The 1,153,433-nt window shown below is 40.1% G+C and overlaps 2 protein-coding genes, 1 non-coding gene and 2 pseudogenes across 6 annotated transcripts; 3 read left to right on the top strand and 2 right to left on the bottom strand.

The window, feature by feature from the left end:
* Window positions 1-128,879: 128,879 nt before the first annotated feature.
* LOC104682169 lies at window positions 128,880-155,886 on the bottom strand (annotated as a pseudogene).
* Window positions 155,887-456,393: 300,507 nt separating this feature from the next.
* TRNAG-GCC lies at window positions 456,394-456,464 on the top strand. The gene has a single exon. It is a non-coding gene; the product is annotated as a tRNA-Gly (tRNA).
* An 89,381-nt stretch (window positions 456,465-545,845) lies between these two features.
* On the top strand, window positions 545,846-1,034,902 carry TENM3 (teneurin transmembrane protein 3). Of its 2 annotated transcripts, XM_030924200.1 has the most exons (28): window positions 545,846-546,157; window positions 568,488-568,766; window positions 838,254-838,491; window positions 865,308-865,546; window positions 891,103-891,225; window positions 909,931-910,145; window positions 917,579-917,789; window positions 918,163-918,264; window positions 918,456-918,650; window positions 919,721-919,921; window positions 926,133-926,318; window positions 952,822-952,968; window positions 968,581-968,797; window positions 969,816-969,935; window positions 970,493-970,754; window positions 976,319-976,586; window positions 977,982-978,125; window positions 982,751-983,000; window positions 983,703-983,723; window positions 991,369-991,601; window positions 993,008-993,162; window positions 993,942-994,816; window positions 1,013,216-1,013,391; window positions 1,014,909-1,015,144; window positions 1,022,896-1,023,192; window positions 1,026,085-1,027,696; window positions 1,030,417-1,030,547; window positions 1,033,365-1,034,902. In XM_030924200.1, the coding sequence occupies exons 1-28, from the start codon at window positions 545,926-545,928 to the stop codon at window positions 1,034,118-1,034,120; spliced, it is 8,121 nt and encodes a 2,706-aa protein (XP_030780060.1). In that variant the 5' UTR covers window positions 545,846-545,925; the 3' UTR covers window positions 1,034,121-1,034,902. The 2 variants fall into 2 exon arrangements, with proteins under 2 accessions (XP_030780060.1, XP_030780069.1); XM_030924209.1 differs by lacking the exon at window positions 983,703-983,723.
* Window positions 785,516-785,718, top strand: LOC115896302 (annotated as a pseudogene).
* Window positions 1,034,903-1,117,241: 82,339 nt separating the features above from the next.
* DCTD (dCMP deaminase) lies at window positions 1,117,242-1,145,065 on the bottom strand. Of its 3 annotated transcripts, none has more exons than XM_010356377.2 (6): window positions 1,144,790-1,145,065; window positions 1,142,974-1,143,088; window positions 1,142,434-1,142,569; window positions 1,121,658-1,121,774; window positions 1,120,198-1,120,294; window positions 1,117,242-1,118,610 (listed from the first exon to the last, which is right to left on the bottom strand). In XM_010356377.2, exons 2-6 carry the CDS (start codon window positions 1,143,079-1,143,081, stop codon window positions 1,118,532-1,118,534), a joined length of 537 nt encoding a protein of 178 aa, XP_010354679.1. In that variant the 5' UTR covers window positions 1,143,082-1,143,088; window positions 1,144,790-1,145,065; the 3' UTR covers window positions 1,117,242-1,118,531. The 3 variants fall into 3 exon arrangements, with proteins under 3 accessions (XP_010354679.1, XP_010354678.1, XP_010354680.1); XM_010356376.2 differs by having other exon boundaries at window positions 1,144,768-1,144,959; XM_010356378.2 differs by lacking the exon at window positions 1,144,790-1,145,065 and adding an exon at window positions 1,143,798-1,144,731.
* Between the last annotated feature and the right edge of the window lie 8,368 nt (window positions 1,145,066-1,153,433).

Below are 1,153,433 nucleotides of genomic sequence, written 5' to 3'. Positions count from 1 at the left end.
CCCAAGCATCAAATTCATCTGAATTTTTAATCTCTCAAAAAATTTTTTCATGAGAGGATTTCCTTTTTCTCATTCCAGATAAACACTTTCTGCCCATTTCTTACGAGGACTACATTATTGCAAACCAAGGGACAATCATCCCAATGTGATAATTCATGATTCAGAAAATATATATACTCTCTACTCTGTTGCCCCCTCACCATTTTTAAGTTTATTCAATGACACTTACTGTTGAGTGTAAAAGGAGTAACATAATGGAACCTAAGGAGTGAGAGAGAAGTTATTTTAAGACAGACTTAAAATCTATCACCTGGCTTTTAGAAACATAAAATGTGGCTGGAGACATGATATATACTTCTAAAATAATTCCAGAAAAGTACAAATAAGAGTATTCCTAATTCTTCATGACAAAGCATAAAATGAGTATGGGAATGTAGAGAGGATGTGTCTAAGTGCTGACTGAAGTTAAGAGGATTTAGAAAAGACTTAAGGGGAGAATGAGTTCTGAGCTGAATAGTGAATGAAGGCACATGTGTGAAGTTGGAACCAGGAGATGATACTTTGAATGGTAGGTGACCAGGCAGGAGAACAATAATAAGTAGATGCATAGGTAGATGATAACATACAGATTCGTTTATCTGAGGCTACAGGAGGCATCTTAGAAAGCTTGATAAATGAAATCAGAAAGGGTGGAATGGTAATCCTGTGTTCAGGCCTGTGGTTGGAGCCAAGCCCTGCCTGTCCCAGAAAGTCACAGCTACTTTCAAACTGTCTCCTCATGCTCTTCTGAGCTTGCCTCCCATTGGCTCAGGACCCAAAAGAGGCAAGTCAACTGTGGCATCCCTAAAAAATGTGGTTCAGATTTGTCCTTGAATTGACACACATTACCATAATTAATATGTATGTGCATAGACATGTTGAGTATGCCTATTCCTAAAATCCAAAATCCAAAATGCTTCAAAGTCTGAAACTTTCTGAGCACCAATATAAAGCTCAAAGGAAGTGGTCACTGGAGCATTTCAAATTTCTAATTTTCAGATTTGAGGTGCTCAGCTAGTAAGTATAATGCAAATATTCCCAAATCTACCTCCCCACGACCCCCGCCACTGAAAAATGAAATCTGACACACCTGCAGTTCCCAAGTATTTCAGATAAAGGATACTCATCCTTTATCTCTCTCTTTTTCTGTCTTGTCACACACTCACACACAAACACATACACACAAACACACACACTTTTTGTTTCTGAGTAAAGTGGAATAGTCTCACAGTGTCTTAATGTGGAAGTGGAGCAACAATTTGCCTTAACAAGCATGACTTAAATGGCAACACATATAAATGAAACAGTGCCTGAATATAAGCTAAGACCATGAAAGATACGCAGTGACGCTGGGCTGTAAGGAAAAAAAACTATGTCTGGTCTTATCACATCGTTTCTGTGATTCCATACGCAAGCCAAACCATCAGAAGCATAAGGAGGAAACTGCTACACCAGTTGAATTCTCAGAAAAAAATCCTCTAAGAGAAAAAACAATCTGATAGTAATTCTTAACTTTGGGACTTATAGACTTCAAAGAGTTACCTACACAAATGTGACACTCTTTGTACCATATGTGGTACCAAAAAGGCATTGTCCTATAAAGGCCAAAGGAAAACATCCCCTTCACCCTCTGAAGGTTCACTGAAAATCTGGCAAGAGGCAGATTCATCGGAGACAAGACACACAGAATGTATTCATGCACATACATGTGCCCAGGAGTCATACAAAGTATGAGCTCAAAGAGGGGCCATATGGTTGATGCTTAAATATTCTCTTCATAGTAGAGAAATGGATGGAGCCAAGAGGTGGGAGGCAGACACTAAAGAAAGTGAGGGATGAGGGGTGAGGGGTGAGGGGTGAGGGGTGGAGCTGCACAGAAATCAAGATGCAGAAGGAGTCCCCCAGGCAATCTCTTGGAGTTGCCCTCGGAAGAACAGAGGCAAAGTCTGTGTGGGCGAGGTGAGGACTGCCAGTCTCTTCTCTGGTGGTTGATCTTTCCTGGTTATTTGATGAGATTTCTAGGGAGCTAGGGAGAGTGTTTAAGACAATTGCTTTTTTTTTTTTTTTTTTTTTCCTGGAAAGTAGCTTTCATGGTCAGATAGGAAAATTCCATAGGAATCTCTCCGTGCCCTTGGTGGGGGACAAGGCGACGGTCAGGGATCTTGATCCTGAAGCAGGTTCTGCAGTCTCTCAGCATGTCAAGGTGTCAGTCTTTGGGGGTGGAGTTTGCTGAGCCCCAGCAGAACCTTGTGACAACCATAAGACATAACAAAAGCACACAAGGATAACTCTCCTTCCATCCGACCAGAAAGGGCTCTCTAGGTATTAAGGAATGTTGGAACAAATAAGAACTATCTTTGCCCCATGGCACTCCCTTATGTCCCCTTTGTAAAGTAAAGATAAAATCCTAAGCACCTAACTGACTGGCAGATCCCTTCTTCATCAAGGAGACCCCAGAAAAAACTTAAAAACTGAATTCCCAGCCATGACTGGAAGGGAGGCCAGACACGCCTTGTTCCACCCCTTCCTGTTTGAATATAAGGCACAGTAAGAGCAGCATCGATGTTAAAATAGAGATCATAAGACTGACAGAACAGACTCTTTGTGGCAATTTAAGATACCAAATGATAAACAAGACCTAAGGCAAGGGTTGAGTTACACCTGCAGGCATCATCTTGCTACATCCATCATTTTTTTTTTTTTTTTTTTGAGACAGTCTCACTCTGTTACCCAGGCTGGAATGCAATGGCACCATATCAGCTTACTGCAACCTCCACCTCCCTGGTTCAAGCAACTCCCCTGCCTCAACCTCCCGAGTAGCTGGAATTACAAGTGCACCCCACCAGGCCTGGCTAATTTTTTCATATTTTTAGTTGAGATGAGGTTTCACCATGTTGGCCAGACTGGTCTCAAACTCCTGACCTCAGGTGATCTGCCCACCTCTGCCTCCCAAATTGCTGGGATTACAGGCGTGAGCCCCTGCGCCTGGCCCATCCATCCTTAATATTCCTTTCTGCTGATTCCAAGTTTTAGACAGAGCCTTACTACTTTAACCAATTGCAAATTAAAGACTCTCTGAATCCGCCTATTACCTGTAAACCCTGCTTCAAGATGTCCTGACTTTTTGGGCCGAACCAGTGTATACCTTCCGTGTGTTGATTTGTCTTTGCTTGTGACTCCTGCCTTCTTAAAATGTATAAAACTTAGCCAAGCATGGTACTGGGCACGTGTATTCCCAACGACTCAGGAGACTGAGGCAGAACTTGAGCCCCGGAGGTCAAGGCTGCAGTAAGCTGAGATTGCACCACTATACTCCACAGAGTGAAGACCCTGTGTCAAAAATCATCATAATAATATATAAAGCCAAACTGTAATCCAGCCACTTCAAGATCACTTACCCAAGGCTCCTTGGGCTTGTGTTTTTTCTGGGCCATGGTCACTCATCATATTGGTTCAGAATAAACCTCGGTAAAATATTTTACAGAGTTTGGTTTTACTGTTAACACCTTTACATTAAAGAAAGCACTAACTGGGGAGCTACTTAGATCTAAATCTGAACCTTTATCACCCTCTGATGATGATATCATGACGGAACATCATGAATGGTAGATCTTTTATTTTCTTCCTCATGATCAAGGCAACCATTTAAATAGCTCTTGCTAGATGCCAAGCACTGATCCGAGCACTTTACATCTGCTCCTTATTTAATCTTCACAAAAACCTGATGAGATAGGTTCCCGTTAATACTCCAATTTTCTGAATGGGAAATTTGCCCGAGGAAACACAGTTAGTAAGCAGAGGAGCCAGGATCGAAACCCTCACTATGTAGCCCACCGCTGTACTTTCTATGGAGAGTGCAGAAAGTGTCTCCCATCTTCTAATTTTTATTTTTGTTTTATTTTAGAGACAGGGTCTTGCTCTGTTGCCCAGGCTGGAGTGCAGTAGTATAATCAGAGCTCACCGAAGCCTGGAATCACTCAAGCGCTCTTCCTGCCTCAGCTGCCAAAGTAGTTAGGACTATACTACAGGCACACAGCACCATGCTTAGCTAATTTTTTAACTTTCTGTAGAAAGGAGGTTTCACTATGTTGCCCAGACTGGTCTCGAGCTGTAGGCCTCAAGCCATCCCTCTGTCTCAGCTTCCCAAAGTGTTAAGATTACAGGCATGAGCCACTGCACCTGGCTCTATATTTTAATTTTGACTATCCATTACCTGCATAGCATGTAGCACAATTAAAGCCACCAGCTCCATTTCTGGAAAACTCCAACCATTGCTAATTTTGGTGTTTAGGTGTACAGGCAAGGCCTAAACACTGTTGGGATATTGGCTGGGTGGTATGGTATAATGTGAAATATGAAGCTGACATGCTACCCACTGCACTAAGAGGGCAATTAGTATGATATATATTTGGTCTTTGCCCCAGTTCTTGTCACAGAGCTTCTAAAATCCTTAGAATTTCCTGAGTGATGGGAGTGTCTTCTGTTATTTATAAAGAGCCCCCTTTATTTATTTTATTTTACTATCATTATTATTATTATTATTTTGAGACAGAGTCTCACTCTCTCACCCAGGCTGGAGTGCAGTGGCATGATCTTGGCTCACTGCAACCTCCACCACCAGGGTTCAAGCAATTCTCCTGCCTCAGCCTCCTGAGTAGCTGGGATTACAGGCCCGTGCCACCATGCCCAGCTATTTGTATTTTTGTATTTTTAGTAGAGATGGGGTTTCGCCATGTTGGCCAGGCTGGTCTTGAACTCCTGACCTCAGGTGATCCACCCACTTCGGCCTCCCAAAGTGCTGTGACTATAGGCATGAGCCACTAGAGCCCCAGCTAGACTCAGATGGAGCTGGTGACCAGAAAGACGAAGCAGTTATAGGATTTCAGGACTGGGATTTTCAGCCCCACCTAGCAACCTCCAGGAGATGCAGGGTCAGGGCTGGAGGTCAGGCTCTATACAAAGTCTTAGACAAGGAGATGTGCTTTTTGGTTGCTGAACAGAAGGAGGAGGTGTGTTTGCTGAGCTTCCAGGTTGCTGAACACATGGAAGTGCTGGGAGGGTGGCATGCCACCCCCTCCCCGGTACTATGTCCTATGCCCTACCTATCCCTTCACCTGGCACGTCATCCATATCCTTTGTAGTATTCTTCATTATGCCAAACCAGTCAATATAAGTGTTTCCCTGAGTTCTGTGAGCCAGCCCAGCAAATGAATGGAAGCTAAGAATGGGGTCGTGGAGTGCAATTTATAGTGGGTGGGTCAGAAGTGTATGTGACAATCTACTTCTGAGAGTTGGCATCAGAAGAAGGGTCAGTCTTGTGGGACTGAGCCCCAACCCGAGCTCTGACTCTCTCTCAAGTAGATAGTGTCAGAATTGAACTGAAGTATGACATAGCCAGCTGGTGGCCCCCAGAGGATTGCTTGGTGTGTGTGTAAAGACCCCCACACATCTGGCCACACTTGGCTTCTGCAGTGAGTGTGGCAGTAGAGAGAAAAAAAAATTGTTTTTTCTTTTAGAGATGGTATAAGAAGTGGCTCACTTTTCTCCAATCACACAAAAACAGTTTGATTTGCTAAACACTAAATAGAACGTTGTTCCTACAAACATTTTCAAGATTGTGTCTGCAATGTGGTGCTTTTAAAAAGCGAACTCTAACAACAGTTAATTGCACTGTGTATATTATCAGTTATCATTATTTGTTAAGTTTCTCACATGGTTAGAGTCAAGATGCCCAAGCTGCAAAGTGTAACTTCTGTCTTTAAGAATAGAAAAGGAAATAGAAATAGAAAAGTTACTGCTTACGAGTGGAAAGAAAGAATGAAGTGAAGATAACGGAAGGAAACCTATCCATCCCATCAGAGAGATTTCAGTCTAGACCCAGAAGAAAAAGGCTTTCTTAGTTAATTCTCAACATTTTCTAAGCAAAGACAATTAAATAGTCGGAGGCGTTCAGTTCCAAGAAATGGCTCTAAACTGGACTGTATTCTTCTTAATATTGCTCATGGAGAGAGGAAATGGAGGCCATCTTTGGCCTTCCCTGAGAATCTTCCTCAGTGGAAATTTCTGGTGATATTTAGAGGCAAGTCACCTCTGCTTACCTTTTCCTGCTTATTCTGTGCCAGATCCCCTGCTTAGTTCTGGGATTCAAGTACAAAGAAACCTGGCCCCCAGACTCCAGCAACTAAGAGTCTAGTTGTGGGCAAAACTGTATACAAGATGATTATGAGCCATATGATACGTGCTTTCATGGGGCATGTACAGAATATACTGGAAACCCTCAGAAAGGAGTGAACCAGTTTCCCTGGGAAGGGCGTCAAACCAGAATGAGCTGTTTTTAAAGCTCAGGGGCTAGATAACTTGCTTGGCAGGCAAATCGCCTTGAACCAGACAATGTCTTCATCATAGTGGTCTGGAGAAACATGGGCCGTGCAGCTACTCAAGTTCTGGTCTCTTTTGTTGGGGTATTTATTGTTTTGATTGCCACATTTATGTGATACATTTTATGACTTTTTTAAATGCCTCTCATTTTTCCTACAATGAAATAATCGATTTTAAATCATGTTTGAAGTCTCTAGCTTACTTTGCTTTAATCATAACAACAAAAATTGAATTTTACACAAAAATGCAAATCATAATTTTATAAAATGAAACATGAAAGTAAAGTTGAACATCTGGGGTAGTGTTTGTAAACAAAGCGTGAAGAATTTTATTTATTGTGCTTTCTGGCCATTTTGATGATCAAATATAAATCTCAGGAAAGTAATATAAGAATAAAAGTCATTGGTAATTTTAGCCTACTCTTAACCCCAGATTCTTTTCACCAGCCCAGCACATTGTAGGAAATGAGAGAGGAGACAGCATTCGGCAGTAAGGAACTGGTTATCATCGGAGTCATGTTGAATGTGAACGTGACTTCACTCAGTTAAGTCTTAAACAACTACTGCAGGTAACTGTGGTCCCTGCACTGGAGACCCTTATTATATCTCACATAAAATAGTTAATTGCTTCCAAATGAAGCTCAAATCAGAGAGAGAAATGTCTATTTTGACTAGTACTAAACTAAAAGTAGGCAATGGGCACCGTGGTTTTGCCTGACTCTGTGGATTCTCAAGGATATTCATTTATTTAATAGAAAAAATTAAGGCATGTGTCCTCCAGGGACAGCCACTCTTAGGACACATGGACAGAAATGCAATTTTCTCTCTAATTTCTTTGATGGATTCAGTAAAGTTTCCTGTTAGTCTATATGATAACAGTGTTTCTGAGTTTCCAATTGCATTTTAGCTTGTATATAATAAACCCATTCAAATAGTATCGAGTCTTCCTTTCAAACTAATCCAAATCCATTGACATTATATTAAATGATATTGTTGTAAATGAAGTCACAGATGTAACAATACAGTGTGATTTTTCTCTTCAAATTGTTAAGGTCAGGAGAATATCCTTAAAACTAACTTTGTTAGAAGAAAAATATCTCAACTGCTTGTAAATAGGAAAACATAAACATTCTTGTGTATTTTGAAGCTTTTATTTTGGCTCAAAAATGGAAGTTAAATTTTCATGAAAGTCATGGAATGTTATAAGGAAATTCTCTGAACAAATTAACAATTTACTGTTAAGCTCTTCATCATGAGTTATGCTTACTTAATTTCAAAAGCAATATACTGGAAAAGATGATAAAAATATAAATAAGTCTACATTGTGGTATTAAACTAGGTCCTGTCAACGTAAATTGGTAGGGAAAAAAATACGAATTTTTTAGTATACAATTATGTTTGAAATTTGATTGCTAATGGATTTCTGTATTCATATCAAGGTCAGATGGGCAATTGTTTATGAGTAATCTGAAATCTCGAATAGCCTCTTCCGACAGGTTTTATAACATCTATTTATTTTAGACATTTTGCCATTTCTAATGTTTCTCCCTCCTAGTTTTTTTCCATAAGAGTAATGCAATACATTTTGTCAAATTTGCACTTGTTTTCAAAACCCTCCTTTATTTTACTGGAGAGCTTGCAATTAACCCACTTCTCCCTGTTGAGCAGCATCTCTGTAATAACAGCTTTCCTGGCAGAGCTTTTGTTAGGTAGATTTTCAAATCAAGAGCCCATAAAGGTTGGAAAAAATCCAGTCATATTAAAGTTCAGCAAATCTCTTTCAAGGTCATATCCCTTGAGGTTATAGAGGTTTTTTGTTTTGTTTTTTTTTTCCTGGAAAAGATTGCCAAGTCATTTTCCATATTAAAAAAATAAATTAAGACAAACACTGTTACCTGTTTTACCAAATGTTGGGAGAGACGCTAAGATTTTACTTCTTCCAATGAATTGACAAGGAAGAGATTTTCTGCTCTCTTTGCCCCTTTGAAGCTTGGTAGCAGGAAGGGTGAGACTTCTGTAAACTGCGCTAGACTCATTCATGCAGCCAGAGCTGGCCGGCGATCCAGCTGCATGAAAGAGCTTAACAGTCAAAGGGCATGGTAATTCCCTCCATCTGCCTTTTCTTTCTTCTAAGTCAAAATCTTCACCTGGTGTTTTTGATTCATGTGTTCTAATTATGATGGCTGCCATCAGCAGCCCTGTGGGTGACACCACAAACTCACTGAGCCCACGGAGCATGCTGAGGCTTGTGAAGCGACCATGTCAGCCTGATTTTAGGGCCCATTTTGCAGCTCTCCACAGGCCTATCTAAAAGCATCAGGAGTCTCAGTCTTGCAGGACAAGTGCATTGTCTTTCTAAATGTCTCTTCCTGATAAGCAAATCCAAATATGGTTCATTCACTGTGGCTTTGAAGGCACAGTGGGGAACTTGGCTTGCATGGTGGATACAACAAAATGCTTAATATTATCACTTGGTATAGAGCTAAAGAACTCAATTTCCAATTCCAAGATGAAAACCTTTGCTCCCCAGCTATGATCAAGAGTTTGAAATTTAAATCAGGAGTCTTGAAAGCTATTCTAACTCTCAAAAGGGCTGGCTTTCCCATACATACAAAGAAGAAAATGCTGTGCTTGCGTGAGTATCTGAATCAAGAAAAGCTCACATCATTTTAGTAAATGTAATACTTGCCTCTTTCGATTGGAATGCTGTTGAGTATTTTTCAGTGTTTTCAGTTCATTTGTTTTATTGTATTTCCCATTGTTTAGATTATGATTAGGGCTGGTCCCATAGTCCTTTTTTATTACTTTATATACCTCCTATTGTTTTAGTGTTTCCGCATTAATAACACCTGGCAACATCCACACACATTTTGATTTAAGATAAGTACAAAACAAGCATCAAAAATAAGCTTAGCAACTTCTTTAGCACTCCACTCCCTTTCTCTGTTATTACAGTTTACATATCTTGAGTCACTGTTTTTATTTTCCCCCCAGCTTTATTGAAGTGTAATTGACAGATAAAAATTATATATTTTTATGGCGTACAATGTGATGTTTTTACATATGTATACACTGCAAAGTCATTACCACAGTAAAACTAATTAACATCTCCATCACTTCACATAGTTACCTTTGTGATTGTGTGTGTGTGTGTGTGTGTGTGTGTGTGTGTGTGTGTGTGTGTGGTGAGAACAGTAAAGATTGCTCTCTTGGCAAATTTCAAGTGTGCAATAGATTATTATTAACTGTAGTCACCACGCTGTGCATTAGATCTCCAGAAATTTATTCATTCTGTGTAACTGAAACTTTGTACAATTTAACCAGCATCTTCCCATTTGCCCCACATTGCAGCCCCTGGCAACCACCATTCTACTCTCTATTCTATGAATTTGACTTTTTTAGATTCCACATACAAGTGAGATCCTGCAGTACATGTTTTTCTTTGCCTGACTTATTTCACTTAACATAGTGTCTTCCAGGTTCATTCATGTCTCAAATGATGGCATTTCCTTCCTTTTTAAGGCTGAATAATATCTGTGTGTGTGTGTGTGTGTGTGTGTGTGTGTGTGTGTAGCACTTTTTATTACTTTTATTATGTAGTATTTTGAGGAACATTTTAGTTCTGTCTGGGTCAAGTTGGATCAAAGAAATTTAGTTGATGTAAGAAAATCACATTTAGGATTCATTTCAGGAACTGGAACCTTAAATAATCGCCAATAATTTGCAAGTGGTGTCTTAAGTTACTTCAGAGCACCTTTTTCACAGGCTGTGCTTCTCCACTCCACTCCACATCCCAGCTACATCAGTCCAGAAATTCACAGAAGAAATTTACCTACCGGTTTGCAAGGTAATTCGGGTTGGGAAGCTGTTCTATAGTTAACACCTACACAAACAACAGTAGCCTGAAATCCCTTGCATAGTTGACTATTCTGATAGTTTATTTAGGCAGAGTCATTTCTACCCTGGCATGCTTGCTATAGGTTATTTCTGTGTCTCTCAATATTCAGATTTGTATTTTAGATGGATGTCTTTTGTCTTGGTCAGTTCAGGCTGCTATCACAAAAATTTCATACACTGAGTGGCTTAAATAACAGAGATTTACGTCTCACGGTTCTCCAGGCTGGGAAATCCAACATCAAGGTGCTGGCTGACATGGTTCCCAGTGAGGATCCCTTTCCTGGATTACAGACAGACACCTTCTTGGTGTACACTAACATGGCAGAGACAGAGATCATCTCCCCGTGTCTCTTCTTATAAGGGCACTAATCCTGTTCACAAGGGCCCCATCTTTATGACCTAATTACTCCCCAAAGTCCCCACCTCCTAATACAATCATATTGGTTATTAGGGCTTCAACATATGAATTTCAGGGGATATAAACATTCAGTCCATAGCAACTTTGGCCTAAATGAAAACTGGTGTGATATGTTGCATTCAGTCAACTCTTTCAGCGGATGATTGATACCAGTTGCTGAGCTGCTGAGCTATCACCAAGTAGCTGATGTAATTTGGTTGTGCCAATGATAAAAAAACAAATATTTTCTCAACTGATAACTCAAAAGACAAATAACAATTGAGAAAAATATGAAGGTAATAAATAGCATGGCACATGGGAAAGGAAGAGAAGTTGGAGCTGAACCTGGAGAGGTAGACAAGGTGCGAAAGAAGATATTATATGCCATGTAAAAATACCTTTACATGATGGGAATTAATGGGGAAGTATAACCTGGATATGACCTGGGTTAGATTTGTGTTTTAAATAGATGTCTCTAGTACCTAGGCAGAAAATGACTCCAATGGGCAAAGCACAGAAGAAAAGAGATTCTGTAGGGAGTCACTGTAGTATCCAGACAAGATAAGCTAGAGGCCTGAATATGGGAAGGAAAGGGGATGGAATATATCTGTGAGTATTTGGCAATTGATTGGATATGAGCTATAGAACAAACGATGGCGTCAGAAATGTTTTATGGTTGTTGTAATGGGTTGCAGCTGCCAGCAGCCAACGTACAGAATCAAGGAGGAGGAGCATAATATAACAGTTCAAACTTCTTTTTGTCACCTGTGTTCCTTATAGTCATAGATTCCTGCATTCATTCATCAAAAGTGCATTAGACAGACACTGGGTCTTGGGCCCAATCAAAGCAGATCTGGCGAGTGCCCTGTCCTCAGCAGAGGGCACATTCATGAATTATACAGGAAGAAAGGGACATCTACTGCAGGAAAAGCTCAAAGCAAACTTGGTGATGTTCAGTAGGGGAATGGTTACTTTCAGCTGGGAGTTTGGCAGGAATAACCAATGAGATGGTCTTTGAGGATACCGCCCTTGCAAGTGGGATAGCATTTAGGCATATGGAGAGTGCTGAAGATCTTCCAGGCAGAGGGCACAGCACAGGTGACCAGGGTTATGCCAGAGGCAGGGACAGGAGCATCTGCACCAGAGGATGAGCCCCAGGAAGGGGAGGGGTGGGGCCCACACGTGAGAGGTGGAGTAGAATTAATCAGCAGGATGACGTCATTACTTGACCATGAGGCGTGAGAGAGATGATCACCTATGACGCAGCCTAGACGCTCCGTAGAAGCCAGTTCATTAGACAAGAGTATGAGCAGTTTGGAACCCGTCCAAACACTGACGTTGCATAAGGTGGACAACCTCAACTGAGAAATGTATCCTTCCTTCCAAAGGGTGGTGTTGCCTCACCACTTTCATTTCATCCTACCCAGATAGATGCATCCACTTTTACATCTCAGAAAATTTTTACTTCATGTCAGAGCAAGTCTAGAAACTGCCTTTTGTATTCTCGGGGAATGATTTTTGGACGCTGTGCTGTTTCCATGTTGTGGGTGAGTTTATGGCAGATGGCAAAGAGGGAGGCCCACAGGCCAGAGTGTGAGCCCCTCCCTCCCCAGTCCAGGGCCCACGTGGTGCCCAGTTGACAAGGTTTTACTATCTCAAAATATACTTCCTCCCCTTTTCTTTGTAGATAGGGATTTTTCTTTGTAAAAGGGAGGGATTTTTTTTTAAATCTTTTTTCCCTTTTTTTTTTTTAAACTGCTCCCTTCCTCTCAATCCTAAAAGAAGTCTATGAAGCTTACCTTGCTACTGATAACGTGGCCCCTACTGCTCACCACGGTCAACATTGCTTTCAGAATTGAACTGCAGGCAACAAAAAAGGGCCAATACATAATGGCGAAAGGAACACTCCAGGAGAGCAGAGAAGGGGCCTTGGACTCCAGATAGGGCTCCAGAGACCATTGTCTCCTTGCTCTCTGATCCAAGCTGACACACCTTCTCCTTCCTCTCCTTTATCCTCTCGTTGTTTTTGATTTCGTGTGGTAGACTGTACCGGTATAACGAATTCAGTCCTTCAGCAAATCATATACATGAATGTGTATATATTTAACTCTAACACTACCCCATCTTTCCTCAACATGTTGTATATAAGCCGTGACTTTGTATTTAATTCATAGGTATTAACAAGTAAAATTGGCAGAAGGACTTGAGCCCAAGACAGAGGACGTGTCATAACTGAAGCGACTGAATATGTGTTTTGACTCATCCCATCGGCTTCACAGTGATTATTTATTTTCAATGAATGAGACTACTAAAAACTGGACTGAAACTAGGTTCTGTTACTGCCATGCATGGCTTTCTAATGTTGGGGCTTCTCCCTGGCACAACCATAATGTTGTCTTGACAATAGTGTGATAGGAAAAGAGGAAGGAAACTGTGAGGCAATAATCCTACCTGTGTTTTCTGACTATGATCATAAATTTGGAACAGCTTTCTCTATTTTCTCTGGTGACGTTTAGGGTTCAGAAACGAAGCAGGGGAAATGGATGATAGAATCTACATTTTTCAGCAGTCCTCAATGTTCCTTTATCATTATTTATTCTCTTTCTTTCCTATTTTTCTTCTTCTCTTGAAAAGGACCTGTTAATGCATATTATCAAAATAAGTGTCTGTGTGTGTGTATGTGTGTATATATAGTTTTGTCTTTTTTACTCTTAAGAATCAAACTCATAGAATTTACACGCTGATAAGAACAAGAACTGAGTCTCAACCAACCTCTTATTTTACAAACAAGGGAACCGAGGCTCAGCTAAGAGACGCATTTTGGGTCATACAAGTTGGAAGCCAGCTTGCTTGCTGTCTTTTCTTTTTTTTTTCGAGATGGAGTCTTGCTCTGTCACCCAGGCTGGAGTGCAGTGGTACAATCTCAGCTCACGGCAACTCTGCCTCCTGTGTTCAACTGATTACCCTGCCTCAGACTCCCTAGTGTCTGGGAGCCCAGCTTTCTTGACTTTATATTGGGCTTCTACTAGCACATCTGGGACGGCATCATGGTGCTCAGGAAAAGACCCTTGTGAGTTCCACAGGAAAAGAAGACTCAATACCTTCTCTTCTAAAATTCTAAATGTCTTAAGGCACATTCCTTTTTAACAATCAAAAACCAGTGCAGGCTGGCGCGACTGTTGCTTCAGATTGCTTCACGTATCTCTGGTTCCCAAGTAATTTTTTTTTATTACTTTGACTTTCATTTCCCTTCTTTATAGATTTGGGTTAGTATATATTATGTTGCCTTGTTGGGCTGTTATTATACATCAAAACTGGCATAAATCCAGAGGCAACAAATTAGAAATATTGACTTTTCTGCTGGGCTAATAAAAACGATGGTATGTGAGTTAACAAATATAGTTTTAATTTTATAACAAATGTAACAGTGTGAGCCGGGGAGATGGCTGAAAATACAAGAAAAGGAAACCTTTCTAAATTGTAAGAATGAGAAAAAGAAGTGATGCATAAAGAAATGTCAGCCTGATTTTTAACAAGGGTAACCTCCTAAAACAAAATTTAGAAGGCCACTTACACACTGTTCTCTATGGAAAAATAATATATAAATTGGAAGACTCCCTTTCCCCACTAACACATATAATATGCTTAGAAACAATAATTCCTCAAGAGGATGACATAACTGTATTACTGATTTCTCAGTTTTTGAGCAGCAGCAATTAGATAAACTTGAAACCAGTGGCTATAATCCTCAAGGTTGGATCTGATTAATAAAGCGAGTGATAGCCTGCTGATTCTAAAATAAAAAGCTAAATAAATACATGTTGCCATTTTCAGCAATAAAGTAATAAGCAGTTTTCAGTAAATGTGATTGGCATAAAACAATGTAGAAAATAATGTCAAATACATTCAGGAAACAGCTATTGCTGTCAAATTTGCAAAATAGGATGGTGCTTCCACAAACGTCTCTATAATTTAAAGCTACTGAAATAGGTTGGCAGATATGCTAACAAATTATTCAAGCCATACTTAAATTGTGTACCTAACTCCTCGATAGCATATGTATTTAATCAAAGCATGATCATTTCTGACAATTACTTTTATAAACTTTTATAAAATATACCAGAAAATAGCAGCAGACATGTATTACCTAAGTCACATAAGCTCTGAGAACGCTGACACAGCTATTCAAAACAGCAAAGGAACAGGAAGAGGCTAGCGCATTAAGACACCGCCAAACACTTTCTTAGCAGGTAAATGCCTGGGATAATAATACATGAGTACAAAGGAAAGTATGGGGAGGTTATTAAATTATACTGCAAGGATCTAAAGCTCTAGTGTGGCATCTTTGACTAGGTCTATACATTTCCCAGAAGAATCACAATACAATGTGCTCTGTTTGGGTGAACAAGTCAGAAGCACCCTGTCTATTAGGAGGTGGGAATTCAAAAGCCCTCAGGAGCTAGGCAGATAATGCAGATGAGTAGTGTGGTCTGCGGGGACAGGCAAACTGGAAAGCAATTGCCCAGGATAAGGTGGCTAATGGAGCCAATTATCGCTGTGCCAGAATGCAAGCCCAGGATTGCCAGAGCTTCTGGTTCTTCAAAAAAGAGCCAGAAATTAAGATTTTCCCGTGAAGTACACATAATTGTCAGTGTTGCAACTCAGTTATTAAAAACAACAACAAATCTAATGAGGACTAGATTCAAGATGGGAGCCACGTATTTGCAAACTCCTAACCGTGTAATGATCTAACCAGGATATCTGCATATTCTATGTAGACTGAACCGTGGTCACCAGATGAACAAATGGCCAAAACTATTCTGAAAACAATTATAATAGGAACAGTCACCCAACCAGAGTACATGCTGGGCATATGGGAATAAGAAATAAGAATTTCTAGGCCGGAAACAGTGGCTCACACCTGTAATCCCAGCACTTTGGGAGGCCGAGGCAGGCGGATCACCTGAGGCCAGGAGTTCAAGACCAACCTGGCCAACATGGTGAAACCCCGTCTCTACTAAAAGTGCAAAAACTTAGCTGGGCATGGTGGCGGACACCTGTCATCCCAGCTACTCAGGAGGCTGAGGTGGAAGAATTGCTTGAACCTGAGAGGCAAGGTTGCAGTGAGGCAAGATCGCATCACTGAGCTCCAGCCTGGGCAACAGAGCAAGACTCTGTCTCAAAAAACAAACAAACAAACAAACAAACAAACAAACATTCCTTACCTATAGAGGGAACAATTCAGGTGACTTGATCCTGGTTGTTTAGTTGCTTGACTCCTGTCCCTCCCTTCCTTTTTCTGCAAAATGGAAACAATGGTAGTACCTACCTCTTAGGGTCATTGTGAGGATTAACTGAGTTATTTATATCAAGCACTGAGAACAGTACCTAGGGTAGAATAGGTACTTGCTAACTGTGACCTGTTATTACTCTTACTATGAACAAAATGCTGATGTGTTTCTTGAATGTTAAAGGCAAGATGGCATTTCAGAATGGAGCAACTCAGTGGAACGACATTGAAAAATGCCTGTTGCAGGGTAACTGCTGGCAGAGAAAAAATAGCACGATAACCAAGTAATTGTGCTATGGAGAGTTGGGAAGCAGCTGAGAGGGTAGAAGAAATAGTTCAAAGCTACAATGAAGCACAGCTTCAAACAGCCCTCCTTTGGACAAGGAAGCAATGATCGTGGTAGACAGGCTGGCTTGGCAAGCAGGCATTAGGCGTTATCTGGTCATGTATATGTATCTGTCTGGGACTGAGGGTTCTTGGCTTTTTTTGTGGGCTTTTGGGAAGCCCGTTTTTTCTGTTTCTTTGTTTTTGTTATTTGTTTTCTTGCTTGCTTGTTTTCTCTAAGACTGTACACGTCTGAGAGACAGAGATGAACAGTGACAGGTTCTGAAAAGTCAAGAAAGTCTATAGATGTGCACAATAGGAAAAGTACTATTGTATTGCCTGCATTTATTTTCCAGCCACACTTCACAGATGTAGCCCTGGCTACTGTTTTCAAGCACTGGTCTAAAATAAGAATCCTCTCCAGCTCATTTCTCCAGGTGGCGAACCTGAGGAGGGCGGAGGGGCCATATAGAGGAGATCAAAAGAGATGTGTTGTACTTTTATTAAAATTCACATCTATAAGCATTCATATAAATCAGGGGTCTGCAAACTGCAGCCCTGAGGCTGGCTCATGGCTTGCTTTTGTAAGTCTGGTTTTTACGTTTTTAAAGAATTGTATGTATATATATACACACACACACATACACACACAACAACAACCATATATGGCTCACAAAGTCTGAAATATTTACTACCTGGCCTTTTAGAGGAAAAGTTTGCTGACCCTTGAGAATGGTGACTACATGTTTGTCATTTTCACTTCCTATTAGATTAAAAGGAGCATTGGTTTTCCTTTATAACTTGAGGCAACTAAGCTATAATTTAGAGGCAAGTCACCATTCTTATTTGAACTTTGTCCTTGTTCATATGTTATTTCTTTTTAACCAGGTGGCAGAAAAATGCCCAAGCGGATTTTTTTTTTTAAATGTACCTTCTATTGTACCCTGTTGTCTTAAAGAAAATGCAGTTCAGTTATCCAAGTGAGACACTTTAGTTTTGATGGTGTGTACATGCTGATTTACCACCAGGATGGCCGGTTCTTGCTTGGTTGTAAAATTATGGCACAAATACTTTTCATTGATCGCAATTTAACAGCCAATCAAGACACAGCTTCATCCCACGATTTCACTGTGCCTTTACAATTGAGAAGAATAGCAGCTATAATGGCTACTATTATGGCTATTGTGTTCCTGAGAGATGAACTCAGAGACGGTGCTGGAGCAGGACAAGTTTTATAAATGTCTTCAGCCAAGGACATTACAGAAAGAATTATGTAACCTCACAGGATATAAAGATTTTGCCATAACTTTTCACTCACTGGAATCTCCTCTAGCCCATAAAATGTGTGGTGTTCATAGAAGACTTTGCAACAGAATACTTCTTATGATTATTGTTTTCAGAGCCAAGAAATAGATTCTGAGAAGAGAAAAAAAAATAGGTCTTTTAGATCAGAAATCAGAATGATTTATTTTTAAATAACTAGTTTGCAGTTTGAAAGCAGATTTCAAATTTTTTATGATCAAAAACTCAAAAATATATTAACCTTTGATATATTTTTCAGACTATCTTGATGCATTTTTCCTCTGGTCTCTGTATCGTTAGTGAGGCACTCACATTGTGTTGATTTTTTGTCTTTTGAATTTAATTATCTGTTTATACCTTTGTGAGCAGTCAAGTGCTTTAGCTCTCTATTTTTATCATTTCAACTCTTTACAGTTCCATTTTCAGAAAACATCAAGATTCCCAATGATTCAAAAAGTGATTTATAAGCCTTAAATTCCATTTTATGCAGGAAGGAAAAACTGCTTAATACACAGTAATATCAAATAAATTATTTTGATTCCTCCTGATATTTTACTCCATTTGGGGGATTTTATTTTTACTTTTCTCATCTACCAACAAACGATGCTAAATTTCAGTCATTTGGATGAGCATATCATTAGAATAGAGGCTATTTTATAACAGAGCACAAGGGATTAAGAATGGTATATCCTTTTTTCATCATTACACATATGTGTTAGTAAGAATTTCTAACCATCACATTTCTATTACTGAAATTGATTATTTATGCACTTGCACCAGATTCCAACCAGGAAGCAATATCCGCTGTGCAAGCCATACTAACTCAATTAGACCCAATTGTCTACAGCCACAATCTCCATCAGTTACAACCCAACTCCCCCTCCCATGCTTGCTAAATATCCAAACAATCACAAACAAAGCAAGCAATGCTAATTCAATCAAGAATGTATCCAGCTTTCTGTTCCTTCCTCACATACATTCATATGTCTTTATATTGGAAATTGAAGTTTAGACTAAGGACAGAGCTGTTCTATTAGATGCATATCTACACACCTCCCTCTCTCTAGTTAAAGGCATCACAAATAATCTGAAATAATGGCCTTGAAGTGACATTGGACACATTTTACCTGAGTTGACCTCACCAATCAGTCCTGAATTAAGTAGCTCAACACACTATTGTTGATGAGATTTTGTTAAACTCAACAAGAATTTCTAGACCAGTGCCTTAAACTCAGATGCCTCCGGGGGCCAGGCCAGTAAGGGGAATTAATAGACAATAAGGAATAGTGAGCATGGAGGTCAGAGGGTAGGCACCTACTCCAAAAGATGGCTTGAGGCTGGGTACTGTGGCTCGTGTCTTTAATCATGAGGCCAGGAGTTTGAGACCAGCCTGGACAACATAGTGAGATCCTTGTCACTTAAATTAAAAATGAAAAAAATTAGCCAGGTGTGGTGGCATGAGCCTATGGTCCCAGCTACTTGGGAGGCTGAGATGGGAGGATTGCTTGAGCCAGGAGGTCAGCACTGCAGTGAGCTATTAATTGTGGCCACCACACTCCAAGCTGTGCAAACTGAACTGAGACTTATTATCTCAAAAAAAAAAAAAAGAAGAGAGAGGAGGAAGGAGGAAGGAAGGAGAAGGAAAAGAAAGGAAGGAGGTAGGGAGGGAGGGGGGGAGGAGGGAGACAGGGAAGAAAGCAGAACGAAAGAAAGAAAGACAAGAAAAAAACAGAAGAAAGAAAGAATCAGAAAGAAAGAGAAGAAAGAAAGAAAGAAAGAAAGAAGAAAGAGAAAGATCACAGAAACCCAAAGAGAAAAGAAGCGAGGAAGGTAATGGCAAGACGAATGAGGAACCAAGAAGGAAGACGCTTAGGAAGATGAGAAAGGAAGGAAAGGAAAGGATAAGGAATCCAGGCGAAGGACGGCGGAAGATCAAAGATGGCCAAGTCTTTGCTTTCCCTGAGAAACTAGAAATCTGGATTTTATGTGGAATTGACAAATAATACAAAATTTGTATTGTAAAAATAAAATAGTGTCAGTCCAATTCTAACTGGTTTGTAAACTTTGGTAGATTTTTGCAGATAACTTTGGTAGATGTTTGCAGATAAAATATAGAGTCTGCTCTATCCAGTCCCAAAGGGGAAGGCAACAGACACACAAATAATAAACCCAAGAAAAAATGTGATAAATGTATATGTCGAGCCACACAGATCATTAAAGTTAAGGTATACACAGAAGGAGAAATGACTTCAAATTAGGAATGATCTCATGAAAAGCGGGGCATTTGATCTGAGGCGTAAAGAATAAACAAGATGTTGAAATGCAGATACAGAGGGAAAGGCAATTCCAGGTGGTTGAAATAAATATAGGATAGAGATGTGGAGAGTGTTGGGCATAGTTACAATGAATTAAAAAGATCACTTTAACTAAACTTTGGGGCAAAAGAAGTCAAACGTGGATGCCTGGTGTGGTGGCAGGCACCTGTAGTCCCAGCTACTCAGGAGCCTGAGGCAGGAGGATCCCTTGAGCCCAGGAGTTTGACTCCATCCTAGACAACATTGCCAGAGACCTGTCTTTCTGGAGGGTAAAAGGGGGGTCAGAACATATACCTGTATCCGGGGCAGCCTGTGACAAAATTCTAGGTGCCTTTTCTCACCCTTCCCCAATTCCCTACCTCACTGTGCTGGATTTTTGTCTCTCCCCTGTCCCCCGATTCTCCTCCATCCAGCCTCCTGTGGGTCTTCATAAGCACCTGCTTCTCTCTGCCCCTGCTGCCATCATACAGCCTAAAGCTGCACCTGCAGCAGCCTCCTAAGAATTCTGCTATGATCACACTTGCTCCACAGAGTTATCTGCAAATGAAAACCTGATCACATGAACATCCTTCCCCAACAAAAAGCTTCACCAACCTACCTACCTTCATTGACTCAATGACTTTCCATTCCTATTAAGATGAAAACTCAAATCCTTTAACCTTCACACAAAACCGTTACCACCACTCCACCCTCTCCACTCTCCCCTCTGACGCATCCGTGCTGCTTGGCACTCTCCTCTTAAAGTACAGACCACATTGGCCATCTCTGCCTCCCTACAGTGGAAGCCCCTTACCTCAGGCTTCCCTCTACTTGTAAAGTTCCCAGTCTCTCTAGCCTTCTCCCAGAGCCCCCATTATTTTGCCTTCATTCAAATGCCCACTGAAACATCACATCCTCAGGGAAGAATTTCCTTTCGGAATCCACAGACTAGCTCCTATTCTGAGGTTCTGTTCAGAGTTTCTATGTTCTCAACATTCAATTGATCCTTAAAAACAAACGTGTGTGCGCTGTGTGTGTGTGTGTGTGTGTGTGTGCGCGCGCGCGCGTGCATGCGCCTGTGTGTGGGTATCTCCCAACAAACTTGTTCCCTCCACCATAAGGGCTGAGAGGATAAATATCTCAGTGCACATGTCACCCATTTGCAGCGGACCCTTGTCAAAGCTCTGCTATGGAATTTGATGGAATCTGGGGGCTTAATTCTGAACCAATAAAGAGATGGAAATTTCCATGTTTAAACTTTTTCTCATCTTGTTTCCTTTCTCTAATTTGTATTGATGACATTTATGTTGACATAAAGTTTCTAATCCTAACTCTCCACCTATCCAGCCCTCTGTCTGTGGAAGAATAGCCTAATCTCTTCTCATCTCTTTCCCCGTAAAATAAGAGTGATTGCACCCGGATTCAGACTCCCTTCCCTAACCCACCCTCCAATATTTTCAGGTAACAGTGAACATTCCAAACCTGCGGTATCATTTTAGAGAAATCATTCAGCCTTTTAAATATTTATTTCCCTCATCTGTAAGATAAGAACATTATAAATTAAATGTAATATGTATGTATAAAGAACTTGATAAAATACGTGGTCTGTAGTACGTAATCAATAATTAGCAGTTTGTTTTTTCCCTTTTCAGTTCAGCTTTCTGAGCCCATAAATTCTTATACCTGCTTATGAATCCCATATGTCACTGAAGCCCCAAGGAGCTGTGTTTACAGTAGTTACATCTGTCGTCCCCATACCTGTGTCTTGAGACAAACTGGATCTTAATTCTGCCCTTTATTTCCTCCCCGACTCTACTACCTGTCTCTTCTACTTCTGGCCATACTCACCCCCAGCCTAAATATTACATGCTATGATTGAACATTCAAATGTTTGTGCCCTTCAAATCTCATGTTGAAATTTAATTGCTGTTGTGACAGTATTAAGAGGTGGGAGCTTTAAGAGGTGATTGGGCCACGAAAGCACCACCTTCCTGGGTGGCTAAATGCCTTTTAAAAGTGGCTTCTTTGCTCTTCCACCCTCCTGCCCTGTGAGGAACAGCACTCCTCCCCTTCAGCGCATGCAGCCTTCAAGATGGCATCTCGGAAGTGGAGACGAGGCCCTCACCAAGCATCAGACCTGCCAGTGCCTTGATCTTGGAGTCCCGGGCCTCTAAGAACTGTAAGAAATAAATATCTGCCCTTAGTAAATTACCCAGTTTCACATGTTCTGTTACAGCAACACAAAACAGACAAAGATACCACATAATAGGAGAACCTTCCTCACAGATGGATCATATTTGTAACTGATTCATTTTTGTATAAAGTCTTATTTCAGGTCTTTCTCCAAGGTTAGACTGTATCTGTCTTGTCCATCACTGTCAGGCACACAGTGTAGATACTCCGTCAATTTGTCACTGTTAATGTTCATTCACCACAAATGCTCCTCCTTCACAAGGCCTTCTCCTGTTCCCCCCACTCTTTCTAGGCGGTTTCCCATCTCAGATACCTGATAGTTTTTCATTTATAATTCTACCATGGCATCTGTTCTTTTCCACCCTACGTTGTAGTTATTTGTAAGCATGTATCTTTCCTCTTACTAGACAAATTGCAAATTCTTCGACAGGAGAGAGCACGACTTCTTCACCTTTCCATCACTTTGACTATGTTTGAACAATAGTGTGTCTTCCATAAATATGGATAAGTAAACAAAAATTAAAAAGAAATAATGTATTAAATGTAACGATTACGTACCTAAGACATGTTACCAATCCTAGGAACACTTCTTTTTTCTTTTTTTTTCTTTTTGAGATGGAGTTTTCACTCTTGTCGTCCAGGCTGGAGTGCAATGGCGCAATCTCCACTCACTGCAACCTCCGCCTCCCAGGTTCAAGAGATTCTTCTGCCTCAGACTCCTGAGTAGCTGGGATTACAGGCGTGCACCACCATGTCCAGCTAATTTTGTATTTTTAGTAGAGATGGGGTTTCTCCATGTTGGTCAGGCTGGTCTCGAACTCCCGACCTCAGGCGATCCGCCCACCTCGGCCTCCCAAAGTGCTGGGATTACAGGCATGAGCCACCGTGCTCGGCCAATCCTAGGAACATTTCTATCACAGCTTCCAGTATAGGATTATTTTTCTTTCATAATCATCAAAAGAACATTATTGGGAATACTTCTAGATGTCAAATTAGTACGTTCCCACCTGAATGGGAGTTAAAGTTACATGATGTGAAATTGTATGCTGAATTTAAATAGTAATCAAGGTTGTAGTGAGTCCCGTGGCTTCAGCCATTCAGTAGGAGGATGTTCAGAAACTAGAGGATAACTATATCCCATTATCCCTAGGGGAAGTGACTCCATGACACAAGGATGTATTTGTGGCTAACAAGATACAAAGAACCGATTTTTCACTTCCTAATGTAAACAGTTTCAATCTAGGTATAGTGTTTCCCATGGGAGCTCCCTAAATATTTTAACAAAAGGATGAGAACACTGAGGATAGAAAATCCACCACTGACTTCCAGTGCCTAACCACAGATAAAAAATTGATTGCATTTCTGTTGGTTTGAGAGGTTTCCAGATAACGATTTTTTATTTCTAAACTGTGGCCGGTCACTGAAATTGTAAGCGGATGTCATGCCACCTACCTTGCAGCGAAGGACCATAGCAAAATCAATATGCCATATCTCTTCATTCACAGATGTCCATGGGTGGGAGCATATAGATAATGAAGTTTATTTATTCGAGTAGACACTGCTGTCACTAAATAATGGGTCTCAAATAGGTTTTTGCTGCCAAATAGTTTGATGATATATGGCATTTTCAGATAGGTCATTATATTACTGATTGAGGAGCAGAGAAATATTTAAATAGGAAAAAAATTCTAGTAGAAGCATTCAGATTGGGCGGCATAGAGAAGGATACTTTCTGTAATCTCTCTTTAAAAATAAAACCTCACTGGCAATCTGAGATGTCTACCTATCTATTTTGTCTTGCATCTGCAGCAAGGCACATGTTCGAAATACAGGAATTTATTTTCTTAAACAGCTAGATGCCTGCCTACATATTCCCTTCAATTCATAAAGAAATTGCATGTGAAAATGGGATGCAAGCCAGCGAGCAAGTGAACAGCTCAGAAGCTGAGTGTATATTGGTATGAAATTTGAAAACACACGTGGGTTGGCTCTGAAACACTTTTTTTCCACAAACCACAAAATGGAATTCTATTACGATCACATACTGGATACACACAAGGAGGTATACTTGCTTCTCAGGGCTAATGGGCATTCAACAGCTACAGGATAATACGTCCCATCATCTTCTTCACTCACAGGTGAAGGATATTCTAGATGAGATGTGTGAACAATTAGACAAGGAAGTTCCTATTAGCATGTAAGCAATTTCTATTTTGCAAGGGAGGGAAGAAAAGCCACGCCAAAAATGTGACATACACTAGAGAGAAAAATACTCAATCTGAAAGTTACTGTTGATGTGGCTGATAAAAACATCTTGACATTTGAGTCTTTTAACTGCCAGTTTATCACTGGAGTGGCTTCAATGATTAGTTCACTTGAAGAAGCTAACAAAGAAAGAAGTTAAAAAGAGTCACTTCCCATTCAGATGGGCAGAAAACAAACATATACTTATAAGGAAAGTGAGCATTTCTGTGGAGAATTTTGACCACAGGGTATTATTCAAATTTAAAAAGGACCACTGCACAGCAGAGTGGAGTAAATAACATAGATTTCATTTTTTAAAGTATAATGGCTCTGGGGCTTTTTGACCATATGCCATGAGTAATGTCAAGTATATTTTGAATTTTATAGAACCAATAAGTGCTTACATATAATTATCACAATTATCCACGGTTCAGGTGTTTGTATAAACAGGTGTCTCTGTTTGCGACTCACTGGTTCAATTGTGTATTGCCCTGAACTACTTACAGAGTTGGACATCCCTGATTCAACTTCATTATCCACCAATTAGCTTCCTGTGCTACTATGCTAAAGAAAAGATCTTATTTTACCAATACACATTTCGCTTACGAAGGTGTGGAAGGTGGAATGATGACCTGCAAAGTTGTCTGCATCCTAATACCCAGAATCTACAAGTTACCTTACATGGCAAAAGGTATTTAAATTAAGGATCCTGAGAAGGGAAGAGGATCCTGGCTTATCCAGGGGAGGGCATTGTAATCATAAGCGTCCTTATAAGCAGGAAGCAAGAATATCGAAGGCAGCTCAGATTATGTGAGAAGCAGAGACGAGAGCGATGTGGCGCTGATCCCAGGAACGCAAGCAGCCTCTGGAATGGAGAAGAGGCAGGGAACACACTCTCCCCTGAGCCGCCGGAAGCCACTGGCCTCACTGGCACCTTCTTTTGTGTCCTTTAAAGCTCATTTTGGACTTTTCGCCTCCAGAACTGTAAGAGCGTACATTTGTGTTGTCTGAAGTCACTAAGCTTGTGATAATGTGTTATAGCAGCAATAAAAAACGAATACAAAGGTGGATCAAGAGGTAAATACATCATCTTCTCTGGTGGGGAGGAGGGCAAAAAAAAAGCAATGACAATTCATAAAAAAGGGAAAACCACAGGATCCAGGACTGTGCACTGTGGGAGAAAAGCAGCATTCTCTAAAGCCAAACACAGGGGAGTTCAAAATTACTTTTGGTACTTACCAGTTATTTGACCTTTAGCAAGTTACTTACCCTCCGAACCTCAGTATCTGCAGCCATGAAGTGGGAATAACGACAACAGCTGTGTAGTCTCCGCTGCGAAAGAAGCAGGCAAGCAGGTTTCTGGCACCAGCACATTATCTGAAACATCTGGCACTCGGTAAATAATGAACGAATCTGAGTCCCCTTTCCTCTCTGTTTTAAAAAATCTAAAATTATTAGATTTCTCACTCATAGCTCCTGAATTTCTGCTGGATGGTAGTGAGTGCAGTATGTTTGTGCTGTAATAGGTTTAGAATCAACAAATGTTTTTGTTGATTATGTTATTCATACAAGACCCTGCACTTAGACTTCAAAAGATAAAACTGTCCTTGGAACCCTATCCCTAAACACTACAGAGTACGGTCTGGTGAGAGAGATATATACGTGCAATGAACAAAATGTAGACAGAAAGAAAGTGACGTGAACAAGGATCCACAGGACAGAATCATGGCAGTGGCATTTGAAGTGGACCTTGAAGAAGGGGCATTATGTCCTCAAGTCAGATTTGCTTGAGGAAGTCTTGGGCTAAATGAATAGTATATGCAAAGCCGGGGACAGAGGCTATTCAGGGAGCGGCATGCGTTCCAGTGTGGTTGGATCTGAAGAGTGTAGGAAGATGATGTAGCTTCCCAGCTTTCCTGGCCTGGGTGACTACATGGAAATATCAATATAGAGAGAGGCTGCTAGAGGAAAGATGAGTTATGAGGAAAGAGGGGATAGAAGAAAATGTGTCCAAATTTGGATGAGTTGATTTTGGGAGGCTGGCAGAAGCAGCATATGGAGATATGCAGTAAGCAGCGAGAAATTTGGAGTAGGTTGAATTATTTTGACTCAAGAGATATGTCTGCCAAGCCAAATGTCCTTCCTATAAGCATATGAATATGCACTACAGAGTATTTTAGAGGTAGCAGCCTTGAAAATTGAAAGGATCACTTGACAGGCTATTTTTCTACCCTAAGAATTGAATACCTCTCTTTCTAATTATTCTTATTTATGTATCTTGTGAAAATCTCACATATATTCACTGTTACTTTTGTTATATATACCTGTTCAGATAGCATCCAAAACTTCATCATGCATCTCTTCTCAATTATGGCCCACAGAAGTGGTAATTAAGACTGTATCTTTCCAACATTGGTTCCAACACTTTGGCCAAAAAGTTATTTTGGCATAAACTTATACAAGAGTTCTGAAAGCACTTTCAAAGTAAAGAAAATGCATTTTGAGTTAACTAAGTGTATTAGTCTATTCTCATGCTGCTAATAAAGTCATGGCTGAGACTGGCTAATTTATAAAGGCAAGAGGTTTAATGGACTCACAGTTCCACATGACTGGGGAGGCCTCACAATCATGGTGGAAGACGAAACATGAGCAAAAGGACGTCTTACATGGTGGCAGCCAAGAGAGCTTGTACAGGAGAACTCCTACTTATAAAACCATCAGATCTCATGAGACTTACTCACTACCACAAACAGAATGGGGGAAACCGCCCATGTGATTCAATTATCTCCACCTGGCCCTGCCCTTGACACTAGGGATTATTACAATTCAAGGTGAGATTTTGGTAGGGACACAGAGCCAAACCATAACACTAGGCCTGCAGGATACTCTGGATTTCATTGCCATGAATATCTAGACTGTGAGTTACTTGCACATTCTTCAAACACTAGATTGAGGGTGATGAAATGCAAATGTTTAATGTTTAGGGCAAATATTGCCTTTTGATGATGGTTGATTTCTCTTTTCTTAAAAACCATATCTGGCTGGAGTTAACACGTTTTTTATTTGTTTCTTTTTTCCTCTTCATTCTCGCCGCTAGGAACTAAGAGGCCTAGGTCAAAATGACACAAATCTGGCCAAATATTTTGGCTCACTTAAAGTGTCCTGAAAGTTTTTGGAGCTGGTGGCTTTCATTAAGCTTTGAGATATCATAGTAACAGTAACAACACTAACTAAACTTTGTTTTCTTTTCCAATATCCTAGAGTAACACTAACTACACTTTTTTCCTCCTAATATCTTAGAGTATTTGTTGAGAATATCAGGTCATTGTTTTAAGGATAAGAAAACTGACATGAATGAAATGTTAGTTTTTCAATTGCTGCTTCTAACTTTAGAAAAATGTTGGCTGATAATTAATGACTTTCTGATGCTACATCAATGCTTATAAAGTAAAAATTAGTTATGCTGATTGTTCATATTTATAGAGTTCAACCCAAGGGGTCTTTTTAAAAGACAACTTTTGTGTATGTTTTTAAAAGCATCGCAATGAGAGGATTCTAGGAGACAGTGGCTGGACTTTAATATTTCCCTTTCTCTGCACTCTGAGTGCCAATTTCTCTGCCTTTCCTATGTTCAGTAAATGCTGCGCTTGCAGACACATGAGTATCATTAATATTTTGGGCTCCAAAGGACAGCTGAGCTGGGGTCTTTGTCTAGTGTGGTCACATGAGAGGCTGAATACCACCCTGGGCATTCACTGAGCATGGATCAGAATTTCAGGGATGCAGAGGAATTTGGTTCACCCATGATCAGAGTCACAGTTTACAAATGACTGAAAAAATAGTCTTCCTGGCCCCAACAACCCAAGGAGAAGTCCTCTAATAGAACTGAAACCCCTGTCTCCCAGGGAAAGGAGAAAGTGAATATACCTGAGTTGGGGGAAATAGCTGCCTCCTGGAGGCACCCAGCCAACCCACTGTGGAAGAGAATGGTCTACCTTCCATCTCTTGAAGATAACCTCTTAGTGTCTCCTTCAACATACCTTAACAAAATACCATAGACCGGGTGGCTTACAAACAACAGAAATGTATTTTTCACAGTTCTGGATGCTGGCAAGTCCAAGATGCAGGCACTGACAGATTCTGCAACTGGTGAGGCCCTGCTTCCTCATTGACAGCCATCGCACTGTCACCTTACACAGTGGAAAAGGCAAGGGATCTCTTTGGGTTCTCTCTTGTAAGGGTACCAATTCCATTCATGTTGCAGGGAGGGGTGGCACAGAGCAGTAGGGAAGAGTGGGAAGCCAAAGAAACCGATCAACCACAAAGTGTCCAGGAAAACAGAGCCCTTGGAAGAGCTAGACCACAACTCTGAACACTTAGGAATAATATGGGCAGTTAACAATCAAGCGCGGTACTCGAAGCAACAACAAACAAAGCATCCAGCACTCAAGCAATGCATGCCTTAAACATCTCCAATAGGTTGTTTGAAGAAGAGAAAGGCAGTGTTGAAATCCAAATTAGTGGACTTAAATAAAGGTGGTTTTTATCTTAAACCCAGATCCAGCATAGACAAATGAAAACATGAAGAAAAAGGTGAGAGACCAGGAAGTGAAATCCAAAAGACCAAAACACCAGTAAGGAGTAGTCCAGAAATGAAACAGATTTCAATGTAAAAAAAAAAAATTAACCAAAGTTTCAATGAAACCTGTAACTTGAGAATGGGGACAATGAGTTTCAGTGTCGCCTCTGAGAGAGGGGAATGCAAAGAAGAAAATTCGGGGAAAAAGACAAAGTATTCCTCCAAGCCTCATCTCACAGAGGTAGAAGGAGACTGGGGAAGTGGTCAGCGTCTTGTTTTCAAATAATAGTGGGTAAATATGTGTCTGAATAAGTGTTGGGAAAGGGAAAGCAACCTGCAAAGGAAGAGAAAATTAGAGAACTTTCAATTGATAAGAAAAAATGGGAAAAGAAAATAGTAGCTTGACGAAACATGAAAAACCAATGAAGAAGAAATATGTAGTGAAATATGTACTACCATAAAGGAAAACAAAGGGAACAAAGTCAAATATTTCAATGATTACACTAACCACACATAAAAGAGCTCATCCCATTAAAGGCTTTAGAGAAGGTTAAGAAACAACATGGAGCCTTAAGCTGCTTGCAGAAACAGTATTTAAAACAGCAGTAAATTTGAAAATAAGGAAAAGGCAATGTGTACTAGTCACATGTAAAACAAAATAAATCAACAAGGGCAATACCAATGGTATATGGGTATGACTAGTGGACTTTAAGATGAAGAGCAGTATAAAAACATACAATATATTGTATTATTATACAAAATTTACAAACAAAAAATTTTAGCCATAAACCAGTATGGAACAAAATCCTTAGCAAATTTTAAACAATTAAGAATGCGAGGAGAACTTAATAAAAACACAAACTTTGTGAGCATTTTCAATAAACCTCTTTCAAGATTGGGCAGATCGGATAGACACAAAATATGTAAGGACATAGAAGAGTTGGAAAATATGATTAATTAACTTCACTGAATGGATATCTGCAGAGTCCGTCATAGGAAATAGACAGATTTTACAATACACATATTTTCAAATGTCTGTGTGTGTGTGTGTGTGTGTGTGTGTGTGTGTGTGTGTGCACGCATGCAGCAATTACAAAAATTCATAGTTTATTTGGGAAAGAAAAGCCGTAACACATTTTTTAAAGTAGAGATTCGACAGGCAACTTTTCCTGATCATAATCAAATGAAAATTATAAAATAATTTACAAAAGGGTGACCTTCCCAAAACATCTAGGCCCTATGCCCATGACAAACATTTGGGACTAGCAACATCCACAATCAGAGCAGAAGCAGAAGAGAGGGAGGGAGGAGGAACTTATCACATAAAGAACCAAAGTTCAAACGTTTAGAAAGAACAAAAGTTCAAATAAAATGAACCTAAGAGAGATTGGATAAAGATAAAAATTGGTGCTAATGAAATGAAAAACAAAAAGAGTAGAAAGTATAATTAAATTTTAAAAAGACCTATAAAATAGATAAACCCCTCAAGAGCCTGATTTAGGAAAAGAGAAAAAGGAAAATACATCTATTCAAGGTTAGGAATAAAAGAAGTGTAACAAGAGATGCAAAAGAAATTGGATTAAAATCATTTTAAAGAAATACAACATGCAGCTATGGCAGTCTGTGAAAGTGTAGAGGAGGTCAGGCACGGTGGCTCACACCTGTAATCCCAGCACTTTGGGAGGCCAAGGTGGGTGGATCACCTGAAGTCAGGAATTTGAGACCAGCCCAGCCAACATGGTGAAACCCCAACTCTACAAAAATACGGAAAAAAAAAAAAAAAAAAAAAAAACTATCTGGGCATGATGGCAGGTGCCTGTGATCCCAGCTACTCGGCAAGATGAGGCTAAAGAATTGCTTGAAACCTCGGAGGCAGAGGTTGCAGTGAGCCGAGATCATGCCAGTGCACTCCAGCCTGGGCAACAGAGTGAGACTCCCTCTCAAAAAAAAAAATAAAAAAATGGTGTAGAGGAAACGCATGATACATTAACAAAGTGAAAATGGCCTAATAGGTCCCCCCAAATGTGGGAAACTTGAATACAGAAGATATTAGAAAAATATAGAGGTTGATTAAAATACAGTCCACATCTCCTTTGACAGTCTTGTTGGTGCTGCTCTGACCAGTAGGGAGAGACCTCTACTGATCACACAGCTGGGAGACCGAAGGCTGTCATTTTCCAAGAAAGCAGAGGGTGGGGGTCGCTTCTTAGAAATTTTCAGAAACTCAGATTTAGAAAATCTAAATTAAAAATCAAATTGGTCTCATTAGAGCATTTTTGAATATGTGTCTCACGGCCAAAAGTAAGTCTTCAGAAACATTAAAACTGTGAAAAACAAACCTGTGAAAAGCCAGCCTTTCAGAGCTCTTTCTCAGAATAGCATGCTTTATATTGCTATTGGAATGGAAGAGCGTCAATGCTCCGAGATTCAAATGTGTCATAGTAAATGTGTTTCTAAAAACTTACGGGTAAATCAAAATTTGTTCATTCATATCTTTCCATTGATTTGCATGATCATTGCATCTTTTTTTTTTTTTTTTGAGTTGGTAATGCCTGCTAACATTTTTGTTTCAAATTTCTCTCAGCCCCTGTGTTCATGTAGTTAATGAACTATAAAACGTTTCCACTCATAGTGGCCTCAGCAACCTGTGTCCTGTCTTCTCAACGTGACAGACTGGGGCCATCTTCAGACCCCGCATCTGAGTGCTCCATTCTGCCCAGCCCTCCACAATCTTTGAGGAGCAGGTAAACCCCTCACAGACAAACCAGCAAAAATCAAGGCTTATTCCTCTACTCATTTTCCATTTGCCACTTATCACACCTGACATTTTGCTTTTTAAAATCTTCTTATTAAGAACTGGAGTCAAAGGAAAACTCTATCCCCTACTGTCTTGATGGTCTTCAGTAATTTACTTAGGCTCCCTGAGCCCAGTTCCCACATTTAAAACTATAAATAATAAAGCCTGCCTTTTTGTCAGGTTATTATAAGGATCAAAGTTTAAAAGGAACTACATATGTGAAACTGGTTTGCAAACTGTAAATATGACCACTGTACCTCCATCTGGCTTTCTTGAAGCCACCCACGACATTACATGTCTGAAACTGAATTCATTATCTTCCCCCATCAACTGAGTCCTCTGCTGATTTTATATCTCTCAGTTCATAATGCCACCCATCTACTCTATTCATCCCTGGCCCCTCCCTCCTCTCTTCCCCATCCACTAGGCCAAGAAGTCTTGTAGATTCTAAGAAATATTTTGAAAATGGAATCACTTTTATGCATCGATAATGTCATTGCTTAAGTGATAGTCTTATCCTCTCTTGGCTAGATTATTGTCATAACTTGCCAAATACTTTTTTGGGGACAAAAGTAAAAGTAACTAACATATATCTGGTAATATCACTAATACTCTCAATCATCCTATGAGAGATAGTTTCTCATTTTATAGGTAAGTAAACTGGGGCTACAAAAGGTTAAGCATCTTGCCCAATGTGCACGTGCAAAGTGTATGTCACAGTTGGCTTTGAACTCAGGACTCCACTCTAAGTTCATTCATGCACCTTTCGCTATGCCATGCTGCATCCAGAGAGTACACAGGGCTGCGGCTGCTGCCTCCTCATGAGCTCTGTAGATATTCAGCAGTTATATAAAAGTTTAGGATTACTTTAGATTGAATATTAAGTACCTTCTACCTATGTTGATTACTCTCCTCCAGGGCTTCTCAACCTTGTTACTATGAACATTTGGAGCTGGATAATTCTTTATTGTGGGGGCCACAGGGAGCATTATAGGACGTTTCCTCGGTATCACTGGTAGTTATCCATGGAATGCCAATAGCAACCTCCCTACCTTTGTGATAACCAGAAATATCTGAAGACATTGACAAATGTCCCTTGGGGAGATGAAGCAAAACTGCATCCGGTTTAGAACTACTGCCCTACTCCTAAACGTCTCCTGGTCCCTGTAGATTGTACTTTTTAACCCACACCTAGAGATGAAGACTCAAGGGCTGCTATAGTCAGAATGTGTGTTCCCCAAAATTCATGTGTCGGAAACTTAATCTTCGATGTAACAGTACTGGGAGGTGTGCCCTTAGGGAAGTGATTGAGTTACAAAGGCTTACCCTCATGAATGATATTAGATGAGCTTATAAAAGGGTCTGATGCACGCCTGTAATCCCAGCACTTTGGGAGGCTGAGGTGGGCGGATCACGAGGTCAGGAAATCGAGACCATCCTGTCTAATACAGTGAAACCCCGTCTCTACTAAAAATAGAAAAAAATTAGCCGGGCATGGTGGCAGGCACCTATAGTCCCAACTACTCAGGAGGCTGAAGCAGGAGAATGGCGTGAACCCAGGAGGCGGAGCTTGCAGTGAGTCGAGATTGTGCCACTGCACTCCAGCCTGGACCACAGAGCGAGACTCTTGTCTCAAAAAAAAAAAGAAAGAAAGAAAGAAAATTTTAAAAAGGTTCTAATGGAGGGAGCTCATCCTTTTTTGCCTTTCTGCCTTCTTCCACATGAGGATGCAGCCTTCGGGGTGCCATCTTGGAAGCAGAGACCAAGCCCTCACCAGATGCCAACCTGCTGGCCTCTTGGCCTTGGCCCTCCCAGCCTCTAGAACTGTGAGAAATAAATTTCGATTGTTTGTAAATTACCCAGTCTGCTGTATCCTGTTATAGCAGCACAAACAGACTTAGACAAGGGCCAAAACTCCCTGTGGGCAGGGGTTTTACAAAGTCCAGTGTTTGTAGTGGTTTGTTGTTGGTCTCTTTGGTCCTGATATCTGCTTTGGACTTTCCTTCTAGCAAATTATCTCCCTCATTCCTTAGTTCAAATCATTTTATCCTTGACTCAAAGACTTACTAAGAGACCCACGTTGTTTTCTAGTTTAGCTTAGTTGTACTATTCTTCTAGGATTGAAATACTTCATCTTGCTTTCCTCAGTCCTTCAGACATGAGTTGTGATGGTCAGTTTTGGCTGAGGATAGTCCCCAGTTATTCACTCAAATTATATTCTAGGTGTTACCATAAAGGTATTTTGTAGATGTTAATTAAGTCCATAATGTTAACTTTAAGTATGGGAGAATATTTTTGATAATCTGAGTAAGCCTGATTCAATCAGTTGGAAGGCCTCCAAAACAGAATGGAGGCTTCCCTGGAGAATAAATTCTGCCTGGGGACTGCAGGTTCAGCTTACAAATGTTCCAACTTCAGACCTTCTCTTCCTGATGGCCTGCCCCATAGACTGTGGTCTTGCTTCACCAGCCTACATTGCCATATATGCCAGCTCCTTGCAGGAAATCTCTTTTTCATTTTTATATGTATTTTAAGTTCTGGGGTATGCGTCCAGGATGTACAGGTTTGTTACATAGGTAAATGTGTGCCATGGTGCAGTAAATCTCTTTTTTTTTTTTTGAGACGGAATTTCACTCTTGTCACCCAGGCTGGAGTACAATGGCATCATCTCAACTCACTGCAACCTCCACCTCCTGCATTCAAACGATTCTCCTGCCTCAGCCTCCCAAGTAGCCAGGATTACAGGTGCCTGCCACCACGCCTGGCTAATTTTTTGTATTTTTAGTAGAGATGGGGATTCACCATGTTGGCTAGGCTGGTCTTGAACTCCTGATCTCAGTTAATCTGCCCACCTTGACCTCCCCGAAGTGCTGGGATTGCAGGTGTGAGCCACCACACCCGACCAGTAAATCTCTTAATATGTATCTCCTACTGGCTTGTTTCTCTGTTTGAACCTGACTAATAATGTGTGAGTCTTGCCCATGAAGATCATGGCCATGGTTAGGTCCCAGCTATCTGTTTTTAGAACTCCCCTTCATTACCCTCCACCTGCCTCTGGCTCTTCACTTGCCCATGAAGGTGAGCCCTGAAGGACCTCTCTGACACCAATTACCTCCCTTCCTGGCTATGCCTCTTGTCATCTACCATGAGAGTCCTTCTGATGTCTGCACACCTGTGGGACTGCCTTCTGGTGCCTTCACTCCAGATCTGCCCAAACTACCTCCTCTAAATGATGGGTCTGTCCATTCTCAAGTTTTTTTGACCCCCAATCTGCCTAGTCCCACCCAAAATGCAATCCAACTACTAATGCCACATGAATAAATAAAACAAGTTAATTAGAAGTTCCATAGAAAGAATAAAAGTGATTAATAGGTTATTCAATATATTTCACCCCTGGAAAGGGAGAAAGAGCACAGGCAAAGAGGTGACAGTTTTTTGCTAATGTATTCCCATAACCATGGAGAGCAGATATGCTGTAATCTCATTGGCATGCCATCAGGGTTGTTCGTAATTTTCCATATGAAAATTCTGTGCCACCTAGAACAGCAGTCCTCAACCTTTTTCGCACCAGGGACTGGTTTCATGGAAGACAATTTTCCACAGATGGAGGGTGAAGGGGATGATTGTGGGAAGAAACTGTTGCACCTCCGATCATCAGGCATTAGATTCTCATAAGGAGCACTCAACCCTAGATCCCTCCCATGTGGAGTTCACAATAGGGTTCACACTCCTGTGAGAATCTAATGCTGCAGCTGATCTGACAGGAGACAGAGCTCAGGCCATAATGCTCACTTGCTCTCGGCTCCTGCTCCTGATACGCAGCCTAGTTGGTAGCAGCCTGAGGACGAGTACCATTTCTTGGCCCAGGGGTTGGAGACCCCTGATCTAGAAGTAACTGTGGTTCTCAAAATTTTTATCAACAAAAACAGTAATTGAAACAATATTGCCTTTTCAGTTTCCCAGCTTCTATGAGTAGTAATACTAAAAAAAAAAAAAAAAAAAAAAAAAATCCCTTAATGAATGCAACTCTTTAATAAATTAGGTGTATATAAAGTACATTTCGTGAAATGGGTTTCACCGGGGTTGGAGTCTGTACGCAGAAGCTGAGTGGTCATCCAGAGCTGTGATGCTTGGAAGTTGTCCAGGAGGGGTGTGAAGCATCTGGGGAGGAAGGCTTGGAGCAGCTCCTAACTCTGAGGCTGTGAGATCCATACCCTTGGCTGTGCTTTCCATATCAAATAGGGCAAAGTCTCCTCCGCTGTTCAAGTGATTTATTTCCTGGAACAATTCCGCTTTGTTTTTGGCTGACAGGGTAAACAGATGAAAAAGAAATTTTATTATTATTAAATTATGAAGTAAAAGACTCCAATAATTTGGGCTATTTTTATTTCAGTGTATATTTTCACCATAGATTAAGTACAAGAAAGTTTTTCATATTTTCTTAGTTGTAATGATTAGTAGTAATGGGCACATTTAACTAGAAATTTTCTTTAAACACACACACACACACACACACACACACACACACACACACACACACACACAGTAGTTTAGGATAAAAAGCCTTCACCCCTCAACATCAGCTTTGATTTACTGTTTTCTTTACACCATGTGCCATGGCTCACAAAAGCATAAGTTAAATATTTGCAAGGAAAACATGTAATCCCATAGCAAAAGCACCACGGCTGTAAATATGTTCATGTTCTAATGGGGGCCTTGGGGTGTTGTTCTAGGAAACAATATCCCTTTCTTATGTGCTGGAGATAGAGAACAGGGGGTTGGGCCTTACCCCCACTGGGTTAGCTTTTTCTTGAATGCCAGTGGCAGTTCATGTGGTTCAGAGGCTCATGTTTTTCCCTTATGTATTTTATATCATCGCCTTTTAAAAAATTCTTCCCCCCTGTGGAATTTTAGACCTCCTTCGACACAACCTAAATTTTAAAGATGCTCAGATATAAGTGTCTATGTTGACATTTTAAAGAAAAGTGGAATATAGACTGCCATGGTGTTATCTTTATTTTAGTTTCCAGGTTGGGCAGTTCTGCCTATTACTCAAGTGGAATATTACCTGAGGAATTCCAGAGAGAGCCACTCCAGCCCCCTGTGGATGGCAGTGCATAGAGCCCCGGTGCACCAAAGTCCCTGACAGCCGCCCTCTCATTTTGCGTGCTGGCCTAACTTCCCTCTGGTCTTTGCACAAATTCTGTGCGTTCTTGCTTCAGTGGCTTTCCTCACCGCATGTCAGTCTGCTAGGATCCCCAGACTCCCCGCTCCTGGCCCACTGCTCCAGGCCTAGCTGAAGTGCCACTTGCTCCATAAAGCCCTCCAAGATTCCACTGGAAGGAAACAGTCTCTTCTCCCTTTGAATCCCCTTTGGTGTTTTGTCACAGTTCTCATTTGATATCCTGCGATATAATCCTTTGTCAATAATTAGACTCTTGAAGACACAACTCCGTCTTAATTATTCTTTAAAATTCCACAGCACCCAGCAGAGTGCTTAGTGCTAGTGAACACCAAGTAAATATTTATAAGTCGAATGAATACATGCATTTGTGGAATACATGAATTTACCTGTTTGTAGCAGCCTTGCTGTATTTGCCAAGAAGTGGTTTCTGCATGAGAGGTGTTTATACAGCTGCTGTACGGAGAGCTTAGGTGAGGTAGCATGTTAAGAATACAAATAATTTATAGAAAGCGGCAATGAGAAATCACTTCAATGAAATCCATCTCTTGAGGGCCTACTATGTGTAAATTACTCAGAAGAGTGGAACCCCAAATCAATGAATAATACTAGTAGCTCACACATGGCTAGCATTTTAGTTTCTGCTTAGGCTACTCTGCCATGCAAATTCTTCTTTGGTTCTATTCATACTCAGTTAGACAGGATTAGTATCAACAAGAGAATCTTTGGAAGTACAAGGCAACAATAGATTATGTTTCTATCATTTAACTGGATTGTTTTGGGTCAAAATGATTTTGTATATCTCATACAGAAAATTATTCTGTTCACAATTATTCTATACATTGCAATACATAATGGGAGCTAAAGAACAAGAGAGCTTTTCTTTGGTAAATGAGCAGGAGACTAGAGGAGGTGTATTATTTTTGAAACCACAAATGTCACTTCATCAGGTTTCTTTTTTCAGGTCTTTGATATCTTAGGAGATCTTTCTCCCTCCCTCCCACCCCCAACTTCTGGCTGTTCTCCAAAAATTACTTGTCAGTAGAAATTTGCTCACACAGTGAAATAAAAACCCTAAGCAGATAAAGGAACAGAGATAAATCACTTGCCAAGCTAAATGCTTTAATAGTGAGTTTATTACCTCTTGTTTCTTTTTGATACTTTAAAATCCTCAAACTTTGTAATGGAGACTGCGTAATTGATTGGAGTTTTTGGTGAAGTATTTGCAGTAAGAGTCACAAAAATGGGGGATGCTGTATTATAAGCTTTTAAAGGAAACAGACTTATTTAAGGAAAGAGAGAGTGTTATTTGTGTAATCCCTACATTTTTGTAATTTCAAAGCTCATGTCTGTTGAACTAGCCCTTTACAAATACTGAAGTATAAATAAAGGTTTTATCTATCAAACTAGTCTATTCTCCATATTGTTCAGAATGGTTGTTTACTATATTTTTTCACTTTTCCACTAATGCTGTAAGTTAGGAGATTCAGCTTTCTGTCTTAACTCCACTGCTTAACGTATGAGAAGTATGTATGACACTTGCAGAATGTCCTTTGAGGACAAGGTAATAATGTTTTAAAATGCATTTCCAAATGTAAAGCTTCCACTATTGGCAATTTTGGAGGGTGTCTTTGCTAGCTCTTAGGAAATTCTAGGTTTTCCAGACTTAATTTTGGGCGAATAAAAGGGGAGCTGTACTAATTCTCCTACAAAATTCAAGAAAAAAATATTACCCCAGATTCTATCTAAAATGAGTTATCCTATGATTATTAGCTTTTAATTAAGAGTGGACGTACAATCGTATTTGCGGCAGTGAGAATACGATCTAAAAACGGGTGGAGGGAGAAAAAGAAAGATCTCAAAATGCAGGGAACGGATTAACTGAGACAGATGAGAAGCGATTAGCATTTTGTTTCTTACAGGTGATATTCAGAGTATGAAGTCAAGCATGATAGCGGCTGTCTGCAGAGTGCTAAATGCTTCCATTGGAAGGCATCAGTGAAAACCGGTTATTGAATGAGACCTTTTTGGTAACAGATTATTCAACAGTGATTACTTTCTTTAGCCAGAACTGGGGTATGTGAGGAACCTCTGAATACATGAATCTTCTTTTTTCCAGGAGAGACCTTAATTACCTGCCTTGCCTTCTATCACTGTCTCCCTCCACTTCCTATTCCCCTGCTTGTTGTTATTTTGGTCTCTCCCCTCCTCTGTAAAGTTGTCATGAAAGAGCTACTGTGGAAGTATGTGAACCATTCATATTGAGATCCTCCTCCCATCCAAAAGAATGGTCTTTTTGAAGTAACTTCAAAACTATTCTATCAGTCAGAAATTTGCTTTTTGAGTAGGAGTTACAAAGGCATCAAGAGGAAAATAGTCACTTAGATCTCTGTTTTGATTGGCTGAACCCCTTTAAATAATTTATATACGACTGTAATCACAATATTTCTTGCCTGATGAGTTTCTATACTTGAAGCAATGATGGGGAAAAAACCAATACACTAAGTTGTTGATAGTAACCCCTGGGGAAAATATTTCTCTACTAAAGCATTCTTACTATAAGTATTGAAAATCTGGAAATGTAACAAAAAATTGAAATTATGAAACCACTGAAGGAAACTATTGCTTGTAATCGTCGTCGCCTTTCTCACAGCTTGACTCGATGACAGCTTGATAGGTTTATTGCAGTTGGCATTACATTGCTTTGGCTCACTAAATGGCAGCTATCTCATATGCCCTTGATTGTGCACAAATTAATCAAAGGCTTTTGAAGTGACGGCTTTTGTGCACAGGGAAAGCAGCATCATTTGAAAAATTGTTGCATCCTAAAAAGATACAGACATGTGAAGACACTTACAGTTCCTGCTGAACATGCTGCTCAGTCTTACAAAGGACTTGCAACCAGGGCTTTTTCATATTTTTCTAATAACATAATCTATATATTTTTTGGGACAGAGTCTCACTCTGCCACCCGGACTGGGGTTGCAGTGGTTCAGTCACAACTCACTGCAGCCTCCACCTCCTGGGTTCAAATGGTCCTCCTACCTCAGCCTCCCAGGTAGCTGAAACTACAGGTGTGCACCACCACACCTGCCTATTTTTTTTTTAAGAGATGGGTTTTTCTATGTCACCCAGGCTGGCCCCCAACTCCTGGCCTCAAGCAATCCACCTGCCTCGGCCTCCCAAAGTGTTGGGATTACAGGCTTGAGTCACCCAACCAACATAATCTATTAAGAGTGCTACAAGTATGCTGGTCAATATGCATATCGTAAGACAGTTCTCTCAGCAAACAATTTTTGGTAGTGATACAGCACTATGTGGAATAACAATCTCACAATCTCAACTGTCCAAGTCTAAAACCAGAAAAATATATACAACTAAATGTCATATTCTTCCCATTTTATGTGACATGAAGGAGAAAGGTGAAAATGGCTAAATCATAACAACATGAATTGCTGCTCAGGCAAGACTTAATATTCAAAGCACCTGCAACAATGGGAAAAAATCGAAATTAATGAAAAGTTATCTCCTAATTCACCAGACTCTATATTCTACTCAATGTCCTAGCCATGCCCTGGTGGAAAGTAGATTGCTTAGGGAGGTACATTAACTATTTCAGGCCACCAGGTTACAATGCATTAAGACCACTGGGCACTCACTGACATTTGGGGACAGACTTAGTCACTGGGCACTTCAGGTCCATGTCATTGATAGTTGTGTGAAGTTATGGGCTACCTGTCACATTTCTAATTCAGTTCTCAGAAATGACTGCAGTGACCCTACTAGAATGAGTTCCTAGGTGTCATTAGCATAAGAAACTACAGTAGTCCTACTGACACTAAAAACTATTTTTAAAAGATTCAGACTGGGCGCAGTGGCTTATGCCTGTAATCTCAGCACTTTGGGAGGCCAAGGCAGATGGATCGTAAGGTCAAGAGACCAAGACCATTCTGGCCAACATGGTGAAACCCCATCTCTACTAAAAATACAAAAATTAGCTGGTTGTGGTGGCATGAGCCTGTAGTCTTAGCTACTCCGGAGGCTGAGGCAGGAGAATCCCTTGAACCCGGGAGGTGGAGATTGCAGTGAGCCAAGATTGCACCAATGCACTTCAGCCTGGGTGACAGAGTGAGACTCCGTCGCAAAAAAAAAAAAAAAAAATCAGGGTAGTTAACATTAATATTTTTTCTCTAAAAGTAGGAGGAGGAAACTAAATCAGGTCTTTCCCACCATTGTATTGTATTGGTATAGAAGTTGAAATACAGGGACTTGAATGTACGTTTCACATTGTAGTCCCACTAAAGGAGACTGGAAAAGCCATTATTGATTTGGAATTTGGATGTTTGGTAAACTTCAGAAAGGAAATTAATTTAACAAATGTAATGCCATATTTTATTGACAGTAAAATACCCTCAATCACAAAACACACAGTTAACATAAGTATACTCAAAAGAACATAAAGATTCAATTTGTAAATATTCCTATTTTTTACATAAAATGTGGAGAACATATGCCTTAGAACTCAATGAATATAGTGACTTGGAGATTCAAGACCAAAAGTGTTTATTTAGAAATGACTTAAACAGACTCAATGAAAAACCAATTCCTCCTTAAAGTCCTTCTGCCTTCTTCACTCCCGCTTTTTGGTATCTGCATTATCACATCTCTTATGGGGGATTATCCAGAGTATATTCTAATTGTGAGCCCAAAACCTAGCGCAGGATTGGCCCCCGAGAAGTACACTTGCCAATTAGCGCATGTTTTAAAGAGACCCCTGCAGGAAAAACAATGAACGTAATAGAAAGTGAATCTTTTATGTAAACATCCAGCACAAATTTGTCAGTAGTGGGTTTATTTTGTAGATAACTATAAAAGCATTGCAGTTACATATATTTATTCCTATGAAGCCTTAACTTGTAATAAAATTTCCATAAGAATGATGTGTATTCACAAGTGAATTACTAAGTTAACCTTGAAATGAATAGTTATCTGTAATTATTTGATAACTAAAAAAAGAAGCAGGAGAAGAAACAGCCACTAGTTATTTAATAAAGAAAGACAATTATTAGATGTTGGTAGCACTATCAATGATAAGTTAGTTTTCTGGTCATCGGTTGTAAAACTATTAAGGTAACATAATTAAAAGGTGTGAAGGGATCAGGATGTAATTTACTTGTCTCACAAAGTTTCTGGACTGACAGTTCCACTGTTACAGATCCAGGCATGAAAGCGTTTCTTTACCATCTCATGTCAGTCAATCTCTAGATAAATTTGAATCCCTACTAAGAACCAAGGCCAGGGACTATCTTCTGAGGCCATCAGCAAAGTGGTTATTAGGATTTCTCATTACTACATTCCCAGAGTGCTTTAAAAGTGGAAAAAAGGCAACCAGTATTTTGTTGATTATTACTCGAAAGCAGGGAGTCTTAACCCTAGCGACACATTAGAATCAGCCAGGGAGTTTGGAAAAATACGGCTGCCCCAGCCCACCCCCAGAGATTTGGATGTCATTGGTGTGGGGTGAGGTCCCGGCAAAGGTATTCTTTAAAAGCTCCCTAGACGATTTTAATGTGCAACCAGGGTTAAGAGCCACTGCTCTAAAGGGAAGATAAAATTCGCAAATTCTGTTGTTCGTCCCCACTGAAAGTGGAAAATTTTAGCCTTTCTTAGGTATTCCTCTTCTTTCCCAGGAAAGAAGTGTGGCGTTGCAGAAATGGCAAGAATTCGGGACCAGGAGGCTATGCTCTGATTTCATATCTGTCATTTCCTAGCTGGGTAACACCAGACAGGGAGTCCTATAAAGCAGGAATCGCAATAATTCCTCTTTTCTCTACCTTCCAAGGAGCAGAATTCAACAAAACAAACCAGGTCATGTACAGGAAAGCCCTGTAGAAATGGGAAAGCTCCCATTATTAGTCTCCCAACTGATTGTGTCTGTTAGCACTAATTGACAGGTGTCATGAGGACCCTGGGAGACCAGGGTAACTCTTTAAGAGCAGTATTGGTGATTCTTCAAATATAATATACTTTGGAAGATTTTTCCCTCTCCCTATTAATTCAGGTTACATCTATTTACAAAGAAGAAACAAACGATGTAGAGTTCAGGTTCGCCTCTGTTCTTATCTGCAAATAGCCGTGACCGTCGGCAGAGCCAGAAGCCAGCATGGCTCCCTGTACCACCAGAGGAGCCTAAAAGTAGCCCACACAAAAGATTTTCATACACCAGCATGGCGCTTTTCCACTAAAATGCCCGCTTAGCACACGCAAAAATTCTTTGTTGATGTGCCCTCCTCTGCAAAGAATAATCCAGTTCAAGCAATACCTTCTGAAGCTCTTGCCTCCCTGACAGTCACAATTTGCAAGCAGACTATCACTTCAATCTGAGGGAGGAATGCTGAGGCAGATGCTTCACCCCAGGTACGAGGCAGTCGGAACCGGGCAAGGAGAGCAGGACATGCCTACCAAGCAATAGTCTTTTCTAGACAGAGCAGCTGTGAGAGTCATTGCTGCGAAGTACTGACAGGCTGTTTGCATGTTGATTATTTTCAGGTATGAAAACAAGAGAGGCCAAGACAGTGCCTGTGATTGGAACAGTAATGGGAACCAATTCATTTAAAAAAAAAAAAAAAAAAAAAGTGATCTCTTCCTCTTCCTACTCAGTGAGGGATATCATCTTCCATATTCATGCCCCCAGCCTGGCTTCCAGAAAGAAAGAGGGCTGCCTGCTTGGAAACTGATTTCTAGGAGCTGAGGTTTCTTCCTTGAACCTTTTTGAGGGAGGGGAAAAGGCAGAGCTGTTTTCTCTGACTAAACCAAACTGTCACAGTATCCTGATGAGTGCCCTGGTTCCAGGAGGGGAATCTGAAGCCAAGCTGCCCTGCCACCTGTGGGCTTTGAGGTGCTCCTTCCCTCCCCTCACTGCCAAGGTTGCCGTCCCCTCTGCCGCCCCTGACTGCGGCACCATCCTGGTGAATAGACTCTCTGATGGCCCAGGCCAAATGCTTCCACACCAAAAAGCTCCTTTGCTTTTCTCTGGGATTTGGAGGATGCCAAATAATATCCCTTCTTATTTCTTTCAATACTAGTGGCATTTGTACAGTGCTTTACCGTTTACAAAGCCCGCTATTTGCATAAATCTTCAAAATATCCCAATGAAGTACCCGTTATGATTCTATTCGATCCATGCAGAGATTAAGGCTCAAAGAGTTCATGTTTCTTGCCCAGGATTACAGACTGTAAATGACAAAACAACCCTTGAGCCCAGGATTTCTTTTCTTTTTTTTTTTTTTTTGAGATAGAGTCTCACTCTGTTGCCCAGACTAAAGTGCAGTGGCATGATCTCAGCTCACTGCAATATCCACCTTGCGGGTTCAAGTGATTCTCTTGCCTCAGCCTCCCAAATAGCTGGGATTACAGGTGTGTGCCACCATACCCAGCTAACTTTTTGTATTTTTGGTAGAGATGGGGTTTCACCATGTTGGCCAGGCTAGTCTTGAACTCCTGACCTCAAGTGATCCACTCATCTCGGCCTCCCAATGTGCTGGGATTACAGGCATGAGCCACTGCGCCCGGCCCCAGGATTTCTAAGTCCCATTGTCCTCCCATGATACCACCCTGTCTGTCAGGGACCCCCTCTGGTGACACACTTGGTACTCTGCGTGCATCGAGGTGCCGTCACTACCCCAGCCAAGGTGACATGGACCTGTTGCACTGCTCTCATTCATCTCACAGACGTAGGGGAGACAGTACTTTAAATCACACGCACACAGGCCTTCTCTTAAACGGGGTCTTTGAATTCATGTGGTGAGCTTTTGCTTCAATTGTTCACTAAAATAAGATCATGAAAGAGTGAATTATTTCTGTCTTTACATCTGACACTATCACTGTTAACAAACAGCCACATTGGATCCTTCTCAGTTATATTCACAACTTCTGAAATGGTCCTGTTTTCTAGATTTTACAATGTCTCGGGAAGTGCAGCAACTATAATGATGTTTTTGTCTAAAATGCTTTATTTGCTAGGTGCTGATACATGGACAGGAATAAAGAGATACATTGATGGGGCTAAATATGTGTTAAAGGGGATGACCTGCTGTTGACTTCAGACAGTTCATTGGTAAAATTGCAATAGTTTGAGGTTTGGTCCTGAACTTTATATGTGTCGAAACTCAATGTAGTCGATTGGCCTAAAGTTGATCAGATTTAGGAGAACTAACTTGCTAAGATGCTCATAGTATTGATTGATAAATGAAAAGGACAGTCTCACTCAACAAATGATTCTTGCCTAGATGCTGTACAATAGGCTTCAGGCTAGGTATGAAGGATCGTGGAGCAGACGCCCCCTATCCCATCCCCTTCCCATTCAGTCCTCCCATGACCCAGGACCAGCACCTACATTGCCCACCCCATAGGAGCAAGGCTCCAGCAGTGCTGATGGGAGTGGGAGATGACTAACTCTCAGGTTCTGCACCGGCCCCTGAGTTTCCCCAGAGTGAGGAAGCTCCAGTCCCCGTGATGGGAGCTGGTTTGGTAACTTGCCTGTTCATGGTTATGTTCTCTCCCTTAGCTCAGGTCCCCACTTGCCTACCAGCAGTTCCTTCACCTTCCAAATTAAGTACTTGCTCTTGAGTCACGGTCTCAAGGTATGCTTCTGGGGTCCCTGGGGACCAAGGCACAGTGCTGCCCTTCAAGGATCTAGCAGGAGAGAGAAAAGCACACTAGTAATTCAGACACTGGGTGACAAGTTCTCCACCCACTGGAAGCGGAGGGTGAGATGGAAAAATGTGGAAGAGCACCTGAGTCTTCATAGAAAGCTTTCTGTATGAGCTTCTCAAGAGTGCTACATTTAGATGGAGGGGATTTTTCACTGTAGGTATTTTCTACAAGAACTGTTGCATCCTGCTTGCTTCTTTTTTTTTTTTTTTTTTTTTTTTTTTTTTTTTTTTAGACAGTGTCTTGCTCTTGCTCTGTCACCCAGGCTGGCGTGCAATGGCGCAGTCTCTGCTCACTGCCACCTCTCCCTCCCGGGTTCAAGTGATTCTCTTGCCTCAGCCTCCCAAGTAGCTGGGATTACAGGCATGCGCCATCATGTCCAGCTAATTTTTGTATTTTTAGTAGAAACGGGGTTTCACCATGTTGGTCAGGCTGGTCTCAAGCTCCTGACCTCAGCTGATCCACCCACTTCGGCCTCCCAGGGTGCTGGGAGTACAGGCATGAGCCACTGCGCCCCGCCCCAGCTTGCTTCTTGCTCTCGGTCTCTCTAGCCTCAGTTTTCTCCCCTATAAACTAGGGGAAATAATATCCCTCAGAGTAAAGACATAAAGATGGGGTTATATTATGTTATATAAATTGCCTTGCTGCGTGCCTGCCACACAGTAACACCTAACACTATTTAATAAGTTTGCCCTTCCCAGATGGGCTGAAATCTCTAACTACTTGATAGTCCTGGAGATTCTCCTGCCCAGCTTGATCCTGTCACCCAAGTTTCCTGACTGTAGGTCACTCCTGTAATGTTAAGCTTACCTAAGCTGATTGGAGTTTTTACTATTTTCAGTTTCAGAATGACTTTTCCCTAACTGTGTGCCTAAATTCTGGGGGACTTTTTCCTACAGCTTCTCATACATGTACGTAGACTTTCAATTAGGCACTGGCCTCATCAAAGGAAAAATAATCTTATCATCTTAAAAATCTTTCTCTCTTCCCAACCCCCAAAAAACTGGTTTTTTCATAGTTCATGACAATGTTTGTCTTTCTAATTTAATATAATTGACACAAAGACAAATAATCATTTTTTCATTTTGTATATTGTTTAAAAATAGATTTACTATGACTTACAGATAATTCTATATTTCTTACCCTTTGCTTCCCACAAATATTAAGATTTCATGAACAAATTTGGTACTTTTTTCAGCTTACATTTAAAGATTGCAAAAAATTTTGTTTTTGGTAATCTCTTGATTAGCAGTATCTCTTTTGAGGTGAGTTTGTCATCTGCACATATTATTCTAATAAGTCCACCTTTGAGAGTCATGGAGTTCTTATTTGTCCAGTTTTATTTCTGCTACAGAAGTTATAAAAGCCAAATGGTTTATTATTTAATGTTGTTGCCATCAGATTTTTAACCCTGAAAGTATTAACCTATCATTTTAATTAACATTGCCTAATGTGCCCAAAAAACAAAAAAACAAAAAAAAAAACCTGATTTTTGAGTTATAAAAGACTGGACATAAGGGAATTTTATGTGTACTGTAAAAAATTAAAATAAGCAATCTAGTCTTTTTAAAGATCACTGACCTTAATTTTCATATTTTGAAAAATACTGGGAATGTTACGAAGATCTGATTTCAGAAACATCAGTCAGAGGACATTGGCTGACAAAGAACAAAGCTTTGTAGAGAACAGATTCTGCAGGAGTGATTGAACCTATCAAGCAGTATTGCTCGTGTTAAAACCAGCTAATATGTAATCAGTTACACAACAGACAAAATACGGACCATGAAGATGATATTACTGTGGGTGAAAAGGAATTGACTAGGAGCAATACACTAAGAGTTCAAAAAGATCCCAGAGTTATTTCAGCACACTCTGTGTCAGCCCTGCATGAAGCATCAGGGAATGTACATCTATACAGTAATATATTTATTACATTGTGTGTGTGTATATATATATTATGTAAAAGACCCAGTTCCTGCCCTCAGGTCATTCATGGTATGAAGAAATTTGGAGAAACAGTAGGAAGCAATAGGTAATTATATGGGAGGAAAATGTTGTATACCTTTGCCTACTCTAAGTATAAAAGAAACCTAAAATCCCTGCCTGGCTTTCGGGGATTCAACCCTATTTCCAGTGGCCCCTCAGGTGACAGATACTGCTTCAGACCAGTCCACTTCCTCACTGCCTCCAAAACATAACATGCCTTTGTTCTTATTCCTTCTTTCACCAGAAATGTCTTCCCAAATTCCACTCAGCACTCCAGGGCCAGTCCAGCCACACCCGACTTTTCCTCCATGGAGTGGCTGTGTGCTGTCCCTGCACACAGGGATATTACCATGGGTGAAAAGGAATTGACTAGGAACAATACACTAAGAGTCCAAAAAGGTCCCAGATTTAAATCAGCACACTCTGTGTCAACCCTGCTTGAAGCATCAGGGAATATACATCTATACAGTAATATATATTTACATTTTGTGTGAATATATATATAATGTAAAAGACCCAGTTCCTGCCCTCAGGTCATTCACGGTATGGAGAAATTTGGAGACACAGTAGGAAGCAATAGGTAATCATATGGAAGGAAATTGCGGAAGTGCACAGTGTGTTTCGTGTCTGCCATACCACATTATGAACTCAGAGTGGAGACCACGGTTTTCCACTTTGTTTATGTTCTCCATAATTGGTGCCCAAGAGCTGAGTACACGGTGGACTAAAATATATCGGAAAAAGACCTGAAGCAATGAAATAGGAGGCTTGCAATGTGGTCATTTTTTTAAAAAGCAAATCTGACTTCAGCGTGTGTTAATAAGAATACAATATGCAAGAGTTGGGTCTCTCTTGTTTCCCTGCTACAGAACCTAATTCTAACTAGCTTAAAGCATAAGAAAACTGATTGGCTCGCCAAACAGTCAACACTGGAGGAAGGACGGGCTTTCAGTGTTCTATTAGCCTAGTAGCTGGGTCCATTTTTCTGCAATCCTCTTAGCTCTCTCCACCTCCATAAACCAGGAGCTGGCTATTTCCAGGCTAAATATCTATGACACATCTGCTTCTATGGCTATGAAGTATCTACCATCTATAGATACTCTAAGAGACTTGCTTCAGCTATTTTTTGGAGAGGAGCAAGGAAAGGTAAACTTTCCAAGATTCCCCTAGGAAACCTTTCCTTACATTCTTGGACCCTGATGAGTCACTCGCTATTGGGATGGAATTACTTTTAAATCAATTGAACTGCCTTGGGGCAGGCTGAGGGCTGGAGGGAACAGGGTGGCATTCCTTGAGATCATGTGGGTTGTGTGGGGAGTGGGCAGCCCAGTGCCTGAAGAGAGTGAAATGTACCCCGCGGGTAACCAACAATGTTCACTCAAGCATGGAAGGACCGTGTTCCAGAAGATGAGGAATCTTTACCAAACTAACGGTGGACACAGTCACCCTGACTGTGACCTGGACATTTGAAAAACAGATGTGAACAAGCAAAAACTGATTGAGAAACACAGAACAAAACAAACTTAGTAACATTCTAGGTCTGAAAGAACTGAGATTGTGTAATCTAGAGAAGGGAGAGTTAAAAGCAGATGTAATGCATGTCTTCAATGATTCAGCAGGTTTTTATGGGAATGCTGAGTAATTGTTTCCCATGTCTGTGGAGAACTCAAAAGGACTTAAATAAGATCAAAAGAGAATGCCGTTTGGTATAAGAATAAACTTCTCGACAATAGAGGTGATAGTTCCAGGAGAGGCTGTCAGAGATCACTGGCACTGGTGTCTCCTTCCCTCTCCTGATCCTCAAATCCCAAGGGTGTTATCACTAGACCTGTTCATTCCAGCTGCCAAATCTCTACCCTCCCCATCCTCCTATCCTCTTCATCCATACAGTCACAGCTTTAACTCAGGCTATCACTTACTCTCCATGCGGCTATCACAGTAGCTTCCTTACTGGACTCTGCCTCCACCCTCTCCGTGTTATCTGGAAAATGCTGAGTTATCTAACTGAAAGAGTTGGGGGGTGAAAGCATGTCACTGCCATGCTTAAAACCTCTGATTAGTTTCTAGCTGTCATCAGGATAAAACTCAAACTCATTTCCAAGGCTACTCTGGCCATTCAAATATGGCCCCACCTCTCCTACTCCACTTCTTTGACATTCAAGCATGACAAATTCACACCTTTAATTGCAGGGGAGAGGACCCTGCTTTTAGGCCTTCCTGTATTTCATTCTGCCCCCTGCTGTTCCTCTATGCCTATCTACTTCTCTGGAAACTTTTTTTTTTTTTTTTTTTTTGCTCTCTTTGACATAATTAGTCATGTTCTTAACAACTTGCACTGACCCATGTATTAAATGAGATTGGAATTACTTGGTAATATGTCTCTTTTCTCTGTAGCCTGTTGGCTTCTCAAGGACAAGGGGTGTCCTGCTATCATTTCTGTCTCCCTGGTTCCTAACACAACACCTGGCACTTAGTTGAGAACTTATTAAATCTCGCTTTCAAAATTTGACTCATTAATTAAGGCAACTCCAACTTGGAGAATGTTAAAGTATGGCTTTTTTAAGTCAGCTTTTGATGTTTTAAGGGAAAGACCAATTGTATTCTCCATTGATGTGCATTTTAGATTCATATATGCAGCAGGAGGAAAATGAGACTTACGAGGAAAAATAAATTTGCTAAAAAATAATGAAGAAAGAATGGAAGGGGATTTCTATGGCCCATAACATTTGCCCCTGTTACCTCACTCTTGGTGGTTGCTTGAAAACTTCTTATTGAATGAAAGCTTTTATTCTCCGACTCAGACATATGGCATTTTCAGCAACACATTTCGTGTCATGTTTGTTTGTTTTGGACTAAAGAGAGATGCCCAACTTATTCAACTAAATCTGTAAGGAAGACTTATGCTGCTATTTTGAATGCATTGTTTTCCTGTCCTGTCAGTCACAAACCATTTTAAAATATGGGTCTAATCACCAGTATTCCAGGGGGCTTACCACATAAGGGAGCTGGGCTGCAGGAAGGCTCAGAATCACAGCAAGTGTGTGTCTGGGCTCATAGGCGCCAACTGGCGTACGAGCAGCCTCCAGCTGGTATGCACCTGCACCTGGGATCCCACCTCACCAGGACAAACTCGAGTTCCTGCCCTCAGCCTGGGTTTGGGGAGGGAGGAGCGGGGAAGGAATGGTTGGCCTCTTAGCCAACCTGTGAGTTATCCTGTCACGCGTTCGTACACCAACCGCTCTTCACAACATGGGAAGTCAGGCAGGTGGTTATCATTTTGATCAGAGAACAAGGAAGGGCCTCACACTCTTCTACAGCCAACCTGTTGGGGACAGATTTGGGGGTTGGTCTGGGAGTAGATTACTAAAAATAGGAGCTCTAAAGGAAAGGATGTCTTATTCCTATTGTTAATTTTAAAATGCCATTTTTTTCCATTCTAGTAGGTTCAGACAAACTAGAAATTTGATAATTATCTAAACAGAAATCAACATGAGAAGTTCTGTAATTTGTTTTTAAATGTCCTTTTTGACCAAGCATTCTGCCTCAGGAAGGACAGACGCAGAACTGTGGAGGGGAGGGGGGCACCCAACAAGCCAGTAAGGTGAGTTGAAAAAACACTGGTGATCAGTGGGATGGCTTGTCAAAGCCAGGTCACCCTCACATTCTAAAATGTGTCAACCATTAGGTCACCTTCATGAATTAATTTATTTTGGACTCAAGAAACTGAACTAGATTTTCAAATTCAGTCTGTTAGAGAAGGGTTATGTGTACTCTGAGTAATCACTCCCAGGTGGATTAATTTTATTAATAACTATATTTATCTAACCATGGTCAACGTATGGTTACATTCACAGAACATTCACATACCCTATTGATATTCTAATGTTAGTGCTAATTTCTCATTTTCAGCAGAATACCGAAGTTTCACTTTCCAGTTTATATAGTGGCTCTTCATGGACACATATTTACACTTGTTAGTGAATTAATTTCACACATTTAGACTTCAACAGTCATTAGTGTCACAATGATTACAGTAATTACGTGAATAATGAGGCTTGAGTGATCACAGAAAGACAACTTACTGCAAGTGATGAGCAAAGTCAACCACTCTTGGCGACCAATACAGTCATTTCCAGGTTGCTTGGTATGAGCTAGAGACGTTTTCCTGTGTTTCAGGAGAGTCTATTGCATATTCAGCTAAAATCTGACAGATCTAATGGTCTAATACTCCAGTTATTTAATGAAGGATGTGATGAGGCTTGCATGTTTACCAAACCTTGTTGTTTTCTAGTTATCAGCAGTAAGAACATTAAGGTACATAATTAAAAGAATTAAAAAGATGTGCATGTAATTGATATAAATACTACAAGTTATCTTATTCAGTAGCCAGTAATTACACTTGGTTAATTGTCTGATTAAGAATGCAACAGTGGGAACATTTTTTTGTCTTCAAAAGGGGTTCTACGTTCAGGAATCTATTCTAGGTGATCCCAAATCCTTGGTCATTTTGACCTTGGTAACTATGTTTCCCTATTCTGTACAGCTTTTGAGAGTGGGGAGGATATGAGTGGTGGACCTGACAGCCCCTAAGTCCTCTAGGTACTACCTGATGGACTGTGAGCTCCTTGAGGACAAAAGTGACTCTCATTAATCATTCTCTCCTTAGAATCTTTTCCAATACCATTCTGATCATGTTTGCTATACACTGTTTTCATACACACATGGACACACACACACACCACTTCCCCTCTATAAATTCTCTGGATAATAGTAATTCTAGTCACAATAGTCATATTCTTACTGAATTATTTGACATACTAGTCTGTTTTTAAAATGAAATTGTAGCCATTTCTAATTTCATATACAGACAGCACTCCCCACCCCTACCTCTAGTTGAAGGCCCTGTGGAATGCATCACATCATTTAATAATATATATTTTAAATAATACATTTGGGTCTTTCATTAACCTGGAGTTGGATTTTGCATGTTTTGATGAGGGATGGGTTCAATTTCTTTTTTTCATATGAATGACTGATCATAGTATCATTTATTAAAACTTCATCCTTTCCTCATTGATTTCCAATACCACCTTGACATTTATTGCTTGTTCAGCGACACATACATAACTCAGTGTCTTGGATACTACTCTATTTCATTAGTCAGTTTATGCCAATATCACAGTGCCTTAATAACTTTAGCCTCATGATATCTGATAAGGCCAGTGTCCTCCCACCCAGTTCTTCTGAACAGTTCCTTGAATATCCGTGGAATTTTGCACTTCCATATGTATTTCAGAATTGATGTGTCAAGTTATAAAATTTAAGAAATGTTCTTCTTTGGGGGAGGGTAGGTTACACTAAATCCATAGTTCGATCTGAAGGAAAATTGATACCTTTAAAATACTGAGTTTACTAATCCATGAATATAGTTCATCTTTTTTATTTATTTTAATATCTGTTAATGAAGTTTTATGATTTTTCTATAACAGTCTTGCTCACATTTTATTATCCTTAAGAACTGTACATTGTTGATGCTATTGTGAATAGTATATTTTAAATTTATCTTCTGTTCAGAACTACAGAAAGTGCAAATAATTCACTTTCTTGCAAACTTACATTTCTTATTCATACTAATGGTTTATCTTCATATTTAAAGACAAGCAGACTATCGTATCGTTTTTTTAAATAGAAAGTTTATTTTTTCCTTCCCAATTGTTAAACTAGTTTTTCTTTCTTGTCTTAGCAGACCCCCTATGGTCTCTAACATAATATGGAATGGAAGTGGTATTGAGAGCCACTCCTAGAGTGGTCTTAGAATATTTTAAATGTTTTACTATTTTGCATGATACTGTCTTTTTTCAAAATACTTCTATTCCTAGTTTTTAAGAGTTTTTTTCATTATGAGTGAATATTAAATTCTATCACGGGTTTTTTTCACATTTATTAAGTTTATTTTTTTTCTCTTTAACTGTGGATGTGGTGAATTACATTTGATTTTCAATGCTAAATCAACCATGCGGAACTGTCATTCATAGCTAGGCGGTGCTGCATTTGCTCATCACCATTTCAGTTAAAGCGATCATTGCTGCATGTCCAACAAGTTTCAGCAAGGGACCTATGCTTATTTTAGTCCTTCCAGGATCTGAGCTGATGGACAAACCACCTTGACACATGTGCTTCCACGTTCATCATCGCACAGGAACAGATGATCAAAAGAAAGATCTTTCTGTGGCAATTAAGTGCTCTAGCCCAGAAGTGGCTCATAACACTTCTGCCCACAGCCACTTTGCCAGAATTCCTTATATGGAAGTGGGGAAAACGAAATTCTACCATGTGGCCAGGAGTGGGGAAACCAGTGTAAGAAAACCATAGGGACAAGCATGGTGGCTCACACCTGCAATGCCAGCACTTTGGGAGGCCGAGGCAGGCAGATCACGAGGTCAAGAGTTTGAGACCAGCCTGACCAACATGGTGAAATCCCGTCTCTACTAAAAATACAAAAATTAGTTGGGCATGATGGTACATACCTGTAATCCCACCTACTCAGAAGGCTGAGGCAGGAGAATCACTTGAACCCAGGAGGCGGAGGTTGCAATGAGCTGAGATCACGCCATTGCAACTCCAACCTGCGCAACAGAGCAAGACTCCGTCTCAAAAAAAGAAAAAAGAAAGAAAATCTTAGAAGCCTCTAGTAGACTTGCATTTCTAAAACAACTGCCCTTTGTTGTAAGAATTACATTTCCATACATTACTGGATCTCATACACCAATAGTTGATTTAGAATCTTCTCGCCTACATTCATGAATGAAATTGATCTGGTAATATGCTTTTTTGCCATGTTTTGGCATCGAGAATTTGCTTGCTTCGAAAGAATTGATGTGTTAATGTTCTTTTTGGTTGAATTTGGGCATCTGGAATTTGCTGGCTTCATAAAATGAGTTTGAGAGTTTCTCTTCTTTTTTACATTCTGGAGTAGCTAGTATAGAATAGGAGCTATTTGTTATTTAAATGTATCGTAGACCAAACTTGTAAAAAAGACTAGGCCTGGAGTTTTGTTGACAGGAAGATTTTCAGCTACAGATGAAATTTTTTAGAAACTTGACAATATCAAGAGTTTCTATTCTTTCTCAAGTTAGTTTGATAAGTTATATTTTAGGAATTTGTTCATTTCATGAGTTTTCAAATTTATTGACAACAATGTATTCATGTGTATCTAATATATATAGCGTTCTTATTTTTAAATTTTTAATGTTATTTCTTTTTCTTTCTTTTCATACTGAAAAGTCGCTAGGAGTTTGGCAATGTCATTAGGCTTTTCGAAGAAATAATTGTTGGCTTTATTGATTCTCTCCTTTTATTTTCATTTTTATTTTATTTCTGCTCTTTATTATCTGTTTCTCTCTTGTTATTTTTCTAACTTCTTATAAAATGTATGTTTTATTTATGAATTTATTTGTCTTCTTTTCTAATATAAGCATTTATGACTTTAAATTTTCCTCTAAATATTTTTCAACTACATTCTACAAGTTTGGGTAAATTGGTAATGAAATTTGGTTATTTTGTTTTTGTTCATTTCTCAATTTTTCTAAATCCCATTATATATATATTTTTACTATGAGTAATTTAGAAATAGGTTTCTTAATTTCTAAACATATGGGGAAGTTTCTATTACCATTTTTATTATTTTGTTTTATCTTTAATATTTTCAGATAATTTTAAATCTATAGAAAAAGTTGGAAGAATAATATAAAGAACTCCCACTTACCCTTCCCAGATTTATAGTTGTTAGCTTTTATATCTTCTATCTGTCTGTATGGGTGTCTATGTGCATATATGTATGTGAGGATATAGATATATATGTATACCTATATACATATACATATGCATATATTTTGTGTGCATTGATATATATATCTATATGTGCATACAAAATACATTTTATGTAATATATAATACATATAATATATAATATTATATTTACACTTGTGCTCATATGTGCCTTTAAAATTAGTCTTGTTGAGGGTGTGCAGGTAGTAAACTTACACTTTCTCAGTTTTTGTTTGGAATTCTTTATTTCATCTCAATACTTTAAAAAAATCGAATTTTAGATCGAGAAGTTTGGGGCAGCTTTTCCTCTATGCATAATGAAGATATTATTATATATTATTGTCTTCTTTGGTCTGTTGTTTCTGATGACAATTCACAGGATATCCTAACTCTTGCTTGTGTGAAGTTAATCTGTCTTTTCTCTCTGGCTACATTTATGATCTTCTCTTTGTCTTTAGTATCTTGCAGTTTCACTACAATATGTCTAGGTTGACATTTCTTCTTATGAATCCTTCTTGTATTTCATTAGATTTCTGGAATAAATTGATATCTTTTCAATAAGTCTGAAAAAGTTTAGCCGTTATCTCTTTAACTGTTGCTTCAGTCATTTTCTGTTTCTTCCTCTTCTTCTGAAACTTTAGCAAGAAGTATGTTATACTTTCCCACCTTATCTTCAAAGTCTCTAAACCTCTCTTGCATGTTTTCGTTGCACTTTGTCTCAGGAATCAAATTTTTATGTACATAAATATTTTACTGTTTTCCAAGTTACCTGTTTTTTCCTTAAGTGTATCTAAACTACAGTTCAACTTATCAGCTAATTTTTCCATTTTCTTCATTACATGTTTATATTAAAAGTTCTTTTCTTGATTTTTTCTTTTTGACTTTTTGAGACATTTTAGTATATTTATTTAACATTCAGTGACTGATAATTTTAATAAGTGAATATTTTATGGGTCTAAATCTGCTGTCTGTAACTTCTACTGGCTTTTGCTTATGACGTCTTGTTTGCCTTGAGTGTTTGTGATTTGTTTGTTTATATAAGCCAGATTTCTCAGGAATGAGTGTATTTGTTTTTGAAGCACTACCAGTCTGAGGCTACTCTAAACTAAATACTATTTTGAGATTTTTGAATAAGCCTTAAAATTACAATTACAGACAGTAAGGCTGCAACGGTTGGTGAGGCCTGGCTTATAATGATGAATTACTAGGGTACGTTTCCAACCGTATTCCTATTTAATTCCAAAATATGATATAGAGTATTTTTATTGCAGTCTTCTGGGCAGGGGGTTATTTTTCATTTCCCTTACTGCTAATTATTTACCCCTTTAGGTACAGGTTCATGGACAGGAAAGGTTCTCCTATTAGAATCCACACATAACATGAGCCATGGGCTTTGAACCCCTCTACTTCTAGAAGATAGCAGAACACAAATGTCAAGATCACCATGTAGACACATGCTCCAAAAAGCAAAATCATGAGTTAATGCTTCGGTTACTTTGCTAGTTTCCACTTCCACTCAGTCACTAGCCTGAGTATTTTCTGGACTGACTATATTTGAAAGAAGTTTATTTCTTTGTCTACTTTTTAAAGTTTTTAAAGTTCTCTAGCAATCCATGCTGCTTTAGGAAATGTCAATGATTTGCAGGTTAATAGGCATTGTAGTTCAATCAGGGTTCTCCTCTAAATTTGGAGAACCTATAAGTAAGACTAGAATTGGAATAAAATATTCTTGTGGCATGTAGATATATGTGTATAGGGTCTGAAATCTATGCATTTTCAGTTGAATATCTTTGTCTGTATAATTACCTTCTATAATTTGATCCTTTGTGTCATATAATAAATACTCTTCTTTTTTATTAAATATATTTTCTTAAAACAATTTAAAATTCAGGGACAGTAATTTATAGTACCTCTTATTTGGCTATATAAATATTCACATATTAAAATTGCATTTTCCAAAGTGTACTAAGGGTCAATTGCATCAGAGCATCTTGGAGAGGTAAACGTGCATATTTCCAGGTCCCTCCTCAGGCCTGCTGAATCAGGCTCTCTCAGAGTAATGCCTGCAATCTCCATTTTAAATAAATAATGCTCTTTGCTCCCATACATCATCAAGTTTGAGAATCATATGCTAAAATTTATTTTAGAAATGCAGATTTGGTTTTATGTATTTGTTTTCTGGCACTTACATGCTTTTCTTCCTTTATAGTATTCTTCTGACATTTCAATTCTCTTATATTTTTGGGTCTTTAAATTTTCTTAATATTACTCTGTTTGAAATGGAGTATAAATGTCATTTAAAACAACAATAAACTCCTGACGTTTCCTCTGTCCACCTCTTTTGTATGTTCAGAAAATGTGGCATAAGGCTGATTTGGAGGCTTTGTTCTTTGGAGTGCCAAAAAATTACATCAATGTATCAATTAACTGTATGTGCCACTCACCATGGAAAGAATCCAAACACTGACATTTACAAAAATAAGACCCCTTGAATGTTAGCAGCAGGCACTGGAGCCTATTAACTGTTGAAACCGAAAAACTCAAATCAACTCAAAGGGGAGTTTTATAGATAAAGGGGCCTTGACTTATCATATTCCATATCTATACACGTGGATTCTCTTCATCATATTTCACATATCTATATATATTTACTGTATCATAGATGTTTTTCTGAGTTGAAGACTGTTGATTGTATGCAAAATTGGAAGAATATATTCTGCTGATAACATTTATAAGGATTATTACTAAATAAATTAAAGGCTAGTCAAATGTAATAATTAAATATTATCAAAATAATCCAATAGTAGATAAGACGCGTTGTAGGATTACCTGTGATCTTCCTAAAAAGAAAGGCTGGGAATTGCAATGTGTTTTAATTATCCGTGAAAATCAAGAGAGAAATAAGCTACTGTTACTCTTTAACCAGTGGTCATTTTTTACTTTTATTGATATCTATTTTACTCTAAGCCTCTATTCTATTTTAAACATCTAATTCTATGTCCACCTGTTTAATTCATTCTCTTCTTTTATTCTTATAACAAGCTTTTAAATTGACATGAATTAGGTGCATAACTAACCAATTCTCCATATATGCATTTTGTAACCATTTCTTAAAACTTAATATTTGCACCACACTTTAAATATTTCTCTGCAACTCCCTTTTTGCTGTTCCTTTCACTATTTGAAGCTCAGTAGCAGCAAATCATATGCATGAAGCAGGTGTTTTCTGGCTGGGTCAATTAGCTTAAGATGTTAAAAGGTCACCTAAGCATAATCACAATTGTTTATGGTAGACCAAGTCCAGACATCTCTAAGGTTAGGTACACATCATGGTATTAAGTATGCTTCAGATTATCTTTGTTTGAGGAAATGTTAACATTGAAATTGTGTGTCTTGATATTTTTGATCACTAAAGTATCGGAGACAATATGATGGATGGACATAGTATACATTTGCATCTTTCCTAATCCTTAAGTGAGCCTGCAGGATCATAATTCAGAAGAAGCTCATAAATGAGCCATTGAGGATAGAAATGAGTGAAGGACAAACCTCTATTTTTACTTACTCTGTATCCCTAGAGTGTTTTGTTACAAACAGATTCCATCTTCTCTAAGTTCCTTTGACTAAAACCTTCTCTTCACTTTTAGGGACTATATTAGGTGAACTCGTTATTATATTCCCTGTTGTATTAACTAAGCTTTTCCCTCAGTAACGCAATTTATTTTTATCTTGAAATTAGTAGCAGCTTTATGACTTTTGACAACTTCATATCACCTTCAAACTCATCCTTACACTCACCTTTAGATACAAAATGTTCAAATTCAAACTATATTCTCTTTTGAAATACCAATTAAATTTAGAGGTGATATTAAGGTAAAAATGAAAGTAGAAAACACTAGAGCTTTACTTAATAATGTTATCATCAATCTCCATGCCTGGGGACCAACTTAGGGTTGAAACATAGTCCTAACAAGCTGCTTGTAATATGTTCAATAACTCATTTTCCTTGAATGGGGTCCAAGGTAGCCCCTGATATATACTAACTTCTGTATGATATTGCATCTTAAATCTTGTGAGGCTCCAGTATACTAAGAATTTGAGTCTCATCTTTTAGGCAAATTTTTAGCTTTCATCACAGTAACTGTTGTTTGCAGAACAACTTTTTATTAAATTTACAGAACATAGAACTTGAATATTGTCTTAGTCTTTTTTCTGTTGGTATCATAGATCACTGGAGACTGGGTAGTTTATAAGCAAATCAATTTATCTGGAGACTTGGAACTTTGAGAGCAAGGGGCCGCATCTGGTAAGGGCCTTCGTCTTCTTTTTTTTTCTTTTCTTTATTTTATTTTATTTTTATTTTTATTTTTTTTTTTTTTTTGAGCTGGAGTCTCTCTCCATCCCCCAGGCTGGAGTGCAGAGGCGCGACCTTGGCTCACTGCAGCCTCTGCCTCCCAGGTTCAAGCGATTCTCCTGCCTCAACCTCCCAAGTAGCTGGGACTGCAGGTGCCTGCCACCATGCCCAGCTAATTTTTGTATTTTTAGTAGAGACGAGGTTTCACCATGTTGGCCAGACTGGTCTCGAACTCCTGACCTGATGATCCGCCCGCCTTGGCTTTTCAAAGTGTTGGGATTACAGACATGAGCCACTGTGCCCGGCCAAGGGCCTTCTTACTGTGCTGCCCCATCCGCTGGTGGCAGGTGGAAGGGCAAAAGAGTGTGGGAAAGAGGGAAGGATGCCAAACTCATCTTTCCATTGGAGCCCACTCCCATGGCAACTAACCCACTCCTGAGATGAGGCCATTAACCCATTCATGAAGGCAAACCCCATCTCTCAACACTGTTGCATTGGGGATTAAGTGTTCAGCATATGAACTTTGGAAGACACATTCAAACCGTAGAAAATACGAAATGGAAATACACTGTGAGAGAACACCCCAGATCAAATGGCCTTTATTACTGATGATTTTATATCAGTTATTTAATTCTATCTATTTCTCCTTATAAAGTTGGATGTAAAGGATACAGATGATCTAAATAATAGGAGGTTCAGATACAAGTGGAAAATTATGACAATCTCCCAAGATGCTCTTTGGGGTAAGTGGAATCTCCTCGGGAACCACTTCCCAGATCAATCCAGCCTGTCCATAAAAACGCATTTAAATGGTCCTCCCTCAGCCTGCTGCTAACAGTTGTACTCTTACATTATGTATGAGTCTTTGCTTGTTCCATGAACAAACTGCATAGTGTTCCATTAGTGCTTTTCAATTTCATGCTAAGCTTTGCAATTTATTAGTGTTATTTAAGCTAACGTACTATTATTTTGCATATTTTATATAATTTGTTATTCATGCAATGTGATATTTAAGTATTGGGGATCAATAAGTCTACTTTGTTTACAAATTTGTATAATTAAAGACATTCAATTAAATATCCTGCTACATCGACTTTGTTCTGGGTATTGTTTTCTAAGAAATTTTTTCTATCCTTTTCAAAACTTGAGACTATGATTTAGTAAGCAGAATTTTTTAAAAAATATTTTCACAGGAGTATTTGAATATATGCATTGAAGCTCTATAGTAATAAGATTCAAATGAATTTGAATTATGAAATGTTAAGTGATGACAGTAAGATGATTTTGTACAAATTTTACTATATAACCAGGAAATCCGTAGAACACATGGACTTAATTTTTCACATTTACTCATCTCTGTAGTGATTGTTTTAAATGCTAGAATGTGAAATCTATTAGATAAATCTCTATTTGTTTAGGTTAAAATGTTAGTGGATGGGGAAGGAAATATATGTTATATCTCTGATATACACACATACACACACACACACACAATCTTAATACAAAATCAAGTGTCTGTGCACCCTCCCTATCTGGCACACTTACCTTGCCATTCCTCTCTGTCAAGTGCGAGGGCAGGTACGGCGATGCCGTTAGATAATTTCTACCTGCTTTGGTCTTTGCACTGATAAGACCTTCCTGGATTCATGCATTTGTTAACGCTCTATACCTAAAAACAAGATTTGTAACAGCAAGAAATTTAGTTGGCCTCACACTAAAGATAAACCATTTCCTGAGTTTCAACAAAGATATGTTAGTCATTACTACAGGTTACATCCTGTGTTCCTGAATCCTGTTCAAAGTGGAGGAGGGCAAATGTGCTTCTCTCAGGGAAGGATTATTCAATGGCTTGAGCCTCTTTATTCTGTCCTATTGGCATCTTGCACCTTTCTTCATTTTCTTACTTATAAGCTTTCAGAGCCTGGCCATTCCTATTTACACTAAGGTTCTTTGTGATACTTGAAAGCCCCTTTTAAACTCTCTCACATGCATGCTCTTTCTTCACTGTGCTGTTTACTTGTAGGCATTTGAAGTCATTTTCCTACATGGTTTTTTATATATATCTCAGGCATCTTTCCTGGCATTTTTACTATTTCCCTGACTATATAGTTTTCTATGAGTATCTTTAAAACCTTAGAACTGCTTATTGTCTAAAATTCATGTCACTTGGAGTTTGTCTATAAATAATAAAAATAAACGTGAAAATATTTTGAAATTTTGAAATACTATCTTAACTTTTTGAAATCTTGCTTTGAAAAAATATAGAATACTGCTAAGGATTTGAGCTTCTCTGCAGGACTGAAGGAGAAAGAACTTCTAGAAACAGCTTGTTTCTAGGTTGCATTCTAGATTGTTTAATAGAATACTTTATGTCTTTGTAAGTCTCTCTCCAGGGAAGACTGTGGTAACATAAACCTAATTTTCCTGTTGACTCGACTTAAAGATTTAGTAAGAATTTTGTTTGAATCATTTTGGTTCCATTTTTTGAAGATTATTAAGAGAAAATGATTATTTGAAGATTATTAAGAGATAAACAATTTTTGAGGATTATTAAGAGACAAGACAATTTTGCCTGGGTCTGCATTTACTCAATTCATTTGTTTCTTTATTTTCATGTTTCTTATTCTTTAGTGTTCATTAGTTGATTCCCTGAACAAATATTTATGAATTGACCACTGTGTGTTAGACTATGTACTACCTTCTGGGAAATAATGGAGAGAAACCCCACACAGGGTCTCTGCCCTAAATCATGCATTTGGAGCCCAAGAATCTGTACTACAGCAACCACCACGGGTGATTCTGATGCTAATGATTTACAGACCACAATTTAAGAAATAATATTTTAGTGTAGAAATGCATTTAAATATAGAACTGGTCAATTGTGGGCTATGGAATTAATCTTTTAACAAAAATACATTGTGTTCAATGCAGCCAAAATAGGAGCTGCCCTCCCATCTTCTAGGCCCTGTGTCCCAAAGTGTGGCAACAGTGGGGTTTGCAGTGACCTTACTATCCTGCAGTGAGACAATGCTGCTTTCCGAACACCAGCAGTTGCAAGTTTAGTTGCTACATCAGGAGGAAATTCATGGCTTCATAATTTCCATATGGATCTATTTTAGATATGAAAATCCCATCCATATGGAAAACATTATAACAGAGAATACAAGTAAATTAGTAATTTCACAGCTTTACACACCTAAACCTTTAGAATTAAGGTAATTTTCACTGGTTAAATTTAGAAAATAAAAGAGTAAATCTGCCTTGCTCTTGAGGGTCACTATTTTCTTTTAAGTGAAAATAGACATGGTGCCATAATCATATTAAAGGTAAAGAGATAACTGTTAAATTTGAGGAGGTATCATTTGCATTGGTTCCCTTTCAGTCTTTCTCTAATCCTACCCTATTCATGGGCTTTCTATGACTCATATTTCTTCAGAAAAAGTTAAATCCACTTAACAAAGAAAATTGTTGCATTTACTTCTTATCTTTCCTCCTTTCTTGGGGGAAAAACATATTATATTGATCATAACATTATATAATGTATTATAATGTATGATTGATAGAACATCTATAAAATATATATATTTATATGCAAATAGAAATATAGCGATAGACATACCAACTACATGCTTTGTATAAATATGTATTACATATAAATTATCTGTATTTTGACCAACTATGTGTGTACATACACATGTGTATATAATATTAATTAAGAATATTAACTTTCCAAGCTTATATATTAGAGCTAAAATTAGGGTTGCTTTTAAACATTATTTATAAATGACTTGAAAGAAACTTTACATTAGAATATAATTTTTAAGTCAAAAGGTTGTATTCCAGTATATGTGTAATTGCAAAACCTGCTCAGGACTGAAAAGACTAAAATTCACAATGTCAGTCCTTGTTTATACAAGAAACATTATTTGAAACTGAAGTTAAAGACCAGAGAGTTGTTTTAGTTATTTTAAAATTATTATTGTTGACTGGGTGCACAAAACTGTATGAAATGTAGTGACACTTTTGCATTGCGCCCTGTATCTATTCTAGTGCCAATAGACAAGTCAATACATTTCTAGTTTTAGAAATCGTGAGTTTAGAATCTCATCTTAAAACTGAAGTGAAGAAGGAACAAAACCTGCCAATGCCTCTTGTGCTCTCCTGTGAAGCCCTAAGCTCATGTCCAAGTGCACAGAGTTGAACATTTAAGCTAGAAGCTTTATAAGTCATCTAGTGACTTTTATTTTATAAACAAGGCAACAGAAACATGAAGAAGCTTGGGCTAAGATTGTTGGTGATGAAGCCAGAAGTAGATTCAAAGTCCTTTAATGTCTACCAATGGAACACAACAGAAATGAGCTATTCCAGAAATGTCCACATGTTATTATTTTCATGCATGAACTCACTGCAGTGCAATATGAAGGATGGTGGGTACTCAGTATCCAACTCGGTTATCATGTATCCACAAACAGTGTTCTAGCTGCCTGTGTTAACACTGTATGACAATGGAAAGCTGAGTGCTTTTACCATGACAGATGTCAACCATCAAATCAATCCCAACATCAAAACGAATACTAAAGGTTTTTAGATTCACTTATTACCGAGATTCTTGGTGGTAAGAATAATAATATAATACATATTAGAAATATCCAAATCCCAAAGAATAAATTTGTTTAAGGACAAAAAAACTTGAGGGATGTAAGAGTGTGTTTACAATGGAATAAAAGTGACGTGATGAATCAGGGTCAGCCCAGAATCGTCAAGGCTAATTTTTCAAACGTAAAACGCGGTTTGGAGTAATCCAGGAGCCCCAAACCTTTTCGCTTCGGGAATTCTCATAGAGAGAGCAGGCTACTCTTAGGGATTGTTTGAGTTGATGCCACAATCCGAGTTCGTTTATGAGCCAACGTATAGAACAACCCACTCATCCATTTGTTTTTGTGAGCTACAGATGGATAAGCAGAAAATAACCATTTGACATTAAAATTTACAGTTCACTCATAAACAGTACAACCAAGCGTTCACATTTCAGCTACAGTGAGGGGTCTTCCAGAGAATTGTATCAGTGGTAACAGTCATAAGTAAAAGTGCTTAATATTCCAGTCTACAACTAAAAGAGGAACATGACTCCCCTAATTCGTGAATGGAAAAGACATTAGCATAACTGAAATGGCTATATAAATCAGTTTCTTGTTTTAAAAGATGAAGAAACAATTCTTATTCTGAGAAAGATGTGAGAGTTTGCAGGCATCTCAGTTGGACTGCTAATTTCATTTGTAAATTGTGTGAATATACCTAATAAGTGTGTGCAAGCCTTCATAAAATTATATTGTTGCCCCAACAGAAACATTTTCAGCAATGATGAGCAAAGTCATGTTCCTATTGTTGTCACAATAAGTTGTCTTTAAAAAAATCTCTAGAGAAAATGATTAATTAGATTTCAATTATGCTGCAGAAAAAAATGTACTTTACGTACTCACACACTAAAAAGCATTGTAGTATTTCTTTAATGTGTTTAAAAATTCAAAAATGTTTTTAAAAGCCACTTAAAAAGTCAAAGCAAAAGCAAGCTAATGGAAGATGGTGTCATCCTTCAAGTTGATGTATGTTGAGTTTCCCCACGTCCTTTTGTATGACATTACACAGACATTGTTGGAATTTTTCTAAATTATCTTAGAAAATTCTGAAATACCCATTCTGATCTGCTGACAGACACAAGGATGATCTCTATAGTTCTGCCATGGGTTGTATGAAAGACCAAAATTAATGTTACTCCCCTTTAAGAGGAAGGCAGATTAGGTGGGCATGGCTGCTATGTTTGGCTTGACTGCATATTGGGATTAAAAGCATCTCTCTCTCTGTCTCTTTCTCTCTCTCTCTCTGTCTCTCTCTCTCTCATGCTCTATCTCTCTCACGCACACACACACAGTCTTCCTCCAGCTCCCGACCTTGAATATTCCTTGTCAAATTTCATTCCTCTTTCTCCCTTCTTGCCTTTCTCTTCTCTCTTTTCCTCCCACCATTCTCCTTCCCCCTGCTCCTTCCCATATTTCTCAATTCATTCACTCATTATTTCTTCCTTACTGATGTCTTTTTATCTTTATTTTTGTTTTTACTTCTTTCTACTCTCCTTACTCTCAATTCTCATTTTTCTCCTATTTCTCAGTAACCCTTTCTTTACTTAAAAATTATGAAAATATTGCCAGCAGCTTTAATGGACTTTGTTAGTCAATATGATTTGGTTAACAAGAGATTAAATTTTAATAGCATATAAATCATCTTATATGCTGTTAATATAAATTTGATACATTTTTGTATCAAATATGTCTAGAAATAAATTTTGGTATTTGCTTCTTTCATATGACATTTAAAATATTTTTAAATGGCATTTGTTTGAAAAAGCCACATAGGAAATTTATATTTCTAAATCCATATTTCTATAGTACAGTAGTACTTGTTATATTAAGAGGCTTTTTAGATTTTGAATTATAATTTTTACAACTCTGAAAACCATATTATTGCTATAAAAATATTATTTGCATGAAATACATATATTCTCCTTACATTTTTTAAATAGGCGAATTACTGCTGCTTTGTGATGTGCCAATGCGTTCTACATTTTAAATTTTAATATTAAAATATTCTAAATACAATGGGTGAAATATTGGTCTTAGAATTTATTTTCTATTACTCTAATAAAGCATCCTTTGTTCCACTGTTTTTAAGACACAGTCCAAGTTATCTTTCTCTTAAAATAGTTAAGTATATTGCCTCTTATTTCCAATTTTCTCTTTCACTCCATTCCATACATCCAAAATTATTTAGTTTTCAAATAACATCGCTGCTGGAGGTGAAGCCGTTTCATCTCCCATGCTTAGCTGCTGCGGGAGGGGACAGATGGGATAAAGCTGGGAATGGGAAAAGGATGAATTGCATTTTCAATCTCAGGTCACTCTGGTGACTTCAAGTGATCGGAAATCCACTTCCCAAAGAGATACCTCTTTCATAGAAAATACTCAAGTGTCAGCTCGTTCTCCACTAGAAGACTACCTTATTTCCTGGCTTTGTTCCTCTGAGGGCCACTTTCCTCTGAGAGAATACGTTTACAGACTATCGTAATATGACTTTCTAACTCTCTTTGGGGCAAACTTACCTACTCGCAAGTTCCAAATCACCTTAGCATTCATGCCCTAACCCTCCCAGTATTCTCATAGTTTAACCCATGGAACATAGTCGATTGTAGCACTCCATGTCCCGAAGTCTGAGTTACCCAGCGTAGAAATACATCACAACCTTCATGGGATAGATGCTCCATCAGGATAGCCCAAGGTGAGATTTAGCACTCCCAGAAGAGTGAAACCATTAGACAGCGTTGTGTCATTTCAAGTCTGATGTTTTTAAAGGTCTCCCACTCTGTAGGATAGGTACAAGCCCCCCTTTTCCTGATAGCCCAACAAGCACTGAATCAAGAGTGTCCGCGTGCACACACACACACAGGTATGCACGCACGCACACACACAGGTATGCACGAACACACACAGGCATGCACACACACAGGTATACACACACACAGGTATGCACGAACACACACACAGGTATGCACACACAGAGGTATACACACACATGCACGCACACACACAGGTATGCACACACACATGCACACACACATGCACACACGCACACACAGGTATGTGCACACACACGCACACACAGGTATGCGTGCACACACACAGGTATGCACACACACGCACACACACGCACACATGCATGCACGCACACACCCACAGGTATGCACACACGCATGCACACACAGGTATACATACACACACACGCGCACACACACAGGTATGCACACACACACGCACACACACATACAGGTATGCACACACACATGCGCGCACACACACACAGGTATATGCATGCACTCATGCACACACACACAGGTATGCACACACACAGGTATGCACACGCACACACACAGAGGTATGCACACACATGCACATCCACACCACTCAAAGACAAACAATAATTTTCAAAAAAAATAAACATACAAGCATAGTAAGGAAAAGCAGTATTTACCTAACTAAACACGCTTAGGAAAACATCAGTACCGTGTAGGGTTGGTCCTCCTTTCATCATCCTCTGAAATCTAAGCCTTACTCAGAGGCCTGTAAGTACATAAAATACAGCGACCACTGCGACATTTAAGTCTACAAAGCTACGATGTCTACAGAGCTGTTTGCCTCTTGACAGTTATCTTCTAAATGCCCAAAGAGAGCCTGGGTCATAGATTTTAAATGATCTCCAAAGTCACTAGCCTACCTGTTGAGCAGACCATCAAACTCAGAGCTCCAGTTTTAATGACCCACTGTACCTCTTTCTGACCAAACCAAGAGAAAAGTCAACTCAGGGCACGTCTTTCCAGCCAAACCAAGAGAAAGGTCAACTTCAAAGAATTTAAAGAAGCAAGAACCCACAGTGGATTCTCAGGCTTTTAATACCTTACAAGAGAAGGTCTTAGCAAATGGGAGCACTAAATAAAAGCGGGATACTGATAAACCAGGTGATTGGCTGGACACGAATAAGTCAGTGTTGTGTGGCAGAAGGAATAGAGAACTTCATGTCAGAAACCTTAACTTCTTTTACTTCATTTATTACTCAACACACATTAATAACTGAGTACCCCCTGAGTGGCAGGTGCTATGTTCAGGTCCTAACTCCACCACTCACTGACTGTGGGACTTTGGGTAAATCATTTACTCTTTCAAGGGGCTCACTTTTCCTATTTGAAATTTTTCATGGGGTTCACTTTTCCTATTTAAAATTAAAAAAAAAAAAAATCTGGCCTTCTTGTTTGTGGCAAGGAGTTTATGGTGAGGTACCAATGAGATATTTGTGGAAGCACTTGTAATACACAGCCTCCTCTATAAAATCAATGTAAGTTAATCCCTTGTGCTATTTCATAATTATTTTTCCTCTTCAAAGAGTTAGGTAATGTCTACATTAGAAGAAAACAACTCAGAATAACTGGAGTCTGTATCAATATTTCAACGCTTCGTATATACCAGGCAAGCATTACACATATCATCTCATGTAATTCTCACAAAACAATATGAAGTTGCTGTTATAATCCTGGTTCCTGTTTTACAGGTGACAAAGTGAAGATGAGCAACAGCTTAAAAATCAGAGAGCCAGTGTAGTGGTGATGGTTTCAGAACACTGTGAACGTATTTAATGCCACTGAATCTTACACTTAGAAATGGTTAAAGTGATCAACGTTATGTGTATTTTACCACAATAAGAATAAATAATAAATCCAGGAACCAAAGCCAGACAGACAGTATGCAAATACCTTAAGAGGTGAGACCACTGAGCCATGCCAGTTATCTCAGACTAGTAAAGACGGGCATTTTTCTAAAACAAACAGGCATTTGTAGATCTATAGTTTTATCTACTTACTTTTCAGTGTTTAGAAAAACTGAAGTTTGTGTACTCAATGTCAAGTAATTCTATTAAGTATTTGATCTCTAACTGTGGATCTCCTGGACATGAGTTAGATGCATGATCTCCTCATAGGAATTTATCTCCACAAACTGGATACACAGAGTTTTAAAAACAAATATCTGATATTCTACTTTCTGATTTGAGCCAAAGTATTTTGCTTTATTGTAATTTTAGTTAAACTTTTACGTTGCCAAACTAGAATTATTCATGAAATCCTCAAAACTATATTGGATTATATGTACTTAAGCCATGTTCCATGAAAATATAAATGATCCTATAACATTTGCAATCTAATCATAATTCATTTTATAATGGCAATCTCAGAACACGTTTGTTAATTGTGTTAATTATATCACTCTCATTGACTTTCTCAGCTCACTTTCCCTTTTGGTGAAGAGATACTTATGACATTTAGTGTTTAATGTCATTAGCTTTTTTTCTGAATAAGGGTGGGAATATTGTTCAGCAATTTTGAAATCTAACAGGAATAAATGCAGGATGTGGAAGCATCTGTTGACTATACACATGCTGAAGAATCACAGTTGTTAAGAAATAACAGCAATCTAAAAGGGAACAGAAATATACTGGGAAAAAAAATAGTCCAGGAGGGTTAAAAGAAGGTTCTTTGGCAGCTTGCTCTGCCCAGCGTGCTGTAATACCCCTTTCCAATGTATATTGGCAAACTATGCTGAATGATCTTGATAACGGAGATTTAATTAAAATGCTGCAAGCATAAGATCTCTGCCTTCGTGCTATAGAAGATTTTGTTGAAAGAATCTTATTACAAACCTAGCAGGATTTTTTAAATGTTTTATTTACTTGTAGCCATCCCACTGATTACAGTTGGAAGTATAACACAACCAGTTGGTTCTTAATAAGGGCTTTTAAAAATCACAGCATGTTCTTCAGTCCCTTAGTACAGGATGAATGTGACATCAGGGACACAAATATCATTACCTTGATAAATTACTGACGGCATAATGATTATGGAAATCGTCATCGACTGATCATCAGTCACAATTTATTTCAAATCAATGTCTACAATTTGTAGCCTGGATGGAAGTTTTATCAAAACCCTCCTCTGGTATAGTACAGCTCTTGGTAGCTAACTTCCTCCTAAGAGCATTACAGCCTTGTCATACATCATCTGCTGTTCATGAATGGAACCACTCAATGATTCCGTGGCCTCAAGCAATCCCAATTAGTCAGAAGAACACTGGGCTACCACACACTCATAGGCAAGTTCGTTCAGCAAAGCACTTAATTTAAGAACCAGCCAATGTGCCAAACTACAGAATCCCTCCTTAGACACAGAGTTTCCCATTTTTTTCCCCTTTCCAACTGGCAATAAATGGTCATGTTTGAGTTTACTATGCTGTTAAGTTGCAAATCAATTGTGGCCGAATCATGCCATAATAGACGTTTACGTCTCTAAAGCAAGCTCTGTGTGAGGAAACATAATCTGCATGCCTTGGAGACTTGGTAGTTTTCCATTACCCTTGTCTAACACATTTACCATTTCAAGTAATTTTAGGTCAGTAGGGCCCAAGAAGTCAATCCCTGTGATATTCTTATGTAATATTTTCCTAATTTTTAAATTGGCCATCGTTTATGAAGGATCACAAAATGATCAATGTCAGTGCTAGCCAGTGATGAACTTACATGAGGAATACTCTGTCCCCAAAGGGCTGCCTTCTCAGATTAATAACAGAGACTACAGAATACGCTTTAGCTAGCATAAGGGTTTGATTAGAAAATTGGCAAGAATGGATTTTTTTAAGGCTATGTTTTCTACTTTTGCTTCTTTACAGGGAAACTGAAATAATTGGTTGGGTATATACTGTGGCTGAGATAGACAAGCTAACATGGAGAAATACAACAGAAAATAAACATACAAGCACCGAGTTTTGTTCTGTGAAATAATGTTGATGCAATATTATTTTTAGAAAGAATAAGATGATATTCACATAAGTGGGCCAGTGGAAGTAGGTTGAGTAAAATTTACCATTTAACTTGTTATTGTGTTGTTAGATGCTGTAAGCTTTCTTTGTGCTTTGGATAAAGTTTGGTAGTAGTAACACTACTCCTTAATTTTATAGTTCGACTTTCAAAAGATCACATGAGATTAGACACTTGATAGATGTTTTCTAATGAAGATAAGGTAAGATTACTAGTTCAAGTTTAAGGTTGGCATGTACTTCTCCAAACTTAAGTAACAGTTCTCAAAAGCCCAACATGGAATGAGGAAAACTGAGGCAATATTAATGATTCATCACTTATTAAGTGTCAGTTATGATTCAAGCATCCTGCTGAACGTCCCAAGTACATTATTTTTGGTAACTCTCAGAAGAAACCTAAAGGGGTTTGTTTGGCTCCAAATTTCAAATAAGAAAAGTGAATCATAATTGCCTAAGATATTGAAAAGTGTAGTGGGCAGATCTATTTGAACTTAAGGTAATTATTCTTCATGCTATGCGAAATTCCTTGGAACATGAATGATACTTAAGATGTAGAAACTAGTTAAGTCTTGCTTTTCAAATCTTTAGGTGACTAGTATTTATGGACTGTTTGTCATATTAACAGTTGTATATCAAGTGATGTGAAGAAAGAAAGAAAACAGATAACATGAGAATAAAGGAAGGAGAGAAAGGGAGAGGATAGAAGGAAAGGAGAGAGGGAGGGAGGGAGGACAGGAGGAAGCAAGGAGAGAAGGAGGTTGGAAAGAAGGAGGGAGGAAGAAAGGAAAGAAAAGAGGGAGGGAAGGAGGAAAAAAGGAAGAAGTAACAAAAGAAGGAAGGAAAAGAGGGAGGGAGGAAAGAAGGAAGGAGGGAGGGAGGGAAGGAAGGAAGGAAGGAACGAGGGAAAGAAGGAAGGAGGGAGGGAGGGAGGGAGGGAGGGAGGGAAGGATGGGCACATGGTCCCAGACCTTGAGGAATTTACAGTTACCCCTACCTCAATATTCTCCTTCCTCTTAACTTCCCAAGGGAATCTGGGACATTGGACAAATCTTTCCTGAGCACCAACAATATGCCAAGACCTATAAATCTAAAACAGTCCTCAGTGTTCCCCCTGGCTTCATCTGCAAAGCCTCCTCTGCTTTCTAAGTGCATGAGCTCTAACAATGACACCCCCCTCTTCCTAGTCAACCCATTTGAGATTTTTTTATTGCCTGCACCTACTCTCTCCAATATCTCATGAATGAGTAAATCTTGCTGATTTATCTTCTATAGTGTACCCCCCATAGATGTTTCCCTTTTCGCCCATTCTATCAATGCCCATGCCTTATGCACTGGCAATAGTGCCAAATTATTTCTAACAAAGTGGATTTGGTGTGATTGTCCCTCAAGCTGATACTTCTGGGATGACTTCTTGGTGTGGCATGAGATTCTGTGGTCCCAGTCCTGTGTGACTCCCTGGGCAGGCTGCTCCCCCTGGACTGACAGGCATACTGGCTCTCTCTGTTGTATTTATGTTGAATCCCTGGCTTCTGCTCTGTACACACCAGGGGAGGTCAGCGCTCAGCATATGGATGGTGAAGTGGAGTCTGGGGCATGGCAGCACCTGGACAGAGTAGGAGGTTATGGCGACAGGCAGACTTGGGTTTCAGGGCTTATTCTGTCACTTATTCACTGTGTACTTTAGGCAAGTTTATTCATTTGACAAATATTTACCACATGCTCCATGCCAAAGCAATTTCTGGGGCAAACCATGGTGATCAAAACAGAAAAGATACTAAGCTCCATGGTGTCTACTTCTAATGAAAGAAGATAGACAGGCAAGTACATTACTTAATAATTGAGATTATTTCAGATACCAGTAGGGAATATTTTTTCAAATTGGATGATATGATGGAGGGTAAGGTGAGGGAATGAGAGGCACTGAACTTAGATTTGGTGATTAAGAAAGACCTCATTGAAGAGAAATGTTTGAGAATGAACAGAAGGAACCAGCCAGGAAAAGATCAAGGGCAGAGGTTTTGGTTGGGCGAACAGTAAATACAAAGAGAGACGGCAGAGGGAAGGCCAGGGTGGCTGGAGGGGGCAGGTGAGGGGAGGAGTAGTGGGCAAGGGGAGGGGTGGATGAGATCTGAGCAAAGGGCCTTTTTAGTCATGAAAAGACACTGGATTTTTAGCCAGGGGCAGTGGCTCATGCCTGTAATCCCAGCATTTTGGGAGGCTGAGGCAGGAGAATCACTTGAGGTCAGGAGTGTGAGACAAGCCTAGCCAACATAGTGAAACCCCGTCTCTACAAAAAAAAAAAAAAAAAAAAAAATAGCCAGGCCAGGCGTGGTGGTGCACACCTGTAGTCCCAGCTACTGGGGAGGGTGAGGTCGGAGAATCCCTTGAGCCTGAGTTGCAGTGAGCTGAGATCACACCACTGCACTCCAGCCTGGGTGACAGAGAGAGACCCTGTTCCTCCAAATAGAAAAAAAAAAAGAGAGAGAAAGACTGCATTTTTATGCAGGTGTAATGGGGAAGCCATTGGCAGGGTTTAAGCAGAGGAGTGGTGTGGCCTAATAATGTTCATTAGAGAAACATGTCTCTGCCTGTTGTGAGGAGAAAGGACAGAGAGAGACATGTGGAGCAGTGAGTCCTGCTAGGCAGTTGTAAGCAGAGTCCCCTTCCCAAGCCAGGCCATCACACTCCCAGCCAAAACTGGACCCAGCGATCCTGAGCGCATGTTGCATTCAGCTACTTCTAAATATCTAGAGTATTTTTAAGTTCTTAAATAACTATTTACATGTATTACAATCATTTAATGTTGGCATATATATGTATATATTATTTTGACACAGAATCCCACTCTGTCACCCAGGCTGGAGCGCAGTGGTGCAATCACTGCTCACTGCAGCAGCACAAGGCAGCACAATCCTCCCATCTCAGCCTCCTGAATTTTGGCATATACCTTGATAAGCAATAAATGAGGTTTAGATTTATAGGGTTTGCAAATTCAGCCCAAATACTTTGCAAGATTTATTTGTTTTATTCCTTGCCTTGCTCTTACTTTTAAGGATGTGATAGGAAAATTTGTGGGGGGCAGAAATTAGGGGTTTTGGTAATGAACCAGCTATTTCTAACAGACACTAGTGAGGCACATCAGATGCTGGGCTAATGCTTTGCGTGTTAGAGTAACCATTGTTATATCAACCAATAGCTATTTATCCAGTGCCGTACAATACAAGATACTGTGCTAAAAATAGTAGCAGACACAGAGAAGTATATGATACATTCCTGCTCACATGGAGCTTGAAATCTCATGCAGAGCCAGGATGCATTTGCAGAACAGGTAATCCTACCTGACAGCCTGTGCGAAGGCCCAGACCAGCGCTGAAGGATGTGCCAGGGGATGGAGGAGGGGAGCACCCCAGACAGTGAACAGCTTGAGGAAATGACAGCAAAAGAAGAAAGGTATAGCTTTTTCAAAGGTGATTGACCAGACAGGCCAGAGAATTCAGATGGGCTGTTACATTAGAAGGGAATAGTGGGAAATGAGGCAAGAATAGAAAATTGAAACCAGTTGTACAGGGGGCTTAATGCCTGGCCAAGGAATGTGGGCTTTGTACTGTTGGAACTGGGCAGCTCTTGTAGGGTTTGGGGCAAGGGAGTGACATGATGAAAAGGTATTTGGGAAGATTAATCCAACAGCTGTGTGCCAGATAGGCAGGAGAGGAGGCAGGAAGCAGCTGCTGTAGGTGATCTTCAGTTGAGGGGCGTGTTGGTCTTGTTGGTTCTGGATTTTCAAAGTAAAATAATTTTACATATATGTCAAAATTCCCTCATTTTTGGCCATGCGCCTCTAGTCCCAGCTACTCAAGGAGACTGAGGCAGGAGAATCACTTGAACCCAGGGGGCAGAGGTTGCAGTGAGTCGAGATCGTGCCACTGCACTCCACTCTGGGTGACACAGTGAGAGTCAGTCTCAAAAAAAAAAAAAGAAAACCCTCATTTTTCCTTATGCCACATGAACTATCTGATGATATGATAGCTTTTATCAAGAAGTGTCCTTTCTTTATATAACATTTAAAAATAGTCCCTTTCTAGAAAAATGTTTCACCCTTTTCTCCATTATTTTCTTGAGTAATCGTGACAAGCTAATAAAAAACCGACAAGGAAATTGCAAAAACGTAGGAAATTATGAAAACAAGTGAGTGTTTTGCTAAGGAAATGTTTATTACTGTGGTTCTCATCATTATGAGTTAATTACAGACTCTCAGCAAATATCCCATTGTGAACTCAGAGGTGCAATATGTTTTATTTGAAAAAGTGAAATAGTGATTTCCTTTCCAGTATTCAGTTGCATTTCCTGCTATTTTAAGACTACTCAGTGGTACCAATGTACTTTGACAACCAATTATCCCAGCATGTCTTTGCAGTGTATTTTAACTACAATGCTTTTTAAAAGCTTGAATTGCAAAAACAGAGTTTTATCTTAATTGATCAGATGTGCTTCTAGAATTGTCTGAATACTATTTGTGTAATATCTGAATAACTTAACTAATTTACATGAGCAGAAAAAAAAACACCTGTTGGAGTAAGACACACAAAACTTCCTTCAAAGCTATTATTTATCATTTTTTTCCTCAGACTTTCTTTAATGTCTTGACTCTTAAGAAAGGACGACATGTAGTCCCTGAGTTCTGGCCAAAAGAACGAGTAAGATGTCCCTTAGACCATCCCCGGAAGCTCATAATCTGATTTCCTGAAGCCAATTGCCATCTGATTATTACCGTTACAGGCAATGCAAACCTCAGACTTTGCTCATATCATCTTATTCTCTCTGGTTCCACCTAAAATCTGCTTTCAAGAATGGCATGGCACACACTCTATAAGCAAAAGGTGACTTTACCAAGTAGGAATTCTCCATGTTAATGTTGCCTTAAGCGCCTGTTAACTACAATGCATTGTTTAAAAGCTGACATCTGTGATTATTTCAGGCACAGGGCCATTGTTTAATTTACTTCGGTTTGATTTTTTTTTTCTCTCCACCCTCCCAGTTGGCTTCTCCAGAAGAGTAAAGCCAGACAGTAGTTACTGCTTTGGAAAGAAAAGATAAGCCGAGCACTTTGGAATGCGTTTTTCTAACACTCCTTCGCCAAGTGTTACATGACTGTTATCAAATTTCTTTAGACTTTGATAATGAGAAACAGACAATGCCACAGAAAATACAACCAAGAGATTTGCGGTAATAGAGGATTTCAGAAATACACATGGTTCTAAATGGCTCTAAGATTATGTGCTTTAGAGTTCTCAATCTTTTATTTTTTTCATGTTTGAGTAGGCCCTATGGTTGATTATCAGGTTGACGAAGGGCAGAGGCCCTGTCTGCTGATTATAAATGTGCATGTGTGTAAAATTTTCACACATAATATAATATTTCAAAGTTATTTTTATGGGGGCTCAGGGGTCCCAGAACTTAAACAAAACTGCTAATCATTGGCTCCAAGAAATATTTAGAAGGAATCATAGTTTTTTTAACATCATATGGAGTCATTTGCAGACTTTTGGGCTACATATCACATTATGTTTATTTATTCAGCTGGCTTTGGAGATTTGAGCAATATTTGGAGGCACACAAGTCTTTGCCTTGCTTAATAGAAAGTATACTCAAAGGTATCGCTCCAGCATTTTTATACACAAAAGGTTCTCACAAGCAGGGGTTGATATCGAAAAAAATGTAATTTTGAAATTAAAAGAAAGAAACTAAACAATCCTGGGGAAAAAATCATCCAGCATTATCTTTCTTAAGAAATCTTCAACAGATCTTGTGTCCCTCATGCTATAAAGTTTGAAAATACATTATTATCTTTTACAAGAACACTGTAAACTTTAACTTGCATTATTCTCTGTGATCATTTATGACACACAAGACCTGGCTCACCTTGTAAGAATAATCATTTAACACAGGATGTGTAATTTTGTTGGCATTATTAGTAGAGCTTTATGTCACGAAGTCAATTCAGTCTTTTCCATGAAAGAAGGTGGAATAAATATTTCATAGCTATGGCTTTTGAGGAACATTCCGCCTTTCAATCTTGAGACAGTCTTTCAACATGTATGCCAATCAGAAGTCTTTAACAGATGTAAAATGCATCTTGTCTACTTGTGTTTGAAAAACACAAGGATCTCAAGATGCACCTGAAATATTCGTTATGTGGACAATCCTTCAAGCAGGGCTAGAACTTGCTGAGTGTGTCAACCAATACCTATTTGTTCAAGTTTTTCCTCTTTTTCTGTTTTTCCTTGTTCTTTCTTTATTCTTTCTATCTTTCAATATCCCTAATACTTCTAAGTCCATGACTTGTCAAAATGGCTATAATATACCCAGAAAAGTAAATTTATTGATAGCATTTAACATCTCAAACATTGTCTTTGATTTGGTTAGCTTCGTGATGGTTTAATGGAAGAACATATTTTGTACCATGAAAATATTTCTTTTACTTCCATTTTTCCTCTTTTGACCAACCTACCTCAGTTATTTTAAGTAATCACTTTATTGTGAAATTATCCTTTGTGTGAGTTTCTCTGTTAGCATACAACTAGTATAGGATAATTTCACTGTCAGCAGGAAAACTCATTTGTGGAATTTTGCCACAGTGATTTTGGTATTCTTTGCTTTGAGTCTCTATGAGAAATATCCCCACAGATTGAACCCATGACCCCCTCTTCTGATCTATGCTCACCTCTTCAAAATTGATTTGTCTTTGGCTTGGGTGGATACTGTTAAATTTTGTGTTAATATTTAAGATGTATTTTGTAGATACTGTCATTATTTGATAAGGTGTTAGAAAGTAATGTCTCTTTAAAGCGTTTCTTAAAGACAAAATAGGTATTTAATTAATCTTAAAAAGGAGCAGGGTAATGTCTTTTAATTACGCAAACTTACACAACACACACACAATCACACACACACACGCTTTTCTACAAATCTGAAACTAGGGAGAACTGCATGTAAAAGAACTTAGGGTCATGAAAGGCCATAAACTAAAACCGTTTTCCCATATGCTGCTATGTTTCTCATAAAATGCAATAGAACATTTACAATTCCTATAAATCATTTTATCTGATAACACGCTAAAATATATTTTCAATTTCCCTTTTCATCTCTTTTTATCAATACCACCATTTTCTTTTTTCTCACCTGAATCTAAGCTTTTAAACTTCATTAACAGAAATGCCTCCCTGCAGAAAAAAATATATCTCAAGCTTTGTCACAGAGCCAATTGCTATGAGAAGCAAGACAAAAGGGGACAAAACAAAACATATTTTCAGGTCTTATGATGTGCCAGGCACTGTAGCAAATTTCTTTTCCATGTGTTTTCTCAGTAAAAAATGGAGTAAAAACGATGTGTTTTTCTAAATTGCTACTTCATTATATTATATATGAAACTGTATTATATTTCTTTTATTATTGTTCCTCAATTATTTTGATGACTAGACTATTGCGTCCAGTTTATAGCAATAGAGCACTGTTCCCAGGGAATAAAACATATGAAACATGAAAGGTAGCTCTAGTGGATTTCGTTTTTTATAAAATAGTCTATCCCATAAGAAGTAAAGAATATCCTGGTTCTCACTGAAGTTATTGATGGACATAAATACAGGTACAAACAAGAGAAATTTAGCTCAGATATCAGAAAGAATGCTCACGTGAATCATATCTTTCACAAATATGCATGAAAAATGTTAATAATTTGGGGGTGCTTTTATGAGAAACTAGGTAGCTATATTTGTGGGCTGATTTATACACATTCTTAACTTTTTTAAGTGCTACCTTAACCCTAATTTAATACTTGAAGAATTTGAAAGAATAGAACTGAGAATAAAATTAACAGTTCAGTGAATATATTAATTTCACCAATGCAAAGATGAATTAGATGGCTTCTATGACAGTGTTTGTTCCTTTGTTTGTCTTTTTAGCCCAACATTCATACTTCTTCAAAGAACTGTAAGCAATGCATTTTTAACAAAATCACAATGACTCTGCTACTCTCATGAAGATTTATTAATACTGACTACTAAATAAAAATGTCAAAGACAGTAAATATCATGCATAAAAGCATGAAGAAACGCTACATTGGTTTCAGGACAAATAGGAAATGTAATATACATTCTACGTAGAAAATGCATTTCTGGTAAAGTTAGGTGAAAACAAATTATAGGCAAAAAAGTTGATGGTTCTCATGATACCTGAATAAGAAGGCAAAATTGAAAGAAATATGGGATCTCTGCAATATACAAATAAGGCTGACCCTGAACAAGAGTGTCAAGTGAGTTACCTGCCCTTGACACTCGTCCTTGTGTACCCAGTTCCCTTAAGCCTTTCTCCTGGGTAATTCGCCACAGGCAAGAATCATTATTGCAGGTCCCCTACTCATGAAAGTTTTTGTATGCTAACTTCCATCTTTTTATGGCAGTGATACTTAAGCCTCTCGACTGTGGCTCACTTACAGATGTACATACCCCAGACTATTTCCATTTTCCGAGGGAAAAAGACCGCATAATAAAAAACTACTTTGGGATAAACAAAATAACAATCAACATATTATAATATAATACCAACACAGCACAGTCCATGATGAGTACAGATAAAATCTAATCATAATGTCACAAATATGTTAATTCATGTCAGTTTGCAACCAAAACAGCAGTAATAACCACATGTGCCTTCCTAGATTTCAAGAACTCTAACAAGTTTCATGTGAACATGAATCTCAGGAGTACTGCAAGGCTCTCAGGCATGAGGTTGTGATCAAATGTCTTCATGGAATCCTGGCTTAGAGTTCTCAGTTAATTCTGGTAACACACTAATATTAGTTTATGAATAGTATCTGCCACCAACTCAGTAAATACTAGTGAGTATCCGTTAGCCTCTGTGAAACTGCACATTATTCAACTATAAGAAGCAAAGAACTACAAATTCTGTCCATCAGGTTGAACTTTGAATTTCTGCAGGAGTACAAGGGGCATACTTTGCGTTTGAGGGATTTCAGCGTCAATGCGCTGATCATGACCTGATGGAGTCAGAAGCTGTTCCCAGATGGAGATTTCATTTTCACCCTTGTTTACTTGTTTGCCGATGGCTACAGACTTGAATAACCCAAGAGATAAAAAGAAAGAGAGAGAGAGAGAAAGCATAAAAGAAAAAGAAGCTGGGCGCGGTGGCTCACGCCTGTAATCCTAGCACTTTAAGAGGCCACGGCGGGCAGATCACGAGGTCAGGAGATCGAGACCATCCTGGCTAACACGGTGAAACCCCGTCTCTACTAAAAATACAAAAACATCAGCCGGGCGTGGTGGTGGGCGCCTGTAGTCCCAGCTCCTCAGGAGGCTGAGGCAGGAGAATGGCAGGAACCCGGGAGGCGGAGCTTGCAGTGAGCTGAGATGGTGCCACTCACTCCAGCCTGGGCGACAGCGAGACTCCGTCTCAAAAAAAAAAAAAAAAAAAAAAAGACAGTTATGTCTCAGTAAGCCACAATGGTCTACCCGAATACTGATCTACCTTGCTATACAAAACATCTTATAAGCAGAATTCAGTTAGACCACGAACTGGGAAACCGGTGCAGGTAACAACTGGAGGCCACAGCAAAGTTGTCAGTGGTCAAATGAGCTGAGATATGGATCAGGGCCCAATAAAATAGGGGAGTTCTGATAGGATGACAACAAGCTGATGGGTTAAACCGCCTGTATAGTTTCGAACTGAGATCTTAGAGCCCTAATACTCCAGATGGGGAATGTAGATGTCCAGCAATTCCTTAACTAGAGCTTTGTGTGTTACATTGCTCTCACCCATTTAAGTCAGTGTTTTTCAGAGGGCACCTCCTTTTCCCAAGACTCTGAATTATCAAAGCCAAATCAGCAAGTAGCGTCTTTTTCTTTATTATTATTATACTTTAAGTTCTAGGGTACACGTGCAGGTTCGTTACATATGTATACATGTGCCATGTTGGTGTGCTGCACCCATTAACTCGTCATTTACACAGGGATATCTCCTAATGCTATCCCTCCCCCCTCCCCCCACCCCACAACAGGCCCTGGTGTGTGATGTTCCCCTTCCTGTGTCCAAATGTTCTCATTGTTCAATTCCCACCTATGAGTGAGAACATGAAGTGTTTGGTTTTCTGTCCTGGCGATAGTTTGCTGAGAATGATGGTTTCCAGCTGCATCCATGTCCCTACAAAGGACATGAACTCATTCTTTTTTATGGCTGCGTAGTATTCCATGGTGTATATGTGCCACATTTTCTTAATCCAGTCTGTCATTGATGGACATTTGGGTTGGTTCCAAGTCTTTGCTATTGTGAATAGTGCCACAATAAACATACATGTTCATGTGTCTTTATAGCAGCATGATTTATAGTCCTTTGGGTATATACCCAGTAATGGGATGGCTGGGTCATATGGTATTTCTAGTTCTAGATCCTTGAGGCATCACCACACTGTCTTCCAAAATGGTTGAACTAGTTTACAGTCCCACCAACAGTGTAAAAGTGTTCCTATTTCTCCACATCCTTTCCAGCACCTGTTGTTTCCTGACTTTTTAATGATCGCCATTCTAACTGGTGTGAGATGGTATCTCGTTGTGGTTTTGATTTGCATTTCTCTGATGGCTAGTGATGATGAGCATTTTTTCACGTATCTGTTAGCTGCATAAATGTCTTCTTTTGAGAACTGTCTGTTCATATCCTTTGCCTACTTTTTGATGGGGTTTGTTTTTTTCTTGTAAATTTGTTTGAGTTCTTTGTAGGTTCTGGATATTAGCCCTTTGTCAGATGAGTAGATTGCAAAAATTTTCTCCCATTCTGTAGGTTGCCTGTTCACTCTGATGATAGTTTCTTTTGCTGTGCAGACGCTCTTTAGTTTAATGAGATCCCATTTGTCAATTTTGGCTTTTGTTGCCATTGCTTTTGGTGTTTTAGACATGAAGTCCTTGCCCATGCCTATGTCCTGAATGGTATCGCCTAGGTTTTCTTCTAGGGTTTTTATGCAAACCACGTCTTTCTTTAATTGTTCTCCACTTGCTGTAGGGTGAGGTGATTCTATGTCTCAGATGAAGGCTCGGTGACACCTGCTTGTCTGAACATATCAATCCATCCTTACAAAGTAATATAAAGTGTGTTCTAATGTGAAGTAACTATTGCTTATCCTGTTCTAATTTCCAGTTACATTATTCAAGTACTACTGGAGTTGATTTACAAGCATCTTTCACTGTTCTTTGGAGCTTACAAATAGAAAAAGTGTTTAATAAACTTCACCTGAGTCACAAGGCAAGCTACGCTGGCTGTCGATTGCCAATACACTGTTTGGATATTAGCTTAGAGCACAGGATTTAGATCTTACTAGCTGTTGTGAACAGTTGTCATTTGTATTAATAAATCTTTAAAGGAAAGCTTGTTCCTGGAGATTTAACATTTTATTTCCAGAACAGCCAAGAACAAATGTGAATATGGCTAATAGCTCATTTTTTCTTCCTTCTTTCTTCTCCTTTTTCTTGTTGCCGAAGATGATGGCCCTTCAGGGGACAAAGGGACAGAAGACACAAAATGCATTCTTTGGAGTTGGCTTTAGACACCTTCAGTTTTCTGCTAAAAAGTTCTAGTCTGGTTGACCCCGAATCCTCTTAGTGTTTGATTGTGGACACGCGGACTGTACCGTCATCCTCATGCCTACACGGAGGATGGCAAAGATGAGGGGTTGAAGGCTTGCTAAAGCACTTTCCTCATTGACAAAATTGGCAGTGACCTTAATCAGTGACTCTCTAAGCTTTTTAGCACTGACAGAAATAACCATTTTTTTCCACTCTGTCTATTTTCATCATAGACACTTTTTTCCTCTGATCTTCAGAAATGATACTCGTCCATAGGTTTGTAGAGCTTTAAAAATCTGGTCACTGTACTCTTCTTCCATTTGTATTGTGATTCTTATCAAAATCCCCCAAATATATATTTAAGGAGACTTGATTGGAAAAAAATCTCAGAATATAGAAAAATGTCTATCTATGAACAGAAAAACTGGTCAGTTTAAGTCCATTTTAAATAATCAGTTTGGTTACCACTGTTTATAAACCTGTACAAAATACAAATGGCTCTAAATTGTATACTATATTCATTTTCTTTAAATCTATAGATCTTAGTTATTTTTCTAAATATTTGCAAGGGGTATGAAATTCCTGAAAGCAGAAAATAGTTTCTGTAAGGGAAAAGTTAACAGTAAATGACTATTTTAATTCACTTGATATTTGGAAACCATAATCTTGATTGCATGGCTAAACTCAATCGCACCCTTAAGTAATTATTCTCCATAAATTAACATGCTATTTCTATCTTCTGTAATTTTCAAGAAATCAAGGCTGTTAACTATAAGCTATGGCTAAAATCACAGTGAATCTAGAAGTTTCTAACATCCTCCTGGTTAACTGCATGGTGATCCGTTGTGTCTAATTCCTAATTAGGATGGACTAAACAACCAAACCAACTGCTCCTCCACTCAGTTACTTAGTTTATCTAGATAACTGCCTTGGTTTGTTTCTTTGGCATATAATTGCAAGTAATAAAAATCCTGTAGTTGGAGAAGAATGAGAAGTCACTGAGATTATATATTTACAATTTATAGCTTTTGAAATGATTATTTTTGTCATTTATTCTAATCTGTGAACCCTAGCCAGGCTAAGTCCTGAATCACTGCATAATGTTTAAGAGAGGCTGCTTTTCAGAAAAGAGAACAACAGCACTGATGTGTGTGTAGAATAACCGAACCTCAGGCCAGCTCCATCGCCCCACAATTTTTATTAACATTTTTTAATGTATCCAAGTCAACAAACAAGACAAATAACCACTTCTGAATATTAACCCTGCCTGAATTTTAAAACATTCTGCGTTTGAACACAGCCTCCTCCATAAAACTTGCGTCTCTTGTCTTTCCTAAGGCCGCAGTCTTCAGAGACCCCTTCCTCTTCTCTGATTCCTTCCTCCTTCCTAGATGGGAGTCTGTCCATATCCACCCCCTTAATATTCTACACTGTCCCTTGGCAATCTCATCTAACCTCATTGCCTTAATGATCACTTTTCTGAGACCTGAAGTTTTGTTTTGTTTTGTTTTGTTTTAAATCTCTGACCCTTGGACCACACTGATTCCCCTGCTACAGATCCCCCAGTAAACCTCTGCTTTTCATCATGCGTTATTATAATCCTCTATATCAGTTTGTCTCCATAAGCTGGGAATTCCATGAGGTCTGGGCTCATATCCTTCTAATTTCACTGCTGAATTTCTGGGCCTAGCGCAGTACCCAAAATATTACAAGTGACTTAATTGCTGCTCTCACAGTTTCACCTCAGTTCCAATCCCTCTGAAAAATTCCTTCAATCAAACTGAAACGTATCAATTTCCCCTCCTATTTCCATTATGTTCAAACTTGTAACTTGGTCATTTTGTCCCCCATACATGAGCTGCCCCCATTCAATCTTCCTGTCCCAGGCCCTGCCCACCACCTTGAAGACCATACTCATCCTCAGTCTCCATTTAGGCCCCACCTCCTCCAAAACTCACAACCTCTTCCTGTTGGAAGTCACCTCTTCTGCCTCCCGACTCCCAGAACATTTGATTATACCTCCTTTATGATACTCACCAGTTTGGTATATTTATTACACTTCTTTGTTTGCTTAATTTCCTTGAAGAAAAAGTTTTACAATAGCCAGCTACACATCTCCCGTACCACCTGGTACATGCAGAGATAGTAATTGCTTGTTACATGACAGAGCAAACCAGTTATCATTTTATAGTTCTGTAGAAAAACACATTAGGAAATAGGTGACATATACTGTTACGATAAAAGTAATGTTTTATAGGATAGCAATTTTTCTATTTGTTCTGTTTTTCCAGGCTTGTACCACAACCAATATCTCTGCTTGGCAACTCTAATGAACAAATTGCCACAAAAGCGAGAGAGAACACACCTTTTTGGTAAGTAGCATATACGTTTCTAAATCTGATGGTAAGCACAAGGCTAATGTTTGTGCCTCCATTTTGTTTAAAGTCCTATTTAATAAAAATTGTAGATGTTCTGGTATGTTTTCTTGGAGATAGAGGGAATTGAGGAAAAGTTTTCAAGAAAACTGTTATTTCTTCCAGACATTTGTATAAAACCTTTCAGTTTTGACACAATATTGAGGTAATTCCCTATATTTCTGGAAATAGTTTATATTTTAGGGGAAATTTTTTGGAAGCATAATATACATGCAGAAAATGTGGGAACCCTGAGTACACAGCTTGATGGATTTTTACAAAGGGAGCGCATCCCTTAACCAGGACCCGGTTAACAAACAGCGTATTCTCCACATGCCAACACGTATCTCCAGCCCCGAGCCCCTTCTAGTCACAACCCCTCCCACCTCCCTTCCCTCACCCCAGCACGGCTAACCAGGATCATGACTTCTAACACTGCAAATTTATTTCCCCTGCTTTTAAATTTTATATAAACAGAGGAACTATCTTTTTGAATGACTTAAAAAAGACGAAATTGAGAAAATGAACAAGAAGCCCAAGTGATCTTCTATTTATGTAACAGCTGTTTTGCCAGATGATTTGACAACTAATTGGCATTATCTCACCTTTATTCTAAACCCCAGCAAATATCACCTGTTTTAATTGAGGGTCACTGCTGATTAAGCCTCTACTTGTGTTGTTCTCGTATTTGTGCTTAATAAATTACAACTTGCCCAAGATCAGCAAAGGTATTCGTCACGTCAAACGTTTACAGCAACTGCCTTTTATAATTAAAGCAAAATATTTTCTTTTAGCATTGACTGATTAAATTGGTAATTAATATGGGATGAAGATTTTGCATGGTTTCTCAAAGCAACCAAGAAGAGAGAAGTAGATCAGCGAACAGCTTAATGACACGTTTCTTAAAGACTTTATTGTATTTAGCATAATAAATGACAAAATAGGATCACATTTCTTTATTTCAAGAAAGATAAATGCATTTCTAGTATTTATTCCAGAGAAGGCCTTCCCAACAGCCTCCTGATTCCTGCTAATTTTTAGGCCTCTTCCTAAAAAATAGCAATTAAATCCTAACACTTTGAATGCTCCACTTAATATTAGGATTTCTACCTATCCTAAACTTCCAAAAAAAAACTGTTGCTGACCAATTTTCTTATACTATTTTGAAATGTTAGGGTTCTAATCCTACATTATTAATTTATATTTTATGGTATCTGGTTCCTTTCGTAAAAATAATGTGTCATCTAAACCATTTCTTTACATTTAGTGTCATTATTGATCTGCAAATCACAGTGTGATATTTTATCTCATCTTACCTATTATATATTAATTCCCTGTTACCCAGAAGAACTTCTTGACTTTGCTCTTAAATTTCAGGAAACACTTCAGTTTAGAGGGATTTGCAGTCCTCTATATACCTATGTCACCTTACATATTCTTAAACATGTATTTAATTTATCTTTCATTATGTAAAACATGTATAAAAGAAAAGGATTTAAAGTAATAATTCCTACTCAGTTTTGTTGAAACTGATCTAGGAGGCTTCTAATTATTTTAAGGTTATGCATGTTATAAAGCAGTTAGTACGCTGCAAAGTTAAAATTGGTATTCAGTAATTGAATTGTTTGTCATATAAAGGATAAATGCTGAGGGGATGGATATACCCTTCTCCGTGATGTTTTCCACATTCTTGCCAGCATCTAAACATCGCACGTAACCACCCATAAATATATACAACTACTAGGTACCCAGAAAAAATAAAATTTAAAATTTTTTTAAACCAAGACCTTGAGATGTAGAGATTTTTATAAGCTTAACATTTACGGAGTGCACTGAGAATTTGCTTGATGTTCTTCAGAACAGAGAGATGGCCTAGTCACTGCATAATGGGATTTGTGTCTAAATTAGGAGAAAGTAAATACAATATCACAACAACGCTCAAAAAGTAATAAAAGTAATAAAATTGACATTAAAATGCACAATTGGACAATATCACAACTTAAAAAAATGTTGGAAATTACGTAAGTAGACACACGGAAATATTCCATTGAGCTATTAATGTGAAAAACAAGGAGTTATTTCTGTAATAAAGACAAGGTCAATTCTACTTAAACACCACCAATAAACAACCACTGTTCTGTCTATCAGGAAGGTTGGTTTTACCTACCCTTAACCTTCGTTGAAAGGGAATCATACAACGTGTGCTTTTCTGCTTCTGGCTTCTTTCGTTCAACATGATGTTTTTCAGTTCCATACCTGCTGTTGAGTATGACAGTAGTCATACATGTATTTTTTACTCGTGAATAGTATTTCATTGATTAATATGCCACAACTTTTTAATCATTCGCCTCCTGTACATTTGGGTTTTTTCCAAGTTTTAGATACTATGAATCAAGCTGTCATGGACATTTTTGTAAAAGTCTTTCTGTGGACATATGTGTTCATTTCTCTTGGGATAATACCAAGGAGTAAAATTTCTGGTTAGCTTTCGACACACTGTCTAGCAGTATTTTCAAGCCTTTGTCCCATTTTACACTCTCACCAGAAATGTATGAGAGTTCCATTTGTCCCAAATAACAACTGGTGTTATTATTCTTCTGGGTTTCAGCTTTCTTGTGATCTCACTGTGGCTTTACATTTACATTATCCTTATGACTAATGATGCGTGTTTTCATGTGCCTATTAGCCATTCATGAGTCTGCCTTTTTTGGAGTGTCTGTTTGAGTCCTTTGCCCATTAGCTATGCTTGTCTGAATTGCTTTTAAAATATCTTTTGGGTATTCAGGTATTTGCTTTTCGGATATTTGTCTTTAAAATATCTTTTGGGTAGATCTTTGTCAGATGTATTATGAATCTTTTCATTCAGTTAGTGACTTACCTTATTTCTTAGTGATGTCTTATGATAAATAGGCTTTTAAAAATTTTGATGACATTGATCAATATTTTTATTCTTGGTGCTTTGTGTATCCTCTCTAAAAAATATTTGCCAATACCAGGTTTGAAAATCCTTATAGTTTTGATGCAATTGGGTCTATGATCTTGAATTAGTTTTTATGCATAGTGTGAAGTAGGGGTTGAGATGCATTTGTTTTTATATGTTCACACAATTATTCCAATACAGCAAAAAAAAAAATCACTTCAAATTGAATAGCTTTGGAATTTTGGTGAAAGTTGATGGGTCATATGTGTCTATTTCTGAACTGTTCATTCTATTTTATTGATCTATTCTATTATCCCTATATCAATACCACACTAAGAACATTGTAGTCTTGAAATCAGGTGATATAAGTCCCAAATTTTATTCTTCTTCTTCATGAATTTTTCTAGCCATTTTAGATCTTTTACAATTCCATATATAGCTTAGAATCAACTAGTCATTTTCTACACAAGAGCTTGTTGAGATTTTGATTGACATTGCATTGAATCTCTAGTTCAATTTGAAGAAAAATGACTATTTTAACGATTTTGAGTCTTCCAATCCATGAATATGGTAACTCTCTCCTTTTATTTAGATCTTTTTAAATATTTTGTATTTTTTAGTTTAGAACTCTCTAGTAGTTTTTTTATAGATTCTTTTGAATTTTTATGTAAACGGTCATTTTGTCTATGAATAGTTTTACTTCATCTTTTCCAAACTTTATGCCTTTTATGTCTTTCCCTTTACTTATTGTACTATCTCAGACTATCCGTACAATGTTGAATAGAAGTGGTGAGAAAAATTTGCCTCGTTTCTGACCTCAGGAGAGGAAAAAATGTTCAATATTTTGTTATTAAGTATGATATTAACTTCAGGCTTTTCATAGATGTTTTCTCAGACTGAGGAGGTTCCTTTCTATTCCTACTTTGTTAAGTGTGTTTTATAATGAAGGGGTGTTCAGTTTTGTCAAAAGCTTTCCTTCCTGCATACATTGAAATGATTATATGGTCTTTCTTCCTTTTCTGATAATTTAGTGAATTAAATTGATTTTTTTAAGTGCTAAGTCCATCTTGCGTTCCTGGGATAAAATCCTCATTTGCTCATGATGTGTGGTTATTTCATGTAATCCTAGATCTGACTTGAGAGTGTTTTGTTAAAACTTATTTATGTCTATATTCAGGAGAAATACTGGTTTCTATATTTTCTTGAAATATTTTTGTCAAGTTTTATGACCAAGATGCTGTTGGTCTCATTAAATGAGTTGGAAGGTATTTAAATACTTCCTCCTTTTGTGTTTTCTTAAATAATTTGTGTAGATTTATATGTTTCATACATTTTTAATAGAAACTCACCAGAGCATCCATGCAGGCTTAGAGTTATCTTGGTGGGGAGCTTTTTAATTGCAATTTAAATATATGTGTGTATATATATAATATTTATATATATAAAGTTATTCAGGTTTTCTGCTTTTTGTGTTAATATTTACAAGGTTTTACTTTTTTTAGACTTTTATTTTAAGTTCAGGGACACATGTGCAGGTTTGTTACATAGATAAACTTGTGTCATGAGGGTTTGTTGTACCGATTATTTCATCACCCAGGTATTAAGCCCAATATCCATTAGTTATTTTTCCTGATCCTCCTCCTCCTCCCACCCTCCGCCTTCTGATAGGCCCTGGTGTGTGTAGTTCCCCTCTATATGTCGATGTGACAGACGGTGTGGTTCAATATACTTATTTTATTTAAGTTGTAAAGTGTATTTACACAAATGTTCATATTTCTTTATTATCCTTTGAATGTCTCTATGAATTGTGATCATATTCCCTCTTTCATTTTTGATATCGATTATTTATATTTTCAGATTTCTTTCTTGATCAGTCTTGCTGGGGCCCATTAATTTTATTAGCGTTGGTGCCAGTATGAGAATGGACAGAGGCATTGAAGTGATACTGGGAGGAGGAGTTCAGACTCGTTCTTACTTCCGGAGCCTTTCTTCTCAGCTCCTCTAACAAACTTACTCATTTACATTTCAGCTCTCACCACCTGGCCTTATAAAAAACACATAGTATCAACATTTGGATTTGTTGACTTTCTTTATTTTTTTCTTAATTAATTGCCTTAATTCCCTTATTTTTACTATTTCCTTTCATTTTCTTACTTTGATTCTTATGTGATCTTCTTTTTCCAGATACTTAGGAGGTAATTAAGATTATTAGCTTTAACTCTTACTTCTCTTCTAATATAAGGTTTTTTTTGTTTTGTTTTGTTTTTCCCCAGGAGTCTCGCTTTGTCGCCCAGGCTGGAGTGCAGTGGCAAGATCTCGGCTCACTGCAGCCTCCATCTCCCGGGTTGAAGCGATTCTCCTGCCTCAGTCTCCTGAGTAGCTGAGATTACAGAGGCATGCCACCACGCCCAGCTCATGTTTGCGTTTTTAGTAGAGATGGGGTTTCACCATGTTGGTGAGGCTGGTCTCAAACTCCTGACCTCAGGTGATCTGCCTTCCTCGGCCTCCCAGAGTGCCGGGGTTACAGGCACAAGCCACCAGGCCCAGCCTAATATACGTATTTTAATGCTAAAAATTTTCCTTGAATCTCTGCTTTAACTGCATTCCATAAATTTTTATTCATGGTGTTTTTATCGTCATTTAGCTCAAAAGATCTTCTAATTTCTCTCATGATTTATTATTTCATTAGGCATTATTTAGAGGCATATTGTTTTATTTCCAAATATTTGGGAATTTTCTGTATCTCCTATTCTTATTAATATGTAATTGAATTCCACTGTCATTGGAGAGGTACTTTGTGAGGTTTCTGTCTTTGGAAATTTATTGAGATATTCTATTTTATAGCCCAGAATCAGCACATGATCTATCTTGGCAAATGTTTTAAGTGCATTTGAAAGAAATATGTTCTCCGAAGTTACTGAGTATGGTGTGTGTGTGGTTTTTTGTTTTTGTGTTGGTTGGTTGGCTGGTTGGTTGGTTGGTTGGTGGTTGGTTGGTTTTGTTTTGAGATGGCATCTCATTCTGTCGCCCAGGCTGAAGTGCAGTGGCACGATCTCAGCTCACTGCAACCTCCTCATCCCAGGTTCAAGCAATTCTCCGACCTCAGCCTCCAGAGTAGCTGGGACTACAGGTGCGCACCACCATGCCCAGCTAATTTTTGTATTTTTAGTAGAGACAGGGTTTCACCATGTTGGCCAGGCTGGTCTCAATATCCTGACCTGGTGATCCGCCCACCTCGGCCTCCCAAAGTGCTGGGATTATAGGCATGAGCCACTGAGCCCAGCCTAATTTTTGTATTTTTATTAGAGATGGAGTTTTACCATGCTGGCCAGGCTGGTCTCAAACTCCTGACCTCAGGTGATCTACCTGCCTCGGCCTCCCAAAGTGTGAGATTATGGGCGTGAACAACTGCACCTGGCCGAGTATGGTGTTTCATGAGTATCAATTTATTTAATCTGGTTGATCATGTGGTTGACATTTTCTTTATTCTAACAATTTTGTATCTACTTATTCTACAAAATACTGAGAAAGAAGTGTCAAAAATGTCTAACTATTAGTGTGATTTTGTCAATTTCCCTTTTTTCTTCTGTCAACATTTGCTTCACACATTTTTGAATCTCTGTTATTAGGTGCATACACACATACCTGTTGTTGGAGCTTGTTCTAAGTTCCTAATCAATGAAGACTTTTATTATTATAAAATGTCTCTCTTTCACTCTTACCACTCAGACTGGGTTGGCTTCAGCTTCTCTCCATCCTGCATGATAAAAGAGATAGATTAGCTCTCCGCCTCATAAAGAATAGCCAGTGCCTGCTTGATCACATGGAATCTTGCCCTCCATTTGGACAACACAAGTCTTAGCCAAGGACCCACAGAGACTCCGTACAGACTTCTCCTCCTTTCTCCTATCCCTGCCCTGCACCACCCTCCTTTCTGGTACCCTACCATGCATGTTCCAGATGCTACAGCAGCCCTGGTGGCTGATCTCCGCCTCCTCTGTTTAATGTTAACACAGTGCTCTACTTTGGCTCTACTTCTTTGCATGCAATCTGGAAACTGCCACGAGGCAGGGAGCCAGGACAAATATAGAGTTTCCTTTATGTGCTTCCCTTCTCTCAAAGATCCATCCTGCACTGGCTGTTGTTCATTGCCTCCATACAGTTATTGTATATATTGTGTCCAGGTTTATTGTTTAGGATGGGAGAATACATACAGGGCCAGTTATTCCTTCATGGCCATGTGTTGAAGTGCTTCTGTTTGGTCACGTTTTTTAATGATAGGCAAAATAATTACAGCAAGTCTCTGTTTGCATTTTGGTAGAGTGAAAAAAGGACATCTCATCATCTTCAAATCTAGCCAAATAAAATATCCATCAATCTCTCATAAATAAGGTAGATATGTCTCCTGTTTGCCTAACGTAGTCCCAGTTGATGCCTACTATTAATTTCACTCTCAAAAATATCCTCACTTTTGTAATAAATGGCCTGGCTATCCTATTTATAAATAGTGATTTGTTAGAGAATCCTATAGTCCAAATTTACCTTCATTATTCAATAGTTTTTCATATTCAGTTTATGTTTTCCAATTTAATGTTGTTATTTCTTCTTTAGGAACCTTTTTTTTTTTTTAACTGGTTTGTAAGTCTTCATACAACCTACCTCTTCATTCTCTGACACTCTGAAATAGGTTTTAAATGTGGTCAGAATGCGTCTTTGAGAAATAAACTGCACAACACAAACCATACTTTTATTAGAAAATTTCTTATAGTAGGAAAAAAACATCCCATTTATTCACAGATTTCTCCTTCTCAATAAGTCAAAAGACAACACATTGATCTTCCTCACCATAGTTGATGGAATTTCCTGCGTGGACTCTATGTTCAGAGCCTTGGCTTGGTACAAGTGTGCCAATGGACAGAGGCCTTAAAGTATTATTGAGGGGAGAAGTTAAGACTTATACTTAATTCTGGAGCTTCTGTTCTCAGTTCCTCTGACAAACTTAGTGATTTACATTTCAGCTATCATTATCTGGCCTTATGAAAAACACATAATAACTTGAATATGCCCAAACATCCCACAGAAAAAGAAAATATGCTGAGAAAACTGTCCCATATTTCCTTTCCTTTGGAAAAGAATGAATTACTTCAGCAAAACAGCATTTGAAAGTAAACGTGGTATCTTTGGCCATTAATATGCCTCCTCGTCTTTATAAAGGTACGATGTCCTCTGGACTATATTTCTGGCCATGGAGTCAATGCCATGATAGCTTAGTAAACATGATATAAGACAAACACTCTTGTTCGTTATTTATTTTCTTTGAATATACACCTAGTTAATGCAGACTGACAACTTGAATGGCTATCTAGTTATTTTTCAGTTTCCAAGTTATATATCATATTGAGGCAGTAATAAATGTTGAACTTTCAAATCTTATGCAAATATGTTGTATTTCCATATATCTCATGTTTGGCAATTTATTACTTTTATGTTTTTATTTTGAAACTATTTATAACCTATTTAATGGCAGACTTGTACCTACCATGAAATATGGGGAACACCTTTCATTAAGTGGAAGGTTTTCTTTTATGATAGACCTTACAGAAGATTCAAGCTGTTAGTCAGAGGCACTTATTTTGAGAGAGTGGCAGCTTGGGTGCTGTAATACGTTTCCTCTGTTTTAAAACATCCCAAAGAATGCTGTCAGCTCTAAGTTTCTATACCTAGTATCTACTAAATCAGATCAAGCCATTTTTACATAACGGTTGCAAATGTGTTTTTTTGAATGTTAAATCTGTTTCTATTTTTCAATCAATTTAAAATGTGTAGAAAAAGTGTTCTGATTGTATATGATCCAATTTTCATCAGCTGCCGGAAGGAAGTGCTGTGAAAATCTGTGATTTAAAACCCTTAAAACTTCTGCTTGAAATGCATGTTTTGTTAAGAACATTAGATATGCAAAGTATTTTGAACAGAATTTTGATGTCTTTATTAATAGCATTTAAAAGTTTTAGGATTTCAGATATTCATAGATTTTATTATCCTTGATTTGCAAGGTCATATATTTTAGGTCTTTATATTTCTCCTTTAGGAAATAATTGGAATCATGAAGGAAACTGGTCAAAGAAAAATAAAGAAATAATTATATTATTAATAATAATTTTATCTTTTCTCAGGGTCATTGGAAAGTATATTTTATATAAGATATATATATGTATATATAACCACAAATATCAATAAATACTTACCTAAAACCCATTGTATATCAATCATTTGCCTGTGAGCTGTGTAACATACACAGGTCTTGCCTTCCAGGAGTTTGTGATCTAGTGAAATGTATATAAAAATATACATGTCAAAGGAGTGGCTTAAGTACTGTTGGATTTTAGAGGGGGGAAACAACTTTTTCTTCCTGTAAGACTTTATGTCTGAAGCGGGATTTGAGTTGAATTAAGGTGATACATAATAGTAATGCATGACAAAAATAATACTGAATGACAAATTTAAATGCAATATTTGTTTTATTAAATCTAAGCAACTTAGATTGGATATAAAAAATAAGAGTGGAAGATACAAAATAATCCAATTACAGCAGATGCTTTTTTATAGCTATATTTTGTTTCATACTAATTGAAAAATTAGAAGCAGAGAAACTCTGTTAATTAGTACTTGATTTAGTTTTTATTATATTTAGCTTTACCTCCTCTATGAGTCAGCATTCATGTTTATCCATATCAAGAGATTGCCAAAAAATTGTGACTTAAACATACAGGGATTGATTTTCTCACTTATGGCAAATCCCCTGGCATAGCAGCTCCATGATGTTACTGGGGTTTCTTTCTAGCCCTTTAACCACCCACCCCTATGGTATTGAATCAAGTCCAAGACAGCACCTGGAGCTCCAGTCATCACATCTCTCTTCTAGGCCTATAGCAAGAGGAAGGAACAAAGAAGGGTGCCAGCCCTTCCTTGAAGAAGGCCTTAAGAAGGTACCATGTGCTGCTTTGCTTATACACTAGTGGTGAAGAGGTTGTCAAATAGCCGCATCTACTACATGGAGGCTGGAAAATGCAGTCTTCTAGATGGATGTGGATCGCCCAGACTGAAGACAGGGTTTGGTGGTAGTGTGGAAAGGAAGGAGCCTAGTGTAGGCATATGGCTGTTTCTGTCATTCTTGCTAAACATGTTTAAGGTTCCTGATGCACATTGTGGTGTTACTAATTTGAAATGAGACACCTGACATAAGGGCTGTTACTTACTGGGTAGATTTATGGTAGACACTAGACATATTGTTCAGTCCTTAGGTAGGCTCCACACATTCTAGTTGTCTGCTCTGATGAACATCATGAAAGAATTCACTGAAAATGACCGAACCTAGTTTGAGAATGGTGGACATCTGGCTGTGTGTTTAACTTATATACAAGGCTGCATATCATTAGATTTGGTTGAATGATTAGGTAGGTATGTATATAGCTAACATATTGTATAATTGGGTTGATATAAAAATAGAGGGGGAAGGAAAGAAAATGAGGGGGGCAGGAAAAGGAAGAGAAGAGAGAAGAGGGAGAAATGGAATTGGGAAAGCTCTTAGCAGTACATCAAGGATAATCTGGTCTATGGTCTAATCAAAATGTATGTCTGTGTATTAACCTATTCTGCTCTTTAGTTTCATAGTGTAGTGCATGATTCTACTCTGGGATGCTGTTTTGGTTATGACCTTTATTGTTTTTGGTAGTTGATTCTTTTATTATTATTATTATTATTATACTTTAAGTTCTAGGGTACATGTGCATAACGTGCAGGTTTGTTACATATGTATACTTGTGCCATGTTGGTGTGCTGCACCCATCAACTCGTCAGCACCCATCAGCTGGTCATTTACATCAGGTATAACTCCCAGTGCAATCCCTCCCCGCTCCCCTCTCCCCATAATAGGCCCCGGTGTGTGATGTTCCCCTTCCCAAGTCCAAGTTATCTCATTGTTCAGTTCCCACCTGTGAGTGAGAACATGCGGTGTTTGGTTTTCTATTCTTGTGATAGTTTGCTGAGAATGATGGTTTCCAGCTGCATCCATGTCCCTACAAAGGACACAAACTCATCGTTTTTTATGGCCGTGTAGTATTCCATGCTGTATATGTGCCACATTTTCTTAATCCAGTCTGTCACTGATGGACATTTGGGTTGATTCCAAGTCTTTGCTATTGTGAATAGTGCCACAATAAACATACGTGTGCATGTGTCTTTATAGCAGCATGATTTATAATCCTTTGGGTATATACCATATGATGGCTGGGTCATATGGTACTTCTAGTTCTAAATCCTTGAGGAATCGCCATACTATTTTCCATAATGGTTGAACTAGTTTACAATCCCACCAACAGTGTAAAAGTGTTCCTATTTCTCCACATCCTCTCCAGGATCTGTGGTTTCCTGACTTTTTAATGATTGCCATTCTAACTGGTGTGAGATGGTATCTCATTGTGGTTTTGATTTGCATTTCTCTCATGGCCAGTGATGACGAGCATTTTTTCATGTGTCTGTTGGCTGTATGTATGTCTTCTTTTGAGAAATGTCTGTTCATATCCTTTGCCCACTTTTTGATGGAGTTGTTTGTTTTTTTCTTGTAAATTTGTTTGAGTTCTTTGTAGGTTCTGGGTATTAGCCCTTTGTCAGATGAGTAGGTTGCAAAAATTTTCTCCTATTCTGTAGGTTGCCTGTTCACTCTGATAGTAGTTTCCTTTGCTGTGCAGAAGCTCTTTAGTTTAATTAGATCCCATTTGTCAATTTTGGCTTTTGTTGCCATTGCTTTTGGTGTTTTAGACATGAAGTCCTTACCCATGCCTATGTCCTGAATGGTATTGCCTAGGTTTTCTTCTAGGGTTTTTATGGTATTAGCTCTAACATTTTGCTTATAGATTTAATAAATAAATCTAATCCATCTTGAATTAATTTTCATATAAGTAGTAAGGAAAGGATCCAGTTTCAGCTTTCTACTTATGGCTAGCCAATTTTCCCAGCACCATTTATTAAATAGGGAATTCTTTCCCCATTTCTTGTTTCTCTCAGGTTTGTCAAAGATCAGATGGCCGTAGATGTGTGGTATTATTTCTGAGGACTCTGTTCTGTTCCATTGGTCTATATCTCTGTTTTGGTACCAGTACCATGCTGTTTTGGTTACTGTAGCCTTTTAGTATAGTTTGAAGTCAGGTAGCATGGTGCCTCCAGCTTTGTTCTTTTGACTTAGGATTGTCTTGGCAATGTGGGCTCTTTTTTGGTTCCATATCAACTTTAAAGCAGTTTTTTCCAATTCTGTGAAGAAACTCATTGGTAGCTTGATGGGGATGGCATTGAATCTATAAATTACCTTGGGCAGTTTGGCCGTTTTCACGATATTGATTCTTCCTATCCATGAGTATGGTATGTTCTTCCATTTGTTTGTATCCTCTTTTATTTCACTGAGCAGTGGTTTGTAGTTCTCCTTGAAGAGGTCCTTTACATCCCTTGTAAGTTGGATTCCTAGGTATTTTATTCTCTTTGAAGCAATTGTGAATGGAAGTTCATTCATGATTTGGCTCTCTGTCTGTTACTGGTATATAAGAATGCTTGTGACTTTTGCACATTAATTTTGTATCCTGAGACTTTGATGAAGTTTCTTATCAGTTTAAGGAGATTTTGGGCTGAGACAATGGGGTTTTCTAAATATACGATCATGTCATCTGCAAACAGGGACAATTTGACTTCTTCTTTTCCTAACTGAATACCCTTGATTTCTTTCTCTTGTCTGATTGCCCTAGCCAGAACTTCCAACACTATGTTGAATAGGAGCGGTGAGAGAGGGTATCCCTGTTTTGTGCCAGTTTTCAAAGGGAATTTTTCCAGTTTTTGCCCATTCAGTATGATATTGGCTGTGGGTTTGTCATAAATAGCTCTTATTATTTTGAGATACGTTCCATCAATACCGAATTTATTGAGCGTTTTTAGCATGAAGAGCTGTTGGATTTTGTCAAAGGCCTTTTCTGCATCTATTGAGATAATCATGTGGTTTTTGTCTTTGGTTCTGTTTATATGCTGGATTATGTTTATTGATTTGCGAATGTTGAACCAGCCTTGCATCCCAGGGATGAAGCCCACTTGATCATGGTGGATAAGCTTTTTGATGTGCTGCTGGATCCGGTTTGCCAGTATTTTATTGAGGATTTTTGCATCGATGTTCATCAGGGATATTGATCTAAAATTCTCTTCTTTTGTTGCATCTCTGTCAGGCTTTGATATCAGGATGATGTTGGCCTCATAAAATGAGTTAGGGAGGATTCCCTCTTTTTCTATTGATTGGAATAGTTTCAGAAGGAATGGTACCAGCTCCTCCTTGTACCTCTGGTAGAATTCAGCTCTGAATCCATCTGGTCCTGGACTTTTATTGGTTGGTAGGCTATTAATTATTGCCTCAATTTCAGAGCCTACTATTGGTCTATTCAGGGATTCAATGTCTTCTGGTTTAGTCTCGGGAGAGTGTAAGTGTCCAGGAAATTATCCATTTCTTCTAGATTTTCTAGTTTATTTGCGTAGAGGTGTTTATAGTATTTCCTGATGGTAGTTTGTATTTCTGTGGGGTCAGTGGTGATATCCCCTTTATCATTTTTTATTGCATCTATTTGATTCTTCTCTCTTTTCTTCTTTATTAGTCTTGCTAGCGGTCTATCAATTTTGTTGATCTTTTCAAAAAACCAACTCCTAGATTCATTGATTTTTTGGAGGGTTTTTTGTGTCTCTATCTCCTTCAGTTCTGCTCTGATCTTAGTTATTTATTGCCTTCTGCTAGCTTTTGAATGTGTTTGCTCTTGCTTCTCTAGTTCTTTTAATTGTGATGTTACACTGTCAATTTTAGATCTTTCCAGCTTTCTCTTATGGGCATTTAGTGTCCCAGAGATTCTGGTATGTCGTATCTTTGTTCTCATTGGTTTCAGAGAACATCTTTATTTCTGCCTTCATTTCGTTATGTACCCAGTAGTCATTCAGGAGCAGGTTATTCAGTTTCCATGTAGTTGAGCGGTTTTGATTGAGTTTCTTAGTCCTGAGTTCTAGTTTGATTGCACTGTGGTCTGAGATTATAACAGTTTGTTATAATTTCTGTTCTTGTACATTTGCTGAGGAGTGCTTTACTTCCAATTACGTGGTCAATTTTGGAATAAGTGTGATGTGGTGCTGAGAAGAATGTATATTCTGTTGATTTGGGGTGGAGAGTTCTGCAGATGTCTATTAGGTCTGCTTGGTGCAGAGATGAGTTCAATTCCTGGATATCCTTGTTAACTTTCTGTCTCGTTGATCTGTCTAATGTTGACAGTGGGGTGTTGAAGTCTCCCATTATTATTGTATGGGAGTCTAAGTCTCTTTGTAAGTCTCTAAGGACTTGCTTTATGAATTTGGGTGCTCCTGTATTGGGTGCATATATATTTAGGATAGTTAGCTATTCCTGTTGAATTGATCCCTTTTCCATTATGTAATGGCCTTTGTCTCTTTGGATCTTTGATGGTTTAAAGTCTGTTTTATCAGAGACTAGGATTGTAACCCCTGCCTTTTTTTGTTCTCCATTTGCTTGGTAGATCTTCCATCCCTTTATTTTGAGCTTATGTCTGTCTCTGCATGTGAGATGGGTCTCCTGAATACAACAAACTGATGGGTCTTGACTCTTTATCCAATTTGCCAGTGTGTGTCTTTTAATTGGACCGTTTAGTCCATTTACATTTAAGGTTAATATTGTTATGTGTGAACTTGATCCTGTCATTATGATATTAACTGGTTATTTTGCTCGTTAGTTGATGCAGTTTCTTCCTAGCCTCGATGGTCTTTACATTTTGGCATGTTTTTGCAATGGCTGGTACCGGTTGTTCCTTTCCATGTTTAGTGCTTCCTTCAGGGTCTCTTGTAAGGCAGGCCTGGTGATGACAAAATCTCTAAGCATTTGCTTATCTGTAAAGGATTTTATTTCTCCTTCACTTATGAAACTTAGTTTGGCTGGATATGAAATTCTGGGTTTAAAATTCTTTTCTTTAAGAAAGTTGAATATTGGCCCCCACTCTCTTCTGGCTTGTAGAGTTTCTGCTGAGAGATCTGCTATTAGTCTGATGGGTTTCCCTTTGTGGGTAACCTGACCTTTCTCTCTGGCTGCTCTTAAGATTTTTTCCTTCATTTCAACTTTGGTGAATCTGGCAATTATGTGTCTTGGAGTTGCTCTTCTCGAGGAGTATCTTTGTGGCGTTCTCTGTATTTCCTGAATTTGAATATTGGCCTTTCCTACTAGGTTGGGGAGTTCTCCTGGATGATATCCTGAAGAGTGTTTTCCAACTTGGTTCCATTTTCCCACTCACTTTCAGACACCCCAATCAGATGTAGATTTGGTCTTTTTACATAATCCCATACTTCTTGCAGGCTTTGTTCATTTCTTTTTACTCTTTTTAATCTTTTTACTCTTTTTAATCTAAACTTAATCTTAAACTTTTTACTCTTTTTAATCTAAACTTAAAAAGATTAAAAAGTAGGGACGGAGCAAGGTGGCTGAATAGGAACAGCTCCAGTCTCCAGCTCCCAGCGCGAGCAGCACAGAGACAGGTGATTTCTGCATTTTCAACTGAGGTACTAGGTTCATCTCACTAGGGAGTGCCGGACAATCGGTGTTGGTCAGCTGCTGCAGCCCGACCAGCAAGAGCTGAAGCAGGGCCAGGCATCGTCCCACCTGGGAAGTGCAAACGGGAAGGGAATCCCTTTTCCTAACCAGGGGAACTGAGGCACACAACACCTGAAAAATCAGGTAACTCCCACCCCAATACTGCACTTTACCAAGGGTCTTAGCAAATGGGCACACCAGGAGATTGTATCCCACACCTGGCCGTGAGGGTCCCACTCCCACAGAGCCTCCCTCATTGCTAGTACAGCAGTCTGCGATCTAAGGGCAAGGCAGCAGCGAGGCTGGGGGAGGGGCGCCCGCCATTGCTGAGGCTTAAGTAGGTAAACAAAGCCACTGGGAAGTTCTAACTGGGTGGAGCCCACAGCAGCTCAAGGAGGCCTGCATGTCTCTGTAGACTCCACCTCTGGGGACAGGGCACAGCTAAACAACAACAACAACAAAAAAAAAAGAGCAGCAGAAACCTCTGCAGAGGCAGAGGACTCTGTCTGACAGCTTTGAAGAGAGCAGTGGATCTCCCAGCAGAGAGGTGGAAATCTGAGAACGAACAGACTGCCTGCTCAAGTGGGTCCCTGACCCCTGAGTAGCCTAACTGGGAGACGTCCCCCACTAGGGGCAGTCTGACACCCCACACCTCACAGGGTGGAGTACACCCCTGAGAGGAAGCTTCCAAAGTAAGAATCAGACAGGTACACTCGCTGTCCAGCAATATTCTATCTTCTGCAGCCTCTGCTGCTGATACCCAGGCAAACAGGGTTTGGAGTGGACCTCAAGCAATCTCCAACAGACCTACAGCTGAAGGTCCTGACTGTTAGAAGGAAAACTAACAAACAGGAAGGATACCCACACCAAAACCCCATCAGTACGTCACCATCATCAAAGACCTGAGGCAGATAAAACTACAAAGATGGGGAAGAAGCAGGGCAGAAAAGCTGGAAATTCAAAAAATAAGAGCGCGTCTCCCCCTCCAAAGGAACGCAGCTCATCGCCAGCAACGGATCAAAGCTGGACGGAGAATGACTTTGACGAGATGAGAGAAGAAGGCTTCAGTCCATCAAACTTCTCAGAGCTAAAGGAGGAATTACGTACCCAGCGCAAAGAAACTAAAAATCTTGAAAAAAGAGTGGAAGAATTGATAACTAGAATAATTAATGCAGAGAAGGCCATAAACGAACTGACAGAGATGAAAACCGTGACACAAGAAATACATGACAAATGCACAAGTTTCAGTAACCAACTCGATCAACTGGAAGAAAGAGTATCAGCAATTGAGGATCAAATGAATGAAATGAAGCAAGAAGAGAAATCTAAAGAAAAAAGAAGAAAAAGAAATGGTAGTTGATTCTTTATTTCCACATTTGCAAATGCTGAGAGTTTACCTTAAGTAGTCCCAAATAAGCTTTTTTTCTAATATTTTATAATATGTTGTCTTCCTTATTTATTTCTTAATAAGATGATGGCTCATCTGTCTATTCATTCATCTATCTATACATAGTCCTTCCATCCATTTATATACCTATCCATCTATCAAATCATCTATCTGTCATCTATCCATCCATCCATCCCTCCATGCATGCGTGCATCCATCCATCCATCTGCCTACCTACGTGTCTGCCTATCTACCTGTGTGTCTACCTACCTACCTATCTACCTGCTTATCTTTGTATCTATCTATCTATCTATCTATCTATCTATCTATCTATCTATCTATCTACCTATCTACCTCTCTATCTATCTATATTATGAATGCTCTTTGTCTATTGGTCTATGACCTAATCAGTGTTCCCTCTGTCCTTGGCAGGCTGCATTTCTCATCTAGTGGAAGGGTAGAGTTCTAGTCTATTCTCGTTTCACAGTTATGAATGAACTCCTCACGTAGTTTCAGATGAAAGTGGGATTGCCACATTGGCAGCTCCTTGATACTGTGTGTGTTATCCCAGTAAATATCTCTCTGGCATAGAAGAGGAAGACTGTTCCTATCTGACAAGTCCACATGCAGAAATATATGGGTCAACCTGCAGAAATCAACACAGTCAAGTGACATAAATTCAGAAGAATAATATTCAGTACCATTTGTATAATGAACTGCACAGGCAAAAGGAAAGAAAGTGGGAGGAGGGAGATAAAGTAGAGAGAGGGAGGGAGGAAGGAAGGAAGATGGAAAAAAGAAATTCTCTGAGGAGTTTTCAGTGGAAGAAATTACCTCCAACCACATTTAAAATGTTTTCAATGACCTTCTTCACTGAACTTGAGCACTGGAAATTTCTCATTTCTCCCTGCAATAGATACAGGCTACTAAAAACTAGGTAGAACTGACAGAAGCAGTGAAGGAAAATTGTTACCAACTTAAGAGAACAAGATGCCCAGCTACCGACACTGCTGATAATCTCGTCTCATGGGAAAGCGTTTAATATCTGCAGGCACATTTAAATTTGAGAAGACATGGTTTTTAAAATTCGTATATAGCAATAACAATAGTTAATGAGGTAAATTTTATTTTCTTCAAAATATCTTGTATCCCTCTAACTCGTAGAATGTTAGAGATCACTATGGAGAAGCCCCAGATGTGACTTCTGTGATATTTAGAAGAGACCCTGAACTCTTGCTCCCTCTCATAAAATTAGTAGACGCGCTTGTGGCACTTCGTTGATTGCTCAGTCCAAAGTGATCTGTCAAATATCAGCACCTGCAAGCATCATGCACATACAAAGTTAAGAAAAAAAAGTGTTTTTTTGAAACATGTTTGGATTGGATTTTAAAAATAAAATAAGTGAACTTCTTTTTAGTGTGTCGAAGTTAATTTTCCAAAATTCAACTCTTGCATAGTCAATGGGGATGGGATAAATATTATGGGATTTTCATTTGCATTGCCCTTCCTGTTCTCTGAAATAATTTATTATAATTTTCATGAGACTTCATAATATTATTCATTCACTTCATAATTGAAACGTTGTTAAACTCTGCCTCATGTTGATTCCTGACCTATCCCAGCCAAAGGCACCTTCCTCTATTCCTTCTCTCCTTTCTAACTAAGGAAGTTAGCAAGTTTGATATCCAGTAATAACCTACACAGATGATTGTGGTCTTATTGATTTATAAAACAAAAACGATACTTCTGGCTTCTTAGAAATATATAGTAGTTTAATTGATAGGAAAAGTGTTTAAATAGTTACATATGCAAATATGAACAATCAAATATGTAAATATCGATAACACATGCAAATAATAAATATGCAAATGTTGATTAACAAATAAATGTATGAATGTTAGCCATTAAAAGTTGATACAGAAAAATATTTTAAAAAATAAAAGAGGGGAATTAAAGTGTGATTATCATTTCATCAGTTTATCATTTTGACTGATATATATTGTTAAAACATAGTGACAACTTAGTGTATTCAAGTTTATTACCCAATTTTTAGTAACACAGTAAAAGTAGTGAATATGGTGATAGTGACAATGTCATAGAATGCCAGAAAATTGTCAACAACTACAGTAGTCCCTGGCATTTTAGTAGATGCTAAAAAAAAATTATTTGGTAAGCTCTCTCTCTCCCACCCTTTGAAAACAGATGAGAAAAAAATATATAGACCCTTACTTTAGTTAAAATTTCATATAAATTCACAAAGGAGTTCCAGTTCACCTGGCAAATGACAAGCCCTTCTCCTTGTGACAAAATCAATAAAATCTACAAACCATATGTACAGGGCTTCTCCTTTGACCAACTTCTATTACCAGCCCCCGTGTCTCTAATAGAGGTCAGATCAATTCTTCTGTTCCTGAAACCTAACAGTTATGTTTTGGGTTTTATTTTTGGCTTATTATTCTGTTATTTGGCCCAAGTTCATCTGAGTATGTCATGAGAATAACTCATTGAGCTAATATATTATAAAATAGCCTTAGACTTGAAGCTAGAATTCTGGGGGAAATCCCAGGCATGAAAGTCTACCCCCGACCTCCACCACTCTCTCCATTTAGGGATAACTCAGCTCTACTTCGACTCCACATTCCCTGGAAGATTTATTCCCCGACCATCTGATTACAAGAATAGCACAATTTAGGATACTCTTTGGGAATGGAGATTGAAAAATCATTTAGAGGCAAGTATGATGAGTCAATCAATCATGTTACTTCTCACCAATTTTCTAAACCTAGCATCAATAAGAAGAAAGAAACTCAGTGAAAGTAATTCACAGGGACAAGTTAAAGAAAAAAGGAAGTTAAGGAGAATAAGTTAAAATAAGTAGTTCAGAAGACAGACAGACAGAACACGAATATTTATTCGTGTCTTCAAATGTTCATTTTGTCTGTCTTCAAATATCAGAAAAAAGTTATATTTGAAGTTAGAAAGAAAGGAGTAATATTTGTTGACCACATATTATGTACAAAGCATTATTCGAGGTCCTGAAATGTATTTGAGATCTTGAAATTGATCTTTGTTTTTGACCCCCTTGGCTTATTTTGCTTTACTTTTATTAGCATTAGTAGCACATATTAAAACTGTCACAAGTCAGTGAAATATGAGTGGGACTGAGTATGTTTCCTGGAGACTTACAGAACTATGACAGAGACAATTCCAAAAACAAAAAATGCCAGATATTAACCCTTCGGTTGCATGGGTTTTCTAACATTCACAGCCGAATGAAATAGTTGCAAAAATTGTAACATGTAAGCTCAACAATTGATACATTTATCTCCTTACCGGACATCTAGGCCATAAAAATAGCCTACTTTTTAGTTTCAAACTTTTAATGACAGTTTTCTCAATTAGAATTATCTTCTGCATTATTCCTCACATTGAGGCAACTTCTGTGATTTTGTAAATTTTTGATAGAGAGAAAGATATGCACACCTTTCAGAAAGTCAAACACTGCAGGGTGAAAATACTCGAGTGTATTTTCGAGTTAATTCTGCAAGTTCAAGGTTTTAGTCAAAAGAACATATGTTTTCAAGGGCTTCTGCGGTCCCCCCGTTGGCCTGCAGAGTTCGGCTGCAAGACCCTGGCTCTCCCGGCTGTGCCTTCATTATGAGGAAAAGCCTCTGTAGAGGGCGTCTGCTCGACTCTGCTAATACATTTTAAGGGAGATGCAGAATCAAAATGAGAAGCAAATGGATTAATTATTCCTCTACGTGGGAGCTGGGAATTCATTCATTACGTTTGTTCCTCATCACTTTGTGTACTCTTGAGCTTCTGCAAGAAGGAAATGTTAAATGAGAAATGAAAGGAGTGAGCCTTTATTTTCTCAGTGTTGGAGCTTCCATTTCAGTGTTCCAGAAGAGAGAACTGTTCTTAGCACTGGGGCCTGCACAGTCTGCCACATAGGCCCACTTCTCGGAATTAGAGGGTGAAGACTGATATACAGGGGTGCCCATTCTCAAGTACATCAGAGTTCAGCTGGGAAAACAAAAGAGCTGGGTTTTTAACCCTGACTTTGTCCCTCACTAGTTAGACTTCAGACACCTGGCATTGAAGACCATCTTTATCAAACCAGAGGATAAAAACCAACTACTCCTAAGGTCTCCTCTAATTCTAAACTTTGTTATTTCCATATAATTAATTCTAGGCTTTGACTGCTAGGAAGGGCTTCAGTAATAATTCCACAGTCCACTCACCTAGTTCAACACTTTCTTCTAAATTGGTCCAGTGGATTGAGTTTTGAACATTGGAAATGGGAGATGGAACCTGTAGCCACAAACATAGAAGTAATGACTTGTAATCATCAGATTAAGCTCTCAAAAGGTCTGATTAAGAGAAACAAGCCAAGAGAATAAACAGTGATTTCAAAACAACCAGCAAAGTCAAATTAGCAGCGGCCCATCCTGGATAGAACAATTTTTCAATTATAATTTTAATTTTTTTAATATATAAATATTCCTGCAGATTGACCCCATTCAAAGTAATGGCATGTTTTGTGTTTCATTTTGTTTTCAGAAGCAGTTGCGCTTATTAAATATTACCTTTTTTTGCAATCAATCTTTTTTTCTTTTTGCTTCTTTAATAAGTGGCCTAGTTCATCTAACATTTCAAATGATGGGTGAAAAAGCTTATTTCTCTGACCAAATTGTGAACTCCCCAAGAGGAGAGACCAAGAAACTAATACCAAAGCATTGTGCTAAGCAGCTGTGTGGGTGCACACATGTGTGTGTTTAGTCGAATTGAAGAGTGGTCCACCAACTCATTCAAATCACACATGCTAGCCATGCTTTCCAAACTTAGTGAGGATACCCATAATACCAGATACCATGTCACTGATCCAACTATTTTTATGTTGTTTTATATTTACAGCCCACCTCTTTTCACAAAGAATTGGAGGCAATATACAATTTTTTTTTTTTTCTTTGAGAAGGAATCTCGCTCTGTTACCTGGGCTGGAGTGCAGTGGCAAGATCTGGGCTCATTGGAAGCTCTGCCTCCTGGGTTTACTTATGCCATTCTCCTGCCTCAGCCTCCTGAGTAGCTGGGGCTACAGGCATCCACCAAAACACCAGGCTAATTTTTTGTATTTTTAGTAGAGACGGGGTTTCACTGTGTTAGCCAGGATGGTCTCGATCTCCTGACCTCATGATCCGCCCGCCTCAGCCTCCCAAAGTGCTGGGATTCCAGGAGTGAGCCACCGCAATATACAATTTTTACATCCCACAGTGAAATAATAAACTATAAATAGAAATAGAAGATTTAACGGCAGGGACAAGGAGAATAGAAATATGCCAATCCTAAGATGAGTCTGGTTGCTGAACATCATGTTTTGTTTGAGCTTTCTGGTTGCCAGAAGAAAGAAATGGAAGCGTGTTCAGTTCAAGGTCCCCATTCATGGGAGGCTGCATCCTGCTCCCTCGGGAAGCAACACATCTTGATAAATACATTAAATAGTTGTGTTTCCCGGGAAAAACCCTGCGGAACAATTATCATTATTTACACAGAACTCTAGATGAAGTGATAGTTTTTTCATGGCATACTGATAAGTTTATCTGGCAATTGGACATCACATAGAACTTTCCATCCCGGATAACCAGTTTATGTGGCTAGCCTGGATAGTTGAAGGTCTCCTGTCTTGAATATCTAGGAATAAGTTAGCATGCTAAACTGACTTGAATTACTAAGAATTTCCCCTTTATTTCTGAAATTGTTCTAACTTTAATTTTTCTTGTAATAAATATATATAATGTAAAATTTATTATTTTAACCATTTTAAGTATAAAATTCAGTGACATTAAGTACATTCACAATGTTGCGTAAATATCACCATTATTTCCTTAACATTTTCATCATCCCAGATAGAAACTGTACCCGTTAAACACTAACTTCCCATTCTCACTGTCCACAGCCCTGAGTAACCTCTATTCTACTTTCTGTCTCTGTGAATTTCTCTATTCTGTGTACCTCATATAAAGTGGGATAATACAGTATTTGTCCTTTTGCGTCTGGCTTATTTAACAGCATAATGCTTTCAGGTTCATCCATGTTGTAGCATGTATCAGAATTTTATCTCTTTCGATGGCTGGATAATATTCAATTTTATCCCTTTCTTTTGAAAAACATAATCTAATCTTTCAGTCTTTAGATTTTTTCCCTGTTCCTTGAGTTGTCAAAATACTAGCAAAATAATCTAAAATAACATCTGCCTATCTCTTAAATAGTCCTACAATCAAACCATTGTCTCAGTTACTTTGCTGATCTCAAGGTTTTCCTTTGATACTATTCCTTTATCTATTATGGTTTGATTTGAGACTTTCACTGAAAGCAATTTTCCCTATGGAAAATGTTTTCTTAATCTGTATAAAAATTTTTATAAAAAATCTTATTTTTGTTTCTTTGGTTAACAAATTACAAACTTTCTAGATCTTGGTATCAAAGGGGCAGCTTGTGAAATATTTCTTAATTTTCTTCATTGATCAATATAATTATCAAATATTTTCACATTGCTTTTTGTATAATGTATAAGCATTGCAAGTTGCATCTTTTTTCCCCTTGTCCTGAGCAGCTACTTGCTTCCTGAGAATGCCCACTAGCAATCATTGAAAACTTCTCGGTCAGTCCCACAGCCTAAGCAAAAACTCTACAAAGTTCAAAAACTTTGAAGAGATTCAAGTTTGTTTGTTTGTTTGTTTGTTTTGAGACAGAGTCTAGCTCCATCACCAGGCTGGAGTGAAGTGACAGATGTCAGCTCACTGCAACCTCCCCCTCCTGGGTTCAAGCGATTCTCCTGCCTCAATCTCCCAAGTGGCTGGGACTACAGGCATGCACCACCACACCCCGCTAATTTTTATACTTTCAGTAGAGACAAGGTTTCACCATGTTGGCCAGGATGGTTTTGATCTCTTGACCTCATGATTCACCTGCCTCGACCTCCCAAAGTGCTTGAATTACAGGCGTGAACCATCACGCCTGGTTGAGATTCAAGATTTTAAGACCATTGACTAGAATTTAAACAACACAACCTCTACTCGAGCATGAAAAACATCACTTCCATAGCTACGTCTTCGTTTCATTTGACTCATATAAAAATAATGCATAGAGATCAAGATTTATATCAAATAACATCTTAAGTTGAAACTATCAGTTCAAAAATTAAATATTTCAAAAATTAAATACCACTTACAAGATACCTTTCTATTGGGTATACCTATATCTCATAACATGTTAACAAAATAATATGACGTGTTTTCACTGGGCCATTCTTAGAGATAAAGCATTCAAAGAGTAGACTTAATTTTAAAAGCTAGTTCATCTTCTAAATGTGGATTTGAAAGTGCAGTCCCATACATGTGTTTTTAGGCAAGTCATCTCTTATATGAACATTTCAATAGGTAGATCAACCTGCTGGAAAAAGATCTGGTGGCATTTTCTCCTACAAGTTTTTTTTTGTTGTTGTGGTTTTTCTTGCTTTTTTGCTTGTTTGTTTGTTCGTTTTTTGAGACAGGGTCTCCTCCATCACTCAGGCTGGAGTGCAGTGGTGTGATCTCCACTCACTGCAACTTCCGCCTCCTGGGCTCAAACAATTCTCCCTCCTCAGCCTCCTGAGTAGCTGGGACTACAAGCGCGCACCACCACGCCCAGCTAATTTTTGTATTTTCAGTAGACATGGGGTTTCACCGTATTGATCAGGCTGGTCTCGAACTCCCAACCTCAAGTGATCCGTCCACCTCAACCTCTGAAAGTGCTGGGATTACAGGCATGAGAGAGCCACTGTGCCCAGCCTCTACAACTTTTTCTTCATTACGTTTTGCTAAAAATTTTGAAAGTAGCTAGATATTAAATAAACTACAAATGTATTTTAATTTTGAAACAAACTTTTGAGATAAACATTGGTTCAATACATGAAAGTCATTAATTAAATATGTTTAAATCGCATGGATTCTTGGAATTTTCTCTGGATTCTCTATTTCACCCAGTGTTAATAATTTATATGTGTTCTATATATCTAATTTATATATGATACAAATCAAGTATGTCATGCACATCCACTTACTATTCAGCTATACATTACCATCCACTTACTATTCAGCTATACATTACCATCCACTTAATATTCAGCTATCCATTACCATCCACTTAATATTCAGCTATCCATTGCCATCCACTTAATATTCAGCTATACATCACCATACACTTAATATTCAGCTATACATCACCATACACTTAATATTCAGCTATACATTACCATCCACTTAATATTCAGCTATACATCACCATCCTTAAGAAAAATCTCCTCGGTTTGTTTGTAACTTCACATGCCTTCATTCCATATTCAAACTACAACTTAAAAGTAATTTTAAAAATTTGGTTTAAAAATCTTACATCGTTACTGGTTTGATTTTGATATTACACCTTACTCATAAACTTTGGGTTAATGATCAGTTTTCATTCAGTTTAATTCAGTTTTAATTCAGTGATATTTCTAAATTGGGTAATGAATATCTGACATTATTCCTAGTGCCTGACACCTGCTTGAATGTCCTTTACCATGAGGAAAGTTTTCCGTTGAGCCAACATAAATAAAATCTGGAAGCTAGAGAAAATAGCTACCTTGACGAAACTTGGCTCGTAAGAACCCAGCAAATACTTTAAATACATTCCTGCTTTATTTCATGAGTTCTTCTACAGTGTACTTTAAAAAGTTTTTCTTCCTGCTCACCTTATTTCCCCTAAGTGCCAGTCTAACAGACTGATTATAATGGGCAGTAGAAACACTAGGGAAAAAATGTCCTTTCTGAACCCCAGATTCTAAGCTTTAGTTACTGGTCGGGTCTTCCCAAATTAAATGGCTATCTTTACATGTACTTGTGTGATTTAAAAAAAAAAAAAAAAAAAAAAAAAAAAAAAGGATATTTTACAGCCAGAACTTAAACTTACAGTGTATGCATTAATAACTAAATGTATTTACTAGACTGTTAATGTAAGCTTAATGATAGACTTGACAAAATACATTAGATTTATAATGACTATTTCCAATTTCTCTTTATTAGGAAATTAGTGATAGCTTTAATCTATTAGTAGGTGGCTCCAGGACTATTCTGGTTCTCTTTTTTCCCGTTTAGTTCTCTTCATTCTCTTTCTTTCTCCGTGCCTCTCTATCCAATCTTCCCTGGAATGAATGTTCCCTTGAATCATGCTTTAAATCCTGGCTGCAACCACAACTGCTTAACGTATTTCCAGGGGCATTTGCCTTCTTCCGACATTCTTCACTACAAAATTTGAAGTTCAGCGCTTCATATCTGAGAACAGTGTCTCTCTTCTGCACACTCTCGGATCAGCCTCTCGGACTCCAGGATACATTGGATAATTTTATATCCCCTGGCTTTTCAAAGATGAGATACAGTTTCAAAATGGGGAACAACCTAGAATAGCCTTTGCAGTACAAAAATCGTGAATTCAAATCACTCTTCCTCCTTTAAACTATCAAGCTATGAAGCTATGAAGGGCTTAGCGCCATCCCCTTGGTGATGCAGGCATTCACGTGGGATCCGGTTGTTTAAAAGTGTGTGGCACTCCCATTCCCAGCCTGCTGTCTTGCTTCCACTCTCACCATGTGACATGCTGGCTCCCCATTCCCTTCTGCTATGATTAGAAGCTGCCTGAGGACCTCACCAGAAGCAGATGCTGGCAGCACCCTGCCCATATAGCCTGCAGACCTGTAAGCAGAAATAAAACCCTTTTTCTTTATAAATTTCCCAGCCTCACGTATTCCTTTACAGCAATGCAAGAACAGCCTAACACACATGATATGCGTTTGGAGGCTGTTTTTGGCATACAATCAATACTATTTAATGGTCGTGGTAGTGGTGGTAGAGAAGAGGTGTGAACAATTTAATTGAATGGGAAATAATTATAAATTAAAATCCTCAAATTAGTGAGGTTCTTCATGACTGCTCTTGCTTTGAACAGCAAAGACACAGAAAACTATAATCCTTGGAACTGTGCCTTCCATTGTAATATTTTCTGGTTGCATTTTGGGAAGAATGCGGAAATCCTAACTTCCTCCACTGTTGATGGAACCTATGCATATAAATGTTAAAACTATACCGCAGTATTAAATAATTTGCTTTTATTTTTCTTCTTCATTATTTTAATTAATTGGGATCTTCCTTATAAGCCAAAAATCTGAATTCCACTAGCTCTTAATGAATGATACAGAAAAATATAATTTCTCCGTGAACATTAGGTTGATTGGAAAATGTCATCCTCTGACCTACTCAGCCTTGCTAATCAAGAGAAGTCTTCAGAGGGACTAACAGTTAGATGAAGCAGGCTGCAATCCATCAGCCACCCCCTTTATTTGTTTAAATTACAGTTTATGTCAGGTGTGAGGTTCAGTGTATCTGAGGAAAGCCACGCCAACATGGTTGAGAGCGTATATCGTCATGTCTCTGGTAATTGGATAGTACGCTGTTTCACCTTAAGCTGTTTTGAATTAATGCAAGACATCAGCCGCCGGCTTTAGGTGGTTTAATTATCAGAATTGTCACATTTTAGTTATCAGCCCAAGGGGTGCATACTGGGGTTGATTGTGAACATGTGGTACTACCTGATACAGGTTACCTGATGGCCAGATGTGGGTCACTTCAGGAACAGACTTAATTTAAAGGAGTACTGTCCTGATTCAGAAATATTTATAAATAGGAATCTGGCTTTCAAAGAAAAAAAAAAAAGACTACTAAAATACAAAGCTGCTCAGTTGAAAGAAGAAAAAAATAGATCCCTTACTATCTTATCTTTATATATAGGAATTATGCTACTATTAAAAGGTTTCTAAATGTCAATATTCATTGTGGGCTTTTAAAAAATTTTTTGCACTTAAGATTATTAAAATCAAGCAATTTATTCTAACGTGTTAGACTAAACTGTGCCCCCACTCTATTATTAGAATGAAATCACTTCTTATCAGAAGTGTCTATTATAAAGCAAGTAGAATATAGTCTTGTTCATTATTTTTACTTAAAGGGGCCTCCAGCATTTATATGGAAAATCATTAGTGTCTGTAGGGTGGGTGAGGTTTTCAGCTCTGTGTGTTTAACTGCACTTTTACTGAAATATTTTAGTGGGTTGTTCAACTACAGAGCACAGTATCCCAATGACCATCACAGTGCCCTATATTCTATTGTTTTCCTGGATGCTATTGCTTTCCTGAAGCATCAGTAAAAATAATGGAACTAATCCTTCTGAATCACTGCACTCTTATCCCAGTTCAGTTCTAATACTATTGACTACAATCTAAGCATTTTTGCTTCACTCAACACAGCTCTTAAAGGGCTTTTCCTTTTGCAGGCATACTCTCTGTGGGTGGTCAATACCCTTATGAAATTGTCAGACTTGAAAGTAAGATGGATTGTTACTGGAACATTAAGTAGGACAGAGAGCAGATGAAATTTAAATACAAAGTTGCAGCTGTTCATAAGCTCAAAAACTTGAATTAGTTCAGCTGAACTGCTAAATTCCAGTAAGAGACAAACTGAGGACTTGGCTACTTGTTCCCTAATAGGAGGAAAATGCATCTAAAATATAAATTGAAGCCTTGTCATCTTAAGAAACCAACATTTGCACTAAATTATTCCCTCCCTAAACCACCCATTTAATCTACTATTTACAAATCCAGATGGTCTTTCCTACCACTCAGCACCTGCCATCTCTGCGGTTTTTGATACCACGACCCCCTCCTTCCCAACCTCTTCCTTGGCTTCTCTTAGCCAGTCTAATACCTTTCTTATTTTCTCTTTCTTTCTCTCCTTTCTTGCTTCTATTTCTACCAGTTCTCTTCAGATCAAATTCTCAGACTTTCTACCCTTCCTCTATTTTTCTTTCTTTATCTGGTTCCTTAGATTGCTCATCTACTCTTGCCATGTCAACTATCACCTATGTGCTCATTATTAAACCTGCAGTTTCAGCCCATGCCTTTATCCTTCATTTATTTCCAGTTGTTCACAGAATATGTCCAATCAGGTGGTCATGTTTGTAAAGTCAAATCTAGTGTATGTGATGATCAAAAATGAATCCTTTGTCTAACTTTTTGTTATGATCTGAATGTGTTCCCACCAAAATTCAGGTGTTGCCAATGTGATAGTGTGCGGGGAAAGGAGAGAGGTTGTTTAAGAGGTGATTAAGTCATTAAGCCATGAGGACTCCTTCCTCGTGCATAGGATTAGGTACCCTTCAAAAAGGACTTAACAAAGGAAATTCGACCTTCTTACCCTTTGACATTCTGCCATGTGAGGACATAGCGTTTGTCCAGGAGAGACTGGACAGTCACCAGACACCAAACCTGCCAATGCCTTGATCTTGGCCTTCCCAGCGTCCAAAACTGTGAAAAATAAATTTCTAGTCTTTGCAAATTACATAGTTTGTGGGATTTTGTTGTTGCAGCCCAACACAGACTAAGACACTTCCTATTTCAACGAATGTCTCCTATGTTACCTTGCTTCTATGAATTGCATATTTTGAAGTTAATTTTATTGCATCTCTCTCCCATCCCACACTCAGGTAGCCGCTGAGTCCTAGTATACATGCTTCGCAAAGTTTCTGGTTTATTTCTCCTTCTAGTGTCATATTATGGTTACTCTAGTTTACCATTGTGATTTTACTTCTTATTTTTAATAGTTAACTACCTAGTTTCTCAGAGTCACCATTTTATTTAATGGTGGTTATACAATAGAGTCATTTTCACCATGTATTCCATTTGTTAAAAATCTATATTAGCTTCTTTTGCATATTTGAATAAATTTGAAAGTTTCAACCCCACATTAAGGGTCCATATGAACTAGTCCCAGTTTACTTTGTTGATCTTGGGACATTGTTGATGTATCCTAAGAGGAATGGTTTCTTGCCTCTTAGAGCAGTCCTAACCACCTTGGTCCGTCACATGCTCCTGTTCACTCCTAGTCTTGTCTCTCTATTTTTCTGCTAAATCCTACACATCTTTAACACTCAGCTCAAAATTTTCCCTCTCCGTGAAGTTTGTCTGAATTAATATGAGCCCACGGTGGTTTTCTCATGTTCTGAGTGACCTCTGAATGGCACATACAGGCTGAAACTCTCTCGACATTACATAGGTTGCTTCCAAATTGTTTTCTAATTTATCATGAATATATGAATTTCCTCTCAAACAAGATTTAACATTCCAGAAGAGGAAGAACTGTGAATTGTACCATTTTAAATGTGTGAATTCTACCATTGAATTTAAAAATAACTATTCCTAGTTTCTGGGATGTTTCCCCAATTCAGTTATTTCTAATCCCTGTGTGAGTATCAGAGGAACTAGGTCTTTAATGGCATAATCAGATCCCACGTCAAATAAATGACATTAAGAGTGTCATTAATATAATTCCGTATTCCCAGAGATGTTCTGGAAGGTTTATATGTATTCTCATTTATTATAAATACATTGAAGCATGCTTAAATGAAAAAGACTGAATAAAAATGAATTTAAATGACAAAAACGCTGTTCCATAAATGTAAGAATTAATGTCTACATTCTCATGTAACTTCAAGCAAAAATACAGAACAAGTGGGGTTCTACTGACGAACCCACACTCTGAATTTGTTTTGTATTATTCCACCCACTAAAACTATAAACCTTTGGAATAGACCTGAATGTTAATTATTATAATGTTAAGGTTATGATAATATAGATAATAAATTATAGTCATCTAAGACACATTTCAAAAATACAGAGGCAGGCATCTCTACCTCCACTTCCCCCCACCCCTACCCCCCAACCATTCCTCTTAGGATGCATCCAGTATTTTGTGGTTTCCAAATTAGGTATCAATAAATGCAAAGATTTTTGCTTCTGCAATATCATCTGTGTAATATAAAATTCATTGACATTTATATTTGTGCTTTTATGAAATTACTAATCCCAAATGAAATGTTCTCGTGAATATGCAAGGAAAATGCTTTTGTTAGTATTTGGTCCTGTTTCTACATTTGATTTGTATTTGGTTTTTAAATGATTAATCAGACTAGGAGAGCACAGCTGTAGCTTAAAATGTTTTAGCAACACAAGACAGTCCCACACTATACAGAGCCATCCCGATATTTTACCAAAGCCTTTGAAATAATTTGTAATTTTTTCTATCTATTTAAAATATGTATATTTTAGAGAACTGTACACTTAGAAAAGCATTTTTATTGCTAATAAAACTACCAGTAAACAAACATCAAACGTAAGATGTTGTGTTTTATATGTAGAAGGGAAAAAACAGGCTTGGTTAATCCTGTCTACATTTTTGAGAAGTTGAAAAAAAAAAAATTGAGTTCTAGCAGGTAAGAAGAAAACACAGTTTTGAAACTAAACACCTGCAAAGAGAATGTCACCAACTATGGGTTTCTTATGTTTTTGGATAAGGAGCTGGTCTTAGTTAACAGGATATGAGGCAACGATGATGTTACTAATTTCAGAGTTCCCAATGAAACAGTAACACTACCCTTTAACTTAAGCCTATGATCTAGTCATCATTACCAATAATAATGTAATGAGTAACGGCACTTTCTACGGTAATTACATGAGGGCTAGTAAGAGCATAAAGGTAGCTCTAATTCTCTCGAAGCTTGTGCCATGGAGACCTACCTGTAATGCTCAGACTTCACACAGAGATATTCTCATCTACAGGCCTGGCGTGACTGGCTTTACCAAAATAGTTCTCCATTATTTGTTGGCAGCTGATAAACCCATCAAAAGGTAACCAATAAGTAAGAACTTATTTGAAGAGTGACATTATCTTACTACTGTCAGGGAGTATGAGCAAAACAGGCAACAGTTTATCGTATTTACAAAAAGAAGAAGTGATGGGAAGTAGAACTTTTTCTTTTTTTAAGGTCAGAATCCTTAATCCAAAGCTGCAGAAGATTTGATGTCTGGTAAATGGTCAATTTTATCTGAGATCTGGTTAGGGGCTTTGCCAAGTCAACAGTCTCCAAGTCAGTGGCAGAAAAAAAAAAAGGGAAATTAGAACTTTCTCCAGCTTATGATAGAATGATATGTGAGAATTCACGGATGCCACAGAGTAGGCGTCTGAGCGTGATTTGCATCCAGTTATGGCTGTCACTGTTTGTAATGCATGCATATTTATGCACACAGTGTGCAAACAAGGGCTAATGTTTATAAACATGAAAAATATTAGAAAATTCATTAATTAGGGTCATTTGTACAATTCCATTGTCAACTTTAATCACTTGTTTCAATTGATGTCTCCTTTGGAAAGTCAATCCGCCATAGTTATTTATTTATTCAGCAAGAATATTGTGTAGGGCTATCTTCTGCTTGACCTATAATGTTATTTCTAATAACATTCATTCATTTCATTCTAATAAGCAGAAGGTTAAGTTTAACACATTAACATATGCAGTTAAATTAATAAATACATATTAACTGTTGGATTTCATCCCCGTCAGTGGAAATAATGTGTTTGTATTGTATAAGTATGTGTCTGTTGACTATTTTTTATCTTTTTGCGAGGCCCTAAACAAAATCAGTATTTTTGGCAAATTGAAACATCTATAAAGGCTTAGGTCATTCCATGAGGCAAATAATAAGTTTCCTTCTGAATTAAACTATATAAGAGATCCTGATTAACTTATCATTAGCTATTCCATTAATAAATAGTATCTCAGCACCCACAGTTACACAGAAGATCTAAGCACCCTCATTCAGTACACACTCACTCTCCCAGTTCCCCAGTTTTTCCATCTTTCCATCTTTTCTATACAACTTTCTATCTGGCCGATTTTTTTTTTTTTTTTTTTTTTTTTTTTTTTTTTTTTTTTTTTTGGAGACAGGATCCTGCTCTGTTGCCCAGACTGGAGGGCAGTAGTACAGTCATAGCTCACCGAAGTCTTGAACTCCCAGGCTCAAACAGTCCTCCCTTCTCAGCCTCTTGAGTAGCTGGGACTACAGGCATGCCACCACGACATCCAGCTAATTTTTAAAATTTTTATAGAGACAAGGTCTCACTATGTTGCCAGAGGGGTCTCAAATGACTCCTGGCCTCAAGTGATCCTCCTGCCTTAGCCTTCCAAAGCGCCGGGATTACAGGTGTGAGCTATTGTACCCAGCCTGATTGTATTCTTTATATAAACCTTTCCCCTGCAACATGCCTGCCTCAAAGTTTATTTTAATTGTGTCTCCATTGGCAAAAGTCTGTTGCATACCCAAGCTTTCTGTGACTGTTTAAATGTAGTTGTTTTTCTTCATAGAACAGACTCACTTCCTGACATTCCCACTGCTAATTTGCTTTCTCTACTGTTATTCCTACTGTGTCGAAAATGTAAGAACTCTGTTTAAAGAGCATAACCTTTAATAGGCTTTCCTCCCCACTCCACTTACTGTCAGGTTCTGAATCAAGGGAAAGTGGGTATCCATGGAATAGAGCAGGCCATGGGCTTAGGGACAGTGGGTGAGTGATTTGTTGGGAAGCAAATGAATAAATAGTCTTTTTCCCCCAATCTGAAAACTAAAGAATTTGTTCAAGATTTTTTTTCGTTGCTATAAAAATGACCTTAAGTAAGTCACTTAATCCTTCTAGACCTCCATTCTGTTGCCTATGAAATGAAAGTGTTCAATAAGCTCATCATGATGGTCCCTTTTAAAATTAAACTTTGTGATTCTGAGATACCATGCAAGGGACTTTTAAAAGAACTGAAAAGTTTTAGTGAAGTTAAGAACAATGTTCTCAAAGACATCCTGGTATTTCTTGTAATTAAAATTTAGCGTTTGCTCTTCATCCTGAAAGGTGACAGCACCAGCTTTCCCCAGATGCATCTCAAAGCCAGGTGGGAAAATAATAAGTGTGAACCATCCAAAGCCATGGTACACACTAAATGCACACACATGAGAAATGAGGATTCTCACAAAAAGTTGAGGCATGCACTGACCACTGGGGTGTATTTGATGAGAGTAGGAGACCAGGGCTTACGACCTCCAGCTCCCTTCTCTTCGCTGACACAGCAGTGGGCTCGGGTGTTCCGAAGGAATGCTGTCTCTCAGTAGACACCAGCTTACCAGGCCCTCAGCCAGCCCCCACCCAGATGCTCCAGCTGTTCCTCCTCCACACAGCTGGGCTCTGACTAATCCCAGGAGGCCTTGCCTGGTAGAGAGAATCCGCAGCATCACAGATCTCTTACAGGGTGAGGGCCCAATTTAAACCCCAAAATATGTCTCCACCCTGGGGGAGACCTTCCTGGAAGTCAACTTTGAGAAACTGAAATTCTGTTGCCCACCTTGTGCAGCCTTTGTTATCCATCCTAGCCCTGGAAAAGAACTCCTTCTCTTCACCCTGACAGTCCCTTCCTGAAAAGGTTTGATTCCTCCATAGGGATTCACTTTAGCCCAATTTTTCCTTCTTCCCTTCAACCTACCAACTCCAAAGCTGGCTATTTTTCACTGGTTCTACCCCCGGATCTGTAGCCTAGCATTTCAAACAAATTATTCAGCACATGAATTCAGCATTTCAAACAAATTATTTTGGCACAAATGAAGGGGTTAGTGGAATGGGTCTTATTGGCATCTTCCAATATTCAGCCCATTTTTTATCTGTGGCTCATTGATTTCAGCTTTGACGCAGATATAAAGGCATACTAAAGAGCGTGAAATGTGTTATTAGTCAAAAGAAGAGCTCCTCCATCATTCTTCTTGGCTAAGTGTATCCAGGAATATATTTACAAGTGACTATCCAATTATTCTCTTCTGAACTAATTTCATACTAACTAAAAGGTAAAACATTGTTCCATTTTTAAACTTGGCATTCTTATGATACTGACTTTATGTTAAAATTTAGAAGCATCTTAGTTTTCTTACAGCGTTGCAAGAACAAGATTCATGACTTTGATCAAAGTTTTTGATTCAAAAAGCTTATCATCTACATCTAAATCTGAAAGTTAGAGATCACTGGAAATACTGAACTTTATCTTCTTCAATTTCAAGTGTTTGAGGAAACACTGTTGGGTAAGGACAGTTTTTATGCTGGCCAATGATAGTGACACACTTGTGTAAACAATGTATTTATTAACTGTATTAATGTTGGCATCTTCTAATGCCTTCAGCATTATGTGATCAATAAATTTATTCATTCTTTCTTCCCCTTCTTTTCTTTTCTTATTCTAAACTTACATGGTCATGCTTCCATCAGAAATTGGCTTAAAAGACTTGCTCTGCCCTTATTCACTCATTAAATATCAAAATCCTCACCAAAACTGCAGTCGCATTAGAGCAATGTATGAGCCATATGACTCACCAACAATTCTATTTCCCTATTTCTCTAACAACTGCAGTCAGTGACGTAGGTGCCATTAGAAATTCTCTCTTCATCTGCTGTAGGCTGATACGATCAAGTAAAGCAGCTTTATTCACTTCATGCAATCCAACTTCATTGAAAAGAGAAAATGGAAAAGGATCAGTTCATACTAAAAATACTTCAGAGGTACTTCGCTTGTTTTTAAATAAAATCTTTGAAAAAAGCAGTAGTAGGTGAGTCAACACATCTGTAGCTACACACACACATACACACACACACCCCTTTATGATATTTCTGTCAATGGATAATAGTTACCCAATTCCAGTGCTTTATTCTAGGTTTTTTTACTGTTTTGTTCCACATTTTTACTCATCTCTTCTATATTTATATCTAAAGCCTGTTGATGGTTTATTTTTTCCATTGATTAAACTTCCTTGGCCGGGCGCGGTGGTTTAAGCCTATAATCCCAGCACTTTGGGAGGCTGAGGCGGGCGGATCACGAGGTCAGGAGATCGAGACCATCCTGGCTAACACGGTGAAACCCCGTCTCTACTAAAAATACAAAAAATTAGCCGGGCGAGGTGGCGGGCGCCTGTAGTCCCAGCTACTCGGGAGGCTGAGGCAGGAGAATGGCGGGAACCCGGGAGGCGGAGCTTGCAGTGAGCCGAGATCCCGCCACTCACTTCAGCCTGGGTGACAGAGCGAGACTCCGTCTCAAAACAAAACAAAACAAAACAAAAAAAAACTTCCTCTGATTATTAACATAAAGGAAAGGAAAGTGAAGGTGGTCTAAGACCCATCAACTTTGCTTATTCACATTTTCATGATCCGTAAAATATTCTCTGGTCTCACTGAAATGTATGTTGCTCTATGTTCTAATCAGCAAACTTGAACTTCCCCAACTCATTAAGCTTCCTGGCATTCATCTTTCTGAATTAAGATGTTTGAAGGTTTTCATATAACCGATTACTCTTTAGACCAGACCCCTTGCTAAATTTCTGTTTGGAAAATATTCTTTGTGGTAAATACCTCCTGTAATATTTTTCATCTGTCATGTGTATGTGATTCCAAGGCCCCAAACTCTCTGCTTGTAATAATATTTCAAAATTGTTATCATTAAATTCATTTCATTCACTATTTTTTGAATGTAAGCGGTGTTTTGAAGATATTGCAATTACATCTTTAATTTTGTTGTTGACTGATTCTGAAAAAGAACATTCTGCTGAAATGATGAAGCAGTTGCTAAATTACAAGGTAGTCTTTAATGTATTATTTAACTTTTATTATTTAACAATTTGTAATAAAAACAATTTTACATTACCATATTATTCATTGTAATAGAGATTTTCATTTTCTACATTCTAAAATACTTACACTGAATATTTTCAAACATTTAATCTAAAAATAATATCAATAATTTGGGCTAATTTTTTTTCCAGAGAAAATAAGTAAAAATCATGTGAATTTTTATGTCACTTTTAATACTGTCTCTCTGCATCTCTTAACAGTTTTTGAATATCTTGAACTGAAAGTACTAGATTAATTAGAAGACGAGTTCTGGGTCCACATGTTATCTCAGAAGTTAAAAGTAAAAAATCTTGGGGCATATATTGTCTTTTTATCCTCAAGACTTAGGTAAAATCATTTAATTTTGTTTTTATTTGCTTATAAATTTAAAAATTAAGGAATATTTAAAAACTGCAAGATTTAGAGAAACATAGAAAGAAAAATACTTGATACAGTATTTACAAAAATGTGAAAGAAAACCGACAACAATTTTTAAACCAATTTTGCCCAATTCTTTGTGTGGGGTTTTGTTTTGTTTTGTTTTGTTGTTTTTTGTTGTTTTGTTCTGTTTTTGGCTTTTGGTTTTTCTTGACACAGAGTCTCACTCTGTCACCAGGCTGGAGCGCAGTGGCGCGATCTCAGCTCACTGCAACCTCCACCTCCCAGGTTCAAGCCTCCTGCCTCAGCCTCCTGAGTAGCTGGGACTACAGGCATGCTCCACCACACCCAGCTAATTTTTGTATTTTTAGTAGAGATGGGGTTTCACCATGTTTGCCAGGATGGTCTCGATCTCTGGACCTCGTGATCCTCCCGCCTCAGCCTCCCAAAGTGGTGGGATTACAGGCTATGTTTTTTGTATAGGATCCTAACAGTATTTTTATCAACTACAGTGAATATTTTATTCTTGAAGTAAACCTAATTTTTTCCCACTGACCTTTTTTCTTGATTTTTAAAAATTTTAGGACAAATTTTTTAACCTTTCATTTTATATTGGTTGTGGTATTTATTGCTGTAATTAATTTAGCAGAGAGATGTTCTCACACACTCATAAATTCATGAAAATAACAACTTCCATGCTGAAATTTTTCACACTTCATCACAGCCCAAATATGAGTTTATCTTCGAAATTTGAGGAGGATCTTAAATCTTCATTGATTTATGAGAACATTTTAAAGGCATCCTGATTGCCAATGCCAAAAATATTTTGGCTTCTTAGATTAATTTAGATTCAAAAATAGCTTAACTTACTCTTCAAATTTAGTGGAAAAACTTTTTCCATTAAGAGTTTTAATTAACTAAAAATATGCCATTTTTCATCACTTTACCTGGTTATCATCATTCAAAATTTCACAGAAACTTAAAGGAAAGTAAATAAATTTTGGCTCAAGATGTATTAAAATATTATTAGTTGAAAATCAGTATATTCTTTCACATACCATATATAAATATGGTCCAATAACAAACATTCAGCAGTTCCAATACGTGTATTCGTTGTTTGTTTCCCGTTTAAGATATGCCTATATATATCTCCAGTTCACAACAGACAAATCCAGAGATTTAGAATTTCAGTCTCGACTTGAAACTGACCCTCTTGCAATATACTCTTGAAGTCTCCAAGCCCCTTGAGTCCTCTTTTTCCTTCAGTGCAATTCAATGAATTCAATTCCACAAGCATTAATTGGGCCTCTGCTCTGTGTAAAGCACTCAGTGTGAAGTACAACAAAGAATAGGCTTCTGTCTTTCTCCTCCGTGATTTCACCACAGGAGAGACCTGCTCCCTTCCTTTCCCCTGGAGCACCAGAGCTGCCAGTAGTATCATTGAGAACAGAATTATAACATCTGGATATTGCTAGTTTCTTTATTCTCTCTCAAGTGGCAAATCAGCTCACTGAGAGGCATCTATTTCTGCCTGAGTTTTTGTGCACCTGCCCACGTGTACACACACTCCCATTTCCATCATTTTCTCCAAGGCACGTAGACTTTCATATTTTTAACTTTCTTTCAGATGGGAGCCCAGTTTTGAGGCACAGAGAGGAAACCAATGATGCTGACTTGCAGCAAACCTTCTCAATGATCAAGGGACAGGAAGAATTTGACACTAAGCTTCCTCCCCAAAATCATAGCCCTTCTGTAACTAAGAAACTTCTAATGGTGCGAGGGGTCCCACATGTATTCTACCTCTGTACCAAAAAAAAAATATATGAACCTGTCTGTCATGATGAATCAAAACTACTGGATGGAGTCACATGGCCAAAGTTACCTGGTGAGGTCACTCATGGAGTGACCATATCCACTATTCATGCCACCCTAGTAAGGATCTTGAAATAAATTTTACAATTCCTCTGCCACAAGGGAAAAACCCAACCAAAACCAAACCTCTAGCCTGTTCCCTGGGGCTACCCAGAATGGGATCCACCTTTGAGGCTAAATTCAATATCTGATCTCCCAAATGAAAGGAAAAGGCATCAGTGTTGGCCAAAACAGTTATTTAGATGAGCCTCTGATCCTGCCTACAAGAATTATTTTAGAGATTTCCAATGGAAATTACCCAATACGTCATGAGAGTCTATGAGCTTTACGATCTTTCTTCCATGGCATGTGCTCTATAATATTTGCAGATATTTACTGAAAATACTCACAGCTGAAAGCCCCTAACACACCCCTCACATCAGCACACACATTTCCACTTTCTTTCCAGCTGCCCGCTATATTTAAAATCACAGAATTTCACCGCGATGTTTTCCCACTTTTGGATCTTGTTTAGTGTAAAGTTATGAATTAAAATATAAAATACCAGCAAAAATACCGGCTATATCAGAGTCTTCAAATTATTATTATAAAGTAAATTTTTATGTTTTTATCAAGTTTTCACATCCTTCATTACCCCCAAAAAAACTGCAAAAAGATTATTTAGCAAATTATTTTCCCCCCCTTCTGTAATGGGAATTTTCATTCCTATGACTTAGATAATATGTAACAAAGAAGCACATTACAGGACTGGATAGTGTAATCAAATTAGAGCCATATGATGCCAGACAGAAACGTATGGCTTTGCATAAAAATCTGGAAGTCCATATGTTCTCGATAAAGAGGTAAATGCCTGTGCATGTGAGCGCACACACACACACACACACACACACACACACTTCTATAAAATTTGGAGATAGATATTTTTTAGATCTTAAAAGAGCCAAAAAGCCCTATTAAAAGAGCAGAAAATTTGTTTAAGTTCCTTGTAGATTCTGGATATCAGACCTTTGTCAGATAGGTAGATTGCAAAAATGTTCTCCCATTCTACAGGTTGCCTGTTCACTCTGATGGTAGTTTCTTTTGCTGTGCAGAAGCTCTTTAGTTTAATTAGATCCCATTTGTCAATTTTGGCGTTTGTTGCAATTGCTTTTGGTGTTTTAGTCACAAAGTCTTTGCCCCAAAGTATTATAAATCATTCTATTATAAAGACACATGCACACGTATGTTTATTGCGGCACTATTCACAATAGCAAAGACTTGGAACCAACCTAAATGCCCATCAATGATAGACTGGATAAAGAAAATGTGGCTCATATACACCATGGAATACTATGCAGCCATAAAAAAGAATGAATTCATGTCCTTTGCAGGGACATGGATGAAGCTGGAAGCCATCATACTCAGTAAACTAACACAGGAACAGAAAACCAAACACCACATGTTCTCACTCGTAAGTGGAAGTTGAACAATGAGAACACAGGGAGGGGAACATTACATACCAGGGCCTGTCAGGGGTTGGGGGACAAGGGACGGGGAGCATTAGGACAAATACCTATTGCATGTGGGGCTTGAAACCTAGATGATGGGTTGATAGGTGCAGCAAACCACTATGGCACATGCATACCTGTGTAACAAACCTGCACATTCCTCACATGTATCCCAGAACTTAAAGGAAAATAAAATTTCAAAAAGAGCAGAACATAATCCCCAAATGTAGTCATAAACACTCAGTTCCCATTGGTGCCTTGGTTTCTGAGACCAAGGACCATCAATGTTATCCAAACACACACATTTAGATGTTCAAAGCATGTGCTCTTGGAGAAGCGGAAGTTTTTTTCACATGATGCCGAGTGATGAGGTGAAGATTAACTGAAAGTAGCATTCGTTGTAGAATATTTAAGAACATTGTGTTTTACAATCGGTATTGATTTCAGCATCCCCTGTATGAATGTAACTTTTTAATTTTAAGTTTGGGGAAAAACGCTTCTATTCTTTCACAGTTTGGTTGCTTTATCCCATGAGTGGTTTCCTACTGAGGAAAGCAGAAGGCCTTAATTTAGTCAGCAAATAGTCATTGGATGCCCCACCTAGTACTATGGATCCTATTCACCACACTCTCTCAAGGAAGCATCTATATTGCTTTAGGATCTACTTACTTTCTGATTCAAAAAAAAAAACCACAAATCAAAACTCAATTTCTGAATTAGTTTTTATGTATGTATATATATTTGCTATAGATTGTTCAACTCTTCCACCAATTTGAAGAAAAAAGCAACCTTGGAGGAAAGAACATTTACCTTCTCACTCTGCAGTTAAACAGTGTCTAGAATTGTATTATGCATACAAAAGGTGCTCTGTAAAAGTCTGCATTTCTAAGAAATAAGTTCAACAGCTGATGCCTGTGACTGTTCCTGTCCCCTCCTTTCCTTGCCTAGAGATAGGAATGACTGGTAACAATTCCAACTTCATTAGGCGATACTCACCTCTGGCCTAGCCTGTCATCTCTCCAACGGAACACATCATCCCTAATCAACTCAAACCAATTACTATGTGACTTTGGGTAATTAACCTCCCTGTGTCTCGGTCTCAACTTCTGTAAAGTGCAGGACTTGCAAAATATTGCTGCTAAGGTTCTTCCATACCTAAAACACCTTTGGTCTAAAAATACATCACCTTGGGGAGCAAGCTTCCTTCCGTGCAAGTCAAGATTTGAATGCAACCTGGGGTCCTGATTCTACCCCTACTGTGCTGGCTATACCTTCTCTTCTGACCGATGCATCCTCATTCTGGGCCTGACCACTGAGTGTGTTACCCAGGGCACAATCCTCCTGCCTCTTCTTTTACGTTCTACACTCAAGTCCTTGATGAGTTCCATGGTTTTAGATGTTGTCTCTACAAAACAATGATTTCCATTTATATCTCTAGTCCCAGCCTCTCCCTTGAACTCCAAATATGTATATAACTGTCCCTTCAACATCTCCTCTTGGATGTTCTTTGGGCATCAAAAACTCAAATTGAAAACTGAGTTCTTGATATCCACTTCCGTATTTACTGCAAAAACTGTTAATATTCTTAAGTATCAAGATCTCTTCTGAAGCCTGCAGCCCCAGAGCGTCCCCACGCTCTGACTGTTTCACATCCTCCATCGCCACCACCTTTGGATGCAATCCACTATCATTCCTCACATGATCTACAGAGGATCTAACACCCTCCTGACTCTCTGCTGCTTCTTCTCTTTCTTCCCCAGAGCCTATGACCCACCTAGCAGCCTTTTAGAACTAAGCGGATCATGTAACTTACATGATTAAAATATTCTAAGGATAAACACTTGAGGCAATAGATGCCCCAATCACTCTGATTTGATCATTATCCATTGTATGCCTGTATCAAAACATCACATGTACCCCATAATTATATAAAACTAGTATGTGCCCATGTTAATTAAAAATAAAAGAATCCAAAAACCGATTCCAAGATTTTCTGATCACAATTAAAGTGTTCATGTATGGCCTACAAGGCCTAAAGGGATGTGACCCCTGGAAGACTCTCAAGTCTGTGTCACTCGCTCACTGGCCTCTTTGTCACTGTTCACAACACTCTGTCCTGGTTGCCATCCATGTCCCTCCCTCAAACGCTCCATGATTCTCTCCTTCACTGCATCCAGGTCCCTGCTGGAGAACCATCTCTTTGTTCCAGGCTATATAAGATAGTGATATGGTTTGGCTCTGTGTCCCCACCCAAATCTCATCTTGCAGATCCCGTATTCCCACGGCGTGGGAGGGACCACGTGGGAGATGACTGAATCATGGAAGGGGTGGGTCTTTTCCCATGCTGTTCTCATGACAGTGAATGGATCTCATGAACTCTGATAGTTTTAAAAACTGGAGTTTCCCTGCACAAGCTCTCTTTGCCTGCCGCCATCCATGTAAGATGTGACTTGCTCTTCCCTTGCCTTCTGCCTTGATTGTGAGGCCTCCCCAGCCACATGGAACTGTAAGTCCAATAAATCTCTTTCTTTTGTAAATTGCCCAGTCTCAGATATGTCTTTATCAGCAGCATGAAAACGGACTAATACAGATAGTACATGCTCCTGTGTTTTCTCTATTCTTCTGCCTTGGCTTATTTTTTACAGCACATATTGTTCCTGGCATAATTGCGCATATTTCAGTATGTATTTGTTATCTCCTTCACTTACTGGTGGTAAGCCTTCATCAGACCAGGGACTAGATTTGCTTTGTTTACAATATAGATACCAAGTATCTACAACAGTGCCAGACACATAGTAGGCATCTAATAAATATGTATTAGACCATGACTCACAGTCTTGATTCATGAATTCCAGCTGCTGGGCAAATCTAACTTGAGCTGCTGAGGTGATCCCATGGAAGAGCTCAGTTCTAAAGGATTTCCTAATGTCACACATGATAGGGATAGTAACAACACCTACTCACTATGTGGCAGATAATGAGCTCAGCTTTTTTTTTTCCTGGCTCTTTTGAAGATGTTTTCTTTTACATGAACTACTATGAAAGAAGAAATTAAATAACAAATAGAAATATTTAATATGTTTTGATGTTTTCATATGATATACTATTTATTTATTTATTCATTCATTCTGTCACCCAGGCTGGAGTGCAGTGGCACAACCATGGCTCACCTTAAAAGCCTAGTATGCTTCCTAATTCTCTTGATTAGTTGGTTAACATTGACAAGTCAACTTGAAATGGCTAGAGAGAGTCTACCAGGTCATCATCAGTCTACTCTTCCTCCTCCTGTCTGTATTTCTTTGAGACATCATCATTATCTTCCACAGCCTTTCCTTTTCTTCATAATTACATTAAGTGCAAGCTCAGCAGGATGACATTGCTCCAACTTCAGCTTCAGAACAGCAGTTTCTTCAGATCTGGGTGGTACATACTTTTTTACTCAATTTCTCCTGCTTTTCATTACATCTAGTAACTGTGACAAGCAAGTTCTGTTCTCTCTCAAAAGCAGACTGTCCAATAAACAACTTTCCATAGTAATTCCAGCCCTGAAGGCACTAGATAAAATGGCAGGCAGGGCAATTTGGGAAGGTGTGTATAAATGGTAAGCAGCTGTCAATGTGATTCTGTTAAGAAGTTCATCAACTGTTTTCCTCAAAATGTCTGGATTCTCCAGCATTGCATAGTAAGTCTGTGAGGAAGCACTCCAGTGGTCTATAGGGGTTGTGGACAGTCAGATGGAAATTTAAGTTGCTGTATAAAATGTAGTTCATATTCCAAACTCTGTTCAAGTGTCTCCTCCTGTCTGAGAGAACTCTCCCAATGGTTTCCAACAGATTGGGGACTAGATACATTCAGTTTATCTACTTTGTAGGCCAAAAATGCACATGTAAGCATTATTATCCAGGAGTGATAGTTATTGCTTATTTCCCTTATTTAATCCTCAAGAAAAAACTACCTCAGATTCTCCTTTTGAGATGAGAAACCAGAAGGATCGGCTTCACAGTTAAGAAGTAAGTGATGGAGCACAGACTGTGTGCTCCTAAGTTTCTCTCTTTAACACAGAGCACAAAGTCAAATTTCAGCAGGGCCAAGCCATATTGAAAATGAAGGATACAGTTTGGGAATCACCCAGTGTCCTTTCTTCCTTTTTCTTGTTTCTTGTTTTTGTTTTTGTTCAGAGATGGGTCTTGCTATCTTGCCCAGGCTGGACTGGAACTCCTGGGCCCAAGCGATCCTCTTGCTTCTGCCTCCCGAGTAGCTGGGACTACAGGCGTGTGCCACCACTGTACTAGGCTTCTTCTTGCTTTCTTTTGTCAACTCACTTTTTTATTTTTTATTTTTTGAGATGGAGTCTCACTCTGTTGCCCAGGCTACAGTGCAGTGGCACAATCTTGGCTCACTGCAACCTCCGCTTCATGGGTTCAAGTGATTCTCCTGCCTCAGCCTCCCCAGTAGCTGGGATTACAGGCACCCGCCACCATACTCGGCTGATTTTTTGTGTTTTTAGTAGAGATGGGGTTTCACCATGTTGGCCAGGCTGGTCTCGAACTCCTGACCGCAGGTGATTTGTCTGCCTCTCTGCCCAGCCTGTCAACTCACTTTTAATAGAAATCAGAGTGCAGATAGTATTTCTCTGTCATGAAAAAAATGGTATAGTCACTAATTCATGATGATGCTTCAAAGTAAGGGTGCGACAAGGAGCCAGGAGGACCCTGGCAAGTTGGAGTATATGGGCAAATCCTGAACGGGAAGCTCCCACATGTCCCTAGCCAGTCACTGCCATCAAGTAAGACTGGACCAGAGTAGCCAAATCTTCCACTTCCTCAAAAGAAACTAGAAATTCAGATTTTTATATGAAATATCCCAAGGTTTTAAATGTTAGGTAAACATGGACAAGCACGAGAGACCACAGAAGGCTTGTCTGCAGGCCAGGACACAGAGACATGTCAGCCCACAGACACCCTGGCTGTAAATCCTGGCCAGAGTCCTGTGCTGGGTATTATACAGTGAAAGGATGAGATGTGGAGAAGGGAAGAAGGAGAGAGGGTGACATGCGAGACAGCTCAGAGATACATCATAAGGAAGGAAGGAAAGGCAAACACAAGACAGCGCCATTGCCCTATGGGATCCATCACCCCACAAGCTCCAGAGGAGGGAGAATTACTCCCATCTGGGGCAGCCAACGCAGGAATCGTAGATCTGAGCAGACCCTGAAAGAGGCCAAGTGCTTGAATGAGTAGAAAGGTACCTCCATGTTTCAAGATTCAGACAAAACAATGAAAGTGAAATGTTCTGAAATGCATGAGACACTCTACACATTTAAAGAAGTACTTCCTATTTACAAACTAGAGCTGGCATCATATATGAAGTTTATATTGTCTATTTCTTGCACATAGGGGTTTGTTACCATCTTATTAAGACAACGTGTATTTTTGACTAGAGTGCTGAGCTATACAAGTTCTATTTTTAAATCAAATGGTTGTATGTGTATATTTCATACCTGGGAGTGCAAGTCACTGTATGTGTCTTATTCCATCCTTTCTTCCTTTGCATTTATTTATAGTTTCTTTGCGGAAAAAAAATCAGTTGATTGTTACGTTGTTAGCTCCATAAAGTCAGTTTTGAAAATTCAACGTGCCCGTATATTTTAAAGTGACTTTCAATAATTAGGGACTGATTTGAAATATCTGGTAGTGACAGTTTCCCTTTGGCTTTCCGTAACCTTTCTGTCCTTAGTCTGGCAGCTGAAGGTTTTTGGTTTGTGGCTTTTAAAGTGGTGTTAAGGGATATATTTCTGCCTGAGAACAGAGCTGTCCACCCACACGTAGCCCAACTACACTACGCTCATGCAATTATAAATTAAATAATAATTTAATTTTAAAATATTTAAATTTAATATTTACATTCCATATTGGGCGATACATTTTAAAGACAGCAATTTTCTGATGAATGTTTTTAATTTTAAGCACTCTAATATAAGGAATAATAAAAATGACATTTTAGACTGTTCTGAATTTAGGAGCATAAATAGAGAAATTCGGGGCCTAGTTTTCAAGAATAGATGCTAACAGAATAAACAAAATTAAACCTGTCATTATATAAAATTTTTATTCACCCTGTGCATGATATTTTAATATGCATTTTATGGAGTTTGTAGGAAGTTCAATTTTTCATTTGGAGTAAAAGATAGTGTTACACAGTACAGGTGATAAATCAGGTTCTCATAGTTATGTGTGTGATCCTTAAAAGGTGAACGCACTAAATATACCTCAAAGACACAGCCATTAACCTTAAAGTGGATTGCAGATTTGACCTGTGGGAAAAAGAAGTGCAAGCGAGGTGTAGAGGTTTTTATTAATACTCCCACTATTTGGTATAGGTATTAGAATGTTTGAACATAATGTTTATAGGCTAGCTCCATAGAGTCTCCTGGAAATCTTTATTTCACTAGTTTTCCAACTTGACTTCTGCCTTCCGTTTCTGAATTCATTTCTTACTGTCGTTCTGCTGGCACCTAGAAGAATTTCTCTCGACTGTTTTAACAAGCCTTCAGCTGACTGTTTTCCCTACCTTATCAATCCCCACTTATGGATCTTCACTCCTGTCATTAAGGCCATAAACAATGGAGTGAGTCAGACAGCAGTTTAAATTCCAGTTCTGCTATCATTTAGCCCTGTGTCTTTGTGAAAATTATTTAATCTCTGTGATTTTCAATACCTTTATTCATTAAATAAATGCCTTCTCTGGTATTGTGGGGACTAAATCAGATGGGTCTGTTCCCCACATCTTGACCACAGAATGTTTGTTGCCACACATAAAGTCCCATACTGAAATGGGATGATTAGAGACACAGTCCCTCCTCAGCTCATCTAGCTCACCTTGGGTAAATCATTAGAATTCCCTAGGTTCAGCCGCCACACCCAACAACTCAGGGGGCAGACGTGCTGACTCAGCCCGGCTGCTGTTCTTCCCGATCCACATGCTCATTGCCTCTGCACAGCTGGGGAGAGTTTCCCCACCCACATCACACTATATTTGTTCATGGATCATCTAGAATTATTTCTTAGATTTTAAAAAGCAGTATGATGCAATGAACAAGAGATGCCTTCCCATCCTTTTATGCCTACACACTAGGTGTTCGAGGGCAAAGGAAACAGCAGGTACTTGATAAAAGCTGATTACGTAAATATTCTCCCCAATACAGTGTAGAGCATTAACCTACATAATACCAAATCACTACAAGCAGCACATCTTCTAGACTTAATTTCTTTGAGTCTATGACTGAATGTTGATGTTCTTTGTACGACAAAACAATCTTTTATGTCAATATATCCACTGAAATTTTATAGAATTTTTTACATTTATTTCCACGTTATATATTAGTTTTTTAAACAAATGTATACAAAAGAATATCAAAAAGTCTCATTGTTATACTATTCATGTTGCTTTTGCTATTTTTATAAAGAAAATAAAATGTTTGCAAATGTAGACACACATGTCACATAAAGTAACGACACCTTCCTGTCCTCAGTTATTCTGTTCTAAGTTGGTCATTTTATGAGTTTTATGTTTTAGTCCAGAATATATCTGTGCATATATAGCAGCCTATGTGCACACACATTCTTTTCTTATTTATACCTTATAACATGCTAAATAGGTGCTCTATACCTCACTTTTTGCTCTTTATAAAATATATATATAGGCCGGGTACGGTGGCTCACGCCTGTAATCCCAGCACTTGAGAGGCTGAGGAGGACAGATCGCGAGGTCAGGAGTTCAAGACCAGCCTGGCCAATATGGTGAAACCCCGCCTCTACTAAAAATACACCTGTAGTCCCAGCTACTTGGGAAGCTAAGGCAGGAGAATCACTTGAACTTGGAAGGTGGAGGTTGCAGTGAGTCAAGATTGTGCCACTGCACTCCAGCCTGGGCGACAGAGTGACTTTTTTTTTTTTTTTTTTTTTTTTTAGAGAGGAGTCTCACTATGTCATCCAGGCTAGTCTGGAACTTCTAGGCTCAAGTAATCCACCTGCCTCAGCCTCCCAAAGTGCTGAGAGTCCAAGTGTGAGCCACTGTGCCTGGTCTCACTTTTTACTCTTAATACTACTCCTTGGAAACATTTCCTTATAAGTTATGCAAAACCACACAACTTTTAAAAAGTGACTCCGTAATATCCCACGATATGGCTATCTCGTCATTTCCATTCTAGCTCCCTTTTCACAGTTTCCTTAGCTGTTTCCAGTTGTTGGCTACTGTCATTGCTATTGCTGCTTCAATGCGCATCCTTTTACTTTACATCTTGGAAAACTTATTTGAGTACATCCCAACTCTGTGATTAGGATCAAAAGGTATGTAAATTTATTTGTAGCTTATTTTATTTAAAAACTTTATAATCCTTTTTCATGTTTAACCCTCTCAAAATCACTGCCCATTTTACAGATGAGACAAAGTGGGTAATTTGGTCAGAACACATGATCAGTTAATGTGTAGAGACAAAATTAGCACTGAAACCCTCCTGCATTCTTCATTTCTTTTCTATCACTTCAAGCTGCATTTCCAATGAATTCCAAAGAAAAGGTCATCTGGAAAATTGGGTGTCTTCAATAAATGGATTAAGGTGGTGGTTGACAAACCTTTGAAGAACCACATGGAAAGAGATGCAAAGAAAGACACGCTGTGTTGTGTTTTTTTCCCCCACAGACTGGCCTCTTTGGAGTTACAATACAGCCAAGCGTTTTTCTTTCCTTGTTTACCAGGTTCTATGAGAGAGGATAAAGAGAAAGATATTCGTGCTGATGAAAATGATGACAGATAAAATGTGTTTGAAGGCTATAAAAACTCCTTACATCTGGAGCAGCTGGCAGCCTGGGATTGGACTCTAAGGGGAGCTCATAGATATCTAATTTGAGCAATGGTTAAAAGTAAACTTGGGAACAGCTGATTCAGTGCAGTTATCTCTGGCTCTGGGAAGTTTTTGTGATGTTTAGAGGCTGGCACATAAAAATCCACATGACACATATTTGCTGAGTCTAATATCCTTATGAAAATGAACAGGGATGATTTACAGGAATATATTAGACACAGATGTTCTTATATAAACCAGGATATAACATGATATAGGAGGTAATGAGCCATTAAAATGGGCAGAAAATACTTGCTAATGTTTCAATAATTATGTACATTGAAATACACAAATAACAAACAAATATCAGTGGCGTCGAAATCAATTAGATTAGATAAATTGTTAGTCATTCAGCAAATAATTATGGCCTACGACAAATAAGGCATCTTGCTACAAATCACAAGACACAGAATCTTTGTGCCTCAAGTGTATTTCAGGATCACACACGAGGGATACTGTCTCCAAACTGAAGAAACCTAGTACTTTAATAAAAGCAGAGATGAGGTGGGCTAGGGCCACAAAGCTATTTAAGCTATTGTGATTTTAAGCACTGGGCTAATCTTCAGCTCAAATTCCACATTGGAGCTTTCAGGAATGAGGAAGAGGAAAAGGCAAGGGAAAGTTGACAACTTAGTTGGATAAACTTACATGACAGGATTCTGATACGATAGGTCTCCAAGCTTCATTAGGAATTTCCATTCCAAGCTCTGATACATGCTGCCCTCATGATGCTTCAAGTCTACAGAATATGATGAGCATATACAAACTTCTCTAATATGAAATGGTATAGTGATACATGTGATGTGAGTCAATAAAATAAGTACAGCTAGAACAGTAGCAGCGGGAATGGAAAGAATGAGATGACTGAAGAAGCATTGCTCAGGAAGAGGCAACATGAGGGTTTGTAAGATTGGTGCAGGTGGTCTGGTGCAGTGGCTCATGCCTGTAATCCCAACATGTTGAGAGGCTGAGATGAGTGGATCACTTGAGGTCAGGAGTTCGAGATCAGCCTGGTCAACACAGTGAAACCCTGTCTCTACTAAAAATACAAGTTAGCCTGTAATTCCAGCTAATCTGGAGGCTGAGGCAGAAGAATCGCTTGAGCCCAGGAGGTGGAGGTTGCAAAGAACTGAGATCATGCTACTGCACTCCAGCCTGGGCCACAAAGCAAGACTATCTCTAAAAAGATTGTTGCAGGGGATGAAAGAAAAATAAGAGGTGAAGCTCGGGATTTTGAATCTCTACTTGAGAGATAAGAAGAAAGGTGGCACTACTGGGCAAGATGCAAGGAAAGGTGAGTTTGAAGTAGAGTTACCGCATGCTGAAGTCAATGAGCTGGCAGGGCTTCTGTGCAGAAATATCCAGCAGACCTTCGGAAATGCATAAATGGAGCTCTAAAGCAGTAACAGCACAAGGGTCACATGTTTGATTTTACTCTGCTTAGAAAGGATACTTGAGTACATGGGTGAGGATAGGAATATATGCAAAACAACACAGAGAGGACAAGAAAATAGACCAAGATGAGCTGTCCCTCTCACTGAAGCAGGAACCAGTGCAGGAATGAAAGAGTGATAACGTTCATGAGCCATGTGTACTAACACAGAAGCCGAGACAGGAAGGAGATCTGAGAAGAACTGGATGATTTGAGTTATAAAATATACCTGGCAAACAAAGGAAGTTGAGGACTGAGAAGGTGCCATTGAATTTTGTCCTGTTGGAAGTAAATGTTCAGTGCTGCCAAGTGAAAATAGCACTTGGGCAGAAGTTTCTCAGCAAGGCAATTTACTTCTATAGAAGGGTGCATCTTGTGGATGGGGCAATGGCAAGAGCACACCAGACAAGGAAGGGAAAGGGGGTCTTATTCTTAACCCAGCTAGTCCCTACTGCTGTGTCTTTTCCCTATTGGCTAGTGTTAGACCGCAGAGTCTAAGCTAATTCCAAATGGCTATTTTAAAGAGAGCAAGGGTACGAGCTGGAGTGGTGGGGTGAGTAGTTTTGGTGGGAGGGACAGTTACAGAGCAGGTGACTAAGGATACCTAAGGACAGAACAGGTGATAGAGGCTAGGAGGGGGTTGTTTACTGAAACTAGGGGCAAGGAGGGTAAAGAGCAAGGAAGTCAAACTTTAAAATGGAGAACAAAGAACAGGGAAGCTGAACATACTGACATATTGGTTCTTTGAAGAGGAACTCAGAACTCATTGTACTTAACAAATTTTCTCTCTCTTGAATTTTAAAGGTAGTTAACAGGCTAAATTTTGAAGAGGAATTTACTGTATCCTACAGTCCATAGGATGTAATTGGTGATATTCGCACTTGAGCTTAGCCAGGAGGCTGAGAAGCAATGTGATTGGTGATGTTCAATGGAGGAGATGGTGGTAGAGCAAAAGCCAAATCACATCTTAGCCTTGTCTATTGCAATCACCTCTCAACTGCACTTTCTACTTCTAACCTTTCCTTTCTTCAACCATCCTTCTTTCTACCCAAAGTTATCGTTCTAAAAGCCAAATTTAGTGATATCACGCCTTTGGTTAAAATGTTTTGATGGCTCCCGTTGCCTGAGGACTTCAAATATCTCCCAATTGAGGTCACACTCAACTGATACCATTTGCTACAATCAACTGTATATTATTTGCCCTTCTTTAGCAGGTCTGAATTTTTCATACCTTTTGCCTTTGCTAATGCTGCCCCTTCAAAATAAAATACCTCCTAATCTCTACCAATGGCCTACAACCTATCTCAGGTATCTCCTCCTGTGTGAGGACACCCCTAATCCTCCAGGCAAAATGAATACCTCCTCTCAATGCTTCCATAGAACTTTTCAGGGACTGCTATTGGGTTACTAGATCATGTTAACTGAATAATGATTTTTTTATATATTGTGTCTCTCCTAATGTGGCACAAAACATACGACAGTATTATATTCATTCCTACAGCCCCAGTACCTAGCATTGTCCACACATGTTGTTTTTCATTACTTTTGAATGAATGAATGCATAAAATAGCTGCTAAAATATAAGATGTTTGGGAATGGAGACAGCTGAGCATGTCTGAAGGCAGAACAGAAGGAATAAGTCAAGGGAAACGATGGCTAACGCTGGGAGAGGGAAAGGAGGAGATCGTTAATGAAGCTACATCCTGAAGAAGACAGGATGAATGATATAAATAACAAAGATGGTGAAGTGAGACTTGGGAAGAAAAAGAGACAAATTTGCAACCGAACCAGGAGACTGTGGACAGGAGACCATAAGTGAATTGACGATCATTGAGCCCCTTTTATCCACCAGGTGCTGGGATAGGTTATGTATCTTTGCTCATTATTTAGCATTACAAGCCTTGTAACCTGTCCATTTACAGATGATCAGGCCAAATTGAAGGGTTTTAGAGTTTGGTTTTAGTCACATAAGTCAAGTTTGAATCCTAGGCCATTTTCTCTCAGTCTCCTGCTTTTTCCATGAAATAAAAATTGTCAGTGGTTGGAGGCCACAGTGGGAGATCAGGAGGACAAGGCACTTTCCACTGTTAAAAGGCAAAATTAAAGTGACTTAGAGTGAGTCTGGGCTGGATTCGTAGATAAGTGAAGCCAGAATGCTGCTTACATTCACATAGGCATATTTCATCCTGCTCCTTTACCAATTTGGGCTGAGAAAGAAAAGGCCACTGTTATATTTTAGAGTTTCAATAATCTTCTGAATGTTTCCAGCACTTTCCTTTGGATTCAGGAAGACTGTGTTAGATACTGTATTTCACAAATACCCACGAAGCACATGCTATAATGTGCTCAGCATGGGGAATTTCTTACGAGATATCAAATAAGAATCAGATATAGTCCTGAAGGAAAAGATATTTTAATGGAACTTTGATAGAAAGAAAATCACTATTCCATGAGGAGAATATTATACATGCTGTAAAAGTGATTCAAAGAAAAAGATGAGACAATAATTGATCTGAATCTAATGATATATTTGGACCAGATTATATATTAAACCAAGAAGGCAGAATAGGCATTCCATCAGAAAGAAAGGAATAAAGGAAAGGAGAGAGGAGGAGCAGGGAGGGGAGGAGAGGAGGGAAGGGGAGGAGAGGGGAGAGGAGAGGAGGGGAGAGGGGAAGGGAGGGGAGGGGAACAGAGAAGTTTGACTGTGAGGGACAGGAAGGTGGTTCAGGGAGCCAGAGGTAGTCCAGTGTGTATCATTGGAAAAGGCAAAAATTAAACTCTATGAGTAACATGTACAATTTTGAGTTACAGGCTAAGATATTATTAAGATCCATACCCAGCAGGCACTAGGGAGCCACTGAGGGTTGAAGAAAACTCCAATACAGGCAGTGTGATTTTACAGATTTGGGTCAAGTTTATTCTTCAAGTAAAATCCTTCTGTGACTTCTCACCGCTGTTAGAATAAAGTCTAAAATCCATATCAGGCCCCTTCAAGTCATGCATCACCTGGTTTCAACCAAGCAGATTTTCAACTCATGATGGTGCCTCAGTCCTCCCAGCCCAGGGGTTTAACATATTCTGTTCCCCCAAAAAGGCTCTCTCCCATTCTTCCCTTGGGAAATGCCCCCCTTTCTCTCAAATCTCATCATACACATCACTTTCTCAGGAAGAAATTATCCTCTGATATTCTAGGCTAGATGAGTTCCCCTAGTTATACCTTCAAGGTAAACTCTCCTTTCCAACATCGAATTAGAATTGTAATTCTATACATATTTGGATCATTACTTGGTAATGCCTGTCTGCCAAATTAAGCTGTAAATTCCATGAAAGCAGGAACTATGTAAAACCGGCTAATAAACATTATCTCCGTGTCTAACACAGAAGAGTAATACATAAATCGGCTCAAGCCTGTGAATGGTTGAACATGACTTATTTGATGTAAGGCCCTGACACTAAAAGACAAGGAAGCTGTTAGACATCTAGAAAAAGGGTTGTTGAAAGTATGACACAAACAGAAATGGAGAGCTGTGTTTGAGATGTATTTTACGAGTAGAAGCAGGCCAGGCACGGTGGCTCACACCTGTAATCCCAACACTTTGGGAGGCTGAGGGGGCAGATCACGCGGTCAGGAGATCGAGACTGTCCTGGCCAACATGGTGAAACCCCGTCTCTACTAAAATTACAAAAATTAGCTGGGCGTTGTAATGCCTGCTTGTAATCCCAGCTACTTGGGAGGCTGAGGCAGGAGAATCGCTTGAACCTGGGAGGCGGTGGTGGCAGTGGCCAAGATCACGCCACTGCAATCCAGCCTGGCAACAGCGAGACTCTGTCTAAAAACAAACAAACAAAAAGAGTAGAAGCAGTGGGACTTGAAATTTATTGGATGGATTATGTCTAAGTAATTTGAGAGGCCTGATAAAAAAAATATGTAACATGTTCCATTGATTTTCTGTCTTTCCTGATTTTAAAGAAATCCTTTCTCAGGTCAACTACAGTATCTCCCAATATTGCCATTCCTTTTATCTTATGCATTCTCTATAGAACAGTCTAAAAATATTTATTGAGCACCTACTATGTGCCTGGCACTCTTATGGGTGCTTGAAACACATCAGCAAACAAAGCAAGCAAAGATCCCTACATTCGTGGAGCTTACATTTTTGGCAGAAAGTTACAGAACCTAAAGAGTAAACTGCAGATATAAGCATATTATAGTGTGCATTCAAAGGTGGTAGGTATAGGAAAAAGAAAAGTAGAACAGTATAAAAGGGATCGATAGAAACAGCCCAGTGGCACTACCCCAGTTATCTAGAGCATGTAACATGTATTAATTTTAAAAGCATCTCTCTTTTCTTGTTTGTTTTACTTTTAATGAAACCCAGAAACTTTCCAAGTAGGCATTCAATGAAATGTAATTGCTCCTTTTCTCATCTGTTTCCTGGAGATAAAATCCTCAAGGGCAGAGAAGAAGCAGGATATCACAGAAGTGGGAAGAAAGCTTCCTGGTTGGAGCTGGGAGGGAAAGTCCTGTACTAGTACCCTACCCATCAGTTCAGGAGCTCTCAGCGCCTCTCCCGACGCAGCGCTCAGCATCTCAGCATCTCAGCATCTCAGCATAGTTCCTCAGACTTCCTCTTTTTTTTTGAGACAGGGTCTTGCTCTGTGGCCCAGGCTGGAATGCAGCGGCATTATCTCAGTTCACTGCAACCTCCGCCTCCCAGGTTCAAGGGATTCTCATGCCTCAACCTCCCGCGAGGCTGGGACTGCAGGTGTCCACCACAACACCTGGCTAATTTTTGTATTTTTAGTAGAGACAGGGTTTCACCATGTTGGTCAGGCTGGTCTCAAACTCCTGACCTCAAATGATCACCCGCTTCAGCCTCTCAAAGTGCTGGGATTACAGGCGTGAGCCACTGCACCTGGCCTGTTCCTCAGACTTCTAACCAACTCCTTAATTTTGTTATTATACTCTGAAAATATTTTCTTGGGCTACTTTTCTATTTCTCACTTTTCATCAGTTTCTTCTCTCCAAAAGTCTTTCATGGCCTTACTAACCTACAGGAAAGCACTGGACAATGCCTTTTATTTGTGGGTGAAAGTCATTTCAAATAACTAGTTTGCTACATTTAATTTTTCATTCATGAATTATAATTTTTTCATGGCTTTCTGAATAGTATTAATAAAATTTGCATATTCATTCTAACAGTAAATAACATAATAAAAGATAATAAATATTTAATGGCTTTTCCTTAACTTTTAGAAAACAGTTGGAACAATTCAACCTGTTAAGACAGTGTTTACTTAGAAACTGACTTCTCAAAACAGAAGGTAGATACATTTTTTAATTGCTCATAACCTAAACAGTAAGAAAAGAATAAATTAACTTCTTCATTATCTCAGTCTACAGGAAGACTATTTTTTAAATGAAAGAACAGTTTGTTAAATAGATTCCAATTATTTAAATCAATTAAAACTTAACTACAAGTTTAAAAGTCAAATATTTAATTATTATTTTCATTTATTCCCAATAATGGAGTTATTTTGTTATATTAAATTAAATGTACTGATTATTTTGGCTTTGGGCAGACATGACTTTAATGTGTTTATAGGTTTTCAATTAATACATCAGTGATTTCCATAAAATTCTAGATGCTAGACTTCTTTAAAAAAAAAAGAAGTTTAATTCTCCTCATTTCTTCCTATCTGTCTGCTTCATTCATGTATACATTCATATTCTCCTCTGTCCCTGAAGGTATATAAATTGACAATCTCAATTCATTGATCAAAGAAAAAGTATCAGAAATGGACCCTATTCCTCAAAAGGCTTGCAACGTAGTAAGAGTGACAAAAAGTAAGTAATAAATTCAAAAAATAATTCAATACAAAAAGGCAACTTTAATAGGATGTTAACTTTGTTTCTTCCGCATATATTGAATTTTCAGTTGAGATACTATCCCCACTCCTCAAAATAAAACAAAACCCCGGAGCAATGCCGTAGGTGCCAAACCACCTCAAAGGTAGGAAACAGACATTGAAGACTGATCCAATGTGAGAGAATAAGAATTCCTTTGGGAAGTTGTTGGAGAGTTGTGGTACCATGATACCAGGCAGGGGAGTGTTTCCCTGTAACCTTAATCCAGTTGAGGAGGACTTAAACACAGTCACCCAAAATGTTTAATGTGTGTCTTTGGTATCTCAGGAACCCAGAGACTGATGTCTGACTTTTCCAGCACCAACTTGGTGGCCTACTGGAACAGAAATTGCTGAGCTGGGAGTGAGCTACACAAACATCACAGGGTTCCTCCCCAGCAGAAGCAAAGCAGGTGTGTGTGTAAGTGTGTGTGTGTGTGTGTGTGTGTGTGTGTGTGTGTGGCTGGTGTATTGGCAAGAAAAAAATTAGAGAAAGATTTGAGGTTTTGGTTTGACACTGAATTCAACTTTTTAAAACCAAACCTGAGGGGCCATTAACTTTTTACCTGAGAGTAATCTTTAAAAGCATGAGATTACTTGAGATTTTACCCCAAGGCCTGGAACTACAGTTTGTTACGTCGAAAGGTGGCAGGAGAAGGAAACTATGACATTGTTTCCTTCAAGTGCCCTTCCTAATCCTGTGCTTTCAATGAAGTGACACAATTGATTGGAGTGCAGGACCACCAAGTTCACTATGAAATATAGAAAATTATTCATCCAAATAAAAGAGATGCATATGCATTGCAGAGAACAACACAATTTTCATGAAAAAAGATTGGCAAAGAGTTGGGGGCCAGCTACAGAAAACTTTAGAGTTTGGACATCATAAAGTCTGGGGACACATTAAACTGTGGCCTCATTGCCTAAAAAGCTCAGTGGATCATTCTGCAAAACTAATTAAAACCTGAAAATTGACTTTGGACATAGAGAATAAAAATACACTATGTCTTCAAATGCTCTGCATTTTCTTTAAGAAGTTTGTACTAAATGGCTTATCAAAGCCTGCTATTAGCCCCCACTATTAAATATACCAGGTAAATCAAGATGTAAACAAACATATTAAACTACCATTTCATTAAGAGCACAATTTGAAAGTTAATCGGATAAGAAGTGAATAAAGACAGGAAAGGAAACAGTGTGAGTGAGTGGTTCAAAAGAAATGATAGACTGGAAACATCATCTGAAGAGCAATACAGTGAAGAAGTAGATCAAAAGGTACCTCCTCCCAGGAGTTTCTTGTGTCATTTAAAATAATTTTTCATGTATGGAGGTAAGCATGGTTCTAGGAAAAGAATTTTGAACTTAAAATCAGTGGGTAAAAACTGTTGTACCTAGTTGTACACCAAACTCCTGAGTATATTAATTGTACACTCATTATATGAGTGAGTATACTAATTTATGCTAATTGTTGGGAAAGACAGTGCCCCCCTCAGTCTCTTGGGCTCTTACATGTCTTACTGGGTTTATCAAGAATGCAAAGCGCTGATGGCTCTTTTCTGGGGCTGTTTATCAGGGTCATGTTTCCAGAGCAACCTAGACAGATGATGTCAAGTCTCTCTCGGGAACAAAGATCTTGTTTTCTTACTGCTTGCTCTAAAAGCAATGGATTCCCCAAATTCAGTGTTCCCTGGCTCCAGGCAAATCCACTGTGAGTGTAGCATCCATCTGGGCCCCTCCACATCACTCCCATGAGATTTGAAGAAGGGACAAAGGAAACAAACGCAAACATGATGATACTCATGCTGCTGACTGAGCTTTGAGTGCCGAAGTCCTTTGTTTCTGACCCAGGAGTCTTGTGTTTTGTGCCCGTATCCAGGAAGCATTAATTGGCTAGTTTACTCGCTTGTATGCAGGGTGAAATATCAGACCCGACATCATCATTGATATGTGTAGTCTTTACCATGCACATGACTTCCCCTGGTTGGGTATATCACTCAGGAATATTCAAAATACTGTATTTGGAATATTATGTTATGCTACTAGTCTAATCATTCCTTACTTGTTGGAGAACTGTTCGTTGTTACTGCCTCAAAGCAAATTAATAACATGGATATACCTGAATAATTCAGAATCCTTTCCTTACTTTTTTAAGATATTCATCTTCTAAATAAGCTTGATCAACAATTTCTCTTCATTTGAACCTCCCAACTCTTCCCCTTCTCACCAATTTGTATTAGCTCTCTTTCTCCTCCAGAGACCTGTTTGAACACACAAGACACACAACTTGAATTAAAAATGGAGAGATGGTCTGTTGGGGTCTCTACTCATACTGTGACACTGATTGCAACTTGAACATGCCAAGGAGTTACCTCAACCTTGTAACAATATATAAAATAATAAACAGATGTGGCAACATAAAAATATTGCTATAATCTTGTAAATGGCAGGTTGAAGTAAGATAATTATGAGAATGAATAGCCTTATTAGTGTCAAATACAATAGTATTTTCGGTAAGTGTGTGACAGAGCGTCTTCTATTCCTTTGCAACCAATGGTGAAGACTGGTGGAAATATGAACTTTTTCTCAGATTCATAAAGGCAGAAGAAGAGATAGTGACATAATTATAATTATATTAAGAAGCATGGTTGATTGGTTGTCAGCACACTTACATTTAACAGTCTTGGGTGTTTTTACATGATAATGGCATAATGACAGTAATGAACTTAGAAGTTATTCTTAGCAAAGTATCACAGCAGAGTGCAATCGATTTCTGCAGAAGCTATAAATGCAATCTCCAACCTTATAGGTTATTGTAAATGCAAAGCACAAATTCTCATTCATAACTACTTAATTAAAGAACATTATTGGTTTACCTGTAATTGCTTTAATTTATCACAGTGTTACAATTTATAAGTAATGTGTGTTATTCTTCAGTAGTTTTATTGTAATTACACATAATTTACAATTCACATTACCGGATTTCTAATTATCCTCTAAATATTCTTGGTTATAAAAATGAAAATACTATTTTAAGGAGAATAGGATAATTAACAATGTATTAAATCTATTGGCTGTCAAGCATTTAACAAACAATAAAGTCAACTAATTCAGGCGATTTCGTTGATGGGTTATAAAATTTTATAAAGTTATGGAGTGCAACTTACTCATTCCTTGAGACGCCGCCATTAATAATGCTGTTTCAAATTAATCTTGGTAGAACTCTGGTCCACAATATATTTGGCAAAACAACACATCCAGCATCTCCTTTTATGTTTGGGTGGATGGCACTGGAGAGGGGCCAGTATAGGTATCCATCAGAATATTCCTAAACAAGCTTTCCTAACGTTAGAGTTTCCAAGTTACTTGACTTAGAAGGTGGAATAGTGACAATTTCAATCTATTGAATCTATTGTGATTCTAGAGATTGGAAAAGATAATGTGGTTAGCTTAGTAAAATCACTATTTTGAATTTCTTTCAAAGTTTGTAAACAGCCTGGTTTTGGCATGATGTAGCAGTAGGCCAAAGTCACATGACCTCACCCTTTCATTTGAAGATAACTAATGAAAGACATACGGTGAGCCATAATGTTCTATAGAATATGCAGCCACCTCTACAGTGTGGTTTGAAAGGTCTTCAAAATTCAGTATCTTTTAAATAAACCTGAAATTTCTATCATTAGAAACAATCCTTGCGGTTAGGCATTGATCCACAAAGCTTTCATAAATGCAACTGTAATATGTACACTGAATGAAATATGAATGGTCTTCATCACTGAATTCACAAGAATTCATTTTTAGATGAGATGATATCAGGCAAGAGGTAGAAGGGACAGAGAAAATACTGTCAGAAAATAAAGAAGAGAAGAAAGTTCTGTTGAGGCAAGAAACCTAGCTAAAGTGACATAAAACTATGTACGGTAGGATGGGGATATGTCCAGCAACCCAAAGAACCTTGTGATGTTTCTGTGTGCCAGGACAGAATAGATCATTGAAGAAAATTGAGACTGGATCCTTGCTTGGTAAGTTTGTCTAAGACCAATCGTAAAATCTCCCTGCTAAGGTTTTTTGGGTTTTGGGGTTTTGTTGTTGTTTTAAATCCTGGTCCTCAAAGCTGTTGCACTTCCCTACCTTTAATGAAAATGGAGCTTTCTATCATTCAGAATAAAAATAATTGATTATAACTTTTTAAATGGTATCAAAAGATATGGTCCTGGTGTAGCTGGCAAAATGGCCAAATAGGAACAACTCCAGTCTGCAGCTCCCAGCAAAATCAATGCAGAAGGTGGTGATTTCTGCATTGCCAGCTGAGGTACCCAGCTCATCTCCTTGGGACTGCTTAGACAGTGGGTGCAGCCCATGGAGGGCAAGCAGAAGCGGGGGCGGGGGGGCATCGCCTTACCCAGGAAGTGCAAGGGGTCTGGGAACTCCCTCCCCGAGGCAAGGGAAGCCGTGAGGGACTGTGCTGTGAGGAACGGTACACTCCAGCCCAGATCCTACACTTTTCCCATGGTCTTCGCAACCCACAGACCAGGAGATTCCCTCGGGTGCCTACGCCACCAGGGCCCCGGGTTTCAAGCACAAAACCAGGCAGTTATTTGGGCGGACGCCAAGCTAGCTGCGGAAGTTTTTTCATACCCCGGGGGAGCCTGGAATGCCAGTGAGACAGAACCATTCACTTTCCCGGAAAGGGGGCTGAAGCCACGGAACCAAGTGGTCTACCACCCATGGAACCCAGCGGATCCCACCCCTGCGGAGCCCAGCAAGCCAAGATCCACTGGCTGGAAATTCTCACTGCCAGCACAGCAGTCTGAAGTTGACCTGGGAAGCACCAGCTTGGTGGGGGGAGGGGCGCTTGCCGTTACTGAGGCCCGAGTAGGTGTTTTTCCCCTCACAGTGTAAATAAAGCCACCAGGGAGTTCAAACTGGGTGGAGACCACAACTGCTCAGCAAAGCCGCTGTAGCCAGACTGCCTCTCTATATTCCTCCTCTCTGGGCAGGGCGTCTCTGAAAGAAAGGCAGCAGCCCCAGTCAGGGGCTTATAGATAAAACCCCCATCTCCCTGGGACAGAGCACCCAGGGGAAGGGGCAACTGTGGGCACAATTTCAACAGACTTAAACATTCCTGCCTTCCTGCTCTGAAGAGAGCAGCGGCTCTCTCAGCACAGTGCTCAAGCTCTGCTAAGGGACAGACTGCCTCCTCAAGTGGGTCCCTGACCCCCATGCCTCCTAACTGGGAGACACCTCCCAGCATGGATTGACAGACACCTCATACAGGAGAGCTCCAACTGGTATCTGGTGGGTGCCCCTCTGAGACAAAGCTTCCAGAGGAAGAAACAGACAGAAATCTTTGCTGTTCAGCAGGCTCGTCTGGTGATACCCAGGCAAACAGGGTCTGGAGTGGACCTCCAGCAAACTCCAGTGACCTGCAGCAGAGAGGCCTGATTGTTACAAGGAAAACTAACAAATAGAAAGGAATAGAATCAACATCAACATAAAGGACGTCCACAAAAAAAGCCCATCCGAAGGTCATCAATATCAAAGGCCAAAGGTAGATAAATCCACGAAGATGAGGAAAAACCAGTGTAAAAAGGCTGAAAATTCCAAAAACCAGAATGCCTCTTCTCCTCCAAAGGATCACAATTCTTCACCAGCAAGGGAACAAAACTGGATGGAGAATGAGTTTGATGAGCTAACAGAAGTAGGCTTCAGAAGGTAGGTAATAACAAACTCCTCTGAGCTGAAGGAGCATGTTCTAACCCAATGCAAGGAAGCTAACAACCTTGAAAGAAGATTAGACGAATTGCTAACTAGAATAACCAGTTTAGAGAAGAACATAAATAACCTGACAGAGCTGAAAAACACAGCACAAGAACTTCGTGAAGCATACACAAGTATCAATAGCCAAACCGATCAAGCAGAAGAAAGGATATAGGAAACTGAAGATCAACTTGATGAAATAAAGCATGAAGACAAGATTAGAAAAAAAACAATGAAAAGGAATGAACAAAGTCACCAAGAAATATGGGACTATGTGAAAAGACCAAACCTATGTTTGATTGGTGTGCCTGAAAGTGACGAGGAGAATGGAACCAAGCTGGAAAACACTCTTCAGGATATTATCCAGGAGAACTTCCCCAGGCTAGCAAGACACGCCAATATTCAAACTCAGGAAAAAAAGAGAACACCACAAAGATACTCCTCAAGAAGAGCAACTCCAAGACACATAATTTTCAGATTCACAAAGGTTGAAATGAAGGAAAAAATGTTAAGGGCAGCCAGAGAGAAAGGTCGGGTTACCCACAAAGGGAAGCCCATCAGACTAACAGTGGATCTCTCTGCAGAAACCCTACAAGCCAAAAGAGAGTGGAGGGCCAATATTCAACATTCTTAAAGAATTTCAAACCAGAATTTCATGTCCAGCAAAACTAAGCTTCATAAGCAAAGGAGAAATAAAATCCTTTACAGACAAGCAAATGCTGAGAGATTTTGTCACCTCTAGGCTTACCTTACAAAAGCTCCTGAAGGAAGCACTAAATATGGAAAGGAAAAACCAGTACCAGCCACTGTAAAAACATACCAAATTGCAAAGACCATCGACACTATGAAGAAACTGCATCAACTAACTGGCAAAATAACCAGCTAGCATCATAATGAGAGGTTCAAATTCACACATAACAATATTAACCTTAAATGTAAATGGGCTAAATGCCCCAATTAAAAGACACAGACTGGCATATTGAATAAAGAGTCAAGACCCATCAGTGTGCTGTATTCAGGAGACCCATCTCACATGCAAAGACACACATAAGCTCACAATAAAGGTATGAAGGAATATTTACCAAGCAAATGGAAAGCAAAAAAAAAAAAAAAAAAAGCAGGAATTGCAATCCTAGTCTCTGATAAAACAGATTTTAAGCCAACAAAGATCAAAAAAGACAAAGAAGAGCATTACATAATGGTAAAGGGATCAATGTAACAAGAAGAGCTAACTATCCTAAATATATATGCACCCAATGCAGGAGCACCCAGATTCATAAAGCAAGTTCTTAGAGAACTACGAAGAGACTTAGAATCCCACACAATAATGGTGGGACACTTTAACACCCCACTGTCAATATTAGACAGATCAATGAGACAGAAAATTAACAAGGATATTCAGGACTTGAACTCAGCTCTGGACCAAGCAGACCTAATAAACATCTACAGAACTCTCCACCTCAAATCAACAGACTATACATTCTTCTCAGCACCACATTGCACTTATTCTATAATTAACCCCATAATTGGAAGTAAAACACTCCTCAGCAAATGTGTAAGAATGGAAATCATAACAGTCTCTCAGACCACAGGGCAATCAAATTAGAACTCAGGATTAAGAAACACATTCAAAACCGCACAACTACATGGAAACTGAACAACCTGCTCCTGAGTGACTACTGGGTAAATAACAAGATTAAGGCAGAAATAAGTTATTTGAAACCAGTGAGAACAAAGACACAATGTTCTAGAATCTCTGGGACAGAGCTAAAGCAGTGTTTAGAGGGAAATTTATAGCACTAAATGCCCACAGGAGAAAGCTGGAAATATCCAAAATCGACACCCTAACACCACAACTAAAACAACTAGAGAAGCAAGAGCAGGCAAAATCAAAAGCTAGGGAAAAACAAGAAATAAGTAAGATCAGAGCAGAACTGAAGAAGATAAAAACAAGAAACACCATTCAAAAAACCAATGAATCCAGGAGCTGGTTTTTTGAAAATGTTAACAAAATAGATAGACCGCTAGCCAGACTAATAAAGAAGAAAAGAGAGAGGAATCAAATAGACACAATAAAAAATGATAAAGGGGATGTCACCACTGATCCCACAGAAATACAAACTATCATCAGAGAATACTATAAACACCTTTATGCAAATAAACTAGAAAATCTAAAAGAAATGGAGGCCAGGCGCGGTGGCTCAAGCCTGTAATCCCAGCACTTTGGGAGGCCGAGACGGGCGGATCACGAGGTCAGGAGATCGAGACCATCCTGGCTAACACCGTGAAACCCCGTCTCCACTAAAAAATACAAAGAACTAGCCGGGCGAGGTGGCGGGCGCCTGTAGTCCCAGCTACTCCGGAGGCTGAGGCAGGAGAATGGCGTGAACCCGGGAGGCGGAGCTTGCAGTGAGCTGAGATCCGGCCACTACACTCCAGCCCGGGCGACACAGCGAGACTCCGTCTCAAAAAAAAAAAAAAAAAAGAAAAAGAAAGAAAATCTAAAAGAAATGGATAAATTCCTGGACACATACACCCTACCAAGACTAAACCAGGAAGAAGTCTAATCCCTGAATAGACCAATAAAAAGTTCTGAAATTAAGGCAGTGATTAGTAGTCTACCAACCACAAAAAGCCCAGGACCAGACAGATTCACAGCCGAATTCTACCAGAGGTACAAAGAAGAGCTGGTACCATTCCTTCTGAAACTATTCCAAACAATAGAAAAAGAGGAACTCCTCCCTAACTCATTTTGGAGGCCAGCATCATCCTGATACCAAAACCTGGCAGAGACACAACAAAAAAAAGAAAATTTCAGGCCAATATCCCTGATGAACATTGATGCAAAATCTTCAATGAAATACTGGCAAAACGAATACAGCAGCATATCAAAAAACTTATCCATCACAATGGAGTCGACTTCATACCTGGGATGCAAGGCTGGTTCAGCATACACAAATCAATAAATGTAATCCATCACATAAACAGAACCAATGACAAAAACCACATAATTATCTCAATAGATGCAGAAAAGGCCTTTGACAAAATTCAACTCCCCTTCATGCTAAAAACTCTCAATAAACTAGCTATTAATGGAACATATCTCAAAATAATAAGAGCTATTTATGACAAACCCACAGCCAATATCATACTGAATGGGCAAAAGCTGGAAGCATTCCCTTTGAAAACTAGCACAAGACAAGAATGCCCTCTCTCACCACTTCTATTCAACATAGTGTTGGAAGTTCTGGCCAGGGCAATCAGGCAAGAGAAATAAATAAAGGGTATTCAACAGGAAGAAAGTCAAATTATCTCTGTTTGCAGATGACATAATTGTATATTTGGAAAACCCCATCGTCTCAGCCCAAAATATCCTAAAGCTGATAAGCAACTTCAGCAAAGCCTCAAGATATAAAATCAATGTGCAAAGATCACAGCATTCCTATACACCAATAATAGAGAGCCAAATCATGAGTGAACTCCCATTCACAATTGCCACAAAGAGAATAAAATACCTAGGAATACAACTTACAAGGAATGTGAAGCACCTCTTCAAGGAGAACTACAAACCACTACTCAAGGAAATCAGAGAGGACACAAACAAATGGAAAAACATTCCATCTCATGGATAGGAAGAATCAATATCATGAAAATGGCCATACTGCCCAAAGTAATTTATAGATTCAATGCTATTCCCAATGCTATAGATTCAATGGTAGTCAATAGAGCTACCATTGACTTTCTTCACAGAATTAGAAAAAACTACTTTAAATTTCATATGGAGCAAAAAAAACAGCGCATATAGCCAAGACAATCCTAAGCAAAAAGAACAAAGCTGGAGGCATCATGTTAACTGACTTCAAACTATACTACAAGACTACAGTAACCAAAACAGCATGGTACTGGTACCAAAATAGATATGTAGATCAATGGAACAGAACAGAGCCCTCAGAAGTAATGCCACATATCTACAACCATCTGATCTTTGACAAATCTGACAAAAACAAGCAATCGGCAAAGGATTCCCTATTTAATAAATGGTATTGGGAAAACTGGCTAGTCATATGCAGAAAACTGAAACTGGACCCCTTCCTTACATCTTATACAAAAATTAACTCAAGACAGTTTAAAGACTTAAATGTAAAACCTAAACCCATAAACACCCTAGAAGAAAACCAAGGCAATACCATTCAGGACATAGGCATGTGCAAAGACTTCATGACTAAAACACCAAAAGCAATGGCAACAAAAGCCAAAATTGACAAATGGGATCTAATGAAACTAAAGAGCTTCTGCACAGCAAAAGAAACTATCACCAGAGTGAACAGGCAGCCTACAGAATGGGAGAAAAATTTTGCAATCTATCCATCTGACAAAGGGCTAATATCCAGAATCTACAAGAAACTTAAACAATTTTTCAAGAAAAACAACCCCATCAGAAAGTGGGCAAAGAATATGAACAACACTTCTCGAAAGAGGATATTTATGTGGCCAAAAAACATATGAAGAAAAAGCTCATCATCACTGGTCATTAGAGGAATGCAAATCAAAACCACACAATGAGATACCATCTCACGCCAGTTAGAATGGCGATCACTAAAAAGTCAGGAAACAACAGATGCTAGAGAGGATGTGGAAAAATAGGAAGGCTTTTACACTGTTGGTGGGAGTGTAGATTAGTTCAACCATTGTGGAAAACAGCGTGGCAATTCCTCAAGGATCTAGAACCAGAAATACCATTTGACCCACTGATCCCATTACTGTGTATATACCCAAAGGATTATAAATCATTATGCTATAAAGACACACACCCACGTTATGTTTATGGCAGCACTGTTCACAATAGCAAAGACTTGGAACCAACCCAAATGCCCATCAATGATAGACTGGATAAAGAAAATGTGGCACATACACACTGTGGAGTACTGTGCATCCATAAGAAAGAATGAGATCATGTCCTTTCCAGGGACATGGATGAAGCTGGAAGTTTCTCAAGAAACTAACACAGGAACAGAAAACAAACCACCGCATATTTTCACTCATAAGTGGGAGTTGAACAATGAAAACGCATAGACACATGGAGGGGAACATAACACACTGGGGCCTGCCAGGGAGTCGGGGGCAAGGGGAGGGATAGCATTAGGAGAAGTAGCTAATGTAGATGACAGGTTGATGGTTGCAGCAAACCACCATGGCACGTGTATACCTATGTAACAAACCTTCAGGTTCTGCACATGTATGCCAGAACTTAAAGTATAATAAAAAATAAAATAAAATAAGAAAATGTGTGACTACATGAATCTTTTCTGAAGCCTAATCAAACCTGAGGTTAGAAGTTCCTGAATTGAACTTTAGAAAGAGTAATAAATATATTGTCTTGCAGTTACCAATCAGAAAAAAAAAGGTGTGGTCCTAAAATCATAAATTGTATTTACAGTTCAAGGCATATCACCATAACTGCCAATCATCTACTAAATTCATCTGCCTTGAAATTTGGTTGTAGGCCGGGCGCGGTGGCTCAAACCTGTCATCCCAGCACTTTGGGAGGCCGAGACGGGCGGATCACGAGGTCAGGAGATCGAGACCATCCTGGCTAACACGGTGAAACCCCGTCTCTACTAAAAAATACAAAAAACTAGCGGGGCGAGGTGGCGGGCGCCTGTAGTCCCAGCTACTGGGGAGGCTGAGGCAGGAGAATGGCGTAAACCCGGGAGGCGGAGCTTGCAGTGAGAGATCACTTGCAGAGCAGTGAGTGCACTGCACTCCAGCCTGGGTGACAGAGCAAGACTCCATCTCAAAAAAAAAAAAAAAAAGAAATTTGGTTGTCATGAATAAACTAAGTCCCATTTTAAAACAGTACACCAATTATACTCACAACCATGAACTGTTAATAGCACAAATCTATTCTATGAACTTTTGTCATCTAATATTGAAATACTCACACCCCCATCCAGTACCGCATTATATTCAGAGACATAACCAAATAGGCTTCCAAAGACTGTAGCCATTTCCAGCAAATCAAGGGTTAATCGGTCTATCTTGTGTCTTCCATTAGTGGGTGTCACTGTGATGAAATTAACAAAGCCCTATTCTGAAGACTTTCGGGACCAGCTTGGAAGCATTTTGTGATAATGGTGCTCATTGTAACTGGATTTGACCTGTGGTTAATTCATATCAGCAACTAAAAATGCAGGCATTTAACTACACTGACTTTAATTCTAGCCCAAACCAAGCTTTTTAGTCAGCCTACAATATCACAAGAAATATTGTAGAATTGAATAGTTAGCTGCATTCAATCAGACTCAATATATTTTTTGTGTATTTTTAGGTGAGAAATGTGAAATTAAGGTGTATGGGATGTCTGCATTTCCTTCTCTTCCTGGCTGTCTTTATTTAATATGCTCAAATCCGTTATTAGGTTATGAATGTGTCTCAATTATTTCTAGAAACAGGTTGATGAAATTGATTTTTCGACAGTAAAATTCCCCTTTGTGTGTGTGTGTTTTGTCTGTGTGCTTTTAAATCACACTTAAACATACATAGGGATATGATGTTGGACAATGCGCTAATTGAAGGGAAGAGTTTAATGGACCTCATAGAGGGTAAGGACATGCCGTACCTCAGTTGATTGCTTCTCAATTAGGACTCAAACGCTATCCCATTCTTCCTTTTGGGTATGACTTGAGTCTGTACAGCGCACTGCATAAATGATTTTCCATGGCTTTTTAAAAGGCGGTGCATATTAATATTTTAAACTGAAATAATTGCTTCTTGCTCAGCAATGGGTTTCATTTATGACTGTTTATCCTCAGCAAATGGAAAGTATGGTTAATCTCAGTTAAAAATTGGTTCTTTAAATAGCTCTAATTACATTCTGTTTATATTTATATGTATTAGACACTTAAGATTTAATCGGTAGCAGTTCTAACAAACCATAATGTTTATTAGCTGGTTTTAAATTATTGTTATGGATGGGAGTTGAATAAGAAAATAAGTGATTTGTCTACTATCAAACACAGAAAATGAAAGATGGATCAATGCTTAAAAATGAGTTTTTAGCATAGCTTCAAATTTTAATATAATTTATGAGAAAGAGGTCATATTAGGTCAATTCGTTTTCTTTTTTCTTTATTTTTTAAACTCTAACAATAGAAAAAAAAATGTGGTGTCTAATGGCATAAGATTTGTGGAGCTTTTGTTTTCAAAAATTATTAAGATCCTTGTGTTCGAGTGCTAGAAAAGAAGGAACTAAATTTTGCATTTTAATTCATATTTATTCAGAAGAAAAACTTACATGAGATATAACATGTTGATTTTTTAATGAAAAAAATTTAAGTTGATGTGATGCTAGGTTAAGTCAATTTAAATTGCTTAAATTCTATATTTTGATTAAACAGAAAAGACCTTGTTGGATTCTGCTTCTTCCCTGAGAAATTTATCAAAGGACTTCCTCTAATCTTTGAATAAGACTTCTGAATTACACATGGCTCACACACAGTGAGTTAGGAAACTCACAGTCATTTTATTGACATTTAATTTTCAATTTGTTTTATTGTAATTTTCAAGATATGCAAAATGAAGTATAATTCAAAAGACAATTTATTAATAACACCTGTATCTCTATGGAACTAAAAACATTTGTGATTATTTTCAAAAGGCAACAGTATTCCCAGAAAAGAAGTTTGTAGAATTATTAGTGTCATTTTATAAATAAGGAAGATGAGGCAAATATTACAACTTCTTTACATTGTGAAAAATGTAATCATTTTATCTCCACCTTAAACTCCGAGCTCTGTCCCAAGAGCTATAAGCCACCATAGCCTGCTAGGCTAGTTCTTCTTTTGTAGAAACTCATTCCTCTTTTGTTTTCTATTTCTGTTGCTACTTTCTAGAGAATGTCCTTGTTACCTTATGCCTGAAAACAAAGCCTTGCAAATTCAGTCTAGTCTCTCTCTGCCCAGTTACAGGACTCCACTATGGCACTTGTCCCCTTAAGCACCCACAATCATGCCACTCTTCACTCTCAAAGCTGCCAGGAGATGGCCTCTCTCTATTGGATAAAAGCCCACGTGCTCATCTCTGCATGCCAGGCACTTCTGGATCCGGTGCCTTTACCGGGCCTTCCAAACTTACCTCCCAGTGGTCTGCAAAACTCTCGAATCCCAGCCAAGTCTCATGTCCATCTCAGGTTTTTCCTCCTCTGTACCGATGCCTTTCCATTTTCTTGAAGGACATTCTACCGACATCGGGCCTTATGGAAATCTCCCCTATTCTTGAAGCCACAGACAAACCTCATTGCTAATATGTCACGTTCCAGATCTGGGTTCCGAATGCATTTGTTTTATATCATTCATATGTCATGTATCCTATTTACCTCATTGCATAAATATTCATATCCTTGTTCATGTCCAAGCTATGTAACGCTAGCTTGGCGCATAATAGGTACTCAGATCATATTTGTAAATAGATATTTATTACGGGATTAATGAATGTCGCTCAGTGCTGTGTGCTTTATTTTGCATAATTAAGAATCAGGGCTGGGTGCAGTGGCTCACACCTGTAATCCTAGCATTTTGGGAGGCCAAAGTGGGTGGATCACCTGAGGTCAGGAGTTCGAGACCAGCCTGACCAATATGGTGAAACCCCGCCTCTACTAAAAATACAAATTAGCTGGGCGTGGTGGCATGCGCCTGTGGTCCCAGCTACTTAGGAGGCTGAGAAAGGAGAATTGCTTGAACTTGGGAGGCGGAGGTTGCAGTGAGCTGAGATTGCGCCACTGCACTCCAGCCTGGGCGACAGGGTGAGACTCCGTCTAAAAAAAAAAAAAAGGAAAGAAAAAGAATCAGATATCAGATGTGAGAGTGGCTGACAAGGAATATTTGAATTAATTAATTAATTAATTACTTTGTAGAAATTGTGAGTCATCTCTTTCACCTACCCTTCACACTCTTTCAATAACCGTTTCTTTCTCTTCATCATTTCCTGATTTAGTCCTGTGCAAGATGTTGGTGCCAGCCATCTGGGGTGAACAAGACAGTCTTTGTCACCATGAGTAATAGTCTTAGAGAATAGCAGGGACGACAAACACAAACAATAATGGTAGTGAAATGTGTTGAGCGTTATGGCTGGGATTGACAGGAAATTATGGAAACGAAGTGCAGGGGACCTATCTGGCTTAATCTAGGGGACAGGAAAGACCTCCCTGAGGAAGTGAGCTTTAAACCAAGACCCAAGGAAAGCCGAGGACTAAAACAAGTAGAAGGGGAGAGCAGCAGGCCCCTATAATTACCAAGGCCCATACTAGGCTCTAGGCACAAAGGTGGAAAAGAAAACAATGCTTCCTGCCCCCCACGAAGCTTTCATAAATAATAAAACAGTTTGCAATAAGCACTGTGAAGAAAGCAAGCAATGTGTTGTTATAAGGAGGTAACAAGTGGGGAGAATGCCATCTAATTACATACAGTAGCCAGAATGGACGTTTCCGAAGAGATATCACCTAACCTGTGGTCTGCAGGATAAGCAGGAGGTGGCCATGAGCAAAGCAGGTATGGGAGCATTCTAACTGAAAGCAGCAGCCTGTGCAAAGCTCTGACAGTGGAGGAAACTTGGACCATCCAGAGAAGACAAGGAAAGCCAAGGTGGCTGCAAAGCTGTCAGCAGAGGAGGTAGCCTGAGATGAGATTAGCAAGGTGGCCTTCCCAGACTATGGAGGGCCTCCTAGGCAAAGAGGAAGAGTGTGCTTTTGACGCTAAGTGCATTGAGAAACCATTAATGGGCTTTAAGCAAGGGAGCGGCATGACCCAGTTTATACTTTAAAGTACAACTTCTGCAAGAAGATGATTCCTAGCGAGGGAAGAAGAGGAGCAGGGCATCCAGGCTGATGGTAGCTTAGACTAGGGTAGGAACAGTGATCATTGGAGTGGGAGAATTCTACATCCATATGGGAAGGACACTGAGGAGGACACATGCGTTGGATGCAGGGGATGAACAAAAGAGGAATAAAGAACACGAGGACAGACATGGTCATGACTGCACGAAGGCCTTTTGCTAACTTCTTCCTTTTAAGCCTATTTCTTTGCCCCCAGGGTTGTTTCACACCCTGGCCCTGTACAAAAGCTGAGAACTTTCTTGAATTCTTTACTATAAATTGAGTTCATAAGACCTTAGAACAAGCTTGGAGGAAAAATATTGTGAACTCTGATAAATGTAAATGTGACTTTCAGTCTTGAACCTGGCTGCTCAGTTGTCCCAGTTACCTTTTTCCTGGAGCGGAAAGTTTTAAAAGTCTCTTCAAGCTGCCTCCATCCGCAGTGAAGAGACCATGACCCCACTGAAGATGTGGTTTTCAAGTGAGCTTGAAGAGATGCCTCTGAATTAGCTCCTCCCTATTCCGTTCAAGGTTCTGTGGCCCCTCCTATATCACCAAGCCACTGAGGATAGCAACTGGGCCACACACAACAGTTTCACCCCTTGCTGGCTCTCAGTTTTTATCATCCCTTGGCTCTGGCTGTATGCATAAGTAATTTCAAGTAGATGTTGATGTGGAACTGAGCTAGTTTTATTTCATGCTTGCTGCTACATGTAGCTAAGCTTATGTTCTAGACATTATAATGTTTTATACCTAGAAGGAGCCTTAGATGTCATTTTATCAGATGTCTTTACTATATAGATGAGAAAACCAAGGTGTAGAAAGTTAAAGTCATTTGGGGCACATCATAATACTCCAGAAAATCATAACCCTTAGAAAGCTCTGTATTCTAATTCTAACCACATCTCTTACCAGCTATACTAATTAACTCATCTCTATACCCTCCTTCAATTTTCTTATTTTAAAACAAAGATAATAATTCCTACTTTGCAGAATAGTGGAGGGGATCAGAGAGAATGTACAACAAGCATGTGATATTTACAAAACACTCAATAAATTGTCATTATTATTATATGCTCACTTTTCATTGTCCACTGTTACAGTGACGGTATCACTTAGTAGCCAATAAAGGCCTAAAACTCCTATTTTCAACCTAATGCTCCTTTTGATACACAGCATACAGCCTGATAGAAATTTTCATGGGTTCATGGACTCTTACCCGGTCTATTTAGGAATAACAAACAAACGCATCCCCCACCTTGTGCCCATTTCAAGCCCTTTGAGAGTTTTTTGTGCCCTGGAGAATTAGGTACACAATTTGTAACTTTATTCAGCAGTGAAATGCCACTGTGGTCGCAAAAAAAGCTAAAGCAATATTTCAACCCTAAGAACTAGGTCTGGCACCCAGAATAAAAGACTCTTTTAATAGGAAGAATAATCTATCAATTTTGTGAAAGGGCTTTTGGAAAAGGCTCAAAGTCCTACTGCAATATAAAACATAAATGGTACATTGTCCTAGTTTTTTGCTGGAAATTGTACGTTAGCACTAAAGAACAGAATTTCTTTTGCTTCAGCCTGCATTTTTAGAATATGCTATAAAGACAACTCTATTTTCTAGGGGTTAATAAGTAATGTAGGGGAAAAAAAAGATGGCATGGATTAAATGAAGATAATAATAATTATAACAATAATCTTGTGCACCTTTTCATATTTCAAGTATAAAAGAAAATTTGTTTCTACCCATAAAAGAAAAATCCTTTTCTTATTATAATTGTTCTACATGCTTTCTAGTATTTTCTTATACTGAGATATGGTTATAATCCTAGTCCTGCAGGAAGGAAGGTGTGTGTCTCTGTGTAAGGGTGCAGGGAGCTCGTTTCTGGTATCAGCCACTTGAGTGTGCTCTAGAATCGGCATGTAGCCTGTCTGTTCACCAAAAAGGTGATAGGATTCCTAGGAAAAGCTCCTGGAGATTTCAGAGTGATGTCCTCCATGGGAAACAGGCCAGGAAGATATAAATAAGAAACACAGAGAAAGAGCCGTGACTGTGATCAGCCTGTCAGGGTTTCAGTACGGTCAGGCGTGCCTGGGAACCTTGGAGAGAGGGCAAAATGGTAAGATCGGAAACTTGTGCTCTAAAAGCAAAACAAAATTGTTTTTGTACCTCTTCCGTGATCTGTTTATTTCTCCATTTCTTTCTCTTAGTTTTAAAAGCTCCAATCATCTCAGCTGAACTAAGGGGAAGAATGTGTCTATTGTTGGACAGCTGTATAAGGGGTCGGGGTGGGGGTGCTCAGCACATGGCGGGGGCCAGAGTGAGTGGAGAACACTGCTTGATTAGAGAACCCCAAGGCAGAGAGGTATCCACTGCCTCCTCCAGGGTGAATCTTTTAGGGTCTTGGTTTTATTTTAGTCCTTTTATTAAAGCTAGTGTTCTTCAACAACCACTATTTCATTTCATTGCTTTAAATCACATTCCAAGTATTCATTTCTTTTGCCCTGGTCTCTATAATAAGACTTTCAAAATATCATGGCAAGCAATTGACTAAGTGGAGAAACATTGAAAGCTAGAGGAATTTAAGCAGCAATGTAGACTTTACGCAAGTGTTCTTTATGTTCTAGCTTAGATTTCTTATGGATTTTTGCTACACTATTTTGAAGCAAATCCATCAATAAAAAATAATAATGATAATAATAACTTTGAAGTATGCCCGATGAAAATATATACTCAAATTGTCTTTTTTTAATAATGTAAAGTTGGTCTGTTCCTTTAGAAGATAAATAGTGCCAGTCTCCCTTTTCTTCATGATCTTCAGATCATTAAATATTTTTTTACTTAGGAAATTTCAGCTTGCTTTACTAAAGGAATATTTCAAACATACAGGAAAATACAGATGTCCTCTAAACCAGCTCATACAGTGTACACATACTTAGCTTTGCCAGAATCACTGATTCAATCAGTTATCTATTGAGTATTTTCTACGCATTGAATCCTGCTCTACTGAAAAAAAAAGTTCCAGCCCGGTGCAGTACATACGCTGTTAGGAGAACACAGGTAATAAATAATAACCATAATAAATAAACTATATAACATAATAGGAAATAGTATGTGTTACAGGAAATTGAAGCAGAGTAAAGGGAATTGTGAATCTCATGGTGGGATATGGTGGCAGGACTGCAATTTTATGATAGGGTGGACTCATTGAAAAGGTAAATTTGTGCAAAGACTCCACAAAGGTGAAGTGAGCTAAGCAGGTGTCGGGAAACAGCACAAAGGCCCTGGGGTAGCTAGCCCTCAAGGTCAGTTTAGTGTGGCAGAGGAGTGACATGGCATAACTCTTCTTTTTAAATTTCACTGGTGCTGCCGTGTTGGAAATAGGGTAGAATTAGAGAAGTCTATGAGGAGGACATTACAGTCTCCCAGGCAACAGTTAATGGCATCTCAAAACAAAGAGGTAGCAGTGTTTGTGTTGGCAAGTGGTTAGATTCTGGATATATTTTGAGGATAGACCCATCTGAATTTCCAGATGAACTGGATACTGGGTGTCACAAAGATAAATCAAGTATTTATTCATGGTTAGCAGGCTGAATAACTGGAAAGATGGAGTAACCATTTCCCAAGCTTCAGAAGACTGCAAGAATGGGAAGGGGAGGTGGAATCAAACATTTAGATGTTACAAAGAACTCTTAAAGGAGTTTGGAATATTTACTCCTACCAGCCATGCATGAGATCATGTGTATCCCTCCATCAGAATTCACTTCTATCATCTGAAAACTCGTGTCTTTAAATTCGGAAATACCCACAGCCATTATCACTCAATACCACCTCTTCCTCATTCTCTACTCTCTCTTTCCAGAACTTTTGTTCAATGTTTTGTATAGCTATTTGGCTCTATTTCATCTATTTTTACTTTTTTATTTCACTATGCTGCATTCTGGATGACTTCCTTAAATATACCTTTTAAATTACAGTTCTTCCTACCTGTTGCCTGATCTGCTATTAAACTCATTTACTTTTTATTTCAATGACTATAATTTTCACTTATAAGGTTCTATTTAGTTTCTCAGATCCACCCATTATTTTCTAGATGGGTGTGTTCTTTCTATCATTTGTTTTATCGCTTTAGTTATTTTAACCGAAGTTATTTTCTAATTTCTTTCTTAGCCTTGCATTATCTCAATGACTTCAGATGCTAATCCATCATTTCTTTACATCTGCTCACTCCCTCTCACTTGTGAGAGATTTGCTTTCATCATTCATAGTTTTGTTGCTGTCGCTGTGGAGTTCCCAAGGGTGAGGAATATCCCTTGTGCCTGGGTTATGGACATGATTCTAGAGGTTTGTTTTACCTTTTGTTTCCCTGCCAGCTCCAGTTGTTGCACAGGACTGACATGAGTGTCTCATGAATTGGAATGAGACTGTCCATATCATAGGTAAATATTTTAAATTTGATCCCCACATCTGCATGTTGAAGAGGCTAGGAGTTAAAATTTCTCATAGGAGACCCTTCTATCAGAACACAAAAACAACAGGTTTCCCTGCCTCTCCCCTGGATAATGGACAAAAATTTCCACAAAAGAGGCAGCCCTTCCAGTGACCTGCTTTTGGCAGTGATCTTGGTTTCTGATGCCTTCTTGTGTGAGGACCCAGGCCGCCTCTTCTGCTCAAAATGGACAGTCACTTCTTAATCTCTAGGTGCCAACTGGCACCAATTTGGTATTCCCCAGAGGACTTTGGTGTCAGTTTAAGATCTCTTTCTGTTTTTTTCACCTAGAAATTTCCTATTCTTTCTTTTCAGCATTGCTATGATGTTGTGCTTTTTAAAAAGTTTTCCGTTACCTTTAATCCAAAATTATCAGTTTGGAGTTAGAAGTGGTTAAATAAGATTTGTGCAGCCAGTGATGATATCTGATCATCTCTGTGACATATGAGGTCCTCCAGGCCTTCTGAGTGCCCAAAGAAACCCTTACTTTCTAGACTGGGGAGAGGCCCAGAGTCCTGGGTGAGGGATCAGTGGGGTAGCTGTTTACCAACCAACACCCAAGACTTTCTTAGCCACCAATGCAGCTATGTGGATGTGTATCAGCCAAATATCAGACTGCGTATAGTGAGTTTTCTTTTCTTATTGCTCTCTACACATAATTCATATTGTCATTTACAGCAATTAGATAAGGAGCTCAAAGGAAAATCACTACCCCAGGGGATAAAAGACTGGGAAAAAATATTTGGCCATTAAATTATGCAAAGCAACATGAAACTCTTTTAACGTCTATTTAGATTGCTTTGTTTCATGAAATGAGGGAGAAAGGGCAAAAATATTTTTAAGTCTGAGAATCAATTTCATATCCTCACTCGGGTACAAAATAAAATACATATTACAAAGGTACTTAGGATTATAGTCACTCACATTTTAATTAGTTCCAGGTACTTCAACATTTAATCACAATTTAAAAATCATTGTGTTCATACCTTTGATAATAGGTTAATAATATTGACATTGGCACTTATTTTCTAGAAATTATAGAGAGAATCTTGGCATATTCAAGGAGTCACATAGATTATATCTGTAAGACTTGCCATTCAAACATTTTGGGAGTAAAACACCTTTTGAACAAACTTGTGTTTTATGTCTGCAAATGTAACTTGTAGGGCAAAGGAAGGGTTTTGGCATGCAGGCTTTTCTACCTCCTGAATGTAGTAGAGTCCCTGGATTCTGGGTAAATTGTAATACCCTGTGTATTTGAGCATAGAAGAGTTATAGATTAATGTCAGGGTTCTCAGTGATGCCTAGAGTTAGGCATCATGTTTGCCTTGCCTTGGAAGCTACTTAAAAAGACCTGCGCTGGGTTGTTCCTATGTGTCAATTATTTCCAGCCTTTAGCCAATCAGATTACAAGCAGGGGAGAGTAGAACAGGAGGTTGGGTTCATTCAGATATTTCCAAAATTTTGTCAAAAATTGTTACTGACTCCAAAGATTATTCTTCCAGCATTAGTTGGTTAAGAAAATGCTTAGTAACAAAAATTTACTGTTATGTCAGTGATTGTGGTGGATGAATTTTCATTTCTATGCCAATTCAATATACATTTGAAAAATAGTGGTGTATGCAAGCTGTTATTAATTAAACGCACTTATTTAATCTGTTTCTTTGATGCATAAACAGATTCTGGGAATTGCTTGTGACACCTCTTTGCCCGCCAGAATCTGGAGTTAAATGTTGAAAACTGTTGTTCCTTGGCCGGGCGCGGTGGCTCAAGCCTGTAATCCCAGCACTTTGGGAGGCCGAGACGGGCGGATCACGAGGTCAGGAGATCGAGACCATCCTGGCTAACACGGTGAAACCCCGTCTCTACTAAAAAATACAAAAAAAAACTAGCCGGGCGACGAGGCGGGCGCCTGTAGTCCCAGCTACTCGGGAGGCTGAGACAGGAGAATGGCGTGAACCCGGGAGGCGGAGCTTGCAGTGAGCTGAGATCCGGCCACTGTACTCCAGCCTGGGCGGCAGAGCAAGACTCCGTCTCAAAAAAAAAAAAAAAAAGAAAAGAAAACTGTTGTTCCACAGACCGTGGAAGCAATTGAACACACATGCAAAGGCTTTATAATTGATATTCAGCTGTGGTTCAGCTTCATCATAGCCTGATCAGCTGACACAGCAATCACCCCAATTATCCAATTTTTTGGTCTAACACGTTTCTCCAGGGCTCACAGCCTGTAATGTGGATAGGATAACAATCATAGTGACTCAAATTATAGCTCTTTCTCTATCTCACCACACAGAACCTCAACCTCCTAGACAATATCCTTAAATTTCTGAGAGACCCAAGTTATGTGTCTCTCATGCTCACTAATAAACTTCATCCCACAGAACTGGTTTTGTCCAGTTCTGTCTGTTGTACAAGCCCTTTTTATCTCTAGGTACCAGGAGCGGGTATTAGTCAGGGTTCTCCAGAGAAATACAACCCAGTAGGATCTTTAGGGATATATAAGGGGGGCTTGTTATGAGAACTGGCTCGCTGGATTATGGAGGCTGAGAAGTTTCATGATCTGCCATCTGCCAGCTGGAGCCCCAGGAAAGCTGGTGGTGCGATTCCATCTGGGTCTGAAGAGGGTAGTTGGGGGGGTCCCAAGGCCTGAGAACCTGGAGCTGGGATGTCCAAGGGAAGGAGAAGATGGATGTCCCAGCTCCAGAAGAGAGAATATTCACTCTTCACCTGCTTTTGTGTTCTATGTTGGCCCTCAGCGAATGGGATGGTGCCCACCCACACTGGCGAGGGGGGATCCTCTTCATTCATTCCCCCCATTCAAATGCCAACCTCTTCCAGAAACACCCTCACACACATGCCCAGAAATAGCATTTCACCAGAGATCCAGGTATGCCTTGGCCTGCTCAAGTTAAGACATAAAATTACCATCACGGAGAGAGTATAGGCCTGTTCTCCAGTTCTGCCCTCTGACTGAAGCCATCATCCTGCCTGTGATGCTGGAGCCACCATGCCACTCTCCGACGTAGGGTCAATGCCTGACTGCCTCCCTGGAACCTTTGTGTGAACAGCTGGTTGCCTTGCTGCCAACAGGCCACCCTCCTAAGCGTTTGCAGACAGAGCCTGGGACCCCAGGCAAGACAGACACCATCCTGTTATTGCCACCACATGGCTGCAGCAACTGCATACAAATGCCAGCCTCCCTCCTTCCTCTTCCACTTGAAACAGAAGCCTAATTGCAAAAATACTTCATGGAGCCCTCCACTTAACCTGCTCATTCATCTGTCAGGTAACTGAAACACGTTTGCATCTCAGGGAAGACACTGTCGTTGATTTGATATCACACATTGTGAAGAAAGTTTTCACATCTGTTTACCCACCACGACAACTTTAATGTGATGAAGTTAAAGGGAAACTACCACTTCACTTCCATTTTTGGGAGGGAAGCAATTTTGAGAAGGGAAATGTGAATGGCTTGTTTCAACAGGGAAGGATAAACACTGTAGGGCTTTGAAAAGATGTATAAAGTACAGAGGGCAGCAATGTAAAGTTAGGGGTTAAGAATGGGCTGCTTAGTTCACCCCAAGAGGCAGTACATAACCCTAGAGACTGCCTGAGAATCATGAGAAGAAGCAAATTAAAATAATAATTCAGAATAGAATGGAGAACAGCACGTGAGCAGGAGAGACTGCTGCTTTCATCCCAAGAGCAGGATGGTTGATCGGAGCACGTGTGGACAGAGGAATGTTATGGTTGGAAGGACTGTTCTTTCCTCATTCACATTGTGAATTGGCGTAAGGCTATTTAACGGACAAGAGCCCCTGCCGTCCTCAATTTTAGTTCCGATTGCCTGCCCCAGACTTTTCCTGTCCAGCTTCCACCAGCAAGTAACTTAGTCAATGTGCTGGTGTATGAGGTTGGGGCACCTTCATCCTCACATACAAGCAGGTTGACTAGGTGGAGTCAAGCAGATCAATGAAACGAAGCAGTTAAAAGTCTGTTCTCATGTTGATAGAGCACTGACTTTTTTTATTTCTTTAATTATCTACAAAATACATAAATAATATCTGTAAAACATTCCCAATACAACAAAACAGAAGTTCTCCTTGACTGTTTCCCAAAGGTAACCAGGGTAATCCATTTGATTGGTAAACGTCAAGACATTTTTCCTATGCCTATGTATACATTCACACAAGCACACGTGCGCATACACGCACACCCACACAGTCTGGAAAAATATATATACACACATATTTTGTTATTGTTCCTTTCTGTGTGTGATCATTTTAAACTTTACATATACAAATAGGTCCCTATTGTTCTATAACTTGGTCTCTTTTCCTATTTATCATCAAGATAATTCCGTGTTGCATGCTTTTGTTCTTCATCATTATTCAGTTTATGTGAATGTCGCCGATTGAGGGAAAATTAGGTTGTTTTTATTTTTCACCATTATAAATGATGATGCAGTCTACACCCTCATACACACATGAATATATCTCTGGAATATATTGCTGGAAGTAAATTACCAAGCCACAAGTTATATACATTTTAATATTTACCAGCTACTGCTCAATTTTTCTCCAAAAGTCTAACCAAGTTACACTCACATCAACCATGCATAGAAATACCCACATAAAAGTACACCCTCACCAAAAATAGACGTTATCTTCTTTTTACCTTTTGGCAACATGATAGAAGGGGATCTTTCACATCTCGATTTATCAAAATCCACTCATGTTTCAAGACATGGCTCGAAGGACACCTCTTTCATCCACACCCTCCCAGAGCCCATGAAAGTGGCTCCCTACACCATTGAATTACTGCAGTAATTTGTCCAAACCTCTCTCATTACATTCATCACATTCCATTTTATATTCTAGTTATTATTAGTGTGTATTCTTACCTCTGGGTTGAGGGCAAGGCCAAAGACCATGGCCAATTCATCTTTATATCCCCTCTAGGTCCTTATTTTAGTGACTTTTACATCGCTGGGAGGTAATAATTTGTAAAATATGCAAATACAAGAAGAAAAAAAGAATGAATGGAGCTCCATTCTAAATGAATAATATTTTGTAAAGAATTTGTGTTACATGTACTTATGATTTATTCTGAGCAAACTCAGAAGGCAGTGGGTATAAAAAAGATAATCAAGTCAGGAGAAAATCTCATAGAAAATCCACTCCTTGGTTCATGTCTGATTTAGATGGAGAAAAATATTTGATTCCAACTCACAATTCTTTTATTCTTATTCAGTGTAATAAACACTATGGTTGCATCAGAAACACTGAATTCAAATCTCATGTAAATCACTGACCATGTTTGTGACTTAGAAAAATTCATTAAGATGCTCAGAGCTTTGACTTCCTCATCTATAAAATGGGCTTCATAATAACCATCCTAGCCGCAGGATAATTATTTTTACCAGAGTTGTTTACTCAGTGCCTGCTGTGAGTCAGGCACAGAGGCTATAAACATGAGTACATTGTGGGAATCACACGAGACAGTGTACGTAAACACACTTTTAAAATAATAAATTGGTATGATGCATGAGGAAGTACTATGGTACGTACGCTTGTGACAAAGTTTGTTTTGCTATTTTTAAAAATGCAAAATTGAGTAAATGTCTTCTATTGAAAAATTTCATTCCATTAGAAGAGACAAAGTTATTGTTTTAATAGACAGGTTTTATAATTCACAAGCTAGATATTTTCCTAGACTTCTGATAGTTTATTGTTCAAAAACCTATGTGAGCACTGGTATTTCCACAATCTGTCTCTATTCTTCCCGTTTACTCTTTCATTAACTCATTCATATTCTTAAAAATGGTTGATAGAATAAATCAGTGAAGATACTGAGAAGTGTTACCATTCTCTTCTTTATATATTACACAGCTCATTGTATATTTGAAAAATGTTACTTACAAAGTTACAGCAAAATTCAGTTCATAAATAAACTGGAAAATAATGAGATCTTACCGATAGTTGCACCTATTTTGATAGGAAAGTCTTTTCTCCTCAAGTTCTCAAGATCCAAAAAAAAAAAAAAAAATGCCCTTTTTGCTCTAACATGTTGACCTTTGAGTCTACATTAGTGCAGTATCAGTGGCAAAATCTGAACTGTAAAATGAATCTGTTCGGATTAAGGGTTTAGCTGTTGCATGGCTAAGTGGGTCAACCTCTCTAAACTGATGGATTTAACTGATGCCACCCCAAAGAGGAAAAGTTTAGATTCAAACAAACCTGCCAGCTTTCGATAGTTCTAGTGTATCACACTTTTTCCATGAGACTCACAACCTCTCAAGTTTGGGAAGGGGAAAAAAATAAATTCACACCTGCAGCTTCTTCTCTGAGACAGCCTTATTAAAGAAAAGTGAGCACTCACTTTCAGGGAGACATAGTTTTATTTGGTAACTGAAGTTTGAAAAATATAACTAGTACCACTGGTTTGCTTTCAGCCATACAATAATTTATTCCAGTTTCTATGAAGGTTACAAAATACACTTAACTCTTAAGGAGAGTATGGAGTTCTTCGTTTGCCAGATTTAATTCACAGGGGGAAAAGTACAGACTGTAATGCTTCTAATGATTGTATGTGGAACATTTTAATAGGATAAGCTGGTTTAAAACGAATTTAATTTCTTGTAACCTTAAGAATAAGGAAATGCTTAGACAAATTTATCAGCTGACATACACAGCCAATAAATTATCATCTTTTTGTTTTTTTTATGATGGAGTCTGGCTCTGTTGCCCAGGCTGGAGTTTAGTGGCGCAATCTCATCTCACTGCAACCTCCACCTCCCAGGTTCAAGAGATTCTCCTGCCTCAGCCTCCTGAATAGCTGGGATTACAGGTGCACGCCACCATGCCTGAGTAATTTTTGTGTTTTTTTAGTAGAGACAGGGTTTCACCATGTTGGCCAGGCTGATCTCAAACTCCTGACCTCGTGGTCTGCCTGTCTCAGCCTCTCAAAGTGCTGGGATTACAGGCGTGAGGCCAGAAAATTATCTTATGAAAGTTTTTGTCTGAAGAGAACTAGATTCTCTGGTGGCTGAAACGTACCCCCACCCCCACTGTCTTCACTAATGCAAAGGAAAGTGTAGATGAATGCAGATTTTCCCATTTAATTTCCACAAAGTTATGTGTTCTCCTGCCTGGGTTTATATTGCTGCCTAATGAAATAATCAGCTAGTATGCAGTGGGGGACTGGTAGTGCAGGAGGGGAGGAACCATCCTAAAAGGTCTATTATCCTGTCAATATGTACACAGGACTCTCATTAATGTTAATTAGATTTACCCGCCAGTACAAAGGGGAGGCTAGACCTTAAACAGCAAGTTTGAAAAAACCTATCTAGCAATGCAAAACATAGAAAAAAATTAGAAATCATTCCTGCCTCCAAGCAACCTTAACTCGTGTAAAAGACATTTATGTGGCCATTAACCCAAGTGTAAATTGAACTTGTCAGCATTACATGCAGAATGTATACATGGGTAGCTGTTCACGAACAATTCCTCAAATGAATTAAATACAAACTGGATTTATTTCTAGACAGTAGATGTACTCTGTCCGTCATCTTCTTAATAAAACAACTACAAAAGGTTTAGGTTTTATAGACCTTTTATTCATGTTTGCCTTTAAGGCAGAAGACTAGGGATCAAAAGAAAGAACTGCTGTTGAAGATTTAGCTTACAAATGAAGCCAAAAACCTAGGGTCATCCTTGTCTTCTCTCTTTGTCACATAGCACATTTCCAATCCATCTGCAAATCCTATTATTTTCCTTAAAATCAATTTAAAATCAGACCTCCCTTTTCTTCACCTGCACCTCTACCACCCTGGCCCAACTCAACATATGTCTCACCCAGATTATTGTAAGAGCCATAACCTGGACCCTATTCCTCTACATGAAAGCTAGAATGTCCCTTTTAATATGAAAGTCAAAGCCTGCCATTCTCTACCTATCCTGTTCAATGGCTGGCCATCTCACTCAGAGTGAAAGCTTCACAATGATCCTCACAATGGGCCTGCCCTCACCCACCCTCTCTGAGCTCACACTCTCCACGTTCCTTCTCTGTCTTCCTCTCAAGCCCCCTGCCTCATTGGTGGTCTGTGGATGTGCCAAGTGACCTCTGACCTCCAGGTCTTTCCACTTGCTGTTCCTCTCCCTCAAATTCACTTCCTCCAGGCCTCTGCACAGCCGCCTCCTCAGAGAGCCCATCCCTGACCATCCTAACTGAAATAGTAACCTCACTTTTCACTTCCTGTATTCCCCCGGCCTTTTCCTGCTATAGTTTGCTCCATTGCATATTAACACCATGTTACACCATATTCATTGAACATTTATTATGCAACTGTCTGTCCCAGTTGAATGGAAGCTCCATGGAGGCACTTGGTCGGGGTCTCTACTGTTGGCCCAGCACCCTGGACAGTGCCCCAAACACAGTGGACACTCAACAAATGAAGTAAAATACTGTTGTGGTCATTGCGCGTACATTGTATTCACTCACTGTTACTAACAAACTGTGAACCCATTTTCTCAACATCTGAAATTTTCTCCATACTACATTAAGAGATTATGTAAGAAGATACAGCCAGGCACAGTGGCTCATGCCTGTAATCCCAGTGCTCTGGGAAGCTGAGACAGGAGGATCACTCAAGACCAGGAGTTCAAGACCAGCCTGGCCAACATAGTGAGATCCTGATCTCTACAAAAACTAAACAAAATTAGCCAGGTGTGGTAGCATGTGCCTGTGGTCCCAGCTACCCAGGAGGCTGAGGCAGGAGAATTGCTTGAGCCCAGGAAGTGGAAGCTGCAGTGAGCTATGCACTCCACGCTATTGCACTCCAGCCTGGGCAACAGAGCAAAACCATGTCTCAAAAAAACAAAAACATCAACAAACAAACAAATAAAAAAAGAAGATACAGCTATAGATCAGCTTTAAAAATCTTAATTTGGATAATGTTATTTCTCCCAGATTTCTTTATTAATTTCCCATATTGGATGCTTAAAATATCTTTTGCACTCAATGCCTTTTATTCTTCAGTATCTTAATTGAAGGCCACACACATTTTTTTTCTTCCACTCCAAGTTCATTGAACAAAACCTTGCATATGGGTGACAGCCTCTATTTTCTTTTTGTTAACCCTGGACCTGTCTCAAAATCAGAGTTGCAAAGAGAAAAGAACCAATGTCTCCTAGAGCATGTCAGAAGTGCTACAAACAGGAGCTTTAGCATGAGTGTACAGACCTGAATTATGCAACCTACTAGTGTTTACATGTGACATGTTGACAGAGGTTGACACTTGGTGAGTACCATGTAGTTGTCAGCTGGCATTAGGACTTGCAGTTCATTCTGCAGTCAAAATAAAGGAAGTATGGCAAGGTCCATATTTGAAATCCACACTTCAGGACCATGGTAGCCTCTAGCATTTCTGCTTTCTCTACAGTACCCAGTGCCCCTCTGCTTTGCTGTGCACGGAGATGGACACATGTAAACTCAACAAAGATATCTATTAAATGTTCATACCTAAGTGCATTTGCTCACTGTGGTCAAAAAAGTGCATTTTTCTCATCAAACTGGTACGTGCTTTTCTTAAGTGACTTACAGGTTACATGCAATAGCAAGCAAACAAGAGAGAACAGAATGTGTCTAACAGAAAGGAGGACACCAATTATGATTTTAGTAGTTCCAGGAGATGTAATTGAAAGCTGTAAACCTATGGTAAAAGAGTTCAAGGGGTGGAATTGTTCTTTATATTTTGTAGGGTTTTTCCATGCTTGCTGCTTGTCTAGTGGGATATATTTTGTTTTTAAAAATACTTACTTGAAAGTCTGAAGTATTGCTGTATTATATTGTATGGTATTATAGTCACAGAATTAGACTTTTTAATGAACTGTGGTTTATTCCATCCTTGTCATAATGCCTATCGTGAGTAAAGCAAGCTTTTAAACTCATAAAAGTAATTAGGGATGTGATCTGTGGAAATACTTTTACATTGTTATAAAGCTATTTGTGTTGCTTTTCTTTTGGAAGCAAATCACTGTGTGTTTCTAAATTGGGGCCTTTTTCTTCTTCTTTTAAATCGGAGAGGTTGTACTTTCTTTGTTTGTATAATGAATGAGAGCCTTATCTGGAAATTGTTGCATGACCGTACTCCATTTTAGGGAGACCTGGAAATCCAGTTTCTTGTTTCTCTGCTAAGTGAATAAATAGACTGAGGAAGTCTTCTACCTGTCTGCCGCTGGTAATTGAATTACTGTACAACACATTAAGCAAAGAAAATTCAGAGCAGCAGCAATTAAATTATGTTCTCATGTTCCGGAGAGTGGGCTCTTCACAGAGAATGAAGAGACAGAATGTTGTAAAATGATAGACACCAATATTCGGAAGGGAAGAAAGAAGACAATTCATTAGGCCTTGTGCTAGGCCCACCCCACCAACAACTCCGAAGAAATAATGACTCAGACAGACTTTGGTCTAACTCATTTCCTTTTTGGGCTGCTTCCAGCTCAGCCAACACACAGTGCGGAGGACACGTGACATCAACATACAAGTTTGCAGGCAGGACTCCCTAGATTTCCTTAGGGAAGGGCCTCAGATTTGGGGATCAGTTGAGCTTGCACAAAGGGAACATTCAGCCACAGGCACTGGGGGGCCGGGGGGAGGCCGGGGGGACGTCCAGAGCAGAGCTGTCACTGTTTTATATTCACCTCTCATTAGGAGAGGGACCTCATCCACATTCTGGAGTCTTTTCACTCCCTGGCTAGGTCTTTCTGTCCTGGGCCACAGTTACATGCATTCAACAGTCGTCGTGACCATGGCCCCATGGGGGCTGCTGATGCGACTGATTTCACATATGTTATCTCATTTAACTCACACAAAGATCCTGAAGCATGGTGTTTATGTTTATCTTTATTTTATATACAAAAACACTAAAGCGTAAGGGGTTGCAATACATTACTCATAGCGGTTACCACCTGTTGTGTATTTACCAATCACTAAGCAGTGTCCTGAGTGCTTTATATATGCTGTCAAATTTAATCCTCAATGTAACTCCATGAGGTGAATGCTCTTATTATTATGTGTGACTTGGATAATGATGATGGCCACCATCACCATCACCATCATCATCACCATCATCATCACCATCACCATCACCATCACCACCACCATCACCATCATCATCACCACCACCATCATCATCATCATCACCATCATCACCACCATCACTATCATCATCACCATCATCATCATGATCATCATCACCATCATCACCATCACCACCACCATCACCATCACATCATCATGACCATCACCATCACCATCATCACCATCACCACCACCATCACCATCACCATCATCACCATCACCACCACCATCACCATCACATCATCATGACCATCACCATCATCATCACCACCACCATCACCATCATCATCATCATCACCATCACCACCACCATCACCATCATCACCATTATCATCACCATCACCATTATACCATCACCACCACCATCACCATCACCATCATCATCACCATCACCATCATCATCATCATACCACCACCATCATCACCATCATCATCACCACCACCGTCACCATGACCATCATCATCACCATCACCATCATCATCATCACCACCACCATCACCATCATCATCACGATCATCATCACCATCATCACCATCACCACCACATCATCATCACCATCACTATCACCATCATCATCACCATCACCATCACCATACCATCATCATCATCATCATCATCACCATCACCATCATCATCATCATGATCATCTTTGTGAATGTCAAGGGACCACACTTCATCACATGAATATGTAGGAAGGATATTTTATATATCCATACTTTGTCATATGCATGAATGAGCATGCATGCACATACCCACACAAACACACACACATCAGCCCACCAACGTCATATCTTCATCCCCAGGCTGTCCTGCCAGATCGATGGATACAGCAAAATGGCAGCAAAACAACACTGGCTGATACTTACCTCCACCTGCTTGAGGTAGGTGGTGGGTGCCTGTAATCCCAGCTACTCGGGAAGCTGAGGCAGAGAATTGCTTGAACCTAGGAGGCAGAGCTTGCAGTGAGCCAAGATTGTGCCACTGCACTCCAACCTGGGCGACAGAGCGAGACTCTGTCTCAAAAAAAAAAAAAAAAAAGAAAGTAACATACATGAAGGAGTTTTGTAAACCATGAGTGGCAATATAAGCTCAGGATTGTATATTTGTAATGCTTTATTGACATTGACATATAATTTACATATAATAGAATTCACCCATTTAAGTGTGTATTTCAATAAATTTTGACCTATTTATACACCATATATCCAGTACCACAATCAACGTGTAGTATGTTTCCATCACCCTGAACGTTTCCTTGTGACCCTTCCCAGTCAGTCGTACATACCTCTCCTCCCAAGCAACCACTGTCTTCTGTCACTAAGGACTGGAAGGCACAACTAGTGGCTTCTATCACTAGAGATTAGATTTGCTTTTGCTAGAATTTCATTTAAATTGTCTCATACTGTATATGTGTCCATGTAGTTGCATGTATCAGTAGCTCATTCCTTTTTATAGCTAAGTGTTATTCCATTGAATACAACTACTATAATTTGTTTATCTTTATATTTGTTGATGGATATTTTCAGGTTGTTTCCAGTTTAAGCTGCTGTGTACAGAGTTGCTAAGTTCATTTGTGTACAAGTTTTTATAAGGACACATGTCGTCATTGCCTCTGATAAATTCCTAGAGGTAGAATTATTGAGTCATATACTAAACATATGTTAATTTTATAAAAAGCTGGAAAACTGTTTTTCAAAATGTTTGTATCACTTCGTATTCCTACCAGTAATCTGTGAGAATTCCAGTTTTTTACATATTCACCAACACATGATATGGTTAGTCTTTTAAATTTTAGCCATTCTAATGAGTGTGCAGAGATAAATCATTGTGACTTTAATTTGCATTTCTATGGACTAATAATCCTGAGCTTTTAAAAATGTGTTTATTGGTTATTGTCATCTTTATTTGCAGGTCTCCATTCACACATTTTGTCTTTTTTATTACTTGTCTTTTATTAGTGAGTTGTATGCTTTGCTTATATATTCTGGATTCTAGATCTTGGTCAGTGGCTTGATTTTTCATTTTCTAAAGGGTTAATTCTAACGAATGTCAATTTTGATAAAGTTTTTTGTGGTTTCTACTTTTTTCATCCTAAGAAATATTAATATATGCCTATCCCAAAGTCATGAAGATTCTCTATGTTCCTTCCAGAAATTATATTTTGAGGTTTATTTGTTTTTGCTTTTGTTTTTGTTTTGGAGTCTCGCTCTGTCGCCCAGGCTGTAGTGCAGTGGTGCTATCTTGGCTCACTGCAAGCTCCACCTCCCAGGTTCACGCCATTCTCCTGCCTCAGCCTCCTGAGTAGCTGGGACTACAGGCACTCCCCACCACACCTGGCTAATTTTGTTTTTGTATTTTTAGTAGAGATGGGGTTTCACCATGTTAACAAGGATGGTCTTGATCTCCTGACCTTGTGATCCGCCCACCTCGGCCTCCCAAAGTGCTGGGATTACAGGCATGAGCCACTGTGCCTGGCCTATATTTTGAGTTTTTATGATTAGGTCTATGACTAGTAGTATAGTTCTGTATTTTGAGTTAATTTCTGCTTATAGTTTGTGATAAGACATGAGATACATTCGTTCATATATATACACTTATACCCATGCAGTTTTTCCAGCACCCTACCAAAAGAGTATCCTTCTCCCATTGAATTACCTTGGCACCTTTTTTGGAATTCAATGGCCACATATATATGGTTCTATTTCTTAAATTGATATTTTTATTTTAAACATTGCAATAAATATTACATAAGGCTTTTAAAAAATCTCCTTAACCATTAACTTGGAAATTTATCTCGTAGGTTTCTTGTAGGTTAAACTCACAAAGCCATAGTTTTTTAAATCTGGGATATAATAATTATACAATTTGGAGAGATTCTTATTACATTTTCAGATAAGGAGTCTTCCACTGGATATCCCATTATGGGAAGGGAAGGCAGAATTTAATATATTTGTAAACAATCTGATTTTTTTCCTCGCCTACTTCCTTGGCTTCCCTACCACTGCAGGAGTAGCTACATTAATTGATGTGAGCCTGATGCTCAAGCCTCCCTGAAGAAGTGATATTTGGGCCAATACTTGAAAGGAGAGAATCAACCAGGAAAATATCTAGAAGACCATACCAGGCAGAGGGACAGCAAGCACAAAGGCTTACAATCCCCTTGCCAGCCAGAGAGGGCCTCTGCAATAGAATTACCAGAGGTGCGGCTAATCATGGCAAGAAGGGGCCAGTGATAAAAGGATGGTCCAATGGCAATCTAGCACATGTTGTCGGGGGGAGGAACAAGGGTTTGGAAAGACTACTTGGGCAAGATTACAAAGGGGCACAGGTGCTAGATTTAGCAGATTAGCTTGAAATGGTTGACAATGGGGAACCACTTAACTAAGAGCTGCCGTGGTAGAAAGAGTGCTTTAAGAAGATTCAGTGCCATCTTGCATAGGGTCACTGCTAAATAATTAACTATTTAATTAATTTTCAAGATGAGTTTGAGTCAGGAAAGGGTTAGGTGGTACCAGATCATTTAGGAGGTTATTGCAGTGATGTAGACTAAAGTTATTTTCATGGACATGAAAATGAAAGGAACCAAACAAGGTAGTATGAGATGTCAAGACTCAGGAGCACTTTGTGTCTTAGTCTGTTTGGGCTGCTATCACAGAATATCATAACTGCATAGCTTATAAACAAGAGAAGATTTTCGCAAGTCTGGAGCCTGGGAAGTCCAAGATCAAGGCATATTTTGTGTCTGGTGAGGGCTCATTTCCTGGTTTCTAGACAGTGTCTTCTCTCTGTGTCCTCACATAGAAGAAGGGGTGAGAAAGCCCTCAGGGTTTCCTTCCTAAGGGCACTAATCACATTCATAAGGGCTCTGCTTCCATGACCTAATCACCTCCCAAAGGCCCCAGCTCCCAATACCATCACCTTGGTGGTTAGGGTTTCAACGTGGGAATTTTGAGGAGACACAAATATATAGACCATAGCACTTAGTAACTAAAATATAAGAGCAACAATTCATACTCTCAGAATATTGCATAAGTGTCTTCCAGTTTCAATAGACACCCACGACAAAAGTTGTATGCAAACCTCGCATGGTGTGAGTATCTATGCCTTTATAATGTATGTTCCATGAGGGCAGGTATTTTTCTTAACTGGGTTCACTGCTATATTCCAAGTAGCTAGAAGAGTATGCAGCACATAGTAGGTATTCAGTAAATGTGAGATGAATGAAAAGTATCCAAAGATCAGAAACATCATCTTGAATCTGAAAATGATATTATAAAATCATTATTACTGTGCTGGAGAGTTACAGGATGTTTCTGTGATTACTTGCACAAATGCAAGAAAATCATCACTTGGCATTCTTCAGATTCCCAAGGCTAAAAACTTATTGGGGAGGTGATGAATGTCCCAGCCAAAAGAAAAAGCTACGCTACATAATAGATTTCAGATGCTATAGGCATTTGCTTTATTAATAGTACTGCAGATGTGTTATATTTATCTGGACTACATATGATTTAGATTAACAGGCAACAAATATTTATTAATTCAAACACTTTTCTTATTTAGAAGGCAGTTAAGTTATGCTAGTAAGGAGAGCTACTACTCTAGGATACTATCTAAAACAGCAGAAGGAAATAATCAGATTTTTTTACATGTTAAGTGATAACTCTATAAATCATTCTTACTAAAATAATGGTATCTGGAAAGTGACCATTTTTGCTTGTTGACTTCAGTTGGCGTTGCTGAGATGACTATCTCCTGTGTCATCTGACATGGCAGGATTCGATGCCAATGCACATGCTGCACTATGAATGTTTCAGAGTGTTTGCTCTAATGTAAATCCGTGTAGACTGTGTAAAGATGCTGTTCTGCATAGTTTATTTTGTCTCTCCACCATAGAGCACTAAGCCCTGGACATTACTGTGTACAATGGGTTTTGAATTCCATGGTCATGGACCACGGCCAGCATCACACACAGAAGTTAATGACCGATTGTTATCTTAGCCCATAGCTTGCATTCCTTTTCATAAGACTATTTCAGCAAGGGGGTGGATCACAAAGTACAGGATTAATTAAGGTCAAATCCCAGTGAAACGTGCAATCTATTTTCTCAAGGAAGGAACTTGGAAGAATCACAGGGTGAATTTTATAAACCAAAACCCAATTTTTAAAATAATGTTTAATTAAACTTGAAGCTTAATTTTCTTCTTGTTTAAAGAGACAGAATAGTAATGCAACATAATTTAAATGTGCCAGTATATCAGCAGACGGGAATCATTTATCATTGCTGTGAACTACTGTAATTTACAATGGTGATGGGCCACCCTGAACATCCTAACAATTCAGGTACATCCAAATCATCCAACTAGGCAGACACTAGTTTGTTAACATCTGACAGTAAAAATTGGTCTTTGGGAAACCATTGAATCTGGGTCCAGCGGTGTACTGTTATTTAAAAATTTGGCTTTTGATAGAGAATGATCAACGAAGTCAACCTTGTGGTTCAGTGCACTAACCATTCTTATTTCAATGTGTTACAAAAATGCCAATCCCACCCAACTGGGATTATAGTTTAGGATTGTGCTGACTTTCTGGAGTGCTTACAAAATATGTTTTTCTTTGGGGATTATAATGTCATTTTCTTCTAATTATCTCCTGATAATTTTTCTTATCACATTATGAAGTCTTGGAAGAAATTAAAAATTAACCTTCTCCATTAAAACTCACAAGTAAGCTTCATTGAACTAAAATCCTTTGCACATTTCAAGTTGTTCATACTGTTAAAGAAAGTAAATTATACTTAAAGGGTGTACTTAAAATGGGAATTTTAAAATGAAGATTATCTGCCTTTCTTCCTGCATATAGACACATAATCTTGCCTGTTCTGATTCCATCTTTTCCAATACAGGCAGTTGCTGGGGTAATTAAATACCTCTGCAGAGAAAGTTAGAGTGAAAATGATAAATTTTCACTCTAACTTTTCAATTTTCAATTGAAATTCAATGAATTTTATCATTTTCAATGATAAATTAAATGACAGATTTTCAGGGCTTTTTGTTTGTTTGTTTTTGCTTTTTTGGACTCTATTATCAAAAAATAAGAATTAGACTTTCTGGTTGCCTGATAGTTTGTAAACTATTTAAACTGTTTGGAAGGCAAATATCCTAAATTAGGATTAGAGTAACTACGTCAATAATACAGTAATGATATCAGTAAATCATACTTGTTTCCCTCTACCTCACGTAGGGTTTTTTAATAATTTTGTAAAATTCCTGAGACGTTTGAAGCTGGACATGTTGTCTAATATTTATGGGCTTTGGTTTCTGCCTATGTCGAGTGGGTAGGCTGGAAACTGCTTCACAGAATGTCTCCCTTGACCTCAAACCAGGAATATACAGCCCTCCCACGTCCTTCAAACCACCAGGAGTTGATCCCCAAGAGAAAACTTCACATACACAGTATTCATCCCACTAGAATACTTGATTATACATTGTAGAAGCCAGCAACAGTCTTCCTTCAGTATCATATTCTCAGAATCTAGCAGAATACATAATACGACACAGTGAAAAATCAATATTTATTAAATAAGGTAATTACCTATTTAGTGCACAGGGTTAACGGATGATTATGTGGGAGAATGTACATAAATGTATTTCAATAACTGTATCTAGACAATGTATTAATTCACTAATAAAATCATAATACACAAGTATAATTATACTATAAAAATCCTTGAGGTGAAGAATCAGAGCATTGAATGGTTTTTTTTGTGTTGTCGTTTGTTTGGTCTGGTTAATTGATTATTATTAATTTTAATTTCAGAATCCAGTATAAAATTCTGTACATATTACGTCTTCAAAAAATTGTTGTTGTTTGGTTATGATACACTGAATTCAAATACCACTTCCTCTGAGAAACGTTTCTTCAACTCTTCATCTAAATTGGGTGTCCTAGTCCACACACTCCAGGCCCACAGTGGTTTTTGTCCTAGTCTTGTCATACTTTGTAATTACAGGAATCTATGAGTATCTGTTGACTGCCCGTCTCTCTCACTGACTGACTGACTCACTGAAGCTGGGGGCAGCCTCTGTTTGGATAACCATGTAGCTCCAGTTTCAACTGACACAGCCCCTGTTTCAACAGGATATGATCATTATGTTTGAAGAAGGAAAGGAGTGGAAAAGGAGCAAATGAAGAAGAGAGTAGGGAGGAAGAGAGAACAGAATACAATTATATACTGAAATTCAAATTCAGTTAATGAATTTAATAAATCCAGAGTGCCATTAAAGCAACAAAGGGTAGCCAGCTTCGTTAGCACATCACCTGCATGCCGGCACCCCACACCATACCTTTTCATCTTTTTCTCTTTTCACTTGGTTGGGGGGACAACTTACATACCAACAAAATGTTGAAAGAAAAGAACATTAATTCATATTACAATTGTATATTGTTAGTGATGTGTTTTCATGTAAAATATTACAAATAGAAATTTTAAAAGCCTTCAAAAGTAGAAATATATGGAGTTTTGGCAGGTAATAGATGTGAGTCACACATACCACTTAAATTGGTATTTAAATTGTCCATATAAAATAGACATTAAGAAAACTAAATGCCTATATCCTAAAAATAGGGGTAGAGAGACAGAAGCAACTCATATTTACATCCTTTAAACTGGAATCTTGGACTTTTTATTGCAAAAGCAAATGACAAATGTCAAATAAAGTTCAAGGGCAAGTTATACAGATGGAAAATTAATGGCTTTCTTTTTCTCTGTGTTAGGCATCATTTCCTAAACATTTGAAGCAAATTGCATATTTAAGCCACATTTGTATTTATCATTGACATCTTTTAAAAGAAAAATAGGAATTAAAATGCAATTTGTGTATATTCTTATACTTCATACACTTTCCATCTATTTAGCATCAATGTTGTAGGGAGAACTATTCTTTTAGAAAATGTCAAAAAGAACGAATTCCCTAAAGTGGTCCTGTTGATTGTAAGTAGGCTGTTTTGCCTTATACTAATGTAATGGATTCTCTCAATAGTAGGGCTTTTTTTCCCCTAATTTTTCAAGATAACTTTAGTGACTTATAATCAGTAAACTAAAGGATAAGGAGTGACCTACTTCAATGAAAAATATTTCAGTACACATATAATACCAGCCAGCTATTTCTTGAGGGCAACTTTAAATCTAAGTCAAGTCACAAATGGATTGAGACTGGTGATCTCACTTCATCCTTTGGAAAACTATGTATATCACAAAATCAGTATACATTTTGACATAGTTGGCAGCCTTTGCTCGAAATAGGCTCTAAATCAACCGAGCATGGAAACTCAATTTGCCTGGGGATATGCTAGCCTTTAAATAAAGAGGGCTGATAGTTTCTGCTAAAACAATGGAGAAATCTCCCAACATCTATAATTTTGTATATACTATAACTTTAACAGACAGTGTAGGTTTCAAGTCATCAACTGCCCGTAAAATCATTATACATACTTTTTAGAATAGAAGTATGGTAAATGCACTTTTAAGCTTACTTGACCACATATTTTTTTAGAGTACCAATTTCATTACATATTTTCTTTATTTCTCCCACAAGATTATTTTTGCATTATCTCCCCAGCAACTCTGGTCATACAGAATACCACCTGCTGATCACATAGCTCTGTGACAGCCATTGCAGATTGCTAATGGTAACCCTGCACTAGGGAATAGATGGCTTTGGATGTCTGATCTAGCCCAGGGGTGCAAAGAGCCTGCTCAGAGAGGGCATGATGAAGCTCCTGAGGAACAGGGAGACCCGAATTAGGAATAAGAAAATGTGGTAGCAATTATTCATGGGCACCCACTACCTTAAAATAATTGGAACCACTGCACACGTTGCTTAAAGCTACCTGATGCTTACTGTCAACTTGTGTCTCCACTTCTGTGCTGGAACTGAGCAAAATAAAGGAGAAAAGGTCAAGCGCCACGTAACTAAGCCAAACTTCAGTGATAGCATGCAACTGTCTGCAATTGTTTTACATGGGTGCATTTTATTATTTCATCATTTAAAATGACCTTGGATCAATGCACTCAGAAACTTGGGTAGAGAGAAAGAATTTATTTTTCAAGCTACCAAACATGATAAAAAAATATATAGTTTTAAATATTTTTCAAGATATGTAATAGTCAATGTGTAGTGTTTCTGTAGGGGTTTCTATAAAATGTATTATTTTTGGATATTTCAAAATGTTGGTTCATACAACTTTCACATAGTTTCTTCAAAAGAGTGAAAATCTTGTTTGTTCCACCATAGACCTACTGCTGCTAAGTTTTACTTTCCTTTTATAGTGGCGACCTACTAATATTACTTTAGAAAGATACAATTTAAATTTTAAGCCAAAATCTTTATTCACTATAAGTGAAAGTGTTACACTAAGACCCAAAACAGGTTAGAAAGAGAGAAAAAGGAGGGAAGGAAGAAAGGAAGTAGACTGCAGCTAGTCTACACTGTGAGATTAGCATTTTTATCATAACTGTATTATCACTTAAAAAAAGTTTAAAAGCAGGTTAAACTCCAATCAATGTGTATAGCTCTAGCTAACATAAATTAGACATAAGCAAGTCACCTAAAATTAAATAGTCATAGTGTATTTTAAGTTATTCTAGTTGCCTCGCCCACTCTGATTTTAATGCATACAAATCGTTTTTATCATATAAATGAAGTTTGAAAATGTCAGCCAGGATCCAAATTCCAGAATTTTATTAACAGCAAATAGTTGAATAAAGTACTTGTAAGATGGGTAAGCAGATCTGAACCCTCTGCTTTTCCTCCTGTAACTCAGTGTCTGCCCTCTCTGTTGCATGCAATCAAGCACCATAGGTGCTAACCCATTGGTGGTAGCAGTTTTGGTATTGTTGTATCTGCAACTTGAAGTGGATGTAATGCCAGGAAAGTTTGTTTTCCAGCTGAATGGATTAAGGAAAGGAATTTGGTTTGGATGGAACCGGTTGTTTTGGTGCCAAACCATATCCAGCTGTATGGCTCAAGAGCTCATTGTATTATCTTACATGTGCTAAAACAACCAGTATAAGTTGCATGGCATGATGATCGCCTTTAAAAACACACACACAAATTAACTACTTTCTTTTTGCCTCCAAAGTAAAGCTTACAGTCACAGCTAAGTGTATAGAAGATACTCAAGTGATGCTTAAAGTAAGAGACACTCCGTTCTTGCCAGGTTCTTAGCCTCTCAAAATTCAAATGCCAGTACTCAAATACCAATTTTGCTATCAACACGTAGACTAAAGGAAGTGAAATAAAATTAAATAAATGGTACGTAAAATTTTTAAAAATGAATCTACATCTATCTATTGAGTGATTAGTGAGTGGTTTTCTTTAATATTGAATTTTTTGCTACAGCCTCTCAAACAAGAGCAGTTCTACCCTTTATTCCAACCCTGGAGTTGTAATGCATCTCAATACTTTCCAGACAGCAAAGTTTATTTTATTGAATACTTTGACATGGATTGTGAGCTGGTTTCTTTGAATACATTTTAGAATCGATTTCTTCTGAAGATACAGCATATTACCACTGTAGCAAGAGAAATAATTAGATTTGGCCATACTGCTTGTACGAGAGCTGTCTCAAACAGATGGGGAGCCCGATCCTTCAGTGGCTATAAACAAATAAAATTCAGAATAATGCTGTATGTCAGTAAGACAAGTAATTTATTAAAAGAAATCAATGACTAGTTGAATATAAAGAAGCTTCTAATTGCATATTTTTGTTTTCTACACTTTTTCCCTTTTCCCTCATTCTTTTTCTCTCTTTCCATCTGTTGTATAACTCTGCAGAGCTTGCATGCAGCAATATTTCTGGTTAAATTTCAAAGCTGAATTTGCCCAAAAGAACAAAGAAAGCTGTTTTTAAGCTTTGATCTCATCATGGAGTTTCCATTCTAGAAGGGATATAGATACTGCAGGCCCAATTTGGCCCTGATTCCCTAAGAAAATATAGTCATTTGAATTCAGAGGGAATTGAAAGTTTTGCATGTACGAGGAACATGTTGGCCTCATAGCTTCAATCAACAAGTTCTGAACCTGAATGGCCCAGAGTAAGTCCTTCAATGAACTGTATATATTACATCCAAGTCTCCATCTTCAAAAGCCCCTAGCAGTGGATAGAACACAAAGATGAAAGGCTTAGTGAGAAGAGATAATTAAAACTTAATGGGTGCTTGTTGTATAAGTAGGTGCAATGAAAAATGATCATTTTAGGTATTCACATGGAATTCATAAAGAGTCCCATGTGTTATAAGTAATTAATTTTGGGTAGTTAACACTAGGAAGATGACCCCTAAAACATATGGGTCAAGGCTAAGTGCCCAACTCTCTCTTCTGTTATGGTTTATGGGATGTTTTATACTTGATGTAAGAAAAAGACTAAATCCAAGAAAACTGGAGAAAAGTTCACCTCTCCTAAAATTTTCTATTGAATTTATTCAGACTAAAGCAATGACCTTTCGATTTTTTTATTTTATTTTATTTTATTTGAGGTCTCTCCCAAAAGGTCTCCAGGGATTAAGGGGCATAAGATGTACCTTGAAAAAAAAAATAGACTGATTAAGGCCTTTGACCAGGTGGTTTCAGAAATTAGAAGTATCTCTTGCCTTAGGTGGTGACCACAGAGGCATTTGCTCCAATTGCAACTAGACACAGCCTCTCAGGAAATGGCCAAGCCACCAACAAAGTAAGATATGGACTTAGGGTGTCAAAAAGATGAGGGATAATTTTACAAAGCTTTTAGAACTTCAATCTCCAGTAAGCTACTATATCTGTCTAGTGGCAGCTACTTTTGTTTGTGTGTGTCAGATGACTCTAGCTTGAATGAGCTTTTTCATACACGTTCTGTTTGAAGAAAAACCTTGCTGTGTTCCTTTCTTTTGTCATTCCTGTGTCTGTGTAGTACAGTAGCATTGCTTTCTCCCAACCCTGCCATCCCTCCTCAATTCTGTTCTTCCTCTCTTCATCCCCCCAACACGCTAAGTTACTTAATGTTGCTAGAAAAAAAAAAAAAAGTCATTCTGATATCAAATTGGGAATAGGCCGATGGGGTTATTTTCTTCTTTTCGCCTACATGACATTATTCGTGTACTGCGGGCACTGCTGAATATCGTCAATATGTGACAAGTACCAGCAGGGACTCGGTTATAAAACACGTATTTGCCACAGGTGAGAGAGTAAACATAGATACAGGGACAAACACTTACAAAACAAACATGAAACTTAAAACGGAAAGGGAAAGAGAATGTGGAATAAGATTTACATTGATTCATTGAGTTCGAGGAGTGTCTATTTGAAAAGCAAAACCGCTTTGATGAAAAAGTTCAATGTGGTATCAGTATTAGCCACCTTAAGGCTTTTTCTTGACAATCTAAAGTCTCCATGCCAATGAAACATAGGGACAATGGTTCTCAGAAAGGCGACAGAACATAAAACTTGAAAATAAATTTCTGAAACTAAAAAATCCTAAATTTTCTGTTAGATGTGTAAAATATTTCCTGATGTAAGTTTGCTGTTGTAAAGTTTAATTATAAAATTATGAAAATAAATTCATTTACATAGGTAAACAGCTCATAATTAGTGTATGCTGTTGGAAGAGACAATTAACTTACTCCTTAATTTAAAAAATAATAATAACAAGAAGTCATATTCTCTGCATTTAATCCTTCATCTTTCTGCTTCTCCCTATGAAAAGAAAGCCACAGGACTTCTGGAGGAGAGAGTATTTTGATAAAGACAACAAAAGCTCTGAATATTTTAACTTTTATCTTGGACATTTTCAAGCATATTCAAAAGCAGCATGTACATATTGCCAATCTGGGTTCATTTATTCCTTCCAGATTATTTATTATCTATTTACTGCTGAATCACTTTAAATCACATCATTTCACCTACCAATACTTCAAAATAAAGCTCTCACAGATAAGGATGCTTATTGATGACCCTCCAGTTTGTTTGCTTGTTTTTATAAGACCACCATGCCATTCTCCAACCTTACCCCATATAAGTATTTAATGGTGGCTAACATTCAGTCCATTTGGAAATTTCTCTGATTGTCTTAAAAATGTCATGTTACAATTAGTTTGTTTAAGTCAGGCTCCAAACAAGAGTCGCACATTGTATTTTTCTCCTGTGTCTCCTGTATTCTATAATAATCTCCATCCCCTGTTTAATGCCAGTTATCTGTTGATGAGATTCAGAATATTTTTAAAAGAGAAGGTGAGGCAAGAAATTCCACCTCTATAGAGTGGCTCTGTGCGTTCTCTCTCACATCCCATCACTTGGAGTGATGCTGAGATTGATCCGTGGGTTCAGGTGTTGTCTGCCTGATCTATCCATTAGAAAGGTCCCTGTCCTTTCACCTTGAAGCCTTAGTATCTTTGGATGATTATTGCCTAGAGCCATTATTCCATTAGGGATGACAAAATAGTGAGTTTTTTAAGCTATCATCTTTTATCAATTTCTTAAAATGCCTGCATATCAATTTGACTGCAGACCAGCAGCTGTGTCATTCTTCGCAAAGGCTACAGTTATTTTTGACATCTGATGAAGCCACAGACCTCACAAAGTATCATGGCACACAAATCTCAGAAGGGGTGCGACTGGATGTTGTGGAGAGTGAGTTACACAGGGAGATTTATTCAGCAGAAAGCAAAATGGGCTGTGTCATTTAGTTTGGAGTGGTGGGGATGAAAAAAGACAATCCTGCCCCAGGCATGAGTCTGTCCTCTAGACATTTGGTAGGGGGCCATATGGTGCAGTATTTTTCTTTACTTAATATTATGAAGTCATTCTCCAAGCTCTCTGCAGATTTTCTCTATTAGATTATCTCAGAAGGCCACAGCTAATGTTGAGCCTATTTCTCACTTTATATAAAAGTCAAGCAGGCAGAAGGCTGAAAAATCCATTCAAGATTTCACTTGGTGTCTTCTGTCTTCCCCAAATAAAGCCAATCAAGGAGAATAAAATGCGAGCTGAAATAATCTTATCTCCCAGAAGCCCCAAGGGCAGATGTAAGGTTCTGGCAAAGAATTAGTAAAGGCTCAGAGAATGAAATAAATACTTGTTTCAGATGTAATTTGAAGACATTGTGGACTAACAGCAACCTAATCTCTGAGAGAATGAAAACAAGTCTGTCTTTGAAATGGGCAAGACCCTTCTCACAATAGCTAGTAAATTGACTCCCACTTCTACTGTGCCGCTAGACACAAAAGTGGCAAAACATTATTCTTACTTGGTGATGGGGGCTCTTCTTTGACCCACCTGGGCCACCTATTAGTGTATAAGGAACACAGATAGCGTTCTCTAGCCCCTCCAGAATGCCATGTGAAGACAATCTCTCTCTTCCTCCTCCTTCTCCCTCCCCTTCCTTCCCTCACACTGTGTCTCTCTGTCTCTCGCTCGCTCTCTCTCTAGCATGCGCATGCCACACCAAATTTCTTTTAATGCCGTTATTTAAACAGCAGAGACTTTGCTTGAAAGGGCTCCTTCCACTCCCTGCTTGTCTACTTCATCTTTTTCAGAAACTGCCAATTACAGAAACGATTTGGATATTTGTGAAGACCATGCTTTCCCTCAACTTTGCAGCCTTATTTGAGATACATGGGGCACAGGTTTTGGAGACAGGGAGAATGAGGTGGAAATATGGGTCCAGCCCGCCACCCACGTGTCAGGGGATCCTACCCAGTTCTGGAACCCCAGCTTACTGGGCTGTAAAGTGGAGATATGGCATTTGTTTTTCAGGATGATTACAGGGCTTTGCATTTTGTGCGTAAAAGAGCACGTAGCAAGTAGAGGATATTCAATAAAAGACTCAGCAAGTGTTTGTTTCTACTGTTCATTTTTTTTGGAAATGTCCAATTCCTAGCACCAGTTTAAACCCCATTAAATTTCTTTCTTTCATGAAGCAAACACCGTCTTTTTTTTTTTTTTTTTTTTATACTTTAAGTTCTAGGGTACATGTGCATAACGTGCAGGTTTGTTACATATGTATACTTGTGCCATGTTGGTGTGCTGCACCCATCAACTAGTCAGCACCCATCAATTCATCATTTATATCATGTATAACTCCCAATGCAATCCCTCCTCCCTCCCCCCTCCCCATGATAGGCCCCAGTGTGTGATGTTCCCCTTCCCGAGTCCAAGTGATCTCATTATTCAGTTCCCACCTATGAGTGAGAACATGCGGACAAACACTGTCTTTAAACAAAGTCCCCTGACTTTCCCATGCTGGCTTTCCTTGGGACAGTGGGCATGTGCCTGCTTGGCGTCACTGTCACTTTGCACTGCTGGCTCGGCCCTTGCTACGGTCTGGTGATTTCTTAAGACCCAGGGGGAGTAAGCTGAAAATCTCTGAAACATTTCCCCATGATATAGCACGAACTCACACCCCTGAGATTTTTAGTGACTGTAGGATAGAGGCTCAGTAAAACACAGCGGGGTATGGTTCTTCCCACTCAGAGCCACCGACATAGCTGGTGCTGTTCAGTTCTACCCACAGGCTTACTTCTGGACTGAGGCCTGAAATTTTTCATACATTTTGGCAGCTCCATCCTCCTTCCAAGTGCCTCGCTTGAGATCACTGGGCTTTTCCTTTTTTGTGAGGTTCAAACTGATCCTCTCTATGACCAGGGAGTGTCCATCGCCCTCACTGATCTCTTCACAGGAACTTCAGCTCTGCTCCCAAATTCTAGTCCTTTGATTTGAGTCTTGCTAAATGCTGACAGACTTTCTGGAAGTCCTGGTATTCCAAGCACCAGAAGCCCAGTTTGGGTCCCCAAAATTCAATGCATGATGACAGATGGAAGATATTCAACCACTTCGCTTGTCCGAGATATGTGTGTACCTGGAGTGAGACATCCTGTTATGCTTTGGGAGACCTCTCCTGAACTAAAGATTCCTTCAGTGACCCAAACCTTCCTTCTTGGCTTGTGAATTCCATGCTTGGTTCTCCCCAGTGGGTCCTGTCCAGCCAGACCTGGCAGAGTCTTAAGGCAGGACATGTAAGTTCAGAACTGACATTCAGGTCGCACTTGTCATTGGCTCTCGCCAGGTGAGGGTCATCTGCCACTGAGGCATGGAGGGGACCTTGGGATTAGGAAGCTCTTAATCCACAACTGCTCTGCCAGTGGCAAGAAACAAAGAAAGAATCTAGCTCCTTCTGTTCTTCTTTGGTTGGCTTCCAGCATTTTTGTCTTAACTCATAAAACAGAAAGCTCATTGATGAAAAGCATCTAGAATGCTAATGCTGCAAATAACCAAAAAGAAAACCGCAGCGAATACAGAAAATGATTTAAATGAAAAGAAAAATGACTAAGAGTCATGTTACCTATAGTTCATCATTATTACTACCTTGGAATTTGTTTCAATTCAATGGGTATAAATAAAGTCTCAGTTATACAAGATGATTAAGTTCTAGAGATCTATTGTACAACATTGTGTCTATAGTTAACAATACTGTATTGTATGAAAGCAATTCAGTTAACAGGGCAGATCTTATATTAACTTCCTACCATGAATTTTTTTTTTTTTTTTTTTTTTTTTGAGACGGAGTCTCGCTCTGTCGCCCGGGCTGGAGTGCAGTGGCCGGATCTCAGCTCACTGCAAGCTCCGCCTCCCGGGTTTACGCCATTCTCCTGCCTCAGCCTCCCGAGTAACTGGGACTACAGGCGCCCGCCACCTCGCCCGGCTAGTTTTTTTGTATTTTTTTTAGTAGAGACGGGGTTTCACCGTGTTAGCCAGGATGGTTTCGATCTCCTGACCTCGTGATCCGCCCGTCTCGGCCTCCCAAAGTGCTGGGATTACAGGCTTGAGCCACCGCGCCCGGCTCCTACCATGAATTATTTTAAAAATTGGAGGAATCATTACATACACACATATATAAATATGTGCCTGTGATATGCGTGACATATGACATTTTTGTGTACCACACATACTGTGAGCATCAACTGGAATACCTCTCTTGTCTCTCTCTTTCTATATATATATATATACACACACACACACGCACACACACACACACATACCTGGGCGTGTGTATGTAATTATTTCCCCCATACACAAACACACACACATAATTTCCTTTTTAAAACGTAGCATTAACTTGTTAATTTTTAAGCTTCAAAACAAGTGATGAAAATTTACTGGATCCAGAAAATCCAATTAGGCATATTGTTCCACTGCCAAACACATTAATCAATGTTGACTAACATTGGTGTTCGTTGATAATCACTTGGAAACTTGCCCTTGATTTTTTAAAATTACTCAAGTCATTCATGTTTTATAACAACTCTGGAAAACACTTTGAACCTTTTAAAGATGTTATAGTTAGCTAGTTGGAAAATTCTGATTTAACCCCTTTTTCTGTCTTGCAACATCAGTCAGTGATTTAATGTGTCTGAGTTTCTGGGCTTTCATCTTTCACGTTGGAATATTGGTATATATTGAGCATGAAATATGGTAGAATATGTTTCCTCAGTCTTTCTCAACATTTTGGCTATCACAACATGCATGACATACGACATTTTCAGGTGCAACACATAATGTGAGCATTAACGGGACTACCTGTCTTGTCTCTCCCACAAAAGTAAACGTGTTAGAATGTAAACAAATGCAAATGAGTTCAGGATACCTAAATATATAGAAATAACATTTTCTCAGTTACATCCACCAGTGTTTGACAACGAAGAGGTCGAGATCCATAGTGTTAACGTACATAATAAATTGGTAAGCACCAAACCTAATAAGGAGCTATTATTTCAGTAATTACATTAGAGTAGGTCTATTTCTTATTTTGCAGAAATCTCACCCAGGTGAGTAAACATTTTGCAAGTTTGGATACCACCTGACAAGAAACAATTAAGAAACTCAGTATTTAATTCGTTAATTTGTTAACTGATTTAAATTAACGATAAATTAAGCTGTGTTCTTTATTTATTAGCAAGATTCAAGTAAGCAAGGCTTAGAGAAATAAATAGAGTTGAGTTTCTTTATGACTGATTTTAATTATGAAATAACTTTCAAAGACAGCTCCCCATTTGTTCTATTTAGAATAATTTCAGAAAGCAAATCTCTGAACTATAATTGATAGCTTTCAGAAAACACCTTCATCTCAAATATTTGTTGATTATAAAAGCTAAATAGTATTCATCTAGGCATAATTCTAACTTTTATTGATTCATAAAACTAAATTACCAGTAGTCATTTAAATAATAATGAGGGTTAAAAATATGTAAATAAGTAATTGCTATACGTGAAATTTCCAAATATTTGCAAAACAGAGTTATCATTAATGAGAATTCACTTTCAGGATCTACAGCAAATTAGGTAACTATTATTAAAAGGCTACAGAGCAGTATAATTAAGCTTTCAAAACTACCTAAAATTATCACTGCCGACCTTAGGATTTTCTGATAGAAACTTTATCCCAACTATCAAGATAAAAGAAAAAAAAATACTCTTTTGTCTATCGTCTTGAAACTTTCACTTCCTGTGGTTCAATCTGAAAGATAATGCATCTGCTTAACATCAAGCAGTTTTTAGAACTCTCCTTGAGAATTTCTCTACCATCAGTGATTCATAACCACCTCCTTTATGTGATCGTATGATATATCTTTTAAAGTCTACATTTTAAAGTTATTTCAGGGGCCTACTTAATCAGGGTTCCAGAGGCCCTGTGGTCTCTCCTTCATCTCCTCACAACTTGGATTTTTGTCTCAGCATTCCTCAGCATCTCTGCTGCTGGTGGCTCAAACCATGGTGTGACAGCAAGCCCTGGACCAAAAGAATAATTCTGGGTTTGTTTCATACCATGTGTCTGGGGAATTCAAAATAAATAAAAATAGACGATATTTTTGTGAGCTGCAAATACATGTCCTACAATAAATGCCATGCAACTAGGAAAGATTTTGATTAAGCTTTTTTTTAATGCTACACTTCCAGTATTGGCTGGTTTATTTTTTGTTTTCCTCAGAGAAGGGGTCTCACTCTATTGTGCAGGCTGGAGTGTGGTGGTGCGATCACTGCTCACTGCAGCCTCGAACTCCTGAGCTCAAGTGATCCTCCCGCCTCGAGCTCCCAAAGCGCTGGGATTATAGGGCTAAGCCACTGAGCCCAGTCCAATTATTGGTCCAATTATTGGTAATTTTTTATGATATTCAAGAAATATATAAGACTGTCACAAAATGAACATTTATTATCCAACACAACAGATAATGTTTTTAGATCAGGAATGGGATTGGAAAGAACAGAATAAGCTCCAGGCAAGCAGGAATTAGGTCTGTTCTGTCTGTCTCTTCATACTCCATACCTGGCATGGTGCTTGGCATGTAGTAGGCTCTCAAACATATTTTTTAAAGAAAGAAATAGACAAAAAATGGAGGGAGGAAGAGGAGAGGGCGAGAAAAAGCAGGAAAAGCAAAACATTTTCCACATCCAAAATCATGGTGCAGTCAAATCTAGAAAAATCCATGGCAGAGTCATGCTTAAGAGAGTTTGGATATACTAACTTAATATAGTTCTACCCTCTTATTCATCACAAAACAGAAGGTCCAGGGATGGGAAAGTTGTTGCGTATTTTGTTTTGTTTTTGTTTTTGGAGACAGCGTCTCACCCTGTCACCCAGGTTGGAGTGCCGTGGCATGATCATAACTCACTCTAACCTCAAATTCCTGAGCTCAAGCAATCCTCTCACCTCAGCCTCTCTAGTATGTAGGACCACAGGCATACACCACCATGCCCTGTTAATTTTTTAAAAATTTTTGTAGGGATGGAGTCTTGCTATGTTGTCCCAGCTGGTCTCAAAGTCCTGGACTCAAGTGATCCTCCTGCCTCGGCCTCCCAAAAGCACTGGAATTACAGGCATGAACCACTGCACCTGGCCGGGGCGGGGGGAAGTTGACATAGCCACTGAGAAGCATGTCAGTCTGAGCTAATTGAATTCATTTGACCATAACAATACCGCAATGTCTCTCCTGCCATATTGGTATATGACTTATGGTTCCATTCAGGAATATTACTTAGCAAACTGCATCAGTTTTTTTTTTTTTTTTTTCTCATCATGCTACAGAGGAAATTGAGATAAAAGCTATAGGAAACTACTTTCCAGAGACTTAGCTGAGAGAGAAAATAGCTTAACATCTCTCTGTAATAAAGAATGGGCCAGATGTGGTGATTCACATCTGCAATCCCAGTGCTTTGGGAGGATCAGGCAGGCAGATAGCTTGAGCCCAGGAGTTGGAGACAAGCCTGGGCAACATGGTACAACCCCATTTCTACAAATATAAAAATTAGCCGGGCATGGTGGTGCATGCCTGTAGTCCCGGCTTCTTGGGATGCTCAGGTGGGAGGATTACTTGAGCCAGAGAGGTCGAGGCTGCAGTAAGCTGAGATCATGCCACGCATTCCAACCTGGATGACAGAATAAGACCTCCTTGTCTCAAAAAAAAAAAAAAAAAAGGAATGCAAACTCATTCCTCCATTATTAGACACAAGATAATTTATTAAAATGCTAACCTTGAAATATGAGTTTGTGTTCCCCAGAAAGATCCTAAAGAAGATGGCTAGATGACACTTTAGGGAGGCTGAACTCCTAGCAATGAACTCGTCTCCCTCAAAATTCTCCAAGTCACAGAGACCAGAGACTTGTGGAGACAACGTGACCTGGGCAATATCTTTGACTGGTGTCCAGTGATGGCAGGGAACTCCTCAGCACCTGCATCCATTGTAAGTCACACAATCTTGACTGAGATTGAATTTCCAGACCCCAGAGACATCATGTGTTGGATTCAGGATTAAGTTGATCTACAGAAAATAAGGAAATGCAGTATTCTAAGCTCACCTGAGTCTGTGGACTGGGATTCCTATTCATTATACATTATTATACACATTAATTGATCACTTGCTCTTTACAAGAAAGAGAACTTGGTTTTGCCAAAAAACAAAATCCCTGACTGCAGTGGAGGTGTTAAGCAGACTTTGAGGTATGAATCTAGTCCATTAATAGGCCAAGTGGAGCAGCACTTTATTGACAAAACTGGAATCAGAAGCTATAAAGGGACCATGACAGCCAGGGCTCTTACATGTTATAATATTGACAGGAATGGTGCAACATCAAAATTAAAAACCTGACATCATTGAAAGAATAATAATTTATTTTTAGATCCTTCCTCTTATAACACATGCAGTAAACTTCTAAACACATGTGCAAACAACTGGAAGGTATCAATTTTTAAATGTTTTAAATTTGCCATCACTGGTCTAGGTGTTTGGGTGGCACCAGTGAACAAAAGATGATGATTCTACCTCTAGGATCTAGGATGGATAGAAAACAAACAGTAAGCATGACAACTAAGTAAATTATAATAAGTGAGAAACTGACAAGCAGAAAAAAAGGACCCTGAACAAAAGAACCAGAGCAGAGAAAACAGAGACAGAATGCTGTTTTAAATGACTGGGCCTCATGCCTGCAATCCCAGCTTTGGGAGATTGAAGGAGGAGGATCGCTTGAGGCTAGAAATTTAAGACTAGCCTGGGAAACATAGCGAGACAATGTCTCTACAAAAATAAATAAATAAATAAAACTATTTAGCTGGGCATGGTAATGCATGCCTATAATCCAAGCTACTCGGGGGACTGAGGCAAGAGGATTGCTTGAGCCCGGGAGTTGAAAGCTGCACTGAGCCATGACTGTGCCATTGCACTCCAGCCTGGGTGACAGAGCCAGACCCTATAGCTAAAAATAAATATGAATACAATAAGCGGAATAAAGTAAATGGAGCTCAGGGTAGGTCTCACTAGGAAGATGATGTTTAAGCAAAGGCTTAAAGGAGAAGATAGAGTTATCCCAGGAGATAACTGGAGAAGAAGCATTTGGAGAAGAGAAAACAGCAACAACAAAGGGGGCCATGCCCATGCCACATAAAGGGGACACAGGCAGGGGTAGGCTGGGAGATCCTGCAAACCATAATGCTGGCCTAATCCCTGTGAAAGGAGAGAGGGAAGGAAGGAAGCTGGGTCAGCAAGAGCCTCAGATTGTACTGCAGCTCTGAGATGGCCTCAGACAGACTGGTGGGGAGGCACGCAGTAGAGGCTGCTCGTTCAAGGAGCCCTGTGTGTGGAAGGAATGACTTGGCTCAGTCATTGGCTGGGTAGGAACATAATCTTGGGATGGATAGCACATAGCTGGGAGCTATGAGCCGTGTTCTCGTGATAGCCATAAGGCAAGAGTGCCTGGTATGGTCAAATAGCAAAAATGAATCAATGCCGGCCGGGTGAGGTGGCTCATGCCTGTAATCCCAGCACTTTGGGAGGCCAAGGCGAGCGGATCATTTGAGGTCAGGAGTTCGAGACTAGCCTGACCAACATGGTGAAACCCCATCTCTACTAAAAATAAAAAAATCAGTCAGGCATGGTGGTGCGTGCCTGTAATCCCAGCTACTCAGGAGGCTGCGGCAGGAATCGCTTGAACCCAGGAGGTGGAGGTTGCAGTGAGTCGAGATCGCACCACTGCACTCCAGCCTGGGCGGCAGAGCAAGACTCTACCTCAAACAAACAAACAAACAAAGAATCAATGTGGCACAAGCTGAATGAGCGAGAGGGAAGCAGCGATGTGGTCAGTGGAATAAGGGGTTCAAAGTCAGACTGTCGAGGGTCCTTGACTGCTGTAAAGGCTTTGGTTTTTCACTCTAAGTGGAGAATGTTTACCACCAGGGAAAAACACTGAGCAGAAGTGGCATGATCTTACTTCCTCCCCCACCCTCTTTCTTTACAACTATAGATTCAGGAGGTACATGTGCTTGTTTGTTCCATGGGTATTACATATGCAATGGTGGAGAGTGTAATGGGCTTCAAGTGTACCCATCACCCAAATATTGAACATTGTAACCAATAGATAATTTTTCAAACCTCACTCCCTTCCCATCCTCCCTGCTTTTGGAGTTCCCAGTGTCTATTAGTTCCATCTTTATGTTCTTGTACCCAGTGTTGAGTTCCTACTCATGTGTGAGAACATGTGATATTTGATCTTCTGCTGATGAGTGAGTTCATTTAAGATTATGGCCTCCAGTTCTATCCATGTTGCTGCAAAGGACATGATTCATTCACTTTATGGCTGTGGAGTAGCTCTTTTTTTTTTTTTTTTTTTTTTAACAGGGTCTCACTGTCTTGCCCAGTCTGGAGTGCAGTGGCACGATCTTGGCTCACTGCCACCTCTGCCTCCTAGCTTCAAGCCATTCTTGTGCCTCAGCCTCTCGAGTAGCTGCGATTACAGGCAAGCACCACCATGCCTGGCTAATTTTTGTATTTTCAGTAGAGACAGTGTTTTGCCATGTTGGCCAAGCTGTTCTCCAACTCCTGACCTCAGGTGATCTGCCCTCCTCAGCCTCCCGAAGTGCTGGATTACAAGCATGAGCCACCATGCCTGGCCGGTTGCTTAGTATTTCATTGTGTCTATGTACCACATTTTGTTTATCCAGTTAACTGTTGGTGGACACTTAGGTTGGTTCCATGACTTTGCTGTTTTGAATAGTGCTGCAATAAACATCTGAGTGCAGTTACTACTGTTTTAAGAGCACCACTCTGGCTACCACATTGGAAGTAGGTTGTAAGGAGACCAAGGTAAAAGCAGGGGGATAGGTTACGCAGCTACTGCAGGGATCCAGGTGAGGGATGGAGGGACTCAGGCACAGTGTGCAGTGCTAGCAGAGGAGGGGGTGAGCAGACACTTGTGGATAAATATGGAAGCTGGAACCAACAAGAAGGGCTAAAAGACTACATATGGAATGTAAAACAGAAATGGAGGATGCATGGGTTTCCTTGGTCTGCCATAACAAAGTACCACAAACTGGGTGGCATAAATGATAGAAAATGATTGTCTGATAGTTCTAGTGGCTACAAGTCAAAAATCAAGGTGTCGGTGAGGTTGGTTTCTTCTGACAGCTACTCTCCTTGCTTCTAGTAGGCTCGGGCATTCGTTGGCTTGCAGCCGGCATTCTCCCTGTGTGTTCACAATGTCTTCTCTCTCTGTTTGCCTGTCTGTGTCTAGAATTCCCTTTTTATAAGGACATCAGTCATATTGGGATTAGGGCCTACCCTAATGACCTCATTTTAATTTGACCATTGTTTTCTGAGACAGGGTCTCGCACTGTTGCCCAGGCTGAAGCACAGTGGCACAATCTTGGCTCACCGCAACCTCAACCTCCCAGGTTCAAGCCATTCTCGTGTCTCAGCCTCCCAAGTAGCTGTGATGACAGGCAAGCACCACCATGCCTGGCTAATTTTTGTATTTTTAGTAGAGAAGGGATTTCGCCATGTTGGCCAAGCTGGTCTCCAACTCCTGACCTCAGGTGATCTGCCCTCCTCAGCCTCCCAAAGTGCTGGGATTACGGGCATGAGCCGCCATGCCTGGCCGGTTGCTTAGTATTTCGTTGTGTCTATGTACCACATTTTGTGAATAGGAGACTATCTCACATTCACAGGTACTAGGGGTTAGGACTTAAGCATCTTCTTGCAGGATACAATCCTACCTGTAACAGAGAATGTATTCAAGAATTTTGCACTAAACAACTGAAAGGATTCAGTTGCTGTCAATTGAGATGTGGAAGGCTATGGGTGTTAACAGGCTTGAATATAGTCCATTTGAGATATTTATTAGAAATCAAGTGGGAATGTCAAATAGGCAATTACACAGACACAAATTAATGTTCAGGAGACAGATCTGAGCTAAACATATGAATTTGGGAGTTGTCCGGAGAGAAATGAATAGTATTTAAAGTCATGACCTGGAGAAGATGGAGCTACAAACCAAGCCCTTTGATACTCCAGAGTTAAATCAGGGGAGAAAAGAAGGAACCGACAAAGGTGATTCAGAGTGACTGTAAGAATAACAGAAAACTCAAGGGAGATATGATTTGCCACAGAGCTGAGTAGAGAACAGGCCCTGTGCTGTGTGACATACACATCATCTCTAATTCCAACAACACTGCAAAGAGAATGCGCCCCTCATTTGCTCAGTTGAGCCAGCTCGAGCTAATAGAGACAGCATGGCGTTGTTCTTAGCAGCGTGAGCTGGACCGCCCGGCTTCAAATCCCCATTTTCCCTCCTCCCTAGCTCTGAAATATCATGCAAAGTACTTTTCCTCTCTGTGTTTTGGTTTCCTCAACTGTGAAATGCAATAGTACCTACCCCCACAGGATCGTTAAAAGGATTAGATGAATTAAAGCTCTTTTTAAAAAGAACCACTTTTAAAGTTTCTTGAACAGAACACAGCGCACAGCAAACGCTCTATTAATGCCTGTTACATAAGTAAATGTATGTAAATCAAGTAAGTTAAAAGTCCCACAGCTCCTAAGAAGCAGAAAGAGGATTTGAACCTAGGATTTTCTGCATTTGAAGCCCATCCTGTTTCTATCGTATCACAGTGAATGTGACTCTTTCCTTAGCATTAGCATAGATTAATTAATCTAATTAGGGGAATTGATCATTTGGAAAAATGAAGAGACAGTTCTGGAAGGCTGCATTAAGGATGTTTTACTAAATAAGAAATGAAGTTGTGAGAGGATAAGTTGTCATATAAATGTGAAAGCAATAAAAGAGAACCACGAGAGAGGCCAAGACTCCTGGGTCTAAGATAGGGGAAGACTCACCTTTTGAGGGCCTCTTTTTCACAAAATCAGGGTACCTGGGGTGGGTATTTTAGGGGGAACTAAGAAGATAAAGGACTTTGCTTCCCTCCTGTCTTACCTGGGCCCAATCTTTTTCCTGTGGATGCTCACCATCGGGGTGAGGTGACCACGAAGATCTGTTTAAAGGCTGTGCTGAAAGAAGTAATCAGAGAGAATCAGAATAGGATAATGTTCACAAGCGCTTGGTTGAAGAGGATTGAAAGTAAGAACAATCAGTATCAAAGACAATGGCAAAGTCAAGGAGAGTGACTGAGAGAGAGGCCTTTCATGTTGATTATGAAGAGGCCAAGTCATTCCAAGTAAAGTTGCAGTAAAGCAAAGAGAATAAAGTAGTTTTAACAGATCTGCAAGCCAGGGTGACAGAAGATGAAGGCTGGAAGAAGAATCATGGAAAGTGGAAGTGGCCAGAAGGAATCATTTTAAAGTAGCTGAAAGAGAAATTAAACCAATGAAAATAGAAGCATAACTCTTGAAGCTGGAAGGGTCCTGTGGCATGAGCTACTGGAATTGTTCTCTCCGTGGTGGGAACCGAGGCATAGAGAAACCCAACGACTTGCCCACGTTCTCACATCTGGTTACTGGCAGAACCAGGATGAGAAGGACTGAGCCATAAGTGAAGCATCGATTTTGATGGATTTTCTTAAAGAGCAAAAGGGGGCCAGGCGTGGTGGCTTATGCCTGTAATCCCAGCACTTTGGGAGGCCGAGGCCGGCAGGTCACGAGGTCAGTAGTTCAAGACCAGCATGACCAACATGGTGAAACACCATCTCTACTAAAAATACAAAAATTAGCGAGGCATGGTGGTACGCACCTGTTATCCCAGCTACTCAGGAGGCTGAGGTGGGAGAATTGGTTGAACCTGGGAGGTGGAGGTCGCAGTGAGCAGAGATGTTGCCACTGCACTCCAGCCTGGCAACAGAACAAGAGTCCATCTCAAAAGATAGAAAAGAAAAAAAAAAAAAAACAGAGCAAAAGGGAATTTACTGACGGCTTTTTCTGTTCAAGAGGAAAGAAAGAATATAAAGCCTATATGGAAAGTTCAGGTGGGAATTAAGCAGCAAAAGGCCATCTCACTATCTGAAACTTAGGAACGTATGAAATAAAGGGCCAAAAATAGACAAGGGAAGTATGAATTGTGGTCTCTTGTTCTGCTTAAAAGAATGTAAGAAGACCTTTGAGGAGAGCCACAATGGGTAATGGGTTATAAAATTTAATCTTTGAGATTAGGGACACTTTGAAGTCTATGGATTGCTTAAGTGAAAAAAAAAAAAAAAAGATAGTTATCTGTAAAAGGAGAAATATTCCAAATATTTGTTTTTCCTAAACTTAACTATTCTACATTTTTGTTGAAGAAGCAAAATATATGCTAAATTAAGCCTGACTTCATATATATATATATATATTATATATAAAAGACATCCTTGGATGACTACCATGGTATGGACTAGGGAATTCAGCTTGAAATTTATAGCACTTATATAGAGTTTTTTTTCTTCGTATTTCTTATGTTTGTATTGCAGTAATGAAGAAATATGGAAGCCGTCTGGTGGCCAAATAATATCTGTAAATTCCCTTGGATAAAGCCTCCCGTTTATATTTCAAAGTTATTAAGTTCAAGTCCTGTTATAGCTCTACTTTTATTGGTTTTCCCCCATCAAGGCAATTATTGATTGATTAATTCTTATTGGCTTTCTAAAGTAGAAAAAAATTATGGCTGAAATAAAATACTTCATACAGAGCGAAAAGGAAGGTATATATAAAGTGAAAGTCTGAGCGGAGAGGTGAAACCTTGATTCCAGTCACCCAGGTCTCTTGTGCACAGGTGCTCTGCCACGGGGAGAACACTTGGCTTGGCGTGGGTTCAGGAGGGACCAGAGTTGCTTGTGTGGGGACCAGTGTTGTTTGTCAGGCTTTTGGCCAAATGATGATGCTCAGCCCCTTGTCCGACGTAGTGTGCAAAAACTGTCACACCCTCATCTCACTCAGCCCTACAATCTGTGGAAACAGGCTCAGAGAAGTCGAGTGACTTGCTCAGTGTCACACAGCTAGACATGACAATCCCAGATTCAAACTGAGGTGGCTTTCTTTCTTTCTCTATCTTTATATTTTTAAGTTTGTCTGTTTGTCCATTTTAGCATTTGTTTTACTTCTGACCCAGGCCAACTGGTAGGTGTGGCCAAGGCTCCACGAGGATGGAAGGTCCACTAGTTATAACCTGTGAGCCACACTGGATCTCAGTTGGGCCTAGAAGCCCAGGCAGGTTGAAAGCCTCTTTTGGAAGAAGTTGCCTTGACTGCAAACAGAAACTGAACCCACTTTTCCTGCAGGCCCCGGATCTGTCTTACCAGCTTCACCTCAAAAGCAGTAACTTCTTTGGCTTGAAGGAACAGTTCTGACCTTTTAAAACAGTGGATGAGGGGAGTGCCAGTTCCCTAATGTCAGAGGCAATATTTTTATTCCGCAGTATAGGAAAAGTGATCTCTCAGACAGACAGCCGTCTCCTCTGGGTTCGCGAACCTTCTGAGTGCAAAGATTATCTTCCTGGTAACTCATCTCTCCCACATTGTAGACTTCCTCCTCCAGGGTCCCATATCACCGGGGAAGTTGTGGTCTGGAAGGAGAGTCCAGGCAAGGGCTGGAACAAAATTACAAATCTAAAATAAATTTCATAGCCAAACATGCTTCATTAAAATGTCTAAATTGAACTATATAAAACTGCTTTTGGGGGAAGGTCAAAAATGGCTGAATTACAGCAATTCCATATATTCAACCTAATACATGTACCATAATCACAATCAGAATGCTTATTAATGGGTAATATTGGACCCAGTCAACTTACTCACATTGCCTTGTAATCTTTTCTTTTCTTTTTTAAATCTCACCCTGTAAGTTTTCTTAAGTTTTGTAATCTTAAAACTCACATCTCTGTTTCCATATATCTAATTTCTAATTTTCAATTGTAAAATATCAATTAGTCGTTTAACAATAACTAGAATACAAATGAAAATGATGACATTGAATTAGGTCTGGGAATTCCTTTACTGTTATATAAGACAGCATTTGGTTTTGCTTCTCATCTTTTGCAAAATTCTAAAACTTACACCTATTTTTTCTTTCTTTTGTTTATTTTTAAAAATTGGTTTACTGTAATGAATTCAATGTCCTGAAGAGAAATCTGATGGACTAAGCATTAGATGATATTTCAAGAAACACAGAACCACAAGGTAAAAATGGATGGAAATGGCATATGTCTTATTGTGTTAATATGTCTGGTCATGGGCAAGAGGCGGTCCAGGACTCCAACACCCCTGTGCATGCCACATTAATTGTCAGTTTTATTCCTCTCCTCCTCCTGTGGTTCCCAACACTTTTAATGTTCTCTTCCCTCTCCTCTGCCTGTCCAGTTCTCACTCATCGAGTCCCAAATCTTTTCATGAACTATTCTTTTATTTCTACAGCTGACGGGCTGTCTTGTCTTCCTCCAAGTATCTACCTACAATTTACTTCCAATTTCTTCATTAGGTTAACTAACAAATTTTTGCATGTTAATAGTTCCAATAATCCATGCATATTTTGACTCTCTTACTGGCTTTGGGGCTCCTCAAGTCCTATTAGGTTCAGAGGAGGGACTTAAGACTTATAGAATGAATAACTATTTTTTAAATGTAACAGGTATACTAGCTGTACTTTAAAAATGCATATAAGACAAATCACCATAAATATTCAAATCTACTGAAACTAAAACAGAGGTATTAAAAACAAGAGATTATAAGTAGATTACATGAATATTGTATGAGGTTTTCTAAATTCTATATAGAGAAACAAGTTTTCATCAAAACAGAGAGAAAGAGAAAGTGTTACATCACTTTAATTTAGTCAGGTAGAAGCTGGAAGGGGTTGGACTTTGGTAGGATTTGGGGAAAACTGATAAGCAAAATGAGAATTTATCATCTAGGCATGAAAAAGGAGTAGATAAAGATAGGCCAAAGTGACAATGAATAAAGAAAAGTGGAAAAAGTCACAAGAGACTATAACAAGGATAGGCTTTAGGAGGGAAGTAAAGGTTTAGTATTATTATAATGACGGTGACTACTCCAGTCTTCTGACAAGACACTCTGTGGCCGGAGAAGATAAAATTTGATGAGTTGATCCATAAGTTAGCCCCTTCCTTAGGTACTGAAGTGGTGATCAGACTCCAATTTAAGATAACCCATAGACTGCAACCAAATTTGAGGTTGTATACGTGGGAAGTGAATGTTTGCCTGGAGGCGGTGGGGGTGGGGTGGATCACACCACGTAAGACCTTGAACCTGAGAGAGATCAATACATCCCTGTGGTATAGAGACCAGGAGGGAGCCAAGCTGGGGTCCATAGTAAATATCAGTGGGAGTAGAAGAGAAAACAATATGAAAGAAAGACGATGACTATCAGAGAAGTAATAGCAAAAGCAGTAAGAGATGATTTCAGAGGAAGGAATTTCAGCGGTGCGATTAAGCAGAATGAAATCAACTGAGCCAAAATGACAAAAAGACCACGTTGAACAAGAACTAACAGCTACCGTGATGTTTTGCAGAGAAAGGCGTCAGTGGAAACCTTTCCAAAAAATACACCTTGTCTTCAATAGGAAAAAAGAAAACAATTCAGAAACTTAGTATGGATGCCTTTGGGAGGGGGGTGTACAGCATTGAAAATGAAGGTAACTTTAAAGAATTTTAAAGAATACCTCCTTTTACAAAGAATGATTAGACACAAGCTACTTCCATTCAGTCAGATGCTCTCCCCGAGAGGAACTTAGGCACTTCTGGAGCTACATTAATCTTTTTCAGTCCCTGGAGCACCATTAAGTACAGGCAGCAGTAATTTAGTAAATTGCATACTCGAAGCCTGAAAGAGTTAATACGGCTCCAAAAGTGCCTAACATTTACCCAGGGAGTAATTTACACACTGGAAGCATCTGGCTGAATATGGATTCAATTGTTTACTGTACTGTGGGCCTCACAGAAAGGAGGTCACATGCTTTCTCTTATTGAAAAGTTCTGGGGAACAATTTCTTTCATTTAAAAAATATGCACCAACTGCCACATTTTCATTCGGTATTCTGTTTTTATAATGCTAAAAAGTTGTTACCAGAAATAAACTTAGATTCTTTGATTTACCAAAGAAAACTACTTTATTTTAATTTTGGCTTTGTTACCTGAAGGTTGGGGTCGATAGGGTTGAGGTGATACCAAGAAACTAGTAGATTGGGGAACAGTCTTTATTTCCTCCCTGGAAGAAGCCATTCCGTAGATTTGTACAAATGTTTGTATTTTACCTCTCTGTGTGCCAGAATAGTTTAATGCAATACTGTTTAATAAAGGAAAGAAGAATAGGAAGACATTCACAAGTGAATCAATTCTAAGTTATTCTCAACTAGAATGCAGCAGTACATGTGTTCAGGACACAGAAGCACCTGCATAGGTATTAATTTCTTTAAAATTCCTTCTGCATGTTCCATGCCCAGCACCACAGACAGTATATTAGAGAGAAGGAGCTCTCATGTGAAAAATCTTGTGACCTGAGGGAAGGGATACCAGCAAACAAGAGAGTACACATAGAATTCCAGCCTTTATGGATACACTTTCTAGATAGCTTTAAACTGCCAAGATAATGATACCCTTTCTCAGGATGACTGAAATCCAAGGCTTAGTATATAATTGCTTACACCTCTCAAATGGTTATATTCACAATCAACATCTTCTGTCTCAGCAACAGAAACATGTGATCATATTGATTAATATTTTATTCATTCATTTGCTTAGAAACCCGAGGCTTGCTAAGTCTTATAGTTCCTTAGTAATTTAGGTCAAAGTTCATTTTACTTTTTCAAAAGGTTTATTAAGTATAATTACCAATACAAGCAGAAATGATCTTAAAATGATTTTCTGTTCTGTATCAACTATATTTCCAATGCAATCTACTTCCATTTATTAGAATGTATGCACTGGGACCGATTTTTTTCAAGCAAAATAATGTTTATTCTTTACATCTACTTGGGAAAGAAGCCATACAGAAATAAAGAACACGAATTCAGTTTTAATATACTGAACTTGTCTCAAAAATCCCAAATCTTTGTACTCTATATGTGTGCAATAAAAAAAAATGAAGTGTTGGCTGGGCGTGGTGGCTCAAGCCTGTAATCCCAGCACTCTGGGAGGCCGAGGCGGGCGGATCACGAGGTCAGGAGATCGAGACCATCCTGGCTAACACGGTGAAACCCCGTCTCTACTAAAAAAATACAAAAAACTAGCCGAGCGAGGTGGCGGGCGCCTGTAGTCCCAGCTACTCGGGAGGCTGAGGCAGGAGAATGGCGTAAACCCTGGAGGCGGAGTTTGCAGTGACCTGAGATCTGGCCACTGCACTCCAGCCTGGGTGACAGAGCGAGATTCCGTCTCAAAACAAAAAAAAAAGAAGAAGAAGAAGTGTTTTTAAAACCTGATAAGATGCCTCCTTGATCTCTACTCTTTGAAAACAGAAATAATTTTTTCACTCTGATGATCCTAGTCTATAGGAGTATGAATTTTGACGTGTGTTTCAAGTGCAATTCTGCCTTCTTAGTGATGGAATAATGCTCCCCATTGCTGTACTCATTCTTCTACCCCCACTTCCCTTTCTGTCCCCTTTTTTGTCTGTGGGGCTCCTACAGTTTCCTGGAGTCTCTTTAATCCTCCTCGATTCTTTGCATTTTCCTCTGATCTCAGAACAGTTATGCAGCACTCCTTCCTTCTTGACAGCCCTTGGGCCACCATTCTCTCCCTTTGACTCAGTCCATTGCTAACATGTTGTATTTAATACAAATACAAATAAATAAATGTATGCATCCAAATTACTGGAGCATATATTGTATCTGCATGTCTTTTTAACCATGAAATCCAAAGTAATTATAGAAAATGTATGCCTATAACAGTGCTGTAAAATAAGTAAGTGCAGAAATAGTACTATTTTCTATTTTATGGATTGTTTAAAATTTCTAGGAAGAAAGAAAAAGTGACTTCCTTCTTTTCCTCTCTAGAATTCTTGTGAGTTGTTCTAGCCTGCTTTGAATCATGCATTCAGTATTATTTACTCATATTGTGTGTGTATATGTGTTTCATTGTGTGTCTGAAAAAAAAAAAACCTTTTGCAAAGGATTATAAACCATATATTATTTGCCCATTAACCTAAAGCCAACAGGGGCAGAGTAGCATGTTCCAAAGCAAAGTAATCTCTAGTAAATTATAGAGTAACAATATTTGGAATTACTGTGACATTAGTGTACTAAGGCATAAATTTGAAAAGAAATACCAAAATCTCATTGCCTTTTTATGGCTTGCTTTTTGTCTAAAAGAGTCGTGTGCGTGTGTGTGTGTGTGTGTGTGTGTGTGTGCCTTTGAAACAAATGCATTTGGCTACTAATGTGTACACTGCTGTATGAAAATAAAAAATAATTCACTAGAGAATTAGGGAAAAGTCTTTTAAACCAAAGAACAGAGAAATCGAATTATACTGGGGAAGAATGATCACTGTACAATTGCTGCACTGGCCAATAGTGACAGCTGCTAATGGGAAGACATCAGATACAATCTTTAAGAAAAGAAAAATGGGAAATGCTTATTCAGTCATGTGTCCTGACTCTTCACCTGAACTGTAGCTCATTTCTTTCAGAGGGGTAGTAATATCTTAATACATAAAGTATGCACCTTGCTGCTTCAAAAAATTTCATGATAGAAAAAGAATGTATATAATTGCATCATTTTCCATGGTAATACTCATAAAAGAAAAAAAAAACACACACATTTTAAGATTCTATGTCCCCAGAGCATCACGTGGCCCCTAGAAACATCCCCAGATTTTATTGTAGCAAACTGGCTAAGGTTCCCATAGAGAAAAATCAAAAAAACAAAAAACAATAGATTCATGTAGAAATCTCAGGACACATACTTTCTATCTGCAAGAAGCTGAGACTGCTTTACTGATATCAGGTCATTAATGATCACTAGGTACAATAATCCTCATCTCTAAAATAGGCAGAGATTATTCTCTTGGTTTTGTGAATGAGGGGAATAGATCAGAGTTTAAAAGTCTTATGAAAAACCACAGAGCCAGCAGAGAAACTGATGATAAACTCAGTGTTAAATCTATGCATTGCCCAGCTTGTTTTAATTTCTGCATAAGCAGAGCAATGGGAGTAAACCTCACTTCGGATAATAGATGTGTCCCCAAAAATGTTAGCAAATTGAATTTTTCTCAAGCAAATTGTATTTTAAATAAACAATAAGCAATTCAAAGAAACAAAATGTGTTTTTATTTTCTTAACATAAACAATCCCTATAGAATGTGGATACCACTCCATCATTTATCTGTTTTACAAGTTTTGAATATGACTTAATGGTTGTTTTTTAAAGCCAGTGTAGCCCATAATTCAGTACTTTTGTCGTGGCACGTCTAGTTAAGGTTTCCTTTTCTCTTTCTTCACCTACCTCTAGTTACCTGCACCCTTTCCCCTCTTTTATACATTTTTATATGCCTCAGTCCAGAACTGAGCCACTGGTTATGGCACTGTCCAAATATTTGACAAGACCCACTAGCCAAAGTCGAAATCTACAGATTGAATGGGCTACAAATTCACAGCATCCTATTAGGACTCTAGTTGGCTGAACGACCAAGGGTTTCAGTTTCTATTAACTGCCTAAAGCATTTTTCAGGATGGCTCTGCTCACATCTTCCCTTTCACCTAATCTCTACCAACCTCTTATCTCGACTTCCTATTGCACTGATAAGATGAAACCAGCAAATTTCCCTCACGTTTCTTCTTCTGCACTGCACAAATACTCATTTCCATTCATTTCTCCTTCTTCCTTTTTCTCTTGAAGGGCAGTGTTCTCACTGCTCTCAGGGGTCACCTTTTCTGTGTGTGTCCCTGATGCCACTCTTTCACCTCTTTCCCACCATTTCACCTCTTCTAGATCCCATTTCTCCAGCATGTTCAGTCTCTTCCAAGTGTTCTAGCTCTGTTCTGTTACTGCTAACATTTTCAGGAGCTCTTTTGTTCCCAATCGCAACCTTTATTGTTTTCTCATGATAATTAAGAACATCCTCATATCCAAATCTGGTGGGGGTTTGCCCTTGGTATCAGTCTCCATGACTCCCCCTTCAATATTTTCTAAAATTCCACCACTCTTACCTATAGCGCTGTGGGATGTTGGTTCTCATGTGGCTCCAAGCACGTCCTCTTCCCACTCTTAACAGCCCACTCTTACTCCTCCTGTCATCTATGTATAAAGATTCCAGTATTGGAAGTTTTGTTGCATTCTCTTCTCCATCAGTATGCTTTCTTAGAGATCATACCTAAAGCTATAAAATCCCCAGAGGATTAAGAGTGAACATAGGAAATTATATGCAGCCACTAAATGCTGACATAGATATACAATTATAGACACAAAAAGGTGTTTATTTGCATAATATTTAGTGGGGAAATTGTGAAAAATGCTATAAAGAAATTCTCCCAACTATGAACAGTATTTATGGAGCAATGATGGGAAAACGGGTGTGTTTTATTTTGTTCCAAAGTTTCTACAATGTCCATGACTCCTGAATCAGCATCATCAATTCTAATATATCTTCCTTGAAGTAAGTCTCAACAGAATTTCAAAACCCACCCATCCCAAAACACAACTGACCAAACTGTGACCTGAACCTTGTCCCCTTCAAGCGTTTCGTGTTTTATCTCTGACCCAAATCTACTCTTCTGGCCATTTCTTCATCTATCCTCTTACCCAAGGTCACAGAGTTTTTAAGTGGCAAAGCCAGAATTTGAATCTAGGCTGTCTGACTCCAAATGTCCTGCTCTTTCCATCATCCCAAGCCCCTGGCAATCAGGAAATGTGAACAAAGCTTCCTTTGCAATTGTGTAAGGGAATCCGATAAGAAGAAAACCCACGGAGCCCCTGAGAGAGATAAAAGGCTGTTTCCCCTCTTCATCCTGCACTACACCTGACTGCAGCGCTAAACAATCTTTTTCTCAGTTTGATACAGATTCAAAGGAATTGTGCTTCCCAGTTTCTCTGGATGACAATCCTTTTACACAGCCTTGACCATTATTCACTTGATCCATTTGGCCACAGGTTACAACTGAAACCTGAATCACTAGAAACCCACTCTCTCAATATGCATGGAGTGTTGTCCTTCAGCTTGCCATTTAAAATGCAGGACTTCAGCAGATATCACCTTTTGGTTTTGTTATTTTTCTAAATTTCTGTCAGACAACAGCATAAGGAAAATGTCATAGCTGAAGTACACATTTCTAGTTCCCTTTAGCTTCACAGTACCGAACAAAAAAAATAGACTCAGTGTGGAACAAAAGTTTTATATATATATATATCTTTTCTTTCTGAATGAGTGACAATATTCGAGCAAATGTAATAAGGGCAGAAAGAGGACATTGAGCTCACGGGGTAAGGCATTAACAAACAAACGTGAAAGGGATGGAGGTGACATCGTTGGCACAAAGTAGAGAATGCTGAGCTGGAGGAAAGACGGAGGGGCAAGAGAGAAATGGAAACATGGGTAGGTTCGTAATTAAGTGGGGTAGGGGGTTAAACAAGGAAATGGATTTTTAAAAAATGAGAGTCAAAAGAAATTAAAACTCCCAGCCCAATTTCCAAAAGAAATAGGATCTGTCCCTCGCCTCTCGTCCTCATGCCCCTGATGTCTCTGCAGCCTTCCTATCTTATTTCGTCTACCGCCTTCCTTCACTATCGTATCTTTTTACTTCTTGAACTTCCTAATGTTCTCTAATTCCTTTCACTTGACTTTATTTTGCCTGTATCATATTTCCTGCTGTGCCATCATTATCATAGCCTAGTTCTCTCCACATATAATATATCATCTTAAATCCTTCCATTTTTAATCATCAGTCTCTCGTAGCAACCCCTTACCTGTCACTTCTGCAGATCCTCCACTGACTTGTGGTTATTCGCCCATTTGGGGCTTTAATTCAGCAACAGCGCCTTCCACTTCCTCTGTCCTTGCCTACTGCCATCTGCAAAATCCAGTGGACCAAAAGCCAGGAACACGGCTGTTGTTTCTATCGTCACCACTCTCTTGTGGAAGATGATGACTATGATGATAGCATGATGATATTACCTAGCGTTAGCTGAATGCAGACTATGTACCAGGTACTCTTCTAAGTATTTTAAGTGAAATTATTCACTTTAATTTCACAATCTCCTCCCAAAGTGGCATCATAATGAATCCCAGTTTATAAATGAAGGAACTGAGATACAGGTATGTTAAGTAATTTGCCCAAGGTCACACGTCTTTGCTCTTATTTTCATGGGTATGATTATTTAGTAGATACCCCAAAAGGGGACTGCTCTTTTTTTTTTTTTTTTTTTTTCAGTGCTTTCTCTTGAGGGACTTAGAACAAATTTATAGTACTAAATGGAAGTGCCAGAGGCACCTCTCCCTGCTCAAAACATATCAGTATCCTGGGACAATGCACATCAAGAGTCTTCTAATTTTAGGGTTTTTCTTGTCCATTGCACCCCTGACCCCGCTTAGTAGTTAAGACATCTTTGCCTTACCCTTTTTATAACCTCCTTAATTCTACTGCAGTAGACCTTGGCCTTAAGACCCCCAAATATCTTGTATTTGTCTATTAATTTAATGAATATTTATTGGGGACCAGTGGTGTTTTAATTACTATGTTGACTTGATTCAAATATGTCCATGGTCTCCAGGAGCCAAGAGTGAAGTAGACCGGGGGAACAGAGGGTAGGGGCCCTGCGTAAAGGAGCACAATTTCCGTGGAAAAGCAACTGTTCAGAAACTCACAAGGACAGACACTGGAAAAATAAGGAGCAGCTCTGTGTCCTGAGGCACAAAGAGGGATGGAAGCAGGGTGGGGATGGTGTTCTCATGGAAGCTGTGTTTAGCGGAGAGCTGGCTTCAGCTGCTGGTAGAAAGGCATGTCTTTTCACCTAAGGATAAAGAGTGAGGTAGCAAGAACAGAATATAGTACCCTAAAGACTAGTTTACAAACTGCTAAAAAAAAAAAAAACTTTAGAAATTTTCTTTAACATATCTGTAAAAGTACTTAAATTAATAATTTTCAAAAGGTTGAGTCCCATATCCCAGTCCACTTAAAACATCTCCATTTAATCAGTTTTCTTTCTTTTCATTATTCCTGAAACATTTTATAGGATTGTTGATGTGAAAAGATTAATATTGAGCCAAACTGGCTGTCTATGCACATAAAATGAAAGGACCACAGCATCATCGATCAGTTTATGTTAACCATTCTGATCGTTAGTGATTACTGATTGACTTGGATGAAGCTATTGGTATTAACTGGCCAAAATGTCCCAGATGAATACACCTGTCCCACTAAGCCCTGTTTTTTAATGCTTACATCTGAAAATTCAACCTCTAAGTGACTGGAATAATTAAAGAGTAGGTAGGTCTTAATTAGATATAGTGTACTACATAGTTAAATATGTTTATAAGAAATGCGGCTTCACTAGTTTCAAAGAAAGTGATGCACTTGCTGAAACCAGCCTAGGTCTTATATAGCATTATTGTACATATATAAATGATTTGTTACCAAATTATCTATATTTTCAGAGTCTAATCAGGGCTAACCTCTACTGATTACACGTGTAAATATCTCATTTAGTACAATGTGTAGTACTAACCAGCTATGAAAAAGAAGGTTCTTTTAAGCTTGTACATATTTCCTCTGTAAAAGTAGATATTCTATTGAATACTTTAAAGTATGCTATTTAAACTTCATCTAGCCTAATCACATGTTATAATTAAAGAAAACATGTAAGTATTCTTGGAAATACAGCCATAAAACAAGCAAAACAAGAAAAATTTTGCTGGAAATGTCTCTTTTTCTGAAGTAAGCAAGCTCAGAGTGACCATGAATAAACTATGTGCATACGATTGAATATACAATTCTTAGAATTTGTACCTCATCCCGAGTTGTCCTCAATAAAGTTATTTTTTAAGTTCTTGACTAGCAATCCAGTGTCCTCAATCAAACCTAACAGAAAAGTGCCATATTCTAGCCACTAGATTTATAGAAACCAGAACCATATGACTTTCAGCCTGAAAAAAATAACTAGCATCCTGTTGTTCAGGCACCCAATTCTATGGGAGTGATATGGAGCCCCTCTAAATCCACAGGGGAGAATTACGTATAAAGTCCCACTAAACTGGTTTGTCCCTTTGGGTGAATGTTGTATAGTAATAAGCAGCATGCCGAGGAGGTTGTATCAATAGATGGCTGCTGCTGCTACGAGAAGCCCACCAACAGCCTACTCCATGACGTTCACAACTAAAGGAGCCTGAAAATTACTAACTAATAATAATCGACACTAATATTAAACCCTGGAACTCCTCATTTAGAAAGCCAAGCAGACAATTTGAAAGGGGAGACAAAGGCAAAATACCTGTGTCATTGAATAGCATCACTGATCGGAAACAGATTCACAAAATATTTACTAAGGGATGCAAGCAATAGAAAAATGATTAAGGTGATGATTCCATGTGGTCAAAGCATGCATAAATCTTTAAAAACCTAAAAAGATATTCAGTCCATTTTAACAAGTATTTGTTATCTGTGGGGGAGGATTAGAAGTATGTGGGCTAGCCTTTCCTGTATCTTCTGAAATGCAACATTAAGCGTGAATTACTTTCATAAATAGGAAACAATTTTAAAGCAAAATTAGAAACAAATTAAATGAACTACTCAACAAAATATGTTTTCACTTAAGAAGAAAAATTGTTCCCCTAAAGTTCAACCTCTTATAAATTAAAAACATTGAGAAGATATTTCCTGTTCTGTTTTATAGTTTAGACTGATCCTTTTCCTCTTCTACTAGCAGACAGCCTCCAAAATTGATGAAGCCATTCTTAGCGCTCAGATTCAATATGGATTCATACTAGCTTGCCTTTTCCATTTCAGTGATCACGGTGGGCAGAGCGGTGGAAATAAGTTATGTAAAAGGTTTCCGCCTAGTTGTTGTTTTAATTAATCTGGGTGCCTGAATGACACACAGGCTTAATCGGGTGGTATGGAACCTGTCGCTGTTAAGTAATTGATTTGAACCCAAATGCAGGTTGTGATCAAAAGTTGTCACCGTCCAGTGGCTACTCATTGGCCCATGTGAAATGGGTTGGTGGTCTCAGTCTAATTCCTTATGGACCAGTGTCAGCCTCATGAAAAGCATTACCTAAAGTAGCACTAATTGGTTGACATTCTCAGCATGAAAGAGTGAATAAAGAGATTGAAATCTAAAGTAGCCTTCAAAGTTAGGTTGAGGATGAAAATGGGCCATGCAGCATTGAAGGGGTTACCTCTGTAGCCAGCCATGATACTGCAGTGGAAAGATGGGAGTGCAGTTCCAGAGATTTTAACCCAACCCCTATTTTTATAGGCAGTGGAAGCTGAACCTGAGGAAATTGAAACTTTTGTAGACTTCTAAAAATCCTTAGATTTACTACTCACAATCCTGCCTTTTACTTAGATGTCCCTAGGGAAATCTGAGCAAAGATATTTTACCAAAAGGCAACAGGCTGAAACTGACTGCTAAACCTTTAAAAAATTCTGAAATGAAGATCTAGCTTCATTATTACCAAACAGTGTGTGTTCATCACTTTAATTATAGGAAAAATCGATAGGGCATATAAAAGTACATGGCATATTTTACCTGACATTTGTGCTTCTTCGCTTTATTAAGCACGCCTTTTTGAACAGAAATAACAGGCTAGAATTTACCAAAAGTCTCGGTGTCTGAGAGCAAAGATTTCTCTTGCACTCAATTTATCTCCTGTATGGGTGTCTCTACCCTTTCAAACAGCATGTTTTTAGTAAATGAATATGAAAACAAATTGAAAAAGCAATAATGGATGCATTCTCTCATTAGTGCAACCAGACAGATTACTAATTCACAAATATTGGAACTAGCACTGATGGAGATGAATGAATTTCTCATAATTTAATAATGCAAATTGCACTAACAGCTGATAACTAGTGGCACTACAAGAATTACTACGAATGCCAGCTGATAGAGGCAATGGTGATAGAGCGATTCATCTTGTTGTTTCATTGGAAGTCTCCTCTGTCTCTTATGATATTTATGATTTACTCTGTATCTCTTTACATTTCACATGTTATAAATAACTGTCTCCGGAAAAAGACCAAATGTCTGAATTATGGCAACAAATTTTGCAAGTTAATAATTTTATTTTTTCTCAGGTAAATTTTGATCCATGACAAATGGGGAGGCAATGGCCATTTCAAATGTGCAGTAAACACGACTAGAAGCATTTTTCAAAAGTTATCTTACAAGAAAATCGACAACATCACTTTATCACACAAAAATAATGGGAGAAATGCAAACCTGTTTTTAAAAAAGAAAAAAATCCAATGGAATGCCTTTATGCACAGAACTTCTTGACAGATGAAATGTACTATTTAAAACATAGTTTAAGTGGCTTTACAATTCCATACTTCTACCATGAAGCTTCATTAAAGTCCATAAATTAGTACTACTGTCAGAGATGGCATTAAGTATTCAATAAGAGTAGACTTAATGCAATTAATAGCAATTAAAATTATACTTTTATGATGTCAGACACCAGCATTGTAAAGACATAATTGCCTGTAAGGACTTTTGTACCATATTTATCCTCTAAAACTGTCCAATTTATATGAAAAATGCCAAAAACATATCCCATATGGGTACTATTATCTTCTCGAATTTTTAGAAGTGATCTGTCTTATCCAGCATGTGCACATTAGGCTAATTTGCTTTAATTAGTTTTTTTTCTCATTTTGTTAATAGGCATGTTGATGTTAAGTTTTTATTTCAGAGGTACAGATGCTAACTTCACTCATTATGTTCCTATGAAGGGGTCAGTATACTTTGTGATAAGCTGGGCTTACCCACTTAAAAAGCATCATTCTTTGAAATATTAGATGATATCACTTATCGAACATAAAAACTATATTGCTGTTATAGTAATCGTGAGCAACTTCTATCTAATTAATTAGTAGCTAAATATGAAAGAACAGCTTCGCTGTGTTGGCTGTGGCAAGGCATTTTTGTATGGACATAATAAATTAGATAAACTAATGAACTGATTTCAGAAACACAATCATTTGTGACTCCTCAAAGCATTCATAAGAATTACCATGAATCTATGCCAGTGTTTTGCATTTAAGCCAGGAGCATACAAAATAAGAAATGTTTTTATTTCCCATACCCAATCATGTGCTATGTCTCAACTTTAAAAACATTTTGTTAAAGCTGATGCATTAAAATAATTTTATTAATTATTACCATTTACCTTATCTGTACAATTTTCTCACACTGAACTCCTATAAGGAGAAATAATTATATATATGCAAAGAGCAAGACACATAATTAAGAATGCTGCCTGTTGGTTCTCTGGAGACAGAAATTTTTTAAATAAGTAATTTTAGAAGGTTCTGCAGAATCCCCAGATGAAACTTAGAAGACGTAGGGGAAATATTAAGAGTGGGTTTGCTTTCTTTCTCCAGTTGATAAATATATTTAGCTCCAAGTTTGTATACATGTCTTTACATCATGAAATATATTCATTATATTCATACAATGATTTTCTCAGCTTACTTTTAAATGTTTACTATTTTTGTGAAACTATGAAAAACCATGTAATTTCACAATTGTAAAGTTGTAATGAAATCATAGGATTGATTTAAAATCTGAAAACATTATATGTTTTGAAGTGCATTGTTTTACAATAAGCAATAAAACAATTATCAGGTTGGTTTGAGTTAGTATCTTTTGGGAAATTTCCTATATAAAGAATTCAAATTGGGGTGGGGTAGTGGGTAGTTAAGGGAGTAAAAAATCAAATCATTCAGATGCCTTTGAATAGCAAGGAGGTACAATAAGGATGTCTTAAAATACGTCATTGTTTTAAAAAAGTAATATGTTATACATATTTTATTCTCAACATGTCTGTCGGTCAGTAAAAAGACATACTCGCTGGGTAGTTTTACAGAATAGTTCAGTGGCTTCCCGAAATATCTGCTTCTGTTGTTTTGTTTTCTTTTACTCTGTCTTTTGTTGTTTGTTAGTTTTTTTGTTTTTTGTTTTTTTGTATTTTTTCCTTTTTCGTAAACTCAGTTTGTAATCTTTAAGGCTTGAATTGTTTTCTTCAGGCAGCCAATAGTTGTACTGATAAAATCTATAAACTGAGCATTTTCATGTAACTGAAAGAAATCATTAAAAAATCAACAAAATTGAAAGAAGCAAAAACTCAATTGCATGATTCATCTATTTTAACTATTAGTCTCCAAGATTAAAGCAGCTTTCACGAGCAAGAATGTTTAGCTAAAGAAAAATAGAGTAAATAACAAAAAGTGGAATACATTAGGATGAAAATGGTCCTTCACAGCCTATCACGTAAGCCTTTCAGATACAGTTTGAATATAACCATTTCTTTGGTTTGTCTTTTGTCTCAGTTGTATTAGAAAGCATAGTGATTATGATTCATTGGAATTGAACTACACTTATTTATATTTAGTTTCTTGTTTCTAAGAAAAATAGAATGAGGCTGAGTGCGGTGGCTCATGCCTGTAATCCCAGTACTTTGAGAGGCTGAGGTGGGTGGATCACTTGAGGTCAGGAGTTCGAGACTAGCCTGGCCAACATGGTGAAACCCTGTCTTTACTAAAAATACAAAAAATTAGCTGGACATTGTGGTGTGTACCTATAATGCCAGCTACTTGGGAGGCTGAGGTAGGAGAATGGCTTGAACCCGGGGGGTGGAGGTTGCAGTGAGCCAAGATCATACCACTACACTCCAGCCTGGACGACAGACGACAGGGAGAGACGCCGTCTCAAAAAAAAAAAAAAAAAAAAAAAAACAAGAAACAGAGTGAATTACATCTGCCTTTGTCCCATTTGTGCAGTGAATATGCACTCTAAGTCAAGTGTTCAATAACAATGGGGTGAGTGCTGGAAAAATAGAACTGTGGGAAAATGTGTATGTGAAAGCAGGTTATTCACAAAATGGAAGCACAAATATTTTTCATTACAAGTAACTCTCAAATGGCAATCAGGTTATATTGCAAAAGGCATTTACATGGGAGTTGGTTGTTTAGGTATATAATTTCCCATAGAAATTATGTTAAATGGTTGTCCTAAGCTTAATTAACCACAAATATAATTGAATTCAAAAACAATCATCTGTATTTGTGTGGGGCCCATATATGTGTGTGTAAGATTTTTTAAATTGAGTACTTGCTATAGATTAGCTTCTGTGTTCAGTATTTTATACCTACTTATAATCCTATGAGACAGATACCATAATTAGATCCACTTTGTAGATGATGAAATAGTCATCTATTTCAGGATCCAAAACCAGATCCTTCATCTTTAACTCAGATGTGGCCCAGATTTCAAAATAAGTAAGATTTATAAGAGAAAGCTGCCACCTCTTTTCACAGGTCCCAGATGTCTCACTCAGGAGACTAAGACAGTGATTCCCCCAGTGACACCTCACTAGCAGCCCTTTCCTTCTTCCCTCAAGAGCTCCAGACTCTAAAATAGGTTCCCTTCCTCCTCAGGCAAACTCAGTAACCCAGAGAAGATGATGGTAGATGATTATTAAGAGGAAAGCATTGGAATGGTGGTTGGCCTTGACCGCTATTGATCAAGCACCTAGGATAGTCCAACCTCTACTAGAGAAACCAGGGTCACTACGGTTAAGAAAAACAAAAACAAAATCTTGCCTTCAAGCTTACCTTCTCCTGGGGGAGGAAAGACAAGCATAGAAACACAAAAGTGGACAGCCGTCCAAGCTGTGCAGACAGTGAAGGATGAAGTGGCTGGTGGGGGCAGAGACAGGACAGAAGGGGTCAGCTTTAGCCAGGAGAGTTCGGGAAACCTCTGGAGCAGATGGCTGTGAGCAGGAATGGATGATGGACAGCCATGCTGAGACCCAGGAGGAGCGCTCACAAGCTGAAAACATCAAGCACAAGGACTCTGAGAGCCCAGGGAGCCTAGCAGTTTTAGGAAACAAAAAGAATGCCAGGGCAGCTGAAGCAGAGAGTGAAAGGGGTAACATGGAGAGAACCAGGAACCAGGTAGAGGAGCACTGGTTGCCAGCCGAGCACTTTTAGGGAAGAGGTGCCGACTTGATTTGATTTCGTTTTTTCCCATCATTCTGTCAGCTGAGTGGAGAATGCACTGCAGGGACACAGTTTAGAAGGTGATGAAAGAGTTCAACTGAGACAACCGTGGCTTGGATCGAGGTTATTCCAGCAGTACTTAAGTACTCTGATTTGGGTGTATTTTGGAGACAAAGAAATCACAATCAGCAGAACTTGACAGTGTACTGGATATGGGAACAAGGGTGGCCACTATGTTCGAGGTCGAAGAAATTGAATCAATGGTGGTGGGATTGACTGAGAAAGAAGACTCTCTGGGAAGCAGCTGATCTGAGGAGCGGATTACAATGGGGCAACACACAATGAATGAATGACTGATGGTCTTCCTAAGCCTCCTGTGCAACCTGTAAGCTCTGATGCAAATCAGTCATCATTTAATGCCATTTTACCCCTTGCAATAGTGAAGTAAAAGTTTTAGGGCTTGGTTGTCTACAGATTTTGTAGAGAGGCAGAAGACAACCTTAGAGATGAGTCACGCTTACTATGCACGTCAGCTGTATTCTACTTTTCAGGTTTGTTTCACTTATTCCACTTCAGACATCATGAATTTTTTAACATCTCTAGTTGATTCGTAAATCGCTGGTTTTATTGGTGTCAAGCCCAGTAAAGGTGATAGTGGCCATTTTATCTTGATGGGTTATTTTTGTAATTCGGTCCTCAGTAGGTAAGCCTGAGGCTGCCTGTGTACATGTGATACCTTTCAATGGAGAAGAAAAACATGGACCATCTAAATGAGGTGGACGAGTATGTACATACGTGTACTTTTAATGTTCCCAAAGTGCTGTCAAGAGGAAGGCTTCTATTTAATATCATGAGATCATATTGGCCTCATATTCTCCCAAGAGGAACGCAGATGCCTTGTTGTGTGGCTCTCCATTAAAGATCTATTCCATTTCATGAAAGGCCTGACCAAAACACCAGGCAGGAGGGAAACGGAATTGATGCATTTTTGCCAAAAACATGGTAGTAAAGTGTAAAGTCAGTGACTGATAGAGTGTGTCGCCGAGATAATCCACAGCCTGAGGGTGCATTGCTGGGAATTTCAGGACAAGCTGTGGTGATAGATTATGTGATGCAATGTACATCGTCAGCTCTGTGTTCCTCAGTTTGTTGATCTGTAAAATGGGGACAATAATACTCACCTATTCCATAGGGATTTGTTTTTAAGACTCATTAATAAAAAAGGATTAAGCCAAACTTCTTTTATTGCTGCAAGAACAGGATTTATAATCTTATTCAAACAATTAGATTTATTTACTCTGCTTTGTCTTTTAATTGAAAAGTTATGTAAGATTTCACAATCTCATCAGGACAAAAAGACTCTTATAGATTCTTATAGTTAAAGGAATTGATAGCCAAAAAAAGAGACAACTTGTTTGCACAACAGTTCTGTGTACGATATTGCTGTTTGCCACTAAAATTCTTTTAATCACAGAAGACTTGTGAGATATAATGAGTTTTCTTTTCTCATAAACATCTGATGAGGGTCATGGTCATTTCCAAATTTATGGCCCTTTTTAAAATCATCCACAGAATGCAAAAGTTTGTATTAGCCAATGACTGCCTACTGATCTATGTGTTAATTGAGTGTGATTTGTTCTCTACTAGTAATGACCTTGCCAACCTAACAGGGACCATGCCCACAAGGAGTATTTAGGTGGACATCACCTACAGAGGCCAATGTTGAATAAAGCGAAAGAATAAATAAGGAAGCTCCAAAAGTTGAGCAATTAGACTTTGTTCTCTCCTGTACCTAAATCCGTCTTTTACTCCGAGATGTCCTAAGAGAAAGACATTGTTTCCCCTGTACCCTAGCCAGGTATCAAGACCAAACAGTACCCAAATAGCCTAACTGAGTTGCCTATGCAGCCTTTCTACAATTTATGGCGTGCAGTTAGCTGTCTGGTTCCCTAATGAGTAATTCCTCAACTGCAGAGGTTCTGGGGGACTCCTTAAGTCAGCCCTGCCAACACAACCCCACCCTAGATATTGAGACCAATTTCTCCACATGACCTCAGCAGAAAAGCTCAAAACTCACTAGCCAGTCCATCATCATTAACCTATTCCTGTTAGAACTTCCAATAACTAGTTCCAATAACTGTATGTTTTCCTTCCTTATTATGACAAAGCCTTGGACCCTCTAGAGGTATCCTGAAGCAGGATAACATACTACTTGGAATATAGGCATTTTATCAGACTGCCCTGGTCAAATTCCCATCTCCAACAATTATTAGTTCTGTGAGCCGGGGTAAGACATTTAACCTCTCTGAACTTCAGTTTTTTTCAGATGTAAAATGGTCAAAATAAAACATCATTCGCTTCTGGAAGAATTGGAAATACTACATGTGAAGCAGCTAGCGGAGCTCTTGGCTGGTGGTTAAGTGCTAGTCGCTATTCTGGTTTCTGAGCACTTGATTTGATTTCCTGAGTCCTTCCCTTTAATTCTAGATTTTGAGCCCCTGTCACAATTGCCAGATTTTCCTGGCACCAACAACCTTGTCTCTCATCCTTCTGTTACAGGATATGCTTGATTTCATTTACGGCTCCATCCTTCTCTTCTACTAAAAGGAGACTTTGTGAACAATGAGGAGTGTGAAAAGAAAAAGTCAGGACTTAAAGACCAGGCAGGTGCTCCAGAGAGTGGCAAGTTGTCCTGTAATGTTCAATGAGTAGATGGTGCAAAGAAACCAGGACACACAGGCAAAGTTCTGAGACTGGCCTAAGGCACTGTCTGTCCCAACACATTTTTGCCATCCATTTCTTGGAAGTTGCAGGACAGCCTGCTTTGCCGTGGACACTTTAGGCGACTTTGTAGGGATGAGGAAAAATGTTATGTGTATACAAAACTTGTGAAGCAATGAGAATACAGTGCTTCTGTGGAATAAAGTTGGTGCCATAACATTCCCGGAAAAATATGAGTTTATATTATCTGCATCTAAAAGTGACGATGTGGCATGAGCTACCAAATGGCAACACATCAGACATAAAATGAAGGGGAAGACCTCTAGGGTGCTTCAGTATTAAGATGGCCTATATCACTTTTCAAAATACAGCCCATCCATAAGTTTCATTCACAGCAAAATCTAATGAAGATGTTTTGTTATTATGGAAATGTGAATAGAACATTGCTGTATTCAGGATTTGACATATTGAGAATTCATTTTCAACCTCAAACTGGGTTCTCCAATTTTGATATAAGTTCATTATGGAAAAGAGCAGCAATTCATTAACTCCTAGAAACTTTATGCTTATTAAGTATTTAATGAGTTTAACCTTTATGTTAAATATAAAATAATAAGAAACTCAATACCTTCCAAACCCATGAAACTTTTAATCCATAGTTATTTTAATCCATTTGATGAAAATTATCAATAGACTTCAGAGATTTTAATTCGGTGAAAATTTAGTCTACATTCTAGCGCTGGATTTTCTACGTCATATCGACTGGTTTTATTGTTGTGTTTTCACTGTGGTCAATTAGATGGGATTATTTCACTTCCAAAGACTGGTTTTACTCAGACTGTGTAGCTGTTCAGTGAAATATAATCCAACTCAGCTCCTTCTGCATCCAATAAAATCGTCAGTCAGTGTTGGGGGAGCAATCATTGAAATGATGAAATAGCCGTAGTGCTGAAAATAAGCAATGGAAAATTCTGCAAAAGCTAAAATTATACCACCGGGACCTCCTTGATCACCACAGCCCTTCTCTAGCCAAGAATTGGTTCTCCCAAAGAATTGAGAACCTGTCCTCTGAAAGGAAACCATTCTCAAGCAGGAAAAGCACTTTCCAGGGGAGTATTCGCCTAGATGTGACTGCATCTGATATTTATAAGGTGGTCTCTACTTATCCCTTGCAAGCATTTCCTCTTGCTTCCAGGTATATTGCTGTCAGATATATTTGCTTCAATTGATTATTTATTATGAACTCACAATATCCAGGTACCAATGCATGCTTGGTCAAGGGCCACCCTTAAAATGTTTAAACCAGTTCAAATATAGGCATTAAAATAGATACATAAGAAACAATGTATTTTAAGACTAAAATATTTCTTGCTTCATCTAAGAAAACAGGAGTCTACCGTTTGGGAAAAATGAAGGTTTACATTTGCCGAATTAGAGAAGTCAGCAATGTTAGGCTTTGTTAGAACTATCTGTTAAGTCCAGAAAGAAGACTATTATTTTAAGTTAATTAGGGAGAATAAGTTCAGTGGTGACTGATTGTATAATAAGAAAGTCTAAAATAATAATTTTGAACACGAAAGTTGAAAAGAGCAATCTCAGGAATCTTTTGAAGAATTCAAGGCCTGGCCGAAGCAGAGAAAGGCAGTTTTCTTTCCTTTCTTTTTTTTTTAAATAATTCATGGAACAGCACCAACCAGAAAATCTTATTTGTTCTAAAGCTTCAAAACTGCCTTCACTGACACCACCCACCAAGGTATTTGTATTCAAATCCCTGTCTAAAATGTCTCACTTTCATCCTGTTATATAACCTGTTTGCAGTCAACCAGTTCAGCATTAGGTAGTTCAAATATAAAATATTTTCTCTAGGTTAATGGGTCTTGGTGCCTTTGAATATATATATTAAAAAATAAATAAATAAATAAATAAATACATACATAAATACATAAATTTTAAAAAAAACCTCTACAAAATTGGCTGCACATCGAAGAAACAAAATAACATAGTTAGCAAGTGTGGGTGGTCTTTCGAAATTATCATTTGTCTCGGCATAAAAAGAAGTGGTCTCTGTTCCTTGCTCTCTATCTATGCATAAATGCTGAATGTGAGCGGATTTCTCTGGACTTCAGTTTTTCTGTCTATTAAATGGAACCTGCCTCCACTTGAAAGTGGTATATCACACCAAGTTACTGTTCGGTAACTAACCAAACAACATATGAAACCAAAATTTCCTTGTGTAGGGTGTTTCTTTTAGAAACTATAATGACTCTTTCAGACCAATATGGTACCACTTAGTAAATTATAGCTTCCATCAACTACTACTTTTGCTACGTAGTTGTTCTGAAAAAAATATATATAATAACACTGGCAAGTACTTGAGGAGCAACTTGTGCACTTAGAGAATGCAGATGTGTATCTCTAACGTGCACTGAGTTCTTTTCAAGAATGTTGGCACATATATTTAGACTTGTTAAAAATTCAGAGATAAGCAACACATAGAAAGAGAAAAATAGCCTTTTTTCTAAGACTATTTAGGTGGATTTTATTCTATATGAGAGACCTAAGGTATTTCTAAAATGAAGAAAGGAAAAAATGAGATCAAGTTGATTGGTTCAACGATTGTTACATTATAAATTCCATATATCATTCAGCACAGGAACTTGTATTAAGTTTATAATACTATAAACATCACATACCAATAAAGAAGCTTTTTGAAAAGGCTTTAAATGTCATTAATGTTTTCCCAAATTCCAGTTGAACTTGTTGCCTTGATTTTCGACTTATTGAGGAGAAAAGTTAATCATATTCTCTTTTATATTATAGGAGAAACATATAAATGCCTTGAAAGCAACCTCAATCCCATTTATATTAGATCTCTGCCGGAAGCAAACTTTCAAAAATAGACAGAAGGTTTTCTCCAAGACAGAAAGCATGTTTACTTTAACTCATGTATTGGTATTTCACTAGCACCTGAGATGCCCATGAAACAAGCTGGAGTTGATGAAGACTAGGGGTTCAGATAATTACAGGAGAGAGAGGGAGAAAGAGCTTCTCCCTTTAGGTGATTGTCAGTAAAAGTCCTTGTGGCTCCTTGCACCTTCCCCCTTTCCTCATTTCCCCTGTTGAATTAAGTCTAACCCTTCCTCAGACTCTTCATTAAGTTTAGACTTAGGCTGGAAGAATGAGGAGGCTCACTTTGGTCAAGAACTCAACATTCTCAGTTGGTTCTTCTGTGATGGTAATACTGCCTTTCACTAGTAGTTAGGTCCTGCCTCCGTCCAGTAAGACCAGGTTCCTACCTGTTAATCCAATTCTATGATTCCAAACTTAACTTGGTGTCCACTATTGAATCCCAATATCCCTGATGAACTTCTTAAAGTCAACAAACTCCCAATTGGACCTCAAAAAACTGTTAATCTTGCCCTTATTTAAGAATACTAATAATAAAACATTGAGGCAAAACTTTTTGCTATTCATACCTGTAGGCTATAGACCACCTATTCTTTCTGAAGGAAGACCTGCATTCACATCCATACTTCTGCATCATAGTTTCCCTTAAGCAACCACACTTACCTTTATGTCCTAAAACTCAGCCTTCATACGAAAGCTCAAATTGGCCTTGACTCTCGACTTTGACTTTTTTGTGTAGTAGACCATTAGGCCAGCTAACTTGTATACAACTGTCACCAGATCAACTGACATATTGTGCTTGTTCAAGTGAGATATATTGATCATTTTTTTAATTGGATGGCCACTAGTGACTTGAATAATGGGTATTTCTGGAAATACAAATAGTAGATGCACAGCATGCAGGTAAGTTAAGTATCAGCTTTACCTAGGAATCAGCGGGTATTCTTGATGACTAAGTACCGACATTTACTTTCTTGTAGTTCAGCATATCTCTAATTACAATTATATTTTATGTCCATCTTCTCAGGATTCTTGGAAAACAACACTGTATATAAATTAGTGTAAGCAGGTGGGCTATCAACATTTTCTTGCAGATTAAAATACTGTGATCAAAGTGTGCAACCAGTGTTTCTTTCCAAATGACCTGAAGTCAGCTGACCCAATCCAAAGGTTTGGAAATAAAATTAGACTTAATATATTATACCCCATGGGTAAACAGCTTGAAACTACGTAAACATATCTACATATTAGTCATTTTGACAAAATACCTCATAGTTAATTATAAGAATATATTTAATTATGAGGTATTTTTAAATAAAATTTAAAATAATTTTTAAATAATTATTTTAAATAAAAGTAAAATTGTAGGTTTTCCCATAATTATTTGATTTTTAAATTTATTTGCAAGTAGATGCATGACTGCTATATGCAAAACTGACATGATATTGACTTTGTTTTCTTATTATTTACACATTGTGAGTTTCAGGTTGTCAACATTATGACACTGACAAGGGAAATTATGTCTCACTAATGTTTACCAGTCACTACACATGTCAAAGCCTCCAACTTTTTATAAAGCAAGGATTAGATTTACCAGCCTACACTCTTTTCTTGCTATATGGAATTCTCTTAAAAAAACTTTTAGTCTTATAGTTCTTTGAATTTGAAAAATATTTCCCTGTGTATAAGTTTCATGTTCCAATAAATATTGTCAATATATAATTTTATTTAGCTAATTCATTCAGGAATACTAAAAGAAAAATAATAAATCATCAGGCCTTTCAAGACTTAACTTGTTTTCTTATTCTCACTGTCTTAATGCCAGTGGGGAAAAACATTCATTTTTGTAAGCAAAGAGATATGAAGAACATTGGATCTGTAACTATATTGTAGTTGGCTTATGTTAAAAGTATTTTTTTATTTCTTCTATTAAAAAAAAAAAAACAGGATACATGTACAGAACGTGCAGGCTTATTACACAGGTATATATGTGCCATAGTGGTTTGCTGCACCTATTGACCTGTCCTTTAAGTTCCCTCGCCTCACCCCCAACCCTCCAACAAGCCCTGGTGTGTATTGTTCCCCTTTGTGTGTCCATGTATTCTCAATGTTCAACTCCCACTTATGAGTGAAAACATGCAGTGTTTGGTTTTCTGTTCCTATGCTAGTTTGCTGAGGATGATGGCTTCCAGCTTCATCCATGTTCCTGCAAAGGACATGATCTCATTCCTTTTTATGGCTGCATAGTATTTCATGGTGTATACTGTGGGTGTACCCCATTTTCTTTATCTAGCCTATCATTGATAGGCATTTGGGTTAGTTCCATGTCTTTGATATTGCAAATAGTGCTGTAATTAACATACGTGTGCATGTGTCTTTATAGTAGAATGATTTATATTCCCTTGGGTATATACCCAGTAAGGGGAATGCTAGATCAAATGGTATTTCTGGTTCTAAATCCTCGAGGAATTGCCATACTGCCTTCCCCTTCCACAATGGTTGAACTAATTTACATCTCCACCAACAGTGTAAAAGCATTCCTATTTCTCCACAGCGTCACCAACATCTATTATTTCCTAACTTTTTAATAATTGCCATTCTGACTGGCATGAGATGGTATCCCATTGTGGTTTTGATTTGCACTTCTCTGATGATCACTGATGTTGAGCTTTTTCTCATGTTTGTTGGCCATGTAAATGTCTTCTTTTGAGAAGTGTCTGTTCATATCCTTTGCCCCCTTCTTGATGGGGTTTTTTTTTTTTTTTCTTGTAAATATGTTTAAGTTCCTTGTAAATTCTGGTTGTTAGACCTTTGTCAGATGGGTAGATAACAAAAATTTTCTCCCATTCTGTAGGTTGCCTGTTCACTCTGGTGACAGATTATTTTGCTGTGCTGAAGCTCTTTAGTTTAATTAAATCCCATTTGTCAATTTTGACTTTTGTTGCCATTGCTTTTGGCATTTTTGTCATGAAGTCTTTGCCCATGCCTATGTCCTGAATGGTATTGTCTAAGTTTTCTTCTATGATTTTTATGGTTTTGCGTTTTATATTTACGTCTTTAATTCATCTTGCATTAATTTTTGTATAAGGTGTAAAGAAGGGGTCCAGTTTCAGCTTTTTGCATATGGCTAGCCAGTTTTCCCAGCACCATTTACTGAATGGGAGATCCTTTCTCCATTGCTTGTTTTTGTCAGGTTTGTCAAAGATCAGATGGTTGTAGATGTGTGGTGTTATTTCTGAGGTCTCTGTTTTGCTCCTTTGGTCTATATGTCTGTTTTGGCTACTGTAGCCTTGTAGTATGGTTTGAAGTCAGGTAGCGTGATGTCTCCAGCTTTGCTCTTTTTGCTTAGGATTGACTTGGCTATACAGGTTCTTCTTTGATTCCATATGAAATTTAAAATAGTTCTTTCTAATTCCTTGAAGAATGTCAATGGTAGTTTGATGAGAACAGCATTGAATCTATAAATTACTTTGGGCAGTAGGGCCATTTTCAGGTTATTGATACTTCCTATCCCTGAGGATGGAATGTTTTTCCATATATTTGTTTCCTCTCTGACTTCCTTGAGCAGTGGTTTGCAGTTCTCCTTGAAGAGGTCCTTCACATCCCTTGTTAGCTGTATTCCTAGGTGTTTTATTCTCTTTGTAGCGATTGTGAATGGGAGTTCATTCATGGTTTGGCTCTTTGCTTGCCTATTGGTGGTGTAAAGCAATGCTTGTGATTTTTGCACATTGGTTTTGTATCCTGAGACTTTGCTGAAGTTGCTTATCAGTTCAAGAAGTTATTGGGCTGAGACAATGGAGTTTTCTAAATATAAAATCATGTAGCCTGCCAACAGAGGCAACTTGACTTCCTCTTTTCCTATTTGAATACCCTTTATTTCTTCTCTGGCCTGATTGTCCTGGCCAGTACTTCCAAGACTATGTTGAATAGGAGTGGTGAGAAAGGGCATCCTTATCTTGTACAGTTTTCAAAGGGAATGCTTCCAGCTTTTGCCCATTCAATATAATATTGGCTGTGAGTTTGTCATAAATAGCTTTTATATTTTGAGACATGTTTCATCAATACCTGTTTATTGACTCCCTCCTTTTCAATTTTTTGGAATAGTTTCACAAGAAATGGTACCAGCTCCTTTTTGTATTTTCTGGTGGAATTCAGCTGTGAATCTGTCTGGTCCTGGGCTTTTCTTGGTTGGTAGGCGATTAATTACTGCCTCAATTTCAGAGCTTGTTATTGGTCTCTTCAGGGATTCACCTTCTTCCAGGCTTAGTCTTGGTAGGGTGTATGCATCCAGGAATTTATACATTTCTTCTAGATTTCCTAGTTTATTTGCCTAGAGGTGTTTATAGTATTCTCTGATGGTAGTTTGTATTTCTGTGGCATCAGTGGTGATATCCCCTTTATCATTTCTTATTATGTCTATTTGATTCTTCTCTCTTTTCTTCTTTATTAGTCTAGCTAGCAATCTATTTTGTTAAATTTTTCCAAAAAAAAACAGCTCATGGGTGCATTAATTTTTTAAAGGTTTTTTCGTGTTTCTATCTCCTTCAATTCTTCTTTGATCTTAGTTATTTCTTATCTTCTGCTAGCTTTTGGATTAGTTTACTCTTGCCTCTCTAGCTCTTTTAATTGTGATGTTACAGTGTCGATTTGAGATTCTTCTAGCTTTCTGCTGTGGGCATTTAGTGCTATAAATTTCCCTCTTAACACTGCTGTAACTGTGTCCCTGAGATTCTGGTACATTGTCTCTTTGTTCTCATTGGTTTCAAAGAACTTCTTGATGTCTGCCTTAATTTCATCATTTACCCAGGAGTCATTCAGGAGCAGGTTGTTCAATTCCATGAAATTGTGTGGTTTTGAGTGAGTTTCTTAATCCTGAGTTTTAATTTGATTGTACTGTGGTCTGGGAGACTCTTTGTTATTATTTCTGTTCTTTTGCATTTGCTGAGGAGTGTCTACTTCCAATTATGTGGTTGATTTTGGAATAAGTACCATGTGACCCTGAGAAGAATGTATATTCTGTTGTTTTGGAGTAGAGAGTTATGTAGACATCTACTAGGTCCCTTGATCCAGAGCTGAGTTCAAGTCTTGAATATCCTTGTTAATTTTCTGTCTTGCTGATCTAATACTAACAGTTGGATGTTAAAGTCTCCCGCTATTATTGTGTGGGAGTCTAAGTCTCTTTGTATGTCTCTAAGAACCTGTTTTATGAATCTGGGTGTTCCTGTATTGGGTGCATATATATTTAGGATAGTTAGCTCTTTTGTTTCATTGATCCCTTTACCATTACATAATGCTTTTCTTTGTCTTTTTTGATCTTTGTTTGTTTAAAGTCTGTTTATTCAGAGACTAGGATTGCAACCCCTGCTTTATTTTGTTTTCCATTTGCGTGGTAAATTTTCCTCCATCCCTTTATGTTAAGCCTGTATGTGTCTTTGCATGTAAGAGGGGTCTCCTGGATACAGCACACCAATGGGTCTTGACATCTTACCCAATTTGCCAGTCTGTATCTTTTAATTGGGGCATTTAGCCCATTTACATTTAAGGTTAGTATTGTTATGTGTGAATTTGATCCTGTCATCATGATGGTGTTTGGTTATTTTGCACACTAGTTGATACAGTTTCTTCGTAGTGTCATTGGTCTTTATATTGTGGTGTGTTTTTGCAGTGACTGCTACTGGTTTTTCCTTTCCATATTTAGTGCTTCTTTCAGGAGCTCTTGCAGGCCAGGCCTCATGGTAACAAAATCTCTCAGCATTTGCTTGCCTGGAAATGTTTTATTTCTCCTTTGCTTATGAAGCTTAGTTTGGCTGGATATGAAATTCTGGGTTAAAAATTATTTTCTTTAAGAATGTTGAATATTGGCCCCCAATGTCTTCTGGTTTGTAGAGTTTCTGCTGAGAGGTCTGCTGTTAGTCTGATGGGCTTCCCTTTGTAAGTGACCTGGTGTTTCTCTTTGGCTGCCCTTAACAGTTTTTCCTTCATTTCAATCTTGGAGAATCTGATGATTATGTGTCTTGGGGTTGATCTTCTCATGGAGTATCTTAATGGTGTTCTCTGTTTTCCTGAATTTGCAAAATTTCCTGAATTTTCCTGTCTTGTTAGGCTGGGGAAGTTCTCCTGGATAATATCCTATAGTGTGTTTTCCAGCCTGTTTCAATTCTCCCCATCTCCTTCTGGTACTCTAATCAATCGTAGGTTCGGTCTTTTTATGATGTCCCACATTTCTTGGAGGCTCTGCTCATTCCATGTCTTTCTTTCTTCTCTATTCTTCTCTGCATGTCTTATTTCAGGAAGCTGGTCTTCAAACTCTGATATCCTTTCTTCTGCTTTGTCTATTCGACTATTGATACTTGTATATGCTTCCTGAAGTTCTCATGCTGTGTTTTTCAGCTCCATCAAGTCGTTTATGTTCCTCTCATTCTATCAATTCCTCTAACCTTTTATCAAGGTGCTTAGCTTCTTTGCACTGGGTTAGAACATGTTCCGTTAGCTCATCATAGGTTTTATTACCCATCTTCTGAAGCCTACTTCTGTCAATTCATCCATCTGATCCTCCAGTTCTGTGCCCTTGATGGAGAGATGTTAGGACCATTTGGAAGAGAAGGGGCACTCTGGCCTTTTGGGTTTTTAGCATTTTTTCATTAATTCATTCTCATCTTTGCGAGTTTGTCTAGTTTCAGCCTTTGAGGCTGCTGACCCTTGGATGGGGTTTATGTGGGGACCTTTTTGTTATTGTTGTTGATGATGCTGTTGTTACTGCTTTCTGCTTGTTTGTTTTTCTTTCAATAGTCAGGACCCTCTTCTGTAGGGCTGCTGCGGTTTCCTGGGGTTCACTTCAGGCCCTATTCATCTGATTTGCTCCCGTGCATGGAGATGTCACTCAAAGAGGCTGGAGAATAGCGAAGATGGGTGCCTGCTCCTTCTTCTGGGACCTCTGACCTCAAGGGGCACCCACCTGATGCCAGTAGGATTGCTCCTGTATAGGGTGTCTGACCACCCCTATTGGAGGGTCTCATCCAGGTGGGTGGCATGGGGATCAGGACCTGTTTAATGAAGCACTTTGTCCCTTGGTGGAGAGAGTGTGTTTCACTGGGGGGAAATCCACTTGTCAGGGCTGCACAGATTCCTCAGAACTAGCAGGAGGCTCTCCTGGTCTGCAGAGACTGCTGCCACCCCTTCCTCGTGGGCCTCAGGTCCTGGGAGATCCGAATTCTGTCTCTGAGCCTCTGGCTGGAGTTACTGGAGAGCCTGCAGATAAGCCCTGCTCACTGAGGAAGGATGGGTCAGGGTTAGACCTGAAGATGCAGTCTGGCAGCAGACTGCCACAGCCAGTGTGTTGGCCTGTGGGGACAAGTCCTGGGACCAAGCCGTCCAGCCTCCCTGGCTCCAGCAGGGGAAAAGTGCAGCCTGGAGCTATAGAAATGGGTGCTGCCCTTCCCCTGCCCAAGGAGCTTAGGTGTTAGGAGCCCCATTGCTGGCTGCTGCCCCTCCCGCAAGGAGCTTAAATGGCTTAGACAGCAGGCAGCCACAGCTGGTGCTGGTTGCCCCTCCCCCTGGGAGTTCGGTAGGCTTAACCAGATTCCTGCTGAGAGGCTGCAAAAATCTGCAGGTTCTGGGGTTGGGATGCTAGGCCCCGGTGGCCTGGGTTCACGAGTAGGATCTTCTATCCGTGGATTACACAGTTTCGTGGAAAAAGCACATTTCCCCCAGCTGCGTATGGGCGCACTCACCGCCTCCCGTAGCTGGCGGGAGGGGGTTCCCCTTTCCCATGTGGCTCTCAGCTGGGCCACCACACCACACTGCTGTTCCTTCTCTCGGTGGGTCACGCCAGCTTTCTAGTCAGTTTTGATGAGTGAACCTGGATACCTTGGTTGCCAGTGAAATATTCACACACTTATTGTGGCTTTTTTCGATGAGAGCCTCCAAATGCTGTAACTTCTAGTCCGCCATCTTGGCCCCACCCCTCAAAAATATTTTAGTCTTGATAAAATACAGCTATTTATACAAGTGTAATGAAGCATTACTTTGCTCTTGTCTTCAGTTTAGGACTACTAAATTGAATTTTATTCTGAAAAAGAAAACAGTCACATTAAGCTTAATAGGCCACCTGCATGCATACATATATACATATGTACATACAAGTCTCTACATGAAAATATATTAAAAACTGACAATCGGAAATAGATATGTGATTCAGAGAAACTGTCAGAATACATTTGAATAATATTTTATTTTTTCATATATGTTACATATATAATTATACATATTCCAATATATACAGAAATTTGATTTACAACTAAATAATTACAATAGATGTGCTATAAAAAGTGCTATAAGTTAAAGTAATTTAACTCTGATTTTTCAAAGAAAAAATAGGATTAATATGGATTATGTTCCTGGGTAAAGTCCTGATATCCAATTCTATTTTGAAATATTCTCTCCCTTATTTTCTGATACCTTTAGTGGGATAAATATTGTGTTTTATACAGCAAGGTATTATGATTTATGAAATTAATACCTTTTCATAATTCCTATTTTATTTTTAGTGAAAAATATTAGAAGGTTAAAAACAGCAATAAAATAGTAATATAATTATGGAGTATAGGAATATTACATTATTAGAACACCACACATCCTGTACCAAAGGAATGGATGTAAAGAATGGAGGAATTATCTGACCTACCATGGATATCAGGCATGGCCTCAAAGCATCCTAGAAGTTAAAGCTTTACTGAAGTCTAGAGAAACAAAAGAGAAAGAAACTCACATTTTATGGACCATACCCTGCAATATGTGGTGGATATAACACTTTTTGGACCGTTGTAAAGTTTTCTTTCGCAACTTCTTACCACCTGAGCAACATTCTTGCTCCCTTCAGGTCAATGTCAGAATAACCACAATGAAAACTGCTGTAGCTCTGGGTCTCTCACCATAGTCTGGGGAGGATTGTCACAAGGATCATGAAATTTGGAGGAACGTCATTAGATGAAAGGAATATTGGGAATAATTGTAAGGAAATATAGAAGCACTTCAGTAATTTTTTTCATGACAGGCCCAAAAAATATCTGTTTTGTTTGAATCTTTTTTTTGTAAATTTTCCTGTAGCAAGTATCCATCATTTCATTTTTTCAGAGCCCATTTCACCTTGCACTTTCATGATATTTTAGTCACTTCAGCCTCTCAAAACAAAACAAAACAAAAACAAAAAACCCATGCCATCAATTTACTTGTCCATAATATCACAATTCTTCACTTTTCCCCTTGAATGAATGGTGGGCATTCAAAGAGACAAATGGGTGTGTTTAATTCCGAAACGGCATCCCAAGTCTTCCAATCTCAGTCTTGAGCCCAAGACTTTGGCTTATACCAGGCTGCTTCTGCCCCTAAAACGAAGTTTTGGAGTTTTTTCCTGTGTTTTTCAAAATAATGTGTAAGGATTCAATTTATGGCTACACTAACACTGGTGTGTTTCTCCTAGCAGATGCAGTAAAGCTTAGAACAATCGAATAAGTGTCCTTTTCCAAACGAGTTCTCTTGAGAGGCCCTTGCCTTATGAATTTATGTTACCTTTGTTCAATGCACATTGCAACTGCCATCAGAGGGGAGCTTCCAGTCACAGAAGAATATCAGTCACATTACTTTAGATTCACTGAACACTTATTCTAATTCCAAAATGTTTTTCTTTCCTACACTTGCCCCTTGTTCCCTGAGCACTGCTTACTAATTCAGGCCTCCCTTTCTCCTCTGATGCTGAAGTCATCAAATCAAGGACTTCTAGGGACCAACCTGGAACTGAAAGAAACTCCTCTGGGAAGAAAAGCTTTGGGGCTCAGACAGGGTCTGTTGCATCAGCTTCTGCAATCGACATGGATATCATTCATGGAACACTCTGAAGCTGACCAGTAGAAGTCAAATTTTGTCTAAATTTATATTTTCATTTGAATGAAGGACATCATCTTTCTCTGTGAGTAAAGTACTCACTATATAATATATAGAGAACTACAGAACTATAAACCTTTATCATGTATAGAAATGTATAGAATACTTTATATACTATATATAATATTTGTATATTATAAAGCACTACAGTATAATACTTTATATTATATATACATATATCTGTGTGTGTGTGTGTATATATATATGAAGTGTTAAAACTGTTAGTACCCTAAAATTAGTAGAATTGTGAGCTAACGTGCTAATACACTGGGCAGCTACTTGCCATTAGCCTCAGCTCTATTAAACAGAACAAGGTTAACCTATATATGGTATCCATTCCTCGATCTATGGCGACGTCACTAGTCAATCATAAAACCCTTTCCCAAAACACCTAGACTAGACTTCAGAATCCACGCCATCGCCATCTCAGCCAATCAAAGCTGGCTCAAAAAATGAAATTTATTTGCCATTTCAGAAATAGAAGTGAGCCCATTTCCTCTAGAATGTATTATTAAAATTCAGATTTTGTGAGGAAAAGAAGATCCTAGGAGAAAAACAAAAAACCCAGAGGCAATGGTATGGCCCCTCCTATGAGTCTGTCTCAGCAGCACATTAGCCTAAATTAGATTTATTAAATTAGCTAATTGTCACGTTGGAAGGCACAGGCGAGCTGATCCTGAGGTGAGAAACAAAACAAACAGGTTGCAGCAGTATGGATGGGGCACTGGGGAAGCGTTTAGCCTCACTAAACCTTAGGAAGCTGGTCCTAATGAGGTGTACCAGGGGCGGCAAAGTCTTTGCAGAAGGCTCCGAGCGCAAGAGAGCATGCGCTGGGACCAAAGACCCATCTAGAAAGGATCAACCTTTCCAACTGACATGCAGAGGGATTAGCAAAATGTTTAACTAATGCTAAAGTTTACCAAGCCCAGCAAGCCAATCCCTGTTATATTTGCTATAAAAGCAAAGTCTGGAATTAGAAAAAAAATTCTTGCAAATAATCAAAATGAGGTTTCGAATTTTAAATTAAGGGACACAAGACCTCTAATAACACATTTACATATGCATTTCCTTTATCGAATATACCCTATTTTCAAAAGGGAATTTGAGGGAAGAATTCCCCTGTTTTACTTCTTCTTTCTACTTTGTCAGTACGAGGGGTGTTCGCGGCCATCGTCACAGCCTGGGCGGATGGCAGGATCTGCCCCAGGAACTCCTGTGCGAGCTCAGGGCCCCTCTGGGACCACCATCAGCTGCCTGCCCTGCTCCCACAAAGGCCGTCTAGTTGTCAACAATAACTGAGGATTCAACTATGTCTCATGGCAGCCAGGTGGTCACACAGCTCCTCCAATCCCCTTTTGTCTTGTTCGAATGTTAATATCAGAGATGGAGGAAAGAAAAGTCACCCTTAAAAATAGCATCCTGAACATCTATGCTTTTCTCCATTTGGACTGCTTACTGGATTTTCTAAAATGGCAGCTATCGCTGAGCACAGTCGTTTCCTTTGTGGGTGTCCAAAAACCCCCGTCATTTCGTTGTTTTACATTTTTTAATTCATGATTTTAACTTTTTTTTTTTTTTTTTTTTTTAGATAGGGTCTCACTCTGTCCCCCAGGCTGGAGTGTAGTGGTGCGATCTCGGCTCACTGCAACCTCCTCCTCCTGGGTTCAAGTGATTCTCCTGCCTCAGCCTCCTGAGTAGCTGGGATTACAGGTACGGGCCACCATGCCCAGCTAATTTTTGTATGTTTAGTAGAGACAGGGTTTCACCATGTTGGCCAGGATGGTCTCAAACTCCTGACCTCATGTGACCTGCCCGCCTCAGCCTCCCAGACTGCTGGGATTACAGGTGTGAGCCACTGCACCCGGCCTGATTTTAAATTTTTAAGATGACCCTCTTTATTGTACTTTGTCTCTAGTATGTTAGAGAAAACCATCATTAACTTAAAAACATAGAGTTTTTTCTTTAAAAGTCAATTAACATAAACCTAGATATCATTAAGCTTGTATCAATGAAGTTTCATAAATCAATCTTGACTGATTATTTTGGGAATCTGATGTCATTTTCAGCCACTTAAAATGCCTGAGCGGTTAAAGATTTCTCTCTGATGACTCAACTTAATGTGGGTGTGTTGAGTTTTTTCCTGTTTGAGAGACATTTCTCCTTCAATGTGTTATTCATGCAGATGACTGAGATAGTGTCTGGAAATGTGCTCTATGGCACGAAACACTGTTAATACCGTGTTCCTATTTGAATTTCTCAAAATGTTGGTGCTACCGTTGAGGTACTTGAGATGATCTGATTCACCATTTCACAAACAGTAAAACTTTTTTTCCTTATTGACAAAAAATATACTTAATTCTAAACTCTCTCACAGGAACACAGTATTGCTTTCACCTTCTTGTTAGCATGGCAAGTCTTTGTTTTTAGCTATTTTCCTGAGATGGTATTTGTTGAGGCAGGTTTTGCAACTGCTTTGAACTTACTGTCCCCAGTGATGTCTCCTGCTAGGGTCCTTGAGTCTGGTCTGTGTGCATTTTCCCCTTGGCTTCAGCAGGACTTTTGAGAGCAGAGCAATTACTGGATTGAGTTGTAAATAGAGGGTCTGATAAGACCCACCAGCCAAGTTTATGTCTCACATTCTCTATAGGCAACTTTCACTAGCTTGTCAGAGCATTGGAAATAGGTGGTTGGGTTCAAACTATACCCATCATATCTTTAAATAATAGCATCATAAACTAATAACAATTCCTTTACCAGTGAATACAGGCTATTAACATATAAAGATGCTTTATTCCTTTTTAAAAAATTACCCCGAAGTTTGTTATTAGTATTCAATTTAGATTGTCTTTCCAGAATTGATTGGTTTTATGTAAAAAATAATTATAAAGTAACAATCATGTTCATGTCTCTATAAAAGAAACAATTCAAAACAATTTAAAATGTAAAAAAGAGCACATAATTTGGGCTAGTCAGATTTTCTCTGGATTTTTTCAGGAGTTCATTTATCAAAAGTCATAAAATTTGCCAAATACACCCTCACTGTTTGCCTTACAATGAACACATATTCCAAACATGGACAAGACCACACGCAAAGTTAAGTATTTTGCTGATTTTAGATACAGACCACAGAGCAACTTAGCTGCCTTTAGCCAATTTCCCTGGTAGCTGGTCCTGCTCCCTGAGGTCCTCTCCCCTTCACCAGAGTGCTCTGTTCCCATCCTCACCCTGCCCTCCAGGCCGTGGCTATCACCAGGCCACACGCTGTGCTTTGCCCTGTATTGCCATACTATAGGCATGAGAAATGCAGGAAGTTTGGTCAAGTGTGAACATGCAGGTTGGTTGAGAGGCTTCTTTGGTTTTTTTCATCTTCTACTCTACCTAGTGAAAATCGGCTTGCTTGTGTGCATAATAAAATGGACTTTTTCCTGGACTGAGTTTTACATAGTAATTAAGATTAAAGTTGTGGTGGAAGAGGAACATCATATTATATTTGTATATAATATTTAGCATTTACTGTTTACAAAGGAGTATATGATTTCCAAGAATCATTTTTTCACAATAAACTCTTTGTTAATAAGTTTAATTGTGTCAACATTATGAAATACACACACACACACACACACACACACACCCTCCTTACTTAGATAAGAGCCTAGGACCTAAATAAAATAGTCCCATACCATAAAATAATGATGCAGGCTTTTAAAGGAATTTTTCTTGTAGTTCTTGCATGCGTTGCATGAGGACCTAGTGAAGGGAATGATAAAATCCTATAAATTGTCTTAGTATTGATCGGCATAACAGGCTTACATTAGCACCTGAACTGGAACTTCCTATGAGACCATGAACACATTCAGAGAGATTAACTAAGACAATTGTCTTTTGCTATTTTACAAACTAAAGTCACTTTATAATTTATTGGTGATGTCTTTAGAGGGATAGAAAACAGAGCAAAGGTCTTAAAGCTACTGAGCAAGGCATGGAACTTATGATATTATATCCAATGATAATGCAAACCACAGGAAATTTATGGTGAGGCAGGAAAATACATTGTATTATATATTTCCCGAGAGCTGGAAATGATGTTGTGATCATTTGAAGTTAGGGAACGTCTAATTCTGGATGAGTAATTATTTGGTTTGTACAACCAGATAACTTATCATGTATGTCTATCCTAGAAGGGGATGATTCTTTGGGTTTTCAATATTAATTGATTGATGTGGTACGAGATTGAATTGCTAACTTTCTTCTGGTCTGCTTGTAAATTTCTACAAAGAAGATCCTTCGCCTTCTGTCCTCTGCAGCCATCTACCCTGATTAGCCAATGCTGCAATCTCACAAATGTGTGGAATCTTATTTTCTTAACTAAACGACTTGCCTAATTCAGAGATGTAAGCTCAATGGAAGAAAAAAAAAAAAAAAAGAATTGACTGAGTTGCAGTCACTTGGAGTGTCTGAAATAATTTGAATGAATGGGGATGATTTGCTTCAGAAAGTCTTTGTCTAACAGTGTTCCTAGGAGCTTGGAAAGCCAGCATTCTAATCTCAAACTCTGACATCTTTTGACAAGTTGCTTTAGTTCCCAGCATCATTCTGACCTTTGTATAATGAGAATAATAATATTTATCTAGCTTAGATTAAATCTTCCATCGTATTGTTGGGAATATTTCACTTTGATAAAGTGATCTTTCCTTTCAGATTCCTTACATGCTTTACAAATAAAATTGATTTAACAGTTTGCTGTTTCCTATTGCATAGATGTAGAAACCAAGATACAGAGAAATCACATTTTACTGCATATTTTGAGATTTAATAATAGCCAATATTTGCTGAGTGGTTACCTAGTGCCAGACATGGTACGTAACCTCATTCGATTCTACAATAACCCTGCAAGGATTGTACTCCTACTTTCATAGCAAAGAAAACAGTGGCTTTAAAAGACTAAGGGAGTGTCCCAAAATCATCCAGTGAGTAGAGGGCAGTGTCCACACCACAGTGCAAGCATCTACTGCCCCCAGCATTACCAACACCAAGACAAGTCAACGTTGTATCTCAGCAAGGTCTCCATGAAACAAGGTCCTGGCTTGGCCGGATTTGGATTTCACTGTCCTATTGCCCGGGCTGGTTACCTGGTAAGCAATGACATTTCCCTTTCCATTTCTGAAGCCACTCTCAAAGAGCAACCCTTTAGTGGATACTGTCTCTTTCTTTGACTACACAGCATCTGATGGCCTTACTTCTGATAGCAACCTCACCCTCAGTTTGGAGGTCTGACCCTCAGCAACCCCCGAAGATTCCTGTGAACTGAATGTAAAAGCATCAAGCCCCCTCTGAGTCATGCTGGCTGTTTCCTGCCAGCAGCTTGTGGCCTGGTTCTTTGCATCCAGCGCCACTGGTCAGAACTCCCTCTCGTCCTCTGCTCCTCGTGACCTATAGGGTGGGAATTACTGAAATACTGTGGATTAGACATTTTTCCCTTTGCCAGATGTGTGATGTCTTCACTTCTCTGAGGTTTAATGCCAGTTCCCTCGATTCAACATAGAGACCAATTCTCCCAGTGTTTTCCACCGAAACATCTTGCTTATACATATCAGTTCTGTTATGAAAAAATAAAAACCAAAGTAATACTTAAACCTCAAATAGACACCTCCAAACCAAAGTTGACCTGTAGCCTTGACCTCGTTTCTCTTGGAAAAATTAGTGTGGAAAAAGATATTTACTTGGGTGGTGGTGGTTGTTGTTGTTGTTGCTGTTGTTGTTGTTGAGACAGGGCCTTGCTCTGTCTCCCAGGCTGAATCTTGGCTCACTGCAACCTTGACCTTCCAGGCTATAGTGATCCTCCCACCTCAGCCTCCCAAGTAGCTGGGACTACAAGCACATGACACCATGTCCAGCTAATTTTTGTACTTTTTTGTAGAGACAAGGTTTCTCCACATTGCCCAGTCTGGTCTCAAACTCCTGAGTTCAGGTCAAGTGATCCAATCCGCCTGCCTCAGCCTCCCAAAGTGTTGGGATTACAGGCGTGAGCCACTGTGCCTAGCTGGGTTTTTCTACTTGGTTGTGGAAGACTCAGTCTTCATGGGAGCCAACAGACTGAACTGCTTTGGGAATAGCTTTAATGAATTTGCCTGTTTTAATGAATCTGGGGCCAGGTGCTGTGGCTCACGCCTGTAATCACAGCACTTTGGGAGGCCGAGGCGGCCAGATCACTTGAGGTCAGGAGGTCGAGACCAGTCTGGCCAACACGGTGAAACCCCGTTTCTACTAAAAATACAAAAAAATTAGCCAGGAGTGGTGGTGGGAGCCTCTAATCTCAGCTACTTGGGAGACTGAGGCAGAAGAATTGCTTGAACCCAGGAGGCGGAGGTTGAAGTGAGCCGAGATCGCGCCATTGCACTCCAGCCTGGGTGACAGGGCCAGACTCTGTCTCAAAAAAAATAAAAAAAATAGTTTAAAAAGTAATCTTGGGGAAAGGGGGAATAGGGAGAGATTGGTTAAAGGATACAAAAGTTACAACTAGATAGGAGGAATAAGTTTTAGTGCTGTATAGCTCTGTGGGATGACTGTAGTTAATAATCATATACCATTTCACATAGCTAGAAGGAGAATATTGAATGTTTCCAACACAAAGAATTGAGAAAGATTTAAGATGGTGGATATGCTAATTACCCTGATTTGATTGCTATACATTATATGTATTGCAACATCTCTATGTACCCAATAAATAGATACAGTTATTATGTCCATTTAAAAATTAAAAAGAAAATAAAAGTAACCTTTCAAAGTAAGCATTTTAATGAAATCATATCACTTCTCAACTTAAAATCCTCCAGTGGTTTTCCATCATTCCGAGGACAATAATCAAAAATCATTTTTGCACTCACTCTCAAGGCTTAGCCTACCCATCTCTCCAGCCTCACCTGGCATCACATCTTCTTTGCCAATCAGTCCTGCCAGTTCTCTTTCTTATTTTTATTTTATTTTATTATTGTTATTTCTCCCTCTGGATTTTTTTTTTTTTTTCAAATTTTCTCTTAGATTCAGGGAGTGCATGTGCAGGTTTGTTATCTGGGTTTATTGTGCAATGCTGAGGTTGGGGCTTCTATTAAACCCATGACCCAAATAGTGAACATATACCCCACAGGAACTTTGTCAACCCACTCATGTCTACTATTCCCATCTTTATGTCTTTATGTACCCAATGTTTAGCTCCCACTTATGAGAACATTCTGTGTTTGGTTTTCTGTTCCTGCATTAATTCACTTAGGATCATAGCCTCCAGGGACATCCATGTGGCTGTCAAGGACATACTATTGTTCTTTTTATGACTGTATAGTAGTCCATGTATGTACACATTGTATATGTACCACAGTCTCTTTATTCAATCTACTGGGCACCTATGGTGATTCCATGTCTTTGCTATTGTGAATAGTTCCTGCCAGTTTCTGATCACATCACAGCCTCCCATTCTGGGCCTTTGCATATCCTTCCTTCTCCCTCTCCTCTTTCTCACTTCACCTAAATACTTCTACTGATTAGTCATATTTCACTCAATTTCCCCCAGAACACTTTAAAAGACACCCAAGATTATAAAAGACCCTCTAGTATATCCTTCCATAGAACATCATTCTTTACTATTAAATTAAAGAATTTATCAAAATTTATAAAGATATATTTGTCCATTGGTCTAAAGGTCCCCTAGACTTCTTGCCCTATGAGTGCAAGAATGAAGCTAGCCTTGCATATCACTGTATCCCTTCCATCTCAGAATGTTCTAGAAATTGGTGGTACCCAATGAATGTTTTATGAATAAACAAATGAATGAATAAATTTAAGTGGGAAAATGTAATATTGTAATATCAACGTGTAAATAGTAGTCAATCTTTTACTTTCTCTCTTCAATATTTACTTATTGAAAAAAGTATGTATCACCTTTCTAATCAGAAAAAAATTTCCAGTTATTAAAAGTCAAAAAATAACAGATACTGGCGAGGTTACAGAGAAGAGGAATCCTTATATATTGTTAGTGGAAACGTAAACTAATTCAGCCCCTGTGGAAGGCAGTTTGGAAATTTCTCAAAGAACTAAAAACAGAGCTACCATTTGACCCAGCAGTTCCATTACTGGGTATATACTCACAGGAAATAGATTGTTCTACCAAATTGTTCTGCACTCTTATATTTATAGCCACATGTTTGTTTGTTCACAATAACACAATCATGGAATCAATCTTGGTGCCCATCAATGGTGGATTGGATTTTTTAAAAAATGTGGTACGTATACATCATGGAATACTATGCAGCCATCAACAGAATGAAATTATGTCCTTTGCAGCAATGTGGATGCAGCAAGAGGCCATTATCCCAAGTGGATTAACGTGAAACCGAAAACCAAATACTGCATGTTCTCACTTATAAGTGGAAGCATTGGGTACACATGGACACAAAAATGGAAACAACAGACACTGGGGATGTTAAACGGAGGGAAGTGGGGAAAGAGCTGAAGACCTACGGGGCACTATGTTCACCTAGGGGCACTATGTTCACCATTTAGGTGATCGCTTTACTAGGAGACCCAAACCTCAGCATCACCCATGTAACAAACCTGCATATGTAACAAACCTGCATATGTAACAAAGCTGCATATGTAACAAACCTGCACATGTATCCCCTGAATCAAAAAAAAAATTCCAAAAAGAAAAGAGACATTTACTGTCTTGCTAAACACCTAAGTCTAAGAAAGATAGCCAGACTCTAAAAATATATTTAGCTTAACAAATTCATATTTTAACATAAATATTCCTGCCATAATTTTCCCAATTTATTTTTTTCTTTTGTATTTTTAAAGTCTAGCTTGCTCACAACATGTTCCAGAGACGGAAAAATAGTATATCATATCCTAGCCATTTCTTAAATACCAAACAACATCATGAAATGTCAGATTTTGGGCTGAAATCAGAAAATAATTTTTAAGCATACTTAAAAATGTATAACAGTAATTATAATCCACCACCAAAACCAGTTTAAAAATTTTAATAGCATTTCTGGCCCAAAGTGGATAGGGGCTGAGGAGGGGGGAAAAACGCCTTCCAGCTTATTTTTTTCAAATATAAAAGCTTGCCCTGAGCAGATGCCTTTTCCACAGTGCTGTCAGCAGCAGACCTAATTGCTTTTCATGTAAATTAAGAATATGTACCTTTGTTTAAGCAGTAATCTAGGTCAAAATGACGGTGTTGGTTTATTTGTTTTAGCTTATATAGAGCTTTGAAATGGCAGTTAGAGCATGTCATGAAAGTTATTCTTGGCTTCCATTTATTTAAGAAAACGTTCCTCTTTTAAACTTTCTTTTTTCCAAACCTCCACTTAGCAATACCAATGATCCAGTCCACACATCACGAAGGCATATAAAAATACTTAACAGCTTTGATATAAGACACTTGGGATTTTGGGTTGCTGCTATATATTTTTACATCTTTTATATTTGTTAAAGCTTGATGAATCTGAGAATACGTCTAGAGGGTAAATACTGACTTGAAACCGTTTGCTTTTGAGTTGCCTCACTATAATTATCATAGATTTTTTTTCCCTCTCCTCCTGGAACAGACACATTTGGGGTATTTTGGTCAAAAAAGATATAACTACTCTGATTACCAGACAAATTTTGAACATAGATTATATCATAGGGAGGAATTTCTGACCAACCCCTCCTGGTTTATGACAGCAGTGAGCTAAAGTGTATGCCACTCATCACTGGCCCCCTGTGCATGGAAAATTGTATCTCAGCAGGTGCTACCTGGAATCTGGCAAAAAGGTTTCTTCATTTGTTTGCGTGTTTGTTTTAAACACTTCCTGCCAGGGGAGTATTTTGTGAACAATACACCATAAAGGAAGTTTATTTTTAAAGATCAAAGAACAATTTTTCTCATTTATATAATTTGCAGTAGGGTAATGCATCATATGTACCCAAATCCATTATAGCTGTAATCCACTGGTTGTCATACTCTCATAAATATGATGTATTAACAATAAAATAATTTAGAAGAATTCCAGGACCCATGGAGGTCATGGAGTTATACGGATGTAAAATAAAGGCACTTTCTCTTGAGGGGACAAATTCCTTACTGCCATTTTAGTAAGGCATTTAAGCTATTTCATTCCGCTGTAAGAGAACATTGCAATAATGCACTCATGATTATATATTTCAGTTTTTAAATGTGTTGTTAACAATGAAGAAAAATATTGAATGTAAAAATCTAGATTTGGGGGAAAAAACAATATTCAAACGATTAATTATTGATCAGAAAGAAAATGAAAAATCAAGAATTTGAAGAAAAAATATTTTTTTCTTAAGCTTTATTACCGAAAAACAAAAAGTCATACATTGTTTTGTATTTGTTTTGTTTACAAGAAAGTGAAAATTTTAGAATGTCTGCACTAAATACACCCATCCAGCAAAAGTTTAATGATGAGGGTCAAGGGGAAGACCACAAAACAAACAATTCAAATGATATTAGAAATTTGAGCAAATCGAGTGATATTAGAAATTGAAACAATTAGAAACAGATTAGAAACAATTCAAGTGATACTAGAAATTGGAGCAATTCAAGTGATATTAGAAAACTGTAAAATATTTACTACCGGTTATGGGGATAGGTAAATCTGGATGGGTGGTTGGTTGTTTACATATTTGTGTATGCAGTATTTATTTATAATCTGTATTTCTTTTTAAAAAATGATCTATGGTATATTTCTTTATACTCAGTCTTCTTTCAAAAACAAGGTAGCTGAATCTTTTAAAATTTTTTTTATTTTAATGTATGTGGGTACATAGTAGGTGCATGTATTCATGGGGTTCTGGAGATGTTTTGATACAAGCATGCAATGCATGATAATCACGTCAAAATGGGGTAACCATGCCCTCCAGCATTTGTGTCTTTGTGTCACAAACAATCCAATTATACTCCTTTATTTATTTTTAAAGGTACAATTGTTATTATTATAGTCACCCTGTTGTGCTATCATGTATTAGGTGTTATTCATTCTTTCTAATGATTTTCTTGTGCCATTAACCATCCCCACCTGCCCCTGACCCGTCTACCACCCTCCCAGCCTCTGGTTACCACCCTTCTGCTCTCTAACTCCATAAGTTCAATCTTTTTGATTTTTAGATCCCACACACACACACACACACACAAAAGTGAGACCATACGCTGCTTGTGCTTCTGTGCCTGGCTTATTTCACTTAACATAATGACCTCCGGTTCCATTCATGTTGTTGCAAATGACAGGATTGCATTCTTTTTGTGGTTGAATAGTATTCCATTGTGTGTATGGACCACATTTTCTTTATCCATTCATCTGTTGACGCACACAGGTTGCTTCCAAACCTTGGCTATTGTGAACAGTGCTGTAAGTAACAAATATGGGAGTGCAGGTATCTCTTTGATATACTGATTTCTTTCCTTTTGGGTATATACCCAGCAGTGGGATTGCTGGATCATATGGTAGCTCCATTTTTAATTTTTTGAGGAAGTTCCAAACTGTTCTCCATAATAATTGCACTAATTTACATCCCACCAACAGTTTACAAGGGTTCCCTTTTCTCCACATTTTCACCAACATTTGTTATTGCCTGTCTTTGGATATAAGCCATTTTTTGCTGGGGTAAAATGATATCTCATTTTAGTTTTGATTTGCATTTCTCTGATGATCAATGAAGTTGAGCACCTTTTCATAGGCCTGTTTGCCATTATAAGCCTTCTTTTTTATTATTTCTTTTATTATACTCTAAGTTCTAGGGTACATGTGCACAATGTGCAGGTCTGTTACATAGGTATACATGTGCCATGTCGGTTTGCTGCACCCATCAACTCGTCATTTACATTAGGTATTTCTCCTAATGCTATCCCTACCCCGGCCCCCGACCCCCCAACAGGCCCCGGTGTGTGTTGTTCCCCACCCTGTGTCCCTGTGTTCTCACTGTTCAACTCCCACCTATGAGTGAGAACATGTGGTGTTTGGTTTTCTGTCCTTGTGATTGTTTGCTGGGAATGTGGTTTCCAGCTTCATCCATGTCCCGGCAAAAAAACATGAACTCATCCGTTTTTATAGCTGCATAGTATTCCATGGTGTATATGTGCCACATTTTCTTAATCCAGTCTATCATTGATGGACATTTGGGTTGGTGCCATTTATAAGTCTTCTTTTGAGAAATGTGTATTCAAATCTTTTGACCATTTTTACTGGATTATTAGATTTTTTCTGTATAGTTGTTTGAGCTCCTTATATATTCTGATTATTAATTCCTTGTCAGATGAGTAGTTTACTAATATATTCTCCCATTCTGTGGGTTGTCTCTTCACTTTATTGATAGCTTCCTTTGCTATACAGAAGCTTTTTAACTTGATGTGATCCCATTTATCTGTTTTTGCTTTGATTGCCTGAGCTCATGGGGTATTACTCAAGAAATATTTGCCCAGACCAATGTCCTATAGAGTTTCCCCAGTGTTTTCTTGTAGTAGTTTCATAGTTTGCAGTCCTAGATTCTGTCTTTAATCCATTTTTATTTGATTTTTGTATATGGTGACAGAGAGGGATCAAGTTTCATTCTTCTGCATATGGATAGCCAGTTTTCCCAGCACTATTTATTGAGGAGAGAATCTTTTCCCCAATGTATGTTCTTGGAACCTTGGTTGAAAATGGTTTACTGCAGGCGTGTGGATTTGTTTCTGGGTTCTTTATTCCATTTGATCAATGTGTCTGTTTTTATGCCAGTACCATGCTGTTTTGGTTACTATACTATAGCAGTATAATTTGAAGTCAAGTAATGTAATTCCTTCAGTTTTGTTCTCTTTGCTTAGGATAGCTTTGGCGATTCTGGGTCTTTTGTGATTCCACATAAATTTTAGGATTGTTTTTTCTATTTCTGTGAAGAATGTCATTGGTATTTTGATAGGGATTGCATTGAATCTATAGATTGCTTTGGGTAGTGCAGACATTTTAACAATATTGATTCTTCCGATCCATGAACATGGAATATCTTTTCACCTTTGGGTGCCCCCTTCAATTTCTTTCATCAGCGTTTTATAGTTTTCATTATAGAGATCTTCCACTTCTTTGGTTAATTCCTAGGTATTTAATTTTATTGATGGCTATTGTAAATGGGATTACTTTTATGATTTCTCTTCAGATTGCTCACCATTGGCATATAGAAATACTACAGATTTTTGTATGTTGATTTTGTATGCTGCAACTTAACTGAATTCGTTTGTCAGTTCTAATAGTTTTTTATGGAGTCTTTAGTTTTTTCCAAATATAAAATCATATCATCTGCAAACAAGGATAATTTGACTTCGTCTTTTCCAATTTGAATGCCCTTTTTTCCCTCTTGTCTGATTGCTTTAGCTAGGATTTTCAGTACTATATTGAATAGCAGTGATGAAAGTGGGCATCCTTGTTCTGTTCTAGATCTTAAAGGAAAGGCTTTCAGTTTTTTTTCTATTCAGTATAAGACTTGCTGTGGGTCTGTCATATATGGCTTTTATTATGTATGTTCCTTCTTTCCGCAGTTTTTTAAGGGTTTTTATCACGAAGGGATGTTGAATTTCATCAAATGCTTTTTACGCATCGGTTGAAATAATCATGTTTTTTTGTTCTTCATTTTGTCAATATGATGTATCACAATGATTGATTTGCATATGTTGAGCCATTCTTGCATCACAGAGATAAATCCCACTTGTTCAGAATGAATAATCTTTTAAATTTATTGTTGAATTCAGTTTGCTAGTATTCTGGTGATGATTTTTGCATCAATATTCATCAGAGATATTGGCCTGTAGTTGGGTTAGTTTGTTTGATGTGGTTTTGTCTAGTTTTGATATCAGGATAATAATTGCCTTGTAGAAATCATTAGGAAGCACTGTCTACTCCTTTACTTTTTGGAATAGTTTGAATAGGATTGATATTACTTCTTCTTTAAATGTTTGGTAGAATTCAGCAGTGAAGCTATTGGGTCCTCGGCTGTTTTTATTATGGCTTTGATCTCGTTACTTATTATTGGTTTGTTCCAGTTTTGGATTTCTTCATGGTTAAATCTTGGTAGGTTGTATGTGTCTAAGAATTTGTCTGTTTCTTCTAGATGTTCCAGTTTATTGGCATATAGTTGCTCATAGTAGCCACTAATGATCCTTTGAATTTCTGTGAAATCAATTGTAATGTCTCCTTTTTCATCTCTGATTTTATTTATTTGGATCTTTTCTGTTTTTCCTAGTCTGGATAAAGGCTTGCCAATTTTCCTTAACTTTTCAAAAAAACATCTCATTGTTTCATTATCTTTTGTATGGTTTTCTTTATTTCAATCTCATTTATTATTTATTTTCTTCTATTAATTTGGGGTTTGGCTTACTCTTGCTTTTATAATTTGTTAAGATGCATCACTCAGTTGTTTATTTGCGTTTTTCTTCTTTTTTGATGTAGGCACTTATAACTATAAACTTCCTCTTAGTACTGCTTTTGCTGTATCTCATTGGTTTTGGTATGTTCTGTTTCCATTATCATTTGTTTCAAGAAATTTTCCAGCTTCTTAATTTGTTCATTGACCCACTGGTCATTCAGGAGCATATTGTTTAATCTGCATGTATTTGTATGTTTTCCAAAATTCCTCTTGCTATTGATTTCTAGTTTTATTTCATTGGGTTCGGAGAAGATGCTTGATATCGTTTCAATTTTTTAGTATTTTAAGACTTGTTTTGTGACTTAACATGTGGTCTATCCTTGAGAATGATCCATGTGCTGAGGAAAAGAAAAGAATGTGTATTCTGCAACCATTGGATGAAATGTTCTATAAATATCTGTTAGGTCCATTTAGTCTACAGTGCAGATTAAGTACTGTGTTAGTCGATTCTCACATTGCTGTAAAGAAATACCTGAGACTGGGCAATTTATAAGAAAAGCACTTTAATTGACTCACAATTCTGCAGGCTGTACAGGAAGCATACGTCTGGCATCCGCTTCTGGGGAGGCTTCAGGAAGCTTACAATCATGGCAGCAGGCGAAGCCGGAGTTTGCACATCACATGGCAAAAGCGGGATCAAGAGAATAAGCAGGGGAGGAACTAAACCATTCATGAGATCATGGGGTTCTCATGAATGGTTTAACACTTTCCCCTCTTGCTCCATGACCCAATCACCTCTCACCAGGCCCCCACCTCCAACACTGGGAATTCCATTTCAATGTGAGATTTGGGCAAGGACACACATCCAAACTATATCAACTCCAATGTTTCCTTTTCGATTTTCTGTTTGGAACATCTGTCAATGCTGAAAGTGGAGTATCGAAGTCTCCAGCTATTATTGTATTTGGGGCCTCTCTTTAGCTCTATCAATATTTGCTTTATGTATCTGGGTCCTCCAATGTGCATATGTATTTAAAATTGTTACATCCTCTTGCTGAATTGACCCTTTTATCATTATATAGTGATTGTCGTCTTATACTTTTTTGTCTTGAAATCTATTTTGTCTGATATAAGGGTAGTTGAATCTTGATGTAACTGATTTATAAAACAAATGGTTGCTTTATTAATATGACTAGGAGATGCACATGAAACATTGTAAAAGTCTTTGTATTTTCCTTGTATTCATACAAAGAATTGTAAAAATAAATTGAAATTGAGCATGCTTAACCTTTTAAAGTTAGTATCAAACTAACAAAGCCTTCAAATATGAGTAGTTGAAAATTAGTTGGATCATTCACAATATCCAACAACTGCTAACATTCTTTATATTGAATAAATATTCAGGTGGAGGGACTTAGTTAACACATTTCACATATAACTGAAGTCTTCATATTTTGGCAGAAAACACCTTACACATGCATCTCTCTCTTTTTTCCCCCTTTTTTGGTCTGTTTTCCTATGTTCAATCAATGCATCTTTGCTGTTGTTGTTGCATTTCACTTTAAGTTACAGAATATGCGTGCAGGATGTGTAGGTTTGTTACATAGGTAAACATGTGCCATGGTGGTTTCATGCACCTATCAACTCATTACGTAGGTATTTAGCCCAGCATGCATTAGCTATTTTTCCTAATGCTCTCCCTCCTCTTACCCCACCACATGACAGGCCCCAGTGTGTATTGTTTCCCTCCCTGTGTTCATGTGTTCTCATTGTTCAGCTACCACTTATAAGTGAGAACATGCGGTGTTTGATTTTCTGTCCCTGCATTAGTTTGCTGAGGATAATGGCTTCCAGCTCCATCCATGTCCCTGCAAAGGACATGATGTTGTTCCTTTTCATGACTCCATAGTATTCCATGGTGTGTATGTACAACATTTTCTTTGTCCAGTCTATCATTGATGGACATTTGGGTTCATTCCATGTTTTTGCTATTGGGAATAGTGCTGCAATGAACATATGTGTGCATGTATCTTTATAATAGAATGATTTATGTTTCTTTAAGTATATACCCAGTAATGGGATTGTTAGGTCAAGTTGTATTTCTGGTTCTAGGTCTTTGAGAAACAGCCACACTGTCTTCCACAATGGTTGAACTAATTTACATTCCCACCAACAGTGTAAAAGCATTTCTATTTCTCCACAGCCTCAACAGCATCTGTCATTTCTTGACTTTTTAACAGTTGTCATTCTGACTAGTGTGAGATGGTATCTCACTGTGGTTTTGATATGCATTACTCTTATCACCAGTGATGTTGAGCTTTTTTCCGTATGTTTGTTGGGTGCATAAATATGTGTTCTTTTGAGAATTGTCTGTTCATGTCCTTTGCCCACGTTTTAATGGAGTTGTTTGTTTTTTCTTGTAAATTTGTTTAAATTCCTTGTAAATTCTGAGAATTAGACCTTTGTCAGATGGATATTGCAAAAATTTTCTCCCACTCTAGGTTTTCTGTTTGCTCTGATGATAGTTTCTTTTGCTGTGCAGAAGCTCTTTAGTTTAATTACATCATATTTGTCAATTTTTGCTTTTATTGCCGTTGCCTTTACATTTACGTCATGAAATCTTTGCCTATGCCTATGTCCTGAATGGTATTTCCTAGATTTGCTTCTAGGATTTTTATGGTTTGGGGTTTTACATTTAAGTCTTTAATCCATCTTGAGTTAATTTTTCTATAAGGTGTAAGAAAGGGTCCAGTTTCGATTTTCTGCATATGGCTAGGCAGTTCTCTCAGCACCACTTATTAAATGGGGAATCCTTTCTCCATTACTTGTTTTTATCAGGTTTGTTGAAAATCAGATGGTTGTAGACATGTGGCCTTATTTCTGAGTTCTCTTTTCTGATCTTTTGGTCTATGTGTCTGTTTTCATACCAGTACCATGCTATTTTGGTTACTGTAGCCTTGCAGTATAGTTTGAAGTCAGGTGCATGATGACTCCAGCTTTGTTCTTTTTGCTTAAGATTGTCTTGGCTATATGGGGTCTTTTTTGTTCCACATGAATTTTAAAGTAGTTTTTCTAATTCTGTGAAGAATGTCAATGGTAGTTTGATTGGAATAGTATTGAATCTATAAATTACTTTGGGCAGTATGACTATTTTCATGATATTGGTTCTTCCTATCCCTGAGGATGGAGTGTTTTTCCACTTGTTTGTGTCCTCTCTGATTTCCTTGAGCAGCGGTTTGTAGTTCTCCTTGAAGAGGTCCTTCACCTCCCTTGTTAGCTGTAGGTATTTTATTCTCTTTGTAGCAATTGTGAATAGGAGTTCATTTATGATTTGGCTCTCTGCTTGTATATCATTGGTGCATAGAAATGCTTGTGATTTTTGCATATTGTTTTGTATCCTGAGACTGCTGAAGTTGCGTATCAGTTTAAGAAGTCTTTGGTCTGAGACGATGGGGTTTTCTAGATATAGGATGATGTCATCTGCAAACAGACACAGTTTGATTTCCTCTCTTCCTATCTGAATACCCTCTATTTTTTCTCTTGCCTGATTGCCCTAGCCAGAACTTCCAATACTATGCTGAATAGGAGTGGTGAGAGAGGGCATCCTTGTCTTGTGCCAGTTTTCCAGTGGAATGCTTCCAGTTTTTGCCCATTCAGTATTATATTGGCTGTGGGTTTGTCATAAATGGCTCTTGCTCTTTTGAGGTATGTTACTTCAATACCTAGTTTATTGAGTTTTTAATATGAAGGGATGTTGAATTTTATCAAAGGCTTTTTCTGCATCTATTGAGATAATCATGTGGTTTTTGTCTTTAGTTCTGTTTATGTGATTAATTGCATTTATTGATTTGCAATATGTTGAACCATCCTTTCATCTGGGGATGAAGGCGACTTGATCATGGTGGATAAGTTTTTTGATGTGCTGCTGGATTTGGTTTGCCAGTATTTTATTGAGGACTTTTGCATCAATGTTCATCAAGGATACTGGCCTGAAGTTTTTGTTGTTCTTGATGTGTCTCTGTCAGATTTTGGTATCGGAATGATGCTGGCTTCATAAAATCCATTAGGAAGGAGTCTCTCTTTTTCAATTGTTTGGAATAGCTTTAGAAAAAATGGTACCAGCTCCTCTTTGTACCCCTGGTAGAATTCAGTTATAAATCCATCTGGTCCTGACTTTTTATGGTTAATAGACATATTACTGCCTCAATTTGATAACTTGTTATTTGTCTATTCAGGGATTCAACTTCTCCCTGATTCAGTCTTGGAAGGTGTATGTGTCCATGAATTTGTCCCTTTCTTCTAGATTTTCTAGTTTATTTGCATAGAGATGTTTATAGTATTCTCTGATGGTTGTTTGTATTTCTGTGGGCTCAGTGATGATATCCCCCTTTATCATTTTTTATTGTGTCTGAGTCTTCACTCTTTTCTTCTTTGTTAGTCTAGCTAGAGGTCTATCTATTTTATTGATTTTTTCAGGAAAAAAAAAGAAACAACAGGTCCTGGATTTGTTGATTTTTGAAGGGTTTTTTGTGTGTGTGTCTCTGTCTCCCTCAGTTCTGCTCTGATTTTGGTTATTTCTTGTCTTCTGCTAGGTTGGAGTTTGTTTGTTCTTGGTCTTTAGTTCTTCTAGTTTTGATGTTAGGATATTGATTTAAGATCTTTCTAGATTTTTGATGTGGACATTTAGTGCTATAAATTTCCCTCTTAATACTGCTTTTTAGCTGCATCCCAGAGATTCTGGTATGTTGTCTCTTTGTTCTCATTGGTTTCAAAAAACTTCTTGACTTCTGCTTTAATTTTTCTATTTACTCAGGAGCCATTCAGGAGCAAGTTGTTCAATTTCCATGTGGTTGTGTGGTTTTGAGTGAGTTTCTTAATCTTGAGTTCTAATTTGATTGTGCTGTGATCTGAGACACTGTTATGATTTTAGCTCTTCTGCATTTGCTGAGGAATGTTTTATATCCAATTATGTGATTTTAGGGTGTCATGTGGCACTGAGAATAATGTATATTTTGTTGGTTTGGGGAAGAGAGTTCTGTAGATATCTATCAGGTCCACTTGATCCAGAACTGAGTTCAAGTCCTGAATATCTTTGTTAATTTTCTGCCTCAATTATCTGTCTAATATTGACAGTGAGGGGCTAAAGTTTCCCACTACTATTGTGTAGCAGTCTATGTCTATAGGTCTCTAAGAACCTGTTTTATGAATCTGAGTGCTTTTGTATTGGGTGCATATATATTTAGGATACTTAGCTCTTCTTGTTGCATTGAACCTTTTACCATTATGTAATACCCTTCTTTGTCTTTTTTGATCGTTGTTGGTTTAAAGCCCATTTTGTGAAAGACTAGGATTGCAACCCCTACATTTTTCTGCTTTCCATTTGCTTGGTAAATTTTCCTCCATCCCTTTATTTTGAGCCTATATGTGTCCTTGCCTGTGAGACGGATGTATTAGTCTGTTCTCACACTGCTAATAAAGACACACCCAAGACTGGGTAATTTAAAGAGGTCAAATGTACTCACAGTTCCACATGCCTGGGGAGGCCTCACAAGTGGTGGAAGGCAAAGGAGAAGCCAAGACATGTCATACATGGTGGCAAGGCAATCATACGAGGGAATTTCCATTTCTAAAACCATCAGATCTCATGAGACTTATTCACTATGACAAGAAGAGCATGGGGAAGCCACCCCCATGATTCAATTATCTCTATCTGGCCCCACCCTTGACACATGGGGATTATTGCAATTTAAGGCGAGATTTGGGTGGGGATACAGCCAAACTATCTCAATAGGTCTCTTGACTACAGCACACTAATGGGTCTTGGCTCTATCCAGCTTGCCATTCTGTGTCTTTTACTTGGGGCATTCAGCCCATTTGCATTTAAGGTTAATATTGTTATGTATGAATTTGATCCTGTCATCATAATGCTAGCTGGCTATTTTGCAGACTTTTGATGTAGTTGCTTCATAGTGTGTCATTGGTCTGTGTACTTCAGTGTATTTTTGTAGTGGCTGGTAACTGTTTTTCCTTTCCATATTTAGTGCTTCCTTCAGGAGCTCTTGTAAGGCAGGCCTGGTGGTGATGAATTCCCTCAGCATTTTGGTTGTCTGGAAAGGTTTTATTTTTTCTTCATTTATGAAGCTTAGTTTGGCCAGATATGAAATTTTGGGTTGGAAATTATTTTCTTTTTTTTTTTTTTCTTTTTTTTTTTTTTTTGATATGGAGTCTGGCTCTGCGGCCCGGGCTGGAGTGCAGTGGCCGGATCTCAGCTCACTGCAAGCTCCGCCTCCCAGGTTCCCGCCATTCTCCTGCCTCAGCCTCCCGAGTAGCTGGGACTACAGGCGCCCGCCACCACGCCCGGCTAGTTTTTTGTATTTTTTTAGTAGAGACGGGGTTTCACCGTGTTAGCCAGGATGGTCTCGATCTCCTGAACTCGTGATCTACCCGTCTCGGCCTCCCAAAGTGCTGGGATTACAGGCGTGAGCCACCGCGCCTGGCCGGAAATTATTTTCTTTAAGAATGTTGAATATTGGCCCCCAATCTCTTCCAGCTTGCAGGCTTTCTGCTGAAAGGTCCACTGTTAGTCTGATGGCCTTTCTTTTGTAGGTGACCTGGACTTTCTTTCTGGCTCTCCATAACATTTTTTCCTTCATTTCAATCTTGGAGAATCTGAGGATTATGTGTCTTAGGGTTGATCTTCTCATGGAATATCTTATTGGGATTCTCTGGATTTCCTGATTTGAATGTTGGCCTGTCTTGTTAGGCTGGGGACATTCTCCTGGGGCATATCCTGAAGGGTGTTTTCCAACTTGGTTCTATTCTTCCCATCTCTTTCAGGTACCCCAATCAGTCGTAGGTTCAGTCTTTTTACAAAGTCTCATGGTTCTCGGTCAGGGGTTTTATTCGTTCCTTTTCCAAACACACCTCTTAACATTGTGAGATATTCTAAATAGTCATTTTGTAAGGTCTCAAATCCCACCATACCTGAAGGTTTGTTTTTATCAGAAATAATTCAAAGTTTGATTTGTTATTTAAATGATCTTTGTCTTACATGTTGAGTCCGAAGTTTAAATTTCATCACTGCTGCTTGACATGCCAGTAAAAGCATGGCAACACAGTTTAAATCAGCAATTTGAGCTTGTTATTAAAAATACCACCAGGATAAACAAATTGGGTCAGCGAAGTTGAGAAGTATTTAAGTAATGTTATTGTAATCAGTAATCAGTAAAATTAACAGCATTTTTTGTTCTCACTTGCCATTTTAATTGCAGCATTTATCTTCAGGACAAGCAACAAACTGAAACATTAGAATTTATGAAAACATGAATTTTGGAACTCACTACCAATAGAATAAACAAAACTCTAAAAATTCTGCCTGGTTGACATGCATATGACATTATCTATTGGCTAGTGTCACTAATCTCACTTCCTAAATTTCACTTGAGTCTTTTTAATGTGGGGGTTTTAGATGCCCACAGGCAACTGTTGTATGAGCAGTTCTCTTGCTTCTGCTGTGGCTGTTGAAATAGTTCCCACTGAGCCTTCTGTCCTTTCTCAATCACTTTTCCAAACTGCAGTCAGGGTAATACGCTCAAAACACAAACATGATGACGGTGTCTCCTGCTTAAACCCCTCCAAAGGTTTCCATTGTTCTCAGGATGAAAATCAAAATCCTAATATGCCCCACCACACACTGCTTAGTTCAGTCCCTTTGACACCCAACCTCCTGCTATACCACCAAGCCAATGGTTCTGAGCCCCAAAACTGACCTTCTCTCACCTCCTCAAACTCACCATTCTCCCTTCTATCATGGGGTCTTGTGCAGGCTCTCCCCTCCTTCTGGAAGATTCTCCATCCCAGCATCTCACTCTTGCTCCATCCAACCTAGATAAATCCCAACTTCCAGATCTGTTAGAAATGCCACTTCCTCAAGGAGCCTTCACTGGGTCCTTTGGTCCTCTGTGCTGTGGTCCTACAGCACGTATCGTTGTTGTCTGTGTACAACTGCATCTGTGTGTGATAATCTGATTTTTCTCTTTTTCCGAGACGGAGTCTTCTCTATCACCCAGGCTGGAGTGCAATGTATGATCTCTGCTCACTGCAACCTCTGCCTCCCAGGTTCAAGCGATTCTCCTACCTCAGCCTCCCGAGTAGCTGGGATTACAGTCACCCACCACCATGCCCGGCTAATTTTTGTATTTTTGGTAAAGATGAAGTTTCACTATGTTAGCCAGGCTGGTCTGGAACTCCTGACCTCAGATAATCCACCCACCTTGTCCTCCCAAAGTGCTGGGATTACAGGCGTGAATCACCGTGCCTGGCCAATAATCTAATGTCTGTCTCACTACATGAGGGCAAAGGCTGTGTCTGACTTTAGATCCCCCCAAACCTAAAATGACACATAATACGCACACAATAATATTTGCTGAACAATGGAATAAAGAAATAATTGCAAACACTTTTCAAAGAATCTGGCATTTAATTATCTAGTGTTATCTCTGCAGCATGCAAAGACCACTTGCACACATTTTGGAAACACTTTTTATAGGAACCACTACTCTTGCTTTCTTCATGTGTTAGTCTAGTGTTAAAATGGCAAGTGAGACCCAAAAAAAGTTATTAATTTTGCTGATTAAAAAAATTACTTAAATACTTCTTAGCCACAAGTTTATTAAACTAATTTATCTTGCTGATATTTTTTATGAGAAGCTCAATTTACTTTTTGAAATTGTTTTGACAGTTAACAGATCTCAGTGTATTTTTGCCAGCTTACTTCATGGTGTGTTGAAAAATGCCCTAATCTCTTAAACTTTGTCTTCCTCTTGTGTGTTATATACTTTTTATAAAGTATGCATCTTCCTTATATTCATTTATACTAACAGGATGAAAAACATAAAAGTAATGGAATTCTATATAGGTGTATTCTCATTCTGTTAAACTGTAAATAATTCATATTCTCTCCACCTTCAAACTCCTTTTTTTTTTTATTTTTTTTTTTGGACATGGAGTCTCACTCTGTTGCCCAGTCTGGAGTGCAGTGGTGCAATCTCAGCCCACCGCAACATCCATCTCCTGGGTTCAAGCAATTCTCCTGCCTCAGGCTCCTGAGTAGCTGGGACTTATAGGCACGTGCCACCATGAACAGCTAATTTTTGTATTTTTAGTAGAGACAGGTTTCACCAGGTTGGCCGGGCTGGTCTCAAACCCCTGACCTCAAGTGATCCACCGGCTTCGGCCTCCCAAAGTGCTGGGATTACAGGCGTGACCCACTGCGCCCGGCCAAACTTCTTTATCAAATATATTTTAAGTACAGTTTTAGATTCTTTGGATCATATCACCAAACTTCTATATCAAATGCATTTTCCTAGTAGATAGTTGTTCAATATCATCAGAATAAAGTTTAATCATTTTCTGCAGGAGTGCTACCACCTCAAGAGTAAGGCAGCAACTTTCTTTGAATTATGTTATTTGTCTGTTTGTATTGGCACATTTAAATGTTGTTTCCGTGCATTTTTTCCTATGGTGTTTAGCTAGTGAATTTACGCAGGAAGAATCTACATCTTACTGTTATGCTCACTATGATTTGTTTGAAGGTAAAATTGAAACTTGGTGAGGAGCACAGGACATACTCATACATAAAGACACTGAGGATTTAAGAAAATTTCTTATTTTTATTTTTAGAGACCGGGTCTCTCTTTGTCACCCAGGCTGGAATGCAGTGGTGCCATCATAGCTCACTGCAGCCTCAAACTCTTAGATTCATGCCATCCTCCCACTTTAGCCTCCCAAGTAGCTGGGATTACAGGTGTGTGCCACTGTGCCTGGGCTAAATTTTAACTACCTTAATGATAAAACAAAGAAACAAACAAACAAACACCTCTATTTGCTTTTTCTACTTTGCGTGATTTTGTTGAAGTATTTTTAACACATAACACATTTGTTCCATCCTGTATTGTTCATCTCAAGATAGTCTATGCTAATTGAGAAGTGAGTTGACCCTAGAAGAATATAACTAGCTTCATTCCGAGTCCAATCTCAAAGATCCATTGGCAAAGATTCATTGATAACTTCTTACCAATCAAAATTCTGTTCCTGGTCTAAAAAGCAATGATTTCCGCTAACTCGGGCAAAATTATTTCATCTTTATTTGTAAATATTATTAACTATAATTTAGGATTTCAAATCATTGTTAAATGTACTAGTATTCTTTTAAATGCTTTACAAATGTTAACTCATTTTATCCACATAACAAACCCATAAGAAGGTATTTTCTGCCCATTTTAAAGTGGCAGTAATTAAGAATAGACCATTTCAGTGTCTTGCTCAAGGTTATACTGACACAGGTGTTCTGTGGCAGAGTTAGAGTCTGTTCACAGGCAGTCTGGTTTTAGGTCCTGCACTTAAAACATCTGGTACTTCACTGAGCCTATGACATCCCTGCTATAGTAGGGCCCACACTGCAACAATTACATGTGGCAAGATCTGCACAGACTTGAGTGCAAGACCAATGCAGACTTCTTGAATATTTGCAAGAAACTAAAATACATATTTTATTTTATTATGATTATTCTTTGAGACGGAGTTTTGGCCTTGTTGCCCAAGCTGGAATGCAATGGCGCAATCTTGACTCACCGCAACCTCCACCTCTCGGGTACAAGTGATTCTCCTGCCTCAGCCTCCTGGGTAGCTGGGATTATAGGTGCCCACCACCACGCCTGGCTAATTTTGTATTTTCAGTAGAGATGAGGTTTCTCCATGTTGGCCAGGCTAGTCTCAAACTCCTGACCTTAAGTGATTCACCCACCTTGGACTTCCAAAGTGCTGGGATTACAGGAGTGAGCTGCTGCGCCTGGCCATAAAATAACGTATTTTAAAAGACGAAATTCAAATCCAACTTTCTAGAAACCCTAGAACACTTAGGTTTTCAAGAGCCATCTGAGGTCCGGAGCTAAAGTGTTCACTCCCCCACTCACTTTATTTCCGGGGTATGGTGGCTCACATGCCTCAAGACGTTTGAATCCTGTTTTCTTGGTTGAAAGACTTTTAAATTTTTTCTTTCAATAGAGGAATACTGATCTGTGGACACGGATTGCCACGTACCCGAGTTAAATCACTTTTCCCTGCTGAGGAAACCATTTCCAATGTCAGGATGCCTCATCTGTTCTCCCACTACGCCTTGATGTTTTGTAGAAAGCCCCCTTCATCGGGTTCATCACTAGCAGTTGTGTGCTGTGCCGTGGCAGCACTGGTGCAAAAAGGGTGCTTAGGTACACAGCAGTCAGTCTGACGTAGTGGGAAGGTTTCTAAATAAAAACACCAATGACATATATGCAGTAAGCTATTTCAGGTTCCCACTGTGTGAAAAAACCAGATGAATTAATGCAAAACAGAAGACAAACATGAATGATACGATAACATATGTGTAGTGATAGATATGCACATACGCATACAGACATGACACACACACAGCACGAGATAGCCTGGAATAGACGACTGTCACTGACATGATTGTGAAGAAAACAGTCCAGGAAGTAACCTCATTCCCTCCACCGATTCTTTATCTTAGAGCCACTTTCCTGTCCCTGTCTGGTACCTAGCACAATGCTTAAATGAATAAAAAGTGCTCAGCAAACATCGGTTAAATAAATTAATAATTGAAGAAAGAGAAGGAGGAAGTTGGGAAGGGAGGGAGGGCGGGAGACAAGGAAAGGAAAGGAGAGGAGAAAAGGAGGGGACGAAGGGGATGGGAGGGGACATAAGGGGAGGGGAGGAGACAAGAGGGCAGGGGAGGCTGAGGTGAGGCAGGGAGGTGAGGTGATAGGAGGGGAGGGGAGGACAGGGGAGGGAAGGGGAGGGGAGGGCAGGGGAGGGGAGTGGAGAGGAGAAGAGAGAAGAGAAGAAGAGAGTAGAGGAAAGGGAGAAGGAAGGGAGAAAGGAAGGGAGGAAAGGGTTTAATCAATCAATTGCACACACAGTCTGGTTTCCAAAGTCATCTGTTTCTTTACTCTTTCCCATATCTTCTGTGCCTTCTTGACTTTCCAGTTTTTTGCAAAGCAAATTCCCACCTTGGGTTATTTCTCAGTTAGTGGCTTACACAGAGTTTCTTGGGAAAATCATGGAAACCTCCCAACAAGGTCTAGAATAAACCTATTCTATTCCATCTCCCTAGATTTCTATTTAATCTTTTGTGCTCATCTACTTGTAACACCCAATCAGCCTCTCCGGTCCTTTTTCACACTTCTCAGTTTCCCAAGTCACCAATTTCATTCACGCCACCACACCCAGCCCAGCTTTCTGAGAGAAAAACTAGTTTTCTCCCAGTTTCCATTTTTCTGATAATCATATTGCTTATCTCTTAGTCAACAAGGTTCAAAACTAAAAGTCATTTCTTACTCCTTCTCTTTGTCTCTCCTAAATCCTCCATGGGTTTTTTTTTTTTTTTTTTTTTTTTTGTCTGTTTGTTTGCTTGTTTGTTTGTTTGTGTGTTCTTGTGTTCATTTTTTGTTTCTTAATGTAAAGTGAGGATTAGGGAAAGAAGGGGGACAGAGAAAATGGGACTCACTGTTTGACACTGGAAACTACTCCAAAAGACTGAATTGCTAAAATGAGAAACTCAAGGCATTGATTTACTTTTGCTGTGACTGTGGTTTAAAATGACTGAGTGACATGCAAAAATAAGAAACTCCTGTATTTTTTTTCTTCAATATTTTACCAGAAACAAATGTTTGTAAGTTCACACTGTAATGAACCTAATCCTGGGCTCTAGGAATACAATGTAACCTAAGATGTAATTAGAAGAAGGAGAAGAAAGATAGTCTATTCCAGGCTATCTCGTGCTGTGTGTGAGTCATATATGTATGTGTATGTGCGTGTCTATCCCTACACATATGTTATAGATCTTCAACGTAACCTTGATCTAATTCCTATAACATGTCATTGGGATTTGCAACAGGGACAGGGATGGGAGGGCCTTTAAACAAGATAGAAAGGTGGCAGAGCTTAGGTAAATTCTTAAAGATTTCACTTTTTGTAATGATAAATAACCATATAAATTTATTCATTTTAAACTACTGGAAAAAAAGCAAAAACTCTATATGGACACATAAAATAAAGCTCAGCTTAACACACTGCTTGGGTAGCCTACAAACATTGTTCCTATGGTTATTAATAATCGTTTCTGTATAATTATAACACATCAATGGTAATCCCTTGTTATAATACAGCTGATAATTTTTAAAAAGTATTAGAACTAAAATTGTTCATGTAAACGATCTTACCAAATTTTCTTCTAGTTTATGTGTTTTATTTATTTTATTCTAGATTTCCTGCTCTTCTAAGACAAAGTGATTTAGAATTTCTGTGCAAGCAAGAGAACTAAAGACCTCTTTAAAGAAGAGAAGGTAAGTCCCAGGAACCAAAATGTCTCCAGTCTTAGAGGCTTCTTCAAATATGCAGCTTGTTGGTCTTGACAAAATAAGTTAATTTCACAAAGCTACAGTTTACTTTGCAGTCCATTACTTACGTTATTACCCTTCATGAATTAGCTGTAGGTAAATGATTCCAAAAAGTATAATTAATCTGATTCTCATACTATTTCTACAGGCTTTTCTTTTTCTGGAAAATTAGATGAATGAGGACATTTGAAAGTAAAAAATCTCTGCATTTTGACTGGAGAGAATTTTCTACCAGGATAGGATAGAATGATCACAATGGATTATAGAGTGTGTATGGTGTGGTGTGGTGTGTGTGCATGTACACACACGTGCTTTCATCAGTTTGGAAGTGATTTGTTGGAGAGTTCTCTTGTTCTCAGGAAGTCTTAATCCTTTCTGATCAGCACTTACATGTCAACCTTAGAGAATTAAACTTGTACCTAGTTACTTTTTTTCTCTCCTTGATATAGCTCAATGCATTTTCTCAATGGTAACCATGGTCTAGTAATTTAAAGCCTTTGAACGTTATGAACAGATTCATTTAAAACGATATTCTGAGGGCTTTCCACAAAATGGAAAGTGTCTTCTACCAGGAAGCTACAAAAGAATTTACAAGAGAAAATCTGCTAAGTGTCCTGCTCAGGATGAGTGTACGGTAACATGCCTAGAAGATCCAGTGTCCTAGAGAAAGTCATTCACAAAGGGCCTGGCTCTTTGGGCTTAATGGGTTGAACTCTGAATTTCTTTGCTTTCTCCTAATCGATGGTGTGTTTCTTATTTTAATATAAAATTTAGCAAAAAGTTTTCATGAAGTAAAGGACTTTCTACATAAATTACAAAATAAATATAAAAATATGTAGGAATGTTAACATTTTTATATCAGAGAAATTGAGTTATATGAGCATATTTCTTTTTGATGCTATTCATTCAAAGACAATATATTAAATTTTTAAAATCATGTCAGAAGTTTAGAGGGCATGCATACATCTCAAGAGTCTATGACAATAACTGTGGTTTTGTCACTGATATTATTTTGTGTTCAAGTTACTGGATCTGAATTAATTTTCTATCCAAAACAAGTTATCGTGTGTGTGTATGTGTGTGTAGTGTGTGAAGCTGACACTAATTCAGTATTGCAAAAAGACTTTTTTGCTATTCCATTTAAGAAGAGAAAAGATAAGATAGAAGGTCGTCTTTTTTTTTTTTTTTTTTTTTAAGAATAAAATTGTGGTGTAATTTTGTGTAAAATAGCAGCAACTACTATTGTTTTATTTTAATATCCATATCAGGCACTGGGTTTTTACGTTTCCCCTAAGGGCATCTCAGAGAAAGGGGATAAGAGAGAACTTTAATAAGCATTGCTGCATGCACACATACACATTCTTACATGCCCAGTGAGTAATTAATCAAAACGAAAATAAAACTCTGGAATGATTAGCTAGCTATGTTACGTGCCATCTTCTGCATACAGGGAAGCTCTCTTCCCTTGATCTCAATTTAGGTAACAGTGAGACTTTTATGTTAAGCTAAAACAGTTAATGCAAAGTAGATTTTAATAATTTACCGTTGTGTATTTCTTCAGTTATTGTTCTTTTAAGATCCTCTGTAAGAATTTTTGCACTATATTTTGCACAACTGCCTGTAGAAACCAAGACCCTAGAAATGTGCATGCAATATACACATAACCGAGATAAGTGATGATTTATCTAAGTTGCTCTGCTGATATTTTCCTCAAATCCTCCTCCTGACTTCTCTTTTCATTCAAATGTGAGTCACAACACAAGCATGCACTGTGAAAAACCTATCTCTGTCTAGTTTTATAATGGACTTCAAATAAATTAAATTTTTAGGACAAATTATTATTGAAGTATCCAAGGAATTAGGTGCATAGTTTCTCTTATTACTAATGGGAGCCATGCACCTAATTTCAGGCACTCTGAGCTAAAATGTAATCACCTGTGTGTTTTCTGCTATAAAACTATAACTCAGTATTCAGTGCAAAAGCAATCCTTGGCTCTCCGAAGCCCATTGGAGATGAGATTCCTTCAGGTCTTCGGCATTTCGCCTTAGAAAAAGCGCTTCCTATGAAGGCCACTATAATAAAACGTGCCATCCTCCCCTTGCCTTGTAAGTTCTCTCTCTTCAAATCCTTCTCTTGCCAGTTCATGAATTCCACTCTTCCCACGCTGGGAGCTTCTCTAGAGAAGTTCGTCTTTAACAGCTAATATAGAAACTTGAATGTTATAATGATCCTCTGAGATACATATTGAAGGATAAATTTTCTTATGTGATGGTTGCAGCTATGGAGGAGGCTACTATCTTTAAAACACACATATAAGTATATATCTTGATGAAGAAACAAAAGTTACCATCCACATACCACCAAGCTCTTCCAAAAGCAAGGAGAACAACGACATGCTTTCTAAGCTTGGGAAATCACAAAAAAAGAAAAAAAGAAAAAAAAGAAAGAAAAAAAGAAAAGAAAAGAAAAGAAAAGAAAAAAACACACACCAACAAAAAGAAAAGAAAAACTTCAAAAGAATTTCTTCAAACTATATTATTTAGGAAGATTTCTTGAGTGTGCCTCTCCTGATTTAGAGCCGATCTAGTGGGTATACTCTTACTGAATATGTTTTAACTAATGCTTTCCAGTGTGATTATGAATACACTTTACATGTCCTAAGGTCACCCAGATATTTTAACTAAGCCTGACAAATACTCAGAAACATGTCCTAGATGAAAATATGACAAAATAATGTTTTCCAAAAATGGCACTGAGAATTAAAGATCACACAATTCCCATGGCACAGAATCCTGCTCTTGTTTCCGAGAGGTGGTGAAGACGATAGAAAACATGTAAAATGTTATGTGATCTGTTTTCAAAATGGAGAAAAGGAATATCATAAATAATTGAAATCCCCAGATTAACCAAGGCTATCATTTTTTGTCAGTAAGCTCCACCCTTTCCCGTGCCTTCCTAAAATGGAACTCAAGATTGTAAATGCTTTGGCTTGAATAAAAATTCTTATTTCTTTTTCCTGACATATTGACCAAAAGGGAAAGGGAAAGGGAAATCAGAGAGCCCACGTGATACTCAGGATGGATAGTCCCTCCCTGCCTCAACAGGGATTGGAAGCTGGTACATCACTATCTAGCGCATAATCAAAGAAGTGGATGAGATGAAAGAAATAGCATAAATTAACAACGTCAAAAAACATCATAAGCCTCTCTGATGATTACAAGTAGCTCTATGTTTGTTGTCTTGTAGAACAAAAATCAGAATGGCTGACTGACGATTTGACTTTTTCATCTGGATGTTTCGGTGTTTTGCAAACACAGCATTTGGTACAAGGGAAAAGTTAGAGTTTTAAATCTGTGGGATATGGTGATAATTTTTCACTCTGCTTCTCAGTCCTGCCCTTCAGAACGAGCAGGGCTGTCTCTGAACCTGAGCATAAGGAGTGTGGTTCAATGCCTCCATACTGTAACTTTGTGAAGTTTTCAGTCTGATTTCAGAGAATCCTGAGGAGGGTCTGTACCCAAGGAAGCATTCAGGCTGATTGAATGCTTTCATTGTGAATGTTTGGATCTGACTTCGTAGAAGGGAATTTCTAAGTATGATGTCCATGTCTGTATCCTTGACTCAATTAAAAAAAAAAAAAAAGATTAAGAGGCTAAATAGATTTTCTTGCTGAAGTACATACCTAGGAAAGAAAAGGAACAAAAGACCGATGTTTAGAAAAAATTCTCCTTTGTTAGGTCATTGTTTTTTTTAAAGGTGAATTGAAGCTGAATTGTGATTTACTCTACATTGGGAGGTTACAGAGTGAGCAAAATGGACTTGTTGGGGCTGTCCCAAGGACAGTGAAAAAATGGCAGAAATAACTATTTAATGCAGAGAGGCTGTTGGCATACTCACTTTGAAACATGTTAAAAAGCACTGTTCTGAAGTTTACTATTTCAATTTAGTCTGTGATCAGATATAAAGCATTAACCTCATAGACTTAAAATCTAGGCCTGGCACAGAGGCTCACCCCTGTGGTCCCAGCACTTTGGGAAGCGTAGGTGGGATAATCGCTTGAGCCCAGAAGTTTGAGACCATTCTCGGTAATATAGTGAAACCCCATTTCTACAAAAAATTTAAAAAGTAGCTAGGTATGGTGGCATGTGCCTGTAGTCCCGGCTGCTTGGGAGGCCAGGATGGGAGGATCACTTGAGCCCAGGAGTTCGAGGCCACAGTGAGCCATCAACAGAAAACAGTCAGGAGAGGAGCAAAGCAAGATGACCAGAGGCAAGGGGACAAAAGCTTCTGTTTATTAACTCAGGAATCACAGAAGTATTTCCTAGGTTATTATACAGTTTTTTAAAATATGTGGTACCTTTTTGCTTTCAGTTTTCTAATCAGTAAAAATAAATGTAATGCTACATGAGGTACCATTTTATATCATGAAGAGAGCATGGGCTGAGTGAGATTCAGATTCTTATTCTATCACTTTCTAATTCTTACAAATTGGAAATATTAGTTATTTTTTTCTATATCTCAGTTTCTTAATCTGTACAATAGAAATAATATACCTCCCTACTATTGTTTTATGAGGACAAAATTTGATCAATGTACTAAGGTGTCTGTAAACTAATGCTCAACAAATTGTGCATTGTAAAAGTACCTGTAGGCCAAGACGGTAATCCCAGCACTTTCGGAGGCTGAGGCAGGAGGATCACTTGAGGTCAGGAGTCTGAGACCAGCCTGTGCAATATAGCAAGACCCCAGCTGTACACAAACTAAATAATAATAATAATGATAATAATAATAACCAGGTGTGGGGGCATGCTCCTATATCCCTAGCTACTCGAGAGGCTGAGGCAGGATGATCACTTGAGTCCTGGAGGTCAAGGCTGCAGTGAGCCACGATCCTGCCACTGCACTCCAGCCCGGGTGACAAAATGAGACCCCGTGTCTGTAAATAAATAAATGAAGATACCTTTGTACATAACACAATAATTTGTGCCTATTACTATTATTTGAGATAATTATTTCACAAAAGCACCATGTCCTATAGCAGTTTTCTATTTTGAACTTGCAATCCTAAGACTTTTTGGGTAGTGTGCAGATATTGCCGATGTTCTTATATTCTCCCATATTTTATTGACTGAGAAAGGATGAAATTCCACACTTTGTGAGTGGAAGAAAGAAAACAGGCAATGCCAAGAATTTTTCTTTTTTGATGGAGCAGCCACAATTCCAGCATGCCAGATTCTACCTCTCTGATCACACTGCAATAAGATTTAGGGAGGTACAGTGAATGTTGAAAGTTTTACCTCTAGGAAATGTAGCCAATTGCCAGTTTTCTCTTGAAGTCATCTTTCTTGTTAGGTTCTGACTAGAAAGTTCTGCTTTAGGAAAGATTACCAGAGGTAAATATGCCTGACAAATAGGAGGGTTAGAAGGGATGGTCATGTCTAGCTTCAGAGAACTCCACTACTAAAAGGACTGTGCTAATTCCACTTGCTGACACTAGCAGAAAACATGGCAAGTATATAGGAAAAGCATATGTATTAAATGCATGAATAGGCTGGGTGCGGTGGCTCATGCCTATAATCCCAGCACTTTGGGAGGCCGAGGTAGGTGGATCACGAGGTCAGGAGGTCAAGACCATCCTGGCCAACATGGTGAAACCCCGTCTCTACTAAAATACAAAAAATTAGCTGGGCATGGTGGTGCGCACCTGTAGTCCCAGCTACTCAGGAGGCTGAGGGAGGGGAACTGCTTGAACCGGGAGGTGGAGATTGCAGTGAGCTGAGAGTGCACCACTGTACTCCAGCCTGGTGACGGAATGAGACTCCATCTCAAAAAAAAAAAAAAAAGAAAAAAAAAGCATGAATAAATGAACTATTTTCCTGGGAAATAATATAGTAGGCAGCATCTATTCTAGGAGCACAGAGATGGCTTTGAATAACCAAGACTAATATTCTTAACGTTGTGTAGAGGCAGCAACTCAGAATTCTCTGACCTTGACTCGTGGGGTTCAGCATCGTATAAGTGCATCGTACCCCATTCATCTGCTATGTATATCTCTAAACTGAGCCTGATCAGACTATAGGTGCTTTCAGATCTTTTGATTGAAATCCTTTCCAATTATGACATGATTTATGAGATACAGTTTTCCACAGCTGATTTATCTCTTGCTTTGTGAGCCCGACTATATAAAAAATGTCATACCAAATGAGCTCAGTGATACATGCAGCCCAGTTTATTCCCCGCAGTGGCCCTGAGGAATATTCTATGGGAGTTTGTGGTTGCCATGCAGATATTACCTAAATAAACCTCTTTAAAACCCCTGATAATTCACCAATAATCTCTTATTATAATTCTCACATAAGAATTCATTCAATCAATGTGAAATAAGGGCAAAGTAAATTTTCATAGCTTCCCCCACAATTTTAGCAAAGTTCCTTATTGTACAAATTTAGATATTCCAGAGTTCAAACGATGATGGATACTAAACTCTGATAAAATATGATCAGCCAGAAAATAATTGTTCTACTAATGAGTATATTTATTTAGTAAGCATTACAAGTATATGTGAATATCAAAGTAAAATATGGATTTCATAGATGACTATCTACTTCCATTTTTTTCTTTCTCATTTTCCTAAGAATAACACCTCCTCAGTTCACAGATTTTACATTTACTTAATCCAAACACATAGATATTACCAGATAATCATGCTTTTTGTTGATTCATAACATCTGAACAAGACTAATCGCGATAAACTGTTCAACTACAGCAAATTTTTAGAAGAGTCAGATTAAAAAAAAATAGTCAATTTGTAAGCATAACAAAACAAGGTTGAACTCACAAAGGTGACTTCAATCGAATAGCATGTTCAGGGTAAAGGATATGTATTTGTACCTCTATAAAGGAAACTTTTTTCCTTTTACATATATACCATTCAAGTGCCAAAAAAGAAAAATCCCTCTCAGACACTGTTTATTGAAAGAAATTTCATGAGAGCCAATCTCACTTTTCCAGCAGAGCAGCAACCTACCTTTCTAAAAGGAGAGCAGATGATGCTTTTGAAAACACTGCCTGCATGTTGCAACACATTTATTTAAAAATACTGTGTCTATTATGCCTGAACACTTCAAGTAAAACCCCATTGTAAATGGTGTTATCACCAGGAATGGTAAGTTGTTTTCATGCAAGAAGTTCAAAATCTGCTCTGATGTGGTCAATTACAGGAGTTTTCTATAACTCCTTAGGACCAACTAAGGGTCCATTTTGTTGTGATGTTTTGAATAGTTGGGTTCTCATATCCTTCTGACCCACATAGCATGGGGGAGTCAGGCAGCAGCTGGTACTTCTCAGAGTCACTCAAGGAGAGACTGGCCATTTGTGTGCTGGCTTCTGTGTGCGTCTGTTTCCATGTCCAGCTATAGATCTACCTATCACCCTTTTTCTCTGTTCAATTACTTACCATTGACACACTTCGTGAACAAAAGTTCTTTGGTGTGAGCATGATCTTAGGGTAGGTTTATAGAAAGTGCAATAGGCCTTTATCCGAAGAATGAGGTGTGCAGAGAAAACCCTGAATCAGAACTCCCTCTTCTGTATCAGATTTTGACCTTAAGACCTACCTTAGCGTAGCTGGTAGCCAGTTTGAAGAGTTGCTTTCCTCTACCCTGGAAAGGGACAGTGGGAGGTGGGCGGGGAAAGCACTTCAGCTATTCTGCTCTTCAGAGTGGTCAGCGACCTAGTGTGGCCTGGAATTGCCTCCTGGGTCCTGTACCCCCATTCAAACACCACCCATTAGATTCAGCGGGAAGTTCAGCATGCAAAGCACTGATGCGTGATGTCTCTCACTGACATGAGCCGTATCCCTGCTCTTGATGGATTTTTAAAATCACAATTACATTAAATGCCAAATCTCAAAATCAAGGTAAAGTGGCATTCAAAGAGAGATCTGATTACCGTTTAAGAGGAAAAGGAAAAGTCTAAGAAGGATTTGAGTGCCAGTCACAGATCTCAGCATCGGCGACAGCTATTTTTAAATGGTGTTTATTTATCTTTACCATGAGTGAGATCTGTGGCGATAGGCAAATATCTCTTGGGGAGTATCACGTATAAATCAAGGAACAATGAAGAACTTGGTGCTGATCCCTTCAGACTGAAAACATTAAAACTGAGGCATTGGCCTGTGGCTGAGAAAATTGACTTACAAGAGAAATTCAGTCCTTAAAGGCAAGGGCATTTTTTAAAAATATGGTTTTTTTTTTAAGTAAAAAAAAATTTTTGAGGCCGAGTCTCACTCTGTCTCCCAGGCTGGAGTGTGCAGTGGTGTAATCTCGGCTCCCTGCAACCTTTGCCTCCCAGGTTCAAGCAATTCTCCTGCCTCAGCCTCCTGAGTAGCTGGGATTACAGGCACCCGCCACCATACCCAGCTAATTTTTGTATTTTTAGTAAAGATGGGGTTTTGCCATGTTGGCCAGGCTGGTCTCAAACTCCTGACCACAAGTGATCCACCCACCTCGGCCTCCCAAGTTGTTGGGATTACAGGTGTGAGCCACCACACCTGGCCTGAAAATATGTATTTATTTAATTTGTGTGTATCCCTTGGAGGAATACAAAAGATGAATCAAATGTTTATCAGACCCACAAAGAGTTCTCAGATTGTTCAGGGAAGTAAGTCATAAACAAAACACATCAAATACAGTGATTCATGATACAGCAGAGGCCCAGTGGCGGGGCTGTGAAAATTAAGAGGAGGAAAGAGACTAGTGCAGGATTTCTGAAAGAAAATTCTATTGTGGCTGACCGCGGTGGCTGACACCTATAATCCCAGCACTTTGGGAGGCCAAGGCGGACAGATTGCTTGAGGTCAGTAGTTCAAGACCAGCCTGGACAATGTGACAAAACTCCATCTCTACTAAAAATATAAAAATTAGCCAGGCATGGCAGGGCACACCTGTAATCCCAGCTACTCAGGAGGCAGAGGTGGGAGAATCTCTTGAGTCCCAGAGACAAAGGCTGCGGTAAGCCAAGACTGCACCACTGCATTTCAGCCTGGGTGACAGAGCAGGACTCCATCTGAAAACAAAACAAAACAAAACGAAAAAGAATGCAACCTTAATTTTTTAAAAAATTCTATTGTTTAAACCAGATGGCACAGGAATATTCAAATGGCCTCCAGAGATCGCCTCAGATACTGGAGATCACAGTGGCCGCCACAGGAATGTAAAGTCCCCACATTCTGTTGAGTCCTCAGTTCACATCTGCTCTTGGTGTGCTGATTAATGTGGTAGAAAAATATGTTTCAAGACGCCTTGGGCCAGAGTTAAAAGCAAATGAAGTCCGGGCACGGTGGCTCACGCCTGTAATCCCACCATTTTGGGAGGCCAAGGCAGTTGGAAGTTCAAGGAGTTCAAGACCAGCCTGATCAACATGGTGAAAACCCATCTCTGCTAAAAATACAAAATTAGCCGGGTGTGGTGGCGGGCGCCTGTAATCCCGGCTACTCAGGAGGCTAAGGCAGGAGAATCGCTTGAACACGGGAGGTGGAGGTTGCAGTGAGCCAAGATTGCACCACTGCACTCCAGCCTGGGCAACAAGAGCAAAACTACATCTCAAAAAAAAAAAAAAAAAAAAAAAAAAAACCAAATGAAGTATTTTTCCTTTCTTAAAGAGCATAATTTATTCATTTAACAAATATTTTCTAGGTGCCTACTTTGGAGGAATAAATGTAATGTTGTCTGGACATATAATTTACAGTTTTAGTAAGGTTGCCCAGTAGAACACAAATAGGTAGTTGAAGATTTTAGAAGTTTTAATACTTTGAGTACTTAAGATCATTGCAATAATTCAATTGCCTTCTCAGAAAGTCATGTCAGAGACAAAGCACTAAAGATTACCCTAAAGTGTTGTTCCAGTTTATCTGTAGAGCTCGGTGTTTTCAAAGGAGGACAGGTTTGCCTCTCAGGGGACATTTGGCAATATCAAGAGCCATTTTCCCTTGTCACCGCCTGGGGAAGGGTACTACTGGCCTCCAATAGGTAGGGGATGCTATTAAGCATCCTACAGCGCATAGGGAAGCCCCCACAGCAAAGGATTATCTAACCCCAAATGTCAATGGTGCCAAAGCTGAAAAATGCTGGTCTAGGTTACATTAATATTTCTACTTAAGTCACCACTTACAAGCCCCAGAAATCATGAAGATGCTGCACAGAAAAGCCTTTTATTCATAGACCTCTTATGAAGGAACAAGCACCTGAGCTACACACTCAAAGAGCCCAGCTAGATTTGGGTCATGTCATCAGAAGCAAGAGCATAGTGTCAATGAGATGAGGGAGAGAAGGAAGTGGTAAACATGGAACTCAGGCTACAGAAGTGTGCAAGCTGACGTTCCCACCAACAGGTGGGAAATGGGCTTCGGAACCACAGAGGCCAACAGTGAAGCTAAATTCAGAGGCATCGTTTCTCAAGGGCCAGCTGGGCTGTTGAAGGCTCACCACCAATAGCTGCCTGTTTAATGGCAGCAAGGATGTACCTTTTCCCTCATTTTCATAGCCACAAACCTCACTTCTTCACCCTTCAGTGCTTTCACTCAGCTCTTCACCTCAGAGCTCTGCATTTACCCTCACCTAACATTCCTCCCCACCCTGTGCAGCCTTCCCCACAACTGAGTTCTCTACTCTGGGCAAAGACGTCATCATGGGATCACAGCAGATGGGTAATGGGGCCAATGGACCTGCTCTTATTGCCAGGAGTGCACTGGGAGTAAAGTGTTTCTGTAAGTCAAGGATGAGAATATGAACTCATTTCTCCACATAAATATTTTCATATGTGGGGATCAAACTCTGAGTTTCCAGGTTTAAAAACTGTCCGAAAAATCTGATAAGCTTTTGCCTTTTAGGTCGTCAAGTCCTGATCAAATATAGCATTTAGTAGTATATATACATATAAAATATATTATAGATAATACAAATGGGATCTAATGGGATCTCACTATGTTGCCCAGGCTGGACTGAAAATTCTGGGTTCAAGTTGTCCTCCCGCTTCAGCCTCCTGACTAGCTGGGACTGCATGTGTGTGCCACCTCTCCTGACTTTTTAGTGGTATTTTCTATGACCGAATGAAATGCAATACTCCCAGGCTATCTCAGGCAGCTGTGCAGACTCCTCTACAAACCAAAAATGGTTCACGCTGTACAGGAATTTGCAGTTGGAAAGCATATTTCCCATTCATTATCTCATTTGTTTCTAACATGAGCCCAGAAAAGCTGGGGCTCTTTCAGCCAGTGCTTAGCGTTCAGTGGACATGCAATAAGCAGTTGACAAATTAACAAATGCTCAATATTTTGAAATGATAATCACATTCTGATTATTCAAATGGCTTGCCCAGTGAAACATGGATGCTTAGGGACAGCTCGAGTGCCCTGGCCAGCTAATTGCCCATCTAGGGCATTCTCACACTGCCTCTCGGGCTGTGTCTGGTCTAGGATAGACCCATGACCACAGGGGTCCACAGTGGCACTAATCTATGTCCTGGGCTGCAGGGTGGCAGCTCTGTAGGGGGAAGTGCTGTGCACCTGAGCTTTGCCAGCTCTGTAGGGGGAGGTGCTGTGCACCTGAGCTTTGCCAGCTCCGTAGAGGGAGGTGCTGTGCACCTGAGCTTTGCCAGCTCTGTAGGGGGAGGTGCTGTGCACCTGAGCTTTGCCAGCTCTGTAGGGGGAGGTGCTGTGCACCTGAGCTTTGCCAGCGCTGTCGGGGGAGGTGCTGTGCACCTGAGCTTTGCCAGCTCTGTAGGGGGAGGTACTGTGCACGTGAGTTTTGCCCGAGTCCTTTGCAGCTCCTCAAGTAGGGAGGTTGTTCCAGCAATTCCATCAAGAGACAACTCTCTCCTGCTCTCTAAGGCAGGGGAACCCTGCTTTTGATTTATTTTGTATTTCACCACAGGGTTGAGCACACCCTAGAGGCATTTAATCTGTTGACTTGAATTGATCTCAGATGCTGGGCTTGGCCTGATAGGAACCTTCACACTGTAGGACTCAGCGGGTCATAGGAGCTCATTTCTGTTTAAATCTCAGGCCCCTGACAGCTCCAACCAACTCTCTCTGGGGTCCATGGGTCTGGTCAAAAGATCATAGCTTTGACACTTGATGCAGTTAAAGCAAAGACATGCTCTTCCTCCCAAGTCTGTAGGTTGAAGACATAAGATGATCAAAGGGTATGATGTCTATCACCTGCTCAAAAACTCTCCCTTACCTAAAGAATCAAGCATAAAATCAATAGCCCAGCATTCCTGCCCTCATTTAGCTTTTCAAATTTCTCTCTTATCATTCATTTACATCTTCCATGTGCTCCAGCCAGGCTGAACCGTCTTGGTGACTCCATGCAGAAGATGCACACATTTCCCCTGCCAAGACGGCCTCTGCCTTCTCTCCTCCTGCCCACTGCCCATCTCTATATAACCCAGTCCATCTGATTTATTCGTTCTCTTGTTCAACAAATATTTATTCTGTGTCTATAAGCATTAGACGGTGTGCTCAGTGCTTGGAATAAAGAGCTGAAAGAGACTCATGGTCACCTGTAGAGATTAATTTCTTTAGCAACAGCTTACGTGAAACAAATAACTTGATTACATAGTTACCAAGTGTGAGGTACTGTTAGGAGAGAAATTAATAGGATCTTTTGATAGAGAATAACAGGAGATTGGGACAAAAACAAATATAAAGCATGAATAAGACCTACTATTTGACAACATAACATGATGACTATGGTCAATAATAATTGAACACTTAAAAATAAGTAAAACAGTATCATTGGATTGGTTGTAACATGAAGGATAAGTGCTTGAGACGATGGGTACCCCATTCTCCATGTGATGTGATTATTGTGCATTGTATATCTGTATCAAAACATTTCACGTGCCTCATAAATATATACACCTACCATGTACCCACAAAAACTAAAAATTTTTAAATTAAAAAAACAAGAATAACAGGAGAATCTTACTTAGAAGGACACGTCATGGGAGACTCCTTGGGGAATATGCCTTTCAGGCTAACACTAATGCCATATGAGAGTTGGAAGAAGAACATTCCAGAACCAGAGCTCAGAGGCAGGAGAAGTTCATCTGTGAGCCTATTCCGTCATGTTTCTTCTCACCACCAACCTACCCACACTGGCTCCCAGTTGGCAATAACATTTTTCTTCCTTCCATTTCTATGGATGCTAAACCAGGCGCAGTGGCTCTTGCCTTTAATCCCAGAACTTTGGGAGGCCAAGGCGGGCGGATGGCTTGAGCCCAGGAGTTCAAGACCAGTTTGGGCAAGGTGGTGAGATCCCGTCCCTACAAAAAATACAAAAATTAGCCCAGCATGGTGGTGCACGCCTATAGTCCCAGCTACTCAGGAGGCTAAGGTGGGAGGATTGCTTGAGCCTGAGGAGGTTGAGGCTGTGAGCCATGATGGTGCCAGTGCACTCCAGCCTAGGCAACAGAGTAAGACCATGTCTCAAAACAATAAATAAATAAATAAACCTCCCACAGATGCTACGTGTTCCCCTCTTGTGATATGTCTCACTCACGCTCTGACTCAGTTAAGCTCATTTATCTCACTTCCCTTGAGGATAGTACGCATGTCAAAGTCACTTTTGAGGTCCTGCCTTGATGATCCTTGCCTCTTTCTGCTGTGGACACCCGGCAGAGGCAGATAGCTACCTTCCTGCAGCTAGGAGGTTAATGTGTCCCTGATCCACCTGCTCACTCGCAACAGCGCTAATTGCCTACTCTCTTATTCAGACCTCTTGCCAGCTAGAGAAATGGCAGGACACTGGGCCATCTTGTAGGATTAAGAAGTGATCAACCATTTCCACTCTGTTGAACACAAAGACAAGTAGTTCTAGGAGTGGATGGACAGGAGCTATAAACCCAGATGACTTAAGCTGGAACGCTGACTTGGAACATGTGTTACGCTTAGAATTAAAGATATGTGTGTATATCATATAAATATGATTAATGATAGCAGAAAGTGTTAGAGGAAGGGAAACAGTAATTACTTACAAAAACTCATGTGCAGGAAAATACAGGGTTGGAGAAGAAAACTGAAGTCACTTGTAAATAAAAGAGTTAAAAATCATAGCACCAAAATTGGTTTTATAAAAGAACAGTGTTCTGCAATTGCCTTATGATATTGAATTGTACTTGAGTAAATGAGGAGTGGTGTTCTCCTGTTTAGCTGTCATTAAAGAACTCAGTGGTAAATGTCAGTGTCCCCACCAAGATCCCACTGAGTTACATGAAATTCTCCAAAAAAACCCTCCAACCAGAGAATTTATAAGCTCTGCATGCTCAACCATCTTAATGTGTAAAACTGACTGAGAGATCTAAGACTAACTGTATGCAGCTCAATTCCAATTTGTTTGTTTTTTAACAATGTCTTTGACATGTTATACATTATGTCACATTCCAATTTGATGAAAATGACTTCCCGTGTCCAATAAGAAATACATTTTAAGAAGCAGACCAACTACACTGTTATTTTCCTAGGTGTTTTCGATGGCAGGCACTTTGCCGCATCTTCTCTCTTCAAAAAGATCATTTATCAACAACAGAGTTAGCTCCTGGTAAAAGAGTCTAGCTCAGACTGCTGTCCTTCTCATCTACCCACCTCTGAGAGCAAATTGAAGTGTTTTGCATTTTACACAGGATAAGCCACCTTTAAAAAGACTCCAGCAACATCAGCTCCAAGAATGACATTGCAAAGTTTGCTACTATTCTTTTGAAGAAAGGAAATTATCTTGGCTGAAGCTAAATGCCGGCAGCTGCATGCCATGTTCTCTGAAAACAGCAAATGTCCTTTAGTTTAGTTTATCTGTGGTCTGCCTTGGTGTTATCCACTGCTAATTCTTAGTAGTACAGAACAATCCTTAGAGGAGCAAAGAAACATTTATCCAATACAATCAGTGAACAGAGAATGGAGGGAGGTGGGTGGGGGATAATAGGAGCTGGGTAGGAAGAATAGGAATTCTTACAAAAGTTTGGAGTTAGGGGTCCTAGTGGGATTCCTCCCCCTTTTAACAACAAAGTGCAGAGTGAAAGAATATGTTCAGCTTACTTTGTCTTCCTACTTCGTTTGATCTGAAAGAACAATCAGATACGGCTGATTTCTGAAGACTGTTCAGAATAGAGAGATCTCGAATGCCCCAGTGATAGCCATCGTTGTCAACAGAAGGCACTCCAGGCACTGACACCAGCACCTGAAAACGCTCAGATGCTCAACACTTCATCTTTCATTTCAAAATCTACTGCTGGGAATTCTCTTTATACAATACATTGGATGATAAGTGTTTAGAGGGGGAATGGACCCTAGAGGAGAATAAAGCATGGACCTCAGAGACTGGGATTGAACACTAGAGGAATCAGACATTTTAAGGTTAGAGAAATTTCTTGGAGAGAGAGAGAGACAGAGAGAGAAAGAGAGAGAAATTATAAAGTGCTACAGAAAGAGAGCAAGTAAAGAAGTTATATCCACTTAGACCCATATCTTTATCTTTTTTTCCTTATCTTTTTTGTTTGTTTGTTTTTTTGTTTTAAGAGATAAAATCCCTTGCTCCACGGCCTGGTTGTAGTGCGGTGGCATGATCATGGCTCACTGCAGCCTTGAATTCTTGGGCTCGAGAGATCCTCCTGCCTGAGCCTCCCAAAGTAGCTGGGACTACAGGTGCACCACCATCCCCAGCTAATTTTTGTAGAGGCGGGTTCTCACTATGTTGCCCAGGCTGGTCTCCAACTCCTGGCCTCAAGTGATCCTCCTGCCTTTGCCTCCCAAGGTGCTGGAATTACAGGTGTGAGCTATAGCACTGGGCCCCAAATCATTCCTTTCACCTCTGGCTGGTCATGTGGTCCTCTTCCTACCTACATGCCGACTGACCTCGTGAGGTAATCACACGGTTTGGCATAAACTTCAACGTAATGAGAAGCGCCCTGCACCTCAAAGGAGTCCAAAACAAGCTGGAAATCCCCATGGAGGATTTCTGCCAGAAAATTGAGCATCTTTGTAAACCAAATAAAGGCCTCAAGTGTTAAGGGATAGAGCAAATCAATAGTATTTTTAAAAATGAGTTTTTAAAAATATGTATGTCATTGACTATGTTAAATATCTAAAAGAGCCATCTTATCTAAAGCGAAGAATTGGATGGCATACATAGTAGAGTCATGGAACGTGTTATGAGGCCTCAGGTTTTGCTAATTCTTAATAAGAAAGTAGTATCTTTCAAAATAATTATCTTTTTAGCCATAAGATAGGCAGGATGGTATCCTTTTAGTCATAACATAGGCAGGACATTTGGGGTGGGGGGGGCAATTTTTTATTTTTTTAGGCAAGAACACAATTCTACCGGAATACATTTGATTTTATCTCCACATGGGGTGAGTTCTGGGGCTGTAGACAGTGGTATGGCTACCAATTAATTGCATAGGAGAATCAAGAGATACCATTTGCTTCCATCCTAGCTATGTCTCTGGTGGCATAAAGAGTACATTTTTTGAAATGTAAAATTTACAAAAGCGTTAAGCCAATAAGTTTTTAGGTGATATGTTGACTCCATTTCACCCAATTTAGCAACTTATTACATATATTTCATAAAATTTAGGTTTAGTGTTTAGATTCTTGACAGTGTTACAGTAAAGCTGGCCCCAGAGACAGAAGAAAGCTCCTTTATCTAGAATATAAAGTTCACTAGCAAATGTGCTTTTGCAACTTTTTTCTTTAAAGAAGAGAGAACTATAGTAAAAATAATAAGCAGATCCTACTTCTAACACCTTTATATATCTGTCATCCAACTCTTCAATTGAAAAAAGAAATAAAGAAACCTCTAGGAAAAAAATTGATATTTTTATCAAATTTATTTTTAGTTAGTGTTTCATTCCCTAAGAAACTATTTAAGGTTCCTAATCTGTAATTATTAAAATGTTCCTTTCCCTTTCTGAAGGGCAACATTTTCATCTCTGAAGATGTAAAATATTGGGTAAGGTGCTCTGGACTATAATAAAAGCAGATGATAGAAATTTGAAATCACTTTTACTGTTTCTGAAGGAGCTAAAACAAAGTTTTGAGGAAGAAATCATAGCTTGTGTGTGTGTGTGTGTGTGTGTGTGTGTGTGTGTGTTGTGTGTGTGTGTGTGTGTGTGTGTGTTTCTGGCAAGTTAGAGTTGACTAAGCGGAAAGAGATCAGAAATTGTATCCAGGATCAGACACCCAGGGGCAGAATTAAGGAGAGGCGGATGTGAAGACAGCAGCAAGGCATGCTGGGATATGCAGGTGGCAAAGGATGAAAACTGAGAACATAGTTGGTTTAAGAAGCAAATATGTGCAATCTTCTTGCTACAGATACAACTTTAACCTTCAGTTTATGACCCCTTGATTTTCAAGAACAAGACGCATGAATATGCTACTTCTTATACTGGTTTCCTTAAGCTTTGTCTCACCTTTATTAAACAGAATATTGAAACTATTATAGTTTTAAGAGGCACATCATCACCTAAAGGAAATCAGTGTCAGAATTTCTAATCAGATTACCAAAACGCACTTTCAAAGAGCATCACAAATTCTTTTTGTGATTGTTTCTTTTAGATTTCAATAACGTTTCTAAAATAAATATTTAGGTAATTTTACATAAAAAAAGGAACAAATGTTTTGGTGCTCTACCAGAAGGGAAGCTCCATTAAAACTACAGATACTGCATACAAATGCACCCATCCATTTTGAAGACAATATTCCCAACACAAGTACTGTGGTATTTTCTTAAGAATAGTCTGTGGAGCCCTGTGCAGTGGCTTATGCCTGTAATCCTAACAGTTTGGGAGGCCAAGGCAGGAGGACTGCTTGAGCTCAGGAGTTTAAGACCAGCCTAGGCATCATAGTGAGATTCTGTCTCTACAAAAAAAAAAAAAAAAAAGAAAAAGAAAAATTAGCTGGACATGGTAGTGCACACCTGTAGTCCCAGCTACTCTGGAGGCTGAGGCAGGGGGATCAATTGAGCCCATGAGGTGGAGGGTGGGGTTAGCCATGATTATGCCACTGCACTCCAGCCTGGATGACAGAGTGAGGTCCTCTCTCAAAAGAAAAAAAAAAAAAAAAGATTAGTCTATAAAATTGGCCTTATTAGGCTCAGACCTGTAATCCCAGCACTTTGGGAGGTCAAGGTGGAAGGATTGCTTAAGCTCAGGAGTTTGAGACCTAAGCAACACAGGTAGATCCCATCTCTACAAAAAGTACAAAAATTAGCAGAGTGGTGGTACACATCTGTAGCCCTGGCTACTCAGGAAGCTGAGGTGGAAGGATCGCTTGAGCCCAGGAGTTTGAGGTTACAGTGAGCCATGACTGCACCACTGCCCTCCAGCCAGGGTAACAGAGTGAGACTCTGTATCTATAAATAAATAAATAAATAAATAAATAAATAAATAAATAAATAAAAGTAGTCTATGGCAGCAGTCCCCAACCTTTTTGGCACCAGGGACCAATTTCATGGAAGACCATTTTTCCATGGATGGCAGACAGTGGCAGATGGGGTATGGATTCAGGCTGAAACTGTTCTACCTCAGATCATCAGGCATTAGATTCTCATAAGAAGCATGCAACCTAGATACCTCCCATGCACAGTTCACAATAGGATTCACGCTCCTGTGAGAATCTAGTGTGCCACTGATCCAACAGGATGTGGAGCTCAGGCAGTAATGCTCACTGGCCCACCACTCACCTCCTGCTGTGTGGCCCAGTTCCTAACAAGTCATGAGCCCATACAAGTCTGCAGCCCAGGCATTGAGGACCCCTGGTCTATGGGTTACCTAGAACCATCACCTAAACAGATTTGCTGTAGTAAATACCAATTTAAAAGTTCAACTTGTGATACACACATACACACAGATACATAAACTGACGATGAAATTTGAAATATCTTAAAACTAAGAGTGATAATCACATAGTTGCTGGTATAAACCAAAATGAATGTTTCTGATGCCCACTTGTTATAGGATTAAAGTCTGCAAACAATGGTTTGAAATATTATAAAAACTAGGAAGCATATGTTCTCTAGGCAGGTATATGCCTTCCCCAGCTACGTGGCACTTGTAATATGAAATATTGAAACTTACTTGTTAGCTCTCTATTTGGGGGCCAAATATCTCAGTATGTCACCTGTCTCAGAAAGTTCAGGATGTGGTTCAAACGGTGCCTGTCAGGTGAAATTCACCAGATGAGGCTGCATATGCATGATTCAGTTGTCATTTCTATGAGACGCCTTTACTGCGGTTGTTCTGAGTTGCTGGTGGGTGGGGACTCCTTCATGGAGAGTAGGGAGACAGTTTGAGATGGTGTTGCTGTTGAATTTTATCCTTTCACTTATCTCAGCTTCTTCTAGATCTCTGCAGAGATTTCAAATTGCAACTGGTGAGGAAGTGTGTTCCCCGTGAAAAACAACGACCCACACAAGGTAGTCATTTCAGCAGAGTTCACATGACTTTGGGTCAGATGGCATTCACTCCATCTAGCTGCTTGCTTTTCTTTTCTTTTTTTCTTTTTCTTTTCTTTCTTTTTTTTTTTTTTTTTTTTTTTTTTTTTTTTTTTTTTTTTTTTTTTGAGACAGAGTCTCACTCTGTGGCCCAGGCTGGAGTGCAGTGGCACAATCTTGGCTCACTGCAAGCTCCACCTCCTGGGTTCCCGCCATTCTCCTGCCTCAGCCTCCTGAGTAGCTGGGACCACAGGCGCCCGCCACCACGCCCAGCTACTTTTTTGTATTTTTAGTGGAGACGGGGTTTCACCGTGTTAGCCAGGATGGTCTCGATCTCCTGACCTCGTGATCCACCGGCCACGGCCTCCCAAAGTGCTGGAATTACAGGCATGAGCCACCACGCCCGGCCAAGATGCATGCTTTTCTATCTTGTTGCACTTCTGCCATCAGTCACTTAAAAATAAAGACTGCAAAGTTACTTAAAAGACGTCTAAGTTACTTTTTTTTCTGGCCTGTCACTTTTGACCCTGTGTGAATTTCACACATCAGTTTTGATTACCCTCAGTGCTGAACGAGAGGTTCTATTGTAATCCATGATGAGGGTCCAATATGATTATCCCCTCCTCCAAAACTTTATAAAATGCTCCCCAACATACCCTCATATATATTTATGTGGTAATTGGCATGGGGTTATGCAAAATCAGTGGGAACTGACTTACTTATATTTAAGTATCACGCAAAGGAAAAAATTAAAATTAAAGGGTCAGGCATGGCTGTGGCTGCCCACGCCTGTAATCCCAGTACTTCGGGAGACCGAGATGGGAGGATCCCTTGGGCCAAGGAGGTGGAGGCCAGCCTGGGCATCACAAGGAGACACCATCTCTACAAAACAATTTAAAAATTTGCCAATGTTGGTGTCACGTGCTTTGTAGTTCCAGCTACTTGGGAAGATGAAGCAGGAGAATTGCTTGAGCCTGGGAGACTGTAGTGAGCCATCACTGCGCCCTGCACTCCAGCCTGGGTGACAGAGCTAGACCCTGCCTCAAAAAAATTAGAAAATTAAAGATTAAATATTTGCATTGTTGGAGCTTTTTACTTTTTTTTTGACAATTTCTAACATAAGGAGGATGTGCTTATGTTAGACTGAGCTTAAGTGTCTGGTTATATTATATGTATTTCACAAAATGCAAGTTAGCCTGAGAGTCTAGCATAGATTAAGAGATGCAATCAAACACACGCTGGTAGTATTGGTGAAGCAGATTAAACAGGCAACCCCTGAAATGTGTGCCCAGGAATACATTTAGTTTTTAGAAATTGTCAAAACAGTGAAAAGCTGCAACTATGCAAAAAGGACAAGCCTTACCTTTGTAAACAAGACACCTTTACAATTGTGTGTTTGTGTATACAGGTTGAAGATATGGCCAGTAACATCTGTGTCAAAATAGAATAGTGAAATGTCCATATCTTGTCAGTTTCAGCGATTAAAATCCATCAATGCGTCTCCACATCGATTCTTTGGGAATGACATTGGTTTAAAGACTAGCTTGTTTATTTTTCACATGATGACTGAAATATCTATGCATGGTATGACTTTTATATGTAAAGTTATACCGTGTTGACAGATTTTGTAGTCTTTTTATGACAAGGCAGTATGAAACAAAGCCTTTCCATGACTGCCAAAGAAAGCAATGGGGTTAAATGACAGAGCTCTCCTAGCTATTTGTCTGTCATAGAGAACAGTAAATTGCAGCCTGTCTCAAGGTTGGTGTTTAGACACATTCTCAGATTAATGGTTTTGCATAGACACTTTGGACTCCAAGTGATTTTGAGATAAGCTCCATCAAGAATATCCTCTGGCCTAAACTGAGCAGAAGGTTTTGAGAAGTTTGGTATGAACTCTGTGAAAGGAAATCTGATTTTTAAACAGACTCTATCGATACGGCTTTCCTTGTCTCAAAAAAACAAAGAAAGGTTTTTAGCTACCTTTATAGTAACTGGTCCATTAACGTCTCGCTTTTACAACTCCAGAGCAGCGTTATTTTGTTTTCTACAGAATGTTTCACCAAGACTGTGCTTTTGTACTTGAAGAAGCAGATGTCCAAAGAAACTTTTGATATGATAAATGAACAATCACAAAGAAAAAGTTAGTTAAGTAGCATGAGTCACATGAGAAAACAATTCAGCTAAGAATATGCTGATTCATTTCTTTTCAATAACATCAGTTTATTTTTAGTGCTGCGCTACAATCTGATAGGTATTCCTACAGCTGGTGAATTTGAAACCTTAAAGGTGATGAACTGAATATTGAAATATGCAGAAGTCCCACAAAGGAAAAAGTGCATAGTAGTTTATGCTTGCATTTTTAGCAGTTATGCTGACTACTTCTGTAAGTTAATTTCTCTATATGGACCTATCATGAAACTCAGGAGAATACGAGGCTTAAAGTAACAGATTTGCACACAGTAATTTCTTTTCCCTTTAGTCTCAATGTTGGTTCACGTAAGCACTTGGATAAAAGTAAGTTTTAGCACTTAGTACTTTAAGCATTTTAGTCACATGTTAAAATTAGGCATATTGTCCTAATGTTCAACCTATTTATTTAAGTGCCCCCAAAACACCGAAGTATTACATTTAGAAAAAGATCTGGGACATAAAATCCAATCTTATAAATAACCTTAGCAAACAAATCTATGTAACAAATTTTTCCCCTGGTAGGTAATCTATAATAATTATGGAACAAATAATTATTGAACAACTATTGTGAACAAGATATTGTGCTAGACAGGGTCAGAGATACAAGAAGTGTTAGACATGGTTTCTGCCCTCCTCGGTTCTATCATTGAATTAGTAGTGTGAGGATTAGAACTATAAAAAGAAAAATGCCAGCCACAGACAGAAAATATTTGCTCTTGTATGTGAATTCAAATGAAGACCCTTCCAGGCCAGAGTGTTAAGAATATTAGTCAGAGAAAAGCAGGAGAAGAAAGTGAAGGAAGGCATTCATGGAGTTGGCATTTGGGATAGAATGCAGGAACAGACGACATGGAGGCAGGAATGTAAAGGCAAAATCCAGACCGATACCTAAAAGCATGGGTTTGAACACCAAACAGACCTGGGTTCAAATCCTTCCCCTGCTGTTTGCCACTTATATATTTTATTTGCCTTCTCTAGCGTCAGTCTCCTCATTTGTATATCTTTCTTGCTGGGCATTGTAAAATTTAAATGAGATAATGCCGGGAAAGTAATTTGCATTACTGATTTAAAAAAAAAGGTAAAAGAAGGATCCAATTTGACTTCACATAGAGAAGTCATGGAAAATGAGTCTAAAAAGTTGTGGATGACCCCTGAAAGCTAAACTAAGAAATTTGACTTCATTGACTTCATTGAGCAACCACTGGGGACCCATTCAAAATGTTTAGATCGAGAAGAGATGCCATGAAAGCAGGGCTTTGAAAACCTAGTGAGCGTGCAGGGTGCAGTTGCTTGTCCCAGGGAGAGACCGGGAAACGAGGCCATTGAGGATGAGCAGACACGAAGTGAAGCGGGTCTGACATGGGCATAGAAACGAGGACACAAAAGGTGTGTTCGGGAAAGAAAATAGTGCTTTGTTCATTTGATTGTAGCTAACTCCCTGCAAAATTCCTTCCACTCACACAAGGCTGTCGCTACATATTATTTGTGTAACAGTCACTGCAGATAAACAAAAACAGAACTTTAAAGTTGCTCTTTTGGATGACACCCGGTTGCAAATTATTCTTGCATTGCTATAAAGAAATACCTGAAATGTTTTTTTTTTTTTTTTTTTTTTTTTTTTTTTTTTTGAGACCAAGTCTCCCTCTCTTGCCCAAGCTGGAGTGCAGTGGCACGGTCTTGGCTCACCTCAACCACCACCTCCCGAGTTGAAGCGATTCTCCTGCCTCAGCCTCCTGAGAAGTTGGGACTATAGGCATGTGCCACCATGCCTATCTAAATTTTGTATTTTTTGTAGAGATGGGGTTTCACCATGTTGGCCAGGCTGGTCTCAAACTCCTGACCTCAAATGATCCGCCCACCTCAGCCACCCAAAGTGCTGGCATTACAGGCATGAGCCACCGAGCCAGGCCAAAATGGGATAATTTATAAAGGAAAGAGTTTTAATTGGATCACTGTTGCTCGTGTTGTGCAGGAAGCATGGCCGGGGAGGACAGGGGAAACTCAGGGCGGAAGGTCAAGGGGAAGCAGGCGCGTCTTACGTGGCTGGAGCAGGAGGAAGAGAGCAAAGATAACGGGGGAGGTGCTACCCACGTTTAAACAGCCAGATCCTGTGAGAACTCACTCAGTGTCGCGAGAACAGCAAGGGCGAAATCCGCCCCCATAAGCCAATCACCTCCCACCCCGCCCCTCCTCTAACTGTAAAGGTTACAATTCAACATGAAATTTGGGCAGAGACACACATCCAAAGCACGTCAGTTATAAACGGGAACTTCCCTCCAGTTTCCTTGCCTGGGTTTCTCCCTTCATCACACACATCCACGTTCCTCTGAAACAAAATACTGACAGCAAGATTCTGTGGCTGACAGGAGGACCAAGCAGGACACACCTTAGCCTTTTTGTCTGAATCTGTTACCAAACCATTTTTCTCACCAGCTAATTCCCTCATAAGGAAGGTGGGCTTCAGCGCTGCTAGCTAGGACTGTGATCCCAGCAATATGCTTTTCGCTGTTGTTAACAGTGCAGCTGCAAACACTGGTGAGCAAGTATATGCCTGAGTACCTGTTTTCTGTTTGGGGGATATGCACCTAGGAGTCTAACTGCTGGGTCATATGGTAATTCTATGTTTAACTTTTTGATGAACAGCTGAACAATTTTTCACAGCAACTACAGTTTTTACATTCCCACCAGCAATGCACAAGGGTTCCAATTTCTCCGCGTCCACACCAACATTTTTTCCCCATTTCTAATATTCCAACTATCCTACTGAGTATAAAAGGTGATTCTCCTTTTGGTTTTCATTTGCATTTTCCTAACACCTGATGACATCAAGCATCTTTTTATGCGCTTGTTGACCATTTGTATGCCTTCTTGAAGAAATGTCTACTCAAGTCAACTCAAATCTTTTCCTGTGTGTAATGTACTTAGCATACTGCAAAGAAAACAATACTCAGTCTGTAAATAGTAACCAGTGATAATGATGTCAATAACAACAACAACAACAACAATAAGGAGATTTGGACAATGGTCTGGGTTCCACCACAGCCTCGATGTGTGGCTTTAATCAAGTCCATTAGGGAACGAATTTAAGAATGGAGACTAAAAAAGTCCTGATTCTCTGTCTAAGGCTCTTTTAAATTTTATTTATTTATTTTTGCACAATTTAAAGTAAGAATTATGGTAAAAATATAAGCTTGGGCCAGGCGCGGTGGCTCATGCCTATAATCCCAGCATTTTGGGAGGCCGAGGCAGGCGGATCACAAGGTCAGGAGATCGAGACCATCCTGGCTAACACAGTGAAACTCCGTCTCTACTAAAAACACAAAAAATTAGCTGGGCGTGATGGCAGGGGCCTATAGTCCCAGCTACTCGGGAGGCTGAGGCAGAAGAATGGTGTGAACCTGGGAAGCGGAGCTCACAGTGAGCCGAGATCACGCCACTGCACTCCAGCCTGGGCGACAGGGCAAGGCTCTGTCTCAAAAAAAAAAAAAAAAAAAAAAAATTTATATATATATGTAAGCTTGAACACAGAGGACACATTAGCAGATGCCAGGACACACTTTTCAGTGGCACTTTGATATCCCCTTTCACTGACCATGGCTCTGCCAGGACCTACTGTGGGTACCTCTGTTCCGGGAGCCTCCTTATCTCCAGCCAGTCCAAGGGTCCTTTCTGTCTTTCCCCCTCTATCTGCCATCCTTCCTTTACATTTGAGCCCTTTGGACCTGAACAGGAGGAGAGTAAGACTTCAGGGACGAGAGCCTGGCAGCATTCCTTTCAGGAACCTGTAGAGATATTACCTTATCTCTTCATTGTTGAGTGATGCTGAAATACACCTGCAGAAACTAGATCTGACATCTGTGGCAGGGACACATCTCAGATGAATGGAGTATTCATCAAGGGACCTGATAGTGTTCTGCTGCATGAAACTTCAGCAGCTTATTCATGGCCATGAACGAGTTTCTCCCCAAACCCCATCATTTGGGGTTCAGTGCACCTGACTGAAGGCTACAAAGACATTACTTCGTGTATTTAGTGTGAGTTTGAAGCCAAAATAAAAAGGTAATATGGCATTATCATCAACTCACTATGTGCCTGACCGAGGCTTTGGGAGACACAACCCAAAGTAATAATTAAAAAATAATCTTCCTGTCGATATTAAATCCTAGGAGCTGCAAAGGATAGAGGAAACCCCAAGTGGGCTTTTAAGAGCTCTAAGTTACCTGAAGAAACCTAGTTTCTGCCTCCTGAGATGGAGCTGACTCTCCGTTGCTGGAATACTGGTGATTTCTCCAAGGCCCTTCATATGTGGAGGGACTCCCTTGCTCTGCTTAGGGACTAACCATTCCTGCTCTCTGCAGTATAGGATGATTTCAATCTACTTACTTTAAAACATGTTTTAATTATGTTGAAGAAGTTTGTGTTACCATTAACTGGCAGTCTGATTTCTCTATCGAGGCTTTTTCAGGGTCGTTTTATTTTCCAGTGCAGTCACATTATCGTGATTTTAGCTGTAATTGTTTGCACTGCATTAGTGGATTGTGGCTGCCAAGAAAGAGAACTAGTGATTTCTGGAATGCCTTCTACATAAGGCACCGTGCTGGGTATACCATTCATGAGACAATTCCTTAAAATTGGCAGTGATGTTAGCCCCAATTTAGACAGATGCTGAGACTCAGAGAGTTCCGATAGTTCTGTAGTTGATGGGTGGCACAGTGATGATTTGAATGTTACCTCTGTCTAACCCCAAAGCCTATGTGTGTTCCACCAAACCCTCTGTGGATAGAATAAGGCACCTTTTTAGTGGATTTGGAGCCAGGAGAGTGAGCAGGACAAAGACATCCATATTTGTGCTTCCCATTTATACAATGATTGCAAAATCATGGGCTTGAGGATGGCAGTGGGAAGTTTGTAAGAAGCTTCCCATTATTGCAAATGATGAAGATGCAGAATCTTTATCTTTTAAAGTTAAAAAAATAAATGCTACCTCCATGTGGAGTTTCAGTATGAATCACATTTAAAAAAAAAACAAAACCTACATTGCTTCTACTAAGCAATAAACATCTTTTGGTTCCTAAGATGAGAATTAAGGAAAGGTTTTTTATTACAGCAATTAAACTATCTTAATGCAAATGAAACATGAAAAAAAGCAAGAAATGTGTTATTTTTCCTGCTTGATGAAAACAGCTTCCAGAATTATATCATAGAAGAATATTTAATTAACTTTTAAATAAGAAGAAGAACCTTTCCTTTTTATTGTAATTTCCCTGACATATTTTGGTAATACGTCTTACCCACACATATACGCAAGAATGTTGTAAATAAAAACATATTTCTGGTGATGCATATTAATGAACCCTACAAAACAGTTGCGTGATCTCTAAACATGAAGAATTTTGGTAGTGAAAAATGAATAAATGTATTAATGATCAAGATTAAAACTTAATGATATGCGTTATCTATGAGTACACACATTAAAATGAACATTTTATAATATCCTCAAATAAAGGTAAATCGATACAAATTAATAGGTGTTAGATTTTAGAGAAGCCTCCACATGGAAAATAGATTTTAAAAATTAGAAGAATATGATAGAAAAAAGCCTAACAAAATGAAATAAAACACAATATTAGAAAATCTCAGCTTGTGATTCAGTGCAAGAAAAAGAAAAAAACCTTCATGAGTGAGATCAAAAAAAAAAAAGAAGAAATATCATGATTTAAGTCTAAATAATGGGAATGGGAAAGAAGAACTAAGCTAACAAATTCCACGTCAATAGTAGATCCAGTACTAAGCAAAGCAAAACCTGAATTTAAAGAATTTGCAGAGGTAACTCTGAAAAAAGGGAATAATAAGGCAGCAAAAGTATAATTTGTTTCACTGAATATTCCTGTTTCCTTTCTGGCATTAAAATATCAGCATTCCATGGTACAGTATTTTGATGTTATATTACGTTGTTTTGTATCATAACATCATGAAATGAATTCAGCATTTTCAGTTCCCTCTTCCTTGGGCCTCATCTTGCTCACTGTAATTAGAAGAGATGAGCAGGAAGGACTTGATCAGAACCAAATTTCCAGGAATTCCTTCCAGCCCCCTTCTGCCATAAATCACTGATGCTTGCTTGTGGGGCCCCTCAACTAGAATATGCACCCCATTTTTATTTATTTGCCCCTTTGTCAGATTTAGTTTTGTGGTCAAACCCTTTATTTTCAAAATTCAGCAGGTGTGTTATACACCAAGTAAATATCAGTGCTTTCTTCTTATTACCAAACCTGGGACATCCCTCAGGAAAATACATACATAGATGCATAAACACAAACACACACACACACTTGCACACACAAGAGATCAGAGAATCATGTCGTGACAGTTCTCCCTCTGCTCAGAAATCTTGAAAGGGCTTCTAACTGTCTACATTCCAGACACTAAGGCTACAGATGAAGGGAGGAGTTTCTGTCCCTTCTTCTTCAAGGGAAGGACAGCCAGTTACACAGACTATTGTAATGCAAGGCATTATAATACTACAGCATAATATTTAGGATCATTGACATCAAACTGGGATGTCAGGGAAAGCTTCCCAGAGGTCATACTTGAGGTGATTATTAAATAAGAGTTTGTAAAGAGAAGAAGGAAATTAAGAATGTTTCTAGGCAGAGGCTGCAGACTGTATGGAGATACAGAGGCATGACAAGCCCCAATATATTATGCGTCTGCAAGAAATTCCAGGTGACTGAATTTCTGAGTGGAGGCACAGGTGGGCGGCAGGTCACAGCTGTGGGTAGGGACGATGTACCATTAGTTATGCTCATGTATATCTCCCCACCTTGATTCTAAGTGCTTTATGCATAGACAAAGCATCTTACTTATTTTTGCATAGTTCCACAGTCTCAGCTAATGCCTTACAAATAGAAGGTTTTGAATTGAAGATTTAAGTATACACGTACAGGCTGGGCGCGGTGGCTCACACCTGTAATCCCAGCGCTTTGGGAGGCCGAGGTGGGTGGATCACTTGAGGTCGGGAGTTCAAGACCAGCCTGGCCAACATAGCGAAACCCATCTTTACTAAAAATACAAAATTAGCTGGGTGTGGTGGCACATGCCTATAATCCCAGCTACTCGGGAGGGTGAGGCAGGAGAATAGCTTGAACCTGGGAGGGGGAGGTTGCAGTGAGCTGAAATTGCGCCACTGCACTCTAGCCTGGGTGACAGAGTGAGACTCTGTGTCAAAAAAACAGAATACACATTTACACAGAAGGAAAACAGAATGGGAAGAGCGAGGCAGTGACGGACAAGTCAGTCATATAAAAATCTAAGATCCAAAGATAGAGAAGAAGCCAGGTTAATAAAAGGTAGTAGATTTTCAGTTACTTATTTCTCTTAATTCCAATGACTGAGAAGTGTACTGTCTGAAAGATCAACTTGGGCCATAGACAGAGGTGCAGATATTCCACACATCCTCATTTTCTACGATTTGGGAGTACCTTTCCTCTGTGTCGAACTCCTGGTTCCTTCAGGGCAATTTTCCATTCATTGCTTCTGTGGACATTGTTTGCTCTCTTCCTCTTCCAAGCACTTGAACTTCAGAACTCCTTTCACCCCCATTCCAGCCGATGCACTAATTTCCCTCTTGAGGATGAGCCCAGAAACCTCAGGACCCACTTTCAAAGCCATCTCCAGCTACTGACACTTGAATCAAGCAAAGCGCTGGTCCCTTTTTCCCAAGAAGAACGAAAACTTTACAAAAATAAATTTAGGAAGAGCATACTATTTCAAGACTATGGATATATTCATATAGATGGATGTTTTATTTTCCATATAAGTTCTTATTTGAGCCAGTGTCTGACACATTGCTTTGTAAACCTACACGAGAGGTTGGAGTTTATGGCTAATCTCAGGAATGGCTTGAGGCATCTCCAAATGTAAATAATTATAATTATTCCAATACCTGCTCAGCTACCTCCAGGATCCTGACCCATTACACATTTTTCTTGCAGATTCAAAGTGTGCTTAGTCCTTCTTTCCCATTCCCATTATTTAGACTTAAATCATGATATTTCTTCTTTTTTTTTTTTTTTTTTTTGAGATGGAATCTTGCTCAGTCACCCATGCTGGAGTGCAGTGGCGAGATCTTGGCTCACTACAACCTCCATCTCCTGGGTTCAAGCAATTCTCCTGCCTCAGCCTCCCAAGCAGCTGGGATTAGAGGTGCCTGCCACCACACTTGGCTAATTTTTTTTATTTTTAGTAGAGACAGGGTTTCACCATGTTGGTCAAGCTGGTCTCGGACTCCTGACCTCATGATCAGCCCAGCTCGGCCCTCCAAAGTGCTGTTATTACAGGTGTGAGCCACCTCACCCAGCCGATATTTCTTCTTAATCATTGATATTGACACCTCTAACAGTTCTTCCTTTTTTCTATTTTTTATTGCTACGTATTAGTTTTGTACATATTTGGGGGTACATGTGATAATCTGATACATTTACGTAATCAAGTGAGAGTAATTGAGATATGTAGCACCTTAAATATTTACCTTTTCTTTATGCTACGAATATTTGAATTGTTCTCTCCTAGCTATTTTGAAATGTACAATAGATTAATATTAACAATAGTCACCCTACTGATCTGTCGAACACCAGGGATAGTTCTTAATCACTTCTCTTTTTTGGCCAATTACTGTACTTCAGGGCCTTTTAAATGTGATTTTATGGCTACAGAAACCTAACATCATATTCAAAAGATTCCTTAAAGTGATCTTAAAAAAACAAAACAAAAAAAACACTAACATTTGAGTCCGTGTCAACACATTGCAGAGAAATTTTCTTCTTTGTTAGGGGTTTGTTTCAGTAAAAATGACAGCTAATGCCATCACTGTCTGATCACCCATACATGGCTTGAAGCCATTTCTGGCTGCCCAGTTGTCTTGTCTTTCTACCTTTCCTTGCATCATGATAATCCTTACTGCTTAACTGTCTTGTGAGATACTTTTCAACTATCAAGGACTATCGGGAGTATTTTTTCACTCTCACCCATACAGATACTAGCTCTACAGTATTTCTTCTGGGAAACAATAGCATAGACATTGTTCATGAAATCAAGCATTAGGCCTCCACTGCACTCACGATCTGGCTGCTCTTTTCAGTGGGGTGGACACCGGCAATCAATGCTGACCCACAGGGTACACTGTAGCAGTAAGCAATGTCTAACCTAAAACTAACCCTGCCAACACTTTAAGCTTGGACTTCCAGCCTCCAAAGGGTAGGCAGTGCACAGCAGCTCTCTACCCAATCAATTTCGCTTTATCTCGACACCTTAGCTAATTCTTGAAACCAAATAAATTTCTAATTATTGATAATAAAGTATTTGAAACAATATTTAAAGAAATACATACTTCCACTCTAGGCATAATCAGATATCTTGCATAGTAAACCTCAAAGTTATCAATTACTGCTTAATCTTTTTCCCATATCAAACATATCATGAGGGCTGAACACCTTCTTAATGTGACACATTCTTTGGGTTGTATTTGTGGCTCTGGGTAGGGCTTTGCAATGGCCTGGGAACTTGATGAAAGGCTTTTCGTGTGTCATCTCATTTTCCCCTGTCTCATCTTCATGCCAGTCCTCTAAGATAGGTGCTATGGACTGAGTTGTGTACCCCAAAATTTGCACTTTGAAGTTCTAACCCCTAACATGACAGTATTTGGAAGTAGGGCCTTTAGGAAAGTAATTAAGGTTAAATGAGATTATAAGGGTGAAGCCCTAATCCAATAGGACTGGTGTCCTTGTAGGTAAAAGAAGAGACACCAGAGGCCCAAAGGTCAGGCCATGTGTATTAGTCTGTTTTCACACTGCTATAAAGAAATGCCCGAGACTGGGTAATTTATCTAAAGAAAAGGGGTTTAACTGACTCCCAGTTCTGCATGGCTGAAGAGGCCTCAGGAAACTTACAATCATGGCAGGAGGTGAAGCAGAAGCAGGTACCTTCTTTACAAGGCAACAGGAGACAGTGAGTGCAAGCAAGCAGGGGAAATGCCAGGCGCTTATAAAACCATCAGAACTTGTGAGAACTCACTCACTAGCATGAGAACAGCATGGGGGAAACTACCCTGATGGTCCATCACTTCCCACTGGGTCCCTCCCAAAACATGTGGGGATTATGTGGATTATAATTCAAGATGAAATGTGGGTGGGGACACAGCCACACCATATCACTATGTGAGGACACAGAGAACAGGTGGCCATCTGCAAGCCGGGGAAAGAGCCCTGACAAGAAACTAACCCTGCCAACACCTTGAGCTTGGACTTCCAGCCTTCAGAACTGTGAGAAAATACATTTCTGTTGTTTACAACATCCAGTCTGTGGTGTTTTGTTATGGCAGCCCAAGCAAACTAAAACAAAAGGTGTTGGCCTCATGTAGCAAGAGAAGACACCAAAGGGCAGAGAAGTCGAGTAAAACAACCATGAGGTTTAAGAGCTCAAAACATAGGGACCTTAGTGTCTGAAGTCAAAAATCCACACTTTTTTCCACTTCATCACACAGGTTCTCTGTGTAACTACTCAGTCTTGCCCCATCTCAGTCCTTACCCCTGGGAGAAATTGAGCTTTCCAGCAGCTTCTTGGTCCAGGAAATTTGACTCAGGCATCATGAAAACCCAAATTCCCTATGGACAATGTAGCTCCACCATCCCTCTCTTTGTTCACAGTATTGGCACAAAAGCACCTCAAGATCATCTATTTTAACCCCTTCACTTTGCAGACAAAGCAGGAAGAAGTTAAGTTTGCGGCTGGCCTTTTCCAAATAGGATAAGATTTTCCTCTGAATTTTCGATACTCAATAGCTCAGAAATGTTATATGCATTTTAACACAATAATAGAAATTAGTTATTAAGTCATCTGGCAGGGTCCCAGCTCTGTTATAGGCTGCTTTTGACACAGAATTATGGCTGAACTGCTTCATAAGGGCCAAATCCTTTTCCTCGAAACATAAAACACATATAACCAGATCACAACCAGGCTTTATAAACAGACATGTGTCTGTACCACTTGCTCAGCAGAATCCACCATGGCCTCTGCTGTCTGTTTATGGAGCTGCGGGTGCATCAGCAGAAGCAGTGTCCCAGGCAGGGTAGTGGAAGGAACCCCAGCCCAGCAGGAGTGGCAATAGATGAACTGTTGTTTTATAGCATCTACCTGCCTTTGACTCACACATCACTAACAGTCAAAATGCATTGAAGCCTATTTTTACCAGCCAGGCAAAGGGAGAAAGACGTGTGAAGGAATTTCAAGTCTTCTCTTGAGAATGTCACACAAGCTACCCTCTAAAACTTTCTTGGGAGAAAGAGTTTTTGTTTGAGGGAGAATTAAAACTCAAACTCTGCTGAAAAGCACAAACAAAAGCTATTGTTGTTTAAGCAAGAAAGATGGATGGAAACTACAAGATTAAGAAATGAGGCGGTGTGGGGTGGCAGTGGGGTCAGAAAGTTTGGTTTGCAGGTAAGATGTGGTCTGCGAGAAATTAATGAGGGAGGGAAGAGAGAAAGATGTCACAATAGAATTAAATCAGAGGTCATATCCTCAGGCAGATGTTCACAAGATCTAACACACTCCCATTAAAACCCTACAACACCAAAACAAACCTGGTGTTTAAAAATGAAGGAGGTGGATCTTCAGGAAACTTCAAAAAGAACAGTCAGTGGCTAAGAGATGAAGGCAGGACAAGAAAGGTGAATGTGTTGGCTCCCATCCAATTGAGGACTGTTTCAAACTTTATGTCCAGATTATGGCATAAGAGGCTGCAAATTCCAGTGTCCACGGGGCTTATGTTACACAGTTACAGATGGCCAGAGTGGCGCCTGATGGGGCCAACTCCACACAGCATGACTCAGCTCCAACCCATTGTTGCCATGCAAGAAGCAGGCCCAGTACTGCCAGAGACTGTGATTTTTCTTAGACATGGCAGAGTGGCGGAAATCTAGATTTGTATGTAAAACAGTGGACAGTTTTTTTTGTCTGTTTGTTTTTTTTTGTTTTTTGTTTTTTGTTTTTTTTGAGATGGCATCTTGCTCTGCTGCCCAGGCTGTAGTACAGTGACACAATCTCAGCTCACTGCAACCTCTGCCTCCTGGGTTCAAGCGATTCTCCTGCCTCAGCCTCCCAAGTAGCTGGGATTACAGGTGCATGCCACCATGCCCTGCTAATTTTTTGTATTTTTAGTAGAGATGGGGTTTCACCTTGTTGGCTAGGATGGTCTCGATCTCCTGACCTTGTGATCCACCCACCTTGGCCTCCCAAAGTGCTGGGATTACAGGTGTGAGCCACCGTGCCTGGCCAACAGTTGGTTTTTTATAATCTTCAAACAGCATGTAGACAAAGCAAGACCTGTCTGTAGCTCATTTGCTTTCAACTCTCCAACTTCTTCTGTCTTCTTCAAGAGATGGCCTCTGTGGTCCCCCAGATTTTCTCCCAATCCAGATCATCAGACTCAGAGTCCAAACATGCATTCCTTTTCTTCTGTCATTGCTCTGGACAAGAGCCATCAACATCTCCCCATAGCCTACCTGGTGAATTTCAAATGTTTCAGCCCTGCACTCAAGGCTCTGCATAGTCCCTGCAGTCTCACTCTACAAACTTTCATCCTGTGCTTCCCAACGGGAACCAGTGGCCCAAACTGGAAATTCTATGCATTTTCTCCTCAAATAAAATCTGTACATTCCTGGAGTCTCACCGCAGTTCTTTGTATATCTTCTATCCTTTTCATTTTAAGAGGTAGTGACTTATTCTGTTGCCCAGGCTGGAGCACAGTGGTGTGATTATAGCTCACTGTAGCTATGAACTCCTGGGTTCAAGCAACCCTTCCACCTCAGCTTCCTAAGTAGCTGGGAATATAGATGTGTGACATAATGCCTGACTAATTTTTTAATTTTTTTTTATACAGATGAGGTCTCACTATGTTTCCCAGGCTGGTCTTGAACTCCTGGCCTCACACAATCAAAGTGCTGGGATTATAGGCATGAGCCACCATGCCCAGCCTCTTTCTTCTTCTTCTTCTTCTTCTCCTTCTTCTTCTTCTTCTTTTTTGAGACAGAATCTTGCTCTGTTGACAGGCTGGTATGATCTTGGCTCACTGCAACCTCCGCCTCCTGGGTTCAAGCGATTCTCTTGCCTCAGCCTCCCGAGTAGCTGGGATTATAGGCGCCCACTACCATGCCCAGCTAATTTTTGAATTTGTAGTAGAGACGGGGTTTCACAACGTTGGCCAGGATGGTCTCGATCACTTGACCTCATGATCCACCTGCCTCGGCCTCCCAAAGTGCTGGGATTACAGGTGTGAGCCACCATGCCTGGCCTCTTTCTCCTTCTTTATAATCAAATTCCAGTGACCACCTGATCCTTCAAGACATCACTCACATATCCTTTCTTCCGGGCTTCCTGTCCTGCATGTTCTCTTCTACTACTCTTCTATGAAGCTTCTGACATGTCTCTTCTAAACAAATATGTCATCATTTTTTGGAGCTGTATGGCTCTCTCCTCCACCCAACCCTGAGAGTTTAACTCAGGGATTGGCAAACCTTTTTGGTAAAGGGCCAAATAAGAAATACTTTTGGCTTTGTGGACCCTATGATCTCTGTTGCAACTACTCATCTGCTCAAAAGCAGCCATAGACGAGATGTAAGCAAATAGGTATGACCATGTTCCCATAAAGCTCTTTATAAAAACAAGTGGCCGGATTTGGCCTGGAAAGTACAGTTTGCCAACCTCTTGCCCTTCTTGGACAAGGACAGAGTCTTCTTGCTATTATTATATAATAGATAATGAATGTTCATTAGAGAATAAATCCCTCAAAAATCAATTCATGTTGACTTCCTCCATAACCTTTCCTTGACAGTCATGGACACAGCAGCATTTTTCAACTTCTGAACATCTGCAAGTACTTGGTATCCGGATAGCTCCTCATATGACTCTCGCCATCATTGTGTGATATTCGCTTAATGCTGCTATGATGAATTAGGGCTGATTTACATCATTTCCAGAGTCTTTTGTTCTAAAATCCTATGGGTCACTTCATTGTCTTGTACTGCCACCGACTTGTATATTTTTGAGTTTTCTTCACTTCAAATAAATTATAAGCTTCTAGAGAATAAACTATATCTAATTTTTCTTGGGATTGCTAAAGTGCCTTATATAGTGCTTTTGTCATAATATTCCATCATTTATTCATGTAACACATATTTATGGGACAATGTGTGGCACAAACATAAAAATAAGCAAAACGAAAATGGCCCCTGCTCCAGTTAAAGTCAAAGTCTAGTGAACTAATGATTGTGTCATCATAAATTGAGATAAAAATAGCTGAAAGAAAGTACATAATTTTTAAACAACATTTCACAAAGAAAGCAAACAAATACTGGGGCAGGTAGAGGAAGGAAGGGCAGGAAAGGCTTCCCTGAGGAAGTAATGCTTGAATCAAGATCCATTTATTCAACCAATTCAGTACACATTATTTGCCAGGCATTATTCTAAGCACTTGGAATACAGTGTGATCTAAGCAGACAGAAGTTCCTGCCGTGGTGGAGCTTGTTTTCTAATGGGAGCTGAAGAGTAAGTAAAAATTAGATTGAAAGGAAAAAGGGGTTGAATAACATTCCTGAAAGAAAGAACCACATGCACAAGGATCTTGGGTGGGAGGGTGCGTGGCACCGTCCCTGCAGTGGCCCATCCCACTGTGGATGGGGGCTTGTTGAGGTGTGGCCTCATAGGTAATGTAATCATATAATTTATTCTCTAAAGCAGAACACTCTTGACAGTAAATAAGGCGTTATGAATCATTACAACAAGCAACAACTGGTATAGTTCCAGCAAATTGGATATATGAGCCTAGGCAAGGTAGTGAGACCTCACCTCAACTAACAACAAAAATAAATATATAAATAAATAAATCAGTCCATGCCTGTAGTCCCAGCTACTTGGGAGGTTGAGGATCACTTGAGCCCAGGAGTTTGAGGCTGCAATAAGCGGTGATTGTGGCACTGCACTCTAGTCTAGGTGGCAGAGCAAGACCCTGTCTCAAAAAATAAACAAAACAGCTGGGTGCAGGGGTTGACACCTGTAATCCCAGCGCTTTAGGAGGCCGAGGTGGGCAGATAATGAGGTCAAGAGATGGAGACCATCTTGGCAAACATGATGAAACCCCATCTCTACTAAAATGCAAAAAATTAGCCGGGCATGGTGGCGTGCACCTTTAGTCCCAGCTACTTGGGAGGCTGAGGCAAGGGAATTGCTTGAACTTGGGAGGTGGAGTTTGCAGTGAGCTGAGATCGTGCCACTGTACTCCAGCCTGGATGACAGAGTGAGACTCTGTCTCAAAAGCAAAAACAAAAACAAAAAAACAAAACTGGACATACGAGTATCCCACTCATAGGCCACATAAAGATTTTAACGTGACCACAGTGACATTTTTTAAAACAATCCTCTCACTGCTGTGGAAAATGATCTGGAGAGGAACTGTGTCAACGTGAAGAGGCCGGCTGGTATGCTACTGCAGACGTCCAAGTAATAGAGCCGTATGGCCTGAGCTAGGGGGTAAGGAACAGAGGAAATAGAGAGAGAGAGGAATAAATTTTAGAGGTATTTCAGAAGCAGTTTTAACAGGACTTGGGTCATATTAATTATTAGTGGTGGAAATGAACGGAAGAAAGCATGGGGTGAAGTAGAATGGGAAGGTCATGCTGGAAGAAAGAGAGAGTTTATATAGAGATTCAGGTGCCAAGACCTACCCTTGGCACCAGCCGCTAAGCCAGGGAGTATTTTGAGAGCTGGTCTTGATGAATCTGAAGATTGCAGCAAACACACCAAATGTCCATTAGTGATAATAGTAAGAGTATAACTGAGGCTTTGACACGGGAAAGAGGCTGATAGAACAAAGTACTCCCCAATGGACAATGAGTAATAATTTGTGCTTTTGTCAACATTGCTGGCAGACTTTGTGTACTTTTAGGGAAGCAGAGGTTTTCATGCAAGAAAAAGGATGAAGAGCAAGGGGGTGTAGGGTAGCTTGATATTGAAAATTCAATATTAGGTGCTGGAATACCAGAGTCAAGAGTAAAGAGTTACAGGAAGTGACAACCAGACCAGCAAATAAGAGAGCAAGAGCTGTGATTTGTGGACATTGATGTTTCAGAGAGACGTTTAGCTGAAATATGCAACCAGGACTATATCTGGAAGCTGAGTTAATACATAATTCAGAAACCACCTTAACTCACCGCACTTTTAAGTGAGATGTTGAAATCGTTGTCCAGCACTAGTGCAGAGTTGATTCCTCGTCAGTCATTTCTCTGGCCAGCACATGCTGCCCAGATGGGAGAATCTCGTTTCATTCTGAGAGCTTTCAGTCAACCTGATTGCATTTGACCAGGGAGGTCTCAGTAAAGATGTCACTTCCCCCTTTACCCTCGGGCTGAGTCAGCGAGGAAAGCAAAAGAAACTGAGTAACCAAGGCTCTTGACTACATGTCAAGCATCCTTTGCCCCTTTCTCCCACGGCTTCATGCAACTCCACTGTTAGCCAATTATTGTACCCCTTTGTCTAGGAGTACCCATTTACAGAATTGTTAGATGTAAAATAACCCACTCATCTTAACCATGCAGAAATACTGAAGAAGGAAAAGGAGCTTGAATAGTCAGCTCTGTGTGTGTGTGCATCTCTTCTTGCAATATGCTGATCATCGATCACCTCTGCCTAACCCACGTTTCAAAACTCTTTGCAAATAAGGATGTGGAAATAGTTCCACCTGAGGCCAGATGTGAAATTCAGGTTGGGACTTGAGGCTGTAAAATATTGTACCTTGACTTCTTTCAAAATCAAAATATTCATTATGCAGCCATTAAAAAAGATGTTATAGAAATACGTTTCAAGACATTGGAAGATGTTCATGATACATTATTAAATCAAATACTAGATTATAAAAGAATGTGCTCTGTGTAATTCAATTTCTATTTTTAAAACAGGTGTAGAAAGGACTTGAGTGTAAAGTGAAATCTTAAAGGTAGTGATCTCTAGGTAGTGAAACTGGTAATAATTTTTATTTTTATGTTTAGATTAACAACATTGTTTAAATGTTTTCAGTAACAGGTACTACTTGTGTTATAAAGGTGTATGTACTTTTAAATGTACTATCCAACATTCATAAACATGCATGGAAGCCTCACTATATTATCATCCATCCAATGAAACAGGGGTATAACCTGGCCGCTCTCGTGTAATGACAGAACATTCAATTCAAAGTTGGGCAGGCCAGGCATGGTGGCTCACACCCGTAATCCCAGCAGTGTGTGAGGCAAAGGCAGGAGGATCACCTGAGCCCAGGGGTTCAAGACCAGCCTAGGCAACATAGGGAGACCTTGCCTTTATAAAAAATTAAAAATTAGCTGGGCATAGTGGCATGCGCTTGTGGTCCCAGCTAATTTTTAGAAGGTCAGAAGGTTGAAGCGGGAGGATCGCTTGAGCCCGGGAAGTCAGGCCTGCAGTGAGCCGTGATGACATCACTTCACTCCAGCCTGGATGACAGAGTGACAGCCTGTCTCAAAGAAAAAAACAAAGAAAACTAAATATTGCTGCCTTGCTTTGCCACCTTTGGTAATTTAGGAGACATCACTGTGCCTCAGCTGTCCCATCTGTAAAACAAGAATCATAATGGTTGCTAATTCTAAAGTTGTAAGAATAGATAAAAAAATGCTTACAAATTGCTTAACATAGAGTAAGCTCCTGATAAATATTAGTTAATCTTATGATTACTTAGGTAATACTCTTCTTGAATAGGTGCCAAGAAGGTTCTAGAATTGAGTGTTATATTTTGTGGGTACCAAGTGCTTCAAAGAAGGATGTTTCAGGCCGGGTATGATGGCTCACACCTGTAATCCCAGCACTTTGGGAGGCCAAGGTGGGTGGATCACGAGGTAATGAGTTCGAGACCAGCCTGGCCAATATAGTGAAACCTCATCTCTACTAAAAATACAAAAATTAGCTGGGCGTGGTGGCACATGCCTGTAGTCCCAGCTACTCAGGAGGCTGAGGCAGAAGAATCACTTAGACTCGGGAGGTAGAGGTTACAGTGAGCTAAGATAATGCCACTGCAGTCCAGCCTGGGTGGCAGAGTGAGGCTCTGCCTCAAAAAAAAAAAAAAAAAAGAAGAAGAAGAAAGAAGAAAGAGGAAGAAAGAAGAAGAAAGAAGAAGAAAGAAGAAGAAGAAGAAAGAAGAAAGAAGAGGAAGAAGAAGAAGAAGAAGAAGGCTGTCTCTAGTCGGGACCAATGTCAATGCCAAGCACATTGCAGAAGCAGTGGTTTTACGGGAAACTGTTAGAGAAAACCATTAGCCAGAGGGGCTGACATTTCCTGTCCCTTGCATGCAGTTATCCCACAGCACACCTGATACTTTTAAGTGACTTGGCTCCCTGTAGATTCTTGATCCATTCAATGCAGAAATTCTAGCACTGAACCTAGGGGGAAAAAATGTTACTCTTCCTGTGTTTTTTAGGTTATTCTGGGCACTGAACTGAGGCTTTCGTATATGGAGTGACTAGATAACTTCAAGGATGGTAATTGGTGATACCAAAATCCTATTGACTGAGTCATTTTATTGGAACTAAAGAGAGTTTGGGGTAGACATATATTTGTGGGAACATAATTTTACTTGCTTAGGGTTGTTTAGACATATACAAAAGTAGAGGGAATATTGTAATTGCCTTAATTCATTCAAGCTGCTACAACAAAGTACTACAAACTGCGTGGCTTATAAACAACAGAAATTCATCTCTCATAGTTATGGAGGCTGGGAAGTCCAAGATCAAGGTGCCAGCAGATTCAGCTTCTGGTGAGGGGCTGCTTTCTTGTTCGTAGGTGGCACCTTCTCTCCATGTCCTCACATGGCAGAAGGAGCAAGGTAGCTCTCTAAGATCTCTTTTATAAGGGTACTAATTCCATTCATGACTCCATCCTCATGACCTAATCACCCCCGCCAAAGGCCTCACCTCTTAATACCATCATCTTGGGAGTCAGAATTTCAACATATGAATTTTCAGGGACACAAACATTCAGACCATAGCAATAATGAACATTCATGTACTCACCACCCAGCTTTTGCAATTATCAACACACATACAATATTGAAAAACACACATATTAATTGACAAATTTCAAAGCACAATTATATGATTTGCCCCTTTAGTTATCTGAGCTGAGAAAGCATGGGAGAAGTATCTGAGCTTAGCCCACTTGGCCAAGTCTTGCTTTTGACCTCAGCTGAAGCAGAACAGCTGCTACCTTCCTATTGTAATACACGGAGTTCCTAAATGCTGACATTGATAACCACCAAATACAAAACAATTAGATGGCAACATGATGCCATGTGTGTTTTCAATACCAAAGGCATCTAGGAGCCTAGTTTTTGAAGAAATGCTAATGTGTAGACATGTCTATGAATATGTAGTACGCAATCCACTTCACTCTGCCTACTCTGAACAGCCTTTATTAAGGGGTATTTTATGTGGATTTTGTGTGATAGAGAAAAATGTGCCACTCCTTGGCAACGTAATATACTAGACCAGTTCTCTTTTTTTGAGATGTCAAATATCTACTTTATTATACTGAGAAAGTGACAGTCAATTTAAATCAAAATTTATGGAGAACATTAGTAGCTGGAAGGACTTTGGCTAATCACTGTAATGTCCCCAACAAATGGTAAATGAAAGCATAAGGAAATTGAGTTAACACAAGTTAAAAGTTCACATACTTAAGGAATTATATTAGAAGACCTACAACTTAATTAAATTATCTGAAACTGCTCATTTAGCTTCTATTGTACTAGTGAACATTTATGCAATCTTACTGTTAGATATATATTAGGTAATAGGTTTGAATTGGGTCAAATTGGGAGAACCCTAATGAGGCAGAACAGGGGAAGTTTAATCCATCATAAAGCATCATTCTGAATCTTTATATTGAATATTATTAGGCAGACATTTCCCTGGTTAGTTGGTTATTCTCTTATATCTATCATTCTGACATTTTGAGTAATTGAAAAATCGAACAGGAACTTTGTACATGGAAAAAATAATCTGATGGAGAAGAAATGTGTTATTGATCACCTAATTTTTAATTTTTTTTCAGTCTTGCATTTGCTTTTTCAACTGTAAAAGTTCAAGAAGTGGTAAATATGCTGCATTTTAGATGTTAAAGGCATTGTTAACAGATTTGACACAAAAGATAATGTTATGAGATGCAAAACACAGAAATTTACATGTAAAATTGCTTACTTAATATTTATTTCTTTATTCTGAATACATTTAAGGTCAGTAAGTTCTTAAACCTGAGGTCTTAAGCTATAGAATTGTTTCTTTCAAAATACTTTTTAAAACACAGGGCAGGGTATTCAGTAACTGCATATACGTGGCACTTGTCTCTTTATGGCTACTAACTTAACCTTTTTGAGAAGAGTTGTTCTCCATAACTGAGGTTTGCCACAGATTACATGTGTATGGACTCTTCCTGGGAAGATCTGTAGTAAATCCAGAATGGAGCTGTGCTCTCTTGCAGAGAACCCCAAAGCAGCTGTGAAGCTTTTGCTGCAGTTGAAAAAAAAAAAAATGTTACCTTTAATTCAGTCCTTAGAAAACAATTTAGATGCCAAAGTGGAATTTTTTAAAGCCACAAGACTTTCGGGAAAATTCTGCCATTTTTTTTCTCTTCTAATGGAATTATATTGAAAAAAATAAATTATTTGCCATGATACTTGGTAACATACATGCATACACTAAGAAATGAGTAAGAAAAAACACGGCCTCCCGCAGACTCGTTTCTAGCTGCTTGCTGGGGGGAAAAAATAAGCTGCCTCCTCTCCACTGCATTTAGAGAATTAATTCTCATATGAAATGAAAGGCCCCGTCCAATCCTATTTCACGGTAGCTTTGAGTGCTTGACTGTACCCAAGCAAAGGGCATTACTTGATTGTTCACTGTTGACATCACTTTACACCAGAAGGTGGCAATTATTTTAATAATCACACTAACAAATCTGTTTTGCCTTCAGATTAGATTTTTAGAGATAGTGTTCATTTGATTCTTGTCAAGAAGATGCCTTTTAAAACCAGTAGCATTCACTTACAGATTTATTTCTCAAGGTGGTTTTTCATTCCCACTAATTGGTTAAAATATTGCACCTCTTTTAGAATATAAGCTGCAGAGTTTGTATATTTCTCTTTATTAAACCTTATTTGTTGACCTGAAACAATTAAAAGGATGCTATTTAAGATGACAATGCAGATGAAGTGATATCATGATACAGTATAAGTAGACACCAACTATCATTAAAAAATGAAGAATGCACTTCATTTTTATTTACAAGGAAAACTGGTGAAGAATTTCTTCAGTTGACCATGACATCTTAGAAATGTAGTGGATTAATAAGATTTATGTCGATACACAATGAAAAATCTTTCACGTGTAAATCACAAGGCATTTATGTCTAACTTACCTCACAAGGTGGCAAAATCCCATAAATTCCTCAATTAAAACTGAGTGGAAGATAATAGCCTTCCTGAAGCCCAGCAGTTCACAGAAAGCCTATCACCCTTCTGAACAATATGACAAAATGCACAGAAACATCCAAAATACCAATACACTGGAACTGCCTGAGAATGCGTCTCCTAAGACAGTTTTCCAAAATCTGTCATCTGAACACTGTTTGCCATCCATAAAGAAAGAGGAAGAGGAAGGGGAGATAGAGAATAATGTTGGCTCTGTGAAACCGCAGCATTCTTTCCAGATGGTCTCTTTTTCCACAGCTTAGGTTACCTACATGACGAAAGGATAAGAGGCCAGGGGTGAGCACTCTTTTTTTTGCAAAACTGAGAACTCCAGACATTTGTCATCCAGAAAAAATGCCTGCCTCTCAGCAGGATAGATTTTTTAAAATTTTTCTCAGTGCCTTTCTCTAATTGGGCTTCCTCAACTTTTCACACATCCTTTCCCTGAACAAGTCCACAAAAGCCAAAGTTCTCCCGCACCTAGTCACCAATGGCAGGCCCATAAATCACAAGAAATCGCACAGGATTTTTTTTTAACATTATGCAATTAACGCCTATAATGTGGGAAAACATTTTATAATATATAACATATTAAAGCAATAGGAAATAGCATGTCAGATTTCTCATTAGTAAATTCTAATAATGGCTAGCATAAAAATGTGCCTATCTATTAATATTTTTTCTTCAATTCACATTTAAAAGAAAAATACTGCAGTGTCTTAGTATCCATGCAATACTTATGTAGGAATTTATTACACCAAAGTGATCTGGCATGCCTAAACTAGCATGAGCAATATGAAAATTTAAAGATAGCTGAATGCTCATTCTTTAATTTTACTAAAATAATGAAAAACATATATTATTTGAGCTTACAAAACATGTAAATATGAATTCAAATGGAGCATATATTTTCTACATATATATTGCATTTTTCTACTCAGTATTAAAAACCATTTCTCTTTTTATGCTTTGCTTTCTTTTGTCCTCTAAAAAGAAAGAGAAATATGAAGCTTGAAAATCATCCACTAACTCTCATATTAGGAAACTCTTCCTTTTACCTTTGAGGAATTATTATGAGTTGTAATTTAAGTAATAGCTTGTAAATTTTGACGGCATAAGAAGCCCGTGAATAGTTGCTCTTCCTTTGAAAAGGGCTGACACTAAAAGTTAGGGTATTTGAGGGGTTTTGTTGGGTTTGGGGGGACTATTTAGATGTAAATATTAAACTATTAAAATAGGACTTTGAGCAAGAATTCGTAACAGGGTATAATGCTTTTACCTCCCAGCTACCAGTCTGACCCTGGCTCAGGCCTCTGGAAGAAGCCACTTGCTAGTCACAGTCTTTCTTGCACCCAGACACGGCATCTCAGACACTGCACACATTAACAAGTCACCCTCAAAACCTCTATACAATGCAGGAATACAGCTAAGACACCATTACCCAGGTACTAACATCGCAAATTCTAAAAAGCTCTTCATATTAAAAAGAAAAAAAAAGGAAACATTTGCCTCTGTGTCTCTTCTTGCCACATGTATCTGCCCTCATGTGCGGACCCTTTAATATTTGATGAGAAAAGCTATGATAGAGGAAGAGAAGTGGAGAGAGAGCTGAAATATATCCATTTGTTTTCTTTCAAATTCATTTTATGGACTTTTTGTAGGAAGGTGTTTTTTTTTCTTGATTTTTTACTTTATTTCTGGCATCAACTATGTTTGAGTTTGCTTTTGAGTAAGAAAGATTGAAGGGCAGATGAAAAGCCAGCTGCAGTGGTAGGCTGCAGTGGAATTAGGTAATAGTTGCAAAAACCTGCTTACTCTTTTGTTTTCTTTTTGGTATGAGCATGCTTAGAAATAAAATGGGTCTCTAAATCACAGATTATGGCTCTGGGGAATGTAAAAGACATCTTTTGAATTTAAAGAACACTACACTGACAGGCAGGAGGCCTTGGGAAGTACCAACTTTGCCAATTGCTCACTGAGTATTTTTTGAACAAGTCTTACTACCTCCAGACCTTGATTTTTTTTTTATCTCTGAGATTATTCTAACATTGTATGTGAATATTTTGAGTTCTTATTAAAGCGTGTTTGGTCCAAGGAAGACATATAATGACACTTTTTCGATCACTGTGTTTCACAAATTCGGAACAGAATAGATCACCAGACACAGATCTGGGCACAAATCCCCTGAACTGATCACACAAACACATTCTGAGTCTCTCCCTGTCCATGGGCTTGCCGGAGCTTCTGGGCTACAGGAAAATGACTCCCAGGATTGAACTCAAAGGATGCAAGTAAACACTTACTAATTAAAAGAAGGGTTCATTGTATGCTGATTTACAAAATACATTAATTCCTACAAGCTAAGTCTGTTTTCGTTCAGAGTTAATGTGGGCCAATAGATGGAAAATTGTTTTAAAACTGAAATAATAAACTTCTGAGAGAACAAACAAAACCCTTACTGTGTCCAACTTGTACTGAAGGGAAATTCCTCTTCATTGGACAAAAATGAAGGCACATGGCATACCAGGAGATTGTTTAGTGCTTGATGTCAATGAATCAGGAGCATCAGAACTATTTTTCTTGTATTAAGCTTTTAGGCTGTGTTGTGCCAACTTGCACGGGTTGAAGACAGCATTAATATTAATGAAGGATGGAAGTCTGTGAGGCAGTGACTCTCACTTCCCCACCCCCACCTTGCTTCCTTTCATGCTAAATCCATTAGTATAGATGGATCGACATTAATAAAGAAGAAGGACAGAATAGCTCTCCATTCGGGGACACTTTTACTTGACCCTTGGCACACGTTGCCCATACATGGCCACAAGACGTTTGACCTGCTCAGTGGCATTTATTCATTCATTTATTTATTCTCTGTGCTTCAAACCAATTTCTCCCTAGGTACCTTACACTTCTTACACTTAGAATGTATTAAAAAGTTAAAATCTCTGACAAGGAGTACATCAGAAAGAACTTGAGGACAGAGTCTGTCATTCATCTTTGTAACCCTTGGGAGCTTTAGATCCAGCTTTGCACAGTGTCTTCTACACGGTAGGCGCTACAGAAATGCTCACTGAATGAAACTGAATTTAATTGCATTGTCAAATTCTAAACTGTTTCGTGTAATCTTATTATAACCTTCTTATCACCTCCTAGTAATAAGACACATACCTTAAGATTTATACATATTCACACACATATTTCTAAAAATAATTTTACTCAAGTGAATCCAAGCAAAACATACAGTGAATATTTCTATAAAAGCTAGATATTGAATACTTTAAGTCTTATATTTACAAATGATTTTCATTATGGGTACGAAAATAAGCACAGGGCTTTCTGGATCATTACAGAAATTTGGGTTAAAACGATACCATATAGCTAGAAGGGAGCATGCAGGTCATCTGATCCTGTGGTCTTCAAAGGGTATTCCTTGTCACCCAGCGGTTCCTTCAAGTACTCCCAGGGCTACCAAGAGGCAGGAAGGCAGATAAAGTGGTACAGGCAGCGTCAAAGGCACTCAGCTTTCTCCCCAACCTTTCAACAGAGAAAATGCATTTCATAATATATGCGGCTTCTCTGTACAAATGTATTTGAATGACAAGTGTCCACTGCTTTAAAATAATTAAAGCACAATCTTTAATTTTTTAAAAAAAGAGAGAGAACCACACTTTGGGAGGCCGAGGCAGGCAGATCACGAGGTCAGGAGATCGAGATCATCCTGGCTAACATGGTGAAACCCCGTCTCTACTAAAAATACAAAAAATTAGCTGAGTGTGGTGGTGGGCACCTGTAGTCCCAGCTACTCAGGAGGCTGAGGCAGGAGAATTGCTTGAACCCGGGAGGTGGAGGTTGCGACGAGCCAAGGTTGGGCCACTGCACTCCAGCCTGGGTGACAGAGCCAGACTCCATCTCTTAAAAAAAAAGAGAGAGAGAGAGAACCAAAGCAAAGGACTGAACATTTATGTCTCTTCAAAATTCTTTCATGTGTTGAAATCTTAACCCACAAGATCATATTAGAATGTGGGGTTTTGGAAGGTAATCAAGTCATGAAGGTGGAGCTCTTAATGAATGGGATTAGCACACTTAAAATTAGTCCCTCAACCCTTCTACAGTGTGATACGGCTCAGAAGACAGTGGTCTATGAACTGGGAAGTGGGGCCTCACCAGACCCTGGATCAATTGGCGCTTCAACCTTGGGCTTTCCAGCCCCCAGAACTGTAAGAAAGAAACTTCTGTTGTGCATAATCCACCCAGACTATAGTATTTTGTTATAGCAGCCTGAACAGATGAAAACAACCATTTTACAAAGAGGTAATCTTAGACGCAGAGATTTTCTGTCATTTTGTTAAGGTCATATCACATAGCTATGTGTGCCAAAAATCAGGTCTCCTGACTCCTGATCCAGTCACAGCTTACCTAGGTAACAGAGAAAAGGTAAGAGAAAGAGAGTTTCTTAGATTAGAATGGGTATGTCCCAACCTAAATCTTTACAGCTACAACCACAGGGACTCAAAAGAAACTAAAAATCAACCAAAAATCAATTAAGGTGCTAACATTGACTTACACTCCCTGCTAGCCACAATAATTAACAGGAGACTAATACCTAATGGGGATTTATTGATTTTTTTTAAAAAAAACTATTGGACTCTCTCTCATGTAACAGATGACAGTATTTTTCTGTTTCTAACCCCTTTGGCTTCTGAGAAATATACATAATCACTGGGCTGCTTCAGGATACCAGGTCCTGGGTATAGTGCATCCATTGTGTTCAGAATAAACATAATATTTGCCTAATTTATAATTATATCTTTCAATTTGGTGTTAATTGCACATGAGATTCTATTTTCATCAATCACTGTTTTTCTATTTATTAGTGTCACATTACTAATTATTAGGAGATTTTTACCAATGCTACCAAATGTAAATATAGAGCATTAGCTATAAGTATCTTTGAGGAAAAGACACAGTGTATTGCTTTGTAGTAAAGTTTAATACTTTTAATATGCATATTCATAAAGCCCGTGTTGACTCAGTTCATATAATTCCTGGACTACAACAAAAAATATAATAATTATTTTATTATGAGCCAACTGAAATCTCCTTAGACTTGAAAAGGTCTAGTATCTGAAATTATTTATTTGATAAGCAGGCTCATGCTTTTGAACTCTTCAAAACTGCTCAATGGTAACAGACTTCAAATTCTGTATATAATATGCAAAGGTTAATTCACCTTTTCTCAAGGTGACATTATTTTAAAGACAGTGAAGAAGTACTTTTAAATAAACACAACCACAGTCTCTGGGAATATGTAAGGGCGTGCTTTTACAATTGATAAGCAAAAGCAATCACGTTTGGCAACAGACCACCCCATAGTGGGAACTGCTTTCCAGCCTGGTTTTTGTCAGACCCGCAGCTGCTCCGTCAGTCAATTAGTGACCAGGAACAAAATGCATTTTTTAAAATCAATTAGCAGCCCCTCCAACTGAATAAAGATCCCTGGGTATGCTTTTCATCAACAAAACAAGAGCCAGGAGTGAATAAAGCTAAGGAGATCATAAATTCTTGGAAGTACAGTCCTAAAACCTGAGACAGCCATACAGAGGTTAACAGGTCGGACCATGCCCTCGGCAGGACTCCAGTAACTCACTCCAGGCAGACAAGAACCATATATATACATGTACATATATACATGAAATGTGTGTGTATGTTCAGAGAATGAGATTTTCCATTATTTCTCAGTAGCTCATCTTCCTAACAACCTTCACTGAAAGGAAGCCATTGGTATTCAGCCTCTATGCCACATTTAGCCCTAGAAATGCAATCATGTGCCATCCCAAGGTGGATCGTAGAATGGCTATTTATTATCTCCCATAAAATCATTTGTAATTCTAGTATTAAACATCCTTTCTGTCTTCTCTAGAGAAATAATCACCATTTATTTAATCTTTCTTCTTAGGTTTGATCTTCTAATCCCTTTGTCCTACTTCTAAAATGGTACTGTTATCCTAAATCTAATTTTCTTGGCACAATAGTTTGTATATATTAGATGCTTTAACAATATTGAGTTATAAAATTATGATTTCCCCTTGTAATAACACATTGAGTATTTGAATACAAAGATATAAAAGCTCCCAGTAAACACGTATCAGTTGACCGAGTTTCAGAATGGAGAAAAGTAGAAAACGTAATTCCCACTCAATAGAAAGAAAGGCAAGAGTCCGCCCTTAGAGCCAACAGGCTGATGTGTACTTACTGCAAGCATGGCAGGCCAATTCAAGAAGAGCAGCCAAAAGATAACTAGAGCTTGCAAAACAAGTTCCAATAAACAATCCAATAAACAAAAAGTATACTAGGGGTCTAAACTGAAGAAAGGTACTGCCAGGAAGGAGTTGCAAGGGTGAAAGGGCAAAGGGGATGCTGAGGTGACCTAAACATCAGTGATCCCCGGAAAAAAAAGCATCCCCTAGAGCTGAGGTAGCCAGATGGTGGTAACTGTAGAAAGTACCTTGCAACCTGAGGCCAGGCAAACTAAAGGAAAGAGGTGAGGTTTTGAGATCTAGGAGCTCAAAGGAGGAGACCTGCGTACCTGGTGCTCAAACCTTTGAGATAAAGCAGCACACCGGGGGTTTGGCCAGGTAAAAACAGGATGGCTGGTGATGGTGCCTCTGAGGGCCACCTCCTAGCTTGTGCTGAGAATGTCAACGAAGCTTGATAGAGAGCCTTGGCTCTCTTCTAATAATGGGTGGTTGCTAACAGGATCTAGACATAGAGGGTCTTTTTGCCTTCTCCCTGCCTTCTAATTGTCTACCATTTGCAGAAACTTACAAGAAACCAATTGCATGGGAGCATGAGAAATGTAGTTTGCAGACTTCTACCCCTAGCATCACCAAGCAAAATAAAGAAGGGTGAGCTTGAGGCTGAGAGACAATTGATAAATAACCAGCACACATGTGTGTCATTCCAGGTTGCTAGCTGTGCGTCAGTCCTGTGACCTGGCAGTTGGGAGAGTTAAATAGATTACTACATTTTTGAGCAGGCACAAGAACATCAAGAATAAACTACAAGGCCGGGCATAGCAGCTCACGCCTGTAATCCTGACACTTTGGGAGGCCAAGATGGGTGGATCACTCGAGGTCAGGAGTTCATAACCAGCCTGGCCAACATCGTGAAGCCCCACCTTTACAAAAAATACAAAAATTAGCCAGGCATGGTGGCACACACCTGTAGTCCCAGCTTCTCGGGAGGCTGTGGTGGGAGAATCACTTGAACCTGGGAGTCTGCGGTGCATTGCCCTCTAGCCTGGGCAACAAAGGGAGACCCTGTGTCAACAAAATAAATAAACAAACAAACAAACTACAGGGCAGGCATGGTGGCTCATGCCTATAATCCCAGAGCTTTGGGAGGCCAAGGTGGGTGGATTGCTTGAGCCTAGGAGTTCAAGGCCAGCCTGGGCAACATAACAAGACCCCATCTTTGCAAAATATTTAAAAATTACTCTGGTGCAGTGGCATGCACCTATTGTTCCAGCTACTTGGGAGGCCGAGGTGGAAGGATCGCTTGAACCCAGCAGTTTGACGCTGCAGTGGCCATGATTGTGCCTCTGCACTCCAGCCTGGGCAATAGAGCAGGACCCTGACTCAAAAATAAAAATAAACATCACTATATAAATAAATAAAAGAATAAGCTGGCATCTTCCATTAGAGATTTTTTTCTGCCTGATTGGTGTTTTAGGCAATCACAATTTCAATTCCCATGGGTAGAAATGAAACCTTTAGTCAGTACAAAATATTAATATAATTCACTAAAATGTAAGGTTAAGGTAGAAATCCTCTCATCTACATAAAGGCTTTTCAAGTACATAGGACCCTGTGAGGATTGGCTGAGGATAGGCAAGATTCAAAGTTAAGTGTGTCTGATTCCTCCATGCCTACCTAAGAATCCCCACTTCTAGTCCACTGTGTGCCCAGAAGCTGGACCCCTACCAGTGTCCCAACTCCAAAGTTATCTCATGTCCACCTCACCCTTCTCTCTTTTTTTTTTTTTTTTTTTTTTTTTTGAGACGGAGTCTCGCTCTGCCGCCCAGGCTGGAGTACAGTGGCCGGATCTCAGCTCACTGCAAGCTCCGCCTCCCGGGTTCACGCCATTCTCCTGCCTCAGCCTCCCGAGTAGCTGGGACTACAGGCGCCCGCCACCTCGCCCGGCTAGTTTTTTTGTATTTTTTAGTAGAGACGGGGGTTTCACCGTGTTCGCCAGGATGGTCTCGATCTCCTGACCTCGTGATCCGCCCGTCTCGGACTATCAGTTAAGAAAACCAAAATCTCTCTGAAAATAATTCACTCCAGTGTGTGAGTCACTGATTACTCCCCCTTAACCATTCCAAAGATACCGGTGTCTTTAAAGCCCACTAGTCACCTCCAAGTTAATCCTTTATCGTTAGAATTTTAGAAAGGAGGATATTTGGAAGCAATGGGATCTCACTCTGGACTTGTGGGACAATTGAAGAGGTTCTCATGAATTACTGAGATGGGAAGTTTATTCAAAGCTCTTAGAAAGATGGTGGCAGGAGCAATACAGTTTTTCAGTCTCTCTGAGACCACACATCAAAGGAGACAGAACAACTAGATTCCCAAACCAAAATTCCCTAGACAACATTTGTGACAAAGCTAGATGATAACATGTCCACACACATCAGAGTACAGGTAGGTGGGGGCAAACCACCAGTAGCCAAAAGAACTATGTGATAGGAACACCTGTGCAGGAGGAGGCAGAGTGCAGAGACAGGTGGCGTCTGAGAAGCCAGGGAACATGAGCCCCCATAGAGCCAACATGCAAACTTCCACTTGCGAGAAAGCATGATTCATTTGAGAAGAACAGCTAAAATGGGGAGAGTTTTGCCAATCCAGTACCAGGTGAGTGCAAGGGGCCCAGAAAGACTAAGGGGCTGAAATAGTCTAGCCACTAGGAGTACTCAAAAACCACCCACCAGGGCTCACTTCCACGACAGCGTCCTCCAGGGCTGAGTCATCCATGGCGCACTGTAGAACCAATGTCAGGGGCCCACAGTACTTTTAGGAAATCATGAAAAATTTCAATTTCTTTTAAAATCAAAAGAGAACAATGCACTTCTAGGTCAAAGAAAATGTTTTAATATATAATAGATTTGCCTTTATATTCAATGCCGTTGTAAAATATAATTTTTAACATTTTTAATAGTGGAAGGAACCTACAGAGGCCTAGGACCCACAGAAATCACAGTGAAGCCCTGGGCCCCACACAGCGCAGAAATAGTGGGCAGTGGAGTCAACACTGAGCAGGACAGAGACAAAAGAGATGAAGTCACCGACAGGAAGAGGGCTTGAAGAGAGCCAAGAAGTCTCAGAGAGCAAGCCATCATACTCATGAACACTACAGAGGAGCAACAGAAGAGGGAGCTCTGTGAAGTTAGAACAGCTACCCCGAAGCCAGACTCATTCTTTTTTTTTTTTTTCTTTTTTTGCACCGGAGTATTGCTCTGTTCCCTAGGCTGGAGCGCAGTGGCGCCATCTCAGCTCACTGCAACCTCCACCTCCCGGGTTCCAGCAATTCTCCCGTCTCACCTTCCCGAGTAGCTGGGATTATAGGCACATGCCACCATGCCTGGCTAATTTTTGTACGTTTTTAGTAGAGATGGGGTTTCACCATGTTGGCCAGGCTGGTCTCGAACTCCTGACACTGTGATTCGCCCGCCTCGGCATCCCAAAGTGCTGGGATTACAGGCGTGAGCCACGGCACCCAGCCAGCCAGCCTCATTCTTAAAGTTCAGGAAGACTAATTTCACATAGAAATGAACAACAGAAAAGTATTGAGGCCAAATCTCATACAATGTTATGATAAGAAGAGAACAAGTCATAGAATAATGCCCCAACAGACAATGAAAGCATGCTAGAAAGATGTGTCCTCAAAACAGATCAAAACCCACTATTTCAAAACAACCTAAGACATTAAGATAATGACATAATACATGAAAGAGCAACATGAATCAGAAATGGAAAAGTGCAGAAATGAGATGACAGGCTTCAGGAAAGAATCAGAAATTAAAGTAAAAATCATTTCAGAAATGAAGACTAAACCAGAAGGAACACTAGAGCTTATAAACACAATAGATAATGGCTTACAAGAAATAGAAGGTTAAAAAAAAAAAGGAAATGTTTAAACATCTAAAATAAATAAATACACAAAAGGCATTCAAGAGAAAGTGACCAAAAGACAGGCAGATGCTGTCAAGTATGTGGAGAAAGAACCCTAGTACGCTGTTGGTGGGGATGTGAATTTGTACAGCCACGTGGAAAACAGTATGGAGATTCCTCACAAAACTAAAAATAGAACTACCAAATGATCTGGCAATCCCACTGCTGGGTATATATCGAAAAGAAAGGAAATCAGTGTAGTGAAGAGATACCTGCACTCCCATGTTTAATGCAGTACAATTCACAATAACCAAGATACAGAATCAACCTAGTGAACAGATCTAGTTCAACCTAGTGAACAATGTGGTACACATTGGAATATTACACACATACACAATGGAATATTATTTAGCCGTAAAAAAGAATGAAATCCTGCCATCTGCGGCAACATGAATGGAACTAGAGGACATTTTGTTAAGTGAAATAAACCAGGCACAGAAAGATAAATATTATCTGTTCTCACTCATACATGAAAGCTTAAAAATTTGACCTTGTGGAGGTTGAGAGTAGAGTGATGGTTACCAGAGGCTGGGAAGGGTATTGGGGATGGGAAGATAAAGAGAGACTAATCAATGGATACAGAAGTCCAGTTAGATAGAAGGAATAATTAATACCTGGTGTTCAGTAGCACAGTAGGATGACTATAGTTAGCAATTTATTGTGTATTTCAAAATAACTAGAAGAGTGGAATTGAAAAGTTCCTAAAACAAAAAATATATAAATTCTTGAGGTGAGACTATCCCAGTTACCCTAATTTGATCATTAGACGATATATGCTTGTATAAAAATTTCACATGTACCCTATAAATATGTATAACTATTATATGTCCATAAAAATTTAAAAATTAAAAAAGAAAGAGCTCAATCAATATTGAAGGAAAGAAAAGGAAATTTTTAGGCCGGGCGCAGTGGCTCAAGCCTGTAATCCCAGCACCTTGGGAGGCCGAGACGGGCGGATCACGAGGTCAGGAGATCGAGACCATCCTGGCTAACACGGTGAAACCCCGTCTCTACTAAAAACTACAAAAAACTAGCCGGGCGAGGTGGCGGCGCCTGTAGTCCCAGCTACTCGGAGGCTGAGGCAGGAGAATGGCGTAAACCCGGGAGGCGGAGCTTGCAGTGAGCTGAGATCCGGCCACAGCACTCCAGCCTGGGTGACAGAGCGAGACTCCGTCTCAAAAAAAAAAAAAAAGAAAGAAAAGGAAATTTTTAAATGTCTAATATGAGTTTCTGAATAAGAAAATCAAAACAAAAAAAACAGAATAAATATCCAGGCATGGTGGCACACGCCTCTAAGTCCTGTCTACTTGGGAGGCTGAGGTGGGAGGATTGCCTGAGCTAGGGAGGTCAAGACGACAGTGAGCCAAAATCATGCCACTGCACTCCAACCTGGGTGACAAAGCGAGACCCTGTCTAAAAAAAAAAAAAAAAAAAAAATAGAAACGAAAAGAAAAAAGAAAAAGAAATGTATAAGATTAGGTAATAGCAAAAAAACTATCAATCACTACAAGGGTCATGCCATAAGGACTCAGAGGGAGTGAAGAAGGTCCCACACTCTAAAGACGGGACAAATTAAACTTCATTACTGATCATCATTATAACGCATTTAAAGCTATAAAATGTGTTTAAATCCATGGGTTTACAATGCTGTTTTAAAAAATCTATTTCAGAAGATAGGAACCAATTTATCTTCAAACCTAGTAAATAAAGGAAAATAACCATATCAAATAGGAGCCAAATCGAAGAAGAAAGAACATGTCTATTTAAGTATTTAAACTAATAAGTGAAAAAGAAATGATAGAATTAGAATATCACTATTTTTGCAGCCACAAATGAATGAGTATATATTATGGACAATTAGTAGCAATGGATGCTAAACCCACAAGAAGTGAGACAATCAGATATTGTGCATCCTTTACCATCCTGCCAAAAATCATTACTGAAATGATGACTTGATGACTAAGCCAGGAGAAACACTAGAGCGTATAAAGACCACCTTTAGTCTTGCCAAAGGGATCAAACCTGGGTCTGATCCAGTCTCTGGATTCAGCTGCCAATTTGCAGGAAATTCGAAAGACAGAGGAACATGTTGAACTGCACCAAGAGTATCAATCAGCAAAATGCAGACTATGGGAAACTCTACAGGTTAAACAGCCCAAGTTCATCAACCTAATGGAGTAAAATGAAAGGGATGGTGGATAAATCTATGCATTAAAAAGAGACTTAAAGACATCCACTCTTGTCATGGGTAGGAGTAAACTGTATTTTGAGGAATGCACATCAGGGTGATAAAACTATGTTTTTAAAACCTCAAGAAAGTTATTACTGTCAAAGTGAGGGTTATAGTTACTGTACTTACAGTGGGAGAGGGGGTTTGCGACTGGGACAGGGCTATGCAGGGTGGTTTCAGTGTGGCTGACAAGGTTCAATTTCTTGACCTGAGTGGTGTCTGCCTTCTCATAATTTATTAAGCCGTGCATGTGATTTCTATGTTTTATGTATCTCTGTTTTTCTTTACAGTGAAAATGGTTTAAAACTAATAAGCACTTAGAGAAGCTTTTCCTTTTACTCTGTTACTTCTCCTCTTCCTGAAGTAACTTCTTTACCTCCATGTCAACAACTCTAGCCCTTCTGTGCCTCCCTTGGCTCTGCCCTCCAAAGTGTTTCTTCTTCCTTGTTTGTTATGTTGGATGATCAATGTGTATTAGTCACAATTACAGCCCAGGACATGATACCTTGAGTGCTCCTCCGACCCCTTCTGAGAGAGTAGTTACCTGAGATTCTTCATATATAGGTCACTATGCAGTGTTTCGTGGGTCTCTGCTACTCTACCCTAGTTGATAGAACTGGGGATTTGTAGATTTACTCAACATATATTTATTAAGCAGCTAATATCATGTGTTATAAATGAACAAAATAGACTAAGGCCCTTCTCTCCTGGGTCACCCTGGCATAGGTTGGCCCCGTGCAGGCCAGGAAAGGCCCAAGGAGTATCTAATCATCATCATCATCATCACAGCGAACACTTACTGTTTACCTACTATGTGCCAAGTTCTGAGCTAAGCACTTTAACACCATTGTCTCTTGTTTGGTTCCAGCACCAACTCATTGAATTAGGAATTAACGCTATCTTCAGTTTACCAAAGGGAAAAAAAATGAAGCCCCCAAAATTTGCATAACTTGCTTTAGTTTATGGAGCTAATAAGTGCATCTAGACCTGGAATTCAGACCCCAAGCAAACATCCAACCTAGAACTCAAACAACTTAACAGGAAAAAAGAAATCCCAAACAATCCAATTTTTAAATGGGCAAAAGATCTGAATAGACATCTCTCAAAAGAAGACATACAAATAGCCAATAGGTATATGAAAAAAAAAAAAAGCTCAACATTACTAATCATCAGAGAAATGCAAATCAAAACCACAGTGAGATATTATCCCATTCCAGTTAAAATGGCTTTTATCAAAAAGATGAATAATAACAGATGCTGGGGAGGATGCAAAGAAAGGGGAACCCTCATACACTGTTGGTGGGACTGTAAATTAATACACCCACTATGGAGAACAGTATGGAGGTTCTTCAAAAATCTAAACAGAATTACCCTATGATCCAGCAATCTCACTGCTAGATATATACCCAAGAGAAAGGAAATCAGTGTATCATAGAGATATCTGTATTCTCGTGTTTACTGCAGAACTATTCACAATAACCAAGACATGGAATCAACCCAAATGTCTATCAAAGGACGGATAAATAAAGAAAATAGGGTACATATACACAACGGAGTACTATTCAGCCATAAAAAGCATGAAATCCTGTCATTTGCAACACCACTGATGGAAGTGGGGGTTATGTAAAATAAGCCATGCACAGAAAGACAAATGTCACATGTTCTCACTCATATGTGGAATCTAAAGTTGATCTCTTTGAAGTAGAGGGTAGAACTGTGGTAACCAGAGGCTGAGAAGGGTAGTGGGAAAGGGGAGATAAGAAGAGGGTGGTTAATGGGTCTGAAAATTCAACTAGATGGAAGGAATACAGTCTAGTGTTCAGTAGCACAATAGGGCAACTATAGTTAACAACTTATTGTATATTTCATAATAACTAGAAGAATATAATTGAAATGTTCTCAACACCAAAAATGATAAATAAGTGAGGTGATCGATATTCCAATTACCCTGATTTGATTGTTACACATTGTATGCTTGTATAAAAATTTCACATGTACCTCATAAATATGGGTACAACTCTATGTTTTCTGTTTGTTTGTTTCTTCTTCTTTTATTTTTTTTTTTTTTGGACAGACTCTTGCTCTGTCGCCCAGGCTGGAGTGCCGTGGGGTGATCTCAGCTCACTGCAACTTCCACTTCCCGGGTTCAAGCAATTCTTCTGCCTCAGCTTCCCAAGTAGCTGGGACTACAGGTGCATGCCACCACACCTGGCTAATTTTTTTTGTATTTTAGTAGAGACAGGGTTTTGCCATGTTTCCCAGGCTGGTCTCAAACTCCAGGGCTCAGGCAGTCCACCCACCTTGGCCTCCCAAAGTGGTAGGATTACAGGCGTGAGCCACCATGCCCTGCCATGTGTGCACAATTCTTATGTGTCCATGAAAATTTAAAATTAAAAAATTAATTTAAAACACTTCAAAACCCAAGACCTTAAATGTGATCACTGGTTAAACCAGTAAGTGTCCTCTACTGTAAAATATAAACGTGAATTAGAGAATAATCTAGACCAGGGAGAGACAAACTATAGCCCACAGGCCATATTCAGCCATACCATCTGTCCTTATATGGACCGTAAGCTAAGACTAGTTTTTACCTTTATAAATGGTTGAAAAAATATAAAAGAAGAATATTTTGTACCATGTTGAGCCTATACGAAATTCAAATCTCATTGTTTATAAATAAAGTTGTATGGGAACACAGCCAGGCCAATCCATTTTCATGCTGCCCAAGGCTGCTTTTGTACTACAAGGGCATCCTTGCGTCCTGACAGCAGAGATCACAGGGCCTGCGAAGACTCAAATATTTACTATTAATATCTATCTTGACTTTTAGAGAAAAAGTTTGGTGACTTCTGATTTAGAGAACAGATGGATGAACTTAAAGAGAGAGAAGAGAAAAAGGCAGTAATCAGAAGTTCTAAGGTGGTAGAATCCCTGAGCAAACAGAAGTTATAAGCTGAAGAGGAAAGCAGGTGCAGGGCTGCCTGGGAACAGAAGAAAAGGCAAGAGTAGCTGAACAATTGTACCTTTAGAGCCATGCTCAGCACTTCTAAAACTCCTGTCCTGCAAGACTTGATCCATAGTGGCTGAGATGGGCAGTGTTCTGCCTTATTCCCTCATGTAAATTAACTGCAGGTAAGTTACATACATTTCTGTTTATGGTACCCTGGGAAAGTCTAACACACAATTCACCTTTAATTCTCTTCTCTGACTCCAGATTCCCCTGAATCTGCCACCACCACCACCAACAAAATGTCTGATTTGACCCCATGTTCGCAGAGCGTGGTGATATGCTTACAGCCTCTCTAAAACGTCAGGATCATAAACCATCTTTTCCTTTCCATTTCAATGCTCTCACGTGAGACATCCATTTCTTCATGTCTCATCCTTACCCAGAATCTTAAATAGTTGGCTGAGCATGGTGGCTGACACGTGTGATCCCAGAACTTTGGGAAGTCAAGGTGAAAAGATCACTTGAGCCCAGGAGTTAACAACCAGCCTGGGCAAAATGGCAAAACCCCATCTCTACAAAAAAAAAAAAAAAAATTCAGAAAATTAGCCAGGCATAGTGGTGCACACCTGTAGTCCCAGCTACTGGGGAGGCTGAGGTGGGAGGATCATTTGAGCCTGGGGAGGTCTAGGCTGCAGGGAGATGAAATCGTGCCATGGTACTCTAGTCTAAGTGATAGAGTGAGACCCTGTCTCAAAAAAAAGGAAGGGAGGGAGGGAAGAAGGAAGGAAGGAAGGAAGGAAAGAAGGAAGGGGAAGGAAGGAAGGGGGAGGAAGGAAGGAAGGAAGGAAGGGGGAGGAGGGAAGAGGAATGAAGGAAGGAGGAAGGAAGGGGAAGGAAGGAAGGAGGGAGGGAAGGAGGAGGGAAGGAAGGAAGGGGAATTAGAAGAAACGGAAGATAGAAGTGACGTACGGACGTAAGACGAAGTGAGAAATGGAAGGACAGAACCTTAAGACGGAGGAAGTTGTACGGACGGAAGCGTCCGGGAGGCATATACGGGGAAGAAGGACCCGTATGATAGGAACATACCTGTGATAGAAGTCCCCAGTTCGCCGAACGTCATTAAGAAACGAAGGAAAAAGGAAGAAAGGATTAATAGCTTGAAGACAGAATTGGGACTTTACATCAACAGTCGGCAGGATGTGGCCGCAGACAGGGGAATACAGGAAGGGAAGGAAGGAAGGAAGGAAGGAATCTTCAATAGTTGTACTTACTGCTTATAGAGTGAAACTCAAACTCCAAGTCCTTTTCCATGGCATCTCGCCCTCTCATCATCTGACCTTAGCCCAGTACTCTAGACCTTCCTTACAGGAACTGAATATCAAAATTGTCAAGACTGCATGACTTCACTTTACTTATATGTGGAATCTTAGAAAGTTGAACTCATGGAAGTAGTGAGGAGAATGTTGGTTACCAGAGGCAGCGGGGATGGTGGGCAGGGTGGCTGGAATAGTTGACCAAAGAGTACAAAGTTCCCGTTAGACAGGAGGAATCCGTTTTCAGATCTACTGGACAGCAAGATGACCATAACTAATAATAATGTAGTGTATATTTCAGCATTGCTAAAAAGAATAGATGTTAAATGTTCTCACCACAAAAATATGGCAAGTATGTGAGGTGACAGATAAATTACTCAGCTCGATACTGTATAATCATTCCACAATGTATACATATACATAAACATCACATTGTGCCCCATATATATATATAATTATTATTTGTCAATTAAAAATGATTGATTTTTAAGTAGAAGAGTCTTGACTCTGTCCAGTGCTTAACTCTGCAGCCTAAGCATCCTGGAGGGAGTGCTTGCTCTCAGAGAGCCGGGGCTAAGGGTGCAAGTCTCCTGGGGTCCAGCCACCTGGCATAGCCCAGGCACTCAGGAACAATAGCTGATACGGAACCTGTGAATATGAACTCAGATGGCTACAACCTGGTGGGACACAGCTGAGGCCTATGTAGGAGTCCAGATATGTAAGGGAATTGCTAGGCGGTGGGTTGTGAAGGAGACACTGAGCTGCCAGTTAGTGAGAACATAAGAGGTTCCAGCAGTTTATTTAAAAAATAAAAGAGCCATAGACCATTGGTACCCTGAAGTAAGGAAGCTGGTCTTGATGATGGTAATCAGACTACTTGGTGTTGGGAGATAGCCTCTCATGTGTCTGCATGGGATCAGAAGCCCTTGAGGATGACTTCGTTGATCTGCTAGATCTGTTCAATTGATCCATTAAGTGATCAATTACTGGCAATGATTAGTAGACAAAGCTTGGTATTTAAGTATTTGGGATGTCCTGTCTAATGTCATGGCCAAGAATCAAAATGTGATTTTTAGGAATTTAATCTCATCTTATGAAATGACAAAAAAAGAAAAAGAGATCTTTCCTGGGAACTCCTCGAATTGTGCTGAAATTGTTTCTGAGTCATGTGTCTGTGGAGAAATAATTCTGAGGTCTTCCCTTGCTTTGTATTGTATGGAGTATGAGACAAAATAGAAAGGGAGTTAAGAGCACAGCCTGGGGTATCAGACCATCTAGGTCTGAGCCTGCCTCTGCCTCTGCCTCTCAGAATCTGACCTTGGCCGGTTTCCTAGCCTCTGTAAGCTTCAGTCTCCTTATCTATAAACTGGGATCAGGATTGTGCTTATCTCCCAGGGTTAGTGGGAGGATTAAATGAGATAAGGCACATCAAGTACTGTACTTAGGAGCACATCTGGCACTCAGTAAGTGCTCAATAAATGTTCCCTATCCTCTCAACTGCATTACCTTTTACACCCGAAAACCGTAATAACAACAGTGGCAATTTAAGGAGACAGTATTAAAGAGACTTAGCTTTATGAAAAGTTATGACTATGTTTGTTCTTTCCATTAAAAATAAAAAGTTTACAAAATAATGTTTTTTACAAGTCTAAAAGTTGACCCACTTAAAAAAATGTTTCATGGGAATTATACTAAACTGGCATTTACACATTTCCTATAAATACTTACATTAATCTGTACAGTTCTAAGAAGTAGGCTCACCATCTAAAAAGTCTCTGGACGTATAAGTATGCCTAGTGAGTTCATTCCAGAGAATTAAAATGTAAACCCAATTAAGATACACTTTTAATATTGCCCAAGGCACTAGATAAATATTTTAAATACTAAAATCTGGCTAGAACAAAGGCAGAAATCAATTGTTCTTTCATTTCACCTGTAAGATCTTAATAAATTAAGTTCAGAAAAACAGAATTTTACATTCGTCTGACAGCATTAGCTTTAAGTTCAATCAATGGCCCCTTCATAATGACATTTCTTAGCTCAAAATTTCAAATTACAGTGAAAGATAAAGTAGAATGAAATACCAGGGAACATACAATTCATGGCTCATCTACATCTTCACTATTAGGCAAAGTCCTACACACAAAGCCTGCAATCCAGCACTGCCCGTCACTCACTGCCCTGCCCACAGCAGTTCCTTTTTTCTGCTGACAGCAAAGCCAAAGGAAAGGAATACCCTTTATCCAACTTCAGAAAAACTCCTTCTTCTGACATCAAAGCTTTACTGCTAAGCCTGTGTTTAAACCATTATGGTTGTGCCATTATAATAATGGTTATAAGAATACTGAGTGACAAATAATACTTGATATCTAAATGGCCCCTTTCAACCTTTCTGTAATGTCACTCATAAAATTAAAATGAATACTGTCTTTCCAAGACTGACACAGATATGCAAATGTCCTTTATTTTATCGGATGTTCTTTGTATTTGCAGATATTGCACTCTGCATTCTTCCAGAGTCCAGGTGTCTTAATGGAAATCACAGCTTTTATTCAATCAGGTAAAATGATGAGAAAATGTCATTGCCTCCCTTTAGCACTATCCTGGGCTTGCACCGGCAAAGTGCTCGTGAATATTTAACACCCACTGTGGTGGTGTAATATACTGTGGTGTAAACACTCACACCATGACCACTTTCAGCCTGCCAAGGTGATGTCGCTGAACATGGGATCAGGAAGGGATGCACACCATCAGCTCCCAAACATACTGGAAGCCACAGCCAGGGCACCACAGGCCTGAACCCAAATTCTCTGATCTGGTGAGTCCCAGTGGAAACCAGAAATCCAAGCGAGACCAGGTGCTTATTATTCCACATGATCCCCTTGAATAGGGTCCAGCCACCTCGACTCTTCTTTGGTGAATCCCATCTCCACGTCTTGTAGGTCGCTCCTTTCAGGGACCTGGAAAGTGACTGTCACCTTTTCTGTAAAAAGCCAGAGAACTGAGAAAGGAATAACTGTCCATTAGACCCTTCCTAACAGATCATCCAGGGTTATCAGTGTTGACTTTTTTTTTTTTTTTTTTTTGAGACAGAGTTTCACAGGCTGAAGTGCAGCGGTGCAATCTTGGCTCACTATAACCTCTGCCTCCCGGGTTCAAGGGGTTCTCCTGCCTCAGCCTCCCAAGGAGCTGAGATTACAGGCGCCTGTCACCACGCCCAGCTAATTTTTTGTATTTTTAGTAGAGACGGGGTTTCACCATGTTGGCCATGGTTGGTCTTGAACTCCTGACCTCAGGTGATCCACCCGTCTTGGCCCCCCCAAAGTGCTAGGATTACAGGCGTGAGCCACCACGCCGGGACTCTCTGGTGTATTTTTTGTCATAGGTCAGGTTAATTTCTCCTAAGATTCAGTTCTCAGTCTCATTGAAAACAGTAGGATTCAACTTCACAGTGCATAAGAATCACCAGGGAAGCCTGTTAGGAGTGCAGCTTCTGCCTGTAATCCCAGCACTTTGGAAGATGGAGACAGGAGGATCACTTGAGCCCAGTAGTTTTAGACCAGCTTGGCCAAGGTGGGGAGAGCCCGTTTACCGAATGTTTTAAAAATTAGCTGGGTATGGTGGTGCCTGCCAATAGTCCCAGCTACTCGGAAGGCTGAAGTGGGAGGATTGGTTGAGCCCAGGACGTCCAGGCTACCGTGATCTGTGGTTGTGCCACTGCACTGCAGCCTCAGCAACAGAGTAAGACACTGTCTCAAATAAATATAATCATGACAATGCAGTTTCCCAGCCCTCCCCTACCTTTCTTATTCAGTAGGTTTGAGTGGCAACAGGAGGCTGCATTTTAAATAATCCCTCCCAGGAAGTTCTGATGCTGGAGTTTGAATCTGGGCTTACTGCAAAGAGTTTGAGCCAACTACTCACTTTAAAAGGAATAGTCAACACAAGACAACCCTCAACTCTTGACACAAATTACAAGTCTGAGGGTTTCCCGAAACCATCATCAGTTTCAATAATTTGCTACAGGGACTCAGAGCTCACGGAAACTGTGGTCCTCACTGTTATGGTTTATTACGGGGAAAGGACACAGATCAAATGCAGCCAAAGGAAGGCATACATAAGGCCGAGACTGCGGAAGTATCACACGCAGCACTCATTGTCTCCCTCCCCTGGAGTCAGAGCACATCAGTCTCCTAGTATCCGCATGTGACAATCTGCATAGAGTACTGCCAACCAGCGAAGCTCACCCAAGCCTCAGTAGTCAGAATTTATATTTGGCACCTTTATGTAACGGATTGATTGATTGTCCACATGACTGATCTCTGCATCCAGGTGGCCTGACTCAAAGCTCCCATCCTTGCCTTGGAAGTTTGACTTGGAAGAGTGAGGGAATGGGATGATGGGGAATTACTTAATAGGTACAATGTACATCAGTCGGGTGAAGGATGTCCTAACTGCCCTGGTTTCACCACTGTGCCGCGTATACATGTAACGAAATGCTCTTGTACCCTATCCATTTATACGAAACAAAGCTCCTACTCTAAATCACACTGTTGGACTTTGGGGATGGCTACCCTTCACCTTCAGGTGTGGTATGCCTCACCCTAAATCAAACTGTCACAATTTGGCTAGCCCACCCCCAACCGACCGTTGGCAAATCAATATTACCTCCGGGGCAAAGGCCAGACCTCTTCTAGGGCAAGGTTAAATCCTTGAGGGCACGGTGGTTCATACCTGGAATCCCAGCACTTTGGGAGGCCGAGGTGGGTGGATGGCTTGAGCCCACAGTTTGAGACCCGCCTGGGCAACATGGCAAAACCCCATCTCTACAAAATAGACAACAATTAGCCAGGTGTAGTAGCACACACCTGTAGTCCTAGCTATTCAGGAGGCTGAGGTGGGAGGATCACATGAGCCAGGAAGTCAATGCTGCAGTAAGCTGTGGTTGGACCGCTGCACTACAGCCTGGGCGACAGAGCGAGACCCCTGTCCCCAAAAATAAAAAATAAAATGAAGAACGAAACGCTCCCAAAAGATACCCTCCAGTCAGACTTCTGTCTTTGGAAAAACCACCTTGGCCATCAAAATAAATGTCCTATTGGTGAGCCTCTTGCTTGAGGCTGGCAAGAGGTTGCCTTGCGTTTTATTTCTTCAGTAGGGTGCTAATCCATGAGTGAAGGCCTGAAATTGGTTTTTTAGAGTCTTTGGGGCAGTTTAAGAACAATATTAAATCCCACATCCAAATATGAGCACCTTTGAAGCTTGGAGCATAACAAGTGCTGTGTAAGAGATTACTATTAAATAGTGTTAGTATTCATATCAGTATTAGCATCAGTATTAGCTGTGGGAAACTGGCCTACTATGTGCAGAAATAAAACCAGAACCATACTTCAGTTCATGAGACACTAAGGGTGAGATAATATCTCCAGACGAAAACTTGGAATATTGAAGAAAAGGTGAAAGTGGAGAACTCTGCAACAACAATACAGTCCCAAGGATTAAGCTGAGAGTTGCTCTCGGATTTCCCTGCTTACCTCCCGTCAAATGCCTGGCCCACTCCATCTAGTTTGTACTTGTCTAGAATATATTCTACTGTATGGAACTTTCCTTATTTAACAAAAGAGAGTGGTATGAGGCAGGTTCACTGTGCGCTGGTTACTACTTGCCTGAGTCCGGTGAAACAGAACACACACACACACACACACACACACACACACTCACTACACAGAGTGGATTTATTACTTACAGATAAACAGCAAGGGACAAAAACCCAGCATTCATGGTGAGCGGATCCCCCAAGGCTCTGGAAAGCTGCCCAGGAGGATAGAGTCTCATCTGCTCAAGCCTTAATTGCACCGCAGCTGAGGGACCCCGGAAAGCAGCCCACCCTGGGTTTTGCGCCCCGGGTGTCACATGACTGCTGGGCTGAAACATCGAAGGACATCCTGTTTCTGAGGGATTCTAGCCTGGGTTGTTTGGCCAGTTCCCCTTTTTCTCAGGATGTTGCATTCCTGGCACATTCGACAGTTATTCCTGAGAACTGGAAGCGGAAAGTTTGGGGACACTGGGTTGGCCCAAGGCCACCTGGAGAACTGTCCTGCAAATGGCATTGCCCTCTTGGAGTCACAGAGCTCATCAATCCAGTGAAGGATAAATCTGTCCACGAAGCGAGGAAAGTCACAGGCGTTTAAAGCAGGGCAGGCACTTAAAAAGATTCTCCTTTTTTTTTTTTTTCCTGTTAATCACATTTCTGAGTGAGTTGAAGAAAATCAACTAGGAAGTTTCTTGATTTACTGAGTAGGCTTAAACTTTTTCCTTATGATGCTTAACTTCAAGAGAAGCATTCAGTCAGAGCCACTGTATAACTAAAGGACTGATTTCCAAATAGTTTCACAGTCCTTGGAATATTTAAATTGTTACTTTACCCATTTTTTAGATAGGTAAGTGCAATACAATGAAATGCTTAGCATTTTCAAGGAGCATAAATCAAGGTTCTTCAAGTCACTTTGAATTTGTTTTGACATTTTTCTGTACTTTATCACAATCAGAGAAGCATCTCAGATACAGTACTAGTAAAACAAGTGACATAACTTTTTACGGCCTCCGTTAACCCCTGCAATTGCTTGAATCTCCACTTAGACTTGCCAGCTTGTCACTCCGTTTACAGCATCAGAGCATGTGCCCAGCTTGCACCATACCTGCTGCTATTCCCAGGTCTCAGCCACCTACATCTCACTCTAACCCACAGTCTCATAGCCATCCCTGTTCATACTGGAAGTTATAGAAACCGTTTAGCTGCTTCTAAAATACCTACAGCTGTGGCAATTCGCATTTAGGGCTTTCACGTGTCTAGGTGATGAAGTTTTGACAAGAAGGCTACAATAAGAGGACTTCAGATATATGGGATTTTTTTTCTTCGTTTCCTGGAAGCAAAGACAACTGAATGAGGAATACTGTTTCCTCTTTATAAGGTAGACTTGGGAAATATAACATTCTTATAATGAATCCAAACAAGTTGAATCACAAAATAATGCAATTCAGTTGTTTACAAAAACGTGTTAAGCATCTACACTAATCTAAGCATTTTGCTCAGTCCTGGGAATATGGAATGAATGAGACCTCTTCCCTCCCTTCCAACATCTTGTAGGTTAATATGGGGAGGGGTGGGTGGGATTGTGGAAGCAAATAATTCCAAATAAGTCCAAAGATGATCATTCCAATTACAATTGCTACGTGAAAAGAGTCAATGAGGAAGCCAAGAGAGCGTGCAATGTATAACTACTCGCAAAATTCAAAATATGATCTCTCAGCTCTTGCCCTTTTTGTCTAGGAATCCTCCTTAAAATAAGCAACCTCAGGTCTTTCATTACAAATCATTTCGTTAGCTAAGGCGTATTTTTAGTCTATTTTTATATTAGAATAATGAAATAGAAAAGTCATCATCAAGAAAAGTATATGAATAAGAGTACTTAATTCAATTTCTTATACCTAAAGTATTTTATTATCTACTAATATTTCTAAATCAATACCATGCTAATTATACCAGCTTTAGTATCTGCAGTTAACTTATATAGCCAGCATATTAGCCCACAATTCTACCAAAAAACATAGTTAGAAAGTATAATTTGAGAATGATTACACTAATATTTTGCTAAAAAAGAATTTCATATTAGCTTGATCCAGATATTATGATTATACTATAATTTATGTGTAATTATATATTTATTTATATTTTATATACATTTATGCCTATAATTTATCTAATTTATAAATTATGCTTTATTCTATATAACTTATATTCATAATTATGCCACATATAGTATAATATATATACTATAATTTATAATCACTACATATAGTGATCATATTATATAGTTTAAAATCACTGCATATAGTGATTATATTATATAATTTATATAGCTACTATATATAGAATCTGGAGATGTGGAAAATGTAGACAAATAGTTTTGAATACTAACTTATTCTCACCATGACAGAAAGAAAAATATTACACCTAACCTCACATACTATGAAAGAAAATTAATTAAAATGTCGGTAAATAGAACCCATAAAGACATCGATGCATTTTGGCATAAAAACAAGGTGAAGAGTATAATATTGCTTCCCAGATGTGTCTATAGTAATGTAGCCCAGAATAGGTGCACACCTGCAGCTCGCAGCTGCCTTGGTTACATGACTGAGTTAAGGACGCCATACCGAGGTCTGAATTTCCCTTTCCTCCCTTGTCCTCCAGACCTTGTAACAGAAAGTACTCTATGAAATGTGTTGATGTTTAGAAAGGAAAGTGAATTAAAATTAATGACCCTCTCCTCTGAAATTACATGTATGGATGAGGCTTAGAAATCATGTAATTGCATCTTCAAGAACAGGAGTAGGCAAACTATGGCCCATGTGCCAAATCCAGCCTACCACCTCTTTTTGTACCCCCACAAGGTAAGAATGGAGTTTACAATGGAGTTTATCAATAGTTAGGGGAAAAATGAATAAAATGTGACATAAAAATTACGTGAAATTTTACTCAGGATCCTGAGGCAGGAGAATTGCTTGAACCTGAGAGGCGGAGCTTGCAGTAAGCTGAGATCATGCCACTGCACTCCAGTCTGGGTGACAGAGCGAGACTGTGTCTCAAAAAAAAAAAAAAAAAAAAAAAAAAAAAAAAAATATATATATATATATATATATATATATATATATATATATGAAATTCACATTTCGGTGTCCATGAATAAAATGTCATGGGATGCAGCTCATCATCTACGCCTTGTCTGTGATTGCCGTCCTCCTACCATGGCACAGCTGAGGAGTTGGCCTGCAAAGCAAAAATATTTACTATTTGCACTGATCCCTATTCAAGAATAAAGTTACTTTAGTAGCTCTTTTATTATTTTTTTATTTACTGAGACAGGGTCTTGCTCTGTCGCCCAGGCTGGAGTGCAGTGGTGTGATCTCAGCTCACTGCAACCTCCACCTCCCAGGCTCAAGTGATCCTCCCGCCTCAGCCTGCTGAGTTGGTGGGACCACAGGCATGCACCAGCTCACCCAGCTAATTCTTTTTTTGGAAAGACTGGGTTTCACCTAGTTCCCCAGACTGTTCTCAAATTCCTGGGCTCAAGCAATTGGCCTGCCTTGGTCTCCCAAAGTGCTGGGATTACAGGCATGTGCCACTGCGCTGGACCGGTAGCTCTTTCAGAAACTTGAAAGCCTAATCCAGAATTAAGGAATGGGGTTTTCGATATGGACAAGGGGTTGATGGTAATCATAACAAAAGTCTTCCCATATGTGATGTCAGTATGATGCCTGATGAGCTTTCAAACTAAAATAATGGAATTCTCTAAAGATGTAGAAAGATTGAATAGACATTCACGATTTGGCATAATTAAGACTTAGGCTAGCCTGAACCTGAGGAACAAATAGATGATCCAAACTGTAGCAACTATAAGGCCATTATAATTTTCTTAGAATAAGTAACTTTTATACTATGATGTTGTGAAAATCTACAATTTCAGGACAGCTTAACCAACTAAGAAGTGAAAAGTGTATTGTTAGCATATTGAATGCTTCCATGTAATTTTTTTGTAGGTATTCTCAATTTTTTAAAATCCAAAGTAAAGCATGTCAACTAACAATGGAAAACAAACAGTTATGCAGAATTCTCTCATGGTTTCATATGAAAATTTTGTAGATTTTTATTAAAACTTTGGAATACAAAGACTCTATATCTGGATATACAAGTTTTTTTAATCATTCTTTCAGAGCCAATTCAGTCTGACAGGTAAATCAGCATTTAGGGACTTTTATTGTTCAGGCATTAATGCCAGCTTCTCTTTACACACTCTGTAGTACTCGGCTTCCAGAAGCAATAAACCATAATGGTCTCACTCACTGAGGCCTTTTAATTCATGGATCATAGACATGATAAATCAGAGGAACTCCTCTGGTGCCTTTTTGTCTAGAATGGCCAGATTCTTGAAAGCCAAATACAGAACACCTTTTTAAAGGGCATGTACTCAATTGAAGAAGGATGTTCATATTCAAGAAAGAGGAGAAAGTGTTTATGGATGCACGTGCAATGGAAAGATAATACACTGAGACAAATGTGGACCCGCAAATGGACATGCTTCTGTGGGTAGATGGCAAAGGAGCTTTTTCCTTAGGTCCTTGATTTTCTAACATACCACTGGGATTCTGCCACCAAAAGTCAGTTTCCCCATTTCAAGAAAGGCAGTTGTAAGGGATTCATTTCCTTGTCTTGAAGGAAGCTGTCTTGACATACCTTAAGACAGGCTGGAGAATCCAAGCTCTGTTTGCTGTAACAGATTTACTCAGGAAGGTGGAGCCATAGAGGAAGGATTGGTGACCAGTTGGTTGTAAATAGAGTTAACATTTAATTCAGCTTATCTCTCAAGACCCCAGCCCGGGCCACAAGTAACACGTTTTCTCAGTTCTTAAAGTCTTGACCATAAAGCTAGAAAAATTCCATCCGTGTTATACACTCTTCTTTCTTCTATTTTTTACATTTTAAAAAATTACTGGCTGGACAGGGTTGCTCACACTTGTAATCCTAACGTTTGGGAAACCAAGGCAGGAGGACCGCTTGAGCCCAGGAGTTCCAGGCTACAGTGAGCTATGATTATGCCACTGCACTCCAGCCTGGGCGACAGAGGGAAATCCTCTCTAAAAAATAAAAAATGAATGACTACATTTTTCTCCTTTCTTCCAAATATTTGACTTTTATTGACCTGACCACAAATAGAGTATAGCGCCCCCCCACCCCCACAGATGAACTGCCATGTTTTCTCTTAGGACAGTTTCTCAGCCACATTCACAGACTGACCCTCTTCCCTCCCCTCATCACCTTGTGGGGAAAACAGACTTTTGTACACAACACTCATTTGACTAGGTTCTTCAGATGAAGGAGAAGAAGCATTATCACTAACAGTGTTTTAAAATATGCTGACCCTCTGTAGCCTCAAAGTTAACACTAGTTTATAGGATTTCATTGGGTCTTCACAGAGAAAGTAATCAATGACTATTGACGGCCCTCAGCACAATAGGTGTTAAATCATAGTGTAATTTTCTATGTGTCTAAAGGATTTTATTTTACTCTACTTAATGCAGCTTTTCTAGGGAAAACAAAGAGCAGTCTTCCAGTTCTGTTTCCCATTCTCCTCCGTGTTCAATAAATGCCAAATATAAAAACCGTATACAAAGTTGGGCACATTTGTTTACCTGATCTTTTCATTTTTGCATTTATGCTAATTGCCATCCCAGAATCTCCACTGAGTGATGTTTTTTAGGATTAGCTATTAAGACCTTGGAGTTTCAGCTCAATATTGATTCCTCCCTTGGATAAATGCTGTTCACACTTAGTAAAAAGGTCAATATTATTGCTAGTTAAGGAACAGCTAGGAGGCCTGTTCTACTGCTAACAGTCTGGATGACAGGCTTGTAAGACTTTGTTAATTCAGTATTTAATAATGTGATTAAACAAAGTCTTATTGGCCCTCCTCATCTGCAGATTATAAAATGTATAAAGACATTCACGCTAAAAATCTAACTGCTATTCTGAAGGTTAAGACACATTTATACTTATAAAAAGCTGGCTTTTGAAATGATTAAATGGTTTGCAAAAATAGTTGGTGCAGTTTAACAAAGGACAAACAACTTTTATCTGGAAGTGACTTGTGCTTCTGGAGACAATATTGGAAAAATCATTTCAGTTTGTTTTCTTTTAGTAGACTTAAAGATTTCATTTGCCATCTTAATTTTAAAGCGATTTGAGATCATCCATGTACTTGCTTCTCTTTTTCTCTTGGGTTGTTTTTCTTAAGGTCATTCCACAATTGAAATGCGTCTACAAAGAAGGGGAAAGGAGGTATCACTGTCTTGTAAAGAACTCAGAGAGGAGATTGAAAATTGTGTTTGGGGAGTAGGAATAGATTTCACCTGTTCCTTCTATCCTTCCTCTCTATTACCTGAGAAAATTGAGAGTTGACTGGACTTAAATGAATAATGAATATATACCAATGCATTTTTTAATATATGAAATGAAAATGTTAGATTATTTTCAAGTACCAAAATCTCATTACATCCGTATTTTCTTAAAATACAAGCCCACCATGCTAGCAAAGTTAGTCTGAAACAAGTCAAACACCAAGTAAGCATTATAAGTAAAAGCAAATGTGTGTGTGGTGGGGGAAGTGTGGGGTGGAGGAACGGGGGGCGTGAGGACAAGGGAGAGAGAATTAATTAAAGTAAGATTTTTTTACTTTAAGCATCAAGAAACATTCAGAAAACAACAAGAAGTGATTTACTTTCGCTACTTTTAAACATATGCATGGGACTCTATTTAAGTGAATTGTTTCCAAATTTCTTCACCAGAATATGCTAAGATAGACTCATAATTTATTTTTTTTTCCCAATGATGCAGGACCATCATTATAAATATTGCACAATGTAGTTCTTGGAAAATACCAAAGAATGTCCAGATATTTGCCCTTTATAGTAACTAAAGTTTGAGTAATTCTATCTGCTTTTAAGATTTTTGGGATCAGTTTTCCTCTTTTCAATGCCTCATTTCAATAGGAAGACTCTCTGATTTTCTGTATCTAAACCACTATGCATTTCAAAGCCATATAATCAGTTTGTTAGAATCATGTGCAGTGGTTAGAATTAAAAGCAGTTGTTGAGAAAGAATTTTAGAAGTTCCTATGAATGAAATGCATAAAATTTAGTCCAAGAATTTTTTGGCAACGATGAAGTTCCTATGAATGAAATGCATAGAATTTAGTCTGAGAATTTTTTGACAACTATTACATTTAAACCACTCAAAATATTAATAATCCCCTTGCTTTTTCTCCTCCTCCTCCTTCTCCGTCTTCTTTTCATTTTATTTATATATTTATTTATTTTTAGAATTTTATTCCAATCGTTTTTGGGGAACTTCTTTTTTTCTTTTCTTCTTGGCCACAATTCATATTGCCATACCATTACATTTCAGATATGAAGGTATAAATTCTAATAAACTGACACTAAAGATTGATTATATAATATATATGTTTATAGATGTAAAAAGACAGACATAGATACCTCTATTAAAATGTATAAGTAATAAACATCTTCTATTAAGGAAAATTTATATGAGCATGTGTTTTCTTTAGTAGATTTAGGCCAGGTGGGTACTTATTGGGTTAAATCCCCATTTTAGAGATAACACTAGGTTTGTGTTTAGTTGTTTATATGAAATACATGCAACATATACAAATGAAATTATGCTTAGTGTGTATACATATACTATTTTATTTATTTATTTTTGGCTAGGACTCTAAGGTCAACTATTTTATTTTTTAAAATAGGTAATACATGAACAAAATCCGCAAATCCAGACAGGCAAAGTGGCTCACACTTATAATTCCAGTACTTTGGGAGACTGAGGGCAGATCACTTGAGGTCAGGAGTTCGAGACGAGCCTGGCCAACATGGTGAAACCCCATCTCTGGAATAATACAAAAAGTAGCCGGGCATGGTGTCGGGTGCCTGTAATCCCAGCTACTCAGGAGGCTGATGCAGAAGAATCACCTGAACCCAGAAGGCACAGGTTGCAGTGAGCCAAGATCATGCCCCTGCACTCCAGCCTAGGCGACAGAGTGAGATTCAGTCTCAAAAAGAAAAAAAAAAAAAAAAAATCTACAAACCCTCCAGTCCTTCCACTTGTTGCCAGTTTCCTCTATATCTATATTCAGGAAATTCAAGAAACAATTGTTCAATGCTTGTTATTTCACATACTACCCTGGGTGCTGGAAACAGAAAAATTATAAAACTTGAAGTCCCCGCCCTGAAAAACTCACAAATTATGACAGAAAGTTAAATATATAAAACAGTTATAGTCCAGTTATTCATTCAATAATTATTCTTTGGGTGTCTTAAATGTATCAGGCTCAGTATGACCAGTACAATAGTTGAAACATTAGTTAAGTGCTATAGAGTTGCCTTGATCTTGTACTCAATGAGAAGTAGGCTTTCCCCAAGGCGGGGAATGGGAGACAGAGAAAATTCTAGGTTAAGAAAACACCTGATAGACTTTGATAACAGAATTTCAGAGGATATCTAGTTCAATGTTTTCCATGTAAAAATTTTCAGGCTAGCAAGGCAGCTTTCTCTTTTCCCATTCACCCCTTGCCCCAGCCACTCCTTGGCAGCAATGGTTTTAGCTTGGTTCCATTTTCTTCCTATTACTTCTCTGGTTCATACTATCCATGTTATCATTTGACTCAATGGACATTGATATAGTCCAGCACTCTCATTTTATCAATGAGAAGACTGAAGCCCAGAAAAATAAAATATATGGCTAAAGTCACCAGTTAGGTTTTTTAAAAATTAATTTCTTGTATTTTTTAGAGATGTTTTAGGTTCACAACAAAATCAAGCAGAAAATACAGAGTTCCCATATATCCTCTGTCCCCACACAGGTACAACCTCCCCTACAATCAACATCCCACAACACAGTGGTACATTTGTACATCAATGAACCTACATTGATGACACATCATTATTACCCAAAGTCCACAGTTTACATTAGGGTTCACTCTTGTGTGTACATTCTATCAGTTTGGACAAATATATAATGACATGTATCCACCACTATAGAACATACAGAATAGTTTAAGCGCCCTAAAAATCCTCTGTACTCAGCCTATTCATGCCTTGCTCCCCCAAAACTGTGGCAACCATAAATCTTTACATTGTCTCCATAGTTTTGCCTTTTCCAGAATGTCATATAGTTGGAATTATATAGTATGTAGCCGTTTCAGATAGGCTTTTTTCACTCAGTAATATGCATTGAAGTGACTTCTGATATGGTTTGGCTGTGTCCACACCCAAATCTCATCTTGAATGTAGTTCCCATAATCTCCATGTGTCATGGGAGGGACCCAGTAGGAAGGGATTTGATCATGAGGGTGGTTCCCCCATGCTGTTCTCATGATAGTGAGTGAGTTGTGATGTTGAGATGACATGCTTTTATAAGTGTCTGGCATTTCCCTGCGGGCACTCATTCTGTCCTCTTGCCCTACGAAGAGGTACCTTCCATCATGATTGTAAGTTTCCTGAGGCCTTCCCAGCCATGCAGAACTGTGAGTCAATTAAACCTGTTTCCTTTTTAAATTATCCAGTCTCAAGTGTTTCTTCACAGTAGCGGGAGAACAGACTAATACAACTTCTATGTCTTTTCATGGCCTGATAGGTCATTTATTTTTAGCACTGAATAATATTCCATGATCTGGATATGCCACATTTAATTATTCAATCAACTACTAAAGGACACATTGGTTGTTTGCAAGTTTTGGAGAGTGTGCTTGATTTTGCAAGAAACGAACAAACTGTTTTTCAAAGTGTACCACTTTGCATTACCAGCAGCAATAAATGAAAAGTTCCTGTTGCTCTACATTCTCACCAGCATTTGGTACCATCAGTGTTTTGGATTTTGGCCATTCTAATAGTTGTGTAGTAGTATCTCATTGCTTTAACTTGCATTTCCCAAATTATATATAATGTTGAATATCTTTTCATATGCCTACTTGCCATCTGTGTATCTTCCTTGGTGTAGTGGCTAAGATCTTTGGCCCAATTTTCATTTTCTTACTGTTGAGTTTCAGATATTCTTTGTATACTTTGGATAACAGTTCTTCATCAGCTGTGTCTTCTGCAAAATATCTTACAGTCTGTGGCTTGTCTTTTCATTATCTTGACACTGTCTTTTGCAGAGCAAAATATTTTAAGTTTAGTAAATCCCAGCTTATCAATTCTTTCTTGATCACATTTATTGATAAAGGCATGGATGATGTCTTTGGTGTTGTATCCAATAAGTCATCGCCAGACCCAAGGTCACTGAGATTTTCTCTTGTGTTATCTTCTAGGAGTTTTATAGTTTTACACTTTATATATAGGTCTCTGACCCATTTTTAGTTAATTTTTGTGAACATTGTGAGGTGTGTGTCTAGACTGATTTTTTTTGTATGTGGATGTCCAGTTGTTCCAGCATTGTTGAAAAGAATATCTTTGCTCCACTGTATTGCTTTTGCTCCTTTGTTGAAGATCAGCAAGCTATAATTATATAGATTTGTTTCTCAACTTTCTCTTCTGTTCCATAGATATATTTGTCTATTCTTTCACCAACACCACACTTTCTTGATTACTGTGGCTTTCTAGTAAATCTTGAAGTTGAATAGCATCAGTTCTCTGACTTTGCTCTTCTTCTTTAATATTCTGGATATTTTTTTCCATATAACCTTTAGAATTAGTTTGTCAATTCTAAGTTATACACAAAAAAACTTGCTAAGATTTAATTCCAGTTGAATTGAATCTATAGATCAAGTTGGGAAGAATTGACATCTTGAAAATATTTATTCTTCTTATCCATGAGTAATTTCTCCATTTATATATTTCTTCTTTGATATCTTAAATCAGAGTTTTGTAGCTTTAAACCTAAGTACTTCATTTTTTAGGTGCTAATGTATATGATAATGCATTTTTATTTTCAAATTAATGTGCTGTTAATTGCTGCTATATAGAAAAGTGATCAATTTTTGCATATTAAACTTGTTTCCTGCAAACTTGTTATAATTATAATTATAATGATTATCATTAATCACTTATTAATTCCAGGTTTTTTTGTCAGTTCTTTCAGATTCTGTGCCGACAATCATGTCACCCATGAACAGAAACAGTATCATTTCTTCATTCCCAATCCACATACATTTTATTTGCCTTTCTTGTCTTATTGCATTAGCTAGTACTTCAAGTACAATGATGAAAAGCAGTAGTAAGAGAGGACAGGCTTGCTTTGTTCCTGATCTTAGTGGGAAAGCTTCAAGTTTCTCATCATGAAGTATAATGTTAGCTGTAGGGTTTTTCTGTTGTTGTTGTAGATTTTTAAATTTTATTATTTATGTTTTTAGAGATGGGGGTCTAGCTATGTTGGCCAAGTTGATCTTGAACTGCTGGCCCCAAGCATCCCACCCTTCTTGGCCTCCTAAAGTTCTAGGATTACAGGCATGAGCCTGTAATTGTGCCAGGTCCCCCCACCTGACCATTTTTTGTAGATTTTTAAGAATTGAGAATGTTTCTCACTGTTCCTAGTTTACGGAGAGTTTTTCATTATGAATAGGTGTTAGATTTTATCACATATCTTTTCTGCATCTATGAAAATGATCATGTAAATTTTCTTCTTTAGCTTGTCAATGAGATGGATTACACTAATTGATTGTTGAACCAGCCTTACATACCTGGGATAAACCCCACTAGGATGTGGTATATAATACTGTTTATACATTGCTGGATTTGATTTGCTAATACTTTGTTGAAGATTTTTGTCTCTGTGCTCATGAGAGATTTGATCTGTAGCTTGTTGAAACGCAGACATAATGTCCTGGGTACAAAAGAACTGCAAAAATTAGGCCTTTAGTGATGTGGTGGTCAGGTGTCAGGGGAGAGGAAGCATTCTGTAGTCCCATGACAGGGTCTCAGTCTTTCAGTAAGTCTGTGACTTTGGACTTGAACTGTTGTCACCAATGATTCTCAGTCCTCCCTCCCTTGGGTGGGGGAGAATGATTGGAGGGGGCTAGAGAAGAGTATTTCCCTTCCCCCAGGTAGATTAGGCTCTGACTAAATTCCAGCAAGTTAGGATCTGGTAAAAGTTTCTCCTGAGGGCGGAACTTGTTAAGGAAAACAAAATGCTCTGATATATTTTGAAATGGCTCCTTTTCCTCTCTCCCTTCAGGAAACACAAAGAAATATTTCTCCTATATTCACCAGGAAGACCTGGTAGAGCTCTTAAAACTCACAAAAGTGTGAAGACACCCATGACTGAGTCTCCCTGGAGTTTTTATCTCTCAGACTTGTCCACACGGAGCCTTCAGCAGTTCATCAATTACAGTTCAGGTTTACTTCCCTGGCACTGGTTCCAGCAGAGGTTTCTGCAGGTGGGTTTCTGCTCCACAGACACAGAGAATGGTGAATCGTGATTCTCTGTATCTGCTTGTTTATCTCTCCAAATTTTGGGGCAGCAGCTTTCCCTGTGACCTCCCTTCTTTGAGGGACCTAAAAAAGTGGTTGATTTTCAGTTCATTCAGTGTTTTTCTCTTGTGAGGACAGAGTGGAGACTTCTAAGCTCCTTAAATGGCAGATCAGAAACTATGGGAAAAAACACAATTTATTTCATTTTAGATAGGGTCTTGCTCTGTCATCCAGGCTGGAGTGCAGTGACATGATCAAGACTCCCTGCAGCCCTAAACTCCTGGGCTCAAGCAATCCTCCCACCTCAGCTCCCCAAGTAACTGACAATGCAAGTACATACCACTGTTCCTCACTAATTTTATAATTTTTTGTAGAAACGTGGTCTCCATGTGTTGCCCAAGCTGGTCTCAAACTCCTAGACTGAAGTGATCCTCCTGCCTCAGCCTCTCAAATTGCTGGGATTAGAGGTGTGAGGCACGGCACAGGTCCTCCCCATAGTTTTTAGATAAACATAATCTAAAAATTGTGAGTCCACTGACAGTTTTTTCATTACCACACAAATACACACGTGTATGCACACATACACACACACACACACACTCCTTTCTATTCTTTAGTTTTGGACAGTCTCTTGAAGAGAGGTTCAGGCACTGAACCTTTCTATGTTTCGATGTGCTTAGATACACAATTCCTTACCATTGTGTTAAATTGCCTACAGTACTTAATACAGTCACATGCTGTACAGGTTTGTAGCCTAGGAGCCATAGGCCCTACCATATGGCCCAGATGTATAGTAGGCTGTACTATCTAGGTTTGTCTAATTGCACTCTGTGATGTTTACACAATGATGAAATGACCTAAGGAGGCATTTCTCAGAATGTATCTCTGCCATGCGATGCACAACTACACATATGTAGATACACATATATGTGTGTTGTGTATATAAACAAGTGTGTGTATATACACATGTATTTGTATGTATGTATATATGTATGGGTGCATGTATACATATATGTAACAAATAGGTAAATAATCTAGAATGTTATAAAGTAATAAGAGCTATGAAAATATATTTGCGACAAAGCAGGGTGTGTGGGATCAGTACTGGTGGTTGGAAGAAGGGTCATTTGCAATTTTAAAAAGGGTAGTCAAATGAAACTTCCTTGAGAAAAGGAAATTTGAATAAAGACTTCAAGGAAGTCATAAAAAGAAGTGAGGGAGTGCATGAAAACTGTTCTGAGCAAGTGAATAGCCAGTGTCCGGTACCAAGTATGCCTGATGTGTTCAAGGGAGAGCAAGCAGACCAGGATTCCTGGAGTGTAATAAAAATGGAGGAAGGTTCTAGAAGTTGAGGTCAAAGGGGTAACAGAGGATCAGATCATGCAAGACCTAGTAAGATTATAGGACCATGGCTTTCGCTCTGACTGACTTGTATATGCATTGCAGGATTTTGATCAAAGGCATGCCATGCTCTGACTTACATTTTATTTTTATTTAATTTTTTTTTTTGAGATGGAGTCTCGCACTGTTGCCCAGGCTGGAGTGCAGTGGCATGATCTCAGTTCACTGCAACCTCCACCCTCCGGGTTCAAGTGATTACCCTGGCTCAGCCTGCTGAGTAGGTGGGATTACAGGCACCCACCACCACACCTGGCTAACTTTTGTATTTTTAATAGACAGGGTTTCACCATGTTGGCCAGGCTGGTCTCGAACTACTGACCTCAAGTGATCCACTCACCTCGGCATCCCAAAGTGCTGGGATTACAGACATAAGCCAACCCGCCTGGCCTCTGACTCACATTTTAAAAGGTGCACTCTGGCTTCTGGATTGAGAATATAGATAATAAGGAGGCAGGTGTAGATATAATGAGAGTAGTTGGGCTATTGCAATAACATAGGCAAAAAAATGATGGTGGCTAAGGATAATAATTATGGAAGTGGTAATACTAGGTTAGATTCTGGATATGCGTTTAATGTACAGCTAAAGACCACTTCAATAAAGCCCACTGCAATAAAGCTAATATCACAATAACGTGAGTCACATAGTTTCTTTTGGTCTCCCAGTGCATATAAAAGTTATGTTTACACTATACTATTAAATGTTTAATAGCATTATGTCTAAAAAACAATGTACATACCTTAATTTTTTAATTTTATTGCTAAAAATTCTAAAGATCATTTGAGACTTTAGCAAGTCATAATATTTTTGTTGGTGGAGAGTCTTGCCTCAATGTTCATGGTTACTGACTAACCAGGGTGGTAGGTGCAGAAGGTTGGGGTGATTGTGGCAATGTATTAAAATAAGACAACAGTGAAGTTGCCCCATTGATTACTTCTTCCTTTCACAAGAGATTTCTCCATAGTGTGTGATGCTATTTGATAGCATTTTACCTACAGTAGAGCTTCTTTCAAAATTGGAGACAATCCTCTCAAACCTTTCCACTGCTTTATCAACTAAGTGTGTGGAATATTGTAAACCCTTTATTGTCATTTTGACAATGTTCACAACATCTTCACCAGGAGTAAATTTCCTCTCAAGAAACGACTTTCTTTGCTCTTCCACAAGAAGCAACTCCTTATCTGTTCAAGTTTGATGATGAGATTGCAGCAATGCAGTCTCATCTTCAGCCTCCACTTCTATTTCTCTTTAATTTCTACTACGTCTGCAGTGACTTGCTCCACTGAAGTCTTGAAATGCTCGAAGTCATCCATAAGGGTTGGAATCAACTTCTTTCAAACTCCTGTTAATGTTGACCTCCTCCCAAATGTTCTTAATAGGATCTAGAATGGCGAAGTTTTTCTAGAAGGTTTTCAATTGACTTCATCCAGATCCATCAGAGGAATCACAATCTATGGCAGTGACAGTCTTGCAAAATGTATTTCTTAAATAATAAGACTTGAAAGCTGAAATTACTCCTTCACTGATGGACTGCAGAATGGATGTGGCTTAGCAGGCATGATAAAAACATTTATCTCTTGTGCATCTCCCTCAGAGCTCTTGGGTGACCAGGTATGTTATCAGTGAATGGTCATATTTGGAAAGGCATCATTTTTTCTGAGCAGTAGGTCTCAACAGTGGTCTTACAATTTCCAATAAACCATGGTGTAAACAGATGTGCTGTCATCCAGGTTTTATTCCTTTTACAGAACACAGGCAGAGTAAATTTAGCATAATGTTAAGGGCCTTAGGAATTTTGGAATGATAAATGAATGAAAAACTTCAAGTAATTAGCTGCATTAGCTCCTTAGAAGAGAGTCAGCCTGTCCTCTGAAGCTTCAAAGCCAGGCACTGAATTCTCTCTGGCTATGAAAGTCCGAGGTGGCATCATCTTCCCATGCACAGCTGTTTTCATCTACATTGAAAATCTATTGTTTAGTGTAGTCTTCATCAATGACCTCAGCTAGACCTTCTGGATAACCTGTTGTAGCTTCTCCATCAGCACTTGCTGCTTCCCCTTGTACTTCTATGTCATGGAAGTGGTTTCTTTCCTTAAACCAGCTTCTTGAACCAACCTCTGCTAGCTTCACATTTTTCTTCTGCAACTTCCTCGTCTCTCTCAGCCTTCTTCGAATTGAAGAAATGTATGGCCTTGCTCTGGACTAGGCTTTGGCTTAAGGGAATTTTGTGGCTGGTCTTTTTTTGTTGTTGTTGTTTGTTTTTGTTTTTTCCTATCCAGACCACTACAACATTCTCCTTATCAGCAGGGAAGCTGTTTCACTTTTTTATTATTCATGAGTTTTCACTGGAGTAGCATTTTTTATTTCCTTTAAGAACTTTTCCTTTTTATTCTTAACTTGACTAACTTTGGCACAAGAGACTTAGCTTTTGACTGATTTTGCTTTGTACCTGCCTTCCTCACTAAGCTTAATCATTTCTAGCTTTTGATGTAAGTGAGAGATGTGCAACTCTTCCTTTTGCTCGAACACTTAGAGACCATTGCAGGGTTAATAACTAGCCTAAAGACAATATTCTTGTGTCTCAGGGACTAGATGGGCCTGAGGAGAGGGAGAGAGATGGGGAAGCAGCCAATCAGTGGAGTAATCAGAACACACAACATTTATTGATGAAGTGTGCAGTCTTATACAGGCATGGCTCATGGCACCCCAAAACAATTACAATAGTAACATCAAAGATCACAGATCACCATAACAGATATAATAATCATGAAAAATGTGAAATGTTGCTATAATTACCAAACTGTGACACAGAGACATGAAGTGAGTACACGCTGCTGGAAAAATGGTGCCATTAGACTTGCTCAACTTAGGGTTACCACAAACCTTCAATTTGTAAATATGCAATTTCTGCAAAGAACAATAAAACAAGTACACCTATATTTCCTGATTAATTAGAGGAGAAGAGTGACAGCATAGGGGAGTCAAATAAGATCACCAAGGGTTTTGTCTGGAATAACTTGAAGTGTTGGCGCTGCCATTGACTGAGATGGGAAAGACTGCAGAAGGAGTTAGTTTTAGAGTTCAAGAGTTTTTATTTGAAACTACCCATTTATTTATGTATTTATTATTTTTATTTATTTATTTATTTATTTTGAGACGGAGTCTTGCTCTGTCATCCAGGCTGGAGTGTAATGGCGCAATCTTGGCACGCTGCAACCTCCACCTCCTGGGTTCGAACAATTCTCCCACCTCAGCCTCCCAAGTAGCTGGGACTACAGGTGCACGCCACCATGCCCAGCTAATTTTTGTATTTTCAGTAGAGATGGGGTTTCACCATATTGGTCAGGCTTGTCTCGAACTCTTTACCTCAGGTGAGCCACCCGCCTTGGCCTCCCAAAGTGCTGGGATTACAGGCATAAGCCACAGCACCCTGGTGAAACTACCCATTTAGACAATCAAGTGGAAAAGTTGAGTAGATAATTTCATATGTGAATCTGAAGTTAAGAAGAGAAAGAGAGATCTGAACTGGAAATGTAAGTATAGGAGATGTCAGCATATAACCTGCACTTAAAGCCACGAGACTAGAGTGTTGTTCACCAAGGGAGTGAGTCTAGAAAGATTAAGAAAGAACAAAGGCTGAGCCCTGGGGCAACACTAAAACTGTGGGAATAAGAATCAGTGAACGAGGCTGAAAAGGAGTGGCCAGTGAAGTAGAAAAATCAGGAGAGAACGGTGTCTGGAAAGCCAAATGAAGGAAAGTGTGCAGGCGGAGGAAGTGAGAAGCTGTGACCTGATGGATTCAAGTACGATAAGTCCCCTCCCACTTTTTTGCAGTTTCACTTCCTGATGTTTCAGTTCAACTGCAGTCAACTACAGTCTGAATATATCAAATAGAAAGTTCCAGAAATAAACAATTCATGAGTTTTAAATGGCATGCTGGTCTGAGTAGTGGGATGAAATCTCACTGTCCAGCTGGGGTGGTGAATCTTCCCATTGTCCACACTGTCTATGCTACTCACCCCTTCCGTCTCGGTTATCAGATCAACTGTTATGGTATCGCAGTGCTTGTGTTCAAGTCACCCTTATTTTGCTTACTGATGGCCCCCAAGTGTGCAAGTAGTCAGGCTAGCAATTCAGATCTGCCAAAGAGAAACCACAAAGTGCTTCCTTTAACATAGGATTCATAGGATTTGGTAATAATCCCAGTTTCAGGCATCTACTGGGGTCTTGAAACTTATTCCCTGTGGATAAGGGGGAATGCCACTGTAAAATGAAGGCTTAAAATTGACCTTGGGATTTAGCAGCATGGAGATCTTGGGCCATCTTGACAAAACTGGTTTCTGTGGAATGGTGATGATAAAACTTTCATTGGATTTAAAGAAGATGAGAGTAGAACATTTAGAAACATCCAGCATAGGCAAGCCCTTCAAGGAGTTTTCCTAAAAAAGAGTAAATAAATAAAGTAAAATAAAATAAAACAAAAAAGAGGGAGTAGCTGACAGGGAAATCAAGAAAAAGCCCCCCTTCCTTGCCTTTTTTTACTTTAAAGATAGAAGTAATAACTACATGCTGGGGATGTTGGGAATGAGTCCATAGGGGTCAAAAATAAATGAAAATACAGAGCATAAAATTGCTGATAGCAAAATATGACAGTGCAATTTGGGGAATTTGAAAGCGTATGTCTAAAATACATATTTAAATTAACAAGTAACAAAGGAATGTCTACTCTAATTCACCCTTTTTCTTTGCCTCCCATTCAAAATTCTGACCCACTTAAAAAATGATACCAGATAAGTATTTCTCTCTTATCTGATTAAAACAATTAGTACTAAAATGTGTATCAGGCTGAACATCCCACCTAAAGTCCATATTATTTTTACATATCTGCAATAAAATGAATCTCTAATTGGAAGATATTTTTGAGTGGCATTTTCTGACCACTTGAGACATGACTCATTCCATATTTAGTTTTTCAGAGAGTAAGTAGGTTGAATCAGCATTATTATCCATAGTCAAAATGCCCCAAAGTCAATCATAGATCCCAGAGATGTACAAAAAAACTGTAACGTGAAAACAAGATCACGCTTCTCCACCACACCTAGGGCTAAACCCATTTCCACCTGTAAGAGATGCAGAGCGCACTCTCATCAGAGTCTATTTCCACAAAATAATAGTCTCTTTGTAACATCGAGGAGTCAGGCTGAAAATAGAAGTTAGGTGCTTTAAAATGAAGAATGCTCTGGCTTGGGCGCAGATTTAGACAGGTGGATTCAGATGCTGCTTACTGAAGAACTCTCTTTTGTTGAAGCAAAACATCTTCAATCCAGAAGTATGTTTGGCCTCTAACATGATCTTGCTGTGTCTATGAAAACCTGTTGGACTCTGAGTCAGTCTTGCCTAAGCCTGCCCCATATGCACATGTATAAAATAGTGGTGCTTTTCTCCTGTCTGAATCACATTGCTACACTATCCATTGACTCACCCTACCCACAAAAAGAGCTGAACTGAAAAAAGAACTCCTAGCAAAACTTTGCCTGGCTGACTATGCCTATGGTCTGTGAGTCACCAAAAATTTTAACTATGGACTTGACCTTACTAGCCCAGGTAAGCCCAAGAACTTCCCATCCCCACCCCATCCTCAACACAGACTTTCCTGAGGGACTGGAGCTAGCATAGTACATCACATTGCATGGCCACAAATCAACAATCTACCTTTGCAAAGTGCGGCTTTCTTAAGGTGTAGCATGCATACGTATAAATGCATATGTGGTATTTAACACAGGTTAATGAGATCAACCCCAAGTGAGTTTTCTGTAGGACATCATATCCTGCAATTATGCATAAAGTTATGTTAAAATATAGGGACTTTCCACGTAAATGATTAAATAAAAATGATTTTAAAAATATTTATCCACATGAGCTGCCTTATACATTTCTTAAGAATGTGTGTGCAAAGGGTTAATATTATATGTAAGGTAGACATCTAATGGGTAAATTTAAAAGCAGCTAAAAACATAGCATCCTGTGTATAACTTTCATAATTGTGCGTTCCTCCAGAGATAATGGATATCATTATCAGCAGCGCCTGTCCTAGGAAACTTGGCAAGGTTATGATTGTTTGTTACAGCTTTAGTTATATTAACATACACATTAATATTTATAAATATTTGATGTCATGTTAATTTTTCATATAAGATGATTTATGTAATGTTGCTGTGCCCTGTTAGAGGGCATTTGCAATATGCTTCAAAAGGGAACTGAATTGATGTATGTTCTTTAAGGGAACTTGCCTATATATCACGGTTCTTACGATGCATTATTCTGAACAAAAGTATTTCAAAATAAATTATGTGAATTGTGGATTTACTCCATTAACATTTTAAATAAAACATAAAGGAAAAGATCATGCTGAAACTATTTGCTGCATTTTAAAAGGAGCTCTGTTCTCTTGGAGCAGAACAAAGTTTACTGAAAGACTCTTTCAAAAATGGAGTTATCAAGCAAGCAATGTTTTTGCAATTTTGTTTTAAATAATATATAGTCTATATAGCATGCAAACTAGGACATTCAGAAAAGTATATAAACTTGGGATGAAAAAAATCATAATGTTCTTGTTTCCCTTTGTCAATTTTCTTTTGCTAAAGTATATTTTACTGTGACCAAATTTGGACATTAAGGGAATTAAATATAAGTTCAGCAGGATATGTATAATAAATAAATCAAAAAGTTATTAAATGAATATTTGCTTTAGGTGAAAAAATTAATTTCTTTATAGGAAGTTTAATAGATTTGTTTAGTATTATAGTAATGCTTTATAATATAGTTCATTGGTTCACATAACCAAATAATATTATTAATGATGTTTTACTTTTTTTTGTTTTGGTCAAAAGGATAAAATATTTTATGTAAAATATGTGGAAAAATGCAGAAACCCTATTTTACACGGTAATCCATTTTCCAATTGTCATGGATGTTACCTTATCCTTTTTTTTCTATGTAGGCATTTTTTTTAAGTATCATCTTGTAGTTATGCTATTAGCATATGAACTATTAATAAAATTTGAGTTTTGTACTTGTTTCTTTCTTTTATTAGTTTTTACTTTTTTAAGAGATGGGTCTTGCTATGTTGCCTAGATTGGTCTTGAACTCCTGCACTCAAGCGATCCTCCTACTATAGCTTCCCAAAGTGCTGGGATTACAAACGTGAGCCATTGATGCTGGGATTACAGGCATGAGCCGCCAGTGCCTGGCCTGTACTTGTCTCTTTTCAACGATTTTAACTAGCCCTTCTATTGTTCCTTTTTCCCTATTAAGATTTGAGTTTTCTTTAAAGTGAACTATTCATTATTAACTTACTGTTCTTTTTTTCGTGTCTCTAAAATGACACATCATCCTGTGGTATAACACTAAGAATGAAGTTAGTAAATTTGAGAATTTTGGAAATCCTCCTTTAAAACATATAACTGGAATTGAATATTTTCTCCTAAATTTATCATCAAATAAGTAATCATTGTTACTTTTCACTTCATCCCTGGCACTGTATTAAATCTTTATATAACTAAAAAAATCAATTTCAGAAACTACCTTTGATTTGGCATTACAGAAGTTGGTTTGTTATTACTATCCAGTTTCACAAAATCGACAATTAATTTGAGCAAAATGTAATAGACATTTTTCTCTCATATTTCACACTCAAATTAATTCTGTCATCAAAATTATTCACATTCCAAAAAAAATGAAAGCAGGTCATGAGGGAAGAAAGTGCCTTAATTTGAGGCCACCCAGAAAGATCGATGGCAACAAAGCATGGAAAAAGGTGGGAATAGGGTTACATCCTGAAGTAACAGACAGCTAGCACTGTGCAAAGTATATGACTATTAAATCGTTTTAAATTCACACAATAAATATCATGTGAAAAAATGTTGCTAATGCACATAGTCACAAACAGCAGTCAGCAGTAGATAAATTGTGTTAAGTATAAATGATTTGAATGAATACCTACAGATATTTAGCTTAGAATATTTATAATACACACATGGCAATCTATTTATATTTCATAATATATAACACAAGGAGAAGGAAAATATGAGAAATGTGGTATTTTTTTGAGTATCACAAATCTGTGTTGTCAAATATGAATCAGAATTTACTCTTCAGAATTCCTGTTTCCTGAATGAAGAATCAAAAATTTAGAAGGTGTAGTATTATGTATGATCAAAATGTTACAAAGCATAGTAACTGAAATTAGCAAACATATCAGCAGAACCACCTTCTTTGAAAGAATATAATAGATCACCCATTAAAAAAAAACAGAAATTAAAAACTTTAGGTGTCAAAGGATAGGTAATGAGGAAAGTATAATCAAAGAGTGGATTCCACAAAAAGGTTAGTGCTGTACTTTATGTTGCTGAAATAAGCCTTTTGGCAATTGATGTATAAGTAATCAAATTAAAAGTTTTCCATCTTACACTGATTCTTTTATAGGTAAAAGTATGCATTAGGTAAATAATAAATTAAGAAAAAGAAGGTCAATGTTCAACTGCAGTGTTTTAAAAGCGTCTTCCTTAAGATTATATGCACCCAAGAGACAATTAGCTTAAAACTATAACACTATAGTAGGAGAAAGAGATCTAGATACACAGACACATGCATACACACATAGATACACAAATAGATAAGCATATGTGAGGGTATCTCCAAATACAGTATACAAATCTATACTGAGTTGGCTACTATTGTTCTTAATGTAAAGTTTCTAACGTAGTCGTAAAATTGCAAGGAAGTTAAAACGTCAGAATAGTTTACCACTCCAAATTAGATTGCGATATTTTATCTAAATCTAGGCAAAGCCAACTCTTTTTAAAAATACACTTCAGAGAGAGGGTAGTCTCAGATATCATAACTACAAAAATAATGTGCAATTTAATTTAAATCTAGATTTTTATATTTAGAGACAATTTAGTTATAGAGTTAAAGAAATTATGACATTTCTAAATAAACGTTTTACTGAATTAAAATACTATACTGCAAAGTAATTTTTCTAGGTAAATGTGGCAAAAATTCCATTAGTGGGATTCTCACCAAAATCTGATATCTAAAAAGAAAACTCATAGCAGATCAATACTAGTAAGATAAATGGATCAAACTTACATCCATACAAATCACATTTCTTTTTAGCGCTGATTAATACTTAGTAATACATTATTAACAGTCACGAAAACCATTGTACTATGTGTTAAAATGACAGTGCAATAAATTAAGGCTTCACATCAAACCCCATGTAGGCCACTTTCGGAGGTATCTACTTCACTGGTTGGAGACATTTCCCTCAGTCAGTGTGCATATTTTCATTACCAAGTAAAAGAAGTAGTTGTTGAATGAGCTGGAATGGCTCAACATAACATATTACCACAAAAAGAAAAAAAAAATTATAAATCCTGTAGGCTTTCTTTTTTTCATCTTTGGATCTGGACAGTTGGTATTAGATAAAATGTTTAAGACAAAGCTGAAAGATTGTAGCATCATTTCACACAAATTACATTATATTTATTTTGAATTTTTCCTACATAAGCTGAACTAGAAGAAAATAATTGGTTAGATAAATGAGACGTATTAATAAACTCTAACTCTGTAAAGTTTAAACATTCTGTCTCATTTGATTCTCTTAATATCTTAAGAGAAGCTGATAGAGGACTATTACTTCTTGTGTGGCAGATTTAACCCCAGGATGAAATGAAATTCTTATTTGATAACAGTTCAGTTTGTTGGTGATAATGGCGACCCTTGGTATTTCAAGTGCGTTTTTGGCCAGGTCATCTGCATAAGTGAATCTAAACTAATTATTTCAATAGACCTCTCTTATATAAACTATGTTAACGTAAACACTGTATAAACTCTAAATGTAGTGGGGGAAGTTGGGATGTGCAGAACGAAGAGACTGCTTTCTACAATTTAACCCTGAACATATGGCATGTCCATACATGTAAAATTAATGTGCCCAGTACAATCAATCATTTAATAGTTTATCAGTCATTGCAGATCACGGCAAAATATGTTTGGCCACACTACTATGCATCTGTTAGAAGATATATCTAAATGGATAAAATGGCTTCAGGTCATAGTTCATTTTTCTTTCTGTTTATGATTATGAATTTGTTATTTTACTAAATCTTTTGTTAAAGAAAAAAACCTCACCCATGATTAGCATTGATTTATTTTATGTTCATTTTAGATTTGATATTAGCGTTTTTATCATGAATATATCATATCCATAAAAAGGCAAAGATACTGGGTTTACTTTCTGCTCTGGTTTCAGTTATTTATATTAAATTCTGCCTTTAAGAAGAGTTATGGGTAACCATTTTAGGGTTAATCTGTCACTGCCTGATTAAGTATGAAAGGAAACCATTCAAAAGTCACAAGAATGAAATGTAACAGAATGCACAAGGGGTCAATAAGGATGTGTATTTTTCCTTCCACTGTGATCTATTGCTATTCAGAACAATTGATTAGACAGGTTCATTATTGTTTTGCAACCACACACAAACCATTTTTTTTTTTTTTTTTTTTTTTTTTTGAGATGGAGTCTCGCTCTGCAGCCCAGGCTGGAGTGCAGTGGCGCGATCTCGGCTCACTGCAAGCTCCGCCTCCTGGGTTTATGCCATTCTCCTGCCTCAGCCTCCCGAGTAGCTGGGACTACAGGCGCCCGCCATCTCGCCCGGCTAGTTTTTTGTATTTTTTAGTAGAGACGGGGTTTCACCGTGTAGACCAGGATGGTCTCGATCTCCTGACCTCGTGATCCACCCGTCTCGGCCTCCCAACGTGCTGGGATTACAGGCTTGAGCCACCGCGCCCGGCCTACCATTATTATCTGCCATTCACTCCCTAAGGTGTTCTAGTGGACAGTTTTTCAATGATTTGTGATTTCAAATAGCAACAAACTTACAGTTCACCTTGTTTAACTTCCCTGATCATTCAAAGAGGGGTACCAGCTTCTACAAGCTAAACATTGGAGCAGCTACAGCCTTCCTGGAAATTTTTTATCAGACAAATGTTTATCACACCCAAACTGTGCTCAGTCCTTAATACAGTGATTTTACTTTATCCTGAATAGATTAATAATGGAGGAGGGAACTATCTTTCTGGAGCTGAAATCTTCTGTAAGTCTAGCCTTCAACCATCATTCAAAAATATGTGCTGAGGGTTGCATATAATGTTATTTAGAGAAATTGATAAAGAAATTATAAAATGCATTATAGGCCAGCCGCGGTGGCTCACGCCTGTAATACCAGCACTTTGAGAGGATGAGGCGGGTGGATCACAAGGTCAAGAGTTCAAGACCAGCCTAGCCAACATGGTGAAACCACGTCTCTACTGAAAAAAAAAAAAAAATTAGCCAGATCTGGCGGTGAGTGCCTGTAATCCCAGCCACTCGGGAGGCTGAGGCATAGAATTGCTTGAACCTGGGAGGTGGAGGTTGCAGTGAGCTGAGATCACACCACTGCACTCCAGCCTGGGTGACAGAGCGAGAATCTGTCTCAAAAAAAAAAAAAAAAAAATGTGTTATATTAGGAACAATTTTATTGTAAATCTGTACAGCATATAAAACAAAGGAAGATGAGCAAAATTGCTGTGGAACAGGACCTAAAGTTTTGTCAGGTTCAATTTTTTCATATTATAAAATGACTTTTCTCAAAAGCAGACTCAAGCAATAAAGTATTTTCTTTGAGGAATTCACATTGGGGTGTATATGTGTTCTTAAGAGGCATTGCCCTTTCATTAAACTCTAGTTCATAGTTCTGTGTGTGTGTATGATTTTATATGTGTGTAACTAACATGATCAGAGCAGGTTCTATTCCTCCTAGAAACATGTGTCATTCTTAGTGTTTGGGTTCTGGAAAAAGATTAATTAATCCTCGCTTTTCTACTTACATTGGACAAATTACTCACTTTTCAATGTATGATCTTTAAAATGAGGAAAATAATAGTAACGACTTTTGACGTTGTTATGAGGACTCCATGAGACAATGTGTGTTATGTGGTGGGCACGTTGTCTGCAAGAAAACATGCATGTAGGCCAGGCGGGTCAGGAGGAGGAGGGAAAATAGGATGCAGACCAGGTAATTGCAGTAGTCAAGACAACATAAAAAGAAAGACTTGTTTTTATGCTTTTCCCACTACTTATAATAAGGACTTTAAATCTGCAATATAAGAGAAAATAGGGTCGCATCCTTAAGTGTAATCATAGTACTTTGTTAAAAGTCACATCCTTCAGAGACAAGTAATGGCAAAAGAAGGAAGTGAAGATGGCAGGGTAGTGATAATGCTTTATGTTAAAAATGTAAGGGCTTTCAGCATGAGCAATGCTTATGAAAACCATCCTAGAAATAGCATGGGATGCTGACCTGTAAATGCCTGGCTTCCAGATAAAGCTCTTAATTTTTTTTGATATATTTATTTGGGATTTCTATTAAAGGTTACACAAGTTGAGTTAGTTTCTATTCCACTTCACAAACAGCATTCTTTAATTTCTGATAATAAATAGAACTAATACATATTTAAAGGTTCATCCCAAAATTTATATAATTTTAGAATCATATATAAAATATTAAACAAGATAGCCAGCAAAAATTTGTATACAGTGTTCCAAGTATTAATATACATAGAAAATGCCATCTCAGTTTATGACTCTTAGAAAATATAATCCAAAATTGAATTTTGAAGTGTCACTGAATCTTCAGCTGGAATTTCTCCTGGCAGATACTCTCACCCTTTTCATTTTGTGAATTTTGATTTCTTTCTTAAGTGGGAATGTGTCACTCCTGAAAATAATTCCACTATAGTTATTTGCAACAACTTCTTTTTAATAGGGAAATGTTAAAACTGAAATATATATTTACATTATGAAAAATATTTAACCCAGGGCAATATTTCTCAAACTTCCCTTTGAGTAAGAATGTTCTGGAAGAGTTGTTTAAAATGCTAATTTACTGGTTCTATCCTTGGGGATTCTGATTCCCTACAGCTGAAACAGGGCCCAGGAATGCATCTTTTCTCAAGAACCCTCAGGTGATTCTGATTACAGGGGGGTCTAAAGGCAACAATTAGAAAATTATTGGTCCAGGGCTACCATAGATAGTTACAGCCTATTTGTCATCAAGATAATCTTCAAATTTCAATAAAGAACCTCTTTATTAGCAACATTATTCCAAAATGTAGTAAAGGTTGATTTCTAATAAGTTTAAAAATAAAAATTGCCTGTACCATGGCCTGATTTAAATCTAGTTTCTAAGTAACACTGTAAACTCTTGAGGCAAGATTCTAGTACTCACTGATCAGTGTAAATAGAGACTAAAGATAAATGCAGAGCTCCATTAAGCCAGGACTCTAAGCTAGGAATCTCACATGTACCCTCTCTTCCTTGCAGTATCCTCTTAGTTTATCTTCAGTTTAAGCTTGTTCTCCCTTCTCTTTCCCCTAACTCAGATTCTCTCACTGCCAATTTCCTCCCTCTTTATAGACTCTTAGCTTATAATCTTCTCATGGCCTACTTTTTTTTTCCTCCTAGATATCTTATCCAAGGATAAAAGAGGGGAAGGTGAATCCTGGTCTTTCATAGATTTTGTGGATTAAAAGTGCTGGACTTGGAGTATATGGCTAAGAAAGAAGTGTTAGGTAAACACAGAAAGAAATGTGGATGCTTCTCTGCCCAGGCTAGATTCTTCTTTCTCCCAGTCTGCTCTAGAAATGCCTGGCTTCTTACGTTTTTCACCGAAGCAAACAAAGCCAGAGCTACATCTTCATCAGGTAAACTAAAAATCAGATCATATGGCCCGTAGGAGCTTGCTGTATTTCAATATGACTCCTTTAATATTTCATGGCTTTATTCCACAACTCTCTTTTCTTAGAAATGCATCACACCACAGAGCAAACCAAACTTTGCTGTCTTAAGCACCAAAAATGAACCAAAGTTTGACCAGGAGTGGTGGCTCACACCTGTAATCCCAGCACTTTGGGAGGCCGAGGAGGGTGGATCACAAGGTCAGGAGATTGAGACCATCCTGGCCAACATGGTGAAACCCCATCTCTACTAAAAATACAAAAATTAGCTGGGTGTGGTGATGCACACCTGTAGTCCCAGCTACTCGGGAGACTGTGGTAGGAGAATCGCTTGAACCCGGGAGGCGGACGCTGCAGTGAGCTGAGATCACACCACTGCACTCCAGCCTAGTGACAGGGCGAGAGTCCGTCTCAAAAAAAAAAAAAAAAAAAAAAAAAAAAAAAAAAAAAAAAAAAAAAAAAAAATCCAAAAATGATCCACAGTTTTAGGCAAGAGGATAGCGGATAGCTTTACCTAGAATGTTGTTAGAAATATCTTTCTTTGCCTCACTTGGGACGTTTGTACCATAAGAGTAGTGGTGTTTCTGCTGTCATCTTTAAGCAAAGAATTCCATGACACATGAAGATGACTGTTTAGGCTTCCAGACTGAGGTAATTAATGCAACTGTGGCCTCGTGTACTTCTGACATCAGGATTTATGGATGACCCAGGTTTAGTCTCTTAGAAAAATCAGCTATGAGTTGAATACAGACTTGAAATGAAAGTAAAGAGGCAATAAAATATCAAAATCTTATGTTGTATTTTAAATTTCTAAAGTCTTAAGGAAGTTGTTTGTCTATGTCCATTTCAAATGGGTATAATGGTCCATGATAGGCTTTGAGAAAATAGGCTATGAGCATGAACTTCATCGTAAGTATGTTGTTAAGAGTGGCAGTGGTATTGATGATGTAAACATCTTTCCTCTCCTGGCATTAACAGACAGAAATGTGACTTGTAGATTCAGTCTCTCCCCACCAACACATATGCAAGCAAAATGTGAAACTCACCTCTCTGCTTACATATCTTTAGTTGATAGTTCACAGACAAGAAGTTTTGTGAGACTGAACCCTAAATGATCTGTTAATGATTTGGGATTTTAAACAGTTTGCTCTGAAAGCTGGTTCTTGTAATCAAGTTTGACATGAAAATAGCACTGTCATTAAATTCAAGGAAATACCACAGTTTAATGCTTAATCACATTAAATTTCAGATAATTTGTATGTCGTGAAGCTGTATTTTGGAAACATCGGTTGGAGCTTTAGTACTGAGCAGACCATATATCTACATAGACTCTTAGTCTCAGGGCACTTCAGTATCAAGTTGTAGTTTTGGAAAGCTGGTATGGAAAAAAACAAACAAACACCTGTTTATTAATTGCATTGAAATGTTTTAGGGCATACCTACATGTAATTAAAGTGGCAATGATAGCAAATAATAGGGCTACAATTACTTTCTTCTAGAACCAGTTTCTTTCTTTCAAGGGAAAAATTCTTGCCCCGTCACTTGCCCCATGAATTTCCAGGAGTGTTCCTTGCCTCTGATTTGAAGCATGTTAATGTTGTTCTTTTTCAAGCAGTTCTGATTCTTTGTCCTATACATTTTTGTGGATAGATGTTGTCTGGGTGATGGAAGGGTAGAGATTAAATTGAATTTCTTGCAGGGTCAGTTTACATAGTGAGTTCTGAAAGCACTGAGTGGAAGATTTACATTTTCACGCAAAATCATTGAAATTATGGTGAGTAAAACATATGATAAGGATGTTAACATATACCTAATAGGTCACCCATACTCACGTGGGAGTTTTAGTACTTCTTAGTAATTCCATTTACTTGACACAAATGGTTGTAGCTGATTGCTCTAACCTATCACCATACCTTGAGCAAAACAACGGATGGCATGCAATAAGGAGCTAGGATCCATTAAAGAGAAGTCCATTATAACAGCTTATACAATCTACAATGCAAATGAGAACACTGTTTCAACATAAGATGAAAAAGGCATTCTGAAAGAGGCTCAAGTATTTTCTAAATTTTAACAAAGCGCTAGTCTTGACTCCTAAGATTTCTTAAATATTTTTCAAAGTGTCAACTCAGAATTGTGGAATATGTCTTTTGTCTTCCCACTGTAAGGATTCAAACTTCTCATAATGTACAGAAAGATCTCCAGTCAGGATCCCCCCTGCCCAATACAACGTTGTGTTAAACTTCATCCAGTTGTCCAGCTAATTCTTATGCTTCTCCAATTTTACTGGATATGATGTTTTTATTGGGGTTCATGGAAGCATGGCTAATGATATCAGCAAGCTTTGTAATTTCTCACTGCCAGTTTTCTACACAACTTACACTTTTGTCACTCAAACTGCACCAAATTGCTCCAACAATTAATCTTAAAGCGCAGGAGTAGGGGGACTTTTAAATGGACCCCTTCTTGGGATTTTGTGTTAAAAACAGAAAAGTTCCCATGAGTGAAGGGGGGAAGTTAGCTTTTCCAGCCTCTGCCTCTCCCCAAGTCTCACTCTTCTCTACCACCCCCCAAAAGGAATGAATTACATTTCTCTTCTTGTCCTTTAAATGAATAGCATAGTTTGGGTGAAATTATTGGGCAATTGCATGCCTTTTATGCAGATAATGCTATTTGATGAAAGCGGTGTTTTGATCTGCTAAGGATAATACAGATCCAGGGTTGGATTCATTGGTGAGAGTAAAGCTGTCTTCTGTGATAACTTCATCTCAGCATGAGGTCAGACGGGGAAAACTGGGATGGGGGATTAAAAAATGACACAGTCGGAGCAGTATTCAGTTCCCTGCTGTGCTCCTGGCTGCACACTATAGCTTATGTTTCTGATCTGTTATGGTATTGTCTGCCTTTCTCTCTCGGAGCAGAAAGAGATTGCTTAAAACTTTTCTTTTTTCAGCTAGAGGGATTAGTTCTGTGCAGTTTTTTTAATTAAAGAAACTGTATCTTTTTCAAGGCAATTTAAAGCTGCAAGAGAAGAACCATCAACATCCATAACTTAGTACTATTATCTGTAACAAAGTGTAAGCTCTAAATTTGATATTCAGAAATAGGGGAAAGGAGCTATAGAATTCTGTTGTATTTTTAACCTTCAGTGGTTGCTCCAATCCCTAAATGAAGAATAGTAAATAAATTATTTTGTATAAGTCCTGAATATGTTTCTATAAGTAGTAACTTTCAGGCTTTTTGCTTTTTTAGCTTAGCTGAGCTTGCTTAATTAAATCTTCATGATGATAGCAAAGTGCACTTGAAAATGGTGTAAGAGGAAATAGATTTGACTATATATCCTCTTTTTTACCCAGAGATCATTTTTAAACATTTCCATTCTACTGAAAGTGATAACAGTAGAAAATGTCTGCTTAATATGGGCAATTTGCATTTAAACAGTGCGAAGTACAACATTACGGTACTTTATCACGACGAATCTTTGCATTTGTGATAAGCGGTCATCATCTTTATTAATCTGAGGGGAGCATGGATTGAATCTATCCAAAGTGATGATGAATTTGTCAGGACATATACATTTGAGTTGAATTTATAGCTCAATTTAACCCAGGTTAATGTCGAAAATCCTCAAATGTTTCCAATAAGGCCCATATGGTTATCACTTTACAAAGCACACAGGCTCTGCGCTTCAGTTGCAACATACACATCTCCAACTAAATTCCATGCCAGATCAATTAGAAACAGTCCTCCTGAGCAGACAGGAACAAACAGAGATTGTTTCCCCAATACCAGCTGAACCCTTGTCTTGAAGAAATGAAAAGCAGTCATCTTAGGCTCTACACTTCTTACCACTAAAAATCCAAAGGAAAGGTGGAAGACAATAGGGTTTTATAAATAATGTCATATTTAATATAAAAACGTGAGTATCTACACGTTATAGGTGCTTGCTACAATTTGTTTCCAAATTTCAATAAATATCATATCCTACTGAAAAAGAGAAAACCAAAATTTGATCTCTTTGCCTTTTCTCATTGTTTTTGTCTTTACTTTAAATTATGTTTCTGAGGAAAGTCAACCAAGGTCAAAGGTGGTTCGTTGTAATGACCAGAATTTTAAAATGATGTCCCATTAAAAACTTGGTAGAGAAGAAAAAAGTGTACTTAAATACGTTTTCGAGGTAAATTTTATTTATGACATACCCCTATTTAAAAAAGAAAGTCAGCCGGGCTAAAGACAATGAAAATATTTTATTCGTGTATCCACTCATTCAACAAACATTTATTGAGCAGCTCCTATACGCCAGCACATGGGCTAGGCTTGTGTGTCCAAAGAGGCATAAGGTTGAGCCCCTACACTCCAAGAGTGCTCAGCTATGAGGAAAGACCTATCCAAAACACAGTGCCATCCTTTATTACATGCAGAAAACACAGTGGAAGCACTGCCAAGGAAGGAGAGTATCACTAATAGGTGCTTTAAAAGCTCTGTGTTCTAGGGCTCCAGATGCAGGGCATTCCAGACTAAGAGGTCACCGAAGGGAGGAGAAAGAGTAGGGCACTTCCGGGAAATAAAAAGATGTTCAATTTGTCTGATACTGAATTACAGTCACTTGATGCCTTTATTTTTAACCTATATTTACAAGTTAACATATAAGCTGGAACCTAAAATATCTAAAGGGTGTTGTTTTACTAAAACATTGCCCTGTAATGTCACTATTTTATCATAAACCGTGCCAGCAGCTAATGCCTACCTTGAGTACACTATATACGCTTCTCACTGAAAAGTTGTTTATAGAAAATATGACAGATTTTAAAAGGCACTCCATGATAACTCTTAATTATAAAGGTTCCAACTTTCAGTGTGGAATAATGTAGCAAGTTTTAAACACATTCACGGAGCTAAACCAAAACCGAAAGTTCCACATGTTCAAAGATGCTGGTGTTCAAAATGCTTTGCAAAATCTGGGGTCTTTTATGAGGCTCCAGCCAAAGCAAGGGAGCCCTTGGGTGGTGCTATGCAAATGCTTTTTCACCGAAGGCTGGAGCCACGCGTAGGCCAGGTTTACGCCATGGAATACAAGCAAATGTACTGGAGAAGCATGGTCCCAATTAAAGGTTGCTTCGTCTCATCACCAGTCCATTCGGTGGCTCCAAAATGCATGCACATTGAGAGAGGCTTACTTTGCTTTAATTAAGATAATGACAACATATTTTCCTCTACAAAGTCATTTAATTTTATGACTTTGTCAGTGATCGAATTAAAATACTTGTTTGATAGTTCCCTCAATCTAACAGCCAAGGGATAAGTTATTTTTTGTCAGTGGGGGGAAACCCCCCCCCCAATAATATCTTCAAGGCTACTTGAGAGACTTCTATGTAAAATTTAAGTTTCACTGTTGCAGATTAATTGCTTACTACCTGTGAAGCCATTTGTGTAAGGCAAACACCTTGGGTACATAGAATTTGGGTCTTGCTCAGTGGCTACCAGCCTTTAGCCTGTGTTCTAAAGTGGCCCATCACCTATTTGCTGTTCTCAGTTGAGACATAACCTTCTTTTGGGTGTATGTGGGTTACTGGCTTTCCTCGTCCTGAGGGGTGAGCTGGAAGGTCTAGGTACCTGAGATTTGGCTCCCCTGCTCATTTCTACCCCCTTCTTCAACGTTCCTAGGGTCTCCTGAGTGGGAGAGGTTGCAGCCGGCGCAGCCACTGGGTTTGAACCCAGCAGGCAGGCCGCTCAGGCCTCAGGTTTGCTAGAGCAGATGTAATAAAGTCCAAAGAATAGGTAACCTCGAGTGATGTCCACAAGTCTCCTTGGAGAACCTAATACCTGCCTCACCCGGCGGTCCCCGTCTGCACGCCTGAAAGCCTCGCGTGTCAAAGGAAGAAGTGGCTGCGGAGACCGTCGAGTCTGCACGGGAGAGAGGCACAAACAGCTGCTACCCGGCCCCTTCAGGTCCAAGCTGGCTCTTGAGGACAGGAGGAGAAAACGGACAGCCCCCAAAGGGGAGAAAGGGAAGGCGCATGTGATGCTGACTAAAATGGACAGGTGTCACCTTCAGGTGGGCAGCGCCACTTGGCTGAGACTTGGCCCACGGGGAGGCGGCGGAGCGGCAGGGCAGGGTGCTGGTGGCCTTGCCTCAGTAGTGGGGAAAGAGCCTGGTTCCCCTTCCCCAAAATGAATCCGGAGGTTCCGCCCATTATTTTCTCCCTAAGGACTTTTTTTTTTTTTTTTTTTTTTTTTTTTTTTTTTTTTTTTTTTTTTTTTTTTTTGAGGCGGAGTCTCGCTCTGTCGCCCGGACTGGAGTGCAGTGGCCAGATCTCAGCTCACTGCAAGCTCCGCCTCCCGAGTTTACGCCATTCTCCTGCCTCAGCCTCCCGAGTAGCTGGGACTACAGGCGCCCGCCACTTCGCCCGGCTAGTTTTTGTATTTTTAGTAGAGACGGGGTTTCACCGTGTTAGCCAGGATGGTCTCGATCTCCTGACCTCGTGATCCGCCCGTCTCGGCCTCCCAAAGTGCTGGGATTACAGGCTTGAGCCACCGCGCCCGGCCCCTAAGGACTTTTTAGAGGCTTGCAAAGGCCCCAGGCATGCGTTCCTAAGAGTAGGGCTAGGCGAGGGGAGCTGGGCCACATTTTCCTTTCGGAGAGCTGCGCATCTGTGTGACAAGAGGGGCCCACGGGAGGGCGATGCCGCCAGCTCCGTCCCATTATCCCGAGCACTACCGGCTGCGTTCACACCGCAAAGTCACCAGCTGCGTCGGGCAGAGTTTGCTGAGAGGGGCCAGAGGCTTGCAAAACAGACAGCGATGTCTTGCATTTCTTCTCTTGCTCCAGTTTTTATTGCTGCGGGAGGGCACGGCGCGAGCTGCCCGCCATCCCCGCCCTCTCTTGACAACAGCTCAGTGAGGCAAAAAGCATGATGGTCACGTAGCGAGCTGCCTCTCTGCTTTCCAGGGATTCATTTGAAGGAGGAAGCGTGTGGTAGTTTGGCACTGCACAACATCAGCTTTTCCTAACGGCCTCAAATGATGGAACTTCTTTGTATGAGAGACAGAGAGAGAGAGACCCAAATTTAACACACGTAAGCTGCCTGGATTACGGGCGCAGGCAGACGTAGAGGAGGACCCCTGCGCGCTTTGTCCACCAGCGACGCCTGGCATAGAGTGCGCAGGGCCGTATTAATGAGTCCTAGAGCATTTTTTTTTTTACATTGCAAGCATAGTGTAAATGTTCAGCATTGCATACTGAAAAACTTTTAATCTCATGTAAGAAGGAACTGGGCTAGAGGACAGGAGCCAAGATTTATTGCCATTTCTAAGTTTTATGAGTTCTATTGTTTCCTACCTTTATTACCAGCGTTAGCTGTAATTAGGATTCTAGGAAAAAAGAAGCATCCCCCAACTCCCACAATGTAGCACTTCAGTTCTGGCCTCTTTAGGATTGGGGCAGTGTCTCATCTCTATTGTGTATTCCTAGATAGTAGGAGGGAGTCTCACTTACATATTTATAAAAGTTTTAAAGACCTAATACTTTTGTGTGTGGGGGGGGGAACTGGGCCACAAAAGTGCTTTATGAGTTTCCTTACGATCATGTCTGGATTCAAATTTCAAGTAGTCTGCATGCTCTTCATGTAATATCTGGGACATATCTTCATAATTGACAAGCTTTTTTTTTTTTTTAAATAATGAGAATGCTTAGAATGAGTGGGGGATATCATTAATTCGCCCCCATGACCTTATCTTTTTCAAGTGTGAAATTCAGTGGCAGAAGGAGATGGATCTATCCCAGGGTGACTCTAGATTCTTCCCGCAAAGATGTGCGTGTACTGCTTTCCCGGTCGGGTTCGCTTACTACCAAGACTTCTCTACTTAACGCGCTGCGCTCGGGCACTTAGCAACTTCGGGAACACGGGCTGTGGGTCTGGGCACACTAGTTCGAGTTCGAGTTTAGAGATTCTCCTCCCTTCTAGCCCAAACTTTGGAGAAACTATCATAAAGGTTCAGGCTTTCCTAGGAGGCGTCGTCCGTGTTCTCCCAGTGCTCGATCTGTTTCTGGTTCTGCACGGCAGTTAAAAATGCAAGTGGACTTCCTAACGGCCGAGTACAGGTACAGGTCGGCGGAATCCTCCGCTCTGAAGCTGAAAGTGGACGGTGGCGCGAGGAGGCTGGGAGGGCACCAGTCTCCGCCACGCTTCCAAGGACAGGTCGGCGGCGGCTGGAGCAGGCCTGGTCGCCGGGTCTCAGCCCTCCATGGGCGGACTGCGGGTCCCAGGGGAAGGCGGGGAGATGCTCGGGCGCCCACGGGAGAGCCGCACGCACTCGGCAGTCCCAAGCGCGCATGCCCCACCTCTGCCACCGCCCCGTCCCGGACCCGAAAGGAGCCTGAAGGATCCCACGGACCGTCGAGCCAGAGAGCGGTTCTGCTCAGGTCGCCCATTCGGAGCTACAGAGCAGCCCATTCGGAGCCACAAAACTCTGGAACTTCTAGCAGTTTTGGAGGCTCCGGGGGAGGACTTTCCTGCAGATAGGGGGCGGGGGCTGAGGAGCGGGGAGCCGGGAGCCAGCGCTGCGGTGGGTAGAAAGTGGCAGTGTCTTGGGAGGAGCAGCAAACTTTTTTTCCCTCCCACAGCAAACAAAATCGAGGCAGGGACAGTGTTCGGCTGCTAATCTGAGGGGAGAATGGAGAGGAAGGAAGAGTAGTAAAAGCGGGGAGTGGAGCCTTCGGAGGACTCCCGGGTCCGCTCCTGGCAAGGTGATGCTGGGCGGAGGCCTAGGTGCTTGAAGCCAGGGGCCAGACAATTGTTCTGCTACAGTGCCGAATGGGGCTGGTAAGGAAGTCTGAGTGTTTACTGCCTCCCTTCCCTGTCCAAAGATCATTTGCGCTTTTCGGTGTCGGACGAAAGGACACTGTGGAAAGGAAGGCGCGGGTCATTTTCAGAGGCTCCGCAAAGGACGGGCCGCCTACCGGGGGTGGAAATCCTTAATTACACCCTTCTGCCTCGGAATCCGTCTTCCTGGCAGTGTCTTGCACTCCCACCTCCTCGGGTGACTCAGCTGACCTGAAATGCTCACCCTACGGAAGATCAAGAAAAGTAGTTTTCTAAGAAGGTTAGAGGTTTGATTACACAGAGAAGTGTTTCCACTTAAGTCCAAAGCAATTACCCGCCCCCTCCCCCAGGGCCGCCTCGCCGCCACCCGTAGCAGAAAAGGACAGACTCCCACGCACGTACCCCCGCACTTTGTTGGTGCGTGTGAATTTCAAATGGCGCAGTAAGTTCATTAGTGTTTGCAATCAGCGGCGGGCAGACCCCTCATCAGAGCCGAAAGCAGGCAAGAGCCATTCATCAGCGTGAAGTGTTATTCACGGATGACCCCTAAATCACGGCGAGAGTAGTAGAGGCACTGATTGGTCACAGCATGGGAGCCACGGTGCTTTCCCGAACCCGACGCGGCCAGGAGGAGGGAAAGAGGGAGGGGCGGCGAACGTGGTTCAGTCCGGCAAATCCCATTTGACAGAAAAAGGCAGTAAACGGGGAATCTCTTTTTTGGAATAAAGAAGAAATAAAGTACCTGTCATCTTGACAAGTGGCGGAGCAGAGGAGTCAAGGATTATAAATGATCACAGCCAGGTCCAGCTCGCCCCGTGATTGGGCTCTCCCGCGATCTGCACCGGGGGAAGCGCATGGTAGGCTCCTCTCCTTTCCTCCTCTCCCTCGCACACTCTCGCGCACACACACACACACACACACACACACACGGACACGTGTACGCGCCCGGGCTCGGGCACACTCGGCCCGGCGCGTCCCCCGCCGCACAATTATGGTCCTGGATGCCGCTCCCCGGCCGGGCGTCCTGGGGGCCTCCTCACCTGGCCCTTCTCGCCTTCCTCCTCCCTCGCCTCCCCGGTCCTCCCGCTCGCGGGCCGAGCCCTGAAAACTCCGACCCGGCCTGGTCCGCCGCCTTGGAGGAGGCTGGAAGGGCCGGCGGGCGGGGAGAGGGGGAACGCGGGGGAGAGAAAGAAAGTGAACTCATTGGCGCGCCAGCGCCCTCCCCTCCCGCGTCCCGGGGCCGCGCGGCCGGGGGCGGGCAGGGAAGGAAGTTGTAACACTCGCGCCCCCTCCCCGCCCCCGCCCCGCCGGCGCCCGCTCCCCGCTCCCTCGGCGGGGCCCCCCTCCCCCGCGCCCGGCTCCTTTGAATTTGGCCCGGCGCGGTGTGCGCGCGGCTCGGGCGGACGCGGCGGCTGCTGCCGGGGAGCGAGCCGGCGGCGCGGGCGAGCCGAGCGCGGTAAGTGCGGCGCCGCCGCCGGCGCGCCCTCCTTCCTTTCTGGGGTCCTAGTGCCGGGCCGCGGCGCCGGGAGCGGGTGAGCGCGAACCGGGACGGCGCGTGGCTGCGACTGGCCCCGGGAGGCGGCGGGCGCGGGGGCATCTCCCCGGCGCGCGGGCTCTGTCCGCCGTCCGGCCTCCCAGTCCCCGCCCCGCCCTCGCGCCCGCCACCTCCGGCTGCCGGCTCAGGTGGGAACTTCGGCGGCGCCTGTAGCCCGAGGAGCCAGGCGCCGTGCCCCGGTTCTGGGGAGCGCCCGAGGAGGGCAGCCCGGAGGCTGGGCGCCCGGTGGGGGCGGGGAGGGGAGCCCGCCTGGTCCTCTTCGGCCCCCACTGTGTGGCGGGGCCCCGCGTCCTCTGCGGGGGCGTCTTGACAGGATCCTGTGGGGCTTCCAGCGAGCGGAAAGCCCTGGGATGTCACCGCTTTCCGGGGCAGGCAGGGGAGAGTAGGCTTCTGCAGCGACCAGGGAGCCAAGTTGGAAAGGAGTGAAGGAGGGAGAGTAAGGGGCGAGGGGTAACGTGGGGAGTGGTGGATCACGGCTGAAACTTGATCGGGAAACTCTGGATGGGGCTGGAAACACACACAAAATATCCTGAGCTGGGCGTTTCAAAAATTACGAATTTATGAGCCTGCAACTGAGATTCTAAGTCCCGCTTGTGTTTTACAACCGATTACAAAGAGCTTCACATATTTTAGGTTGAGGCGGGTTGTGTCTGATTGATCTTTGCTGAGCATCTTACTATGCAGCTTGGATTCCATTCTTACTGCCTCACCTTTAAGGTAGCTGGAGTGGTAACTTGTTAATTTTTATTGTGGAAGGAGGATAACAAGTACTTGTACCGTGTAATACATCAGATACGTGTGTTTTCCGAAGTCATTATAATTTGGAGGTAGAGAAAAGTTTCCAAGTACGTGTGAGGAGGTGCAATGGAAATGAAAGGCTGAGAGCTGTCCTAGACTTTTTACAGGGTCCCAGACGGCTGGGATGCCCGAGAACAGGACTGTCTCTTCATCATGCTCTATTTCTTATCTTCTGACAATGTATTTTGTCAAACATTGGTAGACTCTGGCAGAATTCACTGGGTGGTCTTTTCACTGGAAATAGAAATATGTTGAGGCATTACCTTTCCCTTCTCTTGTCAAAAGAAAAAAGGTGGATATGGCATCTCTGGAAAGCTTGGAAGAGTATCCCAAAAGATGATATTGCAACTGAACAGAACTTGGTGATCTGATTCCCTTAGTGACTTTGTTTAAAATAATGATGCATATCCCTTTTTCCCCGTTGCCTACTTGGAGAAGTATTTGTAGTCTTTAGGGTATTAATATATTGAGAACAGACTGACTTTAGAATTAAGAGCAACTGTGTGATAATAATTCATTATCTATTTTAATATTTCAATTAAAACACAAGATTTTATAAATTCAACAATCTTGCTTTGTGCATTCCTTAATACACTTTTAATTATCTAGAACTTCGAGCATGTATATCTTAATACATAAAATTCTTGTATGAGCCCTGAAAGTTTTGATTTTTAATTTCTAAATGCAGAGCAAATATTTAATTCTTGATCTAAGAGTGAGAGATTAGTTCAGTAATAAGACTTGCTAATCCCACTTTAAAATGTCATGGCATTCACAAATTATTCCTAAATTCTTCAAAGATAGGCGTTTATAATGAGTTTAGTTATTCTATTGTGTATTTCAGGATTTTCTTATCTTTTCCTGTTGCATTTCCCTTAATAATCTCGCTCTTTTTTCTTACATGACTTTTTTATTCCTCTTAAAGATTTTTTCTAATAGTAAACAAATATGTCTTATGTTAAATAACTTAGAAAAGAATATATAGTTAGAAAAAGTAGTTCAAATCAAGCACACATTTTACATGCACTGCACAGTTTTTATGAAAAATGTAGTTATACTAATCACCATGCTAATGTTTATATATGTCTGGAAAACTATATGAACCCCCTGTGCCAATAGCTTTAAGTTAGCAACGTATGCACTCTAATGAGGATTACTTGATTATTGGAAAAAAAGCACATATATTTATAGAATTGTGACTAGTTATTCCTCCAAATGGGATTATTTTGCATGTCTGTGTTTATTTTCTAAGAAGATGTTTTAGGTAAATTATTGAGGTTTTTCTTACTATGATTCTGTAGGCGTGTCATCAGTCTTTTGGTTAGAAAAGGGAACCTGCCTTATTAGGGTGAAGACAAAGAAAGATAAGGATGATTATCTTTGAATAGAAGAAAGCTCCTAAAGAGAGTGAAAACTTTTAAACTTTTTCAGAAAGGAAACCTAACTAAACAATAATGATCCGGTTAGCAAGTTCAAGCTACTCTTTCTTAGCTTTGCTTCTGGGAGCCAAGAGTAATTATTCTCTTTGTAAAGAGTCAAGCAAATAAGAAAGCAGGAAGGAGTGCGTGGATATCATTGTGAGTAGAGTGACCTGTCAGAAATACTGAATCACTGTTAGGCTGGGTGTACAAAAAATGATGTTTTTGCAATAGTTGCAAATGTATGTTTGGAAATGCTGAAGTTTATCCTACCTATAGGAATACTAGAGAATAAGTTCAGAGCATGGTCATAGTCTGATAGAAAAATCCAACAAAGCCAAGTTTATTAGTTTATTATTATTGATTATTTAAATAAATGCATGTGCCTCCTTTTTATTAAACTTTATTTTACCCCGTAAAAATTTGATTTCTGGATGGTGGCTGAATATCATCCAAGTGTTATATTTATTCGAATCAGTGTATTCAGCAGCTGTGATGAGCTGTCTGCCCTTTTCTTGAAGCTGTGCTGTAGAAACCTGTTAAGCATGTTGAATTACACATTGCTCGTCTACCCAGTGTTTTGTTTGATAGTCAACTGTCCATTTTGACTTTGAGGACATACTTTCTTTACTTAGGGTGAGAATATGAGCAAAGAATATAATAGTTTGCCACCAAACGTTTACTGTGGTCCATAACCAATTACATATTCCTTTGAATTTCCAGTTGAAGTTAGTGTTGTGTTCATAATTGCCTTATAAAGTGGAATGATAGCCCGTAGAAAAATTGAATACATGCATTCGGAGTAAAGTCTATTGAAAAGGTACCATCATAATACGTTATTTAAAAGTTTCAACAACTAAGTTTTATTTAAAAATTATTTTATGTAAGCTTATTTTAGAATGCATTTACAACTTGTTTTTGGAAATATCGGCTGTTTTAACAGACCTGATGGAAATTTTGTGCTTAAAAAAAAAAAAAAAAATCTTCTTAGTCTGAAAACTGATTAATTGTTGTGTCTTATAAAACCTGATTTATTTAAGATTTTTTTTTCCCCAAGCATTACCATTATGAAGCTCTCCTTCTAATTGAGATTAATGTTTCTGAGCAAAGAAGTGGTTTGGAAATGCATTCATTTTGAGTGCTGTTGTAATCAATTTTAGATACAGCATTCCACAATGGGTCAGTTTGCATCCAAACCTGCCTTATTATGTAGAATTAACTTGTTGGTGATTGATAGTAATACTTCTCCATCTTGAAAAGTCGTCTGTTTCCAAACAAGTGTGATGGCTTGTATGAGTTTCGAAAGATTGCTTCTCATAATTAAAACATCCTATTGGGGACCTAATTTGAATTTTTTCTAAGAATTATATAAAACATGAGGAAGCAATTCATTAACATATATTCAACTAAAATAGCCTGTTTTCCTAAAATGCAATATGCCTCAAGGCATATTTTCTTGCCCATCAAAGGATTTTATAGCCTTTTGAGTCATTAATAGTAATTGTAATACATCTAGGTTATTTCCTTTTTTGTTTGTATTAACATTCTAGTTCAGTTTTTCAGAGATTTCTTAGAATTATGGATGGACCTCTTGTGCATGTTATAACTTTATTTCATAAGATAGTAGGTATAATCCTGACAATGAAAGATAGTGCATGTGGAGGTAATTCCTTAATGGAAATGTGGAGAGATGGTGGATGTTATCGCCCCACTGTGATATTTGCATTTGTTTCTTATTTGTACCTGGTCAGCTTTGGTTTTATCAGCTTTTAAGTCTCTTCTGAAAGACCGCATTAAGATTTTCTAGGGCTTTGGTCCATATTGCATTGTGATACATGTTATCCCAATCAAATAAAATATTAGCACAGAATATAAGATAAATATAGATTAGCATTCTAATGTATCTATAGTATATATGATTTCTAAAGACAGATGTAACTGCTTTCTAGTGCGTGTAAAGTTCCCACAATGGCATTACTCTTTACTTTCAGGAAGGAAAAAAGCTTGATAAGAACTATGTATCTTTATTTTATTCTCTGTAATGATAGATTCTTGGCATTGGATTGGTGTTTTTCCAGCTTAAGACATCCATTTAAAATAGTTTTAAATGCTAACATAATGCAGTTAAACTCCCATTTTCAAAATGTTATTTTACACAAGCATTAGAGTATAAACTATCAAAATACAGAAACATGCCCTGAGATACATACATGTTTCATATACTGAAACTACAATAGGATTCATTATTTTGACGGAATTGCGATAAAATTTTCTGTAGTTTTGGTTAAATAACTCAGGTGATTACCTAGTTAGAACAGCTACATGGAATTCGCTAAAGATAGTGATCAACTCAAACCCATGTCTTTCTATTTCAAATTAGTCACTGTGCAAATTAATGTCAGTATCATAGAATGAACTCATAAGTCATATGAGTAGATGATTGAAACCATATCATGTAATAATAATAATAATGAGATTTTACTTCCCTGTTGATAAACTTTCTTGGAATCTTAGAAGAGCTAGGATCGGGTAGCACTGACTTTTCAAACAAGTTTGTGATAGGTGGCAGTCTTAACCGAGTTCCTTGACTTCCTTCAGAAAATAGGTAATTCTTAAATGTTTAGGAGCATGTGTGGAGTGAAATGTAGCATAACACTAAACTATGCTTATATTCTTTTTTGTAAGTTTAGGAGTTAATCATTACTTGTGGAGGTGTGGCATTTATTACTATTATTTACTATTTCGCCGATGTTTATAGTTCTGTAGTTTATACTAGAGCATGCAAAAACACAGTGCTACCTTCTGAAAATATTGTTTTGGGGAAAACATGGTGCCTGTATTCACACTTGCATTTAATGATATAAAATCGTATCATTTATATAATTATATGAAAGTCAGTGTGGGATACAACAGTCACTGCATTTGCTGATAGTATATTCTCAAATATTGTGGAGTAGTTTTTACTTCTGTTAGAGTAGTTGGGGAGCGGTGGGGATAATGTGATTTGTTTGCCCTGGAATGGGATCATATTATTTAATAATAACCAGCTACTTTATAACTGGGTCTACTTGGTCTCTGCCTCAAAACCAAAAAGAGATAAGGGAAGAAGGAAGAGAGGAAGAAAGGAAAAGAGGAAGGGAGGGGAGTAAGAGAAAGAAAGAGGAGAAAATAGGAAAACGAATATATTTTATAATGAGTGGTGGTCCTTTGAACATTTTCTGTGTGTAGCAGGGTGTGTGACAGGAAAAGCAGACTAAAGGGAAAATTTTGTCATTTCATTTAATTGGGTAAGTACAGAAGAAAATTAACTTGTAAATTTTTTCACTTTTAAATATATGTATTTTCAATTCCTACAGGAGAATCAGAATATCAGTTCTTAAAATTAGTGCAAGACATTCCAAATATTGTATACAGTTTCTTATATTGATGGAAAAAAGAAAATGTACTAACAGCTCTATTTTATTGGCATGCTTTCTTTGTTTACGAGGCTGAAAATCAAGTTATAGTTTTCTATATAAAGACTTAAAAAAAACCACGCAACTCTGATTATTTAAAAAGACCATTTAGGAGGTAACTTATAAAGGCCACTTACCTTTAAAGATACAACTCTTAATATGTTGTAGTCATTCTTTCCTTTATTTAATTACTAGTAATATTTGCTAGAATTCTTATGCGAATCCCTCTTCAGGTTGCCATTACTTAGAAAGAATTAACAGCTTGTTAATGACTGTCTTCCTTCAGTCCGATTCCGTAGCACCTCTGAATGTAGTGGCTGTTTATGAGGATAGCAGCACACCTCTGAATAGGAGGGTGACGTGGATTTGTGGTCCTCTGTTCCCTCCCCCAAACAGAAAAGCTACTTTTTTATTAGAATGGATTATTTCCTTGTTTGTTAAATTATGCTCAGCTAATATTTTGTGCCTAGAATTGTTGACCCTCCTCTCTGCATGAGGAGGTGTCTTTTTGATAACAGGGGCGTTTTCAAAGAAGAGGTCCTCACTCAAGAGCGTCTCCAGCATCCTATCGAGTCCAGCATGTGGCTTCTAAACTGGGATGGTATCTTAGGAGAGTTTATGTTCTTGGACTGCATACTAGAAGGTACGTTATGCAGACAGTGAAAAGACAGGATTGAGTTATTATAATGTACAGGGAGAAATGTGTGAGGCTTGTTAAATATTTTGCATGAAGCATGTGCAAATATATGAATATGAGATTATGTTTATTTTGGTAAAAAAAGTGCGCTATTGAAAAGTAAACTTAATTGTTTATTTTCAGTCTACCTAATGTTCTTTTTAAAGAGTAACATCTATTCTAATACTTTTTATCAGAGAATTTGGAATTTGTCAACATGTAGGTAGAAAAAAATTGGCAAGGCACTGGTTCTTTTAAATAGCTCTTAAGAAAATTGGCACAGAGCTTGCCATTTGAAATAATTATGAAAACCAGGGGAAGACAGCTGTGAATTTTATTTCTTTCAGAATTTATAATAACTTTCATCTAAAGAAAGCTATCACTCCTATAGTTCTTTAAGAACAAATCTGTGACTTGTTGTCTCTTAGGAGAAAAAAAAAAAAATTCCCAAAAAACAAAAGCATCTTAAACAGCGTTATTACATTTTTCTATATTTATAAACAAAAATGAAATGAATATTTAAAACTTTAAAATTTTTTCACTTAAATTTTGTGTAATGATGAGAATAGTTAAGTGTAGGTTAAAATACTGCAAATAATAAAAACTAATCTAGTAATCTAAATACGTATTATAGATAAGTGATGAACTATAATATTCCAAAGAAATAAAAATGGTAGTATACACAGCCATATTTTATCTCTTGATTGTCACAAAAATAAGGCATTCTTACAAGGATATGGCTGAATTTTATGATGGTATCAGTAATAGTGAGAATAACTTGACACAATGAAAATAACTGAAATGTTATTCCTCATCTTTTAGCTAATACTTTCCGAAAATTCCCAAATAATTAGAAGAGCTTTTGAAAATAATGAGACATGCTAGGAGAAAGAAAGTACATTTGTTGCCTTACAAAACTATTAATGAATTTAATAGTTCAGAAAGGGTTCAGAAAGGGGTGAAAGCTGAAGAGAACTTCTGCCAGGATGTTATCCTTCAAATTTAAGTAGAACAGACATTTTCTGTCTATAATACATTTATAAGTTGATATTTCTACTTTAAATTTCAACTTGTTTTTCTTCTAAGGAGCTACTAACATATTTAACATTTAAAATAAATTTTAATTTAAACAAAAATTAAAGTTGTTACTTGTATGTAATGTATACCTATCAAGCCAGAAATGAATCCTTACTTGTAGAATAATTTTTATGCTTCCTTATATCTTTTTTTCCAAATATGAGTAGAATACCCTATCATGTTTTTTGTGATTACAAAATTAAGTAAAGCAAATTACTCTTCAATTTCAATTGTTACTTTGTCCTAGAATATACAATCTCTGAATGAAAAGACTCTGGCACTACAGTTTTTTTAATAAACAATATTGGTATGTTAAGTTGATTTGCCAGTAAGATTTTCTTCAATTTTTACTAATTTAAAAAATTACACATGTAACAGGGACTTTGAGTCAACAGTTTACTAAAGATAAAATACTTTAAAAATGTTTTTTATCCTGTGTTTTGGTTGTGATATAATTTTCTGTATTATTTTAACTAGTATGATAGTAGATGCTACAGAATTTGCCTAGTGTTGTAACTTAAACCAAAGAAAAAGATGTAATTTTAAATATTTAATTTATTTTTAAAATTCTTACTGTAAGAATTTGAAGTGTAGTACCTTTTGGTTAAAAGTGCAGTCTCAGAAAAGACCTAATTTTATATATTTTGAGATTCAAATATTGATTTACTAAAGATGTGTATAAAGAAACCCTAATAATTTAAGTTATCTACACCTGGGCTTTTATCTTCTATATGTTTCCACTACTCAGGGGGCTTCAGATCTTTCTTTATACTGGTAATATGATTTAGAACCCATAAATAAAGAATTAAAAAATATTAGTAATCAAAACATACACTAACTGAAGTCTGTTTTAAGGGAGCCTAAAAAAGAAATAAGGTGATCCAATAAATCTGGTGTTCTAAAAGTTATAAAAATACCTCAATTTAATGAAGATTACAGTTTATATAATTTAGATACTGGGAGAATATCATGAATATACATATTTGTAAAATCCGTACAGATAACAAAAAAGTTATTACAAATGTGAAAGATGAATGATATATCTTTAGTCACACAGCATGAATGCATTTGCAAGACAAGTGTCAAATTTTAAGATACATCAATTCTTGGTATTCTGGTTTAAGGTAATTTCAATAAAACTAATATAATCTTGCATTTCATTCAAGCATGATGTTAGTAACCTGGGTCAACTCTCAGTATAGCCATGACAGAAGTCCAGTTTCTTATTCTGAAAGTTTTCTATAAAATCTGAGCCTTCAAATCTAGTTCTAGTTCAGCTCCACGTTGCAGTTGTTTGATATCTTGTGACAAATGAGAGATCTGAAGGAGAGGACCGAGTGCTTGTTCTGTGAGATGCCATCAGTTAATTCTCCTCACATCATCTGATAAAAGTAGCTTTTAGAAACTGTGTTGTACTTCAGATGGGAATCTTAACATATCAAGTTTGGTAAATTTTATATTGAGCTATCAGCAAAGGATAATGTGAGTTACTTAAATCATGAATGTATCACGTATTTCATGTAAATGTGATGTAAGATGTGTGGATTGGTTGTTTAATTACCACTTGAACTTTCAAAAGGCTGTATAATTCACTTTTAAAATTTAAATGTTGAGGAAAGCAAAGTATAAATAGTTCATAGTCTTGGAAAAATGTTACTAATGTAAGCCTCGTAGGCATTATTTTTTAGTATTTTATTTTTATCTTTTTAAAAACAATGATACCTTCTAATGTAATTTTTATCACTTAATTTTAAGTCTGGAACATAACCACTTGATTTTAGGAATAGATATAAATTATTAATGCACATTATGCTTTTAATTTTCCTTAAAAGATTAGAGGCTTTTAGGATGAGGTTCTGGTTCTTTTACTATTGAGAATCTTTGGTATAAATGGCTGATTTTGGTGGGAGAGTGTTACATAGTTTTTAGGCCCTCGTTATTACTTTTAAAAGAATAGCCTGTCGGGGATAGGAAGCTTGGTGGATAAGCTGCCACTCTTTGATGAAGGATTATACATTCTCCCATAAATCTGTGATCCCAGAATCTGTTACACAATAGTTTTATCAAGTAGCAGTAGACTAGCTATCATTTCATTTTCCTTTAAAAAATTAATTGGTTTCTTTCCTAAATCTAATATTTATATGGAATTTTAGTCTGAATATATGTTAGGTATGAATGGATTCAGTGAAATCCAGTGGTTACTATTTTGATGCGAGATAATGAAGCCAGATTATCTATTGAATAATGCTTTTCCATTTATGCCAGATGACCAGTGCATTGATTATTGCAGGGTACTCAGTCATTTAAGTGGGGTACCTCCTCAGTACAGTCTGCAAAGTCCATGGCCTGATGCAAGTTCTCTGTAAGCTTTTCCCCTTGTTAATATTGAAAGCAACTTGAGAAGAAAATAGTGACATGTAAAAATGAAGCCATCATATATATGAGGGTTAGTTAATTTTCTCTGAATGTGTATGTAATACACGTGTATGTAGTAGTGAGCATATTGTAGCTTGCTTTGGTCATGGATTTAAAAAAAGAAAATGAAAGGACATTATATTATGTTGAGTGTATTTCCAACTTGTAATGAACAATTGTTTGCACAGCATAACAGTTTGATAAAAATGTGTCATTCTAAGGAGACCTCCTTTTTTGGTCCAATAAATATATTGAAAATTGAAAATTAAGTGGTCAGATTACATAATTGTGTTTATATCAGTTGTCATTTAGTCATTGTCAATCAAATGCAAGACAATTGGTCCTATTCAAAATTAGGAAATACCAAGTATTGGCTAACTGAGTCGTTTTACTTATAAAACACAAGTAATGCCACATAAAAAAGCATAATTTATTATGGGGAATTAATTTTCCTTAATAAATGGGCTCTTATTTCTGAGGCTACAAGCTTCTAAAAGTTTTAAAAGAGTAGTAAAGTTCACTATAAAAATTGCAAAGTGAGGCAATACAGGAGGTTTTTCTACAATATAAATAATTTTGGTGTCTGTGTACTTACTCATTGAAGTATCCGATCAACTTCAAAAGATGGCTCTTTATAATTGTCATATTTCTGTTCTGCATCATCTTCTTAAAGATTTTATATCTGTAGTAAAGATATATGATACTAAAAATTATTTTCTGGTATTCACTATTTATAATAAGGAAACTATTTAAAAGATTATTTTATGATCAATTCACTATGACTGGTTAGTCAAGCCTTCATCAAGGACTCTAGACTTTCATAATTGGTGAAAATGTAATGTTAAGAAATAAATAATACTGCCTAGAAATGAGCTAGATGTAACCAAATTTCAATTATTTTATGAGATTTTTGGAAGGATAATAATTTAAGTAAGACCTTCAAACATTTTAGGTAATAATATACAAATTTTGAATTTATTGCTAGTAAAACGCAAGGTTTAATACATATCTTAAATCATTGGTTGAGAAACATTACTCATCATTTATTATTTCAGATTCTTGGAATGTATGTGTTTCAATTTAGAGTTTAGAAGTAATACAGATTAAGGATTTTGAAGAGCAGGTTTTCCTTCCATCTTTCATCAGCTCTGTAGCTGAACCCTTGCAATCCCTTTCTTCATTATTCTAAGCCACTATCAGATTCTAATCTTTGCTGTCTCCACAGCTGTTTGAGGATTTTTTTTTTTGCAAATGTAATTACAAGTACATGTGTTTTGTGCAACTCACTTCCTATGAAAGTTGGTGATAGAGGAACGTTAAAGGAGAACCGGACTATGTTGTGTATAGACCCATGATGAATCTGTTAATTTTCGAGTCATTATGATAGTGGTTATCAGGAAGAATTGCAAATGTTAAAACACAACAGTTTTGGTTTAACTAATATGCAGAAAAAAATCACTGAAAATTTAACAATTTCTCCAGAACAAGTGCATTTTTATGGAGGTATGCGCCGCTGAAGCAAGTGATTGCTACACTTCTGTGAAGCATTGTTTTTCTTTTCTTTTTTAAAATAATTTCAGCTTTCCTTTTAGATTCAGGGGTGCACAGGCAGATTAGTTACATGGGTATGTTGCCTGATGCTGAGGTTTGGGGTACAGATGATCTCGTCACCCGGGCAGTGAGCATAGTACCCAGCAGTTAAGTTTGCAACCCTCCCCCCTCCCCACTCTAGTAGTTCCAAGTGTCTGTTATATGCATTGTTTTTCTAAAGTGATGCCATAATTAGAAATGTAGACAAAATATGATAGTGTTTTTTTACTTTTAAAAAACCCCATTAAAATATATTTTAGAGAGAAATGTATTAAACCCTTACATTTAATTTGATGTTCCAAGTTGGAGAATAACTGATGTCACATAGGCACTTAAATGTACAGTGATTTAATGCCGTAGAAAAATTCAGCATATTTAGTTACAGTCATAGTATTTATACAAGAAAATGATAAACTGTGGCCATATATAAACTTTAATAAATGTTAAATTTGTAAACTTTTTAGAACAGCCTATCTTCTTTAAAATATTTTTTTTTTTTTCATTTTTAAACTTTTTATAGACAGGGTCTATGTTGCCCAGGCTGGACTTGGACTCCTGGGCTCAGGCGATCCTCCTGCTTCAGCCTCCCAAAGTATTGGCATTACACATGTGAGCCACCATGCCCAGCCGTATCTCTCTTTTATAACATCATAATTTTTTCTGTCTTCATGTACAGTAAGACTGGGTATCTCTAGAAATACTTAACGATATTTTCTGAGATTAGAAAATTGTATACAATTATTAACTTTAATATTTAGTTGTAAAAGATGTTGTTTATAATGCAGTTATTTTTGTTTTCTCCTTACTTGAGGTTCTAGAGAATATGTGTTGTCTGACGACTGCTCCTTGGAGAACGAGAGGGCAGGGTGAGGCATCAGATGTAAAGCCAAAATGTGAAAAATGATGATTTCAGGGAAACTTTTGAGAATTTTTCAGGGAGTAATACAGTATTTACCAGTCAAAACTTAAGATTTTTCCCCTATCTTATTTAAATTATTAGAAATTAATATTAATCACTGCCACTGAATCTATAAAAATTATGAGGCAATATAAATACGATACATTTCTGCTCTGATCTGAATGTATATCTTCATTGATAGTGTGTGCTTTATTGATACAGCCATTTTTTCTCCCTCAATTCATTTAAATCCAGCCCCACGTGTTTTGTCTGTGCTCTTGTGTCCAAGTGACTATGTCCTGGAAAAGATGAGAAGAAATAAGGCCTGATCTCAGACTCACAGGGAGCTTTCGTTTCTAGTTGAGGCATGACATAAAGAGGCAACTGGCAGTAATTAAAGTTCCTAAGAAAGCCAGGAGAGGTAATAGAAGAATTACTACTTTGGTCAGATCGTATGTGAATAGCCCATGGATCTTTGAAATGTCAGAGAACTGAAGGGGGTACGCAAACTAATGGTTCTAGCTTGCACCCTTCCTGCAGCATGCAGACATTAGCAGTGCCTTGAAACTCTGAGACATTGCAAAGGTCCTGCAGCCTTAACTGCTAACAAATAACAAAGGGGCCCTGGGGCTCACAAATGTTTCGAAACATAGTGAACTGAGACAGTAGGAACACGTGGCTTATCCTTTTCCCCCAACCCACTCGAGGCCGGAAACACCCAACAAATTGGGGCATTGGAAGCCAGTGCCCTGAGAAGAACAAAAGCTGACCATTTGCCTCCTTCCCCATGGAATAACTTGGCAAAATGTTTGTTGCACGCTTGCCCACAAAAACCCCCTGTGAAGGCAAAGACCCTTCTTCCCTGTTCTCAGTAGAGCCTCAGCTGCTGACACAGTGCCTGGCCCTGAAGAGTCCAACAGTAAATAATTGATGCAGGAATGAAATTTTCCCTCACTCTACATCAGTGTCAAGTGTCCTTACTAGAGAATAGCTCCTCTCCACAAAAGGTTTGTGGCCTCTGGACTTAGGTCATCACCCACGACTGCTCAGGTTCTAAAAGTCTATGGTTCTATTGTTTTAAGCTCTCCTGTGATTCATGTTAAATAGATGGTACCAACACAGCCTTGCCAGCATTTAGATGAGGACAAAAGATGTGGCTGGAGACTGTAGGTCTCTGGAAAGAGACAAGAATTTGACCGGGAGAGGTAAGGGCATTCCAGGAGAGGGAAACAATAGACAGCCGAGAAATCAACAATAGCAAGCCTGACTTCCTGAACAGGTAGCACAGATCAATGAATTTAGCCAGTTTATTTGCATATTACATTTTCACGTCTACCAAGATATGTGTCCTCCCATATTTCTTAAAATATGTAGTTCTCTTTGTCTTTTATTTTTTTCCACTTTTGAAAGAAACATTGGTACAGAGAAATACTTCTTGACTGTTAGAAAAACAATGGAGCAAGTTTGATGGTAAACAATGTTGACATAGCCTCAGAGTCAGAGAGACATGGGGAGTGGTGAGGACTGTGAACTAAAGGGCACACGCTTTCTCCAAAAGGAGATGCCACGTCGCGCCTCTAGACTAGTCATTGCCATGTGAGGGTGAAACCTAGTGTTGCCAGATTGTGAGATTTCTCAAGAAATGCCAGAAGATGGATTGTGTGAAATCTCTAGATTTTCAAATGTGAGCTCATTGGGGGAATAAAAAACACACAACATACAAAGCACACAAATCAAACAAAACAAGTCTGCAGCCTGGGTTTGGCAGTTGGGCTACCAGTTTGCAACCTGTGATGTAGACGCGGAGATCTGCGTGACAGATTTGGGAGACTGTGAATGAGCAGTAGGTCTCCAGCAGAGGCTCCCTCATGGAGAAATCCAGGAAGGGTTGGAGAGAGAGCTTGGGTCCAGATTGTGAGTAATCTTGAATGCCATCCTTTTCTACCCATTTTGGAGGAGAAAATGTTTTCAGTTTGCAGTACACTTCTTCCTCCTTTAAAGCAGAAACCCAGGCTGCCAGCAGGCCTTCTGTAAGAATTACCCATGGCAGGGAGGGAACGGGTTAAGTGGCAGTAGCACTTAGGTCTATCCTTTGTCCTTGCCCATCCCTGTCTGCTTATCTCTCCATCTCTGCCTCCCAGAGTCAATACTCAGCTCTTGACACTCTTAATACACCTATTGTTTGGAGCAGAGCTCCAGTGGCCAGCTAGAACTAAATTATATTGAGATGTTTTTGCTAGCCTTTGAATGTTGCCTGAATACTGATACTAAATTCTCTAAGAAAGGAAAATCTAATGTTAAACATGATATATTGGAATAAGTCTTAACCGTTATGTTAAAATAATAAAAAGATCAATAAAATTCCCCTACCACACTGGTTTTCATTACTTTGTGGTGACCAAGTTGGACTCTGAAATTAGAGAAGTCCTCAAATCCCATGTCTATCATTTATGTGCTGTGTGACCTAGGGCAAAGCTGCCTCGTCTCTGAGCCTTATTTCTTCATCTGAACATGGGGTTTGTAACGATGGCTGATGGTGTTGCTGTTGGCAGGTGCCTGGCCTGGGGCCCCCACGCAGCAGACACTGTAGAGATGGTGATGGCAGTAGTGTCTTCAGTTGTTGGAGTCATTGTCATCGGCACCTCATAGTGAGCGTCGTGCTTACCATTATGGTTTTGTGGAGGGTGTTGGAATTGAACTTGGAGACTAAAATTTAAGTCCATCTGTACCAGGAAGTTGCTTTGGAAACCATGAAATTGAGATGTTAAACATACCCTCTTGTGGGGTGGCTGTGAAGATGAAGGGAGGCCCTAGTGAGGCCAGGTGTGCAGTGAGCAATGGATAGTTGTGTATGACTCTGTGTGTGTGTGTGTGTTTGTGTGTGTGTATCGGGATGGTGGCACATGCTTCCCAGCCATCAGAATGCTGGGAACAGGAGCTCTCATTTAGGGAAGAATGACCACAATGCAGTCACAGAGCTCGTGCGCTGTATTTGGGCTGTCACCTAGAATCTTACTTTCAATTAATGAATAATTCTTAGCAGCATTGATCCCTGGCTTGCCGAATTACCCATTAGAAGCGCTAAACTCAAGGGGAAGAGGAGCTGAGAGGCTGTTCCAGTACGGCCCGTGGATGGCTGGAGAACTGACAGTGTGTGATGTCTTATCCAGGGAGCAGCGACACAATAGCAATAACATAGTGAACAGTCATACTGATGGCCCACAGCCACTTAAGAGGGTAATGTGTGTGATGCATTTTCCAAAATTTATATGAAAAAGATGGAAAGATTTTGACATTTCAAGAGATAAAAAATTTACTTAGACACGTCCCCTAGTGATGCCAGATAACAGGGATGCTTTGTGAGGAAAAAAAATCTACCTTGACAGGGTCAGCATTCTAAGTATTTCTGGTTCTTTTTTTTAAAAAAAAGAAAATAAATGGTTACCTTTTTCCATGTTACTGTTAGAATGACCTAACGAGAATATTCTCTTTAAAGATTTAGAGATTCCAGAAAAATGTCTATGGAAATGTTGTGTCCAAATTTTATAATGTAAATTTTCAATATATTGATTTGTTGAGTAGAAAAAATTACAAGACAATCTTGAATGTAGTAAAAATTATTTGTTTCATTAACAGAATTAGCATTTGGATCTGTCTTATTTGTTTCTTTTAAAAATGTGTCATGCAGAGAGACCAGTACCATATGCTCTCACTTACATGTGGAGTCTAAAAAAGTTGAAGTCATGGAAGAGTAGAATGACGGTTACCAGAGGCTGGGGTGGGGTGTGGGGAAGGGGAGACGTTGGTCAAAGGGTACAATTTCATTTGGGTGTGGGAATGAGCTCTAGTGACCTGTTACAAAGCAAGGTGACTATAATAATAACCTATTGTATATTTCTTTTTTTTTTTTTTTTTTTTTGAGACGGAGTCTCGCTCTGCCACCCAGGCTGGAGTGCTGTGGCCAGATCTCAGCTCACTGCAAGCTCCGCCTCCCGGGTTCACGCCATTCTCCTGCCTCAGCCTCCCGAGTAGCTGGGACTACAGGCGCCCGCCACCTCGCCCAGCTAGTTTTTTTGTATTTTTTTTTTTTAGTAGAGACGGGGTTTCAGCGTGTTAGCCAGGATGGTCTCGATCTCCTGACCTCGTGATCCGCCCATCTCAGCCTCCCAAAGTGCTGGGATTACAGGCTTGAGCCACCGCACCCGGCCCCTATTGTATATTTCAAAAGAGCTAAAATAGAGGATTGTAAATGTTCTCACCACAAAGAAATGATAAATATTTGAAGTGAGGGAAATGCTAACTAGCATGGTATATCCTTCCGTAATGTATACATGTGGATTGTGAAATTACATTGTACCCCATAGATACATACACTTGTCAATTAGAAATATAATTTAAAATATTAAAAATGTATGATGCAGGCCAGGCATGGTGGCTCATGTCTGTAATCCCAGCATTTTGGGAGGCCAAGGCAGGGGGATCACTTGAGGTCAGGAGTTGGAGACCAGCCTGGCCAACATGGTGAAACCCTGTCTCTAGTGAAAATACAAAAATTAGCTGGGTGTGGTGGCGGACATCTGTAATCCCAGCTACTTGGGACGGGATGCTGAGGCATGAGAATTGCTTGAACTCCAGAGGTAGAGGTTGCGGTGAGCTGAGATTGTGCCACTGCATTCCAGCCTGGGCAACAGAGTGAGGCTCAGTCCAAAAAAAAAGAAAAAAAAAGAAAGATGCAAACATACATCCACTAACATATTAGATAGTTCAATGGATTTCTTTCTTTTTTAAAGAAACAAACAACAACAACAGAAAACAATGTCTTGCTATGTTGTGCAGGCTGTCCTCAAACTCATGGGCTCAAGCAGTCCTGCTGGCTCAGTCTTTTGAGTTGCTGGGATTACAGGCAAGCTACCACACCTGGCGAATTTCTTAATGTTTTGCTGAAAAGCAAATTGTAAACATTTGTCTTTGAAATGTTAGTTGGCTCCAGTGAAAATAAGTCCTTTTTGTTTTTCAGCTCTAAAGTGTTCAGAGTTATCATTTATTAAGAACCTATTGGCCGGGCGCGGTGGCTCAAGTCTGTAATCCCAGCACTTTGGGAGGCCGAGACGGGCGGATCACGAGGTCAGGAGATCGAGACCATCCTGGCTAACACGGTGAAACCCCGTCTCTACTAAAAAATACAAAAAAAAAAAAAAAAAAAAAAAAAAAAAAAAAAAAAAAAAAAGAACCTATTATGAGCCCAACATGGGCTTAGGCTCTGTGAAGAAAGGGGTACAAACATGGAAGAAGACATCTATTTTAGAAGCGCCAAAGAAGTGTGTACTAATTAGACAGCAGAACTAACACTGTGAGCTGGGATTAAGTCTGAAGATGTGGAATGCAAACTGTACTTGAGCTCCAGGCAGAGAGGAATGTATCGGGTGGGCTTTGCTCCAATGCCATCTCAACCTCATCATTTCCAAGTTGATATTCTGGACACTCTCTTAACCTGTTCTTGCTGCTATAAGAAGACACCTGAGACTAGAGAGTTTATGGACAGTAGAAATTTATTTTTCAGTTTGGAGGCTGGGAAGTCCAAGATCGAGGTGCCGGCAGACTCAGTGTTCCAGCACCTTGCCTCTGCTTCTGAGATGCTGCCTCAAATACTGCATCCTCTGGAGGAGACAAGCTCTGTGTCCTCATGTTGCAGAAGAGGAGACAAGCACTGTGTCCTCACATTGCGGAAAGGATGGAAGGGCAAAAAAGGCCTAGCTAGTTCCCTCCTGCCCTTTTGTGACACTGATTCCATCCATGAGAGCAGAGCCTTCACGGCCTGATTGCCGTCACAAGGCCACTCTTCATTCTGTTGCACTGGACGTGAACTTTCAACATGGACTTTGGAGGGACACAAATATTCAAACCATAGCAGTCACTCCTGTCTCAGGCCTGAGGAGCAAAGCTGCCCCTTCTCCTGTATTTGCACATTATCCCATTATGCCATTTGTTCACACATGCTGGAAGCTTAAGAGCCATCTTCAAGACAGCTCCATCCCTCACTACCTGTGCATATCAGTCATCACGTCCTGCTCATTCTCACTTCACAGAGTTTCTGGTCCCCGCCCCTCCTTTCCATCCTCACTGGCAGTTTCCTTTCGAGGGCTCTCATCCCTCATCTTAATTGCGCAGAATGTCTTCTGACTGGGCTTCCTGCCACCCGTCTTTCGTCTCTCCAATCCATTTTTCTAGATTGCCCCTGGAGAGTATGCCTCCTAAAATCCTGAACCGATCATGTCACAAAGAAGCCCAAACTCAGCGTAGAAGCCGAGGTCTACACCTCCTGGTCTGGCCAGGCCCCTTCCAGCCCCACCTCGCATCTCTTAGACACAGTGTGCCTCACACAAGGGGATTTAGTTAGCATTTCCAAGCACGGGACGAGTCTTCCCACTTTCTGTGTCAGGTTAAACATTCTCTGTGAAATTGTCCTTGATTGGCTCAGTAGAATGAGGTACTCATCTCCTCTCTCTTTCTGCCCCCATGCTGCTCTAGTGTTTATACATCTATTTAGCATTTACCTCATGCTGTACTTTTAGTTTATTAGAAGTCAAGGGTTCTAGGAGTAGGAAGGAATTTAGAGATCCTACAGGCAGAGCCTCTTATTGCAGTGTGGCACAACTGAGGATGAATGTGTAACTGTACCCGGAGTCTACTTTTCAATTGTCCTTGAGTTTGATCTCAACATATTGCCCAAGAAGAGTTTGATTTCCTTTGCTCTGTGACATCTCAGCAACTGCCTCTCTACTTTCTTGGTATCTGTCCTCTTCTAGTTGGTCTGCAAATACTGGGGTTCCTCAGAAACAAGCCCTTACACCGTCTGCCTTCACACTGTATCCACTGTCCCAGCTGTTGCAGTGTCGTGGATTCCCATGGCTTCAGTGTTCACTCATAAACAGGCAGTTCACAAATATTCCACTTGAAACTTCTAGCTCCAGATATGAACATCCAGGGGGACCTTCTAACTTAGCATCCAAGCAGGGACCCTGTGAGAGTGACAGTGAGCTCCAAGTCACCAAATGACAGGATGCCAGGACAACTAGCATTAACTGGAGCATCCGGAGCCGGCGGGCACCTGCGGTCATCCTGGGTACACTGAACCATTTCACATATGCTCTTGCATATGTCTCAGGTTCCCCAAACTAACATGGATCTGGATCCGTAATCTTTTCCTACAAACCTCATCTTTCCTGGATGGCCCAAATTCAGTACAGGACAGGAACTGTCCATCAAATTACCAAGCCAGCAACCTTGAACAGGTCCTTGGCCCTTTCTCCACCTCAATCCCACTCATCACAATGTCTAGTTAATATTACTTTCTAAGTGTCTCAGAATTATCATGCTTCCATTTGTCTTCCACCCCTGCCATTCTAGTCCAAGCTCCTGTGGCATCTGGACTGGATTTGCATGCTGGCTTCCATGTTGACTTAATTGACACTCTGTGGAGCTCCTCCTCCAACTCATTCTCCACACCTCAAAGTGATATTTTGAGAACGCAAAGAGGATCCTGTCATCCCTTGCTTAAAACAGTACATAAAACATAGAAGACATGATATATGTCTTTCTTTTCAACTTGATTGTCGTGCCCCTGAAACCAGGGACCTTGTTTGTTTTGCTCCCCTTTGTTTAACTGGTTGCAGGACATAGCACCTCATACATAGTCCTGGATGAATAGTCATTGATTGAATGAGCAAATGACTAAAAGTCTCCCAGGGTTCTAAAAACCTACTTCAGACCGCTAGTTCCAGAGTCACTGTGTGCTTTTTTCCCTCAAGGATTTTAACCTCTTTGAAGGTAGAAGTTCTGCTGTTCTGTCACTGAATATTTTATTCTTTCCCATTTTGGAAATGAGATCGTCCTCTCCACTCTTTGTGTCTTCAGTACTTTTAACCATAGCTCCATCTTAGAATCACCAGGGACCTTGCAGCGAACACTAATGTCAGGATTTTGCCCCAAACTAATTAATTCAGAATCTCTAGACATAGGAAGTAAGTTTTAAAAGCCTCCCTGTAAGGCACAGTCAGGGTTAGAAGCCACTGGTTGAAATCTGATCATCCTTCAAGTTCCTTCTCAAGCATCATCTACTCCATGGAAACTCGGATCCCTCATTTTTCCTGAGGACTTAGTAGTGGGTAGTGAGTTGATTATATGGTCAATACTTACTTCATTATTTTAGGAGTTCCATTCCAGCTATGTTGTAAGGATGCATTAGGGCTGAGATTATGCATTATATTTAGGAATTTGCTGAGAACCCAAAAGTTACTTTATCATTTTCTTTTATTCGACCTACGTTCACTTCTCACTTTGGAAAGACTTCAGGTTGATAAGCAAGCTGACTTCTGATTTGTGGCTGCCTCTGTGGTTTCACATCCTAGCAAATTTTTCTTACATGTCCCGTCGTATTCCTGACCTGCTAGAGAGCTATCTGAGTCAGTGATTAGCTGAGGCTTAGGCACACGTAGTCAGTCATCAGCTGGGAGGAACAGGCTAAGCAGATAATCTCCTTACACTATTTAGAAAACCAACTTTCCATCAGGAACTCTGGGACTTTTGGAAAATATGTATCTACCTTCTATGGGTCCCTTAGGTTATTCTGTTATTGTAGCATGCAGCAAATTGGGTAGAAACCAAAAATGCACACTGAGTAACTCCCCTTTCACTCTTTTTTTGGGGGTGAAGCAGGGCAGGTGTAAAAGCAGTTTTTTGTTTTTTGGTTTTTTGAGATGGAGTCTCGCTCTGTCGCCCAGGCTGGAGTGCAGTGGCGCAATCTCGGCTCACTACAACCTCCGTCTCCTGGGTTCAAGCGATTTTCCTGCCTCAGCCTCTCGAGTAGCTGGGACTACAGGCGCCCGCCACCACGCCAGGCTAATTTTTTGTATTTTTAGTAGAGACGGGGTTTCACCGCATTAGCCAGGATGGTCTCAACCTCTTGACCTCCTGATCTACCCCACTCGGCCTCCCAAAGTGCTGGGATTACAGGCATGAGCCACCGCGCCTGGCCAGTAAAAGTAGTTTTAAAAATGTGTGTTTATGACCGTGCGCCGTGGCTCAAGCCTGTAATCCCAGCACTTTGGGAGGCTGAGACGGGCTGATCACGAGGTCAGGAGATGGAGACCATCCTGGCTAGCACGGTGAAACCCCGTCTCTACTAAAAAAAAAGATAAAAAAAAAAACTAGCCGGGCGAGGTGGTGGGCGCCTGTGGTCCCAGCTACTCGGGAGGCTGAGGCAGGAGAATGGCGTGAACCCGGGAGGCGGAGCTTGCAGTGAGCTGAGATCCGGCCACTGCACTCCAGTCTGGGCGGCAGAGCAAGACTCTTGTCTCAAAAAAAAAAGGGGGGGTATGTTTATGTGTGTTGACCCAGGTTACTCCGTTGTCCCATTGGTAAAGACTGCCAAATTTAATGTGATTGTTTTGTAAAGATACCTCCTCAGAGACATCGTCAAAGAGCATGCTTTAAAACTCTGTTCAGGCACATTTGCAACTTTCCATGGGAAACTATAAAGGCAGATAATGTCATAGCACCTTTTTCTAAAGTCACTCTTAGGGACTTCAGCACTGACGATATGATTGAGGGAACAGCAGCGAGGAAAACAGTGTGTCTGGAGGCCCCTGGGCCTCTGTCATGAGGTTGAAGCTTGGCACCTCAGAGTCATGGCCATTTTGCACAGGTAAATCTTGAAATTTCATCTTGAATTTTTAATAGCGTCATCAACTGGTGTAGATTTGGGTATCATTTTGCAGCTGCCAAGGGGATCTTTGGGTCAATTCACCCCAAACTACATCACATTTAGCAAACGTGCGCATAGTATGGAGGTAATATTTTGAGTAGTTTTATGATAGATTTTGACATTTTTTATTTTATTTTTATTTTATTTTATTTTATTTTATTTTATTTTATTTTATTTTATTTTATTTTATTTTTTGAGATGGAGTCTCGCCCTGTTGCCCAGGCTAGAGTACAGTGGTGCGATCTCAGCTCACTGCAACCTCTGCCTGCCGGGTTAAAGCAATGCTCCTGCCTCAGCCTCCCAAGTAGCTGGGATTACAAGCGAGCTTTTGACGGTATTTCTAATCAAATTCCTGCTGCCTTTTAAAAAAAATCCAGATGTTTACTCTTGTGAAATTATTTATTGTAATTGTTAAACTGGGTTTCTTTTAAAGACTTAGAATATCATAAAGGTAAAGAGAAGAAGCAAGCTATGTTTAGAATTTTAGCTAAGTTGTTTTGTGGATGACATTCTGTGTTGGGTTTAAAATGAGGTTATTGAAGTGGGCTACCTATAAGATAGAGTTAATCTAATGTGGGTGTTAGTGTGCTCCATGGTTAGCTGTGGGTCTCAAAAAGTTCCGTGTACTTCAAATGCAGTGTTTATGTAAAACCACTAAGATAACATCTTGCTGTGTAATCTTTGCTGGGGCTCAAGCTAACTGATTACAATGGCTGGCATTTTCACTGTTCTCACACTTACAAAAATAAAATCAGAAAGCATGAGAGGATAGGAAGAGACATCTGGTGTACAAAATGAAGACATTTATCAAAACGGATGCCTTTTTTCCTTTTAAAAACTGCAAAAGGTTTGTTTCATCTCATTAGGCTTAGAAGTATAAATTTTACATAATTAGTAGAAAGTTGAATGAATAACAAAATTGGAATATTTTCTCTTGTATTAAATACATACGAAATGCCTCGTTTCAGTCTATTGATTATGCTAATTTATAGTGTAACTGTACAATGAGATTCAGGAGGCATAACAGTATATAGAATTTGATAAAGAATGGGAGTGGTACATTAAGAAAAAAGAATTCTCGCGTAGACCTGAGTCTTTACAAAAATAAAAAAATTACATATAAATTTTCTTGTAGGCCTGGTGTGGTGGCTCACACCCGTAATCTCAGCACTTTGGGAGACCTAGGCTGGTGGATTGCTAGAGCCCAGAAATTTGAGACCAGCCCGGGTAACATGGTGAAACCCCGTCTCTATGAAATATTAAAAAAAGTGTTAACCGGGTATAGTGGTGCATGTCTGTAGTCCCAGCTACTTGGGAGGCTGAGGAGTCTGATGTGGGAGGATCGCTTGAGCCCAGGAGGTAGAGGCTGCAGTGAGTTGAGATCATGTCACTGTGCTCCAGCCTGGGTGACGGAGCCAGACCTTGTCTTAATAAATAAATAAATAAATAAATAAATAAATAAAATTCCCTTGTAGAACTGTAATTGTTTTATGATGCAGAATATTAGTCACTGCACTGAATTCGGATATTATTATAATGATATTTAGTAAAAAGGAGAAACTTGAATTTCTGTTCATCCTGTCACACCTCTCGATTAGAGCTGGGTGAGTTACATGTCGTTACAAACTAAGGGGACTAGACCCCAAAGCTATGTTCACTCTACTCTTCACTTTTAATCACATATATATTTTCTTTTCTTTTTTTTCCAAGGCAGGCTCTCACGGCAACACCCAGGCTGGAGTGCAGTGGCGCAATCCCAGCTCACTGCAGCTTCCACCTCTGGGGCTCAAACAATCCTCCCACCTCAGCCTCCCGAGTAGCGGGGACTACACGCATGCGCTACCATGCCTGGATAACTTTTCTATTTTTTTTATAGGGACTGGATCTCACTATGTTGCCCGGGCTGATCTCAAACTCCTGGGCTTAAGCAATCCTCTTGCCTTGGCCTCCAAAAGTGTTGGGATTACAGGCATAAGCCACCGCGCCCGGTCTACATACGTATTTTCTTCTCTCTGGAAAACTAGCCTTCGTTTTCTCCAATTATTGATTTATTTCTTTTTCACCCAGGCTTTGTGTTAAGCTCCTGGATCTCTATGAAACCTCTGCTGATACTTCTATTAGCTTCTGTTAAAAGAAATTAAACACTTCACCTTACAGGTCTCTCTCAGCATCTCTAAAAGTCTCCTGTTGTTGATGTGCTATTGAGACTTATCCCCACCATAGTCATTTTCATGAAGTTATTATGCTGTACATACAAGTTTAAGATGTAACTTTAAATGAACGTGAATTATAAGTGTGGATAATTACACTAATTTTGGAAATTTGTGTTGAATTTTCTTCTCTAAATGGGTATCTCTTAGTGCTGCTCAACACTCAGCCCATTTTATCTCTTCATTTATGTTGGCCATTTTTCATTTATATGTTCTGAAAAAATTTCATTTTATATATTCTGAAAAAATAACACACTGTGTGTAATTAATTGTATTTGCCCAATTTTTTTAGAACATTTGTTTATATTTATACTTACAGGCTTAAAAACATCATTCACATGGTCCAAAGTGACTGTTTAAAAGTGACAGTTATATGGGGGAAAATGTGTATGAACAGATATATGTCATATTATATAATCATGTCATACACACATGTGTGTGTGTGAATGAATGTCATCTTCTAAGATCTGTACATTTGACAACTATTAATCTGTGGTTCTTGAAAATTAATGAGATTAATTCATAAACCAAATGATTTTTGAAGCCTACAGTCTGGCAAGTCAGGTTGGTTCTATTCCCTTAGATAGTTTAACTGAGTACAAAATTTGGGGTGTAGCATTTCAGAAGATCCTGCTGTTTCTACCATCAGTTTTGAACATTTATTGTAAAGATACTTTTAAACACTAATGGGAGAGACAGCAGGATTCTCCCAAAAATTCAAGTAAAAATCTGCACAAGGAAAAGAAGTCTCCTGAGATGGACTGAATTCTTCTGAAGAGAAAAATATATAATTTACTACCACCTAAAATATTAATGAAGATATATGTGAGAAGCTTTTTAGAAGTGAATTTATCTTCTATTTATTATCAGAAAGTGCTGTGAATTTAAAATCTTTCTTTTGCCCAAGTCAAACAGAATTTCCGGTAATAATGAAAAACATATATTTCTTGACCATTTTGTTTACCAAATAATCTAGTGTGAAATATCTCTACTAGAGTAATAACTTCCGGTATAATTTACATTGGTGTTTGTTAACAGTAAAAGACCTCTCCGGTGGGGGTTAAGAATATTTAATCCTTTAAAGCTGACATATATAGCATGTAGCTATGTCATCTACAGCTGTTTCTAAACATCAGTAACAAAATTATAGACAGGTTTCGAAGCTTCTGTGGTGGGAATGAATACATCTGAGGATTCAACTTGCTGACAGTGTTTATGTAATTTAATCTTACCATCTGGTAGAAAGTAAACATTTTTTATAAAATTAAAATTTATAAAGTGAATCGCTTATAGTTTCCGATTGTTGTGAATGACAAATTTAAATGTACCTTCACTGAAGAATAAATGGAGATTCTGCCACTATTTTGAGATGCATACTAAATTGCAATTGATTTTGCCATTTAATCTGCATTGGTTCCTTAAACAGTAAACAAATTGGCACTTTCATTTCAGCTAAGGATTCTGTGTTTCATGCGTCTTTCATTCCTTTAAGATAACATACATGTTGTTACTTGTTTTGTGCAGAAGAAACTAAGACTTGGCAATTTGTGTGTAGGTAATCTCAGAATAAGTGATGTCACAAATAGAATGTACCTCTGAACTGAAAATAAATGTTTTCATTGCATTTCATACTTTCTTCTATAACATAGTTATATTTATATAATATGCATTTAGCTACCGTCTAAATTATTATTAGGGTGGAATCCAGTGTGTCTGCTTTGCAAGTAGCACCTTTCTTTCCCCTTAGAAGTTGGCAAATTAGCAGATTGGTGAAATTGACAAATGGGTTTACAAACCCTGCCAAGTTCAAACTTTATAAATCTGATCTACACATTTTACTTGAAATAAATATACAGGCCGATAGACTCTTGTGTTTATAGTTGTATTCTGTGTTAAATTGAAAGCCTACACTCTATGATGATGTAATAAAATGTAATTAGTTGTAATTCAGGTTTTGGTTTAGTGGTAATTAGTTTAGTGTATAATTATTACATCTAATAGCAATCTGAAATCTACAAGCATTTTGATCTTTTTCCAAGTAAAAAGAAAAAAACCTACAAAGCTCCTGTAAGATTTATAGCTGAAATTGCAATAATAAAATCACATTAGCTAATTTCATTAGATAAATCATAGAAAATGTTAAGTGGCAAAGTAAAATTTCAGTGATGATGTACATGTGTTATGTTGAGCTGGTACATAAAATATTTTTAAGTGAGCTTTTTTTCTATTCAATTAAAACTATCTAATCAGACTTTTGATGCTTCTTACTATTTAAAAGACATCATCGGCTGGGCGCGGTGGCTCACGCCTGTAATCCCAGCACTTTGGGAGGCCAAGACGGGCGGATCACGAGGTCAGGAGATCGAGACCATCCTGGCTGACATGGTGAAACCCCGTCTCTACTGAAAAATACAAAAAACTAACCGGGCGAGGTGGCGGGCGCCTGTAGTCCCAGCTACTTGGGAGGCTGAGGCAGGAGAATGGCGGGAACCCGGGAGGCGGAGCTTGCAGTGAGCTGAGATCCGGCCACTGCACTCCAGCCTGGGCGACAGAGCGAGACTCCACCTCAAAAAAAAAAAAAAGACATCATCGGTAGTTTTGCGTGGCAAAATTAAATGTTACACCCATAACAGCTATTGTAGAATGATCATCAGGGTCAGTACATGCTTTAAAAATCAAAGAAATTTTATTAATAAATTTGAAAAGTACCTTTAATTCACCGAGTTCTGACCCATAAAATTTTTACGGTAAGTATTGCCTGCTTCCAACAGAATAAAAAGTAGCTTTCAGCTAACAAGGCAGGAACACAAAAATATATTAATACCACATAAGTAAATGTACGTGAACTTTTAAATTAGTATGTTTAATAAATTAAAAAGCATAATGTCTCCCTGAGTTATTAGATACTGTTACATTTAATTAGTCTATGATTAGCCCGAGATTAAATTGGGGAGCTAGTCATATTATACGGTCAGCATTTTCCTACTTCTCCTTTCAGTCCCTTTCCCTAATAGAAACCTCTTTCTTTTTTCTTGTTTGAGCCAAGTGTTGTCTCATTTCTGTTTTTAAAAACGTGTTTAGCAGCCTTTCTGTTTTCCACAAATTTATTGTTTTCGTTTTTAGACAGGGTCTCACTCTGTTGCCCAGGCTGGAATGCAGTGGCACAATCATAGCTCTCTGTAACCTTGAACTCCTGGGCTCAAGCAGTCCTCCTACCGCAGTCTGCCAGGGAGTTATTTTTAACTTAAAATTTATAACCCAGATAGATTGGTTGTAATGCACAACATAGTTCAGTGCCAGGTGTGTTTTCCACACCAAAGACTATGGTTCTCATCATTTGAGTGTTTGACTTTAGAACATTTAGATAAAAAACAGAAGTTTAATAAATAGTATATTGCAGAAGTCTTACTAAAAGTGGCTAAGTTGATATCACAAGACTATTAAATGGTTTGAAATGAATTTTCATAGCTTAATAACTGATTTTTATAAACTGTGCTTAGGTTTACTGCAAATATATAGAAAATATTTAAATTTTCTCTATCTTTGATTTTTTTTTTCTTCTTTATCATACCTTATTAGGAAAGGGTCTGTTTTGACTTCAAAAGAGGTCTTATGTTATGATCGTTTTCATTTGGCAAGGAGAAAGAAGTGATTTGATATAAAATATTCATGAGCTGACATAATTAAAAATATTAACAGAGACATCTAAATTGGCTTTTATACTACACCATTATAAATATTTATTTAGCTCTTTGTGAAATGTCTGTCGTGGTGTACATGGGTTCTCCATAGGATATCATTTCCGTTTGTATAAATTTGAATTTGTATTTACTAACACATGTTAATCTGGCATTAACACTGAATGTGTATTCAGGAAGGGTGAACTACAGACCTAGTAAGTACACAGTCAGGACTGTGCGGGGAGGGAAAGACTGCAAGCAGTTGTCAGTCTTCTAAGTGAGATAAGACATGTCCAGTAAAGTCTGCAATACAAAACAATATCTAATTCGGTACCAAAGGAGATATTTCATGAAAGATGAAGTTGGTTTGCTGCTTTAGGATGTTTCTGAGTAGCTACCATGTATCCTTTGTTTAGTACTCAACCTTACAGAAATTTGAGTTCATTACTTCCCTGGTTGTGATAAGACTTTTGAACCAAATGTACAAGATACTATTTAAGAAATCAGTTTTCTAAATTATGTTGGAGAACAACCCTATACTCAAAATGTTTTTATTGATTACTTTGGCACTGGTAATCAAGGCATCTAAGAAACTGAGAAAGTGTAAAGTTCCTGACTGAATTTAAAATTATTTATTCATACTTTCACAGAGTTACTAATTGAGGCCTACTGTGTGCAAAGACCATGTTAAAAACAGTGAGAAACAGAATATCTTGATGGATATGTTTCTGCTACCCAGAAACATTTACCAGAGTGGTAAAGATCTTGTATTAAAATATACATGCAGAGTTCAGTTTCAAAGTAATAGCACTGAATATCTTTGTGAATCCTTACTGCAAGATTAGGAAATGGATATGCCCAATGCAGAGTACATTTAATCATTCTTTCTTACATACCAACATGAATAAACATGAACAGTTGACTTGACTTTGTGACCACATGAGTATGACTGCATGAATGGGCAGGAAGAATCCCATGAAGATTACTAGATTTTATCTTGGATGTTGGGAATAAATGTTAAAAACAAAAAGCTATTTATTCCCAATCTCACTGTCTTAGTGAACTTTCATGTTTCTCTCAAATGGGAGTGGAGAATGACAAGTAATCTTGAAATATTTACGGAGTCAGCAAATGTCTATGATGTGCCACATACATAAGGAGGCAGCACCTAAGAAGCAGCACGTGGGCACCTACAGCTCGAAAGTGATCAGGACAGACCTGGGCTCCCACCTTCATGCATCTAAGATGACAACGCAGTGTCAGAGTGAATATCCAGTAGGACTTGAAGATTTGTGACAAGAGTTCAGGGAAAACACATCAGAAGTTTTGGTGATGTGCATTTAGTAGGAAGTTGTGGTTAAACCTTGAGAATAAATGTGTCCCTGGAAAGAGACAAAAGAGCAAGGACTCAAAGGACTAAAATTTGAGTAAAGCTTTCAATTAGGAAGCAATAAAAAGATGAGGAATGGGAATGGAAGCCATGGTATGGAGTTTGGAAAAGCATCAAGGTCGTGTGCACGGATATTGGCCTGCGTGGCCAGGAAGTTTCAAAATAGGAAGACTTGACAGGTAATACCGAAGGCTGTGGAGAATGAAGTTTGGAGGAGAGCCTTTATACTTGATTAGGAGGAGATGGGTATCATCTGCCCGTGAACTTGACACCACCGGGGGTGAAAATGAGACCTGAGATACGGGAAATAGAGAAAAATCACATATACAGCTTGTTACGTAAATCCAGCAGCGAAAGGAAGGTGACAGCTTCACAAGTGGACTCTCTCCAGGAGGTTTAAAGATAACGTGGATAAATGTTGAGACCATTTCTTCTTGTATGTAAGTTCTCTATAACTATGTCTGGAGTATGGATGACTTTCATGTAATATATTATAAATCTTGACTTTTGGATTGCTTCTTTGATGGTACAAAATAGAAAAAAATGCTATTTTTTTATTAATATGCTTTAGTCACTTTCTTGTAAACCATAAAGCTTATTTAAAAAGACTTTATGCAAATTGATAACTAAAAAATAGTTTTACGCAGAAATTAAGATTAATTTACTTAAACACAGTGCTCTACATTTATCTTTATCTTGATGTTCATCTTGATGACCAAGTTATGTTGTCTCGGGAAATTTCTCTTTATCCATTAACTAAATACATTTGGATACTAAGGGTAGTATCTCTAAGAGTAAGAATTATTTCTTAAATTAACATATTCATGAAAATAAAAACAAACATAGATCATCTATTAGAAATGTAATTTATATACAGCATTAACTCGGAAATGATTCTTTGTTTTTCCTTATTCTTTGGGGATTCTTGAAACACAAATCTAAATGTATATGGCTGCAAAAAAAAAAAAAAAAAAAAAACCTCTGGGTAGCTGCCTACTTTTGTAGGCACTCTTTCTGTATTTTTTTTCTTTCTTTCTGATTTCATCTAAGGAAAGCTTCCTTAGCTACTAATTCACACACACACACACACACACTTTAACATGTAGGTTATGCCCCTTAAGCTCACCTGAATGACCCACAATATTGGAAACAGTCAGTTAAATACTTGGGGTCAGATAGAACCCCACCAGGGAGGTGGAGGCAGTTGAATGCATATTAGAAAGTCAAGAAAATAATTGAAACTGGAGAACTCTAGTCCATTAATCTGGAGATTCCTTGTATAACCAATGAGTTTTAATATCCAATTTAATGAAAGATGCTTATTTCACTTTCCAGAGCAGAAAAATTAATTGGTAGCTATAATTTAAGTTTGGTCTCCTTTCTAATTGAAAGAATGTCTAAAGGGAGGGGAAAAACATTTTTATTTCACTCATTTTCATTTTTTAATTCCTTTTCTAAAGAAAAGTTTTATTACAAGTATTGACATTTTCATTATTTCAACTGAAATATTTAATTTGTTACACATTATCTCTAGAAAAAAAATCCTTTAAAGACTGCAAATAGTTTAATGAACTTGCAGTCTGTTCTCTGGGTTTGCAGGTGTGAGGATTACATTCGTCCAGGCACAAAACAACGTTTCAGAAAATGCATTTTGAGGCAGATAACATGATCATAATATATTTTATCTTTTCACTATGTTAGAAATTAATTTTCTTAGTGGCTTCTTGCAATCTACTCTGATTTTTTTAAAGAGATTTTTATTGGCAGCTGGCCAAACCTTGATGTTCTGTTGAATGAGTGATACTTAACACTTGAGGTGAGTCTCCTTTTTACCTTTGTTACCTCAGGCCTCTGCTCTGCTTCATTAGAAAAATAAAATATATATATATGTATTTGCGAACCATAAAAAGTCTATATGCTAGTGAATGCACAGAGATGTTTTGCAAGCTGTTTTTTTAGTGCTATTATTTTCATTTATCCACTGCATAATTCTAAAATCAAGGTAAGATTCCTCAGAGTGCTTGCACAGAAGTGTTACCAGAATGAAGAGACAGACCCATAGGAGTGTGGCCTACTTAAAACATCTGAAAGTAACTAAGAGGCGACCCTCCTGCTTTTTCCTCTGCCAAGGAGATACTGACAGCACAGGACAGGTTTTCACTGTCTTATTGTCAGCTTTTCCCCTGGTATAAGACCAGATGATGCGGGAATGATGTGTCTATTGAAGTTGATTGCTACTGTAAGGCTTAGCCAAGTTTGTCTTCATGAGGGCAGTGTAGGAAGAGCCAGTGTAATTGGTTTGCTGAACCCCGAAATTTGAAAAGTAGCTTGGTTAACCATCTCCATAGAAAGCCAACACGCCTTTGCACATCTTGTGCACGTGGGTGCGTGTGGAATACTGGGATGATGGCTCAGTGGCTCTGAGAGTAGAGTCGACACAATTGGAATGACCCCCCCGCCCCCCGCTACTGCACATGGCAGTTCGGTAGCTCTGGCCGTTTAGTGTAGCAGGGTGGGTGACTCATTTGATCAACATTAACTATGCCTTGAACAATATTTTAGTAAAGTTTTTAGTTATCATTTATAGTTTAGTTATAGTTAATGATTTAGTTAGTGAGTTAGGTCTTGTGGACAGGATAAATATCATTCTTTAAGGTCACATACTGTTAGACTTGTATTGTACAGAAAAGACACGACACTGAGTATAGGGCCTCGTTTATAGAAGGTGTGTAATAAATGATGTTCAGAGAATGAATGGATATATAAATGGCACATTTGAGGGGCAGAGTAGCATACTGGTTGAGAGCGTGGGCTTCAAAACAAACTACCAGTGTTTGAATTACAGCTCTACCACTGTGTGGCTTTTGGCAAACTACCACCTCTCTGTGATTCAGTGTCACTGTCTTTGAAAAGGAGATGATAATAGTGCTTACCTCACAGATTTGTAATGAGGCTTACAGAGTTTACATATGTAAACGTGTTAGAATCGTACCTGGTACATAATCAACTCTCAAGTTGTGTTAATTATTATTACTGTTACTATAGAAATTGAAACAGAATTTTTTTGGTTTGAAAATGAGTATTCTTTCAGAATGACAAATTTTAAAATAAACTTGTAATTATTTGTTAAAATAATCACCTACATATACATAATGTTTTAGTTAGCAAAACTCTTTTTACATATAAATTTTTTAAATTGTTTATACTTTTTCTTTTTTTTTCTTAGATGGAGTCTCACTCTGTCACCCAGGCTAGAGTGCAGTGGTGTGATCTCGGCTCACTGCAACCTCCGCCTCCCAGGTTCAAGCAATTCTCCAGCTTCAACCTCCCGAGTAGCTAGGACTACTAAATTAGTGTCTGGCTAATTTTTTTCTTTTTTTTTTTTTTTGTATTTTTAGTAGAGATGGGGTCTCACCATGTTGGCCAGGCTGGTCTCCAACTCCTGACCTCACGTGATCTGCCTGCCTCAGCCTCCCAAAGTGCTGGGATTACGGGCGTGAGCCACTGCACCCAGCCGGTATACTGTTTGATTCATGACCTAGGAGATGGACAGGAGAGACATTCGAATTTTAGAGATGATAGTGGAAGCTACTTTGAAGAAAAGGTGACCTATGCAAATCGATTATGAATGAGATGAGCCTGCAAGCACCCACATGGGGACCCGCAAGGAGCAGAGGCCTCTGTGCTGTGGTGCTCAGGTGGTGCTTAATAAAGGCCCCTTGTTCCCCTTTGCCTTCCACGAGGTGTTACCATCCGCATTGCCAGATTCAGACACCAAGACCCAATGATACATTTCATTCTTTTTAATTTGTGATTTTGAGCCAGATGAAGTAGCCCCAAACACTTTCACTTTCTCAATCTAAAAAATATCGTACACATTCTTCTGCCTGGCTGCGTTGGAGTTCCTGCTTAGCGTCAGTACACAGAGCCACTCAGAGAAGCGTGTCCCCGGGCCATGGCTCTGCCCGCTGCCTTTGGTCTTCGGCCAGCCTGATGCTCCTGACTCACTGTTTTGGGCATTTCTGCCACAGAACCACCCTGAAAATTCTCAAATTAGGTGATTACAAATGATCCTTGATTCATTATTGAAATGAAAAATTTTATTTAAAATTGGACATATTTAGCATAGATTTTTTTTTTTGCTCTACCCTCAAAACTACTTAAGTGATACTGCTTATTGAAAGGTTTTTTGTTTTGCTTTTTAAAATTTTTTATTTTTAATAGAGATGGGGTTTCACCATGTTGTCCAGGCTGCTCTTGAACTCCTGAACTCAAGTGATCTGCCCACCTTATCCTCTCAAAGTGCTGGGATTACAACCATGAGCCACTGTGCCCTGCCCTTATTGAAAGTTTTAAAATTCAGATGAGACAACATTTAAATGATTCCTGGGAAGTCAAGGGATTTAATCTATGAGCAAAAGACCAAAGGACATAAACTTTTGTCCAATATTTTATATGTTTTGGTATGTTTCTTTTGCTTTAAGAGTTAACTCCTGTTAAAGCACTCTTCCGAAGTGTTTTATGTATGTAGGATGTATGCATCTTCCTAATAGATTATCAGCAACCCCTAGCCCCTGCAGGACTGGCATTTTGTAATTATGTTTCATCTTACAAAATAGAGCACCCTATTTAATACATATCACCTATTAAATACATGATCGAATTGCCCATCCATAACTCAAACTTCTATGCCTTTAATAACACCAAATGTCTTCAGGATTTGTGGCGGCTGAGAACATTCAGATAACTAAATTGCCCACTTTATTCTTTTAGATAGATGGCATCAATTTCTACTGCCTCACCAAAAAATTATGTAGGCCAGGGATAGAACTTTCCTAATAAATTTTACAACCAGTTCCTGAGAGGCCAGTGAAAGATCATTACCTTCAGCACACTGTTGATCTTCACTGTGGCTTTTGTAGTGATTCAAACAATGTGACAGTAGCTAACCCCCATGGACCAGTTTAATAGAATTAAAGAAATACGAACCTACAAACACACATACTAACACTGCGTAAAATCCGTGTCTTGCATGTTCAGGGATTCTCTTGTTTTAGGTGGTATAACTTCTGATAATATGTGTTGTTTCCCTTTTAAATTTAATAACAGTAATTTTGTTAGCTATGGAATATTTAAGCTAAATGGTTTGAAAAATTAAGTCAAACTACTTACATAATTGTTTCTTAAAAAAATAAAACAACTTCGTAATCATTTTCCTACAGTGTCTTTGAGGCTTCTTTCTCTAAACATTTAAAATGACTGTATTTTACCCTGGGACAATTTAAACATTCTAAAATATTTTCTAGTTAATGTTTGTATATCAGCTTCTTAAACAGGTGATGCAATTATGAAACTTCACCTGTATACATCTGTAAATTTTCTATTCCAGATATTTAAAAGCAGAAGTCAATGTTGGAATGAAGGAAATGTACCAGAGTGTATATTTTAGAGTAATAAGTGAAATCTGCTGTTTTCAACTAAGGTCTTTTTTAAAATTTTAATTCCTAAGTATTTGCTGACTGAAGAACAGTGTAGTACCTTTAAGGTGAGAATTTTTGTATTAAATAACTAAAATAAACTATAAAAATTGCTGAGCAAAACATATCTAAATCTTGTATTTAAATTAGATTTCATTTCAGAATGCTTTTAAGGACCCCTTTTACTTATTCCCCTGGTGGTCTTTCAAAAGCCAGGTGTCTGGGATTGTCTCCAGCCTGCTCTAAAAGCACCCCAGGCTTTGGATTAGTACAAGAGAGCTGCCTTTTATTCAGCAGTGCCCATTTACATAATGCCTGTTCATTTAAACTCACTTGGAACCTATGGCCAGGATGAACCCATACCAGAGTGAGTCAGCAGTGCATGGTCTTGTTTTTGCATTGAATTAATTTTCAAACATCCCTGTCTTCCACAGCTGGAATGAAAGATAGTACTGCAGAGGCATTTCTTGATTCAACTGCTATATCCTTAAAGGCAATTTAAGAATCACTGTTGTATACTTTATCACAATATATAATAGAACTAAAATTGTTAAAAATCAGTGTGTCTATTATGAAACATTACATTCTTACAAAATAGACTATGGTAGTTTATCTAACAGAACAACAAAATGTATTGAAAACCTCAAAAGTAATCTCTGCTCTGAACCTGTCATTTCCCTGTCACGGAACACATTTACTTAATCCTTTGATTCAACTTTCAAGTGCAAAAAGCATTTTTGTGTGTGTATTTGTGAAATATGAAGTTTTTCAGTGTTGTTTTTGTCTTCTAAATATTGTTTATGTCTGAAATATAAGTCAGATTTAATATTATGGTGTAAGATGCTTTTTTAGTTTTAAACTTCTGTATTAGTTTAGAATATGTTTGCGGCTTAGTCAAAAAACCCTCACCTTTGTCTTTTGTTCAGACCTCATACTCAGATCCACTTTTGTGTTCTTCTCCCAGAAGGTTAGGTGGTATGTATGGGCTTTGTATTAAGGGCAGGAGTCCACTTCCCTAAATTCCAGCCTGCTTTGTGTATTTACTTAAGTATTTGTGGGACGGAAGTCTTTAATAGTTGCAATTGCACATGCACTAGAAATTTAAATAAAACCTACTTTCAGGGTAAAAAAAAAAATTGAAGGTCTTTTAAAAAAAAAATCTGAATTTTGAATTAGTTTTCTTAATGTGAACTTTCCAAAATGCTGCTTTAGAAAGTTTATTTTTATTCATAACATTTTAATGCTTGTTTTTCTTTGCTTTTTACCAAATGACTTGAACTGGAAAATGTTGATGTTTAGTTACATATTTATGGAGGACGATAATCTCACCCATGTGTCTGCATTACTTGCCTCTGTGTTTTACCCCTAGTTAATGTGATGTTTATCTTCTGTTATACTTTAGTTATCTTTTTGAAATCCTGCTTTGACATCTTTCTTTAGCATAAATTTATGCAGTGATTAAATCTTCCCATCTACCTTCATAGTATCTGGTGATGTTATGTAGTAAAGAGCGCAGTTTTTTTTAATACTTCTTTAGTTTAGATAACTTTCGTAAAGTCATTCTATATGAGTAAATGGCCAGGCTTTTTTAACTTTAATATATTCAGTTCACTATGCATGTGTAAATATAAATGAATTTTATTGTTTCTCTCTCTTCTTTTTTTTTTTTTTTTTTTGTAGAGATAGGGTCTCAACTGTGTTGCCCAGGCTGGTCTTGAACTCCTGGGCTCAAGTGATCCTGTCACCTGGACCTCCCAAAGTACTGGGATTACAGGCATAAGCCATCGCTCCTGGCCTATTGTCCTTCTTGATAATGGTCATTTTTTTTTTCAGAAGTACCTTTAGGAGAAACTACATTATAACTTTAATTTCCTTCATTAAAACAATTTTATTGCTCCTCTTCTTCACAAATCACATCAATTTATTAATTTTTATTTTATTTTATTACGTAAATATATATATACATATTTCTGGCTGTCACCTGACTTAAGAAGACTTCTTCACTTGATCACAGCCAAAAGGCTGAGAAATGATAAGAAATGAATTTTTTTTTTTTTTTTACTGGAGAGAACCTTATCTGCATGGACATATGAGCCTGCTTTGTGGTGTTAAAACAAATCCAAACCCAGCAACCATCTCATAAAACACTAAGAATGAAGCACTTTGCTTAGGAATTGCCATCAGGCATTCTGTCTACATAACACATCAGGACTGTTTCGTTTCTCCCTTTCCTGTTCCCCTTGAACCTTGAACCTAACAATAAGAAATAATAGAAAACCAAAGCTCTGCTATGGCTCACTAAACTAACGCCCTTAAAAGGCATTTGACTGTGACTGAGGATGAATGAGAACGGTCCCCAAGTCTGCTGCTGAAAGATGGGGCCCTCCTGTGGGAGGCTTTAGTTGTTTTCCTCTTTTTTCTCTGCGGGAGCCGTGGAGCTCAGCTTCTTAACAAAACCAGTATTAGTGAGGAGATCAAAACCAAACACCTAATATGCTCAGTATTTGACCACCTTTTTATAAAGTTAATCAAACCTGTTAAGAAAAATGTAAAGTAGCAGAATGTAATATTCTGGAAGGAAATTACATCGTATAATATAAAATTCCAGCAGTTTGACCCTGTGGTAGATGTTTACTTTAAAATAGTTAACTGATTTTTTAGCAGAGCCAAGTGGTCAGTCTCACTGACTTACCCATTATGTGTAGAACATCTTTGCAAAGTCAAGATGACTGTTTACAATATAGGTATTATATTTTGTTACATTGTTTATCTTCAGCATTGCTTTACTTTCTCATATTGCATTTGGTAAGTGTCAAATTATAGTATACTGCACAATCAATCACTGATATTTCATAAAAAATAAATCAATTGTAAATGTTCCACTGTGCTTCTGGCTAATGTTCTGGTTTCTTTTTTTTTAATTGTTATTTTTGAAAAAATTTGATAGGTAGTATGTCCTTTGACTTTAAAACCGGAATCAGTGAGCACAAACCCATATGCTCAGGATAGAAGCCGTTTTCTGACTGATACAAGGAAGTTGTAGCATGCGTTTTTAAAATTCTGTTTCTTCTGTTGGAGAATTGTTGCTGATGGAAAACACTGCACTGTCCAACTGGATGGTTGTATCCGCCTAGATCAGCAATGAGAAAGGATAAGAAGATTTCAGATGTGATTTTAACAAAGGGCAGAGTGTTTTCTTGGATATATCATTTGAAGGGCCGCCCCTTTTTTCAAGAATCTCTTCTGTTATTCTGTGATGCCAATGGAATTTTATTCTGATTATTTTGGGTGAATGAACTACCTCCTATTAAAGTGTTAATATCTACTGGTCAGTTATTTCTAAGCTTGAACTTACGTTAAATACCAAATTTTGTCATGTACGAAGGGAAGAATGGATTCAGGGTGATGAGGCACAGAAAATATGAAGGCAAGGATTTCTTGGTATCAGCAGAGGGTCCAGGAGGTAAGATAAGGGCACTAAATGGAAAAATGGAGGGTCACGTTGGAATGGTTCAGATACAGGCATAGTGTATTTCTGCACCGGGAGAATGACTTACCAGATTATGTGCATCTCTCGATGATCTAATTATTCCAGATGACAAAAGTATGAGCCTGCCTGCTAAAGCAGTGATGTTTGAGGCCATGACTTTGAACCTAGACGCCCTGAATTATCAGCTTAGTTCCACTGTTTAACTGTTGTGTGTTCTTAAGCAGGTAACTTCTATGAACCTCTGTCTTTACCCCTCCAAAATGCCTGCCTCATCAGGTTGCTGGAAGGATGAAGTTAGAGTACATGTGTAAAAAGAGCCTACAAGGCACATTGTTAGTTATTTTAAATATCACTGATTTTTATAATTATCCAAATGTTGCAAACAAACATGTAATACAATTTAAACTCAGTGTACCAACAGTCTGTTATGATTAGCTAAGGAAGACCCTGGACAAACCCTATTTGGAACATGGAATTTGAGTTAAATACTTGGTTCACTTTTATGGTATACGAAAAATAAGACAACATGGGTAAGAAGAATATGTTTACAGGACAAAATCTTGGTTCTGATTAGGAAAAATAGACATCAATTTGATGAGACTATTAGATGAAATTGGAGGAGCAGTTAACTTATATTAGCAAACGAAAATATAGGGAGTTGCAGAAAATTAAGGGCGAAATTCGCTTTTCAAAGATTAGAACAGCATTTTATTTTATATATTTATTCTTCTTCTTATTATTATTTATACTCTTTCCATAGCTCAGGGAAAGCAATAGAACTGCATTTTAGAAGAAACCAGACTTTCTTGAGAAATACTGAAGGCCACTTTAATCAACCCAAAACCCACCTAGAAGGTGTTGCACTGTTTTGACCAGTTATTTAAAGGAATACCTGCTTTCATGCTCAAAAGAGCTGGAGCTGAGGGCCTCGTTCGTTTTTCTTGCTTGAGGAAGGGACCTTGATTATGATTCATTCATATGCAGTGGCGGAACCAAGGGCTGCTTTGGGAGAAATAATTTCTACTCCCATGAACTCAAGGGAAGTCTCCAGGGATGATAAGGAATGAATTGGGGAAGGATAATTTCCTTTCCTTCTTTTCTAGTTATTCCAGCTGAAGTTTAACATACTGAGAGACCAGATAACATTTGTCTATTTTTTATCAGCATTTTCATTTTTCCTGTGTTCTCAACCATGTGCACATTTACAGAACTGTCCCAAGTAGCAGGATGCTAAGATTGTGGAAGTTATTTCTGAAAAAGCAGCTAACCTTATCTAGATCATATTATATTAATACCACATACTTATTTTACAGATTTGTTTTTTATGCAAGTGTTCTAGTTTACTTGGTCTTGTACATTCTAGTCTTCAGTGGGGAATAAACAGCAAACATATGAGTATTCTCAAATGTCTTGAGTTTAGTAAAGTTAAAAATATATTCTATATTAAAACTACAAATGTCCTTTTCTACATTTATATAAAAAACCCAATAGTTGTATGTTTTCATCTTGATATAGAAAGGGGTAGGTCTGTTTTATGATTCCTAAAGGAGGGTTTGATAAGTTTTGTAAAATGCTGACCAGCAGTTTGATTCCTCAACTTCAGAAAGTTTAATAATGTTATAGCAGCCGGTTAGAAATTACAGCAAGAGTACTATAGGTTAGACAAGCAGAAAATTTTTGTGCAACAAAGATTTTTAAGCAGGCTGTACTAGATTATTACAAATTCATTCCCAGTAGATCTCTAGGTTTCTAAGACTGCAATTTCTGGAATAGAAGTTAATCAAATTCTTTTATTGAGTATGCAAATCACTCCACTGGGCCTCTGGGGCGTTACATAGGATATTTCTTTCTTTAAAGAGTTTATAATTTGTTATAGAAGCAAGATAAAATTGTATGAAAGCACCAAAAATTTCCAAAAATTGCCATTGCATCACAGATGTAATTACTTAATAACATATATTTGATGATGCCGAAAATAAATTACAACTGTGAAGAGATGCATGGTTGAGTTCTTTTTTTTTTTTTTTTTCGAGATAAGGAGTGGATTTCTTATTGCTTTAATGTGAATTTTTAGTGTCTGAAAAAATTTAAATGTTTTAAAATTTAGCCAAACCTTTTCAAGATAAACATAGCCAGCCTATTTCTATGATTTGTCATATAGAACCCAGTATTTTCTGTCTTGTTGTGAAAGAGGTATAGTTGGAACTACCTAGCTAATCCTCACAGAGAAGAAATGAGATAGTCTTGATGAGTAGAAAGATTAGACTTTTTTCTTTCTTGAGCTAAAATCATTTTGTTATAATCATGTGAAAACCATCTATTTTGGCCCGGTGTGGTGGCTCAAGCCTGTAATCCCTACACTTTGGGAGGCCGAGGCGGGTGGATCACTTGAGATCAGGAGTTCGAGATCAGCCTGACCAACATGATGACACTCCATCTCTACTAAAAATACAAAAAATAGCCGGGCATGGTGGTGGGCACCTGTAGTCCCAGCTATTCAGGAGCCTGAGGCAGGAGAATTGCTTGAACCTGGGAGGTAGAGGTTGCAGTGAGCTGAGACTGCACCACTGCACTCCAGCCTGGTCTACAAGAGCAAAACTCTAGTCTCAAAAAAAAAAAAAAAAAAAAAAATCTATTTTATTCAGATTTTTGGAAGGAGGACAGAAGCTGTCAAAAAACAGATTGCAAATATGGCTTGGGGTGTCTTCCATAAGTCTTAAAATCATCTCATTTACTTCCTTTTATCTACATAGTCATCCAAGCAAGCAATTGGATGACCAAGCATAGTCATCCAAGCAATAGAACCTATTTTCTCAGTTCCGTTATAGTGCCATCTTCGGCTTCTGATCAGCCACTGAGCAAAGTTTTGAGTTGATGGCACCATAGCGTAAACAGAGCGTTCTTTTCAAGCACTGATCACTGTTTGAACAGAAACTGTTTTACATATTCTTTACAATGATCTGTTATTTAGACTATATTGGGAATTGATCAAAGGCAGTGAGTCACTCTGAATCTCTGGCTTTTATGAATTTAAGGTCAGCATTTGAGTGAAGAAGTAAAAAGGAAAAAAAAAAACAGCAACAACAACAAAAAAAAACTTTCATTCTTTCCTAGACAACAAAGGCCTTTTAGTCATTGCAATCTTGTTAGTCTTTTCTGAGTAGTCTCACCAGACAGAAAGCTCGTCAGCTACAATTCCATCATTACTCTTTCTAACAGCCCTTCAAGCCTCCTGCTCTTCAAAGTAGCACAGAGCACTGTATGTGCTTGGTCCCACCATTCAGAGCCAGAAGCTGAAACCAAACGATGCCAGCTGACTTTTAAGGCAATTTCCTTTCCTCTGTGGAAATTTCTCCTTCTTCTATTGAATCGATTCACTGAGTAAAACTTGACCTCTTGTAATAGTGCATACACTTTGCAATGTGCTCAAGTAATTCAAAATGAAATACCGTTTGTACATAGAAAACATGGAATGTCCAGCTTAGTCTGAAAACGAAAATGCCTTTAAAATCTGCTTTTCTATTAAGAGAACTACATTTACCAATACATTAGATTTTTCTGCTCATTCTAAGATAATTAAAGTAATGGATTCTAGCCTGAATGATAATTATAAGCACATAGTTAGGCTTCTTTTATATATATATGGAAACTGAAATGGGAAAATTACATAATTAATTAAAAGAAAAGAAAAACTCTCTTTGTTAAATGGTGTTTTTGACCTCAAATATTACAATGATTGTTTTATGTCTTCAGTTTCCTGTGTGTGTGCACACTCATGCGAATGTATGTGCATGTGTGTGTATACAAGTCCACAGGAGATGAAACATACTCATATTAATCTTTTGTCAATAATTGTTAAAACATAGAGGAAGTAGGTTAGTAGGTTGATGGGTCCAAGAGATAAAAATACTTGGATGAAACTGATACGTCATCATGTTTAAAATATATAAAATATATGCATTGTTTTAACTATTCCTTTTTCAAAATTCACCTGTTTCAACCATAACTTCTAATATGTATATATTGATGTCTTTGAATTCAGAAGGAAGGAAAATGTGTTTATGTTTTTAATAATAGAAGATTATCTGCTTGTTTTTAATAGGAGAAGATCACTTACTTTGCTGGAACTTCTTACATTTATTACATGTCATTTACTGGGAAGTAATGTTAAACCATGTCTATATGCACGGAATGAATAGATTTCAGCACAGCCAATGTATTGACTTCTGGATCAATACTGATCACTATATTTGTCTTAATTGAGTGCTAATTCACGTCAATGAGATAGATGCATTTTTAAAAACTTCTGTTTATCTGAGCTTAGATACTTTGGGTAAGAAATACACTAATGCATCTCATATATATTTATATTGAATCCTACCCTGTTGAATAATTTGTGTTAGACACCTCATTTCTCCAGATTTTCTAAAATTCAGGCAGTTGGTGTGAGGGTGGAGGTAGGAGGTACTGGCAGAGATAGCACTGCTTCTTCAGATCTTTAATAAATGTAATTAGTTCGGTTTTATGCTTTGCCTTTTTTTAATAGTGAAGTGATTGTAGTGTAAAAAGAGCAGTTGTTTGACTATATTATTTAATTAAACAGACTTTTCTTTCCTATTCTTTAAAAAGAAAAGCAGTTATTCACAGCATAAAAAGAAAAAAGAGATTAAAAATAATGGCCTGTAAACTTTGCAAAGTACATAAGAAAACCTCATTAATTCTGGATATTTAAAGTATAAACAAAATCTAAAATAAATATGAGAAAATACAAGAACAGAAATCTTTTGAAGAAAAACAACATTCTAAATTCACTCTAGTTCTTTTCTTAAATGTATTTGGCAAACAATTATAAACAAAAGCAAGACTATTATCAGAACGCATGTAGTAAATTTATTAATACCAGATGCTTTCCTATATGACCATGTTTGTGAAGCTGTTAATAGCTTTAAAAGATTATATTCCTCTGGGTACCAGCACTGTCCTTCCTTGAGTCAAAGGAGATTTAAATTTTTGTAGGGGATAGTAAATTCGCCAACTCTCCCCAGGTGAGGACAGACATCCAAACGGGAAAGCCTCCTTCTTAGAAACCTTTGTGCCCCCTCCCACCCCCTTTTTTTAAAAGGACAGAGCTCAGAAATGAGCATGCTCATTTGATGAAGGCCGTGCCATGATGGCAGAAGCCATAAAAGGAAAGAATACTTTGGTTGAACAGAAATTAATTAGTAAAAAATAAGGAAGAAAAGAAAAGCTCTTAAGTCAGTAGCTTAAAAAAACGTTCTAGCAGCTGTAATATGAGAGAACATACTAACACATTTTTTAATATAATTATATGAAAAAGACATTTTTATATTTCCCTCTTCTAGCATAAAAAGAGTTTTTTGTCAAGCAGTAACAATTTATTCCTTATGGAAACTGCTGTATTATTGTCAGATGGCCACTTTAGAGCCATAAAACGAAATGGATTAAAGAAAATTAAACAGTATTTTTAAGTGTCTACAGCTTGTGGCATGTTAACAACAATCTATGTGAAACGGTACCAAAAATTAAGCTTAGGTTTCCAAGACCTTTTTTGTACAGTGATACAGTGTTTAAATGTTAAACGGAAAGTTTGTCTTGAAATACAATTTTGAAGGTCTCAATAATTTGGAGGAGGTAAGATGAGATACAACCAAATGCAAATACATATATGTTATATGTTAGCATTATATATATTTCATGCTGCCTCACTTTGTTATAGTATTTTAAAACTTTGATAAATAAAATGAGTGCTTTTGAGAGTCAGAAAAATTACATTCTAACCCAGAATTTATCACTAATTGTGACCTTAGTAAGTCACTTAAACTCAATAGGCCTCAGTTTCCATATCTGTGGATGAGAGGATTTGGATGCCTCTTCTCAAAAATCATGATTTCTCAAGAAATCTTGAGCATCCAAGTCATCTTCTGACATTAAATTAAACACCAAGAAATGGCTCCATATGTCTGAGGACATTGATCCCCTAATCTTGTGCATGTCTGTCACAGGTGTCTAACCTACGGTAGATGGACCTCACACATTGCAAAGACTAGGTTGAAGTTGATATTTTTTGGTTTTGTTTTCATTTTAAAACTCCAGCTTCTGCAGGATTGAAGTCGGTATTTTGAAGTGGGTCCAGTATGACTCTGTGAGCTCTTCTTTTCTTTTGTATATTATTAAATGAGTGAGTAACAGTGGCAATAAATGAAGGATCATGATTTGACAATATCACATGGTCCGGGTATCAAAATGCTAATGGCAGAAGGGAAGCGTGATGTGGTGCAATTTGAGTCCTCTACTAATTAGAGCTCCTTGGGGTAAGGCCGGTAGTCTTCTCCAGAGCATCTGGCCCTGCCGAGTCCTGGAGATATGCCGTGAACGTATACTGATGGACTCATGTCCACTTTGCTTGTCACGTGTCTCTCTATGCCTTGTTAATTGTAACCTAATTGCTTATAATTTGGTAATTTTTAAAAAGCTGTATACTATAATTGAGAGGATTATGTTAAATATTTTAATATTTTGATTTTAATCAAAATATTGCAGCCTTTAAAAGCTGTAAGAGTTTGGGTGAATGAAAGTAAATAAGTAAATGGAAACTTTTACAGTACTAAAAAATCAAAATATTAAAATTAATACCATTTTATTAGGTATTTTTGTATTCTCTAAAATTTATTGTGAGATATCAGTGCTATTCATCTAGTTTTTCACGTGATAAAGTGTAACGGGTGACTTTGATGTGTGATGCTTGGTAGCCCTTCTTCTCCGGGCGCTGGAAGACTGTGTAACTCTAGCTCAGTGAGATTTTTCTGGATTAAGTGGGTATGATTGCTCAAATGTCACCAGTACATCAATCCTTCACACTTCTGCCTCACACAAAAAATATTCAGTGAAGCACAGACTCCATAATGAGTGGACGATTTTCTCTCTACGTACTACATCCATAGTATTGCAGCAAACCAGAAACACCAAAGCTTATACTTATTTAGATGTATGCACATAAGAAAGTCACAAGTTAGGGGGAAAGACCCACTGGGAAACTAGATATGGAGACTGTGTAGCATGTGACCTTGAGACGGGGAGACTGATGCGGGGCGCGGCCCAAACTCCTGGGCTCGTTTCTCAGGCTTCTCCAGGCATATGTCTGGGTGAGCATGGTTTCAGTTCGCCCCCACACGTCTCAGAAGTTGGTGGTCTGGAAAGCTTCCAAAAGGGTGTGGACTGCAGTTTTTGAAGAAGCATAATTAGTCATGCCCATAAATCAGTAGGCGTGTACGTGTGTGCGTGTGTGTGTGTGTGTGTGTCTGTGGCCAGGCTGCATGAGTGTGCTCAGATAGCTGCATGAGTGTGGCCAGGCTGCATGAGTGTGCTCAGATAGCTGCCTGAGTGTGGCCAGGCTGCATGAGTGTGCTCAGATAGCTGCATGAGTGTGGCCAGGCTGCATGAGTGTGCTCAGATAGCTGCATGAGTGTGGCCAGGCTGCATGAGTGTGCTCAGATAGCTGCATGAGTGTGGCCAGGCTGCATGAGTGTGCTCAGATAGCTGCCTGAGTGTGGCCAGGCTGCATGAGTGTGCTCAGATAGCTGCATGAGTGTGGCCAGGCTGCATGAGTGTGCTCAGATAGCTGCATGAGTGTGGCCAGGCTGCATGAGTGTGCTCAGATAGCCCTGGCTGGCCCACAATGGTGGCTTTCCTGAGAATTGAGTGGTGCCAAAGTCCTTTCTATCCAGAATTATCTCACCTATTTAGAGCCGAATTTATGCATGAGTAAGGCAGACATCTGCGTCTTTGAAAATACAGTTTTGTGGATTTTGCCTTTAGGATAGTTTTTGTTTGCTTGTTTTGTTTTGGGAATTTTAATTTGCTTAGAAACTGTTTTCTTGTTTCCTTTAGAAAATCACTGAAATGACTAATGAGATGGGAAGATGAACAAGGATTGTATTTTGAGTTCTTTCCTACATTGTCTCATTTTCTATAAATACACTAATGCATGCTTTTAAATTGTTAATAAATTGGAGTTTTGTTGCAAATTTAAAGAAAAAGAAACATTTCCTCATTTTGATCTTTAATTTTTTGCCTCTACTCATGAAATTCTAGATCTCTGGAAGGGACTCAACAAAGCCTTCCTAAATTAATTGGCTCTGACGGTACCTTCTTAAGGATTTCTGGTGTGGCTCTGACATATAAGCAACTTGGATAACTCCAGAAAATTATGTTTAAAAATCAGCCCAAAAGTATTTGAAACAAGTGTGCACTGTTCTTTCTGTGTACCTCTCCCTGAAACCTTGCTCTAACACCCGGATACAAGTAAAAATTCTGGCTCCTCATTCAGTGAGGTTAGAATTGGACATCCTCTAAGTACCTCATTTCATGTGGTTCATAATGGCAGAGTGCTGCAACAAGGTTTACAGGACGACCGAAGCCAGTAATCCGTTTATAACTGTACTCCGATGACAATGAACAGACCAGTGGAAATTTGAGAACCAAATTTACCTAAAGGGGTCAAATGTAAATGTCCAGATTGTTTCCAAGCTCTGACTTTTCTTTTTTTTTTTTTTCTCTTTATACTATGTCTTACTGAATAACATATTTTATTGAAAAAAATTAAGGGTGATTTATGATCAATGAAATAATCCTAGTATAGTTCACATTTTGCCCACACAAAGAAACACATTGAAAATGGGGGCAAGGGGTATTTGAAGATCCTAAATGTTCATGTTATATTGAAGAAAAACATTATTTTCATGTCTTTTACATTTTAAATTATACTCTGCTTTATATCCCTGATATTGGTATAGGTCCAAAAGGAAATATACAATTACTTGTCTATTTATTGAGTGCCTACTGTGTGCTAGGCCCTATCCTCTAAAATCCACTGATATCCCAGTTAACCATTCTTAGCCCTGTGTTACAAAAGTCCAGTTGATTTCTATTCAGAGTAGTGACAGGATTTTAAAAATGTATGGTTTGAAATTATTTTATAAAAGTTGTCATTTTGTGATTAGAGTATTATTAAACGGGTGATAAAGATTTCAGCTTTACTGAAATTTCATTTGTATAAGAATAGCTTGCATTTTGGGGCATTCATTTGTATAAAGATTGAGTCCAAATTTTTCAGGTTAGCATTCAAAGCTCTCTTTAATAGGAATCCATCTTTATTTCTTGTCTACTGCCAACTCATCCTTTGAGCTATTCAGAGGTTCTCCTTGACCCCTGGAATCTGTGTGCCTCCCACTCTTTGCCTTTTCTCCGGCTCTCTCCTCTGTTTAGAATGTCCTTTTTTGCCATTTCCAGTCAATCACACACCCGTGATTACCAGACAGTCTCAGATGCCGACTCCCTTAGAGTGTCAAGGAGATCATCCGTCCCACTGCTAATTCTTCTCCCTTCTCCTTACAAAGTACGTGTTATATCTCCCTTGCTAAGCTTAGTGTGGTTAGTTTTATCTAGAATTTTTTTTATTATTGTTTTAGGATGATTAGAGCCTAGATATTAGGAGCACTGCCTACTGGTTTACCATTCCATCATATGTACTAATAAATACTCAACAATGTTTGTTGAAATTGCCATGGACTCCCAGCCTTCTGTGCTCAGTTTCACCCTGAATACTCTGAGCGTGTATCAGGGACTCTTCAGCCAGAGATCCAAAGCCCTTTTTATTGGGATTTCATTTCAGTGTTGTACCTGAAATAACTGTGTCGTCTTCAACTAAATTGTAACTGCATTTTAGATCACAGATTATCGCTACTCTACTTTTGCACCCCCAGTTGGTTACTGTTTTAATTTTATAATTGTGTGAGCCAATACATCATTCTGTTATTATGACATCATTATCATTTTAGAGCAAGATTCAGGAAAGTATGGCCCGCAGGTCAAATCAGCCCTGCCACCTGTTTTTTTGTATGGCCTGCGTGCTAAGAATGATTGTTACACTTTTAAATAGAGGGGAAGAAATTCCCAGAATAATATTTCATGATACGGGAAAATTATATGAAATTCAGATTGGCATCCACAAATAGTTTGATTGGAACACTGTTGCACCCATTTTTTTTTACATCTCGTCTGTGGCTCCTTTCATGCCACAGACACGAAAACGTACCTACATGGCAGAGTTTAATCGTTTCTGCTGAGTGTCCACAAAGCATAATTACTATCTGGCTCTTTACATAAAGTCTTTCGACCCTGTTTTAGAGTACTTGGAAAACTTTTCTTAGATTGTAAACTCTTTGAAGACAAGGAAGGACTGTCTTTGTATCTCCCACTGCCCTTTCAAATGTATGACTCTCTGACACCCACCTTTTAGTATTTGTTTATTGACTGGTTTTTTATGTATTTGCTGGAAGTCAGGTTTGAGCACTGTGGAAGATCAGGCAGGGCTACTGAAATTTATGCCTTTCATTAACTGGCATACAGTGAACGTCAACAGAGAATCAAATACTTTTTGGCTTGCAACATGTTGATGATTCCTGGGATACTTTGGCTAGCTTTGTGATATGTCATTCTTTCATGTTTTACAGAAAACACTAATTCTCACTTTGCAGTGTGGTTTCCATTTATTCCCTAATGTGTTTATGCATTAGTTTTGATTAATGGAATGTTTTCTCCTTTTCCAAGATAAGTGTAGGGGATGCAGCCTATCTAAATTGCATCTGGTGTGTATATAGGGACTGAACAACTAACTGCTTTGTGAGTTAAGCACAGTTAACTTCACGGATTTGGTAAAAAAAATAAGTAAATAAATAAAATGGCACTGGATCTTTCTTCTGCATGCCAGCCACAAAGCTTTCCTACACTTCTGTCTGTGGCTAGAAAAATAAAGACTGGATGAGAATTCCTGTGAAATCTTGTTCTATGTAGGCATGTGTGCTAAACCAGCAATTACTCACCTAATCTTGCTATCACGATGGTGTTTTGTGTGCTTGCTGAACTTACCAATAAGCTTTCCAGTATTTCTTTCATCATGAAGTTAAGGTAAGCATTGTGTATTCCCATGAGTGTATTATTTGGCATTAAGTATACACCATCACAGGTTTGGAATTTAAGGAACCTAGGAGGGTACTGTTGTAGAAAAGTATGTTTCATTGATAAACAAGGTTCTGAAAAATGAATGGGGAGAATATGTCAGGAGTATAAAAATGTGTGTAACATTCATTAAAGTGTTTGTTAAATAATGTATTCAGACTGACTGTGTTTCCCAGCCTCTCCTTTGCCCATTATATGTTCTAGTAAATTAAAGCTCGGAAACCTTTGTCAGAGTTATAATACTCAAACTGACATCTAATTCCCCCAGACAATAGGTACAAGACTGCGAGCCTCTCTAATTCTTTTCAGTCTTTACATTTATTGGTTCTTTTGTAGACCTGTTTCATTCAATCTATTACAAACAGCACTGGTTGAAAGTGTGAAGTTTACCACATTTGACCGGAGGCACATTAAAAAACAATGGCGTCCTGGCGTACATTCCATGCGTCCCAGGGGTGTAGCTCTTCATCTGAGCGACATTTTCATCTATAATTACTACATTAGATTTGAAGTGCTGGCTTGATTAAAGAGATTGACATGTTTATTTTTTGGCTGACCTATTTGAGTAGATGTGGATTTGATTCATCTATTTTGTGTGACCCTGTGTTACAAAGATGTTATCAGTTGAGCAAGAATCGTGTTTTATTTTGGAGTCACCATTTTAGCATAGATTTGAAATGCTTTTCTTATAGTTACATAAGAAATGGTAAAAGTTGAAATTTTTTTAAAAAGAAATTGTGAGTGCACTCACCCAGGTATTGTAAATAGAAATGTATTTCAGAATGGTTTTCAAAGTTCAGTGTTATTGAAATTGTTACTGAAACATTTATACATAGTGTATCAAATGACCTCCACAACTGGATGGCCTGTGTTAAAAAGCTTTCACCAGAATTAACGGAATCTATTTTTTATTGTACACCATTCCTCAGGATTAGGCCTTTTCTACACATCTGATGTTGTAACACATACTGTGTAAATAATTGATAATAAACAAACAAATTCTACTTTTGCCCTGGTGTACTTCACCAGTTTCAAGACTTTGAAGTTCCTTAAATAATTTATGGCACTTATTAGTGCAGGCAAATCAAATGGTATCCTTGATCCGAGCTGCTTTTTGTCCTCGTTGTTTCTGAGTAGAATTGTTAAGTGATCTTTCTGTTTGGGAGCGAAACTGAGTACCGCTGAAAACCACTGTGGCATTCATGCTGATGTGTACTGATGCACGCGCGTTGCCAAACCATCGGTATTGTACACTAATGGAATTTGTAGAGTTACGGGAATATATTCTGAAACTAGGAACTGGGACATCTTTTGAGAAAGAGAAAAACATGTTTTCACCAGCACACTTTTAGTTTACCTAAAGCTTCTTCCATGACGCTTCTTAAGATGAGGATTTCGACTCAGTATGCACTCCTTGGCTAAGATACAAGCATGCTGAAAAACATGAACCAAAATATCAAAAGACAGATTATATGATCTTTTTTTAACTCATAAAAGCTTAGGCCGCATGCCAGCCAGCCAGACTAAATACTCTGCAGTGGTACAATAGTCTTTCTTGGGTGTGGAAAATGTAACCATGTGATGGTGACAAGTGAGGTTTCAGAAGTTAGAAAAGATTTATGACAAACATTTTTTTCTCTGCGTGGTCTTCTGTGTTACTTATAATTACAGGAATCGTAACCAAAGGTTTTATTGATTTTGTAATGAATTCAAATAAAGATTTCAGCTCCTGGGTGACCTTTAAAGGTTAGACTGGCTGTGCATGATTTTTGTAAAAGTTTTTGTCGTGATAGAATTTATTTTTTACCATGGAAGTATTCAGACATAATAGTTAGGGTCACTTCAGACTGTAATTATCACTACAAGGCTTATGAAATAAGTGACAAACACAGTCTCTAACACACACACACACTCATACACACATACTTATATATTCAGAGGACTTGTTTATAATAGTTTTATTCAAGCAAGCCATGTAGGAGAAATTTTGTCCCTTGTGTGGGGGCGGTATAAGATGAGCAACCTATAATGGATCCCTTTTTTTGGTGTTTCCCATCTCTTAGAGAGATTTGATTTGCAAAGGAAGCCCCCAAAAACGTGCCTGTTATCCACACGACCTTGTATGTCTAGGGCAGGCCTCGATTGCTGATCAACTTGTCTTTGAAGTGAATGAGGGAGAATATTTTAAAGTGGAATGCCACCTTAAAGCATGGCTTTAAAAAATGTCTTGAGGCTGGGCCTCAAGTACTTTGGGAGGCCAAAGTGGGAGGATCTCTTGAGCTCAGGAGTTCAAGCCCAGCCTAGGCAGCATAGCACGACCTCGCCTCTACAAAAAATAGAAACAATTTGCTGAGCGTGGTGGTGCACACCTGTGGTCCCAGCTACTCTGGAGCCTGAGGTGGGAGGATCCTTGGAGCTGGGGAGGTCAAGGCTGCAGTGGGCTGTGGTCACACCACTGCACTCCAGTGTGAGCGACAGAGCAAGACCCTTTCTCTTAAAAAACATTAAAAAAAAAAACTTGAAATAACAGTATAAATACAGCTTCGCTGCACTCTCAGTATTAATTACTAGTCATAACCCTAAATTAATTTGTCAATATGCCATGTAAAGACATTTAAAAAGAAATTCAAATGCCAAAAATAAAAGATTTGCCCTCATTATAAACATTAACTCACTTAACTTCAAACACTAATTATTACTATTTATGAAGGAAATCGTGGCCCTCCATTATATTCTCAGAAAAAAAAAAACAAAAAACTCTAACCTTGAAAATCTACCCGAGGCTCTGGCTAGACCTCAACTCCTGCAAGCAGCTTGTAGATTTGAAATCAATAACCCTTCTGGCAACTTCTTTTCAGGGCCAAGATTAACTGCCCTAGAAAGAGAACTTATCTTGGATTGAGCTTCGAAAAGGAGCGAACGAACAGTCCTGTTTGGGCTCTTTTTCCCTAGTGTCTCACTGCTTGGAGTCTCCTAAGCATTCTCCCTGCAAAACACCACGAGAAAAGAGTTTTTGCATCCCTGTGCCATCCGCTATGTGGCGTGAATGTACTTGGGCCGTGGTAGACAGCACACCTACCTACCGTTTCCCCGAAGTCTCTTACACTTGAAGATCCGAGCCAGTGGACATGCTTTTTGGACCGAGTTGCTAAAGATCATCTTTCCTAGATGTAACATTCAGATGGTTCCAGAAGATCTGCAGCATGTCCGGGTTCCAGACAAATTGGAAGTGTAGCATCCCGAAAGTCAGGGTGGGATTACCGATTCAGAAGGGTGGTAATTCACCATCGCCAGGCCTCATCTGAGAGGCAGGAAGTGACCCAAGTAGGAAGGATAAGCCTCTTCTCAAGGGTCAAGGCAAACAAGTTCTGGGCGGCAGGAGGTAAGCCTGGCCCTGGACACCGGGTGCCTCACCTTCCCCATCTCTGTTTTCATGTCATCACTGTCTCTGACCGGAAAGCCTCATTTGGACTTAAGCCCTCAGGTGTAGTAATGTGACTAGGGCTGATTGTGGAGAGGACCTGTGCCCTGGTTCTGCTGAAGATTCTAGAAGCTCCTTTAACCTATACTGTGACTTTAAGAAAAGTTGTGATCATGAAAGTTTTTCTTCTTCGTAACATTTTCTACATATTTGAAAGGAACATACCCTAATGTTTTTAAAACAGTCATATCTTGTCAAAGTTTCACATCTCCATACCAAAACCCAAAACCTAGAGAGCATAGCTCCTTTTGACTAGAATTCCTGTACTGATCCTTCTTGTTTCCTTTCTCTCCTCCTCAAATGTGATGCGGAGAGATCTGGCCGTCTTCTCGGATGCCAAGGAGCTCAGGACCTGACTCCTTGAAGTTGTCTTTCTCCTTCTCTACTGCTGTTCAGCTGTTCACTTTTCCCATCCTCGGAGTTGCTGTTGCATTTCATGTCAGCATGTTACAGTTTCACAATTTAAACTCCTTCTAAAAGTTCTCTGGTTCGACTGATGACGTTATTTATTAACCTATTTCCTATACAGATAATAAGCTCTGTTTCTGTTACTTTTGTTGTCTACACGCTTTTTACCAGTTACACTGCAGTGGGCGTTCAGTGTTTAACATTGGTTAGCCTCATTTTCCTAAGTGAATTGTTTGCATTCAAAGCTTGGGGTTAATACCCTTACTATTTAGTATCTTCTATAGCAGTAGGTTGAAAACTATGCCACGATAAGCCTCCCTAGCCCTGTAGGGATGTGGGATAGGGAATAGCCAGTTGTGTTTGGGGGCTGCACTCCCAATTTAACAAAATAAGTTCAGGATTTTTTCCCCCTCTAAGAGTTCATTTCACCATCAGAGGATAAAACAAGTTTCCAAACCACTGCTTTACTTACTTAATAAATACTCAATACATAATTATCCCACCATGATATTGCATAGGGAAATAATGAGTTGCAGCTCAATAATACAAAAAGAGAGAAATGTGTAAAGGGCCCTAAATAGGTACTGTGGTAAGAGCAAAGTGTCCTTTGCATATAAATGTTTTAAATAGTGACAATAACTTTAGTTTAATTATCTAATCTAACAGATTTAGAGCAGCTATCTAGTTGTATGTAATCTGGAGTGCCCTTTCAGTAAAGGTTCACAGCTTCTCAGAAATGCGGTGCTGGTTTGTCAACCCTGTTCTCCCACTCAGCAAGGAGATAAAAGATCTGGTGGGAAGGGCTCAGTGGCTCATGCCTGTAATCCCAGCACTTTGGGAGGCCGAGGTGGGTGGATCACCTGAGGTCAGGGGTTCGAGACCAGGCTGGCCAACATGGTGAACCCGCATCTCTACTAAAAATACAAGCATTAGCTGAATGTGGTGGCATGCACTTGTAATTCCACCTACTCAGGAGGCTGAGGCAGGAGCATCGCTTGAACCCAGGAGGCAGAGGTTGCAGTGAGCCGAGATCGCACCACGGCACTCTAGCCTAGGTGACAGAGTGAGACTCTGTCTCAAAAAATATTTTTAAAAAAATAAGTAAAGTTTAAAAATAAAAGAATTGGTGGGAAGGCCTAGAATAGGCTCCTGACTCTGGGCCGTTTACCCTGGGCAACAATACCTTCCCTACACATTCTGCAGATTAGAGGTTCCTTTGCATGAATAAACTCCCCTTCCAAAAGGAATTCCTGTAGAGATGGCTTAGTTTATCAGTCATTTACACCTTAGGTTGTATTACTTTAATCAAGTTAATCAGATTACTTTTACCGAGGGCAGGAGCCTTTTGATTGGTTGGGGATAAGGTACAGCTTTGTGAACTCCAGGCGGTGAGAAAGAGGTGTGCCTCGGTCGGGTGTCAGAGCGACACTCACAGCAGGATTCACTTGGGGATCCAGCCAGCCCTTCCAGGTATTGGGGCGAACTGTGCAGCTTGCTGAGGATAGCCCACTACTTTGGTGAGAAGAGGAAGGACAAATATCACAACACCTAAATGACAAATGGCCCTGGGATGTGGAGCAGTTGGAATGCAGCTGACAGGCAAAGTCAGCGACAGTGGAAATGGGTGCAGGCGACCATTTCCTGACAAGCAGGTGTCAGATAGTGCGGAGTGGATGTGGGCTGTTTTCAGCTGCTGGCTCAGGCCTGGGCTGCAGAGAGACTGAAGACCTGATGATGAAGGACAGAGCAAAGGGAAGCAAAGGAGTGACAAATATCATTCGAGGCAGGTGTAAACCGTGGTCTGAGATATTTTGTAAAGGCACAAGTGGAAATGAGGAAGGAGCTAGATGGAAAAGAGGATTGGGAGGCCTTCCCATAGAAGAAGCCAAAGTCAAATTATAACTGTAAAAAGTCTTAACACATGAAAGAAGAAGTAGGCCCTTACCTACTTCTGCCTCAGTTTGCAAACCGGATGAAAGTGTATGTTAGTAAACCTTCAACAACAAATTTCAGTATCGTTTATATAGTGTTGGGACACAGTTGAGAAAGCTAGCCAGTAGAAATGCTGCCATAAGCCTAGGAAGTACCCGTGTGGGGACTGAATGGTGTTGACTGATCAGTACTATACCTGAAGAAACATTGCACATTTCAGGCCAGGTGTGGTGGCTCACTCCTGTAACCCCAGAACTTTGGGAGGCCGAAGCAGGCGTTATCACTTGAGGTCAGGAGTTCAAGACCAGCCTGGCCAACATGGTGAAACTCCATCTCTACTATCCCAGCTACTCGGGAGGCTGAGGCAGGAGAATGGCTTGAACCCAGGATGCAGAATTTGCAGTGAGCCAAGATTGCACCACTGCACTCCAGCCTGGGTGCCAGAGCTAGACTCTATCGAAAAAAAGAAAAAAAGAAAGACAGAAGGTGGGGGGGGGGGGAAGGGGAGGGAAGGGGAAGGGAAAAGGAGGGGAGGGGAGAAAAGAAACATTGTCTATTGCCCATTTCAGTATTCAGTATCTTGGAAGTAGAAATCATTGGTGGTTAGCGAGGAAGATTAAACACTTGCTCAGATACAGTTTAAATGAGTTGAAAAATCGACCCATGGAAAAGTGTCTGTTTGTATCTCTGCTTGGGTTATTAGAAAAAAAAAATGATAGCTCAGCATTCAGGTTTTCTACAGGTGTGAAAATCCAGGTGTAAATTTTAAATCACTGGACATGTGGTACTGTAGATACATGTAACGATAGATGGCTTTATGGAACATCATTACTTTTTTAATTTTTTTTTTTTTTTTTTTTTTTTTTTTTTTTTGAGGCAGAGTCTCACTCTGTCGCCGGGGCTGGAGTGCAGTGGCCGGATCTCAGCTCACTGCAAGCTCCGCCTCCCGGGTTCAGGCCATTCTCCTGCCTCAGCCTCCCGAGTAGCTGGGACTACAGGCGCCCGCCACTTCGCCCGGCTAGTTTTTGTATTTTTAGTAGAGACGGGGTTTCACCGTGTTAGCCAGGATGGTCTCGATCTCCTGACCTCGTGATCCGCCCGTCTCGGCCTCCCAAAGTGCTGGGATTACAGGCTTGAGCCACCGCGCCCGGCCACTTTTTTAATTTTTTTATTTTTTGAGACAAGATCTTGCTCTGTCGCCTAGGCTGCAGTGCAGTGGCACAATCATGGCTCCCTGCAGCCTTGACCTCCCCGGGCTCATGTGATTTCTCCCTCCTCAGCCTCCCAAGGAGCTGGAACTTTAGGCGCAGGCCACCACACCTGGCTAGTTATTCTACTTTTTGTAGAATAAATAGAGACGGGGTTTCACCATGTCGCCCAGGCTGGGCTCTAACTCCTAGGTTCAATTGATCTGCCTGCCTTGGCCTCCCAGAGTGCTGGGATTATAGGCATGAGCCACTGTGCCCAGCCACATATTTTAAGGTATACATTGCTTGGGTTTTATTGGGATGTAATTAGTCATTTAGTTTATGGAAAAAATTATATTAGACAATGGTTTCAAAGGAAGGCTCTAAAAAGCCTAGAAATGATACATAGGGGGCAGAACAACATGGGAAAATATCAGTGTTTCTAGCATAATCATAGAAAAAGAATCAATCTAAATCAGCCAGTTTTTTTTAACTAGAAATAATGATGCCAAAATAAAAACTTAAGTATTAGAAATAGTATTATTGAACCCAAGTCATCTTTAAAACTTATTCCACTGACTCAGAATCAAACACTGAGAATAGAGGGTTTAAAGTAAAAGAAAATATATCCAATTCACACTTCAGGAAAATGAAAATACTACAGACCAAGAGAACATTCTTATTGAGCTTTTTTTAGTGCTCTCAATTTAACCAGCTGGAATTATTTTTAAAGTACATCCAATTCAACCTTTTAAAATGACAGATTTGCCTTTTAATGGGAAATATGTATTTCATCATAAAGACGGAGCACAGTGTCCTTGGCTAAGTTATTCTCTACAGAAGGATGCTCTCTTTTTTTGTACTCTGTGCTTAGCCTATAAGAAAGAACACAGATTATAGAAAATTAGCTCCTGGCATGAAAGATTAGAAGCATACAGGCAGACTGATAGAGAACAATTAAATATACAAACTGTTCCTTTCAGTATCCTGAATTCATAGAGTAATGTCAGTTGCTATGAAATGAGCAGTTCATACAAACAGAACCAGCCAAGAAGAAGAATAACTTTAGAAACTAGAATTCCTTTTGTTTTTTTTTTTTTTTTTGGAGTCTCACTCTATCACCCAGGCTGGAGTGCAATGGCGCAATCTCGGCTCACTGCAACCTCCACCTCCTGGGTTCCAGCGATTCTTCTGTCTCAACCTCCTGAATAGCTGGGATTACAGGCATACACCACCACGCCCAGCTCATTTTTGTATTTTTTAGTAGAGATGGGGTTTCATCATCTTGGTCAGGCTGGTCTCTAACTCCTGACCTCAGATGATCCACCTGCCTCGGCCTCAAAGTTCTAGGATTATAGGCATGAACCACCACGCCTGGCCTAGAGTTCCTTTTTTAGTTACGGAAGAGACAACCACTACTTTAAATAACCAGATAGTACATTAGAAAATGTCAATCACAAGCTCTGTTATTTGGGGACTTCTTGGTGTCTCACTCAAGGAACCTCTTAAATCTGTGTTCATTTCAATGTTTTTTTTTTTTTTTTTGTCAGGGAGAGTCAAAAACATCTCCAATGTCTAAGGAGAAACTTTCACTGATAACAGTGGTGCTGAATTAAGGTATCTCGGTGTTTATGTTAGTAAAACAGACACATTTTCAATTAAGATGGACATTTTCAAGACATAGGCCTGACTGATGCTGTGTGACAGGACAGGATCTGTGAGCTGTGAACGGAGGGTAAACATTCCAGGACTGTGCAGGTGGGAGAGGGTGAGGTCAACCAGAGATGCTCATTCAAAATAGGACCTTGGGGCAGGAGTTATGAGCAAGTACTAAGGGAAGAACGCAAGAAGATCCAGGAGTGGGGGCAGCGGCTGGCCAGTGGGAGCAGCGGGAGGGGGTCTGAGATTATTCCCATGGCAAGGCAGGGGGTCTGGAAAGGCACGCAGAGCTGCTGGAAGCCCCCCTTAGGTTAGAAGCAAATACATGTTGCATTCGTCTCATGATGGGGCTCTTGAAGTCAGATGTACTTCAGAACCCACTGCCTCTGAAGAACAAAACAAGGATTTTGGTTTGTCAATGGTAGGCATACTTGTCTTATTAATTCTAGTATTGAAATTTCCGGAAAGTGTTAAAGAGTCTTTTAGGAAATAGAAAAATATGCATTTTCAGGTATTTTGGTAGAAACGCCACCCCAGCATGTTTTATCTACACAGTCTCCAAAGCTCTTTATATAATCACAGTAAAAATTGTACAACTACTTCCAATATGTAAACAAAAACCCTTGGTATATGTGAAGCACATTCATTCATTCAACAAATGAAACAAGCATCTGTGCCTGTCCCTGTGCCAATGGGATAGGTTAAAAGCTAAATTAGACCAGCAGCCTGTTCCGGTTGACTGGAAAGCCTGAGAGTTTTATGGCTCTATTTAACCGGAACGTGGGCATGTGAGTGGGGAAAGAGAGAACTAAAATTCTAAAATGGGTTGGAAGTTCCTGGTGAACTTTGAATGCACAACTAAGATGCGTGAACTGCACTTTTTTTTTTTTTTTTTTTTTTGAGATGGAATTTTGCTCTTGCTGCCCAGGCTAGAGTGCAATGGTGCAATCTCGGCTTACCACAACCTCTGCCTCCTGGGTTCAAGTGATTCTCCTGCCTCAGCCTCCCGAGTAGTTGGGGTTACCGTCATGCTCCACCACGTCCAGCTAATTTTGTATTTTTAGTAGAGCCGGGGTTTCTCCATGTTGGTCAGGCTGGTCTTGAACTCCTGATTTCAGGTCATCCACCTGCCTCGGCCTCCCAAAGTGCTGGGATTACAGTTGTGACCCACCGCGCCCAGCCTGAACTGCAATCCCAGGGTCCAATTCCATGGTGGTGGTTCGCTTATAGTCTGGGACTCTGCCTGGGAGTGAGGCACAGGGGAGCTTGCTGCTGGGTTCCAGGGCCAGACACAGAAGGTGGCAGAGAGAGAGAGAGTGCCCATGACTAAACCTAACCCACAGTTGGGCAGGCAAAGGGAAAGTGCAGGCGGCTCATCCAGTGAGCCCGCGCCTGTAAGGCCAGGGCAACATCGTGAAAGATGAAGAGGGCTTGAGGAAGAGGGTGGATGGAAAGCCTACACGATCCCCAAGCCCTGGGAGACAACGTGTCATTATGAAAATGGGCTCAGACCGGGCGCAGTGGCTCACGCCTCTAATCCCAGCACTTTGGGAGGCCGGGGCAGGTGGATCACCTGATGTCAGGAGTGACACCTGATTCAAGGAGTCTCTTGAACCAGGGGGGCGGAGGTTGCAGTGAGCAGAGGTCATGCCATTGCACTCCAGCTTGGGCAACAAGAGTGAAACTCCATCTCAAAAAAAAAAAAAAAAAAAAAAAAAAAGAAAAGAAAAGAAAATGGGGTCAAATTGAATCTTTTGGTTCCTTCTCCTCCACCCAGCTATCATATAAAATACACTCACACCCCCAACTTCAGGGCCGCAGGTAGGTTTATCTAAGCATGGTAAAAGTTTTGGTCATGGGAGAGAAAGATTAAGTGTTAGCCTCCTTCACCACCCCCTGGCCAGTCCCCAGTCCCCAAAATGGTAGAAGTTGATTTCTCAAAGAACAGAGGGCAAAGGATGCCTCATGATTTCTGGAGCGCTGAGAGCTGTCTTAAGGTCTTCAATAAATGACAAAGGCAGTTGGGAGACCTGAATTCCTGTTTCTGGGGCCAAGAGTTTAAGCCAACAGACTTGGCTTGGAGCAGCAGTCGCTCTTCCGAACTCCCGTTCCCCCGCGTTGCTGTGCCTGTATCCTCCCTCTTTCCCAACGCCTCTCTACCTAGCCTGAGAGGGAGAGTTTTGGTGCCTGCACTGAAGGGATTTACTACAGTTCTTGCTCCAGTGGAGTGTCTTTGGCAGGTGGCCCCTCATCATGGGCACAGCCTCACAACCCTTCTGGAAGGACATCTGCTGCTGAATTTCACCATTGCCTGGGCATATGGCCTCAGGCCTCCCTCTTAAATATGGTGGAAGCACACAAGACCTCCTGGAATCATTAAAACTTTTAGAGCAGGGGAATGACAGAAAGAAGGAGAAATGTTTCAAGGAAATTAATTTCATCCAAGGTGCAACATGGATTCAAGAAGGGAGGTGTTTGAGAAGTTGTCGCCATCAAGGGCAGACACTAATGAAGCATCAGAGCACCGACAGTAATGGATAGACGGCTGGATAATGAAGGGGGAAGTCGACAGGGCTCAGTAATGAGCTGGCTGTGGGGGACAAAAGAAAGAAAAGAGTCAGAGATTCTGATGAGGTTTTGAGGCTCATTATGATTACAAAATGTAAGGAATCCAGATTTGGCTGGATGTAGTGTGTGGTGATAATGGGCTCTGATACAGATTTCAAATGGTGATGTTGCTTATAATGCTGACTGAAGCGGTGTTATCTTTAGGCTCATGTAAGAGTTGAAATGTTTTTGGAATGTGTAATACCTTTATTTTAAGAGTGTGTGGTACAACCAGTTGAAAACCTGTGAAAACGTTTACTCCAAACTAATGCATAATAGATTTTTTGGTGGGGAGAGGGAAAGAGTGAATAATTCAAAATGAGCTTATTTTGAAAATACACTTGCAATAAATACGTGATCACTTTTGAGCTTCTTTGCAGAATTTTATTAGACATTGTATACACCCCTGCGTCTTCCAGACACTATTTTTCAACTCACGTTATCTCAGTCATTGCCTCACACCGTCTGTTGTGCTCAGTGCCTCAATGTAGTCAGCACATCGTGGTCTTTTCATTCACTCATTTACTTTCCTGGCCATTATTTTTATAAGGGACACCTTGTATAGCTCTTGCAGATTCCTGATAGCCTTTTCCTATGATGCTTATACAGAATTCAAGCCTTAAATTCATTTTCATGAAAAATAATGAAATGCAAATTTAAAAAAACTCAAAAGAAACAAATCTCTGTGTTCAATGAAAATTACAGCTTTACTCTTTATATATACAAATATATATGTTTGCCTATAGAGACTGTATTTGGAGATTTCTCTAAAAAGTAACTTCACATAAGATATTCATGAAAACGGAGTCTGCATTGTTCTCCATTTCCCAGCAAGCCTTGTGACTTTTCAGTTGTAGCAGCTGTGGATCGGCTGATGCACGGTCCCAGAAGGTTTGCAGTCTTCTTTATGCTCTTTAGCTTTTCTGAATTTAAAATAACCCCATCTTACAGTAAAACACGGTTTGAGAATAATTCTCTAATACTCACTGGATAATTTAAGTCCTCCTTCAGCATCTGACTCTGAAAGCCCACATTGACCATGGCTTAAAACAAAACAAATGGAAAGTCTTCCACCCTGTGTCTACTCACACCCTCTTCCAATCCATATAAATTCACAACTGCTCCTTTGTGACTATTGCTCTCCTAACTAAAATAGTTGACGTAAGCTAAATGCTTCTTTACATTTAATTATTAAATAATAGAATCTGCGAACCTCAGCTATTCGCATGACCACTTCTAGAAGCCTGGGTCTTTGCTTGACTTAGAGCTTCTCTCTGTCTTCAGGCCCACCTCTCCCATGTGCCTCTGACATGCCCTTCTCCCAGCACGCTGGCCCCACAGCCTTGGAACCTGGCTCTTGATTCACCATGAGCATATTTCCTCAGGGCCCCCCAGGTGCAGTGGAGCGTTGCTATGACTGATTTACACCCAGCCTTTCTCCTCATGGGTGCTCCCCTGGGCCCCCCCAAATCACCGCGCTACATCTGGCAACCTAACTCATTCTCAACTTCACTTTCGCTCATTGTGCCCTTGGCACCTCGTTTTCCAGTAGACAACTCCATGAACAGTTTTATTTATTTGTGTATTTATTTATTTGCAAATTCTTCTTCTCACATTTGACTGCTATCTTCCCCTTGTGGAAATTTTTATCTTGGAAGCTTGGGGAGCATCAGTGGAGTACATGTGGATGCTCCCAACTCACATCTATGAGGAAGCTGCCTTCGTACACATGCACAAAGTGCATTCGGCAGAATATGAAAAAATTAAGCCAGCGGACAGTTAATATAGTGAGAAGTCGTGCTTTACATTCGCAACATGAACCGCCTCTTACCAAGCACTGGGTTACTTCGTTCTTCTCTGAAGCTGGCCAAAGGACACGAAAACAACTCACTAATTTGCACAATCCACTGAAAGAAGAAATCTGTAAAATTGAAAGAAAGAAAGAAAAATTGGCTAAACTAATATCTAATAGGATGATTGCTTGAGTTTTTCACGTTTAAAATGTCTGTGCAAGTGTTAAAAATGTTGCCGCGGAAAACAGAACAGAACTTCCGTGTGACCTGAGGTGATGGGGTAATTACCTCCCTCCTCAAAGCCGCTTTCCTGGCTCCTCATGCCCAGGCTATGGAGGACCAGCCCTGCTCTATTGTCAGATTTGTTTTCCTGTTTTGGGGATGATTGCTTTCCCCACAGAGCCTCAGGATTGCTCCAGCTCTTAAAAGGGTAAGTGCCATTGCCACCTGGATTGCCTCCCACTTAGAAGCATCTCAAGGACTCTATTATGGGCCAGGGGCTGCTGATGGATCCAAGAGAATGTCTCCCTCTCTGAGCCTTGGATTCCTGACACTGGAGAGGGATTCCTTGATGAATACCTTCGCCCCACCCGCTTTCCTAACCCCTATGATTTGCTGAGAATCTGCCAGCTTTCTTTATGAAGGTGTCAGTTCCTCATCCGTGTCATAGACACAGAGTTGTTCATTCAATAGAGATTTACTGAGAACCTTTTGTGTTTTGTGCTTGCTCCATGTCAAGTTACTAGTACTCAAAAACAAGGTGGTTTCTGTTCTTTTCTTCCTCCCCTAGAAGTCAGTTCCAGAGTTTTTGTCCCTTCCCAATAACTCAATTTCAGATTATTTGCTCAAGGAGTAAAAAATTAGCAGAAGTTACTGAGTATTCATCTGGGGACTTCATTCTAGAAAGAGAATTTGGCATATCTGCCTCAATTCTCTAGACTTTAAAATTCCCATTCTCTCTTTCTCTCTTTTTAATTCGTAAAATTCCTCTCTACTATTATCTCTAAGTCCCTGTATGTTTTCTAATGTCATGCACTCAACATAAGCATGAGACTCTCGGAAATTTGTTTGCTAAATCATCTGGCAAATGGTCTTGTTGATGTCTGCTGAGCTGCTCAGAGCCTACAGTTGTTAAGTACTTATTACAGGAACCCAGCAGGGCAAATTAAGAAAGCTACATGTATGCTTGTTATTTTAGGACTATTATGCTATGCTTCTGAGGGGGCTACATATTGGACCTTCTGACCTGAAAGGACTTGCTGTTCTTTAGTCAGAGGTTGCTGCGTGGAATCTGAATCTTTGACCTGGCAACAATAAAAGTGATTATCTTCAAGGGGGAGAATGTCCTCTTGTTGCTTTTCATAGTTCAGCCTGCTGGAAAATGTAGAACACTTATTTAGGCAGCTCTAGGTTCACTTGGTATGTCATATTTTATAACTAAGCTGGGAGCTTTTTCTACTTACAAATTAAGTTATTTATTTCATTTTTAAACATAAGTGCTTTGTCTAAACAGGACTCCAAAGCTTAATATCTTAGCACAGGGTGAGCACGCCTCCCAGCCCATGCAAAAAGATACGTGGCAGGACAGAGCTGTTATTAAAATTATAGGTGATGCTCCCCCTGCTTTTTTGGGGAGTACACATTACAAATTGAAGCTGCCAGCTAAGTAACTTACAGATCACTTAGGGTGTATTTTAAAATAACTATACAGCTCCTTTAATCTTTCTAAGAACTACTTATAAAACAAATTTTGGGTGTCTGAAAAAATCTTAATATGTAAAAGCATGGGGAAAATATGATCAAAAGTATTTTAAGTGCATTAACTTTAGAACTCTTAAAAATGTGTTTTCTGGAAAACAGGAATTTATTATTATCATCACTTTAGACTTTCCTCTTTTGTATTGTGTTCTACCCAAAGCTCTGCCTTTGGTACCTTCTTTTGGCATCACAGCTGTGCTTAAAATACCTTTCCAGCAGTTTAAGTTATCTCAAATGGTCATCTGGTTAAAAATGCTGCTGCCGCTGCTCCTGCTGTAATTTACAAGAGAATATCCTTGACATAGTGTGTTTCCTCAGAAGTTTTGTCAGTTTCATAAGCCTTAAAAATGTAAGTGTACAAAAGAGAGTTGGCCTTTCCCTGTCTGTTATAGATATTTTTTTAGTAATGCAAGCTGCTTAAGCACAGAGTTAATGTCCAACATGCCTTTTTCTAGCAATAGACTTTGTACTCTATAAATGCTTTATGATGTTAAATATTTGTGAGAAGTAAAAGAACTTGACTTTTCAAAATAATAAAAAGCCCTGGGTAATCACCCCATTAAGAAGTCAGATGCCAGATCTGAATGTACCTTAACACATCATCTTCTATGAATGTGCTCATGATTCACTTTCTGGGAATCTGCCTGTGTTTCTCTCATCTCAGGAGCAACAATGACTTCTCATGAAGACTCTAGGGCAAGAGTCAGCAAACAGTTTCTATAAAGGGACAGATAGTGTTTTAGGCTTTACAGGTCAGGAGTCCAAATTAAGAATAGTGTGAAAGTATTCCACACATTTCCACACATTTTATTGACAAAATTTTAATATAGTAATAATGATAGAGTATACTTTTTAAATGTAATACAGGTCTACTAATGAGAAGAATGGATTGTTTTGGGGGAGAGTTGACATTTTGCCTAATTAGAGTTCAAAGTTAGCATTTCCTATCATCAAAAACCAATCTGAGCTCAAGGGTCACATCAAAGCAGGCAGCAGGCTGGATTTGGCCCATAGGACCATAGTGTGTCCTAGAATGGGGCTTTGCTGTAAGTGTGTTCTTGGGAGCAGCTGATTTCATGTCACTAAAGTGGCCTCTTAGACCTGCAGAGCCCAGACCCCACCAGAGGTTCTCAGGCTCGTCTGATCAAACCTGTCCTTGCCTTTGTTGCAACGGTGGTTTAGTGGTCAAAGTATATTTCCTATCTTTTGGAAATCCAGCTGTCACTTTCCATGATGTCCTTCAGTTCAGCTTTCATATAAGCTCAGCTGTCCCTCTTTTTTTCTTTTTTTCTTTAAGATGGAGTTTTGCCCTTGTCGCCCAGGCTGGAGTGCAATGGTGCAGTCTCAGCTCACTGCAACTTCTGCCTCCGGGTTCAAGCCATTCTCCTGCCTCAGCCTCCCAGGTAGCTGGGATTACAGGTGTGCAGCACCATGCCCGGCCAATTTTTGTACTTTTAGTAGAGACGGGGTTTCACCATGTTGGTCAGGCTGGTCTCAAACTCCTGACCTCAAGTGATCCACCCGCCTTGGCCTCCCAAAGTGCTGGGATTACAGGCATGAGCCACTGCATCCAGCCTAGCTGTCCCTCTTTAAAAAAAAAAAAAAAATCATTGTTTTGACACTGCTGTGCTCTGCCTCCTATCCCTTCCCCCACACTCAAGGCAGGTGCTTCCCAGGCACCCTGTGCGTGTGTGGCCCCACTGTGCATGCTGATGCAGTAGAGCTCCTGTCCCCACCAGCCGATCAAAGCTACACTCAAAGGCTGCCAGGACTCCTGCTGGCAGACCCAGTCTTTGCTGTCCTAAACCTCTGCTTGTCCTTTGACACTGCTAGGAGCCCCCTTAGCCCCAGAATATCTCCTCTTTGTTGATACATCTTAAGGTACAGCCGAGTAAAGTTCTTGAAAGAAACGTTACCTGGTGGCCTGGGAGAATTCTTCAGGCACAGTTAGTAATGTTGTAAATGCGTCTGTTACCATTTGATGGGAGTATTAACTGGGCTTGAGATACAGTAGCTGAATAGGACCTTGCCTGGGGTGGGAGTCTGGGGCTTTGAGAGGTAGATGCAATCTGAAGGTGCACAAACATACCAGCCCATGCGGTACTGATGGGTGTTCAATTCTCAAAAGAATGTGAGATCTAAGACTGGCTCTCTCTCTCTAAGTTGGTAAGACCTGGGTGAGTGAAGTCACCTGGAGGGGGAGGTGGGGTAGAATTAACTCATTCATGTCTCAATCCACTCCGCTACACCCAGGCGGCGCCAGAGACACAGTGTGAGGTGTCTCAGCAGCCACAGCATCTACAACCTCCTGCCCTCCCCAGCCTCTCTGTGCCGCATCCTCCACCATGAATCCTGTTTCATCTAGGTTTCTCTTTCCCTCTCCCTCCTAACAAATGTTGAGTGCTCGCAACACTGTGTGCCACACCCCGCTTTTCTCTCCAGATCCCCTGCTCTCACACCCTCGGGTGGATGGACGGTCACACTGTCACCATCAGCTCTGACCTCTCGCCTGCAGAAAGGTCTCCTTTACACTGGTCTCAGATGCTAAAGATTTCACTTCACTTGGATTCCAAGCATTTTTCTTTAATTCAGCAGCTCAACATTGAAAACCAAAGTTTGTTCAAACTAGGCTTCTTTTCCACCCAACCCATTTTACTCAATGGCCTTCCTGTTACTCTCTCCTCTCAAAGCCTGGAAGCCTTTATTTATTCTTCTCTCACTTCATGTCCAGTATCTCAGGCCTTCAAATATTTTGTTTGATTATTTTAATCTTATTTTGATTATTTTGTATTTATTATATTTTGTATTATAATCATGTCTCTTGGGGTTCATCTGATTTCTAAGACGTCAGGAATTTGGGCCTGATGTTTTAGAACTGTCTTGCTGCCTCCATTTTCCCCCTCTCCAGTTTTATTTTTTTGTATCATTGTCATATTAATCTTTTCAAAACTCCATGTTCATCAAGCTGCAGTACCTCCTGAGACTCCCTACGCCCTGACTGGCAGTAGGGCCTAAATCACAACTTCTTTTCTACTGATCTCCAGACTGCACTCTACTCTGCCAAGCAGGTCTTCCCACTCCTGCTCCCTGCTCCGCACTGAAGCGCCAGGCTCTTCTCTCAATCTAGGTACCCGCCCTCGATAGACTGGTGCGTATCACAGAAGATGACCTTCCCAGGGAGGAAGGTCACTTGTTTAGCTCTGCATGACCATAGGAGCACCGTCACACGCTGTGTCCTTCCAGCCCCTTCCTATAGGTGACCTTCCCTCCTAAGGGAGTGATGTGTGGACAGGACAAACTGAGGCCAACACGGGCCCTACCCTTGTCGCTGTCCCTCATCATCTCTCCTGAATTTTAACCCCGTCCCCAGAGGAGATGTCACCAACATGGGGGGCAAGGCACAGCAACATTACTCCCCTTAAGGTTAGCTTCTCCCCCGAGAAAGAGGAAAACACTGGGATTGTTTTTAAGAGTAAAGGTGGTACTCATAAAGCTCCTTCAACATGGCTTTTTCTTGTTCACAAGAAGGATAAATGCATTACATGAATTGTTTTTTATACTTTTGTCTTTTTCTAGCAGAAATCAAAGATGGTGTTTTTTGGGGAACACTGATAAATTAGACTCAGATGAGCATCTGTGATTAATTATGCCATAATTAAATATTAACCACATAGTATGTCTTCTATTTATGCAGTGGCTCGCTTTTTTATTTGAAACTTGCTTAATTATATACAGAAATGTGTCTAAAAAATAGGCTATAGTCTGAGACTGAATTTGAAAAGAAATTTGATGTGTACGTGAAAATACACTCCCAGTGTTAACCACTTAAGACTTCGTAGGCTGTTCAGAAATCAGATCTATCATCACCTATAAAAATTCATTATCAATTCAGCTTATTAATTTTTCAAAAGAATACTTACATCAAGAAAGCAGACTAAAATTGATTGTTATGCTGAAAACATTGAACTTTACCATGATGAGGCAGAAGCAATATATACTATGGAACTGCTTTCTGATTTACCAAATAAAATTTTTTTTATATTAAATGCATTTGATTGTTTTTATCCTTAATTATTTGAAAATTGATCTTTTACTTACCATATGACTTTGTACAGATTCCTTAATCCTTGCAGGGCCTCAATGTATTCATCTGTAAATAGGAGATAGGACACTTAACTGAAAGGTTTTTCACTAGGAATAATGAGTTTTTACATGGAAAGCATGTAGCCCAGAGCCTGGCACATGTGAAATAGAGCAAATGGTACCTCTACTCTAATATATAGCTATTAAACCAAGTAAAATGCACAATTAGCAAAAGTCCATCTGTATTTTTTAACTAGTCTGAATAAATGGAATTAAAAAAAAATTCTCATCATGGTTTATGAAAAGGGAAGAGTAAATGCATAGGGATTCCCTTATCTCTTTCATATAATTTACAAAAGATCTGTACATTTTTCAAGTGAAACCAAGACTGATACTGAGCTGTGCCCGGCTCCCTGGGAGCGTGCTGTGTTGTACTCCTTTGCAGTTAAAGTCCAGCCTTGACCACCACATGGCTCGCATGCTGTTTCCAGAGATAGAAATCAGATACCCATAGCATCAGGCAGAGAGTGGAACAAACAACTTGAAGGAGAGTGCCGCAGCTGCAAATATTGCACCAACAGCCAAGAACGCGCTTGGAGTCTCTGCAGGCGCCCGTTGGCCACCTCTGCTGAAGTCTCTCTTGTACTCAGGGCTCCGACTAATAATAAAAGGTCAGCGACTGGAGGCTCTCTTTATCTCAGTTGCTTAAAAAAAAAAAAAAACTTATGTCAAGTGAGCACTTTACATGTTGTTCACCCACTTAGCCAGTGCTTCCTTTGAAGCTGAAATAGATTGCTTACATAAAATGCTCAGAGCTGCCTCCACAAAGTCTTCTCATGCTGCTTGCCTCCCTTAAAGCTGCGGCTTCCTAATCCTTTGATCCCGATACCACTGAACTCTTTGAGATTGGAGCAGAAAGGACAGAGTGGAGATTTTAGTGTGACAAGTGGAAGAAAATCAATTTGGACTTCCCAAAGATAGAACGAGTGGTGCAAAAGATGGCTGGTCCCCAGATGGATGTTCTGTCGTTGTCTTGGGTGACTAAAAATGCCAAGGAGGTGCAATGCAAGGCAGACAATAGGAGGCAATTTCTTTTTTCCTTACTCAAAAAATTAACTAAGTCTGATGTTGGGACCACATTATGAACATCTACGCCTTGACCATTCCACCGTCCCTTGTATTTTTGCTTTATGTTACAGATTTTAAGCACTCTAGCATTCCGCTGGAGGATTTACACATTGATTAGCAGTTAAAAGCATTTGTCTGTAAGTTTAGTTGGATGACTGTTTCTTACTTCAGGAAAACCACATCTTCCCAGTGATTTGCAGCCCTATTATAAGTGGATATTCTGTTAAGCTTCTAAAGAACTTCGTAGAACTTACTAAGTAATGAATAAGGCAGAATGCATTTAGTCTTGTAGTTGCACCATATTTCAAATATCATATAACCTATGAGTCAGTTCAAGTGTTATATGTAAGTGAAAAAGCATGGGATAAAAAGCAATATTGAAAAGAAATTATGTGAATTACCATGCCACCCACTAATACATTGTATGGTGATTTAGTCATCCTTTTTCATAATTATACTGTTGAAGATTTGGTTACAACTATTTTTAGCCTCAGAATAAAACCATCATGCCCCAAAAAGTGTAAAGAAATTAAGATAGCCTTTCCCTCGTTCATAACAAATGTGGTTGTTTCAAATGTGCTTAATTAATATCTCATTCAATTCAATGCAATGCAATGATGATTCATTGCCTTCTGAGAGCTGCTTGTGAATGTCTCATTAGGAAGAGCTACTAAACGATACATATGAAGGCATATTTAATGTCATCTCAGTCATAGAAACACTGCTTCTTAGCTCTATTTGCATGCCAGAAACTCTGAGCAACAGACAAACCCCGCCACGATAATAGAATTTAAAAATTAGCCTATATAATTTCGCTGTTGTCTAGAGATAAGAAATGCAGCTTTTTTGTTGTTTTGGTTTGTTTTTGTTTTTGAGACGGAGTCTGGCTCTGTCGCCCAGGCTGGAGTGCAGTGGCCGGATCTCAGCTCACTGCAAGCTCCGCCTTCCGGGTCCACGCCCTTCTCCTGACTCAGCCTCCCGAGTACCTGGGACTACAGGCGCCGCCACCTCGCCCGGCAATTTTTGGTATTTTTAGTACAGACGGAGTTTCACGGTGTTAGCCAGGATGGTCTCGATCTCCTGACCTCGCCATCCGCCCACCTCGGCTTCCCAAAGTGCTGGGATTACTGGCATGAGCCACTGCGCCCGGCCAGAAATGCAGCTTTTCTTAAATGAGAGAAAGAAGTACGTGCAGTTTAGGTAACTAGGGTTTAAACCTACATGAAAATTTGGATGTATTAGGGAAGCATAATATATCACTTGTTGGAAAAAACATAATTCTGGTTTTCACTACCCCTCGTGTTTCTTAAATACGTAGCTTACCTTGTGATCTTCAAGAAGGCGAAATAAATTTAACTGTAACATAACTGACAGATTTTGTTGACCTGACCTCTGGTCTGTAGTTCAGTGATATCCTTGGAAATCTTGAAAAGTTGAGTGGACATCAGAGCTTAAGACATAAAGACTTATTTTCCATTATTGATCAGAAGTATATATTTACTACTGTGTTCGTGGATTTTCATAGTTAACCTTCACCTTTAGGAGCTTACATTCTATTTTATGTATGTATGTATGTATGTATGTATGTATTTAGGGATGGGGGTCTCACTATGTTGCCCAGGTCTTCAACTCCTGGCTCAAGTGATCCTCCTCCCTCAGCCTCCCCAAATTCTGGGATTATAGGTGTGAGCCACTGCACCAGATTATTATATTTATTTTTAACAACACCCCTCATGAAGTCTGGGTAATTCTCTCCAAATTTCTCTCTATCAACAAATTTGTAAGAGTTAGGGAAAAAGTGATGTAAATAAAGCACTTAAATGTTGACAGTGATTCTATTCTTAACATCATAATGCTTATGACTAAGGAGCATTCTTTTTTATAAATTAAATGTATTCTGTAGTGTTAGGGTAGGTGAGGGTCAGAGACAGTACCTAAGAATGTATTGTGGATTTTCCTAATTTATTCACCTACAGTAATTTTCTATTCTAACACCCTTTCACAAAATCATGGCACACAAAATTCCAGTTAGAGATAAGAAGGATGTCTGCAAGACCCTAGTCATTTACCGTGATTACAGGCGTGAAACTCAACAGTAAAAGAACACATCAGAAACTTCTGAAGAAATAGTTCTGAACTAGAGTGCAAATGAAGTGCTGAGAAGCCAGCACCGTCACTGGGGCAGCAGGGTTGTAAATGGTATTTTCAAGAGCTTTAATAGTGGGCAAGGACAAGCAGTTAGTCTGGTTGACTCCTTAGAACAAATGTCATTAAAGGAAAAGTGTTGTGCAAGTGACTGATTCAATCTTTATTAATGAAAAAAAGAAAAGATGACGCCTCCAGAATGAGGCAGTTAGAGCTGAATTGTGGCGAGCTCTATCTTCACTGACTAAATTACCACTTCACTCGACGAGTTTTTTTAAAAACATGCAGTAGAGGTCAGATGGAGGTGTTTTGTTGAGCTCACCATGTGGTGTTGTTTTGCTTGAAAAAAGGGTACTGTTTTCAACTACATGATTAAAAAAAAAATTGCCCAACTTCCCAGAGCCAATCCAAATGTACTGAGAAAATCCTCCTATGTTCATTTCATTATGGAAACAATTATGGAGTGGCAAATTTGAATCAATTATCTGTAGACTGTGGGATAGCAGTTGGGGTCACAGAAATCTATGGATTCTGTAAGGCCTAAAGCACAAATGTGGCAACAGGGTTTCCTTAAATTCCTGGGGATGTTGTTCACACACAGGTCTTTTTATTCCTACCTGGCACATGTCAACAGAATAATCTTTGACTGCACAGGACAATATTTCATTTATTTTCTCTTCTAACTGCAATCAGGTTTCAAGTTCCACTGATGTCTAGATACCTTTCTAGGGTTAAGGCTGAACTGTTTTCAGGACTCCCCTGTGAAGACTCGCCTTTGGAAGTGGTAAAACATTACGACATGAAAACCTAATTGTGAATGAAGGAAGAAGAGCCACAACTGGAGAAAACGATGCTATCCCATCCCCCCAGCAAGTGGTCTCAAAATTGATGGAGAATTTCTTATTCTCTGCCAAAAATCCTGTCTTTAAAAATGTTTGTTTCCTGGTTGATTTCTCTAAAGGCCGGTGAATAATCCACATGTAATCATTAGGCACCAGTGGCACTCCAACTGTCTATTTGTCTTTGTATTTACCAATCAGAAATGATTGCCAGCATGCCGGCCTCAGAATGTGTGGTTTCCAGCTAGGTCAAACTATATCCACAAAGGAGATGGAAATATTCCTGACGCCAGATCTCCTGGTGGTTTTCTTATGGATTCAAATTACTGCACATGTGTAAAAGATACCTAGATGTGACGGGATGAACGCACAGTTGCCTTCAAGGTAGGGGAGCCTAATTTGGGCTTGTTCAGTTTCCACATGGTCTTGCCTACCTGCCTTGCAGTTCCACTGCACTAGGGCAACAGATTCCTGGCATGATGTGCCATCCTTTTACCTCAGTTTGGTTACTCCATCTCCATCACCAAGCCTACCTGAATAGGAAAAATAAAGGTGATGTACACGTGAGGATACAGGCTTCATAGTCTTTGAAAGCAAACAATATACATCAGTAGGAATGTGGTTGTATTTTAGACGTTATTTATTAGAAGTTTACTGAGAGTAGACCATAACTGCCTTGTTCACAGCTGAATTCCTAGATCCTAGCATTGTGGTTGGCGTTCAGTTGGTGTTCAATAAATGTTGAATTCAGTGATGATTTCTCATTCACTTGATAGCATTTGACCACTGTGTTCAGACAATGCTGACATACTTTAAATTCTGAAAACGATTCAGGTGTTTTCTAAACGATGGCAGACTTGCATTCTATTAAAGAACTCCATTGATCATTTTTGTAACCAAGGTGTTTACAGAATGGAAGTGGCTATGATTCACACCACTTCTGGTGTAAATATCGTAATGTATAAGTATTTTTTTTAATTTCACTATCATTTTCTTTTTTTCTCTCTCTTCTTTTTTTTTGAGACGGAGTCTCACTCTGTCCCAGGCTGGAGTGCAGTGGCACCATCTCTGCTCACTGCAGCCTCTGCCTCCCGATTTCAAGCGATTCTCCTGCCTCAGCCTCCTGAGTAGCTGGGACTACAGGTGCCCACCGCCATGCCCAGCTAATTTTTGTATTTTTAGTAGAGACAGGGTTTCTTCCTGTTGGCCAGGCTGGTCTCAAAATCCTGATCTCAGGTGATCCACCTGCCTCGGCTTCCCAAAGTACTGGGGTTACAGACGTGAGCCACCGTACCTGGCCTAAATTTCACCATCATTTCTATTCATAACTTACCTGCAAATTGATTATCTGACTAGTACGATCACAACAAAAATAATGATCAAAGTACCTGAAGCTTATATCAAATATGATATGGCATGTTTCTGAGTGTTTTTAAAGAAAAATATTGAATGAACCCTTGCCTAACCTAGTACCTATGATAATAATAACTAACATGCATTGAGCGCTTACTATGTGCCAGGTACTTGTTCTAGGCACTTTACCGGTATTAACTCTTTAATTCTTGTAACCCTTCTGTGAGATGGGTAACATTATATTCATTTTACAGATGAGGAATCTGAGGCCTGGAGATATTAAATCATTTGCCCAAGGCCGCAAAGCCAACGTGTGGTAGAACTGAGACTCGAATCCAGGCAATTTGTTCCAATGTTTGTGCTTTGAACCTATGCGCAATATGACTATTGCTATTTTGTGATATTATTTGGGATTTCTCTTTTAAATTATTCTTTGTATCTTTGGGGCAGAAAAACAATGAATAATAATGTTATGGATATTAAAGCCCCATAAAGAGAAAGGTATTCTGCCTAACAAAAGGAAAGATTTCCATTAAATGTGGAAAGCTTATCAGTGGTGATACATAGTTTCCTTGGACTGCAGCCACAATTAAAGGACTTGGGTAAGACAGTCATCGGAGTAACAGTAATGAAATCATCGGAGTAACAATAATGAAAAGCCAAGTAACAGTTAGCATTTAACACTTTCTATATGTTAGGCCACCTTCTAAAGACCTTAAGTACATTTTCTTAGTTGTTTAATAGGTCCTCTTTTATGGATGACCAAGTTCCTTGCCCAAAATCACACAGGTTACGGACAGCAGAGTTGGGTCCTCAGTCGAAATATACCTGACCCCAGAGTCTGTGTTTTGAATCACTACTCTGTCCTGCCTCCATGCAGCAGTGTAGAAAGACCATCTTGAGAGCCTCACATCATGGTGGCCTCAGTCTGGGGCATGTGGAAGAAAGGATGTGATTGGTCTCTGGTGAATCCCATGATCTTTGAGACATTTTAACAGGAATTATAATTGAATATATTATATAGGCCTCTGTTACTCTTCCAGTTTTTACAATAATTTCATGATAGCTTCCTGGGTGTTAGTAATTGTGCAAATTCATATGTTATTGCATTTAAGCTGCCTGAAGACCCTGGTGAGTAGGGTCATTTAGCCCCATTTTATAAACGAGAAAATTGAGACTAGAGAGGATAAATCACTTGCTTAAAATTACGCAGTAAGTGACTTCAAATATTGTGATCTTTACTATTCTATAAATAACATCCTACCAAATTAGGTTAAACTTTATGGAATTGCAATTTTGATGGGTCAAAATGATCCATTATTGGCAATTTCATATTCAACCTAATTGATGAATGAAAGTGAATTTAATCATTTCTTATTTTCAATGTTTAAATATATTGAAAGTGAACACCTAATGTATTCACAAACATAATGTATGGGAAGAAAAAAAATCATGAAAATTTGATAGACCCAGTGCATTGATTTGTGTGACAGTATACTGATAAGTATAGAAACTGTCCAGTATAAGAAACTGGCCACAAATTATGTTGTAATTCTTTATGTTCATACATATTAAATCCCTGGCATTTCTTTTTTAAAAACCATAATAGGCCGGGCTCTGAGGCTCACTCCTGTAATGTCAGCACTTTGGGAGGCTGAGGCGGGTGGATCACTTGAGGTCAGGAGTTCGAGACCAGCCTGGCCAACTGGCGAAACCCCGTCTCTACTAAAAATACAAAACTTAGCTGGGCATGGTGGCATGCACCTGTAGTCTCAGCTACTCAGGAGGCTGAGGCAGGAGAATCGCTTGAACCTGGGAGGCAGAAGTTGCAGTGAGTCGAAATCATGCCACTGCGGGCAACAGAGCAAGACTCTGTCTCAAAAAACAAAAACAACAACAAAAACACTAAAAACCGTAATATGTTTTGAAGAGAACTAATTGAAGTAATTGAAGGTGAAGAAAAAAACTCATTTCTCCTAGTTTGAGGGTTGTCAACAAATACATTTGCTCAAAACCATGTAAGAATTAAAACATGAAAGCTACCACTCTAATGATGACAGTTAAAATCCAGCACATCACTGTAAGAGGCTGAAGCAGAGAGGACTGCTTGAACCTAGGAGTTCCAGACCAGCCTGGGCAATATACTGAGACCCCTACCTCTAGAAAAAAATTTAAAAATTAGCCAGGCGTAGTGCTGCATGCTTTTAGTCCCAGCTACTCAGGAAGCTGAGGCCAGAAGATTGCTTGAGCTCAGGAGGTTGAGGCTGCAGTGAGTCATGATCATGCCACTGCACTCCAGTCTGGGCTACAGTGAGACCCAATCTCCAAAAACAAAAAAAGAAAAGAAAGGGAAAGAAAACACATACCATCAGGCTTCTTTAAAATCCAATTTATATATCCAACTGATGGTTTAAAATAATTGTTTCAGTTTACATTGCAAACTCATGCAAATTGACATTTATCAGGTTTCACTATCCAGTCGAATGATGAAGTCTGCTTAGTCTCCTAAGGGAAGAAAAATCACCTCTGTTTTGGGAAATTCTTTTGCATATTGTTTGTCAAGATTGTTTGTACTTAAAGCTGAATATTTAGTATGCCTCTGTATGTACTGGGTTTTTCAGTTTCCTGGAAAACATTTTACACAGGTCAACTGTAAGTCTGGCCATATTAAATGAAAAGAAGAACTCAGAATGCATGTGGTTTGGCCCTGCGGAGCATCTTGTGATCTGGTGGCTTGTGAAAAGGCAGCTTTATGGCTGGGCACGTTGGCTGACGTCTGTAATCCCAGCACTTTGGGAGGCTGAGGTGGGCGGATCATCTGAGTTCAGGAGTTCGAGACCAGCCTGGCCAACATGGTGAAACCCCGTCTCTACTAAAAATACAAAAATTAGCCGGGCGTGGTGGCGGGAGCCTGTAATCCCAGCTCCTCGGGAGCCTGAGGCAGGAGAATCGCTTGAACCCGGGAGGCAGAGGTTGCAGTGAGCAGAGATCACACCACTACACTCCAGTCTGGGTGACAGAGTGAGACTCCGTCTCACAAAAAAAAAGAAAAGAAAAGAAAAGAAAAAAAAAAGGCAGCTTGATAAAGAAGAGCAGGGTCTCATCTCAGCTCTCCTGCCTTATACTGTTCAGGGCTCTGACGGCCGGATCTCTTCCTCACCCGTCTCTTCGTCCTACAGTCTCTTCTGTGATCACACAGGATGCTGCGATTCCAGGGTCCAAACGTGGGGGCACTGCTGTCAGCCCGCGGCCCCGTAGATTGATAGGAAACTACAGAGAAGGTTCACGCTCCTTGCTTGCCACAAAGCAATGAACAGGTAGTAGTATTTTCTTACGGATGGAATGTTTAGGTAAAAATTGTAGTCTTATGATTACATTACGTGGTATTTTATAATTACCTCAGAGCTGGCAGATGTACAATGCACATTTATGTGTTTCCTGAGACCATAGTTTTTCCCTTTTTTAGTTCCCCTTTAATAACTGGTAATGAATCCTGTGTGATATACAATGATAATCAACAGCTCTGTGAAGGCCATCGTAGAAAGAGTATTTTTCTTCTTGAGAGATTATTATAAGTGTTGTTTAGAAGAAGTCTTAAGCCCTAGCATACGAGACTAAGAAAGACCTCTCTTTGCTGATTAGGAAAATCGTGTTGGTGGATTTTATCCACCAGAACGACAGTGATTCAAAGAGTGCTTTAGCCTTTCTATCTGCATATCTTTTAGCAGAGTTTTGTTTTACCCCTTCGCTTAATCAAAAATAATGAAGATTTGTGTATGTCAAGTTATTTAAAATTCTCGATGAAAAGCATGATTGTTCTGTGTGTGTGCTTAAGTACCTTAGCTCAAATCCAGTTAGACTGCTGCAGAAAAATGTTAACATTTTGAAACAGTTCTTGATTTCATTTGTGCCGATTTTATCAAAAGAAGGAGGAAAAAGACACTGTGCCTTTGTTACATGTGGTAAACAAGTGATTTGCTCTTTGGAGGCCCCCTGCTATAAAAGTTAGCCATTTTAAGCCTAGAGAATCAGGTGAGTAATATTAGAATATTTGATCTTTTTAAGGATTTGCCATGACATTTATTTTGTAAAGACCAGAAACTTTATTGAAATTGAGCCTTAGAAGAGTGGCTTTAGCACTGTGTTGCTGTCCCAAAATGAAGAGATAATCTAGGAATTGGGATAAAGTGGCCACTACCCAAAATCTGGTGGTGGGCCACATGGGAGAACATTCTAGAATAAAAATACCAGAGCTGAAATCATGATGATGCTGGCAGCCTAACACTTGAAACGATATTAGTTTCCATCCTTTAAATGTAGTCTTATATAATTAACTAATACATGTTCAGCTGCCTTTCAATATACGCACCATCCGTTTTCAGAGATCGCGATCCTTTATACAAGTTTCAAATTCAGGCATTTGCTAATATTCAAATGTATAAATTAATTAGAGAAAAGCATCAAGAAATATTTTTCAATCTGAAATTTTAAATCCTTTAAAAAAAAATCCTGGCATTTGATGTCATATAGACTCAATCTACAAGTAAGACATTTTCAGCATATCATCAGTCTTCAGCACATATTGTATGCAAATGTCATCCTCTCTTTGAAAATACCTTTTGCATTTTAAGCAAGATCCTATTTTGACAGTTCTTTATGCTTTTTGGGGAGAGTTCTTGTGGAGAGTTTAAAAAAAAGCATCTTGAGTTTTTGCCTTGGCATATTCATCTTAATTTGATCATTTCTGTTCTGTCACAGTTAACCCCTCAATCAAAACACCTGGAAGTCCTTGTTAAAGTTCAAGACTTCCATCAACCTCCATCAGCGATTCCAGGCAGGAGGTTTACACATGTTAAACTACCAGAATGTAAGTTGTTCTTCAGGATTGCCCCGGGGAGTTTTCTGCTGCATTTTTGCCAATTGAATTATGATGTGAGATGGCATGAATATTGATCAAATTTCTAAACTGAATTTCTCAATTTTTAGACTGTGGTGTAAACCAACCCACAGGTTGTCATAACCAATTCAGTATGTTTTTAACAATAGTCAGTGAAGCGTGGAGGTCTTCAAAACTCATTGAAATGTAGAAAATTATCTGCACGTATGCTATCAACAAATCTCCCTTAACTCCTTCCTCCTCGCATTCCAAACCAACAGCAAAATTCAGACCCAAGCAAACTGGTCGGTGATTCTGTGTGTTTGCTTGCATGTGGCTGTGTGCATTTTACTTCTGGGTTTGCCCAGAAAAATATAGGAGGAAATGTGTGAATGCACATCATGAACACAGAGTACGGGAGATAGTATTGTACCTTGGTTAGTCGTTTATCGTTGCAAAGTGGTTTTCTTTCCTCTGAAGAGAAAACAAGAAATCAGGCATCATCGTGAGCTAGCTTTCCATTTCAGGGCCAGGTTATATGTTTTACATTTATTCAGAACCTCTCTTCTTTCTTCTTTTTCCATTTTTCTGTCTAACTTTTAGTGATTTATTCTTTTTTAGTAGTACATTTTAATTTACAGTGGGCTGGGAGGAGGGCCTTCTGCAATAGTTTGTCTGCTCCAGAGAAAGTTCCTGAAATGAAGCATGAATCTGAGTTTGCTTCCAGTCACAGTTAAGAGGCTTTCTCTTGTCCTATCCTGTTGTAATGCAAGCTCGTCCCTAAGAGAGCCTCTGAATCCATCCTTCCTTTGGAGAGAGTCAAGCATGGTTTATCTTCCGAACCTCACCTGACTGGTTTAACAAAAACAGTCTCTGGTCTAGGTCTCCACAAATAGGAAGCAGGTTTTGACATTCTGAGCACTCTTTTCATGCGTTCAGCACTTGTCAATAAGAATGCGAGAAAGAGAAGAAAGAAAAAGAAGAAACTATGGTAGGGGAAAATGAGATGGAAAGAATATAATACCTTCCTTACTTTCCTTGTTTTGGTAAAAACAAGTTAATCATCATTCATATCCCTTCTCTTGCATAAATATTTGTCTACTCCTACCTCATCTGCTGCAGTCAATCACATTTTTTCTCCCCAGAATTGATTTGGGCAAGAAAGACAATGCATACGTAAAATCAGTACTGGATTTAATATACAACAAAAATGTTAGAGATTTCAAAATTATATACCACTTTTAATAATGTTTAATAATGTTTTTTATGGTGGGGGGGTTCTACCGTTTGCTAAAAGGGACAAGAACCATTCGGCCTATGCTGGCTTAGAAAGCCGCAGTGAAATCAGTTGATAATAATATTAATAAATGTATTTGTTTGATTACATGCTTACACCTTACAGTTTATATCATGCTTTAACACACCTAATGTGACCTCATTTGCTCCTAAAAATGAAAAGCCCTTTGAAGAAGACAGTATTATCTCCTTTATGTAAATGAGAAAACTGAGGCTCAGAGACATTCAGTGCCATGAATAAATCTTCATAGTTGACCTTTGCACTAGGTGTTTCTATAATATTGAGTGTGTGTGTTTGGGCATTTGTGTGTATGAATATAATCATAGAACACTGCCACAAATGGAGATAGATTGACAGAAAAAAAAAAAGGAATGGAATTGACTGCTAAATTATTAGTACTTATAATCTACCACTTGGCAGCTAAGGGATTGCCCTCCATGTGTTAATAAAAGCAGTGGACTGTCCAGCAGATCGTTTCAGTCCAATTAAAGTGATCTGTTGTGACTGTATTTGACCAGAGGCAATGGAAGAAAGATGGTGAAAACGTCCTTCCAAGATTATCATCTTTCAGAATCCAAAACTTGAATTTCTGAAAAATGGTTATGGTGTGGCTTATTTTATGTACCCCGCAATATATATTATCGAGTCATAAATCAAACTACTTTCTAAAAGATTTTAAGTATCTTTGGATAAATTTCCTTAATATTTTAATTAAAAAATGAGGCAGTCAGTTCTCAAGATTTTTATTTCTGATAGACACATGAGGTCCTTTAATTAGTGTATCCGTTCTTATTCTTGCTGTACAGTCTCCTGAATAAGAATAAAAGTGACAAAATTAGACGACGTATGGAAAAGGAAATCCTGGCTTTGCTAATTTTAACAGGGAGAGTAGCTAGGCCCTATATTTCTGGCTGGAATTCTCAAATGGAAGAAAATTCTTTTCCTGGCATGAATTGTGTAACAGTTGTTTGTGTACCTTGTAGCCTAGCCGACTCTATCAAAGGTAATCCTCCCAGTGCAATAATCCTCTGCTTTCAAAGGCGAAAATTGTATAAACTGAATTTTACAGAAATCTTTCTTAAATTTCAAAATTATTTAAAACATATATTTAACTTATTTTTGCATTGCAAAATTGGACATAAAAACAAACCGCAGTCTGGCCCTAGGTGAGGCAGGGAGAGGATTGTTAGAGGAAGTGTGCACAGCCCATAATGGGCTCTGTCATGCCAAGCTTATTTATTTCTGCAGTAAGGCAATGGAGCACGCAGGTTGAAAACATGAGCTTTTCAATCAGACATTTTTTTTTTTTTTTTTTTGGAGACAGAGTCTCGCTGTGTCACCCTGGCTGCAGTGCAGTGGTGTGATTTCGGCTCACTGTAAACTCCGCCTCCCGGGTTCAAGCAATTCTGCCTCAGCCTCCAGAGTAGCTGGGATTGCAGGCATACGCCGCCACACCTGGCTAATTTTTGTATTTTTAGAGATGGGGTTTCACCATGTTGGTCAGGCTGGTCTCGAACTCCTGATCTCATGATCGGCCCACCTTGGCCTCCCAAAGTGCTGAGATTACAGGCATGAGCCACCGCGCCGGGCTCAGTCAGACATCTTTACTGGTTTTGAGACCATGGCAAGTTATTTCACCCACTATCCTGGCTTTTTTTCACCAGTAGGTGGTGTTGAAAATACTCCTCTGACAGGTTCCTTTTGTGGATTAACTGAAACAGACTCTGAAAAGCATGTAGCCCAGTGCCTGTTGTAACAGGTTTGAGCACTCAACACACTCAATACATGGCAGCAGTTACTGTTGTTTTGGGTCTCAGGATACATCTAGCAGTTAAGTTTCACAGTCATCCCTGAGAAGACATCTTATCAGGATTCATCTAAACATAGAAAATATCAGTGATCTGGAGAGATGAGTTGGAGCTTGGTCTCTGGATGCTGGGATGTTAGCTGGAGGCCTGGGGCCCTTAGGGATTTTGCTTTCAAGCGTGAGTGACCCCGACATTTGCACAGGCAAAACAGAGCCTATTACCTGGCACCTGAACTTTTCAGTGGTGAATTCTGTGGTACATAGGAAACTGGGGTTGTGGCCTGTGGAATGGTTAGGACCTCCTGGGGCTGGAACCACAGGGAAGTGACTGACCACAGCGGGAGATGAACACAAAATGATCTGAGGCCCAGGGGAGGAGCCTTGAGGTTCGTTGAGGAAAAGAGGAACTGCAGATAATGGTGAGATTTCAAAGGGCCAACCAGGGACATGGGAGATGCCTGCAAAGTCAACGAAGAGCTACTTGCAGCCCAAAGGAAAAAGCTTCAGGAGTCAGGGAAGAAAGGGGCTTTCTTATCTAAGACAGCCTGGAGTCTGACAAAGCAGTGGGCCATGCTTGGAGTGAAGGTTAGACCAGGGTCTTACGGGGCTCAGAATTTGATCCAATGTAGCAGCAGTGGCAGCTTTTTAATCCACTGTCATAGCCCTAAGCAGCTCAGCTCAGCAACAGGCACCTTTTAATGGAGACCTTGAAATATCATCCAAGTAAGAAACCATCAGGAAATACAGACCAAGGACGATTACCCTGAGTATTTTATAATACAGCTAGAACGTTGATCACTGTTCCTTGTTTGTGAGGTTTCTTATTCCATTCATTTGCTGGTTGGAGATTTTCATCTGTAAATGGAAAAGACCTGTGTGCCTATTTTCAGGCACAGCAAAGACAGCAAAGCTGGGTGGGGTGTCCTACTCCTTAGCCAGGCTGAGAGAAAGGAAATTGGAGAAGTAGAGAAAGTGACAGCCCATTAAAGGAAAGAAAGAAAAAGAAGAGGCTGGATTCCTAGGAGACTGTGCGAAGGAGGGAATGAACGCTTGCAGAGCTAGCCCTTGAAGGAGATAGGAGTCCAAGGGCAAGGAATCTATTTATTCTTGATTGCCTCAATCTGGGCACCAAAATTGGACCATAAAGATGACTAATGGAATGTAATGAGTTTCTATTTCAACAATGCCCAAATAGGCTTCTTTAACTTGGTTCATCACGAATAAAGATATTAATTGAGAAAAACTAAAATAACACTAAAATAAACTAGAATCAAGCTGATGATGAGTGTATATATATGTAAGTAACTGCATTATATAAAATGCAGCTGTGAATTATGAAAATCATCAAACTCCTCTTGGTGTCTACAGGATGGAGTGGCTGAGTCTCCAGCCTTTTCTCTGGAGCAGAGCCTCTCTCCGCCTTGGCCCCATGCTGCTCTGCTCTATCTACAGCAAGGACCATGCCCAGTCACGACTCCCAGGGAGGTCGTGCAATAGCATAAGTTCACTTTCATTTTATTGGTAAGACATGTAAATGCAGTGCTGAAACGTAAAGTGACTTGCTCCTAGTCCCTCTCTGCCGCTCCACCTATTCTCATGAAATACTAAGATACTCACCTGACCCGTCCATATAGTGTGACTGGGTATGGTCTTTGGTCACCATGCATCTCTGAAAAGTGTTAGAGCTGCAACAGTGCCCAGGATCTTCCTGCAGTTACTTAATCGCAGTTTAAAGCTCTCTGTCTTAACTCATCCTTTCTGCCATAACTCCTGCTGCTGCTCTCCTTTTATCATCCAGCAACCTCTATCTCTTTGAATTTGTAAATTCAGTTACTATGTAAGACAGCTCAAGCAGTAGACACTCCTTTCCATGGAATCAAGGCATGATGGCTTTTTCTTTCAAGTTTCACACTCTGCATTTGATCAGCTTGGTTTCTGTCCAGTGACCTCAGAGAGTGGACGGTGCAAGTCCTGTTTGCCTGGCCTCCCCATTGATTTCTCAGAGCTGTTCCTCCCCAGTGCTTAAGTGGAGGTCCACATTGTCCTGGACCCTGGAGCTTCACCCACAGTCATGTAGCCATAGGATCCCTGTGACTTCCTGGGTCCAGTGCCGGGGTATTCAAGGCCTCAAGCCTGTCCCTGATTCCATGATTACCTCGTATTGGCCAGTGTCCACTGTCGGTGGAATGACTGCATGGCCATGATTAGCCACATACTGAGAGTTCTGTGATCTTTCCCAAACCGTAGGCGTCAGTGAGCTCTCCAGCTTTTACTCTCAGCACATGGTATACAGTCTATGAGTGAGAAGCAATGAAACTAGCTACTAAGAAGCCTAGCTTTAGTCTAATTTTTTTTCTTCATGTGGATGTGCAGGGCTTTTTTTTTTTCCTTTTCAACCTTGTTGTCATTTCAAAATATTCCTTTTTTCAATGGCTTCGGGGCAAAGAAGAAAATAGTTATGCATCCAAACCACTCCTGTCCCAGTGGAAAATTCCTTTTCAACACTTTAAAATCTCCTTTTTCTAGTTACATTAGCCCTGAGGTTGAGGGCTGTTGAAATTTCCTTTAAAGGAACCCATACTAAAGGTAAGGTGACTATCTCAGTATTTCATAAGAATGGGTGGAGCGGCAGAGGGGGACCCGCTGACTTGGAGCAAGTCACTTGACGTTTCAGCACTGCATTTACGTGTCTTACCAATAAAACGAAAGTGAACTTATGCTGTTGCCTGACCTCCCTTACATTTGGAATATTTTTTAAGTCAGATATACAGAGAGCAAGAATAAAATAGGGGTAACCAGGAGTGGGTTGGGGCAGGAGGAGGAAATGGAGAGATGTGGGTCTAAGGATACAAAGTAGCACATACGTAGGACGAACAGTCTGGAGATCTAATGTACAATCTGAGGACCACAGTTAATAATGTTGTATTGTATTGGGGATTTTTGCTAAGTGAGTATATTTTAGCTGCACTTGCCACAAAATAAAAGACTAACTGTGAGATGATGGATACTTTAATTAGCTTCTCTATAGTAACCATTTTACTATCTATATGTGTCTCATAACATCATGTTATATGCCTTAAATATATATAATGTAATGTGAGTGTATATATGTGTGTATATATGTATGTATGTGTGTGCATATATATGTGTGTGTGTATATATAGAGTGTATGTGTGTATATGTGTGTGTGTGTGTGTATATACACACCCACAGTCCCTCCCAGCTCTAAAATTTGCAACTCCAAGGTTGCATGTTGGAAACTGGACAACTGAGTCTTTAAAAATAGGTATTTCCCTTCACATCCCACCCTATTGATTTCTCTCCTGGTGCCTCTTCAAGCTTCATGCTAGGGTCTACCAGTTCAAAGAGGAGCATGACACATGAAGTCAGTCTTGTCACTGCTAATTGGTGTCTTACATAGATAAATTATCTAGTTATCAGGTGTCTCTTCATTTCGTGACAACATGGCGTCAAGAAAGTTCGTTAAGAATGCGGATAAAATGTATTTTTATACTCACAGTTATTGTTTTAGGATGAACCATCAAGCTTTTGAGGGACAGGAGCTGATTTCAGAAATTCATCCTTCAGTCCTAGCATTATGGTAGGATATCTGTCTTTGTTTTATTCTGTAAAATGATGAATTTTTGTATAATGACTAAAAGGACTGTGTAAAATGCTATTGTAGACTTCAGTGCAAAGGTACCGACATCTTTTCCTTTGTGGTTTAGAAGCCTGAAGTTTTGTGCAGTCCTGCTGTCATGGGGCATGTCTCAGAAGTCACTACCGAGCTACACCCAGGTTGGGCTGGTGGATGACACTGACTGCCCCATGTAAATAAGTTTCTAATAGTGTTAATGACGACTTAAACACCCAAGTATATTTGCTTTATATTTTGTTTCCTTGCACTTCAGAAAATATGCTGTTGAGAACAGCTCGATGGAATTTCATTTAAACTTTCTTGACTTTACACCAGCAGCATTTTCATTTCAGCTTTAACCTACTTACTATTTTTTTTCTTTTCAGTAAACAAATATACTGCCTTCTGTGGAGGCGAGGACTTGAGAGGAGTTTCAGGAAAATCGTTCTTCACATTTTAGAGGTTGTTTGTAATAACTTTGCTTATGCTATAAAAATGTTAATAGCTTTTGAAGAATAAAAACCCTGTAATAATTGCTCATCTATAAGCAGAGTCTTATGGTTTTAGCTGCAATCTGTGGTCCCGAGTGGGGAAAGAGTAACAGAATACCTTCTATTTATGCATGGTTTATGAACTGATTTGCACTAGGGACTTTGTATTTATAAAAATGCATCTCACTTGGTATGCATTTTAACCATTTAACATTTGATTGACCAAGAGAGCAAAATTTTGTTTTTAAAATGCAGCAGTCCTTAGACTCTGTGTGTGTGTGTGTGTGTGTGTGTGTGTGTGTGTGTGTGTGTGTGTGTATAATTAAGCCTGTCTTAAAAGAGTTTCGAAAGATGACTTTGTAAGATCAAACCCCAACTATAGGTCCTCAGGCATTTAGTAACTCATAGAGCTTAATTTCCATTTCTCTTGCTGATAACGTAAGTCATAATAAGAGTAACAAAGAATTTCCTTAATGAATTGGTTGAATATAGTATACATAACATTGAAGAATGTTTCCAATTCTAAAATTTGGAAGGATGGTGTTTAAAGGCGCTGTCGTTAGTTATCTCAACAGGTGGTAGCTGGTAATTGATAATTATATTTAAAGTATGTGCATTCGTTGTGGTTAGTAGTATTACAGCATTTTTATCCACAGATCTCAAAGCATATGTGAATAAATATGCATTATTTCCCTATTTTAAATAGCCAGAGACTCACTGAACATTAATTAGGTATAAGCAGACAGAGAAATTTCATGTCCGCTGTTTGCTTGATGCTACTAAAAAAAAAAAAAAAAAAAAAAAAAAAATCTTCCCGGAAACTGAGATGAAGAACACAGTGTACCTGATCTCTAAATAACTACTGTTCAGGGCATAGCTCCAGCCCCAAGCGAAGCCTCATGAAGCAGGACGTGTCCCTGCACACGTCTTCCACCAGGCTCATCACACCTAGGCTCGCAGAACATTCTAGCGAGTCTTAAGTCAGAAGAGACCTCAGGGACCACGCTTCTGAGTCCTTTCCTACCTCTAGCTCCTCAGCACGTGCACTAGGATGGGGAAGTGATGTTTCCTCCATCCTTCGTAGCGCTTCCTTCTGAACCCTGGTGAACCTCTTGATTAGGAGAATATTTGTTGGAATACCTACTGTGTTGCAAGCTGTTTTCTAGGTGCTTGCAATAGAGCAGTGACCAAAACAGACAGTCACTGCTGTCACAGCGCTGGCGTACCAGGAAGGAAAAATGGTCTGTGCCGAGCATCCCTCTATTTATTCACAGCTTTAACCTCCCCATCTGCACCCTTCCTACGCAAAGCAGGGTGTCCCACCTTCTTCAACAAAGGCTTTCCCATCCGGCGTATCCCCATCAGACGGGGAAATATTTCTGAGCTTTATTTTCTGGAGTTTGTATTCTTTAATTTTTAAATTTTGTGTTATGAAAACAATAGCTATATTAAATATGGTTTCTCAAACTATATATATATCTCCCACTTCTACCTCCTTTTCTCCCATAATTACAGCACACAAAGAGGCAGGTTTCCCCAGCAACAGAGTGGGTGCAGCCCTGATTCATAATGTTCCTGACCAACGAGTGTCTCTCCTGGGCCAGACCTAAGAGTTTCTAACACTCAGTGGCTCCCAGCTCCCAGGCCCAAGCTTGTTCTATGCTGGAGGGAGGGGAAGGTTGACTACCGGGGCCTCCTTGTGTTCCAGGGTCAGAAAACCTCTGAAGAGCTTCCTATTTTTCTTGTTCTACATCTTTGTTCCCAGAAAATTCCAGAAATGTTTTTCTGATTCTAGTTCCCCAACCTCCATCCTCTTTCTTTGTTTTTCTTGGTGTCTTTGAATGTTTGAGGGGATCTAAGCTATTCCCAAGGAGGGTGCCTGATTCATTCTGACCAAGTCCTTACCAGACCAAAAGGTACTGGTCTTGGGAGCTGCAGTTCAGTCAGATTAGCTTTGATTGTCAACTTAGATAACCCTAGGAGAACGAAAAAAAGGAACGCGTAGAGGTATTTATCTTTGGCCCACAGCCTCTTCTAGCATGCATATTTATGTCTGTATTAAATATAGGCCAGCCACCTTTGTGATAAGTCTTGCTTGAGTACACTAAACTCTCTGCCTCCGTGCCCATTTGCTCAGCTTTATATTTCACGGGCAGCTGCTTATGACCTTAAAAAGTGCAGAGAACCCTGGCCAGCAGTAGAAGGTTCTGGCCAAAGGGTGATGCCCAGGGCAGGAATGTTCCTGCCTCTCGCTCCATGAGGTCCTCTCAGCTGTTTCAGGAGTGGCTCCTCTCCTAGAATAGCAGTAACATGCAGCTGATGGCTGCCAACAACGTCGTGCTCTTGGTACCAGGCTGGACTCCTGGAACAGCTGGTATGCTTGTACATCCCTGACATTCTGAGCCTGGGATGCACCCGGGGTTAGGGAACCAGCAGACTCCCAAAGAATTATAGAGTGATGTGCCGTCTCCACCAGCCATTTCTAAAGATCTGGGTGTGAGATGAATCTGCAGAAGGGAAAATAATGGCTGGAAAGCACGTAAAATTAAGTTGGCTGGAGTCCTGCCTGGTTTGCATATTTTTTGTATGTGCCTGTGATATGCATTTAAAATCATTTGCCTAAACTTCCTACTAACTAGAGGTACAATTAAACACTTCCAATTCAGGAGTCCCATTCCCCATACTATAGGCATCTCTAACTGTTTTGTTTTATCTTGTTTTGAGGTCTTTGGGAAAATTAATTTTTGGTAGCGTATATACAAATGTTCATTCTGGGAACTGATGTCTTCACTCCTCTGTCCTTCTGGCTGAAAGAGCTCAGATTTCACTTTTATTCAGGGCCATAACTCTCACTTCTCACTTGGCCACAGTGTTGGTCCTGGAAAGAATCCTCTTCTTCATTGCAGCCGAAGAAAGATTAAGAAGGAAAGGGAAGAGGTACTGCAGCACTTACTACCCCTATTATCAGACCAGATATATGGGAACTTTAGCAAAATGTCTGTTTTATACCTATGATGTACACCTAGTAAGCTGTTGATTGTCCAGACATTAAAGACATATATACGGCCGGACACGCTGGCTCACGCCTGTAATCCCAGCACTTTGGGAGGCCAAGGTGGGTGGATCACAAGGTCAAGAGATGGAGACCATCCTGGCCAACCTGATGAAACCTTGTCTCTACTAAAAATACAAAAATTAGCTGGGCGTGGTGGGAGGCTGAGGCAGGAGAATCACTTGAACTTGGGAGTTGGAGGTTGCAGTGAGCGGAGATCGTGACACTGCACTCCAGCCTGGCAACAGAGCGAGACTCTGTCCAAAAAATAAAGACATATATACACAAATTCCCCCCTTCTCTGGGGGTATGTGTTCCAGGACTTCCAGTGGATGCCTGAAGCCCTGGATAGTACCAAACCCTGTATACACCATGTGTTTTCCTATACTGTAATGGGTGGGTAGCTTATATGGCATGGATATGCCGGACAAAAGGAGGATTCACATTCCTGGCCTGATGGAGCAGGATAGCATGAGATTTCATCACATCACTCAGAGCAGCACGCAACTTTAAACTTACGGATTTTTTATTTCTGGAATTTTCCATTTAATGTCTTTGGACCATGGTTGACCTTGGGTAACTGAAACCACAAAAAGTGAAACTGAGGATAAGGGGAGACTCTTGTAGACATGACAGCCTCAGAAGTGCACAGGAGAGGGGTCTCCAGGCCTCCAGATTGCCCAGAAGCCACTCCAGGGACCTGAAGCCAGAGATGTTCCCACCTTCTGTGCTCAGCCAAACCGCAGTGGAAGAGCCCCAAACAGTGGCGAGGGAATGACAGAAATTACCGGATGCCTCCCACTAGTTTCTCACAGGAGAAAGTAAGAGTTCCAGGCATCTATCCGAGATAGACATCCACACGTGATCCCACACTGGCACTATTCTGCATGGTGGCAGCTTCTGGCCTTCCAGGCAAACCACCGTGTGTGCGTTAGGGGTTAATTTGACTTGGGAACCTGACCGACGTATGCTACAATTTCAGTGGGAAATATGCATTCCAAATTCCTACAAGACTGCCTCAAAACAAAGTTCTGAAATGCAACCTGTTCATAAGTTGTGGATTGCCTGCATTTAATACTTTTTTTGGCAGTATCATACACTTACAAAATTGTGTGCTGCTTATGGAAGAGGACATTCTGGAAGCCATTTAAAATTCACAAAAGTTTGGATTCTTTCTCTAGCATATATTTCATTTATTTTCTGGCTGTATATTTGACACGTGGTCACGGTTACAGTTTATCGTCAAGCAGATATTCCAGCACCATCTTCCCAACTTTGGGTAAATTATTTTACCAAAGCACAATGTCCCACGTAACAAGATATTTCCAGTTCTTTCCATTGAACACAAAAGGAATCAGTTTAGAAGGGACTGTTCTCTTCACTTCACGGGAAACTGCAGATAGGCAACATTTGGTAGAAATCCCTCGGATTCTCTTGGATGTAGGCATAGGCTTTTGCTCCAACTATCTGGGATGGTTTTCTCTTGGTTAAGTCACTCTTTACACCATTCAGCTTTTCCAGCTTTTCAGGCATCTGATTTTTGTTATTACTGTGTTTCAACTTGGGGAGTTGTGACATGAGTAGTTGATTCCTTTATCAGCCTTAGTAGCCACAGGAGCAGAGCTGGTTTAGAGGTTTAGGGTGTCTGACAAATGCAGAAATCTCCAAGTTCACTGTGAAAGCCTGGCTCCTTCATAGCACCTGTCAGTTCTTTCCACGTTAACAACCCTTGGATTGTCAGTCTCTCTCTCTCTAACCTCTGTCTTAGAGGTGAGAATACACGCCTACTATCCACAGAAGTTCGTTCAACCGCAGAGTGAGTGGCCCCTACATTCTGAGGGAGTAGTCGTATACAGCACGGTTCTCTCCTTCATCACAGTGCTACCTCCTGCCCCACACCTCACTGCTAGTAATTATTTTCGTGGCAGCTAAATTCAGCAAGAGTATTCACTTATTCTTTTTACCAACAAACCTACTATGTGCCAAATACTGTGTTAAATGCTGCAGTTAGAAATAGAAATAAAACACAGTCGTGTGCAGTGGCTCACACTTGTAATCCCAGCACTTTGGGGGGCCGAGGTGGGTGGATCATTTGAGGTCAGGAGTTCAAGACCAGCTTGACCTACATAGTGAAACGACATCTCTACTAAAATACAAAAATTAGCCGGGCCTGGTGGCAGTCCCCTGTAATCCCAGCTACTCAAGAGGCTGAGGCAGGACAATCACTTGGACCCAGGAGGCAGAGGTTGCAGTGAGCCGAGATCACAACACTGTACTCCAGCCTGGGCGACAGAGCAAGATTCCCTTTCAAAAAAAAAGAAAAGAAAAAAAGGAAGAAAACACAGTCTTTATTCTCAAGAACGTAAGTGAGGGTGCTAGCAGCATTGGTGGTTCAGTGGTAGAATTCTCGCCTGCCACGCGGGAGGCCCGGGTTCGATTCCCGGCCAATGCATGTTTCATTTTCTGGCCGGGTGCGGTGGCTCAAGCCTGTAATCCCAGCACTTTGGGAGGCCGAGGCGGGTGGATCACGAGGTCAGGAGATCGAGACCATCCTGGCTAACACGGTGAAAACCCGTCTCTACTAAAATGAAACCCCGTCTCTACTAAAAAATACAAAAAAAAAAAAAAAAAAAAAAAAAAGCTAGCCGGGCGAGGTGGCGGGCGCCTGTAGTCGCAGCTACTCGGGAGGCTGAGGGAGGAGAATGGCGTGAACCCGGGAGGCGGAGCTTGCAGTGAGCTGAGATCCGGCCACCGCACTCCAGCCTGGGCGACAGAGCAAGACTCCGTCTCAAAAAAAAAAAAAAAAAAAAAAAAGAATGTGAGACAAGCACAGGTAGATTTTAACACAGTCTAATAAATGCTGACAGAGATAGAGTGAATGGTGTGGAAACAGTAGAAGCTATGCAGGAAGATGGGATGGGGAGACTCCCTGGAGGAGGTGAAATGAGCCTGGGCTGCGTCTTAAAGGGTGCGTGGAAAACAGGCCCGGGAAGGACATTGTAGACCAAGAGGTCACTGTCATCAAAGCAGAGTCAGTCAGGGCACGCACATAGAGGCAATGAAGCACTTCACTGGCTAATACACAAAACCACTCCTCAGTGTTCCGCCACCCTGCCCCGCCATCTTTTGACCTCACTGGAAGCCAATGGCCCTCATATTCTGAGTATTCCTGTGGGCAGGAACCATTGTTGTTGGGATGCCAATCACTTGTGCTTCTTGTAGCTCTGAAATGCCTCGGGGGCACAATAGTGATTCTGGATTGAAAGCATATGGGCATCATAGGAAAAAAGTATTAATAGGTTAAACATGTTCTCCAAGTCTGTGATCTCAGATATCTCAAAATAGATGTGGTTAGGCGTGGTCTTTATGTGGACCTTGCAGCAGAAATCTACCTTCCTAGGCGGTGGTTCTTCAGGAAGACTGTAGCCTGCAAGTCTCCAGTGTTAGTGAAGACAGATGTTCTCTTGTGACTCTTCCATGCACAAATTCTGCAGTTTCTAAAGAGTAGCAAAACTGGCCTCGGTGTGCTCCAAGATTTAGAGTAAGAATAGCAGAGAGCAAACAGCAAGCTGTACCTACTGCACACTCACACGAGCCATCTCTCACAAGCGAACATGCTGGGCACTTGACCCAATGAGATGCACAAACCCTGGTGTTAGGAAGGAGGTAGGAACTTTATCTGTGCTTGCGTTCATTCATGCAGTGAACCATTTAGGAAAGAATTGTTGGGCACCTACTATGTGTAAGCACTGCTGTAGTCACTGAGGCTAGAGCAGTGAACAAAGCAGTCTAAAAAATCCCCTGTTGTCTTGGAGCTTACTGTTTAGGGGAACTTTGTCCCAAGGGCAAAGGGAAGCATTGAAAGGTTTGATACAGGCAAGTGACATGACCAGATTCACATCTGCCTTGGCTCACTGCATTGAGAAGTCTGAAGGAAGGATTGTTTGTGAGGGTGGTGAAGGAAGAAATGAGAGCAGAGTCCCTTGAAACGCAAGTCTTTAACCTACCCAAAGCTTCAGCATGTTATACACGGTTTTCCCCAAGAACAAAAATTTCCTGAGATTGTGTGACTGTTGTTTAAAGATAACTAAACAAGTAATATGTAATTATCCTGAGCTTTGTGCTTTACACTGAATGAGACATCATATTTCTGAAGTTAATACTTCTGAAATAACACGTTTAAAGAATGCCTCCTGATAGACAGCTTTCTGCAAATCTGCCTGCAGTTACTCTCATCACTCCTGCATCAGTGCGGTTGATAAGAAATGACAAACTAGAACATGTTTGGTTAAATAGACCATCTGCCTATTCATAATATGGACATTAATTCTTATAAACAGTTACTTCAGCTGTGTGAAACGCCTGATTTCCTTTCATGATATACTCATCCCTGGGCAATTACTTCTATTTCATGTGATTTTAGAGTAGATCATACAAACTTGTTTTTCCCAGTGTAGACATTAAATAATTTAATGGGAAATTTATACGGAAAATGTATGTTAGATAATGTGTATGTGAGAATATTTGAACAATGTCACTCTGGTATGTGAATTAAGAAACTTTTCTTGATGAAGTAAAACATAGGGTTCAGAAGAGTGTGAATCTGTGAACAAGCATAAGCCTTGAAACATGAAACAGTATAATTTTAATAGCTGTAAATAAAGTGGTAGCAGTCCCCACTGAGATTCGCTGTGTATTCTGTATGCAATGTTAAGCTCAGAGATTCTTTTTATTTTACTTTAAGTGCAGGGATACATGTGTAGGACATGCAGGTTCGTTACATAGATAAATGTGTGCCATGGTGGTTTGCTGCACCTATCAACCCATCAGCTAGGTATTAAGCCTGGCATGCATTAACTATTTTTCCTGATACTGTCCTCCCTGCCCTCCCCCAGCAAGTCTCTATGTGTATTGTTCCTGACCTGAAAATCCTTGTGTCCATGTGTTCTCATTGTTCAGCTCTCACTTATAAGTGAGAGCATGCAGCATTTGGTTTGTTGTTGCTGTGTTAGTTTGCTGAGGGTAGTGGCATCCAGCTCCATCCATGTTCCTGCAAAGGATGTGATCTCGTTCCTTTTTATGGCTGCGTAGTATTCCATGGGGTATATGTACCACATTTTCTTTATCCAGTCTGTCATTGATGGGCATTCAGGTTGATTCCATGTCTTTGCTATTGTGAATAGTGCTGCAGTAAACATACATCTGCATGTATCTTTATAACAGAATGATTTATATTCCTTTAAGCCCAGAGATTCTTTTTTTTTTTTTTTTTTTTTTTTGTAACAGAGTCTTGCTCTGTCACCTAGGCTGGGGTACAATGGCTCTTTCTCAGCTCACTGTAACCTCTGCCTCCTGGGTTCAAGCAGTTCTCCCACCTCAGCCTCCCAAGTAGCTGGGACTACAGGCACCCGCCATCCTGCCTGGCTATGCCTGTAATCCCAGCACTTTGGGAGGCCAAGGCGGGCAGATCACTTGAGGTCAGGAGTTCAAGTCCAGAGATTCTTACAGCATCCTTTAGCCAAAACTCATTCAGAATTCTGGATCTTTTGGGTTCCTACTTAGAAAAGTAATATTGTGGCCGTATTGTCTGTTACACAACAAAGTGAAGTCTGAGGCCGTACCTGGCAATTAAACACGTTAACATTTCGTCCATAACACTCATGAATATTCAAACTTACGGAGATTAATAAGAGGATAATTCATTACAGGTTAAGTTTTGTCACCAAATATGTTTTCTTTACTCTGTTTTTATAGCTTTCTGCTTTCTGGATTTTAGGATACGTATGAGAGATTGTGGACCTGTAAAAGAATCCCAAAGGAATTTTGGAAAATTTTCAGGTCCAGCCTATGATATTTAGGCCAAGAAATGGCAAATATGTCTAGAAGTAATAGCTACCACAACCAAAATGTATAGGGTTCTTTTTTGTTTTCCATAGACTAAGACCACAGCTGGCTTGGGTGACAGGGTTACTTTTAAATAAGATGAGACAGTGAATAAATGAAGGAGTGAATGAATGTCGGGGTGAAGGAACAGTCTCAGGATCTCATAAATAATGCCCTTCCCTTCCTTGTGTCTTGACTGCTTTAGCCTCAGGGTGGGAGTCTGGGGTCATCCGAAGCCTGGATCCTCCTCCAGCCATACTGCAACTGTCTATCAAAATGACTTCCCAACAGTTTTCCAGCAACTGAGTCATACAGGAAGAACTTTAAGAAATAGAACAAATAAAGCTCATTCCTTCCCCAAGGCCTTCGTCATTTTTCTTCTCTCTGACCAGAACGTTTTCCCCCATGGCTGGTTCCTTATCATCTTTTGGATCTCAGGTCAAATGCACCGCCCAGGGGAACCTGCCCTATGCAGCCAGCCTCTCTGCCCTTTGCTGTGTCCTCATCACCCTCTGAAATTCCTGTGTTCACGCCCTTTGGATCAGAATCCTTCACTAGCAGGGGTGCTCTATTAGGGCAGAGCCTTTTTGTTCCCAGATGAATCTCTTAGGACCTGGGGCAGTGGCGGGCAGGCAGCACTCAGTAAGTATGTATTGGGTGAATAAATAAGTGAAGGAATGTTGCCCTGACTGTCGGTGCTCAGTAAAGAGCTGGCCTGTGCCTACTGACTGAATCATCTTTTCATTTGTAACTTTTAACTATTGTAATTCTAGATAATGGTGATGACCGTATTGTGAAAACTATGAAAAGTTTTATGAAAATACAAACACAATAACTTTTCTTCCTCTCTTTTTTAATTCACTTACCTACTGCAGTAATTCATTCATACTAACATCTGAGTCTATGTCAGAAACAAGCAAGAGAAAACAGAAGCAGAGATAAAGGACTGATATTATAAGTTTTGAACAGTTCTTTCTTCTAGATAAATGCTCTTAAAAAAAATAAAATCTCCCTGAGAATATTCTCAGACTTTAAAAATCTTTGTGTGTGTATGTGTGTGTTTGTGTGTGTATATATATATACACATATATGTGTGTGTGTGTGTGTATATTTTTATAGATATATATATATATATATTTTTGAGATGGCATCTCGCTCTGTCTCCCAGGCTGGAGTGCAGTGGCGCGATCTCGGCTCACTGTAACCTCCGCCTCCTGAGTTCAAGTGATTCTCCTGTCTTAGCCTCTCGAGTAGCTGGGATTACAGGCACCTGCCAACATGTCTGGCTAATTTTTTGTATTTTTAGTAGAGATGGGGTTTCACCATGTTGGCCAGGCTGGTCTCGAATTCTTGGCCTCAGATGATCCCCCCGTCGCAGCCTCCCAAAAGTGCTGGGATTACAGGCATGAGCCACCACACCAGGCCAAAAATCTTCATTATAGTCTCTTACAATATTGAAACTATTGCTTCTGCTCCTTTCATTGCTTAATTGATTGAATTCTTTCCATTATTAGTAAAATATATTTTGTTAGTTTCTAAAAGCTGGCAAGAAACTAATTGAAATACTATAATCTAACATTCAGCATGTTGCAAAAACTTTGACATTGTCATACAAATAAGTGGATTCTTCAAGAGTTCAGTTTATCTTGCAGAAAAAAAATGATTTAGTTTATAGAGTTTCCTTCTTGAAAGAGGTCTAGTTAGAAAAGATTTCAAACTGTATAGGGACGGAGACAGGGTAGGGAGAAAATACCATTACGGATACTTCAAATGAAATGAGAAGGAAGGAAAATAATGTCTAATGTTTGTTGCTTATAGTAATACTGTATCCCAAATAATTGTGAAAAAGCTTTAATGGAATAAAAATCATTACACCTATCTGATTATAAAGAAGAAACAAAAATTGATTAATAGTTTGCTATTTTCAAAGTGTAAAAATAGGGTAATTAATTCTCGATCATTTGACATTGGTTTTCTAAAACTTCTCAGAGAAATAGATTCAGGAAGAAATTTCACAAAACAGCATTAATTAAAATGGCTGGAAAAAAATACTGTAATAACAGTTGTAGAGTAGTGAAACTGGGGGAAAGTCAAGCAGCATTTTTTGCTTTGCTGATGACTGCAGTGGGGGAACTTCTATGGGGAAAAAAGGTGGATATTGGCCCTTGCCTTAAACTCGTGATTTATGAAGACCCTGGTTAGCCACAGCCACCCGGATATTTCAGAGCGAGAGTCACAGCATATTTAGTCTGTCACTGACTCTGAGTTTGGGAACCATAAATAGGCCTGCTTTTGTTGGGCTTGTCTTGTCATGGACGTCGACTGAGATCAACAGAATGTCAGAAGTGACCGAGCAAGTAGGAGAGAGACACGTTCCTACCAGAGACACAGAAGTGCGCTCACCACATTCTTTAAATGCTTTCTCCCGGCTATCATCATAACCTCTGTCTTATCGGGATTAATCTTTTTCTGGCTCCCTTTGATCCCAGTCCCCTGTTAGGCCCCTCAGATGCTGAATAAATTGTGAAACTGTGGTGTCAGGATTAGAGATAAAAGGGGATATGTAGACCATGTGTCATCAGCATGCTGATCTCAGAGTGAAAATGCCTGACTTTTCTTCAAGTTGTCTTGCATGCACTTTGAGCAGGTGGGTGATTACCATCAGAGCTAGGCCGTTCTCCCTGCGAGGCCCGGCTCCACAGCCCGTGAGATCAGGGAAAGGCAGGATCTAGCAGGGTGTTCCTCATGGTGCTGTTCCCCATGGACACAGCCTGGGGGGTCTTCCTCTCCACCCAGAGAGCCTGGAGCAGGGACGCAGTAAGGGCCTGGGATGGAATGCAGCTCTAGAGGCTGCTGGTTTGCCCGTTTGTCGTAAGATTACTGTATTTACAGGGCTTTGAGACCAGCCTGCTATGTCCCCTCAGATCTGGCCTCTGAGGCCCCTGGGCAGCATGGCATTTTCACTGCCTCTTTTTCCCACTCCGCTGACCTTCACTCAGTATTTCCTCCTCCTCTGAAGGGAAATGGGGATTTCATCATTACCACCTGCAGCCTCAAGGATGCCCACTTACATCTTTGAGGCTTTTGTCATCGGGCTTGAAGATTTTCTTTCCACATGGTCCCCTTAATCTGCCCCCATTCTTGACAGTTTCATACTCATGCTGAAAATTCATTCCCTGCAGAGTTGGGATTTTCATGTGAATAGTTATAGCTTCTCTCTGGTTCAGCATTGGCTTCCCAGTGCTCAGCTCCTGGGCACGTAATAAATGTTCGTTTCATCAATTACTATCCCAATACTTTGATCTCTTGTAACAACAGCATTCACCTCCATTTCTGACAATGCTTTCTTCTAATTCATTAATAAATGAGAGGTCAACAAACATGTTCTCTGTTTTTCTCTTCTTTAACAAAAAAGACATGCCTTCATCCCTTCTCCTGTTCAGTGATGCCCCCTCTGCCTGGGCCCTGTGTGGCATTCCCTCTGCTTTCTCTGGATCCTTGGCTCCATTAATTTTTTTCTACATTCTCTTATCTTCAGTTGCTTCCTTTTCCATTTTTTTTTTGGGCGGGGGGATGGGAGGTGGAGTCTTACTCTGTTGCTCTGTTGCTGTGGCGTGATCTCGGCTCACTGCAACCTCCGCCTCTCAGGTTCAAGCAATTCTCCTGCCTCAGCCTCCCAAGTAGCTAGAACTACAGGCGTGTGCAGCCGTGCCCAGCTAATTTTTGTATTTTTACTGGAGACGGGTTTTGCCATGTTGGTCAGGCTGGTCTTGAACTCCCGACCTCATGATCCACCTGCCTTGGTCTCCCAAAGTGCTGGGATTATAGGCATGAGCCACAGCACCTGGCTTCCTTTTCCCTTTCTTTTTCCAGACAGGTAAAATGCACAAGGCTTGACCGTTCTTTTAAAAATGCTTCTGCACTGAGATGACTCTCAGTGGCCACCAATGACCTCTTTATTCCTGAAGCCAGTGGACCCTTTTCAATTCTGCTCTCATCTATTTTCTCCACTGTCGGCCACATGCCTTTTCCACCAATTTGCCTTCTTAAAACTTCTTGGTAGTCCAGCCCAGTGGCTCACACTTATAATCCTAGCCCTTTGGGAGGCTGAGGTGGGTGAATTGTTTGAGCCTGGGAGTTTGAGACCAGCCTGGGCAACGTGGTGAAAACCTATTCCTATAAAACAATACAAAAATTAACCAGATGTTGTGGCATGTGCCTGTGGTCCCAGCTACTTGGGAGACTGAGGTGGGAGAATCACCTAAGCCTGGGAAGTCGAGGCTGCAGTGAGCTGAGATTGTGCCAGTGCAGTCCAGCCTGGGTGACAGACTGAGGCCCTGTCTCAAACAATAAAACGTACTGGTTTTCCTGTCTGACTGCTTTCTCTGAACTGTACCCTAGATCTTCCTACCGTGGTTCAGATGAGAGGTGATGGCAGCTTGTATGTGGGTAGTGCTTATCAGAGATGGAAATAAAATTGACAAGAGTTGATGATATATTAGAAGTGGAGGCTAAGAGAGAGGTAACCAAGATAATCACTAGGTTTCTGACTTGCACAATTGGGCGGTGATGTTATTCACTGAGATTAGAAGCATTCCAGGTGGACTATGTGGTGGAGAGGCTACAATGAGTTCAACTTTAGATGTGCTGGAGATGTGTTTAGAATGTCTTAAGGGTAAATGTCACATAGGCTTTTATTTATTTATTTATTTATTTGAGAAGGAGTTTCGCTCTTGTCGCCCAGGCTGGAGTGCAATTACGTGATCTTGGCTCACTGCAGCTTCTGCCTCCTGGGTTCAAGCAATTCTCCTGCCTCAGCCTCCTGAATAGCTGGGATTGCAGGCGTGCACCACCACACCCGGCTAATTTTTGTATATTTAGTAGAGACGGGGTTTCACCATGTTGGCTAGGCTGGTCACGATTTCCTGACCTCAAGTGATCCGCCCGCCTCGGCCTCTCAAAGTGCTGATTACAGGTGTGGGCCACCGCGCCTGGCCATGAAGGCCTTTAGATGGGTCTGGAGCTCGGAGGAGAAGTCTGAACTAAGGATAAACTAAAGGTAAGTTGCTGAGTCATCTGTAGAAAGGTGGGAATTGAGGGTGTAGTTGAGACAGCTTAGAAGAAAAGGAGGAGAGGATGAGAAGAGAGTATTGAGGTATTGGAAACTGGGGAGGGCAAGACAAGTCTAAAAAGGAGACTGGGAAAAAGTAGTTCAAGATGCAGAGGGGAAATCTGGGCAGTGCTGGGGTGTGGAAGCTGAGGAAAAGAGGAATTCAAGATGCTTGAAATGAACACACCAAAAATACTGTGAACTATTCAGCACGCCCTGGTTTTGTAAGTAACATTCATAGTCACATCAGCAAAATAATTTTAAATGTATGTCTGTTGACTTAAATATTGGTTTTCTTTTGTGACTGAGGTTCCAGTACTTAGGAAAGGAAATGAAAGAGAGGCGGGGCACTCTGGGCTGACTGTCTTCTCAAAGTGCTAACTGATAGAGCCTTCCAAGAATGGAATCGTTTGTGTTTTCTGTTAAAACATATAACCCAAGGTATTAGAGCATCCTGGTGGTCATGACGATCACAAAGTATTTTTAACTGGTTTGCTGTGAGCTGATTTAGCGTTCTGAAATTTTATTATCTTGACTGGTAGACTTGTTGGAACCAGCCATACATGTTAGAGTGATTGACAGCTACTTCTGATGAGGCTTTTATTGGATCTCAGGCAGCCTGCAAGTCACTGTCCTTTGCATTCAGATGCATTTATTTCTACAGCCTTCAGGGTAGCTAATGTTCTCTTTCCTTCCCATTGTGAAATTTTAAGATGCCTAAGCTTTAGCCTGGCTCCTAAACTGAGGGAGAAGAGGAGACTATGAAGAGGAAGACAGGGTCTCCTGGAACCCCCAGTTCCCAGGCTCCTCCCTCCAGGGGTCCAGGGACACTTGTGTCCCCGTCATAGACTTGTGTAATTCTCATGATGTGTCACATATAGAGTGAAAAACCAAGTTTTGTGTAGCCTAATAGATAGCTATTTAGGAAACCACTGCAACTTTCCAGCTTTCTGAGAGGTTGCAAATATCACTTCTTACGTTCATACATCCTCATGCAAATCAAATCACATTGAACTTTATTAACTATGCTCGATGTTATTTATGTTCTAATTAAATGAATGAGAATCTTGCATTTCTTCACAAAATTAAATTTCTAGAATCTCTTTTTATTTTAATGTCTACATTCTGTAATCAACGAATGCTTTTAATCCTCCGCAGTGATACTTTCTAGTGTTTGGGGAATGAAGCACAGGCTTCAGAAACACTAGAAACAATCAAGCCTTGCACCGTGCTATTGTTTGTTTAATGAGCAGAGGTCATTTGCTATGGGAATATTGAGGGTCTGTTGCATGCTAGAATCATTCTCTTTTTGCCCAGGATAGGATCATTGGGTGAGTTTACTTAATCTGTGGGCTTTGTTTCCCAAGACTGTGTCAGGGAAGCAGACACAATTGTTCCCAGCCCCAGCATTCTCTTGAGAGAGTGGCTCCAGCAACTTTGCTATCTCATGTGATGTGGCATCCTCCAGCGTCATTCAGAAAAGTGAAAGAGCGAGTAGAAAGGAATTTATCTGATCTTCATTTCTTTCTTGTTGTTGTTGATTTGTGTCACACATTGCTTCTCAGGTAGCCCCCAGAGTAAATCAGAAATTCCAGTTGAGATTGCAAATTTTGTTTTAATTCTCTGTTGCTTTTCCAGCAATCAGTGCTGTCCTTTAAATTTTCTGTCACGTCTCCTAAATGAAGTCAGCATTGTGGCCCAGTTTGTGTTTCTGTTTAGCAACCGTGGTCTGTTTGAACTGTGGCAGTCCACATGTTACTTCCACTCTTTAGATTAATGTGATGACCGTAGTCCCTACCAGAATCTTCTGGAACCAGTTTTCCCAGGATACTGACATGTGACATGGCCATAGGACTGAAAGCTTCCTCTCTTCCAGGGCCAGCCACACAAGAGAGAAAGGGATTAAGAGGCTACTGTTGTGTCTAATGCTGTAACTTGCTTTAGGACTCTGGGCTGGTTTCTTAACTTTTCCATTGCTGATCAATAAAAACAGTAGAACAATAACTGCCTTCATTGATTTTATAGATTTTATAGTTAATAAATACAGGAATTTAGGGAAAGCTATTTCTGATTTGTGTTTGATACCGATGTAACGTTTTATTGGCGGGAGTTCCTGCTGGATCCTCACTCTGTGGTTAACAGTGACTCCTTTTCTGGTAGCACTCCCTGGCTCTGCAAGTCACAGGAAATAGCATAAGAGCTCACTTGCCTCTTTTGTTGAACAAACAGAGGCAGCAACCGCTATGGCAGAGGACGGCAGCTTCTGGCTATGTGTTTTCCTAAGTGGCCTGAAATGAAACTCCTGGAAGTTGTCTCCTTGATAAAATGAATGCAATCTAGATACCACTAATTATCTACCCCAGGTCATCATCAGGGTTTACCACCACTGCCAGGAGCCCCAAGTCATAGGGAGAGAAAGAATTTTTTAAAAAGAAGTAATGGAAGCAACACAGAGAGAAAAACAAAGCAGTGATTATGAATTAGATTCATGTTTACCCCCACCCCCGCCCCTCAGGAATAACATTTTAGATGCACGGTGGACACAAAGCAGGCCCTGCTCTGAAAGAGTACAGGAGATAGAAATGTATTCCTTTTCTAGGATATAGATGGTGTGGGTATCAAAGCCATTATTGACAGGAAGGAGGATAAGAGCACAAAAATAGAGCCAGAGTAGTAGTTTGAATCCAGCAAACCAGCCCTCCTAAAATTCTGCAGCACGAACACATCATGTAAGAATGTGTCTCGTCCATATGTGACAAAGACACGGTTTTATTGACCTTAAACAAACGTGCTGTCTGCCAGAAAAGCTTGTGCTGTCTTGACTGTATTCATAAAAAATAGAGAGATATGAATCATGCCATATAGGTTCCAGAGCGGGGGCGTTCCCTCCCTCTCATCCTTCCCTTTGCCATGCATTATTCCAGGCGCTGGCAGTACAGGGAGGAACTCACTTTCTAGGGAGGAAGCCACCAGTACATAAGTAAACAAAGAAGATAAGTTGAGATAATCATCGGTGTTAAACTGAGAATAAAACGAGAGATGAGGTAGTGACTGGGGGTAGAGGGGAAGCTGAGTGAGGTAGATCACTCCTCTCTGAGGAGGCGATGTTCACATGGAAGCTCTCAGGATGAGACGGAACCAGCCGTGTGAGCAGCTGTGGGCGGACGCAGACTTGGGCAAATGTAAAGAGGCGAAGAATACCAAAAATGGTGTTTTTGAAGGACAGAAAAGTAGGAGTCTAGCTAGAATCTGATGAGCAGAGAGAAACTAGTTAGATGTGATTTTGGAAAGGGAAGGCAATGTGTTTCACTGTGTGCTGATCAGTCCTGAGGTGCTGCAGGAAGAATTTGACATATAGAGGTGGATATGAAAATGGTGAGGAGTTTAGAAGAAATACCCTATGAAGACAGTATTCGGAACTGGGGTCGTCTTACGAAGAGAAGACTGGAGAGAGAGCCATGAGAAATGTCAGCTTATTTGAGATGTGACCTACTGGAAGCATTACACAGATGGCGGTTCCATAGAGTGGCCCTCGGACCATTGAAAGGGGCCATGGCTAAGGCAGAACTCACCCACCTTAGAAGGAAGCACTTTAACCCTTGACCTCATCTGTCCAAAAATGGAACGAGCAGCTTCACAAAGCTGGGCTGTTAGTTTCTAGTCACAAAGTGTTGTTAGGCAAGGCTGGGCAGCTACTAGATTTTAAGATTTTTTAGGCCACTGACTTTGTTTTCTGTCCATGTTATATCTCTGGCATAGTACCTGTGGGTGGATGCTCAGTCCGTGTTTGCTGAAATGACAAATAAGTAAATCACAGTAGCAACTGGACCAAGGATGGGTCAGGCAACCTCTCAGAATATACCTCATTCTAGGATTTTATAATTCTGTGATATGAGTAAAAGCAGAGTTATTTTCAATACTTGAAAAAATTTTATTGGGAAAAATAAAGAACCGTAAACATTGGTGAGAAGTCTTGAAAATAACTTCTCAGACTCTGGCAAATGCACTGCCACCCTTTCCCTGCAAAGCTCCCGACGCAAACTCTTTTTTTTTTTTTTTTTTTTTTTTTTTTTTTTTTTTTTTTTTTTGAGACGGAGTCTTGCTCTGTCGCCCAGGCTGGAGTGCAGTGGCCGAGTCTCAGCTCACTGCAAGCTCCGCCTCCCGGGTTTACGCCATTCTCCTGCCTCAGCCTCCCGAGTGGCTGGGACTACAGGCGCCTGCCACCTCGCCCGGCTAGTTTTTTGTATTTTTTTAGTAGAGACGGGGTTTCACCGTGTTAGCCAGGATGGTCTCGATCTCCTGACCTCGTGATCCACCCGTCTCGGCCTCCCAAAGTGCTGGGATTACAGGCTTGAGCCACCGCGCCCGGCCGCAAACTCTTCTGTGTGTCCAAAGCCATGAAGTACAACAGTGCCATTGCTGTTTGTCAGTGACATAGGAAATATTATTTAACTTTACTTAATGGGGAATTTTCAGATAATTTGGGCTTCAAATGTGCAGTTTTGAAAGTTTATCTGAAATATATCCCTTGTAATTGCCTTTAGGATTTTAACCAAGTATATATGAAATACATTTCATTATTTTATTCACTATATTTCAGTTAAAATTAGCTTTTAAAATATAAAGTGCCTGGGTGCAGCAAACCACCATCGCACATGTGTACCAAATGTGCACATTCTGCACATATATCCCAGAACTTACAGTATAATAAAAAATTTTTAAATAAAAAAGTGTCACTTTAAAAAGTATATCAATACTCTTAATCTTAATGTCAAAGAAAAAATTGAAATTCTTAGACCATTTTCATCATTCAGAGTATAAAAAATGTTGACATGTACTCTATTGTACAGTGATCAAAGGCATTATTACAGTTCATTCTTTAATTTAAGGTGATTCTTCTAATGTGTAGCACCAATTATTCTGGTCTCTGCTGAGAAGTGATGACATGTGGTATTTTTGTTTAACATAGATCTAGTAAGTTGGGTAATTTAAGTAGATGGTTAAATATACTCAGTACCTGAAATAAGCTTGCGTATATGAGGCTTTGATTTATGGAACTGGCGGAGATTCAGTCAGTAAGAATGTAATTTTAAAATAGCATCTGCATTGAGTGGATTACAAAGTAGACCACGATTTTCCTTCATTCATTCAACAAATAATTACCTGCCTACTAAGTGCCAGCTCATATTTGAAGGCCTGGGATACCACAGTAAACCTGACAAAGAACCCTGCTCTTACCGAGTTCCTCATAACTACCAAAGGGTTGCAGATGAGATGTGGAATGTTCCTTATAACCATATATACCTATAGAGCACTTTATAGTTTACAGAGCACTTCCCCAAATACCTTTAAGCCTCTAAAACCTAAGAAAAAGGTGCAATAATAATAGTAATAGAAAAATAACATAATGAACGTGTTTGCTATGTGCCAGGCACTCCTCTACAAACTTTATATGTTTCAAATTGTGAATTTTCAGAACAACCACGTGAGGTGTATATTATTATTCCGATTTTGCAGATGAAGAAATTAAGACACAGACAGATTAAATTCCTTGGCCAGAGCTGCATAGCTAAGAAGTGGTAGAAGACATGCTATCACCCACACCACCTAGCTGTAGAAATGGGAGCCATGCGGTCATGCTGTTGCCTGGGTCACACAGCCAGATGGAGGTGGAATTTAGGTTTTCCAATTTCAAGGCCAGTGCTTTTCTGAATGCACTGCAGCTGCCTACCTTCAAGCAATGACGTTGTTAAAATGATTAGTAAGCTTTTGCTGAGTTATGCTGTGGTAACAAACAATCCGCAAGTCTATGGCTTACAACAAAGGTCTGTTTTTTTACCTATTTTGTGAGTTATATTAGTTGATGGTGACTTTACTCCATGCTGTTTTCATACTAGAAGGAGAAACTATTATCTCACATATTCTGCTCTCACAGCAGGAGAAAAGCAATAGTGGACCATACACTGGCTCTTCCATCTTCTACTCCAATATAGACTGAACCATCTTCTTGGCCAAAGCAAATCATACAACAAATGGGGTGGGAAACATGCATCTCTCCACACTGAGGGCACTAAGGGGGTGGGAGGGTCCTGTGAGGATGGGTCTGAAAGAGAGGGGTTGCAAATATTTTGAGCAATTGTGATATTTTTATATAAATATTCTTAGTTAGTGGTTTTTATTTTTTATTTATTTAGTTTTTTTAGAGACTAGGTTTTGCTGTGTCACCCAGGCTGGAGTGCAGTGGCTCAGTCATAGCTGATTGTAGCCTCATACCCCTGAACTCAGGGGATCCTCCACCCAGCCTCCCAAATAGCTGAGACTAAAAGTATGCACCACCACGCCCAGTTACTTTTTTTTTTGAGAGATGGAGTCTTGCTATGTTGTCCAGGTTTAGTCAACTTTTAGAAATGATTTGATTGCAAACAACTATGTGGTCTGCACTGTTCTAGTCATTTTTCTTTTTCTTTTCTTTTTTTTTTTTTTTTTTTTTTTTTTGAGATGGAGTCTTGCTCTGTCACCCAGGCCTCAGCCTCCCGAGTAACTGGGACTACAGGTACCCACCACCAGGTCCAGCTAATTTTTTGTATTTTTAGTAGAGTCGTAGTTTCACCGTGTTAGCCAGGATGGTCTCGATCTCCTGACCTTGTGATCCACCCACCTCCGCCTCCTAAAGTGCTGGGATTACAGGCGTAAGCCACCGCGCCCGGCCTGCTCTAGTCATTTTTCAACTGTTTCATCTCTTGTTTTAATCCACCACTTGGCCTGATTATCCTTATTTGGCGGATGAGGAAATTGAATAGAAAGAGAAACAGAAAAGTTAAGTAACTTGCCTAAGGTAATACAACTTGTGAAGGATAGAACCAGATTTTGAATGTAGGTTTTCCTTTGCCAAACCCCAGATTTTCCACTTCAGCGTACTGCATGTTGGAGAGAAATCGCTACTGAATTTGGTTCATGTTTGGACAAATCAGTGACTTTTTTGTAAAGCCAAAGAATTCTTGCATGTGAATGATTTCCAGCTAGTAGTGAAAAACCTAAACTATCTATAACCTCCAGGAAATTAGTCATTCTGGCTAAGTGCATTTTTCCAGGTTAATGAAGATTTAGTATTTTAAAAATAAGCATTTTTATATTTCTGTTGACTAAAAACATTCACACTTGTAGAAATTCTCAGGTAGTGCATAGAATATTAAACATGAAATGGTGAATTGATAAGATCTCCTACACCAACTGTCACCTGATTCCAGCTGGAAGTTTATTTAATGGTGCAACATTTCAGATGGATAAGAATTCATTATGCAAACAAGGGTTTGTTCACATTTGATTTTCTTTACTATCTAAAGGCTCTAAACAGAGGGAGAGATTTGCCCAGAGACAAGAGCCTTTCCCAGCAATCAGCAGAGCTGCTTCTCAGTGTTCCAGAGTCACAAAGACATCTTCATTTAAGGCTTCGGGGCCTTAATTAAAGGACTGCGTTTTGAGCTCTGTATTTCCAGGTTATCAATTTTGGGAACTGGAAAAAACCTTTCCACTCAGGAAGTCATCACAGGGGCCGGGTACAGTGGCTCGTGCCTGTAATTCCAGCACTTTGGGAGGCAGAGGCAGGAGGATTGTGTGAGGTCATGAGTTCGAGACCAGCCTGGGCAACATAGTGAGACTCTGTCTCTACAAAAATAAAAAATTATCCACGCATGGTGGTGTGTGCCCGTAGTCCTGGCTACGGGGAGGACTAAGGTGGGAGGATCACTTGAGCCCAGGTGGTCCAGGCTACAGTGAGCCGTGATCACACCACTGAACTCCAGCCTGGGTGACACGGCGAGACCCTGTCTCAAAACAAAACAAAAGCCATGATGGGAAGTTGTCTTTTACTGTTAAAATGGAAAAGTGTGGGAGAAAATAAAATTACAGCTATGCTTTTTCATACTAGGTGGGCCTTCTTTCTCAGTATAGAGTCACCCTTTTACAACTCTGAATTTAAGATATGAAATGAGATGGTCGATTGTTTAGTAATCACTAGAATTCTATTCCCTCCTGGAGGTATAAGTGCTGTCTTCTTAAATGGGAGAAATCTGTTTAAGTTTCATGATACATGCTGACACTGTGTATCTTACAAATAAAGATGCTCTCTCCAACTTTGGGTTAAAACATGCACAGTACATATAATTCTTGGTGACTGTAAATGAGATCTATCCATTACAGTAGCTTACTTTATTCATTTCAATACATTACTTTGAATACCTGCATTTGAATTAAATGAGGTTGCTGCCAGGTGCTGTGACTCACACCCGTAATCCCAGCACTTTGGGAGGCCAAGGAGGGCAGATCACCTGAGATCAGGAGTTGGAGACCAGCCTGGCAAACATGGTGAAACCCCGTCTCTGCTAAAAATACAAAAACTAGCCGGGTGTGTTGGTGTGTGCCTGTAGTACCAGCTACTCGGGAGGCTGAGGCAGGAGAATTGCTTGAACCCAAGAGGTGGAGGTTGCAGTGAGGCGAGATTATGCCACTGCACTCCAGCCTCGGCGACAGAGTGAGACTCTATCTCAAAAAAAAAACAACAAAAAAATGTGGTTGCTGAGAATGTCACACGTCTAGACCAATCAATTGCTCTTAATTATTTAAGTATAGACACGACCTTCTTTTATTATGCTCCTTATAAGTCAAACAAATATGGAGTGCAAAGCTTTTAAGACCTCTAAAATCTCTCCATCAGATGTATGCTGCTGTGAGAGTAGAAATTGCTTTCATGGAGATTTGGAAGGGAAAAAAATTTAAATAACGATGTGATTTAGTGTGCAGTTGGCAAATCAGCATACTTAAAATACATGAATATTAAAATAAAGAATGCAATAAACATAACTACTGACTTACAATGTATTGAGCAACTGACTTTTAAATAAGATTTTTTCCACTCAGATTTTCTTCATAGACCTTCAGAGTCCCTCCCATTGTTACTTTTTTCCAGATCACTGTTATGTAGAGGTTTATCCTGCTCACAGAATTCACCTGCATATTTAAATGGCATAATTACTATAAAAAGGCTCTGGGATACCTTTGGGCTCAGTACTTTAGTTGAGAAATTTTATACATAAAATGACACCTGGCTAATAAAAGGAAGCAAATCGGTATTTATTCAGTGTCTATTAAGTGCCAGGAGCTTCACCGTGTGTCTCATTTAATCACATTGCAACAGTCACAACAGTCCTTTCAATTTGGAGCAATAGTTGCTCTCAGTTTGGCAGACAAAGAAACCCAGCTTCATGTAGGTTAAGTATCTGCCCAACGTCACAGAATTTGTGGAGCAAGGATTGGGACCCAGACCTCTCTGTATCAAAGGCCTTGGCTTATTTTCCCATGAGCTCTGCCTGCAGACACCAAACTACCTCTGGAAGGAGAAAGAAAATGATTTTTTTGTTTGTTTGTTTTAAACAATAGAGCCTTTATCTCTCTTGTGTCACATTTTACTTTAGGGTTTAACACAAGTCTGTGAACATCCAGAAACACTGGCTTCATGTTGCTCCATCATTCCCAGTAAGAAGTATACCAAGAGGCTGGGTGTGGTGGCTCATACCTGTAATCCTAGCACTTTGGGAGGCCGAGGCAGGTGGATCACCTGAGTTAGGAGTTTGAGATCAGCCTGGTCAACATGGCGAAACCCTGTCTCTGCTAAAAATACAAAAAGTTATCTGGCTGTAGTGGTACGCACCTGTAATCCCAGCTACTTGGGAGGCTGAAGCAGGAGAATCACTTGCACCCGGGAAGCGAAGGTTGCGGTGAGCCGAGATCGCACCACTACACTCCAGCCTGGGTGACAAGAGCAAAACTCTGTCCCCCCAGAAAATAACAGAAGAATTATACAAAGAAATTGATGGGACTTATGAAATTTTCCAGGCTTCAGGCTGAATAGACCACTTTTATATGGAAGGCATACCTCAGATATCTTAGATAAAGAAATGTTTTATTTGATAAAAAAAATTTTGAGCTTCTCCTTGTAATATTTGTTTTCTTAAATTGCCTCTCCTCCTTCCTCCACACAATCATTAGCCTCTCTGAAAAATAAAGATACGTTATCTTTTTAAATTGAAACAAACTTTTATCTTTTAAGATTATTTGCCATTATCTAATCTATTTTGTTTAAATGAAGTTCATACTTACAAGAGGGATTGAAAGCGAAGAGACATTTGCCTCTAAATTGAGATAGCAGATGTTGCAAACCCAGTAAATGGCTTTAAAAACAATACAGTTTACAGCAAAAAGTAAACTTCTCTGAAAGAAAACACTTCAATCAAAATAACAATACACTTGGTCAGCTTTAAAACTGATGTATACATTTTGTGTGTTTTATGTTTGCTTTTAGTCAATCTACATTTCCTTGTATCTTTCACCCATTCTTTTTAATTCTAATCTTTTTCCTACAGAAAAGGATGTTGTAATTATTAGATTAAAGTGGACATTAGTTTCTTGATGCCAAATCGTGTTCTGTCTGGTGCAGCGTATTTTCTCAAGAGAGAAAAATCCAAAACCTAATGCCTCTATGTGAAATATACATGTGTAGTGTAAAACAAAGGATCACGCAGGCTGGATAAAGACAATGAAAGACTTTGGGTGGCTTCTTACCGTTCTCTGAGGCCCCATGAGCCATACCACCTTCAGCCCTTCCACCCAGATTCTCTCCCTTTTTTGAGGACGTTTTCTGTCTCTCTCTCTCTCTCTCTTTTTTTTTTTTTTGTAGTTATTGAAGCTTTAAAACATGATAGAAAAGAAATTCTCATTTAAAACATTTTAAAAGAGAGTAAGATAAAAATATTTCACAAAAATATCAGTCGACTCAGGAAAATGAATTGGGAAGTCATTCTTCCGGTATTTAGCATTGTTCAAGTATGGATGCCTCGAAAAAGGCTGCAATATTTTAAATTCTTTCAGGTCTTTAAAAGCAGCAGAAAGCTTTGGTTAACAGTGCAGAATTTCCCTTATTTAGGTAAATGTTACACTGAAAGTAGTAATCCTTTTGAAATGCTAATTTTTTCATTTAAACCTATTAAGCTGGAGGAATTTGAGCATGTGTGAGGAGTCTTTTATTTCTTTGGTCATAACCGATTATTTTCTTGAACTTTTGGATGGCAATTATCATATCGTGTTACATGTCCTCAGTTTCAGATTTCCACAGACATGTAACGAAAACAATACAATCAATAGTGAAGATAATATATCAAATATATCAGTGCCCATTGCACTGATGAAATAAGAGCTAGGCTGTTACAGTCAGAAAAAAGCAAAACAAAAACCCAAACCAGTGAGCTGAGCACTCTGAGTTTCGGTGTTGTGTTTATGGGCCATGTGTGTATATTTAAATATGTATAGGGAAATAGCTTGTCTCCAAGGCAATTCAGTCACTACTCATTTAATGGAAGACGGATACTTTCAGAAAATATCTTAAATCACAGTGCAGCGCAAAGGAGCCAGTTTTTACACTAAATTTTCAGGAGTTGTATATGATTTAAGTTTTAGAGCTTAATTTTTGTGTCATTTGGCAAGGATGACAGCCCTGTGGGACCCTGTTGCCTTTCCCCTTGCACATGTTAGACAGATCTGTATCTCTTTTATTGGAGAAGTCTTCTAACACAGTTTGAGTCTATAGGAGTTCTGTAAGTGCATCATCATAATGTATCCCCAAAGCACAAACTTCGTAAACATTTGTAAACACATAGTGGATGAGATCATTAACTGTTTTAGGAAGAAAGCTGATCAGCAATGAAAGAAAAGAGGTTCTTATAAGGTAGCTAACCTAGGACCCACTGCCTTGTTCACTCACCTAGCATTGCATTGCCAAAGAAGTTAAAATCAACACTTACAGAGGATTATAGTATATTATGCTTTTCAGTAGAGATTCCAAGACTCCAGAATGGCTTGTGTTTCATGCAAGCATCTTTAGCGACTACCTGATGGCCAGCAGTCTAGCTAGATCTGAGTCAGAGATCATTGTGGCACTGTGGTGACTCCTGGAGATGGCAGTGTGTGTGTCCCTGGGACGACTAGCAGCAGCCAGAGAAATTCTTTCCTGGGAGGTGGCACAGCCTGCCGGAATTGGGCTTATGTGTATAGGGCTTATGTGTATATGGGAGAGGATGAGTTCAGAGAATTAGAGTGATCAAGACTGGTTCTTTCACGGTCAGTCCTAAAAATTTGCATCCTTCATTGTTAACATTTTTTTTTTTTTCCTAAATGAGAAGACTGAAGTACTGAAAAGTTATATTCTAAAAATGTTGGATATATTCAACCCTTCACCGCACCACATGTTGACTCTCACATCCCCTTAAATCCTTTATGCATTCTTTCTTTGCTGTTCTTTGTACATCATTCTGTTATTCAACTTGCTCCAATCAAAGCCCTGCATTCCTGTTTCTGCAGTCCCATTAAGGGCATATTGCCCACTCTGGGACTCTGCCAAGGGTCCTGCCTACTCTGCACTGTCACTTGGATGTACGTGTAGGTTCCAACCCTTGCAAAATGATGATGTTTTTCACTTCTAGGGTTTCTCGAGGTTATTCTGATAATTCTGAATTATTTCAACCGAAAGGCTATACGAATAAAATGTGCAGGATAATTGTCTTTTTCCCCTTTGGACATTGCTATAAAGAAGAATAGATGAAATTGGAATCGATTGTGGGCTCCGTCTCAGCCTGTCTTCATTGTGCAGCTAGTTCCACATAAGGTGTGAGTGGCAGATGATATACTAATCAGGAGCAATTTAGTAACTTAAAGACTTTCTTCTGAGCTAACAGAATTGCCCCATCTTAGAATAAAAGTCATAACCATACCACCAACTATATATATAAGCAGTTAAATTTTTTTGAGTGTACATTTGCTGCTATATCCTACAGATAAAACTGTAAACTGAAAATGCATTCATCTGCCTTTTAAGAGCCTAAAACTCTCAAAATGTGCGTATATTGTCCGTGAAGAATCTCAATATGAGTTTCAGGAGTTGGTCAAGTCATCCCCTGTAATTTTACTTTTCTCCTTTTATCTTGTAAAGTAGTCTTAGGTCTTTGGTTCACTCATCCAAAAAAAGATCATAGCATTGCAGTTATGGATTTTATTTCAGATGTTTATTTAAAGTTTTTAATGAATTTTGATATTCTTGTTGCCATATAGAACAAGATTTTAGCTGTGTTGGAGTATTTCCATTTGTAATATAGCCCAATATAATGCCAAATTAAATGGAAATAGTTGTAGGCCAAATTCTGTTGGATTATTATTTTTAGCTTCCTCTTTTCTTCTTTCAAACACTGCTTTAAAAATAACTATTATTTAAAAAAAAAAGGTACCCCTGAGTGCCATTTTCTTCTCTCAGCTTCACACAGAACTCCCTCAGAGTAGAATTGGTGTCAAAAAAGGTTGTGAATATAGTCAAGGTTTACTTGCAGTTTGTAGCTACCATAGGGTGTAATGGTTATTACATTTGGCAGAGTTCTCCAACTTGAGCTTGCAGCCGAATCACTGGAAGGGGCTTGTTAAGGGCACTGGATCCCATCTTAGACTCTAATTTTGTAGATCTGGGGTGGGGCTCCAGAATTTGCATTTCTAACAAGCTGTTAGGAGATATTGATATTGATGCTGACACACTGTGACCACCCACTGAGAACCTCTGCTTAATGGTAATGTCTGCATTCACATGTAACAGATACACATATGTGTGTGTGTTTGTGTGTGTTATATACACATATGTATTTTTTGCAAGTTACACAGTGTGCTCTGCAAGGCCCACCTATGGATCTGATTGTGACTGTCCTCCAAACCTTAGAGGACACTGGATAATGACTCTTTGGAATGGGTCCTGGCTGTAATGTCTCTAAAACAGTAAGTCTCTTGGGAAAAAAGCAAAATAATGGAAGTGAATTAAGAGAACAGAGTATTTGAGGTGACAGAAATAGGAGCATCTAGAGGACTTAGTGTACTATGTATCAACACTGCCCAAGGATGCATTTCTGTGGCTTTAAATAACTTGCAGAAACCTGAGGCAAGTTGTGATTAGTGAAGGAAAGGGACAGGAATCACCAAGAACAAAAGGAGCCATTGGATTACCTGGGGGTGTTATGTTATGTAAGAGCAGCCCTTTGAGATGAGTATTACCACCCTCATTTTACTGAAGAGAAATGTCCAGAGAAAGTACAGAACTTGCACAAGGTCATAAAACCATTATATGATAGAATTGAGATTCAAACCTCTTCATCTGGTCATCTGGTCTACATCTACATCTAGTGGAAAAGGAACAAGAATTTGCCATTTAGATCATACTCCCTTCCCCCACCCACCAATAAATCTTATTGCTAACTCTGTTTTGTTGTTTTTACTCTGTTAGCAACATCTTAATGTATCCTGATTGAAAAATACTATCAGAATTCAGGAGTATATACTATAAATGTAAAAAGAATAAATGTAAATTGTGTATGTGTATATATATCGGTATATACACACATTACATAAAATATATAGTCTATAAAATAAATATATAATGTGTATAGAATAGTGTATATAGTACATACTTCCAGTCCTTTTTATGCATTTACAAACATGTATGTGTATTTTTTATTCTAAATTAAATCCTACTACATGTATTTTTCTCAATTCTGAGCTTATTACTGAATTTAGTGGTAAACAAATTTAATGGTAAACAAGTCGTTTGCTGAACCTCACCAAACAATTTATATGAACTAACAATTTATAATGACTTCATTAGACAATTAATAACTTATATCCAAAGAGAATACTCATAGAGAAAAGCAGACTCATTTTTCTGTCTTACACTGTGTAAAGAGAATGATGTCAGTACATACAAATGCTCATTGCATTTTTCTTTTCTTTTTTTTTTTTTTTTGAGACGGAGTCTTGCTCTGTCGCCCGGGCTAGAGTGCAGTGGCCGGATCTCAGCTCACTGCAAGCTCCGCCTCCCGGGTTTACGCCATTCTCCTGCCTCAGCCTCCCGAGTAGCTGGGACTACAGGCGCCCGCCACCTCGCTTGGCTAGTTTTTTGTATTTTTAGTAGAGATGGGGTTTCACCGTGTTAGCCAGGATGGTCTCGATCTCCTGACCTCGTGATCCACCCGTCTCGGCCTCCCAAAGTGCTGGGATTACAGGCTTGAGCCACCGCGCCCGGCCTGCATTTTTCATTTAGGCATTCAATGACCACATACTTTCAATTGCTTAGTGTTTGCAAGAAAGCTGTTTTCCCTCTCAAAAAAAAAAAAAAAAAAAAAAAATACAGCAAAAAAGAAACTGGCCAAGGGCTAATTTGCAAATCAAAGAAAAAGGTATTGTTATGTAAGAAGTCAGAATAAGATATTTTCATTGCTTTCTGAGTTTCACCTTGTGTTACTTGTATGTGCTATAGCCTTTAGTCCCACAACGTAAAGAGCAAATCTTTGAGTTTTACAACCATCTTACAAAATCATTTTTGTAAAAGACCATGCAGCAACTACCTATAAAACTAATGTCAGGAGTTTAGAGTAGTAGCCTGACAAAGAAACTCACTCCTCTCCTCTTCTCATCCAGCGTTGGTTACGTAAACATCAGCCTGAGAAGGACAAAGTTTTGTTGTTTGGAAATGGCTCCAGAAACTCAACCTTTAAACACTTCCATTTGTATTGAAAACTCTGGCTATTTTTGGAGTGCTGTGCTTTGACTTTGGTTGGTTTTGCATTTGTTTTGGAGAATAACAAATATCTTTTAAATGTTTTAGTAATTAGAGAAGGCAGATACCTTTGTCTATAAAGCCAGTTATGTTTTCCACATTTCAGTGGCAACCCAGGCTAAAAGATGGTGAAGGTGTATTCAAGAAGAATAAAGCTAGGTAACAGAGTGGAGAGCTGTCTATAAAGGAGTATGTGTGTTATAATTCTGGAGATCCTGGCTGGTGGCTAAGGTAAGCAGATCTGACTGTGTTACTTAGCTTTCCACAGATAATTTATGGAACACCTCAAGGAACAGCTTTCAGATTTTACAAGTTATTTTTATGAATATTCTAAGAAAGTCCTTTATTATGTATTTATTTATTTTGATACAGGGTCTTGCTTTGTCATCCAGGCTGGTGTGTAGTGGCACAAACATGGCTCACTGCAGCCTCAACCTCTGGGCTTCAGCTATTCTCCCACCTCAACCTCCCACGTAGCTGGGACCACAGGTGCGCACCACCACACCTGGCTAATTTTTAAATTTTTTTGTAGAGACAGGGTCTGCCTTTGTTGCCCAGGCCGATCTTGAACTCCTAGGCTCAAGCAATCATTCTGCCTCTGCCACCCACAGTGCTGGAACAGGTGTAAGCCACCACGCTCAGTCTATTTTTTAACATGTTTTTAGTGATATGTAACAGATGTACATATTCTGGGGATACATCTGATCATTTAATACAATCATATAATTTGTACAGATCAAATTAGTATAACTGGGATATCCATCACCTTAAATAGTTGTCTTTTCTTTATGCTGGAAATATTGCAATTCTTCTTTTATAGTTATTTTGAAATACAAAATAGATTATTGTAAACTATAGTTACCCTACTGATCTGTCAAACACTAGGTCTTATTTTTTCTATCAAACTGTGTATTTGTACCCACTTATCAACCTCTCTTCATCTTCCCCTCAGCCCCCTACTCTTCTTGGTCTCTGGTGAGATCCGCTTTTTTAGCCCCCACATATGAGAGAGAATATGGAGCATTGTCTGTCTGTGCCTGGCTTATTTCATGTAACGTAATGTCCTCTGGTTCCATCTGCGTTGCTGCAAATTACAGGATTTCACTCATTTTTGTGACTGAATAATACTCCATTGTGTATATATACCACATTTTCTTTATCCATTCATCTGTTGATGGACACTTAGGGCGATTTCATATCTTGGCTATAGTGAATAGATCTGGGATAAACATGGGAGCACAGATCTCTCTTCAGTACACTGACTTCCTTTCTTATGGATATATACCCAGTAGGGGAATTGCTCGATCATATGGTGGTTCTGTTTTTAGTTCTTTTGAGGAGCCTCCATATAGTTTTCCATAGTGGCTATACTAATTTATATTCCCACCAACAGTGTTTGAAGGTTCTCCTAAGAAAGCCATTTTTAAGTGTTCCTTTTTCCTACCGTGTTAACTAGTAATAGGAAAAAGAACAAAGAAATGTGTATCGAAATTAGCAACTCCACATAGCCAGCTTAATAATCTACTGTAGTAAATTTATTACCTACTAAATAATACTTACTTAAAATAAGAATTATACAGTTGGGGACAGTCTGTAATAACAGCCTTTTATACTTCTGTTTTTGATAATTTATCCCCAATTCTGAAATGGTTCTATTAAAGAAAGCCCAGACTTGTCAAATAAATGTTGTTTCTTATTCATGTGGTTACTCTCTATATAAGTGTAGCTTTCACTGACAAATAGATGAGTTATTCTTACATATTATCTATAACATAGAAAAACAAATCAACATACTGAACTCATATAATACTGATAACTATGAAAAATCAACAGTTACTGAATTATAACAGTTATCCCAATGCCAGGAAATAGCAAATAAAAAGTATCTAGAGCTTAATTCATTATATTCTTTCTTTCTTTTTTTTTTTTTTTTTGAGTCAGAGTCTTGCCCTGTTGCCCAGGCTGGAGTACAGAGATGTGATCTCAGCTCACTGCAACCTCTGCCTCCTGGGTTCAAGAGATTCTCCTGCTTTAGCCTCCCGAGTAGCTGGGACGACAGGTGCACACCAGCACTCCCAGCTAATTTTTGTATTTTTAATAGAGACAGGGTTTCACCATGTTGGCCAGGATGGTCTCAATCTCTTGACCTCATGATCTGCCTGCCTCAGCCTCCCAAAGTGCTGGGATTACAGGCGTGAGCCACCGCACCTGGCCTAATTCATTCTTTTCAAAATAGTCACTCATCCATTCAACACATACTTATTCAGCATGCACTAAAGTGCGAGACACTGATTATTTGGACGCTCAGTGTTATAAGCTTGCGAGTTGTAATTCTAAAAGGCTGAGTATTTTTAAAACAAAACCTTCCAGAACTCCAGCACTAAAATGAACATTGCCCTTCAGAGAGTTCACCTTGGACAGTTATGACTGTTCCAGCATCGTGAGAGTGATGTCTCCCCTGTGGCAGCCAGGTCAGGGGACATGCAGGAATGTGGCTAATTAGTGTCAGCACCCCCTGTTTGTCCCTCAGTGTTTTGTCATATACGCCTTATTGATGAAACTTAACTTTAAACTTTTAGGTGTTTCAAATAACAAATGTACTTTTAAAGAATAATGGCCTCTATCTGACAGAATAAGAAAAGCAATAGAATACAATATTAGCTTTGAAGGCTACTTGCAAACATTTGTTCCAGCAAAGGCTTTGGTAAGATCAGCGCTATCCAAATCCAAATCGGGGCAGTCCCTACCAAACCCACTTTGCTGGTGCTCCCGCTTGCCCAGTCCTCACGCACCGGGATGCTGGTTTAAACATGGGATCATTGTCTTACATGTGCCGTTTCGTATTACATTGTCTGTGCAGTCATGTCCTGTGGTATAACTTGACTGTGTAGGCACACTTCACACACCTCCAGGTCACTGTGGGTCATGTAGGCAGCCTTCCACCAAGTCCAGAGTAAAGGCTCGTTTGAGAACATCCACAGTTGATTTTGAGGATCCCCAAATTGCTGTCATCACTTAATCCTTTTTCTGAATAAAGATTACCAAGATCACGAGTCAACCACCTGATCTTACCTTGGTATCAATGTTTCCTTTTAAAGAAAGGCAGGAGGCATGAGCTCTCTGTTTCCGGATACGGGTGTGTGTGAAGATAAATAAGGGAGAACTGCATTTTCTTTACAGCAGTTAAGTGCCATACCTGATCATCTCATGGCTACTTGGCATTTGTAATAAGTAAATGGCACAAATTTAGAAGGTGTAATTAGCAAATTTTATTAAAATGTCACGAGCTATTTACTTATTCTACAAACATGTCAGAGGCGTTGAGAACCAGAGCAACACCATCCTGAATAGGAGCTGGGCAAAATGAGGCTGAAACCTACTGGGCTGCATTCTCGGACAGTTCAGGCATTCTACGTTACAGGATGGGATAGGAGGTTGGCACAAAATACAGGTCATAAAGACCTTACTGATAAAACAGTTTGCAGTAAAGGAGCCAGCCAAAACCCACCAAAACCAAAATGGTGATGAGCGTGACCTCTGGTCGTCCTCATTGCTACACTCCCACCAGCACCAAGACAGTTTACAAATGCCATGGCAATGTCAGGAAGTTACCCTATGGTCTAAAAAGGGGAGGCATGAATAATCCACCCCTTGTTTAGCGTGTCCATAGAAATAACCATAAAAATGGGCAACCAGCAGCCCATGAGGCTGCTCTGTGGAGTAGCGATTCTTTTATTCCTTTACTTTCTTAATAAACTTGCTTTCACTTTGCACTGCAGACTCGCCCTGAATTCTTTCTTGCGCGAGATCCAGGAACCCTCTCTTGGGGTCTGCATGGGGACCTTTTCCTGTAACATATTTCTCTGTCCTGTAACATGTGTCTGGCGACCACGAAGGAGCTGTAGTGCAGAAACTCTGAGCCATTGGATCAGGGGTTGTTGGGTTCCTATAACATCTTCTTGCGAACCACAAAGAAGAGACCCCCGATCCAAAGGAAATAGATAGCAGCACTGATTGGATGACTGTGGATAAGTGGTGGGGTTCCTGGGTAAAGAATGGGATTGGGTTAGTGGCCCAACTTAGGGGAGCTCCCCATGTCCCTCGATCCTGCCCTCTTAATAAAAGGCAGGGACGCTTGACTTTGGGTTAGAGGCCCAACTTAGGAGGGTTAGAGTCCCTTCTAAGATTTAAGGGGTTAGAGGCCTCTCTATAAAGGCCACCTCTGCTAAGAACAGGTTTGGCACTATGAGATGTTAACTGCTGTTCTCTTTGGATTCGTCTGCCTTGCGCTCTTTACTAATGGCTGTGGGTGACAGGGTTAGGCATGTACAGGATTGAGGGACATGGATAGTCCGCCCCCGCTTCACGACAGTACCCTCAGCTGCCTAAACGTTTCAGTGTCGCTGCAATGGTAGGTCTTCGCCTGGCCTCCCTGAGCATTTCTCCTTGTCCACCCTGCCACGGACAGTGCTTCTCTCTCGCTCCTTTCCCTTTCTTCTCTTTTCTGTGACTCAGGGCAGCCATCTTGCTCAGAGCCCACGGTCGAAACTCAAGTCGGAGGTTGGATTAAAGATGATGGGGCTCACCCAGGTGAGGGCAAATTTAAGCTTTGCCAATTTGATATTGGGTGCTAAGCAGAGTGGCTAATGCCTGTTTTATCACTTGTATTTTGCTCTGGCCAGAACAAAAAATAATAATTTTCCTTTATGATGCGGCTTGGCCCCCCAGAGCGATGGGGCCGCAAGCCGGATCACTAGGGTCACTCCGGGAAAGGGAACCCAGACGCCTGGCTTGCCGGCAAAGGGTAAGAATTCCTTACCAGTCAGATTTCTGGCTTCTCTCTGTCTCTGTGTAAATGGTTAAATGAATGGAAAAAAATCAGTGTTTATCTCCTCTGTAAAGTTTTCATTAATGAGAAAAAGAATTCTAAGGCTAGTCCTAAGCTGATGTATTTTGTGCTATGAATTTGTTTTTCTGTGTTGAGGGGTACTTCAGCATAAAACTTGGGCTTGGAACACCTGTAAGCCCACTTTTCAAGACGACCCAGCAGGTGGTCGGTAACAAACTTGGCTGCGGGTCCCTGAAACAAAACACTGGGTGAAATCTCCACGTTGTTTTATGTCCTTGAGAACGTAACCTTTTAATCACGTGGTGGTACTTTCTTTTGGTCTCTGTCTTCCAGGAATCGGAATTTGAGGGTTCGTGTCCTACTTACCTCTAAAAATCTTATTAAATAGCTAAAAACCTTTGCAATCTCAAAATTAACTACTCTAGACTCCTTCTGGGAAGGAAAGCAGAGACTGTCCTGTGCTGTGGCTGAGGAGCTAAGGTTTTGGCCCTTTCCCAGGGGCAGTCCAGGTTCAATTCCCCGTCCAGAAAGTAAGTCGCTTCTGGTTTAATATCTGCATGACCTTGTCTGTTCTCTTCTCCGTGGACTGTTATAAATTTTCCTTTCCCTAAGCACTTTGGAGGTTACCTTTGGTAAAGTTCAGAAACTAAAAATATTGGCCACTTGGCATGGCTAAAGTCGGGTAATAAGAAATCTGAAAGGATTTCTTTTTTAAAGAGCACTATGGTTAAAAGTCAGCTTAATTGGAAGTGGATAAGCAAGCTATAAATATATTTAAAAGGCCTTTATGTTTTTCTCTTCTTGGAACTTGTTTTTCTGAAAAATGTTTTTTTTTTTCTCAGTCGACTGAATTATTTTTCTCCAATTTTTGTCTTGTCACTCTTAATGCACACATGAGAGGCCCTAAGAGAACTTCTGGCAGCCTGACACTCCTTGAAAAAAACAGAGGAGGCACCACAGATTCTGTTTTGGGAAAAAAAAAAAAAACCTCTGTTTTCCTCATGAAGGCCCAGGAATTAAAAGCTGGTAGATCCCTCTCAAAATCAAAGGCTCTGTTCTGTTTTGCATTGTGTTATCTGACATCTTTGAGTTTTGGGGGTATCAGAAGTTACTTAGCATTATAAGAGAGCTTTGGTGTGTAATAACTAGGTAGGAAATATGCTTTAAGGGATGGCTAATAGTAGTGATAGAGGGATACGTGACTCTGCTCACTTGGATCAGAGAAGCGTGCGCGTGGCCACCTGGAAGATCAGGAAACCTCTCCACCCCACCCTGGAGATGAGACTCCCATGAAGGATGGGCTGATGACAAAGTGGGCTGATTGGCTTTGGGCTGCCTTGCAATGAAATACAGGGTAGGGTCATGGCACTGTTTTCTCCCGTAGCACTTCCCTCCTTTTGGGAATCCAGCAATCGGTGTAAATGGCACCCTTAATTTTGAGGGTGTGTCTTTGCCTTCAGCTGCTTATTTGTTGCTTATTTGGTCCTAGAAATGCATGCTGGCCCTCTTCCTCCAACGGCTCCACCCTGAAGCCACTCATCCAATTAAAAAATTTAAAAACTGGCAAATAAAAAATCTTACAACTATTGTAATCTGTCTTTCTGTGTAGCTATATATGTGTTGTGTGTAGTGCTTATATAAAAGAGCTCTAATTAATTGGCTTAAATAAAAATAAGTGCTTAAATCAAATATTTTAAAAGCAACATAAAAACTGTCATGCGTTTTGGTTCATGTAACTTTAGTAATCTTTGAGAAATAAAAACAGCTTTAAAAATTATTGATAAAATAAAAACAAAAACATTTAGTCTAAATTATGCAAGTCAAATATTAAGTTTGCTAAATGCTTTAAGGTCATAAACTGCCTCTTTAACTTTTAAAAATTGTTCAATTGACCTACCTTAAGATTTACTTTACCTACTATTAGATTCTAGTTAAGGCCTGGGGACATGTGCAGTTAGCCACGCCCCCTAGCTATGCTGGAGAATCAGCTCTTATCTGCACTTCTGCCTGGTGTGTCCTGGGCTAGACTCCACACCTAGTACGTAATTAAAATCTCGAATTTACCATGGTTTTCACCAAAAATAGAAGTTGCTAAGAATTAACATTATAACATGTAATTAAAACTATTAAAGTAACAATTTTACCTGCAAGATATGTAGAGAAAGTAAAATGGGTTTTTGGTAAAAGATTGTAAGAAGTTGTGGGAATGTGGATTTTTTTCTGCCTAAATTAAAATGTTAAACAATTGTTTTAAGAAAGAAAAAAAAAACTAAAAGTTTAAACAAGTTGTAGAAAATTTGTAAAAATTAATTGTAAGAGAGTATGTGTGAACATACTAGCTAAAGTTAAAAGGATATTATTCAGTTTTTCTGTAAATTCAGCATTGGCATAGAAGCACAGCAGGTTTTTCTTAAAGCACTAATCTGCTCTTTCACAAAAAAAGTAAAGGATTATAAAAGGTTTATAAGAATCTTACCTTATGGTTAAACATTACAACTGGGTAAATATATCTGTAAGGTTTTATTAAAAGTTGAGTTTAACATTAATAGTACATTAATATAAAGGTAAAATTTGGCATGTTTGATATAAAAATCATACAGGAAGCATTATTAAATGTGAAATGGTGTTTTGCTTTATTTGGAGTATATTTGCATAAATGTGTTATTGGCATATGTTCCAAAGTTATGGGAAACTCCTATAATTGTAATATAATTTAGTGTATATTATTAATAATTATAATTGTTATGTAAAATTTTGTGTGCCACAGAAGTAACCAAATTTCCTTATCAATTGTGGCTTTAATAATGGCTGTCCTAAAACTTTTTATCATCCACAAACAATTGTTGTCTTGTTTTAATCCTCTTTAGAATGTGGTTTATAATCAACTGTAGAACTCTAGCACATGTTCTTAAATGTAGGTTTTCTAATAACTGTGGAGATTGTAACATCAAAATAAAGGAAAAAACTTTTAAAACTCTCATAGAAAACTAAAATGTTCATAACTGTCAAACAAAAGTTAACTACATGGACTAAACTGAAGAAGTCTTATCTTTTTAACTTAGCTTGAAATGTTGCTAATCTTTTATTTTTCAGAGTCAAGAAAACTTTTCTTTTGAGTTATTTGCAGCTTTTAACAGTTGAGTGTATGCCTATGAACAAAATTTAAAGCATGTTTATTTCTTTCTACCTAATTTCTCCAGAATTTAGAAACTAGTTGTCAGTATTCTTAACTTACAGCAATATAGTTATTTGCATAGGTGCAATAAGAATCTGTTTTCTTTTGTAACAGAACACAATTGGAAAAATTGATTATTTTGCCAAGACTTTGACTGGAATAGTGTGTTTTCCTTTAAGGAATTAAACTTAATTTATAGAGCCAATACAAGCCCCATAGGGAGCCAGCCTCATATCTTGCCTACAACAATCCCTGTACAGGGTTTCTAGCCTGTGATAAGTAAAAAATGTCACTTTCTAACAGGTCCAGAAGCCTCAAGTTATCTTGGGACTTCAAGAGAAAAGAAATTTACCCAATTCATAGATATTGAAGGGTACAAACCCACGGCTGGGCTCAGCTTTAAAACAGTCTTACCTGAAATTCCTTCTGTGGAACAAAGTTCCATCAAAGCCAGTTAAAAAAAAAAAATTTATGTGAAAAATAATTATTCTTGCTACACTTTATACAAATAATCAGCCCAAGTATAATAAAGCAAATCAGTCTTACATGATTTGTCTTTAATGAAAATGGGAAACCAGAAAGAGAAATACTATGTTTCAAAAGCTATGGTATACCTGTTATTAGATTCTAGTCTCATCAGTTGTTTTTAAGTTTGTTTCTTCAATCTAGGCTAACCCTGCTTATTCCTGTGAACCAACCAGTGATCTCTGACTGTTGCTCAGAAGAAACAAGAGGGATGGGTAATGTAAAACTCTGATCAGGATTCTAATTCTGGGCACATTACAATCAGCTAACAACCCCATGCCAGCTTAGTTCCAATAGTTTCCCAGTTCATAAAAAAAGCATTCTAATTTAGTTTACTTGAAATAACTTTACTTATTTTACTTTACTCTTGTGGAATATATTGCTGATATACTCTTTGTGTAGGAATATAGGACAAGCTTACTGAATGTTTTCTTAAACACTTATTAATCTTCCAGTATCACCTTTTGTTGAAACTCAAGAGTCATAAATAAATCTTACCATACTAATGCTTTCTGACTGAGCTCCTCTCTACCCTAAATGTAAAAGAGCCTCATAGTTAGGCAAAAATATCATTGCCCCTATTCAGCCTAAAAAAGTTACAAAAGATGAATCTTCCTCCCTCTGCAACCCTTAAAATGAAGGGTTCTCTTATAAAAGGGAGGGGGGAAATGTCAGAGGCTTGTGAACCAGAGCACCCCTATCTTAAATAGGAACTGGGTAAAATGAGGCTGAAACCTACTGGGCTGCATTCCCAGAAGGTGAAGGCATTCTAAGTCACAGAATGAGAAAGGAGTTCAGCAGAAAATCCAGGTCATAAAGACCTTACTGATAAAACAGTTTGCAGTAAAGGAGCCGCTCAAAACCCACCAAAACCAAGATGGCGACAAGAGTGACCTCTGGTCGTCCTCACTGCTACACTCCCACCAGCACCCTGACAGTTTACAAATGCCACGGCAACGTCAGGAAGTTATGCTATATGGTCTAAAAACTGGAGGCATGAATAATCTACCCGTCGTTTAGCATATCATGGAGAAATAACTGTAAAAATAGGCAGCGAGCAGCCCTCGGGGCTGCTCTGTCTATGGAGTAAGCCATTCTTTTATTCCTTTACTTTCTTAATAAACTTGCTTTCACTTTGGACTGTGAACTTGCCCTGAATTCTTTCTTGCGCGAGATCCAAGAACTCTCTCTTGGGGCCTGGAAGGGGACCCCTTTCCTGTAACATGTTTCTTTTCCCTGTAACAGAAGTGTTGAATATATTCAAGCTTTGCTGTCCTTTTTAAAAAGTAGTATTTGAATGACTCACAATATTAATACAGAGCTCTTGAACTGGACCGTTCGGAAATGCTCATTTTTGACAGGTTTGGGAGATTATCTGTCCCTTTGACATGGGTGTAAATCTATGGCAGTGTTTGTGTTGGTCTTCAGGGGTGTTTCTGTGAGGACAGAATCACAGCGTGGATGAGCGAGGCATGTCACAACCCCAGCTGCTAAACCCTGAAAGGGATTCAGACATCTGCAGGGCAAGAAAGGAAAAATCATAGAGGAAGGAGACATTATAGCAAAATGATTTCTTTTCACAATATGTGGATGTGAGAGTACTGGACAGTTGGCCAAGGGAAAATTGAAGACTTGGTGCCCAGAAGTGAGTCTCTAAATGCTGTTGAGTGTCAAAGGGAATGAAGTCGAGGATCACTGAGAGAAGATGTCATCCAAGCCAGCAAGGAACCAGATCCTCCCTGTACAGCCCCCTCCCCTTTATAGATCTAAAAATCGGACAAACTTGGCTGTCTCCCTGCTTGACTTCCTCTCCATCTAAGGTTTAAAACTAAGGGGGCACTAATCCTTGGAAAGTAAGATTGGAGAGAACCTTGAGGATTATCTAATCCATATCATCTTTCTAAGGAAAAGCACCCCTGGTTACCGTAATTAAGAGAAAATTGCTAATGAATAAAGCCAAACTCTGTAAAATATTTAAAGAGGTTTATTCTGAGCCAATATGAATGGCTATGGCTTGGGGAACAGTCTCAGCGGAGTCATGAGAAAGTGTGCCCCAGGAGGTTGGGTCACAGTTTTGTTTTATACCTTTTAGGGAGACAGGGGTTACAGGCAAAGACATAAATCAACACATGTAAGGTATACACTGGTTTAGCCCAGAAAGTTGGGGCATCCAGAGGTGGGGAGAGGGAGCACTGGGGGCTTACAGATCATAGGTGGATTCAAAGACTGTCTAATTGGCAATTGGTTGAAAGAGTTAAGCTTTGTCTAAAGACTTGAAGTCAGTGGAAAGAAATGCCTGAGTTAAGATAGGGGGGTTGTGGAAGCCGAGGTTCTTGTTATGTAGATGAAGCCTCCAGACAGCAGCCTTCAGAGAGAATAGATGGCAAATGTCTCTTTTCAGACCTTAGAAGGTATCACTCTTAGTTAATCTCTCTTAGATCATAATCCTGGCTGTATTAATGGAAATTCTCTGTAGATTTCCCCCATGAAAGATGGCTTTGCAGGTTCATTTAAAAATATGCCAAAGAAATATATTTGGGGGTAAAATATTTTGATTTCCTTCAAGGTCTGCTATCTGTCATGTGATGCTATTCCAGACTGAAGGTAGAATTTGCTATCTTATTGCTACACAAAGAATCTTGTTTCATTTGTCTTATGGTTTCTGTTTTAACATTAGTGCTGGTCAGTTTTGGCTAAACTCCAAAGGGAGAGGGTATAGGAGGCGTGTCTGACCTCTCTTCCAGTCTTGATCTGGAATTCAGTTTTTCAGGTTTCTCCAGGGTCCCCTTGGCTCAGGGTGGCGTCTGTTCAGTCTGTTGGAGGCTTAGCATTTTATTTTTGATTTACAAAATAAAGAAAGAAATAGCTTGGGGGATCAAGTTAGAAGGACATCTATAGAGGCCTAAACTACACACTCAAAATTCTCACTTTCAGGAAATGTTTATGTACAACCTGATAGGTTAAATTCATCAATGCTTACAATCTGGACCCTCTAAAGATGGAGAATCTATAGTCAGAATATTCTTAATTTTTTAATATTCTTAGAGCTCACTTCAAAATTGCAGTATCTCCGACACTACTGTGGACCCCCCCTGAAAATTGCATTGTCCCTGCATTCAACCTCAGTCGTGGATCCTGGGTTGATTGACACCTGTGTAAAAGCAAGCGTCACGCAAGTTCTGATAATAGGTACTATTTTGCATTCTGTTCCTTTATTTTGGTTTTGGAACAATATCAAATATCTGCCTTCTTTAATTCCTGTGGGACTTGTGTTCTCTTATCTCTGGTCATTTAAAAACTATAGTTCAGGATATAGAAATTCCTCCTGCTAAGACAACCAGTGTCTTGAGGGCTCTTAGTGTTTATTATAACCGATCCTGTTTCCGTAGAACAGGGCTCAATCTTTATAACCAGCTAGTTATCGCCTTACAGCAGGACTTCTTCTTCTTTCTTGACAGTTCAAAGCCTAACCACCACCTTCCTAAGTGTGCTGAAAAGACCTTTCCTTGAAATGTAGTCTTTAGGGCATCCTTTGGTTTAGAAAGACCCTGGTTTGGGGTCAGAAGAATTGCATAGGGAACAAAAGCTCTTTTTTCTCCCCCTTGCAATCCTCATCGGTAAATAAGGACTTCCCATCCTTCCACCATGCATAGGTGGAGGCGCAGGACATCAGGAACATGTGGGTCCAGTGGTGCATTTCAATTTTTATCAGAAGAAGGGGACATGTCCTTGAAAATTATTTTACCTAGTTTCATCTGAGTTAAGAAGGAGGACACTGGGAGAGAGGGAAACAGTGGGGATTTGGAGATGTTTTGATTTCTTTGCTATGTGTGATGCCTTTGTCTCGGAACCTCAATCCTATAAGCAGTAGCAATATTTTTATGGGGCTTCCCATCTTCAATAAATTGTATAACAGTAATTAACTCTCACAGCATCCATTTGACTAAAGCGTTATTATCCCTGTATTATAAAGGAGAAAACTGATTTGTAAAACGCCACAAAGAAAGTCAATGTCGAAGGAAGGATTATCGCGCAGGAGGGTCTAAAAGTCTAATCTCAGCTCTGAGATGCTTTTTATTGTTAATTTTTTCTGTGAGAGCAGATGCAGCAGGGATTTGCCAGGTGAATTCACGGAGGGTGTGTGAACAGGCGGCAACTCTGCCCTTGCGCAGTCTTCATGACCATTCGGCCAGTTTAAGCTGATTAGATGTGGTTTGTCTCTGCACAGCTCTCAACAGAGATATAAAATTATAGGGCGAATTATTATGTGTTGAACATAACCCCAAATTTTGTTCTACCCATTTCCACCTACATGAGTTTGAGGTATAGATATCTTATTTATTGAATCAACGTATTTTTGCAAAGGTTGTGTAGACTAACATATTTAGTTTGCATTATTTTCCGTAGTAACGACTCACTTAACTGTAGGTCATTAATCTCAATCCTCCACACTATAATTCTGCCAAGAATTAGTAAGTTAGCAAAATAAATGTCCCAGTAGTCTAAAATATTTCCCACATTCCTCTAAAGTAACAATGCATTGCTCTTTGGAAAACCACACACAGTTGATTTACTACAGGTTTAGACATGGCAACGACAGACTTACTCGAGATTCACCAGATAAAGAAACAAATGAAATGAGATGAGAGCAAATCTTCCTAGAGGCCAGCCTGCAAAAGGCGCAAGCTGACCCTCTGAGAACAAGGGCAGAAACAGAACTACGACAAATACATAAAAACTCACAGTTTGTCAAGCTTAGGCCACTGTTTTCCTGCAGAGGCAAGCTGTTTAATTACTGCAGGGAAGTTCTTCATGCCAACACCACACTCATGTAATGGTTACTACTCATAATGATAAAACTGAATGTTATTTATTTGTTGAACGTTTATGAGCTTCTGGGGCTATGACAGTGAAGAAGACGGACATGGTCCCTACCTTCATGGAGTTTATAATCTAGGGAAGAGAAAAGTCAGTGCACGAGAACATACACTACTGGAATGGTTTCAGCTTGGGATAGCTGCTGTGAGTGACATGAATGAAGCACCATGAGCGAGAATGGCTGAGTGAAATGGTTTCCTTCACATGCAGGGGTTGGGAGCATCAGAGACTCGTAGGTACCTGCGGTATGAGCCCTGTAGGATCTGCAAGGGGAGTGACAAGGTCTGATTTAAGTTTGTAAAAGACAGTTGATTGTGAGTTAGTCTTGAGGGTTGAGGGGAGGAGCATAACCAGGTGGTCAGTGAAGATGGTTGTAACTGAGATGAACATGGAGAAGATGATATGGTTTAATATCCTCTGGTGAAAACAGGACGATCTTCCAGACATAATCATAACAAAATAACTAACACTGTTTGAACAAAGGCCAGGTGCTGGACACTATGCCCTCTCACTGATCCCCCGACAGCCCTGGGAGAGGGAGGTGCTGTCAAGCACGGCTCTGAAGAGGTTAAGACATTTGCCGGCGATTTCACTGCTAATAGATGCTGTAGCTGGGGTTTAAGCTCAGTGGTTTGGCTCCAGAGTTCACGTTCTTAGACCTGAGATAATTTCCAGAAGATGAGCATTTTTCATTCTCCAATTATACCAGTCAGATTTTTGAAAGATAGATAATTCACTTGGGGGGTCTCACCCCAAGAAGCCTGATCAGGGCGAGCTATTCTTTACACTTGTGAGAGAATCAGTAACACGATAGGAGTACAAGTCCCTGCTTTGTTCCTTTTTGGCTAAATATCCTTATTCTCTTAAACATCTTCCAGGAGGCTGTTACTGATTGTACTGCGTTTCAGTGGTACATGCTGATTGTAAGGGGAAAATGTGTACATTCTGTTAGAAGGCAGGTGCAAAGCAATTAAAGAAAAATCAGGACAAAGACACTCCAAGAGCTTGGCCTACCCTATTCAGACGGGAGGAGCAGGCCACATGCAACACAAGGCAATTTCCAGCAGTGAATACCCTGTTTTCCTCTGACAAAGGGACGGTGTAAATCGAGAAGTGTGAAGGAATGCCAATTCGGAAATTTGAGCTTTACAAAAATATTTTGGTTTAAATTTAATGAAAGAGCTTTGTATTCTAAAGATAAAAGCATGAAAATAGTTATCTTTAGAGGAAGGATGTTTCTCCTATTAATGCTCTAAGTAAGAAGAGCATCTTCTCAAGTATACATACAGGTGTTCTTTCTCCCCACAATGGACCTCTTAGAGCAAGAGAAAGAATCAGCAACAATGTGAAAGAAACATATAGGGACAGTCTTGCTGGAGGCCAGAGTGAGTGAGCAGGGCAAACCGAAAAGGAGATGGAAAGAGACTTCAAAGAAAGTAGAAAATGCTAACATCATGGTAGTAGCACGAGAAGAAACTTCTGGGGGAAGCTGGGCTAAGAAAATGTTTGGGCCGGTTGATAGGTAATTCAGGCAAGCTACACTTGGTTTTGTACATTGTAGTCTTCTACATTTTTTATTTAGTGTCATAAAGAAAGCATTTTGATCAGGGCAAGGACAGAGAGGCCTAATTCACAGGAAGCCCTCCCCAGTGAGGAGAAAGGAGATACTCCTGAGATGACAGGAGTCCCAGCTTCCACTGAGCCCTAAGGAGCAACATAGTGTTTGGCGTGGCAACAAAAAGATGTCCTTGAGAGCTTTGTCACCTTCAGTGATAACTGTTCAGAGGCAAAGTGGAGTGAGGACGTGCTTGGATACAGAAAGCGGCAAGTGGGGAGGGTGAGTTTGACGGGGGTCGCTTGTTCGCCGTGTCCTACCTCCGTCGCCTGTAGGAGTCCTGCTTACCTGCAGCATCCAGGGCATGGAGGCTGAGTTTCTGAAATGTAAATAAGTTCTGATATGTAGAAAGTCTACCAAATTAAAGTCATTTGACTTTGTATTTGAGCTCTGAAACTTGCAAGATAACTGATTACTTTTAGAGTACATAAACAGAATACCTGGAGATTAAAGGGCTATGTCCAAGTCCAGTGGACTCTAACTTATTTGTTGGTTTAGTGTTTTTATTTTTATTTATTTATTATTATTATTATTATTATTTTGAGATGGAGTCTCGCTCTGTCGCCCAGGCAAGAGTACAGTGGTGCCGTCTTAGCTCACTGCAACCTCCGCCTCCTGAGTTTGAGCTAATCCTCCCCCATTGGCCTCCTAAATAGCTCAGATTAGAAGCATGCACCACCACACCCAGCTAATTTTTGTATTTTTGTTAGAGACAGGGTTTTACCATGTTGGCCAGGCTGGTCTTGAACTCTTGACCTCAAGAGATTCACCCGTCTTGGCCTCCCAGAGTGCTGGGCAGAGTTTCCTCCTGTGTACTGGCTCCCCAGAACCAGGTGTGACGGTCATTCTTACACGTCCTCCCTGTTCAGCAGGAAAGACTATAAGAAACAGGTGCAGGACTTGCCCCTGGTCGTGTATGAGACATCACGCTTGCAGCTTGGGAGCTCTTCAAGGGCAAGGACTGTGTCTTATTCTTCACGTTGTTCCTGGCATCTGTGACACTGTACTTGCTTTCACCCTCAGATTGTGCATCTGTGACACTGTACTTGCTTTCACCCTCAGATTGTGCATCTGTGACACTGTACTTGCTTTCACCCTCAGATTGTGCATCTGTGACACTGTACTTGCTTTCACCCTCAGATTGTGCATCTGTGACACTGTACTTGCTTTCACCCTCAGATTGTGCATCTGTGACACTGTACTTGCTTTCACCCTCAGATTGTGCATCTGTGACACTGTACTTGCTTTCACCCTCAGATTGTGCATCTGTGACACTGTACTTGCTTTCACCCTCAGATTGTGCATCTGTGACACTGTACTTGCTTTCACCCTCAGATTGTGGGAACATTACTGGGCTTTCTCAACGTCACACAGGCGTTCCTTAGGCAGATTTTGACTGAATACTTGCAATGTGACAAGCGCTGTTCTAGGCCCTGGGAATAAAGTGGAAATAAAAATCCTTGTTTTCATGAAACTTTGGTGTTTTGCTGGGGTAATGGAGAAGTGAACAGATAAGAGGATAATTTCAGAGCATAGTAAGTACTCTTAAAAAAAAAAAGAGAGAGATATTATGGGGCAGGTGTGGTGGCTCACACCTGTGATTCCAGCGCTTTGGGAGGCCAAGGCAGGAGGATTGCTTGAGGCCAGGAGTTTGAGACCAGCCTGGGCAGCATAGCAAGACCCATTTCTACAAAAATGTTTTAAAAGTTAGCTGGGCATGGTGCTGCGTGTTTGAAGTGCTAGCTACTCAGGAGACTGAGGTGAGAGGACGGATCACTTGAGCCCAGGAGTTTGAGGATGCAGTGAGCCAAGACCATGCCACTGCACTCCAGCCTGGCAACAGAACAAGACCTGATCTCTTAAAAAACTATCAATCAATCAATCAATCAAAAAAACTTTTTTAAAGATGTTATGTGTTAGAGGAACAAGGGAGCTGCTTGACTTGGCTGGTGAAGCACGGCCTCTCTGAGGAGTGAATTTGCACTGAGACCTGAGTAATGAGAAGTCTCCAGCTGGGCAGGGATTTAGAGAGGGGGCTGGCCAGGCTTAGGCACCAGAGAGCCCACAGACCCGAAAAGAGAGGGTCTTTGGTGTGATCCTGGAACAGAAATACCAGTAACATTGGAGCAGACACATCATTTTCCATGTAAGCACATGGCATGAGAGGTTTTGCCCTTTACGGTCAAACCAGATGTCTCTCATTGACCTTTTATTACGTGAAAAGAATAGAATTCAAGTAAACTTAAACGGTTATCAGGTAACCATACGTGACACCATGTTTTAATGTTTAAATGGGCAGAACACTCTTTAGGCCTTTCATTCTTCTAGCCCTCTTGAGATAACATTTGTGATAAGGTGTTGAAAACAGCATAAGGTTTCCGTCAAGCCTTTTGACTAGAATGCAAACCTGTCTCCAAAGGACCTGCAGTGCAGCACTTATTTAAATGCCAAGAATCAGTAAACATTATTATAAACAAATTTTCAATAAAATCATCAAAGATCTTTTCCCACTGAATGTGAACTAATCGTGGCCATATTTTTAAACACTGCTGTCCAATTATTTTAAATACTGTGCAGCACTTAACTATGTTATTTGCCTAAAGGAAATAATGTTTCAGTGAAAATTATCAGCTACATTTTCTTAGGTTATCTGATTTCCTATTGTTTACCTTATGCTTATTATCTTTCAAAGTGACATATTTCATATATTTAGTCTGTATGTATATATGGCGCTTGCCACTTGGCAAACTTTGTTATCTCTCTGCTGAGTATAAAGTCTTCTGAGTAAAATGAAATGAACTCAGCTCTGTGTTGTTTACAGGACTACCTTGTGAAACAGAAAGAGCTGTGTTAATTTTACTTTCATTGGTATGAAGGATAGTATGGAAGGAGCAAGAAGCATTTATAAAAGGCCTCTTTGGCAGTGGCCTTTGATGTCTATGTCTGAACGAAATGTCCTGATATGAATTAAAATGGCAATATTAAAACATAGCTTTTCTGTGAGGTCAGGTCCTATTACTTGGGAATGTTGAAAGAAAAAGCATAAACCAGGCAATAATAGGCTTAGAAATTCTGCAGTGTGGTCAGAATCAGATGGAGTGTGGTGGAATTAGTGTATGGTGAGTGTGCGGTACTAGATTAGATAGCAGTGTTAACCAAATCCACAGATTTTTTTCCTGGGGTGAAAACACCTCATTTCAGAGAAACCTTATGTTAGGCAAGTATGTTCACAGAGGTAGAGTTGGGGCGGGGGTTGTTGTTTTTTTAATTTTTTTTATTGTCTTCTTTTCCATCTGTTTCAGAGAATCCAGGCATTTCCAAGCACTCTTTAATATGAAACTGTTAAAAAGCAAAATTATACACTATGTTGGGCTGTGGGTTGCTCAAAGGTAGATGGAATAATAAGCTTCCCATTCAGAAAAAAGGAATGTTGGTTGCTATTATTGTTTATTTTTATAGCTAGTCCTCACTCATATAGCTAGCCTTCTGGCTGTGTTGTTAGGCTAGACGTCTCCTAGGGACAAGTGAATTATCTAAGCAGTACGGCTCTGCCTTGTGAAGGGATGACAAAATAGGATAGAGTCCCAGTTCTCTACCATATCCAACTACTGAAGGCAAGACTGCTCTTGTTGCCAGTAAAATCACTATTTTTTTCTTTATTTTACCAAGTGGTCCAGTTCTATCAATAAATGCTGCTCAACAGGCAATTTTAAATTCTAAGCACCTGAGGAAATTTTTAGAAAAATCCCTTTATTTAAACAGTAGTGCAAAATTACTTACATATACTTAGATAACGTTTACAACTCAGGGAGAGGACAAGGGGTTAGAACCCCCTCCCACCCTCAACTCTGTTATAGGAATCCTCCATTTCTTGGCCTGGATCCTGTTTGTTTCTTTTGCCATTGGTATTTTTCTGTGCAGACCAGAAAGAAATGAGAAGTAATTAACTGCCAATAAGAAACATACCAGCAGCCAGGCACGGTGGCTCACGCCTGTAATCCCAGCACTTTGGGAGGCCGAGGCAGGCAGATCACTTGAGGTCAGGAGTTTGAGACCAGCCTGACCAACATGGAGAAACCCTGTCTCTACTAAAAATACAAAAATTAGTTGGGTGTGGTGGTGCATGCCTGTAATCCCAGCTACTCGGGAGGCTGAGGCAGGAGAATCGTTTGAACCTGGGAAGTGGAGGTTGCAGTGAGCTGAGGTCTCACCATTGCACTCCAGCCTGGGCAACAAGAGCAAAATTCCGTCTCAAAAAAGAAAGAAAGAAAGAAAAAAGAAAAGAAAAGAAAATGTACTAGCTGAATGAGCTGGGCAGCTTAACCTCTTTGAGTTTCTGTTTCCTCATCATTGGTAAAATGGAAATAGTACTAAGAACTATCTGCTGGGGCTGCAGAGTGCATGGTCCGTAATGAACCCCAATAAACATCAGCTTTGGTCAGTATGATGATGAAGATGACTATCGTAAAGGAAATGGGATGTGTCTGGAAGTCACACATCCTGGGCCTACCTCACCACTGGCTTATTGCATGCCCCTTCCCAGTGCCCAAAGTCCCCAGTGTGCAAAAACAAGGAGCTGGAAATCAGCTCCATCCCTCTGTGACGTTTCGTGATTTGATTGATTTAATGCATCCAGCACATACAGTGGAGCTGGCCTGTCATCAATAGAGATGAAAATTGGTGGAGCACTAACTGTGTGCAGCATGGTGCTGGTGTCGGTTTGGGAATAACAAGAGATTTGAAACAAAACCCTATGTCATACGCTGCAGGCTCCACGTTTTGTGTTGAAACGAACAGCACAGGCAGTAAGTGCCACAGAAGAGGAGGCTCGGAACAAGCCCCAAGGGCTGCCAAGCTCTGGAGGCTGTGCTTGAAGAGAAGAGAGGGGATTGCACACCAGGTCGGGGCAGAGGCTGCTGCCAGGATCTGGCACAGATCTAAGAGCGAGAAAGGATCTCTCGCAGCACTGCACAAACTGGCAATTCGAAGTTGCTTAGCTAGCCTAAAAAAACCCACATCAGTTACTGAAATGACCACCTTCCCTTGAGTGATCTGCAAGGTCTTTATTTGCTTTAGCTCTTTCATCAGAGCCAAGTATTTGGTTTCCTTTTTTCTGTGTGGGATTTTAAAATATTTTGTTGAATATGACAGCTTATATATATGCATATATATGTGTATATATATGTATTAATATATGTATATATTAAGAGAGAGACATATTGCTTATAATATGATTACTTGGAATTATTATCATCTTTAGTAGAAAATATCGATCAGTACTCCTCATAGCCTGGAAATGCAATGAAATGTCTGTATTTGACGTACCTGTAAATGACATTTTGAGTGTATTGCCTGTTTTCCCATATGCAAGGCAGGGTCCTGTGCCTTGAGACAATTTAACGAACAAGCCATAGTTGAAACCTGGCTTCAAAGAGCTAGTGGTCTATAAAGATAGATACTCAGGTGTACATAATTATTAAATATATAAAAGAAAGTGGGAGCAGGAAATAAGGATGTAGGTAATGCTCATGAGCCATTTATATAGTCTGTGTTTTCTTTTATTATTATGATTATCTTTTTTAGATTCTTCTCTTGTTCTGTTGTTCGTGGAGTGTGCTTTCTGCCCATGGTGGATCGCAAAGCAGTCATTTTCTCCATATGCTTTATAATTTTTTACTGTAAACTCATCTTCGGTCACATCCCAGGAGCTCTGTGCTGTCCCTGTAGAATACTTTTGCATTTGCCTCTGCTGGGCCCTAAGGGTTTCATATCAGTTTTTATTTAATACCTCAATCAAGAGTTCACAAGCATTGTAAAGTATTGCCTTGAAACCCACACATTGCAGACACTTCAGGTTCTCTTTCAAGAAGACTTTTTCTCTACCAGTGACCTGAGCACCTCCATGGCCAGATAATGGAGCCATGGGTAGAATTTTTTCTGATCATTTTCTCAGAGATTGGAGTGTCCTTTTCATCACCAGGTTTGTGCAGCAAGCAAATCCAGCTTCCCCAGTTCCTGGACCCAGTGTGGGCATCAAAGCTCCCATCCTTTAAATGACCATTCAGTTGGAGACTTCTTTCGGCCGTTCGACTTTAGTGAGGCCCCTGCTTTAGGCTCTCAGTTTCCCCACAGGCCCTTGCTTCCAGAGGTTTTCCTTCTTTGTTTTCAAGGTGGGCCACAGAAATTTTATGATTGTACTTTCTGGAAAATGTGTATCTTATTCAATATTTCTGTGTGTTCTACATTTTGGGAGGCAGAGACACTGCTTCCAACCAGTCCATCATCGTCACCGGAAGTTATAATCACTGAGATTTATATATTCTTGAATAAGGGGAAAAGAGGAACATTGACAATGTTTCTCCTACTCACATAGAATGGAATTCTTTTCAACTAAAATTTTAGAATAGATAATTTCTATTTTTATGGAAAATCTATTCTTACTAAGTATGAACCTGACTCATGGCATAAAAATAAACCTTTTCTTCTCCTCTTCCTGTTGCACATCAGAAGCCTCGTTTCAGTAGCGAGAGCAGCCTCTGAGTTGACGTGGTGCGGAAAATTGAGTTCTGTCCGGACAGACACCTCTGTGCGGATTGCATCTGTGCCACAAACCTGGTGGGTCAGTTGGACATGCCACTTCTCAGAGCATCATCTACAAAAAGGGGTCTCTTCAAACCTTGTTAAGCCAACTCTGGAAACCTTATGTAAAACAGATAAGAGTGGAGGGGACCTCCTGAATGAGAGTGAAGGTTTGCCTCTTTGCCCAGTAGCCTCTAAGTTACCACCAGCAAATCCCCCTAAGGAGCCTCGAGAAGCAGAGTTTGTAAACCACTAGACTAGATACTTCTTTCATGTCTAAAACGATGTGGTTCCGGGAGAACACAGTAGTAGGCAGCACCACTGATTGTCAGCTGCTCATCTACAGGGTAATTTCTCCTACAAACTCCTCCTGTTCCCCTTTAATAAAGTAAAAAACTCATTGAGTAAGAGGTTGACTCCTAGTCTCCTTCATATCTTTAAGTTGCACAACTATCATTTTTTTTCTTTAATAGGGATTATCCAGGCACACTGGGACATATGGTCATCCTATCTTTAATGATTAAGTGTGACAGCCTTGGTAGAATTTCCTGCAATTTAGAAATATTTAATACTATAATAGCATGCATTTTGTTAGCATTTGTCTATGTAATTGTCACTTTAATAACAGATATATTTAAAGATATTCCCATAGGTTGGACGTGAACAAGAAAATAAGACTTCCTTTTTTCCCCAAAGGTCTTTTGGCCATTATAAACCCTCTCACTATTACATTAAATACAGCCCAACATTGAAACGCCAACAATACTACCGTAGTCTCTTTTCATGTTGAAATTTCAGCTCAAAGGAACAGAAACCAACGTTTTTGTTGTTGCTGTTTTGGGACAAGGTCTTGCTGTATTGCTCAGGTTGGTCTTGTACTCCTGTGCTCAAGCAATCCTCCTGCCTCAGACTCCTGGGTTACTGGGACTACAGGTACACACTACCACATCTGACTGTAGAAACCAACATACTTAATTATAACTCAGATGTGCCAAATTTCTAAGATGTTATAATAATACATCATCATTTCTTTTATTTATTTATTTATTTATTTATTTATTTATTTATTTATTTTGAGACACAGTCTCACTGTTGCCCAGGATGGAGAAAGTGGCGTGATCTCAGCTCACTGCTACCTTCACCTCCTGAGTTCAAGCGATTCTCCTGCCTCAGCCTCCCGAGTAGCTGGGATTACAGGTGTGCACCACCACACCCGGCTAATTTTTGTATTTTTAGTAGAGACAGGATTTCGCCGTGTTGGCCAGGCTAGTCTTGAACTCCTAATGTCAGGTGATCTGCCTGCTTCAGCCTCCCAAAGTGCTGAGATTAGAGGCATGAACCACCACACCTGGCCCATCATCATTTTAAAATTTAATTTTAATTGGTAGTGTGGTAATTATTGTCCAGCAACTGTTTATTATTGCCACTTTTATTTTATTTTATTTTATTTTTTATTTATTTGTTTTGTGACAGAGTCTCGCTCTGTTGCCCAGGCTGGAGTGCAGTGGCGCGATCTTGGCTCACTGCAAGCTCCGCCTCCTGGGTTCACGCCATTCTCCTGACTCAGCCTCCCGAGTAGCTGGGACTACAGGCGCCTGCCACCACGCCCGGCTAATTTTTTGTATTTTTTAGTAGGGATGGGGTTTCACCGTGTTAGCCAGGATGGTCTCAATCTCCTGACCTTGTGATCTGCCTGCCTCGACCTCCTAAAGTGCTGGGATTACAGGCGTGAGCCACTGTGCCTGGCCTATTGCCAGCTTTTAAAAAATCAACACTAAGTATGTGGTTTAAAGCAACATTTAGAAAATGCTTTGTAATTCAAATACCAGTGAACCTGGATAAAAGTCAAGAAGTCTTACAATGCAGTGTCACCCAGCCTGGGTGACAGAGCGAGACTCCTTCTCAAAAAAAAAAAAAAAAAAAAAAAAATTCATAGTTAAATATCTCCTCGTACAGGCTTATATCAGTAATATATTTTATGAACTATTATTTTAAATAAGGACTAAAATAGAATTGCTTCCACTTTAACAGTCTACTGACAGTTTCTAACAGTGAAGATACTACCTGGTATTTGGAAATATTAGAAAGTTCTGGCTTTCCTATTTTGATCCATTTGGATACTTACTGCATTTTTAAAAATTGACTTCAGCATAAATAGTAGCAGTCTGCTCTTTTTTCCTTTTAAACGTTTATGTTTAATTGTGTAATAATTATATGAATCCATTCTTATAAAATGTAAATAATATGATAAACCATATCTATTTCATAAACACTTTTCTTCATGTTAAATTGACTGAATTTAAGATGGTGGTAATAAAAACGGGATCCTTTGTTTACCCGGATCATAGGTACCTTGCTTTTTTGCAATTATTTTTCACTGTTGTGTTTTTTCTAGAGATACCGTTTAGTCGTTCTGCATGGTCCCAGGTGAGGTGACATTAAAACCAAGATGGCTGTGCTGTGTGAACATTCATCTTTTGGATGAATGGAGATGTGCTAGGCCTTTATCAGGCCATCCGACTCCTCGGGACGCTTTCTAGGATAAAGATACATATGTAAATGTATCTGGTGGGCTCCCAAGATGGAGTGGCAGAGCTCATCTGTAGAGTTTCCTCCTAAGTCCAGGATGATCTGCCATGAGAAGTTGCATGAGGCAATTTGAGTTCTCCAAAATTAACAAGAATGAATAAAAATAAGTGAATCCTCTGATACTGCGGTGGATGTGGTGGGGTGAAATGCTATCTGAGATTTGCCTTGAGATACTTCAGAAAGGAAAGAAAGAATTGGCAGAGGGGGCAGTCATTTTCGAATGGAGGTGATGGGTATACGGGTGTTTGTTGTTTTATTTTTCTTCTATTTTTGAAATTTTTCACAATAAAAACATACTGGAGTTATTTTTAGGCAGTTTAAGAAATATTAACCCAGAGACATAATCCAAATGCAGGTCTTTTGATGGTGTTTGTGGAGCTGTGGTCTGGGAGAGAGATGTGTGCATTACCTCAACACTACTTTGTGGTATAATTTTTCTGCCTAAAAAAAGTGTTTATTATATGGCTTTTACCGTTTAAGAACTTTAAAAATATTTTCCCTTTACAAAGTCTACGTTTATAAGACATGAGAGAGTTTAATTAAAGTTAAAAAAGAAATAATTGAACACTTAAGGTTAGGGTTTTATTTCAGGGTTACCAAAACCTGCCTCTCTCCTCTGACTGGTATCACTTTCAGATGAAAATGAGTGAATGAAATCGGAGCATTGCCAGACTCCCAGTTTCCTTTCTACTCTAAGATTATATGTTGCATGACTCTACATTTGCAAGATTTTCCAGATGACCCCAGAGGGGCATATTCACAGGTGTTAATCTCTTATAAAGTTATTCTAATTTTGATTTTTTAAAAATGTGGGTAATATGTCAAATACCATTAATATCCAGGCGGTCCGGTATTTTGAATCTGTCTGTGGATCGTACTGGTCAGCATTACAATAAAAGGGAACGCTGTGGTGTTTTCAGTGTATTAAGGTAAAATGAAAGGGAAATGTTGAACCTGTGTTTATTACTGTGGAGGGAATCTGACACTCCATTGCACCCTGATTATTTTTTATACCCTAAGCTAAATAGACTAACGCTGTTACGAAGCTGTCAGGAGAAGCGTGTCAGACACTAGGGGTATCATGCAATCGGACTGGTGTCGCATTGGAAAAGCCAGTAGTTGGGAAGGAAAAAAAGTGACCTTGTACTCTCAACATTGTCTTTACACTGAGTAGAACAGATGAGATTGTGAATTATTCAGAGCACTGAAAGCTTCTAATTGTTAGCAGTGGTGGCGGCGATAGAGGAGAGAGACAGGGCTGTTGTAGTCCAAATGTCTGATTCTATTAAACATCAAAGGAATCTTTTTCTTAAAACCATCTTTGGGAATTTGGGTGGTGTGGACTCCATGAAGAATCCTTTCCTCTGTTTGATACCTTTTTGGGAATCTGGGTCAAAGAGGCACAAGCTGTTTCCACAGGTGACACAGCCACGCCGTTATCTTCCATATCAGTATTAAGGGTTGGTCTTGGGTTTCTAGTTTCCAACGCTTTGATATGGTTTCATTTCTTCCTTGTGGTTTAAATACTACAGGCTTTGGGTTAAGCATAGATGGTATTTGATTGTGAATTAGATGAAAATTCAGTATACCTAGGTTAATTCTTGTTTGTAAATATTTGGGAAGTCTGGTGAGCATGCTAGACAGAATATGGTGTAAGGAATTAACAGTCATATCACTTGGAACCGTAATGTTTTCTGCGTATGTTTCTTAGTCTTTGTTTGTTTTGCAAAGAGCCAACTGCTCCCCATTTACAGTCCGCGTGTGTTTATTTAGGCGCCACTGTGTGTCTGGTACTGACTGTGGGGCCCACAACTGAAAATACAAGACCAGGTTCTTGCTCTTAAGAAGTTGTCAGCTACGTGGGGAGACGAACCATGTTGCGGCAACACATGAGGACAGATCTATATGACCTACAGAATGCAAGTCCTCTAGAAGGTGCATGAGGAAGCTGCTCATTTTAAGCCAAAGTTGTTTGGAAAGGCTGCAGAAAGCATGTAGCAACAGAGCTGTTTTTGGAGGATGGGACGATTTGGAGGATGGGAAGAAATGGAGAATGCGAAGGTGTGGGAAATCAAAGGCAAATGTCAAAACCTCAGTGGAAGTGTGGAATTGTGAAGGGAATGTGTGCATGGAGCTACCAGAGAAGCACAGCCTCTGTTGTCAGACAGCACGGATGTTTTCAGAGATGGACCAAGGCTGGACCAAAACTACTAACCATAAAAAGAAAAAAAAAGCCTTTAAACAACTTGCAGATTAAAATTGATAATTAATAATTAAAATAGATTGAAACGGATGATTAACCACTGATCATCTTCCTGAAGCAGATGTCTTTTGGGGGTGGGAGGCTACTTCCTAGGGCTTTGCTGGGCATCCCCGCCACACAGTCTCCTGATGCAGGAGCTCCACCGTGGCTTGAACTGTCCGTGCAGTTACCCCATCACAACTATTCTGTCTGGCAGCCTCACACCCTCTTCCTTCTGGGATCCCCTAAACTGCAGGGCAGGTTTCTTGCTGGGTATCGCCAAGGGTATGGGCAAGATAGCTTGAGTCCAGCTACTTTCCATTACAACCTGGTGATTCATGGCGACAGCAGCATCTTTGCCACAAGGAACAGTGGCCATGCAGGCAGCTCCCTGTTTCTGCCTTTCTCTTGAACCTGCCATTCTACAGTTTTCTTTTCCCTTCTCAGATAAGCCCAGCATAGATCAGCAGATCGGCAGGGGCCCCTGAACCGTTCAGCCAGAGATGGGAAAGCCGTTCTAACTTCTTGCCGGCATGCCTGTCTCTATCAGAGCATATCCCTTCTTTGGCTTTCCCTTGAGAGGGAGAAAGTTCTCACCACAAACTGCATCTCCGCAAGGCTGACGGACCCTCCCCCCCACATCTCTTCCGTCTACCCTCCCCAGCCCTTTCTGAAGATGCAGAAGGTTGTGGGTGGCGACGGTTGGGAACAGGCCTAGCTCCTGGCAAGCCTTAGAGACTGTGTTTGCTCTCAATTGTTGACACTTCTCAGAATGTGGGGCTCTCAATCCTTCTTTGTCCTCAGCTTTGGTCCCTTGTGGTAAATTCCAGGTAATACGAAAAAACCCCACTCCTTTTGCCAACTGACCACCACCCCCTCTCCCCAGGACTATTACCGAAGTCCCTGAAATGGTCTCCGTACTTGCGGTCTTGCCCCCTCCTTTCTCCCTAGCGTGTGGTCCACTCTACACTTAGCAGCCAGAGAAATCTTTCTGAAACAGACCTCATATTACATAACAGTCCAGACTGAAACTCTTCAATGACTGACCACTGCTGTTAAAATAAAACGCAGACCAGGCACGGTGGCTGACATCTGTAATCCCAGTGTTTTGGGAGGCCAAGGGAGGAGGATTGCTGAGGCCAGGAGTTCGAGACCAGCCTGAGTAACATAGTGAGACCCAGTCTCTACAAAAAAGTTTAAAAATTAGCTGGATGCCATGGTGCGTGACTGTAGTTCCAGTTACTGAGGAGGCTGAAGTGGGAGGATCACTTGGGTTCAGGAGTTCAAGACTGCAGTGAGCCATGACCACGCCACTGCACTCCAGCTTGGGTGACAGAGCGAGACTCCATCTCTAATAAATAAACTAAAAGTAAATTCCCAAATTGCCCAGTGTGATGTGGCCCCTGCCTGGTTCTCTGTCTCCGTCACACTCTACTTTCACTCATTCCTTCAGCTTCAGCCTCACAGACTTTTTGTTGGTGGCTGTAATATATCAAGCTTTTGCTATTTCAGAGAATTTGCATTTGCACTTCCTTCCACTTGAAATGCCCTTTCGTTAGACCTTCATGTCTGCCTCTTCTTTTCCGTTCCTAAGGAATGAATCTTTTTGTTGGTTCAAACATCACTTCCTACGAAATGTTTTTCCTGACCAGCCTAGGACAAGTAGTTGCTCCTCTCCTCAACAATCCCTTTATTTCCTAGTATACTTTTCTTTCTTTACTTTTCATTTATTGTTTATTTATTTTTATTTTTATTTATTTATTTTTTTTTGAGATAGAGTCTCACTGTGTCACCCAGGCTGGAGTGTAGTGGTGCGATCTCGGCTCACTGCAAGCTCCGCCTCCCAGATTCACGCCATTCTCCTGCCTCAGCTTCCCAAGTAGCTGGGACTACAGGCACCCGCCACCATGCCCGGCTAATTTTGTTTTTGTATTTTAGTAGAGATGGAGTTTCACCATGTTGGCCAGACTGGTCTTGAACTTCTAACCTCGTGATCTGCCCACCTCCACCTCCCAAAATGCTGGGATTACAGGCGTGAGCCACCGCACCCAGCCTGGTTTTTTTTTTTTTTTTTTTTTTTTTGAGACAGTTTTGCTCTTGCTACCCAGGCTGGAGTGCAATGGCGATCTCGGGTCACCACAACCTCTGCCTCCCAGGTTCAAGTGATTCTCCTCCCTCAGCCTCCCAAGTAGCTGGGATTACAGGCATGTACCACCACACTGGCTAATTTTGTATTTTTAGTAGAGACGAGATTTCTCCATGTTGGTCAGGTTGGTCTCAAACTCCCGACCTCAGGTGATCCGCCCACCTCGGCCTCCCAAAGTACTGGGATTACAGGTGTGAGCCACTGCAGCTGGCCTATTTATTTATTTTTAATAGAGACAGGGTCTCGCTATGTTGCCACATTGGTCTCCAACTCCTGGATTCGAGCGATCCTCCTGCCTCAGCCTCCCAGGGTGCTGGGATTACAGGAGTGAGTGCCCAGCCCCTCCTTTTCTTTTTTATTTTCCTTGAAGCAGCCATCACTTCTGGAATTATACTCCATTATTTATCAACATGTTTACTTGTTTTCATGTAAGTTCCACAAGGATAGGAATTTTGTCTTCTCTTGTTCCTCACTCTACCCAGAATCTGAAAATGTGTCTGGCACATGGTGGGTTTTCAGTAAACAGCGGTTGAATGAGTGGATGGATGGATTTATTCAGCAGTTGGCTGTAACTACTATGTGGCAGGCATTGTGTCAAATGATTACACAGACTAGGTACTGCCATTTCCCTGTTTTAAGTGAAGAAGTTGACTTCAGACTGGATTGACTTCTCCAGCTGTTCAGCAGAAAAAAGAACTGAAATTAGCTGCAGAGAACTGGCTGTTGCCGCCATCAGCCTGGAGCGACTCATGGAGCACAGGGTGGAACACCAGAGTATACAAAGTCATTCTCTCAGGTCCACCACATCTACTCCAAAAAGAAAAAAAAAAAAAAAGTGGGGGGCTGGAAATGTGCTAAGCAATTTAACTGGCCACCAATTTTAAAGATTCATGTGAGGGCCAGGTACAGTGGCTCGTGCCTGTAATCCCAGCACTTTGGGAGGTTGAGGCAGGAGGATCACTTGAATCCAGGAGATGGAGACCAGCCTGGGCAACACAGCAAGACCCTGTCTTGGCAAAAAATAAAAATAAAAATTAGTTTGGCATGGTGGCGCACACCTGTAGTCCCAGCTACTCAGGAGGCTGACGTGGAAGGATCACTTGAGCCTTGGAGGTGGAGGCTTCAGGGAGCTGTGATGGTGCCACTGCACTCCAGCCTGGGCAAGGGACCTGTGATGGTGCCACTGCACTCCAGCCTGGGCAAGGGAGCTGTGATGGTGCCACTGCACTCCAGCCTGGGCAAGGGAGCTGTGATGGTGCCACTGCACTCCAGCCTGGGCAAGGGAGCTGTGATGGTGCCACTGCACTCCAGCCTGGGCAAGGGAGCTGTGATGGTGCCACTGCACTCCAGCCTGGGCAAGGGAGCTGTGATGGTGCCACTGCACTCCAGCCTGGGCAAGGGAGCTGTGATTGTGCCACTGCACTCCAGCCTGGGCAAGGGGGAGATGCTGTCTCTACAAAAAATTTTAAAAGATTTATATTAAAATGCATTTAGATGTTTGGTTTCGTGATGTGTGATGAAACATTTGTCCAGTTTAGATAAAGGACTTGCTCTGTCTACAGGGGCCTGTTCCTGGCCCCGCTCTCTGGATGTGTGGTTGCCACCTCTGCTGGGGGTGCCAGGGCCGAGGGTGGGCAGTGCAGGACCCTGCCCTCTGCCCACCCAGGAGGCCACCAGCACTCTGCAGGGACACACGTGTACTTGTCGCAGCTGTCCTGTACACATGCCCCAACGTAGCAGCCAAGTTTGATTTATGTTATCCAATAAATCTTTAACTAAATCTTATTGAGGGAAACATTTATTGAAAAGTTAAAGTTTGAGCTTAGGAAAAATAAGATCATATACATATTTTGTTCTTTTATAAGCCAATGAGATCAATTTAGAAACCAACCCTTCACCTGCTGAGTCTAATAAACATTAATTGAGAATCTTGTATGTGAGGTTTAGAGGTGTATGAAAATGAATCAGGCAGAACGCTGGTCTTGTAGAAGTTGAATTTAATGGGATGATTTCATGTTCCAATATCTTCACATTAAAACCCAGACTCCTTGGTGTGTTGACCAAGTTGCTTCAGTGTCTGGTTGCCCACGGCTCCACCCTAGAGATGACACTCAGGACCCCAGAGCAATTCCACCAACCTGCCTTGCCATTCTGCCCCTCCCTGTGGATGCCTCATTCCTCTGCCTGGGACCCCTCTGGCCAGGTCACTCCCGCCCATTCCCTATGGTGACATTCAGGGGTCCTCTCCTCCGAGAAGGCCTCTCTGCCATGCCCTTCCTCGCTGGGGCTAATCATTCTGTGTGTTAGCTGACCAGCCACTTGCTGTCTTCCTGTGTCGCTGTGGACTAATTGGCGGGGCAGTGTCTTATTCTATGTGTCTCCAGATGGGAGTGTGGGCCTAGCATGTGGTAAGTGTGCGGTGAGTGCTGTCGACTGAATGAGTGATGAATGAACGAATGAACTGTGAGCTGGCACTTTACCTGCTTCCTCGCCTTACTGCTTTCAGGGCAGCCCCAGAAACCTGGTTGCAGCTACAGAGGCCTGGTTTCTGAAGCCTGAAACTGAGCAGTTGCTTGTATTTTGCACATTCTTGGGATGACTCTGCCACCAGTTTATCTCTAGAATGCCTGGAACCGTTGCTAGATGTAATGTGGTCATCAAACCAAACTTGGCGACTTTTAAAAATGGTTTTACGTCCCTAAAAAGCCTTTTAAATAGGAGGGTTTTTAAAAATTTGAGATGGAGTCTTGCTTTGTCACCCAGGCAGGAGTGCAGTGGCACCATCTCTGCTCACTACAATCTCCATCTCCTGAGTTCAAGACATCCTCCTGCCTCAGTCTCCTGAGTAGCTGGGATTACAGGCGTGCGCCACTATGCCTGGCTAATGTTTGTACTTTTAGTGGAGACAGGGTTTCACCATGTTGGCCAGGCTGGTCTCCAACTCCTGACCTCAAGTGATCCTCCTGCCTCGGCCTCCTCAAGTGCTGGGATTACAGGCGTGATCCACCATGCCCGGCCAAAGAGGAGTTTAACTGCACAGACTCTCAGACTGATCAGTAGGCAATGTGAAGCAAGTGCAGGATCCCTGTGCTGAGCCCTGTGTGCCCCGAGCTGGCTGGTCTCCGGCAGGCTTCCCATGGAGGACAGGAACCTGAGCCTGTGTGTCCGTGGCCCCATTTGTCCCTGACCCCAGGTTGTTTTACAAAGCTGCTTGAAAGAGGGTCTCCAAAGGCCACTTAGAGGCCAGGAGACAAAGCATGAAAGAGCCTGGTGTGTGGGGATGTGGAGTCATAGTGATAGAGCAGGACAGAGATGCAATTCCAGGAGATCATAGGAAATAAGGTGCACGCATCAGAAGGAAGTGTAGATTTCGGCTGTGAGGATGCCCCACTGTGTGTCCCACGCAGCGCCGGATGCCTGTACCTCGTCACATCAGTGAGTCCTCACAGCCTCCTGTGAGACTGAACAATATTACCCTCCCCATGGTACAGCTGAGGAGGCAGCCTCAGAGAGGTTATGTGATGTGCTCCAGGTCACACAGCTAATTAACTGTCAGAGCCATGACAGAAACCAAAGCCAGCTTGACTTCAGCGTGCGCACGCATCCCTCCTCGTGGTTTCCTCTCCGGGCACGTGATGGATGCACACAGACGCAGAAGCTGAGGAGCAGAGCACACAGGACAGCCCAGAGGGGGCGTGTTCGCACGGGATATTGTCTCCAGGCCCTCTCGGGTCCCGAACACAGCGGTGTGTGTAGGGCTTGGAGGGAGGCAGGGAGACTCCAGTCACATTATGTGCGTCACATTTCTGTTATTCAGCCCAGAATGGTTTTCTTTGTAATCTTATTAAAACTTGGACGTCTTAGATAAGGACCCATAAAAAAGTTTTCCCCAAAACATCTTTATGCTTGTCTTTTTTCCTTTTTCAGCCCATGAAAAAGCTGTTTTTGCCATATGAGTGCCTTCTGTTGTTTATGGAACAGACTACAAAGCTAGAGAGCGATTTGGCAGGGGCTATATTTCTTTTAATGAGAAAAATACGATGCTAGAAAGATTTATTGTAAAAAATATATATATAGGATATTAGAAGGTGGACCTCTTGATACCTGCAACTAAGCGTAGAGAAAAACAAAAACAGAGCCACCTCAGAGGCCCCGTGATTGGGGTGACATTGTTTCATGGCATTCCACACTTACACACATTTGGGGATATTTTCTGTGTGAAATTCACCTTAAAAAAATGAACAGTGCCTGTCTTGGTAATAGATTGCTTGTCTCACAGAGTTAGATTTTTGTCCCTTAGGATCTAGCCAAGGAGTGGAGATGTTTTCCTAAAATATTTCTTGTTCTATTTTTCCAGTGTTACAAAATGTTAGTTTCTGTGACTATTATCTACATTGTTTGAAAAGGGTTGTGTCTACATCAGCCACCAGTTCCAAAAGGTGTGCGTTTTTGTCATAGTTCCTTTGAGATCACAGATGCGCATGGTCGTGTCGGTAAACGCCTCACGCTTTGATCTTTTCTCCCTTTTCCTCTCCGAAAGTGGACGTTGAGCCCTCACTCTGTGCTCGGCTTTGGGAAAATAGTGCCCAGGGGATTCGCTCTCTGCCCTTAAAGAACTTACAGTGGGCTTGAAGATACAGATTAATAAACAAGGACAACTTGAGTGACACTAGCGTAAATATGCTAAGGAAGTACATGAGGCCCAAGTGGTTGCTGTCCAAAGGTTTTCCATAAGGAAGAGCACCACAGCTGAGAGCTGAAGGATGCGGAGGAGTTAACTAGGGGGAGAGGTGGACACAATCCCAAGCCCAGGGTACAACATGCTCAGAGACCCAGAGGCGGGAGTGGGCATGGTGCCGCTGGGAGCTGGGCTTATTGTCATGAACACACTCTATTACGAGCTGCCTTCACTGATTGCTTCCGTGTGTTGCACACTTCATTAAGTACACCACTACACTGTCTCCCTTCAGCCTGGCCACAACCCTGTGGGTTAGGTCGTTTAATCCCTACTTTTTAGCTGAAGAACCGAAGCCATTAAAAGTTAAGTAGTTCTTCTAGGATGTCGTAACAAGTGGAGTCCACAGTCAGGGCATGGAGCTAGTCTGCTGCCCATCTTACTCCACTGCCCATGGGCATCTTTGAGGCGATTCAGCAGAGGGGATTCAAAACCAGCCTCCATCCAAACCAGACTTCCTAACGGTGGCACCAGAAAGGACAGCAGGCCCCTTATCAGAGTCCGCATGGTTTTAGAAGCTGAGTGGGTAAAATGAACCTTCCACACAGGAAAATCTGGAGACCTTATGTGGAATTCACTTACATTACAGGGGGTGGAAGGATGCCTCTCTCTTCCTCTTTCTCTTTCTCCTGCTTTCTTCCTTTCTTGAGATATCAAAGTTGGCGAAGACCAATGAATTTGAACTGAAGAACAATGAAGCTTTCCACCTTTCAAAGGAATCCTGATATGTTTAACCAAAGAGCAAGAATGGTGCTAATTTTCGGTGGTATTCTAGCACCCTCTGACCCTGAACAAAAACAAAAGCATAGACCACGTTTGCCTTTGACATTCGCTGTATCCTGTCTATGGTTCTCCAACACCTGTTAACCCGCTGCCTCCTTCCTCCGCATTCTTTAAAGGCTCCCACCCCGAATCCCTTCCAAATTTTTTCTCCCTTTGGCCCTCCTCAATCAAAACTCTCTTTCCCTGAGCCCTCAATTAATTAGATCTGATTATCTAATTAAACTAATTCGCACTGAGGTATGAATGAGGCTTAACCCTCCCAGGGGGCATTTGCATTTTAAAAGAGGAGCTTGTTAACCCAAATGCCTTGACAATGACAATTAGTGGCATGTGTGGGGAGATACATTTTGGGAGGCTGGGTCTTTCCTGCACCCCCCTGCGTCCTAGGCCATCACAGGCCCTGGTAAGCTTCAGGATTTCCTCTACCAGGGAGTCAGAGGCACTGGAGTCAGCATCGCAGATCCCTACCATCTGCGTCTCTGCCTTTGACGATTGGCTGGGTTTATAAAAAAATGTCATCACTTAAGAACGGGGTTCCTACTAACACTGTGAAACTTCAGTTGTGGTTGTGAAGTGCTTTCTTTTCTTAGAATCAGCCTGCGAGATTCGTGAAGTGGAGGTCTAAGAATTCTGAGTGACAAATTTTTAAGATTTCTAGATTGGAGATCTCCAGAATGAAGATCTAGATCCTAGGTGGAAGATTCCAGGACCGCCCCACAGCAGCAACTGTGGCTGCCCCGAAACACTCAGTATTCCCCTGGGTTTTTTTCACCCTAACTTTAAATCCCTAAAGAGACTCTTTTTTTTTTTTTTTTTTTTTTTTTTAAATGGGAAAGAGAAGTATTTGTGTTCCAGCCTGGAATTGACATGGGGCAAAAGTTGACCAAAGTGAGAGCGTCTGGGTGAAGTATGAAAGTCCCCATGGTCATGTCTTGCTGTGGCCTCTCTGTGAAGAGACAGGAAGGCTGTTTTGTTCCCCAGTGCCCGTGAGCTCGAAGTGAAATAGCACATTCCAACAAGATCCAGATGAAGGAGAGGAACTGGGAATCCAGCCAGGAGTTGCTCTACTACTGACCATGGCTTTGCATTGACCAAGAATGCTAAATGTTATCGCTTCCCATCAATGGATGTGGATCCCATGTACAAACACAACCTGAAAATGTGTGCGGTGTTCTTTTCTTGGGATGTGGCTCGGAAATCTTGAAAATAGGAAGATGGACAAGCATAATGTATATGCCCATTACCATTATCGATGTTTTTCTTAAAGCCTCTTGGTGCAATACCTATTTGTGCTATAATTTTGGGATGCTTATTCACACTTTGTGCACCTTTTCTTATTTTTTGGTGCATCTAATGTCCCTATAAAATGTTGAGAGGTGGGTGGGGGCAGGGCTACACTTTGACATTTTGATAAAGAATTGGGATTTTCTGCTGTATTTTGAGTGATGGATTTAGAGGATTATTTTATGTGAATGCTAAATGATTTTACATGCATTCATTCCTATAATATATAATATTTAAATTAATTAAATTTCCTGAAAAGATAAAAAGCGATGTGTATTATTGGTGATATGAGACACAGTGTTGCATTTCTTTGGAATATATATGGAAACAAGTGATATATGTGTGCTTTTCTTTTTCCTTTTTTTTTTTTTTTTTTTTTTTTTGAAACAGAGTCTCACTCTGTCACCCAGACTGGAGTGCAGTGGTGCTATCTCAGCTCACTGCAACCTCTGCCTCCTGGGTTCAAGTGATTCTCCTGCCTCAGCCTCCCAAGTGGCTAGGATTACAGGCACCTGCCACCATGCCCAGCTCCTTTTTGTATTTTTATTAGCAATGGGGTTTCACCATGTTGTCCAGGCTGGTCTCAAACTCCTGACCTCAGGTGATCCTGAGGCCTCCCGAAGTGCTGGGATTACAGGTGTGAGCCATTGTGCCTGACGGTATATGTGCTTTTCTAGTCTTTATATTTTAAGATTCTAACCCTTGTAGCAAAAACAAATATTAATACTGTAAAGCTTCAGAAAGCAGAGCTGAGATGTAAGAGCAAAACAAATAATATAAGGGGAAGCAGTAAAAATTGTGATTAAACCTTTCATCCGATTATTTTTCATTTTGTATGCTATTTGAGTTTTTATCTTTATGTTTTGCTTCATGGAAGAGATGAGTTTGAAATCTGGATAACGCATTCACAAGGGAAGACATAACTGCTGACCGTGTATATTTGAGTTGTCAGGACCTAAAAATTAAACAAGGAGAGCTGACCAGATGGGAACAAACAAAATTGAGTTATTGTTAAATGATATGAGTTCATACCATTATTATTTTTTATTTTTGAGATAGAGTTTCGCTCTTGTTGCCCAGGCTGGAGTGCAGTGGTGCGATCTCGGCTCACCACAACTTCCGTCTCCCAGGTTCAAGCAGTTCTCCTGCCTCAGCCTCCCAAGTAGCTGGGATTACAGGCATGCACCACCATGCCTGGCTAATTTTGTATTTTTAGTGGAGACAGGGTTTCTCCACGTTGGTCACGCTGGTCTCGAACTCCCGACCTCAGGTGATTCGTCCACCTTGGCCTCCCAAAGTGCTGGGATGACAGGCTGTTTTTTAAGTTATTAAGAAATTACCCATATACTATTTTATTTTACTCCAATATACTTGTTTCACTATTAAAGACATGAAAACTCTTTTAGGATCTCTGATCAAAGTTGATTTTTCTTGATAACGATACAAAGTAAATCATAAGGGACCTTTTTTTTTTTTCAATTGTACTTGAAGGCTATGGGTTATTTTTGTGGATCTGCAAGCCAGACATCATGAAAGAAACTTCCAAACCACAGAGGTTTATAATCAGAGCAATCCTTGATCTACCAAAAAATTTACTGGATGCTAATTGGCTGTAGCTAGTGGAGTTTGTTAGATGAGCTGGAGACATTAAGGTTTCTAGATTGCAATGACTTGAAATCACGTTCAAACACTTCCTGGTTTGAAGCCATTACAGAAATGTATTTAGCGCCACTGTGTGTACAAGAAGTCTGCATCTTTAGATTGCTGCCTTTGCGTTGATGTCTTACTTTGTCTTTACCAAAATACTTCTAAATATTATTATGGGATTACAACAAAAGAGCTCATTTTTTTTTTCTTCTTCGGGAGTTCTGGAAGCAAAGATCTGCTTTTTTAGAACACAAATTGCTTGCGCTAATTTGCCCTTAGTTTTCTGGGCAATATTTCTTCATTTGTTTCCGATTTTGATAGCATAGCCTCCTGGAAAATAAAGCACAGATTTTCATTGATTTGGAAGGGAAAGAAGATACTACAATGAGAAGACATCGGGGCCACACATAAGGAAGGGAAGATAGAGATTATTCGTATCTTACACTGTATTTTCTAGTTAATCTCTTTAAACCTTTGTCTTCTTAGCTTTAAGATGCCAATAGTATTATTCACCTCCTTATGAGGAGCAAGTAAAATAGTTTGTGGAGAACAGCAGCACCATGCCTGGCTGCAGTCCTTTCTGTTCTCCCTCTGCAGGTGGAGAACTCAAATTCCCATCGTATAACTGGGGTCACAGCTGAAAGCCAAGTCATGTTTATCAGAGACTGGTTCTGATTAGTCCAGGATTCATCAAACCAGGTGACATTGTCACTCGTAGATGAAAAACAGTAGAATATTGGCAGTTTCCTATGGTTCGGCCCAATACTGAAATAAATATTTTATACAATTATTCAGATAATATGGATAAATTATTTTTCTGAATTGTCTTGATCTTTGAAATAGGAAAGTGCTGCTTTATGAATGGATTATTTTATTTCTGTACTTCCTTTCCTCAATACAGGATGAAAATAGTAATTCACCATCCTGTGGTTTCAGATTTCCTCTTCATTACTTCTTGGATGGAAGACTAAAAGTGTCCCTTGATCCTCAGTGCCCCAGCCCCCTAAGCTGCCTTACTTCAGACGCACCTGCATGTGACTTTCCAGGGCCATGTATTAACCCTATGCTAAGAATAGCTCCTGTAGTGTGGAAGCTCCTCGTTTTGTGTTTTTCAGGGTCTTTTAGATGACAAGTCCAGATAGGGTAGATGGCTTCATTAGCTGTTATTTATTGTGTGATACAAGTGGAGTGTAGAACAGGCCACAGGGCAGCCAGGTGGATAGCCAGGATCCAAGCATAGCTCAGTTCCTCTGTCCCAGGCCTGGGCCTCAGTAAAGTTTGAGTGACTCAGTTCCTCTCTCTGCCTCTGTTACTCCTTCCTATTCACACTCATGAACTTTCTCAGGCCTCTCCTCTGCCCCATAGCCTGCGCTGCTCCCACACGAGGCCTGTGCTGCGGCTTCTGCCCGGGCACCTTGGTCACTCAGTGCACCTCCTCAGAGCCTGTATCCAGGGTGCGTTTCACCTTGAACCTCACCTCCTTCAGAGAGGATCATCCCCCTGCCAGCAGACGTCCTCATCTCACTGTTCTACATTTTAGGAACCTGATGTCTTCATAGCACCTATCACTGTTTATAATTAATTGTTTGTATTTGATTATTTATTTTGTTACCTGTTTCCCCCACTGAACTAAAAGCTGTATGAAACCGGCGTATCTCTGTTCCCCACCCTTCCAGCCCTAGCACCTAGCACAGTGCCAGCCATATCCTAGTCCCCGAGAAATAGTTGTTGGATAAAGAAATATAGAAATGAGCAATGAGCTGGACACGCCTCAGAAGGGCCTGTGATGCCATGGCAGACGCTCCAAAGCTTCTCAGGGGGAGAAGCCATCCAGTAGATTCTCTTCTCAAATACAAAGAGTTGAACTGTTAGTCTGGATGCCCCACCTAGAGTGGGGAACATTTTGCCAATTCTCGTGTTTTCCTGTTGCACCTCTTTCCATTGAGGTGGGATGTGTATATTCACATGTTGGCTTTTACTCTGTTGTTAAAAGGAAATTGATTATAAGCAGAAAGGAAACTTTCAGTAAAACATTACATAAAAATGGACCTCAGATTGGAAGACTTCAAGATTGTTTGGAACAGTGCAGTCTTGGAATTAAGTACTAAGGTAGAAAAGCATATATGGGAATTAAGTACTTGAAAGGAAGAACTATATCAAAGTGAAGATTGGAGAAAATGACACTCAACAATTGAAGCACATTAAATAAAGAGGTGATGGGATCGGGCGTGGTGGCTTTTGCCCGTAATCCCAGCACTTTGAGAAGCCGAGGCAGGTGGATCACCTGAGGTCAGGAGTTTGAGACCAGCCTGGCCAACATGGTGAAACCCCATCTCTACCAAAAATATAAAAATTAGCTGGGCGTGATGGTGCCCGTCTGTAATCCCAGCTACTTGGAAGGCTGAGGTGGGAGGATGGCTTGAACCTCGCTTGAACCTAGGAGGCAGAGGTTGCAGTGAGCCGAGATCATACCACTGCATTCCAGGCTTGGGTAACACAGTGAGACTCCTCAAAAAAAAAAAAAAAAAAAAAAAAAAGAGGTAATGAGGTAATGAACTGGCCACTGCAGAATAAGCTTTTGGAGAGTAAGAAATGAAGCTTCTCAATCACTCAGAAGTAGGAGAGGTGTGAAACCATTGGCTGGGGCTCAGGACTGAAAGAATAATGGGACATTAAAAACACCAGATTATCTAATAATCTGTAACAAATTCTCAATTGCACTAGTTTCTCCTAGTATTATTAATATCCACTTTGTTGAAAAATGAAAAACAGATTCAAGCAGGGGCATATGTACATCTCTTTGTAAAACTAGATTTATAATTCAAAAAGTCTTTCTGATTGGCCACTTTCTGAAATGCTAAAGTAAGACTTTGCAAACTCTTAAAATGTCATTGAATCAATATGGAGCAAGTGGGGAAAGGAAAAGGAGGCCTATGCTCCTCTAATGGAAGAATATAGATTCGGAAATTATTTCATAGAACAAGATAAGGAAACAATAAAAATGTTTTTAAAGGGAAAACAGAAGGTGCCACAGAATACTGCTTATCTTGCTCATGTTACACAGGAAGGTTGACATTTTACTGTGCATCAAGGTCACAGAAATTAGGAAGGAACACTGTCTTTGAGAAATCTCTAAATTACAGATCTTAGAGTTAGCCGGCACCTCGGGATAATCTGGACCAACCCTTTACTTCCAGAAAGGCAAGGTGTTGTTATCCCCCATTGTAGAGATGGGACAAGTAAGTTAAATTACCTGCTGAGGTCACGTGATTGAAAAGTGACTGATGGTCGAGGATGCCAAAGACGGGGGAGGCAGGGAAGGGTTAGGAAGAGCCAGGCCCCAGTGTGCTATTAGGGTGTGTGCCTTCCATTACAGCACAAGCAGGGTGATTATTTCCCATTTGGATATCAACAGAAGAAAAGACCTGCTGTATTCAAGTAGATTTTTTTTTTTTCCTTTTGAGATGGAGTCCCACTCTGTTGCCCAGGCTGGAGTGCAGTGGCGCAATCTTGGCTTGATGCAGCCTCCACCTCCCGAGTTCAAGTGATTCTCATGCCTCAGCCTCCCGAGTAGCTGGGATTACAGGTGCCCACAACCACACCTGGCTAATTTCTGTATTTTTAGTAGAGACGAGGTTTCACCATGTTGGCCAGGCTGGTCTTGAACTCCTGACCTCAAGTGCACCCGCCTCTGCCTCCCAAAGTGCTGGGATTATAGGCGTGAGCCACTGCACCCAGCTCAAGTAGATGATTATTTATGAGAATCATTTTCTTCATGAAAGAAGCAAGGGAAGAAGAAAAGAAGGAAAGGAAACAGGAAGAGAGGAAGGAAGGGAAGGAGGGAGGGAGGGAGGGAGGGAGGGAGGGAGGGAGGGAGGGAGGGAACCTCTACTGAACGTGACAATTGGCCTCTCAGTCCATACAGTTGAAAAGGGGACAGAAATTACCTTGACTTGTTCTTTTCTATATGTTGAATTATGGGATCCAATGTCCCACATTTTCACATTAAGACGTTGGGTACATGTTACCAGGTCACAGGTCTGACTGTCGAATTAAACTCCTGGAGGATTTTGTCACTGACTTGAGTGGACACCTAGTGATGGCTTGTGCCTACCTTTGGCCTTAGGGATGGGAGGTAGGGATCCACTCCAGTGAAGCAGAGATCAGTGTTCTGCCGTCTTACACTTGCTATTATTAATTTTACTTTAATTGAAGTGCTGTGTGTCTCCACACCAAACAAGACTTGATATTTTACCTTCTCAGCTGTAGAATTCTCTAGCTCGTTTGGCATGTTTGCTGTCCATAGCTTCCAGAGCTTCCGTTCTGCAGGCATGGTGGTTGGAAGTCCAAGGCTTCGCCGCAATCCACAGGCTCTCCCTAGACTTCCACAAAAACAGTGAGATTTTGAAAAAGGGTGGAAACATGATGATGGACTTTCCATTTTATACACAATTCTATTTAATGATGAATTACAAAATAATTGACTTCATTTCGTGCTGAAATGACCTTTGACCTCTCTTAGCCTGGCATTTCCAGCCTATGATTTATTTTTTAAAAAAGTGTTTTATTTATTCATCAGTTTTCTGTCGCTTTTGAATTTTAAAGCTCTCCTTTATGAAGAAAAATAAAATATACATTTGAAAGACAAATGAAGAGGGCTGCATCTTGTGTGTATTAAGCCTCAGTAGCAAGGATGATTAAAAAGGTATATACATGTTTCCTTTCACCGTTTCCTATATTTCCTTTGACTTTCATAAAAACTCTTTACTTTGGCAGGACCTTTGCAGTCAGATAGAGTCAAACATATGCCAACCAAAGCTTACACTGTTCCATCACCCCTCTACGTGCCTCTGAAATTTTTTCCTTCCTTTACTTAAAAATGCAACTAAACTTTAAATTTGTCTGAGCTTGCCTGTATGAAACCGTTTTTCTTTTAAAATCATATTGATAAAAATCGTATATTTTCCCCATATTATTAGCTTTTATTCCATCCACTTCCTCCCCCCTTCAGCACAAGCTACAGTTTTGACAGGTAGCGTGATGAGATTTAGAAGAGAGGCTGAAGTTAATTGAGGTTAGCAAGAAAAATATTACTGTCAATTTCAGATTTTTTTCTTTAATTATTTTAAACTCATGAATAATCAATTAAATGAAAAAGAAATGCACATTTAAGCGCATCTTGAAAATTCCCACTCCTAGGTGCATCAGAGGAGAAAGCCTCTTGTGACACTATCTACAATAGAACATACCACTGGCTTTTTGCGGATGACACAGTTTTTGTTTTTTGTTTTTTAATGATGCTTCTTTTGAAGTGACAGAATGAATACACTGGGAAGAGGAAGTTGAATATATTCAGCCGTAAAAGGCAATTTGCCTTTTCAGTGATAACCTGGCTGCACTATAGCACTGGGAATAAGTGTGGCACACAACTGTAAAGACAGGGAATCCGGGGGCCTATACTGAGGAGGATAAACAGTCAGCGATCCAATTCTGCAAAAGGGCAAGCTTCAGTCACTGTGCTTCCTCGGGACACACTCAGGTGCCTTCTGGGTTTCCATATAATGGGAAAAATAGTCTGGCCTAAAAGGACTCACTTGACTGATATAGTTTTCTTTTATAGACTGGTAAGCTGTTTTATCAACCCTGATAGCCAGTTAGAATGTCTGGATTAACTGTTTTTTACTGGAAAAAATGATTATTTTGCCAAAAGCTTTTAAAAGAAGAAAATCCATCCAGAAAACAAAAAGGAAGCTTTCTTTGAATTTGCCCACAGATGGCCTCCCTTGGCCTTTTCCCATTGTCATGTCCCAGCCCACCTGTTCTCATGTGTGTGATGTAAGTACTCTTTCCTCCATCAAGGAAGGCTAGCATTTTATTTTATGTAGATGCCTATGGAAGGTGAAAGTCATGTTAAAGATGCTTCTGCGACCTGGACAGAAAGCTGGGGTTCCCTGTGGCTGATTCTTTTTGGGTCACTCTTTCAGTCATGTATTTATTTAGCAAACTTTTATGAAGCATCCACCAGTGTTCAACAGACAGGTCTACTTCGCTGAGAGTTTGTGTTTTAACCGGTTAACAGTAAGACATGTAGCATAGGATATTTGGTCATCTCTTCCTCTAACAAAATTAAATGTCTTTTTTTTTTTAAGTTGAATAGAAACATCATTCATAACGGTCGGCCCAAAATAATGATAACAGAAGATATAAAACTTGAAGCCAAGAAACTGCTTCAGAAAACAATATTTAAGGAGCATGTGATAAATTTGTATTTTATCTAATTCTAAAATGGAAGGATAGTGAGGGCTTTCTTAACATTCAGAATGAGAACTGTTCATCTGACAGTCATTTTTCCTTTAGAGTGCTGGCTTTGGAGGCATTCTTTCTCATTTCCATGTGAGAAGACAGACTTCTGTCATTAAGAACTGAGCTTCCAGGTATGAAGTCCTGAAATATCCATGTATTGAGAGTCATCACTTTGACTAATGGAAGATCCTGACCACATATCATCTTAAGCACCTCTTCACACTGTGTCATTTTTCCAGCTCAGTTGATTTTTGATACATCTCACTTTATCAGTCATCGAAGTGGAAATTTCATCACTTTTATCTGCTTTCTGAGTTTTTCTTAGTATTTGTTTGTAATAGGTTTTATGGGTGATTAGTTATGGGAATTGCGGGATTCTCGGAGATGGGAACCTATCTTAATTTTACTCATGAAACCTATTTCTCTCATCAAGTATGTCATAAACCCCAGGGAGAATTTGTTTTGCATTTAAACATACCTTGTTGAAATTAGGATAGATGCTTTTTAGCACCACTTAGTATAGAAATTAATAGCTGAAATTATCTGCATTTGCTCTAATGTTCGAGCATTGGCCTTCTCAACTGTGTGATTTCACACGTTGGTTACTGTGCTGGGACGTGCCACTGACTGCTCCACTGTGCACTTTCAGATATCAGAATTTTACCAAAGCCCCACTGAACGATATTACGACATAAGAGTCATATTTCTGTTGTGTTGGTGGATGATCATGTTTGCTTTAAAAGCTTTCACGGTAAAGCATAAGAATTGCCATGGCCCATCATTTCATTGTATCCAGTGTAACTGCATATACCTGCCCTGAGAGTCAACGCACCATCATTGTCCAGTGTATAAATCTTACATCATACACATCTGGTTTTGAGCCCTAGCTGTCTACTTAACAGGTGTATGACCTTGGTGAGGGGGGGTGACTTAATTTCTCTTGAGTCTAGATTTCCTTATGTGTAAAACACAAGTTATTAAAAGAACCAGTCTTTTAAGTTTGTTGTAGAATTTCAATGAGATAAGGCATGTAACGTGAACATTTAATGTGGTACTCAATACATTTTAGCTATGGACATTCAACTTTTTAAAGTCTGTATTTGACAACTTTCTAGGCACCACAGGGACGTAGGATCCTCACATTAATTGTATGTGTTAATTTTAATGGTTTAATTTTTAATTCGGAGCTTTCTTCTTTTGTTTTTCTATTGCATGGTTATAATTAGAATATCCTGCTCAACGATTATGTTTTCAAGATAGAAATTTTACCGTAATAAAAGTCATGGAGACATAGAAATGTGATAGCCTGATTTTGTTAGAATAAGATTTTTGCTAGATCATCACATTTACAGTATTTGAGAGGAAAACTTAAAATAGACTATGAAGACTATAGGGTATTGGCAAGTAAAAAAAAAAAAAAAGCAAAAGAAAATGAACTAAATCTAGTAGTAGCAAGTAGGAGATGCCCTGAAGACAATACTCTATTATCTTTCCTCTTTCAAGGTAATTTTCTTTTCTTTTTTTTTTTTTTTTTTTTTTTTTTTGAGACAGAGTCTTGCTCTGTTGCCCAGGCTGGAGTGCAGTAGCGCAATCTCGGCTCACTGCAATCTCTGCCTCCCAGGTTCAAGTGATTCTCCTGCCTCAGCCTCTCGAGTAGCTGAGATTACAGGTGTGCACCACTATGCCCAGATAATTTTTTGTATTTTTAGTAGAGACAGGGTTTCACCGTGTTAGCAGGGATGGTCTTGATCTCCTGACCTCATGATCCACCTGCCTCGGCCTCCCAAAGTAATGGGATTACAAGGCATGAGCCACTGCGCCCGGCCAAGATAATTTTTTTTAATTAAAATTGGCTGTATTGTCTCATCAAAGTTCACATCAATCAGGAAATATTATTGATGATTGAAGACCTATTGTATACAAGACACAAAGGTAGGCAACACTGGAGTAGGTTTTTCTGCTGGGGTGACTGTGAATTTTGAAGCAGAGGAGGGTGTGGAAAATGATGGCACAATAATAGTTCAGTTACAATCAGCACTCCTGCTTCTCACCTGTCGTGTCCAATAGAGTGTGCAATCTGAAACGGAAATGACACAGCTTAAAACTGTTTCACATGGATAGGGGATTTGTGGGGTTGTATAGATCCCTTATCGTCCCCCAGTGGTTTGCCGCCCTGTGCCTCGGCTTACTGATGTGCTGCACATGAATAAGAGATGCTACTACAGTGATATGACTCTGTCGAGGGGTTTTTCTTTCTTCCTCTTTCCTCTTCTCCTCCTCTGTCCTCCCCTCTCCTCTTTTCTTCTCTCTTTTTTAATTATACTTTAAGTTCTAGGGTACATGTGCACAACGTGCAGGTTTGTTACATATGTATACATGTGCCATGTTGGTGTGCTGCACCCGTTAACTCGTCATTTACATTAGGTATATATCCTAATGCTATCCCTCCCCCTCCCCCCACCCCACCACAAGCCCCGGTGTGTGATGTTCCCCTTCCTGTGTCCAAGTGATCTCATTGTTCAATTCCCACCTATGAGTGTCTTCTCTTTTTATTCCTGTAACAGGAAGACACAGGTGGATGGTAAGGTCTAATTTCCAGAAAGCTGAGCTTTGCTGCTTGTGAATGTGGTATCTTTGGCTACCACTGAGGGTTAGACTCAGGTCCACTCCAGCAATTATGACATATTTACTGAAATCTGGGAGCTTTTTGCTCTGGAAGTGTCGAAGAGGACATGGTCAAGGCAGTAAACACATCTACAAAAAAGAGAAAAAAAAAAGGAACAGATTGTTAACAAATAACAAGTGCTGAAGGCCAGCAAGTAAGACAGCTTTTGTTTTTTTATCAACACTGTAAGGTGCTGATTTACTGTAAAAATAATTGCATTATAATTGGATGTGGCTTTTCAGTGTTGTTTTTTGAACAGTGTTGTTTTTTCAGTCTTTTATTCCTTTCAACATGCCACCAAACTGTTTAGTATTTCAAAGTAGGCCATGAATGCTGTGCTGGAGGATTTATTGAACAAGAAAATTAGGTGTAATCGACTAAAAATGTTATTGCAGTAACCATCCACAGATCATGGAAGATAGTTATTATTCAGAATCTGCATTTTGATGGTATTCACTTTATGACATTTTAGCCATAATTTATCCTCTTTCACTACAGTTCTTAAACTAGATCCTTCCGATGCGTGTCCCAGGCCTCTTTCCCGGTTACACGCCTCTGCTTCTGCACAGCGGCTCTCTGCTGCCTTCCTGCCTTGGTCTTGGAGGGAAGGGTAACTCCCTGCAGAGTTACTAAATGATTGGACTGCGTCCTGTGTATGTGGCTTTGCAGCAATACCCAATGCCAGTGTGATGCGTGGTGCTTACTTCACAGAAGCCCCTTTCGTGTAGGGCCTCGGAGGAAGTCGTTGCGATCCTGGATGTTCTTATGCAGTTTAGTAATGGTGGAAGGGAAAGGATTTCTTACACCGTTATTATTAACACCCTAAATCCTGCAGATCTGACCAAAGGGAGTATGTCCCTAGCCATTTGGGAAGTGTGCAAGGCAGAAGCACCGTCCATATGGGAGGAGCTGGAGGTGCCTGGCCCTGTCTGGTCAGGGGGTGGTTCTGGCTGATCTTTTCCCGTTCAGCACCAGGAAGTTACACAAACCTGTACTTCATGCACCCAAGGAGAAGTAAGAGGGCCTCCTCTTCTGCCCCTTGATATGACAGTAAGCCATACTTACATTTGAAAGATAGTTTCTTTCTTTTTTTCCTTTTTTTTTTTGAGACAGAGTGTTTCTCTGTCACCCAGGCTGGAGTGCAGTGGCACCCTCATAGCCTGCAACCTTGACCTCCTGGGCTCAGGTGATCCTCCCAACTCAGCCTCCCAAAGTGCTAGAATTACAGGCCTGAGCCACCACATCCAGCCTGAAAGATATCTTCTGAATCAGGTTTGTACAGCCAAGTTACTATGAAAGCATACGTGAAAATGTTTATAAATTATAATACATTTTATAAGTATGTTATTATCGTTAAGTAGATAGGTGTTTACTACTTGAATCTTTGAGTTACCTGGATGCCTTTCTTAAGGAGAATTTCAAACCAAATGTTTTAATAGGATATTACGTTATAATAATTTGAACGTTTGCCATTTATTGCTTATTATTATTACTGGATCATTATTTTGATACTCCTGGTGCTCTGGACCCCATCTGAGCAGAAACCTGCAGTATCTGAGGACTCTTGCCAATAACGTAATGGTAGATTGTGTCAAGAATATGCTCTTCATCTGCCTAGGGTTTCATGATTTTCAAGCTGTACGTACTAGAAAGGTTCTGTAGATAAAGTATGAGAGGAAAAAGGCATTATGTACATTAGTTGAAATTGGCATCATGTTGCCAAACTGTAATAAGCCTTAGGGGAGCTCAGTGTTGAAACTACTCAATTGAATGCTGCAATTTCCCATAACAATTTAAAAGGCCTGCAGGCATGCTAAAGTCATAGCTGGATCTTTCAGTTAACACTCTGTAACATGACCCCAAAGTCTCATTTACATCACAGCAATTAAAATAGATTCCACATTGCACGTTTACTACTACATACTGTAGAAATAATCCAATGAAATGTGGCTATTTTCCAAAAATAATATGGAAATCTTGATACGATACATATTCACAATCTCTTCTTTCCAAAGTGGTATCACCATTACACACTTGTACATACAGGATAATGATAATTGTGAAGGGGGAGGAGAGTGAGGCAGATGAAGAGGAATGCAGCCTGGGCTGATGAAAACTAGCAATCATTACTAGTTGGTGACCCACACGAAATTAGTTTTGTGGTCTCAGTCTGGTTCATGGGTGACAGGTGTCCATTATGCAAAATAATCATTGTAATCTGTGCTAATTGGCCCCCTACTGGTAGTTAGAAGGTAAGGAGACCAAAAATGATATGAGCCCTAAGACAGTACACCTCCTGGTTGCAGAAGGGCTGCCTCTAGACTAGGACAAAATGCCAACACCCAGTTGGGAAAATGATGGAAATGTAGAGTAGCACTCACCTGAGGAAAGTATTTTCGTGAATTTAGAGTCCTTTCCTTAATGCTCCAACCAAATTAAATTTAAAATCCTCCTGACATATGGATTATAGCTATAACTATTAATTGATATCATAACTATTTTGTAATGAGATGAATAGCAAATTAAATTACAGCAGAGCCACGGTGGGCAAAATTAGATCATATTTTCTCAACAGTGACTATTGCATTTTAGTAATGCCTCTCTTTGAGGAAACGTAGACCAAATTGACTTACTCCAAATTGTTGTTGTGGTTTAATATTTATTGAGTAGCCACAATTTACTAGCTTACCTTGAAAGTGTGTTTTTTTAACAATTGTCTAGAATACATCACCAAGGCATGAAATACAGTGGCAAAAGTCCAGCTTCGCCACTTGGCAGGCAGTCAATGGGAAACCAAGGAAACTGCCTTGCTCTCTGTGCCTGCTGGAACATTCTTGCCTGCACTCCCCTTTTGTGGTCAGAAAGAGCATTGGAAGAATCCTACTTCTGCAGACATCTGAGAAGGCAACATTTTTATCTACTGACTAGGTCCATTTTAATTATCTGCCATGGTTTATAACTACCACTAGCAACAGCATGGAAAAAAATTAATTAGGCCACTTACTCAAGAGCCTTTGTGTCCATTATTGGGAGGTGCCTCCTTTGGGCAGACACAGCCACCTCCTAGGGGTGCCGATCTGGGCAACCAGAAAGCACAGGCTGGATTGAGCCCCCAGCCCCCTCAGCAGGTGACCCGATGCCTGGGTTGGGCCTTGTCTACCTGACCCATGAAAACGTTTTAAATTGATAAATTATGCACATATTTGGGATTTTAAAAATGAGACAGGGTCTCACTCTGTCACCCGGGCTGGAGTGCAGTGGTGCAATCATAGCTCACTGCAGCCTTGAACTCCTGGGCTCAAGTGATCCTTCCACCCCAGCCTTCTGAGTAGTGAGGCCTACAGGTGGTATGTGTCACCATGACTGGCTAATTAAAAAACAAAAACAAACAAACAAAAAAAAACTTGTTTTGTAGAGATGGGATCTCACTATATTGCCCAGGCTGGTGTTGAACTCCTGGCCTCAAGTGATCCTCCTGCCTCAGCCTCCTAATGTGCTGGGATTGCAGGTGTGAGCTACTGTGCCCAACCTATGCATGTATTTGTCTTTATGATATAAATCATCTAGGAAATACAGAACAACAAAGCTATAGGATACGTGTTTTCTATTTTTACTTGACTGGCAGCATTTATGCAAAGTCATAACATTTGATTGTATTGTGCATATGCACTTTAAGGTGTGTGACTGAACTTGAGAAGTCCACACAGTATATTTCTATGTGAGCCTATACCTAGTCAAGCATATTTATATTCCCCAATACTGTTGCATTAAAATGTGTTTAAAAACAAACAATAAACACCAACGAAGAAAAATATTCCAGAGAATGGAATCCTCCGAGTCAGCACACACACTGCTAGCCAGGCTGGCTGTTTCCAATACACAACCATACTGAGTCCAGAACTGACCTAGCCCCTGCTGTCTCCACAGCAAGCCCAGAGGCTTTCCTCAGTTCTCGGGACGAATCAGACGCTCAGACTGAACCCAAAGGGTTTTGGGGACCCTGAATCTGCTCTGGAACTGATCTGTCCCCTAGAGCTTACCTTCTTCAAGGAGGAAGTGGGGTTTGGGAATTCGTCTGTCCACTGACAGATGCCATGTTGACGGAGACACCTGCATTCGCATCGCTGAGTGCGAATTTCCCACTTTCCAGGGATCTGTGAGGAAGGTGCCGTTTGGCTGGTTTGCTGCTTTTCAGACTAAGATGAGAACTGTCTGGTGGGCAGTAGACCATGTATAAGTTTATTATATTAATTTTGCCTGTGGGTAACAGAGGCATGGATAACTGCAGTTATCCCTTATTCTCCAAATACTTGGGGGTAGTTACCAGGTCTCCACCTAGTTGTTACTAAAATAAGCCTACCAGCGCTCTTCAGTCTGGAGACTCCTAATCGGTTTTATTGCTCCTCTTGAAAGTCCAGCCAGCGTCTGCCTACTGCTTTCTACCACCAAGACATAAATATTTGGATAACATTAGACGTGAAATCATTTTGAAATTATTGGTGTGGGACCTATTTTTTTTCTCATTTGATGACATAGTCCTTCTGAATAAGCTCATAAAAATTCAAAACTCAAATTCTATTCACACATTTTAGCGAAATAGCAATTTTGTAACAGAGGTATAATCCCTTGCTCTCAACCTTATAGACTGGGCCTTGGTGTATTTTTCCCAAACCAGCTCCCCCAGATTACTGAGGTTTAAGCCTAATGATAGCAGACATTATTCTCAGACACCGGACAATGTTCTCGATGTCATTCTAGTAGTCACCCTTTATCAAGTACTCATTATGTTATGTGCCAATAACTGTGCTAAATGCCTTAAAAAACTTTGTCTCATTTAAACTTCATAATATCTCTATTAGAAACGTATTGTCATATGCGTTTTGGATAATTAAAGGTAGTAAACTAAGCCTCGGAGAGCTTAAAGTAACCTGTCCAAGGCCATATGTCACATCAATTGTAAATAGTGGAGCTAGACTTTAGACATAGTTTTGTCTGATTAAAAAACCTGTTCTGTATCTCCTTCTCAGTTGTATTGATTTTTTTGGCTGAAATATCCAGGGTAAGAACTTGTTATTTCAGAAGCATATTTCTTTTTTGTTTTTAATTCTTATATATATTTTTTAAATTGAGATGGGATTTCACTATGTTGCCTACGCTGGTCTCGAACTCCTGGGCTCAAGTGATCCTCCTGCCTCAGCCTCCCAAGTAGCTTGGATTACAGGTGTGTGCCACCATACCTAGCTCTCAGAATCATTTATTTCTGTCAGTCACTGAGTTCTGTTTCTTCTACATAGACCTCAGTGACCAGGAGGCAGGCTTTCTCCAAATGATGGCAAAAATGTGAACAAGCTGCAAGTTTACATCTTCCCCTTAGCAACTCTAATGAAAAGAGTAGGCTCATTTGCAGTAGTTTTACCAGATGTCCCGGGACTGAACTCATTGGTCACATGTTCATTCTTAACCAATCACTGAGATTCTGCAGGCTGTTCCTGGACCCTAGGACTGGGATCTGCTCCACCCGAACCCCTTTGTCTCCATGTGGGGGAAGGGTGTTTTTTTCAGGGAAATACATGAAACAGCGGGGTTTTTTTGGTTTTTGTTTTTTGGGTTTTTTTTGAGACAGAGTCTCACTCTGTTGGCCAGGCTGCAGTGCAGTGGCACAATCTTGGCTCACTGCAACCTCCGTCTCCTGGGTTCAAGCGATTCTCCTGCCTCAGCCTCCTGAGTAGCTGGGACTACAGGTGTGTGTCACCATGCCCAACTAATGTTTTTTGTATTTTTAGTAGAGATGGGGTTTCACCATGTTGGCCAGGCTGGTCTCGAACTCCTAACCTCAAGTGATCTGCCCGCCTTGGCCTCCCAAAGTGCTGGGATTACAGGCGTGAGCCACTGTGCCTGGCCCACAAAACAAAATTAGTACAACTACCATGGCTGTGATGGAAGAGAGCCTCTCTCCTTTGATAACTGAACCACATAGGATGAGAGACAAGCAAAGAGGATGGTGACCATGTCGCCCTCTGAAACACATAATATCACACCAGGGTGTCATTCGTGTTCTTCTCTAATTGTCTTTTCCCTGAAGAAGCAGCTTGAACATGTTTTCAGTAGATTTTATCCTCTTGATCTTAAATTTTACACCTTTCTTACTCCTGAGTTGAATTTCACTTGGTTTTTATTTTTGCATCCCCAAAGCTGTGATCTCTGCAAATGTGATTATCATGGCATTTTCAATATGACAACCTTCATTGCCTTCGTTAATACTGGATCTGTTGACATCCTGACACAGTTTGTTAAAATCATTGCAGTCATCTCTCTCTTTTTTTCTTTTTTTAAAATTTTTCTTTCTTAAATCTCCTCTTTGTTCTAAGGTTTAGAAGTATAGTCTAGTGGTTAAGAGGACAGATTTGGGATGAAACTGAAATGTGTTCAAATTCTGCCCAGGTAATTTCTGACTCTGTGACCTTGGATGGGGCAGTTAATGTCTCTGGTCCTCAGTTCTCTCGTGCAAAAATGGAGTTTATAATTCTTACTTAGCAAGGTTGTTGTGAGGATTAAGTGAGGTCATATATGTAAAGCACCTGGCATATTTTAAGCACTCAATAAATGATCAAGATTGAAATTAATAATTCATCAAGGAGCTTTTATGTCCACTCTGAAAGAGGAATATGCCCAGCACTTAGGGAAATCGTATGAGCTCTTCATGGAAGAAGCTCCCCCAGGGGCATGCAGACTTCCCAACTATCACTGGGCCAGGGACACCCATCTTTAAGGCACTTTTAAAATGTGGAAAGCTGTAGTTGTCTGTAAGTCATCTAGAAAACTTGCTTTTCTCTCATTACAACTAAAGGTTTGAATTTGGACTTGATGCTACACAAGTCTTACCATTTGGCAACTTTTCCAAGAAATAAATGGAAGAGCACCGTATGGGAGTGTGAACCCCAGCCTAGCCACACTACTAGTTAGTTGCATGACTTGAACATTTTTATTAGTTCTCATAGTTCCTTATTTGTAAAACTGGTAATAACACAAACTTGCTGTGTTGCTGTTAGGATTAGAAATGCAATGTGTAAAATACCGAGCATGAAAAAGCGTTTAATAAATTGAGGTTATTGGTTTGGTGTGGTGGCTCACGCCTATAGTCCCCCGCGCTTTGGGAGGCCAAGGCCTGAGAGTTGCTTGAGTCTGGAAGTTCAAGGCTGCAGTGAGCTATGATCGTACCACCGTACTCCAGTCTGGGCAACAGAGCTAGACCCTGTCTCAAAAACTAAAGAAATAAAATAGAATAAACAGAGATTATTATTATTACTGTGTGTTTGATTGTGCCTGGCATGTCCACTGATGTGGTCATGTTCAGCTGAAAATGGAATGACCTAGATCAATCATAATAAGACATCTGGAGTGATATCAAAGTGTCTATTTGGTTGTTTTTTACCTAGTGTGTTTGAGGCCATTCGGGTACCACAGTATTGTCTGCATGACATAAAATTGTGTTTCTTACTTTTCCCTCTGAACCAGATATTATTACTGGCAAAATTTTCAAAGGCCTGGCTCATGCTGAAGCACAGCTGAAAAAAGTAGTGGCCTCTATATTCAAGGTGTCTGATTTAAGCCATCATAGAAATGTGTAAATAGGTATGATAGATGTTGGTGGATCCAGGCAGGCAGACAAATTGAGAGGTATTATTTACACTTTACCCTAAAGGTCTGCAAGCTTGGAAAGCTGCATTTGGCTCAGCTGTATTGGATCCTTGAGTGCCTTTTCCCATCTATTCTAAGTACAGAAATGATGACCTCTTCCCTGTAGTTATTCCTCTGTTTGCAACCACAAACTAAAAAACTGGATTAATATATATTACTAGTGTCTATTAAATTTTCTTTCCATAATTTTTATCAGAAAAAACAGAATCAGTTTTATTTTCAGACCATGCAAGTGAATTGTTTTGTTTTTAAATCATAGAATATATTATCAATTTACTGAGTAAATTAGCCTTATTACCTTTATTTTTTTCCTTTTTGATCATTTCCAGTTTTTGTTTCCTTTTACATAGGAATATTTTAGAAAAAAATTTTTAATGCATTGATGGGAGTTAAGCCACTTTTCTTATACCCTAAGGCACTGTTCTATATATTTTCCAATTAAAAATCTTCCACTATTCACAGTTATTCAGTAGCTATTTTAATATATTCCTAAATATACTATTTATATTTCTATATATTTTATTATCTAAATTTACATTTATGTATAAAACAGTTCATGATGAGTAGTTTTGAATTTTAAAACAATAAGCTTTCTATTCATTATATGTAAAATAACAACATAAATATATCTTTATCAACATGAAAATATTCATCATATATTAAGTAAAAATGGTTTACAAGATTATCCATTTTAAATATATATGTATATCTATACACACATGTTCATATATACATACAGCATATACATGGAAAAAGTCTGTAAAGGTGAACCCCAAAAGGCTAAGAGGGCAATTTTTTTTGGCTTATCTGCATTTTCTAGTTTCCAGAAGGAAAAAATTTATCTGCTTAATACATATTTTAAATGAAAAAAAAAAGCAAACGTTGGGGATGTGTATTAAATAGTGCTTAGGGGATGGCCTCCTGTTTTCTCTCTCAGGAGAGTTTCCTCTTCACTCAGCTGCTCAAGCCAGAAAGTTGGTATCATTCTCAACTCTTTTCTTATCCTCACCCTCATTTTAGCCCATCATAGTCATGCTGATGCCACCTCTAACTATCTCTCATATCCATCCATTTTTTCTAAATCTCCACTCCATCCCTTTTCCCCTATTTTCCATCCTTCAGCCAGAGAGATCTTCCTAAGCTAAAAGTCTGATTTGTACAATTATAAATAAATTGATTTTCTTCAGCTTCTGTCTCTTTTTTCAGATTAAAAGAGCACGGGGGCGATGTGTTGTATATTCCTCCATTCCCATTGCTTCTCACGGTGTCGTGTCACCATGACAGCTGGTAGCATTTATACATGTAGGATAAATAAATAAGTAAAGAAATTAATGATCACTATGCTTTGTGCACAATTTCAGCTCTATACATACAGATCAGTTGCATTCTTTGGAATCACTGCACAGTGTTCCTCTATCTGGTCTTGTCTTGCTTTTTCATCCAATGTGACAATCTCTGCCTTTTCATTGGTGTGTGTAAATTATTTATATTTAATGTGATTATTGATAGAGTTAGAATTCTCTTTTTTCATTCATTTACTTTTAACCTGTTTGTGTCATTATATTTAAGTGTGTTTCTTGGAAACAGCACCTAATTGGATCTTTAAAAATAATCCAATCTGGTCAGGTGCGGTGGCTCACACCTGTAATCCCAGCACTTTGGGAGGCTGAGGCAGGCAGATCACAAGATCAGGAGATCAAAAGCATCCTGGCTAACATGGTGAAACCCCATCCCTACTAAAAATACAAAAACTTAGCCACGCGTAGTGGCAGGCACCTGTAGTCCCAGCCACCCGGGAGGCTGAGGCAGGAGAATGGCGTGAACCTGGGAGGTGGAGCTGGCAGTGAACCGAGACCATGCCACTGCACTCCAGCCTGGGTGACAGAGCGAGACACCATCTCAAAAAAAAAAAAAAAAAAAAAAAAAAAAAAAAAAAAAAATCCAATCTGAAAATCTCTGCATTTTGTGGAATTTTTAGACCATTTACATTTAATGTGATTTTTGACCTAGTTAAGTTTAAGTCTATCATCTTCCTATTTGCATTTGATTTGTACCATATTTTCTGTGTTCAACTTTCCCCTTTTACTACCTTCTTTTGAGTAATTGTATATTTTTATGCTTCCATTTTTAAAAACTCTGTTATCCCTTTTGTGACTATTAGTTATAACTATTTGCTTTGTTGTTTCAGTGCCTTCTTTAGGGTTTAAACTATATATCTTTAATATAACACTGTCTACCTTGACATGATATTAGGTAACTTCATATACCTTGTAATAGTGTACTTCTGTACGTCCTCTCCCTTCCTCCCTTCCTTTATGCTATTATTGTGATATATTTTACTTACACATGTTATAAATGCTACCGTACACTGCTATGGTGATTGCTTAGTTGTCTATCTTTTAAGGAGATTTAAATAGTAAGAAAAATATCTTACATACTTAACCACATACTTACCATTTTCAAGTGCTGTTTATTCCTTTGTGTAGGTACATATTTCTATGTGATTTTGTTTTTATTTTGCCTGAAGGGCTTCCTTTACATTTTTTGTAATGAGAGTCTGCTGATGATCAGCTTCTGTATGTCCAAAAAGGTATTTATTTCACATTCATTTTTGAGAGATATTTTCATGGGATATAAAATTCTAGGGTGAGTTTTTTTTTTTCTTTCAGTACTTTAAAGATGTTTTTCTACTGTCATTTTGCTTACATTATTTCCTTTGAGAAGCTCTGTATGTGATATGCCTTTTTCCTGTGTCTGCCTTTAAGATTTTCTCTGTATCACTGGTTTTGAACAATCAAATATAACGAAATGCCCTGGTGTAGTTTTGTTCACATTTCTTGTGTTTGGGGCTTGTTGAGCTACTGGCATCTGTAAGTTTATAATATTCATCAATTTTGAAACATCTTCAGTTATTATTTCTTCACATTTTTTTTCTGTTCACTTTTGTCTGTCTTCTTCTTCTGGGATTCCGACCACATGTATATCAGTCTCTTAAAGTAGTCCTGTATCTTTCTGGTGTTTTATTTATTTATCCACTTATTCTTTTTCTGTGCTTTATTTTGTGTAGTTTCTAGTACCATTTTGAGTTCTCTACTCTTCTACAGTGTCTAATCTTCCATTAATCCTATTCAGTATATTTTTTTATCTCAGACATTGAAGTTTTTCTCTTGAAGTTTGACTTTAGCCTTCTTTTTATATATGCCATGTCTCTAATTTTTTGCTTGTATGGAATACAATTATAATAACTATTTTCATGTCCTTCTCTCTGAATTCTTACACCAATATCACTTCTTGGTAGTTTCAATTGATTGATGATTGATTTTTCTCTTCATTATTTTCCTTCTTCTTTGCATGCCTGGTAATTTTTGATTGGATGTCAACATGGTGGATTTGATCTTGTTGAATGATGGATATTTTTATATTTCTGTAATATTCTTAAGCTTTGCTATTGTGCAGTTAAGCTGCTTGGAAACAGTTAGATCTTTCCTGGTCTTGCTTTTAAGTTTTGCTAGGTAGAACCAGAACTGTGTTTAGTTTACTGCTAATTATTCCCCACAACTTAGGCAAGACCTTTCTGAGTACCTTGCCCAATGAAGTACGATTTTTTCCCCCAGTCTGGCTGCTGGAAACAGACATTATTCTTGGCCTTTTGTGAGCCCTGTATACTTACTTTACCTATAATTCAGTGGTCCTTTAGAGGGAAAATTTTGCCCCCAGGGACATTTGGTAATATCTAGAAATATTTTTGATTGTCATGACTGGGGGTGCGACTGGCATCCAGTGGGAAGAGGCTAGGAATACTGCCCAACATCCTACTACAAAATGCCCCTACTCTCACAAAAAAAGGAGTTTTTCTTTCAAGAAGGTGAGTAGTGCTGAGGTTGAGATACCCTGATATAGTCCTTTCATGTCATTCGTTCTCTGCCCTCCAGTGGTCTCCTCACACACCTGTGTGGATCAGTACTCTGTGGAACAACCCAGAGGGACCCTTTGCAGATCTTCAGGATTCTTTCTCCAAGTGGCTCTCTTTTCTCCAGCAACTTGTCCTGCAAATTCTTACCACCTGTTCTACAGGGCTCAGCTTCACCTCTAATTGAGAGAGTCTTCTGGACTCTTCCTGGGCCGCCCTTCCTGTGCTACAGTCTGTAAATTTTCAAGGCAGTAAGCAAGTGTGATCCACAGCACAGCCTCATTGTTTCTCATCTCTCAGGATTCACTGTCCTTCACTGACTGATGTCAATGGCTTGAAAACTATGGTTTTGGCCGGGCACGGTGGCTCACGCCTGTAATCCCAGCACTTTGGGAGGCCGAGGAGGGTGGATCACGAGGTCAGGAGATCGAGACCATCCTGGCTAACACGGTGAAACCCCATCTCTACTAAAAATGCAAAAAATTAGCCGGGTGTGGTGGCGGGCGCCTGTAGTCCCAGCTACTCAGGAGGCTGAGGCAGGAGAATGGCGTGAACCCCGGAGGTGGAGCTTGCAGTGAGCCAAGATTGCGCCACTGCACTCCAGCCTGGGTGACAGAGTAAGACTCTGTCTCAAAACAAAAGAAAAAAGAAAACTGTGGTTTCAGATATTTTGTCTTTTTGTTGTTATTGTTTTAGATAGCAGGATAATCCAGTTCTTATTACTGCAATCTTGGCTGGAAGCAAAAGGTGGCTTCTTATTTATTATTGCTACCAAAAGTTATCTTTATTTACCGTCATGTGTAAAGGAAACAACCTGCCCAATTTTAACCTCCTCAATCACTATTCATTATATTTATTTTTCTCTGTCTCTGAATCTTCCCAACAAGTCTCACATTTTATATTCATAGTAGGTTCCCTTTTTCCTGTATTTCCTTTCACAGTCTTTGTGGGGTGTTTTTTGAGACAGGGTCTTACTCTGTCTCCTAGGCTGGAGTGCAGTGGCACTGTCATGGCTCACTGCAGCCTCCACATCCTAGGCTCAATAGATCCTCCCATCTCAGCCACCCAAGTAGCTGGGGCTACAGGCATGTGCCACTGTGCCTGTTTTTTTGTTTTGTTTTTGTTTGGTTTGATTTTTGTAGAGACAGGGTTTCATCAGGTTGGTCCCAAACTCCTGGGCTCAAGCAATCTTCCTGCTTTGGCCTCCTAAAGTGCTAGAATTACAGGTGTGATCCACCATGCCTGGCCCTGTGTTTTAACTTTTTACCACTAACGTGATAGTCAGAGTCTCTTGTGTTCTACTATTTGAAACTATAAGCTCAAATTCTAGTTATGCTTGAATTTAGCACTACCAAAAAAAACCGTAATATGATTTTATTTTTGTATTTAATTATTTCAATTCTTTGATTTATAAATTTGCCCCAGGAAACATAATTTTCTCTAAAATGAACAAAAGCAATTGATTTCCTCAATTATTTTAGTTATTCAATAAAGGAAATGCTTTGAAATTCTTATGGTATGCAAAGTTATATTTACTGTTCAATTAACATAATTGGTAATAAATCATAAATACTAACTTAGTGAAAATATGAATTGTGAGTAAAAAAAGGCAAAAAATTTTTGGTACTCTGTACAAAGAACTTAATTTAGACCTTTAATCTAAAATGTGTTGTTGTAAATTAGTGTTTCTTTGATGTCTGGTTACTTTGGGCGTGAGCTTTTCCAGACTATAATAAAGATAGGAGGACACTCTATATAGAGATATCCAAGGTAGCATTCAAGGATTTGTAATTCGTACAGAAAACAGATAAAAATGGAAGCATGAGTGAGTTTGATTAGAGGTTATTTAATCTTTTGGGTTTGGATATTTGTTTATATTTCAGTCTCTACATAGATATATACTACCTTATGGAATTTTGGAACTACAATTGATGTTAGGGTTGTTTGATAAATTGTAATCATTGGCATCAAGGGTTTTAAAGACACAAAAAAATCAAGTTACTTTCTAAAGATAAAATTAAAAAGTATTTCGTCAGGATTAGGAACATGTTACAAAACAATGTAAAGATGTCGTTAAGTTCTCTGGCCAAGTTTCAAAATATATTTAAATAATACCTCTGAAATAGAGGATAGGATCACCCTAAGTCTGGTGTCCATAAGGCAGGGATTGCTTGCCCATTCATTCATTCAGTCACATACTTCCAGAGTGTTGGGAAGAAACAAATAACCAAGTAATCCAACTTGCTTTAAGCCCAGCTGTGATTTCCAGAGGAGTGCTGTGGTTAGTAACTGAGGGGCGTTTCAAGGAGCTAATGAAAATTAACCAAATCAGCTTGATATTGTTGTGTATTTGCTGTAGCCAGTTCAGTCACAAGTTTTTTATCTGTTCTGTTTTTTTGAGACAGAGTCGCCCTCTGTTGCCTGGGCTGGAGTGCAGTGGCATGACCATGGCTCGCTGTAGCCTTGAAGTCCTCCTGGGCTCAAGCGATCCTCCTGTCTCAGCCTCCTTAGCAGCTAGAACTACAGGCATGTGCCACCACGCCCAGCTGATTTTTAAATTTTTTGTAGCGATGTGGTCTCACCATGTTGCCCAGGCTGGTCTTGAACTCCTGGTCTCAAGCAGTCCTCTCACCTCAGCCTCTCAAAGTGCTGGGATTACAGGCGTGAGACACTGAGCCTGGCCAATCAAACGTTTTTTTGTTTTTTGTTTGTTTGTTTGTTTTTGTCAACTTTCTAATGGCTTTCCTTATTTTTCAAAGGCTTTGCCCACTGATGCTGCTAATGTCATATTCATTAAATGCTTTTTGCTGAATATGCACACAGTGACCCTCTTCCTTGTGTAGGACTGTGCAGTCACCATCAAAGTGCTCTAACAGTTTGGCATTACTTAAGCTGCATTTCTTAACCTTCTCATCTTCAGCCTTGAGTGGAAGAGATAACACAGAAAACTGCCTTTGAAGTCATATTGAACTCATTGACTTCCATCAATGAAGCATATCAGTAGTTGCAAATATTACAGTGTAGATTAAATCCTCGAAGAGTCTGAACTATGTACAAAAATGAAAAGAGAGATCCAAAGGACTTTTTATTGTTTACAGTCTAAGATCAAATTGCCTCGATCTTTGATGGCATAATAAAATATTACATCTTGATGTATTGTGGCACTGGAGAATTGTTTCACAAATAAAGAAAACTCAGATATTTGATGCTAGAGATGTTTTAGAAAGCTTAAGAATACCTAAAATCATCTTTCCATTACTAGATATTAACATTTAGTTGGTACTGATTTATAAACTTTAGAAATATCACCACAAAGTTGCATCTTTAATTGTGATTACTATGTTAAAGAACGTACTAATTATCTAATTTGCAAGATTATAAAATGGTATCATGAAAATGATACAGTAGAGAGAATACTTTTTGCCCTTAACGATCCAAATGGGACTGGACGCTGCAGCTCATGCCTGTGAATCCCAATACTTTGGGAGGCCGAGGCGGGCAGATCACCTGACGTCAGGAGTTTGAGACAAGCATGGCCAACATGGTGAAACCCCATCTCTACTAAAAATACACAAATTAGCTGGGTGTGGTGGCACGTGCCTGTAATCCCAGCTATTTGGGAGGCTGAGGTGGGAGAATCACTTGAACCAGGGAGGCAGACGTTGCAGTGAGCGAGATTGCACCAGTGCACTCCAGCCTGGGTGAAAGAGTGAAACTCTGTCTAAAAAAAAACAAAAAAATCCAAACAGACAAAGGGAATGGAAAGATGGATGGTTTAACTCAGAGGTTTACACACTGTTTTCTCTAAAGGACCAGATAGCAAATAGTTTAGACTTTGCAGGCCATCAGGTCTCTGTGTTCATTTCCTGTGGTTGCAGTGACAAATGACCACAACCCTGGTGGCTTAAAACAACAAGAAGTTAATCTCTCAGTTCTGGAGGTCAAAAGTGTGAGGTCAAGGGCCACACCTCTGCTGTCCAGAGAAGGATCCTCTCCGCGCCTCTCTTCTGACTTCCATTTGTTGCTGGCGGCCATTCGTGCTCCTTGGCTGGCAGCGCCATTGCTCCCATCTCTGCCTCTGTCTTCGCCTGGCCTTCCTTCCTATGTGTCTATGTGTGCCTGTATCCAAATCTTCCTCTCCTGTCTCTCATAAAGACACCAGTCATTGCGTTTAGGCCCCTCCCTAATCCAGTATGACCTCATCGTAACCTTATTACATCTGCAGAAATAAAAGTAAAACTCCATTTTCAAGTAAGATCACAGTGGCAGATACTGGGAGTTAAGATTTCAGTTAAGATTTATCTTTTCGGGAGACACAGTTCAAACCACTGCAGTCCTATTGCAGCCACTCAGCTCTGTCTTTGTAGCATGAAAATGGCCAAGGACAATACGTCAACAAATGCAAGGGCTGTGTTCCAGAAAAACTTTATTTACAAAAACAGGTGGTGGATCCGATTTGGCTGGCAGAGTTTGCCGGTCAATACCTGGTCCAACTAATGGAAGCGAAACAGCAGTAGAGCAGGAAACAATTTCCCCTTGCTTCAGTCAGTTCAGTTTTAAAGTACCAAAATGCACACATATGTGTATATACAGCAACACTTCTTTTAAAATAGATGTCAACTTAGGGCAAGAAATGAAACTTTTATAATGACTTCAAATCCCAAATCTTTATTACTAAAAATGCTCGATTTATATTTTTCTGATCAATGAAAAGCTTTTTAATGATCATTTAGTTTTCGGTCTATAGGGCCTTCCCTCCAAAAAGATCAAGATGATTTGGAAACAAAATTTCCCTGGAACTTAGATATATTTATTCACTCTGTTAGAAAGAATGTACCTGTTTCCCTGACTAAATGTATGCCTCATAAGGACAGGAACATTTATCCACTCTTTGTCCTCAGCACCTAGAAGATAGCCTAACACATAGTAGTCATCCAGTAAATATTCATCTAAAATAACTTCTCGGGGCTGGGCACAGTGGCTCACGCCTGTAATCCCAACACTTTGAGAGGCTGAGGCAGGTGGATCACCCGAGGTCAGGAGTTCTAGACCAGCCTCACCAACATTGTGAAACCCCATCTCTACTAAAAATACAAAAATTAGCTGGGTGTGGTGGTGCGTGCCTGTAATTCCAGCTACTCGGGAGGCTGAGGCAGGAGAATTGCTTGAACCTGGGAGGCAAAGGTTGCAGCGAACCAACATTGTGCCACTGCATTCCAGCCTGGGCAACAAAGCAAGACTCTGTCTCAAAATAATAATAATAATAATAAAATAAAATCTCTTGGCTGGGAGCGGTGGCTCACGCCTGTAATCCTAGCACTTTGGGAGGCAGAAGCGGGTAGATCACGAGTCCAGGAGATGGAGGCCATCCTGGCTAATCTGGTGAAACCCCGTCTCTATTAAAAATACAGAAAAGTAGCTGGATGTGGTGGTGAGCTCCTATAGTTCCGATTACTTGGGAGGCTAAGGCAGGAGAATTGCTTGAACCTAGGAGGCAGAGGTTGCAGTAAGCCAAGCGCCACTACACTGTAGCCTGGGCAACAGAGCGAGATTCCTTCTAAAAAAATAAAATAAAATTTAAAAAATTAAGTTAAAAAAAAACTTCTCTTTGTTGGAATAAAAAGAGTGAATTGGTAAGTTGTTTTAATCCTTTTGTATAAAAATAATCTGTCACCGTACCTTGAAAATGTTTATTATTTCAATTTAAGATTGAAAGGAAAGGTACAATATGAGAAATTCAGTTTCTCCTAGGAGCTATTGGAAGAATTTGTAAATATAATAATGGAGTAATGAATCAGAGGGGTCAGTGAAAAATCGTTTTTTAAAATAAAAATCAAATTCATGGAAGACAAAGGTAGAGAAATCAAGATATATTCCAAGACTAAACTAAAATATCAGCAACTACTTTGAACAGCTCGGTATTTGGTAGCAATATCGATATTTGGAAGCAGAGAAATATGGAACCCCACAAGGAAACCCTTCATTGGCAACATGGAGAGAGGAGGGTATAATTTGGTTGAAGACATAGCAGGGAGGAACACTCCAAACCTTCCCAGGTCTGGGCTCTGGAACTCTGTGGTTATTCCAGCCCAGGGAGTCTTGCCACTCTTCTTGTAGCTGATGGAAGGCAAAACTTTGAAAGTGAGGGGTACATTTGTAATGTTACAACAGAAAGGATCAAGAATTGTTGACAACTCCAGGATAAGCTGAGTTGACATGGGAGAGAGTCAGCCACAAGGCTCCAAGTTGGAAGCACATTAATGAGCTGTGTGGTGTGTATACTGATAGTGCATGCTGGAGAGAGTAGGGAAGAGAGAGAGAAAGAGAGAGACAGACAGAGACAGAGAGATTGAGACCGAGACCAGAGACACTGATTCTTTGAGAGAGGCACTCACTTTCTTTGGAAGTGAAGAAACTACTATCTCAACAGCAGTCAGTCCGAAGGGTACTACAGGAACCAAGGAGAAGGCCTGGGGCCAGCTGAGAACCATTGATTTCAAGTTGACTCTGGAATCACTCAAAGAAAAAGTGAATTTAGGAAAAAGTGAATTGAGTGGGGTGGGAAGAAAACACTAAGGACTGAAGATAAAGCCTTCAGGGTCCTTCAGATTAAAAGGAGAGACAAAAGGAGAAGGAATAAAGACAAAGGAGGGCATTTGAAATGCAGATGAGTCCTGGGCCACTCTACCTCTTGAAGGCCCCAGTCTCTTGCCGCAGACCTTTTCCACCCATCCTTTCCACTGTCAGTTCAGCAAATTCAGGAAATAGAGAGTTTTTAAGCAGAGAAACACCATTTGACTTCCTTATTCGTGAAGTTGCAGGAAACTCCCCCCATCAAATTAGCCACTTGAATTACCTTAAATATCAGGATAGTGCTGATTAAATTCTTTTGCTAGAGAGGAAAATGCATTTTAAGCAGACTGGTGTGGGAGAAGGACCAGCTTTTTCCACAGTTCAAGACATTTGAGTTCTTAAAACATGAAAATTGTGCCCTCTGAAGAAAGAGTGTTTGTAAGATATATTAAAAAAAAAAAAAAAAAAGGTTCAGTAGCAAGAATTTCCCAATTTGCTCCTGCTCTTTAAAATACATTGAAAAAGAAAAAAATAGTGTACGTTTATAAGAAAAAGAAAGGGAATTTATTTTGAATGGAGAAATGCTATAAAGAGAAAAAGCCATTCTAACTTTTCCATTGTGGAAAATTTCACAAACTATTGAAGCCAATTTTTAGCTGGCTTCTGTAGTGAAATTTCAGGGTGAGCTTACAATTATTTTTTGTATTAGTGTATTAGTAAATCAGATACAGTAGCTTCAATAAGCACTCATAGCCCTCACCAGCAGAAAGCGTGCTTCCCCTCTTGGTGATACAAAATATTTTACACTAATTTCAGAAATACTAATTTCTTGTTGAAAGCAAGTTTCCTAGGTAAGCAATACTATTGTTTCCTACCATCCCAGATTGAGAAGGGTAGAGAGTAGCCAGTTTTTAGGTGAACGTCATGCTGACATCATGCAAACCTTGTATCTTTACAGAGAGGCCAATGAGACTTGAACCCTGAGCCTAAGTTGTCACCAGCAGGACTGATGTGCACACAGAAGGAATGAAGTATGGATGTGAAAGAACGCAGGCCTTATTGCTCCCTGACCAAGAGCAGACGAGAGAAAGAACGGCGCTACACCAATTCCTCCGCAGACAATGAGGAGTGTCGGGTACCCACACAGAAGTCCTACAGCTCCAGTGAGACACTGAAAGCTTTTGATCATGACTCCTCGCGGCTGCTTTATGGCAACAGAGTGAAGGATTTGGTTCACAGAGAAGCAGACGAGTTCACTAGACAAGGTGGGTAACTGTCCTAGTAAAATAAGGCAATGCTCACATGTTGCTAACTCATAGGTGTCAAGGTGACCTGTCTGTTTTCTGACTTTGGTGTTCCATCTGCTGGTTGTGATTTTGAGATGTTAGAGGATCACACAGTATTCCAGAGGAGAGGTAGAAAGCCGCCAATGGGCACATTGGCCCCCCAGGCACAGGCACTGACACGTGGAGAATTCCGAAGCCACATCTGCTATACGTGAGGTTTATGATTCTGCGTATGGTCCAAGCGTTTGTGCAAACTTGTGGAAACTTGAAACTCCAGTCTCTGGGGCTCCCTTTTAGTTGAATGAAGGTGCTCACAGCCATTGTGTCTGTGGTTAGAACCGGTACAAGGAGAACAGGAAGCTGTTGGTGAAGCAACCCACCTTTCCCTCACAAGAAAGTGTGGCTTGTTATCCCAGATCATCTCAGCACCCAAGCAGCCCTGCTGTTTGCCTCTGTCTGACTCACACAAGAGCCTGCCACGGAAAGCTCCCGTTGTCTTTCTCCCAGGCAACCTCGTAAATTAAGTGTACACCTTAGCACTTCCTAGTTTCCCACAATATAATTCACTATGGTTTGCTCATGCGCGTGTATCTGTGGAACATTTTTACACTGTTTTTGGCCTGAGGATGCTCCCAGTGGAATCATGACTCCTGTAACTTTACTTCACTATCCTAAACCTACCCATTTCCATGCTTAAGACAGTAGGTTATTTTTATTAGACATACGTAGTTATATTTTGTTTCTTCTAATACAGTCTTGAGATGTGGGCAAGATTAACAAAAATAAAATCCTCTTACATTTCTAATGTGCAGTATAATTTACGTATAACTTAGCATCCCTTGGCTAATTTAATCTGGAAATGAGGAAAAATAAATTAAACTTTAATAATAAAGAATATATTCCTTCTTTTCCAATCACCATACAGACAGTGTGACTAACAGTTTGATATTGGGCAGGAATACATTGAAGAAAAAGTAATAATGCAATAAATCGTTCAAAAGTTTGAAAATTTTCCATGGTTCTTTTCTTCCCTGCATTGTGCAAAGAGCCATTCTAACTAGATTGAAACAGTGTTCACTCACCCAAGCTGGTTTACATCAAAGAAAACTCATTTGATTTGCTAAGGGGAGATTTTTATACCCTAAAGCATGCCTTACTAATTACTGGTATCGAATTTTATGAAAAGGGACAAAATAGCTTAAAATTTTTCATCAGTTTTTCAGGAGAGATACAACACGTATTTGGGGTATGTACTGTTAGTTGCTTGTACACTGTATTGTCATTTGAAACCCATTTTTTCATGTTATCTGCCCAGCTGACATAGATTATCAGTGTACATTTTTTCAACAATTTAAAAAATAGTAAGTAGTGTAGAAATGCGTGCGATCTGGACCGAATGTAAAGTCTTGCTTTTTGTAACAAAAATAACTCTTTAGTGCCCTGTTGGAAAACAAAAATAAAAATAATAATAATAATAAAAGAAAAGAAAAAAACCCAAACTCCACATTGTGGAATATTATTCAAAGGAAACAGCAGCACATGAGGCTGCGTTTGGGGGTCATCTCCGCCCCAGGCAAGCATTTCTTTTTGGCAGCACAGATGATGCCTACACAGGTTAAAAATAGCACACGGAACCGTTCTCCTCCTAGACAGCCTTAATCCAGCGCAGACTGTTGTTGACAACCTGGCTGTAGCATTTGTAGAAGCCCTGAAACGGAAGTTCTTAGGGGGCCAAATAGTGTTATTCCTCACTCCTTCCAAGCCAAGGACTGCAGAATACGAAGGGGCAGAGGAAAGAGAAAGTGTGCCAGGCAGCCAGGGAGGCCTTGCTGGAGAGCAGAAGTGAATGGAGAAGCGCACACACGGTGTGTGACGGCGCCGCACGTCACTTGACGTGTGTGAATCCGAACTTTGTAGAAACATAGATGGGATGGACTGCTAGTTACAGCTAATGCTGCCTACGTGCTGGTCAGCGCCCTAGGCAGGTGTGTGCAGCCGCCTGGTAGGGTGGGTACTGGTAGCATAGTCTTTTCACAGGTTGAGACGTACGAGGTTTGGAGAGGCTGGAGATCACATGGCTCCTGAAATTCAGCTGGAACTTGAGCCCAAGCTTGCCCGACTCTGGCCTGGCTTCTAATCTCTGTGCAGTTGCCACAGTGAAAAACAGGCAACTCAGTAAAATATCACCCTTTGGTTTATTGGAATCAATTTTTTAAGTCTATTATTATTATTATTTATTTATTTAGTGACAAGGTCTCAGTCTGTTGCCCAAACCGAACTGCAGTGGGGCAGTCATAGCTCACTGCAGCCTACAGCTCCTGGGCTCAAAAAATCCTCCTGCCTCAGCCCCCTGAGTAGCTGGAATCATAAATGCACACCACACCATGCCTGGCTAATTTTAAAGACATTTTGTTTTAATAGAGACAGGGTCTCACTTGTTTCTCAGACTGGTCTCAAAACTACTGGCCTCAAGCAGCCCTCTTACTTGGGCCTCCCTGGGAGTGCTGAAATAACAGGTGTGAGCCACCACGCCCAGCCTGTTTTAGTCAATTTTGCATTAAAATGTTCATGGTGTAGATAGTGAGGTGTGTGGAAACTGTAGGCATATTTAGGAAATAAAATTGATATGATTTTGTAATTGAGTGAATGAGGATGAGTGTGAGGGCGGCATTGCAGATACTTTCTCCTTCCTGTGGTTTGATGTGGGGAGTATTTGTAGTGGGAGTGGCAGGTGTAGGAGAGAAATGAGTAAGGAAAGTCTGCTATCAGATCATGTTTTTCTTGAGTAAGCATAATGTAAAATCTTTCCAGGCTTTCATTGTCTTTGAACCTGACAAATGTCAATTTTTCCTCATGGACTATTATGCTATGGGATTAATTATTTAATTGACAAAATGTGCTTCCTGCCACAGCTACTGACATCATATAGGTAATAAAAATGAAAGATTAAAAATATTCATAGTAGCCAAATATCTTTGAAACAATTCCAAAGAGTCATGCTAATTTCGCTTTTTTTTGTCCATGGAGTTTTAAAACAGCCGATCAGTCCTATATCCATTTACTCCTTGAATGACACAGGGAAATGCGGCTTCAGCTGGAGAAAGGGACAAACAGGGATTCTGTTGGTGCAATTATATGGAGAATTCAAATCGAGAAATATGATGTTTTTACATTTTTAATTGACCAATTTTATGTCTAATTATCAAACTTGATTTTAATGGTTTTGTATGGCGTTACTGACTGGCAGGTGACTACTGTTAATTACATGTTATATTTAGGTAGTATAATGCTGGAGATCATTTCATCTTCACAGTCATTGTGTAATTTGACGGGATCTCACATAGATCTCTTTCTCTTTTTAAATCTCTTCATGTCGTTTGTTGGTGATGGAAATAGTTGCTCTTTGAACAGCTGTGGAGCTTGCTGTAGGTGAGGATGAGGTTAGGGTAACAATGGCTTGTTTTGCATTCTTGGATGCTATTTTCTTTTATTAATCTTTGAAGAAAAGTTATCCCATCAGGTCTCAGACAAATTTCTTATGAAACAGCTGCATAGGATCATCCCACAGCTTTTGGAGAAGTGGTCAAATAAAAGAACATTGTTTCTCTGCTGCAGCTCTCTGGGCTATGCACACTGCCTGCAGTATTCTTGACCAAACACTTTTCAATTCCAACAAGGAACGCGGCCCGTGAGGGTGAACCTTGAAAAGAGATGATGTCTGGAAGGAAGAATACATTTGTTCCACTGAGTCATAAGCCTGAAAAGAACCACTTTGGGACCCTAACCCAAACTGTATAAGAGTTAGTCAATAATCAGTGTTGGGGTTGTGAATTTAAGAATTTTAACTTGTGAAGAACACCATTTATTCTTTATTTGTAGGATGACAATGGAGAGGAAGGATTCTGTTTTTTGTTTTTGTTTTTGTTTTTGTTTTTGTTTTTGTTTTGAGACGGAATCTCACTCCGTCTCCCAGGCTGGAGTGAAATGGCATGATCTCAGCCCACTGCAACCTCTGCCTCCCGGGTTCAAGCAATTCTCCTGCCTCAACTTCCCAAGTAGCTGGGATTACAGGCGCCTGCCACTATGCCCAGCTAATTTTTGTATTTTTAGTAGAGATGAGGCTTCGCCATGTTGGCCAGGCTGGTCTCGAACTCCTCTCCTCAGGTGATTCGCCCACCTTGACCTCCCAAAGTGCAGGATTATGAGCGTGAGCCACTGCACCCAGCCAGAACTCTGTTTTTAAATTTGAAAAACACCATGATATCTATATTTATACATTACTGAAATTAAAACAAAATAAATTTGCAAAGAAGGGAAGGGAAGGAGGAAGGCAGATTGACAACGACAGGCACTGATTGATTTCTAAGTGTGCCTCATCTTTGGCCTTTGCTGACACCATGGCCCCACTCGCAGAAACTCCCCTCTTTGGGCCATGCCATCTCTTCATTCTTACCTTCATCAGTAATGCTGAGCACCCCCAGCCCCCAGAAGCATGGCTTCTGCTCACCTCCTGCCCTTTCTAGTTCAAGGCCAGTTCAAGTGTAGTTTGGGGGATTACACTGGGAAGAGGAAAGAAAGAGAAGAGGGAAATTGATCCCATAAGCTCTGATTCCCCACTGCCGGACCTCCCTTATGGGCTGCATCCTGAGTGCTAGCCCATCTTGTATGCAAACATTCCAGATGCTAGACCTGCCCCTTACCAAGGATAACCCTTGTGAGGAAACAAAAGGACATTAGAGGAGCAGTCTGAATGTTCCTGTAAATATGTGTCTTGGATTCTGGCATGATGGTGGCTTCAATGGGCTTATCCACTCATCTCCCAGCAGACTCCCTGCCTCCTGTGAGCTGAGCAGTGATGGAGGGTACACATGAGATCTGCAACTCTGTTAGGATCCTGAAGAACCAAGCTGGTGCAGGTGTTTTCTGCTTTGTGCCAGACGAGAGCGTGGAATGGGGTGAAGCCCTAATGTGAAGGTCAAGAAGAATGCTGTGGCCTGGTGGTTCCAGAAAGAGGCTGGCCTGCCCCTCCCATGGCCTCCGCTTGGGCAAATGTTGCCTTGTGGGAGCAGCTGGTTTCCTTGGGCCCTCAGGAGCTGGGGAAGCCTAAACAGATGCATTTCTCCCTCTGATATGGTGAGAATGCCATCTGAGAAAACCAAACAGCAGAGATGTTCGTTCCAGGAATTTAACACGATTTCCCACTCTTTCTTAAAGCACCTCAGGAAAACAACAAATTTAATGGCACCCAGCATGCAGGAAGTGGGATGAGATGCAAAAGAAATAGATTAAGAAGCTTATAATGAAAATGAACAATGGAGATAAGAGAAGACAACCTGAACCAAAATAACCAAAATAAAACATCGTAACTAAAGCATGTGCAGAAATCCCAGAACAATAACAACAAAAAAGCAACAACAACAAAACAACAATGGCCACCAAATGCTGGAGAAAAAATTACCATCATAATTTACAAACTAAAAATGGCAACAGATTAGTTGAAGAAGAGAGGTTAGTGGTTTTGAAGACCAGGTAGAAGAAACAACTCAAAACAGAAAAGAGAATTTCAGATAAAATTAAGAAGACAACGCACATGCACACACACAAACTGAAGCACATTCTAGAAAAATTCTTTAACTTCAAGGATAAAGAGAGTTTACAAGGTTCCACAGAGAAAAGGCAGGTTACTTGTTTTTACTTACTAAAAATAAATGACACCAATAATGAATTTCTCATCTGCAACAACAAAAGCTTGAAAACAGTGGAATAACACCTACTGAGAGGAAAAAAAAAAAAAAGCAACCCAGGGAGGGATCTTATCTGCAGAGAAGATACTCTAGGGGAGGAAAGATTTCTTTTCCCATGCGTCACTAGGTTCATGACTAAGGCCCCTATAACAAAAGACAGCTTAACAAGAGAAATGCACACAAATTCATTTAACGTAAGTTTTTGGTGACACAAGACCCTTCATAAGGAAATGAATGCCGAAAGAAATGGGTAAATTTGTGTATTTTTCTGCAAGGTTGGATGAAGAGTGGACAGTCACAGAGAAATATGACTGGATACAGGGGTTGAATGATGAAAAACTGGGAGGAACTGGGCAAGGCCTCTTTGTTCAGATTCTTCTCTGTGTCCTTGTGTCTTCAGAGATATGGATGTTCCTTCCTCCTCATATAGGGAGGGCACCTCTTGGATGAGGATCTTATGTCTTCCTTCAGGGGAGAAGGGCAAGGGGAAGTGAGAGTGACCTTCCTGCTTCTGCTGTTTTCTCAAATGCCAAGATGCCATGTTTTGGGTAGCATGTCCTGAACCCCGTCAATAGCATTTATTTCTCAGAGTAAATGAAAGATACTGAGGTAATGCTGGGATTCGGAGACCAAGTCAACAACGTACATACACCATCTAAGGAAGTACTCAAGAAGAAATAGCAACTGAATCAGCACCATGACCTCCAAACAGGAGACAATGATGAGAAAACAGCTCTATGGTGTATATAGTTAAATCTCAAAAGATGATGACAGAGCAACCGGAAATGTGTCAGAAGCACTACAAGAGAAACCTTAACAGAAGGCTGGAACTAAAAGCATTTACCTATCTCAGCAAAATCCAGTAGTTGGAGGAAAGTAGAAAAATAAAAGTGTTCCAAATTCTCATCTCATCTGAAGAGGGAGAGTGGGGAAACAGTTACGAAACAGAGCTTTAGTGGAGGGAAATAATTGCTATCTTGCATTCATATGACAATGAGAAACATATATTTGAATATGAATGTCAGGAGTGGGAAGGTAATCATTAATACAATGAAAAGAGGGCAATAGACCCGCCTAATTAGCAGTGAGGAAAGGGATTGAGTAGCAATCTGACCAGTTTAGCAAAAGCAGCTCCAAGGAAAAAAAGGAAACAGGAAAAATCATGAATAATCAAAAAATGAGATGAAAGGAGTCAAATCTACTGCATTACCTATTACCTAAAATTTAAATATACTGCATTTTGGCCGGGTGTGGTGGCTCACACCTGTAATCCCAGCACTTTGGGAGGCCGAGGTGGATGGATCACTTGAAGCTGGGAGTACAAGACCAGCCTGGCCAACATACAGAAACCCGGTCTCTACTAAAAAATACAAATATTAGCCAGGTGTGGTGGCAGGGGCGTGTGGTCCCAGCTACTCAGGAGGCTAAGGCACAAGACTCGCTTGCACCCATGAGATGGAGGTTGTGGTGAGCCAAGGTCAACGCCACTGCACTCCAGCCTGGGTGACAGAGCAAGACTCTGTCTCCAAAAAATAAAATAAATAAATGTACTGCATTTTGACATGAACTACTCATTTGGTTTATAAAAGTTATTGGTGTTTATAAGACATACACTTAAAATGGTAAAGAAAATTGTTGAGACTAAAGATACATTAAGTGAATACAAACAAAAAGAAAGGAGGAATGACAGTATTAATATCAGGAAAGATGGAATTTATGACTAAAAACTCTCAACAGGATAAAAAGGACCATTGGGTAAGTGATAAAAGGCATACTGTGCAGAAGAAGAACATTCTTAAAATGCATATGTTGAACAATAATATAGTAGCTAAATTTATAAGGAAAAACTATTTAAAAAGAAAGATTGTTAAAACACATTAATGGTGAGATATTTTGATTAACTTCCTTCAGAATCAGGCAGATCTGAAAGACAAAAATAAGACTGCAATCATATATTAATCAAAAATTTTAACTAAGATATATATACAGAAATTTACAACTGTCAGATAGAAATAATACAATTTTTTATATTTCTATGGCATAGTAGCAGAAACTGATTATGTATTTGGCCACAAAAAAAAAAAACATAAAAAATTCAGAAAATAGCTTTTATAAGCCAAAACATTTTATCATAAAATGTAGTAAAATTAGAAATAAATAGCAAAAAGATAAATGAAGAAAAACACTTTTGCCCCTTGGATTATGATGTCCCTTGACTACGATAAAAAGCAATCAAGAGCAGTGAAAAGTCTACTTCCAAAATGTGTGGGAGACAGTGAAAGTCATTATCATAGGAAAAACATTGTGAAGAAATCAAGAACAAAGACCAACAAAATAGGAATGTACTATACATTTAAGAAATGAGTTCAGGCTGGGCACAGTGACTCACACCTGTAATCCCAGCACTTTGGGAGGCTGAGGTGGGCGGATCAGCTGAGGTCAGGAGTTGGAGACCAGCCTGGCCAACATGGAGAAACCCTGTCTCTACTAAAAATACAAAAACTAGCTGTGCGTGGTGGTGTGTGCCTGTAATCCCAGCTATTCGGGAGGCTGAGGCAGGAGAATTGCTTGAACCTGGGAGGCGGAGCTTGCAGTGAGCCAAGATCGCGCCACTGCACTCCAGCCTGGGCGACAGAGCAAGACTCCGTCTCAAAAAAAGAAAAAAAAACAAAAGAAAGAAATGAGTAGAGTACAATGTCTGGTAAAGAAATCAGAGGAAGTAGAAAGAGGTACATAAGATATAGCTGACATTTAAAGCAAACAAAACAGCTAAGTCTTTAAAAAGGCTAATAAAATAGAAAGCACCTATGATCCTGATTAAGAAATAATGAGAACAAAAATAAGAAGAGATCCTAAAAAGACTGTAACAACTAAAGAGGTGCTATTATTCCAAGCAATAAATTTGAAAAATCTAGAGGAATTTATTTTTTCTCAGAGAATATGATTAACCCCAAAAGATTTCAGAGCATGGAGCAAACTTGTCAACACCAATTATTTCAGACAAGATGAGAAAGGTGATTAAAAGAGAGACCGTTTCAAAGGGCCCGATATGTTCCTAGGTACATTTTACATAACCTTCAAAGTACAACTAAGTTTAATGTTTAAAAATCTGTTCAACACCACCCTTCACAACAGATGGAAGGCATCAAAGTTCATGTTATGAAGTTGCCATAACCTTAATAACTAAACTTGATTAGAATAGTACAAAAAAAAGAAATCATACATAAATTGCTTTACCTACCGAAATTGCTTTTCAGTAGGTGTGTAAGAATTCAAAACAAATATTTGCATTTAAGAATCCAGCAATATATAAAAAGAATAATATGCTAGACCAAATTAAAAACCAAGTGGTTACTAATCCTTGCTGAATATACAATGATTTTTTGGTGTTCAGAAATCTACCATAATTAGATTAATAAACCAAAGTAGAAAAACATGATCTTATCAATAGGTGATTTACAAGTTTTGGAAAAAATTTAGAAACCATTCTTTATTCAAATAAACTCACAAGAAGAAAAAACACTTCAATGTGGTAGTAATATTTGACATGATCATTCAAGACATTAAACAGCATTCTAAAAAGTGAGATTCTAGGACATTTCAATAGAAATAGGAACATAAGAAAGGTTTACCTGTGCTCACAATTATTATTCAAAATTGTTTTAGATATTTTAGCAATTGTAATAAGAAAATTGATATATAACATTTGATATATATTTTGGAAAAAGTTAAAGTCAGTACTTTTGTTAAAGATATGGTTGTATGCATACAAAAACCATGTGTCTCTAGAAATTTAAAAAAAAGAATTTGAAGTGAATTTGGTATTTGGATGAATACAAAATAAATATATAGACAGTGTAGATCATATAGTCTAATGGCGGAGAGTGTAGGTTCTGAAGCCACATGACCTGTGTGTGAATCCCAGGTCCGCCTTGCCTCAACTGACTGGCAGGTTACCTAATCTTGGCCATGGAACTTTTTTGTACAAGTTACGTAATTTCTCTCTGCCTCCATGCTCATTATTCATAGATTGTGCTGTAGTTTGTTGAGGATAAAATGAGTTAATATATGTAAACTGCTTAGAATAATGCCTGATACCTGTTATTAATATCTACTGCTTGGAAGTCAGAAAAAAAATTCCTATCACAAAGGCAACAGACTTTATAAAATTCTTTGGAATAAATTTTGCAAGCGTGCTATGTGACCTAATATGAAGGTACCTATAAAATATTATTAAAAAGACATCAAACAGGATCTAAATAAATAACCAATGCTTTAGGATGGGAAGATGGTACCATAAGAGTATGAATTCTCCCCAAATAAATGCATAGAAGTTAAGGATATCACATAGAATTCCAGTGGGTTAGGGTTAATTTTAATTGGAGTGAGTGATCTTCAAATTTATCTTAAAATTCAAGGGATCATAAATTGATATTTTCAATGTCTGGAAATAGTCAAAACCACATTTAAAAGTCAAATAGTGAGGACAAAATGGACTTAATATGTATTTTCAAAAGTATTGTGAAGCTACTGTAATCATGTCTATATGATATTGGTATAAGTAAAGACAAGTAGGTTCATGGAAGAGACAAAAATTTCAGAAATAGATTCTAGTGTATAGGGAAACTTCACATAAAACAAAAAAGAAGGTTTTTCTATTCAGTGGGATTTGATAAATGGTGCTGGCACAACTGGTTATCCATCTGGAAGAATGTAAAATTGGACCCGTATCTCTCAGCATATTCAAAAATAAATTAAGATGGATTAAAGACAAATGTGAAAAATAAAGCAAGGATTCTAGAAGTTAATTTGGGAGACTGAGTAAGATAGGAATGACTTGAGCCGTGAGTAGCAGAAAACTTCAGCTTCGAAACTGAAGAGAATCATTTTCTTATTAAAGAAGAAGTCCAGAGGTAGACTGTGTAGCCGGGCTTAAAGATATCATTAAGGCATCTCTCTGTCTTTTTCATCTTTGTCATTCTTAGCAGGTAGCTTTTGTCCCCTTGGTGCTCAGGTGGCAGCTGTGCTTTCATATTCCTGTTAGAATAAGAATGAACACACAGGTAGGAAGGCCTACTCTACATTGGACTATTCATTTTACTCCCCTGAGACTTCTCGCTGCCTCTCTCTTTTCAGAACTGTTATACATGACCATACTTAGCTGCATAAGAAGACGAAGCATTTTCTATTTTTGCTTTCCAGTCTTTATAATAAAGGTGGCAAGAAGAAAGTGGTTTGAATCCACACAGCCTATCCCAGGGACTCTATGTACACTTCAAGAGTAGGGGAGAAATTTTCTAATACAAAATCAGAATGTTTCTAACAGAAAACCCAGAAGAAAAGATAGACTTAAATGATTAGTTTTAACATTTAAAACCTTTTACATGTAAATTAAAATACCCAGAAACAAAATCACTACATTGGGAAATATATTTATAGTTCTGGTGACATATATAATGTCTGTATCTAGTATATACTGAATGACTATTACAGTTTGAAAACAGAAAGATAAACAGCCCAAGGGGAAAAGTCTTGCATAGACAATTCACAAAAGAGAAATTCACATGGTCAATAAACGTGAAAAGGAGAATTGATTTTCCTATTAGTGTGGGAAAGGCGGTAGCTAATTCCAAATTCTGCATCCCTACTATACAGCTGCTATCCTGGCATCTTTCACTGAGCATTCATATATCCAGGGGATTTGCCTAGGAAGGTTCTCCCCGCTTGGTAAGCAGGAAATCAATGGAAGCGGCCGTAGGCGGGATCTTCCCGGTGGGTAAATTTGTTCAAAGGAACAGTCTCACACATGGAAGCCATACCCTAGAGTACAATTCACCCAGTTCTTCATTCAGACACAGATATCTTAGAAGACTTGTTGTGTTCCATCTTGGCATCCTCCATGTTGTTTTCATGGGAAAATACATACTGATCCTTATCAACTTCTAAACCCAACAGATTCCTAAAGTGAGGACTTTCTATATAGTTTTTGAAGTTCTGGCTTAGGAAGAAGCCAAAAAAAACAAAAAACAAAACAAAACAAAAAAACAGCAATTCATGAATAGCTGTGCTCAAAACTTTATACAGAAGCTCTCATTAAAGTATGTGAAATAAACAATAACAATAAAATCTGAAAGAAAAAAACCGCAAAATATTCACAGAGGTTGCATTTGAGAGTAGAGCTGTGAAGGAACACCTTCCAATTTTCAGTCAAAAGGTCAAAGGCCAAAAATAATTCCTGCTTCGGAACTGCAGCAGGTTGGTTCTACACTTTGGGGGTTGGAGAAGAAAAGCACCTTTCCGGATAGTCAGATCTGGCTTGTTCATGTCTCTGCTGCCCTGATGGCTTGGTTTTCAGTTCAGGATGAACTCCAGATATGGTGTTTAAGGGAGGAGCCAGATCAGAACATAGCATTGTGCTTGTGATTTATTTTGGGGATGAAATGTAAACCAAAAGTTCCCAATGCTAAAGGAAATTTTAACGTTTTCTTTTCCATTTTTCTCCTTGGACTCTTGATGCTATTATTCTTAGCTATTTTTTTTTCATGTTCCATTTATGCCTCTGCATAAACTGGTATGGTTGGGAGATCTTTGAGAGCCTCTGGGTCCATTAGTATACATGAGGAATACAGAGACTCAAACTTGTTAAAATGTTCACTCGGACAACAGCTGGTGAGTTAGGTCCAGAAGAAAACTAGAATCTAATTTCAATCATTTTTCTACTCTACTCTTTTATCTTTCTAGTTTCTATTAGAAAACCACAGTAAAAAGCTACATATGTTCTTAAATGTCTTCACAAACATGAGATAGACAAAGATATCTTAGAAAGGTCACAAGAGGAATAAATATAAAAAAAATTGATAAATTGGGCTTCATCAAAATTAAAATGTTTAGCTTATCAGACATTACCTTTAAGAAAATGAAAAGCAAAGCCACAATGTGGGAGAAAATTATCTATCATCTATCACAGAGACTTGTCTCTAGAATATATAAAGACCTTCTACAAATCAGTAACAAAAGATAAATAACCAAATTTTTAAATGGGCAAAAAGCTTGTAATAGAAACATCATAGAAAAGAGACACAAGTGATGAATAAACCTGTGGAAAAAATGCTTAACACCATTAGCCATCAGAGAAATGAAAATTAAAACCACAATGAAATACTGCCACTCGTCTTCTAGAATGGCTAAAATTAAAAAGACCCATAGCACCAAATATTGAGGATATGGAACAGCTGAAACTTTCATGTGTAAAATGACACACTGCTTTGGAAACTGTTGGGCAATTTCTTATCTAAAGTTAAAAATAACATCTCCCCCTGGACCCAGCAATTCATCTCCTTAGTATTTACCCAAAGTAAATAAAATCTTACGTTCATAGCAGCTCTATTCATAATAGGCCCATATTGGAATCACCAAGAGAATGGATGTAACAGTTGTGTGTTAATGCAATAGAATATGAGTTGGCAGCCCAAAAGAGTGATCTACAGATACTTGCAACAGTGTGGAAGAATCTCAAAGATCCACTGAGCAAAAGGATCCCGAGTACATCCTGTAGGACTCTGTTTACATAAAGTTCAAGAACATACAAAACTAGTCTTCTGTAGAAGAAATCAGGACGGTGGTTGCCTGTTTGGTGGGGATGGACTGGGTGTGGGAGAGCTTTGTGGGAGTGATGGAGAAGTGCCTTGTCTTGCTTGGGGTCATGGTGGGTACATTTGTTAAAACTCATGGAAGTATCCACTTTAGATCTGTGTATTTCACTGCCTATGAAATTTACCTGAATAGTAATAAATACAACAAAAACAAAAATCAGCGTGTTCAAACAACTGTAGTTGAACATGGACAGTTTCGGGTTTCTATTTTCCCGGCTTCCACAGGAGTGAGATTTCCACAGAGCAGAGTTGCACTGTCTCTACTGAACCATAACCACAATCTTTCAAAAACAACCTCTGCTGTCATTGTACTAGAATGTTTTGCTGGATAAAGGCATTTTGCCATTAAGAGCATATACAACATATCCAGGACTGTACTGAGAGAATAAAGAGTTTGTGTCATAGATGGGACCAGGTCTTCAAATATTTTCATCAATTTCCAAATAAAAAAGAGCCCGTTTTAAGCTCTTAGATATAGACTACTTTTGGTGGGGGGGCAGTTTTATTAGATTATTACTAAAATGATAAGTAGTTTTTAAATGTTTCTATATATTGAATGTTCCGGCTAGGTCAAAAGAATTGAAATCATATTTCTTAAATATATAACATGAAGGTTGTAAATACAATTTTAGAATGTCACTGGTAGCATTGGACAGATGTAAAAATAGTATCAGTAACTCCTTTGATTAAAATAATAATGTCTCTGCACCATTTTATCCTGCTTTGGATGTGAAATGGAATAAATTATTTTTCTTACTCTTCTTATTTTTATTTATTTGTATTTTTTTGCATTATGAAAATCTGTTAACCATTCAGACATGTTGGAAATTGTGAAAGAGGAAGATTTGAGAGCCAAGAGGAAAATGCTTTTAATTTTAAAGACTGAGATTCAGTTTAGTCTTGGATGCCATTATAGTGAATAATGGGAACTGATCCGAGACTTCAAAAGAAATATGACCATATGGTCCTACCATTCAGCACTTAATGCTGCCATGAATTTCCAGTTAGACCCCAAACTTTTCATTTCCCCAGTGTTCCCCCTCACCTCTGTCATCAGACAAAAACGAAAGGAATCTGAAACCCCTTTTCATGTTTTCTGAAATACTGGTGCTGAGAAAGCTTATTTTTGTGAGAATCGAGTTTTATGAAAAGAGACAAAAACCTGAAGCATTAATCAGATCCACTGGGCTAATTACTGCAACTCCAAAGTTTATTACTTTTAAATATTAACTGCTTAAAATGATTCATTTGGAGATCAAAATGATTAATCCTTCTCAGTCACTATAAATGTCAGCGGCAGGATTAAAGGATTTAGATGGTCATGTTTACTCAACCTTACATTTCTGTACTTAAAGACACAAGTTAAATAGCTCTAGTTTATCATTGTTTCATGTTAATGGTTTTCCTCTTAGCTCCCTCTTTTAGCTCCCCTGCCTAACTGATTGTTAACTAATTTTGGCTGTTAAGTAGGCAAGGGCTTCTTTTAGGCTGGGCGGCCAACCTGCTTTGTGGATTACCTACCAGAAGGTGTGAGTAGATAGATGTAGCTTACAGGCCTCCTCAGGACGCAGTGGGGGTAATCCTTTCTCCCTGCCTCGGCCTTCATTGGTCTGATGTCTGGAGCCCCAGCTTACTGCTCAACTTGTATCTGTTTCCTTGCCACGTTCCGCATTTTGGATCCACAGTGTGACTCACCGCAGTGCCGCTTCAGTCGCGATTATTAAACACCTGCCGCTTTATGCCAAACCATAGGCGTATTTATACCAATACCTACTGCAGTTCGACTATCAGATATCAGCAGATACATTGCAGGCGTATTATCATTGCCAGGCCTTGGATTGTTCTAAAGAAGTCATTTCTAAGTAAAAATAAGAAGCAATTTTATTTTCAGAATGTTTTTGATTTAAAAAAACAGAACTATTTTAAGGTTATTTCTTAATTACAGATGGTTGCTGAAATTAGTTTATGGTCCCATTAAGTCCTTCATTTCCAGGCCTAAGACATGCTCTTCCTTTATACGTCGGCCAACTCACAACCTCATTTTTCTTATTTGGGCCACCAAAGCTTCCATTCAATATCCATATGTTCGTCCTCCCCTGGAGGCCTCACAAATTTTATCTTGAAGAAAATGCATCTTTTCTAGGGCCATTCATTCTAGTCCTGGCTTCTCAGCTTGCAAATATACCAAGGGTTTCCCTTTCTCATCCACCTCCTCAAGTTCAGCTTAGTGCCCAGACTGCAATTTCCATTGAAAGCTGCATTTGTGATGATTGCTGAGGGGATATACTGCAGTAGCTTCCATTAGACTTGTGTTCTGAGCAATCAGTTAGATGATGAGTGTGGTGTCCAGTGGGCATTTTCAGCGTCCTCTGGAAATTCATGGGTGTCAATATGTGGTTTTGGGTATTAGCAACATATTAATAGATAAATCAAGTAAGTAGTTTAAATGGGGTGGGGACCTTAAGGTATTTAGTGGGACTTTAAGTTAATTTCTTTTTTTTTTTTTTTTTTTTTGAGACGGAGTCTCGCTCTGTCGTCCAGGCTGGAGTGCAGTGGCCGGATCTCAGCTCACTGCAAGCTCCGCAGCTCCGCCTCCCGGGTTCACGCCATTCTCCTGCCTCAACCTCCCGAGTAGCTGGGACTACAGGCGCCCGCCACCTCGCCTGGCTCATTTTTTGTATTTTTTAGTAGAGACGGGGTTTCACCGTGTTAGCCAGGATGGTCTCGATCTCCTGACCTCGTGATCCGCCCGTCTCGGCCTCCCAAAGTGCTGGGATTACAGGCTTGAGCCACCGCGCCCGGCCTAAGTTAATTTCTTAAACCAGTTTTTCGTAGGGCCTTGTGAATAAAGATTTGTACCCTCGCTGAAATTTCTATGGCATGTTCAAGAATGGGTATTTTGTTCAAATGGTGACACATTTAATATAAAAAGTTAAAGAGTTTGGAGTGTCCCATAAAACATGCATTTGGAAATAAAATTACATATACTTCTTTTGTTGTGGAATCGTCTTACCATTTTGCAAATACAGCAAAAGAGAGAATTCTGGATGACATGGTGGTGCCGCTGATTCAACAAGCACCTAATAAGAAATGCTCTCCCAATTTGTAGTTTTAAGTTCTGCTTGACTGATGAAGGAAAGTCACTCCATGCCTGAGAATGAATAGTTCCATTCAAGCTCACAGCAACCAAGGAAAATAATTAAAGACAGCTGCAGATTGTTTTATTTATGTGCATTAAATTTATATTTATTCATCCATTTTTCCCATATTCAATTTCAGGGTTACTGTAGGAGAAATGCATGGTTATTCTCCTTTAAAACAATCCATATATGATAAAGAAAAGGGAAGGATCGAAATGGAGGGGAAAACGCTCCTGTATATCTCATGAAGTTTCATTTCTTTACAATAAACGAAGAAGGATTTTTAAAACTGAGCTTCCCCTAGAAGAGGCAATAAATTAAATTTCTAATTATTGAATAGAAGCTATTAAACAGCAAATCAAGAAAATATATTTGTTTTTTAGAAAGATGATAGGCTTTAATTTTTTCTTTATTATGTTTTTAAATTATTGAAATAATTATGAAAAGTAAAAATTCAAAACTATAAAATAGAAAATTACTAATTTCCTTCATTTACAACCTTTTCTAAATGACCCATTATAACAGTTATATGTCTCCTTCCTCACCCTTATTCAGACTCAATATAACCTGTGGGTCCTCTTCCTTAATTTCCAAAAGTGGGATTATACTTTATACACAGTTCTACAACTTGCTTTTTTTTTTTTTACTTAAAGTATACAAATGAGCTTCCCTACAGATCCGAAGACATGGTCCAGCTCATTCTTCGTGCTAACCACAGTGTTCCACAGCATGAGCATGCAACTTTTCCAGCCATTCTCTTTCTGGCAGACATCTGGGTTATTTAAAATTTTGCAACAATGCTGTAGTAAACAACTTGTTTAAATAAACATTCTGTATATTTAAGATGAGGTGATTTTATTTCTGTGGGATGTAACTCCAAAGGTAGATTTTCTATGCTAAATAATATTTCTGATTTTAATAGAAAATTATTTTACATGGAATAAAATCAGAGTAATAGAAGGCAAAGAAAAAATGATAGAATAAAATAATAATAAATTTGCATAGCAGACTCCCAGAATCAGCTGCTTTTCAGGGGAACAATGGTTCTTGTTTGCCCTCTAACTTCCAGTACCAGTGACCTATATTATACGCCCTCATTGCAAACTCCAAGTCCCAAGTAAAGTGTGGTATAAAAGAGAAGCAATAGATGATAGCAAGTCTTCACGAGGATGTGCAGAGTTAAAACCCTCATACACTGCTAGTGGGAATATAGAACGGTCGAGTCAGTGTGGAAAACGGTCTGGCAGTTCCTCAAAAGGTGAAACACAGAGTTACCATATGCCTCAGCAGTTCCTCTTCTAGGGATATGCTGAAGAGAAATGAAGACATATGTACACATGAAAACTTGTACAGGAATGTTCCTAGAAGCATTCTCATGATAGTCAAAAAAATAGAGATAACTCAGATGTCCATTAACTGATGAATGGATAAACGGTGGTGTGTTCATACAGTGGAATATTATTCAGCCATAAAAAGGAATGGAGTACGGATGCATGCTATGACATGGAAGAGCTTTGAAAACATTATTCTAAGTGAAAGAAGTCAGTCACACAAGACCACATATTGTGGATCTTCTTTATTTGAAATGTCCAGGATGGGAAGTAGATGAGTGGTTGCCTAGGGCTGGGGGTGGGAGGGTGAGGGGAAAATAGAAAGTAGCTGATAATTGGTATGAGGTGTCTTTTTGGGGTGATAAAAATGTTCTACACTTGACTGTGCTCATAGTTGCAGAACTCTGTGAATATACTGAAAACTATTGAAGTGTACACTTTAAGTGGGTGCATTTTGGGGTGTGTGAGTTATGTTTCAATAAAACTGTTTATTTTTTAAAGGAGCAAACAAGCAAGAGACCGAGAGAGAAGGAGAGAAAGTCAAATCTAGACGTTAGAGAAATCCAGACATTAGTGAGGAGAGAATGCCCTCCCCGTGGGGTGCTTTCGTCATCCTGTGTGCCTGAGACTAGTCCCTCGGGTGGAATCTTTTTCTCATCCAAGAGATAGTAGATGTGTTGCCCATTGGTGAACATCACTCTGATTGCGGCTTTGAAAAATCCCTCACTGCTCCGACTAGGTTATAGACACTGTGGAAAAAAGAATGAATAGCTAACCCGTTTTCCCAATCCCCTTCGTTTATTAAAGAGGGGGCTGTGCCATGCGCCAACCTCATTTGAAGTGTCTGTCCTTATACCATCCTTTCTACTTTGTCAAATACCCTCACTCATTTTTTAAAATCTCAACCTAAGAAAAAATGATGCAACCCACCTAGGTTGTGTTTATTCAGTTTTCCTTCTCTAGATTTTCACATTTATGCCGTGCCATAAAACAAAAATGCCTAATATAATCCAAGCTAACCTTGCCTTTTAATCACAGTGAATTCTATCCTCAGGTATACTTTGTTCTTGCTACAATTTATTGTTTTGGTCCTGTTTCAAATTGTAATGGGAAACTCTTGTTGGCTGTGCTGATCTAGGTTACCAAAATTCAACGTGCAGGAGATAAATACTTATTTTGCCAGTTTTGGCCAAGCAGAATTAATATAAAGACTGTAAAACGTAAAGAAAGAAATTAAAGTAGTGTTAGAACTACTGCAAAGAACATGGCTTTTCCAATCTAAAGAAAACATGGAAAATGGGAATAAAGTATTGTTCCTTGAAGCCAAAGCTGACTTTATGCAGGATTGTCCAGTGTTCAGCCTGATCCCAGGGGCATCTCAGCTGCCTTGTCCTGCCTCTTCCCACTTCTCTGCACTGCCATAAAACCCTCCCCACTACAAGCCCAGCCCAGCCCAGCCCTCCTGCCCTCCTCCACACCCCTTCTCCCAGTCAGGGAGCTCTCTTCTCTCCATCTTCCCTGCACTGGTCAAAACTGCAGATTATTTTCCATAAGCGTAGCCTATCTTGCTAAACACTGCTAGGTTGCAAGAAGTAAGCGAATAGACTAATTTATTCTAGTTTAAGATTAGATCTTTCCAGGAGTGTTTGCATTAAAATAAGGGATCCTAAAAATAAAATTTCTTAACCGTTGAGGAGAATTGACAACAAAAGAACCTGAAGCACTGAGGGAGGTCTGGAGTAGGGATAGTTTTGAATAAAGGCAATTACTTAAGTAAAACTCAGCTTTGGTGGTGGTATCCCTATATGAAAATGAGTTGAAAATGATCCTCTCCCTACTCTCAAGCTATACACTTCTCTGTGATTATTAATTATGTTTGTCAAGGTATTTATTTTTTAAGTGATTTTTTTCATTTAGCCCTTTTTTTGTGTGAGTCACATTTACATAAACCATCTCCTATACCAAGTCAGGACAGCCCTGAAAGATGACAAAATACGGTGTAAAGTGACTTAAACAGTGCTAGTGAGTGGCTTCCACCTGGGTCCATCTGAGGCCAAGTTTAGTTTTCTTTCCTGGGGGATGCTAAAGCAAACTTTGTAGTTCAGTAAGGAAATCTAACAGGGATTCCTGCTGTGGTGCTTGCGTTGCAGCTTCATTTCAGAAGCAGCCCTGGAGAATTTTGAATCATTGTAAGACATTGACTTCAGAGGGTCAGGTATTTATGGAGTTTGGGATATATGTAGCAATTCATAGGAATGACGTGTTTTTAGTTGCAAAGTGAACTGTGTTTGCATACCTGGGTAACAAATAAAGATTCCTGTTTTCTGCTTCCTTCACCTTAGAGATTTTTCACATCAAGACGGCAATAGTGTGAAAAGCCAATCACTTGGAAATCGTTTCAAGCCACATTGTAGAGATTAGAAAGGGAGTTGTTACTGTCCTTTTATTTCTCTTTTCATTTCTGAATGTGGCCACCTGTCAAAATAGAGGCAAAAAGCAAAGGATCTTATTTATTTTTCCTTGTTTAAAAATTATTTTGCATCCTTATTTTGAAAAATCAGCATATTTGATGGCAGTATCTAGATGTTTTAGGGTCCTCCCCATATGTTGCAAGTGACGTGTAAATAGCAGTGGGTAAGCTTTTCCACAGCAACTGCATTAGCTGCTCATGTGGACACTGACCTTGTTCAGATTTATTTTCATAAGTACAATCTACAGTCATGATTTTAACATACTGACAATACTGTGTCTCATCTCCGTGAGCTGGCCCACTTTCTCACTGTTCAACGCTCAGGCCCTTTTCCCTTTTTTTCTCTTCTTTTACTTCTTCTTTTGACATACTTTTTGGTTGATACTTGTTCACATCTCTACGATAAGCACACTTTGATTTGCAGCTAATTGTAGCCACTGATTTTCATTATGTATTTGTGTCATTGTCAGAATCCATTTGGAAGTCTGACCGAGATAAAGCTGATTCCAACTTCTGATATGACCACAGCAATAAAGCAATTAACCACACTAGTTACAATGTGTGGCAGCCTGGAGGGTGCTAATATCTTTGCAACCCAATATTTACTACATTGTCCATTAGGTTTGATTTATTTCTGAGAAGATTCCATGTGTTATCATTTTATCACAAATAATTTATAATACCCTCTTTCAAAAAATATAATGTATGTTTCTCATGTCAGCCTGTTAGCATTAAAATGTTCACAGATTTAAGAGGTAGAAGTAGGGAAATCAAAACTATGAGTAATATAAATGCTTAATATTCTTAAAAGGTTTGGTTATGAGATAGTAGCATTTAAATCAGTCTTTGTATGTTATTATTATTTACCTATATTTTGATTCTGACTAGCACCTAAATCTCACACTCTACCATGTCAACCAGAGACAAGAAATAGAAAAGCTTTAAGTATGCACGACAAGCAAACATTTTTCTCACTCTTCTCATCCATAGTAGTATAAGACATGTGAAATTTCCAGAATAAATACAGGATTGGAAAAGTCATTAATAACAGCAGTCATTTGAAAGCGTCACCTAATTTAAACACTTTTGCTTAAAGTTATTGCAGTGTCATGAGTTTTATTATGCTCAATTTATTAGTAAAGGCCTGCAGAGTTCACAGCCATTTATTTTTCAGGGAACTTGATTTTATCATTAATTTTTAAATACGTAATACTCCCACTTTATTTTTAGAGTGCACTTTATTTGCAAAGATTGGTTTACTCTGATCAATACAGATGTTTTCAGGTGTGTAGTAAAGCAGAAAGCCTAGAAAGTCAAAAATGTACAAAATATGCAGCAAATTTTTTAGACGTTATACTCCAAAATTTAATGTGTATACACAACCCCCCCCCGCATACATATATACATACATATATACATACATACATACAAAATACTATGTGTTACATTGATTGCTAAGTCAAGGTTGGAAAATACAAGAAGAATGACCAAGCTCCTGTTTCTACTGTTTGAGTAACTTCTTCTTGAGGGGAAACTTTTCTCTTCCAAAGGAGTGATATCTGGGTGGGAAAATTTTGTTGTTTGGGACTCGAGCCAGGACATGGAAAATAATTCGGACAATTTCTATTGCCTCACAAGTCTACTAAACAAAATTCTATCATTGCAATAATCCTTTCTCTGGGTTGAGTTCTCATGGTTGGGGCCACTTTACTTGCCCATCTCTCTGGAGGTACTTATGGGCTTAAAGAGTTGACAAAGGAGCTCTAAGTTGGGGCCCCGCCCTCCTCCCGTAATTGCACCCACTTGATACTATGCCATGTGACGCGACTGTAAATGCCTGCTGCTGATCCCTGAAAAGCCTAAATGTTTGAGTGTTTATTTCTGAAAGACATTCTTGAAAAAAAAAAAAAAGAAAAGAAACTAACACTGAACATATACTCACTAGCTGTTATCTCTTTTTCCCCCTAATTAGGACAGAATTTTACCCTAAGGCAGTTAGGAGTTTGTGAACCAGCAACTCGAAGAGGACTGGCATTTTGTGCGGAAATGGGGCTCCCCCACAGAGGTTACTCTATCAGTGCAGGGTCAGATGCTGATACTGAAAATGAAGCAGTGATGTCCCCAGAGCATGCCATGAGACTTTGGGGCAGGGGGGTCAAATCAGGCCGCAGCTCCTGCCTGTCAAGTCGGTCCAACTCAGCCCTCACCCTGACAGATACGGAGCACGAAAACAAGTCCGACAGTGAGAATGGTAAGTTTCCTTTTTTGCTTTATAATGTTGGCATTCAGTGCTTCTCTCTGTTTTGGTTGACTCCGGGGGCAGGGGGATGTTTTTCTTTCTCTCCTCCTTCCTCCCATCCTTCTTTCTCTCTCTTTCTTGTCCATTTCTTTTTGTTTTAATGCAGTAGAACTCAAGAAATGTCCTTGAATAATGCATTTTTTTCCTGGAAAAAAAAATCAATATTTGACATCAGATTGTTAAATTAGGCAAGCAGCCTATGATGTTTTGGCTACAGTTTTGAAAACTGTTTACTCATCTACAGAAAAAAAAAAAAAAATAGCTTTGACTTCTCTTGGACCATGTCACCTGTTGTCTTCTGTGGATTGGCAAAGCACGTGTTGATAAAGTTTACCGCAGAGCCGTCTTGCAATCAAAGATGTCTTTGTAGATTCCTCTTGAAGATATCTCAAAGAAGTTGCAGAATCTTAGAATGGATGAGTGAGCATGCAGAATAGTTTATTAACAGGGCTCTAGTGATCGAAGAACAAATTTGATCAAGCTTTAAACTTACTAGTTGATGACAGCAATTGAAATCTTGGTAAAGAGGGGGAGCGTGGCCTTTGATGTTCTTTGGGGACTGGATTACTAGGCAATTAAATCCACACACAAAAATTGGATTTTAGGATATCCAAATAGCAGCTTTTTGTCTATTGTAAGAAAAAAAAGTCTTTATAAATTATTGGGACTTTTTTTCCTATTGCCAATGCAGGATAATTTATAAAAAGTTAATTTATATGCAATAATAAATTTTAAAGAAAACTTAATTTTTAGTCAATACTGCTTCTAGGAAGAATTGGGCATCAGCAGCCATGCACCAGACAAAAAATTCTCCTTCAGCTTTTAATATTAACAGTGCACTAGCTATTTCAGTCTAGTTATTAATGCTGTGCATATCCTATGCATCAAAAAGCAAAGAGAAAATTAAAATGGAAGAACTGCATGACATTTGAAAAGAAAAATGGTTGTTTTATCAATGGTATTTCAGTTTTATTATTTATTGGGTGACTTTGTCAGCTTTGCTTTGGAATAGAAAAGTGGATCTATTGTTAGCTTTCAGTTTCAGCTAAGTCACAGTGTGAAGTAGCACCTAATGCTTATTAGTTATTTTCTTTCTATTCATGAAAAAAGGTCTAATTTAAACCAATGCAATCAATTTTTTATCTTATGTAGAATATCTTAGTGCATTAAACCAAAGTCAAGATCAAATGATAACTATATACTCAGTATCTTCATTTTGGAAGTTTCAGTTCTTGGTGGAGGCTGGATTTATTCCAACTCAAAAGAAGAAACAAGGACAGTTATTTTGACAAAATGAGCCTTAGAATCAGGATGCCAACATTTTGCTCAGCTAATCCATTCACCTCAGTAAATCCCGTGTTTATATCCATGTTCATAGTGGATTCAGAAGTCACTAACCTTAAATACGTATGGTTTGGAATCAATATTGCTTCCTGTCCAGCTGTACTTCACATAACACTCCTTGAGCAATGGGAGGTACAATGGTCATATTCAAAGGTAGCACCCAGCATTTAATTTTCTTAAAATACACAATAAAATTTGTGATGTTTTAGAAGACTAGAATGCAGCAGGATAATGCGATCAGTTCTGATTATCTGCATCATAGATCATCCATATCCATAGCTATCAACTATGTTTTAACATTGGGTCAGTTTGCCCTTTCCACCCAAAACTTCTATGACATCTCTTCCTTTCTCTCTAGTAACAAAGGTTTTCTTGTTATGGTATCTGTATTGGTAAAATATAAATTAATTTTATTATGTTTCAAATTATACGTCTGCTAAAAGGATCTCATGGTGAATTACTAAACACATATAATTTTTTTTCTTTTCAGAAAATATAAACTTTGTAACCTTTAGTTAACAATATATAATACCCAAATGTTAGGGAGAAGGGAAGGAAGACTTGTGAGTTTCTTATACCACTTCCCTCACCATTTGCATGGATTAATATTAACTAGAGGAGGAAATTGTTTTGCCAAGAATCTTCTAGACCTTGTTCTTAGAGTGATGTAAAGGCAAGAAAAGTTGCACTCTTTAATTTCTCCAAGTAGTGGCTAGGAAGCAGAATGAAGAGAGACAGGGAGAGTGTCAAGGGCCTTGCCTTGAAATTCAGAACATTTGGCAGCATTTGTTGAGAGTAAACAGGTCAGCCAAGTTAAGAGTATAAAGTGTCAAAAGCAATGTTTGTTGAGTTGGGCAACATGATGACTTAAACTTGTGTTTACTCTTTTTCCGAAGGTTTGTTTGTGGTTGTAATTTTAAACAACATTTTGATGGTCTAAGAATTCCCAATGAGAGCAGTTTAAAGAAAGAAACAAAAGAGGAAATAAAATAGATATGTTGTCTTAATGAATACTGGCTATTGCATATATTTAAAACATATGTCCATAGGAACTTTTCAGATTAATTTATTTGTTCTAAAATTTCGGTGATTACTTAGAAGGAACAAGATTTCATTTAATGTAATTAATTACATTAAGATATGGGGAAGCATAATTTTCTGAAGTATTTAGCAGACCTTATAATTTTGAATTGTGGAATTAAACAATAGTATTGAGGATTTTTTTCCTGATATTAAAAAATTGTGTGTCTTTCCCTTAAGCTGTGTTATAGTAAGAAGTGAAATTTGCAGTCATACATAGGTTCTGCTAACAACTTTATAAACAGTCGTCTCAAAACTAACTCACATTTTTACCTATTAATTCCTACTTTTACTCAAGTAATTCTAATATAAAGTTACAAAAATAATTCAATTCTACTATCTTCAGGCATTTTTAATTGCTCTAACTTAAAAAGCTATTGATTTTCTGGCTGTATTTTCCTTTGACTCATCAATTCTTTTCATTGTCTCTTTTATTCATTTTTATACTGGCTTGAGATGTGTTCTTGGAAGTTCTATTATATCACTAAAGGTTGGAAAGAGAAGGAGATGGGTGAAATAACTCACCAAAAGGAAACTAATTTAAGAACCAGATGCTGATGTGTTTTCATCTGGTTTAACATGAGAGCTTTCCTTGACTGTTTTCTTCATTTGAAATAACTGTGAATGAGGCTGTTTTTCCTAGAAAAAAAAAATGTTATTCAACATTGTAAAATTATGCAAGCAGAGTGCCTGATGTTCCAGCTACAACTTCAAAGAAGAATTTAGTCACTAAAAGGGATTGGATTCCATTTATTTATTGATAAAGAGGCCAACAGTTCAAGTTAAGAAGGCGCTAGAACTGCTGTGAGGCTAATGAAATTTTGATGGCCCGAGCATCCCCCAAGAGTAAGAGAACATTCGGGCCGTGTCACACCGTTCTCTGTTAGCTGAGATTCAAAACAAGTGAAAAGGTTTATTCTTTGGCAAAACTAACTTTTCACCAGCCATGGGGATCTGACGTTAAAAAGAATTTTGATAAAAAAAAATTTTTTACAGTGTATTGAGTTTCCTATGTAATTCCAAATATTAATCTTGTTCCAAATGAAGGATATGGGAGAAGCCCTTTCTTGGCAGCCATTGATTGTTGTGGTGTCATTGTTGTAGTGGACTCTGCCACGCACCAGGGCAAGTTCTGGAGGGACAGTGATTTGGGATCATCTACTAACAGCAGTTTGAGTAAAAACGGTTGAAAGGTTATAAAATCAGTGTGATAGGATACCCCAGTCAAAGGTAGAATTCTCAGTGTGCTCTGGATTATTGTCGGCACCTGGGACTACAGGTGCATGCCACCATGCCTGGCTAATTTTTGTATTTTTAGCAGAGACTGGGTTTCACCGTGTTGTCCAGGATGGTCTCAATCTCTTGATCTCGTGATCCGCCCACCTCCGCCTACCAAAGTGCTGGGATTACAGAGCCACCCCGCCTGGTGGTGTTAAAATGCCCCTGACTGAAACCCCACCACCCAGCTTTGCAAGCGCTGTAATCTGACCTCAGTTCCAAGTACCTATCTAAACGTCAGGAACAAAGGTCTTTTTCTTTTTCTTTTTCTTTTTTTTTTCCCCAAAACATCAGTCTTTAAGCTTTAAAAGTGTTTCCTTGGAGAGTAACTCAGAGTGTCAAGAGATGTGCAGAAAATCCGAAGAAGGGTAGGGTTGCTCCTGGTATCAAGGAAATAAGAGCCAGAAGTCATCAGGACAGTGAAGATATTTAGCAAAGAAATGTAAGGGGGAAAACATGTAATAAAGTTCGTTTTGTGATTAAGTAAATAAATGTTTGTGTGTGTATCGCTTCCCAGAAGCAGCCAGGCATAGACAATAGTCTTTTGTCATCCAGCCAGTGTGGTGGTGTCACGGGTGCCTGGATTCGGGAGGGTTCACATTCTTTCATTCATCCCCTGCGACGGTTACCCCCTGAATCACCTAGAGCGGGAGGTGTCAACTCCTGCGGGCCTTGTCTGCTGCTTCAGCTGCGTGCTGAGTTCCGGAGGGGCGGAGCTCTCCTGTTGGAGTCTAGTTCCTTCTTCCGCCGCCTCAGCCCGTTAGCCCCCTTGGAGAAAGATAACCCTTGATGGAAGGCAGGCCAGCAGGCGTTGGCGCTGCTCTTCCACCTCCTGGTGACTCAGGACCCCGAGAGCCTCCGTTGAGGACGGTCTTTGGGAATGTGACGCCGGAGGTGGGACTCCTGGTTTCGTATGGGCACTACCGCCTTCCAGCTTTGAGACCCTGGGCAAGTTGCTCACCCTTTTGTGCCGCGGTTTCCACGTTGTAAAATAGGGATAACGGTAAACAGGGTATAGTCCTGTGAGGTCGGGGCTGTTCTGAGAATTAAATGAGCTCAGGTATGCCTGGCGCTTACAACAGTGCCTGACAGCTGGTGAGTTCTGAGTAAGTGTGTGCCCTTGTTATTATTTGTAAAAGGTGGAAAATTGTATCTGTTTTATGTGGCTATGAAGATTAAGTTAAATAAACAATATCAAGTGCCTACCTACCTATTGTGACTATCTACCACAATAGATATCCCCTCCTCCTCCCCCCACTCCTCCTTTCTCACCCCTTCACCCCACCCCAAGGCTGCATTCATCAAGTGTTCCGGCAAGATGGGGGAGAACGAACGGTGTCTTCCAGAAACGGCAGTGATCTTTTGCGCAGTCTGGAATTTCTGTCGCCATTTATTGACTCTCTTATTTTCTCCAAAACCCCACATCCTTTTTAATTGACTGTAATGAAATGAATGTACATTGGATGGTGCTGATAATTAGTCTGATGGCTGTAGACTTCAAAGATTTTAGCATGCTCCTTCCCCTCCTGGCCAAAGAAAATGTCAAAAGTAGTGTTTCCCTCAAAGGCATGTTACTTAGACAGCTGGTCAATTAAAAGGCAATTTAATTGATGCTCCTCAGTTCACACAATAAAATAAATCCTTCCAAGAAGACTTTGTTTCTCACCTAAGTTTGAGCAGTGTACCTGTTGTAGGACCCCACTAATGCCACATTAATTGGGCATGATACTGAAGTATTATGGACTAATTTGGCTAATGAAAAAGGGTATAACATTAAAGTACAGTCTTTTTAAATGTAATAGATACTTGCTTTGCACAGCTGAAACACTTTTCAAGGAACCAATTTTACTTGTCCTTTGAAATAGTATTTTAAAAGTCTACTTTCTGTATGGAAAGATAAAGTCTAAAAGTTGCATTATTGTATTCTAATAGGAAAAAGGTGTACCCCTTAAACCAATTTGATAAATGACTCTAGTGATAGCGTTTCCATCAGTCTCTGAAGAGAGAACTTCAGCTATTTTGCAATCCAGATTTCCGTGTCAGGCGGAATTCTGTTCTCTGGAAAGGAGGACAGTGCCATTTCTTTTCTTCCTGAGCAACTGCAGATAGGAGAGAGAGTGAGGAAATAGACGGACTTGTAGCACTTCCAGGGCTGATTAAATTCTAGGAGAGTTTGAGAGAAACAGTTAGCCACCTGTGTCATGTACTTGCGATCATTCTAGGGCAACACAAATGCCACATCTCTTGTGGCTGTTTGGAGGAAGGGGTACTATCTTAGTTTTCTGAAGATGATTTGAAGAGAGCTGTACTTTTTCTCCTCACTAGCATAATTCCATTCCTTCAACTTTATCCAGGAACCTTTTTTGAATTAACTTTGGACGTTGATTGAAAGACATAAAATGGAATTCTGTTGCTGTAAGAAACACATGGCGTTTCAGTGTTATTCTAATTTTATGAGATTCTATTACACATACTAAACTGTAACTTGAATATGAATTTCACTGTGGGCCCTCTTCCGGCATGTAATGGTCAGTTCTGGCATGATCTCCTGTAATAAATTATATTTTATGTTTTATGTGCACTAGAATGTCAAAAATAGCAAAAGTAATATGTCGGTGGGCTTACTAAATCAGGCTCAGAATTAAAGTGCTGCTTTGCAAAATGCTGTCAAATAGTTCCTAATATATAAAAATAATTACATTTCCTTGATAGATATACATTTACAATTTCAGTAGTGACTTGTCATTCTTTGAGCAAAAGCTTTCATGTTTCATTTAAGGATGAAATAGATTGACTTCATGGGTATGTACAAATCACTTTTCAGTATAATAAGTTATGATTTAGCTGGCCGGGCACGGTGGCTCACACCCGTAATCCCAGCACTTTGGGAGGCCAAGGCGAGTGAATCACACGGTCAGGAGTTCGAGACCAGCCTGGCCAACATGGGGAAACCCTGTCTCTACCAAAAATACAAAAATTAGCCTGGCATGGTGGCAGATGCCTGTAATCCCAGCTACTCAGGAGGCTGAGGCAGAGAATTGCTTGAACCCGGGAGGCGGAGGTTGCAGTGAGCCGAGATCACGCCACTGCACTCCAACCTGGGCAACAGAGTGAGACTCCATCTCAAAAAAAAAAAAAAAAAAAAAAACAAGTTACAATTTAAATAAAATTCTAAAAAATTTAGTATTATGAAACTAGAACTGAAACAACTATAAAGTTCACTACTGTTGTTGTTATTACAGGCTTAAGTATTTATATACATTCATATTTTTCTGTTCTAAGAGGATTTCCAGAAAGCGTGGCAGCTTGCTACTCTTCACATGGAAATTGCCATTTCTATTAAACTGAATTTGCGTTCTAAGTGTTTTTGTTAAAGTATACAGAATATATGCCATCTCTGTTTCAATTCTAAATGTTCTTTTAGTTGTAGAGTTGAAATTAAAGTGAAGCATGCTATGAATGTAACAAAACTGATGATGTATGCTATTTTGATTTTTGAATGTGTTTTTGATATCCTTGAAAAATCACAGTGGTAGCAGTAAAATTGTTTTAATTAATGAATTGAATAGTGGTGAGTGCTGAATCAGGTTTATTCATGTAATTATCACTGAAATAGAAAAAATAAGTGTTACAGCCATAGAACCTTAGTTTATTTGCCATTCCGTGGGCATTCAAGTGTTGGAAAATCAACTGGGGTTTTTTTTTTTTTTTTTTTTTTTTTGGTGTTATTTAAAGAATATTCTTCTCAAGTCATAATAATTCAGTTTATTAACATTACATTCACATACAATTTTATACATGATTATCTTGTACATTATTTACTGAATGGTTTGAATACTAACCTCACTATATTGAAATTTTCTTATATTTATCAGTTGACTTGAGATCGTTTTCCATAATAAATAAACTGTACACAAACTGAATGTGAAACCTATTTGAATGCATGTTAAAATGGATATTAATGCATATACACTTAAGAAAAGAGCAACTAAAAATGTTTGATGACTATTGGCTTGACTTTAGTCATACAGAACCTGAAAACTAAATAAAGTTTGAGTGTAACTTATTGAATAGATTTCTTGTTTACTATATCAACTAAGTCTTCATTCAACAAATAATAAATGCTGGATATGGTCCAGGTGCTGGAAAAACAAAAATGAGTAAGATATATTCCCTGACACCTAGAAGCTCACAGGGTGGTTCGGCAAACCGGCAAGTAGGCATGTAATTAGGTTTTAATGTGGTTAGTGTTATTACAACAGAATATGCAGACTCAGTGTCAGCCCTGAGCTGATTGTTGCCAACAGAGACTGGGGGCAAGAGAGGAGAGAATGTTTCATAAAGAAGGAAGGAAGCGGCATTGGACCAGAGGCTTAAAGGATGTGGAGAAATTCAAGATGTAGACAGAACAGCGAAGGAGAATGTGTAACATCCCTGGGGAATGCTCCAGAAGCCACAAGGAGCTTGGTGCCTGGAACACATGAGGCTGCAGAAAAGGAACCCCAGAGCAAAGTCTTCATGGTGATGCTAAGGGATTCGCACGTTTTCCTGCAGGTAATGGCGAGGCTCTGAGGGATTTTAATGCAGAGGAATAGTATGGTCATGTTTGCATTTTACAGAGTGCCCTGAAAGCAGTGTGGAATGTTAACTGTCTTTCCCCAACGAGAGCAACCTCCCCGGGGACAAGGCCCGGTTCCCTGTTGTACCTCTGTGCTCGCCTCACCTACTACCTGAACCTGGAAATGAAGGTTTTGTTGAATGAGAAAATAAGGGACTTAGAGGTCAAACTTGGAAGCAAATTGGCCAGTTAGGTAGTATTATAATTATCAAAGTGGGAAAATAGAAAAGTTTGGATCAAAAACCAGAAAGGAAAGGGAGACCCATTTAAGTAGAATCAAGATTTTTTTATTAATTGGGAGAGGAGAAACATTTAAAGAGACTATCTTCCCCAACACAAGAGACTCGGTGAATGACGGTATAATCCAAGTTGAAGGTTAAAGTATTTTGTCTGTGGTAAAGTTAGTAATTCATATGAGAACAGATAGTCTTTGAGGTGTCTGTGGGCCATCAAATTTTAGTAATTTATTAGCCAATTATATATGTATATACACACACACGTATACACATATATATAAGAACTTCAATTAGCTTTTATGTAAAAATATTTACTCTGTGATCTATATTATTTGCAGTTAAAGCCGCAGGGCAGAATTAAACCTCTTTCTGAAAGCAAATAGATCGAGAAAAGAAGAGGAGTGAAGCTAGAATCCTAAGCTCACCAATATTTAACATAAGGAGATAGATGAAGCACCATTAAAAGAAACGAAGAAGGATCTTTTATAGAGAAAAAAAAAACAACCCATAAGATTAATTGACAAAAGACAACAAAAGAGACATACTGTGATTGGCAGAGTCAAAACCTTCCAAAAGTTGCTGGGTACAGCAATACCCGTGTCTATAGTCCCAGCACTCAGGAGGGAGCCTGAGGTGAGAGGATGGCTTGAGCCCAGAAGTTAGAGAGCAGCCTGGGAAACATAGTGAAACCCCATCTCAGAGAAAAACCTTCCAGCAAGGATAATGTATGTGTAGTGGGTGTGGAAGTCAAGTTGTGGTAGTTCAGAGTTGAACCAAAACTTTAAATGTGGCACCAGCAAGTGGAGATTATTTTCTCCGAAGCTCCACTAAGGAAGGAGAGAGCGAGGCTGGGGGATCCAGGGATGGAGATACTTGTATATTGGAAGACATTTCAGCATCTTCTTAAGGAAAGGGACGGAGCAGCAGAACAAGAAGGTAGAGTAGGGGCAATTGAGGGAAAATGAAAAGGGTCTGGCCTCTGAGAATCAGGAGTGAAGGGGCCCTTGGAGTATGAATGTCGGTAACTGCAAGTCCGTCAAAACTTTTATTTTTTAAGATACTTTTCATCTCACAACTTTGTATATGTAATTAATTTGGTGTTTGCTATAGAAAAGGTTTACTGAAGAAGATACGTTTCTGTCTAAGATTGAAATCATAACCAATTTTACATCAGTGTAGTATAAATTGATAATATTTGATGGAACTGACAGTCCATGTCATCAGAAGGTTTGGAAATGAAGCACATTCTTATCCAAAATTTATATTTTACTTAAAATAGTTCTATAAAACTGTGAAACTGGAGTTACACATCCAGACTCTAATGGAAAACAGTTATTAGCTTTGGAGCCAGAACTATAGCATTGCTCTCAGGACTAGTCCAGGGACATAGGTAACTTCTGATTTCCTCTCCTTGATCCTTGGTGTGTATATGTGATATTTGTATATATTCATATAGGTGTGTGTGTGTATATATATATGAATGTGTGTACATACTCCTATATGTGTGTATGGATGTGTATATATTCGTATATATGTATATATATGAATATGTACATGTATGTGTGTGTGTATAATCTTTGCCCTGAGGACTAAGTTAATAGCTAGGAAATAAGTTTCCACCTTAGTAACTGTCACATAGTTTTGCACTAGCAATCTTCTTCTGCTTAAAAAGAAAATGCATGTTTATAAACATAAAGTTATATAATCAGATTTAAGTTTTTAATGAACACTTGAGACAATATCAAACATTATGTTAAAGAACATATATACAAAAGGGAAGCATAAAACCTAGTTACAAGTGATATATCCAAGAGAAATAGAAATAGGCCATTAAAAACCAGAGTGATAGTTATTGTTTGCATATTGCAAACTTGGAAAATTATGACTTTGTGAAAAAATTTCTCAGACTAAACTGGCTAATATAAAGTAATCGGTGTGAAGTATGCTTGCCCTTCCAACTGGTTGATATAGGAGTGTTAACGTTCACAAAGAGAGAACTTAAAATTCTGACATACAGCAGATGAAGATTCCTAGGGGATCTGAAAGTACTTGAATGGGGCCGGGCGTGGTGGCTCAAACCTGTAATCCCAGCAGTTTGGGAGGCCGAGACGGGCGGATCACGAGGTCAGGAGATCGAGACCATCCTGGCTAACACGGTGAAACCCCGTCTCTACTAAAAATACAAAAAACTAGCCGGGCGAGGTGGCGGGCGCCTGTAGTCCCAGCTACTCGGGAGGCTGAGGCAGGAGAATGGCGTAAACCCGGGAGGCGGAGCTTGCAGTGAGCTGAGATCCGGCCACTGCACTCCAGCCCGGGCGACAGAGCAAGACTCCGTCTCAAAAAAAAAAAGAAAAGAAAGTACTTGAATGAAATGTCAGTTGCTACAGAAAACAAGTACAAAATATTCTCTTGTAATGGACTGTGTCTCATTTATGGTGACCGGAGTACCATTGTATAGATGGCAGGGTACAAAATATGCCTATAGGTGAACCAAATTATTTAAATGAAACCATTTAAAGAGTTTATGGTTTCACATAATCACTGGAATTTTTAAAGCATCTAATCATTATTTGTAATGCACCGTCTTAATAACCCAAGTAAAATGATGGGATATGACAGATGTGATAAAAGTGGAACTTTACGTCAAATGAACTTAAGAATAAATCATTATGAGTGTTTAAATCAATGTCCTTAATTTATCTATGATGTGATTTAGCATTTCCTGTTTATTGGGCAACACAGATAAGCAGGTGGATAATAAAAACTAGTTTCTCTTTTAGGATTTACACTTTTATTCTTAATCTGTGTGTGTATATATTCTTTTAAAAATAAAAATTGCAACTTCAGTTTTCACCTGTTTCTACATGCTATTAGATTTTTTTCTATAACATAGTACTTTTTTTTATGCCATGGTTTATCATAATTTAACGTATCTACTACTTTTGGACATCCAGGTTTGAATTTTTCGCTACTATAAGTGATACTGCAATAATTATCCCAGTGGCTAAATCTTTGCCTCTAATTCTGTTATTACCTTAGGATAAATTTTTGGAAGTGGAATTTCAGAGCCAACAGGCTATACAACCTAAGGCTTTTGATACACCCTGTCAAAATGCCCTGTGAAAAAGCTTGTATCAATTTATACTCCCAACAGTATACAAAAGTGCCTTTTCCCCCAGGGCACTGACAGGGAGTATTTCCATGCTTTAAATTTTTGACAATTTGACAGATGAAACAGTGTCTTACCTTTTTTGTAATTTGTATTCATTTGATTAATGAGTTGAATATATTTTCACATGTATGTACCTTTTGTATTTCTTCTTTTGTGAATTGCCAATTCTTGCCTCTGTCTATTACTCTGTTTGGATGTATGAAGAAATGGGTCACCCAGAGTATAAGGAAAACTGAAGGCAGAGATGGACGTTGAGGACACCAGGACCGTGACTCTGCTTTTTCTCCCTGTGTACATGTGGCCTCGATGAGACAGGTTTGGTTGCAGGACCTTTTGTGTATAAACATCTTCTTACAGGTGGGCCTTCTGCTCATAGACATAGGTGTAAGTTTCACAATAGTGAAGAGCAGGTGTAAATGAGCTGGGGCATAGCCCTAATGTGTGGCCCTAAAGTCTAGCTGGATGCCGCCTGTACACTGTTTACTACGGATTCTAGGTGCCGAGAAGGTCTGCAATTACTCCAGTTCAGAGTAGCAAGTTCATTTTCACAAAGTTTCTCTATCCTTATTGAATAAATAAAAAATGTAAAGCAAGTGACATACAGCACTGGGAGGTAAATCTCTTTTCATCAATCCATAGAGTGTTGGAAAAGATGCAGGAGATGTTTAGGGATGTAGATACAGTCCTATGTCACTTAACCCATACGTTCAGAGAAATGCATCATTAGACAATTTTGTCATTGTGTGAACATCATAGAGTGTCAATACACAAACATAGAGAATATAGCCCACTATGTATCTAGGCTGCATGGTATAGCCTGTTGTTCCTAGGCTACAAATCTGTACAGCCTGTTACTGTACAGAATACTGCAGGCAATCATAACACAATGGTATTTGTGCATCTACACCTAGAAAAGACACAATAAAAATGTGGTAGTATAATCTTACAGGGTTACTGTCATTTATGTGGTTCATCACTGATCAAAACATTATTGTGTGGTGTGTGACTGTAGAGATATAGATAAAAATATAGATGATTATGGACATGAAGTTTTTTTCTTATTAAGTTGAAAATTGTTTTTATATTATATGAATCTTATTAACCCTTAATCTGTTTGTAAATATTTAGATCTTAATATTCTGTAAATATTTTCCCGTTTGACTTTGTGTAAGGTATTTTTGATATAAAGGATTTTTTTACAAACTTTAAAATATAATCAAATCAATAGCATTATTTACTTGTGACCTCTTATGCTTAAAAATATTGATTTCACTCTAGAGCAAATACTAATCTATTTTTGCTTATTTATATGTATAAATATAATTATATTTTTCTTCATTTATATGTCTACATCCTTATTTAAGTATACTTAGTATATATTATATATATAACATTTAATTCATCTGAATTTTGTAATGTAATAGTTGAAGTAGGAATTTAATTTTTTTTCACATTATCCACTTTTGTAAATGTTATTTAATTTAACCAGGGGATACTGCATATTGTTTAATAAATATATGCTAATCTACTTTATTTCAGCAATGAGACATCAATAAAAATTTGTGCAGCCAAATCTTTGCAAAGAAGTGGGATAGGATTTGTGAAATATAATAGGTTTAAATACTAAATTCAGGTTTGATGATTTCTGATAGATTTAAAGTGCTAACTAAAAATAAATATTTTCAGGAATACACAATTAGCCACTAGGAGTGTAATGTGTAACCTTTAGGCATTGTAAAAAAATGTAATGCGGAAAAGCAGACTTAAAGAAGCTTATGGAAGTTACATTTGATGTCAAGCAGTTATCAAGATCTATTTTTCAGTAAAAATAAAGTGTTAATCCTGCAAAAAGTCAGGTTACATAAGCACATAAGCATAACATTTAATCCCTATATTACCTATTTTGAGAGTTCGTTTTAAGGAATAAAATACATCCTTTGCTGTCAAGCTGATAGGCTTGTAATATTGGGCTTTACAACAGGGAAACAATTGGAAGACAAAACAACTAGATGAAATACATTGCTGAACTGCACATTGAGAAGAGAAAAGCAATGAGGATTCAGAAAAGGAAAGACTGCAGAATTTATAGGTTGAGCAGGACTTTGAAAGATGGTAAAATCTGTTTTAAGTGTAGCAGGAGAGCAGTACATACTTAGAGTTGGAACTGCTCCAGGAAGTAGTGGAAGCAACAAGGGAAAACAATGGTAGCATTGTAAGGAGGCCACCCAATCTGGAGAGATCCTCTTGGGAAACCGTGGAAGTTAACATTGACAGTTAAGTGGAATCCACTTACGCAGAACTGTGAGCATTGTGCCAAGAGGTCTAAGACTGTCTCTGCGAGCAGCGTCTGGCCAGTCTCGGTCCTAGAGCAGAACTGAGACGCGATGAACAATGAATGGACTCTATCAGGGTGAGCTTGGAATTGATGAGTCAAGATCCATTAGGAAATAAGAAGGTGTTACATCGTGAATAGAGTGGAAGGAACAAGTTGTAGCAGTGTTGACAGGGCTCTGTAATGTGAGAGAAGAAGAGTACAAGGCTAAAAAGGCCTCCAAGCTATTGGGTGCAGAACCGGGAGAAATGTTCCTGTAATAGAGAAAGAAGAAAAGGAAAAGCCGTAGAAAGATAGTTAAAATAGACTGTCATCTGCACAGTTACATAAAGTCCTAGTGCAGAAGAGTTGACATTGAAGTTTGTGAAATAGTATATAGTATATAAAAGTGTTACCAAAACTCAAAAATAAATGTGGATTTAAAGAAACACATAATGCTTTTAGACAATAAGGTAGACAGTGAACAATAGCAGATCAAGTTCAGGATCAAAAGATGAAAGGATGGAAAAGTTATTTTTCCATCTTTCATGAGTCATTTCTTAGAATGGGTCATTCAGTGATCACTCGGTATCTAATAAAAATACTATATCATAGTAGCCTAGTTAACTTTCATGTACCTGTACTCCAATACCTTAAGGTGCACTAATTTGCTACTAGAGTAAGACCTTAGCGATTGAAGAGCAGAGTCTGAGAGTATTTTATCTCCATATATTTTAGTTACATCCTGCCAAATCTCAAAACAATCACAATATAAAATAGATTTTCTGTACTCTTGACTTTGTATTGATCTTCACCACAGCCATAATGAGGGTTTTACAGCTGATATGCTTTCCATGGGAACCTCCTGAGAACATGAACATCAGAGGCAGGATGGTGCAAGGAAGGAGGCTGTAGGATTATGATAGTAAACTGTATTCCCTTCCACCTGTGAGTGGCAATCCTGATAAGATTTTCAATCAAGTTGATTGAGTTTTGTAGATGGCTTGTTAAAGACACAGCAGATGTCCTGACCAATGGGCTCTTTTATCCTGTAAAGACAGGCTAAGAATCCAGTAGTTTTTATTGTCGACCTTTGCATCTTCAGGGTTTCCATGTTAGTTCCTTAGTAACTAAGTTCCTTACTTAGTTTCTAACTAACTTCCTTAGTTGCTAATACCATTAGCAGATTGAGGGCTCTTACTCTTTTTTTTTTTTTTTTTTTTTTTTTTTTTTTTTTTTTTTTTTTTTTTTTTTGAGGCGGAGTCTCGCTCTGTCGCCCAGGCTGGAGTGCAGTGGCCGGATCTCAGCTCACTGCAAGCTCCGCCTCCCGGGTTCACGCCATTCTCCTGCCTCAGCCTCCCAAGTAGCTGGGACTACAGGCGCTCGCCACCTTGCCCGGCTAGTTTTTGTATTTTTAGTAGAGACGGGGTTTCACCGTGTTAGCCAGGATGGTCTCGATCTCCTGACCTCGTGATCCGCCCGTCTCGGCCTCCCAAAGTGCTGGGATTACAGGCTTGAGCCACCGCGCCCGGCCGAGGGCTCTTACTCTTTTATCTCAAAATAGCAAACGGTGAGTGCGGAGGATCAGAGGGGAGCATAGGCTATATAGTGTAGCCTTAAAATGTTGTCGTAGTTTCACCTGTCTGTCCCCAAATTGATCTCTAAAAGGGATAAAAGCTGATGTAAAGGGATCTATTTGGAGGTGAGGGTTTGTTCTTTAAAGGATAAGAACATTGCCCGTGTATATATCCGTGAGTGCTGGTTTCTTCCCCCAGATTGCAAGTGGTTTGTACGGCATGTGCAGCCCATCTATAGTTGACAGTTGTCAGGCAGGATTCCCTTTAGAAGTATCGGAGAGGAGACAAAGTGTCTGTTGACCCTTTCCGTGGGATGCATTTCTTCTCCTATTTCGATCGTATGATACCCCTCACAAAAATCCTCCTACTCCAACCAATGCTCGTTCTGCGATTCAAACATCGTTCCCTCATGAAACACTTTGTGTTCGCTCCAAAATCCTTTGACCTCCCCCACAGCAAATGTCATTACTATCCAGAAGCATTTTGAAAATGGCCATTTGTAACAGTGACCTTTCCAATGACAATTGCTAAGGATTTTGGATGTGAATGTTGTGTTATTGTTCTTCAGAGAAACCACTATATGAAAATCTAAATGGCAGAGAAGTTGCTGGAGGCAGAGATAGGCATTTGGATTTTACTCAACATTTATTATGTTTAATCTCTTCAACTACCCTCTGAGATTAGTAGTATTATCCGTGTTTTGCAGAGGAAAGAAAACTAAAGGCTTAGGAAGAATCTAAATACCTTGCTAAGGTCACACAGATACTGAGTGACAAAGCCAGGAGTTAAAGCCACAACCTAATTCTAAAACCTGGTGAGTAAACGTCCTGGTGTTGGGTGGGATCTGTTGGCGTCCAGACAGTAGTAGAGTGTTGGTCCTCAGCTCACTTGCTTTGCAATGAGAAGGAAAGAGCTTTTTCAACTGAAATATCCTCACTGTCTCCAGGAGCTTCTGCGCAGCTGAATTTCTTTCCTACTTCTTAGTTTAAGATGTAATCCTGCTCTATTAAGAAAAGTTTCTGGCCAGGCGCAGTGGCTCATGCCTGTAATCCCAGCACTTTGGGAGGCTGAGACAGGCAGATCACCTGAGGTCAGGAGTTCGAGACCAGCCTGGTCAACATGGTGAAATCCCATCTCTATTAAAAGCACAAAAAATTAGCTGGGCGTGGTGGCAGGTGCCTGTAGTTTCATCTACTTGTGAGGCTGAGGCAGGAGAATTGCTTGAACCCGGGAGGCGGTTTCTGTGAGCCAAGATTGCACCACTATGCTCCAGCCTGCGTGACAGAGTGAAACTCTGTCTCAAAAAAAGGAAAGAAAGAAAGAGAGAGAGAGAAAGAGAAAGAAAGAAAAGTTTCATAGTCACAGTGGTAAGGGCATTTGATAAGAAGATAAGAGATCTGGTTTCTTATTCTGGTTCTAGCATTAATTCATTGTTTTACCTTACACAGCTCACCTGATGTCACTGGGTTTGAGTTTCTTCAAATTGTGCCTTCTTATTAAATAATTTTAATGTGCATTGTTTTATCTTTGATTAAGATTACAAAGCTAATTTTGCAAAGGTTTTTCTTGAGGATTTATCTCAGGGGAGGAAAGTCATGTTGGGTGAGGATAGGTCTAACAAAGTGAAGATGCAAAGCATAAACATCCAGGAAACCACCTGAAGTGGTAAGAAAAGTTAGATTTATTTTTTGCATCCATCAAACATAACCCAAGTTTCCATTGCTTCTGTGTGTCTTTTGTAAGTATCATGTCTATGACGAATAGAGCTTAAACTAATGCAACATACACTCGCCTACAGAGCTTTTCTTTTCTTTTGTTTTGAGTGGTAGTGGTAGTCAGGAAGAAATTTTTTGGTGAATACCTTACCATACCTAGCAAGCAGGTCCTATATTTAATTGGTTAATACAAAAATAACTGACATTACCTGAATATTTTAATCAACCTTTTTAAAATATAAGTCGGTTTTACCCAAAAAGAGACAATAACATTTCCCCTTTCTCTTTCACATACTTTCCAAAGGGAGCGATGTGGTGTGGTACTTACTGTTTTGCTTAACCATGGTCCTGATTTCTAAACATGAGTCATTCCTACTCCAGATTTTCCTGAGGATTATTATCTGTGTCTTTCTTGAGATACTATACAATCTGGAGCAGTTCAGTTCACTATTTCACTGCGAGAATATTCATGTGATTATCCGCTTGTTTCTAGGGGAAGTGATCTCTGCAAAAACAATTCTGCTTTCTGTTGCTAAAGGATCTGCCAGATAATTGAATATCTTAATCATAAGTCTGCTGTGGACCTTGAGAGACATTAGTTTTATTTTCTGTAAGGAAGCCTAGAGAGACAAAACTGAACTAGGTATCATGGTTTTTCTGTATTTGCCTGTGTTTGTGTTTAATTAATTTTTTTTTCCTGCTTTTGTCCTAAGTTCTTACGATGAAGTGGAGACTTTTTGGTCTTCAGTTTCACGGCGTACTTTTCGCATTTGAGAAGCAAGACTGTTATCCTTCCTTTCTCAAAACTAATTAGACCAATATTCATTCCTAGATAAATCGTTCCTACCTTTTAGCCCATTTTCATTATTCACTGAGCTTTTTCCCAGTTTATCATGACTCCTTCGTTTCTGAGGACATCAAAAATTCTCCTCCCCATCACACACACACACACACACACACACACACACACGCAGACTTCCTTATGTTTTAATGCACTGTTGATGTGTGTACCCGGCATCTTTTTGCCTTTTTAATGGTAACACCCTATTTCTGTTCAAAGTTACTTTTAGTGTCTAAAATGTGTATCAACGCTGTGTTAAAAAACCGTGGTGTCTGCCCTCAAATATGTCTTCAATGGGTAAATCTGTTTTGTGACCCTTTTCTTCAATCTGACCTAAGCTTCACCATAATGTTTCTGAAACCACTGAAAATATCCACAACGTGTTACCTTTCTCTTCTCCTACTTCTTGGTAAATTTCTTTGTAATTTCCAACTTTGGATTTCTCTAGAGTTTTCTATAAAATTCTTATTTCCTGGATCACCATGGATGACTAGATTAAGATTTTCTGATCATTCTCTTCCCACATCCTCTAGTCTTACCAATCGAATACAATCACACGATCTTGTCTAGTTTCCTATCCTGCTTCTAATTATCAGACCCTCTCCCTCCCGTCCTCTCTCGTTTCATCATTTTAAATTTCTTCATAACTGAGGCATTCAAATACATGTTTTTTCAACTTGCAGTTCTTAACAGACCAGGATGAGCAATAAATATCTATTTGAAGTCCCTACTTAGTAGCTTTTCAAATGTTATTTCCCGCACCCTACAAGTCGATGCAACTTTAAAGAGATCTAGGTGTGAAATAGAATACAATATGTGAGTTAATGAAAGGCTGTTTCACGAACCTGATATTTCAGATTATATCAGTTTTTAAAATATACCTTAAAATGTCTTATTGTAGTTTGCAGCTTAAGGTGCTATATAGATAAATTATGCAAACTCTCATTAACAAAAATAACTTGCTGTACATTGCCAATATACTTCCAGTTAGAAGACTGCTGTTGGGGAATAGAATGGTAACTCTCTTTTAGTAGCCTACTTTTTTTCCTAGCAGGCACAAATCATTAGGAATAAATTGTCTTCTGTCATTGTAGCCAGTAATTGGTGACATTTTCTTGTCACTATGGGATTATAAATAACAGCAATATATGTACTGTCAACAGATTCATTATGTTATGCCAAACATAAACCAGTAGTCTGTTTCTTTTAGCTGTAGTTTGCATGCCTTCCATATTAAGTATGACACTGACATCTTTACAAATTAAAAAAATATTCAACAGAGCAGTTTTGTTATTAATAACATCAATTTTTTAAGCTTTAAATATATTATAATTTCTTCCATTTCTTCCATAGCTCTTCTGGAAAATATATTCTTCCAAGATTTCTTTGTTTGCAAACAGATATTTGATAACTGGTGAATTAAACAGATAGTTATTTTTAGTAGTAAAACATACGAGAGATTGTAAGCATTTTTGATGCATCTTAGCAGAGCTCAATTTATAAAAGTAATGATGCATACCTTGTCTTCAAATTTTTAGTTTACATAGTAAATAGTGGTCACCTGTCCCATGCTGAACAACAACAACAAAAATCCATCCAGAAGGAAAATTAACGTGGACTAAATGTCATAATTACTTGCTTCATTAATAATTTTGACACATTAATAATTTTTTTTTGAGTCTTGCTCTGTCACTCAAGCTGGAGTGCAGTGGCATGATCTTGGCTCACTGCAGCCTCTGCCTCCCAGGCTCAAGTGATCCTCCCATCTCAGCCTCCTGAGTAACTGGGACTATAGGCATGTGCCACCACATTCGGCTTTTTTTTTTTTTTTTTTTTTTTTGGTAGAGATGAGGTTTCACCAGGTTGCCCAGGCTGGTCTCAAACTCCTGAACTCAAGCAACTTGCTTGCCTCAGCCTCCCAAAGTGCTGGGATTACAGGCGTGAGCCACCGCTCCAGTCCTATTGATAATTATTAAGTTAGATATCATTTTCTAGTTTGAGTGTCCTGGCAACGGTATATACCTGTCACCTCTTTGACCTCCCGATAAAGAAGGGCAACATCTCACTTTCAGTAGCTGCCATTGCTTTGTAGAGAAGAAGTTTTATTTTTCTTTGCCTTTGCAAACTTAAGACAGAAAAGGCCCTGCTGGTTATGAAGAGGACATGGAAAGCAAGCTGGCTCCAGCTTTCCTGTGACCATTATCTTCCTAGACAAGTTTGTCAGCCTCTGCATGAGTCTGTTTTGCCTTGCTATCAAGGAAGTACCTGCGGCTGGGTAATTTATAACAAAAGAGGTTTATTTGGCTCATGGTTCTGCAGACTATACAAGAAGCTTGGCACCAGCATCTGCTTCTGGTGTGGGCTTCAGGAAGCTTTTACTCATGGAGGATGGAAGGGGAGTTGAAGTGTCATGGTAAGAGCATGGCAAGAGCAGGAGCAAGAGAAAGGAGGAGTTACTGGGCTACTTTTTAACAACCAGCTCCTGCGTGAACGAATAGGGTGAGAACTCACTCTGTCACCAGGGTGATGTCATCAAGCCATTCATGAGGGATCCCCCCATAATCCAGACACCTCCCACATGGCTCCACCTCCAACATTGGGGATCATATTTCAACATGAGATTTAGAGGGGACAAATATCCAAACTATATCAGCCTCTGAACCACGACTTGAAGGGCATAAGTTCTTGCCTGTTCCCTAGAGTCATTTTTGGGAGCCCCCTACTAAAGGGAATTCTGACTTTCCTATTGAGGAGATGCCTTCTAAACTTCTCTCTTTGGTTCCCTCTTAACAGCTACACAACATGTAAAGACCTTTCAAAATTTTGGATTCCCCTACTTTGTGAAAATACTGTTATCCGAGTTTTCCTTACTTTGTTTCTTATTTATTCACTCAGCAAACACAGCCAAGGCATTGTTTCTGACTCTCCAGGGACTACAAAGCTGAAAAACAAGACCTACTAGTGCATATAGTATATATATATATTTAGAAGTAACTCTTAACGGGAGCTACAGTCACGTGTGAGTTTCACACCTCTTTACTCACATGCTTTGTGTCTTAATATTTCTGTATTAATTTTTCATTATTCTGGGAAGTACATCGTTCAGATACCCCTTCCTTCATCTAAAAGTAAGCGTTTTACTACTCATAGAGGCACCATAGTCTTTTTGGTTTTACAGACTAAATCTGAGTTGTATTTGAATTTCAATTCTGCCGTTTTTTTCTTGGCCACTTCCTTGATATCCTTTCTATTTAAAATAATGCTATCTAGCCGGGCGCGGTGGCTCAAGCCTGTAATCCCAGCACTTTGGGAGGCCGAGACGGGCGGATCACGAGGTCAGGAGATCGAGACCATCCTGGCTAACACAGTGAAACCCCATCTCTACTAAAAAAAATACAAAAACTAGCCAGGCGAGGTGGCGGGCGCCTGTAGTCCCAGCTCCTCGGGAGGCTGAGGCAGGAGAATGGTGTAAACCCGGGAGGTGGAGCTTGCAGTGAGCTGAGATCCAGCCACTGCACTCCAGTCCGGGTGACAGAGCGAGACTCCGCCTCAAAAAAAATAATAATAATAATAATAATAATAATGCTATCTAAAGCAGCAATATAAATTGTAAACTCAACATATTCTCTCTCATAATGGAAAATTGTAAAACAAGTTTTTAAAATACAAACCACTATAACATTCTTAAGACATTATGAAATCATATGATGAGTTGTGTTATATATTTTTCATCATGGCACTCAAAACATTTGCCAAAGTGGAGCTCAAGTTTCTATTTTTTCTTCCCACTTACCATTTCCAAATCACTTCCAAAATTTCAAGTTCATTAGCCTTGTCTTTCTTCCCTACATGAAATCTTTCCATGGCCATATACTTCCATCAAATTCAAACTATTTATTTATTCCAAAACTATTTTTAGTCCTGAGTATATAGGAGGTGTATATATTACTTCTTCAAATTTCTTCCTGTCTTTTGTCCTTTTCTTACATCTGGAAAATGTTTCCCCCAATTCTCTTGATCTTGGCTTCATAAAACGTCTTTGCACCAGCGAAGACAGGATGGAAGTTGCATCAGCCTTCTCAGGAACACTTAAATTCTCTAAGCTTATCTCCCCTGTTATCTAAACACCAAATAATCTTATTTTTCCCTTCTTTCCTTGTGATTCCTTATGAAGATATTGTAATGCAGTCTTATTTATTATTTGCCATATTGTGAATAAACCACGAGTTTTCTTGCCGTTCTGCCTTTGATCATACCATACCAGCCATCTGAGGTACCCCCTTAGACACTCTTTGTAGATCAAAATCCTTCCAATCTTTCAAGGCTCAACTTAAGTACCTCTTCCTTTTAGTCACCCTAGGACACCTTTTAGGACAGTGAACTGTCTGGCCTCTAAATTCCCCAGATGTTTACTCTCTCTAATGCTTCATGACATTTAGCATTTACTACCTTATTTTGAAGTTATCTGTTTACCTGTCTTATTTTCCTATACTAGATCATAAGTAGCAAGAAAAGGGGAATTAGGCTTCTAAGTCCATTCCTTGGATTGTGTAGCAATAAAGCCATACTCCAAATAGACGCCTGGTTAAATGTTTTCAACAGCGGAATGAACAAAGTGTCCATTGAACTAGGCATGACGTCACAAAGTGGTGGGAGAAATTCAGAGACAAACTTAGTCATATGCAGACAAAGGGTTTTATTTTCCTGGTGGAAAAATAGATATTTGTATTCTCTGACCTTTTGTAGAAATATTTTATGAGGAGTTGCGTGTTGTGGATGGTTTTTATTTTTATTTTTATTTTTTGAGACGGAGTCTTGCTCTGTTGCCCAGGCTGGAGTGCAGTGGCACAATCTCAGATCACTGCAGCCTCCACCTCCCAGGTTCCAGCAGTTGTCCTGCCTCAGCCTCCCGGGCAGCTGGGATTACAGGCACATGCCACCACATCCGGCTAAATTTTTTGTATTTTTAGTAGAGACGAGGTTTCACCATGTTGGCCAGGCTAGTCTCGAACTCCTGACCTCAGGTGATCCACCTGCCTCTACCTCCCAAAGTGCTGAGGTTACAGGCGTGAGCCACCACGCCTGGCTGGGAGTTGCATGTTGTGGATGCTTTTTAAAACAACATTTGTAAAAGGGATAATGAATGTACTGACTTCCATGACATACTGTTTTAATTAGAATTCAGACCATTTGTGCATCCCTTATGATAGTTTCTTCTTATTTGCATTCACTAGATTTCCTTTCCTGAATGATTTATACACTTACATAACTGGAAATTTTAAACATTAAATGTATTGCATCTTGTCATTATGTATTAAAATTATTTTCATAATCTTCAGTACTTGAATATGTCTTACGTTCTTATACATAAAATTTATGTTAAGAATTTCTTCAGCAAGGTTTGCCCTGCCATTTGGCACGCTTTGGCATCAATATTGTAGAATACTATAAGGGGAAAAGATAATTCTAACAGTTCTCCCCTGTATTCCCATTAATTTGTTTATTATCAAGGTCTTCATTAGGAATATAGTTGCTAATGTAAGCCCGTAATAAACAGAGTATAATTGAATTTTCAATATTTTGTCATCTGGGAGTACTTTTCTTACAAGACCTCTGCTTCATCTTGTGACTAATTGTCGACAGTTACTCAGTGTCACCATATTAATGTCACCTAACATTGCAGAAATATCTGCCTGATTGCATTATATTTAAAGGTATTCATTTCAAGCCCTTGATATTTTCTCTTTAAATTATTCACCTCAATTTTAAATATCATTTAAAATGCAATAAATGTAATGAGCCGACATGTTGTGAAAACACAGATTTAGACATAAGCTAAGATTTGTTTGGGTAGAATATAAAGACAGTCATGTTGTGTGTCCCCAGCCATGGGAGCAGCAACATGGCAGAGGAGGGAGGTGGCTGAACCAGAGTCAGTGTACAGAAACCACAGCGATGGCCACTGGACCCATTTTTTTTTCCCCCTGAATTGGGGTTGTTTCTGGTCAAATGACTTTTTTTTTCTGTGAGTTTCACCTGGGTTGAATCAGATGTTATCTTGATATTACATTATGCTGAATAATGTTCTAAAAGTGTATTATCAAAAATAAGTGAATACAATAACAATTGAAAATGCTAGACACAGATCGATTGAAAAATACAAAAATATTTGTTTCTGTTGGCACTGTGTAGTCAGAACCAAGCTTTTCACAAATTCAGAACACAAAGTAGCAACCCTGGAATATTCCAGGTTTATGTCTGTTGTCCCAGTGTAATCCGCACTGTCTCCTTCCACTCTTAAACATGTCTTGGTTTGGTCATTAAGTTAAATGGTCACTGAACCTGCAACACATTTTTGGTTTAGTACCTCCTCTATTTCCCAGACAGCTTGCTAATGACCCATATAGCAAAATTAAAACAATTGTGTTCTGATTCAGGAATCCTATACTTGACCTAATTTGCAAAACTTTTTAAACTCTCTTTGTTCAACAATCAAATTTTGATTCTGGGTACAGGCACATAAAGCCACATTTTTTCTTTTTTCTTTTTTTTTGAGATGGAGTCTTGCTCTGTCGTCCAGGCTGGAGTGCAGTGGCGTGATCTTGGTCACTGCAACCTCCACCTCCTGGGTTCAAGCAATTCTCATGCCTCAGCCTTCCAAATAGCTGGGATTATAGGCGTCCACCATCACGCCTGGCTAATTTTTGTATTTTTAGTAGAGATGAGATTTCACCATCTTGCCCAGGCTGCTCTCAACTCCTGACCTAAGGTGATCCACCCACCTCAGCCTCCCAAAGTGCTGGGATTACAGGTGTGAGCCACCGTGCCTGGCTCCACAATTATTCTTTTTTTTTTTTTTTTGAGATGGAATCTCGCTCTGTCACCCAGGCTGGAGTGCAGTGGCACAATCTCAGCTCATTGCAAGCTCCGCCTCCCGGTTCACACCATTCTCCTGCCTCAGCCTCCCAAGTAGCTGGGACTACAGGCACCCGCCACCACGACTGGCTAATTTTTTGTATTTTTAGTAGAGACGGGGTTTCACTGTGTTAGCCAGGATGGTCTCAATCTCTTGACCTTGTGATCAGCCTGCCTCGGCCTCCCAAAGTGCTGGGATTACAGGCGTGAGCAACCGCGCCCAGCCCACAATTATTCTTTAATCTGGATATTGTAATTGCTTGTTTCTAATACACTATATATAAAACAAGTCGTATATGTAAAACTAATCATGTATATATCATGATATATATTTATATGATTTTTTAAATTTTCATTAGGAATACAGTTTCCCAAAGAGAATTCTTCACATTGTGGGAAAGCAAGAGAGCCTGGTGATGCCAGCACGTTATCCTAGATGCTGTGGGTACTCCCTTAGTTTATCACAACAGCAAAGTTGGAGTGAATGTCTTATTGTATGATCATAGAGAAGAAAATCTCTATAGGTGAGTGAAATAGAGTAAATGTAGCAGAATGAAAAACTGCAGTCTCAGATGACATGCTCACTTCAGTTCAAGCAGACGTTGATGGATGTCCATGATGCTCACTGTGCTAGATCATGTGGAGGATGCAGAGGGAAGGCAGTTCGCTTGCGAGGACTGCAGTTCGAAGTGGAAGTGGAATTGGGAATAGCTCCCTTTCACTGAGCACTCCCAGTCTGTGCAGATTTTATTCTTGGCTTTTTAAAGGCAGTGAGCTCAGGTAATTGTGATTCCTATTTTATAAATAAGGAAACCGGCATACAGAGAGATTTATCCCTTTGTCTTTCTTGAGCACCTGCATGTGCTGTTCTGCAGACGACTGGGGATACGGTGATAAACCAAACAGACAAGTTCCCTGTCCTTATGGGAGCTTACAAGTCTAGAGGGAAAGACAGATCTCGCACAAGTGAACCACAAAAATACGTACGCGCGCTGCATACAACAAATGGAGCTGGCTTCTGTGAGAGGGGGTATTCAGAATGTAGGAGAGGAAGGCTTCTTTGGACCAGGTGGCCAGGGAAGTCATCTCTGAAAAAGTGACAGGTTTAAAGCTGAGACTTGAGGGGACAGAATGAGCAAGTTAGATAACATAGCAGGAGAGATTCCAAATGGAAGGAAAGCATTGCAAAGACCCCAGGAGTGCAGGAGCTAATGGGAGCGCTGGAGAAACTGAAAACAGGCCTTGGAAGGGTCACCCAGTGGTCACGGAGGACAATGGCATAACTCATGAAATAAGGTTGCAGAGGGAAGTCAGGCTTTGCAGAGTTTGGATTTGAAAAGATTTTGAATGTTTAAAAGATTATTTTGGATTGCAGAAGTGTTTTTTTCTCCCAAAATTGCAACGGGAAGCCATGAAAGGGTTTTGAACAGGGAGAGACATGATCCAACTTGCCTAAGAACCTGGAGCTAAAAATTCAGAGAGCTGGAATTGAACTCGGGCTAGTCTGACTTCAGAGCTCAGCTCCACATTCTAAAACCATTTCCCCTGAGACTCTACAAATAACTTAGTACGTGGCAGAAGGTGCACACCCTGGCTAGGTATGCACAAGGCATTGGGTGGTTCTAAGCGGGAAGATCGACCATCGGGTTTGGACTTTCATAAAAATTTGAGGAGATGGCACCAGTCCAGAGACTAGAAGGGTGTTGCAAGGGCCAGGCTCAGTGGCTCACACCTGTAATCCCAGCACTTTGGGAGGCCGGAGCAGGTGGACCACCTGAGGTCAAGAGTTCAAGACCAGCCTGGACAACATGATGAAACCCTGTCTCTACTAAAAATACAAAAAAATAAGCCGGGTGTGGAGGCAGGTGTCTGTAATCCCAGCTACTTGCAAGGCTGAGGCATGAGAATCACTTGAACCCGGTAGGCAGAGGTTGCAGTGAGCTGAGATCGTGCCACTGCACTCTAGCCTGGGCGACAAGAGTGAAACTCCATTGCAAACAAAACAAAAACAAAAAAGAACTGGTGCGGCCATTCCCCTAAGAGGTAGTTAAGCGTCAGCTAGAGTAGAGGCAAAGTGAGATAAATGGAAGAGTTGTGTGAAAGACTGACATGAGACCAGAAACTCCACATGGACAGGCACCATGTCCTCTTCACCTCCTGTTTAACTTCCAGGAGCCAGTGCAGTGCCTGGCATTGAGTAAGCATACTATAAGTATTTGTGCATTTGGATTGAATTAATATATGAGGTATAATGCACTTATATATGTCCTGCTATATATAAATGATGCTGGCTTATAGCATACACATGTGCTACTGATGTCATTGATCAGTTTGGGTAATACCCTGCCAAGCACCTTGAACTACACATGAAAACAAACAATACAGGGAAAAGGATTCAAAATTATTATCTAAAATGCCTCCCAACTGTAAGAATGTATGCTGCTCACAAAACTCACCAGTTTCCCAGAATTTCACGAAGGCCACATCTTGCTTTCCCATTTCAGCAAGGGTGTAATTAGTTTACCAGTGACGCAACCAAGGTTAACCCAGGCTTTGGCTGACATCCCAGAAGAATTTAGTAAAATCTTCTTGAAAGTTTCTACCACATATCCTCTTTGCCTTCCTGACTTGTTTGGCCCCAGAGCATGGAGAAAGCTGATGAAAGGGTGTTCTGGCTTATGGGATGGGCATCCGCTCTCATTTCCTTTGTGCTAGCACAGGGCTGACGCTGACCGGCAGTCTTCTAGTGCTTGAGTCTCTCTGCACCCCTGAGGGAAGGGTGTGCTCTGACCAGGAACGAGATCAGACAGCTGTAAGAGTCCCGACCAGGGCTGAGCTGAGGAGTGAGAACAGGTGCTTGTGACAGCCAGGAAAGAATTGGTCTGGGGATCCCCCTGACAGGGGGAAGTCACAGAAATTAGAGACGGAAAACACCTATTAGTCAATTCCCATGCCAGAGATAAATTGATCCCTAGTGTGTCTCCCTAGCTCCCTGACCACTCCAGTTAGTTATATCTCTGTCAAAATGTAAGGAGGAGGGACCATGGGATGCAGGGAAAAAAAGACTCAGGATGTTAAGATGGTTTCGATACTGGGATGAAGAGAAGATCAGTAATCATTAAAGAAAAAATAATGTTTTTGGAGAAAAATAAGAGCAGTAGACATTTCCCCCCAGGGCCTGAAGATTTGAATAGAGGTCGGCGACTCCACAGCGGGTTCTATAGCTGTTCTTTCCTTTTTCCTTTTCGTTTTCCTTTCCCTTTCCCTTTCCCTTTTCCATTCTCGTTCCCTTTCCCTTCCCTTACCTTTCCCTTCCCTTCTCTTTCTGTTCCTTTTCTGAGACAGAGTTTTGCTCTTGTTGCCCAGGCTGGAGTGCAATGGTGCGATCTCGGCTCACTACAACCTCACCTCCAGGCTTCAAGTGATTCTCCTGCCTTAGCCTCCTGAGTAGCTGGGATTACAGGCATGCACTACCACACCTGGCTAATTTTGTATTTTTAGTAGAAACAAGGTTTCTCCATGTTGGTCAGGCTGGTCTCAAACTCCTGACCTCAGGTGATTCACCCTCCTCGGCCTCCCAAAGTGCTGGGATTACAGGTGTGAAACACCGCACTGGGCCTATAGCTGTTGTTTTCTTAATGCAGAGCTGATATTATTTATCCAAAGGGAAGAAATGGTCTTGCTCATGTCCTCGTTTTGTGCTATGGAGTAAAGGTATTGAGTGAATATTGTTGATATTGCTAGAATTAGAATATGCACTTTGCTTTTGGACTAGTGATAGTAGAGAAACCTAGGACGATGCTCTGATAGAATGCATTAAAGAGGGAATTGTATGGTAGTTTGTTGAATATGTGGATTTGGTTGACTGTGGCTATGAAGAGAGCCAAAGGATGTTATTGCTGAAGATAAGATCATATTGAGATGCAAGTAGATATTTAATGAAATCTGAATTTGCTCTGGTTTGCTTGGACTATTTTCTTCATTATTTGTAAGAAGAAAAAAGGGGCTAATTTTCAAAGTATGTGTTAGTAATTTCTCTTGATTTTAATCACATTAAACTAGATGGCTGATTCATTGCATCGACTTTGATTGATATTTTTGCACCTTTTTTTTTTTTTTTTGTATTTTCAAGTTATACCCAGGCATTTTGTTGCATATCTCACATCCAAAATAGCTCAAATGAGCAATATCATTCCCAGCCAAACCTCTCCCCGCCTCTCTCATTCACACTGCAGTTGAAGGACTTTACCAGGAAGTGTTTAGAGAACCGTGGGCCTTTGCCCCAGGACTTTTTTCTTCCTTCACTGTATTAGTTTTTTAAACATATCATGGTAGAGCTAACTCCCGCTGCTGTCTTCTCTCTAGGCATCAGGTCCAGAGTGCCCAGTCTGCGTCCCAGATTCCACACCACAGTGTCCATGATAGCGGCTTCATCCTTCAGCCAGATCCACTCTGGACATTGAAAGGGAGGCAGAGGTCGAAGCCATGTGCCCCAAATTCCTGTGATCTTTAAAAACCTCTTTTCACGAACTCATTATATTTATCACACTGGTGGCAAATGAGCTCATCCTTTTCAAGGTACCTGATGCCAGACTCCGGTGGTTCCTCGACCCATGATGTTCAGGCTGATCACCTTTGCTATGGTTCTTACTGTTTTAGTTCCATAGGAGGAATCCATGAGCTGGTACCACTTACTCCTTGGTGTCGCTAAGGAAAAATTCATTCTGACACTTGCTAAAACATTAAGGAAGACTATTCAGAATTATTGCAATTGGTGTCAATTCTGTTGCAATAGGGGAGAGACATCAGGCTCAACCTCAACTATGGATGGAGTGGGGATTTACAGCCAAAGAACAGGTGTGGAGTTGGAGTAGTGGATGGAAAATTACTAAGAAAGAACATCAGGGTAGGGAGAGTCTTGCTAAACTAACTCGACAGGATTCTTGCTGATGGCAGGCCAAGGGCTTATACATCAGAGTTGGGGGATGAGAAATTTGACCAGATATGGAGGGTGTGGGGGTTCTCTCTAAACTGATTTAGTGAGAGTCTTGCTAAATCTGGGCTATGTGGGCCCAGCAAGGGGAAGGGTGAGCAAGGTGGAGGCCTAGTCAAACAAAGCACTTGGAGGAGCCTGACTCAAGTGGGGTCAAGGAGAGAGTCTTTGTCCATGTGACAAGCAGCAGTTGTTTTAAAACACATATTTTTATTTATTTTTTAAATTTTAGACTCAGGGGTACAGGTGCAGGTTTGTTACATGGGTACATTGCATGATACTAAGGTTTGGGCTTCTATTGATCCCGTCACCCGCATAGTGAACATGGTACCCAATATAGTTTTTCCTTGCCTGTCCTTTATCCCTCCCTCCCCCCATTTTGGAGTCCTCGGTGTCTTACTGTTTCCATCTTTATGGCTGTGTGTACCCAACGCTTAGCTCTCTAAGCAGAAAGAACAAAGCCGGATGTATCACATTACCCAATTTCAAACTATGCTTCAAGGCTACAGTCACCAAAACAGCATGGTACTGGTACAAAAACAGACACGTAGACCAATGGAACAGAATAGGAAACCCAGAAAAAAGGTCACACACCTACAACCAACTCACCTTCAACAAGCAGCAGTTCTACCTTAAGAATGGATATATCAAATTTAGCTAAGTGTGGCTCTGCCAGAGGTAGGACCATATTTCTGTTCATGGACAGTGTGTATTCTTGAGCTCATGCCCGGCTCTCTCCACTTCAGTCAGTATTGTTTTGGGCACTTCCCTCTCCCATCTTCATTGGGCCTAGGAAGTCAGGCCTTCAGGTTTCAAGAAGACAGATAGTGTGTAGGGAAGAGACGTGACAAAAGCCCTTGGACGTGACTCAGTAATGATGCTCAGATCTTTCACACCCTGTGAAGCCGACTTTTTCAAATGAAGAAACATATACTACTCACAGTGACATTTTATTCAGAGCCAAAATTATAAAGCAAAGGAGTTCATGTGTTTATACCCAGAAAAATTGGCAAAGTTTTCTTTGAAAATGTCTGCTGCGGTTCAGCATTTTTTTTTCTTGAAAGTATAAATGGTTCTTCATTTAGTACCATTACTTTGAAAGAAAATTACAGAGTAGACGCAGGTAGTTGTCATTGAGGAATTTTGTTATGTATGTTTACAAACAAAGAGTATAAACAAAGAAATACATTTGTTATGTTTAGTGTCCCCAAAATCATTTGTACTAAAGTAGCTCTTGAACAAGCTGGAAAATAAGTAGAATAAATGTGCTGCTTTGGTTCCTTTCCGTTGGCTTTTAAAAACACCACCGATATTGAAATATTTGTGTTTCCTTTGCTGTGGTGCCAGCAACATAATAGATGAGAAGAGAGTAGCTATTCACTGTTCTCCAAAAATACAACTTAGCCTCTTCCTGCAACTTGAGCCTCCACACTGCAGCCTTCCCTTGTCTCTGCGATTTCCTGCTTGCTCCCTGCTCTAATTACTCTTCTTTTTTTCAGACTCCTTTCATGAGTCTCCTCTTTTTTTGTTCCCCTTTATTCCCTCTTGCCCACATTCCACATTTCTTTTCAACCCCCCTCCGTATTTGGCTACAGTGTTTAAAACGAGTATTAAGTCTGGAAGCTGAATAAGCCCCATCTCCTAAAAACCAGTTTTACAGATTTTCTATTGACAGAGTTAGCAGTCTGGCTTCCGTGCTGGGGAATTGAAAAGACCCACCGGCAGCCTGAAAAAGAAGAGCTTCTTGATCAGTGCAGTGAACTGCGCTGCGACTTCAGCCTCATGTTTACGTAGATGACGGTGTCCCCCACCATTGTTGTAAGCACAAACACATCATCAGGCACCCTGGAAAGAAAACTCCTCTGCTTGTCCAAATTAAACTCCGAATTCATCCAAACATTAAATGAAAAGAATGTTTAATTGAGAATGTAGAAAAGGAAGTTTTATTGTGCATCTTTTTTTTTTTTTTTTTTTTTTGAGACGGTTTCTCGCTCTGTCACCCAGCCTGGAGTGCAGAGGCACGATCTCCACTCACTGCAACCTCTGCCTCCCGGGTTCAAGCGATTTTCCTGTCTCAGCCTCCTGAGTAACTGGGATTATAGGCACCCACAACCAAGCCTGGCTAATTTTTGTACTTTTAGTAGAGATGGGATTTCACCACACTGGTCTCGAACTTCTAACCGCAGGTGATCCACCTGCCTCGGCCTCCCAAAGTGCTGGGATTATAGGCATGAGCCACCGCGCCCAGCCAGTGCATCTTCTAAAGATAACAAACTGCTATTACTCTAATCAGCAAGAATCCTTTGCAATATTTGACAGAGGCTTTGTTGAAAGTTATTTTTAAAATGAATTAAACTAAATGGGAAATGAAACAAAAAGAAATTTGAGACTTTAATGAATTTGTCCTTTTCTTTCCTCTAAGATAAGTTATTTCAACAAGAAACTGATGTAAATTGAGAATTTCTTAAAACTATTGGTAGACGGCAGATGTGTTTTTAAATTATTGTGTGAGATACAGCTATTTTTCTTGGAAGAATACACTGCTTTTTTCATATTATTATTTTAATGGCATTTTTATAAGGTAACTAAACTGATACCCAAACTGCATTTTAAAAATTGTGTCACTTCTGATTTTATACCTAGGAAAAGTAATATTTACCTTTTAAAAATGAAAACCCTCCCAAGAATATTATAAATTAGCATTGCTGTTTTATGTGATAAGCAGCAAAATCTCACTGTTTATTGACTTAGAACGTAAGAAAGAGGAAGTGAAGACTGATCACAACAAGTTATTTGGAATCATGTACTCAATTGCAATTCTCAAAAGTATGTTTGTGCCTTTTGTTTAGAAATTGTAGTACACATAGCCCCGTCTGATTTGGAACCCTAATAATTGTGAACAGCAAACAACTTATCACAAGAATAGGTTCCCACAAAAGGGATTCTCACAAAAAAGTCTGGGTATTGTTAACACAGAAGGAACAGAAGTTTTACCTTATAGTACTGTTGAAGTGTTTGTGTTTTGAAGAGAAAGAATGATATATAAAATAGGACTCTGGTTTCTAAGGGGTGATAATTGCAAAAAAAAAAAAAAAACCCAACAAACAAAACCAGCCATTCAGTCTTGCTTTGGAATTTTTTTTACTCTCCATGGTTAAACAAACATGTAAGCATGTATCTGTATGCCTAAATGGAGACTCGCACTTTCTCAAATTATTGTGTCTGGAATTGGTGGGTTCTTGGTCTCACTGACTTCAAGAATGAAGCCACGGACCCTTGCAGTGAGTGTTACAGTTCTTAAAGATGGTGTGTCTGTAACTTGTTCCTTCTGATGTTCGGACGTGTTCAGAGTTTCTTCCTTCTGGTGGGTTCATGGTCTCCCTGGCTTCAACAGTGAAGCTGCAGACCTTCTCGGTAAATGTCACAGCTCTTAAGGCAGTGCGTCTGGAGTTGTTCCTTCCAGTTGTCCATTCCTCCTGTTGGGTTTGTGGTCTCACTGGCTTCAAGAGTGAAGCTGCAGACCTTCATGGTGAGTGTTACAGCTTTTAGTCTGGAGTTGTTCACTCCTCCCCTCCGGAGTTGTTCATTCCTCCCTGTGGGAGCGTGGTCTCGCTGGCCTCAGGGGTGAAGCTGTAGATCTTCCTGGTGAGTGAGTGTTACAGCTCGTAAAGGCAGTGTGGACCCAAAGAGTGAGCAGCAGCAAGATTTATTGCAAAGAGCGAAAGAACAAAGCTTCCACAGTGGGGAAGGGGGGCCCAAGGTTGCCGCTGCTGGCTCAGGCAGCCTGCTTTTATTCCCTTATCCTACTGATTGGCCCATTTTACAGAGAGCTGATTTTTCCATTTTTGACAGAGTGCTGATTGGTGTGTTTGTAATCCCTGAGCTAGACACAGAGTGCTGATTGGTGCATATACAATCCTTTAGCTAGACATAAAAGTTCTCCAAGTCCCCATCTGACTCAGGAGCCTAGCTGGCTTCCCCTAGTGGATCCCGCAGGGGGCCACAGGCGGAACTGCCTGTCAGTCTGAGCCACGCAGGCACTCCTCAGCCCTTGGGTGATCCATGGGACCAGGCACCCAGGAGCAGGGGGTAGCACCCATCCGGGAGGCTTGGCTGCGCAGGAGCCCACCACAGGGGAGGTCCGGCATGGCAGGCTGCAGGTCCCCAGCCTTGCGCCCCCCCCCGCCCCCCCCCCCCCAGAGGTGGATGAGGCCGGGGGAGAATTCAAGCATGGCGTGGGCGGCCGGCCGGCAGTGCTGGGGCACCCGGTGTTCCCTCCGCAGTTGCTGGCCCGGGTGCTAAGCCCCTCACTGCCCAGGGCCAGTGGTGCCAGCCAGCTGCACTAGTGAGGCCACCAAGCCACACCCACCCAGAATTCGTGCTGGCCCGCTCAGTGTGCAGCCCCACTTCCTGCCCACGCCTCTTCCTCCATACCTCCCTGAAAGCAGAGGGAGCGGGCTCCAGCCTTGGCCAGCCCAGAGAGGGGCTCCCACAGTGCAGCGGTGGGCTGAAGGGCTCAAGCCAGCCAGAGACTCCCAGGCGGAGGAGGTGCAGAGAGCCAGCGGGGGCTACTAGCATATTATCACCTCTCGTTATGAGGAATTCATTAAACCTTGGGAATTAGAGTGTTTTCAACTATCTGGGCATTTGAGGTTGCTCTTTCTTTTCTGTATAGCTGCCTCTTCTCCTTCATTCCCAGCTGCTTCGACTCTAGTTCAAAGTTCCATCACCACTTCTCTGGAAACCAGGAACTACTTCCTACCTGGTCTCCTTGATTTAACAATCCCTCTCAATCCTCTGCCATGGCCTCATCAAGCCTTCTTCAGCCTGCTTCTATTATGTTGTTTTTCTTAAAAAGTCATCTTCTGATGATGATGATAGCAAAAAAAATAATAATAATGTAATACACGTTTAATGTATACACACTTCAGCACTTTCTATGCATTAAGCTGTGTTAAATCTTTTGAATCCTTTTCTTGTTTAATCCTCCAAAGCAGTCTTATGAATTGTACTTGAGTACTGACCGCATTTAATAGGTATAGATTTGAGGTTTAAACAGGTTAAGTACTTTGCAGGAGGCTACACAGCAACTTTTCCTTGTTCTCACACCAAGTCTAAAATGCTCTGCCTAATTTTCTAACATCCACAGGACCTACACCCATCCTACTAACTTAGAAACACTGTTTTCAATGTAATTTTTTTCTAGAACATTTAGTAGAAGATTAACTGGAAATTTGCTGTTGCTTTTGTGTATTATCATGCTTTTGAATCTCAAATTTAGATCATAAAGGAAATTGAATGTGAAACTCTCTGGCCACCCAATTTTTCAGAAGCCTTTATCTGTATCACAAACACCAGAATCATTTTGAAAGGGTTTGCGATCTATGATCAAAAGTTGTTGGGTCTGCAACAAGAGCAGAGTGATATAACCAGCACCAAGATGATGGAGGTGGTGTTCTAGGCAGAGGTGGCTTCTAGACATGCCTTTGCACTGCCAGCCACTAGTCAGTATTATTAAATCTAGTCCCTTTCATAACTGAAATTTCAAACTTAAATTATATTGTAACATCCCTACAGAAATGTCTGAAGTCATATATGGAGAAGGAAGGAAGATGCTGTTCTCAATACATCCCACATCATTAATATGTCAAATCTCTTTTCTCGTTTAAATGAAACTGGGATGTTTTCCAACTTTTCATCCTGATCGTAAGGATAGTTGCCAGTGTTGGGTAGGGAAGGGAGGGGGGTGTAGATGAAAGTACAGTTTTGTGTTTCCGCTAATCTGATCCCTCCCACCAGCTGCCCTTCCCACCTGCCCTACAAACTCTCTGCTCAGAAAGTACACATTGATATAACTTATCAAAGCCAGCCCTCTGCTGTAGCCATTTCAGCAAAATAAGCCAATTTGGGTTTGGTAGATGAAGAAAAAAAACAAAAGAAAAAAAAAAGGAACTATGCCCAGGCCATAGAGATTAGGCTTTAAAACACAACTAAAGTAATTTTGAAACCATTTTACCTGCCAGAAAAAAAATTACATATAATTACTTTGAAAATTAGCCATTTTAGGTCAGTGTATGTGGCACAAAGAAATCTGAAATTTAACTATCTAACAGGGAATATGACAAAGTGGAAATTCGTTTAACTATGCACCATATTATAAACAAGGCACCAATATGAATTAGGTTATTTCTGTGCAGACGCAAGGCTCTAGTTGCAAAGCTGCACTTCAGTAGATGACTCTTTAAAGGTCATTTTATCAAGTGTAAAATAGATCTTCGGAGGGTGTACATAGCCCACCTCCCTCAGTTTGGTTTTATGTTTCATTGACTGTATTAGCGATAAATTTTTTAAGAGTGACAGGCTGCAGGAAGGGGATCCCGGGTGGGTCATGGGATCTGCAGAGCCAACTGTTCCTTAGTTCAGATAGTTTTTCTTTTTGAGATTTACAGATCCTCTTGCATTTGACAGATCATGGCAAGTCTTTGTACTGCCCAGTCCCAGTGTTTTAAAGGAGAGCAGCGTAATAATTTATTAACTGCAACATTTCCTCTGGGCTTTATCTGTGTGATGCTGTTGAGTCACAGAACATTATAAATATGAAGAATTTAGCAGAATCACATTCTTTAAAAGAGCTATGGCCTTTTTGTTGTGCTGGTGGTTGTTGCCAAGGACTCCTCTGAGAGCTCTTGTTGGTTCACCTGGTTGGAAAGCAGCAGAAAATGGTCAGCTTTGTAAAGTGGGATTGCAGTACTAGTTTTGAGGTTACTAACGATACGCTCTGATCTACAAGATCATTAGCAATGTAGTGACAGTAAAATGTGGTTGCGGTATGTTTTGAGACATTCCTGAATTGTCTGTCTGCTGTGCTGACGTGGCACTACTGACACTCTCCCACTGCAGTGCCTTGGTTTCTGCGGTTCCTTCAGCCCGAGGCACACTGTCTTCCCCATCTCTCCACCCTTCAACACCTTGTCGGTTTATAGATCATCTCAGAAGTGACTTTTTTTCCACAAGGCTCTTATTGATCCTCTTCAAAATGGATATTGCTTCTGCCTTCTGAGACTCATTTATGATACTTACATGTCCCGTTTTATATGATGATTTTTGTTAACTTTTGCCCAAACTGGAGCAAAATGGCGTGATGTCCACCGCAGGGTTATCCTGGATGTCCCTGTATAGCCCAACACAATCCTGCACACGGGAGATGCTTGTTTGTTTAACAGAATAGCTGTTAATTCTGTCCACCAGTCCCTCTTCTCATGTTTCTTGTCCTAAACGTAATTGCATATAATTATTTAATGATGTTTTCAGCCATTTGTAAACTATTTTTAGCATGGAAAACAAATTACCTTTACAGACTTTTATGTTAGAGTAATATTAAAAATAATAGCTGCCTTCGTAAGCTGTTCTTAAGTTTACAGAATATTTTCATACATATGATTTGACCTGCCTGTGTAGATTATGCCATCCATGCCCATGACTGAGAAGAGGGCAAGAGTCTCCCTTTACGGAAGCTGAGGTCCAGATAAATTAACTAATTTGTCCAACGTTGCATCTCTGGTAAATTTCAGAAGTTAAAATCAAACCCAAATGTCCTCAGGATTCCAGTACGACTTGTTCCACTTATATATAATTTTTCATCAAAGTTAGTGAGCACTCATTGTTAGGCTTGAATAGACATAGTTAAATAAAACTATGACTGGCCCTGGCTCTAAGGAGACCAGCGTTCTGCGAACACAGGCACACGACTGTTAGAAATGAGGATGCAGCCATGTTGCCTCACTGCCTGGACTAATACACAATGAAAAAGCAACATTCATTTTCAGTAACTGAGCAGATTCAATAAATTTAATGGCATTTAATGATTATGCAGCTCATAGCATCTTTTATTCAAAGGTCAATTCCAATGCACTGTATAGACTATTTACTCTGTTTAGAGATGGCAGAGATAATAGATTGGGAGACTACCTGCATGGAAGAAACAATTGGCACTGCCCTGCATAAAGTTGGTACTTGAAAATGTTTATTGACTAACGCCATGGTGATTTGCTCTATGTTTCTGAACTTATTCTTTTACGGTTGACTTCTTTCTCTACAAAATGGGCAAAAAACCAGGCTTATGAAGTACAACTGAGAAAATATGGCATAATATTTCATTTAAAGCAGTTTCAGGCATAGGCTGAACAAATTGCTCAAATGTTTTGTTCCTTAATTGTAAAAAGGATGCTCCAGAGAATGAAATCTGACTAGATTTTTCCCCATTTTTAGTTAACTTTACTTATAATTCAACTAGCAGTACTTTCAAGTCATTGATATACCAAATTGAATGGCTATTTTATCTATTATGTTCTTTTATCTCAAATGAGAAAAAGGGCACGTTTTCAGTATAAGGGCTATGGGATGTCAACAGTGAAGGCTCATTCTTCCTCGAAGTGGCTATACATTGCTGCAGCCACCTGCTCTACTGTACAGAGCTGAGGTAATTAATAAGAGGTATTAACACGTCTGGTATCACTGGGGAGAGGGAAAACTGAAATCTGTTGAATCGCTTTAACTTTGCAACAGTAAATGTTGATTTACTCACCATCTTTCACTTTACCACCCAGCTTGCCATCATTTCTGCAAGATGTAATAAAAAGTAAGCTCACACCCCAATGTAACTTTAATGGGTTTAATTACATGTAACTTGAAATATGTGTTTGGCTACATGGTACATCCAGCCACCAATCCATAACCAGCATTTTTGGAAAAGCACAGCCAGCACTCAGGAGAGAGATGGGAATTAGAAATGCAGACTTGGGAGGAGAGACGAGGCCTTGGAGCCCTGAGTTATTGCCCAAGTGGGGAGCGCTGAGAGCAGAAGGGAGAGAGGTAAAGCTGCCAAACCTAGGGAAATGCCTCCACGTGGGGCGGGGGTGGAAACAGAGAAGGAGGCAGGTGAGGAGCAGTAGAGAAATAGGGGCAGGCTGAAGAGAGGGCATCGCCAAACGAATTAAGAGGGAAATTAATTTCTTGAGGATGTGGGGCATCAGGTTGCAACAGTGAGTAAGAAACTAGGAGAAGCTGTCTGAGCTATATTTTCATGAAGTTTAATGGTGAATGAGAAGAGCTATGGCGGGGGCAAAATTGAAGAGATAAGTACTGAATAAGATAGAAATTTCTTTTGCTAACAATTAGTGAGATTTGTGAGTATCTGTGTAGGCTGAAGTTAAAGACCCAATGGAGAAAGAAAGTAAAGAAAATGTCGGTTTGTCTTTGAGGGATAAAAGATGCTATCGGAGCGTTTCCTCTTAATGAGATCCATTTCCATCACCGTCTATGTAGCACACCATTAAAAATAACTAACAGACGTCTTTTTAAATGACACATTATTTTACTTAAATCTTTACATCTGAATCCTGTTCCTGCTTATTTTCCTGCACTTGTTGACAAGTCATTAGGAAAAACAGTGTTTAGTTCAGTATTGCCTGTCATCTAAGAGATCTGTGTAGCTTAAATAAAAAAACTGATGGATTAATACTAGTTAAAAAACAAAAGGCAGAATGCGATGGATGGTCCTGCATCTTTTCACATGCCATGATATATGCATCTTTACACATACATACACAGAAATAAAATAAGCAGCAGGAGGGGAATAACATATAGAAAACTAGAAAATCAAAATGAGATGGCTAGAAACATTTGCAAATCGTTTATAATCAGAATATAGAAATAATCATTCCAGAAGCCTAAACATTTGCAAATAATTTATAATCAGAATATAGAAATAATCGTTCCACAAGCCCAATTTATTTAATATATATGCACTGCCAAAACATTAGAATTTCATAAGAAACGCAATAATTAAATTGCACAGAGTAGACATTGACAAACACAGCTAATGGACTTGGGGTTTAGCATTTTTAAGATACAGGATTCCTTTTATGTGATCCTTTACATTGATATTATTTTTAAATACCATCTAATATCCTGTTATGGATTTTTTTAGTAGACTGCTTAACAAAATGTCACCAATCCATGAGAGTTGGCAGGAAGTCAATGACACTCTGTCACAGAGGATTGCTGGCATGTTCATCATAATAATAATACCTCTAATATGCATTAACAGTTTCCTTCCACATCTCAAAACTATTGAGAAACTATTGGATATCAGATACCAACTGAAATGTGGCCAACTTGGTGTTATGACATACCAGTCATTTAGAGCTCTTATTCCCTGACCAGAAACCATGCATGAAGGCAGAGAACAATTATAGTTACAATCCTAGGGAAGAAGAGTTTGTGGGGAGCACGTGGTGATTCAAAATAAAATTGAGTAACAGAATGAAATAAACATCACCCTTGGGCTATTTCAAAACCTACAAAGTAGTTACTAAGAAGGTCGCTGATGCATCTGTGATATCTACAAGGGCTGGGCTTGCTCTCTGATTGCTTGTGGAATGACCCACTGGTTTCTTTTGCTGCCTAACCTATGCTTGTATTTATTTCCCTAGGGAAGAAATCTGAGAATTTTTCTTTTTATTATAGGGACTTTACGAGCAGAAGAAAACAGCATATTTACCTATTCCTTCCTGCCCCCAACTCTGAAAGCAAAACTGATCTTACCCAATTGAAATATATGTGCACACAGAAGCAAAAATTAGTAATGACCGTGTACACATCAGATTGACCCCACTTAGCTTGTGAAAAAAATAAGATTACATGCTGAAGTGATGTGGTAATAAGCAATTAACCAATGAATCAGGGTGGAACTTATCCTCTTAATAACTGAAATGTGGTTTTACTGCATTTGAAAGCAATATAATTTCAAAGAGTTCTGTGTAAGCTCTGAGGCACAAAGTTCTAAGTTTTAAATCATTTCTATATTTTATTTTTCACAGACATGAATTATTTTATGCCATCCTTTCCACAGTTGCTTGAAAATGTAGTCTAGAGAATCAAATTGATTTTTAATTATGAGTTCTTGATTTTAGCCTTCAGATAAACTAAGTTGAATCAGAATATTCTTAAAGCATAAACAATGGATTGTCTAAATTCCCAGCCCTCATTTCAAGTATTTGTTAATGTGGCATTGATCAATCTACAATTCCCAGACTGAGGAGAAGTGATAGGAATATTGGATAAAAAATGCCGTACAGGCCAGAAAGATAAATTGTTTGGGTTGTCTTTTTGCAAGTTTGAGGTCATGATTCATTCATCTTGTTACTTTGCTATATCCCTTTAGTGGCTTCAATTGCAGGATTAAATATTGAATGGTGGCAGATCATTCAATATATAGGCTCTCATAGTTTGGCATTAGAGGGCCTTTCATGCTTAGAATGGAGCTGTGTGCACACAGAATGCCAAAGATAATCGTGCTGATGATCTAGTCTGTGAGATTAATCCCTCAACAATATTATCAGACAATTCTTAACACATTGATTTGTCCCTGATATGACACTTCTGAAACAAATGGATATACTAAGCGTTTTAGGAGTAACATTGAGCCTCCCTATACAGCCTGGCTTTTTCAGAAAATTAACCCATTAGGAGATTTGGCCAGAAAATTCCAACACATTATCACAACTAGTGATTATGACCACAAAAATAAGAGTCCATTTTAAGAATTGAAATGCTTTTGGGGAGTACTGATTAATAGAGGCTTAAAAAATAAAAATCAGTTTGGGTAAAATGCGGCCCTCAGGGCTGAATATGTAGAAGGAAAGTACTAAATTAATGTACTGTCTTATAAGTCTCATTAGCCCAAGAATATTCAGCGCTGAGATATTATGTTTAAAATGTTTTGTTTAATTGTTGTTCTTCTTATACACTTTGGTGGGGGAGGTGCTGAGCCCATTAAAAGAGAAATGGAAACGTTAAAGGTTGAAAATTCATTTTTTAGCCAAGAGACCCAGGAGGCATGAAGGATAAATGCATATGCTTTTTAAAAAATAAAATGTTTTATTTATAAAACATAAAAATTAAAGTTTGGCAAGGACAAAGAGGTCATTCAGTTTCTCCCCCTGCCTGTGCAGAATTATTTTATTTCACATTTGGCTGGATGGTCTGAAATGCCCTAGATGATAATTTTTCACTCTTCTCTGAAGTTGCTAAAATCCAGAAGTTCTTCAAGGTAAAATCATTTTGGGTGTTTAGAGGAAGGGAAGAACTTGCCCTGAATTGTTTTTTCTTAGAACTACCTAATTCACTCTCCCCAAATTGTTATTTTAAATGATTATAATGATTCCATTTTATACTATAAGCAGGTGTATAAAACAGAATTGTCATTCCATTTCAGTTGTCATATTTCATTTTTTTCTCAACCGAAGCATATTTGAATTTCCCTCACTTTTTACAAAGGAATTTCAGCTTCGAGACTCAGGGGTACCTGTGCAGGTTTGTTACCTGGGTGTATTGTGTGATGCTGTTTTCTCACTTTCTTGTAAATTAGTTATTCTGTTCCCTTCATCGCCTGGATTCATCTCTGGCTTCCTTCCAGTCTGCCCTATCTTTGTGGATGAGGCTGACTAAGTTTTACTGTTATGAGGAAGCCTGGTATTTCTAGACAGTATAAAAAAGAATGCAGTCCTTAGAGTCAGCCAGTCCTGATGTCTTCTGCTTGCAGCTGTGAGACTTTCATCTACTTATTGAAATCCTTTGCGCCTTGGCTTCTTTCCGTATAAAATGGAATGCAGCTATCTACTTCACAGGTTGTTGCGATTCTTAAATAAAACAACAGTGGCTGGCACAGGTAAACAAGCAAAAAATGGCTATTATTATCATTATGGTGCACTTCTTCATTGACATGTTATAAATTATTTCAGATTGAGGTGGAAGTCTTTTACTTTCATCATTTTTAAATAAAAGAGATTTTGTTTTTGTCTATGACTTCTTTTGAATCAACCCAGGTTGGGTTGGATTATATAAAAGAAACAAGTCCTGACCAGGCATGCTGGCTCACACCTGTAATCTCAGCACTTTGGGAGGCTGAGGCAGGTGGATCGCCTCAGGTCAGGAGTTCAAGACCAGCCTGGGCAACACAGTGAAACCCCTTCTCTACTGAAAATACAAAAATTAGCCAGGCGTGGTGACAGGCATCTGTAATCCCAGCTACTTGGGAGGCTGAGGCAGGAGAATTGCTTGTATGCGGGAGCGGGAGGTTGCAGTGAGCCAAGATCGTACCACTGCACTCCAACCTGGGTGACAGAGCAAGACTCTGTCTCAAAGTAAAAAAATACATAGAATAAAATAAAATAAATCCTCCCACTCAATATGCCAATGAAAAGCCCTAAGTTTAGTAATAAAAGAATCTTGGAATCACATGTATAATCAGATATAATTGCTTCCATCATCATGTTATGAATTAGGAACAGAAGAGTTAACTGTGTTAAAAAGGGAAAAATCTAGAAGGACCTGGACAGAGAGACTCTTGACTCAATAAGAGAAGGAAAGTGTGAGCAGAGTAGGAAGACAAGTATGAAGTGGTTTTTAACATTAAAAAAAAAAATTAGCTGGGCTTGGTGGCATGCGCCTGTAGTCCCAACTACTTGGGAGGCTAAGGCAGGGGAATCACTTGAACCTGGGAGGTGGAGGTTGCAGTGAGCTGAGATTGTACCACTGCACTCCAGCCTGGTGACAGAGTGAGACTCCATCTCCGGAAAAAAAAAAAAAAATCAAACAAGAGGTAATGGGAGAGAGCAGAAGAAGGCAATGAATGGACAGTCTAGGAGTAAACAGCATAATTGAGCACTCATTGTATGCGAGAGACCACAGGACACATGTGTATTAACCCTGTGATGTGCCTTTTACTTCCACCTTATGGATGAGCTATCCAAGGCTGAGAAAGGTTAGAATCACACTTACCGGGGCTACTACCGTAACAAGCAATGGAGCTGGTATTAAAACGCAGGCATTCCTCACAATATCATGCACTAAACCAGTGGTTCTCAGTCTTCAGTGAGCACAGCATCACCTGGAGGGCCACTAAAACAGATTGCTGGTCCCCCTTCCTCCAAGTTTCTGATTCGGTGGCTCTGGGATACGTCTTGAGAAGTTGCTGATGTTGATGCTGCTGGTCTGGCAACAGCACTATGAGAACCACTGCTCCAAATTACTGCACCCTACCTCTGTGCCGTGGTTAATAATGATCAAGTGGCACCCCTAGGTTAGGCGCAATGGTGATTTCATTAGGCTCTTACACGTGGCCCCTCCATTTGGCAGGCTTTAGTTCTCTGTTTCAAAAAAGTCTGGCATTTAATATTAGAGAAGTACTTTGAGTCCTGGAGGAAGCGGCAGCCTGGACAGCCTATCAAAATAGAAATTCAAATAAGGGGACTCTGATTATAAGGACCTTTTGTCTCAGGAGCAGGGCAGAAGCCCATTTACTACAAAGTGAAACACCAGATTGGATCTCGCGTGGAGAGGTCTTGATACTGGATCCTTTATGTGTTAAACTGAGGCACATTAAGTTTCTTCTTACTAAGGGTGAGATTGGCTGCAGATCCTGGACAGGCATTAGTCTGTGAGTCCTATGCCTCTAACTGTGAGGAGAACCAGAATGCAGGGACAAGGGGACACACACACGCACGTACCCCACACCTCTCCTGGGGTTACTGTAGTTACTGAGCAATTACCAGAGCTTTTTCTTTATATATTCCTTTATTTCAGAGGTGCTATTATATAGATTTCACACAGTAGAAATTTAGTATTTGTTGACTGACTAACTTCCCAGTATATATTAGCTGACTTAAATGTGAATCGCTGTGAGAGGGACATCAAAGAAAAGTGAAAAGTGTCTCTATGTCTTTCTAACTTAGTATGCTGGGTTCCTAGGAATGAGTCGCATGCAGGTAGGAGTTGAATAAAATCTCATCTACATAGTTGATCGGCAGTGACTTGAAAGATGGTTGTTACAGGCGTGGAACGTGGAGGAAAGGCAGATTTTCAGTTTTTATTTCACTGATAGCCAATTGGCCAAGCAGATACCGTTGTGACAAAAGCTAAGTGTCTCTGTTTAGGGTAAAAAGAAGTCATTCCAATAGCACCAGAAAACATTTGGTAAGGTCTTTTTGAACTTGGCAGCACCTTGGGTTCTATGAGAATAAGTCAGAAGACCAGAACTGTGATTTGGGAGTTAAAAAATGAGTAATTGCCAACTCCTCAGTTCAATTCAACACAGTTGAGTTGAGTTCACTCAGTAAAATCCAGCAAGTGTCTATTGATTGCCTACTTATGTTTACACTTGCACAGTCCCGAACTTGGTCTTGTGATGGATCAGTCTGGGCTCTGGCGGGCGACTGAAGTACCCTATACACTTTAGGAGGAATGTTTCAGTTTTCAGATGCATTGACTCATACACTTATAAATCATTACATACAATCCGTAACAGCTAAGTGGTACCTAAAGGAATTAGCAGACCTCAAATGTCCAATTCACACCTTGGCTAAACTATGAGTTATAAAGGTAAATATTTTTGGTAAAATATTTTGGTACAGGAATGAGTACAGACACTGTTTTAGAAGACTTAAGTAGTAATTTTTTTTTTCATCTTTAAAACATCCTAGACTTTGTTTCCTCAGAGAGAGAACCTCCTAACTGAATTCTAAACATGTTAACTGTTTCCTTACAGTGAAAGCTGCTGGGCAGAAGCTGCTAACATTGGCTCCCTTTGAACTAGCATTATGCTGTGACAGCCAGTAGTACACTGCTTAACTGGGACAGTTTGTTTACGGGTACATATTTCTGCATGTGAAAATTAGCTAGGAGTTTTCTTTGCATTCGTGATGAGTAATATTTCAACTACCTAGTCAGAAGAAAAATTTTAAATTCTACTTACTCCTATAGACAAAGACAAAACAAGTTTTCCCCTGCGGTCTCTGTGTTATGCCATGGCCCATTTGAGCTGTACAACGCACTACTTGTTCAGTTTTTGTTATAACCTTCATAGAAGATGAAAAATGTACCCCAAACTGCTATGCAGTAAGATCATTGCTCGCCTGCCAGTTTGCAGTTTTATATACAACATGTTATTGTTGTGCAATGAAGTTTATGGCGAGTGAGTCTCTGGCAGTCTGTCACTTCACCTGGCTACAGTAAAAGGGTCTCCAGGTAGGCTGTGTGTAACTACTGTAAATATTCCTAGCTTTGCAGAGTCTTGGCGGTGAAATTTATGAATTAACTGGCACTCCTTCTTCGCTATTTTAAAAATTGAAGTTTAGTTTCAAAGGCCATTACCTGTTTTACTTGTGTGTCTTGGGGAAAGAGGAGACAGCTGTTAAGATATTGAAAATATTTTCTTTTATTTTCTGTCTCCATTTTTTTTTTGTTATACTTCAGAGACCTTATGTAATGTTTAATGTTTCAATTTACTGTATGCATTTTCAGCTTTAGTATTTGTCATCTTGTTCCAATTTAATGAAAGCTTATTTGGCTATGGTTTTCATTGGAAAGCAGAACACACGTACAATTTTCAGCAATAATATATATTTTTCCTTTTCTTTGGATTTGAACAGCCTTCTAAAATTTTCTCTACTGAAATTCTGGCAGAGTTATGTCTTCAGCATTTGGCTGAGGGTTTGGAATGTTTTAAACATTTGAAGTGCCTGGGATCAATTACTGTAACCTAAAATGGATAACCTTTAAGACACAAAGCTCATGTTTTTCTTAATCATCTCATTACATGACATTTTTCTGTTTGTATATCGATAAAACACTGTATGTTGGCTAAATAAGGCTCATTTCATTTATTTCCAAGTACTCTTGATATTGTAAAGCTAGCATATTACATATAACATTAAAGTTATTTTTAAGATATAACATCTTTGTGGATGAGAAAAATAAAATTCAGAAGATGGATAAACTTGAAACAATTTAGCAGTCTAACAAAGTATAATAAATAGCAAAATCCTGTATTTGAAATGAATCTTTAAAAAATTCACAATGCAAGCATATTTTTAAAGCTCTGTTTTTCTAATTAAGGGAGCACCAAGAGGTTTCTTATTTATTCTCACTAGTGTTATTTCATTACTGAAAGTTTTTTTTTTTCCACTATAAAATCACTGCTTCCTCTGAGAGATGCTTACTTAGAAGGGGTTATGTAGGAATATCCTGTTATTTCTCTTTATCAGGTTAATTGTGGATTCATGTTATACTTTGGGGGTAGAAAGCAAGGCAAGGCATTGCCAGCTCCAAGATTTGACTTTTGATAAAAATAAATGTGGAGCAAGCCTGTGCTGCTGGTACGTAATGGATGTGACCCATGACGGGCAGATGGCTGCAGCGATGGAGAGAAATATTATAGCCAGAACATTCCTGCTTCTGCTCCACTGGACTCAGAATACATTAACGGGGTCCTCTCTCAGCTTGAAGTTTTCCCCTGATGATGGATTAGTGATAAACTCGTATGCAAGTTATTCCAGAGTTCCTCTGAGACTTTAGCTTTTCATGAATGAAAAGGTTCTTTATAAATTTTCTACATTCTTTATTTTTTTCCCCATGGAACTAGATTGCTTTGTACAAATTTATATCTCTGTGTTTTCTTTGAAATAATAGAAAGCAGTTGTCCAGTTTTAATGCCTTAATTATTTGTTTGGTGGTTTGGAGAAACTTTACTGTTCCTTAATGAAATACATTATATTTAGTAAAGAGAGAACTTAAAGTTGAAATTATTATTTAAAATACAAGCTAAGATTTTCATGAGGCCAGAAGTCTCCTTGCTCATTTCGTCCTAAATGACTTTTGATATAAGGCCAAACTTTGTGCCAGATGTGTGGTATTTTACAATAATTACATGGCACAAGCCTTCAGTCGTTTCCACTGAGACCATTCAACATCTGTTTTATCAAAATGGCTTTCAGTTTTTTTGCAGGTCCACAGATGAGTAAGAATATTAAGTGAGACACTGAGTCAGTTATTTTATTATTTCATAGTGTGAATTTCTCTTGCATTTATCTGTTATAAATTGCCACAGACGTAAAGGTTTCTTTTAATGACTGGGCATAACAGAGTTTGTTTCTCTGATATTTGGGGGTAAAAATTTTAAAGACATTCATTTCACATTTATACTTTCTGTTCCCTTTATTCTGTTACCCATTGTAGTTCCAAATGCTGATGAAAACTTATTAAGGAATTGGTCAGGAAGTAGATGAGAAGGGATAGTGTGATCTGTTATTACCATCTCCACTTTGAGACCACTTTAGCTTTTGACCAGCCTACGTCACTGTAAGTCTTCTTATCTGTACTAAACAATTTACAGGTATTGACTAACAAAGACAAACAGTCAGAGGTCATAAGTGGAAGGGATGGCAGACTCACATGGCAGCATGAAACGGTTCTTACTCACCTGTGGGTGCTCCCAAAGCTGCATGAAGGGCCATTCGCTAACTTCCCTGGGCTCAGGTGAGGGGATGTCTCTCACTCTGAACTCAATAACTGCTCACATCACTCACTTTATTGGAATACCCAAATGCACAGGTCCTTTATTTTGCTATTCTTAAATATTTTATTCAAAACTATAGGGGGAAAGACCTTTATGTGAATTATTTCTATCAAGATGGGCAAAATATTATGTTTGGGAAAGTGTGAATTCCCTCAATGACTTCTGTACAGTCGCTCCACATGCCTCAAAGTCTTGTATACTAAGTGACTGCTATTACAGTAAAAACAAGGTCAGTGCAGCTCTTCAAAACATCGTGCTTTCGCACTGACGTTTGTACAGTAGTCGGTTTTCTGGGCCAACTTAGACGTAGCCAGCCATAAAAATAAACATATGCACATTCATGGCCCAAACTAAATCAAAGTGGACATAATGAAAATTTTCCAGTGAGCTTAAAAGAAAATTTAATATACTTCTCTTCTTTTTTTAGGAGGGTCAAGCAGTTGGTTCAGTTTTCATTGGAATATTTATGTGGGTAAAGCTTCCTGTTTGCTGCATTTTCCTAGGATTTTTTTATCCCACAACTACAATGTGAACAAAGAGATGGGAGAGAAATTATGCTAATGCATTTTGGTGGATCAAATGAGTGTTTCATGAGACAACTCAAGTTTTTGTAAGCTATATGGTGTTGGAATATAATTTCAAAGACAACTAAGCCCTAAAATAGGTAATTTATTTAAAACATAACTTCCTTGAATGGAAGGATTTTTTTTGTTCTTTCTCTGAGAAATATGATTTGAGAATAAAAGGAAATATATAACCGTGATGGAAATGTATTTTTGTCCCAAAGCTGATTTTGTCTCAGATATTTTTGGTCACAGTTCAATTATTTCAAAATTATTTTTAGGTTTTTAGATTCTTGCTGTGGTCACATAGCTATTTTGTTCCGAAGATATGACACCATGTAATCCGGACATTTCTGAAGCTGGGCTCTTCAGTATTCCTATCATTCAGACACAGTTTGGCAAAGACGGCAGCTCAGTCAAGTGAAATGTACTTTAAGTCCTAGGGTTGATCGGTCAAGAATAAGATTTCTCTAGTCAGACATTTTTACAAAGGCACAATGACTATACTTCCATAGTTCAAACAAACAGAGCATAAGGAATTATTCTGGAATATAATGATGGTACAGCTGTAACAATAAAAAGGTCTGTAATAAATAAAAGATTGTGCATCTGTTTTAGAAGACCTCTGACTGCTATACCTTGTAACTTGCCGCAGGCTTGATGCACTGTATCTTAACTGTAAGTACAAGTGCAAGAATAGTGTATATCCTACATTATGTTACATCTCAAGGAATTTTAGACAGGGACACAGTATCTGATGATGAAGAGAGGGAAATGAAGTTGAAACATCAGACTAAATTATGTTTAAGTATTATCTATTATTCTGCAAAGAAAACTAGCTTTTATCTGTTTTCCTAGAAGTAGTGGTGTGTCTCTGCTAAAATAAGCACATTCTTACCACCATAGAACAATTGGATACCTTTATGAAACCAATGCAGTTTAATAGCAGGTTCTTTTGGGTGAAAATTATTTTCTAGTTGTTTTATTTTATTTTGGGGATGGGGTCACCCAGGCTGTGGTGCAGTGGCATGATCATGGCTCACTGCAGCCCCAACCTCCTGGGCTCAGATCCTCCAGCCTCAGCCTCTTAAGTAGCTGGGACCACAGGCATGCGCCACCACACCCAGCTAATTTAAAAAAAAAAATTTCTAGAGACCCAGTCTCCCTATGTTGCCCAGGCTGGTCTTGAATTCCTCATCTAAAGAGATCCTCCTGCCTTGGCCTCCCAAAGTGCTGTGATTACAGGCAAGAACCACTGTACCAAGCTGTGAAATTTGTTTTCTTAATTGATAAGAAGAACTTGGGCTTATTATCGTGCTTTAGAATTTGCTAATTCATTGTTTCGATCACTGTCAGTACAGTCTGACTTGTTTTAATTCCTGAAATTTTTCTTCCCCTTCTCATCCAGTAAAATAAGAATAACCACAGCCTTTACTTTCTCCAGTGCAGTAAGGTGTCAGGAGGACTATTAAATAGAAAGTTCATAACAGGTTTTCAGTGTAACCTAAATGTGAAAAATCTATGAATGGTTAACAGAAGGTATTCAATCTAAATCTTCCCCAAGGTCAGAAATATTATTTTGGAATATGAAAAACTACACCTACAAAATGAAGTAATTCATCACTTTAAAAAACAAATTTGGAGTTTTTAATAGAAGCCAAACTAACTCAGACATCTAAGCCATCAATAAAGCTTGCCAGAATTGGAAGAGAATATCACGATGTAACTCTTTTTATGGATCAAGTACAAATGAAGTTGACAGTGTATGCCTAATCAGAGTGCGGAGAACTGGAAGCTGCAGACAGTATTTCCACTTTCTCATGTTGACACATTGTGTGTGCAGGCAGCAGAGCCAGGCTGATTAAAAATGTCAAGGCTTTGCTAATGTGAAGCACATGCTTTCAAAATCTGAATTCTGAGTTCGCAAGGCCCCAGTCTGCAGCGTGTAAATAAAGTACATTTATTAATTAATGCATTCACTTATGTTGTGTTCAAGCAGGACAACACTTAGGAAACCACGTCCACGTTAGCTTACAATTGATTAGAATATACAGCTCCTCATCAAAGGAGCTTGAGAACTGGAACCACGGAGCTGTGAGCTGAGGACAAGGCCAAGGTGGAGGTAAATAATCATTGCATTCTCTTTGGATGCTCTCCATCATCGCCGGTCACAGCGCTGACACTCTCCCTTGGAAGGCAATTTTCTTCATAAACAGAGTAGAGAGCATCGGGAAGGCGGCTGAGAATGGCTGCTCAGGACCTTTATTGTAATGCGGCACTCCTTGCTCTAGCTTCTTACCTGGCTTTTTGGTTAAGTGTATGAGAAATCACACCCAGTACCCAGAACCTGAGAAAGGTATTAGGTGTCATTACTCACTGCTCCCAGCCAAAAGGCTTCATGGACTTCATTTCCCTAGAACGTCCAGCTGGTCTCCCATGAGGGAAAATGAGCTCCCAGCCTCCTTCCTGGAACATTCCCTCACCTCCCCCTACAGTCCTATCCCTTCTCCTGAATGCCTCCCTTTGAACTCACAGTAGATGCTGCATAATTTTGGTGAAAGAAAGAATCCAAACCAAAGGCTACCATGGTCCTTACCTCTCTTGTCACTTTTCCTTTGTATACTGATGAGAGTGTACCTAAGGCTGTGCATTGAACAGGAATAGACTGGATGCATGTTGAGTGTATGAAACTATGCTAGACATTAAAGGAGATGACAAATGGATAATATACACCATCCCCATCCTTAGGGGACTTGCCATATACCAAAGAAAGAATTAAGAAAGAATTTGAAGTGGCGCTTATCCGTCCATTTATTTAACAGATGTTCAATGAGTACTTGTGCTGTGTCAAGCTAGGTCCTAGGTACTGGGGATACCACAGTGAGTAGAAGACCTGGTCCCTGCTCTCCCTTTGTAATTGTGGATTCCCAGGAGAGCAGTACAGACAATTTATGTTGTAGGAGCATGAGAGAGTTGCACTAGGCATTGAAGAAAGTGAAATACTGATGAGTATGTTAGGATTTGGAAAGAATGAAGGGAAGGCATATTTGCTTCAGGCATAGCATAAACTCAGGGATTGAAGGCAGGCAAGAAAGCTGGAGGGTATGGAGGAATAAAGGAGCACCAGAAGCAGGCTTGGGTCAGAAGGGAGCCTCTGGGTTTGCAAAGATGAGCCATCACGGGAGATGCTGGTGTGAGATAGTGGCATAAGAAGCAGTAGGTTGGCATGAATAATCTGGCAGTATTGTGCAGGACGAACTGGATTCACACTGGGCACGGTGGTTCACGCCTGTAATCCCAGCACTTTGGGAGGCCGAGGTGGGTGGATCATCTGCGGTCAGGAGTTTGAGACCGGCCTGGCCAAAATGATGAAACCCCGTCTCTACCAAAAATACAAAAATTAACTGCATGTGGTGGTTGGTGTCTGTAGTCCCAGCTACTCGGGAGGCTGAGGCAGGAGAATTGCTTGAACCTGGGAGGCACAGGTTGCAGTGAGCCAAGATTGCGCCACTGCACTCCAGCCTCCTGGGCCACAGAGCAAGACTCTGTCTCAAAAAAAAAAAAAAAAAAAAAAAGAAGGCTTTTGCAAAAGCCTGGGCATGCATTAACAGGAGTTATATTTGTGACAATAGAGATTAGAAATAAGGGACAGAAGGTAAAGTATTTCAAAAGAAGAATTAGTCGGCATTGGTAACTAACTGTAAAAGTTAAAAAATAAAAAGCAAAAAGATGTCTTACAGAACACTTAGGGAACAATGATGGAACACCTGCCAGAAATAAGGGGCTTAGGAGAGAGGACTGGCTGCCTAGAGAATTTAGAGGACAAGTTTGGCTTTGGGCTTGTCAAGTTGCTGTTTACAGTGGATATTTTTCTGTGGTCTGTGGCCCTGAAAAAGACATTTCCTCCCCCCACTTTTAACATTCAGTTAACTAATTATTCTCTAACTCCTTCACATGTATCTGCTTTCTTTCCTATCTTGCTATCTCTAAAATTTATAATCAGCTACAGATCTTTGCACATAGCAGAACATTCTACAGAACGTTTTAATTTTTACCTCCATTTCCACAAACAAAAATAGGCTGAAATGTCTTTGATTAATTATGGTTTCAGATGCTTCATGTCCTGTTCATATCAAGCAGATTCGCCATCTTTAAATTTTTAGGTTAGAGGAGGGCAATGAAACAAACTCAGATGTAAGGCCGGAAACAAGACATGCTAACCTTACATCCAGAATGCTGTTTGCTTTCATTCCGTTCGAACTGCTGAGAGTTATAAAGAGGTGATTTGGGGAACCTTTTTGTCCATGGTGTGACTATAAAATAAAAAGGTTGATCTGTGATGTGTGGCCAGTGGAAATGAGTTTTATTACTTGTTACTCATCCCATGGAGATCTCAGTTCAGTTCTAGTGGACAGAGTTCTAACGTAAAAACCCACCTCTTCACATAAAATAAATTCAATACTGTGAGAAGGGATAAACTTTGGTTATCATTTTAGAAAACCAACTTTTGACTTCTAGGTTGTATCTTACCCTTTTGGGTTGAATTTTAATAAAACGTTTATTCATTTAACGTTGAATAGTGATTCTGAGGGTCAGCTGCTCCATTTCACAGCAACTAAACATATCAAAATACGTCAAAATAACATATTATAGGGAAGTATGACCCTTGAAACCTCTATAAAGAAAAGGCTAGTAGTAAGTAGTTCAAATCTTTTAAATAATGTCATTCTAACAAGAAAGAAAATGTCACATTGTTTGTATCTTTTTATAACATGGTAACCTAAATGACACTGGTGTTAGGACCTGAGACCTTAAGCATTTGTTGAGTGAATGAATGAATGAATGAATTTTGTTACATATTGACCTTCAATAAGAAGAAAGACTTGGGGCCTGAACATATTTAAAGCTATAAAGAATGACTCTGAATTTTAAAAGTTGCTGTAATGAAATTGACATTTGTTCAAGTTATATTGCATCATTTAAAAAAGACATCCCAATGAATCATTAGCCAAAGACCTGCTTTTCCATAATACCTTTGCTTCTTTATGCTATCTTCGGGAATTCAGTCTTCATTACCAAATCTTCCTTCTATTTTTGTCAAAAAGTATATTAAGTGTTAAAATGGCAATACCAACGCATTGCAAATACCTGTCAAAATTCATTCGCACATAATTATATATACAATTACCTTGAGATTTTATGTTTATAGCAAACTCCTGACCAATGTTATAAACTACAGAGTTCAAATGTACCTGTCATTTCTTTCTTTAGTCTTGACTTACTCTTACTACAAGCCATCCAGAAGTAAAATCACAAACTCTTCATGGGAAAAAGGCACACAGGACCATAATCTAACACCCCAGTGTGCAGTAAGAGATATGATATTGACCAGGGAGTTTTCCTTTTTAGGTTCTGTTATTAGTAAATCATTGCAAGAATAGACATAAATATCAACTTAGTTGTATTTAAACTTTTTCTTCCAAATTCCACAAAAAAGACACCAATTTATCAACCATTCCTCCCAGAGGCCCTTTCATCCAAATTCCTTAGTAGACAGTTCCTTCTGTGACAATAAAACATGAATAAAATGCAAGCAGAAATATGTATCATATTCTGGTCAGTTAGGGGGTAAGGCTTTGAAAGCTCATTAACTGGAACGGTTGTGTTTCCCTAGAGAAAATCTCGGGACCAACTGCAAACATTTATCTTCCCGGAACAAAATGGGCCCCATCGTGGAAGAGGAGAAAAGGCCTGCATTCTTGACATGCGAGCATGGTAAAGGTGGGATTGTAAGGAATTAGAGATAAGGCTGCTAGCTATGGTTGGGAAACATCACATAACACTTTGGCTCTTATTAAAAAACGAAAAAATCAAATTTAACTAGCCTGATTGAAGAGTTTACAATAAAGAGTCCTCCTTTATAGTATACTTTTCTTATTAATGTTCAGTGGATTCCATGTAGATGCAACAGGATTCATCCATTCGTTCAAGAAGCATTCTTCCTCAGCGACCCAGGTCTCTGAGCCAGTGTTATTTGTGATGCACACTCAAAAAATGTGTCACATGGGATGACCCTCGTGGCCTTTGGCAGCCTCCTTCCTGTTAAGTCAGCAGTGTGAGCATTATTTCAAGACGTGAAACCTCAGGCATGGCTGTAACCAGGCCACAAAGCAGCGAAGAGGCAGATCACAGATAACAAGGGCCAGTCAAGGGTTCAGCTAAACACGGCAAGTAGAGTTTCAGGTAACTAAAAATTGCTCCATCCATGCCCTGGCACTCTGACAAATGAGGTAAATGTCGCAAATGAGAGGAAGAACAAGCCAAGAGCTAGTGGCTGTGGCTTCTGGCGACATCCACTTTCATCATGGTAGGGGTCTTTCCAGAGATCCTTTCTGTCCAGGTAAAGGCCATGCATGCATCAGAACATTTTTGGTCTTACCTCCCAACCACAAAGCTCTCTCGTATCTGATGGAGAACCTGGCATCCTTTTGAGGTCATCTCTAAGAAGACATACAGGGTCCTAGAAAAATGAAAAGTGCAATACTTCTGTTATAACACAATTTCTATTAGAAAATGTAGTTCCTTTTCCAGTTTGACTTACAAGGAGCATATTTCCTTTCATCCCAGCAGCCAAAACAGAGGCCTCCTGGTCTCATTTTAACTGTAGTAGCCCCAGGAGCTTTGGCTGCGGTATTTTCCCCTGTCGGGCACAGATCCAGGATTGGGCTAGATATTCCACAACACAAGTAACTGCATCCTTTCCACATGTACACTGGTGCAGGCTCTCATTAATCACTTCTGGTTCTTCAGAAGTCGATGATGAGGACTCTGCCTCAGCCATCTACTGACATGGGTGATTTGTCAAATAGATATTAGCTAGAGGAGGGCTTGTTAATTTTATGTATATAAATATATTCTGAGGACAATGCCATAATGAGAATATTATTATCTGCAATTAATGGACATTTTCTTTAGTTATTGACATGTCCTCAAAAACATCTATATGATTATCATATTTCTTTTTATAATTTCCTTTTCTTTTTCTTTTTCTTTTTTTTTTTTAGACAGGATCTCACTGTGTCCTGTGGCTGGAGTGCAGTAGTATGATCATGGCTCACTGCAGCCTTGTCTTTCTGGGCTCTGGTGATCCTCCCATCTCAGCATCCAGAGTAGCTAGGACTAGCTACAGAGTGAGTAGCCATCATGCCTGGCTAATTTTTTGTAATTCTGGTAGAGAAAGCGTTTTACCATGTTGCTCAGGCTGGTCTTGAACTCCTGGACTCAAGCTATCTGCCTGCCTTGGGCTCCCAAAGTGTTAGGATTACAGGCATGGGCCGCTGCACTCAGCCCCTGCTTTTTACAATTTTCAGTGGGCAGGGATCATGTTCTTCTATTTAAAATCCTCCTATGTCTAATACAGAACACTAGAAGCTATGAATGCTGGGAAAATGTTGGCAATGAAGATGACAATAGTGGTAACGTGGTTAAGTGTATAATAACTAATTAGACAACACTCTAATTTCCTGGTTCTGAAAATGGTGCAACACATTCAGGAAGACTTTTTGCCGAGATGTTTGTGTGGTCCTGAGTGCACACATACATACCTGGACACATGGCCTGTGCAAAGCAGGGCAGCAGAGGCTTGGCAGCCAGGAGTCTCCTTTCTCTCTGTCTCCCAAGCCTCACAGTATTTCTCTCCGCAGGGCCTTGCTAAGGAGTAGCTCTCGGCTGGCATGCTGCCACACAGATTTTTTTTAAAAAGGCATATTCCTCATGTAAAATAATTTGGGGCTTTCCAGTTACACAACATTGCTGTAATTAATGGGAGTCACTTTTTACATAGAAGATCTTTTAGCATCAGTACCACATGAAAATTGAGAAGAGGTAAGAGGCCAACAGCAGAGCAAAGACAAAGATGAGAAATTGTCTTAGCAACGAGGACCACAAATGAAGAGCACATGAGCAAAAATGGAAAAAAAAAATCAAAGTTTTCCCAGGTTATGGAATATTTGGGTATGAGCCTCGCCTTTAGTTTTGACATATCATATTGAATTACAAGTGAGAGAGCTGGAAAACAAATGTGTATTCACTCTATTTGAACTGAAATGTATTTTGAATATTTTCTCCTTTTCTTCCTTAAGATGTACATTTCCTCCTACCTGTACTTTAATGTTCATGAAACAAGCATATATCATCATTTTTAATTATTCGACTCATATTTCCTCCCTTGTCATTGCTTCAGTGTGCCCAAAAGCAGGTGTAAAGGAGGAAATTAAAATAGAGCATTTAACTGCTGTGAGTCCCTATCGGCTGTAATGGTTGGATACGTGGACTTATCCCTAAGCCCCACTCCAGTGGTCAAGAGCCATTATCCAAAGCCTGTCCCTCACAGCTTCCTTCACTCTTGAGCCCAGTGATGCCCTGTCAGTCACCAGGTGGATACCATGGTGATTACACAGAAGGTAGTTTTTTGATACTAACTAGCAAGATAACAATTTTTAACAAACTTTCTTGCTTTAAAGGTATTTCATGGAGAGTTTTGACTACAAGTGTTTACTTTCCTGTATGAAGTCAAAGTTTTGCTGATTGTTGCATTAAATGCCCTCACTATCCCTGCTGGGATCAAATGAGACAGGACCCAAGAGGTTCTTAGAAACAGGACTTTACAAAGAGGAGGTTCTGAGTATGGCATTGATTCTCAAAACTTCAGTTTGCAAAAGAAACAGCTAAAATGCAGTTAAAAATGCAAACTCCTGGCTCCCATCCCCAGATATTCATGTATGGGTAAGTCTGGAGGGGGCCCAAGAATCTGCATTTTAAATGAGTGTTTCAGATGATTCTAATGCAGGTGCTCTGGGAACCCTGGTGTAACTACACAGGCGGGGAGGGGCATGGAGCTGTTCATTCTCCTAAATTCACTCTCCAAGAGGAGACATTTTCCCTACTCTGCGTTGTGTGAATAGGTTGTCACTGAGGTGAGGAAGATAGCGAAAAATTCCTGTAAAGAGGGCATTATCATGTGAGTTCATACTTTCATTCATACACCCTTTGCTGCTTCCTTGGTTCCAAGTACCAATCACATAGATAAAATATAAAAAGGGACAAAGTTTAAAACATTAATCAAAAGCAACATAACTGTGCCCATGGCTGAGAAAAACACTAGGAATATACCAGTAACTGCAGCTGAAGTGAGGGCCTACTGGCCTCTGGTTAGGGAAACAGGAGCAGGTAGAGGTTGCTTCCTACAGGATGACGAAGGCTAACAGTACCCGAGCCAGCGCCTGGACCCAAGTCAGCCCCTGTGTTTGAAATCAGCAGCTGGGTCGTAACTGAAAAGTTGGGAAAGGAAGCTGGGGTGAAAAGCCTGTAAGCTCCTCCCTAGAAAGCTGAGTATCTGGGGCTGGCTGACTGGAGCAAAGGCAGCCTCCCACCCAAGATGTGAGTGCAGATACTTCCAAGCTTGGAGACTGGACGTGTCATACCCCCAAGCTCATGATGGAACAAGAGCTCCAAGGTGCCAGTACAAGATCTGGTTCTGGGATTGGGGTGCAGGGGGTTAGCTGAATGAAGGCAACCAAAATACCACCAAACGTCAAGAGATAAACGAAGAGAGACAGAGTCAGGGAATATATAAAATACTATTCAAAATGAATATGCAAATTAAAATTAAACTTATAAATAAAATTAATGCCGTGAAATCAGTGTTTGGAAGATGAGTTCACTGCATGTGAAATAAAAATGATTAGTTTTTAAAAAGTATGTTTGATAATCTCAGAGTAATAAGGAGAGTAATAACATCCATAAAAGAATAAGAAATTATGGGCCAGGCGCGGTTGCTCACGCCTGTAATCCCAGCACTTTGGGGGGCCGAGGTGGGTGGATCATTTGAGATCAGGAGTTCAAGACCAGCTTGACCTACATAGTGAAACGACATCTCTACTAAAATACAAAAATTAGCCAGGCGTGGTAGCAGTCCTCTGTAATCCCAGCGACTCAGGAGGCTGAGGCAGGACAATCACTTGAACCCAGGAGGCGGAGGTTGCAGTGAGCCGAGATCACACCACTGCACTCCAGCCTGGGCGACAGAGCAAGATTCCCTTTCAAAAACAAAAGGAAAGGAAAAAAAAAAAGGAAGAAAACACAGTAATTATTCTCAAGAATGTGAGTGAGACAAGCACAGGTAGATTTTAACACAGTCTAGTAAGTGCTGATAGAGATAGAGTGAATGTTGTGGAAACAGTAGAAGCTATGCAGGAAGATGGGATGGGGAGACTCCCTGGAGGAGGTGAAATGAGCCTGGGCTGCGTCTTAAAGGGTGCGTGGAAAACAGGCCCGGGAAGGACATTCTAGACCAAAAGGTCACTGTCATCAAAGCAGGTGACTGCTAACCCACCCAGCTAATTTTTTGTATTTTTAGTAGAGACGGGGTTTCACTGTGTTAGCCAGGACGGTCTCCATCTCCTGACTTTGTGATCCATCCATTTAAGGATGAAATAGATTGACTTCATGAATATGTACGAGTCACTTTTTAGTATAATAAGTTATGATTTAACTGGCCGGGCACGGTGGCTCACACCTGTATTCCCAGCACTTTGGGAGGCCGAGGCAGGTGGATCACAAGGTTAGGAGATGGAGACCATCCTGGCTAACACAGTGAAACCCCATCTCTGCTAAAAATACAAAAAAATTAGCCAGGTGGGTTAGCACTCACCTGTAGTCCCAGCTACTCAGGAGACTGAGGCAGGAGAATCACCTGGACTCGGGAGGTGGAGGTTGCAATGAACTGAGATCACACCACTGCACTTCGGCCTGGGTGACAGAATGAGACCCTGTCTCAAAAAAAAAAAAAAAAAAAAAAAAAAGAATAAGAGATTATGAAAGCAAATGAAACAAATACAGAATATATAATATAGTACTACTGAAAATTCTGAAAAATGATTCTTGAAATGAAAAACAATAGGTAAAATAAACTCTAGATTCAACATAATTGGAAGAAATTAGTGACCTGACAAGTAGTGTTAAGGAATTCCACCTGATACATCTTATATATAAGAAAATGAAAAGATTGAAAAAATGAGAGCAAATAAGAAACATGAAGGATAAAATGATAGTCTGCAAAGTATAATATAAATATCAGAAAGAGTCAGTTACACAGACGAGAAGCAGCTTTCAAGGAAATAATGGTTAAGGTTTTTTCAGAACTGATGGATAGGCAGGGGAAAAAAAGGATACCTTTGGTGAGAAAATATAAAACATCAGGGATACAGAGAAAAATATTACAGTAACCTGAGAGAAAATACATTATCTATTATCTACAGGCTGGGCTTGCTGGCTCATACCTATAATCCCAGCACTTTGGGAGGCTGAAGCAGGTGGATCACATAAGGTCAGGAGTTTGAGACCAGCCTGGCCAACATGGCGAAACCCCGTCTCTACTAAAAACACAAAAATTAGCTGGGCATGGTGGTGTGGGCCTGTATTCCCAGCTACTCAGGTAGCTGAGGCACGAGAATTGCTTGAACCCGGGAAGCGGAGGTTGCAGTGAGTCAAGATCATGCCCCTGCACTCCAGCCTGGGCAACAGAGTGAGACTGTCTCAAAAAAAAAAAAAGAAAAGAAAAGACATTATCTACAAAAGAACAACTCCCAAGCAGAAGTGTTCTCATGAACACGGATGGCAAACAGAAGATTTTCCCCAAATGCTTTCGAAATACAGAGAGTAAGTAAGTTCCCACCTAGATTTCTATTCCCAGCTAAACTACGATTTCAGGTATATAATTCAAGCTCCTAATGGAAAGAAGTGAAATACCTTTTATTTAATTAACAGTGCAAGGGGTGCAGATCTAGGACAGTTCCTACCTTAGAAGACCTTTCAACCTAGTTGAGAACACAGTCCTATAAACACTAATTTTAACAAATCTCTTAAATCAAGTAGATAATAATGTCAATGAGAATATAATTTACTCTGTTACCACAAAAGTGTACTATTGCTGGAATATGTTAACATAGTTAGACAGTCATAGAAGTTATAACACAATAGTTAAAGATTTTGTTTATTATCTTTTATACACAGAGATCATACAATATATTTCTTCCAAATTTAGTTTCTAGAAAAAAAATTTTCTTGCAAATAAATTAATTTCTTCCTTTAGAAAGCAGCAACTATGTAAACGTAACATTTTCATTTTTGCTATAGTTGCTAGGAAACTCCTAGTCAAATTTTATGTCTAACTGTGGTGAGTGGACTTTTTTGATATCGTACCAGACCAAACCAGGATTTATTTTGCTGACAGTCATGTTCTCTGCTCTCTGTGGATCTGTCAAAATTTATCCCTCATTGTGTATGTTGTTAAATTTTGCAAAGTACTTTAAATCTATTTGGAAGGGGATACTGTGATTAATTTCTTTTAAAAGAAGAACTAAGTAAAATCTATCATTTTAATAACCAGTATAGAAAAAATACTATGCTTCACAGAAAAATTAGTTTTTAATAATTTAATTTCATGATGTGTGTGCATGAGGAAACCGAGCTTTATTTTTAAATGCATGCAATTACGTTTCCAAAAATTACCATAGCAGTTTGGGTTTGAAGCAATGGATTGAAGTAAGTCTTTAAAATAGGAATTCTGATTCTAAACTTGCACAGAAATGTAGTTCACTTTAAAATATGTATAATATTGAACTAATCTAAGGAGATGTGTGAAATAAATCCTCATAAAATATCTCAAAGATCTATTGTGGGACTATTTAAAAGCTTTGCTGTTTAAATAATACATGAAATAATTATTCAAAAATCTCTCACAGACACATGCGCACGCGCACACACACACACACAAAGATAAATGTAGATACCAAATTCACATAGAGAAAAAAGGTAAAAAATAGCTGTCAGCTTTACATTTAATTTTGAATCTTCTATGCCTGTGACAGAGTAAAACAATTTTCAGCTCTTCAATTGATTTCACTTGTACTACTTTATTTATTTATTTTTTTCTTTTTCAACCTTCATTATTGTGTTGTCTAAACTGGTGGGTAAATTTTCTGCCTTGAACACTAATTGGTGACACACTGTTCATCAACATAGCATTTCGAAATATCTTAATGCCCATTAAGTCTATCTTTTTCCAGAAGCCTATAGATTTCAGATGGCCTTTAACAGGAGGGAGAAGAAAGGGCAGCTTTTCCTTGCTTCTTTAGCTGTGCTTTCTGACCACAGCAATTTTCAAGCCTCATGGCACATTTGAATGCTTGGTTGTGTCGTCATTCTGGCACTGTTGTCTCTGATTCCAAAAGAGAATGTAGCATTTCAAATGTCGGAAATGTGCTATAGATTTTTTGGCAGTAGGAAGGAAGTCAGTTTGACTTTCATGTCTTTAAGAAATATGTAATGTTATGACCAAAATTAGTACTCTCTGAAATTATTTTGCTCTGAAATTGGAAAGGGGTAATATATACCTATTATGTTGTATACGAACCCTTTGACTGGCAGCCAGGTTTGAACATTTCTTTTTACTAGAAATCAGCTCTTACATATTCATTTATTCCTTTGGCATGATAAGAGAGGTAGACCAGGATGGAAAAAATTGCATTAAAAATTTTTAAACTAATGTAAAGTAAGCTTTATTAGGATAGAGGCATTATTTCCCTCTGTTTTCATATATGACAATGGGTAAACAATCATGTGCCAGTATTTTAAGTGTGCTAAATTGCCAATATGTCAAGAAACAGAAGAGCTTAAAATACATCAAGATGAAATAAATTATTGCTTATTGAAATGTAGGAAAATTATTTCAGAGTGAAACTTGACATGTAATTCAGCTGCAGTGTTTTCAATTGTGACCTGTTATGCTTTTGCTTTGTTTTCACCATATAGAGTGCAGTTATACTGAGCTACTTGGAGTCATTTAAAAAGAGTTTCTTGGCATGTATGTCATCCTGAGACACCTTATAATAAATTCAATCCCCCTGCCTCCCCAACATGCCATATGTTAAATTAATTAAAAATAAAAGTTTTAACCATACTTGTAAAAGTACTAAGAAATTGTCTCCACTAAAAAGCACCTGGAGCCTGTATTTTAGAATCCCTGTGGTTAGCTGCTGTAATATTTGTGAAAATTTGAATAATATGGGAAATGGGTAGTCTTAATTCACACACCTAGGCAAGTTGCTTTATTCTCATTGATGTCTCCATCCACATATCCATAATATGTTTTTATCTTCAACAGCTGCCTAATGTGTTATTCCAGTTGAGGTATGGTTAAGCTTAGTCATATAAAACTTTCCGAGACATCTAGGAATGTGGTATTTCTGACCAGCTGCAAAAATGGTAACCTCTTAGAAAAAAAATGAGCATAATAAAACAAAAAGTAGGCAGTGAGTGTATTAATCTTTTTCTTCCTTGTGTTTTTCCTCTCATATTGCTTTCTTAAAAAAAAAAAAAAAAAAACCTTTAATAGAGCTCTAACCTTTAAAAGTTCTCTGAGTCAAGCAATTTTTCATGATCGAGCTGTCTCATGATTGTTTTTATTACAGTTTAACATTTATTTTGATTCACTACATTTTTTTTTTTTTTTTTTTTTTTTTTTTTGAGGCGGAGTCTCGCTCTGTCGCCCGGACTGGAGTGCAGTGGCCGGATCTCAGCTCACTGCAAGCTCCGCCTCCCGGGTTCACGCCATTCTCCTGCCTCAGCCTCCCGAGTAGCTGGGACTACAGGCGCCCGCCACCTCGCCCGGCTAGTTTTTGTATTTTTAGTAGAGACGGGGTTTCACTGTGTTAGCCAGGATGGTCTCGATCTCCTGACCTCGTGATCCACCCGTCTCGGCCTCCCAAAGTGCTGGGATTACAGGCTTGAGCCACCGCGCCCGGCCAATTCACTACATTTTTTAAAGGTATTTATGAGATTTTACTCCTGAGTTCAACTGAGGTTAAGAACTCTTGATTTAAATAAAGTCATTGAATATCTGCATGTGACCAAGTCAGTACCACTCTTGAAGTCACAACTGGCTTCCCGAAGTAATTATAACAAAATTATTCTAGATAGAATTTATTGTAAAATAATGAGTCTGTTTATGCAGTTATGCAAAACATGCTCTTTCCTATTAATAACAGGAAAGTATTTCATTGCTTAAGAAACACCAAACCTGCAACAGAGTGCTTTAAGAAACAAACCATCTTGTAGTCACAGACATCGTATAGTCACATCGTATAGTGTTTGCAACACCGCCTGCCTCACATTGGGTTTTGATGTTTTGTTATTCAGCATGTTGTTGATACGAATGACAAAATATTGAAATCTAAGGTAGTGAATCTGCATTTTCTTTTCTTTTTTTTTGAGACGGAGTCTCGCTCTGTCGCCCAGGCTGGAGTGAGTGGTGCGATCTCAGCTCACTGCAAGCTCTGCCTCCCGGGTTCCCGCCATTCTCCTGCCTCAGCCTCCTGAGTAGCTGGGACTACAGGCGCCGCCACCACGCCCGGCTGATTTTTGGTTTTCTTGGGGTTTTTTTTTGTATTTTTAGTAGAGACGGGGTTTCACTGTGTTAGCCAGGATGGTCTCGATCTCCTGACCTCGTGATCCGCCCGTCTTGGCCTCCCAAAGTGCTGGGATTACAGGTGTGAACCACTGCGCCCGGACTATAATAGGATTTTTTAAAGTAACAGTGAGGGTCTAGCTGAGGTTAGTTATACAGACTTGATTTGAGTATCAGTCCAGGTGAGCTTAGCTTAGTTATTCAGAATAGGTTACAGGCGTGAGCCACCGTGCCCGGCCTCCATTTTCAGTATAGTATGCAGATGGAAAACAGTAATGGCAAATACATTTTGGACTTTGTTTCTTAGTGATCTTTCATATGTAACATTTTGATGTTTATTAGTTTCTCACTAATTAAATATAAACTTATAATACCATTGTAGCAAAAAGTTATCTAACCCTTTTACTATTGTGAATGATACAGCTTTGTATTACACACTTTTTCTTTATTTTTTGCTTGCATTCTTTTTTTATAGTTTGCTAACATCAATCTTTAGGATAATGATAGGAAAAAAATTCATAAAACGCAGTCTTCCAGAATTTAAAACTAATCAATGGCAGGAAGGATTTAGTATCTAATAAACGGCTAAAAGTCACTTTGAGGGGTAAGATGTTGTCAGATTGGCATCCTCAAGAGTCAAGAAGCAAAGATGAAAACAGATATTAGGGCAACAAAATATACATTTTATTCCTAAATGATAGTCACATTGTTATAGTATTTAAGTGAAGAGTGAAAATCCACCTCTAGAACAAAAGCTGGGGATAGGGCCAGGAAGAGCCCATCATTTTGATTTTTCTTTGTTTTTAACATGGCTCTTTGAAAATGTAGATGATTGATAATGTGTTTCATGATTTACCTAAATGTTTGATATCTGTACATCTTTCCAAAATGAAGATTTACATTTCAAAAGTTGAATTTATGTCTGAAGATTTATGTGTACATGATTTTTTAATATCCCTAATTCTGAAAAAAATTCTATAATTTGGCCCTAAATTATACTAAAAATGAATCATGGTATCATTACTTCCAAAACATTTATCTGTGCAGGTGCTAACATAAAAATGAAAGCATACTTTAAGATTTGCCTTGGGAACAGATGTTTTTGAAAATACTGGTGAAAAAAAAGCAGGCCAAAAAAGTAGGGAAACATTTCAATTCGAATATATTGTAGGTTGAGATTGTTGTAGACAGTGGAGTTGCTAGAGAGAGCTAAGCAGTTTCTTTGAGGTGCAGTTTCACTTTTATTTTCAAAAAGCAAGTTAGTATAACAAGTCAAGGAAGATAGGAAACAGCTGCAAAGAACGCATTCTCCAGTAAGTATCGTTTATTTAACCACAGAATTCGTAATGTCCTTTGCTGATTTAGAAAAAGAGCCACTGGAATTTGCCAGAGGGTCACAGACACAGAAGTGATCAAACCTGAATGATTGTTGGGGGGTGGGGTAGTGATAAGAAGTTTACAACCTGTTTCCAGCACTGGGGGCCCTCAGGGGCGACTGGAAGTGAGAGAGGATGGAAATTAGACATAGGTTTTTGTTTTGTTTTGTTTTGTTTTGTTTTGTTTTTTGAGGCAGGCCTCTGTCTGTGTGGTGGTGGCACCATCATAGCTCATGGCAGCCTCGACCTCCCCATGCACACGTGATCCTCCCACCTCAACCTCCCACGTAGCTGGGGCTATAGGCACACACCACCACACCAAGCTAATTTTTTGTGTGTTTTGTAGAGACAGTGTTTCGCCATGTTGTCCAGGCTGGTCTTGAACCCCTGGGCTCAAGCAGTCTGCCTGCCTCAGCCTCCCGAAGTGCTGGGATTATAGCTGTGTACCACTGTGCCAGCCCAGGTCATAGGTCTTAAGAGTGGGATATGACCTGTTTGGGCCAAGGATAGTGCCATACCTCTCAATGGACCTCAGATCTGTGGCACGTTCTGTCCTTAGGGTTATGCATGGATATGACAGGAACGTTATAAACAAAAGATGATAAAAATGGTTTTGGAAAACTAGTTTTCAAAGCTGACAATTCTAAGTTACAAAGACATTCTATATATGCAATTATTTAAGATCTTTACTGTTAATAGTAATCATTGTAGCAAATAAATACTTCCTGAACACATGATGTGGACTCTGTACTAAATGTGTTACCCATGATTTTATTGAACTTTTATATAAACTCTGTAAAAGAAATAGTGTTGTTTCTGACACTTCTCAAAAGAAGACATTTATGCAGCCAACAGACACATGAAAAAATGCTCATCATCACTGGCCATCAGAGAAATGCAAATCAAAACCACAATGAGATACCATCTCACACCAGTTAGAATGGCAATCATTAAAAAGTCAGGAAACAACAGGTGCTGGAGAGGATGTGGAGAATTAGGAACACTTTTACACTGTTGGTGGGACTGTAAACTAGATCAACCATTGTGGAAGACAGTGTGGCAATTCCTCAAGGATCTAGAACTAGAAATACCATTTGATCCAGCCATCCCATTACTGGGGATATACCCAAAGGATTATAAATCATGCTGCTATAAAGACACATGCACACGTATGTTTATTGCAGCACTATTCACAATAGCAAAGACTTGGAACCAACCCAAATGTCCATCAATGATAGACTGGATTAAGAAAATGTGGCACATATACACCATGGAATACTACGCAGCCGTAAAAAAGGATGAGTTCATGTCCTTTGTAGGGACATGGATGAAGCTAGAAACCATTATTCTGAGCAAACTATCACAAGGACAGAAAACCAAACACCACATGTTCTCACTCACAGGTGGGAACTGAACAATGAGAACACTTGAACACAGGGTGGAGAACATCACACACCAGGGCCTGTCGTGGGGTGGGGGGAGGTGAGAGGGATAGCATTAGGAGATATACCTAATGTAAATGACGAGTTAACAGGTGCAGCACACCAACATGGCACATGTATACATATGTAACAAAACTGCACGTTGTGCACATGTACCCTAGAACATAAAGTATAATAATAATAATAATAATAATAATAAAAGAAATTCTGTTATTTCCCTATTTTTCAGGTGAGGACATTGAGGTTAACAAATATGTTCAGTTCTATCTAGTAAGCTAGAGAAATAGAATTTGAGTAAGTCTGTCTGATTGTTATAATCCTGCCCTATCTGCCAAGCAGCCTCCTGTTTTGCAGAAATTTCTAATTCTCATAAATGTACATTTGGTGTTTGGAGAGGTAGATATTCCAGTTATAAGACAGATGAAAATTTGACTTAGTTTAACACATTTGTGGCCATGAAATGAATTAATACTGGACTGCGGTTGATGCAGTTTCAGCTACTGTCACTGTGATTACTATATGATCGACTCCAGTCATCCGTAGACAATGATCCATTCATAACTTTCTCTCTCAGACACCACACACACACACATGAACTACTCTGGTGAAGGTTTATTTTTGCCACATATGCCCATAATTTGAGAGGCATGGCCTCCAGGACTGTTCTCTGAAATGACCAGTGTTGTCAGGAAGTTTCTAGAGCCTTTATCAAATTAAAAATAGAATATTGCTATAATTTTTCCACTGTAATACTTACTCAGATAAATCAGTTGAAAGAGATTATTAAGCTCAGGGCCACTAAGGGAAAACTTTAGTTCAACTCTGACTGCTGTCAGGGCAGAATCCTGTGGATATGATTGTGCACACTTAGCATTGACATGAGGATTGACGAACGGATATACGCCAAACTATAGGTATGTCAAGGTACGGGCTGTTATAAAAACACGCTGGGTTAGTCATAATGGCAAACCAATAAATCAACAGTTGGAAATTCTGTTTTTTGTGTGACCCAGTTAGAAGACATATCTCCATGTGGAAAGATGAGGAGTTTTCTTATGTCCTTATCATGAATTACCCCATTTTGGAAGCCACAGGCTTATTCTATACATTATCCTGATAGCTAAGAATTGATATAAGTGCAAAGAAAAAAAAGTTGAGTGCCAAAGAAGTCAATCCAGTTGTTCCAGAGATTGAGATGGTTTCATCACTGAACAGCTTGCAAGGTAGCCTTCAGAAAGTACTTTCTGAAATGTATGCAATGTCATCAGAGAAGTGACATTTTTAAAATGAAAGTTTCCCTGATAGACTAGTCAAAATCCACATTTCTCTGAGCCGTTGTATCTGCCTTCATTGTCCTCACCCCCCTTCATTTTCATCTTCACCCTCACCATCACCCTTTATTATCTCACCTTCTTCTCACTGCCAACCACACTGAGGAAAAGTAGATAGAGAGGACATTATCTCCAAAGTAAGTGAGGGCTTACAGAGGTTAAGGATCATCCAGCATCACTCAAGAGAGCTAATGGCCAAGTGAGCAATAAACACAGCCCTGACACTATATACTCTTACCTCTAGATCAACGTTTCTCCCCTTATTTCATGCTTTATGTATGACTCTGAAAGATGAAATAAATGAGTTGTATAGTCTTAATTCTCCTTTGTTGCTCAGAAATACCCTCTGAGCATTTCCCAAAGAATCCAGAAGAAAAGACTTCTGTTAGTAAATGTTTAGCCTCTGGTCATAACTATCTTCCTGTTTTGTGCAATAAGAGCAAGCAAGAAAGCAAAATGTGACAGAGAGAATGAAAGAAAACTCAGATTTCTGCTCTCACATTTATATGGATCAGATCTATTTTTATGTGTATTAAGGTTCTTTTAAAATAAAAGAAAATAAAATGAAAAAAAGCTGTGAAAAAAAAGAAAAACAATCCAAACGCTGTCTAATCAATAAGGAATATTCAATTCTTGATTTGCAACTTAGTCCATACCAACTAGCCAAAGTCCTCCCAACCATGACCTCAGGGGCCGAAATGGCCCTTTAGATCTCCCAGGTTCTTGCTGGAGCTCATCATTCTGGATGACCATTGGCTGAAGGTCAAGTCCCAGGGCCAGCTTTGCAACTTGGCTTTTACATTGGGCAGTTTCTGTGTGAAATGAATCCCACTGTGCTTAGAAAAAAAAATGTTTTGAGATAAATTCTGAAATATTTCTGGTAAAATACCTCTCATCTCCAAGCTCAGTCTTCCTTTTCTTCTGTATTAAAACTATTCGTAATGTAAATGTGTTCCTGTGTCTTGAAACATCTCTGAAGTCATGCAAATTTGTGTCATCCGATAAAGATGCTTATTTATCAACGGATAGCTACACATATTTTTTCACTCTTTTTAAAAGAGTGTAGACTGTAGTGTCAGAAATTCTTAAGCCAAGCAAGCAGTGGACTGTATTGCTTTGAAAATGGCATCATGAAATGAAGTTGCATCTTTAGAAAGCAAACACATTAGCTCAGTGGTGACATGAAAGGCATAGCTGTGTTGTTTTGACCTGTTGTCACATTGACATCATTGACATTGCTTCTTCTGTTGTTGGCTTTGAGTAACCTCATAACCAAGTCCCTGCTGCCTTAAAAATTAATTATGATAAGAATTTCTTTTCAGTTCAGACTGTTCAAGAATGCCTCACGTGCAGGCTGCAAATTATGAAGTGTAAATTAGGGCATCACTGAGCAGGGAAGCTCCCAAGAAACCAATTTAAGAATTCTCTCTGGATTTCCTGGGGACCTGGAAATAGTCCCTTCTGGAGGAAGAACTTGAAATTAGAATCGACTTGTCATTCAATTTCACGGCATATGGGGATCAACCTTTGGGAAAGAATGTACTAAATATATCTGGACAAAAATTTCAAAAACTTTTTTTACTACTTATTGTACAATTTTCACAGCTTTACTTAAGAATAATCACTAACCGTTTTCCAGACACCCTTGTAAGCATGCCACATGTATATTAACTCACTTTTCACAATTTTATGAAAGGGGTTTTATTATTGTTGCCCCCTTTTTCCAGACGAGGCAACTGAGGCATGGAAAGTCGAAGTTGTGGAGGTCACGGAGCTTGTAGGTAGCAGAGTTGGTCTCCATCCAGAGGCCTCGTTCCTAATCTTGAAATGACACTGCCTCAACAATTGGACTCCATTTCTGAACTCTCATTTCTTCCATTTACAAAACAGATGGTAGATAGATGGTTTTAAAGCTGTGATCAATAAAATTAATTTGTTTTCTACCTTCCAAAATTTGTCAGCATCTCTTACCTGCTGTCATGACCTTTTCCTGTTCAGTTTTGTTCGTGTGTGTGTGTGTGTGTGTATGAATTTTTAAAACTTTCTTTACTACCATTTTCTTTTCAGAGGTCTGCTCAGGTTGTATAAAGTATTTAGAAATAGGACCTTAGGAAGAAGAGGTGCTGGAGAAGAAAAGAAAATATTGGCCACTCCTTCACATCTTTAAAACTCTTTTTTCCAGATCACCTTATATTTGTACAAGTTAAAGTTGAATCTCAAATCCCTCTGAATATGTGAAATCCATAGCATAAAAGTTTTCACAGCTGTGGTCAATATGGTTGGATTATTCTTTGCAGCTCTTTGGTGATGTCCTGTATTCAGGATGTAGTGTTCTGGAAAATTGTGCTCACTCCTGAGACTTTAAAAATGGAGTCAACAAAGCCCAACGAAGTGAGAAACTAAAAGTTAGAGATGCGCACTAGATGAGAGAACAATGCCAGTGTAAAATACTCTTTAAAAAAAAATATGCAAAACTTCATATGTTAATACCCCAAACTCCAAGATGGCCAACTTATTTTTGAAACAAGAAACACCTGTTTATTATCAACCATAACAATAATACGTTTAATTTTGAGAGAATCTTTTTGGCAGTTATTAATAAGCCATATTGTAAGATTTAAAATAGTTTTAATATATTCTAATGGACTTCTTATAAGGCATGAGAAAATATATTTAGATGTTTTCTTTGCTTTCATGTAAGTTCAGCATTAAACATATGCCTTACATTAACTTTAGTCATTATTTCACCAGATTGTACTTAATGAAAAAAAAGAAATTTAACAGTTGTATCACTTTATCTTACCGTGTTCTATAACTCAAGGGAAAAACTAAGACAGGAATAACAGTGACCTACAAGTACGGTATATTTTTGAAAAAGCAGTTTTCACTTGTAATGAGTATAAAATCAAACACATGGGAAGAAAAGAATCCCTGTATGTAGAAACTCAAGAATGGTCATTCAATTCTACTTCACCTAGTTGACTGGACTAATTTTTTATGTATTTTCTTTGGTTACAATATCTACAATTAAATTTAAAAAGCTAACTAAAATTTAAAACACATACATATTAGAAGTGGCAATTCAACCAGGAACTCTTTTTGAAAACATGAAAAAGCAAAAATATAAATGTAATGTTTGTTATAAATTCGAGCATTAAAATACCTTAATAAATCTTTCATGGCAATTTGCATTTGCATCTTTCCCAGATTTGAATCTTTCAGTTAAAATCACTCTTTCTAGCATTTACCCTTAGAAAGCCAATATTGAAGGAAACGATCTTCACTGTTGATTTTGATTTTTTATACTTTTTTTCATTTTTGACTATTAGTATCATCTCTAGGTTGGGCCTAATTTATTTTAAAACTGTACATGACCAAAAATACTTCATGTCAGAATGTTTCAAACACATGTTTAATATGAGGACTTTGCATCAACCTGGCCACCATTAAAAGAAATAATGCATGGACAAAAGCATACAGTCTGCCTAAAACAAACTAAATTGGCCTCTTTTTAAGTTAATTCTGCAGAAAAGTAAGTGTGTTTGCTAGGGGCAAGATAGGGTATCCCCATCCTTCTCCCTCTTAGTTAGCCACAGATTATTTTATGATTGTTTTAAAGCAATTGAGGTTAAAAGGAATTAAAAGGGAGGAAGAGTAGTAATGTAGAGAAAAATGCTGTTTTTCGGAACTAATTAAATTTTTTGCTGACATTATGATATCTTAAAATTATATTTAACCTCACTAGATAAGCCCCAAGTGAGTATAGAACTAGTATGTAAAAACTGACAGTTCTCTTTGATGACATGGTATAATGTAGAATAAGGAAGATTTTTTGAGATGTCTCCTCAAAATTGAGTACTTGCACATCGACCCTTATTTTCAGGTTATGTGAGAATGTTTATTTTTGCATTTTGTGGCTGGTATTAATGAGGAAAATAGTCCAAGGAAAGAACTATATGATTCATTAACTCTTTACTTTTTGCTCCATCCTAGCTGTTGTGCTGTTTAAAAATGGCTTCAGAAGATAAGTAACATTTTTAAATAATTTGGGTGATTATGTTGGACTCCATTATAGTCTCTGGAGCAATATGTTCCTTATTTTTATTTCTCCAAAAAAGTCAAACAACCCAAATTGTTCTGGTTGCTTAAGACAACGACTCGAAGCATTTGTATTTCCTATACATCCTAAATGCTGATCTTGTCTAACTCCTATTAACCTCCTCTGTAAGGATCACAAATCTTCAGATAATCTCCTGTATCTTAGTAATTTATTTTCTGTCAAACATATAAAACAAATCATGGTAAAACATTCCATTAAAAAGGGAAGGGCTTGGAGGAAATGTTTCCATTGTAGTATGTGCTGCCTTTTCTGGAGTTCCTGATGAAATACAGATGTTTCAAAAGTACCCACAAGGATGGTTAGTCATGATCAGATTGATCCCTGGTTCCTCTCTGAAACATCGTCCTTCCATTCTTTCTATCAAAATATATTGCCCTCTTTCGCTGAATGAATTCAAGTGAATTTTCAACCAAAAGTTCGATTAAAAACACTCAAAGTGGGCCGGGCACGATGGCTCACGCCTGTAATCCCAGCACTTTCGGAGGCAGAGATGGGCAGATCACGAGGTCAGTAGATTGACACCAGCCTGACCAATATAGTGAAACCCCTCTCTACTAAAAACACAAAAATTAGCCGGGCGTGGTGGTGCACACCTGTAATCTCAGCTACTCAGGAGGCTGAGGCAGGAGAATCGCTTGAACCTGGGAGGTGGAGGTTGCAGTGAGCTGATACAGTGCCATTGCACTCCAGCCTGAGCAACAGAGCAAGAATCCATCTCAAAAAAAACACTCAAAGTGGAAATTGAGGGTATTAAAATTTTTATAGTGGTTTATAATGCATTTCTTTCCACAACGTCTAAACATAATTTGGTTTGGGAGTAAATGTCTCTTTTGACTTTAAGCAGGGCCAATATTTACGTGTGAACCATAAGTTCAGCTCTTGTGGATACTGTGCAATATTCTACAGTGACAAAGAAATCAGTTTACTTGAGAAAGTAATTGGTTGGGTGGGTAGCTCGGTCCAAAGGCCCATATTGGAGAACCACTGAGAATGTAGTATTCTATCTAGTTTTGAATCTTTGACTTTGAAAAACTAATGAAGAAAGTGTATGCTATACTAAAAAACATTATAAAATCAAAGAAACAACCTAAAACCAGTGAAGATGGCCTCTAAAGACAATGACTGAGGACTGCCATTCCATCCTTGATACTCATGCAGATCTCTTTGACTGCCATTCCATCCTTGACACCTACGCAGATCTCTTTGACTGCCATTCCATCCTTGATACCTACGCAGATCTCTTTGACTGCCATTCCATCCTTGACACCTACGCAGATCTCTTTGACTGCCATTCCATCCTTGACACCTACGCAGATCTCTTTGACTGCCATTCCATCCTTGACACCTACGCAGATCTCTTTGACTGCCATTCCATCCTTGACACCTACGCAGATCTCTTTGACTGCCATTCCATCCTTGACACCTACGCAGATCTCTTTGACTGCCATTCCATCCTTGACACCTACGCAGATCTCTTTGACTGCCATTCCATCCTTGACACCTACGCAGATCTCTTTGACTGCCATTCCATCCTTGACACCTACGCAGATCTCTTTGACTGCCATTCCATCCTTGACACCTACGCAGATCTCTTTGACTGCCATTCCATCCTTGACACCTACGCAGATCTCTTTGACTGCCATTCCATCCTTGACACCTACGCAGATCTCTTTGACTGCCATTCCATCCTTGACACCTACGCAGATCTCTTTGACTGCCATTCCATCCTTGACACCTACGCAGATCTCTTTGACTGCCATTCCATCCTTGATACCTACGCAGATCTCTTTGACTGCCATTCCATCCTTGACACCTACGCAGATCTCTTTGACTGCCATTCCATCCTTGATACCTACGCAGATCTCTTTGACTGCCATTCCATCCTTGATACCTACACAGATCTCTTTGACTGCCATTCCATCCTTGATACCTACGCAGATCTCTTTGACTGCCATTCCATCCTTGATACCTACGCAGATCTCTTTGACTGCCATTCCATCCTTGATACCTACGCAGATCTCTGACTGCCATTCCATCCTTGATACCTACGCAGATCTCTTTGACTGCCATTCCATCCTTGATACTTATGCAGATCTCTTTGCACAAATAGAAAGAAAAACATGAGTGAAGGACTTTTTTAATCATCTTGATTTCCTTTTCAAATGACCCCAGATAATGAGCACCATACACCATAGAATACTATGCAGCCATAAAAAAGGATGCGTTTGTGTCCTTTGTAGGGACATGGATACAGCTGGAAACCATCAGTCTTAGCAAACTATCACAAGAACAGAAAACCAAACACCGCATGTTCTCACTCATAGGTGGGAACTGAACAATGAGATCACTTGGACTTGGGAAGGGGAACATGACACACCGGGGCCTATCATGGGGAGGGGGAAGGGGGGAGGGATTGCATTGGGAGTTATACCTGATGTAAATGACGAGTTGATGGGTGCTGACGAGTTGATGGGTGCAGCACACCAACATGGCACAAGTATACATATGTAACAAACCTGCAAGTTATGCACATGTACCCTAGAACTTAAAGTATAATAATAATAATAAATAAATAAATAATAAAAATAAAAAATAAAAAAAAGAAGTTAAAATCAAATTGTGATTGATCTGGTCATTCATATAAAATAGTTGCATGTATTTCAGAATATTTAGAATATTTCATGATATTTATTTCAATGTCTTTATACTTTCAGGGCCCAGATAATTTTCTTTAACTAATACTGTATACAAACCTCTTATTATTCCATTATCCAGCCTGATAAGGATTTTTAAGCTTGACGTGGTTCTGAACCTAGAGTTAATACTTTGACAAGTATAATTTAAATCGTAACTAATTGTTGAATTTATAGAATAAATTCCCAGTCTTTCCAGATAGAAAGTATAATACCCCTATGTTCATTATCTGTTGAAAAATACTGAATTTCTAAACATGTTTCCAAAATATTTGCCTTTCAGTTTTGCATATTTGTATTTCTAATTTTCTTCCATGCTGAGGCATCTGTTCATGATTTCTAGCTTATTTTCAAAATCTTTTTGTGTTAATGTTTTGGATTTGGTATTCAGATTCTTTATGTGCTGAGGGACTTCTGGAGACCTACTCACAATAATGACTTTTTGGATTCATAAATTTAACTCCAGTATAAACATTATTACTTTTTTTTCACTTGGGAAAATATTCAACTTTTTACTTATACTCATTAAACAAAATCTGTGTTGTTACTTTTGTTTGTTTTGTCTTTACGCTTTGGACCTCAGGAGATATTAATGGTTGAGATCACATTTGCTGTCTCTCTGAAAATTTATTTTTAAAATACAGTTCAAATTCCAGAATACAGAGGGAAAACTTTACACAACCAAAAGGGAGCTTTTGTTTGTTTTAGGGAGGGATAGTCATATTTTGAGAGAAACTTATCCTTTGGAAGAGCAAGGAAGCTGGATTCCCCAGGATGGAACTACTTGGCTCTCTTTTCTGCAACAGAATTGTTGCATTAAGGTAAAAGTCAGGCTGCGGTTATATGCATTTTCTGTTAACTTACTTAAAAATACTTTCCTTCCATATACATTCTTTGTAAACTGCAAGTCGAAGAGATGATATATGTGCCCATCTTTATCTATGGCTATAGAAAATGACATAGATAAATACCACTTTGTGCTAAAAATAAGCCTATAGTAATACAGAGGTCAGTCTTCTGTCATGCGGTACACAAAACAGACTGGATTTTGAGTCATGACATCTACACAAAATGCAATACTGCTGAATTTTTATATTAAGAGGTTTTGGCTGAAGGAATTCAGACATATACACAGTATGGCCCCAGAAATCTTGCCAAGAAAAGTTGAGTTTAAAATGTAGGGGAACTGATCCAAGAATAGGCCTTAAACATGTTGCATTCATTACTCACAGCTGTGTACATGAGCAGTGACTTTTTATCCCACCTACCAAAACCCTATCCAGCGCTGTCACTTTTTTTTTTTTTTTTTTGCCAACTTGCTGACCTTTCTGTTCCCACAAAAGGAAAATGTGATTGACAGATGATTATTCAAAACATTTCTGCAACAAAAAAATGCATGCTAATGTATTTGCTATAAATACAACCCATTTTTAAAGAGACATTTCTTATAAGCTCAGTTTTGTGAGTAAATAGTAATTAATCAAAGGTGTGGAGGAAACCAACTTGGGTTCAGAGAGCTAATGGATATTGCATTAGGTGCTTTTGGAAAGTAAAGATTTGGAGGAACTCCGGTTACTTAAGTGATAAGGAATTATTATAAAGGTACTTGGCAAAGAAAGAAAAAGCCAGAAATCCATTTCAATAGACCTGGAAGAAATGAATGTCAATCAAGACATGTCAACAACTGTTCATCCAAGGAACTGAGAGAGCATAAAGAGATGCCATAGGTACCTGGTTGTAGCTGCGTGTCTAGTTCCCATGTGCTTTGCTTCTCCTGCTTACGCCCCCACTGCTGACTGATGTTCCCATTTTATCTCCGCATTCACCTTCCCAGAGATAGGATCTGATCCATTTGACGAGTCTCCATCTAGTATAGAGCCAGATCATTTTATGGATGCCAATAGTTGGCATTCTTTGGATCAGCTGTTGATTCCATCAATCAGTTGGCGTCCAAGTTACAGGAGCGATGCCATGAAGCCAAGCAGAAAATCCAAAACAGTGGCCTTTAGAAGGCCTTGTTTGACTTGCACAGCCCCTATATCTTAACCATAAATGCATGTATTAGAATAATAAAAATATTTTATAAAATATAGGATGCATTTTTAAAAAACCTTATTTTGTTAACATTTCCTAGCACGGTATTTTAATTTCTCCAAGAATTAATATAAAAAAATTAGGAGTAATTTGTATGGTTGCTGTTTTTTCTATCTCTGATGGTAACTAATTCTTACTAAGGGTATTGTGTTGATATAATTGCTTCTCTGTTCCAGTAAGCATAACGGATTTACCCTATTTTATGTGTGTACAAATATGTGTGACATACATATAGGGGGAAAGGCCCAGTATTTCCCAGTGTTAGGAAATTATCTTTGTTTGTCTATTGACCCAACAGATCCTAAGGTAGCTTCATTCCGAAGACCATTTCCGTTATTTTTGTTGGTGAGATGTTTGGTGATTTTAGAACTGTTGATAATCCACAAACAGGAGACTTACCTTTTTGTCTCCCACACTCAAAAAATGTGATTTGCCAATTCACACACAGCTAAATTGTGACAGAAATAATGACATTATTGAATTAGAGAAGAATTTAGGAGCCCCAGAGGTAATATCATAGGACAGTTAAGCATTATTTGGTATTATTGGATATAAAAACTAACTTTAATTTTTATTTGTATCCATCAAAACTGCTTAATTTTGATAACTTTTAAGTCAGTGTTTATTTCTTCTACATTTGATTGTAAAATTTATTTGCCTACATGTATAAATTGCATAAGCAATTTCTTCTACATATGATGTAGATGTATATAATACAAATAGAAATACTTAAGTACTTATTACTTATTATTAAGTACTTATTATTACTTATATTACTCATATATTACTTATATCACACCTATACTTTAAATTCTTTAGATCCAATATTAGTTTTTTACTAATTTATTGCCTAAAATGACTAATTGAATTTGACATTTCCATTAATCAAGGAGTAAAACAGTTTTGCCATAACAATGTAAATCAAATTCAAATGATTAGTTTTGAAGTTTGGAAAATTTTTAAATCTTTATTACCATGGAGTCCAGTGGTCATCTAACAGCTACAGTTGTATTAACCATGGTAATTCAAAATTGCCACAAATTTGGTTCAGGTAAGAACATGTACTTACTCAGTGCTTACACATAGTGCCATAAGAGATTGAACGATGAATACAACAGGAATACTGCCTTTGAGATCTTACTATTTCAGCACTGTAATAGGATGTTTCATAAAGTATCTCATTTACTACAATTTAAAACAATCGGATGACATGCGTATCATATTACTCCTATTTTGCAGACATATTTGAGGCTCAAAAAAGTTAAGTAATTTTCTGAAAATTACACATCCAGAAAGTGGAAGAGGCAGAATTTGAACTGAAGTCTGTCTGACTCTTGTGTCTGTGGTCTTTAGTCTTCACATTCCTCAATGCAATGCCATCACTGAGTTACAGGATGCAGCTGTGCTTGTGGTCAGACGGGTACCATAAGGCAGCAGGTGGAAAAAACATTTGATTCGTTTGCATTTGCTGGTTCATCATCGTAGAGAAAAATGTTATTAGGCCACTTCCTCTGCCAAGAGGCAAGGTATGTTTGAGGAGCAGATTGTAGCTCACTTAAAAAGAATGACTGTAGGCGGGCGCAGTGGCTCAGGCCTGTAATCCCAACACTTTAGGAGGCCGAGGCAGGCAGATCACGAGGTCAGGCGATCAAGACCATCCTGGCTAACACGGTGAAATGCTGTCTCTAGTAAAAATACACAAAATTAGCGGGGCGTGGTGGCACGCACCTGTTGTCCCAGCTACTCGGGAGGCTGAGGCAGGAGAATCGCTTGAACCCAGGAGGGGGAGGTTGCAGTGAGCCAAGATTGCGCCACCGCACTCCAGCCTGGGCAACAGAGCAAGACTCCGTCTCTTTTTTTTTTTCTTTTTTTTCTTTTTTTTTTTGAGATGGAGTCTTGATCGTAGCCCAGGCTGGAGTGCGGTGGCGCCATCTAGGCTCACTGCAAGCTCCGCCTCTCAGGTTCTCGCCTTTCTCCTGCCTCAGCCTCCGGAGTAGCAGCAACTACAGGCGCCGCCACCACGCCCGGCTAATTTTTTGTATTGTTAGTAGCCACGGGGTTTCACCGTGTTAGCCAGGACGGTCTCGATCTTCTGACCTCGTGATCCACCCACCTTGGCCTCCCAAAGTGCTGGGATTACAGGCGTGAGCCACCGCGCCCGGCCAAGACTCTGTCTCAAACAAAAGAAAAAAAAGAAAGATTGTAGAGTGCATTGAAGAAAGGCAGTAGATTAAGATTAAAAAGAAAGTCCAGTGCCTGAATGCACACTGCTCATGTGAGTCCTCCTAAGAAGATTAGGTTTGGCTTTGTAGATCACAAAGTAGAGATCTGAGCGGGTTCATGTTTATGAAAGATAACTTCGGGCTGGGCTCGGTGGCTCACGCCTGTAATCCCAGCACTGCAGGAGCCCAGGCGGGTGGATCACCTGAGGTCAGGAGTTTGAGACCAGCCTGGGCAACATGGTGAAACCCTGTCTGTAGTAAAAATGCAAAAATTAACTGGGCATGTTGGTGGGCACCTGTAATCCCAGCTACTCAGGAGGCTAAGACAGGATAATCACTTGAACCCAGGAGGTGGAGGTTGCAGTGAGCAGAGATTGTGCCATTGCACTCCAGCCTGGGTGACAGAGCAAGAATCCATCTCAAAATTAAATAAATAAATAAATAAATAAATAAATAAATGACTTTGGTAGCATGGAAAGGGGGTACTGATGAGGTGAGAAAAGGGGAGACAACAAATTAAGATGCTATTACAAAGAACCAAAGAAACAGGTATAAGGTGATAAAGGTCTAGGTCCGTATAGTGCTTTCATGAATAGAAAAGGAGGGGTGAGGCTGGGCACAGTGGCTCATGCCTGTAATCCCAGCACTTTGGGAGGCCGAGGCCGGCGGATCATGAGGTCAAGAGTTCAAGACCATCCTGGCCAACATGGTGAAACCCCATCTGTACTAAAAATACAAAAATTAGCGGGGTGTGGTGGCGTGCGCCTGTAATCCCAGCTACTCAGGAGGCTGAGGCAGAAGAATAGCTTGAACCCGGGAGGTGGAGGTTGCAGTGAGCCAAGATCTCCCCACTACTCTCCAGTTGGCAACAGAGTGAGACTCCCTCTCAAAAAAAAAAAAGAAAAGACCAGGCTCAGTGGCTCACGCCTGTAATCCCAGCACTTTGGGAGGCTGAGGTGGACAGATCATGAGGTCAGCAGATTGAGACCATCCTGGCTAACATGGTGAAACCCCGTCTCTACTAAAAATATAAAAAATTAGCCAGGCGTAGTGGTGGGTGCCTGTAGTCCCAGCTACTCAGGAGGCTGAGGCAGGAGAATGATGTGAACCCGGGAGGCGGAGCTTGCAGTGAGCCGAGATCGCGCCACTGCATGCCAGCCTGGGCGACAGGGCAAGATTCTGTCTTAAAAAAAAAAAAGAAAAGGAGGGGTGAGATTCAAGACCTAACTACGGAACAACAGAAGCATCAGGATTTGATAATAGATTTTATGTAGGAGTTCAAGGAAAGACAATCGAAACTTCTAGCTTAGTTAACTAGATGGAGTGCTATGTGAACTGAGACACTGGGGACACGGGGAATGCCTTCTGGGGTCAGGGTGGCAGGTGGCATTTGACTCTGGATGTGTCGTATTAGAATTACTTATGAGTAGCCACAGTAAGCACTAGACATGATATTGTAATACAATCAGAAGTGAAGAGCCAGGGCCAGGCATAGTGGCTTACACTTGTAATCCCAACACTTTGGGAGGCCAAGGCAGGCAGATTAGCTGAGGTCAGGAGTTTGAGACCAGCCTGGGCAATGTGGTGAAACACCGTCTCTACTAAAAATGCAAAAATTACAGAAGCTGGTGGCAGGTGCCTGTAATCCCAGCTACTCGGGAGGCTGAGGCAGTAGAATCGCTTGAACCTGGGAGGTAGAGCTTGCAGTGAGCCGAGATCACACTACTGCACTCCAGCCTGGGTGACAGAGCAAGACTCCATCTCAAAAAAAAAACAAACAAAAAAAAAACAAAAAAAAAGGAAAAGAAAAGAAAAAAAAAGAAGAGCCAGGGGAATACAGAGAGAAAGAGATTAATGTTGATTAATTGGTCCAGGAAGGCTTTGAGAAGAAATGACATGGAATGCCAAAGAATAGATAAAATTTCTACATGGATAAGTTGAGTAAAAAGGCATTTAAGGTAGGCTAGAATTCAAAATGTGTTTTATATTCACTGTTTTGTTGGACATCAACCTAAATTTGCACCCATTTTGATATATTTTTGTTATAATTTTCTCTTACTTGTAGAAGTCTTTACATTGGATTGTAGTCAGGTTAAGTGCTTTAGTATATGTTAAATGCTTTGCATGACATACAACGTTATTCTACCAACATTAAACCAATCATGTTTAATAATGTAAATTATTTTTAGGACAATATGTACAATGTAATAACTGCTGTGATAATTATGTTTTCTTCATACAGTGAATATATGCAAAAGCCAAGTGATGACCAACCTTGAGGGGACAGGAAAGATTTCAGGACAGAAGAGGAGACATCTAAGTTAAGGCAGGAAGGACAAATAGGAGTTAGCCAAGGAAGGACGTTCTTCCGACAGAGAGGAGAAATGTCCTGGCCAAAGTGGTGGAAATCACAGCTGAAGCCAAAACTGCAAGGAGAGGCGAGATCATAAAGGATCTTATAGGCCCTACTAAGGAGTTTGGATGTTATCCTAATGGCACTGGGGGGTCATTTACAGTTTTCAAATTTTTCATCAGGGAAAGGATTTGGTTGTGTGTCTGTGTGTTTTGTTTTTATTATTGTTGTTGTTGTTTGTTTTTTTGTTTCGTTTTGTTTTAGTAGAGATGTTTTTCACCATGTTGGCCAGGCTGGTCTTTAACTCCTGACCTCAGGTGATCTGCCTGCCTCGGCATCCCGAAGTGCTGGGATAACAGGCGTGAGCCACTGCGCCCGGCCAGGAAATGAATATGATCCTATTTTTAAACAGATGTTTCTGAATGCAGTGTGAAGAATGTGTTGGAGGAAAACACGAATAGAGGAAGGTATGATATTGCATTCAAGTGAAAGATAATGATTGCATTAGCAGAGGTAGTGACTGTGGTGATGGAAAATATTTCCAATGTAGCCAGAGGGCCTGTGGATAGATTTCACATGGTGAGTGGGGGAAGACAGTGCCAATAAGAGAAGATGATCGAGAATGGCATCTAGGTATTTTTGTTGAGCATTTAAGTGGATAGAGAGGTTTCATTCATAGACACAGGGAATGCAGGATGAGATATGAGTTTGTGGAAGAGGACTATTACAGCTTTAAAATAGGTGCTTGTAGGACATCCTACAGAAGACATTAAACAATTGGATATGAGCCTGGCTGGAAACTGAAGTCATGAAACAGCATAATTTGTGAGGTAAGGCTTGGAAGATGGCAGTGATTATGAAAGTCAGAGACAAAGAAAGAGGAAGAGAGAAGAAAGGGAGGAAGGGCAGCTAAGCAAAGGAAGTGACGTGATGTACAAAGGGCAAAAAAAGGGTAGGGGCATGTTTGAGAAAAATCATTTTGTCAAGTGCAAGATAAAACTCGAGTGGTCTCCTGAAATAATAGGCTGAGGAATGGGAGTTACTCTGAAGTCAGTAGCAATCAATGCGGATTTGAGCATGGGAGGAGCATTTGCAAATAAGTCATTAGGAAGATTTGACTAGAATATGGGTTGGTGTGTGAATACCAAGGCCATATAATAGATTATTCAGATATCTAGGATAGTTATAAGGACATTTTTGAAGAAGAGTCATTTCAGTGGCTGGGTGGCGTGAGGGCTCACACCTGTAATCCCAGCACTTTGGGAGACCAAAGTGGAGGATCACTAAAGGCCAGGAGTTTGAGATCAGCCTGTGCAACATAGTGGGACCCCATCTCTACAAAACATTTTAAAAGTTAGACAAGCATGGTGGCACTCTTGTAGTCCCTGCTGCTTGGGAGGCTGAGGCGGCAGGATCCCTTGAACTTAGGAGTTTGAGGTTGCAGTGAGCTAGGTTTGCACCATTGCAATCTAGCCTGGATGACAGACAAGAAGCTGTCTCCATTAAAAAAAAAAAAAAAAAAAAAGTAGAGTAGTTTCAGAAGAAATAAAAAGAAAACATGGATGAGAGAGATCATTGTGAAAATAGAAGTGCTACAATTCTCATTGAACATGGTGAGGACCGGGAAAGGAGGTGACTGAGAATGGTGATAACCTTGAGAAAAAAAGGAAAAATCAGAAGTAGGACCTGTTTTGGGGAAGTATGTAGCTTGCTCTGCATGTAGAACTTTATAGTTGTACTTCATAGAATTAAAATTAAAGAACAGTATAACCAGCTGGGCACCATGGCTCACGCCTATAATCCCAGTACTTTGGGAGACCAGGACGGGTGGATCACCTGAGGTCAGGAGTTCAAGACCAGCCTGGCCAACATGGCGAAAACCCATCTCTACTGAAAATACAAAAATTAGCCAGGCGTGGTGGTGGACACCTGCAATTCCAGCTTGGGAGGCTGAGGCAGGAGAATCGCTTGAACCCAGGAGGCAGAGGTTGCAGTGAGCCAAGATGGCGCCACTGTACAGAGCGAGACTGGGGGACAGAGCGAGACTCCGTCTCAGAAAACAAAACAAAACAAAACAACAACAAAACAGTATATTGGTCTACTTTATTTTTAAGGTTGCTTTTTTCTGTTTTCCTTGAGCTTATCAAATTGCACCCCAGAGATTATTATCAGGGTCTATTTTTCTTTTACTACACACTACAGGAGAAAAAAGACTTAGAAATCCATTCACAAGGAATCTCCAATTAGAGCACCAGTAATCTTTGCCATGGGTGATGATTGGTCGTCTTGGCTAGGCTGGACCTCTACGGAGAAGCTGAAAGACAGACACACAGCTCAGCCTAGGGTCCGAGCATATCACTTCAGCAGTGATCAACAGAACAATGAGGACAGGAAAGGCATGGAGCATTTCCACGGGAATTGCCAGGACACAAGTTGTTCTTTTGCTGGCATCCTTGAAGTCTATAAAAATATAATTCTGGAAATATCCCAAGAAGAATCTGATGCAAAGTCAAACACTTCAAGAATGCTAGATGCCATTTCCATTTAAGTAGCTGTCTGTTCTGGGGGTGAGGAGAAGTATTTGTCATAGTCTTTGCTGGTGGTCTCTCCAATTCCACGGTTTTATGGAAGTTATGGTTTTGTTCAGGAGAGTCAATTCTCCCTGCCAGACTGCTACAGAGAGCAATTTTCCTTCAACTGTGTTGCTTCAGACAGTCTACAAATATGGTGTTTATTACATGACTTCTTCTATCTTAAGTGTGTATACTGCAGGTGAATTTTTTTTCTTCAGTGACTTGACTTGTGAGTTGGTTGTTATTGTTTTCCTTTTTCAGCAAGTCTTTATGTCAAGAAAAAGTGTTTTGATTCCCAAGAAGCCAACAAGAAAAAAGACAGGGGATCCTAACCTATGGACCCGAGTGTTAAGATGCTTTTTAAGACAGGGGCAATTGGAAGCTGCTTGTAATACGGAGATTAGACATTCTGTCTCCAGCATGGGAACGGGGCTGGCATCGGCGAACAGGCAACTGCTTGCCTGCCTTCCTTGGGCCAGATAAAGGCCCAGAAGGAGCAGCTGCCAGCCGGGAGGAATGTGAGAAAATAGGAAATTGATTTGAAATAGAATAGGGAAAAAGGCACGAGAATTAATTTAAGAATTTTCAAAGATTCCCTTTTTAGGCATATGTAGTTCCTGCCTCTGCAGAGGAAGGTGATCTTTAGCTATTTTCTCATGAGATTAAAAAGGCATCGAACTCACAGTTAGTACATACATAAGGAAGACCTGAAGTTGGTTTATTTCTCCATAATTGGAAGAAAATTGAATATGGATTTGTGTTTTACTCTTTGGAAAGTCTTGTTGATCTTTTAGAAAAAAAAAGGGCATATTATAAATATTCTAACTCTAGGCAGAGAAAAAAATAGTGCTTTTTTTTTTTTTTTTTTTTTTTTTTTTTTTTTTTTTTTTTTTTTTTGCTAGATACAGTGATATTAATTAAATTTCACATTAACCAGAGGGGACTGGACAGCTTTCTGTTTGGGAAGGTCGTAGGGATTCTCATTTTCTACTGACAGCAGGTCCTTTGCTTTAACAGATGCCTCTAGGCACATTATAATGTCTCTCTCAACTTCTCTGCTTAAGGGAGTACAGGCAGTCATGTTAACAATATTTAGGATCACTAATAAGTAAGGGAGATGTTTCCCTTATCCAAACAGACCAAGTTCCAGGTGTGTAACCCTATGAATAGGATATCCTGAGAGAACATCACGGAAGGGGCAGGATTCACAAGGACTGCAGCTTTGTCTGTCTTCAGGGTCGTACTCACCAGCTGCCCTGTGAGAAGGCAGGGGATTGAGCAGTAAACTCCAAGTTGCTTTTAGGTTCCAATATTTGGTGGTGCTATGTAATCTCTTCTGTTAGGAAACATGATGCGCTCTAACGTGTATGACACATACAAAGAGCCTCCTATTTGTGGAACGCCTTAGATCAAGTATTTGATAAGACATAGAATCATTGGAAAACAGAAATCTTGCAAAGTATGTACACCTTAGGTAGGAAAAATAAAAACACATGATATGGCTGTGGTTAGATCCTTGCCACCACCAATTTAATAAACATATGATAATATAGCTCACCCACACCTTGTTACCCCTCTTCGCTTCTAAAAAAATGCACCAGTGCTATTCTTGGCCAGGCATGGTTGCTCATGCCTGTAATCCCAGCACTTTGGGAGGCCAAGGCGGGTGGATCACCTGAGGTCAGGAGTTTGAGACCAGCCTGGCCAACATGAGGAAACCCCATCTCTACTAAAAATACAAAAATTAGCCAGACATGGTGGTGGGCACCTGTAATACCAGCTACTAGGGAGGCTGAGACAGGAGAATCGCTTGAACCCAGGAGGCGGAGGTTACAGTGAGCCAAGATGGTGCCATTGCACTCCAGCCTGGGCAACAAGAACAAAACTCCGCCTCCAAAAAACAAAATGCACCAGTGCTATTCTCATGAAGGAAAGAACTTCTCACCTCTTAAATGCATTGAAATGTGCCTACTATCTTAACACACGGAATGTTAACATATGGAGTAGAATAAAGACAAAAATAGCTGTTCTCCAAATCGTATATGCATTAAGAAGTTAAAATTTGGAAATAGCTGAGTGAGCTTCTTTAATTCATTCTTCAAAATAAACAAACCAAAGCTTGATCTGTAATTTTATAACGGATAGATAGGCAAGAAACTCAAGAGTGTGATAAACCAGGGTAGAAAAGGAAAAACCTTAAGAAAACAAATTTTAAAATACAGCAACTGAGGCCAGCCATCATTGCTCACTCCTGTAATCCCAGTACTTTGGGAGGCAGAGGCAGGAGAATCCCTTGAGCTTAGGAGTTCGAGATCAGCCTGGGCAACATGGCAAAACCTTGTCTCTACAAAAAATACAAGAAATAGCTGGGCAGCTGGCTGGGCGTGGTGGCTCACGCCTGTAATCCTAACACTTTGGGAGCCCAAGTGGGCAGATCACTCAAGGTCAGGAGTTAGAGACCAGCCTGGCCAACATGGTGAAACCCCGTCTCCACTAAAAACACAAAAAAATTAGCCAGGCATGGTGGCGGGCACCTGTAACCCCAACTATTTGGGAGGCCAAGACAGGAGAATCGCTTGAACCCAGGAGGCAGAGGTTGCAGTGAGGTGAGATCGCACCACTGCTCTACAGCCTGGACGACAGAGTGGGACTGCATAAAAAAAAAAAAAAAAAAAAAAAAATCGCTGAGCAGATGCCTGTAGTCCCAGCTACTCCAGAGGCTGAGATGAGAGGATTTCTTGAGCCCAGGAAGCAGAGGTTCCAGTAAGCCAAGATAGCGCCACAGCACTCCAGCCTGAGCAACAGAGCGAGATCTTGTCTGAAATAAATAAATAAATAAATAACACAACGGAAAACTATTATCCTAAGACATTAAAGAAACTGGAGGAAACTCCTGGATGGCCATTTAAAAGGTTGCAAGTGATCTGAGAGATTTCTTTTTAGAGGGAAAAAAATGAGACTCAATAACTTAAGAGTTACCAAGGTTACACAGCTGGTCAGAAGAACAATATCCTGAACCCAGGTTTCCTGATTTCTAGAGAATTTATAGAGAAGTAGAGAAATTCTTGAAGGGTGAGCTGTGATGTTTCTTTGCTCCTTCAATGTACAAACTATTTAAGCTATTTCGTTTCTTTTAAATTATTTTATTTTGCAGTGAGTTTATTTTTATCATCAACTGCAGTGACCCTTATTTAAGTAATCTAAAGCATAAAGATACCTGCTTGTCTGAGTTTCAGCCATGCGTTTTCCTGACGCTGGTTAAGAAACTACATATTTTTATTAAAGTTGGTAGAAATAATCGTCAAGCAATAGAATAAGCTTTTTTTTTTTTTTTTTGAGACGGCGTCTCGCTCTGTCACCCAGGCTGGAGCGCAGTGGCCAGATCTCAGCTCACTGCAGTTCCGCCTCCCGGGTTTATGCCATTCTTCTGCCTCAGCCTCCCAAGTAGCTGGGACTACAGGTGCCCACCACCTCGCCCGGCAATTTTTTTTTGTATTTTTTAGTAGAGACGGGGTTTCACCGTGTTAGCCAGGATGGTCTCGATCTCCTGACCTCGTGATCCGCCCGTCTCGGCCTCCCGAAGTGCTGGGATTACAGGCTTGAGCCACCACGCCCGGCCAGAATAAGCTTTTTTTATGGCATAGATGCCTAGAAATAATTTAAGGCCCTTCTCACTAATCATAAATTGCTGTTAATCACAGATTGACCTGTTTGTTTTCTCCAGTTAGAAAATTCCTCATTTTAACCATCCTTATGAAACTCTGCCAGAAATTCCTTGAAGGTAAATTTAGCCAACAAGCACTGTAGAATACAACCAAAAAAGATGCGGTTATTCAACATACACTTGTACCTAACTTTGAGAACATTTTTACTTATGCTGGCTGCTTATATCATCTGAACTGAAGCTATCTTAGACTCTGTAGTTAAGGTGACATAGTGATATATTGATCTAATGAGTAATATTATGAAATTAATTCTAAAATACTCTAACTTGTTCTGCCTTAATTTTTAAAATTCATTTGAATGATCACATTGTACAAAGCTTTTGTTGAAAATCTTACAAAGGCCTTTGGCCAAAAATAACATAGTTCTACATATTTTTATAGTGGTTTCTATTTGTCAAATGGCCACCAAGGATGATAGGCTCTGAAACTTCTGGATGGTCCAGTGTCAAAATCTACATGTGGACACTTGCCTTTGTGGTCAGGATCTTTAGTTGGCCATGGCCTCAGGAGTTATCTTTAACTTGCTCAGCATCAATTAATAGATGCCCTCATTTTGCCTTTCAGTGGTTCCAGATCTTTTACAAGACTCATTTCCCTCTGTATAGATACAGCTATGAAGTTTATCACTCTGAAGCTGAAAGCCCACAGGACTAGACAGTAACTAAGTTTTCCTTGTCTGACAGCCTCTGATTCTACCAGTTTTTCACTCTCTTCTCTCCTCTTTTTAAAGAACTCTCTTCTTCTCCTGTATTTCTTACTGTGTATGTCTGTATGATTTCCCTTAAGCTGCTGAAGTTGCCGCTGGCAAGACCCTAAGCACATTGGCTTTTTACAAACCAAGACAGATCCTAGGTAGAAATTTGCCTAAAAGAAGTTGTATGTTTTTCCCTACAGGGTATTTTCAATAATGGAAATACAGTTTCCTATGTTAGTTTTAATCTAGGGATGTCCTGTGAGGATTAAACAAGGCATTTCATGTGAAAGAACCTAAGGTGTTTCAGGCACATAATAGGCATTCAATAAATGTGAAGGGAATTCAAATCTAGAAGCTTTGAAGAAAAAAACTGGTGTGTAAACTAGCTGTCTCCATTTCCCCACCATCCCCTTGGTTTTCAACACCCATTACCTCTGACATTCATCCCATTATTCCGCTAGAATTATTCTCCTTTAGATTGAAAATTGCTTCTTCCTGCCAATTTCAAGACCTTTTCTTCAATCATTAGAAGTATTAATCTGTAATATGTATCTTTGCTAACCATCACCCACCCCATTCCCTGTCCCAGTTCTTGAAATCTCTACTCGGGGCTTCTTGGTCGTTTTACACTGCAGATTCTCTCCAACTTCCCAGATGCTGCCTTCTGTCTACCCAGCGGGTGAACTTCCTCTTTGTGGCCCCCCCATGTAAGCATCTGCCAAGATTCCAGCTTGGCTGGTTGCTGTCTTCCTTTAGTCATTGCCTCTGAAATCTCATCAGCCCTCATAAGTACCACTGTTATGGAACCAGGTTAGTAAATCTACATTACAGAACGAAACCCCCTCCTTCCAGCTCCAAACTCCTGGTGGGCACCTTTTAATTTTATGTATGTATGTATTTATTTATTTAAGATGGGGTCTCACTCTGTCGCCCAGGCTGGAGTGCAGCGATGCCATCTCAGCTCACTGCAACCTCCGCCTCCCAGGTTTAAGCGATTCTTCGCCTCAGCCTCCTGAGGCACTGGGATTACAGGCACGCGCCACCATGCCCAGCTAATTTTTTGTATTTTTAGTAGAGACAGGGTGTCACCATCTTGGCCAGGCTGGTCTTGAACTCGTGATCCACCCGCCTCGGCCTCCCAAAGTACTGGGATTACAAGCGTGAGCCACCGCCCCCGGCTCTGGTGGGCGCCTTTAAATACAGATAGCCAAAGCAATGCTTACTTCACTCCATTTCCTTTCTCTACGCCGTTTGTCTTATCATCGAGCTTTCTTCTCTTCCTGGGCCTACATGTCTGGATCTACGGCCTGATGACTTAGAGGTGATGGTTCTCAGCTACCTCCACCCCCAGTCCTACAAAGAAAGTTCAGAGAAGAGCCTTTAAGAGGATGAAAGAGATGAAAAACAGACCCAGGAGGAAATGGTAGTAATAATGAGTTTAGCATGACAATGTGGATTTTAAGGGAAGATTTGAGAATAATTAGCATTAAGTATATGAAAGATCCTTATTGAGAAAATGGTGACCAGCTGCTCCTCACTTCTGCAGAAGACCATGCGGAAGGCATTGAGCATAAATTGTAGCTCTAGAGATTTTTTTAAACTTTTATTTCAGATTTGGGGATACATGTGAAGGTTTGTTACATAGGTAAACAGGTGTCATGGGGGTTTGTTGTACATTTTATTCCATCACCCAGGTATTAAGCCCAGTTCCTGATAATTATCTTTTCTGCTTAAGTCAGAGACTCTTAAAATAGAATTGTCCTCAGTAAACAATGTAAAACATTGTCATGTATTACATGGAATGGGTATGGCACGGAAGGGCTTTTTTTTTAACCAAATAAATTCATCTGTGTGTGGTGTAATTTAGATTGGATTATATCTGAGAGATATCTGGGAGGATATCACAAAATTAGATCATGTATTAAGTTTATGTTTGGTTTTATAATCCTGTAATTTTTATAAAGAAAAACTGTATTTATAGATTTTTCTAAATTAGTGACCTTGAACTCTCAGTGGTGCTAGGTGCCATTAGGTCACAGCCTCTGCTCTCCTGAGGTTTATGTTAGGTTAGGAGCATGTGAGAGAGACACAGACAGACAGAAAGAGAAAAAAACACAATGATTACAGAATAGTGTGACATATACATAGGAAAGAATCATTTTAATCAGCAAGCAATTTTTTAAATCTGGATTCTTCATTTCCATTGACCCATCCATTCATCCATCCATCCACTCATCCCCAAACCATCCTTTATTCTATTTTATTTATTTTTTTATTTTTTTTGAGATGGAGTCTCACTCTGTTTTCCAGGCTGGAGTGCAGTGGTGCCATCTCTGCTCACCACAACCTCCGCCTCCTGGGTTCAAGTGATTCTCCTGCCTCAGCCTCCCTAGTAGCTAGGACTACAGGTGCGTGCCACCATACCCAGCTAATTTTTGTATTTTTAGTAGAGACGGAGTTTCACTGTGTTGGCCAGGCTGGTCTTGAACTCCTGACCTTGTGATCTGCCCACCTTGAACTCCTGACCTCGTGATCTGCCCACCTTCAAATCCTGACCTCGTGATCTGCCCACCTCAGCCTCCTAAAGTGCTTGGATTAAAAGCGTGAGCCACTCACCTGGCCCAAACCAGCATTTATTTAGTGTCTTTTTTGTGCAAGACACTATGCCAAATGTTAAGAAATCAGCAAAGAAATAGTCCCTATGCTCGTACGTTCATGGTCTGGAAGGAGCTACAGACAAGTAGACAGGGAGCAGAATATAGTACGATGAAGGTAGGACAAGGATATTTACAGAGTTGAATGGGAATGCAGAAGAGGGGCCCGTAGACTATTCTCGGTGAATCAGGCAAGGCTAAATGGAAGAACTGACTTCTAAACCAAGTTATGAGCAAGCAGAAATTGGTCAGCTAAAATGCAGAGGTATTGAGCATATACCTCCTCTATCCACAATGATGCATAAATATATGTGCCTACTCATGAATCATGTTCACAAAGTCAGAAAATCCTGAAAAACACATTCTGTATGACTATATCATGAAAACACCTGAAATTAATACATTATTGATTATCTAGATTTGTCAATAAATATATGTTAAATAAACTATTTGCAAAAATATCTTAATACATATGGATTCTTTTGAAATGGTTGATATTATAAATTGTAAAGGGTTGATATAAAAGTTTATGTGATTTCTATGTTCTGTCCACCGCATAAAGGATTTGATCTGTGCATGGCTATTGCCACTATAGACAACAACCCATCTGACAATACCACTGCACTAGTCACCAATGAATAATTCTTTGTTTCTAAACAACCAAAACTAAGTACTTATAGTAATACATTTAATTTCAAAGATTTTTGACATTCAACCAAAAATGTTTGGGTTTTTTTGTTTGTTTGCTTGCTTTTTTTTTTTTAGAGACAGAGTCTTGCTCTGTCACCCAGGCTGGAGTGCAGTGGCACGATCATGGCTCACTGCAACCTCCACCTCTGAGGCTGAAGTCTTCCTCCTGCCTCAGCCTCCAGACTATCTGGGACTACAGATATATGCCAGCACACTCGACTATACACACACACACATACACACATATATATATGGGTTCTTTTCTGTAGAGACGTAGTTTTGCCATGTTGCCCAGGCTGGTCTTGAACTCCTGGGCTCAAATGATCCATCATCTCAGCCTTCCAAAGTATTAGATTACAGGCATGAGCCACCGTGCCTGGCCTGAGAACCAACATAAGTGTTTTGGGAATGGGTGAATGGAATGATGGTTGGAAACAAATGGTCCAGATTGAAGAATTTGCTCCATAATTAAAAACAATTCAACCATTTTTATTTATCACACTTCCATTTCTTTATCTTGGACTGCCAAAGAATACATTCAAAATACTCCCCAAAATGTATTCCTATTATCAGAGCCTAAAAGTTAGGTGAACCCCAATAAGTTGCCAAGCATAGACAAATACTGCCATCCCTGGGTGGGCCTAGGAATTAGTCTGCAGCCCCTGAATCCACTGTGCCAGGGATAAGCAGTACTCCCTCTAGCTTGGCCACTCCTGTCCTTCCCCCAGTCATGGAGGTTACTGATAAAACTAGGCTTCCATATACTTCTCTGTGCTATAGATTGTCTTCTAACATTCTTGGACACCTGGTGACTTGACTTGAGCTGGGCCCTAAGCTCTTGCTATGTACTCAGTTCCTGGCATCCATAGCCCCAGCTAACTCTTGCTGGCCATCTGGATTTCTCTTGAAGCTCTGCCCTCCCGCCCCTCTCCTGCTCTCACCACCAGGTAGGAATGATGTCCCTGCCTCACCCCCATCCCTCCTACTTGGATAGTTGCCAAGACAGGGCTGACGCTCACTAAGCCTTTTGCACACAGCGCATTGCTTGATTGCCCCCTGCTAAGAGTCCAGACCTCATCACACACACCCAGATCCTGCTTCCTCCTCCTCCCTGCCTGCCCAGGCTGTAGAGGACCCAGTAGGTTCCTGCCCAAGGTCATCTGAATTAGGACAAAATTAAGGACCAGTGCTTCTGGCACGCAGTGGACATGATTGCATATCTAAAGAAAGAGTCTTAAGTCTTCATCATGTATCAGATTCCACAAAGCATTTGGTTTTTGGGGGGGTGAAATAATTTAACACCTTTAAAAGTAAAGAAGAGAACTTACCTTTAGAAACGATTTCAGATGTGGGTCATTTATTATTGTGAAATACATACGTCTTTTGTGGGTGGATTTTTCCATAGGATAAATCAAAGAATCACCTAGCTATTATACCAGCCTTTTAGATTTACTGTAGACATCTGTGAAAAATTATGAATTGGCCTTTATTACAAGACTTTGTTTTCAAACCTTTATTTCTGTTCCAATGTAAATGATAATTGAACTTTATTGGAGAAAACACCCATGACTTTAAATATAGTTTTATGTCAGCTTGTAGTTTTATGTCAGAGCCCACATAGCTGTTAGAAAGTTATGTGCTACTGACAAAATAACAGTTGGCAAAATGTAAGACAAAATCTACAATTTTACTCACAGGATCTAACTAATGTACCATTATTATTACCAATTGATATCAGTGTGCTATAATTTTGGTAACAATTTCTTTGATGTGCTTTTACAAATATATGTATTTACAAATAAAGGTATAATTTTTAAGAGTCCATCTAAACAAACTAGATTCTAGAGGGACAGAGATCGATATCTGACAATCCCTAATTCAGATGTTTGGAGATGTTTATTAGCCATTTTATTCCTCTATAAGATTCCAGCTCTCAGAGGATACTAATATTGGTTTCCTGGCCTCTTGAGGTAATTTGAAAACACAGGAGAAATCAAGGACTGTCCCTTTTTTTATTTTGCTCCTTCTCAACTCCACAAGTTATCAATTTTTAAATGGAATATTGTGTTTCCAAATCTTTGGTGGGGCTTATCCTGATAAATTTTGTTTAAACGGTGAACTCCATTCCTAATAACCAGCTTTTTGTTGTTGTTGTTGCTGCTGCTGCTGTTGTTGTTGTTGTGGTGGTGGTGGTGATGGAGTTTCGCTCTTCCTGCCCAGGCAGGAATACAATGGCACGATCTGGGCTCACTGCAACCTGCAACCTCCGCCTCCCAGGTTCAAGTGATTCTGCTGCCTCAGCCTCTTGAGTAGCTGGGATTACAGGGGCGTGCCAACACGCCCGGCTAATTGTTTGTATTTTTAGTAGAGACAGGGTTTCACTATGTTGACCAGGCTGGTCTCGAACTCCTGACCTTGGGTGATCCACCCACCTGGGCCTCTGAAAGTGCTGGGATTACAGGTGTGAGCCACCGTGCCTGGCCAATAACCAGCTTTAACTACTGAGTCAATACTGTCTAAATAGAGAAATGGTTAAGCAGCAGGCTCCTGAGTCCATCAAATCTGGAACTGTGTTTAGGCCCAAGCACTCTGTAACTATGTGGGCACATGATTAACTTCTCCAAACTCCAGTTCCTCATCTGTAAAATGGGGTGATATTACTCTTCTCATATGAGATTAGAGAATTAAATAAAAATGGTATGTATCAAATGCCAGTCATAAAATGAAGTGCTTAGTGTTAGCTTTAATCATAATCATCTATTTAGTGTAGCTATGAGTGTGTGATTTTGATTTTGTATTAGCGCCTCTGACAGTATGGATTTGGTGCTTAATAATTAGCGGGAAAGGTAATAATCTCAGTGTCGGTTACAATTCGATTTTTCTTCAAGGTTTTTGGCCTAAGCAGAGAGAGGTCAGAAGCACTCTTAATATGAAGCTAAGTTGGTGCCAGTTTGAAGTAACAGCTCATTTGTGGACTTTTTTTTTTTTTTAATACAATTTGCTTTGATTTGGTTCATGCATTTTTAAAAATCTTCCTTGTGGTGTGCAGTCATTAGGTTTTTATGCCTAAAGAACTGAATTCAGTTTTAAGTAAAATTCATTTAATATTGCAAGTATGATTCCATATGTGGTTATTCATTCACAACATAAAATAGCCACGTAATTCAACATATTTGATAGTGTCTGCTCATGGAACTGTGGGGAATTCCGCAGACCTTAGACAAGAATTGCTTAAGTTATAGAAGGCAGTATCCATAATGCTGATTATCTCTGACATCATCGATATGGCAAACTACAGTAGAAGAAAACAAGTTGAACGTGGACCTCATTACATGTCTCTGTGGAACTCTTCGGTGGACTCCTGTATTTAAAAGATGGCAGTGATTTAATGTACGCACGGGGGTGTCCACAAAACTGTGTATCTTTTCTTGGGAAGATATATGTAGAAACCATCCTTCACTTTTCAACAACAGAAATTGTTTAAAACCATATCTATTCCTCTGCCTCTGCCCCGTGGGCTGCTACTGCTACTGCTCGGCTTTGTTCAGTGTAAATCTTGATTATTCTCAAGGGATCCCATCTTTGTCTAATTTGGAAATACGTAATTAGTTCTGTATTCAGAAAAGGTGGAACTAGATATACATGTAGAATATTCCAGTACACTCCAATATAAAATTTTGCCTAACCTGTATGTGATATTTATATCTAATTAGCATTTTAAATGGAAATTTTAATAAATGCTATCAATCAGTGACCAATTTACATAGCATTCATCTGCGGAAATGAACATGCCAAAATATCAGTCTTCTTGAGATTCATCTTGACCCAAACAATGATTGATTTAAGATCTTAAAACCTTTCATTCTTCCATTAGTGTGCTTATCTTTCTGCACTCGAACGTTCTAGTCCAAGTCCAGATTTGCTAACTTGTGGTTGTCAAAAATCAAAGAATGCATTTTTGAAGCATAGGCAAGCCCCCAGGTGCTAGCACTTTTTTTTTCTTTCCTATTTTTTTTTTTTTTTTTGTTTTGTTTTGTTTTAAGAGACAGAGTCTCCCTATATCGCTCAGGTTGGTCTTGAACTCCTGGGCTCAAGCAGTCCACCCACCTCAGTCTCCCAAAGTGCTGGGATTAGAGGCATGAGCCACCCCACCTCCTGGCAAATTTTAACCATGTAATGTTCTGCAAATTTAATTCTTCAAATATTCCAATTGAACATCTTCATCCTTTGCCCTAGTTATATGGTGTTTATTTGCAATTACTTCAGGTTGCCCCCCACCCCTATGCATTGCATTGATTTGTGAAATGATCCTTTTCAAAACATTATGACTTAAGGAAGATATTTGCTTAAGAGCTTAGAAGTCTTACAGTGCCCGACAACATACCTATTGTTCTATTTTTTGACCCAATTTTACTAAAGAAAAAGAATTTCAAAACCCTGAAATAACTTCAAAATTTATACAGTGTCAAAGGAATGTCTAAATTTTAAATAACTGCCTTGTGTTTAAATAATTTCTATGATATCTTCATAGTGTCCCAATTAAAGGGTGAATATATTGATCATTAATGGAGGAATAGTCAGGCTGGTTGTGACGTTGTAATAGTGTGTGTGTGAGTCACGATTTTAGAAGACCCAGAGTTAGTGATAGAAAAAACCACTTAAGGTGTAGAGACTGCTTAAAACCTGAGCGGCATCAGATATTTCCATGTATGAGGATGGATGTCTTAGACGTAATGGAAACTGAGAAAGAAAAGTATCTACAAAGAGGTAGAAGCGCTGTATTCATATTCTTGTAGCATTGGGTATAAAAAGCGACAAAAGTCAAGGTAAAGGTAATATGTTCAAGAAGATAAAGAAATTACTGTTATCGTTGAATCATGGGAATGAGGAAAGCATTTTGTCTTTACTGGAGGAAAGAAGGTGGAGAAGAGAGAAATTCTAATTGCAGTCTCCTAATCTTACTGATAAATGAAAAGAGAACACTGATCCTTCCTTTCTTAAAGTATTAATTTTTTGGTTTGAGTCTGTATTTAGAAGGTAGTTAAAATATGGAATGAGAGCTGATAAAGATATGTTGATTGATACCGGTATTGTGATGTAAAGTGCTTTTCTTTCTTGTTTATAAAAATGAGAGGTTTGGAGGGGTTGGAAGGAAGCACAGGTGAATCTAAAAATTCACGAACATTCAGTCATTCAATTCTCAGTTTAATGGAGGAAGAGGCTGGAGAGGATGGAATGTTCTAGAAGAAAGAAATTAAAAGGAGGAGGGACATTGGACTGGAAGCAATGCAAAAATAATAATAGTGGATCTGGAGGGAAAAAAGACAATTTTTTATAAAAATTTAAGTGCTGCAATATTGAAGTATGTTTTATTTCAAAGTAAAGCTAGTTAGAATACCACATTAGCTATTCCGGATCAGGGCTGTCCAGCCCTGGCACATCATGGAGAGTGGCTCGGGCCACTTGCACACATGCCTTCAGCCCCTGGGACCCTCTTCTCTCCCCGGATCGTGACACTGACTCCTCAGCGTTAATGGGGGTCCGCGACTGCTGCGGGGAGGAGGGCGCAAAGCAGCCCCCGCCACGGGCCGGTCCACCCAAGGGCCGAGAAAGTGGCGGAGAGGCGGCGGCCGAGGCCGAGGGGCGAGCGCGGGCTGCGCCGGTCCCTGCCGCGTTCACGAGCGACACCCACCCCCTCGCCGCGGACGCACCGCGGGCGCCAGGCTCCGGGCCCTGCGACCGACCCCTCCCGCCCCCGAGGTACCGCCGGGCCCGCCTCGCAGGCAGCGCGTCCCACAAGCTGGAGGGCCGAGTTTCGCGGGGACGTGGGGCGTGTGGGTGAAGGCGACACCTGGGATGCGGGACGCATGAATGGTGGCAGAGCAGGGGTCGGGATCCATTCATGGGTTGGGGGAGAGATGCTTTTGTGAGCACGGGAAAGTAGCGCTGCCGAAGAACAGCTCTGTGGCGGGATCCACAGCCGCCCGCGAAGCCCCGCCAGAGAACGCGGCCGCTGCCCGGGGCGGCTCGCGAGCGTGCGTGTGTGGAGGGGAGGATGCCGCCCCGCGGGGTCTTCGGAGCGTGCCGGGAGCGGCTTCTCAGTGCAGTTCCCCCGTCTTCGCCGGGGGCACGGCTGCTCGCAGGCCCCGGCCCGCGTGTGTGGAGCGGGGCGAGGGGGTGAGGCGAGGGGGAGAGGCGGTGGCCGGGCCGAGGCGCGGGACGCGGGGCTGGCGGGCGGCGGCGGCGGCCCGGCGCGAAGGGGTTAAGCGGCGCGCCGCCCCCTCGGCGGCCGGGTGTAAACAGAGGAGCCTCAGCCTATCATGTCTGGCCGCCGCGCGCAGCCCGAGCCCGGAGCCAGGCGCTGTAACACGATACGCTCCAGACCCAGGCAACTTGGCAGCGCCGGGATCGGCTCCGCACGGCCACAGCGAGGGCGCGCCGCGGCAAGGTGGGTGAGCGGCGGCGGCGGCCTGGGGCGGGCTGGCGGAGCGCGGCTCCTGGTGAGGCTCCCCGCGCGGCAGGGTCGCTCGTTCGCTCCGGGGACCGCGGCGGTGGCGGCGGCGGCTGCGCTCAGCTCCGGGGCCGGTAGCTCCGCTCTTCTCCCTTGTGGTGTCGGAATGGGAGGAGGCTCGGCGCGGGTTTGAATCGGTGCGGAGGCAACATTCGCATCTGAGATGAGGTGGCTTTTTAACCCCTGAGGGACCACATTTAAGGATTTCGAAGAGATGGAGGCTGAACTTTCTCGATGACTTCGTCACCCGGAGTGGTGCAGGTAGCCGCGGGGAGAATGGAGTCTTTTGTTCCCGGTATTTTTAATTAGATGGATTTTTTTTTATGGTAGTGTACTGTCCTAATCCTTGAGGCAAAGCTGCCTTTTTGCCTGCATTCGGTGACTTTTGCGAATTCGTTGGGAGCCAGTCTTAGCAGTAGTGATTTTGGATAATTTATGTCTGAAATGTGCAAAAATCGGCATTGAGCTTAAATTAATCAGCCCTTTGGTTCCATTAACTAAAATCCATCATACTAATTGCTTAATGGGGGAAAAGGTACAAAATAATCTTGTTCATTAAAGAGCAGTCTTTTGCCTGCGAAATACGTGGTGTGATTTTTGTCAGGTTTAATAGAGCAGTCTCAGAGAAATTCAACTTTGCAGTTGTGCTTCGATGCAGGCTACTCCTGTGCAAAGATAGTTGGAGATGGTTTGGAAAAACTTGTGCTGTGTCTATTAAAGTAAAAATCATTTACCATTGATGTGTGTATTTCAATAAAACAAACAAAGATCTGTGGCAGCTCTGGGAATGAGAAAGTCACATTTCCTCCCTCTCCTGTGCTGGCGTCTCTATCTCTGTGGAATATCTTATAAGTGATATATACAGCTATATGTGCCTGTGTCACAGAGTCATTCTGTCTTCTGAAAGCCTAATATAATCAAATTCAGTGCCTTAAGATGGTGTAGTTGAAGATTTGATCCCCTTCCACTAAAGTGGAAATACTTTCAGTAATTGAAAGCAGATTCACGTCTGGAGTTGTACAAGCCAAGGTTTTCATTTTTAAAATAAACCTTTTGTTCTCTGATTTTAAGTGTTTCAGAGAGCCATCCAAAGACCTCTGTGTGCTAATTGTTAAAGTAGTCCTTAAGAAAGGATTGAAAATACCCAGAGAAGGCATTTTAGAAATCAGCTAACTTAACTAAGCCTCCCTCTCAGCCGAATATTTTAGTGCAGCATGTAACTGGTCCGTGCCCCACATTCTGTTTTTTTTCAGCGGACTCCCAGGTATTAAAATGCAACTGCAGTGTTCAAAACACTAAACTCCAAGCAGAGGCCATCTGCTATAAGAGGTTAAAAAACTTGAGAATGTTGGTGTTATCCCATTTTATACTGTGATTTACACAATGTGATGATGAATTTGAGATCCGCTATAAAGTATGTTTAATTTAAAGAGGTGGTGATTATACGTTAACTGATAGACTGAAACTTACAAAAATATGATTGCAGGTGGTTCACCTGGTTCCTTTCTCATCTTCAGAGACTGTGTTAAAAAGCTTTAAAAAATTGTCTGTGAAAGACTGAAATTAGGGTACATTCTAGACAAAGAGGGAGTCACTTGATCTCTTATTAGCTGTGAAGATAGAGAAGAATAGTGCTGTATAAAAGCGTTACCTTCCTTCTTCAGGACATGATATCTAAAATGAATTGTTTAATTATGAGGAAAAAGTTGAAAGAGTTGTACTTTTAACAATGACAGTTGACATCAGGAAAAGATAGAAAGGCGCATTCCAAATGTTTTTAATGACTTGTTTCTTAACCTGTTGTATTGATCATTAATAAAATGTGAATGGACGTATTTCCAGAGTATGACATGGCAGTTTGATTTCTTAGAAACTGCTTGGTAGCCCTGCATTTTACCTTGTTTTCCTGCCTTCTTAGTAGTTTATCATTGCAGCACATTATAATAAATATGAAGTGAATAACTTGGCCATAATTCAAATGATATTCTTGTTGTTATTTCTCATGTAAAAACCTCCTTTATAAAAAAAATAAGTATTTAAAGTATTCGGCAGATTTTTAACTACCAAATAAAATGATACTAAATTTTGGCTGTTGCATCACGTTTCTTAGATAGCAGTGGCCTAGTGTAGGGCATAATAGAATTTAATTCTTCTCGAAGATTTAGAAAAAGAAAAGCGACTTCTCATGGACTCTTCTACTGATGTCTGAACACTGATTTTCAGTGTAATATCCTTCTCTAAACATTTAAACTAAAGCTTTCTGTGGCTTCTATTTACTGTTAGTTTTTATGTTCCTACATATTTTGACTTGGTTAAGGTGGTGCACAGGATCTTCTGTCATCTGGAATAATACATTCAATTTTTCACGGGACTCCTTTCTTTCATAATGTAGGCAAGTGGCAAAGGAGACACTGTCGAAATACAGTGATCTTGATAATTAATGCTATAAAATAGATTAAAATGCTGTATTTCAGGTATTCATTTCCTTAAAAGGGCCACCAGAACAGCGTTGCTAAGCACCCGTCACTACTGCAAGTAACAGAAAATGACCCAAATTAAAGAACCTGTTCTACGCTGTATTCTTGCATTTTCTAAAGTTCATTTCAAAAGATTTAACAAGACTCATTCAATTAGTGGAGAAAAAAGATCTGTTTTCAGCTCTGATCAGCAATTAAGAGGCTGGGCTTTGGAACATCAGTTCTTTATAATTTATTTTGTTTGGTAGGCTTTACTTTAAACAATTGTGAATAAAGATTTTTAACAAGCCACCTTTCTGGCAATCCAGATGTAAATGCTAAATACAGGACAATATATTTGTTTTACATTTTTCTTAAAATGAGTTATTTCATAGTAACTTTTCCTCATTTAAAGGAAGTTTAAATTTTACCCTAATATGATATATTGATGCTTTATTATGGATTTCTTATTCTGTGAAAATCTATATGTATGCATGCACACATACAGACATATGTAGTTTAAATGAAAGGATGGCTGTAATTTTTCTATCTTATCATAGATGTGAGTGCTTTAGCACCTAACACTTGAGAAATAGGATATTCTTCCTTAAGGATATTTGAATGTTGTGAAAATGGTGCCATGAAGGAGATAGAGTGGTTTGGTGAAGAAAGTAAATAAATAAATTATTAGGAGCAGAAGTTTTCTTTTTAGATTTTTTTTGAGGGGGGCACGTGGGGCAGCGTGCAGTAAACTGTACCCTTTTGGGTTAGACCAGAACTTCTAAGTAGTTGTGGCCAAATGGTTAGATCTTTCAGTGACCTGGTTCTTAGCTAATACAACTGCAGTCACAAATACAAGCGGCGGAACTTCCTGGCAGAGAGAAAGGAATGAAAGCATAAGGGCTATCAGAGGAATGGGATAGAGGAGCAGGAGAGTTCCCAAAGGTTCAGATTAGGATCATTAGTGAAATTTTTGCTACATCACTTTGATCTTGACAAATCTAAAGCATATAAATATGGATTTTAAGTTATGAATGATAAGTGCTATTTTGGCTGTAATGGCGTGAAGTGATTCCATATCCATAAACATTGACTATTTTAAAGCCCAAATAACACATTTCTTTATTCTAAAAGAGATATTTTGCATTAGAAATTTATTACGCTTAGATTTATCAGTTTGGTATGACAGATATCTCTAGCAGTAGATAATATGCAATACATAAAATTTGTATAACTCTTGTTGGAGTTTTGTCTAAGATGAAAAGTTATTCTAATACTCATTTTTGCATAAGGCCTTTTGACCTGAGCTGAGTTCTCTCGTTGGGTATCTGGAATACGTTGTCTTCTGATATGTCCACATTTGGTTTTCCTTATAAAGAACAACAATGTATGTACTATAGGGATTATTTTTTATCTGTTTGCATATATATACATATATAGCAGGTTTGAAAGGATGGTATTTTCATGTTTAAGAAACCTGTTGTTTTAGGATTGTTGTTTATACATTGATTTTAGTTACAAACCCAGCTGTTCAGTTAAAATCCTATGTATTTAAGTTTTGAAATGTCTACTCTTAATTTTTGCTGTTGAAAGTAAAAATTTTACTATTGGCAGTTGTTTTACAGGTTGAAAACAACTACCTTTTTGGTTTCCCAGAAACAGTTTATGCCATGAATGGTATGTTGGTATGATGGTAAATTCATTTTACAAGGGAGGAATAATAATTGAAAAGTACACACAAATATTTGTGGGCATATCACATTTAAATAATAGTTAAGTTTGGGAAACGACATACTGTAGTATTTAAAAGAAAAACAGAGTTTCTCTCTTAAATGTTATTATTCCCCTCACTTAATATTAAATAGTGTTTGACATGTCTTGTTTTGTACATTAAAGAGGCAGAATATATTACAAAGCGTAACAAAATGACTAATATGGAAGTAACATAAAAAAAATTTTAGTCTTTTGTGGTTATATATATTAAAATTTGTAAAAAATTAAAATGATGTGTGAAAGGTTCAGTGAATTGTTTTCATCCTGGTTTGTGCACAGCACCTTTTTTTTCCTTAGCCTTAAACTGTTTTCGGCAGGAAGAGAGAGGGCCTGCTGTCTAGAGACCTGTAAAATGTAATCTAGATCTCTTTTTATGCCTTTTCTTTTAAATAAAACAAAATTACCTTATATAACAAATTTAACATTGTTAACCTCTTATAATTATTTAACCATTATTTCATTTTACCTCCTGCTTCAAAGTTGTACATTAGCGGAGTAGACACCTGGCTGTGCTCTTAAAAGTTTATTTGGCTTTCAATTCCTGTGATAGCAGGGGCAGTACATCTCCTTAATTATCTTTGTTCAGGGAAATGCTGAAAGACCAGGGTAGTTAAACAAGGCCATTTGGATTTGTGAGGTCGAAGTCAGATGCAAGGAAAGTGGTTAAATGCATTATCATCTTATTGAGCCCATCATCAGTAAAGTGACCTTGATGGAGGTGGAAAAAGCCATTTGGCTATTTTATGACAGCCACCTCTGCTTGTTTTATCACTTACACATTTTTACATATGGCTTTATCATATTCTTTTCATTTTCAAATATTATTTCCTCTGATTGTAGATAATCAGAATGAAGGTGAAAATTAAAATTAGTTTCTTTTTAATGATAGAGTTTCTTTCCTAAGGTGTGTTTCATACATGGACTTATATGGAAATACCCCTTCATTAAAAATTAAGGTGATCAGGTCGACTGACCATTCTGTATTTGCTTTTAAGGGTCTTTTAATGACAATGATTAGTCTTTTTGCAAAGAAGCTGCAATTCTGCTACTTTTCAATTTGTTTTTAAGCTAGTAAGAGGAGAGACTTGCCAATGTCGATTTTAGCGGTGGGAATAATGTTTGTTTTAACAAGCGCCTAAGTATGTTTACTTGAAAGTTATTCAAGTTTTAGTAGTTCTGTTGCTGCTGTTCTGGAGTCATCACTTCCCTTATGAAGTTAAAACAAAGCCATAAGATTTATAGTTTATATTTCTTAACTTTATGGCCAAGATTTTCCTTGTGATGTATTTCATATCAACTCCAATAAAATGGAATTCTTGCTTAAATGTTTGAACAAGTATTGTTCAATAAGAGGAAGAGTTTTATTAAACGCAGTACAAGATCTAATGTTTTTGGAAACTCCAGTTAAAGCAATTAAGTGCTGCATACAAGGTTTTTGTTTTCCTAGGCAAAGCTGTGAAACATTACTGATTGGAGTTTAGCGTATGCTTCACTTTATACTGAATTCTTTTTTATTACAATTAATGGAAGCTAAGTATAAATCTTTTTATCATATGAAAGAAAACACTGGCCCATTATCAAAATACCTAAAGTATCGTTTCAGACTTTACTGGAGATATCTCCTTATCATCATGCTATGAATTATGTAACACTAAAATCTCAGGGACTTAAAATCACCAAAAATCGTTCAGGAGAGAGTCACATTTTCTTGACCAGAAAGGACTTACTTGTTTCAGAATCATTTATTTAAAAAACAAATTGGATCAAAAGGTGACTAAAATGAAGTATAAACTCTCTCATTCCCCCACTCTGTTCCCACCATCAGGGCCCAAATTCAGGCTCTCTTCAGCTCTCCGTAGACTATTTTACTAGCTTTCCATTTGGGTTGCCCTGCCTTCTGCCTGTCTTTTCTTTAATCTAGCCTCCACACTGTCGTCACAGTTGTCATTCTGAATTGTGTTTTATCAGACCCTTGGTGATCCTACCTCACCCTCCACTGCTCTTCCACTCCCACCTTCGCACCAGTATTTTCGCTGGTCAATGATGCCTGTGCCCCTTCCTTGCATCTCCCAGAGCTTCCAAGAGCTGACTTGCGTGGTATTTCCTTTTTTTTTTTTTTTTTTTTTGAGACAGAGTCTTACTCTGTTGCCCAGGCTGGAGTGCAGTGGCATGATCTCTGCTCACTGCAGCCTCCGCCTCCCAGGTTCAAGCGATTCTCCTTCCTCAGCCTCTGGAGTAGCTGGGACTACAGGCGTACGCCAACACACCTGGCTAATTTTTTTGTGTTTTTAGTAGACATGGGGTTTCACCATGTTGGCCAGGCTGGTCTCAAACTCCTGACCTCAGGTGATCCACCCGCCTCAGCCTTCCAAAGTGCTGGGATGACAGGTGTGAGCCACCGCGCCAGCCTTGCACAGCATTTCTTCTGGCTCCTCCTCCTCTCTTGCTTCCTTAGCACCTGATTCTTATTTCTGTGAGCACTTAACACAGGATCCTCTAGTCATTTGTTTACATTTCCCTCTCCCTCACTAGGGGGACAAGTTCTTTCAGAAAACTGCTTTGTCTCATTCATCCTTACATACCAGCACTAAGCATGATGCTAAGAAAATAGTTATTCCATAAGTCTCGAATGCTTATTGGATGAGTACACTAAATATAATTTTGTGGTGATGGAAGGTCATTACAAACATCAGTTATTTTATTGTTCTGTGTGAAAATATAATTGTTTACATAGGAGCGGATGAGGCTGGATATCCCCGTCTAAATGGTCCTGCCATGCTGTCAGCTTTCACTTCTTACTGCTCTGTCATCAAATAACACGGGTTATTTTGTTGTTGTTGTTATTGTAATTTATGCATAAAATAAGAACAGAAAGTTTCTGAGGAAAGACTCAGAGCTAATTTTATTAACTTCATTAGTTTTGGCTTCTCCATAGACCTTTTGGCTTAATGCCTCCATTTCTTTGCATTGTCTGTTGGGTGAGATTTGGGGGTTAGCTAAGTTCCGATAGGTGTTGGGTGTTTAGGTGAAGCAAAATGTTAATTTCCACAATGAAAAGAAGTTCATTGAAGCCTAACAGTAAATTTGAGTAAGAAAAAAATGTTAACTTACATGTACGGTTAACTTGAAATGTATACACATTGATAAAGATACTCATGATTGTAATATTTTTTAAAACTGGTAAACATCATCTCTAATGCAGTTCTCTTTGGCTGACTAAAGTAGGGAAGAGATAGTCTTTAAGATGATAATTCAGAACGAGAATCAGTATACCTTCCATGATTGTGTTACCAGAAGATTAATAGGTGAGGAATGATGGAAGGACTGACAAGCATTTTGCTGTCAAGAGATTTACAGGTGAGGAGTGCTAGAAGAAGAGGAAAAGAAACTCCGTATTTCTGCTCTCTTGCTCCATCTTCATCCACCTTAAGAACAAAAAAAGCTGGGCCAGGCATGGCGGCTCATGCCTGTAATCCCAGCAATTTGGGAGGCTGAGGTGGGTGGATCACCTCAGGTCAGGAGTTCAAGATCAGCCTGGCCAACATGGAGAAACTCCATCTTTACTGAAAATACAAGAAAATTAGCTGGGTGTGGTGGCATGCACCTGTAATCCCAGCTACTGAGGAGGCTGAGGCAGGAGAATCGCTTGAACCCAGGGAGCGGAGATTGCAGTGAGCCGAGATTGTGCCACTGCACTCCAACCTGGGCGACAGAGCAAGACTCTGTCTCCCCCCAAAAAAAAATTAATTTAAAAAAAGAACAAAACCCCACAATACTCTAAAAACCAATTTTACTTTTTCCTGAGAAAATGAATAGAATTAGAGACTTTTAGAACTGAAAATAATCTTCAAAATTATGTAATCCAGACTGGACATTTTGTAAGAAGAGAAGCCAAGGCCTAATAATAGCTGACATTTATTATTTACTGAAAGATAGCATCTGTGTTAAACCCTTTATATATGATTTCATCTCATCTTCAGAACAACTCATGAAATTAAATACTTTCATGATCTCTATTTTAAAGATATGGAAACTGAGTCATAGAACAGTTAAGTTGGTTGTTAGTGAGAGGTTTGGACCCAGACGTGCAAATACCTAAATCATGTATATCCTTCTTTTTCCTTTTCTTTCTTTCTTTTGAGACTAGGCCTTGTCTTGATACCTAGGCTGGAGTGTATTGGCGTGAACACGGCTCACCACAGCCTCCAACTCCTAGGCACAAGTGATCCTCCCACCTCAGCCTCGGCAATGGCTGGGACCACAGGTGTGTGCCACCATGCCCAGCTAATTTTTTAAATATTGTTTTGTAGAAAAAGGGTCCCACCATATTGCCTAGGCTAGTCTCTGAGCTCCTTGGCTCACGCAGTCCTCCTGCCTCAGCCTCCTAAGTGTTGGATTACAGGCGTGAACCACCACACCCAGCCTTTGCCTTTCTTCATTAGTGAATTCTGTATCCAGTGAAGCTGTCAAATTAGGTTTTGTTTTGATTTTAGTCCTAAATTTTGCTTTACATGTAAGTTCTGTTTCCTGTTGTAGAATAGAAATGTGATACCGGTCTATAACTTTTCATAAACACTGTAACCATTGGATTGGATGTTACAAACATTTTCATATTTGCTCAAGGCAAATCATTTAATTTATCAACAAGTGCTTATTGAGGCAATATATGTTTTGTATTGTTCTCCTGTTTTTATTTTTAATTCAGATTTTTTAATGACGTATGATCATCTATGGTATAGCTAATGTCCACTCCTTGATTAATATCTAGCAATGATTAGCATCATTGATTTGAAAATTAGTAGATTATGCCTTTATTGACATTTCTATTCCCCATTTAATGGCTTGTTTGTTTAATTGATGGCTAATGTTTTTACTATTGAAGGCTATTAACACATCAGAATGGTTTTTATTGAACCTGGCAAAATGATAAATTATGTTTGTGTTTACTCTTTGGTGCCCAAGGCTAATTTATTGTTGGTCTTTGTATAGTTTTGTCAGCTAAAACCTTCTACTTAGGAAGTCAAGTAAATTAGCAAACGTTTTTGGTGGCGTGGCCTTGGAAAAGTCTCTGGACTTTTCTGGATTACTACCTGTAAAAGGAGGGAAGTGAACCAGATCAATGATTTTGAACACCGTAGCTTCTTGTAGAAGTTCTGTAGAGTTTCTTAAATTCTCTGATTCACAATTCTAAAAAAAAAAAAAAAAAAAAAAAAACTAGAAATAATATATAATGTGAACAAATAAAATAGATACTAAATGTTTACATTTGCTACTGGGTTAGCTTATTTTTACATACGTGTCCTGCTTTCTTTGTGTATATATTGGAACTTTTTGTGGTATTTTTGTGAATGCAGCTTGCCTAAGGAATAAAAAGTGACAGCATCCTCTGCAGAGAAATCCTAGGAAAAAAGGAGTATGCTTACTCACCAGCTTCCAGGGAAATGGTTGTGCTATGGACTGCATATGCTGCTACTTTTGGTATTTGGTCGTAATAGAGGTTCTAAAAATGAAGGGGGTTGTCCTTATTATGAATAGATTCTTACTTTTCCAGTGTCCCGTGATAGTACCATTTACCACACTTTTTTGAAAGTACTTTTTTGAAATTGAGTTTATTTTCAAGTCACAGATAAAAATAGTTCTTGTATAGGCATTCCTCATTGGATGAAATACCAATTTAACTAGTTTGATTGCTTGCCTTCCTTCACAGGCTTGACTAACCAGCATTTGGCTATTTCAAAAAAATTAGATCTATTCCCGAGAGAGTATTTACCACAGTTAGTTATATTCAGAAAAAATAATGCTAAAAGCCTGTGAGGACTTTTCCAAAGAGAAATTTTCAGAATTGTATTGAGAAATGACTTCATCGTCTGAAAAAGGCAGCAACCCCTTAGTTGACCACTTTGAAAGCAATAGTTTTCATCTTGGTGAATTCTGGAGTTTTTAAGAGTTGAGTGACAATACATTATAGCGCCTTTCACGTGTCGTGATTAGGGGCTGAACCGGAATGGTGTCTTTAATGGGTAGAACAATTAAATTTTGGAATTCAGAATCTAAGACTTTATACGTCAGTTATTTTTAATGTGCAATTGTTTGTTTTAAACAAGATTCGTGGCCTTTTTTAAACTACTAAAGTCTGTGAATGTATGATAATATGTTTGATTTCTTTAAAGTATATTTAAATTTCATACATATTACATTTCATACAAAAACAAAGCTCAGTCTTCACTTCTGTGCTTCCAGTTAGGAATAGGAGATTCAAAGTACAAAGTCTTTCAAAAATCAAAAAAAAAAATTATTTGCTTTCATGCTCAGATATCAGTATAAACACCCTATTTATTCAAATACTTGTTTATGTATTAATATTAGTCATTAATACTGATTAATATTTTAGTTTTTCAGGAGCTGGGCATCAGAATTGTAAACTTAAAAGTATTTGTCTCACCTCAGTTGAGGCAGAATGAATAGAATTAAACATTCAAGATTTTAAAAATATATTTATTAAAAATAAAGTTGATAGTATCTTTTCAGTTAAAAATAACCTCCTTATGTATTTTTTGTAAAATTCATCTCCAGCCCCCATTTCCAGGAATATCTCAATTAGCAATAGCAGGATGTCTACTTCTAAATGCCTACAGTGTACTTTAAACTCTAATGAGATGAGGTACCTTGTTGGAAGGAGACCGCTTGAAGATTTTATTAATCTCTGCAGTGTGAAAATGAAAACACTCTAAAACGAGACAACTAGTTCTGCATTCTGAGAAAACAATAGATCATCATCATGACCCAAGACAGAGTATGTAAAAATTGAATAAAGGTACATTTGAAACAATATATTGAATTATTTATGTGTGTCTTAAGCTCACATAGAATAGAATTCTATGTGTATTAGACTTATCCGTTTAAGATAATTGATTTTTTATGATTTAGTCAGCCATAATTTGATGAGATGACAATGCCTCAGAACCTGATTCACATGGTACCAGAATATATGTCCATCACAAAAATACACCTGCTTCTATCATGGGGGAAAATATTTGGGCTGGCAAGCTGAAGAACACAGTGAATGTACTAGAGTTCTGTGAGTGAGAAAATACATACCAGCTATACACTAGTGGTTGCCTATGAAAGGATGGAAAGAAAGAAAATGAAGCAGAGAGAAGAGAGGGGTGATAGTGGTGTTTAGCTGTCTCGAAATTTTATTTTATTTTATTTTATTTTTTTCTTTTTTTTATTTATTTTTATTATACTTTAAGTTCTAGGGTACATGTGCATAACGTGCAGGTTTGTTACATATGTATATTTGTGCCATGTTGGTGTGCTGCACCCATCAACTCGTCAGCACCCATCAATTCATCATTTATATCATGTATAACTCCCCGATGCAATCCCTCCCCCCTCCCCCCTCCCCATGATATGCCCCAGTGTGTGATGTTCCCCTTCCCGAGTCCAAGTGATCTCATTGTTCAGTTCCCACCTATGAGTGAGAACATGCGGTGTTTGGTTTTCTGTTCTTGTGATAGTTTGCTAAGAATGATGGTTTCCAGCTGCATCCATGTCCCTACAAAGGACGCAAACTCATCCTTTTTTATGGCTGCATAGTATTCCATGGTGTATATGTGCCACATTTTCTTAATCCAGTCTGTCACAGGTGGACATTTGGGTTGATTCCAAGTCTTTGCTATTGTGAATAGTGCTGCAATAAACATACGTGTGCATGTGTCTTTGTAGTAGAATAATTTATAATCCTTTGGGTATATACCCAGTAGTGGGATGGCTGGGTCATATGGTACATCTAGTTCTAGATCCTTGAGGAATTGCCATACTCTTTTCCATAGTGGTTGAACTAGTTTACAATCCCACCAACAGTGTAAAAGTGTTCCTATTTCTCCACATCCTCTCCAGCACCTGTTGTTTCCTGACTTTTTAATGATTGCCATTCTAACTGGTGTGAGATGGTATCTCATTGTGGTTTTGATTTGCATTTCTCTGATGGCGAGTGATGATGAGCATTTTTTCATGTGTCTGTTGGCTGTATGAATGTCTTCTTTTGAGAAATGTCTGTTCATATCCTTTCCCCACTTTTTGATGGGGTTGTTTGTTTTCTTCTTGTATATTTGTTTGAGTTCTTTGTAGATTCTGGATATTAGCCCTTTGTCAGATGAGTAGATTGCAAAAATTTTCTCCCATTCTGTAGGTTGCCTGTTCACTCTGATGGTAGTTTATTTTGCTGTGCAGAAGCTCTTTAGTTTAATTAGATCCCATTTGTCAATTTTGGCTTTTGCTGCCGTTGCTTTTGGTGTTTTAGACATGAAGTCCTTGTCCATGCCTATGTCCTGAATGGTACTACCTAGATTTTCCTCTAGGGTTTTTATGGTATTAGGTCTAACATTTAAGTCTCTAATCCATCTTGAATTAATCTTCGTATAAGGAGTAAGGAAAGGATCCAGTTTCAGCTTTCTACTTAAGGCTAGCCAACTTTCCCAGTACCATTTATTAAATAGGGAATCCTTTCCCCATTTCTTGTTTCTCTCAGGTTTGTCAAAGATCAGATGGCTGTAGATGTATGGTATTATTTCTGAGGACTCTGTTCTGTTCCATTGGTCTATATCTCTGTTTTGGTACCAGTACCATGCTGTTTTGGTTACTGTAGCCTTGTAGTATAGTTTGAAGTCAGGTAGCGTGACGCCTCCAGCTTTGTCCTTTTGACTTAGGATTGTCTTGGCAATGTGGGCTCTTTTTTGGTTCCATATGAACTTTAAAGCAGTTTTTTCCAATTCTGTGAAGAAACTCATTGGTAGCTTGATGGGGATGGCATTGAATCTATAAATAACCTTGGGCAGTATGGCCATTTTCACAATATTGATTCTTCCTATCCATGAGCATGGTATGTTCTTCCATTTGTTTGTGTCCTCTTTGATTTCACTGAGCAGTGGTTTGTAGTTCTCCTTGAAGAGGTCCTTTACATCCCTTGTAAGTTGGATTCCTAGGTATTTTATTCTCTTTGAAGCAACTGTGAATGGAAGTTCATTCCTGATTTGGCTCTCTGCTTGTCTGTTACTGGTGTATAAGAATGCTTGTGATTTGTGCACATTAATTTTGTATCCTGAGACTTTGCTGAAGTTGCTTATCAGCTTAAGGAGATTTTGGGCTGAGACGATGGGGTTTTCTAAATATACAATCATGTCATCTGCAAACAGGGACAATTTGACTTCTTCTTTTCCTAACTGAATACTCTTGATTTCTTTCTCTTGCCTGATTGTCCTAGCCAGAACTTCCAACACTATGTTGAATAGGAGTGGTGAGAGAGGGCATCCCTGTCTTGTGCCAGTTTTCAAAGGGAATTTTTCCAGTTTTTGCCCATTCAGTATGATATTAGCTGTGGGTTTGTCATAAATAGCTCTTATTATTTTGAGGTACGTTCCATCAATACCGAATTTATTGAGCGTTTTTAGCATGAAGGGCTGTTGAATTTTGTCAAAAGCCTTTTCTGCATCTATTGAGATAATTGTGTGGTTCTTGACTTTGGTTCTGTTTATATGCTGGATTACGTTTATTGATTTGCTAATGTTGAACCAGCCTTGCATCCCAGGGATGAAGCCCACTTGATCATGGTGGATAAGCTTTTTGATGTGCTGCTGAATCCGGTTTGCCAGTATTTTATTGAGGATTTTTGCATCGATGTTCATCAGGGATATTGGTCTAAAATTCTCTTTTTTTGTTGTGTCTCTGCCAGGCTTTGGTATCAGGATGATGTTGGCATCATAAAATGAGTTAGGGAGGATTCCCTCTTTTTCTATTGATTGGAATAGTTTCAGAAGGAATGGTACCAGCTCCTTCTTGTACCTCTGGTAGAATTCAGCTGTGAATCCATCTGGTCCTGGACTTTTTTTGGTGGGTAGGCTATTAATTGTTGCCTCAATTTCAGAGCCTACTATTGGTCTATTCAGGGATTCAACTTCTTCCTGGTTTAGTCTTGGGAGAGTGTAAGTGTCCAGGAAATTATCCATTTCTTCTAGATTTTCTAGTTGATTTGCGTAGAGGTGTTTATAGTATTCTCTGATGGTAGTTTGTATTTCTGTGGGGTCGGTGGTGATATCCCCTTTATCATTTTTTATTGCATCTATTTGATTCCTCTCTCTTTTCTTCTTTATTAGTCTTGCTAGCAGTCTGTCAATTTTGTTGATCTTTTCAAAAAACCAACTCCCGGATTCATTGATTTTTTGGAGGGTTTTTTGTGTCTCTATCTCCTTCAGTTCTGCTCTGATCTTAGTTATTTCTTGCCTTCTGCTAGCTTTTGAATGTGTTTGCTCTTGCCTCTCTAGTTCTTTTAATTGTGATGTTAGAGTGTCAATTTTAGATCTTTCCAGCTTTCTCTTGTGGGCATTTAGTGCTATAAATTTCCCTCTACACACTGCTTGAAATGTGTCCCAGAGATTCTGGTATGTTGTATCTTTGTTCTCATTGGTTTCAAAGAACATCTTTATTTGTGCTTTCATTTCGTTATGTACCCAGTAGTCATTCAGGAGCAGGTTGTTCAGTTTCCATGTAGTTGAGCGGTTTTGATTGAGTTTCTTAGTCCTGAGTTCTAGTTTGATTGCACTGTGGTCTGAGAGACAGTTTGTTATAATTTCTGTTCTTGTACATTTGCTGAGGAGTGCTTTACTTCCAATTATGTGGTCAATTTTGGAATAAGTGCGATGTGGTGCTGAGAAGAATGTATATTCTGTTGATTTGGGGTGGAGAGTTCTATAGATGTCTATTAGGTCCGCTTGGTGCAGAGATGAGTTCAATTCCTGGATATCCTTGTTAACTTTCTGTCTCGTTGATCTGTCTAATGTTGACAGTGGAGTGTTGAAGTCTCCCATTATTATTGTATGGGAGTCTAAGTCTCTTTGTAAGTCTCTAAGGACTTGCTTGATGAATCTGGGTGCTCCTGTATTGGGTGCATATATATTTAGGATAGTTAGCTCTTCCTGTTGAATTGATCCCTTTACCATTATGTAATGGCCTTCTTTGTCTCTTTTGATCTTTGATGGTTTAAAGTCTGTTTTATCAGAGACTAGGATTGCAACCCCTGCTTTTTTTTTGTTCTCCATTTGCTTGGTAGATCTTCCTCCATCCCTTTATTTGGAGCTTATGTATGTCTCTGCATGTGAGATGGGTCTCCTGAATACAGCAGACTGATGGGTCTTGACTCTTTATCCAGTTTGCCAGTCTGTGTCTTTTAATTGGAGCATTTAGTCCATTAACATTTAAGGTTAATATTGTTATGTGTGAACTTGATCCTGCCATTATGATATTAACTGGTTATTTTGCTCGTTAGTTGATGCAGTTTCTTCCTAGCCTCGATGGTCTTTACATTTTGGCATGTTTTTGCAATGGCTGGTACCGGTTGTTCCTTTCCATGTTTAGGGCTTCCTTCAGGGTCTCTTGTAAGGCAGGCCTGGTGGTGACAAAATCTCTAAGCATTTGCTTATCTATAAAGGATTTTATTTCTCCTTCACTTATGAAACTTAGTTTGGCTGGATATGACATTCTGGGTTGAAAATTCTTTTCTTTAAGAACGTTGAAGGCCGGGCGCAGTGACTCAAGCCTGTAATCCCAGCACTTTGGGAGGCCGAGACGGGCGGATCACGAGGTCAGGAGATCGAGACCATCCTGGCTAACACGGTGAAACCCCGTCTCTACTAAAAAATACAAAAAACTAGCCGGGCGAGGTGGCGGCGCCTGTAGTCCCAGCTACCTGGGAGGCTGAGGCAGGAGAATGGCGTGAACCCGGGAGGCGGAGCTTGCAGTGAGCTGAGATCCGGCCATAGCACTCTAGCCTGGGTGACAGAGTGAGACTCCGTCTTAAAAAAAAAAAAAAAAAAAAAAAAAAAAAAAGAACGTTGAATATTGGCCCCCACTCTCTTCTGGCTTGTAGAGTTTCTGCCGAGAGATCTGCTGTTAGTCTGATGGGCTTCCCTTTGTGGGTAACCCGACCTTTCTCTCTGGCTGCCCTTAAGATTTTTTCCTTCATTTCAACTTTGGTGAATCTGGCAATTATGTGTCTTGGAGTTGCTCTTCTCGAGGAGTATCTTTGTGGAGTTCTCTGTATTTCCTGAATTTGAATGTTGGCCTGCCCTACTAGATTGGGGAAGTTCTCCTGGATGATATCCTGAAGAGTGTTTTCCAACTTGGTTCCATTTTCCCCCTCACTTTCAGGCACCCCAATCAGACGTAGATTTGGTCTTTTTACATAATCCCATACTTCTTGCAGGCTTTGTTCATTTCTTTTTCTTCTTTTTTCTTTTGGTTTCTCTTCTCGCTTCATTTCATTCATTTGATCCTCAATCGCTGATACTCTTTCTTTCAGTTGATCGAGTCGGTTACTGAAGCTTGTGCATTTGTCACGTATTTCTCGTGTCATGGTTTTCATCTCTGTCATTTCGTTTATGACCTTCTCTGCATTAATTATTCTAGCTGTCAATTCTTCCACTCTTTTTTCAAGATTTTTAGTTTCTTTGCGCTGGGTACATAATTCCTCCTTTAGCTCTGAGAAGTTTGATGGACTGAAGCCTTCTTCTGTCATCTCGTCAAAGTCATTCTCTGACCAGCTTCAATCCGTTGCTGGCGATGGGCTGCACTCCTTTGCAGGGGGAGATGCGCTCTTATTTTTTGAATTTCCAGCTTTTCTGCCCTGCTTTTTCCCCATCTTTGTGGTTTTATCTGTCTCTGGTCTTTGATGATGGTGACATACTGATGGGGTTTTGGTATAGGTGTCCTTCCTGTTTGATAGTTTTCCTTCTGACAGTCAGGACCTTCAGCTATAGGTCTGTTGGAGATTGCTTGAGGTCCACTCCAGACCCTGTTTGCCTGGGTATTAGCAGCAGAGGTTGCAGAAGATAGAATATTGCTGAACAGCGAGTGTACCTGTCTGATTCTTACTTTGGAAGCTTCCTCTCAGGGGTGTACTCCACCCTGTGAGGTGTGGGGTGTCAGACTGCCCCTAGTGGAGGATGTCTCCCAGTGAGGCTACTCAGGGGTCAGTGACCCACTTGAGCAGGCGGTCTGTCCCTTCTCAGATCTCAACCTCCATGTTGGGAGATCCACTGCTCTCTTCAAAGCTGTCAGACAGTCGTTCGCGTCTGCTCAGGCCTCTGCTGCTTCCCCTGTTGTTTTTTTTAGCTGAGCCCTGCCCCCAGAGGTGGAGTCTATAGAGACAGGCAGGTTTCCTTGAGCTGCTGTGAGCTCCACCCAGTTCGAGCTTCCCAGAGGCTTTGTTTACCTACTTAAGCCTCAGCAATGGCGGGCGCCCCTCCCCCAGCCTCGCTGCTGCCTTGCGGTTAGATCGCCACAGACTGCTGTGTTAGCAATGAGGGAGGCTCCGTGGGCGTGGGACCCTCCCGGCCAGGTGAGGGATATATTCTTCTGGTGTGCCCATTTGCTTAAAGTGCGGTATTGGGGTGGGAGTTACCCGATTTTCCAGGTGTTGTGTGTCTCAGTTCCCCTGGCTAGGAAAAGGGATACCCTTCCCCCTTGCGCTTCCAGGTGAGGCGATGCCTCGCCCTGCTTCAGCTCTCGCTGGTCAGGCTGCAGCAGCTGACCAGCACCGATTGTCCGGTACTCCCTAGTGAGATGACCCCAGTACCTCAGTTGAAAATGCAGAAATCACCGGTCTTCTGTGTCGCTCACACTGGGAGTTGGAGACTGGAGCTGTTCCTATTCGGCCATCTTGCTCCGGAGCCCGAAATTTTATTTTTTTAAATAAAGCAGGATATCTAATGTAAATAACAGTCTATGACATTATTTCATATGCTGTTTAACACGCAACCCCTACTTCTCTTAAATGTAAGAGCACAAACCCATTTATATATTTCTGTGATGTTAACTAGTATTGTATTTTATTTCTTTTTAAAATGATACTCAGTAATCACTGGATTTTAGTTGTACTTAGTCATGATTAGTGTAAAAATGTTTTTATATAAAATAAGAATTAATATGTAATATTTAACTGCAGTCTATTTTTAGGAATTAACTAATTTCTTAAGGAAAATTAATTCATAAATTTAAAAAGGGAATTTACTCAGCATTTGTTGAAAACCTACTATTTGCTACCTAGTAAGCACTTTATCATCCTATTCATGATCATATAATTTTGAGTCCATTTAGACTAATTTCTTTCCACTTACATAGTCAATTCATAATCAAGAACTACTGACTCTAAAAACCAGATGTTTTTGGATCTGTTTATTATAGTGCAATCTCAGTCATAATTTATAATGTCTTCATTCACTTTCCTGCCTTAAACTTTTCTCTTTAATCCAAAAAGGCAAATTGTCTTGCTTGGGCATCATCTGATCTTCTCTCTTCCCTGCTCAGAAAGTCAGTGTCATATCAAGAATATACTTGAGTCTGATTAAAGTACAGGTAGGCTTATGGACAAGTGACGGGAGAAGGCTTTTCAGGTAGACAGGCACATGAGCAAGTTTGAAAAGGTGGGATATGAAAATTGTATTTAAGAAAATGTCAAATGACCTACTTCGAGCATGAAGTTCACGAAAGAGAATTTTGGAAGATAAGGCTAGAAAAGTGAGTTGGAACCAGAACAGGGAGGACCATGAATTTCTGATAAAAAGGATTAAATGTGCCTTTGGGATCCCTGGGAATTTAGCATAGAAAACAGTCACACAGTATAGTGTGTTTCGGGGGCGATCTCTCTGGTAGATGCTGTTAGATGAATTGAAAAAGCACGGTGGTATTAATAGAAGTAGAGAAACCTGTTTAGACTTTTCCTACTATTTCAATTCATGACTTCTTAAATTTATTAACAGTTTATCAAAGTAAACTTCACAAAGGCAGGGGACTTCTGTTCACTCTGGTATCTTCAGAGCCTAGAACAGTGCCTGGCACTGGTTGATGCTCAGCGAGTACTTGCTGAATTGAATGAATGAGACCCAGGAAGACCAAGTGACTGTTCTGAATTCACACGGCTAAGATAGGGACAGATCCAGGACTAAAAATTGTGCTCCCAGTTTGCTGTTTTCTTGACATGTTGGCTGTCATACAGGTCATTACCATTAGCATGGCTTTTTCTGTGTCAACTCTTATCCTAAATTCTTCTGAATTCTTCTTGCAAGTGATTGCAAACTGCCTCATATCTTATATCTTACATACTCATGACAGCCTCCTCTGAGCTTTTTTTTTTTTTTCTTTCAAATTGAGACAGGGTCTCTGTCATCCAGGCTGGAGTACAGTGGTGCAATCATAGCTTACTGTAACCTTTAACTCCTAGGCTGTAGTGATCCTCCTGCCTCACCCTCCAGTCTGGCGCACACACTACCACACCTGGCTAATTTTTTAAATTTTCAGTAGAGTCTGAGTCTCACTATATTGCCGAGGCTGGTTTCGAACTCGTGGGCTCAAGCAGTCCTCCCACCTCAACCTCCCAAAGTGCTGGGATTACAGGCCTGAGCCACTGCTCCCGGCCTAGGCTCTTAATAAGTTGCTTTTATCTACAGACTTAATGGGTTGAATTGTTTATTGTGACTTTTTTCAGATGGTAAATCCAAGGTCAGAGACTGTCTTCTACTTGTTTTATTTTTCAGCAGCCCTCCTCTCTGAACAGCCGCACTTGGGACGCCTTTGAGTGCAGAAGCTAGTTGACTGATTGCCCAGCCTCCAAGTCTGTCTTTTAGTTCAAGTTCTTATGGCGTTACAAATATATACTTAAAACTGTTTTTATCAGACTGGTTAAGGACCACTTAAAATTTACTTGATATGGCCGGGCGTGGTGGCTCACGCCTGTAATCCTTTAGGAGGCCAAGGCGGGTGGATCACCTGAGGTCAGGAGTTGGAGACCAGGCTGGCCAACATGATGAAACCCTGACTCGACTAAAAATACAAAAATTAGCAGGGCATGGTGGTGGGTACCTGTGATCCCAGCCACTTGGGAGGCTGAGGCAGGAGAATCACTAGAACCCAAGAAGCGGAGACCGCACCACCACACTGCAGCCTGGGCGAAAGGATGAGACTCTGTCTCAAAAAAAAAAGAAAAATTTACTTGATATTTTTGTAATACTGCTCACTCTGTATAGGCAGGGCATTGCTTCCAGGACTCCCCTCCTCATACACCAAAATCCGTGCATGCTAAAGGCCTGCAGTCATGCTGCACAACCCATATCTTGTCAGCCCTCCCTGTGTGCAGGTTCTGCATCCCATAATTTTGATCTGCGTTTGGTTGAAACAATCCTCGTGTATGTGGTCCCAGCTGCTTCAAGCCTGTGTTGTTCAAGGGTCAACTGTAGTTGAAACAAATAGAAAAATGAAAATTTTAATGTTTTTTTAAGCTCTCAAAGTAATAATCTTGTGAGCTGAAATTATTTATCATTTTGCAATTTGAAAGAAAAAGAAGAAAAATTCAGTGTTATTCTGTTTGATTTGGTGAGATCACCTTGAAATAAGATACCACGTAAAGAGAACTATTGTATGAAACCATTACAAAAACTATGAGATGGCCACTATCATTTAGTGTGTGGATTTTACCTAGTAAGATCATTAGTTAGTGTGTTACTTTATTTTAGTAGAAAAGTGCAATTGGTGGAATACTTTAGACCATGTAGTATCACTTTTTTTTTTTTGAGATGGAGTCTCACTCTGTTGCCCAGGCTGGAGTGCAGTGGTGCGATTTCAACTCACTGCAAACTCCGCCTCCCAGGTTCAAGCGATTCACCTGCCTCAGCCTCTCAAGTAGCTGGGATTGGGATTACAGGCGCCTTCCACTGCGCCTGGCTAATTTTTTTTTTTTTTTTTTTTTGTATTTTTAGTAGAGATGGAGTTTCACCATGTTGGCCAGGCTGGTCTCAAATTCCTGACCTTGTGATCCACCCGCCTTGGCCTCCCAAAGTGCTGGGATCACAGATGTGAGCCACCGCCCCCGGCCATAGTATCACTTTTGTGTGTATTTTGTTATAATTTCTTTCCCTGAAAAAAAAAAAAAAATTATTCATTAAATGTAACAGAGGCTCTTATTAAGATTAATATAATACTAAGGAATAAATGTTCTTAAATAGACCAAGAAATCGCCACACTTTTATAAACATACATAATTGTTAATGAATCATTAACCTTCTTTAAATTTAGAGATGTTTCCCTCACAGTTGAAAGGAGAAAAGCTAAAAATGCTGTATTAATGATATAGTGACTTTCTCTACAATATGAACTATTCAACTGTGAGTCAAAGAAGTCTTGATATTATTGTAACTTATCAGATTTAACATTAAAAAAATTATACAATACTTTTTTTTGGAGACAGAATCTCACTCTGTCGCCCAGGCTAGAGTGCAGTGGTGCGATCTCGACTCACTGCAACCTCCGCCTCCTGGGTTCAAGTGATTCTCCTGTCTCAGCCTCCTGAGTAGCTGGGATTACAGACGCCACGCCCAGCTAATTTTTCTATTTTTAGTAGAGACAGGGTTTCGCCATGTTGGCCAGGTTAGTCTCAAACTCCTGACCTCAGGTGATCCGCCAGCCTCGGTCTCCCAAAGTGCTGGAATTACAGGCGTGAGCCACCACGCCCAGCCTGTACAATACTTTTAATCTCAAAATGTATTAAAAATACTATAGTATGAACTAGGTTTATATTAAATATGACAGTAATATGTAGTTCTAGGAGGTATCGATTTAGTATTTTAAAGATTAGAAATTACAAAATAAAAATGTTTAGGCTTTTCATGCTATAGAAAGAGATGATATCAGAGAAATATGTTTATGTTTTCTGTGAGATAGGTCCTGTGAGAGAACCATAGTTCTGTATTGTACTGGTTTTTACTTATACCCTATTACCTTATAAACAGTGTTGTTTTGTACATAATAAATAAGACTAATATACCTTTTTTTTGCTTATTCAATTAGAAGCTTTTTAAATATGTCCCTTGCCCCCTCATGATCAGTATTCCCTTCGTGTGTTCATTCTTTTGATATTTACTCGCTGAATTAACCAGGTATTTAGTCTTTAAGGTCCTTTGGCATATTCTAGAAACAACTTCTGTGATAATGTCATTGAGGTACTTTTTGCAGAGTGGGGCAAGGGAAGGGTGTATTGATTAATAACTCTTAGGAGAGTTGTATAAAATATTTTCTCAACCTATTGGAGTTAGTTTCTAGTAATGTCTTTCTTAAGGAAAGAGTTTGAGCACAGTAAAAGAAATGCACTGGTTTGATATAAATTACTAAGATAAAACATTAAAATGGTCAGAATGCTTGTGTCCTCCTAAAATTTTGTATGTTGAAACCTCATCCTCATTGGGAGGGTATGAGGAGCTTGGAAACTTGGGAGGTGATTAGGTCCTTAGGACTTCAGGAAGGGGACTGGTCCATTATGAAAAAGGAGGCTCCTTTGCCCCGGCTGCCGTGTGGAGACTCAGGGAGCACACAGCTGTGTCTGAATGAGGAAACGTGCCTTAGTAGACACTGAATCTCCTGGCACCTTGAATGTGGATTTCCAGCCTGTAGAACTATGAGATAAACATTTCTGTTGTTTGTAACCCACCCCATTTATGGTATTTTTTAAATAGCAGCCCGATCTAAGATATGGGGCAAATAAATAAATGTTTTTGCCAAAGTCTGAGGGAATTAGAAATCACTCCCCCCAGCCATTTATAACAAGAGTACACTGCTAGAGTCTTCAATTCAGTAAGTATTTGCTAAGTACCTACTATGTTCCTGACATCAGTGCTTTATTAGTAATATAAGATACTGGAAATTTACTACTAACTATATACAGTGTAGTAAGAAAGTAAATAAAGCAACAGTTTTTATAATAATGTAACTCATATAATTTAATAAAGATTGACCAGTTGTATATAAAATAAAATGTCTTTAAAGTTTTTTTAGTTTGAAATTTTTTATTGAGAATGTTTTCTTCTATTTTTTTATTGTAAGAGGCCAAAGTGCACCCAAGTCTCATTTCTCTAGTAAGCTTGACTAAACATAGATAAACCTGAACTATTATTGAAGGCTGAAACCAAAGTACATTATGGTTTATTAGGCTGTTAGGCTGATGGATTAGTTTAAACTTCAGTGTAAATCACCGAAGAATACATGAAGACAAAACAAAAGTACTGTATGGGTGCAAGAAAGATGTAATTCTTCATTCACTTGGTTTTTATGCATTTAAGGGTATAATCGTTCCCTAGGGCTGCTATAATGAATTGCTCAGTCTGAGTGGCTTAAAACAACAGAATTGTAGTCCCTCACAGTTTTAGAGGCTAAACATCCAAAATCAAGGTGTCGACACAGCCGTGCTTCCTCTGACAACTCTAGGGAAGAATCCTCCCCTGCTTCTTCCAACTTCTGGTTGCCCAGACATTCTTTGGCTTGTACCTGTGTCATTTTACCTCCATTTTCCTGTGGACTTCTTTCTTCTGTATCTCTGTGAGGCTCAGGTGATCCTCCCACCTCAGCTTTCCAGGTAGCTGGGACTACAGGTACATGCCACCACGCCTGGCTAATTTTTTAAATATTTTTTGTGCAGGCGGGGTCTCCCCATATTGCTGAGACTGGTCTCAAACTCCTGGGCTCAAGCGATCCTCCTGCCTTGGCCTCCAAAAGTGCTGGGATTACAGGTGTGAGCCAGTTTCCAGCCTCTGTGTGTCCATTTATCTTATAAGAATCCTGTCTTTGGATTTAGAGCTGCTGTAATCCAGAATGACCTCATCTTAACCAAGTATACACCAAGGACCGTTATTTCCAAATAAGGTCACATTCTGAGCTTCTTGATGACCATGAATTTTGGGGGCACACTTTCCAACTTACTACAGAGGAAAAGCATACAAGAAGGTAAAAAATGTTCCTCTTTGCTGTCTTCAGTTTTTGTTTTTTTTTCCTTTCCCATTCTTTAGTGGGTTTAGAAAGTCAGAATTGAGCATTCTTGCCTTCACACTCCTATTCTTTAAAGATATTTTATCTGCCAAAACTGACTTATGTTTCTTTTCTCCCAAGAGTCTCACATTGTGGGAAGTGCTAGTAAGACAGCTATAGAATTTTGAATGTTTGCTATTCAATCATAGGGGAAATTAAAATTTAGCTTTTATGCTTTTTTTATTTCAGAATTTTTAAAACTAGAAACAAAAATTATGGAGACTGCCATACTCTAGTTGTGACACTCAAAATATTTTTATAAACCTTCTGGTGGTAAATTAAGCATCTTAGAGTATCCTAGTCATTAGTTATAATAAACTTTATGTGAGTATGGTCTGTTGCCTCAATTTCCCTTTAAGGTTTAAACTTACAAATTGTTTTTAATGTAAAAGAGAAATGATATAAATGAAGTTTATGATGATCAACAAAGCTTATTTGTAATTTATTTTGAAAATTATCTTTGGCTTTCAGTTTTAAGTGGCAAAACTGATACCATTAATACCAAAACTGATAGCCATAAATACCCATAAAGTATCTTTTAATAAGCACATGACCTATTTATCTGTAAGAATGAACAGATATCTAGGCCAGGAATTTCAGGAGGTTTGTCATCATCTTTCAAGACAATAAATGATATACTGGGGTCTAAAGTGTTATGTTCCCAAGGAGTGATGCATGAGATCCTTTTCTGAGAGCAGCTGTTGGTTAATTAGATATAGGAAAGCCCTTTCAGGGAAGTGGACTAAGAAGGCCACAGATAAAAGAAGAGCCTCAGGCACACACTGTGTCTGGCCTAGAATTCCGCCTTGGGTCACTCCTGCCAGTAGGAGAGTCTATATGTGAACTATAATGACATGTAATATAGTTTTAAACCCATCTTTATGAACACGCACCCTGCAAAGATCCAATCTAGTAATTAGAGTGTTAGAGTGGTTTATGCCTTTTTAGGGGAGCAGGATAGAGGTGGAGAATGGGAAGTGGTTCTAAATCAGGGACTTCACCAATCAGATATTTTGTAATGTTTATACATGGGTGTCATCTACTGAGATTCCTCATTCAGACATAAGAGAATGTCCTCCTTTCCTCAGGTTGCACAGGAAGAGGAGAAAGAAGGGGTGATGATCTTACCTATGAAACTTAAATTCATAATAATAGGAATAGGCATTACATTTATGAAAACCTTTTGCCAGTTTAAAAATGTTTTAAGCCGGCCGGGCGCGGTGGCTCACGCCTGTAATCCCAGCATTTTGGGAGGCCGAGATGGGCGGATCACGAGGTCAGGAGATCAAGACCATCCTGACTAACACGGTGAAACGCTGTCTCTACTAAAAATACAAAAATTAGCCGGGCGTGGTGGCGGGTGCCTGTAGTCCCAGCTACATGGGAGGCTGAGGCAGGAGAATGGCGTGAACCTGGGAGGCGGAGCTTGCAGTGAGTGGAGATCGCGCCACCGCACTCCAGCCTGGGTGACAGAGTGAGACTCCGTCTCAAAAAAAAAAAAAAAAATGTTTTAAGCCGAGCGTGGTGGCTCATGCCTGTAATCCCAGCACTTAGGGAGTCTGAGGCGGGAGGATTGCATGAGCCCAGGAGTTTGAGACCAACCTGGGTAATGTAGGGAGACTCTGTCTCTACAAAAAAATACAAACTATTAACAAGGCATTACATACTTAGTTTCTCACACTTCTTTCAAAAACAGAAGTTACTTTGTTAACTTGTTTTCATACAAAATTAGGATGCTCCGTATATTTGACAGTGGTCAGATTTCTGCTGTGGGTGGAGCTGTGTGGTTTAAGCACAAGGTAAGGTGTATATGCTGTGCTGGATGCCAGAAGACCTGAGTCCTGATCTGTGCTCAGCTGCCAACTACATGACTTGGGCTGGATAACAAAACTCTAACAGATACCTCAAAGACCTTCAAAAGCAATGGTTTGGATTTTTTTTAGTTCTGAAATTCTTCCATTATTCTTTTATTTAAACTGACACATAGCATCTGCATTTCAGGTGTCTGTTAGTATTGACCAGAATTGTATTCTTTGTCTACTACTACATGGAAATTTTCCTGATGATGAAAATAAAACATTCCTTTGTTATGATGTGCTTTTTTAGTTTTGTTGATTTGTTTAGCAGAATAGCAGCTTGGCATCATACTACTTTTAGGAGAGTTTCCTTCAATACCATGTTAGGCTCTGTACCCGTAAGTTCTTTCATTATTTTTCAGGAGTCTTTAAGTAAATTGAAAATAAAAAAATCCTGTGTGCTCGTGTGTGTGTGTGTGTGTGTGTGTGTCGTGTGTGTGTGTGTGTGTATGTGCATGTTGATTAAGCTATTAATATCGTATCTTCTTAGTTTCCAGTACTAATAATCACTAATTTATATTTTGAACTATTGGCCAGTTACTCTGAGTTAAAGAAAAAACTAATCTCAATGTGGATGTCTAAAATAAGTGATTTAAAACAAAGATCAGTAAATCAATGATGATGAGATGGTTTTAGGATCTTTTTTATTTAGCCAGAAGGGTCGTCAACTGATTTTTAAAAGTTATGTTTGTTTGTACATCTCCAGTGGAAACATTTGTGATTAGTTTATTTTTATTCTTAAGTATTCTTGATAAACATCTGAATGTCTGCCTGAATGAATTTGAATAACTAAAGGAAACAAGCTGAGATTTCATGTCTGTTTTTAGTGTTAACCTCTTCTATCATATGCCCTAATTTCATAATTTTATTGTAATAAAATTAAAGCATTAATTGCTACATTTTTAGTTCACCTAATTCGTATTTCATATATTAAAGTTCAAAAGAGTTATCTATAACTCTAGATAGGGAAGGACTTAACCAAGATATGAGGAAACAAAGACCCAAAGAAGTGAAGAGATTTAGGCCAAGCGCGGTGGCTCGTGCTTGCAATCCCAACACTTAGGGAGGCTGAGGTTGGTGGATCACCTGAGGCGAGGAGTTCAAGACCAGCCTGGCCAACATGGCGAAACCCTATCTCAACTAAAAATGCAAAATATTAGCTGGGCATGGTGGTGTTCGCCTATAGTCCCAGCTACTCAGGAGTCTGAGGCAGGAGAATTGCTTGAACCTGGGAAGTGGAGGTTGCAGTAAGCTGAGATTGTGCCACTGCACTCCAGGCTGGGCAACAGAGTAAGATTCTGTCTCAAAAAAAAGAAAAAAAAAAAAAAAAAGTCAAGAAATTTGACTATGGGTATAGGTTGATATTGGTAGAAAGAGAACTAGACCAGCCTGGGCAACACAGTGAAACCTCATCTAAAATACAAAAACAACCAGGCATGAAGGTATGCACCTGTAGTCCCAGCTACTCCGGAGGCTGAGGCAGGAGAATAGCTTGAACCAGGAGGCGGAGGTTGCAGTGAGCCGAGATCGCGCCACTGCACTCCAGCCTGGGCAACAGAGCCAGATTCCGTCTCAAAAAAAAAAAAAAGGAGAACTAGAAGCCAGCTTTCTGGATTCTTACCCAGTATTCTCTCCATTATACCAATAGTTTGTTAAAATAATGCATCTGCTTTAGAGAAATTCAAGTAGCTTTCTAGTCTGTGTGATATCTATGTGAAATCCTGTTTTATAACATAAATGTAAAGAATGATTTTAATAATATTTTGTGTTCTGTTGTCTCAGATATCCCAGGACATCTGGAAGAGTTCCTATCAATTTTAATTTTTTAATTACAAAATATCCAGCGGGGACAGGCCCGTTTTAGAAATGAGTAATAGAATCATAGAGTTAGAAAGAATCCCAAGTGACCATAAGTGCTAACTTGTCCCTTGGGTAAGGTCATCATTAAAAAAGTATGAAACCATTTTATATGCTGTAGGAACTGGCTTCATGCTGGGCCCCTAAAGTCGTTTATCGGATTATACTGTCCTAAGCAAGTCATTTATAACTAGTGAAAATAATATGTAAGTGTTCTGTTGTAAATTTGATGATCAAAAACTACTATAGTAAACAGAGAAAGGCAACCCTTAATTTATGTAAATCAGTATTTTAAAAGTTTGTTTATAATTCAGAAAGTATTTTCTCACAATACCTTAGTTTCCCAGGGTAATCCATATGTTCTTTTTAACCCACAGTTTAACATATGAATGATAAGAAGGACCGTCCCAAAATTCTTGTTCTCAATTCTAGTTCTGAATGCTGAGAACACAGCTCCTCTGGTTAAACATCTGGACTTCAACCTGACCACTTTCACTGGACCATAGAATAGTTTGTATGTAGATAATAATTTCAAAATGAGGAAAGGAAAGGGAAAAACATACATTAATGGCTGGTAAGCGGAGAGAAAAGGGTCAGATCCTTGGTTACTCTTTGCCAAAAATAAAAATAAAACACATTGTGAGGACCACCATGCCTTTGAGCCCCTGTAGACACCAGGCTAGGATTTGCCATAGGAGATTTGTGTCAGTTAGGGTGCATCCATTATGTAGAAAGCTCTAAAACTTCACCAGGGGAATGTGGGAATGGGTCTGTTCTGAGACCTTCTCAATGTTGTAAGTCGTTAGAGAACTAGCCTCAAACCAAAACTCTCTGTGGTTCCCAGGTAAATTGCAACACATTTAGTTGCATAGCTCTGAAACTTTTCCATTTGAATAAAACAATTACCGGGTGTTCAGGAAATTAGATTTGGTGCAGTATTTTAAGTGATTTAAATGAAGATCAGTATTATTTGTTAGTATAAAAATCTTCTAGTAACAGAATTTACCACATCTGTCAATGTGAATACAATTATATTTGCCTTGAATTTTATTTGCATTTGTTTTTCTGCCTATTTTCTTGTGGAAATTTTAATGAGCAGTGAAATGACCAAAAGCTGGACAGCCATGGGGAGGAAAATAAAGATAATCTAAAACATGTTTAATTATCTTCAGCATAATAAACACTTCACTGTAATAGGGATAATGCAAGAACATTCGGATTATCTAAAAACATTTAAAAATGACCTTCCAGTGTTAGGAGCATAAGTATGCCACTATGAATTGTGTCTATATGATGAACTTTCTCACACAGTCATGTTTTGCCTAAAGACATGGATACAGTCTAAGAAAATCTCATTGTTAGGTGATGTCATTGTAGCGCTACGATCAGAGTGTACTTACACAAACCAAGATGGTATAGCCTACTACATACTTAGGCTGTATGGTATAACCTGTTGCTTCTAGGCTGTAAACCTGTACAGCAGATTACTGAATACCGTAGGCAGTTGTAGCACAATGGTATGTACTGGTGTATCTAAGCAGAAAAGATACAGTAAAAATATAGTAGTATAATCTTATGAAACCATCATCATCGTATATGTGGTTCATCACTGAAATGTTCTGTGGCACATGCCTGTGTGTGTATATGTAAGTATATGTTTGTAAGTATAACGTGTAAGTGTTATTACTTATAATTATATTATTATAAAATAAATATACCATGAAATAGTGCACTTAAAGAAATAATCCTAGGTGAATAGATTATTAAGCACTATTCCTTAGGATATCACAGTACATCATATGTCTTATTCACCTGTTTTCTTAAAAATTGTATTCAGAAGTCAACTTTTATTTTAAAAACTCATTAAATCATTCTTATAAACAAAGATAATTAAGATGGTGTCATTTTATTTTAGTGAGTTATGTTTCCCTGGACTCTCCCTCTATCACTATTTCCAATTAGAATTTCTCTAAAAGTTGCAAGAGTAGTTCATTTTAATTACTAAAGATACCCAGGGGGAAATTTATTGAGTGGACTCTTGAATTTCAAGGGATTTTTGTCTTGCGAGTAAATTATAGATCAGAGGCTATAAATTAGTTCCCCATTCTTTTTAGACCTTGAACTTTTTATTATTCTGCCTAAATGTAACTGTAACTTCTATTTTCTCATCTTAAAGTTTGCAAATTTATGTTCTTTATATTTCTTTCTTTATTAGCAAGAGGTCTCTGTCTTACGCATTTTTCAAACTTTACCTTCTCAATTTACTAATTTGTAATTTCTACTCTAATCTTTATTAATCCCATTTGCTTCTTTTTCTTAGACATAATTATGGCTATTAATATGCTGCTAAATGCAACTTTGTCCCCATTTCATGTGTAGGTGTTCTTTTTAAAATTATTCTGTGTACATTTTGTGACCGAATATTTTATTTTCTAGGCATTTTGATTTTTACTATTTAAAACTTTCTAGGTTTAATTCATTGATAAAAGAAAACGTGGCTTGGATATGTAAGCTTTTTAAAGATTTATTGGGGTTTTCTTTGCCTCTTACATAGCGATCTTCAAACTTTTTGCTTACATACTTGCTAAAATAATTTGATAAAGTCAATACCCTCCCACACATTTTAAAGTTGAAGTCAAATACTCTTCATCACAAGTAAAAATAATTGTAAAAGATTAATTTCCAGTGTATGACAGATATTGATATTTTAAATAAATTGTTATATCACAGTTTTTTTTTTTAAAGAGAAAGAGTCTTGTTCTGTTGCTAGGCTGGAGTGCAATGGCATGATCATAGCTCATTACAGCTTTGACCTCCTGGGATCAAACTATGCTCTCACCTCAACCTCCCAAGTAGCTAGGAATAAAGGTGCATGCCATCATGCCCGGTTAATTGTATCATTTTGTTGTTGTTGTGGAGACACAGTCTTGCTATGTTCAGGCTGGTCTGGAACTGCTGGCCTCTAGTATATCATGATTATTCAGTGTCCATTAATAATTTGAGTAAATACTATATGCTCTGCCCATCGGATGCTCACTATCAGGTATTTATTAAAAATTTACAAAACTCCTCAATACTAGCATATTTTACATTATTTCTTCTCTTTGAAATTTGTATTTTCATTCCACATTTCGTGGAATATTTTATTTTAATATAATATACCTTTATTCTTGAAATTCCTTTATTGTTCAACTTACTGTACTCTCCTGCAACAAACACAGCCATATATATATTTGAAAAATGTCTCTGGCTACAAGGTCCTAAGAGAGAAACAAATGATCTTCTTTGAATTTTAGAAACAAATGATCTTCTTTGAGTTTCAAATACTGTGAGTTTCAAATACTGTTATAATCTGTACACACTTGATCTGAAACCAAACATGTACACTCTAATAAAAAATTATTGTCTGTAAAAATTGGCTGGGTGCGGTGGCTCACGCCTGTAATCCTAGCATTTTGGGAGGCCGAGGCGGGTGGATTACGAGGTCAGGATCGAGACCATCATGGCTAACATGGTGAAACCCCGTCTCTACTAAAAATATAAAAAATTAGCTGGGCGTGGTGACGGTTGCCTGTAGTCCCAGCTCCTTGGGAGGCTGAGGCAGGAGAATGGCATGAACCGAGGAGGTAGAGCTTTCAGTGAGCCGAGATCACACCACTGCACTCCAGCCTGGACGACACAGCAAGACTCCCTCTCAAAAAAAAAAAAAAAATCCCATTTGTTGCCAGGCACTATGGCTCAGCAATTTTGGAGGCCGAGGTGGGAGGATTGCTTAAGGCCAGGGATTTGGGCAACATATGAGACCCTGTCTCTACAAAAAATAAGAATATTAGCCAGGCGTGTTCGCACTGCCTGTAGTCCCAGCTGCTCTGGAGGCTGAGGCTAGAGGATAGCTTGAACTCAGGAGTTCAAGGTTGCAGTGAGCTATGATTGTGCCACTGCACTCCAGCCTGGGCCATAAAGTGAGACCCTGTCTCCAAAAATAATTTTAAATATAAATAAATAAAATTGTATTGGAAATGTATCTCATAATGAAATGAGGTGGTAATTGTAATTGTTCATGGCTCTTTAATTTGCTGCTCTAGAATGGGCATTGCCTCTTGGTAAGTTTCTAGATAGTTGTCTTTTTTTAAAGAGTGAAGATGAGAAAAGAAGCTCTTCTGTAGATACCAGATCAGCCAAATCAGGATAAGGGCCTGAAATGAATTCCTTTGCAACTCTTCAGGCTTACATACCCCTTAGAAAGTTTTTACTCACAGGATTAAAGATACCATGGCTTGAAGACCACTGGTCTAATAGATGGTACATTTTTATGAATGATCATATTACGATTATTAATGCACTTTAAAATATTCTTATTTGTAGGCATCAGCATTTGCTCTGTATTCATTAAACCATATTTAAATTTATGATTTAGATGAGTGAGTATAATTCAGCTGGGGCACTATTTAGCATTGTGGATGGGATAACTCCTTTTTTTGAGAAACTGTCTCTTACATTTTAGGGACATCACTTAGTCGAAGTATCCTTAGAGGCTAACAGACATTGTGGCAACTCAAAAACTTCATACCCCATTTCCAAACATTTTCAGGCAATGAGAACTGTCCCAGATTGAAAATTACTGTTATAAATCCCAAACGTCCTTTTCAAGCCTGTTTGCTTCTTTAGGGGTTTAAAAAACCTGTTAAACTGTTAAGTTTCCCACTATTGTTTTGTTTCTATTCTTTGTGTGTGTACTTCTTACTGTTTTGCTTTATTGATACATAGAGTTCATGCCTATTATATTTTCATTGTAGGCTGTAACCTTAATATATATTCTTTTTTATCTAAGTGAATGCTTTTTTCTATCATAATTCTATTTTATTTGATATTAATATTGTATCCCCTGCTTGCTTTTTAATGGAACTTACCTGGTTTATGTGTGCCTCTAGCTTTACATTTAACCTTCCCATTATCGCTGCTTCCTCATGCTGTTGTCCTCTTGTGCATAATGGTTGCAAGTCACATTGTCCCATGTCCCTGAGACCTACTCCCATCTATACACTTCAGCTCTTGAAAAGAGTTGATGTTAATCATGCTTCATTAAAATTTCTCCCATAGAAGTCCTCTGAACTGCAAAGGCTTCTAAAGATGGGCAGTGTGCCTTTATTGGAGGCACCTTCCTTCCACCAACCACAACTACAGTGGATCTAGCAGACCTTCCTCACTGTTTCTGGAATAGGAGGGCTCCTTTAGTGGTAGGTTATCCCCTGGTTTGACATCTTTAAGTCGTTTCATTTCATATTAGAAGGGAAGACTGTTAGATGCCTATCCCTAAGTTGCCATCTTATTTTAAAGTTGGTTATTTTTTTAAATTATTCTTTTTAAAATATGTCAGTGATTATCAAATTATGTAAACACAAAACTGTGGTCATGGAATGGAGAATGGGTGTGTCTACTATTGGCGTATATTCCTTACTTAAAACTGATCAATTTTTTTTTTCTGGGTCAGTTTCGTGAAAGTGTAAATATTCAACAGAATGACTTGATGGAAGCTGTAGTGAACAGATCATATCATTGATGATAGCGGATGTGTTTTTATTTGCCTAATGTCAGACTGAAATGCCATCATACTAGAGGACATTTAGAAAGCATTCTGTAGCTCTTAAAAGATTGATACTTTGGTAGCTCGCGTTATTAGAAACCGAAACATCTATCTACATACATATACATACTTCTTTATTCAGTTCATAAATTTAACTTGTGAAAATGACAAGTAGTAGCAAGCTCACACTCAAGATTTAATCTTCACTGACTAATTCATCAGACATTTTACCTTTCTGTAGTCACAGATGGTTTTAATGTCTGTCTCTATCGAACAATCACTCAGATGTGTCCATCTTCGTCTTTATTGGATAAATAATAATTCAGTATCCCTCAAGTGACTACGATAATTGGATTCCAGATGAAGATTCAAGCCTTGTAGGTACTATCGTATTCAAAATTTGATCTCTGTGTTCCAGACTCTCTCATACATTTGAATATTTTCCAGCTTAAGTGGAATATATGGGATGCTAGTATTTTGTGTAAATTACTTAGAATAGATTTTGTAGAGAAGCCCTAAGTGTAACCTCTTTGCTTTTTAAAAATGGCATTTGCCATTCCAAAGTAAGTCCCTGGTGGTATTAGTTGACTCATTCCAAAATGACCTACACTTGATTAAGTGAAGTCTCATCTAATAGCTGAAACTCCCCAGAGATTTTTAGTGGGTGTTTAAAATGGATGTCTATATTTAAACCCATTTTAGTCTGTAGCCAACCTTTATTTCCTCTATATCCAGAGGTAGAAAACAGATGTATTTCTTTTTTCATCTCTTGTCAGTAAAACAGATAGATGTTGTGGCAGTGGTTATGTGTGTGACTTTAACTGGGGTTGGAGAGAAGAAAAACCTGATAGCATCTGAAAGTAAAGTATTTAAGACGGGCTTGATGATTTCTTTGATGCTGAAGGAATGTATATTTTTATTGTCAATTTTTTGGAGAGCTAGAAAATGTTTATTTTTAAAGAGTGGTATTAAGAGCATAAAATTTCAGCAGCCCATTCTATTGTTTCATGATTTATGTAAATTATATACAGAAACATATGTGTGTGTATGTATATGTTATATTTGGACACACATACATTTCATTTCTCAAGTTTTTATTGCTCTAATATTCTGAAGTTACTCATGCTTTCCTTAAGAGCTTCTATATCAACTGCAGAAGTGAACTTTTAGGTCTGACAGTACGGATAAAGTACATGGTCTTGAAGATCAGCTGCTGTAAATGTTATAAGAACTTATTATCGATGGGAGAAGCTGAACAATACCAGCTCTCCTGTTGTCTCACAGGAGGTCATTGCTGACATTGGTTTTGACACATACTTGAATCTTCAAAAAGGTTATTAATGTCCACTTCTTAAAGTTTAATCTGAACAGGCTTGTTCTACTTCTAAACCCAATTGGAATGAGTCTATGTTCAACCCTGTTTTTAAGGTTCTCCATGCCGGAGGACAGCCACTGTCTATAGCAGAATGTGAAGATGAGGCACAACTATCTCCGTGAGATACTTTTACTTCAAATATTTATTTCAAGGATTGTGCCATGGTTAGTATTTGAATTTGTTTTTAGTAGTGACCTTGGCTGCTGCGTGTATTGGCACAGTTGCTAGAGGCGGCACTTTTCACTGTCCATTTTCTTCAAAATCTTTGATTTGATCAAAACCTTTAAGCACTTTACAGCTTAGAACCTTTGAAATGACTAGATAGTTATATACAGATTGTTACCTTGAGTAGAAAGAGCCTTGTATAAACATCCTAGCTGACTATTTTCTGAGTTTCTACCCAGAAGGAAGTGTGAACACACAGTTTTCCACCTTTAGCCATAATCAGCGTTCAACCTTTATTGAGATCCTGCAGGACCCTGGTAGCCTTGGTTTGCAGGCATAGTTTATATCATGTAAAAGCAGACAAATAAACAAAAATATCAAGCCTAAATTTATTTCGTATGGTCACAGAGTTCCTAAAGGTCAAAAACTTTCAGAATAGGTCTGCACAGGCCCTTCCACCTGCCTCTTGAATCCCTCCTCCAGTGACTTTCCTGTCAGGTTTAAAATGTCTTTTCTTTCTTTATTTCTTGATTGCATTCTATGATTTTCCCCTGAGACAAGCTGTGTGATTAAATTACCCAAGTTTCCAGGATTATACTTTTCTTTATATAGCACAAGCTGTTTAATACATTTTGTATCTGAGATGCAACAAATCACATCTGAGATACACAGATATACAACAGTTCATCTACTTTGTTTTTTAATACTTATTTTTAATAATCATAAATAAAATCATACTTTGTCTTTAAATCCTATTTCTAATTATAGAAAGTGAATATTGAAAAACAAAGCAAAAAAAAAAAATGAATAAAATTATGCAGATGCTCTGGAAAATACCTGGAGGGAACCTATGACTAGTTTGGTACAAAGCAGAACAAACGTTAATTTAGTTATAGATTATATCTACTTTATATCATACCAATTGTCAATTTTATACATAGTGAGACCTGTTTCAAATGTAAAATGTCTTTCAGGAACAAATCTGAATATTAATTTAGCTTACTTGTTTCTGTGGAACTTAAAGACTTTTACACTTTCCTTTAGAATTTTGAATTTTAAAAAAATAAGAATAACTTTTGTAATTGAGGTAATAATCCTCATCTGTAGTCTTGAAAATGTTATTTTCATACTACTCTCATTCTTTAAAAATAAACACTAAAAATAACCAGTCCAGTAAAATTAAAGAATTAGTCAAATTTTTTCTAATGTCATGTGAAAATCTATTGAATATTTTATTTTTTGAAATATTGGTGCCATGGTAGTGCCAGTTAACATATTTAATGGTTGATGGACAGTAGTTTTCTAATATTCATTCTGCTTATGTCATTCTTATAATATTTTTAGGAAATAAAATGTGAGTTTCATATGTAGAGATTTTTTTAAAATAATTAATCTCCTGTAAAGAAGTATGACATATGGTGTAAAATTTTGCTGTTCTGTTTTTTCAGGATTTTTTTATAGCCCTCACCATGAGTCTTCCCAATCACAGGCTTTCATCTTTATACAGTGACTTGACTCTTTGCCACTAGAGGGCAGTAAAAAAATTTGTATGTTAATAAATATAGCATTGTAACATTTTTTTAGGCCTTTGTACTATTGTTCTAGAATATCAACCCTGGAAAGTTTATCTAGATGTCTGCTCTTCAACCAGAAAGGAAATACACAAACCTGGGTAAATTTATTTTCAAATCTTTATGGATTATACTTAAATTTTGTATTGGTTATATTAAAACTAGTTATGATATTATAGATAAAATATTTAATCATGCAGAGTTTCTAGAAATGTATGGTTTTAAAGTACTTCTTTTGTTTTATTAGGGTGGGGATTATTTTAGGAATGGAAGACTTTTATGATTGATGGTTGTTGGCTGAATTTTATTGGGTAGATTCTTTGGTACATTTTATGTACTAGTATATTTTTCTTGAAGGAATGTTTGTCTTTTAAAATGTTTTTCAATTTTGTTGAAAATTGTAGTTGGGAACTAAAAGATTCAATATGTAAAATACTTTAGAACCCAATACTTGTCATAGTTTTCCTTAACAATATAGTAAGTATTCAGTTTAGTTTCCTGTTAGACACAAAATACACTCTTTTAACTTGGCAAGTTAAAAGTCTGTAATTTTCAGAAGTGGATAGAGTTACTGAGGGATAGAAATGTTAAAATTTTCTTTTTTTTTTTTTTTTTTTTTTTTTTTTTTTTTTTTTTTTTTGAGACGGAGTCTGGCTCTGTCGCCCAGGCTGGAGTGCAGTGGCCGGATCTCAGCTCACTGCAAGCTCCGCCTCCCGGGTTCACGCCATTCTCCTGCCTCAGCCTCCCGAGTAGCTGGGACTACAGGCGCCCGCCACCTCGCCCGGCTAGAAATGTTAAAATTTTCTAATGATACTATACACATTTATAATTTATCTAGTTCTGTGATGAAATGCCAAAGACCACTTTTATGGATTAGTCAGGCTATGTTTTTATATTATTTTAACTTACCTTTTTATTTTATTTTAATACACATAAATTCATGAATTTGACGATTATAAATATATTTATTATAGTCAGCCCATCATCCCCAGCACACTGCAGCCTAAACTCAGGCTTATGAATACTTAATTACCAAATTGGAAAGTGTAGTATCTTGTTAAAAAAGCAAGGCTTATGATATTGAATGTGCAATTTTGAAGAAATGAGGAATGCCATTTGTTTTTATTAAGCTGGGATTTGAGTGTTTGAAAAAAGCATTGAGGGAGGCATTTCTTTAGAAACTGAAGTAATAATCCTCATTGGTAGTGTTGAAAATATTATTTTTACAGTACTCTGATTCTTTATAAATAACCATAGAATCTACTGATAGATTGTTTTTTGTCATTTTCCATTCTATGGAGAATTCTACATAACTTCAAAATTAGAAGTAAACATTTTTGATCTCTTAATGGGGTATAATTTTCTTGTGAGGGAAAACCCAATATATATTGGTTTAGGATTTCTGATATATAAGAACCTTTTTTATGATACTGATATTGTGTAAAAATAAGCAAATGGATGGAATCATAAAGTCTTTTCCTCTGAAGTTTTGCCTGCACATTTAGAAAATAAATGTATTTAGAAAAGACGAAAGTAAGGAATAGTGATTTTTTCCATGTAATCTCTTAATATATTGTATTCTTCTTTAGGTATGATTGATAGCAATAGGAAGTACTTGATTATATTTTCAAAAATTGTATCAGCAGTTATTCTTTTTTGAGAATTATGATCTGTATTATTGTAGAATTTTAAAAGTGGTTTTCCAGACATTACATTTTTAATCACTCTGAGCTGTGTGGAAGATTCACTTATTTTGGTCATGCTAAGCTTCCTTAGTGTAATTGGCACTAAAAATAAAACCAATAATAATAATTTAACAAGTAAAATCTTGAGTGGAGTCCAGAATTTTACAGTAATTTAACAAAATATCTTGTTTCTCTCTCCCAGTCTTTCAAACTGAAGCTTTTTGCAAATGAAGCTGCTGGAGGCTCTTAGTATCCTTAATTGTTTGCTAAAATATCCTAGAAACACAGCAGGCCAGTTTTCTAATGATATTTTTCAAAATCACAATTTCCTTTTGCCAAAGTGTGAAAGAATTATTTTTGAAATTCAGTTTTTAAGTTTGCTTGTAGGCCTTAAGTAACTAATATATTAACACATTTGCTTTAAATTCATATATGTGCATACACATTTAATTTTAAAAAGTATCTTCATAAAAATGAAAAATTAAAATTTGGTTCTAATTCTATTTGGAACTCTGTATCTTTGAAAACATCAGTAATATTTAATGAACAATTGGTTGTATCATTTTAATTTTTCTTTTTCATTTTTGAAAAATCAAAGTGCATAGATATTTCATGAAATTTTCTTAGGCTTCTTGTATTTTAACTCTGAATTTATATGGTGGATTTTTAGACACAAAATGAATTTTCTGTCAATGACTAAAATATGGTTTTATTATGTCAAATCTGAACTGACATATTTTTAGGCAATTGTTTCAAGGAACAGAGAATTGGGTATTTGATTTTGAAATATGCTGAGTCATTTTATTGATTTTGAAAGACACAAGTAGTTGAGAGAATTTCCTTATTTTCTCTTAAATACTAGTCTGTTTGAAGAGTCGTTTTCTTTTCTTTCTTTTTCTTTCTTTCTCTTTCTTTCTTTCTTTCTTTTCTCCTCTTTCTCTTTCTTTCTTATTTATTTATTTATTTATTTTTTACTATAATAATTGCTTGGGGTTCGAAGTTGAGAAATTTCATTCTGCCAAAGTGAATGAATTTGTAACACAGACTCTGAAAAATCATTCAGAGAGAGGCCAAGAGAGTTTCTATAACAAGTTGTAAATGTATTTTTTAAAGAAACTGAAAAACTAATTTCTAAATCAAGCTTTAAATGTAACAATAAACAAGGAGTTAAAGAGAAAGTCCAGATATAAACCTAAAAATTAAATAACTTTTCTTTATCTTGAACTTTGTAACAATAAAAAAGACACCTCATTTTCTCTTTTTCTTTACCTTGACTTTTCTGGAATTCTTATGAAATAAGTGTAGCTCCTGTTATCTGTTTTAAACAGACTTTTGCACTTAAAGATTCATTATTCAGTAGGGTAAATCCTCAACTTTACACTTATGTTGATAAATATTTTTTAAATGATTTTGCTACTTTAAAATATAATTATAGACTGGGCACGGTGGCTCACGCCGGTAATCCCAGCACTTTGGGAGGCCGAAGCGAACAGATCGCCTAAGCTCAGGAGTTCACGACCAGCCTGGGCAACACAGTGAAACGCTGTCTCTACTAACATACACAAAATTAGCCAGGCATGGCTGTATGCGCCTGTAGTCCCAGCTACTGGGAAGGCTGAGGCAGGAAAATTGCTTGAGCCCGGAAAATTGCTTGAGCCCAGGAGGCAAAGGTTTCAGTGAGCCGAGATGGTGCCACTGCCCTCTAGCCTGGGCAACAGAGTGAGACTCTGTCTCAAAAATCAATCAATCAGTCACTCAATACAATACAATTATAATTTGATTCTAACAATAACTGATTTTTTGCTTTATATCAAAATTTAAGAAGTGATATTTTCTTTGTTATTTTCTTTCATTTCTGGTTATTGTAATGGGAGGCAAAATATGACATACCAAAGAAGCAAATTTCTCTAGACAGTACACCACGCTGAAGTAAATGCAGATACTGTTATCTTAATTGAGTATATTTAAATGCAATGTTAATTAAACTTATATTTCAGTTTTTACCTATGAACCTAAAGCAAAAGCCAGCAATTATACATTGGATTTTATTAAATATTATATCTATAACTTGTAAAAATAATGTAAAGTCAGTGATTTTCATTGAGGCATACTGAGCTAGAATCACTCATTGAAAAACAGATTTTGGAGGGTAACTCTTATTTTACTGTAAATATATTTGGCTTAATTACAATAATGCTTTTCAATTTATGTTTCCTTTCCTTTCAAAATAAGGATAAAGTAAACCTAGTTATTAATATGCTTATATCCATATTGTAGTTTTTTTGTATGTTCTTATGAACATAAATACATACATTGATTTTGTTTGCCTTTTAATAACATGGGCAGAATGTAATGTGGAAGTTACCACCACTAGTTGTGATTTTAAAAAATTACCCTTCAGTCTAATCCTGCAAATATTATTGTGGAATATATCAATATGATTAAACTTTGGCATTACAGAACAGAATTGTCAGTGCACTGTAGGTTAGAATACAAGAAAAATTGAAAATAAAATGAGAAAATTTCTTTCTTAACCTTTTGCAATTTTAGTATAATTTCCACTGCTAAACTGTGAAAATGTCTACACATAGGCATTGTCTTGTACATGGCAAGATAGCATTGTCTCTGACACCACCTGCATTATTTGACATGTAGGCATTCACGTCAGTTCTTTTCAGAAACAACAAGTAGATATTACACACGAATATGGTCTATTTTTATGGCCTTATCCCGTAAGATGCCTTCTTTGTAACATATTGCAGTGTACTTAAAAGAGGTCATTAAATTGAAATTAAAAAGATCCAAGGAAGCAGTTACGAGGGTAGACCTTCAATATATGAATTAATTTTGAATATCAGATTCCTTTTAGATTTGTTTTAGCTTTCTACATGTCATATACTTAAAGTTTTCATTGAAATTAAGAATATTACCCAAATTTTCATACTGCTTTAGGAATACTTACAGGAAAAGAAAAAGAACGTGTTTGTTCTTATTTTTTTCTTTACGGAGCATATCACCACAATTTCACATTCAAGCTTTAAAGCAGAACTCATTAATGCATGTTACACATGTGTTGCCAAAAATACAAAATTGTTTACTTGCTTTATCTAGTGATGGGATTTTTAGCTGGATTAACGACATTGTGTTTGTCTCTATGCCACATTATCAACATGTCTCTGCAGCAGAAATAGTAGATGGTTGGAATAAATAGCAGACGTGCACTGGTGTGTGTTTATGTTTAGGTAACAGTACCATTTCCCAGAGCTATCATTTAATACCAGCACTTTATGCCATATTGAAGGACAGTTGCAAGCCAATGACTTGATGCTAGTTTGTAGTCACATAGATAATGTAATGAGCATAAAGAATCGAGCAACTAATTTCTCAAATATTAAGGTCATTTGATACCAGCTCTCCTAGATGGGATTTAACCATCGTTTCTAGCAATTAGAAATGGAACTACTGTACTGATAACAAAAGGAGCAATGTGTGATCCCATATACGTCAACAATGAGGTGTGTCTAGAAAGGTATAGCAATTATAACAAGGCTGTCAGTATATCCATTAGTATGTCTTTGTATTAGTGTGTTCTCACATCGCTATAAAGAACTACCTGAAGCACTTTGGGAGGCCAAGACGGGCGGATCACGAGTTCAGGAGATCGAGACCATCCTGGCTAACATGGTGAAACCCTGTCTCTACTAAAAATACAAAAACATCAGACGGGCGTGGTGGCGGCGCCTGTCATCCCAGCTACTCGGGAGGCTGAGGCAGGAGAATGGCGTGAACCCGGGAGGCGGAGCTTGCAGTGAGCTGAGATCCGGCCACTGCACTCCAGCCTGGGCGACAGAGCAAGACTTCGTCTCAAAAAAAAAAAAATAGCTGAGACTGGGTAATTTATACAGAAAAGAAGTTTAATTGGCTCACAGTTCCACAGGCTATACAGGAAGTATGGCTGGGGAGGCCTCAAGAGACTTACAATCATGGTGGGAGGCAAAGAGGAATGAGGCAATGTCTTACACAGCCGGAGCAGGAGGAAGAGAGTGAGGGGAGAAGTGCTACATGTTCTTACCGAGATCTCGCGAGAACTCACCATCACAAGAACGACAAGGAAGAAGTCCTCCACCATGAGCCAGTCACCTCCCACTAGGCCCCTCCAACGCTCGGGATTACAGTGCTACATGAGATTTGTGTGGGGACACAAACCCGAACCACATCAGCCTGTTACTTTCTTGAGAGTGGGACGCATGCTTTCTTACCATCAGTTTCTTTCTAGCATTTATCACAATGAGTAATGCACACACAGTAGAAAGTAAGTGATGATAGCAAACATCAAATGCCAGGTACTGTTCTAAGTACTCTGCATAGATTTGTGTATTTAATCCTTACACCAATCCTATAAAATAGGTACTATTTTTACCACCCATTTTACAAGAAACTGAGGTCAAAAAGAGATGAAGTAACTGGCCTGAGGTCATGCAGCTAGTCAGTTGTGGAGCTAGGATTTGAACCCAGGCAATGTGGCTTAACACTTAATGCTCCGAATCATTGCCGTACTTCTCATGTGTATAGAGTGCACCATTACCGATCAATTGTATAGGCTGTGTTTTCTTGTTTTCCCTTTCACAACTGATGGAACAGTGGTGATACTTTACCTTATTTGTTCCATGTGGTTATTTTTAATACATGGGGAAAACAAGAGAAAGTTTTAAAAGTTGGTTGATATGAATTGCCCTTTGATTAGGATTACATTTGAATGATTGTGTGCCTACCTATGCGAATTGTTTGTTAAATTTTGTATGTCAGGAAAGATTCAGGAATATTGATCTTAAAGAAATTAATGATAAAGAAAAGCTGTCGTGTTATTTCTGTACTGGAGTATCCATTTTAAAATGTATTAAAAGTTATGCAAATTGGTCCTTCTTAGAGTTACTGATAATTGTGTGATTTACTGTTAATGATCATGAAAGCTACTTGAGTTGGTACTGTGTCTGAATTAATTTATTTATAGAATTACAAGACAAAATTAACTTTTTAAATTCAGTACAGTTGATAATGCAAATATTATTTAATATACATTAATAAATTAATAGTTCTCTAATGGCCACAGATACTCCATGTTTTAAGCCATGTTAGAAATTTTATAATGTTTCATTTTCACTTAGAAAGATACATAGTACCTTTATTATAAATCTCTTTTTCATAGTTTTCTCTGTTAATAATTTACAAACGTTCAAGAAGACATTTTATCTTATATCTCCTATAAATGAAGGTATACCATGTTCCTTTCAGGCACTGAAAAAATTGTGGTAGGGTATATAAATCAGCATTTTCTGGTAGTGGCTGTGCAAATGACTTTCACAGCCCTGTCCACATTTCTATTTTTAGGAGTGACATAAGTGTATACATAACATTTTCCCCCTTCGTTACAAATGCATCCGCAAAACGGCTGATATTGGATTTGTTAAGAGTATGAACTGGTTAATTTTGAAAGAGTGATACAGATCCCTTTGTCTAATGGCAACTTTATGGAAATGAACATTTCAGATGACTTCAGAAATAATTATTTTCAGACTCCAGAACAAAAGATATTATATATCAATTTATCATCCTCATCAAATAACATGGAGTTATACACAATTTCAATCCTGAACAAGCAATCAATAAATTTAACCAAGTAACTATAAATACATTTGTCTCACATACTGTGTGTGACACATATATACATACATACAGTATATAAATACATACTGGAGTCTCATTAAATTGTTCAATATTTGATACTTTGTTTTAGAGGTAAATAGTGAACATAGAAGCAAAAAAGTGTGATGGAATTTGATATGACTTAGCTTTGTGGGTTTCTGGAATTTGGTATTTTAAACTAAAATCTGAAAAACCAATATTTCAGTAATTTTTTTACTGAGCGAATGCTGGTGTTAGGTGTACTGTGTGAGCCATTGGGATCCAATGCTGAGAAAGACAGCATACCTGTTCTCAAGGTGTTTATAGTTGATTCATAAATGCAGTCAAGTAAACAGGAGATTGTGGAGTATGACACCAATTAAGACAGTGATAAGTATAGGATTCAATGGTAGCACAGAAGATGGGCAGCTAACCTGCCTTAGGGAACTCTGTAGAGATTAACTGGAGGAAATCACATTTAAGCTGATACCTGAGCAACGAAGAGAAGTGAAGCAGGGCTAGGGACATGTGTGGTGTTGGTTTTGCAGAGTAGGTAGCATGTCCAAAGTTGGAGCCAGAAGCCAGTGTGGGGGAGCTGCGCATGGATTAAAACCATCAGAGTGCAGGTGTGGAAGGACAACCATAAAGACGGAAACTAAACTGAGATGCTTGGACTTTATCTGGAAGTTGATGGAAAGCCACTGGAAGATTTTTAAGCATCCAGGCTTTTAAAAACCCTTTTAAATAAACTTTTTAAAAAAACTAAGAAAGAAAAAGGTTCTACTTTGTTACCTTTCATTCTTAAGAAGTATTTTAATTGTGTGTGTGTTGGGGGCGGGTGGGTGGTCATCCCTATGGGAAATATTAGCTACTATAATAAATAAACTTTAAAAGATAGGGGAACAAGGAGCTATATTAACTGTCTGGGTGGCCACATCCCAGAGACCCCTCCATTGTAGGGAGTGGGGAACATGATTTTGTTCATAGTTTATAGCTGCCAATCACTGATGCAACTAGTTACCTAAAATAATCAATGCTATTCTCATATAATGAACAGTTACTTGCAAAAAGAATTAAGCATCCCTGTTCTCAAAGTGTTTATAGTCAGTTCATAAATGCAGTCAAGTAAACAGGAGAGAGTAGAGTATGACACCGGTTAATACAGTGTTAAGTATAGGATTCAGTGGTAGCACAGAAGATGGGCAGGGGACTCTATAGAGTAAACCAACAAAAATCTTGGTAATAGAAATTTTATGTAAGGTCCAGGATCACAAGAGCCACAGAAAAATGCAGAGTTAGAACCCCATATGCTGCACATTCATTGCAGGACAGCCCAAAGAGTTTCCACAGGATTATGTCTTACCTTCTCAGACAAGGGCATGAGGGTGGTCCAGTTGTGTTCCAGACTTGTCTTATTGTAAAGGGCTAAACTTAATATAGATAACCCTCAATATACACTGCCTTGGCCTTAAGGAAACTGAAACGTCTAAAGTGGTTTTATGATAAATCTAGTCCCTTGGGGATCTTCCAGATGATGTTAGTTATTTAAGCCAGAAAGAGATCCAGTTCCTGGCAAAAGAAACAGAACCTGGCGTGCGCCTGTAGTCCCAGCTACTCGGGAGGCTGAGGCAGGAGAATGGCGGGAACCCGGGAGGCGGAGCTTGCAGTGAGCTGAGATCCGGCCACTGCACTCCAGCCTGGGCGGCAGAGCGAGACTCCGTCTCAAAAAAAAAAAAAAAAAAAAAAAAAAACAAAAACAAAAAAACATTGTATTGCATGACGAGACCCTCTGTTTTCTCTTTTCTCTTCCTCTATGTGAGTCCTCTAGTACTATACCTCATTCGGTATCATAGCTTAGTTGTGAATGTCAGCAGTATTAGAGGAGCTGCACAGTGGACATCTCCTTTAACTCCCTAATTCTTGCACCTGATTTCTAGAATTTGGAGAGTCACTGGGGTGTGGGATATAATGTGGAAGAGAAACAGCCATAGCTAGCCCTTTTTATGACTGCTGCAAACTAGTGTTGTAATATAGTTTCATGTTCCTCTCGTCGGATGCCAAAGTTACCTATATGGAACTCGAACTGTATGAAGCCCGGAATGAAATGTGAAGTGTCTTTTAATTGAAACTGGTGATTGTTATGGTTACTATTATTTTGTGTACTTGTCTGTTTATCTTTGAATTACGGTAGATAATAGATTAAGTGTATTTAACTATCATGTATCAAGGTTGTGTAGATTACAAATTAAAATTTTTGAAAAAGAATAATATAGAGAGTAATTTCATTTTCATAATGCAAAATAATGTACATTTGGTAAGGGCAGTAGAAGTAATACACCTGGTTCTGGTTTCGTTATTTGGAACCTTGGTATATTAAGTATACCACTGAAAAGAATTTGGATGGGCCGGTGGGCATTTGATCTTCAGTCTAACATTCTCCCAACTGAGCTATTTAGGCTACTCTGGCCAGTGCAGTTTAATAAGTGCCCTTTTAATGCTAAGCATGCTGGCTGGATGTTCATATTTTACACAATGTAAAATATGACTTTTCTCTACCCTCAAGGAGTTGATGCAGGTAACATAATCACATGATAGATGCTTGCGATATCTTTAAAATGAGACCTAAATGAAATTTAAGGGATTCATTCAGACATTTATTCTCAGGTCCAGTGGGTGAACAGTACATATCCCATAAATATTTATTAAATGCAGTGAAGCAGTTTTTGTAGTGCAAACACAGCCTTAAATGGTTGGGCAAATTATAACAGGAGTTCTAGAATATGGTGGGTTAAAATAGGAAGTTATGTATTGCAATAGTGAGTTTTAAGCCAGTTTTGCAAGAAGTAGAGATAAACATTTGTACAGATGATGAGGAAGTGAGTATATTTTGGATAAAGTGGCAAAAGCAAGAACATAAAAATGATGATTAATTGCTTCCAGGTGATGACAAACATCTGCCACACAGGTGGATAATGATGGGCAAGACTGTGTTGACAAGCACAAAGGAACAGGATCTTCCACTTGAAGAGGGTCATTGTTGAGACAGTTTGCTTTGAGAGACCAGAATCAGAGAGGCAGGAAAGGAGTCTAGGCTTGAAGCAATTGGCATAGTGGCTGTCCAAATGGAAAGAGGTTTCTAAAAAATACATACCAGCAGAAAAAAACAAGGTATCATGATTTGGTGATGTGTTTAATTTCCAAGAACGAGTTCTTTTAGATGGTGTCACTGAAGAGGGGGAGATGAGTGACTAAATATAACAGGAAATAAAGAGCTTTGAAATTAAGACTTGGCACGTTGTCTATATAATTTTGTTCTGCATACAAATAGAGATATTAGACATAGTGCTGGAGAGCATGGCCAAACCTGGGAATGTCAATTTCATTTTGTTCTTTTACTTATATTTTGTATAGAAAGCCATATGAGGAGTCAAGCCAAGAAAACAAAGGAAGAGAATCATCAGTTCAAGGGGAAGTAAGAAACTGGTAGTTAATGAATACCACGGAAAGAAGTCAGAGACAGGACAACTGAGAGCCTAATGTCATCGAATACTAAGACAGAAACAATTTCAAGAGGAAGGTTTTCATTTTAGTTAAAATTATGTAATAGGTAGTGTAATTTACGAGTGTTTATGAAACCGGAAGGCATTAGTAATTTAAAAGTTCTAGAAGAATGCTGGGACAGAAGCCAGTGGCGGTGGGAAGAGGAGGTAGCAAGAGGTGAGGAACTGAAGGACCTGGGCCTAATAGTCATTTGCAGCTGCTGAAAACAATGATTCATTTTCACTCTTAAATGAGTAATTACATAATGTTATTCAAGAGTTAAAAGATGACTTTGTACTCTTCATTTTTAAATGATTTCATTTTCTGAAAAATGAGTATACATGCTTTTCCAGACATAATATATTTCGCAGTCTTGACAGGTTTTTATTTGTGCAGTGGAAAGAGTTTGATCTTTAAGGGAGACTCTTAAATTGTTACGTAAACATACTCACTTTTGGAGCCAGAATTTTATTTTGAAACCATGAAGCCTTATGAGAAATAGTATATTTTATAATATGCTCTAATAAAGGGAAAATGTATCCTTTCAAAATAATTTAATTTCTTCTCTAATTTTTATGTATATGTGATCTCCAAAGCTACAGTTTTATGATTATTTTTACCAGACAAATATTACTCTGACCTAAAATGATTTACAGTAGAAATTTCCAAACCAGTTTAGTGTCTTTTTAGGAACAGTGAAATAACCTTTGGTTATTTTAATAGTAAATTAAATATTCAGGGTTTGTGTGGATTTATAGGATGGGGGTAAACATGCCAAGTCACATAGTGGACATGTATAAAATATTTAGACTTTAATAGAAAGAAAAACCAACCTGTATTGAGTTATAAAAACACCATACTGTTGAAATGATTGATGCTTTTCTCATCACATGTAACAGACTAACATAATTTCACAAAACCTTTGCTTACCACTTACAAATTATCCAAAATTCTTTTGCAGTAAAGCTAATGGTATGTGCTCCCTAAGCAAAACATTGCCTATTTCTTTTTCTTTTCTCCTCTTCCTCCCTTACTCCTTCCCTTCCCCTCTCCTCTCACCCTGTTCTTTCCCTCCCTTCCTCCCTCCCTTCTTTCCTTTCTTCCTCCCTCCCTCCCTCTCTTTCTTCCCTTCCTCCCTCCCTCCCTTTCTTCCTTTCCTCCCTTCCTCCCTCCCTCTCTTTCTTTCTTCCCTCCCTTCTTCCCTTCCTCCCTCCCTCCCTTCTTCTCTCTTTCTCTCCTCCCCTCTGCCCCTCCTGGGATATTGCCTTAACAGAAATAACAGTCTAATAGAGAAACTCAAAACATGTAAAAAATATTATACAAGGTAGAAAATGATAAAATGTATAAGAGGAGTAAAGACCAAATTCTGTTGGAGAGAGCAGTAACTCTCAGCTGGGAAGATTAGGAAGGGCTTCAGTAGAAACACATTTCAAAGGTGTGAATGTCTTAATTCTCACTAGATTCCTCTGGAAACTCATGACCACCGTTCGGACAATGTAGTATTATAAATTGTTAACACCTGGGGGCTGTATATTTGTAATGGTGATGTTGTTACGTAAAATACTTGGCCATTTGAATAACCATATATATTCAAATATTACACTAATAAATAAGAGTGTTTCTCAAAGATGAGCTATAGCTTTGTTTTTGTCATGTAACCAGCTGAGATTGACAGGAGTTACTTAGGTTATCCTGTGATCAGTTTCTGGATGTGTAATCATATGAGGTAACTGGTATTATCTTTAGAATTCTGCCCATTTTTGCCTTGAGGAGGGACAGTGCTGGGTAACAGTATCCTCAGTGCGCTCCTCTGCTGGGCGTTGGAAGTCAAGAGCTCACCAAACAATAAATCATGTTGTAGTACATGCATAAAGATGTCAGATTGCAGGGGAAAAAATGGTCATAATTTTTGACTTCATGGAAAAGTAAATGAGATGGAGTGTGCTCAAAGTGTTTTATGAGGTAAAATATCCCCATTATCTATGTTAGTTATGCCAAAAATTGCTTAAAAATACATTTAAAGTGATGTTGTGAATGACAGAGTTTCAGAGATGGTTCCTTTGGGTATATTTGGTACAAAATGAAGGGACTTGGCAACACTGGTGGTATCTTAGGCATCGTATGAAGCTTAAACTTGTTAGCTCTTGGCCTGGGAGCACCAGCTCACACTAGATGCTGAGCTGCACACCTGTCATTTCATGACCTCTCCCAGCCACTGCAGTTCTGCTTCATGCTAGCTTGTGTTTTTCTTACCTTACCTCTTGCCTTCCCAGGATAGGGCATATAGTAGATACAGGAACATTTTTGAGAATAAAAAAGTAATTTAACATACACAGATGTACATAGTACTTCATATCTACTATTTCAGAACACTGTAGCAAATTAAGAACTTTAAATTATTTTCCTGAACTCAGTTTTGAGGCTAGTCAGCCTGCTATTGGTTTTTAAATACTGTTTTGCAAACAAAAATGTATAATGAGATTTTTCTTTGAATACAATATGGTCAGTACTTTTTAATTAATAAAGTAAATGTTAAGGCAAAAAACTATCTCCAAAAAACCATTACCAGACAAATATTTTATGTAAACCTTAGGAGATGTTTATTAATCATGGTTCGGTTTGGGGCACATAGGATGTTTGTCAGGTTCATGAATAAATTTCCCTATATGTGTGTTAATACTCTACCTGCTTAATTTCATTACTTTAAAACTTGCAGTGAAGTGTGTGTGTGTGTGTGTGTGTGTGTGTGTGTGTGTGTGACTTCTGTGGAAAAGTTATTTAACAATTTATGGTCAAACTCAGTAGCCATAAATGTTTTTGATGAATGTATGTAGACATGATACAGTGGTGGTTTTGGTATGTGGAATATTTATATTTTTGTCAGTATATTTCATTAATGTTCAAATGGTAGTGGCGGATAGTGTCTTCAAATTTGTTGAAAGATTGCATTGAAATTTGTGAAACATGGTGGTGAAAATTGTATTTTTTCCAGTCTTTTCTTTTAAAGGTGAATTATATTCAGTTGATTATAAGAAGTCCCAAGGAAGTACTTTTCACTAGCTTTAAACTGTTCACCATAGATGTTAATGTGGGACACCTACAGAATCCACTTTTGACATGGGGCAGGTTGAAATAGTATTGCATTACACTGTCAGCAGGTGCTGCCATAGACATTGGTGTAAAGTAAGAAGGAAGGGATTGGGATGCAGAACAGTAATTGGAAAGAGAGAAATAAATCCTTCTCTTTCAGTTGCTTCACTGATTCCCAATGTTCCAGGTAAAGTGCACCTGCTGAGTGCCTGCGAAGAACAGGTACATGCTAGCATTCCATTAATTTCAGAGTAATGGCAGTGGACTGCATCTACCCAGCAGGTGTGCTGAGCTGAAGGAAGAAGATGGATGGGGACAGAGTATAGAAAAGAAAGGAGGTAGCCCAGATAGGGTGGTTCTCAAAATAAGAGACAACAAGGGTAGGATTAAGCTTGTGTTTATCCTCCTCTAATTCCTAGTGACACTATACATTTTAATAGTATTTGAAGCCACATTAGAATTATGACAGCATATGTTAAAATTGTGCAAGTGGTTCAGTAATATAAGCTAACATTTCCTGAAATGATTTAAAAATCTGGCAGACTGCAAAGTTATCCTGATAAGGAACTTGGTTTTGATTACAGTAATGAGATATACGGGATGGTGTCAGAAACTGTCTTCCAGTTGACACAATAATCCATAATTTATAGATTGGCTTAAAAATTAAAAGACAAAGTCAATTATAACTAATTATGATGCTACATTTGCTCGAGAAGTTACTATATCCTTTGGGATAAAGGAAGTAATATTCATGTCAGTCAGGAATCTTTAGCTACAGTTTCCTGGTTCTATCTTAAGAATTTTTCAGTTTTGTTTCATGAGAATCCTAAGCCACTGAAAGCCTGAAACCCTGCTATTTTTAGAAATACTGTAGTAGCTTCTGTGTATCACTGCACATTTGTTCCTATTCTGAACTTCTTATCTGTGCCAAATCTTCAGAGAGGTTACTGGAAGTTTTGCTCGATGACTGCTGAATCAGTCAGAAGTGAATTTTAAATTATGCTGGAGAAAATAACAATCAACTGAGTTACAGCATCAAGATATCATTGTTATTTCTGTTGATACTGGTTTCATCACTTGATAGGATTTAAATACCCAGACTGTTGCATATTTACTAAAGTTTTATTTCATCATGTCAGCATTTTTTTTTTTTTTTTACACTTGAAAGCCATTTGATAATTTTATCAGCAAAGGGTATTACAAGGATAGGTATTTTTAGCATCTTTTCAAGAAGTGAAAGGAAGGCGTGGTTTATATTTTTCTATAATTTTATGCCCTAAGACGTGACAATTTTCCTTCTTAAGAAGGACAGTTAGTTCTTAGAAGGAAATAAAAATGCATTCTTATATAAACTTCCTAGAAAATTTAATGACTTGATAAATTGCTAGCTGCATATCAACTTACTACGCTTGTGGCCTTCTTTTGTGTGAGCTCTGATCATCAAGCAGTTTCTAAGTGTATTTGAAGCACATGTGTTGCACCTGTGGCACAGGCCACAGTGCATATGTGTAGCATGGGCTTCTTCCAGAAGAAAACATTCTGAGAGCAACAATGATGGAATATGTATTCAAAGGAGACAAGCTACAATAAACTAGTTGTTTAAGTAATATTATAACTTGTTATCCTTTTTAGATATTTTGGATTTCATTTTGTTGGAAAGCTTTCAAAGGGTGACCCAGTACGTGTGCCAATGACAAAAGCTCCTTGGAACAATTCAGAGCATGCTTTATGCTTTATGAAATGGGATTGTAAAAATCCTCTCAAAAATGACATCCAAAATAGCATTAAAACACAATTTCCTTTGATAAGGCTTTACAGCACTCGCATGAAAAGTGATACCGCTTTGAGTGAGACTGTGTCAGCGTTACGCGATGTTGTGTTGCTCATAACTGACACTAATCCATTAAGGATGTGAGGGTCGTGTATTTTTCTCACGAAGTCATTAAATACAGTTATTGATTTCTGTTCAGTTAGATTGTATCTTCATTTAATGATCATTATATACCTTAATGCTAAGACTTGATTTCATGCACTTTAAACAAATAGAGATTATATTTGGAGTTTAAAATAAAGTTAATGACAACTATTAAAAAGAAATTGTCATTGATTCACTAACCCAAGATCATGTTTACCTAGAATTGTAAAAATAATATTGGTTTTTAAAAAATTATACCCATTCATCTTCAGTGTATTATTTGCTAAATAGAACAGATAACTTTTGTTTCTTAATTTAATAAAGTAAAATTAATAAAACTGGTATGCAGGTCTATATACTATTCCCCTCTTACTGCTACTGTTTTTATAACTAGTTGTATTATTTTCTGCTGATTTGCAGATGGGTTTCCCGCATTTTCTAATTTCCTATTTTTTGCCATGTAAATGAAAACAGAGTAAATACCTAACCAAATTGCTTTTTCTTGAGTGTGTTAAGCAAGAAACTGGGAAAGGAAAATGAAAAGACATCAGTGTATGATATTCTGCTCTGGAAACGTAGATGAATATTACTAGTGACCAGATGTGTTTTGGTATATACAGTAGTCCCTCCTGATGACTTGTGGCAGTTTCAGTTACCCATGGTAAACCATGGTTTGAAAATAGAGTGCATACACTACAGTGAGATACTTTATGAGACAGAGACCACATTCACATAACTTTTATTAGGTATACTGTTATAATTGTTCTTTTTTATTATTGGTTATTTTTGTTCATCTCTTAATGCCTAATTTATAAATCAAACCTTTCCTAGGTGTATTTAAGGACAAAGCAAGTATATATATGGTTCAGTTTCAGGTATCCACTGGGGGTCTTGGAAGGTATTTCCTTCAAATAAGTGGGGATTAATCTATTTTATATTAAATTGCTTGTTTAATTGGAAGCATGCAGAATTGACGTTTCTGTACATTCCCTTGAATTTTGTCAAAAGAAACAGCAGTATAAAGAATTCTGTAATTGCAGGTTTCTGTCATTTATTAAGACCAGTAATTTCCCTGATTGAATATATTATATTTGTGTTTTACTTGAAGGTATGCATTAATAGTACCAGGAACTTTTAAACTTTCATAGTTTGGCAATGTTTTAAAATTACTTCTTTTACCTATCCTTTTGGAATTTGATGCAGAAATTATTGGTTTATGCAATAGTGAGATGACGTTTATTAGATCACCTTTCACATGGGAAGTACTATTGGAGGTCTTTAGCCTCTAGTGCAGTAGCACCAAGTGCGACCAAGTTCATTGCGGCAGGATCTTTGGAGATGTTGTATGCTCAGCACTTTTTTGTAGGCATGTTGCCTGGCTCATGGAAGGAAACCTGAGCAAAGCTGTGATATTAATGAATTATGACAAGCCTTTTGCCTGTCAGGCAGAGGTTCCCGCCTTCCTCCTTTAAGACAAAAACTTAATGGAAGATGCTCAGATGGGCGAGCTCTCTGATGATACCCCTTAAGTGCTCATCTCTTTCTGATGCGAATATTCAGAGCGCCGTGAAGCTGCAAGTGGCAGCATTTAATATTGTCTTTCTCATAATGCCTGAATAATTTTCCAGAGACTGATCGCTGCAGCTGCTGTGAACATGGTTATTTGTTTATTTTTCACCTTGGTCCTGGTGGAATGCTGACCTAGCCAGTCTTCAGGACTCACAGGGAAAATGGTTTCAGATTCGTAGCTCTCATCTTTTCTTTCAAATAAACACAAAACTGAAGCTTGTGAACAGCCACTTGAATAACAGAAAAATAAGAGGGACTGGTTCTTTAGTTTCCTTTAAAAGTGAAAAAAGAGACTGTATGAATGAAGAATTTATTTGGTGAAAAATGAAGACTCTCTTGCATATTTTTAATGGATATTTGTGAGAGGAAAGGAGAAAGCATAGGCTGTCGTGGTGAGTTATAGAATGTTTTCAAGATTTCCCCCCGGTAGTGCTGCTCATTATGTTAAACAGTCTAGCTTTTAGGCTGCTGTAGTTTTCGTTTTATGTGTATTGGCCTTCATTTGCTGAAATGCTTCGAGTTCACAGTACTAAAGTCATTTTGAAAACGGGATGTAATTACAAAGGTAGCTTATGCTTACCAACAGCTTTTTTGGATCAATTTAATTATCATTACTTGTGGATACTGTAAATTGAATAACCCTTCCCTAATTACATTAAACTCAGGGGTTAGCTGCTTAAACATCTAAATGAGAAAAGTTCATCCTTTGCTATAAATAGGAGAATTGTTCTCTTATTTAGACTGACCTTAGAAGCTAAGCATTTTACATGATATTGTCAGGTGAGCATTATAAAGACAGTCTGTAATGAGATCTGTAATGAGGAACTAAGGTATAATAGCCCTTTGAAAAGTTAATTTATTCAGCATTTTCTTATTGCATGATAGAATTAAAGTTTGTGTATATGTCCAGACCCTTTTTAAAGGGGCCAGTCTCACTGTTCTTGGTTTACTCATATTCTGCCAGTAGTTTGAAGTGGTTTAATGTTACTATTGCAGCTTAATGGAAGCCACCATTAAAGTAGTGAATTAGTCTTGCCCTTTTAAACAGAGCTAATTTATTTAGGGACTAGGAATGTTATTTTGCCCACCTTCTCCTCCCTTCCTTTTACAGAAATGATTCTGATAGAATTTATTCAAAACACTTTAAGCGTACATTTTCCTGAGAGGAAAAAAAAATGCCTTTAGACATCAATAAACAGGCACGGCATTTTCCTGGTATGGAAAATCAGCCTTTAATTAGTTGATGGGTTAGTATTTGTTGTCTGTTTCAGCTCAAGTGATTTTTGTGCTTTATAAGAAAACAGAGATTGTTCTGGTGAGAGATTTGATTGATTTCTGCTTGTTATAGTCATTGTAAATTTTAGTGCCATGCATAGCTACTTGCTTTTATTTACTTTGTTTTCTTTGTCAATTGAAGCTTCATTAAAAATCTGTCTTATCTGTTCACAGTTGAAACTCTTAAAAATGTAAGCGTAACTACTTATTTCCACAGAACAGCTCCTGCTGAGTGTGCTTTACGATTTATCATAAAAACCTGTAAAGACAAATTGAGGCTAGATATGTTAGGAGATGAAGCCGTCCCTGGGATCACTAGAAGAGATTTCTATTATGCAGAAGAAGTAGCTAAAATGATTGATTTTGAGACTTCAGTCAAAACACACCCTGAATGTTTTCTGGTTTTTCTAATGAGATACATTGTAGAATACACCAGAATAACAAGAAAAATGTAGACTTAGTAGCATAAATAATTAACAAGTGGTTTTGGGCTCTGGGGTTTCCAAAGCAATTCCATGTTATACTAAGTATACTGAGAGCCATCCATTTACAGCTTTTTTTTTTCTTTTTTCTTTTTTTTGAGACAGAGTCTTGCTCTGTCACCAGGCTGGAGTGCAGTGGCGCGATCTCAGCTCACTACAACCTTCGCCTCCCAGGTTCAAGCGATTCCCCTGCCTCAGCCTCCCAGGTAGCTGGGACTACAGGCACGCACCACCATGCCTGGCCAATTTTTTTGTATTGTAGTAGACGTGGTTTCGCCATGTTGGCCAAGACGGCCTCAATCTCCTGACCTCGTGATCTGCCTGCCTCGGCCTCCAAAAGTGCTGGGATTACAGACGTGAACCACGGTGCCCAGCTCCATTTACAGCTTTTAAAAATATTTTCAACCATACTAAATTCCAGAAATTTACTTGTAGTGTGCTATACTAAATAACAAAACAACAATTCTAGAAAACTTGAATTTAAGGATAGTATGTCTTTTAATATCTTTTAAAACTAGTTTTATAAAAATACGGAACGTTTTACACTATCATTTTAGTGGTTAAAGTTGTGAAATTGAATGTTCATACAAGTGGCAATTTTCCTCATCAATTCAAACAGGCAGTGAACACTGGAACTACATTTCTAATATTAGAGGACTAATCATAGGCAACCTAACTTTTTAAAAACAGGCAACAATTTTATGCTTCTGATACAATTAGATACAGTTACCAATCATAGCAGTCCATTAGCTGTCAAGTTTTATTCTTCTTCATAAAAAGCAATCAGAGGTAGACATTTAAACCTAGATTATGTAGACACATGTGATGCACATATATATGTAGCATATACCCAGTCTCTACTAAATATATGTGTACATATATATATATCAACCTAGATATATATAGATTAGATAGGAATTTCACAGAGCCTTGCACATATAACTCCTTCAGAAAATGAGTCTTGGTAAGAATACTTAGATATCAGTTGTTGAGTAATGAAAACTCAGGATCATGAAAAGTAAGAATTGTTAGAAGGTGATTTGGGGCATCAGTGCATATGATGCTTTTCCTATTCAAAATTAAATAGAGAAAGTGTTTTTGTGGGAGATGGAGAGTGGTTATCTTTATTAGCATATGATGCCTCATAGTTGTAAGAGTTGAGGTTCTCAGTCCAGAGTTTGTGGGGACCAAAATATATCCAAGATATAGGCTTCTTGGAAGGAAGTCTGACTCATAATTTCTTTAACACCTAGTGAGACACCCAGATGTCAGTGTTTTGATGTTGATAATGATAACTGACACACACTAAATTTAGTTCAGAAGTTAAGGCCTATTAGGAAAACTGTGCTTCATCACTTCATCTCTTGAGAAATTTGTGTACATTGTGGAATATTTATGCCGTTCTCCATGTTCAGTTAATAGTGTCACGATCCATTCCCATCACCCTAATTAGGTTTCACCGAGATGGTACCCAATTGGGCAGTTTTGTGAACACTTTTCTTCTACTAGCTTTTTCAGTGGCTTCCTGTGTACCTTCAGATTCTATTAAAATTTTTCTCAGGATCTTGCCTGGGCACAGTGTCTCACGCCTGTAATTCCAGCATTTTGGGAGGCCAAGGCAGGCAGATCACCTGAGGTCAGGAGTTTGAGACCAGCCTGGAAAACATGGTGAAACCCCGTCTCTACTAAAAATACGAAAAATTAGCCGGACGTGGTGGCACATGCCTGTAATCCCAGCTACTCCAGAGGCTGAGGCAGGAGAGTTGCTTGAACCCTGGAGGTGGAGGTTGCAGTGAGTTGAGATTGTGCCATTGCACTCCACCTGGGGCAACAAGAGTGAAACTCCCCCATCTTAAAAAAAAAAAAATTCTCAGCATCTTTTTAGAGTCATTTTTAAAAAACTTCTAGACTTCAGTGCACAGGATGGTTTACAAAGCAGCATTTGTGTAGTTTACCATTAGGCAAGTTTCTTCTGAGATCTCAGTAGTCTGAAGTTATATCAAGTATTTGCCAAAACTTGGAGGTGCTCAGTACTGTAATTGTGGTAGAAGCCTGAAAATAAAGGCATGGAGTTTTTACTTGGCACAGTTTGTGGTCATTCAGTGTACTTAAACAGTGGTAGGACTGTGAAATGATTTGACTTCGTAATAAAAACATTCCTCTGGTAACGAAGAAATGAATGCGGTTATCTCAAACAGGGTGATCTGAACAATGTCACTAAAATTAGAAGTTAAAAGAACTCAATATTTAGGGTAATAAAAAAGAAAATAAATTACAGCCTCAATTGCAAAAGATACCTGAACTTGTAATTTTTACCATTACCCTCTGAAGTGTTGGTCCCACTTTTCAAATGGCATAGCTTAGTCTCACAGGAGTTCCAACAAAGGACTTTCCCAACAACACAGAACTGAGAAGGAGACTGTCTGGTATTTGAACCCAGGTTTATGTCACTGCAAAGGCTTTCAGTGAAAAGCTGCCTACCCTACTCTATTAGAGCCCACGGATTTGGCTGTCAGTATAAAGACAAAGAAGAAATATTGAGAAAGGGAAACCCTTCCCCTCCTGCCTCTTTCCCTGTTCCCTTTTTATGAGTCCCTTTCACCATAGCCTACCACCAGATTAATTTCCCATAATCTTCATCAATTGTCCTAAACTTATAGCAAATAAGTAGTATACGTAAGAAAGTATGTTTGCAGTGCAAATGCATCTTCACAAAAACTTCTTAAGCATCTATGAAAATGTTCTAGAACTTTCATTGCTCGCAGCACCTAAGAACTAAAAGAAATAGACAAGTGATGACAGAATATGCAGTGTAATAGCATTTTCTAACTAACTGAAAATTGAATAAACCCAACCACAAGCCAGATTCCCAACTACTAAAATCTCCACTACCCTTCTCCCAAAATGTATTTTTTCTTTAAAACATTTACAGACTATAATAATGCTGTATACATAAACACTGAGTAGTAAATGTCATCATAAAGTATTTATGTGCTTTTAAAGGGAAATGTACAAAAGATTTTTCCATCGTGTACCTTCTGGATTAGCAACAGGGCCAAAATCCAAATGAGTGAAAAGTCATGTTTTAAATAAGACACTTAACATGACTTCTGGTTTATATAACCATCAAAATATTGCTTCTAAGTGTCAGAAGTTGTTCTGGTGTGTGTCTGAAGCATGGGATCCCGGACGCAAATACTCAAGTAGCTGAGGCATAATGAGCCCAAGTGAATTTTTGGGATTGATCAATGAATTAATTGAGAAACACCAAGAAAATACACAATAACTTTAGAAAGAAGAGCTTTGAAAAGAAGCTTTAGAAAGAGACAAGTAAATGAGTTCATGGTAAGTATGAGAGAGGGTCAATATTCTTAATATATAAAGAGCTCTTACAGATCAGTACATTTAAAAGGGCACGATAGAAAAATAAGGAATGTGTAAGGGGCATGGATAACTAAGAACAATGAGAAAAATCGTCAGCATTATTGATGAATGAAATTGAAACAGCAGTGAGATATATTTCATTTTTCACATTGCCAAAGATTTTAAAAGATTGCTTACATCACTGTCATATGCTTCTGATGGGATTGTTTACTGGTGAATGCTTTAGGCACAGTTTAGCAGTATATGTTTAAAATTTTTTAAAGCAAGAATATATCATCTGATTTAGGAATTTGTATTTGGAATTCAGGAACTTATTCTAAGTAAATAATTAGAAAAATGTGTACACAAACATAAGAGAGACAAGTGTGAGGGGAGAGAAATGTATACATGCAAACACATGAGAACATGTATCAGCACTGTTTGTAATTGCCAAGAAAAGAAAATCTCAATGGCCAACTCAATAGAGGGTTGATTAAATAAAGTACGTGGTTTCACATGATAATCTTAGAAAGTTCTGATATAGATTTATATGATCTCTAATAATTATTAAGATAATTTAGGATATATTAAGTGGAAAATTTGGTTATAGAAGATGTTTTTATTTAATAAATACTCTGCATATTTAAATGGGAAAAGCACAACCTAATATTTCTGGGCGGAGAGAGTTGGAGAGATTTCCGTTATTTCTTTATTTAGGCTTGACTTCCTTGACTCTTCTAACTTTTCTAGAATGGTGAGCATGTATTATTTATGTACATAGACTCTTCTAACTTTTCTAGAATGGTGAGCATGTATTATTTATGTACATAGACTCTTCTAACTTTTCTAGAATGGTGAGCATGTATTATTTATGTACATAGACTCTTCTAACTTTTCTAGAATGGTGAGCATGTATTATTTATGTACATAGACTCTTCTAACTTTTCTAGAATGGTGAGCATGTATTATTTATGTACATAGACTCTTCTAACTTTTCTAGAATGGTGAGCATGTATTATTTATGTACATAGACTCTTCTAACTTTTCTAGAATGGTGAGCATGTATTATTTATGTACATAGACTCTTCTAACTTTTCTAGAATGGTGAGCATGTATTATTTATGTACAAAGTGAGGAGAAAGCCACACAGCATTGGTCTTCGAATGATTTAATCCATTCTTAAAATTCTGGAAAAAGTTATATCAAGCAAATACTTGTCTTGCTTGGGTAATAAGAGCTGAATAATACAGGTATCTTTAGTTCAACAGAGGTACCTTCTGTGTTTAGTTGAGTGCTTAGTTAGCACAGTCACACTGATAACATGAAATCAGTCTATAAACAGGTAATGAAAAATGTAAAATGAAGAGAGAAAAATTTAGAGTTCAAAAGTGCTCTTGAGGTTAAAAAATAGTTAAAGCTATGTCTAAAGGTGGAGGGGTTTTTCGCTATTAATCTTATTACTACATGACATCTTAGGTATATTAACCGAGTGTTTTATCCAGACTTTATAAATATCCTGAGTTGAGTCATATTTTACAGTATTTGTTTTTTCATAAATTTTTAAAAATTAAAGTCATTTGAATACATAGTAAATCAAATAGCATTGAAAGGTCCATCAAGAAGAATGGTACTGTCACCCCATCCCATTTCCTTATCCAGAAGCAACAACTCAATAATTTTAGCTGTTCATTTGATAGTTACATCCATTTTACCTGATGATACACCATTATTTCTTAATGTATCATTTTAAATATTACCTGTTGACATCTTGTAACATGAGGACCCATCTTTATTATAAGCTTGTCTGCATACTTTTCTCCATTCTTGCGATATAGTTATATGACTTTTTTTAAAGTCATTAAGTATATATTGTTAACTTTAAAGCCATAGATTGTACTCAAATTGTATTTATTCTTTCATTCAGCCCTTTGATATTTCTTCTTTTACTTGAGCATGTTCTTGAGTCTTAATTTACTTCCTCCAAGGGAAGTAAATTTCCTGAGTCCTTAAGTATCTAAAGCAAACTTTTTTTCTGCCCCCATATTTGTTTGATCACTTGTATGGAATTCTCAGTTGAAAATCATTTGCTGTCAGAGTTGTGAAGTCACTGCTCCATTGTCTTTTACTGTCTGCTACTGTTGCTGAAATGTCTAGTGCCGTTCTCATTCTTCCTTGGTTATATTCTGCTTAAACCCTACCACCTCGCACCCTACGGAAGCATTTAGGATGGCGGCTTTGTTCCAGGAGTTGTGGCATTTCATGAGGATGTTGGGGGCGGCGGGGGCGGTGCTGTGTACTTCATTCATTGTGCTGGGTACTCTGTGGGTCTTTTGAAGTTGGAAACTCACACCCTCTGTTATGGCAAATTTTCTTAGAGTGTTTCTTTGGTAATTTTTTTTCCTTCTATTTTGCAGTTTTCTCTTTCTGGACCTACCCTATTCATTGGATATTGGACTCCCTTTGTTGATTCTCCAGTTTGCAGTTTTCTTCTTTCACATTTTCTCCTTTTCAAGTTTTCATTCTGCATTCTCAGAGATTACTCATCTTTTGTTTCTAATTCTTTTACTGGATTTTCTTTTATTTTGACCCAATGTTTTTAATTTTCAAGAGCTCTTTCTTTTTTATAATTTATTTGTCATAACATGCTGGTTTTGTATTTGGATACAGTATCCGCTTTTAACTCTGAGAATGTTACAATTTCTGGTTGTTCAATTTAAGTTTATCTGTTCCCTGCATTATCCACTTATTTTGGTCTCTTTTATGCCAAGATTTTCGTTCCTCATATGTCAGATGATCCTTGGTTATTCATGTGTATTAAATTGTGAAATGCTAAAGGTTATTTTGTAGCTCTGTGGGCATGGGTCGGAGCTTTTAATTGGTGGGCTTCACTGCCTCACTGTTTTGTGATTGGATAAAATCAGCTTTTTTTTTTTTTTTTTTTTTTTTACTTACCTGCAAATGTCTGTATGTGAATGGCTTTTATCTGAAACTGGTTTATTTCTTCTTAAAATAATCTTGGGCTCCCTTGTCCAAAGTTTAGACAGTCCATCTGCTAATGAGACTGAGAAGGGGAATTATTGCTTCAACTATTCCTTATTTCAAGCTACAGTTCATTTCACCTCTGCCTTCCATTAAGTCTCCAAATCTCCCTCATTCTTTTTCTCCAGCAAATACACCATTAGTTTCTTGCTTTGGGTGAGGACTGGGGAGAGTGTATACACGTGGCTGCTGGAATTCTTTACGTTAGACGGGCGTGGTTTTTATATTTAGACTTTCAACCTGTCCCCTAATAGTCTGTCCCAGACTTTTCTTCTGCCATTTGTCCTACAGGGACGTTCAGTCTTTAGCGGCTCCACAGACTCAGCTTTCTTCTCATTGCTTCAGTGGATTCAACTGGCAAACTCTGCCCCTCAGTTATTCCTCTCCAGTTTTGCTGGCCCCTTGCTTTTTTGTGTGTATAGGTTAGACATACTTCTGCCTCAGGGTCTTTACATTCATGAAATGCACTTACTACATATCTACTCATTTTTCTGCCCCAAGGAGCAATCCCCAGATCTGAAGAATTTGTATTACTTAAGGATTGCAGGTTGGCAGTGGCATTCCTGGGATCGGCAGGCTCAGGTCCACACATCTTATTTCAAGATCCAGGTAATTTTTCTGGATTAGGTAGTTTTCACAGTAGAGGGCAGAAACTCAAGGGAGGACAGAGCCAAATTTAGCCAATGCATTTAAAGTGTCTGTGTAGATATGACACACCCTGTGAGCCCATACTCCATAGGTCAAGACAAATTGCATGGGAAATATGATGAGGAAAGAAAAAATAATGAATAACTCAACCTACTACACCCCAGATATCCACAAGACTTACTCCTTACTTCCTTCAAGGCTTTGTTCTAATGTCACCATCTCTGTGACGCCCTCCCTAATTCCACCCTATTTAAAATTTTATTACTCTTCTACTTCCTGTTTCCCTTCCCTGATTTATTTTTGTTCCTAATACTTCATACTATCTGACATATTATCTAATTTACATATTTTTAAATTAACTGTCTTTCCCAACTAGAGTATTTGTAAGCACCACAAGCCCAGAAATGTTGGCTTTTGTTTGTTACTGTATACTCAGTCCCCAGAATAGTGCCTGACACCTGGAAACTGCTCAAAAATATCTAAATATCCCTTCCTTCACATGGAACTTTTTTTTCCTTAAATTTTAAAATCACTGATCCACTGATGAATCTGCATCCGTTTTCTTTGATTTTTGTGATTTATACCTTCACTATTATTAAAGGCTCTGTGGAGACAGAGACATAAATACTTTTTATCAGATTAACCATTCTTAACTACAAATCTGACTTCTTAAATATTTATTAAATAAAGAAAGGCTCTTGATTTAATGTGCTGGCTTTCATACAAATTACCAAATGCAGATTTGATTGGGATGTTTTTCCAGAGTTAAGTCCTCTGTAAATGTTGGAGTAAATGAATTACTTAGCATAATAGCTATGCAAGATATGTTTTGGTTGGTGATGCCACCCTCTGTGAATAGGTGATTTCTTGTTTGTCCTTCATTTGAAAAAAGTAACATAATAGTCAACCTACTTGAAAGCGAATTAGTTCTTATTCGCATGTGAATGAAGAGGCCTAGGTGGGATTCAAAGCATTTTCTGTACTGAATACATATGGCATTTGTAATTTGTATTCAAAGATCTGTTTGCTATTTTTGGCTTGACTTCTAACCTCATAAATGCAAAAAGCAGCTTCACTTCTTGTAGCAATATGCTAGCCTGGTCTGTCAACGACGATTATTTCCCATCAGTTATTCACCGTCTTAGACTTTGTTTTAGTAAATTGTTCTGCATTGTTTTCTGCCCTCACTACGTATTATCTCCCCAGCCCAGGTCATAATACAGCAGATACTTGGGTATCATGATGTTATATATTCTTTTCCAGCTCACCATGGTGATATTGGGAAGGTGATCTTATTCCTGTTTTTCATATGGGAGATTGATGAAGCTGGATTTTAGTTTTTCATTGCATCATAATACTTATTTGTGGACAAACTCATCAGAACTCTCAGGGAGCCATACATTTGTATCAATATAATCAACATTGATGGAAATACTTTGAAACTCCTCCTGTAGAATTAGAGTCAACTTACAAGCCACATTGCAATGGTCTTATTATTATATACCAGACTCTTATTTCTGTGTTAATTTAGTATGAATGTCTACATACCCTAGCATTTTTTTTACTCCAAATAATGTTTATTTCCCAAAATAAATTTCATTCTGCAAAGATGAAAATCTATATCACACCTAAAATTATGTGATATAGATCTTAAAACTGCCAGATAGCATTCCAAAGTGCTTACTTTGAAAGGAAAATACTTAATTACATGTCTAAATTATTATACATTTGTTTTTTTAAAGATTTCTTTATTGCTGTAATTCTTACTGCTTCCTCTGCTTTTTGTTTTATTTTATTTTACTTTACTATTATTTTTTTGAGGCAGAGTTTCACCCTTGTTGCCTAGGCTGGAGTGCAGTGGCACAACCTCAGCTCACTGCAACCTCCACCTCCCAGGTTCAAGCTATTCTCCTGCCTCAGCCTCCCGAGTAGTTGGGATTACAGGCACCCACTACCACGCCTGGCTATTTTTTTTTTTTTAGTAGAGACGGGTTTTCACCATGTTGGCCAGGCTGGTCTCAAACTCTTGGCCTCCCAAAGTGCTGGGATTACAGGCGTGAACCACCGCACCCGGCCTGCTTTTCCTTTTCAACCCCAAATCTTAGATTCAGTTTCCTCATGACATTGTCACCAGCTCGATATAAATCATTCCTTTGTTGACACTGTCATCATGTGCTTACTGAAACATGCCCTACATAACAAGGTAGAAAGAGCCAGGCTTCAGGTTTCGTCTTGTTAAAGCACAGCCTTAATTTTCTCTAAGGAAAGGTAGATGTTGAATATGAAATAAACTTAAAAGAGGATACCTCACATATAAAATCCCAGAATGTTACAAATGGAAGGGACCCAAGATGATTGCTAAGAAAGATCAATGCAACAGCCCTGCTCTAGAAAGAGGCACAAATTATTAAGACCTCAGCAAGACAGAGTCAAGGAAGAATTCCGACTGAGCATGAACGGGGGTTGCTTAATGGTTACTTAGCATCGGCTTCATTTTAGCCCCGTGCATATGACCCCGAAACCACGTTGATAATGTGTAAGGCCCTTTGGTTGTTTTTGTTTTTGTTCTGAAGATGTTTGCTACTTTTGAAATGTTTCCGTATTTAGAGGTAATACAGTATGGTTGCAAGAGTGCATATTTTGGAGTCAGAAAACCTGAAATTCCATCGCGTCATTACCTTAAGCTGAATTTCTCCCTCTGTAGATGGGAGGAGTGACATTTAAATAACAGTTAAATAATAAGGAGAAGTAACGTATGAAAAGATTCGAGCACTGGCCTGGCACATGGTGCTTAAAAAGTGTCTTGCTCTTTCTCTCTCCCTTCTTTATTATTTAATAAACTTTGTCTGGTATGTGTATTATAATTTGTACATCTTGATCTTATATACTGTATTAAAATTAAAAAATAGTCAAAAGCTGAATGCCTGGTCTCAAATACTTTAAATTCTGGTTGGGACATAAGATAAGTACATGTACTCCAAATATATTTACAGAGTAGGTTTGATTAAATGAACCGATACATAATGTACATAAAAGATGAAAGTGAAAGGATGATCAAGTTGTAAGGAGTACCGAGTAGGTGGGCTTGGAGCTGTATACGAAAACCTTTCATGGAAGAGCTTGAAGACATCTTTTTGAACTTCCTTGACTCTGTTTGATAGTACTCAATCGGTCAGTTCAATGGTTCTTCATACCGTACAGATCACTGGCCTTGGCCGGGCGCGGTGGCTCGAGCCTGTAATCCCAGCACTTTGGGAGGCCGAGACGGGCAGATCACAAGGTCAGGAGATCGAGACCATCCTGGCTAACACGGTGAAACCCCGTCTCTACTAAAAAAAAAAAAAAATACAAAAAAACTAGCCGGGCGAGGTGGCGGGCGCCTGTAGTCCCAGCTACTCGGGAGGCTGAAGCAGGAGAATGGCGTGAACCCGGGAGGCGGAGCTTACAGTGAGCTGAGATCCGGGCCACCGTACTCCAACCTGGGCGACAGAGCGAGACTCCGTCTCAAAAAAAAAAAAAAAAAAAAAAAAAAGATCACTGGCCTTTATTATCCCGATAGTAGTGAACATAAGCATGTTAAGGTTATCTTATCTGTGTTTAATCTTCTTAGGCACATACTGTGGGACATCTTTATCTGTCATATTCATGATCCATGAAACCTCTTTTGAAGTCAGGTTGCATATTGCAAAAAAGTAGAGCTCTAAAGTAGGTCACAGTCCTAAGAGAGACACTGGAATCAACATCTGAAATTGAAAAGCTATTCTCCATTCGTATTAAGTTTTTAGGTTATCACTAAGAAAAAAAAAGCACACTAAAATTAGATGAAATAAAAGAAGCCCGAGTTATTCAAAATGTAAAGACCATAGAATGAATGCTAAAATTTTTCTTTTGCCCTTTTTCTTCCATCATTATGTCTAAAGATTGAAGTTAGTCTAAATAACTTTAGGTCTCATAATCTCTGAGAATTTAACAGCTTTACTGTTTTCTTTTTCTTTCTGGTCCAAGTACATCTGCCCTTATGCCATTACTCTTGTCAGAAACTCATTGCCAAATGTCTTTAAAAATCAGTTACTGTGGACTTACGTATTTCAAAACAGAACTAACCCTTCAGTTTGATTTTTCAGAGTCATTCTTTCATAGACAATTCCATCAGAATTTTTTTTATATAAATCAGTGTGAAAGCATTGGATTTTCTTAATTTAGTCTTGTCCAGGAAGCTGTTAAAGCTTTTTCCCCATTGAAGAGAGAACACTAAATTGTCAGAACGTATTCATTCTATGGGAGAAATTTTGCAAGTAGAGGTTTGTACATTTTCAACTTAGAGCACGAGATTCTTTGCAAAAGATTTAGTCAGATATCTGGAAGTCTTCCACTTTTGAAATACAGGGCTTCCAAACACATTTCTTCAAATGTCTTCTATATAGTTACTGTCTTTTATTTTGGCAAGTTATGCCAAATAGATGAAATAGATCTTAGAGGCCTTAGAATATTAAGATCCTTAGGTTACATTCTTATATAGTATCCACTAATCATGTCATATACTTAAGTGATGAGTATATTAGTATCTTAAATGCTAGTTTGGTCATAGAGATTTGTGCTTTCATGGGTCCTGGAGCAGATGGTTTCTGTCCCCTGAGTGATTCATACTCAGGCTTTGGTATCAGGTTTCCTGGGATGGAATCCTAGTTCTGTCACTGACTAACTGGGTGGACTGAAACAGTTCATTTAACCCTGATAAGCCTCGATTTTCTCTTTGTAAAACAGGGATAAATACTACCGATCTTGTTGAGCTGTTATAAGGATGAGACATATAACATGTCATATTGACGATGCCTGGCTCACAGTAAATGCTCCATAAATGTTAGCCATCATTGTTGTTATTGATGATGGTTTTTGGAAGGCTCGCCTGAATTTTCTCAGTTATTAATATTGTATAGGATAGGGTCTGTGAACCTTGGTTTCATTAAAGTAACTGTTCCTGTAAGAGGATGCTCCGTTGTGATTATGGTTGTATAAATCTCATTTGGCAATTGAGTACCAATAATATGATGGTCATAGATTAGGTATAGCTATCTAAATTGACCTGCTGTCAACAACTCCTGAAAGAGCATTTTGCAACAATTATCACTATCATCATTATTTCTGCTTCATGAAATCCATGAAATATTTATCTTGTCTTATATCTAATCAGAATGATATAATTTTAGATATCACATAGGTGAGTAATAAATGATATAATGGGGTCCCTTTCTTCTGATAGATGTATGTTAGTATATTCTGATATAATGATATGCTGTGTACTGATCAGTGTACAATTAACTGTCAGATTTTGTGCAAATGAATAAGAAAGGTTTTGTGCAGTTAAATAGATGATGAAATGGGTCCTTTCGTCTTTCCTTTGAATCACAGTGACAACCTAACTTAGACTTTCAATTAAGCTTTCTAGCTTCCTACCTGTGTTCTTGTATTGGTTTCTTAGGTAGGAACATTTTCTCTGCATGGACAGAAACAGTTGATAAACTCAACTCCAACAGAGAAATAAATTACATGCCAGCTATAATGAGACATGAACATCCAGTAAATTTTCTTTTGCATGTAAAAATGTGGCAGTGTGAAGTAAGAGTCAATAATTATTTATTGTTAATTCCCTAATGTTTGCTTCTGATGCACATGTAAATTGTGATGTGACTAAATTGAATGGAATTATCCGTTATTTTTAACATATTCACTCTAATGCACATGGATGAAAATGACTGTGATAATCTAGCAGGGATCCTTTGTGTTTTAGTGAAGCATGTAGGTCCGCATCCTGCAGTCTAATACAGATGGATCTCAAACCAAATTTAATGAAAATTACCTTTGCTGACAGTGAGCCTGAGACACAAATGGTCACTGTATCCTCAGATGTGTTTAACTCCATTTCAGTGGGGCCACCTTTGTTGTTTATAACTTCTAGGTATAGATTCTTGTGGGAGTTCTAAGATTTGTTTTAAGCTGTTTTTCCTTTCTTAACAAAAATAGTAAGCACCATATAATGCTTGCTTCGTTTCAGTGATATTTTTTCATTCTTCACTCTTTCTTGCATATTTATTTGATGCTCAAGTGATAATATACAAACCACTTAGAATATTATTTCCTATTTTTCTGGAATATTAGAAGGAAAATATTACATAGAATTTTACATTCACGTATATAATTATTTCAATAATTTTGCCAGAAGAATTGAGTATCTCTTTTGAACAAATGCCATGTCTGAGAACAAGAAGGATAGAATTAAATAAATGAGGGGATGGAAAATAAAAAAGGGGATGGACGTGATGGCTAACATCTGTAATCCCAGCACTTTGGGAGGCTGAGACAGGCGGATCATATGAAGTTGGGAGTTCGAGACCAGCCTGACCAACATGGAGAAACCCCGTCTCTACTGAAAATACAAAATTAGCCGGGGGTGGTGGTGCATGCCTGTAATCCCACTACTCGGGAGGCCGAGGCAAAAGAATCACTTGAACCCGGGAGGCAGAGGTTGCGGTGAGCCAAGACTGCGCCATTGCACTCCAGCCTGCACAACAAGAGTGAAACTCTGTCTCCAAATAAATAAATAAATAAATGGAGGGAGATACAGGTATATTGTTTGTAATTCAGATCTAAGATTATTTCTGAACCTGAACCAGAAGATAGACATTTGAAACAGAAATTCACAGTCAGTTAAGATCTTAGTTGTATTTTTGCCGAATACTGTAAGATTTTTTTTAAAAAAAGTATCCTACCAACTTTTAGTCTCCAGTCTCCATAGTTCAGTCCCTTCAGTTGGGTTATTTTTGTTTTTTTCTAATAAAATAGCCAGATTAATCTAGTTTACATTGCTTTATCAATCACTGTGTTTCTTAGAAAACTACAAAAGTATTCTCACTTCCTCTCCATCAGTACTACATGTTTTCTTCTGTGCAGGCCTTTTTTGCTCTAGCTCACCTCTAGCTCTCTAGCCTTATTTTGTCTACTCTGAAGACAAACCCCTTGGCTTTGGTTAGCTCCTTCCGATATGATTATGTCATGTCTCACTTGCCTAAAAGACTTCTCACTATAATCCTCAGTTTTGAAATCCTCTTTATCCTTTAAGGATTAACCTCAAGGATTGATTAATTTTCTAGTTATTCCAGTTCTGATTGGTAATTCTATGCTGTTAAGTTCTCTTATACATACATGTAGCATTTAATTATATCATGGATAATATGAATCTTACAATCAATGACATTTCTCTATTTGTCATTACCACTAGGAAGTGCAGGGCTGAATTATTGGCCAGTCTTTAGTAACTGTACAGAATCTTCATCATGTATTTCTGCCTATGAACTTCCCCTATAGCATTGTCTTAACCATAAAGCTTCTCTTTTGCAACATTTTTTTCTAATGTTGTAATCTCATTATACATTCTGTCTTCTTGTAAGCCACATCAAATCCTTATTAGGAGAGGCAGTCTTCCATGGGCCCTGAGCGCATCCTGCACACCCTTGCTGGCCTTGCCAAAAATGTAAGTCCCTGACTGCTCTTTACCCAGGGGATTTCTCAGGATGGTTTGTAGCAAGAAACCTTGACAGATGAGGTATTAGCCAAGAGCAGGCTTGTTACTAGTTACTGTCAAACAGTGGATTCCCCGAGCTCAGTGTTCCTCAGCTGTGACAAACCCATTGTGTACACAGCATCCATTTGGGCCCACCAGACTTGGGGGACAAAGGGACCAATGTACAATCCAATACTCCCATGCTGCTTGCTGTGCTATGCCATGAGTTTTTGCCCCTGACCCAGGAGTCTTGTGTCAACATTTATGACAGCAGCAGGCTGTAGTAGGTTGTAATTAGGGTAAAATCAAATACTATACCAGATAATCATTTATGGAAGATAGAAACTGTTCCATAAATGAATACAAATAAACGTGTTTTGAGCCTTTCAAACCAACCCACTGTGCATACCACTAACCTGAACATGCTGAACATGTAATTAGATGTCAGTCTATACTTATTATGCTTTGAAGAACTGAGCTTTTATGGAATCATGGCAGCTGTGACAATAATTAAATTGATAATTTCTTGGAATTATGTTGAGAAGACTTAAGATATTTAAACTGGTTGGATTTGTCTGCTTCAGCTAAAAAGATGAATAGAGAGTATGTTTCACTTCACCTTGCCTCTTGAGAGGTTTCTGAAGAGAACTGCAGTGTAAAACATAGTGTCTTATTTAGTTATCTACCTTAGTCTGTGTTCTCTCTCCTTTCATGGGTTGTGTTGCTTTTTTCCATTTTTAAATTATGTTCTCACTGCAATTTTGAGAATGTAACATTTATAAATGTGAAGAAAAATCAGTAACAAAATTTTCCATTTGTTTAGTTTTTTTTTTTTTTTTTTAACTCTGGCCTTAAAAGACAAAACAAAATTAGGATCATATAAATAAATGACATATGACCTCTGAAGGACTGGGTAGAAAAAATAATAATATTTATTGATTAGCTAGCAGGTGGTAGGTTCTTTTGAAGTGCTTTACATGTATTATATCATTAAATCTGCCAGTGATCTAAGAGTTAAGTATTATTAAAAGAATAAACTAGACTATTAGAAAGTGACACTAATTAGATTTAGGTAACTAACCCAAGTTCATATTGTAAGTAGCAAAAGAAGACTCTACCCAGGAAGATCAGACATTATCATCAAAGGCATGGTTCTTAACCAGGAACTCTCATCTGCTGTGATAGTGAAAGTAAAGGAGGATGTGGAAGAGACTCTTTCATATTACCAGAACCTATTTTTCTGTCTTCCTTGATAAGGCTACATTTCCCAGCCCTCCCCACTCTCTTGCACATAGGTATGGACATGTGGCTAGTTCTCTACAATGGAAAGTGAATGGAAGTGAGGTACCAGGCCGAAAATGTGCCTTCTCCATGGTCTCCTTTTACTTGCTGAAAGGTAAAAGCAAAGGACTTCAGGGACCATAGAAGTTGACAGAGTCACCAGATGGGAGGAGCCCAGGTCTGAGTTATCACATGGAAAGTTGTCCCATTGAACGCCAGCATCAGACTAAGGTTAGAATGAGAAAGAAAAGCTTTTGTTATGTTACATCACTAATATTTCAGGGTTTATTTATTACAACAGCTCACATTACCTTACCAAAATAGATGGGTATGATCAAATGTCACTACTAGGAGCATTAGAGGATTTTAAATATTTGATGAAATCATTATGGCATTAGTTACTTTTGAGACTTCTAAAACATTTGATTATTACCTTGAATATATGAACAAAAAGTATTATGATCGCTTTATAAGAAGAAAAACACTCAAAATACGAGCATATTGGGAGTGATGTCCAGATAGTCGGAACCTGGTCCTTGAACTGCCTCTGTTTAATCTGGGGCAAGTGATTTAATCCCTGTGAGTCTCCCTTTCCTAGTGCGTAACATGAAACAATCTAACCCCTTTAGGGCGGCAGTAAAATTGCTATAGGCTAACAGTGTACAGAAACACAGTGGTTTGTATACGCCTTGAAGATGGAAATAGTGTCCAGTTTATAAGTCTGCACTGGTACTGTTTTAGCACATAAGAAGTGTCAGTAAATATTGAATGAGTTTTGGTGGAATAGGACATGATATCCTTTTAGAAAATGTTTTGGCATTTTGAGTCAAAAGCCATAAATATATATATTCTTGTTGTCCCAGTATTAACGTTTAGGATATTTATGAATACTCCACAGGAAGCAAGAAGTGAGGATAGGATAGGGTCGCAGAAGTCTCATCTCAGCCTTTGGAAATAGTCTCAGTGTTTAACTACAGTGGAGTAATTTGGTAAATTTTGGGAAACTTTACTCACTGCAAAGTTTTCCTGCTATTTAAAGGCAAGTAAGAAAAACCATATTCATACCATGAAAGTTTATACTAGAAAACTATCAAAGCAAAAAATATAAAACATAGCTACATCTTTACTAAAAGCCTGGAAAAATTAAATGTATACTCAGTAAAGAATTAGAAGGAGTCATACATAGAAAATGGAACACAGTTTGATATATTAGTGATAGGATTATGCAATTATTTTTTTCTTTCAGTTGCATTTGCACACAAGATGGGAGAAGAGGCTGGAAAAGAACATAGGCTAGCTATTTAAAGATCCTGAATGGAAAAAAAAAAACCCCTTTGGGTTTCATTTTGTAAGGTTTTTAAAAAATAGATCTGGGATTAAATCTGGCTTTTAGAAAGATAATTTGTAGTAAGAGAGTGAGTAATAGGGAGATGGATTAGAATATGACTGCAATAATTCAGGTGACAGATGTGGAGGACCTGCGTTTCTTATTTCCTGTGTTTTGTTGCTGTGACATCTGGGGCCTTGCTGACCCTGGAGGGACTGCCCCTCCTAGTGTTTGCCAGTTCTAGAGATAATACATAACTCGCCCACGAGTGCGCTTTTCTACCTCAACCATCTCCTTTAGTGGGCTTTCACACTCTGGTCCATTATCCACCTGCCCTGATCACCCCAGGCCCGGGTACAGAGAGCCCTTGTGCCTCAGAGCCTATTGAAAATATTTAAACTACCAATTCTAATGGTTTTTAGTCTGTTTTGCCCATTTCTTCGCAAGGAAACCACAATAAAGGCTTGTTTAGGGTTTCCCCTCTCTCCCTCTGCCTCCTAATGAACCCTGATGCTTCTTTCTGTGACACTGTTGGGGCGGCATGCCCCTTCCTCTTGGGAAGCTGTGAGTAACAAGCTGTATTTTCGGTGGCAGTCATCTTCTGCTCTGTTGGCCTTACTACACCTCAAAGCTTCCACTGGTACACGATATTTTTAAACTAAATATTGTGGGCCTAAATGAAAGCAGTGAAAATGGGGATGAGGAGGAACATTGAGAGATGTGTAGGAGTGAGAATTACAGGTTTTTGATGGTGTTAGGATATGAAGAGTAGGGAAATGGAAGGAGCAGACGACTACTGACAGATGTTTAGCTTGACAGTATTAACTGTGGGGAAACAGACTAGGAAAAAGAAGTTTCAAAGGGGAAAGATAATAAATTCGATTTTGGAACCTGAAAGACATCCATGTAGAAATATCTAGTGAGCAGTTATGAAGATGTGTCCTGAACAGTGGTTTTCAAACTTTTATGACTATGAAACACAGTAACAAGTCCATTTTACACCAGGCCCTATATGAAGATACAATTTCATATTTCACAGAACAATACCCCTTTCTTTGTGTGATGTATTCTGATAGCTTCTGTCTGTGCCATTCATTTTGTTTCTTTTTTTTTTTTCTTTATACTTTAAGTTCTAGGGTACATGTGCATAACGTGCAGGTTTGTTACATATGTATATTTGTGCCATGTTGGTGTGCTGCACCCATCAACTCGTCAGCACCCATCAATTCATCATTTATATCATGTATAACTCCCCAATGCAATCCCTCCCCCCTCCCCCCTCCCCATGATAGGCCTCGGTGTGTGATGTTCCCCTTCCCGAGTCCAAGTGATCTCATTGTTCAGTTCCCACCTATGAGTGAGAACATGCGGTGTTTGGTTTTCTCTCCTTGTGATAGTTTGCTAAGAATGATGGTTTCCAGCTGCATCCATGTCCCTACAAAGGATGCAAACTCATCCTTTTTTATGGCTGCATAGTATTCCATGGTGTATATGTGCCACATTTTCTTAATCCAGTCTGTCACAGATGGACATTTGGGTTGATTCCAAGTCTTTGCTATTGTGAATAGTGCTGCAATAAACATACGTGTGCATGTGTCTTTGTAGTAGAATAATTTATAATCCTTTGGGTATATACCCAGTAGTGGGATGGCTGGGTCATATGGTACATCTAGTTCTAGATCCTTGAGGAATTGCCATACTGTTTTCCATAATGGTTGAACTAGTTTACAATCCCACCAACAGTGTAAAAGTGTTCCTGTTTCTCCACATCCTCTCCAACAACTGTTGTTTCCTGATTTTTTAATGATTGCCATTCTAACTGGTGTGAGATGGTATCTCATTGTGGTTTTGATTTGCATTTCTCTGATGGCGAGTGATGATGAGCATTTTTTCATGTGTCTGTTGGCTGTATGAATGTCTTCTTTTGAGAAATGTCTGTTCATATCCTTTCCCCACTTTTTGATGGGGTTGTTTTTTTTTTTTTTCTTGTATATTTGTTTGAGTTCTTTGTAGATTCTGGATATTAGCCCTTTGTCAGATGAGTAGATTGCAAAAATTTTCTCCCATTCTGTAGGTTGCCTGTTCACTCTGATGGTAGTTTCTTTTGCTGTGCAGAAGCTCTTTAGTTTAATTAGATCCCATTTGTCAATTTTGGCTTTTGCTGCCGTTGCTTTTGGTGTTTTAGACATGAAGTCCTTGCCCATGCCTATGTCCTGAATGGTACTACCTAGATTTTCTTCTAGGGTTTTTATGGTATTGGGTCTAACATTTAAGTCTCTAATCCACCTTGAATTAATCTTCATATAAGGAGTAAGGAAAGGATCCAGTTTCAGCTTTCTACTTATGGCTAACCAATTTTCCCAGCACCATTTATTAAATAGGGAATCCTTTCCCCATTTCTTGTTTCTCTCAGGTTTGTCAAAGATCAGATGGCTGTAGATGTATGGTATTATTTCTGAGGACTCTGTTCTGTTCCATTGGTCTATATCTCTGTTTTGGTACCAGTACCATGCTGTTTTGGTTACTGTAGCCTTGTAGTATAGTTTGAAGTCAGGTAGCGTGATGCCTCCAGCTTTGTCCTTTTGGCTTAGGATTGTCTTGGCAATGCGGGCTCTTTTTTGGTTCCATATGAACTTTAAAGCAGTTTTTTCCAATTCTGTGAAGAAACTCATTGGTAGCTTGATGGGGATGGCATTGAATCTATAAATAACCTTGGGCGGTATGGCCATTTTCATGATATTGATTCTTCCTATCCATGAGCATGGTATGTTCTTCCATTTGTTTGTGTCCTCTTTGATTTCACTGAGCAGTGGTTTGTAGTTCTCCTTGAAGAGGTCCTTGACATCCCTTGTAAGTTGGATTCCTAGGTATTTTATTCTCTTTGAAGCAATTGTGAATGGAAGTTCATTCCTGACTTGGCTCTCTGCTTGTCTGTTACTGGTGTATAAGAATGCTTGTGATTTTTGCACATTAATTTTGTATCCTGAGACTTTGCTGAAGTTGCTTATCAGCTTAAGGAGATTTTGGGCTGAGACGATGGGATTTTCTAAATATACAATCATGTCATCTACAAACAGGGACAATTTGACTTCTTCTTTTCCTAACTGAATACCCTTGATTTCTTTCTCTTGCCTGATTGCCCTACCCAGAACTTCCAACACTATGTTGAATTGGAGTGGTGAGAGAGGGCATCCCTGTCTTGTACCAGTTTTCAAAGGGAATTTTTCCAGTTTTTGCCCATTCAGTATGATATTAGCTGTGGGTTTGTCATAAATAGCTCTTATTATCTTGAGGTACGTTCCATCAATACCGAATTTATTGAGCGTTTTTAGCATGAAGGGCTGTTGAATTTTGTCAAAAGCCTTTTCTGCATCTATTGAGATAATCATGTGGTTCTTGACTTTGGTTCTGTTTATATGCTGGATTATGTTTATTGATTTGCGAATGTTGAACCAGCCTTGCATCCCAGGGATGAAGCCCACTTGATCATGGTGGATAAGCTTTTTGATGTGCTGCTGAATCCGGTTTGCCAGTATTTTATTGAGGATTTTTGCATCGATGTTCATCGGGGATATTGGTCTAAAATTCTCTTTTTTTGTTGTGTCTCTGCCAGGCTTTGGTATCAGGATGATGTTGGCCTCATAAAATGAGTTAGGGAGGATTCCCTCTTTTTCTATTGATTGGAATAGTTTCAGAAGGAATGGTACCAGCTCCTCCTTGTACCTCTGGTAGAATTCAGCTGTGAATCCATCTGGTCCTGGACTTTTTTTGGTGGCTAGGCTATTAATAGTTGCCTCAATTTCAGAGCCTACTATTGGTCTATTCAGGGATTCAACTTCTTCCTGGTTTAGTCTTGGGAGAGTGTAAGTGTCCAGGAAATTATCCATTTCTTCTAGATTGTCTAGTTGATTTGCGTAGAGGTGTTTATATTCTCTGATGGTAGTTTGTATTTCTGTGGGGTCGGTGGTGATATCCCCTTTATCATTTTTTATTGCATCTATTTGATTCCTCTCTCTTCTCTTCTTTATTAGCCTTGCTAGCAGTCTGTCAATTTTGTTGATCTTTTCAAAAAACCAACTCCTGGATTCATTGATTTTTTTGGAGGGTTTTTTGTGTATCTATCTCCTTCAGTTCTGCTCTGATCTTAGTTATTTCTTGCCTTCTGCTAGCTTTTGAATGTGTTTGCTCTTGCCTCTCTAGTTCTTTTAATTGTGATGTTAGAGTGTCAATTTTAGAACTTTCCTGCTTTCTCTTGTGGGCATTTAGTGCTATAAATTTCCCTCTACACACTGCTTTAAATGTGTCCCAGCGATTCTGGTATGTTGTATCTTTGTTCTCATTGGTTTCAAAGAACATCTTTATTTGTGCTTTCATTTCGTTATGTACCCAGTAGTCATTCAGGAGCAGGTTGTTCAGTTTCCATGTAGTTGAGCGGTTTTGATTGAGTTTCTTAGTCCTGAGTTCTAGTTTGATTGCACTGTGGTCTGAGAGACAGTTTGTTATAATTTCTGTTCTTTTACATTTGCTGAGGAGTGCTTTACTTCCAATTATGTGGTCAATTTTGGAATAAGTGCGATGTGGTGCTGAGAAGAATGTATATTCTGTTGATTTGGGGTGGAGAGTTCTATAGATGTCTATTAGGTCCACTTGGTGCAGAAATGAGTTCAATTCCTGGATATCCTTGTTAACTTTCTGTCTCGTTGATCTGTCTAATGTTGACAGTGGAGTGTTGAAGTCTCCCATTATTATTGTATGGGAGTCTAAGTCTCTTTGTAAGTCTCTAAGGACTTGCTTGATGAATCTGGGTGCTCCTGTATTGGGTGCATATATAGTTAGGATAGTTAGCTCTTCCTGTTGAATTGATCCCTTTACCATTATGTAATGGCCTTCTTTGTGTCTTTTGATCTTTGATGGTTTAAAGTCTGTTTTATCAGAGACTAGGATTGCAACCCCTGCTTTTTTTTGTTCTCCATTTGCTTGGTAGATCTTCCTCCATCCCTTTATTTTGAGCCTATGTATGTCTGCATGTGAGATGGGTCTCCTGAATACAGCAGACTGATGGGTCTTGACTCTTTATCCAGTTTGCCAGTCTGTGTCTTTTCATTGGAGCATTTAGTCCATTGACATTTAAGGTTAATATTGTTATGTGTGAACCCCATTATGCTATTAACTGGTTATTTTGCTCGTTAGTTGATGCAGTTTCTTCCTAGCCTCGATGGTCTTTACATTTTGGCATGTTTTTGCAATGGCTGGTACCGGTTGTTCCTTTCCATGTTTAGGGCTTCCTTCAGGGTCTCTTGTAAGGCAGGCCTGGTGGTGACAAAATCTCTAAGCATTTGCTTATCTGTAAAGGATTTTATTTCTCCTTCACTTATGAAACTTAGTTTGGCTGGATATGAAATTCTGGGTTGAAAATTCTTTTCTTTAAGAATGTTGAATATTGGCCCCCACTCTCTTCGGGCTTGTAGAGTTTCTGCCGAGAGATCTGCTGTTAGTCTGATGGGCTTCTCTTTGTGGGTAACCCGACCTTTCTCTCTGGCTGCCCTTAAGACTTTTTCCTTCATTTCAACTTTGGTGAATCTGGCAATTATGTGTCTTGGAGTTGCTCTGCTCGAGGAGTATCTATGTGGCGTTCTCTGTATTTCCTGAATTTGAATGTTGGCCTGCCCTACTAGGTTGGGGAAGTTCTCCTGGATGATATCCTGAAGAGTGTTTTCCAACTTGGTTCCATTTTCCCCCTCACTTTCAGGCACCCCAATCAGACATAGATTTGGTCTTTTTACATAATCCCATACTTCTTGCAGGCTTTGTTCATTTCTTTTTCTTCTTTTTTCTTTTGGTTTCTCTTCTCGCTTCATTTCATTCATTTGATCCTCAATCGCTGATACTCTTTCTTCCAGTTGATCAAGTCGGTTACTGAAGCTTGCGCATTTGTCACGTATTTCTCGTGTCATGGTTTTCATCTCTGTCATTTCGTTTATGACCTTCTCTGCATTAATTAGTCTAGCTGTCAATTCTTCCACTCTTTTTTCAAGATTTTTAGTTTCTTTGCGCTGGGTACGTAATTCCTCCTTTAGCTCTGAGAAGCTTGATGGACTGAAGCCTCTCATCTCTCATCTCGTCAAAGTCATTCTCTGACCAGCTTCGATCCGTTGCTGGCAATGGGCTGCGCCCCTTTGCAGGGGGAGATGCGCTCTTATTTTTTGAATTTCCAGCTTTTCTGCCCTGCTTTTTCCCCATCTTTGTGGTTTTATCTGTCTCTGGTCTTTGATGATGGTGACGTACTGATGGGGTTTTGGTATAGGTGTCCTTCCTGTTTGATGGTTTTCCTTCTGACAGTCAGGACCCTCAGCTATAGGTCTGTTGGAGATTGCTTGAGGTCCACTCCAGACCCTGTTTGCCTGGGTATCAGCAGCAGAGGTTGCAGAAGATAGAATATTGCTGAACAGCGAGTGTACCTGTCTGATTCTTACTTTGGAAGCTTCCTCTCAGGGGTGTACTCCACCCTGTGAGGTGTGGGGTGTCAGACTGCCCCTAGTGGGGGATGTCTCCCAGTGAGGCTACTCAGGGGTCAGTGACCCACTTGAGCAGGCAGTCTGTCCGTTCTCAGATCTCAACCTCCGTGTTGGGAGATCCACTGCTCTCTTCAAAGCTGTCAGAGTCGTTCGCGTCTGCTCAGGCCTCTGCTGCTTCCCCTGTTGTTTTTTTAGCTGAGCCCTGCCCCCAGAGGTGGAGTCTATAGAGACAGGCAGGTTTCCTTGAGCTGCTGTGAGCTCCACCCAGTTCGAGCTTCCCAGCGGCTTTGTTTACCTACTTAAGCCTCAGCAATGGCAGGCGCACCTCCCCCAGCCTCGCTGCTGCCTTGCCGTTAGATCGCCGCAGACTGCTGTGTTAGCAATGAGGGAGGCTCCGTGGGCGTGGGACCCTCCCGGCCAGGTGAGGGATATATTCTTCTGGTGCCCGTTTGCTAAGAGCGCGGTATTGGGGTGGGAGTTACCCGATTTTCCAGGAGTTGTGTGTCTCAGTTCCCCTGGCTAGGAAAAGGGATACCCTTCCCCCTTGCGCTTCCCAGGTGAGGCGATGCCTCGCCCTGCTTCAGCTCTCGCTGGTCAGGCTGCAGCAACTGACCAGCACCGATTGTCCGGCACTCCCTAGTGAGATGACCCCAGTACCTCAGTTGAAGATGCAGAAATCACCGGTCTTCTGAGTCGCTCGCGCTGGGAGTTGGAGACTGGAGCTGTTCCTATTCGGCCATCTTGCTCCGCCCCCTTGTTTCATTTTTTATGTGTGCTGTAAGCCACTAAATTGAGTTCATGAACTACTAAAAGGTCACAACTCACTCTTTGGAAAATGCTGATCTGGGGCATTAAAAAAAACTCAGACTCGAAGAGATTTAGAAGTCATAAATATACAGATGAGAGTTTAAGCTATGGAACATTTTCTAGGGGCTGAGATGAAGATCAAGAACATTGCCCAGATTATTGCTCCATAGAATACCAAACATTTAAAATTTTTAAAGCTTACAGAGAGAGAGGAAGCAACAAGAGAAAGTGAGAAGGAATAGTACATCCTAATAGTAGACTCAGTCAATTAATGTTGCGAAACCAAGAAAGGAGAACATTTCGAAGAGGGAATAATCAGTGTCAAATGCCAATAATGCACAATCATTTTTTACCCAGACTAGTAAGACTGGATTTATCATTTAAGCTGTCACTCACGGTAAGTGAAAAAGCAGTTTTGGTAGTGTTCTGGGGGGGAATAGGTTGCAATGGGTGGGAAAAATGAATTGGAAGTGAAGAAATTGAGGCAAAGAAGTTAAGACTCCTTGTTCAGAGAGTTTGGTCTTAAAGGGAAAATATATTGATATGGGTGACAGTCACTAAGTGAGGCACAGAAAAAATCCAAGTGAAAACTTTGGAACAGGATGGTTTGTCAAGGATGCATGTTAAAGACAGAATGATTGTTTGCGGAACTTTTTTTGAAAAAGGAATTTAGAGAATTTGAGAGGAAGTAGATCAGAGTGCCAAACAGGTGGAAAAACAGTAGGAACAATTAAAATAAGATTACAGCCATTTCAGTTATTTAGCTTAGAAATGGACAGCCTAGAATCATCTAATAACTATGGCCCTAGATTAGAAAGATAAAAAAGTAGTCTGATGTGTGTGTGTATATATATATATGAATATATATATGAATACATATATGTATGTACATATGTATACAATATGTATTTTATTCATTACTGTATATAATATTTCTTAGGTGTAAATTAGTTTGGAGAGACTTAATGAATATAAACCTCGTTAAGCAGAGGGATGAGGTTTAATGTAAGGAGACTTCTGAAATACATATTTTAATACATATTTTTGATGATTTAGAATCAGTCATTTGGGAGAAATGGAATAAATTACTACTGTAAGTTATTTACAATTCTGTGAGTTTGTGATATCTGTGATACAGTAAAAGTCTAATAGCCATTTAAAAGGTTTAAATAGAACCTGCTACATAAACTTTTCACATTTTACATTAGAAAACTTTGTGATTCCACACACAGCTCTTAAGAAGCAGCTCTATAATGACCACATTTTCACCCTGCATTAATCTGCAATTTCAAGTCGTAGTGCGGTTATGCTAGAGCAAAAAGTTTATTGTTGAGTCCAGGAGAAGAGCATGTCAATGCAAAAGTCTTAACGTGATGCTATTTTACCACAAATTTAAACATATCATTGGTCAGCTGTGACCCAAGGCAGAGAGTTGACTGAAAATCGCCACATAATTTGTTGTGGGAGAATGCAACAGTGAATTAATGTGAGTGAGTAGAAATAGCACTGGACTGTGAGTTAGGAACTATTCATTCTGCAAAACATCAAACAAGTCAATCTCATCTTTAAATTGAATGGAAAATACCTCTACTTCCTATCTCACAGGCTTGTGATTATTATACAATGTGGTAATGAGTGTCGAAATCCTTTAAAAAGTCAACAAATGTATAAACATAAGTTGGTAGTATTGGATCATCATGGTTACATCTGCTGAAAGTACTACTCTCAGATTTGCTTAAAACAGAAAGTTCCAGGGTGCTTTGGCTAAATCCCAAAGGTACTTTTATAACGCGTTTATTAGTTCCCTACCTCACAGCCGAACACTTTTTATTAGGGTTCTTTTTCAAAGTTATGAATTTTTTTTAGAGTTGGCTGTAGTTTCCCATTATTTCATAGAGTCTGTCACGTGTAAGCAGATGAAAAATGTTCTGTAAGGCCAGGCATAATGGCTCATGCCTGTAATCCTAGCACTTTGGGAGGCCAAGGCGAGTGGATCACTTGAGGTCAAGAGTTCTAGACCAGTCTGTCCAACATGATGAAACTCCATCTCCACTAAAAATACAAAATTTAGCTGGGCGTGATGGCACACACCAGTAGTCCCAACTACATGGGAGGCTGAGACAGAATAGCTTGAACCCAGGAGGCAGAGGTTGCAGTGAGCCAAGATCATGCCACTGCACTCCAGTCTGGACAACAGAGCAAAACTCAATCTCAAAAAAAAAAAAAAAAAAAAAAAAAAAAAAAAGTAGGATTACTGTATATCACATGAAAAAAACCAGAGAGTTGTCCATGTTTTATCTGGGGTACATCCTCTTTGAAGTAGGAAGAATGAGTGCATTTTATATAAGAAAACAAAAAAGGAGTTTCAAGGCAGGTAATTCCTATTGGATTATAAAATATGAGGCCTGTGACTGATTCTTAGATTTTTAACAGAAAAAAAGATAAAGGACTAGAAACTCTGCATTTTAAAAGAACTTCTTTCCTCACTTTTACCGTGGAGCCAGAAGCAAAGATACATCCAAACCCCGCCAAGAAGAATATAAAAAACATAACTTGGACACGCTTATGGAAATGGCCAGAACCATAATTTAAAAGTAGGGAAAAGGTTTCTGAAGTGTCACGATTGTTGTCTCACAGCTTCATGGTAGCATTGGAATTCAACAGGCTCTTCGGCCTCTTTTCTGTCGTCTGTTATTTGGTTTAAAAAAACAAAGTTCAATATAAGATAATAGTCAACATTGTATGGTTCTAGGAGAAATGATTGAAGTTTAGCCAGTTTTTATACCTTATTTGCATACCTATACTTAACATTCATCTTCAATTATTTCAAAATAATGTGTTGCAAATATTCATAGTACACTGAAAAGCTGTAATTCTACTAATGCATAGAAAACAAATGTAGATGTATAGAACCATGAGAGAAACCACATGTTAATCTACCTGGAAATAAATACAAGTAGTCCCCTACATGTCCAAGCAGTGCTGTCTCTGCTTGCTTCACCAACACCACTACTTGATGAAGACGCCCTAGATCCTCTTTTTCTTGATCTTTTTCCTTCTCTTTTCTTTTTCTTGTTCTTTTTGTTTCTGAAGCCTTGGAAGGCTTCAGTTCATATTCGTGGGAGTCTACTGTGTTCATGGTGCCTGGGGCCTCATAGTAATAAAAGTCTTTGGGAATCATACTGGAATCAGGTACACTCTAGAAACACTCAAATCATCAGGAAACACCAGGCAGTATAATAGAAGGTGAGTGTATTAGGCAGAATTCAAAGATGGCCCCCGAGATTCCCACCCCTGGGTGTGCCCATTGTGTATGAATCTGTGACTGTGAGTGGGATCTGTGAATATGATGGAATATCACTCTGGTGAGTGTCTTATGTTACATGGGAAAGGGGTTTGTAAGCATTTTTAAGATCCCTAATCAGTTGACTCTGCATTAATCTAGTGAGAGATCATCTTGGGTGGGCCAGACCTAATTGAAAGAGCCCTTAAAAAAGATAAGAAGCAGCAGCAGATGCTCTCCAATTAGCCTTAAAAAAAAAAAAAAAAAAAAAAAAAGAAAAAAAAAAGAAAACTGCTGTGTTATGAAGCTGCTGTTGGAGAGAGAAGGCGTCTAGGGCCTGAGGGCCTCAGTCCCATAGCTGTAAGGAACTGAGTTCTGCCAATGACCTGGATGAATTAGAAGAAAACCCCCAAGCTCTAGAAGAGAACTGCAGCTCGGCTGACATCTTGATTTCAACCTGGTAAGATCCTGAATAGAGGACCAGTAACTCAGACCTGGACCATCCTGACCCCTGGAAACTGTAAGATAATAAATTTGTTGTTCTAACTGGCTAAGATTAAATGGTAATTTGTTACTTAGCAATAGAAAACTAATATAGCTACACAGAGAATAAAATCAAAGAGTACATGAGAATCCCAAACCTATTAAGGAAAACAACTAATAATAACTTACTTATTTAGTACCAGCCATGTACTGGGCATTATAGTGGAAGTTGTTTCTAATTCTCACTGCAGGTTTTATGACCAAACCTAGGACTCAGTAAAATGTTGAAACTTACCCAAGTTCCTTCCCAGTCCACCCATTACACTGTCCAGTGTGGTAACCAGTAGCCAATGCGGCAATCAAGCACTTGCATAGTGGCCAGGCTGAATTGAGAGGAACTGCAAGTGTGAAATAAACTCTGCATTTTGAAGCTTTAGTGCTCCCCCCAAATGTAAAATATGTCAGTTATTGTTATGTATTGATTCCATGCTGAAATGATTATTTTTGATCTATTATAGCAAATAAACTGCATTATTCAAATCAATTTCACCTGCTTTTAAAAACTTTTAAATGTGGGTATTAAACAGTTATGATTATGTATGTGGTTCGTATATATTTCTGTTGGAAAGAGAAGAATTTGAAAAATAAGAAAGAAAACAAAACTCACATCCCACTACTCAGAAATAAGCATTGTTAATAATTTCATACACTTCTGTTCTATTATTTTTAAGGTAGAAATTTTTCTTTCCCTCTCCACAGTTTATTTCAGTATGTCAAGAAACATTTGTAGGGGCAAGAGGAAGAAACCCCAGGAAAGCTTGAAATGTTTGCCTGAGATGTTACATTTGTTAAGTGCAGGAGCTGAAATCCAATCCCATGTCTTTCTGAGAATTCCACTTCTATTTGTTGCCAAGACCTGTGCTCTCTCTGCTGTAGCACAGTACGTCTCTTCAAAAATCTTTACAAGAAAAATTAAAAGATGACTTATAGTATTACATAATAGAAAGTATTGGACAGAAAAGAAAACTCAACAGGGCCTGAAATTTTACATTTTTATGGATAGTTTTATTTGGGGAAAAACAGATTTCTATATTTCATAATTTCTAACCAAATTTCTAAACATTGGTGACTACTTATGTTTATACAGTTGTTGTATTTGGGAAAAAACCTCTGCATTTCACAACTTCTAAGTGAATGTCTAAACATTGGGGACTACCAATGTTTATAGGATTGTTTGTAATTTTTTTTCTAAAATGTATTGAAGAGGTATAGGTGGGCAGGGGATGCTAGATATAGTTAATGTTGGCTGTTAATGCTAGCAATTATTAATAGGTGTGTATAGAATTAAGCAAATAGTTGCTTTAGAGATAATTTTTTAAAACGAAATTTGAAGGAAAAGAAAGATACAGATAGGAAGAACTAAAATTGTCTTCGTTTGCAGACTACATGATCTTGTCTTAGAAAATCCTAAGGAATCTTTAAAAAAAATTTCTGGTTGAGCAAGATCATAAGATACAAGACCAGTATAAAAAAAATCAATTGTGTTTCTACGTTGTAGCAACAAGCAATCTGAAAACAAAATTAAGAAAGTAGTCAATCAATAGTAAATCTAGTCTCTGGATTAGCAGGTTCATTTCCACCACAGGCAAATACAATCCTTGGCGTCAGACAAGCCCATAGATGTGTATGCATTTAGGGTGTTTGATCTCAACTTAAAAGATTTCATATTGCCTTGGTTTCAGAATATATATTAGTAAGTTTTGAGCATTCGTTACTGAATTGCACTGAAATTATCTCGTTTCACATGTTAGCGTTTTCAAAAGCAGCTACAAAAGAGTTGTGCATTAAATTATTCCTGCTAAGTGTATGAGCTGGCGTGACAGTTTGGCTGCTGCTTTTATGGTACAACAGATGTTGACATTTCAAAATAAACATAAACTTTTTTCCCTAGAAGTAAATTTCCTTCTTTATTAATTAGTTCTGGACAAGTTAGTATAGGCTTGTATCTTCTAGAGAGTTTGTGATTTATTATTTTTATAACAAAATGGCTTAAAAGAAAAATAATTATAGTACCATATGAAATTCCTACATCAGCTCTTTCCTTCTCTCATGGGCCATAGTTCTAATTATTTTTTCTAATGGTAATTGATAACCAGGTGAATTCCCTTGCCGTTGCAGCTTTATGGAATTTTTTTGCTCTTAGCTTTCTTGGGAATAATAGAAAATCTCCAAGTTCAAATATATGTCAGACTGATGTGCTCCTTCTGTACATAAATAATAACTTTATTCAGAAGCGTGTTAAAGGTAGCTTTCATTTTTTATTTCAGATTTGCATCAGAAGGGTAGTGACAGTTCATTAGCCCTTGAAGTATCTAAAACTTAGAAAATATATTTCACAATTCAAGGTTAAATGGGTCATGATCAGTTATGAAAGGAAGTGTCGTGCACTCTGTAGAATGTTTCACATATTTCAAAGTGTTATCTTTACAGGGAAACACGTCACCATTCTTCTTCAGAGAAGCGACCTGATGATGGGAAGATCTATCCCATCTTATCCTTTCATACATTTATCAAGATTTGGCTATGTAGACTTTTCCTGAGGGAAGTTTCACACTGACTTTAGTAGTTGTCTTTGGTACTAAAACATTAGATGAGAAGGATTGTACAGTTATAAATTATCATGCTTTGTATGTGCTTTTGGAACAATGCTTTTTCATACTGCTATATTTGCATGTAGAGTTTTAATTAAGAGATAACTGTCTCCACAGGTTGGCTGCAGAAGGCTGCAATCTCCAGCAGGGAGATAAATGCCAGTGCCAAGTCATACAGGTTGGGTAGCAAATGGGGGGTCGCTAAGATAAAATGGGCTTGAAATTAAAAGCATGAGAGTCATTTCTTTGTAATTTAATGAAAAGTATAAAGTATTTTTAATGCATTCACTTATTTTTAAATAATTCCCTATTTTTAATGCACTTTAAAAGTATCCTGAATGTTGCTGCCTCGGTAGGATATTTTTTTAAAAAATTCAGCATATGGTTTATTTTTCTAAGCAATTATTATTTAATTCTTAACCAGGAATGTTACAGTCCATGACAATTTAATTTTTTCCTTGTTTTTCCCTGATTCGTTAGAGTCAGGATTCTCTTCCCATGTTCACAAATGAATTTTTCTTACAAGTGACCTAGATCAAAGAGAACATAGTTAATTGACTCTCTAGAAAAGCCATGCAGAAAAGAGACTCATATGAAGTTCTAACTCGGATTGGCTATTAAGAACTAGTGGCTAGGAATGTTTTATACAGAAAGAGAAAAAATTTTTTGAATATTTTTTATTGATAGAGTTGTACATATTTTTAAGTACATGTGATATTTTGATGCATGTGTACAATGTGTAAATGATCTAATCAGGGTAATTGGGATATCCAGCACCTTATACATTAATTTTTTTCTTTGTGTTGGGAACATTATAATTCTTCTCGTCTAGCTATTTTGGAATATACAGTAAATTATTATTAACTATTATTTCCCCATTGTGCTATCAAATATAGAACTTAATCCTCCTATCTAACTGTATTTTCATATCCATCAACCAAATTATCTTGGTCTTTTCTTCCCGCTTTCCCTTTGCAGCCACTGGAAACTGCCATTCTCCCCTCTACCTCCATGAGATCCACTTTTTTCACTCCCACGTGTGAATGAGAATATGAGCTATGTGTCTTCCTGTGCATGGCTTATTTCATTTCACACAATGACCTCCATCTCCATCCACGTTGTTGCAAATAACAGGATTTCATTCTTATGGCTGAGTTATATTCCACTGTGTATATATACCACGTTCCTTTCTTTTTTAAAAATTTATTTGTTTTAAATTTTACTTTAAGTTCTGGGATACATGTGTAGAACATGCAGTTTTGTTACATAGGTTTACATATGCCATGGTGTATACCACATTTTCTTTATCCATTTCTCTGTTGATGGACAATTAGGTTGATTCCAAATCTTGGCTCTCGTGAATAATTCTGCAGTAAACGTGGGAGTACAGATATCTCTGACATACTGACTCCTTTTGGATATCCAGCAGAGGGATTTCTGGATCATATGGTAGTTCTATTTTTAGGTTTTTGAGGAACCTTCCTACTGTTTTCCATAACGGCTGTACTACTTTACATTCCACCAACAGTGTGTGAGCATTTCCCTGTCTTCGCATCCTTGCCAGAATTTGTTGTTTTTTGTCTTTTTGGTAACAGCCATTCTCATGGGTGAGATGATCTCTTCGGGGTTTTCATTTGTATTTTCATTTTTTTATATACATGTTGGCCATCTGTCTCTCTTGAGAAATGTTTGTTCAGGCCGTTTGATCATTTTTAGATTGGATAATTTGGCGGGTTTCGTTTTTTTGTTTCTTTGTTTTTTTGTGGGTTTTTTTGTTTTGTTTTTTGTTTTTTGTTTTTTTGCTGTTGAGTAGGCGGATGTTAAGTAATGCTTAATTGAGACCTCCACTTCCAGTCCAGACACAGTTCATAGACCAAAGGGAGAATGTTGTCGCCACCAAGCCTGTACTTCTGATCAAGACTCACTGTCCTTTCTGCTTTTACTTTTAACCAAGTAATTATTTCTGCTTTGTCCTCAGTTACGTTAGTCAATTATAACCTTTCTTGGAACATTTAAGGTTCCTTTGTGCATAATGTGATGGATAGGGGAAACCTTCCATTCCCTGTTCTCATAGTAAATTAGTGGCTACTGAGAAGAGAAAAGAATTGCTGTATTGTAATATGACATAGCATAATATAGCATAATATAACATGACATGTCATAACATGATGGAATAATCTACCTTCTCCATTAAGTTTTAAAAATTAGAGCAAATGTTATTCCCCAAGAAGCAGCTCTGGGCAATTTGAAGCTGTTTATGTAAGTAACAGGATAGATTCTGATGTCTTTTATTACTGTTTGTTTCTTGGTTCAAGATTTTCTATGTATATCACTTACAGCATACCTGGTTTGGAAGGGGTAAGAGTTGAGTCAACTTAAAAGATTTAAAAACAATTATTATAATGAGAGATAAATTGAATAATTCAAGAGAATAGAAACAATACATTTTACTTTATTACTTTCTTTTATAATATCATATAAATATTCTATAAGATATTTACTTTCCTCATATGTATCATAACATACTACAAAGGAATATAACCAGTTTAGAGGGAAGAATTTTCCATAGGAAAAAAAGAGCTAGAAATCTGACAGTTCATGCAGTCCCTTTCATATCGCTTCTTGCCATTATCTCTGTTATTCATCACTTTCCTATAACTTGGACGCAGTCATCCTCTTTTTACGGTTAAAGTCCAGTCTGTTAAGAGACAATCGTTGCTTAAGTTTATTTGGAAAAAAGGACGAAGAACATGCTCACACCAGGAAAGCAAAAGTCAGATTGTATAATTAATTATTTTGCCAAATACTTGAATGGGTTATCATTTCAAGTTGGTGACATGTCAAAAATCTTGCACTGAGAACCAGTATACCATCTTTTAATTCATTCGGAATGATGGGATAATATACCTCCACACTGATGAACTTTTTTTTCTTTTTTGAATCAGAGTCTGTCTCTGTCACTCAGGCCAGAGTGCAGTGGCATGACCACGGCTCACTGTATCCACCACCTCCCAGGCTCAAGCAGTCCTTCCACCTCAGCCTCTCAAGCAGCTGTGGCTACAGTTGTGCACCGCCATGCCTATTTTTTTTTATTTTTTGTAGAGGCAGAGTTTTGCTATGTTGCCAGAGTTGGTCTCAAACTCCTGGGCTCAAGTGATCCTCCTGTCTGGGTCTCTCAAAGTACTGGGATTACAGACTTGAGATGTCACACCCGGCCTGACTAACCTCTTTTAAAACCAAACAAGTATTTGTAAATCCAAACTCAGAGTCATTGCTTTTTAAGACCAGAGGGGGCCAGGCACAGTGGCTCATACCTGTAATCCTAGCACTTTGGGAGGCCAAGGTGGATGGATCCCTTGCCCCCTGGAGTTTGAGACATAGTAAAGCCCTGTCCCTACCAAAAAAAAAAAAGAAAAGAAAAGAAAAACAGAAAAGAAAAGAAAACTAGCTAGGCCTGGTGGCACGCACCTGGGGTATGGTCCCAGCAATACAGGAGGCTGAGGTGGAAGGATCGCTTGAACCCAAGAAGTGGAAGTTACGGGGAGCCAAGATCACACCACTGCACTCCAGCCTTGGTGACACAGTGAGACCGTGTCTCAAAAAAAAAAAAAAAAAAAGCCAGAGGGAATAAAATTTCATGTGAGGAAACAAAGACCCAGGAGGTGCACAGTAATTTTCATAGTCACACAGGTAGGCCCTGGTGTCCATGAGTTTAGCCTCTATACCTGCCAAATCCTTACTCCAGGGTGCAGCACTCCACCCTGCCTCTGCCTTGGGTAAGGAACAAATTTAGTAGTCAGGAAATTTATGAAAGAATTGCCCATAGGGCTATTGCACAAAGTGGACTCCATAGTCTATTAAAACTGTGATCTTAAAAATTTAAAAAAACGGAAGCTATAGCAGCTGCTGGCTCCAGACATAAATTTAATCCTCACAGCCATGCTGTTGGATGCACATTATTTCCAATTTTACAGATTAGGATCCAGAGACTTGGAGAGGTTAGTTAGGTGATTAACCCAAAGTCATACCATAATAGTTGCCAAAACATAAAATTCAGCCTATCTGACTTCAAAGACCAAACACTTTCCATCACGCTATGCCTTCTCTCCTTTATACTTTTCAAAAAATCCATTTCTGATGAAGCAAAGCACATGTATGTGACTTACGAATGTAATGCTTCTATAGAGAAGTTCAGAACTGTGTTTATGTCCACCCACCCCTCTGACACCTGCGGCGTATGCCGCGTATGGGAGTTGTAGTAAGGAATTCCTGTTGCCCTTAGAGTTCTGTTGTCCTCATGCGTATTGATTGCCTGCAGAAGTTTAGTTGTCAAATTACTTGCCTCTTTGTCAGTTAACAGCATTGTTTGCTTGAGTGGAGTACCCCACTCAAAATGAAGCCAGCAAGACTTCCAAATAAATGAAAGACATTCCGATAAGAAATATGGACATAGTCAAGCCTCATGAGAGGACATAATCAGGAAAACACTGAACAACTCATTACTGATTTAGATTATTTTCTACAGTTTCCAATGCCTGACACAAGTTTTCCTATTGCATTTGCCGCTTGCTTTCTTTTACTTTTTTTTTTTTGAAACGGAGTCTCGCTCTGTCGCCCAGGCTGGAGTGTGGTGGCGCCATCTCGGCTCACCGCAAGCTCCGCCTCCCGGGTTCCCGCCATTCTCCTGCCTCAGCCTCCCGAGTAGCTGGGACTACAGGCGCCCGCCACCACGCCCGGCTAACTTTTTTGTATTTTTAGTAGAGACAGGGTTTTACCGTGTTAGCCAGGATGGTCTCCATCTCCTGACCTCGAGAACCGCCCGCCTCGGCCTCCCAAAGTGCTGGGATTACAGGCGTGAGCCCCCGCGCCCGGCTGCATTTGCCGCTTTCTTATGTATCTCGTGGAGGCAGCCCCTAACCATCCCATTTCAAGTGCTCCGTCGCTCTCACTGTCCTGTTGTGATTGGTAGCACCCTCAGTGGCGCTGCACGTTTAGTCTTAACCGTGTGACATTCCCCTCAAGTGCTCCGTCGCTCTCACTGTCCTGTTGTGATTGGTAGCACCCTCAGTGGCGCTGCACCTTTAGTCTAACCGTGTGATATTCCCCTGAAGTGCTCCGTCGCTCTCACTGTCCTGTTGTGATTGGTAGCACCCTCAGTGGCGCTGCACCTTTAGTCTTAACCGTGTGACATTCCCCTCAAGTGCTCCGTCGCTCTCACTGTCCTGTTGTGATTTGTAGTACCCTCAGTGGCGCTGCACCTTTAGTCTAACCGTGTGACATTCCCCTCAAGTGCTCCGTCGCTCTCACTGTCCTGTTGTGATTGGTAGTACCCTCAGTGACGCTGCACCTTTAGTCTAACCGTGTGACATTCCCCGCAAGTGCTCCGTCGCTCTCACTGTCCTGTTGTGATTGGTAGCACCCTCAGTGGCGCTGCACCTTTAGTCTAACCGTGTGACATTCCCCTCAAGTGCTCCGTCGCTCTCACTGTCCTGTTGTGATTGGTAGCACCCTCAGTGGCGCTGCACCTTTAGTCTAACGGTGTGACATTCCCCTCAAGTGCTCCGTCACTCTCACTGTCCTGTTGTGATTGGTAGCACCCTCAGTGGCGCTGCACGTTTAGTCTTAACCGTATGACATTCCCCTCAAGTGCTCCGTCGCTCTCACTGTCCTGTTGTGATTGGTAGCACCCTCAGTGACGCTGCACCTTTAGTCTAACCGTGTGACATTCCCCTCAAGTGCTCCGTCGCTCTCACTGTCCTGTTGTGATTGGTAGCACCCTCAGTGGCGCTGCACCTTTAGTCTAACCGTGTGATATTCCCCTCAAGTGCTCCGTCGCTCTCACTGTCCTGTTGTGATTGGTAGCACCCTCAGTGACGCTGCACCTTTAGTCTAACCGTGTGACATTCCCCGCAAGTGCTCCGTCGCTCTCACTGTCCTGTTGTGATTGGTAGCACCCTCAGTGGCGCTGCACCTTTAGTCTAACCGTGTGACATTCCCCGCAAGTGCTCCGTCACTCTCACTGTCCTGTTGTGATTGGTAGCACCCTCAGTGGCGCTGCACCTTTAGTCTAACCGTGTGACATTCCCCTCAAGTGCTCCGTCGCTCTCACTGTCCTGTTGTGATTGGTAGTACCCTCAGTGGCGCTGCACCTTTAGTCTTAACCGTGTGACATTCCCCTCAAGTGCTCCGTCGCTCTCACTGTCCTGTTGTGATTGGTAGCACCCTCAGTGGCGCTGCACCTTTAGTCTAACCGTGTGACATTCCCCTCAAGTGCTCCGTCCCTCTCACTGTCCTGTTGTGATTGGTAGTACCCTCAGTGGCGCTGCACGTTTAGTCTTAACCGTATGACATTCCCCTCAAGTGCTCCGTCGCTCTCACTGTCCTGTTGTGATTGGTAGCACCCTCAGTGGCGCTGCACCTTTAGTCTAACCGTGTGACATTCCCCTCAAGTGCTCCGTCGCTCTCACTGTCCTGTTGTGATTGGTAGCACCCTCAGTGGCGCTGCACCTTTAGTCTAACCGTGTGACATTCCCCTCAAGTGCTCCGTCGCTCTCACTGTCCTGTTGTGATTGGTAGCACCCTCAGTGGCGCTGCACCTTTAGTCTAACCGTGTGACATTCCCCTCAAGTGCTCCGTCGCTCTCACTGTCCTGTTGTGATTGGTAGCACCCTCAGTGGCGCTGCACCTTTAGTCTTAACCGTGTGACATTCCCCTCAAGTGCTCCGTCGCTCTCACTGTCCTGTTGTGATTGGTAGCACCCTCAGTGGCGCTGCACCTTTAGTCTAACCGTGTGACATTCCCCTCCAGTGCTCCGTCGCTCTCACTGTCCTGTTGTGATTGGTAGCACCCTCAGTGGCGCTGCACCTTTAGTCTTAACCGTGTGACATTCCCCTCAAGTGCTCCGTCGCTCTCACTGTCCTGTTGTGATTGGTAGTACCCTCAGTGACGCTGCACCTTTAGTCTAACCGTGTGACATTCCCCTCAAGTGCTCCGTCGCTCTCACTGTCCTGTTGTGATTGGTAGCACCCTCAGTGGCGCTGCACCTTTAGTCTAACCGTGTGACATTCCCCGCAAGTGCTCCGTCGCTCTCACTGTCCTGTTGTGATTGGTAGTACCCTCAGTGGCGCTGCACCTTTAGTCTAACCGTGTGACATTCCCCGCAAGTGCTCCGTCGCTCTCACTGTCCTGTTGTGATTTGTAGTACCCTCAGTGACGCTGCACCTTTAGTCTTAACCGTGTGACATTCCCCTCCAGTGCTCCGTCGCTCTCACTGTCCTGTTGTGATTGGTAGCACCCTCAGTGGCGCTGCACCTTTAGTCTTAACCGTGTGACATTCCCCTCAAGTGCTCCGTCGCTCTCACTGTCCTGTTGTGATTGGTAGCACCCTCAGTGGCGCTGCACCTTTAGTCTTAACCGTGTGACATTCCCCTCAAGTGCTCCGTCGCTCTCACTGTCCTGTTGTGATTGGTAGCACCCTCAGTGGCGCTGCACCTTTAGTCTAACCGTGTGACATTCCCCTCAAGTGCTCCGTCGCTCTCACTGTCCTGTTGTGATTGGTAGCACCCTCAGTGGCGCTGCACCTTTAGTCTTAACCGTGTGACATTCCCCTCAAGTGCTCCGTCGCTCTCACTGTCCTGTTGTGATTGGTAGCACCCTCAGTGGCGCTGCACCTTTAGTCTTAACCGTGTGACATTCCCCTTCTTGTTTCACTTTCCTTTTGCCAAATCAAACACGTGACTTAGTGGGACTCTATATCTGACATCGTTGTCAGGTATAAACATGCACTCAAAGGAAATGAAATAGAAAAAGAAAATAGTGGGAAGGAAGAAGATTACTTTGTTTAGTGTCTGCAACCCTCATTAGAATGTAAACTCCATGAAAGTCGAGCTGTAATTGTGTTTTGTTCACCTCTCAGAGAACACATTTGCTGAATGACTGACTGAATGAATGAATTACACTAATTTACTGGGAAGCCTCAATAGCTGCTCATTTCTCTTAACTATTTTACCTCCTAACAGATTTAGCATGGTAGCACATCTTTTATTCCTTAACATAGACAGGTAGCTACCGTTCTTGTGCTGGCTTGTTGAACTGTGTGATGATAGTCCTGAATCTGTGTGATGATAATCTTGAGGCTGTGTTCACTACTATATATAATATTATTGGTTACTTGTCTCTCTTTTACCTTCTTGAAACTAGTTAGCCCTTTCCCTCTTTTCTGAGTTCTTTAATTTTTTTTCTGAGCTCCTAATATGGAAATCTGCTGGTATGTATAATACATCTGACAAATGAAATGTGGATAATTATATTGTTTTTCTTTAGAGATATAATGAGTTGTCTAAAGTATTAGACTTGAAAGCAAATACTTCAATTAAAGAAGTCAAAAGTAGTTAACAATCAATATAGTCAAATAAAAAGTTAGGCAACAAGTTCTTAACATGCATTTGCTATTTATTGCCTACCTTATTTCCTCCAATTTTGAAACATACTTTTGTTTTTTAACTTTCTGAAATTGGGATGTATTTCCAAAAAGAAACTTGCTTGCTGCCAGGTAAGAGAAGTAAATTATGACATGGTTGTCACCATGGTGCTATACCTAATTACAGATGATCAGGTCATTCAGAAGGATCGTTAAACTTTAAATGAAGGAAAGGCTTGTGATTGTGTTACTAAAACAAACCAAAAACAGGATATTTAATTATGTAGGTCAAGGGGAAGTATTACCTGTTGGTTTAAAAAAAAACAAAAACCCCATTGTACATGTATATATACACTAAGGTGGCATTTTACTCTGTGTAAGATGTGATTAAACGGATGATTGATGATGTTACAATTCGTGATCTCACAGAGAGAAGGAATACAGCGATTGTGTGCATTTGGATAGGTCACTTAACCTCCCTAAACATTCATTTTCTCACCTGTGTATATAAGGAGTTAGGCCAAAGATTTTTTTTTTTTTTTGAGATGGAGTCTCGCTCTGTCGCCAGGCTGGAGTGCAGTGGCACAATCTCAGCGCACTGCAGCTTCCGCCTCCCAGGTTCAAGCAAGTCGCCTGCCTCAGCCTCCTGAGTAGCTGGGACTACAGGCGCATGCCGCCACGCCTGGCTAATTTTTGTATTTTTAGTAGAGACAGGGTTTCACTGTGTTGGCCAGGATGGTCTCGATCTCTTGACCTCGTGATCCGCCGGCCTTAGCCTCCCAAAGTGCTGGGATTACAGGTGTGAACCACTGTGCCTGGCCTAGGCCAAAGATTGTTTAAAATCCTTTCAAACCCTAATATTCTTGCATTCTTATGTTGAAAATGAATCTTGAAAACTTAGCAAGATTTTAAATGTTTGGTTTTTTCTGAGACAGAGTCTCGCTGTGTCGCCCAGGCCAGAGTGCAGTGTTGTGATGTTGGCTCACGGCGACCTCCTCCTCCTGGGTTCAGGCAACAATCCTGCCTCACCCCCCTCAAGTAGCTGGGATTACAGATGTGCGCCACCATGATCCAGCTAATTTTTGTATTTTTAGTAGAGACGGGGTTTCACAGTGTTGGCCAGGCTGTAAAAAGTTTTAATCACTACTTAAAATCACATTCTGTGTGGCCCAAGGGTTTCTCCAGTGCCTGCTTCTAGAATCAATTTAGTAGAGGAAGATATACAAATACTGTATCATAAAACATTCAATGAAATTACAGAATTCTGAAGAAAAAATAGGCTATTTCTCTGATCTGTGTATGTGTTTTAGGGGAAGAGTGATTCTTTTTTATCAGCAAAGACCTTAAACCAAAATCTGAGGGCAAACAGGAGTCTCATTTATTCATGCAAAAATGCTGCTTTTATTACAACAGTTTATTAAGGTAAATTATGCATTAAACAAACCAATTTTGTATTACTGTGAATCACTCAGGATGGTAAATTTGGATCATTTAAACTGCAGGGTTGTCTCATCTTTTGGCTTCCCTGAGCCACATTGGAAGAAGAATTGCCTTGAGCCGCACATAAAATACACTAACAATAGTAGCTGATAAGCTTAAAAAAAAAAGCAAAAGATCTCATAATGTTTTAAGAAAGTTTATGAATTGGTGTTGGGCCACGTTCAAAGCTGTCCTGGGTTGTATGTGGGCTGCGGCCCAGAGGCCACGGCTTGGACACGCTTGATTTAAAAGATTGTGCTTTGATTATAGAAGTTCACTGTTCATATTTACTCTGTACCTTAAGTACTTGACGCATGATCGTTCTCTGCTTACCTGTGTCAACGTTTAGCTGCAGTAACACATTTTTGTGATTTCTATGCTTGCGACTGAAACTCACTGTGGCTTATGAACTTGTCAATTTCTATTCCTGTCATTTTGAAGAGATTTCCAGGCAGATGCAAGTTTTCAGTATTTTCATAGAGAAAGGAAGAACGTCTTATTTACTGGGCTAGTGCCATAATTGAACTTGAAAGGAGTTGGGAGGGAGGGCGGTGAACATTAGGACCACTGGTGCTCTAAAGAGGAACCCTAAGATGAACCAAAATTTATCGCTTAGTCTGAAAAGATTATCTCTGTGGCTTACTTTGTGTCTTATCGATAAATTATGGTGGAGTTTCAAGTATAAAATGTGTTCAACATCGATTTTTCATTCAGCATTAACTTTCTTATCACTTAGTAGTTCCAGGGCATAATAGAGATAATCATCTGGAAAGACAGGCCTCTTCTCTCTGCTATACCCACTAACTTTTAATGTTTATCTAGGGTTGTGAATCCAGGATGAGTTTTTAGCTTCCATTTCACTCTTTTTCCTTTCTTCTACAGTAGCATAATTTTTTTCCACTCCACCCCATTGGGTTCAGGGGCCTAGATAGTACTAAAGGCATACCATGACCTTCTCCCTATAATTATCAGGGAGCACTCTCTTTTCCTCTCCATCTATTAATTCATTCATTCATTTGTTCATTTATTCCTTGACATATGCTTTTAACAAATATTCGTTCAATACCAACTTACAGGCTAAGGTGTTCTGTATATAAACCCCAGTTAGCCACTGACACCAAAGTCATGGCTTACAGTGTAGTTGCAGAGAAAAGTAAGTCAACAATTACCATACAGTGTGATAAATACAGTAAGTAGACTTGTGTACAGGTGCCAAATGATTTAAACTGGGCTCTAGTGAGGAGAGACCAATATTGTTTTAAACCTTTGCTCTATCCTTGCCAGTAGGTTTTTATGTGGTTAGCTGGTTTGAGTATATATGTAAGCGAGGTATCTTGATATCAAGTAGTAAAGGAAAATTACTTTTTGAAATAACTGGGAATTTCAGACTGGTCAGTGAGAATTTGTTTCTGTTTTAAAATTAAATTATAGAGGTGGCTGACATCTCAACCACAACTTGTTCACAAACATATTCATCTCATAGTCAGTGACTTTTTTGTAAATTTTTTTGGAACATGAGGAAAAAAATATTAGGCATTGAAACTCACGGGCTCGTATTTTCTTTTGTCATTGGAATTATCTCTAAATTTTATGCATGCACACATTTTCAACAGGCTGCCTCTCCAAAGTATTGTGTTTAGAAACACTGCAGATTTTAGTTGAACTTTGCCTTTCCCTGTTTGTAAAATATCTATTTTACTTACATTGCCCCGTTCCAGGACACATTGAAAGTAGTTCAGAAGGATATGTGAAACTGAAGGGGAACTGACACATTAAAGCTAGAAGCGATGAAGTGCTGCAGCACTCTGTGTTGCTTGATCTCGAGCAGAGTTCCTTATCTTAGTATGAGCAACATTTCGAGCCCACAGGTGTTTATTGTGGGGCCGTGCTGTGCATTTTAGGATGTGTAGCACCATCTCTCACCTCTACCTACTAGATGCTGGTAGCACCCTCCTAGTCATGGCAACCAAAAATGTCTCCAGACATTTTCTAATGTCCCCTGGGGGACAAAATTGCTCCCAGTTGAGAACTGCTGGCCTGGAGTGTAGTTGCAGAGAAATGGATCTGTTTTGGAGGTAGAATTAGCAGGACTGGCTTATGAATTCCCCGTGGAGGTTGAGAAAAAGGAAAGAGCTCGAAGTGAATCCTAGATGTTCGGCTTACACTCCCAGTGGAGGTTGGTGCCGTTTACTGAGATGGGGAAGACTGTGGGAGGACAGTTGATAACGGGGACTGGGCTGGTGTAAATCAAATTGTTTTTGTTGATTTGGACATAGCAAGTTTAAATCCAAAAGAGATGTCAAATGGGCAGGTGGATGTGAGTCTGTTGCTCAAAGGAGACTTTTTTAAAGCACAGTCAGTGAGGCCCCTCTGGAGAGAGTGTAGATGGAGGAGAAAAGGGTGGTCTCGAAACCAAGCTCTGGGAGTGGTTAGAGGAGAATGGACCAGTGAAGGAGGCTGGTGAGAAGAAATCAAAGAGCCTGTGCTGTCATGGAAATCAGGAAAGGAAAGTGTGTCAAAGAGGAGTATTCACTTTTGTTAAATACCTCCAAGACATTTGATAAGAAATGCTAACATTGTTTTGTTATAAATAACTGAAATTAATTTGTAGCTGTGAAAAAATTAGGTCCTAAAGCAAATAAAAAGATAATAATGGGGACATAAAATAGGCTGTGAAGTGAATTTAAAATGCTAGAAGTTACAAATCCCAAAGCCGTAACCCTTGCTCTGGATGTGCTACAAATCTTGGCTGTGGACATTCTAAAAAGCCTTTTGTCACTTCCAGTATTCACAGTGACCATAAAGTAAAAGGGGTCCCCAAGACCACCCCAAGCTAGACGATTTGCTAGGAGGACTCACAGGGCTCAATATGTTAGTCATATTCACAAGTAAGATTTACTAGAGTGAGAGGGACTAGAGCAAAGTCAGCAAAAGGAAAAGACACGTGGGGTGAAGTCCACAGGAAACCAGGCACAAGCTTCCAGGACCTCTCCTGTGTCTGTCTGCCACAGGACAGTCAATTCCTATGGCAGTGAGAACACATGTGTGAAATGTGTTCTGCAGGGAAGCTGGTTAGAGACTCCTTGCAGGGTTTTACTGGGGCTGGTCACGGAGGCACCCTCCACCTGGCATGTACCAAAATCCCAGGCTCGCAGAAGGAAAGCAGATTCAGCAGAAACTACACTGTGTGCATAAACAGTTTAAACATGGTGAGCTGCTCTCATTAGTCTGAGAATGGTGGGAACCTTCCTGAAATCTGGGTTCCCAGACACCAGCCACGGCCAGCCTTGCAAGCAGGCCTCTTAAAGCCGTCTCAGGACTGCTATGTTAACTCTTTTTTTTGTAAACAGGCCAAAGCCCAAGGAAAATACAAGCGTACTTGGCACTGTGACTACCTCAGAATTTCTCTGGAATGGGCATTTGTTTAATAAACTGTTTCTAACATATTCTAAATCATTTGGATAGCTAGTAAGCTAAAATTTTTGTCTGTATGTATTGGGAGGCAGTCTAGCATATAATAAAATAATCATAGACTGTGAAATTTGACAAATGTGGCTTCTCTAGTCGTGGTTCAGCTACATACTCTCTCTGTACCTCCATTTCTGGTAATAAAACCTACCATTTTGAAGATTCAGTGATATATGCATATAGTACCTAGAATAGTGACTGACACATGGTGGCCACTCAGAAATAGTAGTGGCATTGATGTTAATAATTGCAACAAGAGTTGTTTTATTATTGTCTTTCTTGGATTAGACATGCCATTACTTTTCTTGGATTAATGGATTGTAATATCCACTCTTCTGTATTTTCACTAAATGGCCTTCAGTTTTTCAATTAAAATTTCGGTTGAACAGTATCAGAGGCATTTTAATAAAAAATTTTACCAAGCTTGATTAGTTGATGAGAAGTAAATTGCTCATTTTTGATTACCACATTAACTCTTTCTGGCCATTAGGGTACCATTTAGTAAATTACCTCTTTTAGTACAGTACTCAAAATGTTACCCAAGTGACCAGAAAGAGTTAATAATGCACCAACAGGCTGAGCCCTTGACTACCTCCTTACTATTAGATCAGTCTCGTTATATTAAATGTTTCCCTTCCTATAATTGTCATTTTCTTTAAAAAATGAAATATTGGATACAGTTATTTATTTTTAATAGACCTTATAAGCTCAATGAAAAGTATGCTGAGTTCACTCCTATGCCTTCTAACGGGATTTAAATTTCGGTACTCACCATATAATATGCAAAATCAATCCAATGTGGATAATAAATGCAGCTTTCACAGTGCGCAGGAAGGGCATTATTTCCCAAGGGTACAGGTGATTCCCTGATTATGATCTGAGTACTAAGGAGTCATATTAATCTGCCTCCCTAAGTGCTTGAGCACTAAAGAGAGTTGTGCCTCATGGCATTGTAGCAGGTAAACTTTCATGTGGGCAGAAATCCTGCCTTTTAATGTATACATTATCAGACCTCCTGTGGATGTGTTTTTATTGCTAATTCTAATACAGCTTTTAATTATTCAGGAGTACGCCTTACTTTCTTATGAATAGGGGCCTGCAATCTATTCTTAAAATTACATCTCCTGCTGCGCACGGCGGCTCATGCCTGTAGTCCCAAGCACTTTGAGAGGCTGAGGTGGGAGGATTGCTTTAGCCCAGGAGTTCAAGACTAGCCAGAGCAATATTGAGACCCCTGTCTCTACAAAAAATTTAAAAATCAACCAGGCATGGTGGTGCATGCCTGTAGTCCCAACTAATGTGGGAGGATCACTTGAGCCCAGGAGGTCAAGGCTGCAGTGAGCCGTGATCACACCACTTCACTCCTGCCTGGGCAATAGAGGAAGACCCTATCTCAAAAAAAAAAAAAAAAAAAAAAAAAAAAACTCTAGTCAAATATTTTTCCAGGTCACCTGGGAAAATTGTTGTTACTCTCTTGGAAAGAATATTTGACTCCTGAAGTACTAGTTTTTGCAATATAAAAGGTTGTCTTTCACTTTGGGAGGCAAAGGCAGGTGGATCATGGGGTCAGGAATTCGAGACCAGCCTGGCCAAGATGGTGAAACCCCGTCTCTACTAAAAATAGAAAAATTAGCTGGGCATGGTGGCGGGCATCTGTAAACCCATCTACTTGGGAGAGTGAGGCAGAGAATTGCTTGAACATGGGAGGCGGAGCTTAAAGTGAGCCGAGATCACTCCACTGCACCCCAGCCTGGGTGACAGAGCAAGATTCCATCTCAAAAAAAAAAAAAAAAAAAAAAGGTTGTCTTTTCATTGATACAGTATAGTCTGATAATCCATGAGCCACTTAGTGTTTACTGAGTTGTCACTGAATGTGTAACATTAAGTGCTTTCAGTGATACAAAACTAATATATGACTGGCTTGCTGATTGATTAAGTAGTTGCTTACTTAGAGAGCTATGTGCTGTGTACTCTAAGAATACAAAACATCAAAGAAATTGAAGTCTGTCTGAGGAGATGATTAAGATGACATCGTAGTACAATACCATTGCAGCTATAACTATGCATTCAGAGGAACATGCCCAGCTACTGCAGCATGTCAGAGGGATAAACAGCCCAGATTGGAAGGAGTCAGGGTTATTTACCTCCAGGAGACGAGGCTGAGCTCAATCTTATGGGATAAATAGGAGTCATCTGGCTATTTGTACCCAAGAGGACAATATAAAGATACAAAGTTGAGGAAAAAGATGAAGGGCAGAGGGCTAGTGCTATAATAGTCTCTTGTTGTTTATTTCATGTGCAAAGCAGAAAGCAAGGCTGGATAAGTAGAGAGACATCAGGTTAAGGAAATGCCGTGGTTTAAATTTGCTGAGTTTTTGTAACCTAATTAGAAAAAGGAGAGTAATGTGTGTACACAGTGGAGACAGTAAACACATGGTCACTGGAGTTCATTATTTTAGATATTCTTCCCCAGAATCCATATGGGGGATAGTATTATTTCTCTGATTTTATATATAAGAGCCTGCTTCTTTGAAAGATTAAGTGAATTGCCTAAGGATTCAGAGAAGATAAGTGCTAGAGATAGAATGCACTTCTATGGAATTCCAAAATCCAAACGTGCAGAGATATTGAACAACATGCCCAGGATGATACAGTGAGTAAGCTGTTAAAAACCCGGATTTGGAAAGTGAGATCAGATTATGTTTTCTAGTTATAACTGGATTAATTGAAAATGAGGACCGTCACTGATTTCACAGTGCTATATTCTTAGAGATGTGCCAGATCATAAAGTGGATCTTTTTTCCTCATATACTATGTAGCACCTTGTCCAAGCAAGCTGAAATTTGGTGGATGATTTTTGTTTTATAACAGACTTTTTTGGGTGTGTTAAGAGTCAGGATTGCTGTGGTATGGACTTGCACCCTCCTCCTCAAATTAGCCCAGTGCAGAGATTTAGCCTTTTAATACATACAGGTGGAAAGGTAGCGTGGATTACAGGAAGAAAACAACAACCAAACTGTGCGTTTTCCTTAGATGGTTAGATCTGCCTCAGGCAATCCTGTAGAGTTTCAGATAGAAATGCGTTCATCTTTCCTATAGAAAATAAATTCTCAGTGAGACTACTTACTTATTTTCAAACTCTGACCCTCATATACATATTTCGGTTAATTTTCATGCTTGTTCTGAAATTCTTGTTGGTATTTCTATTGAAAAAATGAACTGTTGTGATTATTGTATTCTTCTCATAGACTCTGAGGCAAGGTAGAATACTTCCTAGGCCAGGATTTGGGCAGAGAGGGAGTCTCTTTTTCATAAAATATTTTTATTTTGTCTGCGAGTGGTGGCTCATGCCTGTCATCCCAGTGATTTGGGAGGATGAGGTGGAAGGATCACTTGAGCCCAGGAGTTCAAGACCATCCTGGGCAACATAGTGACAGCCCCATCTCTACAAAAATGAAAATTAAAAAATTAGCCAGTTGTGGTGGCATGCACCTGCCGTCCTAGCTACTCCAGAGGCTGAGGTAGATGGGTTACTTGAGCCCAGGAGTTCGAGGCTGAAGTGAGCTATGATCGCGCCACTGTACTCCATCCTGGGTGACACAGCAAGACCCTGTCTCAAAAACAACAACAGAATTTTTATTGTAATGGCATTTAATCCATAATGAATTATGATAACCATTATTACATTATTATATGTGAATAATAATAATACCTACCCTCAGAATTAGTGTGAGAATTAAATGAATAAAGATATGTTAATATATGTGAAATGTTTAGAACAATTACTGGCACACAATAACCTCTATACAAATATTTGTTATTATGACACATTTATATTTCATATTTAGGTTATCTATTTTAATATTTTATATGTGTTGGCCTTACAACAATGAAGAATTCTGTCCAATATGTAGAAACTGCAAATGGGAATTGAGGTAAATGCTATGAACAAATGTGGTGTATTTTTATTTACTTTAGATTTGCACAGATTAACTAGATTGTTGTTTCTGCTGTTAGTAGTAGTATTTTTATTTTCTGTTTACAGCAAGCCTTTCTTCTTTGTAAATCAAGTTTGTAACTTGTAATTATGTTGGGGCAACCAGTGTCAACTGGCACTGTCCAGAGAAAATCCATTGAGATCTGTAAGCCATTGTTATAAAATTCACCTGCAAATAGCTTCTCAAGTCTTTCTTCTATCAGTGTGGCCTTGTTCTAGCCGTCGGACCGAAGGCCGTTGAATAGGAATGTCACAACTATTGCCTCTACTGGGCACCGGAACAAAATAGCTGCCAGTAGGCCTGCCATGCTTTTTAGCTTCAGTGCAATTCCAGTTAGAAATCTTGAGAGGTTTCTTAGTGGCTGATGGGAGCTCACAAGTGGGTCAGAGGATCACATCCTGGCCGCCACAAAAAGTACACACTTTTTTCTTTCCTTCTGCCAAGACAAAAAAGCACTGACTTGCTGAAAAGAAAGAAGCAGAAGTGACTGCTGTTCATCTTCAGGCCAGCCTCCTATGTTTCCTGCTTTGATGGCTTGGCGGAACCCTGGGCACGTATAAATATTTTATATTGGTTTAGGCTTCATTCCTCAGCATGGAGCCTGTTTCTGCTAGCTCATGGTGAACATTTCTGTGAAGTCACTCCTTCTTACCCCAAATCCATGAAAATTTCATCTGTTGCCTCTCCTGGTATCAGAAAGCTGAAGTGTAACTCATGTAACTATTAGATATTTCATGTGTTTGTCAGATGGAATGTTTTGAATAGTTTTTTAATGTGTGTCTGGGGTTCTTTGTTTCCCCCTTACTTGTTTGCTTTTTATGCATTCAGTGATTATTCACTAAAAGCCTGACAGTTGGCAAGATATTGATATGCGAGGTACTTTGAAGGAGTGTCCAGAAGAATGAAAGACATAAATACAGGTAACTGTGTTTCAGTTAGGGAAAAGTAGGCATTTCAAGGAAGTGCAGTGTGGATGAAGTGTGAGGAGCTCTGATAATATCTGCCATTGCTCTGCTCTGGAATATCTTGTCTGGTTTCTCATCTTTCTCCTGTTTCATCCTTTTTGCATTCTCTCGTCATTCTGTGGAACTCTTACATAAATCAGTGTCGTTGGTGGTTTCTTACTCAGTTTTGAAAAAGGCTAGCTCCTGCAGTCATTTCATCATGAACCACAATCTGTAATTGCAGGATCTAAACTCTTCCTTTATAAATATCATTGCCGTCTCTTTCTCTTCTATATAAGATCTCTCTCGTCTAGTTCAATCTTCTAATTACGTACTTCGAGGTCTTTTACCAATTGTTTGCACCAGCTACTTTATCTTTCTGTTTCATGCTCCATTACTCCCTAAACCAAATTCTCAGCTTCCGTCAAGTAAACGATTTATTTACCGTTCCTGGAGCAGGCACTTTGCTTTCTCCTATTTCTTGGCCTCTGCACTTGCAAACGCTTTCCACTTGCACGAAGAATGCTCTCCTTCCTTCTCACCATGAAAATGTCTTCTGCCCTTGTTCAGAACTTTTCTGTGATACCGTCTGCATAATCTCATGGCCTCTAGTAATTCTACATTTTCCACATGTGTTTAATTATTTAGCTGTGAGTAGTGACTTAATGTGAATTTTCTCTCAGGTTTCTGTGGATACGTTCGTGTCTCTGTGTGTTTTGTTGCATGCTGCAGCGTGTTGCATTTCCAGGTACCCCCTACGGTGTCCTGTGAATGTGCACAAATGCAAACTGAAGTATATTTATATATCCATGGAAGATGATGGATTCATCTTGCTGCTCACCGACTGCTATTTTGGGAAGTGCATTGTTTGTAATCTTCCCAGTGATTTAACTATATTTTTATTAAGCGAGGCCTTTAAAGCACCTGCCATTTGCTTTTGGCTGTTCCTTTTGAACAGGAGTAAAAATGCTCGTAGTGCTTGGCAATTGAATGCTTACATATAGAAATTAGTCTAATATAAGCTTTTAGATAGTGTTTTTTAAGTTCACATTTCAGGCAAGTATTCAGGCATCCACACATCTCTTCTGTTTACCAAAGGTGTACCCAGGAAGAGTCTGAAAGAACAGTGTTATTAACAGTTATTTGTGGAGTGCCCAGAGGCACAAGGCATTTGGCTGAATGCTGAGAATATAATAGTAGGCAAATTCAGAAAAGGGAGTTTGTAAGTTAACAAGGCATATTAATAAAATGATCACACAAATAGATGTCAAGTCACCACTCAGGTCACTCAAGGAACTAGTACTTCAGCAGAGATTTGAAGGGTGAGCGGGACATACCTGGGGATGGAGGAAGGAGAGAAAGAAGGAAATACAGGTAAAGGGTAGAGCATATGCAGAAGTAGCAAGTGGGAGGATGACATATTTGAGGAATTGGAAAAAGATGATTGTTGCTGGAACACAGAGCAAAGCAGCATAATGCAAAGGTGAGCTTTGTTTAAGGACTTGGATCTTCGGCTAGAAAGCAGTAAACAGTGCTGGGGGTAGAAGGATGTGACCAGATTGCTTTCGCATTATTACCTTGGTTACAATATAGAGCAAATTGGAGACTGCAGGGAGGTGGTAGTGGAGTTGAAGACAAGTAGGTGGGTGTTGGAAGATATTTAGAAAATACTAATATAGTATGGATGTAAAAGCAAAGGAAAAGGAGGTTTCCAAGATGACAGCTACATTTATGATTTGCAGGAAAGGATGGTTGGTGGTACCATTTTCTGAAAGGGGGTATGCTAAAATAGAACAAGATTTGGGGGCTGAGGAAAGATCCTTAGTTCTGTTGTGAACATGCTGAGGTTGAGACATTTTGCAGCATTCAAGTGGAGATATCAAGCCGTTAGATCTATGGCTGAGTAGCTCAAGGAAAATGTCAAAGCTATGGATATCAATTTTATAAAGTGATAATTATATAGATGATAACTGACGCTGTAGGTATAGATGAGATTGCTTAAGAAAAAACGCAGAGTGGGAAGAGAGCCCTGAGTGATTCTGTATTTTAGTGGCTTAGTAAAGGGACAAGAGCCTACAAAATAGACTGAGAAGATCCAAGCAGAAGGGCATGGAGGAACTGCTGAGAGTTGAAGAGTGCACAGTCCCTGCAGGCAAGAGAACAGACCATTTGAAGAGGGAGCTAATCAGTGGTGTAGAAAACCATCAAACATCAAGAAAGACGAAAAATAAAAATGCTGTGTTTGATTCATTTACGTGGAGAACGCTGATGAGCTAGCAGTGACGTCTCTGGAGGGATGGAAGTGGAAACCAGAGTGGAATGGATGAAGAGTGAGCAAGGAGATAGAGATGGTGGGAATAGGGAACTCCTCCAAGAAGTCCGGTTATGAATAGGGATGAGAGGAATAACATGGTATCTGTATGTTCAGGGAATATCTTAATTTTTTTTTAATTATAGAGAATTGTGCGTGCTCAAGTGCTATTCAGATATGGAAGGAAGATACTGGATGTGTAAACAGGTTTGTTATCATCAGCAAACCGTAAGGATCATTCAGATGATGTTAAATTTTCCTACAGCATTAAAATTTCTACTCTACGCACAACTATTAACTTCATTCCTTCATTCAGCAAATAGCTATTTTAACACGTTCTGTGTGTCATGCACTCACTGTTCTAGGTTCTGGGAATATAATTTTGTATAGGATTTACTGAGATGGAGAAGATTCAGTGTGGGTGAGGTTGAATTTGGGGGAAAATCGAGAAGTTTGTTTTGGCCATGTTAAGTTTGAGCTGTCTTCCAGACACCCACGTGGAGATGTCAGACTGCTGGAGAAGCTGAGTGCAGAGTATGGCAGATGTGAGGACAGGGACCTTAGTGTCTTCACTGCTATATCCCCAGCGTCTGGAACACAGTGGGTGCTCAGTAAATATCTGAAGAATGAATTAATGAATAAGATATTATCTCATAAGTATGCAGCCTTTAATTATGAATTTGTAAAACCAAAAATATATAAATATAACGAAAACATGAGTGAAGGACTTTGAAGATGAATCTAGTACAATGATAAGGAAGTTGTTCAGTGCCAAGACTCTTCTTATGAAAGGATGTAGGCCTATAATGAGGCCAAGGCTTCTGTTCAGACATTATTTATTTTATGATTACTGTCATACAGTGAATAGGAATTCTCCGCTTAAAATGGATTAAAAAGATACGTTGTTCCCTAAATGCAAGTGAGTAGAATCCCTAGTTGAGAATAATGTTGTGTAGAACACTTTAAACAGTGTTTAAGAAATATTTCAGGCCCGTGGTGGCTCATACCTGTAATCCCAGCCCTTTGGGAGGTTGAGGCAGGTAGATAACTTGAGCCTAGGAGTTCAAGACCAGCTTGGGCAACATGGTGAAACCCCATCTCTACTAAAAATACAAAAAATTAGCCAGGTGTGGTGGTTCACACCTGTAGTCTCAGCTACTTGGCAATCTGAGGCAGGAGGATCACTTGAGCCTGGGAAGTCGAGGCTGCAGTGAGCTGAGATCATGCCACTGCACTCCAGCCTGGGCAACAGAGTGAGACTCTGCCTAAACAAAAAAAAAAAAAAAATTAAAGTAAGAAAGAAACAGATATTTTAGCAGAATCGTAAGTATAGATCTGGATCCATGCTGTGTTGAAGAACTGAAGGCTAGTTTACTTAAATGAAATTTTAAAGCAAATCAAATTATAAACAATCACTTCTCATACCTGGTATGCATCCTGAGTCAGTGTTGCATCTTGGCTGTTTAGAAGGTAGCAGTTATTCTGTTTAAACTTCAAAATATTTCTCTTGCTTGTGGAAATCGTTATTGATTATTAACTATAAAATATTGCATAATTTGACTTGAACACTCTTCCTAATACTCCTAGAGAACTTATCTCAATTGATACTCAGTTACAATGGGACACAATAAAGAATAGAAAAGGGTAAATCTTAAGATTGACAAGAAAGTTTGATTTGAATTTAAACCTTTGTAACCTTAACCCTACTTGTAGCTTTTGTTCATTGTACCTTCTGGCCTCTGGCATTTCCTCCGCAAGTTATTATGAAGCCATGGTGCAGGGGTTGGTGGAGGGAGGAAGAGGGACTAAAATTCAAGATGTTGTATAGAACAATAAGAAATTGCTAACAGAGTATTTGTTTCCACCAAATAAAAATTTCACTTAAGGCCGGGCGCGCTGGCTCACGCCTGTAATCCCAACACTTTGGGAGGCCAAGGCGGGTGAATCACCTGAGGTTGGGAGTTTGAGACCAGCCTGACCAACACAGAGAAACCCATCTCTACTAAAAATACAAAATTAGCTAGGCGTGGTGCTGCATGCCTGTAACCCCAGCTACTTGGGAGGCGGAGGCAGGAGAATCCCTTGAACCCAGGAGGCGGAGATTGCGGTGAGCTGAGATCATGCCATTGCACTCCAACCTGGGCAACAAGAGTGAAACTCCATTTCAAAAACAAAACATTTTTTTTCACTTAAAAAATATTTATCCAGTGATCCCATGTGTCTCACCAAGGAATGAGAAAACAGGCTGACAGAATGGCATCAGCGGTGTAGATTAAGCATCTACCTCATGTCAAGAAGTGGGCTAGGAATTGAGATAGCTTGGTAAAAAAAAAAAAAGATGCATATACATACATGGCTTCTGCTCTCATAGAACTTAGTAATTTTGCAAAGGGCAATGAAGAGGAACTGCATATGCTAACAGAGCTCCTAACAGAAGGAACTAACCTAGTTTGGAGGATCAGGGAGGATTTTCCTGAAGAATCAGTGTTTTGTCACATGTGAAACATACATAGATCATTTCAGGTAGAGAGAGCAAGTGGTACTAAGGTTAATATTTACTGAGCATTCACTGTGTGCCTGGCACAGTTTTAAACACTTTCATTATGTTACTAAGGTAGATTGTATCACTAATCCCATTTAACACGTGGGAAAACTAAAACCGAGAGAGTTTACCTAACTTGCTCAAATTCAAGCAGTTGGTAAATGGTTCCCAGAATTCTAGCTTAGGAAGTCTAATTTCACAGCATAAATTCTTAATCTCTATTTTGGTTTTTTAAAAGCATGGTGTTTTTGAAAAACTGAGGAACATCTAACATGATTTAACAGGGCAATATCATGTGCTATCTTATGGGTTTGCAATTTTGGACTTTATCCTAAGCCGTAGAAAGTGACTCTATGTGTGTGTGTATAGAAAACGAAATATTTTTGGACTTCCTTCATTTCCGTAAAGTCTCAAAATAGAGAGCAGAATGTTAGGAAATCTGTCATTTGTGCATGAGCATCTTTCAAAAACACAATCATCCAACAATATACTGAATTGATTTTTTTAAAATTATAGGGTGGTGCAAACATTTTCCGTCATGCCATTAGTCAAGGGAAAAAAGTTAGATGAGAACTTCTATTGAATCCATGCTATTTTATAGGAATGTTGCTAGTAACTTAACATACATTATCTTATGTAGTATGTGTAATGAAGAGTAAGCGGTGTTTTCATACTACAGAGCTCATGACTAGCAATTCAGCACTTAATATGATGGAGAAGATTAGAAAACAGATTTTAAATGCTAAAAGCCAACAGGCTCAATAGCAAAATCTGGCTTTGAGTAACATTTAATAAGCCATCATTAATAATATAGTAACAACAGACCAGGCACAGTGGCTCATGGCTATAATCCCAGCATGTTGGGAGGCTGAAGTAGGAGGATAGCTTAAGGCCAGGAGTTCAAGACCAGCCTGGGTAACATAGCAAGTCCCCATCTCTACAAAGTTTTTTTTAAAAAGTTACCAAGGCATAGTGGCACACACCTGTAATCCCAGCTACTTGGAAGGCCGAGGTGTGAGGATCGCTTGAGCCCAGGAGTTTGAGGCGTCAGTGAGCTATGATCATGCCACTACATTCCAGCCTGGGTGACACAGACTCTGTCTCTCAAAAAAAAAAAAAAAAAAAAAAAAAAAATAGTAACAACCATATGTAGCAGTTTTCATTTATTGAGCACCTACTTAGTTTGAAGGTTATGATACCAAAGCCAGAACCAAGTATTTCATAACAAAGTCTCTTCCCCTTGTTTGTAAATTGAGTTTTTATTTTGTGCCTCACATCATGCCAAGGGTTTTCTCTTATGTTTTTGGCTCTAAAGTCATGTTCATTGAAACTGTATCTGTGGACATGCTTTGAGTTCTGGCTGTAGGGGAATTCTTTAGCAGAGGATTTTTCCTTTGTTTCTGCCAAGTACCTGAGGCACAGCTTACCTGGGACACTTTATTCCTCTGCTTGAGGTTTTCAGACACAGGTAATGTAAATTTGGTGGGCAAACGCATTTGAGGGCTACCTCTTGGTTACAAATTCTTGAAGGAGATGTTTTTCTTTCTCTTATCTAGAGCCAGGGTCAAGGCAGGCAGGTTTCTTTGTGTCACTTTATATAGGGTAGGTTTATTATAGTTTCCCTATACTGAGAGTGCAATTCTTTGGGAGCCTTGCTTTATGGAAGGGTTTTTATTAAACTCTCTACTTTCAAAGGGACAAGCCCTGGGCTTTATCTTCACCCCAGAGTTCCATGCACCCTTTAATGGTGAAGCTCGAGGTCAAGTTTTGGATTCACCTTGTTTTTGGCCTCTTAATATACTTTACTTTCTTACAAAGTCAGTAATATGAGTAAAAATAATTCTCTAAAATTTTTTTATCCTTTATTTAATGTTAGCAGGAGAGTTGTTCAGGTGTCTACTTTCCGTATCACTGTAAATGAAAGTTTAAACTTTTGACTACACATTAAGCTGTTGAATCCTCACAACAATCCTGGTGGTAGATGTGAAGAACACAAGGGTTAAAGAGGTTTGTATGACTCATCTAAGATCATACAGCCAGTAAAAATTTGAAAAGGAGTTTGATCCCAAGCAGTCTAACTTTGGAAGCTATACCAAATTTCGGTGACATAACAAAGGAGTTCCTAAACGAATCTAGCTTGTGATTGACCTGTATCATTCCTACTAGAAGGAACAAACACACCAGTAATGACTCGATGGATGCATGGATGCATGGATGGATGCATGGATGGATGCATGGATGGATGCATGGATGCATGGATGCGTGATGGATGCGTGGATACATGGATGCATGGATGGAGGGAAGGGAGAGAGGGAGGGAGGGAGGGAGGGAAAGAGGGAGGGAGGGAGGGAGGGAGGAAGGAAGGGAAGTTTCTCAACATAGAGACCAGGAAAAGAAATGGCACTACAAAGTATATTTATTTGAACAAATTCAACAGGAGAAAGAAGAAAGGTTCTGTGTCAGGAGGTTCATGCAATTATTCTGCTGCATCTGGTAGGGTCATTGCTTCTATTTGGAGGTTACATGTATCTTCAGAAAGTTTAGCCATATTACCTGTTGTGGGTGTATGTTGGTTTTTATCAGTGAAGTAATATACAAGAATGGGCAAGCACAAGGAGACCAGCATTCTACTTTTAATAACCTCTAACCTTAAACAGGTTACTGAGGCCTCATCTAGGCATCTGTTCCCTTATCTTTAAAAACAAAAGATCTTTAAAGGCTTATCTTTTTTCCACCAAAAAACTTAAGAAACTTGAGATAGAACATATATATATATGTATGTAAGTTGTTGATACATGCTTTTCTGGTGGTATTCCATCTATAGAAAGGATAATTTCCAGAAAAGTATATTTTATTTTTAGTTTGTATCAGCTACTCTATTTTAAGTGCTTTACATACTGATGCTATAGAATAGTCGGATATGAATCTTTAGAAAAGTAATTTTCTTTATTAGGGCTTATTTTATTCTTTGGAATACCAATTCAGATAATATCATCAATATAATCCTTCTGGATTAAATAGAGGAAGGAGGTTGGTTTCCCTTTATTTTTATATATAAGAACCAAAATATTATGTAGTGCCTTTTGCTTCAAGATGTTCAGTTGAGAATGTTTCAAAAAACTAAACTAAAGGGAAAGATAACATACTGTCAGTTTTCCTCTAAATGTTTCCTGACACTCAAATAAGTGAGTTATCAGATTGCAGTGTATAGTTTAATAAGTTTATATAGCTAATAACAATATTGTGTTCAGAAAGGTATACACATGTAAGTTGTTAGTCGATTGTGCAGAAAGAGAGCAACACCCTGCCCCACCCTATTCTGTGCTTTCTTGCCTTTCCAATTTCTACTTGCCTTTCAAGTTCCAGCTCAACCTTCCCCTGCAAGGCATTCTCCTAGCTCCCTCTAGCACAGCATTGTGGATTTTTTTTTTTTTTTTTTTTTTTGAGACGAAGCTTTGCTCTGTCACTAGGCTGGAGTACAGTGGCATGATCTTGGCTCACTGCAACCTCTGCCTCCTGGGTTCAAGCGATTCTCCTGCCTCAGCCTCTCGAGTAGCCAGGATTATAGACGCCCATCACCATGCCTGGCTAATTTTTGTGTTTTTAGTAGAGACAGAGTTTCACCATGTTGGCCAGGCTGGTCTTGAACTCCTGACCTCAGGTGAGGATTACAGGCGGGAGCCACTGCGCCTGCATTGTGGATTTTTAAACAGGTAACTTCTCAGTCTCCTTAGCGCTCGTGACTGTCAAATAAAAGTTGTTTTGCTCATCTTCTCCTTATCTCCTCACTTTTTAAACGCAGGAATTAATGGAAAGAAGGAGACATTCATTTAAGGAGAGAACCTGTGGGTTGGCTTGATGAATGATGGGTTTGTGAAAGTTAGGGACTTGGAGTCAAATGTATGCCCATATTGTTAAAGGCAGTGTCCTTCACTTAATGTGTAACTAGTCTTCATCTAGGTGAATTTGAGCAGATCTCTTAATACCTCCTGGCATCAGTTTTCTTACCTGAGCAAGAGCTAGGGCAGATCAGGAACCATCAGCCAGCACATCAAAATCTTCAACGGTACATACTGAAAACGTACATGCTGGATCTCATGTAACTAAATTCCCCCTGGGGATTTACTTTTACTCCCCATCTCTGCAGAGATTAAAAGGTAAAGTAAGATTGCTTCTCCTGATAGAAAAAAAAGTCGTGGTTTTTAGTCGAGGTGATTTCTAAGATGCCATCTAGTTCTGAAATTACAGAGCTATGAGTCTATCACATGAGTAAAATAAAATTGAGGGGAGAAAAGTTAAGACAACAAAATACCAATTTATTTACTTGATATGTCCATTTGCCTGGAAAGACGTCTTTTTTGTTTGTAAGAACTCATTAATAGATGTATATTTTTGCATAGATGATATATCAGCAAACTGTTGTTAGCATCTCTATATTATATCTTAAATATTTCCACTTGTCTTCAGCCCCACTGCAACCACCCAGGTCTAAGCCACTCTCCATCACCTCTTGCCTGGACCTCTACAGTTGCCTCCTGCTTGGTTTCTACCAGCCAGAATACTTTTTAAATAAAAGCTGAATCTCAGTTCTCTCTTGTGCAAAACCTCTCCTGGCCTACCAGACCCTGATAACTTGGCCTTCGCCTTTCTTTCCAGTCTTGTCTTGTCTTGCCTTTACCTCTGCCCTCGGGCCTTCTCCTGTTTTGGAACGTGCCAGTCTCCCTCCCCGATGGTGTTACACAGTCAGTTCCCTCTTCCAGAAGACTCTGCCCCTCTCAACTGGTATGGCTTCTCTTTGTCTTTAGATCTCAGCTTAACATAGCTCCACAGAAAAACCTTCCCTCACTACCCGATTTTGGTAGCCCACCTGTTTTACTCCATTTCTCTGTCCTGTTTGCGTCTTTTCATAGGAATTACAGTTGACCATTGAGCAATTAGGGGGCTAGAGGTGCCACCCCGTCTACACACAGTCAAAATTCCTCATGTAACATTTGACTCCCCCAAAACTTAACCATGAATAGCCTACTATTGACCAGAAGCCTTACCGATCAGCAGTCGATTAACGCATATTTGGTATGTTGTATGCATTATTTACTGTATTTTTGCAGTAAAGGAAGCTAGAGAAGAGACTATGTTAGTAAGACAATCATGAGGAAGAGAAAATCTTCTTACCGTTCATTCGTTGGAAGTGGGTCGTCACAGAGGTCTTCATCCTTGTCATGCTCACGCTGAGCGGGCTGGCGAGGCGAGGGAACAGGAGGCTGGTCGCGCTGTCCCAGAGGTGGCACAGGAGGAAGAAAATCTGCATGTAAGTGCGCCTGCACAGTTCAAACCCCTGTTGTTGAGGGGCCAACTGTATGACTGCTTCGTTATTTGTTTCCTTTTAATTTTTCTTTCTACAAAAATTGACAGCAGGGGCCGTGTCTATTTGGTTTAATACTGTAGCATTCCAAACTCACAGCAAGTAAGTGCTCTACAAATATTTGTTGAATCCTTGACTCAATTAAACATTTACCATTTTTTGTTTGTTTGTTTGTTTGGAGTCAGGGACTTGCTCTGTCCAGACTGGAGTGTTGTGGCACAATTATGGCTCACTGAAGCCTCAACCTCCTGGGCTCGAGCGATCCTTCTACCTCGGCCTCCCAAAGTGCTGGGAGTACAGGCATGAGCCACTGTGCCTGGCTGACATTTATCTTTTTATCTGTCTTTTACTTCAGTTAATTAAAATAAGTTTTATTCTCTGAAAACCGACAAGCTTTTGAAAATAGTCCAAGCAACTGAAAATAGTCTGGAAATGTGCAAAGAAATAGGGAATCCTACCAGAGATTTAATTTGTCCACAGATAATCCTGAAAGTGGACAAGTTATATATGGATAATAAAAAGCATGTCCAAGAGTTATCTGTTTTTTGAAAAGGTTCTATATACACGCTGCTCTAGTTAGCAGAGGTCGCTCAAAAGCTGTTCGTATTGAAATCTATGTATATCTGAATGCACATGATTAAGTCTTTAATTGTAGGTTTGCAACATGTTTGTAGAATCTGATCGGTATGTTAACTGCTAAATTAATCCTGTTTTCTAAATCTTCAATATGCTTATTTTTACAAAAGAAATTATCTCCTCTTCCATTTCTAGATGTACCCCATGTGATTACTTCTCATGAGTAAGCAAAGATCTTGACCTGTAGCTTCTTACATCTGCCTATTTGTTTAGCAGAACAGAGAATTACGGTAAAACAGAGGAATGGTACAGGCGTTTGTGTTTGCTTTACAAATACATCTCCCATCTTAGTACAAAACACACTGCAAACTCTTAATTTTAGATCTTCTTAGGTTTGTTGTAAATAGAAAGTAGAGTATAATGTTTTATAGATTTATTTCTAAACTATATTATGGTTACTTTTCTCATTGTGCTTTTCGGATATTTGAGAAATTGTTTATATGCTGTCATGAATATGAATTCATTATTATTAAACGTTAATGAATAATTTTGCTTCAAAATAAAATAGTGAACCTGTACACTTTCACTTGTATAATGTTCTAGCCCATACTTGAATTTTTTAGTTTTTCCCTTTGTTTTCTTTCATGTCAGCTTCTTCATCTGGTCCATCAGTTGTTGAACATATTACGTCACCTCTGCCCCATCCCATCTTCATGACAGTCGGAGAAGGTTAGTCAGTGCTAGTTTCATCCAGGCCATTTTGTGGCCAAATGCTAATAAGCACACTACCAGCTCTATCCAGTGCTCACTGGTGCAGTTTCCATGTGAGTCCAACCCTACAGAAAGAAGATGACAGCTTTCGGTTTTCATAGTTTGACTAAACTATTTTTTTGTATCATGTAAGGAACCAAAATCATATTTTAAACTTGCTCCTTGATAGCTCCTTATTTAAAATTTTCTGGGCATATTTGATCACTATAGCTATTAAGGCATGGAGAAGAAATAAATGCTTTATTGTAGCCACAGAAATGGTTTTCTTTTTCTAACCCAATTATTTGCCGTCTCTGAAAAAAAATTCCCAGGCCAGTCGTGATGGCTCATGCCTTGAGTCCCAGCACTTTGGGAGGTCAAGGTGGGAGGATCAGTTAAGCCTGGTAGTTTGAGACCAGCCTGGACAACATAGTGAGACCCCATCCCTACAAAAATAAAATGTAAAAAAATTAGCCAAGCCTGGCAGTGTACACCTGTAGTCCCAGCTACTTGGGAAGCTCAGGTGGAAAGGATCCTGTGAGCCCAGGAGGTGGAGGGTGCAGTGATCTCTGATCATACTACTGAGCTCCAGGCTGGGCAACACAGCGAGACCCTGTCTCAAAAAATAACATATTCCCTTCTCATCTCTGATCAGAATAGAAAAAGACCGACTGTGACTCATGTTCAGAACTTCTCCAATCCAAACCCAGCTTTTCCTCATTTTATGAAAATATGAGCCGCCTTCAGTTGTACAATGTTCACAGTAAACACACGGTTTTAGGAACTTGAAGAATGTCCATATGTAAAACCCAGACTCTTAACTCCAACACAGATCTTGCTAAAGCTTTAGAGTGGAAAGCAAGGAGTGCACAGACCCTGCCTCTGCAACTCTCCCTGGGGAAGGGAATGCTTTCATGACCCCAAGGCCGGGTGAGCCTGTTGGTTCTGGCATTCATTGGTTAGTCACCTGATGGAGGTGTTCTACTCCAGAGGTGGCAAACGTGTGGGACTTTTGTTAACACTCCCAGCTCCAGTACTTACAACAGAATCAATAATGGATCACCGCTTCTCGGCCTTTTGGCTAAGATCAAGTGTAGTGTCTGTTCTTAGCAGTTTAATAATGGATCATGGCGGTGTTTCCTACTGAGTGCAAAGAGAGTCTTGGGAACTTTCTTAACACAGCAGTCACTTTCAGTTGCCAACCTTGTTTTAAAAAAGAAGCATCAGCACTCCCTGAAATCCTTCTCTGTTTTTCTTACTCTATTCTTATGCTATGCATCCCCTCTTCCCACCCTTCCCCATCCCCTACCATGGCAACTAGACTCTTATTTTTATGATTGCTTTATGATATTTTCTACAGAACCTGTCATTTACTTTTACCAAATGGAAAACAGAGATGATGTGGTTTTTTTCTGTCTTACTTGGCAGTTCAGCAGTAACTTAACTAAGTGAGCAGTAGCCTTTTTAAGGTAAGATCGAATTTTAAAGTCTGTCCCAGATATCATTCTAATGTGTCCAGTGACACTGCAGAAAATTTAACTTTCCCCGGAACTATGTATTTTTCTGGGATGTGTGCATGTGTGCATGCTTGTGTGCATGCTGCTAGATGTTACAGTCAAGTAAAATGTCAGCACAGTAATTATAGACCAAAAAAGTTCACTTCAAAGAATTAATACTGTTCAAAGGAAAATTTACAATTCGGAAACTCACAACTTTAAAACCAAAGCATTTTATGTTCATTCCTTTCCATTAAAAGTGGAGGAGTAGTTGGGTGGAGTAGTTATCGCTCTAAGATGAAGTCTGTAATAGCATCAGAATCCCTCTGGATAGGAAAGAGTGTGTTGTTTGAGTTTTCCAGCCCATCTTTATGGGATTTCAGAACTCTTTAAGCGCTTAGCCTCTGGTGTTTTTGGGATTAGGAATGTGCGTTCTTGTAGAGAATTGGAAGGCAAATGTTAGGCTTGTCAGCATCTGAGGACCACAGAAGCAGTCCACCCATTGTTCGAGTCACGCTTCCAAGGCCCAGCACTTTTCACGGAAGAGCCTGCTTTTGAAGTGTTTTCTTTGCTTAATTTTCTCCACCTTTGAGATCCTTTCAGAAGTATTTTCTTTCAAAATATCATGCATTCTTCTTTAGAAGAACTGGCCTTTCTAATAAGACAAAGAAACGTAGGATACTTGTAATCTGTCAAGTATGGCTAAAAACATTAGGGCATTGAGGACAGATAGAATGAGGGTTGTGGAAGAAGTTTTGCAGTCTCATTATAAATCAACTTTTTTTCTCTTTTTAATTTAGTCTGACTATAGAGAACTATATCTAGGCAAGAAAATAAGAAATTTTGGGTTCATTTAGAAATTGCAATGGGTTGTTTCGTACGTAATGGGAAATCAAAATGGAAATCCTTCTTTGCCTTTACAATTATGTATTGGAGTCTTGTGTATGAAAATCACTGAAGGTCTAATAAAAATTCTGCTCAAAACCAATGTCTGTTATTTTATGGAGTTAGTTTTTAAAAATTAACCAAGATGACCATAAAAGTATGTGGAAATTTTATGTTTAAAAAAAGTCAGCATAAAACGTTAACATGGGTTTCAGAACAGAAAATAGCGATTCCTGAAATAGCTCTTGTAGTCATATGTATGTATGTAAGTCGATTTATCAATTTAAATACAGGATTTAAGAATTAGAGTATACTTTGATTCACAAAATAAATGAAAAGTAGCTATTCTTGCAGACCTATCTGTTGAGATGTAATCCACAGAATAATTACATATATTGGTTCACTGTACGTCTCTCTGTTTATTAAGACTTGACACTAGGGTCACAGTTCCTGAAGTCACTCCTATTGTTTTTCTCAACTGCTCTAATAAATCTTGTATCCTTTCTCTCAGGTGGTAGCATCCTTTGCAGATGTTAATTTCAACATCTGGGGGACTCATCCTTAATTTTGTTCTGTGAAACCTTATTCTGCCTTTCATTGTTAGCCTCTGAAGCTTGCTTAAAATATTTCTTTTTGGGTTTTCTGGGTGTTCATCACTAGAGACAAGTCATTAATGCTTCTAACACCAGGGATTTGTGGAGGATCTTCTATCACAGTGAATCTGTGCTCCCTTAAAGTGAACTATTTGAGGTTAAAATAGAAGATATCTATTTTTTTAACCTCAATAGTTAATATAGTGTTTAACACAGAGTAGTCACTAAATGTTTGTTGAATGAAAACGTGTCCTGAGGCACTGAGATTGGGAAGGAAAGAGGTTATTTTCAACTTCTGCCAAAGGGGCTAAGCAGTGCTTCAGGGAGTAAGCCAACTGGGAGATTATTTAGTTTCTGTTACAAAAAAAAATCCTTGGCTGGGTGCAGTGGCTCACGCCTGTAATCCCAGCACTTGGGGAGGCTGAGATGGGTGGATCACTTAAGGTCAGGAGTTTGAGACCAGCCTGGTCAACACAGTGAAACCCCATCTCTACTAAAAATACAAAAATTAGCTGGGCCTGGTGGTGCATGCCTATAAATCCTAGCGACACAGGAGACTGAGGCAGGAGGATCGCTTGAACCCGGGAGGTAGGCATTGCAGTGAGCTGAGATCACGCCACTGACTCCAGCCTGGGCGACAGAGTGAGACTCCATCTAAAAAAAAACAAAAAACCTCATATGTATAATTGTCCTTTGCTTGTCCACAGGAACACGAAGGTGATGAAATTGTCCCTTTCTCACAGAGCTCTCAGCTGAAGTTTTCTCACGCTGATTTTTAGGGCCATACCTAGTGTTCAGTCCATGTTAATAAACATTTTTCATTGCACTATAACAGCAGCAGTGATAGGATAACTATATAAACTATGTGAAGAAATAAATACATGGTTAGTTACATGAATTTGCATGAAGACATAACTTTTCAAACTGTGATGATTAGAAAAGGCCTGAATAAAGTGCAGTGAATCTGTTATAAATTGTACAACAGAGAGGGATAATAATATAGGAATAAAATTAAAATTATAAATATAATTTCATAAGATGCAACCAAGCCATCATTACGATTTTATCTGACTTAATATGACCCCCTGTTCATTATGCAGACCAGTGGAATTTGATAATTGTGTAGTCGTATTCTAAAGTTGCATCTTTTACTGTATTTAAAGTTAAATGGACCATGCACAGTAGCTCACACCTGTAATCCCTGCACTTCAAGAGGCCAGGCTGGGAAGATCGCTTGAGGCCAGGAGTTTGAGACCACCCTTAGCAGCATAGTGAGATCCCCGTCTCTACAAAAATTAATTAGCCAGGCATGGTGGTGCATGCCTGTAAGTCCTAGCTACTCAGGAGGCTGAGGCAGGAGGATTGCTTGAGCCTGGGAGGTTGAGGCTGCAGTGAGCTGTGATTGCATCATGACACCACTGCACTCCAGCCTGGGTGACAGAGCAAGACCCTGTCTCAAAAAAAAAAAAAAAAAAAAAAAAAAAAAAAAGTTACATGATAGTAACATTTGGGAATGACAGGACTGTTTATCAGCTTCGGGTCTGGCAGCAACTTTTCTAGAGTCAGCTTTTTTCTCCTTTCTCGTGCCATGACTTAAAAATAATAACTTGCTGGGCGTGGTGCCTCATTCTTGTAATCCCAGCACTTTGGGAGGCTGAGGCACTTGTGGCCAGGAGTTTGAGACTAGCTTGGGCAATGTAGCAGATGCCCTCCCTGCCACCATCTCTACAAAAGAAAAAAAGTTAACCCTTGATTTGCTTTCTAGTGGTGGGTGAGTTTGGAGTTCCAATGATTGTTAACCCATTAATTCTTCATGTATTGAAGATATCCTTATGTTTCACATGCTGCAAAGATGTACAAGACTTTGTTTCGTACTCTCCAGGATCTTTCAGACTAACTATGTGATATTTAAACTATTGTATGTTGCATTAGTTGAACCTTTATCCGAATTCAGTTTTGCTGTACTATTCTGAAACTTGAAGAGTGTTCTGAGAGCTACCAAGCTAATTAAAGGATTAGAAAATGAGACTCGTGAAAAGAACTCAATAAGAATTGAATTATTTAACAGAAAGGAGAGAAAGCTAAAGGGAGACACATTAATCATTTTTGAAGATGTAATGGATGATGACCATCTAGTTCTAGCGTTGGCCAAAGATGGGAAAGGAAAAAGTGGATTAAACTATAGAATGAGATATTAAGGTTAAACTTGAGAGTCTGAGAACACAGGAGTTATTTTATATGGGTCCTCTTAATGATTGTAGTCTTGACATTTTTAAAGGGTGTTTTTAAATTACATAAAGTATTTTTTGTTTCCCCAAGTTAAACTGCAACTGAATTTAGAGATTAACAGAAAAAGAGTGTTCGAGTTTCTCTGTCATCTTTCAGAAAGTTATAGAGCTTGACTAGGGAGAGAGCGAACACTTGGTTCCAGGACATGCGTGCTACTGAATCAGTGAAAAACAAGTGGTCACAGCAAGGGCAGCTCTCTTGTAAGTATATCCGAATTTCTTTTATAATCTTAAATCGTTTTTTTGTTTTGCTTTTTTAGACAGGGCCTCACTGTGTTGCCCAGGCCATAGTGTAAGGGCTGTTCACAGGTGTGATCATGCATACTCCAGCCTTGAGCATCTGGGCTGAAGGCTTCCTCTTGCCTCAGCCTCCAGAGTAGCTGGGACTACAGGCAGGAGCCACCACACCCTGCTGTGCTTCTATAATCTTCATAAATCATTTAGAAAATTGAAACTCATTTGCTAGAGATAAACTTAAGAGCATGATTAAAGTTGATTTTAAGGAGTTTCTTATTCCTTTGCTCGGTTGCGTATTGCTAGGGACGATGTCTACTAAGAGTGAATGCCTCCTCTCATTTAGATTTGAAAGGCATTCTTGCCGTTAGCGTTTACAGCACTTTGTCAGACCACAACAGCTTGATAACTTGGGTTACTATCTAAACCTCCAAAGAAAATGGAGAGTTAGAGTCCATCTGCGTTGTGATTTAACTTTTCAAAGCCTCTGATTTTTAAGCCCTTTCACTTCAGGTGCCAAATTTTCTCAAAGCACAAGACCCCTTAACTCAATCTGTTGTCTCTGCCAAATGAACAATTTTATATCTGTTCCCTTACTCTACAGCCACTGAAATCGAGTATTCAGTAATATACTTAGGAAGGTATCTCAGTTTTTTTCTTCATGAAAACCTTCTGTGCTGTGTTACTTGTGGCCAGTCTCAGACACAAGTGTATGTACATACATAGAACCTGACAAAAATTGATTCCTTAGCTAAAAAGGGATAATAATTTCTTCTCCTCATGCTTAGAAACATTTTAAGTATAACAAAGGCTTTCTAATGACCAACTGAGTTTTATCTCCTCTTCATCCTTCATCGGATTCATCTTTTCTTTCGTGTTTTCATTTCTCAGTTGCGGTGCCAAAGCTCTATTTGTACTGTTCTTCTAATTATAGGAAAAATGCGTGCTTGCTCGGTTTAACTATTCCAACTTCTGCCGAGTGATAATTAACTGACCTCAGCGCATCTGACCACTGACTTGCCAAAATCAGGTTTTATAGTGTGATTGAACAATTAGTTGGACTGTGTTATCCTTGTAATTCATATTTTGCCAAGAATTACAGTTTTCTACATGATAGTAATATAAATGCATCAGGAAAAGAGGGAGATGAAACTTTTATTGGGTGCCTACTTTGAGCAAGCCTGTGTGCCAGGCAATTCGCGTGTGTGTATTCACATGTGTGCGTGTGAGTGTGTGTGTGATATTTAATTTAATGTTCATAGTCTTGAGGCTTTGTTATCATTAACCTTGTTTTACAGATGAAGAATATGTAGCATGGGGAGGTTAAATAACTTGCCCAAGATTTTAGGATTACTAAGTGGCAGTTCAAATGCTCATTTACTTAAAAGCCATAGAGAAAAAAATAAGAGAAATCGGAAACAAAGCCCATGTCATCATAATCAAGAGTACTTGGAAGAGAGGGGGCAGTGTCTAATTTGTCTTTTTGCAGCTTTGATTTTCTATTTCTACTTCTGTCCATTTCCTTTTAAGCTTTTTTTTTTTTTTCCCTTTCGCATGATGTACATTTCTGTAAAGCCAGAGTAGTGAGCAGCTTGAAAGGTTAAGGAAAAGAGGGGCTAGGGAGGTGGAGCTATTGTGGTCTCTTTATTTTTCATGCCTCAAGCGTATAATGTAGTACTATTCCTCGTCTTCCAAAAAAAGAAATCAGTGAACGTGGTTCCTTCCTCAGCTCACATTAATGGCCATGTGAGTGCATGCTGAAAATGTATAGTGAGGAAAGTAAGGGCATAATTAACATAACAAACCATTCTAATAGAATTAGTCTCTGACTGCAGGAGACAAGCGATTCCAAATCATTCTGTATTGTTCGGTACATTTTTTTTAGCATGAGGCATAAATGTAACTGTGTGTTGCAACCAGTGACAAACTATCATAGAGGTTTGGGTTTTTTAAAATCAAGAAATATTGTTTGAATCTTGCTCCTCCATTAACTGTAATACTATGTAAGTCTTACTTAAAATATTATGCTTATATGGTAGACATTATGTTAGTGTAAGTCTGAAAAAAAATTAGTTGCCTAGAAGTAGCAGTGGATGCTTTAAGAATTTTTTTCAATATATTTAAACAAAAAGATCATTTGTATGGTTTGGGGCCTACACAGTGATTTGGGGCCTAAAATACATTTAACACTACAGCATTAGAGATGAAATTTTGGCCTGGTTCAGACAGCTGCTCGGTAAGTGAGCACTGAATGAATGTGCTAGTAACTAAATAGCCTTACAAATAAATACCATGGCAAGGAGGACTCAGTACATCAAGAAAACCAAATGCACATATTAACTTAAATGCATTTATATGGGTTTTAAATTGTTGCCCTTCAAAATGCAATAATGTATTTATTGATCTTGATTTTATGATTTGTAAAATATGCTTTTTAAAATTTCCTGAAAATTAAAAATTTAAGTCATTAATCTGCCATTAACCAGCTCAAGGTGACAAGTGTCTCCCCTTCCCACTCCCCTGTAGCCAGCACTTCGTTGAATTCATTTGAGAATTCAACAAACTCTCTGGAATTACTTTTTTTTTTTTCTACAAACACTTAAGAGTTTCTCTAAAAGAATAATTTCCCAAGTCCTAATGCTTAATGCAAAAAATAACAGTAGTACTTTTTTTTTGTTTAGTCTCTTTTTCTGACCAAATATACCACCAACTTGAGTCTCATTGTCCATAGCTCATTAGGAACAACAGAGTTTTACCCCACTTCCCAGCTATTTTCTTAGGAATGTAGAAATCTGGCTAGAAGGCACAACAACCTCCCACCTTCCTAGTAGACCAAAGATTCCTATTGTCAGATGCAGTGGGCATGAAAGCAGCAATTTTACAGCACAAAAACTCCAATAACATTTACTTCGGTTGGCTGAGATTGAAATGCATACAGGCACTGCTCAGTCTTGGTTGCTTAAGCACCAGCTTCCCTTGGCTTTTTGCCACTTTGTGCATTTCAGAGACAAGTCCTTTCAGGAGAAGGCATTTTGCTTGTAACTTGCAGTGGAGTAAACAGACCATTCAGGCATAGTTTATTGCATTACAAACTCAACTATGCAAACTATCCCAAAATTGAATACAACAAAGTAATTAGTGAAATCATTTGGTCATGAGAATTCACAAGGAGGAATTGTCCTATTTAAAAAATAAAATTTTTCTTTTCTAAAGAATAATTTAAAACTTTAGAGAATGGTAGCTTAGCTCTTAATTATAAGTTTTACTTACATAGGGAGGCTTAAGGTGACCAGTGTACAAGTGTCTTCGCCTTCCCACTCCCCTGTAGCCAGCACTTTGTTGAATTCATTTGGGAAATCGTAAGAGAGTACCCACGTTACAGTATAAAGCAAACACTGAAATGACGATGACCCACTCCTACGTAGACTGAAGTGCTGGCATATCAACCCCATGTTGCTATATAAAGAATAGGCAGAGAAGAGCATGCAAAAACATCTCAATAGCCTGACTCAGGCTGAACTAGGTAAAATATACATACACATTGTGGATTCCCTAGAAGACAGGCAAGGGAAGGCAAGAGGGATGTACAGTAGGTTACCCTAGAGGCAGTATTCATCTAATCAAGAGTTCATTCATTCCTGCAGCCAGTTTTTAAAATCATACATGTAATGTGTACTAAAAACCAGTTGCTAAATATGGTTACCAGACATTTTCTTCTACAAGATTGTCCTAGGTTCTGTATTCGTTTTTTTGAGGGGCTTTTTTCGGAGAACTTTAAAACAAAATTATAAAATCTCATGTAAAATCAAAATTAAATGACTTTTTCTGCTCAGCTTTTTGTATCTTTTTGTATCTCATTATTATCTGTTTATAAACCGATCCTGTTCATACTGGTCAGAGCAAACTGCAGATTTCAAAAGGATATTATCGAAAGTGTACAAAATGGTTAGCGCATTTGTTAACTGAGACCCTGTTTATTGTTCCTGTCCGACTCAAAGCTCTTGTGTGTGTGAACTAAGTACTCGGAACTTCGTTAAAATATTGTCTGTAAGTAAATTGTGATGTACTTGAATTTCTGCAATTGTGTTTATTTTTCACATTTTGTTCAATAAACCAGGGCTCAGCTCTTAACATTTTCAAATACTCGTTTTGTTTTAAAAAAGGACGGGGCCATTATTTGAGCTAACAGATGAGCACTCGTTTCTAAGGAGCCCTAAGCAAGACCCTATCATCCCACGTGCTAATGGTCTTTCTTGCTGCCGAATTTGGCCCTTCTCTGTTGATTGAATCTACATACAGTCTCTAGCCAGTGATGCTTACAGAGAAGCCACAGAGTACAACATTTTGGAGTTGGAGTTCAAACCACGCAGTCTCCCTTTCTGCATCCCACAGATTCTCATCTGTGCTCTCTCCCCAGCCTCCAGCTGCTGCACTGTCACCAGCCCAGCTGAGATTCAGAACCACTTCTGGTGTGATTCTGTACCTCAGGTACCCTTTATGTGCCTCAGAAACCCTTTTCCCTAGATATCTCTACCATTCATACATGTTTACACTGATTTCCTTCTGAGTAAATATATAGAACTATCAAAATGTCTAACCTGCCCGTTGCTCAGTTGCAGTCCTAGTTTACTTCCTGCTTGATCTGATTGATTTCGTTTCTTTGGAGTATTAGAAAGAGAGAGAACTTGCAGAGAGGCTTAGTAGTCTTTGCCCGATACCTTCTGCTTTCATCTACGGCTACGAACCGATTTCCCTTCCCTTGAATGCATGAAGGAAGAGTTTAAATGGCATCTGAGGTAATGGTGAGTTTCTGGGTTACTTTGCAGTAGTTTGCCCTCGGTGGAGTGCACAAGAGGAAAGAATGAGAATGGCCCTGCCCTGCTGGTGCATGCCTGTAGCGAAAACGCTTCCGAAAACAAGTGATGCACTCCTAATGATTTGTGCTTTTGGTTCTTTGAATGTGCACAGCATCTCCATCAGGTTTTTACAGCTGGACTCTAGCTGTAATTGCTACTGGGATGAGATGCACAACATGGGGTGTTGAAGCTAAGTACTTGTAGTGTTTTAGTGGCCAAAAATATATGGCATGGTAGGAGCATCAGGCTTCATGAAATTCACACTTGCATATCTTCATGTTCCTCACCCATTTCTGACATGCCGCTGATTTGGCAGCAGGCTTACTCTAGATGAAGGGGATAAAAATGGCAAAGCTGAGAGATGTTGTTTCTTAAAAGATACTGTATATCAGTGGAGTAAGAGGAAGTAGATTGGGGATGTAAATGCATAAAAAGGCCTCTGTAGTCATTCTTCAGTGAAGACAATTGGTATTAATCTCATCATTGCAACAAAACAAAAAAGATAACAGTTTTAATCTTATTATAGCACAGAATGGCATGCATTAAAGTATTTCTAATGTAAACAATAATTTTATATTTCTGTAGCATCAGCTCTCAGATCCCTTGTCCTGATTTGTCATTAGATATAAATCAGTTTTTATGCTTCTTCCAGAGAAGCTTTAAAGCCTAATGTTTCCTTATTGGAGATGTTATAATTCCAAAGAGGGTAAAATTGATAGTTACACTAGAGAAAAGTATCATATCCAAAATTATGATGTAAAAGTATAATCCAGATGCCCATGCTGATCTACCCTTATGGTTATTTAAGGTATCATCAGTGAGGCTTGGAATTTGATGGAGTTCTGTTGGCACCATAATTTTCCAGGGTGTCAGCTGTGACCACTGAGTTTCCAACCCAGTTAAATTATTCTTTCACATTATTCTTTGCATTTTCTATTTTGTTCTTTCTTTCTTTTTTCTTTATTCCTCAGAATTTTTTTTTTTTTTTTTTTTTTTGAAAATCAATCCCCCTTGTGTCCATCCAACCAAAATATTTTATAGTGCTTACATTAACTTACATTTTAAAAGCAGTGTATGTTGTAGATATTAATTAATCCTGAGAACAATACAATGCTCAGGAGAGAATTATTTGAATTAAATTTGTCAGAAGTGGTATAATGCAAAGATTGCCCTAAAACTGCTGAAAGGAGTAATTTTCCTTGTTTCCATAGAAATGAGGAGTTCCTTGTTCTTTGGTCCTTAGTCAGATCATACTACTTTTGTTTAATTACAATGAAAGAGTAACCACTAATCAAAAGATTCTTTGTTCTATTTAGAATTCAAACTTTTGTTCTCCTGAACATATTTACCTGCCTTTCTAAGATTACTTTCTAATGACAAAACCAGAAAATGGCAACGTGATCGCCTGATTTGAGAAGAAAAATGCTTACCTTCTGCAAGTACCCTGTAATAAACTTTGAGATTTTCTATTGATTTTTTTAATGCCCAAGGTTTGTTGTATTCTTTCTATAACGTTTTTTCATTCCACGGTCATTTTAAGCTTTATTTCATTCACAATTTCTTTACACCTCATGCGTTTATTGAAATTTAGTTTGAGAAATGGAGAATTAAGAATCCTTATACGTTCTATCGAGAGTAACTAGCCCTGTGGTTAATGGGTACAAATGAATAGAATGAATAAGATGTAGTATTTGATTGCATAACAGAGTGACTGTAGTCAATAATAATTTAATGTATGTTTTAAAATAATTAAGTATAATTGGATTGTTTATAACACAAAGAATAAATGCTTCAGATGATGGATAACCCATTTACCCTGATGTGATTATTATGCATTGTATCCCTGTATCAAAATATCTCATATTCCCCACAAATATATAGACCTATTATGTACCCATGAAAATTAAAAATTTTAAAAAAACTTTCTTTTTAAAAAAGAGTATCCCCACAACAGTACATCTCACACACACACACACACACACACACACGCACACCCCGAATCCTGGCAGCATTGCAGTACACAGGAATATATTACTTGAATTGAAACTGCAAAAGTAGTTTAATGCAAACACACACTCCCACATAAATACACTTTTATTTATTAAAAGACAAGAAGCTAAAAAACTGAAGTATGAAGGCCAATTAGAATAATAGTGTGTGTTTTACAATTTTTTCTCATATTTCCTCTTTAACATTAACTCAAGAGTAGATGCCATTCCCAAGGTGATTCAGCCATTTAATATTTCAAAACTTTCATTATTCCCTAGAGCTCAGTGCCCCCTCTGCTGCTTCTCCTACAAACAGTGATTTCCCAGTAATGCCAGCAGAAGCAACAGAGTGAAGCTAAATGCAGTCACTCTGCTAGGGAAGAGAAGTTTTCCAGAGAGGCAAAGGCGCAGTTTCCCTTTTTCTTTCCTACTGGTTGATGCCATCAGTGGGTGGTCATGCCTGCTCTGTTCTTGAACAAAGGACTTCCTTCTCAGGAGCAGCAGGAATAAAACCGACAAGTATCACACCTGTTTTCATGCTGCTTCTCCAATTCCCATGGGATAGTACCACAACTCTAGCAGCAGTTCTGATGGTGCCACAGGGAAGCAAGGCAGTAAGGCATCCTCAGTGAACAGGTCCTGCTTGAATGAAAGGGGAAAAGAAAATACTAAATAACAATATAACGAACAGTGGAGAAGTAAACGGGCAAAGATACAACTCCTCAGAGAAGACAAATGTTTTGGAGATAGTCTCTCTACTTGGTGTAAGGTCTGAGTGTTGACATATGTCCATATTTTAGAAGTAGTATAGGATAGAGTACATCCATTCCTCTGCATTCATGGGCAGAGAACTGGTCCTGTGTGAAGAATGCATGGTTTAATTTGAGGAACATTTCCAACGGGTCTTAAATTCTGGCCTTTGCTGTTACTGTCTACAAATGGGAAGAAAAGTGATAGGCAAATTTCAAAGCCAAAGAGGATTTAATAATTATAATTAATAACTGAAAAAAAGACAAACTAAGACTCAAAACATTGATGGCAATCTATAAAATTGGATTGGATGATGTTTGTAGAGCTCTGTAAATTTATTAAAAATCGTATTTGTGAATTCAAAATTTAAAATTATAGTGTGTAAATAATATGTAGATAAAAATGATTTTAAAAATTAGCTGATAATACCTCTTTACAATTTTTTAAATCCCTCCAAATATATAATAGCATAGGAAAATGCTCACGTTAGTGATACATGGAAGATAGCAAAGCAGAACTATGCAGGACAATCTTGATTCTGATGATATTTGTGTATTTTAAAAAAAACAGGAAAGAAACAAACCAAATTTTCTCTGGGTAATGGATTATGGATAGTTTCAGTTTTTCTCTTTTCCCAGTTTTTTTTAGATTTCTGTAGTTTTGTTTTTTCTGAATGTTTGCACTGAACGTGTAATATTTTATGATGAAAACATAAAAAAACTGTAATGGGAAGACGTTTTGTCAGTACCTGTCGGAATTGTTTATGTGGATAAGCAATTCAGTTTTTCATTTCTCTGAATAGATCCTATAGAATTCTGTAGCATAGTTATGTAAGGGATGATTTAAGTATTACATGGATATTAAGAGCAACCTAAATGCCCATCAAAAGGAAATTCCTGCTGTGTCATAATACTATTCAGTTGTTATAAAAGAATGAACCTTAACAAGTATATATTATGTTGGTGAAAAAGTAATTGCTGTTTATGCCATTAAAAGTAATGTCAAAACTGCAATTACTTTTGCACCAACCTATTTCAGACATACTGTACGTGTATGTATATAAACAATACTGTGTATATCCAGATAGATAGGTAGATAGATACACACCCTAACTTGAAAAAAAAATACCTATGTTCTATTATAGAGTAGATAAAAAAGCAATTTGTCAAACTTAATATAAAGATTGCATTTTCAAAAAATGTATGTGAATGTAAGATTGTCTAGGCAACCATAGGCTACATAAGAGACATAAACATCTATTCTTTTAAGTGAACTAAGTTTTAATTTTGAGCCACTATTCCAACCAATGGTAGAAAGTCATTAAGTAGACACAGTCAAATCAGAGTTTCTTATTAACTTTTTTATCCCATCCTAGGAATAGGATTATGAAAGTGTCACAGTCCGGTGAGTGCTGTGTCCTGAATTGTGTCCTCTCAAATTTATATGTTGAAGTCCTAACCACATTTTTTTTAGGACTTCCGCCCTCCAGAACTGTGAGAAATAGTTCTGTTGTTCCAGCCACTGTTGCCTTAGGCATCCACATTAATCACAAGACCCTTTCGGAACTCTGTTCTTCTCTTAGTCATTTCCATGCCATTTTCGACTCAAGAAAATGTATGGCTGCCCCACCATGACACCTTGGGCACAGTGGGGCTTGGGGCTGGAGCAGGCTGCCACTTTGAGTCTATCTCAGTTTCATCTGCCTGAACACCCTGCACAGCCACCTTTACTCCTATCCTGTGCTACTTTACCCTCCTGGAAAAGGGGCAAGATCTTGCCACACTGATTCATGTTTTGTTTCTGTTGTTATATCCAACTTTGTGGGGGGTGCAACATGGAGCGGAACTTCTCAGCACATCAACACCGTGCCTAATTCTGTTCCGCTCCCATCATGCAATCGTAGTCAGGTACTGTGGCGGTTAAGGGGCCAGGTGCTGGAAAAGTGACCTCTGAGTACTGAGAAATCCTTCGCCAACCTCATTGTTTCTAGCGTTAAGTTCAAGCTTTTGAAATTTAAAGATCAATAATGTATTCTTTTGCTTTAACAACTTTTTTTTTCTAAGGCACCATGTACTCACATAGTGTGGAGAAAGGTACAGGAGAAAATGCAGCAGTGGTGACGGTAGGAAACCTGGATTAATATTTCAAATGTTACTCTGCTACACTCACTGGGTTATATTGAAAGTTAGGCTTAGAGCCGGGCGCGATGGCTCACACCCGTAATCCCAGCGCTTCGGGCGGCTGAGGTGGGCGGATCACCTGGGGTCAGGAGTTCAAGACCGGCCTGGCCAACATGTTGTGCATATGTAGAGACAAAACCCTGTCTCTATAAAAATACAAAAATTACCCAGTCTTGGTGGTGTGTGCCTGTAATCCCAGCTACACGGGAGGTTGAGGAGGCAGGAGAATCACTAGAAACCCGGAAGGTGGAGGTTGCAGTGAGCTGAGATCACGCCACTGCACTCCAGCCTTGGTGACAGAGCAAGACTCCATCTCAAAAAAAAAAAGAATTTAGACTTAGAGAGAGGAAGGGGAAACTTTCACTTTTTACTTGATATAATTCTATATTATTAAATAATTATCCCTTTAAATAAAAAGTTAATCATTTTTATAAGCGTCATATCGATTGATCCTTATAACAATACTGTGAAGCAGCAGGGGCAGTTACTGTTATCTCAGTTTTAACAGATGAATAAATGAGGTCATTCCTACAAATTATAAATATCTTTTGATCTGGAACGAGTAAGATAAAGTGAGAGGCAAACATGTAATGGGCGCTTTCAGTGAGTAAGGAATGCACTGGGAAAAAAACTGTTACAAATATCCTAATAATGCGTAACATTTCTCTAAACCCTTATTGATTAGAAACCATTTTCAAAGTTTTAGTTTTTATTGATTATTCCTTTGAAATAGTTTGTGCCCATTCTTTTCTTCCCAAAGGCATCTCTTCCGTGCAGGTCTTCGTGGTTCATGTTTCAGCTACCACCAAATTCTTCGCTCCTGCCCATCTTTCCTGCCCCAGTATGTTCTTCGCCTCACTTGGTTTTACTAAAACATTGCTTGGATCATGTCATCATAAAGACCTTAGGTTGGAAAGAGCCTCAAATGCAGCCTCTCGCCTGGCTCGGGAATCTTTTCAAGAGGATCCCTGGCATAAGATTTTCCTGCCTTTTTGAACCATTGGATAGGGATTCGCTGCTTCCTGAGGCAGCTTGTTCTATTTTTAGCTGAAAGTGTCGGAAAGTTCCTTCTTTCCGCTCTACTGAATGCTTCCCTTTAGCTTCCACACAAAATGAATCCAGTCTTTGTTTTAAGTGAGAACCTTTCTTTAAAAAAAAAAAAAAATGTATTAAATATAGAGACCTGGTCTCACTATGTTGCCCATGCTGGTCTTGACCTCCTGGGCTCAAACAGTCCTCCCACCTTGCCCTCCCAGAGTGCTGGGATTACAGGCTCTCACCACCATACCTGGGCAGTGACAACCTTTCAACAAATATAAGAATATATGTTTTTACACCTCAATTATTCTCTTCACCACACTGAACATTCCCAATTCCTTTCTTGGTGTTTTTTTGTTTATTTGTTTGGTTTGGTTTGGTCCAATATCCCTGAGCCCACCACAGTTCTTGGCACATGGTAAATATTGAATGGGTATTCGTTTCCTGAGTTAATGAATGGCTAAACTGCCCTATTGTTACAGCATCGCTTTGGTTCCAGTTTTATAATCTGTAAAGAAAGGCATCGATACATGTCCTCCATCTGGTAGGTGATCTGCAGTAGCTCCTGCAATCATCTAACATCTGTTTCTCTCTTCTTTTAGCTTCACAGAAATGTCAGATATTTCTATGGCAGTGTAATTTTTAAACATACAAGTTTACTCCCCCTCCCAGCTTTTCTCTCTGTTGTTTCTGAACAGCTCGTTACATTACAGTGTAAATATCTTGAATGATTAGATGCAGTCTTACTTCTCCCCGGTTCTTGAAACAGTTCCCGTTTGGTTTTTACCCAGTGTGTGAGAAGTTCTGTTTTTCATTAGTATCCATACATTATTTGGCCATCACCATAGTGAGGCAATACGCCTTTCTTAATAAGTTCAGTCATATAGTTAGTAAAGACACTATGTTGCACAATTTACAAAGTACACATCTTAATGGCATAGGGTTTATTACGAGAGCGATTCCTGGTGAATCACAGTCTTGGTTACCACCCATTTTTGCTGATTTTTCCTGCCTCCTAGACTTACTTCTAACATCCAAGGTAATAGAACCAAAGAAGTGAGAAAGTAATAAATCAGTTTGTTCTTCTCTGATAATAGGTGTGTTGGCTATAAAGATTGAAGATACAGTTACAGTATGTGTGAATTTTAGTCATATCTACACCCATTTACTACAAATAAGCAAGAATTTTTTATTGTCTAATTTCTTATTATTATGGTTCAGAAGCAGCTACTTCAAGTCCTCCCGAAGATATAATGTAGCGTTGCCACTATGTTGATTATTCAACCTTAGAATTTTTAAAAGTATAAAGTCAAATATATCCGGAAATGACCTTAATTATTGAAATTAGCGTCCTCATACCAATTATCATTTACCAGTATGTTTTCAAATTTTCTATCTTAAATCAGTGTCTATTTTTATAGTACCCTTTTAAGTATCCAGATTTCTCTTTATTAAGTGAAATACAGGGAAAACACGTTTCTTGCCTGCATACTTAACAGGATTAGACATCTGCAGCATTATGCTTTAAAGAAAATTTTTCTTGACATTGTTTAAGAAGGAGGAGAGAAAACAGTGGGATTTCCACATCTGTTAAATAATCATTAGCATGTAGGATTGAATTCTGTCTTCTTTTTCAACCTAAAACCAGCTGTTGAAGTAAACTGGAAGGACCCCTTCATTATTGCATATTTCCATAGCTTGCCGAGGATTCAGTTACCTAGATCCACTGCTCTGATCAAAGGGAACTAACTGATTGACTTTGTCACCATTGTTATTGAAAGCATTCCTTATTTGATTGTTTTGCTTCTAAAATGTTCTATAAAAGGTCAGACAGGGTGTCTTTCTCTGATTTCATCATGCCTCTGAGAATCACCTCTGCTGCCAATTATGTGCTACTTGGACGGCTGCTAAGACATTGCAGGGCTTCTTTTCCTTGGCCTTCGTACAGGTTTGCTTTTGTCACCAATATTGCTTAGTCGAAGGTGTCTTAATGTCCATATGACATTTGGCATCAGGGAAAAGCAAATTCAGAAAAATGAACCTATTTGCTCTTGTTTGTGACGTGATTTGGTACCATTGCCAAAGAGACAGTTGCCATGAGTTGTACATGTATCAAAGACTTTAATTTATTATGTTGGCTTCATGAGTGTTTTTGTAAACGTGGAATAAAGTCTTAACCTGGCATAACACACAGCCTAGGGACTAAACAAAACTAAACGAATGCCTGCAACTTTGGCCCTTCCACGGGAAACAGCATAACAATGACTGAATATGAAAATCAAATTTTGACTGCTTCCAAATAGATCGCAATACTGCATTATGCTAGTGCTGTGTTTATGGTTTCTGTCTTCCAGCCCATCATGCACTGTGTCAACTTGGCAAACAGCAGCTATCCGTGAGCTCTTGCATGTGGCAGAATGGGTGCTCCGCCTTTATATTGAGGCCACCAGTGGAATGTCAGTATGAATTTACAAAGATGCACCCCTGTTTGGAATATGCTCTCATGCCTCCACAATTAATACGTTTTTAATCTAAAGCTGTTTTCACAAGTAGTAGATGTCAGAATTTCTTTTCAATCTCTTCATAGCAGATGCACAGCAGTGTTTACCAGGCCACTGTTCTTTTCTATAGTATTTCACTATTTTCAAGATGAAATGTATTGGCATGTGGAGTGACATATATCCACATTTATTGGGATATAAAGAAGGCCATATTCTTTACTATAATGAGGCTTTTTCTCCTAAAGATAATTAAAGTAATGAAGCATGTGTTAACTACATACTGCAAAGGATATGAGAAATGGGAAATGGAAAAAAAGAAAAACAACTTCTAAATAGAAAGGTAAATAAAAGAGACACAATCTATGCACTGGAAATCGAAACGTAGATCGTGGAGTGCAGAATGGAGTTTGCTTTTTAAGATTTGTTTACCTTTTTTGTGATGGGATAACATACAAGATTTTTAGTCCATTGTCTCTATTGTCAAAGTATGTTCAGAATTCAACAATTTCCTGTCCTCTTTACTGCCAACACACTAGTCTTCGTCACCATTGTCTCTCACATGGATTTCTGCAGAGGTTTCCTATCTCATCTTTCTGCTGTCACCCTTGACACCCTCCCTCCCATACCACACCCACCGCGCCTGTTCTCAACATAGTGGCCAGAGAAAACCTTTTAAAATGTTATAGTATGTCATTGGGTCCTTAAAACTTTCCGCTAGCTCCCCATCTCTCAGAGTGAGAGGCAGTCTTTATAATGGCCCTCCAGATTCTACATGACCTGGCTCCTGTTACCTCTGAATCTCCTCTCCTACTTCCTCCTGTGTCTGGAATGTACCTGGCATGGTCTTAACGAGACCTTTGCACTAGTTGGTCCCTTACCAGGAAAGCTCTTCAGCCAGACTTCTTCCTGCTTAACTCTGTCATCTCTTCCATTCAGTCTCTGCTCAGTGTTCCTGCTTACAATTACAGCTCATCCCTGCCACACAAAATCAGGAGATTTCCCACCCTACTCTATTAATTTTTCTAAAACACTTACTTTCAAATTACCATATAATTTACTTTGTAATTATATTATTAATTGTCTCCCCCCAGTAGAGCGTAATCCAAAAAAAAAAAAAACCAGAGATGGGCTCTGTTTTGTTCACAGAGGACTCAAATGCCTCGAACAGTGCCTGGCACATACATAGTAATAAGTGCTTCAAAAGTATTTCTTCATAGAATGAATTGAATCAAAACTGGTAAAGTTGGAAAGTTGGTATTAAGGGAAGATGTGAATTCAGTATTGTCCTTTCGAATTCTAGAAGTAAGTGATAGAGCTTTGGAAAGAGAATAATAGGACTATAGTTGCAGTTACGGGAGTCACGTGCACCTAATTCATCAGCAAATCCTGCCAGTCCTACCTCCAAACTGCCGTCAAGCTGTACTGCTTTTCACCTCTCCCACAGTCACAGTCATATTAGCCAGTGTTGTCTATCACCTGGCTTATTACAGAAGCATTCCGCAACTAGTCACCTTGGATCTGCACTGAGCCCTCAGCACATTTGGAGCTCAACACAGGGAGTTGGAAGGCAAGGCTCCAGGGAAGGTGAACATCAAAAGCTGCAGAAGAGAGGGAATAATTAGTAAAGAGGTATCTGAAAGAAGATTGGAGAAACAGAATGAGAAAGAGCAAGGCTGCCTTTTCTTTTGAATTAATGGGGAGTGGCTTTAGAAGGTCAAGAAGGTATGAGTAAGTGTATCCCATTAGAATGGCTAAAATCACGGAGACTAACAACGTCAAATATCAGGAAGGATGTAGAGTAATTGGAGCTTTCATACGTTGCTGATAAGGATTTGGTATGGTACAAACGCTTTGGATAATTGTTTGACAGTTGTCTATAAAGTTAAACACTTACTTATGACCCAGTAATTGTACTCTTCAGTGTTTATCGAAATACATAAAAACACAGGTGAGAAACTGTGTATAGCACCCTTATTCGGAATTACCTAAAACAGGAAACAACTCTAATGTCCATCAGTAGGAGAAGGGATTGTGATATGTTCGTTCAATGGAATAATATTAAACAATAAAAAAGAACAAAGCACTGCTATACACAGAAAAATGAATGCATCTCAAAAACACTAGGTTAAGCAAAAGCAGCCAGGCACAAAAGAGTACATAGTGTATGATTCCAGTTATGTGAATACATAAAATTGAAGAACACATAGAAAACATTTATATGGTGACAGACGTCAGAGAGTGGTTTCCTGGAGTAGTGGGGAGGAAGAAGGAAAATGTCTGGAAATGGGTAGAAGAGAACTTTCTGGGTGAAGAAGGTGTGCGCTATGTTGTTTTGGATGGCTGTCAGCCAGGCATGCACAGTTGTCAAATTTGTCGAACTGAACCCTTGAGATTGGTGTACTGTACTTTGTGTTAATTACACCTCAATTAAAACATGTAATCAAAATCTATGGGCATATGTTGGGAAATTCTGAGGTAAACAAGAAGGAAAATGTGATACCTTAAATGCAGTGGCTCAACTCTTCTTAGAAAAGTACAGTGTCGGCCAGACGCAGTGGCTCATGCCTGTAATCCCAGCGCTTTGGGAGACCAAGGCAGGCAGATCACTTGAGGTTAGGAGTTTGACACCAGCCTGGCCAACATGGTGAAACCCCATCTCTACTAAAAATACAAAAATTAGCTAGGCGTAGTGGCGTATGCCTATAATCCCAGCTACTTGGGAGGCTGAGGCAGGAGAGTGGCTTGAACCCAGGAGACGGAGGTTGCAGCAAGCCAAGATTGCGCCACTGCACTCCAGCCTGGGTGACAGAGCAAAACTCTGTCTCAAAAAAAAGAAAAAAAGAAAAGTAGGGTACCAAATATGTCTTGAGCTTGATACGTGAATGATTAGATTGGAAGAGTAGAAAAAGCTGAGACCAGCTACTTTAAGAAATGTGACAGGACGTCAACAAGAGAAAACTAAAGTATTAATGAGCAGAAGGGAGGCCCAGCCAAGGCAGGCAGTGACGACTATGCCACCGTGGAACCAGGCAACATGATTTTGTGATTATGGGTGAATAAATTTGATAGCTGCTAGTTAGAAAGCCAGGCAATTGGAGTCTAGGGCATTCATGTCTTTTTGGAAACCTCGGAAAAGGTGAGATTTGAACTGTGCCTTGAAGAATAAGTTGACTTTTACTAGGTAGAGAACGTGCAGGTAGGATATATTAGGGTAAATAAAATGTATCATTAAAATTATCACCTGCTTCTTTTGATTTTATTTTGGCTACTAGAAAATTTTTAAATTATGTATATGGCTCAAGAACATATTTCTTCTGGACAGTTCTGGCCTTGGGGCATAGAGATAAGTTATTGCCATGATCGAGGCAAAAGATGATGAATGCCTGGACTCATACAATGGCAGCAGGGATAGAGGAACAGTAAAATTCAAGAGATATTTGTAAGGACTGAATTGACTGATGCAGGTTAGTGATTACGTTTGATGGAGCAGGGGTGATGGAGCAGGACAAATCAAAGACTGCTCTAAGTTTTCTAACTTGGATAATATTGATTGGAAGGGGAAGCCATATACCACATTAGAGAAAACACAGGAGAAAAACGAAGTCGATTTGCAAGGGGAATAGGAAGAAAGAATACCACGTATTGACTCCCAGGCACTTGTCACGTATTAAATCATGTTCATGCCTACAAACATGGGCATGTAAGAAATTATGATCCAGAGAGAATATTTAGCTCTGTTGAAAATCAGTCAGCTAGAAAGTGGAAGAACTAGGATTCAAACCCATACCAGTGGTGGTTGTAAATGCCTTTAAAACTTCGAAAGGGCCGGCCCGGCCTTGGTGGCTCATGCCTGTAATCCCAGCTCTTTGGGAGGCCTAGGCGGGTGGATCACGAGGTCAGGAGATCCAGACCATCCTGGTTCGTCTCTACTAAAAATACAAAAAATTAGCTGGGCTTGGTGGCGGGTGCCTGTAGTCCCAGCTACTTGGGAGGCTGAGGCAGGAGAATAATGTGAACCTGGAAGGCAGAGCCTGCAGTGAGCCGAGATCGCGCCATTGCCCTCCAGCCTGGGCGATAGTGCTAGAGTCCGTCTCAAAAAAAAAAAAAAAAAAAAAAAAAAAAAAAAAAAAAAATCTTGGAAAGGGCCAATGAGCAAACTGTGGTTTGGGTTCTCTAGGTAGATGCGTGTGTTTAACTTAACCTGGGTCACAACGTGGGAAGGCTGTGTGCTGTAATTATAGTTTGCTCTAAGAACTGACAGACTAACCTGGCACACAATAATCAGAAATGGCAAGATTCATAATTGGGGGATGATTTTTAACTAAATGCTAGATTACAGAATCTGTATCATTAAGATCAAACAGCTCCAAACAAATATGGATAAAGTACAGTGCCTGTGGCAAACAAATAACTGTTGTGCTTCGTGTCTTGGTAGTGTCAAGGTCCAGGCTATGAAGATGAGTCTGTGTTGTCATGAGGACATGCCCTGTTTGTGTTTTAAAACTTTTTTTAAAACTATACATTGGGCCAGGCACCGTCCCTCCTGCCTGTAATCCCAGCACTTTGGGAGGCCAAGGCGGACAGATCACTTGAGCCCAGGAGTTTGAGTCCAGCCTGGGCAACATGGCAAAACCCTGTCTTCAAAAAAATTCAAAAATTAGCCAGGCATGGTGACACGTGCCTGTCGTCCCAGCTCCTCAGGAGGCTGAGGTGGGAGGATGGCTTGAGCCCAGGAAGCAGAGGTTTCAGTGAGCCAAGATGGCACCACTGTTCTCCCACCTGGGTTAGAGAGCGAGACCCTGCCCCCCCACACACACACCCTGTCCCCTAACACACATGCGCAAACTATACCTTTTCTTTGTATTTTTTTCTCTTTTAAAATTTGAAGGATATAAAAAATTTCAGTTAACTTAGAATTCTAGTTAATTGGATTAGATTTTCCTGGTAATACATTTTGATATTATGATCTATGTTTCAGACAATGTAAATTTCCACAGAAAAGTAATAATGTAAGAAACCGTTGGTATGAGCACTTTAGGAATGTATATTTTCCCAAGTGTATATAATTAACACGGAAGACTGAAAGTTTCAAACAGTGTGACATCATTATAAATTGCTGTAGGCCAGGCGCGGTGGTTCAAGCCTGTAATCCCAGCACTTTGGGAGGCCAAGACGGGCGGATCACGAGGTCAGGAGATCGAGACCATCCTGGCTAACACTGTGAAACCCCGTCTCTACTAAAAAATACAAAAAACTAGCCGGGCGAGGTGGCGGGCACCTGTAGTCCCAGCTACTCGGGAGGCTGAGGCAGGAGAATGGCGGGAACCCGGAGGCGGAGCTTGCAGTGAGCTGAGATCCGGCCACTACACTCCAGCCTGGGCGACAGAGCCAGACTTCGTCTCAAAAATAGATAAATAAATAAATAAATAAATTGCTGTAAAACAAAAACCGAAGACCATTGTGGCACACAGCAATTAGGAATAATATAACTGTTTTTTGTTGTTGTTGTTTTTGAGACAGAGTCTTACTCTGTCACTCAGGTTGGAATGCAGTGGCATGATCCCAGCTCACTGCAACCTCTGCCTCCTGGGTTCAAGCTATTCTCCTGCCTCAGCCTCCTGAGTAGCTGGGACTACAGGCACCTGCCACCATGCCCGGCTCATTTTTGTATTTTTAGTAGAGACGGGGTTTCACCATGTTGGCCAGGCTGGTCTGGAACTCCTGACCTCAGGTGATCTGCCCACCTCTGCCTCCCAAAGTGCTGGGATGACAGGCGTGAGCCACCGCACCCGGCCAGTATTACTGTTTTTAAAACACAGACTTTGTAGTGATTCTTGAGTGACAGATTTGCACACAACAGCATATTTTTTTTTAAACAGCCCCAAATCAAAGATTAGTCTTAAAATGAGAACATTTTTGTAAAGACAGTTACTTATCTATCATATTGGTCTTTTCATCCACACTTAAGTAGCCATCCATCTGGAGGAACACACTTAAATGCCAAACACAGCAGTGTAATATTTTAGTATACTGAGTCACTTATTACAGTACCATCACGGCAAACTCTGGCACAAGTCTACATTTAATTAATAGTACATTAAGAAATGCAGTACCCTTGAATAATTCCACGGTGGAGTTGACCTTAATGCCATAGTCAATGTTGAGAAACCTACTCATTCACAGAGGGGTGTACCTCTTTTCAGTGACCTGTGACTCTTCCCAAATTCTAGCAGACTGATTTATCAGTCACTTCTACTTAGAACCAAGGAGAAAAACGCAAAATTGAAGGCAATCAGCTTAAAGAAACTTCTTGTAGTGGTTTTAAAAGGGAGTAGAAATAGTTGCTCATAGATTTGATAAAAAGGCTTGAATTCACATACCAACTCATATTCATCGTGATACCTGCCTGATTCAGGGATTTCAGTAATTTTTAGGATCTTGTTGGGGGCCAGAAGTGCCATAAAGATTAATGATACCGTTAAGGTCACAGACTCAGACTGGGGGTGGCAGTGGGGGAATGGGCGAGGAAATAGAGAGAGCTTCCTATAGTTCATCTAGGTTCTAGGGCTTGACTTTGCTGCTTTGGCTTAGGTCAAATAGTAATTTTTTAAAACTCTTGTTGATTGATCATCTACCATCAATACAGATTGTGCCAGATATTATTTCAGTGATTTGCATTCTCCTTAAACCTCCAGAGGTAGTATTAATAACTGTTCATCCACATTTTCTACATTAGAAAAGTGAGACTCAGGGATTTAAAATTGAGCCAGCCAGACTCCAGAGGCATCTCTCAGGATTTGTATCTCAGCATTGTCCAGATTTGAGCAGGACTTACTAAATAATAACGCTTTCTGGAATACAGCCAAAATTTGTGTGTATATATACTTATGAACCAAATATATATTTTTATCTTAACATAAATTTATCAGATCAATTAAAATATTAATTTGGAATAAATCTCTATAGGGTGTTTTTATAAGTTTTCAAGTATATTCCTCAGAAAAAACGTTAAAGTAAACTTTTTGACACAGGAATCAAATCCCTCACATCATGTTTTTCAGAGAGCATCACAGTATTATAGTGATGAAATTTTGTGTGACACCATCAGAAACAACTGTTCATAAAAGATGCAGGGATATTATTACAAGGCAATGTTGAAAATTCAGTAGATTTGTATTTTAGCTTAGTTTCCCAGATTGAACGAATGCCACAAATATTTATTACTTTAGAGCAACCTATCAGTTAACATTTCTGAACAGTTTCTGAAGAATTTGAAGGTGGGTACCAGGGAAACAGAGAAAAGGGAGTACTGAAGCTTTATACCAGAATTGAATTGTGTGATTTCATATTAAAAAGAAAGTTTATTTATAGTTCTCTTCCAGTGATTCCCAGATGTTATAATGTTTTATTTATTAATAAGGAAAAATATTGAGATTCATATTTCACACATCACTGAAATGACTGTGCTTAAGCGGAAACTTTTTTCACATTTGTCATTATTTACTACTTTTTAGAGCAGAGGATCTATTTTGTTGTTCGGGAATAAAAATAGATTACAATAAAATATGAAAAACTAAAGTGAATTCTTAAAGGCATTTAGCTGAAAGTATTTTGCCTTTCATTTCAAACACAGGAAAGTGCTTTAATTCAAAAAGACTGCGTTTGTCAATATGCTGCCTTCTCCGTTCATGACTCAAAATGCCTTCTCAGAATTTATCCCAACGCTCCTAAGTTTTTATTACAACAAACTTGGAAATGTTGTGTGGTTGTGTTATTTAGATTCTTTCATATGCCTCTTTTCAATCTTTTAAAATGACTAGTCATGTCAAATTGATTCCCACAGCATGTGGATTTCTACTCTTATCAGAATTGCAACTTACCATGGCTTTATTATTTATTATTTATTTATTCATTAATTTATTCTCCACTTTATTCCAGAAAGGATACTCATAGGAAGGGCTTACTTGTGGATTGCTGTCATTTGGTATGCATTACTTCATGCATTTATTTATTGCCATCTCTACTAAACTGTATTTATGAAACTTCTCCTTTATTAGTTTCTTGCTTTAGAAATGAAGCAAATGAATTCTCCTGAGCCACTATATACTTATTTAAAATATAAGAGCATTTCATTGAGCCATTTATAGGTTTTATCTATTATATATTTTAACTCAAACACATTAAAATATATGATTTTGGCCTTTCTGACACTAATTTCAAGTCTTAGGTAGAGATAGAGCTTTCATTTTAAATGGTAAATCAGCTTCTGATACACCTAAAATTGGTTACATTTTTTATCCTTTTTCTCTTCTCTTATCCTACCACTGTCTGAAACCCTCCCTCCCCACAAGATTTGGCAGTAAGAACATAAGCTTCTCAATAAACTATTTCAAAAAATATTTTTTTACAGTTCAATTGCAGATGGTTTGTTCTGCTTGCAGAATGGTATTTTATTCTACTCACAGACATATAGCCATATGTTTCCTGTCACCTCGGTGACACAGATAAGCCTTACATCTGGCTATCTTTACCTAGGTTACCTCCCCAACTTTTGCTAAACTTGAAGCTAATATCAACTTTATAATTTTTGACTTTTTAACCAACTTTTGCCTTCTAAACAAAAGATGAAGAAAATTCCCTTTTTATTAAGGAAGCAATTAAGATCTTGTTGAGAACTGGTCGGCATAGACGTGTAGTAAAATCGTATAGAACAAATACATACACACACACACACACACACACACACGCCCGTGCACACACACCAGGAATACAAGTAAAACTGGAGAAATGTGAATAGAATCAATGTATCTTATCAATGTCATTATCCTGGTATTTTGCAGTGTTACCATTGGGAGAAACTAGGGAAAGTATACACAGTCTCTTTGAATTACTTCTCGAAACTGCGTGCAAGTTTACAATTGTCTCAATGAGATTTTTCATTGAGAAAAGAAAAACTAGTTGGTAAACTTCTTCTTAAAGGGCCAGATAGTAAATATTTTAGGCTTTTCAAGAGCCATGAGGTGGAAACTTCTCAAATCCTTTGTTTTATAGCACAAAAGCAGTCAGTACATGAACGAGTGGACGTGGCTGTGTTCCCATGCAACCGTGTTACAAAAGTAGATGGCAGCAGACGATAGTTTGCAGACTTCTGGTTTAAAAAGAGACAGAAGCTTTTAATATTCCATCTGCTGCTCCCTTGAAGGAAAAAAAATGTGGTACAAAAGCTAATTATATATTTATGATGTTGTGATTTGCAGCTTATTTTCTGTCCTCATGATTTTCTTAACTTGTATATTTATACATAAAGAATAACGTTTTTGTTTATTTTAAATATTCTAAACAGCACTGCTTTGGTATCATGCTTCTCTATTTTGGGAAATCAGAACATTTAAAGTTATGTGTCTTAGAAAAGTAAGAAATTCTTCTTAGATATAGTACTGTATTAAAGGAACAAATAACACAGTTTCTGTCCTTAAGGTTTTCATCCCTCAACACGAATAATAAGAAGTCAGAGAGTAAAGTTCTAGGTTCAAATAGCAATTTCTGCACATTTCCTCATTTTTATTCATTCTGTTGCAGAGTTGAACATCCTCTGGAAGAACTTAGGCTGCATTCAGTTATTCTCATTTTCAGGGTAGGATGAAGCATGACCTTGTGCAGAATTCCACTTTAAACAAGCATGCACTCAAGCTTACTTTAGACAGTGTGAAGAAAATCCACTCGATGAGATTTTGATACAGATTCGGTAGATTTGTTTAACTTTTTCTTTCTCTTCATCCTGTCACATCATGAGCGGTTTTCAGAAGTTAGGTTCAGTTCCCTAGCAAAACCAAGTTTCTTCCTCCTAGTATGTTTCTTTTCCTTCTGTGTTGAGTGGCTTCTGTGGAAAAATCTCTTGAAAGTGGGATAAAAACGAAAACAATTTGTGTGAGAGACACACATGCAGTAAGTCTGTGTACTCAGTGCTGTGGACTGTTAAAAACAAAGAAAGATTTTGCTATTTAAAAGGAGAGGTAATGTAGATACTGCAATGCACTCACGAGAAAAAAATAAATTTTCCCGTAACTATAATTTAACAGCAATATAAGCCAATCCTGTGTAGATTTCTAAAATGGTAAGAGTGGTTAGAGCCAAACAGGATTCATATTTTGAGAGCTTGCGATGTTCAGTAATTTTAAAAGATGAAAGATATTTCTTAAATACTTTGGAAATTCTATGGTTGACCCTCTTTTTTACCCAACGCTTCATTTAATGTGTTGCTAGAGCTAATCAATTTATTCTACCTCTTAATTATCTCTTGAATCTGACCCTGCATATTTATCTGCATTGCCAGGGCTTTCGTTTATGTACTCAGTACAATACTGTAAATCTCTACTAACTCTCATCACACACCACTCACCAAAGGCAACACACACACACACACACACACACACACAGCCTCCACACCGCTGTTAGGGTAGTTGTCATAAAATGTGTCTCTGACCTTGTCATTTATTTGCTTAAAACCTTTCCACAGCTCCCTTTGGCTAATAGGATAATATGCAAATGCCGAAGCAGAACAAGACAAGGCCCATGAAAATCTTTATTCCACCTGTCTTCCAGGCTTCTTTCCTGCCTCTTGTGAGTTCTCCTACCCTGTCCCAGTCCCACCCACACCCTCTGTGTTCCAGCCAATCTGAACCACAGCAGCTTCGCGCTCCTTCTCACGGTCATGCCTTAGCCTCTTTCCGTCATCCTGAGGGTTTCTCTGCCTGGAATATGCATTCTTCATGGCAGCTAAAGCATTAGCTTATCGGAAAAACCTTCTGAGAAGCTTTCGGAACCCAGCATATTTCATCTCTTAGGTTATTTACCAGATAATACTTGATCTCTCTGTATATATGTATACTCAAAAGTGAGGAGGCGATAAATATAGTGTAGTAGGGAGGAAAGCTTTAAAAGGGGAGGAAAGTATGTTAGACTCATACTGGAATTCCTAGGACTTTGAAAGTACTTGAAACACTGTAGGTATTCTGTGTAGGCGTGTTGTATAAATTAGTGAGGGAACCTATGAATGAATAAGTGAAGGCAAGAATTGTGTCTTACTCCTTGGAACGGGAGTGGATATCAGCCCAGGAGGCATTTCTAAAGATATTAAGAGTTTACATGGAGACCACCCACCTGCAGCATTGCTATATTGGAGAACTAAATGTCTAAAGGAAATTTCTAACCATCTTCCTTTCAGGTAAGAAACCGTTACATAGGAGACTGCAATGGTTAATTTCAGAAATAGCAATGGAGTCATTCACAATTAAAGGCACCTGCTGTATTAACATGGCATTCAGGGAATCTGGAAGAAAATAAATAAATTTGGGGAATATATTTTTTATTAGCATTAGTGTCTATGGTTTTCATGCACATAGATAATAATACTTATTTATCCAGTATTAACTGTCTTTATTATTCCTCAAGTACTCAGAAACTTAGGAGATAGTACACATAAATATCCTAACATGTAAACATTTCTAAACCGTTATCACCTCTAAAACCTAATTTATTGCCTTCCCTTCTGAGGAGGGCTCCCATTTTTACTTCTAAGTCTTTGCTTAAATGTCATAATGTCATATTTTCAGTAAATGCTATTCTGATGACCCAATTTAATTTTTTTTTTTTTTTTTGAGTTGGAGTCTTGCTCTGTTACCCAGGCTGGAGTGCAATGGCGCAATCTCCACTCACTGCAACCTCCACCTCCTGGGTTTAAGCAATTCTCCTGCCTCAGCCTCCAGAGTAGCTGGGACTGCAGGCACCCACCACCACGCCCTGCTAATTTTTGTATTTTTAGTAGAGACGGGGTTTCACCATATTGGCCAGGCTAGTCTCAAACTCCTGACCTCGTGATCAGCCTGCCTAGGCCTCCCAAAGTGCTGGGATTACAGGCGTGAGCCACCGCCCCGGCCCTGGCCCCAGCCCCGGTCCCGGCCCCAATTTAAAATTTTGATTCCTTCTCCGGCAGTTCTAATCGCCTACCCTGCCTTGTATTCTGTCAATATCACCTTCTTTTTCATTTACTAATTTATTATGTTTCCTGCATATTGTTCTCCCCTTCTTCCCCTCCAGTTGCTACAATGTAAGCTCTACAAGGGCAGAGGTTTTTATGTTTGTTTTTAGCTAAGGTATCCCTCATGCTGTGATAGGTGCTTAAGTGAATATCTGTGGAATGAATGAATCAACCGATACTACATGAGTGTCTCAGCTCACATTCTTAAGAAAATAGTCATCACTTCACAGCCTAATTGCTGCCACATGGCCCTTGTACTCTGGAAGAGCACTCAGGTTAATCTCCCTCTGACTTCTTTTCTCATAATAAATTTCTTCCCAGGAGCCTCTGTGTGGCCTACCAAATCAGGTACGGATTCTTCCACTTGGAGGTGAAAGTGGTTGGTTGGCCCCACTTTATCTATCCAGAACTCTCTCTTAAGTTGCTTTCCAAACCAGTGTGTTGTTACCGATCTCCAGTCTTCCTGCTAACTGTGCTTCTCTTCAAGGTTTAGCTAAATGTTAGTCTACACTTTAAGCCTTCCAAACCAACCCCGGCACAAAGCCAATGTTTCCTTGTTCACCTTCTTCATCTGGTTTATTATTTTGCACCTGCCTGAGATTTGTGTTCTCGCTGTTTCAGGAATGGAAGTCCCATCTCCTCAGTTAGGGAATAAGCTCCTTTAGGCCAACACACCTGCCTTCTTCTGTATCTCCATGGTACTTGAACATTATTGGTAAATACAATTAGGACTTGTGGCTTGGCAACAGTGAATCACTATTGGTTCAAGACAAAGAATAAAGTTTTAAAAATGCCATGTTGGTTTTGTGCAGGATAAATGGGGGTAGAGAAAGTCAGTAGGCAGAGATAGCCGCATTCTGTTTTCTCAGAGCGCATATCTAGTCAGCAGATAGTGATTTATTTAATAAATGAGAGGTAGGGAAGGGTCTGGATAGGGTAATGCAATGGGAAAACAGAGGAAAGAATATAACCAAAGAACATTTTGAATAAACTAACAAGAAAAATTGTTGATTTGGATCAGAGGATCAAAGAGCAAGAGTCAAAATGTCACCAAACTTTTGAGTAGAAAATGGGGATTTCAGTGGAAAGGTGAAATAGTTGAGAAAGAGGAGATCTTGGATTGGGCAGAGAATATAAAATGAGGATGATAAATTTAGTTTGGGATAGATTGACAATGCACATAGGGAAGAGATAAATATGTTTTCCTTTAAGGTTTTTTAGAAGAAGAGTAATGACATTACAATGGCTGTAATGGACTTTTGAAATTATGTCCACAAATTTGAAAACTTCTCTTTTTTCCCCCAATATGGATTAATTTTCAGGGATCATATTTTGCAGTGAACTTTTAAAATCACATCAGCTTATTTTAAAGCAAAGTTGTTATAGGACTCTGGTATAAGGAAAGTTACATTAATTGAAACATTCATACTGGTATAATTGTGCTGTAATTCTCATGTGAAGTTTAAATGAGGTTTAGTGCTGGCTACAGAGGGAGGGACACACTGGAAACTAATTTATCTGTGAGAAGGCAGAGGAGCAGAGTATGACATTTTGGTCCTTTTGAGAAAATTTGCAGGATGTTGAGGTTTGTTGCTGCTGCTGTTTCTATTGTTTTAAATAGTATATAACTAAGTGTGAGGACCATTAGAGGACAGAAATCCCATCTTAATCAGCTTTGTTTTTTTATGTTTAAAAAAGAGGTTCAGATTCACTTTATAGTCTAGGGAGTTTAATTAAAGTAAGTGGAGACAAAAGTACTCTTTTGAGAGCTGTCATTTCTCTTAGTGTGACGCTATTAATAATGTAGTTTAATGCTATTTTGGAAGTTTGGTTCTTTCCTTTTCTTTTGTCTTCCTCTGACTTTTGTCTGTATTCTAAATGAAAGAGAGATAATGCACTTACAGGAGGGTGCTCTCCTAAATTCACTGTCTCATACTACATTATGTCCGACTTCAGCTCTCATGTTTTGAAGAAATACCTCTTCATCGCTCTATTTTTATTTTTCCTTCTTCTTTTATTGTGAATCTCTTTTACCAAAAACATTTGTAGGGTTCTTCACCAAGATTTCTTTTTATCAATTAGGATGAAAACTAGATCCTGATGTGACCATTTCACCGTGAGTGTAACTTACCTTTTTGACAGCTCCATTAGATCTGCCAGGTTATAAATCTTCATATTTCTGACTTGCCTTGAAATCAGAAAGTGTTTTCATTATGCGAGTCTCTGTGAGCAACAAGCATGAAGGAAGGTATGGCAGGTATCATAGCCCCTTTGACGAACTTATCTGTTTTAACTCAGTGCCGGGGCAGAACATTTACTGCTAACCCTGATGGGTCAACTTTGATTGCAAGTTATGTGTGGTGCATTTTGAATTTAAATAATGTTTCTGAGATTATTCTAAGATCACTTTTCATTTTTATGTATGCAGTAATGTGTTGTGTATAACTTGGATTTCAACAATATTCATTGTTTGAAAGGTAGAAAATTTTCTAAGAATACTAATTATCTTGCTCAAATAATCATTTAAGTGCAACTGTCACTTGATTGTGGTGAATATTTTTAAGTAAAATTATATATTTAAGGTGTGCTACCTCTAATTTTATTGTCATACAAAAAGCAGAGTATCGAGCATGTTAATGTAAATTGTACTTTTAATTTTTTTCAATACTCTAGAACATGTGTAAGCTTAAAAGAATTTGAATTACCCAGGTTTTTCTCTTTTTACATAATAAATAAGAAGAAATCACAAAGGAAGCAGATATTATATTATTATTTTTAATATAACATGAAATTGTTTGACTTTATTTTGACGACCTCACAAAAGTATAAACATAGCAGTGCTGTATATGATCAAAGTAAGAAATTAAAGAGTTACCAGTAATTTATAAACCACAAGGCCATTAACTTTTAATAATGCTGTCTCAAATATTTGATAGTAAATTGCAGTGATAATCAAAGCTGAACCTATGGGACTGTGCTTTGTAGTACTGTTTAATTTAATAACTCTAATAATCCCTTAAGAATATTAGGAAAAATAGGCTGGGCGTGGTGACTCAACGCCTGTAATCCCAGCACTTTGGGAGGCCGAGGAGGGCAGATCACCTGAGGTCAGGAGTTCAAGACCAGCCTGGCCAACATGGTGAAACCCCATCTGTATAAAAATACAAAAATTAGCCAGGCATGATGGTGAGTGCCTGTAATCCCAGCTACTCAGGAGGCTGAGGCAGGAGAATGGCTTGAACCCAGGAGGCAGAGGTTGCAGTGAGCCAAGGTCGTGCCATTTCACTCCAGCCTGGGTGACAGAGCAAGACTCCATCTCAAAAAGAAAGAAAAAAAAAGAATATTAGGAAAAAGATCTTAATGCTTACAGTAGCAAATATTGTGAGTTTATAAATCTGCCAACACCAAGATGTACTATAAGGCCAAGAAGAAAAGGATTGGTATCTAGGGTCTTGTCATTTTTTAAGTCATTGCTTTTAGAGATTTTTTTAACCTCATGTATATTTTTGTTTCTTAGCATAAGAGAGAGGAAAATCAAAAGCTCAAGTAGAGAATTTAAAAATGAGACAAAAGACTGCCCACGTACTAAAAAGTGTTAAACAATTATAAAACTGGAAACTAACATTCAAATTATTTTTTCATTTGTATTCACCTATTTAATATGCAGTATAGTTTCCCTGTAACAGAAGAATGCTTCTGCTATCACGGCTGGATTGGGGTCTCCACACTGGCCTTTGCTAGATAGCACTTTGACCCCTGGCTCAAAGTAAAGCAAGCATTCTTCCATTTAAAATTGAATTTCTACAGTACTGCCTTAATACTAATACTTCCTCTTCATTTCCTTCTTGACAACATGCCTGGAACAAAAATGACAAAAATAATTATTCCTGTATAAATTAGTATGGAGAGCTTTGGGGTCAAACTCTGTGACCATTGCCAGATTTCTTAATTTCTCTGTACATTTTTTCTCACTTGTGAAACAGGAATATGTACCTACAGTTTAAGGTAGCTATGAGATTAAATAAGATAGTGCGTGGTAAGCCCATTGCATAATCAGCTTCAAAAGCTTTCATGAGGATAAATTTCTGTTATGTATTCCACTACCCTTTGCGTTTAGAATCCGTGTAGTTACATTAAACCTAGATTTTTAGTAATTCTTTTTTGAAGTTACTAAGTAATTAAATTGCTTATAACCAACAAAAAAAAAAACCACATAAAATAGAAGAGCACTGTATAAGTCCTTTTTTAAAAAAGTAGCACACAGTATTTTTTAGTTTCAGGGGTTAAAGGAATTGTTTTAGACTCGATATGGATGTGTTAGAATGCTTTAAAAATCGATTCTAGCTAATGGAGAGAATGTTTTTAAAGTGAACTATTGCCATTCCTTCAGTGAACCACATACTACAAGAAAAAAATCACATAAACACTGAAGGAAAGACAAGCTCTTCCTTATAGAAGTAATGAGAATCGCAGTGATTTGCCATGGGGAATTAGAATGTGGGCGCTCTTTTCCCCGTGCATGATCCTCTAATGTCTAGGCCCAGATCAGCAGCGTCTAATTTTAAATGTGCAGTTATCCAAACAAGATGAATGTGCAGGGCAAAGCTGGATAAGAATGTCGATCTTGATGTTAATATTTTTATTCTCCTTTGTAATCGACATATAGTTGGCAAAAGCCAAATGTCTGTGAGATCCCTAAAGACCACAGCTAACTCAGGAGAACTGTAGCCAGCTTTATTTTACATCAGCTGTGGAGATATGGCCCAAGGGAGACACATCCCAGAATAAGCCCCTTGCCATTGTCCTTTACAGTGTTTTAAATCAGTTATTTTATCTTGTCTAGATTTATATTTTGTAAAATGCAAACTGATAAAGCATGACAGCATTCAAGACATAGAGTTAGCAACCAAAGCTTAAACCTCTGTGTGTCTGTGTGTGTGTGTCTGTGTGTGTGTGTGTATTTTTTGTAAAACATTATATATAGAGATTTGGGGAACTTTTTTAAAAACTGGAAAGAAAGACATTAGAAATCATAATCTACTCCCCTAATATTACAGATGAAAGGAACCAAGACTAGAAGAGTAAAATATGTTAGTGACAAAGCCAGGATCTAGATATGTTAGTTTATGTTCAGAGTAAAAATATCAAATATAAGAATTGTCTTCTTTTCACTTTTATCTCCCTAATTTTATATATAAGTAAGATTTTGTTTTTTAATTCTGGATCTTTAATATGTGAAAATGACTTATATTTGAAGTGTTTGATTTTTGAAGTTTTTGAAATTAATGTCAGAACACTAGATTCCTCTTAAAAGTAAATTAGTAATTATATTTTAAAAATAAAATATACGTTTTGGCAGTACAAACCAACTTATCATTTAATTGTTAGCATATGTTTTCTACAGATATATTTTCCTTACTAGGCAGATAATGTACATGCTTGCTAATGAAAGCTTTGTGAGCTATGTGTCTTTGGCACTTATTTTGCATAAATTATAATACTGTGGTTTACTAAAATGTGGGTTAAAGCAAATATATTCAAGACAGGGTGCAAATGTGAATGCAGCAGATTCCAAATAGATGATTTTTTTATTGATAAATAAATTTTAATACAAATTTCACTTCGGTTTTAAGAATCATCAAGATTTTCAACAGAAGGGCTTATTTATTTTAAACCCGAAGCTGCCTTTTTGAAACCTGAAAAAGATTTGAGAAAACAGCCTGCAATAAAAATCACACACGCTTCATAAAACACTACTTGATAGATATCACTTGCACCATTAAGAACTAAACGACAAAGGATGTAATTTCAGTTCTGGCATGCAATATTAATCGAAAGCCTTTAAAACATCTTGCTGATGGGAACTATGACAACGTGACATTGAAGAATTATGAGCTAAAGACATCTATCTTAATCAGATTTTTGAAGTAAATGCCATAAAACATAAAGTTGTTTTGTTCATCTTGACGTTTTTGCATGTTTTGGTGGGAGCATCATTTTCTAGTGTGTTGCTTTAAATGCAGAAACTGCAAAATCAGTATGTAAAAGTATGAGTTCAGTACACAGAGTTGAAGCAAATTTTAGTCAATACACTCTGCATAGACTGGGAATTATTTCTGTAATAATGTATATTTTTTCATCTTTTAAGCCAGTGATTTATCTTAAGCAAACACTCAAATAATATTAATAGATATTTTTGAAACATAATTAGGTGTTTATTTGCCTTTTCTTGTTGTTGTTGTTGGATTATTGTTCTGTTGCCCAGGCTGGAGTGCAGTGGTGCCATCTTGGCTCACTACAACCTCCACTTCCCCAGTTCAAGCGATTCTCCTGCCTCAGCCTCCCAAGTACTTGGGATTACAAGCGCCTGCTACCACGCCTGGCTAATGTTTTTGTATATTTAGTAGAGACAGGGTTTCATCATGTTGGTCAGGCTGGTCTCGATCTGCTGACCTCAGCAATCCACCCGCCTCAGCCTCCCAAAGTGCAGGGATTACAGGCATGAGCCACCGTGCTCAGCCGCATATTTGCCTTTGTAAATTCAGAAATGAAAATAGAAAGCTTTTAAAGACCTCCCCGTAGAAAGAAATTATCTTATGGATATACTAACACATAAACATCTTCTTTTCTTAAAAAGATGGTTAAAAACTTTTCATACTTTATTTGAATAATTGAGAAAAGCCTGGAAATTAACCCCTTACATTAAAATAACACTTCACAGTTTATAAAAAATACTTTAATATACATTATCTCTTTTAATTCTCACAACATTTCCTTGTAAGATTGATCATTACCCCAATTTACAGGTGAGGAATTGGAGTATTTACAATAGGAAATTGATGATATAGTTACTAAGTTTAGGACAGGGAGCTTGAACTGTCCCACTTGCGGCAGGAGCCCAGATGTTATGGGCTAAATGTTTGTGTCCCCAAAATTCACATGTTGAAGCTCTAATACCCCATGTGACTATTGGAGCTAGGGCCTCTAAGGAAGTAATTAAGGTTAAATGAGGTCATCAGGGTGCAGCCCTGATCCTGTAGGATTAGCATCCTTCTAAGAAGAGACACCATCCTGGCTTACACAGTGAAACCCCATCTCTACTAAAAACACAAAAAAATTAGCCGGGCGAGGTGGTGGACGCCTGTAATCCCAGCTACTCGGGAGGCTGAGGCAGGAGAATGGCATGAACCCAGGAGGCGGAGCTTGCAGTGAGCCGAGATCGCGCCACTCACTCCAGCCTGGGCAACAGAGCCAGACTCCATCTTAAAAAAAAAAAGAAGAGACACCAGAAGACCACATTGCTCCCCTGCTGTCTGCCTTGCCTCAGCAAGAAAACAGCCATCTGCAAGCAAGGAAGAGAACTGTCACCAGAAACCAACCGACCCTGCCAGACCTTGATCTCTGACTTCTGGTCTCTAGAACTGTGAGAAAATCTATGTCTATTATTTAAGCCACCCAGTCTATGGCATTTTGTTATAGAAGCCTGAGCAGACGTAATACGTCACATCTGTATTCTCTTCATGATATATCCAGTGCTTATTCATCTCTTCTATGGAAAATTTTAACAAACTGCACTAAACTGTTTGTAGACTCATGAAATAAAAGCTCATACGATCCATGAAAGACTATCTTAGTCACCGCTTCTTTTCGAACCTTTATGTCAAGGGGAACGTTCCTAGTGGCAGTGAGCATCTTGAAGAAAGATGCAGGCTTCCAATCTCAACATATCATGTTTACTACGATTTTAAAAGGCACAACAGGCTGGGCACAGTGGCTCACACCTGTAATCCCAGTACTTTGGGAGGCCAAGGTGGGAGGATCACTTGAGACCACAAATTTGAGACCAGGTTGGTCAATATAGCAACATCCCCATCTCTACAAAACATTTTAACAAATTAGCTGAGGATGGCGGTGCATGCCTGTAGTACCAGCTACTCAGGATGGTGAGGTGGGAGGATTCTTGAGCCTAAGAGTTCAAGGTTGCAGTGAGCTATGATCACAGTACTGCACTCCAGCCTGGGCAACAGAGCAAGACCCTCTCTCTTAAAGGCACAACAAAGCCTTAGAAAATACAGATTATTAATTTCCCAAACAATAATAGGACCTTACATTTGTATAGTACTTGCCGTTCACAGAGCATTGTCATATACATGATCTTACTTTGATGTTGGCCATCATATCTCCCATATTCAGTATTCTTTTCAGCGTACCATCCTGCCTTTCACAGGTGCTCAGTCAAAGCAGCATAAAAACATATATTGGGAAGAGGCTTTTAGTGTTGTATACACACAAAATACATACCCCCAAATTGTTAATGACAGAGAAGGGAATTCAGCAAATACACATGTCTGTGTTAGCTTCATCTATGATTCTATTTTCCTTTTAGTCAAGAGTGATCATTACATGGTTTCCACTTAATAGATCACTCTCATTGCACATGCCAAGAAAAGAAAGGATACCGTGGGTTCCATTGAAGTCCATTGCATCTACATATTTCATGTTCATGATAATACATATCTCTGCCTAGAGGTCATAATATGATTGGAAGGACATTTAAATGAATATTTGATTTGACTTTGATGTAAAGTAGGGACTCAATAAACTACAGATAACAAATAAGATATCAAATAAAATGCTAGAAAAAAATAACTGCAGAATTAATATATTTTTGAGAAGCAAGATCAGTAGGGTCATTGGGAACTTTATCTGTGCTCTTCAATTGTTTATTTTTCGTATAGTTGCTAAAATATTTAAGAAAGAAGAATCAGAAAAAAAGCTCAAAGCAGACTGAATCTTTTTGCTAAAAATCATTTTTAAAATGTATTATAATTGTCTTCATAACTTTTATGAAACAGATCAGTTATCTTTTAATTTTTTTTTTTTTTTTTTTTTTTAGAGACAGAGTCTCACTGTGTTGCCCAGGCTGAATCTCAGTGGCATGATCACGGCTCACGGTAGCCTTAACCTCCTGGGCTCAAGTGATCCTCCCATCTCAGCCTCCCAAGTATTAATAGCTGGAACTACAGGCACATACCACCATGGCCCCATTAAATTTCAGATATTTTTGTAGATGGCCAGGTGCAGTGGCTCACACCTGTAATCCCAGCACTTTGGGAGGTTGAGGTGGGCGGATCACCTGAGGTCAGGAGTTCAAGACCAACATGGTGAAACCCCGTCTCTACTAAAAATACAAAAAAATTAGCTGGGCGTGATGGCAGGTACCTGTAATCCCAGCTACTTGGGAGGTTGAGGCAGGAGAATTGCTTGAACCCAAAAGGCAGAGCTTGCAGTGAGCTTAGATTGTGCCATTGCAGTCCAGCCTGGGCAATAAGAGTGAAACTCTGTCTCAAAAAAAAAAAAAAAGGCCCAGCCCAGTGGCTCATGCCTGTAATCCCACCACTTTGGGAGGCCGAGGCAGGCAGATCACAAGGTCAAGAGATCAAGACCATCCTGGCAAACATGGTGAAACCTGGTCTCTACTAAAAATACAAAAATTGGCTAACATGGTGGTGCTTGCCTGTAGTCCCAGCTACTGAGGAGGGTGAAGCAAAGAGAATCACTTGAACCCGGGAGATGGAGGTTGCAGTGAGCCGAGATAATGCCACTGCCTCCAGGCTGGCGACAGAGTGACTTTGCCTCAAAAAAAATTTTTTTGTAGAGATGGATTTTGTCACGTTGCCCAGGCTGGTCTTGAAATCATGGTCGCAAGTGATCTGCCCATTTTGGTCTCCCAAAGTTCTGGGATTACAGACATGGGCCACTACACCTGGCCTGGTTTTCTTTTAAGCTTGAAAGATGCATCCTAGCCTTTTACATAGTTATTTTTACAATTTGTTTAAAACTTTTTTACATTGAAATCTGAAATAAATTTAAATTGGATATAAAGTGATTTTCACTATATGTACCTTAAGGTGTTAATAGTTATAATACAAGATAATATGGATGAGTTTATTTTTTAAATAAATATATTATTTTTAATGTCTTTAATATAAGATAATATGGTAGGGTATTTTACGACATGAGTTAATACAGTGAAGTTTTCATAATATTTGAAGTACAATTTTTGTACTATCAATCCCTTAAATGTTTTATATATATAACTTAAGATGGTATGATATGGTTTTTAATTACTTTAAATTTTAAATACCCATAACGTGAGATAATACATTTTAAGTTTTTATTATGTATTACCTAAAATAAAGGGAATTTTAAAATTGAAAAACTTTAGACTTCATTGCATGACTCTGATCCTGCTCTCCCCTCAGAAGTTAATTGATATATATAGTTAGGTATAGTTAGAGTAAGTGCTCAATCGTGTGTCTCCTGTTTCCTTTTGTAGTACTCTTCTATACCAAACATTTTGTTTGTGATGTGTTATCTGAAAAGCATAGCAAATTCTGCATTGTTTGAGCTATGTGATTTGCTTTCCTTACTCTTTATAAGCCACCTGTCACAATAATATAGCTTTATTTGCCTTCCACCCTGTCTTTATCTATATTACAAATATGTTTTATTTATATCATATCATATACTCCATTTAAAGTCAATAAAATTTAATTTCACTAAAATCAAATCCTCATAATAAGGTAATAAGGGGAGAGAAAACTGTTGATTGATTTATGTCAATTCTTTATTGTCAAGATTGGGACAGCTTCTTCCTTTTTTGCTTACTCTCTCAGGTAAAAATATTTTTAAATGGGTAGAAAAATATCCTGAAACATACATTGAGACATTTTAAAGGTATTTTTATCCAGTTTTTTATGCATGTATAAAAGATATGTTTTATGTATGTTTCTGTTAGAAATGATTATGCAAAACTAAGAATTTCATAGCAAAAATGTGTCTGAGGCATTATGGTTGACAAGATAAACTACTTTAACTACCAAAAGATAGCCATGTACACTTGTTTTCACCCACTGAAATAATTCAGAGTGCTTGACATTTAGATTAACTGCACACTTTGGAGCAGCAACCACTGAAGCCAGAACGATATCTTTGAAGAGAAGTTACTGCCACACAAGAGAAGTTGCTTTTTAAATAGAAGATAACCAGAAATTCTACTATCCAGTAACAAGAAGAGAATAGCAGAGACCATACTAAATGAGAAAGACATGAATAAATATATATTGTTTAATTTCACAATCATAAGCATGGTATTAGGAACTTTGGAGAAAGCTGTTTCAGGAGCTCTAAAGAAAGCTACTTGCCTTCTAGAACTCCTGCTGGATGTATATTGAGCTTTTTTATTGTCTTTTTCCTTTGAAGTACTCTTTTATATGTAAGCACTCATTATCTTTCTGGTACTATCTGAATGATTTTCTCAGATCTGTTTTCCAATTTAATGGTACTCTCTATAATTGTGTCTACTATATCATTTAAACAATCCAGTGAGATTTTAATTTCAATGTCTGCATTTTTCCTGTTTATAGACATTCTACTTTTGTCAAAATGGCCTCTTTATTTTTTTCACAGTGTCTAATTCTTAGGTTTTTAATTTTTTTTTTTTTTTTTTTTGGTCCTTAATCATTCTGAACAAACTTACAGTTTTATCTGACAATTATACTTACCTCAAGTTTGAGGAAGATAAATGGCTGCTTTTTGTTTTGTCTGTAGACTGTAGTTGAAGGTAGATTGTTTCCTCTTAAATTTTGTAGTTTTAGACCTGTGAACTCATTGAAAGCAAGATTTGGCTGTAGAAATCCTTTGTGAGTTGGTTTGAGAGTATATTCTTTTAAAAATGGTTTGCGGCCAGGAGTAGTGGCTCGTGCCTGTAATCCCAACACTTTGGGAGGCCGAAGTGGGCAGATCACTTGAGGTCAGGAATTCGAGACCAGCCTGGCCAACATGGTGAAACCCCATCTCTACTAAAAATACAAAAAAATTAGCCGGGCATGGTGGTGCACACCTGTAATCCCAGCTACTAGGGAGACGGAGGCAAGAGAATTGCTTGAACCTGGGAGGCGGAGGGAGGTTGCAGTGAGCCGAGATCGCGCCGCTGCACGCCAGCCTGGCAACCGAGCGAAACTCTGTCTCAATAAAAACAAAAACAAAGAACTTTTGATTTGCTTCCTCAGGCAGAAGCATCGCTGACGCAAGACCACTTTTAGTATTAATTTCTTGGCTTGGGGTTCCAGAACCATAATGATAGTTTAAGTTTCAATCTATTATTCCAATCCTAGGGAGGCCCAGGCTAGTGGGTAAAATTTTCCTATCAGGAAAAAACAAGTTGTTTAAAACAACATAGCAAGATTTCTTATTGTTCCCTTTGCAATGAGAACATGTTTTAAATTTCCTCTTGGAATAAGGGCATAACACTTCAAGGGTCCAGGCATTATCTAGGAGTCTCAGTAACAGTTGAGACTTACCTGGTCTTCTCCTTGTTTATTAAAAAGGTTACAGAGGGCTGGGCATGTTGGTTCACGCCTGTAATCCCAGCACTTTCGGAGGCTGAGATCGGGGGAACACTTGAGCCCGGGAGTTCTAAACCAGCCTGGGCAACATAGTGAAAACCTGTGTCTACAAACAGTACGAAAATTATCCAGGTTTGGTGGCACGTGCCCAGAGATAGAGCAAGACCCCGTCTCAAAAAAAAGAAAGAAAGAAAGAAAAAGGTGAGCCAAGTGTGAGGGCTCACGCCTGTAATCCCAGCCCTCTGGGAGGCCAAGGCGGGTGGATCACAAGATGAAGAGATCAAGACCGTCCTGGCCAACATGGTGAAACCCCATCTCTAAAAATACAAAACGTAGCTGGGTGTGATGGCACACAATTGTATTCCCAGCTATTCAGGAGACTGAGGCAGGAGAATCGCTTGAACCTGGGAGGTGAAGGCTGCAGTGAGCTGAGATCGGGCCACTGCACTCCAGCCTGGTGACAGAGCGAGACTCCGTCTCAAAAAAAAAAAAAAAAAAAGAAAGAAAAGAAAAAAGAAAAAGGTTACAGAAACTGGCAGACCTCCTCAGGAAAGCTACAGTACCAGCTTACCTGCGCTTTACATTTTTTCTCTTCCCTCTGCTTTTGGCTTATTCTTTCTTTCCAATTCAGTTAATTGACCAAAAGTGTAAGTTCCACAGGCAGGCTGAGATTGTTGGCTTTTTGTTCATGGATATATCTTCAATGCCTAGAACAGAGCCTGGCATATAGTAAACACTCAAGAGATATGCTAAATGAATTCATCCAAAAGGTATTATATTTAACCCAACAATTCTGGGTGTTTCATATAGCAAGGAAGTTGGAGATAGGTAATCTAGGTTGCCACATTGTCTGAAATAGAAAGTACAGTAGAATCTAAAAAAAAGAGAGAGAACGTGAAGATTTAGATTCAAACTTTGATTATTTCTTCTAATCCTCAAAGAATGACCCTAAAGATGCTAAACCAAATTCTCACTAACCCAGTAAGTACAGTGAATCAGTTCATCTGTGTTCATTTAAGTAATACCTTCTAGGCAGTTTAAGTCTTTCTTTTATACCCTCTTATTTGTCACCAAGGTATTTCATACTCAGTATCTTTTTATAAATAGTTTTACAATCAATTGATGATGAAGGTCTTAGGAGCAATAGTGTTTACTTATATTGCATCTTAACGGTTTTCAAAACACATTTTGAAATTTCATTTGATTTACAGACAACTATCTGACAGATATTTGCGGTGGTGAAAATTTTTACCCAGTACTGTATTTTAACCAAGGGCTTTAGGAGGCATTTAAATGGAAAACTCACTTTCAAACCCTGGGCTTGTGTGAGAATTCTAGAAAAAATATTGAACCACAGGAACTGGTTTATGTGAAAGTGATTTTCTGAGTAAAATGAGGTCTTTCTTTTCCAATTTTTATTATACCATTTTAGGTGGTTATGTTATTAATATAATATTTGAGGGGCTGGAGTGGAAAAGGAAAGGAAAAGAAAACCCCTGAATATCTGTTTTTGTTTTCCGATGAGCTGCACAGACTTTGTGATGTGACCATAAGCACCTGTTTCCTTAACTCAGATTTTCTCCATTTATAAGAAAAATTATTGCCACCTAATATTTTTCCTTCAGAGGGAAATAATGACTACTAAATGTCTGCAATGTGTGTGAGATTTTCTAGACAAAAGAGGCATTTTAATGGTAATTGACTGTTTTCAGTGTCATAAAAATGTTGAATTTATAATACCACCCTTTTTTTTTTTTTACATCTGCAACAGATTTATTTTTTAAAGGAATAGATTGTAATACCACCTTTCTAGTAGCTCCTGAAATGTAACCAGATCAGGGAAGTGTTACCTAAAGTTACCTAAATTTAGAAAATCAAGAAGAAGCAATTTCTGGAAAGCCACAGAGTTGATAATGAAATAAGAGATTAAAGTACACCAAGAGTTAGGCTGGTATTTTCGAAATCAGAAACTAACTCTTGTTTTGTCCTTGTGCACTTGGAAGATCCACTTGAGGCTGTGGCCACTGTGGTTAAAATTCACATGATGGAGCCGGGCATGGTGGCTCACACCTGTAATCCCAGTGCTTTGGGAGGCTGAGGCGGGTGGATCACCTGAGCTGAGGAGTTCAAGACCAATCAGGACAACATGGTGAAACCCTGTCTCTACTAAAAATATAAAAAATTAGCCGGGCGTGATGGGGCACACCTGTAATCTCAACTACTTGGGAGGCTGAGGCAGGAGAATCACTTGAACCTGGGAGGCAGCCGTTGCAGTGAGCTGAGATTGTGCCACTGCACTCTAGCCTGGGCCACAGAGCAAGACTCTGCCAAAAAAAAAAAAAAAAAAAATCATATGATAGTAAAATATACAAAAAAAAGTTTTATACAATTTGTTTTGATGACTTGTTTTTAAGAAAGAGGTCAATTTTGAAGAAGACTTTAAGTTTTGTTTGAGACAAGAGAAAGTAAAGATATAGCCAGGAAGTGATGTGAAAATGAATTTTAGGATACAGAAATGAAGACTTTAATCCTATCCTTTGCAGATCATCCATAAATATGTTTGGCTCCTTTTAAATGTTCGTCAAGTTCAACAATTGAAAAGGAACTGACAGAATTTGGTTTAGTATCTTTAGGGTCATTCTTTGAGCATTAGAAGAAATACTCAAAGACTGAATCTAAGTCTTCACATTCTCTTTTTTTCTTTGACAGTCCAGTGTACTTTCTATTTTAGGCAATGTGGTAACCTAGATTACCTGACAACGACTTTGCTATATAAAACAATATGTGTATCATATTGTATATTCTTGGAGGGCTAAGACCAGAGCGTTTTCATTTATTCCACTTGCTATCATTATTATTCAGGAGTAGGGAAGCCACACGCTGATGAATGAATACCCAGGAGCTGTTTTGTGTAACGGTGCTTCTCAGATTCTCTCACAGTTTTGTGAAATTAAAACTGTTTCTCTCTGTCTGTCTCCCTCCACCTCCACCCAGTTTCTGCCTCTCCCTCTTTGTCCTTCCTTCTTCTGTCCCTGTCTTCCTTTCTCCATCCCTCCGTGCCTCCATTTGTCTTTTGATGACGACTTTACTCAAACTGCTGTTATTCTGAAGCAGCACAGCTGTCCGCCCTCAGCTACTATCTCCCTTCCAGATTAGGGTATTTGTTTCCTGGGGACGTGTGTAGCCAGGCCACATGGAGATGCAGGGAAGGAGGGGAAGGAGAGCAGGGTGAAGGAAGTGGGTGGGACAGAGCAGTTGGAGTCACTGCAGTGACACCTTTCCAACTGTGCACACCTGCTGAAAGCGAGTGCCAGCCCACTCGCCTCCTTTCCTCTCATCTCACACTCACCTTTTATTTCCTCCCACATGAACCAAGCACACACATACAGATACAGACATACACTCACACACAGATATTTTTATCTCACAGCAGGTACTATTTTCTTTCCCAGTTTTCCTGTCTGAAAGTCCATTTCCACTCTGCTCCCCGAAGACCACAGCCCAAGGCTGTAAACCAGGGAGGAGCTGGAGCTGAGTTGCACGGAGCAGCTTGGGAGCTGCCAGCAGTAGCTTTTCGTCTAAAAAAAAAAAAAAAATGAAGCCAGCAAATAAGCCCAGATACGCATTGTTTTGTTTGCTTTCTTCTTGGCATGATCCTGTGGCCATACTAGCTACGAAAAGGTGACTAGGCCAACCTTCATGACTATGAGATCACATTCCTTCCTGTGTGGGAACTGGCAAGACGTTAGTTTTTTAAATTCTTACGACATTTCCTTTTTGCATTTCTTTTTTTTTTTTTTTTTTTTTTTTGAGGCAGGGTCTTTCTATGTTGCTCAGTCTGGTCTGGCCTCACACAATCTTCCTGCATCAGCCTCCCCAAGTGATAGGATTACAGGCATGAACCACTGAGCCTGGCCCTGTGACATTTCTGATTGTAATTTTTCTAGCTGTTAAACACTTTTTTGTCTCTACAAAAAAATTAAAAATTAGCTGGGCCTCGTGGCACACACCTGTCCCGGCTACTCAGGAGGCTGAAGTGGGAGGACCACTTAAGCCCAGGAGTCTGAAGCTGTAGTGAGCTCTGATTGCACCACTGCACTTCAGCCTGGGCAACACGGCAAGACCTGTCTCTAAATAAATAAATACATAAAGCAAACACATTTCCTCTCCAGCCGTATTTGCTTGTGTGTTCTCACTTCTGGTGATGGTGCTATTAGTTGCTGACAAGGCTCTTCCGTTACTTTGTTTTTCCTCATGATGTTCTGCCCTTTATTTCTTCCCTGTTTTTTGTTTGTTTGTTTGTTTGTTTTGTGTGTGTGTGTGTTTTCCCGAGATGGATTCTTGCTCTGTTGCCCAGACTGGAGTGCAGTGATGTGTTCTCAGCTCACTGCAACCTCCGCCTCCTGAGTTCATGCAATTCTGCCTCAGCCTCCCGAGTGGCTGGGATTACAGGTGCACGTGCCACCAAGCCCAGCTGATTTTTGTATTCAGTAGAGGCGGAGTTTCACCATGTTGGACAGGCTGGTCTCGAACTCCTGATCTCGTGATCTGCCCACCTCGGCCTCCCAAAGTGTTGGGATTACAGGTGTGAGCCACTGCACCCAGCCTCTTCCCTGTTCTTGGCACTTACTTTTTATGTCAGGCACTGTTTTTAGATCCTTTAAACAAGCACTATCAAATAAATGAGGCTCAGAGAGATTAAGTAGTTTATTCAAGAAAATATCCCTTGGAAAGTAAATATCCCGTATTCATTGTCATGTGTCTCAATGGCGCCTCTCACCATGCTGATTCATAATAACAGAGTTGCTGTCCGGGGAAAGTCACTAGCAGTTTCTCTTCTTCTCCATGCGGAGCTCCATGAATAGGCCTTACATTTGCCTGGAATTGGGGGCCGGTAAGCTGCTTACACGGTAATCTACCCTCTATCCAATAGCTCCTAGCGTTTTCCTGGTATAATAGTCAACATACTTTATTCCGTGTACACCAGGATTCAAGTTCTTAACCCATGCTAGCAGGTCTAACATGGGAACAGACTGCCTTAAATGGTGCTGTCGAAGAGCTGAGGGAGGAGCAGAGTGACCGCAGTCTTTAATATCTAATCTCTATGATTAATGTGAGTTTTAAAAAACATCTGATATTAATTTCATTCAACATATTGAATAAAAACATGCAGCTGTTAGGCTTTCGTTGGAGTTATGTGAGCAGTGGGATCTCGATAAAGAAAGGCAGGTGGAAGGAAAGAGTGCATTTAATAAAGATACTGTTGGGGTGTGATGCATAATTTCTCATGACCATGGTATCAAGAATTTAATTTTCAAAAAGATACAGAGGAATATTTTGAAAAAAATAATTGACACCTTTTCTAAAATATCTAAAAGCTTTGCTAATCGTAAGCTTTAAAATATTAATAAAAGGAAAACACTGTGTTTGGTAAAATAGTTTATTATATAATATATAAATTTGGTAAAATTTATATATTATAATTTTATAATATATAAAATATTTTTATATTTTATATCTTACATTTTATGTATTATATACTTTATATGATCTTTATATTATTCGCATATCTTAAAAGGTAGATTTTAAATATCAGAACATTTTCAAAGAAAGATTCCTAAAATCCAGTCTTTGGGGTGAGTGGCATGGTTCCTTGCTTGAATGAGATGACCCATCAAGGTGCCATTATATCAATGTCATCAATCAATCAGCACACTTTTGGGAGTCCTTGAAGTACGTGCTAGTGCAAGTACCAGAAAATCCAAATAACTTTGAGTTACAGTCCTCGCCTTTCAGGATCTAAGAGTTAAGTTGGGGAAATACAACATATTTGTTTGCAAATTACCTTATAGTTAAAGGCAGTATGGACAAGCTCAACCTTTTACTACTTTCACTCTCTCTCATTGAATTCTTCACAAATAGTCATTCATTCAGCAAGTATTTATTGAGTGTCTGCCCTTGTGCGGTCCATAGAGCTCAAAGGTGAATCACATGTGAGTCCTGCCCGTAGGGAGCTGAGCAGGGAACATGAGCCCTACAACCTTAACTCCAGCACAGAGGGGAACGCGAATAGAGCCATGAATAAGGGACAGATACAATAAGGTGTCTCCAAGGAGAGATCACTGATTTTGACCTGGAGAAAACAGAGGTGGCGTCACCTTTTTTAGATCTTGAAGTAATTTGGATTTGGAGGTAGAAAGATGGAGGAAAATGTCTTTCCAGAGAGAAGCAACATGGCCTGAGTGGAAAGGTGTAAGGCGTGGAGTGGCTACTTACTCCAAGCGTGGCTAGAACAAGGAATATGCGAAGAGGACACGGAAGGGAGAGCTTGCAAAAATGTATTTTGGGATATCCGTGACCAAATAGAATATTCACCTTTAGAGTTCATTGTAAGTTTGGTAGGCACTAGAAAGCCATTTGGAGTTTTCTAGGAGTAAATCAACATGTTCAGAGATGGGTTGCAGGAGCATTAAACCTGGTGAGGTCTGACTGTCCCGTCTATAACTCACTCAAAGTCATTATATCCAGAACTTTTTTTTTTTTCAATATATGTATCAGTGAATTTGTCTAAAGTGAAAGGCTGCAGTGGCTGTTCTGGTTTTTCTTGTGTGGATCTGCCTAGCTGTGTTAGATTCTTAAACACTTTTATAGTCTCCAAGTCTAGACTCTGTCCTTTTTCCTAGTGTCCATTTTGAACCTTGGTGGCAAAAATTTCCCTGGATATTCAATTGTTCTTTATGTGAAGACTTAAAAAGAGCCAGGTACAGATCCTCACACCTGTAGTCTCAGTACTTTGGGAGGCCTCCGCAAGAGGATCGCTTGAGCCCAGGAGTTCAAGACTGGCCTGGGCAACATAGGGAAACCCCATCTCTCCAAAATTATATTTTAAAAAATTAGCCAAGCGTGGTGGCACATGCCTGTAGTTCCAGCTACTTGGGAGGCTGAGGCAGGAGGATCACTTGAGCATGGGAGGTCGAGGCTGCAGGGAGCTGTAGTCATACCACTGCACTCCAGCCCAGAGAACAGAGCAAGAACTTGTCTCAAAGAAAAAAAAAAAAAACTTAAAAAGAACTGTTCTGTTTTCTGTAACAGAAATAAAATGAAAAATAGTAGTGTTTTTCATAAGCAACCTTTTTGATCTTAAAAATACTCTAAATCATGCAGCTTATTATATTTCCCTCTTTTTGTTGACAAGTAGATTATTTAAAGCCAGATTTGTGTCCCTCTTTAAAAATGTATAGTACTATACAGTAGATATTTTGTCCACTTTATCTTATCTTTCACACTTTTATTTTTCTTGTATTCTATTTTTATTTTTGGTAGTGTTGAACTTTTTCTTGTTATACTTTATATACTTATTCTATCTTGAGTAAATTGGTATGATAAAGACATACTCCAGCTACTTCTTACGTTTTGTAAGCCCAAATCTGTAGAGCTAGCATAGACCCTAACTGAATCTTCAGATTTTGCTCCTGTTTGTGGTCTGCTGCAGAATTTAAATGTCTGGCCAGGCCAGGCACTGTGGCTCATGCCTGTAATCCTAGCACCTTTGGAGGCCAAGGTGGGAGGATCACTTGAGCTCAGGAGTTCAAGTTGTGAGACCTCGTCTCTACAAAAAATTTAAAAATTAGCCATTGAGGTGGCTCATGCCTGTGGTCCCAGCTACTCAGGAGGCTGAGGTGGGAAGATCTTCTTGAGCCTGGGAGGTCAAGGCTGTAGTGAGCTGTGATTGTGCCACTGCACTCCAGCCTGGGCAACAGAGCGAGACCCTGTCTCAGTAAATAAATAAATAAATAAATAAATAAATAAATAAATAAATAAATAAATTTTTAAAAATGTTCCGGCCATCCACCCTATATGATTCAGACTTTGCATGTATTCTGTTCCACCAAATTTTAGATTGAACCCAGCTTTCATCAGCTGGATTTGTTTTATTGGTGGGCCTCCTGATTGTGTTGTCAACTCAAGAGGTTCCAGTAAACACAGCACACTGCTGTGCTGGCCTGGGCAGACCATTGGCAAGAGCATAGATCCTTGTGTGGTGTCTTCTGCACCATAAGTTCTCAGCAGACACTCACAAAATGAAGACGTGTACCTAGGGAAAGCCGCGGCTGCTTATTCTTGAAACCTTAATGGAAGTTTTTCCCAATGGTTATGGTTTTCTTTAGGAATAAGAATTCTAAATTCAACATATTGAAACATAATGATAATGGATCTTAAAATCATTTCTCTTTCAGTAACAACGTTCTTCTCCATAATGCTTTATTTTACCATTTACACAGTGCTTTCATCTGCGACTGACTTAGCAGATTCCTGGAACATCAAGTCTAGAAAATGTCTTCGGGATGAATGGCTAAGTGCATGATGAATAAATGAATAAGTGGGTGCGTTTCGTTGAATTCTTACAACTGCACTAAGACCTGGATGGGACACTAGTGTTTCTCACATTACAGGGGAAAAAACTGAGGTGAAAAAAATCATGATGTCTGACAGAATCAGGGCTTAAATTTGTTATTATAACTTCTAATATTCTGCTCTTTACGTAGTATAGTAGCTAATACAATTTCTTCTATATAATATATATATATATAAAATATCATTCTTTCATGGCAGCATGGAGTCATCTGACCTATACCACTGCTTCTTTTTAGGCAAAGCCATGTTACTTTTTCCTTGGAAACATTTCTCCCTGTTCTCTCTTTGTTTCTATTCCATTGACACCAACCCAGTCAGGCCCACATAACTATAGCTTGTTTGGTTACGCTATCAGCAGCTTCTTGAAATGTACCTTAAAGATATCCATAGGGATTCTAGTCATATACACTGATGCTAAGGAAGACAACTCTAATTAATTATATGAAACCTGAATAATAAATATTTCATGAATTTTAAGCTGTTAGTTTCTCTTTTTCTAACACAATGACAACTGTATGTGCCATTCCCTCAAAAGCTGATTTCAGTCTGAGATTTATACAATCATAATTTTTCATGAACACCAAAGCAATAAACCAAGAAGGATTCCTGCACTTTCTGATATGGGGGAAACTCTATTCTTGAAGTTCCCCCATATCAGAAACTGTAAGGAAGTAGCGATATTTTCATATATTTAGGTGTTATCTCTATCCCTCATTACAAGCATGTGAAATTATTCATTGTTAAATCATATGATATGGAATATTAGAGATCATTAGAAACGTAATATTACTGATGTTATATACTATGAGAGGAGTTATTTTTATCATTGTACCCTGTAAAGAGGTTTGATAATATACATTAAAACAATTACATATTATGTATTCATTTCATGCAACCTGAATTACAATGTTAAACTGTGCTATTTGGCTTAACAATCGCTGCTGGAGTTCACATCATAGATGGAAGCTAGTCCTTGTGTTTCCTATTTTTTTTAATATGTGCGTTTATATTAATAGCATGATTTAATACATCACTTTAAAATTATACTGCATTTTGAACTGCATTTAGTCCAAAATTGACATGTCATGTGTGTGGAACCATAATCAGTTTAGCATTAAATTAAAGAGTCATCTATCTGTTTGGTAAAATGTAGTCTTCATAAATTCTAGCGTGTCCAAAGCTAGGTAATGAGATGGAAAAGTAGGTCTCAGATGTTACATTAATTTTTGAATTTTAACTTATGACTTATTAGCTATACAGAATTTTCTAGCAGTTACAACACAGCATGGTGTTTATGTTTTGAAGTTGCCAGACTCTTTATGATTCTGGTTTAAAACAAAAATATTTGTATCACTGACATAGTGGCATGAGCCTATCTGGTCACCTATGACTTACTTCAGATTGTAGTTACACTGCATACTGTGAAATTGGAAAATCTGTTCTGTGTGTGTTCTAATGGATGTGACGGTCATTAAGTATATGAGTCTTCTGACGTTGTAATCAGATGTGATTCAGTCTGTTAAGTACCCATGAAACAACATCTGCTTCACAGAGTGACCTTCTGCTAAAGAATACTTAGCATCTATTAGTAGATCATAGTGCAGATCTGCCTTATTTGAAATGCACTAAACTAGAGTAGTCTACTGCTGTTTAGCAACTAGCTTGTAATAATTTATTGCAGTTAAATAAAGCTTAAAAAAACTCCATTAAATAATTATAGGGATTATATGCATTGCGAAAACCTTTGTGTTCTACTGAAATTACCCATTTAATTTCAGGGTTGGTTTGTTAAAAAAAAGCTGAAATCTAAAGGCACATTAGGGGAGCTGTCAGATGCTGTTTTCTGTAGGTGTTAATAAAACCAGATGAAAAAAAATCGGAAACAAATTAAAACCAAAAGCAATTTTGCCATCTGTTGTATATTAATTAGAACTTGGTGTATCAAGGGTAAACTTGCTCTTAGAGAATGTCACCGAACACCCGCTTAATAGAATAATATGCAAATTTATTAGGTGATGGATTTATATGCAGTTTTTAATTCTCATTCATCTGCAGTGGATCCCCAAGAAATTGGTAGTGTGTATATACATACATGTATATAATGAGTTCTCTTTCTTTTGTTTTTCAGAGCAACCTGCAAACAATCAAGGCCAGTCTACCCTGCAGCCCTTGCCGCCTTCCCATAAGCAGCACTCTGCACAGCATCATCCGTCCATCACTTCTCTCAACAGAAACTCCCTGACCAATAGAAGGGACCAGAGTCCGGCCCCGCCGGCTGCTTTGCCCGCCGAGCTGCAAACCACACCCGAGTCCGTCCAGCTGCAGGACAGCTGGGTCCTTGGCAGTAATGTACCACTGGAAAGCAGGTAACGTCTAACATTTAAAAATAAGCTAGTCCAACCCGTTCCTCACCAAGAGAAACTGACTATACTTCTATATTCTGGTGTGGTGTTTCGGGTTTTGTTGTTGTTGTCGTTGTGTTTTCTTTTTTCTTCTCTAAGAAGCAGTTCCAGATTGTTGTGATTTTTTCAGTTGCTGGGTCAGTGAACGTGCCCCTTCTTTTCACACATGTTGTTCCCTACAAGAGATAAGAATAATTACTTCAGTGAAACTTTCCCTTACCACTGTTTGTTTTTTTCTCGTCTACAAATTACCAGGCATGTGGAGAAAAGGACAGAGATGTAAAATGCTATTCTCAGTTGCATGTAGCTTGATTTAGTAGACATGTCTAGCATCTTCTTGGTTCTAGACTTCTGTACTTTCTCAGACTATATTTTATTCATTACATCATATAATCATAGTGGAGCCCCAAGTATAACACTTAAGCACAAATCCGATGACAATTTGTTAAGGATATTATAGTTTCTTACATTATGAGGGAGATAGGACCTACTCTCTGAAGTTCCTTGCAGGATTATTTCCTAAGACAATCCATTCAACCTTACACAGTTCTATTAGGAAATTTTTCCCCACAATGGACTGAAATCTCCATCCCTGAAACTTCCATCCTCTGACTGTAATTGTGCAACTAGTAGTCTGCAGCTATACAAAACAGTTTTGCCCTCCTTCATAGATGATGGCCCATGGGTTTCTTAGTCTTCTAGAAGCTTCAGCAGTTTAATGGTCCTTCTCTGTACACATAGCATAGTGTTTCATTGAGGTTCAAAGTTACGACTTCTCACAAAGGCTGGCTGACAGGTGGTGATCTGCTCATACAAGAGTATAGATCAGCAAAAGCTGTTTTGAGCTCATCCATTTCGTTATTCAGGATGGCCTGGCATGTAACATTTGGCCTTCTTTCTTTGCACAGGAGCTGAACTGCCACTGTCTCCTTTGTAATTATGTATTGCACAACCAAGAGTGGTGTCTTACCTTACTGGTCTTCCGGTGGCAGCTTTGCAGTGAGGTCCCCCTAACATTCTTCTTACTCTTTATTTCTTCTCTGCCCCAGTGTTTCCATTAGGCTTGGAGAAAAAGAGTTATCACCACAGAAAAGCCAGAAAATAGAGAGCTCTTGACCCCTTGAGAGACTGTCCCCCAAAATGCCCTGCCCTAGAGCTTAGAGTTAACATTAGGATTGAAATAGCTTCTGGGGGAAGAAACTGTCTCACAATGCATATGTTGCTATTTCTCACCATTAGCTGTATGGTCTCCACCCCTTCTGCCTTGAGGATGAGCTAGCAGGAGGCCCTCACAGTTGTCAACAATAAAAGTCTTTCTGTGTTTTCTTTTGCTCTTGACCTAAGAACAAGGTTCTAAAGAACTCTTATCTTTTTATCTATACTCAGCCACGAGTAGTTGAGTTTTATTGTTTATTTTATATTACTGAACATTCTTCTGGGAGAAATTAGGAAGAGAAAGAACAGGAAAAACAGGCAAACAGCAGATTTCTCTTCACTTAAGACACAGAGTCATGTATACAGATTTTTTTTTTCCTGAGGTTATTAGCACAGACCTAAATTTACCCAGTGTAATTAATTAGCACACACAGAAGAGCTAATCAACACTGATTGACTATTGTCATTTGGAAAAATTTTATTAGGAAAAAAGTAATTTTCCAGTTGAGTCATCAAATTGAATATGGATAATTGCATTGTAGTTGACAATAATTGTTTTGACAAATATTTATGAAATATGTCAAGTTAAATCCTCAGAAATGTGTTTAATTTTAGTGATGTTATAAAACACAAAAGCCTCAAAAACTGTCAGTAGGAGAGTTAGCATTCCATGAAACCATGTCTTACAGTTAATTTGGAATAATTTTGAGAAGAGTAAGATGTGTTCTCATTATTCTTCTTATTGTGCTGGAAATTTTGATTGATGGGACTTTAAAGAAAGAAAGTAGTTGGTTAGAAGAAAATCCACTGTAGCAATATGTGAAATTGTAGCTGGTTTCTCTATATTCAGACCATATAAGAAATCATTCCCATGGTGAGTAGTTACTGAGATTTTCTTCCATTTCTAAGTAATGCCATTAATGAATCATCAATGGAATTAATATTACATAGTTTTATGAGTTGACACAGAGAGGAAATCAACCAGCTGATATGATGTCACTAATAAATATACAGAATAATTAATCTAAAAAATGTGTTGTTGTTATGCTAACAAATTTTAATCTGCAGTATAGTTTTGTTGTTTTCTCGTTATCCAAAGCTCACATCTTATAGTGTTGCTAATCAAAAGCAATGATATTTCAACTTGCGGTACTCAGTGAGTCAACCTAAGCAGTGATGTGAAAATCCCACACAGTGCTGACACAGTACTACTGTGGTTTCTTTAATAGTCTCACTTGGTTGGAACTCTGGAGGTGAAGAACCAGCCTTACTTATCATTGATTTTTCCTTTTTTAGTTAAGGTTCCCTATTGAGTAGGATTCTCAGACTCAGTTTCAATTATATTAACAACTTTATCCAGACTTGTGTCTGCCTTTAACTGTTTTTTAATCTAGTGTATTGTTTTATCTTTGACAATTATTTCGATTTATGTATATATATATATACACCGATTTTGCAAATTCTCACTTTTTCTGAAACTGCCACTTAAAGGTTATAAACTATGAAGTATAAAACTCAGTTACGCATAAATAAAAATCTCTGTATTTTTCTCTTAGTTCCCCCCGCCCTTTTCTCTTTTCAGCACAAATTGATAGTAATTGGTTACAAAGTGGCATGTAATAACCTTTGAAAATCTCAGTGATTTGTAGACTTACAGTTTAGGTGAATTGCTGCAAAAGACATAAAAGGATTTTCCACTTTGTCCTATATGTTTCAGTATAGCTATCATTTTGATTTATTCAAAAGCATTTTTTTTCACCAGGCAGTTTCTTGCTTCCATAAAAATGTTTATTTCCTTTCTCTAATGAATTTAACATTTGCTCCTGCTGGAGACAATCAATATGATTGTATACTGTGTATTCCCACTCAGTGAACAGAATACTTCTGGTCTGTAATCTCCAGTGACTTTCAGATCTCCTAGACTCACACTGAGATCCAAAAAAGCCTTTGCAGTTCATAAGCATCTCCTTATTATGTCATCATTTCCTATTAACAATCGGTCCCTATGTATAATACCAAGTACTTGCTTACAATTTTCCTGAAAATTCCTTTTCTTTGAGCTCACTATTTGCTATACTTTGGATCATTCACTTTTAGGGCATTGGAGAGCCTGTAGCTTGCCATTGGTATATTTTATACTTAAGCTGCTTCAGTATGTAATAATAGCTGCTACAAGAATACGGAGCAGCTGAGGAAAAGCTTAGAATTGGCCCAGTACAGCAGTAGCACTTAAAGGTATAGTACAGTAACTCTCATTGAAAAGCCCTGTCCTTCAAAATGAATTGCCTGCAAGTTCCTCATTTATATACGTGAATTAAATAGCTTAGTAGTTACCTATTAGAAGTTAACAAAACGGTTCATTTGTAGCTGTTTAATAAAAGATTTATTAAAGTCTTGTTTTATTATGAAGCCTACTTTGGCATGGATAGTTCATTAGTTATGTTCCCATAGCTTTTTACCTTCTAGTTCAGTAATGCTTTGCTAATTATTAATGTATGAAAATGCATATTTAATTGCCTCTTTATTAGTGCATTTTTTATTTCAATAGTGAGATGTCTTGAGCCACATTAATGTGAGATCAATTGTTAACGTCGTTAAAAAAATAGAATACCTAAAGAGAGATATTGTTTACTAAACTAAGATATTACGCTTTTTTCACTTTTTATCTTCTTTAAAATGGTTGTAGGGAAAGTGAAGACAATCACACACACACCAGGTCTGACTCAGCCTTGCTGACTTTTGTCTGCATCCTATGCATGGTAGCTTTCCTGCCCCAGACGAAGCCTTTCCCAGCTGAAGAATTGTACCTGCACCCACTTACTGATAACGGTCTACCATTAGTGAGGTAGTAAGTAGTGGAATCCTCCATAATGAAAGATACAACTTCAAGTAAAATATGCCTGGGAAGGTAGCTCAGTGACTAAGGTTGACTGACTGGTGCTGATGCCATATGCTTTTGTTAAAGATAGCTTGGGGAGACACAAGGGTACCTGTGGGGAAAGGGAATATTACTGAATATGGAAAAGAGGTCCAAAAATGAAGAACCTAAGGTTACTGAACAAAAATTTCAAAATTGGACCTGGGCCTATGCTAGGAAATTCTTGAAGTTTCACCATCATCATTTATTTAAAAAAAAAAAAAGAGAAAGTTAACTTAAATTATATACTAATGAATAGTAAAAAATCACTTGGATTCTAAGTCTCTTAAAATATGGCACCTTGTATAACTTAACAGTATTTCTTAAAAGGACTGGGAAGGGATATTGTTTATTTGTGAGAGTAGGAAGAAACATGAAGAGGGAGATATAATGTACAAGAATTTGCTGTGTGCTGTTAATATTTAAGGCCTATTTCAAGCCCTAACTAAAAAAAACCTTTGTCTCAGAGAGAGGAGGAGAATTGAGGAAGCTATTGTAAGCTTAATTCAGTAATTCAGTGCCGAAGCTCTATGGTGACCATATAATTCATTATTAAAGCCAGGACACTTGCAGAGTGAGAAGGGGCCATATCAACAGTTACCCTGGAATTGCAGCATTAACTGAGAAGGACGTGTGATTACCATACTAAGTTTTATTTCCAAGAGTAAAGTTAATTTTAAGTCCAAATTTTCTTATGCCTTAGATAAAAATAAGAAATCAAACGAGAAAGCCAGGTTGAATGCAGGTAAGGCTTCAGACTTCAACATTTCTAGTAGTTTCTGTTACTAACTTAGAGCAAATATTTAAACTTTTATTGACCCCTGTCACAGAAAAAGCTTCTATTGGCCTTCAAAATATGTAGCTCCTAAAATAATACGTAAAATATTTGTCTTAATTTTCTTCTCACAGTATCAAGAGAACACTTAGCACAATATCAAGAGAACAAGAGGTAGCAGGCAGGGTGCGGTGGCTCACGCCTGTAATCCCAGCACTTTGGGAGGCCAACGCGGGTGGATCACCTGAGGTCAGGAATTTGAGACCAGCCTGGCCAACATGGTGAAACCCCATCTCTACTAAAAATACAAAAATTACCCAGATGGGGTGGAGGGCACCTGTAATCCCAGCTACTTGGCAGGCTGAGGCGAGAGAATTGCTTGAACTCAGAAGGCAGAGGTTGCAGTGAGCCAAGATAGCACCAGTGCACTCCAGCCTGGGCAACAGAGGGAGACTCTGTCTCAAAAAAAAAAAAAAAAAAAAAAAAAAAAAGTAGCATATATAAAATGTGGTTCTGAATTTACTCAAAGAATAAACATCCCTGTGTCTCCAGCAGCATTACAATTTGGGTTTCCAAAATCATTATCTTAGGCTGAAGTAGAGGCTTCATTCGAGGGAAGTTTGAGATAAAAATTCAAAGATGGTCATTAAGATAAGTGAGAGTAAAAGGCTGATTTTTTAATGTAAGATTATTATTAACCACTTATAATGCTGTAGCCTCAATTTCATTGTTTAGTGGGCATCGTGCCAATAATTAAAATGCGAAAGAAGGCTCTAAACCAATAGTAGCTCTAAAATGAAGGTCATTCTCAGGAGTCAGTATTGATATATATTCTAATTAAAACCTAGTGGATATAGTAGGGATACAAATCACAGTTTAACGTCATGAGAAAAGCATATGCTTTGGAGACCTGGTTTTTAATCCTGCATCCACCATTTTCACTATCTGTGTAATCATCTACATATATTTAAATGTGAGGTCAATTTCCAATGCAATCATAATATCTACTCAAAATGATTTGTAAGTGTGAAATGAAATAAAGTAAGTAGAGCACCTGGCACCTGATAGGTGTTCCATAAATGTTTTTAAAATAATGACCAAATAGTCATAGCAACCATTGTGAAGGGCACCTCTTTGGTTAATACCTTTCATCATAAAGTAGCTCTCATCTCTCCAAACAATAAGAAAAGCATTTGTCTTCACCAGGATATTTTTGTCTAATTTATCTTTATGTGTTAGGTTGGTTAAACATAAAATTAAACCATAATTAATTTTACTAGATTAAAATCTCAGTTTTCTTACTCTTCCTGTCGCTTCATAAAAAGTAGGTGGGTTTTTGTAGGTAGGAACCCCAAGTCTGTTCATTTTGTTCTTGAGAAGAAAAAAAAAAATCTTCAAATAATAATGAAAGGCAACTATTCATATCCTTGAAAGATTTAATTAACTATAGTAATAAATGTTTGGAATGAATCAATAAAAGCCTTGATAGATGCATTGTCGTCACATCACTCAGAAGTGAGACCCCAGTTTTATTTAAGGTATTGAACGCTTTAGAGTCTTTTGTGCATGATAAAGGTACTATACAATAGAGTGGGAGTGTTATTTTGTTTAATTGGAGTGAACCAGTTTCTTTTTAATAGCAATTAAGACACCAAGAAAGTATGCATTAATCATTTGCTATAGGCCTTAAGTGATACTGAAAGCGTAATTTCAATAAATTGCAAATACTATATATTCTGATAATGTTTGGTTTTGGATAACCGTAATCTATATAAAATATTCACACATGATCATCTTAATTTTTGTGGTACCTACAGAAATGAATTCTTAATTACCTCTAACACATTTTGAGCACACTTATTTGAACGTGAACAGTGTAAAAGGTAATCTGTGCCTTTACTCCGGTCCTGGTCAGCGACTGCAGTTTAGCCATTATCTTCACCTGAAAATGACCTGTCATTCTCAAGTCCTTCTCTTCCTCTTGAGCAACTGTTTTGTGAGGCTTTTTAACAATCCTCTTACCATTCACTAGTATTGTCTAAGTATGTATCAGTCCTCTTTACTTGTGCATGTGTATGTATTTGTACATATGTATGCATACATGTTTTATGTCTACTTGACATCATTGCTACCTGGTGATTTTATTTTTTCCTGGAATCAATTCGTATTCAATTTTTTTAGAGAGTTGATTTATTGATTGATTTCTTTTTTGAGACGAGGCTTTGCTCTGTCACTCAGGCTGGAGTGCATTGGCACAATCATGGCTCCCAGCAGTCTTGACCTCCCATCCCAGGTTCAAGCAATCCGTCTGCCTCAGCCTTCTGAGTAGCATGAACTACAGATGTGGCACGGTGCCCAGATAATTTCTTAATTTTTAATTATTATTATTTATTTATTTGTCTACTGGCTGCTTGGCATTTATTTTCCACGAGGTGCAAGGTGAAAAGTTACAGGTGTCAGGAGAGCTCGCGTGCGCTGGGACAGTGAGGAGAGCTGTCTCCTTTTTGGTGTTAGCTGTGTTGATGGAGAAGAGCGCCCTGCTTGTCCGCTTGCTGCAGCCGCCTGGTCTGCAGGGTCCGCGGGGCGGGAATTGGCTCTGGTGGCCTAGCACCTCCTCAGGCCCGGGTTTCGGGGGTGGCCGCTCAGGTCAGGGCTGGGTCCCAGCACTGGCTTTGCTGGACAGGCCATCGGACTGCCTCCTGGGACATCCCAAGCCAGGCCGCAGGCAGTCCTGCTGCAGGGGTCCTAGGAGGCCCCGGGTGCTCTGTGAACCATAAAAATACCGTGGCCACGAAAGAAGCTCGCCCACCAGTGACGTGGGTCAGCCAGGGGGTCAGGGGCGGCTTCCTTATGGCACTCGGTGCTACCGCAGGAGCTGCTACTGGAAGTGGAACCCAGTGTGGGTAGTAGCCGGGGGTGGCCCCAACCAAGAGGCTGGAGGGACTGGAGGGTGTGGCCCATGCTCTTGCTTGCAGGCTGGTGGGACCTTGATGGCAACTCCTGGAGATGGGGCTGGCAACGCTAGGCCAGGAACCATTTGCAGAGGAGTCTGCTGGGAGGCCACTCCACGATGGAAACGTGCACAGGGTAATTTTTTAGTTGTTTAAATTTTTGTAGAGACTGGGTTTGCTATGCAGTCTACCCCTCTGTGCCTCCCGAGGTGCCGGGATTACAGGCGTGAGCCACCATGCCCAGCCTTCATTTTAAAACTCTTGTTTTTCTCTGGAATTTCATTCTCTGGTTTCACCACCAATTAATATACACCCTGTCAAAGATAATTGCATATTTTTTTTTCTGCATTCCTTTATTTTTTCCTTGACAGGCTTTTGTCTACTTTCTTTCTCCACTAATTTCAAACCGGAGGTAAAGTCTGTTTTCTATTACACCAGTCTGAGAACTCTTTCTTCTTATAACGTACGATTAAATTCTTGGACATGCAATTAACCAACTAAGCGTAATCAATTCTATTTGATAACCCCTCTGATTCTGCTGCAACCTTCTTCATGCATTCTTAGCATCTCACTTCATATTCTGAACCACTTGAAATACTGCTACCGGAAATTGTTGCAGTTACATCTCACAGTAATATAATATTGTTACCGTCTGGTCATGATGTGTGGGAAGAAGTGTTGCTTTGGGGACAGGCGGATCTGGATTAAAATCTCAACATCCTACCAGCTGTGTAGCCTTGGCCAGGGTAATTATACCTTCTTATCTTGTGTTTCCATCAAATGGGATTGTAATACTTCATAAAGACTTTATAAGGGTTCATTAAGATGTCATGTAAAGTACCTAATGCTTCAGTTTCTTTGCTTTTTATTCCTTTCCTATGCTACATGTTTAAAGGAAAAATAATTCATTTAGTAACTACAAAGGTAAATGACATCTACCAAGGAAATAAAGATTTACTAAAATGCAGTGACAGCTACCAAGGACTTACATGTTAATTAATTTTTGTGACAATTAGGTATCTTTTTACCTTTGCAGATTTTTTGATAGTAAGAATAATCACGAAATCCTCAACTTAATTGACTTCCTAACAGAGATAAACTATGAAGTACATTTTTAAAAACAGAATTTGTGTTAGAAAAACCAAATAACTGTGATAATACGTAACAGTGATAATATGGGAAAGAAATTCTCTGAGATAGTGGTGTGTTATAGATAATTCATAAAATAAAGCCTGAATGCATCATTCATTTATTCAGGAAGTATTTGTTAGTCTTACAGTGTACCAATATGAAAAACTCAAGTTTGTTACAAGGGATCTGTAGATGTTTTGCCTGCTTTTGAGAAAGATAGATTATATTCCAGAGCAAATTTAAAATCTAAAGATTATTTAATCTGGCCAAGTATGGTGGCTCATGCCTGTAATCCTAGCACTTTGGGAGGCTGAGGCAGGTGGATCACTTAAGGCCAGGAGTTCAGGGTCACCCTGGGCAACATGGTGAGACCCCACCTCTGACAAAAAATTTAAAAACTTAGCCAGGTTTGGTAGTGTGTGCCTATAGTCCTAGCTATTTGGGAAGCTGAAGCAGGAGGATCACTTGAGCCCAGGAGCCCTCCAGGCTGCAATGAGCTATGATCGCACCATTGTCCTCCAGCCTGGGCAGCAAAGTGAGACTGTCTCTATTTTTTTCTCCAAAAGAGCTGGGATTATAGGTGTGTGCCACCATATGCCAACTAATGGTTTTTTGTTTGTTTGTTTGTTTTGTTTTTGAGGTAGGGCCTTACTCTGTTTCTCAGGCTGGAATGCAGTGGTATGATCACAGCTCACTACAGCCTTGACCTCCTGGGCTCAAGCAATCCTCCGGCCTCAGCCTCCTGAGTAGCTGAGACCATAGGAGCATGTCACGATGCCCAGCTAATTTTTTATTTTTTTGTAGAGACAGGGTCTCTCGTTATGTTGAACAGGCTGGTCTCAAACTCCTGGGCTCATGTGCTGCTCTCGCCTCAGCATCCTAAATTGCCGTGACTGTAGGCATGAGCCATCACATCTGGCCTTACCTTCTTTTTAAGGCCCATTGAGATTTAGTAAGTGGCCTGAAGTCACAAGACTAGTTAGTGGCAATACTCAGCTAGATGACAGGTATCCAAATATAAGTTCATTACCTTTTCTTCTAGTAATGATCTCCAGAAAATTTTTTGTTACATTTGACAGGAAAAAAACAAAACCTCAACCCCCAAATATGTGTATTTATTAAATTTTAAATTAGGCACATGTAGCAATTTACTAATCTTGTGCCTGTTATCATGCACAGATTAAAAATTGAAAGGATGAACTAAAATAAACAATTTTACAGAATTTTATTTTATTCCCACTTATTCATTTAATGATGTATTTAATTATTTAATATATATTTATCGTTGTTAAATGTAAGTGAATTTTATTTATTAAATACTAATCATACCATAAGTATTTTTCAATTCTAACAATTATATAAACATTTGTGTTGAAATTTGGCTAATTTCTCTGATCATCTGGCAAGCTAATCAGTAGCTATTACATTTTCACATTTTAAGTAAATAAGAACAAAACCCACTAAAATATGAGTTAGCAGACTTTTAAGCAGTTTAGAGAATAAAAAATTGCTCTAGATGACATACATTTATTTTGCAGCAAAGTCGTATATTGATGGGACTATTTCCAAATGTAAATTTTCAAAACACTCTCTCAGAACTAAGAATTTCTTTAGAGAAGGTGTACTGTCTTTATCATTCTTGAACACTTTCTCTACTTGTAGGGGCAGATTATTAATTTTTTCAAAAATATATTCTTGGTAAGATAGTTTTGACAGCCACTTGTCATCATAGAACAGGTCAGCAAAACTGAACTCTTCTCCTTTTTGTATATTTAATTCATTTTTAAGGTTAAACTCTTTGGGTATTTTGCTGTGAGATACCTTGTTAACCTTTATGTGGTTAAAAAAGATTTTGAGGCCGGGTGTGGTGGCTCACGCCTGAATTCCCAGCATTTTGGGAGGCCAGGGTAGGTGGCTCACATGAGGTCAGGAGTTTGAGATCAGCCCGGCCAACACAGTGAAACCCGTCTCTACTACAAAATACAAAAAATTAGCCAGGCATGGTGGCACGCGCCTGTAGTCCCAGCTACTCGGGAAGCTGAGGCAGGGGAATCACTTGAACCTGGGAGGTGGAGGTTGCAGTGAGCCAAGATTGTGCCACTGCACTCCAGCCTAGGCAACAGAGTAAGACTCAGTCTCAAAAAAAAAAAAAAAATTCAAGATGACACCACAACTCATCCCAAAACATTGTGCAGAATATTGTATTTGTAAAAGGTGACAGCATCACTGTCAACTCCTCTTCTCCTTCTCTCAGGATCCTCAGGCATTAGACACCCTTCCAACAGAAAGACTGAGTATAGGTTCCACTATCATTCGTGCATAAAATATTATAAAAGCTTAATATCTTTCTTATTTTTAGGTAGGAGAGAAATGCAAGTTTGATATGTAATTAAGTAGAAGTCTGAATACCTTCTTATCTCACTAGTTGGTTTTGCATATGAGTTAAAATGCATACCTGATACAGAGACTGCATAAATTTGGAGGCCAGAAAGACCTGGCTTCGCCTGCTCCTTCTAACCTTTGACAAGTTCGGTAAGTCTCAGTTTCCTCTTCTTTAAAAGCAGATTTTATAATACACACACACAGACACACACACACACAGAGTACACACACATACACACAGTACACACACACACACTCTGGGAATTTTGTGAAGTTAAAGTTTGATAATATTTTCTTGGCACATGGCAAATAGATGTTCAGAAAGCTTCACTGAAACCCTTTTTACTCTTCGAACTGATTGTTTTCTGTCTTGTTTTGTTTTGTCATCCATTTCTTGTTCACTGTCACATACGCATCAGATTAGTGACTTACTAGCATGCCATCAACAACTCTTACCACCGGAAATTCTTGTATTCTTCATAAACTTACATCTATCCCTGAAATTCTTCTCTTGATCTAGCTTACACTTCCTTTCTCGTATTTATAGAAAGAACTTTAGTGAACAATTTTAAGCAAAGATGGCCATCAATAATTAAATGAATTAATAATTAAATAGATGAAGTCTTGTCCAAATAGCACATAGGAATTTTAACATGGTCTTTTTCATTTCCATATAAATTTTAATATATTTAGTGTGTAATAACTGCCAACAGTAGGTGTAATTGATATATTAAAACATGTAAGACTATAATACAGATTTGTACACTTGATGACATGGATACTTCATTAAAGTAACCAAAATGTGAAACAAAGACTGTTAAGCTATTTTAGTCTTAATAATGGCTAAAAAAACTTTTTTGTATATTTAGTCCTGTTGTTCGGTTCTTAACATTCCCAAACAAAACCTGTAATGTGATTTAGTACTTGGTTGTAGACATGTCTAAGTTAAAATGAGTCATAATGGAAACATTTTGCTTCATATTGTAGGCCTATACATTTTAAATAGCTGTGGTTATACTTAAATTTTATATAACTCTCCTGTTTACTTAAGACTATGCGAAGTAAGTAAAGATAGTAAAGAACTCACAAAAATATATTTCCCCCAGTCTGCTTAACACTCTCTAGAATTTTAGCTCCCAATTTTCAGAGCTTGATTAACATGCATAATGCTATACTTACTATGAACATGTTGTCATATTCATTATAATTATAAATAGATACAAAGGTAATTGCCAAAATGTATAATTACTAATATATTCGTATTGCACATTTTTATGTAAAATAGTAAAACCAGTTTTTGTCTGAAAGCGTATTTTGTGCAATTACTAATAGGTCATATTAATTCAGGTAGCAGCAGTGAAATGTATCTTGTTTATAAGCTTTGCATTTAAGACATTTTTCTTGCACGGATCACCTCCTAGTGTGAAAGTTTTCCAAAGATAATAGCACATCAATTCAAAAGTGTAATAGATTTGAGACCACAACATACTATCAGCATGAAGAAGTAGTTTATCTGTCTCACGAACTCACTGTGTCACAGCTAGAATCATTACATATTAGTTCTTTTGTTTTCACATCAAAATACATAGTTTACATTGTAATGTTGGTTGCTTATTTTCTTATTTAAAGTGTTTATTTTTAAAATGCATACCAGAATTAATTTTTGGTAATAATAGAAGAGGCACTTTAGTGGGAATCTAAAATATTTTCTTTTTATAATTGCATAGTATGCATAGTATATTACTTCCTATAAGACATTTATCATTAAATTTATAGTATTAATGCCTTTATATTAGAAACAATCCATTTTAAACAAAATGGCCAATTTTTAGAAAATTCACACACAGATAGACATTTACTTATGTGCCTTTCCTAGAATCATCTTTTTTGGAAGTTAGCAGAAATTCAGTGATCAAAATTCAAGGAAAAATAATGAATTTTAGTTTATTACTGACTTACTATGAGTATGTTTTATTATTAATTATTTCTTAGCTGTGTCATCTTTGTAATCAAGCCTTGAGACAAGCCTTTTTATTTTTTTAGATCCCATTTCCTCATTTTTATTTTTAGTTACAGCTTTTTTGTCAAGTATAAAGCTACTGCCAGTGGTCACTGAAAAAGTTAATTAAAAAACTAGTCCTCCTAATACTTTTTACTTTCCTCATACCAGTTAATGACTCTGTAAGTTCTCCTGCACAGACTCCTGAAAGCATGTTTTCAAATTATTTCTAAAGGTTGAAAGAAAACACTTTCTCTTTAACTCTAACAATAAGAATTCAATGTGGAGTATTTTTTTCAATTACACTGTTTTTTTGCTCCCTCCACCCTCAGTAACAATTCAGTTTCTTCACGTTGTTTCGTAGGTACAAAGCTACCATTGCTGCAGCCTTTTTGAGGGTATGGTGGGACATCCACTGCAGCCAGCACTGGGAAGCATTATCTTAATTGTCACTACTTTGTCCTCAGCAGTTTCAAAGAGGAAGAGTTAGGGAAAAGGCATTTTTCTCAGGGGAAAAAAAAAAATTATATATATATTTCTTTTTCTTCTCAAAATAGCAGATACATAAAGTAAAAAGAGATTATATTTATTTGTGTGTGTGTGTGCGCTTACACATTACATTTCAATATTTAGAATTGAATGTTTCAGAAGACTCTTTGGTAGTAGGTAAAGAGAATGATTAGAAGTAGCTCTTTTTTTAATAGAAATTTTTATACAGGTAATACATTGAAACAAGGTTTTTAGAGGAAAACAGGATATATAAAAACCACCCCAGCCAGAAAGGTTGAGAGTAGAGAAGTAGTACTCTCTCCGTGAAGAAATTAGTGAAACATTTTGGGAAGTCGTAAATGCCCAAGATAGAGTATCAACTGGACTTACATGTGGCTCAGAAATCCAAGTATTGAGTTCCAAGAGAAAAGGAAAGAGAACCCCTTAACCAAGGTACTTGTGAAATAAGATGAGTGCTGATGAGTGATTTTAAAGCAAATGGAAATGTAGTTATATGGAACATAAAGAAGACCCAAAAGGAAATAGATGCTGGTATCTCATTTGGAGATGAAGTAAAGGCCAGTATACATGGTAGATACTTAAAAGTAGCAATGACATTAGAAAGGGTACGGGAACTGATTGGGGAAAACTTAAAAAGAGTTGAAATTGAAAGGGAAGAATAAAAAAAGGGGGATGTTGAAAGTAAAAAAAAAGAGTGAGATGGCATAAAGCAATGAAAAAATGTTTAAGCCATTTGACTCAGATCCAATGGATTGAGCCTTGTATAATTCATTTGTTCTAAATTGACTACTCGAAGTAAGCTACTAGCAGTGACTTTCTAAGCAGGAGTCTTGAATTGATTTTCTGATTCATTATACAATCTTGAAGGAGGACTTGAAGTTAAACTTAAGCTAGGAAACTAATATGCTAATACCTTACTGCAGTGATTCTCAGAGTGTAGTTCCTGAAGCAGCACCATCAGTTGCTGGGGTCTCACCCGAGACCTACTGTTTTAACAAGCCCCCCAGGTTACTCTGATGTAAGCTAAAGTTTGAAACCCACTGCTTTAATGTATGGAATGGTCTCTCAGTTGCATTTCTGCTTCTGTTGGTGTTCTGACCCTTTACCACCGCAGTTCACAAGCCCTACCGAAACCGGCGCTTCCATATCATTCTTGTTGAACTGTTTTCATGTAAAAGATAGGTAACTGCAGAATACCTTTTGCGAGCTTCTGCAGACACTAGTGTAGGTGGGCTTCTCCTGGAAAATTCCCAGCAGCCTCTGCAGTCTTTCAGTTCAGGAATCTTACAGAGCTTCTGAGGGCCAGCATCCTCGGCTGATGGAGAATTATTTCCAAATAGCTAGGCATTTGAGCAGAGTGAATAATTGTGCTAGATATCACTGGATGTCTATTGAGAATCCGTTGCCAAAAGGTAAGGAAAACAAACAGGAACCCAGCCTTGAATAAGAATGGGTAATTTTCTATAGGGGCTTTTTCTTTAGTTTTCTGTTTAATAGCTGCCAGAAATTTCCTATTCCTTTCATCATTCTCTAAAGCACATTATTTAAATAAACTATTTTTTCAGCCTTTTAATTAGTTTTGGACACATTGCTAAACATACATTTAACAGATAATCCAGTTGGCTTTGGAACTTAAAATTCAGAATTTGGTAGTGAAAATCCTAAAGATTATGATAAAAACAGGTTTTAAGCATTCACAATGCATGGGTAATAGTTAATATCATGTTTCAGATACATTCTTTGTTTCAAATACATACTGACAAATATTTTGGACTGACTTACTTTCTGTGATATTTAATAAATGCCCGATTAGAAACCACAAGGAACCAAATGAGTAATAGTAGGCACTGTGGAAGGTAACACACACTAACAATTAAGAGTTATATATTTTAACAGTACTTTTAAAGCATCTTATCTTAAAATGAACTCTAGGCAAACCGTCCATTGTCTTGATACCATCAAGTGACTAAAACCATTTTGAACTCAGTAGTTAATTTTAGCCTTCATATATTTCCAGGTAAATTTAATCCACCAAGTGTGGGATTCATTTGCTTTAGATCTGAAAATGTCATTTTGGAAAAGTCGTTTGATGTTGAGGAAATCTTGTGAGACCTTTTAATATGCCTCTTAAATCCAGAAAGTTGTATTTTGCCGGAAGGAAGAGGAACCTATACCTTAAAGTTTCCTCAGCTCTTAAGAACTTTTGGATATTGAAAAGGTTGTGAATTTGGCCAAACATAGCCAGTCTTTCTTATTGACACATTGTCTTTGAAATCAAAACATCTAATTTGAAGAAAGCAATCTATATTGTAGATTACTTTGTATTGATTTACCTACATGTGTCAGTAGAAAGCAGGACATCAAGGGATTTTATTTAATCAGGTCACATTTAGTTTAATGTAAATGATTCTTTGTCCAAGAAAGAATATAAGAGAAAGAAAGCATCAACATTTCCTATGCAGTAGTGCCTTTCTCTCTATACGATATAGTAGATGTTACTATACAACACAAGTATTTTTCCAGGTGTCTGTATGTCACTAATAAAAGTTTCAGCAGTGCCTCAGGGACAGAAGCTGAGTGCTAATTACTGCACTCTCTTTATCTTAATTATTTGCTTTGTTTGTTAATCTCCAAAACTGTTTTTAACACTATATAAAACATTGAAGAAAACAAACTATTTTCTGTGAAGATAACCACTTATGAAGTTAATCTAATTAGAATTTATTTCATTTAGTAGTTACACACTTTCTTTTTGATTTTTATTTTCTATTCTAATCTCCTATTGAGGAAATGACTCAAACCACTTTGAATAATGCTGTAACACATTTTCCAGGGATGCTTTTCAATTGGGTCCCTATAATTTCTAATTTATTAAGCTGTATTATTGATATTAGAGATAGAATGATTATATTAATCCCCTGAACAAAAGACCAGTATTAACACATTTTTCCTGGTGACTCCTATAAACTTTCAATTTAATTATGTATTATGACTTACTTAATTTTGTTAGCATCTTCTCAAATGAGCTTTGATATATTAATATTACATGTGATATAGAAAAGTACCTTTAAATTTCCTTGATAATCTGATTATCTTGCCACTAAAAATCTTATGATGGTAAGTTGTATGGTTATTACTTTGAAAGACAAAATCAATCAAGTGAACAGCTACTAAGGAACAAAGCATGCCTGCTAAGAGATGAGGTTAAAAAAGAAAAAAAGCAAAACAAATTATGAGAAGCAGTTGTAAGTGGCTGAGATAGGAGACAGTTTTGACTGGACAAATAGAGGTGATTCGATATACTGTGCGGGTCCAAAATTTAAAACATGATGTTTCATTTGAGGGTAAAAGAAAATTTGAAATGAAATGTTATTTTTGCCTCTTCTTTGCCTCTGCAAAGCAGATTAAAAGAAGTTGAGGTTTAAGAACACAGAACTTCTCTGCTCAGCAAAAAAGAAAAGAAAAGAAAGAAATGCTGTAAAGGAAGGACTGCAGGATCCCCCGACAGGTTGACTACTCAGGGGTGGCAGTTGGGGAGCAGGAAAGAAGAGTAATTAAAAATTACCCAAAGTCTGACAGTTAGAGAAACTTAAAAGACAGTTACTAAACAGTAACCTAGAAGGCAGGGATGGGGACAGCAAAAAAGATGATGAAATTCAGTCCTTGTCTTTACTAATTTTAAATTTGCAACATGACCCATAAAGGTATACATCATGGAATGGGTTAAAAATAGGAGCTAGAAGGCTGGGTGCAGTGGCTCACACCTGTAATCCCAGCACTTAGGGAGGCTGAGGCGAGCAGATCACGAGGTTAGGAGATCAAGACCATCCTGGCCAACACGGTGAAACCCTGTCTCTACTAAAAATACAAAAAAAAATTAGCTGGGCGTAGTGGCGTGCACCTGTAATCCCAGCTACTCGGGAGGCTGAGGCAGGAAAATCGCTTGAACCTGGGAGGCGGAGGTTGCAGTGAGCCGAGATCACACCGCTGCATTCCAGCCTGGTGACAGAGCAAGACTCCATCTCAAAAACAAAAACAAAAACAAAAATTAGAAGCTAGATTAGAGGTAGAAGCTAACATCAAAAGATTACTCTAAAGCTAGATCAACAATGAAACAAACCTTTCAACTGAAGAAGACGTAAGAACAAGTATTAATTGTGCTTAATATAGAGTCATCCTTCTTATTTATGTTTTAGCTTCTACGTAGCATTACAAGTTAATGACGCAATGCAGCCCCACCATTCTTGTCTTCTTGTTGTTGTTGTTGTTACATGGAATCCCCCTCAAGATTCCAGAGCCACAAAGCAGCTGTTAGTGTTCAGTGACCTTCTGCACCAGCTGTCTTTTGGACTTTGAAATTGATTTTCCTCATCTCAGTCTCTCTTCAAGTGTGTCTCTAGCTCATCACCAGAGTGAAAACAGTGGCACAAATGGCTGAGGAACTGGAGGCAGACTCCATGCAGGGCATCATTAGAAACATCAGAACAAAAGGTGTGCTCTGTGTTAAAAGAAGCCGCCGCGGCTGCTGCTTTATTGCTGAATACAATGGGGAATATTCTCACAGGTTCACTTTTTTTCATTCCCAAATATGGTCTGAGAAGTAAAGAAAATTTCTGCCTTTATTCTACAAACCTCATGTGGATGCCAGGTCAAAACCATATGTTTTTGATAGTAATTTTTGCAGAATTTTTTATGTGTGAGAAGCATATTCCCAAAGCTATATGACTTGGCAGAGTCACAGGATGGGGAGAGACTAATGACACACAAAAATGTGTGCTTTATAGAGAATTAGGTGATGATAATTTCCTTGTGCAGAAAGTCAGTGTCTGTTCTCCATATAGCTGAATTTCAGTATTCCGTTCCTTCGTTAAATATTTGTAGAATTCTAAACATAAAGTAACCATTGTGTTGGACCTTGAGAACGGGTAAAAGGAAGTCCTTGGGCTTAAAGATACATTAATCACAATATACGCTTTGGCAGTGTTTCATACAGTGCAATGAAAGAGCCATTGTTGCCCTTGGAAAGAGAGCATCCTTTCTGAACCCCAAAACTAACAGAGTTCTGCCAAATCTGAGATCAGATATTCTCTGCTATAGAAAATATGCTGACACAGATCATAGTAATGTCTAAGAGATTTTTATGTGTCTATTTTCACGTATCTATTTTGAGGCCTAATTTTACCTGAAGGAATCAGTCTGTACAAAGTGGCACCATTTGTAAGTAGTTTCAGAATACATCAGTTTAAACAATCTTTACTAATTCTTTCTTTACTTACATACTAGAAAGTGATCTGAAAATATTGAAGTCTGGTGATTTTATTTTTTGATTGATTGACTGATTTTTCAGACAGGGTCTTGCTGTGTTGCCCAGGCTGCAGTATAGTGGTGCAATCACAGCTCACTGCAGCCTCAAACTTCTGGGCTTAAGCATTCCTCCTGCCTCAGCCTCCTGAGTAGCTGGGGCTACAGGTGCATGGCACCATGCTAGGCTGATTTTTTAAGAAAATTTTATCATGCCTGTAATCCCAGCACTTTGGGAGGCTAAGGCGGGTGGATCACCTGAGGTCAGGAGAACGAGACCATCCTGGCTAACAAGATGAAACCCTCTCTCTACTAAAAACACAAAAAATTAACCAGGCATAGTGGCGGGCGCCTCTAGTCCCAGCTACTCAGGAGGCTGAGGAAGGAGAATGGCGCAAACCTGGAAGGCGGAGTTTGCAGTGAGCTGAGATTGCACCACTGCACTCCAGCCTGGTGACAGAGCGAGACTCCGTCTAAAAAAATAAATAAATAAATAAATAAATAAATAAATAAATAAATAAATTTAGTAGAGATGAGGTCTCACTGTATTGCCCAGGCTGGTCTTGAACTCCTAGGCTCAAGCTGTCCTCCTGCTTTATTGTTTTAAAATATAGTGCACAGGTGATTTGGCTTCTCTTCCCATGTTTTGTAACATTTCTGTATTTATTATGCACATACATCATCAAGGCCCCAGTGTGATATACACAATCAGGTTTAAATCTCAAAAGCACCTCTCCTTTGTGACTAATCTGAGTACAGTACAGACCCCAGTCTGAGGAGGGGTACTTCTGAGATTGAAAGTCAGTGGCTGGCCAGGCATAGTGGTTCATGCCTGTAATCTCAGCACTTTGGGATGCCAAGGCAGGAAGATTGCTTGAGGCTAGGAGATTGAGATCAGCCTGGACAACATAGGGAGTCCAAGCTACTCAGGAGGCTGAGGAAGGAGGATTACTTGGGGCTGGGAGGTCAAGGCTCCAGTGAGCTGTCTTCACACCACTGTGCTCCAGCCTGAGCAGCTGGAGTAATGTTAGAACAAATAACAAAATATACAGTCACAAAGATGTAATTTTAGAATATTACATCTTTGTTTTGAACAATATCTCAAAGTTGCATTTTCCTCTAAGAAAAATAATAATTGTGGCTGGACATGGTGGCTCACGCCTGTAATCCCAGCACTTTGGGAGGCCAAGGCGGGCCGATCACCTAGGTCAGGAGTTCAAGACCAGCCTGGCCAACATGATGAAACCCCGTCTCTACTAAAAATACAGAAATTACCTGGCATGGTGGCACATGCCTTTAATCCCAGCTACTCAGGAGGCTGAGGCTGGAAAATTGCTTGAACCCATGAGGCGGAGATTGCAGTGAGCCGAGATCACACCACTTCACTCCAGCCTGGGTGACAAGAGTGAAACTCTATCGCAAAAATAAGAAAAATAATAATTTCATAGCACCTCAAGCACTTGCCAAGATGGGTGATCTCATAATCTATTGATGTCTCAAATTTTGGAAATTTAAACAGAGCTGTCTGATTTGAAATCAGCATCTCTCAAACTTACTGTCTCTCACATAGTGGATATTCACATGTTTTTAGTGTTGAGGCTGAGTTCATAATCTTGAGAGTCCCATAGGCTCAGATTCCAATCCTGTCTCCCATGGAGAAACAACGTACTCTGAATAAAGCTAAAACACGTATCCCAGGCTTGCTTTTTGGTTTTTATAATTTCCAACCTTATTTATTGCTATTTTATGTATTTTATGATTTCATTCCTTTATTAGCTGTGACCTCTTGGCCAAGGTACTTAACTTTTTGAGGCTCACTTTTCCTCGTCTGCATAGTAGTCACCATTTTACTTATTTTACACATATTTATTGAACACCTATAACATGCCAAGAACTTTTTAAGTCGTGTTAATGCAGAGGTGAATAGGACTTCATAGAGTTTACATTCTAATGGGAGAAGACAAACGATAGATTTGTGGAGTGAGTATATCATTCATAGTCCATCAGTATAGTATGTTAGAAATACAACTTTAAAAAATATGTATGTTTTTTATTTTTATTTTTTGAGACAGAGTCTGTTTTTGGTTTGTTTTTTTTTTTTTTTTGAGACAGAGTCTTGCTCTGTCACCCAGACTGGAGTGCAGTGGCGCGATCTTGGCTCACTGCAAGCTCCACCTCCCGGGTTCATGCCATTCTCCTGCCTCAGCCTCCCTGGTAGCTGGGACTACAGGCGCCCGCCACCACGCCTGGCTCATTTTTTGTATTTTTAGTAGAGACGGGGTTTCACCGTGTTAGCCAGGATGGTCTCTATCTCCTGACCTCATGATCCACCCACCCGGGCCTTCCAAAGTGCTGGGATTACAGGCATGAGCCGCCACGCCTGGCCCTATTTCCTGAGACAGATTCTTACTCTGTTGCCAGGCTGGAATTTAGTGGTGTGGTCTCAGCTCACCGCATCCTCCGTCTCCTGGGTTCAAGTGATTCTCCTGCCCCAGCCTCCCTAGTAGCTGGGATTACAGGCACCCACCATCACATCTGGCTAATTTTTTTGTATTTTGTTTGTTCATTCGTTTGTTTGTTTGTTTTTTAGTAGAGACAGGGTTTCACTGTGTTGGTCGGGCTGGTCTCGAACTCCTGACCTCGTGATCCGCCCGCCTCGGCCTTCCAAAGTGCTGGGATTACAGGTGTGTGCCACCGCACCGGCCCGTTTATGTTTTATTTTAGGCCTCATTCCTAGAATCTTCTCTTCAGGCGGTTTGGGTCCCTCCCTCCCCTACCCCAGCTCTTTCATGGTACTCTGAGCACAGCAGGGAGCTTCTGGTGTTAGACTCTCCACTAAGTTGAGTTTTCATGCTGTCTGTCTGTCTGTTTCTAATCCTCCTGCTATTACAGGGGTCACCTTCGTTCCTGTCCACAAGACCCTTGCTTTGTCCAGTGGCACACTCTGCCGTATCTTTGCTGCTCTTGCAGCCATAGAATTCCACTTCTTAGAAATTATGCTCAGGCACGAGAATCGGCCAGGCTCCCTGACTGCATCACCTGGATGCTTCATGCATTTATTTCCCTTTGAGATCCTGTTATCGCCTCCCTTCTCTGTCTGAGATGTAAGGCACAGATTTTCTCTGCTCTCAGGCCTCTTGGATTTACACTGTAATCTCTGCTTCTCCAGGACTCACGCAGGGAGGCCAGGAGCGGGGCCTTTATCCCTGGGACACGGTACATCTTCAGCCATTCTTCTCTTTCTCTCTTCCTAGCCCTTAATAAAATGAAATATTTTTTCTAGTCTAAGGGGAATCTATTTTCTAAATTCGGTTTATTCCTGACATTTTGGGTACATCACAAAGCCTCTCCATTCCCACTTTCCCCCAGAGGGTTTTCATGGGACCAAAGACTAAGGTAAGGGACTCCGTCGTTGGCCATGGGCCTGCAAACCCGTCACTACGGGAGTGTTGCGTGTTTCTGTGCACACAGCTTTGCCAGGTAGCTCTCTCTGCCGCTTCTCTTCCCTCGAGCATGGCGTGGAAGCGGTAGGAAGAGCCTCAGACTTCCTTGGATGTGCTCGCTTCCCCAGGATGCCACCCACGAAGCAGAAGGCAGGCTTCTCTTCCTGGGCCCTGTTGCTCCTCTGCTGTCACCAGCTCCCCTCAGGTTCTGCACCTACTCCCAGCGTGGACATATTCTCCTTTCTGGAGGGAAGCCCTTTCTGCCCTCACACCATTTTCCTCCCCAGTCCACTCTCTTTCACTCAGCAATCTGGGCTTCAGAAAACCAGTAAGAGACTTAAGCTCTTTCTTCCTTCACCTTATTTCATTTCTTCTGGAGGCAGTGAAATAAAACTAGAATGAGAGGATTGAGGCAGAGAAAACAGAGAAAGGGAAAAAAGTCAGGAGGAAAAAACATACTTTCAATAGTACTTCAGAAACTTGATTTACCGCACAAATAAATAACGGGATAACTGATTGTAATAAGCACTTTGAAGAAAATTAACATGGTAGTACTATGGAGAGTAGAGGGAACGGGGCTTTGGATTGGGTGGTCAGGTAGTAACATCTGAGCTGAGACTTGGAGGAGGAAGGCTGAAAATGCAAATAATCATTTTATTCTTCACTGCATTATGGTGAAAATTGTAGTGAAACAACAGTACAGTGCTTAGTAGGTACTCAGGAAATGGCAGTTATCATTATTAATGAAGTCGACAGAATGGACACCTATCACCTCCATCGGTGATACCAGGAGGGGTCATCCAAAACTGAGCGAATGCCAAAGCCCACATAGCCCCAGCCACTGGGCTATGGACCAGTACCGATCCGCGGCCTGCTAGGAACTGGGCCTCACAGCAGGAGGTGAGTGGCAGTCAGGGGAGGGAGTGTTACTGCCTGAGCTCCGCCTCCTGTCAGATCAGTGATAGCATTAGATTCTCATAGGAGCACAAACCCTATTGTGAACTGCACATGCGAGGGATCTAGGTCGTGTGGGAATCTAATGCTCGATGATCTGAGGTAGAACAGTTTCACCCCGAAACCATCCTCTCCACCCCCCATTCCTGGTCCAGGGAAAAGTTGTCTTCCACGAAACTGGTCTCTGGTGCCAAAAAGGTTGGGGACCGCTGCAGTAAAGTAAGCAAATTGTCCCACAGTCATAGGAAACGTCAGTCCTTTTCCTGTACTTGGCAAAGATGATCCTTTGGCCCTGTGAAATGCATGCGCCAGTGTTTGCCAGGGCTTTTTAGGGGGGAACTTCCAGAAGATAACAATAGGATGTCTGTCCAATTACATGGATCTGTCCAAGCTTCACAAGAGGCATGCTTTGTACCCTTTAGTCTGCCTTTTAAATCCTCTCCAGTGGCGTTGAGGGAATAGGCTGTTTCTATGGGCTGCTGAGCCTCCTGCTCACTCTTCATGTGTAATCCTGAAAAGTGTGAGAATCTAGATCCGGGCCAACATGACTCATAGGCCAGGTCCAGCCCTGTTTCTTGTTTTTGTACTGCTTGTGAGCAGAGAATGGTTTTCACATCTTTAAATAATTGACAACATGAAAAGCAAAGAGGATTTCGTGACATGGGAAAATTCTATAAAGTTAAAATTTCAATGTCTACAAAAAAGTGTTATTGGAACAGAGCCAGAGTTAAACATGTATGCATCGTCTATGGCGGCTTTCACGATATAACAGTAGAGTTCAGTGATATCTCTGGAAAAGCCTAAAATAGTTACTCTGTGTCCTTTACAGCAAAAGTTTGCTGATGCCTGATCTAAATGACATAGTCCATCTTCTTATCCAGACTACATGCCAGTGTGTGGAATCGCCAGTATCAAATTTGTAAACCAGGGAATTCATTTTGTACACATTCGTTTTGATGATGTTACATTTTGAATTGGCATTTAAAATCTTCAAATTATACTTGTTTGTCTTTTGAATAGAGACTGTGGTATGTGATTTTGAGCAAAATAATAAATAACTAATGCTTTTTGAGCACTTACCTTGTGCTAGATACTAATGTAAACACTTTATGCATTATTTCGTTTAATCCTTGGAAAATGCCTGTAAATTGTGTGTACTGTTATTATGCCGTTTTTACAGATGATAAAACCAAGACATAAAACTTGAGTAACTTACCCAACATCATGCAGCTATTTATAGGTGAAGAGTCTGGATTTGAACTCAGACAGTGTTGTTTCAGAGCTCTGAATAACCGTGCTGAATATGCATGTGGTGGGAGGTACTGATGCTGCCTCCAACATAGCACTTAATTCAGGCTATAAACTTTTAAATTAGCTTTTTAAAGTAGTTCGGTGGGGAAATGGGCTCATAATACAGTCGCTAGTATAATTTGTACAAGTGGCAACTCATCATTTGCATCTGTTCTAATTTTGTGGTTGACAAAGCGTTTTTTAGAGACATTAGCTGTTTTGCAACCCTGTTAAAATAAGTAAGTCAATAGTGCCATTTTTTTACAGGTCCAGAAAAAAAACTGAGGCTTCCTAGGACCAGATGGCTAGGAAATGATAGACCAGGGACTGATTTTCAATCCAGAATTCTTTCCACTCTGCTGGCCTGTATTAGGCCAACTTTCATGACTTGTACCACATCTGTAGACTAGCTTCACTACTTTTCACTTAATCATTTTCTGGAGATTGATTCTTTGTAACTTTTAAATACCTATTCAGCCTCTTCTAAGTAATAATATACACAAAATAAATAAGTGTGATCTTTTTTATTAATCAGATACTTATATAACACATTCTAAGCACTTTAAATATTAAGTCATTTAAGTTTCATAATAACCCTGTGAGGTAGATACTATTACCATCCCCATTTTATAGATTAAGAAACCAAAACTGACTTTCAGTAACTCGTCAGGGACACATACCTACTAAGTGGTTAAGTGGAATTTGAACCTTGGCAGTCTGGTTTCCCAGTTCTGTCCTGTTAACCCCTTAATTTGTTTGATATATTCAGTATTTCTCCAGCATACAATAAGTACATGAGGATTAAAATTAAACGTATTTAGCTCTGTCTTATCTAAAATGACCTTGCGTAAAGACTGTGCCACATCAGATAGAAAGACCTCTGTACCTTCCGAATATGAAAGAGAGCACAGCCTGTTGACTTCATGGGATGTGCTAGGAACCTCGTGATAAGTGTCGGGATACTCACTGAATATACTGTAAGTTACCAGCATCATATTAAATGTAAACCATAAAACAAATGGTGCTTTTGTAAAATTTGGAGACTTCTGTTGTTAATAGGCATCTTAAAATTAGTTACCTTTCCTGAAGAATTCCATTTGCAGTGCTCTTGTTATGTGACCACACAATTTCTGCTTAAACATTGTCAAGGAAGAGAGCATATAACTTTTAGAGGCAGGTTGCTCTCTGTTGTATGGCTCGTGGTTAGGGAACGTTTCTATATTTGATCCAAAATCTGCTTCACTGACCCCTTCATTTATTTAGGTTTGGTATTAGAAGGTGTTCCATGATTCCTTCCCTCTCCCTACCCCCAGCAGGTTCACACACCTGATTATGTTTGACATAAGCTGTTAATAAAATAGTTTGCATCATTTGAGAGCTGACCAACTGCCTGTAGCCAAACTTGGTTTTATAGTTCTTATTAGCAGAGAAGCAGGCCAAGATGACAGTGTTTCCATGGACATCCAGAAAATAAATCAGTGTGCAGAAGATCAGCCTGATCATGCATACTCGTGTTTATATGAGTGTGTAGTCTCATGAGTAGTAAATGCCCATGTAGCTACAAATCAACAAGACTGGGTTTCTTTTACTAACTGAAAATGCTCTTAGGGTAATTCATCATGGGACATTCCAAAATGGTTTTGTTCAGGAAATAGTGTGATTAGAAAGTCTTTATAGTCTCTCAAGATGTCTACTTGAAGGGCCAGTGATCATTTATATGTATAAATCCTGCTGTCTACATTAAAAATCAGTCTCTTTCGTTAGAGTCATTTTTGTGAGTTAGATTTTTTGGTTAAAACATTTCCTTAATTTTTAATGCTTTAGGTTATATAGGATAAATTCTTTAAGAAAAAAAAAAAGGAGAGAGAGAGGAGAGAGCAAAAGAGACAGAAGAGCTAAATGCATCGCTGTCTCTTGTCTCTCATATTGCAACATATTTGTATCTTATAATGATATTCTCCTTTTTCCACAGGCATTTCCTATTCAAAACAGGAACAGGGACAACGCCACTGTTCAGTACTGCAACCCCAGGATACACAATGGCATCTGGCTCTGTTTATTCACCGCCTACTCGGCCACTACCTAGAAACACCCTATCAAGAAGTGCTTTTAAATTCAAGAAGTCCTCAAAGTACTGTAGCTGGAAATGCACTGCACTGTGTGCCGTAGGGGTCTCGGTGCTCCTGGCAATACTCCTGTCTTATTTTATAGGTAAGAACAAGTTCTTAGAATTACTTTGTCTGTAAATCAGGGTGTTACATTGTTTTGTTACTTGTATTTATTCATTTGGTCTAGAAGCATACTATGAGGTTATATTTGGTGGGGGTGAGTTTGAGGTTATATTTGGTGGGGGTGAGTTTGGTAATAATATATCATAAATCACAGAGTATTTTCAGTAATTTTCAGCAAATTTAGATACATAGAAAAGCAGGTTTTGTGGGTAGTTCATTTCCATAAACAGTGAGGTATATTCTTTGGACAAAAACTATAGGGTACATTTGTGTTTGACTTATCCCTTGTGAAACATGGATAGCTCTGTGGCATTTCATGTGCACAAAATAATTCATGTGCTTGCAGTAATGAACCCCGTGCAGGATTTCCTTTGATGCGTACTCAATAGGGAGCTCTCCACTACTTGTGATATTACCAGTCTCTCAGTTCACTCAGCCATCTAAATGTAAAACTCATCACTCAGGGCCATCATCTTGCACTCAGGAAAGCTCTCCAGAGAACTGGGCGTCCATAAAGCAATGAATGGATTATATACTCATTCATATATGTGGATTTTTCTTCTCTTCTGATGTAGTATTGATCATGTTTTTCATCTGATAGTAACCTAAATAATGGAAGCTACTAATAGAAGTTGTAAATATTGCTTTTATTTAACCATTTCATAACATATTTGAGCATTCAAACTACTGGAAATTGCTTTTTAAAATGCCAGAGATGATCACATTGTATTTTGATCTTCTTCTAAGTGTAGGAAAAGGCCTACCACATTGAAAGGCTAATGGTGTCCACTGAGATAAATCACAGGCTTTGTGGTTTATCCACCAGGAACAATAGCCAGTGATGCATCTTCAAGTTTACAAAGCAATTTGTGATGCCCCATGAAATTCTATAACTGAATAAGAGTATTGCAGAGCTGTATGTAGAATACTTTGATGCTTTTGCAGTGGACCAGTATCTTGCACTGGCTACAGTACTCCTATGATATAATTAGGCACTTTGGAAAGTGAAATAACCATTTTGAGTCAGTGTTTAATGGGAAAACAGAATTGTAGAGCATGGGAGAACTTCAGAGACAGTTGAGTCAGGGATGGCAGCTATGTGACATGTTATGCAGTAATTTTTCCAATTCTTTGACCATGGAAGACATTGTTAATGACTCAGCACTTTCTCTCCTTACCCCGATTACATGCTGCTTATCTTCATCTGAGTGCTTCATTCACTACCTCTGACCGCCTCTACCAACCAGTCAGAGGTCAAAGCAAGATGAAACCTTTCTGTTACCTTTCTGTCATGTTTTAATCTAAGTTCACTTTCTCCTTATAGAGATGGGCAACCAGATACTGAAGGGGTTATCACTTGACCAGGATCACACCCTAGTGAGACAATACTGCTGTTGTTTCATAACACAGAAGGTGAATGAGTAATTTCACAACAAAAATCAATATTCCAGAGACAGATTTCTAGTATTCAGTTAGAAAATGTATCAGCCATCAAGAAATTCTATTCTAGTTAACTGTATATATTATTTGTGCCTGTCAGAAGTAAGAATTTTAAATGGTTCTGAAATGGACCGGTCATAAATGGGATGTACTAAATTAAGAATATGTATTTGAGCTGAACAAGGAGAACACATGGGCACAGAGAAGGGAACAAGACACACCGGGGCCTGTCATGGGGTGGGATGGGGGGAGGGAGAGCATTAGTTAAAAACAGCTAATGCACGCTGGGCTTTATACCTAGGCGATGGGTTGATAGGTGCAGCAAAACCACCATGCACACATTTACCTGTGTAACAAACCTGCACTTCCTGCATATGTACCCTGCAACTTAAAAATAAAAAAGAATATGTGCTTGTTGCAGATTTTTTTTTACTATGGTGCATACCAGGTAGATAAATATGCAGGGCTGGAATTCAGTGTCAGGTTGACTGGTCAGGCATCCTTTTTGATTGATAAGTGTCTGTGTGCTTCCAGTTGTTAAATATTTTGAATATCAATTCTAATGCCATTTAATTTTATTTTCATGGTGTGACTAGCAGGAAAAAATAGCATTTTAATGTGAGATCAGTCACTGTTACCTGTGAGACTTCTACTCTTTTTAAGGATCCATTAGTGAATATAACTATCAGACTTGTAAGTAAAAACTCAAAATTTTTCTTTTTTTTCGTATTGCCTGGTTTTACTTTTTAGTCATTAGCAATCTGCTTTATTCCTACTAGTACCATGGTCATAAACTCTTCCCTTTGCTTTTATTTTTCCCCACATGGCAACATGCAAATTATCTAGTTAGTATACTCATGTAGGCTTTTCAGTTCAACAGATATTTATTGAACATTTGTTTTGATCTAGTTATTGTGCTAGGGATTAAGAAGATACAATCCCAGTGTTATCTAGCAAAAATTTACTTTTATCTTCAAAGAATTTTCTCATACTTTTATCGCTTTAATTAAGCACATGTATGCTTCAAATTTTCATTGGTCTTCCTACATTTAAAGGACTAACGCACTAACACAATGATTTTATTTTTAATCAGGTGAAAAAATTTCATTCCCTCATCAGTTCACATGATAAATCTTTTTTGATTAAAGATGTTGCCTTTACCCTTGAGAAAAAGAACAGGACACTTCTCTCAGGGAAGGTTGTCCTTTTCTATTAAGTGTGCATGTAAAGCAGAGAGGGAGAAAAGAGACACTTGCCCATCCAGCCAGATCAGTCTGATAAACCCCAGAATCAATGGGGAAGACCAATGTCATCATGAGGTTGACCTTGCAACCTTTAACAGAAACGCAGGCATCCTTAAACTTTTTTTTCCATTCCCTTAAAATTCCCTCCTCTTATATTGACTGTTAATATAAAGTAAAAGCCTAAGACATTAAAAAAAAAGCTTGAGGAATTATTTCTTAGAATATTTTTTCTTACTTTCCAGTAAGATAATGAGAACGTACGACAATGTAGATTTAACATGTCTCTTCTCTAAGGTAAGTTATCTCAGGATAGACAAGGTGAACAGCTTCTGAAAGAAAGGCAAGAAGGGAGGGAGGGAGGTGGACAGGCTTTGTTGTTTATTTTTTCTGTTTCTTCAAAATTTCAGAGAGTAAAGCAAGACCTTAAAAAGTGAAAATTAATTGTAATCCCACAGTGCGTGCTGTCAACTTTTTGTTGTATATCCTTCCAGGTATTTTCCCATGTACATATACAGCTAGAGGTCCATATTTTTAAATGCATTTTATACTAGGCTTTTCTCATATATCATTCATTATACATCATCTATATAATTTTATTTAGTGGCTATTCTTAAATAACTAGTTCCCCAAAATACAGTGACTTATTTTCTTACGCCTCTGTCTGTGTATGTTGGCATGTGCGTATGTGCTCATTTGATCCAGTTTTTTATTGGTATAAAGTCTTTGAAAGATATTTGCTGTACCAAAGAGTAGGCATGTTTTAAATTTTGAAAACCACGGCAACTGTCAGTTTACGTAACCACCAATGCTAGTCATTACCTCTATTTATCTATCTATACTTTATTATGCATATTTTTAACTTTTGCCAATCTCTTAGGTTAAAACGTTGTTATTTGGATTTATTACTAGTAGCGCTGAATATCTTCTCATACATTTATTGGCCATTTGTATTTCTCTTTTTGTGTGTGAAGAGCCTCCACTTTTCTGTTGGGGCTATTCTCCTTTCTTTTTGATTTAAAAAGGCTATTTTCAATTAAGGATATGAATTTTTTGTCCCATGTTATATACTTTTCCAAAATATTATTAACTTTGGTCATAGTCATTTTTACCGTATTTCATACAGAAGTTTTAAAGTCGTCACATGTATTTTTTTCCTTTATATTTCTGGCTTTCAAGACATACCTGTAAAGTCCTTATTTAATCTAAGTATTCGTTTGTATTTATTTTTTGTATTTTTATTTTTTTGAGACAGGTTCTCACTCTTTATTTCTTTAAATTTCTGGCTTTCATGCCATACCTATAAAGTCCTTATCTAAGTATTAGTTTTTATTTATTTTTTATATTTTTATTTTTTCAAGACAGGATCTCACTCTGTCTCACAGGCTGGAGTGCAATGACGCAGTCACGGCTCACTGCAGCCTTTGCCTCCTGGGCTCAAGTGATCCTCCCATCTCAGCCTCCCTAGTAGCTGGGACTACAGGCACACACCACCATGCCCAGCTAATTTTTTTTTTTATTTTTTGTAGAGACAGGATCTCTCTATGTTTCCCAGATTGGTCTCGAACTCCTAGAATCAAGCTATCCTCTTGCCTCAGCCTCCCAAAGTGCTGAGATGACAGGAATGGGCTACCACTGTGCCCAGCCCGGTATTTTTTAAAATGTACCTCAGTTTACTCTGATACTTAATGGTTTTTCAGTAACTATTTTTAGGTTAACATTTTCCTGGCCACTCTGACAGATGTCAGAGGTCCAAATTAGCTCTTCATTCTAGAAGCTCATAGTCAAGTGATAAGGATATGCATAAAAATTCCCTTTTAACCCCATACGTGCTTTCATACCAGCTTGATGAGCAAAAAGAGAAGACAGATGGTACCTACGTTTCGCTGAAGATTTGGGGGAAAGACTTGATCTAGCACCTGATGCCTGAACTGGAGCTTTGTTCACCTCATGCCAATGGCTAGTGAGAAAATCACCTTCAGATGAGGTCATCTGAGGAACAGCAAGGAAGAAATGCGAAATATCTGCCATGGTGCATGTGCAGTGCTTACCGTGCCAGGCGTTGTTCTAGAAACTGTATGAATTACCTCGTTTAATTTCCACAACAACCTTAGGAGGTTTCTTCTTTTAACAAACAGGGAGTCTGTGGCTTAGAGAGATGGCTCTCCTGAAGGCACACATACAAGGACTTTTACACTATACTGTCTCCTGTGAGGGTTTTTAAGAAGCAAAAATAGAGAAGAAATTGAAGAGATTTAAGCATAGGAGTGAAAAGGAATCACTTTATGTTTTTGAAAGATTGCTTCAGTGGCCTTCCAGAACACGTAATGCAACGAAAGGAGGCCCAGACTTGTGCTTTCCAAGCATTCCTGTGCCTAGGAATCGCCTGGGGACCTTGCTGAAATGCATATTGGGATTTAGCAGATCCAGAGTGAGAACTGAGATCCGTTTTTCCAGCAGGCTCTCAGGCGATGCTGCTGTGCTTTTCAGACCACACTGTGAGTAGCACAGGTCTAGGAAATGCTGTCACATGTCCCATTTCATGACGGAAATGTTCTGTTTCCACACTGTCCAATTTAGTAGCCACTAGACACGAGTGGCTGTTGAGCACTTGAAATGTAGCTAGTAAGTTGAAGAAACCGAAGTTTAAATTGTACTATTTTTCATTAAACTCAAACAGCAACATGGGGCTAGGAACTATCATTTGGAACCTGTTAGAAAACTAGCCGTAACTGGGAGATCATGAGGCCCTACTGGGATAGAGGAGCAAGTAGAATTGAGAAACCTGAGCTGATTCATGATAGAGTAAATGTGATGTGCTTTTGCATATCTCAGTTTTTAAAAATCAAATGTACATATGGTAAACTTCCTTGCAGCGGAGTTGTGTTATGATTTTCTTTGGATTACTGAGCCTCCAGTTAAAATCCTTCGCTAATCCATTAACCTTTGAGTGGCTGTGCCTTTACACAACAGAAATTCTACTGATTTCTAACCACAAATGTTAAGTTCAGTGATTATACTTAGTGATACAGACCTACCCAAAGAAATACCTGTTGCGCTTCTCTGGGCCCTGATGTACTCATTCTTCTTTTTTTGGCTCTGAAACTTAAAAGAAAAAAAAAAAGAGAGATGAGCAATAACCACTAATTGTTCACCAAGAATGGCAAAAATGAGAAGCGTGTATGTTCTGCTTCTGTTCACAGTTATACAGTGGGTAGGAGTCTTGGTATTGTTCTTTGCTTACAGAAAGCTCTTTTTTCTGTGTAGAAGATAACCTGAAATGTCAATGTCATACACATAGAAAAATGGCCAGAAATCCCTCATGAAGCATAAACATGTTTAAAGCATTACTACATGCAAATCGTAATAAATGCTTGGGATGTGACGAGTTGATGGGTGCAGCACACCAACATGGCACAAGTATACATATGTAACAAACCTGCACGTTATGCACATGTACCCTAGAACTTAAAGTATAATAAAAAAAAAATAAAAAAATAAAAAATAAATAAATAAATAAATAAATAAATAAATGAATGCTTGGGATGACGCCAATTAAACTGCAAAAAAAGCCACTCAAATCAGACTTCAAATAACACCATTATAGACCTTTAATTTCTGGAGCATTTCTGTGCACTGCTAGGCAGAGTCAGAGAATTTCTCCATGTACAGTAGCACTAAAGGTATTTGCACATGAACTTTAAGGAACACTAGAGAAAAAACTATTATCAGACTATATTATGGTGGTATATTTTCTCAATTATCTTGCCCTTTTGGCGAGATTTTTCCTAACCAGTAATTCATTTGACAACAGAGTGTTTTAAATTACAGTTTTATTGAGACCCAGTGCACATACCGTGTGGTTTATCCATTTAAATATACAGTCCGATGGTGTTTAGTGTTACATGTCCACAGAATTTTGCAGCTATCATCACAGAACATTTCTCTCACCTCCAAAAGGAAACCCTGCATCCTTTAATAGTCACTCCCTATTACCTCCCAACACCCTAATACCCAATGGTTATTTTTTATCCCCACAAAAATTTTTCCATAAAAATCTGAAATTTTTAAGGGACTGTTTTGTTAACTGATTGCCCAATGAAAGCAAATAGCTCAGCTTTGTTTTTCTTACGAGCTCCTGACAAGTATAGCAAACCAGAGAACTACTCAAATTTTTACTGTTCCTTTCATTTAAAAAAAATACATATGTAGTTATTTATTTCCTTTGAACAGCTGCTACCAACTGATTTCTAAAATACATGTTGTCATATGCCTGCTAAAAAGGCTGTTTAACGACATAAGCATTCCCTAGATCTGGCAAAACATAACCTGTCGAATCCAGGTTCATGCAGTTATGATTCCTTAGCAGTTATCTGTCCTACTTCTGGGCCTATTTGCATTTTATGAACATTTTTACCTCTCTGTGTACTTTGAAATTGATGATGGTAGTAGCTATATATATGCAACTCAGGGTCAGAAGGGAAAATATGCCAACCCTTTATGCTTCATGAAAAATCAACCATTTAACTATATATGGCAAAATAAAATGTGTCTGACGTTCTTTTTTCTTTTTGGACGTGTCTTTGTAATAAAAGTGCTGTTTTATAATGTTCTAGAACACAGCTGAGCAATGAATTACATACCATTTTTCACTACAGCTTCTTCTCTTCACTCTGAGTTGCATTATATTCAGAAAATGCATTTTTATCTGAGATGGTATGGAAGCATTTTAATACTAACATGATTTCATCACATTGTAGGAAAAATGTATTGCCTATATTTTAGAGGATGGAAAATTGTAAGACTAAAAATTTAGAGTCGGTTTTTCAATATTTTATTTTGTTCTTGAATCCTTAAGGACATATTTAAGCCTGATTCAATGGTGATTAAAGACTCAGAGTAAAATAATTTACCAGTATAGAAAGTAAGCTCCTCCTCTCCCCACGAACGTAATTTATTTTACTCTTAGTTTGATATGAGGTCAGCTAAAGTAAATAATATATGACAGTAATACACTTGGCTGGGCACGGTGGCTCACACCTGTAATCCCAGCACTTTGGGAGGAAGCCAGGAGTTCAAGACCAGCCTGGCAAAACCCCATCTCTACTAAAAATACAAAAAGTTAGCCAGGCATGGTGGCACGCACCTGAAGTCCCAGCTACTCAGGAGGCTGAGGCAGGAGAATCGCTTGAACCCGGGAGGCGGAGGTTGCAGCAAGCAGAGATTGCGCCACTGCACTCCAGCCTGGGCAACAGAGTGAGACTCTGTCTCAAAAAAAGAAAAGAAAAGAATGCACTTAAACAGATGGTGTTTACCATTTAAATATAGGGATCTCTCTGACTTGAAAAATATTCAAAGACAGAACAATAAGAAATACCTTTAAAGTCAGCTTACCTCCACTTTATGCTAGATATAAATATCTTATTCATGAAATATAGTGAAATTTTCTCTGTTTTAAACTATCATTTTTGCAAAATGTAGCAACATCTCCTGACGACAAGTGGAAAGCATAATACAATATTTACCACTTTACTGCTACGTTGCATAAATATTTAATTGGCATTGCATATGTCATTTGCTTTTACATTAGTGGTGCTAACAGCATCATGTTCAGAGAGAAATGCCTGCATAGAGAGGAGTGAAAGAAAAGTAAATGGCATACACAGAAGGTTAAAAAAAACTTGACAAATTACTAGAAATTTTAGAAGTGAATTCAGCACAAAACCTTTAAGTTTCATTGAATCTGTATTAAACAAAGGTCTCATCCTAGAATATAACAGATCAAATAAAATTTAAATTTCTATAGAGTTTATTGTTCCCACATCGTCTTAGAATGTCTGCAGACTGCTCACCTTGTCCCTTTTCCTTAAAAATAAGATTCCAAAGCCAGACGTGGTGGCACGCACCTGTAGTCACAGCTTTCTGGGAGGCTGAGGCGGAAGGATCACCGCTTGAGCCTAGGAGTTCGAGGCTGTAGTGCCTGATGATCATGCCTGTGGATGGCCACTGCACCCCAGCCTGAACGACATAGCAAGAGCATCTCTAAAAAATAAAAAATAGGTTTAAAAAAATTCCAGTTTCTTCTTTAGTAACTTTAGTAATATAACACTTGTCAGAAAAGGAACTGACCATTCATTCATCCATCATTCATCAACATTTATTAGGTGACTACCATAGGTCAGACACTGTGACGGTGACAGCAGTGAAAATACATTCCTTGCCTCTTAGATATTATATTCTTTTGTAGAATGCAAACACTGAGTAATTAATTACAGTTATAGTAACTATTTAAAAAGGAGAAGTGTAGGAAACTAAGAGACTGCATAAAAGGCAGAACTTACTGAATCTGAGCATTCAAGAAAGATTTTCCTGCTAAGGCCTAAATAATAACTCAGATTATGTGTTTTGGCAAATGCTGATGTAGGGACAGATTCCAAGTGTTATCACAGAAACATAAATGTGACCCGAAAATATCAACCATCAGGAGGATTAAAACCAATATATTGTGATATAATAAAGAGAAAATTTATCTGTGTCTTAGGGGAAAATGTTATTTTTTTTTTTTTTAGTTTTCATTATTGACTTAGTTTACCTAGAACCCAGTGTTGCAGTTCACATCTAGAAGTAGAAATGTCACTTTGGAAATTTGGGGAAACTAGACCTAAAATTGCCACAAGAATCCCATAGTCTCTTTCTGTTTGTTCCTTTCTCTTAATTTCAGATAACATACATACATACTTTAAGAATTTTACTTATAAAGAATTTCCAAAAAATGGTTTTAAAAACTGGTAAAGGAGGCCGGGCGCGGTGGCTCACACCTGTGATCCCAGCATTTTGGGAGACCGTGGCAGGCAGATCACCTGAGGTTGGAAATTTGAGGCCAGCCTGACCAACATGGAGAAACCCCGTCTCTACTGAAAATACAAAATTAGCCAGGCGTGATGGCTCATGCCTGTAATTCCAGCTACTCGGGAGGTTGAGACAGGAGTATCGCTTGAACCCGGGAGGCGGAGGTTGTGGTGAGCCGAGATTGCGCCATTGCACTCCAGCCTGGGCAAGGAGAGCGAAAATCCATCTCAAAAAAAAAAAAAAAAAAAAAAAAAAAACTGGTAAAGAAAAAGATATCTGTAATTTCTTTCCATTCATGAGTACTCAATCTGTTTTGAAGAAATAAAACGTACAGATGTGTGTGTGTATCCTACATCTCCAAAGCTGTTTGGAGATAAGCGTCATGTTGCCCTGTGTTTGATAACTAAGGAGGTCAGCACGTCTCATTTTCATGATTGAGTTGGGCCTAAAGGGGCAAAGAATCTTACTCGGAGGCCCTCCCATTGTGCATCTTCCCATTTTACATTCTATACAGTGACGTGAAGAACAAGTATGTTTGTTTAGCTAGGTCCACCTCTGTATAATACTAAGATATTTTCTGAGAGAAAATGTTATTAATGATAAGAACTTCCAGTCTTTCTGTTACCTGTTACATTGTGTCGTGGTGACTTACCTAATGCTCCTCTTCTGGTGGCTGTCTGTCAACCAGCCTGGCATGACATTGGCTGGCTCTGTCCTGGGATTGTCTTACCACCCTAATACTTTAGCCACTGGCTGATCCTTTCTGTTTTCTCCTCCACTGGGGAACCCATTCTCTTTATGACTTTCAATAAGCCTCCACCTGCCCCTGAAGGAGAGGAAGCCTTTCACACATGATCCTGCATTTCCCAGAGAGACAGAAGGATATCCAAGGCTACCTAGAAGATGACTGCGTATAATATGTAGAATATGGGACTCTTGGTTTTGAGAGAAAGTGATACAAGTGGTTTTGCAGATTTCAGATTTTTGCTTATTTTTACATGTATCTCCTTTTAATTATTTCTAATATCAAAGTCAATTTCATTAAACTTAGCTGTTTTTGAATAGCTCTTCTAAATACTGAATTCACAAAGATGAGTAAGAAGTAATCTTTATCACAGTGATTTCACCATCTTCTATGACAAAATATAATTTCAAATTTGTATACCACAGTACAATTTATTTTTAAAGTACTGTTAATAAGCATAGACTCTCACAGCAGCCAGATTTGTGTTTGTATCTCACCTTTGTCACTTACTAGCTATGTAATCTAGGGTACTTAACCTTCATAAACCTGAATTTCTTCATCAATATAAACAGGTTTTGAATTAGTACAGCTATGGGGAAAATTGAATAAAGTAATGTGCCTGGCAAAATGCAAGTGCTCAGTTAATTTTAGCTCTCTTCCTTCTTCTTCTTCTTTATAACAACCTAGTAAATTAAATACTATTATCCACACTTTTCTAAAAGAAAAATCTTAGGCCCAGAAAATCAGTGACTTGTCCAGTCAGCAAATCCTTTAAAAGGAACCATAATCTAGGTCTCCTTATTTTTAAGTCCAGAACTTTTCCCACGGTGTGCTAGGGCATTGTTTCATCTTAGGTTTAAGAATTTATAGATAGAACATGAACGGAAGAATAATAACAATGAAAGACAAAATGAGAAATGAATTCTATTTTGCATTCTGATTTTGTTGTATCAGATTATGTCATGAGGAAGGTCTCAGCAGATGTTAGCCATCTCTGACACTTGCCTTTCACATCTCTTTTACAAATAAAGAGTAATTTTTGGCCGGGCATGGTGGCTCACACCTGTAATTCCAGCGTTTTGGGAGCCTGAGGCGGGCAGATCATGAGGTCAGGAGATTGAGACCATCCTGACCAACATGGTAAAACCCCGTCTCTACTAAAATACAAAAACTTAGCCAGGTGTGGTGGCATGCACCTGTAGTCCCAGCTACTCGGGAGGCTGAGGCAGGAGAATTGCTTGAACACAGGAGGTGGAGGTTGCAGTGAGCCGAGATCATGCCACTGCACTCCAGCCTGGCAATAGAGCGAGACTCTGTGTCATAAAAAAAGTAATTTTGCTGATTGCTATTCATATCAAGATACACTGATTTTTTTCCCTTAAGGTAATATAGAATTTCCTTTAAAAATAAATGTATTAAAAATTTAGGTCAATCACTTAAAAAAAGAAGTATATAAATGGAAAATACTTATTTACAAAATAATACTTTAGAAGGTTCACAATTATAAAGGTGATCAGCACATTTTTACCAACACAGGAATCACTGCTTAGGGAACCGAAAGTGCTGTGGAGCTTTTCCACTGGGTTTCCCGATTTTATTCCAGATCCTTAATCTTTTTGTTAACTACATTTCTAGTTTTAACAAGCTAACTGCATGATATGGTTAGTAAGCCTATATGAGTGACATAGAATTTGTTTATAAAGCCTAACTATATTGTTTCAGTCATTTCAAATAATCACAAATTTTACATTTTCCATTTTTAGATGAATGGTATTTTTAGATGCTTTTTTTTTACTTCTTCAAATTCTTCATAATCTTGGAAAAGAGTCACATAAAGAGAAGCATTGCATGTTTAAAATGGGAAAGTGGGCCATTTATTTTTAGGAAAGGAGACTGAGACCACCAAATACAGAAACAGGCTGGCAGTGTGAGCAAGTCTCCCAGGGATCAGAGACTGCAATTTCCTCTGTGTTTTGCTTTGAAATATATTTCAACAAATGCTCCCTAAATATTAATTAATAATGGTTAAGTTAGTAATAACTCAGGAAAACTGGTCTCTGAGCGATCCCAGATTAAAGGGGAGCAAATGGAATGTAGGCTTCATAAGAACGTTTTTCTCCCCATCTGAGGAGTAAGATGAGACGCTCATGGGAGACTGATGTGATCTGTCCGAATAACCCTTACCTACAAAGTGCTGCAGGCATCCAGAGGCCGAGTGGGCTCCACAGCCCTCTGCTTCTCACAGGCAGCCGAACTTGATAAGGCAGGTACCCACTTCATCTTTGTTGATTGAATGATAAACAGCAAATCACACGAGCTGGTTGTGCCTACATTACTGAAGGATCATTGATTTTGTTTCAGGTTTCCTCTTGACATACACATGCACATGTGCAAACACACACACATATGCACACACACAGATCAGTGTCTCTCAAATGTAACGCCTTGGAGGAGAACTGGACTATTACTTAGGAGGTGTTTTTCTGGATTTTGCCATGTTTTAATATACTGACATTCTTCTCAGGATCTCCATATTTCAATAGTTGAATCTTTCAATAATGGTGATTACAATGCCTTAAAATTTCAAAGAATTGTAATTTTCAGTTTGTATATTTTACCATTTTTTAAAAAGCCAAAACAAGTGAAGAAATAATTTTATGCTTGAGTAAGTCAGTAGCATACATAAACATTTGTTACTTTTTTTTTTTTTTTTTTTTTTTTGAGACAGAGTCTTGCTCTGTCACCCAGGCTAGAGTGCAGTGGCACCATCTCAGCTCACTGCAACCTCCACCTCATGGGTTCAAGCGATTCTCCTGCCTCAGCCTCCTGAGAAGCTGGGATTACAGGTGTGCTGCACCACACCTGGCTAATTTTTGTGATTGTAGCAGAGACGGGGTTTTGCCGTGTTGGCCAGGCTGGTCTCAAACTCCTGACCTCAAGTGATCTGCCTGCTTCAGCCTTCCAAAGTGCTGGGATTACAGGTGTGAGCCACCACGCCTGACCTTGTATGCAATTCTAAAGCTGTTATGGAAGAAAGGAATCCAAATGAAAGTTGAATGAGTGCTGCAATCTTTTGAATAATGAGATAGATCTATTGGATTGCAATGGCAAAGCTGCAGGTAACTCACTAATGAATCCTCTGTTACATACATTTCACAGTAACAGCAAATTCAATATTTTGGGAAGCAGGGAATAACTCACAAATCATGTAAATGATTTCATTCTGTATTTTGAATGTTACTGAAATAAGTCCTCTTACCATGCTCTTCAGTATTGACAAGTGTTATCTGAAAAATTCTCTAGCTTGTAGGTAACGGCTGACCCCTTTGGGCCACTGATGGTGATGGTTAACACTTTGTTCTTTCCATTAGATTGGAGGATCAGTCCTTCTTTTATGCAGAGAACAGACCCTTTAAACAAGACAAAACTAATGAAACATCAGGAAAATGGTCGGTTTTAGAAATTCTAACTTAATTCTCTCTGTGACAGAAGCAACAGCTTGATTTTCGTTTTGTCAGCTTCAGCATTGGAATTAGCATTTCCTGAGCCACATCCATTGGTGTCTTACACTGCATCCACGTAGTTCAGAAAGAAAAAATGCAATGAAACTTAAAAGTAGAATTGTTTAATGTTATCATTTTTTTTTTTTTTTTTTTTTTTTTTTTGAGATGGAGTCTCGCTCTGTCACCCAGGCTGGACTGCAGTGGCCGGATCTCAGCTCACTGCAAGCTCCGCCTCCCGGGTTCACGCCATTCTCCTGCCTCAGCCTCCCGAGTAGCTGGGACTACAGGCGCCCGCCACCTCGCCCGGCTAGCTTTTTGTATTTTTTAGTAGAGACGGGGTTTCACCGTGTTAGCCAGGATGGTCTCGAACTCCTGACCTCGTGATCCGCCCGTCTCGGCCTCCCAAAGTGCTGGGATTACAGGCTTGAGCCACCGCGCCCGGCCTTAATGTTATCATTTATAAAAGAATATGAGTCAAATATCCTGGCGGAAACAAACCTTCAAAGTTAAATCACTGTGTGTTCCCATCAAGGCATTCTGATAGCCAGCATGATTCTTTTTTCCCATTAATTGCATTATGCCAAGAAAGGATGGAAAGGAAAAACAGCATAGAAATATAAAATATTGGCAGCCATTCTGTATCTGCCTCCAAACCTGTTCGTTCATAAAGCCTACACTTTTAGAATGTTATCTTGTAATGCAAAGAGGAACTTGCTATATCAAATGTTAGTTCTTTTGAATATAAATATCCTACAGTTGACAGAATAATTTTCCTTTCCTTAATGACAGCTGGAGTGCATATTAATATGAAAGCTTTCAAAAGAAATATTGATTTAAAATAACAATATTTGGGTCAGCATGGTACAGAGTGTTGAAATAATATTAGCCTTAAAAGTTAATAACAAATAATAACGAATTAGAATGCCAGAATATTGGCCAACACATTCTATCAACATGTATATGAACACAGCAGGAAATCTAAAACAAAAGCTAATTTATGAAGAACTATGTGTTCCTAATGACAGTTTAGACCAGTAGGGGTCCAAGTTACAAACTGCAGTCTTCACATGCGATACTTTCATTTTACATCGAAAGCTTGGTTTTACTCTGGATGCGTGTGTCCAGTCAAATGATTGCCCTATATTTAAGAGTATATTTCTTATTTTTTCTGTGAAATCTGATTATTACATATGGGCATCATGTATATTTATGTATTCATGAAATTGATACATAAAATGAAATAATTCTGCATTCAAAGGCCAAGATATCCAAGGAATCGTATGTGTAACATGATAGTTTGACACTATGCAATGCAGTTTTAAAAATTAAAATCAAGAACAACTTTAGGATTCTAATGTGTTGGTATCTTATTGATGCCAGGTATTTTTCCCTATGCTCAATAATTTAGCCTAAATATTTATATTTTAAAATATATTAACATCATAGAATATAAATCTGGAAGAGACCTTAGAGGTCATCTAGTGCAAACCCTTCAGATTTTCTTTGTAAATGAGAGAGCCAAGCCTCAGAAAGATCCAGTAACTTGCCAAAGTTCCACAACTATTTAGAGCCAGAATTCAGACTGGGACTCCAGTCTCTTTTAATACAAACAGAAGGCCCCACAAGATGCAATAGACAATCTGTGTTGAAAACAGTGCACTTACCTATCTGATGTCAGACTCTGATTTTATTTTCTGCAACTTAATATGTTCCTAATGAATCTTTCTCAGAAAGATTCCTTTTGGAAGTGTACCACGGTGGATGTGAAGTGAATTGCAAGAAAGGGAAACTCTAGCTCCCTGCTTGCTTAGATGAACTTTTGAGGTTTGGGAGACTAAACAAAACAGAATGGCAGACGTTTTCAGTGTAGTATTTCTAAAGTCAGTTTTTCTTACCAGACTCTCTTTCCCATATTACCTCATCCTCTTTGTCTTTGTGAGAATGTTCACTTGATCTTGTAACATTAAACAGCATTTAACCAATCCTGGCAGACCCTCCAAGCACACTGCTCTGTGTTGCCAGAACCTCAGAGCACACTCCTCAGGGTTCTGGTGGCACACGCCACCTTCAGGTGACTGATGGCTGGGTGCTCGCGTCTGTGTTCCCTTCACACCATCCTCTGTAATTTGCTCCAAGGTTCTGGCAATTGCTGGACTATGTCACCAGCTGTCATCACCCCTCCTTCCCATCCATTTTTGGCAGGATCTGGGAACGCAAGCATGCCAGTAGAAATAATAGTAGCTGTGGTAACAACTTCAGTGGCATGGTCCCCAGAGACGAGATCAAAATTTGGCACCTTTTTTTCTCAACATGGAGCTAAAAATGGCACTGAATTTGTTACTTGGTGGTATATAATTTTCTTTAATTACACATTTTGGGTTTCAAGTGTTCCACATGCTGGCTTTTAAGTGTCAAACCAACATATACAGGTTAAAAACAATGGCATGCCCCCTTTTTATTTTATGGGGAGGAGGCGAAATAACTATAATACCATGGATTCTGTTCGTCTCCAGCCTTGGAAAATAAAAGGAATGCATGCCGTCCCTTCTCTCACTTTAATGGTCTTTGTGTGTAAAAAAAAAATTCCTTCATAGAATTTTACTGATAGATCTTTATTAACATATTATCTCAAAATTGTTTCAATCAATGAGGTTTTTTTCTTAATTATTGGAAAAATCTACAGAAACATACTAAGAGTTTATAGAATTCATTTTTAGTTACATACGAAAGATTTAATTTTTAACATCTTAAAATGGTTACAGTTCATGAATACCACGAGACAACCTAAAAAGATGCAGTCTAGAGTAGCCTATTTGGCTGTTAGTAACATAGGTTTTGACCACCATCAATGACTTCGTATCCATGTAAGTCACTCCTGAGTTGATAATACTATAATTTTTTTTTCTCATTGACTTGGGTGATAGTATAAAAAGCATACTCATTAATTTTATAGATGACAAATGTCAGATGTTACAACTTATTGTAAAGGGATTCCTGTGGTACTTCAAACTTTACTAAAGACAAAACAAATGGTTTTTATCTTCATAATTGTTTTGTTTTCTAGGTTTCTTTTTTCTGTTCATGATATCACTTTAGCTTGGGCAGTGAAGTCACTGATATCATGAACAGAAAAAAGAAACCCAGAAAGCAAAACAGTTATGAAGATAAAGACCATTTATTTTGTCTTTAGTAAAGTTTGAAGTAGCACAGGATTTCTAGGTAGGTCTAGTAGAAAAATGCAAAGTTTGAAGTATAGCTCAGTCAGGAAAGAATTCAGTGTTAAGAGATATATATTTCAAAGTCATCCATCCACATGGAATTGGGAGTTGATATTATAAAAGCAGTTAACATGAAAGGAAGGTCAAGGAAGGACTTTGGTGAATGTCTATATTTTGGGGAATACATGGAGGCATTGTGTAGGTCAGGAGTAGGCAGGTTGTGGAGTGGTAAAAACAACCCTAAAAACCTGAAAGGCTGTATCAGTCTGTAATTGCAGCTGGGCCCAACTTAGCTGGGTGTCTCTGCCTCACAGTCTGTAAGGTTACAGTCAAACCACAGACTGGGTCTGCTGTTTCATCTGAAGGCTCAACTGGTGCTGGAGGATGTGCTTCCAAACTCACACACATGGTTTTTGGCACACTTCAGTCTCTTATCATATGGGCCTCATTATGAGGCTGCCTCGTGATATGACAGCTGGTTTTCCCCATGGAAAGCAGTCCAAAGAGAGAGAGACAACAACCAAAACAGAAGCTGAAGTCTTTCGTAACCTAAGCCCAAGAGACATTCCATTATTTCTGCCATATGCTTTCCATTGTAAGCAAGCCACTAAATCACGCCTAAACTCAAAGGGAGTGAATTATACAAGGGTGTGAATACCAGAAGGCAGGGCTTATCTGGGACCATCTCAGAAGCTACCTGCTACAGTGGCTTAACATGACAGTTTATTGTTGCTTAAGCTACATGTGCAGGGTGGTTCTTGTCAAGGGGGTTCTGCTCACTCAAGGACCTAGACTTGACAGAAACACTACTCAGCACATTTGCATGATTACTGCATGGGAATGCAACACATTACATATTGGTTCTTAAATCTTCCTCACAGATGTAAGACATACTACTTTTGCCCCAAAATTTCTTTATCTAAAGCAAAGTTATAAGGCTTCAGAAGGGCAGGGAAGGGTAACTCCAATATATGTCCAGGAGAATTTGATTACTTGTGAATAGCCTGTAAGACTTCCACATAATGATTTAAGGAGAACAACTGGGAATCAGCAGAGAGCTGCGAAGAGAACCAGGAGAATTATGAAAGGAAAATAAAGTATTGAAGATGGGTGGCTAATAATGCCCAGTACTCTTGAGATGTAAACAGGATGAATATTGGCATGAGGCTACTGAATGTGGCAATTTAAGAGATACCGGCTGGGCACAGTGGCTCACTCCTGTAATCCCAGCACTTTGGGAGGCCAGGGCGGGTGGATTGCTTGAGGTCAGGAGGTCAAGACCAGCCTGACCAACCCAGTGAAACCCCTTCTCTATTAAAAATATAAAAATTAGCTGGGCGTGGTGGCGGGTGCCTGTAATCCCAGCTACTCAGGAGACTGAGGCACAAGAATAGCTTGAACCCGGGAGGTGGAGGCTGCAGTGAGCCGGGATTGCGCCACTGCACTCCAGCCTGGGTGACAGAGCAAGACTTCATCTCAAACATACATACATACATAAAAATAAAAGAAGAGATACCCATAACCATTGTGAGAGAGATTTTAGCACGGTAATGGAGAACATCAGTCAGTGAGAGGAAGTGTGTGCTGAGGAAGTATATATTGTGGTCTCTTCTTTTGAGATAACTGGTAGTAAAGGGAAAGAGAGGAATTAAACAATAATTTAAAAGAAATCAGAATTAAGAAATCCTTGAAAATCCTGATCCTGTAAGTAAGCGTGACATTTGTACCCCAGACATTGCTTTTTCATCTCTTCTAAACCATTTGTAAACATGCTTAAGTTGAAGGAACAAACACAGAGACCTTCATTGTACAGTCAGATACAGTCGGATGCTGGTCACTTCATTGTACAGTCAGATACAGTCGGATGCTGGTCACTTCATTGTACAGTCAGATACAGTCAGATGCTGGTCACTTCATACCTTCTAGGTTAAGTTTCCCACTTTGTATCACAGTCCCATTTCTTCATCTTAACAACGATGATTTTCTGCAGGGTGACAAGTTATAATAGTTTCTGTTTTAAATTCTAGTAAGACACACATTTAATACATTTTTAAAAGTTATTATCTTACACATTTTTAAATGTATAGCTCAGTAGGATTCACATTGTTGTGCATCAGATTTACACAATGTTTTGCTAGTATGAAGCTAAAATTCTGTCCCTATCAAAGAGCTCTCCATTTCTCCCTCTTCCCCACCCCTGGTCACCACCGTTCTACTTTAAGATTCTATGACTTTGACTACTTCAGCTAGTCCATGCAAGTGGAATTATACAGTATTTTTTTTTTTTTTTTTTTTTTTTGAGACGGAGTCTCGCTCTGCCGCCCAGGCTGGAGTGCAGTGGCCGGATCTCAGCTCACTGCAAGCTCCGCCTCCCGGGTTTACGCCATTCTCCTGCCTCAGCCTCCCGAGGAGCTGGGACTACAGACGCCGCCACCTCGCCCGGCTAGTTTTTGTATTTTTTTTTTTTTTTTTAGTAGAGACGGGGTTTCACCGTGTTAGCCAGGATGGTCTCGATCTCCTGACCTTGTGATCCGCCCGTCTCGGCCTCCCAAAGTGCTGGGATTACAGGCTTGAGCCACCGCGCCCGGCCTATACAGTATTTTTAACTGACTGACTTCATTTAACATAAAGCCCTCAAGGTTTGCATGTCACATACTACAGCATGTGACAAGATTTCCTTTTTAAGGCAGAATACTCTTCCATTGTGTGTATAACGACATTGTCTTTCTCCATTCATCCACCGATGGGCATTTGGGTTGCGTCCACCTCTTGACTGCTGTGAATAGTGCTGGTATGAAAACGAGTGTGTCCATATCTCTTCAAGACCTTAATTCTTGTTCTTTTGGGTATGTAGCCTGAAGCAGTATTGCTGGATCATATGGTATTTCTATATTTAATTTTTTTGAGGAATCACCATATTGTTTTCCATAGTGTTTGCAACATTTTGCATTCCTAGCCAACAGCACACAAGGGTTTCCATTTCTTTACATTTGTGCCAAGACAAATCATGTTTTTAAACTAAAAATCAATTGGGGAGAGCCATGAGCTGACAGTCATCACCACAATACATGAATTTGTTTAATCGTATTGCCTTCCTCCTTAAAGTTTGTACTTCCTGAGACTTGCACTGAGTTTTTCCTTACTCTTTCCTTTTCCTCCCACCTGGTGGTGTCATGTGCCCTTCTTTTGTACTGTCTTCACTTTGCACCTCATTTATTCGTTACCTCTTGGGGCTGGAGCACAGACCGTCACAGTTGCCGCACCTGCAACATCGTGGAAAGGAAAGCCTGATAGCCTTATAGAGAAAACCACTTTTAGGGAAGATTTAGGGAAGGTAAAAAAATGTATGTTATTTTTAGCTATGCTGAGTGTTAGATGGATTACTTTTAAGTGTTTTTTGTTTTTTTCCTTTTTGCTTGCTTGTTTGTTTTTTGGGGGGGTGGGGTTTGAGACAGAGTCTCACTTTGTCACCAAGGCTGGAGTGCAGTGATATGATCTCAGCTCACTGCAGCCTCCACCTCCCAGGTTCAAGCAATTCTCCTGCCTCAGCCTCCCAAATAACTGGGATTACAGGCACCTGCCACCACACTTGGCTAATTTTTGTAGTTTTAGCAGAGCCAGGCTGGTCTCAAACTCCTGACCTCAGGTGATCCGCCCACCTCAGCCTCACAAAGTGCCTAGGTAGGATTACAGAGGTGAGCCACCATGCCCTAAGTAATTTTTATTTAAGTATAATACACATTTAGAAAAGTATGTGGATCATGATAAGTGAACACACCAATGGAACCACGTCCCAGGCAGACTCTGAACAGCACTCCAGAAACCTCTAGGGACTATGCCAGCCACTACCTGTTCCTTCCTTCCTAGAGGTCATCACTGTGGTGACTTTCATTCTTCTCAGTTGATTTTACCTGCCTCTGAACTTTATATACTTGAACTTATACAGTATTCACTTTCTGTGTGTGATTGGTTTCTTTTCCCCAACATGAGGCTTGTGAGATTCATCTGTATTGTTGTGTCTGCCAGCAGTTCTTTCCTAATGCTGCTGTGTAGAATTCCGTTGTATATCTGGCCTATAATTTGTTTTTCCATTCTACTGCTGCCAGATGTCAAGTTTGGGGTTGTTTCCAGTTTGGGGCCATTACAAATAATGCTTCTGTGAACATTCTTGCTCATGCCTTTTGTTGCTAGGTGGATGCATATTTCTACGGGATATATAGACAGACTTTTGTAGATGCACTGGAGACTTAACCGCCCTTTCTGAGATTTTTAATATGAGAAAATATATCCCAATTCCAAACAACCAACTGAAGAATTATCTTGCAAAATACTCCCATTTATTGTTGGTAAAAATCTTGTATTTGCCAGTTTTAACATTTGGACAACTTCTGATTATATTTACCTCATGGCGCAAATATAATCATTCTTTCTACAAAAAAAAAGATAATGGACTTCAAGGTTTTTTATATTGTGAAAAGCACACTGATACATATGTATCTCAGATAGGCAGTACCGCTGTCATCTACAGATTTCATTCTGCCTTGGATAACCTTTTGAATATGAATCCATGGCCCTGTCACTATTATATTCACCTAGAAATACATGGAAATGACATAAAACTAAGACGCATAATACTAGAAATAAAAATTTTTCATGATTAAATCTATATGAATATTATTTCTATAACCCTAAAATTCACAGTTACAATGCTTTTGTACTTTTGTAACTTTTAAATTGTTGTTTTTTAAGAATCTTGGAGTTAAACAAAATAGCCTGTCCTTAATTTCACTGCTATCGTCATCATATGACTGTAAAACTTTAGTTTCTGACCGAATAGTGGGAAAGTACTGTGTAGAACCGTGACCAGGACACACAGATTGTTACCTACTGATATCCTCGGCACCAGCCCCTGCATACTGCCCCAGCCTGCAGTGTCCTGGATGTAGTAGAGAAGTGTTATCGTAGCCTGTGGCCCACACACAAGCTGCGTTTCACTTCCTTCTGTATGGATTTTCACATCCCACTACCCACTGGTAGAATACAGAGGTACATAGTGATATGTCTTTTGTCATCAGAAGGTTGGGGGGTTTGAGGTTAACGTCCATTGCAAACTGCATGCAAACTCTCAAAAAACCTTCAACTCTCAACAAATCTCCACTTTCTTGGATTTAAAATGAGAGAAAAAAATAAGTCATAATAACCATTCAACAGAATCTTTGTGAAGATTAGAGATAATGCCAGTGAAGCACTAGTACAGTTCCTGACACACGGTGTTTGTTCAACGAATGGTTTCAAATGTGTATTGCGTCATGATGTTCTACCACCAGCACAAGGACCGTGTCTGCGGCCGGGAGTGCCTGTATCACTCCTGGCTTTACCTCCTCACCTGAGACCCAGAGCACTGAGGGACTCAGAAGAGCACAGCGCCCCCAGCTGCTTCTTGCCACTGTCTGCACACCCTACGTTGGGACATGCCTAAACCAAAGATCCGTGGTGCCACCCATGAATAGTGGCAGCAGATGCTTTTCCATGAGTTCAGTTCTGCTTTCCAACTCTGGCACTGAAGAACTGGACTTAGCCTTCTTTATTTTCAGATGTATTTGATTTGGCTAATTTTCCCTTTTTTTCTGCCAGATACCCCATTTAGTTTTATTACACCACTGCTCAGTAATTTCTGTAGCATTCTTGACTTCTATGAGTTTGCTGCCCGCCTCTGTCTCTCCTCTCTCTGTCTCCTCTCTCTCTCTAACTTTGGAGAGTCAACCCCACTAACACCCTGCATTTGTATGAATATCTTAAATTATACATAATGAATGTCAAGGGCATCACTAAATATGAAACACCAATAATTTCAAAGTAGATGATACCCTAAGACCAAACAACTTGTTGGTTTCTGTTTTCAGTGCAGTATTAAGAGATAATGTTTTTGGATATGAGTCTCATTATGTAGCATCTTAAGTAGAACCAGCATCCCATTTTATTGAGATTCTCCGTAATAAAAATATAAAGCTGTTGCCTATCTGGCAAAAAATAAAATAGCTCTCCCAGCATAAATATCACATTACTTTTTAACATATGACATCTGCGCATGATCCCATGAATTATGTCTACTCTTCAAAAATCCATTAAAACTGATCATATGAGCAAACCGATCAGGCAAGGAGACTTTTTATGTTAAAAGATCACAATGATGGCAAATTATTTTGTGTGGAAACTTTGACCCTCTTGGAATATTTATTGCGGCTATGCCAGAATATGTCTGTCAAACATTTTACTCTATGCAAAACTAGCTCCCATTGTTTTGTTCAAAACTTGGTGAAGCATCTGAAACCCTGAAAAATGTATGAAGTGATAAATGCAAGTCAAACGCTATGCAATTTAATGCAAAATGACACATGAAGTTATACCTGTTTACAAGATGACAACTTGTAAATTCAAGAATTCTATAACCTATATCTTAATCCGTCAAAATCAGAGTTTAAGAGGAATTGCTGGCCAAGGATAACTTCAGCAGGGAGTGTGAGTATATACATTTATTTAAAATATACAGGGTAGTTGTAGCTGTCTGCCTATTTTTGGTATCTTTCTTACTATAGCATGCTTTTATATCAGGTATTATTAACAAAAGAATGTGGACTGTTAATAGGAAATCGTAAAACTACCAAATTTTTAAAGTTTAGTTAATTACATATAGTAGTAGTAGACTTTCAGTCAACTGCTTTTCAGACAGCATTATAGTAAAGCAGTCATTCATCAGTGATTAACATGTTCTCCTCTCTTAGCCATATATACATTTGTTTTCTATGTATTAACTTTTTCTCTAAATTACTATATTTTTATTCACACAGTGTTTTCTTAGATTTTTAAAATCTCAGAAAATAGAATATTCCTAACTTTAATTCATTTATTTGACAGATACTCATAGAGACCTACTAGGTATCAGGCACTGTATCCTTATATAAAGTTATGTCTTACAAATGAGACACAAAAGTGAACTAAAATAGTCTTAGAATAAACACTTCACCCAGTCAGGGTGTGAAGGATGCACAGGTATTTCCCTGTCAGAGAGAAGCCTTGCAGACAGAAGGGACTGTTTATTGAGGGATGCCATGGTCTAGTCAGGTGACTCCAAATAGTTCAGTAACCTGAATTCCAGACTAAATAAAATACCTCAGCAGTAAGAACTGCCTAGCTTTGTGCCGGCTCTCCTTCATATGCCCTGTCTAGAATCTTCTGGCCTACACCTTCTCACCTGAGCTTAAATTAAATAAGGTAATTGTAACAAACCTCCTTTTAAAAATAAACCTAATCTCTAACAATATCACATAATTTATCCAAGACTAAATTCTAGACTGAAGATTGAACCAAAGCCTAACTGTATCCAAAGCCCCTACTCCCTGTACTGTACCAGCTCAGTGCCCTTACTTCATGTATTGAGTCTGAAGGGCTTTTTGACAGTGGTAGTCACAAAGGTAGACACTGCCTTCTTATTCTTCCTCCATCGCTCTGGTGAATTCCAATATATACAGTAAGTAAAATAATGTCTAAAAATGTCAAAAAAGTTCTCTTTCATGATATGGTAATATGACCATCGCTGGGCTTCCCTGTGGATATTTAACCTTCCTTAGGGGTTAGTTCCTAAGCTATATTCTGTGCAGCACAAATGAATGTTTAGTATATTAGGTGAATATAACAGTGACATATTTTTCTAAATAGCGTCGATAAATTAAGAAAAATAATAAAAAGTGTATTCATTTCAAATTACGTCTGGAACTTAAAACTTACGTTTATAGTTGTATAGTCTTCTAGTTATTTTTAAAAATTTTTTTAAATAAAGCAAACTAGTAAACACAATCATAACTTTTAATAAACTTATTAAATATAAATTTATGAAATTATTTTACCCACATCAGAAACTCACTTCAAATTACCTAACACATATGCATGCTTTTTAATCTGTACCATTATTAAATTATATGTCATCAATTCAAAAATTACTCATCCCAAGTTTAGAATATTCAAATTTGATTATATTTTGTACAGCTGAATTTCATGTACCAACAAATTCATCTGTGAGACCAGTTTTTGCTTTTACCTTAACCCAAAGGTAGGGGATCATGGCTCTTAAGCATCTACAGGTGTTGCAGCAAAGTAATATAAATTTGCAAGTGACCTGTGGTCTAGTAAGTTTGGCAAATGCTGTTATACAGTGTTGTACCAGTTACTTAAAAGACGGTGAAAAATGGAACTCAGAGCAATTAGAGCAAATAATGATTGATTTCTAAGAGTTTCCTGGTACCAATGAACTGATTAGTATGAAATTGTTATTGAAGTGCCACCATATTGCACTGCATTGCTATGTACGCTATATTTGTTTGAGGAACTCCTTGTTTCATAATTTTCATTGCACAGTTATCCTTGGCATTTCTGAAAATGGAAGTTTGAAGTTTACCTGTGACTCTGGTTTTAAGCATGCTTAGCGATTGCTGTTGTAGCTGAAGGCAGCAGACCTTTGAACAGCGTGTGTTTTCTCCCCCCAGCAATGCATCTCTTTGGCCTCAACTGGCAGCTACAGCAGACTGAAAATGACACATTTGAGAATGGAAAAGTGAATTCTGATACCATGCCAACAAACACTGTGTCATTGCCTTCTGGAGACAATGGTAAGCGAAAGAATTATGTATCCTGTGTTCTTCTTTTAACATCCTTTTTCTATAGACTTATTTTTACCCATGCTTACATCTAGTTTAGATGGAACAGGGAAGAGGTTTTGAAATTACAGATATCATCTTTGTATGAGTGTTTTTTTTAATTAATTTACTTGAAAGGTTGAAAATTCACATTTTTATTACAGGAATGATACGATTCTCTGCCTTCTGATTTGATGGCTAGGCTTTTCTGCCTTTCCCTTTTGCAAGTGTGTATTGAGTTTTATTTTTTGTCTGCAAATAGATTCTAATTCAGTGTATCATCTCTTACGTTACCTTGGGCACATTATGTTTTCTTCATTCAACTTGTGTGTGGAGTTGGAACACTGTATCAATCTTATTATAAAAGCATTTAAATGCAAAACACATTAAAGGATTATAATTTATTGACGTTTTCTCTCGTTGCCCTTTCTCTAAACCTTTAAGAATTTGCACTTTGAGCTAACAAAGATTTTGAAATCAATTGGCTCTGAATTAAAAATGGAATTTAAGTGGTTAGAGAATTCCATTTTTTCAATATAAACACTTAGAAAAGTTTATATATATATCTGTACACTTACATTACAAATACTTTTATATTATTTATGTGTGTGTGTACATGTCTTGCATTGGTATCCTCTGACTTTTTGCAAAATATCATAATACTTTATACCTCAGAGCAACCTGATGAAGACGCCTTCTGATTAATGAATTATTTCCCTTTAGGCATTCCCCTAACTCTTCTTCCTCTTTGTTTCTTATCTCATACATTCGTGTTCAGCTTTGGCATTAATATGTCTGTCCTCATGTGGCTGGTTTCTTTGCAAGACTAGAAAGAAATTATTTTACATTTAATGGACATATATGCTGCTGTGTTCCATGTGCCCATTTACTGTGATGAATACTTTGCACACTTTTTTATTCTTTTTTTCCATCTTCTGTTTTAGTAATAATAATACTTTATGACACTTCTCTTTCTCCTTAGGGAGGTTGAGGAATTTTACGACATTCGATTTTTATAATAATAATGAATCTCCCGCCATATGGAACCTTTTTATATAAAGTTCTACATGTTCCAGAAGAACTGTAAGCTGGTGTCTGACATGTCACCCACCTAACGTAGACAGTGGCAGTCACTGTAGAGGGGGTTAAAGAGAGGTGAAATTATAGATGGGAAATTTTAATTACATAAATTTCAATTACGTTAGTTTTTTTTATACATTAATAACACACATATGAACAAAATGAGTAACTACACAGAAATTAAAAATACTTATTTTTGGTTTGTATTGACTGAAATTTAGACTGTCTCTTAAAATGCATGGTTCCTGTGAAAATGATCAAATGGTACTTATTAACCATGCATGTTGGGAACTTTTTTACAGATTCAACAAATTGTAATTATACCAAAGAGACAAAAGCTTATTATGGATATTTTATTTATTTTACAACGTCTTAACCTTTTGTTATGATTAAAATGAAAATAGAGTTTGGCTAATTGGTTTCACAGTCCTTGAAAAGCATGATACTGAGAAAGCTGTGGACTCAGAGACTCCCGCAGCCTGGGTGCTGGCTCCTGATGTTTTGCCAGGGAATGCCTCAGCTCACATCAGCACTCCTCAGCTCACAGGAGCCTACATTCAAATCCTTGCCGCTTCACCTGTTTACTTTGTAACTTTGTGCAGGGTGCTTAGTTATTCAGATGTGCAAGAAAATTTAGGGCAGCTCTGGAATGGGCTGCCTAGGATCTTATCAGTCCTAGAGGTTTGGAAGAACAAAGAACATCACATGAATATGGCTTTATTAGTAGAAATTTCTATAAAGCTAGAGTCCTCGAAAACAGTGGCTTTTCAGCTGTTGACCATGACAGTGCAATAAGAAATACATGTTACATCAAAGCCAACGTGTATACACACATAAACATATGTATCTGAAATATGCTTCCCAAAATAACATTTATCCTTGGCTTGTAAAATGCATCTTGGAATTTTCCATTTTATTTTATTGTATTTCTCATTTTTAACAAATGCCACTTGCAATCCACTAAAATAGTTTCATACTTTACAAAATATTGTGATCTGTAATTTCAGAAGTACTGCTTTGGTAGCCTCCTTCTCTAAGAGGGACTAAAGTTCCCCCAAATGATCATAGAATTCAGTTGTATACAGTTCTCTGCACCTTTAGAGCACCTGTATGTACATAGAAGCGAAGTACTTTCTTCCTAGCTGTGTAAAAGTCTCTTCTATAGGAAATGGTTAATGGAAGCCCCAGAATCAGGTAAGTGCACTAGAGAGCTGCCAACTGGACTACGGGATTTGTAGACATTTCCTGGCATGGAAAAGCTGTCTCTGTCTGGGCTCTGACCTTGTCAAAAGAGTGACCTAACTATTAGTTACTTGCCTTCTTTATTATTCCTTGAATAGCCCCCAAAACCCTAAATTGTAAGGAATTCTTGTTTCTGCTTTTCCAAATACAAGTTCTTAGTATCTCCTAAATATAGTACTTAAAGACCCGGGGCACAGGGAGTGGACAGGAACTCTATTGACAAGGAGGGAGGTACCTGCAAAGCACTGCTTTTAGGCTCGCGTGATGAACCTCAGTGTCCATGCACCACCACCCACTACTTAAATTTTACATACTATCCAAGAAGCAGATCACATCATCTCTTTAGAAATTCTAGGAGATTACAACCCTTGAGAAAGCTTTAGAATTCTGAACAAAGCTCGCTGGGAGAATGAACTGTGAAAAGCATAGTGAGAAAATTATTTCACAGCTTCTAAATGTAATACTCTTATTTATGCAGTCCTATTTTACTCTTATTTTGTAAATATAATTCTAAGGAACAATCATTGTGCTAAGGGTGCAGTAAACTCCCTGCTTGCGTTTAAGTTAACACTGAGCCAAAGCTTCTAAATGGTATTTAGTACCTAAAAGAAGAATTTCTATTATGTGCCATCATCTTTTACTGATTATTCCTGAGACCTTCTTTGCCTACAGATTTGAGAGATGAGTTATCAGAAGTGTAGGGTCTTAGACAGAACTGATGGAAATGGACAAAGTGAATAAAGAGGTAAGAATGAAGTTTGTAGCTCAAACACTGGTCTCTTTCCAGAAACTAAACTTATTCCCCTGGCCCAAGGAATTAATTTAGCCTAATGTACTGGAAAGAATCACACTGTCCTATACTCAAGTCCTGGCTCCTTCGTTTATTTACTTTGTAATGTTCAGCAAGTTACTTCACTGACTTCTTTGGGCTTCAATTTCTTCACACATAAAGAGGGACTAATAGTACTTATCTCCTGACTTTCCAACTTCAACAGTCGGCAGCCCTACTATCCCTCACAAACTTCTCCCCGCTCTACTTCTCAACAACTATTTCAGATCCTCCCGCTATACTCAAAACCCTCTCTCCGCAGAGGACCTTGCATTCTATTAAAAATAAAATAGAAGCTTGCAAGGGGAACTCTGATTTTCTGTAGACACATCTTTATTCCTGCATATATGTGGATCTGTGCTTCCACATTTTCTCCTCATATTCCAGGTTCATTTTTGCATGATGGGTCCTCTCGATTCCATTCTCTCTCTTCAGAATGTCCTCATTCTACTGATCCCATCCAGTCAACATTGGAACATTCCAGTCTTTCACATCTTGGAAAACAATAATCTCTTGACTTTGCCTCCTACTGCCTCTCTCTTCTACCAGCCTTCTTTTTATTTATTTTATTTTATTTTATTTCATTTTATTTTATTTTATTTTATTTTATTTTATTTTATTTTATTTTATTTTATTTTTGTGACAGGGTCTCACTCTGTCACCCAGGCCAGAATGCAGTGGTGCAACACAGCTTGGCTCACTGCAGCCTCAACCTCCTAGGCTCAAGTGATCCTCCCACCTCAGCCTCCCGAGTAGCTGAGACTGCAGGCACATGTCACCATGCCTGGCTAATTTTTGTATATTTTGTAGACATTGCTCCACCATGCTGCCCAGGCTGCCTTAAACTCCTGAGCTCAAGCAATCCTCCTGCCTCAGCCTCCCAAAGTGCTAGGATTATTGGCGTGAGCCACCTCGGCCGGTGCTTCCAGCCTTCTTGAACATAGTGTGCTAGGTCACTTTGATCACTTCTCTGCCTTCTGTTTACCCCCCTTACAGTTGGGCCTTCACAGTACTCCTTGCTCATGACTGTCCTCCTCTACCTTTACCAGCAGTGAAACGGATGTCTCCAAAGTTACCTATTGCTTTGTCAAGTAGCATCAGTGTAACCTCTTTATTCTTCATCATGTTTGAGTTTTTGGAACCATTTAATAGTTAACCTATCCCTCCTGTTGAAATATTCTTTCCTTAGCTTCTGTGATACCGCATTCACTTTGACTTTCTCCCTGACTGTTTTGGCAATGATACCTCTGTTTAGTTGACTCACCTCCCGTCTACCTGATCCCTAAACACTGCTGTTTCTCAGGACTCTGCTCTTTACAACATAATCACTCTGGATTCTGCCACCCACTTTCATGGCTCCAGTTACATTCTCTGTGTTCCTAACTCTCAAATCAGTAAGTCCAGTGTCTCTCCTCAGCTCCAGATCTCAACTACATAAAATTATCCTATTGTCTTTGGAACATTTCCACTTGGGTGTTTTCCATGCATGTTAAACTCCACATGTCTAAAACAGAACCCATCAACTACTTTGGTTATCTGTTACTACATAACAAACCATAACAAAACTCAGTGGCTTAGAAAGCAATTTGTTATCATCTCTTGTGGTTCGGTGAATTGACCAGGTAGTTCTTGTGCTCTTACTTAGGACACTGTGATTGCTTTCAGATGTCAACCAAGGTTAACCAAAGGCACCACTGAGATGGAAGTCCAGGGTAGCTCATTCACATGGCTGGCAGTTAATGCCATCTGTTGACCTGAACTCAACGGTAGTCACCAGCTGGAACAACTAAACATGGCCTTCCATGTGGCTTGGGCCTCTTAGAACATAGCAGCTGGTTCTGAAGAGGAATATCCCAAGAGGGAGCACTCCAAGAGACCATGACAGAAGCTACCAGCTTTGTATGACCTAGCAGTGGCCATTCTAGGCTGTCATTGCCATCACATTCTGATGGTCAGGAAGTCAGCAAGGTCAGCCAAGATTCCTGGGGAGGGGAATTAAACTCCTCCTCTTGACTAGGGACCTATCATGCCATTGCACAAGGGCACGTGGGATGGAAGATACTGTTGTGGCCATCTTTGGAAAATACAATTGCCAAGCCATCTTTCTTTCCAAATTTGCCTCTCTTTCAGGGATTTCTGTACAGTACCTTCCCACATCCCCCCTCCAGTTTTGCTTTTTGTGGTTTTAGTTACCTGTAGTCCACTGTGGTCTGAAACTATTAAGATACTTTGAGAGAGAGAGAGAGACAGACCACATTCACTTAACTTTCATTGCAGTATATTGTTATAATTGTTCTATTATTATCTTTTTCTTGCCTAATTTATAAGCTATCATAGGCATGGATGTATACGAAAAAATATAGTATATATAGGGTTTGATATTATCCACAGTTTCAGGCATCCACTGGGGATCTTGGAACATAGACCCTACGGATAAGAAGGGATTCCTGTATTAGGAAGTGGCACCGTCGTTCACTTCATCACTGGTCCAGAAGGCCCAGTGACTGGTTCTACTCTCTCATCTCCCATATTTAGTCGGTCTCTAAGTTCCTTCAACTCTGACCCCGTAATATCTTCTGAATCCTGTTTTCTCTCAACTGGATATAGTAGCCTCCTATCTGTACTGTATGTCTCCAGTCTTGCTCATCCACTCTTCACACACAAATCTGAGATATCAGTTCCTTGCCTAAGCCCTTTCAGTGACCTAGATTCTGGTCAGAAGTCTTTAAATGACCTACAAGGCTCTCCACAGTCTAGCTGTGCATCACACCATAGTGTAATATAAAAACAATATCACAGGCCGGGCGCGGTGGCTCAAGCCTGTAATCCCAGCACTTTGGGAGGCCGAGACGGGCGGATCACGAGGTCAGGAGATCGAGACCATCCTGGCTAACACGGTGAAACCCCGTCTCTACTAAAAAAAAATACAAAAAAGCTAGCCGGGCGAGGTGGCGGCGCCTGTAGTCCCAGCTACTCGGGAGGCTGAGGCAGGAGAATGGCGTGAACCCGGGAGGCGGAGCTTGCAGTGAGCTGAGATCCGGCCACTGCACTCCAGCCCGGGCGACAGAGCGAGACTCCGTCTCAAAAAAAAAAAAAAAAAAAAAAAACAATATCACACAGAGATAAAGAGTACAGACTTATGAGCCTCACCACCAGGTTTTGTGTCCTAGTTCTGATCATTAATGCCTGTGCTACTTGGGTTATATAGCTTCTTTGTGCCGAAGTGGTCTCATCAATTAAAAGGGACTAATTTTCTTCACAGAATGGTCTTTGCTCTTGAGTGTTCAATGCAAATATACAAAGGTATAAACATACAATGGTGTATAGTACATAGTAAATGCTTGAAAACTGTTTATGGTTATCACTAGCACTATTTAATGCATCTCATCTAGTCTCATGACTAGACTATAAGGCAAGGATCCTGTCTGTTCTTTCACTGCTGTATACCAAGCCCTTGGCACAGTTCTGGCATGTAATAGTTGCTCACAAAGTATTTGTTGAATGAATGTGTGAAAATAATACAACTAAATAATATGAGATAAAGTATATGAAGGGCCATACATCAAGTATATGCAAAGTACTAGTATAGAATACTGGCTAAGAACTGAAGCTCTGCCACTCACTGGGTGCCTTTAAGCAAATTACCACTCTCACTTCGTGTCTCTTTATAGGGTAATATAAAGGTTTACAATGGGGTTTGAATCAGATAATGCATGCAGGGTGCCAAGCAATGATTGGAACATGACAGCTATTCAATGCATGTCAGTGATTGTTTGCTCTTCACTCCGTGATTCAAGATGATGCACTTGTAATTCATAGCAAAATTTTAAGAAGACGCCTCTCTAAATCAGCGTCGGGAGTATCCTCTAAAGCAATAATGGAAATCCCCATCATTTGTTATTTATATATGGTTATTTGAATTTTATGACAGCAATATTATCTTTTTTTGAATGCATAGAATGTATTCATTTTACATTTATTTAATGAGCACTTATTATGTGCCATGCACTGAGCAAGATTCTGGGAATACAGCAGTAAAAGCAAGATGATCACAGCTGTTGCTTCCAGAGCATGTGAATTCTAGGCTGGACAGGAATCGAGCGAGTTATTACAATGAATTAGAAAATCTCCTTTAGGGAAAAGCAGAGTGTACGCTGACAGAACATTTCAACACCTGCTTGATTTCTAAAGGGACAGTAAGACAAGACAAATGCCCAATTTTAGCACAGGATAATTTCAGATGATAAAGACTGAAATAAAAGGCTATACATTTCAGTCAGTGTAACTAAGGCAAGTGACTTCTCCAATCAAAAGAACTCTTTTTGTATGAGTACAAGTTGAAAAACTACAAATATGTGTGTATGTATATATGTGCATATGATTTGTGCTGCTTAAACAAAACAATTCCAATTGCTTTTAACTTTTAATTTTTTTTTTTCTTTAATTTTTGGCGCAATCTCAGCTCACTGCAGACTCCACCTCCCAGGTTCACGCCATTCTCCTGCCTCAGCCTCCCGAGTAGCTGGGACTAAATTTTACCTTTTCGATCATCGTGTATCAACTTTCTTAAGTACTAGACAACTCTAGAGAGTTCGATTTGATAGCAGGTTGAAGATAACATGTGAATTAGAGAAATGGAGCTGACAGGGCTGCAAAAGCACTGAGTTTTGTTCAATATGGTTCATAGTATTTGTGTTATTACGATGTGTAATCGCTCCTTAATTAGATGCTGTATTGATTTTGTCCATTAAGCTATGTTTGCAAAGTAGTTATGTCTGATTTCACTTAGCTTGTGATCTAACACTCTGTATCCACAATGCTGAATTATGGCATGTGGTTGTTTATAAAAAGATATGTTCTCTCAGAGATCTCAAAGTCAGGGTATGAATCCGAGGTTAGGTCATAGAATTGGAGGGTGGGCTATTGATTTTCTATAAATGCTTAACCTTGCTTCCTGATGTCTTAATTATTAGTGCCTCTGTGGGATTTAAGATGATATTATCATTTACCTTCCACAACAATTGCAGTTAGACTTTGACAGTGAATTTCTTTTCTGCCTTTCCATTTCAGTCATTATAGGCTTGTTTACTCACATCATAGACAGGTGGCAAATCCATGATATGTATAGCAGACAACTTAGCATTTTGTAATTTTTACTCATTTTTCCGATAGCACAAAATAATTTTCAAACAGGTACCAAACCTCCTAATTACCAATATGACTTTAAATCTTCTGTTTTGTCCTCACAGCATCTGTGGTTGGTAAACTATTATTTATAAAACATTTTTCAGTTCAAAGTACTTTTAAAAGGCATTATCTGAAAAACTTTCACTCCACTGATGTGTTTACATATGAACTGGGTACCACATAAGAAGGAGAGGAATAACAATAGCTTTGCGTATGTGGTCTCTTTATGTTTTCACACTCTGACAACTGTCTTTTAAGACATTAAGACTGTTGTGACACATACTTACTGATGAAAGAAAAAAATCACAGTTCGTAGGTGAAAAGACTGCTAGTGGCTCCCACATTCAGGCACAACAGGACATGCTGAAAAAAACCTTCAAGATGATACCCTATTGTGTTTGAAGACATGGTACATTTCACTCTTTCTGTGAAGGCTTTAATTGGTTTGATTCCTAACCCTCAAGCTTTGAGTTTAGAATAACTGCAGGGCACTCTGTTGCCCTGTCTCTATTTTTTCCTCCAGTTTTCCTCCTTTTTCTTTTAGTAAAACCTACAGACAACCTTAGTGTTTCCTATGATCATTCCCAGGTTCAGGCTCTAGGGCTTTATGGACGTAGTGATCTCAGTAAGGGAGGATAGAGAGCCCTAGAACTGGCCTTTTCTTTATTTCTTCTGAAGCCAGAGTTTTCTGGAATTCAGGACATGATGAAAGACTCCTGTGTCCAGGCTTTTATCTAAGAGGACTGATGAGCTTCAGAGGAAAAGGTTGTGCAAGTATTTACAAGTTTATCAAACTGTATCAATGGCCCACTGACTTCCAGGTGTGTTTACCATCAGTAAAGAGCATTTGAAAATGCTAACAGAAATGAACACACTTGACTTGGCCAAATGAGAGAAGGGCTGTGACTTGAAAAGCAGCAGTGCAGAATTTAAAGACAGAGCCCCTTCACAAAACCCTAGTGTGCTGATATTCAAACTAGAAGCTTAAACAGGAAGGCTGTACTAATTTAAGCTGCCATATCAGTGGACTTTGCAGAGAAAAATCAGTGATGTCCTTATATTTCTATATCACTGATTAGAATGAGAGGTCAGATCTGCAACTACCTTTTAGAAAAGACACATTCCAAGACTGTAATTCAAAATAAAATGATTCTAAATAGTGTAATAACTTGAAGCAAACAGAATTTGACAGGCACTTTAGAGATGAGATTCATATTTCATGGGAAAAGCTAAAATAGATCAGTGGGCTTCAAACTATTTTAGTTTTGTGACCCCCTTAAACAAAATAGCTATACAAATTTAATTTTTTTTATTTTTTGAGATCATATGTTTTTAAAAACCTGTTTTCTTCTATATTAAATTATGCTTACAATTATTAGTTGTACACATTTGACTGAAAACAACCTAATTCTTATGTAAGTGTGTTAAAGATTTTGATAATTTAAAACATAAAAAGTGAAAATGTATTGAAAATACCTCCTCTCTGAGATGAATGGGAACTTTTTTCAAATACTTGATATATTCATAGATGAATATTCCTTATAAGAATAAAGCAAAATTCAGTTTCAGTTCTAATCCTGTTTTCCTTTCTTATGAATATAAACAAAAGAAATCTTGCTACAACATAAGTGGCAATGGAAGAATTTTTTTTAAGTGGTGCTCTTCAGTTATTTGACATTCTTATTAGTCATATGTCAAAAATCACATTGTGATCTATTTCTAAAAAATATGTTGTCTATAAGCTGCCAGTTTTATCACATTTCTCGTGAAAGCGAAGAATCAGCAACTAACTACTTTGAAAAAGATTTATTATTTACACTGTTTTTAGAACCAATCCTTTACTGGTTTCTGTGTAGGATATCAAAAAAGACTTTACCAAGGCTTAGCAAAATACTGCTAATTTGAACTGTTATTCTGCTACTTAGTGGCACTTTGTTTAATCTGGTATGCTTGAAATGTGGTGAAAAATGGAACTATTGCTCATATTAATTCACCTTTGATATTACAAGTTTATAATGCTTTCATCGTATTACAGGAATATCTCATTTTATTACGCTTTAGCATGCCTCCCATATACCGTGTTTTTCACAAACTGAGTGTTTGTGGCAGCCCTGCATCAAGCAAGTCCGTCAGCACCATTTTTCCAACAGCATGTGCCCATGTCATGTCTCTGTGTTGCAGTTTGGTAATTCTCAAAATATTTCAGACTTTTTCATTATCATTAGATCTATTACGGTGACCTTCAATCAGTGAACTTTGATGTTGCTCTTATCATTGTTTTGGAGTGCCAGAAACCACACCCATAGAAGACAGCGAACTTAATCAATACATGTGTGTGTTCTGACTGCTCCGGGACCAGCATTCCCACCATCTTTCTCTCCTTGGGCCTTCCTATTTCCTGAGACACAACAGTATTGAAATGAGGCCAATCAATAAGCCCACGGTGGCCTCTAAGTATTCAAGTGAAAGGAAGAATCACACGTCTCTCAGTTTAAGTCAAAAGCTAGAAATGATCAAGCTTAGTGGGGAAGTCATGTCCAAGATGAGATTGGCTGAAGCTAGGCCTCCTGCGCCAAACACTTGGCCAGGTTGTGAGTGCAAAGGAAAAGTTTTTAAAGGCAATTAAAAGCACGACTCCAGTGAGCACATGAATGATAAGAAAGCAAAACAGCCTTATTACCGATAAGGAGAACATTTGAGTGGCCTGGATAGATGATCAAACCAGATATAACATTCCCTTAAGCTAAAGCCTACTCCAGAGCAAGGCTGTCTCTTCAACTCTGTAAAGGCTGAGAGAGGTGAGGAAGCTGCAAAATAAGAGTTTGAAGTTAGCAAAGGTTGGTTCATGAGGTTTAAAGAAAGAAGCCATCTCTGTGACATAAAAATGCAAGGTGAAGCAGCAGGTGCTAATGTAGACGCTGCAGCAGGTTATCCAGAAGATCTAGCTAAGATCACTGATGAATATGGCTACACTAGACAATAGATTTTCAGTGTAGATGAAAGAGCCTTACACTGGAAGAAGATGCCATCTAGGATTTTTCATAGCTAGAGAGGAGAAGTCAAGGCCTGGCTTCAAAGCTTCCAGGGACAGGCTGACTCTGTTAGGGGGTAATGCAACTGGTGACTTGAAGTTGAAGCCAGTGCGTATTGATCATTCCTAAAATCCTAGGGCCGTTAAGAATTATGCTAATTCTACTCTGCCCATGCTCTATAAATGGAACAACAAAGCCTGAATGACAGCACATCTCTTTACGACATGGCTACCAAATATTTTAAGCCCACCATTGAGACCTACTGCTCAGAGAAAAAGATTGCTTTCAAAATATTACTTCTTATTGACAATGTGCCTAGTCCCCCAAGAGCTCTGATGGAGATGTACGAGGAGGTTAGTGATTTCATGTCTGCAAACACAGCATCCATTCTGCAGCCCATGGATCGGGGTAATTTCAGCTTTCAAGTTATATTTAAGAAGTACATTTTGTAAGGCTATCATAGATAGTGATTTCCTGTGATAGATCTGGGCAAAGTCAATTACAAATCTTCTGGAAAGGATTTAGCATTCTAGATGCTATTAAGAATATTTATGACTCATGGGAAGAGGTCAAAAGACTAGCATTAACTAGAGTTTGGAACTTGATTCCAACCTTCATAGATGACTTTGAGGGTTCACACTTCAGTGGCGGAAGTAACTGCACATCTGATGGAAATAGCAAGAAAACTAGAATTAGAAGTAGAACCTGAAGATGTGACTGAATTGCTGCAATCTCATCATGAAACTTTTTTTTTTTTTTTTGAGACGGAGTCTCGCTCTGTCGCCCAGGCTGGAGTGCAGTGGCTGGATCTCAGCTCACTGCAAGCTCCGCCTCCCGGGTTTACACCATTCTCCTGCCTTAGCCTCCCGAGTAGCTGGGACTACAGGCACCCGCCACCTCGCCTGGCTAGTTTTTTGTATTTTTCAGTAGAGACGGGGTTTCACTGGTTTAGCCAGGATGGTCTCGATCTCCTGACCTTGTGATCCGCCCGTCCCGGCCTCCCAAAGTGCCGGGATTACAGGCTTGAGCCACCGCACCCGGCAATCATCATGAAACTTTAATGGATGAGGAGTTACTTCTTGTGGATGAGCAAAGAAAGTGGGTATTTGAGTTGGAATTTACTGGTGGTGAAGAAGCTGTGAACATTGTTGAAATAACAACAAAGGATTTAGAATATCATAAACTTAGTTGATAAAGCAGTGGCAGGGTTTGAGAGGGTTGACTCCAATTCTGAAAAATGTTCTACTGTGAGTAAAACGATATCAAATAGCATCACATCCTTCAGAGAAACCTTTCATGGAAAGAGTCAATGTGGCAAACTTAATTATTGTCTTATTTCAAGAAGTTGCCACAGACACTCCAACCTTCAGCAACCACTATCTTGATCAATCAGCTGCTACCTACACTGAGGCAAGATCCTCCACCAGCAAAAAGATTATGACTTGATCAGAGGATCATTAGCATTTTTTAGCAATAAAATATTTTTAAATTAAGGTTATACATTGATTTGTAGAAACCTATTGGCTGGGCACAGTGGTTCATGCCTGTAATCCCAGCACTTTGGGGGGCCAAGGCTGGTGGATCGCTTGAGTCCAAGAGTTTTAGACCAGCCTAGACAACATGTTGAAACCCTGTCTTTACAAAAAACACCAAAAAATTAGCCAGACTTAGTGGTGTGCACCTTTAGTCCCAGGCACTTGAGAAGCTGAGGTAGGATGATCACCTGAGCCCAGGGAGATTGAGGCTGCAGTGAGCTGAGATTGGGCCACTGCACTCCAGCCTGGGTGACATCTTTTGAGACCCTGTCTCAAAAAAAAGGGAAATAATGCTATTGCACACTTAATAGACTGCAGTACAGTGTAAACATAACTTTTATATGCACTGGTAAACCAAAAAAATGTGTGTACCTCACTTTATTGTGAAACCTGCTTTATTGTGGTGGTCTGGAACAAAATGTGCAATATGTATGCCTGTATATGCTGTAAATATTATCTATTTCATTAGCTCATTTAATTTATGGGAAATATCCACCATATAATTTACCTGTCGGAGTCAGTACTTACTAAAACCAAATTTACCATTTTTTTGTTTTGTTTTGTTTTGTTTTGTTTTGAGACAGAGTCTTGCTGTGTCACCCAGGCTAGAGTGCAGTGGCACGATCTCAGCTCACTGCAACCTCTACCTCCCGGGTTCAAGTGATTCTCCTGCCTCAGCCTCCCAAGTAGCTGGGATTACAGGTGCCCGCCACTACACCCAGCTAATTTTTGTATTTTTAGTAGAGATGGGATTTCACCATCTTAGCCAGGCTGGTTTCGAGCTCCTGACCTCAGGATCCACCTGCCTCATTCTCCCAAAGTGCTGGGATTACAGGCATGAGCCACCATGCCTGGCCCAAATTTACCTTTTGTCAGAAAAAGTCTGACTTATTTTTTCAGTTCAAATAAATTAATCTACATTTTGTTAGAACCTCTCAGTTCTGAATCCCTGCTCTAGGTAGATAGGTAGCAAGATAAAGCACAAACCCTTGTCCTTACCTTGACAGCTGGAATAAATAAAGCATCATTACATTTCATGTTTCTTACCTTATTGCTGTGTTCTTGGTAGTCATGAAAGTCTTCTTCAGTTGAAAAGCATCCTTTGACAGTGGTTGGGGTGGGTGATAAGTTCATTAAAAAGGTAATCTCTCTTTCTTGATACATTTGGCTTCAAAGCATGCCAGTAGTCCGAAATACCCCGTTTTAAACTCCACATTTTGCCCTTAATGGAACTATGTTAAGCAGGGAAAGTCACTGAAGCCCCACCTTGGGTTTATGGTGTCTTAAATAAAAGAAGCTTCACCAACAAAAATACTTTTAATTTTGCCTTTTTCTGGCATACTGGAAGTTTTATGCTGCAGGACAATGAGTCATGGTAGTATTTTGGGTGTGTAAGAGGAATTCCTTTCTTTTGTAAAGAAAGTCAACACATGGATGTTATTGAGGTTCTATTAATAGAAATTAATTTCCTACCCCGTTCCTTATTGAAAAGTTTTAATGTTTCCTAGCGATATGCCTATCCTTGTTTAAAGACCCCTGGACTAGATGACCTCACGGGTACTAGAACTCGAAGATTCTGTGGTGTTATGATTAATTAGGGTTTTTTGCGTTATGGGAGGAAAAAATCATCACAACTACTATCCCATTCAAGCACACTCTACCAGTCTTGGTTCTTTTGTTTTACAAATGAAGAACCCTCTTTTTCTGGAAAAGAGCCACCTGTTAAATTAGCTATGTATGGGACTAATAGGATAAATAGATATGCTTCCCGACACAACAATGTATTCACATATCATTTCTGTGAGAAAGATTTTAACCCCTCAAAATTAATTTGTGGAGAAAGCAACGAGGCAAGAATACCTGGCTTATTAAACGGCTTTGAGACAGTGAAACCTGACACCCTAGAAATCAGAACTTGGTTACCATCACCACAGCTAATGCTCTTGGGTAAACATCATGTTTTGGGAAAAAATGCTGAAATTAGCACCAGTTATGAATTTATGCTTCCCAGTTTCAAAACACAGGTATGCTGTTAAAACTCAGAAAACCATTAATAGCAGCAATAGGGTCAACCCAAAAGAGTAGATTAAATTACATATGCTTCAGATAGTAGATCGAACTTATTAATGAAAATCAAGTATAATAGCCTTAGAAATGTATATACTTGATCAATGAGTCTAAATATAAACTATATTCATATTAAAATATGTATACTAACATCTTAGAGGGGAAGAGAATAGCTGCTCTACTCAGTACTTTAACATTAGTTTTCATGTAGAAGTCAACCAAAAGACAAAAGCTTATGAGGAACTTATGAATTATAACATAAAGAATATTATGTTATAGTATCCATGGCAGTTTTATAAATTTTATCAGTATAAAATTTATAAAAATAAGTATAAACTTTATATCCTGAAATTGTATTCTCTAGGGTGCTTCAGTGACTTAATATATCTGATTTTCTATGAACTAGACAAATAAATTTAAAACTTAGTAATTTAAAATAATATTTTTGTTTTAATAAAAAGCAAAGATTTTTTTGAGGATTATACACAACAGATGGTTTTGGAATTCTGCAGACCTTGAGTTCAGTCTTGACTCCATCGGTTGCTTTAGCCACATCATTTACTTCTCTGAGCCTTAGTTTCCTCATCTCAAAATGATAACAACCTCATAGGTGAAACTACCTGTCATATTGTAGGTTCTCAGTAAAGATTAGTTCCATTTCTGTCTCCCCTGAACCTTCTCAATAAAAGGTCCTTGATGACAAATATAGGCTCCTTTGCAGAAGCTTCCTAAATGAAAAGTAGAAATTGGTCTCAGATAATTAAAAATTTCTGAGTAAAGCAAGATAGATATCTATTTAGATAGAAAGCAAAATAATCTCTGGGTAGTAGCATTATATATTTTTTTTCTCTTTTTATTTAACTATATGTTCTAATTTTGCTGAAATAAACAAGTATTACTATTGTAAAATAAATACTTTGAATCCTATGAATGATCTACAGTTTGTAATCCAAGAGTTGATGTGTGGAAAAATTACAGTGATTACTATAACTCAATTTGGAAATTTTATTCCTTAGATCATTTTGTATTACTGAATTGGTTTAAGAAAAATAGACCTGATAGCTACCATGATTGTCAACACTGAGAAAGAAGAGAGGAAGTGAGATTATAAATAATGCCTTTTCATTGAGTTTTCTTGTACAACCCTCTTCTGCCTCATACCTGGGTTATTGCAACTGTGTCCTCACTCATCTGTTCATTTCCAGGCTTCCCACAGTTACTGCACAGTAATGCTCTTGAAACAGTGATTTCATTTCACCTTTAGCCTGCTCAGAATCTTTAATGGGTCTCCATTTAGCTATAGCAGTCCTTCACCACTGATGGTACGTGTGTCATGTAGGATGCAGTAGTCCAGGTGGAAAGCAATTCTAACATTTAGTAGTGATGTACTCCCTCAAACCTCACATTTATCTGTAAGTGTGAATTTTTTGTGAATTGCTTCAGATCCTATCGGCCATAAACTGGATCTGTGATTGCAGGTCATGTTCCTTAGTAATCTTCAGTTCTGTTTCTCTTGATTATACACACACACCCCACCACCACACAAGAATAAGTGTGTTTGAGGCATCGAAATGCAATTTACCCGTAATCAGTCTTCAAGTATCTATTTTAAAAGCATACCATAAATGACATGCACAGTAACAGAATGCTAGTAAATATATACATCTTCAGGGAGAAGAGTGTAATAACACTCTTGATAGAGTGAAAATACAAAAAATTCACTAGCATAAAGTATAAAGACCATATTCCTTAACCTGTTATTCAAGGCCCTCCACAAACAGATGTCATTTCCCTTCCCAACCTTATCTCACTTCCCTCCCATGACAAACCCATTCAAACCTCCTGAGAGCCAGACACTGCAGCTTGTGTTTGATGCCCCAAACCTTATAACAGTGCAATGATTACATTACTCTCCCCATTTTCTAGATGACGTTTAGTATCTTTCTTAAGGCCACACAGCTAATTGTTGGCAAAGCCAGGCTTCAAACCCAGATTTGTCTGACTCCAAAACGAGTTTTCTTTATCTTATTTTCTGGCCAGATGGATTTCTCTGCTGAGCACCAACCTAACACCTCTCAAGTTCCACTTGCGTGCTTGTGATGGCGATGTTTATCCCAACTCAGAAACCTTATCCTACCTGTTCCTCAACGTTTACTGCCAAACTTAACTCCTGTGAAATCTCTCAGCCTCCAGCCTGCAGTGATAGTGCCTTTCTCTGACCCGTACTCAGGGTCATACTGCTTTAGGGTCTCACTTAATTTATCAGTTTGTGGGTGTTGTCTCCCCAACCAGGTAATTACTACTTGATGGCAGAAGCTTTGTAAGTCAGATCAGATAATCTGTAAGATTCTACTCTTTGGTTTATGTTTCTTTTTTTAAGTCACCTACAGTGCTGCCAATAGCGGATACTCAGTAAAAATGAAGTTAGTGTTAAAGTAATAATTCTTCACAGAGAGTTAGAAGACTCTCTCCCTTATCGCTAAGATAAGATAGCTTACAGCTCTCAGACTTAAAATTACATCCTCTACGTTTTGAATTAACAGTTTAATGTTTGGAAAAAAAAAAAAAGACAACAAAGTTGGTAGTAAGTCAACTTTGTTACCACTTTTTTTTTTAAGAGACGGGGGTCTCACTATGTTACCCAGGCTGGACTTTAACTCCTAAGCTCAAGTGATCCTCCCCCATCACCCTCCTATTGTTATCACTGTAAAAGGGCTGAATTGATAGAAGATAATTTGCCCAGTTTCATTCTCTTCCTCAGCCTCCTGGACCCATCTGCATAAAAGACAGTGTGGTTATATTTCCACTTATGGAAAATTGCAGACATTCTACCATGACCCCCATCAGAGCAACTGAGAAAGAACCTTGGCAAAGAGGGAAAAGGGGAACATCATACCAAAAAGAGGAGTCTTGGATCTGTTTTCTAGAAGGAGGCCATGCAGGAAGAGATGAGATGCTGTCTCTTATCAGGTGGCAGGGATCCAGGGAGCAAAGAGGTTTTGTTCCTATGGATCAAAGATCAGTGTGGTCAGAAATAACACAGCATGTCCACTGAGACTACAAGTGATTTTGAAATAGGGTCAAAAGAGAGAGAAACAACCTTCACCAAAAGCTATGTGAGCACTTAAGCTGACCCCTTTCCCCTCACAACGCCCCACGTACCCCTTCTCTACCTCTCTGCCAGCATCTGGTGATTTTCATTCATCCTAGTATGTCGTTTAGATAGAACTACATGAATCCAAGCCATTGATTGGTTTTATTGTTTGCTTAAGGATTGATTTAGAAATCTCCATAATCCGTTCTGCCTTAATTTACACTTTGCAGTGTTATAATATGTTTAGAATGACTGATAAGTACCAGGCCTAATCTCTCCCAAGAAATAACAAGACACATAATTTGTAGGATAATTACGTTTCAAGTGAACAGAAAGACTGTAGGTGTGAAAACAGCTTTAGTCATAGGCATACCTTGGGGGAAGTCAAAGGGATTTGAACTTAAATATCTTACGAGCCAAATCAGAATTAGTAAAACACCAATATCTAGCAACGGAAGCTTTTAAAGTGCAAATTTTATGAGAGTACTTTATCAGAAGATGAAATGGCTTGAGCATTTAGTAAAAATAACTTTTTCAAAAAGTTTAAAAACCTTTTTTGTTCTGTTTTTTAAAAAATTTCTTGTTCTTCATCAATGAATCTCTTACATTCAGGAAAATTAGGTGGATTTACGCAAGAAAATAATACCATAGATTCCGGGGAACTTGATATTGGCCGAAGAGCAATTCAAGAGGTTCCTCCCGGGATCTTCTGGAGATCACAGCTCTTCATTGATCAGCCACAGTTTCTTAAATTCAATATCTCTCTTCAGAAGGATGCATTGATAGGAGTCTATGGCCGAAAAGGCTTACCGCCTTCCCATACTCAGGTAAGACTAGGCTTTCTCATCAATGAAATAAAAACTGCTGCTTGCATTTTTTGAAATGATTATCTTTCTTAAGCTCAGCTGTTTGGTTAACTGTTTGGAATTGACTTCCTACAGTAGAAAGAATTTTGAATGTAGGTTACTTGTTCTGAGGTTTTTGAATCAGTAGTGGGAAGAACAATATTTTCTTCCTGATTTGACTGTTTAAAATGTACTGAATTTTGTGAGCAACTTAATGAATATTGAGCATCATCTGAACACCCAGTAAAACACCATGGATTTTCCAAGTGTTTTACAAAGATTCTATGATAATTTCAGATGATCTTATTCCTTTCATGTAATAGATGCATAACATATTCATCTCAAACACGTATTCATTCTGTTCAAAATGTATTTTTTTAGTTTATGCCAGATTTACTCTTAGTAGAGAAATTATGGGAACGTCAACATAAATATGATGACATGAGCTTTATCAACTCAAGCACTGTTCCTCATCTAAAATGATGAACGCTGAGATAAAGAGGCAAGAGAGCTTTCAGAGATAACCGAGTATGATCATATTCGTGTGGTACGCAAAACAATTCAGATATCCTTAATATCAAAGAACTTTAAAGTCATTTCCCTTGCATAAAAATCCCCTCACAACATCAATCACAGATGGAGAACTACTGGCAATTCCACAGCCTTTGTCATCATCTAATACAGTACTGGGTCATAGTATGTAAATTGGAAATTGTCACTTAATATAGGTTCCGTCATATCTAAGAGAAGTTTTTTAAATTACCTACCATAAAATTGGAACTGAGACTTTCCCCAAGATCAACTATTGTGTTAGTAAATAGAAGAATGTCAAACATGTAATAGTTGATTAATTAAAATTGACAGTTGGATGAGCCTAAAGTTATATTCGATCATCATTTTATTTGCCCAGAGGATTTCATGCTGATTTAGTGTGATTTATAAAATAAGGAATGGAAAGTTTTCATGTATGCTTTATATCATATAATTTTGTGAGAAATACTTCTTCTATAACCTAGGAACATAAATTATGAAGAAAAGTTATCACATATTAATAAAGAAATTATATCCTTAAAGAAAGATGAGTAAGACGATTTCAACATGCTTTTTCTAATGCAGTTGTGGATTTAGTTCATATACATATATGAATTTTTATGGCAGTGAAATTTCTTTTTTTTTTTTTTTTTTTTTTTTTGAGACGGAGTCTCGCTCTGTCACCCAGGCTGGAGTGCAGTGGCCGGATCTCAGCTCACTGCAAGCTCTGCCTCCCAGGTTTACGCCATTCTCCTGCCTCAGCCTCCTAAGTAGCTGGGACCACAGGCGCCCGCCACCTCGCCCGGCTAGTTTTTTTGTATTTTTTTAGTAGAGACGGGGTTTCACCAGGTTAGCCAGGATGGTCTCGATCTCCTGACCTCGTGATCCGCCCGTCTCGGCCTCCCAAAGTGCTGGGATTACAGGCTTGAGCCACCGCGCCCGGTTCTGAATATTAGGCTTTAGTGTATTCATTTTTCCTATTTAATTTTTTTTTTTTTTTTTTTTTTGAGACGGAGTCTTGCTCTGTCGCCTGGGCTGGAGTGCAGTGGCCGGATCTCAGCTCACTGCAAGCTCCGCCTCCCGGGTTCACGCCATTCTCCTGCCTCAGCCTCCCGAGTAGCTGGGACTACAGGCGCCCGCCAGGTCGCCCGGCTAGTTTTTTGTATTTTTAGTAGAGACGGGGTTTCACCGTGTTAGCCAGGATGGTCTTGATCTCCTGACCTCGTGATCCGCCCGTCTTGGCCTCCCAAAGTGCTGGGATTACAGGCTTGAGCCACCGCGCCCGGCCCCTATTTAATATTTTTAATATCTATATTATTAAAGTAAATTCGATCCTTGTGCATTGTATACTTCTTATAATGTACTAATGCCCAATTTTAAATTTTGTATTTTTGTTTGTTTGTTGGGGTTTTGGTTTTTGTTTGTTTTGGTTTTTGTTTGAGACAGGGTCTCACTCCATCTTCCAGACTGGAGTGCAATGGTACAATCTCACCTCACCGCAGCCTCAGCCTCCTTGGCTCAGGTGATCCTTCCACCTCAGCCTCCTGGGTAGCTGGACTACAGATGCGTGTCACTGCACCCGGCTAATTTTTGTATTTTTTGTAGAGATGTGGTTTCATCACGTTGCCCAGGCTGGTCTTGAACTCCTGGGCTCAAGCAGTCCGCCCACCTCAGCTTCCCAAAGGACTGCGATTACACGCAGGAGCCACCACATCTGGACCAATTTATTTTATTTTATTTTATTTTATTTTATTTTATTTTATTTTATTTTATTTTATTTTATATTTTATTTTATTGTTTGAGATGGAGTTTTGCTCTTGTTGCCCAGGCTGGAGTGCAATGGCATTCGGCTCACCGCAACCTCCGCCTACCAGGTCCAAGTGATTCTCCAGCCTCAGCCTCCCTAGTAGCTGGGATGCGCCACCACACCCAGCTAATTTTGTATTTTTAGTAGAGATGGGGTTTTTCCATGTTGGTCAGGCTGATCCCGGACTTCCAACCTCAGGTGATCTGCCTTCCTCGGCCTCCCAAAGTGTTGGGATTACAGGCATGAGCCACCGTGCCCAGCCAGTCTGGACCATTTTAAATTTTAGATTTGACTCCAGTTCATCTTATAGGTGACACTGACTAGGATACAATAACCAGGTTTTCTTAAGGCCAGCACAGTGGGTCACGCCTGTAGTCCCAGCACTGGGAGGCCGAGGTGGGTGGATCACTTAAGGTCAGGAGTTCGAGACCAGCCTGACCAACATGGTGAAACCCCATCTCTACTAAAAATACAAAACTAGCCGAACGTAGTGATGCACACCTGTAATCCCAGCTACTCAGGAGGCTGAGGCAGGAGAATCGCTTGAACCCTGGAGGCAGAGCTTGCAGTGAGCGAGAGATCGTGACATTGCACTCCAGCCTGGACGACAAGAGCAAAACTCTGTCTAGGGAAAAAAAAAAAAAAATTCTTAAATGAAAGTCCTCTGTAACTTCAATTATAGTAGACAGATTGGATTTATAGCAATTGTCCAGTGAAATATGAAAAACTGTTTTCCCATTGAAACCACATATGTGATTATTTTGTATATAATTCAAAAAATGTACCTCTAAGCCGAGCACAATAGTGAACATGTAACTTATAAATTCCAGAAAATAATTTCAGATAAGAATTTCCTATTGTTTTGTATACTTGAAAGGTTTATTTAAAGATTTAGTTGACTCTGCAAGCTGTATATAACATTTAAGATTAGAGAAATAAAAGATGCAGTTTCAGGTTTTCTCATAATCCTTCTAGTATTTAAACATAATACATGTGATACCCACTTTTCTTTTCTACCACAATGTATGTGTTTAAGTAGGTTATGCATTTTCTTAAGCATCATGGTTATTATAGTTTCTTCCTGTGGTTTATTCAATATCAGCAGAGCAAACAACTGTTTCTGAGTTCAGTGTTTAAACATGAAATATTCTATAAAGCAGCCCAAATTGAATATTTCTCTGTTTCTGGGGAACATTAAATAAATCAACCTGAAATAATTAAAATTGGCCAGCCATTCAGAATGGTTGCTTGAGCTGTCACAGTCTTTGTGACCCTTTTTAAAACTGCCCATTTGATTGTTGCCAAGGAATCAGTGGGCTGTCTTCTCCCTGATGCCAGTTCATTCTCTTGGTCAGTTAGTGGCCTAAGGAGGCGATGCAGAGCCTTATGGTTAAGTGCACTGTAGCATTTGAGTGCATTCACATGAAGGCTCTTGTCGAATGGGAGTTGGAAGCCTGGGTCCTAAGCATACCCTTTACCACCTTTTCACTTGGTGACCTTGCAGCATCCCTTCTCTGAGCCTTAGTGCCCATTGGTAAAATGATAGAGTTGGATCAGATGATGTGTAAAATCTCTTTATTCTCTATATTCCAATTACAGCAAGACTGTGCCACTACCAAAGAGTTGATGTCAGGACACAGTTAAGTATTCATAGATTCCAAGAACTCATCATTTTAGTACCAGAATTGAATTAAACCTCTAATCTTAACTGTTCAGAAGTGAACCACCAAGATACCTGAAACAAAATCTATTTGTTTTTAAATGGTCTATTAGGTAACCAGCATAAATACGACAAACATGGGCAAACTTTTCTTCTACTGGTTTTCCAAAAGACCTTGTTAATACATTGTAGTTTAAACCAACTTTAGACGAGGATTTTTAAAGCGTGTATATTTGTTAATATTAAATCATAAGAAAATGACCTTTAAGCAGAACTTTCACGCTAAAATTGTCTCACTTTATATGAAACCTTTATCAAGTATAAGCTTTGTCTCATGATAACTCCCCTGGAGTAGTGCAATTAAAGAGTCAGCCCCAAGAATTTCTTCCTAAAAAGAGCATAAGGTCCTAAGACTCCTCTTCTCCCCAAAAATATATCTGTGTCTCCATCTTAGAAGTATTACAGAGCAAAACTCACATTTGCCCTTAAGTGACCACTTTATGCCCTAAGAACGAAGATGGTTAAGTATTTTCATTCCTTGTAATTTGGTGATTTTTGGCACAGATGGTTTTAGTGTTAACGTAGGAATGTTGCTTGAGGTATGTGAATCACTCTCCTGAAATCATGTGTGAAACACTTCTGCAGAAGAGCCTAGACCTGGGTAGATACTCAAACCTGTCAGCTCCTCCTCCCCACCATCATGTTCACTACCCTGGCCTTATTTTATTGTTCACAGTGTGATGCAAATGGTTACTTCCATGATAAAGGTGATGGTTGTGCTTTTGCCTTCAAAGACCAGCTAAAACTCAGAATTTCTCCCTTCGACTGTTTCAGTTACTGTGTTTAATGTTAGGGAAGAAAAATGTTTATATGCTTGGGTCATAAAAAGAAATTTTTTCTTGTCTCTTTGCCATGCAAATGTGTAAATATTTAAACCTGATGAGGAAATGAATGGCTTATTTGAGACAGAGTCACCTTTCAAAACTGCTGAATTAGTTTTCCTCTAATAATTCTAGAATAGAATTCCAGTCAAATTTTTGTAGGGCAGGTATCCACACCAGTCATTCTTTTCATCCTTATAAGGTATAAATGAAAATAAACGTTTTTGACTGCTGATCACGTTATACTATTTTTATATATTTCTCACAGCTGAATTCTATTCTAATGAAACTACCCAAAAGAACAAAAAAAAAGGTTTTACTTATAAATAATAATTTTAATAAGTCAGAAGCCGTGAATTAAATTTTAAATTATCTCCAATATTAACAGCAGAGGTCTATGATCAGTAAACTGGCAATCTATTTAACTGTGATTCTCAGTATTTCCAACAACTGATTTTATTCCAGCTTGATTGAATTAAGAGATTCATATAATAATCTTTTTCTTAAATAGGCCTCTGATGAAATTCCATCTAAGAAATCTATCAGAAAGTAGAATATTTATGATTTATATATGCAGTATTCTAGTAATTATTTATATATTGTACTGTGGCATATGTTTCACCATAAACACACCTCAGGAATAGAATGAAACTAGGTAACAGTCTGTAGACACTGAATCACTCTACTTTTAACAATTGTTATCTAAAAACTTTCTTGAAACTACATTGGAAAGTCTTTTCAGCATCTTTCACATCCCCTATATTATTTCTACTTACAAAATTTTACCCCACTGTATAACAATCACATTTTAAGGCCGGGCGCGGTGGCTCAAGCCTGTAATCCCAGCACTTTGGGAGGCCGAGACGGGCGGATCATGAGGTCAGGAGATCGAGACCATCCTGGCTAATACGGTGAAACCCCGTCTCTACTAAAAAATACAAAAAAAAAACTAGCCGGGCGACGAGGCGGGCGCCTGTAGTCCCAGCTACTCGGGAGGCTGAGACAGGAGAATGGCGTGGACCCGGGAGGCGGAGCTTGCAGTGAGTTGAGATCCGGCCACTGCACTCCAGCCTGGGCGACAGAGCGAGACTCCGTCTCAAAAAAAAAAAAAAAAAAAAATCACATTTTATATTTTTAATTCTTGTTTAAACTCTCCAGTCACCAATGTTCATGTCGAATTTTACTAAAAGAGAACTTAGGTTTAATGGTGACCCGTCCATAAGAATAGTCAGGCACACTTCCTGTTATTGCCACCCCTTCAGAACCCTCCATTAACTGTTTAGATCAAAGATGTAAAGGCATCTTGTTACATGTCTTCAATCTAACAACAACTAAGTAAAGCCCGTGGCGTTCTCCATCGTGCTTGAGATGGTCACATCAGCGCCACGGGAGAGGTGGAGTAGGGTGGGAGGGATGACCCCACTTGGAGCAAAGTGCTCTTGAGTTCACACGCCAACCCCACCATTACCAGATGGCTGAGAGCCTGCTGCAGCTCAAGATTCAGATTCCTCCATCTGTAAAGTGCAAATGATAAAGCCTTCCTACGAGGGTTCCTGTGAGGAACCGGCGCAGAGTAAGGATTTAACAGTAGTTGTTGCTACATGAATGTTAAGTCAGAGAAGAGCATAAAGGGTTGTCTTGTGGTCTCACTAAAATTAGGTTGCTGGCAACATGGATGGAACTGGAGGTCATTGTGTGAAGTGAAATAAGCCAGGCATAGAAAGTCAAATACCACATATTCTGGCTTATGTATGGGAGCTAAACAAATGAGTGAGTAGAAAGAGGAGAATGATGGTTCTCAGCAAACTAACACAAGAACAGAAAACCAAACACTACATGTTCTCACTCATAAGTGGGAGTTGAACGATGAGAACACATGGACACAGGGAGGGGAACATCACACACCAAGGCCTCTCAGGGGGTCAGGAGCTAGGGGAGGGATAGCATTAGGAGAAATACCTAATGTAGATGACGGGTTGATGGGTGCAGCCAACTACCATGGCACTTGCATACCTATGTAACAAACCAGCACATTCTGCACATGTATCCCAGAACTTAAAGTAAATAAAATAAAATTTAAAAAAAAAGAAAGAGTAGAATGATGGATACCAGAGGCTGGGAGGGCACTCAAAATATGTATGACTATTATATATCAATTACGAAATTAATGCATTAAACATAAGCCTGCTGGATTGGAAATGTCAGTTCATGTAGATTTTATATTTGTATCCCCAGACTGCCTAAACTCATCAAACTTTGATCAGTCAGTAGAATTAAATAAATTTGAAAACCATATTGCTCAAGAAGGGGAAAAAAAATGGTCCCTGATGATTGGATCCGGCCCTATGTGGCAGGTAGTTTGCATCCTCCTTGTAAATGGTATGCATAGGAGACGTCTACCATTTGAACCTGGCAGTCAGGACCTTCTTTCTAACACTGTATTTGTTAGAGCAAAGGAAGACAGCTTGAAGAACAAAAAGAAAGAGAAGCAGCCACCCTTTATATTTCTGACTATTTTTCCTCGTCCTCCCCCCAGTATGACTTCGTGGAGCTCCTGGATGGCAGCAGGCTGATTGCCAGAGAGCAGCGGAGCCTGCTTGAGACGGAGAGAGCCGGGCGGCAGGCGAGATCCGTCAGCCTTCATGAGGCTGGCTTTATCCAGTACTTGGATTCCGGAATCTGGCATCTGGCTTTTTATAATGACGGGAAAAATGCAGAGCAGGTGTCTTTTAATACCATTGTTATAGGTAAGAATAATCTTCAAAGCCCCCTTTTCCAAAGCTACAGCCTAAACGCTGTGTTTAATAGAAACTAAATTATCTGTACCAATTTGGGGTAATTCCTAGGGTGTTAAAGCCCAGGTAGAACATGAGAATTATTTTTGAACCGTTTATTTGTGAATATGTAACAGACTATGAAGCACTGGGAGAAAATATTATCCGGAATTACCTTGGGAGAGGAGAATACATCATGAAACACTTTGAAAATCTGCATTTGAAGTGACAATGCTTTGCTTTACTCCTCATATTATCTAGCGTAAATGAAGATCAAAGTGACACCGTTTATCTTTTGCAAGAGGCAGGCTATACAACAAGTGTTCCTTCTTTCCCTTTTCTTCAGAGTCTGTGGTGGAATGTCCCCGAAATTGCCATGGAAATGGAGAGTGCGTTTCTGGAACTTGCCATTGTTTTCCAGGATTTCTGGGTCCGGATTGTTCCAGAGGTATGCAAGTTAGATTCTTTTCTTAAGCCGATATAAATAAGCTGTAGAAACACAAGTAATTCCGAAAACTACCGAGACAGGAAAGAAAGGAGGGAAACCTGGCAAATTGCTTGTTCCAGCGATGTGTCTTTTCTTTCGGAAGCTCGGTGGAAAATGTGGCTGTAATTCTTCTGTCGTGTCTTGTTTCACAGCGGCCTGTCCAGTGTTATGTAGTGGCAACGGGCAGTACTCCAAGGGCCGCTGCCTGTGTTTCAGCGGCTGGAAGGGTACGGAGTGTGATGTGCCGGCTACCCAGTGTATTGACCCGCAGTGTGGGGGTCGTGGGATTTGTATCATGGGCTCTTGTGCCTGCAACGCAGGATACAAAGGAGAAAATTGTGAAGAAGGTAAACATGTCAATATTTGCAGAAGTCTGTTGTTGTCTTCATAAAGAAACAGATTATATCTGTAATCTTTAGTTTGGCAACTCTCTTTTGTAGGCTTCCTTTTGAAAGCGGTTTTGAAAAATCCATATTTATGAATGCGTTGTCTTATTAACACTTTAACTGATAAAAAGAACACACACCAAAGGGCCTCTTTGCTCTTTTTCAGCAGCGTGAATCATCCCTTTTTTCACTCTGAGAAAGAAAGCAAACCTCGTACCTTGAAACTAACAGCAGACTGTTGGATTTTATTTTTCTTTTTATAGTTTTTTACATGGATGCCAGCTTCTAAATCTAGCATTTTGACTTCTCTAGAAAGACAGAATAGTACACAAAATATGCTACTGAAAAGAAATGTGACATCATGGATTTGTTCCATAGCTGTGTACGTGTAATGATGAGAGTCCAGATACCATATTGTAAAGTGCAGGTGAATTGTTTTTTCAGAAAGCAAAAAAGCACCATTTCCGTTCTTCAATCAAATTGATTTTATTGATCTGCACACACAAAGTAATGCAATTAACTCTCTGGAATTAAATTTTCAGGCCATTGACCCTACAAGTGTAAAGTTTTATTGAGTCAAATTGCTAAATTAAATCTCGTCATCTAAAGCACATTAAAGTGAATTAAGAAAGAGAGTATGCAACTCATTTATTTCTCAAACAGTGTGAGGGTCCCATACAGCTGTCAGTACTCAGCGGTCACAGATTTTGTTATAGAGAAGGCAATACTTATTACTCTGTGATTAGGCAGAACAGAGAGCAATAGTCTGAAACCTCAAGAGTCTGTGTGTGTAATTCAGGAAAATTACAAATCCTTGCAAGAGTCTCAATTACCTAAATGGCACTAGCCTGGTTCTTAATGCTTTATTGTATTATAATTCTTTGCATTTTCAGAAACAGGTTCTTGAAAATGGTAGACAAATATTTGATTATCCAAAGTGTTCATATAAATGAGATTAGGATTTAATTCTTTTTCTGCATGCACTATGATATCTTCTGGATTTAATAAAATTGTTCTTTTCTTTACACCAGCTGACTGTCTAGACCCTGGGTGTTCTAATCATGGTGTGTGTATCCATGGGGAATGTCATTGCAGTCCAGGATGGGGAGGTAGCAATTGTGAAATACTGAAGACCATGTGTCCAGACCAGTGCTCTGGTCACGGAACATACCTTCAAGAAAGTGGCTCCTGCACATGTGACCCTAATTGGACTGGCCCAGACTGCTCAAATGGTGAGGTTAATAAATGCAGTACAATCAAGTTGCTTCATATTATTTAGCTAAAAATGATATTTTAATTTTTAAAAGCCTCTTTTTAAACGTAATACAAATTTTAGTAAAGTGATTCTTTGTGGAAATAAATATTAAAAGTAATGATATGTAGTTGCCTTATAAAATAGAAGGAACCATGCTTAGCCAATTTATCATTAAAATTTCCCCTTTAGTTTTATGGGGAGGAGTAAGCTTTCATTTGCATAAGATACCATATCTTCTTAACTCTGAATTTATGGAACTACTAATCGAAACTAACCTCTCTAAAATCTTAAGTGTAGCTTGGGGATTTAAGCACGTTATCTTATAAACAGAGAAGCCTCGATTTTAAAAAATCATTTGACAATATAAGGATAAAGATGATCACAGTAAAGAGTATGCATGTATAGATATTATGATATGTATAAATGGTTCAACACTGAGTTTTTAATCATAATAATAAGGTTATAATAGAAATGGTACAAGGTAATTTTATTCAGTCAGCCAAGTTGTTATTGAGTATTGTGTGGGATTGTGATAGGCCCCGTAAGAATAAAAGACTAACGAATCGTGTCTGCCCTCTACAACAATGGCTTTCTAATTTTTTTGACCTTGAACTATCACCTTAAATACATTTTTGCATTATGACCTAGTGTAAGTGTGCATGCACATCCTCACATAATTGAAATAAACATTCTACAAAGTGATACACGCTGTTTTTTTTTCAAGCCTATTTTATTTTTTTTCAAATGTTGGTTGCAGGCCACGAGCTCATTCCATGACTCCTAAGTTCCAGTTTGAGAAGATGACATTCTAGTGTGGAAGATTACAGTTTAATTAGGGAGATGAGATGAATACATATGAAATAATTCTAAATCAATATATTCTAGTCTGATATTGTATTGAGTGTTACATGGAATATTATGCTGAATTCAGTGGACATTCAGAGGAGTGATTCTGAATGAGTCTTCAAAGTTTTCAAGGAGACTTGGATTACCATTCTCTTTTTAACGATGGTGGCAGCCTGGGCAAGGGTATAATTTTTGGCCAGGTGAACAGTATTAGAAAGTACTTAAGAGCATGGACTGTGAAATCAGATGTGTGGATTCACATCCAATCTGTACTCCTTAAGAGCTATGGGACCTTAGGCAAATTGCTATATGCCTCAGTTTACTCATCTGTAAAATCATGGGACACTCTTCACAAAGATGCTGTGGGAATTACTTGGAATAATGTATATCACATACTTAATACAAAGCTTGGCTGATAATAAATTCTAAAGATCGCTTCCACCACCATCACTGCCATAGAACATCCCTAATCTGAAATTCAAAATGTTCCAAAAATCAAACGTTTTTGAGCACCAACATGATGCTCAAAGGAAATGCTCATTGCAGCATTTCACATTTTGTCTTTTCAGATTAGGGATGCTGCACTGGTATGTATTCTGAAAATATTACAACATCTGGAAAAGTTTAAAATCCAAATCACTTCTGGTTTCAAGCAATTTAAATAAAAGATTAACGAAGATGAAATTGTGAGAAATACCATTATATTCAAGGGACAGTGAAAAAGTATTTGGAGGCAAAAAATTGGATTGGGCCTAATTATGGGGAGTACGGTTTAGAAATGATAGTTTCAGGCAATGGAGCATTTACCAATAGCAGTAATATGCCCAGTAAGACAATGAGAGTATTGTTTTTGGAAAACTGTCCAAAGTCAGAGAGCATGAATTGTGAGACTTTGATGGTGAAGAGACAAGCTGGAGGACTTTCCCACAAGCGTGAGGTGATGAGATCATGAATTCGTTTGGAGTCAGTAGAAATGAAAAAGATAAATCTGAGGGACGTTTGAAAGGAAAAGCAGACAGGACCTGCTGAAAAAGACACAGTAGAGACACATGTTGAGAAGAGCTGTAAAAATGAAGCAAGGATAATTGGTGCTAACGTTAATGTCCCTGAATGAAGCAAGAAAACTGGGAAAGGGTGAGGCTGATTGAAGAGGCAGGACATAGGGAGGCAATGGAAGAGAAGTGAGAAATAGAAAAGAGGATGAATTCTGTTTGGATACTCAAACTAAGCAAAACTACACAGTTCATCAAAAGAAGAGGAAAAATGAGAAAGAGAAGCAGGGAAGAGAGAAGTGGAGGAGGAAGAGGATGATTATAGAGAAGGACAAGGAGAAGAAATGAGAAAGAAAATGAATTTTACTAGCAGTGTAGAGTGAATAAAAACATCCCACTTAGATTAAATATAAGTCTTGGCTTCAGTGGAGGGGTCTATCTACTCTCCTGCCCCCTTCTCTAAGCCTGTTTAACAGTAAGTGGCTGAGAACAAGAACTCAGTCGCTGAGCTGCCTGGGTTCAAATTTTGGATGGCCGTTCACTAGCAATATGACGTTGGGCAAGTTATTTGATATCTCTGTGCCTCTGTTTCTTTGTATGTGAAATGGAGATAATTACAGGACTACTTTATACAGTTGAGGTAAGGCTGAAATGAGTTAGTACGTGAAAAGCACGTAGAATAGCACCTTACACGGTACGTGCTCAGTAAGTGTTAACCACTAATAGACGTAGTAGAGGGTGGTGATAGTAGTCACTATGGTGGAAGTACTACTCTAAAGGCTAATCATAGTTTGTCATACTTAATTTCTCATCAATTCAGAGGAGCTTCCACATTAAAGTAGATTGGACATGGTTCCCCAAATGTGAAATTTATGAAATGCAAATTGTTTCCTCTATTAGTACAATCAAATGGCATAAAACGACATGAAATATCGTGCTGAGAAGCTAATTCACATGTTTATTTTTAGCAAGAAGTAAAAAGGCTAGTAATTTTTACAAATTGCTGTTTCCTGGCCTTTCGAGAACCTTGGGTGACATCTCTGCTGCCCTCTGAGTCGGTATCAGCATGACAGATTTCTCTGCTACTCTTTACCTCCTACAAATTGAATCCTGGAAGCCCAGAATAACAAATGTTTCCTATCAGCTAATTGATAATATTCATGAAAATTTTCTGTTGAACTCATATACTACTGAGAGACAAGTTTTCATCCTTTCTCCTTCCCATTCTGATTTTTGTATGAGATGAGTTTTCTTCCTCCTTCCCTCCCTCTCTTATCTCTCCTTCTTTCTTTCCTTCCTTCCTTCCTTCCTTCCTTCCTTCCTTCCTTCCTTCCTTCCTTCCTTCCTTCCTCCCTCCCTCCCTCCCTCCCTCCCTCCCTCCCTCCTTCTCTTCTTCCCCTCCTTCCTGTTTTATTCACTCTTCCTCATCTTTTGGCCCATACACCTCTGGCTCACTTGAGGAACCGGAAACTTTGGTGAGAAAATTCACATCTGCTAGAGCAAATAACATGTATAGAATAAATAAGAATAAAAACACAAATTGGGATCTGGATTAGAGAAGGCCTGGAATGTCTTATTAAAGAGTTTTAGGGATATTACCACCAACCAACACTTAACCAGCATGAGTGAGTGGTATTATTTTAAATAGCACGTTAACTTGTTTTGTCCTCTATTCGTAAAATATATTTTGTAATTACATATAATTTACATATAAAATAAGCATTTAGTGTTTTCTGTTGAGTTTTTACCTATACTAAAAAACCCTTTCCACAAAAAAATCCAATTAAATGTTACAGAGATAATTACTTCTATAGTGAAGCTACTTGGTTCAGGTCTCTTATGCCTCCATCAGTAAAACAGCATATTAAGACTAGCTGTAGAATAATACTTGCTTGAAATACTGTCATTCAGATTTGCTTCCTACAGTTATCCAAGTCGGAAAGGAACAAGCACAATAGCCCCTTTTTTCATATAAAGTTATTATAGTGTATTTCCTGAATTATTTTATAAAGGGTAGTTTGTAACTGATACTAAATAACTCAAAAGTTAATTCAGCCCTCTAAATAAAATGATACTGCTATGAATTGGAAAATATACATATAAATGTTAATTAAAAGATTAAATTGGCTGCCAAAAATCACATATCATTCTTTTACGTATTTAGACTGAATTTTTTTCATGCTGCTGTAATTATTTTGGTAGTTGAAAATCTAATTTTACCTGTGTACTAAATGACTGTTTAGTCATAGAGAACAGAGATCTTTATCCTATTCATCTTGATATCCTCAACGCAAAAAAGAAACTTCACATGTATTCAACTCTCGATAAATAGAGTAGCATAATGAATACAATACTCCATTTTTGAAGAATGTAATTATAATAAGTATAGAAAAAAATCTTTATGAAATTTTGCTATTAGCTGCAGAAAGACAGAAAACTTACTTAGAATTAATAGTAAAGATCTCAAATATGCTTCCAGTCATGCTGTGAAAATATCTGGTCTTGTGTGCCTCAAATTTATCTGGTTATTGCACAGTTCTCATTTAAAGCTTATAAAAGCACTGTTATTTTACATTTGTGGCTTAAAGTTTACAAGCAGTATAATTCTGAATTTCTAAGTGAATCCTAGAGGAAAACACTTTACTCACTACCTCTTCTGTTGTTGTGGAAATGACCTTCACATATCTAAATTCAATAAGAGAGTAGACTTTACACCGGAAGAAACATTTGGTTAAGCTGCTAAAAGAGAATAAATGAATTATTTCCATCTGCAAGTTTATAGGTTTGAAAGCAACAGGGCTTTCCTCTATCTTCATCAGCAGTTTGTTCATTAATTAGCCCTTCAATTCCACTTCAATTAAATTAACTCTAATTAATAAGTTCATTACAAAGATTGACGCACCTTGCTCAAAGCTAGTGTGCTAAATGCTGATAAACACCATCACCCTAATGAAAAATTGATTAGATTGAATAAAAAGGGTACCTCAGAAAGAAACCTCTCACTTCTGGAGCTGGGTTGATATTATGTTGCTCTGAAGTTAATCAAACTATCTTGGATCTCTTAATCAAAAATTTAATTCAAAGGAGATAGAAAATTTTGCCTGAAAAAACCTGTGTGCTACCCTCTTCCAGTTAATAATCCTGGGTGTTGTTTATAAAAAATATTACAACTCTCATAGTGCCTTGATAAGGTGTTTAAAGTTAGCCTGTGAGATAGAGAATCACGTGTCTGAGCAATGTTATTTGGGGAATGAATGGGAATAACAGAACATGTGACTGCATAAACAGCTACTATTTTTTAACCAAAAAAAGGTTTAGTACGTTTTCTGTTTGTTAGAAATGATTTTAGGTTTTTATTGTTCAGTGCTTTATTTTTGCAAGAAAACAAAAACTAATCAACAATCTTAGAATTTCAGGGGTATTACCCCAAAAAACTATAGCTAACTTTAACCTTATATGTAAAGAGTAAAAATGAAATAACCTTCAAAGTTTCTTTTACCTTTCCCTCTCCCTGTCTCTCAATTGGAACTAGTTAAAGAAAGCTTTTAAGAGAGCTTAAAAAATTTTTCTTACACATCTGAATTCTTTTTAAAGAGCTAACCTGGTATAACATTTGAAGTCATGTGGTAACTTGTGCTCTTTTCAGTAATTCTAGGAATTGAAAAACTTTGTTTTTCAAAGGAGAGTCAATTATATGTATTATTAAACTGGTTTCGTACTGTGGACTAAGAAATTTGTATCTGTCAACAGTACAAATTTACTGAATAGGAAAAACAGTTTCCTTTTACATACATGTCTGTGTCAGAAGCAAGCTAATTTACTTACCAAAGTAGATTCCTCTTAGTGAAAGTTTTTGAATATTTAAAACATTGAAATATGCCATTAGAAATAACCCCTTTTCAAATTCTTACCGTATGTATGAAACCCAAGTCCTGTTAGATACCTGAGATGCTGAAATATTTCATTAATTTGGGGGTGGGGATATGGGGACCTGTTTTCTTGGTGACAGATGTATATAAACATGACTACTCTCTATATATGTAATGTTTTCTATATAAAGTATTATATATATAAAGAAATTATTTCTAGCAATTGTCATGTGTATTTTATGCATGATTAGAGCAGCATGTAAAATTAAATGATGAATAAAGATGTAGAGTTCCACCACTGATAATTTCGTAGTGGTCAGTGCTGAAATTTACTTAGCATACAAATACTTTTGATTTCTTTTTGATGATTTTGTGTTTCACTTGAACAAATGTGAGTGGAAGATGGAGCGCTGCTTATTAATTCCCCTTCTCCCTCCCGCTACCCTTCTCTCCTGTCTTGCTTCCTCTTCCTCCCACACAGAAATATGTTCTGTGGACTGTGGCTCACACGGCGTTTGCATGGGGGGGACGTGTCGCTGTGAAGAAGGCTGGACGGGCCCAGCGTGTAATCAGAGAGCCTGCCATCCCCGCTGTGCCGAGCATGGAACCTGCAAGGATGGCAAGTGTGAATGCAGCCAGGGCTGGAATGGAGAGCACTGCACTATTGGTAGGCTCACTGCACGTCTGTGTCTATCTGTCCCCCTCCTCCCAGAGAAGAGCCCCCATGGTCGGCTGTTTTCAACTTGGAAAAAGCCTGTTCTTTGCATTATTTTTTACTTGTCTTTCTTAACACGAAGTTATTTTTTAAATAGGTTGTCATTTTATGATGGCAATTCAGTTCTTTTTAGAACAGCTGTCACAAGTATGAGGTTTAAACTTTTATTCATTGGTTTTGGGGATGGCCACATAAATGGACTCACATAAAACAGACTTAATGATTTGTTTATAAGTGAAGTTTTATCAAATCTTGCTTCTTGATGTTCCATATTGTCATTGCATTTCTTAATAGCAGATTTTCCACTTTAGAAAAAAATGCTTTAAATTTTTTTCAAATATATGGCCTTATTGGCTGCTGTAGTTTCCAGAATTATACTTGCCCATATCTTGAGTCTCTACAAAAGAGGTTTGACTTTTTATGACTTCGTTTTGTGGTATCATGAGAAATAAAGTAGAATAAAATGCACAAATCTCACTGCTTTTAAACAAACCTATATGGTTAACACTTTTTCATATGTGATGACATTTGTGAACATCTATAGGTTAAATAAAACCATCAGATAGATGTTTCAGATCAAAACGCTAGTACATAAACAATATTTAGCGTAGTTACAAAAGTATCCAAAATATATATATCATATTTTCAAGATACTCAGTGTCATTGCTTTTACCGTTTGTCACTAAAATTAAAATGTCTAATTTTAAAAATACAACACAAGTATGTAATAAATTTCTACATCACTTCAGTGAAAGTATACAATATTAGTTATAAATGGCACAGTCCTACCAAAATTTCAGAATTGGTGGTATAATATTTCTCCACATTGTTTTACATTCCTAGGGTGAAAGTTGATAAATCTGTTGTGGGGAGCGTCAATATCTTTTAAAGATTTCTTCTTCTGATGTATCTGTATTATGTACTTCGCTTTTTTGCTTTTTTGGGTAGCCAGGAACTTTGTCATGGGAAAATTGAAATCACATACGTCTTATCAGTTGTCACAAGTGTGTTGTTATAAACTTCATGGAAGGTTTTTTCTAGTCTTATTGCCATCCTTGACATCTGTTTCAAGGGTCTCACCACACCCCCACGCTGGTGATCTTCAAGAAGAACTCAGAACCCAGAGGTAGTTGTATCATGGCTGTAACGTGTCACAACCAGAAAGAAAAAAAGACCTATCCCGCAGAATCTGCAGAAATCCATGCACAGCCTTCCCACCTTCCTTCTCTCCCGCCGGGAGAGGTCACGTGCAGCATGCTCCTTTTCCCAGCAGCGAAATGAATCCACAACGTGTGCAGTATTTCTGCCCAGGGAAGCCTGTTCGAGACTTAGAGCAAACTTGTCCAGCCTGTGGCCTGTGGGCCGTATGCAGCCCAGGACAGCTTTGAATGAGGCCCAACACAAATTCATAAACCTTCTTAAAACAGAGATTTTTTTTGCAGTTTTTTAGCTCATCAGCTATTGTTAGTGTTAATGTATGTTATGTGTGGTCCAAGATGATTTTTATTCTTCCATGGTGGCCCAGGGAAGCCTAAAGATTGGAATTCCCTGACTTAGAGTCTAAGGTTTTTACTGGGGCTGTTCTAGGAGGTATCCTTTGTCTGCCACAACCACCAAAATCCCAACTCTCCTAAGAAGAGTGGGTGTGGACAAAATAACCTTATCAGTGTAGGGGACATCCACATTTCCAGATGCCAGCCAAGGGACAGCCCGCCAAAATCCTGCGAATCAGACCCGCTGTTAGCTCTTAATTGCACAGCATCCTTGGAGCTTCGCTTGTTGAATTGGAGCTTCCTGCCTACAGCTGGGGAAACATGTATAGTTTCTGCTGAAATCAACAACAGGTGCCCACAGTCATAGCACTTGCACAGGGCTCGTACCCACTGATGTGGCCTTCCCCTCCCAAAGAGAGGCCTTCTGGGGCAGTGGCGGAGGTTGTTCATGTGAACTACATTAAGGCAGAAAAAAATTGATGAGCAGGATTTGTGTATCCTTTTGTGGCCATACAAGGGACAATGCAATACCTCTATAATCAAACAGCTCCATGTCCCAGGTGCCAGAATGCCTATATATCAGAGGCAGGGCGGGAAAACTATACCTCTGATCATATTCCCTCATTCTTTGTGACTCCACCACCCGATACCCAATCAGAAGAAGTGAATTGAGTCTCGCTGAGGGAGAAAAGTTATGAGCTGACTGTATGTATCTTAGGAAGTACAGCAAACTCGTATGTATAGCTTTGAAAACCAGGAAGTGTACCAAAAAGTTATCCATAGACAGATTTAACTTACCAACCAATAGTTATTCACCAGATCATTTTAGTGTTGTTCTCAGTGGCCTTGGTATTGTTACACGGATAATAGTTTCCCGTAGATGAGCTGTTCTTGAACAAATTCCTAGTTGTTTAGGAACAAACAGGATTTTTGTTAGCAGTGGGTCTTTGTATTACAATTTAATAAACCCTGCAATAGTTCTTAACAATTCCATTTTCTATTATTTTCATTTATTCTGTTGCTTTTATACTCCATATGAGTAGCAGTGTGGGAAATAAGGGACCTGCTTCATTTAAAAATAAATCTTAGATGTGAACCTTTTAAAAGATGCAGAGTGCCTTTAAAGCATTTTCTGCTCTTTTATACTAATAAGATGAGTTATTTCCAATTTTGGCATACAGAGATCCAGTTGCCTTTCCCCTGTTTCCTTACTACCTGTGTATATGCCCACCATAGTTTCCTGGTTAGGGGGTTGGGGCCCTAAGTGGCCCTAAGAGGCCATTTGTGAGCCACAGATTAAACACCCAGGAAACTGGTGTGTTTTCTCACCTGGGATGGTTACCGTTCTTGCATTTTCTCTCCATTTCAACTCTTATGCATCTGGCTGAAAGAAGCTGCCACTTGATGAAAGAATGCTCATAAATCAGCAAGATTGTTTTCTTTCTCCATATTATGTGCCATCTCATTGAATACCAAACAGAGAGGTTAATTGAAAGAGAAATGGAGGAGAAAGTAAACAGAAGCAAACAAAAGTTCCCACTAGAAAGCAAAGGACATTCTTCATTAGTCATCTTACTATCTTCATAAACTCTGTCCATGCTTTCATAAAACCATAGGCATTTTGAGAGTAAAACAGGTTATGAATTTGAAGTGTTCACTGAACGCCCTATCTACCTGAAAGGATTCCATTCTGATATTTTTGTTAGAGTATTCATATTTTCCTCTCATTATGAATCGTGTGTTCAGCAAATTAGACATATTCGTCTGCAGGTTCGTCGTCCCAAGTCCTCCTCTCTTGGGTTTCCCTTTGATTAGTGATGCATGCAGATGGAAAATGAAACAAGGAGAAATCTACTTTCAACAATATTGTGATTAAAATAGATATTCTCCTTTCCTCCCCATAAGGCATTCATGATTATAAGACCCTTTAATAAATAAAGAGAAGTTACATGATTAAACCACATCAAATAAGCACCAGTACTTACTGCTAAAATGATTTAATAGTAATAGCACTGATACAGATGCTCCACTACAAAAATACTCTCTTTTATATGTGACCATTCCATATAAGCTTCAAAGGATTCTATTCATGTGCTGCCATTGTTTTTCATGAGGTAAGAAAGATGTAAAAATATTTAGAGAATTCAGAGACAAGTTAAAAATATATTAAATGTAATGAAATGTTTTTTAAATAATAGTTGACATAATAAGAATATTATCTGGCTATCTCTATGGAAAACTTAAGCAGTTCTGTAATGTGAGAGTTGAGGTAGGTCAGAGAAATTGGGCTTCTTCTTGCTTAGAAAAAGAGAGAAAATCTCCTATGGGAATTTTCCATCTATGGCCAATATTAGTTTCCATCCAGGCCAATTATATATGAAGTAAATAACCTGGGCAATGATAAACACTAAATACCAAATTTTGACAACTGCTAACCTATCACTTTCACAAGAACTATTCTTTTTGGTATTTGTGGAAGAGATTTACCCCAGAAGTCATTCATTTGTATCCCAGAGAATTGGAGGCTGTAGATGAGATCGAGATCACAGCAAGGAAATGATTGAATAATGTATTTGATTGTTATCTACTATGGCGGGTTGTTGTGAAGGGAAAGAAGGCTCAGCTCTCTGTAGACAGGCAAGTTGTCTTCTGGAGGCTGATTGGCATTTTCCATTTATCCAGGAGACAGAAGTGGAGAATATGGGTTTATATTGTATAAATGTTTGTTAGATATGATGAAGAACCTCGGGTCAGAAAGCATATTTAAATCCTGGAACATGCTACTCAAGAAATTTGGGAACCTCCCAAGTAATCATAGTATTGTTAAAGCTTAATATATGATTACTTAGGTGTGAAACACTGGAGGTTTTGCCAGTTCTTTTTGTTAGCTTAAGGAGTTTTTTTAGAATGGGAGTTTTTTTTTAACTTCTCTCCATCCATTATCCTAAAAGATCAAGTCTCTTGTGTAGTAGCCCTATTTGAAGGACCCCTCGAGGTCTCTTGCAGTTCTAGGATTTTTTCACTGTTGATAATTTCTGCTTTATTTGAAAAACTACTAGATTTAAACACGGGGTTCTCTTTTTATCTCTATGTCATTTAACTTTTGTTTTTGCTTTTCCTGTGGCATTGAAACATAGCAAGAAACCATCTTCACTTTTTCAGATCACTTGGGGTTCGTTTTGTGGGATGCTCTACTTTGCATGCCTCGCTTAGTTTTTATTTGTTAATTAATTCATTTATTTGTCCAGTAAGCAATTACTGACCATCTCTTCTGTGATACTAAGAACGATTTCTTACAAAACTCAGGGTAACATAAATAGAAAAGGTATGGGCTTTGATATTTTAAATGAAATGTTTATAAGTCAGTTTTACAATTTATTCACTATAACTGGTGTTTTGTTTTGTTTTGTTTTGTTTTGTTTTTTGAGATGGAATCTCACTCTGTCACCCAGGCTGGAGTGCAATGGCGTGGTCTCAGCTCACTGCAAACTCCGCCTCCTGGGTTCAAGTGATTCTCCTGCCTCAGCCTCCCAAGTAGCTGGGGTTACAGGCGCCCGCCACCACACCCAGCTAATTTTTGTGTTTTTTTAGTAGAGATGGGGTTTCACCATGTTGGCCAGTCTGGTCTCGAACTCCTGACCTTAGGTGATCCGCCCACCTCGGCCTCTCAAAGTGCTGGGATTACAGGCATGAGCCACCACGCCCGTCCTTGAACTTGTATCTTAACTGTTCTCAGCCTCAGTTGAGTTTTTTCCCAAATGTAAAATGGCTGTAATAGTACATATATGAGATTTTGAAGCAGAATACTGTAATATTTAAGAGCTTTGGGAATTGGAATTCTTTCCGTACCACTGAGTGACCTTGGGCAAGTCATTTAACCTGTTTTATATGAAATGTGAGTATTATGTACTTCATGGGATTATTAGAATTAAATGGAATACTAGAATGTAAAGCATTTAGCAAATAATGTTCAATAAATTCAAGTTTTAATTTTGTTATGAAGTATAAATGAGACAAAGCACAACCCAGAAAATGTTTTGGGTGCCAACATTCAAAAACAAGAACAACAGAACAAAACTCCTGTCCAGGAAATTTACTTTAAAGAGTTAATGACATTTCCATTTTATTATTATAAAATATAATCTAGTCTCATAATGGATATTGTTTAACAAGATATTTGTATGTTTGGGTTAACAGTTTGAGAGTTGGTTTTATTTTTTTTTTTAATTTTCATTTATTTTTTTATTTTTGAGAAGGGTCTCACTCAGTTGCCCAGGCTGGACCACAGTGGTACAGGCATGGCTCACTGCAGTCTCTGCCTCCCGAGCCCAAGTGATCCTCCCACCTCAACCTCCCGAATAGCTGGGACCATAGGAGTGTGCCACCACACCTGGCTAATTTTTTGTATTTTTGTAGAGAAGGGGTTTCTTCATGTTGCCCAGGCAGGCTGGTCTCACACTCCAGGACACAAGCAATCCACCTGCCTCAGCCTCCCAAGGTGCTGGGATTATAAGCATGAGCCACCGTACCCAGGTGGAGGATATTGATGTATTTTTATTCTAGTAATGTCTCAAGCACAGAGTCGTTTATTGAGCTACATTGATTTTCATGTACTTTTAGGCAATTCAAATGGAAATGTAGCCTAGGGGACATCCTAATTCCTTTAAACTACAAAAGACCAGCTATTTGTTTTTATTCTAATTCTCAGTACATTGGGAAACGAGATCATTAATGATCACAAAGACAGGCTTTGTTTGCTCAGACAAAACTTACACATGCAGTACTCAGCATCCTCTGTTAAACACCAGGGTTGCTCTTGGGCTTTGGGATGCTGAAGATTAGAAATTGAAAATGAAATGCACACAGCTGGGGAGGTATTTCGGAAACAATATGGGGTGGAAAGAGAGAAGATCAAAACTTTTACTGATACAGACAAGCTTAGGCTTGGTGTTCTAATTCTTATCCCAGATAACGGTGAAAGAATCGTATTTCAATTGTTAAAAAGCAGGTGACAAATTTGAAAGTAAAATGACCGCTCTGATAAATGCTTCACTTAAGTTGCAAAACTCAGTATTCTTCGGCACTTTTGCAGCGTTTCCCAAATTGAGCATCATATCCAAAATAAAACAACATGTAATTCTAAAAATGTCTTTTTAGATTTTAAGTTGCATTTTGTTGATAATTTCCGTTAACAGTGGATATAGGACACTACATCATGCCCACAAATGGCTGTTCTGGGAGGCATTTGGCTTCACATCAGTCAGTGGTTGGTAGTGGTGACGAAAGGCAACCCTGCACCAAACTACCAGCGTCCCTGACCTTACCAGAGACAGGTTTACTGTGAAGCTGGTGAAGCATGAATGTCAGGGTTTCATTTGCACTGGCCCCTCCTAAGATCCCACAAGGGGACACCGTGGGTTCAGGTGTCATATGTTAATATAAAACTTGCAAATCAGCTGACTTCTGACTCTTCACACTCCAACTTCCTTTTCACCACACTTTTCCTCGTGCAGGATGGCATTGGGGTGGCTGTGGGCATTGTGAGAATTCCGATAAGGAGAATTTGATCTGGGGGTACATTTAGTTTAGATTTAATGGGATATGCATATGAGATGTGAAATCACTTCTCTCTCTGGTTGTTACTGCTAGCCACCTAGGAATCTTCCTGCCTTCCACTGACTCACCTAGTGACACGAAAGTACAGGGTCAGGGAGTAATTAGATGAAGATATGACTTTGTCCTGTGGAGCTTTGCACCAGAAGCAAGTAGGTATTGGAGGAGAAATAAGGTTTGAAATGTATGGAAATAGAAGCTAGTCTGGAAAATTCCTCGTGTCATCAAATACCTAAAATGCCTAATTAAAGCAGAAGTTTTCTCCTACCAGGCGTGTACTTGATAATAGAGTTTATATAATTATAAACATGCCATCGCTTTTCCTTTTAGATGAGTATTTCTCCTTTGAGTATTTATCAGAATTCCTGTATTTGTAGGGTATAACTCCGTAGCAGTACTGCAAATACTAAGTTCAACGGTGTGTGAAATCACATGTGTTACGCATCCCAGAGTATCACTGAATCACATGAGTGCACCAGAAAATCTTGTTTATGTGACATGAAATACTGACATGGCAAAGTTAACGTAAAACTCAAAATATTCTGCTGTGCGGACATCACAACAAAATAGTTAATGAGTATTATCAACTCAGCATATTTAAGATCAGTTTATTACACAATGAAAAAAAAAGCCTTTCCAAACTTGACAATAATGGCACAAATTTACATGACATTACCAATAACAAATTTTGAAGTCAATTGGACTACTACTGATAGTTTTATCAATAATGAAAAGTAAACTATCGCACAGAATATAGACTGAATTATCTTTCTATACTCTGTATAGAAAATATTACAAAAATCATTGTCATATAAAGAGGCAATTAAAGAGTAATTATAGCCCAGAAATATAGGAAAAATGTTCATTAGAGGCATGGCAAGCACTGAATAAAAAAATGTATGTGGGGTCAGGCACAGTTGCTCATGCCTGTAATCCCAGCACTTTGGGAGACCAAGGCGGGTAGATCATGAGGTCAGGAGATCAGGACCATCCTGGCTAATGTGGTGAAACCCCATCTCTACTAAAACTACAAAAATTAGCTGGGCATGGTGGTGCATGCCTGTTATCCCAGCTGCTCAGGAGGCTGAGGCAGGAGAATAGCTTGAACCAGGGAGTCAGAGGTTGCAGTGAACTGAGATTGCCCCACTGCACTCCAGCCTGGTGACAGAGCGAGACTCCGTCTCAAAAAAAAAAAAAAAATGCATATGGTTTCTCTGATATTTGTGGTATTAACTGAAAAATAATGTTTTGTTGTGGTTTTTCTCATTCTACATCCTTTTATACCAATTTCATATTTATATTTTGATATTCTTTTTCTTAAAGAGGGCCTCCCACATTAGTAAATTTCAGACCCATAACCCTGGATTTCCCCCTGGTTCCAGCTCTGTCACTTCATGTCTGTATGATCTTGGGAAATTACTTAAGCCTGCTGTGCCTCAGTTTCCTGATCTATAAAGTGGGAATGAAAATAATAACTACCTCGCAGAGTTCCTGAGGGTATGAAATGTGCCAGGTCATGTGGAAGAACGCTTAGCACAGTGCCTGGCATGCAGTAAACACCCTATAGATGTTTCTTCTGGTTGCTGTTGCTAGTCTCTGGACTGAAATTCATAACAAACTGACTGTGACTAATTCCTCCCTGCTAAATCTTGTCTCTAGGCAGAGGAATTAGCCGAGGCTAATTCCAGAAAAACAGGAGTGCATGCTGGATACAAGGAAAACTAATCCCCTCTACTTCCTGACACATGAATAGTCTGGACATAGATGCCTCGTGATCTGTCATTCACAGTGGAGAGTGGGTCACCAAGGAGGCAGCAGGCATGGAGTTGAGGGGGAGATTCTCCTAAACTGACTTGATTGGCCCTGGAAATCCAGGGGAAAGTCTCCTAAATTGACAGGCTGAAAAACCTCCTGTGAAGCTTGCAGAACGAGAACTTCTTGAGGTCCCTCCTGCTCTGCAAGTCCCAGTGATTCTCAGTAATAAGAAATTTGATGGACAGAGGGGACAGAGATCCCTGAGAGAGTCATAGAAAGCCCCCTTCAGAGCTCAGGAGTATCGCCCATGTTCTGAGAACCGGGCTGATTTGGATGTCTGTTTCTTCCGTTGAGATAACAGTATCCTTTGGGGGCCTTTCAATACTGTTTTTCTCATTTTAGTCTAGTTTCTTCAGTTAACAGTTTTATATAGTCTTTAGCCTCTGTAATCCCCTCAGTCTTGTAATTTTATTTTATTTTATTTATTTATTTTTTTTTTTTTTTTTTTTTTTTTTTTTGAGACGGAGTCTCGCTCTGTCGTCCAAGCTGGAGTGCAGTGGCCGGATCTCAGCTCACTGCAAGCTCCGCCTCCCAGGTTCATGCCATTCTCCTGCCTCAGCCTCCCGAGTAGCTGGGACTACAGGCGCCCACCACCTCGCCCGGCTAGTTTTTTGTACTTTTTAGTAGAGACGGGGTTTCACCGTGTTAGCCAGGATGGTCTCGATCTCCTGACCTTGTGATCCGCCCGCCTCGGCCTCCCAAAGTGCTGGGATTACAGGCTTGAGCCACCGCGCCCGGCTGGGGTCACTTAATCTCTTATCTACAAATGCATGTCTGGTTTCTGTGACCTTTCTAAAAGGTGGAGGCCCTGTTTTGTTTGGTTGTCAGTGTTCTCTACTGTTTCAGTATTTTTTAAACTACTACAAAGATAAGGTTTATTCTGATGTTGCAATTTGTCCTTCAAATCATTCTTTCGTATTTGCTTTTCTTTACATGTACCAATTTCATCCAAAAAGGACATGGAGCTTGCGGTTCTGCTTCCTTGCAGCCAGCATTGAGAGCAATGGTAGATCTGCACTTTGAGCCAAATTTCTCTTTCGCTCAGTGTTCCGCAGCCTGTTGAGTGAGAGTAATCAACCAACAAAAACCAATTTAGTGACCTAAATTTGAAACTTTAGTAAGTTTGACTCTGTGTTTCTATCATAGTTTAGCCTTAAATACTACATGCCAAGGTTTTATCAAATAATTCAATTTCTACTGTTACAGTCTGTATACTATAGAGCCTCAAAGGTGTTAATAATTTGGAGTCTTCTACCAGCTTCTTGTGAAGTGTGTTACAAATGTAACCTTGTAGCGTCCCTCCTTCCTTATCTCCTTCACCTTCCTGGGCGAGTCATACAATGTCTCCAGAAGTCCCGTTAGAATTACATCTACAACTCAGATTACCGATTACATCCTCAAAGAAGTGCGTGAGACTCCGCACTGACTTCTACACCTGACTTGCTGCGTAACTGTCAGGAAAAGTCGTAGTCCCAAGGGCCATGTGGATATGTGATCTCCAATCATGCTGGTGATTTATTTTCCACTAAATAATTTCCCAAGGCTTCGGTTTCTGTCCTTAACAGTGGGAGTAAGTGTAGGGATAAACAGCTCTCACCATTGACATCAGGCCTTGAGTTCCCTTTTTCTCCATCCTATCCTTCATGCCGTAATTTATCCTCACAAAAAAGAGAGACAACAGCATAGTCATCAGCTAAAGCTGCGTGGTTTCTTATCAGATGGCAGTACCAGTGCTACTAAGAGATAAATTTCTAGGACAGGTATGTTGTTTTGGGAAACGTTAGGTTTTTTTTTTTTTTTTCCATACTTTAGAAAAGGAACAATTTTTAGGCCTTCTGAGACTCAATTCTGAATGAAAATAACTGCTTTGTGGGTGAATACATCTGGATTTAACATACGTTTCCCCCGAAGTAATTTACACATAGCCTATGAGGATGAGAATTTAGAGTTCTTTCAAAGAAATACGCTTCACATGCTTGTTTAGGGTCATACGATAAATGAATTCTAGACTGTGGTGTTTGCTTGTGCAGGAATTTCTTTCCAGTCTACCTCCTGTGGTCTAACTTGAGTCCTAATAGCTCCTGACAAATTAAGCTTTCTCCTGCAGGGCCCACTGGAAGGCAGGCCCACTGGCATTAGAAGCAGCAGCTGTTTCAGAAAGAATGGAGAGTTAAACCCGTTGTGATTTTTCTCGACTGGGAGCAATACGTAAGAAACTGTGAGGATTTGTATTGTTTTTTGATGAGTTAGATGTCATTGAAATCTGCCTGATTTCTTCAGGCTTGGCACACCCGATTCCTTCCTTTCCCCTTACCTTGCATTTGTTTCCCACCATGAACTTAGTGGTTTGCTAACTAGTTATTTTAAGTCTCAAAATAGTTTACTGTGTAGTGGCTCTGTGTCTTAGGGAAACAACTTATAAATTAGCATTGTTGGCCGGGCGCGGTGGCTCACGCCTGTAATCCCAGCACTTTGGGAGGCCGAGACGGGCGGATCACGAGGTCAGGAGTTCGAGACCATCCTGGCTAACACGGTGAAACCCTGTCTCTACTAAAAAAATACAAAAAAATTAGCTGGGCGAGGTGGCTGGCGCCTGTAGTCCCAGCTACTTGGGAGGCTGAGGCAGGAGAATGGCGTAAACCCGGGAAGCGGAGCTTGCAGTGAGCTGAGATCCGGCCACTGCACTCCAGCCCGGGCGACAGAGCGAGACTCCGTCTCAAAAAAAAAAATAAAAATAAAAATAAAAAAAAATAAATTAGCATTGTTATCTCAAGGAAATTTTTGAATCCATTCATTTTAATTGCAGTTATATGCCAGGCCAGAAACTTAAAATATGAATATATTCATGTATTCATGCCTGTGGTTTCCATTTTTCTTTCTGAAACCACGTGTCCCATCTTAAACCAATATAAGTTGTTTTTTAAAAAGTCTATTGAGAGACATGGTATCTGAATAAAAGCCAAGTAAGTCATATGTCAAATTTGTACTGTACTGTTTCATTAGAAACTTGACATTTTGTTCCTTTACTAATATACTATCTTTTTTCCATTTGGAACACCTCATTAATTTGTATCTTTTAAAAACCATCTACGATCTTAATTTCCACCAAAACCTAGTATATTGGAGGTTTTAAAGCTCAGTTGACTGGATATACAATTTAACCAGAAATGAAGATGGAAAATGCTCGTTCTTCTGCTTGCCAAGTTCATCAGAAGCCTTTTATTGAAAAGTTTAGATCCAAGGCATTTGAGAGTGAAACCGGGTGCAAAATAATATGTTGTCCGCTATTTCACGAAATCAACAAGGAAGAGAAAGATTATCTCAAGTTCCAGATTATAAGGATGCCACATTCTTCCCAAAAGTAAGCCAGGTAACTGGAGAGTGAAAGGCAGCTAGTGAGGTGTTTATGAGGATTTGAAGTAATTTTCCTTATATGCTGAGATCCTTATTACCTAATGGAGTAAATGAAATGTTGGGGACTTTTCATTCAGTCTAACGTAAGGGTAGAGAAATTAAGCCCACAATTTTAAGAAGCAGGATTACCCTTTCGCACATGGTATGTTGGTATCCTTTCAATGGCAGAATTTATCTTTGCCATTTCTTGAATATGACAAGTTGAAAATAGCCTCTTTTCATCTTAAAACAGTTCCTCTTCCACCTCCCTATTTTAAAGTGCAAGTTTGGTTATGGTGTCTGTCCATACAGAGGCACGGCCTTCCTGCAGCCTTCATATTTAACGTATTCACAGATGAGGGTGTGACTGGAGCCAATTTTTGTCTGTTGCTCTTCATGATAAGTTCAGTGACCCTCTCTTTTTTGAGTGCCCCTTTAATGAAGCTGGAAACCAGCTGTCTGAAATATGACTATCATTTCTGGGATTTAACAGGCATGTGCCTTGGATAAATTAAGGAGCAGTCAAAGGAGGTCCATCAGTGTGAATACTTTGCCAGCTGCTTTTCCATTAAACCTCTGTTGGTTGAATGAAATTAGTAAATAATTATGTTGGTGGGGGATCTACTATATCTAAATGTGATATAATGTCTTCCTTTAACAACAGAGCTTAATTTTTCTTATATACTAAATTAGTTTTTAGGGTAATCTACATTGCAAATTGGTCAATTTGCATCAAAACTATGCCTCGTTGTTCTGATTTGTCAACACCTCTTTTTAGAAAAGTCTTTAACTTTAAGCATGGGTGGGTAAAGCCATCTGCCTGTGGAGCTCGCCTGCAGCTCCATCGCTTAGCTCACCAGACAGGTTACAGCTGCTTCATTGTTATGATGCTGAATGATTACCATTCTGTCCAAAATTAATATTTACATATGTGTCCATAGAAAACATGTGGCTACACATAAGCAATCTAATTGTGAATTAATGACATAAGGTGTGCATTCATTAGTCCCCACCTGAACAATAAGGTGTTAAATAATACTTTGCACATACAGTCCAATTCTTGACTTTTTTTTTTTTTTTTTTTTTTTGAGACAGAGTCTTGCTCTGTCGCCCAGGCTGGAGTGCAGTGGCACGATCTCGGCTCACTGCAACCTCTGCCTCTGGGTTCAAGCAATTCTCCTGCTTAGCCTCACGAGTAGCTGGGACTACAGGTGCCCGCCACCAGACCTGGCTAATTTTTTTGTATTTTTAATTGAGACGGGGTTTCGCCGTGTTAGCCAGGATGGTCCCTAGCTCCTGACGTCGTGATCCACCCACCTTAGCCTCCCAATGTGCTGGGATTACAGGTGTGAGCCGGTGCACCGGCCCGACTCTTGACTTTTAAGATGAGTCCCCAGTAGTGATTGTTACGTATATGAGTAATCCACTGCAATACATTGGTATAGATAAGGAAAAAATCACCATATAGCTGCCATAAAATGCAGAGAGGAAACTATGTGGTTATTTCACTTACTCTACCTCTTTCCTGCCTCTAAAAGCGTTGTCCTCTGAATTGTGACCACTGTAGGAACAAACCACATAGTAAAAGTCTAGATGTGCAATTATGACTACATGTTTGTGTGCCACCCACAGCTACTGGAAGGGATTGTCTCAGCCAAGGGTGGGCTTCCTCCTGTATTTGAGAATGGTGACACATAAACTTATACCATTCTGCCATGAAAAGTTAGCAATATATATCCTGTCTCCTCAGTATATTTCATAATGAAAAAGCTTTAGCAAATTCACAATGTAAGGGAAAGGATATGCATGTAAAATATGATATTCAAATGTCTTAGTTTGCAAATAGTTATTGTAAATACATGGCTTGTATTTCTGAATTTGTGAGTGGAGTCTATGAATATTTGTGTGAGTACCTACACTTTTTAAGAAAATACTGATTTATCTTGCTCAAATAAAATTACTAGTGAGGGAGCAGAAAATATATAAGGGCAAACTGTGATGTGTTCTTTATTCCAAAAAGCTGAACTCCATGTTGACCAGGAATTGTGCATCTAACCAGCAGAGGGTTTATGAGAGACAAGGAAGAAGAAAACTTCCTGACTCCAAAATGGAGTTGTCCCTACTCTGGGAACAAGCCAGTTCATATAAAGAAAGTTCTCAGCAAAAGGAGGACAGCTTAGGGAGGCAGAGTACAGGGGCTTATCCTGCTGCTATGGGGCAGAATGGACCCTGGGGCTTATGAAACCAAATCATTGCCAGTCGCACATTTCTTTCCTCAAAGTCAGATTTTTTCTTCTTCATAGTCGCTTTAAAAATACCAGTTGCCTCATGAGTGTGTCCTTTTTAAACTATCCCTATTAATAAGATGAATCGATAATATTTAATATTTATTGAGCATTTACTATTTGCTAAGGCACAATGCAAAGTGTTCTACATTAATTATGTTATTTAATTCTCAGCTAGAAACGAGTAAAATCTCCATTGAAGAAACTGAGGTTCCATAAGGTTATGTAACTTTTCTGTGAATGCACAGCTAGTAAGCAACAAAATCAGACTCCAGACCCGTGTGAGCAATTTCCAAGCCCACACTCTTTTTTTCTTTTTTTTTTTTTTTTCTTGAGACAAAGTCTTGCTCTGTCACCCAGGCTGGAGTGCAGTGGTGGGATCTCGGCTCACTGCAAGCTCTGCCTCCCAGGTTCATGCCATTCTCCTGCCTCAGCCTCCCAAGTAGCTGGGACTACAGGTGCCCGCCACCACACCTGGCTAATTTTTTGTATTTTTAGTAGAGATGGGGTTTCACCATGTTAGCCAGGATGGTCTCAATCTCCTGACCTCGTGATCTGCCCGCCTCGACCTCCCAAAGTGCTGGGATTACAGCCGTGAGCCACCGCGCCCGGCTCAAGCCTGTGCTCTTAAGCCCTAGATAGACTGTCCTGCCTCCTGAATTATTTTTTAATTGTTCTTGTGTGTATGTGTATAGTGGAATAGATGAAAATTAATTTTTATGTAATGAAAATAAATTAATATCTATGCCCCTGTTACAAAAGATTGAATTGTCATAGAAACAGATGCAAAAACAATAATGCCGGTGATGTCTTCATGAAGTACCACTTTTTTTAATCCAGGAAATTTTAAATGATAGCTGATAATAGAACTTGTAGTTTGCCAAAATAAAAAACAACAATTACAACAGTAAAAAATAGTTTGAGGAAAATCAGTTTATACTATGGAAGATTTAAGAACATTGTGAGCTATTGAACACTCTGCCCACCTCCTTCCAAAATTTAAATTAATGTCCCGTTTTTCTGTCATTGGAAATTAGTAGGCTGGAATCTGTGTAGACATTGGCCAATGGAAAACACTTAACAGAAAGTGGATAGATTATTTGTGTCACCAGCATCAGCTCATGAGAAAAGGCTGAGAAAAGTGTATACAAATGGTAAACATCCTTGCAGACTCTCACCTACAAATAAAGAAAAATTACTTTCTATATAAATCACCTTTGAGAACAGCCATTTGTTTACTATTTTCATAAATAAATTGTAGTGTATCCTAGGTAAGTGAAAAGGATTGTGCAGTGTTGTTTATTATTTTCCGGATATGGTCAAGAAAACTGACATGAGAAAGACCCATTATATTTTTTATACTTTAAAGTTTTAGTCTAGAAATTTTTCTTAAATATTAAATGTCATGAATAGACAAAAGTGGCAATTATAGGCCAAAAATTATACCTATTGATATTGCCCAAATCTGTAGATCACTGTTATGGCTTCCTGTGATTGGATTTGTTAACACTATCCAGACACCACTCTAATCATTGTTATAACCAACTTCATTTTTCCAAAACCTTAAATAGCCAAATATTCACCTAGTATAGTTGTATTATAGTTTTTTTAATTAATGTTAAGAGCTGTCTCTGACTAGTTTCATTACCAAATCGGAATACTAAAATATACCTGATTTTTTTAATCTAGGAAATCCTAAAATGTGTTTTTTGCTTGTGTCATTCAATAAACTCACACAAGGAATAAAAAATAAAGGAGATGCGTTACTAACGTGTATGTTTGTGGTTCAGTGAATGAAATCATCCCACATGCAAAGACTACCACAAAACCCATCCATCACACAGCACACAAGGCATCTCTTTGCATAGGCTGTGCACATCCCAGCATCCGTGAGCCAGCCGTCTGGACCTTGAGTGTTCCACTGTTACTTCCATTATGTGTATGTAGTCCATAGTCAGGCATGAAATCCTAAATTGAAGGAAAATACCAAATTCTGTTCTACCAGTCATCTCTACAAAGCTCTGCAGCTTATAAAGGCACTCTTTCAGCAGTGCTGACTTTATAAAATGTGATTTATCTCAAAGTACCTTTTCCATAGAATCTGGATTTTTCTGGGCTGACTTAAATCAGGAAAAAATATTGTTTCACTCGTTTGGAATGCCTTGGTATAAATACTGTTCCAAATTGAAGTATGGTATTTTGCTTGAGTAGGTGCATGTAAGAGGCAGTGTATTTATTCAGATAATTTTTACATCAGGTTTCCAAACTGTAAAAAAGAATAAAAAGAATACAATATGCAAAGTTTCAAAAACAATTTATTTGAAGCAAATTTTTGAAAAAGCATTACCAATTATAGGGGAGCAGATCCCTTTAAATCCCATGTGCACACACACACATACAAACACACACACATACAAAAAACTTTTTTTTTTTTGCTGACACCACCTCACTTACTAGTTGATAAAATGCAAATTAATTGACTTTCCTAAATAGGAAATAATTTTTTTTGAGCTTGCCCATAATCTGATAATTCTGTGGCAAAAGAGAACATATTTTAAGGAGTCTTGAGTAAACTCTTAAGAAAATGTCATTGTTTTATGGTGTTTAAACTTATATCACTGTCATAACCCTTTATGATATGGTAATCAGTAATAAAACAGTGCAATGAACACCAATTAAGGAACACCAAATCAGTGGGTATGCAGCTTGCATGCTGATTTAAACAGTTGCTGATTGGAATAAGTGGATTTAATATGGACTTATTTGCAGACTGTAGCTTTTCTGTCATCCTGCAGGAATTGGTACTTGACTAATCTAAGAATGATACCTACTTACAACTTTAATGAGATACTAATGTGAGTCATTTTTTAAGTCCGTGTTTGGAAGTACTATGAAATGCTCAGTGCTAACTAAAAATCTGCCCTCTACTCCAAGGACTTCACAGTAATTGTCATAGTGAAGAATATGTCTATATTTTATGATGTACGCATCTGATGTCTATGCTGTGCCGAGGATTCAAGCCAGTAGCCCGGTGAAAATATTAGACGGTACTATTTAATATGCTCCCCCCAAGCCCAAACAATGTGAGTAGTTCATAGCCATACACATCAACAACTGCTTGTACACAGTGACACAGATTTGACCTTCCTTTCTGAGCTACCTGATGTCTATATCACCAACTTGGTTTGCCTTTGTTACTTCTCTTTGTTTACGAGAGTCAGCCTGATGGTAAAAGGAAGAAAACTTGGAATTAATCTTATTCCATGTCTCAGCCAGACAGGCACATAGACTCCTTAGACCTCATTTTTAAATGAGCGGCCTTCTTGGGAACTACTACTCAGCAGATATTTCTCGTCCAACATTTGTACATCCACTCAGCTGCTTCTGGTCTTTGGGGCTTTTTGGTTTCTGTTTTTTTCAAACTTACTTGTTTTTATTTTTCCTGGTTTTATCCCTAGTTCTACTCTCTTACCCACTGGTTTTCCAAACTTTGGATTTTTTAGAACAGATGACAGCATTAAAGCTTTCTTTAGTTTATATAAGGTACTCTCATTTATGAAGCTGTGTAATCACATAAGTATTTTAAATGCATTCGGGTTTTTATCTTATTTCCTTTAACTGTCAGTGTTGGAACTTAACGATTTCCACGTTGTTTAGTCTGATTTTTTTATTCCAGTAAATTCCTTGACCAATCTATAAACAGATGATGCTTCCAGTCCGCCTTACACAGGTACACAGTTCTGGTTCTTCTGAGTTGTAACTGTAACATTTATTTAGAATATGGATTTTGGTGTCAGGCGACCTGGTTGGGACTTCCTCTTTGCCACTGCTAGCACTTTGATCTTAGGAAAGTTACCTAATTTCTCGTGTCTCAGTTGCCTCATTGGTGAAATAGGGGAAGATAATAATGTACCTGTTACCCCACAGGGTGGTGAAAATTAAACCGGTTAATTCACATTAAATGCTTAGCAGTTTTCAGCACATAATAAATGGTAGTTATTGTGAATACTACTGTCCATAGTTAGAATACATGGGAGGGGAGAGGAACAGATGGGTGAAGGACAGGGGGAGAATGGTATAAAATGAGGTTTTACTCACTTTTGCTTCTTTCTCAAAAGATGGTCTCTATATTACTTGTAGAATTTCTTCAAAAGCTGTAAACACATAGAGAATATACTAAGGCCACCAAAAGTACATTTGATCATTTTATATAACGGATGTTAAGACGCTGCTTTGACCAGGCACAGTGACTCATGCCTATAATCCTAGCAGGTTAGAAAGCCGAGGCAGTCAGATCACTTTAGGTCAGGAGTTCAAGACCAGCCTGAGCAACATGGTGAAACCCCGTCTCTACAAAAAATAGAAAAATTAGCCGGGTGTGGTTGGGGTGCGCCTGTAGTCTCAGCTACTTGGGAGGCTGAGGTGGGAGGATCACCCAAGCCCGGGAAGTTGAGGCTACAGTGAGCCAAGCTGTGATTGTGCCAGTGCATTCCAGCCTGGGTGATGGAGTGAGACCCTGTATCCAAAAACACAGAAAAAGAGCCTGCTGTGAGCCAGGCAGTGGGAATGCAGTGATTTACATGGCCTAGAATTTACACTTCTAATGAGGACAGTTTACACATTAAGTCACCTGTGCCTAGAGAGTCCGTTAGTAGAAGTGAATTCATCACAGCCAGTTCTTGATTGTTGTTTTCCTGTTACACGTACTCTGATGTGCATACTCTTAGACTTTCTCCAAGAGAGGTGTTGGGGAAGGGGGAGGAAAAAGGAAGAATAAGGTAACAGAAGAGATGGAGGGGTGCCCAGAATGTTGATAGATAAGCAGATGAGGCAACGGCCTGAAGACAGAATTCCGAAAAGATGCCATTCCTTCCTGATCTAGATGGGAGGAATGAAACATACGACAATACTATAGATGAGTAAGGCCCATCCTCAGAGGCCAGAGAGTCCAGGTGCATCACTAAGGGGTGCAGAAAAGAGCAAATTGTCTTGTGTCCTCCTCCATCCGTCTTTCCCGAAATACAAAGGGGAATTCTTAAAAGGAAGCACCTAGAGGGAGGATGTGTGAAAAGAATACAGCAGTGGTCATTTGCTTTGTTGATACTGAACATTTATGGACTAAATATATAATATAAATATTTTCGGTGCGCCACATTTTTCTTTCACATTCGAAATTTCCATGAGTCTTTGCCTACCTGTACCAGCAAGTAGACCAAAGACCTGCGGATCATAGGCTTGAAACCTGAATGATTGCTTCATTTGTTAGGTTCCAGGGATGGCTGTGTATCCGAATGTGTTTTGAAAGGCAGTCAAGGCCAAGGATTAGCCTTGGCATGTAAAGTAATCTATAGATCTACCTTGTGCTTTCCTACAGAATCCATGTAGAAGACATGTAAAAGAAGGTGGAACTGCCTTGTGGCTTTGGAGAATGAAGTGTCTGGTTCTGAGCTCCTTTCATCAATTTTTTCTACTGGGGAAAAGAAAACAAAAACAAACCTTTCTTTTTTTCTAAATCTCCAAGAGACGGCATTGTGACAGAGTGGTTTAGAGCAAGCTCTGGAACCAGGCAGCCTAGGTTGCCAAGGCGTTACCTTGCCCAAGATAATCATTCCTCTCCTCTGTTTCCTTATCTGTATTTACCGTCTCAACTGTTACTACATCACAGGATTGTGGTGAAGATGAAATGAGAGAATAACATAAGCACTTAGAACAGTATTTGGCACAAAGGAAGCCTTTTTTATTACCTACTTTGCCTACAGTGTAATTACCTATTACCTACAGTGAGCAAGGCTAATGGCAAAATGCTTCATGTGTGTCACCCTGGATCATTCTGAACCTGGTCAGAGCTAGGAGAGAGAGACCTGGGCCAGAGCCAGAAATTTAGGAATCATTAATACATCAGCCAGGTGTTCATAATCTGTACATTACAGAGCCAGGGCTCATGGCAGAGCTGAAATCAAAGGCGGCATGTTGTGTTTGTGAACATACGTGAATTTTTCTGGGAAGAGAACCCAAAACTTTCACCAGTTTACTCAAAGATCTGAGACCCAAAAAAGATTAAGACTTGCCATCTCACAGGAACTACGGTACTACTCGTGCCGTGTGTCCCACCTGGGTCTTCTTCCAAGATAAATAATCGAAACTCCAGGGAAAGTATTTTATGACTGCAGCATTTTTCTAGAAAGTAGTGGAGGTGTTTTTGTTTTTTTGTGGTTTTCTTTTATTTTGAGACTGAGTCTCACTTTGTCACCCAGGCTGGAGTGCAGTGGTACAATCTCACCCCACTGCAACCTCTGCCTAATGAGTTCAAGCAATTCTCCTGCCTCAGCCTCCCAAGTAGCTGGAACCACAGGCATGCACCACCACACCCCGCTAATTTCTATGTTTTTAGTAGAGTTGGGGTTTCACCATGTTGGTCAGGCTGCTCTCGAACTCCTGACCTCAAGTGATCCTCCTGCCTCAGCCTCCCAAAGTGCAGAGATTACAAGCGTGACCCACCTTATCCAGCTCCAGAAAATAGTTTTGTAATGGACCCCCTTTTATACGTCCAGCACCCATTTTTATAAGAATTTTATTCTATAAATCAAATTTCAACTTCTTAGTAGATCGAAGAGTGACTTTTCTCTAGTGTCAGAACATACTCGTTAGTTTTCAAAGTAATTTTTTACAACCTAATATGCATTTCAGCAATTGTTAGGTACATTAATTTTTAAATATACTGTATTATTTTTATGATTATTATTTCTAATGGCTTCTTCCAACATGTCTACTTTTTTTATTATTTCCTGTTGTGGTTTATATAATGATGTTTATATTGTTGCAATTATTACTTTTAATAATTATTTGAACCTCATATATTGACATATCCTTTTAACTTCTTCATTATTTAGAACCAGGTTTTTGTGGTATTATCAGAAAGATTTTCTTCCATGCCAAAATATTCCTTGCTGTTTTTCCTTCTTTGTCTCTTACTTTTAAGCTCTCAGCCTCACAATTCTCTATGATATAAAATGCAAATGAAAAATCTTGGTATCTTTCTCAGTACAGATATTTGTTCTTATGGTTGGTTTTTAGTTTTTTGCAAAACTTGTGTTAAGTGTTGCAAATATTTAAAGTATTATGTTACTTTTGACCGGCTGTATATTTTAAATGTATTTTCTACTTTGAGTTCTACCTCTGATGTTCTGGTGACCCAAAGACCTACCTTTACCTGTAAATCAGTCTACAGTTTTTGCATAATTGATTCTCTTGGCAAAAATAATCTGATTGGCTGATTAGAAATAATTTTGTCCACCATTAAAACTGCTAATCCAGATCAGAATTAAGTTGTGTTCTTTATTTTGGTTGTGCAGGACTAATGTAAAAGCAAAGGGTTGACTCTCTAACAGTGATCAGCGTTATTAATTTTTGTAAACTAAGAATTTCCATAGAAATACTACCCTATGAGAATCAGAGACTCCAGAAGTTTTGATGGCACTTTCTTTTTTTTTTTTTTTTTTTTTTTTTTTGAGACGGAGTCTCACTGTGTCGCCCAGGCTGGAGTGCAGTGGCGCGATCTCGGCTCACTGCAAGCTCCGCCTCCCGGGTTCACGCCATTCTCCTGCCTCAGCCTCCCGAGTAGCTGGGACTACAGGCGCCCGCCACCTCGCCCGGCTAGATGGCACTTTCTTTATGTTCAAATCATCAATAGAGCTATTACAGGGCTCTACTAGTTTATATGGCATGTAAAGTATATAGCATATAGAAGGAATTATAAAGAAATTATATGATGGTTCTGCAATAATACATTTTTATTTTAATGTTTAAAAGGCAAATTATTGCCGGGCGTGGTGGCTCACACCTGTAATCCCAGCACTTTGGGAGGCCGAGGTGGGCAGATCACGAGGTCAGGAGATCAAGACCATCCTGGCTAACACAGTGAAACCCCATCTCTACTAAAATACAAAAAATTAGCCAGGCATGGTGGCGGGCGCCTGCAGTCCCAGCTACTCAGGAGGGTGAGGCAGAAGAATGGCGTGAACCCAGGAGGCAGAGCTTGCAGTGAGCCGAGATCGCGCTACTGCACTCCAGCCTGGGCAACAGAGCGAGACTCCGTCTCAAAAAATAAATAAATAAATAAATAAATAAATAAATAAATAAATAAATTTTTTTAAAGGTAAATTATTTTTATTATAATTTCAGAGTAGTACCTAACACCATATCTTCTTCACCGTAATTTTCCTTGCATCATATTACCAATTAGCTCTAAACATGCTTATTTTTAAATGCAGTTCAAACGCCTCTAATAGAATCCTGTGGCAAAGTGAAGAATCCTTTCATATACACAGTACAGATGTGTCAGAACCATATACAGTTTTGTTTACACACATGACAGAACCACCACACCTGAGTGGCCCAACTGAAAGTTACAGTTTCCATCATTCTGTTAGGAGTTCTGCTACCACTTGCATATGTCAGTAGTGAAAACCAATCAACATAAGCATCTTTGAAATGCAATTTTAGATCATTAAAGATGTATGAATTTTGACAAAGTGAGGAGATGGGAGGCTTATTAAGAATATATTAGGTCTCTACAATGAGGGAGGCATTTATGTCTCAGTTCAAGGGGAAAGGTATAGCCTAATTGTAGCCTCATGAAACAAGTGGACAGGGGCAGGTACAGGTACAGAAAAAGATTCAGTCTTAGTCCTGACTGTTCCTACACACCTTTTGTGAGAAAAAAGAGCCTATTCCGGTAGGTTTCTGAAAATAAACAGGATCTTACAGTAGTCCCTGTTTCCTAATGGGCTATATATGTGATAAATCATTGTCTATCTGGCTTGCAGTCAAGAGATACTGGGTAATCATTTTCTAAAGAACTTGTATGTGCCTTTTGCAAATATAACGTCAATATATTACATTTGCTCAAGAGTCTCAATTTCTTTCTTCTTTTTGCTTATTTATTAACTTTTAAAGTTTCATTATTTGTAGATCTCATAGTTGCAAATTTCCAAAGTTCTTTAAGAATAAAGAATTGATTCCATTTGTCCTGCTCAGCCATTATAAAGGAGAATGTTGAAAATGGCGAGAGTGGAGCGCATGCCAAAGAATCTGTGAAAAGTGGTGTGAGTTCAGTTAGTTGAAAATGCTGAGTATTTCCTGGAATCATGACTGCATTTGCTAAAAACATGAATAGACTGCATTTTTAGGAGATATGAAGTGCATCTCTGTCGTGTGATGTGAGTCTTATGTCAGCTGCAACTACTCAATTTGCATGTAAATTCTGAAAATTTTCTTGTCCCATGTGACACTTCTGAAATGTCTGTCTGTTCTTTTTTCCTTTTTAATTTCCCAAGCTCACTATTTGGATAAGATAGTTAAAGGTACTGTATACTTGCTCTTTGTTGACATATCTACATGTATATCTATAAATAACCGTGTATTACTAGGTTTGACAATAGACTGTTTTCCATGCATATTTTTGTAAATTACAAATCAGACTTAAATTATGTAAAATGCCTTGGATTTAAAGTATTGAGACTTAAATGTCTGTGTCTCATTTTTATAATTTTGGGTTATGACAGATTTCATTCCTTTGTAAAAGCGTTTTCTCTAGAACCAGAAACTGAAGATAACAGTATATTTGCTGTTTTTTGGTTTTGGGGTTTTTTTTCTATCTTTCTTTCTTTCTTTCTTTTTGCTTTAAGATCTTCATTGTTGGCAATTCAGCTTAATGAGCTTTAAATTCTAAACTAAAGAATCACAAATACTCTTATCACAGAATAAGAAATTGTCAATCTAAAGAAGATTCTGGTTAACATGTTGAGAGAAATCTCGTTTATTTCATATGGAAACTTCTTTGGTTTTCTTCTAAATGTTTCAAAATATATGTGATATCATAATCTATGTTTTGTTATTTTTTAAAAGCTAAAAATACTGTACATTCTATAAAAAAAAGAACTGATAACCTTGTTCAGCAGAAAACAGCAGATTCTCACATCTTCAGTTACCGTAGAAATAGATGGAAAAAGTTTTTTCAGAAGACAAAATTCCCCTTCCCTTTCTCCTCAGATTACCTACTTTCTATTCCTTGTTTGTGCTTTTCATTAGAATATGAAAATATTCATGGCAATATCCAGGCTTTCATATACCAAATCTTATGTGCAGTCAGTCAGCTGCCGCACCTCCTTGTCAGTGGGGCAATTCAACCTTGCGTTTTCATTAAAAACAAAACAAAAAAACACATCCATCAAGAAGATTCACCCTTTATTTATTGAATAATCCATAAATACAGACGGTAATTGTCTGAATGAAAAGAAGCAGCAAAATTAATCTCTTCCTGACCTGATGGTATCCATAAGTGTTATTTCATTGTACTCTTCCATGAGAGACAGTCAAAATAGTCTTCTTTCTGTTAAGTCTGATCTTAAGAGACAGAATGTCTCTTTACGATATTTTCTTTTCATGTTCCGCAGTGGAGGAGGGACACCAATATATGAATAATTCTTCTAACACAGACTTAAAATAAACATCTTTAAAAACAGATTGTTCCCTTAAATTTTGTCACTGGAACAATAGTAGCATTCAAATGATAAGAAGCTGTAAAACAAACCCCAATTTCTGTAGCAAGTGTTTTTATTAATATGTTTTATACCAAATTATAAATAGCGGTGTCCACAGAGATCTGATGAATAGCCAATTATTCTTAGAATTTTAGAGCATTTCTCTCCTTGCTTCTCTCAGTGTCATATCACACTCATAAACAAGGACACCAGAATCTACCCGTGTCATCCTCATAAACAGATCACGTTGGCTGCATGCCAGATATCATCAGTAGGAAGTGGCAAAAATTGTTTTTTTAAAATGTCATGTTAGACTGAAACAATTATAGATTTTGGATATATTAAATTATTTTAATTGTTTCCCAAATTTTCCCTCCTTGCCCATAAAAGCAGACAAGATAGGATATAAAGGTAACAGCATAAAAGCCTTAGGGAGATTGTCACAAAATATCACTCTTCGCTATCTGTCTTGAAGCACGTCACTACCGTGTTTTTGTTCAGTCTATCAATGTTTGATTGTGGTCCTTATGGTATTTCATTTTGTCCGTCCTAAGTAATCCAATATGCACAGCTATTACATTTAGTTGGAAATCCTGTCGGTCCTGTCCCATCCGTATGCAGCCTGAATCCTAATGTTTGTTAGAATAGACGCTAAGCTGCTTCACTATTTCCTGGGCTTTGCTTATTCTGTGACAAGGAATGTACTCTTGGCATAAAGTATAGTCATTAATACTGGCCTATACTTTGTGCAATTATTTAATGCACTGTAATTTCACATGAATATACGGCAACTCTGAGGCCAGATAAAATTAATGTTCTCTTTTTAACATCATTCATATCCTTATACCCACTTTCATGCTTTTGGAGCTTGAGGGAATTTTTTTAAGCAACAAGGTGTTTTAAGAAGGCATGTCCTGATAAATGACCAGTAATGTTTAAAACAGATTACAAATCTAGACAAGGGATTCTGAAATTATTTTGAGATGCTTTTCCACACCACACAATATACCTTGTTGCTTTGCTAAAGAGAAAAAAATGTAAGTTAATTTTGTCTGGCCTGCAACTATTGAGTGGATCGTTGCATGTATTTCTGTTCTGCACAGGTAAGTGGTGTCTCAAGGGTCAGGCCAATCAAAGATGCCACTTGGATAAGAATTAGATTGTATAGATAATGTTGCTGTTTCTATCCATGTGCAATTACAGTATTTGTGCTGTTTATAAAGGCCTGTTCCCACTAAGTGTCCCTTATCTGTTTATTTTAGGTACAAAAACTCAATACTCAAATCACTGGTGCTTTCCTTCTTTGTCTCGACAGAGGGTTGTCCTGGTCTGTGCAACAGCAATGGAAGATGTACCCTGGACCAAAATGGCTGGCATTGTGTGTGCCAGCCTGGTTGGAGAGGAGCGGGCTGTGATGTAGCCATGGAGACTCTCTGCACAGATAGCAAGGACAATGAAGGAGGTAAGAAATGCTGAGCATGAACACGAGTCTGTGCCAGAGCACAGGTTCATAAGTGACAGTGAGTACATAGATATCCGTTGCCAAAAAAAAAACTGTGATCCCCATAGATTCGATTGATTGAAAAATGTATGAGTGCTGATAGAATGAGTTTGCTCTCCATTTTTCCTGAAACAAATGCAAGATTATTATCGTTCAGGGAAAAGGCAAGGTAACCAAGCTACTGCATAATGTCCATTGTTCTCTGTTGCTTTTCCTGGTCCCCAGGTGACTCTTCTCCTCAACCACAGTATTTAGGGCTCTGTGAATTGGGAGCTCCAAAGCAGTGTTTTAATAACTAACATTCCAAAAGATGCAAAGAATGTTCCAGCCTCTTCTGTTGAAAGGCATGGATGGAAAAAAACAAAACAGTAACAGAGAACAGTCCCCTGGAAGCTGTACTCTAGTGACATTTTATCCTTAACTTGATGCTTGGTTAAAAAGATGGTGAGATTCCACCTAGTTGAAGCCCTTGGTTAAGAATAATTATTTTCCCCACTAAGCTCGGCCTCCATGTACTCTACTTTAATTTCAGGGAATAGAGTGAGAGTTGGTGATTACCTCTCCAGTGATGGAATAGTTGGCTCTGATAGCTGTTCTGTTTTGTTTTGTTTTGAGACGGAGTCTCGCTCTGTCGCCCAGGCTGGAGTGCAGTGGCGCCATCTCGGCTCACTGCAAGCTCCGCCTCCCGGGTTCACACCGTTCTCCTGCCTCAGCCTCCCGAGTAGCTGGGACTACAGGCCAGGCCCACTGCACCTGGCTAATTTTTTGCATTTTTAGTAGAGACGGGGTTTCACCGTGGTCTTGATCTCCTGACCTCGTGATCTGCCCACCTCGGCCTCCCGAAGTGTTAGGATTACAGGCGTGAGCCACCAAGCCCAGCTTTATTTTGTTTTCTGAGATGGAGTTTCACTCTTGTTGCCCAGGCTGGACTGCAATGGCGTGATCTCGGCTCACCACAACCTTTGCCTCCTGGGTTCAAGTGATTCTCCTGCCTCAGCCTCCTAAGTGGCTGGGATTACAGGCATGAGCCACCACGCCTGGCTAATTTTGTGTCTTTAATAGAGACAAGGTTTCTCCATGTTGGTCAGGCTGGTCCCGAACTCCCAACCTCAGGTGATTCGCCCACCTCAGCCTCCAAAGTGCTGGGATTACAGGCGTGAGCCCCCGCTCCCAGTCAGCTGTTCAGTTTTGACATAGCTTTAGCACTGCATTTTTAGGAGGGCTGTAGTTCCTCTCCGGGCTCCATGGACACTTGCCCTGTGGGTTAGGTTGTGTTCCCCTACCACTCCACCAGTCCCAGCCATTCTCCCTGCTCGTTTTGAGACTGCACACATGTACGATAAAGCATTGGTTAGAGTGTAGGTTTTGGAGCACACAGATCTTCACTGAACCATGTAGTAATTATGTGACCTCAGACAAAATTTGTAATCACTTTAACCTCAATTGTTGCATCTATAAAGTAGCAATAAAAGAGTTTTTGAAAGGATTGAGAAAATGCATGTGAAGTATGTAGCATATTGCCAGACACAGAGCCTGCTCTAAGTAGCAGCTAGTATTATCCAGTTTTCCTTCTTTTGCTTTCAAAAGTGCTCATCTCGACTAAGTGAACTTCATAGAAGGTTGTTAGAGAAGCTTGAATAGCCTTTACCTTTCTATACCTATAGAGGGTCTCAACTACTATTCTGTAGGAAACAGAATGACCAGAACCAACCCCCCAACCTCCCTTCCAACCCAAAACACACACACACACACACACACACACACACACACAGATATACACACACAAGCCTGGGCTGACAGTCATTCTCAAAGCAAATGTTATTTGTGCCTTATCCTTCTGACAAGGCGCTGCAATTCTCTCCTTTAGTTTCTAGCAGACTATTCACTGTTTTCTCTCGGACTGTCAAGAAACTTGAGCCGCAAATTCTGAGCTAAAGCCTTTCCTTTCCGCTCCTGATAGATTTAGGTGGCCCCTAGCCTTCACAGCTTTTCCTGCTTAGTAATACCTTGTTGCCCCTGACTTCTCTTAACCGTGTGCTTTATAGACATGGCAGCATTCATCCTCTCAAAACCACAGTACAGATGGCACCTGTCTTCATTACTTTCCCCCAAAGAACCCCCTACTCCATTGTTGCTATTGCCTAGGGAGGAAGGAGAGCTTCTCTTTCTCCTTGATCTTATAGTTCAGATTTTACTTCTAAGAGAAGATTGCATTGAGGAGGTTACAGAGTCTCTCAGAGGGAAGCGGGCTGCAGGACCAAGTCTGCGGAGACACTGCCAACTAATTTAGGGGCTAATCAACTCTTTAGTATTGTTATCAGCTAAAGAGGTTTTTCCTTTTCCTCAACATTTATCAACTGTGAATTGGCCTCATTCCCCTTTGTTTATTCTGATTAGATGAAACTATGCTATCGCTAGGCTCCCCTCTCGGAGGGGAAATCTGAGCTGACAGAAGACCTCCTGCGGATTCTCTGCTTATCTCACATAATTTGTATTCCTGCCCCTAACCTAATTTTGCTGATCTTCTAAGAAGAAATCTCAGTGCCAGCCTTCTTATGCCCTGAGATTGTAACCTGGATGCTTTATAACCTAAGTCAGCGGGTTCTTTGAACTTAAGCATAAGCTACATGTATAAAAACAGTATTTTTCACACCAAACCCCAAATCAACACACGAAAGATGGCAATGAAGGATGTCAATTATATGAAGACAGTCTAACAGAGTGTTTAAGAACTATAAATCCAGTCCTTATTTAGACCTAGACTGGATTTTATTAGACTGAAATTCTAGGATATATGGTGACTGACTGTAGTGTTATAGATCCATTGTGTAAGTTTGGTATCAAAATGGTGACTTATCCAGAGAGTAGCTAAGTAACTTGATTTAGCATATTACGTAACTCAGGAGGAGGGGGTGAAGAGTCTAGTGTGGCCCTAGTCAGAAATTGAATACTTCCAATAAATAGCTACTATAGTTTGAGGAATTTTATAGAACACAGTGTTTGTAAAAGAAGAGCAAAGGAAGTTGTGTACCATTCCCGGAACTAAAGAAGAAATATCAAAAAATTTTAGAAAAGACATCCATCATACAGGGAGATCTTGAAATATCTTCTTAAGCCAAGCATCTTCCTTCCCTTGCAAAATTTTACTTCAGCCAGTCAGGTTTGCCCCATCACCGCTGTTGAATGCCAAAGATTTTAAACAGCTGAATCTCCCTAAATAGGTGTTCCTCCTTGCCTTTATGTATGTCTGTTCCCCTTTATCTGTAAAAAGCTGCTTTAGAAGGGAATTCTTTATGAGAAATAGGAAGAACGTAGATGGGGCAACTTATCTTCAGCCACTTTTAACACCTGTGCTGCTTTCCAATAGGCCCTTGTTTCTTTTCAAACAAACAGCTGTCATGTGTGCTGGGTGACTGTAGCTTTTCAGAGCTAAGGGCAATCTGTTACCCATAATAAGGGCCCTGACAAAGATCTCCACTCTCTCTGAAATCAACAAGGTATCCCCCTCATCTGCTTCTCAAATCCGGCTCCAAGTACTAAATAGGGGCTTTGGGAGCAGATCATTTTGACAAAGGCAAGCAATGGATTACTAGAGTTTTAAATCACACTGTGGAAATCAGAAACAATTCTTACTGGACCAGATAATTGTGGATAACCTCACCAGATGGGGCACGCAGACATTTTGGGAGCAACTAGTTGCTGTCCTATCCTAGTTGAGAGAGCTTTTAAAGCAAATGATCACCAGTATCTACAAATGGCTTGTAAATCTTTCTTCTTCAACTCCAACTTTACTTATAAAGACAACAGTCCCCTAAATTGAGCCATTTGTTGCTCATATCCCAAAACACTCTGATCATGAAGTTGCTGAGACCAGAGAATAGGAAGGTGAAGAGGTGGGAGCTGCTCACTCCTGAAGGACGTGCAATCTGGAGTGGGGTTTAAGACAGTCCACCACAGTCTTCAGTTCCTCGAGTACCTCTGTTCACCGGCCATTCGCATTGAAGTCTACGGTGTCTCACAGGGAGCCCTCCCACAGACTTCCACTCCTCTCAACAGGAAAACCTCTTTTTTGAAGGTTCTACTCGACCCCTCGACCATTCGTACCAGGAAAGACCCTGGTCGCACATGTGAGAAGTTGAACTCAAACATTATTTTTATATAATAATTTTTATATAATAAAAAATTATTAGCTTATATCACTAAAAAATTCAGATACAGTTCCACCCAGGTGTTCAAATGATGACACCAGAACCTTAGATATATTCTTTTGTTAACTCTGCTTTCTTCTACCTTAGAATCATTCTCAAGCCGTCTCTTCCCCCAAAAAGGCCAACACTAGCTCTGAGTCTACACTTCTCTTCCTAATAACTCCACCACAAAGAAGGCACCTTTCCTCATGGTTATGTGTGGCCTGGGCCTGGGCCTGGGCCTGAGCCTGACTCTCATTGGTCTGAATTAAGTCACCTGCCTAAAGGAAAACTGAAGTGCTATCACCAGAAGAAAGGGGCTTGGATGCTGGGCAGGCAGAAAAACAGTCTACTATAGGAATAAGAATAGCTCTCCATAGCATTCAGCGTTAGTACAGTCAGACCGTGTACTGCAGGAACTCGTTCATATGCTGATGGACTGTCACTTTCAGAAGGAATCTTTTCTCTGTCTCCTCCTTCCTTGCCAAGGTATAGCCTTTTGACTTGACAAGAATACCAGTGCTGAACCTCTGATGTGCTTTTTGTGCCCAAGATTAGCAAGCAGCTATCTCATTCTCCCCATATACTTTTAAAAGCATCATTGCTTTTATTTAGCCTGCTGTGAAGACTCTCATTCAGCAAGGGGTTGCTTGACTTTAAATAGCTCTCCAAATGATGGTCTCACTATGCAAGCACCAAAAGGCAATCGCTTGCCAGAGATAATTCTAGCTCTATGGAAACTTAAGATCCTTTTTTAACAAGATGATTTCTCCATAATGCATTGTCCCTGGCAGTCGTTACCATGCTCCTATCTTCTCCAGAGGGAGATCCAGTCAGTTTCCTTTGACACCTTGCATCCCTGTCTCGTCCTGCAGTGGCCAGCTCCCCTGTGGGTACCTGAAGCATGAGACTCAAGCCCTATCCTGGAGACTGGCTGGTTGAGGGCACAAGAATGACTTTAAAAGGTTCATACTAAACTTTTTGCAAGAACGATGGAATACCAAAGCATAACTCCTTCCAAGAAGAATACCAGTGAACAAATAGAGTTCTCTTTTTTCTTTTTTTTTTTTTTTTTTTTTTTTTTTTGAGACAGAGTCTCGCTCTGTCTCCCAGGCTGGAGTGCAGTGGCGCTATCTCGGCTCACTGCAACCTCCACCTCCCAGGTTCAAGTGATTCTCCTGCCTCAGCCTCCCGAGTAGCTGGGATTATAGGCACCCGCCACCACGCCCAGCTAATTTTTGTATTTTTTTTTTTTTTTTTTTTTTGAGACAGAGTCTCGCTCTGTCCCCCGGCCTGGAGTGCAGTGGCCGGATCTCAGCTCACTGCAAGCTCCACCTCCCAGGTTTACGCCATTCTCCTGCCTCAGCCTCCCAAGTAGCTGGGACTACAGGCGCCAGCCACCTCGCCCAGCTAGCTTTTTGTATTTTTTAGTAGAGACGGGGTTTCACCGTGTTAGCCAGGATGGTCTCGAACTCCTGACCTCGTGATCCGCCCGTCTCGGCCTCCCAAAGTGCTGGGATTACAGGCTTGAGCCACCGCGCCCGGCCTAATTTTTGCATTTTTAGTAGAGACAGTGTTTCACTATGTTGGCCAGAATGGTCTTGAACTCCTGACCTCGTGATCCACCCCTCTCAGCCTCCTGAAGTGCTGGGATTACAGGTGTGAGCCACTGCACCAGGCCTAGAGTTATCTTTTATCCTTTAGGATTATTACTTTGTTGGGGTATATCAGGAAGATATACCTAAAACAGGCTATTTTTTTCCAAGTCTGTAGGGGCTGATGACAGTTGAGAAGAAAGTATAAGTCAACTGAGGTTATTCAAAAATAAGAAAGATAGAAATAATAAATAAATAATTAGATGAATAAGCAAAAGAAGCAAAACTACAATTCAAACTGCAAGACAGCTGAGTGCAGTGGCTCATACCTATAATCCTACCACTTAGGGAGGCTGAGGTGGGTGGATTACTTGAGCCCAGGAGTTTGGTATCAACCTGGCCAACATAGCAAGACCCCATCTCTACAAAAAATATAAAAATCAGCCGGGCATGGTGGCACATGCCTGTAGTCCCAGCTACTCAGGAGGCTGAGGTGGAAGGATTACCTGAGCCTGGGGAGGTCAAAGCTTCAGTGAGCCATGATAGCGACACTGCACTCCAGCCTTGGTAAAAGAGTGAGGCCGTGTCACACACACACACACACACACACACACACACACAAAACAAACTGCAAGGAAAAGTAGGAATGTGCTATCAGTAGAAAAGGGGAGTGAAGGATTGAAAACAAATGGATGAAGTATTAATATAAACATGAGAATGAGTGTAATGAATGGAGAGATCTGTATTTGTAGATTGCTAAATGAAAATAAGGAAACGTTTGAAAATAGAATTTTTAAAAATCTTGCAGGAAGATGGACTATTACGTTCTCTAAAAACAGATTTAAAAGTAAAAAATAATGAAATGGCAGGAAACAGCACTGGAAAGGAAGCGGGGGAGAGGGAGTTTAAAAAAAAAAAGAAAAAATTACAAGAGATCACAAGTATTTCCCAAAATGAATCCAGATATTATCAGACATAGAGTGGTGCTCAGAGTCTTAGAGCATTATGCTGTATGATTCAGGTAGATGATGGTTTGGGGGAGAATTACTGTTAGTTTGAAAGACTCTGCTGGATCCTATCTAAAGGAAGGAGGAGATGTAGGTTACTCTGAACCCTTTGTCTATCCACAGAATTTTTAGAGGATAGTGAATCCCATTCTGGGGGGAAAAATCCAGCTTATGCCCTGTAAAGCAAAGGACTTCAGTAGCTTCCTGCTAGAACTCAAGGAACATAAGGTTTAACCACTGCATCTTACTGGGTTTTAGAAGAAGAGGAAAATCAGAGCCACACGGGTTGTCACTAAAAGTCTCCCCTCTTTTTTTTGAGACGGAGTCTCGCTCTTGTTGCCCAGGCTGGAGTGCAATAGTGCAGTCTCAGCTCACTGCAACCTCTGCCTCCCGGGTTCAAGCAATTTTCCTGTAACTGGAATTACAGGCGCTCGCCACCAGGCCCATCTAATTTTTGTATTTTTAATAGAGACGGGGTTTCACCACATTGGCCAAGCTGTCCTCGAACTCCTGACCTCAGGTGATCCACCCACCTAGGCCTGCCAGAGTGCTGGGATTACAAGCATGAGCCACCACGCCCGGCCTAAAAGTCTCCCCTCTGTTTTACACCTATGGCCATCAGCTGCCACCTGAAGCTTAAGAATGTAGACGTGGGCACTGCATGGCATCTCTTTAGAAACAGGCCTCCAGGCTCCACGTCTCTCCAGGTTAAGAACCCCTGCATTAAGGCAAGGGGTATTATTAGTAGTCCTAGTATGCAGATAACTACACTCTCATTGTCAGAAGAGTTAGCCACCATCGGTAACTTGGTGAGCATCTTTCTACTTTTTCCTCAGTGAATTCATATGCACATTTATGTTATTAAACTTAAATAAATACTGTTCTAAATTTGATTCTTCCAAGGACAATATCTTAGAGATTTTCATGCCCATACATATAGGCCCATCTCATTCTTTACAACAGAAACATGGTATACTAATTAATGTCACCACTGCTACACTGATAATTTAATTGTTTGTAATTTTTTTGCTCTTCGTATAGAGACAAATCTGTAGTGAATTTGTGTGTGGGTGTGAATGTGTATCTGCATATAAATCTTTGTGTAAATGTACAAATATTTCTTTAGGATGGATTTTTAGAGCTGTACTTGCTGGTTCAAAAGGTATTTTAATTTTTAATTTTGATAGCTACTGCTCGATTGCTTTGCAAGTAGGTTTCACCACTGTACACTTCATCAATCTGAGGGTGTTTATAGTCTATATGTAGTCATTGTAAGTAAACAAAAATGTTCAACAAAATGAAAAATATCAATTTTGTCTGATGAATGAAAATGACCCCATTTTTATCATTTTAATTTGCATTTTCCTAATTACTAGATTGATGATCTTTATATTTATTTCTTTTTTTTTTTTTTTTTTTTTTTTTTTTTTTTTTTTTTTTTTGCTAATTGCTTATTTATTTCCCTTCTTTTTTTTTTTTCTGTTGAGCTGCTTGATACTTTCTTTTTAACTCTTAGGACTTCTTTATATATTCCACTTATTCTTTGTTAGGTGTGTTGCAAATATTTTATCCCAGGTTTTCACTTGTCTTTTAACTTTGTAATTTATGGTGCATGCAGAAGTTTTCAGTTGATATGACATAAATTTGTCTGAGGTTTATCTTTTTAGTCATGACTTCTGGGTTACATGTCTTCCTAAATAGAGCCTTTCTGAGATTAGACAGTATTATACATAGGATTTCATGTAATTTCTTCTAATACTTTTTATAATTCTGTGGATTGCTTAATATTCAATTAATCAAGAACATTTTTAAGTACCTATTGGAGTAAAAAAGAAAGAGGAATTCAAGGATTAGCGTAGTATCTGAGGGTAGGGAAAGCATGATAGACGAAAAACGGGGCATCTCTCTTAATGCTTCTAAGCCTTTCTAACTGTTTACAATTAACAATCTTTAAGAACTTAATTCAGTTTTTCCTTCATTGAGCAAATGTATTAAGTGCCTACGTGGCGCCAGCAAGTGTGCCAGGCTCTGGGGATATGACAGTAGGGATGGATAGTGAATTAGATGAGCCTCAAGGAGCTTAATGAGACAGTTGTCTGAGATGATTGCTGAAGGAATTGAGGGCTATATGAAGAAGTAAGAGAGAAGGTTAGAGATCTCCAGGCAGAGGAAATGAATATGGTGAAAGGTCTATAAGCCATGTTAGGGAGTTGTGACTTTACTCAGAAGGCAATGGAGACCAAGTAAAGGAAGCATTTTAGCCAGAGAAGTGATATGATCAGATTTGGTTTCTATAAGGTTACTCTGGCTAACATGTAAAGAATGGATAGTTGGGGCAAGACTGGAACCTGGGAAAACACACTGTTGTTAGGAATTTGTCAAAAGAGGACCATGGTGGCCTGATGGGTAGTTTCGGGGAAAGAGAAAGAAAGACTGATTCAAGAGAGATGTGAGATGAAGAAAAGCAGCTGATGCTTGATTAGGTGGAGAAAAAAGGAAGAGACGAGGAGTCAAGGATAACATTCAGGTTTCTACTTTGAGAAGCTGAGTGGGGTGGATGGTGGAACCATTCGTTGAAATAGGAAGTTGAACAGCAGCGTGTTTGGAGGAGAAGATCACATACAGACATGTTAAATCATATTATACATGTTAAGCTTTAGATGCCCGTGCAATATCCAAGCCAGATATCTTGAAGGCAGTTGGTGGCTTTGCAGTTCAGGAGAATGACCAGCCTGGAGTTGAGGGCTGAAGGAATTGAGGGCTATATGGAGAAGTAAGAGAGAAGGTTAGAGATCTCCAGGCAGAGGAAATGAATATGGTAAAAGGTCTATAAGCCATGTTAAGGAGTTGTGACTTTACTCAGAAGGCAATGGAGACCAAGTAAAGAAAGCATTTTAATGATTAGCATTGAAATGATGTGAACATGAGGTCCGAAGTCACCAGGAGAGCACTAATGTAGACAACCAAGAATGTGTGGAAAACCTAGCATGATCCCAATCCAGAAATGAATGCATATTTCAGTTTGTTTCATGCATATTACAGAATATGAATGAAAAGAATAACAAAAGTTACACCTGTATACTTTTAAAATTCTGAATTGCACAAATAAAATATTACATGGGAATTTCTAACTCAGACTTGAAACTTGGAGGTTGAGGCATGGGGGGAAGTACCAAATACTGTGGGGAAGGACAGTGGGTATCAATTATCATTTGAGTAAAAAAGAAAAGTCATTAATTTTTTTCCACTCTGTAAACCAAGATTTTGAAAAACAAATAAAAATATCCATAGCTCCTTGAAAGAAGAAAGTGAGAGTATTGACAAGCAGCATAAAGCCAGCATAGAAGGTAACCTAGGAAAAGACTTTAGTTAAGAGTTTTAATAATCCAACAAAATGTATATTGTTTAAATTTCCCAGAAAAAAAAAAAATCAAGAGTGATGTAACAAAGAATAGGAAATAGGACAGGATAGAGACCTTGAAGCGGGACCAGGGATTGGCAAACTGTGGCCTCTGAGCCAAAGCCTGATTTTCTTAATAGTTTTATTGGAACACATTCATGCCCATTCATTGACATATTGAAGGCAGAGTTGAACGGTTGCCATAGAGACTGTATGGCCCACAAAGCCGAATGTATTTACTCTTTGGCTCTACAAAATAACTTTGCCAGCCACTGTAAAAGACCAGTGAAAATGCACAAAGAAAGACAAGAGCATGTTTAAAAATAATGGACAGAAAAGCTAACGAGAGCAATAATATTAAGGACTGAGCGGAGGGAAGCATAAACAGTATGATCTAGTTTACATCAGAGTACCACGTAGATTGCAAAGCCTGAACGGAAGAAAGACAGGCTCTTAACTGATCACTGCAGTTATTATTCAGCGGGTTTTGAGCATTTCTGATTTATGTAGATTTTTATGATTAATGCTATTAGATATGGCTTCTATACCAATATAAATTTAAACCAACCTAATATTCCTGAAACTCAAATGGAATCTCGATGATTTTTGAAAAACTATTCCACAAAGACAATTTTACTACACTATACATTTGGGCAAGTGGGTAATCAACTTAGTTATACTAGATAGCCTTAGCTGCTGTATAAATACAGACCAAAAAATGAAAAATGTTTTCTCAAGTTATAGGAAGCCAGATTCATAACCATCCGTCACTTGCTTGGGCAAGTTACTGATAAACTCTGCAGAAAAATAACAAACAGGGTGTCCCTGCACCTTGGCTGTTGAAAATGAGATTCTTTCTCTGATTGATGTTAGCAGAGAGGCTTGTAAAAATGCATTTCCAACTGATTAGTTCAGAAAGTGTCAATCTCATGCAGTTTTATGACCTGCAGACTTCATGCCAGATGTACATTTGCTTTTTATAAACTAACAAAGATGAATGACTAAATTTGAGCATTCCTCTTTGGCAACTGTACCATCTATTGCCTAAGGGAAGTCACTGTGGGAGCATTATGGCGGGGGAGAAGAGGGTAAGGAGCACGTAACCCTTAATTTACCAGATTAATGGAGATAAAATATAATATTTGGAAATACGTTTCCTATTGAGTCTTTCCTACTTTTGTTGAAGAATGACTACAAGGGAAAACCTGCAAGAATATCAGATATTTGTGTTGTTACTCTCCCAAGCATATGCACCCATTCTAAATCCATCAAGTAAGAACTAAAGGTACCATATCATAAAACACATTTGAAAGATTCCCCATAAACATCAGCATATAACTATGATTGGGATGCAAAGGTTGAAGTTTTTAAAATTTTTTCGTTTGTTTGCTATTTTGGGTTTTTGTTATTTTTTTTTTTTTTTTTGAAACAGGTTCTCTCCCTGTCACCCAGGCTGGAGCACAGCGGTGGGATCATCCTTCACTGCAGCCTCGAACTCCTGGGCTCAAGTGGTCCTCCCACCCCAGCCTCCCAAATAGCTGGGACTTCAGGTGCACACCACCGTACCTGGCTAAGTTTTCTAACTTTTTGTAGAGATAGGGTCTCGCTATGTTACCCAGGCCTGTCTTGAATTACTGGGCTCAAGTGATCCTCCCATCTCGGCCTCCCAAAGTGCTGGGATTATAGGCGTGAGCCACTGTGCCTAGCTAATTGTTTTTTTGAAGCCAGAAATGATATGGGAGCAGTAGATCTACAGTCCACTACTTCAGAAGTCCAAGTCTTAACAACTATGCTTCTATTTCTTTTAGAGAGAGGGAGGAAAAATGTTTTACATTATTATTATATATCCTCATGAAAAATAAGCCAACAGCGCACTGTTGTCTTTCTTCCACTAGAAATATTGAGAAATATTTATGCATTTTTCATCTTCATGCCCTTTTGCCTAGGAAAGTAATATTTTGATAAATGTATATGAAATTTTCACATTCAGTTTCATTTGATTTTCTTTTTTTTTTTTTTTTTTTTTTTTTGCTTTGAGATGGAGTCTTGCTCTGTCACCCAGACTGAAGTGTAGTGGTGCGATCTCGGCTCACTGCAACCTCCACCTCCTGGGTTCAAGCAATTCTCCTGCCTCAGCCTCCCAAGTAGCTGGGACTATAGGCAGCCACCACCATGCCCCTCTAATTTTTTTGTATTTTTAGTAGAGATGGGGTTTCACCATGTTGGCCAGGCTGGTCTCGAATTCCTTACCTCAGGTGATCCACCCGCCTCAGCCTCCCAAAGTGCTGGGATTACAGGTGTGAGCTACTACGCCCGGCTTGATTATCTTAAAACATGATTTTAGTTTTTTCCAGAGAAATAAACATGCAGTTTCAAATGATTAACAACTCATTATCTTAGAAATATAACAGACATGAAAATATATATACTATCAGGAAACCTTGTGTCATCAGATCTGCTTATCAGAAATCCTGACCCACACATGTTCATGTGTATGGAAATTATGGTTACAAAAAACTTAAACTATTAGTGTGAAAAGGGTCCAACTTCATAAATTTAATTCAGGTATTCACTTATTAAGCCTTTCCCCACTCCCCCCAACTTAGTGAAGAGATTTTTAGTTACTGTCTCTGATAAGCTAGGTAGGTCTCTGTCAGTTTCAGGTGACAGAAAATTTAATTCAAACAGACTTAAGGAAAAAGGGAATGCCTTCATTTCTATAACTAAAAAGCCCAGGAGGTCAAGTACAGCTTCTGGCAAAAACCTCAAAGGTTTTTGTGTCTGTATCTGACCTGTTAGTTTTTCCTCCAGCCCTTGCTCTGCTTGCCTGGGGGTGACTCCATTCCCAGCAGTTTCTATAACGGCAGCAAGGCGGCTGCAGCAATCCCAGCCACACAGCCTCACAGATCAAGCCTGGTTGAGGGGGAAGAATCTCTTTTTAGATTGTTCCTGAAATTCACTCTTGTTAGACATGTTAGGTCACCTGAACATTTCTGAACCAAACACGAAGTGAAGGTTATGCACATGGCCTGAGAGCTGGGGAAGGCCGGATACGCAAACAAAAAGTTTCATCTCTTGCCCAGAGAAAGGGAAATGGGTCCGGGAAAGAACAGTGTCCACTACATGTCTTTTTCAGATGGCCAAAGTGACGTGCTGAGCCAGGCCTCCTCACGTCCTGTTTCTTACCTTACCTGTGTTGTTGCTGACCTGCCTTTTAGAGTGGGCAATTTAATTCAACTTTGTCTGTTTTCTTTTATCTCAGTTTGCTGTCAAATAATGAAGGGGCAAGCTAATATTCTATTAATAAGAATAGCCTAACATAAATCAATGGCTAGGATAGTTTAAAAAAAAAAAAAAAGATTTTTTTTTTAATTGTGTAAATAAAACATAATGGTCGTCTAGATATTTTCAGCTGAGCTTGCTATCAGAGTCATACCCACACTTGATACTTCAGTTGGAAGATTTTAAAACTATTTTGTCAGTTCTCCTAAGATTAAAGTCTTCAGAAACTGATATTTTTATTAATCAATACCAATAAATGTAATTACCAAGGAGATAAAAGTTCATGTTTTCAGCTGGGCTCAGTGGCTGAGCCTATAATCCCAGCACTTTGAGAGGCCTAGGCAGGTGGATCACTTGAGGTCTGGAGTTCGAGACCAGCCTGGCCAAAATGGTAAGACCCCCGTCTCTAGTAAAAATACAAAAATTAGCCAGGCATGTGGCAGGTGCCTGTAGTTCCAGCTACTCAGGAGGCTGAGGCAGGAGAATCACTTGAACCAGTTAGGCAGAGGTTGCAGTGAGCTGAGATCATGCCACTGCACTCCAGGCTGGGTGACAGAGGAAGACTCAAGTCAAAAAAAAAAAAAAATTCATGTTTTTCAACTGGTCAGTAAAGCCTGACCTTAAAGGATAATGTTATCAAATGATCATAACTTGAAACACTCAACTGCTAATGGATGGTTATAGCTTTTAAACAGAATACTTACATGGGCCATTGAGTGTAGTTTCCTTTTGATGTTCCTGGAGAAAGCACTGGCAAATTCTTCTCATCCATTATTCTCTTTATGTCATCAATACTATAGGTCAGTTTTTCATGATGGATTTCTTATTATTTCTAATATTATGGCCGATTTACATTTACCACATTTTAATTAATACCTCCATTTTAGTCGGTGTATTCTAGGAGTCCTTGTTTAAAATTTGGGAAATGCCTGATTTTATCTGGAACACACTTAACCTTCCTCAGAAGAGCTATTTGTTGTTGTTGTTGTTGTTGTTGTTGTTGTTGTTGTTTGTTGTTGTTGAGACAGAGTTGTGCTCTGTTGCCCAGGCTGGAGCGCAGTGGTGCAATCTCGGCTCACTACAGCCTCCACCTCCTGGGTTCAAGTGATTCTCCTGCTTCAGCCTCCTGAGTAGCTGGGACTACAGGCACCTGCCACCACACCTGGCTAATTTTAGAGATGGGATTTCACCATGTTGGCCAGGCTGGTCTCGAGCTCCTGACCTCAGGTGATATGCCTGCCTCAGCCTCCCAAAGTGCTGGGATTACAGGTGTGAGCCACTACACCCGCCAGAAGAGCTATTTTATTGAAAGGTGGTTGGCTAGTCTCATTCATTTTATATTGATTTGTGTTTGCTACACTTCATAAACTTCACTTTCTGACCCTCTCCCAAATTTTAGAGCTTCATCCTACATAGATTCCTGTTTACCATACACACTGTGCTAACTCCTAGTGCATTGTCTCTAAAATATAGGATATTTGAGTAGCTTTACTTATAACTAATCCATATGCCTTCATACTACTACTAATAGATTGTTCTAATCACTAATTTTTTATTTCTTACTCAGAACAAACATTATACGATTCTTTTCAGCCATCTCTAATCCAAATATTTACTCTCCGTGAACGCAGATGCAAGTAGATTTATATGTCACGTAATGATGGGGATACGTTCTGAGATAGGTGTTGTCAAGCAATTTCATCATGGTGGGGGCATCGTGGTGTGCACTCACGCAAATCCAGATGACACAGCCTACTACACTCCTAGGCTACTCATCTGTATAGCATGTTACTCTACTGAATACTGAGGCAGTTGTAACACGGTGGTATTTGTGTATCTAAACATAGAAAAGGTACCATAAAAATACAGCATTATTATCTATGGGACCACCCTTTTATATGCGGTCTGTCATTATGTGGCATATGACTGTGTTGTATTTCTGTTTCTTCTGGTTTCAAAAAGTATGCCTCGTAGAAATTACTATCAGATAGTCAGTGGAAAATCACTTGATGTGAAAAAAAAAACAGTCAAGAAACAAAACTGATTCTACATTATGGCATCAAAAGGAAAATTCCCTTACTGGGGAACATTTCTCTCTACAGATGGACTCATTGACTGCATGGATCCCGACTGCTGCCTACAGAGTTCCTGCCAGAATCAGCCCTATTGTCGGGGCCTGCCGGATCCTCAGGACATCATTAGCCAAAGCCTTCAGTCGCCTTCTCAGCAAGCTGCCAAATCCTTTTATGATCGAGTCAGTTTTCTTATAGGATCTGATAGCACCCATGTTATACCTGGAGAAAGTCCTTTCAATAAGAGGTTAATGCTTCTTTTCTGTATGTAGATTTGTAATGATGTTATCAACAGTTACATATACTTTATGTGAAATACTCATGACTGTGAGCTTGAGGAAACTGCAGTTTTTTAAATACAGTTTTTCCTCTTTCTGCAAAGTCCTCACCAAACTTTGCATTTCAAGCATTTTTAACACAGTTCACATACTTTGTGAATTTCAGTGCCTGAGACATAACAGGACATTACATTAAAGAGTCAATACATCTTCATTTAACTAGTTGATTTTGTTGGCATAGTTGGAAATGTTTCAAAAGAAGCAATGAAAAAACCCCAAAAGGCAAAACAGAAGTGCCCTTTTTTTTTTTAGCTGAGCTTACTAAATGATATAAATTATGAATTAATGTAATGGAACTGCTGACGGCATGGCAGTAAGATTGCATAAGCTGTTTGACTGGTGCTTTACAGAGCAGTAATGACCTGAAAATAAACCAGTAAGTGAAAGCAGGTGTCTTGTGTCTCACTGAGCAAAAGAAGATGATTTACAGCAGAACTCCTGGGTCTGCAGTAATTTAACAGCATTAATGCAGTTATAGCCAGCAGTTGATTAAAAGTTGTTGTACAAATGTTCCTTATTGCCCCCTTAAATCTTATACTTCTTGGTCCCTGAAGATTTACTGATTGCCTCAGAATTAATTGGAAAGTCTACTTTTCTTCATGTGAGCACCATGTATATGACTTATGAAAAAAGCACAGAGTTTATCATTTTAAAAATTCATCTCTAAATTATCAGTCTTGATAACACTCCGAAAAACAGATTGCCACAAATTAAAACCCAGGATAAACAGAAGGCATTTAAAGAATATGAATTACACTGAATTAAAAGGGACATTGTCTTGGGAGTATTTCAGGTCTGGTTTTTGTGAATAACGATTGATTGCATAGAATAGTGTTATTTTATCCTTAGGTTGAATTATCTATAAATCATGATAATGTTGGCCTGAAAAGACAGATGTTCATTCTCATTCTTCTACTTCTCCAACAGCCTTGCATCTGTCATCAGAGGCCAAGTACTGACTGCTGATGGAACTCCACTTATTGGAGTAAATGTCTCGTTTTTCCATTACCCAGAATATGGATATACTATTACCCGCCAGGATGGAATGTGAGTTAGTCCCATCATACTGTCTCTGAAGGATTTGAAATATAAAAACTAGATCTTCCTGTACCACTGTCATGTTTGATTGTCCTTTTTAATGTGGAAATGCAGCAACTTTTAGACTCTAGAAACTTGTGACAGTACATATGGCAGAGATGTAAAGTCATATACGCACATACTTCAAAAGTTGATTTTATTTTCTAAGGCATGGTGATAGTACTGTAGTTTTGTGGGAGAATGCTCTTTGTCTCAGCAGATGCATGTTGAAATCTTTAGGGATAATATTTTATAAAGTCTATAACTTGAGCTCACATGGTTCCGAAACAAGAGTCCATGGAAAGCAAATTTGAAAAAAAAAGTTGGTGAACTTGGTGAATACACATGGGGCATATGAGTATTTATTGTATAACTCTGGGAATATTCCTATACATCTGAAACTATTTCATATAAAAGTTGGGAGAAAAAGTTGATTTTCCTTATAAAGCATATTAACTTAAGGAGAGGTGTGTTGGTAGTTCTGTGGGATCCAGACAATTCACTAAGCAGACTTTGTTTTTTCTTAGGTTTGACTTGGTGGCAAATGGTGGGGCCTCTCTCACTTTGGTGTTTGAACGATCCCCATTCCTCACTCAGTATCATACTGTGTGGATTCCATGGAATGTCTTTTATGTGATGGATACCCTAGTCATGAAGAAAGAAGAGAATGACATTCCCAGCTGTGATCTGAGTGGATTCGTGAGGCCAAATCCCATCATTGTGTCATCACCTTTATCCACCTTTTTCAGATCTTCTCCTGAAGACAGTCCCATCATTCCCGAAACACAGGTAAAATATTCTCACAGGCAGTACTTGTAACTACAAGATCTTCAGATCATGTTTTGCCAGAAATCTTAAAAATAGGTTATAGAGGCCAGGCACAGTGGCTCACACCTGTAATCCCAGCGCTTTGGGAGGCCGAGGCAGGCAGATCATGAGGTCAGGAGTTCAAGATCAGCTTGGCCACCATAATAAAACCCCATCTCTACTAAAAATACAAAAAAAAAAAAATTAGCCAGGCATGGTGATGAGCGCCTGTAGTCCCAGCTACTTGGGAGGCTGAGGCAGGAGAATCACTTGAACCAGGGAGGCAGAGCTTGCAGTAAGCTGAGATCGCACTACTGCACTCCAGCCTGGGCGACACAGTGAGACCCTGTCTCAAAAAAAAAAAAAAAAAAAAAACCATGGATTATAGAATTCCAGTGTTATCTTTAAGTAATTCTATAGAATGAATTATAGTGTGTGTGTGTGTCCTAGAGTAGCTATTGTTATAGTAGGATATCTAGTTATTTCTTTCTTTTTTTTTTTTTTTTTGAGATGGAGTCTCACTCTGTCACCCAGGCTGGAGTGCAGTGGCGCGATCTCACTGCCAGCTCCGCCTCCTGGGTTCATGCCATTGTCCTGCCTCAGCCTCCCAAGTAGCTGGGACTACAAGCGCCCACCACCACGCCCAGCTAATCTTTGTATTTTTAGTAGAGATGGGATTTCACCCTGTTAGCCAGGATGGTCTCGATCTCCTGACCTCGTGATCCACCCACCTCCCAAAGTGCTGGGATTACAGACGTGAGCCACCGTGCCTGGCTTATCTAGTTATTTCTCAAAGATCTACTCAAACAAAATACTTTTTCTTCAGGCTATATCTTACATATTTATTAGTAATAGTCAAATGAAAATATAGCTTCAACTCAATCACTAATAATGTCTTTCCTCATTTATTTATTTATTGAAAAAAAACTTTAGTGTCTAAATGTACCTGACAGCTTGACTGACATCGTACCAAGTGCTACTGACACCACTCACTATTGCACATGGCTGTTAGTCTCAATAACTTACTGTTTAATTATTGTTGTAAGTAAAAAGTGTTTTGGAAAAGGTAGTTTTGACAGAAAATATTCATTAATATAACTTTCTAAGGAATAGCCATGCGTTCCCCATTCGTTTCATCTACTGAAACATCTGAGGATTGTGTTCCATCCCACATGTTTCCAGTTAGAAATAACTTTCAGATCTTACAAGCAGGACATTAGGTATAATAATAATGGACTTTGCCAGGCGGCGTGGCTCACTACTATAATTCTAGCACTTTGGGAGGCCAAGGCAGGAGGATGGATTGAGCCCAAGAATTTGAGACCAACCTGGGCAACATGACAAAACCGTGTGTCTATAAAATATACAAAAAGTTAGCCAGGTGTGATGACATGCACCTGTAGTCCCAGCTACTCAGGAGGCAGAGGTGGGAGGATCACTTCAGCCCAGGGAGGTCAAGGCTGCATGAACCATGAGTCCCACTGCACTCCAGCCTGGGCGCCAGGAGTGAGACCATGTTTCAAAAATATGTGTATAATAATAATAGACTGTATTTGTAAAGAGGTAAGGAAAAATCTGAGGTCGTTAAAATACACTAGCACATAGCAGCTTTGTCATATTCACTCTCCACATATTTATTGAACACCTGTTCTGTACCAGGTGCTGTTATGTGGGAACAAAGCAGTAAACCACTCAGATGAGGTACCTGCTCTCACTGAGCTTCCCAACTCATGAGTGGAGAGAGGCAGTCAACAGAAATACATCAGGTTGCGATAAGACTTACCAAAAAATAATAAAGCAGGGGACAGTGGATAGAGGTATGATCTTATGTAGTAGAGTTTGAGAAAATCTCTTCAATAAGGTGACATTTCAGCACAAGCTTTAAGCAAGTAAAAGAACAAGCCCTGAAAATAGAAGGGGATTTTTGGCTTGTTCAAGGAGTGGCAAAAAGGACAGACGGCATGGCTGGAGTGAAGGCAGCAGTCAATAAATCACAAGCCGTTGAAGACCATGGCAAAAATCACTCTTCAAGAATTGGAAGCCATTGAAGGTGTCTAAGCAGAGCGGTAACACTCACTGATTTCCTCCTTTAAGGAACTTCTGTGCTGAGAGTATTCTATATTGGGCAAGGGTGGAAACAAGGAGACCAGTTAGGAAGCAACTTCAGTTGTCCACAGGAGAAATTTTGGTGACTTGGACAAAAGTCTTTGAGGGTAGAAGTAGACATGGAAGAGTAGAGTCCAGGAAAGAGGTTGAAACTAAAGAGGTAAATTTGGGAGTCATTTGCATGTAAATATAAAGCACTGGGGGAGATCACCTAGGGAGGGAGTACAGATAGAGACTGCAAGAGGTGAGCCAGAAAGGTCTGGGATAACAAAAAGCAAAAGGGCTCACAGGCAAAGATGTTGCAGTGGCAACACCTCAGGGATTCCTTGGGAAATGGTCAAGCCAACTTTGAGCTAAAACTTTAAGAAGTTCATTGTAACCTCAATCAATTTAATACTTCCTCCCCAGGCCCATCTTGCAAGAACTCTAGACTTCATAGTCAGTCCTAAAATAGACTTTACCTAGAGTCAGTATCTGTCTGAGGTGTCAAATTTTTAGCCAACTAGGACATTAAAATGGGTTTCAGATAGTCAACAATTCCATGAATACATGGAGTCTTTTCTGCATTCATTCATGCAGTAGGCAAATATTTCGTAAAAATGTACTGAGAGCCTACTGTGTACAAGGTACTTTACTAGGATAAAAAGAAGAATAAGACATGCATCCTGCCATTCTAAATACGATAAAGATTTTAATGAAAAATCATAGAAGTTCAAAGGAGAGGTCAATTCCTGAGTAAGCCAAAGAAAGAATGACTGAGGAGTTTGGTCTTAAACAAGGATTAGGCTAGAGGGAGGAAAGCATGTTTCAGATTGAAGGTGTGTAAGCAACAGTGGAGTGGCAAAAACAAGTCATGTTGTGGAGGGGATAATGGGGAAGGAGGCAGAAGATGACCCCAGGACCCGTTTATAAATGGCCCTGAGGCGCAATCCAGTGGAGACCTTGAATTCTTTAGGTGATGTGGAACCCAGGCCCCAGTGGAGTTTTTTCAGCATTTCTCTAAAGTTAACTCAAGTGGCAAAACACACTTGATAGAAGTGCAGACGATATTGAGAGAAGAGAGAAATGAGTGAACAGGCTCTTCTTGTGAAGTGTATATCCATGCGTATCCAGGGCTCAGATGGAGAGGGCCTTGCAGTCACAATGGTAGTGGAAATGAGGAAGAGGGAACACATTAGACAGGGACTGGAAGATAGAATTGGCAGGACATGGTTCCTAACCGAATGTTGAACAGGATCAGGAATAGGATTTACAGCTCACGCAGCTGGCAAAAGTCGTCCTGATGGTTTATTTTCCCACTTTCGCTGGATTTACCTTTCCTTCTAATGCTCAATAACATGGTCAAGTTAAATTACATCAGAGAAACACATGCTTTAATGAACAGAATTACAGATACTAAAATCCAGTATAACACATGATATTTTGAAATAGAGAGGCAGCTTCTGGAAGGTCACAGGAAATGCATATAATATTCATAAGAGAGTCCCTTACTCGTGGAAGACCTATCAAATGGATGGGAAATTATTTTGAAAATAAGAGGAAGCAAATGATGGGCTTTAGGGTTAAATCACATATTATCAGGACCATTCTGGAGTCACCGAATCTATTTTTCGAACTAACTCATTGATATTTCACTGATTATGGGAGAACAATGAGTTATCTTTAAACCCTTCACCCTAACAACCTACAGTCTTACAGAAGTACCCTCAGCCTTAAATTTAATGGTTTCCCCAGGTCTACACAGTTTCTATATGTTTGTAAACTATTTTGCTTAAGGCCGTTTTGTGGCTGAATTCAGTCAGCATGTTTGAAGGAAAACTCCAATGGTAATAAATTTGTGTATCTACATTAGAAATGCCTCTTACTCTACATTAGAAATGCCTCTTACTCTACATTAGAAATGCCTCTTACTGTACTGTACCACATCGCGTCCATCTTCATGCCAACACCGACTGACAGGCCAGAATGGAAGTTTCCTTCGTCCATTCATTTGTGCTACTTCCAACTGTGTGATTGTTTATATTGAAGCTGACAGCTCCACCCTCAGTACAAGGGGTCTTGGAGGGTTTTACTGAAGTTATTAAAGTCTGGAGATGGCAGATACACATCATCTTTAACTGTTCTATGTGGAGGTGTTGGGGAAAGGGGAGACATTGCTGAACACTGGATCAGTATTCTAAGATCTTTCCAACATGAAAAGGCAGCCGTTTCTGTCTGAATAATGAATCTTGATAAGGCAATATGAGGAAGCCTTTGAGAGTACTGTTTAATTCTTCGTGGAGAAAGTAGTGAATTCCTGGTGCACGTTCTTGAACACAGATAGCCTTGCACTTACAGCATATGTGGAAAGCCCAGGAAGAGCTGTTCTTATTCATCAAACTAACAGGAGCTTGGTAAAGAGAATCTGAACTCTTTAGAAAAACTGTATATGCCACATGAAGTACATTTTTCAAAATAAGTAATGTTTTGGCATAATGTATTTTGCATTTGTTAATATAAATGTTGTCGGCATTCACGGAGCTAGTCACACTGGAAATCTGTGGGGTTAAGAGTATAATCTTTTTTAATTTGTAAAGGAGATAATTCTTATGCACATAATTATATTCATTTTTACAGTCCAGTTTCAAATAAAAAAGTGTGAATTGATAGGTTCTGTGTGCATTTAATAACATATTAGTTTCTCTCTAGGATAATTTTTATGGAGCTTTAAAATATTATCTAATTTACCATCATATCAAAAACCCATGGTAAGTTGGAGCTCAATCTTTAATTATGACAAGGTGCTATTATTATATTACCTCTCAACATGGATATGGAATTTGCTACACTTTAACCCAAATGATTGAGTCTTTTTTGTTATCCTTACTGTCTTTATAGACTGTGACCAGCCAGCTGATGAGGCTATAGTATTGGTTTAGTCCCTAAATGAGCCAGCTGGCACAGGCCAGATCTTTGGCCTAGACTGCATCCCTGTTCCAAGCTAACCATCTTACAAATGTCTGCTCTAATTCTCCAGGGTGATGGGGTGAAAGATGGGTTAGTGAGAATCCACTGTGACTACTACACTAACGAGTCAGTGCATGTCAGCCTGATGAAGCAGTCACAGTGCTTCCCATGTGAAGAGTAGCACCCGAGGTATGATTAACTCAGAATAAATGACAAGAGGCTTTTAGGAAGAGACATTTGGGCTGGCAGCAGAGTTATTTTTAATTATTGAATAAGATAACAGCTCAAATGCATATTTGTGAATAGTGATTCTTTTGTGTCTTACTTTAGTTGTCCGAAAGCAACTAAAATAAGCACATTGTCTTTAAGAGTAACTACACTAAGACACAAAGAGTCACTATTCACAAATATAGTGAATATATACTACATAAATACATTTTCTTTAATAGTCATACCTGATCACAGTTTGAAACTTCTGCTTTATTCAAACTTAGGTACTCCACGAGGAAACTACAATTCCAGGAACAGATTTGAAACTCTCCTACCTGAGTTCCAGAGCTGCAGGGTATAAGTCAGTTCTCAAGATCACCATGACCCAGTCTATTATTCCATTTAATTTAATGAAGGTTCATCTTATGGTAGCTGTAGTAGGAAGACTCTTCCAAAAGTGGTTTCCTGCCTCACCAAACTTGGCCTATACTTTCATATGGGATAAAACAGATGCATATAATCAGAAGGTCTATGGTCTATCTGAAGCTGTAGGTAAGTTCCATATAAATCTTTGCTGCAATGAAGTTTTTCTCAAAGCCGGAACTATCATAAATTAATCGTAACCTAGGGAAGTCAGTGGATAAACAGAATATAAAGAGAATAAGGTTGTCCTAGGAATATTATACCTCGGCTAGTTTAGATCTACGATGGGAAAAGGAACATACTCCATGTGGCAAGAAGAAAATATCAGTCTTTCCTGGCTGAAATTATGTTGTTGAGGAATGCTCTGAGTGACATTTCAGCTTGTCACATCCTTTTCCCCCCATGTTTCTTTCCTTATTGTGTCCCTTTCTTTTTTCATTTTCTTCTCTTTATAATTTTACCTCCCTGGATTTCCTTATTTGTTTTCATGTCTGTATCTAACACTAATATATTTTCATATATTAATGTCATATATTATTCATATATTATAATAATTTCATATTATATAATAATATAATTTCATATATTTCATAATATATTTCATATATTAATATCTATGTTGATATTACACAGGATAGCAGACATTTGTGTCCATGAATTACATTAGCTGTTTTCACTAGAAGGGCCAGTTCATTCAGTGAAAGGACAGTCAAACCAGTTGTTTTATTGAATGACTGGACAATGCGATCAAAGTGTGACGTGTTGAGACACGAGAGAAAGAGATTAGGTATATAGTATAGCTTCAAGCTCAGAGCATCAAAAACTGAAGAATGATATGTTTTTGTTTTAATTAGTTTTTACCTTAAAATAGAACATTGTGCTCTGAAATTAATAGGTAATTTGGATTTGAATTAGTTCAAATCAATCCAGTAGTTGCCACTTCTCCTTTCATTCTTTCTAAATTTTAAAATCCCTGTTTCATTGTGAACCCTGGAAAGTTTTTCATCTGTGATTTATTCATATTACGGCTAGTTTGTTTATTTCTGATAGTAATATGTCACCATAATGTCATAATCTGGCTAGTTTTTTTGTTCCATTGAACCTTACTTATCATAAATATTTTCCATAATTTAACACTCCTGAAAACTAAGGAGTTCTAATTATTCAGATGGCAAACATTATTTTTAGTTGTTATCTAATTGCTATTTGAGACTGATCTAATTACTTAACCAGCTGCCCAATCTGGACTTTATTTTGTGCTGTGAACCCCTCATGAAGGGGCGGTATGGGGAAGAAAAACACTCATTTTCTGTTAAATCAGTAGAAAATAATATTTGGAGATCATTTTTAAAAAATCCTGTATATGGTCAACTCTCCTTAAATTAAAAAATAAACTGCTCACAAATAAGTGGAAATACAGTCTCAGAACACAGATGCGAAAACAGCAGTTTTTTCCAAGTAAGAAAATACATTGCATTTCCCCCAGTAGTTGGAAAGCTGAGCTGTGCTTTGTTTGGATTCCAGTGTCAGTTGGATATGAGTATGAGTCGTGTTTGGACCTGACTCTGTGGGAAAAGAGGACTGCCATTCTGCAGGGCTATGAATTGGATGCATCCAACATGGGTGGCTGGACATTAGATAAACATCACGTGCTGGATGTACAGAACGGTGAGCTCTTGTTCATAGACAGCTGACATCGTAATGTATTGTTCATAGATAGCTAATGTCACCCACTTTCCAACTCACGAGATCGTAGCGACATTTTATCCTATCCATGCTGTAGGATTAGAAATGGCAGAAAAAGAATAAAGGTGAATTTTTAAAGATTATAAAAGCCTGAAGTGGGAACTATATACCACTTTCTTAATAGACTTTAAAATGTTCATGTATTCATCGCCGAAACGATCTTCCCATCAGAACGTGAAAGGCTGACTTTGCTGTTGCAATGAAGGATCTCTGAGTGGGAGTCATCCGCACAGATTCAGCTGGCGTGTCTCATTCCGCAGTGAATCAGTGGGTGTGAGCCAAAGTACTTAGAAAGGTTTACCAAAAATGGAGGGAGGGGAATTTGTTTTTAAAATAAAGAAAAAAAAATCATGTGACTTCACCAAAATATTTTTAGTAGATTTTAATTCTTGGGTAATTATTCTGATTATCTAGTTTTTTTTTTTTTTTTTTTTTTGGTTCTTCTTAGACTATTAGGGAAATAAAACATTCTGCAACTCAAATGGGGTCACATATATTGTTACTTGACTTGATGAATATTAGGGGAAAAATGAGTAATCTGAGAAAAAAGCAAGAAGCAAAAGTGTTCCTAGGAGTAGACCTGATAATGTGCTAGCAAATATACTCTGAAGAAACATGTGTCAGATGCCACAAACCAAAAGAGGAATATTTGCAAAATATGACCAGCCTAATCTCATCAAGAATATTATTTATATGAAACACAATTCTGTTGTCTAGACGATGTTTCCAACATTTTGCCCACATACTAGCTGCATCTCGGACAACTTAAAGGGTGCTTTGCCAGAAAAGCAAGACCTTAAGTTAGTCTGTTATACTTTGGCCTCCCGTCCTAAACCATATCATACTAGTACTCTACTTTTACTGATAGCCAGAGAAAAAAGTCACAATCTCAACAAAATAATCTAGCTCTTGACTTTGCAGAGGTTTTTGGAAGGTTCAGAATGTTGACTTGACAGTGTAGTACAATTAAATGTTTATAATTAATGGTCACTTTTTCAGATTAATGTTGCTTCAATGTTCATTCCTCCTTAAAACAATTTTTTGTGGGTGTTGGAGAGTGTGCATTTTAACCTTCCAAATATATGCAGTCTAAACTAGTTTTCAGACCAGTGCTTGAAAATGCTCTTGCTGAACCGGATGCAGTGGCTTATGCCTGTAATCTCAGCACTTTGGGAGGCCAAAGCAGGTGGATCACTTGACGTCAGGAGTTTGAGACCAGCCTGGGCAACATGATAAAACCCTGTCTCTACAAAATATACAAAAATTAACCATTTATGGTGTTGCACACCTGTCGTCCCAGCAACTCAGGAGGCTGTGGTGGGAAAATCGCTGGAACCTAGGAGGCGGAGGTTCCAGTGAGCTAAGATCGTGCCACCGTACTCCAGCCTGAGTGACAGAGTGAGACTCTGTCTCAAAAAACAAAAAAAGGAAGAAAATGCTAGTGCCTTCCCTCCAGGAAATAATAGTCTGAGAAAATCAGTAGTAAGGAAAAACAAACAAACAAAAAAAGCAGAAAAACCCTTCCCTGCTTCACTATTTTATAGCAGTGTATTAAGCTCTACACCCCTTCCAGTTATGTCCTGGACATCAGGATGCAGTTCAGTTTGCACCCCAAATTAAGCAGAGCTGCTGTCTAGTGCCACATGCAGCACACATCGAAAAGGTGGGACTCCTGACCAAACAGGGGATTCCAGTGTTCTCTCAGAGCCTCTCAACTCATCAGTGGTGTCTGAAGCAGTAGTAGTCTCATTCTGTTATATTCATAGCACAAGGTTCAATCATGGTCTTTTAAAATGAGAAGCCATATGCCAAACATGCTAGTAGCTGCTCTTGATGAAATTATGTAAAATTATATTTCACACACTTTGAACATATTTCTGTATTCCTTCAGAAGCCCTCTACAAACAAAACTAGGGGAAACGTCTCTAGATGCCATTTAGTTATGATGAGCATATAGGGTAAAGTTCATAACCAATTAGCTACAAGATTTCACTAAAGAGATTACAAATCAATAGGAAAACTACAGGCATCTCTTTAGCTCCTAAAAAGCCCATGCCTCTGTAATTACCATTGTGTGATACAACACAGGATACTATATTCAGGAGGATTCAGCAATGTGTAGATATTCTGTGTATGTATAATATAAATACACACATATTCTAAACCAGAATAACATATGGTTAACTTCTATTAAAATATCAAGGCAGATGTAAAAACCAAACTTTCCAAAATGCTGTCCTCAAAAAAAAAAAAAAAATGTTCTAAATTATAAAATATATTTAGGCCGAGCACAGTGGCCCACACCTGTAATCCCAGCACTTTGGGAGGCTGAGGTGGGCAGATCATTTGACATCAGGAGTTCCAGACCAGTCTGGCCAACATGGTGGAGCCCCATATCTACTAAAAATACAAAAATTAGCCAGGCATGGTGGTGGGCACCTGTAATCCCAGCTACTCAGGAGGCTGAGGCAGGAGAATCACCTGAGCCAGGGAGACGGAGCTTGCAGTGAGCCAAGATTGTGCCACTGCACTCCAGCCTGGGCGACAGAGCAAGACTCCGTCTCAAAAATAAATAAATAAAATAAAATATATGTTATTTTTAAATGTGAGATAACCTCAGCCACAGGGTGAACAGATTGCAGTTTAGAATTGTATCCAAGAACATTTTGACAAGTAGTGGCTTTCCAAAGTGACATGTGTCTAATTGAATAAACAAAGTGATTTGTAGTCATGACAAGGTGGATGAGCTATAGAAAGACATGAGGGAGAAGACGGAAACATAGATGCTGACAGTTATTCGTGCAGGCACCCTGAAACATGGAAATAAATATTCTAATGTTCATCTTTCTGTTCTGTCATCATAGAGAAGAAGCATAAACGGCCAGTCGTTCAAAGTAATGACTGAATAAATCAGATGTCGTAGAGCAGTAGTCTGCCTTGTAGGATTCTTCTGATGAAAATTACACAACTGGCTCTTATAGGAAATTATAGCTCCATGATTATCAACTAACGTAATCACAGAAAGAAGAATCTTAGATATCATTAATGCATTCTTTGAATATTCAAGGCAAAATGCATTTCATCTCTTGTTGTGATCTAGCCTTATTTAGCGTATTTTTCTTAAATTTGAATAAACCTGTTTTATTTTCCCTGATTTCTTTATGTAAATTTGCTATGATTATTACATCACCCAAATAGCAAAGCATTAAAAAAGTAATCACAGAATGCACCTAAAATGTGCTAAGCTATAAGGAGAACATAATTATTCTAATTTCTTCTTCACTTTAAAATTATCCCAAAGTGGGGGAAAAAGCACTTTCTCAAGTTTCCTGATTGTGCTTCCGTGGGATTATTTTTTTAACAGTGTATCTGCTAAGAAGTAGAGTTGTTATCTCTGAGAACTGCTTTGGAACATAGAACATTCAATAAATATAATATATGCCTCTCTAAAGTGAAAGCAGCAGGTAGTATATACAGATGAGAACACATTGAGAAGTGTCATAAAATATGCATGGACCAATAGCAGCTGACTACCCCGTGTGCATCACACCAAACTGGAGCCATTGATCTGTATATATCAGTGGCAAAAGGAATAAAATTAGAATCTCAACTCAAATCTAATTTCTAACTATGAAAATATTTAACATTCCTTTGGAATCTTTTCTCCGATTTTCACTGAAGACCATAAAGGAGCAGACTGGCATTTTTGTCTTGATAAAATTATTGGCACTTCCATGCCTTAAAGCAGAATTCACTTTAAATAATACATTGGACTTCCACAACAGTTTTGTTATGTTTGACATTTTAAATAACTGCATGTATATGCATTCTCCTATCAGATGAGAGTGTACGCAGGAATAGTCTTTGACAGCATAGGTAGAGTTAAAAGAAGCCTGTGTTATCATTAACAGCTTTGGAGTTTGATATTTTCTACCTTTGTTTTCCATAAAGTTTGTTAACTTTAAAGAAAATTATAAATTCAAAAGAAATTTATATTCCTGGTGCACATTTTTATTAATTGAATATTTTCAATATTGATTAACATTAGGCAAACTTGTTATTCCCTAAAGAATATTATGTAGAGCCTGTTTTCAAACCTAGTTGCACGTTAAGATCATCTGGAGAGTTTTTCTAAATTTCAGGGCTAAGGCTGTACCTCAGACAAATTAAACCACCGTCTCTCTGGGTGAGAAGCAGGCATGAATACTTTTTGGCAGCTCCCCAGGCCATTTCAGTGTACAGCCATGACTGGTCATCGCTGAGGTTGAGAATTGGGGTTTTAATTCTTCTTAGTCTTTTGTTCCTTTCACCAGACATGACTTCAGTTCACAGTAGACAGCACTTTTTGTGTATATCCTATGTACTTTATCATGAAATATTTTACACTAGGTCGTTGAATACAGTTCTTTCCAATGGACCTTCAAATAAGAATGTCTTAATCCAGACCTAACAGGCATTGAATTATAGTTAAAACAATCATGAACATGTTTGCTTTTCACCTTTACACTTTTTCATCATAAGAAAAAAATGCACTTTATTTCTTCTAGGTATACTGTACAAGGGAAATGGGGAAAACCAGTTTATCTCCCAGCAGCCTCCAGTTGTGAGTAGTATCATGGGCAATGGGCGAAGACGCAGCATTTCCTGCCCCAGTTGCAATGGTCAAGCTGATGGTAACAAGCTACTGGCCCCAGTGGCGCTAGCTTGTGGGATCGATGGCAGTCTATATGTAGGCGATTTCAACTATGTGCGGCGGATATTCCCTTCTGGAAATGTAACAAGTGTCTTAGAACTAAGGTATGTCTTTCCTAAATGTGGGCTTTTAACCAAAGCGCAACCTGCCTTTTAAAAAATTGTTGAGTCTGATGTACTAATTTATTCATATAAAAATGACCATCCCAAGGTTTACAGTTTCCCCCAGAAAGAAGCCAGATTCTTGCTTACAGTTAGAAGCACAGCACATATATGTTGTCCCATAAGTGTATGAAAGAAGCATAAAGTCACCCAGTATATCAAATATCTTATGGATTTCAGTGAATTTTCTGTGCTCTAAAATGATAGAGCTATGATTCTTAAATCTGTTGTGTTTTCTTTAGAATAACCCTGTGACATAGGCGTAGCTCTTTTACTTCAATGGTTGAAATTAAGGCATAAAATATTTTCCTGTGATTTCAGGACCTGATATTAAATGAACTAAGGCTATGACTTTTAACTAGAATATGGGGTCCTCAGGTTGGGTTAATCCATTAGCCATAATGACAGTAGGAAAAGTAACATATTGTCTTTGCTTTGTTCATTTAAGTGTGATTTTCAAATCAGCCTGTTCTGTACGTTAGTTGGTGAGCCCTAGACTACAGAATTCATTTCCAGTATCATTTCTGCCAAGTTGGCAACTTTCCATACAAATAATTAAATCCCAGAATTCAACTCATTATATTTTAGAAGCCTTTTCTAACTGTGCTTTCTTTTTTTTACCTGTTTTTACCTGCTTCCACCAAGAAATAAAGATTTTAGACATAGGTAAGCATCATACCTTAAGGTTATTGTATATTTTCAAATATCCTTTTTACGTTGCAATGTGACCCTCTAAAATTGTTTTCTAAGAATATTTCATCATGAGAGAGGAAACAGTATCACAGATCATCGAAGGAATGAAAAGTGCTTCATTGGACAATGATTATACAGTATATTGCAAGTTATTTACGTGGTATTATTTGAGAAATTTTTTTCAGTTGGTTCACAAAATAAATTTCATTACAAAAAAGTATAAGGAGTATCTCTGTATAACAAAAATGATTTCCAAGCATTAATTACTGACCGACACAATCTAAGCCATGTTGAACAGAATGAAACCTGAAGCACAGTAGGAAGGTTTGAGAAGGCCTGCATTGTTCCATGAATACCCAGGACAGGCTGTGTTTTATTGGAGACTCTTTAAGAAAAAGAATCTAGAAATATTTTACCTTGGCAAGTTTTTTAAAACGTACAATTATGTGAACATGTGGCTTGGCAGAGTGAGAGACCCCAAAGCTGAAGCTTAATTATTAGCTTCCTGGTAAATTCCTCTTTGCCTATAGTTTATATTTTCCTAAGTTGGAAGAATTACTAGATTTAAGAAGTAATGTTTTCATTGCCATTATTATGGAGGAAATGACTTTCTTCAAAGTGAAGGACAAATATAGTTGAAGCAAAACTCAGAAGTGTTTCATGTTCCACTTTCTGTGTACACGTAGCTGCAGAAGATACAATAAAGACTTGTATGGACACATTGGATTGAAAAACTTTGAGAAGGATAGAAAAAAAAAGGCGGGGAAAACCAATGTTTTAAAGTAAAGCTAGCAAAAAGCTAGACAGGTTAGAAATGCTAGATCTACTTTGGTCATTAAAATAGCTAATGAAATGATATCAGATGGAAACAATCATATTTTATGTGAGGTCTTTTAGATGAATTAGTCAACAAAAAAACCCCTTTAACCTGTTGTGTAGTGATTGACAACTAGCAAATAAAAACCAAAGTTCTACTGAAAGGTGGATAGCTGTTGCATATCAGGGTGACCAGACGTGGCCCCGTCATCTTTTCCTGAGATCCCCTATTGATCTTATACTCGCAGCTAATAGCTCAGTCACATGCTAAAATCAACACTTCATCTCTCCAGAATACTGAGCATGCAAAGCTCTGCTATCAGAAACCATAGTAGAATATCAAAAATTTTCTTGTCTTGTTTTCTTGGTAGCTGTGTAGAAAAGAGGAAAGACAGACAGGTTGCACACCAACTAAATGTGAAAATGCTGGAGGCAATACAGAAAAAACTATCCAAGCAGCTACCTTTTAACAAGCAAGCCTATTCCATGCCAGGCATGGTGCCAGATATTTTATATCTGTTATTGCAGATCCACACAGCAGTCCTTCAGCGGTATAGGTGACATAGTAAAGGCTCCAGGAGGTTACATATCTTCCCCAAAATACATGCCTAAGAAATGGGTAGCGGACAGTGAAACCACTCTAAAACTATGTTCTTTCCACGGCACCACACAGCCAGTTTTTCTGTGTCCCAATGCCTAAGTTTCTAGGGGCTCATTCCCTGGGTATGCAAAAAGTGAGACTTATTTCACAATCATTTTACCTGGTACTTAAAGCCGTAATCTCTCCCTCTGGGAAAAAAAATCTATGAGGTTAGAGTTACATCTTTATTTAAACAGTAGGAATTCATTTTGTACTAACTTCTGGTGTTTGGCAGTGATACTATTGTAATCCCTCTCTCATGATCCTCCATAACCCTTCTCCTGTGTCCATCATCCTAACTACATTTGAGTTTCTGCATTTCCTTTATGTGCCATGCATGCAGAGTACACTTTTTGGGTTTTATATGGAAATTTAATTGTATGAAATAAATCATGTTAACTGATCACTTACCGCATGTTAGGCACTTTGAAAAATAATAATATAAGACAAAGTACCTATTCTCAGAACTCACCATCAAGCGGGGGAGACAAGGTATATACGTGACAAATAACATTTTCAGTATCGTTCTTTGACACTTAATCATACCCGTGGTCCATGGTTTCAAATGTGAGAATAGTTCTGTGAAGGAAGAGATTACTGGGAGATGACAGTATGGTAAGGAAACATTTTCTGGAAGGGCTGATATTTGAGCTAGGTCTAAAAATGAAGTTCTGCTGAAACAGAACAGCAAGAAGAAAAGAGGGCAGTCATGAGGAAATAGAGAAAGCAAGTAAAGTTACTGGGGACAGGGGGAGAGCTGAGCAAGACATGTTCTGAGAGTAATCAGACCCACCTGAATGGAGCAGGGGGTTCATAGTGGTAATCATGAGAGATACAGGCACAAAGGCAGGGGAGGGTCAGATTGCCTGGGGCGTTGAGTGCTCTAAGGAATTATTGTCTCCTGTAGGATACCTGAGACAGTGGAGACCATTTTAGCATCCTGAACAAGTGGCATATGCAAAGTGGCATACTGAAAGGAAGAATAATTTGGTGTCAGAGTTCAAAATGACTCGAGATGAGATCAATTAGAAAGCTGTTGCACCTTGAGATGCTAGATAACCTAAAACAGGATGGTTAGCAGTGAAGGAAGCCGAGCGATAAAGGGAAGGAGAGAATGGAGAGTCTTTGTTGAAGTGATAAGAAAGAGGAAGATGTAGAGAATGTGTAAGGTCTTTGAACCCAAATCATCAAACATGATCATGTCATTGATAAACTAGGGATTCCATTTGTTTAGTAGGTAATAAAATTGACCTAGCAAAGTCAACATATGTTAGTTCATTGGAACTTCTTCTTTTAGCTTAAAAAATTAAAGGTCTTTTCAGATGCTTCTTCCTGTGTGCCTGCCTGTCGTCATCTTCCCTTTCCTGGTTAATAAGATCCTTCCTGGTATGCTTCTTATCCTCGCTTTCTTGGGCAGCGTAAGAGTCATGAGAGGCTTAGGAACAGGTCATAGGAAGAAAAAGAAATTGAAAAGTGTGTCTAAATCTACAAAAGGAATGGTATTGCCAGTTGTTAATAATTAAAATATAAAAATGCACACTTTTATCCTCTTGTATATTTCATATACTATAAACAGTCTCATTAATTGGACTAATGGGGGAATAATAAAAATAGTCAATAAAAATTAATATAAAAACACATCTTCTTATTTTAAAATTCAGAGTATTCTGTTATATCAAACTAATAAGCACCACCAGGATATTACATGAAATAAAAATTCTTAGCTATACTTTAATGAATAGATGTAAATATTACTGATCAACATATTAAATTTTTTACATAAATAGAAGCAGCTACAATGCTTTAAAAATGTGTTTCTTTTAGATATACCAAACATTTCCTTCTCTGATGTTTATAGTACTAGTTTGCTAACTAACCCGTTTAATATGTAGTAAATTTTACGTCATCCTTGTTCTAATTCTCACACGTTCCAAAATTTTAAAATTACATTAATTAATACCAGCCAAAGGGCACTTAAACATGTAGAACTAAAAATCAACTTTGTGAATTTTATATTGCCAATTAAAGGATCAAAGAAAGTGTCAATCATAAGTCTGTGAATTTGAATCCATTAAAGTTTAGATACCAAATTATAAAAATTTTATTCAGCACTCCTTATTGACTTAATGTTTAAAAATCCAGCAGACACGGAAATATCACACCCCCAGTCGCTGCTTGCAATATTCTAAACAGTCTTTTGGTTACCATAAAAGAAGTCTTTTTACTTTTCTCTATAAATATAGTTTTTTATGCTTCTTCAAATGTCTTGTGTTCTAAGGACTGTGGCACAGTTTCCAACTCAAAAGATAGAAGTGCTAATAATGTCTGTTCTCTGGCTTGTTCTTTGTGAATATTTCTCTAGTCTAAGAAGGTTGAATTATGACAAAATAAATGAGCAAATCTAGCCTGCACTTACCACTGGATCTGTGTCTAATTGAATGAGACTGTAGAGAAGATGTCTTGGTAATTGTGATGGTCTAGGCAATTCAGGATGAGTTAAGAATCAAGGTGTAATATACTAAAGGTTCTTAACTTGATCTCAGTTTCCTTGGTTTTGCTATTAGTCAAAATTGTAATATTTCAAACCTTTCTGAAATAGCAAAATCTCAATCAATCACATAAGGATGCTGCTGTGCTTCTGCTAAGCAGAGATTTCCCAAAACCAAGCATTTGGAAAATCCCCATGCTCCAGCTGTTGGCTGCAGCCTGTTTCGGTCATGGTAGCCTCACGTTTTCACACTAGATAGATCAGTGACCTAAAAATTCACCACTCATCGTACCCACACACCCGCCTCTTTAGTGCTTTGGGTTTTCAGAACGTTGGACAGCAAGCACTAGCTCACCCTGTCAACTCTCTCTGCTGAAATTAGGTGACCTTGAATCCCAGTCCTATGGCCTATGATTCAGAGCTTCACTGCCACCACTCTGTCAACTAGAAATATCCAGACTCACTTTTTTTCCTTTTAGTACTTCCATGCTGATCCCTCTTTTCATTTAGAAGAGACCAGCATCTAACAACCAGCTCTAATTTACCATGCTGGCCTGCGCTGCTGGGAACTTGTCAACGTCTCATTTCCTCCCATCCTGTGCAGAATATTTCCAGAGGCTCATTCTCTTCTCAGGGCCACATAGACTCCCTCACATTTGTTCTTCTGAACAGCAGAGTTGCATCCAAAAGCGCAGCTTTCGTTTGTCAGACATTCTTAAAGCCATTGACATCTGTTGCTTGATGGAGAAATGTCTGTATCTTCTAGGAAGGAGATGCTTCAGGACAGGAAATAAGCAAATATAAGCACCACTTTGGGCATTCTCTTATTACTTCCCCATTAGGATAAAACTGATGACAATAAAGGCAAGCTTATGACTTGAATGTCCGTTCGTTTTTGCACCAAGAAAACTCATGTCCCATAGCTAAGAGGATGCCACCACCGTTGAAGCTGCCCCCTCAAAAATCGGTTTGTTTTTTCCCAAAATGAAGGCATCCTGAGGAAGTGTGTATGGCTCATTTACTGTGGATGAATCATCACTGTTCATCATTACTCTCTAAACAATTTAAAGTGGGTATTTTAAGAGAAGTCTTCATTACTTTAATAGTTTAGGATATTATAAACTGCTGTTAATAGCAGAAGTAAGAAAACAAATTTAAATCTAGTCAAGTTTAGGTTTAACAAATTTAAACCTAAACCAAGTTTAAACCCATTTTTTTTTTCTTTTAATGTTTTCAGAAACAACTCATACTTTGGTTAATTATTATATTCCTGCACTTTCTAAGGTTATAAGGCAAAAGACACTGCACTGTAAGAAGCGACGGGGCAAAGGCGAGTATAAGGACGGTTAATTCTTAGTGAGTATGTAGTATGTGCTAGGCCCTGTTCTGAGGATCTTACATATATTAGTTCATGTAATCCTCCCAGCATCCTATGAACTATGTATTATTATCACCACCTTTATAGGTAAGGAACCTGAGGCACAGATAAGTTAGGCAACTTGCCCAGATCATACATTTAGTGTTAGTGATGAAGTTAGGCTTTAAACCCAGTCTCTCTGGTACAGAGTTCATACTCAAAGATGCACACTGATAAGAAAAAAAATACGTGTGTATGTATACACACGAGTGTATGCATACCATGCACACAGCTGTTCACAGTTAACTGTATAGTCAAGGAGGTAGGAAAGACTAAAGGAACCTCTCCAATGTCATGTCTTTCAAAGCAGACTTAGTTGGTGGAGTTGCAACTCTGTCACCAATTATATACACCTGAAAGACCAGCTCTGGCAACATTAGACTGTTTATAGAAAGGAAAAAAAAAAAAAAAAAACCTGTAAAATTGCTCTGAATGTTATATTGATACGTAACTCTTCACTTCTTACAAAGTAATAAACTACCACATTAAGGGATGCAATATGTGTTGCTGCATTTAAACTTTTAGGCATCAACTTAGGAAAATGATATAATAACACTTAGCATAGCAAGTTGATCATTTGGCATAACCCAGTTGTTCTGAAATGTTCTTCTTGCATAATGACTTGCATCTTTCTGAGTTCTTCATCTTACTTTTTACCATTTCACACACATTTACACACTCAAGACCTCTTGCTCTAGTCTGTCTTTTGTCACTCAAAGATATTAAAGGCTGGAAAGGAGATCCCAGAGCTGAAGGTAGTCAAGCCTTTGTATGTCTTTGTGTTTCTCTGTATACTAACATCACAGCCAAAGAGCTCTTCAGCGCTCCACAAGGCCTCTACAGTCTCCATGTGTGATCTCCTGTCCTCCTGTAACAACATGAGAAACACTTCAACAATTTTAAGAGTAGAATCTCTTACAGGAATGATAAAGTACATCTATTCAGCACTTAGAAGGAAAATCGTTAAGTAGTGAAAATGTTTTATTAGAACCCAACTTCATTAGTAATGAGGAGACTACTGCGTCACTATTAGAATAAAACTATTCATATAGGTAGATTTCTTCTAATCATTTTAGATGTTCACAAATAAAATAAATGGAAGCAAGCATATAACTCTGTGTGTGGTGTGTGTGTGTGTGTGTGTGTGTGTGTGTGTGTGTGTGTGTGTCTGGCTGCATGTGGAAAGAGGGAGAGGGAGAGAGAGAATGAGAATTAATTAGTATAACTAAGTTCGTCATCAGAAGATCAATGGAGTTTGATAGATTCCCATCATGTTGACATCTTGGTTGGGACACCAAATCATTTAAATTTAAATTATTTTTCCGATCTTTTTCAGAAAGTAATCTTTGCACATGTACAAGATTACATTAATTTTAAGAATGTGGCATTGAGTGTTTGTAAGGATATTAGCTTTTTAATTCCAATGATACGTCATAATTTGTCCCCTCCTTGATAGTGTTGGGCTTACCATTTTTTACAAGTAATTTTACAAAAAATGTTTTACATTTGCATTTCTTTATATTTATAAAATTGAGGCACTACATTTTGTATGTCACTAAATTCATAGGCAGATTTCAGAGCAGCTCAGTATATGAACTTTAGAAAGAAAACTGAAGGATCCAGCATCCTAGCTCACTGCCACAGGCCACCAGATGAGACTCCCCCGTATACTTGAATGACCTCATTTTAACGTTTAACCCCATAGGACAAACATTGGCACTTTTCTGGATTATGATAGAGCAACCGAGACAGACAAAGTGCTCATTTCTTCAAGGGGAGGGTGTTTAGTTTGAAAGGATAATACCCTATGGCGAGGTATGAGTGGAATCAGTAGCATATTGTACTTACAGGAAAATTTGATGGAGACATCCTTCGCCTGGAATAAACTTTATGTCCCTCATTCAGGGGCATTTTTTAATGGCTTTGCATTGAGCAAAAAAGATTTAGAGAATTTTTTTCTTTGTTTTAGGCTAGACACATGGTGCCTTTTAAAGGTAGTATTTTTAAGATGACTGTTAGTAAATTGTTGAATCCTCAGCATCAGGCAAGGAAGACAAACGGTAATATCAGAGAAACCCTACCTGTGAGCACATTCTTTTAAGTCATTATTAAATAGACAGTACTATTCATGACTCATCTTTGATCATGGATTCTAGACTAGAATCAGTTTCTCATGAGCTGTTTTATTTTGCTTTTAATTTCCCTCTGTGTATTAGGAGTAACTCCCTTTGATGTTTATGTATGATCCTTTTCACAGCAGCAACCCAGCTCATAGATACTACCTTGCAACGGATCCAGTCACAGGAGATTTGTACGTTTCTGACACAAACACCCGCAGAATTTATCGCCCAAAGTCACTTACAGGGGCAAAAGACTTGACTAAAAATGCAGAAGTCGTCGCAGGAACCGGGGAGCAGTGCCTTCCGTTTGACGAGGCGAGATGTGGGGATGGAGGGAAGGCCGCGGAAGCCACACTCATGAGTCCCAAAGGTACTGGCAGTTGGCGATTTGAGGATTTCTTTTTATTTGAAAAAAAAAAAAGGTAGAAAATCCATTTAGTGCCTTCTCATGTTTAATGCTGAGTCTAACTTTTTACCTTTGACAGTGTTCTGAAAAGCTGTTTCACATCTAGGGTTTTTAAAAGCCATGCAGCATGAAACTGCTAGAATCCTAACTTGGTTTTACAGTAAATATTAGGTTCTTGGCATTCTTTATTATCATACCATTTTTTCAGCTCTTCAAAGAATGAAGCAACTACTCTGTATAATTCAGGTCACATCCTGTTAAACTTCAAGGAAGTATCCAAATTCTTTCATAGTCCTGGAATTTCTTTGTCGTGAATGAGTCCCAGGCTTCTTTAAAAACCATCACTAAGCAACCCTATGAGCCCTCACCCTCTTTGGAGCTGTTCAACTTTTGTTTCTATGCCATGGGAAAAAAACCTTGCTGTGAGGAATTTTTGGAGGTAACAAGGGCTAAAAAATTCTACGTGATAAAGGCTTTTAAACCAGGCAGGACTGACTCTTTGCTCATGTATTATGCCACTCAATACAATGCTTTTGGTTTGGGGCCTTTATTTTTTTCATGATAGCTACTGACTATTATGTGAACAAGGACTGGAAAAAAATATCTGTACTGAATTATTCATCATAGAAAATTTCATTGTAACAGGGTCAACAAAACACTAACCTTGGCTTAGATCTATTTTTGTTAGAAGAATATGGTTGCTGTATGTTTGGAATGGAATTTGAAGCTGGTTCTATATAGACCACAGATTATAAATTATAATCATTATAATTTATATTTGAAACATACAGGTATTACCTGTGTGATTCATATACTCACAGGAGATTCTGACAAAATTGGATTATTTCCTTACTGAATTTTTTTCTTTTTCTTTTTTTTGAGACGGAGTCTCGCTCTGTCACCCAGGCTGGAGTACAATGGCGCGATCTTGGCTCACTGCAACCTCTGCCTCCCGGGTTCAAGCCATTCTTCTGCCTCAGCCTCCTGAATAGTTAGTTGGGACTACAGGCTCACACTGCCACACCCAGTTATTTTTTTGTATTTTTTAGTAGAGACAGGGTATCACCAAATTGCCCAGGCTGGTCTCGAACTCCTGAGCTCAGGCAGTCTGCCTGTCTCAGCCTCCCAAAGTGCTAGGATTGCAGGCGTGAGCCCCCATGTCCTGCCTCCTTACTGAATTTTTAATTTATTTGTATTATAAATGCCTATGCTGGTTTTTTTCTAATGTGTTTGCAATCTGCAGCCCTACCTGCTACCTATCACCGATGTCGTCACTGGGGTTAAATAATTGAGTTTAATAATGGGCCTAATAGTTAATCAAAAGTAACCATTTTTGAAAAAGTACTAATACCTGCTTCTCTCAAATACAGGAATGGCAATTGATAAGAATGGATTAATCTACTTTGTTGATGGAACCATGATTAGGAAAGTTGACCAAAATGGAATCATATCAACTCTCCTGGGCTCTAACGATTTGACTTCAGCCAGACCTTTAACCTGTGACACCAGCATGCACATCAGCCAGGTGCTCAACACTGAGCTGGCTCGTTTGTTTCTCCTCTGGGTGACTTGACTTATTCAGTCAGTAGACTGTGATGGCACCATATTAAACTGCATATATCACGTGTTGCAGTGGTTCTGATAGGGCAGTTCCATCTACATGTATCACAGGAGCTAATAAAAAGTGATTTTCTTGTGTAATTCTGCATTTGATGAATTCAGTGGGATACAGAACAGTTATCACTAAGAAATGCTAAGCATTTGTAATAAAATACCAGTAAAGTAGCAGCATGCAGATATTCTAAAAAGAACCAAACAGCTTAAATCTCTAATCTTTTGATTGCATGAGCTCCTTGAGTAGTAGAGAGAACCCACTATGATTAGTCCCAAGGGACTTATATTTAGAATTTGAAAGTTTACTATTAGGCTGATTGAAAACACAAGAGAACACTAATCTATTCATAACCTAGAAAGCCCCAACATTTGGTAGTTATTGCTGCCATAGGAACATGTGTGTTCATAACTCATTGATATCTGTTGACTCACTACTTAAGAGGCTTATTTGCTATTTGCCTATAACTAGCAAATCTTACTGTGGGCTGAATTTTAAAAGAAAGTGTTATTTCTTATATTTATCTTCGTTCATTACTTTTTGGTTTATTTTACTGAGGCTATTGAAAAAACTATTACAAAACAGTTTATCTCAGATTAATGCCAATTTCCCTGAATGGTCTAATTTACTCTTCTGGCGAATTAACTGTGGTGCAGTGACTGACTAACCAGGCCATTTCTTGTTTTGTTTAGGTACGTCTGGAATGGCCCACTGACCTAGCCATTAACCCTATGGATAACTCCATTTATGTCCTGGATAATAATGTAGTTTTACAGATCACTGAAAATCGTCAAGTTCGCATTGCTGCTGGACGGCCCATGCACTGTCAGGTTCCTGGAGTGGAATATCCCGTGGGGAAGCACGCAGTGCAGACAACACTGGAATCAGCTACTGCCATTGCTGTGTCCTACAGTGGGGTCCTGTACATTACTGAAACTGATGAGAAGAAAATTAACCGGATAAGGCAGGTCACAACAGATGGGGAAATCTCCTTAGTGGCCGGAATACCTTCAGAGTGTGACTGCAAAAATGATGCCAACTGTGACTGTTACCAGAGTGGAGATGGCTATGCCAAGGATGCCAAACTCAATGCCCCATCTTCCCTGGCTGCTTCTCCAGATGGTACACTGTACATTGCAGATCTAGGGAATATCCGGATCCGGGCTGTGTCAAAGAATAAGCCTTTACTTAACTCTATGAACTTTTATGAGGTTGCATCTCCAACTGATCAAGAACTCTACATCTTTGACATCAATGGTACTCACCAATATACTGTAAGTTTAGTCACTGGTGATTACCTGTACAATTTTAGCTACAGCAATGACAATGATATTACTGCTGTGACGGACAGCAATGGCAACACCCTTAGAATTAGACGGGACCCAAATCGCATGCCAGTTCGAGTGGTGTCTCCCGATAACCAAGTGATATGGTTGACGATAGGAACAAATGGATGTTTGAAAAGCATGACTGCTCAAGGACTGGAATTAGTTCTGTTTACTTACCATGGCAATAGTGGCCTTTTAGCCACTAAAAGCGATGAAACTGGATGGACAACTTTTTTTGAGTAAGTATATGAAAATTCTACTCTGATTATAAAATACTGTGATACAATAATATCATCTATAATAACAATATAAGCTTAAGGGCTGGAGGATTCCGTGGTTTTTTTTGTTGGTTTTTTTTTTGTTTTTGTTTTTTTGTTTTTTTTTTTGAGACAGAGTCTCGCTCTGTCGCCCAGGCTGGAGTGCAGTGGCCGGATCTCAGCTCACTGCAAGCTCCGCCTCCCGGGTTTAAGCCATTCTCCTGCCTCAGCCTCCCGAGTAGCTGGGACTACAGGTGCCCGCCACCTCGCCCGCTAGTTTTTTGTATTTTTTAGTAGAGACGAGGTTTCACCGTGTTAGCCAGGAGGGTCTCGATCTCCTGACCTCGTGATCCGCCCGTCTCGGCCTCCCAAAGTGCTGGGATTACAGGCTTGAGCCACCGCGCCTGGCCGATTCCGTGTTTTTGAGAACCTACAGCTTCTATAGTTTTTGGATCCCGGCTGGGCACGGTGGCTCATTCCTGTAGTCTCAGCTCCTCGGGGGGACTGAGACGGGAGGATTGCTTGAGCCCAGGAGTTCGAGGCCACAGTGAGTTATGACTGTGCCACTGCACTCCAGGCTGAGTGGCAGAGCCAGAACGTATCTCTAAAGAAAAAAAAATTAGATTCCTCTTTCTGAGAAAGAAGACAAAATTGCAAGATACAAAGTTAGATGCAGGGCCTTGGAAAGAGGAGGGACCCATGTAAGGGAGAAGCCCAAAGTTTAAGTTTTAGTTGGCTTCATGGTCAATTTACCTTAAGGATTAGCATCTTGCTTCGAAGGGACCTAACATCTTAGGAGCAAACCTTCTGAGAAGCATCCTGCAGCTGTGGTTTGGGGCATAAAGCCTTTGGCTCTAGGTTTGCCCACCTGATAAAGCTGACTATACCAGGGGCTTGCATTGAAGAAAAACTTCTAAAACATTTACAGTGAACTTTGCGGATGACATAAAAGGGCTTAAGTTCTTGTAATCAGTTACCGGAGAAACCACACTGTGCCTCAAAGAACCTTACAACTAAATGAAGTCAGGAATTGCCATTTGTTGCCTGAAAGCATGTGAAGAGGTAGGAGGCTCATTCAGCCAGGGTGTTGCAATAGATAGCATGGAGTGGTGGCCCGGGCACTGTGCCTTCTGAACAGTCACATCTCAGGAGTCACTGAGAGTGAAGGGAGAGTCAGCTGTTGTGTATGTTCTGGCATGTATAAACGCGTTCTCAATTTTGCTTGTTCACTTGACTCAGCTGTGCAAGCCATGAGGTGAAATGAGATGTGCAGAGATGGCATGTTGACAAATGCAAAATAATCTTTGAAATGAATCCTGAGTTCCTTAGTGTGATTTTCACCGTGATATGCTGAAGCAAAAGTATTTCTTTCTGTAGGAGCACACCTCTGAAATTATAATAAAAGTCAGTAGAAAAAATGACTCAATATACAAATATTTTCTGTACAACTTTTCTGGAACGTATCTTATACATAAAGCTTAGTTCTCCTGTAGCTTGAATTGCTTTTCTTTTTCGACAGATTCTCTTTTAATAAAATGAATGTTACCCAGCAGCATGATTTTGTCAGAGGAACAAACCTTTTCAATTGAATTACATTAAAATTCTGTGCTTAGCATTCCTTTTGCTCATTTTAGTATCGCAATAGGAAAGGAATAAATTGGAAGTTAATGGAAAGCACTTCCTTTGCACTGTTTTCAAAGTGATAGCAGGCTAGACTGCCAACGAGGCAAAAAAGAGCAGAGGAAAAGTGCTGCCATCAGATGAGACTGGGCAGGAGAGCTGCTCTGATTATGAGATCTTCAGGAGACAGTGGCGGCGTTGGTAGGGTTTCAGTTTAGTTGAAAGCAGGGGAAACAGAGAGAAATAAGTTTTTAGTAGAGTCTACTACTCAAACCCTGCTCTCTGGGCCATTTTTGAATGTGTCCTTATTCGTTTCCAGGAGTTCATCGTATGGGTTAGTGCTGACACTTGAACTTCCTGCAGCAGATACAGTGGTTTGCTTCTGGCCTACAAATGCATTGTAATCAAGTTTGAAATATTAGAGAAATTTCACTGGTAGAGCTAATGTGGGATAGTATAAACCAATTTGGATTTTTTTACCTGTTAAAGAAATGATACTGCAAAAAAGAAGATATATTTCTCTATTAACACATAACCTCCAAGAATTTCAGACTTAGGAATCAGCAGACTGGCTGAAGTAGGGGTTAGGTTGGCAAGCCAATCTTGTATATAATGGGAAAACATTATTTTAAAGAATGAAAGGTTTTAATTAATTAAAACCATCAAAAGCACATTTTCACCGATACTGACTCATTACATTTCTTATTTAAAGTATATCTATTAAATCTTAGAACTAGATAAATTGCTGTAAGGGCAACTAAACTATTCCAAAAAGCATTATTAAAATATCTTACCAAATATCACCCTCACAATTTTATCTATATGATATATATATCATACATAAGAATATCGTAATTTAACAAACTATTATTTAGAAATGACTTTTCTAATAAAATTAACAGAAATGCTGCTTTTAAAAACCAGTGTTTTGTTAATTTTCCTTATAAGCTGTCTACAGCAAAGACGACTAAAAAATTTCTAAGAAACCCTTATGCATTTTTCAAAATAATGTGTTAAAAAAGAGCACTTTAACCCAAGGAATTCAGAATGATCGTGTCAGAATGACAAATGATCATTTTTTTCTTCCTATACATTCTTGTAATTTGGCTGTGAAAGAGCAAAGGCCCAGCCTCTCCTAAGGGTCAGAAACTTTAAAACACATTCAAAAGGAAATGCGCAAAAAGGAAAGGGTGAGGGGAGGTGTCATTATCAGGCCGCCCCTGCAGAAGCCCTGTCTGTGTTCAGACACAGCAGCACGTATTGTCTGTGTAAGTTTGAGATTGTTAATGGGCAAACTCAACCCCTGTCGCTACTCATCAGAGCCTTGACAACAGAGTTTCTGCTGCTTGTCTCCTGACCTGGTGGTGCGGTGGGATGTGAGCATCCTAATAGAGGCAGCGGGGGGCCTCTGAGTCCCTGTCGGAATGCCTTTGTTTTTATAGTTATTGGTGAACTGGCCTACTCCCAGAATATTAGTACGTATCTGTAATATTTCCCTTCATTTTTTAGAGTATCATGCGTCTATGTGTCTACTTTAGACCTTACAAAGGGTAGCCAGTAAGTTCACAAAGAAGGGATTTGACAGGTTTGACAATATCCGGAGTGTTACCAAAACCACAACGAGATTGTGAAAAAAAATTGCCACCCCCCACTGAAAAACACCTGTTTTCTATGACTTTCATGACACCAGTCCCTTGAGCACTGATAACATGCTCTATATTCATCTTCCTGCACAAATACCTTGCACAGAAAAGTTTAACTTTTCAGCTCAAATTCCCATTCGTATATGGCCAGCTTTCTAACTAGCCTGGTGTCTAAAAAGCATTGAGATTAAAGCTTTTGTAGGATAGAAACAGATGGAAGAAGATCTGGAATCAATAAATTTGCCTACTGATAAAAATATACTTGTCATAGTTCCTTCCAAAGAAATTTTAAAAGAGAATTAGTTCCAATTACTTACCTTACATGTTTTTCTTTTATTTTTTTCTTGGTACAAACTTTAGTGTACCATTAACATGTCACAGTATTGGTATGAGTACAAAATGAAATGTAAAAGTATTTCATTCCACCACTCCTGGAATGTTGCTGTGCATATAGAGCTCTCCCAGTAGCTATTTGTTGAATTAAGAAATAGAAGAATAAATCAAAGTTGTAGACAGGTCAGTGTTTATTTGCCGAGAAGAGTCTGGTAAAACCAAAATCTGACATTTGCCAAGGCTCCACTGAGAGAATACCTCTAAATGCTCTTTTGCGTTCTAAGTTAGTTCACACCTCCGTACCAATAGTGAATGTTGAAAATGTTAACATTACCCATTTTTATTACTGACTTTTAAAAATATTTACCCAATATTGCATGTTTGCTCACTGTATTTTGCTTTATAAAATAAGGACTTCCTCAGTTGATCTTGTTATTCCAATAATTAAACCAAACAAAATTTCCTGTTGATAGCACTTACTTCTGAAATGTTGGTGGTAAGCACAGAAAACTTATCCCATGCAAATACAGTTAAAGGATATTATTGTATCTGGTATCAGAAAGGATTCTAGGAGAAGAAAGCCTGATTCCTGATAAGTTTTTATCACCAATAAAGTAGATAGGGTGATTCTTCAGGGTACACAGATGGGGTTTCTTTAGCATGATAACTGTCATTTTGAAAACTAGAGATATCACCTGCTATTTGGCAGCAGTTTCTCTCCATGTTACTTGTAATTATTATGTCCCTATTGTGATTCGTTAGAGAAGTGGCCAATATTTTTAGGCATGCTACTGGATGGTGTGGTGGGAAGGCTACATTAGGTATCAGATGGTTTCTAACTCAGCTTTGAAATCACTGAGTTAGACTAATATGTTTCATGGGCTAAATAATTATTCATTACTGACTGAGTAAACCATCTTGGCTCTGACCTCCTCTTCCATTGACTTGCTGGCCTGTGGAAAGGACCCCAACTAGCTAACAGGGTCCCCTTGTGTGAAGACACCGTGTCTTCAGTTAGTATTAGGGACTGCTTCATGCTGCTTTTCATACCACCTTAAACAATGGCCATACACAATGATTCCTTAGCCAGAGTAATTCCAGGGAAACTACAAAGATCTCACCCGCTAAATATTTATTATTTAAAAAGTTTATGCCCCAAAAGAAACCATGGTTCTTACACTCAAATGCACAAAGAAGGGAAATCCAGTGTATTGGATTGGGGAATAGAATACGTTATTTAATAGTAAATGGCATTTCACAGTTCTCTGCTTGCTTACCCACATCAAATACAACCATTTGGGCATATCTAGAGGCTCTTCTGTCTGGTTAAAGAAGACAACATGAAAAAACTATGAATTCTGGCCGATATGTACATGCAAACCAGCAGGTTAGTGACTTTTTTTTAAAATCTTGGGACTTTGAATATTTGGAGCTCTGTATTTGTGGAGCTGACTCCGTGATCTTTTGTGAGCTATATTCAGATTCACAGAGCAAATCAATGAGTGTCAGCTTTTACACATTTATGTAGGTATATATGGGTCTCCGGCTTCTCATTTGGGGGGTTTATTGTCCCTCATTCAAGCTTTGCAATTTCAGAATGAGCTTCTGAACCATTTCTTTTTAATGAACTTAACTCAGTGCCCATGGCAAACGCACGACTCCCACTGACATCCGTTCTCATGCTGTAGGAGTGCCTCAGAGAAGGGATCCCCGAAGAGGAAAGACAGGCGATGTGAACAGCGCATGTGCTACACCTAAGCCTATTTCAAGTTCAAAATTGTATACCAAAAGCACAAATAATTCAGGAAAACGCAATGATAATTATTCATTAATTAGAAAAGATATCATTAATTAGAAAAAATATGCCCATTCTTGTTGACACTGAATCCTGTTTAAACGGCCTGACTGCGGTGCCATGCTGTGTTCTCCTTACAGAAGTGACCATGGTAATCGCTTCTAACGTTAGAGGAACTATAGAGGTATCGGCTGGGGGCGGTGGCTCACGCCTGTAATCCCAGCACTCTGGGAGGCTGAGGCGGGCGGATCACATGAGGTCAGGAGTTCGAGACCAGCCTGGCCAACATAGTGAAACCCTGTCTCTACTAGAAATACAAAAATTAGCCGGCCATAGTGTCACTCGCCCATAATCGCAGCTACTCAGGAGGCTGAGGCACGAGAATCGCTTGAACCCAGGAGGCGGAGGTTGCAGTGAGCCAAGATCAGGCCACTGCACTCCAACCTGGGTGAAAAGAGTGAGGCTCCATCTCAAAAAAAAAAAAGAAGAAGAAGAATTAGAGAGGTATCTTCCACAGGACAAAACTGAGAGGATATCCTTTCCTTTGATAGGCATTTGCCATCCAGCCCTAAAAACTCAAACACTGAAACCATGCATCATTATTATTTCTGCCAAAAACTGAGCAGCCCACTTTATAGATACACATACACACACTTATACACACACACACGTAAAAATGGTGCTCAGCCACCTGCTTTATTTTCCTTTTCCTTTCTTCATGGAAGAAAACATTTAGGAGTTTAAGAATGATTTGTAAGAGATTTTATCAGCAGATCACTTAAAATCATGGGAAAATTCTATTTTTGATAGAATTTTAAATAATTGGTTTAGTAGAATCAAATAGTTTATTTCTATTTTTGCTGTTTGGTTTCATTGCTTAATAATTTTGCTTTAAATTATTAACCAAAACGTGTATTTCCAGGGACATCAATTTAAAAAAATGCATAGGCAAATTTCTAAAGTGGCTGCTAGATATTTCAGGCATTAACCTGAACACTGTTAAGGCAATACTTTTATTAATACTTGATCTATTCCAGTTCCCTTCTGCAGTGTAGTTTTTAAAAACCATTAGTTCTGCCCAGGTTTCAAAGGAGAAAAGGAACTGGGGAAATAGTATGTTATTCAGATTACTCAAAAAATTACACAAAAAATAAGTCAGATTTTCTCAGTTCATCAGCTGTGTCCCTGGAGTGTGTTGATAGTTGCAAGGTTGAATTAACTCTTTCAGGGTGTTCCATTTGGCAAATCAATGTTCCCCATGTGCTAACTTGTTCCATAATGGTTCGAGAGTAAATGCAGCTTCCACAAGTGTCCAGTTTCCTCTTTAAACTCATTATGCAACTGTCTAGATTAGACAGATGATTTGATGGCCTCATATCTGTGTGCATTATCAGCTTCCCTTTCACAGTGATTATCAGGTGATTTACCCTAACACTAAGCTGTGTACACCAGCCATTTAAAATGATTGATAATAAAGCAAGAAGTTTACACATGGACAATGAGTGCAAGAGAATGTTTCATGTTTTACAATCACAGAACTAAAGATTGACAATTGGGTGTTTTCTAGAGACTTTCCAGCATCTGTGGCTCATTCCTCTGACCTCAAAATAAAATCAATGCCAGCAGCTCTCACTCCTGGATTCTGTAACTCCTTAGCCTCCCAGGAAGGTGTTCAACACAGAAAAAGTCCTTGGCCTATGTCTCAGGATCCTAGAGTGGTGTCAGAATATCTTGAGGCTGCAAACACAGAACCAGCATGGACACTGCACTACTCTTTGGAGCTCTCTCCAGGTTGGGGAAGGCAGTCTATGAAGGAAATAGGATGGTTGAGGATACTATCCACATGCTTCAAGTCACTCTAACTCCTCACTTAGCAACACTGTCCTTCCCCACCCCATGATCACCACTACCACTTCTTGTAAACACACATACTGACACACTTCAAAAAAGATTTCCTAGACTTCAAGTTCATCCCAAAGTTTGCTGAATCTATGGTTCTTCAAGAGAGACCCCCACAACTTCTCGAAAATATTGATGTAAAAGAATACTCCTTTGTAGTGCTTTCTAAAAACTACTTTTTGTTCTCTTTAAGTGTATTTTAAGAGTGTAGGTCTGATATAACTTAAGATTTTCCCATGACTGGGCTTTTTAATAAAAAACAGTGTATAAAAAGCAAAGGCTGAAAAACTTATAGTGTATTTTAAAGTCGTTAATTGATTAAGCATTTAATGAATGTAAGTCAAGCATCAGCTAGAAGAAAGACCTCATTCTGTTTCAAACTCTAGAAAAGAAAAGATGGGGCTGGGTGCAGTGGCTCACGCCTGTAATCCCAGCACTTTGGGAGGCCGAGGCGGGCGGATCACGAGGTCAGGAGATCGAGACCGTCCTGGCTAACACGGTGAAACCCCGTCTCTACTAAAAATACAAAAAATCAGCCGGGCGTGGTGGCGGGCGCCTGTAGTCCCAGCTGCTCGGGAGGCTGAGACAGGAGAATGGCGTGAACCCAGGAGGTGGCGCTTGCAGTGAGCCAAGATCATGCCACTGCACTCCAGCCTGGGCGACAGAGCAGGACTCTGTCTCAAAAAAAAAAAGAAAGAAAGAAAGAAACGATGGAACCAAGTTCTAATAAAGGCAAGCATAAGCCTTGCCAAAATTAGAAGAAAGTACTGATTTATAGAGGATGATGTTTTTAAGCTAGGTCAGTTAGCGTTATAGTAATAAAAGAAAGGTTACAGGAATGTTTTATCTGGAGGAGCAGAATGTGAGTATCTAAATGCATCCAACTATTCCTAGAGAAGTCAAAAAATATACAGGATGACTAAACCTCAAACCTTTAAGCCTCAAGGAAGGTCAGAATGGGTTTATGCAGTGGTTATTTATAATTTAGAGCTAGTGAGAAAGTTTATGCCCAGAAATTTATCTTCATGTTCATATCTGTGTATGCATATCCAATGAAAGATTAGTTCATTCACCCATTACTAATTTAATAAAGATTTCTAGTTTTTTCACTTAATTTTTAAAGTGTACCTCATTCTCCTTAACACAACAATTAACCACAAGCACAGTTAATCCCATATGGAACTGGTCCAGGCAACATGAGCCTCTGAGAGGCCCTGTTTCCAAAAGCAGCTATGCCACCTAAAAGAAAATGAAAGTCTTTTCCATGCTACATTGCAAAGGCAAACAGATTGACAAATTATTAAATTATTTCAAGACTCTTAGGCTTTGATAAGTGGGAAGTTTTCTGTGCTTTTTGATCATCAAGCATTTCCTATTTAGACCCTAATTTCCTGGTTTTCATTTATTCGCTCATGCGCTCATTCATTCAATAGGAATTTATTATGTGCCAGGTACTGGCCTTAGGTGCTGGTGAATGCAGAGCTAGATGACACATTCCCTGCTTTCAGGGAGCTCAGAGTCCACTGGGAGAGAAAGACAAGTAAACAGTGATAAGAAGGGTAAGTGCTAAGATAGTTGTTGGACAGGCCGTGCAAGTACAGAGGAAGATCATCTAAATCCGATTGAGAATTGGGGACAGGATGAGGCAAGAAAAACTTACCAAGGGAGGTAATTTTTAAGATCAGTGTTGCAAGTTGTGAATAAAGGCTACCCAGAAGAGAGAGAAAGAGACTTCTAGGCCAGAGGAAAGCATTTACCCAGGAGCAGAACGTGCCAGGCTTTGGAAAGAACACACAGCTCGGAATGACAGGAGCATCGAATGTGTTAGGGGAGGAGGGAGATGAAACCAGGAAAGGAGATGGTGCCTCTGCTCAAGCAGAACTTGCACCGCTAAGAGTTGGACTGTGTTGGATCTTCCCTCCAGGGTAGGCGGATCTCTATTCAAGGAGTTTAACGGGGACAGCAACACAGCCAATCTGGTGACAATGTAAGGATAGATTTAAGGTAGAAGAGTAGGTTAGGAAAGGAAAGTTAGGAGACAGTTTAGGTCAGTCAGTCATTAGGAAATGAAATGTAACTTGCTGTCTGAATGTAAGAGGTAAGGGAGAAAGAGGATCGAGGATGATCCTAAGTTGTTTTCCCAACTTAGGTGACTAGTGGATATGGAGATACAGGGAAGAATTGTGCATTGATCAACAAAAGATGAGTTCAGATTTGTAAATTATGACTTTGAGAGTACCATAGCACAGTCTAGCATGTGATAAAAAAAAAAAAAAAATGTCTGATTGGAACTTAGGAGAGGACAGTTCCAAATATGTGGACACCAGAGCTATTGAGAGAGCCGAAGCTATGAGTGTGAATCAAATCATATTGAAAGGGAGAGTAGAAGATCTGGTTACAAGTGGAAAAAAAAGGTGCAAATATGTGAGTTTACAGACTGGAGTTTCCTGTGGCTTCATAATAAAAGACAACAACTGTGTTAATACTCAAGGATCCACTTTCTCCTACTGGATGCTCTATCCCTCATTTTTTGAAATCTTCCAATCTGTGTCTTCCCTTGTATTTTGCATCATTTTCTGTATTTGATCTTTCTTTGCTCCGTTTTGCTCCTTAACTGCCCAAATGTGGTCATTCCTCTGCCTCCCCTTACTTCTTGCACTTTGCACAATGTTCATTTTCTCTCTTAAAGCTTGTGAGTAGGTAACATCTTAGTCTCCATATTGTCTCATCTTAGACCTTTTTTTCCTTCCCCTTCCTCCTTACTCACCTCCGTTTTCCAGGTCATTGACACTCATGAGATGAAACTAGAAACCTGGGTTCCCATCCCGATTGTGTTGCTTACTCCTAACTTCATGACTGGGAGAGTCAGAGCACCTCTCTGGATTTTCTTATCCTCACCTGTAACATAAAAGACTCCTTAGTAATTAAAAATCGCTTCCTATTCAAAAGAAAATATGTGATTCTACCATTTCTTTCCACCTTCTCATAGGCCCCTGTCAAGGTGTATTCCAAAAGAAACAACACTTGACAAAAGTTAACCACGTTCCCTCTGCTAAAACAGTTATGCATATTGCATTTCGGTCACACTAGTATCTTATGTGTTAATGTTGGTGGTAGAAATAGCAATTTATAGTAAAGAAATAGAATTTTCTTTCCAAATGGGTACCTACTTTTTAAAAATCTTTCCCACTTAACTAGAAACTTCCCACAGCCCTCCGTGTCCTCGCTCACTGCCAGGGTGTGGGTCTATGTACGGCTGAACAAGCATCAGGATACAAGGAGAACAAAAGAGAAGGAGGGGTTTTTCCTCTGAGCACTTCCAGACCCGTGGAATAAATCCAGGAGGATGAGGGCATGCACAGTTCTGCTTTACAGATTCTTTGGAGCAAAAATTTTCCTTGCCATCAGCTGTCTAGGAGGTCTCCATTTCAAGACCGGATTGCTAAACAAATAGGCTATATCCTACCCATGTCAGCCTTCCTCACTCAATAAACAATTTAAAAAAGAAAAAAAAAAAAGACTGGCTTAAACATGATTCTTCTCTTAATGATGGCTCACGCAGAATCCTTCGAATCCCTACGGGAACTAATTCTGGAATGCCCTGACTTGGATGCCTTTGTCTCAAGGCCTGCGAATTTCAGCACTGAGCGTTACCACTTTGTCAGTTCTCCATGATGTGGTAATGACTATGAAAGGAAAGAGGCATTGGGTCACTATTTTTGAATTTGATCCTTGAAGAAAATGTCATTTCTGTGACCATCTATCACTATGCTCAGTGTTCAAAAGGGCTGGACCAGAGAGGAGTGGGGGAGGCTCTGCCCTTGTCTACATGCCTCTGAACTCATGTTAGCTGGGGTGTTTGAAAAAAAAAAAAAAGAATAGCAGCTTGACTGCAGACTACTACCCTTTCTGGTTTTATGGAGCAAAGCACGGGTCAGAGTTTGCCCCATCCGCCAGACCTCCTAATTAAATGCAGCAGCAACAAAGAAATGCACATTGGGGTTACCCACCCCCACCCCATACAATTCTCACCCCTTTCTCATCAGGATCCCCTTAGCACCGAGACCAGACTCACGTAAAATAATACTGTCTTTTTCTTCTTTCGCATTTTTTCTGCCATTTTTGATGACAGGTAGGTAGCAGGCAGCAGAGAATCAGGTGGTGCCATGATGTGGCGCAGGCGACTGCTCTACTTCCCTTGGTGATAGAAGCATTTTCTATCCAGAACCTGATTTTTGAGGATTTCTTACTACCTTGCTACAGATTATGATTTGTCTACGAGATAATGGTTAAAATACATAAACCGCAGGTTCCTTCTCAGAAGACTTAAATGTAAAATCTTTTGATGTTGCTGTTGCAAATCACATTATTGCCATGAAGATTCCGCATCAGCCCGGCGTTCCACGTTCACTGTTTGTGCACACGTCCCTCCTCAGGAAGGAGGATCAAGGAGTGATTTATGCCTACATGTTTAGTCATGACAGGGTTAGTCATTGTGTTCCACTTTACCTCAACAACAGATAAGAGGCTGTTACAAATTAGCGTTGTGGGAAAAGCACTGTGGTAACTGGTGACACGATGGAGGGACTGTCTGTTTTTGACGCGATGGAGGGACTGTCTGTTTTTGACGCGATGGAGGGACTGTCTGTTTTTGACGCGATGGAGGGACTGTCTGTTTTTGACGCGATGGAGGGACTGTCTGTTTTTGACGCGATGGAGGGACTGTCTGTTTTTGACGCGATGGAGGGACTGTCTGTTTTTGACGCGATGGAGGGACTGTCTGTTTTTGACGCGATGGAGGGACTGTCTGTTTTTGACGCGATGGAGGGACTGTCTTTTTGACGCGATGGAGGGACTGTCTGTTTTTGACGCGATGGAGGGACTGTCTGTTTTTGACGCGATGGAGGGACTGTCTGTTTTTGACGCGATGGAGGGACTGTCTGTTTTTGACGCGATGGAGGGACTGTCTGTTTTTGACGCGATGGAGGGACTGTCTGTTTTTGACGCGATGGAGGGACTGTCTGTTTTTGACGCGATGGAGGGACTGTCTGTTTTTGACGCGATGGAGGGACTGTCTGTTTTTGACGCGATGGAGGGACTGTCTGTTTTTGACGCGATGGAGGGACTGTCTGTTTTTGACGCGATGGAGGGACTGTCTGTTTTTGACGCGATGGAGGGACTGTTTGTTTTTGTTGTTGTTGGCTGTTCAACTGTGGAAGGAAATTTGAACCTAAGCAACTCTATTAGATTCTCCCTCTGTGTAAAGTGTGTGTGTGTGTTTGTGGGGGGGGGTGTGTATTATACACACACACGTACACTACGTATACTATATACACACATCACACACATATACATTATAGTGAGACTGGGAGAAAGATGGGTTAATTAAGTCCTTCATGTGAGTTCTTACTGGGATCCGAGTCTGAAAGCAAACCCACGTAACCCACTAACCAGCTCTGAAAGCAGGCTAGTTCTGGGATGACCCTGAGGAAGATCCCGAGGAAGGCCCACTCATAAGGAAACTTGAACATTTATCCCATCTGGAGGCTTTCAGAATGAACCCAAACCAACATCTGCTGCTGTCTTGCCTGCCCAGAACAGGCTTGGTTTTGACCAGAGAAAGCAGTCACATTTCACTGACTCTCATTCCGGCTTCCCTAAGTGAAAATGACAGAGGTGTGGGCAGGGCATTGCCGCCAGTATATATGTAACGACACAGGCTGGTCTCGTCTTTGAGTCAGGCCAACTCAGGGTCAGGCTGAATTCTGGATCAACAATCCACAGAAGGGACAAAGAGCACGTCACTCCACAGGAGAGCCCGCCCCCAGAGTTAGATGACTTCTCTGCCCTGGCGTAGGCACTTCTCTAAAGCTGTGCTCTCATTTACACAGATTTTCTCAAAAGCAGAAGATAATTTTAAAAACATAACCTTTGGTTAAAGAAGCCATTTTATGGGGAAGACGATAAATACTCCCGTTGTCAAGTTGTAAAGAAAGTTTTCGAGAACTGCAAATGGTTTCCACGTGAATAAATGTGCAATATCAATAGGCTGTTGGTATTGGGTTGGTAACAGTCTAAATCAGTTGATTTTACTCTCCGTTGAGCATCTCCTGAAGATGTGTAAGTAGAAAGGTATTATAATCATGGTGTTTCAAAAGATTGATTTGGTATCAGTGCATATGGGAAGAGGCAGATAGACCCATTTTAAGAGTCTAGGGCAGCTCTGGGAATAGAAAGATCAATATCTGAGAGACATTACCAAGGAAAAGGAAAAAGTTAGGAGCTTCACATCTGCAAGGGGCAGAGAGAGAGAAAATTTCATGTCATGTTGAATGTAGCATTCTCAGCTGAGAATGACTGAGGCTGCTATTCTCTGAGGCATTTGTCGATAATCCCATTACTTAGGAAACTTTAAAAAGAGATTTAAAAATATACCACAAAAAGTAAAACAGCAAGTCTAGGCAAACATGCAATCCAAATTAAAGACGAACAAATAGATAAACATCAGCTAAGGGCATCCCATCAGGGAAAGAGCGGCAGGTCACGGAGAGCCTGAGGAAGTCTATCCTCTCCAGCGAGAGTCCTTTGTAAAGAGGGGCCAGGCAGGAGCAGGAGGGAATGTGCTGTGTGTTATGAATTTGAAACCATGAGGCTAAGGCCAGAGGAATGCAATGGAGGGCATGAAGTTGATGTACTATTCACATTCCCTGGAGCCTATTGCGTTGTACATGCAAAAAGCTAATAAAAGAAAACTGCCTCTCAAATCTACAAGCTGGGCAGGGTTAGTTCACCACTAAGGCCAAGCAACATTCAATTGAGCCACACAGTTGCAAATAAGCAGAGAATCTGCCCAGAGGCGTATCTAGTAGTTGGAAAGGGCTTTTTAAGACCTGGAGTCAGAGTGTTCCAGAGGCTAGGTGGCCATTCGTTGGTGCACTGGTTTTCCTTTGTCGAGGTAAAGAAGAGTTAGCCTGATGCTTATGGGAGTACCTGCGAGTCGTCTTGGAAGACTGACTTTCTTTCACTCCCTTAGTCAGAGTCCCCGGGTCGCTTTTTTAATGTCTTTCCTTCATCTTGTTTTCATTTCTGTTGACATAGGTGCTAATCTGTGAAAAAGTTTTTACTCGTCCACACTGAAAGGAAAAAAAAATGATGTGGAGCATGTTTCAGAAAAGCTTTATTCATTGCTTTTAAAGAACAGTCCTAGGCCGGGCGCGGTGGCTCATGCCTGTAATCCCAGCACTTTGGGAGGCCGAGGCGGGTAGATCACGAGGTAGGGAGTTTGAGACCAGCCTGGCCAAGATGGTGAAACCCCGTCTCTACTAAAAATACAAAAAAAAAAAAAAACTTAGCGCAGTGGCGGGCACCTGTAATCCCAGTTACTCTGGAAGCTGAGGCGGGAGAATCACTTAAACCTTGGAGGTGGAGGTTGCAGCGAGCCAAGATCGCACCACTGCACTCTAGCCTGGGCAACAGCGCAAGACTCTGTCTCAAAAAAAAATAAATATATTTATACGTAAATAAAGAACAGTCCTTTTGGCCGGGTGTGGTGGCTCACTCCTATAATCGCAACACTTTGGGAGGCCAAGGCAGGTGGATCACCTGAGGTCAGGAGTTTGAGACTAGCCTGACCAATATGGTGAAATCCCATATCTACTAAAAATACAAAATTACCTGGGCGTGGTGGCGGGGGCCTGTAATCCCAGCTACTTGGGAGGCTGAGGGAGGAGGATTGCTTGGACCCGAGAGGCAGAGGTTGCAGTAAGCCGAGTGCCACTGCATTCCACCCTGGGCGACAGAGTCAGACTTGTCTCACAAAAAAAAATAATAATAAAGAAAAACCGTTCTTTTGAAAGAACTCACCCTGAAGGTAGGTCCCGCCTCTCTTTGATATGTTTAAATGGCCTTGTTTATGAAACGATGGGAGTAACAGGTAGTAGTTTTTAATTTAAAAACCCTGTGTTGATCCCTGATTTTTTTTCGTGGTTTGTAAAATTGGCAAGTCAGGGAGCCACTCTCACCCCCACCTTAGGTTCCTCATGAAAACCTCGCTTTCTTTAAACCTTCTTCAGCACCTCATGTTCTCCAGTGAGGAGATCCACCCAAGACTCCCTTCCAGTATGACTCTGTGCTGGCTACTGTGCCTCAGCCGGGCCCCTCCACCCCCTGACACCTTCCTCCGCAGCCCTCCTAGCCCCACCCGGGCCCCCGCCGACTGCCTGATCCCACGTCTATTCTAGGGCCTGGCTTGGTCCCCACCTGGGTGCAGCTCTTCCCCAGCTAAACCAGCATGAACACATCTCCCCTTCTGCTCACTCTGGTGAACGGTAGCCTCACAGGACCCTCATTTTTAATAGTTAAATTGTCATGTATATGACCTCTGCTCACCCAGACTTCTCTGTTTTCACAATATCCTCATACTTTAGCTTGCACAGAAAGGCTGTTCTGAAACTGTTGGGTGCCAGGTTAGATAGGAGCTCTGAGGACCCTGACACCGGAGCAGCCTTCCTTGTGCAAACACTTCAGCCCTGTTAGTGTCTGCACTTAGGTTCAGCTACTCCTTGTAAGGCACAAATTCAGAACTTCCAGGGCTAACCTGTTAAGCTGGGCCACTAAGATCCCAGCTTAACTCTCTGTCATTCTAACTGTACTACCTGCAAAGGTTACTTGTATATTTATTTCCCAAAGAACCAAAGGCTAATAGGTGAGAGTCTGAACGCTCAGCTTCCTGGGCTGTGTCTCCCTGTGCCCAGGGTCCTGTGATACAGAATGCCTGCCCAGCAGGGAACGGAACGTGTGGCAAAGTCAACGAAATAGCAAAAGTCAGAGGTTGCAGAAATGCTTTCTACAGGAGGAAGGTGAAGTCTCTGCTTCAGACTGAATGAGGCTAGAAAATACAAACCAGCAAAAGGGTCACAAAAGGGCAGGGGAGAATGACTCAGCAAGCTGCTTGCAGGCGGTACCATCTATATACAGCCAGAGTTCCCAGCTTTAAATCAGGCACTGTGATCTACAGGAGGGCTAATGGGCCTGGGGTCAGCTGCACAAAAGTTCCAGTTACGGTCCAGTCAAGAGACAGAGTGAGAGCCAGATCAAGTCAGCTAACCGCCTCATATTTTCATTTTCCATCTCCGAAATGGGGGAAAATAGTGCAATACAGAATTCTCCTGTGTAGAGGCATTCAAAAGGGTTTTTTTTTTTAACCCAGTAGCACGTTCTTCACATCGTACTATGAGATGTGTAATGTGCTGCAAGACTTACACCAAATGTAACGACAGAACTTTAGGCTGGTTTTGTCAATAATTCTGTAACTCTGCGCTGCTTGCTCTATAAATAAACCAGTGCATGTTTGTTGCTTCAAGAGCAGTAATTTCTTCAAAAAACTGATGACAGCAATAAACTCTGTTGGATTTCTTTCATTTATGCCTTCCTTTGCTAGGGCCCTTTGGGTTGGCGGGGAGGACATCTTCAGCTCTGCCTTTTGTGAGTCTAAACAATGATTGCACTTAATGGTGCATTTGCTTCCTCTGCGTCTCCATCCCTGGCTTCTCCCTCCTGAGTGCCCGTTCCTGCCGCTGGCTGAGCAGCGTGGCAGGTTGTCAGATCACGTCAGTCAGACCCATGATCTGACCGATACTGTCCCCACGGAATTAATAGGATCAGTTCATCACCTGGCACTGAACAGACCTCCGTCCCTCACCTTCCTCCTCTTTCTTCCCTCTTTGTACTATAACATTGTCCTGGCGGAGTCTTCTCTGTCTTTTTCACCTAGAATCTTCTCCTAATGACCAATCACATTTTTCAAAATGAATGTTTCACTAGAAACTCCCTATTTCATAAACAAGTGAAATTGGGAAAGAAAAAAAAAAACACTTCTCTATCCTTTTATTCCAAAATATCACCTAAGTACCTTTTTGACTCCTCACTCCTGTGTTGCGCCGTTTTCACCTATGCTTATGATCCCCTGTCACTTTAAACTCCCCTGGTAGCCTGTCTTTCTCTAACAGTGTTGTTTCTCTGCTAGTTCTGTGTCTGGGCTTATTTTAAGTAGGATGTTGATTCAGGTCTCATCTCACTGGGAACCTTCAGTGAGTGAAGGAGTCTTAGAATCAATCTGAAATCCTTTAGTGTATTGTGGTCCCAAGGAAACCCCTAATTTCTCATCCAGAATTTTGCATTTTTTTTTTCTTTCTTCAGACGACACTGTCATTTTTGAAATTTTCTCTGGTGCTGCCACAAATATAAAAGTCACAAAAATTCAATTCTTCACTCAAATGTTGCTTCTGTGATGCATATTTATGAGCATAGAACAGCTTTTAAAACGTATTTTAACACTCAAATGATAAGTTCCTCTTGTATTTGTCTGCTAAAAAGAGTAAGCGTGTAATAAAAAACAAATAATCATTAAATGTCAGGAAAGATTGCATCTCATTTCAGTGAACACAGTAAATCGTCATGCAAGATATCCCCCATTCTTGCAGTATCACTGTAGACGAGATGGGTTATCGTCACCACTGCCAGCATTCAAGCTCTAATTTACCATTATGAAGTATGTCAATCACTGAGAAAGAAAGTCTTTAAATGGTTCTTACTTTATTAATTTGTTGAGGATGTCTGAAGATACTAAAAGGATTTTTTACATACGCAAATACATACATGTACGTAAACATACCGTACTGTGCTGCCACCGAGGGAGTGAGTTAGTAAATCTTTAAGAACCGATGTAACAGTGAATTAAATCTACTCTGTAGAAAATACGAAGGAGTACTAAGGAATTTAATATCAGCAAACACGTTCCCATTGAAACAGCAAATTAGATGTGCAGGAGGATTTGGGTCACACTTCAAAGAATCACGTGTTGAGATGGAGAGCTGGTCTGTTTACTCGTGTTCTCACTGGTGAGGTTTTTCTATGTTAAACAGGTTTTTGATTACTTCAAAGCATGTTTGAAGTCCTCACTCTGCATAGCTCACTCACAAAGACAAATACTCCTCCAAATGTGTGCAACTAATATTGCTACACATTGTATTTATAAGTCAGAAGAAACTGCAGTTTCCTATTTAACACCGAGTTAATGCCCCTTGTATTTAGCTATGACAGTGAAGGTCGTCTGACAAACGTCACGTTTCCAACTGGAGTGGTCACAAACCTGCACGGGGACATGGACAAGGCCATCACAGTGGACATCGAGTCATCTAGTCGAGAAGAAGATGTCAGCATCACTTCAAATCTGTCCTCGATCGATTCTTTCTACACCATGGTTCAAGGTAAACATGAAAGCATCATTTTAAACGAATCATTTTAAAGTGCCACCAGCACCCAGGTAGGATGTGCCAACACCCAGTTTCCAAGATGAACCAGAAAAGGGAAGATGAAAATATAAACGTCTAGAAATATTGGTGACATAATCTACAGTGTATAGGTAATATTTATTTACTTATATAGACATATTTTAAAACCGCATATAAAATAATCTCTCAACCTTGGAATACTGTCTATTTCCATTCCCATGTATTAAAACAACTTCATTCCAGCCCTTCACGTGCATCCTCAGACGATTTTTGCATCCCCTAAGAGTTTTCCAGAGCAGGTCTTCTGACCACCATCTGAGTACAGTAGTTTGAGACATAGCACTTTTTGAATCCATATATGATGCAGTATTTTAATCTGCATATCATGGAAATTTTAAACCAAATTACAACTACACATTCATGTAATGCCTGGAATGTCCATTTTTTCATTCCATCTATAGTCATCTGGATGCCATATCTCCATAAAGGACCCTCCTTGCCATATTCCTTTCTAAATTTTAAAAATCCTGTCTACAATGACATTTGTAATTGTGAGTTCACAACTCTAAGAATACTTAGTAAATCTGTATTCAACTTTTTGACTCTTTTTTTTTACGTGTTCCATGAAGTAATCTCTGTAACCATCTAAAACTGCTATTTCTAGAATTCATTTCTTCCCCAAATGGTCCTATATTATTTAAAAATTTTAAACTGAGGCAGTAGTCTACAATATGAGCTTTTTTGTATAAAATATAAAATGTCTTCCTTTATTGAAGTCAATTTCAGAGGGAACATAGCTTTCTATTTTTGGTATTCAAGGTATAGATATTAATCCTTTCAAAGGATCTTTGACAGAAGATGCAGGGATTGGGTGCAGGGGAAGAAAGTCTTCCAAGACCTTGGAGGTGTATACATCACCCCCCTGAGAGACCACATATGTGCCTCTTTACAAAATATTTATTTAGTGCACATCCCATGGAGGCCGAGCTCTCATTTCATCAGGCAAATGAGAGAAAGAAGTCTATTAAACTGGAGAAGGACTTCAAATTCCCCTAAAGTTTGCCTTTAATATTTAGCCAAACCTCTGACAGCATGAAATGCCAGGGATCAAAGTTGTTTTTTTTCTTTTTTTTTTTTTTTACACAATCATCTGTTTTATTTGAAAACATGTCTACACTGAATTGAGCACCAACACAGGTGTGACCAAGAAACCCCCAGTCCTGTCCCCACAGGCACTGGGTCCAGTGTATGACTTGGGATAGACTGTTATTTTTCATAGTGAGGGGGGAAGAAAGGATAGGAAAGAAAAGATGGCCATTATCCCAACTCCTGTTGAGGAATCTGAACAATGAAAGTGAAAGTTATTTCAACTCATCCAACTCTTCTCATTCCCCTTCTCTCAATCAGAAGTTTAGATCCCATCAAACGGGCACAACCGGCCAAATATTTAATCCATATCTAATAGTTCATGTTTTGTGCTTCTCATTCTTTAGATCAGTTAAGAAACAGCTACCAGATTGGTTATGATGGCTCCCTTAGAATTATTTACGCCAGTGGCCTGGATTCACACTACCAAACAGAGCCACACGTTCTGGCTGGCACCGCTAATCCGACTGTCGCCAAAAGAAACATGACTCTGCCTGGTGAGAACGGCCAAAACTTGGTGGAATGGAGATTCCGAAAAGAGCAAGCCCAAGGAAAAGTTAACGTCTTTGGTCGCAAGCTCAGGGTACGTACATGTCGGAGAGCAGGAGATAGCTGCAGCCCTCTGATTGGTGCAGATGTCCCTCAGGGAAGGCTGCGTCTCCTGCTCACCCCGCTGTGTCTACACTGAGTATGAGCACCACACTCAGTATGGTTCCAGTCCCACGTGGGCCTGTTCTGGCAGGTGCAGCTGGGGAGGCTGGAGGGAGGTCAGGTCGTGAGAGGGCTGAGAAGAAAAAGCAGTAGGACACTAGAGAGAAAAGGAGACCAGGAGTGAAGGTAAAGCAATGGCCATGAAAACCAGCTCCAGATATCTTCCAGGTCACTTTCATAGGGCCATGGTCCATTCCCAAAGTGGACTCCAGCTGCTGCTCTTCATTCTGCTGAGCCCCAGACGCTGCTGCCACCTGCATCCCCATTTGCTGCCTCTACTCACTGCTGCTTCCCAGGGCCCTGGGCCTTGGGCCACTGCAAACGCAAGGCTAGTTCACAGGCCTCCCTTGCTCAGCTGTCCTGAATCAGGGGTCACGTGCACGCATGCACACAGCGTCACACCTGTTCTCAGATGCAGGACTTCATCAAAAGACACAAAGACATGGATGACCGCTGTGCCCCGCACTCTGCATACCAAAGACACAGCACCTAACTAGAGTTCAAAAAAATACGGGTTCCAGATGAGGCTTTACTTTTTGCTAATAGTAAACCTTATGGGAGAATCAGAACATCTCTGAATCTGTTTCCTTATCTGTATCATGATATCTATATTATGATATAGATTATACATTAAATACCATAACAAGACAAGACATATATATATAGAGAGAGAGAGCACCCAATATTGCAGATAAATGAAATTTACCCTATACTACCTCTGTTTTACACAGTTGTTATAAGAATCAAATGAGATAATGTGAAAGTACTTTGAAAACAGGCTGGGCGCAACGGCTCATGCCTTTAATCCCAGCACTTTGGGAGGCCAAGGTAGGCGGATCACTTGAGGTCAGGAGCTCAATACCAGCCTGGGCAACATGGTGAAACCCCGTCTCTACTAAAAATACAAAAATCAGCCAGGCGTGGTGGCGGGTGCCTGTAATCTCAGCTTCTCAGGAGGCTGAGGCAGGAGGATCGCTTGAACCCATGAGGCAGAGGTTGCAGTGAGTCAAGATCGCGCCACTGCACTCCAGCCTGGGAGACAGAGCAAGATTCTGTCTCAAAAAAAAAAAAAAAGAAAAGAAAAGGCATGGTTATATATTCCCTGACCCACACCCAGATAGCCTCTTCTACTCACACACCAGATGGACAGGAAAGGGCTGTTGAGCTTGCTGGATAGTAAAATTTCACTGGAAAGAGGGAGGAGTGGGAAATACTTTGTCCGGAAACTGACCACATAACATATTGCCTGCTGTTCTTGGAGACAAGTTGTAAGTAAGTGTGCACTTTTTTTCTTTGTAATACTGCTTTGCAAGACATAAAAAGAACTTATGAAGATGAGAGGGAAAGAGAGGAAACCCAATCTGAAGTCCCTGGTTCTCTGCCTAATCCTAAATGAAGAAAATACCTCACTTGAGGAAGGAAGAGCCCAGTGCACACAGACATGGGTGTTACTTTCTTTCTAAATGGCAGAGCCACAATGCCTCAGCAAGACGTTTTAGAAAATACACTATTTAAAATGGCCTGTGCCATCCCACCGAAAGGAGATTTCCAGCTGATATGTTTGATTGCTCTCAGAGAGACAATGCCAAGATCACAAGGGAGGGTTTCTTACTTTCAAGATAAGATTGGATGTGCCAGCTCTGACTGCTAATTTCATTCCTCTGTGGATTCTAAGAGAGAAATTCTAGGGAGAAAGTGATGATGTGAAAATCTGGTTTAAGGACTGAGCCTGGAGTCTGCCAAAATAGAAAAGAGGGAAGAGGAGAGAAAGACCTGAGCCCACCAAGACAGTGAGAATCAGCCCAAAGAGCCACCCGTTTCCCTTCCACTCTTGCCTGAGACAGAGGATGCCTCCTCTCTTAATGTTGCATTATTTCCTAGCAGAAAATTCTGTTCATTTTTAAGTTGTGGACCTAAATTTAGCTATGTGCCTGTCACATGGTGGGCACTCAAATATTTATCCAATAAATGAAAGAATGAGGAAAGCCAGCCTTACAATATGAATTCTCTCTAAAATTCATATTGCCATTGCATCTAGATCTTCCCGAGAGGGGCTATGTGAACAGCACATCCTTGCAAATGTTTGACTGCTATAAACCTAACACTAGAAATAACAGGTTAAATGGAAATAATAGAGATATCATTCTCTCTGTCTATATTATATGTGTGTGGTGTGTGCGTGTGTGTGTGTGTGTGTGTGTGTGTGTTTTCCTGTTTCTTTTTTTTTTGAGATGGAGTCTCTGTTTGTCACCCCTGGAGTGCAGTGGCATGATCTTGGCTTACTGCAACCTCCGTCTTCTGGATTCAAGCGATTCTCATACCTCAGCCCACCAAGTAGCTAGGACTACAGTCACACTCCACCATGCCCGGCTAATTTTTGTATTTTTAGTAGAGATGGGTTTTTACCATGTTGGCCAGGCTGGTCTTGACCTCGGGACTTCAAGTAATCTGCCCACCTCGGCCTCCCAAAGTGCTGGGATTACAGGCGTGAGCCACCACGCCTGGCCATATATATATATATGTGTGTGTGTGTGTGTATATATATATATATGTGTGTGTGTATATATATATGTGTGTGTGTATATATATATATATGTGTGTGTGTATATATATATATGTGTGTGTGTATATATATATATATATATGTTTAAAAAGTAAAAAAGGCAGGGAGTAGAAATGGAAAAATCGTATAAGAAACCAGCAACGTGAAAAGCATTTCTGTGAAACAGTGCATTAAGGGACAGGCTGGACACAGCAGAATATAACAAGCACAGGAAACTGTGATAGAGATATAAGGAAGCAGAAGAAAGACACAACTATTCTATAGTTACTTGTTTGTAGCTCATTTTTTTAAAAAACAGACACATAGATAGCAGTTGCTTATCTGTGCCTTATAATATTTGGTAAATATTCCTAGGTTTTATCACTGCTGGATTGTAGAAGCAGCCTTCAATCAATTACAAAAAAATTGTCATGGTGTTCTAATAATAAAATTCATCTAAAGCTGCCCAGATTCAGAAGCTTAGAGAAGAAAAAATTGTAGTGAATCATTTGAAAAAAGAAAATCTCAAAATTTGAAAGCCAAACGTGTGTTTAAAGGCATGCATAAATATGATAGCATATTTAAATCTCATTATGCCAGTCACATTTGGTAGTGGCCTATTTCTCACTTTAATCTGAGCGGCACAGCCTAGCGTGGGACTGCACAATGCACTTGGCACCTGCTGACGGACCAGACATACAAAACAACCTGTAGCAAGTTGATGCTCTAACGGGGACACAAGAGAGTCTTGATATCGTCACCCAGTGTACTGGGAAATGAGCCTGCCCTTCCTCACTTCCCCGCATGACATCTTGGATAAGTCAGTGTAATCCCCTCTGCTGGCGTCACTCCCTGGGAAAATTGTGTTGTGTCATGTTCTTTTCAAGCATATTCCAGAGGGAAGATTATAGCTGCCCACTCCCAACATCAAAGTGATGTTGTGATTAATTACAATCATGCTGAACATGATCTTTGAAAATGGAGATTTTTTTCCATGCTTACTTAAAAGAAGTATACATCACAAGGGAATTCATGGTGATCTCTTATTCATACACAACAAATGAATTCATTTTTATATAGCTGGAGGTGTAGCAGTGATCTGAGATAGAGTTTCACTTTTAGATTGTTATTTAAGTGTGTGCGTCTGTGTGTCTGTGTGTCTGTGTGTGTGTGTATAAATAAATTTTTTTTTCTTGAGACAGGGTCTTGCTGGGATGCCCAGGCTGGAGTGCAGTAGTGTGATCTTGGCTCACTGCAGCCTCAACTTCACAGGCTCAAGTGATCCTCCCACCCCAGGCTCCCAAGTAGCTGGGACTACAGGCACGCATCCCCACACCTGGCTAATGTTTGTATTTTTGTAGAGACAGGGTTTCACCATGTTGCCCAGGCTGGTCTCAAACTGCTGACCTTAAGTGATCTGCCTGCCTCCGCCTCCCAAAATCTTGGAATTACAGACATGAGCCACCCCTCCCAGTCTTAACCTGATATTTTTAATAATAATTAAAAATATTTATTAAAAGACTACCAGAAGACCAGATACAGTGGTTTACACCTGTAGTCCCAACACTCTGGGAGGCTGAGGCAGGTGGATTGCCTAAGCCCAGGAGTTTGAGACCAGCCAGGGCAACATGGGGAGACCCCGTCTCTACTAAAAATGCAAAAATTAGCCGGGTATGGTGGTGCACGCCTCCAGTCTCAGCTACTCACGGGGCTGAGGTGGGAGGATCACTTGAGCCCAGACAGTCGAGGCTGCAGTGAGCCGAGATCACACTATGGCTCTCCAGTCTAGGTGTCCCAGTGAGACCCTGTCTCAGGAGAAAAAAAAAAAAAAAAGCCACTGGAGCCTGAAATAATGCTGGCACTTTATGACTGTAACAAAAAAAAAAAAAGACTTGAAAAGTTGCCCTGGTGTCATAAAGATGTGGTGAAGCAAAACCATGTCCTGGAACACAGCTGCCCCTGTTCACAACACCCAAAGGAGAAAGTCCAGGCATGGGAAGGAGGGTGAAAAACATGAGATCTGTTAGTATCTTTTGAAATTTTCCATACTGAATAACAAAGAGCAGTGTCTGGAAACAGTAAGAATGGTTAAAGCCTTGGCTTGTGTTGGGAATTTGGGAAAAAACACAGCCACATTCTAAGTCATTTGGTTTGAGGATACAGGAAAGGCACTGCATCCAGTGTTTGTCTGGATAAGAGAAAAATCAGAACTTATGTCCAGATGGTGGGTCTCACTGCTTCCAGATGCTTGTCGAAGTCACACACAGTGATGGCATCATCTGACCTGCACCTGGGTGTTTCAGTGTCACCTAGCCACACTCACAAACCAAAGGTGCAAATCGGAAGCCAGGGCTGGGCATGGCGACTCACGCCTGTAATCCCAGCACTTTGGGAGGCTGAGGTGGGCGGATTACCTAAAGTCAGGAGTTCGAGACCAGCCTGGCCAACATGGTGAGACCCCCGTCTCTACTAAAAATACAAAAATTAGCAAGGCCCGGTGGCACATGATTGTAATCCCAGCTACTCAGGAGGCTGAGGCAGGAGAATTGCTTGAACCTGGAGGAGGAGGTTGCAGTGAGCCAAGATCATGCCACTGCACTCCAGCCTGGGTGACAGAGTGAGACTCCATCAAAACAAAACAAAAAAAATCAGAAGTCTGAGCAGCATAAGGGCCATGAAAAGATGGGGCTCCATGCCTGTCTCCCAGCAGCAGCACGTCATACCCACTCTGTGGTCCAGATTTCCCATGCTCCAACCAGAGGAAATACTGCAGAGACGAAGGAGGGTCCAGGAAGCAGTAAAGAATTAATACAAATTAAAATGAATGCCAAGGAAAATGCAACACATGGGCAGTAATAACATGGCAGCCCTGTCCCTGGAAGCTACAGTCAGTCTTTCGTAGTTCCTCCAAAGCCCGGAATAATCTAAGTAAGAAAAAAGAGGGCAACTCTAAACATTCAGGGTATTTTTTCCTTTCAAAACACAATCACAGGCACTCAAGAGCCCTAAGAAAACCATTTAAATTGTGCAAAACCTCTTCTTGAGGCATCCAAAAATGGAGTGCAGATATAAGCTGAACAACTTGATTCTGCCATTTATCAATTTGATATCAAACCTTTCTACAGACTTTAAAATATATATTTGTAACATTAGCTGGTAGCTTCTTTCCAGGGTACACAAAGCATTCTGCAAAGCTCAACTCATAGTTTCACAAAATTCACATCAGGCGGGGAGCAACTATGGAGCTCAGAAAGCCTCCAGCTGGCTGGTCAGAGGCAAATAAAACTCACTGAAAGACAGGGCCTAAGGGATCTAGGCCACCTCTTTATTTACAGATAGACAAAACAGATTCAGGGGGGTTGAAAGCTGAGGTCAGGCTGCTTCAGGTCTAGAGATCAGGCTTTGAAGTCCTGGGTTCCTCCCCAGCCACCGCCCCTGACAATCTGCTGTGACACAGTGTTGTGGGGTGTCTGCCCACATCAGCTGATAGAACTGAAAAGTTAAGACGTAATTTCTAGGCCAGGCACAGTGGCTCACGCCTATAATCCCAGCACTTTGGGAGGCCAAGGCAGGCAGATCTCCTGAGGTCAGGAGTTCGAGATGAGCCTAGCCAACATGGTGAAACCCTGTCTCTACTAAAAATACAAAAATTAGATGGGTGCAGTGGCGGGCGCCTGTAATCCCAGCTACTCAGGAGGCTGAGGCAGGAGAATGGTGTGAATCCAAGAGGCGGAGGCTGCAGTGAGCCGAGATCGTACCACGGCACTCCAGCCTGGACAACAGAGCGAGAGTCCGTCTCAAAAAAAAAAAAAAAAAAGGCAATTTCTCTCCAGGGCTCTGCCTTCTTGTTTTTTGTAAATCAGCTATCTGGATGCTTCCTGCCCTCAACATCATTTCTTTTTAGCTTATCGAGCTACCATTCCATGGACTTCACAATACTCCCCTTGAACAGCCAATTGGAAAAGTTTAAGCTTAAGGAGTATTTTTGCATGGGACATGTTTAATGTCAATGATAGAATGCAAAGGGTAGTTTTATTCCAAATTTTACAAATATATATGATGTATGTAGACATATATTTATATACAAACATGTGAGTGGTTGTGTGTGTGTGTAAAATGGGTCAGCTGGATCTGTCCATTTTGAAGGTTCTAGCTAGAATACAGCTATATAAAATTAAGATTTTCCCATTTAATTTGTAACAGTCCAAATAGTTAATGAGCATTTTGGAATGTAAAAGCCACCCCTCCCACAAAGGTGCTGTAGAAGACCAGAGAATGAATAGGCCATGGTCTGTGCCCTTCAGAGGTTCACAGCCTGCAAACACTGGAGACTATTTGTAAAGCAGAATTTAATCGGGACCACATTTCTAATTGCAATAACGAATGCTGGGTTGTGTATGCCTCGGATGGCAGACAGTAACAGCCAGATTTAGTCCAAGGTTCTGGACGTGGCACCGAGCCACAGAGACTCTATGACAACACATGGTGCTGAATTTGTCAAATAAGTACAATATTCAGATCATGTGTATGTGTTAGTAAAGGACTCTGAAGTCCCTGCCAGTTAACCAGATCTTCTCCAAAGAAAGAGGCCTTCTCAAAAAATTGTGACGTTGCAGCACTGGGCCAAAAGCAATGATCTTGTTTATAACCTGCTGCTATTGAAACTCATTAATAATTTACAGTAATGTGGGTTCCAACTTCTACTTAACTGCTCTTCAAAGGGCTAGAGTCACATTAACCACTGTGTTTTATTTAATGTAGCCATGATTAATTTACTAAGCAATTATTTTCCAGTGTCTTTGGGGGAGGAGCTTTGAGTCATATGAATAGGTGTCATCAGTTGCTTTAGTTTACAAAATTTAATTTGAAATGGTTTTGAACAAATGCCAGGCTGTCTTTCTGCTTAATAAAACATTTTAAAAGAGCAGTTAATCTACTGCCTTGCACTTGTACCCAAGAAGTTGCTAAACTAATTTACTGACAAAGAGAATCAATCACCATAAATGGTGTTTAAACAATACTGGGGACTCCGGTGTTGGAATAACATGATTTATTTTATCATCTTGTTGGTGTTGTAACAGGTTAATGGCAGAAACCTCCTTTCAGTTGACTTTGATCGAACAACAAAGACAGAAAAGATCTATGACGACCACCGTAAATTTCTACTGAGGATCGCCTACGACATGTCTGGGCACCCGACTCTCTGGCTGCCAAGCAGCAAGCTGATGGCCGTCAATGTCACCTATTCATCCACAGGTCAAATCGCCAGCATCCAGCGAGGCACCACTAGCGAGAAAGTAGATTATGACGGACAGGGAAGGATTGTATCTCGGGTCTTTGCTGATGGTAAAACATGGAGTTACACATATTTAGAAAAGGTATGCCTACAAAGTAAGCTCAACAATAGGGAAAGGATAATTCACATTTTTCAGCAATCATCTAGAGCACTAAGGGGGAAAGAAACAGTGGCACATGACTGAGTTCCTTTTATTATTCGAAGTATCAATACAGAAGTCACATTGGCACCGCAATGATGAATTTCTGCATTAGCAAAGTAGTTTCTCCTTAGTTAAGTTCTACTGTCTGAGACCCTTTTAAGTGATTTATGATGTAAACAAACAAGCATTAACATTGTCCACCTGCCAAGCTTACACACTGCCAACATTCACAAATTAGACCTTGAGCATGTAAGTCGCTTGTAAATGATTTTCGTGCTAGCTCTTTCATTTAAGAGGGAGCCTTACATTAGCACAGTTAAAGCTGTCAGCTGTGTGGTGTCCCTGGCAGAACTTCAACATAATCATAAAAAGCATGTAGATCCTAGTTATGCATTATTAACCAAAAGAGGCGATTTTCTTAGAAAGCCACACTTTTGTGTACTCTGTGGCATCTTTCCTTTCTTCTACATATAAAAGGTAAACATCCTAGATTAGGCTGTTTCCCACTCTCCAGAACTTTTCACAGTATCAAAAATGGAGACTTAGAGTTACACACGTGCAAAATGCTAAATATATGCTGTGTGGCTTGGGGTATTGACTGGGTCAGAGGAAATGAAAGTAAAAGAAAGGGAAGAAAAAGCCAAGAACAATCTCACTGTAATTCCTTTCTTAAGAAATATAATCCACCAAAGAGCATATTCATGGAATGTTTCATTTGCCTTTGAGACAAACGTTCGCCCTAGAAAATGATTCTGTGTTGAGTTCTGGTAGCTCTCAGACCCCAGGGCACGGCACCACCAGTCACCCAGCAGCGTGTGCCACACGCTCTACTCAGCAGTTACTGCTCCAGCCCTCCTGACTCAAACGTTGCACAGAAGAACTCTTGTCACCCAGATAAATCACATCACATCCATGTTGTCACTGTGCTCCCCTCACACAATCGTTTTCTTCACTGGAGGTGCCATGGGGAATGACTCAGTCTAAACCTAACCCCCTGAACCCTGAGCCACCCCACCTGATTCCAGCTGGTGACTGCACAGGCCACTCTTCCTGAGAACCAGTTTCAGTTCCACAGCTCACTATAGGATGCTACCTCTCTTACAGCAGCCCCCCACCTGTGGGATGCTTCCAGCTAGGACCCTCATGGCCAGTCTGTCTCTTGCAAACCCACCTGTCTGCTCTCCTTAGAAGAGACTCACCCTTGAGACAATGAATCGCACCTGTTAGATGACAAGCCCCTAAGGCAACGTTTCTAAGTGGGAGAGGATCACAGCTTCATTCTGGAGTTTCCCCAATTTAAATTAAGTGCATTACAGAGTAACAGAAACATACAAGCGCAACCCTAAAAATGTATAGTAGTGATCATAATGGGACTGGGAAATGTTTAGAGGGAGCCCAGGAGCATATCATTGAGAAGAGCCACTGTCACAGAATGACAGAGGCAGTGACCAAGATCACCTGCATGCATCCAGGAGGATCAGAAAAGACAACAGACAGATCTTTCTCATCGTCTCTCCCAAATCCCTAAAATCCACCCAGACTATTTCGATGTTCTTACTGGGATAGGTGCACTAAGCCAAAACTTACTCATAGCAAAACAAGTAATATTTTACAAACTACCATGAAATATGACTTTAGATGATTCCAAAAGTAGGTATTAATTCCTGTGAATTCAGCAATAGTCCAAGCTTTCCTTGGAAGAATGCAAACTATTAGGAACAATTCTCAGGACATTTACTACACAACCTGCATGCAAAAATTGCCCCTAGGTCTGCCCAAAGAGGAGATTCTACAGAAGCTGAAGTCAGGCAAAGGAGAAGACCTCGCAGGACTCCCAAGCTACACATCCTCCCTGTGCCAATGTTGTTCCATTTGGCCCAACAGGGGTTAGAGGAAGCTTCCTCAGAGGCAAGAGCCACCCACAGCCCTGTGTTACTGCTGAGCTTGACTTAACCAGCCTGGGATGACCTTCTCTCACGTTTGTTGGCCTAATAAATGACTGTCATTTGTCTTTCTGCAGTGGCTCATGAAATAGGCAGAGTTCATTTTAATATATTTACTCATTTCATAATTTAGCTCCAAAGCAGTATGAAGTCTAGAAACCATTCTTACTGTTCCTGAGATACAAATCGGATTTGGTATCCACAGAAAGAAATGGAGATTTATTGTTAGTACAGAGGCCTTGTAACAATTTAGCCGTATGTGTATATAGAATATTTCTACTAAGGGCATTTATAGCTCTCATTCACCATGTGATTAATTTCACGATATTTTTTGGTGTTGATGCTCCATGTACACTTTATCCATTTTTGGCTAATTTTATGTCTTTATAAAATAATATTGTGCATGCTTTGCCCTTCCGCCAAGTACACTAGAAATCAAACATGATTTGAGTGGTTCTTCAGTCAAATGAGGGGGGGAAGCCACCTTACTAAATAATTGCTAATTATGGATGGAACTGCATTCCCCATATGCTATTTTCTCCTCAAAATATTGTGTGTAAAGCAGCTTTGATCATGCCTGTATTATGACTAATCCAGATCCACTGACAATCTGCTGGTTGGCTATGAATGTCTGGGAAAAGAATGGTACCATCCGTCGTGACAGGCAGCACGTTGTGAATCTTGAGCCGCTAATTGCAGAACCCCTCACAATTAAGCATCCAAGCAAATTAGGCAGAGAAACATTAACAACACACAAGGTCAAGGATAACTCAATTAAAATGAAGATCATTTTCTCTAGTGGAATGTTTCTGTGCATTTGTGGTCACTAAACCTGCTTTTGCATCTCCTGTTCACAAACACTGGGTAACAGAATGTTCTCTCTTTACAGTCCATGGTTCTTCTGCTTCATAGCCAGCGGCAGTACATCTTCGAATACGATATGTGGGACCGCCTGTCTGCCATCACCATGCCCAGTGTGGCTCGCCACACCATGCAGACCATCCGATCCATTGGCTACTACCGCAACATATACAACCCCCCGGAAAGCAATGCCTCCGTCATCACGGACTACAACGAGGAGGGGCTGCTTCTGCAAACGGCTTTCTTGGGTACAAGTCGGAGGGTCTTATTCAAATACAGAAGGCAGACCAGACTCTCAGAAATTTTATATGATAGCACAAGAGTCAGTTTTACCTACGATGAAACAGCAGGAGTCCTAAAGACAGTAAACCTCCAGAGTGATGGTTTTATTTGCACCATTCGATACAGGCAAATTGGTCCCCTGATTGACAGGCAGATTTTCCGCTTTAGTGAAGATGGGATGGTAAATGCAAGATTTGACTATAGCTATGACAACAGCTTTCGAGTGACCAGCATGCAGGGTGTGATCAATGAAACTCCACTGCCTATTGATCTCTATCAGTTTGATGACATTTCTGGCAAAGTTGAGCAGTTTGGAAAATTTGGAGTTATATATTATGATATTAACCAGATCATTTCCACAGCTGTAATGACCTACACGAAGCACTTTGATGCTCATGGCCGTATCAAGGAAATTCAATATGAGATATTCAGGTCGCTCATGTACTGGATTACAATTCAATATGATAACATGGGTCGGGTAACCAAGAGAGAAATTAAAATAGGGCCCTTTGCCAACACCACCAAATATGCTTATGAATATGATGTTGATGGACAGCTCCAAACAGTTTACCTCAATGAAAAGATAATGTGGCGGTACAACTATGATCTGAATGGAAACCTCCACTTATTGAACCCAAGTAACAGTGCACGTCTGACACCCCTTCGCTATGACCTGCGAGACAGAATCACTCGCCTGGGTGATGTTCAGTATCGGTTGGATGAAGATGGTTTCCTACGTCAAAGAGGCACGGAAATCTTTGAATATAGCTCCAAGGGGCTTCTAACTCGAGTTTACAGTAAAGGCAGTGGCTGGACAGTGATCTACCGTTATGACGGCCTGGGAAGGCGTGTTTCTAGCAAAACCAGTCTAGGACAGCACCTGCAGTTTTTTTATGCTGACCTAACTTATCCCACTAGGATTACTCATGTCTACAACCATTCAAGTTCAGAAATTACATCCCTGTATTACGATCTCCAAGGACATCTTTTTGCCATGGAAATCAGCAGTGGGGATGAATTCTACATTGCATCGGATAACACAGGGACACCACTGGCTGTGTTCAGTAGCAATGGGCTTATGCTGAAACAGATTCAGTACACTGCATATGGTGAAATCTATTTTGACTCCAATATTGACTTTCAACTGGTAATTGGATTTCATGGTGGCCTGTATGACCCACTCACCAAATTAATCCACTTTGGAGAAAGAGATTATGACATTTTGGCAGGACGGTGGACAACACCTGACATAGAAATCTGGAAAAGAATTGGGAAGGACCCAGCTCCCTTTAACTTGTACATGTTTAGGAATAACAACCCTGCAAGCAAAATCCATGATGTGAAAGATTACATCACAGGTAAGCATTTTGATTCTTTTCCAAGTGCTGGAGGACTACCATCATTAGATTAATACACAAAATAACTGGAAATGGTTTTTTAAAAAACTTCATACTTTGCTCAAGCAAAGTCACATGGCTAACCTTTTAATGTGTTTATTTCTCTATGGAACCATAGAGAAATCACAAAGGGAAAATGAGACATAGTTACTTCCTATTCTGCCTGCCAGTGCGCAAGGCCACTAGTTTTTGAAATGACATGAACTCCAGTCATTTAAAGAAGGGGAACATAGGGAAGCAAAAAACATGATGAACACAGAGTCCCAAAATTGGAGTTCCAATCTCAGCTCCTCTCCCACAAGCTGTGTAGCTCTGTAAGCCACATGTTTTTTGAGTTTCCATTTCCTTAACTATAAAACTGGGATAATAGTGCCTAACTTAGGGCACAAATATAATACATGAAATTCCGCAATAAATAGTAACTACCTTACGAATGTGTCATTTTGGGTTTTTAAAATACATGTGTGAAGTTCTCATAGAGATGATTAAGGTGAAACATAACACAGGGTGACACCATTTCATCCCTGGGAGGTGTTTAATTCCTGCTTCACCACCATCGCCTCAGGACAGTCACGAAGCCATTTCTCCCATCAGTTGCTTAGACAGTGGATCCTGTGTCTGGTCTCACTTCTGTCTCTTACATCACTGTCTTCATTGCCAGTGCAGTTCTTGCATGGTGACAATACTAATAGGCATACTAATTTTTCCACGAATGTGGGATAACTTTCAGGGTACAGATTTAAGATCTTTCCAAGTTTAGTGCATGTTACTTTTTTAGTTATACAAGATGTAGAACATCAGATCCCACTATTGCCACCATGGAACAACCAGCATGTGAAACAGACAAGGTCCTTGCAAGCTCTACTCTAGTTCCCTTCTTCACTCAACCTCTACTCCAAGAATTCTGAATCCTGCTGCTCCTACCTTCCATTCCTGATATACAGCACCATTATTAACCCCTCTACCACATTTGTATTTCCAGGAGGAAGGTTCTTTCCTGTTGTCTATTTTTGGGCTTGGTTTAAGGTATTTCTGTTTTGTTTTGGCTTGTGTTAGATGCTCCTTTAGGCTGCCTCTTTTCTAGCTCAATATTTGAGGTGTACTGAGATGTCTGTTCTTTCAGTTCTCAAAACAGGCTCAACAGGTTGCCCCGTTCATTTCACATCTGCTTCCTACCTTTCCAGACTGCCTAAAGCATTTTATATCTCTTCCATGTGAACCAGCTGAAAGTCCCTTCTTTCTGCCCCCTGATTCAGCAGCACCCTTATTCTCATTCAGGGTTTTTCAGTACACATCTGCATTCAAATCCCATTATTTTAGCAGTACTTTTCAATACTCACGGCCCTCTGATTTTCACTGTTATGCAGACATTTTTCAGAGTAACAGAATTTTTGCCCCCAATACTCTTAACATTTGGGAGAATTTTCTCCCAAAAATAAGGCCCTCCCACCCCCCAAACTCAGATACACTCTCATATACACACTAATTGTATCACTTTGCATCCTATGTGAACCACTTAGGATTTATTTCTCCCCACCACCACTACTACCACCCCATTTCAAATAGAAACAATACCAGTGGTTTTACAGCCATATGATGCCTGGACGAAGGACCTGCCAGCCTGGCAATGAGGTGAGAGTCTGTGCCCTAGAGAAGGAAATAGGAATCAAGTGGCTCTCCATCATTCTGACAAGCAGTTTACCACTGGTTATTTAAGGGGTGTTGACGGGCTGAGAAAGGCTGGAAAGCCCCCAGCTCCTGAATTCATCCTCTCCTAGCAACGTGGACTGCAGGGAATGCCATAGCAGCATTTTCCGAAAAACATCAAAAGAGAGATGGAACAGCATAAAATATATTAGGTGAAATGCAATTTCAAATTTTCCAGCAATGTGCTTAATATATAAAATAATCTACACCCAACCGCACTCATAAAGCTGCAAGCCTGCTGAGTAGTTCTGTAACATTATAACCTCCAGAATAGAATAAAAGCCTTATTCTGAGCTTAATGGCTTTTGGAGTCACATGGCAATATTTTAAAATACCATCTTAAAGGTTTCCAGGTTCTTTCCCCAAAAAGTTTGTCTCCACCTGTGCACAGTGAGCCTTTGAAGTCATAGCTGATGGTAATCAGGACTTCTGTGCCCTTGGCCAGTTTTGCCAGCTTTCAGCATTCATCTTTGATTAAGAATCAACTGTTGATTTTAATACTCTCAATTTAGGGGTTTTAATGATAGAAAATGGGTTGTGGAAGTCCGTATATCCTTGGGCAATCACTTTGGAGAGCTAACAACACACTTCTATTTGAGACCAGCCTTTATTAACTACAAAACAAATTTCGTTTGTTTTCTGCAAGTTATATCTCTCTCCTGCTGCTGTGCATTGTTCTTACCCTTGCTATCACTGTTACTAGCACAGGTTGCAGCTTAGCAGGAATGACGGCTTACCCAGTCTGTCTGAGCATCTATTACTCGGCAATTTTCGTAGCATTTGCCATAGTTCTGCTGTGAAGTTTCCCGTCTTCATGTCTAAAAACAGAGGAAGTTTAGGTTTGTAGGACGAAAGCAAACATGTGCTTTTTTTCAGATTAATTGTGAAATGGGATTTTCTTTTCACGGTAAGAATTTAAAAGTATGAAAGGGACAAAACTCCAACACCTTTCATTTTGAACATTCTTCTCCTAGATGTTAACAGCTGGCTGGTGACATTTGGTTTCCATCTGCACAATGCTATTCCTGGATTCCCTGTTCCCAAATTTGATTTAACAGAACCTTCTTATGAACTTGTGAAGAGTCAGCAGTGGGATGATATACCGGTAAGAAACAAAAAAACCTACGGAAAGGTGTTAAGTAGCTTGTGTCTTATCTACCCATATCGAATGAAACCACCTTTGTGAAAACTGTACCAAGACAGTTTGTAATTTTTTGACTCTTTTAGGGGAAAAAAGCAACACTTCCTCTGCATTTGTGTTCAACAAACCAGAGGCCTGTTAAACAGGCCTAAATATGTTTTCAGCAAATGCTAATGAAAACAGAGAAATGCAGAAGCTCACTTTCGAGTGGTGGCTTTCTAAAAAGAACCCCAAGAAAGCATGAACCTGAAGCCAAAAATATAATAAAGAGGGCCCGGAACCCATTTTACAAATTAGCAACCCACAAACAATGCCACAAAGTTCAACTTCTTTAAAAATTAACAGTGTTTCGGCCTAGCAAGGTGGCTCATGCCCGGAATCCCAGCACTTTGGGAGGCCGAGGTGGGCAGATCACCTGAGGTCAGGAGACCAGCCTCACCAACATGGAGAAACGCCGTCTCTACTAAAAATACAAAATTAGCCTGGCGTGGTGGGGCATGCACCTGTAATCCCAGCTACTCAGGAGGCTGAGGCAGGAGAATCGCTTGAAGCCGGGAGGCGGAGGTTGTGGTGAGCCAAGATCACACCATTGCACTCCAGCCTGGGCAACAAGAGCGAAACTCCATCTCAAAAAATAATAATAATAATTAATAGTGTTTCATAGGAAAAGATTAAAAATTTAAAAAGATTAAAAATAAAAATAAATGTCCTCTGGTAAGGGTCCACCTACAACCAGGAAGGTTTATGGAATTTTCCTGAGCATAATAGATCAAGAGGCCTGTAACCATTACAAGAAATAAAACAAAATATAATAGAAAATTACAAAGTCAAAGCTGCTGCTTCAGAAAGTGGCACATCTAATCCCCACTAGTCAGAGATCAGAAAGGAATGCACAGCAAAATACCAGAATTTCCAGCTTACAGTAAGAATAATTAGACATGGAGAAATGGGGTGACTCCAATCATAAGAAGACAGTGCAGACTTTCTTAGAGCGATTAATTCCCAGCCACCCCTTGAGCAATTTCCTATCATTTCAATGAAAACAAAAAGAAGAGGCAGCCATGGTTAACACACACACAGGCTGTCTACAGTACCAGTACCTGTTGTTGTTTCATACCTAATATAAAAGCAATTCCTTTTTCATAAGTTACAAATATAGTCATGTGCGTGCAACATTTTGATCAATGATAGACCTTGTATAAGGTGGTGATCACACAAGATTATAATATCATATATTTTTTTAAATTGAGATGGGGTCTCACTCTGTCACCCAGGCTGGAGTGCAGCCTTGACCTCCTGGGCTCAAGCGATCCTCCCACCTCAGGCTCCCAAGTATCTGGGACCACAGGCACATGCTACCACACCTAGCTAATTTTTTATTTTTCGTAGAGATGGAGACTCCCTGTGTAGCACAGGCTGGTCTTGAACTCCTGGGCTCAAGCAATCCTCCTGCCTCTGCCTACCAAAGTGCTAAGATGATAGGCATGAGCCACCGGGCTCTGCCAACACCGTATTTTTACTGTAACTCTTCTATGTTTAGATACACGAGTACTTACCATGGTGGTACAGTTGCCTGCAGTATTCAGTAGTCACTGTATACAGGTTTGCAACCTAGAAGCCATAGGCATCCCATATAGCCTAGGTGTATAGCAGGCTACACCATCTAGGTTTGTGTAAGTGCGCTCTATGATGTTCACACAAGGATGAAATGGCCTAATGCCACATTTCTCAGAATGCATCCCCGTGGTTAAGCAGTGCGTGACTGTCTGTCTACACTGATATAGTGGCATGAACACATACCGAAGTTTCCTACCGCATTTGAACATGCACATCCTAATTGTGTATGACTTTCCAACATGCCTGAAAACACTTACATCTAACTGTACAAATGGACTTGCCAGCTCTTTTCCTAAGCAGCCTTTTAAATATGGTTCAAGTTGTCTGTCAAGAGAAGCACACCATAAGGATAGCAAAGGGAATCGTGGGCAAAGACATTGAGGCTGCCGCAAGTGCAGAAAAACAACTGTTTCTTTCATTGCCGCAAATGAAACAGATGTTTTCATTTGGGAAACAATGGCCAGACAAACATCTGGTAGTATAACAAATGGCTGAGTTAAGATGCCCCCAATTTAAAACATTTGCCAATCTAGACGGCCCACTGTCCCTAAGTCTGAGAAAAATAATTGTTTTCCTAAAGTAACACATATCTCCAGCTGCCCCACCATCCACTCATCCCTGTACATTTCAGTTCTGCCGTTACACTCACCATCTTCAGCTGAAAACTGCCAGGAGAGGGGACAGAGTTGACTTAAATACAAGCATTTCAAAGCATACGACGCGGGGCCCAGTGATCCGCCTTAAGTATCCCCAGCCGTTCAGATCCCTCTGTGTTTGGTGGCTTCTCAGCCTCCTGTGGAGAAAGCTACGAGCATGGAGGTCCGGATGAGCTGGGTTCCCCACGTGGGGTGGGCGTGGGAAAAGAGCCTCTAGAAACTGTAAGAGAAAAGCAAGAAACAGGACTATTTTTCCCATGTTAGAAACGAAGAGAGCTTTAAAGTGATCCACGATGAGTGAGCCATTTGGGGGTTCCAAAGCATTGGGATCACCTTGGGGAGGGATCTCCAGTGCTTCCTCCCCAAGGGCTAACAGCCTTCTGATCAGGGAAGGACCCCGGGGCTTCCCTGCCTGCCTCGGCGCTGCCCCCAGAGCCCCGTGTGTGGGTCAGGAGTGGGGAGGCTCCCGGCCGCCTCTGACGCGCCCCCTGTTGTGTTTCGCCCGCAGCCCATCTTCGGAGTGCAGCAGCAAGTGGCGCGGCAGGCCAAGGCCTTCCTGTCGCTGGGGAAGATGGCCGAGGTGCAGGTGAGCCGGCGCCGGGCCGACGGCGCACAGTCCTGGCTGTGGTTCGCCACGGTCAAGTCGCTGATCGGCAAGGGCGTCATGCTGGCCGTCAGCCAGGGCCGCGTGCAGACCAACGTGCTCAACATCGCCAACGAGGACTGCATCAAGGTGGCGGCCGTGCTCAACAACGCCTTCTACCTGGAGAACCTGCACTTCACCATCGAGGGCAAGGACACGCACTACTTCATCAAGACCACCACGCCCGAGAGCGACCTGGGCACGCTGCGGCTGACCAGCGGCCGCAAGGCGCTGGAGAACGGCATCAACGTGACGGTGTCGCAGTCCACCACGGTGGTGAACGGCAGGACGCGCAGATTCGCGGACGTGGAGATGCAGTTCGGTGCGCTGGCGCTGCACGTGCGCTACGGCATGACCCTGGACGAGGAGAAGGCGCGCATCCTGGAGCAGGCGCGGCAGCGCGCGCTTGCCCGGGCCTGGGCCCGCGAGCAGCAGCGCGTGCGCGACGGCGAGGAGGGCGCGCGCCTCTGGACGGAGGGCGAGAAGCGGCAGCTGCTGAGCGCCGGCAAGGTGCAGGGCTACGACGGGTACTACGTACTCTCGGTGGAGCAGTACCCCGAGCTGGCCGACAGTGCCAACAACATCCAGTTCCTGCGGCAGAGCGAGATCGGCAGGAGGTAACGCCCGGGCCGCGCCCGCCGAGCCGCTCACGCCCTGCTCACATTGTCCTGTGGCACAACCCGAGTGGGACTCTCCAACGCCCAAGAGCCTTCCTCCCGGGAGAACGAGACTGCTGTTAGAACCCACACCCACACCGCGAAAACAAGGACCGCTTTTTTCTGAATGACCTTAAAGGTGATCGGCTTTAACGAATATGTTTACATATGCATAGCGCTGCACTCAGTCGGACTGAACGTAGCCAGAGAAAAAAAAATCATCAAGGACAAAGGCCTCGACCTTTTGCGCTGGGCCGTCTGCTCCTTTCGAGGCACTGTATTTAACTTAACTTTTAAAAAGAAAAAAAACAGTGCATACAGTGTTTCCAAATAGTCCCGAATTGTCGACCTTTGCTTACAAGAAGTAGTCTGTCTGCATAGGATGTGATAGCTATCTCTGTTCATTTTACAATGTGGGGCAAAGTTACTGTTTCTAGACAACCAACTGCTTTCCCTGTGCAGCTTTGTAGAAGGACATTGGCGCAGTGACGTCTGCGGCGGGATTTATTAATGGGTTTTACAATGCTAGCGTGGTTTGCCTTCGGGGAAAAAAACTGGCAACTAGAATCCTCGTCACTGATAAGCAAAGGAAATCCTGATTTTTTTGTAAATTATGTGAGACAAGTTGTTTATGGATTTTTATATGAATTACAATTTACTGTACATCAAATATTAGTCTCAGAGGAGTTAATTTATGTAAAGTGTTTAAAAAGTTTATACTTAAAAATAAAATGATAAAAACGTGAACTGTGTGACTTTTTTAAAAGGATTGCACCTTTTGTTATCTGTTATAGCTGTACAGTATAAATTATTATATTGTAGAGATATAACAACTTATGCCTATAATGTCCAGAAGTGTTAATATTTTTGTATTAGGTTGAAAAAATGTGCAAGCTTCTATCACTAAATGGATAGGACCGTGCAATTCTAGGTGGGTGGCGAATCAGAGAGCTCCTTTCTCTTCCCTCTCTCACACATCAAGCCAGTGTCCTCAGCATTGTCAACTGAGAGGCACAGTAGACAACTAGGGCTGGTGGAATGTAAGGGAAGATTGGAAAAAACGGGAGGAAGGGTTCTCTGGCCCTCTCTCAACCTTGCCAGTCGATGGGGAGTTGATATAATTAACCCCGGGGTTTTTACTGTTGCTGTTCCAAAGTTCTGTCTCATGATGGAGGAGAGACCACATCAGATGCTGGGGAAACAGGAGGAGGAAAGGATCTAATGTAGTCGTGATCCTAAACACATGTCTTAAGATCTAGGAAAGACAGCAGAAACCGAGCAGTGGTGGGTGAGCAGATGGAGCCGGTCAGGGTTACTCTGCTAGTTTTGGGTTTGTACCCTTGGTCACCAAGAGGGACAAAAAAGGGAAACAGAAGCTCCTCTAAGCCCACATGACCAAACCATCTTGGGGCTGGTTTGAATGACAGCCTCTGCTCTGTCTCGGGAAAGCCGGGGGTGGCAGATCCAGCTGGAAGTGAACTGGCAGCCGCGCCCTCCTGCACACAAGCATGCTCGCGTGTGGGAACCAGCCCAGCCGCCATCTGCATTTCCGTGTCAGCTCAGCTCTGACAAATCTCTTTCCTGAGCACTAAATTCAGCCACAAAAATATTTTTAGAAGATATTTCTCAGTTCATTGAGCTATATAGTACACACTGTTTTCCTCTATGTATAATGGTGATAAAATATAGCAAGTGAACATGTCGTAAATATAAAGGTTCAAGTGATGTATTGAAAATAATTTTCTAACTGCTTTGTATGTATCACATACTCTAAATTGCACAGTAGGTGTGTTTATTAAACAGATTGGCTGGGAAAGTTTCAAAATAGCTACTGAATTTACGGTATCAGTGCTATTACTGTCTTTGTGTATTTGGTAGAGCATACCGAAGTAATTAATCCTCTAATGAATGCTGATATTTTATTAGAATGAAAGCACAGATTAGCATTAATATTTTTTATTCCGGAAATCCTTTGGCAAGTATTATGAAGCCCAAATTTAGAAACCTATGAGATTTCAAACCACATAAACATGATTCTGTTTTCCATTTTATTTTTTAACTGTTAACTTAGGTATTTGCAGTTCTGTTCCGTGGAACTTCTGCAGGCCTGTATTTAGCATGCTGTAAGTACTTTTGGGTGAAATAGGCTCTGAGTCTAAATTCTCAGACATGTTTCTGATGTAGTACCATGAAAAGCTTGTGCCACATGACAGAAGTGAAATCATAGTCTTAACCTCTTCTTGACATGGACTGGTCTTCACACGGGCACCAATAAATAACAGATTTGGAGTATCTCCTGGTGCTTATTTTAGATGAAGTCAAATCAACCCAATTAGTGTCTTGTTAGTAGGTATAATGAGCCTATTTCTTTCTAAAAAGACTTGTGATCTGGACATGCTTTTACGAGAAATAGTGACCTTGGGGAATATGTAAACAAAAGACCTTTTTCTAAGAGTTGGGAGGGGGTGGGGGAGTGTATAATGAAAAGAATTAGCTTACAAAAAAGAAATTGATATTCAAAGTATTTTAGGCAAAGCCAGTCAAAATGCTTTCATGATATTTTGAGATGTAAATTTTGTCTGATTTGTATTGTTCTTTTCATTTGCCTTCTTAACTTTATATGTGACCTGAATTTTCCATAACTTGATGACTATAGATTGCATCTAGGCATTCCAATAAAAGCCAACCCAATGTGTGTGTGCTTTTATATTTTTTCAAATCTTGGGCTAGCCGGCATTGCTTTTGTGTTTAACGTGGAGGATGCAAATAGATGCAGTCGTTGGGGAATTGATTTGTCTGCAACCCAGTTGGTAGTAGCTTTTTCTCTTTTTTGTCCACTGGTCAGACTGCTGGCTCAGCAGAGTGAACTTCACAGGGGACCCTCCCATGGCCTACTTTAAGAAAACAGTAAACACAGCCCCACAAAGCCAAACACACTAACTGTAAAGAAGAATTTACAAAAGTACCGCCCATTCCTACTCGAGAGCAGGCCTCATTCCTGTGATCCTGGCAATAAGCGTGCTTAATTAAAACACTTGATTAGAAGAATCAGTTTGGGCCTGATAGGCTTGCAGCCTCCTGGAGATGTCAAAATCTACATACAGACCGGCTGATTGTTCGGCAATTCTGGCCGGCAGGCCAGGGCTGTGATTTTAGTCGGAAAAGGCAGACTTCATCACACTTGCTTTCTAGTGACAACCTCAACTGCATAACGTGTTGATCCAACAAGAATCAGGTCATTCCACTTGGCAAACTGGTCTATCTTCTTCTCCTCGAATTAGACTTTAACATGATCAAAACGGAAATCCAGAAAAACAGGTGAATTACTGCTTTCCTTCTCTACACTCTTTTCCCTAAAAAGTCATGTCTGAACAAATGCAAATAAAAACGGTGCCGGTAAAAATTATACCTTAGAAAAAATAATCAGAATATGGGATATGCTGCTGCTACATCCCGTGAAATTTGTGTCTTTACATTCACCACACATTTCCTAACAGTTGCATGGGGTTCTAACTGCCAGACCGCAACAGAAGGGCAGCACCTGAATATAAGCACCTCAAATCAGGACCAGTCCTCAAGCGCTTGAAAAGATGAGGAGAGGAGCTGGAGGTTACAATGAGCTGTGATCGCACCACTGCACTCCAGCCTGAGCGACACGAGACCTTGTCTCTTAAAAAAAAAAGAAAAAAAATTTTAATGAAAGAATGCCCTTGATGCTTTTCCTATTCGTGCCCATTCTTCACTCTGTTCACCATCTTTTCTTTCTCCTTTTGCCCTGGGCTACTCCTGAATGCAGTTGTTTCTCTCGCCTGCTGACAGCAAATCAGCTGTCTGAGGTGCTTTTGGAAAGGAGGGATTCAAGAGAGGAAGCCGGAAGGCACTGATCCACATCGTGTTCTGTCTGGGCAAAACCACCCAGGCGGTGCTCACAGCTGCTCACTTGCTGTTGCACAGAGGAGGACAAGGTCCACCTGGACCAAGAACTGCCACCACCCACCTGGCAGGGCTGGGGGGTATCATTTGAGCTCTAGTCGAGTGGGGTGAGTCTGCCCCTGGGAAGCCTCAAAGGGCAACATACTAAGATCTCACCCTTTTCATAGAAATCCAAATTTCATCCCACTTTCCTTCAAGGAGTGATCTGATTCCAGCATCCCAGTCCACAAAATGCATCCCATCCCAGAAGCTGGAGGTGGAAGGGACTTACAGACATTTGAGTTGTCCAAGTTCACAGAAGTGCCTCAAGTTAAGGTGAGCAGAGATTCCCTTGAGCTAGTACCCTCCACTACGTCACAGCCTCCTCATAATGCTACCCGGGCAGGTACCGCAGATACTCCTTACCGCCCCCCTTCCCACGGACACTTGATCTTTCCAAAGCTGCCATCATGTATAGCTAGGACTAGCATTTTTCATTCTATAACCTGATGACTTATATTATGTCAGGTTGTGTCCCCTGGACACTAAACAAAACAGGTGCCTTGAATGGCCCTCTGCCTGCCGGTATTTCTAGCTCCTCACAGCTCTTCCGTATAGATAAGCAAGTTTGGCTGGCCATCATTTCCGAAGGAAAGACCACTGGGCTGTTTACCTAGGTTTTCCAGAAGTTTTCCATTTGGCTTTGAACACCCTACCAGACCCCTGGAAAAAAATAAATAAAAATGAGTTATAAGTCATTATCACCCATTTCAACCACAGAATTAAGCCAGAGTCCCAAAGAGGTACTGATAAGCCATTTGAATTTTCTACCTTCTCATTTAAGCCACATAATGAATATCCTTCCTTTGCCAGACTTCTCATTTGCTGTTTACCACCCCTGCAAGCAATGGTCTCTTGATGTTAGTTAATTACGAACAACTTTTAGGTAAATTAAGTAAACCTTTTCATTTATGAACCGACTTAGAATCCTGTCGTGGAGGAATACGGGGTTCCTAGAGTCCTGTGGATGGAGAATTTACTATCAACCGATTCTAAGCCTAGAGTAACATCATTATTCAGTTTAGAGTTAATGGGTTCCTCAAAGCAAATTTAATAAATCCTGCTGGGATCTAAGCTCAGGAAAATTAAAATTAGAAGCATAAATTGTGACTTTTAGGGCAAGAGACTGACTTGGTAACAGTCCCCGTGCTTACAGGGTGAATTGTGAGCTAGGCTTAGCAGGCCCTGGACACAGACATTCATCCTGTATTATGCAGGGAAATCTCGTTCTTCTACCTGTGTGCAGAGATTTCCTGAATTCCACCCACAGCGGCCATTTCTCTATGGCATAGCCCACCGCACACAACTGACAGGATTTACAAGTGGTCCGCTGGGTCAAAATGAATTCTTTAAAATTTTCACAAGTTAACTCTATCAATGGGGTATGCGGGGAGCATAAATGCCCAAGGTGTTAACATGACAGGTTCTCGGGCGTGACTGAAAGGCTGAAAATGGGGCGCTCAGTGGAAGTCGGTGAGGAGGCTCACCAGGCTCTCTTCAACCTCGAGCACCGTGATTAATGACTGCGGGCTGGAGGATGCCCCGTCCCAGACCTTCCTCCCACACGAACACTAAGGAAAGTCTAGTCTACCCGTTCTAGAGAATATTCTGCAGAAATCGTCCCCAGAACTCTCTCTTTGCATCCAAGATGCTCGCGCTTGCTCGCTCGCTCGCTCGCTCTCTCTCTCTCTCTCTCTCTCTCTCTCTCTCTCTCTCCCCCACCCCGCCCCCTCTCCTTTAGGGCCTGGAAGGAAGGCCTCCCTGGGTGGGCCAGGGGGACGTCGAGGACTCAGGATCTCAAAAGGACCTAGAGTCAGTCTGTCATCTCCAGTTTCTTAATTTATTGACAAAAGATTACAAACAAGCAAATTGTAAAATACCCTTATTCAGCTATGACATGATTTCCAAGCTCAAAATAAAAAATAAAAAAAAAATCAAGCCTGGCGTTTAACTTCAGTCTGGAGCATTGACAGGTGACAGGTCACTGCAGAACACAGAGGCGACCCAAGGCAGAGAACGGGAAGGAGTAAGGGGAAGACAACACCCTTCCCTGCGTCCTCCCTTATCTGGGGCTTCCCACTGGCCTTCCCCTGGGGTTCCCGGAACTCTGGCTTCTGTGGACATGGAAAAGCCGTCCCAACATCCTGCGGCCCCGTGGGCAGGGTTCCTGAGACGCCCCCTCCTGCAGACCCCGCAGCCCCTGCAGCCCCCAGCGGACCCCGGGCCGGCCCTGCAGGGGATGGCGGCACTTTCAGGAAGGGCTCTGGCGCCCCCTAGTGACGCGCGGCCGTGGTAGGGAACGTCCTGGACGCCAAAGGGGTAGCTCCCGGGCCAGAAACCCAAGGGAAAGCGAAGAGAAGGCGCCGCTGCCCGCCACTCTCCACCCAACCGCGGCGGGGCCGGCTGTCTGACCCTCTCTTCCCCACCTCTGCTCTGCCCCCCGAGTTTCACACTTAAAGCGGAGACTTCTGCTTCAGCACCGCCTCACCGAGGCCTGGGCCCTGCCAAAGTGGCTCAGGTAAGATTTCCCTGCACGTCGAGCAGACACTGTCAAGCCGCATTGCTCTCACTCACAGATCAAAATAAGGCCCTTCCTCCCAGGAATTGTCCTCGGGCTATCTGAGTTCTGCAGCCCCCTGAAAACAGTGATTTCTGAACTATCACATTGTTTCCCTTTTACTTTTCATGTTAACAGTCCTGTCGCTGGGAAGAATGTCCCAGAAGAACGGATCACTTAAATTCAGAGTGGCATTTTTATTTCTGAGGGAGCTGGGCTCTCACGGAACGTGCTAGAGTGACAGCCTGGAAGAGCGAAAGCCGCCCCACCCCCGCTTCCCCGCAGCTCCCCAGCCGCCTCGGCCTGGCCTCCCTGCAGCAGTGACATCCAGTCTCCCTCCTCTACCCAAGCCCCCGGCAGCCACCAAAGCCACCGCGACGCAAAATTGGGGAGGGGTTCAACCTTTTGCCCCTGGGTTGTCACCCAGAGAAGCCAACAGATGGTAATCTTATATCGCAGCCTGTTTGCTGGTGTCCTGCCTTCAGAAACAGTCCCTGAGTGCAGCCCGTTGGCATTTTGGGAGACCAATAAATAGGCCCATTTTCCTACCCAGGTTCTTGCTGAAATGAGAAAGAAGGCCAGAGACGGCTCAGGAAAGCCAAAACATCACCCAGATAAAGGCAGGTTTGGGATGCAGCAGGCACAGCTGCATGTGAAATCCGAAAGGGCCACTAACGGGACGCCAAGATCAGCCAGGCGCCGGCAGCAGTGACAGGATGACGGGAGGCTCCCTGAGCCGGAGCCCGGTGCGCGCGTGCTCAGCTCATTCCTCCCCACTCACCAGGAGGGCAAAGCGCTCCCCTGCCCACTAGGAGCCAGGATGACAGGGAGGCCAGGAGTGAGATATCTCTCTTTCTCTGTCTGTATCTCTCTCTCTCATACACACACACACACACACACACACACACACACACACACACACAAGCATCACTACGGAGGCTGTGGCACTAGGAGCAATATTGCACCAGGTCTCCAGCTCCGGGTTTGCCAGACGCTGTCCCCACAGCCTGCGGCCTTCGGCCAGGTTGCTTCCCGCCCTGGGCCTCTGCCAAAGCCAGAGACAGGGGCTCTCCAACCGCAGCAGTGGGCGCCTCGCCTGCTGTGACAACTCTGGCTCCGGGCCTGCTGGGGAACCCAGTCCTAAACACAAGGTCTTGGGTCCTAAGCACAGGCTGGCAGCCCCGGATCGGGAGGCCCCGTGCATACATCCGCTCCCGGCCTGAGTCCCTCGCCCTGGCTCCCACCCTGCCACCCCATGGCACTGCCTGCGAGAGGCGCGGGGAGCCGGGATCTGGCCTTTTCCAAGGCGGCTGCTGCCCGTTCCTCTCGTGCCTGTTAGGACGCGGACAGGAGGCTCGCCGGGCTCTTTAAATCAAAGGGAAACAGGACTCTCCTCGCCACCACTCAGGCTCTTTCTGCGGCCTCTGCCAATTAGTGCTCCAGTTAATCACACTTAGCAACTCCCTGGAGAGGCAGCGAAGCCGGGAGGAGCCCGGCGCGGGAGGCCCCCTCTCAGGCCCGCTCTGCTGAGACTGAGATGGCCACTTGACTCTGCGCCTCGGTTTCCCCATCTTTACAGTGGACACAGACCTTGGCCCCCAGCCTCCCGGTGCCAAGACGCTGCGTGTGTGTGCACACACGTGCATGCATCTGTGTACACGTGTGTGCGTGTGTGTATGTGTGTGTGTGATGTGCATATGTGTGGAGTGTGTGCGTGCATGTGTGGACCTGTGTACGTAATGTGTGTGCACATACATGAATATATGCATGTCAGTGTGCACGTGTGTGTTTGCATATGTGTATGTGTGTGGATATGTGTATGAAATGTGTGTGCGTATGTGTGTGTATGCATGTGAGTGTGCACGTAGGTGTGTGTTTGCGTATGTATGTGCACGTGTGCATGTGGGGGTGTGCATGTGTGAACCTGTGTAGACACATGTGGACCTGTGTACATACGTGTGGACCTGTGTACTTAACGTGTGTGCACGCATGTGTGTACATGTGAGCATGCATGTATGTGTGCATGTGTTTGTGTATGTGTGTGCATGTGGGGAGTGTGCATGTGTGGATGTGTGTACATAACGTGTGTGCACATGTGTGAGTGTATGCATGTGTGCACACATGTGTACTGTGTGTATGTGTGTGCTCATGCTATGTGGGTGTGTGCACATGTGTGCATGTGTGTTCGTGCATGTGTGTTTATGTGTATGTGTGTGGTGGAGAGAAAAAGCTAAAAGAGCTCATGGTGATAAGGCTACCACCCAAACGTCTTGCACCATCTCCTGAGAAAGTCCCTGAGCTGTGGGGAACCCCAGCCACAAAGCTCAGCCAGGTGAGGAGGCCCCGGGAAGGGAAGGGGGTTGCTCTCCCTGCAGCCCCCACCCACCAGGGAGGGAAGTGGTGAGCAGGACTCCCTGGCACGTCCTCACACTTCCTGCAGGACGGAGCTTAGTGGCTGCCCTGTTCCCACCCCGGAGCTCACTGCTTGCCGTTTGAAGATGACGCAATCTGACTCTCGGGTGTGAATATTTATAACCGCACAGGAAATGACACGGAGCACAGCCACCTGCAAACACAGCCCTGCCAGCATCCTGGGCTTTGCCCTGCTCCAGAAAAGGAAACTTGAGGAGGAAGAAAGTGGGCAGAGGAGACAGCACAGGGTCCCTGGGTCCACGCCTGATGGCGCCCAATGTTGTCCCCCTTTTTCTGGCAACCTTAAAGGCCAGAACTAGACTGAACCCCAAGGGCATGCCTCACCAGTTCTCCCTCCTGGGCCCTGCCTGGTCTGGGGCAGCATCAGACCTCACTGGTCATCACCACGTTCAAGACCCTGGCCATGAGGATGCCCAAAATGGTGGCCCCCTGAAAACCAGCCAAGTCCAGTGCCAAGGCGGTTGAAAGGGCTCTGCCTCACAGTAAAATCCACCGTGTATTGGTGGTGTCACCCTGCCATTTCATAGTACCCCAGACAAGCATCCTTTCTACTTCTGCCCACAATTACTTGTGAGAGTCAGGGCCATGACCCAACCCTGAGTCTGTCACCATCTCCACACCTTCCCAGGGACCCTGGGCAGGGACAGGTGGGATGCAGGCAGAGCAGGAGCATCCCTGAGAGGGCCCTCCGGGGGAGTGCTGCTTACTTTCCACTCTCACCATACACACTCACACTCACACCACACACCACACACCATCACCACACACACATGTACACACAAACACACACCACATACACACCACACAAACACACCACATACACACACACCACACACCACACACACCATCACAAACACACCATATACAGACACACACTCTCACCACACAACACACATACCCTCACAACACACACTTCACTACACACACCTCCTCACCACACAACACACATACCCTCACAACACACACTTCACTACACACACCTCCTCACCACACACATATACCACACACATAAACCCCATACAAATACACACAACACACACAACACACACACCCTCACCACACACACACCAACACATACCATCACCACACACACCATACAAACACACACACACCACACACATATGCTATCACAACACACATACCCTTACCACACACACAAGACACACACATACCATCACCACACACACACCCTCACCACACACATACCACACACACACCTGCACCACACGCACACCACACACAAATACACTCACCATGCACACACCCTATCACCACACACACCACACACCCTCACCACACATACACACCCCACACATACACACTCACCATACACACACTGTATTAGTTTGTTCTCATATTGCTATAAGGAAATACCCAAGACTGGGTAATTTATAAAGGAAAGAGGCTTAATTGACTCACAGTTCCACATGGCTGCAGCAGCCTCAGGAAACTTAAAATCATGGTGGAAAGGGAAGAGGCACATTTGACATGGCGACAGGAGAGACAGAGAGTGTGTGTGCATAGGAGGAACTGTCAAACACTTATAAAACCATCAGGTCTTGTGAGAACTCACTCACTATCATGAGAACAGCATGGGGGAAACCACCCCATGGTCCAATCAACTCCCACCAGGTCCCTCCCTCAGCACCTGGGGATTATGGGGATTACAATTCAAGATGAGATTTGAATGAGGATACAGAGCCAAACCATATCATTCCACCCTTGGCCTCTCCAAAATCTCATGTTCTCACATTTCAAAACCAAGCATGCCTTCCCAATAGTCTTAACTCATTCCAGCATTAACTCAAAAGTCCAACTCCAAAGTCTCATCTGAGACAAGGCAAGTCCCTTCTGCCTATGACCCTGTAAAATCAAAAACAAGTTAGTTACTTCCCAGATACAATGGGGGTACAGACATGGGATAAATACATCCATTCCAAATTGGAGAAATTGCCCAGAATGAAGGGGCTACAGGCCCCATGTGAGTCTGAAATCCATCAGGGCAGTAAATATTAAAGCTGTGAAATGATCTCCTTTGACTCCATGCCCCACATCCAGGTCACTCTGATGCAAAGGGTGGGCTTCCATGGCCTTGGGCAGCTCCATTGCTGTGGCTCTGCAGGATACAGCCCCCTCTGGCTGCTTTCATGGGCTGGCATTGGGTGTCTGCAGTTTTTCCAGGTGCATGGTGCAAGCTGTCAGAAGATCTACCATTCTAGGGTCTGGAGGATGGCGGCCCTCTACTCACAGCTCCTCTAGGCAATTCCCAGTGGGGACTCTGTGTGGAGGCTCTGACCCCACATTTCACTTCTGCACTACCCTAGCAGAGGTTCTCCATGAAGACTCTACCTATGCAGCAAACTTCTGCCTGGACATCCAGGCATTTTCATACGTCATCTGAAATCTAGGTGGAGGTTCCCAAACCTCAATTCTTGATTTCTGTGCACCTTCAGGCCCAATACCACGTGTAAGCTGACAAGGCTTGGGGCTTGCACCCTTTGAAGCAGTGGCCTGAGCTGTACATTGGCTCCTTTCAGACACAGCTGGGATGCAGGGCACCAAGTCCTGAGACTGCACAGAGCAGCAAGCCCAGCCCACAAAACCATTTTTATCTCCTAGGTCTCCAGGCCTGTGATGGGAGGGACTGCTGTGAAGACCTCTGACATGCCCTGGAGACATTTTCCCCATTGCCTTGGTGATTAACATTTGGTTTTTCATTACTTATGCAAGTTTCTGCAGCCAGCTTGAATTCTCCTCAGAAAATGTGTTTTTCTTTTCTATCACATCATCAGGCTGCAAATTTTGCAAATGTTTATGCTCTGCTTCTCTTTTAAACATTAGCTCCAATTCCAAACCATCTCTTTGTGAATGTATACAACTCAATGCTTTTAAGAGCACTCAAGTCATATCGTGAGTGCTTTGCTGCTTAGAAATTTCTTCCATTAGATACCCTAAATCATCTCTCTCAAGTTCAAAGTTCCACATATCTCTAGGGCAGGGGCAAAATGCCACCAGTCTCTTTGCTAAAGCATAACAAGAATCATCTTTATTCCAGTTCCTAATGAGTTCCTTATCTCCATCTGAGACCATCTCAGCCTGGATTTCATTGTCCATATCACTATCAGCATTTTGGTCAAAGCCATTCAACAAATCTCTAAGAAGTTCCAAACTTTCCCACATTTTCCTTCCTTCTTCTGAATCTTCCAAACTGTTGCAACCTCTGCCTGTTACCCAGTTCTAAAGTCACTTCCACATTTTTGGGTATCTTTATAGCAGCACCCCACTCTCTGTGGTACCAATTTACTGCATTAGTCCCTTTTCATACTGCTATAAAGTGTTGGCCAGTTGGGTGCAGTGGCTCATGCCTGTAATCCCAGCACTTTGGGATGCTGAGGCAGGCAGATCACAAGGTCAAGAGATCGAGACCATCCTGGAGAATATGGTGAAACCCTATCTCTACCAAAAATGCAAAAAGATTCGCCAGGCGTGGGGAATGTGTGATAGAGATATTTGCCATATCTCCCTGATTATTCAGAAAAAGATCTCCAGTGGATCAACAAACTTCCCCTGAAACGGATCCAGAATGGGTGGTGGACTGATACTAATGACCAAACTATCCCACCAGAAAAATTAGGACAACAAGTGTTAGAACACATCCACCGAACCACCCACCTGGGTGCCCGGCGGATGACAGACCTGATCAGACGCTCCAAGCTAAAGATCAGACATGTAGCCGAGACGGCCAGCAGCATCGTGACAGGTTGCAAGGTCTGCCAGCTTAGCAATGCCTATCCCCAGCCTCAGGCTGCAACGGGAACAAGGCTCAGGGGAACCTGGCCCAGTATCTACCGGGAAGTAGATTTTACTGAGATAAAGCCAGGAAAATACAGATATCGGTACTTACTTGTCTTTGTAGATACTTTTTTCAGGGTGGACTGAAGCATTCCCAACCAAAAGAGAAACCGCTCAGGTTGTAGCAAAGAAAATCCTGGAAGACATCCTCCCCAGGTATGGCTTCCCCGTCCAGATAGGGTCAGATAATGGGCCGGCCTTCGTTGCTAAGGTAAGTCAGGATTTGGCTTCCCTCCTTGGGGCAAATTGGAAACTACATTGCGCTTACAGGCCCCAAAGTTCAGGACAGGTAGAAAGGATGAATCGGACCTTAAAAGAGACCTTAACTAAACTGACTATGGAGACTGGCGCTAATTGGGTGGTCCTCCTCCCCTACGCTCTGTTCTGGGCCCGTAATACCCCTTATAGACTGGGCCTTACCCCTTATGAAATCATGTATGGCAGACCCCCACCCCTGGTTCCTAGCCTAAAAGATGATTTGCTCAAATCTGAAACAGAAAATGTCTCTGAACTCTTATTTTCCCTACAAGCCTTACAGAAAGTTCATCAGGAAATCTGGCCCAAGCTGAAGGAACTGTATGAAACCAGTCCCCCACTGACACCCCATCCGTACCAGCCGGAAGACTGGGTCCTGGTTAAGCAACACCGACAAGAGACCCTAGAACCCAGGTGGAAGGGACCACTCCAGGTACTCCTAACCACACCCACCGCCCTGAAGGTAGAAGGCATCACGTCGTGGATCCACTACACCCACATCAAACCAGTGGACCCGACCTCCGACCTTCTTGGGCCAATCGCGGCCGCAACTGGAGCACCGGCCACGTGGACTGTGGACAGAGCTAAGACCAACCCCTTAAAACTCACCCTGCGCCGGCAGCATAGCTCATTGCAAACATGCAGCTAGGTAGTTTAACCCTAACGTTAGTCGCCCTAGTGGCCGCTGGGGCAAACACAAAACCAGCTCCTAATCCATTTGTCTGGAGATTCTGGCTTTATGAAAACCAAACCCACCCTGGGCAACCTCATGAGCCCGGGAAACTATTGGCCAGTGCTGATTGCCCCTCCTCAGGGTGTAGTGACCCAATCCTGCTAAATTTTACTGGTTTTCAGATAGCCAAACCAATGGTGCCAATGATATGTTTTGAGTTTGATCAAACTGAATACAGTTGTAAACATTATTGGTGGCACCAAAACGCAGGCTGCCCCTATGGCTACTGCAACATGCACAAACCTCGGAAGTGGAGGCCAGACACAGAAGGATGGAGGGCAAGATCCGAGAATTGGAATTTCGGGCAAGGCACCCGAGACACAGGTGGAATGTATACCTGGATAGTCAAGGACCCTTGGAACTCCCGCTGGACCACGCCTCAACATGGGGCTGTATACTATTCCCCTTCCTCCAAGTGGCCTAGCAGCCACCTCTATCTGTGGCGTGGCCTAGTTCAGGTACGGCCCCTGGTCCATGGAGATATCCAACGACAGGAGAACAGACTAACGAAAGATTTAAGTCCTTTGTCCTGGTTAGAATTATTACAAGAAGGATTAGAACTTGCTAACCTTACAGGACTTCACAACTTGTCTGGCTGCTTTCTGTGTGCCACCCTAGGGCGCCCACCACTAACTGCTGTCCCTCTGCCATGGGAATCCTCTACCCAAACTAACAACTTTCAAAATCCCTTGAATGCCCCTATTCCTAATGTGCCACTGTACCGGAACCCCAGTCAGGAGAGGTTTCCCTACTGTTTTTCAGGCACTAACTCCAGCCTCTGCAACATCACTGTAACGCCCCCTAATACCACCCTAAGGGCCCCGCCAGGCATATTCTTTTGGTGTAATGGAACATTATCTAAAAACCTATCTGGTCCCTCTGTTACCACCCTACTGTGTCTTCCTGTCACATTAGTTCCCCGGTTAACTCTACTAACTGCCGGCGAGTTCCTGGGGTACACCGGCAACTGGACTAGTACTGCTATTCACCCAGCCCCTAGACCGAGACCAGCACGAGCCATATTTCTCCCCCTCATTGCGGGAATCTCCCTCACCTCATCCCTCATTGCAGCTGGACTGGCAGGGGGAGCCCTAGGTCACACCCTCATAGAAAGCAACAAATTGCACCAACAATTTGCCGTTGCTATGGAGGAGTCGGCTGAGTCCCTTGCCTCCCTTCAGCGACAGCTCACATCCCTAGCTCAGGTAACCTTGCAGAACCGGAGGGCCCTAGACCTACTCACTGCTGAAAAAGGTGGTACATGTATGTTCCTAAAGGAAGGCTGTTGTTTCTACATAAATGAATCAGGGCTTGTAGAGAACCGGGTCCAACAGCTACGCAAGTTAAGCATAGAAATGAAAAAACAGCAATTTGCCTCTGCTGCAAACCAATGGTGGAATTCCTCTATGTTTTCTCTGTTAGCCCCCTTCCTTGGACCCCTGCTAAGTCTACTATTTCTGCTTACCGTAGGACCATGTGTTATTAACCGGATTTTGCAGTTTGTCAGGGAAAGGTTTGACACCATACAGCTCATGGTCCTCAAAGCCCAATACCGACCTGTAAACACTGAAACAGAATCAGACTTATAAGACCCAAGATTGGCTCCAGAGGTACCTGAGAAAGGGGGGAATGAAAGAGCACAAACACATTCCTCCATATATCTCAACTTCCTGAGCCCAGCATAAACACATTCACACATTCCTCAGCCCTGGGCCCAGCACAAACACATTCCTCCATATATCTCAACTTCCTGAGCCCAGCATAAACACATTCACACATTCCTCAGCCCTGGGCCCAGCACAAACACATTCCTCCATATATCTCAACTTTGGAAAAACACCACCTGGAGAATCCCCCATAAGGTCACAACCGTTTGTAAAAGCGTGGGAACCAATAGAAAACTACTAAATGTATAACTTAAAATGACAACCAATTGTAATGCTGTAACCAAAAGAATACCATTGTTCCTCTGTAACTTAGCATATCCTGTTTACATCGGGCTATAAAAAGCGAGCACACGCATCGTTCAGGGCCCTCTTGTATGCTGTGGAATGGAGGGACCAGGTTCGAACTTGCAGTAAAGATCCTTGCTGCTTGGCTTTGACTCTGGACTCTGGTGGTCTTCTTCGGGGAATAAACGGTCTGGGCATAACAGAGGCGCCTGGTCCATGGTGTGCATGATTTTAGTCATGGGTCTTTTCTCTAACTACCTCCATTCATTCCCTTGGGCCAGCCCTGAGGGGCACTGAGACCAGGCTCCAAGAAGATGCTGCTGCCCAGGCTGGGGCTGAGGATGCAGCGGTGCCACCCGCATGCCAGCAGCACACATCGGACGGTTTCCTGTGTGTGTGGCCTTGGATTGATTCTTCCACCTGGGATCGGAACCCTGGAAAGAAAAACATTCTCCATCCCAGCTTTAACCAAAATAAAGGCTTTGGCCACCATGCCAGAGGCTCTGCCAGGCCAGCTCCCCCAGGGTCGGCCCTAGGCCTGCCGTGCTTATCCCCACACCTCTGCTCCCCTCGGAGCCAGATTTCTTGAAGGGAGTTTGCTCTCCTTGGCTCTACACAGTCACCTCTGCTCTGAAACAATTTAGCTCTTCCCTCTGCTGCTGCCCAATTGCTTAAGTCCTTGTCACCAACCCCATGGTCCTTCCGGCTCCAGCACCTTCTTGAGCTTTCCATCAGCTTCCAGAAACCTGCCCTTCTCTCCATGCAGAGCTTTGCACTCTGGATCTGTTACCTCTCCAAAGGTCTCCCTCGTCTGCTGCTGCCCCCAGTGTGGGCTTTGCAGGGACCTGTCTTCAGCCTCTCCCCTCCACTGTGGCCTCTCCCCTCAGGAAGGAGCTACGTGGTAAGGACCAGCCCCTTTCCACCTATTTCCACACACTTCGCCCTTCCTTAACTAAGCCTTAACTAAGGCTCAATGCCAGTGGGGTTGGCCACGGAGCTCCGCTGGGATCAGGGGCAGCAGCATTGGCCGTTGTGGAACTAAGAAGAGCGAGGGTGGGCTTCTGAGCCACAGATAGTGGAAGTCCTGGCTCCACCCCTCACCTGCTGTGGGCTGTGGTTACGATAGGCAAGCCCACTGTGCCCGTTCCTCATTGTGTAATGTGGATAATAATCATAAACACAGGAACACCAGTGGTGCCTATTGCATGCTGGACAGTGTTTATTTGTTTAATTTTGTTTGTTTGATTGGAGACTGGGTCTCCTTTTGTCACCCAGGTTGAAGTGCAGTAGCGCCATCATGGCTCACTGCAGCCTCGACTTCCCAGGCTCAAGTGATCCTCCCATCTAAGGCTCCCAATTAGCTGGGATTACAGGAATGCACCACCATGCCTGGCTAATTTTTCTGAAATTTTCTTGTAAAGATGGAATCTCCCTATGTTACCCAGACTGGTCTCAATCTCCTGAGCTCAAGGGATCCTCCCACTTCAGCTTCCCAAAGTGCTGGGATTACAGGACTGAGCACACCGCACCAGGTGTGGACGGTGTTCTAAATGCTTTGCACCTATGAGTTCACTTTGTCCTCAAAAAATTCCTACATTGGCCGGGCGCGGTGGCTCAAGCCTGTAATCCCAGCACTTTGGGAGGCCGAGACGGGCGGATCACGAGGTCAGGAGATCAAGACCATCCTGGCTAACACGGTGAAACCCCGTCTCTACTAAAAATACAAAAACTAGCCGGGCGAAGTGGCGGGCGCCTGTAGTCCCAGCTACTCGGGAGGCTGAGGCAGGAGAATGGCGTAAACTCGGGAGGCGGAGCTTGCAGTGAGCTGAGATCTGGCCACTGCACTCCAGTCCGGGCGACAAAGCGAGACTCTGCCTCAAAAAAAAAAAAAAAAAAAAAAAAAAAAAAAAAAAAATTCCTACATGATAGATATATTATTGCCCCTATCCCCACCCCGAGCTGCAGAATCTGAGGCACAGAGAGGTAAAGTAACTTGTCCAAGGCACACAGCTCACAGATATCAAAGCTAGAATTTGAAACCAAGCAACTCTGGCTCCAAAATCGAAACTGCCTTCTAGATTTGAAATGAAGATTAACTAAGGTTCAACGCCAAATACCTCTCCTTCTGGCCCGTTTTTATAACAATAAAGTCCTCATGAAACTCAAACCACCTTTTCAATGCTTCTAACCTCCAACCTGTCTTTATCCATTCCTGGGCGTAGGCTGAACTAACTTTAGGAGAAACTTGGTTTATTGTTTAAACAAAGAACAGTAACAGCCTTTTCCCTAAGCAGACCTCCTTCTTACCTGTGGAGTAGATTGCCTTTGTAGGGCTAACATTAGCCACAAGATTAGAAATTACGGTTTAGGAGTCATGCAGGTGGAGGCTACAAGATTCTGACCCTCCCTAAACTGCTCCTAAGATCAGTACTTGAGATATTTTGCAGATCCTGAACTTGATGGATCAGCTGGCACCACCCAGATCAATAAACTGGCTCATCTGGTCTTTCGGCCCCCCACCCAGTAACTGAATCAGTGCAAAAACACACGATTCCCTATGATTTCATCTCTGGCCAATCAGCTCTCCTGGCGCACTGGTTCCCCCCACCCACCAAGTTATCCTTAAAAACTCTGCTCCCCAATTGCTCTGGGAGACTGATTTGGGTAATAATAAAACTCTGTCTCCCACAGCCGGCTGCGCATGAATTACTCTTTATTGCAATTCCCCTGTCTTGATGAATCAACTCTGTCTCACAGCGGGCAAGGTGAACCCTCGGGAGGTTACAAAACCCAACCTATTTTCAATATTTGAGGTCAAATATTATGAACTCCAGCCACTCTTTAGGTGTCCACTGTGCTCTGCGTGTATTTCTCTAGCAGCTGCAATTCACTGAGGGCTACCACATGCCACGCGTTATGTATGGAATTTAGATTCAGCATCTCTAATCCAACAATAACAACCCTGAAGGTAGATTTGAACATTTCCCCATTTTACAGACGAGGAAACTGAAGCTGAAAGAGCTTTCGTGAGAAGGTGAGCCAAGATTCAGTTTCAGGTATGTGTGGTTTCAAGGTCTGAGGCCTTTCCGTCCCGGGGTCTCCTGCCTCCATGGAGATGGCTCTCCTTGTTGGTTCCTGTCTGACTTCAGACTCTAAACCCTTTGGGATCACTCCTGTTTGTATCCCCAGGCTCCAACATAGTGTTAGGCAGGTGACAGGACTTGTTGTTTGTCGGGTAACTAAGTGGGTAAGCAATGGGTGAATGAATGGGCTAAGCCCTACACCCTTCTGTCCAAGAGCACAGAAAAGGCCCCCTGCCCAGACACTGTGTTCCTGCTGGCCCCAGGACCAGGGCACATCCTGCTACAAAGAGCTGCAGAGCTGTCCTTTATCCAGAATGTGGTGCCCCCTCCCCCAGCCCTCTCTACCCTGGCCCCCAGGTCTGATCTCTGCAGAGTGGCCATTCCACACTCACCAGTTACAGGATGGGCCTTCTCATGAGTCCTGCTCTCACTCACAGAAGGAACTGGTTCTCTGCCCCTCAGCCCCAAAGACCAAGGCCTGTTCGCAGAAGCAGTAAGTCCAAGAGCAGTGCAGGAACAGGCGGTCCCAGCCACCAGAGGCAAGCGGCCACCCTGCCTGCAGGCCAGGGCTCTCTGGAATGAGCCGCGCCCTGCTCAACAGTCACCATCCGCAAATGCCTGTGGACTTTTCCACCACTGTGGGGTTGGGGCCTCTACTTCCAACTGTTCCTCCTTCTCCTGGGATCTGTTTTTGGGAAATGGTACCATCATCCTCCTAGTCACCCAAGCATGTGTGCTCAGAGTCACCATGTCCGCCATGTGCCAATCAGTCACTGGGTGCTGCAGAGTCCTTGTGACTAGTTTGGTCTAGCACCCAAGCCCAGGCCCCTCAGTCTCTCCTAAGTCAAGAACGGGACTTCCTCTGTCCCTGAGCCCTCTCAGGTGCCCTGTGCTCCTGCCTGGCCGGCCACCCTCTCTCTCTTCCCCGAAAAGCCTCACCCTCCGTCTTTGCCTTGGCGTTCCTCAGAATTCAACACAACCCTGCCAACCACTCCCAAGTCCCCCAGATTCACTCCCCACTCCCCACCTCCTTGTTTCCCTCCTCCTTCTCCCTTTCCCCAGGAGGGAAATTGAAGACAGTTAAAAATAGAACAAATCGAAGTGCAGCGGTCAAAGTCAAGCACCGCTCAGCAGGAAGCACCTGAGGCTCGGTCCCCCCTGCTGGAAGGCGCCCCAGGCAGTCCTCACCCTCCCCTCCCTGCCTCCTCCTCCATATGTTCAAATCCTGCCAGACTTGCACCCAGCTGGGAAAGATGATGTTCAGACCGCAGGCTGCTGGCGGTGCATGGGGAGCCGGGGGCTCTGGCACTCATGGATTTCAGAGCAGTTCTGCTGGCCCCCGCCACCTTGCTGTGCTCCTGGAGCAGGTCAGAGCCCACCCCAAGGGCGCTTCTGTGAGCCATGGGCTCAAAGAAGGGAGGGAGGCCGGAGCAGGGGGCTGGGGTTGCCAGATAAAAGACAGACACCCAGGCCCAGTTAAATAAATTTCAGAGCAATTACAATCATTTGGCAGTACAAGTGCATCCCGGCAATATTTGGGATATATTTATGCTAAAAAAGTTTATTTGTTGTTGATCTGAAATTCAAATTTAACCAGGTGTCTTGTTTTGTTTTCTTTGCATACATAGGTGCTCAGTCAGGCAACCCTGGGTCGTCCCAGAGGAAACCCTGCCGGGCCTGTTCCCCATCCACGCCTGTGCTCCAGCAGAGTGGAGGGAAAGGGAAGTGGGTGGGAGGGTGTGTTCCTTTCCTATGGCTGCCTTAACAAAGTGACACAAACTGGAGCGGGGGTGGAGGTAAAAACAACAGAAAGTTGTCTCACAGTTCTGGAGGCTGGAAGTCTGAAATCACGGCGTGGGCAGGGCCTTGCACTCTCTGAAAGCTCCGAGGGGAGGAACCTCCCTTGCCTCTTGCAGCTTCCGGGGGTGGCCAGTATGCCGTGGCTTGTAGATGTGTCACTCCACTCTCGGCCTCAGTTGTCATAAGGCGTTGTCTCCTGCGTGTCCCTGGGTCTGTTTCCTCTGCTTCTAAGGACACAAGTCATTAGATGAGGGCCCACCCTAATCCAGTATGATCCCATCTGTATCTGCAAAGACCTTATTTCCAAGTAAGATTGCATTCTCAGGTTTCAGGTAGACATGACTCTGGAGCCATTCTTCAACACAGGAGAGAGAACTAAGTCTGGCTTCATTCCACATTCACTCACACCCACCTCACTGAAAACTTTCAGATCCAGGTGACCATAAAACTGACCAGAAAAAAAAAAAAAATCAAATATCTGCTCCAAAGGCTACAAAGGCCAAACCCATGCAACTCCAGGGCGGCAGGAGCTGGCACTCAGTGACACCTCAGACCTGAGTGAGGAGGCTGGAACTTGCCTCCACCTGCTTCTTGCAAAGAACCTTTCAGAAGGGGCACCCACCCCACCCCAGACACTAGCAAAATGGCACCAGCATCGCTACAAGATAGCTCTGGAGGCAGTATGTGTGGTCCTGGGGCTATTAGTCAAGTTTGTGCAGGGCGGAGGTTCTGTGAGAGGTTGAGCTCCTGCGGAGGGAAAGGTACCCAAACCTGCTGAGAGGCTGCACAGGCCAAGCACCCTCACACCCTCCCAGGCCCAGAGTCCATTTCGGCCATGTGCCTGGAGCCTGGCTGAGGGAGGGAGTGCCAGGCTGATGAAAGTGAGAAGGCTCGGCCCGGCGTGGTGGCCCACACCTGTAATCCCAGCACTTTGGGAGGCTGACACAGGAGGATCACCGAGGTCAGGCATTCAAGAGCAGCTTGACCAACATGGAGAAACCCCGTCTCTACTAAAAATAAAAAAATAAATTAGCCAGGGGTGGTGGCAGGTGCCTGTCATCCCAGCTACCCAGGAGGCTGAGGCAGGAGGATCGCTTGAACCTGGGAGGAGATTGCAGTGAGCCGAGATGGCGCCACGGAACTCCAGCCTGGGCAACAAGAGTGAAACTCCATCTCAAAAAAAAAAAAGTGAGAAGGCTCAGGTAAGGGATTGAGTGCTGGCTTCTGACAGCCTCAGAGGGGCGGAGGGGCTGGGAGTTGCCGCTCCCTGGAGGGTCTCTTGGAATCCCACTGCGCCCCAGATCCCAGCCTCCGCCCCCGCCAGCCATGCGGCCCCGCCCTGCAGTGGGCGTGTCTGTTGAGGCCACAGTGTGTTGTGGAAATGCACGACGCCTGCAGAGCGGACACACAGGCTGGGCTCCTTCCCTTGTTTTCTGGGGCCCCTCTGGGTGGAGAAGCCCTCGTTTCAGCTACCTCATAATGAATAATGAAATAATGGAGTGCATTGTCGGGGCAGCCAAAGGAATAGTAAGGCAGTGGAGAGCAGTCCATGATTTAATGCACTGAAACCAGCAGCCTCGGCCCCCAACACACGCACGCAGGGCGGGCAGCTCCTTCTCATGGGCCCACACTGCCTCCTTCTCCTTGGCAGGTGTCTTCCTGTGGCCACATGGTGGAACAGCCCTGTCTCCAGCCTTGCTGCCCCTGCCCTGGGGAGACAGCACCACTCTTGCCCAGGATGCCTGGCTGCCTCTCAGGGGCGAGGGGTGAGACCTTGATTTTCTGGACCTATAACAGCCTCTTTCTAGTCAGATAAAGGCTCAAACCTCCTTCTTACCTTCCTTCCTTCCTCCTGTCCTGAGGCAGTCGCCCTCATAGCCCTGTAAGAGTCTTCAGAGAAGTGGCAATTCAAAGGCTGAATGCTCCATTATGTGGCTCCGGCAAATGGCTTGTCTCCCACGGAGAGATTCAAAGGAGTGGGTCTTTGACGCGCTAGAGACGCTCTGATCTGCCCGGGTGCTGTGGAGCACGCCGGTGCCTTGCCTGTGTTCCGGCCCAGAGCCTACTGGGCCATGATTTGTGTATCTTTTGTAAAGTGCCATGCGTGAGTGGGATCAGCCCTGACATAATTGTTTGGGTGAGGGAGAAGGGACAAGATGGAGGAAGGTGAACAAGAAGGCTCAGCCCCTGTTGCTTCCGGGTTCTTCATCACCAACTTACCCTTGCGCGGGAAAATGCAGCCGGCGGCCCGGGAAAATGCAGATCAACTGAGCAGGCGCCGCGTGACGTCAATCTGAGGAAACCGAAACTTACCCGGCCACGCCTATGGAGACGCCCCTGGCACGCCCTTATCCCGCCCACTGCCCTCCCCCGTCCAGTACCAATGCATAAAAATTCGCCCGCCGGAAGAGTCCGGCCCGACTTCCCTGGGCCCCCCACCCCTGAGGACCAGAGAACCTGGCCCGAGAGTGTGCGCATATTTGCGATAAAAGACTGCCACTTTCTTATGTACTTTGGCCTCGTGTTTAATTATTTACTTCTCCTAAATTAAATTAAGACAATAATTACTGGAATATTTTAATATGAGGAAGAATCTCGGAGTCATCTGCTCACACACCTCCACCGGGGCCCCATCTTAGCCAGAACACTGTTCGGGGAAAGATCGTCTTCCTCTGATGGGGAAGCGACAACTCAGCCTCCCCAGAGGGAGGGCTGAGCACACAGAGACCCCTACAAATAGAGAAGCAGCCTCGGAACCGCCAGAAAACAAAGGGCTCTTGGGATCCTGCAGCTCCCATCCTTAAGCCAGAGGGAGCAGTGCAACAAAGGGGGCCGGCCTCTGCTGACAGCAGCGAGACCCCAAATAACAGGACACTAGAAAGAAGTTTTGTCACAGACCAAATCTGGGGAGGATGAAGGAAAGCCCTCGGGAAGCCACTCTCTCACTTCTCTCCATGGGGCCCTGGGGTGGCCAGGAGCAAACTGAGAAAAAGGTAACTGAAGCCTGAGTTGACAAAGACTAAGGCAGAGACAATGTATCGCTGTAATGGAAATAAAGCTTACAGTCAACTTCATCTGACACACATAGCATGACAGGCAGAATCTCTACCGTGCTATTGGCTCTCAGGCCTAAATGACCATCGGTTCACGGACATAACCATGGTTAGGGTGCCTTTCACAGGGGCACACTCTGCACTTCGGGGGTCTGCAGAGGGGAGCCCAGTCCTGCAGCACAACTGCTGTTCTCCAGATCCGCCAGGCCGAGACCTTTCCACTCTGGGGAGAGGATGCCCCAGCACTAAAAAGAAAAGGTAAGTAAACTCTCTTTGCTGGCTTCTCTTTCAGGATGTTTCTTTTCCTTTTTTTTATTTTTTATTTTTTATTTTTTTGAGATGGAGTTTTGCTCTTGTTGCCCTGGCTGGAGTGCAATGGCACGATCTCAGCTCACCACAACCCCTGCCTCCCGGGTTCAAGTGATTCTCCTGCCTCAGTCTCCTGAGTACCTGGGATTACAGGGGCGCGCCACCACACCTGGCTAATTTTTGTATTTTTAGGAGAGACGGGGTTTCTCCATGTTGGTCAGGCTGGTCTCAAACTCCCGACCTCAGGTGATCCGCCCACCTCAGCCTTCCAAAGTGCTGGGATTATAGGTGTGAGCCACCGTGCCCAGCCAGGATGTGTGTTAATAATGAGCTGGAAAATGAAATTTAAGGGAAGGCCATCTATGCATGAATCAAAGCCCCCATGGCCTCCAGCAAAGCCACGTCATCAACTTGCCTTCCTAGCACCTCACACTGAGGCAAGAATGGTTGGAGGTGAACCCCAACCCTCCAGCCCTCCCCTAGCACCATTTATTTGTGAGTACAGATGGGGAAGAATTGCAGCTTGTGTGTTACAGGAAAGACGTGGTAGAAATGATTTCATAACTCGCCTTTAAAAAATCGACTCTCTTTTAAAATCTATGATAGCCAGAAGGAGAAAGTCCAACAGCAGAGGAAAATTTCAAAGTAAAGCTGTTCTTAGATTCCTCCTCCCCAGCATTCAGATCTTCTCCAACTTCTGGCATCTTCTTTCTTCCGCCTCTCAGGCGTCCAGAACTTCTGTGTTGCCCACTGTCCAGACCCCCCTCTCTGGCTTTCGCCTGCCCTTTGCCTCCTGCACAGAGCCCTGTGATCCCTAATAACTTTCTCTTTCCCTCCCTTTCTCAAAGCTCCCTTTCTTCTAAAAGTGATCCTGAGCTAGGAAGTCTCCCAATATTTTACTTTTCTATAGTGATAATAAAGAAAGAAAAGAAGAAAGGTGTCACAGTGGAAAAGACCAAGCAGATCAAGAGGAATAAAAGACAAACCACAGACTGGGAGACAATATTTGCAGAAGATATATATGACAAAGGTCTCTTCTCTAAAATATACAAAGAACTCTTAAAACTCAACAAAAACAAACAATTTGATTAAAAACTGGGCAAAGAGTTTAACAGACACCTTACCAAAGAAGGCCTACAGATGGCAAATAAGCATAAGAAAAGATGCCCCACATTTTAAGTCATTAGGGAAATGCAAATTAAAACAACAACTACTACACACCTAGTAGAATGGCCAAAATCCAGAACACTGATAACACCAAGTGCTGGCAAGGATGTGGAGCAACAGGAATTCTCGTTCACTGCTGGTGGGAATGCAAAATGGTACAGTCTTCTTGGAAGGCAGTTTGGCAGTTTTTTGCAAAGCTAAACATAGTCTTAGCATATGATCCAGCAATTGTACTCCTTGCTATCCACACACAAACCTGCCCATGGGTGTTTATAGCAGCATTATTCATAATTGCCCAAACTGGGGGCAACCAAGATGTCCTGCAGTAGGTGAATGGATTAACAAACTGTAGTACTTTCAAAAATGTACTATTATTTAGCTTTAAGATGAAACGAAGCCAGGTGTGGTGGCAGGCACCTGTTGTCCCAGCTACTCGGGAGGCTGAGGCAGCAGGACTGCTTGAGGTCAGGAGTTCAAAGCTGTAGTGCACCATGATCAAGCCTGAGAATAGCCACTGCACTTTGGCCTGGGCAACAAAGCAAGAACCTGTCTCTAAATAAATAAATAACAACAACAACAAAAAAAAACCTAAACATAAAAGAACCCTGAGTGTGTATTACTAAGTGAAAGAAGGTAGTATGAAAAGGTTACATACTATAGGATTCCAACTACATGACATCCTGGAAAAGGCACAACTATAGAGAATAAAAATCTCAGGGGTTAAAAGGTTAGGTATGAAGGGGGAAGGATGAACAGGTGGAACACAAAGGAATTTTAGGGCAGTGAAACTGTTCTGTGTGATACTGTAATTGTGGATCTATGTCATGATACATTTGCCCAAACACATAGAAAGTACAACACCAAGAGTGAAATCTAATGGCAAAACTGTTTTCTTTGGGTGATAATAACATGTCAGTGAAGGTTCATGAATTGTAATGAATTCATGCTTTGGTGGGGGATATTGATAACGGGGGCTGCTACGTACATGTGGGGGCAGGGGGTATATGGGAAACCTCTCTACCTTCTCAGTTTTACTGTGAATCTAAAGCTGCTCTAAAAATACAGTCTAAAAGAAAGAGAGGGTCTGCACAGGTCCATTTCCACGTTTTCCTCTTCTCCTTTTTTGTTCTTATTCTCATCTCTTTTTTTTTTTTCATGTGAGAAACATAAACACTCTTTGGGAAGTAAATTTTTCTCATCTTGAAAACTAGCCCTGGCACCTTCACTAGAGCTTTTGGGTTACTTTCCCACCCAACCGCTGGACAAATTACAAAACTTAGGGAAGACTGTGTGTACCCTGTTCCTCTCTGAACCTCTTACCTGCATCCTACAACCACTGTTGTCATCCTCCACACACATCATATACCTCCTACTGACCTTCAGACAGGTAACCCTGCTGTCATCCGCTTCCATTGACAAGACTCAAAAGTCCAGCAGTATCCAGGCAGTTCTTTCAACAGATGGAATTTAATGTAGGCAATTGGTTACAAAGGCGATGAACGGCTGAAAGAAAAAAAGGACCAGGGACACTGATAATAATGAACAGGAAGCAGCTACTATCCCCAGTGCTAGGGGAGCAATGGGAAGGGACTGGGTGTATCAAGAGCTGGAAGTTTGGAGAAGGGACCCGCCAGGGCAGAAGTGTTGCCCAGCTGCTGCTGGCTGGGACCTCTAGGGAGGCATGGTGAGGCTGGTTCTGGGAGCTTAAACAGAAGCTGGCAGCTGGAACAAACTGCTGTTGTGCCAAGGACAGGACAAAATGCCACTGTTGGAGCAGCAAGAACTGGAACAATAACCAAACAGAGAACAGAAAGTCTCCTCTCCCCTCCCGCTTCTCCTTTCCCCTCCTCCTTCTCCCCTCCCCTCCTCCTTCTCCCCTCCCCTCCTCCTTCTCCCCTCCCCTCCTCCTTCTCCTCTCTCCTCCTTCTCCTCTTCCTTCCTTCTCATCTTTCCTCCTTCTCTTCTCCCTTCCTTCTCCTCTCCCCTCATCCTTCTCCTCTCCCCTCCTTCTCCTCTCCTGTCCCCCAGTGTACTCTAATGGCTAAGAGTCAGCAGCCAAAGGAGAAATGCCCTTTGCAGAGTCCCAGACCTGGCAAGAATATGAATGGCATTAGGGGTGAGAGAGGTGAGTGGCCAGAGGAAACGGCGTTAGGGGTGAGAGAGGTGAGTGACGGAGGGTACGGGGTTAGGGGTGAGAGAGGTGAGTGACCAGAGGACACGGCGTTAGGGTTGAGAGAGGTGAGTGACTGGAGTGTACGGGGTTAGGGGTGACAGAGGTGAGTGACCGGAGGGTATGGCGTTAGGGGTGACAGAGGTGAGTGACCGGAGGACACGGCGTTAGGGGTGACAGAGGTGAGTGACCGGAGGACACGGCGTTAGGGGTGACAGAGGTGAGTGACCGGAGGACACGGCGTTAGGGGTGAGAGAGGTGAGTGACTGGAGGGTACGGGGTTAGGGGTGACAGAGGTGAGTGACCGGAGGACACGGCGTTAGGGTTGAGAGAGGTGAGTGACTGGAGTGTACGGGGTTAGGGGTGACAGAGGTGAGTGACCGGTGGGTACGGAGTTAGGGGTGACAGAGGTGAGTGACCGGAGGACACGGCGTTAGGGGTCAGAGAGGTGAGTGACTGGAGGGTACGGCGTTAGGGGTGACAGAGGTGAGTGACCGGAGGACACGGCGTTAGGGGTGACAGAGGTGAGTGACCGGAGGGTACGGGGTTAGGGGTGACAGAGGTGAGTGACCGGAGGACACGGCGTTAGGGGTCAGAGAGGTGAGTGACTGGAGGACACGGCGTTAGGGGTGAGAGAGGTGAGTGACTGGAGGACACGGCGTTAGGGGTGACAGAGGTGAGTGACCGGAGTACACGGCGTTAGGGGTGACAGAGGTGAGTGACTGGAGTGTACGGGGTTAGGGGTGAGAGAGGTGAGTGACCGGTGGGTACGGAGTTAGGGGTGACAGAGGTGAGTGACCGGAGGACACGGCATTAGGGGTGACAGAGGTGAGTGACCAGAGGACACGGCGTTAGGGGTGACAGAGGTGAGTGACCGGTGGGTACGGAGTTAGGGGTGACAGAGGTGAGTGACCGGAGGACACGGCGTTAGGGGTGAGAGAGGTGAGTGACTGGAGGGTACGGCGTTAGGGGTGACAGAGGTGAGTGACCGGAGGACACGGCGTTAGGGGTGACAGAGGTGAGTGACCGGAGTGTACGGGGTTAGGGGTGACAGAGGTGAGTGACCGGAGGACACGGCGTTAGGGGTCAGAGAGGTGAGTGACCGGTGGGTACGGAGTTAGGGGTGACAGAGGTGAGTGACCGGAGGACACGGCGTTAGGGGTGAGAGAGGTGAGTGACTGGAGGGTACGGCGTTAGGGGTGACAGAGGTGAGTGACCGGAGGACACGGCGTTAGGGGTGACAGAGGTGAGTGACCGGAGTATACGGGGTTAGGGGTGACAGAGGTGAGTGACTGGAGTGTACGGGGTTAGGGGTGACAGAGGTGAGTGACCGGTGGGTACGGAGTTAGGGGTGACAGAGGTGAGTGACCGGAGGACACGGCGTTAGGGGTGAGAGAGGTGAGTGACTGAAGGGTACGGCGTTAGGGGTGACAGAGGTGAGTGACCGGAGGACACGGCGTTAGGGGTGACAGAGGTGAGTGACCGGAGGGTACGGGGTTAGGGGTGACAGAGGTGAGTGACCGGAGGACACGGCGTTAGGGGTGACAGAGGTGAGTGACGGGAGGGTACGGGGTTAGGGGTGACAGAGGTGAGTGACCGGAGGACACGGTGTTAGGGGTCAGAGAGGTGAGTGACTGGAGTGTACGGGGTTAGGGGTGACAGAGGTGAGTGACCGGAGGACACGGCGTTAGGGGTCAGAGAGGTGAGTGACTGGAGGGTACGGCGTTAGGGGTGACAGAGGTGAGTGACCGGAGGGTACGACGTTAGGGGTGACTGAGGTGAGTGACCGGAGGGTACGGGGTTAGGGGTGACAGAGGTGAGTGACCGGAGGACATGGCGTTAGGGGTGACAGAGGTGAGTGACCGGAGGACACGGTGTTAGGGGTGACAGAGGTGAGTGACCAGAGGGTACGGGGTTAGGGGTGACAGAGGTGAGTGACCGGAGGACACGGCGTTAGGGGTGACAGAGGTGAGTGACCGGAGGACACGGCGTTAGGGGTGAGAGAGGTGAGTGACTGGAGGGTACGGCGTTAGGGGTGACAGAGGTGAGTGACCGGAGGACACGGCGTTAGGGGTGACAGAGGTGAGTGACTGGAGTGTACGGGGTTAGGGGTGAGAGAGGTGAGTGACCGGTGGGTACGGAGTTAGGGGTGACAGAGGTGAGTGACCGGAGGACACGGCGTTAGGGGTGACAGAGGTGAGTGACCGGAGGGTATGGCGTTAGGGGTGACAGAGGTGAGTGACCGGAGGACACGGCGTTAGGGGTGAGAGAGGTGAGTGACCGGAGAGTGCACTTGCTCGCAATAACTCCCAATTCCAAGATTTGGCACCATTGACAAGACAGCACAGTGCATGCTTCTGCCATAAGCAAAACACAATCAGAGCAAAAAGATACTTAATAAGAACCACGTGGGCCGGGCGCGGTGGCTCAAGCCTGTAATCCCAGCACTTTGGGAGGCCGAGACGGGCGGATCACGAGGTCAGGAGATCGAGACCATCCTGGCTAACACGGTGAAACCCCGTCTCTACTAAAAAATACAAAAAACTAGCCGGGCGTGGTGGCGGGCGCCTGTAGTCCCAGCTACTCGGGAGGCTGAGGCAGGAGAATGGCGTGAACCCGGGAGGCGGAGCTTGCAGTGAGCTGAGATCCGGCCACTGCACTCCAGCCTGGGTGACAGAGCGAGACTCCGTCTCAAAAAAAAAAAAAAAAAAAAGAACCACGTATTTCAAGTCAAATCTATAGATTGAGGCCATCACAAAAATTCTGGGCTTTTTAGATGGGTTCTGTGAACATCTCTGCTCACTCAGGGGTGGGGAATTTGGACAGGGCCGGGAGATCGCCCACCTGCAGAATCCGGGCTTCCTCTGAGAGGCTGCTGGCTGTGCCCAGAGATGTCTTGGCCATGAACCCCTCAGTCACTGCCAGCAGGTTCTGCACGCGCCTTGGAGCCCCAGGCATCCACTGACATTTCTTCCCCCGGCCCCACCACCATCTGGTCTTTATTCGTCTTCGCTGCAGTTCATTTTTCCCAGGGCACCATGCACTTATCCTCGGACCCTCAGATGGAAACTGGGCCAGCGCTTCCCCTAGTAGCAGTCAGTGGAAGTCCTCAGATTACCTTCATCCAAGAGAAATGATAATCGTGTTTATTCTGAACTTCACGCCGGGCCAGGCCCTGTACTAAGCCCCCTATTTGGAGAACACTTTCACCCTCGAGAGGGCTCCTAGTCCGGCGCAGGCCAGTGCCAGTGGTTAGGAGCCTCTCCCCTGCACTGGCCAAACACCTGTCTGTAACTTCCAGTCTCCACCCCTCATTTCACTCCCTAGGGTTACAGGGACTAAACCTAATCCCTTTCCCAAAAATGTCTGTATTATCCCATCTGTCCACTACCACCTGCACCAGCCACCGCCCCATCAAGTCTGCCCTTGCCCAGTCGCTCTCCTCTAGTGACCTACCCATTTAGAAGGGCCATCCATTTCCGCTAAACTTGGCCTAGTGACCTCAGAGTGGTGGGAATAGAGCAAGGCCATCAGCCTTCTGCTCTGAACGCCACACTTTGAGTGCACCTGAAGATGTTCAAACATAAGTCACTGACTGTGAATGGATGGTGCCAAGAGGTCCACTAGAGACCCCGCTGATCCATGAGGCAACATTCATTTATTTACCCAGGCAACTGTCTACATCAGTGTGCCATCTTCCAGGTCACTTTCTTCACCTTCTGCGTAATGCTTGGCCAAAAGCCTTTTGCTGAAATCCAGATTTTCATTCATTCGCTCATGCATTCATTTACTCAACACATATACATCAAGCTCCCACTATGTGCTGGGTACTTCTCTAAGTGCTGCAGACACCAAATTGAACAAGATGCATGCTGTTCCTTCCCTTATGGAGTTTATATAATGAGGGGGATAGGGAATAGTCAATAAACACATTAATTAGTGAGATAATATTAATGAGATAATTGTAGACAGCGCTTTGAAGAAAGTAACATAACTGAGATTGTAGCAGGGGCAAGTGTGAAAACAGGACACCAGTTAAGAAGCTTGAGTTAGGCTGGGTGCAGTAGCTCATGCCTGTAGCTCTTCGAGGCCAAAGCAGGAGACTCTCTTGAGGCCAGGAGTTTGAGACCAGCCTGGGCAACATAGTGAGACCCTCCGTCTCTACAAACAACAACAACAATGAAAATAAATAAACACATGAAAGGAGGCTCAAGTGAGAGCTCAGAAATGCCAGGTCTACCGCATGCTCTCCTCTACTGAGCAGGAAACTCCCCCAAATGCAGGGGTACCTGGCTAGATTTGTCTTTGTTAACCCCGTGTTGACCTTCATCAATCCCTGCGTCCCTTCCTGACCATCAACTGAGGTGTTCTAGTAGCTCCCTGGGACCAACACAATTCTCACTGGCTGTCTCACTCTCCTGTCCCATCCCCAAAGGCCCTCACGAACTGCCAGCAGCTGCACATCCTTCAGGGCTCCAGGATGTCACCCCAGCCACAGCCCTCGCCCCTCGGGAGGCAAGAGAACATTGAGAGCTGTCATAGCTCTTAACCTCCTCTCCTATCGTCGTGCTCCTTCCACCTTTTTCTGCCTGAAGGTTCTTCTGGAGAGAAAGCTTATGTGGACAGGCCCCTGCACTCCACTCCAGGGACACCCTCAAAGCAATGCACCTGCCCTTGACACGCCCCCATCTCGCTTAACTTCTAGCACCGCTTGGAGTGGTTTCCAAGGCCTTTGGAGTACTTCGGCTCACTCGTCTTCTGACAGGCCTCCTGCAAGCCCAGCTTCCAGTGGGCAATGGCCTTTGAGAAGACACCCACTTTCCAGCATTAGGAAATGTCCTTTGTCCACCTGAGCTGCTCAGAGCACCCCTGTGCAAGTCTCCTGGCTTCTACAGACACCTCCTCCCTCCTCTTTCCGTCCTCCTTGGAGAACAATCCTCCTTCCTTCTGAGAACTGCCCATCCCTCTTGTGCAGGGTCTGGATTAGGGCTTAAAATTTTAAGGTGCTGCCAAAACACACAGCAATCAAGAGAGAGAGAATTTTAACACATTTTTGAAAAATCTAAGTTTTTGCAAAAAATCCTTGAACAAAGTATTAAGACTTTAAATACAGGTAGGATCGGCATTACCAGCTCTTCCTTTCGCCTTGGGTCCAATATGACCCAGTATAGCCTTTTTGTTTCTTGCCGTGCGATATGCATAATGTAAAATTCACTGTTTTAATCATCTCTAAGTGTCCAGTTCCATGTCGTGATGTGCGCTTCCGTCGCTGTGCAGCCATCACCACTGTCTCCTGCGCAGTGTTGTGCGTCTTCCTTCTCATGGAATCCTTTCTGCTTTCCTGATCCTTCCTCAAGCCAAGCACGCTCTTCTTCGTGACTCCCAGGACCTCTCAAATCAGATGCTAGATTTCGCCCAAGTGTTCTATCGCATCCACTTCCCTCTTCACTGGTCAGAAATGGGCTCAGGGTAGCAGCTCCCGTTGTCAGTTCTGAGCCCTTCAGAAGGGGTGACATCAGCCTGCATGAATCTCACCGCAGCGGTCTGCAAAGACGGGGTCCTCTCTCCACTGGGTCTGCCCTGGTGCCAGGCCTGAGCAGCACATCAGCAACGTTCCATCGTGGCCTGCAGCACGGGGAAAAGCCCTACCTGAAGCCCAAAGAGCAAAGTCCGTGCTGTTTCCTTGATTAGCTGCCGAGGTGTTTTTTTTTTCTTTCTTTCTTTTTTTTGAGGTGGAGGTTTGCTTTTGTCGCCCAGGCTGGAGTGCAATGGCGCAATCTTGGTTCACTGCACCCTCTGCCTCCCGTGTTCAAGCGATTCTCCTGCCTCAGCCTCTGGGGTAGCTGGGATTACAGGCATGCACCACCATGCCCGGCTAATTTTGTATTTTTTAGTAGAGACGGGTTTTCTCCACGTTGGTCAGGCTGGCCTTGAACTCCCAACCTCAGGTGATCCGCCTGCCTCTGCTTCCCAAAGTGCCGGGATTACAGGCGTGATCCACCGTGCCCAGCCGAGAAGGCTTTTTTAATAACAAGGACATAAAAAAAAAAGAAAGAAAGAAAAAAGAAAAAGTGTTAGGTATAGTTGACTTGTTCCTCTGATTAAAAATAAGAACAGGGCTTTGTTCATTCTCTGAGGTGGCCACTTTGGGAATCCACCATAAAGTGATTAGTGAGACAATTACAGCTGTGACCAAACAACAAAATTGGTGTTTCAACTTCAGAGTAACAAGAGTTTTTCCCTTACTTTGCTATTTATCGATTCCGTGTACCCTCCCTTCTACCTTAATGATTCATAGTTTAAACTTGTCTACATGATTTATATAGAGGCTTGGAGACACGTATTATTCAGCTCTGACTCTCAAGCAAACACCCAAGGGACCGAGTCCTTCGCCTCTCCCCAGCCCTCCCACCATCCCACGAGCTGCTGAAGACGGAGGACCTGCAAACGGCCTCCGAACACGAGGAAGCCAGGAAGGAGCCAGTGGGAGAAACTGCCTCCTGGGGCCAGAAGCAGGAGACTACTAAGTCAGTGCACCCCAAGCTTGAGCCAAAAACGAGGCTCCCACCCTATTTGTCTTTGCAAATCACTTCTCCTCACTGCGCTTCAGTCCACTCCTAGGACACAGAGAGAGCTTCAGCCACTACCCAAGACCGTCTTGGGGGGAACAATATTAATAACAATGACTGTGAGTCTCTTTTCCTGTGCACTTATTACCAGGACTATATGAACGCTTATTATTAATAATAATAATTTAGTGCCAACTTTACTGCTTTTGTGTAACAGTGAGTACCTGGATTCTAATTATCTGTCTTATTTTAATATTTATGGAATTAATCAAACTTTGTAATGGAAAACCCCACAATGAAATTACCGAGAGCATGCTTCAATGAAGACAGATGCGGCACACTGTGGGAAACGACAGCTCTACTTTATAGCGTTACTGGAAACAGCTCAGGGTGCCGGCTGGCCCCTGAGCCAGGCAGGGTGGTGGAGCACAGCCTGGAGTCCCACGGCAGGGCTTGTGGCATCCCAAGGAGCGGCCTATCTGTGGTCCCCCCAAAAAAGGGGATCTCCGCAGCCCAGCCGCCGCCTGTGCTCACAAGAGAGGTCAAGGGTTCATCAGCTCCTCAAGGCTCAACTGTGCGCTGGCCAGGCCCTGTGCTGACAGGTGCTCCTGGCTGGCCCCATCCCCGGAGAGACAGGCAGCAAAACCAGGTCCAAGCTCTGTCTGAAGATCAAGGCAGACATTCCCTCTACAAAGAGCTCTGGAGCTCAGCAACTTGTACCCAGTCATTGCTTTGGAACCTTTGCTGGTGTCGGCGAGGTCACAACTGCCATCCCTGGCATTATTTCCAACCTGGAGGATCTGCAACCTGGGCTGAGCTGGCCAGCTGATGGTCGCCAGCACCCCAATAAGATCCTGTGGCTCCCAGGGCACTAGGCCAGAGTGTAGGATGGGTGACAAATGCCTCTTGGGAAACATCCCGGCTCCCACTGACTGAGTGCTGACAGCTGTCAGGCCCTGTGGGAGATGCTTTCTGTATGCTCCTGAATTTCAGTCTTACGACCACCCTATGGATCAGGTGCTGTTATTCTTTTCATTTCACAGATGAGAAAGCTGAGGCTAAGGAGGTGAAGCTGCTTGCTCTGGGTCACAGAAAATGCTATACCGAATGACCTGGGGTTTGAACTGGGGCCAGGCCACATCCATGCCTCGGCTCTGAGCCAGGGCCCTCCACTGCCTCCCTCCTCCTTTTCTGTAACCATCTCTCTACAACTCCTTGATCAGAGGCCTGAGACCCAGGGACTACCGTGCGATGTCCAAAGTGTTACATTCTTGGAATCACGGAGGTCCTTTTCCAGCCCAATTTTTTGCCTTCCTCTGCATGCCTGTCACCCCCAAACATCTTCAGGACCCAGCTAGGGCTAAATGGGACATGACAGGATCACCTGGGGAGCCTGGGAAATCCTGATACCCAGGGTGCATCCCCATGCATGCGTCACACGCCCCGGGACCCAGGCATGGGTAATTCCTATTAAGGTAGGAGGTTTGGTGAGAACATCCCTACAAAGCGTTTAGAAGATGTGATTCCATCAGGTGCCCAGGGTTCCACTGGACTTCTTAATCCCAGCTTCTCACCAGAATCACCTGGGGAGCTTTCAAAAATACCCAGGTATGAGCCTAACCCCCAGCGATTCTGTTTAATTGGTCAGAATTACCGCCTATATTTTTTGAGCTTCCCAGTTGATTTTAGCCTGTCGTCTGTGTGGAGATGTCCTGGCTTAAGATGAAAACTAATTGTCTGAAAAGAAATTTACCCTAGAAGTGGGTGTGGTGGCTCACACCTGTAATCCCAGCACTTTGGGAGGCCAAGGTGGGCGGATTACTTGAGACCAGGAGTTCAATACCAGTCTGGCCAACATGGTGAAACCCTGTCTCTACTAAAAATATATATTAGAAGAAACAAAGAAAGAAATTGACCCTAAGAAGTGAATACTACTCTTCCCAGGGCTGACGTCCTATTGTCTTTCTATGTGAGTTCAAAAGTCAGCTACTCAGAGGGGCACCCCCTGACCCCCACCTCACTCCCCCAGCAACAGTAACTCCACCTCCGCTCTCTGGCACTTTACCTAGTTTTCTTGTTCTCATAGCATATTTTACTGTACTGTGTTGAATAAAGTTCCCCTAAAATGTATGTCCATCCAGAACCTGGAAATTCGACCTTATTTGGAAATAGGGTCTTTGCAGGTGTAATCAACTTAACAGGAAGTCATAGGGGATTCGGGTGGGCCTTAAAGCCAATATCACTTAGAAGAAGCAAACGTGAGCTGTGTAGTTCCAGCTACTTGGGAAGCTGTGGTGGGAGGATTGCTTGGCCCAGGAGGTAGAGGCTGCAGTGCTATGATGGCACCCCTGCACTCCAGCCCGGATGACAGAGAGAGACCTTGTCTCTAAAAATAAAAATAAAAAACAGAAGAGGAAAATCTGGACACAGAGACACCGAGGGAGAGCGCCAGGTGAAGGAGGAGACTGAGACTGGGGTGATGCATCTACAAGCTGAGGACTGCCAGCAACTAGCAACTACCAGAAGCTGGAAGAGACCTGGAAGGCCCTTCCCTTGCACCTCCAGAGGGAGCAGGGCCCTGCCAACACCTCGATTGCAGACTGCCAGCCTCCAGCACTGTGAGAGAATGGATTTCTTTTGTTTTGTGTTTTTTTGTTTGTTTGTTTGAGACCAAGTTTCGCTCTCGTTGCCCAGGCTAGAGTGCAGTGGTGTGATCTCGGCTCACTGCAACCGCCGCCCTCCGGGTTCACATGATTCACCTGCCTCAGCCTCCCAAGTAGTTGGGACTACAGACACCGGCCACCAGGTCTAACTTTTTGTATTTTTAGTAGAGATGGGGTTTCACCACGTTGGCCAGGCTGGTCTCAAACTCCAGACCTCAGGTGATCCACCCTCCTTGGCCTCCCAAAGTGCTGAGATTACAGGCGTGAGCCACCGTGTCCAGCCAGATTTCTGTTGCTTTAGGTTACAGTGTGTGGTCACTTGTTACAGCAGCCATAGGAGACTAATGCATTTCTCTTTGGAAATGACAGGATGTATTCCTTTGTCTGCTTGCCTGTTGCCCAGCTCCCTGACAGTATATGAGCAGCGATGGAAGGGCCTTGTCTGCTCACTGCTCCAGCCTCCACACCTAAAACAGTGTCTGGCTCATAGTAGGCCTCAAAATTTTTGCTTGAATGGGTAAATAAATAAAAAGCATCACTCATCTAGGGCAGATGAGTGAGGTCTGTTCAGTTTGCGCAGGACAGAAAGGGATATACTTTAATTTAGCACTTATTGCAAAGGGGATCATTGTTCTAAATATTTTATCTGCCTGTTATCATTCAACCATTTAATAAGCATGTGAAGTAGATGTACTGATTATCCCCATTTTATGATGAAGTAACTCAGGTTCAGAGGTGGCGTCAGCTGCTGGAGTGCAGACGTCACAGAAGTGGTCAAGCGAGAAATCGAACCCAGGGTCATCTGACTCAAGAAACCCCATGCTTTCCACAGGGGCGGCCTGGCTGGCCCTCGCCTGCTCGAATGCCACCAAGGATGCACCGCAGAGGGCATGCCAAGGCAGCCAGGGCCTCACTTCGCAAGGTGCCCAAACCTGGCCTTGACAAACAAACGTTTCTCCAAATTCCTGTCCTCTCAGGCATCTTTCTTTATCTCCCTTACAATCGCTCCTGGAATTTGAGCTGGACCCCTAATTTATCCAGGGCCCTGGAGCCTTCTGGAAGACTGCCTAAAGAGGACAAGTCCAAATTAGAAATGTTTATCTTGTTCTAAACGTGATACTTTCTCGTCTCAGCTTTTCCTGGGAAGCACTTTGTGAAGGAATGGAGAAGTTGGGCAAAACTAACCTGTACTCACCTCCCAGGCGAGGGAGGAGAGCCTGACCTGTTTCTACTTTAAAAATGACTGAGCAAGCTGTATCCCCAGGTAAAGTGAGTAAATCTGATTCTGGCTGATCCTTTTGCAGGGCTCTTTGGACTGTAGGAGAATCTGAATTTGCCAAGCCCAGGAAGCCCAAGTCAGCTCTGCCTAAAAATTACTGATAAGGACATGCTTATTCTCTTTATGGTGATGATTGAGCATGCCGTGAACCTGAGTGTTTTGTGTGCTGCCTTCACCGTGCCTCTAAATTATTCTGACATCTTCCTCCTCTTCTCCTCTCCTGGAATCTAGCTTTAATTATTTTTCAGTAACAAGTCAATTGTCCCCTGTTTTTTCCTTTCCCTTCAAAACGTGTTCATCACCAGAGCCACATTAGTCAAAAGTGACAGTTGCAAACTGAAATCAATGTCCACATCGCCAAAGACATCAGAGATACCAAAGGCCAGGTAGGTCAGCCAGCGCACGCCAGGCGGCAACGCGCTCATGCGTCACAGCAGAGCCTCGCTCCTCTCTGGCCCAGTCTCCCAGCTCTCTGGCCCGGTCTCCCAGCTCCCTGCTCCAGTCTCCCAGCTCTCTGCTCCAGGCTCCCAGCTCTCTGGCCCAGTCTCCCAGCTCTCTGCTCCAGTCTCCCAGCTCTCTGCTCCAGTCTCCCAGCTCTCTGCTCCAGGCTCCCAGCTCCCTGCTCCAGTCTCCCAGCTCTCTGCTCCAGGCTCCCAGCTCTCTGGCCTGGTCTCCCAGCTCCCTGCTCCAGTCTCCCAGCTCTCTGCTCCAGTCTCCCAGCTCTCTGCTCCAGGCTCCCAGCTCCCTGCTCCAGTCTCCCAGCTCTCTGCTCCAGGCTCCCAGCTCTCTGCTCCAGGCTCCCAGCTCTCTGGCCCGGTTTCCCAGCTCCCTGCTCCAGTCTCCCAGCTCTGTGCTCCAGTCTCCCAGCTCTCTGCTCCAGTCTCCCAGCTCCCTGCTCCAGTCTCCCAGCTCTCTGCTCCTGCAAGGCTGCCATTGACCAGGAATCAGCAACCAACCTCATCTAGCTCTTTCGCCCTTTCATTAAGTAACCACTGAGAAATGAGTAAAGGAGGAAGGAATACAAGGAGAAGACAAAAAGAAAACATGGAAGAGACAATGGGAAGAGTGAACAGGGGAGCGCAGAGGGAGTGAGGGAAGAAAGAGAGATTCTGCTCGAGTGCCAGCCTTGGGAACATCTCTTCTGAGTGAAGTCAAAGAATGCCCATTTGCACCCCCGGGAAATAAGAATTAAAGAGGAAAAGGGGGTCGTGCGGTGGCTCATGCCTGTAATCTCGCACTTTGGAGGCTGAGGCGGGATGATCCCTTGAGCCCAGAAGTTTGAGACCAGGCCGGGCAACGTCACGAGACCCCCCATCTCTAAAAAAACAGAAAAAAAAATTCAGCCAGGCATGGTGGTGCACACTTGTAGACCCACTACTCAGGAGGCTGAGGCAGGAGGATTGCATGAGCCCAGGAGGTCACAGCTGTAGTGAAGTGTAATTGCACCACTGCACCCCAGCCTGGGTGACAGAGTGACACCCCATCTCCAAAAAATGAAAGAGGAAAAGGGAAGGGCGGGGAGTGGAGAAACAAATGAAGACCAAGGCAATGAGAACAGCCAGAGGCTATTTATTCAGAGCTTGCCATAGCAATGGAGTCAGCCACCATCACTTACGTTCTGCCAGAGACTCGAAGGCAGGCAGGGGCATGGGAAAGCTTCAGAGCAGAAAAAAGGGAAGGCGTCAGGCATGGCCTGATGGAGGCTGTGGCCTGGGGAAGCTGCAGGCGGGCTGGCTAGAGGCAGGCATCCTATGTGGTTAGTTAGGGGGGTATATTTGGCTTTGTCTGGTTGGAAGCAGGGATACAAATTAGGCGAGCTGTCAGTTATTAGTCAAGTCCTCGTCATTTGGGCAGATTGTTGTGGGGTAGTGGTCTGTGTGCAGCCTGGCGCCCTCCCAGCTGGGTTGGAAGCACTGGCTTCTGGAACGGACTGTTGGAGACAATGGGTCTGCTCCTGGGCAGGTTGCTGCAGGGTGTGGGTCAGAGTCTGTTTGCACACATGGGCGGGCATTGTCTGTTCCCACATTCAGTCTCTCAGCAGGTCCTCCTTGACATTTTTATGCTCTTGACATATCTTATTTTCTCCAACCAACGGCTCCCTCCTGAGTTCCAGACTATGGGACTGATTGGCCCCTGGGTCCAGACAATCTCAACACCCCATCAATTTTACCTCCCAAATACCTCTCCAATGGAGCATTTCTCTCCACCCACACCAACCAATCCAAAATCACCTGCACCCCGGGTTGGACCTCAGACACGTTTCCATGTAATCTACTTGCTGTCAACCTTGACATTCTCTCTGGTTTGAAGGAGTTCAACTCCAGGACCAAATCCCATGTGTGGTCTTTCAGCCCAGCTGCAGGCAATTGCAGTGGCTCCACCTGAGAGTCTTCAGGGAGGGCGGGGGGCTGCTCTCCCCACCTCAGATGTGACACTCAGCCTCACTTCAGTGTGCCTGGAGGGGTTGCGGTCAAGGACTCACTGCCCCTGCCCACTCAGCCAGAATATTTTCCCAGCTGGCACCTCCATTCAGAGGCCGCCTTGTGTGGACTAGGGCTGGGATCCTGCCCAGCACCTCTGCTGAGACCTCCTCTCAGGACCTTCCAAGACACTTCCCACTGCAGCCCAGGGCTCCCCACGTTTCCACTCCTAGCCCTTTCCTTCCCTCCCTGGGTCCCCACATCCGTAAAATGTCAAGTATTTGCTGACACTCCCTGGGCAATGAAAGGAGCCACCCTAACGACTCCCCCAGTCCCTCTGGCCCTAGCCTGGCACTGTTCTGGGTGGGCAGGAATGGAATACTGGGTGCACCGGCCTGGCTTCCCTCTGGTCTCTTGCTTACACTCCCAGTAAGTAAATAAATAAAGAACTGCTACTCACAGCTTGAACCCTGGCAGCGCTCTAACAATTTCAGGATCAGATGGGCAGTCTTTTCCCTTCCTAAAATCCTTTTCTGGTTTCCCACTGTCCGCAGAGAATGTATTTCTTTTTCTTTCCTTGTTTTTTTTTTTTTTTTTTTTTTTTTTTTTTTTTTTTTTTTTTTTTTTGAGACAGAGCAAGGCTGGAATGAAGCGGTGTGATCTCAGCTCACTGCAGCCTCCACCTCCTGGATTCAAGTGATTCTCTTGCCTCAGCCTCCTGAGTAGCTGGGACTATAGGCGCGTGCCACCACACCTGGCTATTTTTTTGTATTTTTTTTTAGTAGAGATGGGGTTTCACCATGCTGGCCAGGCTGGTCTTGAACTCCTGACCTCAGGTGATCCGCTCGCCTCAGCCTCCCAAAGTGCTGGAATTACAGGTGTGACAGGGAGTCTATTTCCTTCCTAGGGCTGCCCTAACACAGAGGCACACCCTGGGCAGCTTGGAAATAGCAGAAATGAGTTATCTCTCAGCCCTGGGGGTGCAGAATTGGAAATCCAGGTGTCTGCAGGCCCCCTTAGAAAGCTGCAGGACAAACACCCTTCCTTGTCTCTTGCAGCTCCTGGCAGCTCAGACCTTTCTTGGCTGGTGGCATCATCACCCCAGTCTTCACAGGGCCATCTTCCCACTGTGACTCTCCATAGCCTCCACTTTTCTGTGTCCAAACTCACTTTGTGTAAGAACGTTAGTAATATTGGATTAAGGCCCACCCTAATAATCGCTTGATTACATCTGCAAAGACTCTATTTCCTCATACATTCATATTCTGGGGTACAGAGAGTCAAGACATAGCACGTCTCTCTGCGGTGACACAAGTCAGTCTGCCACAGGGAGCTTCCAGATCCTCATCCCGGGCTGGCAAGTCCCTCCCCAGCCTAGCCCGTCACCCTATCCCCCTCATTCAGGGACTCTTCCATTCACCCTGCACACTCCAGATGCCTGAACTCTCTGGAGTCCCTCAGCTTCTTATATCAGCACTAGCTTTTGCTGATTGAGTTTCCCTAAATTCAAAAATCCAAAATCCGAAAATGCTCCCCAATCCAAATCTTGTGTGCTCAATGGAGCTTCTCAGATTTTCATCTGTTCCACAGGTAAGTGTAACGCAGAGATCTCAAAATCCAAAATCTGGAACACTTCTGGTCCCAAGCATTTCCGATAAGGGCCACTCCGCCTGTAGAAGCAGCAGGGTGACAAGACCCTGTCCAGGAGCTGAGGAAAGATCCCCAAAGGAGAGCTGTGGGAAGTGAGGAGGGAGTTCCAGATGTTTCCGTAAAATGTTCTCCAGGGAGGCTAAATCTGTTCTTGGCCTCTTTGGAATTAGCGTTCTTTCCACCATGAGGGCGACTTATCATCATGCCAGCCTGTCCTGCCCACAGATCCCCTTGTCACCTGCTCCACAGACCAGCACACCCCATGGCCTGCTCTTTCTTCCCAGCCCTCTGACACAGCTTCCTGATTTCAAGAAATGGAAATTAAGTTGGTTCATTCAACGAATATCTGTTAGGCACAGTGCTGGCATTGGAGTGCACATAATTTATGTTAAGACAGATCAGTAAAAACAGTACAGATCGTGTGTGTGTGAGAGAGAGAGAGAGAGAGGATTAATTCCAATCCAGTCTCTAGGAGGGGCCCCCACTTCAGGGGCAGAGGCTCCGCGTTCTAGTGAAATCTGCACCACAGGCTGCCTTCATTGGCATTGGAGTGTTACCAGTTCTCTTTCCCTTGTGAAATTGGTGGTGTTGGCCAGGCGTGCTGACTCACGCCTGTAATCCCAGCACTTTGGGAGGCCCAGGTGGGCGGATCGCCTGAGGTCCAGAGTTCAAGATCAGCCTGGCTAATGGTGAAACCCCGTTTCTACTAAAAACACAAAAAGTTAGCCAGGCGTGGTGGCACATGCCTGTAATCCCAGGTACTTGGGAGGCTAGGGGAGGAGAATCGCTTGAACCCGAGAGGTGGAGGTTGTAGTGAGCCAAGATCACACCATTGCATTCCTGTTGAGTGAAACTCCGTCAAAAAAAAAGAAAGAAGAAAGGAAAAGAAAGAAAAAGAAAGAAAGAAAGAAAGAAAGAAAGAAAGAAAGAAAGAAAGAAAGAAAGAAAGAAAGAAAGAAAGAAAGAAAAGAAAGAAAGAAAGAAAGAAAGAAAGAAAAAGAAAGAAAGAAAGGAAGAAAGGAAGAAGGAAAGAAGGAAAGAAGGAAAGAAGGAAAGAAGGAAAGAAGGAAAGAAGGAAAGAAGGAAAGAAAGAAAGAAAGCAATTGGTGGTGTTGGAGACACTTGGTGGCCTAGAAATAAGTCCTCTGCACTTGCTTGAATTGGGGTGTGGGAGTTGTGAGCCCTAGACTCTCACCTTTGGGAGACAGACTTAGGTCTAGAATCCTGACTGCATCTGGGTGTGCCTCTCCTCCCTGCCCCAGAGCCACTCAGCAGAGCATGTGTCGTGGGATTAGAAGGTAACTTGATCCTGCTGTCAGAATATTCTCACACGTGTCTCACAGAGAATCTTTCCAGAAGGGGAGAGAGCAGAGGGGCTTCACCAAGCCCAGAGGTAAAAGGCGTGGATTTGTGTTGGGCCTGCTGCAACTTGTACATTTGTCAGCAATCGGCTAGAGACTCACTTTCATCATACACACCACCTGCCTGGGAGGCTGAGTGGGGAAGGTGAAATCAGCCCCCACTGTTGTCGGGAGCTGGTGATATTTTCCAGACTGTGGGCAAGTTGGCTTAGGTCTGTTCTTAACCGCACAGCAAGAGGTGAGCAACAAAGAAAAGGTTCCTGATCTCACAGCTTAGAGACGAAGGACGGACAGCTGGAGGAATTTGCTCAAAAGAAATTTCTTACGTTTCGCCAAAGCTCTAGGTTTTCGCTTGGAGACCTCATTGGCCCAAGGCTGGCCAAGCCAGGGACTGTGTGGCCATCAGCACTCCTGCGCCTCCACAGCCTGGGTGTGGGCAAGCACAGGTGACCACTGTGGCACAGCCTCTGCCACCCCATGCCCAGAAGCTCAGGGAGGAATCTGCCCTGGCTTTTCCCAGACAGAAGAGGAGATTCCACCATCAAGATACCAGAGGAAAGGGCCATGAACGTGGGGAGCCCAGGAGGCCCCGGCCATGGCTTGCCTGAAGCCTAGGGCCAAGGGCGAGCAGAGAGGGGCTCCCTTTGTCACGGTGTGCTGAGAACAGATCATCCCAGTGGTTTTGTTTGTTTGACTTGGTTTGGTCTTTTGAGTCAGAGTCTCACTCTGTTGTCCAGGCTGGAGTGCAGTGCTGCAATCACAGTTCACTGCAGCCTGGACCTCCTGGGCTCAAATGATCCTCCAGCCTCAGCCTCCTAAGTAGCTGGGACCACAGGCCCCAGTTAAGTTTTTTTTTTTTTTTTTTTAAGATAGGGTCTCACTATGTTGCCCAGGCTGGTCTCAAACTTCTGGGCTCAAGCAGTCCTCCTGCCCTGGCCTCCCAACGTGCTGGGATTATAGGTGTGAGCCACTGTACTTGGCTGCCTTCCACTATTTGCTTCCATGCTCATTCAGAATTCCCCATGGTAAAAATCTTGTGAGGAATTATATCATAAAATTTAAAAATATATTATTTAGTGATACTTATAGATTTATTCTATAATACATTATTATATTCTAAGTATGAAAATACAATGTTATAATAAACATATTCTATTTATGTAATAAATACATTATATATAATAATCTATATATTATAAGATAAATGTCATAAGATAAAAATCAATAAACTACATATAAATGGATCTGGCGTGGCCCCTCTCATCTTTCCTATCTCAGTAATTTTTATGGACCCCAGACACCTTCTTTGGGGCTGTAAAAGCCCCTCCAGCATTCGTGCAATTGAGGAAACTCGGAGGAGACTTTTGGTCTTTAGCCCCGTGTGGTTCAGGGAGACTCATGGACAAGCCCAAGTCTTGTGGCTCCTCTGCTCCCAAGTCCTGGCCCCCAAGCTCAAGTCACCCACAAGGCCTTCCCAGAGGCTGCCAAGGCGTGTGGCACACAGGGTCTCTGTCATACCTTCCTGAGGGTAGGAGCAGATTCCTGCCATCCCCATAGCCCTGCTGGTGTCCTTCTGGTGCCTCTCCCACACATCCCTCTCCAGACCTGAGGGGCACTCTCTACCTCCAAACCTTGACAGGTTAGAATCTCAAAACCCAAGGCCAAACATCACTAAAACAGTGACAATAGGGACAGTCACCCTGGCCTGCTCTGTGGCTGCAGGTGGTGACTGTGGCAAACTGGAATAGACCCATCCCCGCTAAAAGCATTTGAATTTACTTCATAAAAATCACAGCAATATCTAAATTTTTTGTTTGCTTTTTTGAGACAGAGTCTCACTCTGTCACCCAGGCTGGAGTGCAATGGCACAATCTCAGATCACTGCAACCTCTGCCTCCCGGGTTCAAGCGATTCTCCTGCCTCAACCTCCCATGTAGCAGGGATTACAGGCGCCAGTCACCACACCCGGCAAATTTTTGTATTTTTAGTAGAGACGGGGTTTCGCCATGTTGGCCAGGCTGGTCTCAAACTCCTGACCTCAGGTAATCTGCCCGCCCCAGGCTCCCAAAGTGCTGGGATTACAGGCATGAGCCACTGTGCCCAGCCAGCAATATCTAAATTTGACCTGCAGGCCGTGAGTTTCTAACCTCTGCCTCAGATACTTTTATTTTATTTTGTAGAGACAGGATCTCCCTCTGTCGCTCAGGCTGTAGTGCAGTGGCATGATCATAGCTCACTGCAGCCTTGAGCTCCTGGACTCAAGCAGCTCAAGCGATCCTCCCACCTCCGCCTCCTGAGTAGCTGGGACTCTAGGTGTACACTGCCATATCCAGTTAAGTTTTGTATCCTTTTTTTTTTTTTTTTTTTTTTGTAGAGACAGGGTCTCCCTATGTTGCCCAGGCTGGTCTCGAACTCCTGGTCTCAAGCAATCCTGGCATCTCGGCCTCCCAAAGCACGGGGATTATGCCTCGTCCAACCCAGACATTTTAAAATCGTGTTCTGGGTCATTATTATAAAAAGGCAGCCAGGTGAGGACAGAGACACAGAAGGGCACCATGTGAATATGGAGGATGGAGAGGTACACCTGCAAGCTAAGGAGTGTCAAAGGTGGCCAGCAAGCCACGGGGGCCGGGAAGAGACGAGGACAGATTCCCCTTCAGATTTCAGAGGAAGCAGGGCCCGCCAGCACCTTGAATCCAGACTTCTAGACTGCACGTCCATGAGACATGTCTGTTGTTTTAAGCCAGTGTGATGATGATGATGATGATGATGATGATGATGATGATGATGATGATATCCTATAACTCCTCCTAGGGATACTCCAGAATTGAAGGAGGGGAATGATCTCCTTTCTTTCCCATTTGTGAGGCCGTGGGCCAGTAAATGAGATACAGTTAATTTTTCCATCAGTTCTAAATTTTTGACGAATCACTCTGCCATAGAGGATGCTGCAGGGACTTGGGTCAGTCACCCTGGCCTGCTCTGTGCACCAACCGAGAACACACCAAACCGGACCCATCTGTTTGCAGCATCACTGAGCCACGTCCCACAGCCCTGCCACCCTTCAAACCAGGGGGAATCCAAAAAGTGCTACTGCCCACTCAGGAGGTGAGGCTTTCCTGCCCTCATTTCACGTGAAATGCCTGCGCTTTGGCCTCTCCGCCTTCGCTGAGAGCAGTCTGTTTCACGGAGAACAGCCCTCTGTAGGGAAAGTCAGTTTCATCAGGCTCTCTGCTAAAGTGTCATCGTGATTAGGGTGCATTTAAAAAGTAATTAAAATGTTGTGTTGAACCTTAGGACTCGGGCAGGGCCACTGAGGAGAAGCTGGTAATTGGGTCCTTGGAAAGCTTCAGTCACTTTGCTGGCACACTGCAGTGAAAAGGAACGGGGTGGCGGGCGGGGGCGAGGGCAGGGACAGCCACCGCTCTCAAGTCTCTCCCTGCGCTCCTTGATGGAGAGCTCAGCTTGTCAGACGCCCGCATTTTCCAGATAGGCAGTGCTGCTGGGGTGAACTGTGTCTTTCCCACCCCCAAATTCATATGCTGAAGTCCTAACTCCCCAACTCCTCAGAGTGTGACTTTACTTGGGGATTTTTACTGACCCAAGTGGGGTCTGCTCACCTGGTCCAGCAAGGTCAAGCAGTGGCATTGGGATCCCGGTGAAATGAAGTGAGGCATTGATTGCAGTGTGCCAAGCAACATTAAGACCTGAACTCTCCCATGGCTAGCAAGTAAGGGTTTTCATAGGCAGGGGGAAATTTCAGGTAAGCAGAAGTCACAGGCAAAATTGGAGGCTAATACGTGAAGATTGTACATTGCTTTGGCCTAAAAAGGTGGAATATCTCAAAGCAGGGGCCACAGTTTGATTCAAATATTTTCTGATTTGCAATTGGTTAAGGAGGCAAAGCTTTGTCTACATATGCTGGGGTCAGCAGAAAGCTATGTTAGGGTTGACTCACGGGTACGACTTCCTCTGGGCCCCTCAGGAAGAACTTTAGAACAAAGAATTGCCAGTCCGAGTTCAGTCCTCAGCTCCCCCTTTGCTGAGGTCTACAGGCCAGTGGATCTGTTTGGTGGGGGTCTGGGTTTCTGAAAAACAACTCAGGGACATATGTTAAGATGTTATCTTTAGATCAAACATAGTAGCTCACGCCTGTAAACTCAACACTCTGGAAGGCCGATGTGAAAGTGTCAGAGGCATTTGAACCAGAGCAACTCCATCTTGGATAGGGGCTGGGTTAAATGAGGCTGAGACCTACTGGGCTGCGTTCCCAGGAGGTGAGGCATTCTAAGTCACAAGATGAGATAAGAGGTCAGCACAAAATACAGGGCGCAAAGACCTTGCTGATAAAACAGGTTGCAGTAAAGAAGCCAGCTAAAACCCACCAAAACCAAGACGGCAATAAGAGTGACCTCTGGTCGTCCTCACTGCTACACTCCCACCAGTGCTGTGACGGTTCAGAAATGCCGTGGCAATGTTAGGAAGTTACCCTAATAAGGTCTAAAAAAAGGAGACATGAATAATCCACCCCTTATTCAGCACATCATCGAGAAATAACCGTACAAATGGGCAACCAGCAGCCCTCAGGCCTACACTGCCTATGGAGTAGCCATTCTTTAATTCCTTTAGTTTCTTCATAAACTGGCTTTCACTTTACTCTATGGATTCATCTCGAATTCCTGTGTGAAATCCAGGAACCCTCTCTTGGGGTCTGGATCGAGTCTCCTTTCCGGTAACAGGAAGATTGCTTGAGGCGAGGAGTTTGAGACCAGCCGGGGCAATGTAGTGAGACTCAGTCTCTGCAAAAATAAAAATAAAGAAAGAAAACATTTAAAAAGATGTTAGTTATCTTTGGTTTCTGTAGGGAGCCAAACATTTCACCGTGCTGACTTCCTTGACTATTGTTTTAAGCTACTGTTACCTTCTTATTTATCACGTTGCTCATGTACTTCTCAGGGCTCGCTGGATGCCTGGAATTTCCCTTGAAGGAACTCAAGATTTTCCTTTATTTTCATGTTTGGTTGGGATGGGGAGGAGTGCCTGGCAGGCCCCTAAGAGAGGTCCCTGCTCCATTTCCGAATGGGGTCTTTACAGAGGTCATGGAGTGAAAACGAGGTTGTTAGGGCAGACCCTAATCCAGTAAGACTGGTGTCCTTTCAAGAAGCAGAAAATTGGACGCAAGCAGGCATAGAGGGAAGACAGTGTGAAGAGACACAGAGAGAAAGTGTCTGTCCATAAGCCAAGGAGAGAGGCCTAGAGCAGACCCTCCCCTTGTAGCCCTCAGAGGAAGCTACCATAGTGGATACCTTGATTTTTTGACACCAGCTTCTGAACTGAGATGATAAATTCCTGCTGTCTGAGCATGCCCATCCGTGGCACTGTTACAGCAGCTGGCGGGAACTACCCTGGCTTTCCAGGACCCATCTCCAGGGCCTGCTCCCCACAAAATCCCAGGTAAATACCATATTTCACTCTGTTTTCTTCAAATACACACACACACACACACACACACAACTTAAGTAATGGTAACAATAGAATATGATGTAGTTTCAGCTACTTAAGAGGCTGAGGCAGGAGGATCGCTTGATCCCAGGAGTTGGAGGCTGCAGTGAGCCATGATCGTGCCACTGCACTCCAGCCTGGACAACACAGCAAGACCCTTCCTCTGTAAATAAATAATAGAATATGACTGACAAGGGCAGTGGTGAACCAGAGGAAGAAAGGTATCTCTGAGAAGTGAGGATGCCCACTGCAGCCATACGTCGGTTGGACCTTCAGCTGAGTTTTACCCCACAAGGTGGAGAGCGTGGCAGAAAGACAGGGAGACCCAGAGCACCCAACCCTCTTGCCCCGTCTGGTCCCCAAATCAAAGCCTTTATAAAAGCAGCATTGGTGTTATTTAAATCTAAATAATACATGGTCTGGAATCAAAGACATACAAAAGTTTAACATTACCAAGAAGTTTCCTGTCTGCATGGGAGATGTTATCTGTACTATTTGATTTCTGTCCCAGCATCAAATAAACATTTTTATCCCACAGATTTATTGGAATCAGCTTCTCTCCCTAATATGCAGATTCTAATGTACTTTCTGCCCCACCAGTGTTTTCAGAAAGCCTTCTCAGTCTTTGACAGGTAGGAAATTTGCATTTCCATTAGTGAGGCCTTTGTCAATTGTGAGTCATAAAAGCCCCGGAAGAATAGGGTTGGGGGAAACGCATTGTATTTTAAAAAGGAGACTTTATTGCATGGTTCAACGAAAGGTACCAAAGGAGATAAAGGCTCTGGAGCGGGCTGCTGAGAAGCCTCACAATGAGGAGAAACTTATTAATGCACGCGCCTGTCACCGGACAACCAGAGGGGAGGAAAGTCTGAATGTGACTTTACTAGTTTGCAATTTACTGTGTTTAACATTAAAATAATACACTCTTTGGGGGTGAAAAGGGGCATTTGGCGCTGCCAGTCCAGTACGAGTGCTTCTCGCTCCTGCTCCATTAGCTGCAGCTATAATCTTCTCATTTAAAATCGCTGCTGTTCAGCCACAGCAGCTCTGGCAGGGCTGGGGGTTTGATTTGTGTATGTGATTTGTTTTACTCTTTATGTTAGAAGAGTCAAGATGCTCAAGAAAAATAAAAGCTTAAGAATCCCCAGCAGCGAAAAGAATGAGCGCTGCTTCATTTGTTATCTCATTGGCCCTTCCAACTTTGTCTCCAAACACACAGTTAAATAATTCAGCGGCCACACTAAATACTGGAGAGGAGCAGGCAGAGGGAAAACCATCCGAAGTCACAGGCCAGGGAAACAGCATTTCCGAAGAAGCAAGTAAACCAGGGAGAACGAGGAGTAAAAGGCCCCTCACGGCAATCTCTGTCTGTTCTGCCCAAGACTCTGCCCAGTGCAAAAAGCCCACAGAGTGGAGCTGGTCAAAGCTCCTTGTCTCAGAGATGAAGGAAGTGAGTAAACACAGGCGGGTGACAAGCACAAGGACACACAAACCATTCGTGGTGAGCAAGTTCTGAAGTCCCACATGTCTTGGCTCATTGTTCAGGCTTTGTCCTATGTATTAGGCTGCTTTCCCTGGACACTTCCCTCCTTCCCTCGTTGCACAGACACTTATTGAGTGACTACTGTATGCCAGGCACTGAGCATGCAAAGGAGATGCGGCTGGACCAGATCTGCTCTCGTGCAAGGCTCCCTGTTTTAGCGGGGGAGACAATATGTACGCGTGATAATGTCAGATAGCACTCTGTGTTGTCAAGAGAACAAAGGTCATGGGGAAGTGTGGGGACAGGGGCCAGTCAGGAGCAGGCGCTGAGGAGGCTCTCTGGGGCAGCAGGCATAGGCATGCATGACAACAAAGCGCGTTCCAGACTACCGCAACATCCTGACAGTCCTGCCAAGCTTGGTGCCCCTGCAGCGGGAGTCCTGAATGCAAGGGGAGAGTGGCCTGAGTCACAGCTGCAGAGCAAGAGGCCAGGTCCTGGGGTCGTGGAGAGGAGTGGAGTCTGATTCCAGCTGCGATGGAAACCAGTGGGGGATTTTCAGCAAGAAGCGACGTGATTCAATTTCTATTTTGCACAGCTCTCACAGGCATTGAGAATGGATTCTGGGGGTGTAAAAGTGGGGAGCTCAATGTTGCAGCTAGGCTGCTGGGGTCCTGCAGGGCACCCCCTCCCCTGTCCAGACAGCACCTCTCTTTCTTGCCTGAGTTTGGAATCTTTTGGGAATAAACAGTGGAGTGTCAATGGAGGTTAAAATAGCATCCACTTTGTTGATAAGGCTCAGGATGAGAACAAAAGACTCCCTGACAACGGCCACAGAAGCGGACAGTCCTCCACCCTGAGGAGGGGAAGAGGTGGCCTTGGAGGAGCAGCAGAGAGCAGCAGCTCCTGCAGGCAGTGCTCCCAAGGGAGGAAGGATAGGCACCGCTGAACCAGACACATCCAGTTCATAATCCCCACATTTTTCTTTTACTCTGTTGCCCAGGCTGGAGTGCAGTGGCGTGGTCTCAGCTCACTGCAACCTCCACCTCCTGGGTTCAAGCAATTATCCTGCCTCAGCCTCCTGAGTAGCTGGGATTACAGGCATGCACCACCACATCCGGCTAATTTTTGTGTTTTTAGTAGAGATGGGGTTTTGCCATGTTGGTCATGCTGGTCGTGAACTCCTGACCTCGTGATCTGCCTGTCTGGGCCTCCCAAAGTGCTGGGATTACAGGCATAAGCCACTGCACCTGGCCAATCCCCACATTTTTCCATAGCCAGTCTTAAGGTTGAAGGGGTAAAGGGGCAGGGAGGGGCCAGGAGTTACGCTAACTGAGCCGCCTCTGCTTCAAAGGGAACAGGCTCAGAGGAGAGGTATTCTGCCCCAGGTGCCGGTAGGTTAGTGCGAGATGTTTCTCATGAAAACAGCGAGCGTCTCAAGAGAACATCTAAGAACTTACAGACTCAAAAATATTGATTGCCAGGCACTGTGCTGGCCAGTCCAGGCTCCTGCCTTTGTGTAGCCGACAGCTTCCCCTCTCCAGGAGAGATGGTTATTCATTAAAATGTTAACCATCTTCAGGGACGCAGCGTTCCTGCATCATTTCAATTAAGAGTTGAGGCTCATTTTCACCTCTGCTGTCCTTTGTGGAGTTGAAGGGACTCCTACTCTCCTTGTCACAGGTTCTCATCCACCTGAGAATAAGCCTGTATTATATAGTTCTTACATTTCCCTTTTACAAGTTAAACAACTTCCAACTCCTTTGTAACCTTTGCTCGTTTCTGCTTTTGATTTTCTGCAGTTTTACTGTATTGCTCTTAAAATGCAGACAGCAAAGCACGGCACGCCGCCGCATCACCGGGCCTGACCTCCGCTGTGTGTGCACAGCCCGACGGCTGCTCCCTGGCGATGCCATGTCCTCCCAGTTCATCGCGGCCACACTCACTCTCTCTGTCAATTTCAGAGCAGCGCCGGCTCTCACATTCTGCTTTAGGCACCCAATAATCCCCAAGGTTTTGTCTTTTGACAAGAGACTGATTTCAATAACTTTCTCCTGATAAGAAGACCACCGAGTGACTATGAACTAGCTCTGTCCAGTTGACAGAGGCTGTGTGGTGAGTGCTGTCTCCCTCCTGGATCTGCATTAAATGGCGTGCATTCAGTCCTTTAAAGCATTTATCCGTATTATTACTGAAAGACGCCTTATTATTCATCAAGCGTTTGTCTCACTTAACTGGGTTACGCTGACTTCTATTCCTCCTGGCTTCAGAACCTGGCCAACGTGGAGGCATTTGCAGGAGTGTGAAGAAGGGGCCTCCCCACTTCCTTCAGCCTTAGAGTGAGCAGCAAATGGCAAACGTTTTCTGCTTCAAGGAAGCACCCGCCCGCCAGCGCCCAGCACTCCTGCCTTGGGCCACCGTTTCCCAAACTGGAGGCTCGGGGACATTTTGAGAGCATTACCGATAATGAAGATAGGGCAGAAGCTTCTCAGAAGCAGGCTGTGCGATGAAGGCCAGCACCAGGGTCGCCCGACCTATCACCGGCTTGTCGGCCCATTGCTCCCCGCCAGGCTATGCTGGCCTCCTCCCTGAATTCTAAAGCCTGCAAGCACCCTACTGCCTCTGGGATCCTATCTAGAAGGCTCTTCCTCTTCCTTTTGTAAACTAAAAATTAAATCCTAAGCTCTCCAACCAACTGAACCTTCTCTTGGTCAAGCAGACCCCCAAGATACCTTAAAAACTGAGTACCAGCCCGGGCACAGTGGCTTCCACCGGTAATCCCAGCACTCTGGGAAGCTGAGGCGGGCAGATCACGAGGTCAGGAGTTCAAGACCAGCCTGACCAACATGGTGAAACCCTGTCTCTACTAAAAACACAAAAATTAGCCAGGCGTGGTAGCACATGCCTGTAGTCCCAGCCACTTGGTAGGCTGAGGCAGAAGAACGGCGTGAACCAGGGAGGTGGAGCTTGCGGTGAGCCGAGATTGCGCCACTGCACTCCAGCCTGGGCGACAGAGCGAGACTCCGTTTCAAAGAAACAAAACAAAACAAAACAAAACACCCCGTTGTCGGATGCTGTGGCTCTCGCTCCTTCCTGCCCACCAAGGCTCCCCACAACTGCTCTTGTCTTTCGTTTCCCGTCTCCCTCCTTTTCCCTCAGCACCTCTCACATGCAATTGCCCAACAGACGATCCTCTCGCTCTCCTTCTCAAAGCTGTGGAAATTCTGTTACAGGCCCGTGTCCCCTCAAAATGCATATGTGGAAATCCTAACCCCCAGTCCCTCAGAATGTGCCCCTATTTGGACATAAGGTTGTTGCAGGTGTAATTAGTTAAGCTGAGATGAGCTCATACTGGAGCGGGGGTGCCGGGGGGCCCCTAATCCTATATGACGGTGTTCTCTTTAAAAAAATAAATTTGGGCCAGGCGCGGTAGCTCGCGCCTGTAATCCCAGCACTTTGGGAGGCTGAGGTGTGTGGATCACGAGGTCAGGAGATCGAGACCATCCTGACGAACACAGTGAAACCCCATCTGTACTAAAAATACAAAAAGCTAGCCGGGCGAGGTGGCGGGCGCCTGTAGTCCCAGCTACTCGGGAGGCTGAGGCAGGAGAATGGCGGGAACCCGGGGGCGGAGCTTGCAGTGAGCCGAGATCCGGCCACTGCACTCCAGCCTGGGCGGCAGAGAGAGACTCCGTCTCAAAAAAAAAAAAAAAAAAAAAAAAAAAAAAAGCAATTTGGACCCAGACAGACATGTAGGAAGAGCAATATCTACAGAAAAAGGCAGTGTTTGGGGTGAGGCTTCTCCAAGCCAAGGAACACAACACCAAAGATTACCAGGGCGTCTCCAGAAGCCTGAGGAGCGGCACCGCATAGGCTCTCTCACAGCCCAGGAGGAGCCAGCCCAGGCCACACCTTGATCCCAGACCTGCAGGCTCCAGAACTGGGGCCATACATTTCTGTTGTAGAAGGCACCCAGTTTGCAGTGCTTTGTTAGGGAGCCCTAGGTAACAAACACATGCTCCTACTCACTTTTTTGATAGAAAGGGATCCATTGGTACAGAGAACCAAGCTCCTGTGCTCTCCAGGGGGCCTCCCAGGCCCAGGGATCTATTGTACTGGTGAGTTTTTTTGCAGGAAGAACATCAAAGACTCCCTTGGAGGCATGGCCAGGTGTTTCCCAGGATGCTATGATTTCAAACTTTCTGTCCCACTTTTCCTGATGAATACACATAACTCTCCCTTTTCAAGCTTCACGATTCCTATTCCACTCTACAGATCACAGGACTCGGGCACTGGATTCATCATCATCACCACCAAAAATATTAGAAAATTTTTCTAATTTTCCGCAAGGCAGATTCAAAAGCCACAGGCCTTATTTTCTGGGACATCAGGTCCAAGATCAGTATGTTGATGCCACCATGTCATTTATTTTAATATGTCATTTATTTTAATTTGCTCGGTGGTTCACTGAATACTTATTGGGCACCTACTTTGCATGAGGTGCTATGGGATGTTTTTGTCAATGCTTTGAAAATTAGCCGGGAGAATGGAATGAAAGGAGCTTGGCATCACATTTTATTCCAGAACCTGCCCGTCTCCTGGGGAGCCGCTGTGTAAAGAGCCATTTGCAAGCTCATCACAGTGATTAGCCAGAAGCAAGCAAGCAAGCAAGCAAGCAAGAGGGAGCCTGCCATTCCTCTCCCAGCCCCACCTGGAGCTTACACTTTCTGCAGCCTGTCTGCAGTCGCACTCAGGCCCTGTAGGGGGCCCGCGTGGGCCAGGGTGGTCCCCAGAAGACAGACCTGCTGCCCCACAACTTTGAAGCTAAGTGGAGAAAAATACACCTTTCTGGCTAACAGGACGCCTCCTCACGAGGCCCCCATGCCAATGACAGAGTCCTGGCAGAGCGTGGCTCTGTCACACTCGAGTTAGCACAGACACCAGGAGTTGGGTAGTTCTCAACTCACGCCTTCCTCCAAAAGGCTCCAGCAAACCAGAAATTAAAGAGGAGCCCTGCTGCGCGCCAGCTGACAGCCTGCAGCAGATAAAATGGCAAAAGCCACTGCTGCTGCTGGGGCTCTGGAGACCCTCCACTCACACACAACCCTCCAGGTCACTGGGCAGCGTTTCCCGCCGCCCCCAGCCTTCCCTGGGTGCCTGTGTCCTTGACCAGTGGCCTCCCGGGCTATCACTGGCCACTGGCCCACTCTCTCCCCGCCTCCTCTGCCAGGCCTGAGCACGCCGGTCCTTTTGGCAAGAGCAAATCCTACCTGTAGGATTTTCACTTATCTCTGTGAAGTGGAAAAAAAGTCAGCAAGTCATATTGGAAACTAAAGCCAAAACACTTAACCTCCTCTTGAGAAGGAGTTCTCCTCCTGGGACTGGCTTTACTGTGCCAAGTTCAGGAAAGAAAAGCAAATGTGAGAACAAAGGTGCCAGGCTGTGCCGCGCCACGGATGGGCAGGTGGCTGGCCTCGCTCCGTGGTGGCAGCACCTGGCCGAGACCGTTTCCTGTCTCCATAGAAGTGGCTGCACTCACACCTGGTAATGTTAGCAGCACCTGAGAGGAGCGCAGAGGTGCAGTCACTGATGCCCACCGAGAGGCAGCGTCCTAGGCTGCCTGACCCCAGCGTGGGAGCGCGTCTGAGCAGACTGCATTGCTGAACCCTAACTTCCCCCTCTCTGAACTGGAGATGATTCCACCACGTACTCATGCGTCTTTGGAAGCTTAATTAATCACCAGTGATTAAATGCCTTGAAGTGGAAGCATGCTGGAATAAATAGCACCTCTGGTGAAGAGGAGTCACTGCCCTGGCCTTCAGCTAAGATTTCTGGATCATAATTCAAGACTAGTCACTAATTTTAGTGTGTGGCCTTCAGATTTCTGTTTCTTTGCAATGCAGGCAATTGACTAAACTGCCTTATGATTTCCTGCTCTTTGTCTGGATTGATGGATTTGGGCAAGTTTCCCCTCCATCCTCCAGGCTGCAGAGCCCTTCCCTGTTCTCCTCTGGCAGTCACCACCCGCCTTCTTCTTTGCTCATTCATGCCTCCTGCAGGCCTCAGAGAGGACACCCTCTCCGTGAAGTCCTCCCTCTACCTCGACCACACCCCACCGCCAGCCTGAGCTGAGTTCCTCCTGGCCGTGCCCCCACGTCCCCTCCACAGCACTGTCCCTTCTCCCGGGCTCTGCAGAGAGGGCAGGGACTATGGCTGTTTCCCTCACCAGCCGGCACAGGGTGTAACACAGTGGGTCCTGGAGATGGAAGAAGTACACAATGCTTGGGTCACAATTGACCTAATATGAAGAGATTCACCCAAAGGGAATAAGCCCCTTCCCTAATTTCATGGGTCTTCAGTGCAACCCAAGCCCACAAAGGATTTTTAGTGGATACAGGCTGCTTTAAAGGAATCAATCAATCAATTTCCAGGTTCTCAACTTTCTAAAACTGATCTGCCAAGAATGTGCCAGCATTCTGCTGGGCTGTTTCCCCTCCCACCCCCTTCCACAACAGTGTTCTCTGTGAGCAGAAGAAAGCCTTCCTCTCACCATCCTGAATTGCCTTGGGGTGCAAACACTTCTAGGACACCAAAAAAGAGACAATTCCTGAATACACTATTCTTGAGGACTCTCTGGGGTCAAGGCAAGGAGAGCTTCAGAAAGACTCTTGGGGCCCGGCATGGTGGCTCACGCCTGTAATCCCAACATTTTGGGAGGCTGAGGCGGGTGGATCACTTGAGATCAGAAGCTCACCTGGCCAACAGGTGAGACACTGTCTCTACTAAAACTACAAAATTTAACCAGGTGTAGTAGCGGGCGCCTGTAGTCCCAGCTACTTGGGAGGCTGAGGCGGGAGAATCGCTTGTACCCAGGAGGCAGAGGCTGCAGTGAGCCGAAATCACACCACTGCACTCCAGCCTGGGCAACAGAGCGAGACTCTGACTCAAAAAAAATAAAATAAAATAAAGGAGACAGACAAAATACCATATGCAAGAAACGAAATCTTTTAACATGATTTAAACGTGTAACAAAAAATTGGAGCTATTTACCTAAAAATGTATGAAGTGATACATAGTTTTTCAAAAATTATTATAGGGTCTGTACAGGAAAATAGGTTGGGGCCACTGCATGAATTCACAGGCAAGGGGTGCCAGACTGGGGAGGAGCCCAGCCTCCTGCTGTCTCCTGAGGAGGAGCAGTGCAGAGCTGAAAAGCCCAGGAGGAAGAATGAGGGACAGACCTCAGATTCGAAGTGCCCCTCCTTACAGAGATTGTGGGACTCGCACATTTGCTCCCCCACCAGACCTCCGTTTTCTGCCTGTTCAATATTTTAAAGGTACTTCTTTGGATTTGTTGTTGAGTCTACAGAACAGAGAGAAGTGAAAACCTTTTTAAAAAGGAAAGGAGAGAACCTTTTAAAAAGGAAAGGAGAGGTGTTAGAAAGACTGAGAAAAGCATTTGGGGACTGCAGCAAGAATGAACAACAGAAATCAAAGTAAGTGGGAAATTAAAAGAACGAAGAAATGTAAAACAACAAGAACAACAAGAAGTTAGTTATTTCTCTAAAATGCATCTTGTGAGAAGAAAGCTAGGCTTTCTTTTTACAGGAATTCAGGAATCTGTGAATTCAGGGGGATCCTAGACTTGGGTAGAAAAACAATTACCTCTTATTTTCACTAACCTCTAGCTGAAACTTAGCATTTCCTTTAATTATAAATGTGGCCACTGAACCACAGTAGTATTAGCAGTTCCTGTGGGTTGTTCCCAGTAGAAATCACAGATATTTTCATATTCCATTACCAGCTGCTGTAAATATCTTGAAATATTATTTACCCTTATCACTACTTCAAAGTTATGGTAGTTATTAAACCTGCATGAGATCTTGTTATGTAACACATTAATAAAAAGCACATATATACTCTATCACAAGCGGGTTTTTAAAAATATTGATAATTGTGCATTGGTTTTCATTGTCATCCTCTGTATTTTTTTTTTAAAGAGACAGGGTTTCCCTCAGTTGCCCAGGCTAGATTGCAATGATGTCATCATAGCTCACTGTAACCTCAAACTCCTGGGCTCAAGAGATCCTCCCTCCTCAGCCTCCCGAGTAGCTTGGACTATAGGCATACATTACCATGTCCAGCTAATTTTCCTTTTTTTTTTTTTTTTTTGAGACGGAGTCTTGCTCTGTCACCCAGGCTAGAGTGCAGTGACGTGATCTCGGCTCACTACAAGCTCCACCTCCCGAGTTCACGCCATTCTCCTGCCTTAACCTCCCAAGTAGCTGGGACCACAGGTGCCAGCCACCACGCCTGGCTAATTTTTTTGTATTTTTAGTAGAGACGGGGTTTCACCGTGTTAGCCAGGGTGGTCTTGATCTCCTGACCTCATGACCTGCCCATCTCGGCTTCCCAAAGTGCTGGAATTACAAGTGTGAGCCACCACACCCAGCCAAATTTTCTTTTTCTTTCTTTCTCTTTCTCTTTCTTTCTTTCTTTCTTTCTTTCTTTCTTTCTTTCTTTCTTTCTTTCTTTCCTTCTTTCCTTCTTTCCTTCCTTCCTTCCTTCCTTCCTTCCTTCCTTCCTTCCTTCCTTCCTTCCTTCCTTCCTTCCTCCTTCCTTCTTTCTTTTTTATGAGACAAAGGTCTTGCTGTGTTGTCCAGGCTGGTCTTGAACTTCTGAACTCAACTGATTGTCCCACCTTGGCCTCCCCAAGTGCTGGTATTACAAGTGTGAGCCACTGTGCCTGGCTGGTATTTAATAAAACACTATGCACTTAAAAACACTGTTCTAAAAAAGCATCCACAGACTGCCAAAGGGGTCCATGGTGAAAAAACTTTTTTGAGAATCCCTGCTTTAAATTGATACTCCAGAAACTTTCTATCTGTTTGTGGTGCTAGCAGGCTGCAGCGTCTACAGGGAGTGAAAACTCACTGCACACACTAGATAAGCGGCCTGAGATAGGCTGAGTGCAGCACCCACTCTCTGAGAGACCTGCCGGCTACACTCTGGGTCTCAGTGAAGGGAGCAGCATTTCCCGTGTTCAGCAAATGCACCAGCCTCAAACCCAGGCATGCCACTCGCTCTCCAGCTTCTTCTAACCCATGATTCAAGTCCTAGAAAAGGCCCTGGAGAAAAGCAGTCCCAGTGCCCCAGGTTTCTCCCCAAATCTCAAGTACCACAAGGTGTTGCATCTCAGCAGGGACCTTGGGTGGCACATGTGAGTTTGATCCCGCTGCATAGCCTCCCTTCAGCTTTTGCCCAGTTTGGCATCTGGAATAACCAGAGAGAACTGACCCCAACTCTATCCTCAACTTGCACTGGCCAATGAGCCCCAAACAAAAGTCTCTGGAAGTCAGAAAGCCTGGACCTATCAACATGATTCAGTGAGACCAGCAGCATGAATTATCTACTAAAACACAGTCATGCTAATTTTATCCCTATCGTTTCCCTGCTTGAGGAAAAAGGGAAAACTCATTTCTTTGGGAGGGGTCAAGGGAACAAGATGAAGCCATTTTTCTCAGGAAGCCCTGGGGAGCAAAGCAAAGACAATGAACTTGGAAGTCAGACCCCGGCGCTGGCTCACTATGGGGGCCCAGGGAGAGTTAATAAACATTTCCGAGCCCCAGTCCCCTCATCTATAAAATCATGTCTGACCTGCCAGAGTGCACGAGGATAAAAAAGCCCACCCGCATGGTGCTCTTCCCTTCCTTCATAATAAAACAGAGGGATTCCTCACCAAGGAAGGCGGTGAGAAGTGTCTTCTCAAGAGAAAAAAAAACCGGCAAAACTAATAAAATTGTTCGCTTGTCAGGAGCAAAGCTAGCCTTTCTTCCTCTCTTTCTGACTTTGGTTGAACTTGAAATGCTGTAGCAATGCCGCCTGCCTGTCTCTTCTGCCAGAAATCTTCTAGGTTTTTTGCTAGAAATCTTCTAGGTTTTCTTGTCTAGAATCAGCCAGACCTTGCTGAGCATCTAAATATTTGCTAACACTACAAAGCAGAAAATCTATTCACTAAGCCTGTCTTAAGCAGGGGCTCTGGTCTGGGCTTCAGAAACCAGGGTCACTGAGCTTTGGGGAGGGAGAAAGAGGCTCAGAACTCTCAGGCACTGTACAATCAAGGGGTTCAGAGGTCCCAGATCTGTCGATTGGGGGCGAACAAAGTTCCCCCAAACCTAAGGCACCAACATTTTGCCAGCTTTTTATCTCCATTAGCAAGCAACAATAAGTTTTTAATCCGTCATTATAAGTTATTTTCTTTCCTTTATTTTTGTTAAGCTACAGGGTCTTGCTCTGTTGCCCAGGCTGGAGTACAGTGGCATAACTGGAAGCTCAAGTGATCCTCCTGCCTCAGCTTCCCAAGTAGCTGGGACTACAGGTACGCACCACACGCCAGGCTAATTTTTAAATATTTTTGTAGAGATGGGGTCTCACTATGTTTCCCAGGCTGGTCTTGAACTCCTGAGCTCAAGTGATCCTCCCACCTAGGCCTCCCAAGCGCTAGGATTACAGGTGTGAGCCACCATGCCTGGCCTTCATTCAGTTTTCTTATTGTCCTATAAAATTATGAATTTGTGATAAAATACGTAAAAGGCCCTTTGGTATCTTTTTGATTTTTCTTTTTCCGTTCAAATAAAAATAATTTTCACAAATCTGAATCACAGCTCCTCTTGGAGAGCACACTATGCTTTTCAGAGTGGTTTTTGATTAAGGGCCCCTCAAGGGCACTGGGTTCACTCAGCTCCACTACCCCAACCCGTGTCTCTGAGCCAGCACAGATCTCCTTTCTGCTCTCTAGGTGCCGATGAGCTCGTTTTTTGACATTTCAGCTTCTTGTGACATGCCTTTGGTTTGGTTGTTTTACTTTTAATACTTTTGCCAGCAAAGATCTACAGCCTCTCTGAACAGTTTTGGGACTGGCCCTTGGTCAACTGTCCTTTGATCTCCATATTCACACTTTATTTCGAAATAAAGCTTTGTTATCGTATGGAATCCAGAGTCTTCACCCTCTCTGTGAAGCAAGTACTGGGTTTGTTTGTTTAGGGCTGGGAGATGTCTCTGATTTCATTTGGAAGCTGTCACTTTGCTTTTCCTTTGCCCTGTGAGAGACTGGGTTGCTAGAAGGAGTAAAGATGGTCCATCATGTTCCTTTTTATCATTATCTCATTTTGTTGTTATTTTTTGTTTCTGTTTTTAAGAAATAATAACAGTTTTATTGAGCTAGCTCACATACCTTACAATTCCCCTATTTGAAGTGTATAATTCAATGCTTTTAATATATTCACAGAGTGGTGCAACCATCACCACCATGAATTTTGGAACAGTTTTGTCACCCCAAAAAGAAATTTCATATGCATTAGCATTTACTGCCCATCTCCTCGCAACTTACCCCCTCACACTCCCACCTCCAGGCAGTCACTAACTTATTTCTGAGTCTATACATTTGCCTATTTGGGACATTTCATATAAATGAAAACATACAATACATGGTAACTGGATTATTTCACTTAGCATGATGTTAAATTTACATAGTATCGTCTGTATCAATACTTCATTCTTTTTATTGCCAAACAGTATTGTATGGATATATGTTTTACTTATCCATTCATCAGTTGATGGGCATTTGGGTATCCACCTGCTGGCTGTTACGTATGATGCTGCTGTGAACATTCATGCACAAGCTTTTGTGTGGCCACGTGTTTTCATTTCTTTTGGATATAGACCTAAGACTGGAATTGCTGAGCTATTTCCTACATTTTAAGGAATTATGTTACTCTGGAATCCTGTAGGGTCCTTTTTACCCATGGCTCATTTAATTCTTCTCAGACCTTTATTAAACAAGTATCTAGAGGTGTTTAGAAGGTTATTCATTAGCCACAGTGACAAATAAACCCCAACATTTCAATGGTACAACATACTCAAAGTTTATTTCTCACTCACATCACAGTGCAATGAGGGTGCTCCTAGTTGGTGCACAGCTTTCCCTATTTGGTAATTCCAGCTCCAGGGACATCTGCTTCTAAAACACACTGGCTCAGCTTTTTCCATTGGTAGGAACGTGGCCCCAAACCAGTGCATGTGGGGCTGGGAAACATTGCCTCTGGAGGGGCAGGTGCTCCCGGAAGCAACCTCATGGCATGCGAAAGGAAGCACAGTGTTGGTGGTCGGCTAGCTGACAGCCACTCCAAGGTCCAGGAAGCCAGAGGGCATGGGGTTACAGGGAATTTGAGCCAGGATCCCAGCAAGGTCAGAAGACATTTCTGTCTCCCTCCCATCTCCTCTTTTTTTTTTTTCAGAAAGGAGTTATCCCTGTGTTCAAGGAAAGGCTGAATATGAGTAGGAACTGTTAAATATGGGAAGCACTGCCTTCTGGAGAAGTCCGCCATAGATTTTTGCATACCTGGTATTTATTTAGATGGTCTTCTGCTGGAAAGAGTACAGACCCCTCCCTCTTCTTGGAAGGACTGTCCATCAAGGTGCCCCCTGCCTCTGGCCACAGGATGGACACTGGACCCACAGTAGGCCAGACTTGCCCCTCTCTCTGGATTTTGAACCTTAAGCAATGTGACACAAAAACAGTCTCATTCTGGGGGTGGGTTCCTGAGAAGATACCATCCATTCCTTTCTGCCTCTTGGATCCCAAATGATGCTGCCTCAGTGTTTCTGGAGCCTGACGCCTTGGCTTTGACTCTGTGGTTGCCCCATGAGCTCACAACAAAGCTCTGGTTAATTAAGCCAGAGTTGGTCATTCCAACACCTCTCTCAATGTTCTGCATTCAAGTCCTGAGGATGTCACACCCCACACAGCTTGGATCTGTCTTCTTTCTAACACAACCTCCATTGCTACAGTTCAGGTTCTTACTATTGTTTGCCTGGACTTCACAAGACCCGCTAACTACTACCTTCATGTCCCCATGGAAACTTTCCTAAAATGCAAATACCGGTTTGAAAAATTACAATACCACCCTTGGGGCAGCGAAATTATGCACCCATATACTGTGGGTGGAGTTATCATTTTTATTGCCTTTTGGAAAGGCAATTTGGCCATATGTATCAAGAGCCATTAAAAAAAATACAGCCTTTAACCCAACGTTTTCACCTGCAATAATTTTTTTCCTGAAGAAGCAATTAGACATAGATACAAAGGTTTATGTCTAAAACGTTCTCCGAGACACGCATTCATTCAACAAATATGGAATGTCTAGTATGCGCCAGGTGCTACTATCACTACTTCAAATCACAAAATCCTGGGGGAATAAAAAATTGTCCAGTTAGAGGGAATTGATTAAATGAACTTAGTTGTGGTTGTATGATAGAATACGATATAGTTACTAAAGACCATGTTTTTAGGAGAATATTTAATGACATGCAGAAATTCACATTAAGAGAAAAAAGCCAGTTTCAAAAAAGTATATGAAGTAGAATCTGAATGTTGAAGGGAGAAATACACATACACCAAAATATTAATAGTGACTAACTAGGAATGAGATTTGAGTGACTTTTACTTTTTTGCCCATGTTTCCATATATTTCTAATGTTTAATAATAAAGGGAAAAATTATTTTAAAAAACTACTTAAAAGCAATCAGGAGGCCAGGTGCAGTGGCTCACGCCTGTAATCCCAACACTTTGGGAGGTCGAGGTGGGTGGATCACGAGGTCAGGAGTTCAAGAGCAGCCTGACCAACATGGTGAAAGCCCCATCTCTATTAAAAATACAAAAATTAGCTGGGCGTAGTGGCAAATGCCTGTAATCCCAGATATTCAGGAGGCTGAGGCAGGAGAATCACTTGAACCCGGGAGGCGGAGGTTGCAGTGAGCTGAGATCGCACCACTGCACTCCAGCCTGGGGAACAGAGAGAGACTTTGTCTCAAAAAAAAAAAAAAAAAAAAGCAATCAGGAAATATGATCATGCCTCTACTCTACATGAAATCCATCAATAGTTCTTCATTTGCAGAATAAAGCATAATCCACCCCAGCATCAGCTCCCCGACATCTCCCACCTCCCCACCACTTCCCCAGTTCAGCTCACGAAGTAGCCACGTCCACCAGCCTCTCAGATCTTTCATGCCTCAGGGCCCTTAGCCACGCGGTAGTCCCCCTTCCTGCGACTGCCTCCTCTGTCTTTGCTCATTCAACAAATATTTACTGTGCACCCCTCCTGCCACCAGGCTCTGTTCTGAGCACTAAGGATGCCACAGTCAACATGATAGACGAAGTCCCTGGCTTTGTCTCCGCTTGTCGCGGAGCTCATGTTCCAGCAGAGGAAGATGGATAACAAACATATACACAAGTAGAGATGTGTTGTGTTGTTTCCTATTTCTGCTATAACACATTACCACAGACCTAGTGGCCTAAAACATCACGAATTTATTCTCTCCCAGTTCTAGATGTAGAAGCCCAAACAAGTCTTGCAGGACTGAAATGACGTGTGAGCAGGGCTGGTTCTTTCTGGAGGCTCCAGGGCAGAAACCGTCTCCTTGACTTTCTCAGGTCTTAGTGGCCCCTTCCTCCATCTGCAAAGCAGCTCCATAGTGTGGCTGTCTCCTCTCTGGCCTCCTGCCTCTCTCTTGTAAGGGCTTTTGTGATTATGTCAGACCCACCTGGATGATCCAAGATAATTTTCCTTAACTTAATCATGACTGCAAAGTCCATTTCGCCACATAAGATAATATATTCACGTGTTCCAAGGATTGGAACGTGGACATACTTTAAGGGCCACGATTCAGCCTACCCCACGTGGGACGTAGTATATGTTGAGTGCTTTGGCAGAAGGCAAGTGAGTTTGCTCTTCAGGTGAGGGAGTCAGAAAAGGCCTCACTGATAAAGAGACATCAGAGTGTGGAGTCTACCTCCTTTGACATTCCTGTGATTGTGCTTGTGAAAGTATTCATTTTCCTAATCCCAGCACTTTGGGAGGCTGAGGTGGGTGGATCACTTGAGGTCAGAAGTTCAAGACTAGCCTGGCCAACAAAGTGAAACCCTTTCTCTACTAACAATAATCATGTCACTTGCTTTCTAGGATTAATTTGGAAATCCAATAAGGATACAAATATGGTAAACTTCTAGTGCTTGTCTTATCGCAGGAACTCCATCAAAGGACACAGTTGTGTTGTGATATTGGGGGTGAAGAAGAGTTGATAGAAAAGAAGTTTTGAGAATTTGTTCCTAGTCACTTAAAATGAAGCTGGGGCCAGAGCTGAAGGCCTACTTGATGTCGGCACTACCCTCCCCAGCTTGGGCCCTCCGTGCCTTTTTGGCAGGGACCTTGTCTTCCTCTTATCATATCTTCCACAGGGCCTAGGACATATTTGCGTGGCTCAACAAATATGTATTGAGTGCCTACTGTGTACCAGGAACTGCGCTAGAAGCCAAGAGTACACAGTTGACCAGACAGACCCATTTCATGGCCTCACAGACAGGACATGAAGAAACAGAATAGAAGCGGCTGGGCTCTGAGGCCAGTAAGGCTCACGGGGCAAGAAGCGGCCTGTATGTTGGGCCGTGTGGCGATGTTATTTGCCTCAGAAAACGCCTAGGCCAGAACCCCTGCATTTCAGGCTCTGGTACAATTTTGAGAGAAGACAGTACTTTCTTAAGCTGTTCCGTATTTTCCATGCAGGCTTCCGTTGGCAGAAACCCCACTTTGCATCTGTGAAATTTGCTAATGCATGATTCTGCTCTAATGCATCGTAAGGCATTCCATGGCATCCATGCAGCTCTGGTGAAGAACATGCTTACAACGAGGGGGAGAAGGACCACCGCAGGAGCAGAGCAGCGGGCTCTCGGGAAACTTCCATTTTCTCCTCTCTCAGCGCTGTTCGCCATCACGCTTGGCGTTGCCTGACTGCGAGATGCGATCACGGCTGCCAGCTCTGAGAGAATGTGAGTTTTCTGGTGAAAGTCTCTCTCAGCTCTAAGATGGACCTTGACAGAATGCCAAACGTCTCTGCCCTTCCAACATGATAAGCCCCTCCAGAATGCTTTCTGCTTCTCTCCCTCCGCAAAGGTGGCAGTGAGGAGCTTTCTCTGGTGGCTGTGGTGTGGATTCTGTCTCCTCGGATGGCTGTGCCTGCAGATTGTCAGGCCGTTGTCTCTCCTTCCCCAGCCTGCAGAAAGGTCCCCGACAGGGCCGCGGCACATGCAACGTGGCCTTCACCGAGGAGGAGACGGAGCCGCTTCTGTACAGGTACTGGTCAGGTGGCCACGGCAATGACTGGGGATGCCAGGGACACACTGGCCGGCCCTGAGCACGGCGACTTCCCTGGTTTTGCTACCTCTCTTCCACCTGCGCCGACTCCCGGACTCAGATTTTCGCCTTTTTCGCCGACCCCTGCCTCCTGTTTCATGGGTCTTCTTTTCCTGCCATCAGCATCTTTTCTCTGAGAGGCTGCTTGGATTTTCTTTCCTGCCTGTTTGTCCTGGACACCGGCAGGAGTTCAAGAATGATGGGAGACAGTGATGCGGCCACGGGGTCTGTGCAGACTGACCTGGCCTGTTTCGAAATTTAAATTTTGTTTTAAGTCATAAAAGGGCTATAAAAGCCTTACACTAAATAAGGAAAACGATCCCATCCGGGGGCCTAATCCCTGCCCCGTTCTGCTCGGCTTGCCTCCCTCATTATACTTGTATAATCCAGTGTGGTTTCTATCGCGTATTTCCTTCCTGTTTTTACACTTATTCTTGCTTCACTGACTTTATTATCGGCAGAATTTTGCAGCATTTTTTTTACACAGCCATAAATACTATTCAATTCAACAAATGCATACAAATGGTTTCCATTAGAATTTTAATCTACTCTCAAAATGAAAGAAAAGCTTAATATAAATCTTTTTAAATTACCACAACATAAATTCAGACAGGGACAGTTCCACCTAGACTACGCACAAGGGGTCACATCCTGCTGTCCTCCCTCATAAATTAATTGAGCTCTCTTGCTGCCATAAACGAACAGTGCATCTGGAAAGATCATATCTGTCAAGATTGCAGATTGGTTTCCCCCAGACTTTGTAAAAGTCACAGCTTACAATACCTTCATTATACCGATGAGAATAGCTGTCCCCCCAACTGGAAAGAAATAGGTGTTTTGTTCTGTTGGACCAAGATTTACAGAAAGCAATTTTCCTCCATGCAGGAGATATGACAAACCTGCTGGAAAAAAATGTCATTTCACAACTTCTTTCATTTCATCACCTTTTTTCACTGCTAGATGTAGATTCTCTCCCCTGTGTGAACGGGCTGTAGTGACATTTAACGGCTAAGTGAGGGAGTCACCAATGAGTGGAGGCACCTTTCCGAGAGGCTAAGGTAAGAGAGTTTCCATGCCTCTCCCTCTCCTCCCACCTCCGGGGCTGTCTGGAAGCGTCCCAGCATCTGCCAGAGTGAGGGAGGGGCGCAGTGAGTCCCTCGAGCCCCGCAGCCAGTTTGAACACAGGAACTCCTGTGAATCTTGAGTCTTTCTTGCAAGCAGCTGAAGTTGCCTCAGTTTTCCTGTGGTTTGCTGAGCCCAAGAACCCCAGCGTGCCTCCTCTGTCCTTGGCCGATGGCAGCACGCTGTCTCAGGAGGACGGCTGAAGGGCAGAGTTTGGGCTGAGATGTTTTTTTCCATTTCCTCGTGTCATAACCTAACGCTGTTCTAGCAGAGCTTCTGCATATTAAATGGCCTTTTAGCCACTGGGAAGGGGGTGGCGTGATCTATGGAGAAAAGGCCCCTCATGTAAATGTATGATGATGACACGACCCTACAGAGGAGAAAGGGCAAGACTAACCCGGAGACCAGGGGTCAGCAAACCCCAGGAAACGTCACTCTTTACAGCCACTTCTCTCTCCTTGAGTCAAGAGCCACTGTTCCGAGCTTTCCGTCACAGCAGCCTATGGCAGCCCTGTCACTGCCTGTTCTCTGGCCTGGGGCTGGTGAGAAGGCCGAGGAAGCCTGAGGCAGGGTGTGTGGGAGTGCTTTTGGTTCCAAGAGCTTCTCTGAGCTTTGCGTACCGGCAAGAAAGCGGGCAGCGAAGGCAAGACCAAACCTTGTTCCTGCCAAGCGGGAGAGGCTGGCTTCGGGTGGTAATTTGTGCTGCAGGTGAGGCTCCCTACCTGGGCAGTCACTTAGCTGCACAAGGCAGGGAGGGCAGGGCCACCAGAAGGCCTGGTGGGCATTGTTTCCATGGGCTGGAAAGATTTTTGCAAATCTTTCTACAAATGATGATCTCTATCCACATAAAGTGGCATAATAGCCTCTTTGCTTTACTGAGTGCTGCTGGCTGTTCAAGTGCTTATTTCTGGATTCTTGGCCCATTTGCTTTCCATTAGCAGTAATCCCAAGCCTGCAAAACTCCAATTACTAAGTGATAATAGAAATGCAGCTCTGCCTCAGAGTCTCTGGAGCTCAGGGTCCAGAGTGGGCTGGGGTTCCAAGCACAGCCACATTGCAATCATATTTACAACATGAGAGCAAGACATCTGGTCTGGCCCTGGGTAAAAGACCCAGGAGACCTGAGTGGGCATTTTCACAGCATGTCTGCCCTGCAGATCCCAGGGAGCTGGTGGAAACAGGACAGGTGTTCCGGAGACAGTCCAGGATGCTCAGACAGAGGAGGAGGAATGGAAGCTACAATGGACGGAGCTGAAGGAACGTGTACTCCTTAGAATTCTGGGGTTGGGGGAAAGATGTGCTAGGGACTGAGCTGTGTCCCTCTCCCACATTTGTATGTCAAAACTTTAACTCCCCGTGTGAGGGGTTTTGGAGGTAGGGCCTTTATAGGTAATTAGGTTTGGATGCAGTCATGAGTGTATCACCCTCACGATGGGATTAGCAGCTTTCTAAGAAGAGACTGGAGAAATTGCTCCCAGCCCCTCTCCCTGCCAAGTGAGCTCACAGTGAGAAGGTGGCCATCCACAAGCCAGGAAGAGAGCCCTCACTGGAACCTGGCCATGCCAGCACCTGATCTCAGACTTCCCAGCCTCCAGAACAGTGAGAAGTAAAGGCCTATTGTTTAAGCCGCCCAGTCCCTGGTGTTTAGTTATGGGGAGCTGAGCAGACTGCAACAGGATGACAGAGAAGACAGTGACTGTAGATTCAGAGTGAGGTGGGGGTCAAAGTCAGGTAGGGAACTTCAGAACTGAGCCAAAAATGATGAGAAAATTCACCCCCTTGGTGGCTCCTGGTAAAAATTCACTACTCTAGGGGCCAGGGCGGCTGTTTTGTGTGTGTGTGTGTGGTAAGAAAACAAAAATAAAAACAAGACAAAAACAACCACACACATAACAAGGCCAGGCACAGTGGCTCATGTCTTGAGAGGCTGAGGCGGGTGTATCACTTGAGGTCAGGAGTTCCAGACCAGCCTGGCCAACATGAGGAAATCCCATCTCTACTAAAAATACAAATAATTAGCCGGACATGGTGGTGCAGGGCTGTAGTCCCAGCTACTCAGGAGGCTGGGGCAGGAGAATGGCTTGAACCCGGGAGGCAGAGGTTGCAGTGAGCTGAGATCGTGCCATTGCACTCCAGTCCGGGCAACAGAGAGAGACTCCATCTCAAAAACACAAAACAAAAAATGCATAACATAAAATTTACCATCTTAACCATTTTTAAGCGTATAGTTAAGCAGTGTTAAGTATATGCACATTGCTGTGCAACCAATCTCCGGAACTTTTCATCTCGCAAAACCAAAAGTCTGTACCTATTAAACAACTCCCATTTTCCCCTCTCCCAGGCCCCGCACTCACCATCCTACTTTCTGTCTCAATGAATTTGACACTCTCATCATCTTGCACAGGTGGGATCATCTGGTATTTGTCCTTTTGTGACCATCTCCTTTCACTTAGCACACATCCAAAGTTCGTCCAGCAAAGTTATCAAGCCCTTCTGCTGACTTTCACCAAGCACTGTCATTTCCTCTTCCACGTTTTCTTTCAAATTCTCCAAGATCCTCTTTTAAATATACTAGCAAGGTAGACTCACCTGACTTTTCTCTATTTCACACCCAGGGACAAACAGTAACATGTGTTGGATGGACTTTCTGTCCTTTTCAAGGGTAAGATTCCACTGTGTGTTTGCATTTTCCTTATCCATTTGTCCACCATGGAACACCTGGGCGATGTCCCCATCCTGGCTGCTGCGAATAATGCTGCTCTGAGCATGAGTGCGGAGCATGTCTTTACAAAGGAGACGGTGAGACAGTGCAGCAGCACTCAGGTCAGTCCGTCTGCCCCCTCATCCCATCAGCTCCTCCCCAGAAGACTGACCACTGGATTTTTTCTCATAGGAATCCCTGCCCTCAGCACCAAGCTCCCTGTACATACTGATCAGCTCTGCTTTTGGCTGCTGCTTCTTGTTTCAAGCCCCCAAGAATATCTCCCTTTTTTTCCATTTCTCTCTCAACCTTAAAACTATCCACCACCCTTAGTCTGTTCCATTATCAAGCCCTTCTGCTGACTTTCACCAAGCACTGTCATTTCCTCTTCCACGTTTTCTTTCAAATTCTCCAAGATCCTCTTTTAAATATACTAGCAAGGTAGACTCACCTGACTTTTCTCTATTTCACACCCAGGGACAAACAGATCCAAAAAAGTCAATAGAATTTGTAGGGGATGTTGATAAGCACTTGGCTGATTTTTGTTGCCTCCTTTAGATCGCTGCAGTCCTGTGTCCCTCAGAAATCTCATAATTCACGACTGCTGCCAGCGGGCAAAAGCATGGAGCATTTGTCATCAAACGAAGCCTGTTGTAGAAGTGTTCTTTCTAACGATAAAGAGCAGCAAAGAAAACAGGCTGCCGTGTTCTTCCTCTCTGATGCCTCTGACCTAGTTGAGTAGTTTCTCACTCAAATTGTTCATTGTGGCAGCAGCCACATTCTTTTTGAGAGTTTAAAAAGTTAACAGACTCCTTTTTTAGAGCAGTTTTAGTTTTATGGAAAAATTGACTGGAAAGTATAGAGAGTTCCTATATTACTGCCTCGGTCCCCTCCCCACCATCATTTCCCCTATTATTAACACCTTGATTCTGACTCCGGGGCTGCCCTCTCTCAGGAACTGGAGCTGACCTGGGTGCCCAGTGCCTGCCCCACCCTGGAGAGGATCCAAGTCCAGCGTCTAGCTTTTCACAGTCCACCTGTGCTGCAATGGGCCTGGCTGTGATCAGTCCTGCTCTGAGACAGGAAGGCCCAAGGGCTGTTGCGTGGCCCAGCTGCAGGGGCGTCTGTGCTGTGACAGGTGTCCCACCAGGTCACGTAGGGTGGGTGTCCACTGCCTGAACCCTGAAGGCCGGGCAGGGAGACAAGACCGGGGGGCCCAGCGAGGAGCATGTGTCCCTGAGAGTATCTGGGAACCTCCCCAGGAAGGCAGTCTCATCACACACCGCAGGCCAGGAGCCAGAGACTTTGCTTAGTGATGGCAGCAGTGCGAACATCTAGAGCTGTCCTGCCGGCACCCAGCAGGGCCCTCAATAGAGTCATCTACTGGCCAAGCTGGACTTGTCTGAGCCAATCTTTGGTCTCTCAGCACCTTCCCAGTTTGGGGTGTGCGGGTGCAGAGTGGGGACAAAGTCCCAAGTCTTTCTCATAACAGCATCCTGCACAGAGATTACCGCAGGATGGTGCTCCCAGCAGGGAAGAGCATGGCTCCTGCCACACAGATGCCAAGCAGCCCCTGGGGGTGGAATGACAGACGCCCTCTCTAGGAAGCACACTGTATTACACACAAGGAGCGGAGTCAGTTTATACCACGCCCTGGTCTGCCGTGGGGATGGAAAAGGGAGTCTGACTGGACAATGGAGAGCTTTTAGGATCAAGACTTTCATAGATCCAGTGTATCCCTTTACTCAATCAGTCACTTAATACCTACTTATTTAAAAACACTTGGGAGCCCAAGGCAGGCAGATCACAAGCTCAGGAGTTTGAGACCAGCCTGGCCAACGTGGTGAAACCCCATCTCTACTAAAAATACAAAAATTAGCTGGGCGTAGTGGCACGCACCTGTAGTCCCAGCTACTTGGGAGGCTGAGGCAGGAGAATTGCTTGAATGCCGGAGGTGGAGGTTGCAGTGAGCTGGGATCACACCACTGCACTCCAGCCTGGGCAACAGAGCGAGACTCCATCTCAGAAAACAAACAAACAAACAAAAACAAAACTTCTGGGCCAAGCACTGTTCTAGGCACTAGGGAGTCAGCAGGGGTAAAACAGGCTTGGCCCCTGCTGTTCTGGGGGGCACAAACAGAAAACAAAAAGACAAATAGACAAAAGAGTTATGTAAAGAAAGAAACTGGGTGACCTAATGGTAACTGGGAGGTGGGAGTCTTGGGGGTGCAGGTAGACAGGGTGGGCCAGGGCGGGCCCCTCTGAGGAGCAGGGTCTGATCGGAAGTGCTGGAGACAAGAAGGAGGAAACTATGGGAAGAGCTGGCGGAGAGGATTCTCACCTGGGAAGGAGAAATAGCAAGCACAGCTGCCGATCTGGAAAGGAACGTGCAAGAAGGAAAACAGGCCAGCAAGGGCAGGGCATCAGGAGTAGGAAGGCAGGAGCAGGGCGGCTGGAAAGCCAGTGGTGGTGGAGGGCCACAGACCGTGGCTCCCATTTACCTGCCTTAGCACCCAGCTTCATGAGCTGTCCCAAGACCCCATGTCACTTGGCCCAGTGTCCCGGTATGGGCACTGGCCTCCAAGCTGGGGAACCTGAGTTCTTAGCCCAGTTCTACCTCTAAAGTTGTGCAAGTCTCCCTAAGTCCTAACTGCATGTCTTTATCCACAAAGCAATATTGGAGATACGATTCTAAACTCTAATATTCTCCAGCAACGACTGTGCCATGCCAGCCACACAGATGACTCACAAAGAACTCCAGCACTCCCAGTGCCAAGGTGCCAGGCTTGCATTGAAAGAGTCCAGAATCTTCGCCTGCAAACCCTGCTGCTGCTCCTCTAAGAGTGGAAACCTGCCAACCCGCAGCCGAGGGACACGAACAACTCACTTGGCCAGTGAGCAATGTCACGGCTGTGTCCAAGAGAGGAGAGGCAGGAGGAGAGAGGTAATGGGCAGGAAGCCTACTCCCAGACAATGAGCGTCTTCAGAGTCCTGACAGAGCAGGAGTCTAAATTGAAACATCCCGGTGCAGCAGAGTGATCGCACTAAAGCAAGTTGGCAAAGCATCAGACAGCAGGTACCGTGGCTGCCTGCGACGGGAGGCTCCGGCTGACTTCCTAATTGGGCCAAAGCACCTCGAGTGCCCTGAAGTTCACTTGCACTACCATCAGTGGCTAAAACAAAGAATCCTTTCATCAGTTAAAATGTGTTTCCAAGGCAGCGTTTTGCTCTTCCCTGGAGAAGCTGCTGGACTTGCTCTTGTGATCTGTGCTGGCTTTGAGACCCGCGTCTGGGGCTGCAAACCCAGCAAGCCTGGAGCCTGCGCCCAGGCCTCAGTGTGTGCTGCTTGGACTTAGCTTTTAGTGACTGTTCACTTTGCTCCTCCTCATTCACCACCCAACAGACAATGTTTAGCCAAAGGTGCTTTGGGGCAGGAGGGGCACACTCCACCTTGGGCCTCTTCTGGGCGCGTTCACCGTGACTCAGCGATGCTCGGCCATGATGCTTCTCGACCATCTGCTACTGCTGTTTGGGAAAGAGCCCCACGTTTTTGTGTGTAGGGAGGCACGTGTGGCCACGCTGCTCCTCACCCATGTTTCCTGTGACTCTCGTAAGCCTTTCGGAACCCTCTTCTCACTGCTCCCACCCCTTTAAAGACAGTAGTAGCTGCTTAATCAAAATGTGCCCACGAGCACTGATGTTCAGAGTCAGCAAAGGGCTGGATGTATTTATATGCGTATTTTTGTCAGGCACTTTTCTCATGCCAGTGTGTGCCTTTCTCTGTGTGTCCTGGGTGTGACCTGGGGCCAGCCTGCTTCTGTCAACGGCACCAGGGAAACGGTGGAAAGGAGAGGAGCATATAGTCATTACAAGCCTTTGATATTTGGGAAATTAAATGAAAAGTCCACTGTGCCCTCCCCTCAGCCTCTCCCTCTTGGAAGGCAGAGCTGCGGGGGAAAGGCTGAAATCAGCTTCATTTCCCTCCGTTCCTAGCTCTAATAATACAGGAGAACCAAGGTCAGAAAACACGCAGAGAACATGCTCACAGTATGGAGTTTCTTCTAAGTAATACTTTTCTGATTCATTTTATTAAGAAATTAAATAGTTGATCCATTTGAACTCTCGTGAATAGATATTAAATGTTGCTTATTATAAGAATGCTAATAAATCATTAGGTTTTTTATAAAAAAAAAAAAATTAACCACCGAATGGCTAAGAAATTTAAATCATTAAGTCTGATATTCCTAGAGAGGATCACAGGGGGTGGTACATTAGAGAACCTGTTTTTATTTTGTTTGGTTTTAAACACAAAGAACCCGTGCTGGCTGCTGGCTCGAGCCTCCCTGGCCCCTTTCCAGACGGCAGCGAGCATCTGTGAGGCAGCTGACCGGGCGGAGCGGCCGTTTGGAGGGTGGCCGGGCTACCTGGGCGGCGGGCCGAGTCGGTGACCTCGGCCTCATTAGTCCTGGCTCTAACCAGCCGCGCTAATCAGCATCAACATGTGCTGCTCACGTGTTGATTGCTCTGTTGCTCATCACCCCTTCCAGGGCTGCTGCAGGTAATTAAAAGCTCTACCGCGAAGATGGCCGATCAGCCTCAGCTAAGCTTAGAAAGAACTATTGTTCCCTCTCAGCGTAAAGGATGCAAGAAACAGGAAGCCCCTGGTATGGGGACACAGTTTAATCAGAACTCAGAGCGCACTAGGCAGAACTCAGTCTGCCTGGACTGCAGAGAGGCCTTGGTTGAATATTTCATCCTCGTGTAATGTACTGTTGCGACCTGACTCAATTCACCATCTCTTATTAACATTTTAACACAGGGGCCTTAAATTAGAAGAGAGTCTGTGATATTCTAATTTGTAAAACCGTAACAGACTGCTTTATTTGATCAGGTGCAGCAAACCAAGATAGTCTGGTATATATCAAAAGTTTGTCTGGTTTTTTTTCTTCTCTTAAAGCAATGATATTAATCATATCTTGCATATTCACTATATTATAGGAGATAAAAATACAGGCAAAAAGAAAAGGATCAATTCTTTAAGAAAAAAAATCTAATTTTTCCCTCCTCAAGTGATGTTATCCGGGCCAAGACATGCAGACATAGAAAGGGGCAAAGTCTTGGTGGCAGGCGCCTGTAATCCCAGCTACTCTCGAGCCTGAGGCAGGAGAATCGCTTGAACCTGAGAAGTGGAGGTTGCGGGGAGTCGAGATCATGCCACTGCGCTCCAGCCTGGGCAACAAGAGTGAAGCTCTGTCAAAAATAGAAAGAAAGAAAGAAAAGAAAGGAAGGAAGGATGGGAGGGAAGGAGGGAGGGAGGGAGGGAGAGAGAGAGAGAAAGAAAGGGGCAAAGTCAACAGCAAACAGACACTTCCAAAGTGCCTTTCGGGCTGGAACCATACTGTCATCTAAGGCAGCTGGCACCTCAAAGCATGAGCCTACAGATTCTTTCATGGGGTCTACAGTGTCAAAACGATCTTCATTATAGTACTAAGATGTTTTTTGCCTTCTTGCACTGTGTGGACATTTGCACTATGCAACCAAAGCAATGGTGAGTAAAAGTGAGGGCGAAGGAATCAGAGGCAGTAGTGTCCACATGCACTCCACCACCACATATTCAGGGAAGAAAACAAAGGCACAAAAGTAAAAAGACCCTTTCACTTAACATATCCTCAACAATGCTGGGGGGAAAAAGTATTCTTTGTAGGGAACCTCCATGTTGACGAGTCATCTTTTTCACACTCCCTGGGTGAGATGGGAAGCATGCATGAAGCACTTCTGCACGTTGTCCTCAGGAAGAGCGCCACACGAGTGTTTGAGTTGCAAGCTCAACTAGCCCCTTTGTTCATGGGATGCCTTTTTTTTTTTTTTTTTTTTTGAGACAGAGTCTCGCTCTGTGGCCCAGGCTGGAGTGCAGTGGCGCGATCTTGGCTCACTGCAAGCTCCACCTCCCGGGTTCACGCCATTCTCCTGCCTCAGCCTCCTGAGTGGGATGCCATTTTTACTTTAAAGAAAGAGTGACTGTGGATATTCAGATTTGGGGACATGATAGACATTTCCTTGAAAATGAACAAAGTAAGCCTATCTATCACTTCGAGGGAAATTAAGTGATCAAATGATAAATTCAAGCTTTCAAGATAAATCGGAATTTTGGAAAACTTGTTACCGATCACTGTGAACTTGACAGCTTCCCAGTACTTAAAGAGATTTTTCTCAAATTAGTGGTGATGTTTACAAAAGTGATTTAGGATGTTGTATAATGAAATGTGTCAATACTTGAAAGATCTGCATAATTCAATGAACCAGTAGTTTCCAAATGACCAATAATATCATGTGTGGGTTAAACATCAATTCAAAATACAAGATAGACTAAATGATTTTAATGTAAGACAATATGAAATATTCATTAATATGATTTCAGATTTCACATTGCAACTAGCTTTTAAGAAACTTTCATATATCAAATTGTGGTGCAGTACCAAAGACTAGCCACAATTTTCTGAAAATGCTATTAAAATATGCTTCCCCTTTCCAACTACATATCTGGATTTGGCTGGATTTTCTCCACATATTTCAGCCAAAACAACTTACTGCAACAGATAGAAAACACACAGAAATCAGAATCCAGCTGTTTTCTATTAAGCCAGACATGAAAATCAGTTGCAAAAATATAACACGATGCTGCTTTTTTCATTAAACATTTTTTTGTTGTTCTGGAAAATAGTTATTTTTTCATAAAAGTATGTTATTTATGTTAACATGTAAAGGGTTTACTATTGGTATTTTAAGTGAATTAAAATATTTTTTAAATTTCTCAGTTTTAATTTCTAATGTAAATATTGATAAATAGCACCCATGCAACTAAAGTTTCTTTGGGGTCCTCAGTAATTTTTAAGAGTGTAAAGGGGCCCTGAGACCAAAATGTTTAAAAAAAATGTTAGCATGAGGCAGCAGGAGAAAAAGGCTCCAGAAGAAGCAGTACCACAGGGAATGTTCCAGATTAAAGGGGCTAACGAGACATGGTAACAAAATGCAATACCAAACTCTAGACTGTATTCCATATGGAAAACACTAAAAAGAAATGTATTGGATCAACTGACAAAACTGGGATAGGAATAATAAATTAAAATATTCTAACAATGTTAAACATATTATTGTCAATAACTACACTTAACTATACTGGATATGAAAATGTCCCTCTTCTTAGGAAACAAACGCTGAGTATTTAGGGGCCAGAGGCCATGTTGTAACTGACCCTCAAATGGTATGCATGTGTATGTATGTGTGTGTATGTGTGTGTGTGTGTGTATGTGTGTGTGTATATATATATATATATCTCTTTTATAGCTGTTACCAGCTAAGAAACTAAGATTTCCTGCACAGGAGTTTGAAAGTCAATGTGAAGGCACAAAATTCCTATGAAGCAAGTATCATTTTTCAACTCAACAACGACTTTAACACTGAGGATGTGAAGAGCCACAATTGAGTAGAAATTACACAATTAAACTGTTATACAATTTTCCAAGCAAGGGGTGTGTTGTGGCCAACAGCATGAATGACAGAAGTTACTAGCCTCCTTCTCCCCTGCAGCCTCCTCTATTGAATGTGGAATGCCAAGGACCCTGTCAGCCTCCCTTGCAGCTAGGGGTGGCCATGTGACCAGTTGTGGCCAAAGGGATGGAAGAGAATATTTGCTGGGGCTTCTGAGAAAGTTTCTGCTTTCTCGATCAAAGGGATAGCCAAGAGCGGAGAAGCCTCATCCCCACTCTACCATCCATCTCCTTGCATTTAGGGTGAATGGGATGCCTGACGCTGTCTGACAAAACAAGCCTGAAGACATAAAAGATAGAAATAAAGAAAAAAGCCTAGATCTTTGCAGACATCATGGAGCAGCTGACACAACTCCCGCAAATGCTTGCCACCGTATTTACTATGTGAGGAAAAATATGTTACTTGTTTAGTCACTGAAAGTCAGGGGCCTGTTACTTACATGCATTACTGATGCCTACTTATTCAGAGACTGGGGAAAGGCAGAATAAATCAAAAGGCTGCACACCATGCCCACCCCTGCAGAGGAAGCAATTCCAGAACAGAATGTCCATTTAAAACCTGGACCAAATGGCATGTTTAAGTTTCTAACAGCTTGCATTAACAAAAGTTAACATAAAGAACTCCTACAACAGAAAGCATTCAATAGTGATTTAAGACCTGGAAAGGTCAAGAAATCCTCTAATCAGATGGGGTTCAGTGGAAGCATCATTTCTGGGTTTTTTGCCAAGTGTCCGTTATTGCCAAATTCCTCATTCAAAACTATATATAGGACTGCTTTAACTGAAACGCAGAAGTTAAAAATAAGACATTTAAATAGTAATCTCCTGTCTCTCTCAAAGATAAATGTGCCCATTAGCCCTGGCTGCTAACAGGAAGATTTCTTTCTCTTACATTCCAGATGGCAATTTTTTTCAAGCCATTCACAAAGAAATCAGCATGGAAAAAATACTTTAGGAAGTTGGCTCCTGCTCAGCTACCTCACTGAATTAAAGTGCAATCAAGTTCATAACTTTTAAGTGGAAATATTAAAAATGCGTATGAAGCCCCTCTGCATAGGGTCCTGTGCAGATGTGGAGAGAAATGGTAGCCAGGCACCAAGATACACAGGATGCCACATGCGCTCTCTGGAGTTTACGACCTCGTTAGAGCAGGACAAGATACCTATGAAAAGTTAAATGAAATGTTTCAATAACAGTTCTAGACAGTAGAAGAGATATCATAAAACAGTACATGATTCATTGCCAGCAAGATGGTTGCTGACAACAACTGCTGCAGGATTTCAAAGAAGAAAAGGTCACGTCAAGCTCAGGTAAGGTCTGGGGAGACTTTATAGAGAAGGCAGGATCCAACTGAGTCTTGAAAGATGCATGGAAACCTGGGGATGGTCAAAGGCAGCACAGGAAGAGGCTCTTAGAAATGCTGGGTTTAGGCCACGAAAGGTGGCTCATGCCTGCAATCCCAGCACTTTGGGAGGCCAAAGCAGGAGGATCGCGTGGGGCCAGGAGTTTGAGACCAGCCTGGGCAACATAGTGAGACCCCATCTCTACATAAATTGTTATTTATAAAATAAATAACAATTAGCCAGGGAATTAGTGTGGGGATACATGTCTGTGGTTCCAGCTACTTGGGAGGCTGAGGTGGGAGGATCACTTGAGCCCAGGAGGTTGAGGCTGCAGTGAGATATGATCACGCCACTGCACTCTAGCCTGAGTGACAGAGTGAGACCCTGTTTCAAAAAAAAAGAAAGAAAAAAAATGTTGATTTTTAAAAAACAAAAATCCTTCAAGGTAGGTAACTGGTACAGGGAGGAAGGCTGCTGGGTGGCTGAGGCAGACGGGGCTAGATTAGACGGTATAATGAAATGTGTCGATACTTGGAAGATCTGCATAATTCAGTGAACTAGTAGTTTCCAAATGACCAATAATATCATGCGTGGGTCATTTTTGCATTCTCAGAAAATTGTGGATAGTCTTTGGTACCGCACCACAATTTGACATATGAAAGTTTCTGAAAAGCTAGCTGCAATGTGAAATCTGAAATCATATGAATGAATATTTATTATCTTACATTAAAATCATTTGGTCTATCTTGTATTTTGAATTGATGTTTAAACCACGCATGATATTATTGGTCATTTGGAAACGACTAGGTTAGAGAGATGCACTGCACATTCGGGAAAGGATGGCAGCAGAAGATGGGAGCGGCCCAGGTGTCCACTGGCGCATGAATGGCTAAATTAAAGGTGGTGTGTGAACACAATGGGCGATTCTTCAGCCTTCAGATGGAAGGAAAGTGTGACACAGGCTACAACCTGGATGCACCTTGAAGGCATGATGCTAAGTAGCCAATCGAAAAGAGAAAATTCTGTATGATTCCACTTACATGAGGTACTGAGAGTGGTGAAGTTCATACAGAAAGTAGAATGGTGGATGTCAGTTCTGGGGAGGGGGAAGACCGAGTTACTGTATAATGGGTATGGAGTTTCAGTTTTGCAAGATGCAGAGCTCTGGAGATGGATGGTGGTGATGGCAGCACAACACGTGTGTAATTCATACCACTGACCTGAAAAATGGCTAAGAATGGCAGCAGCCAAGCAAAGTTGTGGACCGGGGCTCCAGAGAAGAGATTTGGCAGTTGGCTACCAAAACTAAGGGCAACACTTTTCCATGCCCAAGCAGTGAGCAGATGCTACGCTTTTCTTTCATTAACAGAGAACCCTTCCCCTGATTTTCTTGGGAAATACTGAACTCATTTTACTTTAATGAAGGACTTTTTTTTTTTTTTTCTGAGACGGAGTTTTGCTCTTATTGCCCAGGCTAGAGTGCAATGGTGCGATCTCGGCTCACTGCAATCTCCACCTCTCGGGTTCAAGTGATTCTCCTGCCTCAGCCTCCTGAGTAGCTGGGATTACAGGCATGCACCACCACACCTGGCTGATTTTGTGTTTTTAGTAGAGACGGGGTTTCTCCATGTTGGTCAGGCTGATCGCGAACTGCCGACCTCAGGTGATCCGCCTGCCTCGGCCCGCCAAAGTGCTGGGATTATAGGCTTGAGCCACCGCACCCGGCCAGGACTTGTAGAATTTTTTAAAGTCTTCGGCCTTGGAATCAGCGTAAGAACCCAGCTCCTGCGGACTCTTCATGTCTGGTCCCTGTCCTCTCCCCAGGGTCTTCCTCCAATGGGTACAGATGCAAAATAATAGACAACCCAATTACAGAGGAAATAAAGTGCAGGTGGCACCTGCGTGGCTCAGGGATGTAGGTGGCAAATTGCAGCTTCATCTAAGAACTTGTCTAATATCTAGCTATCCAGTCTGTTCTAACCCTCACCCAGGAGCCATCAGAGAACCCAATACATGGTAGGTACTCAGTAACTATTTGAGATTCATATACCCTCACGATGAAATGGCTTTAGATTTCCAACAGTTGTGAAATAAAGGTTGAGCTAGCTAAAGGTCTCTCCAGAATAATTCTGGGGCACCCTGCTCTAAATGCGACTCCTGGGCCCGGGGTTATTTTGCTGGCACCTCTGCAGCCGGTAATCCATAACTCTAGTTATCACGGTTCCCTGGCAAGAGAGCTTGCAAAGCACCCCAACCTTGAGTTCTGGTCCTTCCCTGGAGGTTTAGATAGGCCTCCTGACTAATGATTTGTAGAAACCACAATTTTTAGAGTGGCTTTACTTTAACAACACAAAAAGTGAACTATAAATATTAAAACTTCTTATCAGCCTCGCCAATGAGAAAACTCCCTCCCTGCATTCCTCAGGCCCTTTTGCAACAACCTAAATATTTTTAATCCTCAGGTAGACACAGACATTGGAAGATCAAAAATTACACCGAGGCCACAGGAACGTCAGCTCACTGGGCTTGCAAGCCTGCATTTTTATTCATGAGCTCAGTTTGTACGCTTGTTCTCTTACTTTGCTTCATTTTTAATTTAGGAAAAGATGGCTAATCCATTAGCTCACTTTCACTGCTGGGTCTTGTTAGGCTTCAGAAGTCTTTAAGGACAGACTGCTAAAAGAGTAAAAGGGAAGAAAGCAGAAAATATGTCAGGGAAATGGAGTTCCTATCATTTCACTCACACATTTTGCCTTTTAAATGTAGTCCTTCTACCGACGCTTCAGTGAAAGATGGCTTCCTTATTGTCATTTATTAGCCATGACAAGCAGCAACATTGGCTCAGATACAGTCTCCCTTCACCACAATTATCTAGTAATGCCTGCGAGGCAAAAGACTGCGCAAAACTCCTTCCTTCTGGAAAGCTTCTCCCGAAGGCACCAGTTCAAAGCAAACCTCTATTAACTGGAACATGAACATCTGCAGATTTCTCTGGATAAGACAATTCTACTATTCTTATAGTGATCCTAGAATCGAAGACATAATCACACTCCAGTCACGAGGAAACCAGGGTCGGTTCATAGGTAGAAGCGTCACAAACCCCCAGCAACAGCCTGTGCCCCCAAATAAACCCCCACCACTGTCCCGAATACCTGGACTTCCTTTTTAGCAAAGATCCTTCCCACCAGCCTCCCATCAAAGAGAGAAAAAGAAAAAAGTCCATTTTCTTTTTCACTAAAACTGAATGTAACAACCGACAAAATATAAGATAGTATCAAAATTAAATAAATTAGATGCGCTACTGGCTTATCAGCCCCGAGACATATTTATAATGTGATGTGACGAAAATGACACTCTCTATGCTAACAGGACTCACAAGTCTTGTGACTCACAGCAATATAGAAATCTCTTATTTTCTACCTTTCAGTCTACTGATTCTTTCTTCCACATACCTTTTGTTTTATGTATTTTGGAGCAAACAGAGGGCGAGGAGTTTGGAGGAGAAAAGAGAAGGAAATTTAGAAGACTTGGAAAGAGGATAAGGTGAGAAGTCAGCAAAGGGCAGAACTTGGGACTGAAGCCTTCTGGCGGGGCAGAGGCCTGGGCCCTACCAGATGGCCACACCTGGGACCAGGGGCAGGGTACACAGGAGGGAGGGTAGGACCAGCGGCTGCCTTAGCATCTTACATAAATCTGGTCCATAAAGCAGCCCCAGCCATCAACCCTGGGGAGCGCACACAGCTCGGGCATCTCAAATTATTCTTTGGACATTAAAACATATGTAATGTGCTTCAGAGACAATACAGAAAGGACAGGAGCGGAGAGTTAAGCATATGATTATAGTAACATAAAAACGTACATGCTCTGGTAAGGTAGATTTTAATAAGATTTTAATATTGGTGAGCCAAATTACAGAATACCCTAGAATGTGGAATACAAAACCTCAGAGACAAAATAAAAACTCATGAAAATATAAGAGCACTTTAAAAAGGTAATAATCTTTAGGATAAAGAAAGCCTTTTCTCAACACAGGTACTGAGTATGTTTAATAAAAATTAAATGAGATTAAAGGGGCACAGCCACATGCTCCCCACCCCGCGGTGATTAGGAAGGTGATGTTTGTGTAGATGAAGGCATGGAGCCAGGGCACACAGGAGCTCTGAACACCAATAGTGCTGCAATAAACTGTCTCCACGTGGGCGGAATTTCTCACAATCCACTTCCGGGACAGGAATTAATGTTCTCTCCAGTTGCAGAGGGGCTTGTAAATGAACCACGCTGGCATGCGGAGGAGGGGCAACACATCCACACCGGGGACCCCTCCCATCCACAGCCCCAGCTGCCACCACGGCAGGGCATGGGCTTTGGGGGTAACAAGGAGAGACAGGCTGTCTCCTCTAGGAACAACTCATTATTCAGCTAAACGAAATGGAAGAGCTCCACGTGACCAACAAACCCAAACTGAGCCAAAACAACAGGGGGCCCCACCCCCAGAGGGATAACGTGCCACCACCCTGAGTGCAGCGGGAGAGCAGGGATGGAGGCAGTATTCCTGGTTCAGTCACGCTCCTCGTCTGTCAGGACAGATGTGCCGCCCGATCTCAGATTCCAGGAGGGTGGCTGGGGGTTTCCCTCAACTCCGCAGCAAAGACTTCAATGCTACTGTCATCTGAGGCCTAATTTTCTTCCAAGGGCACTATATGCCATGCTTCACTTGGGCCAGATGTTCAGATCAGCGTGTCTGCTCGTCCCCGCTAAGAACACAACAACAATTATTTATTTGTCCTTCCAGCACATGTAGCAGTGAAGAGAGGCTGCCGGATTGCAGCGGATGACAGACGGCTGATGCTCCTCTGAAGAGCCACAAGCATCCCAGCCAGCCAGGACACAGGAAGGCGAAGCACCCTTGTTCTAGCCCAGTGCACCAGGCCACCACAGGCTCCCCTATTTTAAACCCTAAATCAATAGTTCAAACAGATGCAGATTCCATGTGACAGGAGAGACAGTAAGGAAGATTTGAGGCTTTATATTCTTTAGATGTCGACTTTTGCCGTACTGGCTAGTAAAAAGTTATGTGTAACTTCAAGATGAAAGGCATTAGCAGCTTCTTAGAAGAGGATAATCCCAATCTTCTGGAGATTCAATGAGATGTAACTCACTGAAGCTTTTGACTCGGTCTGCTGTTAATTGAATCAAAGTCAATGACAATCTTGCTGCACTTCGGTGTGAATTTCCTAAAAATAAAAAAAACAAAAACAAAAACAAAATACAGTTATTATCTGGTGAGCAGTTACAGCAATTTGTTTACTTTGGCTTAACTCGTATTTTCTGTGCAGAGAAAAAAATGTCCTGGGATTCACTTGCTACTTTATCTCTACAGGAGCCAATTATAGTGCAGCATACAGAGAGAAACACCGACCTGAAAAGACTAAGACAAAAAAAGATGCGTGGGGTGGTGTGGTTTGTATGGTTTTCAACTATCTGAGTTCATGAATTAGTGGCGAGTCAAAGGATTTCTAACAAGTTAGCTGCACAACATGATATCTGATTACTAGTTTTCCCATTAGATGTATCTTATTTTCTAGAAAATGTCGGCAGCCAAGTTGGAGTTGCTCTAATGCAAAAAAAATAGTAAATTTTCTTTTGCCACTTACACATAGCAAAAAACGACTACCTTTAGTGAGGAGTAATTTTTCAAATTACATTCTAATAATGCAAACATAAATAAACCAACTTTTTCTTTTTTTTTTTTTTTTTTGCTCATTAACTTTTCACTCATTCCTCATTACTTCTACAACAATTAAACAGAAAATATTTGGGAACAAAACAAATTCTTTTAAAAATCACTGAACAAGAGAGTAAGTAAATAATTTGAATTTAAAGTCTCAGAAAGCACCACAGTTGAGTTCATGAGATATGTTGAGCCATATTCGTAATGACCAGCACAAGGGGCCAGGCACGTCACCCATGACAACGGTCCCACTGCTGCTGAACGCCAATACCATGAAGCGCTGGAAAGCTATAGAGTCCCAACCGAATTTTCTGCCATGAATTAAAGGTGGCTGAGCTTCCTTGCAAGTAAAATATACCTCACAACCTTTTCTTAGCAAAGACAATCATAAAACCCGTAAGACTTCAAATCTAATGCAAAATGTTGCTGTAAAAAGAATTCCCAGGTGGCTCACACTTGTAATCCCAGCACTTTGGGAGGCCCAGGTGGGTAGCTCATGAGATCAACAGATCGAGACCATCCTGGCCAACATGGTAAAACCCCGTCTCTACTGAAAATACAAAAAAATTAGCTGGGTGTGGCAGGGGAGGCTGAGGCAGGAGAATTGCTTGAATCTGGGAAGTGGAGGTTGCAGTGAGCCAGGATCACACCACCGCACTCTAGCCTGGTGGCAGAGCGAGACTCGGTCTCAAAAAAAAAAGAAAAAAAAAGAATCCCCAATCTTTCAATCTGGCAGGCTACTTTCATCCTAAATTTTCTATGCCAGAGTTGTTACATTTGCAAAATTTACCAAGGTTTGGCATTCCTATTATAAAACTTGTGAATGTTTACACTTCTCACTACTTGAATAATTAGTCTAACTCCTGGAAAGTTACTGAAATTAAAGTACAATCATTAAACAAATTGTCTTCAGATTTTCCTGTCACTGCTCTTAAATATCTACCCCTATAAGAGTCTTTAAATTCTTATGCCCTTGCATTTCTAAAGACACCTCCAAGTGTGGAAGTCAGGCAACACAAGGAGGAGACAAGGTCAAAAAGTCTCTTCATCTGCCTTCACCACCCCCCTGCCCTGCATTCTCCCTGCTTACCGGAACGTCACCCCAGCCATATCAAACAAGAGCCTCGCAGCTGTTGCCTCGTCACTATCATGGTATTTATCAGACATGAAAATAACTTCTTTTATACCTGTAAGGTAACAATGGGAGCTCCCTTAGTATACACACATACAGATGCTGCAAAAGACAGGCGGAAGCAGCTGGAGCGCTTTTAGTGTCTATGATTAATGACCTTTTCTGAGTGTGCTTGCAGACAGTGTCCAGTCACTGAAATACATATCTCCTTCTTTCTAATACAGCAGAGGGCAGATTATATCTAATCTTCCCTCCAGTCTTTATGGATTTTTTTTTAAACAAATGCAAAGGGAAAACATGTCAAGTAGTCAAGCCTTGATCCGATTAACCAATTTCCCTTACTAAGGTAATCAAATCATCTTTATTCACAAGGTAGCTTCTCTTACTAGTGGGAGGACTAATGCAGGGAGTGGGGGCTGCTGGCAAATTCAGAGGTGGGCACCACGGTGCTTCCCAGCATGGCTTTGCAGAGCACTTCGAACCAGCTCTACAGAGGGCAGATCTGTTTTCTTGTCCTGATCTCAGCAGGCAGCGCTAACTTGGGAGCCAGGAATCCCAAGGGCCCCGCGCTGAAGGCTGCTGCTCCACCAGCCTCTGAAGGGAGAGGAGGCTGCAGCGTGGGGCCCACACTGCCTGGCCCACAGGCCCGCTGCCGCCTCCACACCTGAGCACCGCGAGGAGAGCTTCCCAGGAATGACGACAGCGAGAGCGAGGGAGCCCACGCGACTCCTCAGTACCAGCAGACCGCTTCTGCTCTGAGATCCACGGGGCTGGTGATAAACAGCCCCTTTAGACCACACATCTCGCTAAACATGATAAGTCTTTAAATCTCCAGCCGAGAGATTTATGGAGACAAAGTGTAGCTGAATCTCAGATGTGACAGTTTGAAAAAGGTGAAATATTCAGAATACAATGGTGTAGATTTATGGAAACTGTAACATAAGAAAACCTGAAGGTAGTGCCATTTGGGTCTTACGACATTTATATGCCACGGTATGTTGAGATCCTCAAATATCTACCATGTATTAAATACAAATTAAAACTTCATACGCAGACTCCCAGCTGACCTTGTTTCGGACAGAAGTTCGTTTCTCTCCCTCCCCCCAATCTATGCACAATATGTCAGAGAATAGTAAATTGACAGTAATTATATGCAATGCCTGTGTTGCTTTTTGGCAGCTTGCAGTTTAAGAAGTTGCAAACTAAATTAAAAACATGCTAAGAATCACAGAGGATGCAATTAGTCTTAGAATACCTGGCACCATTCAAAAACAAAACACGGGAAATATCTTGCAAAGTTGATAGTGCAATTAATTTAGATCGAAACAATGGCAATTTAAGATCAAACCCATCAGCAGCGAGCTACTGGCGAGCAGGCAGCAATGCAAATGTGACAAATGAAAAGACCCGGTTCCTACCTGCCTGGATGATGAGCTTCGCACATTCATTACAAGGGAACAAGGCGACATACATACTACAGCCTTTCACATCGGTCGAATTTTTGTTCATGATGGCATTCAGCTCCGCATGGCACACTGTGGGTTTGAAAGGGAAAGAAAGAAAAACTTTGGTTGCGGCTGATGAAGAATTTACTAAGTGTTAACACATTCCATTCCCCGCTCTGAATAACATATAACAGGCTCAAGTAAAAAAACTGATTAGAAATGGCAAGTACTAAGAATACCAAATGAGGCCCACGTGGTCTGGCTGTTGATGAGCAGTGAGGCCTGAAGGCACCTAGAGCGTCCAGGACGGCGAGGTCACGTGCCTTCCCCACCCTCAGCGCAGCTCCACTTCACGGCTCCACAAGACCCTGGGGCATGAAAGTGCCCGCCTGAGCTGGCTCACTGGTGTGCTGACGTGCACACACGGCAGGTTCACTGTGGCCGTTAAGAGGGCTAGGGGATTTTAAGAGCAAGAGAATCAACAAGTGACGAAGCTGAGCGTGTCCATCCTGAGAGATCTCCTTCACCACATCGTGCTCAGCCCACATACGCACAAGGAAAAACGCCAGCAGCCAGACAGGGTCTCGTCCTGTCGCCCAGAGTGCAGTGGCATGATCGTAGCTCACTGCAGCCTTGAACTCCTGGGCTCAAGTGATCCTCCCGACTCAGCCTCCCAAGTAGCTGGGACCACAGACGTGCCACCAAGCCCAGCTAACCTTTTGTATCTTTCGTAGAGATGGAGTCTCACTATGTTGCCCAGGCTGGTCTTGAAATCCTGGCCTTAAGTGATCTTCCCATCTTGGCCTCCCAAAGCTGTGGGATTACCGGTGTGGGCCACCATGCCCAGCCCAGTTTGTCTTTTATAAGAAAAACATTCATCCACTGCAATGGCAATGACTAGTTGAGTTCTCGACAGACCAGTCCATTCCACCCGTGATCCCGGGTCACATCCGGACCTGCCTGAGTTCAGAGTCAAGAGGATCCCCTTCCTCCCTCTCTTGAACCGGGCAAAGGCAATGCACACCCCAGGTCCAGTTTGCCTAGATGTGCCCACTCCCTAATCCACAGGGGATGTCCTCCTTGAGTGGGAATGAGTGGTGCCCACAGCACAGACCTGGGTTTGACTCCCTCATCCTGCCCAGGAGGTTTCTGGATGGCTGTCTTGTATCGTTACTGAATTTTCCTGGGTGTGTTATCTAAAACTCTATTATAAACTCCTAACGGCAGTGACTTGCAAACCTCTCTGATACCAGAACACCCTTAGGCGCTTCCAAAATACAGAGATCTGTGCCCCCTGCCTGCAGAGTGTGATGGCCTGGGCTGTGGCCTGGGCTTGAACTTGTAAGCGATTCCCCAGGTGATTCCAATGCACAGACGAGTTCCGGAAGGAAGCACTGCCCTCTGGCTCCCCTGGCATCCCAGCACATGCTAAGCACACAAGTGCTAAAATAAGTATGTGTCGAATGAGTTAATGAATGACATGTGGCCATGGCCCACATCACACAAACCACCTAGAATATAAATATGGGGATCTTCAAGGTCTCCCCTACCCTCTGCAGCCCGCCAACCTTCCACACGTAACACTTTCTTCCACGAGTTTTGAGGCTTTAAATGAACAGTGGCCTAAATTTATGGTGCTCATACATTTCAGTCCTGACTCACTTGCCTCATCGCTGATCATTTACTGAGCACCTACTCTGGGTCAGAGAGATGAAGGCCTGGCCACCCTCCCCAGCCAGCCTCCCGTGTTCGCGTGCAGCTGCAGCCACCTCTGTGTCCCTGGGTCCCCCAGCAGCAACACAATGTTGCAGGCGTAAGGCTGACCAAAAGCTCTCCCAGGCAATGTTAGGAAGTATCATTTTTGTCTACAAATTCCATGTTTTAGGAGGTCTCAGTCCTGCCTAAAACGGAGCAGTCTCTCCTGGTATTGCAGGAAAATCGAAAGAGGCAGATAAGCTGTGCTTCATTGACCACAGCCCATCAGAGAATAATCCTCGCTGGCCACAGTGACCAGAGCCATGCCCCGAGACTCGCAGGTCTCATAAACCCTGACGGCATGGGAGGACAAGGAAAGACAAGAGAAGGGTGCGAGGGCCCTTGCTTGGGAAGGTGCGAGGCGTGGCCACGTGGGCGCTGGCCTTGGAGGGGCTCCCGTGACCCCTTCTCCCCTTGTGACCAGGATACTCCAGAACTGGGTTTCACGCTGCTTGGTGTTAAAAATGATTACATGTAATTGTTTCTTTTATTTCCCCCTTGAGGGCAGAGCCCAGCCTTGGTTCTTTGTAACTCCCCCAGAGTCTAATGTGATGCCATGAACATAATGGGTGTTAAATATTTATCGAATGAATCAAGGAGGAAACGCAGATTCCAATTATTGATGGTGACGTTGGGAAGTACTCAAAGTCCTCTTAAATTCAAATATCAGAAATATGCTCTCCTACCTAATAAATAATGTTGATGGCGCTGGTATTAACATTCAGAAGTGCAGAGCCTCTGCATGTGTTATGAAACACTATGAGAGCATCCTCTAAGAACTGTCAGACCCACTGCAACGAGCTTCCTCTGCTTCATCCCAGGCAGTTTGGGGCAAAATTTAACAGTACAGGTCTGGATTCATTAGTGAAAATTACCATATAAAACAGATTCTCTTCGGTAGCACCTGACATCCCTGTGTATAGAGGGTGATTTATAGAAATAATGCACAAGATTATGAACAGACTTCCTTTCTTTTAACCAAAAAAATCACAAGATGAAGAATGTAAAGCTTCTTGTTAAAAATACATATATAATATATATTATATCTGAATATTAAATTTAAAACATATAAAAAACATATATATTATATCTGAATATTAATACCAGCACCATCAAAAATTATTTATTAGATGGGAGAGCATATTTCTGATATTTGAATTTAAGAGGACTTTTAATGTCACCATCAATAATTGGAATCTGCATTTCCTCCTTTATTCATTTGATAAATATTTAACACCCATATATATATGTTTATATATATATATAAAGCTACTGGGCAATATGAACAATAGTGTGTCGAGCACACATGAGCCTCTAAAAGGAACAATCCAAAATCCCACATACATAAGACTGGACACTGACAAACAGGAAACTCAAGCGTTCAGTGGAGGGTGTAAGATCAACCCCACCCTGGTCTCTCTTGCTGGTTCTTGCCCCCTTCCCCAGACCCCCTCAGCCCTGTCTGATATCACCGGCTTGCCCGGCCTGCACCTGCGGGGCTGAGGGGAGAAGCCCAGCCCAGAGGAGCACCTGAGGCCACAACCCAGCCCCGCCAACTTCGCAGCTCCCAGCTGCTGCCTGCTGTGGTCCTGCAATCCAGCTTCACCTTTGTGGCTGACACTTGTCTCTCAGCTCCAGGATCTCCACAGCTCTGAAACTCTGACCCTCGCTGTCCCCCAGGCCACCCTGCACTTCGTTTTGGGCCTGTTCCACCCAAGGAGACTGGACTCAGCCAGGCCTCAGCCCCCAGACTGTCCTCAGAGAGGAAACTGGGGAAACGAACTTGATGACTTCCTCCAATTTGTTTAAAGCAGGTGGGTCAGAGTCAAGTTTGGGAACTCATTTACTTGTGTCGACTGGCCATCGACACTGATCAAATAACAGGCACCTGCCAAATCCACTTCAGGCCACAAAGAGCACTGGATGCCTAACTGGCCTGTGACAAGCTTGCGCCTGCCCTGGCTGGCCAGACCACCACAGGCCAAGCATCCTCCCCTCTGCACTCTCCACCTCTGCCAGTGAGTGTGGACAAAGAGCTCTGCAGCAAGGGGCAGCACGAGGGATCAAGGTCCAATTTGCTGCTTGGAAGCTGGATGACCTTCGACAGGGTGGCTGAGCACTCCTGTAATTTGCAGGAGTGACAGTGGATCTGGGAAAGTGCATTTCCAGCTAACTAAATAAAAGCAATTTAAAAAATACCAAGTACAACCAATGTTTGTGCTTTTCTCCTAAGGTTTCCAGTTTCATTCCTCAATCCTCCAGAACAGGTGACTTTCTCTAATACCAGCTTTCTCTATCAAAACACGGCCTCCTCTCCCCAGGCAAACACAAGGCCGTGCTTCCAGCCCCTCCCTCCCTCCATCTCTGACGGCTCCCGCTTCTCTCTGCTCGTTTTTCTTCTCCTGAAAGCATGCAAACTTAGTCCTTAGTCTAGAGAGACCATCTTGTCAGCCTTTTAGGACTCTTCTTGTCCTCCTTTCAAGATGAAATCATCCTATCTACAACTGTTACTACAATTTATTTTTAAAATAATTGTCTTCTGGCTGGGTGCGGTGGCTCACGCCGTAATCCCAGCACTTTGGGAGGCCGAGGCGGGTGGATCACGAGGTCAGGAGTTCAAGACCAGCCTGGCCAAGATGGTGAAACCCCATCTCTACTAAAAATACAAAAAAATTAGCTGGGTGTGGTGGCGTGCGCCTGTAATCCCAGCTACTCCAGAGGCTGAGGCAGAAAACTGCTTAAACCCGGAGGGGCAGAGGTTGCAGTGAGCCGAGATCGTGCCACTGCACTCCAGCCTGAGCGACAGAGTGCGACTCCGTCTCAAATAATAGGAGTAATAATAATAATAATAATAATAATTGTCTTCTGACTCTGTAAAGCATACATAATCTCCGGTTTTCTCTAAAACAATGTTTTTCAAACTGCAGGTCATGAAATCAGTTCAGTGAGTGACACCCGCTTTTTCTTCTGTTTTAATGAAACAGGTAAGAAGGGAAGGATAGAGATCAGAATGGATCCCACACACAAGGTTAAATACTATTCCTAAAAATTATGTTTCAGGTGTCAACTGTGTTTGCTGGGTCACCACGTATCTGCCAAATTTCCGTGGTGTAGACATTTTTCCACACAGCCAATCTCCCACTCCCAGCATGACGTGGACTCGGGAAGCAATGTGCCCAGTTGACCTGGGAAGCAATGCACACAGTTGACCTGGGAAGCAGTGCGCCCAGCTGACCTGGGAAGCAATGTGCGCAGCTGGGTCTGATGACCTCATGGGAGCCAGCTCCACAGGCCACTGGAGGGTCTCATCATGAAAACCCAAGGTCTCTTCTGGGCTGGAACCTTTGGATTCATCTGCTCTCTCTGGACTCCTCTCTACTCTAAAACCTCTCAGGACTACCACACACTTGTGTTCAACTTTACTTTTCTGTAGGTCCTTTTATTTTTCCTGCCTTTGTGGGCACTTCCCAAGGTAAAATACTGGTTTTTGACTTTTCTCCCATAGTCACTGACTTTTTATTTTTGAATTTTGAGTTTTGCTCTTCTTGCCCAGGCTGGAGTGCAATGACGCGATCTCAGCTCACTGCAACCTCCGCCTACCAGTTTCAAGCGATGATTCTCCTGCCTCAGCCTCCTAAGTAATTGGGATTACAGGCACCCGCCACCATGCCCAGCTAATTCTTGTAGAGACGGGGTTTTGCTATGTTGGCCAGGCTGGTCTGGAACTCCTGACCTCAGGCGTTCCACCCGCCTCGGCCTCCAAAAGTCCTGGGATTACAGGTGTGAGCCATCACACCCGGCCAGTCACTGACTAAGAATCCATCTGTTCATAGAGTCTCAGACACCAGATCCACCTGTAAGAGCCTGAAATCTGAAGTCTAGCCATAATTGCCCATCTTCTCCCCAGGGCTTTTCTTTTGGGTGGTCTGGGGCTTCCATGTACCTTTCCTCTATGGGTTAATTACCTCTTATCCAAAATGCTTAGGAGCAGAATTGTTTCAGGTTTCAGATTTTAAAATATTTGCATCATACTTATCAGGTAAGCACCCCCAATCCAAACATTTAAAATCTAGAGTGCTCCATGGGCATTTCCTTCGGGTATCATGCTAGTGTGCAAAAGATTTCAGATTTTGGGCCAGGTACAGTAGCTCATGCCTGTAATCCCAGCACTTTGGGAGGCCAAGTCGGGGAGATCGTTTGAGCTCAAGAGTTCAAGAACAGCTTAGGCAACATAGTGACAGCTCATCTCTACTAAAAATAAAAAAACTTAGCCAGGTATGGTGGCATGCACCTGTAGTCCCAGCTATTTGGGAGGCTGAGGCAGGAGGACCACTTGAACCCAGGAGGTCAAGGCTGCAGTGAGCTGTGTTTGCGCCACTGCACTCCAGCCCGGGCAACAGAGCAAGACCCTGTCTCAGAAAAAAAAAGTTTCAGATTTTGGATTTTTGGATTTGGCATGCTCAACCTGTACAATAAACATACCACAGATATTTGACAGCAATAAACGAAGGAATAAATTCACCTTTCCCTAGAGTGAACATTTTTGTCGTGTTGCCTGGATGAACTGCAGCAAGAGCTACAAATATATCCGAGAGCAAAAACTAACCAAGAAGTAATTGTGAGTTTTTATATGAGTAGTAGGAATAAGAACCAAGTATTTCAAAGATACAGTATCTAGGAAGTATTCATAAGTTAGTCTAAATTGTAAAAAAAAAAAAAAAAAAAAAAGAAAAGAAAAGAAAAAAAGATAAAATGTTCAACCTAGAATTACACATTTACACCTAAGCAATAAGTAAATTAAATCTGCAAACACTACATATATATTTGATAAGCACAAAGAGTGACATACAACTCTCCAGTTATTCCCAACCTTGTTTAAAAGGAAAAGAATCAAATTTTGAAAATATCACATTAATGCTTAGAAGGTCTTTGATTGCCAGAAGAGACTCTCTGTTTCAAGTAATTATAAGAGAATTCATATGCTTTAGTTTTGTTTTTTTTTTCTTTTCTATTACTGTCAGAATTCAGAACTGCATTAACCTTGGACCATGGAGAAGAGACTGTATAATTAGAAAACTGTATTTTTCAAATTCTCTCTTACTAGGGCTTGATTAATCCTTACTGTCTCATGTAGGCGGTTCTCTAGAAGTTTGACAAATTAACAGGATATATTCCATCCTTGGTTAGATTTAAGAGTTCAGCGTTTTATAGATTTGACTTTCACCTCATCTGATATAAGACTAATATAATATCTATTTTAGACAGTAGCATTATAAGGTTACTCAGATAGGTTTGTTTAAAAACCCTAAATAATGCTAAACAAATTCTAATTGCTGCCCAAATAATTCAGCAGTGATAGTGTTATTCTACCCTCAACTGATCTTCATCTGCTATGGTGACGTGACAGGAACTACTGGGGCCGGAGAAAATTTGGCGTCAGGAAAATGAAGATTCTGATCTAGTTCAGAACTCATTTTTAGTGACACAGGATTTTCCTTAAAGAAAACGATGTCCTTAGACCTGAGGGCTGTTCTGCCAAGGCCGACCTGAACAGGTGGCAGCCTGGTGTGGCGGCTTCTGCTAGGGTCAGGGTCAGAAGGCCAGGCACGGAGCGCCTGCTGCCACTGAAAACAGGCCTGCAACGCCTTTTGCCACCACCCCAAGCTGAGCCGTTCAGAGCACGGACAGTTCTGTTCACTGACAAGACAAGGGTCAGGACTCGAGCCAAGAAGCGTCTGCTCACGGCCTTCTGGAATGAAAAGGTGGGAAGCATCACCCTCTATTATTTCTACTGGGTTCCCACCCTGCAATTAACAAGTGACGTGAAATGGCATACCCAAGTTCAAGGTTGACCTGTGCATTAAAAAAAAAACTCAGTAGTAATTTACAGGATCTTCTACTTCCATTCTGATGACAAAGCTTTTTGTCATTACTTCCTGAAGTTAGGGTCTAAGTGTTTTTACTTCTGGGGACCTACAGTTATCAGAGTTGCTAAACCTGGACACGCTGTCTCTGGGAGCACAGGCACCCCTGCCCCGGCCCCCGCTGCCCACAGGTGCCTGATGGAAACTTCCGCGGAGGGATGGGGTACACACTTGCTCCTCTAACTGATCCATCTATGGAACTGCTTCACAGCTTCTGGTATTAAAATGGAATTTCAACTACTTGTTTCTTAATTATTGAAAGATATCCTGACAGGGCCTCATATGTCACTGCCAGCCTCCGGAGTACCTATCCTTCACGTCAATAATTTAACAACAGAATAGCCGCCACAATTAAGCCCCCCACCCACCCCCACCAAATACACTCTCCCAAAAGCCTATCAAGTGTTCCCAATTATGGCTTCCACAAAATCTAAAGCAAAGATTTCTAGAGTTTGGGCCCAAATAATGTCACCCCTCTATCTTATCTCTCCTGCATGAAGTTCCTATTAGTAAAGTAGCAATCTGGCTCATTATCAGGGTTTTCAAATGACTTGAAATAAAGGTGGAACTGGGGAAGGGAGCACCATATAGAAATCAGCAGACATCACTTCTCTAAGGTAGTTACACAAGGGAAGCCTCTCTGTGCCTCACCCCTCTCCTGGCTCAGGCCCTGTCTTCCTCCTTCCAGCCTGCTGGACTGCTCCAAAGCCTATGTCCCTCCAAGCCTGCTCAGACAGAGCCCTGTTCCCCACCTAGGGAAGCAGCCCTTAGTAACAGGGCTGGAGCAAGAAGAGAAAACAGTTTAAAACTCTCGCAGTTTCCCAGGTATGTTCTGGTAAGTTCTGTCTGCACACTGACCCGTGCCGGGTGGAGAGCTAACAGGGCTGGGTGTAGGCTGCAGGATGGAGGTGGGTCTGGTCCCTGCAGAGCTCACACAAGCTGGGCTGCAGATGCCCCAGCATGGAAATCAGCAGCGGCCCAAGTGCAAGCTAAAGCAACACAGCAGGACTGCTGGAGTGCTGAGAAAATCTGGGAAACGGGGGTTCCAGGCACTGTTCACAGGTGCAAGGGGAACTGAATCTTCAAGTAACATGTTTCTGTAGAAAAATGTATTAGGATTACAAATGTCTTTTCAGAACAAAGGGATTTAAATCCTAGGATGTGCCTACACAAAGATAATACCTTGTTCAAGTTCCAGCCTCTCTCAGCTACAAATAGAAATAACAATAGCCACTCCTTCCCATCTCACAGGGTCACATGAACAGCAAGTGAGGGACACCGCAGGAAAATGCTGTGTGAACGCCAAAGAACTCTGCAAACTGGGCCTTTGTCACCAGTACTCAGAACCGGACCTGTTTCCTGAGAAAGAGACTGGCTGGCAGGAACGGGGTCTTCCTGATCAGAGACAACAAGTGACAGCGCTTCTGCCTCCCCGATCCCGCTGCACCCCACAGCCTACCTGTCCTTGGAATCGAGACAATCCTGCCCCCAGCCCAGCCCCAGGCACAGTGTGGCATTTCTACTCAGAAGATAAAGTAACTGAGCCCTCTCGCCACGGAGGGACACATGATTCCACCTGAGAGGCATGACAGTGTAAGTCTGTGTGTGAAAATAAAGAGAAGCAGGGGTGATGTGAAGAAACCTGCCGCATGCCTGGAAAAGGTGTGGGCTCTGTTCTGTTTCCACCTGTGTCCAGAGAGGAGGTCTCTGCCGGAAGAAAATGACAGTGAAAAGGAATTCTACCAAGGTCGGGGGAGAAAGTGGTGGGTCACTCGCTTAAAAGGCAGCCCCATGCTGCAGGCTCTGAGGGGAGCCTCCACACCCACGGCATCCATCTCCCTGCCCACGGCCCAGGGTCCTGAAGGCGGAGGCAAGAACTTCCGTCTCTGCTCCCGCGACAACGCACTTGGGGGTCTTGGAGACCCCTGGTTCTGCCTGTCTCCTCTGCTTCCTCCCTACCATGTCCTCACACACTGCCCGCAACCTAGCAGTCAAGCATCTTCTTCGGCCTCAGCCTCCGGACCTGAGAAATAGAAAGAAAAATCCCTCTCCAGGAACGCTTACGAAGACTAACATCTGTCAAGAGCACAGCATGGACGAGCTACCTGCTACATGTGAGTGCTTCCCACGCTCTCCCACCTGTGCCCACCTGAAACCAGGCTGTCCTGGCCTGCCCAACCCAGCCTGCCTATGAGAATACCCACTTCTCTTTCCCTCTCTCCCACTCTGCTCCCCATCCCTGCCCCCTTCCTCACTGCCTCTTGCTAAAGCTGCAGGTGACAACTCACGGCGCCCAGGGGAGCCACTTAGCCCCAGTGGTAGTGCTCGGGGCTAAAGAGATTTCTGACTGCGGTACGGCCATTATTGGTAATAAAGCCCCAGAACTCTAATTACGCTGCCTCCCTATGTGCTAAGGGCACACAATCAGGTCAGGAGGAGGAGGATGTGGAAATAGCTGTTCTGCATCCATGCTAGGCCATGCCAACTCCCTTCCCACTGTTCATGTGAAATGCACGCGTGATGCCTAAAATGCGTGACAAAAGCACCAAGAGAAACAGAGCACTAATCAGCGTTGATAGTACTGTGATGCAAATATACATTATGGAGCTTAGAAGCCTCCTTTGTGTGTTGATAGTGTTTAGAGGGAAACTGGGCCTGAGCACTGGGCACTGGAAGAAGAGTCAGGATGTGTTCTAATTAATTCCAGCTCTCCCTGGCCTGCCTCAGGCAGCGCACTGACCCTGTGTCGGCAGGTAGAAAATGGAGAACAACAGCCCAACTCGGGATTCTCAAATAAGATGTGAGCTCCTAACACTGCCCTATATTCCTAAGACATTCCTCTCCCGCCCCACACAATCACCTCTTCTCTCCTCCCAGCGTCCAAGCTCCAACTCCCAGCTGTCTCAACCGGTGGTCTTGCTTCCTTCCTCCTTCACCAGAATGCTGCAACTGATCACACCCTGCCTTTCCCTCCAGGACCCTGTGTCTGCTGTCCTCCCACCGCCCCCCTCAGTCCTTCCTCTTATTACCAACCAGGGTGTCTGAGAGACCGATCCTCACAGCCTTGAACACCTTGCCTCTGTTCCAGATATCTCTATCTCCCTCTCTGTCTTGGACTATTACCATCAGCAAACAAACGCCTGCTGCAAAAAAGCAAAATCCAAAGCCAAAACCAGATTTTTCCATCCTACAAACAACGCAATCCTTTTCCGTGGCCTCGTCTCCATTCCAGCTGCCACCCCACTGCTCTGCTCTCTTCTCGGCCACACATCCCAAAGCCCAATCTAAATAAAGCTGTCCCCATCATCTCACCCTCTGTTCTCCTTCAAGTGGCTCCAACGTGGCTTCCAACCCTATTGCTCCTCTGAAACTGTACTTGGCTGAAACTGTACTTGGCAGTGTCACCTCTGACCTCCACATTGCTGAACCCCATGGACAGGTTTTAATCTTAGGCCTCTTGGCAGCCTCCGACACAGCTGACAGGCCCTCCTTCTTTTTTTTTTTTTTTTTTGACAAAGTCTCACTCTGTTGCCAGGCTGGAGTGTAGTGGTGCGATCTCAGCTCACGGCAACCTCCGCCTCCTGGGTTCAAGCCATTCTCCTGCCTCAGCCTGCTGACTAGCTGGGATTACAGGCACGCGCCACTACACCCAGCTAATTTTTGTATTTTAGTAGAGATGGGGTTCACCATGTTGGCCAGGATGGTCTCGATCTCTTGACCTCATGATCCGCCTGCCTCAGCCTCCCAAAGTGAGGCCTTCCTTCTTAAAACACTGCTCTGTGTGCTCCTTCTCATGGGCCCTTCTTTCTCCAACCACCTTAAGTGCTGGAGCCCTCAGGGCTCAGCCACAGCTACTCCTCCTTCCTCTGCACGTGCTTCCTTGATCAGCCACCCAGGTCGCTGACACTGACATACCTGACACTGACACAGACATACCTGATATAGCCAGTCTGGACTAATCCCCACCTCATACACCCACCTGACCACCTGACCCTTTGCAGGGAGCTCTCACGGGCACCTCAGCCTTCAGGTGTCTAAATCTTCCTTGATCATTCCAAAATCTTGCTTCTCCTCCTCAGTATGCCTGTCTAGCTGCTGCAGCCACAACTGTTTAGGGGGAGTCAGTCTACCTCTCCCACCCTTTATCATGCCATCTTCTTGATGCTGCCCCTAAAATATACCCTATCTCCAGTCAAGCCTCTCCCGCCCCAGCACCCACCCCCTCCAAGGCCCTCGCATCGTCCACTGCGTCACCTCCCAGCTGGCGAGTCCCTGTTTCCACTCTTGCCCCAGAACAATCCAGTTCGTACACAAAACCTGTCCTAGTTTCTTTGCGCTGCTCTAACAAATATCATAAATTTGTAGCTTCTAAACATCAGAAATGTATTTCTCACAGCTCTGGAGGCTGGGAAGTCCAAGATCAAGGGCTGGCAGGTTCAGTGTCTGCTCCCTGTCTCATTAAAAAAGAAAAAAAGTGACTACCTCAGAAAGGAATATTCAGTCATATCTGTTTATTTCATTAATGTCTACCTCCTCCACAATTAGTCTGCAAACTCTTCAAAAACAGAGTCCCTCCCGTGGCATTCTGTTGACCTCTGCAGAGTGCCTGGCATGTAAAACACATAATAAATGCCCTAGAAGTGTCTGCTCAGTGAACGAATGACTACATGTGACAGTGTCGGAAAAACTCCAATGCTTTATAAAACAGAGTTACAATTTTAAAAAGAAAGGAAGATGACTCCAGAGAACATCCCCATCACTGGCAGACAACTGGAACTGGTAAGAGAATAGGTGACTTGTTAGTACTTATTTTAATTCCTAAAAAGTGATAACTCACATGTAGAAGGAAAAACGACAGAAGAATTCTGCTTCCCTTTATTCACCTAAACTCAAAATTAATGGCATTTTGAACAAAGTCTTTTAATTGCAGAATTAAAAAATTCATGCTCAGTTATCATATTCAATATTTTAAATTTACTATGGCATCTATCATTTGAAAGAAGCACAGAGAAAATTTACACCTCCACTAATTGGTTGGCACCGACCCTTCAGACAGTGTCAGCAGAGGGGAGCGTCCATTCCCTTGCATTACAACTCTCTTGCTTTCACCAGTATCCTGCATTTATCACAGGGATTTCCCAATGCCACTCAAGTATCTCGTTTGAATAAATATTGTCATGCTGACTCATTCTCTAAGGAATTTCTAAAGTCCTTTCTTTCTATTTGGTCTTAACGTCTTGTCTCCAAAGAGTTTTAAGTGTGTCCTATGTAATCATACACTTTTTTTCACTTAGACATGGGATCTTTTTCTTAATTTTTTTGAGACAGGGTCTCTCACTCTGTCGCCTGGGCTGGAGTTCAGTGGTGCAATCTTGGCTCACTGCTGCCTTGGCCTCCCGGGCTCAAGCGATCCTCTCACCTCAGCCCCCCTGGAGTAGCTGGGGCTAGAGCTGCACGCCACAACACCTCGCTAATTTTTGTATTTTCTGTAGAGATGGGGTTTCGCCATGTTACCCAGGCTTGTCTTGAAGTCTTGAGCTCAAACGATCCACCTGCCTCAGCTTCCCAACGTGCTGGGATTACAGGTGTGCACTCCATGCTTGGCTAGGATCTTTTTCTTTATTGCTGTTATCCAAACTCTTCTCATCCAATGTCTTTTAATCTGCATGTCTGTGGAGTAACCTACAGTCTGACTGTCCCCTCCTATTCATGCATCCTATCTCCATATGGTATCTATTCATCTTACAACTGCACCAGACTCTTTAATCGTTAGAGGGGGGAGGGAAAGGAGCCTGTTTCTATTAATTTATCCATAAGTACACATGCACATTCTCCCTGTGGCATTGCCTCCAACAGCTTTTTACAGCTCTGCTTTGACCGAGAACGCTTTCAAAACTCCATAAGCTGAGAAAAAGATACTAATCTAATGCCATCAAAGCTATCATACTTATATTTTTCCTTAGAATAAGAGAACTGGAAGGGTCTTCAGTGATAATTGACTTCATAGAAATATTGAGAAATAAATGTCAGGTGGCACCTCTAACAACCCCACAGTCACTGGGCACAAACATAGCAAACCCAGAACCCTTTGGCTCCTTAGGGCGGCTCCAGGATTCTTTTGTGTGAATATGCCAATTGTTGTTTTAAGCACTATAGGGCTTTACTTAACTTATGTGTGTATTACAGACATGCATATCCCTATCCAGATTTTAAAAAGTCTTCAGAAAGTAAAAGTAAAAAGCAATACAAACATTTGCAAAAATCTCTAAGAACTAGGTTTTATTGTGTATTTCTGGGAGCAAACAATATATTCATATTCTACTTTAATACAGCTAATATTAACAAAGCTTCTGAAGGGAGATTCTGGATGAAAATAACTCAAAATACAATAAAGCTTTAGTCATTTAGGCCAATTTCAGAGAAGATCAGTCAAAATCAGCACAACTGATAGAGAACAGATCACCAGAATCAAGACTATGACAGTAATCATTCTCAGGGAACCACACTGAACAGCGATTCCTGTGTTTCTAAGCAAAGACTGCGCAAACTTAAAGAAATCAAGAAGTGGCCAGGTGCAGTGACTCAAGCCTGTAATCCCAGCACTTTGGGAGGCCGGGGCGGGTAGATCACCTAAGGTCAGGTTGGTGACCAGTAGAAACCCCGTCTCTACTAAAAACACAAAAATTAGCCGTGTGTGGTGGCAAGTGCCTGTAATCACAGGTACTCAGAGGCTGAAGCAGAAGAATCGCTTGAAACCTGGAGGCGGAGGCTGCAGTGAGCCAAGATCGTGCCACTGCACTCCGGCCTGGGCGACAGGGCGAGACTCTGTCCCAAAAAAAAAAAGCAGCAGCAATAAAGAAGGAATATCCATTTGCATTCAGATCATTAATGTGCTCAAATACTTAATACAGCTGTTTCTAAATTAGTTTGCATGTGCCCCTGACATTTTATCAAGGCTACTCATTTTTCAACAAACCTTTTATCTTGAGAGATTATAGTACAAAGATAAACTTCAGCCTACTTCTGGGAACCCTGGAACCACTACCTTACATTAAGTTTTATTTCAAACTTCTATGAGGTGAACGGACTCAAAAATCACTTTTTCTAGAAAGGAGACACAGATGTGTCTTTTCATGGGTAGGTCCAATCCCCAAACACTTCAGCTTTTCCTAACATGTGCTCTTCAGAAGGAGGAGTTAGTTTGTTACTATATGTCTTTTGTAGGTATTCACAATGAAACAGTCAACTCTAGCACTTTAAAAATAATTAATTCTGTAACTATAAAAATACATAAATATCAAAATAATTTATATTAAAATATCATTATTCCTTTCTGAAAACTGTTTATAAACAATTATATCTTAAAGTAAAACATGCTTACATGGAGCTGGTTGATTTTAGGGGGTGGGAGAACTCTCATATACACACCGGTGTGCTCCTCTGTTTATCTAAAACCCCACACAGTCACACCTGAGTTTGCCCTTGATTCATAAAAATAATCTACTTAATTTATTTCCTATGCAATTGTTCAAAGGTTTTCCATCGATTATAACAGTTGTTTTGTATAAAAGTCCCTAATTAGACCTGCTGTCGGGCCACAACTACTAGATGGCCAGGCAGGGGAGGAGCAGCAGGAAGCTATAAGTGAAATTAAATTCTGCAGGAAAAGAAACGGCGAGTTATCAAATTCATGGGCTGACTGACAAAACCAGAGGGGCATTCAATTTCAGGACTGGAAGAACAAATTTGATCTTAATTACTAAGAAGCTCTTACAAGTTGTGAGGAAGTCACAGCTTAAGAAGGATCAGCCTCCTAACTTCTTGATAAATTAGTTTCTCAACACTAACCTTTTGGATGCCAAAGAAATATATCACATGCATGGCAGTCAGGAAAATGTCAGTGTTCAAGGGGGTAAAGTAAATGGCTAAGTAATCACAAAAGTGACATCTATGCATGCTTAACAATATGCTAAGTCTGAAAAATAAAGATGAAATTTAAATAGAGAATTTAAAGAAGCACTGCCCCACACTGGCAAAGGTGTTTAAGATGCTCTGCTGAACTCTTTCGCCTTAATTAACTCCAGGTTTTTCAGCATTTGCCTTCCCAGCATTACATCCTTTTTAGGGTATCCCTGTAGACATAGGAACTGACTCGGGTAACAGCCACATCTCCATTTCTGCCCAATGCACTCAGACTGAGGCCACCCCCCACTCTTGGGGATGTGGAGACCCTATGGTTCCCTCCCTGGTGCAGTCAGATGCAGCAGGCCAAGCAATCCTGGCTCCCTGGTCCATTGGGCGGGGTAGGAAGCCAAGCACAGAGGCACTCACCAAAACCCAGAGTCCTTCACCAGCAGAAATCAGCAAGGCCGCAAGTGCTGGGCAGCTGGATACGTGTGGCAAGCATTACTAAAAATTCCCTTAAGTTTAACAACGGGAACAAGTGAACTCTCCAACTCTCTAATTTGTAAACTATGTCATCAAAATTGGTTATGAAAACCCAAGGAAAGAGTGATATCTGAATCACCAAGAGTATTTCACCTCCATTTGATAAAATTGGTATTTTGATTAAATGTGCTTCACTGTAATGAATTCCACAAAGAAAAAGGAACGAAAAATGTCAAATGAATACTTCATCACGGGTTTAGCAACAGCCATCCCCTCAAGAAAATAAAAATCTTCCCAAGTTTTTTAATCTGGTAAATTAGATAAATCTGCTGCTTCCTGGTGTTTTAATTGTCATTCATCTGAAAAGATTCTTAGTATAATAACATCGCCTTCTTCCTGCCACTTAATGTTACTGACATCATATTATCTTTTGGATTTTTCAGGAGAAGGATGGAATAAAAAGCTTCTTTAGCAGAAGGAATTTTCATTTTCCACATTAATACTACATTATAATAAAATAGTTTTATGAAGTTTTGATCCCAAGGCTGGAAGAACAAAAACACCCTTTAAAAATACCTCTCTAGAGACACAGCCCAGGAAAAGCTCCATCTTCCTATTACGTTACAAGTACTGCGTGCTTCCCTACTCCCCACAAGGCGTCAATCAAGACTAACGACTTCTGACTTATGCAATTAATAAAGCAGTATTAAGTTGTATGTTACTTGGTAAACTCAAATTTACACAGTTCTCAATTCCCTGTCACAGTCCCTTGGGCTGCTATAACAAAGTCCCATAGACTGTGTGGCTGAGAAACAATGGACATTTATTTCTCACGGTTCTGGAGGCTGGAAGTCAGGACACCAGCATGGTTAGCTTCCGGCAAGGTCTTCCTTCAGGGTTGCAGACAGTCATCTTCTCCTCCTATCCTTGCACATGGAAAGAGAGTAATTGAGCTCTCTGGGGTCCCTTTTAGAAGGGCACTAATCCCACTCAGGAGAGCTCCACCCTCATGGCCTAATTACGTCTCCCAGGCCCCACCTCCAAATATCAGCGTATCGGAATTAGGGTTTCAACATGTGAATTTATGGGGAGACACATTCAGTCCACTGCACTCCCTTTTGAAGAAATGTTCCAGTGAGCCACGCTGGTGAGCCACGCTGGTGAGCCATGCCGGCTTTCTGCATGATGCCAGGCACAGGCCACCCCTCCCCGAGCTCCTGATCTCTGAGGAGTTATTTTATCGGAGCCTCAGTCTGATCAACTGCAAAAAAAATGAGACAATGATTGGCATTTCAGTACAGCTGAATTCCTGTGCCCCACAGGAGAGACACAGGGAGGTAGCAGGAAGAGCACTGACCTTGGAATTAGGAGATGTCACCCTGCATGTGTGACATTATAGAAGTTACTTACAAGAAAGGAGGAGGCTTAGATCCTGTGGGCACAGAACCCTGAGACACTACTGAGGTATTGCAAGGGGTCCAAGCATATCCACAGCTGGATAAATCCCATGTCCAGGACATACATAAACTTTCCCCAAACATACATAAATGCTATCCAATTAATAAAGTTCAGATTAACATAAAAATGTTAATGATACAAAGTAGTTTTTGTCATTGTGGAGTTTCTTACTCAAAAGATACTAAGAATTTAGCATTGTGCAGGGGTCCTGGAAGTTTTTTGGCATTTAAAAGAGGGTCCTGTACATTCAAAAGAGTTAAAAATCACTGTCTAGAACTCAAGGCAATCTCTAAAGCTCCTTTACAGGCAGTAACACATCACCTATGAAGTTACCCTTCCTGCTACAGCAGCTCAGTCGCCATTAATGCAGATGAGGAAAGAACGGGGTGAGCTATCCAACTCAAGGCAGGATCCCCTTGCTTTTTAAATTAATTTTGAAAATCTTAAAAGCAAAAAAAAAAAAAAAAAAAAAAAAAAAGAGGGTTTGCATTTGAGTCAGTTATCAGCAAACATTTCTGTGACATCCCAGGCAAACCAAACATTTACTTCTCTGTGGCCTGAAAATCCTTGAGACGACAACAAGTATACAGTTTATACACAGTACACAGTCATCGTCATTTAGACTTAAAGCCCATCTTTACTGTATTATGGCGGTAGTAATACTAAATGTCTTTAAAAACCATTTAATACCTTCTACAACTTTTATGGTACATCAAATTACAAGCTTACTCTCGTGAAAGAAAATTGTCGACATTCTAACACAGCTACATATAAATGAATAATTGATAAGTAAGGGCAAAGAGCTTTGAAAACCTAGAGGTATCATATGGATAATAAAAAATAATGCAGACAACCAGTGCCCAAAAGCTCAGCAGCTATTCAATAAAAAACAATCAGTGAAGTTGGACAAATACCTATGTAGGTTTTTAAAAAAATTCCCTCTAGAAAGGGGCTCTGAAAGGCACTCTCCTCAATTTGGACGAAAGGCAGTGTCTCATAACCAACAAAATCAGCTACACGGGAAGTCAGGAGTGCTGGGAAGTCTGGGGTGTGGGGCAGGCGCTGCAAATGGACTGCACAGCCCTTGGCTTCTAGGTCACAGCTTACAGATCTGCTGGGGGCTCTCAGTGACTGAAGAAGGCACAGGTCCCATTGGGAGGCCCGCTCAGTGCCCACCCAGGACCCCTCTGCACTGTCCAACCACGGGTATCTTTTGCACCAGCTTGAGTATGATAGACTGCCATCCCCCCAGAATTCCTCCATATCGAAGTCCAGCACAAGGGCCAATATTTCACTGTCTAGACTCGGTGAAATATTGACTGTGGCCGTCACACATTTCAATGCAGATCTTTAACATATCGACCCTCCACTTTCACCATTTTTATATGGGACATTGAACCACACGGTGAAAAATTATCTTTGCATGGACTAAAAAACAACTAATCACTTCCCTTCTTTCTTACCATCAAAAGCTTATAGAATCAAAATCAGGATGACAAAAAGTTTCTCTGAGTCAGCGCATTTTTCTAATTAGTCATCCACTACCACCAGCTCTGAAGCTGAGCTGAGAAGACAGTCTTACCCTCCCCCACCTCCGATCCTCTCTTCCCACTCCTACGAGGGAGGGGTGAGGTTAAATCAAGGATCTGACGATTCAGTCCCCTTCATCCCTAAACTACTTTTCACACCCTGGAAACCCAGACTGCTTTGCAGTCCTCAATTCCTCCTCTCCCTCCAGGTACGTCCTTCCTTTTTCTTTCAAACATGGAGGAGTTGCCCCAGGCAATTTAGAAAGAAATTTATGGGGCTTATTTAACATGATCGAGGTTCAGGAACATTAGCAAAAATTTATAAATTAGACTAAATGTAGACTTGGAATTCCTCATGAGAAAAACCCAGAGGAAAACCTACCAGGACAGTCAACAAAGAAGAAAGGTCATACATCACGCCTTGGCCTGAAGGCACAATCTTTCCCATTTGGATGGCCTTACTCTACTTTAACTTCCAACAGTGCCAGTCTGTTCATTTTCAGGCATAAAATACAGGACCGAACCCTACAAAAAATCAGCAACCTGCATACGCAGCATGATTTGCCTCTTTTCCAGCATTAGTTGCATATTCTCCAAGGAATACAAGGAAAAGTAAAGCTGTGGCTGGACCCTCCCAGGCAATCTCTGAAGGAGTTTTCCCTGGGGCTCAGACAGGCAACAAACTCTAAGAAGCACCCTTCGCTAATTTCAAGGTGAAAATCCAGAGACAGTCAAGCCAAAGGTTTGCAGTTCCACACTTCTAGCTTTTTCTTTTTCTTTTCCTTTTTTTTTTTTTTTGAGATAGAGTCTTGCTCTGTCATCCAGGCTGGAGTGCAGTGGCGCAATCTTGGCTCACTACAACCTCCACCTCAGCCTCCCGAGTAGCTGGGATTACAGGCACCTGCTACCATGCCTGGCTATTTTTGTATTTTTAGTAGATGTAGCTACGTTACAATGTCAACATTAGTAGAGATGGGGTTTCACCATGTTGGCTAGGCTGGTCTCGAACTCCTGACCTCAGGTGATCTGCCCGTCTCAGCCTCCCAAAGTGCTGGGATTACAAGCGTGAGCCATCGTGCCCAGCCTCACTTCTGGCTTTTGGTGTGATCACAGCTTACTGTGAAATTGCAGCATCTCCTTTGACTGGAGGAAGCAACCGGATCCTCCATCTCCTGATGTCTAGTTCACAGTTTGATTCCCGCTTCCCAGCAATGAGCTTGAGCCAGATGCTCTCATCAGGCATATGGGCTGAATGAAGCCTGCTTCTCATCAGACCAAAGCCCGAGCCAGCCCCTGGTTAGCCGACCCTGCTTCCGAGTAGTAAAAAAAGAACCTGCAGAGACACCATGCACATCCCTCAGCTATCTCTGCAAGGGGCTGTGACCGTCTGCAGAGAAGCCGACTATCAATGCTCTGGTGTTGTGCAAGCCAGGAGGCTGCCAGTGAAGCCTGCCAGGCTCAGCACAGGCAGCAGAGCCCCGGATCTCAGGGCCAGCCTGTGTGACCACTACCATGCTTCTCTCCGTGGCTCTCTCTGGAACTTAAGAGACAAGGCCAGGAAACTGGGGTAGTTCAGTAGGATATTTTTCTTTCCAGCTCTTGATGACAAAAGGGAGATCATCATCTTCTGACCAACTTTCTTAATTAGGCACTCGCCAGGCTATGTCACAGAATGGGATATAAAACATGCCCTACCGTATGGGTATTTGGTGTCCAGCTTATTTTCTGCCGTCCTACTCCAAGGCAATAGGTCATCGCTGCACCCATTTGGCATCCCATTGTACCCGATCCCGACAATCTTGTTTTCTGAATTCACAATGCAGGCGCCGACCTAGAAGGAAACATGCCCAACGGCTTGGTGCCTGCAACTGGCTAGCCTGCTGCTGGGGAAGCAGGGAATAAAACCAGAGGGACTGCAGAACTCAAAACAGATGCACAGCTGCTACAGGTGCTGAGAGCTGTCGATCTCCTTGCCTGTTTTTTTTTGTGGCAGCTCCCATAAGCCAAGGAAAGTGCACCCTGGGTCCCAGAAGGGGCACGAGGGGCAGTTAACAACGGCATGTGACAATTTTCTGTCTCACAGGAAGAAGTAAGCTTGTAGAAACGCAGCACAAAAGGCAGACCGACCCTGCACTTTCAAGTTGACAGGTGTCCACTGAATCTCCCCTTTCTGCTCACGTGCAGGAATCTCTTTGCCTGGGAGTATCTAAGCATTCTCCTGGGAAATTCATTTACCTGGGAATTTGGATCTTTGCTTCTCTGTGCTGATAAGAAGGCCACAGCCATGAAATACTCAGGCCATTCCAAATAGTCATCCCGTTTCTTGCAGGTAACTTCACTCATGTTGGGTCTAGAAGAAAAGCGTGACAAAGCAGAAGTTGAGAGGAAGCATTTTAGTAAGTCTGTTTTCCAGTTCAACCCAACCACACTGAACCTTTAGATGTCTAAACATGGGCAACTTTAGCTACATTTATCGATCACAAATCACAACACATGGGCCCTAAACAGTGTCTGGCCTTAAGTAAAAACTTAAAATTTCCTATTTCAGAAGTTTGAATTTGGCACCCACAGCTTCACATTCCCAAATATTTTATCTATTTACTGCTTTCTCATAGGATTTTTTATGCCAGCCTACAAATTGTTCTGTCCTTTACCTGTCTCCCTTACAAAACGGAGTCTGCACAGGAAGAGGGTGGAAATAAGAAATATTTATTGATCATCTATAGATTCCAGACGTTGTTAAAGTTTATATACATCATGTCACTCGAGCCTTACTCCTAGCTAAGGTAGACAGTGCCATCCCACCTTACAGAGACTCAGAGAACTTAGGTAATTTATCCTAAACCACACAGGATTATTATCCATGCCAGATGGATTCAAAGAAAACATCTGAAGCCTTCCCAACTCTGATATTCCCCAGACAATTTTTCCCTTCCCTTTCCCTTCGTTACTCCAGATGGGACAGAAGTTGTCAACTCTGAGTAATGAACTGCATGAGAATAAACTATGAAAAATGTCAAGTGCTACTCCTAAAGCAAGGTTGTTGGAACTTAGTTTACCAGGGGCAAGCACAGGCTGTCTACAACAGGGAGAGCCCACGAAGGGGGTCCGAGAACTTCAGGGGAGTGGTCGCTTTCAAAAGGAATGAAACAAGGGCAAGGAAGGAAGACAACACAAAAACAGGGTGGGCAACATGGAAAAATCTTGAGAAAGGCAAGGAATGTGGTCTAACGGAAGGCGAGGATTTCCCACAATTTCTCCTTCAGGCTCCACACTTTGTTTAGGTACATGCTACAGTGCAGGGCGGCAGTGTCTAAGACTAGATGCAGTGGAGGGTCGGTGCTGGGAACCATGGTCACTCACTGATTACGCTGCCCCAAATCTGAGAAGCCTGGCAATCCCCCTAACAGGGAAAGACAGGTGCTGGATCAGCCTGGTTTCCCACCTGGCTTAAGGGTCAGCATCCATCATCGCTGTGGGGTGCTAGAGAAGTACCTACCACATAGGAGGGAGGGGGAGACGTGGCAGGGGCGAGGGAGGGGGAGGAGAGGGAAGGGTCCTGTTAATTCCCTGAGCGCCTTCCCCTGGCATGGCTGAAAGCCCACTAGAGCCTTGTGAGGACTGAGGCCCAGCTGTAGAAACAGAGGGAACTGGAGATTGAGTACAACGTTTCAGGAAGACACATCCGGTCACCGTCCCAGGCACACCCCACGCCGCTCGCAACCCCATCAGCTCTGATCCAGGGCCTACACCCGGCATTCCCACCCCACACACGGGCGCAGGAAGGGATGCGACGTTCAGACGCCCAGCACCACCTCCCGGAGCACTCCGAGGGGGCCGGCCTCGCACCCGGCGAGAAATCGACCCTGGAGTGACTTCCGGGACCCCGGGCGCTCCCACCCCGCCCGGATTCTCCATTCTAAAGGCTGAGCCCGGCCGAGGCGCCCCCAGCGTCCGCGGCCCCGGCCCAGGCCCCCGCCCGGCAGCCGGTGCCACGCGGCGGTGGCTAGGGGCGCGCGGGCAGCGTACCCTCACGGCTGCCCCCGCCCACCATCCGGTGCCCGCTCCGCGCGCAGGCCGGTGCTAGTCCCCGCCGCCGCCGCCGCGCTCAGGGAAGGAAGTCGGGAGAGGAGGCGGGGCCGCCGCAGGGCCGGAAGACGGCAGAGGCCCGGACGCAGCGCGCTCGCGGACGGCTGTCGGCCGGGGGCCAGGGGCCCGGAGCTCTCAGAGGAGGAGGGAGGGTCTCACGCCGCAAACACGCTGTTCGGCGTCGCCGTACGCCTCGCAGTCCCCGTGACGCAGCCCGCGGTCCGGCCGGCGGTGTTCACAGCCCGAGCACAAACCACTCCCCGGGTACCAGGCCGCCCCGAGGTCGCCCCGCTGCCCGGGTCACGCATGGCGCTGGCTGGCCGCGAGTTGGGCGCTCCCGGGCCTGACTGTACGACCGTCGGGGGCTACTCGGTTTAGTGGTGGTAGTGAGGTTTTCCCCACCATCCGTGTTCCATCAACTCCTTAGAGTCACGACTATAGAGATTCTGTGTGATTAAAAGACGACCCCAAGAATCTAGTGCCGTGAAGCTGGTGGGTGGTGGGGAGACCTGGTTTGGGTCTCAGGAGTGAGCCCGCTGTTTCGCAGCCGCCCCGTGGGGACCCTTGGCCGGTGACTGGGTCAGTTTCACACCGGATGGGGCAGGGAACTGGGTCCAGCGGGGGCGCTGTGCCTCGAGGCTCAGTGCCTCGAAGCTGGATTTGCATTTGGCCGCGCCTGACTGGCTTGCAGTTTCTGCTCAAACTGTGCGGAAGGGCCTGAGGTGTTTGCTAAAGCCTGCCGTCCCCTGCTCGACCCGGTATCACCGCACATGCACCCCAACTGCACGTTACCTCCTGGTAACGCTCGCCTGCTGATACTGTGCACATTTTGTTGCAGTTGTTTCAAAACGGCAAACCAGAAACACAGCGCAATAGGAAAGACCATCAGTGACATTTCTGGAGTCGTATGCCTCAAGCAACTACATCTGATTTTCATGAAATTCGTTACCCTATGCAGACGTCTAGCCCCTTACGGTGGTTCTAGCACAGAGAATGACAGAAGAACCCCTTTCTGTTTCACTCATACTTGAGGGTACTGTCAGCACTCCATAAATAACAGATACCGTAATAATCATCAGTTCTGAGCTGCACGTCCCGGATTTGAACTGCTGTTCCATACAAAAGCTTGTTAACTATATTAATTTAGCCTCACGGAGGAAGAATGATGAGAGTAAACAGTTGGTTCTGTCTAATTACTCACTACAGCAGACACATCATTCTTCATCTCATGGTCCAGCTTGTAGATTCAATAATTAAATTATGTACTGCTCTTGGTGGATGCCGGGAAAGCAAAAGGGAGAAATCCTTCATTGTTAACTATAGATTTTTTTTTTTTTGCCCTGATAAGACTCAGGCTTGAAAGAGCCACATAGATTAAGATGATGATTTTTAATGTCAAGTTGACTTTAAGTGGCTGTCTTGTTGCTGCTAAAATGTGTCATATATCCTGAGCCCCTGGTTTCCCTCCCCCTCCCAAATCCACTGCTTGGTCTTTGGCACACTCATCTGTAGTCTTTGGGTCTTCATAGATCCATTTCTCTTCTTACCAGCCTACAACCCATACATCACCAATTGCTGCTGGTCCTTCAACCACAACATCATTAAGCTTCCTTCCTTCCTCTGCTCTGTAAAGACTGTCATACATAATTTAGTTACTTCTCATCATTCTCCATTTTGGTCAACTCACACACTCCCCTCTGCCATAAATTCAAGCTCCTGCTTGCTGAAAACACATTACCCTGAATGTTCCTGCATTTCACTGAAAGTCCCTCGTCTTAAAGATGACATCATTCATAATACAGGAAACCCTCCTTGTTCAGAGTTTCACAACTTGAGGTTTCAAATATTCTGCACCAATAGTGAAGCCACGTGGCCAACAGGGGAAAAATATATTCCTCTGTATATCTTTCTCATTAACACCTTGTAACTCCAAGTGTGACTGTAGGTGTTAAATCTCTCTTGCTGATATCTTGTATTTGGGTTTATAATTGAGGATCTTTCTCCACCTACTACAGATACAGAGGTTAGGTATGTGTTCAGCCCTGTCTAGATTGGCCTTCCTTGAGTGCTTCACATAGGTTGAACACAATCAACACATTCCTAAGGACTACTATCTTGGCCCTTTTGTTTATGGGGTTTCGTGTTATCTATGTCTAGTCTAGAGCATAACCTGGAACATATTAATATTCCAGTGTGCCTTAGGTGGAGGATCCCGATTAAAAACAGAAGTCAAGGTAAGATTCTTCCAGGGCCACCTCAGAAGAGGGGTTGATGGCATTTGCAAATGTCTGCCCTACCAAGATACTACCTGCCCCTCCTTCCACCTCCTCTGCCTGCCAAGGTAAGGATGTAACTTGTAACTGGGGAAACAGAGGCAAGGAGTCAGGAAAGTGGCCAATCTGTCCATCAAGTTTGTCATGAGAAAAAGAGCACAGGCGTTGGAGTCAGACCAGACTTTGAACCCTACTCCCACTTCTTAAAACCTGAGTAACCTTGAGAAGTTACTTCCATTCTTGGAGTCTCTGTAAAATCAACAATATTCATTTTGTATTAATTCCCTACTATGTGCTAAGTGCTGCAAATACCATGATGGATACTATAAGCCAGTTATTGCCCTCACATTCCCCTCTCCCCAAATAAATACAGAAAACAACGAACCTCATTGCTGGCCCAGTGAACATAGTAAATGTTGTTATAAACTGCCTGTTGTTCTTAATTTGGTGATTGTCAGTCAGGACCAAAAACTTCTTTTCATAACTCAACAACTGCACTTAGAGGCAAAGTGCTACTTTGACTGGTTTTCAAAGAAATAATTGTTTATGTTTCCATGCTAAAGTACAAACTAGAGAGAACTCTTTAAATCTAAGTAAGGGATGACTGTAAGTCTGCTAAACCACAAAGAAGTCACAGTAAAAATTCTAGAAAAAAATAAATAGGTGGTCTTATCAATACAGTACAGGTTGAGCATCCCTAACCTGAAAATTCAAAATCCAGAATGCTCTAAGATCTGAAACTTGTTGAGTGCTGACACTCCCACACATGGGAAATTCACACCTGATCTCATGTGATAGATGCACAAAATTATTAAAAATATTCTGTCAAACTACTTCTGGGCTGTGCATATAAGGTGTATATTAAACATAAATATATATTGTGTTTGGATTTGGGTCCCATCCCCAAGACAGCTCATTATATATATGCAGATATTCCCAAGTCTGAAAAAATCCAAAACTTGAAACGCTTCCGGTCCCAAGCATTTTAGAGAAGGGATATTCAACCTGTATATACATTTTCGTATATATGTTAGAGCATGAGGTCAGTTGTTTGTGTTCCATGAGGAGCATACAAACTCTGCAAATTGACATGACAGAGCGTTCCTATCAGAAAAAAATCAGGATCCCTAAATAGCATTGTTGTTATGAATTGAAGCCACCAATTACTTTGTCATTATACATCTTCAAAATTACAATGAAGGGCCGGGTTCATTGTAATGAACTCACTTCTGTAATCCCAGCAAAGTGGGAGGCCAAGATGGGAGGATCGCTTGAGCCCAGGAATTTGAGACCAGCCTGGGCTATGCAAGACCCAGTCTCTACAAAAAAAAAAAAAAAAAAAAAAAAAAAAAGTTTTAAATTAGCCAAGCATGGTGGTGCATGCCTGTCGTCCCAGCTGCTCAGGAGGCTGAGGAGGGAAGATTGCTCGAGCCGAAGGTTGAGGCTGTAGTGAGCTATGACTGCACCACTGCACTCCAGCTTGAGTGACAGAGGGAGACCCCATCTCAAAAAAAAAATTTTTTTTTCAATGAAGGTCAATAAGGAAATGTTAACATGGCATATGCACGGAGCTGGGTGTTTTGCTGTTTTATATTAATAAATATTTGTTGGCTAAAATGAGTTAATAGAGAACCATTGTTCTATGCCAAATTGTTTGGAGCATCTAACTCATAGAGAGAAGTCGTTGTCTGTGAACGCTGGTTCTACTTCCCTATCCACCTCCTTTTTCTCTTTGCAATTCATAGACATGGAGAGACATTTGATAAGTGAGACATTGGGGCTGGTGGGTCGGGGAACCAAGAGTGAACAGTATCATTTTAAGGAGGCATGGATTTTAGTCCTAGGATTTGGGGCTTGGCCTGAAAATGACCATCTCTAGTACAGTAGAGCTGAAGGCGGAGGAGAAGGCTGTCTCCTCTTTCCTGGCGTGATGTCTCTCCCCATGACTTCCTTTGCCTCTACAGAGCTGAACTTGTAGCCTCTTTCATACATAACTGGTTGAAGTGTATGGAAATTACATGTCTTATTGCTACTTAAAAGAAAAAAAAACATATAAAATGTAAATCTAAAAGAAATGGGCAATTTTCTCGTACCACTTTATATTTCTGTGTAAGTTACCAAGTGCCAATCATTCTTACTTTTTAAAATTCAAATTTGTCAAGCAGCATGTAAGCTTTCAATGTTGTACAAGAAAAGATAATGCTTCATGTGGAACAGTCACTTACGCTAGTTCTGTGAAAGTGCCTAACTGAAGAGAATGTATCAGATTGTTGGCTTTGTAGAAATGTTAATGATTTCATTAAATTATACCCTCTACTCTGGGGTCACCAAGGAACCTCCTAAAGGGTAATCAACAAGGTATTACGGTTCTGGATATAGAATTCTTTATTGACGTCAGCGTCACCACACATTTTGCAGTGTGCATTTTACTGGTATAGCAAGGTGAATGCTTAAGAACCGTTGTAAATGAAAGCCCCTGTGAAACTGTAGTTGGGAGTTAATGGCCATCGTAAGCTGCCTGACGTGTTGTGCCTTCCCTCAGCTAACTGGAAAGCTCATTGGGTGTAAAGCTCTAAAAGAAGGCGAGAATCAAATTAATATTTTAGTATTGTGGCATACCATGTATGTGTATATTGAGGATAACCCCTGTGATCCTACCATGACAACAACAATCTGTTGTTAATGCCATGAGGGAAGAAGTCATCTTCTACAGTCAGGAGCAATCAAAATAAGGGAGGAAGCCTATCCTATGTGAATGACTGTTGACACTGTTCACAGTAAGCAATTCAAAGCTTTGATTCAGGAGCTGACAGAGAGTAACATGGCAGTACCAAGGCCAGAGTTGTCCAAAGGCCCCATTTCTGACAAACCTCTGTCTGCTGCAGTGTTTGATAGACAACTTGAAATGATACAAGGTAGGGAGCTCTCAGCCATGAAGCATTTTAAGATACTTTGATCCTGGTAATGCTATCTTCAAATTAGCCCTGGATTGAGTTAAATATCAGCCAAAGGGAGTGGAACGGCCCTCGTGAAATCATCCCTAAGAGAACGAGAGAGATTTAATAGTTTGGTGGTTACAGTAACCACTAACCTGCAAGAAAAATCGATATTTACACAGTGTTAGAATCACACCAAGGGCTCCTGGAGCCGAGCCATTTCAGTGAAGAATAAACCCAGATTCATTAGAGTAGAAAGTCAGAATGTGGTAGGAGGTCAAACATAAATACACCCCGGCCTCTTTCGTCTGCAAACTCAAGAAGATGTTCTTCTTTCAGGATCCGAGCATTTTTTAAAAGCATGGAATTTACAGAGCTGGGAAGTGACCCTATTAGCAATCATTGAGTCCAGCCCCTTCTTTTTACAGATGAGGAAATAGTGGCCGAGAAAGATGACTTGGCTCACTCCCATTCACACGGCTGCTCGGGTGAGATTTCCTCACGCCACACTGCTCATGTCCAGCTTTGCAGTCCATGAATCAAAACGCAACTGTTTATTGAGGCTCTCTGTGGAAGGCACTCTGCCAAGCCTTCGAGGGGCATAAAGAAAGCCGAGTCAGTCTTCGCCCTCTCTCTCTTTGCTGGAGAGAAGATAGAACTACATAATAGGTTACCCAACGTTCAGGGGTTAAGTGACCATGTAAGACAACAATAAAAGAGAGCTGTCCCAAAGCAGAATATGATTGGGTGTGTGTGTGTCTTCTACCTCAAAAAGCCCTTTCTTCCCACCTAGGAGGTAGGTTATAAAGGCAGGGGTATTCCTGTTCCCTTCATTATTACTTCCACTTAGCACAATATTCAGTTTATACCCCAGTTTCTGTTTTGGAAGGAGTATGAGATATACACGCTGCAAGGAATGGGAGCCTGCACGTGGAGCGAAAGCTCGGGCGGAATTACTAGCACCACAGCCTTGAGTATGAGAGGTTGCCCTAACCGTAGCCCTGCACTAGCTCCGGGAGAAGACTCCGTCTGTATTGGTTTCCGGAACAAAGCCCAGACAAGGCAGAGTCAGTGCCATTTATTTGCGTCCACTAAATATTAAATGTTCATATGTCCTTAACAAAATCATAGCCCCCAAGAACCGTGGAATTTCAGTCAAAGAAACATGCATACATGCACACGTGTATAATCTTTCTGCTTTGTACTATTCGACCCGTGTTGAAATTCCAGGGATAACATTGCCTTTCAGATAAAGTTTGACTATCTTATTACCCACATACAAAAAAGCATCACATGAAATAAAGAAACGGGAGCATGTGGTACACCCTCCAGGACTGGAGAAGAAGGTAGCTTGGTCTGGGTTAGAGACTGATAGCTAAAAACTAAGTCTGGCTGCTGAAAACTAAGCATATCTACTCAATAATGAACATGCCCCCATGGAAACTCCTTATCTTGCTTTCCACTCCGTTAAGTTTTCATATTCATGGCTCCCTGTGAAACCTAGAGAAGTGTATCTCTTGAAAGTCTTGGTTAATAGCCTGTTCACTTCCTTGCTATTCTCATGGCAAAGTACAAACGACGTGTATCGGCAAAGGGTGACATAGCGAGTTTACATTGTAGAGTGTAATTTCTTTATGAAGCCATCCGTTTTGTTTGTAACAGTCTGACACTGTTCTAACCAGCTTCTAGGAGCCAGGCACCAGGACAGAGGAAAAGAACTTCATTTTATAAAAATGGTGGCAAATTCGATTAGAGATTTCAGTGGCACATTAAGCAGGTTATTATTAGACAGAACTGACATTTCACATGCAGACATATTCTTTACTTGAAAGTCAAGTGTCATTCAAAAGAGGGAGAAATTATTTTGGATTTTTTAAAACATCAAAGAAATCCCCTGAAAACCTATCCTTATAAATGCCTCCATCCGTCGAGGAGTCAGGACTAGAACTGATGCCTTTGATTTCTCCTTGATGCAAACAATGATATCAGAATGGAGTGGCTTTGGGAAGTGCTCATAAGCAGTGGTCAGGAAAGTGGATTCTCCTTCTAAAACCATAGCTAGACCCCAGAGCTGATGGGCCTCGCCGAAGGGCGGTGTGATTCATTCACAGTGCACACCACAAAGAACTGCCCCCTTCCTCCATCCAAACAGAATCATCCTCCTGCCGTATATACAGATATTGCAGCAGTCACTGAGATGCTTGAAGAGTTTTTCACTGTGTATGCCTTTGGAGGTACACATTTGGCTTGGCAGAAACTAAACATTTTTAAGAGCACAGTAAGAAATAGGCCAGAAAACATGAAAGCTTTACAGCTTTTTAGAAAACTTGATGGTCTTGCTGGTACAACTCCCTATGATATGGTTCAGTTGTAATAACAATGGAAAGTGTATCAGTGCGAACTGCTGATGAAACATCAGAAAATGTAGCCAAGGGTCTTTTAAACACATTTAAAAACTGTTCTTTTGAACTGTGCCTCTTAGCCTTGGAAAACCTCTTCAAGATTTTAAACAGGGACCTGGATGAACTGTAGAGTGAGAACCTGAAATTATCTTGTGCACTGGAATCAATATCAAGCAATATTTTCTCTTTGAGAGAAATTCAATCTGACAGAAGGGAGTAGGAGCAGTAAGGAAACTGGGACCCTGGCTGAAATGCTTGCCTGAGAAACACGCAGCAAAGCAGTACAAATTAGGTGATGTCACCAAAGGCAGAAAACCATAGTGACAGAATAAAATGTTATCTGAGCTTCAGAATACTTCATTATCACTACCACAGGTCACTAAGCTTCACAAAATGCATCCATCAGCCTTGATAGCCATTTGGAGGCCGCCGCTGGTAGCTAGATGGCGCAGCAGCAGAACACAGCCCCTCCACCTCAGGAGACCAGGGTGCAACAGAGGCCTGGGGGCAAAGAACAAAGTTTGTTAGTCTCAAAGTGCTCTCTAGTGGCCATATGAACATAAAATTATCTGAAGCAGGGGAGTCACTTGGGGAGAGGATTTAGAATTGAAGGGCTGTTGCAGAGCCTGTAATCCCAGCTATTCCAGAGGCTGAAGTGGGAGGATTGCTTGGGCCCAGGAGTTTGAGACCAGCCTGGGCAACACAGCGAGGCTCTATCTCTAGAAAATTCAATTTTTTTTTTTTAAAGATTAATCTTGGAAAGCAAGGTAGAGTCACTTTTCACTGCAATCTACATCTCCTGGATCTGGGGGAACAGTTGATGAGCAACTTGCCTTTCCTAACTATTGTGCTGCTACCTGTAAAACACGTATAAATTATTAAACTTAGCTGTGTGATTTCTAGACTGAATATTAGAGGTTTATCAAATTCATAGGGAAGCATTTAGGTTTAAATTCATCCTTGCAGATTTCTAGGAGGTTCATGCATGAGGGGTA

This window comes from Rhinopithecus roxellana, chromosome 2 (genome assembly GCF_007565055.1).
Source record: "Rhinopithecus roxellana isolate Shanxi Qingling chromosome 2, ASM756505v1, whole genome shotgun sequence".
Taxonomy (NCBI): domain Eukaryota; kingdom Metazoa; phylum Chordata; class Mammalia; order Primates; family Cercopithecidae; genus Rhinopithecus; species Rhinopithecus roxellana.
The sequence above is the reverse complement of the archived record's forward strand: the minus strand, read 5'-3'. Positions and strand labels throughout refer to the sequence as shown.

Coding starts and splice junctions, on each gene's coding strand:
- TENM3 (XM_030924200.1), top strand. CDS start 545,926: ATGGATGTGAAAGAACGCAGGCCTTATTGCTCCCTGACCAAGAGCAGA. Junction 968,798..969,815: donor GAAAGTCCTTTCAATAAGAG/GTTAATGCTTCT, acceptor CTTCTCCAACAG/CCTTGCATCTGTCATCAGAG. Junction 994,817..1,013,215: donor GGATGGACAACTTTTTTTGA/GTAAGTATATGA, acceptor CCTTGTATTTAG/CTATGACAGTGAAGGTCGTC.
- DCTD (XM_010356377.2), bottom strand. CDS start 1,143,081: ATGAGTGAAGTTACCTGCAAGAAACGGGATGACTATTTGGAATGGCCT. Junction 1,121,775..1,142,433: donor GGACACCAAATACCCATACG/GTAGGGCATGTT, acceptor TCAAACCCACAG/TGTGCCATGCGGAGCTGAAT. Junction 1,120,295..1,121,657: donor GAAGCTCATCATCCAGGCAG/GTAGGAACCGGG, acceptor GTTACCTTACAG/GTATAAAAGAAGTTATTTTC.